The sequence below is a fragment of the Loxodonta africana genome, chromosome 7 (assembly GCF_030014295.1).
Source record: "Loxodonta africana isolate mLoxAfr1 chromosome 7, mLoxAfr1.hap2, whole genome shotgun sequence".
Classification (NCBI taxonomy): Eukaryota; Metazoa; Chordata; class Mammalia; order Proboscidea; family Elephantidae; genus Loxodonta; species Loxodonta africana.
Window position 1 is genome coordinate 72,966,457 of NC_087348.1, and position 1,049,007 is coordinate 74,015,463.

Sequence of the window (1,049,007 nt, forward strand, 5' to 3'; positions counted from 1 at the left end):
GGTTTTCATTCTTTTCTCTGATTTTTCCTCAAAGTGGCAACCGTGGATTTGTCTTCAATCTTGCTGATTCTGTTTTCCATAGTTTTCAGATTTGCTCCTAAAACCTGCTATTGAGTTGTCCGTTTCTGAAATTTTGTTGTTTACCTCTTGGATTTCTAGTTGCTGTTTTTGTATGATTTCTAATTGTTTGCTTATTTTGACATTTTGTTCTTATATTATTTTCCTGAATTATTCTATTGCTTTGTCTGTGTTTTCCTTGATTTTGACTGTGTTTTCCCTGGTTTCGTCTGTGTTTTCCATGATTTTGCCTATTTTTTCCTCAGTTTTGTCTGTGTTTTCCTTGATGTCTTTCCTAATCTCTTGGAGAGCCCTAAATATTAGTCTGTTGAATTCCATATCAGGTAGTTCCACTGTCTTTTCTTCTACTGGAAGGTCATCTGATTATTTAGGTCATTTGTTGGAGCTGTTTTGTCCTGTTTTTTTTATGTTTTGATATTGTCTGCTGTCTCTAAGACATTCAGGTATTATTTTTCTTTGTTTATTGATTGTATGTTTGTTTTGTCCTGCTTTTTTGTTTCATTTTGGTATGTTTGGGCAGATGGGCTGGGCATGTTTTGTTGCTTGTTCCTCTTTGGGCATGATAGCTCTCACCACTTTGTCCAGATGGGCAGGGCAAGTTGCTCCACTGTGATGCAGCAGGGTGGGGCCAGCAGGTAAGGAGGACATGGGGCCAGGACACTCAGCTGTGCGGCATCTGTACAGGGCCAGCAGGAAGGGAGGGATGTGGGGCTGGGTTGCCTGGCTCCAACACAGCAGGGTGGAGCTGGGGGCGGGGGGAAGAGCATGGGTCCAGATTGCTCAGCTGCAGTGTAGCAGGGCAGAGCCAGTAGAGAGGGAGGGGTGTGGGCATGGGGTGCGTAGCTGCAGGGCAGCAGGGTGGAGCCAGCTGGAATGGGGGGGAGTAGGCATGGAGTTGGATTGCCTGGCTGCACTGCTGCTCTGGGAGCTGGTGGGGGGAAGGGGGTGCAGGTCCAGGTTGCTCTGCTGTGATGCAGTCAGACTGGCCAGCGGGGAGGCAGGTGTGTAGAGCTGGGTCACTAGGCTGCAGCACAGCAGGGTGTGGACCGTGGGAAGAGAGAGGTAGAAGGTGGGAGAGTGAGCTAAAGAAGGGGCCAATGGGTCTAGATAGAGGGGGAAAGATAGGCAGTATTTCTACTGTGGTCCCCAGCAGTTGGGGTTGCTGGGATGAAGCGGTTCTTGCCACTACTCAAAAGAAAGGTGGGAGTTGTAGGAACATGCTCCTCTGGTTACCATGTGAGAGTGTCTGGGCATTTTCTTGAGCTGCAGCCAGCAAATGGGACCTTAGTTCACTCTGGGTGTGTCCGCACCATTCCTGTGTCTTCTATTGGGAGCTCCATGAAGGTGCCTTTCTGTGCTCTTTGTGTGGGGTTTTGGGCTGTATCTCAAGATGGTTGCACTGTGCTGTGCTGGTCAGCAGGGAACCCCCACTACATATCTCTGCTGGTCATTGTCTTTAATCGGTTTCTTCTTCTCAGTGGCTTCTGATCTAATACTTTCTCCTTTCATTAGAAGTTCAGGGTTTCTGGATTTATGTCTGCATCTGTTCTACTTGGTTTTCTTGGGTCTTTGTTGCAGAGGGTTGGCTTGGTGCATATGACTAGTCCACCATCTTGGCTCCACTTCTGTTAAATTTTTTAAATATAATTCCAACTGCTATAAGTTTTTGAATAAAGTTATTTAAAAATTTTTATCACCATTTTATGAAAACCAAATTCCTTGTCAATGATAATTATGGAGAATTTGAAGTAATTATTCAAAATGATCAGAATTCTGACCAGATTTTTTTATCAGAAATTTCATGTTTCCATTTCAAGCCTAAAATTAGATATGAAAAGATATGTTCATTGTCTTAGTCATCTAGCGCTGCTATGACAGAAATACTAAAAGTGGATGGCTTTAACAAACAGAAATTTATTCTCTCACAGCCCAGGAGGCTAGAAGTCTGAATTCAGGGTGCCAGCTCCAGGGGAAGGGTCTCTTTCTCTGTCGGCTCTGGGGGAAGGTCCTTGTCATCAATCTTTCCCGGTCAAGGAGCTTTTCACCTGCAGGGACCCGGGGTCCAAAGGATGCATTATTCTCCTGGCTCCAGTTTCTTGGTAGTATGAGGTCCACCTGTCTCTCTGCTCACTTCTGTCTTTTATATCTCAAAAGAGATTGACTTAAAACACAACCTAATCCTATAGATTGAGTCCTGCCTCATTAATATAACTGCCTCTAATCCTGCCTCATTAACATCACAGAGGTAGTATTTACAACACATAGGAAATCATATCGGATGACAAAATGGTGGACAATCACAATACTGGGAATCGCAACCTAGCCAAGATGACACATATTTTTGGGAGACACAATTCAATCCATGACATTCATGGAAGCAAGCTCATATTTACAGATAAAATGTGTGACAAGCTTTTATGTAGAATTTTATATAAATTCAATATTTAATTTTCCCCTTTACTTTGTAGTTTATTATAATTATATAACATTAAAAATGTGAATTTTTTCATTAAGTCCCATATAACCAATAGTCAGTTGCCATTAATTGATTCCTATTTATGGCAACCCTGTGTGTCAGAGTAGAGCTGTGATCCATGGGATTTTCAATGGCTGACTTTTCAGAAGTATATTGCCAGCCCTTTCTTTTCAACTCTGAGTGGACTCAAACTTCTAACCTTTCAGTTAGCAGCCAAGCTCGTTAACCATTTACACCACCCACGGATTCCAAAATCCTATGTACTATTCCTAAATCCCCTCCAGTTTACCCTAGTGTGCCGTACACATATCCTCATTTTCTATGTGTGCTGTGATAGGGAAAAGATTGGGCAGCACTACCCCAAACTGTGGGAGCAGCAGTAGCCTGGGCTGTAGGAGCAACAGTGGCCTGTCTACTAAAGAGATCTCTCCTGCCCTCTAGTGATAATCTTTGTAGCTGAGTCTCAGAGGAAAAACAATGAATTAAGGAGCCTAGCTGCTAACTGAAAGGTCAGAGGTCTGAAACCACCAGCCAATTCGTGATCTGCTCCTGTAAAAATTGTTCTTGTTGTTGTTATGTACCATCAAGTTGGTTCCAACTCACCGTGCACAACAGAATGAAACACTGCCTGGTCCAGTGCCATCCTTACAATTGTTGTTATGCTTAAGACCATTGTTGCAGCCACCATGTCAATCCATCTCATTGAGAGTCTTCCTCTTTTTTGCTGACCCTCTGCTTTACCAAGCATGGTGTCCTTCTTCAGGGACTGATCCGTCCTGACAGCGTGTCCAAGGTATGTAAGACACAGTCTCGTTATCCTTGATTCCAACGAGCATTTTGGTTGTACCTCTTCCCAGACAGATTTACTCATTCTTTTGGCATTCCATGGTATATTCAAATTCTTCCCCAACAAACATAATTCAACGGCATCAACTCTTCTTGGATCTTCCTTATTCATTGTCCAGCTTTCACATGCATGTGAGGCGATTGGAAGCACCATTGCTTGAATCAGGTCCTCAAAGTGACTATCTTAGTCATCAACTGCTGCTATAACAGAAATACCACAAATAGATGGCTTTAACAAAGAGAAATTTATTTCCTCACAGTAAAGTAGGCTAAAGTCCAAATTCAGGAAGTCAGCTCCAGGGCAAAGGCATTCTCTCTCTGTTGGACTTCTCAGCAATGTTCCCCTAGACTAGGAGCTTCTCTGTGCAGGAACCCTGGGTCCAAAGGATGCACTCTGGTCCCAGTGCTTCTTTCTTGGTGGTATGAGGTCCCCCTGCCTCTCTGCTCGCTTCTCTTTTATAAAAGAGATTGCCTTCTCTTTTATCCCAGGAGATTGCCTCAAGACAGAATCCAATCTCATAGATGGAGTCCTGCCTCACTAACTCAAGTGCTGCCCATCCTCCCTCATTAACGTCATAGAGGCAGGATTTACAGCATATAGGAAAATCACACAATACCAGGAATCATGGTCCAGTCAAATTGATACACACATTTTGGGGGGGACATAATTCAATCCATGACAGTGATATCTTTCCTTTTTAACACTTTAAAGAGATCTCGCGCAGCCAATTTGCCCAATGCAATGCGTCTTTTGATTTCTTGACGGCTGCTTCCGTAGCTGTTGATTGTGGATCCAAGTAAAATGAAATCCTTGACAACTTCAATCTTTTCTCCATTTATCATGATGTTGTTTATTGGTCCAGTTGTGAGGATTTTTGTTTTCTTTATGTTGAGGTGTAATCCATACTGAAGGCTATGGTGTTTAATCTTCATCAGTAAGTGCTTCAAGTCCTCTTCTTTTTCAGGAAACAAGGTTGTGTCATTTGCATAATGCAGGTTGTTAATGAATCTTCCTCCAACACTGATGCTGCATTCTTCTTCATATAGTCCAGATTCTTGGATTATGTGCTCATCATACAGATTGAATAGGTATGGTGAAAGGATACAATCCTGACACACGCCTTTCCTGACTTTAAACCATGCAGTATCCTCTTGTTCTGTTTGAACAACTGCCTCTTGATCCATGTACAGATTCCTCATGAGCACAATTAAGTGTTTGGGAATTCCCATTCTCTGCTATGTTATCCATAATTTGTTAAGATCCACCCAGTCAAATGCCTTAGCATAGTCGATAAAGCACAGGTAAATATCTTTCTGGTATTCTTTGCTTTCAGCCAGGATCCATCTGACATCAGCAATGATATCCACGGTTCCATGTCCTCTTCTAAATCTGGCTTGAATTTCTGGCAGTTCCCTATTGATGTACGGCTGCAGGTCCTTTTGAATAATCTTCAGCAAAATTTTGCTTGTGTGTGATATTAATGATATCGTTCAATAATTTCTGAATTCAGTTGGATCACCTTTCTTGGGAATATGTATAAATATGGATCTCTTCCAGTCAGTTGGCCAGGTAGCTGTCTTCCAAACTTCTTGGCATAGGTAAAGTGAGCCCTTCCAGGGTTGCATCCATTTGTTGAAACATCTTAATTGGTATTCTGTCAATTCCTGGGGCCTTGTTTTTCGCCAATGCCTTCAGCACAGCTTGGACTTCTTTCAGTACCATCAGTTCCTGATCATACGCTACCTCCTGAAATGGTTGAACGTTGGCCAATTCTTTTTAGTATAGTGACTCTGTGTATTCCTTCCATCTTCTTTTGATGTTTCCTGTGTTGTTTTAATATTTTCCCTGTAGAATCCTTCAGTATTGCAACTCGAGGCTTGATTTTTTTCTTCAGTTCTTTCAGCTTCACAAATGCGGAGCATGTGCTTCTCTTTTAGTTTTCTATCTCCAGGTCTTTGCACACGTCATCATAATACTTTATTTTTTCTTCTCAAGCCACCCTTTAAAACCTTCTGCTCTGCTCTTTTACTTGGTCATTTTTTCCTACCACCACTGACTGCTCTGACAGGACCATACTCTCAGGATTTCTTCAGTCACTGTCAGACTAGTAAGTCTGGTCTTGTGTGTGTGTGTGTGAGTTAGAATTTCATTCTACATTTTTCTCCACTCTGTCTGGGACTATTGTGACACCATCCAGTTGTGCTGGACTCAGTCTGGTGGAGGCTGTGGTAGTTGTGGTCCATTAGTCCTTTGACTAATCTTTCCCTTTTGTCTTTGGTTTTCTTCATTCTCCCTTGCTCCAGATGGAGTGAGACCAGTGGAGTACTTTAGATGGCCATTCACGAGCTTTTAAGACCCCAGACAATACTCACCAAAGTAGGATGTAGAACATTTTCTTTATAAACTATGTTATATCAGTTGAGCCTGATATCTCCCAAGATCACGGTACCCCGCCCTCGGCCCAGTAATTCAGTTCCTTGAAGAGTTTGGATGTGTCTATGAAGCTTCCATAACCTTACAAGACTGTAAATCTTTATGGAAGCAGACTACCACATCTTTCTCCTGCAGAGTGGCTGGTGGGTTCAAATCGCCGACCTTTGGGTTAGCAACTGAGCACTTAACCATTATGCCACCAGAGATCCTTTAAGCAAAAAAAAGGGCCCATGAATCTAAAAAGGCCCAGACACCTCTAGCTTCAAGCAAAGCACTTGATACAGTGCTCAAATAATGTCATCACCCCGCCTAGATCTGCCTGTGCTCTGCTCCCTTTTGGCTTCAATCTCAGGGTTTATATCTCAGGAAAAATAACTACTAGCAACTCCAAGCCTTCATGGTCCCAGATACAAGTCTAATGGGAAAAGAACAGGTCTCTTCCCCAAAGTTCCTGATCAAGCTCTGGAATCCACTCTGATAGACTTCTCTTGGGTCACGTGCCAATCATGGAACCAATCACTGTGGCTATAGTGATGGAACAGGACACGTGCCCAATATGTCCAGGCTGTGGTCTCCCCTAAAGGCTAGCCACCAAGACAGCAGCAACCTCAAGTCCCCATTCCTGAGTCAAACCAATCTACCCATGGTCATATTCAGGTCTCTCCTTGTCTCAGTTTATAGGGAAGTTTTGCCCGTTGCCTTTCCTTCTCTTCCCTGGGCTGTTGACCCAGAGGTCTACCATCCTGAGACTGTCCAGGCCAGCTGGCCCTCCCTGGTTCTTATTATAATTTGCTTCTCCATGGTTCCTCCCTTACTCCCAAGTTTAGCCTTGAACTCAGGGACTAGGTAACACTCTTCTAAAACCCTTGGAGCCTTTTAGCAGCCAGAATTCCCAGGAAAAGAGAACTTCTCTGTGCTAAGGTGCCCTGACTGTACTCCTCCTGCCTGGCACAGGAGACAAGCTGCAGCTCCAGGTGTGGCATGTGGAAGAAAGGCTGCTAAGGCAGGAGGCAGAAAAAGAGCAGTTCAGGAAGCCAAACTCTGTCATCCAGCTGCTTCCTAGATGGCTCAGATGGTGAAAGACCTAAATGCCACGCTAAGGGGCTGAGACTTTATCCAACAGAAGATGAGGAGTAGACATAAGGCTTGTTGGAGGGATGGATGGATAAGTGGATGGATGGATGGATGGGTGGGTGGGTGGGTGGGTGGATGCATGGATAGATGGATGCATGGCTAGATGGATGCATGGATGGACAAGTAAACTGAGCCCAAAGAGGGAAAGACTTGTCCCAGATCACACAGCAAGTGAGTAGCAGAAGCAGGACCAAACTTCCCATTGTGGGGCCCTGGCACAAGCCCAGTCCTTGTCTGATGCTGCAGAGATTATCAGACATAGCTCTGCTTCTCAGAGACTCCAGGCAAGGGTTCCTGGGCTCAAAAAAAAGCAAGGACCTGAGGATTAGAAACTGGGACACAATCAGTTAGAACAGGCAATTGGGAAATTTCAGGGAGGCTCAAGCTGGCACCTTAAATTTAGTCTGAGGAATTTTAGTGACAGCGAATTCTCTGAGAAGGAGGTAGAGAAGGGCAGAGGGAGCCAATCTAAAGCTAAATTGCTCTGTGTTCTGGGTGAGTCCAGCCAGACTCTGAGGACAGCCCATCCCTGAAAAAGCCCAGAACTCAGGGGCAGGGGACTGCAACTCTTGAGGAAGATGTGAGGAAGTGACAAGGGGAGGTGTTGCCCCTGGGCCTCTGAAGGCCTCAGCTGTAGCACTGCCTAGCCTGGCATTTTGTCCCAAGGCACCAGGCTCCCTCCCGTAATTAACTAAGGTCAGGGACTGGGATTGAGGGTGGAGAAGAGAGGCCTTCTCACTCCTGGTTGAGGGTGACCTGAAACTAATTTAGGCCAGAACAACTGAGGACATCAAAGGTGAAAGAAAGGTTGGGAGTTTCTGTCTGGCTCACCACTGTAGTCCCTGAGCCTGGAACACAGCCTGACAGAAATAGGCGCTCAGTAAATATTTGTTAAATAAGTCATGGACTCTTCCTGAGGGTTGAGGGAGAGAAATTTTTCATTCCTCTTTATTGTCTCCAGCCTACTCTCTACTGCACCCTGGTCATACAGTAAAAAAGCCCAGTAGGAGTCAAAGCAATCATATTTACAGTGGGTGGTTGAGTATTTACCATCCAAATAGAGCATTTCATTCTTAGCTCTGTGGAACATGTTTGATGGATATGAGGCTAGAAATCAGGAAACTGAAGTCTTAGAGATAGCCCAGCCTCTAGCAGTGATAGATGTGGACCAAAAAAAAAGGGGGGGGGGGATAGCTAGTCACATTTTTCAGAACATTTTTCACATTTGATTCTCCTATTATTATCCACTTTTTTTTTTTAATCCACGTTTTAGAAATGTAAAAGCTAAGATTGGGACTGACACTGTATCACACAGCTGGAAAGTGACAGCGCAAACCCAACATCCCGGGAACTCGCTTTGGAACCATAAACTACTTCTTTCCCCTCTCTGCGCCTGTTCGCACATCTGATGCATTGAGGCACAGGGAGGGAGGGGCAGGGTTGGACGCCTCGCTGCAAGTCCTCAGGCGCCCTCTGCTGTCCCCGGCCGCTGCCTCGGCGCTGCGCAGCCCGCCCTTCGCCGCCGCCACTCGCCCGCGGCGAAGCTCCGCCAGACTGGAAAGACTGCGGTCCCCCGGCTGCACCCTGCTGGCTAGTTGGTCCGAGCTTGAATATGATGCTGTATCGGTTTCCCCGCAACTACAATGGGCGTCTGGGGGCTTCTTGCGCCTCGCCGTCTGAGGCCACCATCTGGTTTGGAGCTATCTATCACCTTTTCCTGGAAGCAGAGAATGAGAGAGCCGGAGGGGACTTTTGAGTTTAGATGAGAGGGCGGGCGGGCAGGAAAGAAAAGGCGGAGAAGAGACACCCACCCAGCCTCTCACCACGACCCCCTCCCCTTATACTCTTCGCTGGGGTCCCCGGCACCACACGCCTTGAAAGGGTCCCTTTGTAAACCCACTGGCAGGAGAGCCCCACTCCGGGAGATAGTTATTCAACACCCACAGGAGCTGCCACCAGGAGCTGTGCCAAGGACCCAGAGATGGTCTCCTGAGGGCGGGGGTGAGCAGACAAAGTGCTATGATACGGCGAGTTCAGGCCCTGTGAGAGAGAGAGGAGGAAGTGACTGTTTCAGCTTGAGAGGTGGGAGGAGGAGAAAACTTGTGGCTGGACCAATAAAAAAAAAAAAAAAAATTTTTTTTTTTTTTTTTTAGCTTAGCAAAAAACAAGAAAATCCTCCACTCTTCTGTTTGCCCGCATCCAATCCATGACAGGACCTCTCATTTCTACACTCCAAAAACGCTCCAAATTTGTCTTTCTGTTATCTCCACTGTTGTTGCAGTGGTCCAAGCCACCATCATCTCTGGCCACATGGCTGCAAAACCCCTAACAGTCATCCTGCTTCCACTTTTGCCCTGCCTGGTACATTCTCTACACAGTCACCAGAGTGACATGTTGTAAAATGTAAATAAGGTTATACCATACCACCACTTGAGACTTTCCAACAGCTTCCATGAAATTAGAATAAAGTCCTGGATCCTAACTACAGCCTGCAAGACCCCTATGACCTGGCCCTTATCTTTCTGTCTGACACCATCTCATATCACTATCTCCCTCTTCCACCAAGCTCCTAGCAAAGTGGTCTTCTTTCTGATCCTCCAGTAAGCCAAGCATGCTCCCAGTAAGCCAAGCATGCTCCCACTCAGGGCCTTCAGACTTGCTGATCTGTCTGAGAGATTCCTTCCTAGATCTTTGTGTGACTGACTGCTTCTCATCACACATTCTCAGTTCAAAGGCACCTCCTCAGAAAGGCTCTTAAGAGGACAAAAATCCTCACAACTGGATCAATGAGCAACATCATGACAAACGGAGAAAAGATTGAAGTTGTCAAGGATTTCATTTTACTTGGATCCACAATCAACAGCCATGGATGCAGCAGTCAAGAACTCAAAAGACGCATTGCATTGGGCAAATCTGCTGCAAAGGACCTCTTCAAAGTGTTGAAGAGCAAAGATGTCACCCTGAAGACTAAGGTGTGCCTGACCCAAGCCATGGTATTTTCAATCACATCATATGCATGTGAAAGCTGGAAAATGAATAAGGAAGACCGAAGAAGCATTGACGCCTTTGAATTGTGGTGTTGGCAAAGAATATTGAATATACCATGGACTGCCAAAAGAACAAACAAATCTGTCTTGGAAGAAGTGAGGCCAGAATGCTCCTTAGAGGCAAGGATGGCAAAGACTGCGTCTTACATACTTTGGACATGTTGCCAGGAAGGATCAGTTCCTGGAGAAGGACGTCATGCTTGGTAAAGTACAGGGTCAGCAGAAAAGAGGAAGACCCTCAATGAGATGGATTGACACAGTGGCGGCAACAATGGGCTCAAGCATAACAACGATTGTGAGCATGGCACAGGACTGGGCAGTGTTTCATTCTGTGGTGCATAGGGTTGCTATAAGTCAGAACCAACTCAACAGCACCTAACAACAACAGACCCCATCACTACAAATCCAGTGATCCTGTTTTATTTTCTTCATAGTACTTACCACAGTCTCAATTTTTAAACATTTAATGATACATGTTTATTGACAGACTTCCCACTGAATGTAAGCTCCATGACAGCAGAGATTTTATGTCTCTCTTTTTACCCCTGGAGCTCAGAATGAGCGAAGGAAGGAAGGAAGGAAGGGAAAAAGCTAGACAATGAGTCAAGGCCCCAGAGCTGTGGGTTTAGAGTGAGGACCAAACTAGGAGAGGACCAGACCAGGGTAGAAGCAGGGCTCTGGCACCCCTTTTTAACCCCATTTGTTGGGACCCCAATGCTCAATGGTATAACATGCTACAGAAGAATTGAGACTGAGGAGAGAAAGAGCATAAGGCCACCTTGGAAACCTCTTCCAGTTCTAAGATACTGCATTGGTCTACCAGTGTGTATGTTGCTGCTACGGTGGGTCCCCTTTCCTCTACTTCTTCCACAGAGAAGGAAGCAGCCTGAGCTTCATTCTGAGGGAAATCAAATAGGTGTGAGATAATTGTGGAAGCCCCAGGTTTTGTGTAGCCCTCTTCTCAGACAACAACGGCCCAAGTTACCAACTTGAGCATCACCCTGCTGGCCTGTCCCTGCTCCTAGCAATCCTTCCAGGAATAGGCTGGCTCATGGCCCAACACCCAGGAGGTTCTCTGCGCTGATGAGACAAGATTATCAGACAATTATCTAATTTAAAGAAAGCATTGGTCAGCATGACATTCTCTCTGCAGATTACATAGCAGGGCTAAAGAGTCACCAAACATTTACCCTCACCACATTTGTTCATTCATTCACTCACTCAACAAATATTTATTGAATGCCTACATGTGCCAGATACTGTTCTAGGCTTTGGGAACACAGAAGCGAACAAAATATTTACATACAAGTGTGTAGAGACAGACAATAAACAATAAACAGATAGATGGTATGTGGTAATTAAGAACTATGAAGAAAATGAAAGAAGAGTAAAAGGAATTGGATAGTAAGGAGGCAAATGAGGGAGGTATCTTATTTATGTAAGGATGTTTAGAGGAAGCCTCTTTGATAAAGTAACACTTGAACAAGAGAAGAACATTCCAATCAGAGGGATAGCAAGTACAGGACCCTGAGACACGACATCCTGGCATGTTCAAGGAACAGCAAGGAGGCCAGTGTGGCTGGAATAGAGTGAGCAAACAAGGCAAAGTATGGTAGCAGAAGTAGTGGGAGATCAAGTTATGTAGGGTCTTAAGTCCATGATAAGAACTTTGGATTTTACTCTGAGAAAGATGGGAAGCCATTAGAGTTTTTGTGCAGAGGAGACATAGTAGTTTTCTAAAACTCATGAGAAAGCAAAAAACCCAAACCCGTTCCCGTTGAGCCAACTCCAGGTGGGATGGTTTCTAATGCTCAGAGTCTCTTTGTCAGCCACTGGTGGGCCACAAATCTGCCCCTAGAAAGGCCTCCATGACTGAATTTTCAACAATTGCTAGCTTGCATCCTAGTGACACTGTCTCAACACCCAGAGGTGGAACTGATTTTAACCTTAGGGGAAAACACTTGGTTATGCTTTCAACATTGCTCCCATTAATTTTTTTTTTTCATTATGATCTTAACCACTGTCATGTCAACATACCAGTTTGAAAATTGTCTTTTAACAAATGTCCCCATGAAGACAGCTGCTCCTTTTCTCCTTATCCACCAGGCTGCCCATCACCACTGTAGTCCCCCCTTTGAAGAAATACCTTCTGGGGTCAATGCACTTGTAAGTTTCTCTGCTCCTTCCTCACTAACTTCATGCATTACACCATCGACATCTACAACTAAAGACCAAACTGTCACCCTCTACTCACAATTTCATTCCACTGAGTGGGGGAAAGTCCAGAAACAAAGATATGACAAAGCCCAAGCAGAGAGAGAAGTAAATCAAGCAAATTAGAAGCAGAAACAAGAGGAGAAAGTTAAGGTACTTCATCCCTGAAGAAGTTCAGAAAACCCTGCACGTGGGGAACAGGAGCAAGGGTTTAATCAGAAAGAACCCTGCTTCCTTAAGTGTGTCCTCTAAAGCCAAAAATGGTGACAGCAGGAACCTCTCCTAGGGATTCCCTGGGATCAAGTTATAGCCCTCTATTCCAGATAGCTCAGCCACAGGGGGAGTTCAGAGCCCTAGGCAGGAAACATTCCTCCTGGAAGCCAGAGAAGCAGCCAGTGTTCTCCTTCCCCACAGAAATGACATCTTCTCCTCCTTTTCCAATTCTTCCCTTTCTGCCTTGAGTATCAGACACATCCAAGTGCACTCCCTGCCTTCCCTCCACATCGCGTGAAGCTATGCGTGGGTTTCCCAGGAGTGAAAAATTGCGATGACTCAGCCTGGCTACCTGCATCCATTTTCCAGCTCTTTTGCCTGTGGTGCATCCCCAGGGATGGCCTCCACAGCCCAGAGCACGATGTGCCGTCTCTGCCTTTGCTGTATCCAAATGCAGGAGAATTTTTCCGTGATCTGTCACTTTCTGAGAGGGCTTACATAGAAAGTAGTTGTTTGCAAGGCAAAGCAAAGAATAATCCCTGGAATTTAATACGATCCTAGGAAAGGCTGGTCATGGAGGAGAAGAGAAAGTTCTCCTGCAATGGTTATATCACTTCTTGAGCACAGTCTTGGCCCTACAGGACCCAAGGGCCCTAATATTAAAAAGGTATCCTAGGGCCCCCACCACTGACTTCTTTACTCAAAACTGCATGAAAGACCTTAGCTCTAATGCAGAGTTCCCTGGGGAACTGATGCAAGAGTATCCCTCCCACCTCATCTGTCCCCATGTGCTGACAACTCAGATTTACTTAACTCCAGCCCAAACCTCTTCTCTGAACTGCAGTCTCATTTATCCAACTGCCTGCTTGACTCACTCGGATGTCTAATGGAGATCTCAAATTGAACGTGCCCAAATCTGAACTCTTGATTTCCTCCCTCAAACTTGCTTCTATTCCAGTATCCTGATCTCAGTTAAGGGCACTACTGTTAACTCTGGTTCTCTCAAACAGGAAACATGGGGGTCATATATTGAGCTTTTCTTGCCAATTTGTTTGTTCTGTATCCAAAATATGTCTTCAGGGCCATCACGTTAGATTAAGCCACCATCACCTCTCACCTGAACAATTATAATAGTTCTTGGTTGGTCTCTTTCTTTCCACATGGCCCCTTTCCACTCCATTTTCCACATAGCATCTACAGTAATCTTTTAAAAATATGGTAAATCAGATCGTGTCACTCCCTGTTTAAGTCCTCCTCCCTTTCCAACTTCCTCACCAAGGCCAAACACTGTGCGTTAACGTTTCCTGCCTGCCTCCTTGATATCGTTTTGTGCCACTTTCTCCTTCACTGTATTTCAGCCCACTGAGCTTCTTTCAGTCCTTGGACCATATTTTCTTTCCCACCTCAGGGCCTTAGCATTTTTTGTTTCCTGCTGTCTGTACGTTTTCGGCCCTCCACTATGTCCTTCAGATCTCAGTTTAAAGTTCACCTCTTTAGAAAGCTACTCCTAACATCCTTTCTAAATACCACTACTTACTACTACCCATTGCCATTGAGTCTATTCCAACTAAAGTGACCCTATAGGACAGAGTAGAACTGCCCCATAGGGTTTCTAAGGAGTACCTGGTGGATTCAAACTGCCAGCCTTTTGGTTAGCAGCCATAGCTCTTAACCACTATGCCACCAGGCTTTCCTCCTTTCTAAATAGGTCCCCCAAAATTCGTTCTCATTTTCTTTTGCTGTCCCATTTAGCCAGTTAGCAGTTATGTATATGTTTATATGATTATTGTTAGCATCCCCACTATTTCCCATCATCCCCACAAGGACAAGCCCAGGCTTGGAGGTGGGCATGTCAGTGACTCCAATGGAGAGGTGCTGGGAAAACAGAGGAGGGGCTACAAGGCTCCTGGAAGGAAGAAGCCACTTCTGAGTTGTTTGATCCTGTGTTCTCACTACTTAGCACACAACCTGGCAGAAGTATTTATTGAATGACTGGATATGGATGGATGGACGGACGGACGGACGGGTGGACGGGTGGGTGGGTGGGCGGGTGGATGGGTCGGTGGGTGGGTGGCTGGATGGATGGGTGGATGAATGGATTGGTGGATGGAATTTCAGCCTCAGACAAAAGACAGTTGAAACCATGTCCTAGAGAGGGGAGATGATTAGACAAAATAGATTCTGCAAATGTAGGAACTTTATAGACCCAAGTTTAGAGATGTAGACAATATCATTTCAGCATCTGGAGTGAGAAAGAAATTAGGAAAGGTCAGCCTTGACTGTACTTGAGTGACATTTGCCCACCTTATAGGACAGAAAATTAAAATCAGAAGGAGTGAGGGATATAGTCTCCTTCACCTTAGGCAGAGCTGCTTGGACTCAGGTTAATCTCATGTGTTGATGAGTTAATGCAGGACAACTCATAAGACTTTGGGAAAGGTCTACATGACAGACTTGGTTCTGAAATGTCAACATCCCTTGTTGGTACATGGGGGGGACCAATTCCCTGGGGGAAGGCTGCTGCCCATGGACTCCTAACCCCCTTGCAACTAACAGAAGAGACAATGGAAAGGGGAGAAGACTCCTGGGCAGAGCCCAGTGGGACAGAAAGCACAGCCCATATCAAGTGTTATTTGAATGAGCTCACAGAAGAAGTATGCAGGGCCAAGAAGGAGTAAGAAAAAACAGAGTGCGTTTTCACTAACCCTAATCCCAGGGGTCCAGCCCAGCAGACTGTCCAGAGGACATTTCTGGTTGGCATCAATGTTAGAGATAGCCAGTCCAGTAGGCAGAGATGATGGCGGATGAGATGAAGTTGCATCATGATGTCCAGGATTCCCTTCATCAGTGACTGCAGGAACGGGCAGCAGGCCCATAGATTTCAAGTGGGTATAGACCCCCCCAGGCAGGCTGAGTTTCAGGCAGTATAATTAAGCAAAGTAGGAAGAAAAGGCCAAGGAAGTAGCCCAGTCCAATGGATGTACCAACACAGCAAGGCAGGAAGGCCCCACACAGGGCTCCAACCTTGTGCTCCCCACACCAGGTCTACCAGTAATAGATTTGATTCCAAGCCACATGGAATGGGAGCTGAGGCTTCTGTCAGGATTGGCTCAGGGCCTGGGATGGGCTCTGGCCTAAAGGTAAGAGCATCAGTGACTCCAGTTGTGAGGTTTCTAGAGAAATAGAAGCAGGGGGCAGCAAGGCAGAGACAAAACTGCCAGCTCCCTGGACAACATTAGCATCACTTTCCACACGAAGAGTGAGAGCAAAATGTCATTGCCCAGTAGGTTTAAAGGATGATCCAAGAGACACCAAATTTCCTTCTTCTTGAGATCCATTAGGAACTTCTCTGGCCTGGCTTCAGGGCCACCTCTCTGATCCTGAGAAAAATCCTCTTCACCAAAGACCATTTTCTGACTCTCTGATGGCAATGGGTTGATTATGGGTCTGAAGCCCTAGTTTGACCTGGGACTCGGGAGAGAGAGGCACCTCTTCCCTGCCCTGCATTGGGCTTCCCTACATTGTCTTGTGAAGCAGCCTCCAGGTAAAAAAAAAAAAAAAAAAACAGTGTAAAGGGCTTTCCTTCCCCAGGATCCTTGCATCCCTGTGAGAGCTCGCCCTGTCCTGGACCTATGACACACACCTTCTATTAGCTTCCCCAAGGTTGCAATTAGCCACCCCACTGGTGCTTGGCTCCCAGTGCACTCCAAGGGCTGCCAAGAAAATTCTTTTTAATCAGTACTGCTCACTCTGAAGCCGCTCCCAAGGGAAACGGCATAGGCACAGTCTATTTCACAATTGCTGACCTCACAACAGGGCCAGAAGAACAGGGTGTAGTGGAAAGAGCACTGGGCTACGAGTCAGGAGCCTTGGGTCCAGCCCTGCCTCAGACACTAGCTAGTCAATGGGCTAGCCTCCATTTCCCTGCCCTGCCTCCTTCACAAAGGTATAGAGATGAGGTCAAAGTAGAAGCTGTCTGTGATTTGTATTTAACTATAAAGGACTTTACACAAATAAGAGCCCCAGGCACGGAATCTCAGGATAGGACTCCATTAGCCACATTTGCAGTTGTCACTGACTCCTTGTCGTAGCTGATTTTACCAAGAGTAAACCTGTCACCAACCAGTGAGCCTGTCACCCACCAGGGCCAGTTAACACCTTTTCCCAAGGAGTTTGGAATTGGGAAAGAAAAAGATTTGTGTGAACTCAGGAGCTATGGGACACGCGTGTTTTCTGCCACGTGTCCGGGAGAGCAGAGAAACTCAATTTGCAAAGAGAAAAATAAACAAACATGCAAGATTGATAGGGATGAGAGGCAGAGCAAGCCTGTGTGGACTTTTAGTTCTGTGTTTCAGGTCTCTCTGAAACCTGGCTGCTATCTTTTTTAAGTTAACTTTTAAAACATGCGTCCTTCTCTGACCCCAGGTCACCTGACAGCTTCCAAGTGGTGAGAGCTGACAGGGCTGTCCTGGGTCCTGCTCCTTGGGCTGACTGTGTTGTGCTGGTCTGGTCAGTCCTCTCTCCCCCACTGGCCTGAGGCCAGGGTCAGGCATGAGTTCACATCTGCACCCCCCTGCCCCCACTCCTCCACCCACCCCAGTGCTTTGCCCACAATGGGTGCTCAGTCAGCTTGCGTCAGGTTGAAACAGAATCCAAAGATATCCATTCCTCCATGAGGCGTGCTCTTTGGAGACAGGCTGGGCAACTCCTCCCACCCTGTGCAAGGCTGTGTTTGGTGCTGGCCTCATGGCCAGTCCACAAGGAATCCATGACCTGTCCAAGCCCTTCCGGCTCTGTGATCATGACCCTGCATGAGCCCAGGGCTCAACCCCTGATGCGGCCAGCTCACAACTTCCCACATTTTATTTTTATTAACCCAACTGGAAAATTGGACTTCACTCAGGATTGTGCTGAAAACCAGATGCTAGAGCTGGGCTCCGGTTTCCTAGATAAACACATTGCAATAATACGCATCTACCCGTGAAATGCTTTCTGTGGCGGCACGTGGCAGCTCTCCAGAAGAAAGAAAAACAGTGTCAGAGCTACAACTGAGGCTTCTCATTCCCCTTAACGGCTAGGTGCTGGTGAAAATAGCCAAGATTTTTTTTGGCCCCACCATAGGCCAGCTCCTCTCGCCCTCTCCCTCTCTCTGGCCAGGGGCTTCACAGCTTCTAGAAAGAACTTCAAGCCTTCCCTGATGCCCCAGTCTGGATTGAGATCCTTCCTCTGAGCTCCCACCATGCCCTGTGTCAGCCTATCCAAGCAGCAACCAGACAGTTCTAGGATTGTTTAGTTTGTCTGTTCCTCCCGAGTAACTGGTAAGCTCCTTGCAGTGAGGAACGGAGCTTTGTTCTCTACTGGAGATCTCTGAATAAGATGCCATTATCCTAGAATGGAGTGATTGCTGGGGAGGTAAAGAGGGAGGGAGACTTGCAAGCAAAGGGAAGGTTCATTTGTCTATCCAGGGCGACTTCTCTATTGACCAATAAATTATTTGATGAGAAAATTAAATAAATGTTTCACTGCGTCCTCTGGACTCCACAGGTGTTCCTGGACTCCTGACAGTAAGAATTGTTTCTGATGGTGTTACAGGCATTACCAGAATAGCTAAGGAGTTACAGAGACTCTTCCAACCTGGCATAACTGGGAATATACAAGGGCTGTAGGAACATGCAGGGTGGGTTGGGGGAGGGGCTTTCCAGGGAAGCAATGGCCTCATTGAGGCTTGAGGGAGGACCATTTTGGGAATGTGTGGAGACTGACACTTGATTTTAAGTCCTGCCATTATCCTCCTTGCTTATATCCTTGGCCTCTCTGGACCTCACTTGCTCCAGGTGGTGGGCACTGAAGAGCCTATCACATTGTGCATGGGGGAGGGGAAGGTGAGTGGGAGCACATGGATTCACAGAGCTGCCAGAGAAATCACAATTAGAATGCCAGCTGTTGTTGACGGGGACATTTCCCTTTGACCAGCTCACTTACTCTGCTCCAGGCCAAGTGGCATTTCCGCAGTGTTCTGAGGACAGTCAGATCCCAAAGAACCCTTCAGCTGTGTCCTCCTTCTAGTGCACAGGTGCTGAAGGATGTATCATGACGATAGCCCAGACACAGAGGTCAGATCTCAGTCAAGGAGAACAGGGAGGGCAGAGCAGTTTTCTCAGTGTCCTCAACGGCTGACAGAAAAGCAAACAAACAAACAAAAAGGCTCGATTTAGACAACAAAATGTAATCTACGTAAATACAAATTAGGTAATTCACTTTTTTATGTGGGAAGAGGATTAAGTGTTTAAATTAAATAGACCGGTGTAGATTACACTTAGGAAATTGGCATAATTATTAGGGTGGTAACTGTGAAAACCATTTTTGTTTATAAACAACAAAGACACCGTTTAGAGTATTTCAGGTTTCTGTGTGACTGCTCTAACACGAATGGCAGAATTTCCTTTCGTTCTGAATAAATAACTCAAATATAATAGAGCAGTATTACAGATAGTGTTTAGTGGAAGAGCTTATCAAAAATAAACAACTCAAAACACCGTGAACAGATTGCTATGCAGGTTTAATAGGCAGTTTTAAAGTTGAGCAGCACAGTAAATCATTACCTAATTAATTAAGATTTTTATATATAATTTCACCAAGAACTTTGAACAAAAAAATTTTGAGTGGTTGATGATTACATCAGCATACATAAATCTTGCAAGATAGCATTATGAAGAATGGAAACCCTGCTAAGACAATCACAAGATCAGTGAGCCACGGTTGCAAGACCTCTGGAGTCTTAGAAATAGTACGTGTTCATTAATCTTTGATTGCTTTCTGAAAGAATAAGTTTCAAGTGCTTCAGTGAGCCTAATCACCTAAATAGATACAATTACATAAAACAAGACAAGCTGCTTCTAAAAGTTATAGTTCAAGGCATAGCTATAAAAAAAAAAAAAAAAAAAAAAACCCAGTGCCGACGAGTCGATTCCGACTCATAGAGACCCTATAGGACAGAGTAGAACTGCCCCGTAGAGTTTCCAAGGAGCGCCTGGCAGATTCAAACTGCTGACCCTCTGGTTAGCAGCCATAGCACTTAACCACTACACCACCACGGTTGGTGGCATAGCTATAGGCATTATAAAGCTTGTGAAATAAAATGGTAAGTTTTGTTTTATGAAAACAGAGAGTTCTTTTATCCATAACACTAATTTTTCATGCACATAGCTATGCCCCACCAGACGCTCCTTGGAAACTCTATGGGGCAGTTCTACTCTGTCCTATAGGGTCGCTATGAGTCAGAATTGACTTGACGGCAGTGGGTTTTTTTAGTGGGTATAGCTATGCCTATAGCTATGCCTGAAAAATTATCTATAGCTGTATAATTACACAGCACATAGGTTTCTAACATTCAATTAGATGGCCTTTAGTGTTATGGATAAAAGAACTCTCTGTTTTCATAAAGCAAAACTTATCATTTTTTTCACAAGCTTCTTTATAAATTCTTCCTGGTTGAGTCTTTTTCAGGTGTTAGACCTCCCCCCATGTGACTAAATCTTAATTTAAGATTTAATGTAGCCAATCATGGCATGAGGATTGGTTTAGGAGTAGGCATTGGAGCCAGCTCTGGCCAACAAAACATAAAGAAGTCTATTAAGAGACTTCTGGGAAAGGTTTTTTTGCTCTAAAGTGAAATATACAGAAATAAACAATTTCCTTTTTCATCTGGAAGTTCACAGAGCTCCATGCAATGCCGAACCTGCAGCAGCCATCAGGAGCTAGTTCAAGGGATAAAACTGATATTCTGATTGGGAAAGTAAGAAGATGGAAGGAATCTGAATCCTTAATACCATGCTGAACCAATGAACAACTCGTCTACCTCCAGACTTGTCACTTTATGAGATCATAAACCCTAAAAAGGTATATGCCAGCTGAATTGGGGTTTTCTGTTACTTGAATCTAAAACCATCGTAATACGCTAACTTCCAGTGCAGATTCATCCCAATCTTAAATTAGAAGTAATTATTTCAAAGGACTTTACCTGTAAGGCTGACTCTTCAGAGGCTTCCATTACTTCTTGGTTATTAAAATTTATATATTTAAATGTATAAACTATCACGTTAGATCTGTGCATTGCAAAATATTTACAGACCTACCACAGCATCCAAAAAATATATAGAAAGCAATATTTTAACGTTGAGTGTCTTTAATATTTTTATATTAAATTGATAAAGATAATACTAGCATATAAGGTTTATTTTTTATCATTTTTGCTATAATAGTTTAAAACAACATAAAAGCACATAAAGTAAAAAGTTGCTTCACACCTTCATGTAAATCCTACTCCTCCCTAGCTGTCACTACAATTATGAGTTTGCATGTATCTTGAAGATACACACCTGCATGGATGTGTGTTTTGGCACCTTTCTTTCACAGAGAGAGGGTTGTAATGAATATCTTAACTATCTACCTGTGCATAATGAACTATATTGTAAGCCAGCATCCTAGAAGGAGACATGCTGGATATGCACATTTTAAATATTGTAGGTGGTGGTGTTGTTAGTTGCTGTCAATTTGATTAGACTCATGGCCATCCCATGTGTGCAGAATAGAACTGCTCCGTAAGGTTTTCAAGGCTGTGACCTTTCAGAAGCAGACTGCCAGTCCTGTCTACTGAAGCACCTCTGGGTAGGTTTGAACCACCAACTTTTCTTTTTTTTAATTGTACCTTAGATGAAGGTTTACAGAACAAACTAGTTTCTTATTAAGCAGTTAGTACACATGTTGTTTTATGACATTGGTTAACAACCCCATGACTTGTCAACACTCTCCCTTCTTGACCCTGGGTTCCCTATTACCAGCTTTCCTGTCTCTTCCTGCCTTCTAGTCCTTGCCTCTGGGCTGGTATGCCCCTTTAGTCTCTTTCAGTTTTATGGGCCTGTCTAATCTTTGACTGAAGGGTGAACCTCAGGAGTGACTTCAGTACTGAGCTAAAAGGGTGTCTAGGGGCCACGCTCTCAGGATTTCTACTGTCTCTGTCAGACTGGTAAGCCCGGTCTTTTTTGGGGGAGTTAGAATTTTGTTCTACATTTTTCTCCAGCTCTGCCCAGGACCCTCTATCGTGATCCCTGTCAGAGAAGTCAGTGGTGGTAGCCGGACACCATCTAGTTGTACTGGACTCAGTCTGGTGAAGGCCATGGTGGATGTGGTCCATTAGTCCTTTGGACTGATATTTCCCTTGTATCTTTAGTTTTTTTCATTCTCCCTTGCTCCTGAAAGGGTGAGATCAATGGAGCATCTTAGATGGCCACTCACAAGCTTTTAAGACCCCAGACACTACTCACCAAAGCAGAATGTAGAACATTTTCTTTACAAACTATGTTATGCCAATTGAGCTAGATATTCCCCGAGACCATGGTTCCCACAGCCCTCAGCCCAGCAATTCGGTCCCTCAGGGAGTTTGGATGTGTCTATGGAGCTTCCATGACCTGGCCTTGTACAAGTTGTGCTGGCTTCCCCAGTATTGTGTACTGTCTTACCCTTCACCAAAGTTACCACTTATCTATTGTCTATTTAGTGTTTTTCCATTCCCACCCCTCCCCTGCCTCATAACCATCAAAGATTGTTTCTTTTTATGTGTAAACCTTTTCATGAATTTTTATAGCAGTGGCCTCATGCAATACTCATCCTTTTGTGGTTGACTTATTTCACTCAGTATAATGCCCTCCAGATTCATCCACGTCCTGAGATGCTTCACAGATTCACCATTGTTCTTTATTGTTGTGTAGTTTTGGTTTAGTACTCCATTGTGTATAGGTACCATAGTTTGTTTATCCACTCATCTGTTGATAGGCACCTAGGTTGTTTTCATCTTTTTGCTATTGTGAACAGTGCTGCAATAAACATGGGTGTGCATATGTCTATTCGTGTGAAGACTCTTATTTCTCTAGGATATATTCCTAGGAATGGGATTGCTGGATCATATGGTATTTCTATTTCTAGCTTTCTAAGGAAGTGCCATTTCATTTTCCAAAATGGTTGTATCATTTTGCATTCCCACCAGCAGTGCGTAACAGTTCCGATCTCCCTGCAGCCTCTCCAACATTTGTTATTTTTTTTTATTATTATTTGTGCCAGTAATGCCAGGGTGAGATGGTATCTCATTGCGGTTTTGATTTGCATTTCTCTAATGGCTAGTGATCTCGAGCATTTCTTCATGTGTCTTGAACCACCAACTTTTCGGCTAGCAGTCAAGCACTTGACTGTACCACACAGGGATCCATTAAATGTTGGTAGATGTTTCAAATTGCCCTTCAAAAAGTCTGTACTAATTAACCCTCCTGTCAATAACGTACAAGAGCATCTATTTCAGCAACTCTGGATGTTATCATCTTTTAAATTTTTGCCAATCTTATGAGCAAAAAAATGTTGTCGTTGCTGTTAGAGGCTGTGAAGTCAGTTCCGGCTCATAGTGGCCCTGTGTACAACAGAACAAAACACTGCTTGGTCCTGCACCATCCTCACAATCATTGCTATGTTTGAGCCCATTGTTGAAGCCACTGTGTCACTCTATCTTATTGAGGGTCTTCCTCTTTTTCCCTGATGCTCTACTTTACCAAGCATGATGTCTTTCTCCAGGGACTAGTCCCTTCTTGTAACATGTCCAAAGTATGTGAGATGAAGTCTCGCCATCCATGCTTCTAAGTAGCATTCTGGTTGTACTTCTTCTAGGACAGATTGGTTTGTTCTTTTGGCAGTCCGTAGTATATACAACATTCTTTGCCAACACCATAACTCAAAGGCGTCAATTCTTCTTTGATCTTCCTAATTCATTGCCCAGCTTTCACATACATATGACATGATTGAAAACACCATGGCTTGAGTCAGGCACACCTTAGTCCTCAAAGTGACGTCTTTACTTTTTAACACTTTAAAAGGGGTCTTTTGCAGCAGATTTGCCTGATGTGGACCCAAAGTGGGCGGTACAGAGATGAGGTGGGGAGAAACCCAAAGAGGGAAGATCAGAGATTCAGAAAGAGGGAGCCAAGATTTGGAGACAGACAAGGACTGGGCGGTGGAGAGATCCATAGATCTGTAAAGGAAGACAGAAACTAGAGAGAGGTGGGGAGAAATTCAGAGTTTATTTTGTGCTTTTAACTGTGTTATAGTGTCTTTACTTGCACAAAGCTTTTCAACATTATATAGTCAAATCTGCCCTTCTTTTTCTTAGTAAGGCTTCTAATTTTTGGATCTTGCATAGAATGGCCTTCCTCATCCTAATATTATAAAAATATTCTCTTTTTTTCCTGAAATGCTTTGGTTTTGTTCTTTAGTATTAGTTGTATAATCCATTTGAAATTTAATTTTGTACATGTGTGGGATAAGAATATAACTTAATTCTTTCCAAATGAACATCTAGTAACACTATTTAATGTATCATAACCAGCATCATCAGTTGCTATGAAGCTGATTCAAATTCATGGCAACGCCGTGTGTGTCAAAGTAGAACTGTGCTCTATAGAGTTTTCAATGATTTATTCTTTGGAAGTAGATCTTTCTTTCTTCCCAGGCACCTCTGAGTGGACTCACACTGCCAACCTTTCTGTTAGCAGCCAAGGGTGTTAACTGTGTATTCCACATAGAGACTCCATTCATACTTATTCTCCTCCCCCTAGCCACTCATTTGAAATACTATATTCATCATATACTAAATTCCCACTGTTATGAATTGAATTGATTCCCCCAAAAATGTGTGCCAACTTGGCTAGGCCATGATTTCCAGTATTGTGCGATTGTCTAACATTTTGTCATCTGATGTGATTTCCCTATGTGTTGTAAATCCTACCTCTATGATGTTAATGAGGCAGGGTTATAGGCAGTTATGTTAATGAGGCAGGACGCTATCTTCAAGATTAGGTTGTATCTTAAATCAATATCTTTTGAGATATAAAAGAGAGACAAGAGGACCCCATACCGTCAAGAAAGCAGCGCCGAGCCAACAAGCGGCCATCTAAGATACATCAATTGGTCTCAACCCACCTGGAGCAAAGGCAAAGGAAGAACACCAAGGTCACACGACAACTAAGAACCCAAGAGACAGAAAGGGCCACGTGAACCAGAGACCTACATTATCCTGAGACCAGAAGAACTAGTTGGTGCCTGGCCACAATCGATGTCTGCCCTGACAGGGAGCACAACAGACAACTCCTGAGGGAGCAGGAGACCAATGGGATACAGTCCCCAAATTCTCATGAAAAGACCATACCTAATGGTATGACTGCGACTAGAGGAATCCCAGAGACAATGCTCCCCAGAACTTCTGTTGGCACAGGACAGGAACCATCCCCGAAGACAAATCATCAGGCATGAAAAGGACTGGTCAGTGGGGGGGAGAGAGATGCTGATGAAGAGTGAGCTAATTAAATCAGGTGGACACTGGAGAGTGTGTTGGCAACTCTTGACTGGAGGGGGGATGGGAAGATAGAGAGAGAGGGAAGATGGCAAAATTGGCACGAAACGCGAAACTGAAAGGGCTGACTCAATAGGGGGAGAGCAAGTGGGAGAAGGGAGTAAGATGTATGTAAACCTACATGTGACAGACTGATTGGAATGGTAAATGTTCACTTGGAGCTTAATAAAAATTAATTAAAAAAAAAAAGAAAGCAGCGCCGAGAGCAGAGTACATCCTTTGGACCCGGGACCCCTGCATCTAAGAGGCTGCTCGACCAGAGAAGACTGATGACAAGGATCTTCCCCCAGAGTCGACAGAGAAAGCCTTCCGTGAAACTGGGACCCTGAATTCGGACTTCTAGCCTCCTAGACTGTGAGAGAATAAATTTTTCTTTGTTAAAGCCATCCACTTGTGGTATTTCTGTTATAGCAGCACTATTACAAACGAGACACCCACATACAGATGAGTCTGTTTCTGGACTCTCTATTCCATTCCATTGGAGTGTCTGTTCCTGTGCCAATCCCACAATGTTTTAATCACTGTAGCTTTAGAGTATATTTTGATATCTGATAGGGCAAATTCTTCAGCATTGTTCTTTTTCAAAATGTTCTTGGCTTGGTTTGTGCATTTTCTCTTCCAGTTGAACTCAAGATCAGCTATCAAGTTTCATAAAAATTTCAGAATAAATTCTTTTTTTCTAAACGTTCCTCCTTTTCTAATCACTGATCTGTCTTCCCCCAACCCTGCCTTCTTTAAGCAGTTCATGTGGTCATCAGCAAGGCACTCCCAAAATTCTCAAAATTGAACTATTAAAATCCCTACATTATAAATAAAACTAGACAGACAGTTCATGGGGTCACAGGAATAGGAAGAGCAAAACCAAATATATATAAAAAAAAGAATGGACCAATCATAAAGGATGTTGGTCAGAGACAAAAGTACAGGGAAAAAGGATGAGTGTGAAAGGAAGCAGAAACAGTGCCCAATTTCTGAGTGACCACAGTGTGGAGATGGGCAGGGGGTATAGTAAATATTATCAGTACTCCCACTTATATGCCCTCAGCACTGTCCATTTCTGTGTCCATTGACCTGACTTCTGTCAGAACCTATGTCTCTTGACCTGAAGGCTTTCTGTGCTCACCAGGGTTCATTCTGCTCACATATGTAGCAGGCAGGATATGTCCGCAAATTAACCACCCACTCCACCCTCTGACCAGGAGTATCCCTCAACCAGTGGCTTACGAGAGTTGTTGGATAAATAGCCCAGATCACTTGCCCCCTAGGGCAGGATAACACTAAGATGCATACTATACAGTCTCCCAGAGTCCCCAGTGAGCCCCAGTTGTTCATGGTGGTAACTTGTTTAATAACACACCTTGTATTGACTTCCTTCCCTTCCCTGTTTCACTTCCCTACTCCACTACCAGTGTTTCCTGGGACTACTTTGAAATAAACTATTTGCACTCAAATCCCTGCTTCAAGATCTGTTTTTGGAGGAACTAAACCTGACCCAACCCAGCGTCTGATCAAAGACGCATGGGAGCTAGCTGATCAAAACCTGTTGTCATCAAACACCACTGTCATAAAACTAACTGACCTAATTCTGATTCCAAGCTCACCAAGCAACCTCGTAATAATGACCTGGCTGCGCAGATGATTTTCCTATAGGAAGAGGGGATACTGACTAGAGGCAGAAAATGTCCACTCCCCGGGCAATTCTGTTTCTCAATGCCAGTGAAAAAACTGGCAATGTGTAGTTTACACATCAACCTCTTTTGAGTTTGAACAGTGAAACCCTGTCCTGCTCCAGATGTAGCCACTCTCCGTACTAACAAAATTGTATTTCCAAGTCTGCCAACCTGAGGACCAGACTCTGGGCCAAGGTGACTTTCCCAGGTAAAGGCTGCTTCATAAGAAGACTAATGGAAGTCAACCAGCCTCTCCTGCCCGCATGTGACCTGGTCTTTGCTCCACTTCTATTAAGGGAAGTAATAGATAACTTTGCACTTTTCCAAACCTTCCTGCTCACTCTTAGTAGGAAAGTCTTTGTGTACATTCAAGCACTTCAGTTTCCTGGCTGCTTACAATTCCAGGGCCTCCATTTCCTGTTAGGCTTGTCTCTTCTACCTGAGTCATTTAGATTGCTGGTTATGGGAATGATTATCACAATTCTTGACTTTCTGGGACAGAAATTATTCCCAACTTCAGTCTTAAACTATTAAACTATCCATGAAATTCTGAGATTCTAGTGTCCAACTAACCTCTCCCATATTGCATTAATGTTGGGAAATAGACCAAAACAATTCTTGTAAGATGATGTGTTCTCGATGTTGGTTTGGTTCTGAAAATCCAGTCACCAGTTAGAAGATTCCTGAGCTATGACACATACATCCCCAAGCGGTTTCTAACTCAATCACTCAGGCTATTACATAAAGGAGTCTTTATTCCTACCAATTCAATATTCCTTTTTATACATTGCTTTGTGTGTCTTAAAGAATAAATACCTTTGAATTGAAACTCCTTTACAACACAGTGAATTTTTTAAGAAACATGGTTTTAAAAGAGAGAGAAAAAAAAGAAATAGAAAAGGACAAGTCATCAGTCACAGAATACCAATGGCCTAATGGCCCCATTGAGATGGGAAGAAGATTCTGATGGTTAATATGGAGCTGTCCACCAGAAAGGTGCTGACAATTTCATGGAGTTGGACAGGGGCTGCCCTCAAGAATGGTGAGTATTCCCTCCCCACCCCCACTGCCACCTCTAACCTCAAAGAAATGTAAATCACTTTGATAATTTACAGAAACATAGGCCATGTCCCCCAGATGCTGCTGGGAAGACAAGTATTGGCTACCAGGCTCTTTCAAATCTTCTCCACTTCACTCAAATCCAGACACAATATCTGCCCAGGACTCCTTTTCTCTGATTCTGAACATTCTATGCATGGATGCTGTAGCTGCCTCCAGGTTTTCCTGCTGTTTCTACAGATGCCAACTCTGGCTGACCTAATAGGAAAACAGAGAACTAGTTGCTGGAGAGGGAAAGGTTGTAGCCCCAATCCCTCTCCCGTGTCTTGACATGCCCTTCTCTTCTCCCATTTCCACACCAAGAGTAAGGGCCTAAGGCCCTACCACCTCTCCTTATCCATAGGGTTTGGAGAAAAATATTGGTTACATTTGAAGGGAGGATGCTTGTAGCAGACTACGTGACTCTGGACAAGTCACTTTTTTACTCTAGATTTGGTCTTCTCATATGTAAGATGAAGAAATGCCTGAGATTAGAGAGTCCTATCCTCTTGTCCTCCAAGCCGTCGTCCCTCTTTCTCTCAGTTGTATACTTCCATGCCAGGTCATCCATAGCCTCCTTGAGTTTCTGCCTCTCAAGTGCTCCAGCACTAAGGACCCTGACTTAAGCTCTGGGAGTAGGAGCCTGGGGTGGGAGCACCATGGGTATTGGATGATCCTGGAAGCCTTGGTTCTGGAGTATATGGGGTGAGGTAGAGCGGAAAGAGCAAGGAAACCCCAAATGTTGGGGGGAAATCCAGGATCATTGCCTTTCTCTCTTTTTAAAAAATAATATTTTTTCCTTCTTTTTTTTAATTTAGCATTAGGTGAAAGCTTACAACTCAAGTTAATTTCTCATTCAAAAATTTATAGACACTGGCAAAATTGTCACAAAAGGAGAGACTGGAAGAGCTGACTCATTAGGGGGAGAGTAAGTGGGAGTATGGAGTAAGGTGTATATAAGCTTATATGTGACAGACTGACTTGATTTGTAAACGTTCACTTAAAGCTCAATAAAAATTATTTAAAAATATATTATAGACATTATTTTGTGACACTGGTTGCAATCCCCACAATATGACAGCACATTCCCCCTTTCCACCCCAGGTTCCCTGCGTTCATTCAACCAGTTCCTGTCCCTTCCTTCCTTCTCATCCTGCTTTTGGACAGGAGCTGCCTATTTAAAATATTTTTTTTTTAATGACACATGCTTATTTTAAAGAACTCAAACCAAGTAGACAAACATAAAGATATTTTTAAAAACCTTGAAGATCCCTCCACTCCAAAATAACCCCAGTTAACTCACATAAGTGAACATCACTGCAGCTCCCTCTCTAGCTTTATATACACAGAAAGGAGAATAAGTAGGCAGGAAACTAAGAAGGCAAATTAGGTGGATGAATGGATATAGAGAAATAACTTATTAAAAAGGAATTATGCTTTATACACTATTTATTAATAAAAGTTATAAAATTTTATTCTACATGAATTTAACAGGATGCAAAGACACTAAAGTAAAGCTAATGGGATCGCTGAACTTCATATGTGTGTTTATTCTCCACAAGAGATACAGTGATACTTCCAAGGGTAAGAAAATATGTCATGAAAAACATTAAGAGGCTGGAGTCTTTTTTCTTTATTTTACATGCTTCCATTTTAGGCAGTACGCACTTACTGGCTGCTATGAAAGAGAAGGAAATTAGCACTTTTATGCTTCCTCTCACCTCCCCTCCTCCACTTCCTGAATATTACAAGTAATACTTTTTTTTTCTATTTTTTGTTTCTTAATGCGAGTTATTGTCAATGCATGTGATCAGGATTAAATGGTGTGTGTAACAGAAATGTCATGATATGGATGTCTATCATAGACACAAAAAATAACAAAAAAAGAGAAATTAAAATTTTTATTTGGCTACATAGACATAATAATAATTTCAACCATTTATGTGAACTGTTGACCTTGTGTGCCTAATTACTATGCATCCCAATAGTGATTATGTACGATGACCTTCAAATATCAGATTTAAAAAATAATAATAATAAAATTGAATAAGCGGACAAATTGGATAATCTCTAAGGCTTTTGCAACACTATGACTTTTGAAATTCATTTTCCTAGAGATCCCTAGGAAGGATCCCCATCTGAGCTTGGAGGGCACATGTCTCATAGCTAAGCCAGACTTGATAATGGTAACAATTTCTAACCCTACTGAGCACTTAATCCCTGCTGGGCACAGGGTTAAAAACTTTACATATATTGTCTCATTTAATCCCCCAACATTCCAAAGAGAGACAGGCTATATTCTTAATTTTAAAAGGTGAGGAAACTGAGGCACAGAGTTGTTAAGTAACTTACTCGAAGTCCCAAAACTAGCAAGTAGGGAAGCCTGGATTACATAGCCTTCAGAGTAAGCAGCAGAAGTGGAATTTGAACACAGGCACTTAACCACTGTCTCCCTGATCACAGTAACTCACTAGCTGTGTGGCCTTAGGTAAGTCACTCATCCTCTCTGGTCTATCGTGTCTTCTCCTGTAAACTCGGGACTAATAAGGACTTCCGTGCCTGCCACCCAGAGCTTCACTGAGGATCAAGTGAGCAGCGTCTAGAAAAGAGCAGCGTTATTACCTCCTTCCCCTCCAGCACTCTGTATGGCATGTGGCCGGAGGCCTCGGTCAGGACACTGGCAGGAATCAGCCTCTGCTGATGAGAAAAACATTACCGAGAGGCCACAGAAACAGAACAGTCCTTCTGCCAGAAGACTGTTAGATGTGGTGGGTGGTGAGTTCCAATGGCCGTGAACCCTTCACCAAGTTCATGTTCAGGGTGAATTCCAGCAAAACACTATTTATACATCGGATTAAACAGTAGAAGTCATTGCATAGGGGCAATATCAAGAGGACAGTTAGTTACTGTCTCCACTTCCCTTGGGCCAGCTCTCTTAAGTCCCGAACACTCCTCCCCTGAACCAGACCCTTTTGGCTGAGCTATCAAACTGCCTTTTTGAATTTGATGGCCTGAAAGGCAAGGGCCAGAGAAAGGCTCTTTTTAAAACCTCAGGCAGCATGTAGGAGGAGGCCACCAGTCCAACATGCAGAGCCCTGCAAGCCCTGGGAGGCACGAGAGCTGACTTCTGGCCCCAATTCAGAACCATGACCTTGGGCAAGTCCCTTCTCTCTCAGGAGTTTTGCTTTCCCATCTATAATACAAGGGCTTCCTGGATGCTCTCCCAAGGCCTTTCTAACTCTGCCCTCATGCTGGCTATTCTGGGTGAGGTGTAGTGCGGATATGACTGGCTGTGATTTATCTGGGAGATTTCCAGAGAGAGACGAATCAAACAAGAATTTGGAGACCACATACTAAGATAAACTGCAGTTTAAGAATCCTTGGCTGACAGTGCAAAGTCATAAAACCACAGCAATTGGTTTGTAGGACAAAGAGGAGAAGATAGTGCTGCCAGGAGGAGCTTTGGGGACAGGGGTTTTTTAACAAACGCTTGGTGGCATCCTGTATTATATGCAAGGCAAATGGAGAGGCCAAGGCAAAGAGAAGTGTAGAAGCTCCTAAAATGAATGAGACATGGAGTCTGCCCTCCTAGGGAATTATAATCTAGGGGCAGAGGCAGCTGTATTCAGGGAGCTGAGGTAAGGAAGGAAAGAAGGGAAATGGGGGAAGGCTGCTTGTACTCGCCATGGGATATAACAGGAACCACTTTTAAATCTGCGTAAGGCGTGACATGATCAGAGGTAGAGAATTCTCCCCGGTCTGGGGGCAGGAAAGCGATCTAGGCAGAAGGGATACTCTTAAATACCACACCAGAGCCTTGGAGAAAATTAGAAACCTCGAAAAGAGTCTGGGGATCAGATATTCCTTCAGTTTCTCACCTCTAAGGCAAGCTCTGTTGCTCTAAAGATCTTTCCTTTCTCAGTGAGCAAAAAGTAGGTTCCATGGCTCCACTCCCCAGCTCCAAGGCCTCACACCCTTCAGAAGAAGTCAATATTCCCAAACTCATTCCCGAACTCGTCACCACCTTGTCACTGGAAGGGCTTCTCTCTGAGAGCCAGGTCAGGGTCCCAGGCTCCCAGGCTCTCAGGGAATCTGCAGCTGATCTGGTCAGGAGCAAAGAGAGTCTGGATTTTCCCACCAGGACATCAGGAATCCAGGGCCATTTCTGCCCTGCTGGCTTTCTGTGCTGGGCTGCAGGTCTAACGTGTAGACCCAGACAGACAGGAATCAAGGCAGCTCATCTGGGATTTTCACTTAGCTCTGGAATGACGACTACAATGTTGGTGGATCTACCCATTTAGGCCTCCCTCCTGAACAAACCTGAATGGGCTCTGTGACCCAGGATGTTGTAGAGATGACAAAAAGGATCGTTTGAAAGACCTGAACCAAGCCTACATTATTAACTATATACCGTTGTTGTTAGCTGCTGTTGAGTCAGCCCCAAACTCTTTGCAACCCCATGCACAATGGAATGAAACGCTGGCTTGTCCTGAGCCATCCACATGATCAGTTGCAGATCAGACTATTGTGATCCACAGGGTTTTCACTGGCTGACTTTTGGAAGCAGATCGCTAGACCTTTCTTCCTAGTCCATCTTAGTCTGGAAACTCTGCTGAAACCTATCCAGCATTATAGCAGCACACAAGCCTCCTCTGACAGTTGGGTGGTGGCTATGCATGAACTGCATTGGCCAGGAGTTGAACCTGGCTCTCCTGTACGGGAGGCAAGAATCCTACCTCTGAACCACCAATGTGTCACCAACTATATACTGCTCTTTATTAATCGTGTGTGTGTGTGTGTGTGTGTGTGTTGGTGTGTGTAGAGAGAGAGACACAGAGAGAGAGTCCCTGAGTGGTGCAAACAGTTAACACACCCAGCTGCTAACCAGAAGATTGGAGTTTCAAGTATACCCAGAGGCACCTCAGAAGAAAATCCTGGTGATCTACCTCCCAAAAAATTAACCATTGAAAACCCTATGGAGCATAACTCTGCTCTGACACACACGGGGTCCCCACGAGTTGAAGTCGACTTGACAGCGACTCGTGGGTGGTGGATATACATATACATGCAGAGACTGCGGATAAAGTACAGTCATGGCTACATTGGCCACCGATCTCACTTCACTAGAAGTGGCCACAGGTAGAGTTTCTGTGACAGCCTTATCTGGTGGCCATCCTCTGCCCTGACCTGATTGTGTATCATCTGCTCACCCACTTCTCCATCCTGATGATTCACATTCTGCACAGACCCACAATAAACCTCATTAGATCAGTCACTTCCTTCCATCAGGTCCCATTTTAACTGATGACGATTCCCCATTTCTCCTTTTGCAATTGCCTAAAACTCCATTTTGAAGTGGCAGGGTCCTAATTCATGTTAATTAGATTGCTTTCAGGAATGAGACCCTTATTTGCTCCTGCACAGATCTGTGCAGAGCTGAAGTGCAGGAGGTTCATGCTTCACCTCCAGTGCACTCTGCTAATGACTATTATAAATTATCTGCACAGTTTGCTGACTCAGTAGGTAAAAGCAGGTCAGCTCCCTGCAGCCAAGAGCCTTGGGCTGGGCCAAGCCATGGGCTCTCTTCCAGGGAAACTGTCTCTCAAAGGAGCCAGATCTCCATGTGCTTAGAGTACAACTGGAGTTGGGTGCTCCATGTCTCATGGGTGGGGGGGACCAGAGAACTGTGCCTTTAAGAGTGGTAGTGCCTTCCTGTGTGATGTGGGGTTCATCTTTTGAAGGAAGCCATTGCTGGAACCAGGTTATGTAATGTCAGTTTTCTCATTTGTAAAATGGGAATAATACCTACCTTACAAGTTACTTCAAACCTTTAAAAATATAATGTACTTACTACTACTCAGCCAGAAAGAGAAATGAAAACTTGATACATGCTACAATACGGACAGAGCTTGAAGATATTATGCTGAGTAAAGTAAGTCAATCAAAAAAGGGCAAATATTGTATGACCTCACTTATATAAAAAGACAAGAACAGGCAAATGTATAAAGACTAAAGTGTGTCAGTGGTTACCAGGGGTGGGAGGGAAAGGGGAAGAGAGGGTTATTGCTTATGGACCACTGAGTTTTGGTTTATGGTGATGGAAAAGTAGCACTGATTCAGGGTAGGGTTGCACAGCTGATTGATGTAATTACTGTCCGTAAGTTGTACACCTGGAAAAAGTCAAACTGGCAGAAGTTGTGTGACAGATACATTTACAACAACAAAAAAAGAGTAGCTGCTGAGGCTGCTATGTACAAGCAAAAACCTCAAGGGATTTGGTTCTTTGGTTTGGAGGTTTAGGGTCATAGTTTCACAGAACATCTCAGTTAATTGGCCTAATCATGTGTTTAGTGCTTGTGTTCTACCTCCTAGTTCATTCCGTAGGGCCTGGGGTCTTAAAAGCTTGCAAGCAGCCATTCAACTCACATCAAGTGGTCTCTATTTAGCTTGAGCAACAAAGAAAGAAGGAGAGTCAAGGATGGGAGGAGGAAATGGAATGTGTGGCTAATTGCCTCCATGAACACCTGCCTCCACTGCCACCAGATGAAAAGAACTGGATGGCATCTGGCTACCACTACTGAACATTTTGATCCAAGATTCTATAGAAGAATCCTTATTAAAAGGGAGAAAATGCAGAACACAATTTTAAATTCTCAGACTCCAGAATTTCTGGAGCCATGAGGGTTAGATGAACCCTCAAAACTATTTCCATGAGGTAATCTTTAAACCTTAAACCAAAAATATCCCCCCAAATCCTCTTAAAGCCAAATAATAGTTTAGCTTAACTAGTAAAGAATGTCTGCCTAGAGCATTGTGCTCTTTTAAGAACTATCTATATAGGATCAAATTGACAACAGCAACTTGAAAGGTTACATAGGAAACTGAGTTTATGCTAATGGAGTAGGAACAATTTGGAAAAGAAGAGTAAGAATGGCTGTACAACTTGAAGAATGTAATCAGTGTCACTGAATTGTACATGTAGAAATTGTTGAACTGGTACATGTCCTGCTGTGTGTATTCTTAACAACAAAATAAAATTTATTAATTAAAAAATACAATGTACTTGAATTGTTGAGTTTAGAGTCAGACATACGATAAATACTTAATAAGTAGACCAATATATGTTGTTGCTACTATTATTAGACCCAAATCTCCCCAGCCCCCCAAGACTACAAGCATGACTGAAGATGCTTATGCTTAGACAGTAGTAATTCTGATTTCATCAGCTTATTGCTCCCCCTTACATAACTTAGGACCGCACTTCTGGAGAATGTGTCTTACAAGAGGTATTTTTGCTCACAAGCAAACCTGTATCTGAAGCATCTGCTGCACTATAGGGCCCTAGATTTTGTTGCTGCTGTTCACACCTATGCCACCACAGATGTACTGGAATTCTCACCGCATCATGCAGACTCTCTCCCTGGGGTCTCATCCACAAAGGTATTTTCAAAGAATGTGGCTGGTACACCAACACGTTATATTCTTTGCAAAATAGTTTCAGTTTTTACTTAGAACTCCCCATCCATCACAAGCTTCAGGCCTGAATGAGTCTCTTGACACTGAGTCAAGGGGCATTTCTAAGGGATAGATACCAACTATATTTATATCTGCTAGCTCCTTCTCCCTAGGTGGAGTGCTGTCCAGGGAGTCCCCTCAGCAACCATGCTCAAAGGCATCTCGGAAGCCTGACCCTTCAGATCACCAGCCAAAGCAACAAGTCCACCCCAGAGCAGAGACACAGCCTAGGCTAGTCAGAGATCCATCATCATTATCATCTCGGGCTTTGACATCCCAAACACAATCTCCCTAGTACCTGCCCTGTATTAGTTATTTCTTGTTGCATAATAAATTACTCCAGCCCATCAACAGGTAAATGGATAAACAAATTATGGTACATACACACAATGGAGTACTACAAAACTATAAAGAACATGGATGACTCTGGAGGGCATTACACTGAGTGAAATATGTCAATCACAGAAGGACAAATATTGCATGAGACCACCACTATAAAAACTCATGAAAAAGTTTACACACAAAAAGAAACAATCTTTGATGGTTAAGAGGGAGGGGTGGGATGGGGATGGAAAAACACTAAATAGATAATAGATAAGTGGTAACTTTGGTGAAGGGTAAGACAGTACACAATACTGGGGAAGCCAGCACAGCTTGTACAAGGCAAGGTCATGGAAGTGCTACAGACGTATCCAAACTCCCTAACGGACCAAATTACTTGCCTGAGGGCTGTGGGAACCATGGTCTCGGGGGACATCTAGCTTAACTGGCATAACATAGTTTATAAAGAAAATGTTCTGCATCCTACTTTGGTGAGTAGCGTCTGCAGTCTTAAAAGCCTATGAGCGGCCATCTAAGATATTATAATGGTGTTACCTCTTTGGGAGCAAGGGAGAATGAAGAAAATTAAAGACACAGGGAAATATTAGTCCAAAGGACTAATGGACCACAACTACCACAGCCTCCACCAGACTGAGTCCAGTACAATCAGATGGTACCCAGCTACCACCACTGACTGCTCTGATGGGGAACACAATAGAGGGTCCTGGACAGAACTGGAGAAAAATGTACAACAAAATTCTAACTCACAAAAAAAGGCCAGACTTACTAGCCTGACAGAGACTGGAGAAACCCTGAGAGTACGGCCCCCAGACACTCTTCTAGGTCAGTACTGAAGTCATTCCTGAGTTTCACCCTTCAGCCAAAGATTAAACAAGCCCATAAAACAAAATGAGACTGAAGGGGCACGCCAGCCCAGGGGCCAGGACTAGAAGGCAGGAGGTGACAGGAAAGCTGGTAACAGAGAACCCGAGGTCGAGAAGGGAGAGTGTTGACATGTCATGGGGTTAGCACGACACAAAACAATGTCACAAAACAATATGTGTACTAATCGTTTAATGAGAGGCTAGTTCTGTAAACCTTCATCTAAAGTTCAATAAAAGTAAGTAAATAATAAATTACTCCAGGCTTAGTAGTTTAAAACAGCAAACATTTATTATGGGGTCAGGCATTCAGGAGTGGCTTAGTAGGGCTTTCTAGTCTGTCATGGATTGAATTATGTCCCCCCAAAAATGTATCATCTTGGCTAGGCCATGATTCCCAGTACTTTGTGGATGTCCTCCATTTGGGATTGTAATTTTATGTTAAGAGGATTAGGGTGGGATTGTAACACCACCCCTACTCAGGTCACCTTTCTGAGCCAATGTAAAGGGAGTTTTCCTGGGGTGTGGCCTGCACTGCCTTTAATCTCTTGAGAAATAAAAGGAAAGAGAAGCAAGCAGAGAGTTGGGGATCTCATGCCACAAAGAAAGAAGGAAGGAGCAGAGCAAGTCCTTTAGACCCAGGATTCCTACACAGAGAAACTCCTAGTCCAGGGGAAGGCTGATGAGAAAGACCTTCCTCCAGAACTGACAGAGAGAGAAAGCCTTCCCCTGGAACTGATACCCTGAATTTGGACTTCTAATCTACCGGACTGTGAGAAAATAAATTTCTCTTTATTAAAGCCATCCACTTGTGGTATTTCTGTTATAGCAGCACTAGATGACTAAGACAAGGTCTCTCATGAGGCTGCAGTTAAGGAGTCAGCCGAGGCTGCAGCCACCTGAGGCTTGACTGGGTCTGGACAATCTGCTTTCAGGCTCACTCGTGGGGCTGTTGGCAAGAGGCTTTTGTTCCTTCCCACATGGGCCTCTCCATAGAGCCGCTCACAACATGGCTTTCCCCAGAGAGAATTATCCAAGAGAGAAAAAGAACAACCAAGATGGAAACTGCAATCTTACAATCTAATCTTACCCAGTGAAAAAAACCCAGTGCTGTCGAGTAGATTACAACTCATAGCGACCCTATAGGACAGAGTAGATCTATAAATGGATCTTAGAAGTGGTTAAATGCAACCAAGTGTTTAACCGCTGTGCCACAAGGGCTCCTTTCTTAAACACTAAAAAAAAAAAAAAAACCCACTGCTGTCAAGTCCATTCCAACTCATAGGGACCCTATAGAACAGACTAGAGCTGCCCTATAGAGGCAGAAGCAGATTGTCACATCTTTCTCCCACATAGTGGCTCGTAGGTTCAAACCACCAGCCGTTTGGTTAGCAACCAAGTGCCTTAACCACTGCACAAACAGGACTCCCTCCTTAAATACTAGATGGGACTAAGTAGTGAAGAACTATGTATTACAAAAGTGTCTCCCCATGGTCTTAGATGGTGCTAGGGTAGGGGTGAGGAGTGACAGGAAAAGTGATCTGCCTGAGCCAGATATTGCACTGCATGGCTCAGGCCTCTCCATTTGGTGTCATTCGCAGGGGACAAGTGAATGGAAAGTCTGGAAATACCAATTATCTCATGGGGCAGGAAAAGAGAGAAAAGTAACATGGGGAGGAGAAGGGCAGAAGTGTGTGTGAGTGTATAGACATCTCCTGGTGCCACAGCTCTCTCTGGAGACACCATATTCATGTTGGACAAAGTTCTAGACTGAATGCTATCCTTTCCCCACTGTGGGGCTCACAGACCCGCCCAGCCAGACCATACCAGGGCTTCTCAAGATCAGAAAAAGGCAGCACGGGGTTGCCCTTTGGCGGATATGTGATTCATGTCTCCCCACTAAAGGCAGGGCCCAGGCTTTGGGTGTATTCTGGCACTCCCTTCTTCAGACACAGCCAGAACAACTATCTCGTTGCAGCAGCCCCTTCAAACTAATTGCTCTAGAGAACCCCCCTCGGCTTCAAGACATCTCCAAGCACTGAAGCCTTGGAACTGAGTCCCATTCTCAGTGGTCTGGCTCAGAAAGCCACAACAGGGATAGATGTGGTGATCAGAGGGCAGGCGAGGGCAGCAGAGAGCTGCAGGCAGAGCCCAGAAGAGAGCTAATGACTGCAGCTGGGAGAGCTCCTGGAGGAAGTGGGAGGGGCACGTGGGGAATCTCCATCGGCCAAGGAAATCCCCTCCCTTGGGGTCATGCAGAGGCCAGTTTAGGTTGAAGCGTGGGGGCAGTAGTGCTTCAGGGAGCACTTTGGAAAGTTAGACCAGAGATGCCGAGAGGTGCCAGAGACAACACCAGCAAGAGTCAAGAAGAGAGCTGAGGACATGCTGGAGGTCATCAGGGCCCTGGAGCAGGTCTGAACACTGGCCAGCCCTGATCTCCTGGGGCCTAGAAAGCGGAGAGGAATTTGGGCAAAGAAGCAAATAAGAGAAGCTGCCCAGTTCACTTTATGAGGTCATCGTAACCCTGATATCAAAACCCATCAAGAGCAGTTCATACACAAAAAGAAACCACAGATCAGTCTTGCTTTTGAATATTGTCAGAAAATTCTTTAAAAAATTGAATTAAAGCGCATTAAAAAAATCATCCCTAATAGGCAAGCAAGGTTTAGTCTAGCAATGTAAGGAGGGTTTGATACTAGGAACTGTATTAATATTACGTTGTCGTTATTGTTAGCTGATGTTGAGTCACCTCCTACTCATGGCAGCCGTACGTGTAACAGAAAGAACTATTGCCTGGTCCTGCGCCATCTTCATGATCCTTGGTATATTTGAATTCAGGTCTGACATTAGGAAATGTATTAATATTATGCATATTATATAGCCAATTGAATATTAAATAAGAAAATATATTATTATATATTGAATATTCAATAAGAAAAATAAATCACCTAAACATATATTCTGAAAAAACTGAATATCCGTTTCTGGTCCTTTTTTTAACCTTAAAAAATTTAGAAACAGTAGGATAACTTTTAACATAATGAAGAGTAGCAATATCTTACTTAAAATTGAAATACTATAGACTGTTTCAATAAAATCAGTAACGAAGAATGAATGCTCAATTTCGTCATTACTATTTAATATCGTTTTAGAAGCTAGCTAAGGCCAATGAAATAAAGAAAGCAGGAACAGGTCATTATTTATCACTGATACATCTTATTTATCAATGCTATGTCTTACAATTCCAAGAAAATTTCTAGAAAAAAAATAATAAGCAAAAAGAGCTTTAAAAAAAGCAGAAACAAAAACAAATTCATAATTAGATGTGAATTAAATATAAATATTTAATATATAAACATATAAATCAACCTAAATATTGAAGAGACTTTTTACTTTGCCAGATACAAAATGTACTTTTAAATTACTGTTGTTAAACATTATGAAATTATAATGCTGGCACAAGTTCTAACAAACATGCAAACTGGTAACTTAATACATGATTTAGGAAACATCAGAAATCAATGAAAAAATGTCAACTGATGCAACAAACAGTGTTGAAAATAATAACTCTTTCCAAAAAAGTTATATTCACCTGGCAACGTACCCCTAAGTAAATTCCAGATTATTTAAAAATGTAAATGCAAAACAAAACTATACAAAAACTAGGAGAAGTATGTGTGAACAGTTAATTGATCTTCAGATATTAATGTATTTTTTATTTCAGATGTTATCAACCTTCCACTGCTGGGGAAAAATCCCACTCAGTCATGATATATTATCTTTTTTATATACTATTAGGTTCCATTTGCTAAAATAGTAATAATTTTTACATCTATATTCATGAGCGATATTGGTCTGTACCTATTTTTATGCAAATAACATGTGCCTTCTACATTTGTTTGCAACCATGCCCTCCCCCTGCAAGGTATTTTCGTAAGGGCACTATGCTAATTTTTTTACATGTAAAACATGTAGTTGTAAAAAAATTAGCATACCAGTGCTCATGAAAATACCTCATGGGGGGAGGGCACGGTCAGCAAACAAAGAAGGCACACATTATTTGCTTAAAAATATGGTAATTCTCTTGTAACATTTTTGTTCGGTTTTGGTAGAGGGATAATGCTGACCTCCTAAAATGAGTTGAATAGTGTACCTCCTTTATTTTTTAAATAATTTACATAGAATTCACATAGAACTGATATTCTTTCTTTCTACATATGTAATAGAACTCACCTGTTAAGCCATCAGAGTTTGGCATTTCCTTTACAGAAAGATTTTTGATAACAAATTCAGTATCTTTAATGGAAATATGGGTATTTAGATTTTCTATTTCTTCTTATGTCAAACTTGATAATTTTTGTATTTTGATAATTTTTGTCCATTTCATCTAAGTTGTCTAATTTATAGACATGAATTGGCTTTTTTTTTTTCTTTTTAATATCTGTAGGATTTATAAGTGATGTCCCTGCTTTCCTTCCGGATATTGGCAATTTGTCTCTCTTTCTCGTTAGTCTAGTTAGAGGTTTATCAATTTTACTGATCTTTTCAAAGAACAAGATATGTGTTTTATTGACTTTCTCTGTTATTTCTTGTTTTCTCTTTCCTGATTTCCACTACCAATTATTCCCTTTCAACTACTTATTTTATGTTCAATTTTCTTTTTTAGGTTGGAAGCTTAGCTCTTTCTTTTCTAATATAAACATTTAAAGCTGAAATTTATTTGAAAGCTCTTCTTTAGCTGCATACCGCCAATTTTGATTTGTTGTGTTTTTATTATCATTCAGTTCAAAATACAATTTCCCTTGTACTTTCCTCTTTCACTCGAAGGTTATTTAGAAGCGTGTCATTTAATTTCAATTATTTGTGGGGTTTCCAGATATCTTTGGTTATTGATTTCTAATTTCATTCATTTCTAGTCAGAGAACAGAACATACTCTATGTTATTTCAATTCTTTTAGATTTATTGATACTTATTTAAGGCCCATAATGTGTTCTAGCTTGGTGAAAATTCCATGTGCACTTGGAAAGAATATGTGCTCTGCTATTGTTGGGTGTTACTGTTTCTATAAATGTCAGCTAGGTCAAGTTGGTAGATGGTATTCAAGTCTTCTTTATCTTCACAGATTATCTGTCTATTCTATCAGTTACTGAGAGAAGAGTATTGATGTCTCCAACTGTAATTTTGGATTTGTTGATTTCTCCATTTACCTTTGTCAGTTTTTGCTTCATATATTTTGAATCTCTGTTATCGGATATGTACACATTTAGAATTGTTATCTCTTCTTGATGAATTGAACTTTTTCATCATTATGAAATGTCCCTTGTTGTCCTAGGTAATATTTCTTGCCCTGAAATCTGCTTTGTTTGATATTAATATAGCCCCTCCAGTTTTCTTATAAGTTTTTTTTTTTTTTAAGTATTTACAAGGTATATTTTTTTATCCTTTTTCATTTTAATCCTTCTGTGTACACAAAGTTGGATCTCTGTGTTTAACTGGGGCATCTGGACCATTTATATTTAATGTAAATATCTGTATGCTTGGATTTAAGTTTATTATCTTGCTATTTGTTTTCTACTTGTCCCATTTGTTCTTTGCTGTTGTTTTGTATTCTTTTCCTGACTTCTCGTGGATTACTTGAGTGCTTTGTAGTCTGCTATTTTATCTCTGCTTTAGAATTGTTAAAAACAAAAAAAAAATACTTTAGGATTGTTAGCTATAGTTATTTGGAATGTCATTTACTGTTGTCATTGTTTTGCCTTTTGTCTTATATTGTTTTCTAGTTTGTTTCATTTTTCCATATGCATATTTAACCTATCACAGTCTACCTTGGAATAATATTATACCACTTCATGTATAATATAAAACCTTTCAAAAATGTGCTTCTATTTCCTCTTCCCATCTGTGGCTATGGTTTTTATATTTTATATTTTACTTCTATGTATGTCATTAAAACCATAAAACATCGTTATTATTTTTAAAACAGTGAATTATCTTTTAATAAAATTTTTAAATGGGAAAAAATTCTTTTATAAATACTCACATATTTACTATTTTCTCCACTCTATTTTTTTTATTTTCCTTTACGTAGATCCAAATTTCCATGTGGTATCATATTTCTTTAGTCTTAAGAAATTCCGTTCACATTTTTAACATTTTTGCAGTGCAGGTGATAGCCACAAATTCTCTAAGCTTTTTGTTTGTCTGAAGAAGTCTTTATTTTACCTTCATTTTTAAAGGATATGTTTCCTGGACGTAGAATTTTTTGGTTGACATTTTTCTTTCGGTACTTTGAAGATGTTGTTAAAAACAATGGCTTGTTTACAAAGTCATTCTTATCTTTGTTCCTCTGTATGTAAACTGTGCCTCTTTTTCTCTGAGTTTAAAGGTTTTTTGTTTTTTTTTTCCTTTGTCAATGGCTTTCGGCAATTTGATTGCATTGTGTCTTGATGTTGTTTACTTTATGCTTTTCCTGCTTGAGGTTTGTTGAACTTCTTGGGTCTGTGGGCTTACAGTTTTCTTCAAATTTGGAAACTTTTTCTACCGTTATTTATCCCCTTTCTTTTTTTGGAACTCCAATTACACACACATTATTCCGCTTGTTATTGTCCCACAGATTACTCAAGTTCTCTTTATCATTTTTAGTCTTCTCACTCTCTTTCTCTCTCTCTATTTCAGTTTGTATAGTTTCTATTGCTCTGTCTTCAAGTTCATTGATCTTCTCTTCAGTGTCTAATCTGAAACTTATCCAGTGGATTTTTCATTTTATACATTATATTTGTCAGCTCTGAAATTTCCATTTCATTCTTTTTTATATCTATCATTTCTTTCCTCACTATGTTCATATTTTTATTTAAATACTTCAGCATATTTATAACAGTTGTAATGTTCTTTTCTGATAATTCCATTATTTCTTTAATACTTACATCTGTTTCGATCAACTGGTTCTTTTCCTTATGGGTCACACTTTCCTACTTCTTCTCACAACTGGTAATTTTCTAAATGCTAGGCATTATGAATTTTATGTTATAAATGTTTGTATATATTTGCTTTCCAAAGTAAGTAACTTTGAATCCTGAAACAGGACATTAGTGCAAAAACATTAGTGGAAAATCCAAATAAAGTTTGTAGTTTAGTTAATAATATTGTACCAATGTTAATTTCTTAATTTTGACAAATGCACCACGGTTATAGTAACATTAGGTAGGCTAGGCGAAGGGTATATAGGAACTTTCTGTACTATCTTTACAATGTTCTATGAATTTAAAACTATTCCAAAATAAAAAGTTTATTTAAAGAAAATCTTCCTCTTTTCTCAGTCTATTTCTCTTAAGCCTTTATTTGTTGTATTTCATCTTGATTTTTTAAATAATTTTTATGTTATTTCTAATTCTTTAGTTCTATCATCTCATTTTTGAATTTCTAATTCCTCTCTATGCTGTTCTTTAGTCTCTTGTTTTGAAATAGAATATTATATTTTGATCTGCTTTTTGAGTATGTCTCTCTGGCACATTCTCAGCGCCTTTTAGGGATGACATTATGATGCTTATTCCTTTTTCTCATAGTATTTTAACCTAGATACTTTCCTGTTGGTCATGTCAGTGTGAATTTAGTTTTCCTGTATTCTGGTTTAAATAGCTTTCCAAATTCACAGAGCTACTTCTTTTGTTGTTTTCATGTAGGGTCAAAAAATAGCAGCTTGCATTCTAAGATAAAAAGTTTATTTTTTTTTTAATTATAGTTTTCTTTCTGAAATTTAATGGCTCTTTTCTCCTTCCCTACTTTTATCTAAACCTTCTCTTTTGTCCTGAATTTATTCAATATTTATTCCTCTCCTAGAAGTTTCCCTTAGTGTAGGGCCCTGTCTTTGAATGGCATACTGGCTCTTCAGTTTCAAGAATTCATGCTCATGGGACCTAGGGTACTCCAGTCCTGCCTATTCAGGCCTTACCACAAGCCTTTTGACACAGCACTGGGTGGTGGGTATTATTGGAATGGGCAACATTCCTTCCAGTTTTACCTGTTGCTCTCAAATTAACCCTCCATGCTTTCCCTCACATCTGATGTTTTCTCAAAATTTCTCAGTGCATCAGATGCCTGTTGCTTCCCTCTGCTTTCTCTCATACAGACGCCCATAACACATCTGTGGCTGTTGGTGCTTGCATTTTGTCACCTCATTTTGTTATAAATGTTGTTCCTAGGTTTTTAGTTTTGCTGACTAGTTGTCTGTCTTTTACGTGGTGATTCAGGAAGACCCAAAATCTGTACTGCCTCACTGCCACCATTTCCCCAGAATTCTAGTATGTATCGTTTTTACAATCAGAGAAAGGGTGGGGAACTTTAGATATTTGAAATCTTTTGTCTTCCTTTTAGAACTTAACCACGGTGATAGGAACCTGACAAAATCAAACTGGTTAAGACAAGGGAGAACGCTAACACATTTGTACTAATAACATATGTGGCATTTTGTATACTTCTCTTTTATAAAATTATTTTTTATGCCTTTTCCATGTTTGGTGCATAATCTTCACAATGATCATTTTAATGACTACAGAATGTCCCTCTGAGTATACGGACCAAAATTTACTCAGCCTGTGCCTTATCGTTGGACACATGGACTGTTTTCATTTTTCTGCTGTCTTAGATGATGCTGTCATAAGTACCTTTGTGTGCTTGGCTTTTTGTTTTTGTTGAATTATTTTCCTATGATAGAATCCCAAGAGTGGGATTACTGGGTCAAGGGTAGGAACATCTCCTTAGCCCTGGCAATCTATAAAGTGAAAATGTGTTTTGAGAATTATTTTTCTTATTATGGGGGAAAGGTTGACACTGAGTTGTTGATGGTAAGGCTCACACAAGGGAAATCAGACTATTTCCCAGGATCAGTGTTATTCTCTCCTTTCTTCCCGCCATCAGTCTTTCATATTCGTTTTATTCAGCTTCCATTTTTCATTCATTTAACCAACACTTATTGAAGCCCTACTATGTGTCAAGCACTGTGGCTCCTATTCCCCACCCTGAAGTGAACCCCACAAATATGTGTGCTCAAGAACTGATCCAAAACACATGATGTAAAGGGTGTAACCAGACGTGCGCTGGCCTGTACTCTCTGAGGAGTGCCAAGGATGCCACGGCTTGTCCTCACCAGGATGTTTCTTGACCCCCCCTGACACGTCTGAGATTGTTTGTGGAACCCTAGAACCTTTTGCCTGGAGGAATCTGATATCAGAAATCTATTCCTCTTCATAGGCAGGTTTATCCTCATTCAGGTAAAGGTCTCTGGGGCAGCCTTGAGTAGAAAAGGGAGGCCCTAGGAAATCTCAACTGTAACAACTGATAAAAGGGTCAAGGAATAATCTTGTTTCCCTTAAACCTACAAACCGGTAAGCCAAAAATAACCTCCATGGTGTACTAGTCATAACCTGCCAGTTATATTGATTCAGACCATATGCCTGAATTTCAGCCTCAGTTTCCCTGTCCCCTTCTTTCCATTGCCCCCTGGAAACTGAGCCTTGCTCATTATTTGTGTCATAGTTGTCGTTCTAAGTCCCTTCCCAGCCTGGTCAGCATCCTCCTCCAGTGGGGCTGGATCCTGCTCCACAGTCCACAGACACTGGTTGAGTTTGTGTGTTCAGTGGCCTGAGTATTGAAAGTCAAGATACTATGCTTGTGTCTACTTTATGCTGCATGACTCCACCCTGACACTTGATGGAGTCCTGAGATTTCAACCACTGCCTCAGCCTGGTTAGAAATCACCACACACTTTATAGCCCCTGCCAGGACCAGTTGGCTCCTGGAACCCATCCCGTCTAGTCCATGTTGCTCAGGAGCCAGTATAACTCGTGTCCAAGCCTGCTTGAGTTAATAATCATCTTCCTAATCACAATGTTTTACATGTGAGGAAACCAAGGGCCGGAGAGTAAAAATGACCTCTCAAAGTTCAAACAACAAGTTTGCATCATTCCTTAATCCTGGTAGGAAACTAGTGGGTAGAACACCAGAGAAGAAATTTAGGGATAGATTCTAAGGCAGAGGTCCTGGGGTTCCCAGGATCGGAAAGAAGAGAAAGTCCTAGGATTTGAGAATAAGATGGATTCCAGTGTTTGACTGGGGCATGATTTCAGGAAAGTATGAAGTATGAGCAGCAAAGCTGACTTTATGTGGAACCCCCAGACCATCAGGTTGGATCTAGTTAAATGCCTCTTGTCTCTCCAGAGCGGCCCAGGGTCCTGGAGCAGGATCAGGCATAGAAAATGGTGGAATGACACAGGACCAGGAACTAGGCTGGGCCTGACACATGTAGATGCTCAAGTAGCCCACATGTCAGCTGGAACCTCCCTGTATCATAAAGGTCGGGTAACATATGCTCAAAACCCACACCCACCACAGCCTATGGAAGTCCAAAGCTTTCTCTAAAATTTCTGTGTATACCCTGGGCACTTATATTCTCATGTCCTGATATAGCTCAGGGACTAATATTCTTTGAGTATATCTTTCTTGTACGTATCAGAGCTTTGAACCAGTTCATTCCCGTTCGAACCCCTACTGAGAATTTGCATTTCCATCCCCAGGTATACTGAATCAGAACCTACAGTTTAACAAGATCCCAGGTGATCTTTATGTGTAGTAAATTTTGAGAGTCACTTCTCTACCAGTGGAAACCCTGGTGGTGTAGTGATTAAGTGCTGTGGCTGCTAACCAAGAGGTCAGCAGTTCGAATCTGCCAGGTGCTCCTTGGAAACTCTATGGGGCAGTTCTACTCTGTTCTATAGGGTCGCCATGAGTCGGATTCGACTCAACAGCAGTGGGTTTTGTTTGGTTTTGGTCTCTACCAGTGGTTCTCAGAATTGTTTCCTAACCGGCAGTATTAACATCACCTGGGAGCTTGTTAGAAATGCAAATTTTCAGCAGAGGTTTGAATCAGAACAAACCAGTTCAAAGTTCTGGTATACACATCAGTCCAGACACAAAATTTAGTCCTTTCAGTGGCAAAACAAAAACCAAAAAAAAAAAACCTTATACAAGCCATGTGTAAGATTAGTCTACTTTGCTGAAAATGCTGAGGATCACAGGAAGGGCGTTCCATCACTCATTGTACAACCCCAAACGCAAACCCAAACCCACTGCCATCGAGTCTATTCTGACTCATAGCAACCCTATAGGACAGAGTAGAACTGCCCCATAGAGTTTCCAAGGAGCACCTGGCGGACTCGAACTGCCAGCCTTTTGGTTAGCAGCTGTAGCACTTAACCTCTACGCCACCAGGGTTTCCTCATTGTAAAACAGACAATCTAAAAATCCTCATGGGACATTCCCACTCTCTTTGGTCCATTTTGGCCACCTGCTTATGATTGGTTTCCTCTATTAGCCCCAAAACTATACCTACCCTCACTGCACCTACCTTCACATACTCCTCTGCTTTCTTTGTCTCCTCTCCCTTTCCTCTCCTCTGTTGTTTCCTCTTCTCTCTCTCTCTCCAAAGTCAGAAAAAAATTCCTTTCCTTATGCTTGGAGGCTGTGTTGGGGGGGCAGGGCAGCATTTTTCTATCACTACTGCTTCTCTATCAAACTTTTTCCAAATAAATACACTCTCTTCTCATAGAGGAATTCTAGTGCCAGATGTTAAGATAATTCAAAATTTTTTCCACCTCAACACTCATCTGCAAACCAAAAGTATGCAGAATTATTTTGATGCATGGTTCATGCCAGACCAACCACTATAATTATTCTATTCAAAATGGACTGATGAGAAAGTTTAGAACATCCTGTCTGCTTCAGGAGTATGCCCTTGGCCATGACAGTTGAGCTGTATCCCAGAACTGAGCCTGGGAAAACTCGAGTGTTTTTGCCCTTTGAAGGTAGGTTATAAACTTCTGCTACAGGAAATCCATCCAAAGTGGGTGCTGCTCTTATTAGATGAGCCAGTAAGAAAGTAGAGTCTATGGCAACCAGGAAGTTTCAAGGTTTTTAAAACTGTGTGGACCCTTAGGGTATTATTCTCAGGTTACAAATTTTGAGCCGAAATGTGATACCAATCCAGTTGCAAAACTTGTGCAATATGGGCATTTCACATGGTCAAATCAGGTGACGAGGTAAGCAATGAAGCTTTAAGACATGCGTTTTATTCCAATTACTACTTAGTGGTATAAAACAACAACCAGATTATTGGTGAATTCAGAAAGGGCATAGCAGGGACAGCTATGTCTGGAGCCTCAGCTGGGAAATCTCAAAGGCTGAGAGTTACTCAATAACTAAGTGCTGGAATTATCTGAATGCTCTTTCACTCGTGTGTCTGCTGTTTGATGTTTGCTGTCAGCTGGAAGTTCAGCTAAGACTGTCAGCTGGAATATCTACATGTGGCCTTCCCACTGGGCTTTCTCATAGCATAGTGGTTAGGTTCTGTGGTTAGAAGCCATTAAGATGGCCCCCAATAATTCCTACCTCCTGGTATTCATGGACTTGTGTAGTCCCCTCCCCTTGAGTATCTTGCATCTAACCAATAGAGTAAAGCAATGTTGAGAGAATATTTCTTCCATGATTAGTTTACAAAAAATTGTGACTTCTGTCTTATTAGCCAGCGTTGATGAAACAAGTTGCCATGTTGGAAAGACACACATGGCAAGAAATTGAGGGTGCCCCTGGCCAACAGCCAGTAAGGAACTGAGAGCTTCAGTCCAAGAGCCCTCAAAGAACTGAATTCTGCAATGACCACACAAGTGCCCTTGTAAGCAGATCCTTCCCCATTTGAGCCTTTGGATAAGACCCCAGCCTTGGCTGAAACCTTGATTGTAGCCTTGTGAGACACCCTGAATTGGAGGATCCATCTAAGCCACAATTGAATTCCTGACTCACAGAAACTGTGAGTTAAATAATAAATGTGTGTGTTTTAAACTGCTAAATTTGGGAGTGATTTGTTATGTAGCAATAGATAACTAATACAGGTTCTAAGAGTGAGCATCCCATAAAATCAAGCAGGAACTACATTATCATTTATGACACAGACTTAGAAGTCACATAACATTACTTCCACCCAAGTTACAAGCCTACTCATATTCAAGGAGATGGAACATAGACCCCCATCTCTCAAAAGAAAGAGGGTCAAAGTGTCATCATAGGAAGAGTCCATGAGAGAAGAGATGTTGTTCTGGCCAGACATATTGGGAAAATACAATCTGCACATGGCTCTTTAGCCTTGTCCCATAGCATGGCCTGATCTGCTCATGTGTGAATTTCAAGAAAGATTTATACTGTTTTTTTAATAATTTTTATTGTGCTTTAAGTGAAACTTTAAAAATCAAGTCAGTCTCTCACACAAAAACCCATGTACACCTTGCTAAAAAAAAAAAAAAACACTCCCAATTACTCTCCCCCTAATGAGACAGCCCGCACTCTCCCTCCACTCTCTCTTTTCGTGTCCTTTTCACCAGCTTCTAACCCCCTCCACCTTCTCATCTCCCCTCCAGGCAGGAGATGCCAACATAGTCTCATGTGTCCACGTGATCCAAGAAGCTCACTCCTCGCCAGCATCCCTCTCCAACCCATTGTCCAGTCCAATCCATGTCTGAAGAGTTGGCTTCGGGAATGGTTCCTGTCCTGGGGCAACAAAAGGTCTGGGGGCCATGACCACTGGTCCTTCCAGTCTCAGTCAGATTGATTAAGTCTGGCCTAACGAGAATTTGGGGTCTGCATCCCCCTGCTCTCCTGCTCCCTCAGGGTTCTCTGTTGTGTTCCCTGTTACGGCAGTCATCTGTTGTAGCTGGACACCATCTAGTTCTTCTGGTCTCAGGCTGATGTAGTCTCTGGTTTATGTAGTCCTTTCTGTCTCTTGGGCTCGTAATTACCTTGCATCCTTGGTGTTCTTCATTCTCCTTTGATCCAGGTGGGTTGAGACCAATTGATACATCTTAGATGGCTGCTTGCTAGCGTTTAAGACCCCAGATGCCACTCTTCAAAGTGGGATGCAGAATGTTTTCTTAATAGATTTTATTATGCCAATTGACTTAGATGTCCCCTGAAACCATGGTCCCCAGACCCCTGCCCCTGCTACGCTGGCCTTTGAAGCATTCAGTTTATTCAGGAAACTTCTTTGCTTTTGGTTTAGCCCAGTTGTGCTGACCTCCCCTGTATAGTGTGCTGTCTTTCCCTTCACCTAAAGTAGTTCTTATCTACTATCTAATGAGTGAATGTCCCTCTCCCACCCCCCTCTCCCATCTTGTAACCACAAAAGAATGTTTTCTTCTCAGTTCAAACTGTTTCTCAAGTTCTTATAATAGTGGTCTTATACAATATTTGTCCTTTTGCAACTGACTAATTTCACTCAGCATAATGCCTTCCAGGTTCCTCTATATTATGAAATGTTTCACAGATTCCTCACTGTTCTTTATCGATGCATACTATTCCATTGTGTGAATATACCATAATTTATTTATCGATTCATCCGTTGATGGGCACCTTGGTTGCTTCCATCTTTTTGCTATTGTAAACAGTGCTGCAATAAACATGGGTGTGCATATATCTGTTCGTGTAAAGGCTCTTCTTTCTCTAGGATATATTCCAAGGAGTGGGATTGCTGGATCCTATGGTACTTCTATTTCTAACTTTTTAAGGAAGCACCAAATCAATTTCCAAAGTGTTTGTACCATTTGACATTCCTACCAGCAGTGTAGAAGTGTTCCAATCTCTCCACAGCCTCTCCAACATTTATTATTTTGTGTTTTTTGGATTAATGCCAGCCTTGTTGGAGTGAGATGAAATCTTATTGTAGTTTTGATCTGCACTTCTCTAATGGCTAATGATCATGAACATTTCCTCATATATCTGTTAGCTACCTGAATGTCTTCTTTAGTGAAGTGTCTATTCATATCTTTTGCCCATTTTTTAATTGGGTTTTTTGTCTTTTTGCGGTGGAGTTTTTGCAGTATCGTGTAGATTTTAGAGATCAGGCGCTGATCAGAAATGTCATAGCTAAAAACTTTTTCCCAGTCTGTAGGTAGTCTTTTTACTCTTTTGGTGAAGTCTTTGGATGAGCATAAGTGTTTGATTTTTAGGAGCTCCCAGTTACCTAGTTTTTCTTCTATGTTCTGTATAATGTTTTCTATACTGTTTATGCCATGTATAAGGCTCCTAACATTGTCCCTATTTTTTCTTCCATGATCTTTATTGTTTTAGATTTTATATTTAGGTCTTTGATCCATTTTGAGTTAGTTTTTGTGCATGGAGTGAGGTATGGGTCTTGTTTCATTTTTTTGCAGATGGATATCCAGTTATGCCAGCACCATTTGTTAAAAAGACTGTCTTTTCCCCATTTAACTGTTTGGGGCCTTTGTCAAATATCAACTGCTCCTATGTGGATGGATTCATGTCTGGATTCTTAATTCTCTTCCATTGGTCCATGTATCTGTTGTTGTACCAGCACCAGGCTGTTTTGACTCCTGTGGCGGTATAATCGGTTCTAAAATCAGGTAAAGTAAGGCCTCCCACTTTGTTCTTCCTTTTCAGTAATGCCTTATTTATTCAGGGCCTCTTTCCCTTCCATATGAAGTTGGTGATTTGTTTCTCCATCTCATTAAAGAATGTCCTTGGGATTTGGATTGGAATTGCATTAAATGTATAGATCGCTTTTGTAGAATAGACATTTTTGTAATATTAAGTCTTCCTATCTGTGAGCAAGGTATGTTCTTCCACTTATGTAAGTCTCTTTTGGTTTCTTGCAGAAGTGTACTGTAGTTTTCTTTGTATAAGTCTTCTATATCTCTGGTAAGATTTATTCCTAAGTATTTTATCTTCTTGGGGGCTACTGTAAAGGGCATTGATTTGGTGATTTCCTCTTCGATGTTCTTTTTGTTGGTGTAGAGGAATCCACTGATTTTTGTATGTTTATCTTGTATCCCGATACTCTGCTGAACTCTTCTATTAGTTTCAGTAGTTCTCTGGAGGATTCCTTTGGGTTTTCTGTGTATAAGATCATGTCATCTGCAAATAGAGGTACTTTGACTTCTTCCTTGCCAATCTGGATGCCCTTTATTGATTTATACTGTTTTGCTGTTTTGAAGTAAGGTTTTGTTTGCACTCCTCCTTCATGTCTTTTAAGAAATGTTCAAACCATATCTCAGCATGTTACAAGATATATGGGAGCTGGCCCTCCTTCAACAAAGGCTAGTTCAGAACAATGATTTCCAAGAATGTGACCGACTATCTGAAGTATAAGTGTCTCTCCACTTGAGGATGACTCCTAATGAATTGCAACGTTGCATTGGCTGCACCTTCTGAAACAGTCCAGCGTTGTCTCATACTTCATGCCAGCAGAAGGGAAACAGGAGAGTGAATGAGGAGGATGTGGTGGGAAGAACCAATGGACACTCAAGCCAGGCAGACTCCAGTGGTGCTTCTAACACCCCATAGACTCTTAGAACTTCTGAGTAGGAAGGTATCTCAGAGACTGATCAACTCAACCTGCTAGGGATGATAATAGCTACATTCAGTGAGACCGAACTGTAATACCAGACCCTTTAGACCTGAATGAAGTAGGTACTAGTATCCTGATGTAATTCAAATATGTCAAATTTCACCAGCTGGTAAACTAATGCACCTATTTAATGCCCCAATCACTGTAGCTTGCTGAGCCCCCATCTTACTTGATTTAAGAAACCCAGGCTTTTATTGAGCTAACCTCCAAAGTTATTTCTGACAATCCATAGGGAGTGCATATATTTCTTCTGTACTTTTTACCTGAGCCAGCTGCCTGGCTCACCATGGGGGACTCCTGTGTCTGAATACCTGCTTCCCTTAGGTACAACTTCCCTAAGCCCACTGCTCACCCCAGCATGGGCTGTACAGACCCTTCCCCTACATCCCCATTGTGATAACACAGACGACTAGGCTGAAACTTTTAACAAGATTTTAATAAAGACATGAGATAAGAAAAGAGGATTACAACAAAGAGAAACTTAAAATCCAGTATTTTTGCTGAGATGCCCCAGGCCCCAGGTTGGACTCCTTGACTCCTCTCTGATGCTGCTATGGGACAAGGGCCAACCTACCTCCCCAGAGTGGGACATTCTTGATTCTCTAAATCCTCAAGGTCCGAATAAAGGAGGCAATTACTTCTCCATGCTCCAATCTAAGGCTCATCTCCTGAGTCTTTATTTCCTGCTTTAGGATTGACCTTGTTCCAAGAGTCCTGAGAATCGAGGTGTCCCTTTCACAGAAAACTCCAGCTTCTAGACAATATCGGAAAACCATCTGATCATAGAACACAGTGTGTATGATACTGACAGCCCCATATGCCGAGCCCCACAAAGCCCAGTTAAGTTCTTTTTCACATTCTTTTCTCTGACATGAGCTTATGACCAGGGTAATACAGCCATCTTCAATGTTTCGGTGACTGAGCTTCTACGATTGACTACTTAAAAAATGGCTCATCGATTTTCTAAGTGCAAGCAATAATAAAAGAGACAGATGGCAGTCTAAATACATACTTAGGAAGTAAACATTGCTCCAAAGGAAATCATTTGGAGAGCTCGATTCCACCTAATATGATGACAACATTTTACACAATTTTGCCCAACATTTTCATTTCTTGGTGCCACAGAGTCTCAAACCTTCCCCATTCCAGAGTACGATCTTTGCTGTACAGTTGCATAATGCCCATAGGAGTCATTTTCCTAAAAATTCCGTCTTTCAGAAGGCACAAACCTGCCTGCAACTTTTAAATGACAGTTCTCTTTCAGTTTCTGTTTATTGCAAGACCTAAACATCTTTGGGCCCAATCCCGGCCAAATTCACCTTGTTATACCCACTTTATGGACAGAGGAAACTGAGGTCCCATGGAATTCAGTAATTTGCCTGAATTCATACTATTAGAAAGTGAGAAGTTTGAAATTAGAACACCAGCTGCACTAAGTGCTCTCGTGCCTGCTACTTCACCAGGCCACATTTGACCTGAAAGGAAGTGTTACGTATCACAAAAACATGCCGTGTGAAGACCAGCCAAGCACACAACAAATCAGTCCATTCAGCTCGGAATTACGAGCAGGACAAACAATAGTGCAGCCTTCAAAACAAACTTCCGTTTCCAGGATGAGAAGGAAACATAGGGACACAAGTTCTTAGGAGACACCTGCAGTGAACAGGGACCCATGCCAAAGAAAGGGTATAAAGAAAAAAAAAAAACCTGGAAATAGAAGACTCAGAGAAGGATGCCATAGTCATTTTTCCGTTCCCCACGCTTGAGCTGAGTGCCTCTTTTGTGCCCTGGCTTTGTACTAAGCAACAGACATATAATGATGAACAAGTCCAAGCTCCGCCCTCCTAGGTTGCACAGTCTGGTAGAAAGCACAAACAAGTAAATATAGAAATTGCATTCCTCTGATTCAAGTGAAAGGGACATCCTGATTAAAATATCTATGGTAACTCTGAGAGCATCTGTGGTGGGGGCCTAAACTAGTTGCCATTTCCTTTGTTCTACCCCTCTACAGGAGTCCCTGGGTGGCACAAACGGTTAAGTGCTCAGCTGAAGGTTGGCAGTTCGAACCTACCCAGAGGTGCCTCAGAATAATAAGGTATTCTTGCCTTTTGGATAACTGGGTAGGTTTTTTTTATTTTTTTTGAAGGGAGGTGGTTGCTAGGCAAGCGATAGGGAAGATGTGGAGGGGATTTTTAGAAGGCTCAGTGATCTGCCCTATCGAGCAATTCTACTCTATATACATGGGGTCGCCATGACTAGGAACTGAGTCGACGGCAACTAATAATGACAACCCCTGCTACTACACCTGGAATAGAATCCCCGGAGCCAGTGTTTGTGGGGCAACCAGCATGACCCCGCCAGACCTCTGTAGCAGCTCACTCCAACAAAATCATTTTACCCAGGAATGTTTTGGCATTCATGGTACACTGTGTGACTATGACCATCATCAACAGGCAATGACACAAAGCAACCATCATCATTAGCATAGGCCAGCTGAGCAAATGCTTAACTCGGAAGCCTGTTACAGTTTCTGTGAAAACAAATGACATCAGTGCTTACCCAGGAGTCTCTCAACCAGGCTAAAGAGTGTTTTCTCTTGTGAGTGTGTGAGCGTGTTTGTATGTGTGTCAGCTGCACTCCCACTTCACATGGCATGAAGAAATTCTGCATAGAGTGAAGTGGCACATAAGTCTCCATACCTCAGTGTTTTCTGATGGGATCATGCAGAAGTCTTGGAAAACCCACTTGGCAGGGAGGCAAACATTCTGAGAATTCTCTGTATGCCAAACCCTGTGCTGTGGTGAGGGAGACACAGGAGGTCAGTCAAGGTCATGGGCTCCCAGGGAAACAGACATTTTCCGAGTGCCTTCTATGCGCCGAGTGCTGGGCCAGAGATTTCACTTACTTTATCTCATTTAATTGTAACCCATGTGTGCCCAGCCCCACACCATTCACTGGATTTACCTTGAAGCCGAGATTAGGGCTCGATAGATCCACTGCTAAAAGCAATGATGAGTAATATAGATTTTATTGCCAATTCCATGAGGACAGACAGTAGACATTTACATTGCAGACCACTGGTAAATCTTAAACAAACTCCCCTGTTTGTTCCTTCCTCTCTCCTCTCTTTAACTGTCTTGTGACTGAGTTTGCACATGCTCTCTCTCTTTCTCCCCCATATACACAGCTTCTGAAAAGCCCTTCTGCATCACCCCTGTCACTTGCCTAACCCTCCACAAAAACCTAATAGTTGCAGGACCTTTGTGAGTCTCAGTTCCTCCCATTCATTTAACGAATAGTTGTCAAGTACCCAGGACTGTTTCAGGTGCAGGGGATTACGAGTGAACATGATAGACAAAATATAGAACTTGCGTAATTCTAATAGTAACTCATTTTTGCATATAAGAAAACTGAGGCCTAGGGCCAATTGATCCCACAGAGTCAGATGCATGAAAACCAGGACAAAATCCAGTTCAGAAAAAGCAGTCAGCATGACCTATGCAAAGTTTCAAGGCCCCAACCAGCACCCTGGGTTTGTGGTGATGTTTAGTGAATAAAGCAGAGGCCTGGAGAACTAGGGAAAAGGACTCAGGCATCATGCTGCAAAAACACACTCTGGGAACAGGTAGCTTGGGTTCAAGTTCCAGCTCAGCTACTTACTTGTACTAGTACTTAACACTAAGTCTCAGTTTTCTCATTTGTAAAATTGAAAAAAAAGATTAGATTTACCTCATACAGCTGTGGTAGGATTAAATAACAATGTATCAAAATGGCTTAACACAAGCAATTAGCACATAGTACGCAGTGATCAGTTAGTATTACTTGTTATTCTATTATTATTATGAACGCCTTCTCTCAGTTTTCTCTTTTTAAGTATTACCTACTTCACAGGTTACTGTGAGGACTAACTGAAAAAATATATATATACATATATATGTGTGTGTGTAAACACATATATATTCCAGAACATAGTAAGCTCTATAAATATTAGTTATTATTTATTTTTAAATTTACTTTTGTTATTATGATTATGATCAGACAGAAAAATTGGTCTATTTAGTAGACCTCCATAATTTATCAACCTAGAGCCCTTCTTCTGGAAAAAAACCTTCTCACAATTACCTCCCCACCCATCCCCAACCTATCCATAATGCTTTCACAATATGACCTCTCTCCCAAGCACTTGAACCAAGCTAACTAATCAGAATCCTTCCCCAAGAAGTTTGCCACTGGAACAGGAAATAGAGTCAGTCTCTCTCCAGGTAGCTAAAGCTGTATGTAAGCACTACCGGCCATGTTTTCAGCCACATGAATTCTGGACCAGAGGAGATCACTCTGAAATAAGAATAAAGAATGAAATTGTTGTGCAGAGAGTAGCAGAGATAGGATATGGAGAGTTGGGTCAGCATTTGAGGGCCTGGTTCCACTTCATTCCTGAGGGCCTACTGCAATCATGTCCTTGAGTTCTAGGAGACACTTCTGTATGTGTATTTCTTGTTTGTTTATTTTTTAAGTCTGGCTTTATTTGGGGTACCATTCCATCTACAGGAGCCCCGGTGGTGCAGTGGTTAAGAGCTCAGCTGCTAACCAAAAGGTCAGCAGTTCTAATTCACTAGCCACTCCTTGGAAACCCTATAGGGCAATTCTACTTTGTCCTATAGGGTCACTATGACTCAGAATCGACTTGACAGCAACGGGTTTGGGTTCTTTTTTTTTTTTTTAATTTCTTCTACCACTCATCTGTCAGATTGTCATACTGTGGTGGCTTGCATGTTGCTGTGATGCTGGAAGTTATGCCACTGGTATTTCAAATACCAGCAGTGTCACCCATGGTGGACAGGTTTCAGCGGAGCTTCCAGACTAAGACAGAGTAGGAAGAAGGACCTGGCTGTCTACTTCTAAAAAAAATTAGCCAATGAAAACTTTATAAACAGCAGGGCAACATTATCGGATATAGTGCCAGAAAATGAGCCCCTCAGGTTGGAAGGCATTCAAAGCATGACCGGGGAGAACTGCCTCCTCAAAGCAGAGTTGACTTTAATGACATGGACAGAGTAAACAAACCTCTGGGGACCTTCATTTCATGATGTGGCACGACTCACAATGAGAAGAAACATCTGCAAACATCCATTAATAATCAGAACATGAGATGTACAAAGTATGAATCTAGGAAAATTGGAAATCGTCCAAAATGAAACGGAACACATAAAGATGAATACCTAGGCATGAGGAAACTGAAATGGACTGGTATTGGCCATTGTGAATCAGACAATCATATGGTTTACTATGCCGGAATGACAAATTGAAGAGGAATGGCGTTGCATTTGTCGTGAAAAGGAACATTTCAACATCTATCCTGAAGTACAACACTATCAGTGATAGGATAATACCCATACACCTACAAGGAAGACTTGTTAATATGACTATTATTTAAATTTACACTCTAACCGCAAAGGCCAAAGATCAAGAAATTGAAGATTTTTACCAACTTTTGCAGTCTGAAATTGATCAAAAATGCAATCAAGATGCACTAATAATTACTGGTGATTGGAATGTGAAAGTTGGAAATAAAGAAGGATTGGTAGTTGGAAAATACAGCCTTGGCGATAGTAACAATGCCAGAGATCACGTGATAGAATTTTGCAAACCCAATGACTTATTTACTGCAAATAACTTTTTTCAACAACAAAAAACAGTGACTATACTTGTGGACCTCCCCAGACAGATGACAGAGAAATCAAATCGACTGCATCTGTGGAAAGAAATGATGGAGAAGCTCAGTATCATCAGTCAGAACAAGCCCAGGGGCTGACTGTGGAACAGACCATCAATTGCTCATCTGCAAGTTCAAGTTGAAGCTGAAGAAAAGTAGAACAAGTCCATAAAAGCCAAAGCACGACACTGAGTATATCCCGCCTGAATTTGGAGACCATCTGAAGAATCGATTAGACACACTGAACACTAATGACCGAAAACCAGATGAGTTGTGGGATGACATAAAGGACATCATACGTGAAGGTTATTAAAAAGACAAGAAAGAAAAGACCTCCTGGTCTGATGGTAACTGGAGGAACACCCAAGGCTTTGGCCCCTGGGCACCCTGCTAACTCAGAACTGAAGCCACTCGTCGTCTGGGGTCTTAAAAACTAGCAAGTGGCCATCTAAAGTGAATCAATTGGTCCCTACCCACCTGGAACAAAGGAAAATGAAGAACACCAAAGACACAAGGAAAATAGGAGCCCAAGAGACAGAAAGGACCACATAAACCAGAGACTCCATCAGCCTGAGACCAGAAGAACTAGATGGTACCTGGCTAACACCAATGACCACCGTGACAGGGAACACAACAGACAGTCCCTGATGGAGCAGGAGAAAAGTGGAGTGCAGACCTCAAATTCTAGTAAAAAGACCAGACTTAATGGTCTCACTGAGACTGGAGAGACCCCAGAAAACACGGCCCCCAGACTCTCTGTTAGCCCAAAATTAAAACCATTCCTGAAGCCAACTCTTCAGATAAATATTAGATTGAACTATAAGACATAAAATGATACTTATGAAGAGTGTGCTTCTTAGCTCAAGAAGACACATGAGACTAAATGGGCAGCTCCTGTCCGGAGGCAAAGTAAGAAGGCAGAGGAGGACAAGAGCTGGTTAAATGGACACGGAAAATACAGTGTGGAAAGGAGGGATGTGTTGTCACCTTATAGGGAGAGCAACTAGGGTCACATAACAATGTGTGTATAAATTTTTGTATGAGAAACTGACTTGACCTGCGAACTTTGCTTAAGACACATTTGAAAAAAAAGAAAAAAAAAAGAACTGAAGCCACTCTTGAACGCCACCTTTCAGCCAAAGATTAGGCAGGCGTATAAACCAACTAGTAATACAGGTAAGGAACATGATCCTTAGTTCAATCAAGTACACAAGACCAAATGGGCAACACCAGCCCAAAACCAAAGATGAGAAAGCAGCAAGGGACAGGAAAACTGAGTGAATGGACACTGATTATCCAGGGTGCAAAGGATAAGGCGGAGAGTGCTGACACATTGCCAGGATTGCAACTAGTGTCCTAAAACAATTTGTATATAAAAATTTTAAATGAAACTTTCACTTAAAACACACAAAAAATTTGAACAATAGTTAAAAAAAGAAAAGACCAAAATGGATATCAGAAGAGACTCTGAAACTTGCTCTTGAATATAGACTAGCTAACGTGAAAGGATCAATCTGTATGCTGAGCAAATAAATAATCCAAGAAGCCGGACTATATGAAGAAGAACGGGGCATCAGGATCAGAGGAAGACTCATTAACAACCCGTATTACGCAGATGACACCACCTTACTTGCTGAAAGTAAAGAGGACTTGAAGCACTTACTAATGAAGATCAAACACTACAGTCTTCAGTATGGATTACACTTCAGCATAAAGAAAACAAAAATCCTCACAACTGGACCAGTAAGCAACATCATGATAAATGGAGAAAAGATTGAAATTATCAAGGATTTCATTTTACTTGGACTCACAATCAATGCCCATAGAAGCAGAAGTCAAAAAATCAAATGAGTATTGCATTGGGCAAATCAACTGCAAAGGACCTCTTTAAAGTGTTAAAAAAAACAAAGATGTCACTTTGAGGACTAAGTTATGCCTGACCCAAGTCATGGTATTTTCAATTGCCTCATATGCATGCGAAAGCCGGTCAATGAATAAGGAAGACTGAAGATTTGATGCCTTTGAATTACAATGTTGGCAAAGAATATAGAATATACCATGGACTGCTGAAAGAAAAAACAAATCTGTCTTGGAAGAAGTACAGTCAGAAAGAAAGAAGTAACAGCCAGGATAGAAGAAATACAGCCAGAATGGAAGAAGTACAGCCAGGATGCTCCTTAGAAGCGAGTATGGTTAGACTCCGTCTCACTTACTTTTATCAGGAGGGACCAGTCCCTGGAGAAGCACACCATGCTTGGTAAACTAAAGTGTCAGCGAAAAAGAGGAAGACCCTCAATGAAATGGATTGACACAGTGGCTACAGCAATGAGCTCAAACATAGCAATGATTGTGAGGTTGGCGCAGGACTGGGCTGTGTTTCTTTCTGTTGTACACAGGATCGCTACAAGTTGGAACCGACTTGAGAGCACCTAACAACAACAATTCCTTTCAACTAATAAGACCCTTACTAAATACAGGTCTAATCCAGCAGACTTGGTCTTGATGAATGAGTCACACCAGCCTCCAGGAGTCCTCTCTGAGGCTTTGACTGTTGGGTCCTACTGAAGCAAAGGGTACCTGGAGGGTTACATGGGATGCCAGTCATTAAGGCTGGGCCTCTAGATGCTGTAAAGAGACTGTGGCTTAATTTCATCCCCCCGTGCTTCTGAACTAACCAGAAGTAGGTACAGCCTGAGACTGCCAGAAGTGTGCATAAGAAGAATCACTTCTAAATTGATGAAAAGACACAGATGGGAAAAGAGGAAGATAGTAATATAGTTGATTTCCTGTACCAAGAAGGACTTCAAAGTTGCTATAGTTTTCTATCTTCTGATAATGTATTGGTCCTTTCTAGCCCTCCTATCTTGGGTAGCCCCATAAGACATACACATCTGCTAATGAAAGGCAACTCCACAATGATAAGTAAGAAAGTCTATCAGTTGAATAGACTCCTTGAAGGAAAGGAGACACTAGAGAAACAGACACTAGAAAACAATGGCCATGGTTTCTGGATCAAAAATTAAGATGCATGGCCTGCCATATGATTTCTTCTCATTTTGAATTATGTATAAGGAAGGAGTATTCCTAGAGTAGAAAGCAAGCTCTTTATCTCACCAGAGCCTCTCACTGCCTAAGTCAAAGGACTGTAAAATGTCCTCTGAGCAAGTTTGGGTCTTACCCTAGGCTTCGAGTGGGTTCTCCTCACTGGGTTTTTCTTTTTACAGAACCTTGGATTTTTCTGAGGCCAGAAGCGGATTTGACAAAGATAACTATCAAGGTTACCTCCAGACCTTATTAGTTTGAACACGTCTAGCTCTTGGGATCTCGGTCCTCCCAAGAAAAGCTATCCCATTCTGGCAGGACTCTTACTGTTAGTGCTTCTTGTTACTTCTATAAGAGACAGCTCAGTACTAGGGATATAGTAGGTACTCAAAAGTCTCATTTTCCTTCCTTCTTTCCTTCAGTTATAACTCTGTCCCCTAGATCCATATAGAATGAATGCTATTCTTCTCTGATCTGAGAAATTCTAGATATTTGGAATCAGCTTTCAAGGCTCTTCTCTTTGTTTCTCCAGGGCATTGAACCTCAAGGTCCCAGGCTGTAGATTGATTGATCTAGAGGCTCAATTGTGTCATCAAAGATCCAGGTTCTTCCATGTCTCTGCTCTCCTGTCCACACTGTTGGCTTCATACAGAGACTATTCCCCTAGCGGTCATACAATTAGCGCTATATAACTCCTTATTTAGGTTCATCAGGAGAAAGTGACTTCCCATGGCTCTTCCAGAAGTGGGAATATTTATTTCCCAAAAGCCCCCAGTAAAATTCGTCTTGGTCTAAATTGGCTTAGCCCAGCCTATGCCTGAACCAATCACTAGTCAGGGAAATTGGATTGCTACAAATGGGCTTAGTCAAAATAGGGCCCGTCTCTGGAGCAGGAACAGAATAGGTTTAGAGGAGTCAACTACAAAGTTCACTACCCAGCATATATCTACAGGATATTTGGTTCCCTCCAGAATACTTGTGAATATTTGGGGAGAGGGAGGACAAGAAATTGCTGCATGCATTCCCCGGTTGTCACCCATTTCCTCTTGCTCCGTGTTTCTCCTTCTGGATTTTTTCTCAATCTCTTTTGACCATATTGCCTTCACTGTACTGGATTGTCTCCTCTCCTGAAATCATCTCATCAAAAACATAGGCAAAGCCCCCTCTCTTCATTCCTAGTCTCCACTTAGCCACTTCTATGTTATATTAGATTTTACCAACAGCTTTTAGATAATGGACAGGAGTTTCAGCATAGAGAGGTCACGATATCTTAGTCAGAGTTCGATCAGAGAAACAGGCTCGCTAAAAGTGATCATTGTTGCTGGTTGCCATCAGGTCAGCTCTGACTCATAGCGGCCTTATGCATAACAGAATGAAACATTGCCCAGTCTTGCACCATCTAAGTAAAAAAAAAAAAAAAAAAGTAGGCCTAAACAAGTATATATATCGTAACCAAGTTTGAAAACCAGTGGTTTAAAACAATGTTTGATGTTTTTTTTGTTATTCGTAGTTAAACACAATTGTAATTTAGTCATGTGTTGAAACAATAGTCCAACAATGTTGTTGCTGTTAGTAGCCATCAAGTTGGCTTTGACTCATGGTGATTCTATATACAACAGAACAAAATGTTACTAGGTCCTACACAACCTTCACAATCATTGGTATTCTTGAGTTCATCATTGTGGCTACTGTGTATTTTAGTGTCTTCCAACCTAGGGAGCTCATCTTCCAGCACTGTATCAGACAATATTCTGTTGTGATCCATAGGGTTTTCACTGGCTAATTTTCAGACACTAGTTCTTTATTTGACCAGGACCCTTCACTGGGGAGTTTTAAAAACTACTAAGGTTTAGATCCCACCACCAGAGATTCCTATCCAATTAGTGGTATACAGTGTGACCTAAACATTAGGAGTTGATTCCAATAAGCAGCTAAATTTGAGAGCCGGTTTACTGGTTTAAAGGAGTAAAGAGTTTTTCTCATGTTATACAAAATCCAGAAGTGGGACTAGGACCAGTATAGTTGCTACAAGATGTCATTAAGGAATCAGGCTCCTTCTATCCTTCTATTCTACCATTCTTAGTTTTCAGCTTTCATTGTTTTGGTAACAAAATGGCCACTGCCTCCAGGCATTGAATCTTAGCTCCTTGATGAAAGAAGGCAGAAAGGCAAAAGGCTTCTCTTCACAACTCATTGCCTTACATTAGAAATGGAAGCCCACCTCAGGGACTTCTCATTAACCCAAACTATATTACATGGCCACATTAGGTTGTAAGGAAGTCTGAGAATTTGTGTAAGCTGCTTTCCTGCCTCCGTAGTAGAAGGCGGCAAGGAAGAAGGTGGTTGAAATGGCTGAGTGAGCCAACCAAAAATGTCTGTCATGAATGTTCTACTTCTGTAATTTCCAAACCCCAAACCTCTCTGCTACTTTTTCTGAGGCTATATTAATTAGCTAATAAGCAGCTTTTCAAGTCCCAAAATTTCACTCCAGTAGAAAAAAACCAGTCATTAGCTTAGGCCTGGCGAGTGGAATCACCACAAAATCCTCCCAAAAGTCCTGGCCTCCTTTTGCCTGAGAGTCTCCAAAATAAATTTAATTTTTCTGCTGACCTGAAGTTCACATTAAACTATTTACTGCCAAGGGTTTGAATTACTGCAAATATGTCCCTTGGGTTTATCCCAGTTGAATTAATAATCAGAGCCCCCATCATAATCTCTCGTCTGGCAGTTACTCTCATTCCAACTTTCCTCCTGAACTAAAGACTCATGATTTCCAACTGCCTGCTGGACAAGAACACCTCAGTGTCCCAGAGACTAATCAAACTTAGTATGTCATCATGATCTCATGATCCTCCCCCTCCAAATTCTTGTATTCCCCATCTCCATGAATGGTACAAGTCATTCAATTACAAATCTCCAAACTGTCCTCAAATCTTCTCTTTTTGTTATTCCATATAGCCAATCAGCCAAAAACCTTGTCAACTCTACTACATATATATCTCTCTAACCTTCTCCTCTTCCTTCAGTTTAGGCTCAACTCATCCGCTACTTGGCCTATAAAGCAAAACCTACCAAATTGTTCTGAGGGGGAGCAAACATTGTGCCTTCAAGAAATGAAAACAAAAGCCAATGGGACTGGGCATAAAGAACAAGGAGGAGAGTGTCAGGAGATGAGGGCAGAGAGTGCCCTGTGGTCCAGATCCTGTTGGGCTGTGTAAGCCATATTAAGGAGTTATGTATTTTTTATAATTGTGATAGTAAGACAACTAAATGTAATGTGGTATCCTTGATGAGCTCCTAGAAAAAAGACATTAAGTAAAAATTAAATCTGAATAAAAGATGGACTTTAATTAATAATAATGTATCAATATTGGTTCATTAATTGTAAATAATGTCCCATACTGATGTAGGATAATGGAGAAACTGTTGGGAGGATGTTTTTTAGAACAGTTTTAGATTTATAGAAAAAAACTGAGCATACAGTGCAAAGATTTCTGTAAATCTAAAATTGTTCTAAAAAATAAAATCTATTCATAATAAACAAAACCCTATAGTAATTCCCGAGTTCCTAAAGAATAAAGAAAAAAGGATAAAGACTAAACCCTAAAGCACAGCATACCAAGCCCTTCACAGCTTGTACTTAGGGCATTTTCCAAGCCAATTTCTTGTGCTCCCTGTCCCCTAAATTACACCCCAGCCACATGGAACATTTTGCTTTTCCCTATACATCCCAGGCCCTTTTGTGCCTCTGAGCCTTTGCACATGCTCTCTCTTCTGCCTGTAATGCCATACTCTGCCCTTCTCAGCTTAGCTAACTCTTCAGCGATTCAACTCGAGTGCCTCTCTAAACTCTCCCAATTGACTGTTCCTCCTGTGACGTTCTACAGCTCTTGAAATGCTCACACATTCTCTGCCACAACACAGTCTAGAAAAGTAAGCTGCCCAAATCAACCACCTATCTCTTCTTCACTCTCAAGGCCTGAGCAGCTAGCCAAACCCTCTCTACCTTTTAAATTTTCTAGGCAAAAGTCAGATGGAAGTCCATCCCCACACTGGCAAGGGGATATATATCAAGGGTCAGAGTAATCCTGTTGAATTCCTTCTCTCTTGACCTGAGGTGATGAGAGAAGCGCTCAGCCCTATTCCTTGGGATGTTGTCTAGTTGCCATCGAGCCTATTCTGATTCTTGAAATTCCTTGGGATAGATGCCTATAAAACTCACTGTGAAACTTTTCCAAGAAATTCTCTTTACAAATTCTCTCTTTCCCATGAATTTTATACCTTTAATGTGGGTAAAAAGTTTAATGAATTATATTATCAGTTTTAGGTATCTGCTTTGAATACCTACAGGTTGATTTGTCTTGGCACATGTTTTGGTATCTGATATCTAGCATATTGTGCTGAATATACCTACAGTCCTCAGCATCCCTTCTCTGTGCCTTCCGGTGTTACAGAGGCTGGAAAGTAAAAATCACAGCTCCCTTGCAGCTGTGAAATTTGGAAGGCATAAGTGGAACAGAGGGCATCTTCTTGAGCCATTTTCTTCCAGCAATCAAAGTCATGGGTATAGAAAGTCAAATAGGCAGCTGATCTCAACTTTTCAATGACTGGTCACCACCTTCCTGGATGTTGAAAGGCAGCTGTGGTGGCCATGGCAGAGACAACAGAAGAGGCATCAACTTCCTGGTCCCAAGATCACAGCTACAGCAGTGTATTCTTGAAGGAATTGGCAGCAATCTCAGACTCCAGCTACTCCAGCTCTTCCAATGATTTTGAAAGTACCTAACTCCCTACATTAAACCCTTCTCTGCTTAACATATCTAAGGTGGTTTCCAAATCCATCCCTGAAACCTGGCTCCTACATATATCTTGATGTGTTTGTCCACACATCCAATTCAACATCCTTTAGCAAATGAATGAACATGGTAGAGCTTCACACAGAAGTCCATTGTCTAGTCACTTCTTTTCCTTGAGACTGCTGAGGCTCCCCTCCAAACTCTCCCCTCTTGCCTTTTTTTCTCCTGTAGACTTTACAGAAGGCAAAAGAGAACAGCCAGTGGTATATTAGTCATTTATTGCTATGTAAAAATATTATCACAAATTCAGCTGCTTAAAACAACATACATTTATTGTCTCACAGTTTCTTTGGGTTGGAATTCAGCCATGGCTTAGCTGGATCCTCCACTTGTTGTTGTTAGGTGCCATCAAGTCAGATTCGACTCATAGCGACCCTACGTACAACAGAAAAAAATACTGCCTGGTTCTGCACCATCCTCACGATTGTTGTTGTGCTTGAGTCCATTGTTGCAGCCACTATGTCAATCCATCTTGTTGAGGGTCTTCCTCTTTCTCTGACCCTGTAGTTTACCAAGCATGATGTCCTTCTCCAGGGACTGGTTCCTCCTGATAACATATCTATAGTATGTGAGACATAGTCTTGCCATCCTTGCTTCTAAGGAACACTCTGGCTGTACTTCTTCCAAGACAGATTTGTTCATTCTTTTGGCAGTCCTTGCTATATTCAATATTCTTTGCCAACACCATAATTCAAAGGCATCAGTTCTTCTTCCTTATTCATTGTCCAGCTTCCACATGCATATGATGTGATTGAAAACACCATGGCTTGGGTGAGGAGCACCTTAGTCTTCAAGGTGACATCTTTGCTTTTTAACGCTTTGAAGAGGTCTTTTGCAGCAGATTTGCGCAATGCAATATGTCGTTTTATTTCTTGACTGCTGCTTCCATGGGTGTTGATTGTGGATCCAAGTAGAATGAAATCCTTAACAACTTCAGTCTTTTCTCCATTTATCAGGATGTTGCTGATTGGTCCAGTTGTGAGGATTTTTATTTTCTCTATGTTGAGGTGTAATCCATACCGAAGGCCGTAGTCTTTGATCTTCATCAGTAAGTGCTTCGAATCCTCTTAGCTTTCAGCAATCAATGTTGTGTCATCTGTTAATGAATCTTCCTCCAATCCTGATATCATGTTCTTCTTCATGTAGACCAACTTCTCTGATTATTTGCTCAGCATAGAGATTGAATAAGCATGGTGAAAAGGATGAAACCCTGATCCACACCTTTCCTGACTTTAAACCACACGGTATCCCCTTGTTCTATTTGAACAACTGCCTCTTGATCTATGTACAGGTTCCTCATGAGGACAATGAAATGTTCTGGAATTCCCGTTCTTTTCCCATTTGCATAATTTGTTATGACCCACAAAGTTGAATGCCTTTGCGTAGTCAATAAAACACAGGTAAACATCTTTCTGTTATTCTCTGCTTTCAGCCAGGATCCATCTGATATCAGTAAAGATATCCCTGGTTCCACATCTTCCTCTGAATCTGGCTTGAATTTCTGGAAGTTCCCTGTCAATGTACTGCTGCAGTCACTTTTAAATGATCTTCAGCAAAATTTTACTTCCTTGTGGTATTAATGATAATCTGCATTTTCCACATTCGGTTGAATCGTCTTTCTTTGGAATAGTCATAAATATAGATCTCTTCCAGTCAGTTGGCCAGGTAGCTTTCTTCCAAACTTCTTGGATCCTCCACTTAGGATCTCACAAATCTGCAATCGAGGTGTTGGCCAGGGCTGTGGTCTCACCTGAGGCTGGAATGGAGAAAGATCTGCTTTCAAGCTCACTCAGAACTCAGCTGACAGAATTCAGTTCCTTGTGATTATAGGATTAAATGGCTTTAGTTTCTTGGTATCTGTCAGCCAGAGACTTTCAGCTCTTAGAGACTGCTCATGGTTCCTTGGCATAGTTCCCTAACATGGCCATTTGCCTCCTCATAACTAACAAGGGACCAAGAGACTATGTAAGGTAGTCAGATAGGACTATGATCTTATGCAACATAATGACATAATCACCTATATCCCGTCACCTTTGCTATGTTCTACCGGTTAGAAGCAAGTCACAGGTCATGGCCATACTCAAGAAGAGGGGGTTATATGAAGGTGTGAATACCAGAGGCAAGGATCATGAAGACCACCTTAAGAGTCTGTTTGCCACAGTTGGCTTCTCCTTTATTGGCTTTTTCCTCTTCCTTCCTCTGTTAGGGTCTCTGTGACCAAGACCCTGTGCCTTTCCAATGACCACAGAAATAGGGAAGGTACATGAAGTCCTTACCCAGAGAAAGTACCTCTTCCAGAAAAAAACTGACCATTGTTTGAAGGCAGAGAGTCAATCAGTTTAAGCTGTCCTAGCTCAAAGGGCAGCAGAAGGACTCAAGCTGTAATGGGAGCCTTAGCTGTCTAGACATCGTTTGGCTGCTGATCCAAGCTCCAAGGATACCACCACCACCACAACCATCCCTCCACTTCCAGAATTATCTTTCTCTGCATTTAACCAAGGCCCCAGAGCACATGGCACACTCCTCAGCAGCAGCCCTAATACATGGAGCCTTGCTCTGTCACTATTTTTATGTTGGTTCTGTGACTCCTATTAGATGCCAAGCCTCTGAATGGCCTGTACCTGAAGGGCCAGTACCTTCCACAATTTCTCCTTTAACTCCTCACTGTGTTGACCCAAGATCTGGCATATTGCAGGTGCTCAATACAATTTTGAAGAAATGGATGAATTTTATAACTTAAAGACAAATGACTGTGTTGTCAAAGTCTAAAATAATTAAACACACAATTTGTCAGCACTTAGAAAAGAATGAGGTTCATACAACTGAATTCTAAACAGTCATAGAAGGTGGTCAAAATAGATTTAAAAACACGAAGTGGCAAATTACTGTTTTTTATAAAAGAAAAATGATAAATGGAAAAATGAGTATTATTAGTCATAACCTACATTTTATTTTTCTGTAATGTGTGCCATTTTTACATTTTTATCAAAAACAGATAAAAGGAATGGAAAGAACACAAAGTACCCAAGTGACTCATCAATTAACCTTGCCATGTATTCTTTTTTTTTATTGCGCTTTAGTTGAAAGCTTACAGCGCAAATTAGTTTCTCTTTCAAAAATATGTACACAAATTGTTTTGTAACATTGGTTGCAATCCCCACAATGTGTCAGCACTTTCCCCTTTTCCACCTCAGATTCCCCATGTCCATTCGTCTAGTTTTCCTGTCCCTTCCTGCCTTCTTGTCTTTGCTTTTGGGAAGATGTTGCCCATTTGGTCTCGTATACTTGATTAAACTAAGAAGAATGTTCCTCACATGCATTGTTTGTTTTATACGCCTGTCTAATCTTTGGCTCAAAGATGGATTTTGGGAGTGGCTTCACTTCTGAGTTAGCAGAGTGCCTGAGGGCCATAGTCTCGGGTGTTCCTCCAGTCTCTGTCAGACCAGTAAGTCCGGTTTTTTTGTGAATTTGAATTTTGTTCTACATTTTTCTCCAGCTCCATCCGAGATCCTCTATTGCCATCCCTTCTGTACTGTGATCCCTGTCGGAGCAGTCGGTGGTGGTAGCCAGGCACCATTTAGTTCTTCTGGGCTCAGGCTGTCCAAGGCTGTGGTAGATGTGGTCCATTAGTCCTTTGGGCTAATATTTTCCTTGCTTCTTTTGTTTTCTTCATTCCCCTTTGCTCTGGGTGGGATGGGACCAATAGATGCATCTTAGATGGCTATGCGCAAGCTTTAAGACCCCAGACGCCACTCACCACAGTAGGATGTAGAACATTTTCTTTATGAATTATGTTATGCCAATTGACGTAGAAGTCCCCCGAGACTATGTTCCCCAGCCTCCAGCCCCAGTAACTTGGTCACTCAAGGTATTTGAACCTGTCTAGGAACCTTCTATGGCTTTACCTTAGTCAAGTTGTACTGGCTTCCCCTGTATTGTGTGTTGTCTTTCCCTTCACCAAAGTTAATACTTGTCTACCATCTACTTAGTGATTTCCCCTCCCCACAGCTACTCTCCCTCATAACCATCAAAGATTGTTTCTTTCTGTGTGTACACATTTTCTCAGGTTTCTACAGTAGTGGTCTCAATGTCATCCTTGTGCAGATTGCACAGGGGCTATGCTAATCTTCTCTGTATCATTCCAATTTTAGTACATGTGCTGCCACTGCAAGGACTCATTTTTTTTAATTATATTTATTTATTTATTATGCTTTAAGTGAAAGTTTACAAATCAAGTCAGTCTCTCATACAAAAACTTATACACACCTTGCTATGTACTCCTGGCTGCTTTCCCCCTAATGAGACAGCACATTCATTCTCTCCACCCTGTATTCCCTATGTCCATTCAACCAGCTCCTGTCCCCCTCATCTTGCCTGCAGATAGGAGTTGACCACATAGTCTCCTGTGTCTACTTGAGCCAAGAAGGTCACTCTAACCAGTATCATTACCTATCTTATAGTTCAGTCCAATCCCTGCCTGAAGAGTTGGCTTTGGGAATGATTCCAATCTTGGACTAACAAAGGGTCGGGGGATTATGACCTCCAGGGTCTCTCTAGTCTCAGTCAGACCATTAAGCCTGGTCGTTTTACAAGAATTTGAGATCTACGTCCCACTGTTCTCCTGCTCCATCACAGATTCTCTGTTGTGTTCCCTGTCAGGGCAGTGCTCTATGGTAACCGGGCACCACATAGTTCTCCCATTCTCAGGCTGATGTAGTCTTTGATTTATGTGGCCCTTTCTGTCTCTTGGGCTCATGTTTACCGTATGTCTTTGGTGTTCTTCATGCTCCTTTGCTCCAGGTGGGTTGAGACCAATTGATGCATCTTAGATGGCCACTTTCTAGCATTTAATGCCCGAGATGCCTCGCACCGAAGTGGGATGCAGAACATTTTCTTAATAATTTTGTTATGCCGATTGACCTAGATGTCCCCTGAAACCATGGCCCCCAAACCCCCATCCCTGTTACTCTGGACTTGGAAACATTCAGCTGAATTCAGGAAAATTCTTTGCTTTTTGTTTAGTCCACTTGTGCTGACCTCTTCTGTATTGTGTGTTGTCTTTCTCCTCACCTAAAATAGTTCTAGTCTACTATCTAATCGATGAATACCCCTCTCCCTCTCTCCCTACCCTCATAACCATCAAAGAATATTTTCTTCTATGTTTAAACTTTTTCTGCTGTTGTTGTTGTTAGGTGCTGTCGAGTCAGTTCCGACTCATAGCGACCCTATGCACAACAGAATGAAACGCTGCCCGGTCCTGCACCATCCTTACAATCGTTGTTATGCTTGAGCTCACTGTTGCAGCTACTGTGTCAATCCACCTCGTTGAGGGTCTTCCTCTTTCCTGCTGACCCTGTACTTTACCAAGCATGATGTCCTTCTCCAGGGACTGATCCCTCCTGACAGCATGTCCAAAGTATGTAAGATGCAGTCTCGCCATCCTTGCTTCTAAGGAGAATTCTGGTTGCACTTCTTCTAAGACAGATTTTTTCGTTCTTTTGGCAGTCCCTGGCATATCTAATATTCTTCCCCAACACCACAATTCAAAGGCGTCAGTTCTTTGGTCTTCCTTATTCATTGTCCAGCTTTCACATGCACGTGATATGATTGGCTTGGGTCAGGCACACCTTAGTCTTCAAGGTGACGTCTTTGCTTTTCAACACTTTAAAGAGATCCTTTGCAGCAGATTTGCCCAATGCAATGAGTCGTTTGATTTCTGGTCTGCTGCTTCCGTGGGTGTTGATTGTGGATCCAAATAAAATGAAATCCTTGACAACTTCAACCTTTTCTCCATTTATCATGACCTTGCTTATTGGTCAAGTTGTGAGGACTTTTGTTTTCTTTATGTTGAGGTGCAATCCATACTGAAGGCTGTGGTCTTTGATCTTCATTAGTAAGTGCTTCACGTCCTCTTCACTTTCAGCAAGCAAGGTTGTGTTATCCACATAACACAGGTTGTTAATGAGTCTTCCTCCAATACTGATGCCCTATTCTTCTTCATATAGTCTGGCTTCTCGGATTATTTGTTCAGCATACAGATTGAATAGGTATGGTGAAAGGATACAATCCTGATGCACATCTTTCCTGACTTTAAACCACTCAGTATCCCTTGTTCTGTCCAAACAACTGCCTCTTGATCTATGTACAGGTTCCTCATGAGCACAATTAAGTCTCCTGGAATTCCCATTCTTCACAATGTTATCCATAATTTGTTATGATCCACACAGTTGAATGCCTTTGCCTAGCCAATAAAACACAGGTAAACATCCTTCTGGTATTCTCTGCTTTCAGCCAGTATCCATCTGACATCAGCAGTGATATCTCTGGTTCCAGCCTGTATTTCTGGCAATTCCCTGTCAATATACTGCTGCAGCCGCTTTTGAATGATCTTTAGCAAAATTTTGCTTACGTGTTATTAATGATATTGTTCTATAATTTCCACATTCGGTTGGATCACCTTTCTTGGGAATAGGCATAAATATGGATTTCTTCCAGTCAGTTGGCCAGGAAGCTCTCTTCCATATACTTGACATAGATGAGTGAGCACTTCCAGCACTGCATCTGTTTGTTGAAACATCTCAGTTGGTATTCCATCAATTCCTGGAGCCTTGTTTTTTGCCAATGCCTTCAGTGCAGCTTGGACCTCTTCCTTCAGTACCATCGGTTCATGATCATATGCTACCTCTTGAAATGGCTGAACATCAACTAATTCAACTAATTCTTTTTGGTATAATGACTCTGCGTATTCTTTCCATCTTCTTTTGATGCTTCCTGCGTCATTTAATATTTTCTCCATAGAATCCTTTACTATTGCAACTCGAGGCTTGAGTTTTTTCTTTAGTTCTTTCAGCTTGAGAAAGGCCGAGCGTGTTCTTCCCTTTTGGTTTGCTATCTCCAGCTCTTTGCACATGTCATTATAATACTTTGTCTTCTCAAGCTGCCCTTTCGAATCTTCTGTTCACTTCTTTGATTTCATCATTTCTTCCTTTGGCTTTAGCTGCTCGATGTTTGAGAGCAAGTTTCAGAGTCTCCCCTGACATCTATCTTGGTCTTTTCTTTCTTTCCTGTCTTTTCAATGACCTCTTGCTTTCTTCATGTATGATGTCCTTGATGTCATTCCACAACTCATCTGGTCTTTGGTCAGTAGTGTCCAATATGTCAAATCTATTCTTGAGATGGTTCCTAAATTTAGGTGGGATATACTCAAGGTCGCATTTTGGCTCTTTTTCTAGGGTTCTTATAATAGTGGAAGGACTCCATTTTTTAATATATGGTTATCAGGCTGATGAATCAGGGGAACTGACCTTAATTCTATAAACATTAATGAGAGGTATTGTGCCAGTGCTAGACTGCTAGGGGCCGAAATGCCCAAGACAGTGTAACTTGATTTCAGTAAAACATTGGGCATAGCTCTCATGAACCTGTGATGGATAAGGCGGGGAGTGTGAGTGGTATGAAAGTGTTGTTAGACAGCTTTGCAGATGACTAAATAGCTATAAATATAGAGGGTTGACCAATAACTGGGTGTCCCTGGTAGGAAGGTATCCACACAGAGTCACAGGAACCCCTCTTGTACCCTGCCCTAGTCAACATTTTTATATATGACTTGAATGAAGAAGAAGTTACACAAAGTTTAGAGTAATGGCTAATCAATGAAAGAAACAAAATAGGAAACAATCTGAACAACATGGAATTCAACAAGAATCATAGTAAAATTCTGTATTTTCTTTAAAAAATCAGTAATACAAATTCACGGGGATTCCTGGTTTGGCAGCAGTTCATGTAAAAAAAAACTGGGCTTTTAATTGACCATGAATTCATTATGAGGCTTTAATGGAACGCGACTGACAAAAACAAAGGCGAGGGCAATCCTTGACCGCAGTCATAAATCCAGTGTCCAGATAAGGGGGTGGCAGTTGGATCCTATTCTAGTTAAATCACACTGGAGTTTTATTTTCACTTCTAGTCTTCCATTTCACTGTTGGAATATGGTACCCTCTGACCTGTTTTTGTGAAGTAATGTTTTGTTACACTTTCTCCGTTCTATGTCCTAGCATAATCTCAGAAGCGGTATGCTAAAATGGGTCAAATAAACTGTACCCTTCTTATATACCAAGAATACAAAGCAGTAATGTCATGTGAACCAGGTTTCTTACAGAGATTTCAATGGGCCAGCTTTTTGTTAACTTACTCTTTTCTTGCATGCTCTTCTCCCTAGGGACTTGGACCTAAATCTGGGGGTGATAGATTGACAGGAAATCCGACTTACAGCCACTGTGTGACCCAAGATGACTCCTTCCCTCCAGCCACAGTCACAACACAACTCATTGTCCTTGACCCAGGATTCCCCACCTAGACTTCCTATTCTTCATGCAAAGACTCCAAGAGACCAGACTTGCCAACCTCCTATAAGAGTCTAAATTCACATTTTAGTTTGAAAACTGGTATCTCTGTTAACTCTGACTTACCATTCTTCTCCACCTCTAGAGAAAATAGGAAGTGAGAAGTGTAAAGAAGAGAGGAGGAAACGGAAGTAAGAATTAACCATGATCCAAAAGATCTTTTCCTTATTTCCCTAGCAAATAAAGATTCTCTGCTTCCTTCCCTCTTTGTCACCCAACCGTCCTGTAAAAATGGCTTGGAATTTGTGTCTGACTTCCTCTAAATTCACAAGGAGGAGGGAGAATAAAGATCTAAAGCCCAAGGCTGATTCTTATGAGGCAGAGGTCAGACATACCTCCTCTCTCTACCATCTTTACCAATTCTGATATTAACAGTCCCTCCCGTGGCACTCTCTGTTTCTGTGCTGGGTTCGGTAATTCACTGCAATGGCCACACAGAACTTACAGACCATACAATTATGGGGTTTATTAGGGAAGTAATGGGTTACAATTCAGGCTCAGGGACATTCAGGATACAGCTGTTCTATAAGGTCAGCCTCTTCCCAGCCAGGCTGCCAGCATACCTCTCTCTGGCATTCAGCCACTCCCATGCTCAGGCAAGTATTACAAAGCTCTTTTAGCTCTGCCGAAAAGCGCCCAGAGGCACCCCACTCTGCCAGTAAGCCTCAGCCCAAAGGCACTCAGCTTTATTTCTCTGTGGGCTGGGAACCCCACTGTGCCGCCTCCTGCCGGTCTCTCTTACCAGTCTCTCTTGCTGGTCTCTCCTGCTGCCATTTCTCTGCCACCACTTTTCATTGTCTTCAGTGTTACAACTCTGTCTGTCTCCTCGGTCCAGGAGCTTCTCAGCACAGGGATCCCAGGTCCAAAGGACCTGCTTTCCGCTCCTGGCTGTTCTTCCTTGGTGGTGGTGGGGTTTTCTCCTTCCTATGTCTGCGATGGCTCTTTTCAAGCCCAGGGGGATGGCAAAATTGGCCAATCCCCTTGGTGGACCACAATTACCTTCTCTACACAGTCCTACCCAATTGCTGGAAACCCTGGTGGCATGTGGCATAGCAGTTAAGTGCTACGGCTGCTAACCAAAATGTCGGCAGTTCGAATCTGCCAGGCACTCCTTGGAAAATCTACGGGGCAGTTCTGTTCTGTCCTGTAGGGTCACTATGAGTCGGAATCGACTTAAGGCAGTGTCTTTTTTTTTTTGGAGGGGAGGTTTAACCCAATAGCTTGAGTGGGAATTACAAGGCCATGATGAGAAAGGCCACATAAAAGTGATCCATTGCACCACACCCCTCATTGTATATATATACCTGCCCAGAGGTGAGGAAAGCTTCAGGTTTACAAGGCCTACTCCCTCCAAAGGGACTGATTCTAAAACTAGAGCCAGCCCACCAAGGACACCTCCCAGCCCAGGCAAGATATCTAAGCTCCCAAGCCAAGCTAAGGTCTGATGGGGGTCTACAGAGCCAGACCCAATTCTTCACAACCCCCAACCAAAGCCTGAGAAACTGTGATCTATACCACTAATGCTCTTGGGCTGAAGGGGGAAGTATATCTATAAATCAGGCTGTGGGCTAAATACTGTATTCTAACTCATTTAATACCCGTGGTAAAGACTGTGTTGTAGTGTATCAGTTAGGATGCTTTCCATTACAAGAAACAGGAAGCTCAGCTCAAAATAGTACAATGAGAGACATTTTTGGCTCACACTTGGAACAACAGAAGTAGAACTCAGGGTAGGTCAATTCAGCAGTAGGCTCAGGGTAGGTCTATTCAGCAGCTCAACAACTTCATCAAGTCGTTCTCTCTTTGTCTTCTATCTCTCTACTCTTCCATCCATCTAGGGCTGGCTCCCATCATAGTCTCAGAGCAGCTTTCAGTGGTTACTGGAACCAAATATGTTCCCGTTCTTACCCAGCAGGAGAAAGGGAACATTATTTTTTCTGGAAATAACCAGCAAACTTCAGCAAGCTCGTTGACCTGAATTAGCCCAGCTCTTACCACTGGGTCTACAGTGATGGCCTGGAAATAGGATTGTAGTAGGCCTAAGCCTCTAGGTGATCCCTGGTGGTGGAGTGGTTAAGAGTTGGGTTGCTAACCAGAAGGTCAGCATTTCAAATCCACCAGCCATTCCTTGGAAACCCTATGGGGCAGTTCTACTCTGCCCTATTTGGTCACTATGAGTCAGGATTGACTTGATGGCAAAGGGTTTGGTTTTTTTGGAAGTCTGTAGGAGTGGAGTGGTCTGTTGTGAGAAGATATGGAAACCCTAACAAAAGTCATGGTAGTTACCAAGAGAAGGAGAATAGATTCTGGAAGACAAACCCAAGACCCTCTTAAGCATAAAAAGCATACATTATCCCAATTTTGTAGAGGCAAAACTGAAGCTCAGAGAGGCTATACATCTGTGTAAGTGGTAGAGCTAGGATTCTCACCTAAGCCTGTCTGGCTCTACCCCAGGCTATCTGGAAGAATCTAGCTAAAGAAAAGCCTGAGTTGTCAACCCATCACCCTCAGCCTAAAGCATCTAGGTGGGAAAGCAGAGCGGGGGTTTCATAAAGCTGGGAAGGTCTCAGCCACAGTGTTGGTGCCCAGGAGCTGCTAAATCAACTCACCCCACAAAACTGAGGCATCTTTGAATCCTCCACAGTAACTGGTACCATGCCTAGGTCAGCAAATGCCTATAAATGAAAGGGAAGAGACTACACACCTATTACCACTCTAGAGCACTTTTTCCAAGTCCATTCTGGGTTAAATCAGTTTTCTGGGCTAACCTGGGAACCTTGCCACATGCATAACATTTCTCCTCCTGGGGAATGTCTTCCGAGTTCCAAATGACAAATTTGCAAATAGTCTTCTGGAGTACAGCCCCATCCAGTGCTGGGAACTGCCTTTGTTTGACTTGTTTATTCGGGAGAGCTGCTCTGGACTTTCACCCAGCAGCTGCCTGGCAGGAGGTGACCTGGCCTTAGCCAGCAGAGGGTGGGACCAGCAGGAGGGCAAAGCTGATAGTTGCTGCTCAGTGCTAAGGAGCCACCAAGCTGCATCATGGAGAGGGGGAAGGGCAGAGCATTCAGAGGTCAAAGTACAGCTGGTGTCTGACTGAGGAGAAGGAGCTTCCCCCTTTCAGCCCCACTTCCACTTGGTGGAAGGGGGAGAGACAAGATTGCATCCATTCATGTGACTTGAAAGGTTTTTGCAATTTTGGAGGGCCCGTGAGTATAAATTTTCCTATAAGCAGCTGCTGTTTGTCATTCCCGTAGAGGTCTCTCACAAAGCAGCATCGGGTTTGAATACCGTGACCTGCCTTGGCTGCACTGGCCTTGAAGATTTCTGTGGTCTATTTTGAGTAATTTTACTGTTCGCAGCCCTGGCAAATATATCCGTTTTCTGACAATATTTAGAGTCTGATGTAAGTGTGAACTAGATAATGACCTTTCAAGTCATGGCAAGATGCTCTGTTTAAAGCTTTAATTTCTTCCTCAGAGCATCTGCAGGGTCCTTCGACCCTTCTGCATGGCTTCCTGAAGAGTTTCCTAAGTTTCTGTCCACTTCAGCAGGAGGGTGTGGTTGAAGGGCAGCACCTTCACGTGTCTCAGGTTATAAGGAACACGGAGGCTGCAGAAACCACACGTCACATTTCCGAAGCTCTTTCAGGCCTTTCGCATAACCCCGACCTGCTCATCTGAGGCATTTCTTTCTCTCTGGCCAGTTTAGAATCCTCCTTAAAACACATGTGAGAGCACACCACCAACTCCCCCCAGTGAGTAGTTACTAGAACTTGGCTAACAGTTCCAGCTTGACATGGTTAAAACAATACCATATCTGCAGCTTAACTCTAGGTGACTCACCAGAAAAGCTGTTTTAAACAGAATTTGTAGCGACTAAGATTACATTTGTTCTAGGAAAAACAGACTGAAGGGACAAAAGGCTAATGCAATATTTTAAAATGCTCTTTCTAAGCTCGTAGAAGCCCTGCTGTATTTTCTTGACAGCATCTTAGTTACTAGGCACAACAGAAAGGGCAAGAATTGGTATCTAAAACACTCAAGAAACAAAGATGCCTTGACACCATCCAGCAGGAGTATGTGTGTTCATCAGAGGACAGGTTTGCGAAATGTGGTTGTTCTTTTCAGCTAGTGACCAGTTGTCGTTGTTAGCTACCATCCAGTCAGCCCCCAGCTCATGACAACCCTGTACACAACAGAAAGAAATGCTGCCTGGGCCTGCACCACCCCCATGATCAGTTGCAGATCAAACCTGTCTGATCCACAAGGTTTTCACTGGCTGATTTTCAGAAGTAGATCACCAAACCTTTCTTCCTAATCTGCCTTAGTCTGGAAACTGGAAGCTTCACTAAAACCTGTTTAACATAATAACAACACAAAAGCTCCACTGACAAATGAGTGGTAACTGCACTTGAGGTGCATTGCCCCCTATCTAGCGACCAAAAACCAAAAAATACATGACCATCAAGTCAACACTGACTTCTATCGACCCTATAGAACAGAATAGAACTGCCCCATAGGATTTCCAAGGCTGTAATCTTCACAGAAGCATATCTCCCACAGAGTAGCTGATGAATTCAAACCATAAACTTTTTGGTTAACAGCTGAGCAGCACTTAACCGCTGTGCCACAAGGGCTCCTATTCTAGTGACCAGGAGCCTAATACCCTTACAAAATAACACTTGTCAGGATAGAGCTCTGATAGCCTTGTAAAGGGCGGAGTTTACCAGTCACCTAAAGGGCTTCAAACTAGTTAGAACCAATTCACTCATGGCCAGTTAAGTGAAACCAGAACATTCCTAAATTTTTACAATTTGGATGATCAGAAACAATAACTAGAATAGGAAAAATTAGGGGTCTAAGCCCTGGAATGGGAGACTCAGAAGAGGCATAGTGAGCCCTTTTGGGAGCCGGATCCTTGAGATCGGATTATTGCCAGAGCTGTGGAAAACACACACATTCAAAGTAGCACAGTTGGCCACCATCTTTGAGCAGTGCACTGCTGTTTCCAACTCCGCTCAAAATCTGATGGGCAAGAGATTTGGTTGCTATGCAACGCCTACATTGCCCTGGTTCTCTAAGAGGGAGATTAGGTTTCTAGCAGGGCTTCAACTCATAATTTTTTCCTGTTCCAGTTATTGTTCCAGTTCACCCAAATTTTTAAAATTCTGGTCTTTCAAGTTTCACTTCCTCAGTCATGACTGAACCGGGAAGAACCGGTTCAAAGTCCTGGTCATCTGACCTGTCTTATGGCCATTTTCAGTCCTCTCTACAATTACTATACTCTTCCCCACCCCAAAGTACAGAATCCATTTGAGTTTTCTAACTCTGACTTTTGAGCTAAGACTGGGTTTCTAGAAAAAACAAGGAATCTATAGATAATAGAGGTAGGGGTCGGGGGGGGTTCAAGATACAAGTAAGCACCAACTTCATAATTTTTTTGAGAAATTCTTCCCTTCCTAAACTAAAACCTAGAAACTTCAAGGCCTGAAAACTGTCAAGAGAATCTCCAGGAGGGAAAGGAGGCTGAAACTGCTACTCCAACCCCGTCTCCTAGAATTTTCCTTCCTGCCCAAGGTCTCCCACGTCACTTCCCATTGCCACTATTGCATTAGCCCCCCACCCCCACCACTATTGCAGGGAGATCCTGATACTTTTTTAGTGTGTGCTATACAAACCCCTTCCTTGAGCTCTTCTTCATACAGTTGAGACAGGCTGGAACCTTCCCAAAGCAGTTACAAAATTCAAGGGAAAACAACAGGGACATAAACAATACATGAGGTATAAACACAGTCGAGCTTGTGTAATATATTAACAATGGTAATATTTAGAGAATGGAAGAGAAGGAATTTTGTACGCTATAACCTTCTTGTTTGATTATTTTCCAAGAATTGTGTTTACTTTGTAACTAATACACATATATTTTGAAGCTCATACAGAATTGGATTTGGTCCTACAGTAGCCATTTGGCTCCCACAGTTCACTCTACCCAGAGGCTTCCCACTTTATTAACTCCGAGACTCTTTCTTCTGCTCCTTTCTACCCCCATTCCTCACCTATTGGTCTTACAGAACTTCTGGGAGGGAAAATGGATGATAAGTTTCCTCATTCATTCAACAAATGTGCTACTATGTGCCAGTTGTAATGCCAGGTACTGACTGATAGGCCCTCGCATACCTTCAATGCTCGTCAGTACCACTCAGCACAGTTTCTCTTTGATGGGGAAAGATCAAGGTTGTTTCTAATTCATTCCGTGTCCATCTGTTATGGATTGAATTATGTCCCCCCAAAACATGTGTTGTAAATCCTAACCTCTATGCCTGCGGTTATAATCCCATTTGGGAATGGGTTCTCCTTGTTATGTTGACGAGGCACCATTAGTGTAGGGTATATCTTGAGTCAATCTCTTTTGAGATATAAGAGATTAAACAAGACGCGAGCAAGCAGAGATGGGGAAGAGAGCTTCCAAGCCACATGATAATGTTATAGCAGCACTAGATAACTGAGACACCATCTAAAAAGTCCCAGATCTTGCATTAAAAAAAGGGGGCATTTAAAAGTACCTGAAGGCACACTTGGTAGACTCATTAATCTCTGCCAATAAAAAGATCTTGGTCGAAAGAATTCTCAAAAGACAGCAATAGAAGGGAACTCATTTACATACAAATCGATCTTCCCGGAGACAGCAAATGGGAAAATCCCACTTTCTGATTTGGAGCAACAACAAGCTACTACAAGACAAAGTCTCTATCCTCTGGGCACCTCCAATAAAATGACTAAGGGCTTTTATCAGGTCAATGTAAACTTATGACTATTAACTCTCCCCATGCTTTTTACTTCTGCGGCAAGGAGCCATATTTCCCTCCCTCCTCTCATCATCTAACTCCAGCTCAAGTATTTTCAGGTGGGAATGGTTCAAACTGGGCTAGCCATCGCTAGTCTGGGGACCCTCTTCCTTAGGATCATAGTGTTGTGCTTAGTATTGTGCCTCAGTTTCCCCAAGAAATAAAAAGGTGAAATCTTTGCAGACACCACAAATGATCCTCAGCCCACAGTTTACAACCACATCTGCTGAGAACACTTTGGCTAGCACTACTCCCTGACACACCCATTGGTGAACAGTCTGGGCTCAGAGAATTTGTCTGCATCTATGGCTTTCATGACGTCATTGACATCCATGAAGAAATAACGTCCAAGCCTACAGGAACCCCAGGCTATCCTTAGGAATGTTACTGGACAGAGCCCTGCATGAGCTCCTTTGGGAGGTTGTCTGGGGTCAGGGAGTTTATCCTTCCCTCCTAAGCCCCAGCAAGCTCATACCAAAGAATGGGGCAGGAAGGACTTATTGACCTGAAAAAAGATCACACATGTGTCCCCACAGTCCATCCTAGGAAATGGCAGTCCAGTTGGTACTCAACTATATAAACTAATGTTCCAAAATCCCCCAAATTCCTCAAGGCACTTTGCTAAAATAAACCAGCACACAACCATCCTAGAATCATTTTAAGAATTTATCCCTAAAAAAACAGCAGGTGGCAGCAAAGTTTTATATTTTTTACCCTTTGGACTAGAATGAAAACAAAATGTCATGGAATAATCTCTTCATCTCTGAGTCAGTCAGCTGGCCCAGAAACGGGCGCACTGCCATCTTAAAATGTGCAGAGTAGAGAGTCCTTTTGGGTGGGCTCTGGGGTTTTTGACGAGAGAACCCAAAAAAGTTCCCTTCCCCAAGCCAGAGCCCTGCCTGGTTCTGTAGGTCAGGCAGAAGGTGCCTGTCACAGGATGACCTGATCACAGAGGCAGAGGTTGTGGGTGGGAGTCTCATAGTCACTTGCTCAATGTCAGGGAGTTGCTCGTTCACAATGATCAGACCGTCAAAGAAATCTGTCCATGATAAAAAGGAAGTATAACTAAGAATGGAGTCACTGGGTGGCACAAATGGTTAAGTGCTCGACTACTAACCTAAAGGTTGATGGTTCAAACTCACCCAGAGACACTTCAGAAGAAAGGCCTGGCAATCTGCTTCTGAAAGGTCCCAGCCTTGAAAACCCTGTGGACCAGTTCCTTCTGAACTCATGGGGTCACCATGAGTTGGATTGACTCGGCAGCAACTAACAACAATACCAATGCCTAAAAATTGAGTGTACCAGCGTTTTTACCATCTATCTAGTCTCTGGAGAAACCCTGGCGGCATACTGATTAAGAGTTTGGCTGCTAACCAAAAGGTCAGCAGTTCAAATCCACCAAGCGCTCCTTGGAAACCCTATGAGGCTGTTCTACTCTGTCCCGTAGGGTCACTATGAGTCAGAATTGACTCGATGGAAAAGGGCTATGGGATCTAGTCCCTGGAGCCCTGGTGGTGCGGTGGTTTAAAGCACTCAGCTGTTAACTGAAAGGGCAGTTCGAACTCATTAACCACTCTGCAGGAAAAAGATGTAGCAGTCTGCTTCCTTAAAGATTTACAGCCTTGGAAACCCTATGGGGCAGTTCTACTCTGTCCTATAGGGTTGCTTTGCATCGGAATCGACACGACCACAGTGGGTTTGGTTTAGTTTTGGATCTGGTGTCTGGTACACCTAGAGACTTGGAGACCCCTGAAGACCACACCACCACCCCACAGCTGTTGTAACTGAGCTTCAGAGCAGGCAGTGCCAAGACCACTGTCTGGTTTGGCCTCAAATGAATTCCTTGCCTTAGTATTGTGTTTGGCTCCCAGCTTCCAAGTTGTGGCTGGAAAGTTTCCATTGCCACAGCACAGTACAGCATTTGAGTTTGGAACCCAAGCTTTGCTGAATTGTTTTGCAGAGCAAATTTAGTTTTACCTTTAAGAAGTGAAGTTTATTGGTCAGTTTATTTCATTCCAAAATGGTGCTCTAAAACACTCTCAGATACACTTTAGATTGAGCTGCTTAATTTCCAATCAGGAGGAAACTCTTACTGCTTAAATTTGGAGTTGATGAGGGGGGTGGCACTGAAGAATTTTGCATAGTACAAAACTCATTAAGGAAAAAAAGACAAAACTGAAGACCTCATTTCCAAGATCCTAAACAGATCTTGAAAGCAGATATATTTGTGGGTTCTCTTTTTGGAAGTGGCACTGACCTAGAAGATTTTGGCCTTTCATAAGTTATATAACTGTATCTGCTACTTTAGCAGCTTCTAGCGATCAAAGAGAATGTCCCTGAAAGGTGCAGTGGGGGTAGGAGAAGGTCATTTATTCACAAAAACATGGGGCTTCAGCCCCAAACACATGATCTTTTTCTTTCCTATGGAAAATGTGATCCTGTTCTGAGTGCTTAAAGACAAACTTCAGAGTTCTCTGCACAGAAAGGGTACTTTAAAATTATTCACCAAGGAAAACGTTCTATAATTTCCTTGAATGTCAAAAACATCTTTTGGGGCAACTTGCAACAAATGTTCCAGAATTCATATCAACATTTAATTCTTCCTCTGCGTGTATGTTCTACAGTCCCCAAAGACGATGTTAAATCATTTAATGCAGAGAATTGACAGCACCAGGAAAATATTTGGGTAACTGTCTGGAGTTGCCATTATTGGCTTCAATTGTGACCTACTGGCTCTTGGGTCCTAAAACAGCCAGAAAATGAGATATGTGTGCCAAAATATTCGTTAGAATTCCCTTCTCAGTCATTGTTCAGAAAGAAAAACTTTCCTTCTGGCTCCCATCTTCAGTGCTTTTAAGTGAAGTCATTAATATGCCAGATTTTTTTAAGAATCCATCAGAAAACAAGATTGGGTCCATACCTTGTATTTTGCATTAAAAAACATCTTGAAAAAGTCAAAAGTCCCTTCATTCTCATTATATTACCCTAAAGAAAGAACTGTTTTTGCAGCCTTGAATTTCAAAAAAAAAAAAATTTTTTTTTTTTCTCTGCCTAGGCCTCCTCCTCCAAACCCTGCTTTCTTAACAGACATGATCCTATAAGCTTTGGAACTGGAAGGACTAGTGAAGCACAGCTTGAGTTTCCAGAGGAACTAGTCAGAAAAGGTGGTTTAATTTCTTCTGCTCTTCAAAGTTCATTTCTTCCTGAATATAATCTTAGAATATTAGAGAGGAGCAGAGATTCTGGATTCAGTCGCCTCCTTTTAAAAATGTTTAATAACAGATTGGCACATAAAACAAAGACTATTATCAGCGAGTACTGTGCACCTTTAAAAAATCATCTGTATGAGACCAAGTGGTCAACGATTACTCTAAAGCAAAGATGGAAGGATACGGGCAGGGAAACCAGAGTACTGGAAGCAAAACATCCAGAAGGGAATTAATGAGAATGTTAAACATTGTGAAAAATGTAGCCAGTGTCTCTGAATAATACGTAGTAATTGTTTAAACGGAAACCTAACTTGTCGTGTAAACTTTTACTGAAAACACAATATTACTTAAAAATAATAATAAAATAAAAATTTTAAGTTATGTTTATATGACCATAAACCATTTGTTTAAAATGAAAATAAAAATTCACACGCACACACAAACAGATGATTAATCCACTGCTTCAACTTTACGTTATGGCGTGAAGAAAGAGCAGGTGCTTTTTTTTAGTAGTTATTATTAAAAAGAGTTGCCATTTAATGAGCATTTTATACCCTGCCAGGTGCTGGATTGATGCTTTCCTGTACACTGTCTCATTAATCCTCACAGCAAGCCTAGAAGGTGAATATTATTGTCCCCGTTTTATAACCAATGAAACTGAGACTCAACAGGCTAAGTGAACTGCCCACAATGACAGGGGTAGGAGGAGAGAGAGTCTTGTGCAAACTCAAGGCTTTCTGACTTTAGAGCCTGTGTCCTTTACTATTCCCCCATGCTGCCTGCCAAAGAAAACAACGCCAGAGTGTAAATCAACTAGGACATCTTGGTCTCTTGTGTCATTTTAATTTTTCAAACGATGCTATGAGGAAAGAGTCTTCTACAGTAATAAAGACAGGGATGCCTGCAGGGGCCAATTATCCAATAAGCAAGGTAAGCACGGGCTTACTTGTGCTTACTTACTAATCTGTAGTGAACAGCTTCGCATTTTCCACCACATCAAAGACTCTGCTTCTAGGAGTATGGCTGGCATCTGTATCTCTCCCAACCCTACAGCATCTTCCTACAGAATCAAAGCCTCTTTTCAAATTTACAATCCTTGAAGGGGGCGGATGACCTAGTAAGCTAGGTAAGCACAGGCTTACTTGTGCTTACCTAGCTTATTGGGTCATCCACCCCTGGATGCCTGTGTCCAAGCAGTCCCCACTTATCAGAATTTGCAAAGAGATCAACAGGGACCATAGAGGTGCAAATATTTCCCATTATCTACTTATCAAGATGTTTAACAGGACAATTTACTCTGAAAGCTTTCGAAAGACTTAATAAGAGGTGGGTGACTCAGTGTTGACAATTTGTCTTTCATTTGGTAGAAAATCAGTCAGGGAAATTTGGAAGGGATGCTTATTTCGGGAAAAATAATTCAGAAGGTTTTTGTTTTTGTTTTGTTCCGTGTTCAAGGTCATACAGGGTGGGGAGAGCAGAGGTGATACGGATTAGGGAAGTTTATCTGACGGTTGTCTACAGTGGCACAGATGTTGGAGTTAATTGCCTGGAAACGCTTGAGTTTTCCATTGAAAGATAGTTTGGTAAAGAATCTTTGTTGTTCTAGAAAAACCAATAAAGTTAAGATAACAATGGAATGTTACACGTTAAAGAACATGAGATGGAGACATTCAAATGAAACACCTAAGTTTGTCAACCTAGGTGCCGGTGAAAACTTTGTATAAACTGAAATTTTGCTTTCTCCTGCAGAGAAAAATCATACACCTGGGTTAGTTATAAATAACCTGCCTGTTCCCTACTCCCACAGTTCCCTCTCTCTGAAAACGAAGTCTCTGGAACCCTCAGCAAGTAGGTACATGCCTGGTCAAGGAGATTTAAGGAGTATCACCTCCATGTTGGGTTGTTTCAGGATTAAATTGCTTTTCAATGCTACTCTCCTAATCTGAGCCAATATCTCTCTCATCTGGACCACAGCATTACCAGAATATACAGGCCAGGAAACATGGCAAACACTGAGTAGAAACTCAATAAAATATTGTTGATTGATTCAATGAATGAATGAAATCCAGCTTGCCCTGAATCAGTGGCCCAGTCCTGATTCCCCAACCCTTGTTTTGTGCCTGGTGCTTAGACCCGGCATGACACTGTGTCTCTAGGACTATGGTCCTGCCTGTTCTTGCTAGTGTTTTCCACAACAGTAATTGAAGTCCTCTGCTTCCTACAGCTGGGCCTCCCTAGACCCTTTCTGTAGTTTGCTCCTAGGCCACCCACTGCAGGGCCCTCTGCATTCTTGATGCCCTCTGACTGCCTCCTATTCCTCCTTAATGCCAACTCCTTACAGAACAGCCACCTGTTGCCTGTTACCTCACCCTGGCTGGCCTTCTTCCCATCACCTGCAGCTGTTCTCTTCTCCAAACACCTGCCTCTTCTGATTGCAGTTAATCCTTCTATCTCTGGCTTTGTTACTGGATACAACCCCCAATCTAAAACAAAAAATGAACTCTTATTAGTTGTTAGGACCACTGGGTTGCAATTTTTACATAGTTGAAGAGTGATAATGCCTGGGCTGAACAAAGTTAAGTGGCCTCACAAAGATAAAATTGTAGCCACAATCACACAATGGTCTTATGCCCCACTCACAGAAAGTCTAATTCAGTTGGTTTGGGATAGGGTCCCAGTGGTTTTAACATGCAGAAGAGGTTAAAGATGACTGCTCTAACTGGTGGAACAAACCCATCAGGTGAAGACAACAGGTTAGTTCAGAACACTGAAGCAAAACCAGGCTGGGAGATCCCATTCCATATGTGACTTGTGAATGTAACGGAATGAGTCTTCTCAGTGTTCACAAGCAAACAAACCAACCAGCTGCTCTTGAGTTGGTTCCAGCTTATGATGACCCCACATGCGCAGAGTAAAACTGCACCTTATAGGGTTTTCAAGGCTATGATCTTTCAGTAGCAGTTCACCAGGCCTTTCTTCTGAGGCACCTCTGGGTGGGTTCGAACTGCCAATCTTACAGTTAGAAGTCCAGTGCTCAACCACTTGTGCCACCCAGGGACTCATTCCCAGTGTCCAAACCTACCCATATACAGTGGTGAGTGGCTATCTGTTCAGCTTCATCACCCCATTGGTGTTATAAATGCCCCTCTTTTGATCCAAGAAGCAGAGGGCGGGTTGGTTTATTAATGTCCTCTGGTTGCCATGTGGGGCAACCTGGATAGGGCTTAGCAATGGCTCTGGGCAAAGGCAAGTGTCACTTCTGCTGGGCCATCTAAGGGTGATCTGCAGACTGCTGTGGACGAAAGACCACCAAGCAGTATGGAAAGAACAGCTAGCATGGCCCTTCAGCTCAGGCAACAGTGGGACTTGCTCAAAGGGCAGGAGATGAGCTCCAGGCATTTGATTGGCCTCCACAGGGTTCCTGCGGCTGATCAGCAGTATCTCCGCTCACACATCCTCATCTCTGTGGGACTCCTCCCCCTCAGGCCTCCCATCAATCTCCTTGTAGGTCCCTGCTCTCCCCAGCCTAGAGGTCCCTGGGGTGAAGGGGGCTTAGTCTGGCTCTCCCTCTAGTCTCTTTCCAATATGTTCTTAGGGTAAAACTCAATCTCTGATGATTCCTAGTCTTCCCTTTTGATTCTCAAGAAGCTTTTCTCCTCTCAACAAAGCCTGGCTCTCTGCAAATAAAAAGTTTTGGCTTTCAAAACTATTGTTTTTGATGTGAATTTCAAGAGGGTATTTTAAAAGTCAGAAAACTGAACATTGACCGTTTTATTCTGTTTCTTTGTCTTCGTATTCCGGTTGTACCAATCCTAATTGTCCTCGAGGCAACGCCTCTGACTTACTACAGAAAAGGTCAAGTGGAAAAAGTGTACCAAAGAAAAGCAGGAAGATTAACGTTTTAAGATTCTCCTCTCTTTGTGTAAGAAATACTGCAACATTGACCACTCCAAGTAAAGCAGGTCAGGGTGTTCTGGCTAAGCCTACACAGGCGGAGTGGAGAATCCAGATTTATCTGGATCGTAAAAGTTCTAAATGACAATTATTAAAACATTGTTTTCTTCAACAAGTCAATAATATGGAAACCAAAGGGAGAGAAATTGTTCTAGATAAAAGTAACAACTGTGTTTGGAGCCTGTTTTGAACAAATCACTGTAAAAAGCCATTTTGAAACAGGTAAATTCGATTATGGAAAGATACCACAGAATTAATGTTAACTGCAATAATAGTATAATAATATTTTTGTTATGTAAGAAAACATTCTCTTTTTTTTATAATTTTTATTGTGCTTTAAGTGAAAGTTTACAGATCAAGGCAGTCTCTCACACAAAAACCCATATACACCTTGCTACTCACTCCCAGTTACTCTCCCCCTAATGAGACAGCCCGCTCTCTCCCTCCACTCTCTCTTTTCATGTCCATTTCGCCAGCTTCTAACCCCTCCAGCCTCTCATCTCCCCTCCAGGCAGAGATGCCAACATAGTCTCAAGTGTCCACCTGATCCAAGAAGCTCAGTCCTCACCAGCATCCCTCTCCAACCCATTGTCCAGTCCAATCCATGTCTGAAGAGTTGGCTTCGGGAATGGTTCCTGTCCTGGGGCAACAGAAGGTCTGGGGGCCATGGCCACCGGGGTCCTTCTAGTCTCAGTCAGACCATTAAGTCTGGTCTTATAAGAATTTGGGGTCTGTATCCCACTGCTCTCCTGCTCCCTCAGGGGTTCTCTGTTGTGCTACTTGTCAGGGCAGTCATGGGTTGTAGCTGGGCATCATCTAGTTCTTCTGGTCTCAGGATGATGTAGTCTCTGGTTCATGTGGTCTTTTCTGTCTCTTGGGCTCCTAATCACCTTGTGTCCCTGGTATTCTTCATTCTCCTTTGATCCAGCTGGGTTGAGACCAATTGATGCATCTTAGATGGCTGCTTGTTAGCGTTTAAGACCCCAGACGCCACTCTTCAAAGTGGGATGCAGAATGTTTTCTTAATAGATTTTATTATGCCAATTGACTTAGATGTCCCCTGAAACCATGGTCCCCAGACCCCTGCCCCTGCTACGCTGGCCTTTGAAGCATTCAGTTTATTCAGCAAACTTCTTTGCTTTTGGTTTAGTCCAATTATGCTGACCTCCCCTGTGTTGTGTGCTGCCTTTCCCTTCACCTAAAGTAGTTCCTATCTACTATCTAATGAGTGAATGCCCCCTCCCAACCCACCCCCCCTAAACAGCAAAAGAACGTTTTCTTCTCAGTTTAAACTATTTCTCAAGTTCTTATAATAGTGGTCTTATACAATATTTGTCCTTTTGCAACTGACTAATTTCACTCAGCATAATGCCTTCCAGGTTCCTCTATATTAGGAAATGTTTCACAGATTCCTCACTGTTCTTTATCGATGCATAGTATTCCATTGTGTGAATATACCATAATTTATTTATCCATTCATCCACTAATGGGCACCTTGGTTGCTTCCATCTTTTTGCTATTGTAAACAGTGCTGCAATAAACACGGGTGTGCATATATCTGTTCGTGTAAAGGCTCTTATTTCTCTAGGATATATTCCAAGGAGTGGGATTGCTGGATCCTATGGTATTTCTATTTCTAACTTTTTAAGGAAGCGCCAAATTGATTTCCAAAGTGTTTGTACCATTTGACATTCCTACCAGCAGTGTAGAAGTGTTCCAGTCTCTCCACAGCCTCTCCAACATTGACTATTTTGTGTTTTTTGGATTAATGCCAGCCTTGTTGGAGTGAGATGAAATCTCATTGTAGTTTTGATCTGCATTTCTCTAGTGGCTAATGATTGTGAACATTTCCTCATATGTCTGTTAGCTACCTGAATGTCTTCTTTAGTGAAGTGTCTATTCATATCTTTTGCCCATTTATTAATTGGGTATTTGGCTTTTTGCAGCTGAGTGTTTGCAGTATCATGTAGATTTTAGAGATCAGGCGCTGATCAGAAATGTCATAGCTAAAAACTTTTTCCCAGTCTGTAGGTAGTCTTTTTACTCTTTTAGTGAAGTCTTTGGATGAGCATAGGTGTTTGATTTTTAGGAGCTCCCAGTTATCTAGCTTTTCTTCTGCATTCTTAATAATGTTTTGTATACTGTTTATGCCATGTATTAGGGCTCCTAACATTGTCCCTATTTTTTCTTCCATGATCTTTATCGTTTTAGATTTTATATTTAGGTCTTTGATCCATTTTGAGTTAGTTTTTGTGCATGGAGTGAGGTATGGGTCTTGTTTCATTTTTTTTGCAGATGGATATCCAGTTATGCCAGCACCATTTGTTAAAAAGACTGTCTTTTCCCCATTTAACTGTTTGGGGCCTTTGTCAAATATCAACTGCTCACATGTGGGTGGATTTATGTCTGGATTCTCAATTCTCTTCCACTGGTCCATGTAGCTGTTGTTGTACCAGCACCACGCTGTTTTGACTACTGTGGCGGTATAATAGGTTCCAAAATCAGGTAAAGTAAGGCCTCCCACTTTGTTCTTCTTTTTCAATAATGCCTTGTTTATCCGGGGACTCTTTTCCTTCCATATGAAATTGGTGATTTGTTTCTCCGACTCATTAAAGAATGTCTTTGGAATGTGGATCAGAATTGCATTAAATGTATAGATCGCTTTTGGTAGAACAGACATTTTTATAGTGTTAAGTCTTCCTATCCACGAGCAAGGCACGTTTTTCCACTTATGTAGGTCTCTTTTGTTTTCTTGCAGAAGTGTATTGTAGTTTTCTTTGTATAAGTCTTTTACAGCTCTGGTAAGATTTATTCCTAAGTATTTTATCTTCTTGGGGGCTATTGTAAATGGCACTGATTTGGTGATTTCCTCTTCGATGTTCTTTTTGTTGGTGTAGAGGAATCCAACTGATTTTTGTATGTTTGTCTTGTATCCCGATACTCTGCTGAACTCTTCTATTAGTTTCAGTAGTTTTCTGGAGGATTTCTTGGGGTTTTCTGTGTATAAGATCATGGCTTCCGCAAATCATGTAGATTTTAGAGATACTTTTACTTCTTCCTTGCCAACCTGGATGCCCTTTATTTCTTTATCTATCCTAATTGCTCTGGCTAGGACTTCCAGCACAATGTTGAATAAGAGCGGTGATAAGGGGCATCCTTGTCTAGTTCCCGATCTCAGTGGGAATGTTTTCAGGCTCTCTGCATTTACGGTGATGTTGGCTGTTGGCTTTGTATAAATGCCCTTTATTATGTTGAGGAATTTTCCTTCTATTCCTGTTTTGCTGAGAGTTTTTATCATGAATGAGTGTTGAACTTTGTCAAATGCCTTTTCTGCATCAATTGATAAAATCATGTGATTCTTTTGTTTTATTTATGTGGTGGATTACATTAATTGTTTTTCTAATGTTGCACCATCCCTGCATACCTGGTATGAATCCCACTTGGTCATGGTGAATTATTTTTTGGATATGTTGTTTAATTCTATTGGCTGGAATTTTGTTGAGGATTTTTGCATCTACATTCATGAGGGGTATAGGTCTGTAATTTTCTTTTCTTGCAGTGTCTTTGCCTGGTTTTGGTATCAGGGATATGGTGGTTTCATAGAATGAGTTTGGTAGTATTCCGTCCTTTTCTATGCTCTGAAATACCTTAAATAGTAGTGGTGTTAACTCTTCTCTGAGAGTTTGGTAGAACTCTGCAGCAAAGCTATCCAGACCAGGGCTTTTTTTCTGTTGGGAGTTTTTTGATTACCTTATCAATCTCTTCTTTTGTTATGGGTCTATTCAGTTATTCTACCTCTGTTTGTGTTAGTTTAGGTAGGTAGTGTGTTTCTAGGAATTCATCCATTTCTTCTAGGTTTTCAAATTTGTTTGAGTATAGTTTTTCATAGTATATTTTAATTTCAGTTGGGTCTGTTGTATTATCGTCCCTCTCATTTCTTATTTGGGCTATTTGCTTCCTCTCCTGTTTTTCTTTTGTCAGTTTGGCCAGTGGTTTATCAATTTTGTTGATTTTTTCAAAAAGCAGCTTTTGGTCTTGTTAATTCTTTCAATTGTTTTTCTGTTTTCTATTTCATTTAGTTCAGCTCTAATTTATATTATTTGTTTTCTTCTGGTGCCTGTGGGTTTCTTTTGTTGCTCTCTTTCTATTTGTTCAAGTTGTAGGGATAGTTCTTTGATTTTGGCCCGTTCTTCTTTTTGGATGTGTGCATTGATTGATATAAATTGACCTCTGAGCACTGCTTTTGCTGTGTTCCAAAGGTTCTGATAGGAAGTGTTTTCATTCTCATTGGATTCTCTGAATTTCTTTATTCCATCCTTAATGTCTTCTATAATCCAGTGTCTTTTGAGCAGGGTATTGTTCAGTTTCCAAGTGTTTGATTTCTTTTCCCTGCTTTTCCTGTTATTGATTTCCACTTTTATGGCCTTATGGTCAGAGAAGATGTTTTGTAATATTTCAATGTTTTAGATTCTGCTAAGGCTTGCTTTATAGCCTAATACGTGGTCTCTTCTAGAGAATGTTCCACATGCACTTTTTGCACTAGAGAAGAACATATACTTGGTTGCTGTTGGGTGGAGTGTTCTGTAAATGTCTACGAGGCCAAGTTGGTTGATTGTGGCATTTAGATCTTCGGTGTCTTTATTGAGCTTCTTTCTAGATGTCCTGTCCTTCACCGAAAGTGGTGCGTTGAAGTCTCCTACTATAATTGTGGAGCTGTCTATCTCACTTTTCAATGCTGATAGAGTTTAAAACATTCTTTTTTTTATTAATTCATTTTTTTTTTTTTAACAGATGCATACTGAAGTGTGTTTGGGTGCAATGATATCATGTCTAGGAAAGAAAAAGGAGAAATAAAGAAAAAGAAAACAAATACTTTGCCAAGAAACAAAAACAAACACTACAAAAGGAGAAGGGATAGGAAAAGCAAGTGTGGCAAAGCTTGATAATTGTTGGATTTTAATGATGGGCATACAGGGATTCTTTATATTAATATCTTTATCTTTGTGGAAGTTTGGAAATTTTCATAATAATTTTTTAATTGTTAAACTGGTGCAGGAAGAGACAGACTGAGCAATGGAAGAGAAAAGAAGGACCTGAAACAGAATAAATACTTACTGTTTAAGAATTTATTATATTACTGGTTTGCAGGTAGATGAACTCTTTCTTCAAATAAAATCTAACATGGAGCCCCAACATATAAAACAAACAAAGAAACAAAAGAGTAAAGCTGTTCCACCAGGAGCTGGAGAGTCTAGCTCTTTGGCTTTTTCCCCTTGTCTTCCTAGGAAACTGCAGAAGTAACAGGGGAACTCTGTGACTCTGCAGAATACAACTTGAAAACCTCTGCAGCATATGATGGAGGAATCATCTTGAATCCTGAAGGAAAGATGCATTACTCAGTTTTTGTGTTGGACAACAAAGGAAAAAAATTGTTAAACCCCTACCTCACATCATATACTGAAATAAATTCCAGTTGCATGGAAACATCTAAACTAAAAAGTGGAACCATAAAAGTAATAGAAAAAATAGGGGTGAATATTCTAAAAATATTGAGGCTGAGAAGGACTTCCTAAGCAAGCCAACAAAAGCAGAACCTAAAAAACTTGATGTTTGATTAATATTTACAATTTTTAGATGGCAAAAAATAAACCACACTCCACAAAAAAAGGAAAAAAAAAAGAATGTTATGTATGTACATGACAAAACTTTAATATTTTTAATCAGTAAGGAGCTACTTCAAATCAATAGGAAAAAAGATAAATGGCCCAACAGAAAAAAAAGGATCAATAACTTCAAAAAACAATATATAACAGATCTAAATAATAAAAAAAAGTCATGAAAAATATTTAATCTCACTAGTGATCAACGACCTATATTAAAATAATAATGAGAACAGTTGATGCTGACTTCTATGTCTGACATTATGACAGACTAAACTGAAAATCGTCCTGCAATAAAAAAAAATAAAGCATCTAGAAATGCTAGATAAAATATAATTAACATCTTTTTAAATGCATAGCTGAACTCCCAAGAAAACATGGGAAATTCACAGAAGACCAAACCAAGGTAACTAAACTAAAAACCAGAATGGAAAGCTTGACCTGAAAAGCAGTTGCTGAGCCTTGGGGAGGATTTTCCTCTTCTTAGCAACAAAGAGGCTTGCTTAGGGACAGAAGAAAAGGAACTGAGACACTCAAATAAATTCAGGACCCTCCAAAGGCTACAGTTTTCTGGTTTTTGTTTTTTTTTCAGGGACTGGTTATAAAATGATACAACAAAATTATTATTAATGTTAGCTTTTTTTTTTTTTTTTTGACATTTATAGACTGTCAGTAGAAGTACAAATTGATCTTTCCAGAGGGCGATTTGGCAATATGTATCAAATCCTTAACAACAACAACAAAAAGTGCATACCTATTGTCATGGATTGAATTGTGTCCCCCCAAAATATATGACAACTTGGTTAGGCCATGATTCCCAGTATTCTGTGGTTGTCCTTCGTTTTGCAATTGTAATTTTATGTTAAGAGGATTAGGTTGGAATTGTAACACCCTTCCTAAGGTCATGTCCCAGATCTAATGTAAAGGGAGTTTCCCTGGGGTGTGGCCTGTACCACCTTTTACCTTAGGAGAGATAAAAAAGGAAGCAAGCAGAGAGTTAGGGACCTCATACCACCAAGAAAGAAACACGGGGAGCAGAGCACATACTTTGGACCCGGGGTTCATTCATGGAGGAGCTCCTAGTCCCAGGGAAGACCGATGAGAAGGACCTACCTCCGGAGCCGACAGAGACGCAAAGCCTTCCTCCGGAACTGACACCTGAATTTGGACTTACAGCCTACTAGGCTGTGAGAAAATAATTTTTCTTTGTTAAAGCTATAGACTTGTGGTATTTCTGTTATAGCAGCACTAGATGACTAAAACACCCATTGACTCAGTAATTTTGCTTCTATAAGAATTTATCCCAAAAAATAGTCAGAAACTTGCCCAAAGATGAACACACAAGATGTTTACTGGGGAATTTTTTTTTTAGTAATTTTTATTGTGCTCTAAGTGAAAGTTTACAAATCAAGTCAGTCTCTCACATAAAAACCCATATACACCTTGCTACACACTCGCAATTACTCTCCCCCTAATGAGACAGCCCGCTCTCTCCCTCCACTCTCTCTTTTTGTGTCCATTTCGCCAGCTTCTAACTTCTTCTACCCTCTCATCTCCCCTCCAGGCAGGAGGTGCCAACATAGTCTCAAGTGTCCACCTGATCCAAGAAGCTCACTCCTCACCAGCATCCCTCTCCAACCCATTGTCCAGTCCAATCCACGTCTGAAGAGTTGGCTTCGGGAATGCTTCCTGTCCTGGGCCAACAGAAGGTCTAGGAGCCATGATCACCAGGGTCCTTCTAGTCTCAGTCAGACCATTAAGTCTGGTCTAATGAGAATTTGGGGTCTGCATCCCCCTGCTCTCCTGCTCCCTCAGGGATTCTCTGTTGTGTTCCCTGTCAGGGCAGTCATTGGTTGTAGCCGGGCACCATCTAGTTCTTCTGGTCTCAGAATGATGTAGTCTCTGGTTCTTGTGGGCCTTTCTGTTTCTTGGGCTCGTAATCGCCTTGTGTCCTTGGTGTTCTTCATTCTCCTTTGAGCCAGGTGGGTTGAGACCAATTGATGCATCTTAGATGGCTGCTTGCTAGCGTTTAAGATATTGGGGAATTTTTTTAATGGTAAAAACTTAGAGAGAATAATCTTAATGTCCAACAGCAGTGGACTGGTTAAACAAATTATATCTTCATATGATGAAATACTGTACAGATAATAAAAATGATGTGGTAGAGATGTATTTATTGATATGGAAAGATGCCCAAAATATACCATGTGGGGGAAAAGGGTTACAGACCAACATGATTCCACCTTTTTTTTTTTTTTAATGCATGGCCCCTTAGAGAAAGTCCAAATGATCAACAAATAAATGAAGATACGCTAAAATTCACTAGTAACCAGAGTAATGGAAATTAAAACCATAGTGCCATACTACTTTATACCTGAGACAGATAGGGTTAACTGTGCTGGTGGAACAAAAGAGCTGTTAAAAGATAACCATCTAGAAGTTGGGTAAACAGGAACCACACCCTGTCAACATGAGATAAGGTTAAAACAACCCATGAATTACTATCTCCTTCTTAGTGTTTTTCTAGTTCCTCCCGGCTTTATAGGCTCTCCCATGCACAGAAGAACAAAGTGTGACAGCTGTTTAACCTTCCTTAGCCCTCCAAAGATGAGGATGTAGTGCCAAAAATCAGCGCACTTGCACTATATCCCATAATAAGTGATGCCAAGGGCTGCCGAGAGGACTCCATCTTGAATATCAGGGGGTTCCATCTTAGCTTCCAGATGCCTGTGCAACCTATTAACATGCACCACCATTCTGAGAAGTACCCGCCCCTTGAAAGAAGCCCACTAACTATTCATTACTCTATTGTCTCCGCAGAACTCATATAAGCCTAGCCTTGCTTCCCTTTTTGAGTCAGCCTTTTGGAGAGGCTTAGTTCCCCGCTGACTCTTTTTGCTTGACTCCAGCAAAATAAACCTTGCTGAAGATAAAGTTTGTCTTTTGCATGTATTCTTACTCAGGAAAGACAAGGACTCTTTGTATTAGATTGGCGATTGGTAACATACCTATCAGGATGACAAAGATCAGAAAAATGGATTCCTGACAAGGGTATGGGGAGATGGAAACTCACACACATAGCTGGTGGGAATACAAACTGGCATAGATACTCTGGAAAGCAATCTCACAGAATTCAGCATAATTGGTATGTAGAAGCCTTTGGACCAAGTGATGCCATTCCTGGACATATGTTCCCAAGAAATTCTTATTCCGATCCATAGGGGGGCATGAAAAGGGATGTTCATTACATTATTTTTGGCAGAGGGGTGCTGGAGGCAACCTAACCGTTCCTCATTAAGGGACAACAGTAAAATGTGGTAGGTGCATACTACAGAGTGTTACGTGGTAATAAGAAGAAACAACGTACAGGGATAGATTTTTTTTAAAGAATTGAGTAAATAAAGTAGGGAACAACAAAAGTTTTAAAACAATATATTTGTATATTAAAAACACATAGTCACAAAACAAGAGATTTTACAAGAGTTTATGTATATAAGTACAGCAAAACCTGTGACAGCTGGAAATGCACCAGGACTGCCTTGTTTTTCCAGGTCATGTAAGTTTTCCGTCTTTGACAGCGTGCAGACTTACCACTTTTGTATCACTCATTTTAGTGGAAAATATTTGAGTCTTCCTTCTCTTACAGGCTCTTGCTTTACACAGGTTCCAGCTTTCACAGGTTTTACTGTATATAAAGCATGTCAAAGAGGATCCCTATGAAGGATGGGAAGGGACACTGAATTGAGAAAATATAATGTAAATAAAACAAGTAAGAGGACTTGCACAGACTGATAGTGACAACTTGCCTTAAACTGAGGAGCATGTTTGATTCAGCTCTCTGCGCCTGAGGTCAATTTAAAGAAAAAAAAAGTTTATATGTGTACACATATAATGTATAAAAACATTTAAAAGGATGTATTCTAAAATATTAATAGTGGTTATCTCTGAAGTGGTATGAAAGGTGAGTCTTATTTCTTTTTTTCTATACTGAAAAAACATTGTATAATTAGTAAAATGCATTTTTTTATGTTTTAAAAATTCATCTTACTACTCAGAGCTTCTTTCTGCTGTTAAATAAATGTACAATAACCTACTAAAGTCAGCTGCCTGTGTGGCCACAGTCATTTTATTGTTTTTCCAGAATGTTCCAAAATAGCTCTGGAATAAGGCCAGTGGGACCACCAGATAGCTATCTAGCCTCACCCTTCTTTCCATGCAAATGAAGACCAAGCCTCCAATCTGACTTTGGCAGAAACCTCTGTGGGAACAAGGATAAGGAGGCCCTCTCCTTCAGGGCTTGAGGAAGGAGGGGCAGCACTCATAACTCTTAGAATCAGCTCAAAACACCCTCTGAAAAGATTCCTTGAGCCAAAGACAAAAGGTTCCACCTCAAGGGTGGAAACACTATTTGTAACCTTGTGGACACAGGTGTTCTTCCAGGCGACTCAAGACCTAGTGTTGGACCGAGTTTGGCCAGGAATAGCTCAGAAGGCCTTTCCTTAGAAGCTAGCTCTTGAGGCCTTCAGTGTATGTTCTAACTATATTTAGCAATGAAAACCAAAGAGGTCAGTGGCTTAACTCAGGCGGGAAAAAAATGGCTATTCCTGATTTATAATCCCTGCTTCAAACCGGGACCAAGAAATATTAAAACTCACTTCATTTATTTATTTTGCACTCACTGGAGCTCACAGCTGAAGCAGCTCTCCTTCCCAGCCTGCCAGCCCTCATGTAAATGTTTCACAACCACAGGTGTAAATCACCTACCTAAGCCATCCCTATATTAGAGGGCATTTGGGGACATCTGGCTTGAGAATCCAGATGTTAAAATTATCCTACTTTACTCCGTATGTCTTCATAGCATTAAAATAGCCCACAGCACTTGGGTGCAAATCCAGACTCCACCACTTATTACTCACTGTGTAACCTTGGCTAAGTTACTTTATGTCTCTGAAGTTCAATTTCCTTGTCTACAAGCAGAGATAACAACACCTACTTTACAAGGCTGCTGTAAGGACCAGAGGAGATAAGGTATACAAAGTGGCTAGGAGAAGGTCTGACACAAAGGAGGTGCTAAGGAAAGAATCCATTTTCACCCCTCCTCATCACTGCCCTCCACCCTTAGCTGTTCAGCCAAGGTGTTGGCTTTTCAAGAAATCGCCTGGTACTGCGTGTCTGATTACAAATGGATGGTACCATTCCCACAGCCAGGAACAGTAGCTAAAGATAAAAAGCTGTGACAACTTCTCAGTTTCGGACAGGTCAAATCAGCTCACAAGTGACTCATTACTGTTGATATATGATGCGTTGTCGGCATCAGGGAGCCCAATCCTGCTAGGTTTCCGCACCTAATTAAAAAACAAAACAAAACAAACAAACAAAAAAACTCTAGAAGTTAAGTTGAACTCCTCCAGTGAAGGGCCCCAGGGTTTGATGGTGACCTTTAGTCAATCCTGAACTCAAACAAGACTGTTCTCAGGAGGGTCTCTGTCTCCTCAGACATGTGTCCAGTCACAGGATTTCCAGTTGGGAAGGACTCCAGCTGAGCAGCTGCCCCTTTATCTCAGAGCTGAACCATCTCCTTCACTTGCTTTGGATTCCCTGAAGTCATAAGACTCCCTCAGCAGGAGGCTAGATGCCCGTCCCCTGCTCAAAACAGCCCTAAGCTAGTGCCCAACTGGCCTTTGGCAGTTTTGTCTGCAGCCTGAAGCCCAGCCAGAGTGAGGTTTGGCTGGAGAGCTCTGCGGCTATGGTTTAATCATGAGCCACTGTCTGGGAGGTGCAAGTGTTTGCGGCTCTCTGTAGTTTCTGTAGCCCCTTTAGACCACCCGGAACCACACACTGGCACAGAAATTCCACGAATGGAATTTTTATTCACTCTTTCATTCATACATGCCTTGTACCTTATGCAGTGCCTGGCCCAGCAATCCAAATGAATATTTGTAAAAAGGCCCTTGAGGACACCAATGATCTTTTGCTTCATTTGTATCCCCTTAATTGCGGTGAATTTCACAAAATTATTGTTAAGATCAATCAGGGAAATGAACTATTTGAGGATTGACACTGTCAACAGCTAAGTGCCCAAAACTGAGGCCTTGCATGGCCCTAGGGAAATTCCATGTGCCAGGGTCTACTTTCTTTTCAATTTAAACTGCTTCATAATCCTGTTGTCTCAGGACCTCAGACCTAGGGCCCACTCCTTTCAGTGTGCATTAAAGGAACTCACCATCCCAGCCCCTTTGAGGGAGTCCTGTGATATGCAATAGAAGCAAAAGGCCCAGGAGGGGGCTGTTGCCAGAAACATTTCCATTCTCCAAACTCACCTTCAAGCTTTTCTTAGTGAGGAAGGTTTCTGAGATCACTAGAAGCACCAACATTCCAGCCACGGTTTGCAATGGAGAGACCAGGCAAACTTTCTGGAAAGGACAAGCATTGGGTCTGGAAAGGGCAAGCATTTGATCTCCATCCTGGGTCTTCAGGATACTGGATGAGACAAATGGGGCAAGGAAATAAAAAAACAGGGGTGCCTCTTCCATAGGCAGGTATCTCGCCTCCCTCTACCACCTCTCTTCCTTCTGTATTAACCGTTCCACTACATCCCTGTCCTTTCTAGTCATACAGTGAGGTCTTGGTGTTCAGCTTCTATCACCAGAACTGGGATCAACCTTCTAACATAACAAAGCATAAAGCAAGGAGGCGAAAGGAAGGTGAGAGAGAAGTGGAGAAAAAAAAATGAAAAAAGCTTGGGAAGGAGGAAGGAAGAGGAGAGCAGCGAGGGAAGGCGGAACAATGAAGGTCTCAGGCCGTCGGAGGCGCACGGTTCCGGCGGCACGTCCGTCCCGCCCGCCTCCGGCCAGCAGCTGCACGCTGCGCAGCGTGTGGGCGCTGAGTCACTGTCCCAGAACACGGAGCCGCCGTGCAGGTCTGGCGGGGGGCGGGAGGGGGCCGGCCCTGGTTGGCATCTGCGAACTTCTTTTTTTTTTAACTCTGTTATTAAGGCTGTGTGCTGACTCCCACGTAGGAGGATCTATTAAATCGCACGTACTGCCTGAAGGTTCGTGGGCCCGTTGCGCGGCGGCCGGTAGGGGGCGCTGCAGCCTCGCTTATGAGCTCGCTGGCCCCCTGGGCTCTCCGGCCAGAGAAGACTGGGGTTATTGACCAGGTCCAGCTGTGGTTTCCCCGGAGGCGTCCCGACACTTTGCTGGGGGAGCTTCTAACTTTAACACCCCGCTGCAGCCTGGGGAAACCCCTCACTTAGAAGGCCTTGGAGACCACCCCAACTCCCACAGGCCCTTTTTGCGCTGGGTTCCTTGAGCAACTCCGTAAATCTGGGACTCTGTTGCGCAACCGAAGAGTCCTCGTTCGCCTCTACATTAGGGCTCACCCCACCCCTCCTGGTCCAGCCACCACGCGAGGCGGTGACCTCGGGCGTTCCCACGACGTCCTGACCCGCGTCCAGGGCACGCGCTCCGCGTGCCCCACACGGACAGCCGAGCTGGTGACAGTTCATTCCGCGCGGTTTCAGCACGGCAGAGGGGCCAGCACTCGTCGTGCGCGGCCGTCGTATTTTTCGAAACCAGGCGGAGGGACCCTACGGCTCCGGAGCCGGTCCGGACAAGGGACACCCACCCTTCCCAAGACGCTTGAGCCGAGAATGAATCATCATTGAGACAGTTTATTGGTTCGCTATTTTGCATATCACCCATTTTATGTTAATAGATTATACAGAGACATTGTGTTTCCTTCTTCCCCAGGGGGTAATCAGTCTCTCTCTTTCACACACACATACAATCCACACAGCAAACAACGTTACACCTCGCTGAGACATTCTCGTATTAAAATAAAGGGGCGGGAGAATAATGCAATTGCTTTAAAATGCCCTTAATACAATATATAACGTACAAAAATATCTCTATATTTGAAGTTACAAAACAAATCTTGACATCAACAAACTTAAATATTGATAGTTACCTCTGTATGTACAACACGCATTGCACTTTTCCTCTCTAGGTTTTGGAAAGTTCAAGTAATCGTGAGGCTTGCGCCCCGGTGGGGTGACACCCCGTGAGAAATCAGTTTGTGGGCGGGCACGGCAGTGGCTCAGACCTCTGCCCCGGGAGTCTCAGCATTTATTTCTGTTTCTCCTCTCCACGAGCCTGAGAGACACTCCCTGCAATTCCTCTGCCCCCCTGGGGCACCTGGGCCGGATCCGGGCGAAGGGAGTGCTGCCCCGCGAGGAGGAGGGACCCCTGCAAAGCCAGGACTCGCCAGACTGTGCCTCCTCCACTCGGGGGTCTTTGCAAGACTGTCTCAGCCCGATCCCGCGGGATGCTTGCGCGGCTGTTCACTGCTGCCACAGGCACTTAAATCCTGAGTAGGGCGGTGAGCACTCGGTGCGCACGGGAGGCTGAAGCTCCGCGCGCCTGTGGCTCCAGCGACAGCAGAGTCCAGCGCCCGTCTCCTTTGGGAAGGGAGCGCCGGCGCCGGCGACCGTAGCCCTGGGGGCTGATCTTGTTTCTGGGGGCGACGTCGTCTTTGTCCTTGTCCGTGAACTGGTAGATCTGGTGCGCCAGTTTCTGCACAGTGCACGTCCCGAAGCGGCAGCCGAAGCCTCGCAGGCCCTGGAAGTTGTTCATGGTCTGGCGGTAGCGCTTGACTCGGATGCGGGCGGTGTCCGGATTGCTGTGGAGGGGGAGAAGGGCAACGTGAGACCCCATCAAGTAGGACTTTGGCCCAAGCTGCCAAGAATGGGAGCGTTCTAGGACCCAAGAAAACTGCTGAAAACGGCTCCCGCCCTCTGATCTGCCATCCAGCCCTGACTATCCCCAGGACCAAGAGGTCTCCCGGCCCACGTATCCCCACCCCCAGGCGGCTCCCAGCAAAGTTACCTGGTCTGGGGGCTTCGAGAGGCTCCCTTCACGTCCTGGGGCCGAATGAGACTCTGGGCAGGCCCGGCCTTCACGTCAGCGAGACCGGTGGAGTAGCTGCTGGACACCCGTAGGTCCCTCTTTCCACGACTTAGAACCCACTTATTCCATCTAGAAAACACAAGCAAACCAGATTCGCATGCGTACGGGCGACGTCCTGGCCCGCACCCTGCCCGGCGCCGGACGGAGCGGCCGACCCCGGCGACGGATCCCTGCCCTGGATCACTTCTAACCCCTTGGGACCAATGGCCAGTTTCCCTTGTTCGCCAGGTACTAGGACTGCGGAAGGCGCTGCCCGGAACTCACTTCTTCCCGAACTCCGACGCCACGTCGAGCCGCGTAGTGTCGGCGCCTAGGAAAGCTAGCAAGCCCAAGTACATCAGGGCTACCGGCACCAGCTTCATCCCGGCGACGATGCGTAGACCCTGAGGAGAGAGAGAAGTGGAGTGTGAGCACCCGGGCCAGTCGCGTTGCCACGGAGGGACACGAAGGGAGGGTGGGGGCCCCGGCGCGGGCGGACTCAGCTCGCGCTTGGCTTGGCAATCGGACGCTTATCTCCCTGGGGCGCAGAAAAGCGCCAGCGGCGTTTGCACCAGCCGGCGAGTGACAGACCCGCGGGGGAGGCCGCTGCACAGCGCCAGGCTCCCAGAGGTTTCCTGCTCAACTTCCCGGGACTTGGCTGACGGAGTAAAGGGAACTGAATCGCTGTGCGCTGGAGCTGGCCCCGAAACTGGGGTGTACCCCTCAGAAGACCCTCCAAAGGGCGTTTTACCCCTTACCCAGCGCTCCCAACCTCCGGCCTCAGCAAGGGACCCCGTTAACCCGCGGGGCTTACGGCACCTACCTGCTAAGGGAGGATCTGCCAAAAATAGGGAGGAGAAAGTCCGAGACGTCGCTCTGGCAGTGGCAAAACCTCAACGTCCAAGTCTGGTTGCGGTGAGAAGCAAGAGGTCGCAAGGCTCGAGCTCTTCTGCCTGGTGTCACCAAGAAACCACTGAGTGGCCAGCTCTCTTGCCTCCGCTTTATAAGAGCGCGGGGGCGGGGCCTGGGCTGCCCACGCGCCCTCCCTTTTTTTGCTCGGGCGCGCGCGCTCTTGCATTCTGGCGCGCGCATTGCTTGCAAGTGAGAATGGGGTTTGGGGGTCCCTCGTGCCCGAGCGTGCCCGAGGGCTCAGAGATGGGATCCAGGAGATTAGTGTAAGAACTGTCATAACTCTGACTCTCTGAGATAGGGTTCAGGGCTCAAGACCAGGAGAAGTAGGGCCGATACAACCTCTTGAGGTCCCTAACAAGGACCTATGCAGCCCAGAGTGCAGGGCTTTTGGATTGGTGCTGCAGGAGCCAGCCGGGGTAACCACGCGGCGGTCGGAGCCTCAGACTTGGGGACCTGTGGTCTCGAGTGGGACCGCGCCCCCTGCCGGCTTGGCTTCTGACCTGGTTGCGACCCCAAATTCGCTCAGAGCTGCAGGGGCAGGACACAGAGCAGAGCCAAGAGGAGCGGGGCTCGCCAGCCCCCTGAGAACTGTGGAGACTCCAGGATTCGGGGATGGGCTAGTAAGATTTCGCAGTAGGGTCAAGGCTTTGAAAGGCTGATTCGAGAATTGGAATTTGGAGGGGGGCAATATCTTAAGTTTCAGATTTTACATGCCTATTTGGAAATATAGGAATGACCAAAATGAAGAAGATGTCGTTTCATTCCACCACCGCCCCCCCTTTGGAATCCAATTATGCCTTATAAGGTTACAACCTGAGAGTTTGGCCGGCTGCCCTCGGAGCCTTCACTCACCCACTGTAAACGTGAGGATTGACTGCCAGGGAGCACACTAATGCTTCACGCATGTTAACCGCCACAGTTTACAAAGCACTGCCACATTCTCATCCTCTCTGATCCCCATACCAACCCTTGAGTTAAGCAAGGAAGGTAACATTACTTTTCCCATTTCACTAAGTTGAAAATTGAAGTTCAGAGAAGGGAAGCATCTTGCCCAAAGTCACATTAGAGCTAGTAAGCAATAAAGATCTCACTCGGTCCTCAAGCAAGCACTGAAGACTGGGGCACTGTGTGAATTCTTCTAGGCTGGGGTCATCGCTTCGCCAAAGGGGAGAGGAGAATACCAGCCCTCGCCCAAAGATTTGTGCCTGTTCATGATGAATCACCCCAAACACGTTTGTCACCTGTACTCTCCCATGGCTGCTTCTAGACTTCACTTTCATACTTCCCATCTGGGGACCAAACTGAAGGCTCAGCCTCGAAGGGCTCCCTACTTCTTGCATGCAGGTCTCTAGTGTCATATCACCTACTACCTCAGTCAGCCTCAGGTCCTAAACTCTAACACCCAGACTGAGAAGCCTAGGGCATGAGACCACCGGGCGCTGCTGACCAACTTCTAGTCCTCATTCTTAGGACAATTCGCTGTGTGAATGTGGGCCAGTCATGACTCTCTCCGGTTTCCCCATCTCCAAACTTGCCCCCAGCATATCTCTAAGCTTCCTGCCCATTCTTCCATACTGGTTCTCAGACCCAGTGCAAAGGAGCCTGGGCGCTAGGCGGCCCGGACCTTGGCCACAGCGCGGCCTGGGCCGTGCGCTGCTAGCTCAGCCGCCTTCTGGCTCTCAGGACTGAGCCGTGGACATTGCACCTAGGGAAGGAATGGCGGCGCCGGGGTTATTTATTCTGACTCTTCCCTGAGGGAGTCCCCTGAAGGGACCTGCGTTCCAGTTAAAGGCCAGGAACAGATTCCTGGCTCTGGTTTTGATAAGAGCTTGGGGCACCAGGAGCGATGCAGGCGCAGCGTGGCGACTCCACCCGGCTCAGGCCGCCTGTCTGGCCGCAGGGCAATTTCCGCAGCAGAGCGGGTGGGGCGGTGGGTGTCTGCACTGCGCTATTACTCTGTTGGGGGCCTGTGGCCTGTTTTTCTCACTCGTCCCCCATTTCCCATCTCTTCCTTTCACTTCTTCCTCTGCAGGTCGGGCTCTTCGCACAGGCCCTGGATGGGCCGTCTATCCCGGGCTGCGTCCTACTTGTCTCCAGCTTCCAGTTGGGTCCGGGCCAGGACAGGTTTTACTTTCATTTCTCCGGCTCGCGCCCCTGGCTGCAGAGGAGGTCAAGGACAGCTGGGCGCTGGCTCACAACCAGGGAAGGTCCCGTGATCTGGACTCGTTCCTTCCAGTCCCCACCAGCCGTAGGGAGTTGGATCTACAGAGGACGCTGGGGTTGTGTCTGGTTGCCTCCTCTCTGAATCCTTCAGGAAAGCCCCTGGATCTGTCCGGGAAATCGAGCTCTTGCTCTGGCTGCAGAAGCGCGGAAAAGCGTGTTCTTGGAACAAACTTCGCTTTGTGCTGCTGGCGGCTTCAGGGCAAGAGAACCCAAGAGTGGAATTTCGGCCCTGCTGCACCTGGCTCTAGTGCCTACGCCAGCGACCGCTTCGCAGTGCCACGAATTCCCACCTGAGAGCCTTGGCACGCGCCCTATCAGCGCTGGTGCGCTTTGTCGCTCTGGCACCTAGAGACCTGAAACTTGAGAACCCGCCAATTCTTTATCTAAGTAAAGTCTCAGACTGGCAACTCAGAGGATTTTGCTAGAACACCTTTAAATTCGAAAGCGTGTGTGTGTGTGCTCGCGCGCGCGCGCGCGTTTGCGTGGGTGGACTGCAGGGATGCGAGTACTCTCCAAAGGGTCAGAGGTTTAAGTCGGAAAAAATATAAAGAATTTGCCAAATCTTGGGATCTATTCGCCCTTCGCCCCTCCCCCACCTTGTGAAATCTCCGGTTCGCTTACTTAATCATGATTAAAGACCAAGAACATCACGGGAATGCGTTTTTGGTTCAATGATCAGATCTAGAAGGAAAACTCTGCACTGGGAGTTATTCTCCTGGTGATTTGTTAAAATGGAGTTGCATCCATCTAAATTGCAGTGATTGTAGATTCACATTAACCGTGGACACTACAAGGAAGGAAGGAAGGAAGCGAAGGAAAAAACATCTTTAAAATCTCGCTGGCCAGAAAAAAAAATCCTGGTTAATGAAGATCCATTTTTTGTGTGTGCGCCCAAGAATTTTAAGAGGCCAGTTGGTAAATAAACCAAGCCCAAAGCACTGTAATAAATGTATGTATGCTGACATCATGTATACAGACATAAGTACAAATATGCTAAGGGCTTGTTACGTAATGGTGTCTGTTTTTTCACATTCCAATTGAATTACTTTTAGGCCTTAAATTCAGTCTTCACCCTTAATAATGTTTGGAGTTAAAGAACATTTGTGTACTGTTTTTTCACTTAACACATAAGCAAGGTCCCTAAAGCCTGTGAGACTGCACTCAGGTCATTTAGAAAAGTAATAAGAAACAATAAGTAACATTAATGATATTCATAAAAGTAACTAAAACAGTGGCTAAGTGACCTGCATAACTTCTCTGATGCTTCTTTATTCAAACAGGGATTTTTATGATGTATTTATTATTCATGTAGTTCAAAATGCCTTTGTTAAGCAGAGGGTTGGTTTATAGAGTTCATTTGAAAACAAGGTTCAAGAAGCCTCCTGGAGTCAGAACACAAAGTGGTTTATAGAAAGGACACAATCAGCCTTTTGGATATGGTCACTCACACAGGGAAGAGGGTACAAGGCTCAGAGCACTTTAAAAAAAAAAAAAAACCCTGGCTTCTCTAAGGAGCTAATAAAAATACTGATCATTTCCAGAAAAATGCATAAACCAATTTAAGTATAAAGCAGGCATGCAATTTCAGGGGGCTGGCCAAGTTGAGAATTTCTGCTAAAGATGAAAAAGCTTTGATTTTATATCTTCAATTCCTATTTTGCTTGGAGAGATGGGGTTAGGCAGGACTATTAGCTTCTCTCGTTAAACCAAACCCTTTGTGGTGGAGTTGATTCTGATTCATGGTGAGCCCTGGTAGTAGAACTGCTCCATAGGGCTTTCTTTGCTGTAATCCTTAGGAAAGCAGATTGCCAGGCCTTTCTTCCACACCACTGCTAGGTAGGTTCGAACTGCCAACCTTTAGGTTAGTAGTCAAGTGCAAACCACTTGCACCACCCAGGGACATATTTTCCAGGATGTCAGCCTGAGGAAAAGTAATGCTTTTCTGCCTTGTTATTGTGCTCATGCAGAAAGCAGACATACAGAAACGGTCAGTCTTTGTACATGATAAAGCCATAAGACAGACCTCCCTGAAACTTAAAGATAAGTAGCTGCAGGACAAATGAAAGAGAACACAGACAAGGTGGAAAAAGTAGAGAAGTTTGTTACACTAACAGCTATAACAGAACAAGATGAAATGACATACAGAGAAATTTACCACCAATGGCACAATGATTACCATTAGTGAATGGATGATAAAAGAAATGATTACACCATTTGGCCACCACTCATCTGTCAGTTTGTCGTGCTGGGATGGATTTGTGATGCTGAAAGATATGCCACTGGTATTTCAAATACTAGCAGGGTCACTATGGCGGACAGGTTTCAGCGGAGCTTTGAGACTAGGACAGACTAGGAAGAAGGACCTGGCAATCTACTAAAAATATTGGTCATTGGAAACCTTATGATAGCTGTGGAACATTGTCTGATATAGTGCCAGAAGATGAGCTCCTCAGGTTGGAAACACTCAAAATACGACTGGGGAAGAGCTGCCTCCTCAAAGTAGAGTCAATCTTAATTACATGGATTTGAGACCTTCATTTGCTGATGTGGCATGACTCAAAATGAGAAGAAACAGCTGCAAACACCCATTAATAATTGGAATGTGGAATGTACAAAATACGAATCTGGGAAAATTTGAAGTCAACAAAAATGAAATGGAGCACCTAAAGATCGATATCCTAGGCATTAGTGAGTTGAAATGGACTGGTATTGGCTGTTTTGAATCAGACAATTATATGGTCTACTGTGCAGGGAATAACAAAATGAAGAGGAATGGATTGCATTCATTGTCTAAAAGAATATTTCAAGAGCTATCCTGAAGTACAACACTGTCAGTGATAGAATAATATCCATAGGCCTGAAAAGACCAATTAATAAGACTATTATTCAAGTTTACACACCAGCCGCTAATGCCAGAAATGAAATTGATCAAACACGCAATCAAGATGCATTGATAATTACTGGTGGTTGGAAAGCGAAGGAAACCCGCGGTGGGGTGGTTAAGAGCTACAACTGCTAGCCAAAATGTCAGCAGTTCGAATCCACCAGGCGCTCCTTGGAAACCCTACAGGGCAGTTCTACCCTGTCCTATAGGGTCACTATGAGTCGGAATCAACTCAACGCCAATGGGTTTCGTTTTCTGGTATTAGAATGCGAAAGCTGGAAATAAAGAAGAAGGATCAGAAGTTGGAAAGTATGGCCTTGCTGAGAGAAATGATGCTGGAGACAGCATGATAGAATTTTGTGAATACCTTTATTCAACAACATAAATGGCAACTATACATATGTACCTTGACAGAAAGAGTACACAGGAATCAAATCACTACATCCGTGGAAAGCAATGATGGAGAAGCTCAGTATCATCAGTAAGAACAAGGCTAGGGGCCGAATACAAAACAGACCATCAATTACTCATGCAAATTCAAGTTGAAACTGAGGAAAATTAAAACAAGTCTGCGGAAGCCAAATTATGACCTCGAGTATATCCCAACTGAATTTAGAGACCATCTCAAAAATAGATTTGACTGAAATAGTGCTAGAAGATGAGCCCCTCAGGTTGGGAAACACTCAAAATATGACTGGGGAAGAGCCGCCTCCTCAAAGTTGAGTTGACCTTAATGACATGGATGGAGTAAAGCTTTTGAGAACTTCATTTGCTGATGTGGCAAGACTCAAAATGAGAAGAAACAGCTGCAAACATCCACTGATAATTGGAACATGGAATAGCTGAAGACCAGATGAGTTGTGGGGTGATATCAAAGCATCATACATGAAGAAAGCAAAAGGTCATTAAAAAGATAAGAGAAAAGTGGATGTCAGAAGAGACTCTGAAACTTGCTCTTGAATGCTTAGTAGCTAAAACGAATGGAAGATTTGATGAAGTGAAAGAGCTGAAGCGATTTCAAAGGGCAGCTTCAGAAGACAAAGTATTATAATGAAATGCACAAAGACCTGAAGATATAAAACCAAAAGGGAAGAACATGCTCAACATCTCTCGAGCTGAAGGAGCTGAAGAGAAAATTCAGTCCTCAAGTTGTACCATTGGAGGATTCTATAGGCAAGATATTGAATGATGTAGGAAGCATCAAAAGAATATGGAAAGAATCCACAGAGTCACTGTACCAACATTCAACCATTACAGGAGGTAGCATATGATCAAGAACTGATGGTATTGAAGGAAGAAGCCCAAGCTGCACTGAAAGCTTTGGCAAAAAACAAGGCTCCAGGAATTGATGGAATACCAAATGAGATGTTTCAATAAATTGATGCAACACTGGAAGTGCTCACTCATCTATGCCAGGAAATTGGGTAGACAGCTACGTGGCAGAAATTATTGAATAATATCATTAATATCAAACACAAGTAAAATTTTGATGAAGATAATTCAAAAATGTTTGCAGCAAGTACATTGACAGGGAACTGCCAGAAATTTAAGCCAGATTCAGAAGAGGACATAAAACCAGTGTTATCGTTGCTGATATCAGATGAATCTTGGCTGAAAGCAGAGTACACCAGAAAGATGTTTACTTGTGTTTTATTGATGATGGAAAGGCATTTGACTCTGTGAATCAAAACAAATTATGGATAACACTGCAAAGAATGGGAATTCCAGAACACTTAATTCTGCTCATATAGAACCTGTACTTAGACCAAGAGGCAATCACTCAGACAGAACAAGGGGATATCACGTGGTTTAAAATCAGAAAAGGCGTGCATCAGGGTTGTATACTCTCACCGTACTTACTCAATCTGCATGCTGACCAAATAATCAGAGAAGCTGGATTATGTGAAGAAGAACGGGGCATCAGGGTTGGAGGAAGACTCATTAAAAACCTGCGATATGCAGGTGACACAGTCTTGCCTGCTGAAAGTGAAGACCACTTGAAGCACTTTCTAATGAAGATCAAATACTACAGCATTCAATGTGGATTAAACCTCAACATAAAGAAAACAAAAATCCTCACAACTGGACCAATAAGCAACATCTTGATAAATGGAGAAAAGCTGGAATTTGTCAAGGATTTTATTTTATTTGCATCTACGGTCAATGCCCATGGAAGCAGCAGTCAAGAAATCATTGGCATTGCACAAGTCTGCTGCAGAAGACCTCTTTAAAGTGATAAATAGCAAAGATGTCACTTTGAGAACTAAGGTATGCCTGATTCAAACCATGGTGTTTTCAATTACCTCACATGCATGAGAAAGCTGGACAATCCATAATAAAGACTGAAGAAAAATTGATGTCTTTCGATTATGGTGTTGGGGAAGAATATTGAGTATACTGTGGACTGCCAGAAGAACAAACAAATCTGTCTTGGAGGAAGTACTGCCAGAATGCTCTTTAGAATTGAAGATGGTTAGACTTCATATCACATATTTTAGACATGTTATCAGGAGGGACCAATCTCTTGAGAAGGACATTGTGCTTAGTAAAGTGGAAGGTCCATGAAAAAAAGGAAGAGGGAGGACTTATGGCCAACATGGTGCTATAGACAGAAGCACCACTCTGTCCCTCCACAGCAAAGACCCAAAAAACTAGATAAAACAGAGACAAACATTGCTCTGGAGCCCAAAGTGTCAAATGACGACGTAAAGAACTCAGCCAAGCACCAAACAGAATAAGAAACTGACAGAGACAGAGGGCAAGGAGAGATATGAGTGGAGGTTCCCTAATAGCTAATGTGGCACGGGTCTGCCATCTTGGGCTCCTATTGGAGATTGGCAGACAGGGAACATGGGAAAGCAGCTTCGTGGAGCTCCCAGGAGGAGACAGAGCACCCGGTAACCAGTGACACATGCTTTCCCAGCCCACCATCCTCACCCTTCTGCTCTACCTCTGCTCTTCCTGACTGGCAGCGGTGGCTCTGCCAGCCGGGAAGTGCAGCATCTGGGCTGCTTAGATTCACCCCACCTACATTGGAGACTGGCGGACAGGAAATATGCTTCACAAAGTTCCCAGGAGGTGACAGGGCACCTGGTAACAAGAGATATACTCTTTTCACACCCCACGTAGCACAGGCACCACCTACAGGAACTTGCCCAGCACTGATTCCTAGCCAACCCTGTTGGTCCTAGTACATACCACAAACAACCCATCCCAGCCCATCCCCTTCAACTGGACATGCCCTGCTGCACCATAGCTGAGTGATTGGACCTGCCCATTGGACAAGGAGGTGAAAAGTATTGTGACCACAGATGAACAACCAACAAAGAATGCACAGCCCACTTGCTCAGACATAACCAAATAAAACAAAAAAACAGGATGAAACAAACAGATCTACAACCAATAAATGAAGAAAATAACTACTGAATGTCCTGAAGACAGCAGACAATACCAAAACATACAAAAAAAAAAGGACAGGATGGTTCCAGTAGGCGTCCAAAATAAGACACCAGATGACTTTCCAGTAGAAGGAAAGTCACTAGAACTGCCTGACAGGGAATTCAAATGTCTAATATTCAGAGCTATCCAAGAGTAAAAGCCAAAAGCAACAAAAATAAGGAAAAAATAGACAAATTCGTGGAAAATACAGACAAAAAAAATGGAAGAATTCAGGAAAATAATACAGGAACAAAATGCCAAAATAAACTCACAACTAGAAAGCATACAAAACAACAATTAGAAATTCAAAAGATAAACAACAAGATTTCAGAAATGGACTGTCATAGAAAAAGGCTGACCAGCAGGTTTGAAATGATGGCAGACAGGATCAGTGAAATTGAAGACAAATACTTCGATACAAATATGTTTGCAGAAAAATCAGAAAAAAGAACAAAGAAAAATGAAGAAACCCTGAGAATTTTGTAGGATACAAACAAAAGAAAAAATTTTTAAGTGATTGGAGTTACAGAACAGGGAGAGAAAACAGAAAACACAGAGAGGATCATTGGAGAATTGCTGACAGAAAATTTCCCTAAAATCATGAAAGATAAAAAGCTGACCATCCAAGAACTCAATGAACCCCATATAGGATAGGCCCCAAAAGAAAAACCACCAAGGCATGTCAGAGTCATAGTCACTAAAACTGAAGACAAAAAATCCTGAGAGCAGCTCAAGAAAAACAAAAAGTCGCATACAGAGGAGAAACAATAAGACTAAGCTCTGGTTTACTGGTTACTCAGCAGAAACCATGCCGGCAAAAAGGCAATGGGATGACATATATAAAAACTTGATAGAAAAAAATTGCCAACCAAGAGTAATATATTCCGTAAAACTCTCGCTCAAATATGATGGTGGAATTAGGTCATTTCCAGATAAACCGAAGTGAAGGGAATATGTAAAAACCGAAACAGACTTACAAGAATTATTAAAGGGAGTCCATTGGTCTGAGAACAAACGACATCAGACCACAGCCTGAATCTAGGATGCGAGATTGTACCAGCCAGATACCAACATAGGAAATTAACTCTCATGGACTATCCGGAAAAAAACAAAACAAAACAAAACAGGAAACCAGAGAGGTTAATCTGTAAATGACAACAATGTCAGAACAATAAAAGAGGGAATAAATGGTGTAAATATAGAACTTTCTAGTGGAGAGGAAGGCAATGTGACACCAAGTAATAACAGACTGGTTCAAACCCAGGAAGATAAAGGTAAATTTTAAGGTAATCACAAAGAAAGTTAACAAACCTACTCATCAAAATAAAGAAGAAAAACATAAAGTCTCAATAAAAACAAAATCTAGAAAAAAGAAATGAAAAAGGAATTCACAAACAGAAGGAATTCAGCACAGGAGAGTAAGAGGAACAAAGAAAATGTCAGCACCACAAAAAAAAAAAAAAAAAAAAAAGCACTGCAAAAGGACAGCAATAATCTCACATCTATTAATAATTACACTGAATGTAAATGGCCTAAATGCACCCATAAAGAGACAGAGTGACAGAAGGGATTAAAAAACAAAACAAACGAACAAACAAAAAAAACAGGATACATCAATATGCTCTCTACAAGAGACACCCCCTAGAAACAAAGACATAAATGTACCAAAAATCAAAGGATGGAAAAAAAAAAAAATCAAGCAAACAGCTACCAAAAAAGAGCAGAAGTGGCAATACTAATCTCAGACGAAATAGACTTTAAGACAAAATCCGCCATAAAAGACAAACATAATGATTAAAGGGATGATCCATCATGAAGACTTAACCATAATAAACATCCGTGCACCCAATGACAGGGCTCCAAAATACATAAAACAAACTCTAACAGCGCAGAAAAGAGAAATCGACAGTTCCACAATAATAGTAGGAGACCTCAACACACCACTCTCAATAAAGGACAGAGCATCTAGGAAGAAACTCAACAAAGGTATAGAAGATCTAAAGGGCACGATCAGCCAACTTAACCTCATAGACATATATAGAATACTTCATCCATCAGCTATAAAGTACACATTCATTTCCAAAGCACATGGAACGCTCTCCAGAATAGACCACATTGTAGGTCACAGAGCAACCCTCAACAAAATCCAAAACACTGAAGTAATACTAAGTATCTTCTCTAATCACAAAGCCATCAAAGTAGAAATTAACAAGAGGAAGAGCAAGGAAAAGAAAATCCATTACATGGAAACTGAGTAACACCTTGCTTAAAAACCACTGGGTAATAGACGAAATCAGAAATGGGAAAAAAAAAAAAAAACTAGAATCAAACAAGAATGAAAGCACATCATACCAAAACCTTTGGGACACAGCAAAGACAGCCCTCAGAGGTCAATTTATAGCAACAGATGCACACATCAAAAAAGAAGAAAGGTACAAAATCAAAACTTTAGCAACACAATTTGAACAAATAGAAAGAGAAGAGCAAAAGAAGCCCACAGCCACAAGAAGAAAGGAAACAATAAAAAACAGAGCAGAAATAAATGAAATATAGAATAGAAAAACAATAGAAAGAATCAATAAAACCAAAAGTTGGTTCTTTGAAAGGATCAACAGAATAGACAAACCATTGGCCAAACTGACAAAAGAAAAACAGGAGGGGATGCAATTAACCCAAATAAGAAATGAAATGGGGAATATTACAACAGACTCAGCTGAAATAAAAAGGATCATAACAAATTATTACGAAAAACTGTACTTCAACAAATTTGAAAACCTAGAGGAAATTGACAAATTTCTAGAAACACACTACCTATCCAAACTAACACAAAATGATGTTGAAAATCTGAATAGACTCACAACAAGAGAAGAGATTGAAAAGATAATTAAAAAAATCCCAACCCCCCCCCAAAAAAAAACCCTTACCCAGATGGCTTCACTGGAGAATTTTACTAAACATTCAGAGAACAGCTTATGCCAGTACTATTCAAAATATTTCAGAACATGGAAAAGGAAGTGATACTTCCAAATTCATTCTATGAAACCAGCAGAGCCCTGATACCAAAACCGGGCAAAGACACCACAAAAAAAGAAAATTATAGACCAATATCTGTCATGAATATAGATGCAAAAATTATCAATAAAACTCTAGCCAATAGAATTCAGCACCATATCAAAAAAAAATGATATACCACAACCAAATACGATTCATACCAGGTATGCAAGGATGGTTCAACATTAGAAAATCAATCAACGTAATCCACCACATAAATAAAAGGAAAGAAAAGAATCACATGACCATCTCTATTGACACAGAAAAGGCATTCAACGAAGTCCAACACCCATTCCTGATAAAAACTCTCAATAAAATAGGTATAGAAGGAAAATTTCTCAACATAACAAAAGGCATCTATGCAAAACCAACGACCAACATCTTCTTAACCGAGAGAGGCTGAAAACATTCCCCTTGAGAACAGGAAAGAGACAAGGATGCCCTTTATCACCACCCCTGTTGAACATTGTGCTGGAAGTCCTAGCTAGAGCAATAAGGCAAGAAAAGGAAATAAAGGGCATCTAAATTGGTAATGAAGAAGTTAAACTGTCCCTATTTGCAGATGATATGATACTATGCATAGAAAATCCAAAAGAATCCATGAGAAAACTACTGGAACTAATAGAAAGATTCAGCAGAGAGACAGGATACAAGATAAACATACAAAAATCAGTTGGATTCCTATACATCAATAAAGAGAATGATGAAAAGGAAATCAGGAAAATGATACCATTTATAATAGCCCCTAAAAAAAGAAAGTACCTAGAGATAAATCTATCCAGGGATGTTAAAGACCTATACAGAGAAAAGTACAAAGTACTACTGGAAGAAACCAAAAGAGATCTATATAAACGGAAAAACATATTATGCTCATGAATAGGTAGACTCAATATTGTGAAAACGACAATTCTACCCAAAGTAATCCACAAATACAACGCAATCCCCACCTAAATACCAAAAACATTCTTTAAAGAGACAGAAAAATTTGTCATTAACTTTATATGGAAAGGGAAGAAGCCCCGGAGAAGTAAAGCACTATTGAAGAATAAAGTAGGAGGAATTGTACTACCTGACCTCAGAACCTACTATACAGCTACACTAGTCAAAGCAGACTGGTACTGGTACAATGACAGATACATTGACCAATGGAACAGAATTGAGAACCAACATGTAAATTCATCCACCTGTGGTCACCTGATCTTCGACAACAGCCCAAAGTCCATCAAATTGGGAAAAGACAATCTTTTTAACAAATGGTACTGGCAAAACTGGATGTTCATCTGCAAAAAAAGGACACAAGTCTCATACCTCACACCATATACAAAAACTAATTCAAAATGTATCGAAGACCTAAATATAAAGCCAAAAACTATAAAGTTCATAGAAGAAAAAATAGGATCAACACTAAAGGCCGTAAGACACGGCACTAACAGGATAAAAACCACACTCATCAAAAGACTTCACCAAAAGAGTAAAAAGAGAACCCAGAGACTGGGAAAAAAATTTTGGCTATTACGAATCAGACAAAGGTCTAATCTCTAAAATCTGCAAGAAAATCCAACACCTCTACAACAAAAAGACAAATAATACAATTAAAAATTGGGCAAAGGAAATGAATAGACACTTCACCAAAGAAGACATTCAAGCAGCCAACAGACACATGAGGAAATGCTCTTGATCACTAGCCTTTAAAAGTCAAAGCCTTTAGAGGAATGCAAATCAAAACCACAATGAGATATCATCTCACCCCTTCATTACTGGCATAAATAAAAAAAAAAAAAACAGGAAATAACAAATGTTGCAGAGGCTGCGGGGAGATTGGAACTCTTATGCACTGTTGGTGGGACTGCAAAATGATACAACCAATTTGGAAGACGATACAGCCCTTCCTTAGAACACCAGAAATAGAAATACCATATGATCCAGCAATCCCACTCCTTGGAATATAGCCTAGGGAAATAAGAGTTGTCACACAAATAGACATATGCACACCCATGTTCATTGCAGCGTTGTTCACAATAGCAAAAAGATGGAAACAACCTAGATGCCCATGAACAGATGATTGGATAAACTGTAGCACGTACAGACAAGGGTGTATAAAGCAACGATAAACAACAGTGATGAATATGTGAAGCATCTCATAATGTGGATGAATCTGGAGGGCATTATGCTGAGTGAAATAAGTCAATCACAAAACGGCAAATATTGTATGAGACCACTACTGTAAAAACTCATGAAAAGGTTTACACACAAAAAGAAACAATCTTTTATGGTTTCAAGGGAGGGGAGGGGTTGGAATTGGAAAAAAACTTGGAAAAACACTAACTAGACAATAGATAAGTGGTAACTTTGGTGAAGGGTAAGACAATACACAACACTGGGGAAGTCAGCATAACTTGTACAAGGCAAGGTCATGGAATCTCTGTAGATACATCCAAACTCCCTGAGGGACTGAATTGGTGGGCTGAGGGCTGTGGGGACCATGGTCTCGGAGAACATCTAGCTCAACTGGCATAACAGTTTATAAAGGAAATGTTCTACATTCTACTGTGGCAAGTAACATCTAGGGTCTTAAAAGCTTGTGAGTGGCCATCGAGGATATTCCACTGGTCTCACCCCTTCGGGAGTAAGGAATAATGAAGAAAACTAAAGATACAAAGGAAAGATTAGTCCAAAGGACTAATGGACCACATCTACCATGGCCTTGCCAGACTGAGTCCAGTACAACTAGATGGTGCCCAGGTACCACCACTGACTGCTCTGACAGGGATCACAATAGACGGTTCCGGACAGAGCTGGGGAAAAATGCAGAATGAAATTGTGACTCAGTGGTATCTGAGGTGTTAAACACTAGCAAGTGGCCATCTAAGATGCGTTAATTTGTCTCAACCCACTTGGAGCAAAGGAGAATGAAGAACACCAAAGATACAAAGTAATTATGAGCCCAAGAGACAGAAACCAAAAACCAAACCAAACTCACTGCGTCAAGTAGATTATCAACTCATAGCTACCCTACAGGACAGAGTAGAACTCCGCCATAGAGTTTCCAAGGATTGCCTGGTGGATTTGAACTGCCGACCTCTTGATTAGCAGCTTTAGCTCTTAACCACTACATCACCAGGGTTTCCAAGAGACAGAAAGGGCCACATAAATCAGAGACTACATCAGCTTGAGACGAGAAGAACTAGATGGTGCCCGGCTACAACGGATGACTGCCCTGACAGGGAACACAACAGAGAACCCCCGAGGGAGCAGGAAAGAAGTGGGATGCAGACCTCAAATTCTCATAAAAAGACCAGACTTAATGGTCTGACTGAGACTAGAAGGACTAGAGGTCATGGTCCCTAGACCTTCTGTTAGTTCAAGACAGGAACCATTCCCTTCAGACAGCGATTGGACTGGAGTATAAGATAGAAAATGATACTGGTGAGGAGTGAGCTTCTTGGATCAAGTAGACACAGAAGACTATGTGGGCAGCTCCCGTTTGGAGGGGAGATGAGAAGGCAGAGGGGGACAGAAGCTGGCTGAACGGACATGGAAATACAGGATGGAGAAAAGGAGTGTGCTGTCTCATTGAGGGGAGAGCAATTCGGAGTATACAGCAAGGTATCTATAAATTTTTGTATGAGAGACTGACTTGATTTGTAAACTTTCACTTAAAGCACAATACAAATTAAAAAAAAAAAAAATTCTAACTCAAAAAGAAAGACCAGACTTGCTGGCCTGACAGAGACTGGAGAAACGCTGAGAGTATGGCCCCTGACACCCTGTTAGCTCAGTAGTGAAGTCACTCCTGAGGTTCACCCTTCAGCTGAAGATTGGACAGGCCCATAAAAAATAATGAGAATAAAGGGGAACAGCAGCCCTGGGGCAAGGCCTAGAAGGCAGGAGGGGACAGGAAAGCTGGTAGTAGGGAACCTAAGGTTGAGAAGGGAGAGTGTTGACACACCATGGGATGGTTAATCAATGTCATAAAACAATATGGGTACTAACTGTTTAATGAGAAACTAGTTTGCTCTGTAAACCTTCATCTAAAGTACAACAAAAAAAATTTAAAAAGAGGAAAACCCTCCAGGAGATTGGATGACACAGCGGCTGCACCATCAGCTCAAACAGCAACTAGTGTAAGGATGGTGCAGGACAGGCAGTTTTTCATTCTGTTGTACATAGGGTCTCTATGAGTTGGAATGGACTTGAGGGCACCTAACAACAAGAGACCATTTGGGATCATCCCTAGGAACAGAGAATGGTGTTAATAATAGCAACTATCATGCTAACTGCCTTCTGGTGGGTATCCTGCACAATCAGATGAGAACAATTATAATGAACCAATTCCTATGCATGATTTGAAAATTCATTCATTCCTTTAACAAGAAATAAAGTATTACATGCCCAGCGCTGTGCTAGGTGCAGGGCATATAATCTGTTTGCCTATCGGTGTAAACACTGTTCTTGCTCCCAGTCCGGTGGCGGTAGCCAGACATAAACAAATCCTCATAGGAATAAATACAAACAGTAGTAAGATTCTGTGGTAAGACTCCTGTTGCTGTGAAGTCGATTCTGACTCATAAGGACCCTATAGGACAGAGTAGAACTTCCCTATAGGGTTTCCAAGGCTGTGATCTTTATGAAAGCAGACTGCGACATCTTTCTCCTGCGGAGTGGCTGGTGCGTTCGAACCAGTGACCCTTCACTTAGCAGCTGAGCGCTTAGCCACTGCTCCACCAGGGCTCCATTAAACCTTTTGCTGTCAAGTCAATTCCAACTCATAACAACCCTATAGGACAGAGTAGAAGTGCCCCATATGGTTTCAGAGGAGCAGCTGGTAGATTCGAACTGCCAACCTTTTGGTTAGCAGACAAGCTCTTAACTACTGTGTCACCAGGGCTCCAGGGCTCCATTAGGGGAACCTAATGTTCCAGATAAGGAACCCTGGTTGCACAGTGGTTAAGTGCTCAGCTGCTAACCCAAAGATTGGTGGTTCAAATCCACCAGCAGCTCCACAGAAGAGAGACATGGTGGCCTGCTTTTGTAAAGATTACATACAGCCTTGGAAGCCCTATCGGGCAGTTCTACTGTCCTATAGGGTCGCTATGTGTTGGAATTGACTTGAAGGTAGTTGGTTTTTGGTTTAATGTTCCAAATGGAGGAAACAGCATGTGCAAAAGTCTCAGAGCTGGGAAAGAACTTAGTACACTAAAGGAAACGAAAGGAGGCCAATTCGTTGGAGCTGAAATCTATTGGATGAGGGAGAAGAGTGGCATGAGATGAGATTAAAGCAGTCATTGGGGTCAGAGTAAGTAGGACCATTTGAGCCATGTTAAAGATTTTGCATTTTATTCATGGTGACATGGGAAGCTATTGAAAGGTTTGAAGATGGGAGAGACATAATCATATATATATTTAAATGATACATATATGGTAGGTGATTAGAAAAATGCAAGAAGGGAAGCAACTCAGTGGGGACACCCTGGAACGAGTGGAGAGGACCTAAAACCATTGCCGTCGAGTCTATTCCGACTCCTAGTGACACTACAGGACAGATTAGAACTGCCCCATAGGGTTTCCAATGTTGTAATCTTTACAGAAGCAGATGCAATTATCTTTCTACCCAGGAGTGCCAGTGGGTTCAAACAGCTGATCTTTTTGGTTAGCAGCTGAGAGCTTAACTACTGCACCATCAGGGCTCCTTGGAGAGAACATAGTCTGCCCATAATCCTTAACACCCTCCCCTTCCTTCCTCTACTCCACCCTAAACTGCATGAACAGAGCTGGTTTCATGAACATGCAATCTGTTCAGTCCCACAAGGCCATTGCTCGGAAAGGCCCTGTACTTGGATTTATGTCCTGCTGTCGCTGTTTTGGAATTCTTATTAATTTTTGAACAGGGGCAGAGGGTCCTATATTTTCATTTTGCATTGGACCCAACAAATGATGTAGCTGGTCCTACTCATCAAGTAAACATGCAATCATAGTAAAAGTAGCCTGTAAACTCTCGCAGCACCCAAATATACCATAGCTGCTAATGTCAGGGGGTACCTCGAATGAGTATCGAGATTCAATCATTCCTCTCATCACATATGTGAAGGCAACTGCAGGACAATATCCAACATTCACCCCTGAAGCCTCATCCCCACACCCCAAATACATACTCAAGGTAGAAATAGTATGTTTGTTCTACAAGTTTAATTTTAGGACAAGGCGACTAGCCTATTAAATCAGAATCTCGTCCTTAAATTCTACCTATATAAAAAGTGTGAAACTACCAATGAAGCAGTTAAGAAGCTACTGCAATAGTCAAGTGGTGGGGGGGGGGGCGCGGGGGATGATAGCATCTCAGACTAATGTGGTAGCAATGAGAGTAGAGAGAAGTGAACATATTTAGGAAGTAGGATCAATAGGACTGAGTGATGAATGTGGAGCTGAGAGAGAAGAAGGTGTCAAGGGTAACAATTATTACATTTTTTGCTTAAGGAACTGAGTGGATGGAGATCCTGCAACTGATCAGGAAGTTTCCCACCACATCTACTCATTTTCCTTTGTTAAAGGTTGTTGTTGTTGTTAGGTGCTGTTGAGTCATAGTGACCCGTTGTACAATAGCACAAAACACTGCCCAGCTGCACCATTCTCATAGTTGTTGTTATGCTTGAGCCCATTGTTGCAGTGGCTTTATCAGTCCATCTCCTTGAGGGTATTCCTCTCTTTTGCTGACCCTCTGCTTAACCAAGCATGATGTCCTTTTCCAGGGACTGGTCCCTCCTGATAATATGTCCAAAGTACATGAGACGAAGACTCGCCATCCTTGCTTCTTAGGAACACTCTGGAAGTACTTCTTCCAAGACAGATTTGTTTGTTCTTCTCTCAGTCCACAGTATATTCAAAATTCTTTCCCACCACCATAATTCAAAGGTATCAATGCTTCCTCTGTCTTCCTTATTCACTGTCCAGCTTTCCCAACCACATGAGGTAACTGAAAATATTAAGGCTTGGGTCAGGCACACCTTAGTCCTCAAAGTGACTGACATCTTTGCTTTTCAACACTTTAAAGAGGTCTTTTGCAGCAGATTTGCCCAATGCAATATGTCGTTTGATTTCTTGACTGGTGCTTCCATGGGTATTGATCGTGGATCGAAGTAAAATGAAATCCCTAACAACTTCACTATTTTTTCTGCTTCTCATGATGTTGCTTACTGGTCCAATTGTGAGGATAAACAAAATAAAAATCCTCACAGTGAGTAAGGAAGACTGAAGAAGAATTGATGCCTTTGAATTGTGGTATTGATGAAGAACATTGAATATACCATGGACCGCCAGAAGAACTAACAAACCTGTCTTGGAAGAAGTATGGCCAGAATGCTCCTTAGAAGCAAGGATGGTGAGACTTTGTCTTATGTAGTTTGGACATGGTATCAGGAAGGAAAAGCCAGCAGTTCAAATCCACCAGTAGCTCCCTGGGAACGCTATGTGGCAGTTCTACTCCGTCCTGTAGGGTTGCTATGAGTCAGAATCAACTCCACAGCAATGGGTCTGTTGAGGTGTAATCCATACTGAAGGCTGTAGTCTCTGATCTTCATCAGTAAGTGCTTCAAGTCCTCTTCACTTTCACTTGGTATGGGTTAGTAGAGACAATTTGAAGAGGCCCAGATGTGTCTGTGAACATTTGGTCAAATCTCATATTGCCTCTCTCAACTGTAGTGGGTAACCACAGGAAGCACTTGAAATGACTATACAGATCAACCACTACCCCCAAGACAGGTTTGATGCAGGAACTACGGGCTGATAAGCCATGCTCACTGGTAATCAGCTCCATTTTGTCTTCTAAAGCAAAAAAAGAAAAAATCTGCTGTGTATACATCACCATAGTGTTGCATTCTCTTCCTCCCTTTCTGCTCCTGCCAGCCTTCAGTGAAACAAATCTGGGGTAGCTTTACTCCCTCACTCTTTGGTGAAAGGTGATGGTGGTTATCTCAGGGGATGGTCTGGCCTTCAGCCGGCCTCAGTAATCAGGCTGCCTTGTTAGGGCTTATCAATTTTGGCAGCCTGGCAGCTGTTGCCTGAAAAGCAAAGCACAGATGCAGTGGATGCCTTTACACATCCTCCTCTACCACCACCACCCCCCACCACCCCCCCACCCCCCACCACCACCCCCCACCACTCCACCACCACCCCCCCACCACCCCCCACCCCCCCCACCGTCACCCACCGCCACCCACCGCCACCCACCGCCACCGCCACCCACCGCCACCCACCGCCACCGCCACCACCGCCACCCACCGCCACCCACCGCCACCGCCGCCACCCACCACCACCGCCACCCACCGCCACCCACCGCCACCACCACCACCGCCACCCACCGCCACCCACCGCCACCCACCGCCACCCACCACCCACCGCCCCCACCACCCACCACCCACCGCCACCGCTGCCGCCGCCACCCACCACCACCACCACCACCACCACCACCACCACCCACCACCACCCGCCACCCACCACCCACCACCACCATCACCACCAACATGCGTCAGAGTAGAACTGTGCTCCATAGGGTTTTCAATGGCTGATTTTTCAGAAGTAGATCACCAGGCCTTTCTTCTGAGGTGCCTCTGGGTGGACTCTAATGTCCAAGCTCCTGGTTAGCAGCTGAGTGCTTTAATCGTTTGCACCACCTAGGGACTCCTAAGATGGCAGTAATAATAATAACCTAGAAAAGAACAAGTGTTGGTAAGGATGTGGAGAGATTAGAATCGTTATGCATTACTGGTGAGAGTGTAAAATGGTGCAGCTGCTGTGGAAAACAGTTTGGTGGTTCCTCAAGAAGTTAAACATAGAATTTTCATATGACCAGAAATTCCCACTAGTATATATATACTCCAAAGAACTGAAAACAGGTACTCAAGCAAATACTTGTATGGGAATGGTCGTTGTAGCACTACTCATAGTAGCTAAAAGGTGGGAATGACCCAAATGTCTATCAAGAGATGAATGGATAAGCATATGCTATATGCATACAGGAACCCTGGTGGTGCAGTGGTGAAGAGATTGGCTGCTAACCAAAAGATCGGCAGTTCAAATTCACCAGCTGCTCCTTGGAAACCTTATGGGGCAGTTCTACTCTGTCCCATAAGGTTGCTACGAGTCAGAATTGACTTGCTGGCAATGGGTATATACATACAATGGAATATTATTCAGCCGTAACCAAAACACGCATTGCTGTCAAGTTGATTCCGACTCATAGCCACCCGTAGGACAGAGTAGAACTGCCCCATAGAGCTCCCAAGGAGCACCTGGTGGATTCGAACTGCCAACCTTTTGGTTAGCAGCTGTAGCACTTAATCACTATGCCACCAGGGTTTCCATTCAGCCATAAAAAGGAATACAATACTCATACACACTACAACATGAATAAATCTTTAACATATTATACTAAGTGAAACACACCAGGCACAAAAGGTTACATATTGTATGATTTCATTTATATGTAACATCAGGAATAGGTAAATCCACAGTGACAGAAAGCAAATTGGTTGTTGCCAGGGGCTGGGGGAAGGGAGGATGGAGAGTGACTGCTTAATGGGTGCAGGGTTTTCTTCTGGGGTGATGGAAATGTTTTGGAACTAGGTAGAAGTACTGATTGTACAACACTGTGAATATACTAAATGCCACTGAATTGCACACTTTAAAATGGTTAATTTTATATGTGAATTTCACCTCAATTAAAAAAAGAAGTAAAAGGGAGAAGGAACATGAGAGCTGTCTTAAAAATCTGAAGGACTCTCATACAAAGATAGATTCTATGTTCTGTGGGTAGTTTCAGAGAGCCGAGTCAGGGGAAGTTACAGGAGGACAACTACGACATAATAAGGAAGAGCTTTCTAACAACAGAGCTGTTAAACAGTAGAACGGGCTGCCTCCCAAGGAAGTAAGTTTACTCTTTATCGAAAGTGATCAAGTTGGACGATGAGCACTCAGGAAAGTTATAGAGATGATTTCTATAAGGAAGTGTGATTTTTTTTTTTTAATTTTAATTATTGTCAAGATCAATCTATTCTCCTTTCACGTCTGCCACCAGGGTAGTTCATTTTGACCATTAGCAATTTACAAATGAGCTCCAGGAGTTAAAGTCTTCCTTTTGTGTATTTTCAGCCAAACCCTCTTAATCTGTAGATGAAGAAAGTATGGCACAGGGAGGGGGAAATGGTCAATCAGAGAAATCCTGCAGCAACAGAGGTACCAATCTCTGGACTCCAGTCCAGAGTTCCAGCTAAGGCAGCTTCCTGATAGTAGTTGGGGGAAAACTGCATATTCACTCATTAAAATTATTAAGCACCTACAATATAAGGAAGGAGTCTCTGGGTAGTGCAAAGGTAGGAGTCCACCCAGAGGCACCTTGGAAGAAAGGCCTGGAAATCTACTTCTGAAACTCAGCCATTGAAAACCCCAGGAGTACAGTTCCACGCTAACATACATGGTGGTCACCATGTATTGGATTCTACTCTAAGGTATTTTTTTTTTTTTTAAACGTTCACCATGCTTTGCAAGAGCTCTTACATGTAAATGTTATGAGTCTAAACCCCCTTTGGGTCGTTTTGAGTCAGAATCAACTCCACGGCAACAGGTTTGGTTTTTTGGTTTAGTGATAAGCCACCACGAAGATAATCACACTTTAACCGATAAAGATTCCTCAAACTTTAGTCTATCACTTACCTGTAACACTCTGCTACTAAAAGTTCGTAAGGTACTGCAAAATCAAATTTATATTAAAAACAGGTATTTTACTTTTATTTCACGAGGGCTTTTCTTATGCAGGAACGTAAAAATTCCTGACCCACTATGGATCTGCCAGCAGTTTTTTCTTTCTCACTCAAAATGGCTCTTCAACGAGCAGACCATAATATAACCATTAACCTGTGATTAAATGAGAAAGACTCGGGATTCTTTAATTTCAATTTCTGGAGGTCTCGGGACTGCAGGTGGGTGGAGGGGTATTTCTTCCACGAAATTACCTTTTTAATGTTAACTCAGTAGCCATTAAATACATCATCATGGAAACCTGTATTCTTCAAGCAAAAGTTATTAAAGTCTCTGTGAACTCTCCATTCTCTGGAATTGGTTTCTTTTGCGTGAATAAGGTTTCTCCAATTTGTAAATTGTTTATTAACAATCAAATATTTTGTTAGTCTTTTGAATTAATACATGATTTTATTTTTAACAGTACTAACAAATGGCAAAGCAAGCTCATGGTGTCCATCTAGGCAAAAGCAAAATGATCGATAAGAGGTGCAGGAAGGAAACTAAGCGACCTAGACGAGAACCATTAATTCATTTTATTGCGTGTTTGATCGGCGAAGTTGGAAGTCACCACCTGCTCCGTGTGCCAGAGCCCTAGGACCGCTGCTAGGAGAGAAAGCCGAGACGGGCGGGGTTCCCCGGGGAAGACAGGCCTCCTCCCTCGGCCTCCGGAGGACCAGCCCAGGAGGATCCCGGGGATGCCGCCTTGCTGAGTGGAATCCAGCTCCCCCAGGCGCTCAGGGGGAAGCCCATGCCGACCGCCTCCTACCCACCCACCACTGCAGCCGCGGCGCCCGTGAAGATTGCGCCAAAGTCTCCCCCTTCCCCCAGCCTGCTCCGTGGCATGTTCCTAAAATTCCCATCCACACAACATAAACAGGAAACGTGCAGCGAAAGCCCGGGCGGGGCAAATTCCATACTTCCAGCTGAGGGCGGGAGAATCTTCTTTTTGCGGGGGGGGGGTAGAGGAAGAGGCAAACTTTACAAGGGGTCCCCCAACCCTCCCCGTCCCTTCTTCGCAGATCCAAACAGAAAGGCTACAAGAGGAAGGACCCCCTGTTTTAGGAAAAATAGGGGAGGGGAGGTGGGTCGTGAAGCGGCAGCCAGGCCTCCAAGTACACCACCTCTGGCAGCTGCGGTGGCAGCGCGCGGCGGGACACGCCCGGCCGCCCACTCCCCGAGCCCCGCGCTCCCAGCGGCCTGCAGACGGCAGGGGTGGGCTCACCGCCCCGGCTCCGGGCCACCGGGCCAGCCCGCGTGGGGGCGGGGAGGAGCGGGCGCGCGGCGCGGCGCAGGCGCAGAGCGCGCCTCGGTTGTCAAACATGGCTGAAGTGCCGCTGCTGCCGCTACTGCAGCTGCAGGGAAAATGCTGAGCCCTCCCGGGCCGGATGGGCGGCGGCGGCGTGGGCGGCGACGGGGACCCGCTTCCCGGGAGCGGCGGCGGCGGCCATGGCCCGGCTGGCCGACTACTTCATCGTGGTAGGCTACGACCATGAGAAGCCAGGTAAGGGTGTGGGGCGGGCGCCGCCCCCGGCCTCCCCGCCCCCCGGCAGCTGTCCAGTGGGCTCTGCGGGGCCGGGCGTCCCGAACGGGAGGCGGAGAGGGCCGGGCCCGGCCGCGGCGGAGCGCTCTGTCGGCGTCGGCCTTGTCGGCGGGGCTGAGCCTCTCGGTGGGCGTGAGGACCGGCACGAGGGGAGGGGGAGGGGGGAGGGGGAAGGGGGAGGGGAGGGGGAGGGGCCGGGGCCGTGTCCACCCGGGCCGGGGCGGACCAGCTGGGCCAGCTAGGGGCGAGTCTGGGGCCGCGACCTTCTCTGTGGAGGGGGCCTGGTACCAGGGGCAGCGCCCTGGTGCGGGCGGGAATGGGCCTGGGAGTCTAACCCCACTACAGGGAGCCAACTGTGCTAAGTTGCTCGGGGATAAACTTCTGTCCTGCATCCCGAGTAACGAGTGACGTAGGGGGCTGTCCTCTCCAAAAGGAAGTGCTGAGAGTCCCGTGCTAACTCATCCCTGCTCTGTCCGGGGCCTAGTAACCGCCCCAGTGAACGGTTGATGCCTGGGAATGGGAGAGGAACCGTCCACTTCTAAACGTTTCTAGGAAGTTCTTTTAGGACAAAAGTGATGGTCATTTCAGAACGAGTCTGAACACTATCTTTTAAGTAAGGACAGCCAGCTGACCCCTGAGAGTGATCTTGTTTCACTTTAGTGTGTTTTGCTCATTCGTGGAGCAGTGTCACAAATTTTTTTTTTTCATAAGGAACAATTTGGCAAATGTATTGCAGTTTACACTTTAATCGCTGGACTTCCACAGGGTTCATGCACGTTTATTTTTGTATTTGTATGTAGAGAAGCGTAATATAATAACAAGTTGAGCTAGGGAAGCACTTTTATTTCTGGGTAATCCTAGTCTCACATTTGCAAGGAATTTTAAATACCAGCCATACAGTCCTTTCATTTTTCAGAGGAGATGCTGAGATTTTGTTTTGCTGATGGTTACAGCCATTAGTAGTGCCAGAATACCATTGTTCTGGTCTCTCCTTAATAACTTTATTCACTGGGAACCTTTACATTCTTTCATCTTCCCTCATGACCTGACTGGGGTCATATTTTAAGAGAAGGGGTTGACTATAATTTTTGGCTTCAAAATTTCAAATTATTTTCTAGTAATTTTGCATAGCATGGTGTCTTTCCTACTGAGACTAACAGTGTGGAGAACCACACTATTTAGCTTTTAGCTAAACGACCACACTTGTTTAGTGTTTAGTTACGTTATTTCCCTTTACTTTAAAAAAAATTTGCAATGCTAATCACAAACTTGCAGAAGAGTTGCAAGTACAGTACAGAGAACTTTTTTTCCTTAAAGCGCTTGAGAGTAAGTTGTTGACCAGATGCCCTGTCATCCCATAATGTGCATTTTCTACAAACAAGGTATTCTCCTACATAATCACAATGTGATCGTCAAAATCAGGAAATTAACACTGATACCGTGCTCCATCTAATTCTCAGATCGCTTCAAGTTTTGTTGATTTTGCCATTAATCTCTACTGGAGGGTCCAGCTCAGAATTTCATGTGGCCTTTATTTGTCATGTCTTTTTAGTCTTTTTCAATCTGAAACAGTTCCTTCATCTTCTCTTGACTTTATGACCTTTCACTTTTGAAGATTACAGATGAGTTATTTTGTAGAATGACCCTCAGTTTGGGATCATCTGTTCCTTCAGAATTAGATACAAGTTTTGCATTTGGGCAGGAATATCACGGAAGTGATGCCGTACTCTCATTGCGTCTTTCCAGATGATGCGCAATTTCAGCCTGTCCATTAACATTTAATAGTTGCGTATAGATAGAAAACAAAACAAAACAAAACTATTTTTCTATCTATACGAGTGGAAATTGACTCCATGAGTAGAAATCAACTCCACGGCAGCTAGCAACAACAACAACAATTAATACATAGTTTTTGGGAGGAGTACTTTGAACCTATGTAAATACCTTGTTCCTCATCAAACTTACAGTGTATGCATTTATTCATTAATGTCTATATGGATTCTTGGCTTTCTGTTTTTTCAGTTGATAATTTTGTTACTATTTATTTGGATTTGGCCTGTGAGAGTCCACTCAGCTAGCTCCTGTGTCCTTATGACATGTCCCCATCATTCGTTGAGCATGCCCTTTTTTGGCACAGCCTTTTTTTGGCACAGCAGTATTCTGGGCTTGTACTTTTTCTATACTGAGCCTGGAATCAGCCATTTCTCTAGGGAGCCCTGGTTCCTTTTAGTGGAGGATAACATTGAGAAGTTAAGATTCCAGTGTTAGGTGTTCATTGATGTAGAGTTGTTACTGCTACCAACCAGGCATTCTTAATGGACAGTGCTGGGGTATGTATGTGTGTGTGTGTATATGTATATACATATATACATATACACACACACACTCTAACACATATATGCACGTTTACATCTACTTATCTTTATTTGTTTATGGAGGTATATATATTAAGGAGCCCTGGTGGCGTGGTGGTTAAGCACTTGTCTGCTAACTGAGAGGTCAGTTGTTCAAACCTACCAGCCGCTCTGCGTGAGAAAGATATGACAGTCTGCTTGCCTAAAGACTAACCCACCAAACCTTGGAAATCCTGTGGGGCGGTTTGAGTCTGTCCTATAGGGTTGCTATGAATTGGAACCCACTTGACTGCAATAGATAACGGGTTATGAGTTGGAATTGACTCAGTAGCAATGGATTTGGCATTTGGGATGTCTGTATATTGAAAAACTAAAGCTCACACCAATACCTGTGTTTTCTGTCTGACACTCTAGTGTCCTTTTTATGTTTGTAATTTTCTGTGATGCAGATAGTTGTTGCTAAAGATTGGTGGTTTGAACCCACCCAGCTGTGCCACAGAAGAAAGGCCTGGCAATTGGCTTCTGTAAAGATTACAGCCAAAAAAACCACATGGAGCAGTTCTGCTCTGCAACACATGGGGCTGCCATTGGTCAGAATTGACTTTTTTTTTTTTCCTCTGATGGTGAGGAATCTGGCTTCCATTATCCTTAATGTATTTATCAATCTTTCGTCTCTACCACCACCCCCTCCTATCCCTGGGTTCCTCTTCTCCCTGCTGGGGCACAGATTCTGCATTCTGCTCCCTGCCGCCAGTACCTCACCCATTTTAAAATGCAGGATTTAATAGCCCATACCAGGATGCCCCCAATACAGGGACACCCCCCTGCCCCGCCTGCTCTGGCTCTGACTCCCCGTGTCGGCCTCCCCACTGTTTGTGGACACATTTCTCACCGGACTCAGGCTCTGACATCCCATAGTGGGCTGCCTCCATATGAGGAGGAAGACATCCTCCTCACTCTATTTGCATTCTGATGCCCCATGCCAGGTTGCCCCTCTGTTTTGACACCCTCCTCACAGTGCTTGGGCTCAGACTCAACACCTTTGGCTGTTTACCTATCACATGGACTCCCTCCTCAGCTCACTTGGGCCCTGGTCTCCCCTTCCCACAACTACATCAGGGAATGGGAAGTTTTTTTTTTTTTTTTTCCCCCAGTTAGAAAATCCAGAAGCTTTTGTAAGGGGTAGAATCTTGATAGTGAAATGTATCACTGTTTTTACTTTGGATAATTTTTTTTGAGTTATGTTTATTGAGGTATAATTTACATACAATACATACAATAAAATTTCACCCTTTTAAGTGAACAGTTTGATGAGTTCTGACAAATGTGTACATTTGTGTAGCCACTAGCACAAGATATAGAATGTTTCTTTCCCTCCAAAAAATTTCTTCATGTCCCTTTGTAGTCATTTCTCCCCTAGCCTCTGGCAACTACTGATCTGAGTTCTGTTCTTATGGTTTTCTCTTTTCCAGAATGTCGTGTAAGTAGAATTCTGTCATTTTTTTATGTCTGGCTTTTTTCACTTTGTGTAATGCTTTTGGGATCTATCCGTATTGCACGTATTGGCAGTTGTTCCTTTTTATTGCAGCATATAATAGAATTTGTTTATTCGTTTACCAGTTGGTGGACATTTGAGTTCTCAGTTTTTGGCTATTATGAACAAAACTGTGCTGAATATTTGCATACAGGTCTTTGAGCATTCAGATGATTTAATTTATTTTGGGTAAATATGTAGGAGAAGAATTGCTAGGTTATGTTTATCATCTGTACCGTAAGTGTTCTGTTTAACTTTGCAAGAAATTGCCAAATTGTTTTCCAGACTAGAGGTACCATTTTGCATTCTTCCAGCAGCGTGTGACAGTTGTGGTTGCTCCACAGTCTTGCCTGCACTTTGTATTGTTAATCTTTATCTTATTAAAAACTGTTTTATTTTAGCTATGTAAGAGGGTTTAAGGAGTTCCTAGGTGGTGCAAATTGTTAACATGCTCTGGTGCAAACCAAAAGGTTAGAGGTTTGAGTCCACCCAGAGGCTCCTTGGAAGAAAGACCTGGTTTTATACTTCCTAAAAATCAGCCATCGAAACCTTATGGAGCACAGTTCTACACTGACACACGTGGGGTCGCCATGAATCCGAATCCACCTCATGGCAACTGGCTTGACTTAGTAGGTGTGTAGTGGTATCTCATGTGGTTTCAATTTGCACTTTCCTGGTGGATAATGATGTTGAGCACCTTTTTATGTATTTATTGGCCATTTGTATATCTTTTGTAAGGTGCTTATCAATTTTTTGCTCTTCTTTTAGTGAGTTGTTTGAATTCATATTGAGTTGGAGTTTTTTGTTTGTTTTGTTTTTAATTCTAGATACAGGTCTTTATCTGGTGTTTTGCAAATATCTTCTCCCAATCTGTGCCTTGTCTTTTTGTTTTCTTAATAATGTCTTTTGAAGAACAGACTTTTTAATGTGGATACTTCATAGACATTTGTTCAATTAATTGTCTGAATACCTCATTGTCTTGAGTTGTATCTGTAGAGTAGCCTTTTTGCATAAAACCCTATGTAAAAACTTATTGGAAGAAAATCCACTAAATCCTTTTACTTGTTTGAATTATAAGTGAAGAGTATAAACCTTTATTATTAAGCTTTCTTCAGAAGTTAGTGTGATTTTATTATCTAAATTTATCTGAAAGCTAATCATATTATGACAATATGCTACTGAAATGTTCTGTGTTTAATACCGGAATTTTCTTGGAATTATTCAAACCACACATTATTTTTGTTCCTAAAGTGTGTTTGTAATTAGTAATACTTTTAGTTGAGTTTTTCCATATTTCTATTTTAAAATTGGGTTAAAAGAAAAAAAAACCTTATCTCTTAAAAAATTACTTCTACAAACTGGAAAATATAGTTAATACATGCTGTTTGAATTGCATACAAAGAAGAGGGCCTGGCACTTGTTGATATTGTTAGGTGCTGTTGAATCTGCTCTGACTCATAGTGACCCTATGTATAACAGAATGAAATGCCGCCCGGTCCTGTGCCATCCTCACAATAGTAGCTGTTTGAGCCCATTGTTGCAGCCACTCTGTCCATCTCTTTGAGGGTCTTCCTCTTTTCTCCGACCCTCTACCATGCATGATGTCCTCCTGCAGGGATTGAACCCTCCTGATAACATGTCCAAAGCAAGTAAGACGAAGTCTTGCTATCCTCACTTCTAAGGAGCATTCCGGCTGTACTTCTTCGAGGACAGTTTTGTTTGTTCTTCTGGCAGTCCATGGTATATTCAATATTTTTGGCCAACACCATAATTCAAATGTATCAGTTCTTCTTTGGGCTTCCTTTTTCTTTTTAATTTATTTACTGGTATTTTTCGTTGTCCAGCTTTTGCATGCGTGTGAGGTGATTGAAAATACGATAGCTTGGGTCAGGTGCACCTTAATCATCAAAATGACATCTTAGCTTTTTAAGATTTTAGAGTGGTCTTTTGCAGTAGAAGTGTAATAAAAAGAGCCCTGGTGGCAAAGTGGTTGAGAGCTCGGCTATTAACCAAAAGCTCAGTAGTTCGAATCCACCAGTTGCTCTTTGGAAATCCTGTGGAGCAGTTCTGCTCTGTCCTGCAGGGTTGCTGTGAGTCAGAGTCGGCTTGTTGGCAGTGAGTTTGTTTTGGTTTAGATGTAATAAAGATGCATTGAATGAACACACAATTGTTTAAAATATGGAAAATACAAAAAAGCTATAAGGAAATAGGGATGAGAAATGAGTATGGTTATAAAAGGGCAATAGGAGGGATCTTTGGGGTGTTAGAACTGTTTAGTGTCTTGACTGGGTGGTGAATGTATGAACCTATATGTATGGTAAAGTTGCATAGTACTGAATATATACACATACACAAATGAGTACACGTAGAAGTGGGGAAATGTGAATGAGATCGGTAGACTGTATCAGTGTTCGGTGATACTGTACTATAATTCCACAAGGTGTTACCACTGGAGAAAACTGGGTAAAGAGTGTATTGGAATCTCTCTGTATTGTTTCTTACAACTGCATGTGAACCTGTAATTATCTCGAAATGAAAAGTTTAATTAAAAAAAACTATATGGAAGATAAGAAGATGCCTATACTATTATTTCTTTTTAACACTAATAACATAAGGAAAAGTTATTCTATAAAATTTAAGAAAATATCATCAACAGTGGCTAACTTACTACATTTTATGAATATATCAATTTAACTTAATCAGTTGCTTTATTATTGGGTATTTAACTTGTTTTCAATTTTGTGTTCTTTAAAAAAAGAAAAATTTCTTTCTTTTTTTTTTTTTATAATACTACTGTTTTGGTGAGGAGAACATAGTTTGAAAACCAGTGATTTTTTTTTTTTTCTTTGCAGATATTTTTTTATTTTCTTGTTGAGAACATATGTAGCAAAGCATACACCATTTCAACAGTTTCTGCATGTACAATTCGGTGGCATTGATTACAGCCATTCTCACACCCCTTCTCTGAGTTGTTCCTCCCCCATTAACATAAACTCACTACCCGTAAAGTTTCCTGTCCGATCTTTTGAGTTGCTATTGTCGGTATGATCCTATATAGGTAGATCTTGAAAGAGCACAGTGTTCAAGGCAGAAATTCTTTACTACTGAAGCTAAACTAATGTTTGGTTTTAAGAAGACTTCATGGGATACTTTTGGTTTAAGGTTTAAAGAAAATCACAGAGGGCAGTAGTTTCGGGGGTTCACCCAGCCTCCATGGCTCCAGGAAGTCTAGATTCTGTGAGAGTTTGAAATTCTGTTCTGTATTTTCCCCCTTCGATCAGAATTCTTCTGTAGAATCTTTGATCAAAATGTTCAGCAATGGTAGCCGGGCACCATCCGGTTCTTTTGGTTTCATGGCAAAGGAAGCAGCTATTCATGGAGGCAGTTAGCCATACATTCCATATCTTCCTCTAACTCCTGACTCTCATTCTTCCTCCATGCTCCAAGTGAATAAAGACCAATTGTTGTGCCTTGGATGGCCACTTGCACGCTTTTAAGACCCCAGGTACTATGCGATGAACTAGGAGGTAGAACAGAAATACTAAGCATGATCTTAGGCCAGTTAACTCTATGTCCCATGAAACCATGACCCTAATCCTCCAAACTAAGGAACCAAATCCCATGAAGTTTTTCGTTGTACACAAGCAGCCTCAGCAGCTCATTTTTTTTGTCATTGTTGTAAGTACATCTATCACACAACCTTTGCCAATTCAACTTTTTACAGGTGTACAACTTACTGACAGCAGTTGCAGTAATTGGCTGTGCAACACTACCCTTAATCAATGCCATTTTTCCATTACCGTAAATCCCCGTTTTCCCCTCACTCCTGCCCCTGGTAACAACTAATAAAGTTTGCTCCCTATACATTTGCTTTTTCTTATTTTTTTATGTAAGTGAGGTCATATAATATTTGTCCCTTTGTGATTGACTTTTTCACTCAGCGTAATGTCTTCAAGCTCCATCCATACTGTAGCGTGTACTAAGACTTTATTTCTCTGACTTTCTGAGTAGTATTCTGTTGTATGCATGTACCGTATTTTGTTTATCCACTCATCTGTTGATGGGCATTTAGGTCGTTTCCACCTTTTGGCTGTTGTGAATAGTGCTGCAGTGAACACTGATGTGCAAGTCTCTGTTTGAGCCTCTGCTTTCAAGTCATATGGATGTATACCTAGGAGTGGAAGATGTTTCTAACAAATTTGTACTCTTGTGTAAAAATGTAGCCTTGTTAAAATGTCCACATTATGTTGTTTAAATCTTTTGTAACTTCATTGTCCCTTCCCCCCACCCCCACCCCGTCTGTCATTTATGTCAGGAAGATATTAAAATCATCTATTGTAATGGAAATTTATCAGTTATTCAGTGTAGTTCTGTCAAGTTTTGCTTTATATATTTGAAGGTTCATCAATGTATATAATATGTAATTTTCATATTCTTCTACTAAATTGAAATTGTTACCAGTATATAAAACCAAACCAGTGAGTTGATTCTGTGTCATGGTGATCTCATGTGTTGCAGAGTAGAGCTGTGCTCCATAGGGTTTTGAAGGCTGTGATTTTTCAGAAGTAGATTACCAGGCATTTTCTCTAAGGAAAATCACTGGTTGTTATGACAGTTTGATTTTGATACTTAAAAAAAAAAAAAAAAAAAAATTTTATTGTGCTTTAGGTGAAAGATTACAGCGCAGATTAGTTTCCCATTCAAAAATTTATACACAAATTGTTTTGTGACATTGGTTGCACTCCCTGCAATGTGTCAGCCTTCTCCCCATTTCTACCCCAGTTGCCTGGGTCCATTCATCCAGTTTTCCTGTCCCTTCCTTCCTTTTTGTCTTTGCTTTTGGGCAGGTATTGCCCATTTGGTCTCGTGTACTTGATTCAAACATGTTCTCGCCTGTGTTGTTTGTTTTACAGGCCTGACTCATCTTTGGCTGAAAGGTGGACTTTGAGATTGGCCGCAGTTCTGAGTTAGCAGGTTGTCCTGGAACCGTAGTCTCAGGGGTTCCTCCAGTCTCTGTCAGACTAGTAAGTCTGGTCTTTTTTCATTAATTTGAATTTTGTTCTGCATTTTTCTCCCACTCTGTCCGGGACCTTCTATTGTGATCCCTGTCAGAGCAGTTGTTGGTAGTAGCTGGGCACCATCTAGTTTTTTCTGGGCTTAGGCTGGTGGAGGCTGTGGTTCATGTGGTCCATTAGTCCTTTGGACTAGTGTTTTCCTTGTGTGTTTGGTTTTCTTCATTCTCCTTTGCGCTGTATGGGATGGAACCAAGAGATATATCTTAGATGGCTGCTCGCAAGCTTTTAAGATCCCAGATGCTACTCACCAAAGTAAGGTGTAGAACATTTTCTTTATTAACTATGTTATATCAATTGACCTAGATGTTCCTTGAGACCATGGTTGCCAGCCCTCAGTCCTAGTAACTCAGTTCCTCAAGGTGTGTGGATGTGTCTAGGAAAGTTCTATGACTTTGTCTTGGTCAAGTTGTGCGAACTTCCCCTGTGTTGTGTGTTTTTCTCTCCACGAAAGTTCACATTTGTCTGCTATCTAATTAGTGATTTTCCCTCCCTATTCTCCTCCTTTGTAACCATCAAAGATTGTTTCTTTATGTTGTAAACCTTTTCTTGGGTTTTTATAATAGTGGTCTCATACACTGTTCATCCTTTTCTGCTTGACTTATCTCACTCAGCTTAAAGCCCTCCAGGTTCATCCATGTTGTGAATGATTTTCAGATTTGTTACTGTCCTTTATTGTGGTGTAGTATTCCATTGTGTGTATGTCCCATGGTTTGTTTATCCATTCATTGGTTGATGGGCACTTAGGTTGTTCCCATCTTTTTGCTATTGTGAATAATGCTGCAGTGAACATGGATTTGCATATATGTCTATTTGTGTGAGCCCTGGTGATGCAGTGGTTCAGAGTTCTCTTGCCAACCAAAAGGTTGTCAGTTCAAAGCCACCGGACACTCCTTGGAAACCCTCTGGGGCAGTTCTGCTCTGTCCTGTAGGGTTGCTATGAGTTGGAATCGACTCGACAGCAAGGAGTTTGGTTTTTTTTTATTCATGTGATGGCTCTTATTTCTCTATGATGTATTCCTAGGAGTGGGATTACTGGATTGAATTGTATTTCTACTTTTTAGCTTTTTAACCATATTGTTTTCCATAGAGGTTACACCATTTTACATTCCTACAGGCAGTGCATAAGAGTTCCAGTCTTCCTGAAACCTCTCCAACATTTGTTATTTTCCATTTTTTTCTGTTGTGCTTTAAGTGAAAGTTTACAAACCATGTCAGCCTCTCATACAAAACTTTGTATACACCTTGGCTTGTATACTCCTAGTTGCTCTCCCCCTAATAAGACAGTATACTCTTCCTCTCCATCCTGTATTTCCATGTCCATTCAGCCAGCTTCTGTCCCGCTCTGCACTCTCATCTCCCCCTGAGACAGGAGCTGCCCACATAGTCTCCTGTGCCTACTTGAACTAAGAAGCCCACACCTCACCAGTATCATTTTCTATCTAATAGTCCAGTCCAATCCCTGTCTGAAGTTTTGGCTTTGGGAGTTGTTCCAGTCTTGGGCTAACAGAATGCTTTCCATTTTTTTTGATTAGTGCCAGCAATGTCGGGATGAGACGGTATCTCATTGTAGATTTGATTTGCATTTCTCTAATGGCTAATGATGATGAACATTTCCTCATGTGTCAGGTACCTACATGAATGTCTTCTTTGGTGAAGTATCTGTTCATATCCTTTGCCCACTTTTTGATTGAATTATTTGTCTTTTCGATGGTGAGGTATTGAAGTAGTCTATCAATTTTAGAGATTAGATCCTTATTGGGTATCTTGTATCCAAAAAATTTTTTCCCAGTCTCTAGCATCTCTTTTTACTATTTTGATGAGCATAAGAGTTTAATTTTTAGGAGCTCCCAGTTATCTAGTTTATCTTCTGGTGTTTGTGCATTGTTAGTTATGGTTCATTGTTCTGTTTATGGCTTAATTAGGGCCCCTAGCATTGTCCCTATTTTTCCATGATCTTTTTTGTTTTAGGTTTTATATTTAGGGGGAATGCTTTCAGCCCCTCTCCATTGAGAATGATGTTGGTTGTTGGTTTTGTATAGATGCCCTTTATTATGTCGAGGAATTTCCCATCTATTCCTATTTTATTGGAATCTTTTATCTGGGATGGATGTTGGACTTCACTGTAGTTTTGATTTGTGTTTCTTTAATGGCTAATGATCATGAACATTTCCTTGTGTCTGTTAGGCACCTGAATGTATTCTTTGGTGAAGTGTCTGTTCATATCCTTTGCCCATTTTTTAATTGATGATTTTGATAATTTGCAATTAAAACTTGCTTATTTTCCTGACTTCACATATGTATTCTGCCATAATATTTGGGAAATATCATTTGTTTCTAAGGGTGAAGTTATTTAGCCAACTATCTTTACTTTCCTTATTGTTTCTACTTTCTTATTCTTTTACTGAGATTTGTTCAAGGAAAAATGATGGTGATCACTTGGATTAGTCTCCTGACGTGCTTCTAATTTTTTCTTTTTGTTTATGTCTTCTGCCCGTTAATACATTTAGACTTTAATCCTTTTATCTAGATGGTATTTAACCTGGAATCAAGTATCCTTATAATTTGAGGCTCCTGTAGTCTTTGTTCTTATTAACATGTGTAAATATATTAGAGAAAGCATTTGAAATGTTTCCTAGGTATTTCATCAGTTTATTTAAGCAATACACTATAAATGAGATAAGCTAAAAAACAAATTCGTGGATAATTCCTGAAATATCACAGTTTCACATATTAAAAAAATTGATAATTGGTCATTATTGAACTATTGTAATTCATGGTTAGCTCAGGTTCCCCTTCCCCCCAATTCTGTATTCAACAGGTTGCTTTTGAGTGAGCTTGAAAGTGTGAAAAGCTCTGTTTATCAGGCTGTGGAATTTAGCCTTGCCCCTGTGGACTGTGGGGTAGCCTTGACCCTTCAGACATTGGTGTATGTTGAAAATGGGGTGGGGTGTTCTCAAAATGAAAGAAACAATGTCGATAAGGCTCAGATGGCAGTGGATCGGAGGAAGAAACAACAGTGTGAGACAACTCAACAGCTTTTACCGTGGAAATGGAAAGGAAGGTATGGATTCTAGGGAAAATTGGAAGCCCAAATTATCAAAAATTGGTATGAATGAATGTGGGGGATAAAAGAGAAAGAGTAGTTGAGGATAACAAAATTTCTACTCTGGGTCATTGGCGGGTGATGATTCTGTGAATTTCAAACAGAAACTTCAGAAGAAGAAATTTATTTGGATGAGGGAAAGAAATGCTGAGCTGAGCTTAGTTTAGGACATGTTAAATTAAAAGTGCCTGTCTTTAATCAAGGGAGAGATGTCATTGAGGTGTTTAGGTATGTAGGTCAGGAGCCAAGGAGAAAAGTGAAGATTAAAGATTTTATCTGGCAATTACTAATGTTCATCTGATTGTTGGATATGAAGAAAAGAATGAGATGGCTCAGGAAATGTGTATGGAGTGAAAAGAAGAGTGGCCTAAGAATGGAGCTGGTGGGGGTGATCAATATTCCAGAGATAGAGCAGTAACAGCCAGGAGACTGAAGAGGAGTGGTCACAGGTGTGGCGATAGAATTAAGATAGTGTGGTACCATGGAAACACAGGGTGTAGAGAATTTTATGGAGGAGGAACTGGTGAATAAATGTCAAATGCTCTGAAGAGTCTTATATAATGAGGACTAAGAATAGACTCGTGGATTTGATAATTAGGATAATGACTTTAGAACATTATAGTAGAGTTGTGGGGGCCAAAGCCAGTTTGATGAATGCATGTTCTAGGTCATATGCTGTATAAACCTAATGTAGTCCAATTTATTTCATTTCTTTTTTTTTTTAAGCTCAATATAAACTTCAAGTCGTGGCTTCTGGAAAGTAGAAAGAGGAGTTGGAAGTGACTTCAAAATTACAAACCTGAGGGTCTGGGATACAACTTCAATAGGATGATTAAAAATGTTTTTATTTTAAAATTACTTACCTTTTTGTCAGTTTGGAAGATAATGGGTTTTGTTTTATAGGCACCCAAGTGGAGACTTTGGAAGATGAGACAGGTAGGGACTGGACACAAAGACTCGAGAATCATTAGAGTAGATGGAGCTAGGACATTTTGTGGGTACCATCAGGAAGTGGGCATAGAGACAGAAAAATACAGGACCAGTTTAGGGAACATCGTTGTTAAGGGGATGGAAAAGAAAAGGAGCCATAGAAGAAGTGGTTGGAGAGCTTGGGAGAGACTTTTGGTTTTCCACAGTAACCATTCCTCTCTTTGGGGGTAATAGGACCCTTGATTTTTAAAAAAAGGTTTTTTATTGTAGTAAAGATGTATGACAAAACATTTGCCAGTTCAACGTGGTTTATATGTGCATTTCAGTGACATTGATTGTGTTCATCCTGTTGTGCAGCCGTCACCACTGTTTCCACCACCATTAACAGAAACTCAGCGCCCCTTAAGCAGTGGCTTCCCCTACCCTTTCCTTCCCACTCTTTGTAACCATTAATAACTTTTGTCATTATGCATTTGCCTTTGCTAGATATTTCATATAAATGAGATCATACAATATTTGTCCATTTGTATCTGCCTTATTTCACTCAACATAATGTTTTCAGGGTTCATCCATGTTGTAGCAGGTATCAGGACTTCATTTCTCTTTATGGCTGAGTGATATTCATACACACACACGTGTGTGTATGTGTGTGTGCGTATGTTTATCCATTTATGTTTTGATAGACATTTAGGTAGTTTCCACCTTTTGGCTATTGTGAATATTGTGAACAGTGCTGCAGTGAATATCGCTGTACAACTAGTTTCTGTTTTCATTCTTGCTTTTAATTCTTTTGGCTATATGCCTTGGATTGGGATTGCTAGGTCGTATGGTAGTTCTGTGCTAAACTTTTCGAGGAACTGCCAGATATTTTCCACAGAGTCTGTAGTGTTTTATATTCCCACCAGCAGTGGGTGATGGTTCCAGTTTCTCCACATACTTGCCAAGACTTGTTGTTTTCTGTTTTTTTTTTTTTTTTTGATCATAGCCATCCTAGTGGGAGTGAAGTGGTATCTCATTGTGATTTTGATTTGCATCTCCCTAACGCTGCTCCTTGGAAACCCCATAGGGCAGTTCTGCTCTGTGCTGTGGGGTCCCTGTGAGTTGAAATTGACTAGATGGCAGCAGGTTTTTTTTTTTTTTCTTAAATGACTAATGACATTGAGCATCTTTTCATGAGCTTGTTGGCCATTTATATATCTTCTTTGATGGAATGTCTATTCAAGTCTTTTGCTCATTTTTTTTTTATTATTGTATGAGTTCTTTATATATTCTGGAAATTAAACCCTTATCAAATATATGGTTCCCCCAAATTTACTTCCCAATCTGTAGGTTGTGTCTTTCACTTTGTTAATAAAGTCTTTTGATACACAGATGTTATTAATTTTGATGAAGTCTACTTTATCTATTTTGCCTTTTGTTACTCTTGCTTTTGGTGTCATATCTAAGAATTCATTGTTAAAAACTAGGTCTGAAGCATTAACCTTATGTTTTCTTCTAAGAGTTTTATGGTTTGAGTACATTTTGAGTTAATTTTCTTATGTGGTGTTGAGGCATGAGACTAGAAGAGAACATTTTTTCCCCATTGAATGGACGTAGCCTCCTTGTTGAAAATCAGTTGACCATATATGTATGGGTTTATTCCTGGACTCTCAATTTTATTTCATCGTTCTATATGTCTATCATTATACCAATAATAGGCGGCAGTAATTTTGATTACTGTAGCTTTATAGTATGCTTGGAGTCAGGGATGTATGAGTTCTCCCTGATTTCAAAACATACATTAAAGCTGCCCTCTGGATTTTTTTTTTTTTCTTAACATGGAAGACTACAGCGTTGTATATTTAAACCACTATAAATCTGGGTTGTCTGTTGCATGTAGCTAATGTTAATACTGATACACAGAGGTAAAAGAGATCAAAATCTAGAGTCATAGAAAATGAGAGAATATTTCTCAGAGTCAGGTGTGGCAGATAGAGATCAGGGAGATGCAGAGTTAATGAAGAGCTTTGCATTTTGTGAAATTTTAAAGCTACTGTACAGATTATCTAATTCAACCAAATTTATGGATAAGGGAACCATTGTGCCCTCACCCCCCAATTGTTAACTTGCAAATGGTTACACAACTGTTGAATGGCAAGTCGTGGATTAGAACCCATGTTTCCTAACCTTTTATTCAGGATGGCCTTACCCCAGAGTTGTTTTAGCTGGAATGCTGTGTCGTAAATAGAATTGCAGAACTTTAAGCAGGAGAAAGGATAAGAAATAGAGGCAGCAGATGAAGACCATGTGTTTGAGTAAACTGATTTTGAGAGGTAAGAATGTCTGGTTGGAAAACTGAATGCTTTTCTTCTGAGTAAAAATATTTTTTGTATCCCAGAGATGTCTGGCTTGTTAGTATTCAGTAAGAGGTGTTTGTTGAACTGAATTGCAGAAATAGGTCTAATGAGAGTTTAAAAGAAGTGTGTAGGACAGATCTGAGTATACATGAAGGCAGAAAAGTGGAAACCAATACAATGAGAGCAATTCATACTGGAGAAGAAGGGGATAGGTATGGGACTAAAGTTCCTTAGGACTTTGGATCTCAAGTGACAGGTATACAGGATACAAATACATCAGCCCAGTTCTGACTTCTGTCTTCTAAAGATAGTGCTCTTTGGAAAATAAAGTTGGCATTTCATTAATCTTGGAGATATTCTGTAGTGGTGTACATCAAGACATGTTCCTGATCAGCTGTTGGAGCTTTGTGGGAAGTGACAAGTCGCCTAGGCGTGTTACAGAAGCAGAAGTCTACAGGTGAACTTGATATGGATGGACAGGGAGGTAGTGGAAAAAAGATAGTGGTGGTGAGTGAAAGAGTTTCAGGATAAGCTTTTCAAATGTAGGTACTAGTATCTAAATAATGATTCCCTAAGAAACTTAATAAACCTCTTGAGGTAACTTTTTGAGCAGCAATTTTGTTTTCCAGTTGTAGGTTAATTTGTGTTACAGGTTGTTGTACCCAAGGTAATGAATATCATCATTAAAACTGATAAACAATGAGACATCCTCAATTTGGTTGGAATATTGGGACCAGAAAAGGAGGTTTGATAAGTAATAAATGAAGATTATATTAGAACAGGTAAATAGATTTCTTTTCAACTATTTTCCTAGGCCAGTCACTTTTTTTTTGTTGCCCTTCTACACTTCATCTCTGGAGTTGAAATACTTGATACTTTAGTAGCCAGCCATGGGAAATCAATATAAATAAACAAAACAAAACTAAAAGGCCTGCTACCTAGGAACGTACAAACGTGTGTCCATAGGAGAACTTTGGCATTCAGGAAGATGAACCTGCTTTTGAAAACATTATTCTATTGGAAAATATAGCTGCTTTTTTTTTGGCAAAAAAATATTTTCCCTCTTATCAGCAAAGTCTTTTGTGCAAAGTAAGAGTTAAACTATGTGAATTGGTAACTGTTTAAAAGCTCTTAAGCTATACTCTCAAGAAAAAAAAGTTGCTACTTCTTAAGCTTCTTAAATTTAATACTTTATTTGATTATAACTATAACCCTGGAAAAGAACATCATGCTTGGTAAAATAGAGGGTTAGTGAAAAAAGCAAGACCCTCAACAAAATGGATTGACAGTGGCTGTGACAGTGGGCTCAAACATAGCAGTAATTGTGAGAATGACACATTTTGTTGTACATAGGGTTGCTGTGAGTTGGAACCAACTTGACAGCACCTAACAAAGCCAAGAACATAATTAAAACTTGAAGAGAATTTTCAAGTTTTGAAAAGTTATAGCCTGTTGTAATCTGCAGTATTATGAAACAAAACCCCCCCGAGCTAGTTGCTCTTGAGTTGGTTCTGACTCATGGCAACCCCTTGTGTTTCAGAGCAGAACTGAACTCCATAGGGTTTCAATGACTGTGATATTTTAGAAGTAAATTGCCAGGCCTTTCTTCTGAGGTGGCCTTGGGTAGATTCAAACTGCAAAAATTTTGGTTAATAGCTGAGTACTTAGCCATTTGTGGCACCCAGGGACACGTAGTATTATGAATACCACATAAATGCAGAGGTAACAATGAAGTCTCACATTGTTGCCATTCACACTCTTTTAAATGTTGCTTTAAGGCGTGACTTAGTGGACCTTCGCAGATAGATACAATAAAAAATAGATAGAGCCTATACAATTTCATTTTATGTTAAAGGATTATTTTGAAAACAGTGAATTGTTAAAATGTTACACACTGCCCAAGAAATCAACTTTTGTTTAACCTCTTCTAATGTATTAGGTTTTAAGTTTCTGTTGCAGCCTTTTAACTGAGGAAGATTGGAGACTTTTTTTTTTTTTGAATGGCCATTAAATCAGAATAAAAGCTAATGAAAAGTCATATAAATAAAAAGTAATTTTAGTTTAATAAAGGCATGTACTTTGTCTTAGAAAGTAAGAACATGGAAATTAAAACAACATTCAGTATTTCCAACAAATAAAGTATTTTAGTTTTATATTGTGTGGTAGGAGGTCATGGGGATGGGTAACCTGCCCACTGAGATGCCCCACCAAAGAATTAGGCTCTTAAGGAATAAAATACCTTTTTTTTCGGTCTTAGGATCTAGGCTTTGCTGCTAAAGACACATAAAGCCATCTTGTGTTTTCATAACTGCAGGCGTAAATGAGGATAACACCTTTGGAAAAGTGCCCACTTCATAGGAAGCAGGTAAATTACCTTTGGTTTGAGACTGGTAACTGGTCTCCTTTGTCTACAAATGGTGCTTACTCAGCTTGACCAAGGCAAGGTCATGGAAGCTCCAGAGATTCATCCAAACTCCCTGAGGGGCCTAATTACTGGGGTGAGGCCTAGGGACCATGGTCTCAAGGGAACATCTAGCTCAATTGGTATAATGTATGTTATAAAGAAAATGTTCTATATCCTACTTTGGCGAGTAGCATCTGGGGTCTTAAAAACTTGCTAGCAGCCGTCTAAGATACTGCACTGGTAGTACTCTCATCCGGAGCAAGAGAGAATGAAGAAAACCAAAGACACAAGGGAAAAATTAGTCCAAAGGTCTAATAGACCTCAGCTACCACAGCCTCCACTAGACTGAGTTCAGCACAACTTGGTGGTACCTAGCTACCACCACTGACTGCTCCGACAGGGATTGCAAGAGAGGGTCCTGGACAGAGCTGGAAAAAATGTAGAATAAAATTCTAACTCACACACACACACACACACAAAAAGACCAGACTTACTGGTCTGACAGAGACAGGAGAAACCTTGAGAGTACGGCCCCTGGACTCGCTTTTCACTCAGTACTGAAGTCACTCCTGAAGTTCACACTTCAGCCAAATATGAGACAGAGCCACAAAACAAAACGAGACTAAATGGGCACACCAGCCCAGGGGCAAGGACGAGAAGGCAGGAGGGGACAGGAAAACTGGTAACGGGGAACTCAAAGTTGAGAAGGGGACAGTGTTGACATGTTGTGGGGGTGGAGCAACCAATGTCACAAAACAATGTGGGTATTGTTTAATGAGAAACTAATTTGCTGTGTAAACCCTCATCTAAAATACAATAAAAACAACATACAAAAAAAAAATTGACAACAGCAACTTGAAAGATTAAATAGGAACCTTAGGGTGCAGTAAATTTATGTTAATGGGGGAAGAACAACTCAGAAAAAGAGGGTGAGAATGGTTGTACAACTTGAAGAATGTAATCAGTGTCACTGAATTGTACATGTAGAAACTGTTGGATTGTTGTATGTATTCTCAACAGCAACAAAATAAATAAAATATTAAAAAAAAATTGTGCTTCCTGTTTTACTCACATCTTTATTTTACCTCCTTGTAGACCTGCTTTCTGATCCTTTCTGCTTGGCTCTTGAATTAATTCTTCTCTGCAGTTGATTTAGAAACGCTTCGTGTCTTTCTATACAGTTTTGACTCATAACTGTCCTGGTACTGTTGTATCAGTTTATTCCTGCTTCGACCTGTCTGTTGCTAAACTGTTTTATATCTTGCTTAATGTAGTAATATATACTTATTATGGAAATTTCAAACATTACAGAAACTTATTGACTCTTGACTGTACTACCTATCTCTTCACACCTTGTCACAGTTAATTTGGTTCCAAGAACCTGTATAGAAACTTTATAGTTCTCTTAAGACAAAACCCAACCCTCCCGGGTTGGCAGTGGAAGGAAAGCCTCCACTTTGGGTTGACTTGACCTCAGAGCTCCAACTTGTCCATCTCTTCAGTGATCTTGTGAAATGCCCTTTTCAAAAATATGCTGGCAGATATATAACTTCCTTCCACCAAATCATTTTCCCATTATTTGCTGAGACACAGGAAGAGGGATGAAACATGGGAATAAGACTTTTCTAAAGGTTTAAAACAAAATAAAAGGGTAATGAAACAGAAGAGTAACTTTTAAGTTGGTCGCCTGGTTTGCAAGGTATACCTATATCCTAAAGGGATACCAAAGGGATACCTTCCTGCCTGGTTTCTGGCTTGCTGTCGTATTATGAAGATTATCTTTCCTTTTAACATGTCTTCTGTAAGCTTAGGCCCTAGATGGGGGCCAAACAGCAATGCATTCCTGTCAGATACATTTGCTGGTTTTAGTTTTCTGTTCAAGGATCTCTTTCCTGGATGATCGACACCAGGCTGTGCTTCAGGAGATATTCCATTCCTTACCAATAGGCTTTTGTGGTGTGATGGATCACTTTTGTGTGGCCTTTCTAGCCATGGTCTTGTCACTCCCACCCAATCACTTGGGCTATGTGATAGTGTAATTGTGGCCCACCAAAGGAATTAGTTAGTTTTGCCATCCTGCTGGGTTTGAAATGAGCCACCACAGAGGTGGGAAAGAGATCTCACTAACATCAAGGAAGAACGACCAGGAGCCAGCATGTCCTTTGGACCCAGGATCTCTGCACTGAGAAGCTTCTGGAAATAGGAGACTGAGAGAAGTGAGTGAGCTATAACCCTGAAGATGGTGAGAAGCAGTGGCAGGAGAGACCTGGCAGCAGAGACCAGGCAGCAGGAGATGGTGCTGGGCTTCCCGACCCACAGAGAGAGAAAACTGAGTGCCTTTGGGCAGAGGCCTAGGGCCAGGGAGAGGCATGCCTGTGAGCATGGCTGGCTAGAGGCTGTCCTGATGGAAGAACTGTATCTTGAGTGTTCCTGAGCCTGAATGGTAACTGTTACTTCCCTAATAAACCCCATAATAGTGAGTATTGTCTGTGAGTTCTGTGTGACCATTGCAATGAATTATTGAACCCAGCAGAGTAGAGAGTGCGGTGGGAAGGACGATTGGTGTCAGAGTTGGTAAAGATAGTGGAGAGAGAGGAGGCATGTCGACCTCCGCCTCACAGGAATCAGCCTTGGGTTTTAGATCTTGATGTTCCTTCCCCCTTGTGAAGTTAAAAGAGGTCAGACACTGCCCCCACACCGATTTTACAGCCTTAAACTGCAGTCCCAGTTGGTCTGCTATATTAGAATGCAGCCCAAGAAGAGGTATGCACATGCATTTGTATTTGTACCTGTTTGCTACGCATGGTCCCAGCCTTGACAAAACTCTGATGTTACCTAGAAATGTGGTCATGATACATTAATGTACAGATCAAAGCACAGCTAAATAAGCATCGTGTGTTCTTTCCTGTTACTTTTAAAAGAAAAATAAGTTCTGTATAACCATGTGCTGATATTTGTTTTTAATTCGTGGTTTATAATCTTTCCTGTTTGATTTTAATCTGAAAAAATAATGATACCATTTTTATTACTCAGTGAGCATGAATGTTAGTTGAAGCAGTTTTAAAAAAATAGTAGCTTGAGTCCAAAAACATCTAAATCCTGGACTGATTTAATTTGTACCATTAAATCGAAGTTACGATTTCTGAAACTGTCCTATCCCTTTCTTTTTACTCCGTTGTATATGAGGTCTGTTTTTCTATTACTAATGATTAAAGAGAATAATTAGTTGCTATCTTAGTTTCCTAGTGCTGCTGTAACACAAATACTTTAAAGTACAGAAATTAATTTTCTCACAGTTCTGGAGGCTAACAGTCCAAATCAGGGGCTCGACCATGTCGATTTCATCCTTGTTGCTAGCCTGGCCATCCCTTGGTTCTTGGCGATCCTCACATGACATCTACCTTCCCCAGTATATGTGTGCTGTCTCTGTGTCTGTTCTGCTCTTTACATAACTTAGAAGTGGTTACGTTTAGGATCCAACCTACACTGGTATGGCCTCAACTGATTGGTTGATTACATTGCATTAGATTGCATTATAATCAGTGGTTATATTACATTACATTACAGGGATAGGGATGAGGATTCTAACATGTATTTTGTGGGAGCATGGTTCAATCCATCCATAACAGTTATCAAAGCATCTAATTCAAAAGCCAAAACAAAACAGTGTAACTGGTCTTTCTTTCTTTGTACATGTTACACAGATGCTCACTAAAAACCAAAAACAAAGCCAGTTGCTGTCGAGTCGATTCCGACTTATGGTGACCCCATGTGTTGCAGAGTACAAGGATGTTCCATAGAGTTTCAAGGCTGTGACCTTTCATAAGGCTATCTCCAGGTCAGAAGATTTCTTCCAAGTCACTTCTGAGTGTGTTTGAACTGCCAGCCTTTTGGCTAGTAGTCCAGCACTTAACTGTTTGCACCCTCCATGGAACCAGAGGCTCACTAGGAATTGTTTATTTTTAATGAATAATTTTTAAAAAGTCAGTATGTTTGCCAGGGGTTATTTATACTTGTGGGTCATGAGGCTTGAAGCTGTTGGAGAAATTAGAAATTCCTAAGACTTAAGGAAATTGTGTGAGTAGCTGATAATTGGCAAATAAGTAAGCCTTAGCTATAGTAAGCTACTTGCCATTCTTCTGAGGAATCAAAATTGCTCTCCTTGATTTTTCAATTGCTGCTCCCTTGGTCTAGATTGATCTTCTTTGTTTCTCCTTAGTTATTAAGCTCAGATGTCATCTCCTTCAGGAAACCTTCTCTGACCATTTCTTTCTTCTCCCCTTCTTTCCTTTTATTCTTCTAAACACGGTGCTTCTATGTGCTTCCCTAGCATTCCGTGCATTTCTCTATCAGAACACTTTATATACGGCATTTTAATTGATTTTTGAATTTGCATATACCAGAATAGGATAGGATTTTCCCTATAAAATTTTTTTTTTTTTTGTCTGAGAACTTTTTAGAGGTTGTTGTTAGGTGCCTTTGGGTCGGTTCCGACTCATAGTGACCCTGTGTACAACAGAATGAAACACTGCCCAGTCCTGCGCCATTCTCACAATCGTTTTTATGCTTGAGCCCATTGTTGCAGCCACTGTGTCAGTCCATCTTGTTGGGGGTCTTCCTCTTTTTTGCTGACCCTCTATTTTACCAAGCATGATGTCCTTCTCCAGGGACTGGTCCCTCCTGATAACATCCAAAGTACGTGAGATGAAGTCTTGCCATCCTTGCTTCTTAGGAGCATCCTGGCTGTACTTCTTCCAAGAAAGATTTGTTTGTTCTTCTGGGAGTTCATGGCATATTCAGTATTCTTCATCAACACCATAACTCAAAGACATCAACTCATCGATCTTCCTTATTTGTTGTCCAGCTTTCACATGCATATGAGGCGATTGAAAACACCATGGCTTGGGTTAGGTACACCTTAGTCTTTAAAGTGACATCTTTGCTTTTTAACACTTCGAAAGAGGCCTTCTGCGGCAGATTTGCCCAGTGCAATGCATTGTTTAATTTCTTGACTGCTTCCATGGGCGTTGATTGTGGATCCAAGTAAGATGAAATTCTTTACAACTTCGATCTTCTCTCCGTTTATCATGATGTTGCTTATTGATCCAGCTGTGAGGATTTTTGTTTTATGTTGAGGTGTAACCCATGCTGAAGGCCGTGGTCTCTGATCTTCATCAGTAAGTGCTTCAAGTCCTCTTCACTTTCCGCAAGCAAGGTTGTGATATCTGCATATCGCAGATTGCTAATGAGTCTTTCTCCAGTCCTGATGCCCCGTTCTTCTTCATATAGTCCAGCTTCTCGAATTATTTGCTCAGCATACAGACTGAGTAAGTGTGGTGAAAGGATGCGACTCTGACACACATCTTTCTTGACTTTAAGCCGTGTGGTATCCCCTTGTTCTGTTCGAGTGACTGCCTCTTGGTCTACGTACAGGTTCCTCAAAAGCACAATTAAATGTTCTGGAATTCTCATCCTTCACAGTGTTACTCATAATTTGCTATGATCCACACAATCAAATGCCTTTGCGTAGTCAGTAAAACACAGGTAAACATCTTCCTGGTATTCTCTGTTTTCAGCCAACATCCACCTGATATCAGCAATGGTATCCTTTATTTCACGTCCTCTTCTGAATCCGGCTTGAATTTCTGGCAGTTCTGTGTTGATGTACTGCTGTAGCTGCTTTTGAATTATCTTCATCAGAATTTTACTTGCATGTGATATTAATGATACTGTTTGATAATTTCCGCATTCTGTTGGATCCCTTTTCTTTGGAGCTCTTTAAGACCTGTGAATCTTGTCTTATATCACAGCACATCACTTGGTTTTCTTTGGGAATATAAAGCTTTTTTATGCTATACAGTAATTCATTTTCATATTAGAAAAATTATAGATAACGAGAAAAAGAATCACCATTAGTCTCATTACTCATATCACTTGAGATACTGGTAACGTTTTTTTTAAAGCAACTTTATTGAGATGTAATTCATGTCCTATCAATTTACCCATTTAAAATATACTATTCAGTGGTTTTTAGTATATTTACCGTTATTATTGCTGAATAATATTCTGCTGTATGGCTGTACCATATTTTGTTTATCTGTTCATGAGTCGATGGGCATTTGGATTGTTTCCACGTTTGGCCATTATCAATAATGTTGCTGTAAACATTTGTATACAAGTTTTTGTGTGGATGTATGTTTTTATTTCTCTTGGGTAGATATCGGAAACCCTGGTGGTGTAGTGGTTAAGTGCTATGGCTGCTAACCAAAAGGTCGGCAGTTCGAATCCACCAGGCGCTCCTTGGAAACTCTATGGGGCAGTTCTACTCTGTCCTGTAGGGTCGGTATGAGCTAAAATCGACTCAACAGCAGTGGGTTTTGGTTTTTTGGGTAGATACCTAGGAATTGCTGGGTCGTAAAGACCTCTTTAAAATTTTAAAAAGCAAAGATGTCACTTTGATAACTAAGGTGCACCTTACCCAAGCCATAGTCTTTTCATTTGCCTAATGCATGAGAAAGCTGAACAGTGAAAAAGGAAGACAAGAAGAATTTATGCATCTGAATTGTGGTATTGGAGAAGAATAGTGAATATTCTGTGGACTGCCAGAAGAATGAAAAAATCAGTCTTAGATGAAATACAACCAAATTGATGTGAGGACGATGAGACTTCAGCTTGCTTACTTTGGACACACCGTCTAGAAAAGGGCATCGTGTTTGGTAGAGGGTCAGTGAAATGAGGGAAACCCTTAGTGAGATGGATTGACATAGTAGCCACAACAATGGACTCAGACATACCGAAGATTATGAAGATGGCACAGGACTGCGCAGTATTTCGTTCTGTTATACGTAAGGTCACTGTGAGTTGCAGCTGGCTCGATGGCAACTAACGACATCAACAATAACACTAATAACTCTATGTCTGGCCATTTCAGGAACTGCCAGACTGTTTTCAAAGTTGCTACACCATTTTACATTTCCACCAGCAATGTCTGAGGGTTCCAATTTGTCCACACCTTGCCAACATTTGCTATTATCTTTTTGATTATAGCCACCCTGGTGAATGTGAAAAGAGTGCTGATAGTGCAATGATTAAGCGCTAGGCTGCTAACCAAAAGGTCGGCCTTTGAACCCACCAGCTGTCCCATGGGAGAAAAAATCTGGTGATGTATTCCTGTAAAGATTTCAGCCTAGTTGGATTTCAGTTCCGACTCATAGTGACCCTATGGGGCAGGCCTCCTCTGTCAAATAGAGTCACTATGAGTTGGAATTGACTCTGTGGCACAAAACAAGAACAGTGGGTGTGAGGTGGTGTGCTGTCAGCAGTTTAACATACATCTTTCCGGGGGTAAAAATCACAGAAGTGTGCATCTGTGTACCTGTGTATGTGTCATTATTATTATACTTTTTACAAAACAAGTTCATAGCATCTGTTTTATTTATGCTGAGTTTTTAAAACTTAACTATATGTTATTGGTATCTTCCAACATTCTAAATACATATATAACATTAATTTTTATTATAAAGTGTTTTATCATTTCAATATGAAATTTAATGTATATGTGATACTTTTAGCAGCTAATCTCTTATGAGTAGACATTTTGGTTATTCTAAGTTTAATTTCTTGGGATAAGTAGATAAAACAGAGGTAGTAAAGTTGAGTAGTTAAAAATGTGGGATGGAGTCAGATGGTCTGGGTTTGATTCCTGGTTTTGCCTCTTAGTAGTTCTGGCCTTAGACAAGTTACTTAATTTTGTTGTGTCTCAGTTTCTGCATCCATTAAAAAAAAAAAAAAGGAATAATTGTAAATAGTAGTATCTACCTGGTGGTGCAGTGGTTAAGAGCTTGGCTGCTAACCAAAAGGTTGGCAGTTCGAATCCACCAGCAGCTCTTTGGAAACCCTATGGGGCAGTTCTGCTGTGTCCCATAGGGGCGCTGTGAGTTGGAATTGATTCAACAGGAGTGGGTTTTGATCTCATTGAGCTGTTATGAAGATTAAATTAATTCTCATAAAGTACTTAAAATATGGTCTGGCACACTATAATAGTGCAAGTTTTAATTCCTAGAAGTAGAATTGCTAGACCAAAGGATATGTATGTTTATTTGAACATATGTTAATTTTCTGTCCAATATCTCTTCCTTTAGGAATCATGTCTTCTATTTAGTGTTGTCCCAGGGAGAGCGTCAATCATAGTTGCTCCCACACCCTGTTCCAAGCTGGACCAATTAGAGTCATCTCTGGGTCTTTTATTTTGGAACTAATAAGAAAGTCTATCTCTTTCCACTGGAATGACTGTTGTCGTTAGGTGCCGTCAACTCAGTTCCGATGCATAGTGACCCTGTGTACAGCAGAATGAAACACTCCTCGGTGCTGCATATCCCTCACAATCATTGTTATGCTTGAGCCCATTGTTGCAGCCATTGTGTCAATCCATCTCGTTGAGGGTTGTCATGGATTGAATTGTGTCCCCCGGAAAATATGTGTATCAGTTTGGCTAGGCCATGAATCCCGGTATTGTGTGATTGTCCAACATTTTGTCATCTGATGTGCTTTTCCTATGTGTTGTAAATCTCTGTGATGTTAATGAGGTGGGATAGGTGGCAGTTGTGTTAGTGAGGCAGGACTCAATTTACAAGACTGGATTGTGTTTTGAGGCATCTGTTTTGAGATATAAAAGAGAGAAGCAATCAGAGAGACAGGGAGACCTTATACCACCAAGAAAGCACCAGGAGCAGTGTGTGTTTTGGACCCAGAGTTCCCACGCAGAGAAGCTCGTAGTCCAGGGGAAGATTGATGACAAGGACCTTCCTCCAGAGTCGACAGAGAAAGCTTTTACCTGGAGCTGATGCCCTGAATTTGGACTTCTAGCTTACTAGACTGAGAGAATAAACTGTTTGTTGAAGCCATTCGCTTGTGGTATTTCTGTTACAGTAGCACTAGATGACTAAGACAAGGGTTTTCCTCTTTTTCGCTGACCCTTTACCAAGCCTGATGTCCTTTTCCAGAGACTGATCCCTCCTGATAACATGTCCAAAGTATGTGAGACATAGCCTCACCGTCCTTGCTTCTAAGGAGCATTATACAACCTGGGATGACTGAGGTAGGAAATTGTGACTAAATTGAGGCTACCAGTGTGTATTTTCCCTGCTGTGTTTAAAGAGCCTGTTTGAATATTAAACACAAACAGCGGCAAGGATAAACAGTTATTTACTATTTCTCCAGTAGACAGATTTGTAGGACTTTCTTTTCAGTGATTTCCCTAACAGACTAAGTTGGGAGAAAGAATTCATGTCTTCCCTGGAAAGGCCCATTTTTCCATCAATGAGACCATTCTGTAGATGTCAACTTTCCCTTGATCCATTGTAGCTCTTTGTGTATTATTTTACAGGGTCATCTAGCACTGTGATTTGAAGCAAACAGTTGTTTGGGAACTTGACATCTCAGGTTATTTTCTCCTGCAAGCAGATATTCTGTGGTTATAATTCATTCAGAATATAAGATTTAAAAACTCAAGATTGGAGATTCTTGTTTAAAGAAAATAACTAATTTGGGGGCAAGTTTTAAGTGAAAAAAAATCTGTTTATAGTTAATGACATCTGCTTGTAGGTCCAAGTATGTTCTTTATTTTTTCCAACTTAAACTAAGCCTAGTAACATTTTAGAGAAATCAGGTGTTGGTACAAACTTGGAAAATAGTAATATGGAAATTAATTTGCAGTGGAAAGTAGCAGTTGGGACTGGAGTGAATTTTACAAATGCTTTATATAATTGTCTCGTGCGGTCCTGGGGAGTATGAAAAGAATGTTACTTGTTTTTCTTTTAAGACAGATGTTTTACCAAACAATTCTAGCTTGAGTAAACCAAAATCCACACAGGATTAGAGTTAGTTAATAAAACTCATTTTTTTTAATGAGGAAAAAAATGTGAGGGAACAGAAGAGTAAATTCATTTAGGATGGTAAAATACTGAAGATTTTTAAAAATACAAGTTAGTTGTATTACCCAAAAACTGTGTTATAAAAAGAAAACTCATTTTCTTGCTACTGTTCAGGTTATGTGTTTGGGGAATTTGGTTGTAGAAGAATGAAGAAAATTTGAAAAGTATGTGGCATTTTTTAAAGTTGTCATATGAAGTAGGAGAAGATTATATGATAATAGTTTCTGGTCTTTTTTAATTCCTTGAAGGATGGGATGTATAATTTCTGCTGATAATGTTTACCATTTACCAAACACTTACGATGTGCTGGACTGTATTTGTCTTAATTTCATTAATTTCTTACTACAGCCGTGTAAGGTAGGTGAAGGTACCGTGAGTTGAAAACATTAACTGATTTGCTCAAGGTTGTATAGTGGTTACAGTGGAGCCCTGGTGGTGCAGTGGTTAAGAGATTAGCTGCTAACCATAAGGTCAGCAGTTTGAATCCACCAGCCACCCCTTGGAAACTCTATGTGGCAATTCTACTCTGTCCTATAAAAATAAATAAATAAATAGAAACTATAGGGTCACTATAAGTTGGAATTGACTTGATGGCAACAGGTTTGGCTTGGTTTTTGGTTGGTGGTGTCAGTATCTGAATCCTGGTGTGTTTTAGTCCAAGACTTGTGTTCCTACTACTGTGTCACAAAGCCTTTATTGGAATTGGGGGATCCTCAGATATATTATTTAGGCATTTATTTATTTGAGAAATGTTTATTGACATTCATATGTATGCGTGCTTATAGCTGTATGTTTATACTTTAATTGACTGACAGATTGTCTTTTGGAGATTATAGCTCACAAATGAATTTATGCTTATACAGAAAGTATAATCAACAGATTACTAAACTCTTTTTTTATCCCCACTATTGGGGGGCAGCTCCCAAGAGGCTTATAGTCTATTTTGAAAATACAAGACAAGTAAGTGGAAAGATAACTAATACAAAGTTGCCAGATACGTGCTATAGGCAGTGAGACTAGAGTAGACAAAGGCATCAGGCTGAGGGTGACAGGAAAGGGCTCATGAAAATACTTGATTTTGAGTTGAACCTTGAAGATTGAGTAGGCTTTCTTTATTTTTTTTACCCTCAAAAACATTTGATTATGAAAATTTTCAAACCTGCAACAAAGTTGAAAGAAGTTTACAGTGAACACTTATATACCCACTACCTAACATTTTAGTATACTTGTTTTATTATGTATTAGTGCATCTATTCATTCCTTTGTCCATCTTTTTTTGATGCATTTCAAAGTGTATTGTTGGTATCATTATACTCCCCACTGCTTTGGCATGTGTATCATTAACTAGAGGTCAATTAAATTTTTTTTTTTATGGAAAATTTACATGTAATGAAATCTTTAAGTTTATGTTCCTGAAATTTTGATAAATACATGTATCTGTGTAATGCAACGCCCTATGATGATATGATACATTACCATCACCCCAGAATGTTCTCTTATGTCCCTTCCCAGTGAATTCCCATCCCCACCCTATCAGAGGCAATCCCTGTTCTGATAGTTTTCCGCCATAAATTAGTTCTGCCTGTTCTGGAGCTTCATATAAGTGAAATCATACTGCACGTATTCCTTTATGTAAAGCTTCTTTCACTAAGCATAATATTTTTGAGATACATGCACATTGTGTGTATATCAGAAATTTGTTCCTTTTTTTTGTGCTGAGTAGATAACCACTGTGTGAATATCTAACAGTTTGTTTATCCATTCTGTTGAGAGGCATCTAGATGGTTTTCATTGTTCGCTTATAATGAATAAAATTGCTATAAACATTCTTACATGAATGTTTTTGTGAAAATATCTTTTTCATTTCTGTTGTGTAGATACCTAGCAGTTGAATTTCTGGGTGTATGTTTAGCTTCATAAGAAACTGGCAGACCTGTTCCAGAAGTGGTTGTGCTGACTTCCATCCCCATCGACAATGTACGAGAGCTCCAGTTACTCTACAATCTCATCAGTATTTGGTGGTGTCAGTCATATTGATTTTAGCCATTCTAGTGGTATCTCATTGTGGTTTTAATTTTTAGATTTCTCTGATGATTAAAGATGTTGGTCATTTTTCTTTTTTTGGGGTGCTTATTGGTGAAGTGTCTGCTCAAATCATTTGCTCATTTTAAAAATTGGGTTATTTGTCAATTTATTATTGAGTTGCAGGAGTTCTTTATACACCCTGAATACCAGTCCTTTGCCAGATGTGAATATTTTCGCAGGTCTGTGGCTTGCCTTTTTATCTTTTCAGTGATGCTGTTTTGATGGTAAGTAGCCAAAAAAACCAAACCCATTGCTGTGGAGTAGATTCTGACTAATAGGAACCTCATAGGATGGAGTAGAACTGCCCCATAGGGTTTCCAAGGCTGTAATCTTCAGGAATACCAAAAAGAATTGGTCAGCGTTCAAGCACTTCGGAATGTAACATATGATCAGGATCTGACGGTACTGAAAGAAGAGGCCCAAGCTGCGCTGAAGGCATTGGGAAAAAACAAGGCTCCAGGAACTGAACTCCAATTGAGATGTTTCAGCAAATGGATGCAGCGTTGCAAGTGCTTACTCATCTATGCCAAGAAATTTGGAAGACAGCTACCTGTCCAACTGACTGGAAGGGGATCCATATTTATGCGTATTCTAAAAAAAGGTGATCCGATCGAATGCGGAAATTATCGAACAATATCACTATGTCACACACAAGTAAAATTTTGCCGAAGATCATTTAAAAGCGGCTGCAGCAGTGCGTCGACAGGGAACTGCCAGAAATTCAAGCCAGATTCAGAAGAGGACATGGAACGAGGTATATTATTGCTGATGTCAGATGGATCCTGGCTGAAAGCAGAGAATACCAAAAGATGTTTACCTGTGTTTTATTGATTATGCAAAGGCATTTGACTGTGTGGATCATAACAAATTATGGATAACATTGGGAAGAGTGGGAATTCCAGAACACTTACTTGTACTCATGAGGAACCTCTACATAGATCAAAAGGCAGTCCTTTGAAAAGAAGAAGGGAATACTGCATGGTTTCAATTCAGAGAAAGTATGCGTCAGGGTTGTATCCTTTCACCATGCTTATTCAGTCTGTATGCTGAGAAGATAACCTGAGAAGTTGGACTATATGAAGAATGCGGCATCAGGATTGGAGGAAGACTCATTAAGAACCTGTGTTATGCAGATGTTATGACCTTGCTTGCTGAAAGTGAAGAGAACTTGAAGCACTTACTGATGAAGATCAAAGACCACAACCTTCAGTATGGATTACACCTCAGCATAAAGAAAACCAGAATCCTCATGACTGGGCCAGTAAGCAACATCATGATAAATGGAGAAAAGACTGAGGTTGTCAAGGATTTCATTTTACTTGGATCCACAATCAACAGCCATGGAAGCAGCAGTCAAGAAATCAAAAGACACATTGCATTGGGAAAATCAGCTGCAAAAGACCTCTTTTAAAGTGCTGAAAAGCAAAGATGTCATCCTGAAGACTAAAGTGTGTTTGACCCAAGCCACGGTGTTTTCAGTTGCCTCGTATGCATGCGAAAGCTGGACGATGAATAAGGAAGATGGAAGAAGAATTGACGCCTTTGAATTGTGGTGTTGGCGAAAAATATTGAATATACCATGGACTACCAAAAGAACCAACAAATCTATCTTGGAAGAAGTATAGCCGGAATGCTCCTTAGGAGCAACGATGGCAAGACTTGTCTCATGTACTTTGGACGTGTTATCAGGAGGGATCAGTCCCTGGAAAAGGACATTGTGCTTGATAAAGTAGAAAGTCAGCAAAAAAGAGGAAGTTCTTTGATGAGATGGATTGACACAGTGGCTGCAACAATGGGCTAAAGCATAGCAACAATTGTGAGGATGGTGCAAGGTGTGGTCAGTGTTGTTCTGTTGTACATATAAGGTTGTTAAGAGTTGGAAGGGACTCAGTGGCACCTAGCAACAACAGCAACAATCTTTAGGAAGCTGACTGCCCCATCTTTTTCTCATGGAGCGTCTGGTGTGTTTGTACCACCATCAGTTAGCAGCTGAGCACTTTAACAACTGTACCACTAGGGCTCCTTTAATGTAAGTAGACATTTTAAATTGCGATGAAATCTATTTATTTGTTTATTTTTTGGATTTTGCTTTCTGTGAATCGTATAAGAAACCTTTGCCTGCCCCAAGTCACAAAGATATTCTCTGTTTTCCTTTAAAATCTTGATACGTTGTGTAAGTACATTACTGTCTTAAGTTTGTATTTTGTACATGGTATGAAAAAAAAATTTTTTTTTTTTATGAGGTGAAGGTTGAGGCTAATTTTTAAAATACAGATATTCTTTTTTGCTGAAAAGACTTTACTTACCCCATTTGATTATTTTGTCAGTTTTGTAAAAAATCAAATGATCGTGCAAGTGTGGGTTTCTGTTTTGGTTTTCAATTCTGTTCTGTTGGTCTGTTTTAGAAAAACTTTATTGAGAAATACTTGGACTACAGTAAACTGTACAGTTAAAGAGTATATAGTTTGATAAGTTTCGACATATGTATAGCTTTGTGAAACCTTTACCACACTCAAGATAATGAACAACTCTATCACCCCCAAAAGTTTTCATGTGACCCTTTAAAATTTTTTTAAATTTATTTTATTCTTGTTAAGAATGTATACACCAAAACATACTCCAGTTCAACAGTTCCTGCCATTCAGTGACATTGATTATATTCTTTGAATTGTGCAAAACATTCTCACCTTCCTTTACTGAGTTGTTCTCCGTTAGCATGAAGTTATTACACCCTGAGTTTCCTATTTAATCTTTCAAGTTGCTATTGTCAGTTTGATCCCATATAGATAGATCTTGAAAGAGCACAATGCTCAAGGCATACTTTTTTTTTTTTAAATTTTACTTTAGGTGAAGGTTTACAGAACAAACTAGCTTCCCAGTGAAAGGTTAGTACACGTATTGTTTTATGACATTGGTTTACAACCCCACGAAGTGTCAACACTCTCCCTTCTCTACCTTGGGTTTCTTATTGCCAACTTTTCTGTCTCCTGCTGCTTTCTAGTCCTTAACCCTGGGGTGGTGTCCCCTTTTAGTCTTGTTTTGTTTTATGGAAGGCAGTTTGTCATAGAAAGCTTTATATACACATTGTTAGGTGACCCTAGTTGCTCTCCCTATGATGTGACAGCACACTCCTCCTTTCCATCCCAGATTTCCCATGTCCATTCAGCCAGCTCTTGTATACCTTTTTGCCTTCTCATCTTGTCACTAGACAGGAGCCGCCCATTGAGCCTCATGTAGCTACTTGAGCTAAGAAGCACACTCCTGACCAGTATCAAAGCTAGTCTGCAGAGTTGGCTTTGGGAATGGTTTCCGTTCTGGGCTAACAGAGTCCAGGGGCCGTGTGTTCTGAGGACCCTCCAGTCTCAGTCAGACCATTAAGCCTGGTCTGTTTACTAGAATTTGAGTTCTGCTCCCCACTTTTCTCCTGCTCCGTTCTGTCAGGGCTCTCTGTTGTGCTCCCTATCAGGGCTGTCATTGGTGGTAGCTGGGCACCATCTAGTTCTTCTGGTCTCAGGCTGATGGAGTCTCTGGTTTATGTGGTCCTTTCTGTTTCTTGGGCTAATACTTGTGTCTTTGGGGTTCTTTGTTCTCCTTTGGTCCAGGTGGGTTGGGACCAACTGATGTATCTTAGATGGCCATCGCTAGCTTTTAAGACCCCAGTTGCCACTCACCAAAATGGAATGCAGAACATTTTCTTGAATGTCTTGTTAAGCCAGTTGACCTAGATGTCCCCTGAAACTGTGGTCCCCAGGCCCACACCTCTGCTACTCTGTCACTTGAAGTGTTTGGTTGTATTCGGGAAACTTCTTAGCTTTTGGTTTAGTCTAGTTGTGCTGACTCCCCTGTATTGTGTGTTGCCCTCCCCTTCACCTAAAATAATTCTTGTCTTTCTGTCTAATTAGTGAATATCCTTCTCCCTCCCTCCCTACCTTTGTAACCGTCAAAGAATGTTTTCTTCTGTGTTTAAACATTTTCTTGAGTTCTTATCATAATGGTCTCGTACAATATTTGTCCATTTGCAGCTAATTTCACTTAGCATAATGTCTTCTAGATTCATCCATGTTATGAGATGTTTCGCAGATTCACTGTTGTTCTTTATCGTGTAGTATTCCATTGTGTGAATATACCACAATTTGTTTATCCACTCATCTGTTCATGTTGGTTCAAAATTTAAAAGGTATCTCAGGGTAATAGTTTCAGGAGGACTGTCTAGTCTTAACTGGTTCAGTAAGTCCGGCATTTTTAAGAATTTGTGTTTTGTTCCACATTTTTTCCCCATTCTACCAGGATCTATCTACTGTGGTCCTGATTAGAACGGTTGGCAGTGGTAACTGGACACCATCCAGTTCTTCTGATCTCAGGGTAGATGAGGCCATGTTTCATGTAGGCTGTTGGCCGTGTAGACTAATTTCTTCTCTGAGTCTTTGATTTCCTTTTTTCTCTCTTGCTGCATGAATAGAGACCAATAGTTGTACCTTAGATGGACGCTCGCAAGCTTTTAAGACCCCAGATGCTGCCTATCAAATTAGGATGTAGGACATAGACTTTATGAACTAAATTATGCCAGTTGACTCAGTTATCTCATGAGACTATGGTGCTAAGCCTTCAAACCCAGTAAACCGCTTCTGTGTTTGGTTATATCTAAGAAGTATCCGTGACTGTGTCCCTTATGTGCTTTATTATGTATATGAATATATATGCATGTTCACACATAACACGTATATGCACACACATATATACACATATACCTACCTATATACATGTATGAATACATACTTACATATGTAACCATACATATGTTTTTTGGTTGTTGTCATAAAATTGTGTATGTTATAGCATTTAACAAAACATCTCTTATTCTTGTGTACTTCTTAGTGACATTATTTATCTTGGTCAGGCTGTACACACTTTACCCATATTCAGCGTTCCTTTTCCCATCACCAAAAATAATAAGTGTCTATTACCTAGAGAATGATTCCGCCTCCTTCTCCCTCTCCCTCCCATCCTTGGTAACCACAAGTGAACCTTGTTTTCTGTATGTGTACATATTATGTTTTTATAAAAATGAGATTGTGCAATATTAGTCCTTTTGTGATTGGCTTATTTCACTCAGCATAATGTCCTCCAGATTCGTCCATGTTATATGTTTCAAGAACTCATCATTCTTTATGGTTGCGTAGTATTCCATCCACATTTTGGGTGCTTAGGTTGTCCCATTTTTTTTGCTATTGCGAATAGTGCTGCAGTGAACATGGGTGTGCATATGTCTGTCCCTGTCTCTTCTATTAGATCCCTATGGTCTATACCTAGGAGTGGGATTGCTGGATCATAAGATAGTTTTGTTTCTAGTTTTTTAGGAAGTACCATACCATTTTCAGTAGTGGTTGTACCATTTTATAATCCTACCAGCAGTGGATTAGTGTTCCAATCTTGCTACCTCCTGGCCAGTGTTTGCTGTTTTTTTATCAGTGCCGTTTTAGCAAGGGTGAGATGGTATCTTATTGTAGTTTTGATTTGCATCTGTAGGGTCACTATGAGTTGGAATCAACTTGATGGCAACGGGTTTTTTTTTTTTTTTTTTTGGTTTTAATGGCTAATCTGGCAATTCTGCTCTGTCATGTAGGGTCTCACTATGAGTTGGAATCAACTCGACGGCAGTGGGTTTTTAATGGCTAATGATCGTGAGCATCTTTTCATGTTTTATTGGCTGCTTGAATGTTGTCTTTGATGAAGCGTCTGATCATGGTCATTGCCCATTTTTCTAATTGGGATGTTTGTCTGTTTGTTGAGTTGTTGAAGTTTTCTGTACATTTTAGAGATTAGACACCCCAAATATTTTTTCTCAGTCTGTAGGTTGTCTTTTACTTTTGCAATGAAGTCTTTTGATGAGCATACGTGTTTAATTTTTAAGAGGTTGCAGTAATCTAATTTTTCTTCTGCTGCTCATGCATTTATAGTTGAGTTTGTCCTAGAAATATTCTTGAAATTCGTTCCGGGAAACAGCTATTTGTAAATACTTTGTCCTTTTGTGGCTTATTTTTAAGACTTGTTAGGTGAGACCAGATGGGATCAGTGGTGATTCAGTGGTAGAATTCTTTCCTACCATGTGGGAGACCTGGGTTTGATTCCTGGCCAGTGCTCCTGAAGCGCAGCCACCTCCCATCTGTCAGTGGAGGCCTGCACGTTGCTGTGATGCTGAATAGGTTTCAGCAGAGCTTCCAGACTAAGAAGGACTAGGAAGAAAGTCCTGGAGATCTACTTCTGAAAATCAGCCAGTGAGAACCCTGTGGATCACAGTCGTCCAACCCTGTTGTGCCTGGGGCTACCGAGTCAGAGGCCGTCTCGCGAGCAGCCAACAACAACAGGCAAGACCACAACACTGTTATTAGAGGCTGGTTTCACCCTACTGCTGAGTATTCTACCTGATGGCATGTGGATTACAAGGTGTTCCACTCTGGCTATTTGGGAATCCTGAGGATTGTTTTCACTCCTCCTGTTGAGTGGTTCTTTCTCTAGCCTGAGGTTTTTCCTTACACATGTGTGCTTACTGGTACTCATCTGAAGTGCCTGGATCTCTCGAGTTAGCTCTTTGTCCCTACAGCACTTTCTTCTCTAGTACCTTGTGTTGTGAACCCCACTGCTTTAGACTCCCTAGGCTCCCAGCTCTGCTGTTGCAGTTCAGCTTTCTTCAGGCAGCAGTCCTGGGCTCACTTCCTTTGTTTCACAGGGCTCAGTGTCTTCTGCTGCCTGTTGACCAGTGTCTGAAAACTGTTGTTTCTCTTATTTTTTTCCATTTCTTCTTTGTTCTCTGAGTTGTTAGTTTCTGGTGGATGGGTAAACCTGATCCCTATTACTTGATTTTGTGCAAAAGCAGATGTCTGACCATTATATAAGGAGTCCTGGTGGCGCAGTGGTTAAAGTGATCAGCTGCTAACCAGAAGGTTGGCAGTTTGAACCCACCAGCTGCACTGCAGGAGAAAGGTGTGGCAGTCTCCTTCTATAAAGATTTACAGCCTTGGAAACCCCATAATGTTGCTATGAGTCGTAATTGACTTGATGGCAGTGGATTTGGTTTAGGTTGGACCATTATATATCTTGAAATACTTTTTCCGCCACATTTTCTTTCCTCTCCAATTAAACATTTGCAAGACCTTTTGATATTGTACCACAGATCCCTGAGGCTCCATTCATTTTTTTCCCCTTTAATCTTTTTCTTTCATCTTTTTTGAGGATACTTTCTATCCAAGAAGCAAGCTCATTGGTTTGTTTCTTGCTCTGTCATCTCCATTCTTCTAAGCCCATACAATGGATTTTTTGTTTTAGATGTTATATTTTTCAGTTCTAAAATTTCCATTTGGTTCTTTTGCACAGTTTTTACTTCTCTGATGATATTTCTTATATTTCATTTATGGTGAGCATGTTTTCCTATATGTCGCTGATCTTAGTGGTAATAGCTGATTTAAAGTCATTTTCTGCTAATTTCAACATTTATGTCATCTCTGAAAGTTAATTTTCTTTTCTCATGAGATTGGGTCACATTTTCTTCGTTCTTTGTATGCCATGTGTCTTAGGCCGGGTTCTCTAGAGAAGCAAAATCAGTAAAGTGCACGCACGCGCACACACACACACACACACACACACACACACAGAGAGTGATTTATATCAAGGAAATGGCTCACGTGGTTGTAGAGGCTGGAATGTCCAAAGTCCGTGGGGCAGGATAGAGGCTTCTCCTGATTTCATGTAGCTGCAGGGACTGGCGAACCCAAGATCTGCGGGTTGGAGAGTAGGGCTCCTGCTCACAGGCTGCGGAGATTGACACATCCCGAGATTGGCAGGCAAGGTGGCAGGTAAGCTGCTAGCTCAAGTCCCAAGAACTGGAGGTCAGATGAACAGGAGTCAGCTGCAGGATCCAGAATGAGCAAAGGCCATGAGCCTTGCCAGAATACCCACTTATATACAGTAGAGGCCACATACCCAAAGGAACTCCCTTTCAGCTGATTGGCTACTCACAGCAGATTCCATCATGGAGGTGATAAGATCATATCAAATCTCATCATAGAAGTGATCACAACATCACTGCAAATGCTGGCCTAGCCAAGTTGACACACAACCTTAACCATCACACCAAGTAATTTTTGAATTGTATTCTGCACATTTTGGATGTTATGTTGTAAAAAAAAAAAAATGTTGTAGAGACTGTGAATTCTATTTGTCTGATGAATATTGATATTTTTATTTTAGTGGCCTTATAACTTGATTGGATTCAAATTACAAATATGTTCTTGGGCCGCAGCTCATTTTTCAGTTTATGTCTTTTCTGTGTACCTGAACAGCTTTGAGTCTGCCCTGTATATTCGTCGTTCAGGAGTTAGTCAGAGATTTTGGGTAGAATTTATTTGGAGAATTTGTGGCTCCTCTTTTTGGGTCTCTCCTTTTCGGGATTTCCCTTTTACTTTACAGGAATTGTAGTCGTTCTGAAGTCTGTCTTTTGGGCAGAAAGACTGGGTTTTCTGTGGTCTTTTAGTTCTACAAGTGCCTACGTTAGCCACTTCTCAGGCTAACGTAGCTGTAAACACACCACTCATCCTGTGCCGGTCCCTTCTTGTAAGTGTTGATTCCCCTCCAGAATCTGCATGCTTATGTTCATTCTCCAGTAGGCTTATGTTGTTAACTTTTTAAGATTTTATGCAGCATTTATAGCTGTTATCTGTGAGAAGATCAGATCCAATAGCTTACTCAGCTATCCCAGAAGTAGAACTGGACACAAATGGGAAAAGAAAAATGGATCAAGGTGATACAAAAAGTTAATGTGGTTGGCTGCTAACAGAAAGGTTGAAGGCTCGAGTTCACACAGAGGTGCTTTGGAAGAGAGGCCTGGCAATCTACTTCCAAAAAACAGCCATTGAGGAACCCTATGGAACACAGTCCTGTTCTGACACATATGGGGTTGCCATGTATCAGAATTGACTTGACAGCAGCCCTTTTTAAAAAAAAAAAGTTCAGAGGACAGAAAGTAAGTCAACTCATTGGGAATGTAGAGTACAATGTTAAGGCTTGTGTGTGTTATGTCCCTTTACTTATTCAAGTCTAGAATGGGATGCTTTTTGTGAAAACATGATAAGGTTGGTAACAATGGATAATCCATGTGAACATGTCTGGTTGGTTGCTAAAAAATTAGGCTACATGTTTAATGTTTGTTTTGTCAGTCAGATATTTTGTAGACCTTTGAAGGCAATATTCCTGTTAATTTGAAAGTTTCTTTCAGGAAAAAAACCTTTTAGGCCCTGAAAAGTTTTAATATAATTTCTCTTTTTAAAAGCTTTAGTGTAGGCCCTCTGTGTATCTTAGCTGTTGAATATTATTTTTTTTAAGAAAGATTGAAATGACGAAGATGCTTTTTCTCAGGTCTATTTAAATATATCTTTTAGCTCTGTATAGATTTCATAAAATATTTTACAGAATGATACATTAAACGTTCACATCACCTTTAAATAATGTAATAGTACAGACTTTATATAATGCTATCGTTATGGCCACATTGTAAGACTACTGCATAAATGTGCCTAAATTATTACTTTTTGTTACTTCATATATACCCGTTGCCGTCGAGTCAATTCCCAACTCATAGCGACCCTGTAGGACAGAGTAGAACTGCCCCATAGGGTTTCCAAGGAGCGCCTAGTGGATTCAAACTGCCGACCTTTTGGCTAGCAGCTGTGGCTCTTAACCACTACGCTACCAGACTTCCACTTCATATATAGTAGTGCAAAAGTATTTTTCTTATAGTGAATTGCGCCCTTAGTGGACACAGATTCAATTACTTGTTAAAGATGAATACTAGTTAATCTTCTTGAAATGAAAATAATATTGATTTTTTATTTTATTAACAATACATCGTGGAGGGGCAAACTAATTCAAAACAAAACATTGTGGGTTTTTAAAATTTTGATATAATTTCTGAGGTTGATCTAACTAATTTCTTTGCTGTTAAGCAGGAGAACCCAAATTATTTGAATCAGAGGAGAATGATATAGATAAATGATTTTTAAAATAAGGGAAATTTAAAATAATGAATTATACCAAATGACTATTTGAACGTTGTTGTCGTTAGTTGCTGTCAACTTGGTTATGACTCATGACAACCCCATGCGTGCAGATAGAACTGCTCCATAGGAATTTTAAGGTTGTTACCTTTGGGAAGCAGATCTCCAGGCCTGCCTTCTGAGGTGCCTCTGGGTGGGTTCGAACCACCAACCGTTGGACTAACAGTTGAGCACCTAACCATTTGTACCACCAAGGGACTACAACTATTTGAATATATGGGGTGAATTTAAAATGATTCATACATTAGTAGGCCTGAAAACTCAGTTAGCAAATGGCAATAAGATGCCTTATCTTTGGATTCGAGATTGTTATTGAAAGACATCAATAGAAATTGCTGTGTATTTGTTCCTTTTGTATTTCATGTTATTACAGCAGGTCTGTATATTCAGTCCAGGTATAATAATCTTAGAAAAAAAAGAAATTGTTATTTTATAAAATAGGTTTATTTTGTTGTCTTTAAAAATTGTTATGTTTTTGGGATCTTTAAAAATGTTGATGCTTTAGATAGGGTGTATCTGGCATTGATGTAACATTTTTCACCCTGTTGTGGAAAAATTATTTCATTAAAATAAAAAATATTTTCAAAGTATTTGTTATTATTCTACAAAAAGTACAAAGGGTGAGAGATTCCCTAGAGCTAAGGTGTTGTGGCTACAGTATACTAGTAAATTTTTTTCAAACAATATTTACCAGGTTTTTATATACAGAAATAAGGATTTTTTTCTTCTTTCTTTGTTATGTTCCAAAGACAAGGTTTTCATGTTGAGGTAGAGAAAAACTGTGCGTGAATTAATAAGAGTGTTAATTAGCATTTATTCAGTGCTTTCTTTCCACAAAGCCCACCACCTGTCAGTTAGTTGTGCTGTTACGGCTTGCTTGTTGCTGTGATATCAGAAGCTATGCCAACTGCATTTCAGATACTAAAAGAGTCATCCATAATGGACTGGTTTCAGCAGAGCTTCCAGACTAAGGCAGACTATGAAGAAAGGTCTGGTGATCTGTTTCCAAAAGAAAAGCCTAATGATCTGTTTCCAGAAATTAGCTAATGGAAACCTTATGGATCACAACAGACCATTGTTGACTTGTTTGCTTCGGACGGGTCATTCGGAGGGATCAATCGCAAGAGTAGGACATCATGTTTGGTGAAGTAGAGGGCCAAGGAGGGTGAGAGAGACTTTTGGTGGAGTAGATTGGCACAGTGGCTACAACATGGACTTGAACTTGCTGGCAGTTGTATGAATGATGCAGGACTGGGCAGTGTTTTGCTCTGTTTTACATGGAGTTGCCATGAGTCGGAGTCATAGTTAATTACAACAGTGTACAAAGCACTGCGCTGAGCACTTTATAAACATCTCATTTAATTCTTACAGTCTTACTGAGTTGGGATAACCCTTTTTATTTCCAGATTATGGATGGGAATTGGAGGCTTTAGATAATGTCTTAGTCATCTAGTGCTGCCATAACAGAAATACCATAAGTGGATGACTTTAACAAAGAGATTTATTTTTTCACAGTCCAGTAGGCTAGAAGTCCGAATTCAGGATGCCAGCTCCAGGGGAAGGCTTTGTCTCTCTGTTGACTCTGGAGGAAGGTCCTTGTCATCAGCCTTCCCTTGATCTGGGAGCATCTCAGCGCAGGAACCTCAGGTCCAAATGATGCTTCTGCTCCTAGCGCTGCTTTCTTGGTGGTATGAGGTTTCCAACTCTCTGCTTGCTTCCCTTTCCTTTTATCTCCTGTAAGATAAAAGGTAGTACAGACCACACAACAGGCAAACTCCTTTTACATTGGATCAGGGATGTGACCTGATTAAGGTGGTACAATCCCACCTTAATCCTCTTTAACATAAAAGTACAATCACAAAAATGGAGGACAACCACACAATACTGGGAATCATGGCCTAACCAAGTTGATAGACACGTTTTTGGGGGGACATAATTCAATCCATGACAGGTTAGGTAACTTGCCCAAAGTTTTACATTTTGTAAGTAGTGGATCTGGGATTCAATCCCAGACGTTCCAACTGTAGAATCTATAATCTTAACAACTGACCTATACTGTTTCAGTGAAATGAATTAAACTTTTATAGTTTAAATTTAAACAGAGTTGTTGCAAGGAAAAGAGCTACTCAAGCTAGCTCAATCAAACGAGATTTACTATAAGGGCACAACAGGGATCTCATAGCAATTTAAAGGGCTCAATTTACAGTTTTTTTTAGAACTAGTCCTAAATGCAGACACATAGTCTTTCTCTTGCTTATTTTTGTATGTCTCCTCTCTCCCCCAAATCTCTTTTTTCTCTTGGCCAGTTCCTTTGTTCACTACTAGTTTCCTATTCCTTTATGATTTCGTTTGCATTCTTGCCACTATGTGGTTCTCCTGGCCCTTCTGCTTTATTTTTTGTTTCCCATTTTTTGAGATAAATCTTACTGCCCCAGCTAATCTTTCAGAGGCAGATCACATTAGTGAATGGGTTGTCCTTTGGTGTCTATCCTGTCTATTCATCTCTGAACAAGAGTGAAGTCACATGACCCAAAACATGGCCACTGGCCCTTAACATGGCCATGGCATTTTCACCTAGAAGTGGGCTATGGGTCGTCAGATTTTGGAAGATTGTCCTGTTGTCGTTAGTTGCCATCAACTCGATTATGACTTATAGCGAGCCCATGTGACACAGTAGAACTGCCTGATAGGATTTTCTATGCTGTAATCTTTACAGAAGCAGATCCCCAGGTCTTTCTCCCATGGAGCCGCTGGATGACTTAGTTTAAGTCAAATTACCAAAGAAAAAGGTGGTCATGTGAAATATTTTACTACATAAGCATTTTTTTCCTTTTTTTTTTTTTTTATTGAGCTTCAAGTGAACGTTTACAAATCAAGTCAGACTGTCACGTATCAGTTTATATACACCTTACTCTGTACTCCCACTTGCTCTCCCCCTAATGAGTCAGCCCTTCCAGTCTCTCCTCTCGTGACAATTTTGCCAGCTTCCAACTCTCTCTATCCTCCCATCCCCCCTCCAGAAAGGAGATGCCAACACAGTCTCAAGTGTCCACCTGATATAATTAGCTCACTCTTCATCAGCATCTCCCTCCTACCCACTGTCCAGTCCCTTTCATGTCTGATGAGTTGTCTTCGGGAATGGTTCCTGTCCTGTGCCAACGGAAGGTTTGGGGACCATGACCGCCGGGATTCCTCTAGTCTCAGTCAGACCATTAAGTATGGTCTTTCTGTGAGAATTTGGGGTCTACATCCCACTGATCTCCTGCTCCCTGAGGGATTCTCTGTTGTGCTCCCTGTCAGGGCAGTCATTGGTTGTGGCCGGGCACCAACTAGTTCTTCTGGTCTCAGGATGATGTAGGTCTCTGGTTCATGTGGCCCTTTCTGTCTCTTGGGCTCTTAGTTGTCGTGTGACCTTGGTGTTCTTCATTCTCCTTTGCTCCAGGTGGGTTGAGACCAATTGATGCATCTTAGATGGCTGCTTGTTAGCATTTAAGACCCCAGACGCCACATTTCAAAGTGGGACGCAGAGTGTTTTCATAATAGAATTATTTTGCCAATTGACTTAGAAGTCCCCTTAAACCATGGTCCCCAAACCCCCGCCCTTGCTCCGCTGACCTTTGAAGCATTCATTTTATCCCGGAAACTTCTTTGCTTTTGGTCCAGTCTAGTGGAGCTGACCTTCCATGTATTGAGTATTGTCCTTCCCTTTACTTAAAGCAGTTCTTATCTACTAATTAATCAGTAAAAAACCCTCTCCCACCCTCCCTCCCTCCCCGCCTCGTAACCACAAAAGTATGTGTTCTTCTCAGTTTATACTGTTTCTCAAGATCTTATAATAGTGGTCTTATACAATATTTGTCCTTTTGCCTCTGACTAATTTCACTCAGCATAATGCCTTCCAGGTTCCTCCATGTTATGAAATGTTTCACAGATTCGTCACTGTTCTTTAGCGATGCATAGTATTCCATTGTGTGAATATACCACAATTTATTTAACCATTCCTCCATTGATGGACACCTTGGTTGCTTCCAGCTTTTTGCTATTGTAAACAGAGCTGCAGTAAACATGGGTGTGCATATATCTGTTTGTGTGAGGGCTCTTATTTCTCTAGGGTATATTCTGAGGAGTGGGATTTCTGGGTTGTATGGTAGTTCTATTTCTAACTGTTTAAGATAACGCCAGATAGATTTCCAAAGTGGTTGTACCATTTTACATTCCCACCAGCAGTGTATAAGAGTTCCAATCTCTCCACAGCCTCTCCAACATTTATTATTTTGTGTTTTTAGGATTAATGCCAGCCTTGTTGGAGTGAGATGGAATCTCATCGTGGTTTTAATTTGCATTTCTCTAATGGCTAATGATCGAGAGCATTTTCTCATGTATCTGTTATCTCTCTGAATATCTTCTTTAGTGAAGTGTGTGTTCATATCCTTGCCCACTTCTTGATTGGGTTGTTTGTCTTTTTGTGGTTGAGTTTTGACAGAATCATGTAGATTTTAGAGATCAGGAGCTGGTCGGAGATGTCATAGCTGAAAATTCTTTCCCAGTCTGTAGGTGGTCTTTTTACTCTTTTGGTGAAGTCTTTAGATGAGCATAGGTGTTTGATTTTTAGGAGCTCCCAGTTATCTGGTTTCTCTTCATCATTTTGGGTAATGTTTTGTATTCTGTTTATGCCTTGTATTAGGGCTCCTAAGGTTGTCCCTATTTTTTCTTCCATGATCTTTATCGTTTTAGTCTTTATGTTTAGGTCTTAGATCCACTTGAAGTTAGTTTTTGTGCATGGTGTGAGGTATGGGTCCTGTTTCATTTTTTTGCAAATGGATATCCAGTTATGCCAGCACCATTTGTTAAAAAGACTATCTTTTCCCCAATTAACTGACACTGGGCCTTTGTCAAATATCAGCTGCTCATATGTGGATGGATTTATATCTGGGTTCTCAATTCTGTTCCATTGGTCTATGTGCCTGTTGTACCAATACCAGGCTGTTTTGACTACTGTGGCTGTATAATAGGTTCTGAAATCAGGTAGAGTGAGGCCTCCCACTTTCTTCTTCTTTTTCAGTAATGCTTTGCTTATCCGAGGCTTCTTTCCCTGCCATATGAAGTTGGTGATTTGTTTCTCTATCACCTTAAAAAATGACGTTGGAATTTGGATCGGAAGAGCATTGTATGTATAGATGGCTTTTGGTAGAATAGACATTTTTACTATGTTAAGTCTTCCTATCCACGAGCAAGGTATGTTTTTCCACTTAAGTATGTCCTTTTTAATTTCTTGTAGTGGAGCTTTGTAGTTTTCTTTGTATAGGTCTTTTACATCCTTGGTAAGATTTATTCCTAAGTATTTCATCTTCTTGGGGGCTACTGTGAATGATATTGATTTGGTTATTTTCTCTTCGATGTTCTCTTTGTTGATATAGAGGAATCCAAGTGATTTTTGTATGTTTATCTTATATCCTGAGACTCTGCCAAACTCTTCTATTAGTTTCAGTAGTTTTCTGGAGGATTCCTTAGGGTTTTCTGTGTATAAGATCATGTCATCTGCAAATAGAGATAATTTTACTTCCTCCTTGCCAATCCGGATGCCCTTTATTTCTTTGTCTAGCCTAATTGCTCTGGCTAGGACTTCTAGCACAATGTTGAATAAGAGCGGTGATAAAAGGCATCCTTGTCTGGTTCCCTTTCTCAAGGGAAATGCTTTCAGGTTCTCTCCATTTAGAGTGATGTTGGCTGTTGGCTTTGCATAGATGCCCTTTATTATGTTGAGGAATTTTCCTTCACTTCCTATTTTGTTGAGAGTTTTTATCATGAATGGGTGTTGGACTTTGTCAAATGCCTTTTCTGCATCAATTGATAAGATCATGTGGTTTTTGTCTTTTGTTTCATTTATGTGGTGGATTACATTAATGGTTTTTCTAATATTAAACCAGCCTTGCATACCTGGTATAAATCCCACTTGGTCGTGGTGAATTATTTTTTTGATATATTGTTGAATTCTATTGGCTAGAATTTTGTTGAGGGTTTTTGCATCTATGTTCATGAGGGATATAGGTCTGTAATTTTCTTTTTTTGTAATGTCTTTACCTGGTTTTGGTATCAGGGATATGGTGGCTTCATAGAATGAGTTGGGTAGTATTCTGTCATTTTGTATGCTCTGAAATACCTTTAGTAGTAGTGGTGTTAACTCTTCTCTGAAAGTTTGGTAGAACTCTGCAGTGAAGCCGTCCGGGCCAGGGCTTTTTTTTTGTTGGGAGTTTTTTGATTACCGTTTCAATCTCTTTTTTTGTTATGGGTCTATTTAGTTTTTCTACTTCTGATTGTGTTAGTTTAGGTAGGTAGTGTTTTTCCAGGAATTCATCCATTTCTTCTAGGTTTTCAAATTTGTTAGAGTACAATTTATTGTAATAATCTGATATGATTCTTTTAATTTCAGTTGGGTCTGTTGTGATGCGGTCCTTCTCGTTTCTTATTCGGGTTATTTGTTTCCTGTATTTCTGTAGTCAGTCTAGCCAATGGTTTATCAATTTTGTTAATTTTTTCAAAGAATCAGCTTTTGGCTTTGTTAATTCTTTCAATTGTTTTTCTGTTTTCTAATTCATTTAGTTAAGCTCTAATTTTTATTATTTGTTTTCTTCTGGTGCCTGATGGATTCTTTTGTTGCTCACTTTCTATTTGTTCAAGTTGTAGGGACAGTTCTCTGATTTTGGCTCTTTCTTCTTTTTGTATGTGTGCATTTATCGATATAAATTGGCCTCTGAGCACTGCTTTTGCTGTGTCCCAGAGGTTTTGATAGGAAGTATTTTCATTCTCGTTGCATTCTATGAATTTCCTTATTCCCTCCTTGATGTCTTCTCTAACCCAGTCTTTTTTCAGGAGGGTATTGTTCAGTTTCCAAGTATTTGATTTCTTTTCCCAGTTTTTCTGTTATTGATTTCTAGTTTTATTGCCTTGTGGTCTGAGAAGATGCTTTGTAATATTTCGATGTTTTGGATTCTGCAAAGGTTTGTTTTATGACCTAATACGTGGTCTATTCTAGAGAATGTTCTATGTGCGCTAGAAAAAAAAACACACTTTGCAGCAGTTGAGTGGAGAGTTCTGTATAAGTCAATGAGGTCAAATTGGTTGATTGTTGTAATTAGGTCTTCCGTGTCTCTATTGAGCTTCGTACTGGATGTCCTGTCCTTCTCCGAAAGTGGTGTGTTGAAGTCTCCTACTATAATTGTGGAGGTGTCTATCTCACTTTTCAGTTCTGTTAAAATTTGATTTCTGTATCTTGCAGCCCTGTCACTGGGTGCGTAAATATTTAATATGGTTATATCTTCCTGGTCAATTGTCCCTTTTATCATTATGTAGTGTCCTTCTTTATCCTTTGTGGTGGATTTAAGTTTAAAGTCTATTTTGTCAGAAATTAATATTGCTACTCCTCTTCTTTTTTGCTTATTGTTTGCTTGATATATTTTTTTCCATCCTTTGAGTTTGAGGTTGTTTGTGTCTCTAAGTCTAAGGTGTGTCTCCTGTAGGCAGCATCTAGACCCATCGTGTTTCTTTATCCAGTGTGAGACTCTCTGTCTCTTTATTCATGCATTTAGTCCATTTGCATTCAGTGTAATTATAGATAAGTGTTTAGTGTTGTCATTTTGATGCCTTTTTATGTGTGTTGTTGACAGTTTCATTTTTCCACTTACTTTTTTGTGCTGAGACGTTTTTCTTTGTAAACTGTGTGATCCTCATTTTCATAGTATTTGACTTTATGTTTGCTGAGTCGTTACGTTTCTGTTGGTTTTTATTTTGAGTTATGGAGTTATTATACCTCTTTGTGGTTACCTTAATATTTACCCCTTTTTTTCTAAGTAAAAACCTAACTCGTATTGTCCCGTATCTACATAAGCATTTTTTAAGGTGCATTCCACAAAACATTAGTTCCAGAAAATGGCCTGTGAAACTTGTAACTTTGGCTAATTATATATGGGACACTGCTTAATGTATTTACTTCTTGGAGATTCACAGTGTGGACTGACATACAAAAATTCTGAGAAGTCCTGCAATATGGAAGTTTGATTATCTCTTTTTAATATAACGTTTCCCGTACTTAATTCATCACAGAACTCTCCTTGCATGTAGTCTTGTTCAACAGTGTTTTGGGAAGCATTTCGTTAACAGTTTAATATTTTCTTTTTGGAGGGTACAATTCATTAACGTTATAAAATGCTATTAGTGATTCTACCTGGCAGTCACTGACAGTATAAGAGGATGGTTAAAAACATGGGCTTTGGCATCAGATTTATTGGATGTCACCTTAGAGAAGAACCTAAGCTTTCTGGGCCTCAGTTTGCTTCTCTGTGATACTCCCTATCAAGTACTTAGCCCAGTATCTAACATAGTAAATAATGAATGGTGACCTGTAAAATTACCTGTGTTTCTACTAGAAAATATTTGGGTGTCAGGGCAATTATTCTTCTGTAATAGGACGTTATTACATTATGTGTTGTTGGTAGGTGCTGTCGAATTGGTTCTGACTCATAGCGACCCTGTATACAACAGAATGAAATGTTGCCCAGATCTGCGCCATACTCACAATCGTTGCTATGTTTGAGCCCATTGTTGCAGCCACTGTGTCAGTCCATCTTGTTGAGGGTCTTCCTCTTTTTCGCTGACCCTCTCTTTTACCAGATGTGATGTCCTTCTCCAGGGACTGGTTCCTCCTGGTAATGTGTCCAGAGTACATGAGGCGAGGTCTCACCATGCTTCCTTCTAGGGAGCATTCTGGCTGTACTTCTTCCAAGACAGATATGTTCATTCTTCTGGCAGTCTATGGAATATTCAATATTCTTCACCAACACCACAACTCAAATGCATCAGTTCTTCTTCCGTCTTCCTTATTCATTGTCAACCTTTTGCATTCATATGAGGCAATTGAGGATACCATAGCTTGGATCAGGTGCACCTTAGTTTTCAAGGTGACATCTTTGCTTTTTAGCACTTTAAAGAGGTCTTTTGAAGCAGATTTGTCCAATGCAATACATTGTTTTATTTCTTGACTGCAACTTCCATGTGTGTTGATTGTGGATCCAAGTAAAATGAAATCCTTGACAACTTCAGCATTTTCTCCATTTGTCGTGAATGCCGGAAGAGACTCTGAAACTTGCTTTTGAACATAGAGTAGGTAAAGTGAACAGAAGATTTCAGAGAATGGCTCTTAGAAGGCAAAGTAAGTATTGTAGTGAAATGTGCAAAGATTTGGCATTAGAAAACCAAAAGGGAGGAGCACATTTGGCATTTCTCAAGTTGAAAAAACTGAAGAAAAAATTCAAGCCTTGAGTTGCAATATTGAAGGATTCTATGGGCAAAAAATTGAATGATGCAGGAAGCATCAAAAGAAGATGGAATGACATGTGTTAATGTTGGCAGAAGGAAAGGCAATACATAATATGGGAGATGTCAGCATAACATGACCAAGGCAAGAGAGGATACTGAGAGAAATGCAGCAATAAAGGGCAACTATGGTAACTACTATAGAATAGTCAATTCTGCAACAATAGTTTTAACAAGTAGTAATTTATGAATGGATACACAGGTAGATAGATATGCCAAGAGGTGAGGGAGGGTGTAAGGGAGCAGACCCACCAGCAGATACAGGGTTGGTTGATGGATATTTCTAAATACATGACTGCAGGTGCTCCTCATATATTAATATAGACAATGGGGCACACAAGTGGCGGAGTCAGGGAAGCCTCTTAGACATAACCAAACACCTTGCAGAATGAAGTTCCTAAGTTTGAAGGCAGAGGACCATAGACTTGGGGGACTTTTATGTCAACTGGCACGGCATAGTTCATAAAGAATGCTCTACATCCTACTTTGATGAGTAGCATTTGGGGTCTTCAAAGCTTGCGAGTGGCTATATAAGGTACAACTATTGGTCTCTTCCAGTCTGGAGCAAAGGAGGGTGAAAGAAACCAAAGACTCAAGGGAGCAATTATTCCAAAGGACTAATGGACCACATGAACCACAGCATCCAAGACCAGAAGAACTAGATGGTGCCTATATGCCACTACTGACTGCTCTGACTGGGAACACAACAGGTGGTTCCGGACGGAGTGGGAGAAAAATGTAGAACAAAAAATCAAATTCACAAAAAAGACCAGACTTACTGTTCTGACAAAGACTGGAGGAACCCCCAAGACTATGGCCTCAAGATAGCCTTCTGACCTGGAGCTGAAGCCATTCCCGGAGACCACCTTCCAGCCAAACAATAGACAAGCGCATAAAATAAACAGTAACACCTGAGAGGTGAGTCCTTTCCACACTGCCGTAATTAACTGGGCTAGGGCTTGGTATTAGTGATGTATAGGTAGGCTGGTGGCTTATAAATTGGCCTGGCCCAAGAACTGTGTTAATTAATTCTGTAGTAAAAAATGACAAATTGACTCAGTCTCATCCTTTTCCTCAGGAAATTTGAACATGAGATAGCTAGACAAGGCAGTAAGCAGAAGCTGCAGGAGAGTAGAAACCACATAGTAGAGAGAGCAGTCGTAGTGGAGAGGAAGAATAGGCATAACCAGAGTTATAGTAGAAGCAGAGTCAGGAAACTGAATTATTATGACAATGATCAACTATAGCTCCTAATGGGATCCCAACTTTATTTTATCCTCAGGAGTGTTTTAGTTCTCAGTCAAGCCTGATTGTGGAGACTTTTCTTGTGCTTTCACACTTTCCACATGTTCTTACACGAAACTCTCATTGTGAAGTGACTTGAATGAACCTGCATGTAGTTTAGGAAGCCAAAAAAAGCCCATTTTGCATGATGCTTTTACCCATATCCTTTAAGTAAAGCACAGTATTTCACTTACTTGATGTGAAGGGGGCTTAAGACAGGTGGGAGGATCAGGTAGTTTGCTTCTGGTATTATCGATCAGAGAACTTGATTGAAATCCTGCCACTTTCTTGTTTTGACATAGTTAAAACCCATTGCCGTCGAGTCGATTCCGACTCATAGTGACCCTAGAGGACAGAGTAGAACTGCCCCATAGAGTTTCCAAGGAGTGCCTGGCGGATTCGAACTGCTGACCTTTTGGTTAGCAGCCGTTGCACTTAACCACTACGCCACCAGGGTTTCCTTTGACATAGTTAGTTGCCTCATAATATGGTAGAGTACAGTATTGGGCTGAGGAGACCAGAGTTTATGGCTCTGTCACCCATGAGCTATGCATGATTTCAGATAACCCTCTTAAGTTCTTAGACCATGGTTTTGTTTCTATACTTTGAATTAGTCCAACTGTTTTTTGTCTAAAAGGGAGGCTCTTATCGAAATTGATCATCATTGTTCATAAGCATTTAGAAATGGTTAGAGATGACAATAAATCTAAAAAATGAGAGAGGAAATATGTGGTCAATCTAAGTAAACATTAAAATATTGTTGCCCCTAAACTAGGAAAGTCTAATAGTATTCAGCCTTACCCTGTTTATGAGAAAGGAATGCCTGCAGGGTAATACATTAACTTATCTAATTTTACTGCCATGTGTTCCTGTTTTTCTCCTTTATTTGTATTTCAAATAAAAACAAACAAACAAAAAAACCCAGTGCCATCGAAATATTTATAATTATTTCCTCTGAAGAACTTGATAAACAGGTAGATTTTTCAGCTAGTGCTTACCTAGGCTTTTTATCTAGAGTCAACTTGATAAGGGGGACAAAAGACCAAATCTCTTTTTTCTGCTGGAGCATCTTGATCTGTGAATTCTCTTAAATCACTGACAGACTGAATTAATGCAGTAATATCTTAGGTCAATGGTGATTCTTACCCTTATAAGAGAAAGTCCTCCTTTTAGCAAAAACTATTGCAGACTTCTCTGAAGTACTCATTGGGCTTTTTGTATTTGTAGATTAGTACTTTTTTTTTCACTTAAGTATTAAAAGATTGTGTGATTCAGAGATTCTTTACCATAAAATTGTTTTTCCTCACAGAGCCAGGAACAAAAAGAAGTTAAAAAAAAAAAAATTCTAAGCAGTCAAGATCACTGCCTTAAAGACCACGTACTAATGTGCGGATAGGATTTACTTCTGATCTTTTACAGTTCTTGCACCATCATTCCCAAAAGAAAAAGACAGACTTTCAGAAAGAAAAGTTGTGACTTTATTTCCACTCCTTTTCTCCCATCATTGTCTTTTTCCTAAGATTTTATTTTTGTCAAATTATGTATGTACAAGTTTTAAAAAGTCAAATAGTTCTATAAAGTTTCTTATAAAAAAACAATATTCCTTACCACTCCTCTCTCATCTCTCCTACCGTTTTTCTCTTCCCCATAGGTAAACTCTGGCAACTTTTAAAACTGATTCTTTTGGTATTTGCTTCCTGTAGCAGGAACTGCTACTTCTCCTGCAGTATCTATTTCTACCTTTGGTTTATAGCTGGGTAGATGGCTACCTGAAATAAAGACATGTCCCAATTTTCATGCAACTAGTTGGTGTGATGTATTTGAGTATTAAATAACATGACAAGTATAAGGTCACTTGTGACTTCTATGACGTCTTTTTAAAAGGAAGAGACACAACTTTCATTGCCCTCTTTTCTGCTGGTTGGAAGGTGGATGCAATAGCTGGAACCTGAGCAGCCATCTTGGACCAGGAAGTGAAAGCTGTGTGTTGAAAATTATAGAATGAAAAGGTAATTTTGGATCTTGCATACCTGCCCTGGATTTCTTAATTTATATGGAGGAGAAATAATTTAAATTATTAGCTATGGTTGCTTGAGGTTTACAGTTACAGCCCAATTTAATCTTAACTAATATACATCCATGTCACTAAATAAATTTTGTATTACTTTTTTTTTAAAGTCTGAATTTCAAGGCTTCCATTATTGAAAAGGAAACACCCTGGGTATGCTTTAACCTTCATATTCTTTTTAGAGGCATGGACATGGCCTTTTTATTTTTTAATTGTGGTAAAAATATGTATAACCAAACATTTGCCAGTTCAACAGTTTTTAAAAAACAATATTTTTGGTGGAAGTTTACACAGCAAATTAGATTCCCATTGAACAATTTCTGTACAGATTGTTCATTGACATTGATTATATTTTTCGTGATGTGTCAACATTCTCATTTCCATTCTGGTTGTTCTGTTTCCATTAATCTAGTTTCCCTGCCACCCACGCCCCCATTACCTTCTCATCTTTGCTTCAGAGTAAATGTTGATTGTTTGGTCTCATATAGGTGATTTTTAAAAGTAGCACAGTACTCATGGATGATATTCTTTATTTTATGAGCCAATCTGTTATTTAGCTGAAAGGTGACCTCTGGGAGTAGTTTAAGTTCAAAGTTAAGTTCAGACAATAGTTTTGAGAGGTCGTCTAGTCTGAACTGGTCAGTGAATCTAGACTTTTTAAAAATTTGAGTTTTGTTCTATATTTTCCCCCATTGGCCAATTCAACAGTTTTTACATGCACTATTTGTGACATTGATTGCGTTCATCATGTTGCATAACCATTCTTACCGCTATCCTTTTTCCAAGTTATTCTACCACCGTTAACAGAAACTCAATGCCTCCTTAAGCAGTGATTTCCACTTACCTCCTCTGTCCCACCTCTGGTAACCACTAATAGACTTTGGTCTCCATACATTTGCCTATTTTATGTAAGTGGGATCATACAATATTTGACTTTTTGTTTTTTACTGTGGATTAGGTGAAAGTTCAAGAGCAGATTAGGTTCCCATTTAAAGTTTGTACATAAAGTGTTCTGTGACATTGGTTTCATTCCCCACAATGTGTCAGCACTCTCCCCATTTCCATCCTAAGTTTCCCATTTCTTCCTGATTTTCTACCCCTTCCTGCCTTCTCATCTTTGCTTTTGGGCAGTTGTTGCCCTTTTGATCTCATGTAATTGATTGTTCTAAGGAGCACGTTCCTCTCGGGTGTTATTGTTTATTTTATGGCCCTGTCTATGGTTTGGCTGAAAGGTGGTCTCCAGGAATGGCTTCAGTTCCAGCTCAGGAGGGTGTCTTAGTCTTGGGGGTTCCTCCAGTCTTTGTCAGAACAGTAAGTCTGATATTTTTTGTGAATTTGGTTTTTTGTTCTACGTTTTTCTGTGACCCTGTCCAGGACTCTTCTTTGTGATCCCAGTATGAGTGGTCGGTAGTGGTAGCCAGGCACTATCTATTTCTTGTGGTCTCGGGGTCCTGTAGGCTGTGGTTCATGCGGTCCATTAGTCCTTTGGACTGATCTGCTCCCTTGAGTCTTTGGTTTTTTTTCACTCTCCTTTGCTCCAGACTGGAAGAGACCAATAGTTGTATCTTACATAGCCATTTGCAAGCCTTTAAGACCCCAGATGCTACTCACCGAAGTAGGATATAGAACATTGTCTTTATGAACTATGTTGTGCCAATTGATGTAGATGTTCCCTGAGTCTAAGGTCCTTCACCTTTGAGCCTCAGAATTTTGGTCCTGTGAGTTGTTATGTCTAAGAAGTTGCCCTTGTGTGCTCTATTGTCTGTATTAATATATAAGCAGCACTTAGAGTTAGGTATGTAGAAATAGCCACCACCGAACCTATATCTGCAGGTGGGTATGTTCCCTAACATCCTCCCATACCTCTTGGCATTTCTACCTGCCAAGGTATCCATTCATAAATTACTGTTTGTTAATATTATTGTTGCAGGATTGTCTATGCTGTAGTAGTTAATCATCGTTGCTCTTTGTCCTTTCATTCCCCTCAGTGTTCTGCCCTCGGTCATGTTTTACTGACTTCCCACATATTGTGTATTGCCTTTTCCTTCATCATTATTAACATGTGTCTCCTGTCTATTCAGAAACCCTGGTGGTGTAGTGGTTAGGAGGTATGGCTGCTAACCAAAAGATCAGCAGTTTGAATCCACCAGGCACTCCTTGGAAACTCTATGGGACAGTTCTACTCTGTCCTGTAGGGTCACTATGAGTCGAAATCCACTCGATGGAAACAGGTTTATCCATTTGGTCATTTTTCCACTCTCCCCCTCCCATCTCTGGTAACCATCAAAGAATTTTTTTTTCTTTCCTGTGTGTAAACCTTTTCTTGTTTCTTTATGATAGTGGTCTCATATATTTGTCTTTTTGTGACTGACTTATTTCACTCAGCATAATGTTTTCAGGGTTCACCCATGTTGTAGCATGTATCAAGACTTCATTTCTGTTTGACTGAGTAATATTCTGTTGTATGTATATTCCACATTTTGCTTATCCATTTATCTGTTGATAGACATTTTACTTGTTTCCACCTTTTGCTGCAGTGAACGCTGGTGTACAGGTTTCTGTTTGTGTTCCTGCTTTCTTTGAGTATCTGAAATATTATTCTTTCTTTTTTTTTTAATTGTGCTTTAGGTGGAAGTTTACAGTGCAAGTTAGTTTCTCTTCCAAAAATTTATACACAAATTGTTTTGTGACATTGGCTACAATCCCCGCAATGTATCAGCTGTCTCCCCCTTTTCACCCTGGGGTCCCCGTTTCCATTTGTCTAGTTTTCCTGTCCCTTCCTGCCTTCTCATCTTTGCTTTTTGGCAGGTGTTGCCCATTTGGCCTCGATCGATCTAAGACGCGTGTTCCTCCCATGTGTTATTTTTCGTTTTATAAGCCTGTCTAATCTTTGGCTGAAAGGTAGGCTTCAAGAGTCACTTCAGTTCTGAGTTAGCAGAGTGTCTGGGGGCCATAGTCTTGGGGGTTCCTGCAGTCTCTTTCAGACTAGTAAATCTGATTTTTTTGGTGAATTTAAATTTTATTCTGCCTTTTACTCCTGCTCTGTCTGGGACCCTCTGTTGTGATCCCTGTCAGAGTGGTTGGTGGTGGTAGTTCTTCTGGGCTTAGGCTGGTGGAAGTTGTGGTTCATGTAGTGTATTAGTCTCTTGGAGTAATACTTTGCTTTTCTTCATTTTCTTTTGCTCCATACAGGATGGGACCAATAGATGTACCTTAGATGGCCACTCTCAAGCTTTTAAGACCCTAGATGCTACTTATCAAAGTAGGATGTAGAATATTGACTTTATGAGTTATATTATGCCTTTTTCCTAGATGTCCTTCAAGACCGTGTTTCCCAGCCGTCAGCCCTAGTAACTCGGTCCTTCGAAGATGTTTGGATGTGTCTAGGAAGCTTCTATGACTGTGTCCCCTTTGTGCACTATTATATATATGTATATACATGCTGTACGTATAAATAGGTATGTAAAAATATTCACAGCCTAACCTGTACATGTATGTCAGTATACTCCTATATACCCTCCTTCCCCTATTCAGTATATATACCTATGTATGTATCTGCTTGTAAGTTATTATTTGTTTTACTGTTGTTGTAGGGATGTATATGCTGTAGTGTTTATGGTGGTTGCCTGGTTTTTTTTTCTTCTTGTCTTCCTTTGAGTGTCTTTCTTTGCCTTGGGCAGGTTGTGCTGACCTGCCTATGTAGTATATTGTCTTACCCTTCACCAAAGTTAACTATCTAGTTAGTGGATTCCCCTCCCTACCCCTCCTCTCCCTCCTAACCATCAAAGATTATTCATTTCTGTATATAAACCTTTTCTTGGTTTTTATGATTGTGGTCTTATATTTATCCTTTTGTGATTGACTTAGTTCACTCAGCATAATGGAGATTCATCCATGTGGTGAGGTGTTTTGCAGATTCATCATTGTTCTATATCATTGGGTAGTATTCCACTGTGTATATATGTACCATAATTTTGTTTATGCATTCATCCGTTGATGGGCACTTAGGTTGTTTCCATCTTATTGCTATTGTGAATAATGCTGCAGTGAACATAGATTTGCATGTCTATTCATGTGACAGCTCTTGTTTCTCTAGGATAAATTCCTAGGCCTGTGATTGCTGGATTGTACAGTATTTCTCTTTAAGGAGGTGCCATATTGTTTTCCATAGTCATTGTACTGTTTTACATTCCCACCAGCAGTGTATGAGAGTTCCAATCTCACAGACTCACCAGCATTTATTGTTTTGTGAATTTTTGATCAGTGCCATTCTTGCAGAGGTGAGATGGTATCTTATCGTGGTTTTGATTTGCATCTCTAATGGCTAATGATCATGAGCATCTTTTCATGTGTTTATTGGCTGCCTGAATGCCTTCTTTGGTAAAGGCATTTCTGTTTGGGTTGTTTGTCTTTTTATTGTTGAGTTGTTGAAGTATTCTATATATTTTAGAGATTAAACCTTTATCAGATATGTCATTGTCAAGAATTTTTTCCCCCAGTCTGTAGGTTCTCTCTCTCTTTACTCTCTTGGAAAAGTCTTTTTTTAAAAATTTTTATTGTGCTTTAAGTGAAAGCTTACAAATCAAGTCAGTCTCTCACACAAAAACTTATATACACCTAGCTACTGGAAAAGTCTTTTGATGAGCATAAGTCTTTGATTTTTAGGCGGTCCCAGTTATCTAGTTTATCTTCTGGAGTTTGTGCATTTTTAGTTCGAATTGTTTTTATTCTTATTGATAGTTTGGGTTGGCTAGAAATAATTTCTCCTCAGAAGTTTTGAAGTTCCTGATTCACTTGTCTTTTAGATTCTAAGGTTGCTGAGGAATCCAGTGCTACTCTGATTCTCAGTCCTTTGTATGGTACTCAGGTTCCCCTTAGTTTTTGGGATCTTTTATTTATCCTGATTTCCTGCAGTTTCATCCCTTGAGTTAAATCTTTTTGTATTCTTATTCTGGGCATGCAGTAGTCTCTTCCAAACGGGAAGCCTATGAATTTATGTTTTTCCATTTTCCATGATCTGTACTCTCTCTTTCTGCAACTCCTGTTATTAGGATGTTGGACCTCCTGGACTGATTGTTGTTGTTTATCTATCTTTACTTCCCCTTTTTCTTTTATTGACGCTTTCATTTGTACTGTCATTTTTTAGTTAAATAGCTCTTTTTGTCTCTGAATGTTTCTTTTTGTAACATTTTGTCCTTGCTTTTTATAGATGAAATGTCTTCTGTTATCTCTCTAAGGATATTACTTTTTTTTTTTTTTAATGTTTTTGTTTCCTTGAATAATCCTTTTAATTCCCTCCTTTTTTTCTTTTCCCTATTTGTTTTGGTTTTGATCTTCTGTGTTAGAGGCTTTTCTTAGCTGTCTCATCTTGTACCCATTGTGAGTCTTTAAACTATGGACTTAACTATTGGGTGATCTTGCTGGACTATTTCATATGATGACCTCCCTGGTGTTTTATCTTGAGTTGGTCACATCTTCCAGAGAAGGGTTTTCCCATTTTTTCCCTGGGAGGAATAGGTCTGGTTACCAGAATTTTGGGAGCCAAGGAGGAGAAAATTGCTTGGGATTTCAGCACTCAGCGCATGACCTTTTACATAATTCTTCCTCCTCTCAGCATGATAGTACTATTTTCAATTGCCAAGTATTCCCCTAGGCCAGTTATCTTTTACTTTATTGCTTCTTGATGGCAAGCTTCCAGTCTTCTGCTAGGATGGAGGAGGGACAGTCACTCTGCTTTTTAAACAGGCTTTCAGATAGGTCTCACTCACCGTCTATTTCCAGAAGTATCTGGTACTGCCAATGCAGAGCCTGTAGAGGGTTATGAAGTGTAAATCTCGTACCTTCTTGTCTTTCCCTGCTGATGGTTTAGGATTTAGTGTTCTGAGTTGAGCTAGTCCATCTAAACTTGTCCATCTGCTTTTCAACTTCCAATCTTGTGTTGTTTTACCCTCTACTGGTTTTTCCTTTCTCTGTTTGCATTGCTAATTATTGTTTCTTTGATGGCATCTCTTCTTTATTTTAAAACTTTTGAAACAAAAAAATTTGAGATATAGTAGTTTTATTTTGTTTATTGACTATAAGACACAATCAAATTTCTTCAGAATTGTTTTTAAATTTCAGAATTTTCTGAGTGTTAATTATTTTGCCAGATTTATTTGCTTTGTAAATAAGGCAAGTCGACTCTAGAAAGGTATTTTTAAGATTAAGATAACATATCTTAAAGTAAAGAGTCTGAACAGTTTGTACTCTTTGCTTTATCGGGTAGAGCTTATACTGTTTTTCTTCTTTTTTTTCATTGTCATAACAACATGATATGCTCTGAATTTTTTCCCTATAAGCTCTCAGCCCTACCCTTTGAGTAAGACGGGTAGATATTAAACTGGAAGAGAAATAGATTCAGGTAAAAATAGTAAGAGAAAATTTACTAATAATCGTAAAGAAATGTGAGACATTTTTTCTTTCACTCAGGAAATATTTGAGTGCCTGTTATGTGACAGTGGTGTACAAAACGAACATGATCCCCTGTCCTTGTAGAGTTTATAGTCTCTTAGAGAGACATACCAAAAAAAAAAGGTCTTGAATGACCGTTGCCTACCATGAAAAACTATGTTAATGTTTACAATACTCCAAAACAGTATGCTTCTCAAATTTTAATGTGCATGTGAGTCACCTGGGGTTGTCGAAAATATAGATCATGATTCAATAAGTCTGGGGTGGGCCTGAGATTCTGCATTTCTTTCTTTAAAAAAAATAATTAACTTTATTTAGGTATAAATTACATATGATAAAATTCACACTTTTAAGTGTACAAGCAACAATTTTTTTGAAAAATAATTTTTATTGTGCTTTAAGTGAAAGTTTACAGATCAAGTCAGTCTCTCACACAAAAACCCATATACACCTTGCTACACACTCCCAATTACCCTCCCCTTAATGAGGCGGCCTGCTCTTTCCCTCTACGCTGTCTTTTCGTGTCCATTTCGCCAGCTTCTAAGCCCCTCCACCCTCTCATCTCCCCTCCAGGCAGGAGATGCCAACATAGCCTCAGGTGTCCACCTGATCCAAGAAGCTCACTCCTCACCAGCATCCCTCTCCAACCCATTGTCCAGTCCAATCCATGTCTGAAGAGTTGGCTTCAGGAATGGTTCCTGTCCTGGGCCAACAGAAGGTCTAGGGGCAATGACCACTGGGGTCTTCCTAGTCTCAGTCAGACCATTAAGTCTGGTCTTATGAGAATTTGGGGTCTGCATCCCACTGCTCTCCTGCTCCCTCAGGGATTCTCTGTTGTGTTCCCTGTCAGGGCAGTCATTGGTTGTAGCCGGGTACCATCTAGTTCTTCTGGTCTCAGGATGATGTAGTCTCTGGTTCATGTGGCCCTTTCTGTCTCTTGGGCTCGTAATCACCTTGTGTCCTTGGTGTTCTTCATTCTTTTTTGATCCAGGTGGGCTGAGACCAATTGATACATCTTAGATGGCTCAAGCAACAATTTTTATCAAATATATATTATATACAATATAAATATGTATGTATATATAAATAAAAAAGATATATCCTTGTAACAACTACCGTAAAAATTGAACATTTTTAACAAGTTCCAGGTGATGCATCTGAGGACCACACTTTAAATAGCACAGGTCTAGTCATCAATTCAAGGAGCACTGGTAATGCAGCATTTAAGTGCATGGCTGTTAACCTAAAGGTTGGCGACTGGAACTCACCCAGTGGCTCTGAGGGAGAAGACCTGGCGATCAGCTTTAGTAAAAATTACAGCCAAGAAAACCTTATGGGGACAGTTCTCCTCTGTCACAAGGGGTTGCTATAAGTAGGAATTGACCTGATGGCTCCCCAACAACAGCACAACACAAAAACAATCGTTAATTTAAAGGAGTCTCGGTGGTACAGATGGTTAAGCGCTCAATACTAGCTGCTTAGTACTAAGCAAAAGCTTGACGGTTTGAACGTACTCCGTGGCACTGGGAAAGAAAGGCCTGACAGTCTGCTTCTGAAAGGCCACAGCCTTGAAAACTCTATGGATCACAGTTGTACTCCAAAAAACATGGGGTTGCCATGAGTCCAGATCGACTTGGTGGCAAAGAACAAGAATCATCATTTCAGATTTTAATCCCCAAAGCTGAAATAACTCAATATTGTATCAATGGAAATTTTTTGTTTGACATTTACCTTAAAGGTGGTGGTAATTGCATACATATGTTTTAAAATAATTTAGTTTGAATGGATAATGAAGCCTCATGAGTTCAAAAGGTTCCCAAGTTAGACAGTGAGAACTGTCTTATCCCTGCCTCCCAGCTACCCAGTTTCCTTTTGGACACTGAAAATGTAATTAAAATTTCAACAATTTCATAATATCTAAATATCAAATTTACTTAGATACTATAGGGTCGCTGTGAGTCGGAATCGACTCGAAGGCACTGGGTGGGGTTTTAAGTATCAAATTTACCCAGTTTCCTTTTGGGGAGCAAATAGTTTCCTGTGTATTTTCCCACAGATATTCTGTACATAGAGAAGTAACTACATATATGTATTTTCTACGTAAGGAGCCCTAGTGGTGCAGTGGTTAAGTGCTCAGCTGCTAACTGAAAGGTTGGTAGTATAAACTCACCCAGTGGCTCTGTGGGAGAAAGATCTGGGGATCTGGTTTGGTAAAAAATTATAGTTGAGAAAACCCTATGGGGCAGTTCTCTGTCACATGGGGCACTATGAGTTGAAATCGACTTGATAACACCTAAGAATGACAACATTTTCCATATACCTCTTCTTTTGTTATTAACATGGTCACAGTTCTAGAGGTATGGTTATAGATCGATTTGTTGTATCTGTTCACCTATTGAAGGACATTGGGTTGTTTGCAGTTTTTGGCTGTTAGAAGTAAAGCTGCTAGGAACATTCTTGTGTAAGTCTTACATGGACATAAGGCACCGTTATTTTGAAGTCTCCTTCTGATAACTATTGTCTGGATCCCTGTGAATCTTGTTTTTTTTTTTTTTTGGTAATCTCTCCTTCTATGTCTGATCATATTTGATTGAGTGTTGGACATTGTACATAGGGAAGTTGTAGAAATAACCTAAGGTTTATGATGAGGATTCATATTTGCTTTTATAATTTGTTGTTGTTAGTGTCCATCCAGTTGATTCTGACTCCTGGTGACCTTGTGTACAGGGTAGAACTGTGCCATAAGGTTTTCAAGGCTGTGACCTTTCAGAAGTAGATCACTAGACCTGCCTTCCGAGATGCCTCTGGGTAGGTTTGGACTGCCAGCCTTTTAGTTAGTAGTCAGGTGTTTAACTGTTGGCGCCACCTTAGGACTCCAGTGATGCTTAGTCACCTTAACCCCGTTTTAAGGACTGAAGTGATTTGAGGCTAGGCTTCAATCCTAGACATAGTTTACTCCTTCTTAGGGAATAGCCCTTAAGGGTATGGACTCCAAGCATGGAGTATTTAGCAAAGCTTCCTTTTCTATCAGAAACCTGGTGGTGTAGTAGTTAAGAGCTAGGCTGCTAACTAAAAGGTTGGCAGTTTGAATCCACCAGGCATTCCTTGGAAACCCAATGGGGCAGTTCTACTCTGTCCTTTAGGATCGCTATGAGTCAGAATTGACTTGACTGCAGTGGGTTTGGTTTTGGCTTTTTCCTCTCTATGGCACCCTGGTGGCACAATGGTTAAGAGCTCAGCTGCTAACCAAAAGGTTGGCAGTTTGACGTCACCAGCCCCTCCTTGGAAGCCCTGTGAGGTGATTCTACTCTGTCTTATAGGGTCACTATCAATCGGAATGTACTCAGCGGCAAAGGGTCACTCTCTCTATGAGCTTGTCAAAAGCTCTGCTTATCTTCATAACCTTCAGCTGTCTTTGCAGAGTAGCCAGATGCCCTAAGGAAAAACTGGCCCAAAATACTGGTCTTACCTCTGGGTTTCCTTCTTTTCCTCTTGGATCTGTGCTGTGTAATTTTTTTTTTTTTTTTTGCATTGCTTGCTTTTTAAAGCCTTTAATCAGTCAATTTTAATGTTTTGTCCAGCTTTTCTGATTGTTTACATCATGAAAGTTGCTTCAAATTACTGAATATATATTAGTAGAAGTAAGAGTTACACTATTTAAATGAAATATTTTGTCAAATGTTTGTTGGCATTTTAATTTATTCTTTTGTACTCTTTGTAGTCATGTGAGAACCATTATTTTATAAGGATGATGAATATCTAGATGAATATCTAGATGCATCCATGTTGGATGATGAATATCTAGATCCAGTAATGATTCAGATTTCCTGTTATGGGTTTATAAAATTCTGGGGCATTGTCAATGATAGTTCTAGAATTGGTCAGTGATGGTTGTGGAGTTGTGAAGAACTGGAGAAGTGTTTTCTCAGTTTTCAAAAAAGGGAAGAAGTTTGATAACTATAGCTTGGTGTTACTGTTGGTCAGATTCTCACTGGATTTTAAAACATGCCTCATGTTCACCTGAAAAAGGAAGTGTGATTACCATGTCTACCACCTGTCTGTCAGCTTGTTGTTCTTCAGTGGCTTAAGTGTTGCTAGGGTGCTGGAATCTATATCATCAGTGTTTTAAATACCAGCAGAGTCACCCATCGTGGTCAGGTTTCAGTGCAGCTTCCAGATTAAGACAGATTTTGTTACTAATAACCAATCTGACACAAAGAGTCCTTGTCTTTTCCCAAGTAAGAATACACACGAAAGACAAACTTTATCTTCAGCAAGCTTTATTTTGCTTGAGTCAAGCAAAAGGAGTCAGCAGGAGACTAAGCCTCTCCAAAAGGCTGACTCAAAAAGGGGAGCAAGGCTAGGGCTTATGTGGGTTCGGTGGAAACAGTAATGAATATTTAGTGGGGTTCTTTCAAGGGGTGGGTACTTCTTAGAGCAGTGATTCATGTTAATTAGGTTGCGTGTGCATCTAGAATCCAAGATGGAACCTGCTGGTATTCAAGATGGAGTCTTCTCGGCAGCCCTTCGCATCACTTATTATAGGATATAGTGCAAGCGTGCTGATCTTTGGCACTATATCGCCATCTTTGGAGGGCTAAGGAAGGTTAAACAGTGGTCACACTTTGTTCTTCTGCACATGTGGGAGCCTGTAAAGGGGGAGGGGACTAGAAAAACACTGAGAAGTTTCAGTCTTGTCTCATGTTGACAGGATGTGGTTCCTGTTTACTCAACTTCTAGATGGTAATCTTTTAACAGCTCTTTTGTTCCACCAACACAGTTAACCCTAACTGTCTCAACTAGAAAGAAAAGCCTGGAAATCTACTTCCAAAAATTAGCCAGTGAAAATCCTGTGGATCACAACAGAATGTTCTCTGATACAGCACTGGAAGATTGAGCCCCTTAAGTTGTAAGGTACACAGAAAATGCAGTGACTGCGACAGTGGACTCAAGCATACCAACAATTGTGAAGATGGTACAGGACTGACCAATGTTTAGTTGTGTTGTTCACGGAATCACCATAAATTGGCGCTGGCTCTGTGGCAACTGATAACAACAGTTAGCGTGTATTCATGAAAAACAAACAAAAAAATAGTTGCCATTTATTCAGTACTCACACGTGTTGAGAATGAGCCACGTACTTGATATTACCTCATCTAGTCTTTATAATGGTTACTGGTTTTAGTCTTTATAAGTAGTCTAAGGTATTTGTAGTAGAGATGACCAGTGCTCATCCGTATCTGTTTCTCCTTCCTTGGCACGCAGAAATACTACCTTTGTAGCCCTCCTTGCACATATGAAGGACCATGTAGCTAATTTTAGCTACTGAAACATGAAGAAACTGATATGTCACATCTGGGCTGAGGTTGTTCCGCTTTTATTCCCTCTTTTACTCAACTGTAGCCACACTAGTTTTCTTTGTGTTCATCCAGAACACCAACCTTATTCCCATTGTTCTTTATGCTTTGAATGCTCACATCCTTTTCATAAAAAAAAATAAAGAATGATCTGTTTGAGATGACGTTTGAGTTGTGACCTGAATATGAATGAAAAGAATTAAGAAGTAGGGGATTTTGATACCAAATAATTTTTGATCCTACCATTTGATAGGGTAGAAGTAAAACAAAGTCTAATAGCTATAACTGCACACGCAAAATTTTTGTTGTTGATGAAAATCTGGTAGAAATAAACTCCTCTGGCAACATTTATATCTAAATTTTGACCTGGAAAAAATAGACTTGGTTAAGTAAAGGGAACCTATTATGACAGAAAGCGAGGAAAAATAAAAAAAACATCATGATAGAAGCTAACATTTCTAAAATTTGATATGGATATAAAATAAACTTACATCATTATTATAGAACGAACATGATAAAAAATCCGTCTAGCCTTAAATTCCGCAAAAAAAAAAAATTCTGCAGTACATAAAGTTGATCAAGTTAGGTCACTGACTTAGTGCAATTGGTTCAGGAAAAAAAAATGCATCTTTGGGATCAGGGTAAAGCATTTGCAAGATCAAAGTAGCGGTAAAAACAACAACTTCCACTGCCATCCTAAGTAAAAACAGTAAAATTCTTCTGCATACCTGTTTTTTAAAAATCTTAGTATTTTCTAAATGTCACCCTGTGAGTACCTATGGAAGAACCCAAGGAAGTATATAAATGAGATAAATCAGTGTTTGTATTGAGGTACAGTTTTAGATTTGGACCTGTGATGAATAATGTTGATATTCAGTATTAAATAATTTGTCTCTTGGGTCCTTTGGGAAGAAGCTGAGATGGGAGTTATATTTTCTTTCAAAAAGAGCTTAGAATTCAGCTGTAGGGAGGGTAATTGGTGTTAAGAGACTTTAGGTTGTGCCTCAGCTTTCTAGTTAGGACCACAATCTTCCCAAGCATCCCCCAGTAAGGACTGATCACAGCTTGAGTACTAGGACCTTGCCATTTCTGCCCAACATGGAACTCCTCTACAGGCAGTTTTTCTCTAGAGCTCTCTGTTGGGCTGGCTGAAACTTTGTCAGATCTGCATCATGGTGAGGAGACTTTCCTTACCCTATCCTGTTTCCTTTAATCGGTACTAAAAATAGGTCTTTGTATATGACCAGTTAGCTCCTTTGGTTGAAGATATTTACTTAAAGAGACTGTGGGGGACCATATATATTTTAAGTATTTTGTGTCATAGACTGTACTCCTAACTTCAAGTAACTGGGGCTACCTAGATCTCAAATGCATACTCTTGATCACCTTGGGGCTGGAATGTGAATAAAACAACACAACCTCATCGCTGCCTACCAGAGAAAACAGCTTACAGGCACAAAGAAGATGCCTTGCCTAAAGGACTTTATATTGTTACAGAAGTAAAAGGACTTGTTATTGTTGTTGTTAGGTGCTGTAGAGTTGGTTCCGACTCATGTTGTTGTTGTTAGGTGCCGTTGAGTCGGTTCCGGCTCATAGCGACCCTATGCACAACAGAAATGAAACACTGCCCAGTCCTGTGCCATCCTTACAATTGTTGTGCTTGACCTTATTGTTGCAGCCACAGTGTCAGTCCACCTCGTTGAGGGTCTTCCTCTTTTCCGCTGACCCTGTGCTTTGCCAAGCATGATGTCCTTCTCCAGAGAGTGATCCCTCCTGACAACATGTCCAAAGTATGTAAGACACAGTCTCGCCATCCTTGCTTCTAAGGAACATTCTGGTTGTAATTCTTCCAAGACAGATTTGTTTGTTCTTTTGGCAGTCCATGGTATATTCAATATTCTTCGCCAACACCACAATTCAAAGGCAACAGCTCTTCTTTGGTCTTCCTTATTCATTGTCCAGCTTTCACATGCATATGATGTGATTGAAAATACCATGGCTTGGGCCAGGCACACCTTAGTCTTCAAGGTGACATCTTTGCTTTTCAACACTTTAAAGAGGTCCTTTGCAGCAGATTTGCCCAATGCAATGTGTTGTTTGATTTCTTGACTGCTGCTTCCATGGCTGTTGATTGTAGAACGAAGTAAAATGAAATCCTTGACAACCTCAGTCTTTTCTTCATTTATCACGATGTTGCTCATTGGTCCATTTGTGAGGATTTTTGTTTTCTTTATGTTGAGGTGCAATCCATACTGAAGGCTGTGCTTGAAGTCTTTTTCACTTTCAGCAAGCAAGGTTGTGTAAATCTGCATAACGCAGGTTGTTAATGAGTCTTCCTGCAATTCTGATGCCCCATTCTTCTTCATGTAGTCCAGCTTCTCAGATTATTTGCTCAGCATACAGATTGAATAGGTATGGTGAAAGGATACAACCCTGATGCACACTTTTCCTGACGTTAAACTACTCAGTATCCCCTTGTTCTGTCGGAACAACTGCCTCTTGATCTATGTAAAGGTTCCTCGTGAGCACAATTGTCTGTCAGTTTGTGGTACTGTGGGGGCTTGAGTGTTGCTGAGATGCTGGAAGGTATGCCAGCGGTATTCAGATACTAGCAGGGTCACCCATAGAGGACAGGTTTCAGCTGAGCTTTCAGACTAAGACAGACTGGGAAGAAGGACCCAGCAGTCTACTTCTGAAAAGAATTAGTCAGTGAAAACCTTATGAATAGGAGCAGGACATTGTCCGACTCACAGTGGCCCTGTGTGCAACACAGTGAAACACTGCCCAGTCCTGTGCCATCCTCACAGTCGTTGCTATGCTTGATCTCATGGTTGTAGCTACTGTGTCAGTCCATCTTGTTAAGGGTCTTCCTCTCTTCAGCTGACCCTCCTCTATACCAAGCAAGATGTCCTTGTCCAGGGACTGGTCCTTCCTGATAACATCTCCAAAGTATGTGAGACAAACTCTCACCATTCTCACTTCTAAGGAGCATTCTGGCTGTACTTCTTCCAAGACAGATTTGTTCGTTCTGGCAGTCCATGGTATATTCAGTATTCTTCCCCAACACCATAATTCTAAAGCATTGATTCTTCTTTGACCTTCCTCATTCATTGTCCAGGTTTCACATAATATGAGGAGATTAAAAATACCATGTCTTGAGTCAAGTGCACCTCAGTCCATAAAATGACATCTTTGCTTTTTAACTTTAAAGAGATCTTTTGCAGCAGATTTGCCCAATGCAACGCATCATTTGATGTCTTAACTGCTGCTTCTGTGGGTGTTTATTGTGGATCCAGGTAAAATGAAATTCTTGACAACTTGAATCTTTTCTCCATTTACCATGATGTTGTTTATTGGTCCAGTTGTGAGGATTTTTATTTTCTTTACGTTGACATGTAATCCATACTAAAGGCTATGGTCTTTGATCTGTATCATTAAGTGCTTCAAGTCCCCTTCATTTTCAGGAAGCAAGGTTGTGTCATCTGCATATTGCAGGGTCTTAATGAGTCTTCTTCCAATCCTCATGCCATGTTCTTTTTCATATAATTCAGCTTCTTAGATTATTTGCCCAGGATAAAGACTGAATAAGTATTCACGCCTTTCAACTTTAAACCATGCGACATACCCTTGTACTGTTAGGATGACTGCCTCTTGGTCTATGTACAGGTTCTGTGTGAGCACAATTAAGTGTTCTGGAATTCCCATTCTTTGCAATGTTATCTATAATTTGTTATGATCCACACAGTTGAATGCCTTTGCACAGTCAATAAAACACAGGTAAACATCTTTCTGGTATTCTCTGCTTTCAGCCAGGATCCATCTCACATTAGCATTGCTATTCCTCATTCCACATCCTCTTCTGAATCTGGCTGGAAATTCTGGCAGTTCCCTGTCAATGTACTGCTGCAACTATTTTTGAATGATCTTCAGTAAAACTTTACTTGTGTATCATATTAATGATATTGTTTGATAATTTCCACATCTTGTTAGACTACTCTTTGGAATGGGTACAGATATGGATCTTTTCCGGTTGATTGGCCAGGTAGCGGTCTTCCAAATTTCTTGGCATAGACAAGTGAGCACCTCCAGTACTGCATTCGTTTGTAGAACATCTCAACTGGTATTCTGTCAGTTCCTGGAGCCTTGTTTTTTTGCCAGCGCCTTCAGTGCAGCTTGAACCTCTTCTTTCAGTATCATCAGTTCTTGATCCTATGCCACCTCCTGAAATGGTTGAATGTTGACCGGTTCTTTTTGGTATACTGACTCTGTGTATTCCTTCCATCTTCTTTTGATACTTCCTGCATCGTTTAATGTTTTTGCTGTAGAATCCTTCGATATTGCAACTTGAGGTTTGAATTGTTTCTTTAGTTCTTTTAGTTTGAGAAATGCTGAATGTGTGCTTCCCTTTTGATATTCTAACTCCGAGTCTTTGCACATTTCATTATAATACTTTGTCTTCTCGAGCTGGCCTTTGAAATCTTCTGTTCAGCTGTTTTACTTCATCATTTCTTTCTTTTGCTTTAGCTACTCTACGTTCAAGAGCAAGTTTCAGAGTCTCTGCTGACATCCATTTTGGTCTTTTCTTTCTCTCTTGTTTTTTTAATGACCTCTTGGTTTCTTCATTTATGATGTCCTTGATGTCATTCCACAACTCGTCTGGTCTTCGGTCACTAGTGTTCAAAGCTGTTCTTGAGATGGTCTTTAAATTCAGGTGGGATATACGCAAGGTCATACTTTGGTTCTCGTGGACTTGTTCTAATTTTCTTCAACTTCAGCTTGAACTTGCATATGTGCAGTTGATGATCTGCCCCACAGTCAGCCTCTGGCCTTTTTCTGACTGATGATATCGAGCTTTTCCGTCGTCTCTTTCCACAGATACAGTTGATTTGATTCCTGTGTATTCCATCTGGCAAGGTTCACCTATATAGTCACTATTTATGTTGTTGAAAAAAAGTATTTGTAATGAAGAAGATCCATCTGACATCAGCTGTGATATCCCTTGTTCCACATTGTCTTAGTTATCTAGGGCTACTATAACAGAAATACCAAAAGCGGATGGCTTTCACAAAGAGAAGTTTATTCTTTCACAGTCCAGCTGGCTGGAAGTCCGCATTCAGAACGCCAGCTCCAAGGAAAGGCTTTCTTTCTCTGTCAGCTCTGGAGGAAGGTCCTTGTCATCAGTCTTCCCTTGGTCTGGGAGCATGGAGCTCAGGAACCTCAGGTCTAAAGGACTTGTTCTGCTCCTGGAGCTGCTTTCTTGGTGGTTTGAAGTTCCCAACTCTCTGCTTGCTTCCCTTTTATCTGTTGCAAGATAGAACGTGGTGCAGGCCACACCCCAGGGAAACTCCCTTTACATTGGATCAGGAATGTGACCTGCGTAAGGGTGGTGTTAAAATCCCACCCTAATCCTCTTTAACATAAAATTACAATCACAGAATGGAGGACAACCATACAATAGGGGAATCATAGTCCAGCCAAATTGATACACACCTTTTTTGGGGGACATAATTCAGTCCATGATACACATCCTCTTTCAGAATTCTGGCATGTGATCTCCAGTGTTGTTTCTATCACCAAGGCCATATTTTCCAAATACCAGTCCTTCTTCTTTGTTTCCAACTTTTGCATTCCAGTCACCAGTACTTAGGAAAATTCAAAGTGCGTGTGATAGTTGGGAAATAAACTTACTCCAAATGAAATCATCTTTTTTTTTTTCCCCTCTAATAAAAATAGAAGATGTTCATTATGAAAAATTGTAAAAAATTCAGACAATATAAAAATATAAATAAGAAATCCTGCCACTTACAGGTAATTCTATTAACATTTTGATGTATATACTTCCCAGATTTTTAAAAATTAATGTGTACCGGATACACAGAAAACATGTTTTCTTTCTTAAATATTGACTCACACTATAATGCTGTTTTGTGATTGCACCCCTCCCCCCCATTTACTATGTTTTGGACATTTTCCTATGCTAATAAATATGTATGATAAATTAAAAAAATTATATTTTGAGAATATACACAGCAAGATATATCCTATTTTTAGCAGCTATATGCTGTCTTTTTTAAAAAATGATTTCTGTCTATTATGACTGGACCTGGACCAATTGCCAGTGTCAAATAACCAAATGACTTGTAGGTCATTTAAATTTTTTTAATATTCTAAAACAGTGTTGTAGCAAACAAGCTTATGCATCTCTCCTGACTGCTTATTTTCTTAGGATAAAATTTTAAGAATAAAAATTGTGGTTCAAAAGACATGTGTATTTTAAAGCTTCTGAAATGTACTGGTAAAATTTTATCAGTGTACATTTCTAGCAGCAGGGTATAGTTTGTGTTGTGTTTTTTTTTGTGTTTTAAAATCACCTCATCAGCTCTGGGTATTATCAGTCTGATCATTATCAGGCATTATCATCTGTCAGCCTCATAGTAAATTTTAATTTACTAAAAATGTTTGAATCTAGAATGATGAAATGTTTCTGGGAAGTAGTGGAAATAGTTTCCCTTGGGGTAGTTAGATAGAAGTACACTCACTGAACAGAATGTTATTTTAAGAACTTACATAGCAGAATGGATTCATTGAAGACTGCCTTCGGTAGAATTAAAGAAATGAAAACAAAACAGCTATTTTTTAAAAAAATGATATAGTCATTGTCATCTGGAGCACTTGTAGAGATAATAAAGGAAATAAAAATAGAACAATTATTAGGAAATAAGTTTCTATTTATAATAGCACAAATGTAACCTTTATGACTAGTCTTTAGGGAGGGGCAGACAGTACTCCTTGTCTAGGATTTAGATGTTTACCGTTTTCTTAAGAACATTCTTGTATCACTTAGACAACTGCTTTTTTGATATGGAATTGGGTTTTCAAAATAAATGCATCTAATAAAAAGGTAATTTTAATTTATCTGGCATAATTTAATATTCTATTTGGGTGTTTCTTATAGAAGTAGAAATGTTTTAGTTTTTGTTAATTAAAATTGTTAAAGAATCAGTAATATGTTCAGTTTAGTATATTTTAAGATAGACTTCTGTTGAGAGTTAGTTTGGAAGATTGACAGTCATTTAATTTATTTAAGTTTAAGTGTTTTGCAGGAGCAGTAGTGGTAGAATTCTTGCCTCCCGTGCAGGATACCTGGTTTAGTTCCTGGGCAACGCATCTCATGTACAGCTACCAACTGTCTGTCAGTAAAGGCTTGTGTGTTGCTATGATGCTGAACAGGTTTCAGTGAAACTTCCAGACTAAGGTGGACTAGGAAGAAGGGCCTGGTGATGTACTTCCGAAAATCAGGCAGTGAAGATACTGTTGGATCACAGTGGTCTGACTGGGGGGATGGCACAGGACTGGGCAGCGTTTTGTTTTGTTTTACATGGGATCTCCATGAATCAGGGGCTGTCATGATGGCACCTAACAAGTGTTTTTCATCTTAATTTTGAGTAACATAGGTTCTTAGGGACAATAAAGGAAATGATGGTATGCTGCATTTTTAATAAAAAATTCTGTATGAGCATATATTTGTCAAGTTAGTCTCCTTACTCCCACAAAGATAGTAAACTAAGATCGCTGATGAATGATTTAAAATGAAACAATATTTGAGATGTGTGAAAATCTGAGCCCAGTTCAGGTTTCCAATTAACATGATAAAAGAAAAAAAAAAGTGAGTGCCTTGTGTATTCTTGTTGAAGGTCCCTTGGTGGCACAAGTGTTTTGTGATTGGCTGCTAACCTGAAGGTTGGCGGTCTGAGTCCACCCAGTGGCTCTGCTAAAGAAAATCCTGGTGAACTGCTTCCATAAAAAAACTACAGTCAAGAGAGCCCTATGGAGCAGTTCTATTCTGTAACATATGCAGTTGCCATCGATTGGAATTAACTCAGTGGCAGTGGTTTTTTTTTTTTTGGTATTCTTGTACTAGCTATCAGGCATTCTGGTAGACTATGCAGACTTTGCCTTGCTTTCTGGAGTTATAGTCCTGTAGGAATCTCAGACAAGAAAAAAACAATACATAATTGCAGTTCATGACAAGTGCTGTAAAGGAAAAAAAAAGCGCAATGTCAGAGAATAATGGGAAGACCTATTTTTTTTTTTTTTAATGTAGGGTTTATTCCAGGCAGTCATTCTGTATGCACGCAGGGAGAGCATTTCTGTCAAAAATAAATAGCCCAGAACACCATTAAAAGATTGCTATGCAGTCAATTTGCAAATTGGGCAGCATGTCATTACCTACTAAATCCATACTTTGAATAATTAGGATTTTTAAAGCACTTATATATAATGCTCTGCTACTATTCATAAGGTTTTCACTGGCTAATTTTTTTCAGAAGTAGACTACTGGGTCCTCCTCCTCCTCTTTTTTTTTTTTTTTTTAAATATTTTTTATCTATGTACTGTCTGTCTAATCTATCTATCTAATCTATCTGTGTTGCACTTTAGATGAAGGTTTACAAAACAAACTAGTTTCTCATCAAACAGTACAAGTGTTGTTCTGTGACACTGATTAACAACCCCAGGACATGTCAACACTCTCCCTTCTCAACCCTGGGTTCCCTATTACCAGCTCCTTCCTACCTTCCAGTCCCTGCCCCAGGGCTGGTGCACCCCTTTAGAGAAGACGTATTTCCAACAAGATGATCAGGATAGGCACTCCGAAGTACGCAATATATAAAATGAGACACGAAGGATTAGCAGGACTCAGCCATGTGAATAGCTGGGTCGGGGGCAAGGTAGAGGGAATGAACCACTTCGAAGGAATACTATGTACAAAGAACTTTAGGTATAAAAGAGCATGGCACGTTCAAGGAATTGAAAGGAGGCCTTGATAGCTGGCGTACAGTGAGTTAAGATGAGACTAGGATGAGATGAGTGAGGTGGAGGTAGACACGTACTAGATCATACAGATTTTGTAAGCTTAGTAAGTTTAGATTTTTATTCAAAGTGCAGTGGGAAGCCAGTGAAGGGGAGTGACATGATCCAGTTTGTTCTGATTGTTGTAAGAATAATGGATGGGGAGTAGGGGAGACCAGTAATCCAAGTAAGCAGTGATGGTGGCTTGATCTAGAGTACAGACATTAGAGATTGAGAGAAGTGCATGGATTCAAGATCTGTTTCGGAGATAGGAATGACAGGGTTTATTGAAAAAGTGAATATAGGACAAGGAGGAAACATAATCTGTGCTAGTGTTTCCAGCTTCTCACATTTTGTAGGCAGCGAGAAAATAAAAATATTTACTAAACATTGTATGTCTACTCTGTTCTCTTTATTTGGACTCCTGATTTCATAAAATAAATAAAACTTTTAAATACCCAGTTTGAGAAGAGTATAGAGAACTACTGATAAAGAAAATGTCCCTGAAAATATAGCATAAAGTCATGAAAGTGATTTATATACAAGGTTAATGAAACACATTTATTGCCTAAGGGACATTGCCTATCCTAGGTACATAATAAATATTTGTTGAATTAATGAAGGCACACCTGTATTTCAGGATACTTCCGACACTCTTTTTATTCTTTCTGAATACCTGAGTTTCTATTTAGTATCATTTCCCTCCAGCCTAAAGAATTTCCGTTAGCATTTTATGTGCAGGTCTGCTGGTTCTGAGGTTCTGTTCCTCTCTCTTTTTTTCCTTCTTCCTCCTAAATAGTTTTTCTGTTCTTGAAATCTATTTTCTGTTCTTCAAATTTGATAATTATATTGATGTACTTGTCATCTTTATTTTGCTATTGAGACCATCCAGTGAATTTATTTCAGATATTTTTTTCTCTTTGGTTATTATTACTATTTTTTGTTTCTGTTGCTCTGTTAAGACTTCCTATCTTTTCACTTATTATAATCACATTTTTTCCTATGTCATTGAGCATACCCATGATAATTGCTTAAAATCTTTGACTGCTAATTCCAACAGTTATATCATTTTGGAGTTAGTCTCTATTGGTTATCTTTTCTCTTGAAAACGGGCCATCTTTTCCTGATTTTATGTGTGTCAAGGAATTTTGGATTGTATCCTGGACATTGCAACTATTAAGTCATAGAGACTCTGGATTCTTCTATATAAAGAATATTAATGGTTTTGTTTAGCAGGCAGTTATCATAATTGGACTCAGACTGCAAGCTCTGTCTCTTTGATGGTAGCTCACAGTTCAGTTCTTTTATCCTTAGCTGGCTGCTTATAGTCTACCCCTTGCATGTGTGGTTCAGGGGTCAAGCAGAAATTTGTGCAGTTTGTGCATGGATTTTGTGTCTCTTCCTTTCTGGCTTCATTCTTTCTGAGATTCCTCTTTCACTTTCCAGGATCTGTGGCTTACTGAACTCTGTCCTCTGGTTGTTTAAGCTAGTAAGACTGTAGGGTTTATACTGGAGTGTTAGCCACCCCCTATGACGCTAGCAGAACCTGCTCTCAGGAGACACAAGGAGACGTTCTGTGGAGGTAATTTCTGTGTTGTATCTATGAGAAATAAGGGTATGCCAAGTGAAGAACAGAATAAAGGACCTCCCAGGAAGAAGAGAGGAGAGCATAAATAAATATGTGGGGTCTAAGAATGAATGACCCTTTAGAAGAATTGCAAGTAGTTTGGTGTGCTAGAACATACTGTGTATATGGAGAAGTGCCAGAGTATGAGGCCAGGGAGATTGGGCTGAAGCCAGATCATTAAGTGCTTTGAACGTTATTCCAAGGAGTTTGGACTTTAAGGTATAAGTAGTGGAAAGCCATTGATATGTTTTAAATGTGGACATCACATAATCCCACCATTCATTTGTCAGTTTGTTTTGCTATGGTAGTTTTTGTGTTGCTGTGATGCTGGAAGCTGTGCCACTGGTATTTCAGATACCAACAGGGTCACCCATAGTGAGAAGGTTTCAGTGGAGCTTCTAGATGAAGACAGACTAGGAAGAAAGGCCTGGTGATCTACTTCTGAAAATTAGCCAGTGAAAACATTATGGATCACCACAGAACATTATTTGACTCACTCGCTTTGAACACATCACAAGGAGGGATCAAATGCTGGAGGAGGATGTCGTTTTTGGTGAAGTAGAGGGCCAGCAAGGGTAAGGGAGACCCTCAGTGAGCTGGATTGGCACAGTGGCTGCAACAATGCACTAGACCATGAAGGCGATTGTGAGTATGACTATCATAGGCTGGGTTCTCTAGAAATGCAAAAACATGTATATGTACATGTATATGTATACATATATGTATATATATGTGTATATCAAGGAAAAGGCTTACATGGTTGTAGAGACTGGAACATCCCAAGTCTGTGTATCAGGGTAGAGGCTTCTCCTGATTCACATAGCTGATAGGTTGAACCCAGGATTGGTAAGTTGGAGAGCAGGGCTCTTGCTCACAGGCTGTGAAGATCAACGACTCTCAAGTTCAGCAGGTAAGCTGCTAGCTCAAGTCCCAAGAACTAGAGGTCAGACAAACAAGAGCCAGCTTCAGGATCCAGAGCAAGCAAAAAGCCAGGACGTCTGCTTATACTCGGGTGCAGGCCGCACACCCCAGGAAACTCCCTTTGAACAGATTGGCCACTCACAGCAGATCCCATCATGGGGAGTGATCACATATTAACACTCAGAATCATGGTCCAGGCAAGCTGACATACAATCTTAGCCATCACAATGACTAGGACCAGGCAACGTTTTGTTGTTGTACATAGGTTGCCATGAGTCTGAGTTGACTTGAGGGCATTTTTCTATCAATCACATAATCAAATTTGCATGTTAGAATGATTATTTTGGTAGCAATGTAAAGAAGGGGGAGAAATTGGAGGTGGGGGTGCCAATTCAGGCCAGAAATTATGAAGTCCTAAGGGAAACTCAAAGGAGCCCTGGTGGTGCAGTGGTTAAATGGTTGGCTGGTATCCTCAAAGTTGGCAGTTCGAACCCACCCAGAGGCACCTTGGAAGGAAGTTCTGGTGCTCTGTTTCTGAAAGGTCATAGCCATGAAAATCCTATGGAGCCTAGTTCTACTCAACAACACATGGAGTTGTCATGAGCTGAAATAGACTTGATAGCAACTGGTTACCTGGTTAAGGAAGTGGTCATAGAGAAGAGTGGTTGAATTTGAGTGAGAATTTAGAGGTAGAAGCAGCAGGTCTGGTTAACAAATTTGTTGTATGTGCGGGTAGGGTTAATGAACAGGAGAAGTCTAGAATGATTGGAAGTTATCCTTCCTCTCAGAGATTATTATTATGAAATGGAGTCACGTGTCTCTAGGGCTCAGAATTTTTTCCCTCATAAATATTACCAGGAAGCAGCAGGACATACTCTCCTATGGTAGAGGTATCACTATCTCTGAGTTGTAGCAGTGCGCATGTTGTGATTTCATAGCATAATACATTAGGGCTAATAGAAGAAACTATCTAAAGTTATCAGTGGTCATTTCATTTGCTTTTTATTTTCTTGAGTATGTAATCATAGATTTTACTACTTATTTTCTTCCGTATTATATGCATTCCACTACTTGTTTGTCAGTTTGTTTTACTGCAGTGGCTTGTAAGTTGCTATGATGCTGGAAGCTATGCCACTGATATTGCAAATACCAGCAGAGTCACCCATGGTGGACAGATTTCAGCAGAGCTTCCAGACTAGGACAGACTGGGAAGAAGGACCTGGCGATCTACTTCTGAAAAAAATTGGCCAGTGAAAACCTTATGGGTAGCAGTGGAACACTGATGGTAGTGCCAGAAGATGAGCCCCTCAGGTTGGAAGGCACTCAAACTATGACTGGGGAAGAGCTACCTCCTCAGAGTTGAGTTGACCTTAATGACCTGAATAAAGTTTTCAGGACCTTCATTTGCTGATGTGGCACTACTTAAAATGAGAAGAAACAGCTACAAAGATCCATTAATCATCCATTAACAGTTGGAATGTGAAATATACGAACTATGAAACTAGAAAAATTTGAAGTCATTAAGAATGAAATTGAACACATAAAGATTGATATTCTAGGCATTAGTGAGCTGAAATGGACTGGTGTTGGCCATTTTGAATCAGACAATCATATGGTCTACCATGCCGGGAATGACAAATTGAAGAGGAATGGTGTTGCATTCATCGTCAAAAAGAGCATTTCAAGATGTATACTCAAGTACAACACTGTCAGTGATAGGATAATATTCATACACCTACAAGGAAGAACAGTTAATATGACTGTTATTCAGGAATCAACAGAATACCAGTTGAGGTGTTTTGACAAATGGATGCAATGCTGAAAGTGCTCACCCATCTATGCCATGAAATGTGGAAGACAGCTGTCTGGCCAACTGACTGGAAGAGATCCGTATTTGTGCCCATTCCAGAGAAAGGTGATACATCTGTAGTAACATCCAAACTCCCTGAGGGATCGAATTACTAGGCTGATGGCTTTGGGGACCGTGATCTTGGGGAATATCTGTCTTAATTGGCATAACATAATTATAAAGAAAATGTTCTCCATTCTGCTTTGGTGAAAGTATTTGGGGTCTTAAAAGCTTCTGAGCAGCCGTCTAAGATACTCCACTGGTTTCACCCTGTTGGAAGCAAAGGAGAATGAATAAAAACAAACCCAAGGGAAAGATTTGTCCAAAGGGCTAATGGCCCACAACTACCACAGCCTCCACCAGACTGAGTCAAGCGCAACTAGGTGGTGCCCTGCTACCACCACTGACAGCCCTGAGAGAGATCACAATAGAGGGTCCTGGACAGAGCCGGAGAAAAATGTAGAACAAAATTTTAACTCACACAAAAAGACCAGACTTACCTGATAAAGAAGGGAGAAACCCTCAGAGTATGGCCACTTGACACCCTCATAGCTCAGTAATGAAGTTACTCCTGAGGTTCACCCTTCACCAAAGATTAGACAGGCGCATGAAACAAAATGAGACTAAAGGGGCATACCAGCCCAGGGGCAAGGACTGGAAGGCAGGAGGGGACTGGAAAGCTGGTAATAGAGTACTCAAGGTTGAGAAGGGAGAGTGTTGACATGTCGTGGAATTGGTAACCAATGTCACAACAATATGTATACTAATTGTTTAATGAGAAGCTAGTTCTGTAAACCTTCATCTAAAGTACAAAATAAAAAAAAAAAAAGAAAGGTGGTCGAATGGAATGTATAAATTATTGAACAATATCATCAATATCACATGCAAGTAAATTTTGCTGAAGATAATTCAAAAAATGGTTGCAGCAGTACACTGACAGGTAACTGCCAGAAATTCAGTCCAGATTCAGAAGAGGACGTGGAATGAAGGATATCATTACTGATGTGAAATGGACCTTGGCTGAAAGCAGAGAATACCAGAAAGATGTTTACTTGTATTTTATTGACAGTGCAAATGCATCCATTTTGTGGATTATAAGAAATTATGAATAATGTTGCAAAGAGTGGGAATTCCAGAACACTTAATTGTGCACGTGTGGAACCTGTACATAGACCAAGAGGCAGTCGTTTCAAAAGAACAGGGGGATAGTGCATGGTTTAAAATCAGAAAAGGTGTGCATCGGGGTTGTATCCTTTTACCATACTTATTCAGTTTATATGCTGAGCATGTAATTCAAGAAGCAGCGCTATATGACGAAGAACGTGGCATCAGGATTGGAGGAAGACTCATTAACAACCTGTGTTATGCGGATGACACAAGCTTGCTTGCTGAAGGTGAAGAGAACTTTAAGCACTTACTGATGAAGATCAAAGACTGCCACCATCAGAATGGATCATACTTCAACATAAAGAAAACAAAAATCCTCACAACTGGACCAATAAGCAACATCATGATAAACAGAGAAAAGATTGAAGTTATCAAGAATTTTGTTTTACGTCGATCCACAGTCAGTGCCCATGGCAGCAGCAGTCCAGAACTCAAAGTATGTATTGCATAGGGCAAATTTGCTGCAAAAGATCTCTTTAAAGCGTTAAAAAGCAAAGATGTCACTTTGAGGACTAAGGTGCGCCTGACCCGAGGCATGGTATTCTCAGTTGCCTCATATGTGTGCAAAAGCTGGACAATGAATAAGGAAGACCAAAGAAAAATTGATGCATTTGCATTATGGTGTCGATGACGAATATTGAATATACTGTGGAGTGCCAGGAGAGTAAACAGATCTGTCTTGGAAGAAGTACAGCCAGAAGGGAAGAAGTACAGCCAGAATGTTCCCTAGAAGTGAGGATGGTGAGACTTTATCTCACGTACTTTGGACATGTTAATAGGAGGGACCAGTCCCTGGAGAAGTATATCATGTTTAATAAAGTAGAGGGTCAGTGAAAAAGAGGAAGACCTTCAGCAACATGGATTGGCACAGTGGCTACATCAGTGGACTCAAACAAAGCAAGAATTATGAAGATTGGGCAGCATTTTGTTCTGTTGTACGTGGGGTCTTATGAGTTGGAATTGACTTGATGGCACCTAATGACAGCAACAACAACATATGTATAGTAAGTTTCATTTTTAGCTACAAAGGGTTTGAACAGGACAGAAAAACATAAAATATAAGGTATTCTGTCTGTTGCCTACTTTAGTCTTACTTCCTCAAAGTAAGATTTCAGTTTTTTTAATGTCAGTAGACGTGTAATGGAAGAATTAATATTTTGAACAACTCTAGAGAGTACTTAAATGGTTCTCCAATATGGAAGATGGGAATTTAGTAAATTTATAACTAGTCATTCTTCTCTGTCTACTTTCTGGATTTTGTTTGCTATATTAATGTTGTCAGGTTACAAGATGAGCCCCTCAGGTTGGAAGGCACTCAAAATATGACTGGGGAAGAGCTACCTCCTCAAGGTAGAGTTGACCTTAATAACATGGATGGAGTCAAGCTTTTGGGACCTTTGTTTGCTGACGTGGCACAACTCAAAATGAGAAGAAGCAGCTGCAAATATCCATTAATAATCGGAACTTGGAATGTACAAAGTATGAATCTAGGAAAATTGGAAATCGTCAAAAATGAAATGGAACACATAAACTTCATTATCCTAGGCATTAATGAGCTGCAGTAGACTGGTACTGGTCATTTTGAATCGATCAATCATATGGTCTACTATGTCAGGAAGGACAACTTGAAGAAGAATGACGTTACATTCATCGTCAAAAAGAACATTTCAAGATCTATCCTGAAGTACAACGCCTACAAGGGAGACCAGTTAATACGACTATTATTCAAATTTTCATACTAACCACTAAGGCCAATGATGAAGAAATTTGAAGATTTTTACCAACTTCAGCAGTCTGAAATTGATTGAACATGCAATCAGGATGCACTAATAGTTACGTGATTGGAATGCGAAAGTTGGAAGCAAAGAATAAGGATCGGTTAGTTGGAAAATATGGCCTTGGTGATGGAAGCGATGCTAGAGATCGCATGATTGAATTTTGCAAGACGAAAGACTTCTTCATTGCAAATACCTTTCTTCAACAACATAAACGGTGAGTTTACACATGGCCTCACCAGATGAAATGCAAAGGAATCAAATTTACTACATCTGTGGAAAGAGAACGATGGGAACGCTCAATATCATCAGTCAGAGCAAGGCCAGGGGCCAACTGTGGATTAGACCACCAATTACTTATGTACAAGTTTAAGTTGAAACTGAAGAAAATTAGAACAAGTTGATGAGAGCCAAAGTAGGACTTTGAGTATATATCCCATCTGCATTTAGAGACCATCTCAAAAATAGATTTGATGCGTTGAGCACTAATGACTGAAGACCAGACAAATTGTGGAATGACATCAAGAATATCATAAATGAAGTAACCAAGAGATCATCAAAAAGTCAGGAGAGAAGAGACCTAAATAGATGTCAGGAGAGACTCTGAAACTTGCTCTTGAATGTAGAGTAGCTAAAGCAAAAGGAAAGAATGATGAAGTATAACAGCTGAAGAGAAGATTTCAGAGGGCAACTTGAGAAGACAAAGTATTATGATGACATGTACAAAGACCTGGAGATAGAAAACTGAAAGGGAAGAATATACTCAGCATTTCTCAAGCTGAAAGAACTGAAGAAAAATTTCAAGCCTCGAGTTGCAGTAGTGAGGGATTCTACGGAGAAAATATTAAACGATGTAGGAAGCATCAAGAGAGGTTGGAAGGAACACACAGAGTCACTATACCAAAAAGAATTGATTCAGTCATTTCAGAAGGTAACATATAATCAGGAACTGATAGTACTGAAGGAAGAAGTCCAAGTTGCACTGAAAGCATTGACGAAAAACAAGGGTCCGAGAATTCATGAAATACCAATGGAGACGTTTCAACAAACAGAAGCAGTGCTGGAAGTGCTCACTTGTGCGTACCAAGAAATTTGGAAGAGAGCTACTGGCCAGCCGACTGGAAGAGATTCAGATTTATGACTATTCCAAAGAAAGGTGATCTGAGTGTGGAAATTATTGAACAATATCATTAATATCACATGCAAGCAAAATTTTGCTGAAGATCATTGAAAAGTGGCTGCAGCAGTATTTCCACAGGTAACTGCCAGAAATTCAAGCTGTATTTAGAAGAGGACGTGGAACCAGGGATGCCAGATGGATACTGGCTAAAAGCAGAGAATACCAGAAAGACGTTTACCTGTGTTTTATTTACTGTGCAAAGGCATTGGACTGTGTGGATCATAACAAATTATGTATAACATTGTGGGGAATGGAAATTCCGGAACACTTAATTACTGTCATGAGGAATCTGTATATGGATCGAGAGGCAGTCGTTTGAACAGAATAATGGAATAGTGCATGGTTTAAAGTCGGAAAAGGTGTGCGTCAGGGTTGTATCCTTTCACCATACCTATTCAGTCTGTATGCTGAGCAAATAATCCGAGAAGCTGGACTATATGAAGAAGAACGCAGCATCAGGATTGTAGGAAGACTCATTAACAACCTGTGTTATGCAGATGACACAACCTTGCTTGCTGAAAGTAAAGACGACTTGAAGCACTTCCTGATGAAGATCAAAGACCACAGCCTTCAGCATGGATTACACTTCAACATAAAGAAAACAAAGATCCTCACAACTGGATCAATAGGCAACATCATGATAAATGGAGAAAAGATTGAAGTTGTCAAGGATTTCATTTTACTTGGATCCACAGTCAACACTCATGGAAGTAGCAGTCAAGAAATCAAAAGATGCATTGCATTGGGCAAATCTGCTGCAAAGGACTTCTTTAAAGTGTTGAGAAGCAAACATGTCACCTTGCAGACTAAGCTAAGCCTGACCCAAGCCATGGTGTTTTCAGTTGCCTCATATGCATGTGAAAACTGGACAGTGAATAAGGAAGAATATTGAATGTACCATGGACTGCCAAAAGAAGAAACAAATGTGTTTTGGAAGTACAACCAGAATGTTCCTTAGAGGCAAGTATGGCGAGACTACATCTCACATACTTGGGACATGTTATCAGAAGGTATCAGTCCTTAGAGAAGGACATCATGCTTGGTAAAATAGAGGGTCAGCAAAAAAGAGGAAGACCCTCATGAGATGGGTTGACACTGGCTCAAGCATATCACTAGTTGTGAGAATGGCACAGGACCAGGCAGTGTTTTGTTTTCTTGTGCCATAGGGTCGCTGTGAGTTGGAACCAGCTCTAAGGCACCTAAGAACAACAACAGAAGGTACTTTATTATTTTAAGTTATATTATTAAAATTCTGTTTCTTGAATTATCAAGTGAATAGTGTTTGCTGACTCCTTAATGTGAAAGATCAGGTAATTAGTATAGGTAGTCCCCAACTTACAATGTGTTTGATTTACAGGGAACCCACACTTAGATTTATCCTTTTTTTTTTTTTCCATTTTATGTTTTTTACTACATACAGTGTTGCAGCGCATAATTTGCTGATGTTATCATCCTTGTGCTTACTCTCAAGGTGAAAGCCAAAGATCAGGTTTTTAAAAGTACTGATAATAAAAGCCAATAACAATGGGGCGGGGCGGGGCGGGGGAAGCAAAAACCATGAAGTATTTGACTTAAGTCAGAACTGACTTAAAAGAGAGCTGTTGGAACGTTACCCTGTCATAAGTCAAGAATGACTTGTATACTTATAATTCCTGCCTATCTTTCTCATATATTATTCATTGTGATTTTAAAAAATACTAATTTAGATGTTGATTTATTTACATAATTTAAATAATCGCCTTTTCATTTTGTCTCTCATTTCTTTCTACTTTTTTTTTTAAATCCTTTTAGAAATGTTTATTGTGAGCTATTCTTCCATATTTCTTAAGTTGTGTAGCTGTACCTGGACAGCGTGTAAGAAGGATTTAAGCAATCTGTAATGGGAAAATTACTCGGTTTCATTAGAGGAAATAGGTGGGATGGGAATGAGAAAGTTATGATTGTTGTCTTCTGAAAGCTGGAAAGCTGTTGTTTTAAAGAATAGACATAGTCTCTGTTATTGCAGGTGACATCAATTGGTGAGAATGTTTAAAAAAGATTTTAACTCACTGTAAAGAAAAACAAAGTGTTAAAAGAATTTAAATTTTTCCAACAATGGAATGAAATAATCCCTCAGCCCTCTCTTAGCATCATTTTCTTCCTTCCCTAGTTAGAATCCCAGAGTGATTCATTTTAATTTATCTTATCCACCTTTCTTGTTCTCCTGATTATTTCAGTCTAATGATCTTAACCTTGAATGAGCCTAATGATTCAATTTAGAGCTGCTAAATCCTGTTGGAGAAGATGACATACCTCTGTGAATTTCTTCCCTTAAAGATTTTAGTCGGAGTGTATATAAGATATTATGGAAGTACAAAAAGGAGCATAGAAATATGATGGCTTAGTCTTGGGGTACTAGGTGTCAGGAAACATTTTTATAAGATGATACTTGAACTGAATACCGTAAAATGAATGAGAGTTAACCTGGTGATGGGGGAAGTGGGATGTGGTTGAAGAGGAACATTTCAGGCAGAAGGGACAATTTGTTCAAAGGCAGATAGGTGAGAGCTATAATCAAGTTTTGAAACTAGAATGCTTATAAGGACATAGGTGTGAGTTAGCTTAAGTTTAGATTACTAGGAATTCGATCATTATCCTGAATGTGCTGAGAAGTTAGCTAACTGGAGTACCATGCTGTACAAATTTTGGCAGTGCTGAGGAAAATGGTTTGGAGCGGGCAACAGTGAAGTCAGGAAGAGCTTCAGAGTAGTTAGAATAATTAGGGAGTTTTTTCAGAATACTTACGAAGCAATTGTGGTAGTCCATGAAAGAAACGATGAGTACCCCAAAACAAAACTGTTGGCAGTGAGTGTGGGGTAATATTGCAGTTCAAAATCGTAAGAGGCACATGGTTGTTATTGATGTAGGGGATCCCCCTTTAGGGAAGGCCAGATGTTTACACAGATTTCTACAAGGTGTCATTTACCTTGGTCTAGAATCGACTGTACTTTTACAGAAATAATGTGTGCATTATGCCTTTTGACAACCTCATGATTCCCTCCTGCATTATTTTCCTACCACGCCATGTGCGGTATATGTATGGGTGTGTTATTTACGTTGGCATGTGATTTGTGAGAAATATGGTTGTTTACATCAGTTGAGGTTCAGGAAACAATATTACTGATAGGTTAAAACTCAGTGTGTTTCTTGGAGAAATTTGGTATCCAAAATTACAGTGAGAAATGCAACTTCCAAAATGGGAGTGCTTAATTGTCTTCCTGACCGATACATTTTTTCCCCTGTAGGCTACTTTGTTTCTGGGCATGATTTAAGTTCTACCCTTCAGATGCACTTTGATTTGGAATGGAATCACATGGGAAGAGAGGTAGACTGTGGGCTTGGATTTTGCTGGCATGGATTGTGAGAGAGGTAAAATGGTTCTGAGCTAGCAGCTTGTGTGGCAACTTCCTGATTTAGCAGGTGGCTTTCTAATTCTGCAGCTTCTACTGCAACTTCTGTTTGCCATCTTCCTGCAATGATGGTGGTATCTCTCCAGATTGTGGTTGAAGCACAGTGGTTCTGTGGGCAAGGACTTGTTTCCACGACTTGTCTCTCCACTTTTCCTAATGATTTTGTGAGCATCTGATCCTTGTATTAAATTCTTACTTGCTTAAACTATCTATAGTGAGTGGATTCTGAGGTCTGATCTTGGACCAATACAGTAATTGGTACCAAAAGTGTTATAGGTAACAGATCTTCAAGGACACAGGAATATGGAAGGGTCATTGGTAATTAGTCCGTGGCACCTAGTGGTGAAAGTTACTTAAGTTGTTGCTTGTGGTCACCTGGAATGAAGTACCTGTTGAAAGCAAGGCTTTGGTTGGACTCAGTGGTGCTGCATATTAGGAGACAAAAGAATATAAAAATTATGGGAGGAGTGGCTATTTTTTAACTTTACTGCAGGGGTTAAAGCCTTGCCTCTCAACCTGGGATGATTTTGCCCTGCAGGGGATATTTAGCAATATCTGGAGACATTTATTTTTTTTTATTAAAAAAATTTTTTTTAAATTGTATTTTAGGTGAAGGTTTACAGAGCAAACAAGTTTCTCATTAAACAATTAATGCACATATTATTTTTTGACACTGGTTGCCAACCTCACGACATGTCAACACTCTCCCCTTCTCTACCTTGGGTTCCCCATTACCAGCTTTCCTGTCTCCTCCTGCCTTCTGGTCCTTGTCCCTGGGCTGGTGTGCCCACTCAGTGTCGTTTTGTTTTATGGGCCTGTCTAATCTTTGGCTGAAGGGTAAAACTCAGGAGTGACTTCATTACGGAGCTAAAAGGGTATCTAGTAGGATCCATACTCTCAGGATTTCTTCAGTCTCTGTCAGACCAGTAAGTCTGGTCTTTTTTTTTTTTTTGTGTGTGAGTTAGAATTTTGTTCTACAGTTTTCTCCAGCTCTGGCTGGGACCCTGTACCGTGATCCCTGTCGGACAGTTGTGGCGGTAGCTGGGCACCATCTAGTTGTGTTGGATTCTGCCTGGTGGAGGCTGTGGTAGTTGACATCCCAGGATCGGCAGGGGCTGCTCCTGAGGCCCCAGGGCCGGGGTTGGTGGGAACCACTTGGGGAATCTGAGGGTAAATAGGGTTATATGGGGGTGGCAGTCCCACCACAACCTCAGACTCTTGTGTCTTGAGAACTTGTTTGGACTTCTGATTAATCTGAACCATTAATTTTCGTTGCTGTTGTAATCCCTGATTATAATACAGAGTCATGAACATTTGAACATAAGGTACTTCATCTCACGTAGGGGTTTTCTTACAAAACAAATCTAATTGCAAAATGGTATTATAATTCAGACTTTGCTCTGCCGGCCACTTCTCCTGATCTTCTAAGCTGTATTCAGGCCAAGCTGTGCCACAGAGGAACCCCAAATGCTTCTTCTTGGTGTCACCAGTTAAAAAAAAAATTCCAGTGGGTCAAGATGCACTCTAAGGGGGGGCGGTTTAGGGGTGGACTGACTGGCGCCCAACTTGTTTATAGATCTTATCCCTTCTAATTAGTTGGCCAGTATTCGAGAGGGCCTGGCTATACGGAGGTGCAGAGCTCGGTTACCTTGATAAATAATCTCAGGCAACGCAATTCAAATACCACACCTTCCAGAGCCAGTATTTGTAAGGGGTATATTTTGTTGCAACTAAGTTAGGGTCTTATACATGAATCAGTATCTAAAATTAGAAAGAATGTTTCGGTATACTCCTCAGAAGAGACAGGGAGATAAAACTGTCCTGTGTGGGGAGGGTCCTGGACCTGAGCCAGTCGAGTCTTCATAGCTAACACACAAGACAAACAGGGGTCCCAAGATACAAAGACAATTAACCAGATCCAGTAACCAGATCCCGACCAAAAAGACATGCAGGGGTCGAGACAAAAGACCAGATGGCGATCTGTGCCCTCATGTAGGTGGAGACACAGCCCCAGGACACAGTGAGATCACCACAAGGCCTAATAACACCCATTTCCGAGGACACAATCCACCACCTGGTAGCTACTCCAAAATGAAACTTAAAATAGGTACCTGTTTCGTGGGGCTGTCAGAACGGTTCTGTTCTCCAACCAGGGACTCACAGGTTTTCTGCTTTGGGGTTGGACCCAATGGAGGGTCAACGGCACCCTTTGGAGGAAGTTTCAGGACCTAACTTACTCCAAGCCAGAGTCTCCACTGAGTCCCATCTGGGGTGCCAAATGAAGCCGGCAACTAATAGGTTCCTGTCAAGCAGACTAGTGAATTGAAGTCAGCCAGACACAGGTTTCGAAGAGCAGAAAGGTTTATTCACAGTTTGCAAACCGGAGACAGGCAGGGTCTCGTGACCTAAGGCTGCCAGCTTCCTGAACCAGGGCAGATTTGCTCCTTCTATAGGGAGTGACGTACATACGCACGAACAGTGAGGGGAGGATCTTCAGTCTTGTGATGCATGTGCAGTCTGCATAATTTTAGTGAATGGGTTTTTGTGCACGGCTCTAAAAATACTGCGCACAGCCCTGAAAACATGGCAACGGTTTGCTGCTGCCACCCCAGGAAGGTCATATAGCGGGTAGATTCGGAGTCAGTGAGCTTGTGTCTCGGCCTCAGGAGAAGACAAGAACCCTGGGGATTCTACAAATCATGGTGAAGTGCTGTAAAAATTGTAACAAAAATGTAGCAAGAGGAGACTTTTCTGAAAAACAACTATTATTGTGGTTAATAACCCTTAATATCCCTTTCATGACTGCCTGCTTCACTACCATTAGGTTGCCCTGTGGAATTTGTGTCAGGTCCTCATAGGAGAAACACAGTGAGGGCCCTTGGTTTTGAACTAAGCTATATCCTCTTTGGCAGGTAAATATTCTACTTAAGATAGAAGCTGCTGGCTTGCTGTTAGATCTGATAGAGAATGAAAGCCCAACCACTGGCTACTAGCGACATGAGATACTTGTCGATGGAGGGCATGCCTAGCAGCATCCTATCATTGAATAAAACCCAGTGCCGTCGAATAGAAGTGATATCTCTGGAATTGGGCACAAGCAGGTCCTGAAATCACATATGAATTGCATAAGCAAGAGAGCTTTTATACTGTTACCCCTCCCATAACCCTCCGCCCTGTCTTTATACCTGGGGACTTCCTGATGTTCACGGTTAAGAGAGAGCTCTGCCCAATGTGTTGATGCTTGTCAGACTAAGGGGCAGACTCTGGTAGAAACTATCCGTTGCTTCTAATATCTGTTCTTTTTGTAGAGACAAAAAAAATTTTAGCAGCTCAGTTGTTACTTAACTAAGAGACTCTTGCTGTTGGGCATGGTTACATGACTAAGTTTTGGCCGGTGGTATATAAATGAAATTGTTCATTCAGGAATTCTGCTTAAGCAGACTGTGCCCTTCTTCTTCTCAACTTATGCCTGAAACATGGTTGTCATGTTTGGAGCTCCAGCAGCCATATTAAACTATGAGAACAAGGGCCAGGCCCTGTAGATAGTAAACAATGAACCTGAGAAGCTGGGTCCCTGAGACCACAGATCTGCCATCAGTCCTGGACTTTTGCTTCTAGACTTCTTTTATATGAAAGGAAATAAACTTCTTAAGCTACTGACATTTTAGGTTTTCTGTCACATACAGGTAAACCGAATCCTAACTGAGACCCAGAATGTGTGGATAGATAGGGTGTCAGTCTCTGAGATAAGGAATGAAGGGGGAGGAGATAAAGATTTTGTAGAAATTATGGCAAATCATTTTGGTTGTGGTTAACTTGCTGTGCTTGTGGAAATGTTCAGTAGGGTGTGTATATGGCATTAGGAGCTTGAAAAAGATTGTTTTGTCTGTTAAGAGAACACAATGTTTTCAGGATAGTGAAACCTCAAGGAAAACAATCTGTAGTAAAATATATTTTAACCAGCCTTATAACTTGTTTAGCCATTTAAACAACTTTTATTTATTTTTTGTAGGATGGAAAGTTTGATTTTTGAAAAGAGATGAACTGAAAACATAAGGGTTGGATTATTTGTGCTGTAGTTGTACTCAACGGTGAACCTTGAGTTAGAAACAGGGAATTGGAAATGGGAAAGAATATGTATTTGTGGAGGAGATCATTGAAGGTAGAGGACATGTTTAAAATCTGTTCGGGAAGAATAGAAATTTGTCATCTTAATTTCTTTAAAGGGAGAGGGCTGATTGATTTGCAAGGCACAGGTCGCTGAAGATCCTTTAAGAACTTAGGGGTATTTCTGCCTTCCCCTTTATTGACGTAGGGTTAGGGGATCCTTTGATAGTTACCTGTTGAATGAGTTGCATGAGTTGGTTGCATTGTAAGACTAATGTGAATCTCTTGTTTAAAGAAGATAAACATGATAGCTTTTGCTGTTGTTTAATCAAAAACTTTCATCCTCAGTACTTTAAAATTCTTATGCTTAGCACATGCCACTTAATAACCTTATCTTTAACTGAAGGAAACTTAAATAACATAGCAAAAATAATATACGAAGTCACAGTAGAGAGGAATTGTGTTTTAAATTTGCAGTTCTCCCTTAATTCTAAAAGTATCTGTGTCTTATAGATACGATCAGAATATTAGTGTTTATTAAGCTATTCCTAAAAAAAAATTGTCTGAAGTTTTAATATGGAAATTTTTTCTGCGGTATTATCCACAGGGCTAAATATTATGTGATATAATGGTAATACATTCCTATGATACCTTGAAATGCACAGATACTGAAGAAATTTCCAAAGAAAAAGCTCCTTTTTCTCTTCTTCTCCCCTTCTCCTTTCCCATTATTCTATGTTCTTTTTCTCCCCATCTCCTCAACTCCTTCTTCATTTCTGAGGTTGTTGATTTCTCATTATTATACAATAAGCATGTCTTTGTGATATTCAGTTTGGTGTAAGATAACTTGAAAAGTCCGGAAAGAGATGTTATTCTTCATCATACAAAAGAAGAGTGTTTAGGTGGTAGTCTGGAGTTCTTTGTCAGCATTCAAGTTATTGAGGCTTAGTTTTAATTGGTACGGTTTTCCTAGCTATGTAAACTATCTGGAGGAGATTTTAGTCAGCAACCATAATTTTAAGCCATGTAGTGGTAGATACACGCATTTCACATTTTCTGGTGGCTTATTTACGATGAATAGAATTTTAGAGCCAAAAGTGACTTAAGATCACATTATACGTGGGAGACTGAGGCCCAGAGATGTTAGAGAATTTGCTGAAGATGACTGAACTAGTTAGAGACAGACCTAAGACAAGCCTAAGATTTCCTGATTAGCAATGTAGTATTCTTTTCATAGAGCCCTGGTGGCACAGTGGTTAAGAAGAGCTCCGTTGCTAACCGAAAGGTCGGTGGTTTGAATCCATCAGCCACTCTGTGGAAACTCTATGGGGCAGCTCTACCCTGTCCTGTAGCGTGTGTATGGATCTAAATCTACTCAACAGCAATGGGTTCGGGGTTTTTTTTTTTTTTTTTTGATGTTTTTTTCAGAACATGATACAGTGGTGTATATCTTTAAAGACTTTCTTGGATTGATTTGAAGCTATCAGCTGTGGGAAGATATTCATATTTTGGGTTATTTCCATTTATCAATAATTGTTGATGTCTTTAATGTAGTAGTGATCTGAGAAATAAAAAATCTTTGAACAAGATAGGAAGGGAAATAGAAATCATACTTTTAAGCAGTTAAAAGACTTCTTGTGGGAGAGGGTTTTAGCTTGTTGCTACAGTGAGAACATCACATATTAATTATTGTATCTCTGAGTTTTCCCTGAGATGATCTAGTTTCTCTTGGTAGAATAGGAGGAATAGGAGAGAGCCAGGATCCTAGAACTAGACCCCCGTCTTTTAGAGGCATACCCAGATTAAGTTCCGTGTTGAAAGAGGGTTAATTGCAGCAGTCCCACACATCTTCCATGGTACAGTAACTAAAGGTTGCAAATCAGAAGTCCCATGCCATCCCAAAAGTTGTTGGAATAAGGATGGAGGATTGAGAATATTGCCCGTGAAGAGGCTTAGAGTCAGTTGACATCAGGACACCAGCCACTGGACTGGAGTTGAGAAGCATTAGTGTATACTGGATTCAAGATGACTTAAATTCACATTCATGGTCTACCAGTTACTTAAATAATACAACTTTTGGAACATTACCTGATATCAGAGTTTTCTTTATGTATGAAATGGAGATTAATGTTTCTGTTTCAAAGGTTCTTAGGATTAAATGCCGTATGCATAGTAAGTGCACGATAAATGTTGGATGGATCTGGATCTGAGGGCGACTGACCTGAGCAAAAACAAAACCTCATTCCTTGGGAGACTTGGATTCTGAAGTGCAATTTCCACATATAGAAGAATTTTGTAATAATTTGGGAAGTAGTGATTTCATTTTCACTTGAAGATGTTAAGGCAGCAGATGAACAACTGTTTGGAGGGTACTGGAGAAACTATTCAAACATTGAATTGGAATGTGAGGCAAATAACCCCTATATTTCCATCATAACCTTGAGATTTGGGGACTAGCGTTCCCTTCCTTCATGTAAAGACACATTCCCCTTTTTTTCCTTAGGTGTATCTTAGTGGCTTATTTCCAACTTTTATGTTTATGACTTTTACGTTATAGGACAGAGAGATTTTTATCTTAAAATGATTATTTTTTTATAGGGACTGAGAAAATCTTAGCTATTATAGTATTTATATAGTATACAAAAGATTAATTTATATTTAAATTTGGTTTATGAATTGCTTGGTTCTAAAATGTCAACACTAAAAAAAAAAAAAACTAGTTCTTGGCAATTCAGAAATGAACTAAATACGGGCCCTGCTTTCAAAAGGGCATAGTGATTGAGCATCAAGCATAAAACAAATAATTGCTTTGTGTTAATGTCTTAGTTTGCTAGTGCTATTACTGTAACAGAAATACCACAAGTGGGTGGCTTTAATGAACAGAAATTAATTTTCTCACAGTTTAGGAAGCTAGAATTCTGGATTCAGGGCGCTAGCTCTAGGGATCAGTTCAGACTACAGAAGTTGGTAAAAATCTTCAGTTTCTTCTTCTTTGGCATTAGTGGTTGGTGCATAAATTTGAACAGTAGTCTAATAACTGGTCTTATAGGTCTATGGATATTATCACTGACAGCATCGTATTTCAGGATGTTGTTGTTGTTGTTAGGTGCTGTCGAGTCGGTTCCGATTCATAGGGACCCTATGCACGACAGAACGAAACACTGCCGGGTCCTGCGCCATCCTTACAGTTGTTGTTATGCTTGAGCTCATTCTTGCAGCCGCTGTGTCAGTCCACCTCATCGAGGGTCTTCCTCTTTTCCGCTGACCCTGTACTCTGCCAAGCATGATGTCCTTCTCCAGGGACTGATCCCTCTTGACAACATATCCAAAGTATGTAAGGCGCAGTCTTGCCATCCTTGCCTCTAAGGAGCATTCTGGCTGCACTTCCAAGACAGATTTGTTTGTTCTTTTGGCAGTATACAATATTCTTCGCCAACACCACAATTCAAAGGCGTCAGGTCTTCTTTGGTCTTCCTTATTCATTGTCCAGCTTTCACATGCATATGATGTGATTGAAAATACCATGGCTTGGGTCAGGCGCACCTTAGTCTTCAGGGTGACATCTTTGCTCTTCAACACTTTGAACAGGTGTTTTGCCGCAGATTTGCCCATTGCAATGCGTCTTTTGATTTCTTGACTGCTGCTTCCATGGCTGTTGATTGTGGATCCAAGTAAAATGAAATCCTTGACAACTTCAATCCTCTTGAATTTGTCATTCCCAGCTTGGTAGACCATATGATTGTCTGATACAAAACATCTAAACCTGGCCCATTTCAGCTCACTAGTCCCTAGGATATCTATGTTCAAGTGTTCCATTTCATTTTTGACAATTTCCAGTTTTTCTAGAATCATATCTTTTTCATTCCACATTCTGATTATTAATGAATGTTTGCAGCTGTGCTCGTGTGGAACCTGTAGATAGACCAAGACACAGGCACTCGAACAGAGCAAGGGGATACTGTGTGCTTTAAAATCAGTAAAGGTTTGCTTCAGAGTTGTATCCTTTCACCATAGTGATTCAATCTGTATACCCAGTATGCTGAACAAATAATCCGAGAAGCTGGACTATATGAAGAAGAACAGGGCATCAGGATTGGAGGAAGACTCATTAATAACCTGCGTTATGCAGATGACACAACCTTGCTTGCTGAAAGTGAAGAGGACTTGAAGCACTTACTAATGAAGATCAAAGACCACAGCCTTCAGTATGGATTGCACCTCAACATAAAGAAAATAAAAATCCTCACAAGCGGACCAATAAGCAAGAACTTCATGATAAATGGAGGAAAGTTTGACATTGTTAAGGATTTTATTTTACTTGAATCTACAGTTAACACTGATAGAAGCAGTAGTCAAGAAATCAAATGATGTATGTATTGCATTGGACAGACCTGCTGCAAAAGATCTCTTTAAAGTGCTGAAAAACAAAGATGTCACTTTGAGGACTAAGGTGCGCCTCACCGAAGCCATGGTATTTTCAGTTGTCTCATATACATGAGGAAACTGGAAAATGAATAAGGAAGACTGAAGAAGAATTGATGCCATTCAGTTATGGTGTTGGTGAAGAATATTGAATATACCATGGAGTGCCAGAGGAACAAAGAAATCTGTCTTGGAAGAAGTACAGCCAGAATCCTTAGAAGCAAGGATGGCGAGCCTTCCTCTCACGTACTTTGGACATGTTATTAGGAGGGATCATTCTCTGGAGAAGGATATCATGCTTGGTAAAGTAGAGGTTCAGCCCAAAAGAGGAAGACCCTCAATGAGAAGGATTGACACAGTGGCTACAATAGTGGGCTCAAACGTAGCAACGATTGTGACGATGGTGCAGGACTGGGCATTGTACCTATAGGATCGCTATGAGTTAGAACTGAATCAAGGGCGCCTAACAACAACCAGAAGCTCTGGGAAAAAGCTTCTGTTTGTTTATCCTAGGAGAAGGTTTTTTTTTTTTTAATTGTTATTGTGCTTTAAGTGATAGAAGATTCTTGTCTTAGCTTCTGTAAACTCGGTGTTTCTGAGGTCTTTGCCATCCCCACATGTGTTTCTGTGTTCCCTAATTTGTGCTGGTTTTTCTCTGTTCCCAATCTGTTATTTTATTTTATTTTTTTTTGTATCTTAAATGTGATTAGGCTTAAGACACACTCTACACTGAAATGGGGCATTAATATAACAAAGAATATCCAGTTCCTAAATGGGACTACACCCACAGGTATGCTGATGTGTGCCGAGTCAATTCTGACTCATAGTGACCCTATAGGACAGAGTAGAATTGCCCCATAGGGTTCCCTAGGTAGATCACTAGATTTTTTCTCCTTAAGAGCAGCTGGTGGGTTTGAAAGGCTGGCTGCAGCCTTTCGGTTAACAGCTGGGTGCTTAACCATTGCTCCACCAGGGCACCTCCCCACAGGTATAGGGGTTAGGATTCTAACATATTTATTTAGTCATTCATTCATTTATTTATTTTTGTTTTTGCTGAGAATATATGCAGCAGAACATACACCAATTCAACAGTTTCTACATGTATAGTTCAAGTGACGTTGGTTATATTTTTCTAGATGTGCAAACATTCTCACCTCCCTTTTCTGAGTTGTTTCTCCCCCATTAACATAATCTCACTGGCCCCCAAGGTTCCTATCTAATCTTTCGAGTTGCTCTTGTCAGTATGATCTTAAATAGATAGCTCTTAAAAAAGCATAATGCTCAGGGCTGACATTCTTTACTAGTTAAGGTAAACTATTGTTTGGTTATAAGACTTCAGGGGATATTTTTGGTTTAAGAATTATCTCAGGGTAATAGTTTCAAGGGTTCATCTAGCCTCCATGATACTAGAAAATTTGGGTTTCATGAGAGTTTGAAATTCTGTTCTGCATTCCATATCCTCCTCTTACTCCTGATTCTTTTTGTTCCTCTTTTGCTTCAGGGGAATAGAAATTAACGGTTGTGCCTTAGATGACCACTTGCCAGCTTTTGAGGCCTCAGGCACTGTGCAACAAACTAGGAAGTAGAACAGAAGACTATACACATTATTAGTCTGGTTAAGTGGGCCAACACATCTTTTTGAGTGGTTAAGCACTGGGGTGCTAAACAAAGGGTTGGCAGCTTGAATCCACAAGCCGCTCCTTGGAAACCTCTTGGGACAGTTCCGCTCTGTCCTATAGGATTACTGTGAGTTGGAAATGAACTCCACAGCAATGGGTTTGGTTCCTTTTTTGTATTTAATTTATAATATCTAGGTGCTATGGGAATACCAGGCATAATGAGGGCTTACACGAAGGATTTGTCAATTATATGAGAGGGGTAACATGTTTGAAGGAGCCCTGGTGGCATAAATGGTTAAGTGCTTAGCAGCTAACGTAAAGGTTGGCGGTTCAAACCCACCCAGGAGAAAGATCTGGTGATCTGCTTCTGTAAAGATTACAGCCAGGAAAACTCCTGTGGGGCAATTCTGTTCTGTCACATGGAGTTGCTTTGAGTCAAAATTGAATATGACACCCAACAACAACAAACGTATTTGAGAAAATGCCTCAAGCAGGCCTTCAAGGTTCAGGAGTTTTTCTGGTGGATGGAGGACAGTAAAGACTTTATGGAATTTGCCTATTCTAAATACTTCATATAAGAAGGATCATACAATATTTGACCATTTTGAATCTTGTTTATTTAACAGTTAGCAAAATATTTTCATGGTTCATCTATGTTGTAGCATGTATTCAGTATTTTAATGGCTAAATAACATTCCATTGTATGTATATAAACCACATTTTGCTTTTACAGTCATCTGTTGATTTTTTTTTTTTTAGTTGATGGACACTTGGATTGTTTCTACCTTTTAGCTATTATGAATAATGCTGCTATGAACATTGGTATTCAAGTGTTTGAGTCTCTTTAATTTATTGTTTTTAGTGGTATACCTTGTTCTTTATGTATTCTGCTCAATTTTAAAATACATTCTTTTTCATTTCTCTGAAAGCCTTTGGGCTCTTTGCTAAGTTTAACTCTGGAAAGAAATAGTTTGTGTTCCAAATAAACCTTTTGAATAATAAGAGATTTTACTGGAAAATTGGAAAATCACATTGCATTCCTACCTAAATTTTTGAATAACCACAAAAAGGCTTGTTTCAGTTGAAATAAACAGACTTCTCTCATTAACTTCTAAATGGATCAAATATGAAAGCCTTTTGTAAAATGATTTCCTGTGTGCTTTCTTTTCACTGAATGAACAGCTTTTATTTTCCTTATTCTTTGAAAGTTGGTCTGTATTGGCATAATTAGATCTACTTATTTTGGTGAACTTTGAATTTTTGGTTGATTGTTTTTGTTTGATTATTGTAATACTAGTTTTCAGGGGAAAGATAAAACAGCATTAAAAAAAAAAGTCATTTGTTAAAAACCAGATTTTAATAAATTAAGGATGGGAAACTTGGGACCTGCAAGATGAATATGGCCTACTATTCCTATGGTAAAGTTAAATTTTGGTTGAGCAGCTTCTACCCTGTTAAGAAGAACGCTTTAATTATGTGTACCTGGAAGGCCAGAAGTTCTGATTTCCTAGCATTGTGCTTTTGTTTCATGCTTTTCTCTGGGATGATATTCTTCTGAGGTGAAGGAGGGAAGAACATCCACTAGGCACAATGTTGACTTTCCAAGCAGGTTGTTTTAGGATAGAATGGAATAGAATGACTAGTGCCAGTGTGTCAGTGAGGTGTATATAGTGTGTTTTGACCAAGACTTTTTTGACTTTGGAAGTTTTGACTCCAGTTGAGGAAAAAAAAAAAAATTAATCAGACTATGCCAATATTGTCGAAGTTTTTTTTGAAAATCTTTTCTGGAGGAAACTCCTTGAACATTTAAAAAAATATAACACAATTGACTAATTTCCATTTTTCAGTTTTAAAAAATTTTACTGAAATTGTTTTCACTGAGAGCTTATAAATGCCCATCAAACTGTTAATCTAAAATGGTTGCATTTTATGGTATGTATACACTAACAAGGAAACCCTGGTGGTGTAGTGGTTAAGTGCTACGGCTGCTATTGAAAAGGTCAGCAGTTCGAATCCGTCAGGCGCTCCTTGGAAACTCTATGGGGCAGTTCTACTCTGTCGTATAGGGTCATTATGAGTCGGAATCGACTCGACGGCATCGGGTTTAGTTTTTGGTTTATACACTAACAAAACAAAACAGAAAGTGAGAAATATACTAAATACAATGAGTAAAAGACATAGGATCTAAAAAGAGAAGTGTTGTTGGTATTACTTCAGAGCGAGCTGGGACAGCATGTAGATAGAGTGTGAAATCATGTGAAGCTCTTTAAAAAGTATAGGAAAAAGCAATTTAGCTCTGACATATTTTCCATCCCCAAGCTACTTACGTATTACGTCCCCAAAGTTGCATTACAAGTTGACCCACTCTTTGGTGTCATGGGATAATTTTGTAATAACAGTGCTCTAGGCCAAAGTTCTCAAATGGGGGCAATGGGACATTTAGCCATGTCTGGAGACATTTTTGGTTGTTAGATACTGAGGGGAAGGGTGCTACTGGCATCTAGTGGGGTGAGGCTAGGAATGATGCTGAACATCCTGCAGTGTACCGGACAGCTGCCCACAACAAATAATTATCTAGCCCAAAATGTCAATAATACTAAGCTGAGAAATCCTACCTAGACAGTGGACAGCATTGGGTTTGTTTTTTTGTTTATAGGATAGAGATTGCCTGCCATTTTAGTATTATGTTTAGAAGGTAAAGACTTTCAGCTGTTTTAAAGTTGAAGATGATTAGACAATATATCAATTTATTCAATAAATATTTGTTTAGAAGTAAGTATTAATATAATGAGTTTTTGGATTTTTTACTGCCCTGTAACTAATTCACTTGCATTTTATTAACAGGATCAGGAGAAGGTCTGGGGAAAATAATCCAGAGATTTCCACAGAAGGACTGGGATGATACACCTTTTCCACAGGGAATTGAATTGGTAAATCTGTGTTGCATTATTGCACTTTTATAATTATGCATTTCTTGTTCCGTATTTTCAGATGTCTTTTTATGTTGCATTTATTTATTTATTTTTAAACATTTTATTGCATTTTAGGTGAAAGTTTCCATAGCAAATTAGTTTCCCATTCAGCAATTCATACACAAATTTTTCTGTGACATTGGTTGCTGTCCCCTCAATGTGTCAGCGCTCTTCGCCTGTCTACCCTACCTTCCCCATTTCCACCCCTCCAGTTTCCCTACCCCTCCTTGCCTTCTCATCTTTGCTTTTACGCAAATGTTGCCTATTTGGTCTCGTATGGTTGAATGTTCTAAGGAGCACATTTCTCACAGGTGTTACTGTTTATTTTATATGCCAGTCTATTATTTGGCTGAAAGGTGACCTCTGGGAGTGGCTTCAGTTCCAAGTTAAAAGGGTATCTTAGGGTGCTAGTCTCTGGGGTTCCTCCAGTCTCTATCAGTCCAGTAAGTCTGGTCTTTTTTATGAATTTGTGTTTTGTTCTACGTTTTTCTCCCATCCTAACCCAGACCTTCTGTTGTGACCCTGGACAAAGTGGTCAGTAATGGTAGCCAGGCACCATCTAGTTCTTCTGGTCTAGGCTAGAGGAGGCTGTGGTTCATGCAGGCCATTAGTCCTGTGGGCAGATTACTTCCTTAAGTATTTAGTTTCCTTCACTTTCCTTTGCTTCAAATGGGAAGAGATCAATAGTTGTATCTTAGATGGCCACTTGCAAGCTTTTAAGACCCCAGGTGCTACTTACCAAACTAGGATGTAGAACATTATCTTTATGAACTATGTTATGCCAGTTTATATTTATTGTTAAATAATTTGATTATTTAGCCGCAAGATAATTATTAGGAATACTTCTCTTTCCTCTAACCCCAATGTACAATAATCTTTGAGTATATTGATTTTAGAATGCCTGTTTTGCTCTTCTTTTTCACATTTAAACTTCTTACTAATATTAAAGATGAAATTGATGATCTTTATGTACTTGGATGCTGAAAAATCCCTCTGTTTCTTCAGTCAAAATCAGCCTAGTAGCTTCAGTGCTAGTGTATTACTAAGCAAATATTCATTATATTTTTTCTGAAATTTCCAGTTTTTTTTTTTTCTTTTAGTGAAAACAAAACAAAAAACACAAATAACTAGAGGTTGGTTTAGTGGTGGTTGGTCAGGATTTGAGTTTGGTCTCGAAATCACAAATCTGAATTCTTTCCTTCTTAACTACGGAATCTGTAGGTTGCTTTATCATAGAGAAATTTAACTGTTTTTTTTTGTCAGCCATTTTTAAGGAATTTAAAACGTTGAACATAATTTATGATGCCCAGGGCACAATATCTGGTGGCAGATTCGTGGTGGTAAAATGAGGGTGTGGAAAGATGATCAGTAAAGTGTTTCATAATATGACTATAAAGTTTGGTTCTCCAAAAATACTGGAGTGTGTGTCTGTGTATATTTATTTATTTATACATCATGTGTATATACACACACACACTTGTAAGTATATATGTATGAATGGTATCTTCCAAGCATTCTTGATGAGAGAACATTTGGTATAAAATGATAGTCAAGAGCGCAAGCTCTGGAGCAGACCATCTGGGTTGAAATCCCAGCTACACTGTGTGACTTTTGGCAAGTTACTTAACCGCTTTGAGCATTAGAGTCCTCAACTATAAAACGAGGAGAATCATTGTACTGATCTCATAGGGAAGGTCCCTGGGTGGTGCAAATGGTTTGTGCTGCACTACTAACCTAAAGTTTGGTAGTTTGAACTCACCACATGGCGTGACGGAAGAATGGCTTCTGTAAAAGATTATAGCCAAGAAAACTAAGTGGAACAGTTCTACTCTATAATGCATGGGGCCTTTTTAAGTTGGAAATCTCTCGAAGGAAAGGGGTTTAATCTCATAGAATTGTTGTGAAGATAAAAATGGGGAAAAAAATGCACATGAATATATATAAAATGCTTAGAACAAAGTCTTCCATAAAATAAGCATTCAGTAAATGAGCTAGCTGGTTTTTTTATTGTTATCCTTGTTGCTGTTTATTTGACATCTCGCAGCCTCTCCCTCAGAGGAAGAATTGTTCATTCTCTTGTTAGCATGGATCAGAAGTATCTATTAGAATAAAGCTGATATTGAAAATTGAGAATTTTCTCATTCTACCTAGTTCTGCTAAACTGAAAATAAAAGATGCATCATCGAATGCTTAGTTTTGATTGTCTAACCCAGTTGTGTAAAGAAGGTTGTGGGTTCCACAGGCCCACAAAGATGGTAAATCTTGAATTTTGGCATTAAAAATGGGGAAAAAATATGAGGATTCAAGGGTATGTAACTTTTTGGAAAGCCCCTTGTATTCCTTCTCTTCCCTTACTGCCTTGGTCTTAGGGTGTGAATAACCAGGTATTTGTACTATAAAAGCTCTTAAACATCTGTTTCAACATCCTTTTCAGTGATAACTGAAAGGGGAAAATTTTGGTGCTGGGGAATTTTTAGAATTTTTTGTGAGCCCTTGCCTCCCCTCACATCAAAATGTGAGGCCGAGATGGTGGAGTAGCCAGATGACTCCTGTGGTCCTTCTTACAACAAAGACCCCAAAAAACAAGTGAATTGATTATATATGACAATATAGGAGCCCTGAACATCAAAGGCAAAGTTGAGGAATCAAACTGAGTGGTGGGGGAGGAAGAGATGTTTCAGAGGCAATGACAAGTTGCCGGACCTGACCCAGCAGGAACGGGCACCCTGTAGGCTGGATTAGCTGGCGTGTGTGGTGAGGCAAGCAGTGGCACTTGGGATGCGTTTTCCACATTGGTAAATACTGAGTGGTGGAGAGTATACTCAAGCCTCCAGAACCAGTGAAAAGTGGTGCTCAGTTGGCAAAAGATAAGTACATGGTTCTGAGCTACCGTGTGGATTAAAAAACATCCCCTTTGGAAAGAACCTCTCTCCCATTTACTTGTCCCCTCCCTGCTCTGCACCAAGTCCCAGGCCTGCTTCAGTGATTGCTGTGTCCACTGGGCTGGAAGTAGGACCCATTGCATATTCTGAGCCATTCTCCTGGCATGGGAGAGGGAACAAATTAACAAACGGGAAAAATAATCCGCTAGCTCTGGTAAGTCGGGAGCTCAGGGCAGGCAGAGCCCCTTTGCCTAGGCACAGGCATAAGGAGTCCATAGACTTTGAATGCCTTTTACCCCTGCATAGACCTGTGTGGGCCCATTTCAACACCAAAGGCCATCAGTAGCACAGTACAACAGGGTGTATACCTGAAGCCTGTTTTCAAGTGTATATGAGCTATAAGGTGGAGTGGCAGATATGTGACATTTGACATTGCTCTGCCTGTTAAGCACGGTCCTCACCTACCCACATCAGGGGCCTGAGGACTGGTGGCGCCACCCATGCCACCTAGCCACCTGCAACAGGAGTCCAAGAATAAGTGGTGTCTCCCAGCCCTTACAGCCAACAGCGTTGGATGCCCATAGTCTGGCTGCAAAACCCACCCACCTACACACTCTAGCAAACAGGGACACGCTTTCCTCCCAAACACTTAGGGGCAGCCATTAGCCTTGTTCAGTGCATGACCCCCTACTGCAGCCAGATACCTGTGGCTACTCCAATCAGTCCTGCCTATCTAGGACTATAGGTGAGAGCCTGCACTACATACTTGGTGACTGACTACCTGGACACCTGAGCTGAATCCATAAAGAAATGTAAACGGACTCCTGGGCTTACAGACCTAGTAACAGCTCTAACCACCTGGTGACAGGATGTGAGAGATTCAAAGATGCCAAAAATCAAATAAACTGACACGACTAGCCTATCTGGGCATATCAAAACAAAACAAAACAAGCTAGGAAATAGTAAGCGAACATAAAATAAATATAATTTATCGGTGGCTCAGAGATGACTAACGACCCAAACCAAACTCATTGCCATAGAGTTGATTCTGACTCATAATGACCCTAAAGGACACAGTAGAACTGTCCCACAGGGTTTCAAAGGAGCATCTGGTGGATTCGAACTGCAGACCTTTACTGGTTAGCAGCCATAGCTCTTAAGCACTGCGCCACCAGGGTTTCCTCAGAGACAACAGTCAGTATCATATCACATAAAGAGGCAGATCACGATGGCTTCAGCAAACAACCAAAACAGAGAATCAAGAAACCTTCTGGAGGAAGATAATTTCTGGGAATTAAAAAAAACTAAAAAACAGAGCTGTACAAGAGATCAGGAAGGAGATCAGACAAAATGCAGAACAAGCCAAGGAACACACAAACAAAGCAATAGAGGAACTTAAGAAGGTTATACAAGAGCATAAGGACAAATTTAACAGACCGCAAGAATCCATAGAGAGACAGCAAACAGAAATTCAGAAGATTAACAATAAAATTGCATGATTAGACAACTCTCAATAGAAAATCGTAGGAGCAGAATTGAGGCAATGAAAGTCAGAATTAGTGAGATTGAAGATAAAGCCCTTGACACCAACTTATATGAGGAAAAATCAGACAAAAGAATTAAAAAAAAAATGAAGAAACCCTAAGAATTATGTGAAACTCTATCAAGAGGAATAACTTACAAGTGATTGGAGTACCAGAACAGGGGGGGATAACAGAAAATACAGAGAAAATTGTTGAAGAATTGTTGGCAGAAAACTTCCTTGATACTGTGAGAGATGAAAAAATATCTGTCCAAGAAGCTCATTGAACCTCATGCAAGGTATATCCCAAAAGAAAGTCACCAAGGCATAATCAAACTTGCCAAAACCAAAGATAAAGAGAAAATTTTAAGAGTGACTAGGGATAAATGAAAAGTCGTCTACAAAGGATAGTCAGTAAGACTAAGCTCTGACTACTCAGTAGAAACCATGCAGGCAAGAAGGCAATGAGGTGACATATATAGAACCTTGAAGGAAAAAAATTGCCAGCCAAGAATTATATATAAAAAATTGCCAACTGAGAATTATACATCCAGTAAAACTGACTCTTAAATATGATGGCGAAGTTAGGGCATTTCCAGATAAACAGAAGCTTAGGGAATTTGCAAAAACCAAACCAAAACTACAAGAAATACTAAAGAGAGCCCTCCGGTTAGAAAATCAGTAACATCAGGTAACAACCTAAGACTAGAACACAGGACAGAACAACCAGATATCAACCCAGGCAGGGAAGTCACAAAAATAAATCAAAGCTAAAACACTGAAAATGGGGAAACAGAGACGTCAATATGTAAAAGTGACAGCATTAAAACAAAGAAGAGATAATAAATAATGTAGTCATAGATCTTACATATGTAGAGGAAGTAAAGGCGATATAAAGAAATAAAGATTGATTTAAACTTAGAAAAATAGAGGTAAATATTAACGTAACCACAAAGGAAACTAACAATCCTACACATCCAAATAAAAAACAAGAAAAACAAAGACTCAGCACATACAAAATCAACAACAATGAAAAGGATGAACAGAAAATACATAAAGAAAAACAACTCAGGACAGAAAATTAAGTGGAACAAAGAAACTGTCAACAACACATGCCCACAAAAAATACATCAAAATAACAGCACTAAAGTCATACCTATCAATAATTACACTGAATGTGAATGGACTAAATGCTCCAATAAAGAGAAAGAGAGTGGCAGAATGGATTAAAAAAACACAGTCCATCTGTATGCTGCCGGCTTAAAGACTTAGACTTAAAGACACAAACTAAAACTCAAAGGATGGAAGAAAATATATCAATCAAACAACAATCAAAAAAAGAGCAGGAGTGGCAATATTAATCTCTGACAAAGTAGACTTTGAAGTAAAAGCCACCCAAAGGATACAGAAGAAAGGACACTATATAATGATTAAAGAGTCAACACCAGGAGGACACAGCCATAATATGTATCTATACACCCAATGACAGTGCTCCAAAATACATTAAAAAACAAACTCTTAACAGCATTAAAAGGAGAAATAGACAGCTGTACAATAATAGTAGGAGACTTCAACTCACCACTTTTGGTAAAGTACAGAACATCCAGAAAGAAGCTCAATAAAGATATGGAAGATCTAAATGCCATAACCAACTTGATGTCATAGACATATACAGAACACTCCACCCAACAGCAGCCAAGTATACTTTCTTTTCCAATGCACGTGGAACATTCTCCACAATAGACCATATATTAGGTCATAAAGCAAGCCTTAATAGAATCCAAAGCATCAGAATATATTACAAAGCATCTTTTCTGACCATAAAGCCATAAAAGTAGAAATCAGTAACAGAAAAAGCAAGGAAAAAAATCAAACACGTGGAAACTGAACAACACCTTGCTTGAAAAACTACTGTGTTATAGAAGAAATTAAGGATGGCATAAAGAAATTTGTAGAATCAAATGAGAATGTTAACACATCCTACCAGAACCTTTGGGACGCAGCAAAAACAGTGGTCAGAGGTCAATTTTATAGCAGTCAGTGCACACATCCAAAAAGAAGAAAGGGACCAAAGTCAAAGTAGTAACTTTACAACTTGAACAAATAGAATCAGAGCAGCAAAAGAAGCCTCAGGCACCAGAAGAAAGCAAGTAATAAGAATTAGAGCAGAGTTAAATGGAGTAAAGAATAGAAAAGCATTTGAAAAAGTTAACAAAACCAAAAACTGGTTCTTTGAAAAGATCAACAAAATTGATAAACCATTGTGCAAACTGAAAAAAAGAAAAATAGAAGTGGAAGCAAATAACCTGAATAAGAAATGTGATGGGCAATATCACAACAGATCCAACTGAAATTAAAAGAGTCATAACAAAATGCTATGAAAAATTGTATTCTAACATTTGAAATCCTAGAGGAATTGGACAAATTTCTAGAAACATATTTCTTACCTAAACTAACACAAACAGAGGTAGAACAACTAAACAAACCTATAACAAAAGAAGATATTGAAAAGGTAATTAAAAAATTTCCAACAACAACAAAAAGCCCTGGACCTGACAGCTTCACTGGAGAATTCTACCAAACTTTCAGAGAAGAGTTAACACCACTACTACTTAAGGTATTTCAGAGCACAGAAAAAGATGGAATATTCCCAGACTCATTCTGTGAAGCCAGCATAACCCTGATACCAAACCAGGACATGATACCACAGAAAAAGAAAATTACAGACCAGTATCCCTCATGAACATAGATGCAAAAATCCTCGACAAAATTCTAGCCAACAGAATTCAACAACATGTCAAAAAAATAATTCACCACGACCAAGTGGGATTCATACCAGATATGCAGGGATGGTTCAACATTAGAAAAACAATTAATGTAATCCATCACATCATTAAAAGACAGGAACCACGTGATCTTATTAATCCATGCAGAAAAGGCATTTGACAAAGTCCCAACAGCCATTCATGATAAAAACTGTCAGCAAAATAGGAATAGAAGGGAAATTCCTCAGCACAATAAAGGGCATTTACACAAAGCCAACAGCCAGCATCATTCTAAATGGAGAGAGTCTGAAATTGTTTCCCCTGAGAATGGGAACCAGACAAGAATGCCCTCTGTCACCATTCTTACTCAACATTGTGATGGAGGTCCTAGCCGGAGCAATTAGGGCAGAAAAAGAAATAAAGGGCATCCAAGTTTGTAAGGAAAAATTCAGAGTATCTCTATTTGCAGATGATATGATCTTATACACAGAAAACCCCAAAGAATCCACAAGAAAACTACTGGAACTAATAGAAGATTTCAGCAAAGTCTCAGGATACAAGATAAACATACAAAAATCAGTTGGATTCTTCTACATCAACAAAGAGAACTTTGAAGAGGAAATCACCAAATCAATGCCATTTACAATAGCCCCCAAGAAGACAAAATACTTAGGAATAAATCTAACCAGAGACGTAAAAGACCTATACAGGGAAAACTACAAGATGCTACTGCAACAAATGAAGAGACCTACATAAATGGAAAAACATACCTTCTTCATGGGTAGGAAGACTCAACATTGTGAAAATGTCAGTCCTACCCAAAGTGATCTCCAGATACAATGCAATTTGATCCAAATTCCAATGGCATTTTTTAATGAGATGGAGGAAAACATCACCAACTTCATATGGAAAGGGGAGAGGTCCTCGGTAAGTAAAGCATTACTGAAAAAGTAGTAACCCTCACACTACCTGATTTTAGAAACTATTTTACCGTCATGGTAGCTGTAACGGCCCGTTACTGATACAACAACAGATACATAGACCAATGGAACAGAATTGAGAATCCAGACATAAATTCATCCACTTATGAGCAGCTGGTATTTGACAAAGGCCCAAAGTTAGTTAACTGGGGAAAAGTTAGTCCCTTCAACAAATGTTGCTGGCATACCTGGATATCTATCTGCAAAAAAATGACACAAGACTCTTACCTCACACCATACACAAAAACTAACTTAAAATGGATAAAGACCTAAATATAAAATCTAAAACGTTAAAGATCATGGAAGTAAAACTAGAGACAATGCTAGGAACCCTAATACAGGGCATAAACAGACTACAAAACATTACTAACAGTGAACAAACACCAGAAGAGAAACTAGATAACTGGGAGCTCCTAAAAATCAAACACTTATGCTCATCCGAAGACTTCACCAAAAGAGTAAAAAGACAACCTGCAGGCTGGGAAAAAATTTTTGGCTATGACGTATCTGATCGGAGTCTAATTTTTAAAATCTACAAGATACTGCAAAACCTCAACAGCAAAGAGAGAAATAACCCAATTAAAAAATGGGCAAAGGATATGAACAAGCACTTCACCAAAGAAGACATTCAGGCAGCTAACAGATACATGAAGAAATGCTCACAATTATTAGCCTTTAGAGAAATGCGCATCAACACTGTAATGAGATACCGACTCACCCCAACAAGGCTGGCTTTAACCCAAAAAACACAAAATAGTAAATGTTGGAGAGGTTGTGGAGAGATTGGAACACTTATATTCTGCTGGTGGAAATGTAAAATGGTACAACCCCTTTGGAAATCAATTTGGTACTTCCTTAAAAAGCTAGAAATTGAAGTACCATAGGATCCAGCAGTCCCACTCTTTGGAATGTATGCTAGAGAAATAAGAGTCATCAAATGGATAGATACGTGCTCACCCGTGTCCATTGCAGCACTCTTCATAATAGCAGAAAGGTGGAAACAACCAAGGTGCCCATCAATGGACGAATGGATAAACGAATTATGGTGTATTCACACAATGGAATACTATGCACTGATAAAGAACAATGATGAATTCGTGCAATATCTCATAACATGGATGAATCTGGAAAACATTATGCTGAGTGAAATTAGTCACTTTGGTGGGTGACATCTGTAGTCTTAATAAGCTAATGAGCGGCCATTTAAGATGCATCAATTGGTCCCAGCCCACCTGGAGCAAAGAAGAATGAAGATACAAGGAAAATATGAGCCCAAGAGACAGAAAGGGTCACATAAAACAGAGACTCCATCAGCCTGAGACCAGAGGAACCAAATGATGCCTGGCTACCACCAGTGACCGCCCTGACAGGAAACACAACAGAGTCCATGACAGCAGGAGAGAAGTGGGGTGCAGAACTCAAATTCTAGTGAAAAGATCAGACTTAATAATATGCGTGAGACTGGAGGAACCCTCAGAAGACATAGCCCCGGTCTCTGTTAACCCAGAACTAAAACCGTTCCCGAAGCCAACTCTTCAGACAAAGAGTAGACTGGACTATAAGACATAAAATGATACTCGTGAAGAGTGTGCTTCTTAGTTTACATAGATACATGAGACTAAATGGGCAGCTCTTGTCTGGAGGTGAAATGAGAAGGCAGAAAGGGACAGGAGCTGGTTGAATGGATACGGGAAATCTGCAGTGGAAAGGAGGAGTGTACTGTCATATTGTGGAGAGAGCAACTGGGGTCGCTTAACAATGTGTGTATAAATTTTTGTATGAGAAACTAATTTGAGCTGTAAGCTTTCATTTAAAGCACAATAAGAAAAAAATGCGGCAAGATAAACTGCATCAGTTTGACAATATGAACAGTGAATACCACATAAATTTCAGTAAGAACAGACATTATGGGATGCAGAGAGAGGGAGATAATGGCTTGCCACCAGCTATTTAGCTAGGTCTGAGAAAGGATAATTTTTGTGTTTTGAAATCCAAAGGAATAGATACTTGCAATGCTACTGATGTTTTTGTAGTAGTGAGGGAGAGACACATATTGATTTTACTAGTTAGTAAATGGATAGCTCTTTTCTTTGTATGAAGATTTGGCCTATTTAAGTGCTGTTAGTGTCTCTCCACTGGGGTTTTGTTAGTGTCTCTCCAGTAAGAAGTAGAGTCATGTGCTGGTGGAGTTGGTGAAATAGAAGTGGTAAGGCATAGGTAGAACTTTTCCTTCTCTAAGGTTTTCCTTGATCACTTCTTGACCAAATCTTAGCATTTCAAAGATTTTTTTCCAATTGGATTAATTTTTAAAGAATTCCAAAGACCTACTGAATTATGTTGGATTTTTTTCTTTTAACTTTTCCATAATTAATACCAATTCTGATTCCTTAACATCTGTTATGCCTTATGAAGTACAGAAGTACTTTATCTTATAGCTGTCAAAGTCCATTTTTAACAAAATAGAATCATTTACTGTAAATTTTTGTTTTTTTCTTATTTATTGCCTTGTGTTATTATTGCACGTATTAGAAATACGCAATGTTTCTGCATATGAATAGCCAATAGCATGAATAACTGTGATATACCTTGAAATATTGAGTAAGTCTTGTAGCTTTAAGACCAGTGATGGACATAATTAAGTTTTAGTTTATTTGAAGGTGGCCTGGCTCAGTCCCTTACTGATTTTATTCTAGGCTGGTAGTGATCCTTTTCCAGTGATTGACAGAAAACAAAATCTTACCCCTGTCAAGGTGTTTGAAAAACTTAGCATATAACATTAATATTAATACCTAACAGTTATATAAAAATGATAGGCTAAGGTTAACTCCAATAAATTAGGTGATAGGTATTAAAACAGATAGGGAAACTGAAGCTTAGAAAGTTTAGATTTCACCAAAGTCTGACAGGTAGGATGTAGCAGAACTGGGATTCAAACTCACGTCTTTTGACTCTTACTCTTAGCCTAGATTTGAGTATTCTGGAAGTGACACTTTAAGCAATAGTTGGCATTTGTATTTTAGTGTACATGCAGAACCTGAAAATAGGTTTCTGTAATTTGGAAGAACTGAGGTTGAGAACTACTAAGAGAATACTGAGTTATTGAATAGAGGCCACCAAAACCAAAACTAAACCCACTGCTGTTGAGTCGATGCCAACTCATAGCAACCCTGCAGCATAGAGTAGAACTGCCCCACAGGGTTTCCAAGTCTGTAAATTTTAACAAAAGCTGACTGCTCTATCCTTTTCTACTGGAGCGGCTGGTGGTTTCAAACTGCCAATCTTTTGCCTAGCAGCAGTGTGCTTAAATACCGTGCCACCAGGACTCCTTTGAATAGAGACCAACTTTACTTATTTATTTCATCTGATGAGAAATCTGAGTTCAGAGAATAGTATTATATTGAAATTATTTTCTCTTGCCACCTCTCTCCCCTAGGCAGCACGTATTTGATATATTTAAATTCTAAACAAAATGTAATTGTGTTCAGCCTGTAGACTAAATTTTAAGACTTAGAGAAAAGAATTTTGAACATCTATTCACTAACAAACCAAATCCAAATTTTAATTTAGAGGATGGCTGAACTTACTCTTTTAAATAAGGAAATTGCCGCCTTTGTCTTTTCTTCTTTTCCTCTATTGAGAAATGGTGAACTTCAATTTGGAAGAATTTTAAAAATAAGTTTAACCAAACATAATTACTACTTTTCCAATTCTAGGATATTTTTATTCTTTTCTTGTGCTTTTTAAGCATACAGGGAAACCACAGACAGTCATATAAATAAAGTTTCAGTTAATTTTAGTGACAGTATTTCAAAGAACATTAAAGAATTGTTTTGCTGAGGCATTCTATGGTTGACAATCTATTTCTGATTATGGGAGCATGTGTTTTCATTGGCTAGGTCTTGGACATTAGAAAAATAGCATTGTTTGGCACTAGCTCCTTTTTAAAGATGCTCTGTCTCTGGAATATATCTTTTTATATAACAATTCAGAAAATATGCCTTAATCTGCACTAGGGAATGCCAGTACTGAGGCGTTTGTAGATCTACCTAGGTTTTCTTAGAAGACTAAAGTACTGTGTTAAATAATTTTGTGGCTTGAGTAAAAGAGAAATAGACATTACATTAGAATTTCTAAATTTGAGACTCTTAAGCTATTAGTTCAGTTCTTAATTTAAAGACTAGTGATTTAAGTACCTTCAATATGAATTTTGTCTCCTGTAAATTAAGTATAAATTGAGGAGAAAAGAAAAAAAATCTTGTACTTAGCATTCTGTAGATGTGCCTTAGTACGGGACCATAGTTGATGGAAGATAAGTAAGTATAAGTATCATTTGATGCTTTAATTCTTTTATTTTTCTTTTTTTTAAGTGAAAGTTTACAAATCAAGTTAGTCTCTCGTACAGTACCTTATATACACCTTGCTAGGTACTCCTAGTTGCTCTCCCCCTAATGAGACAGCACAGTCCTTCTCTCCTCCCTGTGTTTCCCTGTCCATTCAGCCAGCTTCTGTCCTCGGCCTTGATGCTTTAATTCTTTAAACTGTTTAAAATACAGTGAATATATGGGTTAACACTTATCCACCTGACCTAGTATTAATATTGTTTGGTCATGGAACTGAGTTTAGAAAGGTTGGAAGATAATTGTCTCCCCTCTTTATATAAAAATATGCATGAAGGGAGAAAGAGAACATGAGTGAATATATTGGATGACAGAATCATTGTTCACAAAGATCTTAAAAGGCTGGATTTATGGACGCTTTATCTAAGAAGACGAAATATAATAGGTAAAAATATAGGCTCCTGCATGTAGGTATAAAAAGCCAGCTGTATATGTAATTTAGAATAAAGGTAAGTTGGAAAATATGCCAGCCAGAGAGATTTGAAAAATTCAAGAAGCCAGCTAAAAGTAAACATATACATAATTATAAAAGGTGCAAATGAAAAGTACTAGAGGTAGAATCTAAAGCCACTGTGCTGGGGTAGGGCACTTGGTGATGAATTCAGATTTAAAGATGATGCAGAACTTGGTGTAAAAAATGTATGGAAAAAGTCTGATTTTGCATAAAGGTGAGGCTTGAGAACATAAGAATATTGCTATGAGGTATTAAAACATGGCTTTTAAAATACGCTAAGGACTACAAAAAGGACTTTTTAAGTTAAGTTCAGAACAAAGCAAGTGAATATCAATGGGATTTAAGCTGAAAAGTTGATGATTTTTGCTCACATTTTTGTTTCCCACTTTTGCCTTGCTGAAGTAGTAAAACCACATGTCAGAGAACCTGATGGAGCCTAGAGGGTACATCTGAGGCATTAGAATCTTTAAAGCTCTTTGAGGAAGAGGATAGGTATGGGACAGCATTTTCTATCAACCTTGGTGTTACTCTTCTTGTATTCTTTATATTCACTTAAATGATTTGTTATCTTGTACTAGACTTTCAGTTACAATTCTGCTCATCTCACTAGTGCATTGATCTCAATTGTGCTAAGGAACCTTTCCCCTACCCAGTCTCTATGGTCAACTACTTTAGCACTGCTGTCAGAACCACCTTATACAAGATTTTCTTGCCATTCTGAGTTTATGCCACTTTTGAAGCTTTGAGGCCATAATGAACATTCTAAGGAAGATGCAGAAGTACAATATCCTGACCCACTGCAAATTCATGTCGTTTGCAAACATCCTGTCCTTCATTACCACATGGAATACTGCTGCTTATCTCTCATGTAATTGTCAGCCATATTATATACCTATGGGTTATTCAAAACTTCTATACCCAGGGGGAGATTAATGACAAGGACCTTTACCCAGAGTCTACAGAGAGAATAAGCCACCTCCTGGAGCTGGTGCCCTGGAGTTGGACTTCTAGCATCCTAGCCTGTGAGAGAATAGATTTCTGTTTGTTAAACACTTGTTATATTTGTTATACCAGCACTAGATAACTAAGACAGAATTTGGTACCAAGAGTGGGGTGCTGCTCTAATAGATACCTGCAGTGTGGAAGCGATTTTGGAATTGAGGAATGGGTAGAGCTGGAGGCGTTTTAAAATGCCTAATAGTAAAAGCCTAGATTGCCTTGAAGAGACTGTTGGTGGAATTATGGACATGAAAGACAATTCTAGTGAGAGCTCAGAAGGAAGTCAGAAGAGCTGTAATACTGGAGATGGCCAGACAGCAAGAAGCAGCAGCAGCAGAACCAGAAGACTGGTGTGAGATGGAATGGGAGCTGACCCATGGAGCAAGAGAGCCAAGTGCCTTTGGACAGGAGGCTTTCTGGCAGAGTTGGGTGCCCCTTGGTACTTATTGGTGAAGCTAGGCTTAACAACCCATGGGGCGAGAGGGCTAAGTGCCTTCCAGCTGAGGTTTACTGACAGAGTGCGGTACCTCCAGGCACCTATCGATAGAGCTAAAGAGCTTTAAAACACTTGTCTGAGCAGGGCAGAGGCCAGGCTGGCCCAAGAGGCCCGAGGGGCCAAGGGACTAGAAAGCAGAAGCTGAATAGATGAGAGGCACAGGAAGCAGAGCTACCTCAGTCTCAGATGTGTGGCTACAACCCCTGCGGTCTCAAAAGGTGGGGCCGTAGCTTCCTAGGTTTCAGAGAGTCAGATCTTTACCAACTTGGTTCTGAAGTGTGGGACTGCCTTTCATGAGTATCAGCAGAATGGGGCTGCCTGAAGCTGAGGGCGCGGGGCTACCATGCCCAAGGGACAGAAGAATGGGGCCTGCCAGGGCCAAGGGGGTGGGGTTGCCACTCAGATGTACTGGGACAATGGGGTTGCCCAGAGCTGAGGGAGCAGAGTTGTTGTTTCACTGGGCCTGGAAGGCGGAGCTTAAGCCCAGGGCTGAGAGGCCTCTGCCCAAAATCTAGAGAGCATGGCTAACACACAGAGTCTGAAGGCCAGGGCCAATGCCTAGATGGTCTCAGAGAATAGATGATTATTTTCAAAACTTGAGAGCTAATGTAAATTGTTCTGCTGAATTTTTGACTTGCTTAAAAAACAAAAAAACACGAAACCCGCCGCCATCAAGTCGACTCTGACTTAGTGCGTGTATTTTTTTCCCCTCCAAATTCACCCATTTGTAATAGAAATGTCTACTTTCTGCCTGCCACACCATTGTGCTCTGGAAGCAGATAACTTGTAGATTTCATAGATGAAGAGGAATTTTGTCCCAGGGTGGAATTTGGCCTTGGAGTTGATTTAAGATTTTTGGGATGATATAATGGGGCGAAAGTGTTTTACATGTGGCAAGGACATAAATATTTGGGGGCCTAAGGGTGGAATGTCATAGATTGAGTTGTGCCCCCCCCAAACATGTGTCAACTTGTGTAGGCCATGATTCCCAGTGTTGTGTGATTGTGTGGTTGTCTTCCATTTTGTGATCCTATGTATTGTAAATCCTAACCTCTGTTATGTTAATGAGGCAGGATTAGAGGCGGTTATGTAACGAGGGAGAGACACAGTCAACAGGATTAGGTTGTATCTTGAGTCAGTTTCTTTTGAGATATAAAAGAGAGAAGTAAACAGAGGAGAGGGACCTCATTACCATTAAGCAAGAAGAGAACAGAAGTGGAATGCGTCGTTTGAACCTCGGGTTCCTGTGCTGAGAAACTGCTAGACCTGGGCGAAAATTGATGACAGGGCCTTTCCCCCAGAATCATCAAAGAGAATTCTTCTCCTGGAGCTGGCACCCTGCATTTGTACTTCTAGCCTCCCAGACTGTGAGAAAATAAATTTCTGTTTGTTAAAGGCATCCATTTTTGGTATTTCTGTTATAGCAGCACTAGATAACCAAGACAGATCCTAATCATGTATTTGATTATACTGCAATTCTTATAACCTATAACCTACAAGTCTCGAAGTAGAGGTATCCCATATTTTGGTTTCTAACATGGAATATGTTCTTGTAACAAATAGTCTGAGAAGTTGAATCAAAGTTAGTTCTTGCCTAATTTCACTTATACTAATTTGTCCTATAGGTAAACTGACATTAGAGTAACTATGTAACATATTATTCAAACCAAAATGCTTTTGAGAGTGAAAGTAGGTGAATTGGGAAAACAGGCATAAAGTGAGACTCTCCTGGAAAAACTGATTTGTATGATTGCCTATACAAATGCATATATTCATGGCAGAAGATTGGACACTATTTAAATGTCTGTTAGGAGGGGACTGGTTGAATTAATGATACCACATCCATTCAGTGGACTATAATGTGACTGTTAAAAAGTATGAGATAGAACTTTATGTACTGACATGTGTAGATCTCCCAAGACACATTATTTGTATAGCAAGTAGCCAAAACAGTTTTAGAAAGAAAGAACAAAGTTAGCAGACTTACACTACCTGATTTCAAGGCTTACTGTAAAGCTCAGTAGTCAGAACAATATGGTATTGGCTTAAGGATAGACATTTAGATCCATGGAACAATCTTTGGATTGTTCTACTAGATGCAAACCCACACATATATGATAAATTGATTTTCAGCAGAGTGGCCAAGGTCATGGAAAGGATAGGATTTTCAGCAAATGGTGCTAGAACGACTAGATATCCATATGGGGTAAAAAAAAAAATCGTCTTTGACCCTACCTCATACCATACACAAAAATTAACTTGAAATGGATATAGACTAAATGTAAAAGCTAAAACTTCAAAAAAGAAAATGTAGCAGAACATCTTTGTGACCATTGGTTAAGTAAAAATTTTTTTACATACACCACCAAAAACACATCTAAAATTTTTCTGGAGTACCTAGAAACCCTTGAAAAATAGTGCACCACTGTGCAAAACAGTAGGTTATGAGATAGCAAGAAACCCTATTTTGTTTCATATGTTTACCTTGGATCTGCAAAATCTCTGAATGCCACTTGGGCCTTCTTTTTTTTTTTTTAATTTTTATTGTGCTTTAAGTGAAAGTTTTAAACCACGTCAGTCTCTCATGCAAAAACTTATGTACACCTTGCTTATTTACTCTTAGTCGCTCTCCCTCTAATGAGACAGCACTCCTTCCCTCCACTCTCTATTTTTGTGTCCATTTGGCCAGCTTCTGACCCCCTCTGCCCTCTCATCTCCTCTCCAGACAGGAGCTGCCCACATAGTCTCATGTGTCTAATTGATCCAAGAAGCTCACTCTTCACTAGTATCATTTTCTGTCCCATAGTCGAGTCCAATCCCTGAAGAGTTGGCTTTGGGAACGGTTCCTGTCTTGGGCTAACAGAAGGTCTGGGACCATGAATTCTGGGGTCCTTCTAGTCTCAGTCAGACCATTCAGTATGGTCTTTTTACAAGAATTTGGAGTCTGCATTCCACTACTCCCCTGCTCCCTCAGGGGTTCTCTATTGTGTTCCCTCTCAGGGCAGTCATCGGTTGTAGCTGGCCACCATCTAGTTCTTTGGGTTTCAGGCTGATGTAGTCTCTGGTTTATGTGGCCCTTTCTGTCTCTTGAGCTCATAATTACCTTGTGTCTTTGGTGTTCTTCATTCTCTTTTGCTCCAGGTGGGTTGAGACCAATTGATGCATCTTAGATGGCCACTTGCTAGCGTTTAAGACCCCAGACACCACTCTGCAAAATGGGATGCAGAATATTTTCTTAATAGATTTTCTTATGCCAATTGACTTAGATGTCCTCTGAAACCATGGTCCCCGGACCGCCGCCCCTGCTTCGCTGGCCTTCGAAGCGTTCAGTTTATTTAGGAAATTTCTTTGCTTTTGGTTTAGTCCAGTTGTGGTGACTGCTCCTGTATTTTGTGTTGTCTTTCCCTTCACCTAAAGTAGTTCTTACCTACTATCTAATTAGTGAAAACCTCTCTTCCCCTCCCTCCCCACTCTCATAACCATCAAAGAATATTTTCTTCTCTGTTTAAACTATTTCTCTAGTTCTTATAATAGTGGTCTCATAAAATATGTGTCCTTTTGCAACTGACTAATTTCACTCAGCATAATGCCTTCCAGATTCCTCCATGTTATGAAATGTTTCACGGATTCATCATTGTTCTTTATCGATGTGTAGTTTTCCATTGTGTGAATATACCATAATTTATTTATCCATTCATCTGTTGATGGACATCTTGGTTGCTTCCAACATTTTGCTATTGTAAACAATGCTGCGATGAACATGGGTGTGTATATATCTGTTTGTGTAAAGGCTCTTATTTCTCTAGGATATATTCCAAGGAGTGGGATTGTTGGATCGTGTGGTAGTTCTATTTCTAGCTTTTTAAGGAAGTGCCAAATCGATTTCCAAAGTGGTTGTACCATTTTAGGGCCTTCTATTTTTTGATGTTCATCTTTAATAAGTAGGAAAAACTGGGAAAAATAAGGGGACTTGGTAAAATATAGGAGCAATTCACTTAGGAACTCAGAGCAAAGTTTTCCCAGGTGTTATCTATTCTTCCTGATGACAGATTTTCTTTTTCAAGCCAGAATTTTGGGTATATTCAAGTCTGTGGAATGACTTTGTCAACAGGACTTCTTTAAGGTTTGATTGCTGTAGACAGTAGCCAACTTTAGATATTAACAAAAAATTATCAGTGGAAGACTTTGTGTAAGACAGGTCTGGGACTTTATATATCTCCATATTAACTGTCCGTAGATATTTAATTTGATTATAAAAGGCAGTAGCTATTTAGAAAGAGCATCAACTGTTTAGGTCACTTAATCTATTTTCAAAGGTATTTAAAGAATGAGTATTTATACCACTTTCCCTACCCAGATTCTTGGTCTAATCTAGTTTTTTTTTTTTTTTAGTGATCCAGATATCCTATATGAAGTATGTTCAGGTCTTTTGGCTTGGGTTTGTGTTGTGCTCTGAGGATTCATGTGGAACTTTACCCAGTTATAAATATTACTGTGCATGGTCGTCTCCTTTTTATAAGTTGCAAAGGCATCAGTTTTTAAAAATGAAGTATTTGGTGGCCTCTAGTGGTACTTGTGTGTCTAGAAAAAGTCACTAATATCAATATCTTCAGTATACAAAATTTTAGGCTAAGAGACTTATTAAGATGACAGAATAACACAGATATGTATATTTACTGAAGAAAAGTTTTTTAGTCTTTGCAGACTAAAAATTTATTAGTCAATTATAAATCTTACAGTTATGTGGAGGGTATCTAGTATTATAGCAAATTGTTATCATCACTACACTTTCTTTACCTTTAAACACACCTTGTAATTCTATACTTACGTTTACGTAGTGTTTCTATGTACGTTGTCTATGTTCACTAACAGTTTACTGTTGCATTACACTGAAATATGCCCATGAAATAGGATGATAGGAATGATTTTTGGCATCTCCTTAAATATTTTTTTTAAATATAATAAAAGCTAATAGTAGGGCCAATATTTTATAAGTTGATCATGAAGATAATTAATCCTTGGTCAAGTTTATTTCTTTAAACAGCTAATTCTGACTAGCTTAAGAAAGATACTTTAAGTTAGTAAGGCCAGGAATTATCCAGACACCTAAATATATGTGGAAATTTAGACATACCATCTCAAAAGTTTGGGAAAATTTGTATAAAGTCAGTATTTGGGGAACTAAAGAAAGAAAAATGACAGTTTGAGTTAAATGAGTTAAAATTTTCAACGATAAAATTTATCTCCATTCATTTTAAAAATTAGGAAATTAGAATCTAGAGAGATTTAATGACTTGCCCATGGTTATACATCTTTTTAATAGTGGCTGATATTATAATAAAACCCTAGTCTTTTAACTCTCTTCTAAAGCTTGTTTAAACTGAAATAAAAATATTTTTGCATTATATAGGGCAAGCTGATTCTTTTTAAAAGCTTTTTTTCCCCACTACTTTTGCAAATTAAAAATTAATAGGAAAAGTCTTATTCTAATTAGGAAGGCTTAACTGGTATTGGAAAGACACTTATAGAAAAGTGTTTTAATAGTAAAATCAGAAGAGTTTGATGAAACGAATCCTTGGTCCTTAAGGTGTTGGCAGCTTTTTTATTTCTTCTAAAAGATGGACCATATCTACAAGAAACACCTGTAGTATCTGTGGAGTTAGGAAAAGTTTTGATTATAATGGCCATAGTCTTCTAATGAAAAAGTTAGATTCTGCTATTGAGTTCATAATTGATTGAAAGGTTTCATTAAAGGTAGCTTGATTTTCAAATCAGTATTTTTTTCCTACTCAGTACTATGTACTTACTTTGGAAAGAGGAATAAGTTGCTATAAAACTTGGATGTGAAATGCTGTCAATTTATGAATTAACTGTGGTTTCCAATGTTGAATGTTCCCTGTGCTATCCCCAGAGCTCTGGTGATGCAGCAGTTAAGAGTTCAGCTGCTAACCAAAAGATAGGCAGTTTAAATCCACCAGCCACTCCTTGGAAACGCCATGGGGCAGTTCTACTCTTTCCCCCAGGGTCACTATGAGTCGGAAACAACTGGACTGCAAGGGGTTTGGTTTTCTTTGGTGCTATCTCCTGGTAGTGGCTGCATTAAAGGAAAATTCTGAGATCTGATAAAGATGAGGTAGCACCCTGGCAGTAACCATCATAAGTAAGTAAATTACATGGTACATGAAAATAATAAATACTATGGAAAAGTAAAAACGCAGTTTCTTCAAGCGTAGTTATGATCCGTTAGTTTGTGAACAATCAAGGCAACAAGTTACCAGTCTTTGCTTGCCAGACAGTGTCTAAGGAAAACAAATGAGCTAGATTAGATAGCTTTCATCAGTTTTCCAAGTTTTTAATATTACCAAGCAGATTGTAACTATATACTTTTAACCATATGAAAGTTTACAGAAGATATCTTTAATACAAAGTAGTGATAGATATTAATTTATTGGTTTAAATCAGCCAAAAATTATTCTGATATGTGAATTCTGCATGACTATGATTATGATTTTCCGTAATCAAATAGGTCACACATTTAATAAGCCACCTATTTGTATGTAATACAAAACTTTCAAAAACATTTGTATTTCCTAAAAGGAAAGAAAAAAGGGTAAAGAGATACAGAGTCATATTTGCAGTGTATTAAAGCAAGTTAAATGTAAGTATAAGAATGCTTATGTCTCTCAAAAGTAATCTGTAACTGGGCAGTTTCTTAACTGATACTGAACTTTTCAGTTTGGGGCTTGTAAGGGAAACGTAATTCTATATACTTTTGATACCAGGGACTTTGCTTCCTAATTATTAGTTAGCATGTGTGTCTTAGCTTTCTAGTGCTGCTGTAACAGAAATACCACCAGTGGATGACTTTAACAAACAGAATTTCGTTCTCTCACAGTCTAGAAGGCTAGAAGTCCAAATTTAGAGTGCCAGCTCCCGGGGAAAATTTCTCTTTGTTGGTTCTGGGGGAAGGTCCTTGTCGTCAATCTTCCCTTGGTTTAGGAGTTTCTCAGCACAGAGGCCCTGGGTTCAAAGGATGCACTCTGTTCCTGGTACTACTTTTGGTGATGTGAGGTCCCCCGTCTGTCTGCGCTCGCTTCTTTTTTATATCTCAAAAGAGTTTGACTGAAGATACAGCCTATTCTTGTAGATTGAGCCTTGCCACATTAACACAACTGCCTCTAATTCAGCCTCAGTAACATCATAGAGGCAGAATTTACAAACATAGGAAAATCACATCAGATGACAAAATGGTAGACAGTCACACAATACTGGGAATCATGGGCTAAGCCAAGTTGATACACATTTTTGAGGGACTCCATTCAATCCATAATAATACGTAATTCAGCATTTTGGAATTTATTCTTACAATTCATAGACCTAGTCGTTCTTTTTAGAGGAATATAATTTATAGTTTCTAAACATAGAAATATATAAATAAGGCTAATTTTCTTCTTTAAGATCACCAATATAGCAGGGATTCTTTTTCCTTCTTGACAAGGATTTGTGTAGAAAGGCTGACTGGTAGCTGTTGTCGTTGTTAGGTGCTGTTGAGTTGGTTCTGACCCATAGCGACCTTGTGTACAACAGAATGAAACACAGCTCAGTCCTCTGCCATCCTCATGATTGTTGTTAGGCTTGAGCCCATTGTTGCAGCCACTGTGTCAGCCCATCTTGTTGAGGGTCTTCCTCTTTTTTGCTGATGCTCACTTTACCAAGCATGATGTGCTTCTCCAGGAATGGTCCCTCCTGATAACACATCCAGAGTATGTGAAGTGAAGTCTCGCCATCCTTGCTTCTAAGGAGCATTCCTTTAACTGTACTTCTTCCAAGACAGATTTGTTCATTCCTCTGGTACTCCATGGTATGTTCAGTATTCTTCATCAACACCATAATTCAAAGGCATCAATTCTTCTTCGGTGTTCCTTATTCATTGTCCAGCTTTCACATGTATATGAGGCAACTGAAAACACCATGGCTTGGGTCAGGCGCACCTTAGTCCTTAAAGTGACATCTTTGCTTTTTAACATTTTAAAGAGGTCTTTTGCAGCATATTTGCCCAATGCAATGTGTTGTTTGATTTCTTTTGTTTATTTTCTTTCTTTGCCATACCTTTAGTTTTTTTTTTTATTATTTATTGTGCTTTGCGTGAAAGTTTACATATCAAGCCAGTCTTTCATACAAAAAGTTATACACACCTTGCTATGCACTCCCAGCTGCTCTCCTCCTAATCAGAAAGTACATTGCTCCTCTCCAACCTGTGTTCCCTGTGTCCATTCAACCAGTTCCTAACCCCTTTGTTCTCATCTCGGCACCAGACAGGAGTTGCCTGCAAAGACTCAAGTGTCCACCCGAGCCAAGAAGCTCACTCATCACCAGTATCATTGTCTATCTTACAGTTCAGTCCAATCCCTGTCTATAGAGTTGGCTTCGGGAATGATTCCAATCTTGGACTAACAAAGGGTCCGGGGACCATGACTGTCAGGGTCCCTCCAGTCTCAGTCAGACCATTAAGCCTGGTCTTTTAATGAGAATTTGAGATCTGCCTGGTCTTTTTATGAGAGTTTGAGATCTGCATCCCACTGTTCTCCTGCTCCATCAGGAATTCTCTGTTGTGTTCCCTGTCAGGGCAGTGATATGTGGTATCTGGGCACCATCTAGTTCTTCCGGTCTCAGGTTGATGTGGTCTCTGGTTTATGTGGCCCTTTCTGTTTCTTGGGCTCCTCTTTACCATATGTCTTTGGTGTTCTTCATTCTCTTTTGCTCTAGGTAGGTTGAGACCAATTGATGCATCTTAGATGGCTGCTTGCTAATGTTTAAGACCCCAGACGCCTCTCACCAAAGTGGGATGCAGAATGTTTTCTTAATACATTTTGTTATGCCAGTTGACCTAGATGTTCCCTGAAACCATGGTCCCCAGAACCCCGTCCCTGCTACCCTGGCCTTAGAAGCGTTTGGTTGTATTCAGATACTGCTTTGCTTTTGGTTTAGTCCAGTTGTACTGACTACCCCTGTGTCGTGTGTTGCCCTTCCCTTCACCTAAAATAATTTTTTGTCTACTATCTAGTTAGCGAATATCCCTCTCCCTCCCTCCCCACCCTCGTAACCATCAAAGAATATTTTCCTCTGTGTTTAAACTTTATCTAGAGTTCTGTAATAGTGGTCTCATACAATATTTGTCCTTTTGCAACTGACTAGTTTCACTCAACATAATGTCTTCCAGATTCCTCCATGTTATGAAATGTTTCACAGATTCATCGTTGTTCTTAATCGTTGCATAGTATTCCATTGTGTGAATATACCATCATTTATTTATCCATTCATCCGTTGATAGGCATCTTGGTTGCTTCCATGTTTTTGCTATTGTAAACAGTGCTGCATTGAGCATGGGTGTGCATGTATCTGTTCGTGTAAAGGCTCTTATTTCTTTAGGGTATATTCCAAGGAGTGGAATTGCTGGGTCGTATGGTAGTTCTATTTCTAGCTTTTTAAGGAAGTGCCAGATAGATTTCCAAAGTGGTTGTACCATTTTACATTCCCACTAGCAGTGCATAAGTGTTCTAGTCTCTCCATAACCTGTCCAACATTTATTATTTTGTGTGTTTGATTTCTTGACTGCTGCTTCCATGGGTGTTGATTGTGTATCCAAGAAAAATGAAATCCTTGACAACCTCAATCTTTTCTTCATTTTTCATGATGTTGCTTATTGGTCCAGTTGTGAGGATTTTTGTTTTCTTTTTGTTGAGGTGTGGACACCCTGATGGCGTAGTGGTTAAGTGCTACGGCTGCTAACCAAGAGGTCAGCAGTTCGAATCCACCAGGCGCTCCTTGGAAACTCTATCAGGCAGTTCTACTCTGTCCTGTAGGGTCACTATAAGTCAGAATCGACTCGACGGCAGTAGGTTTTTGGGTTATGTTGAGGTGTAATCCATACTGAAGGCTGTGGTCTTTGATCTTTATCAGTAAGTCCTTCAAGTCCTCCTTACCTTCAGCAAGCAAGGTTGTGTCATCTGCATATCATAGGTTGTCAATGAGTCTTCCTTTAATCTTGATGCCACGTTCTTTTTCATATAGTCTAGCCTCTCAGATTATTTGCTCAGCATATAGATTTAATAAGTATGGTGAAAGGATACAACCCTGACTGACACCTTTCCTGACTTTAAACCACACAGCACCCCCTTGTTCTGTTCGACCGTCTGTCTCTTGATCTATGTACAGGTTCCTCACGAGCACTATTACGTGTTCTGGAATTCCTATCCTTCGCAATGTTATGCATAATTTGTTACGATCCACACAGTCAAATGCCTTTGCATAGTCAATGAAACACAGGTAAGCATCTTTCTGGTATTCTCTGCTTTCAGCCAAGATCCCGCTGACATCGGTAGCGTTATCCCTCATTCCATATCCTCTTCTGAATCTGCCTTGAATTTTCTGCAGTTCCCTGTTGATGTACTGCTGCAGCGACTTTTGAATGACCTTCATCAAAATTTTACTTGTGTGTGATATTAATGATATTGTTCATTAATTTCCACATTCTGTTGGATCACCTTTCTTTGGAATACACATAAATATGGATCTCATCCACTTGGTTGGCCAGGTAGTTTTTTTCCAAATTTCTTGGCATAGATGAGCGAGCACATGCAGCGCTGCATTTGTTTGCCGAAACATCTCAATTGGTATTCACTCAGTTCCTGGAGCATTTTTTTTCGCCTGTGTCTTCAGCGTAGTTTGGACTTCTTTCAATACTGTCAGTTCTTGATCATATGCTACCTCCTGAAACGGCTGAACGTTGACCAAATCTTGTTGATACTGTTACTCCGTATGTTCCTTCTATCTTTTTTTGAATCTTCCTGCGTCTCTTAGTGTTTTAATCTTAGAGTCCTTCACTATTGCAACTCGAGGCTTGAATATTTTCTTCAGTTTTTGCAGGTTGAGAAATGTTGAGTGTGTTTTTCCCTTTTGTTTTTCTAACTCCAGGTCTTTGCACATGTCATTATAATATTTTACTTTGGCTTCTTGAGCTGCCCTTTGAAATCTTCTGTTGAGCTCTTTTACTTCATCATTTCTTCCATTTGCTTTAGCTAATTGATATTCAGTAGCAAGTTTTAGAGTCTCTTCTGACATCCATTTTGGCCTTTTGTCTCCTGTCTTTTTAATGACCTCTCGCCTTCTTCACTTATGACGTCCTTGATGTCATTCCACAAATCCTCTGGTCTTCAATCATTAATGCTGTTTGTCAAATATATTCTTGAGATGGTCTCTAAATTCAGGTGGGATACACTCAGAGTTGTACTTCGGCTCATGTGGACTTGTTCTAATTTTCTTCACCTTCAGCTTCAACTTGCATATGAGCAATTGATGGTCTAGTCTGTAGTCAGCTCCTGACTGATCATATTGGGCTTTTTCCATTGCCTCTTTCCACATATGTAATCAATTTGATTCCTATTAATTCAGTCCGGTGAGGTTCGTATGTATAGTTGCCATTTAAAGTCATCAGTGGGGTAATGATGAAAATTATGGGCATTCAGAGTTTGGATGAGACTTTAAAGTTTTCCTGGCCAAACTCCCGTGTCCCTTCTGATGCGTAAATCGTTCTGTAATGTAACGCCCTTGCCAAGTGGTCATTTAGCCTTTAAATACCTCTAGTAATTCTTTCATCCTTATGTATTTTCTTCGTGTGTAGTATATTGGTAGACAATGTGTTGGGTGCTGGGAATACAGTGGCCCTTGCCCTCATAGAGCTTAGCCTATGTGTATATTTGCAGTGATTGTGAACTTTCTCTTGTATGTATTCATACCTTCATAGTCTTATACACATCATCTTCACAAATCTTACTCTTTTCCACAATTTTATAAGAGTATTAATCTGGTATATGCTAAACGTCCAGTTATTACTGTACTTAGAAATACCATGAGGTTTTTTTTCTTCTCAAAAGTGTATTTACTAAATTTATATTAAAGTGTATGCATATTCAAATTCCTTTTTCAGGAGTTGGTGGTCCTAAAATGTTCGAATATGTCACTAAGTTACATATATAGGTCTCTCAACCTAATAAAATTGGATTTTCTAGAGCATATGCAGGGTGTAATATGTAGTCTTATCATCCCATTTAATTACATTATGCCAAAGGTGAGATTCTGGACACCTAACATGATCTACTCGAAGTGACTAAGATGGGGATCTGGTTCCGTTTAGTGCTGGATGTTATATTGTGGCATTGTACTTTTAGTATCTTTATTAAGCTCCCTTCTGCCTTTCAAAAGGAATTTCCAGCTCTGGCAAGTCTTTGGAAATTATTTTTGGCTAGCTTCGCAACAGATCATATTGTAGACTCGGGTCTAGTGCCAGCTGTTTTGCTAGTGGAGCCATGAATTCTTGCTACTGTTTTGGCAAACATTTTTCAGGGTGTTGGTTCCAGTACCTTAAGGATATGAAAACATTGCAATATATCAAGTAATGTAAAGTCAATTAACTCCATATCATACTTGATTAGTATCTGTGACAAGTTTCAAGTACCAATAGCAGTATGTTTTATAATCTTGTGACCGTAGCCCTTTGATTCAGGTAGTATGAGTGTATGTGAGTGTAAGAGCTCACGTAAAGACTAAAGTCATTCATGTTATCAGTGACCGATCAGCTAGAAGAGGCATTTCTTTCAGATTAAAAACAGAAATAAAGTAAAAAAAAAAAAAGAGAAATAAAGTAGGAGGGCCCAAAGTGTAGTTCAGAATTAGCTATTTCTTTCTGTCTCTCAAGAGAAAGGATAGAAGATAGCACTTTCTTGGCCCAGAGAGATCTGGGAAGCAAGGAATCCATATGAGGGACCTTCAGGGTTGTTTCAGGACTTTGGAGGACTCTCTGGCTTGGAATAAGTTAGAATGAGAAAGTAGAGAAGCTATGGTAGCAGAGTGTGAAACTTGCCAAGGCAGGGCCCTAAGTGTGCTGGAATGTTGAGTTCAGTCAGCCTTTGGAGCAGTCACAGCTATTGCCCTGTGGCTAGTTGCTGCTGACTGTGAGCAGTCTTATTGTTTACTATGCTATGCTGTGTAAATATCATCTTCTATGTTGCATGAGATGAAAAAGGTTGAAGAGTGCTGTGATTTATTGTATTCTGTGAACTGTTTTTAAGCCCCCCCGCCAAAAAAAACCCTTAAACCCATTGCCTTCAAGTCAGTTCTCCATTAGTATTGTGATTCCTTTTCAGCTTACTTTAAACTTTTGCTTACCCAATTTGTGTTTGGTATATATTGGGAAGGGATAGTTAATATATAGGCTGAGATGATGTACTTGAATTAATAAAGTGGACGTTCATGGGGAAACGTAACATTTTATTAAAATTATGTTCCATAAAATTATGATGTTAGAGACCTGCATGCAATTCATGTGAAAAAGACCTGAGTGTTTTATTAATAATGTTGTATGAGATGAGCTATTGCTGTTGTTAGGTGCTGTCGAGTCGGTTCCGACTCATAGCGACCCTGTGCACAATAGAACGAAACACTGCCCGGTCCTGCGCCATCCTTACAATCGTTATGCTTTAGCTCATTGTTGCAGCCACTGTGTCAATCCACCTCGTTGAGGGTCTTCCTTTTTTCTGCTGACCCTGTATTCTGCCAAGCATGATGTCCTTCTCCAGGGACTGATCCCTCCTGACAACATGTCCAAAGTATGTAAGGCGCAGTCTTGCCATCCTTGCCTCTAAGGAGCATTCTGGCCACACTTCTTCCAAGACAGATTTGTTTGTTCTTTTGGCAGTCCGTGGTATATTCAATATTCTTCACCAACACCACAATTCAAAGGCGTCAATTCTTCTTCGGTCTTCCTTATTCATTGTCCAGCTTTCACATGTATGTGATATGATTGAAAATACCATGGCTTGGGTTAGGCCCACCTTAGTCTTCAGGGTGACATCTTTGCTTTTCAACACTTTGAAGAGGTCCTTTGCAGCAGATTTGCCCAATGCAATGCATCTTTTGATTTCTTGACTGCTGCTTCCATGGCTGTTGATTGTGGATCCAAGTAAAATGAAATCCTCGACAACTTCAGTCTTTTCTCCGGTTATCATGACGTTGCTCATTGGTCCAGTTGTGAGGATTTTTGTTTTCTTTATGTTGAGGCGTAATCCATACTGACGGCTGTGGTCTTTGATCTTCATTAGTAAGTGCTTCAAGTCCTCTTCACTTTCAGCAAGCAAGGTTGTATCATCTGCATAACGCAGGTTGTTAATGAGTCTTCCTCCAATCCTGATGGCCGTTTGTTCTTCATATAGTCCAGCTTCTCGTATTATTTGTTCAGCATACAGATTAAATAGGTATGGTGAAAGAATACAACCCTGACACACACCTTTCCTGACTTTAAACCAATCAGTACCCCCTTGTTCTGTCTGAACAACTGCCTCTTGATCCATGTAAAGGTTCCTCATGAGCACAATTAAGTGTTCTGGAATTCCCATTCTTCGCAGTGTTATCCATAGTTTGTTATGATCCACACAGTCGAATGCTTTCGCATAGTCAATAAAAGACAGGTAAACATCCTTCTGGTATTCTCTGCTTTCAGGCAGGATCCATCTGACATCAGCAATGATATCCCTGGTTCCACGTCCTCTTCTGAAACCAGCCTGAATTTCTGGCAGTTCCCTGTGGATATATTGCTGCAGCCATTTTTGAATGATCTTCAGCAAAATTTTGCTTGCGTGTGATATTAACGATATTGTTGTATAATTTCCACATTTGGTTGGATCACCTTTCTTGGGAATAGGCATAAATATGGATCTCTTCCAGTCAGTTGGCCAGGAAACTGTCTTCCATATTTCTTGGCATAGATGAGTGAGCACCTCCAGTGCTGCGTCTGTTTGTTGAAACATCTCAATTGATATTCCATTAATTCCTGGAGCCTTGTTTTTCGCCAGTGCCTTCAGAGCAGCTTGGACTTCTTCCTTCAGTACCATCGGTTCCTGATGATATGCCACCTCTTGAAATGGTTGAATATCGACTAATTCTTTTTGGTATAACGAGTCTGTGTATTCCTTCCATCTTCTTTTGATGCTTCCTGCGTCATTTAATATTCTCCGCATGGAATCCTTCAGTATTGCAACTTGAGGCTTGAATTTTTTCTTCAGTTCTTTCAGCTTGAGAAACGCCGAGCGTGTTCTTCCCTTTTGGTTTTCCATCTCCAGCTGTTTGCACATGTCATTATAATACTTTACTTTGTCTTTCCGAGAGGCCCTTTGAAATCTTCTGTTCAGTTCTTTCACTTCATCAATTCTTCCTTTTGCTTTAGCTGCTCAACGTTCAAGAGCAAGTTTCAGAGTCTCCTCTGACATCCATCTTGGTCTTTTCTTTCTTTCCTGTCTTTTCAGTGACCTCTTGCTTTCTTCATGGATGATGTCCTTCCACAACTCGTCTGGTCTTCGGTCACTAGTGTTCAGTGCGTCAAATCTATTCTTGAGATGGTCTCTAAATTCAGGTGGGATATACTCAAGGTCCTATTTTGGCTTTCATGGACTTGCTCTGATTTTCTTCAGTTTCAGCTTGAACTTGCATATGAGCAGTTGTTGGTCTGTTCCACAGTTGGCCCCTGGCCTTGTTCTGACTGATGATATTGAGCTTTTCCATCGTCTCTTTTCACAGATGTAGTCAATTTGATTTCTGTGTGTTCCATCTGGCGAGGTCCATGTGTATAGTCGCTGTTTATGTTGGTGAAAGAAGGTATTTGCAATGAAGAAGTGGTTGGTCTTGCAAAACTCTATCATTCGATCTCTGGCATTGTTTCTATCACCAAGGCCATATTTTCCAACTACTGAGCCTTCTTCTTTGTTTCCAGCTTTTGCATTCCAAGTACCAGTAATTATCAATGCATCTTGATTGCATGTTCGATCAATTTCAGACTCAGCAGCTGATGAAAATCTTCTATTTCTTCACCTTTGGCCCTAGTGGTTGGTGCGTAAATTTGAATAATAGTCGTATTAACTGGTCTTCCTTGTAGGCGTATGGATATTATCCTATCACTGACAGTGTTGTACTTCAGGATAGCTCTTGAAACGTTCTTTTTGACCATGAATGCAACACCATTCCTCTTCGAGTTGTCATTCCCAGCATAGTAGACTATATGATTGTCCAATTCAAAATGGCCAATGCCAGTCCATTTGCTCACTAATGCCTAGAATATCAATGTTTATGCATTCCATTTCATTTTTGACGATGTCCAATTTTCCTAGATTCATACTTTGTACATTCCAGGTTCTAATTATTAATGGATGTTTGCAGCTGTTTCTTCTCGTTTTGAGTCGTGCCACATCAGCAAATGAAGATCCTGAAAGCTTTACTCCATCCACGTCATTAAGGTCGACTCTACTTTGAGGAGGCAGCTCTCCCCTAGTCACCTTTTGAGTGCCTGCCAACCTGGGGGGCTCATCTTCCAGGACTATATCGCACAATGTTCTGCTGCTATTCGTAAGGTTTTCACTGGCCAATGCATTTCAGAAGTAGACTGCTGGGTCGTTCTTCCTAGTCTGTCTTAGTCTGGAAACTCAGCTGAAACCTGTCCTCCATGGGTGACCCTGCTGGTATCTGAGTATCGGTGGCACAGCTTCCAGCATCACAGCAACACACAAGCCCCCACAGTATGACAAACTGACAGACACATGGGGTAGATGAGCTATTAGCTTCTTGAAAAGCTAATGTAGTTTTCAGCTGTAGAATAGCCAGAATGATGACAGTATGTGTGAAAATGGAGTATCTAATTGATAGGATTTGGTTGGATGACTAATTGAATATGAAATTCACTGATGGACCAGAAGATATCTCACAGTTTTGAATTTGGGTGACTGAGACAGTAACAATACGTTGAATAATGATAAGGTAGAAATAATTTTAGCTTTGTTCAGGTTGGCTTTTCCAAATGAATGTAAGGTGTAAAAACAAGAAAGATACTTTGGTAAAGTGACTAGAGGATGAACTTCAGGGTCACACTACCTGGGTTTTTATTCTGGCTTCACTACTTTGTAACTCTTGACCTTGGGCAAATTACTTAAAGGCCCTGTGCCTCTTTTTATGAGCTGAAAAGGGATAAAAATAGTACCTACCTCATAGGCTCATTATGAAGGTATATATGAATTAATATACATAAAGAGCTTAGAATCGTGCCTAGTACACAATAAACATTGTGTTAATTGTTATTGTCATTTCTCAACTAATGCTGTGACTTCGCTATAAAACCTGTGAACATAAAAAGAATTTCTATCATTTGTAGCAATCCCAGGAAATGTCATTCTCTTTCTTAGTTATTTAGCGCTGTTGTAACAGAAATACCACAAGTGGATGGCTTAAACAAACAAATATATTCTCTCACAGATTAGAAGACTAGAAATCAGAATTCAGGGTGCTGGCTTTAGGGGAAGGCTTTCCCTCTCTGTCGGCTTTGGAGGAAAGTCCTTGTCTCTTTGAGCTTCTGCTTCTGGGTGATCTTGGTGTGGCTTGGGATCTCTCTTCCAGCATCCCTGCTTTCACTTGCCTGTTTGATCTCTTTTATATCTCAAAAGGGATTGATGCGAGATATACCTTACACTAATCCTGTCTCATTAACATGACAAAGACAACCCAGTCCCAAAGGGAATTACAACAATAGGCATAGAGGTTAGGATTTACATTTTGAACCACATAATCCAGTTGATAAACAACTGCTTTTTGCTTGTTTCTCTAAGAAAGGTTAATGTAATGGTAAGTACTTTGAGGCTTCATGCTGTGGTCATTAGGGGTATTTAGCTTGCTGTGGAAAGAATGCATGACTCTGGATATGTCCATGTCTGTGGTAGTCAAAATAATAAGATTGAGAACTGCTGTCTTTAAGTAGTTTAATCACACTCCTAATTCAGAGTCCCTAACCTTGCCAAGCATGGTAATGTCTATATATTCTCTTAGATACATGTTCCTTAACTTCGGAGCAAAATCACTAAGGTTTGTTTAGTATTCACAGTAGGCAGGTAGATATGCATTTGAAGCCCAGGGACCAGGTCCAGAAAAACCCCATTGCCATGGAGTTGGTTCCAGCTCGTAGTGACCCTATAGAACAGAGTAGAACTGCCCTGTACGATTTCCAAGGATTGCATGGTGGAATCGAACTGCTGACCTTTTGGCTAGCAGCTGTAGCTCGTAACCACTACGTCACCAGCGTTTCTAAGGTCAGCCCTGGGGATATAGATTTGGAAGTTATCACATAGGAAGATGTTAAGGTCATGAGAATTAATGTTTCTTATGTCCTCAGACAAATCTTCTGCGATGATGTGATGTGAGTATGCCTTGTTTCCTAGTTGCTTGTCTCTGGGAATCTTTACTCTGGCACTATTATTTTAAACTGTATCTTACATAATTTTTTTTATGGCTAACGTATGTTCCTCCATTGCTGTGGATGCTGCTTTCATTAATGTAACAAAGATTGCATTACAGTATTGCCTTTAAAAAAAAAAAAAAACTGTAACTTATTGTAAGGAGCCCTGGTTGCACAGCGGTTAAGCGCTCAGCTGCTAACCAAAAGTTCGGCATTTCAAACTCACCAGCTGCTCCATGGGAGAAAGATGTGACGGTCTACTTCTGTAAAGATTACAGTCTTGGAAACCCTATGGGGCAGTTCTGTTATGTCCATAGGGCCGCTGAGACTCAGAAATGACTCAATGGTGACGAGTTTGGTTTTGGTTTTATGCCTTGTTGCCCTAGCACACATATTGGCCTTGTAGTCACCACTCCCCCTTGAGTTTTTGTTTAGATGATTGGTTACCAATATATATCTTCCCAATAATATATTTCTGCAATTGATTTTTTTAAAACCAAAATGTTGACCTTATATAACTTACTGCCATTGAGTTGACTGATTTTACAGTATTTATAATTTATTTGAAGTTCATAATTCTGTTGTATCTAGCCATTTTGCTTTTCCTTGTCATTGTGGAAGAAGTCTGAGAGCAAAGGGAGTTTCCAGAAAGAGCTCAAAATATATGCAGACTCACCAGTGTTTCTGCTTCTAAATGCTCTTGGACATTGGATCTTTGTCACAGAATGGACTTGTATCAGAGTCCATTTTATCCAAAATGGAATGTCTAAAAAGACAATGTGAGAAGGCCTTTAAATCATTTTTACTTACGAGTGTTAACAGATCAAATCAGATAAAGGAATTTGATTTGTTTTTTTGCTTTTTGTTTTTTATTTTTAAAAAAGAAGTGTAGTGGCATGGTTGTGAATGAGTGGTAGTTTGCAGTTATACCTCAAAAGAACCTACATTTATATGAAAATTTAGACATGTTGTATCTAAAAATATTTAGGTGAATATAGGAAATATTGTTTTCTGTGAAAAGGAAAGCTTTTAACATTAGAAGAGTCTGCTTTCTAATGATACTGTTGTTGTTAGGTGCTGTTGAGTCAGCTTGGACTCACAGCAGCCTCATGTACCACAGAACAAAATACCACCCAGTCCTGTGCCATCCTCATAATCATTGTTATGCTTGAGCTCATTGCTCCAGCCACTGTGTCAGTCCAGCTCATTGAGGGTCTTCCTCTCTTTTGCTGGCCCTCTACTGTACCAAGCATAATGTCCTTCTCCAGGGACTGGTCCCTCCCATAACATGTCCAAAGTATGTGAGATGAAGTCTCACCATCCTTGCTGCAAAGGAGCGTTCTGGCTGTACTTCTTCCAAGACAGATTTGCTTTGTTCTTTTGGCAGTCCATGGTGTGTTGAATATTCTTCACCAACACCATAGTTCAAAGGCATCAATTCTTCCTCAGTCTTCCTTACTCATTGTCCAGCTTTTGCATGAATATGAGATGTTGAAAACACCACAGCTTGGGTCAGGCTCACCTTAGTCCTAAAGTGACATCTTTGCCTTTTAACACTTTAAAGAGGTCTTTTGCAGTAGATGACTGTTGCTTCCATGGGGTGTTGATTGCAGATCCAAGTAAAATGAAATCCTGGACAACTTCAGTCTTTCCTGCTTGTGTCATGATGTTGCTTATTGGTCCAGTTGTGAGGATTGTTGTTTTCATTATGTTGAGGCATAATCCATACTGAAGACTGTGGTCCTTGATCTTCATCAGTAAGTGCTTCAAATCTCTTCATTTTCAGCAAGCAAGTTGTGTCATCTGCATAACGCAGGTTGTTAATGAGCCTTCCTCCAATCCTGATGCCGCTTTCTTCTTCATGTAGCCAGCTTCTCGAATTATTTGCTCAGCTTGTAGAAAGAATAGGTATGATGAAAGAATACAGACCTAACTCACACCTTTCCTGACTTTGAAGCAGGTAGTATCCCCTTGTTCCGTCCGAACGACTGCTTCTCGGCCTAAGTACAGGTTCTTTATGAGCACAATTAAGTGTTCTGGAATTCCCGTTCTTCTCAATGTTATCCATAATTTGTTATGACCCACACAGTCAAATGCCTTTTTATAGCCAATGAAACACGGGTAAACATCTTTCTGGTATTCTCTGCTTTCAGTGAGGATCCATCTGACATCAGCAATAATATCCCTTGTTCTATGTCCTCTTCTGAATTCGGCTTGAATTTCTGACAGTTCCCTGTCAACATACTACTGCAGCTGCCTTCGAAAAATCTTCAGCAGAACTTGCGTTTGATATTAGTGATATTGTTCGATAATTTCTGCATTTCTGTTGGATCATCTTTCTTTGGAATAGACATAAATATGGATCTCTTCCAATCTTACTAGTTTAGGATACTATGAATCACTTCCATTCATACTAGTTTAGCATTTTTTCATTTTTGGCAATTGGAAGAGTTACTCTGTCTAGAAATGAGTTTTATCTATATAACTGATATTCAGTTATTTTTGGTAAAGCAAATGTAGCTTAACAAATTCGATGTTTTTAAAAGATATCAATAGTATTATACTCTTGGGAAATTAGTGTTTGTAAATATTCCTATAGTGTATAAACACCAGTAGGCATGGAAAAAAGAGAATTTATGGAGAAATCTAAAAAGTTCATTTGTTTTAGAATGACAAGATGGAGTGCAAAATTGTCAGAAATATAGAAGTTGTTTAGCTATATAACCCTGCATGTGATTTTTCTTTTTAAATAGTCTCTGAAGTAGGGAAAAAGGAGATGGAAAATTTTAACAGAGAACTAGTAGAGTTACTTAGTTTTGCATTACCTGTAACTCTCATTTTATATCGCCCTTAAAAAAAATATGGACAATATATCTTTTTGCATGCAAGGTTTGCTCATCTTGAACCAAGAACACGGTACACACTGTTACCCAGTACTCTATGACGGCAGTACCACGTGCGGCCGGCTTGAACAACCAGAAATTTATGCCCTCACAGTCTAGGAGACTAAATGTTCAAATTCAGGGCACCAGCCCCAGGGAAAGGCATCATCTCTCTGTTGGTCCTGGGGGAAGGTCATTGCCGTCAGTCTTCCCCTGGTCTAGGAACTCATCAGTGCAAGTACCCCAGATCCAAATACCATGGTCCGCTCCACGCCTTTCTTTCTTGGTGGAATAAGGTCCCTCTTTTCTCTGCTCGCATTTCTCTTTTATATCTCAAAACCATATGACTCCAGATAAACAACCTAATTCCCTAGATTGTGTCCTGCCTCATTAGCATAACTGCCTCTAATTCTGCCTAATTAATATCATAGAGGTTAGAACTTACAGTACATAGGTTTATCAGATCACAAAATGGAGAACAGCCGCACAATACTTGGAATCATGGCCTAGCCAAGTTGACACACATTTTGGGGGGACACAGTTCAACTCATAACACATACTTTCAAACTCTGTAAGTTTATTTATTTCACTTTAATATTATCTGCCTGAAGAACATGTCATTGTAGTTGGTTGTTGTTAGGTGCTGTCAAGTCAGTTCCTACTTATAACAATCCTCTGTACAAGAGAATGAAACACTGCTGGGTCCTGCACCATTCTCCCAATCATTGCTTTGTTTGAGCTCATTGTTGAAGCTACTGTGTCAATCCATCTTGTTCACAATTTTCCTCTTTTTCACTAACTACCTATTTTACCAAGCATGATGTCCGTCTCTAGGGACTGGTCCCTCCTGATAATATGTCCAAAGTAAGTGAGACAGACTAGCACCGTCTTCGCTCTGGACGAGCATTCTGGAGTAAGTCTTCCAAGACAGATTTGTTTGTTCCTCCGGCAGCCTATAGTATATTGGATGTTCTTTGCCAACACCATAATCCAAAGGCATCAATTCTTCTTCAGTCTTCCTTATTTGCTGTCTAGTTTTCACATGCATATGAGGAGACTGAAAACACCACAGATTAGTTCAGGCGCACCTTAGTCCTCAAAGTGACATCTTTGCTTTTCAACATTTTAAAGAGGTCTTTTGCCCATATTTGCCCAATGCAGTATGTCATTTGATTGCATTGGATATGATGTCTTGACTGCTGCTTCTATAGGCACTCATTGTGGATCCAAGTAAAACAAGTATTCCAAATATTTGTAATGCAAATATTACAAAATTTAATGTCTCTAGAAATGGCTTTTGTATTTCTCTTACATTTCGATATTTTATTGCAAGGGAAAATAATTTTAAATTGTGGATTAAATGTGGTCTGTGTATGAAGCATTTCTGAGTTATAGTGCAACAGTTACTGACTTACAGCTCTTACCAAAAGGTGTAGTTGCCTAGTGTTATTTTCTTTCCGGTTAACCAGATTGTGTATCACTGTAAATGATTTTACTTTTCATTACAATTAAAAGGAAAGTCTAGATAGTTAGAGATAAACACAAAAGCAGAATATATGTAGTAAACCCATTGCTGGTGAGTCAATTCTGACTCATAGCGATCCTATAGGACAGAGTAGAACTGCCCCACAGAGTTTCCAAGGAGCGCCTGGTGGATATGAACTCCTGACCTTTGGATTAGCAGCCATAGCTCTTAACCACTGCGCCACCAGGGTTTCCATAGGAATATTCAGTTTTCAAGAGAGCTTTCAATAACAAAATAGTCAGAATTTTGTGATTTAGATGGCATCAGAAGCTGGGTAACTTCTATTCTTTTAACTTACTTAAGTTTCTGGATTTAGTTGAAGTGTTACTATCTTAATAGGCTACATTGTAGGTATATGAATGAACTGGAACTTGATCAACTCTCATCAGGCCTGAAACCTAGCCTTGAATAATTTCACCAGACTAAGGTGATCTGCAATTTCTAAGTCCTTTTGGCTAGCTGCCTGCCAAAAGAAAATATAAACTTACTTTTGAGGAAGGTAACATCATTCAAATTCTCAAATTATTTCCCCATTTTAAAAAATATACAGTGCTCAGCATTCAGTCCAAAGTGATGAGGCATTTGAGGAAACAAGATAATGTGACAAAAAATTAAGAGAAGTAACAGTAAAAGCAGACTCACAGAGCATTAAAATGGCGTTATCAGGCATGGCTGTGCTTGATATGTTTAAGGGAATAAAAAGATTTAGTATTTGGCAGAGAACTGAAGACTAAATAAACAAATAAATCATAAAACTTAAAAGAAAAATACAGTAACTGAAATGAGTCACTCAGAGGATTGGTTTAGCAGCATGTTAGGCATTGCTGAAGAGAGAATCAATGAACTAGAAGATAGGTCGGAAGGAAATATCGAAAGTATTTCATGGTGAGAAAAATACAATAAAAAATACAGAAAACAGTAAATAACGTGAACATGTGTAAATGAAACATTCTAAAGAATCTACAGAAGAAGTAGTAGAACTAATAAATGAATTTAGGGGAGTTGCAGAATACAAAATAGTTGTTAGATACTGTCGAGTCGGTTCCAACTCATGCACAACAGAACCAACACTGCCCAGTCCTGCGCCATCCTTATAATTGTTGCCATGCTTGAGACCATTGTTGCAGCCACTGGGTCAGTCCATCTCACTGAGGGTCTACCTGTTTTTTGCTGACCCTTTACCAAGCATGATGTCCTTCTCCAGGGAATGGTCCCTCCTGATAACATGTCCAAAGTACGTGATATGAAGTCTCTCATCCTCACTTCTAAGGAGCATTATGGCTGTACTTCCTCCAGGACAGATTTGTTCGTTCTTCTGGCAGTCCATGGTGTATTCAGTATTTTTTGCCAATACCATAATTCAAAGGAGTCAGTTCTTCTTTGGTCTTCTTTATTCATCGTGTAACTTTCTAACACATATGAGGCAATTGAAAATACCATGGCTTGGTTCAAACATACCTTAGTCCCCAAAGTGACATCTTTGCTTTTTAACAGTTTGAAGAGATCTTGTGCAGCAGATTTGCCTGATGCAATAACGTTGTTTGAGTTCTTGACTGCTGCTTCTGTGAGCGTTGATTGCGGATTCAAGTAAAATGAAATCCTTGGCAACTTCAATCTTTTCTTTGTCGTAATGTTACTTATTGGTCTAGTTGTGAGGATTTTTGGTTCCTTAATATTGAGGTGCAATCCATACTGAATGCTGTAGTCTCTGATCTTCATCAGTAAGTTCTTCAAGTCCTCTTCACGTTCAGCAAGCAAGGTTGTGTCATTTGCTTATCACAGGTTGTTAACGAGTCTTCCTCCAATCCTGATGCACCATTCTTCTTCATATAGCCCAGCTTCTCGGATTATTTGCTCAGCATACAGTTTGAATAAGTATGGTGAAAGAATATAACTTGATGCACACCTTTCCTGACTTTAAACTACATAGTATCTCCTTGTTCTGTTCAAATGACTGCCTCTCAGCACAAGATTAATATACAAAAATGTATTTCTACATTTCAACAGTGAATAGTTGGAATTTAAATTCTTGTGAAAATTCATGTGAAAACCTATAATAGACAAAAGAACTTTGAAAAGCAGGAACAAAGTGGAGAATGTACACTAGCTGATTTATAAGTGTAATATAAAGTTATAGCAATCAAGATAATATAACATTGGTGTCAAGATAGACAACATTACAAAATTCCATCAGTGGAACAGAATAGAGAGTATAGACATAGACCCCTACATATATAGAAAAACGATTTTTTTTTTTTAACAAAGGTGGGTAGGCTTGTCAACAATATGGTGCCGAACTAATTGAATAGCCATATTAAAAAAATGAAATTTTGACCTGTATCAGCAGTATATTAAAAAATAAACTCAAAATGGACCGTGGACCTAAATGTAAAATCTAAAACTATAAAACCGAATGCTTTCTTTCTCTCCGTTTTTCCTGATCCATCTATTTTATTGTGATCTTTTCAATGAGGTTTTGGTTCATTGATTTTTTTCTGTTATCCATTTCATTTATTTTCATTCTCATCTGTGTTTTTTTTTTCTTTTTCCTAATTTGGATTTAATTTGCTCTCTTTTGATTTCTTACAGTGGAAGCTGAGGTCTTCCACTTGAGATCTTTATTCTTTAGTGATGTAAATTATCCTGAAGATACTGTTTTAACTGCATCTCAAAAGCTTTGATAAGTTGTCTTTTCATTTTCATTCAGTTTAAAATACTTCACAATTTTCCCTTTGAATTATTTCTTGACCACGGGTTATTTGGAATTGTGTTAGGTAGCTCCCTAGTATTTTGGGATTTTGTAGATACCTTTCTTTTATTATATTTTTAATTTAACTCTGTTGTAGTCAGAGGATACCGTTTGTCTGATTTCAGTAGTTTTAAATTTATTGAATCCTTTCTTCATGAGCAGAATTTGATCTACTTCGGCTTCTACAACTAACGTTTGAGACTCTTGTTATCCTTCTTCTTGATGATTTATAACAGTTTCCCAACTAGTCTTACTTCCCTTAGTTTATCACTGCTTCCATTTCACTGTTGCCACAGGTATAATATTTAAACACCAATCTGATTCTGTCATTCTTCCCTTTCTCCAAAAGTTCCAGTGACATCCTACTATCTGCAGAATGAAATTCGTTCTCCTTATTGTGGAAGAAAAGTCCTTTCATGATCCAGGTATAAATTATCTCTCTGAAAAAGTTTCATCTAGCATTATATTCCTTGGAAGTTACAGATCATGGAATATAAGATTCAGTGATAACATATAAATATGTTCTTCTCCAAAGGAGATGCATATCAACCTTTCGCATAAGAAGTTGGGAGGAACCCTTTAGTTATCTAGGAGTCATCCAAGAAATGCTGACTGGCGTTTCTATAATGGTTTCACCCCAATTCCAGAAGGTGTAAGTCATGTTTGATTGTGAATTTAATAATACATTAGGTAATTGCTCCAGTTATGCCTTTATCCTTATTTGGTCATTCATCCTCCCATTTCATGCATGTTCTTCATTTTACTTAGCAGTTAACCTTTTTATACAGACCTGGGGGCCGGGGCAGGGGACTGAAAACATCTCATACCTGCCATATTTAGAGAATGTTTTTCTTTGGAGTTTTTGTGAAGTTTGAACTGTTTTGTTCAGGTGCAAAATTCAAGACATTTGTTTTAAGATAGAATTAAAAGGTAATTATTTCAATATGACATATTTTTAATTCAACAGCTGAAAAACAGTTTTTGTAGCCTAGATCGTCTTATTCAATGAAATAAATTTAAGTATTTAAACAAGGACTATCCATGTAGTTAAAACTTATATTTATGTTTTAAAATAGATTTTAGGCCATTTCAGCCCACTTATAATAAATTTTAATGATAATCTATTAAATTTGCGCTTCAGTACATTCCCTCTTCTTTTCTCTGTTTCTATAGTATGGAAAGGAAATACAAGCTTTTTTCTTTCCCTTTTTATTTCTCAACTGATTTTTCAATTTAGAATGAATTAATTCAGGGGGCAAAAGAATTGCATCTGTAGTTGTTGAACTAGATGTCAGTATACCTGGTAATTTCAGCAGCAGCCGTGGTAGCTTAGTGGTTAAAGCACTTGGACACAAACCAAGAGGTTGGTGGTTTGAACCCACCAGGCAGTCTGCGGGAGAAGGATGTGGCAGTCTGCTTCCTTACAGAATTACCGCCTTGGAGACCCAATGGGGCAGTTCTATTCTGTCCTGTAGAGTCGCTGGGAGTCGGAATTGACTTGACAGCAGTGGGTTGGGAGTAAGTTCTGGTATTTAAATTACTTATTTGTGTCCATCACACCTCATCCTCAAGTACAAGGTTATTTAATTCTCAACCCAGAAATCTATTATTTTTGTTTTATAAGTTATTGTTGCAGGGAGTGATACTTTATAATGAATCAATGTACTTTATAGTTCATATTTGTATGATTTGATTAGGATGTCCTGTTTGACAGGAGCAGAAGAATCAAGTTACCTTAGGTAATGGGGCTTAATGGGGATGATACATGTGGAAATAAGGAAGAAGGGAATTTCAGTAGACAGGTGTCATGAGAATTCAGAAATAGTCAAAGATCAATTTCATATAAGCCTATAAAAAGCTATTCAGTTAGCCTTCTCAAAGAATTAGTTTGGGAACTGACCATTAATTTGTGATATCACATAGTTTTAGTGCCTGGGTTTTTCCATTATTCCCTTAAGCAGGAAACATTTATTAAGGCTTTGCCACTAATGGTATATTTGATACTAAAAAATTTTTTTTTCACTTTTATCATGCTTGAGGTGAACATTTACAGAACAAATTAGTTTCTCATTAAAAAATTTACACACAAATTGTTTTGTGACATTGGTTGTGATCCATTCCGTGTGGGTTCCCCATGTTCATTCGTCCAGTTTTCCTGCCCCTTCCTGCCTTCTCAGCTTTGCTTTTGGGCAGGTGTTGCCCATTTGGTCTTGTATACTTGATTGAACTAAGAAGCGCGTTCCTCACGTGTGTTATTGTTTATTTTATAGGCCTGTCTAATCTTTGGCTGAAAGGTGGACTTTGGGAGTGGCTTCAGTTCTGAGTTAACAGGGTGTCCAGGGGCCGTAGTCTTGGGGACTCCTCCAGCCTCTGTCAGACTAGTAAGTCTGTTCTTTTTTTGTGAATTTGGATTTTGTTCTACATTTTTCTCCTGCTCTGTCAGGGACCCTCTACTGTGATCCCTGTCAGAATGGTCGGTGGTGGTAGCCAGGCATCATGTAGTTCCTCTGGGCTCAGGCCATTAGAGGCTGTGGTTCGTATGGCATATTAGTCTTTTGTACTAGTTTTTTTCTTCTGCCTTTGTTTTTCTTCATTCTCCCTTGCCCTAGCCAGGATGGGACCAATAGCTGTATTTAGATGGCTGCTTGCAGGCTTTTAAGACCCCAGACGCTACTCACCAAAGTTGGATGTAAAATGTTTTCTTTATGAACTATGTTATGCCAGTTGACTTAGATGTCCCCAAAGCCCATGGTCTCCAGCCCTCAGCCCCAGTAACTCGGTCCCTCAAGGTGTTGGGATGTGTCTAGGAAGCTTCTATGACTTTGCTTTGGTCAAGTTGTGCTCTCTTACCCTATATTGTGTGTTGTTTATCCTTTCACCAAAATTAACACTTGTCTACTATCTTGTTAATGGTTTTCCCTCCCCACCCGTCTCCTCTCTCATAACCATTAAGGATTGGTTTTTTCTGTGTGTAAACCTTTTCTTGGCTTTTTATAATAGTGGTCTCGTACAATATTTGTCCTTTGGGATTGACTGATTTCACTCAGCATAATGCCCTCCAGATTCGCCCATGTTTTGAAATGTTTTTCTAATTTATCATTGTTCTTTATCATTGGGTAGTATTCCATTGTATGTATGTACCTTAATTTGTTTATCCATTCATCTGTTGATGGGCACTTTGATTGTTTACATCTTTTTGCTATTGTGAATAATGCTGCAGTGAACGTGGGTTTGCTATGTCTATTTATGTGACAGCTCTTACTTCTCTAGGATATATTCCTAGGAGTGGGATTGCTGGATCAGATGATATTTCTATTTCCAGCTTCTTAAGGAGGCGCCATATAATTTTCCGAAGTGGTTATACCATTTTACATTCCCACTAGCAGTACCTAAGAGTTCCAGTCTCCCTGCAGCCTCTCCAACATTTGTCATTTTCTGTTTTTTGATTAGTGCCAGTAATGTTGGGATGAGATGTTATTTCATTATAGTTTTGATTTGCAATATTGAATATACCATGGACTGCCAAAAGAACAGACCTGTCTTGGAAGAAGTACAACCAGAATGCCTCTTAGAAGCAAGGATGGCGAGACTGTGTCTCACATACTTTGGACATGTTATCAGGAGAGATCAGTCCCTGGAGAAGGACATCATGCTTGGTAAAGTAAAGGGTCAGCTAAAAAGAAGAAGACTCTCAAGGAGATGGATTTGACACAATGGCTGCAACAGTGGGCTTAAGCATAGCAGCAATTGTGAGACTGGCACAGGACCAGGCAGTGTTTCGTTCAGTTATGCATAGGGTCGCTATGAGTTGGAATTGACTTGATGGCACCTAACCACAACATCAAGTGGCTAATGATAGCGAGCATGTCTTCATTTGTCTGTTAGCTACCTGAATGTCTTCTTTAGTGAAGTATATGTTCATATCCATTTTTTAATTGAATTATTTGTCTTTTTGTTGTTGAGGTATTAAAGTATTCTCTAGATTTTAGAGATCAGTCTCTTGTTGAATATGTCATAGCCAAAAATTATTTCCCAGTCTGTAGGTTCTCTTTTTACTCTTTTGATGAGCATAAGTGGTTAATTTTTAGGAGCTCCCAGTTATTTAGTTTATCTTCTGGTGTGTATTCACGTTTATGGTGTTATGTGTGTCTTGGTTTATAGTTTGTTTATGCCATGTAATAGGGCTCCTAGCGTTGATAATAAACCTTTGGTACTACTGGTTATATTACTACCAACCAGCTTTTCTCTACCCTCCCTATTAGCTTTTGCTACTGTGGCTTATACCTGCTGCTGCAAGGTGCTTGACATTTCTTGTGTCAGGTTTAAACTCTCCAGGAGAGAGCGTCTGGTCTAATTTGTCAACTGTTGTCTCTGCTGAGCAGACTTTACTTTTCAGACTACTTCTTAGTCTACTGGTCACCTATAAAATGGCTGGCTTTTTATTGGGAACCTAGTAAGTAGTGGCTGGAGTAGTGAGGGGGTCACATGATATCATTGTGGAAGGGAATGCTTTAGAAGGAGGCTGTAAGCTTGGCCAGCATTTTGTAGCCATGTGCCCAGTATATTATTGTTTTACAGTTTGCATAGTATGTTCACCAAAAGTTATTTTATGTGTTCCTCTAAACCATAGGTTTTCAAATTTTTTTCTTTAAAAGACCAGATAGTAAATATTGTAGGCTTTGTGGGCCATATGGTCTCTGTCACAACTACTCAATTTAGCTGTTGTTGCACAAAAGCAGCCATTGAAAATATATAAACAAATGAATGTGGCTATGTTCCAATAAAACTTAATTTACAAAAACTGTATTGGGCTTGTGGGCTGTAGATTGCATACCTCTTCTTTAAATCAATGATTTCTAAATGTTTTTGTTTGAATACTCTGTCAGTAAAATGTTTGAGATATAGCCCCCGTAATGTGTGATTTATTTATGTACGTTTGTTGTGCTACAGGGTTGCTGTGAGTCAGAGTTAACTCGATGGCAATGGGTTTGGTTTTTGGTGCTATACTAATATAGAGTATATATTATAAAATAAGAAAATAGATATTAAACAGGGTTAAATAAAAATGCAAATGAAATTTCTTCTCTTGCCCTAATGGGTACAGGCAGTGCATGTTGCAAATGACTGCTCTGAACTCCCATGTTAATTAGGTAGGAGAGATATTATTGCCATTTTATAAATCAGGGAATTAAGTCTCAGAAAGATTAATTGAATTACTCAGTAATTTTAGATTTTGAGAGTATATTGTTGATTATATCTAGATATTGTTATTCTAATTTTAGTATTTAAAACAATTTTTTTTTGATGTTTATCCACAGCATACATATTTACCTACCTACATACATACACAAATAAGTAACGATTTTTAATGATGGACATTTGTTAAAAAGTACTTTAATAAAAAAAAAAACTGACATAGAGAAAAAACTAAAAATAACAAAAAATTATGATACTGGTATACAGTGGAGTACTAAACAACCGTTAAGAAGGATGCTATAGATAAATATTTTGGAAAGGTATTTACAATGTATTTGAGTGAAAAGGCAGATTATAAAATAGCATGTACTATATGATAATTTTGTAAAAATCTGTATGTGGCAAAGAGGTAGTAATATATTTCAATTTTAGAAATTATTTTATAAAAATGTTAAGTTAAAATTTAAAAAGAAAAATCCTAAAATGGCAATAATTTGCGTTTATCTTTAAAGAGGTTGCGTTGTAATGGAGTGAAAGCACATAGATTTTGGCATCAGGTAGGTTTCCAACTTTCTAGCTACGTGATATAATTTATTTGAGCTAATTAACATGTTTGACCTTCAGTGTTTCTCATCTGTTAAACAGGGATCATATTTTTATTAGGGGAATTGTGGTTAGGATTACATGAGCTTATAAATGCTATGTAAAGTGCCTAGAACTGGCTATATAGTTGACATTTCTAAACGGTTGCAATGAATAAAAGTGTTATTTAAGTTTGTTACATAAATTTCACCATGGTTCCTTTATTAGGAATTTTCATTATAAAATGTAAATGATATCCTTGAATATTTTTAGATTAAATATCTTTTCAACTTTCTAACTATAGTTCTTTCTGTGAATCATCTCATTTCCTTTGCCTATTTATCTGTATTTTTGATCATGTAAATTTGTATGAATTTTTATTAGCTATTAAAATTTTGTTATTTGTTTTGATCAGTTATTTCTTTTTCATTAAATTGAAAACACCTTTTTTTAATTGTACGTTCTTTCCTATAAAGCTCAAAGTATAAGGAAATATATAAAGTTGAAAGTGGAAGTAATCAGTAATTCCACTCTCTAGAAATAACTAATCTTAACCTATTGAATTCCTTCTATTTGGATATTTGGTCAGGGAATGAAAATGGTGTTCTGCTCCTGAAAAGACACTAAGAGTTTTCTGTCCTAAGTTTTCACTCTGCAGGAGAGAACTCTGTCTTTCATGAAGACTGTTTTTAAAATTTTTGTTTTAGAGTATAATTAAGTCCATATAGTTATGCCAGAATTAATACTGTAAATTAAAACTTCTGGTTGTTGTGAAGTGCTGTCCTGTTGGTTCTGACTCATAGCAACCCTTCGTACAACAGAATGAAACACTCCTAGGTCCTGTACCATCCTCACAGTCTTTGGTATGTTTGAGCCAAATGTTGCAGCCACTGTGTCAGTCCGTTTTGTTGAAGACCTTCCTCTTTTTTGCTGACCCACTACTTTGCTAAGCATGGTGTCCTTCTCCAGGGACTGGTCCCTCCTGATAACATGTCCAAAGTAAGTGAGAAGTCTTGCCATCCTCGCTTCTAAGGAGCATTCTGGCTGTATTTCTTCCAAGACAGATTTGTTCCTTCGTTTGGCCAAAACCAAAAAAACCAAACCCAGTGCTGTCGAGTCGATTCCAACTCATAGCGACCCTATAGGACAGAGTAGAACTGCCCCATAGAGTTTCCAAGGAGCGCCTGGCGGATTTGAACTGCCAACCCTTTGGTTAGCAGCCATAGCACTTAAACACTACACCACCAGCGTTTCCCTTCTTTTGGCAGTCCATGGTATATTCAATATTCTTCACCAACACCGTAATTCAAAGGCATTAATTCTTCGGTCTTCCTTATTCATTATCCAGCTGGCGAATGCATATGAGGTGACTGAAAATACTATGGCTTGAGTCAGGCACACCTTAATCCTTAAAGTGATATCTTTGCTTTTTAACACTTTAAACAGGCCTTGTGCAGCAGATTTGCCTAATACAATGCGTCGTTTTTTTTTTTTTTTTTTAATTGTGCTTTAGGTGAAAGTTTACAGCTCAAGTCAACTTCTCATACAAAAATTTATACACATATTATTTTGTGACATTAATTGCAATCCCCACAATGTGACAGCGTATTCGCCCTTTCCACCCTGGGTTCCTGGTGTCCTTTAGACCGGCTTCTGTCTCTTCCTGCCTTCTCATCCTGCCTCCAGGCAGGAACCGCCGTTTAGTCTCGTATATCTGATTGAACTAAGATGCACACTCACGAGTATTATTTTCTGTTTTATAGTCCTATCTAATCTTTGTCTGAAGAGTAGGCTTTCAGGAATGGTTTCAGTCCAGGGTTAACAGATATTCCAGGGGCCGTAGTTTTCATGGGTTCCTTCAGTCTCTGTGAGACCATTAAGTCTGGTCTTTTTAGGTGAATTTGAGTTCTGCTCCACACTTTTCTCATGCTCCGCCCAGGACTCTCTGTTGTGTTCCCTGTCAGAGTGGTCATTGGTGGTAGCCGGGCACCATCTAGTTCTTCTGTTCTCAGGCTGGTCCTTTAGTCTGTTGGGCTAGTATTTTCCTTGTGTCTTCAGTTTTCTTCTTCCTCCTTTGCTTCAAGTGCAATGGGACCAATTGACGCATCTTAGATGGCTGCTTGCAAGCTTTTAAGACCCCAGATGCCACTCACCAAAGTGGGATGCAGAACATTTTCTTAATAAACTTTGTTATTGCCAGTTGACCTAGATGTCCCCTGAAACTGTGGTTCCCCAGGCCTCAGCTCCTCTGTCCCTCAAAGTGTTTGGATGTTTCCAGGGAACTTCTTAGCTTTTGCTTTGGTCCAATTGTTCTGACTTCCCCTGTATTATGTGTTGTCCTTCCCTTCACTGAAGTTGATCCTTTTCTACTATCTAGTTAGTGAATTTTCTTCCCCTCCCCCATAACCATCAAAGAATGCTTTTTTCTGTGTTTAAACATTTTCTTGAGTTCTTATAAGAGTGGTCTCATACAATATTTGTCCTTTTGTGACTGACTAATTTCACCCAGCATAATGCCCTCCAGATTCATCCATGTTGTGAGATGTTTTGCGGATTGATCATTGTTCTTTATCGTTGCATAATATTCCATTGTATGTATGTACCATAATTTTTTTTATCCATTCATCTGTTGATGGGCACCTAGGTTGTTTCCATATTTTTGCTATTGTGAACAATGCTGCAGTTAACATGGGTGTGCACATGTGTTTTCTTGTGACAGTTCTTATTTCTCTAGGGTATATTCCTAGGAGTGGAATTGCTGCATCTTATGGTATTTCTATTTCTAGCTTTTTAAGTAAGCCCAAAGTGTTTTCCAAAGTGGTTGTACCATTTTACATTCGCACCAGCAGTGCATAAGTGTTCCAGTCTTTCCACAACCTTTCCAACATTTATTATTTTGTGTTTTTGGATTAGTGCTAGCCTTGTTGGGGTGAGATCATATTGTGGTTTTGTTTTTCATTTGTCTAATGGCTTGTGATTGCAAGCATTTCCTCATGTGTCTGTTAGCTGCTTGAACGTCTTCTTTGGTGAAGTGACTGTTCATATCCTTTGCCCATTCTTTACTTGTATTATTTGTCTTTTTGTTGTAAAGGTGCTGGATTTTCCAATAGATTTTAGAGATAAGACCTTTGTTGGATTTGTCACAGCTAAAAATTTTTTCCCAGTGTGTAGGTTCTCTTTGTACTCTTTTGGTGAAGTATTTTGATGAACATGAGCATTTAAGGTTTAGAAGATCCCAGTTATCTGGCTTATCTTCTGGTGTTTATGTATTGTTAGTTATGGTTTGTATCCTGTTAATGCCTTGTATTAGGGCCCTAGTGTTCACGCTGTTTTTCTTCTATGATCTTTATAGTTCTTGGTTTTATGTTTAGGCCTTTGATCCATTTTGAATTAGTTTTTGTATACGGTGTGAGGTATGGGTCCTATTTCATTTATTTGCATATGGACATCCAGTTTTGCCAGTACCATTTGTTAAAAAGACTGTCTCTTCCCCATTTGATGGACTTCTGGTCTTTGTTGAAGATTAGGTGAGTCTTTTGTGTTTTCTGTGTATAGTATCATATCATTCACAGATTGGGACAGTTTTACTTCTTTCTTACTAATTTGAATGCCCTTCATTTCTTTTTCTTGCCTTCTTGCTCTAGCTAGGACTTCCAGCCCAGTGTTGAATAGAAGTAGTGATAAAAGGTACCCTTGTCTTGTTCCTGTTCTCAAGAGGAATGTTTTCATCCTCTCTCCATTAAGAATGTTTGCTGTTGGTTTTGTATAGATGCCCTTTGTTATGTTGAAGACTTTCCCTTCTATACCTATTTTATTGAGAGTTTTTATTAGGAACGGGTGTTGGACTTTGTTGAATGCCTTTTCTGTGTCTATTGAGATGATCATGTGATCCTTTTATTTATGTGGTGGATTATGTTGATTGATTTTCTAATGTTGATCCATCCTTGTATCCAAAAATCAAAACTGTTGCCGTCGAGTTGATTCCAACTCATAGTGAACCTATAGCAAAGAGTAGAACCGCCCCATAGAGTTTTCCAAGGAGTGTCTGGTGAATTCGAACTGCTGACGTTTTGGTTAGCAGCCATAGTACTTAACCACTATACCACCAGGGTTTGCAGTGGTGGTGATGTGGTTAAGAACTCAGCTGCTAGCCAAAAGGTTGGCAGTTCGAACCTACCAGCTGCTCCTTTGAAACTCTGTGGGGGCAGTTCTGCTCCCTTTAGGGTTATTGTGAGTTGGAATAAACTTGATAACAAAGAGCATGCTTGTATACCTGGCATGAATCTCACTTGGTCCTGGTGTATTATTTTTTTGATATGATGCTGAATTCTATTGGCTAGAATTTTGTTGAGAATTTTTGCATCTATATTCATGAGAGATATTGGTCTGTAACTTTCTTTTTTTGTGGTGTCATTCCCTGGTTTTGGTATCTGGGTTATGCTGGCTTCATACAATGAATTTGGAAGTATTCCTTCCTTTTCTTTGTTATGAAATAGGTTGAGTAGTTACTGTGTAAGTTCTTCCCTGAATATTTGGTAGAATTCTCCAGTGAATCCATCTGGGCCAGGGCTACTTTTTCTTGGAAATTTTTTTAAATTACCTTTTCAATCTCTTCTCTTATTATGAGTGTGTTCATATTTTCAACCTCAGTTTGTGTTAGTTTGGGTAGGTAGTTTGTTTCTAGAAATTTGTCTATTTCCTCTAGGTTTTCAAGTTTGTTGGAGTATAGTTTTCAGAGTACTCTTTATGATCCTTTTAATAATATCAGTTGCATCTGTTGTAATGTCCCTCATTTCATTTCTTATTTGGGTTATTTGCATCCTCTCCTGCTTTTCTTTTGTCACTTTGACCAAAGGCTTGTCAATTTTGTTGATCCTTTCAAAGAATCAACTTTCGATTTTGTTGATTCTTTCATTGTTTTCTCTATTTCATTTGTTTCTGCTCTGATCTTTATTATTTCCTTTCTTCTAGTGCCTGTGGGCTTCTTTTGCTGTTCTCTTTCTATTTGTTCAACCGGGATGAAGAGCTTTGTATCATACGTTCTCATCATTCTTTTTTTTTTTTTTAAATTAACTTTTATTGAGCTTCAAGTGAACGTTTACAAATCAAGTCAGACTGTCACATATAAGTTTATATACATCTTACTCCGTACTCCCACTTGCTCTCCCCCTAATGAGTCAGCCCTTCCAGTCTCTCCTTTCGTGACAATTTTGCCAGCTTCCAACTCTCTCTATCCTCCCATCCCCCTTCCAGACAGGAGATGCCAACACAGTCTCAAGTGTCCACCTGATACAAATAGCTCACTCTTCATCAGCATCTGTCTCCTACCCACTCTCCAGTCCCTTCCATGTTTGATGAGTTGTCTTTGGGTTTTATTCCATCTTTGATTTCTTCTATCACCCAGTGGTTTTTAAGAAGGGTGTTATTCAGTTTCCGTGTATTTGATTTTTTCCTTGCTCTTCCTGTTACTAATTTCTACGTTGCTACTCTTGGGTGGAGTATCCTACATATGTGTACGAGGTTGAGGTGGTTGATTGTGGCCTTTAGATCTTCAGTATCTTCACTGAGTTTCTAGATGTTGTGTCCTTTACTGAGAATGGTATGTTGAAGTCTCCTACTATTATTGTGGAACTGTCAGCTTCTTTTTTCAGTGCCATTAAGAGTTTGTTTCATGTGTTTTGTAGCCCTGTCATTGGGTATGTAGATGTTTATTATGGTTATGTCTTTATGGTGGATTGTCCCTTTAATTATTATATAATACCCTTCCTTGTCTTTTATGGTTACTTTATCTGACATTAGTATTGCCACTCCTCTTTTTGGCAGCTCTTTGCTTGATATGTTTTTTCTATCTTTTTGATTTTTCATAAATTTATGTCTTTGTTTCTAAGATGTGTCTGTTGTAGACACCATATTTATGAGTCCTGTATTTTTTTATCCATTCTGTCACTCTCTGTCTCTTTATGGGTGCGTTTAAGCCATTTATGTTCAGTATGATTATTGATCAGTGTGAGTTTATTCCTGTCATTTTCAAGTGCTTTTTCTTGTGGTGGTGTTTTCTTTTTTTCTCTTACTCTTCTGTGCTGAATTCCTTTTTTTATGCTTTTTTTGTTTGTTTCTTTCATTTTTGTAGATTTTGTATTTACTGAGACTTTGTTTTTCTTCTTTATTTTGTTGACTAGGTTTGTAAACTTTGGTTACCTGGAAATTTACCCCTGTCTTTCTAAGTTTAACCCAGTCTTTTATTACTTGATAATGCCTTGATTTCCTCTCCATTTGAAAATTTATTGCCTCTTTTATTGTTCTGACGTTATCATTTACAGATTGACGTCTCTTGTTCCCTGTTGTAAATTTTTTAGTCTTATTTTTTCCATGTCCATTCGGTGCTTGATTGAGTTCTTTCTTCCTTCATTTGGTACTTAGGGTTACAGGATTGACGTTTGTATCTGTTTCACATAGTTTTTCGTGTCTTTGCTGTAAAAGGACGGCATAGCACTTTTGTCTATAGTGCCATGTTGGCTCTGCCTCGAGACCATAAATATTTTTTAAGCATAGAAGAACGTATAGAAAATGATTATGTTCATTTTCTATATAACTGTGGAATGGCTATGGAACTTTTTCTCTTTCACATCATCCTAACTTCCTGGAATGTGTTTAAAGTTTATTTATACTTATATGTGTTAACTCAGAAAACATTTGTCACACATATCCCTTGTTCTAGAGCATTAAGTAGTTATATTGAATATGCAGAGCATGAATGTGGTAGGAAAAGCTTAAATGTATGCACATAACATCACAATGTTTAGTGCTTTATGTACAGATATAAATATCATTAAGGCCAAGTAGTCAATGGTTTATAGCATTTTATTCTGTCATTTATGATATTCACATTTCAGAAGTTGTTTCTTTAGTGAATAGTGATTTCATGATAGTTATACAAGAAGCTTTTTTCTTTAAGAAACAGCATAATATAACTTTTGTAATTCAGGTACTAGAATACCAGTTGATGTTGAGTCGATTCCGACTCATAGTGACCGAATAGGACAGAGTAGAACTGCCAATTAGGGTTTCTAAGGAGCAGCTATTTTAGCAACCGAACTCTTAACCACTGCACCCCCAGTGCTCTGGAATTTGGTTAAATCACAAGAAAAAATATTTTGACCCAAAATAACTAATCTTGAAAAGCAAGGTTGCTGTTCTTAGAAATTGCAGCTTTTTTTGATGTAAGAGTTTTTCTTCTATGACCCTTGTTTTTAGATTAGTTTCAGTGTCAGGGTTTGTTCTCCTTTCAGTCTGCAGGAGCACTTGACAACATACCACTGTTCCAACTTATAGTGACCCTATAGGACAGAGTAAGACTGCCCCATAGTGCTTCCAGTGAGCAGCTGGTGGATTTGAACTGTCAGCCTTTTGGTTAGCAGCCAAGCTCTTAACCACTGCACCACCAGGGCTCCCTTGACAACATAGTTCCCTTAAATATTGAAAAAATGCAAAGCCAAACTGTATTCCAAAATCTCTGTAGAAGGTAAGAAAAGTAATTTACATCTAAATGGCAGGTGCTTGATAATAAATATAAAGCCTTGTCCAGTATTTTAGGTTATAAAATTGACTCTCCTGATCAAGCTTTTTGCTATGAGAATTGTCTAAAATGCTCAGAAACTGTGCAATTTATGCCTGTGACTTAGGTTATTCCTCTGCTAATGAGGATGACTTCAGTATTTGCGTCCATATGAGAATTTCAGTATTGGCAAGGAAAAAAAAAATAGGCAGAAATCTAGGGGGAAGGGGTGAGTGGTGTTTCTAAGGAATGGTGCTAAACTGCAAATCTTAAAATTTAAGAGCTTAAAAAGGATGGATAATTTCCACTTCTGTTCTTTCTAACCTGTATAAGTTGCTGTTGTCGATTTGATCCCATATAGATAGTTCTTAAAAGAGTATAATGCTCAAGGCAGACTTTTTTTTTTTTTATTACTAGTTAAGCTAAACGGTTGTTTGGTTTTAAGAAGACTTCAGGGGATATGGCACGGTTTCTTGTTGAATGCAAGTCTTGTATAAGGTTGGTGGTGACTGTTTTTAAGGTTATTTTTGAGATGGCATATCAGCTATCTGATGAAGGAGAGCTGGATAGATGCTTTATTTGATTTTCTGTATGATGAGATTTCTAGCCCTATACTTACAGGTATTTGTGAGGACAGCTATGAAACTATGATACGTACTCAAGACAAGAAAGATGTCTAGTATTTTATCAACAGGAGCAGCACATTAGAAGCTCAGTGTAAAGCTACAATTTTGATGATTTGTTTTAATGATAAAATTTTAATGTTTTTATTGAAAAATAATTTCTGGATTTCTTGCAGATTAGTGTAATTGTTGCATAAGCTAAGGGAACCAGATACCTTTCTTTTTTCAAAATCATTGGGTATTTGAAATCCCTTACAGACGCACACGCGCACACACACACACATAAAGAGAGACAAGTGTGAAAGGGAACCAGCAAGCACAAAAAGCAGTGCTTGAAACTGAAAGAGATTGTCTCTTGCCACCTTCTTTAAGTTTGTTGTTTCTGTAAATATCCCTGTCAAGAGCACCGCCTGCACTCAATTAGAGGCTGTAGTGTCCTTTGTGACTTATAATAACCTAGCTTTCTGGTCTTTCCTGGATACCTGAAAACACTATAATAAACTTCTGAATGCAGAACTTAATACTGCAGCCATTATTTGGGTCATTTTCTTTTATTCATAGATGCAGATTTAAGTCTGTATTTGGTAATAGGAAATTAAGCATTTTTATGTTTTCCGTAGGCTGAAGTTTTTTTTGGGGGGGTGGGTAGGGGAAAGGGTGAAGCAGCTGGTGTTAGTGATGTAAACATCTGTGTAAACTCTTTGGACTTTATAAAATATTAGTTATTTCACTAATTTATTCAGCAGTTACTTGGATGCCCAATTTGTGCACAGTGTGTTTCTCCCGTGATCTCTGGTAGGTGCTTTCGATATGGTAGTACTTTAAATAGACATAATCCCTGATCTTATGTAGCTAGTCTAGTTAGGAAGATAATGGAGTAGGAAACAAACAAGTATGTTTCTCCTGCTGTTTTCTAACATTTAGAATCAATGTGCTGTAGAATTACCATAGTTTGAAAGTTTTATTTATGATTTAATTTATTAGAAACTTGCTGAACACCAGTTATACCGAATAACATCAGGAACTTTGTAATAGTAATACTAAAAGCTAACCTTTATTGAGTGCTAATTGTTACGATGCTGAACAGATGTCAGTGGAGTTTCCAGACTAAGATGGGCTAGGAAGAAAGTCTTAGTGATCTACTTCAAAAAATCAGCCAGTGAAAAGCCTATGTATCACAGTGGTCCTATCCTGTTGTACGTAGGGACTGACTCGATGGGAGCTTAAAACAGCAATGTTCTTTTTACATTCATTATTTTATTTAATCTTCACATAATGTTATAAAGTATAGATACTTTTACTCTTTCAGATTTACAAATGAGAAAACTGAGGCTTAGAGATATTGAATAACTTGACTAGCATCATATGAGCTATTAAGTGGTAGAACTGGTTTTTGAGTTAGTGACAGCAAAGCTTGAACTCCTAAGTATTTTTCTTTCTGTTTCCTGTTACTTACACTGTACTAGGCCATGTTGGGATATAAAAGGAACATGATATAAATCCCTACCTCTTAAGGTGTTTTCAAGCTTTTTCATTTTACTTGGATCCACAATCAATAGCCATGGAAGCAGCAGTCAAGAAATCAAAAGACGCATTACATTGGGCAAATCTGCTGCAAAGAACCTCTTCAAAGTGTTGAAGAGCAAAGATGTCACCCTGAAGACTAAGGTGCGCCTGACCCAAGACCTGGTATTTTCAGTCGCATCATATGCATGTGAAAGCCGAACAATGAATAAGGAAGACCGAAGAAGAATTGACGCCTTTGAATTGTGGTGTTGGGGAAGAATATTGAATATACCATGGACTGCCAAAAGAACGAACAAATCTGTCTTGGAAGAAGTGCGGCCAGAATGTTCCTTAGAGGCAAGGATGGCGAGATTGTGTCTTACATACTTTGGACATGTTGTCAGGAGGGATCAGTCCCTGGAGAAGGACATCATGCTTGGCAGAGTACAGGGTCAGCGGAAAAGAGGAAGACCCTCAACGAGGTGGATTGACACAGTGGCTGCAACAATGAGCTCAAGCATAACAACGATTGTAAGGATGGAACAGGACCTGGCAGTGTTTCGTTCTGTCGTGTATAGGGTCACTATGAGTCGGAACCGACTCGACAGCATCCAACAACAACAACAACAGATTATGTTAATAAATAAGATGCTTTAAATTGATTATAGTCAGGTGACATACTTTGGCACAAAAGGATGTTTGGACAGAAATTAGAGAGAGAACTATGACATGCAATCATGGCAAAAACATCATGAAGGAGAACTGATCCTTGGAGGATGGATAAGATTGAAATGGAGAGACTGAGTGCAGAGGCAGTGGAAGAGGTATTTTCAGAGAGAAAACAGCATGAGAAAAAGGGGCAAGCATTTTGGGGGAATTAGCAGGGCTTTTTCAGAAGATTGTGAGGACAAGACTAATGTGACGGGAGATGGTTTGCCCATTCATTCTTTAAACTTTTTTTTGAGAGCCAGACACTTTGTCAGATTGTGGTGGGAGATAATAAGTAATAAACATTTCGAACTAGTTATGAATGACCTTTAATTTCTGGTAGTAGGGATCTGTTTATTGAATATAATATTACATTCCCACCTGTACAACGTTGCTTACATCTGTTCTTATTCCACTCCACATGTATTATATATTGTAGCTAGGCCAGATTACATTTTCCGTGTTTTTCAATCCTCTGTTGCTTTACTCATTTGCCTCATTCTCTTTGTCTTCTTCTTCTTCACTTCTTGATCTGTTAAAACGCTGACCAGCTGTGAAGATCCAAATACCATATTTTTTTTAACGTAAATAACACGCACCTTCTATGTTTGCCAACCACTTCCTCTCCCTGCGAGGTATTTTCGTAAACACTGCTATGCCCATTTTTTTTTACATGTTGCTGTAAAAAAAATTAGCTCAGCACTCTTGTGAAACTACTTCGTGTGGGGATGGAGCAGTTGGCAAACAAACGTAGAAGGTGCACATTAATTGTATGAAAATATGGTACTGCTTCTCTGGTAAATAATGGAGTTAAAGTTGGCAGTAAATTAGAAAAACAGAAGTATACCTGATAATAAAACTCAAAACTAAAGATGAGTAAAATTGGCAAGCCTCAAAAGAGCCTAAATGAAAAAAAGAAAACAGTAAAATACATTAGGATCGAGAAAGGCAGTGTAATTGCAGATTTAGAGGACATAAAAATAATGAGTAAAATGTTTTGTACTGTTTTAAACAAATACAGTTTTCTAAATCTAGATGAGACAGGTGATTTTTTTTAAAACAAAATATAAATTATCACAGTGAAACTCAAGAAGAGGCACAAAACCTGAACAGACTGATAACAATGTGTTATGGATTGAATTGTTTCCCTCCTAAAATATGTGTTTAATTCCTAATCCCTGTACCTGTAAATATGATCATGTTTGGAACTAAAGGTTTTATGTTAATGAGGTCATATCAGAATAGGGTTGGTTCTAAACTAATCACTTGTAAGTGGTGTCTTATAAAAAGAGAACATACACAGAGACAGGCACAAGGGGGTGATGCCAAGGAAAGCTAGGAACTCCTGGGGCTGTTGATAAGGAAGGACCCTCCCCTAGAGCCGATGCCCTCATTTGGATTTCTAGTCTCCAAAGCTGTGAGACAATGCATTTCTGTTCTTTAAGCCACTTACTTGTAGTAATGTTTGTTGTGGCAACTAGGTAACTAAGACAATTGATAAAGTGAAAAAAGTTGTTAACAACCGAATGATCAAGATTGACATCACCAGTAACATCACCACTAATACATCATATTAGTAACCCCTGATGTCATAAGAAGTGTACCTCTCTTCTGTGGTACTCTTCCCCCAAGCCCATAACCCCAGTCTAGTCATGAAAATACATCAAACAAACCCAAATTGTGGGACATTCCACAAAATACCTGGTCAGTACTCTTTAAAATGGTCAAGTTTGTGGAAAGAAAACAACAAATGACTGAGAAGCTGTCATGGATTGGAGGAAACTAAGGAGTTATTACACTAAATTCAATGTGTTATCCTCAAACAGAAAAAAAAAATAGTGGAAAAACTGATGAAATACAGAAAGCCTAATGAAAATGGCACATAAGAGAAAATACAGCTGCAAAAATCCTAAACAAAGTATTAGCAAATCAAATCTAGTAGTGTGTTGAGAAGGTAATATTCTATGACTATATTGGTTTTATTCTAGAAACATAAGCATGGTTCACTATAATGAATAAACCTTTGGGTTTATTTCTCCAGGATAGAAATCTACAAGTTCTATGGAATTTAACAGTGTCTGGGCTCTAATCAAATAGTAAATAGCAAAGTCAAGCACAGGTATATTTTCCTACAGAATTAAATAATCCTTTGGTGACCTTGTTGAAGCTGTTCTCCAATATTACATTGAAAGAATGGGCTTAAACTTTTCATTTCCAAATTTTCTTGACACTAGTGTACTGTAGTAGACATTGTAAAACAAATTAAAAGACAGAAAAGGTTGATATTCTCAAAGAGCACCTAGAAATTAATAATAAAACCAAGTAGAACAATGGTTAAAGAATAAAAACTGTCCGTTGAAGAAGAAATCCATGTTACTGTAACTATAAAAAGCTGCTTTCAACCTTGGTTATAATTTTTAAAATGCAAATTAAAACAACAATGATTGAAGATTTTGGCTATCAGATTGGCCAAACTATAAAAGGTCTAAAACTTAAGTGTCGATGACTATGCAGGCATATTCACACATTAATGGTGACATTTCTAATAAGGATGTTCTTGGTGTTTCTTGTAATTGCAAAATACTTAAAACCTTCTGAATAGCCTCGGGTTTAGGGAAATACACCGTATTTAGCTATGGAAATGAATGAGGTAGATCTGTCTGGAATGCTTTCCATGATACTGAAAAGTGAGAAAAGCAAGATGTAGATGAATATAACATTGTTATTTAAAAAGCGATTACATATATGTAATTATACTTAGGCCTGAACAATATAGGAGACATTTGCAAAGGGTATGTACCACACTATTAACATTTGTTTACTTAAGTGAAGAAAAGTTACATCTTTTTTTTTAAGTGAGGACAGGTGGTTTTAATTCTTTTGTAAATTTTTAAATAGATTTTAAAAAATACAAATACAAAAACTTAAATATCACATTTTCTTAGAAGATTTCCTATCATGGGGTTTTATCAAATGACCCAGATAATAGGGAAACCCTTCAGTTTTCCCTATTGATATTACAGAGGAAGAAAGCAGAACAGGTAATAATAGTATATAATATCCTGACAATATATGCCATAAAAAAACTAAGAGAGGAGAAATGAGTATTTTTTACTTAAATAAATGGCAAATATTGGTAAGCTAGACCCCATGTCTCCCTTCATATTCTCATCTCTTTTCCTCAAAACCCACCTTTCCTTGTTGTCTTTTTAAAGATGAACATACATGGATTCAGTTTTGTATTATATTGTGACACTCTAACCCTGAGTCATTCTTCACTGCCAGTAGGGAAAGTAGGGAGGGTTTGCTAAAGGTGAGTCAGGTGGCTGGAGTGGTAAGACTAGGCAGGAAGGAATGAAGCCAAATAGAATGAGCTGCTTATGTGGTGACTCGTGAAGGAGTCAAAGTTTGATTAGCTGCTGGCAAAAATAAGAAAAAAAGTTACAGACAAGGTGTAGTGTGTGTGTGTGTGCACGCGCGCGTCCATGCATGTGTGTAGCTGCAAAAGTATTCCTTAGGAGCTATGTACATTTTTAAGAGTGCTAAAGTAATGTACCTTCTTTAGATGACTAAGGTTACTCAGTATGAATATTGATTTCATCATATACTGAAATAAATGAGGCCCGCAAGTAATATGCAAATGTGTAAGTATGAAGGTCTGACCTACACTACTCTGCTTGTTGAGACTTTGTGTCTCCATCTTCATCCTCGATGTAAATGCATTTGTTTTCATCCTTGATGTAAATGCATTTGTTGTTAGGTGCTGCCGAGTCGGTTGTGACTCATAGTGACCTTGTATACAACAGAACAAAAACACTGCCTGGTTCTGTGTCATCCACAAAATTGTTACTGTGTTTGAGCCCATCATTGCAGCCTCTGTGTCAGTCCATTTCATTGAGAGTATTACTCTTTTTCGTTGGCCCTCTACCAAGCATGATGTCCTTCTCTAGGAACTGGCCCTTCCTGATAACATGTCCAAAGTATGTGAGATGAAGTCTCACCATCCTCACTTCAAAGGAGCGTTCTGGCTGTACTTCTTCCAAGACAGATTTGTTTGTTCTTCTGGCAGTCCATGGTATATTCTATCTTCTTCACCAATACCGTAATCCAAAGGCATCAAGTCTTCTTCAGTGTTCCTTATTTATTGTCCAGCTTTTGTGTATATGTATATGAGGTGATTGAAAATACCATGGATCAGGCACACCTTAGCCCTCAAGGTGACATCTTTGCTTTTTAACACTTTAAAGGGGTCTTGTGCAGTAAATTTGCCCAAAGCAGTAGGTGGTTTTATTCTTGACTGCTGCTTTCGTGGGTGTTGATTGTGGATCCAAGTAAAATGAAATCTTCGACAACTTCAATCTTGTCTCCATTTTTCATGATTTTGCTTATTTGTCCAATTGTGAGGATTTTTGTTTTCTTCTGTTGAGATGTAATCTACACCAAAGGCTGTAGTCATCGATCTTTATCAGTAAGTGCTTCAAGTCCTTCACTTTGAGCAAACAAGATTGTGTCATTGCATAACGCAGGTTGTTAAAGAGTGTTCCTCCAGTCCTGATGACATGTTCTTCTTCGTATAGTTCAGCTGCTTGGATTGTTTGTTCAGTCATACAGATTGAAGAAGTATGGCAAAAGGGTACAACCCTGACACACACCTTTCCTGACTTGAAAGCATCCAGCATTCCCTTGTCCTGTTCAAAGGACTGCCTCTTGTACAGGTTCCTCATGAGCACAATTAAGCGTTGTGGAATTTCCATTCTTTGAAATGTTATCTATAATTTGTTATGATCCACACAGTTGAATGCCTCTGCATGGTCGATAAAACACAGGTAAACATCTTTCTGGTATTCTCTGCTTTTAGTCGAGATCCATCTGACATCAGCAGTGATATCCTTTGTTCCATGTTCTGTCCTGAATCTGGCTTGAACTTTTGGCAGTTCCCTGTCAGTATAATGCTGAAATCACTTTTGAATGATCATCAGCAAAATTTTACTTGCATGTGATATTAATGATATTGTTTGATAATTTCCAAATTTGGTTGGGTCACCTTTCTTTGGAATAGGCATAAATACGGATCTCTTCCATTTGGTTGGCCAGGTAGTTGTCTTCCACATTTCTTGGCATAGACGAGTGAGCGCTTCCAGCGTTGCATTAGTTTGTTGAAACATCTCAGTTGGGATTCCACCACTTCCTGAAGCCTTATTATTATTATTATTTTTAACCAGTATTTTCATTGTAACTTGGACTTTGTCCTTCAGTACCATCGGTTCTTGATCATATATTACCTCCTGAAATGGTTGAATGTCTACCAATTCTTTTTGGTACAGTGACTCTGTGTATTCCTTTCATCTTCTTTTGATCCTTCCTGTGTCGTTCAATATTTTTCCTGTAGAATCCTTCAGTATTGCAACTTGAGGCTTGAAGTTTTTCTTCTGTTATTTCAGCTTGAAAAATGCCAAGCGTGTTTTACCTTTTGGTTTTCTAACTGTAGGTATTTGCACATTTTATTATAATACTTTGTGTTCTTGAGCCGTCTTTCGAAATCTTCTGATCAGCTTTTACTTCATTATTTCTTCTGTTCACTTTAGCTGTGCTATGCTGATGAGCAAGTTTCAGAGTCTCTTCTGACATCCGTTTTGATCTTTTCTCTTTTTCCTGTCTTTTTAATGACCTCCTGCTTTCTTCAGGTATGATGTCCTTGATGTCATCCCACAACATGTCTGGTCTTCACTCATTAGTTCTGTGAGAGTACCAGCCCCTTTGTACCTCTTTTGTCTTATAGCTGAAGCTTAAGCTGATTTTTCTCCCTCCTTATTACGTGAAAAAAATATTTCTATATCTAAACAGTGTTAAAGCTTTATATGTAAATGTCTCCAGGAGAAATCTTAAACCTTCAAAATTCGTATTAGATCCTTTCTTAAAAACAATTGGTTTGGGAGAGGTAGTACTTACAGAAAAAGGACAGATCGGGGAGGGTTCTAGGAAAGAAGCAGCCCTGAGTCTGGAATGGAAGAATTAACTCAGTCTTATCTGGAAGTTTTGTCTATTACTTAATCTTCTTACAGCCATTACCTCTCTATGCATGATTATCTTTTCTTCTCAGTGCCAATTCCTGCCTCTAACTGGACATTATTACTTGGATGTTGTCTTTACCTCAAATGCACTCTATCTAAAATTCATCTTACCTTTCAAACTGGGTCTTCCTCCTACATGTTTCTATTTGTAAATGTCTTTTCCTTGTAGCCTAATACCAGGTGCGCTTTACAGTACCCAGAAGTTTAAGAAATGTTTGTTGACTTACTAAGTGTATTATAACTTAACATATTTTTGTACAGACTATTAAATGAAGATATCAAATACACAAATTGGGTTATTTTTCTACAACATAATCTTATTGGAACTTTATATTGGCTTTTTTCTCCTTGCTTTCTTAACCTCAAAATAAAGTATGTTGTTGTTAGGAGCTGTTGAGTCAGTTTTGACTTTTAGTGACCCTGTGTACAGCAGAACGAAATACGGTCCCATCCTGTGCCATCCTCCCAGTCGTTGCTATGTTGGAGCCCGTAGTTGTAGCCACTGTGTCACTCCGTCTTGTTAAGGGTCTTCATCTTTTTTGCTGACCCTCTGCTTTACCAAGCATGATGTCCTTTTCCAGGGATTGATCCCTCCTGATAACATGTCTAAAGTACATGAGATGAAGTCTTGTCATCCTCGCTTCTAAGGAGCTTTCTGGCTGTACTTCTTCCAACACAGATTTGTTTGTTCGTCTTTCTGTCCATGGTATATTCAATATTCATCGCTAACACTATAATTCAAAGACATCAGTTCTTTGGTCTTCCTTATTCATTGTCCAGCTTTTGTATGTATATGAGGTGTTTGAAAATACCATGGCTTGGGTGAGGTGCATTCTGGTCCTCAAAGTGACATCCTTACTTTTTAACACTTTAAAGAGGTCTTTTGCAGCACATTTGTCCAATGCAATATGCAGGTTGATGTATGGTTGTATTTAAAATATGTCAGTTTTAATAGAAAAATCATTCTGTGGACTTTATTTCAGCTTAAATGCCAGAAATATTGTTTAGAATAAACTTTTTGTGGGCAGTACCCCTTGAAGCCCTGGTGGTACAGTGGTTAAGAACTTGGCTGCTAACTGAAAGGTCAGCAGTTCGAATCTACAGCCTCTCCTTGGAAACCCTGTGGTGCAGTTCTAGTGTGTCCTATAGGGTTGCTATGAGTTGGAAGCACCTAGACAGCAACGGGGTTGGGCCGGACAGTACCCCCGCAATTGACGGCAAGATCTGATATCATATTTCATATATATGTCATCATTTTGGACTACTGGAATTTAAATTTATGTATTTTATTTTCAGACCTTTATTAATCTACCCAAAATCTGTTAGGCTGCATGTGTTTGAGAACCTATATTAAAGAATGCAAGAGAAGAAGGATCTAAAAGAATGAAGCTAGGTTCTTTTGGGATCTTTAAGGGTTTATTCTTGAAGAGATAAGAATAATTTATAACTAGGGTATATATGGAAAGAGTCTTATTATGGTGGACACAAGTGTTGTCATACTTGGTGTTGTGAAACGTGGAATTGAGTTCCAGCTGTAATGCTCAACTACAGAGTGACCTTTGGCAAATCGTTTTTGGTCTCTGTCCGTGTTCAACTCTCTTGTAAAATGATGAATCTCATTGACTCATCTATTTTCAAAGGACTGTCTAGGGGATTAAAATGAAAGTACTATGTAAATTGAAATTGGTATACAATTAAAACAATGATTCTTTACCTTGGTGTGGTATATTAAAGTCACCTGGGAAGTTGCTTAAACCATATCGATACTCATGCCTGCCTACCAAGAGATTCTGATTTATGTGATTTGGGATGCAGCTGTGGCATTGAAAGTTTAATAAGCCTCTCATGTGATTTCATAGTATAGTCAAGGTCAAGAGCCACTAAGTAAGCAGAAGGACATAAGAAATTAAAAGGCAGGGTACTGGATAGGTGATTTTACATCCTGGAAATAATTTCATTCCAAGAGATTAAATGTTTTTTTATTTCCATATTGTTAAACTCTAATTTAATTGTCAATAATTCATTAGTTCAGCTTTCAAACTTGAAATTAGAGAAGGCTTTTAATAGATAATTGAAGAAATTTTTAGAAGTACACATACCAAGTTTTACTATGAATGGTTTTCACCAGTGCGTACAAGGTAACAACACATCATTTGATAAAGGATTTGTAAATCTCCTTTAACTTACCAGTGGCATACGTAAAGTAGCACAAACATTTATTTAACCTAATCTTTTTTTTTTTTTTTTGGTTTATTTGAAAGATTAAGTACAGATCAATTACAATTATGGTTTTCATTTCTTATGCCTCCATCTTTTTTATCTGTACATGTATCCAGATTATCACTTTTTTCTGGATTTTTCTAAATGAAATTTGTCTCTAGTTGTTGATACTAATATTTACACATTAGAATCATAAATGGTAAATATATGTGATGCAAAAGAAAGGGGAGCAGGGAATACTGAAAAAAATTTTTTAATAGAGTTTTAGAAAATACAGCTCAACCTGGGAATTCAGAAAAGGTGGAAGTCTTATTCAGTAAATTACATTAGTTAAAAATGGTTGGAGCCAGGAATTTCCATATAAATATATGAGAATATCAAACTATTTCTTTAAAACATTGTTCAGCCCTGAGCGTTGCAAAATATCAACCGGCAGGATATTAACTTGGAACAGCAGCTGTTCTTTTTTTAGTAGTCTTTTTCCTGCAGATGTGACTTTAACAGAGGAAGATGTTATTTTTTGTTTATTTGGGCTCCAGCAGGTAATCAGCAGTAGGAGTACAGAGAAGAGTCATTTGTTAAATGAACTCCGGTTAATTTAGAAATAGAGGGTATACAACTGTTTAGTAGTGTTTGTGACTTAATAGTGTTCATATCATCTCTGATTTTTGGGGGTAACAGATACATTTAACTTTTTTTCTAAAATGGGGGATGAAAAATTGATGTTAACTTTTTTTTTAACCCAATGATCACATGACGTTAGAAAAACAGGATGTATGGTACAACTAAATATTATGTTTTACAGAATTAAAATTAGTAAAACTGCCTTATAAATGCATTTTCTGTATATATGTTAGGAGGCACAATTTTTGTCACATTTTAAGGTTTGATATTAAGCCAGAATTAAATTTCTTTAAATTAGATAATATTTCTTTAAAGTTACTTATAAATATTACTATGTGGGTGATTGGGAGGTGGAAGTTGACCCAGATTTACCTACATATGTGTTTGCTTCTAACTCTTGTCCTGACACTTGGCTTTTTGCATTTTTCCTTTGTTGTACTCCAGTCCTTGTTGTACTCTGGAATGCAAGAACTTCCGGGAAGGACATAAGTATTGCTTTAAAAATGTACGAATGGGGTAGAGTCATCAGTCAATGACTAAGGATGGCTGAATTCAATTTTGCTGATGTTTAAATTGTCTTTCAGTGAGACTAACATTTGGCATTCAATATTTGGGATTGTGGGTAAGGTGAAAAAAAGGTGAATTCTAATAATGAATCAAGGCAGGAACTGAGAGAGGCTTTGTTTGTTTCCCCAGCTTGCTTTGTAATAATGTCACTTGTTTCAGTGAATAACGAAGATACAGTGACATGAGGAATTGCACGTTGCCTGTGAGATGCAGAATGACATTATAAGAACTGCCAAAATTCTTTTCATTTATCATGAATTCCAGAAAGAGAACTTTTGACCAGAAGTATCACACTCCTTATATTTTTTTTAAAACTAAACACTATTCATTCTTCAGGGAATACAGCATTCCAGCTTTACTTGAAATCCCAAATGGAATCATATTGCACAGTTGTAATGGGGCGGGGGGGAGGTGTAAATAGCGCCCAAGAGAGAGTCCCAAGACTGCTTTACCAAGTTTAAATACAACTTTGTGTCTCTAAGCAAGTCCTTCCCTCTCCCAGTAATCACACCTAATTTGTATTGGCACTTTGCATCAAAACCCCAAAAAACATCAAAGCCCTTGCCCTCAAGTTGATTTTGACTCACAGTGATCCTATAGAACACAGTAGAACTGCCCTTCATAGAGTTTCCAAGGAGCGCCTGGTGGATTTGAACTGCTGACCTTTTGGTTAGCAGCTGTAGCACTTAACCACTACACCACCAGGCTTTCCAACAAAGTTCATAAATTTTTAGTCTGATTGGGAAAGAAGAATAGCAGTGGGTTAACATGCAAGAAACAGAAGTATATAATGGATCCGGTTTGTGGTTTTATTTTTTATATTAAGCTAAAATGCAAAATAGGACCTGCGGTTTGATATATATCTTTTGTTTTGCTTCTTATTTCATGTGTCAGCACTGTTAAAGGGAAAGGATCAGTAAACTGGATTTTTGACCAGGTTGAGCTGTTTAGCTCTCTGATATGGACACTTCATTTACTTTCTCTGAGATTTAGTTTCCTATCTTTGAAACCCTTCTTTTTTTTTCTAATAGAATTTCTCTCCTCTATTAGAGGATAATGGATATTTTCCATTTTCTCAAGGCTCTTAAGATCTAAGTTAACCAAAAAACCCATTTTAGGAAGGTAAAATAGTTTAGAAACAAATAAATAGGTAAGTGCCATTAGTAACTTATATAATAGTGTCTCTAGCTACAGTAAAAACCAAACAAGATCATTGTCCTTGAGTTCTGGTTCACAATGATCTTATAGGACAGAGCAGAACTGCCCCATAGGGTTTCCAAGCCTATAATCTTTATGCAAGCAGACTGCCACATCTTTCTCCTGTGGAGCACGGCTGGTGAGTTCAAACTGCTGACCTTTCAGCTAGCAGCCGAGTGCTTTAACTACTGCATCACCCACCAAGGCTCCTTCTGTCTCCAGTGCCAGGAGAGGATTTATGCATCAGGAAAAACTCAGATATTTTCTTCCAGACTTTCCAGTCATAGGTTAATTTTCTTAACACTGATTTTGTCACATTATGCCTTCATTCAAGAATCTATAATAGCTTTTTTTTTTAATTTTTAAAATAATGTTTTATTGTATTTTTGATGAAGGTTTGCACAGCAGTTTGGGTTCCCGTTTAACGGTTTGTACATAAGTTGTTCAGTGACGTTGGTTACATTCTTCACAATGCATGAATAGTCTTATTATTTCTGGTATGGTTGTTCCATTCATATTTAGTTTTAATATTCTTTTATCCTCATTAAATACTAAGGATCTACTACAAAAAAGATACATTGACACTTTATTATGCATGATTCAGGCCTCAGCTCAAATGCCATGTCCTGAGGGAGGCCTCCCTAGGCCATACCATTGAGAGGAGCCCCCACCCTTATCTATAACTTAATCACCTTGTTTTAGTTTCTCCATGGCATCACCACAGGCCGGACCATCTTTTATTTGTGTGTTTACTAACCTGTCTCCCCTGACTAGAATGTAAATTCCAGGAGGCAGGGGCCATGTTTATCTTGTTTGATGCCGAATACCCAGTGCCTCACAGTCCCTGGCAAGTAGTGGCTAGCTGCCATCATATCTACTCCAACACATGGCAACCTTATATTCCTAATAAAAACAAACAAAAAACTCAACAATGAAGTACATTAGAACTTGAATTGAGCCTGAAGGGTGAAGAGGGTTTTTTTAGCTGTGAAGCAGGACCTGGGAACTGAATGGACCAAGACAGGATTTTAAGAAAGAGACTCGCTTAAAGAGACTGACCTGACTGCAGTAGTGAACTCAGGGCTTAGCAGTGGGGAAAAATTGGAACAAAAATTGCATAAACATATGGAATCAGATAATGGAGTCCTTGAAAGTTGTGTAGATAAGTTTGTATTTGAATTAGGAGCAACAAGAAGGTATAATAAATTCTTGAATGAAGGTGGCGTAATGTGACAAAAGCAATGTTTTAGAAAATTAATCTATTGGAAGATTTGCAAGAGAATATCTGAGTTTTTTCTGGTACATAAATCCTCTCTTGGCACTGAAATTAAAAAATCTTAGAGATTTCTCATTTTTGACTGTATTTGTCTTACGTGGTATGTGATAATCAGCTTTATAATGTATATTCTTACTTTCTGCTTCAGAGCAAACATCACACTATGATCTTATTTAAAAATTTCAGAGACAAGTAGGGATTCAAATTTGAATTAAAGTTCAATCATACTTGAATCTATAAATAATAAAGTGATACATAGATGAAACAGATATTTTATGTGCACAAATATGTTTGCAGTAGCATTATAAGTTAATTTTCTGCATCATTGCCAGCAGATTTCTTTTGACATTAGTTGGAAGATCCATCCTGATTGTAGAAACACTAAGGTGTGAAGAATACGTCTTAGAATTGAGGATATATGGTATTTTCATAATGCTTATAGCAGTGTTATATGTCTAGTAGATTAGGATTCTCAATTAATATTGTATACTAACAATTAAAGCAGTAAAAAAGGTGGAAGAGTGATAGGATTTAATATCCAAAATTAGCAGGAAACCAAAAAGATGGTTACCAATAAGAGGAAATCAGATACGTATGTACTGTGAAAGAATAGTAAGTGAGAGTGTAGTATATTTCTATGTATGCATAAGAGCCAACAGCTTTGAACCTCAGAACTTCATGTTTAAAATGGGGTAGCTATTTCTGCCCCATTTCTTTCCCAGAGTGATTGTGAGGCGTATATTTATTTGCTCATTGAATCCAGGAATTTCATTAAAAATGATTAATATCACCCATATCATAGTTAGAGTAACATTAAAAAAACCCCAAAAACTCTATATATGTAAATGCCCGTAAAACCAAACCTGTTGTTGTCGAGTTGATTCAAACTCATAGTGACCCTATAGGACAGAGCAGAATTGCCCCATAGGATTTCCAAGGAGTGTCTGGTGGATTTGAACTACCCATCTTTTGGTTAGCATCCAGTCTCTTAACCACTGGGCCGCCAGGGCTCCATATATGTAAATAGTTCATACAAACTCAGGTGTGGATGAATGCCTTTCCCATCTCCCTGATTTGGGACCATTCCAGCGGCTGGGGTCCTGGCCAAAGCAAACGCTCAACAACTTGTCCTATAGGTATATTTCCATAGCTCAGAAAGAATAAGGCTCCCATAGAATAAAACAACCTCTGTTTAAGTTTATAGACATTATAAACCATAAAAGGAAACAAACTACCATGCAGAAGACAGACACAATAAGCAACAAAATACGCACAATAAGAACCGAATAGAATGGAAAAATCTCGAAGAGACTATAAAACAAGTTTGTTTAAAATGATTAGAGGTGAAAGAAGAAATAGGAGCCATAATGGGAAATGTGTGCAATATGAAAGAGAAACAGGAAGATTTAATAGAACAAACAATGCTTAGAAATGGAAAAAACTTAAAGTGTGAGTGGATAGATTTATGCTTTGATTTAACAAACCTTTGTGTTGTTTTCTGTGCCATGTCATAATTCTCAGTATGTGAAACAGCAGAATATAATCATTAAAAAAAAAAAAAAACTTTATTTATTTTTGCTTTAACAAACAGAAGTTTATTCTCTCACAGTTCAGGAGGCTACAATTCCAAATTCAGGGTTCCAGCTCCAAGGGGAAGGCTTTCTCTCTGCGTTGGCTCTCGGGAAGGTCCTTGTCATCAGTCTTCCCTGGTCTAGTAGCTTCTCAGTGCAGGGATCCAGGGTTCAAAGGATGCATGCACTCCTGGCTCTTCTTGCTTGGTGGTAATGAGGCCCCTCTGTCTCTCAGCTCACTTCTCTCTTTTATATCATAAAAGAGAACGACTCAAGATACAACCTGATCTTCTAGATTGAATCCTGCCTCATTAACGTCATAGAGGTAGGATTTACGACACATAGGAAAATCACATCAGATGACAAAATGGTGGACAATCACACAATACTGGGAGTCATGGCCTACCTAAGTTGACACACAATTTTGGGGGACACAATTCAATCCATAACACACTTTTTATTTTGCTAAACTAGAACCTCCTTGAGATCCCCATTGGTCTGGACCACATTCAGTGCTCAGTAAATATTACTTGAAACAACATATTCAGATTCTTCCCCCAGCTCTAGTAAACAGAGCAAAGATGGCAAGCTGGGCAGTTTTCTTTGGCACACATTTTCCTTGTCACTGACCTTTAACATCCTATGCCTTGTGTGCCCACAGCCACGTTCATGAGCTGCCACCAGTATTCTGCTTGACAAAAATCATTCCCCTCCCCAAATTTATTTATTGTACTTTAGGTGAATGTTTGGAAACATCTGGTGGCATAGTGGTTAAGTGCTATGGCTCCTAACCAAAAGGTCGGCGGTTCAAATCCACCAGGAGCTCCTTGGAAACTCTGTGAGGCGGTTCTACTGTGTCCTGTAGGGTTGCTATGAGTCGGAATTGACTCGACACAATGGGTTTGTTTTTTTTTTTGGTTTAGATGAAGGTTTACAGAGAAAATTAGTTTCTCATCAAATAATTAATGCACATATTGTTTTGTGATTTTAGTCGCCAACCCTAATACACGTCAGCACTTTCCCCTTCTTGACATTGGGTTTCCCGTTACCAGTTTTCCTGTCCCCTTTGCCTTCGAGACCTTGTCCATGGGCTCGTGTGCCCATTTAGTCTCATTTTGTTTTATGGGCCTGTGTTATCTTTGGCTGAGGGGTGAGCAGAGTATAATCATTTGAAGAGGGGATTGGTTAATTGAAAGAGTGATTTATCATCCAGAAAACAGCACAGAGATAGATTTAAAAAAAAAAAAAAAAAAGTAAGGGGCGTCAGAACCTGGAAGATAGAATGAGAGGGTCCAGCTTATGTCTAATAGGAGTTTCAGAAAGAAAGAATGAATAGTATAGATAAGAGACAATAACTAAAAGGAAGATAGTGACTATAAATTTTCCAGAATTAAAGAAAAACATGAAATCTGCAATTTGAGACGTGTCCTAAGTTCCAAACAAGATGCATAAATATAAATCCAAACTTAGTAAAAATAGCTAATATTCATTAACACTTACGTGCCAAGTATGTTCTAAGTACTTAACATGTATTATCTCCTTTACTCCCTTCAATAATCCTTTGAAGGTGGTAGTATTTATATTCCTTTTTCAAAATTGAAGAAACTGAGCCCCAGAGAAGTTGAATGATTTACCTAAGACCACATAACTTAGTAAATGGTGGAGGCAGTATTTGAACTCGGACGATCCCCTTGGCAAAATTAATCACGAAACAAAAGAAGTACACACTAACGATATTAGGAATGCAGAGGGCACATGTTGAGATTTTAAAAATTATAATAGCAACTTGGAACAGCTTTATTCTAAAAATATGAAAATTTAGAATTAAATTTAGAAGTTTTAGTTTTCTAGAAAAACGTAAATTACAAAAGTTGACTGAAAAATAGAAAATCTGAAAAGAACTATAACCATTATACAAATATACTCATTAGTTAAAAAAAAAAAAAAACTAAGAGAAGCAGTAGTTCCAGTTATTTCACCTATGAATTTTACCAAAATATCAAATAATAAATCAACTCTGTCTTATATGAAATATTCCAGAAGATGGAAAATTGAAACTTTTCTTCAGTTGTACTCATCCCAGTTGTAACTAATTTGTGTCTCACTGCCCCTCTAGAATGAAACCTACATGAGGGCAAGGATCATGTCTCACTTATTTTCCAAATGCATCTCTAGCGCTTAGTGAAAAACCTGGCATGTGGTAGGCTTACAATAAATATTTGATTGATAAATAAATGTAGTAATATTCTAACTAATGTTTTAAAACTTTTAGAAAAGTTTTGGAATTTTATTCTCCTATTTGACCTGTCATAATTCCTATAGAGATACATCAGTTGAAACAAGTTTATTTGTTGATGTTTTACAATTTATTCTCTGCAAATATTTTATAAAGAATAAAAATACATAAGATTTACAAAGCATACCATTTTAAACATGTCCATTGTTATCAAAGAATAATCTCAGGCAGCCAGAACAGTGCTTCATTATTTCTTAAAAATAACTTGGTAGAATAAGGCCATAAAAGTAAAAATCAATAACACAAAAACCAGGGAAAAGAAATCAAATACTTGGAAACTGAACAATACCCTCTTCAAAAAAGACTGGGTTATAGAAGACATTAAGGAGGGAATAAAGAATTTCATAGAATCGAATGAGGATGAAAACACTTCCTATCAAAACCTTTGGGACACAGCGAAAGCAGTGCTCAGAGGTCAATTTATATCAATAAATGCACTCATACATAAAGAAGAAAGAGCCAAAATCAAAGAACTGTCCCTACAACTTGAACAAATAGAGAGCAACAAAAGAAACTGTCAGGTACCAGAAGTAAGCAGATAATAAAAATTAGAGCAGAATTAAATGAATTAGAGAACAGAAAAACAATTAAAAGAGTTAGCAAGCCCAAAAGCTGGTTCTTTGAAAAAATTAACAAAATTGATAAACCATTGGCCAGACTGACTAAAGAAATACAGGAAAAGAAACAAATAACTTGAATAAGAAGTGAGCTGGGCCATATCACAACAGATCCAACTGAAATTAAAAGAATCATATGAGATTCCTATGAAAAATTGTACTCTAACAAATTTGAAAACCTAGAAGAAACGGATGAATTCCTAGAAACACACTACCTACCTAAACTAACACAAACAGAAGTAGAACAACTAAATAGACCCATAACAAAAGAAGAGATTGAAAAGGTAATCATAAAACTTCCAACAACAACAAAAAAAGCCCTGGCCCGGACAGCTTCACTGCAGAGTTCTACCAAACATTCAGAGAAGAGTTAACACCACCGCTACTGAAGGTATTTCAAAGCATAGACAAGGACAGAATACTCTCTAACTCATTCTGTGAAGCTAGTATAATAACCCTGATACCAAAACCAGCTAAAGACACCACAAAAAAAGAAAATTACAGACCTATATCCCTCATGAACATAGATGCAAAAATCCTCAACAAAGTTCTAGCTGATAGAATTCAACAACATATCAAAAAAATAATTCACCACGACTAAGTGGGATTTATACCAGGTATGCAAGGATGGTTCAATATTAGAAAAACAATTAATGTAATCTACCATATAAATAAAACAAAAGACAAAAAACACATGATTTTATCAATTGATGCAGAAAAGGCATTTGACAAAATTCAACACCTATTCGTGATAAAAACTCTCAGCAAAATAGGAATAAAAGGAAAATTCCTCAACATAATAAAGGGCATTTATACAAAGCCAACAGCCAACATCATCCTAAATGGAGAGAGTGTGAAAGCATTTCCCTTGAGAAAGGGAACCAAACAAGGATGCCGTTTATCACCACTCTTATTCAACATTGTGCTGGAAGTCCTAGCCAGAGCAGTTAGGCTAGATAAAGAAATAAAGGGCATCCAGATTGGGAAGAAAGAAGTAGAAGTATCTCTATTTGCAGACAACATGATCTTATACACAGAAAACCCTAAGGAATCCTCCAGAAAACTACTGGAACTAATAGAAGAGTTCAGCAGTGTATCAGGTTAGAAGATAAACATACAAAAATCAGTTGGATTCCTCTACATCAACAAAAAGAACATCGAAGAGGAAATCACCAAATCAATACTGCTTACAGTAGCCCCCAAGAAGATAAAATACTTAGGAATAAATCTTACCGAAGATGTAAAAGACCTATACAAAGAAAACTATAGTACCCTTCTGCAAGAAGCCAAAAAAGACTTACATAAGTGGAAGAACATACCTTGCTCATGGATAGGAAGACTTAACATTATAAAAATGTGTATTCTACCGAAAGCTATCTATATATACAATGCACTTCTGATCCAAATTCCAATGACATTTTTTAATGAGATGGAGAAACAAATTGTCAATTTCATGTGGAAGGGAAAGAGACCCCGGATAAGTAAAGCATTACTAAAAAAGAAGAACAAAGTGGGAGGAGTCACTCTACCTGATTTTAGAACCTGTTATACTGCCACAGTAGTCAGAACACCCTGGTACTGGTACAACAACAGACACATAGACCAATGGAACAGAATTGAGAACCCAGACATAAATCCATCCACATATGAGCAGCTGATATTTGACAAAGGCCCAGTGTCAGTTAATTGGGAAAAGATAGTCTTTTTAACAAATAGTGCTGGCATAACTGGATATTCATTTGCAAAAAAATGAAACAGGACCCATACCTCACACCATGCACAAAAACTAACTCCAAGTGGATCAAAGACCTAAGCATAAAATCTAAAACGATAAAGATCTTGGAAGAAAAAATAGGGACAACGTTAGAACCCCTAATACATGGCCTAAAGAGAATGCAAAACATTACTAAAAATGCTGAAGAGAAACCAGATAACTGGGAGCTCCTAAAAATCAAACACGTATGCTCATCTAAAGACTTCACCAAAAGAGTAAAAAGACCACCTACAGACTGGGAGAAAATTTTCAGCTACGAGATCTTCGACCAGCTCCTGATCTCTAAAATCTACATGACTCTGCTAAAACTCAACCACAAAAAGACAAACAACCCAATTAAAAAATGGGCAAAGGATATGAACAGGCACTTCACTAAAGAAGACATTCAGGTGGCTAACATTTCTCTTGCTCATTAGCCATTAGAGAAATGCAAATCAAAACTACAATGAGATTCCATCTCACTCCAGCAGGGCTGGCAGTAATCCAAAAAACACAAAATAATAAATGTTGGAGAGGCTGTGGAGAGATTCGAACACTTCTACACAGCTGGTGGGAATGTAAAATGGTACAACCACTTTGGAAATCTATTTGGTCCTTCTGTAAACAGCTAGAAATAGAACTACCATACAACCCAGCAATCCCATTACGACCCAGGAATCCCATGCCTCGGAATATATCCTAGAGAAATAAAAGCCTTTGCACGAGCAGATATATTCACACCCTTGTTTATTGCAGCACTGTTTACAATAGCAAAAAGGTGGAAGCAACCAAAGTGCCCATCAACGGATGAATGGATAAATAAATTATGGTATATTCACAAAATGGAATACTACAGATTGATAAAGAACAGTGAGGAATCTGTGAAACATTTCATAACATGGAGGAGCCTGGAAGGCATTATGCTGAGTGAAATTAGTCAGTTGCAAAAGGACAAATATTGTATAAGACCACTATTATAAGATCTTGAGAAATAGTTTAAACCGAGAACACGCTCTTTTGTGGTTACGAGAGGGGGGAGCGAGGGATGGTGGAAGAGGGGTATTTACTGAATAGATAGTAGACAAGAACTACTTTGGGTGAAGGGAAGGACATCACTCAACACAGTGGAGGTCAGCACAGCTGGACTAAACCAAAGCAAAGCAGTTTCCTGAATAAACTGAATGCTTTGAAGGTCAGCAAAGCAGGGGCAGGGGTTTGGGCACCATGGTTTCAGGGGACATCTACGTCAATTGGCATAATAAAATCTATTAAGAATACATTCTGCATTCCACTTTGAAGAGTGGCATCTGGTGTCTTAAATGCTAGCAAGCGGCCATCTAAGATGCGTCAGTGAGTCTCAACCCACCTGGATCAAAGGAGAATGAAGAACACCAAGAAAGCAAGATAATAACGAGCCCAAGACACAGAAAGGGCTACATGAACCAGAGACTACATCATCCTGATACCAGAAGAACTAGATGGTGCCCAGCCACAACCGATGACTGCCCTGACAGGGAACACAACAGAGAACCCTTGAGGGAGCTGGAGAACAGTGGGATGCAGATCCCAAATTCTCATAAAAAGACCAGACTTAATGGTCTGACTGAGACTAGAAGGACCCCCGTGATCTTGGCCCCCAGACCTTCTGTTGGCCTACTGCAGGAACCATCCCTGAACCAGCTCGTCAGACATGGATTGGACTGGACGATGGGTTGGAGAGGGATGCTGGTGAGGCATGAGGTGCTTGGTTCAGGTGGACACTTGAGATGGTATTGGCATCTCCTTCCTGGAGGGCAGATGGGAGGGTGGAGGGGCTTAGAAGCTGGCAAAATGGTCATGAAAAGAGACAGTGGAAGGAGGGAGCGGGCTGTCTCATGGTGGGAAAGTAATTGGGAATATGTAGCAAGTTGTGTATGGGTTTTTATGTGACAGACTGACTTGATTTGTAAAGTTTGACTTAAAGCACAATACAAATTATTTTTAAAATACTTTAAAAAAAAAAGAGGAAAAGATAACACAAAAAAGTCTTCTGTGATCTGCGTCGTAAGTATACAAATTGAATGTAGTTTTTACTTATTTATTCTTCAGCCTGTTTTCAGCATTGACCCAATTAATTAATACAGAAATGCTCATTTTTTTCATGCACTTTGTTATTTAAAGAGATATGTCAGATTTAAATGATTTTGCTTTCTTTAATCTTAGTTCTTTGGTTTTACTCTTTTTAGTTGTATATTCTGTTTTTTCACCCTACTAATTTCTTCTCCCCGAAGATATGCTTGCTAATTGATTTATTAAAGGTTAGAGTTATCATTATCTGATGGTATATGCCAGATTTACTCTTGGATTTTTTTTTTTTTTCTTTCATGAGTTTAAATAAGGGAAAGAGCGAGATGTGTTTTAGAAATCAGTGGTTCAATCCGATCATGTATGGAGTATGGCATTTTATAGTTCATGGCTAGTCTCACTGATATTTTATTTCTTCAGTTAGACACTTTTCATCTTTCTGTGCTTCAGGGTAACATTTATTTCATTCAAATTTGAAGTCGAAATGAAACTTTTAAGTGGTTTCTTCTCAAATGAGTAGATTTTGCCCTTGATAGAATTTTGTAGAAAATATTCTTTAAACAGTTTTAAGTTAAATTTTTGTCCTTAATTTATTTGTGTCTAAAATCCAACCACAGTTACTTATTTCCAGAGAGGATTTCTTAGAGAAGCTGAAGAGTTCTTGGAATAACACTGGTAAGTGTTAAGTGTGTTTTGGTGTAAAATAATCTATTTCTCATAATTTATCGTATTAGAAAAGAAGAACTGTTTCTGTTATTTGAGTGCTTCTGCAGTTTTACTGAATCCCAAAGCATATATATTCTTATTTACTACTTGACACTTATTTCTGATATGTATATAGAATCATTTATACTCCTTAAATTGAAAAGTAATTACTTTAAAAATATTTCATACCTAGGAAAATATTTAGATCTTAATTTAGAATATGAGTTCTTGGAGTAACCATAATCTGTTTCTTTTTGTTTAATTGTGTTTTTTACTGAAAGTTTACATAGTAAGTTTAGTAGTTTTTATTCAGATTGTTCCTTGGCATTGATTACAGTTATCACAGTGTGTCAGCATTCTCATTATTTCCATTCTGTTTGTTCTGTTTCCATCAATCTAGCCTCCCTTCCCCTCCTTGCCTTCTCACCTTTGCTTTTGGGTAAATGTTGACCGTTTGGTCTCATATAGTCGATTAAGGGACCCATTACTCTCAGGTGATATTATCTGTTTTATAAGGCAATCTATTATTTGGCTGAAAGGTGACCTCCAGGAGTGGCTTCAGTACCAAATTCAAAGGGTATCATAAGGCAATACCACAGGGATTCCTCTAGTTTCTATTGGTCCAGTAGGTCTGGCCTTTTTCAGAAATTTGAGTTGTGTTCTACATTTAATCAAGAACTATTTCTGTGAAATCATTTATAATTCTATTTTTATGAAAATTAACGTGTTACTAAATTTAACCACCACAGTTCTGTCATTTTATTGTACAGTGGTGGCTTGCGTGTTGCTGTGATACTGGAAGCTTTGCCACTGGTATAATTCAAATACCAGCAGGGTCACCATTGGTGGGCAGGTTTCATCAGAGCTTCCAGACTCAGACTAGGAAGAAGGATCTGGAGGTCTACTTCTGATAAAATTGGCCAATGAAAACCTATTCATAATAGCAGTGGAACATTGTCTGATACAGTGCTGGAAGATGAGCCCCTCAGGTTGGCAGGCACTCAAAATACAACTAGGGAAGAGCTGCCTCCTCAAATTAGAGTCGACCTTAATGATGTGGGGGGAGGCAAGCTTTTGCGACCTTCAGTTGCTGATGTGGCACAACTCAGAATGAAAAGAAACAGCTGCAGACATCCATTAATAATCGGAACGTGGAATGTCAAATTATGGATGTAGGAAAATTGGCAGTTGTCAAAAATGAAATGGACCACATTAAGAGCAATATCTTAGGTGTTAGTGAGCTGAAATGGACTGGTATTGGCCATGTTGAATTGGACAATCATATGTCTCCTATTCCGGAAATGACAAATTAAAGAGGAATAGTGTCACATTCATTGTCAGAAAGAACATTTCAAGATCTAACCTGAAGTACAACACTGTCAGTATTAGGATAATATCCATATGCCTACAAGGAAGACCAGTTAATATGACTGTTATTCAAATTTGCTTACCAACCACTAAGGCCAGAGGTGAAGAAACTCAAGGTTTTTTTTTACCAACTTCTGGAGTCTGAAATCGATCAAACATGCAATCAAAATACATTGATAATTACTGGTGATTGGAATGCGAAAGTTGGAAACAAAGAAGTAGGGTCAGTAGTTGGAAAATATGGCCTTGGTGATAGAAGCAACACCAGAGAGTGCATGATAAGAATTTTGCAAGACCAACAACTAGTTCGTTGCAAATACCTTTTTTCACCAACATAAATGGTAACTGCACACAGGGACCTGACTGGATTGAATACACAGAAATCAAATCGACTACATCTGTGGAAAGAGAAGTTGGAAAAACTCAATATCATCAGTCAGAACAAGGCCAGGGGCCGACTGTGGAACAGACCATCAATTGCTCATATGCAAGTTTAAGTTGAAGAAAATTAGAACAAGTCCGCAAGAGCCAAAGTATGACCTTGAGTATATCCTACCTGAATTTAATGACAGTCTCAGGAATAGATTTGATGTTTGAACACTAATGACAAGACCAGACAAGTTGTGGAATGACATCAAGGGCACTGTATATGAAGAAAGGAAGAGGTCATTGAAAAGACAGAAAATAAAGACCAAAATGGATGTCAGAAGAAACTCTGAAACTTGCTCTTGAATATCGAGTAGCTAAAGCAAATGGAAGAAATGTGGAAGTAAAAGGGCTGAACAGAACATTTCAAAGGGCAGCTCAAGAAGACAAAGTATTATAATGACATCTGCAAAGACCTGAAATTAGAAAAAAAGGGCAGAACAAGCTTGGCGGTTCTCCAGCTGAAAGAACTGAGAAAAAATTCAAGCCTCGAATTGGACTATTGAAGGATTCTATGGAGAAAATATTGTATGATGCAGGGTGCTTCAAAAGAAGATGGAAGATATCTACAGAGTCACTCTACCTAAAAGAATTGGTCGACATTCAGCCATTTCAGGACGTAGCATATGATCGAGAACCAGTAGGTACTAAAGGAAGAAGTCCAAGCTGCACCGAAGGCATTGGTGAAAAAAAGACTGCAGAAATTTACAGAATACCTATTGAGATAATTCAACAAAAGGATAAAACGCTGGAAGTGCTCACTTGACTTAGCCAAGAAATTTGGAGGACAGCTGCCTGACCAGCTGACTAGAAGAGATCCATATTTGTGTGCATTCTAAAGAAAGGTGATCCGGTAGAATGTGGAAATTATCAAACAATATCATTAATGTCATGCACAAGTAAAATTATGCTGAAAATCATAAAAAAAAATTATGCTGAAAACCATAAAAAGCGGTTGCAGGAATATATTGACTGGGAACTGCCAGAAATTCAAACTGGATTCAGAAAACGATGTGGAATCAGGGACATGATTGCTGATACCAGATGGATCATGGCTGAAAATAGAGAATACCAGAAATATGTTTACCTGTGTTTTATTGACTATGCAAAGGCCTTCAATGGTGTGGATCCTAACAAATTATGAATAACATTCCCAAGAATGGAAATCTCAGAACTCTTAATTGTACTCATGCAAAACCTGTACATAGACCAAGAGGTAGTTGTTCAAACAGAACAAGGGGATTCTGCGTAGTTTAAAGTCAAGAAAGGTGTGTGTCAGGGTTGTATCCTTTCACCATACTTATTTAATCTGTATGCTGAGCAGATAACCCGAGAAGCTGAACTATATGAAGAAGAATGTGGCATCTGGATTGTAGGAAGACTCATTAATAACCTACGGTAAGCAGATAACACAACCTTGCTTGCTGAAATTGAAGAGGACTTGAAGTGTTTACTGATGTAGATCAAAGAGTACATTTCCTGATGTAGATCAGCAAGTACAGATCAAAGAGGATTGTACCTCAATATAAGGAAAATAGAAATCCTCACAACTGGACCAATAAACAACATCATGATAAGCAAAGCAAAGATTGAAATTGTCAAGGACTTCATTTTACTTGGATCCACAATCAGTGCTCATGGAAGCAGCAGACAAGAAATCAAACGACTTACTGCATTGGGCAAATCTGCTGCCAAAAACCTTTTTCAAGTGTTAAAAAAGCAAAGATGTCACTGTGAGAACTAAGGTGCTCCTGACTCAAGCCATGGTATTTTCATTTGCCTCATATGCATGTGAAAGTTGGACAGTGAATAAGGAAGATTGAAGAAGAATTGATAACCTTTGAATTGTGGTGTTGGCGAAGAATATTGAATGTACCATGCACTGCCAGAAGAATGAACAAATCTGCCTTGGAAGAAGTGAGAATGGTGAGACTTCGTCTCACGTACTTTGGACATGTTATTAGGAGGAACCAGTCCCTGGAGAAGGACATCGTGCTTGATAAATTAGGGGGTCAGAGAAAAAGAGAAAGACCTTCAATGAGACGAATTGATACAGTGGCTGCAACAATGGTCTGAAGCCTAACAACGATTGTGAAGGTGGCACAGGACCAGCAGTGTTTTGTTCTATTATACATAGGGTTGCTGTGAGTCAGAACCACCTTGACAGCACCTAACAAAAATAACATTAAATTTAAAATAAAATATTCATTCTTTGCCAGGATATCATTGTTTCGTCTTTTTATTAAATCATTAAAAACAAAAGATGGACAAAATTTAACTCACTTTAATGTGTTTGTGTGTATGTATTTATACTTGTATAATTTGCATTGAGGCGTGACTGGTTGCTTTTTTTAGCATGCTAAGCAATTTTTATACAAGATTAGTATTTATTAAAGTTATGCCTGCTTACAACTATTGTAACTGTTTAACATGCGTGCTCATCCTTTTTCCTGGATTAAATTAACTATCTTAATAAAATTATCCATATTCTTGATTTGACTTTAAGCAGAAAGGCAGAAAAAATGTATGTGCCAAAGGAACCAGCTACGTTTGTTTGTTTCTAGTTAGTTGTGCTCTTAGTATCATTCAGGTTGGGTTTTGTGCTATTAAATTTTTTAATTTTGTTGTTGGTATTATAAAATAGTTAAAAACTTATACAATTGGATCCAGGCATATTATTAATTAGATTTTGCTGTGATTTACTCGTTTGTATAGATCCATTTTTTCCTTGTGTGTAGTAATTTATCTTAAATTTTGAAGTTGTAACATTTTAGTTAAAATTGAGAAGTGTTTTTTTCCTCTTTAATTTCCATAAAATGGCAAAACGAAAATTGTTTTAAACAATTTATGTTATTAGTGTGGCTACTGAATACTTAGAAAAATGGTGGATCATAAAGGTGAACTAATACTGGTTTACTAGTTACCTTAATGTTCATTGATAATGTATCAACTGTATATGTAGTTTAGTTAATTTAATAATAGTACAGTAAATGAATGATTATGGTAATGGGAGATTCAGAATTTGTAAGATTTTTTTTTTCCTATATCTTAGAGTATTTTTAAGTGACTTCAAATAAAGGCAGTAAAGAAATGTTTTATTTTTTTCTTCATGCATAAAAAATGCATCTGGAAGAATAAATTCACATCTGGTTCATGAATTTCCTCCATGGAGATGATCCAAATTCAGTGTCAAGATTAGAGCAAGTACTCATGGGTTTATAGAACCTTGTGTGGAATTTGAAATATTTTGTTTAGAAGTAGTTGGGAAAACAATTGATTCAGATGTTTGTGTTAAGTTCTAACTTTAGATATATTTCTCCCTCATTAAAAATAAAAATGTTTTGTGCTTCACACTGTTTGCAAGATGTTTTAAGTGACCATTCTCAAACACTGTTTTATGTAAGAGAGCTCAATTAAATTGTTAAATTTATCAGGTCATGATCATTGAAGACTTCCCTAATCATTATTAGAAACAGACTTCTGGTAGATAGTGTTGTGTAGTCTGAATTATACTGGCACACTTCATTGACTCGATTTAGAAGCAACAACAATCATTTTAAAATTGTGTTCTAAATGTCTGCCTAAATGAGATGTATCAATTTAGATTCTCAGAATATGTTGGTATATATACTGGCTGTGTCCTTCAGCCTCACCATGGCTAACAAATGTATTTGTGTCTGAATGGAGTCTCTAGAGTAGCATAAAGTAGAAGCATTTGTGGAGTCAATCCAAGAAACATGTGAACTAAAAATAATATTGTCAAACTTTTATGAATTATTTGCCTTTTGCATTGAGACTGCCAAACCAAGCTGCTAGTCATGGGAATTAAACCTGATACACTGAAACAAAAGGGTGTTGCTTAGTAAATCCCACTCATTAAAGAAGATGTTTGATTTTTTTCAAGTATTGTGTTTTGGTTCTTTAACATGTGATTTTTTTTTTTTTTATATAATAACAACAAAGTTTATTTGTAGATAAATATACAGCTATTTGCTTGTCTATACATATTTTTTTACTTTGAACTTTCCATGGAGTAGAAAAAGTGCATTTTCCATGTGTGTCTAATTTAGTGGTTTCTAAACAATATAGCAAGAATGTTTGTGTTTCAGCGGATTTTCCAGTATATGACCAAACTGTAGATTTTGGAAGAGTCTTGGATGGGGCCAAACTTTGAGGGTTACTACTTCTTCTCTTTTCTTAGTCTTTCTTCCCTCCCCTACTTTTTCTCTCATTGACATGTAAAATTTTTTGTTCTTGCTATGTGAGAGTTAAGGTGAAAACATTTATTTATTTGATTTTATGTATATGTTAGTGTTATTACAGAAAAGCTGATTTGCTATATTGGTACATACGGTCACTTAAAAAAGTTACTTATTGCCATTTGCTTTTGAAACCTTCTTTGAGGTTCTTTGTTCCCTACTTTATTCCAGCTCAGTACCAGACTTTTCTTGGCCTGTAAATACCACCTGAAAATTGCTATGAGGTAGCTCTGTGAGTCAGTGCTTTATTAATTCATTGATCTTCCCATGAGTATTTAATGAGAGTCTATGTGCCAGACATTGTTCAGGGTACTAATTTTAAGCTTTCTGATTTACTTTTCTTTCAGGGCAGTGGAACTCCTTCCTTAACTTCTGTCATTTGTTAAATTTACAGCTCAGTTTGTTCTACTATTCTTTCTCAATTCCACATCCTTTCTTAACCGTATTTCTTCTATCTTGCTTTGAATTTGTGGTTGTTCACTTTCTTCAGTACCATTTAGAAATTATGTTTTGAGACTCAGACATGAGAAATAATGGTGTTCTTATCATAGTATGAGGCAGAAGACACAGGATGGCTGCAGTGGTCATAAATAGGGAAGGGTGAGGAACAGTATGGGAATATTTATTGTATGTTATTGAAGTTAAGTTGGTATCAATTTAAACTAGGTTGTTATAATTTAAAATGTTAAATGAAACCCACGGTCACCACAAAGAAAGTATCTAAAAAAATATGTATTAATGAAAAGGAGAAAATCAGTGAAACACAAAAAAAGACAGTACACTATAAACGAAGGGCAAAAAAGGTATAAGACTCACAAAAAAATAAAAGAGATTCAAATTAGAAAGGAAGAAGTAAAACTATTTCTATTTGCAGATGGCACGATCCTTTATATAGAAGATCCCAAAGAATCCACAAGAAAGCTATTAGAGCAAAAAATGAATTCAGTGAAGTTGCAGGTACAAGATCACATAAAAACAGTTTCCTTTTGATGCACCAACAGTGAACAATCTGAAAAACAAATTCAGAAAGCAATACCAGCTTCTTAGTTACCTAGTGCTGCCATAACAGAAATATCACAAATAGGTAGCTTTAACCACAGAAATTTATTTTCTGACAATTTAAGAGGCTAGAATCCAAATTCAGGACACTGGCTCCAGGGGAAGGCTTTCTTCCCCATCATCTCTAGGGGAAGGTTCTTGTTCTTTGGCTTCCTGGTGATCTTCATGTTGTGTGGCATCCATCTCTGCTCAATGATCTATGCCTAATCTGCTCTTTTTATATCTCAGAGGTGATTGGCTTAAAACACACTGTACACTCATAAGGCCTCCTAACGTAACTTAGAAAACCCACTCCCAGATGGGGTTATAACCACAGGTATAGGGGTTAGGAGTTACAACACCCATTTTTCAGGGCTACAATTTAATCCGTAACACCATCCATTGTAAATACTATCCAAAAGAATAAAATATTTAGGAATAAATTTAACTTGTTCACTGAAAACTATAAAACATTGCTGAGAGGGATTAAAGAAGACCTAAATAAGTTTTTTTTAGAAAGACATCCTCTGCTTGTGGAGTGGGAATTCCAGAACACTAAATTGTGCTCATGCGAAGCCTGTACATGGACCAAGAGGCAGTCGTTTGAACAGAACAAGGGGGCATTGTGTGGTTTAAAGTCAGGAAAGGGGTGCGTCAGGCTTGTATCTTTTCATCATAATTGTTCAGTCTGTATGCTGAGCAGATAATCTGAGAAGACAGAATATATGACGAAGAATGAGGCATTATATAACAATCTGTCATATGCAGGTGACACAACCTTCCTTGCTGAAAGTGAAGAAGACATGAAGCGCTTACTGATGAAGATCAAGGAATACAGCCTTCAGTATGGATTACGCCTCAGCATAAAGAAGACAAAAATCCTCACAACTGGACTAATAAGCAACATCATGATAAACAAAGAAAGTATTGACGTTGTCAAGGATTTCGTTTTACTTGGATCTACAATTAACGTCCATGGAAGCAGCAGTCAAGAAATTAAATGACATACTGCATTGTACAAATCTGCCTCAGAAGATCTCTTTATTTATCGTTTCATTTATTTTCTCTTGCGCTTTAAGTGAAAGTTTAAAATTCAAGTCAGTTTCTCATAAAAAATTTATACATGCATTGTTATGTGACCCTAGTTGCGCTCCCTACAATGTGACAGCACACTCCTTCTCTCCACCCTGTATTTCCCATGCTATTCCACCAGCTCCTGTCTTCCTCTGCTTTCTCATCTCGCCTCCAGACAGGAGCTGCCCACATAGTCTCATGCGCATACTTGAGCTAAGAAGCACAGTCTTTCCCAGTATCATTTAATGTTTTATACTCCAGTCTAATCTTTGTCTGAAGAGTTGGCTTTGGGAATGGTTTTAGTTTTGGGCTACCAAAGAGTCTGGGAGCCATGACCTTTGGAGTCCCTCCAGTCTCAGTCAGACCATTAAGTCTGGTGTTTTTACTAGAATTTGAGGTCTGCATCCCACTTTTCTCCTGCTCATCAGGGATTTTCTGTTGTGTTCCCTGTCAGGGCAGTCGTTGGTGGTAGCCAGGCACCATCTAGTTCTTTTGGTCTCAGGCTGATGGAATCTCTGGTTTATGTGGCCCTTTCTGTCTCTTGGGCTCATATTTTCCTTTTATCTTTGGTGTTCTTCATTCTGCTTTGTTCCAGTTAGGTTGAGACCAACTGATACGTCTTAGATGGCTATTTGCTAGTCAAAAGACCTCTTTAAAAGTTAAAAAGCGAAGATGTCACTTTGAAGACTAAGGTGTGCCTGACCCAAGCCATGGTATTTTCAGTCACCTTGTATGCATGCGAGAGCTAGACAATGAATAAGGAAGACAGAAGAAGAATTGCCACCTTTGGATTATGGTGTTGGGGAAGAATATTGAATATACCATGAACTGCCAGAAGGATGAACAAATCTGTCCTGGAAGAAATACAGCCAGAGCACTCCTTAGAAGCGAGGATGGTGAGACTTCGTCTCACGTACTTTGGGCATGTTATCAGGAAGGGGGAGTCACTGAAGAAGGATACCATGTTTGGTAAGGTAGAGGGTCAGTGAAAGAGAGGAAGACACTTAAGGTGAATTGACACAGTGGCTAAAATGATGGACTCAAGCATAGCAATGATTATGAAGATGGCACAGGACTGGGCAGTGCTTCATTCTGTTGTACATAGGGTTGCTATTAGTCAAAACCAACTCAACAGCACCTAACAACAACAGCAATAAGATGTCAGAACTACCCAAAGCAACCTGTAGATTCAACACAACTATCAAAATTATAACAGCACCCCTTTGGGAGCAAGGAAAAATGAAGAAAACTAAAGATACAAGGGAGAGATTAGTCCAAAGGACTAACAGACCACATCTACCACAGCCTCCACCAGGCTGAGTCCAGTACAAATAGATGGTGCCTGGCAACCACCACTGGCTGCCCTGACAGGGATCACGATAGAGGGTTCTGGACAGAGCTGGAGAAGAATGTACAACAAAATTCTAACTCAAAAAGAAAGACCAGACTTGCTGGCCTGACAGAAACTGGAGAAACCCTGAGAGTATGGCCCCTGGACACCCTTTCAACTCAGTAATGAAGTCACTCCTGAGGTTCACCCTTCAGCCAAAGATGAGACAGGCCCATAAAACAAAATAAGACTAAAGGGGCACACCAGCCCAGGGACAAGGACCAAAAGGCAGGAGGGAACAGGAAAACTGTTAATAGGGAACCCAGGGTGAAGAAGGGAGAGTATTGACATGTCATGGGGTTGTTAACCATTGTCATAAAACAGTATGTGTACTGACTTTAATGAGAAACTAGTTTGTTCTGTAAACCTTTATGTAAAATACAATAAATAAATCAGTTGTAACAGCCTTCTTTATTTGTACAAGTGTTAAAGCTACTTCTCAAATTCATATGGAATTGCAAGTGGCCCTGAATAGCCAAAGCAATCTTGAAAAAGAACTGTTCATACAGATTGAATATTGTTGTTATTGTTAAGTGCTGTTGAGTTGTTCTGACTCATAGTGACCCTGTAGAACTGCTCCATAGGGTTTCCAAGGAGTGGCTGGTGGATTTGAACTGCCAACCTTTTGATTAGCAGCCAAAGTCTTCACCATTACATCACCAGGGCTCCACAGATTTAATAGGTATTGTGAAAGGATACAGCCTTGATGCACACCTTTCCTGACTTTACACAGTGTCCCCTTGTTCTGTTCGAACGACTGCCTCTCGATCTATGTGTAGGTTCTTCACAAGGACAATTAAGTGTTCTGGAATTCCCATTCTTCACAATGTTATACATACTTTGTTATGATCCACACAGTCAAATGCTTTTGCGTAGTCAATAAAACACAGTTAAACACCTTTCTGGTATTCTCTGCTTTCAGCCAGGATCCATCTGACATCAACAGTGACAATCCTTGTTCCACATCCTTTTCTGAATGTGGCTTGAGCTTCTGGTGGTTCCCTGTCCATGTATTGTTGCAGTTGCTTTTGAATGATCTTCAGTTAAATTTTACTTGCATGTAATATTAATGATATTGTTCGCTAATTTCTGTTTGATCGCCTTTCTTTGGAATGGTCACAAATATGAATCTCTTCCAGTAGGTTGGCCAGGAAGCTATCTTTCAAATTTCTTGACATAGACGGGTGATCACCTCCAGTGCTGCATCATTTTGTTGAAACATCTCAATTGGTATTCCATTAATTCCTGGAGCCTTGTCTTTTGCCATTCCCTTCAGTGGAGCTTGGATTTTCTTTCAGTACCACTGGTTCTTGATCATATTCTACCTTCTGAAATGGTTGAACAACAACCAATTCTTTTTGGTATAATGACTCTGTGTATTCCTTCCATCTTCTCTTGATGCTTTCTGTGTTGTTCCTATATTTTCCCCGTGGAATCCTTCAGTATAGCAACTCAGGGTTTGAATTTTTTCTTCAGTTCTTTCAGCTTGAGAGATGCTGAGTGTGTTCTTCCCTTTGGGTTTTCTAACTCCAGGTCTTTGCACATTTCATTATAATACTTCATGTTGTCTTCTCAAGCTGCCCTTTGAAATCTTCTGTTTAGCTCTTTTACTTCATCATTTCTTCCGTTTGCCTAATTTACTCCATGTTCAAGACCAAGTTTCAGAGTTTCCTCTGATATCCATTTTGGTCTTCTCTTTCTTTCCTGCCTTTTTACTTTTCTTCATGTATGATGTCTTGATGTCATTCCACAACTCATCTGGCCTTCGGTCCTTAGTGTTCATGGCACCAAAATTATTCTTGAGATGGTCTCTAAATTCAGGTGGAATATACTGAAGGTCATATTCTGACTCTGGTGGACTTGCTCAAATTTTCTTCAGCTTCGCATATGAGCAGTTGATGGTTGGTTCCTCAGTCGGCCCCTGGCCTTCTTCTGACTGATGATATTGAGCCTCTCCATCTTCTCTTTCCACAGATGCAGTCAGTTTGATTCCTGTGTATTCCTCACCACCTGGTGAGGTCCACATGTGTAGCTGCTGTTTACATTGTTGAAAAAGTTATTTGCAATGAAGAAGTTGTTGGTCTCCCAAAGTTCTATCCTGTGATCTCTGGTGTCATTTCTATTACCAAGAGTATATAATTCAACTACCAGTCCTTCTTTTTCCAACTTTCACATTCGAATAACTGGTAATTATCGGTGCATCTTGATTGCTTGTTTGATCAATTTTAGACTGCAGAAATTGGTAAAAATCTTATCTTTGGCATTAGCGGTTGGTGCCTGAATTTGACTAATAGTTATAGAAACTCGCCTTCTTTGTAGGCATATGGATATTATCCTATCACTGAGCATCATACCTCAGGATAGATTTTGAAAAAAAAAAAAAATTTTTTTTTTTTTTTTGACGAATGTGACACTATTCCTCTTCATTTTGTCAGTCTCTGTATAGTAGGCCATGATTGTTCAATTCAAAATGGTCACCACCAGTCCATTTTAGCGCACTTGATTCCTAGGATATTAGTCTTTGTGTTGTCCATTTCCTTTTTGATGACTTCCAGTTTTTCAGTTGGCCAATAAGAATATGAAATTATGCCCAAGGTTATTAATTATTAGGGAAATATAAATCAAAATCATAATGAAATACCACTTCACACTCACTAGGATGACTAATATCAGAAAAATGGAAAATAACAAGTATTGGAAACAATGTGGCAAAATTAAAACCATGTGTAGAATTGCTAGAAAGAATATAAAATGCTGTAATCGCTTTCTAAAACAATTTGACAGTTCCTCAAAAAAGTTAAATGTAGACTTACCATATTATCCGCTAATTTATTCCTGGGTATATACTCAACAGACTTCAAAGCAGGGACTCAAACATGTACAACGACGTTCATAACAGCATTGTTCACAGCAGCCAAAAGGTGGAAACAACGCAAGTGTTCATCAGCAAGTGGATAAATGAAATGTAGTATATCCTTAAAATCAAATATTATTCAGCCATAATCAGTAATGAAGTTTTGATACAGCTATGACATGAATGCCTTTGAATTATGATGTTGGCGAATAATACTTAATATACCATGGACTGCCAGAAAGAATGAACAAATCTGTCTTGTAGGAAGTACAGCCAGAATACTCCTTAGAAGTGACGATGGTGCGACTTTGTCTCACATAATTTGGACATGTTATCAGGAGGCATCAGTCCTTGGAGATGGACATCATGCTTGGTAAAGCAGAGGGTCAGTGAAAAAGTGGAAGACCCTCAACGAGATGGATTGACAGAGTGGCTGCAACAATGGGTTCAAACATAACAATGATTGTGAGGATAGTGTAGGACCGGGCAGTGTTTCATTTTGTTGTATATAGGGTTGCCATGAGTTGAAACTGACTTGATGGCACCTAACAACAGTGACATGAATAAACCCTTGAAAACATTATGCTGAGCAAAATACGTTAGACACAAAAGGACAAAAACTGTATGACCTCACTCATATGAAATATTTAGAATAGGCAAATGTATAGAGACAGAGGTTTTTTAGTAGTTGCCAAGGGCCAGGAGGAGGGGGAAATAAGGATTTATTACTTAAGGGGCACTTAATTTGTGGTTTTTGTTGTTGTACACATTATACATTTAAAAAAAACCCAGTTACCTAGGAATAAATCTAATGCAAGACCTCTACCTGAAAACCCTAATACTTTGACTAGAGACCATGAAGACCTGTTCCCATGATTGAATTCACTCAGTATTCTCATATTGTCAGTTTTCCCCAAATAGATCGGTAGATTTAATCACAATTAAAATACCAGCACTTTTGGGGAAATTAACAAGCTGATTTTAAAATTTTTACAGCTATGCAGAGGGCCAAGGATAATCCAGTATACACATGAAGAAATACAACATTCGAGGATTTAAACTACTGGATATGAAGCCTTTGTTATGTTTCTTTTAATTGAGAATGAATATTTTGGTATTGGCACAGGAATAGGCAAATAGATGAATGAAAGAGAATAGAGAGACCAGAAACAATCATACATATACATATTCACTTCATCTACTATAAAAGTATTATTGCAGTAGTGTTGGCAGATGGATATATATATCCATCTGATTTCAGGATCCATATTCTGACCCACTGTATTATGCTGCTTATGGTGTGATTTTTTTTTTTTTTTTAATCACATAGTTTTACAAAGCATGTTTTGTGGGACCCTACTCCTAGGGGATATTCACCAATTTCATCAAATATGTATTAAATTGTCAAATACTGTGTTAAGCTCTCGCGGGACAGCAGCATGCGCACACACATGCACAGGTTTTCCTTCACACCATAACTGACAAAAACGTTAATTCCAAATGGATCTTAAATTTTAATTGTGAAAAGCAAAACAAATTTCTAGAATATAACATAGGAGAATATTTTCATAATTTAAAATAGGACCCAGATTATACCATAAAGGAAGAGAAGTGAAAGAGTTCCCTAAAATTTAGGTAATCTCATCTTCTAAAGATATCATTAAGAGATTGATTAAGTTTTGGTAGTTTCCCTTGTTTTGCCTCATTGCTGCTTTCCTACCTACTCTTGAAATTGTGCTTTATATTGATTTCGTTTCTGTCCAATGAGAAGTAAAAGCAAGTCTACTGAGTGATTTTGGGAAAGCCATTTAAAATGTTTGAGTGTTACAATGATCAGATCTGCTTTCTGGTTTGAACAGGTTACATTGGCTTTGTAGAAGAATTGTATTGTGGCAAGGGTTGGAAGCTGTGTTACCAGTTAGGTGGCTTTTGGAGTATTCACCTAAAACATGTTGATACCCTGAATGAAAGTTGTAGAGATGTCATAGGTGTTGAGTTGAGCTCGGATATATATTTCATCTTCTAAAAAGGGAACCAGTAGCACTTGCCTTGTGTACTCGATGTCACATTTGAGAGAAACAGAGGCATCTTTGATGACTCCTAGGTTTTTGGACCTGAGAGAATGATTGAGGGTAAAAAAAAAATCAATCATTTTCATTGGACCATATTGAGTTGAAATACCTGGTAGACCTCCAAGTGCAAATGTTAAATAGTAATTGGATTTATGAGCCTGTGCTAATCTCTCTTGCTAATAGAGATGCATATTTAAGATTCTTCACTATGTATATAAATATAATCTTCAAGCCTTGGAACTGCATGATTTCATTTAAGAAGTGAGTCTTCATAGAGAAGAGTAGAGAACTTTGAACTCACCCAGTTCTGGTGAACTCCAGCGTTTAGAGTTTTGGGACAATGAGCCAAAGAAGGAACTGCCAGTGAGAAATGCAGATCAGGTGAGTATGGTGTCAAACAAGGCTAGGGAAGAAACAAGAGAACCAAGTGGTAAACCCTATTAAATTTTACTAAAAGAGTAAGTTTATTTCAATCTGTCCCTCACTACTGTATTGTATTGAGTCTAAGATGCACCTGTTTTTAAAAGCACCGTTATTTTCTGTATAGAAACCCTAGTGGCACATTGGTTAAGAGTTTGGCTGCTAACCAAAAGGTCAGCAGTTCGAATCTACCAGGTGCTCCTTGGAAGCCCTGTGGGACAGTTCTGCTCTGTCCTATAGGGTCACTATGTGTTGGAATCGACTCAATGACAATGGGTTTTTTTTTTTTAAAGAGTAAGTTAATGATGGGAAAGTCAGATACAGTAGACTTTGCATGAAATACTAATGAGAATTTGGGCAAGTTACTTTCTCTAATTCTTAATTTTCTTACCAGAAAATGTTGTGAGGATTTCTTTTCTACTAACTTCTTTTGTGGGCTTAAAAAAACCCTGTTGCTGTCAATTCAATTCCGACTCATAGAAATTGTTTATTTGTTTTGTGATCTCTGCCTGAATAAACATGTAGTTGCCTGGAAAGGAATGCCATTTTACTGCTTAGTTTTTGTTTAATCTAGAACCAAATTAGATCAGACTAATAGTTTCTAGAGGGGCCATGTGACTGAATGTTGTAAATTTTTTGAAATTTAGTTCCTCTTTTTACATTCTATGGGCTTCCTTTTATATAGATGTCCAATTTTCTCCCAGTTTCTATAGGTACTGGCTACAATAGTGCAGGGCTGGGGATGGTGGGGGGCGGGTGGGGGAGAATCTTAAGCTCTGTATTTTGGAAAGCAAATTCTTTTTTACTTTATGAACATTTTCTTCTCTACCTAAAGCATTATGAGAAAAAATAATGACCTACATTGGTAGGTGTTGAAAACATTCAGCATGACTGTCAACAATGTGCAGCTGAACTGCCTTTAGATTCTAACAGAAAAGCAATACTCATCTCTTGTATGAGATTCTTTGAATGCTTTGTCCCAAGTTTTGAACAGTTTCGTTATTTTGTACTTGCATAATGACTTTAAGTATCATAAAGCTTGTGAGATATATGGTCATAATAGCATTGTTTTAAAATGCCTTGTGGAATTGAGGGCAAGTAATTTAGATTTGAATGACTGATTCCTGATGGCATTCTCAAGGTTACCCTGTTGATAAAGATATAACTATGAAAGACCTTTTTGCTCAATTCCATTGCTGTGCTTATAGAGCTTTGAATTACAAGACTAATGCTGCTAAATAATTGTAAATGTGTGTTTCAAGAGGAAATATATACTAAATGTTATATTGAAAAAGGAAAATTCCAACTTGCAGTTTTTATTAACGCGAAGTAATTTTGGCTTTAAACCTTTGCTTATAGACTAATACCTAAGATTTAGTGATTAATTAGCTGGCATTAAAAAAATAATTATCTGGTTTTAGAAAGCCTACAGAATATATTTAGCCAAATGCTTAAAAAGTGTAAGAGATTGCTTCATAGAAACCTCCTTTTTGTTGAATCAGTGTGGTGTGGTTTATTTGTAATTAGTTAGGAAATTCTATGTGAGGTATTGGTGTCTCGGTGGTAGAAGTCTTGCCTTCTACACAGGACACCAGGTTAGATTTCCCGCCAGCGCACCCCGTGCACAGCCACCAGTGTCAGTTTTGGCTTGCGTATTGCTATGATGTTGAAGAGGTTTCCGCAGAGCTTCTAGGCTAAGATAGACTAGGAAGAAAGGCCTGGTGATCTGCTTCTAAAAATGAGCCAGTGAAAACCCTATGGATCACAACGGTCCATCCATAACTGTTCATGAGAATGGTACTAGGACTGGGTAGCGTTCTGTTATGTTGCTCATGGGGTCTCCATGAATCGTGACAACACATGGCAGCTAACTACCGTAAGGACATTCTGTGGTTCCTGGTTCAATTTACTTTTGAGGTAGTTCATTATTTAAAGTAGCTTAAAGAATAACTAGAGGCAGGTTGAAATAAAGATAACATTTATTTGTTCAGGTATGTGCTTCTGATTCTAGCATGATTAACACCCCCCCCCCGCCCCCCGCATAGCTGTTTTAGTTGAGACATTTTGTTCAACTGTGTGAGACTGTACTTTAAATCAAATATCAGATAACACTACTCCCCCACCCCCCCACCCCCCCCGCCAGTCTGTGGCCATGGCTTAATTCCTAAGCCAAGAATGTATTTCCTCTTCTGACCGTGAACATCTTTTACAAATGATAATTCCGTCTTAAATCTTTGTTGGTATAGAACATGACTTTTATGAAATATACCAACCATGTGCTTTGGTTTTCTTATTTTATTGAACCTAGCAGCAGTTGAGTTTTTAAAAATAAGCTTGTGTAGTTTAGTGACATTTCTTTTCTTTGGAGGAAGAATTTATAGTGTTGTGGTAGTGGTTAGGGGTTAATATCTGCTTTCATTAAACTATTTCTATGTTTTAGATTTTAAGTTCACCTGCAGACAGTATCTAACATTCTCTGCGCATGTCTAGCATTCACATCTTATTTCAGAAATTGTCATTTTAGTGCTGGTACGGACAACATTCTATTGTTTTATTGTTAATAATTCTTTCTTACCATTTAAATGTACATAATAACTTAAGGGTGATAATATTGTCACTACTTAAAAACCAAATATGATAGTTTTGACTGTTGCAGTTCTCTTTATTTCTTAGCAAGGCCATAGCTATGCTGCTTAAAAATGGGAGTGTATAGGCAGATCTAGTATACAGCAACTTGTAATAGGCACACTTTTTTTTTTTTTTTTCTTGATGGTTCATGAGTCTAAGAAAGCTTGTTAATGGGGCTAGCCTCTACCCTCCTCAAAAAATCATTTGGTAACGATACAAATATAATCTGTATACATTGGTATTATGGAAAAAAATTTTAATCTGTGCAGCTGCACACCCATAGTTTCATATGCCCTTGGGTGTGACTGTTACAAACACATACTTATATAGTGAGAGCGATTCTAAATCAAAATGAGAAATTTTAAGTTTTATTTTGAATAAAAAGTTAAAATATGTATAGGAATTTTTAAGTAGCTCTAAGAAGTGCCTTCAGAAATGTATGCTTGACCAATTAGTCTTACACCTGCATCTGTTTAGCTACTGTATGTAATTTCTAATTTATTTGTGACAAGAATATTGGTATTATTTACTTACTACCCCATAGTTTTTCAAGATTTCACTCTACTACAAGCTATTATGTTAGCATTTCCTGAGTATTCAAAGGTATTTTGTGTACTTTTTTCTACTTAACAAAAAAAAAAAGAACATATTCAAAAGTAACTATTTCTCAAACAGTTAAACCATTATAATTTAGTGAAAAAATAGAAATTTCATAGCTATTATTTATTGGGTTTAAAAATAACACTGGAAAAAAAAATTTAGCTTATACTAAATATTATACGTAGTGCTACAGCATACCAAAGAATCATATGTGAGAATCAGGTTCTAAAGTTAGCACATCAGGCAAAAATATTGTATTGTCAAGATAATCTAATGAAATATTATGAATTATCTGTATAGTGCAGAGATAATTTAAAACTAAATCCTATGACCAAAGCAGTTGTTTTTTTTCAATTTTGGAAGAAATTATGTTTTGTTTTTCCAGTCAAACACTAGATGAAGTTGTTAGTGTTATTAGAGTTGATATTGATTGAAAATTTTGAATTATGTCTAAAATACTTGAATCATACATACTGCAAAGATATTATTATTTTTTCCCCTAAAAGTCATGCCTGACCTGAGATAAAATAAAAACAGGTTTTTATTTCTCATTGCTCCTTCTGGGGTATCAGATCATTGAGTGGAATATCAGGTAGAATTGCCTACACTACATTCATGGTGTTTTTTTTTTTTCCCACTTTGTTGTTGGCCAAGCTTACTTAGTTTAATTCCTATAATATAAATGCATGTATCTGTACCATTCCCTATTTGAGTCTTTTTGTTCTTTTCCTCTACTAGTCCCTCTGATTCGTATTACAGAAAGAAATCATGGCTTCTATACATATAGCAAGTTGACTCAAAACTGCCAGAATTAATTTTCTACTTCCAGAACATTAGAGAAAACAGATCTGTGATAAATAATATAATAGAGTTATGTGATTACGTGGTAGCAAAGGGAAGGAAATGACTCAGGACATACCTCTTTCTGATGATCGTAGGGGAAAGTTAGACTCTATTTTAGAGCAGGCCAAAGTTTTTCACTTATAACCTCCTATGTTACCCAATCGTAGTGATCCAAACTGCTGGGGGAAAATGGCAACCTAGGCTTTATACTTGCAAATCTCTACATTGTAGAGTAAGGCGTTATAAAACGAAATATAACAATAAAAATTACCCATGTTCCAGGAAGAAATAAAATCACTTAGCATATATTATCTCCAGAAAAAGTAGGGTGTTAGTCATAATTTTGATTGCCAAGTGATAGATCTTTCTAGGGCCCTAGGTCCTTACTGTTCTTTTGGGATTTGCTATTTTAATTTCTGTTTCTTAAAATTACTAACTTTTGTGTGTCATTGGAAAAGTTATTTCCTGTATTTTTTCAAATCATATTAGGCACGTATTAGAATTGTTTTAGGGTGATTAAATTTTACAGTACAAATAATTCAAGGTAAGCTTTTACTTAAAAAAAAAAATTTTTTTTTTTTTTTTTCACTTAGACTACTCCAGATTGGACTGATACTCTCTGGACCTTTTCCAAGTAAGAGAAACATAGAAGCAAAGCCTAAAAACTCCCTAAAAATCTACTAAGAACTGAAATTTCATCATCTACAGTTTTCTTGGCTTTAGACCATTTCACCTTTCATTAAATAGGTCTCTTTTTGCAACAAACCACACATATACAAAATGCACTGGATCACTTAGAAAGTATAGAATTATCCTGAAATGAAAGCACTTTTCAGCAAGTAATTGTTGGATGCCTGTTAGTCGGTAATACTAATACTTTTTAAGGGGGAAAAACAGGAGATATAGCCCCTCCTCTCTGCGCCCACCCAAAAATATCTGCGTTATAAACATTAGATAGTAAATAACTTTGCATTCAGTCTGTACACTGGGGCGGTATGCCTGAGTGCTTATTAACTCATTTGGAAACATTCACTTTAGTTCATCAGGTCTTTATGGAAATTACCTATATGTTGTTGTTACGTGCTGCCGAGTTGATTTTCAACTCATAGTGATCTCATGTGACAGAGTAGAACTGCCCCGTAGGGTTTTCTAGGCTGTGGTTTTTACAGGAGCAGATCACCAGGTCTTTCTCCTGTGGAGCTGCTGGATGGGTTCAGACTACCAACCTTTAGGTTAACAGCCTAGTACTTAACTGTTATGCCAACAGGGCTTCTTAGGGAGGAGTTAGAATTATTTTAATTAAGGTAAATCAGAGCCATGTTTATAGAGGAAGTGAGATGGAGCTAAGGCTTGAAAGATACATAGTACTTTGATGAACAGATAGAGGATGAGACTGACATTCAAAGAAGCAACGTTTTTCAACTCCAGAAGATCCAGAACCAAGAAAGGCCCAGGTATGCTTTCAAAACAGTGCAAGTTTTATCAGCACATAGTTTTTAGGGGCCAGGTTATAGAAGGTTTTGAATGTTGAACAAAGAAATTTGGTTTCTTTTATTCTTGTTACTTTGTGATCTAACATGAGTAGTAAGGTTAGTGAGGCAAAGAGTGGCTGAAGACTAGCAGACACTATGCAATGGATTTATAGTTTAAGGAAGAGTAAGAGATGGTGAGAAGATGGTAATGTGGGCTCGGGGACTGTAGAGGTTCAGAGTTTAAAGTCCTAGAAGTGAGACAATTCTAAATGATAATGAATCTGAACATTAGACCTTGCCAATGAGTAACTAAGGAAGGAACAGGAGCAGAAGTGATTTGGACATATTAATTAACTCATACACGGAGTAAGCATTTAATTTACTCTGTTGTAGGCATTGTCCTAGGCTATGATGATAAATAGATGAGTAAAATACCGTTTTTGCTTTCAAGAGCTTCACTCTTTTGAGTAGATTTTTTTTCCTGTAAATTCTTGAAGCTAATTCCTTAAAAGATTTATGAGTAGCATTTTCAGATGAACAGAAAACAGGTAGTTAATTCATTTTTTAAAAAAAACTTTCTATTACCATGATTTTGGTAGAGTTTAGATTAAAATTTAATTGGGAGAAAGTTATTAAAAATTGATCAGTCACATAATATGTACAAAATCATGGACTTTCACTACTTAAGAGGATCAAGTATTTCAAGTATTCAAACTTAATAGAGACATTAATTTACATCTGTTTTTTTCATTGAGGTACATGTTTACAGTGTAGAATTTGAGTTTTGACATGTGTACACCCATAAAATCTTTATCAAAATCAAGAAAATGAATGTATATCCATCGCCCCCAGAAGTTACCTCTCCCCATCCTCTGTCTCTCGTCCCCAGGCTTTTTGTCACTATTGATTAGAGTGCATTTTCTAGAATATTTAATATAAATAAAATCATGCAGTATATATTTTTGGTATTCTTTTAGCATAATTATTTTGAGATGCACAGTTGTTTTTGTTGTTGTGTGTATCAATAGTTCATATCGTTTGTTGCCAAGTAATATTACATTTGTGTATATGCCATAATTTGTTTATCCATTCACATGTTGATGGACATTGAATTGTTTCCATTTTTTGCCATTATGAAGCTGCTAAGAACTTTCATGTAAAGGCTTTGTGTTTACACATGATTTCACTTCTCTTGGGTAAATTCCTAAAAGTTGAATGACTGAATTATATGGTAGATGTATCCTTCATTTTTTAAGAATTTTTATTGTGCTATAAGTGAAAGTTTGAAATCAAGTTAGTCTCTCACACAAAAACTTATACACACCTTGCTACATACTCCCAATTGCTGTCCCCCTAAAGAGACAGCCCACTCCCTCCCTCCGCTTTCTCTTTTCCTGTCCATTCTGCCAGCTTCTAACCCCCTCCACCCTGTCATCTGCCCTCCAGACAGGAGATACCAACGTAGTCTCAAGTGTCCACCTGGTCCAACTAGCTCACTCCTCACCAGCATCCCTCTCCAACCCATTGTCCAGTCCAATCCATGTCTGAAGAGTTGGCCTCGGGAATGGTTCCTGTCCTGAGCCAGCAGAAGGCCTGGGGACCATGACCACTGGGTCCCTTCCAGTCTCAGTCAGACCATTAAGGCTGGTCTTTTTACAAGAATTTGGGGTCTGCATCCCACTGCTCTCCTGCTCCCTCAGGGGTTCTCTGTTGTGTTCCCTGTCAGAGCAGTCATCAGGTTTAGCCGGGCACCATCTAGTTCTTCTGGTCTCAGGTTGACGTAGTTTCTGGTTTATGTGGCCCTTTCTGTCCCTTGGGCTTGTAATTACCTTGTGTCCTTGGCCTAGGTGGGTTGAGACCAGTTGATGCATCTTAGATGGCTGCTTGCTAGCATTTAAGACCCCAGACGCCACTCTCCAAAGTGGGATGCAGAATGTTTTCTTAATAGATTTTCTTATGCCAATTGACTTAGATGTCCCCTGAAACCATGGTCCCCAGACCCCTACCCCTGCTATGCTGGCCTTCGAAGCATTCAGTTTATTCAGGAAACTTCTTTGCTTTTGGTTTAGTCCAGGTGTGCTGACCTTGCCTGTATTGTGTGTTGTCTTTCCTGTCACCTTAAGTAGTTCTTATCTACTATCTATTTAGTGAATACCCCTCTCCCACTCTCCCTCGCTCTCCCCTCTCTTAACCATCAAAGAATATTTACTTCTCAGTTTAAACTATTTCTCAAGTTCTTATAATAGTGGTCTTATACAATATTTGTCCTTTTGCAACTGACTAATTTCACTGAGCATAATGCCTTCCAGGCTCCTCCATGTTATGAAATGTTTCACAGATTCCTCACTGTTCTTTATCAATGTGTAGTGTTCCATTGTGTGAATATACCATAATTTATTTATCCATGCATCCATTGATGGGCACCTTGGTTGCTTCCATCTTTTTGCTATTGTAAACAGTGCTACAGTAAACATGGGTGTGCACATATCTGTTTGTGTAAAGGCTCTTATTTCTCTAGGATATAGTCCAAGGAGTGGGATTGCTGGATCCTATGGTAGTTCTATTTCTAGCTTTTTAAGGAAGCGCCAAATTGATTTCCAAAGTGGTTGTACCATTTGACATTCCCACCAGCAGTGTAGAAGTGTTCCAATCTCTCCACAGCCTCTCCAACATTTATTATTTTGTGTTTTTTGGATTAATGCCAGCCTTGTTGGAGTGAGATGGAGTCTTATTGTAGTTTTGATTTCCGTTTCTCTAAGGCTAATGATCGAGAGCATTTCCTCATGTATCTGTTAGCTACCTAAATGTCTTCTTTAGTGAAGTATCTGTTCATATCTTTTGCCCATTTTTAAATTGGGTTATTTGTCTTTTTGTAGTTGAGTTTTTGTAGTATCGTGTAGATTGTAGAGATCAGGTGCTGATCAGAAATGCCATAACTAAAAACTTTTCCCCAGTCTGTAGGTAATCTTTTTACTCTTTTGGTGAAGCCTTTGAATGAGCATAGGTGTTTGATTTTTAGGAGCTCCCAGTTATCTGGTTTTTCTTCTGCATTGTTAGTAATGTTTTGTATACTGTTTATGCCATGTATTAGGGCTCCTAGCATTGTCACTATTTTTTCTCCCATGATCTTTATCGTTTTAGATTTTATATTTGGGTCTTTGATCCATTTTGAATTATTTTTTGTCCATGGTGTGAAGTATGGGTCATGTTTCATTTTTTTGCAGATAGATATCTAGGTATGCAGCAACATGTGTTAAAGAGACTGTCTTTTTCCCATTTAATGGACTTTGACAAACAATCAGCAGCTCAGAGGTAGATGAATTTGTGTCTGGATTCTCAGTTCTGTTCCACTGGCCTATGTATCTGTTGTTGTACCAGTACCAGGCTGTTTTGACTACTGTGGTGGTATAATATGTTCTAAAATCAGGTAGAGTGAGGCCTCCCACTTTGTTCTTCTTTTTCAGTAATGCTTACTTATCCGGGGCCTCTCCCCTTTCCATATGAAGTTGATTTGTTTCTCAATCTCATTAAAAAATGCCACTGGAATTAGGGTCAGGATTGCATTGTATCTGTAGATCACTTTTGGTAGAATAGACATTTTCACAACATCGAGTCTTCCTATCTATGAGAAAGGTGTATTTTTCCACTTATGTAGGTCTCCTTTGGTTTCTTGCAGTAGTGTCATGTAGTTTTCTTTGTGTAGGTCTTTTTCTTCTCTGGTTAGATTTAGCCCTAAGTATTTTATCTTCTTGGGGGCTATTGTAAATGGTATTGATTTAGCGATTTGCTCTTCAGAGTTCTGTTTGTTGATGTAGAGGAATCCAACTGGTTTTTGTATGTTTAACTTGTATCATGATACTTTGTTGAACTCTTCAATTAGTTCCAGTAGCTTTCTGGTGGATTCTTTGGGGTTGTCAGTGTATACGATCATATCGTCTGCAAACAGAGATACTTTCACTTCTTCCTTACCAATTTAGGTGTGCTTTATTACTTTTTCTAGCCTAATTGCTCTGGCTAGGACCTCCAGCACAATGTTGAATAAGAGTGTTGATAAAGGGCATCCTTGTCTGGTTCCCATTCTCAAGAGGAATGCTTTCAAGCTCTGTCCTTTTAGGATGATGTTGGCTGTTGGCTTTGTATAAATGCCCTTCATTATGTTGAGGAATTTTCCTTCTATTCCTATTTTGCTGAGAGTTTTTATCATGAATGGGCGTTGGACTTTGTCACATGCCTTTTCTGCATGGATTGATAAGATCATGTGATTCTTGTCTTTTGTTTTATTTTTGTGATGGATTACCTTGATTTTCTTTCTAATGTTAAACCATCCCTGCATACCTGGTATGAATCCTACTTGGTCATGGTGAATTATTTTTTTTTGATATGTTATTGAATTCTATTGGCTAGAATTTTGTTGAGGATTTTTGTGTCCAAGTTTATCAAGGATATTGGTGTGTAATTTTCCTTTTGTTGGTGTCTTTACCTGGTTTTATCAGGGTTATGCTGGCTTCATAGAATGAGTTTGGGAGTATGCCACCCTTTTCTATGCTCTGAAATACCTTTGGTTTGGTAGAATTCTCCAGTGAAGCTGTCAGGGCCAAGGCTTTTTTATTTTAATTTTTATTGTGCTTTAAGTGAAAGTTTAAAAATCAAGTCAGTCTCTCATGCAAAGATATATAGACAACTTGCTGTGTACCCCTAGCTGCTCTCCGCCTAATGAGTCAGCACACTCCTTCTTTCCATCCTGTATTCCCGTGTCTATTCAGCCAGCTTCTGTCCCCCTTTGCTTTCTCATCGTCCCTTCAGACAGGAGCTGCCCACATAGTCTCATGTGTCTAACTGAGCCAAGAAGCTCACTTCTTACCAGTATCATTTTCTGTGTTATAGTCCTGTCCAATCCTTGCCTGAAGAATTGACTTTGGGAATGGTTCTTGTCTTGGGCTAACAGAAGGTCTGAGGACCATGACCTCTGGGGTCCTTCTTGTCTCAGTCAGACCATTAAGTCTGGTCTTTTTATGAGAATTTGAGGTCTGAATTCTACTTCTTTCCTGCTCTATCAGGGATTCTCTGTTGTGTTCCCTGTCAGGGCAGTCATCGGTTATAGCCGGCACCATCTAGTTCTTCTGGTCTTAGGCTGATGTAGTCTCTGATTTATGCGGTCCCTTCTGTCTCTTGGGCTCGTAATTACCTTGTTGTCTTTGATGTTCTTTATTTACCTTTGCTCCAGGTGGGTTGAGACCAATTGATGCATCTTAGATGGCTGCTTTGTAGCCTTTAAAATGCCAGACGGCCAGGGCTTTTTTGTTTGTTTGTTTGGAGTTTTTAAATTACTTTTTCAGTCTCTTCTTTTGTTACAGTTCTATTTAGTTGTTCTACCTCTGTTTGTGTTAGTTAGGAATTTGTCCATTTCTTCTAGGTTTTCAAATTTGTTAGAGTACAATTTTTCAAAGCATTCTGTTATGATTCTGTTAATTTTAGTTGGGTCTGTTGTGGTATCGCCCATCTCATTTCTTACTGGGGTTATTTGCTTCCTCTTCTGTTTTTCTTTTGTCATGTGGCCAGTGGTTCATCAGTTTTCGTGATCTTTTCAAAGAATCAGCTTTTGGTCTTGTTAACTCTTTGAATTATTTTTCTATTCTGCTGTAGTAATGTCAGAATCAACTCGACGGCTCTGGGTTACTGGGTTGGGCTGCAATGTTTATTATTTGCTTTCTTCTGGTGCCAAAGGGCTTCTTTTGCTGCTCTTTTTACATAACGGTGTCTGTTTTGAACGTTTTGGCTTTGATTTAGTTTTGTGACTTCCCTATCTGAATTGATATTTCATTGCTCTGTCCTGTGTTCTGGTCTTGGATTATGTGATGTTATTGATTTTCTGACTGGAGGACTCCCTTTAGTATTTCTTGTAGTTTTAGTTTGATTTTTGTAAATTCCCTAAACTTCTGTTTATCTGGAAATGTCCTAATTTTGCATTTATATTTGAGAGGCAGTTTTAATGGATGTATAATTCTTGGCTGGCAATTTTCTTCCTTGAACCTTTCATATATGTCATCCCATTGCTTTTTTGCCTGCATGGTTTGTGCTGAGTAGGTCGGAGCTTAGTCCTATTGACTTCTCCTTTTTTGGTAACATTCCATTTATCCCTGGCTGCTCTTACAATTCTATATCTTTGGTTTTGGCAAGTTTATGGTATATCTTAGTAACTTTCTTTTGAGATCTACCTTTTAAGGGGTTTGGTAAGCATCTTGGATAGATATCGCCTCATCTTTCATGATATCAGGGAAGTTTTCTGCCATTAAATCTTCAACATTTCTCTCTGTGTTTTCTGTTATCCCTCCCTGTTTTGGTCCTCCAATCAGTCGTAGGTTATTTCTTTTGATAGAGTCCCACATAATTCTTAGGGTTTCTTCATTAAAAAAAAAAATTCCTTTATCTGATTTTTCATCAAATATGCTGGTGTCAGGTGCTTTGTCTTCACCTCAATAATTCTGACTTCCACTGCCTCAATTCTGCTCCTTTGACTTTCTTTTGAGTTGTCTAGTTATGAAATTTAATTCTTAATCTTCTAAATTTCTGTATGCTGTCTCTCTATCGATTCTTGCAGCTTATTACATTTTTCATTATACTCTTCTCTAATCTTCTTACGTTCCTCCAGTGCCATGTCTGTGTGTTCCGTGGCTTCTTATGCATTTTGTTTGATCTCTTGAAGGTTTCTGTATATTAATCTTTTGCATTCTACCTCTGGTAGTTCCAGAAAGTTCTCTCCATCCGGAAGATTTCTGAACTCTTTGTTTTGGGAACTTACTGCAGCCATCATGGTCTGCCACCTTATGTGATTTGATGTTGACTGTTGTCTCCAAACCATCAATAAGTTATTGTATTTATTTTATGGTTGCTGACTGTGTCCTAACGTCTTGTTTTGTTTTCATATGGCCGAATAGGGTGCTCGAGTGAGCTAGTTTGATTATTGGTGCCTTTGGGGCTCTAACGTCCTATCACCAGGTGGTTAGAGCTGATACTAGGTATATTAGCCCAGGAATCCATTTACTTTTCTTGTATGGATTCAGCTTGGGTGTCCAGGTTGTCAGTCACCAAATGTGTGCTGTAAGCCCTCGGCTACAGTCTTAGACGAGCTAGTGTGATTGGTGTAAGCACAGGTATCGGGCTGCAGTAGGGGGTTACACGCTGAACAAGGGAGGGGACCGACAACTGCCCCTGAGTGTCTGTTAGGAAAGTGTGTCCCTCTTCCCTAGAGTGTGTATGTGGGTAGATTTTGCAGCTGGACTGTGGGCACCCAATGCTGTTGAGCGTAAGGACTGGGAGGCACCGCTTATTCTTGGACCACTGTTGAGGGTTAGTTAGTTGGGTGGGTGAAGCCACCAGTACTTAGGCCTCTGATGTGGGTAGGCGAAGACCATGTTGAATAAGCAGAGCGGTGTTAAACATCACGAATCTGCCTCTCTATTATATAGCGGGAATAGTTGAAGTTAGACTTCTGGTATAGATCCTGTTTTACTGTGCTAATGAGGGTCTGTGCTGTTGAAATAGGCCCACAAAGGTCTGTGCAGGGGTGAAAGGCATTCAGAGTCCGTGGACTACTTACGCCTGTGCCTAGGCATAGGAGCTGTTTCTGCCCTTATTTCCCAGCTTTGAGGAGCTGGCAGATTATTTTTCCCCTTTTTATTAATTTCTCCCCCCTCCAAGGCCAGGAGGATAGCTCAGGGTGTGCGGCAGGTCCCCCTTCCAGCTCACAGAAAGCAGCTGTCACAGTAGTCCACTTGGGACTCAGCGTAGAGCGGGGAGGGATCAGTTAAATGGAAGAGAGTTCTTTACAAAGGGGGTTTTTTTGGACTGTGCAGTGGATTAGATAAAAGTATTTATCTTTTGCCGAGAGCACCACTTTCTCTAATTCTAGAGTCCACTTGCTCTCTCCTGATGTGGAAAACTTGTCCCAAACACCACAGCTTGCGTCACTGCGCTCGTGCCAGTGGGTCCTTCCTGAGTGGTGGTGTTTCCTGCCGGGTCAGGTCTAGCACCTCCTCGCTGCTTCTGAACCATCTCTCCCTCCTACTGCTCAGTTTGATTTTTCAACTTTGCCTTTGATGTTCAGGGCTCTTGATTGCCGTATGTAATCGATTCACTTGTTTTTTCAGGGCTTTGCTGTAAGAATGACCACCCAAAGTGTCTGACTACTCTGCCATCTTGGCCCCGACTCCTTATTTTGTCCAATTTTTAATCAGTTTCATGTGGGAGATTAAACCCCACTACCTGTTACTCCGTCCTAGCTGGAAGTGGACATTTGATATTACTTCATTTTTAATTTTTTATCTTGTCTGCTTATCTAAAGGATAAACTCTTGAACTACAGACAATTCTTGTACCTTTTATAGTATCTGGTACACTGCCTTGTACTGAGCGGGTGCTTATTTTGAACTTTGCTTACTGCTTGAATTTACTTGAACTGGATGGAAGTGGAAGATAAAGAGAAAGAAGAAAGCTGCCATCTGACTACCCTGTTCCTACTTGTAAATGAACTTTCTCTGGAACCCTAGTAATAGAATTTTCATGTTCCACTCCCATCTGACAACCCTAGCCCTTACAGCTGGATTACTGAAACTGCTCTCCTGACCCCACTAGATATCAGCTGACCCAACACTTAGTGTTTTAGTTTTTATAAGAATGTGTAAATTTGAGAGACTGGAAGGATGTGGGGGAGGGATAGAAAGCAAAGGGAAAATCAAAGATAAGAATCTCAAAATTTTTTTCTTGATGTTGACTCCACATATCTAGTTACATTGTTCTTTTGCTGAATCTGAAGATTTGGTTTTCTTTTGTTCTAAAAAAATTTCAACAATTATTGTTTCTTTACCATTTATTTTGGTCCCTTTTCCTGAAATGCATATTACATTAATTTTGAAGCCTCTCAGTCCACGTTATATGTCTTTTAGCTCTGCTTTCAATTAAAATTTTTTTCTGACTCTCTGTGTTGAGATTTGGTGAATGTATCAGCATTGGATTTGAAGGAACTGGGTTTGGGTTTTTTTTGGTAGTTGCTTTCCCAGTGTCTTTCGCTTGTCATTGTCTCCATGATTACTTATTTGTACTAAGTATGCACCCCAGGGGAAGCAGTTTCTCCTGGTGAATTTTAACCCAACTTAGTATTAAACTGTAAATGCAGGCTAACAAAATTAATCTTGTAACCAGAGGGGAAGGAATGTTCTTTATGGTTATGCAACCTGGTCACAAGATGGCTATGCTGTTTACACGTGAACAAAGACACCTTCTTGGTAACAAGATGGCCAGGCCAGCTGTCCCTGAACAAAGGCATCTTCCTCTTACCCATTTCCTTGTGCAGTCCATCACGTATACCCTTCTGGTTTAAGTTTTATAAGCTCATAGTCCTTTTGTCCCTTCATCTTTGACCTATGGCGCATCACAAGTTGTGTGTGGAAGAGGTTTCCTTTGTCATCTCACCCTGGAATGAGGGTTTGAGGAAGATGGACCCATGACACTGTTTCCTTATTCCTCTTTGTCCTAATTGCTGTGTAGATAATAAAGCTTGCGACCTCGTCACTGGGTAATCTCAATGATTTGCTAAGAGCTACAACCCTGCATGATCTCATTTTTCATTTTGACACATCAGAGTCTTATAGTTCAAGAATTCTGTCTTCAGCTTTGCAGGAGTTTATTTCATCAGCTGAATTTTTGTTTCTGTGATTTTTCATTTTCATGTTTTCTCGTTGGGTTCTGTTTGTGCATACATTTCTCCCCCTGCTTTTGTTTTCATCATTTCTTCTTTTCACTTTAAGTTTTGACTTCATTTATCTCTTTGAACATTCTGTATGAATGTTTTTATTATATTATTGGTGTGAAAGTTTTTGTTACTTATTAATATAAAGTTAATTTCATAACGAAGTTCTGATCCATGCTACAGCTGGGTGAGCCTTCAAAACATTATATTACGTGAAGTAATTTTTATTGTGCGACCCACTCATTTGAAATATCTAGAATAGGCAAAATGCATAGAGACAGAAGTTTATTTGTGGTTGCCAGAGGTTTGTGGGAGAGGGAATTAGGGAGTTGCTGTTTAAAGGGTACTGTGTTTCTGTTAGGGGTGATGAAAAACTTTTGGAAATGGACAGAAGTGGTGGTTGCACAACAATATGTATATAATTAATGTCATTGAATTGTACACTTAAAAATGGTTAAAATGGAAAGTTTTTATTATATGTATATTTTACCACAGTAAAATTATTTAAAAAATTAACTTCATACTGAACAGTTTCGTGTTCTTTTTTTTTTCTTTTTTACTCTACCGTCTTGAACTTTAACTCCTTATTACCAGCTTTCCTGCCCCCTCCTGCTTTCTAGTCCATGCCCCTAGGCTGGTTTGCCCCTTCAGTCTCATGTTGTTTTATGGGCCTGTCTAATCTTTGGCTGAAGGGTGAACCTCAGGAGTGACTTTATTACTGAGCTAAAAGGGTGTCCAGGGGCCATACTCTGGGAGTTTCTGCAATCTCTGTCAGGCCAGTAAGTCTGGTCTTTTTTTGTGAGTTAGAAACTTTTTTCTACATTTTTCTCCAGCTTTGTCATGGTCTTTGTCAGACCAGTCAGTGGTGGTAGCCAGGCACCATGTAGTTGTGCTGGACTCAGTTTGGTGGAGGCTGTGGTAGTTGTGCCCCATTAGTCTTTTGGACTAATCTTCCCCTTGTGTCTTTAGTTCTCTTCATTCTCCTTTGCTCCCGAAGAGGAAGACCAGTAGAATATCTTACATGGCCACTCACAGGCTTTTAAGACCCCAGACACTACTCACCAAAGTAGGATGTAGAACATTTTCTTTATAAACTATGTTATGCTAATTGAGCTAGATGTTTCCCGAGACCATGGTCCCAATACCCCTCTGCCCAGTAATTCGGTCCCTCAGGAAGTTTGGGTGTGTCCATGGAGATTCCCTGACCTTGCCTTGTACTTGTTGTGCTGGCTTCCCCAGTATTGTGTACTGTCTTACCCTTCACTGAAGTTACCACTTATCTACTGTCTAGTGTTTTCCCATTCCTACGCTTCCCTTCTCTTGTAACCATCAAAGATTGTTTCTTTTTGTGTGTACCTTTTCATGAGTTTTTATAGTAGCGTTCTGTTACAATATTTGTCCTTTTGTGACTGACTTATTTCACTCAGCATAATGCCCTCAAGATTCATCGATATTGTGAGATGCTTTGTAGATTCAGCATTCTTCATCATTGTGTAGTACTCTATTGTGTGTATGTACCATAGTTTGTTTATCCATTCATCTGTTGATGGGCACCTAGGTTGTTTCCATCTTTTTGCTATTGCGAACAATGCTGCAAGGAACATAGGTGTGCATATGTCTCTTCATTGACGGCTCTTACTTCTCTAGGATATATTCCTAGAAGTGGGTTTTTTAGATCATATGGTGTATCTCTTTCTAGCTTTCTAAGGAAGCAGCATATCGTTCTCCAAGATGGTTGTTATCATTTTGCATTCCCACCAGCAGTGCATAAGTGTTCCAGCCTCCCCACAGCCTCTCTGACATTTGTTGTTTTGTTTTTATTCATGCCAGTAATGCCAGGATGAGATGGTATCGCATTGTAGTTTTGAGTTGCATTTCTCTAATGGCTGGTGATCAAGAGCACTTCCTCATGTGTGTCTTAGCTGCTTGAATGTTTTCTCTGGTGAAGTGTATGTTCATTTACTTTTGTAATTGGATTATTTCTCTTTTTGTTGAAGAGGTGTCGGATTTTCCTGTAGATTTTAGAGATTAGACCCTTTATTGGATTTGTTAAAAAAAAAATAGCCAAATTTTTTTCCCCCAGTCTGTAGGTTCTCTTTTTACTCTTTTGGTGAAGCCTTTTGATGAGCGTAAGTGTTTAATTTTTTTAAGATCTCAATTATCTAGCTTATCTTCTGGAGCTATGTGTTGTTAGTTATGGTTTGTATACTGTTAATGCCGTGTATTAGGACTTCTAGCATTGATCCCATTTTTTCTTCTATGATCATTATAGTTTTTGGTTTTATATTTAGGTCTTTGATTCATTTTTAATTAGTATTTGTGTATGGTGTGATCTATGGGTCCTGTTTCATTTATTTGCAGATGAGCGCCCAGTTTTGCCAGCACCATTTGTGAAACAAAACAAAAGAAAACAAAACAAGTCTTTTCCCCAGATTCATGTTCTGATTGTTTATCTTTCTGGCTGTAATTCTTAGCATTAGATTTCTTCATATGATTTTGAATATTGGTTTACTGACTTATTTTGAGTGGGGGTTATTTTTTGTTCTTACTGTTCTTCTCTTCCACCTCCCCCTCCCCGCATACACCTGTCTATCTTTAAGTATTTGGTTACCTTCCACTTTGACCCTACTGGTCCCCAACCCAAAACCAAGTTTTATTACAGAATTTCAGTGATTATATCATCAGTTATATTGGCAATATGGAAGATCCTTTCATAGAAACAATAGGTACTTTTGGTTCAGTTTCTGTTTAGTAGGTTATGTGTATGCTCCCCTCTCTCCCTTTCTCCATAGGTGGGCAGTTTTCTGAAAGCCCTAGGTGAAGGTTGGCCCTTGTGTGTGTGTGTGCATGTATGTGTGTGTTCTAGCGACCTCTGTTAAACCAGCTTATTGTTTTAAAGGAAGCACTAGTGTGGTACTGAACTCTGTCACTCTTGTTTAGAATCTGTGATTCAGGACGCCTGAGCCTTTAGTCAAGTTAAACTTTTTAACTATTTTTGTTTGTTACTGGCTATTAGAGATGTCAGCCTTGTTTTTGAACTTGGATATGTTTTTTTTTTTTTTTTTAATCTGTTTAAATATTTTGTATGTCCTTTCCATGTTTTTGGGAGCACAGTCAGTGATCATAGGTTCATTATTATGCCACCCTGATTTGCAGTCAAGTATCTAGGGTCACTATGAGTCAGAATCGACTAGATAGCAGTGAGTTTTTTTTTTTTTTTTTTGGATCTAGGTTAGTAGATTTCAGGATATATCTGGCTCAGGAAGATCCAACATGGCGCTATAGACAGAAGCACCACGCCATCCCTTCACAGCAAATATTGGAAAAACTAAGTAAAACAGAGACAAATGTCAATCCTGGAACGCTAAGCATCAAATGAAGAGATGAAGAATTCAACCAAGCACCCAGTGCAATAAGGAATTGAGAGAGAACAGAGAGCAAGGAGAGATATGTCCCCGTCAGCTAACACAGCACAGGTAGTCTGTCTTGGATTTCTGTTGGAGATCGGCAGACAGGGCGTACAGGAAAGCAGCTTCATGGAGCTCCCAGCAGGAGACAGAGCACCTGGTAACAAGCAATAGATGCTTTCCCACCACTCACCCTACTTCCCCTTGCTTGGCCTCCACTACTTCCTAGCCAGCCACAGTTGCTCAGCCAGGAGGTGCCAGCTCTGTGTCACTTGGATTCACCCCACCCACACCGGCCAGCTCCTTCAGTGTCATGTTTTTGTTGCTGGTGTTGCTTTTTTCAGCTTCTTTTGGTTTCTTCCCTGGTTCTCCCCTCCTCTCCTCCTTTGTTTTGGATACCTGGCTCCATGTGCCATCTTTGCTTCTCCACAGGCTGTGATGCACTGCTCAGCTGGAGAGCTGCTCCCTCAATCTGTGCAGCCATGCTGGTGGGATCCCTTGGGGCTTTTTTATTCTTCACTTTCACTTTTCCATTTTGGTTTTCATTATTTCTTGGTTTTTCATCCCTTTCTACTTATCTTCTTTTCCTGTCCTCTGAATACCTGATGCTGTGTTCCATCCCTGCCTCTTCTTGCCAGGGCATACTGAGTGACTTGAGAGCCACTTCCATGATCTGTACTGCCAGTGCCAGTTGGGATCCCTGGGGACACTTCTTTCTTTCTTTTATTTATTTATATCTATTTTATTTTCTTTTTCTTTTTGTCTTTCTTCATTTCTCAGTTACTCGTTTCTACTTACCTTCTTATCTCCTGAATACCCGGCACTGTGTGCCATTTCCACCCCTTCTACCCGGCTGTAGTGCGTGGTGTTGCAGCCACTACCCTGGTCTGCGCAGCTGCACCAGTGGAATTCTTGAAGGCCTTTATTTTCTCTATTTTAATTTTATTTTTTGTTGCTGTTTTTTTTCCTTTTTTCTTTTTCTTCATTTCTCAGTTTCTTGTCTCTTTCTACTTTCCTTCTTTTCTTGTGTCCTGGATACCTGGTGCTGTGTGCCATCTCCACCCGTTCTAGACAGGCTGTGCCCTAAGGCTTGGGGCCACTACCCCTTTGCTGTTGGCATCCTGGGGGCATTTCTTTTTTAAATTTAATTTTTATTTATTTATTTTTTCTCTTTCTTTTTTCCTTTTTTAAAAAAATTTCTTGGTTTCCTGTCTCTCTACTCCAGTGACAGACTCCATCAGCAGTTTTTGGGGGGAGCTCCTGTTTCTCTCTTCTCTCTCTCTTCTTTCCCATACCCATACCCATAGCTCCTCCTCCTTCTTGCCTGTCTGGTCTGTGCACTGAACGTCATACCCCTGAGCAGCACCAAGGGTGACCTACTAGAACCTGCCCTGCACTGACCCCTAGCCTACCTTATTGGCCACAGTGTGTGCCACAAATAACCCATTCCAGCCGTTCCCTGTCAGCTAGACCCACCCTGCTGCACCACAGCTGAGCAAATGGCCCTGCCCATTGGACGAGAATGTGAAAGGTATTGTACCCATAGATGAGCTAACAACAAAGAATGCACAGTCCTCCTGCTCAGGTATAGCCAAATAAAACCAAAAATCATACACAGAGGGGGAAGAATAAGACTAAGCTCTGATCACTTGGCAGAAGCCATGCAGACAATAAGGCAATGGGATGATATATATAAAATCTTAAAAGAAAAAAATGCCAACTAAGAATAATATATTCTGCAGAACTCACATTCAGATAATGATGGTGAAATTAGGATATTTCCAGATAAACAGAAATTAAGGGAATGTGTAAAAACCCAGCCAAACTTACAAGAAATATTAAAGGGAGTCCTTCAGTTTGAGAAAAATAACATCAGACCGCAGCCTGAATCTAGGACGTAAGATCGCACCAGCCAGATAACAGCCTAGGAAGTGAATTCTCAAGAACTCTTCAAAACCAAAAGATTTACAAAAGGAAACAAGAGAGGTTAACCTGTTAATAAAAACAATGTCAGAACAATAAAAGAGGGAATAAGTGGTGTCGGTATGGAACTTTCTAATGGAGAGGAAAGCAAGGTGATACCAAATAATGATAGACTGGTTCAAACCTAGGAAGATAAAGATAAATTTCAAGGGAACCACAAAAAAGTTAACAAACTTATTAAACTAAGGAGAAAATCATGAAGTCTCAGTAAACACAAAATCTACAAAAACAAAAGAAATGAAAAAAAAAAAAAATCCACAAACAAAAGCAGTCCAGCACGTGAGAATAATAGGAACAAAGAAAACATCAGCACCACAAAATGACAGTAATAAACTCATACCTACCAATAATTACACTGAATATGAATGGCCTAAATGCACCTGTAAAGTGACAGAAAGTGACAGAATGGGTAAAAAAGCAGGACCCATCAATATGCTGTCTACAAGAGACACACCTTAGAAACAAAGATGTAAATTTATTAAAAATCAAAGGATGGAAAAATATGTATCAAGCAAACAGCTACCAATAAAGGGCAGGAGTGGCAATACTAATATCAGATAAAATATATTAAAAAAAAAATCCACCAAAAAAGACAAAAAAGTGCACTATATAATGATAAAATGGATGATTCATCATGAAGACATAACCATAATAAGTATCTATGCAGCCAATGGTAGGGCTCCAAAATACGTAAAACAAACTCTGACAGCACTGAAAAGAGGAATTGACAGTTCCACACCACTTTTGGTAAAGAACAGAACAGCTAGAAAGAAACTCAACAAATATACAGGACACAATCAAGCACCTTAACCTCACGTGCATATGTAGAATACTCCATCCAACAGCAGCAAAGTACATATTCTTTTCCAACGCACATGGAATGTTCTCCAGAATAGACCACATCTTAGGCCACAAAGCAACCCTCAACAAAATTGAAAACATTGAGGAAATACAAAGTATCTTCTCTGATCACAACTCCATCAAAGTAGAAATTAACAACAGGAAGACAAGGAAAAAAAAAAAAAAAACCAATTACATTGAAACTGAATAATAACCCTGCTTAAAAACCACTGGGTAATAGAAGAAATCAAAGATGGAATAAAAAAATTCCTAGAATCAAACGAGAATGAAAGCACATCATATCAAAACTTGTGGGCCATAGCAGAGGCAGTGCTCAGAGGTCAATTTGTAGCAGTAGATGAACACATTATAAAAGAAAGGGAGAAAATCAAAACATTACCCACGCAACTCGAGTAAATAGAGAATAGTAAAAGAAGCCTATAGCCACCAAAAGAAAGGAAATGATAAAGGTCAGAGCAGAAATAAATGAAATAGAGAAGAGAAAAACAATAGAAAGAATCAACAAAACGAAAAGTTGGTACTTTGAGACTATCAACAAAATTGACAAACCATTGGCCATATTGACAAAAGAAAAACAGGAAAGGATGCAAATAAGCCAAATAAGAATTGAAATGAGTGACATTACAACAGACCCAACTGAAATAAAAAGGGTCATAACAGTACTATCAAAACCTATAATAAACTTGAAATCCTAGAGGAAATGGACAAATTTCTAGAAACACAGTACCCACCCAAACTAACACAAAATGATGGTGAAAACCTGAACAGATTCCACAAGAGAAGAAATTGAGAAGGTAAAACAAAAACAAAAAAACTCCAAGAAAATAAAGCCCTCACCCAGATGGCTTCACTGGAGAATTCTACCAAGCATTCAGAGAAGAGCTTACTCAACCTATTTCAGAACATAGAAAAGGAAGGGATACTTCTGAATTCATTCCATGAAGCCAGCATAACCCTGATACCAATACTAGGCAAAAAAAAAGACACCACAAAAAAAGAAAATTACAGACCAATATCTCTCATGGATATAGATGCAAGAATTCGCAACAAAATTTTAGCCAATAGAATTCAGCATCATATCAAAAAATTAATACACCAGATAGGATACATACCAGGTGTGGGAGGATGGATGAACATTCTAAAATCAATCAGTCTAATCCACCACATAAATAAAAGGAAAGAATCACATGATCATCTTAATTGACACAAAATGCATTTGACAAAGTCCAGCACCCATTCCTGATAAACACTCTCAATAGGATAGATATAGAAGGGGAATTCCTCAATGTAATAAAGGGCATCTGTATAAAACCAACAGCCAACATCATTCTTAACGGAGAGATGCTAAAAACATTCTCCTTGAGAACAGGAACAAAACGTGGATGCCCTTCATCACCACTGCTATTCAACATTGTGATGAAAGTCCTAGTTAGAGCAATAAGGCAAGAAAAAGAAATAAAGCACATCCTAATTGGTAAGGAAGAAGTAAAACTGTCCCCGTATGCGGATGATATGATACTATACATACAAAACCCAAAAGACTTCACGATAAAACTAGTGGAACTAGTAGAAAGATTCATCAGAGTGCAGGATACACGATAAACAAAAAAAGAGTTGGATTTCTATACACCAGTAAAGAGAATGACGAAAAGAAAATCAGGAAAACAATAGCATTTATAAACACCCCCCCCCCCAATAAAATACTTAGGAATAAATCTATCCAGGGATGTAAAAGACCTAAACAAAGAAAACTACAAAACACAATTGCAAGAAACCAGAAGAGATCTACAGAGAAACATGCTATGTTCATGGATAGGGAGACTCAACATTCCGAAAATGACAGTTCTACCCGAAGCATTTTACAAATACAGTGCAATACTGATCCAAATACCAATAACTTTCTTTGAAGAGATGGGAAAACTAATCATTAACATTATACAGAAAGGGAAGGGGCCCTGAATAAGTAAAGCACTATTGAAAAAGAAAAATAAAGTAGGAGGACTCATACTTCCCGACCTCAGATCCTACTATACAGCTACAGTAGTCAAAATCGCCTAGTAGTGATACAACAACAGATACATTGACCAGTGGAACAGAATTGAGAACCGAGATGTAAATCCATATACCTTACATCACCTGATCTTCAGCATGGGCCCAAAGTCCATCACATGGGGAAAAGACAGCCTTTTTAGCAAATGGTGCTGGCAAAACTGGATGCCTATCTGCAAAAAAATGAAACAGCACCTATACCTCACACCATATACAAAAACTAATTCAAAATGGATCAAAGGCCTAAATATAAAACCAAAAGCTGTAAAGATTATAGAAGAAAAAATAGGACCAATGCTCGAGGCCCTAATACATGGCATTTATTAGATACAAACCATAACTGACAACACACAAACTCCAGAAGACAAGCTATATCACTGGGATCTTCTAAAAAGGAAACACTTGTGCTCATCAAAAACTTCACCAAAAGAGTAAAAAGAGAACCTACAGACTGGGGAAAAAAAAATTGGTATTGTCATGGATTGAATTGTATCTCCTAAAAATATCTGTCAACTTAGCTGGGCCATGATTCTCAGTATTGTATGATTGTCTACCATTTTATGTGATTGTCCACCGTTTTATGTGATTTTCCTATATGTTGTAAGTCCTATCACTGAGATGTAAGAAGATGGACTAGTGACAGTTACATTGATGAGGTCTAAAAGATTAGGTAGTGTCTTAAGCCATTCTCTTTTGAGATATAAAAGAGAGAAACATGGGGACCTCATACCACCAAGAAAGCAGTTCCAGGAGCAGAATGCATCCTATGGACCTGATGTTCCTTTGCTGGAGATACTCCCAGACCAGTGGAAGACTGATACATCACAAGGACCTTCTTCTAGAGCTGACAGAGAGGGGAAACCTTTTCCTGGAGCCGGTGCCCTGAATTCGGACTTCTAGCCTACTGGAATGTACGAAAATAAATTCCTCTTTGTTAAAGCCACCCACTTGTGGTATTTCTCATAATTTTTTTTTTTTTTTTTTTTTAGCAGTACTAGATGACTAAGACAGGTATTACAAATCAGACAAAGGTCTAATCTCTAAAGTCTGCAGGAAAACCTAACACCTCTACAACAAAGAGACAAATAGTCCAGTTAAATATGAGCAAGGGAAATGAATAAACACTTCGCCAAAGAAGACATTCAAGTGGCTAACAGACGCATAAGGAAATGCTTGGGATCACTAGCCATTAGAGTGATGGAAATCAAAACTACAGTGAGATACCGTGTCACCCCGGCATTACTGGCATCAGTTGAAAAAAAAAAAAAAAAATGTTGGAGAAGCCATGGGGAGATTGTAACTCTTGTGCACTGCTGGTGGGAATGCAAAATGGTATAACCATTTTGAAAATGATACTGCGCTTCCCCAGAAAGCTAAAAATTGAAATACCATATGATCCAGCAATCCCACTCCTAAGAATATATCCTAGACAAATAATAGCCATCATAGGAACAGGCATATGCACACCCATGTTCAGTGCAGCATTGTTCACAATAGCAAAAAGATGGAAACAACGTAGATGCCCATCAGCAGATAAATGGGTAAACAAACTATGGTATATACACACAACAGAGTACTGTGCTATGATAAAGAACAATAATGACTCTGCAAAGCATCTCACAACATGGATGAACCTGGAAGGCATTATACTGAGTGAAATAAGTCAATCAGAAAAGGGCAAATACTGTAATAGAACACTACTATAAAAACTCATGAAAAGGTTTACACACAAAAAGGAACAATCTTTGATGGTTATGAGGGAGGGAAAGAGTGGGAATGGAAAAACACTAAATAATAGATAAGTTGTACCTCTGGTGAAGGGTTAGACAGTACACAGTACTGGGGAAGTTGGCACAACGTGTATAATGCAAGATCATGGAAGCTCCATAGACTCATCCAAACTCCCTGAGGGACCAAATTACTGGGCTCAGGGGTGTGGGGACCATGGTCCTGGGGAACATCTAACACAATTGGCATAACATAGTTTATAAAGAAAATGTTCTACATCCTACTTTGATGTGTAGCTTCTGTGGTCTTACAAGCCTGTGAACGGCCATTTAAGATATTCCACTGGTCTCACCTCTTTGGGAGCAAGGGAGAATGAAGAAGACTAAGGCACAAGGGGAAGGTTAGTCCAAAGGACTTATGGACCACAAGTACCACGGTCTCCACCAGACTGAGTCCAGTACAGTAGATGGTGCTTGGCTACTACCCCTGACTGCTCTGACAGGGATCACAACAGAGCTGGAGAAAAACGTTGAACAAAATTCCTAACTAACAAAAAAAGACCAGACTTATTGGCTTGACAGAGACTGGAGAAACCCGGAGAGTATGGCCCATGGACAGCCTTTTAGCTCAGTAATGAAGTCACTCCTCAGGTTCACCCTTCAGCCAAAGGTTAAACAGGCCCATAAAACAAAATGAAACTAAAGGGGCACACTGGCCCAGGGGCAAGGACTAGAAGGCAGAAGGGGACTAGAAAGGTTGTAATAGGGAACCCAAGGTTGAGAAGGGAGTGTGTTGACACGCTGTGGGGTTGTTAACCAGTATCTTGAAAGAATATGCATATTTTTGCATAGATTTCATCTCAAATTATGTACGTGAATTCTCAATGAAGTCCTGCTACCCAGATCTCGTAAGCACTGTGGTCCAATCAAATTAAAGTTATTATCTTAGCAGTCTATGGCTTTAGAGTCTAGCTATGTGAATCTGGGCATGCCATTTAACCTTTGGTACCTTAGTTTCCTCCTTTATAAAACAGGTTTAATATCTGTTGGCATTTCTTGGGGCTGCCATAACAAAATACTATAAATGGGGTTGATTTAAAAATAGGAATTTATTTTCCCACAGTTCTCAAGGCTGGAAGTTCAAATTTAGGGTGTTAGCAAGGCTATGCTATCTCTCTATTGGCTCTAGGGGATGATTCTTCCTTGTTTTCTTTAGTTTCTGTAGCCTGGAATGTTTCTTGACGTTCCTTGGCTTGTAGAGAGATTGTCACATGCTGTTTTTCCTCTGTATGTGACCGTCCTTCTCTTTTGTAAAATGCCACTCAGACCGGATGAGGATGAAGACTCAGCCTACTCCAGTATGAATTCATTAACTAATAACATCTGCAAAGAAAAACCCTTTTTCCATAAACAAGGTCACATTCACTGGTGCAGGGACTAGGAATTCAGCATATCCTTTTAGGTGACAAAGCTTAATCCATAAGAATATTGACTTCTGTTGTTTCATGGAATTGTTGTGGACATTAGAGAAGATAATGGAGTTAAATAAGCAAAGTTTACTGTGTACCTGCTTGGAGAGATATGTATTTCTAGATTCTAGGGAAATAAAAATGGAATAAAACATAGTGCTTTTGTTATTTATAATATAGTGGGGAAGACAGTCTGTTTATAATCAGTTGTAGTAAAGGTGGTATTGTTAGCTGCTGTCCAGTTGACCTGTGATTCATGCTGACCCCATGTGCACAACAGGATTGGACTGTTGTGATCTACAGGGTTTTCATTGGCTAATTTTTTGAAGGTTGCCAGGCCTTTCTTCCTAGCCCGTCTTAGTCTGGAAGCAGCACTGAAACCTGTTCAGCATCATAACTACCTGTAAGCCTCAACTGATAGACAGGTGGTGACTGTGCATCAGCTGCATGCATTATCTGGGAATCGAACCCAGGTCTCCCACATGGAGGGTGAGAAATTTAAGACTGAACTAGCACTGCCCTCTTATAATAAGGTCTACTGTGATAAATGCTCAAATACAAGCATAAACAAAGAATTATGAGAATCCAGAAAAAGGAGCTGTTTTGACTTGAGGCAGTGAGCCAAGGCTTCACCGAGGAGCCGGTCTCTGATTTAAACCTGTTGCCTTTGGAGTCGATTCCAACTCATAGGAACCATACAGGACTGAGTAGAACTGCCCCATAGGGTTTAAAGCCCTGTGTAAATGCCAAGGTGCTATATAAACACAGATGTAATGTTGTTCAGTTTTATATGTCGAACGTTTTACCACAAGCTAATCTGACTGGAAACCACTTGGCTATTTCTTCTGTTCCTTTTTTTCTTTTTTATGTGTAGGTTCGACCTTACTATTAAGTCTTTACTCTTACTTGTCCTGATCCCTGGCTCTAGGCGTACTCTTATTGTGTGGCAGTCAGTCTTTTTCTCTTCTGTGAATGACTGATTTTTGTGTTTTTTTTTTTTCTTTTTTCTTTTCCCCAAGGGAAAAGTTTTTAATGTGTTTTAATTTTTGATAATACAATTATTGCCTCCAGGCCGCCTTTTCAAAGACTCTGAATTTCCAAGGAAACACCCATTTTGCTATTATCCAGATACAGTTAGACTGAGCTTTTATGGTAGAACATTTTGTTCTATTTGCTCTCATTTTTTTTTAATAGACAAAGATAAACAGCTTAAACAGATACCCATCTCTGGTTGCTGCTTCTAACAATAATATTTAGCAGCCAGTGAATATTCTGCAAGTGCCTTTCTCAGAAAGGCTGCATTAAGTAAACAATCAGTAAATATTTTGGATGACTGATTGATGATAGAATTTAAAGCTAGCCAAGTGTCCTATCAGGCTAAAACATTGTTTTTCTGTTTTGGTAAATAATACTCATCTTGGTTAGACAGATCTTATCAGAAACAGTGTTAGTATTTCATACCAAACATATTTTTATAAAGCTCATGAGAGCTAAAAATAATAAATTTTGAACTGATTAAATCATATTTCATTAGTGTTTATTTGACATATATTTTGATTTATTTCCAAATCACAAGTTATACTGTATCCTGTGTTTTGAAGAGTGGTAGCTGTTGTGGAGTATTCCACTCAGTCAGCATGTACAGTAAATCTTATTTTGTTTTTGCTGTTGAACTCTTAGCCACAGATTGAATTGATACTTGAAAACATACTTAAATCCTTGGCTACCAAATGAAGATTTAATTACAGGTGTTTTGTGAGATTTACGCAAATATTTGGTGGTTTCTGTATCAGGAACCACTGTAATTTGAGGTGTCATTTCCTTTGCAGACTTCAGCACCAGTAGTCTAAGGGATGTAGCCATTTCTAACACTCTTGTCTGGGTCCACAGAAGAGTCAGTTGGCTACTATATACATATTTCAGATTCGGGTGTTTTCTCGAATTACCTTGCTTCCGTAAACAACCATGCATCATCAGAATCACCAGAAGGTAAACTTCTACAGGGTAGAGATTTTATCTTTCTTAGTCTATTTCCAGTTTATAGAACAGTGCTTGGCATATAATAGTTGTTCAGTAAATTAATTGTTGAATTAATTACCATCAGCTCTGACATCACCATCAGTACTCCCACTGCTCATATACATACTGACACATAAGACCTGGATCCTGTTCTCTAACAAATGGCCTTCTGTTCCCTCTGTTATTCCATCCTTTATGTCTCAGACTAGAGATTTCCTCTGTTCATTCATCAATGACCTACTATTTCCTTATATAATAATAGCAGTAGCAGTAACAATGAAGATGATGTTGATTGCTAGTATTTTTAAGTACTAGCTGTGTGGTATGTCAAAGGTTATTAAAATAGTGTTTATTAATCACTATGTCTATATGCATTGTATCACTTAATCTTAACAGCAGAATATGAGATATTTTATCTTGGAGAAAAACTACAGCTCAGAGAAATTAGGTAACTTTACCAAAATCATAACAAAATCATAACATGGGGCAGAATCAGGCCTCAGTTCTTGTTTTTCTGGTGCCAAAGGCTATGAGATTATCAAGTTTAGTTTTCTCCATGATGACTTTTTCAGTATATCTGATAGTTTAATGTCCAGCAAAGGGGTTCTCATTCTCTAGAAGACACTTAATTCCACTGCTAGACTGTAATTATTAATGATTCTTCCTAATATTAAGGAAATATTGATATATTTCCTGTAACTTCTCAACTATTATGTCTTAACAAAGCTGCCAGAAATCTCCAGGATGGAATGACTCTATTTCAAGTGGCTATATTTAACACATTCTATTTAATATACGTTATATGTATAAACAACATTTGCCTGGCTGTAAGCAAGAAATCTCTTTTCAGGTAAGTAAGTTTGTGTTTGAAACTGTGTGTGCGTTATAGAGGGAAAAAAAAGGTGGGGAAATCTAAGGAGCTTGTTGTTGTTAGTTGTTGTTGAGTCGGCTCTGACTCATACCAGCCTTACATATAGAACAAAACATTGCGTGGTCCTGTGTCATCTAAAGAGCTTAATGGGCATATTTTAAATTTTTAAAACTCTGTATCTGGTCTATAATTATACGTATATCTAGTAACAGGTAATAGAATTAAGTTAAAATGTTTTTTTTTTTTTTAACTAGCCTAAATGAAATTAGATAAAATACTAAGTAAAAGTAGGTGAATGGGATTGTATACATACATACGTTGTTGTTTGCCTTTAAGTCGATTCTGATTCATAGTGACCTCATGTGATAGAGTTTTCTTGTCTGTGATCTTTATGGAAGCAGATTACCAGGTCTTTCTCCTGCAGAGTGGCTGCATCGGTTCAAACCACCAATCTTTCAGTTAGCCAACGACTCAACCATTGCACCTCCAGGATTCCTTATACATACCTGCATGTAGCTCTTGCAAACTTAAAGAGTAGTAAAATCTGTAGAATGACAAAACCAAAAATACCCATTGCCATCGAGTCAATTCTGACTCATAGTGACGCTATAGGACAGAGTAGAACTGCCCCAGAGAGTTTCCAAGGAGCACCTGGTGGATTCGAACTGTGGACCTTTTGGTTAGCAGCCGCGTCGCACATAACCACTGTGCCACGTCGTGAAAAGTCATATGTGAGAGTTTTATAAAAATTGAAGAGCATTTTGTTTTAATTTTTGTCTTATTTTGCCATTCTTACTAGCTTGTTTGTTTAAGTCCCCTCCAGGTTGTTCATTGTTCCTATTTGTCAAGTTGGCTATGTTTTTGTTAGCCTATCATTTCTTACAGATGGACTTTCTAAGAAGAATGATTTAGACATTTTTTCAGTATATATGTTTCAGATATCTACTGTGTGTCACAATGAATTAGAATCGACTTGATGGCAATGGGTTTTTTTTTTTTTCTTTTGATGTGTCATATTGGAGCCCTCGTGGCACAGTGGTTAAGAGCTCAACTGCTAACCAAAAGGTCAGCAGTTCGAATCTACAGTTTGAATCCATCAGCTGCTCTTTGGAAACCCTAAGGGGCAGTTCTGCTCTGTCCTACTGGGTCACTGTGAGTCCGAATCTGCTAGAAGGCAACAGGTTTTTTTGGTATGTGGCATATAAGGAGCCCTGTAGCGTAATGGGTAAGTGGTTGACTAGTAACTGAAAGGTTGGTGGTTAGAACTCATCTCTGCGAGAGAAAAGACCTGTTGAACTGCTCCCATAAAGATTACAGCCTAGGAAACCCTGTGGGGCAGTCCTTTTCTGTCATATAAGGTATCTATGAGTCAAATTGACTCCATGGCACACAACAATGTGTCATATAGAATGCTAATAAGCATTGGGCAATATACCATTATATAAGGTGGGGTTCCTCCCTCAGTTTTGTTTTTATTTGAAAAAATTATGGAAAAATTACCATAATTTCATTTTATTCAACTTAATGCCATTTCATTCATAAATATTTTAGTATGTCTTTCTAAAAGATAAAACTTTTTGGTTTTTTTTACAACCACAATGGCATTATCATACCTAAAACATTAACAGTAATTCTTTAATATCACCAGATATTTGGCAGTCTTCATATTCCCCCATCTGTGTGTGCCCGTGTCACTCTTTCACTTTATTTTCTTAACAGTTGGTTTGTTTTAATCATCATCCAGACAGAATCCAGATACTATATTTGGTTAATAGGTCTCTTAAATCTATCTTAATCTATAGTTTCCTCCTTCCTTTGAGTTTCCTTGTAATTCATTTGTTAAAGAAACAGCTGTCCCTTAATTTCAATGTAGTAAGGACTTTAATAATTTAAAAACAAAAATAGTAATTTAAATAATTTTATTTCACTATCATGAGGAATATTAAAAACATATACAAATATAAATAAAAGCCTACTTTTTTTTTTTTTAAGGTAACCTTTATTGAGCACCTAACTTACTACCTGGTGGGCACTGTTTTAAGCACTCTGATGTTCACAACAACCCTATGAAGAAGGCAGTATTATTCACTCCATCTTACAGTAATCACTCAGTTGTTCAGACCCCAAAGTCCTAAACCTCATTCTGGATCCTTCTATTCCCCTTACATCCCATGTCTAACTTACAAACTGTACCTTCAAAATAATCCATCAATTTTTCTTTATCACCAACACTATGAGCACAATCTCAGCTGCCATCATCTCTCTCCTGGATGACTGCAGTAGCCTTCACCATATTGTGCTTGTGGCGAAAATATCCAAACAATAAGAAGCGACATATCCTTCCTATTCTGACCCAATAGAGGCAGCTTCTTGGGTTTTATTTCAGAGATAAATCTCTTCATGTCCAAGTATGCATGTTTATATCCATCTGGAGCAAATATTGTCAGTGCCCTGCTCATTTTTCCTCAGCACCTTCCATTTCTTTGCAAATTGTTCTGACTTCTGACTGCCAGCACCTATGATTTTTAGCCTGAGGTCTTTGTCCCCTGGAACCTGCTCTGCCTCCCTACTCCCCACTCCCTTACACATTGGCAGGTTAGAAGTACTGGGGGGGAATTAATGTCTGCAAGGATCGGCCTTTAATTGATGAGTAACATGAGGGAAAAAAACGTCTAGCTCCCTTACCCCTGAGTAGGGTAATGCTAATGTATGTTCTACCTTGTTTCTCAGAGTTCCCTATCAGAATTGAGCTCCAGTTGCCCATATAGGTAGCTTGCTCATTAACGTACACTGTATTCGCTGCCTTCTCTCCCCAGTCACACTTCCTTACTCCCCTACCCGAGTTTCATGGGATCACTTCATAAATAAATTACTTGCTCTTGAATCCTTACTCAGGGTCTGCTTCTAGGGAAATGACAACATCAGTTGTGACAGAGCCCAGGCCCTATTTTAGAGACCCTTGGGAAAAACCCGGTTTATTTGGCCTTACTCTAATTTGGCCATGTGTGATTTTTTACTTTTCATAAGAAGTAAATACTATAATTATGTCTATTGTTCTTAAAAAAATTTTTTTTGTTTAAATACTGTACAGTGAAATTGACTTTATTTTGTTTAGTGTACAGTTTTATGAGTTTAATAATATGCTTGAAATCTGTTTAACCACCACTATCAGGATAGGAGCCCTGGTGGCACAGTGGTTAAGAGCTTGGCTGCCAACCCAAAGGTCAGCAGTTCAAATCCACCAGCTGCTCCTTGGAAACCCTATGGAGCAGTTCTGCTCTGTCCTGTGGGGTCACTATAGATTGGAATCGACTCAGTGGCAACGAGTTTGGTCATCAGGATATGGAGCCCTGGTTATGCAGTAGTTAGCACTTGGCTGCTAATGGTAAGGTTGGAGGTTCAAACCTACCAGCCACTCTGGGGGAAAAAAGACGTGGCAGCCTGCTTCCTTAAAGATTACAGCCCTAGAACCCCTATGGGCAGTTCTGCTCTGTTCTATAGGGGTACTATGAGTTAGAGTTGACTGCAATGGGTTGTCATCAGGATACAGAACAATTCCATCACTCCAAAAAACTCCCTCATGCTGTCCATTTATAGTCACAGCCTCCCACCACCTGTAATCCTTGGCAATCACGGATACATTTTCTATTACTGTAATTTCACCTTTTTAAGAATGTTGTATAAATGGAATCTTATAGTATGTAACCTTTTGGTCCGGGTTTCTTTCAAAATCAGTATAATGTCTTTGAGATTCATCAAAGTTGTTGCATATATCAGCATATATATTGAAGAACATTTGGATTGCTTCCATTTGTTAATAGAAATGAATGTTGAATTTTTGTCATATGCTTTTTCTTCCTCTATTGAAATGGCCGTATCATCTTTCTTTTTTCGTATGTTGCAGTTCTTATGTAAATATGTAAAAATTTCCATTGATTGATTTTCAAATGTAAACCAACCCTTCATTCCAGGGATAAACCCTACTTGGTCATGGATTAGGTTTTTAATAGATTGTTGGATTCAGTTTGCTAAAATTTGTTTTAGAATTTTTCTAACTGTATTCATGAGGGGTATTGGACTATAGTTTTCTTATAATGTCTTTGTCTGGTTTTGGTATCAGGGTAACTCTGGCCTTATAAAATAGGTTTGGAAGTATTCTGTTCTCTTCAGTTTTCGGGGAGAATGTATATATAATTGCTATTATTTCTTCCTTAAATGTTTAATAGAATTTACCACTAAAGCCATTTGGGACTGTAGTTCCTTTGTGGAGAGGTTTTTTAAAAAATATCAATTTCTTTAATATACATAGGGATGTTTAGGTTATCCATTTTTTCATGAGTAAGCTTGGTACTATGTGTCTTTCAAAGAATCTCATCTAAGTTGTCAAATGTATTTGCGTAAGGTTGTTCGTAATATTCCCTTTTAATCCTTTTAATATCTGTGGAATCTCTGGTGATTTTCCCTCTCTCATCCCTGATATTAGCAATTTGTTCCTTCTCTCTCTCTTTTTCGTGATCAGTCTGGCTAGAGTTTATCAGGTTTTTTTGATCTTCTCAAAGAACCAACTTTTGCTTTCGTTGATTTTCGATGTTGCTTCTCTGTTTTCTATTTCACGGAATTCTGTTTTGATTTCTATTATTTCCATTTTTCTGCTTACTTTGAATTTTAATTTAGTCTTTGTCTTAGGCTGGGTTTTCTAGAGAAGCAAAAACCAGTGAAGTGTATACATACATACACACACACGTAAAGAGAAAGACAGGCAGACTGATTCATTGTGGAGTTGATGACATCATTACATAACTGCAAAATCACTAAGAATCATGACCCAGCCAAGTTGACATGCAACATTAACCATCACAGACTTCCTCTAGTTTCTTAAGGTGGAAGCTGAAGTCATTGATTAAATCTTTCTTCTTTTCTATTTTAAGTATTTAGTGCTACAAATGCCCCCTTACGTACTGCTTTAGTGACATCTTACAAATTCTGACATGTTGATTTAGTTAAAAATATTTTCAAATTTTCCTTTTGATTTCGTCTTTGACTCATAGGTTACATAGTTTCCACATATTGTGAATTTTCCAGCGATATTCTTGTTTTTGATTTCTATTTAATTTCCTTGTCTGTGAACATAGTTTTTATAACTTGAATCCTTTATGTCTATTGCATCTCATTTTATGGCTCAGAATATGATCTGGGCCAGGTGTGCTTGAGAAGTATGTATGTTCTGCTACTGTTAGGAAGAGTGTTCTATAAATGTCAGTTAGGTCAAGTTGGTTGATAGTATTGTTCAAATCTTCTATATCCTTACTGGTTTTATGTCTACTTGTTCTATCACTTATTTATAAGTTAAAGAGGGATTGTGAAATCTTTGAGTAAAATAGAGAGTTTATCTCTTTCTTCTTGCGGTTTATCATGGCAAAGTGGTTATGCGCTTAGCTGCTAACCAAAAGGTAGGCAGTTTGAACCTACCAGCCACTTAGTAGGGCAGAAATGTGGCAGTCTCCTTCTATAAAGATTTACAGCCTTGGAAACCCTATGGGGCAGTTCTCCTCTGCCTTAATCGGGTTATTATGAGTCAGAATCAACTCGATGGCAGTGGGTTTTTTGGGGGCGTTTATTAGGTACACAAATGGTTAGGATTTTATGCCCTTTTAACAGGTTGGCCCATGTATCATTTTAAAATACTTCTTTGTTCCTGTTAACATTCTTTGCTCTGAAATTGACACTGATAGTAATATAGCTGCTGTAGCTTTCTTCGTGGTCAATGTTGGCATAGCATATCTTTTTTCCCTTAACTTCTTTGGGTTTTTATATTTAAAGTGTAGTTTTTTTTGTAGGATCTTACATTTTTTTACATTTTTAAGCTATGGTATCTTTAACTTATCACACACTACCGGTGTGGTTAAATTCAAATCAAATCAGCGTTTTTGTATACCAACTATGACGATGTAACAAATCCTCACTCTTTCCGTCTCTGTTCAGTTCTGATATCAGCTGCTCATGCAGCATTTCTGCCTCAGATCCTAGCCACCTGGAGCTAGATCAGAGTTCACAAGTTAAAGGATTCAGCCTTTCAAACTGCCAGGTGAGCCCAAGACTTCGGATGGCATAATTACGAACTTTTCCAGTTTTTCTGGTGGGAATAAGCACTTTCCCCAAACCTGTATAAGCAACAGACACTGTTTTCTCTAGCCCTTTCTGATGATTCTTTCCCAGCCTCAGGTGGTTTTCCATAAGCATGTGCTGGATTCTCCAGAGGAATCCTCTGCAGATTTTGCCAGGTTCTTGTGCAGCATATTTCTCTCTGGCACTCTATTTTATGAACTCTAGTTGTGTTTGTCTAGCAGCCTCAGCTTGGTCCCTCATCTAAGTATGTCCTCCAGGCTCTGCCTCTGTTCCCCCTTCCTGCACTGTGGCCTTTAAACTTTCTGTAGGCAATATCCAGTGTCTTGCAAACCATTATTTTTGCCCAGCTTTTTCAGGTGTTTCAGTCTGCAGTGTAAATTCAGTTCCTGTTACTCCATCTTGGCCCAACGTGGAAGTTACCTCTATATATTAATTTTATATCTTATTATCTTATTGTATTCTTTTACTGTTCATAGTAGTTCTTTCAGTTGATCCTCTTCCTTTTTCTAGGCTATATTTTCTAGGCATATCATTGGCAAATGGTGATAATTTCACCTTCCAATTTTTGTGTATTTTTCCTGTGTAATAAAAAAACAAAACCCACATAGCTCTGGTTAATAAGTCTAGTAAACAGTATTAGTGATAATGGACCTCACTGTGTTAATTTAGAATGGGTATTGAATTTTGTCATTTTTTTGCATTGTGAAGTTGATTTCATTATTTTTTTCTGATTAGATTTGTTAATGTTATTAACTATATTGGTAGATTCCTGTTATTATTATGATTTTTGATCCATTGCAAAATACATACTTGTTTCATTCTGGAAGTTTTTTGGATTTTCACTTTATTTTTTAATTTTCTGAAATTTCATGATGATGTGTGATAAGTTTTTTTTAATTAATTTATTATCTTAGGTATATGGAATTTTTAATTTTTTATTTCTTTGTAACTGTTCCTCCTCTGTATGCACTCTTTCTGATCGGAATTTTCTCGTACTGAAAGTTAGAACTCCTGCAGTGATTTTAGTTTCTTACTTTCTATCTCTCATTTTCCGTTTCTTTTGCACACCTACTGGGATGTTGTTTGCTTTTTTATTACATCTTTATTATTCTGTGAGTACTCTCTGATATATAATCTCTTTCTTCTTCTCAATACTTGTGATTTCTTATTCATTCTCAGGTGTCTGAAGTTTTCTTCTCCCTGTCTTGTCTTTGTGGCCACTGAGTTCCCTTTTTTGGCCTTCCCTTGATACATACCTGATACTTCCCACTCCCTGTCTGTTCTAGGAATTTGTGATGTAAATTAGTTTTCTGGCTTCCAAAATCTTGTTAACGTTTTAAATCTGTTGTTACATCCTTTCCCATTTCTTTGTTGTTTGTATTTTTATTGTAATTTTGGTAGATTTTCAGGAGGTCTTAGAAATAAACGCATTTGTTTCATTTGCCATGCTTAACCAGAAGTCATTAATAACTTTTCTTTTATGCTCTTCATCTTGGGATTTTTAAAAATTGTAATTGATGTGCAGTTGTATTTTCTTCAAACCTTGGAAGTTAGGAACGACTCCAAATGTTCATTTTCCCTTCGGAGTTTGCTTCTTGAAATTAACACATTTAAAGCCATATCTGCAGGGCTGTTCATGAGACTGATTTACCAAAATATTCAAAACTGAGAGGTTAGATCAGTTCCTCCTGTAATTTCGAGAACATGTTAAGATTATGAATGGGGTCTTTTTTGTAATTGCATATTGTTGGTGTCAAAGAAAACATGATTTTTCTACGTTCTGATGTCTGCCTACGTACTTTTATCAATTCAAACAGTGTGTAATCAATTTGCATTCTCTAGGCAGATAATCTTATTATCTTATATATTATAGAGGTTTTATTATACTGATGAGGACAGTGCAACACTGTGTAGTAGTAACATCTGAATGTAAATTTTTATTAAAACCAATATAGGTGACCCATTTAAATTAAGCTTCATTTTAAGCACGTTGTTTTGAATAGACCCTTTTAAGCACACTTCATCAAAAGCTGCCCTTTAAAATTAAGCACACATATTTGATATCCATTACGGTATAATAACAAAACATTTGAGAGTTTCTCAAGATCTTAAATCAGCTCCTCTTCCAAAGTCTTAATGCCCACTGTGTTTTTTCTGAGCTTTTGACGAATGTCAATCTGAAATATAGAACACACTTCTGACACTGCCGTTGCCTGGCTAGACATGAAGTTCAGCCTGCTAAAGTTTACATTAAACTGTGATTTCACAAATCTGTTCCTTTTTGGTCAGAATACAGTTCATAATAACAGTTCTTTGTTATTAGTTCTTTTCCTCTTTAGAAATCTATCAGCAAAACAAAATAATCTTGGGGTCACCTAACCTTTCAAAAGGTATTCGAGGGTAATTAAGCATTTTTGCACTCAACTTGTTCATAGTCTACAAAACCAGTTGTCTTTCCCTTAGAAAATAATGAGGTGTGCCTTGAAAGATTTATGTAATACTATATTTATCTCAGGATTATTTATAAAAAAAAAAATTGTAGATACTTTAAATAACCAACAATAGGGCGTTGGTTAAGTTATTTGATGTATATTTATATGATGGTATAATATTCAGTCATTAAATATGATTTCCTTAAAAATATGTTCTTCTGAAAATGCATGTGTTTTAGTAAGTAGGGGAAAACAGGATTCATAACTGTATATACAGTATGCCCCATTATATATAAAAATACACATACACCCCCATTCAGAGATAAATGATTATAAGGAAAGTATTGTATGTTACAAAGTACAGTTCTTTTTCATTTTATTTTTTCTACCATGCATTTCTATTAAAAAATAATATCTGTAAGATGATTTATAAAGATAATTCTGCAGTGAAGGGGTTCAGAGACTTAGATTTGAGTTGTGCCTCAGTAACATGCACAAGCTGTATAACCTCAACATCTTATAGCCTTGGTTTCATTGTGAATGAGTCTTATAAGATACAGTTATATATAAAGTATTTTACAGATGTGAGGGATTATTAGATTTTTACTGTGTTTGCTGATGAGTAGCCTATTTGTAAATGATCTACTTCATACATTTGGGTCATGAAATAAACAAGCAAATAAATAAAGTTAGTGTCTGTAATACATTAATGTGTAAATTCTAGCAATGTCTAACAAATCTAACCTTGTGACCTTGAAGTATTATTTGTTTCCAGGTTATGCCAAGGTCTTAAAGGAAACTGGAGCTGAACAAAGACTGATAACATCCTGAAAAGGAATCCCCCTAGTCAGTGGGAAATAATTAGGGAGTAGTCAAAAACATAAGTGGTGTGTATATTTACAATCATGTATATATTAGAACAATTATTATTTTACAGCTTGTGTGGCATGTTCATTGAACGTCACGCCAAATAGATGTTGTTTTCTCAGCAACTTGAAAAAGGGAGGGCAAAATGTAGGCCAAATCAGTTATAACAGTCAATTCTGAACATTTTAGGTTTTGCACCTGTGGTAGCATTTTTTTTTTCCTGTTTGCCAATAAAGACAACAGGGTGAGTAAAATCTTGATCTTATCCTGTTTTTTCACTGCTTATCATTTTGCTTACTGTCTTTTAGTGACTATTCTGTATCCAGCTGTCTAAACATCCTCTCACATTCCTGTCAGAAATGTGATTTTGTGCTCAGGTTCAAGAATTGTAGTGTTCACTCCCTCATCATTTATTACTTCCTCAACACACTTTGAGTAAAGCTTTGAAATGGCCGAACCAGTTAGCATTGTTAAATTTCAGATTCAAATCTTATGAGAAGTTCTCCTCATTAAATAGTGGGATCATCTTGTGTTACCCCCAGATCTCTATTTCTTAATCCTATGAATTTTTTTTATGAATAGATACTTAAAAAAAAAAAATTATCATTTTTTTTTTTTTTAAAGATACATAAGATACAATGAATTTGATAAATAGACATTTAGCTGCAGATTAGGCCCATTTCTTTTCATCTTTTGAAAAAAATATTTTTGTATACTCAATTGTGTGAGCTGTTAAATTGTTTATTTTCGGAATATTTGTATAATGATGTATTTCATTTTAAGAATGTAGAATTCAAATTTTACTATTGAGTATGAGCCTAATGATATTTTAAAATTTATAGTATGAAAGAATTCCTTTTTATAGCATTTATTTATGTGTGAAGCAGGGGATCCCATGTGTAACCAGTGTATAATTGACTCTCCAACAGCCTAGAAAAAATGTCAAGCTAGGCCTACCAAAAATTACCATTACTCTTTCAGTTATGGCCACGTTTAAACTTAGTTTTGAAAAATTACTTATGGTACCTGCAAAATGTTCTTTGGGATTTCCCAAAAGCTTTATTGTTAATACTTTATTACAGAATTACTGTTACAATGTAAACTAAGGAAAATGAGACCATTGAAGTAACTTACTTAGAAGTAACAGTCTTACTATCTAAATTCTCATAATCTCCTTCTTGATGCTGTGTGTCTGTAACTTTCCGTTGGAAGAAGGAATTTTATTATAGACTCCAAGAGAAAAAAAGGACACTTATTTTTCTGTATAAAGATTGCACTATAAAACACGATGCATTGAGCTGTAAATTTATGGGTGTGATGAAGTTCTTGAGAAATGTTTAGAGTGACTGTCATCCAAGGGACCTTCGTCAATATTTCACCTTTCGGGGATTATTCAAATTAGTCACAGTAATGCTATAGACATTTATGGCTATTCTATATTTTTCTCTTATTATGTGTATGTGAAAAACATTTGAAAAAAGTAGGCACATTAGAAACTGCTTTTTCTAGTTTTAAGCAGCAAAGTATCTGATGGCTCATTTCATTAACACATCTATCTGCTTATAAAAGGTTACTTCTTATTTATGGACTCTGCTGTATGACAAAACCAAAATCTGTTAGCCGTCGAGTTGATTCCAACTCATAGCAACCCTATTAGACTGAGTAGAATTGTCCAGTAGGATTTCCAAGGAGCAGCTGGTATATTTGAGCTGCTGACATTTGGTTGGAAACCCTGGTGGCATAGTGGTTAAGTGCTACAGCTGCTAACCAAAGGATTGGCAGTTCGAATCCGCCAGGCGCTCCTTGGAAACTCTGTGCGGCAGTTCTCTTCTGTCCTATAGGGTCACTGTGGGGTCGCTATGAGTCAGAATCAACTCAAGGGCACTAGGTTTGGTTTTGGTTTTGGACGTTTGGTTAGCAGCCAGGCTTTTAACCACTGTATCACCAAGGCTCTGCTCTATGACAGGTAACTTCCATTTGAGAAGTCAGTATATTTGATAGAATTGGAACTAATATAAAGAGATTTAGTTTAATCCTTACTGAAAACCTGCAGTTTAGTTTAAAATTTTGTGAAAACATAATAGTCATCGTCCTGTGGTGTGTAGCTTTTACCAAGCTTAATAATCAGCTTATACATGAGTGATAGACCTCTGTGAGAAAAGGGGATTGTCGTCGTCGTTCCGTGCCGTAGAGTCAGTTCTGACTCACAGTGGCTCTATAGGACAAAGAAGAACTGCACCATAGGGTTTCCTAGGCTGTAATCTTTACAAGAACAGATCACCAGCTCATTTCTCCCAGAGAACCACTGATGAGTTCAAACTGCCAACCTTTCAGGTAGTAACCCAGTGTTTAACCATTGTACCACCAGGGCTCCTTATGAGAAGGGGATTATTTGGTATTCTCAGGATTGATTCCCTTTATATCAGAAGTGCAATTTGTTGAACTGGCGATACTGGCTCTATTATTATAACTTTAACTCAGACACCTCTTTCCTGATTTTAAAACTCATTTTAGAAAATGATATACCAGGGTGGCGCAAGTGGTTTGCAATCTGCTGCTAACCTAAAGGTTGGTGGTTTGAACTCACCCAGCAGTTTTGTGGAAGAAAGGCCTGGCAAACTATTTCACAATGATAAAGAACAATGATGACTCTTTGAAGGATCTCGTAACATGGATGAATCTGGAGGCCATTGTGCTGAGTTAAATAAGTCAATCACAAAAGGAAAGATATGTTATGAGACCACTACTGTAAAAACTCCTGAAAAGGTTTACATACAAAAAGAAATAATCTTTGATGGTTATGAGGGAGGGGAGGGGTAAGGATGGAAAAACACTTAATAGATAAGTGAAAACTTTGGTGAAGGGTAAGACCGTACACAATACTGGGGAAGCCAGCACAGCCTGTACAAGGCAAGGCCATGGTAGCTCCATAGACACATCTGAACTCCCTGAGGGACCGAATTGCTGGGCTGAGGGATGTGGGGACCATGGTCTTGGGGAACATCTAGCTCAATTGGCGTAACATAGTTTATAAAGAATATGTTCTACATTCTACTTTTGTGAGTAGCGTCTGGGGTCTTAAAAGGCTGTGAGTGGCCATCTAGGATACTCTACTGGTTTCACCCTTTCGGGAGCAAGGAAGAAAACTAAAGATACAAGGAAAAGGTTAATCCAAAGGACTAATGGACCACATCTACCACGGCCTCCACCAGACTGAGTCCAGTACAGCTGGACAGTGGCTGGCTACCACCACTGACTGCTGTGACAGGGATCACAATAGAGGGTTCTGGACAGAGCTGGAGAAAAATATAGAACAAAATTCTAACTCAAAAAGAAAGACCAGACTTGGTGGCCTGACAGAGACCAGAGAAACTCTGAGAATATGGCCTCGGGACACCCTTTCAGCTCAGTAATGAGGTCACTCCTGAGGGTCACCCTTCAGCCAAAGACTGAACAGACCCATAGAACAAAACAAGACTAAAGGGGTCCACCAGCCTTGGGGCAGGGACTGGAAGGCAAGAGGGAACAGGAAAGCTGGTAATCAGGAACCCAGGGTTGAGGAGGGAGTGTGCTGACATGTCATGGGGTTGTTAACCAGTGTCATAGAACAATGTGTGCACTGTCTGATGAGAAACTAGTTTTTTTCTGTAAACCTTCATCTAAAGTACAATTAAAAAAAAAAAGGAAAAAAATAGAACCCCCCCCCACAAAAAAAAAAAGATGACAGCAAAGAAAACCCTATGTAGCAGTGCTACTCTGTAACACATGGGGTTGCCTTGATCAGAATTGACTCAACAGCATTTTTTTTTTTTTTTTGATACCTAGCCTAATTCAGGAAAGAAATTTGTTAAAAGAGAGTAAGTGTATTTTGAGAGATACATTTAAGTGTTGTAACCTGATAAAACTCCTTGATACTACCAAAGATTATACCTTTTGTTATCCAAGTAGCTTAAGCCAAGACTGGTTATATGTTAATATTCATTCTCATGAGAATAGCAGTTCTTTCTTACACTTTTGAGTCTCAGTACCCTTTATACTCATACAAATTTTTGAGGCCCTCAAAGCGTTTTATGTGGTTTTATCTATTGATTTACATATTAGAAATTAAACTAAAATTTCAAAAATATTTATTTAAAATAACAGTGAACAGGCTACCTTAAATAACATATTTTTATAAAAAATAACTATTTTCCAAAATAAAAAACAAAGAAAAGATTGGTATTGTTTTACATTTTTATAAAAATACTGTTGATATTTGCCTTAATAGAAGGTGGCTGGATTCTCATATCTGCTTCAGCATTCAGTCTCTTGAAATACGTTGTTTTGGTTGAAGCATATGAAGAAAATCAGGTCTCACAAATATGTTGTTGGAACAGGAAAGAGTATTTTAAAAGCCTTTTCAGGTGATCGTGGAAACTACACCAACACTTGACAAATACTTGTTCTTAAAGGTTAGTTGCAATGTGGAATCTGTAACCGTGTCAGTGAACTTTTCATACTCTGTTACATTGAAATCTATTGTTTTACTTTGCACTTTGAATGGATCTTTTATCTATGCATAATTTCAATTATCGTTCATTGGCCATTTGGCAACTATAGGTTCAATGATTTATGCAGACCTAAATAAATGTCGGCATATTTTATTATGTAATATTAAAAAAAAATCACATTAGTTAACATTACCATATTGCTCATCAGAAAATCATGAAATATTGCAAAGCCATCAGGCTCATAGTGGTGCTTGAAAGCTCAAATTTTATCATTGGTAACAAATACTCTCAGATCTTTATCTCGAAATGATACTTATTTTGAAAAATGCCTGCCAGATACATAAGTCTGTATATTTTGTTTGTCAGTTATTCTTCGAAGTAAAAAATGATGTTCTTTGAAAAAAAGCAAATAGTTCAGCTCACAGTTTAAACAATTGCACAAGTGTCTTCCTCAAGGCAACCATCATATTTCCACATGCAATAAAAGTGCTTTATATGTCGTTACTATTTTGAAACACAGATTATTTAAACAAGATTCTGTACTTGAGGGTCAAGTTAATGTTTATTGCTTCATCAAGAGCCTTCTTAAGTGAAACTGACTTAAAATAATTGAGCTGCGAACGCACAGCTTTGGAGAGCACAGCTACTGCTGGCTGGGACCTGCTGCTCTGATTCCCTTCAAGACACCAGCAGCTTTACCCACCATAGCCATCAATGTAAATCAGTGTAAACGTTCACAAAATGAAAACGTCAGCTAATGTCTGAGTATTCTGCGCAGTCCTGGAGGGGGCTGGGGGAGCTCATGGTGGTCACAAATATGCCTAAGTCATGATGCCGTGAAACTTAGTATATAAAATGGATTGTTAAAACAGAAATGTACACCTGAAGAGAAAGAAATACAAGTCAGCTTTTCCGTATCAGATTAGTAGATTAGATAAGAAGTTCCAAGGAAGTATGTAGGAGGAAGAGATTATTATTATTTTGTTCACTTATTGTAGTAAAAATATGTAACAGTTGTTTTGGAGCACAGGAGGGGAACTACCTGTTTCTTTGGTTTGGAGGGGATAGAGAAACCAGTGAGTTTGAGAGTGGCTTCATAGGATAAATGAGCACTTAAGTGATCAATAAATATTTGTTGAATAAATTACTATTTTAAAACAAAAATCTAGTACAAATGTTTTCATTTACCAAATAAGGTGTCTAAATTTTTCATGTTATTTCTTCATGTATTTCTTATGATGTCTTAAGGAAATGCATCTGGAAGAATTTGTCAAGTTTGTAGAGAAGCTGTGAACGTAACTAACATCCAGATCTTTTCTGATGTCTCTCTAGGCTGACATAAGGGGGAAATGAGGCAATGAAAGAAGGGACAGGTTTTCGAAAAGGTTGATATGGAAGGGAAAAGCAAGTGTAAAAGAGATGGTGATAGATACCTCAGCTGGATTGAAAGGGTTAGTAATCATAATAGCTAACATTTGCAGACAACTATGTGCCAAGGGCTGTTTTGAGCACTTTGCATGTATTAGCATATATAAGCTTCCCTGATAAGCTGTCCCTACTATCAGATAGGTACTAATATTCTCCTTTTTATAGCTGAGGAAACAGAGGCACTAGGAGCTAAATAAATTACTTAGGATTACAGTTATTAAGCAGGGTAAACCACAACCAAACCAAACCCAGTGCCGTCGAGTCGATTCCGACTCATAGCGACACTATAGGACAGAGTAGAACTTCCCCATAGAGTTTCCAAGGAGCGCCTGGTGCATTCGAACTGTTGACCTCTCGATTAGCAGTCGTAGCACTTAACCACTACACCACCAGGGTTTCCATTAAGCAGGGTAGCAGAAGGTAATTTGGCATAGAGGGCTGCTATATTGGTGAGCGCGTTTCTATTTCTGTTCTATTTCTCTGCGCAATACTGCGAATCAGGGTATCTTTTTTATTGCACTGATGAAGATTCTTAGATTCATAAGGAATATTTTAAACAATTCTGTTTTCCATCAGGTGATAGATAACCTTGCATTTTATCTTCAACCTATTTCATATCATGATTTGTTCTCCTTGTGAGAGGAGAAGTCCTTCGTTTTGGTGCTATGTTCCTTTGTATGACAACCTAAGTCTCAGAATGAGTGGCATCTGTGGAGAATCTCAACTGTCCTCATAAACCGTATATGCACATCATTGAAAGTGCTTGGCTTCAGGAATTTCTACGTGAATTTTTTTTTTTTTAATGTTGACTGAAGTAGTGTACCACATCAACTGGAATTTTTTTTTAATGGAATATTTAACATTTTTCAGAGATAAATGAATAATAAATTTTGATTATACTTCCAATACATGATAATTTTTTTTTGTTTTTTTCCTATTCCACTTAGTTTTGTCAGCCTGGCGGGTGGCAGCTGTCCAGAGAGAGGAAGCAGCCAACGTTCTTTGTGGTAGTCCTGACAGATATTGACTCGGATCGTCATTACTGCTCATGCCTAACCTTCTATGAGGCAGAGATCAATCTCCAGGTACAACTACTTTTCTAGCCTAAGTACAGTTAAAGGGACAACATTTAGGAATCTTTTTGTTTTTAATGCTGTATTTGTTTTTTGTTAGAACTGCAGGTTTGAGTTTTATGGACTACTTTACAAAGTGTGAAATATTATAATGTTGGAAAGGAGGGCCACCAGGTGAGGTTACTGTCCAGGCTTAATTGTCCCATTTTAAAATATTTATCATAATCTGAGTATTTATTTGATTTGAGTTTATTAAGAAAATTGGTTTCCTCTTGTTGTAAATGTATGATTTTTCCCTGCCCTTTCCCCACGGGATCTTTCACAGCATAGAGCATTTAATCAGAATGTATATAAATCACTGTCATAATGCTTCACTGTATTGTTTATAACCCAAATAAATATTAACTCATTATTATTAGTGGTAGTATTATTAACATGATCAGAACAAAATTCATAGATTAGAAATATAGAAATTAAAAACACTTGCTCTTTCAGAGCGATATTGGTTGGGATTTTTAGTCTCAGACAATTGGATCTGCTTCATCTAATTTAAACAGGAAAGGATTTGTGAACAAGTTACTGAATTTCAGGGCAGGAGTGGGGAGGGAACCAATTTTGGAAACTAGGAACAACTCAGCTTGGGGCTGTACTAGTAGAAACCTCGCTTTGTCTACCTTCTACCCCTTGACACTTATGGTGCTGGATTCCAAACAGTATAGCCTTGCCCGTAGTTGCCTTAGAAAACTCTGATCTCCCATGTGAGGCCACTGTTTCAAACTGCTGAGTTCTGGTGTTAAATCTTACAATGGTTGTTTTCTTGGTGAAAGTCAGGTTACATGCAGAACCTACCCCGCTACAAGGTGGTTAGAAAGATGTGGTGGGGTTTTTTTTTGGTTTTTGCTTTCTCGACTCTGTAGTACAAGAAGGGGTTGGGAGGATGCTGAGTAAGCTGATCTGCAGTGTCTCTGCTACATGCTGATGAATGGGTCTCACCACTGGGGAAAAGAATTGGCTGGCTTTCTGAAATGGCCTCATAAAAGAGCATTTACTTTTGTTTTATTTATTTATTTGTTTGTTTTTTATTGAACTCCGAGATTGGAATTTTCTGGATACAGAAATCTGATTTTGTCAACATAAGAGGAGACAAATCACCTTTCATGATGTAAATTCACATTATCCAACTTCATTAGGGTGATGTGTTAAAACTAGCAAGCTAACTTATTAATCATAATGATATGTAAAAAGGTTACATAGATCAAAATATGCATTATCAGAACATTTTATTTTTTATTGTCTGATCTTGTGTGGGAAGCCGTGTAAAAATAGTAAGGATCTTGTCATGGAATCAAACTAAGGAATATTTGATGTCAAATGTTTAATGACTATCAGACCAACATGGCCTATTGCTTCTGTTTGAAGTTAGAGATTATATTGTCAATTGAAACAGAAAACTAGAAGTCTCTGACTATAGTTTTCTTTGCTTTGGGCAGTGCTTGGGTAGAATTGCCAACAAATGGCTTGCCAAATCCTCATTTTGATCAATTCAGTCTAAATAAGTTAAAGATCATTTTCCAGCCTGAGAGTCACTCTGTCTCATTTAGGTGGCCTTTCATTACGTGTTGATCTTCAGAGTTTTAAGTTAATGCTGGGTAATGTAGTATTTTCTCTAATTTCCATATTTCTGGGAGTACCTCTTCATAACTCCCAAGAATTGTTTGATGAAACTAACTGTGACTGTCTAGGTTCTCCCCACCTCTACTTCACTTCCCACCCACCCCCGAAATAAAACTGATAGAAAGATAATGCATTAAGATAGGATAAAACCGAATCTGTTGGCATGGATTCGATTCCTACTTATAGTGACCCTATAGGACAGAGTAGAACTGTCTCATAGGGTTACCAAGGAGTGCCTGATGGATTCGAACTGCAGACCTTTTTGTTAGCAGCCAAACTCTTAACCACTACGCCACCAGGGTTTCCACAACAGTATAGCCAAAAAAAAAAAACCAAACCAAACCCGCTGCTGTTGAGTCAATTCCGACTCACAGCAACCCTACAGGGCAGAGTAGAACTGCCCCATAGAGTTTCCAGGGAGTGCCTGGGGGATTCGAACTGCTGACCTTTTGGTTAGCAGCCATAGCACTTAACTACTATGCCACCTATGCATAAAGAGATTCTAGGAATTCTTGGGTATTTTTTCAAACTTTTTATTTGGAAATAATTTCAAACTTACAGAAAAATTATGATAATAGTACAAAGAACATGCATATATACTTTACCCATGTTGCTTTCCCAGACATTTTTCCCCATTTGCTTTATTTATTACAACTTACTTTTTGAACCATTTAAAGGAAAGTTGTATTCATTATCTCCCTTTATCCTAAAGTCTTCATTGTGTATTTCCCACCTTCTGTTACATAAACAGTAGTTATCAACCTCAAAAAATTTAACGTTTATATGATACTTTTATGTAATCTGTCATCCATATTGCACTTTTGTCAGTTGACCTAAGAATGTCCTTTATAGTCTGCCCTCCCCCCGCCCCGCCCCCCAGTACAGAATCCAGTCTAGGATCATGTATTGCATTTAATTTTCATTTCTCTTTTTTCTCCTTCATCTCACCCTTTCTTTGTCTTTTATGACATTGACATTTTAAATAATGGAGTCCTTCCTTTGAATAGGATGTTTTTTATTTAGTTCCAAAGGTGTCCTTCTAGGGCATGCATGTGGGAGTACTAATGTTCATCTGCTTTTTACTGATGATGTGACTTTTGGTAACCTCGTCAGGTTTCTCCACTCTATAGTTCACTCTGTAGTTGTTACCTGTCCCCCCCCACCCCAGCCGCCCTGCCTTAGCTCTTTTTTACTTTCTGTTATCACAAGAAGATCCAGACTCATCTTGTACCTTCCCTGCCTCAGCCTTGAAATCAGCTTTTTCTCCAAGGAAACTTGGCTCCTTTGAGTTGGTAAAATATTTAGAAGCCAAGACCTGGGTTTCTGTATATTTTGAATCAATGTTTAGAAATGAGATTTTTCTTTTTAGCTCAGATATTTATCCCCATTTCCTGTTTTAAATAGACAAAAATTATAATTTATTTAGCTTTTACAATAAACTTACAATAGTTTACAGTGCTTCATATGATTTTTTTTTCAAGGTTCTGAAAATGGAAGTAGGTTGTAAGAATTCTGGCTCTCATGTAATTGCAGTTAGGTGCTAGATACTGGTCAAAATTGGTAAAGCAGATTTTCTGTGTTGGAAACAGAAAGCTATTAATGTCCAGGTGCTTGGTCCTAAAGAGGGCACTAACAATGAAGTAGAATTTGGAAAAAATAAACAAATAAATAAAACCCAGTAGTTTTTTTTTTCTAGGTCATCAGTAAGGTGGTTCACATTTGTGGCATAAACTGTTTCACTATGTGCTTTTTTAAAAAATGTGTTTTTCTTTTATTTTTGGATCATGTCATCAGTTCAAAAATAGATATTTTAACTCTCATTTGGGGTGAATTACTTCATACCAAACATACTATGACACATTATTTGGAAGCCTGAAGAAGAAGAACCTAGGGACACACACCATCCAAAGTATAATTGTGCAACTTTAAAAATATTGGCTTTGTTATCTTCCCAAGATACAGTAACACTATCAGTAATCACAAGCAAAACTTTGGCTTTAAACTTTTGATACCATGTTTCCAGAATTATTCAACTAGGCAATGTGATCCTAGTTTTTTTTTTTTTTACGTAATCAGTAAAATACGATAGATATGATACTGCTTTTTATAGTCTATCTGAAAAAAAAAAAGACTTGAATTTTTCCTATAATTTTTTATTTTTAAAGTCTTTTTTATTGTATTTAGATGAAGGTTTACAAGCACAATATTTTTAAAGTCTTTTAATGTGCTTATAAACCTGTGTCTAAAACAATGATAATTGTGTAGTTCACTGTAGAGATACTTGGTATGCCAGGAAACAAAATTTCATCAAGGAAAGAGGAATAGAATGAGGATAATTTGGGAGGTAGGATGAACAATAAGGAGGGAGAATCATAGAAAGTATAAGATAATGCCTCTTCATCTCAGTATGCTTAAAATCTAGCTTGGGAGGCAGAACCAAATTTTAGTACAAAAAAAATGCCAAGGTACCATAAACCAAGTACCAATTCAATGAAATAATTAGTTATTGAAGACTGGACAGGTGGAATAAGTCTCAGAGAGGTTAAAGGACTCAGTAGACATTAAAAAAAAAAAAAAAAAGGAAAGAAAATCAGAGATTTAGAGTACAGGGAAAAGAAGGGGCAATCCAGAAAAAAAGCTTACAAATAGGGAAAAAGACTTTACTGCTTATGATGTTCCAGGCACTATACTGAAAGTTTTATACAGACTTTATTCACTTTACTTGATATACACGTAGTTTATTTTTATTCTCACAAGAACACAATTCAGTAGGTATTATCCTTCTCATTTACAGATGATGGTAAATGGCTTGTTCAGAGAAATACCAATATTAAGTCAAAGAATTTGGATCTGTCTCCAAAGACTAAAACATGCATTACAAGGTGGTAAAAATTACGTCAGTGTGTTACTGGTTTAAGAGTAAGAATAAGACAAATTTGGGAACAGAAGCAGACCCTAGTGTACCTGAACATGTAACCACTACTTGTATATTTCAGCAAATGTTATTAAATAGTTGTTGAGCAGCTTTGGAAAACAAAATAAGTTTAAATACTTGTAACATTATACAACAATTAACTCCAAATGATTAAGCAATTACAAGAAAAAAACTAATAAAAATGGATTTCTAAACTGATTTCTAGATGGAAAAACTTGGATCAGTGGAGAAAATCACATACAGAACATTTGATAAATTTAACTGAAGAGCAGTCTACTCATTTTTTCTTTGTTTCTTTTTACCCTTCTGGTCATCAAAGTTAACATTGTGCTTAATAAAGAAAATTTAGAATATATTGGGAGAAGAGAAAGAGAATAGAAAAAATAATAGCTTGACACATTTTCTCCTAATAATAAGGAATATTTTGCACTAAACTCTGTATAAATATAACTAATGGCCAAATACTAAATATGTGAATGTATATATGAATCTAAATATATTTAATCAATTTCCTAATGGGCATTTACTTCCCAATTTGTCAGTCTTACATGTATCAATATGATGAATATTTTGTTGGAAAACGCTTGGTTTTCTTGAGGAAGGTTTGATCAGTGATAATCTACTTTAAAGTAGAAATTGGGAATAGAGAAGAAATGTGGAAAGTGTACTTTCTACTAATGTAAACAACATTAAACCAAACCCGTTGCTGTCGAGTTGATTCCAACTCATAGCGACCCTGTAGGACAGAGTAGAACTGCCCCATAGTGTTTCCAAAGAGCGACTGTATACTTCAGTATATTCTAGAGACTAATCCTCAGTTAACAAAAGTCTGTTGAAAACTAGCATTAAAAAAAAAAAAAAAAAACCCAAACCCGTTGCTGTCAGTCGATTCCGACTCATAGCAACCCTATGGGACAGAGTAGAACTGCCCCACAGTTTCCAAGGAGTGCCTGGCGGATTCAAACTGCTGACCTTTTGGTTAGCAGCTGCAGCTCTTAACCACTGCACCACCAAGGTTTCTGAAAACTAGCATAAGTAACATAATTGAGAGAAAAAAAATGGGGGAACTTGTATACTCTGAGTTTACTTTATAGTTTGATACTTTGCAATACGTGCAGATATCCACATATGATTCTCTTATGGTAACCCATTATGCCTCTAATGAGTTGTATAACCTTGTCAAGTCATTTCATCTCTCTGGGCATGAGATTGCCATTTTGTATAATGAAGTAGATAAGAGTAGATTTAAAGTACCTTCTAATACTGTAAGTATTATTTTTATGATTCTATCATTTTAATGAAATCTGATTTTAAAGATATATTTTAATATTGCTCATATTAGGTATATTTAAATTTTTTTACCCAAATTATGATTCACAGAATACTGTTCTGAGTCATCTTCTAAATTAGGGACACTTTAGATGAATGTGCATCTCTAGGATTTATTCCATGATATTTGTTTGTAACCAGATGTTCTGTTTCTTTATGGAAATTCAAAGATATTTGAATATGCCGCATTACGTGATCATTAAACGTTTAGACATTCCATAAGAAAATAAAACTGAAATCTGATCTTTGTGACCAGTACATAAACTTCTCCATCAGGAATTCCAAGGAGATGTATTTTATTTGTGGGGCAGTGGTGGTGGTTCAGTGCCTTCCATGAGGGAATCCCGGGTTCGATTCTTGGCAGATGATACTCATATGAAGCTACCACCCATGTGTTATGGTGACTTGCGTATTGATATGATACTGAATAGGTTTCAGTGGAGCTTTCAGACTAAAATGGATAGAAAGAAAGGTCAAATAACCTACTTCTAAAAAATTAGCCAAGGAAAACTCTATGGATTGCAGTGGTCTGGTCTGAAACCAATTATGGAGATGGTGCAGGCCTGGGCAGCATTTCATTCCATTGTGCATGGAGATGCCATGAGCCAGGGGCTGACTGGACAGCAGCTAACAACAACAACAACAATTTTGAGGTAGTTAACCATGGACTCCCAGAAGAACGAACAAATTTGTCTTGGAAGAAGTATAACCAGAATGCTCCTCAGAAGCAAGGATGACAAGACCTCATCTCACATACTTTGGACATGTTATCAGGAGCAACCAGTCCCTGGAGAAGGACATCATGCTTGGTAAAGTAGAGGGTCAGCAAAAAAGAGGAAGACCCTCGACGTGATAGACTGACACAGTGGCTGCAACAATGGGCTCAAACATAGCAATGATTGTGAGGGTGGCGCAGGACCGGACAGTGTTTCGTTCTGTTGTACATAGGGTCACTATGAGTTGGAATCGACTCAATGGCACCTAACAACAACAACCTTGTTAGGAAGAAAACAAACATGAAGTTTATCTGCCATTTCCCAGCCTCACACAAAAGTTTGTACTCATGTCTTTTCCTCAAGAGATAAGGATTAGCATAATAGTATTTCTCATAATTTTGACATTTTAAGTTGGTCGCTAAATGCTTTTAATAATTTTATAAGATATGCCAAAGAATCTTGATTACTATCTAGCACTTGAATTTATTATGTTTCAGGGATAAGTGATGAGCAGGAATATATCTCAGTGCTAGTGATCTTAGCATATATTTGTCGGTTTATGATAATTAAGTTAGCCTGATTTATTTGGAATTATATTTGGAATATAAAAGATGCGTTAAAGAAGGTATATAGTAAGAATTATTGAAATAAAAGATACCAAAATTTAAAAGGATCAATAAATTACTATTATCATATCCTTCTAATATTAAAATGTATTGCATATTAATTTATCACCTAATATCAAAATAGGCAGGAAATTTTGGTTCAATATAACTAGCTAGCATTAAAAATAAGAATATACCTCTGCATTTTGTTTAAAGGTACAAAATAGCTAAAATTAGTAAGATTAAATGTGAAAGTAGGTATATATTACATTCAAGTTGGTCACAGTCCAAAGCATACTGCTTTTTTCTAAGCTCGAACTCTTTGGATGCCTTGACTTCCCTTACTGTTGAATTTCTCCTTTTTGCTTCACCTTTATCTTCTCACTGTTCTGTGTATCCTTTAAGGCTCAGTCCACTGCCGTGGACCTCACTGATTTCTCAGAGTTCATAAAGCATTTTAAATATGAGTTAGAAAATGCTGCAGTATTGTTTTGCACTGATTGCTATTATTTCACCTGTGTTGGTCTTAGCACTTAAGTTAGATTGTACATTTCCTGACAGAAGGGGCAGTACCCTTTCCTTCTGTTACATCTACTACATGGCCAACCAAGTAGTAAATGTTTAAGAAATAAGCACCTACTGGTACATTACTAAGAGCCCTGATGGCACAGTGGTTAAAGTGCTTGACTGCTAAGCAAAAGGTTGGTGGTTCAAACCCACTGACTCCTTGCAGAAGAATATGTGACAGTCCGCTTCTGTGAAGATTGCAGCCTTGGAAACCCTATGGAGTAGTTCTACTCTGTCCTATAGGTCACTATGAGTTGGAATTGATTCAATGGCGGTGGGTTTGGTTATATTACTATTTGCTTTTTAAGACTATATAATAAAAATATGAACATTCTTGAAAATTATTTTTCTCTCCATGTGTGTATTTTTATGTGCATATATATCAGCTGTAATCCCATGACCCAGAAGCAACTGCTAACCTTTTGAAACATAATGTTCCAGACTTCTTCTCCTCTGTATTGAAAATTAGCATGAAAAGAATTATACTATTTAATACTCGTTAAATTTGTTTTGTTTGTATATTGATATATTCTCACATCTCAATATATTTATGATAATTTAAAAATTGTTTTAATAGCCATTATTTCTAAACAGACCTTGAACGGACCGGGCACTTTTGAGCTTCTTGCTGCCCTGTTTTTATATAATAGGAAAAATACTGGTTGAAAGGGGAATGGAACTCACATTTATGGAGCCTTTAATATGTATCAGGCACATTCCTTCCCTTTCCTTTCTCCCACCCACACAGGTGTTCAAACAAAAAACCTGTATTTATCCTTTCTCCTCCGTTTCTTTCATCTTTCTTTCACACCCCAGCCATCAGCAAATCACATCTACTCTGCTTTCAAAATAAATCCTCAGTTGACTTCTTTGTCTCCCCTACTACCACTCCACCATATATCTTGCATTATCTACCAAATATAGTTTTAATTTGCCTTCCTGTTTCTGCTGTTGTCTGCTTACATGCTGTTCACCATACTGCATCAGAGTGATCTTTTAAAAACGTAAATGAGATTGCTCTCCATTGCTTCCCCTGGCATTTAGGATAAAAATCTAAATCTTGCCCTCAAGGGTCTAGACAATGTAGTCCCTACCTACTTGGCCAATTCCCTCTGCTATAGCCAAGCCCCCCCACTCCCCCCACTACTTAGATTTCATGCATTCTGGCTATTTATTTCTTAATATATACCATCTCGTTCCTGTCTTAGGTTCTTTGCATTTGTCTGTGCCTTTTTCTGGAATGTTCTGCCCTTAAATATTCAGAAGACTAGCTGCTTTTTGTCTTTCAGATGTCAGCTCCAGTATCACCTTCTCTGAGAGAACTTCTTTGCCCAGGTTTTATTAGTCACCTCCCCACAGTCACTCTCTCTATGTTCATCTTGTCTGTCCCCATAGGACTTATCACAAACACATGATTTTTCTCATTTGTTTCCTCCTCTTTTCATTTGGTCTCTCCCACCAGAATGTATGTTTTAGGTCACCATTGTAGCCTTAGTGCCTAGCACCTAGTAGGTGCCCAATAAATATATGTTAAATGACCAAAAATATCAATCATCTTTTATAGTTTATACGCCAACCTTGTAATCTCTCTGGACCTCATTTTGCTTGTTTAGCAAATGAAAAGGTTGAATTAGATTTTTTCTAAAGTCCCTTTTAGTTTTAACAGAGTCAGACTCTAGACTCATACCTTAGTTTTATAATTTACCAGCAGTGGGCAAATTACTTAACCTCTTGGTACTTCAGTTTTCTTCTCTATAGACTTTTGTTGTTCTTAATTCCCGTGGAATTGGCCCCCAACTCATAGCGAACCTCATACACAGTGGAACAAAACACTGCCCAGCCCTGTCCCATGTTTGGTTGTCGATCAGATAATTGCCATTCATGGGGTTTTCACTGGCTAATTTTCGGAAGGAGATCACCAGTCCTTTCTTCTTAGTCTGTCTTAGTCTGGAAGTTCTGCTGAATCCTATTCAGCACCATAACATACGAGCCTCCACTGGCAAGATGAGTATTGGCTGTATGTGAGGTGCGTTAGCTGAGAATTGAACCTGGGTTTCTCACGTGGAAGGAGAGTTCTACCACTGTCACCCCTCTATTCCATTGCTGTTGCCATTGAGTCATTTCTGACTCATGGTGCTCTCATGTGTTACAGAGTAGAGCCAACCCATAGGGTTTTCTGGGCTGCAGTCTTAATGGAAGCATATCGCCAGGCCTTTATCTGCAGTACCGCTGAATGGGTTTGAACTGCCAACCTTTAGGTTAGTAGTTGAGCACAAACTGGTCCCCCCCTCTATAAAAAAAAAAGGTCATAATAATAGTACCTACTTCATAGCATTGCTGGAAGGATATAACGAGATAATGCACTTACATCAACAAGAATATTAGGACAGGACTTAGTCCAAAACACACAAAAAAATAAATGTTGGAGAGGTTGTAGAGAGATTGGAACACTTATACATTGCTGGTGGGAATGTGAAATGGTACAACTACTTTGGAAATGGATTTGTCACTTCCTTAAAAGGCTAGAAATTGAACTACCATATGATCCAACAATCCCACTCCTTTGAATATATCCTAGAGAAATAAGAACCCTCACACGAACAGATATATGCACACCCATGTTCATTGCAGCACTGTTTATAACAGCAAAAAGATGGAGGCAACCAAGGTGCCCATCAAATTATGGTATATTCACATAATGGAATACTATGCAATGATTAAGAACAATGATGAATCCGTGAAACATTTCATAACATGAAGGAATCTGGAAGGCATTATGCTGAATGAAATTAGTCAGTTGCAAAAGGACAAATATTATATGAAACCACTATTATAAGAACTCAAGAAAAAGTTTAAACACAAAAGAAAATATTCTTTCATGGTTACCAGGGTAGGGAGGGAGAAGGGTATAATTAGTAGACAAGAACTATTTTAGGTGAAGGGAAAGACAGCACAATACAGGAGAGGTCAGCACAGCTGGGCTAAACCAAAAGCAAAGAAGTTTCCTAAATATAACCAAACGCTTCAAAGGCCAGAGTAACAGGGTTGGGGGTTTGGGGACCATGGTTTCAGGGGACATCTAGGTCAATTGGTATAACAAAATGTATTAAGAGAACTTTCTGCATCCCACTTTGGTGAGTGGCATCTGGGGTCTTAAACGCTAGTGAGCAGCCATCTAAGGTGCACCAATTGAGCTCAACCCACCTGGAGCAAAGGAGAATTAAGAACACCAAAGACACAAAATAAATATGAACCCAAGAGACAGAAAGGACCACATAAACCAGATGCTCCATCACCCTGAAATTAGAAGAACAAGATGGTGCCCAGCTACAGCTTATGACTGCCCTTACAGAGAACACAACAGAGAATCCCTGATGAAGCGGAAGAACAGTGGGATGTAGACCTTACATTCTCATAAAAAGATCAGACTTAATGGTCTGATTGAGACTGGAGGGACCCCAGAGGTCATGGCCCCCATACCCTCTGTTAGCCCAAGACTGGAACCACTCCCAAAGCCAACTCTTGAGACAGGCATTGGACTGGACTGTGGGATAGAAAATGATACTGGCGAGGAGTGAGCTGCTTGGCTCAAGTAGACACATGAGACTATGTGGGCAGCTCCCTGTCTGGACATGAGATGAGAAGGCAGAGGGGGGCAGGAGCTGGCTGTGCTGTCACATTAGGGGGAGAGCAGCTAGGATTACATAGCAAGGTGTGTGTGTTTTTGTATGAGAGACAGTCTTGATTTGTAAACTTTCACTTAAAACGCAATTAAAAAAAAAAAGGAATGTTAGGACAGGGACTTTATCTCTTTGGTTTGCTGCTGAATCTGCATCACCTAGTACAATGCCTGACACATAGTAGGTGCTCAATAAAGGTTTTTATTCCTTTTAGTTTTATTATGGAAATTCTCAAGCATATAGAAAAGTAAAGAGAGTGGTATAATGAACCCATTACATACTGTTGTTGTTAGTTGCTGTCAAAGTTATTCCAACTAATGGCGACCCATGTGTTACTCAGCTTTAAATATTACCAACATTTTGTTGATGTCTTAAAATCTAAATCTCTGCTTTCTTTTGGGGAGTGGGACATTGTAAAGCAAACCCTAAACACTATATCATTTCACTTATAAGTATTTCAGTATGTATCTCTAACTGAAAAGGATTTTTTTTTAACATTACCACTTATGCCATTGTAATATTTAACAAAATTTAATTTTTGATAATTCCTTAATTTCATATAATGTTCAGTCTTTACTCAGTTTTTTTATTGTCTCAAAAATGTTTTAGTTTATTCAAACCAGAATTCAGAGTCCAAACATTGCATTTGATTGATACTTCTTTAATCTAAGATGTCTTAGGCTGGGTTCTCTAGAGAAGCAAAACCAGTAAAGCGTATAAATACATATAAAGAGAGATTTATATTAAGGAAATGGCTCATGCTATTGTAGAGGCTGGAATGTCTCAAGTCCTTGGGTCAGGCTGGAGGCTTTTCTTCATTCACATAGCCACAGGCTTACCAAGATTGGTAAGTCAGACAGCAGGGCTCTGGCTCACAGGCTGCAAGACCAACGAATCCCAAGATCGGCAGGCAAGATGGCAGGTAAGCTGCTAGCTTAAGTCCCAAGAACTGGAGGTCAGATGAACAGGAGTCAACTGCAGGGTCCAATGCGAGCAAAAGCCCATTAGCCTTGCCAGAAAGTCGACTAATGTTGAATGCAGGCTACACCCCTAAGAAAACTCCCTTTCAACTGATTGGCTACACATAGAATTAGTAGAGATGGCTAAGGGAGGAGGTTTGTCTGTCCTCTGCCTCATGGGAGTCAGCCTTGCACTGTTGATCTTGGTTCTCTTTTTTTCTTGTGGGGTTGGAGGAGGTCCGACACTGCCCCCACGCCATTTTTATACGACAGTAAAGAAACCTTTTTAACTTGATTTAACTTATTGTGTTAAGATTCTTTGATTAGGAGACCCTTTTTCTAAGTAACATGTATTAGCTTCTAGCAGAAAGCATTATGGAAAATGCCATTTCTTGACTACATTTTTTAAAAACAACTTACAGAGCATTTGCCACTAAAATAGGAGACCTTCTGGTTGAATATATAATAGCCCTACAGTCGAATTTGTCCTACCTTCAGAAATACTGTAGAGCCCAGGAGCTATTGAAAGCAAAAATCTGCAGGTATTCTTTTTGCTAGAGGTAAACTGAAAGACTAGTGATTTGTGAACTAAAGACTAGTGATTTTTCTGAAGGCTTGCCATTCTAAAATGTGTATTTCTCATGTATTCATTATTGTCCAGAACAATGCAAAAATGAACTAGATTTTATAATGTGTATAATATGATTAACAAATTATTTGGCAAGAAATGAGGAAGCTTTTTGGGGGAATTTTAATCCTTACGGAATTTTGCAATGACTTAGACTCCTTTATTTCCAATTCTGGAAAGTTTTAAAGTTTTTAAATTGCTTAAGTGAGTCAACTCTATATAATGATCCATTAGAGTAAATTACTTGCATTTCAAAAAGGAAATTCAGAATTGAAAATTTTTTACTTGCATAATTACATGTATTTTCCTTTTTAAACTGCTTAGAAATTTTGTAGGGAGATTTTTAGTGTGAAAATGATGTTATTGAAAGTCAACAGCACACAGTAGATGTTGGGTACAACAACTTTTAGCGGGGTAGAAGTGACAGGACTTGACAGTTGGTTTGATATGGGAACCAAGAGTCAGGAATGCAACAAAGATGAGGTTGAGTGATGGATAGGAAAAACTTCTTAAAATTTATACTTATTTTATATATAGCATCATCCTGTAAAATCAGCAGTCTAGTAATTTTAGCATTTTTGTCTCAGGATATCTTTGGAGGGCTGTAAAGTTTTCAGCATAGATTGATATGGTTAAAAAAACTAATTTATTCCATATTATTGAAGCCCAGGTACTGTTCTAGGTGCTGTTCTAGGGAATGTGAGCTACACAGAAGCTGGGAATCCCCCCAGCAGACGTGGTCCATAGTAATAATAGGCAGATGAAGAATTGACAAATGGGCAAGTTGTACTATATGATTATAATGTGTATAAAAGATGAGGTACACTGTAAGTCAGTGTGAGACAATTTAGTAAATGGTGTTTAAGGTAAGTTTGTATCTTTAATAGGACCTAAAAAAAAAAATTTTTTTTTAAAGGAGTAATCTTATCAGCTTAGAAGAAGGTTTGCAAATGAGATAAAAACTAGTGAAAATATTTCATACCATAAAATATTAAATTTCTAAGTGTTATTGTAACATTTTTTACATTCGTAGCCTGTTTGGAATTTCCTGCTCATTTTCAGGTTTCCCACATCTTTTCACATATGTGAAAATCTGTTACTGTAAAACACAAAGCCAGAATCATTATATAATTATTATACAAAAGATCCTGTAGCAGTTACATAGAATAATCAGTATTCCTCTTGTGTGATAACTTGAGCATTTATACAAAAATCCAAACACACCATTAATACTGACTCTTAGAACAAAAACTATATTATGTAATAGTGTACAGTTTTTGCATTTTTTAAAATCATATTAGTATATTTTACTCTAAAAAGGGGAGTATGAATTTTGCTGTAAACTTGAGACATTGAACTCTGTAAGAGCTATTGGAGTTAAGCATAACATCTTATGATTTATAGCACATTTACACTGTAAGAGTCAGCATCTGTAATAAAAAGTGATGTAAATAAAAATGGAATTGTTTTTACTTGACATTGATTTGCATTGTGTTGGACCTTTTTTGTTGTTGTTAATAACTGTTCCATTTAGTAAGTGTTTAATTTAAAAAGTCTTAAGAAATGACCAAAACATTCTATTTTTTGTTTCGGTCAAAGTAGGTTAATAGTCATTTATTTGCAATGTTTATCTACTTACTCAAGCTGACTTCTAATGGCACTCTAGGGTATTTATCACAATCTCATAAAAATGTGAATAGCTTTATCTCTTCCAGGAATTTCAGTCATTCTTTTGTCATTTTGAATTTGCTAGTAATCCATGAAGAATATGATTCATTAAGTGTGGAAATCTTTGGTAGATTCATAGTCATCACTTTTTTATTATTTCTAAGGATTCCAGAAACCAACCAACCTAATTTTAGCTTTTTCTTTGTAACAAATGAAAATCTTTCAAGAGCATATGGGCCTTATTGCACATATTAAAAGTAAACAGACAGTTCCCTTTGGATATACCTCTGCATTCCACAGACATCTAGTACTTGGTTATATTGCACTGTACTAGAAACTATATGGGCTCTAAAGGAGAGAGAAAATACAGTTCTTGGTCTCCATGAAAAGGGAGGAAAGACTTCCTTGGTGAAATACCCAGAAAACCATTCCAAGAAAATTTGTCTTTGCATGTATGCATTAATCAAATATTAAGTATTTACCATGGAAATGCTGGTGGCATAGTGGTTAAGTACTACGGCTGCTAACAAAAGGGTAAGCAGTTCAAATCCTCCAGGCGCTTCTTGGAAACTCTATGGGGCAGTTCTGCTCTGCCCTATAGGGTCACTATGAGTCAGAATTGACTCAACAGCACTGGATTTTTTTTAATGCACCCAGCCCTTGTTATAGGAACTGAGAGATCACCAGTGAACAAAAAAGGCAGAAATCCTGGCCTTTATACAGTGTATTCTCGTTGGGGAGACAAACAAAAACAAGGTAAGTAAAACAGATAATATGTTGGATGATGACAAGTGCTATAGAGAAAAATAAATCTGGGAAAGGGATTAGGGAATATTAGGGCATTGCGATTTCAAGAAGAGTGGCCATGCCATTTTATATAACAGGTCCTGTTTTTACACATAAGTTTTGTTTCATTTTTAAAAAAAGGTAGGGGGGACAGTGAAAACCTAACAGAGCAGGTAACACTTTAATAAATACCTAGCGAAGATGAGGGAATTAGCCATTAGGATATCTGTGGAAAGAGTATTCCAGGAAAGGGAAAAACAAGGAAGTACATAGGCCCTCAGTGGAAGGATAGGATTGTCATTAACTGAGATAAGGGAGTGTGTACCACAGGAGGACTGGGGCTTGGGGAGAAAGACTAGAGCCATTTTGGGCACGTTTGAGATGATGGTTATTCATCTAAGTGGAGATGTCAAGCACACAGCTGGATATTCAAGTGTGGCAACTTGGGGGAGAGGTTTGGGAGGAGAAATAAGTAAAAGTAAATTAATTTGTTGGTGGCCAGTGCTGGGAAGTAAGAAAAAGAAAAATCAGGCAAGGAAAGGCATTTGTGAGGAAGATAAACTTTAAGCTCAGTCTGTAATTAGTGGAAAAGAAAGAGAAAGGGAGATTCTTGTCAGGCGAAATGTCTTGCAGTTTTAGAATATCATCTAGAAAGAAACCTGCATGCTTTATTACCTTACCATGTTTTAAAACTTGACATTGCATGATAATAGTATTATGGGAAAAGTAGGTACCCAGGAAATTGTTAACTCATAAATGAGAATCACCTTTTTCAAAGTTTATTTCATTAATGAGCATTTAATCATTGAAACTTAGTTTTGTGTGTAAAAATTCTCTCTTCTCAAAATAACAACATTGTGGCTTATGAGCAAAAGGAATTTAGAGTTGATTGCGCCTCCTCCATGAGCACTGAGCATTCTGCCAGCCTTAGAATCTGAAATGATTGTCAGTTTTGTTTCAAAGATTGGGACAGGCAGAAACACAGAACTGAAAATTAGTGTCTTATTTCTAAAACAGATTTTTCTTCTCTTGAAAACTGACTTTCTGTAAGTGTGAGTGTCATTTTTAATTGTTTGGGTCACTGTTTAAAATAATTCGAACATGTATTATTTACCTTTGATTACTTGTACCTCACTCCATAAACCTCTGGAGCTTAAGGAGCTTTTCAAAAATTAGTAAGTATTCTGTGCTTTATAATTTGTCTACTTGTCTCTTAGAGTCTTCTCAGAGTATATTCTTTATTTTTAGTTGGATATTTTGTAAATTATATTGTTTGAAGGTGTTTTAGTATGTCTGTCTTTTACGAGTTACCAACTTAGGAAATTCTATTCATTACAGCATCTCTTTTTCTAGGGAACAAAGAAGGAAGAGATTGAAGGTGAAGAGGAAGTGTCTGGTTTAATTCAGCCTGCAGAAGTGTTTGCTCCTAAAAGTCTGGTGTTGGTATCCAGATTAGATTATCCAGAAATTTTTAGGGTAAAGAACTCATAGTTGTCATTATTGTTTGTATTATTATGTGAATCTGTTTTGGGCGAACCATGATGATGAGTTCTTTATATTTAAGATATCTTTAGATCAATTTAGGAATTCATCAATAAAATAAAATTAGTATGAGCAGAACAAAAATTTGTAATGGATTACATGACAACCTGAAGAAGTTAATATAACTATTTAAACTTCTAAGGATATAGTGTTTGTTGAAAATATGTTCCATGTTTATGGAATCCTAAATTTATGAATCCTAAAGAAATAACTTGATTGCCTATAGCAAATTTAAAATATATTATTAGTATAAAACTTAGTGTATGTTTATCCACATTCTTCTGAGTGAATAGGATGGCTGTTTGAGATTTTAAATTATTCTGATTATACTACTGCCAACATAGCTTTAAAATAACATTTAATACCAGGTATTTTCTTTTTCCAGACACTCAGAATTTTCAAATATAAGAAACAATTTTATTTATAAACATTTGTACTAATATGTAATTTCTGGAAAACTTTTATGTATTGTTGAGATTATATATGTTGTGGAAAAAATTAATGTCAAGATTTCAGTGACAATGGGTAACTCCTAACAAATACTAATTTTTTGGAGTCACGAATTTCAGTAAACTGAAATTTTTACAAAGATTGTATTTCATGTTCCATTTTACCACCTACCTTCTTCTAAGCTTAAACGTAATTTTATTATATCTTGTGTTCTAATTTATCTATTTTGCTGTCCTTTGTAATAATTCACATAAGTTAAAGTATTCTGTGGAATAAATGTTCTGAATTTAGTAAGTCTCAAAACAAACTTTCTAAATTCTTATCTTCACATTTGGGTTTTCTAAAGTATGTTGAGGCAAAAGAGTTTTTTAGCTCTACAGATTTGCTAAAGTGGTTATCTGAGCACAAGCACCTGTTTTACAAATTATGTATTTCTGCTCTCTATAAACTTATCTCAGAAGCTCATTTAGAGCTTCTGGTTCTAGAGGAAAATTTAATAAACTTAATAACATTTGCTACTTAAAATTTATTCCGTGTTCACTGTAGAATATACTTTACTGTGTTCAAAGAAAAATTTTCCTAGGAGCAGATGTCACAACAATTTATTTTTAGTGTTTACTTTTTCCATGAAGTAATTACATGAATCTTTTTCTTTGCAGGCTTGCCTGGGTTTGATCTATACTGTATATGTGGACAGTCTGAATGTCTCCTTAGAAAGCCTCATTGCAAACCTTTGTGCATGCCTTGTCCCCACGGCTGGAGGGTCTCAGGTAAATAGAACAGAAAGGGAGATGGAGAGAGAGTATTCCATTTCCCCCGACCCCCATCTAATTTAATTTGTGAAGAAAAGGAAAGAAAGAATCCTTTACATATTTTTGTTTTAAAGAGGATCCTGGTTTAGTTAAGCATCGTCTCTATGGTCTGCCCTCTAGAGACCCGTGATTCCATAATTTTCATAGGTCATGAGGTTAATTTTAGCACATGGTTCACCTTTCACGTAGCATAAGTAGAAGTCATATTTTATGTAACTTGAACTGTAATTTGCATTTTTTTAAATATACTTTTTAAAACAACTTTTAAAATGTGCACTATCTCTCTTACTCCTCTATATCAAAAAAAAAAAAAGCAAACCCACTGCTGTCGAGTTGATTCCAACTCATAGCGACCCTATAGGACAGAGTAGAGCTGCCCCATAGAGTTTTCAGGGAGTGCCTGGTGGATTCGAACTGCTGACCTTTTGGTTAGCAGCCGTAGCACTTAACCACTACGCCACCAGGGTTTCCCTCCTCTATATAGTTGCACTTAATTTTTATTAAATAAAAAAAATTTGAGTGATAAAAATTAGAACATAACTTTAAGAAAACCTTCAACACAACTTTTTATAACATTACAACTACTTCTGAATAGATTCATTTATTTATTAATTTCCCTGGGTAACAGCACTACACCTGATTCTGAAACCATTTTTGGTATGTGTATTTAAATTTTAATAAAATAGTTTGCAGTTAAGCTTTGAAAGGAGGGCTTATTTTTCTTTTTTCAGTCTGCTACCTTTAGTAACAGTAATGTTGACCATTGTCCAAAATTACAAATCTTAACTGGAAAGTATAATCCATACCTTAAAATTTCCCAAGGATTTTGTCATAGATTAATTGAGATTGATAAATGAGGAATTAAACTCTTTTACTGAAATAAAACTTTCTCAAAGTAGTCACATGTTCTTCATCGTCTTTATACCTTGAGATTTACCTATTTAGTTGTCTCTGAAGTAGAAAAGTAAGAACCTCAGCTGCTATGGTTATTTAGTGTCTGTAGGGCAACCATGGAGCCCTGTCCTACTCTGCCCTATAGTGTTGCTATCAGTTGGGATCGACTTGATGGCAACTTGTTTGGTTTATGGTTAGGGCCACCATATTTAAAATACTCTTAAACTCTAAAAATGATTAGTCAATAATTTATTTTGCTTGTTCTTATATATGGAAACCCTCATGGCATAGTGGTTAAGAGCTATGGCTACTAACCAAAAGGTCAGCAGTTCGAATCCACCAGGCCCTCCTTGGAAACCTGCGGGGTAGTTCTACTCTGTCCTACAGGGTTGCTGTGAGTCGAAATCAACTTGACAGCAACGGGTTTTTGGTTTGGTTCTTATGTATGATTGAGAACAGCCCTTTAAAAATCACATTGTTTCCCCTTACTCTGACAAAGGTGTTACTTAAAGTGAAATTGGCATCCTTTTTCATTGCCCTTTGCCTTTTTAACTATGTTCTGTCTTCCCCAGTGTCTTTTGTTAGTCTTACATTTTTATCTCCCCCCCCGCCCCCATTCTCTCCTCCCTCACTCTGCTACTCCTGCTCCAACAGCAGAATATCAAATGTGAGTTTGGTCAGTGTTGGACCTAAACTTTAAAGAAGCAGAACTGTTTATGAGCCTTTACTATGATGGAATTTTTTGCCGACTTTACATTTTATTGTTTTTTTAAATCAAGTATAATTGTCAATGATTTTTATGACTTATCTCTATTAAATTTTCAGCTTTGAACTACTGAATATTCCTATATCATTTTCATTTGGATATGACATGGATACAAACTAACTGGGATATGTTGTCTTTTTCATCTCTTAATTTGATTTTATATGGCCATCTCGTCTAAATTTGAACTTAAGATGGATTTTTATTGTTTGTTAAAGGCCCATCCCCTGTGGCATCAGTTTGAGTGACTAAGCTGAAAAATAGAGGCCATAAGAGCTCAATTTGTTTATTTTCCATTCATTATTCTGAAGTTATCTCAATTCTTCATCAAACATGTTGACCGGAAATATTAAAGACTAAAATGCCAGTAGGTGTTACTACAGAAACACATTCACAGAGCCCATAATGTGGAAAACTATGTATTTTATCTTAAGAAGACAAAAGAAAATATCTGAAAAGAAGTAATTTATGTGTATGTGTTTGTGTGTTTTTCTCCCCATCCTGTAGAAGCTCTTTTCCTTGGGTGCAGGAGATAGACAACTGATCCAGACTCCTTTACATGATAGTCTTCCTGTCACAGGCGCTAGTGTGGCTCTTCTGTTCCAGCAGTTGGGTATGTCTTTTTCCCATTCCCAGCGTCCTTTCGCAGAAGCCTATGAAAAACAAAGACTTGTTGTAAACGTGCATCACCTATCATAGATTAAGAAATAGTTTGTGGGTTGTAATATAACCTAGCACTCCCTGGGTAGTACTAACGATTAACATGCTTGGCTGCTAACCAAATGGTTGGAGGTTTGGCTGCACCCGGGGGTGCCTCGGAAGAAAGGCCTGGTGATCTACTTCTAAAATCAGCCACGGAAAACCCTGTGGAGCACAGCTGTACCCTGACACGTGTGGGGTCACCGTGAGCTGGAATAGAGTCAGTGACGACTGTAACCTAACCTAGTGTTCCCTCTTGGGTGTGTGTGTTTGTTTGTTTGCTTTTGTTTTTTTAACTTAGGCCCCTTTTGCTCAGTTTAATTAGACTTTTGGAAAGTGGCCTTTTTTTTTTATGCTTTAAAAGATGAATAGATAGTATATTTTGCTTTTCCTTATATGAATTGCTTTTGTAGAAACCTTGTTAGATGGAGCTAAAAGTCCCCTTCCCTCATCCTACTGTGTGTCTCTGGACTTCATCTGTCATTTTCCAGCAATGGCCAGGATGAAGAATTGAGAGTAGTACACTAGAAAGTACCCATCACAGATTGAGCAGCTTGTACTACATTTAAGGAGTAACATAACAACTTAAAACTGAGGTGGTTTCCGGCCAGGGCTGCCCAGAAAGATTGCTGTTTACTTTATCTGTTACTCATCCTTTTCCTGTGCTTCCCTATGAGTGTCCAGTTCTTTTTGTGCCAGTCTTTGTCATTGTTCTCCATCTGTGATTGTCTTTTTCTGGCTATGTTGAAGCCTTATCTTCACTGGCGCCCATATTTTGCCTTTGCGTGGAATTCCTAGTTACTCGCATAAAAATTCTGCCCTCTTGTTTCCCTCTGATCTCAGGTTGAATTTTACTCCTTGCACAGCTCTGTAGCTTATAATGCTTTTTGCATTAATGGCCCCATCCTTTTTCTTTTGCTTTGGCTTCAATCAGTCAAATTTAGAAGGCCTTAGAAGAAATTAGCATAAATGAAAGTTGAGTCTTCTAATATCCTAATTACGATGGATGGTTATACCAATCCCAAAGTAATAATTTTCCCCCATCAAATCTGCCTTCCTCCAGAAGTTCCAACTAAAAAATAACATCTTCCTTCTCTTTACACAGTGAAAATTTCTACTCACTGGGTCATCTCAACTAAACCTTAATGTAATTAAAACTTATCAATAAAGGAAAAGAATCAAGTGTTTATTCTGCTTTGCGTTTATGGAATGATAGTACAGGGTAACTTGGTAGTAGATGATGAGAATTTTCTCTCTTTAAAAATATTCTAATTAATAAATGGAAAGGAAATAAAATATCATCCTTTTACAACACCCAACAAGTGAAAATATATAGAGTAAACATCAACAGCTATTACCACAAAAACAACCAGATCTTATGTGCCTGGTCTTGCCAAACACTAATGATAGTCTTGCCAACAGGATTAAACTTGAGTCTGACTGCAGGAAGTACAGAAGACAGAAGAACACATTGATCTACACCAAGAGAATGCAGTTATCAAAATTCCAGACTCTCAGAAACTCTATAGGTCAAATGTCCCCGGTTGTTTAATAAATTGTTGTAAGGAAAAGAATGGAGGAGGAATTAGATTAAAAGAGATTTTTAAAAGACATCTGGTTTTTAATAGAGTGAGACTAAAGTATAATATCTGCATTTTTGGGTGATAAAACTGCCTGCAGAAAAATCAGGAAAGTGATTATTAATACAAAGCCCAGGGTAATGATTATTTGTGGCAGTGGAGAGAGAGGGGGTTGTAGTTAGGAGCACATGAAAGGGGTGTCTAGGGTTGCTGGCAGAGTTTTCTTTCTTGACATCATGGGTGGTGTTTGTGTGATAATTCATTAAGCCATACATTTGATTTGTGTGTATATATATATATATTTTTATATTTATATCTATGTTTTATTTTTTCAAAAAAAGATTTTTTAAACTTGTAAAACTATTTAATTTTTTTATGTACGTACCTAACTTCTATTAAAAGCATAATAAAACCTTAAGAATAAAAAGAGGACAATGGCTTAAACAAATTAGAGACTTTTTTTTTTCTCATACAGCAAAAAGTCTAGAGGTAGGCAGTCCGGAGTTAATATAGTGGTTCTGCAGTGTCTTCAGGACAGCATGGAAATTCTATCCTATGCTTTTTCTCTTGTCTATCTATAGGTAATTTTCCCTTACCAGACTACAAGCTTCCAAGAACTGCCTTGTCTTATTATTCTTTGTGTCCCCTCTATCTGGCAAGGAGCCCTGGTGGCGCAGTGGTTAAGAGCTCAGCTGCTAACCAAAAGGTCAGCGGTTCAAATCCACCAACCATTCCTTGGAAACCCTATGGGGCAGTTCTACTCTTTCTTATAGGGTCACTATGAGTCAGAATCAGCTCAATGGCAATGGGTTTGTGTTTTTTGGTTTTTTATCTGGTACAGTGCTTTTTTTTTTTTTTTTTTTACAGTGCCTAGGGCACAGAGGCATCAGTGTTTGTTGAATAAATGAATAAACACACTTGACATGAAGAAAATGGCAGTTATATCTCATTAGAAGTTCTGTGGATACATGAAGTATGCCAGAATACATGATAAGTCATTTGAAAATCAGATTTTATTATTTTATTCTCTCCTATGTTGAGCATAATTATTTTTTGCTCACATATTCTAGATTCACTTTTTCAGAGAAAGAATAGTGAAAAGATAAGGAAGGACAAAGAAAGAGATGCATCTAAAAAACAGTGCTGTGTGCAGAGTTGTGTTTTCCAAAGCATGTGGTGGTGATAATTGTGTCCAAAGGCATGCTCTTATCAGCAGTCATTTTGGTTGGACTGTTGCTGAAGGCCAGTATTAGACCGTTATCAGAGTTCACTACCTGGGTTGGGGGCAGAATGGTCGTAGTGGATTTTACAAAGCACAGACAGGAAGCAGATAAGACTATAAGCTTCTTTTGTAGCCTTGACTAGTTTTCCTGTGAAAGGTCTAAATGTAATGATAGCATTTCCCTGGTTTTTCTAAGGATTGTTACGATAATGAATTTGTTTTTCACAGTTGGAGAGCCCTCTGTGTTTGCCTGAGATAATTATGTGGACTTCTGCCATCTCCTCCTATCACCCCCCATGATTTCCTGTCAATCACCTTCATCTCTTGCTTGCCATCTTTTTTATTTGTTTCTCCTTGCAGTCTATGGGAAGTATTTTTGTTTACCTGAAGATTTTTGTTTTAAATGTGGTAAGCAATGGTGTTTTTTTTTTTTTTTTTTTATGGTAATAAGATTGTATTTACAGGATATAAGCTGTCTTTTGCAGCTAATTACTTTGATTTAACTTGGAAAATTCTCGTGACATCTTTTTGTCATGTCTCTTCACCCGTAGTTTGGAATTTAATTGAAAACACACTGGTTTTAGAATACTTATTCCCCAGTTTTCAAAGGATACTTGTTATTAGACATTTTTCAAACCACAGACTAAAATGATCATTGACCTTAAGCTTATTGTCACTCTGTTTCCATAGTTAAACCACGTTAGTCCATTAGTCTGTCCTATCCTGTGTTTATACTTTTGTGTGCATACTTTCTTTTTGTTTCCCCATATTTATACTTTTGTGTGCATACTTTCTTTTTGTTTCCCCATATTTAACTTTAGCCAGTTTTTCATTAGCTACTATTAGATCAGTATTTCTGCATTGATTCTCTTTGATATTAAATATAGATTTTTTAAAAAATTATTAAAACAACTATAGTTTTTTTTCTTTTTCCGTTTACCTTACACACACTCTTTTTATTTGACACATAAAAATCCTTAAAATGTTGATTATAGCCATAACTTTTTATTCAGGTCTTTTTGTTTTTAAATGTTTTAGTGGAAACCCTTTAGTGTCTTTCTTTTGCCTTTACCTGGAAAAGCTTCTATCTGTAATTCTATATAGTTATTCTTAAAGTGATATTAACTTTTGCAGGAGTATTAAAAATAATTTATGTTCCGAAATAGAAAGGTGAAAAGATGCCAGAGGAAAGAATGAAGGTTTAGGAAGTGTGAATTGTTCTCTTTAAAGGTAGCACTTTTAAGAAGAATATGATGATTAGTAAATTGATGAATTTGTGAACCACCTGATTATTGAATGATTTTTGTGCTTTTTCCATAAATGATCAAAATCCAGTGCCTTGGATCATGTTTCTGTCTTTACTCAAAGTTTTCTGTTGTAGTCAATGGGAAATGTATCTTACTCATATAGTGTTATTACATGCCTTAGTCTTAGTCTCAGTTATAATTGGGAAAAATGAAGTAGCCATTTTCTTTCTCAGAATATGAGGTTAAAAAGATAGTTGGAGATTTTGAGTACACAGAGTTTGGACTACACCTACTCTTCACTTATCAACATGGTTAAGTTCTGGAGACCAGGTCATTATGTGAAAATGGAGAATGACTACATCATTATATAACGGCCAGATTGAATCATTACGTAACTGCCAAATTACACCATTACATAACTGCCAAACCACTGAGACTCATGGACCAGTCAAGTTGACACATAACCTTAACCATGACAGTCAGTGCTACTTTCGCCCTGCACCGTAGTGTTTGCTTCTGTCAGATGTATGTCGTTAATGCATAACACTGTCGGGTAGTAGATTTTTTACTATTGTTGTAAATGTGAAATGTCAGATAATGGAATAGTCAATAAGTGAGGAGTAGATATATTACTATGAACAGCATATTGTGCCCTAGGTGGGAAAGGAAGAAATAGGATATTTGGTGTTCTAGTACAACTATCTATATGATTTATTTATTTATTTTTACAATTTTGAATATCAGCTGTTCTCTTTAGGGACATTCCCAGCAAAAGGTAGAGCATATGTAACAGTAGAGTCACGAAAGGAAGACCTTATGAAATAGTAAGATATTTTTGAAACCTGAGCATATGTTTGCTGTGCAGTTAATTATTTTTGTGTGTGGCCTTTCTAGCAATGTGCTTATAACTCCCACCCAGGTGGTTGTGTGATGGGGTAATTGTGGCCCATCACGGGGATTGGTCAGTTTTGCCTTAAAAGAGAGCCAATTCCAGAGCAGGGAGGAGGAGCCCACCACCACCAAGGAAGGAGAGACCCAGCAGCAGGAGACTGTGCAGTGGGGTTCCCAGCCCACAGAGAGAGAAAGCTGAGTGCCTTTGGGCAGAGGCTGAGACTGTGAGCATGGGTGGGAAGAGGCTATCCTGATGGAAAAACTGTATCTTGAGTGTTCTTGAACCTGAATTGTAACTGTTACTTTCCTAATAAACCTCATAATTGTGAGTATGGTCTGTGAGTTCTGTGTGGCCATTGCAATGAATTATCGAACCCAGCAGAGAAGTAGAGAGTGCTGTGTGAGGGATGGTTGGTATCAGAATTGGTAAAGATGGTAGAGAGAGGAGGCGTATCTGACCTCCACCTTATAGGAATCAGCCTTGGGCTGTTGACCTTGGTTCTCCTTCGCCCCTATGGGGTTGAAGGAGGTCAGACACCTCCCCCATGCTGTTTTTTACAGGACTGTAGGGAGTAGTCCTTGAGTGGTGCAAGCAGCTAATGTGCTCAGTTGCTATCCAAAAGGTTGGAGGTTCAGGTTCATCCAGAGATCTTCAGAAGAAAGGCCTAGTGATATACTTCTGAAAAATCTGCCATCTAAAACCCTGTGGAGCACAGTTGTAATCTGACACGCATGGGGTTGCCATGAGGTAGAATCAGCTTGATGGCAGCTACTGGTACTGGTAGTCAGGATATTATTAGGGAAGTGGTTGCTTTTGTTTTCAAAATTAAAGACTGTAAAGAAAACCATTTTTAAAATACAAAATACAGTTATTGACCAATTGGATCCTTGTTGACTGGTGTACTACACTTGCTAGAATTACACATAAATAAAGTACATGGTTACTATTTGATATCTGATCACAGTTCAGAAGGATCCTGATCCAAAACTATCTTCCCCATTGTTCTTTTATGGTGCTCAAACTCTGTTATCCAATAGCTCTATCTTTGCATTGCAGCATCTCCCTTCATTTAATACAAATAATCTGAATTAAGAAAGCCATTAAGTGTGTTTTTTCACTGTCACACAGTTCTCTTGTCAGAAATTTCAGTTTGCTCTTTGAGCACTTCAGAGATTAATTTTTTTTTTACCATATCTTTTTTTAAAATTTTTATCGTGTTGTAAGTGAAAGTTTACAAATCAAGTCAGTCTCTCACACAAAAACTTATATACACCTTGCTACATACACCCAATTACTCTCCCCCTCATAAGACAGCCTGCTTCCTCCCTGCCACTCTTGCTTTTCGTGTCCATTTCATCAGCTTCCAACCCCCTCTACCCTCTCATCTCCTCTCCAGGGAGGAGATGCCAACGTAGTGTCAAGTGTCCACCTGATCCAAGAAGTTCACTCCTCACCAGCATCCCTCTCCAACCCATTGTCCAGTCCAATCCCTGTCTGAAGAGTTGCCTTTGGGAATGGTTCCTGTCCTGGGCTAACAGAAGGTCTGGGGGCCATGACCACTGGGGTCCTTCTAGTCTCAGTCATACCATTAAGTCTGGTCTTTTTATGAGAATTTGGGGTCTGCATCCCACTGCTCTCCTGCTCCCTCAGGGGGTTCTCTGTTGTGTTCCCTGTCAGGGCAGTCATCGGTTATAGCCAGGCACCATCTAGCTCTTCTGGTCTCAGGCTGATATAGTCTCCTGATTTATGTGGTGCTTTCTGTCTCTTGGGGTCATAATAACTGAGTTCTTGGTATTCGTTCTTTGACCTAGGTGGGTTGAGACCAATCGATGCATCTTAGATGGCCGCTTGTTAGTGTTTAAGACCCCAGACACCTCAGATATTAATTTTTTTCTAAAATGTGGCCACTCCACTGTTTAGCTTCCAAATGGTGGCAGAACAAATTGCCCTCTTTTCTGTGCTCTGTAGCACTTTGTACATATCTCTATTTTGTTGTGTTTTAAATGTTTATTGATCAGTCTTGTCATCTTCACTGAACTGTGAGCTCCTAAAAGCATGCCTTAATTTTCTTTGTACCCAGCCCTAGAGTTTAACAGCTTCTGACATATACTAGCATCACTGTAAAGGTTTAATAGTGGAGGAAAAGAGGTGAAGGAAGAAGAAAGGTGTTTCTATTAGTGTCTTTTTTGCCAGTGTAATTCCTCCTCGTTGATTCCTGGCTTTAATTCTCCAATTACTGACTATTTATCCATTGTCTGCTAGGAGCCCTGGTGGTGCAGTGGTTAAAAGCTTGACTGCCAAAAGCTTGGTAGTTTGAATCCACCAACAGTTCCTTGAAAACCCTATGGGGCAGTTCTACTCAGTTGTATAGGGTTGCTATGAATAGGAATCATTGAAAGGGGGTTTGGTTTTGGTATTGTCTGCTACTCTATTTCACAGGCTTCTTTTGCTTCCTGCTTCTTAAATTTAGAATTAAAAGTAGATAAGAAACTGATAGATCAGAATAGGCACAGATGAGGAATCTGGACGATTTAGGCTTGGAATAATCTGAAGTGATTACCCTAGACCCACAAACCAGTTACAGTGTTAAAGAAGAAGGGAAATGTGTTGTACCTTTTTATACTGAGTTTTGGTTGAGTTGTCCTTTTATGGTTGCTATTCGGGATATACAGTTTTAGATTGAATGCTTTGTGGTCAGTGTGTTAAGAAGTTCCCAAATTGCTAATCCCTACTAATTAATGCATAAAATGTACTTTATTCAAGGGGATAAGCCTATGTTCCTAACCTCAAAACTATATCCTTTTCAGTTGCACAGTTCAGCCATATTCTTAACTATTTTTTTTTACTTAGAAGCTTTGTTATAGCTAACCTATTTGGAAATAATATGCTAAATTTGTAACAAATACTAATACTACTTCTAAGTGATAGTTACAAAAACTACAGTTAATCTGTGAAGGTGGGGGTCTTGTTTTTGCTTATTGCTGTATTCCCAGTGCCAGAAGCATAGTAGATACTCAATAAATATAGGTTGAAAGAATGACAAATCTCCCTTTTTATGACTCATATTAAGCCATGACCAGGACTATATTGTTTTCTCTGTTGTTGACTGATGACCAGAAAGAACTGTATTGGATTACAAAGCTTTTCTGAAATATATCCTGTCTTGAAAGCATGGTGTTCAGTTCCTCACTGTATGCACTGGAAAGCTGAGGCAGTGTTCTATTTGTGCAACATATCATTATTACTCAGAGAAGGGGAGGACCCCAGAGAAAGGTTTTCTTTTCAAAACAGGAAAAAAAATATGTTGATATTTGGTATTATAAATTTTAGAACTTTAACCCCTCAAGAAAAGTTAAGATCAGGAAGTAATTTTTCAGAATGTTTTACTATTTGAATAATCAACAGGATGTGTATGTACTATTGTAATGAAATCAGTAGTAATTATCACTGGACTGTTTGTTTTCATATTGTCTCCTCTACTGCGGTTGTACAGCATTGGACAAATATTGGGCTGCAGAAGCCTAGAAAACAATTCAGGGTTATGCTGAAAACGGATTATGACTTTTACTTGAAAGAAATGGAATTTCTAAATAAGTACGTGGCTGTGAACACAGCAGCAAACATTGCCAGTTAGGAGTAAACTTATAATTTAAATTTCTTAAAATACTTAAGATTGTTAATTATCTAAACTTAAGAAAGCATGTAATATTTAAGAATACAAAATTCAGGTTACACCTTAGTTAGATACAGGCAAATTGTTCTGTATTATTCTGTATAATTGGATAATGAAAATCTTACTCCTTAAGCACTAGAATAATTTCTCTAACTCATTTCTAAAATATGAGACATATATCCTGCCTTAGTAAGAATAGTGTAATGTGTTCCCCTTTGATATCATGAATTGATTCCTTTTACTGAGTTTGGTAGGGGAGTGTCCCTCACAACTGCATGCCCTTTTCTTCACAATTTCTTTGACAGTAAATGATGCTGACTGTGATGGACTATTTGTGAATGGGTTATCTTTTTTGTGGAGTAGGGCAGAGGATTCAGACAGGAGCAGAGAAGGGTAAGTTCTTTTCCGAGTCTTCAGGAAAAAAAGGTTGGACTCCTCCTCTTGGCATACAAATTCTTCATGATCTGGCTCTTGGCAGAGCTACTTGTAGGTGTATTGCTTCTTGCTCCATCTGTCCTCTACTTTCTTTGTGTGTGGTCTTCTATCATCTTTGAATGCTTTGGTCTTCTTGTCTCCTTAACCAACTTCTGCCCATCATTCAAAATTGAACTCAGTTCCTTTAGGAAGCTCCTACCCTGAGTGGACCCAGTGTAATTACAAGGGTCCTTGAAAGATGGAAGAGGGAAGCAAAAGAGTCAGAGTGATACTGTGTAAGAAAGACTTGAGTGGTCATTGCCGGCTTTGAAGATGGATGGGGGCACAAGCCAAGGAATGCTAGCAGTTGCTAAAAGCTGGAAATGGCAAGAGAATGGTTTTTCCCCTAGAGCCTCCAGCAAGGAGTACAGCTCTCTGACACGTTGATTTTAGCTTAATGAGACCCATTTTAGGCTTCTGATTTCCAGAACTATAAGATAATAAATTTATGTTGATTTAAGTCTGGAAGTTTATGGTCATTTGTTACTGCAGCCGAGGAAACTAATACAGCCACAGGCTTTTTTTTTAATATAAATATTTTTATTTTGAGTAGCTTAAGATTCATAAGAAGTTGCAAAGTTAGTAGAGAGGCCACTTGTAGGTATTATTCGGCTTCCCAGATGATACTGTTTTATATAATCATAGTACATTATAAAAACCAGGAAATTAACATTGCTGTAATAGTGTTCATTCAGGAATGGAGTGACACTTCTCTAAGTATACCATCTTGAATCATGACTTCTGGAAGTATGTTAATCTCTTACATATTCAGAAAAATTAGGTCAATAAGAATGGGAAGAAAGAAAATCTTAAAACTAAAAGCAAGTGGAAACAAATGCTGCTGTATTTCAAATGAATAACATAACCACATTGAAGGGAAAAAAACTAATCAAAGTAACTTACAAACACAGTGTTTGACTATATAACTTCAGTTTTATAGTCGTTACATAACCACACCATTACATAACTGCCAAACCACTGAGAATCATGGCCCAGCCAAGTTGACACACAACCCTAACCATCACAAACATAAAATATGAAATGGGGGTGGGAGGAGGGGGAATCCTATGGGGGTAAATTGGTATTGAAAGTAATGGTGTGGACTCAGGATTTCTCAAATATGAATGAATTTATGTGTCTGTATGTTTGTGTGTATATATGTTCACTGTGTGTATGTATGTGTACCACATATTTGTGTATATACATGCATCTATTTCCATTCTTGATCTGGAGAAATAGCCTAGAATCACATACCCCAGTAGCAATGATCTAGTATATACCCTAACACCCAGAATCTTGGTCTCATACCATTATTTTCCAAAAAGAAACAAGACACCTTAGAGAAATGGCTGACTTTAAGGCTGGGGCAGGGTGGGTACAATATGAGCCTAGATGATTTTGTTAAATCATAAAGTAAGAAGGAACTTAAAAAAAAAAAAAAGATGGGTTTGTGTTAGAAGGACACAAATACTGGCTTAAAGGGGCCCCCACTGCGTAAATCTGGGATATGTTTCGCACCAGAAAATTAAGGGTAGTAATGACTTACAAACTGTTGGAAAAAAAATTAGAAATCCATGAGTCTGTAGTGACAATGAATAAATAAGCAAAGGGAGAATTAAAAAAAAAAAAAGTAAATGAGAGCAGCGAAGGGAGGGTATTGCTTACTGCAGAATGTCAAATGCTGGCTGGTGAAGTCCTATATACTGTTCTTGCAACTTTTCTGTAAGTTTTAAATTATTTCCAAAGAAAATTAAAAAAAATATTCCATGTACCATGATCCAGCTTAAAAAATATACCATAACTATAGTTCAAACACCCTGCACATACCTACTCTTTGCAGAGATAAACACTATCCCAAATTTGGTGTTTATTAGTCCCAGACGTAATAAACCATATATCATGTTTAATACGCATAGTAAGCCATTTTGTTTTTTCCTCTTCTCATGGTACAACAGTTAATCACTTGGTTGAGGTGCAAACCCACCGAGCGGCTTTGCAGAAGAAAGACTTGAAGATCTAGGCATAGAAGACCCAATGGGGCAGTTCTCCTTTGTCACATGGGTTCGATATGAGTCAAAACTCAACTTGGTGGCAACTAACGACAGTCCCAGATGTATGTTTATATGTTGACTCCCTATTTATATGTGGGGCCCTGGTGGCTTAGTGCTTAAGAGCTTGGCTAACCACAAGTCCAGCAGTTTGAATCCACTGTTGGAAATCCTATGGAGCAATTCTACGCTGTCCTGTAGGGTCGCTATGAGTCAGAATCGACTGGACGGTATTGGGTTTTTAAGCAATATACAGTACTGTTTTGTTTGGTTTAAACATTACATAAATGCTGTCATACTATAACTATTATGAACTTTTTCTCAATGGTATATTCGGGAGAGTTATTCATGTTGACAAATACTTAGCTCTAGCTCATTCATTTTAAGCTGTAATAAATTCACAAATATAAATTCCACGAACTTACCAAGACCAAAACGTGCGTATCACTTCAAAGTTTTATTTAGATTTCTTTAGTACTTACATAGTTTTGTGAATTTTGAATACATTGTTTTTTTTTTTTAATTTTCTATTTCAGTCAGAGGAAGTAAAATAGTAGTATGGTTTTACCATAATTTATTCATCCATTCTCACATTTAAGATGTTTCTACTATTTTTCATTATTTCAAATACTGCAACAATGTACCTTCCTCTGCTTGTCTTCTTGGGCACATGTGAGAGAGTTCCTAGAGTAAATAACTGTACACAGAATTACTCAAATCACTGTAATGACTATATCATAGAGTACATGCATCTTTATTCCCCACAGCAGTATGTATGGTCGTTTCTTTTCCTCCCCATCCTTGTCAAAACTTAAAATTGTGTCAGACTGAAATTTTGGCTGTTCTGATGGGTATGGAATGCTATCTCATTGTGTTAGTGGTGTGAATTTTTCTGATTCCTAGAGAGTTTGCAGTATCTTCTCATATGTTTTCGAGGAACCCATTTTGGTTTCTTCTGTACATTATAAGTTCATATTATTCTCTAATGTTTCTTTTTTTTTTAATTGATTTTGTAGTTTGTTTTTTAAAAAAAACATATTTGGGGAACTTATTCCATTTATATACTTTTTAGGTATTTTCTCTTAGTCTGACACTTGTCTTCACTTTTTTGTGTTATGTTTTGACACAAACTTTTAATTTAAAATAATTTACTTTGTTAATCTTTTATGATTTGTGTATTTTACGCTTTCCCTCTGTGGGGTATAAAGATTTTATTCTACATCTTTTAATGAAAGTTTTAAAGTTTTTTAATGGGGACTCATGTCCCGTAGAGCACTTATCTGTTCAGTGAAACATTTTTGAATGCCTCATGTATACTAATGGAGCCCTGGTGGTGCAGCAGTTAAATACTCAGCTGCTAACCTAAACATTGGTGGTTCGAATCCACCAGCTACTCTGAGGGAGAAAAATGTGGCAGGCTGCCTCTGTGAAGAATTGTTGTTGTTAGGTGCCATAGAGTGGGTTCCAACTCACAACGACCATGTGCACGACAGAATGAAACACTGCCCAGTTCTGCACCATCCTCGCAGTCATTGCTATGTTTAGCCCATTGTTGCAGCCACTGTGTCAGTCCATCTTATTGAGGGTCTTACTCTTTTTTGTTGACTCTCTACCGAGCATGATGTCCTTCTCCAGGGATTGGTCCCTCCTGATAACATGTCCAAAATACATGAGACAAAGTCTCACCATCCTCATTTCTCAGTAGCATTCTGGGTGTGCTTATTCCAAGACAGATTTGTTAGTTCTTGTGGCAGTCCGTGGTATGTTCAATATTCTTCACCAACACCGTACTTGAAAGGCATCAATTCTTCTTTGGTCTTCCTTATTCATTGTCCAGCTTTCACATGCATATAAGGCAATTGAAAAGACCATGGCTTGGGTCAAGTGCACCTTAGCCCGCAAAGTGATATCTTTGCTTTTTAACAGTTTAAAAAAATAGAAAAGAATACAGCCTTGGAAACCCTATGGAACAGTTCTACTTTGTCCTATAGGGTTGCTATGAGTTGGAATCAACTCAACAGCAGTGGGTTTTTGTTTTGTTTCTTGAGGGGGTTACTGTATACTAGGTACTGTGCTAGGCAGGAAGGATACTGCAGCGAATAAAGCCCAGTGTAGTCTTTGAGGAACTCACATTTTAATGAAGGGAACATTAGGCAGAGAACATGAGCGGAAAGGCAGAGATATGAAACTGAAGGAAGTGTTCTGATGGCTCAATGAGTTCAATATTGATCACATAGTAATAGGTGATGGCAAAGGGGTTAGAAAGATGGGGTTAGACCATGGAGGAATTTTGATATGGAGCTCAGCCTTAATCTTGTAGGTCAGATGTTTTCAAATATTGCTAACATCAGAATCCTAACTTTAAAGGAAATTAATAGTAACAACCACAACGATTAAATAGTAGTAAACAGTATCAGCTAATATATATTGATTATTTACCATGGTACTATGCTGAGCACTCCATACGTTATCTCATTTATTAATAACAGCACTACAAGGTAGATTTTAATATTATCCTCATTTTACCCACTGAGGCTCCGAGAGATTAGTATATAAATATTAATATATAAAACAAATAAAGGTTCTTTTGCTATTATACTTCTGTAGAACAGAATACATTTGACATCACTGTCCAAAGGATGGGGGAGATATTGAAGGATTTGAGGCATAAAAGCGGTATAACCAGATTTGTGCTGTATGTCCATCATTCTGCAAACTGGAGGATAGATAGGAAAAGAATAAGGACTGGATTAGGGAAACCAGTTATGAAACTATTGCATTATTCCAGGTCAAATAAGATTAAAAACCTGAACTACAGGTTCTGATATGTCACGTGGGGTAGGTAGGGAATAAAAAAAGGGGGTAGCAATTAAGGATGGACTGAGAAGAAATTTACATGTGTCACTTGATGAAACAAGCACCAGTAAAGGGATATATAAAGCCAAAATACCAAAGCCATGGCCGTTGAGTCAACTCTGACTCATAGCGACCCTATAGGGCAGAGTAGAACTGCCCCTCATAGAGTTTCCAAGGAGCACCTGGTGGATTCCATCTGCTCACCTTTTGGTTAGCAGCTGTAGCACTTAACCACTATGTCACCAGGGTTTCCGGGGGGATATATAGGAAGTATTTTACTTTGAGAAAACTGATGGAGACTCTTGATTTAATGGGTGCATGTGATTAAGGTTGAATTGATATAAAATGTTTTGAGTCAGAAATAAAAAAGAAGAAACGATATACTTATTTAACTTTAATAAGTATGCATGTTGCATTTTCTAGAATTAACACACAAAAAATAGCAACAAAACTTGTAAATTCCACATTAAGAGAGGGGATAAAAGAAGAGATGGGATAAATACAAATCATAAGGAAAGAAAAAGAAGAGGTAGAGCAAATAAGAAGCACAAAATAAGATACAATAAATAAAAGGTGATTAAATACCTAATATAGTTAAAATATAAAGGTTGTCAGACTGCGTTAAAAAACAACTTTATGCTATTTACAAGAAGTTTAAAAAAAAAAAAAGGTTAAAGTTAAAATGTGGAAAAATACATGCCAGACAAATTTCAACAACAACAACAAAGCTGGTATGCTTATATTAACATAGATTTTTAAAAAGACTTTAGGAGGAATAAAAAGTACTAGAACAATGCCAGCATCTGAAACAGGAGTTTAAGAACAGACTGTGAAGATGAAGAAGGTAGTATATTTCCAGACAGTATGTTCAGAGACTGTTAAACTGATTCGAAAAAGAGAGACAAAACTGAAAGTTTAGGAAAACAAATACTCATAGGTTATATGGAATTTACAGTTTAAATACTTTCTTTCAGAGATTCCAAAGATATTGGCTTTTTCTTTCCGTAGCATTCCAAGTCTATGTCCTGTTTTTTGACAACACATATAAAATTAAGTGTTTTTTATAAGTCTTTGCTCTTGTGTTTTCAGGAATTCAAAATGTCCTCAGCCTCTTTTGTGCAGTCCTCACAGAAAATAAAGTTCTTTTCCATTCTGCAAGTTTCCAGAGACTTAGTGATGCGTGTAGAGCCCTGGAATCTTTAATGTTTCCTCTTAAGTATAGGTGAGGCTTTTTACTTGTACTTTTATTTACTTTCAAATTATGCATTACTTATTGGGCATCAGTCAAAATGTTATAAAACAGTGGTTTTAAACCACATAGACATATTTTACAAAGTTACATCGCTAACCAGATTGATGATTCTGACAGAAATCTAGGCTAAAATTGGAGACTTTTTCACATTGTCCATTACTGAGTTTTGATTAATTTAATGAAAAGAATATTTATTATTGTCAATAACATTTCATTCTTTGAATATAGTTGGTGATGAAAGTCTTAGCAAGTTAGTTCTGATTGATTACTTGGTATTAAGGGATTATTATTTTTAAGTGTAATAATGGTACTACGGTTCTAATAAAAACAAGAGTCTCCTTTTTTTTAGATACCTACTGAAGTATTTGTATATAGTAAATAATATGATGTCTGAAGTTTGCTTCAAAATAATGCAGTAAAGAAGAGAACAAAAGAAGATGGCAATATATATGTGGCCATGCATGGCTAAATATCAGAGTTGGACTGGCTATGTGGGGCTTCATTATACTTTTTCTCTTTCCATTTATTTTTGGAGGGTTATGTTAAAAATGTGCCATAATAAGTAAAAAAACAAAACAAACCAGCGATGCCTGATAGTGCTCTAAGTGGAATATTATATTCCAAAATACTGATTATTCAGTTTGATAATTATAAAATCTAAGATACTTTTTTTGTTTATTTGTTTTAGGATACTTAAGTTCAGACAAACTGGGGGGAAAAAAAAAACATTATCTTAGACTGTCCAGAATTTATTTAAAAAATTTTTTTTTAACTATGTGCTTTTCTTAACCTACTAGATAAGTTAGAGCATTCTAAACCTTAATTTTTTTACTTTGCTATTGTTATTGAATGCAAAAAATCAGGTATAGAAAATGGAATTAAATGATTGTTTTATATAAACAAATCATTGCCCAGTATTGGGAAGGGGAGCCCCATCAGGGAGTCAATGTTATAGTCTAATGTCATATTTCTGTGTAAGAAAAAAATTTTTGAAACAAGATTAGGATACCTAAGGGAACTTCGCTTGCCCAGGAAGGATAAGGATTAGAAACTGGACTGGGTTCCAGTTACTTTACATCTTGTTATATCTGATCATATCTTTCATGTGAAGTTTTTTTTTTTTTAATCTTTCCTTTAAAAAATACAATATTAACGACTGTGACAGTATTATCAATAATTTCTAAATGTGGACAATCTAAAACTCATACAGCATAAAGAAAAAAATACATTTATATTTTGGAAAAACAAATATATTTGATACATATTTTTATTATTTTCAGTTATCCTTATATTCCCATTCTCCCGGCTCAGCTACTGGAGGTTCTGAGTTCCCCAACGCCTTTCATTATTGGAGTACATTCTATCTTTAAAACTGATGTCCATGAACTTGTAAGTATTCACTTTTAAAATTGCCAGTTATTGAGGCCACAGTTCTACCATATTTCTTGTAGTCCTATAGCATTTCAATTAATTACTCTTTTCAAGTCTGTTGCATTCCCAATAGAAAAAGCTGGTTAGAAGAAAAGTGTCATTGAAAAGTTTTCCTATATTAATTTTGCTTTATAGCAAGTATGGGTGATTTTAAAAATGGATTTATTTATATTTTAAAATGCCCCGCCCTTGACATACAAGTGTATCGTTCTGTATTCCTCATCCTATATATGAGAAAGAAGATAAAATAATCCATTAATTAGTATTCTTTTTATACTTTTGTTATTAGTGCTTAATTTATTCATACTTTAAAATGAGGCCCATATTAATACTTAATGACTGGTAACTAACAAAGGAAAAAGCATTTGCAAAAGTCTGAGGGGTTTTAATAGAACACAACCTCTATGAACCCCTACCAAATTCTTGTATTCTGAATGCCATATGAATAGAAATACCAAAGAGGGAAGCTAATATTCTACACTCAAGTCAGTTCTGGAATAATGTGTTCAGTTCGTACTTTAAGAGGAACTGTAACAAAATAAAGCACTTCGAGAACGACATCCAGGATTGTCAAGAGGTGAGAAACTGTATCTTGTGAGGCCCTAGGGAAATTTTCTCAGGTAATTTTATGATACTATTTGATAGCTAAAGGCAAGTATTTAATCTTTCATTTAAAAAATACAGTATTAACAACTGTGACAGTATTATCGATAATTTCTAAATGTGGACAATCTAAAACTCATACAGCATAAAGACTCTAAATGACTGAAATAGCCCAGTGGGTATTTAGATAGAAACAGATTTCTGTTCAATATAAGATTTTCCAACTACTAGATTCCCAGTGATGGAATGGGTTTCCTTCTGTGAGGAGTGAACTCCCAAGCACTGTGAATAGAATAGAAGGAATTACATGATGCTTTCAGGGATTTTAAGAAAAATTCTTTATTGAGAAATTGGGCTACATGATATCTGTGACCCACAGTGGCCTTAAGATTTATAATTCTGCTTCTGTTGCAGTTTTAAATGCCAGCAAAGAGGTAAGCTCTGTGGTACATATCCAGTAATTATAGTTGTAATCAAATGAGAGGTGCCATTTAAACCAACAAAAAGACTATTCAACATTGTAATTATAAACAGGACCCTGATTCAGATATTAATCATTCTTCCTAACCTTATATGTGGATACCTAGTTTCTACTTAACTTTGATATTACTATATAAAAATAGATATAAATCAATAAGCATATTCAGTAAAACTAATTAGTACTGATTGAAAGCATACTCATATGGTTTGTAGGTAATTTTATTACCACTAAATATAAACAGTCACTGAAGTTAGGACAAACCAAGTGTTTCCAAAGTAGGTTTCTTAATTTTTAATGAATAGATTAGGATGAATCATAATGATATTATCAATATAACAACTTTAATAATCTTGGCTAGTTTCTCTATTACATTTTTATGTAACTTATTTTTAAATAGACTTGTAAAATCCTAAAAACCAGCTTTTTCTTAAGTACCTAGGCAAGTACCTTTTTGATGTATACTAATTGCTCTTCCAGGATTCCTATGTAATGATTATTATGCTATTTAGGATATGGCTACACTACTGTAATAAAGCATACAAAATGCAATGGCTCAAACAAAGTAATATTTTGTTTAACACTTGTGCATCAGTTCATAAACCATTTTGCTCTGTGAAGTCATTCACAATCCAGAATCCCTTCAGCATTGTCATCATCTGAGTGCTCAAGGCTGTGTTGCTAACAGTTCATAGTTTTAGCCTATAGCAGGGGGAAAGGGAATATACTCTTTCCTTCCTTACATACCTCCTGTCTGGAAGGCCTGAAAGTGCTCATCACATCACTTCTTACATTCCATTGCCAGAAACTTAATCACAGGGTCATACTTCTTTCAAAGGATGCTGGGAAATATAGGTACTTCAGAAGCCATGAACCCAGCAATAATTTTATTACTATGGATAGCCAACAGTCTTTCCCATATATGGTTCTCTTTTTGAATTAACAAAGGCCAGATTAATTTGTTTAACAACAAATATATCTTGTTAATTATAAATTTTTTTTTTTAATCTATTTCAGTTAGATGTAATCATAGCAGATTTGGATGGAGGCACTATTAAAATTCCTGAATGTATTCACCTCTCCTCCCTCCCAGAACCACTTCTACATCAGACCCAAGCAGCTCTTTCTTTGGTATGACATGTTTTTTTAATAACAGTTTTTTTCGTAGGCCTCTGTTTTCTGGTTTTTATTATAGAATAAATGTTTTACCCATAAGATGACTAGGTTACTTGTTTACCAAAGTGAAGCATGGAGATGATTTGGGGTGGTATGTGGGCAACCTTTTTTATTTTAATAATTTAAATCTTAAAGTAAGGTAATTGAAATTAAGTATCACTGTCAGTGTAATTATTTAAAAATGAGAGGTGTATGTTCTTGAAACATGAATAGGTGAATATAGTATTTAGGGTAGTATTCTCTATTTACTAGATAGTCTGGTGGTCTAGTGGTTAGCTTGGCTGCTAATCAGAACGTTTGCAGTTCAAATCTACGAGCCATTCCTTGGAAACCCTATGAGGCAGTTCTACTCTATCCTATAGGGTTACTATGAGTTGAAATCGACTCAGCGGCAACGGGGTTTTTTTTTTTTAATGTAAAGAACATACTTTGAACCTTAACTGAATATTTTGTTCTATATTCATTCTTTCACCCAGCATATTTATTTAGTAACGCTATATACCAGCTACTACATATTGGGAGGAAACCCTGGTGGCCTAGTGGTTAAGTGCTACGGCTGCTAACCAAAGGGTCAGCAGTTCGAATCCTCCAGGCGCTCCTTGGAATCTCTATCAGGCAGTTCTACTCTGTCCTGTAGGGTCGCTATGAGTTGGAATAGACCCAGCGGCACTGGGTTTGGCTTTGGGTTTTATATATTGGGAACATACTTGTAGAAACAAGATAAGGTTCTGCCTCAAAATCCCTGGTTCCCCTCCCATTTCCCATTAGAAGTCAGCTCCTATGCCCTCTTAGAGCTAATCTTTTGTTAGAGTAGAGCATCTCATTCCTCTTTGGTAGATGTGCTACTTGCAAAGCAGTGTGATGCTGTTTTGCCAACGTTTTAAAATCATTATAGGAGTTGTAACTTCCTGATGAAATATTTAGCGTTACCTGCAGTAATGTTTTTAAATGTCTTGTGACCTGAAATTTTCTCATGAAACACATTTAATTTTGTTTTGTAGTTATTTTACCTTAGTTGACTTTTAAAAATGGAACTTTTTATTTTACTGCCACCTTTTATGTGCCCATTTATCTATCATCAGAAAATTGAACCTTAGAAATTCTGCATTCCTTTTCAAGCCATTACTAGAACTGAGACCTTCATACTATTCTTTAATAATATTCTAGTCTGGCCTGCTTAAACTGTTTTCCTTAAACAGAAATTCAGAGGTTTTGGTTTACCCAGAGGGATATAATTCTCAGAAAACTTTCAGACTTACATTAGTCTTTATATTGTTACAGTGGTATTTATAGGGTGGGAACATTTAGAGAAGACTGACTTTTCCTAATGTAGTTAGTTTGTAACTGGGATACAAGGTGTGATAGAGTGGACATAACGCTGGTGTAGGACTCAGGAGACCTGAATTCCAGTCTTCCTCCTGCCACTTGGTGTTTATTGAGCAAATCCCATCCCATCTCTAGACCCTGGCTTCCTGGTCTTTATTATAGAATGAATGTTTTATCCATAAGATGACTAGGGCACTGTTTACCAAAGTAAAGCATGGAGATGATTTTGGGTGGTATGTGGGCAACTTTTTTTTTTAATAATTATGTATTTTTAATAATGTGTATTAAAATAGCATATAAAACCTGTGATCTCACAGATATCACCTAGGAAAATACGAGGTGAGTTGATTTAAAGACAGTTTAAAGAAAAACATTAAATAATTGCACAGGTGGTATATGAATATAGCAAAAGCTGAGAAGATAATATTTGAGTGATTGAAGAAAGGTATAATATTTTTAGAAATCTGTTATATTATTAAGTATGTGGTTACTTAATATTGGTATTAATAATTGTTATTAATAATACATACTTAATAAATAAGTAATAATAATTACTTAATATTGGTATTAATAATTGTTCAAGGATTAAATACCAAAATTAACAGAGTTAAAGATTTTAGCAGCTGTCCTGCTGTACAGTGATACAACTTAACCTGTAACACCTGTGCTACCAAATGCTGATCAATGAAAATTCATTTCTGGTAAAACTGAGTATGCATTTTTTTATAGTGGTCAAACATAATAGCGGTTTATGTGCTACAGTGTAGTACTACAAATAAGAGATAAGAGTATAGTATATTGTCAAACTAGGACCAAAAAGAGATTATATTTGATGGTGTGCTTAGGAGGTTTGACATACAAGTACAATAAATAATTGTAATCAAATGGCAGCACAGTACATGGAACGGTGTAATAATCATGAATGATCTCACAGACACCAAGACATTATTACACTGTAGTAGTGATTGGGTTATAATTCTGGCTGATATTTTAGTGTTGTTTTTAAGTTTTGTTTTCAGTCTTTGGTCTATATCAGAATGATTCTGCAAAGACAGATATTTGCTACATATTAATACAGTTTCATCCTTTTCTCAGTGTTAACTGCTGCACGTATCATTCTTTCACTCTTGCTTCTCAACCTACTTTCCTTCAAAGCCTAACTCAAATGTTACTTTCTTTTTCTTAGCTTTCCCTATGTTGAATTCATCATACTTTATACTTCACATTTTTGTATATTTATAGCACCTATCACATTGTTGGAGCCCTGGTGGCACAGTGGTTAAGAGCTCGGCTGCTAACAAAAGATCAGTAGTTCGAATCTACCAGCCATTCCTTGGAAATCCTAGGGGGCAGTTCTACTCCAGTTCTACTCTGTCCTATATGGTTTCCATGAATTGTAATTGACTTGAGGCAACCGGTTGGGTTTTTTTTTTTTTAATCACTTTGTAGTATACTTTTTCCTTCTCTGGACTGTGAGATTCATAAGCTTATGCTTTTTCTTTCCAGTATTTCAATTAGTTAATTAATTAGCTAATTTTTAATTATACTAAGAAACATAAAAACAAATGGTTGTTTAAAAAATTCAACTATATAGACGAATAGCTCCACCCCAACCCATTCCTTTCCCAGAAGTAACTACTATTTTGTAATTTAGTATGTATTCCTTCAGAATTTTAGATTTTTGTATATATGCATATACACATACAGATGTAGGGTTGATTTTGTTTTTCAAATAAATGAGACCATGCTATGTGTATTTTCCTAGAACAAGTTTTTTCACTAAATATTTTATCTTGGATATCTTTCCTAGTACATACAGTGCTACCTCAGCTAACTGCATTGCATTTCATAGATAGGATATATGACAATTCACATACGAATACTTTTTCATCTTAATACTACAAGTGGATTAAAGAATAAATTTTATGGATATTAAGATATTTTACATAATGAAACTTCTTTGCTTTAGATTTTACACCCAGATTTGGAAGTAGCAGATCATGCTTTTCCCCCTGCACGAACAGCTTTATCCCACTCAAAAATGCTGGTAAGAAGTTTAATATTTAAGTTTCATGCTTTTTAAGAGAGCTATATTTGTAAGCTTGTTAAAGAAGCTGAGTGAAGTGAGAGTTACATGGGCAGTAACATAAAAAATGTACCGAATTAGAAATTAGGAGAATTACCACTAACCTTGTATCCTGCTCAGGGAGAAGTCACAGGGCTGTGCATGGGCCAGGAGGGGAGTAGGGCTAATACTGTTGCCCTGAGAAAATTTGAGGAAGTATAGGACAAAAAATCAGAACCTAAGTTATAGCCTAGAAAACTGTTCCAAGTATCAACTTAAAAGAGCCAAGCAAGAATGAAAAAGGGACATTTACAAAAATGGAAACAAAGAACGTTGATAACAAGATAGATCAAATTTGAGAAATAAGAGGATAAGAACAGTTCTGAGTACAAGCCATAAAAGGGTGAATGTGTTACTAAAAATGTCCCTTTTTTATTTTGCCCAGTGCATTTCTTAGAGGTAAGCTTTATGGCCAGTAAGGAGACTCGTAGAGCTGAACTCCTTTGACAGGTTCCTTAAGCATCTTGACCTTCATTTTCTCATCAATTAAATATTCACTAAATAAATCTGTTAAGTTTCCTTACAGTTCTAAAATCGAGATTATATTAAAACCTGGATTATTAAAATAGATTTTTCTCATAACACATTAGTGTAAGAATACGTTTTTATAAGTGTATAAACTTCAGAAGAACTTTATAGCTTTTTAAATCCAATCCTTTGGCTTTCTTTTTCCTTTTATATTTATGACTGTAATTCTTTTTTGGATATAAAAATCATAGGACTTGGGAAATATACCCTTTTTAACATAGTAAAGGGGGAGACTCTGTGACTTTTGTTTCCCCTAAGATGAAAATTGCAAATACTGGAGGCAAGTTTTGTTTGGTTCAATATAAAGAATTATTTAATAGCTTTTAGGCTGCCCAACAATAGGATAGACAAGATACTCACCACTCAGGGTTGCTACAAATGAGACTTTTATTTAGGAAGCACAGACAGACTTAGTACATAATTGCTCAGGTTCTTCCCAACTTGATGACTTGATGATATTTCATTTGTGTTTTAAGAAATTAAATTACCTAACATATTTCTCCTTAATATTTTCAGGATAAAGAAGTACGAGCAGTTTTCCTTAGATTATTTGCGCAGCTTTTCCAAGGATATAGGTCATGCCTACAACTTATAAGAATTCATGCAGAACCAGTAATACATTTTCACAAGGTAAGATATGGTATTATATTGTATCTGTCCAAAAAGTGGACTCTAATTTAATAAAACTACATAATTGTCTCTTTCTAGCCATGCATTTTGACCTTAATTTATCAAATGTGGTTATTTAAGATCTCTGCTTGGTGGGGTTACGTGGGAATTGTTAGTAATACTATAGAACTGACATAATACTTTCCTTTAGAGTTTGTTAACTTAAATTGATTTTCTTTTAAAGTTGAGTATTAATTTCTGATTTCTCCCCCGCCTTATGGACAGATTTATTTTTATTCTTTCCAAAATGTGTAATATTTCAGGTCAGAGCAAAAACCCCTTTCCAAGGGAAATACATTTCATAACTGCATATTTATGCATGAAGGCATTTATACTTGATTTAATCTTTGTTTTATATTTTTGTTTTGATCATCTTATTCACTACTAAATGATAAATTAATCTATTCATTTTCCTTTTCTGTCTTTACAGACAGCTTTCTTGGGGCAGCGTGGTTTGGTTGAGAATGATTTCCTCACTAAAGTACTCAATGGAATGGCATTTGCAGGTTTTGTTTCAGAAAGAGGTCCTCCTTATAGATCCTGTGATCTCTTTGATGAGGTATCGTTCTTATAAAATCAGTGCATTATTTACAGGCAAAAATAGATCAGTAGTTAAAAGTAGGGAAGTATTATTTTAAAATACTTAATCAAAATCATGAATATATTATAAAGTGAGTATAAAATAATCTAAATATTATCTTCTATATGTGTGTCATATCTCAGTATTTATAATGCAGTTTAGGAAGAAATAGAATTATAGGATGTCAGAAGTACATAAAAATCTTTAGCTGAATTTTTAAACAATTTATTAAAATCCTTTAAAAATTTTTACATGATTTTATTCTATATATATAGAACTCTTATTTTTAAAGGCAATAATGCAGTGATTATCAGTACATAGGGAGAAAGGTCTAATTTCTATATACAGATATGTGACTTCAAACTGAAGTTAGATTTAGTCTGTCAGTGCTACTGAGTCATAGTTAGCTTAGTGGCACTCTTCCTGATCAATAATCGACACTCGTCTAACTCCCTTCCAGACCAAAGAAAACCCATTGCCATCAAGTTGATTCTGGCTCATAACAACCGTATAGGACAGAGTAGAACTGCCCCATAGTGTTTCCGAGGTTGTAATCTTTATGGAAATAGACTGCCACATCTTTCTCCCATGGAGTGACTGATGGCTTCAAACTGTCGAACTTTTGCAGGTGAACACTTTAACCACCGCACCACTAGGGCTCCTTTTAGCTTACTTAAAAAAAACCCATTGCAGTTGAGTCGATTCCACCTCATAGAAACCCTGGAGACCTGGTGGTGCAGTCAGTGGTTAACAGCTTTGCTGCTAACCAAAAGATTGGCAGTTTGAATCTACTAGCCGCTCCTTGGAAACTCTACGGGGCTGTTCTACTCTGTCTTATAGGGTCACTGTGAGTTTAGCTCTCTTAAAAAAAAAAAAAAAAAAAAATTTTTTTTTTTTTTTTTTTGGGGGGTAGATATTAAATATGTGGATGACAGATTTAGTCTCTGTCTTTAAGAACTGGCCACATAAAGGAAGAAATAGGACAGATGTGACTCAAAGTAAAGATGCTCTTTTGCATTTGTTGTGCTTTCTCTTTTTTCTAAAGCATCTTCATTTAACTCTGTTCACAGCAGCCCATTCTGGTGGATAAAACAATGAATATTATTTCCATTACAATTTCTGAAAGAGCACTGCGTATACTGGAACTAACAAATCTAAAAGTTACTTGAAGTCTAAAAAAGAAAAACAGCCCTAGCCAACAAGATAGTGGAGGATAGTAGTCATAGTTTGATGCTGGGTGGTTTTATTTAGTATAAAGAAGATAGGAATCAAGGTCTTAAAGATCCTTGGTTTAGTGGAGAAGGATCATTTATGCTCTGTAGAGATAGTTCATGATTCACAAGTAAGAATTAAATAAACAGCACATGTTTTAGTTATTAGTATGGAGATCTGCACCAAATGCTTTAGTTAATTATAATGTGATTTAGAAGAGATTGTCCTTAGACAGGCAGTTCCTTCTAATCAATAATCATTTATTAATCATTGATTATCTAATACTAGCATATATATCAGCTTTAGATCCTAAACTAAGTACTCAGTGTATAATGTCTTATGAGGCTAAGTTAGAATTCCTGAATAGTAACCAATTCAGTTCAGAATTGGTTTGTGTAATCTCTTTCTATCCCAAGTTCCCTAAGTAACTCCCTCTGGCAGCTTCATCACAACTAAAAAGTCAGATTGATTACTTCCGGAAAACTTGCTTGCCTCAGCCTCTGATTATTTTCGTAGGTCCTTCCCCCTGCCTGGTGCCCTCCCTTTACCTCTCAGCCTAACCATGACCTTCTATTCTTCATGCTCTGCTCTTATTTCACAACCTCCTCCAAATTTTCTCAGAGTAGATGAGTCTGAGAGCCACTAGTCTGCCTTAAGATTTATTTTATGTCTCTATATGGTAACTTGTTTTTTATTGTATATTTTATACATGTGTATCATCTAGATTGGAAACAATGATAAGGCAAAAAGTCTATCCAAGATTCCTATTGGGCCTCCCCTTATTGTCCATCTAGTTTCTTTGTTTCTCCTTTAGTGGTGATTTTTGGTGTCTTATTGATTTTTTTGTTGTGTCGTTTATTGATCTTGTGGTACAGTGGTTAAAAGCACTCAGTTGGTAACCAAAAAGTCAGCAGTTCGAACCCACCAGCCGCTCCATGGGAGAAAGATGTGGCAGCCTGCTTCTGTAAAGGTTACAGCCTTGGGAACCCTATGGGCAGTTATGCTGTGTACTACAGGGTCGCTATGAGTCAGAATCGACTTGACAGCAGTGGGTTTGGTTTTGGCTTATTGATGTTGTTACTTGAGAGAGAGTCGTTTGTATGTATACATCAGGCAAGGGTCTAAGAGGAAAGAGGCACCAGGCCTAAGTAATTTCTCCTTCTATCCTCTGTAGCCATTTAATTGGTTTATATAGGAATGTACTTTTGTAGGAAAATTACATTTGCTCCTTGGAAAGGCATCCTTATTTTCACTTAGACAAAGGCAGCCTACCACACTGAGGGGTAGGGAGGCTAATGGAGCTTTGAGAGGCAATTGTGTGTTGCTTTATCCCCATACTCCCATCAAATAGACATGCTAGAAGAAAAGAATTGTTTGCCTTTGTTTGACAGTCTTTCTGAATGCTGGCCTAGAATAGGGCAAGTCCTAATTTTATATGACTATATGCTCTAGGAGTCCTGGTGGTATGGTGGTTAAAAAGCTTGGCTGCTAACCAAAAGGTTGGCAGCTTGAAACCACCAGCCACGCAGTGGGATAAAGATGTGGCAGTCTGCTCCCATAAAGATTACAGCCTTGGAAACCCTATGAGGCAGTTTTACACTGTTCTGTAGAGTCCTTATGAATTGGAATCTACTTGAAGACAATGGGTTTTTGTTTTAAACATGCTCCAGTGAACCTGTTAGCTCCTAAAAGAATCTCTTATTATACTTTTTTTTAATCATCCATCAATTTCCTCCCCAATTTTGTTTCCTGTTAACACTCTTTTACCCACCCCAAGTTTTCATACACATACTCACATAGTTCTCCCAGTAAATTCGTTAATAGGGAAATGGACTAAAATTTATAGAATCTGAGAACTGGAAGAAGCCTAGAGGTCATCTTGTTCTTCCATCTTATTTTTGAGACAAGGAAACTGAAACCCAGGAATTTAGGTTCCTTGTCCCAGATCACATTGTCTATAGACTAGGATGAGAATCTCAGCAACCTGACTTGCTCATTATAGTGCACATTTGCCTCATATTTTGTGAGTTAAGGAAATATTGGGAGACTTTCTGAAATTCTCTGAGTGAGAGAATTCTCTGAGTGAGACTGGGTGATGAAAAGGCCCCTCTGAATTCCAGAAATGACTTCCCAAGAAGAAATAGGGCCATAAATCATCAGGGGAGAGACCATCAGACCATCGAAGGACTCAATTGACCCTGCAACCCCAGAAGAGAAGTAGCACCCAGTAAAAATATAAAGTATTTTGTTTTAATAATAGTATATGTCTTGGATATTTTTTGGCTTACAAATTGTATGGAATTATCACACATTTTTCTAATTCAGCATATTTTGGAGTTGATATTTTGCCATTTGATTCTTTTTCCAAGTTGGTAGCCTTTGAAGTAGAGCGAATTAAAGTAGAAGAAAATAACCCATTGAAGATGATAAAGCATGTCAGAGAACTTGCTGAGCAACTATTCAAAAATGTAAGTATATATATTTATTTAGACAGTCATTAATTTTAAAAGTATTAAAACACATTTTATGTGCAAAACTGAAAAGCTTCTTTCTCGTGAAATTTTTGCTCTTAAAATTTTTGGGACTGCAAGTTATAAGATAATATAGTTGGTAGTGTACATGAAAATAGATCATATTTTTCAAAGTAACTTTCTTGTCAATCACTGCATTATGAAAACATCTTAGTCACCATTCTCCGGTTAGTCACTTGCCTTCATTATGAATTTCATTTGGGTCTCTCTGTTCTTAAGAGCATATTGACCATAGTTAAGACAAAGATTGGGCTCAAGTGGATACCAGAAGCACCTTACAACTGACCACTATACTCTGCTTCAACGTGGAACAGGGATTGTCAGCTGGGTCACGGAAATTGTTGAATTGCATTGTTTTGAACAGACAGGGAATAAAAAGCTGGACCATTTTAATAAGCAAGTTGTCAGGCAACTTCAGAAACTCTAGGGCGATAGCCAGCCCTGGAAAGAGAAAATGGAATAAATTAAAAGGATTGGAATGTGATAAAGTGCAAAATAATTATTTGATTATCAGGAAAGAAGAGAACCTAGGAGAGCCTAAAGAAGAGAGATTATGTACATGCGGAAAAATGGGTTTTGGCTAAGGAGCACCGGTCATTCCTCCTGCTTGTGAAGTTTTTTAGAGTTGAGCAGGTGGGAATTATGGTCTTGAGAAAACAGAGAGAGACCTATTTTTAAGGAAATAGAGTTAAGAAGGGTGGGGATGGAAATTGGGGTCAGTATCATAGCCCCACTAAGTATTCTTTAACTGAGTTATTCTGAACAGGTCAGTATTTTTGGACATTGAGTCATTAGTGCTTTGTCATACCCATTTGAAATCTCAGAACCAATTGGATAAAACCAGGAATACTAAAATATGTTTCTTTGTTTCATTTTATTCAGTTATTTCTGAGTTTTAAGTTTTATATTTGGTGTGTGATTTTTCTTTGGGGGAAAGAATTGTTTTTTGAAAAAAAACAAAGCAAAGTTCAAAGATTCCGTGGGAGAACAAACAAAATACAGTTTTTAAAATTGTGCTCATGTAAATGCTGGTAAATAATTTGAAGATTCTTAAGTTGTACTGTTTTATCAATTACAAGTGGTTTATTACAAATTCTGGAAATACAGTGAAACCTGTGAGAACTGAAACTCTACAGAACTGAAACTCTTTTTTTTCTTGGTCTTACAAGTTTTCTGCCTTTGACAGGGTATAGTGTTACCACTTTTCTAGTCACTCTTTTTAGTGGAAAATATTTGAGTTTTCCTTCTCTCACTGGTTTCCGCCTTACACAAGTTCCAACTTTCGCAGGTTTTACTCTGTGTGTGTGTGTGTGTGTGTGTGTATGTATATATATATGCTTTGACTGTTGTGTAAGTGGAACAATAATTGGCTAGCACATGCAGAAATCGTTAGCCATAGCATTCGTGTGCCTATCAAAGATGAATTTAGTTTCTATCTTAAATTACTTAACACAAGTGGTACTTTGACTGTTAAGTGTAGGTTATTCTTATACTGACAAGCAATTTCGTATTCCGAAGTATATCACATTCTAAATCATGACATTTTGGCCTAGCAAAAGTATAATAAATGATTTCCAGTTACTTGCATGCCAGGATCTCTATTTCATTTATTGACTGACCACATTTTAAGTTATTTTAAAATCTTTTTGACTAATACTGTAAATTCTACGTAGGACTGTGTCCAATATGATAAATATATTTTTTGATTAATATGCTGAAACAAAAAAAATTCTGTTAGAAGGAAGCCACATGTTCTGTGCTGGTCTTTGCCATTTATGGTGGCTGTGTAGAACTTACGTACAGCATGAGCACATGAGAAATTTCTGTTAAACTATGGCATTAATAAGAAATATTGAGTGTTTAGCACAACATACCAGGTATGGGGTTCAGCCTTACATACATTATCCGTAATTCTCCCACTAACAATGTAAGGTAGATGTCATTATCCCCATTTTACTGGGGATAATTGGCTTAGGATCATATGGCTATTAAGTGATGGAATCCAGATTTTAAGTCCAAGAATTTTCATCTATCCAGTTTCATTCACTCCATTAGGCTGGCTCATTTCTGATTGGAAAAATAGTGATGTTTCCAATGGTTGAGGTTACACTTTGTTCTTTATAAAGCACTTTATTGTACTTTCTTATTTGATCATGGAAACAACCTTCTGAGATAGGACAGGTGTTTATATGTGAGGAAGCCAAAGATTAAAAAGTTTTTTCCTCGCCTAGTAGGATAGATTTATCGATGAATTTCAAGGAAAAACAAAACCTCAAATAGGAGTCAGCATTTGAGACTCTGGGACTGATCCCTCTAACAACTGAATGTTTATTTCCTAGGTCTTTACAAGACAGTCCCAGCACTGCAAGCTAAAATTTCATAGCCAGTTAGTGACCAGAGCTGGGCTTCTGATACAAGTTTGTATTACATGACCGAGCATCCAGTGTATGCAAGGATCTGTGCCAAGCTCTTTAATGTGAAGACGATGTAACCAATTCCTTTCTTACCATCCTATAATTTAAATTTTATGATGCATAGCTCAAACTAAACCAACACAGAACTGACAACACTGCCAAAAAAAAAAAAAAAAAATCTAGTAATTATACATTCTTAAAGGTAAATGTAAAACACAAGCATCCTCTGTCCATTTAAAATAACATTTTTAAAGTGATTATGATGAGGGATTATATTGCTAGGTAAGAGATGGAAATAACCCTTCAAATCTACTCTGCATTTCTTGAGCCTTTGTTGGACCTTTTTTTTTTTTTTTCCTGCAATCCAATTCTATTTCATTTAATTCAATCAATTCCATTCTTTCCATGTGTATTTATTAAGCACTTACTCCCACAACCAAACCCCTGGATGTCGAGTCGATTCTGACTCATAATGATTTTATAGGACAGAGTAGAACTGCCCAATAGGGTTTCCTAGGCTGTAATTCTTACGGAAGCAGACTGCCACATCTTTCTCCTGAGGAGTGACTGGTGGGTTTGAACCACCAACCTTTTGGTTAGCAGCCAAGCGATTTACCATTGTGCCAGCAGGGCTCCTTAAGCACCTACTAGGGCTGGGCATTTTCTAGGTCCATGAGTCTCCTTAATATTCTTGAGAAGAGGGTACACATATATGACCTGAAAGAATTTGAGAATACCCCAATGGATTGTCGTCAGACTTTCTGAGACTCCTTCTTGTTCTAAGATTCTAAAGTCTGCATTAGTACCAACATTCCTGAAGTAAATACTTTGCAGAGTTAAAGAGCAGGACATGACGGTAAAGTTACTTTCTTGGGCCATTCAGGAAGTTGGGGAGAGAGAGAGATGGCGTCAATCAAGGAAAATATTTCAGATGGTTCTATTTTTAACTAGTCAGTTATTTTATCACATTTCTAAAATTCCCTTTTGTTAAGCAAGAACCAACCATATGATTTGGCTGTTTCCTTATTATTGGATTATACTTGAGACCTGGTGATTCCATTCAGATGTTTGTAAATACTTTATTACACTGATGTGTGGAATTGTATTTAGCCTCTTTTCTTTACTACTCTTTAAAGTACCTCAAAACCTACCTTAATTTTCAGCCTCTTATCACCACTCCTTTATATTGCTTTGTAGTGAGGTTTTAGAAAAATGAATAGGGTGAATTGTAATTGACTTTAGCTGCTCTTCTTTCTGGACTGCCTAGATAACTTAAAAAAAAAAAAATGCATTTGGTGACCTTGGTAGAGGAGGGGAATAGAAAGGTCGAATGAAGGAGGAGTAAGGACTGAATCCATTAGAGACAAATTGTGTAAATATTGGCAGGATTTACACCCTGAAGATTATTGGTAGCACATTTATATAGCTATTCTTCCCATTCCTAATAGATAATACTGGGGTTTGTCCACTTTGGCATTCAGAGTCTTTAACGTTTGTATGAGAGCACATTTAACTGTTTATCTTCCCTATCCCTGTGATTCTTGACATAAAGGACCACTAACTACACAAAAAAATGAGAACATTAAGATAGGCTGCTATGGGCTTATTTGTGTCCCCCAAAAAGATTTGTTGAAGTCCTAACCCTTGGAACTTCAGCATGTGATCTTACTTGGAAATAGGGTTGTTGCAGATGTAATTAGTTAACATGAGATCATACTGGAGTAGGATGAACCCTAATCCAATGTGACTCTTATCCTTTAAGAGAAAGATAATGCCACATGAAGACAGACACAGAAGGAAGACGGCCATGGAAGACGGCCATGCGAAAACTGAGGCAGAAATTACAGTTATGCTGCCACAGGCCAAGGAATGCCTGTACATATGTGGTCTCCTCTAGCCTCCAGAACTGAGAGAGTAAATTTCTGTTGTTTTTAAGCCATTCAGTTTGTGGTACTTTGCTGTGGCAATCCTAGGCAACTAATACATTAAGCCAAGATGAGAACCTTATAAAACCTCCATTGAGTATCTCTTTTACTGTTTCACATAGTACAGTTTTTCGATTTATTTTGCATCTACAATTGTTGTTAGGTGCTGTCGAGTCAGTTCTGACTCATAGTGACTCTGTGCGCAGCAAAACAAACACTGCCTGGTCCTGCACCATTCTCACAGTTGTTGCTATATTTGAGTTCATTGTTGCAGGCGCTGTGTCAGCCCATCTCATTGAGGGTCGTCTTCTTTTTTGCTGACCCTCTACATTACCAAGCATAATAATCCTTCTCCAGGGATTGGTCTCTCCTGATAACATGTCCAAAGTCCATGAGGTAAAGTATTGCCATCCTTGCTTGTAAGGAGCGTTCTGGCTGTACTTCTTCCAAAACAGATTTGTTCATTCTCTGGCAGTCTGTGGTATATTCAGTATTCTTCACCAGTACCATAATTCAAAGGCAATTAATTCTTTTTCAGTCTTCCTTATTAATTGTCCAACTTTCACATGCATATGAAAAAAAATGAGGTGATTGAAAATACCATGGCTTGGGTCAGGCGCACCTTAGTCTTCAAAGTGACATCTTTGCTTTTTAACACCTTAGAGAGATCTTTTGCAGCAGATTTGCCTAATGCAATACGTTGTTTGATTTCTTGACTGCTGCTCCCATGGGCTTTGATTGTGGATCCAAGTACAGTAAAATGAAATCCTTGACAACTTCAGTATTTTCTCTGTTTATCATGAAGTTGTTTGTTGGTCCAGTTGTGAGGATTTTTGTTTTCTTTATATTGAGGTATAATCCATACTGAAGGATATAGTCTTTGATCTGCGTCAGTGAGTACTTCAGGTCCTCTTCGCTTTCAGCAACCAGGGTTTTGTCATCTGTACGTTGCAGGTCTTCCTCCAGTCCTGATATAGTCCAGCTTCTCAGATTATTTGCTCAGCATACCTAGAAAAAAAAAAAAAAACCTACTGCCGTCGAGTCAATTCCGACTCATAGCGACCCGCTCAGCATACAGATTGAATGAATAGTGATTTTAAACCACTCAGTATCCTTTTGTTCTGTTCAAACGACTACCTTTTGGTCTATGTACAGGTTCTGCCGGAGCACAATTAAATGCATCTACAGTAATACATAACTGACCCTCTGCCTTACCAAGAAAGACAGTAATGGTTGGTAAGGTAGAGGATCAGTGAAAAACAGGAAGACCCTCGACGAGATGGATTGACACAATGGCTGTCTGACAATGGCTCTCTGACAATTTCTTAGACGTCAAAGGAAAATTGACAAGACGTTAACTTTCTTACAAAATAATATGTATGAGATCTCTAATTGTGCTTTATGTGTGTATGCATTAAACCAATACATGTTAATATCCAAAAAGGAGAACAAAGTTCAACATACCAAAAAAAAAAAATCGTCAAGTTGATCCTAGCTCACAGCTACACCCTAAATCAAACGGGATCTATACCATTTAAATTTCTGCAGAAAATTAATTTCAGGCAACTTTAATGCACACTGTGATATTTGTACTCTTTGCAAACCATGAATACAGGGAATTTTTTTTCATTGTAGGAAGGAATTGAAATATTGTGTTTAGTCTTAGAAAATTAAGACAAAAAAGAATATATTTAGATCACTATAATGAAGTGAGGCCACTGACTCAAAAGGATAGACTCCAAATCAAATACCCACTCCCATTCCATCATTTTTAATTCATTAATTCTTTTTTAAGTGAAGTTTATTGTGTTATACTTTACATATAGTAAAATTCATCTTTTATAGTGCACAGTTTTACGGGTTTTGACAAATGTATGTAGTCCTACAACCCACTTCTACCACAATAATGATGTAGAATATTTTAATCACCCCCAAAAATCCCTAAATCCCCCTTTGTAGTCACATCCTCCCACCATCTCAGACTCTTGTCAACCACTGATCTGTTTTCTGCCTGTACAGTTTTACCTTTTCCACACGACCGGTATGTAGTTTTTTGAGTCTGCCTTCTTTCATTTAGCATAATTCATTTCTTCCTTTTTATTGCTGGGTAGTATTCCATTGTATAGATGTACCAAAGTTTTATTTATATGTTGATCTCCTGAAGGACAGTTTTGGCAATTATGAATAAAATCACTCTAAATATGTGTGTACAGGCTTTTGTGTGAACATGTATTCTTATTTTTCTTGGGTAAAGGTAAATACTTAGGAGTAGGGTGCTGGGATAGATGGTAACTAAATGTTTAACTTACAAGAATCTGCCAAACTGTTTTCTAAAACAGCTGTACCATTTTGCATTTCTTCTAGCTATATAGGTAAGTTCTAGTTGTTCCATATCCTCACACCTCATATTAATCAGGGTTTTTTTGTTTTTTTTTTTTTTTGCTTTTTAGTTTTGATGGTTTATTATTCTAATAAATGTGTTGTGTTTTTTATTTGCATTTCAGCAGATAAGTGAGAGTGTAGGTCTCTTAGCTAGTCTCTGTATGCTCCCTTGGTACTTGTGAAAAGAGTACTTATCTTGGGTATGAAGCCTCCATCGGGATTTATAGATTATGGCATTGATTCTCAACAGGGACAGATTTTGCCCCACCCCACCCCTCGGACATTTGCAATGTCTGGAGACATTTTTGGTTGTCACAGTTGGAGCTGGTACGCTACTGTTGTCTTGTGGGTAGAGGCAGAGATGCTTCTAAACATCCTGCAATACACGGACAATCCCCCACAACAAAGAATTATCTGACTCAAAATGTCTTTTGTGTCAAAGTTGAAAAGCCTCGATTAGGGTAATGTGCACATCAGAAATTAAAGTTGTCCAACAAATGTATTTTTATTAAGTGCGCTAATTCAGTTGGGTGAGCAGTGAAATGCTTGTGAGGATGATAAATTAAGGATCTTTCACTTACTGAATATTATGTATACAGCCAGGCAACTCTGGAGAGTACATTTATATTTTGAGCATGTAATAGTGAGACTGTCTCCTGCTATGTTTGAACGGATTTGTGCAACTTGCTCTCTCATACCAGCTGTAGGTATAATTAGTTCACATTAGATAATTATTAAATACCTTGTCTTAGTTTTCTAGTGCTGCTATAACAAAAATACCACAAGTAGATGGCTTTCACAAAGAGAAATTTATTTTCTCATAGTAAAGTAGGCTAGAAGTCCAAATTCAGGGCATCAGCTCCAGGGAAAGTCTTTCTCTGTCAGCTCTGGAGGAAAGTCCTTATCATGAATCTTCCTCTGGACTAGGAGCTTCTCCACACAGGAACCCCAGATCCAAAGGACGCACTCCGCTCCTGGTGCAGCTTTCTTGGTGTCAGGAGGTCCCCCTGTCTCTCTGCTCACTTCTCTGTGTCTCAAAAGAGATTGGCTCAAGACACAATCCAATCTTTTAGATTGAATCCTGCCTCATTAACATCACTGCTGCCTCTCCACCCTCATTAACATACTTAAAAAAAAAAAAAACACCTAATCTGTTGTAGTCCTCGAATGGACTCCTACTCATAGCGACCCTATACGACAGAATAGAACTGCCCCATAGAGTTTCCAAAGAATGCCGGGGTGGATTCGATCTGCCAACCTTTTGGTTGGCAGCTGTAGCTCTTAACCACTATGCCACCAGGATTTCCATCATAGAGGCAGTATTTACAACACATGGGAAAATTGCATCAGATGACAAAATGGTGGACAGTCATTCGATACTGGAAATCATGGCCTAGCCAAATTGATACACATATTTTTGGGGAATACAATTCAATCCATGACTTACCTAAATTAATCTGGGAACTCAGTAGCCTCTAACAAGATCACATTGACCATAAAGAATGAACCCTTGAAACACAACGTGGATGAATCCGGAGGACATTATACCAAGTGAAATAAGTCAATCACAAAAGGCAAATATTACATGATCATATTTTGATAAGAAGACAAGAATAGATATATACGCAGAGACCAGTGCTTATTGGTGGTTACGAGGGATGGACTGGGGGGCGTGGAGAGTATAGTAAATACTTGCTATTTTTGGTAATGGAAAAGGTGGTGTTGAATGTGGGTGAAGTGCATACAGCTTGACCACGGTAAATGATGTCAGTAAGAAATGCACAAGAGGAAGGGATGTTTTTGGTAAAGGATATGACAATACAATTTTGCAGCAACACTAACAACAACCAAAAAATACACGTGGATGTACGCAAATAGATATATAGGCATTTGTATGTTTTTTATGAATATGTGGTATATGCACGTACAGATAGATGTATCTGTAGGCATATGTATATAAACGTGTGTGTGTGCATGGATGTATATTCACAGATATAATAAGCCGCATGGGGGTCGCAGTTACTGATGCGTCTTAGACATAACCAAGTACAAGATTGGTTGTCTGGATTTGAAGGCTTAAGACCATCGTCTTGTGGGACAACTCGGCTTATTGGCATAATATAGACCTCATCTACCCTGAGACCAGAAGAACTAGATGATACCCCGCTACCACTACTGACTGTTCTGATCAGGTTCATAATAGATGGATCCTGATAGAATGGGAGAAAAATGTGGAACAGAGCTCAAATTTGTAAAAAGTCCAGACTTCCAAAATTATCCCTTGATAATCTTTTAACTAAATAACAGATTGGCTCATAAAATAAAGAATATCACCCATGAGTAATGAGCTTCTTTAAAAAATCGTCTGTATGAGACCAAATGGTCAAAAATACGCTAAAGCAAAGATGAGAAGGTAAGGGTGCAGGGAAACTAGAGTACTGGAAATGGTACAACTAGAATGAAATGAATGAGAATGATGACACGTTGTGACAAATGTAACCAATATCACTGAATAAGTTGTGTAGAAATAGGAACCTAATTTCCTGTGTAAACTTTCACCTTAAACACAGTAAAATATTACTTGAAAAGAAGATCACATCGGTCTGTCATTCAGTGCTGTGACTGTGTAGGAACTTTTTTTTTCAATGTGGCTGTTGCCTACTTTGAATTTACTGTGGGGTTTAGGTTTTGTTTTGTTTTTTTCTTATTTGAAGTACGTTCTCAGCCTTGATTTCCTTAAACCCTAGGGTTATTCTTATGTAGCCTGCCCCCCAAACCACCAAAAAAATCCATGTTTTTAGACCAGATGGTGTGTATATCTTTTTTAAGTCTGAAAAAATCATCATACCTCCAAGATTACAGAGGCCATTCCTTGAAAATCATTATCTATATTCAGAATTCTCTCCAAAAGATATTACATTTTGACAGCTTTCTTAGGCAGTTTATTTTGGTTGCCTTGGACAAAACTGTTGCCATGTTCACTGTGTTTAGTTATCTAAATCCTTGGTTATTACTTTATATTTGCATTCCTGTGGAATCAAACATGAAAATTTGGCTGCCGCTTTGTTCTGTTGGAAAATAATTCAACAACAGAATTGGGCTGCAGTTTTTAATGAGCTCAGTGACCTTCAAATGACCAATTCAGATGCATTTGGAGTTATGAGTAAAGGCAGATGTTTCTAGGAATATGCATAATACAGTGAGCCTTAAACATCCCACTGGTTACCTTTGCCGTATCAAAAGTCATTATGTGAGCAAACTGGGCTGAAGGTGGTGAATGTCCTTTACGTTTACTGTACTGCCCATTAGAGGGCAGCAGTGCACAGACACAGCAGCCAGAAAACCAAATATTAGATTCTGGGGAGTGAGCCCTTCTAAACATAATTGACTGTATAAGAATTTAGTCACTTTAAACCATAGTCTTCATTTTGGTGTAGAGTATCTATATAACTATGGAATGACCTCGACAGGATAAAAAAATGCCTTATTCAAAATTGTGTAAGAATTTGGTTTACAGTGTTTCAAATTGTTTATCAGAAGAAAACTTCTATTAATAACTAATAGCAAAGTCTTTTCTTTAATAAGTGATTTGTATTTACACCCTTATTGAGTAGTACTGTTACTAATATTAACATTAGGAAAATGTAAGTAGTTGGTGATATGTGATAGGAATCTTGAGAGAAAGAATTGGTTTTTAGATTTAGAGGCGTGATACCATGCCATAGAACATGTAATGAATAAATATTTTTCAGATGAATATATCCTAGACTTTTGGAGTGGGCCGTGGTAGTTCAGTGGTTGAATTCCGACCTTTCATGTAGGAGACCCGGTTTGATTCCTGGCCAATGTACCTCATACACAATTACCACTTGTCTATCTGTAGTGACGTGTGTATTGCCCATGATGCTGAACAGGTTTCAGTGTAGCTTCCAGACTAAAACTAGAAAGAAAAGTCTGGTGATCTGCTTCTGAAAATCAGCCAATGAAAACCCTGTGTATCACAACAGCCCTATCTGTAACTGATCATGGGGATGGCACAGGACCAGGCATCGTTTCATTCCTTTGGGCATGGGGTTGCCATGAGTCAGGGCAACTTAGCAGCAGCAGCAAACAACACAAAAGACTTTGGAAAACAGCCTTTAGATTTATTCCAGGAAGTTGGGATGGGGGATGGAGATGGTAAGGGGTACATAACCAAAACCAAAACCAAACCCAGTGCCATCAAATCGATTCCGACTCATAGGGACCTTATAGGACAGAGTAGAACTGCCCCATAGAGTTTCCAAGAAGCACCTGGCGGATTCAAACTGCTGACCCTTTGGTTAGCAGTCGTAGCACTTAACTGTTACACCACCAGGGCTTGGTCGCAATAAATATGTGAAGGAAAAGGGAAAGTGGATAAATACATTAAAATCACTGTTTTGGTGAGTTCCTTGTGAACTTAGATTTAAAACAACATTAAAAAAAAAGATAATAACCAGGGACAAATAAATACACAAACTTCAAAGGTACTGTTAGGAAGGTAAAAATCCAAAATGAATGGAAAGGAAGATGAACAAAGACAGTGAGAGAGTCACTGCTTGGGAAAAAACAGGTACAATTGTTCATTTCACTAGGAATGATTTGCAGTACTGCTTGGTTTTTCCCAATGTTTTAACTTTACTTACTTCTCCTTATATTGCTAGGTTTTATATGTATTTTAATAAAATTTTAAGATATAAGCAGAAAGAAAAATAAAAAGCTTCTGTGTGCTCACCCCTCAGGGTTATTAGGTCTTTACATTTTTTATTTACTTGAGATTCTTTTTGTTAAAGAAATAACATAGCTTGGTTTGAAGTGCCCCGTGTAAACTTCCATGATTTCTTACTTTCTCTCTCTTCCTATAGATAGCCATTCTCCTGAACATGGTCTTATCGTTCATTCCCATGTCTGATTTTTATAATGTCACTACATATGTGTCTATTACCTAACAGTCCATAGTTGTTTTGCATTTGTTTAAACTTGACTCAACATGATTTTGAGATTTATCCGTATTAATTCATGTACTGCTAGTTCATTCATTTTAACTGCTCTGTAATTTTCTATTGTGAATTTACCATAACTTATTCATTCATTGTCCTATTAGCAGATATTTGTTTTCAGTTTTTTGCTGTTACAAACAGTGCTGTTCAGAACATTCTCATATGTTTCCAGGCACACATGTGCTTAATTTTCTGAGAAAAATAACGTGACATGGATTTTGGATGAAATGGTATGCATCTCCGCCTTTATTAAATTTGATTAATGACCCTCCAAAAAAAAAAAAAATGACCCTCCAAAGTGGTTGTAAATTCACGCTCTCAGGCAGTTGTGCCAGTGTTCCCACTGTTCCATGTTCTGACCAATACTTGGAATTGTCAGATTCACTAATTTCTACTACCCTGATGAGTGTATGGTATCTCCTTTTGGTTTTAATTTGCATTTCCTTGATTATTAATGATGTTGATAATGTTTCTAGGACAGATTGGTTTTCTTTTTCTGAATCCTTTGTCCATTCTTGGATTAACCTGTCTTTTCTACTGATTGTGTACTTTTTTTTCTTTTTGGAAATTTATTCTAGACACCAATCTTTTGTTGTTGATATGCATTTCTGGTATCTTCTCCCAGTTTATGGCTTATCTTTTTACTTTATGGTATTTTTACTGTTCAGAGTTTTTTGTTTAATATAATCAGATTTATCAATATTTCCTTTAAGTTTATGCTATTTGTTTATCCCACATGGAAAATCAGTGGTGCTAATACTAGCTAGGAGCCCGGATGGTGCAGTGGTTAAGAGCTACGGCTACTAACCCAAAAGGTGGCAATTCGAATCCCCCAGCTACTCCTTGGAAACCCTGTGGGGGCAGTTCTGCTCTGTCCTGTAGGGTTGCTATGAGTCGGAATTAACTCGATGGCAACTAGTTTTTTAATACTAGCTAACACGATGTGTTCACTGTCTGCTACGTACTGTTCTAAGGACTTTGTTATAACAGCTCATTCAGTCCTCAGAATAGCCATATGAAGTAGGTACTATATTATTATCCTCCTTGCAGGTGACGAAACTAATACAAAAAGAAGTAAGTGAGTTGACTTTGTAGCAGGTCACACTACTAGGAGGTGGCCAAGCTGAGTTTTGAATCCAGACAGATCCAGTCTGACGGCACAGACCATGCCATAAAACTCTTCCTTGTACTACCTCTCTCATTGAACTGTGCAGCCTTTCCCCCCGAACTCTAAAGCGACCTGTGTATATCACATTTTCAAACATAATATTGTTTCTGGGTTCTCTATTCTATTCCATTAGCCTATTTATTTCGCTACCAATTCTAATTGCCATACCATATTAATATTAAAGGTTTCTATAAGTTTTGTTACCTGGAAAGCCTGACTGTCTGACTTTTCTTCAGAATTGCTTCAACTCTTTTCAGTTCTCTGTATACTTTATAAATTTTGGATGAACTTGTTGCACTCCAGGATAAATTTGTGGAATTTTGACTGGAAGTAATATATACATCTTTATTTTTGTAAACCAACTTAAATCATTTTTGGAACAAGACGGAAGATGGACATATAGTAAGGGAGATAGATAAAATATAATTAGAGAGGATAAACTGTCATCATTAAGATTTCGTTTATTTTTCCATGTTTTAAAATTTGTTATAACGAATATATTTCCATCATGGAAAATATACCGTGTTAGTCATCTAGTGCTGCTATAACAGAAACATCACAAGTGGATGGCTTTAACAAAGAGAAATTTATTTCCTCACAGTAAAGTAAGCTAAATCTCCAAATTAAAGGCGTCAGCTCCAGGGGAAGGCTTTCTCTGTCTTTCGGCTTTGGAGAAAGGTCCTTGTCCTCAATCTTCCCACGGTAGAGGAGCTTTTCAGGTGCAGGGACCCCGGGTCCAAAGGACACGCTCTGTTCCTGGTGCTGCTTTCTTGGTGGTATGAGGTCCCCCTGTCTCTCTGCTCATATCTTTTATATATCAAGAGATTGCTTCAAGACACAATCCAATCTTTAGATTGAGTCCTGCCTCACTAACACAACTGCTGCCCATCCTCCCTCATTAATGTAGAGGCAGGATTTACAACATATAGGAAAACCACACAATACCGGGAATCATGGCCCAGCCAAATTGATACACATATTTTGGGGGAGACATAATTCAATCCATGATGTATTCTTTAAAAGAAATTTTTTTTAATTGTGCTTTAAGTGAAAGTTTACAAATCAAATCAATCTGTCATACAAAAACTTACATCCACCTTGCTATGTACTCTTAGCTGCACTCCCCCTAACAAGACAGCACACTCCTCCTCTCTACCCTGTATTCCATGTGCCCATTCATCCAGCTCCTGTTCCCCTCTGCCCTCTCATCTTGCCTCCAGACAGGAGTTACCCACATAGTCTCATGTGTCCACTTGAGCCAAGAAGCTAACTACTCACCAGTATCATTTTCTGTCTTATGGTCCAGTCCAATCCCTGTCTGAAGAGTTGGCTTTGGGAATGGTCTCAGTCTTGGGCTAACAAAGGGTCCGGGGACCATGACCTCCGGGGTCCCTCTATACTTAAATTTTAACTTCATTACAAAGAAAAGAAAATAAGTGTAAGTAGAAACAGAAGTAGTGAAGAATGTACTTTAAATGATTCACATCTTAGGATGTGTGTGAATTACCTCCCCAGCCTAAAAAAGAAATCCGCCCAGTGTGTTTTAGAGATTTTATAGTTATAATTTTTGAGAAGACAAGATGTGAATAGGAGTGGTACCTGAAGAACAGAAAAGAGCAAACACTTTCAGAAACTATAGACCAGTGATGTTCATGTTAATCCCAGGGAGGCCAGTTAGAACACTTTTTTCAATAGATGGTTTAGAAAGTAGTGATCATGAAGACTTGGTATAGGATTTACTTATTTATTTTTCTCTTTCTTTGCTAATGACATAGGGGGAAAATATAAACTGTGTATAAAGATTACTTTGGCAAGACTAGGTTTTAATCTAATTTCACCTTCTCAGGAACTGTGTCAGATAAGCATAAGTATATACCTTAGGCTAAGTTATTGTCCAGCATCACATAAGAAGAAACACAGCAAGAACTAGAACCCAGGCTTTTTGACACTTAAAGCAATGATCTTTGCATTATATTGCTGAGGTGTGCTACCTATATCATCTGCCTTAGACCATTCTTTCCTTTTCCTAGGTTTGGGCCACATAACCAAAAAGAATTGTGGAGAGCAGCTCCAATAGGTGATGACAGTGGCTATTTTTAACTGTCTCAAGGATGTATGGGGTAGTACTGAGCTTAATCTACAACATCAAATAATGTGGGCTCAGTGAGATAAAGGAATTTTCTTGTTGCAAAGGATAATAAATGCTAGAATTGGTCTAAGAATGGTTGTAAAGCAGCCTTCCCTAGAGAGCTTTATAAAGAGGATAGATTCCACTCTGCCTGTAGTATTTGAAATATAATCCTGCTTAACTAGATGACTGGAAGAAAGTCCCTGCCAGCCCTAGGAGTCATAAATGTATTAGCTGACACCTTTCATTCAGTTATTACAATCTTAGCGTACGCCCAAACTTGTGTCCCACTCATTAGGATGCAGTAGGAAGTAGTTTAGCATGTTTACTATGTGTCAGACAGTTTCTAGATGCTAGAGGTATACAGCAAAGGACAAAAAATATATTTTTTTAAATCGACTGAAATAGCTGCCTTCATGGAGCTTCAGTTTAGTGGGAGGATAGACAATAGACATGTTTTAAAAAATATGCATATGTGTGTGGGTGATAAGTGCTAAGGAGAAAAATATAATAAGGGAGGTAAGGGGTATACTGGGGGAACACAATTTTAGATAGGGTGGCCAGGAAAAGTGAAAAAAGTAGCATCTGAGTAAAGCAGTGCAAGAGGGGAGGGAGGATGCTGTACAAATTCATGGGATTATGGGCACTCCAGGCAGCGAGCAGTAAGTGCAGAGGCCCTCAGGCAGAAACAACAAGGCTTGTGTGACTGGAACAGAATGAATGAAGGAAACAGTTGTATGATACAAGGTCAGGTAGAAACACCACATCGTGTAGGGCCTTGCAAGTTATTGTAAGGACTTTGAATTTTACTCTGGAGAAAGTGTGGAAACAGGGAGGCCAGTTAGGAGACACTGGTATTTTAGTAATATGAGAGGTGTTGATGATGAAAATTTGTCAGATTATGAACATATTTTAGCAGTAAAGTCCACAGGTTTTCAGAGGAATGGATAACTGGGTGTTAGACAAAGGCATTAAAAATGACTTTTCACCTCAGCAATTAGAAAAATAAATATGCAATTTACCGAAATGGGGAAGACGATAGAAAGAACAGGTTTGGAGGTGGGTGAAACTATGAGCTCCATTTTGGATATAAGTTTAAGATATTATTTTAAATTTAAATGGAAATACTATGTGAAGGCAGTTTAATACATGAGTCTGAGGTTCAAGAGGAGTCCCTGGGTGGTACAAATGGTTAAGCATTTGACTGCTAACTGAAAGGTTGGTGGTTCGAGTCTAACCATAGGCACGTTGGAAGAAAAGCCTGGCAATTCTAATTCCAAAAATTTAGCCATTATAAACCATATGGAACACAGTTCTACTCTGACACACTAGTCACCACACATGAGGTTGCCATGAGTCGGAATCGACTGATAGCAACCGGTTTGGTGTTAGAGTTCAGGAAAGAGCCTGATTGGAGATATACATTTGTGAATCATTGGTCTTTTTATGGTTTAAAGATGTGAGACTGGATGTGATCATGAAGCAAGTAAGTGTAAATAGATAACAAGTCCAAGAACTGGGCCATGGGGATTCATTCAGATAGTTAAGAGATTAAAGAGATGAGAAAACAACAGAGTTACAGCAAGAAGATCTAATAAAGAAAGTGTTCATGGAAGAGAAAGAAGAGTAGTCAGCTATATCAGATTCCACTGATAGGCCATGTAAGAACAAGTAAGATTCTGGTACCATTATCTTATGGCATGTATATGAATGTATGTATAGTCACTCATAAGTCTTGATTTCAGTTTGTGTCCCTCTGAGCTCCCACTCCCTTCCTGACACTCTATCATTGTTATTTTAATTCTTGAATAATTTTACCTATGTCTAATATTGTAGGAGAATCCAAACCCTCACATGGCATTCCAGAAAGTGCCACGCCCAACAGAAGGATCCCACTTGCGAGTTCATATTCTTCCCTTCCCAAAGATTAATGAAGCCCGGGTTCAGGAATTAATACAGGAAAGTCTTGCTAAGAACCAGAATGCACCACCTGCTACGCGAGTGGAAAAGAAATGTGTTGTGCCAGCAGGTCCACCTGTTGGTATGTATTTGTCTGTCTGTCTGTTTGTTTTAAAAGTTAACCTTTTATCAAGATAATAAGACACAAAAAATAAAGTGCACATAACATAAAGTGAACATCTTGATGAATTTTCATAAAGCGAACTAGCTCATGTAACTAGCTCAGATTGAGAATCAGAATATTATCAACACCCTGAAAACTTGTTCTGTCCCCAGTCCCCTACAAAGAATAACCATTAACTCAGACTCTGTGCTAAAGTATCTTTTTTCTGGTAAATTGATTGAGATACAGTTCACATACCCTGAAATCCACTCTTTTAAAGTGTATAATTCAATGATTTTTAATATATTCACAGTTAATCAACCAACCGATTGCTGTTGAGCAAACTGACTTACGGTGACCCCATCTGAGTCAGAGTAGAACTGTGCTCCGTTGGGTTTTCAATGGCTGATTTTTCTTTTTGGGGGGCAGTGAATTGCCAGGCTTTTCTTCTGATCACCTCTGGGTGACTTTGAACTTTGAACCTCTGGGTCAGCAGCCAAGCACGTGAATGTTTGTACCACCCAGGAACTCCTATCAGCCATTACCACTACCACTGTCTAATTTCAGAACATTTTAATTACCCCAAAAAGAAGCCCTGTACCCATGAGCAGTCACACCCTACTTTCCCCCAAACCACCCCCTTCCCAGCCCTAGTCAAGCAGTAGTTTACTTTCTGCCTCTATGGATTTGCCTACTATGGACGTTTCATGTAAATAGAATCATACAATATGTGGTCTTTTGTGACTGGCTTCTTTCACTTAGCGTAGTGTTTTCAAGGTTGATCCACATTGTAGCATGTATCAGTACTTCATTCCTTTTATGGCTCAATAATATTCCATTGTTTGGATATATACCACAGGCACATTTTCTTATCCATTTATCAGTTGATGAACTTTTGGGTTGTTTGTACTTTTTGACTATTATGAATAATGCTGCCATGAACATTTGTGTACAGGGTTTGTGTGGACATGTTTTCAGTTCTATTGGGCATGTATCTGGGAATGAAACTGATGCGTCATGTGGTAACTATGTTTAGCATTTTGAGAAACTGCCAGATGTTTTCCAAAGTAGCTTCACCATTTTACATTCCCACCAGAAACGTATGAGGGTTCCAATTTCTCCATATCCACTAATCATGTTGAATATCCTTTCATGTGCTTATTGTCCATTCGTGTATGTTCTTTGGTAGCCACAGCAGTAAACTCAAACAGCAATGATCATGAAGGTGACACAGGACTGGGCAGTATTTCATTCTGCTGTATATATAAGGTTGCCATGAGTTGGAGCCGACTTGGTGGCAACTAACAAAAACATCTCCTTTGGAGAAATGCCTGTTTAGATTCTTTGCCCATTTTTAAGTTGGGTTTTTTGTATTTTTATTATTGAGTTGTAAGAGTTTTCTATATATTTTGGTCCTAAGTCCCTTATCAGTTACATGATTTGTAAATATTTTCTCCCATTCTGTGGGTTATCTTTCTTTACTAATTTTTTTTCCAGCCATTGAGAGAGATGTGTTAAAGTCTCCTGTTATAATAATGAATTTGCTTATTTTTCATTTTAGTTCTTTCAATTATTTTCTTTATATGTTTTGATGCTAACTTATTGGATGCATATATATTTACAAATGATATACTGATGATTGATTCCTTTATCATTATGAAATGTCCTTCTTTGTCTCTAATAATGCTTCTTGCCTTAAAGTTTACTTTGATGTTTATATAGCTACACCAGCTTTCTTTTGGTTAGTATTTGTGTAGTTATATTTTTCTGTCCTTTTATTTTCAAACTCTTTGAGTCCTTATGTTTAAGTTGTGCTTTTTGTAAGCAGTGTATGATAGGGTTGTGGGGTTTTTTGTTTTGTTTTAACCAGTCTGACAATCTTAGTATGTTACTTCTATTTATTTAATGATATTTCTGATCTAGCTTTAATGTAGTTCACTGTTTTTTCCATTTGATCCTCCTGTTGTATATTTTTCCTCTGCTTTCTTTTAGATTAATAAAGTTTTTTTTATTCCATAATTTATCTCTGTTGACTTGTTAGTTATACATTTGTTTATTGTTCTTTTCAATTGTTTACTCTTTTTCTTAGAGTTTTACTTAGAGACTACAGCATGCATCCTCTTTGGTCAGTTAAGCTCCACATGACCATCAAAAACTTTGCCAGTCAACCTAGCCATCTACCAGAATCAAGCCAAGATTCTCAGCCTTTTGCCTGTACCCAATATTGACAAATCCCCTAGGGAAAAAGTGGCTGCGTGTGTGTGGTTTTTTTTTTTTTTTTAAATAATTTTTATTGTGCTTTAAATGAAAGTTTACAAATCAAGTTAGTCTCTCACACAAAAACCCATATACACCTTGCTACACACTCCCAATTACTCTCCCCCAATGAGACAATTTTTTTTTTTTTTTAATGAGACAGGCTACTCTCTCCCTCCATTCTCTTTCTGTGTCCTTTTCTCCAGCTTCTAACCCCCTCCACCCTCTCATCTCCCCTCCAGGCAGGGGGTGCCAAAATAGTCTCAAGTGTCCACCTGATCCAAGAAGCTCACTCCTCACCAGCATCCCTCTCCAACCCATTGTTCAGTCCAATCCATGTCTGAAGAGTTGGCTTTGGGAATGCTTCCTGTTCTGGGGCAAGAGAAGGTCTGGGGTCCATGACCACCGCGGTCCTTCTAGTCTCAGTCAGACCATTAAGTCTGGTCTTTTTATGAGAATTCGGGGTCTGCATCCCACTGGTCTCCTGCTTCCTCAGGGGTTCTCTGTTGTGTTCCCTGTCCGGGCAGTCATCAGTTGTAGCCAGGCACCATCTAGTTCTTCTGGTCTCAGGATGATGTAGGTCTCTGGTTCATGTGGCCCTTTCTGTCTCTTGGGCTGGTAATCACCTTGTGTCCTTGGTGTTCTTCATTCTCCTTTCATCCAGATGGGTTGAGACCAATTGATGCATCTTAGATGGCTGCTTGCTAGCGTTTAAGACCCCAGACGCCACCCTTCAAAGTGGGATGCAGAATGTTTTCTTAATAGATTTTCTTATGCCAATTGACTTAGATGTCCCCTGAAACCATGGTCCCCAAACCCCTGCCCCTGCTACGCTGGCCTTTGAAGCATTCAGTTTATTTAGGAAACTTCTTTGCTTTTGGTTTAGTCCAGTTGTGCTGACCTCCCCTGTACTGTGTGCTGTCTTTCCCTTCACCTAAAGTAGTTCTTATCTACTATCTAATTAGTGTGGCTGTGTGTTCTTAACTCACTTCTCCAGTCTTTTCCTCTCTCTGGAATTATGGGTCCTCTAGGGAATCTTTGTACTTTGTACTTCTGTAACTCTCTGATATCTTTAAATACATGGTTTTTGTATTTTCCCTGACTTTGATAATTGCTCCTGGTAGGGGTTTTAGTTTGCTACAGATTGTTATATCATACCTGGAAATGAAAGTCAGCATGATTTTCTTATTAATGGATAGCAAGATATTATTTATGTAGTAATGTTAATTTGGATTTCCTGGGTAGTACAAAATGGTTAACATGCTCAGCTGCTAACTGAAAGGTTGGCATTCAAGAAGTGCCTTGGAGGAAAACCCTAGCAATCTACTTTTGAAAAATCAGCCATTGAAAACCCTATGGAGCACAATTCTACTCTGACGCTCAGGGGGTCGCCATGAGTTGCAATTGACTTTATGGAAGCTGGTAATTGATAATATTAATTTGCCATTATTTTCCTAAGAATTTAACAGCTTACCTTTAGTGTTGACTGGATATTCACATAGAAAAGGAAGACCTCTTAGAATAAGTAGTTACTTTTTTGAAAGGGCTGGTCATGTAATTTTAATATTCATACACTGGTTAAGTACTTTCTTTAAATATCCACATGGACAGATCAGAACCTTGTTTAAAATTTATTTTGCTTGAATTATGTTATTTGAGCTTTAGTTGTCCCTACACTATCTTTATGTAATCTTTTTAATTTCATTATTTTCAATCCAGATCAAATTCTTTTTTAGATGCACTGGAAGCAGGGAGAGAGGCACACATGACTCAGTATCTGGCCTTTCTGGCACTTCCTATAAAACCAGCAATAAAAACAACAACAACAACAAAAAGCAGGAGCTTCTGTCCAACTTTTTGGCTTGTCTGGGTTGATCAGAATCAGTCAGAGTTTCCCTTGTGCTGAAAATAACAAGTGTGAATGTTTCATTTCACATAAAAAAATAAATAAATAAACCTGTTGCCATCCAGTGTATTCCGGCTCATAGCGACTATACAGGGCAGAGTAGAACTGCCCAGCAGGGTTTCCAAGGAGCAAAGGCTGGTGGATTCGAACTGCCGACCATTTGGTTAGCAGCGAAGCTGTTAACCACTAAACCATCAGGGCTTATTTTATGTAATGCCCACTTAATATGTGTATAGAATTCCTCTGTCACTTAAAAGAGGCATTCAGAATTTTACATGTTAATTAGCTTCTACCTATTCCCTGGAGGGACCAGAGGACTTGTGATTGGCTGGAACTAGCATCTGAAAGCCAAAGCTTTAGAAAGGAAGTCCTGGGAAGTGAAGTGCCCAGAAACCAGGGTTGTTATCAAATATTAGAAAGCTAGTATTAGAATGCCACAACTGAGGATCTGGCCAATCCCCAAGGAATCAGTAGCTCCAAATGAAGAACTTTCTTCTGGGAGTGAACGAAGTTGTACTCTGCAAAGGAAAATAATAATTCCCCAATGGTCAACAGACTCATTATTTAAAAGTGGGTATTCTAATGGTTCAGACGAAAGAAAATTTAAAATACCACTAAAGAGACTTTGTTTTTTTTTTTTAAAGAGACTTAGAATTAAGAGTTTATAAACCTAACTTAAAGATGTTCCTTTCTCAATAAATTATATGGTATTGTTTGGAGACTCTGAGAAGTCTTGTACTCTAAAAATAGATTTCTATTTCAGCCTATGGCACTGACCACTCCTGGTTTTGTGGGAGGCACTGAGAGCCCAAAATTAAGAATGAGTGTTTCAGGCAGAAGAGCCATGTGAAATAAGCAACTTAGCCGTCATGATTATGCAGAAAATTAGTTATATGATTAAAAATGTTTTGAGGAAAACTGTAAAATTCAAGTGAGGACTGTAGTCTAATTAATTGTGTTGTTCTAATTAATTTCCTGATTCTGTTTAAGCAGTATAGTTATATAAGATGTTACCCACCATTGAGGGGAGCTGGGTAATGGGTACACGGGACATCACTGTACTGTTTTTGCAACTTGTGGGCCTATAGTTTTTTCAAAATAAAGTTTTTAAAATGACTTAAGGACATAAGGTTTTGTATTGAAGAAACAAATGGGGCATAATGAGTGACATATGGTAGTCTTTCTTGTTAGGTATGGAAAGAGGTGAAGGGACAGTACCCTTAGATTCCCAAGAGCAGCCATTAAATATAAGTAGTGTTTCTTTTTGGCTTAAATGATTGATACTACCTCTTTTGTACAAATCATATAGTTCTTTGTAAATTATACTGTTTTTTTTTTTTTTTGCTTGTTTTTTGCAGATACTACTTTCATTTATATCCTCGGTTTTTAATATTCTTTTAGGAGCCCTGATAGCATAGTGGTTAAGAGCTACAGCAATCTACTGCTGCTAACCAAAATATTCTTTAAAGGAGCCCTAGTTTTTTAGTGGCATAATGGTTAAGTTCTCGACTGGTAGCTGAAAGGTCGGGAGTTTGAATCCACCAACAGCTATGCAGGAGAAAAGACCTGGCAATCTGCTCCCGTAAAGATTACAGCCTTGAAAACCCGATGAGGCAGTTCTGCGCTGTCCTGTAGTGTCTCTGTGAGTGAGAATCAACTTGACAGCACACAACAACAGCATTCTTTTAATAAATTTAAGTAATTTTAACCAATATAATAGACTAGAATTATCCAGTGCTATGATAAAAGATGCTAATATAAGTTCACAGGACTGAAAAATGACTTTACTAAGCCAATATAGCAATCTTTTGGCCGTGATCATTTCTCTCTTTTTTTTTTTTTTTTACACTGCTTCTTCACTTCAAGTTCCCTCTACCCAAATTTGCAATATATAATTTTTTATGCTGTGTAGGTTTTTTTTTTTTTTCCAAATACCTTAGAAGTATCCATTTCTTTTCCTGTCAGTAGTCCTCTTGCTTATTATGAGCGTTAGCTTATTTTATCGCGGTCCTGTACCCCCAAACATTTCCTGTCAGTTTGTTTATCATTAATGTTTAAAACAGATGTTTACCTATGCTTAATATAATTTTACTTTGAATTAATTTGCCTGAGAGAGTTGTGTTTTTAGAATCCATCCTGTGAAATTATTCTCAAAAAGCTATTGACTAGCCTGACACTTCAAATGGAATCAGAATAGTGAAATGGAATACCTTCAGTGCCATGTAACAAGGGAAAAAATAAACTCTAAGTGTTGATCATGTAAAAACAGTCTTAAAATAATATTCCCCTTGCTTTTGTAATTGTCAGAGGAGTTTAATTTATTTGTGTTTTCATTATATTCCTTTACTAGTTTCGATAACGGATAAGGTGATGACAGTTTTCAACAGTGCGCAGAGACTGGAAGTTGTTAGAAACTGCATCTCATTTATATTTGAAAATAAAACTTTGGAGACTGAAAAGGTAATAAAATGCATTTCTTATTTCCCTTTCAGATTTACATGTTAGGTTGCCACCTGAGCTCTCCTTAAATTCTCTCCCTTCCTTATAAAATGGCCTTTCATTGTTTTGATAATTTTAAATGAATGGTGTCTAAGATTTAAAACTGTAAGCCAGGCTTATTTAGATAGCTGCCAGAGAAATATTGGTAGTAATTTTTTTTTTTTTTTTCATTTTCCTTAAACTCTTAAGCATTATTCTTTGAATCCTAATTTGGTATATTACTACGAAATTTCATATTTTAAATATAATTTGATTTGTTACAAAGAATCTAGTCAGAATATATGATAAATTGTAGAAACCGTAGTATTCAATTTAAATGTGCCTCCTTAAAGCACATTTTTTTTTTTTTTTTTGCCTCTTTCGATAACAACATGCTGAACATAATATAAACGTTTCTTGGTGACTCATTGTTGTAGTTCAGAACATCTATTACAAGGGGCTGGTAAAGCATGTACAAGTTTCTACCCTTATACTAAATGACCCCAGACCTCATTATGTTTTGAGGGTGTTTTTTTATTTATTTGTCTGATTTTTTTTTTCATTTTCTCTTACGGTTGAAGTGATAGATTATAGATTTTTTTTTTTTTTTTTTGCTTTCTTTGCTTTTAGCTTTCACATTCTGTTTCTTGTACCTGCCTATGACACTCTTCTAGTCTCCCACTCTCAGCCTTCTGCCCTCCTTCTCACTTGTTCTTTAGTTCTGCTTTTTTAGTTTTTTCAATTTAAATAAACTTATTATTGTATTCAAGTAAATTAAATAGGCCATAAATGGTGAACTAAAGGAAGTTTTCATGTGAGTGTTCTCATGATAAAGTAAAAGAGTTTAATACCTAAACCTAGAGATCTTCATTTTTATTGCTCTAGTCCTTTTTATTTCTTTATTATAATATTGAAATGAGAAGAGATCATAGAACTTTTTGGTTATAAATTAAAACTTAGTCATTAAATGGCCAACCACTTTTAAAGTATGAAATCTGTGTTTCTTGTCGTTTTTAATTTTCCTTCTGTTCTTGCCATGATGAAGTGACCAGTCATATAAAGAAGATACAAAGTTTTGATGAGTTTTTAAAAAAGTAAATTTAGTGCTTTTTCAATGTGCCACATAACTAATTCTGTTTATTTTTCATGCTGGGTGACAAATAAAAAAACTGCAAATTTATCTACTTTATAATTATTCTTAATATCAAATCAACTCTTCTTTAGTAGTTTATTTCTACTAATAATATTGTTAAATAGCTTGTAGGATGCATTTGAATTTTCAACATGATTTTTTAAAAGTTATTTTCTTCCAGTGGACCTTGTAATCACTTATACCTCTCTTGTCCTCAGACACTTCCTGCTGCCCTAAGAGCCCTGAAAGGAAAGGCAGCAAGACAGTGTCTTACAGATGAATTGGGTTTACATGTCCAGCAAAACCGGGCAATATTAGACCATCAACAGTTTGACTACATAATAAAGATGATGAACTGTACTCTACAGGTAATTTTTACTTCTTTCAGATTATTGCTTTTATTTGAGAATACTTCCCCACCCCCTGCCCCAGAGATTCAGTAATTACAAGTCTATGACGTTCTTGAGCCTTCCACAGCTAATAAGATGAAGAGCCAATAGCCATAACATTTCTGTAATTACTTGGCATAAATTTTAAGAGGTTTTCATTCATTCTTTGTTTTCTCTTGAAAAATACTATGTTATTTCACTATTTCTGTATGCAAACTCTGTAAAAATGGAAAGTCATTTTTAAAATGTTCACTTATCCAGATATGTAAGTGAAGATAAGACATTCTCTTAATGTCTATGCTTGCATCAGCCCTTTTCAGTCAGTTTTCAATTGTACCATTAAAGAAACAGGCACTGAATGGTGAACAATCTAAATGATAAATCAATTACTGAATTATTTACTAAATACTTCGTGTCTGTAAAATACAAAAAGTTATTTCCATTTGACTTCAGAATATGTTTATGATCTTACAGAAATAAACTTCTCCCAAAATAACGAAGACCCAATTTAGGAGAAGCAAATAATCTGGTTTCCCCATCCTAGTCTCTTTGTTAGATAGTCTATGACACTGGAAGCATATTCTTTACAGTTAATGCAAAAATCCTTCTCAAACCTATTGCACAAGGAGAAAGTGTAATTAAATATTAAGATTTCAAAAACTGTGCTCACTTCGGCAGCACATATACTGAAATTGGAAGGATACAGAGAAGATTAGCATAGCCCCTGCACAAGGATGACATGCAGATTCATGAAGCATTCCGTATTTTTAAAGTACCTGACACCAACATATTGGAGGAAAAATCAGATGAAAAAATTAAAAAAAATGAAGAAACCTTAAGAATTACGTGGGACTCTTATCAAGAGGAATAACCTACGAGTGATTAGAGTACCAGAATGGGGGGGGGGGGGAATAACAGGAAATACAGAGAGAGAATTATTGAAAATTTGTTATCAGAAAACTTCCCTGATATCGTGAAAGATGAGACGATATCTATCCAAAATGTTCCTCGAACCCCACACAAGGTAGACCCAAAAAGAAAGTCACCGAGACATAATCAAACTTGCCAAAACCAAAGATAAAGAGAGAATTTTAAGAGAAGCTAGGGATAAACGAAAAGTCACCTACAAAGGAGAGTCACTAAGACTAAGCTCAGACTGCTCTGCAGAAACCACGCAGGCAAGAAGGCAATGGGATGACATATATAAAGCCTTGAAGGAAAAAAATTGCCAACCAAGAATTATATATCCAGCAAAAGTGTCTCTCAAATATAATGGTGAAATTAGGACATTTACAGATAAACAGAAGTTAAGGGAATTTGCAAAAACCAAACCAAAATTATAAGAAATACTAAAGAGAGTCCTCCAGTTAGAAAATTAATAACATCCGATAACAACCCAAGACTAGAACATAAGACAGAGCAACCAGATAGCAACACAGATAGGGAATCACAAAAATAATGCTAAAACACTCAAAAAAGGGTAACAGAGACATCATTATGTAGATGATGACAACATTAAAACAAAAAAGAGGGACTAAAAAATAATATAGATCTTTTGTATGGAGAGGAGGTCAAGGTGATAGAAATAAAAGATTGGTTTAAGCTCATAAAAATAGGGGTAAATATTAAGGTAACCAAAAAGGAAACTAACAATCCTGCACATCAAAATAAAAAGCAAGAAAAACATAAAGACTCAGCAAATACAAAATCAACAACAATGAGAAAAAGAAAATATATAAAGAAAAACAACTGAGCACAGAAAATTAAGTGCAACAAAGAAACTGGCAAAAACACACAAAAAAAGACATCAAAATGTTAGCACTAAATTCATACTTATCCATAATTATGCTGAATGTAAATGGACTAAATGCACCAATAAGAGACAGAGTGGCAGAATGGATTAAAAAACATGATCCATCTATATTCTGCCTACAAGAGACACACCTTAGACTTAGAGACACAAACAAATTAAAACTCAAAGGATGGAAAAAAATACAGCAAGCAAACAACAATCGAAAAAGAGCAGGAGTGGCAGTATTAATTTCTGACAAAACAGACTTTAAAATCCACCACAAAGGATAAGAAAGGACACTATATAATGATTAAAGGGTCAATACACCAGGAGGATATAACCATAATAAGTATTTATGAACCCAACGACAGGGCTCCAAAATACATAAAAAACAAACTCTAAGAGCATTGAAAAGAGAGACAGCTCCACGATATTAGACGACTTTGAAACACCACTTTCGGTGAAGAACAGAACATCCAAAAAGAAGCTCAATAAAGACACAGAAGATCTAAATGCCACAGTCCATCAACTTGACCTCACAGACATATACAGAACACTTCATCCAACAGCAGCCAAGTATACTTTCTTTTCCACCGCGCATGGAACATTCTCCAGGATAGACTATGTATTAGGCCATAAAGCAAGCCTTAGCAGGATCTAAAGCATGGAAATATTACAAAGCATCTTTTCTGACCATAAAGCCATAAAAGTAGAAATCAGTAACAGAAAAAGCAAGGAAAAAAAATCGAATGCACGGAAACTGAACAACACCTTGCTCAAAAACTAGTGGGTTATAGAAGAAATTAAGTACAGAATAAAGAATTTCATAGAATCAAATGAGAATGAAAGCACATTCTACCAGAACCTTTGGGACACAGCAAAAGCAGTGCTCAGAGGTCAGTGTATAGCAATAAATGAACACATCCAAAAAGAAGAAAGGGCCAAAATCATAGAATTAACACTACAATTTGCACAAATAGCAGCAAAAGAAGCCCTTGGGCACCAGAAGAAAGGAAATAATAAAAATAAGAGCAGAATTAAATGTAATAGAGAATAGAAAAATTGAAAGAGTTAGCAAGACCAAAAGTTGGTTCTTTGAAAAGATCAACAAAATTGATAAACCATCGGCCAAACTGACAAAAGAAAAACAGAAGTGGAAGCAAAAAACCTAAATAAGAAATGAGATGGACGATATCACAACAGACCCAACTGAAATTAAAAGAATCATAACAGAATACTATGAAAAATTACACTCTAACAAATTAAAAAACCTAGAGGAATGGACAAATTTCTAGAAACATCTACCTACCTAAACTAACACAACAGAGGTAAAACAACTAAATAAACCTATAACAAAAGAAGAGATTGAAAAAGTGATTTAAAAAAAATCCCAACCAAAAAAAAAAGCCCTGGTCCTGACAGCTTCACTGGAGAATTCTACCAAACTTTCAGAGAAGAGTTAACAACACTACTACTAGAGGTATTTCAGAGCACAGAAAAGGATGGAATATTCCCAAAACTCATTCTATGAAGCCAGCAAAACCCTGATACCAAAACCAGGTGAAGACACCACAAGATTTCAAAAGCCATTTTTGTAACCCCGGAGAAAATAAACAAAATGCATTTTAAATACTGGCAAATTAGAAAACAAAATTTACAGGGTATAAGTAATAAATTTGGTAGAGAAAAACCCAAGAATTGTCAGCATACTCCTAAAAAAAAAAAAAAAGTGTAGAAATTTGCATTTTCAGATATCAAAATTAATTTAAGATTATAGTAATTAAGACAGGGTGGTACTGGCACATTCATAAACAGGTTGACCAATAGAACAGAATAGAGAGCCCAGAAACAGACTCACACATATAGGAAAACTTGATTTATGACGGAGTTGCCATTTCACATCAATGGCAAAAACACGGGTGATTCCATAAGTGGAACTGAGACAATTGGGTTACTGTGTATTAACTTGTACACAAAAAATGTGCAGATATCTCACGTCACACACAAAAATCACTTCCACATGGATTAAAGCCTTAAATATGAAAAGCCAAATTTTAGAACTTTTAGAACACAACAACGCAAGAAATATCGTTATGACTTCAAGGTAGGAAAAGATTTGTTAAGTCATAAATAATGCCAACTATAAAAAAAAGATTGACACATTTGATTGCATGAAAATTAAGAACTTCTGTTCATCAAAGATAACCTAAAGAGGGTAAAATGCAAACCTCAGAGTGACAGATCCTTGCAGAGCTTGTAACTACCAACAAATTAGTACCCAGATTGTAAAGAACTACAAATCAATAAGAAAAGACAAACAACACAGTTTTAAAATGGGTAAAAGTATCTCAGAGAAAAGGAAACTCACTTGGACAATAAATGTATAAAAAGATGACGTAAAAAATAAAGAAGAAATGTATCGATAAATACAAATTAAAACCACAATGAAATAGCATTTTGCACCCATTATTTGGCAAGGATTTAAAAAGCTGATTTAACAACAAGTGTTGCCAAAAATTTGTAACAAATGGAGTATGTAAACAGTGCTGATGAGAGTTTAAATTATATAACCACTTCGGAAAAGATTTTGCCATTAGCTTATATAGCTGAATATGAACATACTCTGTGACCCAGTGATTCCAATCCTAGAGGAGCTCCCGCATACACCAGGAAACATGTACAAAAATGTTCATAGCAGCGTTGTCTGAAATAAAGAAAATTGAAAACAACTAACATGCTTACCCACAATGATGTTGTTAGGTGTGTTTAGTCGATTCCGATTTGTAGCAACCCTGTATACAACAGAACAAAATACTGCCCAGCCCTGCACCATTCTCAGAATCCTTGCTGTTTGAGACCACTGTTGCAGCCACTGTGTTAATCTAGTTTGTTGAGGGTTGCCTTTATTTGCTAATCCTCCACTTTACCAAGCACGATGTCCTTCTCCAGGGACAGGTCTTTCCTGATAACATATCCAAAGTACATGAGACAAAGTCTCACCATGTTCACTTCTGAGAAGCATTCTGGCCATACTTCTTCCAAGACAGATTTGTTTGTTCTTCTGGCATTCCATGGTATATTCAGTATTCCTTGCCAACACCGTAATTCAACATACAGATTGAGCAAGTATGGTAAAAGGATACAACCGACATACACGTTTTCTGATTTTAAACCGTGCAGTATCCCCTTGTTCTGTTCAAACAACTGCCTTTTGATCTACATACAGATTCCGTATGAACACAAGTGTTCTGGAATTCCCATTCTTTGCAATGTTATCCGTAATTTCTTATGATCCACACAGTCGAATGCCTTTGTATAGTCGGTAAACATCTTTCTGGTATTTGCTGCTTTCAGCCAAGATCCATCTGACATCAGCAATAATATCCCTCATTCCACATCCTCTTCTGAATCTGGCTTGAATTTCTTAGTCTGGAAGCTGTGTTGAAACCTGTCCACCATGGGTGACCCTACTGTTATTTGAAATACTGGTGGCATAGCTTCCAGTATCACAGCAACATGTAAGCCACCACAGTATGACAGACTGACAGATGAGTGATGGAATCAGCAATAGACTAGGTGGATAAATTATGGTGTCTTCTTACAATACTTTTTTTTCTTACAATACAATTAGGCAGAGAAAATGAATGAACTGCAGCAGTGCCAAAAAATAAGGCAGGGGAGCAATTCAATTACAGTATATACCTACTCCTCACTTACAGACTGTCTTGTTATCTGAGAATGTCTTAGGGTACTGCAATTAAATCTTTTTACAAGGCACATTTACCTTCTCAAAATCAACTTCAGAGTATCTTTCTCAGAAATTCTAGCTTAATATCTGCAGTGATTCAATCTAGCATCAAAAATGTAATAACAAGCAGTTTTTAGGTTGCATAGGGAATTGACAAGATAAGAAATGATTCACTTTTACTGGAATTACATTCTGTAGCAGTTAAGAGACTAGCTATAATATTTTATTGTACCAAAAATGGAAAGCAACCTAAATGTTTACCATTTGGATGTTTGTTAAAATAATTGTGGCACGGCTCTTCTTTGGCATACTGTTCATCTACTAAAAAGAAAGAAGTACCTGGAAAAACTTCCATTATGTATTACAAGTTCAACAAGAAGGAAGTTATGTAAGTACGATATGATTCTATTTTTTACCTAAAATTACATGTATGTATGTGTGTGAGATATGTGTATGTATAAAAATAAAGTAAAAATCTGGAAGAATATTTACACAAAATCCTTTGCAGTGTTTTTCTCTGGAAAAATAGGATTAGAAAAAATTTTTACTTATAATTTAAACTTTTAAATTTTATAAAATATATAACAAGCATATATTATTTTTATAATAAAGATTCTCATTTTTGTAGAAGGTTAATGAAAACTCTTATAAGAAGAATAAAACATCGTAAATATATCCTAAGAAAAGCCACGTGTCTTTTGTTACTTTCTTGTTCTAGAGAATGAAGGAGTAGGATTAACAGATCAAGGTCTGTAGAAGCCCTAAAGTTAGATAATTCCCCGATTCTCTTTATATATATAAAAATAGATCCTGTGCTTCATTCCAGCACATTATATAGAGGTTCTTCTCAGTTATAAATGGACTCAGATGTCATGTTCTTATTTTAATGCGTTATTTATTGCCAACTTGGGATTTATTAATACTTACGTTCTTGTTACACCAATGTACTTGTGGGGATTTAACATGACATTCTGAACATTTTTTAGAAAAACATAGAGTTTCAAGACAGAGAGGCCAAACATCTGTGTTGATGTTTTAAGAAAGAAACATTAATGAAATGAACTAATTTTTAGATGGTGATTCAAAACTTCAGTGACTTTTGCTTTTCGTGACCTAGACGTTATTATTTCTTTCCTCTTCTCAAGGGAAAATTAAATAGAATGTGAGTACTGCCAAGGGGCTATTTTGTTTATCAGGTTCTTTCAATGCCAAGATAATTTTTCAAAGCAGTGCTTTACAGAGGTTATAGATTATTCCAACATACCATCTCATTTCAAAGAAGTAATCATATTTTAGTATTTTTTTGTAACTGAGATTACTAAAAATCTATCAACAAAAACCAAAACAAAACATGGCCTTAACACTTTCCATTTCAGCAGATATAGGATTAAAACCTTTTATCTGTCAAGATTTTAGCTAATTTCTTTTTTTAGCTAATATTTTTAAACAATAAATTATCTTTTTTTTTTTAATTTAGAAATCCAGTGAAGGTCTCCATTGCCAGCGTTTTACTAGACCACGTGCTATGAAAGACTTTCTCACCAATATAGAATGGGTTTTAGAAAATTTCAAAAAAAATAATTTTAGTTATGTTGATATTTCCCAAGAAGAAAAGAAAATCTCTAATATGCTCCCCCCCTCCCCGCTACTTGAGAAAAGAACAAATAGAGGAAACCAGAGCCCTGAGTAAATAACAATTGGGAGTTTGTAACCACAATTGAGCCTTGGCCCAAGTAAGGAGAGCTAGCTGAACCTGAGATTTTTGAATTAGAATTGGACACTGGAAAAGGAATAATCCCTACCCAGTAGCATGGTCCCCACCCTTGACTCCAAGTTCTTTCTGGAGTAACGCATTCCCAATATAGGCAGTCAGAATTCCCACAGGTTAAATTCAATGAAGTATGAACTCAGAATTAAAAAAAGATCAAACATACAAGGAAATGAGCCAGTATGAATTACTGTCAACAGAAACAATCAAAACAGATTTTGGCCCTTCCAAAAACTTATATAATTATCCAGTTTGAACATATGATAATTAAAATATTGAAATAAATAGATGAGTAAATACAGAATGAACAAATACCAAGACACTAACAAAAATGGCCGGGTTCATTTACACAATAATAAAAACTCAAAGTGGAAGATTCAGTATAGTTAGGATATCAGTTCTCCACAAATTGATCTGTAGATTAAATGCAATCTCAATCAGCATTCCAGCAATGCTGTATTAAATATCATGACAATCAACAAAATGTTCCGTGTGTCCACAGATGATAGTTTTAGCAGAATTGTGGATAGGAGAAACAAATCTCTATCTAGAGTAGGTATCTGTTCCAATAAGAACAAAGTGCTACCCCTTCAATGATGGAAATGGTACAGTGTAATCACCTTGTGTGGTTGGCTGGGTCTCCCCAGGAAATTGGGCTACACTGGGGCTTGGTTTTGGTCACTAAATAGTAGCTGTTGTCACATCCATTTTAGTAAGTGGAAGTCTGTGTTACCCATGCATAACCTCCATACCTTGCCACCATGGCCACTTATTCATGGACCCCTTGTGAAAGGACAGTGTTGCTATGGAGGGAAGCTGACTCACACTGAAAGTGTCCACCTAATTATTAAAATATTCCTCCACTGAGTTTCCTCTTTGGTAAGCGTTCATGTGGGATATAAACATTTTCATACTATGTGATCATTCATAGAGGACTATCCACATACCTTCTCCCCAGACCTCCTTGTTAATCTCCAGTGTTTTTTTCCAGGTCTCTGGCCATCCAGTTAAACCATTAGCCACTGCCCATAAATTAGATGCAGTCATACCTCTGGCCATCTCCCCTTCCAGGCAAAATTAACAATCCAATACAGTGCTCAAAGTTCTGCCCACTAATGGGGTTTCTTTCATTATTGTCCTTTATAGCCACCCAAGAGTGGAGCTATAGTTCTGTAACTGTCTGCTTTTAGGTACTGTCATCATATCATGCAGAGATATATGTAAACAAGGCCCAAATTTTCCTTCTTTAATCAGCTGGAAGAGCACTCTTCACAGACCTAGGATGAATTGAGAGAGAGGAGGAAGTGTGGCAGGAGTATTGGCCATAGGTATTTAGGACATTTGCTGTTACAACTTGTGCCTTTAGAGCTTGTTTGGGCCTGATTTTGTGTATTCCACTTCTGCTTGATACTGGAGTGCTTTTGTGTACATTTAACTTTATAGCTTGTTGTTAGGTGCCTTCAGGTCAGTTTTCGACTCATAAAAACCCCAGGTGCCCCATAGGGTTCTCTAAGCTGTAATTTTAGGATTTTCTAAGCTATAGTCTTTATGGGAGCAAGCCACCAGGTCTTTTTCCCTTGGAACCACTGGGTAGGTTCAAACCTTTTGTTTAGCAGCTGATCGCTTAACCATTGTGCTATGGCCACTGTTTCATGGACATCTGTTCCATGATAGGTAGCTCAGGTTACATGCTAACTTCATGGCCCTGAGTCTGTTGTTCTTTACTAGGTTCCGTAGGAATCCAGAAGCTGTTTCTCAAAGGAGACTAGTAATCTGTAGAGGATGGCATAGTTTTGCTCCAAAAGGTTTCTGCTGTAGTGAGGTCAAAAATGACAGATGAGGCAGTTCCAAACTCCTGCCCCTCCAAAGAAATAATCAAAAACCAAACAAAAGCTGTCAGAGCTAACTTTGTCAGAATTCTCAAAAGTCAAAGGTTTACAACAACCAAGCAAACACTGAATCCTGTCGTTCAAGAAAATCTCTTGTCAAAACACTTAACTGAACACAAGCTAAGGAAGCAGAGACTTCAGTGGTGACACACAACAAGGGATACAGTAAGAAGGATCCAAGCAAAAACTCTACACTGGCTGGTAGATCATAGTGGTGTTTGGGACCTCCATGAATTAGTGTCATTTCAGAACCTGTATACAGAAGCCCCCGACCCCCCAAATTCCCTTCCCCAATGCATAGTAGTCATAGCAAATTCTAGTAAATGTCCATATACTCATTGGGGAAGGCTAGGAGGTAGATTGAGAGTATAATTTTTGTCTGTGTACCAGAGTCCTTAAGGAGACCCAGCCTTGTCTTCACGGGAATGGCCCTGGGTCTACGAACTAGTTCAAGTCTAGGAATTGACAGAGGGGCTCTGATGCTCTATTGTAGTAACTCAAATCCTGCTATTGTTTACCAGACAATATTTCTACTAATACAAATCAAATATGACTTTAGTAGGCTATTTCAGACCTAGGCACATTATGATCAAGTAACAAATATCCACTTAAGAACCCTGCCCATCTTTTCTCTAGCAGTTAAGTGCTACCATTTTTCCACTGTCACCCTAAAATCTATTATCCCCACTGAAGTCAGGAAGATCAGCTTGATAGCACTATGATTCATGGCCTGCAGAAAGCAGTCGTCAGAGAACATTTTATGGATGCCAGACTCTTCTCACCAGTGTATTTCTTGTAGCCTTCATGAAGGAGGTATCCCTCTGGACCTTCCCAGGAAAGAGAGAGTGGGTGGGCAGGTCTTACATAATAAATGTATTGTAGCATTTTTATGTCACTAAGCCTTTGGATATCTTCCTCTACAGTATAGCAAGAAAGTTCCACATTTTAGTTTTATATACTGTAGTCCACTTTTGCTTTCAGACACCAGTTAACCAACCAATTTCAGAGCCACTAGTACATTGTATCCAGACTTGCTGCTTAGTACACCCATATCATTAAATTTAGCCTAATCCAACATGATATTCCTTCCACCCTGATCTAGCACCTTTAAGATCATTTCACATACATATTCTCCAGATTTATGTCAAAATAAATCTGCAAAATGTTGTAATTTTTTGGTGTGTTTGGAACCTGTTCATGGATCCCACTTTATACTAATCCCTTAGAGTCTGGTTACAGTTCTAAAACCAAGGAGAGGTGTCGGGAGTAAATCCCGAGGTGGATAGGCAGTTCCCTGCAGACTACCTCAGAGGACGACATTTAGCTTTAGTATGTCAGAAGGACTTTATTTTTGAAAAATACTTTTTGCCAGGTATAGAATATTAGGTTGATAGCTTATTTCTTTTGGTACTCTAAAGATATTTTTCACTGTCGTGCTTGCATTGTTTTCATTGAGAAACCTTGTTTTATCCTTTATTTCTCTGTACTTAGTGTTTCATTTTCTCTGGCTGCTTTTAAGGTTTTCTCTTTACCACCGATTTTCAGCAGTTTGATTATGATGCTTCTTACTGTCTTTCTTCATGTTTCTTGTGCTTGGGGTTTGTCATGGATTGAATTGTGTCTCCAAAAAATATCTGTCAACTTGGCTAGGCCATGATTCCCAGTATTGTGTGATTGTCCAATATTTTTTCATCTGATTTGATTTCACTATGTGTTGTAAATCCTATCTCTATGATATTAAGGCAGTGGGATTATCGGCAGTTATGTTAATGAGGCAGGACTCAATTTATAGGATTAGGTTTTGTCTTAAGCCAATCTCTTTTGAGATACAAAAGAGAGAAGCAAGCAAAGACATGGGAACCTGATACCACCAAGAAAGCAGCGCTGGGGGCAGAGCGTGTCCTTTGGATCTGGGGCTCTTGCATGGAGAAGCTCCTGGTCAAGGGCAAGATTGATGAGAATGACTTTCCTCCTAAGCCGACAGAGAGAGAAAGCCTTTCCCTGGGGCTGATGCCCTGAATTTGGACTTCCAGCCTACTAGACTGTGAGAAGATAAAGTTCTGTTTCTTGATGCCATCCACTTGTGGTATTTCTATATAGCAGCACTAGATAACTGGACCAATGAGCAACATCATGATAAACAGAGAAACGATTGAAGTTGTCAAGAATTTAATTTTACTGGGATCCACAATCAACACCCATGGAAGCAGCAATCAAGAAATCAAACGAGGAGGCGGAGCCAAGATGGCAGAATAGACAGACACTTCTGGTGAGCCTACTTTACAACAAAGACGTGAACAAACAAGTGAAATGAGTATATTTGTGACAAGCTGGGAGCCTTGAACATCAAAGGCAAGCTTAGAAAATGAACCGAGGGCCGGGAGAGGAAGAGACCTTTCAGAAGTGGAGAGGAGTTACTGGACCTGAATCGAGGGGAGCCCTCAAGCACCGTTCCTGGAGCAGCAGTGGCGGCAGCAGGCTGGTACTAGCGTTCAGCTGCAGTTCCCTCAGAGAGAAGCAGCCAGCCGCACAGCCTACTCACACCTCCGGAACCTGAGAAGAACGGCGCTCTTGGCAAAAGCTAAGTATTTGCATATATTTTCCCGCGCCCCCCCCCACCCCCAAGCCAGCTTCAGCACCTGAATCCCTGGGCCTCTGATAGGCCCTGTTGAGCACCTAACCATCCTCCGAGCCGTGGGGAAGGAAAAAAATTGCAACTGGGATAAAAGATAATTTGCTAGGTCTGTTAACTGGGGGAGCTCAGGACAGAAGCAGCTCTTGTCCAGGCATAAACCGTCCGTGGACCTTGAGCACCTTTCCCTTCTGCACGGACCTGTGTGGGCCTATTTCGGGAGAATAGGCCATTGTTGGCAAACTCCAACTGTTTCAGCTGTGTGGTGGCGAGGTGGGTGTTTGACGTTTGACACTGCCTATTAAACAAGGTCCTCACCTACCCGCATCAGGGACCTAAGGACTGGTAGCTCCACTCAGGTGACCCACCCACCTGCGACAGAGGTCCAGAGATAACTGGTACCTCCCAGTCCTTGCAACCAAAAACTTTGGGTGCCCATGGTCCCTCTGCAGAACCCACCCACCAGCACGCTCTAGGGAACAGGGAGGCATCTTCCTCAGAGACACCCAGGGGTCAGTTCTCAGCCCCCTGCCTTGTTCAGAGCGTGACCCCCTGCTGCAATCAGATACGGGTATATACGCCAATCACCCCTGCCCCTCTAAGACTGTAGGACAGAACCTATACCACACACTTGATGATCAGCTACCTGGAAACCTGAGCTGCATTCATACAAGAAAACTGAATGGACTGCTAGACTGATATACCTGATAACAGCTTTAGCCAGCTGGGGACAGGACACCAGAGCTCCAAAGGCGAAAGTAATCAATCTAGCTCACTTAAGCAACCCATAGGGGTATACCAAAACAAAACAAAGCAAGAAGCTACGACACAGTAAGCAAGCATAAACTAATACATTAACTTATAGATGGCTCAAAGACAACAGCCAATATCAAGTCACATAAAGAAGGACCATGATCACCTGAACAAACTTTCAAAACAAAGAATCCAGGGATCTTCTAGATGACAGTGCATTCCTGGAATTACCAGATGCAGAATACAAAAGTTTAATATACAGAACCCTTCAAGACATCAGGAAGGAAATAAGGCAATATGCAGAACAAGCCAAGGAACACACAGGTAAAGCAACTGAAGAAATTAGAAAGATTATTCAGGAACATAATGAAAAGTTTAATAAGCTGGAAAAATCCATAGACAGCAATCAGAAATTCAGAAGATTAACAATAAAATTACAGAATTAGACAACTCAATAGAAAGAGGAGCAGAATTGAGCAAGTGGAAGCTAGAATTTCTGAATTCGAAGATAAGTCACTTGGCATTAATACATTTGCAGAAAAATCAGATAAAAGAATTAAAAAAAAATGAAGAAACCTTAAGAATCATGTGGAACTCTATCAAGAGAAATAACCTACGAGTGATTGGAGTACCAGAACAGGGAGGGATAACAGAAAATACAAAGAAAATTATTGAAGATTTGTTGGCAGAAAACTTCCCTGATGTTCTGAAAGGTGAGAAGATATATATCCAAAATGCTGATCGAACTCCACATAAGGTACATCTGAAAAGAAAGTCACCAAGACATATCATAATCAAACTTGCGAAAACCAAAGATAGAGAATTATAAGAGCAGTGAGGGATAAACGAAAAGTCACCTACAAAGGAGAGCCAATAAGAATAAGCTCGGACTATTCGACAGAAACCATACAGGCAAGAAGGCAATGGGATGACATATTTTAAAAATTGAAGGAAAAAAACTGCCTGCCAAGAATCATATATCCATCAAAACTGTCTCTTAAATATGAAGGTGAAATTAAGATATTTCCAGATAAACACAAGTTGAGGGAATTCGTAAAAAGCAAACCAAAACTAAAAGAAATACTAAAGGGAGTTCTTTCGTTAGAAAATCAATAATACCAGCTATCAACCCAAGACTAGAACACTGGGCAGAGCAATAAGAAGTCAACCCAGACAGGGAAATCCAAAAAAAAAACAAGCAAGACTATAAAAAAAAAAAAAAAACCAAAACAGGGTAACAGCGATGTTATTATATAAAAGGAGACAACATTAAAATAATAAAGAGGGCCTAAGAAATGTAATCATACACCTTCCATATGGAGAGGAAGATACAGCAATAGAAAGAAATAAAAGCTAAGCTTAAATTTAGAAAAATAGGGGTAAATAATAAGGTAATCACAAAGGAGACAAACTATCCTACTCATCAAAATAAAATACGAGGGAAAAATACAGGCTCAGCAGAAACAAAACAACAACAAATATGAGGAAAGGACAATATATAAAGAAAACCTACTCGGCACATAAAATCAAGTGGGAAAAAGAAACTGTCAACAACACACAAAAAAAGACATCAAAATGATGGCACTAAATTCGTACCTATCCATAATTAACCTGAATGGACTAAATGCACCAATAAAGAGACAGAGAGTGGCAGAATGGATTAAAAAAGAAAACAGAATGGATTAAAAAACACGCTGCCTCCAAGAGACACACCTTATACTTAGAGACACAAACAAACTAAAACTCAAAGGATGGAAAAAAATATATCAAGCAAACGACAATCAAAAAACAGCAGGAGTGGCAATATTAATTTCTGACAAAATAGACTTTAAAGTTAAATCCATCAGAAAAGATAAGGAAGGACACTATATAATGATGGAAGGGACAATATACCGAGAAGATATAACCATATTAAATATTTATGCACCCAATGACAGGACTCCAAGATACATAAAACAAAGTCTATCAGCATTGAAAAGTGAGATAGGCAACTCCACAATAATAGTAGGAGACTTCAACATACCACTTTTGGTGAAGGACAGGACATCCAGAAAGAAGCTCAATAAAGACATGGAAGATCTAAATGTGACAATCAACCAACTTGACCTTGTAGACATGTACAGAACACTCCACCCAACAGCAACCAAGTATACTTTCCTTTCTAGTGCACATGGAACATTCTCTAGGATAGACCACATATTAGGTCATAAAGCAAGCCTTAGCAGAATCCAAAACATTGAAATATTTCAAAGCATCTTCTCTGACCGTAAGGCCATAAAAGTAGAAATCAATAACAGGAAAAGCAGGGAAAAGAAATCAAGCACTTGGAAACTGAACAATACCCTGCTCAAAAGAGACTGGATTATAGAAGACATTAAGTATGGAATAAAGAAATTCAGAGAATCCAATGAGAATGAAAACACTTCCTATCAGAACCTTTGGGACACAGCAAAAGCAGTGCTCAGAGGCCAATTTATATCAATAAGTGCACACATCCAAAAAGAAGAAAGGGCCAAAATCATAGAATTATCCCTACAACTTGAACAAATAGAGAGCAACAAAAGAAACCCACAGGCACCAGAAGAAAACAAATAGTAAAACTTAGAGCTGAACTAAATGAAATAGAAAACAGGAAAACAATTGAAAGAATTAACAAGACCAAAAGCTGGTTTTTTGAAAAAATCAACCAAATTGATAAACCACTGGCCAAACTGACAAAAGGAAAACAGGGGAGGAAGCAAATAACCCGAATAAGAAATAAGATGGATATTACAACAGACCCAAATGCAATTAAAAGAATCATATCAGAATACTATGAAAAACTATACTCAAACAAATTTGAAAACCTAGAAGAAATGAATTCCTAGAAACACACTATGTACCTAAACTAACAGAAACAGAGGTAGACCAACTAAATAGACCCATAACATAAGAAGAGATTGAAAAGGGAATCCACAAACTCCCAACAAAAAAAGCCCTGGTCCAGACGGCTTCACTGCACAGCTCTACCAAACTTTCAGAGAAGAGTTAACACCACTAGGACTAAAGGTATTTCAGAGCACAAAAAAGGACCGAATACTACCAAACCCATTCTATGAAGCCACCATATCCCTGATACCAAAACCAGGTAAAGACACCACAAAAAAAGAAAATTATAGACCTATGAACATAGATGCAAAAATCCTCAACAAAATTCTAGCCAATAGAATTCAACAACATATCCAAAAAATAATTCACCATGACCAAGTGGGATTCATATCAGGTATGCAGGGAGGGTTCAACATTAGAAAAACAATTAATGTAATCCACCACATAAATAAAACAAAAGACAAGAATCACATGATTTTATCAATTGATGCAGAAAAGGCATTTGAGAAAGTTCAACACTCATTCATGATAAACACTGTCAGCAAAATAGACATAGAAGGAAAATTCCTCAACATAATAAAGGGCATTTATACAAAGCCAACAGCCAACATCACCCTAAATGGAGAGAGCCTGAAAACATTCCCATTGAGATCGGGAACCAGACAAGGATGCCCTTTATCACCACTCTTATTCAACATTGTGCTGGAAGTCCTAGCCAGAGCAATTAGGCTAGATAAAGAAATAAAGGGCATCCAGGTTGGCAAGGAAGAAGTAAAAGTATCTCTATTTGCAGACAACATGATCTTATACACAGAAAACCCTAAGGAATCCTCCAGAAAACTACTGAAACTAATAAAAGAGTTCAGCAGAGTATCGGGTTACAAGATAAACATACAAAAATCAGTTGGATTCCTCTACACCAACGAAAAGAACATCGAAGAGGAAATCACCAAATCAATGCCATTTACAGTAACTCCCAAGAAGATAAAATACTCAGGAATAAATCTTACCAGAGATATAAAAGACTTATACAAAGAAACTACAGTACACTTCTGCAAGAAACCAAAAGAGCCTTACCCAAGTGGAAGAACATACCTTGCTCGGGGATAGGAAGAGTTAACATTATAAAAATGTCTATTCTACCAAAAGCAATCTATACATTTAATGCAATTCGGATCCAAATCCCACCGACATTCTTTAATGAGGTGGAGAAACAAATCACCAACGTCATATGGAAGGGAAAGAGGCCCTGGATAAATAAGACATTAATGAAGAAGAAGAACAAAGTGGGAGTCCTTACTTTACCTGATTTTAGAACCTGTTATACCGCCATAGCAGTCAGAACAGTCTGGTACTGGTACAACAACAGATACGTGGACCAATGGAAGAGAATTGAGAATTCAGACATAAATCCATCCACATATGAGCAGTTGATATTTGACAAAGGCCCCAAAACAGTTAAATGGGGAAAAGACAGTCTTTTTAACAAATGGTGCTGGCATAACTGGATATCCATCTGCAAAAAAATAAAACAAGAGACATACCTCACTCCATGCGCAAAAACTAACTCAAAATGGATCAAAGACCTCAATATAAAATTTAAAACGGTAAAGATCATGGAAGAAAAAATACGGACAACGTTAGGAGCCCTAATACATGGCAGAAACAATATATAAAACATTATTAAGAATGGAGAAGAAAAACTAGATAACTGGGAGCTCCTAAAAATCAAACACCTATGCTCATCCAAAGACTTCACCAAAAGAGTAAAAAGACTACCTACAGACTGGGAAAAAGTTTTTAGCTATGACATTTCTGATCAGCGTCTGATCTCTGAAATCTACATGATACTGCAAAAACTCAACTACAAAAAGACAAATAACCCAATTAAAAAATGGGCAAAAGATATGAACAGACACTTCACTAAAGAAGACATTCAGGTAGGTAACAGATATATGAGGAAATGTTCACGATCATTAGCCATTAGAGAAATGCAGATCAAAACTACAATGAGATTTCATCTCACTCCAACAAGGCTGGCATTAATCCAAAAAAACACAAAATAATAAATGTTGGAGAGGCTATGGAGAGATTGGAACACTTCTGCACTGCTGGTGGTAATGTCAAATGATGCAACCACTTTGGAAATCGATTTGGCGCTTCCTTAAAAAGCTAGAAATAGAACTACCATAGGATCCAGCAATCCCACTCCTTGGAATATATCCTAGAGAAATAAGAGCCTTTACACGAACAGATATATGCACACCAATGTTTATTGCAGCACTGTTTACAGTAGCAAAAAGATGGAAGCAACCAAGGTGCCCATCAACGGGTGAATGGATAAATTATGGTATATTCACACAATGGAATACTACACATGGATAAAGAACAGTGAGGAATCTGAAACATTTCATGACATGGAGGAACCTGGAAGGCATTATGCTGAGTGAAATTAGTTGCAAAAGGGCAAATATTGTATAAGACCACTATTATAAGAACTTGAGAAATAGTTTAAACTGAGAAAAACATTCTTTTGTGGTTACGAGAGGGGGAGGGAGGAAGGGTGGGAGAGGGGCACTCACTAATTAGGTAGTAGATAAGAACTACTTTAGGTGAAGTGAAAGAGCACACAATATAGGGGAGGTCAGCACAACTGGACTAAACCAAAGCAAGGAAGTTTCCTGAATAAACTGAGTGCTTCGAAGGCCATCATAGCAGGGGCAGGGGCCTGGGGACCATGGTCTCAGGGGACAGCTAAGTCAATTGGCATAATAAAATCTATTAAGAAAACATTCTGCATCCCACTTTGAAGGGTGGCGTCTGGGGTCTTAAACGCTAGCAAGCAGCCATCTGGGATGCGTCAATTGGTCTCAACCCACCTGGATCAAGGGAGAATGAAGAACACCAAGGACACAAGGCAATTATGAGCCCAAGAAACAGAAAGGGCCACATGTACCAGAGACTGCATCATCTTGAGACCAGAAGGACTAGATGTTGCCTGGCTACAACTGATGACTGCCTTGACAGGGAACACAACAGAGAACCCCTGAAGGAGCAGGAGAGCAGTGGGATGCAGACCCCAAATTCTCATAAAACGACCAGACTTAATGGTCTGACTGAGACTAGAAGGACCTCAGTGGTCATGGCCCCCAGACCTTCAATCAGCCCAGGACAGGAACCATTCTCGAAGCCTCCTCTTCAGACATGGATTGGACTGAACAATGGGTTGGAGAGGGATGCTGGTGAGGAGTGAGCTTCCTGGATCAGGTGTCCAGGATCCAAGAGACTATGTTGGCATCTCCTGCCTGGAAGGGAGATGAGAGGGTGGAGGGGTTTAGAAGCTGGTGAAATGGACACGAAAAGAGAGAGTGGAGGGAGAGAGCAGGCTGTCTCATTAAAAAAAATAAAATTGTCTCATTAGGGGAGAGTAATCAAGAGTGTGTAGCAAGGTGTATATGGGTTTTTATATGAGAGACTACTTGATCTGTAAACTTTCACTTAAAGCACAATAAAAATTATTTTAAAAAGAAATCAAATGACACATTGTATTGGGAAAATCTGCTGCAAAGTACCTCTTTTAAGTGTTGAAAAGCAAAGATGTCACCTCAAAGATTAAGGTGTGTCTGACCCAAGCAATGGTATTTTCAGTTGCGTTATATGCATGTGAAAGCTGGACACTGAAAAAGGAAGACCAAAGAAGAATTGATGCCTTTGGATTGTGGTGTTGGAGAAGAATATTGAATATACCATGGACTGCCACGAGAAGTAACAAATCTGTCTTGGAAGAGGTAGAACCAGAATGTTCCTTAGAAGGAAGGATGGCTTGCTTCTTACATGCTTTGGGTATGTTGTCAGGAGGGACTAGTCCCTGGAGAAGGACATCATGCTTGGCAAAGTACAGGGTTAGTGGAAAAAAGGAGGACGCTCAACGAGGTGGATTGACAACAGTGGCTGCAGCAATGAGTTAAGCATAACAACAATTGTGAGGATGGCACAGGACCGGGCAGTGTTTCATTCTGTTGTGATAGGGTCATTATGAATCAGAACCGACTCGATGGCAACTAGCAACAACAACAAAGATAACTAAGACAGGGTTCATTGAACTTCTTGGTTCTTGATTTATAGTTTTTATCTAAATTTCTTTTTATCAAATTTGAATATCTTCAACCATCATTGCCTCAAATATTTTTTCTAACCTCCCTCTTCTTCAGGGATGCCAATTACATGTATTAAAAAAAACCAAAAAACCATTACATGTATTAGGACACTTGAAATTGTCCCCTAGTTCATTATTGCTCTTTCCAATTTTTTTATTATTTTTATTTTTCATTTTGGCCAGTTTCTATTGCTGTGTGTTAATTTGCCATTAATCCCATCAAGTGCTTTTCATCTAAGACCTTGTAGTTTTCATCTCTAAAGTTCAACGTGGGTCCTTTGTGTAACTTCCATGTGTCTTAACTTTTTTACTATATGAAATACGGTCATAATAACTATTTTCATGTGCTTGTCTGCTAATCGTAACAGCTGTGTCAGTTCTAAGTCTGTTTCAGGGATTCATTTTTTTCTTCATTATTGGTAGTGGTGGTTTTTGCTTTTTTGCATGCCTGGTGCTTTTTTTATTGGATGCCAGATATTGTGAATTGGTTAGTTGGATGATGGATATTTTTGCATTCCTGTAGATATTCTGGAAACCCTGGTGACATAGTGGTTAAGAGTTTCTGTTGCTAACTAAAAAGTCAGTAGTTTGAATCCACCAGATGCTCCTCGGAAACCGTCCTATAGGGTCACTATGAGTTGGAATCAACTCAGTGGCAATAGGATTGGTTGGTTTTTTAATAAATATTCTTGAGCTTTTTTTGGGGAGATGCAGTTAAGTTGCTTAGGAACAGTTTGATCCTTTTGAGTTTTGCTTGTAAGTTTTGTTAAACAAGTCCAGAGTAGTGCTCAGTCAGGCTAATTATTCCTCACTAACTTACTAAGGTAAGAACATTCTGTGTATTCTACCCAATAACTGTGAATCATAAGGTATTTTAGTCCTGTTGGTGGGAACTGACAGTATTCCTAGCCCTGTGTGAATGCTAATAGAGGTAATGCACTGTAACCTGTAAGCCTTCCAGGTCGTTATTTCTGCAGCCTTAGGTAGTTTTCTTGCCTTTATACGTATTGCATGTATTCAGCTGAGTAGTTGTGTACTAATCAGTACTGAACTGAATATATGAAGGAGACCCTCTCCAGATCTCCATGGTTCTTTCTCTGTGGAGCTGTCTCTCCTCTCCAGTACTCTGCAGTATGAACTCTAGCTGCCTTGGCCTTTCTTTACTGTCAGCTCCATCTCATCAACTCAGAAAATCTGCCAGACTTCGCCTACGCCCCCCTTCCTGTGCCAGTGCTAGTGCTAGGAAACTTTCTCATGGCAGTAAGTTGGGGCAATTGTATGACTTACTCTGTCTGTTTTCACCTTTCTGGGATTACTTTCCTTCATTGCCTGATGTCCAGTATTTTGAAAACAATTGTTTCATCTATTTTGTCAATTTGGGTGGGGAGAGGAGTTCAAGCAGGAGAGTAAATCCAGTACCTGTTACTCTACCTTGACCAGAAGCATAAGTCCCCTGATAATACTTTATTCACCAAAAATTTAGTGAGTATACCTGTTACATGTAAGCACTGAACAATATATTAGTTTTACATGCCTGTTCCTGCCTCAACTGTAAGATGCATGACAGCAGAAACAGTGTCTTACTTATTAATCTTATAATAACAAGTACCCTGTAAAGTGCCAGACACATGCAAGGCAAACATTTGTCAAAGCCAAAACACTTTAGAACTAAGGTGTGCCAAGCTAGAGAATGAATAAGGAAGACCAAAGAAGAATTGATGCCTTGGAATTATGGTGTTGGCAAAGAATGTTGAATATACCGTGGACTTCCAGAAGAATGAACAAATCTGTCTTAGAGGAAGTACAGCCAGAATGTTTATTTGAAGCAAGGATGGCAAGTCTTTGCCCCACAGACTTTGGACATGTTATCAGAAGGGACCAGTCTCTGGAGAAGGACATCATGCTTGGTAAAGTAGGGGTCCGTGAGAAAAAGGAAGACCCTCAGTGAGATGGGTTGACACAGTGGCTGCAATGATGGACTCAGACATAGCAGCGATTGTGAGGATGACGCAGTACCAGGTAGTGTTTTGTTCTCTTGTCCATAGAGTCACTTTGAGTTGGAACTGACTCTGCAGCACCTAACAACAGCAAAACACTTAGCTCTATTCTCTACTCCTCAGTTTATAAAGGAATTTAATTTTCATAGTGTACAAAACGTGTTTATACATAATGTACAATAACTGGAATATTATCTCATGTTCTGTTTAACTTTAGATAATGTTTTAATTAAGGCGTCTGACAAGTTGACATTTCCATTTTTTCCACCGAAGGAAAAATTATATTTTTAGTTAAGGTAAAATCCATGCTATATTTTGCTATATGCCCCAAAATATAAGTATTAATGTAATATGGGTTCTATGTATGGCTTTTGCATGCATTAGTTTTCCTTTTGTAGCAAGGCCTACTTGCGGTATTACAGAATCTCAGATTTCTAATATAAGAGTCTAGATAGGTACTTATAGTGAAATTTTAAGGAGGGTCATCCCTCTTTTTTTTTTTTTTCCTACATAAGATCTTAAATTTTTCTAGTCATAATTTGTTTTAAAAAAATTTTTTAAAGCAAGAGTTTCCTGATTTTCAATTCTTCTCAATTTTGAATGGTCACCAATAACAAAAGAAGTTTACAAGTCTCCAACAAAGACAATAAAATCAAATACAATTTGTCCCAAATATCTTTCTCTTTATTCACCGCTGTGAGTCAGAATTGACTCAATGGCAGTGGGTTTGGATTTTTAGGTTTATTCAGCAAAGAAATAGGTAATGTGAAAAAGGGGGAAAACAAGGGGGTGAAACATTTTTTATTGGTACAACTTGGGCCAGATTATCTATAGTTTACAACATAGACAACTTAGTTTAATAACAAGGCCAAAGGGAAAAGATCCACGTTACTCTTTGAATCTGCTTCGCTTTAATACCCTTTGAAGTTCACATTGAACCCTTCTCTCTTATCTGTGACTGATTTTATGAAAAACACTTTACTGCATTACCTGGTTTCAGACCTTCTCTGTTCTTTAGCCTGTAGTGGTTGACAGATTTTACTTGCTCTACAAGAAGGTTAGTGTCCTAGGTTGATGCCCTCTGCCATGAATCTTCTAAATAATCTTCCAAAAATGGCGACCAAAAGCCCAAGGAAAGGGCAGTTGAAGGAAGAAAAGAGAGTAAAGCTCATAGTTCCCATAACTTTGGGCTACAGGACTCAGGTTACTTCAGCTGCCGTGCAGAACTCGCTGCTGAGCACTGGAAATGTAGCGAGTACAAACAGAGATGTGCTGTAAGTGTAAAATACAGACCAGGTTTTGAAGACTTGGTATGAAAAAGGGATGCAGAATAGCTCATAGTGATTTTTATATTGATTACAATTAGAAATTATTGTATTTTGGATGTATTGGGTTAATTAAAAGATGTTACTATATTTAATTTTACTAGTTTCTTTTTACTTTTTTTAATGTGGCTACTAGAAAGCTTAAAATTACATATATGGCTTACATTATATTTCTATTGGGCATCATTACTGTAGAATCCTACACCCAGATCTCACCCAACGATACTGATCCTCCTTCACTCCATATGCCAAGAGGAGTCTGGCTAGAAAATGGTAAAAATCTCAACAACCTGTTTTATTTATTTATTAGAGTTAAGTGGTTTATTAAGGAACAGGGTACAACTTGGGATCAGGATCAACAGGCTACAACTCAGGGTCGGGATCATGAAGCATGTAGGCAAAGTCTCCCTTCTTCAGTGCAGGACAGCTCTCTCAGCCCCTCTCAGTCATGCAGGCCTCCTCTCGGCCCTGCCACCCAGCACTGTCAGCTTTGCCGCTGGGCTGCTTCTGGGCCTGTCACTGTCTTCAGAGTACAAAAAACAGCCTGTTTTAATTCAAGAAAAAATATGTCCCTTTTTATATAACTTTTCATTCTTTAAGGTTATTTGTTCAAACAATTTTTGACAGATTCAGATTTCACAACCATAGTAAACAATTGTCATTATGTTCCTGTGCACTAAGAATTAAATTTGGACTGAAATACTCTGTGTTTTCAGAGAGTTTCATGTCCCCCTCAAGTCTGTCTCACTGTAGCCAAAAATTATTCTACTAGATTTAAATCACTTAATCTCTCCATTGTGAAATGCACCTCTGGCCTTGTATGTTTTGCTGTTATTGTTGTTAATTAGGGTATGTCTCAGATCTCATTTTACAGTTTGAGGAGTAATGACTTTTCTGTCAGTAATGCATCAAAAAGAAGTTCAGCCAAGGTTTTGACCACTGACATGGCCTCTTGAGACATAACTCTTTAAAGATGATGTAATTTTAGGACACTCTTTCTCAATGTGGTCTGTCATGAGCACATATTGAGCCTAACATAGTGTTCTGCAAACTTCATATGACTAGTTTCTGGAATCCACCCTTGTGACCAAAGTATTTGTAGAAGGTTTTTTCCTAGATGGCCACAAAAAGCGTCATTCCGTTTCTTGATATTTTAATAATTGAGCCAGTTGAAATCATAAATGGAAAAAAAATAAGAGAATTTAGACAGAAAGAAATAAAACATAAAGGTTATTAAGATCATTGATTCCAAACCCTTTTCTAGATGAGGAAACTAAGGTCCATGGAAGTGAAGTGATTTTCTCAATCACTGCACCAGATGGTGTGATACTACACATGTTGCCATTGAATCGATTCCAACTCATAGCGACCCTATAGGACAGATCAGAACTGCTCCATGGGGTTTCCAAGGCTGTAATCTTTATGAAAGCAGACTGCCACATCTTTCTCCCGTGGAACAACTGCTGGGTTCGAACTGCCAACATACTGGTTCGCAGCCAAGCACTTTAATCACTGCACCACCAGGGCTCCTTAGTGACATACTAGTGATTGGAATATAGATCTTAATGATGTCTAGTCCTATGCTTTTTTAAATATATTACACATGGTCTTTACCCAAAAAAACAAACCCAGTGCCGTTGATTTGATTCCAACTCATAGCGACCGTATAGGACAGGGTAGAACTGCCCCGTGAGTTTCCAAGGAGCACCTGGTGGATTCAAACTGGCGATCCTTTGGTTAGCAGCCTTAGCACTTAACCACTACGCCACCAGGGTTTCCCACGTGGTCTTTAAACAATAATAATATTTTTTCAAATTTATTTAAAGGAATTTTTTAAATTCAGTTAAATAAACAATTTTGGAAACTTCTGTTGAGGGAACACAATACTTAAAATGAAAATCAGTGGGCCTTATTTCTAATATAGAATATGTGTATAAAAGCTGATGTAAATTATGATCATAGCTTAAAAATACCTTAGTGATTAATGTGTACCAGAAAAGATTATCCATATATATGTATTAGTTGTCATTTTTAAGCTTTATACATTTTTAAAACACTGCAACAAAAAGCATTTGCAAAATAACAGCCATTAACTAATGGCATATAAGAGATATGAAAGAAGAGAAGTGAGTTCAGATAGCCTTTTCATCTCAAGTCCAGCTCAGATAGCCCTCCTTCAAACACCTTTTGTGATTGCTATGATGGATTCACTTCCTCTTCTATACTCCCTTAGAAACTTTTTTAACTTCTACTGTGGTGTGCTGAACACATTGATTCACATTTTCCACTAGCTTGTAAGCCCTTTGAAGACAGAGTAACTCCTATGGTAGGTACTGCATACAAGTTTTCATTTTGTAGGCATTGACCCATATTTATTGGTTGAAAAAAATAAAGACAAGAGGTTCATGGCATGGACATGGATCAGAACACTGTCACATTGTGTCTTCATGGAAGTCGGTTGAAATCTACGTAGACTAGGTCACCACTGGGGCAGCTGGGACTGGAAAAAAATGACCAGAAGTCCTAAAGGAAAGTGAGACCGGGAGGATCTGAAACAGCACATAAGAGATGTCTACTATAAAATCTGATAGTGTCACTTTGATACCTTTCTGTAACTCTTGGGATAAAGGCAAAATGTATTAACATGACCAACAGGGCCACCAATACGCTGGCTCCTCTCCGGCCTCATCTTGCTCATGCTTCCTCCAGCTAACTGACACATAATAATTTCCTCTGCTTGGAATGCTTTCCCCAAATCTCTATATCCATATCTCCTGTTCATCCTTCCAACGTACAGGCATACCTCCTTTTATTGTGCTTTGCCGATACTGCATTTTTTACAAATTGAAGTTTTGTGGCAACCCTGCATCGAGCAAGTTTATCGGCACCATTTTTCCAACAGCATGTGCTCACTTCCTGTTTCTGTGTCGCATTTTGGTAATTCTTGTAATATTTCAAACTTTTTCATTATTATATCTGTTTTGGTGTTCTGTGATCAGTGATCTTTGATGTTACAATTGTAATTGTTTTGGGGTGTCTCTCTCTCTCTCTCTCTCCACTTCCTGCTTCCAGGAGTTTCTCAGCACAGGGATCCCAGATTCAAAAGATGTGTTCTCCTCACCTGGCTGTTCTCCTTTGATGTTGGCAGGCCCTCTTTTAAGGCATTACTGACCAGTCCCCTTGGTAGGCCACACTTACCCTATCACAGAGCCCCCTCTCCCCCCATCATCTGGGTGGGAGTTACAAGACCATGGCTCGAAAGGCCACACACAAAAATAATTAACCCATCACAGTATCCAGATTGGAAAAGAAGTAAAATTATCTCTATTCATGGAAAACATGATCCTATACATAGAAAAATCAAAAGACCCTGTAAGAAAATTTCTAGAGCTAGTAGAGGAATTTAGCAAAGCTGCAGGGTACAAGGTCAACAAATAAAAATCAGATGGATTTTTGTTCACCAGCAATGACAAATCTGAAAGGGAAATTAGGGAAATAATTCCATTAACAATAGCATCTAAACGAATAAAATACCTAGGAATAAATCTAACCGGGGATGTGAACAGCTTATACAATGAAAACTATAAAATACTGCTGAAAGAGATAAAAGAAGACTTAAATAAATGGAAAGATGTTCCATGTTCATGGATTTGAAACTTAATATTTTAAGTTGCCAATATTACCCAAAGCAATCTATAGATTCAACACAATCCCAATCAAAATTCCAGCAACCTTCTTTACATAAACAGAAAAACTAATCCTCAATTTTATATGAAATGGCAAGAGGCCTTGAATAGCTAAAACAATGTTGAAAAAGAAGAACAAAGTAGGAGGACTCAAAATTCCTGATTTTAAAACCTTCTACACAGGTACAGTAATCAATCAGGTACTGGTATAACAATAGACACATAGACCAATGGATAGAATTGAGAGTCCAGGAATAGACCCACACATCTTTGGTCAACTAATTTTTGAAAACGGTGCTAAGTTCATTCAATGAGGGAAATTGGTGCTGGGAAAATTGAATTTCCACATGCAGAAAAATGAAACAAGACCCATGCCTCACACCATACACAAAAACAAATTTAAAATGAATTAAGGATCTAAATGTGCAAACTAAAACCATCAAATTCTTAGAAGAACAAGAAGGGGCAGTGCTGTCAGGCCTAGCTTTCAACAGTGGGTTATCTAATACAATAACAAAAACACAAACAGCGAAAGACAAATAAGTGGGACCTCATAAAAATTAAAAACGTTTGTCCACCAAAAGACTTTACAAAAAAAGTGAGAAGAAAAGCTACCAAGTGGGAGAATGTATCTGACACAATATATCTGACAATCTAATAACCAAAGTATATGTGAAACTTCAACAACTTAACAAAGAGGGAAATAACCCAATCATAAAATACGCAAAGGACTTGAATAGACATTTCACAAAGAGGACATTCAAATCGCCACCCAAGACAGGAAAAGATGCTCAGCATCATTAGCTATCAGAGAGATGCAAATCAAAACCACAATGAAATACGATTTTACTCCCACTAGGGTGGCTAAGATTAAAAAAAAAAAAAATAACAAAATAACAAATGTTGGCTGGAATATGGGAATGGAACCCTTATCTATTGCCGGTGGAATTGCAAAATGGCACAGCTGTTGTGGAAAACTGTGGCAGTTCCTCAGAAAAACTAAAAAATAGAACTACCATGTGATTCAGCAATTCCACTCCTAGGTATATACCCCAAAGACTTGAAAGCAGAGACTCAAAAAGAGACGCATACACCGATATTCACTGCAGCTCTATTCACATTAGCCAAGGGCGGAAACAACCTAAATTCCCATCAACAGATGAATGGATAAACAAAATGTGGAACATATGTACAATGGAATACTACTCAGCCAGTAGGAGAAATGAAGTCTTAATATGTGCTACAGTATGGTTGGGAGCTTGAAGACGTTATGCTGAGCGAAATAAACCAACCACAAAAGGGCAGATGTTTTAAGACCTCACTTATATAAAACAAGGAAAGTCAAATGTATAGAGACCAAAGTTTATTAGTGGTTACTAGGGGCGGGAAGGGAGGTGAAAAGGGGAGTTAACGGGGATGGAAAAACCACATTGATTAAAGGTAAGGTTGCACAGCTGATGATTATCATTGTATCAGTTAAGTTGTACACCTGTAAAAAGTTGAATTGCCAGAAGTTGTGTGACAGATATATTTACAACAACAACAGAAAAATAGTAGCTACTGAGGCTGCTATTTGATTCCTTGGTTTGGAGATTTTAGTGTCATGGTTTCATGGGACATCCCAGTTAATTGACCTAATAAACTATTTAGTGCCTCTGTTCTACCTCCTGGTTTGATGGATAGTGCCTGAGGTCTTAAAAGCTTGCCAGTGGCTATCCAAGGCACAACCATTGATCTCTGTTCACCTGGAACAACAGAGGAAGAAGGAGATTCAGGAATAGGAGGAGGATATGGAATGTTTGGAAACGCTGGTGGCAAAGTGGTTCAGAGCTACAGCTGCTAACCAAAAGGTTGGCAGTTGGAATCCACCAGGCACTGCTTGGAAACTTTATGGGGCAGTTGTACTCTGTCCTGTAGCGTCTCTATGAAAGCTAATTGCCTCCACGAACAAGTGCCTCCTCTACCATGAGACCAGAAGAACTAGATGATGCCCAGCTATCATTCCTGAACATTTTGATCAAAGATTCCATAGAAGAATCCTGATCAAAAGTGGGGAAAATGCAGAGCAGAATTTCAGATTCACGTGGACTCCAGACTTCCTGGAGCCATGAAGATTAGATGAACCCCTGAATCTACTGCCCTGGGATAATGTTTAAACCTTAAACCAAAAATACTCCTGAAGTCTTCTTAAAACCATACAATATCTAGCTTAACTAGTAAAAAAAAAAAAATCTGCCTTGAGTATTATGCTATTTTAAGAACTATATATATGGGATCAGAGTGACAACAGCAGCTCAAAAAATTAGACAGGAACCTTAGAGGGCAGTGAATTTATGTTAATAGGGGAGAAACAACTTAGAAAAGGAGGATGAGAATGGTTACACAACTCAAGAATGTAATCAGTGTCACTAAATAGTACATATAGAAATTGTTGAACTGGTGTATGTTTTGATATGTATATTCTCAACAACAACAAAATAAAATTTAAAGAAAAAATAAATGTATTCCCCCAGCTGAGGTTATGAACACATTCTTCTATGTTATCATCTGTCTTTAACCCACCTGAAATTGACTTTTTTTAATATTGTATTTTAGGTGAAAGTTTACACAACACGTTAGATTCTCATTCAAGATTTCATACACCAATTATTCCATGACATCGGTTGCTACTCCCACAGTGTGTCAGCACTCAACAACATTTCTCCCCTGCCTGCCCCCATTTCCATCCATCCAGTTTCCCTGCCCTCCTTTCCCTTCTCATGTTTGCTTTTGGGTAAACATTGACTATTTGATCTTGTATAATTGATTGTTTAAAAGAGCACATTCCTCACTGGTGTTATTGTTTATTTTATAGACCAGTCTATTATTTGGCTGAAAGGTGACCTCTGGGAGTGGCTGCAGTTCCAGGTTAAAGGGATATTTTAGGGCGATAGTCTTAGGTGGGGGTTCCTTTAGTCTCTATCAGTCCTGTAATTCTGGCCTTTTTTATGAATATGAGTTTTGTTCTATGTTTTTCTCTCATTCTAACTGGGACCTTCTGTTGTATCCCAGGTCAGAATGGTTGGTAGTGATAGCCAGGCACCATCTAGTTCTTCTGGTCTCAGGTTAGAAGAGGCTGTGGTTCAGGTGGACCCTGGAATTGATTTTTATATGTAGTTTTAGGCAGGAATCCAATTTCTTTTTTCTTTTAATGTATATTCAAACATTACTTATTAAAATGTGTATCATTTCCTCTGATGTGTTGTGCTACTTCTGTCAGGAATAGCAGTATTTTTCAGTGGGAAATTCTAGGCCCAGACATTATGCCAATAATTAATGTAGATTCGAGATATAACTGCTGTAGTTTCTGAAAGAGAAACCACAGAGTACATGTGTTTACAGCTTAACCTTTCTGTAAAATTTTGGTGTTTTTTCCACAGAGGCCCCAAGGTACCATATAATATATGGCAAGTTTTATTGCTGCCCTTTAAAGGTTGAGGGGATAAAAAAGAGAAAGAATGGGGAAAAATATAACACCAACGGAAAAGAAAACAAGAGCCCTCCAAAATAAATAGTAAAGTTGTAATAAGTTCCTTAGCACGAAAATCATATATACTTTAGAGGTGATCTCTTGAAAAAAAAATCACTAGACTAACACTTTATTTTCTATTTTAACTATATTTTATAAAATAGCTTTACTTTTCATTTTTAGAGTAATTCTTTTATTTAGTAGTATTCATTGAGCATCTGCTATGTATACACAGCCATAAATTCCAAAGAACTTGTAGCTTATTAGGGAATATGTACAATATATATAATTTTAATACATAGTAAAGGGCAGTAAGAGGCTTGAGATTATGAAGAAATGGCATTTGGACTGGGAATTAAAATTACAAAGATAGGTTTTGAGTATTGAGAGACAGAGGAGAGGGCATTTCTAACAGAGGGAAAAATCTGAACAATACAGAGTTAGAAAAGCATATTTCCGTCCAGTATCTCTCCAGTGTAGAATGTAAACTCTACAGAGAGGGACTTTTGATTTGTTCACTGTCATGTATCTTGTTGTTGTTGTTAGGTGCCGTCAAGTTGGTTCTGACTTACAGCTACCCTGTGTACAACAGAACAAAACACTGCCCGGTCCTGTGCCATCCTCACAATTGTAGCTATGCTTGAACCCATTGTTGCAGCCACTGTGTCAGTCCACCTCGTTGAGGGTCTTCTTCTTTTTCGCTGACCCTCTACTTTACCAGGCATGATGTCCTTCTCCAGGGACTGATCCCTCCTGACAACACGTCCAAGGTATGTGAGATATAGTCTCGCCAACCTTGCTCGTAAGGAACATTCTGGTTGTACTTCTTCTAAGACAGATTTGTTTGTTCTTTTGGCACTCTGTAGTATATTCAGTATTTTTTGCCAGCACCACAATTCAAAAGCGTCATTTCTCTTTCAGGCTTCATTATTCATTGTCCAGCTTTCGCATGCATATGAGGCAGTTGAAAACACCATGGCTTGGGTCAGGCACACCTTAGTTGTCAAGGTGACACCCTTGCTTTTCAACACTTTAAAGAGCTGATTTGCCCAATGCAGTGCGTCTTTGATTTTTTTGACCGCTGCTTCTGTGGGTGTTGATTGTGAATCCAAGTAAAATGAAATCCTTGACAACCTCAATGTCCTCTCCATTTATCGTGATGTTGCTTATTGGTCCAGCTGTGAGGATTTTTTTTTTTTTTTATGTTGAGTGTAGTCCCTACTGAAGGCGGTGGTCTTTGATCTTCATCAGTAAGTGCTTCAAGTCCTCTTCACTTTCAGTAAACAAGGCTGTGTCATCTGCATAAGGCAGGTTGTTAATGAGTCTTCCTCCAATCCTTATGCCCCATTCTTGTTCATATAGTCCAGCTTCTTGGATTATTTGCTCAGCATACAGATTGAATAGGTATGGTGAAAGGATACATCCCTGATGCACACCTTTCCTGACTTTAAACCATGCAGTATCCCCTTGTTCTGTTTGACTGACTGCCTCTTGATCTATGTACAGATTCCTCGTGAGCACAATTAAATGTTCCAGAATTCCCATTCTCCACAGTGTTATCCATAATTTGTTATGATCCACACAGTCCAGTGTCTTAGCATAGTCAATAAAATACAGGTAAACATCTTTCTGGTATTCTCTGCTTTCAGCCAGAATCCATCTGACATCAGCAGTGATATCCCTGGTTCCACATCCCCTCCTAAATCTGGCTTGAATTTCTGGCAGTTTCCTGTTGATATACTGTTGCAGCTGTTTTTGAATGATCTTCAGCAAAATTTTGCATGCATGTGACATTAATGATGTTTTTCGATAATTTCCACGTTCAGTTGGATCACCTTTCTTTGCATAAATACTGATCTCTTCCAGTCAGTTGGCCAGGTAGCTGTCTTCCAAATTTCTTGGCATAGACGAGTGAGCACCTTCAGCTCCGTGCCTGTTGAAATATCTCAGTTGATATTTTGTCGATTCCCAGAGCCTTGTTTTTTGCCAGTGCCTTCTGTGTAGCTTGGACTTCTTCCTTCAGTACCATCAGTTCCTGACCATGTGTTACTACCTCCTGAAATGGTTAAATGTTGTCTGGTTCTTTTGGCTTAGTGACTCTGCGTATTCCTTCCATCTTTTGATGCTTCCTGCATCATTTAATCCTGTAGAATCCTTCAGTATTGCAACTCAAGGCTTGAATTTTTTCTTCAGTTCTTTAAATTTGAGAAATGCCGGGTGTGTTCTTCCCTTTTGGTTTTCTATCTCCAGGTCTTTGCACATGTCATCATAATACTTCATCTTCTTGAGCCACCCTTTGAAATCTTCTGTTTAGCTCTCTTTCTTCATCATTTTCCCTTTTGCTTTAGCTACTTGACGCTCAAGAGCGAGTTTCAGAGTCTCTTCTGCCATCCATTTAGGTCTTTTCTTTCTCTTCTGTCCTTTTAATGACCTCTTGCTTTTTTCACGTATGAATTCTTTCTTAGTTATCTAGTGCTGCTATAACAGAAATACCGCAAGTGGATAGCTTTAACAAAGATAAGTTTATTTCCTCACAGTAAATAGGCTAAAAGTCTAAATTCAGGGTATCAGCTCCAGGGGAAGGCTTTCTCTCTCTGTTGGCCTTCTCATCAATCTTTCCCTAGACTAGGAGCTTCTCTGCGCAGGGACGCTGGATCCAAAGGACACGCTCTTCTCCTAGCACTGCTTTCTTCATGGTACGAGGTCCCCCTGTCTCTCTGCTTGCTTCTCTGTTTTTTATCTCAAGAGAGTGCCTCAAGACACAATCCAATCTTGTAGATTAAGTCCAGCCTCACTAACATAGCTGCCACTCACCACCCGCATTAACATCACAGAGGTAGGATTTACAATATATAGGAAAATCACACAATACCATGAATTGTGGTCCAGCTAAATTGATACATTCTGGTATTCTCTGCTTTCAGTCCGTAAAATGTCCTTCCACGACTCATCTGGTCTTTGGTCATTAGTGTTCAACGCGTCAAGTCAAATCTATTCTTGAGATGGCCTCTGAATTCACATGGGATATATTTAAGGTTGTGCTTTGGCTCTTGCGTACTTGTTCTAATTGTCTTCAGTTTCAACTTGAACTTGCGTATGAGTGATTGATGATCTGATCTGCAGTCAGCCCCTGGCCTTGTTCTGACTGATGACATTGAGTATTTCCATTGCCTCTATCCACAGATGTAGTCAGTTTGATTCCTGTGTATTCCATCTGGCAAGGTCTACATGTATAGTGACTGTTTATGTTGGTGAAAAAAGGTACTTGCAGTGAAGAAGTCATTGGTCTTGGAAAATTCAGTCATGCTGTCTCCAGCATCATTTCTATCACCAAAGCCATATTTTCCAACTACCTGCCCTTCTTCGTTTCCAACTTTTACACTCCTATCACCAGTAATTATCGGTGCATCCTAATTGCATGTTTGATCAATTTCAGACTGCAGAAGTTGGTAAAAATCTTCAATTTCTTCATCTTTGGCCTTAATGGCTGATGTGTAAATTTGAATAAAGTCGTATTAGCTGATCTTCCGTGTAGGCATATGGATATTATCCTATCACTGACAACATTGTACTTCAGGATAGATCTTGAAATGTTCTTTTGATGATGAACACAATGCCACTCCTCTTCAAGTTGTCATTCCTGGCATAGTAGACCATATGATTGTCCAATTCAAATGGCCAATACTAGTTCATTTCAGCTCACTAATGCCTAGGATATCAATGTTTGTGCATTCAATTTCATTTTTGACAATTTCCGATTTTCCTAAATTCATACTTCATACATTCCAGGTTCTGATTATTGTTGGATGTTTGCAGCTGTTTCTTCTCATTCTGAGTCATGCCACATCAGCAATGGAAGGTCTCAGAAGCTTGACTCCATTCATGTCATTAAGGTCAATACTATTTTGTGGGGCAGCTCTTCCCCAGTTGCATTTTGAGTGCCTTCCAACCTGAGGGGCTCAACTTTTGGCATTATATCAGACAGTGTTCTGCTGCTATTCGTAAGGTTTTCACTGGCTAATTCTTTTCAGAAGTAAACCTCCAGGTGCTTCTTCCTAGTCTGTCTTAGTCTGGAAACTCAGCTGAAACCTGTCCCCCATGGGTTACCCTGCTGGTATGTGAATACTGGTGACATAGCTTTCAGCATCACAGCAATACACAAGCCCCCACAGTACAACAAATTGACAGACGAGTAGGGGGTCATGTATCTAGCACCTGAAAGAGTGTTTTATGTATAGTAGGAGCTCAGTCTTTACTGAATGGTTGAATCTGTCCTCCACACTGACTCTTCACTCTGTTGTCAGAATGATCTTTCTGAAAAATAAATCTAACGTAGTTATACCTCAACTTAATAGCCCCCTGTCACCTACTGGAGAAAATTCCATGAAAATATCGATATGTAGATGACTACAAAAATGTATTAATATGTATTAATTTAGGAAAAGTTTAAAATATGATAGGAAAACTACTTATTAGGAAACCTGGTCATTTATATATTAGGAAGGAGCTGTGAAGGATGTTCTGCTCTCAGTGATTTGGTACACATGAATAGGACATTTACCACTGTGCAAAATGTAGAAATGTGAACTCTGGTTTCCAACAAGTCCCAATGTGACAGTGTATTTGGACTCACATTCTAAAAATACTTTCATTGATGCTGTTTTCATGCTATTTGAGAACATACTTGATGGCTTTCTGAAATCTTTTTGTACAGATTTTTTTTTAGTATGTTCTACCAGGAATTAAGAATTAACATTTTCTTTGGTGACCCAGATCAGTTCTTTGAATCATTAATGAGATGAGATTTTGGAACAAGTTCATAAATTGTGCTGTATATCTTATAAAGTGAAATTAGTTTTATTTATTGTTCCAGATAATTGAGCAAATCAAGTAAATGATGCTGTGTATAGTGGATATTATACAATGAATGTGATATTGGTGAATTGTATTAAATACTGAAGGAAGGAGTGATAACATCATGATCCACTGGGGTGTATCTAAGGATTGTAAGTTTAGTTTAACAATTGAAAATCATTTTACCATATTAACAGACTAAGAAATGGAAGGCGTATGATCATCTCAATAGACATAAAAAAAAAAAAAAAAGCGTATGACAAATTCACATCCCATTTGTGATGGAGAAGAAAAAAGTGTTCACTAGAACAGAATTAGAAGGGAACTTTTTCAATCTGATAAATGAAATATGCAAAAGAATCTGCATACAGCTAATACCACATCTAATGGAAAAAAACTGAATGCTTTTCCTCTGAGATTGTGAAACAAGGATGTCTACTCTCACTATTTCTATTCAACATTATTAATGGTGTTCATAGCCAGTGCAATAAGGCAATAAAAAGAAGTAACATGGATAAAGATTGGGAAGGAAGAAGTAGCACTGTCTTTATTCACATATGATATAACCATGTATATAAAAAAAATCCTAAGGCATCCACAAAATAAAAGCTACTAGAACTAATAAGTGAGTTTAACAAGGTCGCAAAGCGTAAGGTCAAATACAAGAATCAGTTGTATTTCTTAATTCCAGCAATAAACAATTGCAAGTTTTAAAAATACCATTTACAATAGCATCAAAAAATATTAAATACTTAGGGATGGGTTTACATGCAAGACCTATACAATAAAAACTACAAAACATTGTTGAGACAAGTTAAAGAGACTTAAATAAATGGAGAGATACACCATGTTCATGGATTAGAAGACTCAAAATTGTTAAGAGTTCACTGCTCTACAAATTGACATACAGATACAGTGTAATCCCAGTAAAAAATCAAGCAGGTTTTTTTGTAGAAATTGGTGAGCTAATTCTAAAATCATATGGAATGCAAAGAACCTATAATAGCCAAAACAATTATTGAAAAATAACAAAATTGGAAAACTACCTGGTTTCAAAACTTGTTTCAAAGCTACAGTAATCAAGGCATTGTGGTGTTTGCATAAGAATAGACAAATAGATGAATTGAGAATCTAGACATAGATCCACTATCTAATTAGATACTTGATTTTCGACGAAGGTGCCATGGTAATTCGATAAGGAAAAGATAGTCTTTTTGACAAATGATGCTTGAGCAACAGGATATCCATATAGGGGGATAAAGATGAACCTCAACCCTTAGCTCATTACAAAAAGTAAATGGATCATAGACCTAAATGTAAGATCTTATACTATAAAACTTTCTTGAAGAAAACATAGAGGAAATCTTTACCACTTTGGCATAAGGCATAGATTTCTTAGAACCCAAAAAGCACGAATCATAAAAGAAAAAAATGATAATTTGGACTTCATCAAAATTAAAAATATTTGCTTTAAAAAAGGTAGTGTTGAAATTAAAATGCAAAGCCACATACAAGGAAAAAAGAATTGGCAAACATATCTGATAAAAGACTGTGTCCAAAATATGTAAAGAACTCTTGCAACTCTGTAAAACACACCGCTGGATTTTTAAAATGGGCAAGTGGTTTGAATTGACACTTCATCAAACAAGATATGTGGATGGCAAATAAGCTCATGAAGGCATGTTCAGTTTCTTTGGCCATTAGGGAAATGCAAATTAAATAATGAGATACCACTATACACCTATTATAATGTCTAATATGTATAACACTAACAATACCAAGTACTGGCAAGGATGCAGAGCTACCAGTACTCTCAAAACAGTATAGCCATTCTGGAAAACACTTTGGCAGTTAAACACACACATACCAAATGACCTGGCAATCCCACTTTTACCCTAGAAAAATGGAAAGCTATGTTCACACAGAAACCTGTACGTGAATGTTTATAGGAGCTGTATTAATTGCAAAAACCTGGAAACAACCCAAATGTCCTTCAGCAGGTGAATGAAAAAACAAACTGTAGTACATCCGTACAGTGGAATACCACCCAACAATAAAAATGAAATGTGACACAGCAGCACAGATGAATTTCAAGAATATTGTGCTGAGTAAAAGAACCAGTCTCGAAAAGTTACAGATTATATGATTCCATTTATATGACATTCTCAAAAAGACAAAACCATAGTGACAGAGAAGAGACCAGGAGTTACCAGGGATTAAGAATGGGAAGAGGGCGTACACTATAAAAGGATAGCAGTAAGGAGTTTTGGCGGGGTTGCGGGGGAGCTTTAGAACTGTTTGTTCTGTATCCTGATTTCGGATGGTGGTTACATGGATGTTAAAATTCATAAAACTGTACAAGCATAAAAAATCAATTTTACTGTATGTTTTTAAAATATAAAATAAAAATTTTAAGTATTTTCTGTCATAACTCTGAAAGCATTGCTCTCAGTTGTTTACAAGCAGCCAGCATTGTTGAGCATTTTTTTTAACCTGATTCTAGTTTTTAGAATTTTCCTTTATCCTTGTTCTGTTTGATACTGGGCTCTGCATCTGAATACTAATTTATTTATTTATTTTTTAACTTCCTTCCATCTACTTTTTCTGTTCTCTATTTCCAGCACTCCTGTTAGACATACTTCAGAAGTTTTTACTTTATCCTCTGTATTTATTAGTTTTTAAAAATTCCTAAACACAGACATGGATTAAAAGGAAGCCATGAAAAGAAGTACCTTCCAGTCTTTCCTTTGCACTTTGATTTTAGCAATCACATTTTAAAATTTCAATTGCTTCTTCTTCATAGGCGTGATATAGTTTCAAAACACTCTTAAGGATATTGCTTATAATTTATTGGAAGATTCCCCCTGTTGCCTGAATTATATGTTTCCACAGATTTGATTTTTAGGTTCAGTTTAATACCTTATTGCATTTGAGAGGCAAGAGAACATAGTGCTTTCAAGCACAAGTACTGGAGTAAGACTACCTGGGTTCAAATTTTGGCTCTGCCATTTGTAGCCATGTAGTCTCAGCAAATCATTTAATCTTTGAGAGGATCACTTCTTTCATCAACAAATGGACATGGTTACAATATCTACTTCATAGAGATGTTGTGCAGATTAAATGAGGTGATTCTGTCAAATTCATGTAATTCATGCTCAGCACATGTCTGCTACTTAGTAAGCACTCAGTAAGTGTTAGCTGTTATTACTCTATGCCAGCTACATTATTCTAGTTTCCAGACATACAAATCTGAAACAGACTTGGTCCACTCACTCAAATAACTTAAAGCAAAGCTTGATATTATTTGTAAACCCAGCATTCACATTCTGTCTCAGTGGGAGCCATGGTACATATTAAATAACCATAGTGTTCAAAATTGTGATACATTACTGTGGTTGTATAAATTGTTTTGGTGTTCAAATATAACCTGAGGCTGAAAACGTAGGGAGAGTCCTTTTGCCTATTTTGTGCTTGGCATTGTACTTGGAAAGGGCAAAGAAATATGGGGGCATGCATGTGGAGGTACCAGGGAGAAAGAGTGTAAATGACAAGGCATGGATGGTTTCCTTAGGGATATTAGGTGCGATAGAAATAAGTGTGCTGTGGGACAGAGGACAATAAATAAAGCAGGCTGACCAGAGCTGTGATTTATAGCAGACAGGGAACAATATGGTCAAGTGGGCATAAAGATGGGTCCATACCATGGAGAGTTTACGAGCCTGAGAGAGTTTGGTTTTTATCCTGCAATGGTCAGAGCATAGCTGAGATTTTTGAGCAGGCAAGTAGTATGATATAAAGAGGTTGTTTGGGTTTTGCATTTCTTATTTTGTCCCTGTATGTTTGAAGATGCAAATGTTTTCAGTGTTTTGGTTAATTAAAAATTTTTTTTCCTGAGCTATGTTTAACCCAAACTCTAAAGGAAAGTCAGTTCTGTAAGACATTGTGCCTTTCAATCTCATTCTTTTTTGTTTGTTTGTTTAAATATAGCATTGAGAAATTCCAAAGTTTTATAAAATAAGAACGCTGGTCATGACTTTAAACGTACATAGGTTAAAAATATGAAGTGATTAAGGATAATGGGAATTTAAGATTGCAGGGCTCTCTCTTCAGTTGGAGCAGGAAAGTTAAACTACATAGCAAAGTTCAGAATAAAGCATGTATAAGTATTCAAGTGGGTAAGTATTCAAGTCCTTGCAAGTTTATAAACTGTCTGGTATGTTTGTAACTGTAGTGCTATTATGTGGCCAAGCACAGGGGACTTCAGGATGTGTATTTACAGACTGATTTCCCCAATAGATAACTGCATTATTCCGGAATGCTATTGCTATGTCAATAGTCATAGGATTATTGTTATAAAATTTTTCCATTTTCCAACCTAATTAACTTAGAATGTCTCTAACGTGATTTGCAAAGAATTTTATATTTATATTTTGCAATCAGCATTTGACTGGCACACAGGTTTGAGACATTGCACTACAATGTGTAAACATTTTGTAAGATAATAAATAGCTTCTTCTAGTTTAAATGTTTTATGATTGCCTGTCCCCTGCTAATTGGTCATGGATTGAAACTCCCCATTGTTTAATTTTTTTAGCTAGTGGGAAATTTTTATAAATGAGAGTGTGTGGCTCCATATCACAGCTGGTGTCATTTAAAGTTTGGACAGCATCATTACAAATGAAGCCCTGCTGTGAAATCAAAATCAAAAGGCATCTTGGCATCCCAACCATTTCCTTGGGAGAAGATTACAGCTCAAGCCTGTTGAACTTTATTGCCTTGGGCCTCATGACAGTCTTCAGAAACATGCAAGGCATTTCTGTTAAAGAAACTCAGATGTGCTAGGACACAGGGGATGGCATTCTTGTGCATAACAATGTCCTAAGCAAGGGGGTGAGGAATAAGTCAAGAAGAAAAAGATGATTCACACTTCTGCAGTGTTCTGGGATTATTTTATAAAATTTTGGGAGATGATGGAGACCATGCAGTGATACCACATAAGAAAAAAAGTGACGTTTACATGGCCTCGGTATATTTTAAAATACAAAACTAAATGTGACTCCAAGGTAATGACTCTCTTCACAGTCATCTCTCAGGCGATGTTACCAATCTCTTTGAAGGGAATTCTCATTCATATCATTTTTTTCTGGCTTTCTAACACGTGCACGCGTGTGCGCACACACACACACACACACACACACACACACACATCTTCATCTCTATAGGTGTTACCTTGGGAGAGACATTACTGAGGTAGTTCTAATAGTCACATTTTTATATCTAAAACTCATGTTCTTGAATTCAAAATGAAAGATTGCTTCCAGCGACCCGACTCCAATAGAGGTCCCAGAAACATACCACGAAGGAGCATGATTGTCCCTCAAATTTAAGGATGTGTTTCATTCAGCCACACATTTTTGTGTTCTTGTTTATCGTCTTTTTTCTTGGCCGGGATAAAGAGTTTCCTGAGTTCATTAGCTAGAAAATACCTGGCACATAGTAGGTATTCAATAAATACTTGGTGAATAAATGAAAATTATTATTCAAAGGAGTCTTATCCTTTTAATTATTCTCAGTGCTCATTCTGGAAATCTAAGACCTAAAAGGCATAAATCATTCAACAGCTTTCCATAAACATTGATATTGCTTCTTACTCAGTGCTACAAATGACATGTGGTCCTTGCCCTTAAAGATCTTAAATTTTACTAGAGGAAACACAAGTAAGTAGGTAATTATAATGCAGTGTGATACGCTAAGCATTTTCTTGCCTTGGAGATACTAACAATAATATTTACTGAGTGCTTATTATGTTCCAGGTAGTTTTAAGTATTTTACAAGCATTATTGATTTCAAACTTAATTGCATTGTGGTCTGACAGTCATGTCTGTATGATATTAATCTTTTGAAATTTGCTGAGACTTAATTTCATGGCCCTGTATATGGTCAGTTTTTCTAAATCCATATGAAGAGTTGTACGTATAGTGCTACAGTACTAGAAAAAAGTGTCCATTAAATCAAGTGGGTTTTTGTATGTTGTTGTTGTTGTTAGCTGCCGTCGAATCAGTTCCAACTCTTAGCAACCCTTTGTACCACAGAACGAAACACTGCTCAGTCCTGCGCCATCCTTGCAATCCTTGCTATGCTTGAGCCCATCGTTGCACCCACTGTGTCAGTCTATCTTGTTGAGGGCCCTCCTCTTTTCCGCTGACCCTCTGCTTTACCAGGCATGATGCCCTTCTCCAGGGACTGATCTCTCCTGACAACAGGTCCAAAGTATGTGAGACGTAGCCTCGCCCTCCTTACTTATAAGGAACGTTCTGGTTGTACTTCTTCCAAGATAGATTTGCTTGTTCTTTTGGCAGTCCACGGTATAGTCAATATTTTTTGCCAACACCGCAGTTCAAAGGTGTCAGTTCTTCTTTGGCCTTCCTTATTCATTATCCAGCTTTCACATGGGTAAGTGCTTCAAGTCCTCTTCACTTCCAGCGAGCAGGGTTTTTGTATACAGTGTTCTATGTATATATCCACTCCTCTAGCTTTTGAAGTACGCCTTATAACTCTTCTATAGAATTACTGATTTTTCCACCTGTTTGATCATCAATTACTGAATGAGGTATATGAAAATATCTTGCTACGATTGTGAATTTACTATTTTGCTTTATATTTGTCAATTTTTGCTCTATGTGTTTTGAAGATAAGTTATTAGTTTCTACACATTTAAAGTTGTTACATCTTTTTGGTATGTTGAGCTACTTACCATTATATAGTGTTTCTTATCTCTGAACCCATTAACCCATTGCCATCAAGTCAATTCTGACTCATAGCGACCTTACAGGACAGAGTAGAACTGCCCCGTATGGTTTCCAAGTAGTGCTCGGTGGATTCAAACTGCCGACCTTTTGGTTAGCAGCAGTAGCACTTAGCCACTATGCCACCAGGGTTTCCTTCTTATCTCTATTAATGCTTTTTGCCAAAGATTATTTTGTTTCTTAATATAGCTACCCCAACTTCTTTTGGTATTTTCCTAGTGTATCTTTTTCTATTCTTTTAACTTTTCTCCTTTTTTTTTTTTAAGTTGTAGATATGTCTTTGTCAATGACAAATACTTGAGTTCTGGGTTTTGATTCAGTGACAGGCTTTGTCTTTTTAATCAGAATATTTGGTCCTTTTGTGCTATTTGTATTTATTTCTACCATCTTATTCTCTGCTTTTCTGATTGTTTCTCTTTTTCTGAGTTGCTTTTCCTCTTCTTATTTTCTTTTGGGCTGAGTTTTTTGTTTCTGTTTTCTCATTCAGTTTTTTTGTCTACAAGTTTGGAAATTATAACTATTTCTGTTCCATTAATGATATCATAGAAGCTTTAAATGCTTACCGAATTTATCAAAATTCAACTTCAGCCTACCCCTCCTAATCTCTGTGCTACTGTGGTTGTATATTTTAGTTGTGTCTTAATTTTCCTTTGTACCCAAAGATATTACTATCACTGTATGTTTAGATTTATGCACATATTTATCACTTTCTTTACTCAGTAACCTTCTTACATCCTCAGACTTTCCATTTGGTGTCTATTTTCTGAATTACATCCTTTAGTGTTCCCTACAACAAGGTCGGTTATTGGTAAAATTCTGTTCAGTTTTGTTAGTTTGAATATGTAGAATTTTAGGTTGACAGATGTCAACGGCTATTTCAGCTTTCTCTTTTCCATTTTGAGAAATCAGTGTCAGTCTGATTATCACTCCTTTGAAGGTAATTTTTCCTTTCTTTCTGGCTGCTTTTAAGATCTTCTATTGGTCTTTGGTTTTCAGCAGTCTAACTGTAATGTGAATTTCTTTTTATTTATCCTGCTTGGAATTCCCTGACCCTCTTGAGTCTATTAATTGGCTTTTTCATCTGTTCTTGAAAATTTTCAACCATCATTTCTTCAGATATTGCCTTTGCCCTATTCTTTCTTTCTTTTACTTGTATAGCTCTAGGAAAAAAAAAATTTTTTTTTAACTGTCTTGGCTATTTCCCTTTCCTTTATCATTCTGTATAGAAAATTCTGAGGAAATCTTCTCACCTAACTTCTAGTTACTGAAGATAATACTATAATGAATCCCAATGTACCCATCACTCAGTTTCAGCAGTTACCAACTCATAGCCAAGCTTTCCATCTACATCTCCCCTCATTGCCCCCACCTCAGATTATTTTGAAGTAAATCTCAGATATTTTATCATTTTGTTCATAGAGTTTTCATTGTATATTTCTAAAATATAAAGATTCTTTATTAACATAACCACAATAGCATTATCATTCCCCCAAATTAAAAAAAAGCTTCAGTATCATCAAATAATATTTTGTTATATTTTTATATTTTGTTAGTTTGTTTGAATCAGGATCTAAATAAGGGCTATATATTATACTTAGTTGATATGTGTCTTACGTCCCTTTTAATCTGTACGTTTCCCATCCATTTTGTTTTTCCCCTTGCAGTTTATTTGTTGAGGGCTCAGGAGTTGTTTGCCCTATCAAATATATCACAGTCTGTATTTTGCTTATTGAATCCCCGTGGTCTGATTAACATATTCATCTGTTACCTATGTTTCCTGTAAATTGGTAGTTCAATCTAAGAGCTTGATCAGATTCAGATTTTATTTTTTGACAGGTATACTACTTCATAGGTGGTTGTATGTACAGGTCGTCCCCAACTTATGACATATTTGAGTTACAATGAACCATACTTAGAACAATCCTTTTTTAAGGAAACCCTGGTGGCATAAAAGTGGTTAAGAACTGTGGCTGCTAACCAAAAGGTCGGCAGTTCACATCCACAAGGCACTCCTTGGAAACCCTAGGGGGCAGCTCTGCTGTGTCCTATGGGATCGCTATGAGTCAGAATTAACTCGACAGCAATGGGTTTGGTTTTGGCTTGGTATAGTTAGTAATGTGTACTACATACAGTGTTGTAGCACATAATCTGGTGATATTATCATTCTCAGATGTTCACTTGCAGATGTTCAAAGATCGGATTTATAAAGATACTGATAGTAAAAGGCAATAATAATGAAAACTAAAAAAAAAAAGAGGTATTCAGCTTATGTTAGAACCGACTTACAGTGGAGTTGTGGGACTAGAACCCCATCATAAGTCAAGGACTACCTGTACTTTGTTGGGCAGCATTTTATGTTGTCTCTCTACTTATGTGATGTGCATAGATCCGTTAATTTGTTAGAGACTCTATAGTGATCATATTCTAATTCTGTTTTGTTTAGTAACAAAATACTTCCATAAAGAGGAGCTTCCTCTCATCAACAGTATAGTTAGCCAGAGATGTAGTTATTATAGGAAAGACAGTGTAGATGTGTGATCCTAGGATCTCCCAAAAGTTGATCTTTTTAAAAAAATGTTCCATATATATATATTTTTTTTTAATCTGTTCTTTATTTGGTACAGAATTCTAGGTATGTCCATTATATAAAATTTGCTAATTTTGTCCCTCAGATATTCTCTATCCTTACTAATTTTTATCAATTTGATTTGTTTCTAAGAGCAGCATGTTAAAAATCTGCCATTATGGCTCTAGGTTTGTCTATATTTTTTTTTAATGTTTGTTTCATGTATTTGAGGTTGTTTTGTTGTACATATAAATTCAGAGTTCTTATATCTATCTTTTATTATTAAATGATGAATCTGTTTGTCCCTAATCATACTCTTTGCTTTTAAACTTAGCTTTGTCTGACTTATTACTGCTATTCTTTTTTCCCTTTGGGAGGAACCCTGGTGGCACAGTGCTTAAGCACTTGGCTACTAACCAAAAGAACAGTGGCTCGAATGCATCAGGCGCTCTGCTGGAGAAAGATGCAGCATTTTGCTTCCTTAAAGATTACAACCTTGGAAACCCTATGGGGCAGTTCTGTTCTGTCCTGTAGGGTCGCTACCAGTTGGAATTATCTCGACAGCAATGGGTTTTGGTTATTTTTCCTTTGTCTAGCTTTTGCCTGGTTTTTTTTTTTTTTTTTGGTCCCTGTGTTTTTAACTTTAAAGGAGTTTAATCCGTTTACTGTTAATGTGATGAACCATATATTTAGATATACTTCTACTGTCTTATTTTTTATTTTCTATGTGTCTTAGTCATCTAGTGCTACTGTAACAGAAATACCAGAAGTGGCTGGCTGTAACAAAAAGAAATTTATTCTTTCACAGGCTAGTAGGCTACAAGTCCAAATTCAGGGCATCAGCCCCAGGAGAAGGCTTTCTCTGTCTGCTCTGAAGGAAGGTCCTTGTTATCAATCTTCCCCTGCTTGAGAAGCTTCTCAGGCACAGGGACCCAGGGTCCAAAGGACGCACTCTGCTCCCAGTGCTGCTTTCTTGGTGGTATGAGATCCCCCAACTCTCTGCTTGCTTCCCTTTCCTTTTACCTCATGTAAGATAACAGGTGATGCAGGCCACACCCTAGGAAAACTCCCTTTGGATCAGGGATGTGACCAGAGCAAGGGTGTTATATCCACCCTAATCCTCTTTAACCACAAGCAGAAGTTATGATTTACAAAACATAGGAAGATCACAAAATGGAGGACAACCACACAGTACTGGGAATCATGGCCTAACGAAGTTGACACATGTTTTGGGGGGACACAATTCAATCTATGACATCATGTTTTAATTTGGCTTTTTCCCCTTTCTTCCATTCTATTTGATTGAGGTTTTCTTTTATTTGTTAAAAAGTTCTGTGTTCCATTTCCATTCATTTAATCTTTACGTATATACTTGGCTTTAACAAACAAAATCATCAACATTCCCATCCTTCTCCTGAGTCATACAAGGACCTAAGAACAATTTAACTCCAGTTACCATCACCCATACCACATCTTTCTTGTCACTCTTATTTAGTACTTTTATTCCACCTTTTTAAAAAAAACCACCTGTTTTTCCAGGCAGTGTGTATTTGGAATAAACCATATGTTTAACACTTTCGTGCTCACTGCTGTTTCCTGAATTCTCTTTCTTTCTGGGTTCAGTTTCCTTTTTACTCAAGTAAAACCATTAAGGGCTTTTTTCAGCAAGGATCTCTGAATTGTAAGCTTTTTCAGTCTTTGTTTATCTGAATAGTCTTTATTTTGCTGTCATACATGAATAATTGTATTAAGGTTATTATGCCGTTGTCTTCTGCTCTCTATTGTTGCTGTTATGAGAAATCTTATCAGTCTGTTGTTTCCACATTGTAAGTAATTGGTCTGTTCGCTCTTGTTTTCTTTAAGATTTTTTTCTTTGCCTTTAATATTATTACACAATTATACTATGATGTGTCTAGGGATTTTATTTTAATATTATTGTGCTTAATTTTAATTTTATTGTGCTTAAGACCCATTGTGTTTCTTCAGTCTAAGGACTCATGCCTTTTGTTAATTCTGGAAAATTCTTATACATTGTATTCTTAAATACTGCCTCTTGCCAGTCCTTTATATTCTCTTTTACTGAAATTCCAGTTAGACGTACATTCAACTTACTTATTCTGCCTTCCATGTACAGGAATTTTCTTCTCTCAACAGTTTTCTTCCAGCTTTGGGCAAGGTCACTGTGTCAGCCACTTAACCAAATATAGCAGAATACAAGAAAAGCCCTGTTCCCTTGAGGGAAACACACACAAACATAACATTACCCACCATTGCTGGCTTGATCCTTGGGATAGCCACTCGTGGCTCTGGGTTTTCAATGAAGAATCACTTCTGTTTATAAAGGCTCTTCCACAGCTGTAACCAATGATGCAACCTCGCCTGTAGCCCACTGTTTAATAACACTCCCACTGCTGGGCCTTCAGGCTCAGTTTCATAATGGCAGCTGCTCACTAAATGCCACCTCAAAAAGATACCTTTTTATAGCAACGCCCACAGTCTTTTGCTCACCAGATCCCTAAATCCTTATAACAGCAATTGTACTGAAATTTCATTAATATGCATCTGTCGAAAGGGTCCAAATGAAGCCTGCTTTTCATAGGTCTCTCACTCTTCCATCTCTTATTCTGAATCCTGGAAGTATTTGTGGGACCAGAGATTTCCTCTAGTTGTCTGGAATCTACATCATTTCTTTAGGGAGTGATTTGCAACATAGTTCTAGGTGTCCCTCTTTAATCTTGTCCTAAATGCAGTGAGATTTCTTGTTATTTTAATATTTGACTCTTTCTCTTCCTGAGCTTATAGAGCTAATACAGATCTTTTGTATGTTTGTATTTTCTAGACTGTTTCTGTTAGAAATGGGGAAAAGGAAAATAAAATTTGTTTCTTCAAGTTGCCCAGAAATCCTCCCAGTGCCTTTAGATTTTTATTCCTGGAATATATGACATAAAATTAACTGCTGGTGGTGGCTTTCACTCATGATAAACAAGTTGGAATGACTTCTTAATGATTAGATCCTGAAGGGCTGAGTTAAGTTTCAGAATTCTGCTCATTTCAGTGACTTACAGGACAATCAGTCCAAAACTGCACTGCCTTGCCTCATTTAGATTGTGTTCTCCCTTTAAAGTGCCTTTGACCTATTTCTGACACTTGGAAAACTCAGTATTTTCTCAGGTATTATGATACTTATCACATTGTAACTCATTATTAAATGTTTTTATGTCCTAAATTTTAAGAGACAGTTTACTTTTCTACTTAGGATTAAATAAAAAAGTGAGTACTAGTAGCACGGAGAAAATTTCTCTTCTAGCATGCTCTCTTGCCTAAAGGAATACTTTAGCATCCTGTCCCAGGAATTCATCCATTTTCTACAGTAGGACGGAATTGCTAACAAGACAGAAGTGACCTTTATCTAAGAAATGTCTCTCTAATAAGTCTTTGGGGCAAGATAGGGAGCAGTGTAACTTGCAAAAAGCAGGCCAGACATAACAGCAAGTTCATCTGTTTTCCGTACTGTCCTAACCCCCCTACCTTGGTTCCCTTAGAAGGATTTTCCTCAGAATACTTATAGCAGTCCACTTTAACTTCTTTTTAGACGTTGTTGATAGTAGAGTATTTGTTTGAGAAATTGGAATGATGTAATCTTATATAAATACAGCTTTATGGAATGAAAAAAAAATTACGTATTTTTCTCCTGCCAAAAAGTAAATCAGCCAAGTACTGTGCCTTTCATGTTCTATATCTTTATTAATTTGAATTGATTTTAGCATGTGGTCAACTCCATGCTTATCAAATGACCTATCAATAGATATTAGGGTGAGTTGAGAAATTTAATTCTCAGTGGAGTGGATATGACTTGTGTTGTTTTATAGTTTCAATACTAATTGGAATTGAACACTCATTGCATTCTACAGCTGTTTTTCAGAGATGACAATGTATAAGATTTCAGTTGAGAATTCTTTCAGCAGATCACCTAGTACCAGATGTACTTATGCTAGACAAGACTAGCTTCAGAGTGGATGGCCACCTCTGGGCTATGACATGTGAAAGTTTCCTCCTTTTTTCCTCAGGGCAGCACTTACCTATCCCCTTCCCAAGCCTCAGTTTTTGTCAATTTCTTCATCTTTAGCATTAGTGGTTGGTGCATAAATTTGAATAATAGTCATATTAACTGGTCTTCCTTGTAGGTATATGGATGTTATCCTGTCGCTGACAGTGTTGTACTTCAGGATAAGTCTTGAAATGTTTTTTGATGATGAATGTAATACCATTCCTCTTCAATTTGTCATTCTCAGCATAGTAAATCATATGATTGTCTGATTCAAAATGGCCAATATCAGTCTATTTCAGCTCACTAATGCCTAGAATATCGATCTTTATGCACTCCATTTCATTTTTGATGACATCCAATTTTCCTAGATTCATACTTCGTACATTCCACAACATAGTTACATTACAGATGAGTGGTAGCAAGCCTCAGCAGTGTTTTGAAATAGGCCAAGGTTGTGTTCCCTTTGTCTTCTGACTCTTCCTCTTATTTTCTAGAGCCCTTATCTTTGGCAACTCATACAGCTCTAAGCCTCCTACTCCTCTCCTATTCAGGCCTGTTCCTCCCCGCAACTCCCCACCCCCCCACTTCAGTAGTGGTGCTGGAAGTTCAGAAAACTCATATCCTTCCTCAAGAATAGGAGGAAAACAATCAAGTACAAAAGGCAGCATCTAGAGGGAAAAGCACCACCCTGATAGGTAGATAAATCTAGATTCCAGTCCTAGCTCTATAGCTAACTTCTAGGGTTATTTGCTCTCATCTGGAAAATGGGGAAATTACACTAGAACAATTGATAGCTAAGATCCCAGCTACGTGAATTTAAAATCCATTCATATAACCATGAGTAACTGATGACTAAGGAATTTGTATATTGACGGAGATGCCTACATTGACTAATCTGGCAGTGGGGGAGGGATCCCAGCTCTAGAGCTATAATCACTATACCTGCCTTCTAGGAAGGGGTGTCTGTTGCAGCTTTCACTGGCCTTAGGGAGTGTTCCAGTTCTGGCCTCCCTGTGGCTCATATTGTGCACCATTGCCAAACAGGAAGGACTGGTTAATAGAACAACTGGACAGGAAGGACTGTTAATAGAACTATATCCAAATATCCAGAAGAGATATTGTGCATTTATTTGTTTGGGGACCAAGGTCCAATCAACATTTACACATTGCATTTGGTTGCTATATCTTTTTATTCTCTTAATCTAGAACTGTCTCTTCACGATTTTTTTGTTTGTTTTTCATGGCACAGACTTTTAGGCCAATTTTTTGTAGAATATCCCACATTGTTTTCTCAGGGTAAGACTGAGGTTAGATGTTTTGGCCAAGAATATTACATAGGCAATGATATGCTTTTCTTATTTGCATCACATCAAAAGCATATGATGTCAGATTGTCTCACTATTGGTGATACTGTGTTAACCACTTGGTTAAGGTGGTGACCACCAGATCTCTTTATAAAGATATTTTTTCCCTTCGTGATTAATGGTAGTCTGTGAGTGATACTTTGAGATTTTCTGACTGATCTATTCCCCAACACTTCACTCAATGGTTTTAGCATCAGTGATATTTCTTGCCTAAATCTAAAACACCATAAATAACAAGATGCCCTTTTATGTACCACTGAGAAAGAAAAAATACTGCCAGTCATAATTTTAGGGTGCCATCAGATGATGCATCCCATTTTCAGAGATATTGTATATCTTAGACTCAATGAAGTGCAGTTGTTAAATATGCTAAACCGCCTCAAAAAAAAAAAAAGATTTGTATGAATTACACAGCTTTTAACTCCATCTTTATAGAGCAGAGAAGTAAAGATAGCTACTCACCAATAGTGTACGATAAAAATATATTTCCCAAATGTATTTTACCTCATTTCCCAAAGAATGTTCTGCAAGAACAGTATTCTTGTCTTCAAACTTACTGAACTATACCTTAGTGACAATTTGGAATAAAAGTAAAAATCCCACGGGACAGTAAATAATGAATTCCAGGTTTTGGTTTCTATATATATGTGATTTCTGATAAAGGTCCTCATAATGCTCATTTGTCTTTGTTTTCTTTAAGGATTGTTCAAGTTTAGAAGAATATAACATTGCTGCAGCATTACTCCCTTTGACCAGTGCTTTCTATAGGGTAAGTTTCCTCAGTTTACATATAAGCTCATCATGATTTATATAAATGTATTCAGTTTATTTATCATGAGAGTACATGAATTCTGTCCCTTAGCATATTTAAGACACATATGTGGTTATATTTTTATACCATTTGCTGTACTGCATGCTATGTGTAGGAAATATAATATAGAACGTTAAATCATGTCCTAAAATAACACCCTCACCCATTTATTCCCTGCTTTATTTTCCTTTACAACACATTACACCATCTGAAATTATATTACATGTTGATTAATTTATATGTTTGACTGTTCTCCCCACCCCCTGCATCAGAAAGTAAATTCCATGGCCTGAGAGCTTATCTGTCTTATTCACTGCTATATCCCAGTGCCACTTGGTGGATGTTTATTGCATGAATGAATTGACTCAATGGGGGCAGACATTAGATATACTGTATTTGTAAGAGGTTAATTTCATTGGGAATTTCTACAAACCTTCTGAGAATTCCCTGGAATGTTCAAAATGATTTTTTGAGTTCTGTCATTTATTACAGTTCTCCTATCCCTTCCTTTTTATAGATGGTTCTTTTGGCAAAGGAATCTAGCGGATTCTTCTTATCCTCTCTTTTGTTGTGAGAGACATGCAAGGAATTAGAAAACCACACTCTGAACAGCACGTTTGCTATGTCCTTCTGAAATGTGCAATAGGAAACAATAAACCCGTGGCAGTCAGGCTCACTCACTGTTCAGCAACATGCACAGTCAGTTTCAGGGGGCCCAGGACTTCAAGGAAGTGGTAATGAAAGACTCCTGGCTTGAGCTACTACATACTTCATGGGTTCTGAGTCAGGAGAGCTCATTAATTATTCCCAGATCAGTTTTAGTAGGGAACTTGGTACCAAATGATGGGCCTCAGGTAGAATCCTAGCTATAAAGTAATCATGCCTTTAGACGCTAACAATATACTCTTACTGTTTTTGTTCTGCCCAGCCTTTTTGTTTCATCCACCATTCCTAACTGGTAAAGCCTAGCTAGCTACCTTTCTGCATTTAGTAGGTACCCAGTGAATATTTATGTATAAGTTCAGTTTTCTTTTTAAATCTACTTCAAATAATCTGTTCACAGTCCCTGAGTTAAAGGTGTAACTCAAAGGTTCTCCATAATCAGGAGCTCCTTCTCTGCTGCTGAGTCACTGCTCATCTCTGTCTCTTCCTACTTCCCATCTCATGCTCTTCTAAAACTAAAAGTGCAATTTGAGGTTTATGCTTCAGAGAACTGGCAAATAATACTGAGCAAGCTCAGGAAACAAGGGCAAATCTCAAAAATCCTGAACGAATGAATTTTGGGTAAAGACACTCAGGACAACTGACTGGATCTTGGGTATCACCTTTTGTTCTTCCCTCCCCAGCTGAGACCCAGCTCCAGGCCCACTCCAGATTTCCTTTATCCTGTACATACTAGCCTTCTTCCCTGAACTCTTTAGTTCTTTATCTCGTTCTCCTGCCAGTGTGGAGAACACTACTATAATAATAGACCAGACTTTCCTGAGTCCTAAGCCACCTAGGAAACTTGTCTCCATATCTCGGAGTAGCTAGAAAACTAGATCTTTCACATGGGTATTTGTTAAAGAAAATGGCGTTTAGAATTTTTCCCACTTTAAACATCTAAGATACTTTTTAAACTTAGAAATCATGTGGAAATAAATAAGAAGAAAGAGAAAATAAGAACTGACAACAGAAAATTGCTCAAGCACCTCAAGCCAATTATGATTGGCTTTTTTATAAGCTGGTTTATTTTATGTTGTGTGTCATTGACGGTTTGATCATTGCAGAACCACCATGTATAATAAGGGAATTATTATAGGGACCAGACCTTACACAGTTGTGGAAACTGGGAAGAAGTTTATAGAAGGCTGTTGATTTGGAGTCTGCTTGAGGGCCTGAAGTTGCTTTAGGTCATCAGGGCCAATGGTTAGGAAGAAGAGCTGGACATGAAACAGGAAGGAACAAGGATAAACTGGAATCCTTTCTATCTCTTACTGCCTCCAACTTCAACAATGCAGGTGACCTGTAAAAGCAAAAGCACTTTTGGCCGTGGAGCTACACATGTGCCTGGCCCTGAACTAGGAGAAATGGTAGGAAGTGATCCAGCAGGAACTGGAGGAATTAGGGGCCCAACTCCAGTCCCACATCAACAAGATGAGCCAGCAGATTAGTGATAACGTGCATGAGCAGTGCGGCGCCCAGCCCCTGTTGTTGTCAGCTGCCGTGGTGTCGGTTCCGACTCATAGCAACCCTATATACTGACATTCAAAGCCTACTGCTGCTGCTTCCTTTTTCCTTTCATATCTAAGGCTAATTTCTCTTGTGGCCAACTCTAACCAGGAATCACACAGGGAAGGGAATTCGAAGAAATGTAGTTCTAGCTTAGCTTAATTTATACGTTAGAAAAACACTGTGTAGTCTTTTTAGTTTTGTGAGGTTTTTTTAAATGCAGTAAGTTAACAAGTTCTGTTAAATGCCATACTGTTTCTCTTTGTTATCAAATGTAATAATACAGATTTATGTTTTACAGTTGAATTTATGGATTTAATTCTTTATTGTTGGCTTGGTTTGGTTATAAATCTGTTAAGGTCTAGTGAGGAGCCAGATACCATACCAGTAATAAGAATGGAAAAAATTTAATATACAGAATTATTAAGTAGTAACATAGGATTAGTCCCTGGGTGGTGAAATGGCTAATGTGCTCAGGTGCTACTGAAAAGTTTGGAGGTTTGAGTCCACCCAAGGGTGCCTCAAAAGAAAGGACTGATGATCTGCTTCCAAAAAAACTGAAAACCCTGTGAAGCACAGTTCTACTCTGACGCACATGGGGTTACCATGAGTCAGAATCGACTCTACAGCAACTGTTTTAAAAAAAAAAAAAAAAAAAAACGGGATTAACTACTAAGAGGTAAGGAAGACTCTAAGGAATACAGGAATAGCAAATTAGGAAGCGAGTACTACCTCTAGGGCTTAGAGCACCCAGGGAAGGAGCAAACTTGGAAGAGGGTCCCTTCCCACCAAGGCTGAGATTCAGATCTTGTTGGAGGGGATGTTGCTGTGGCCACTGGATGACATAGAAGCTTGCTGAGGTGTCGCAGACCAGGGCTGGGGAGCAGGAAACCACCCACTGGGGTTCTGACAAGATTTTCTGGAATAGGGTTCCAGTGAAGCTCTCTAGGGTGCCATTGAAACTTGATAGAAAGCCACCATCTGGGGTGACGCTGAAATTTGTATAATCTCTGGGTGTTCCAAACTCACACCACTAGCAGGCATATGCCACAGGAGCAAGAAGGAAAAAGCATACCAGCCCAGGAAGAGAAGCTACTTCCTCCTGCAGTATCCCTTCAGCACCCTTCATTAACCAACCTTAAAGTTGTACTAGCTAGAAAAGGTGAAATGTTTATAAGGTCCAATTCCACAATCACAAAGCAGAACAAAACAAGATGAATTTGGAGCAAAGAAGCAATGAATTAATAATTGACAAGGGGGAGTTAGGGAGGAAGGATCACACTGACTCTTGGACACTTTCTAAATCTCTGTCTTATGGGAAATTATTTCTGGTGCATAGTGGATTTGTTAATTCAGGAAAATTCTGTAGATGTAAATTGCATTATTCTAGCCACAAATTGCAGATGAGCTATCTTCATACTGTTCAGCCGGTATAAACTCCTGGACCTTGCTCAGCATTGCTTCAGAAAGTGGACACAGCTGTTTGGCTTGTTTATACTTAGTTTTTAAAATTTTTTAATAGCGTTTATTAGCCTTTTTCTTTCTTTCTTTCAATGCAATAAAAACTTATTGAGCATCTCAGCATACAAAGGCAACATCATGGGCAGCAAAAGGAATAAAACATTGACATGGCCCCTAGGAGTTTAAAGTAGTCTTTCTAATGAAGCAAACAATAAATAAAAAGTCAGATTGGCCACAGTTCCATCAATTAGATGAACATTTTTCTTTTAGATAAAAGTAATACACATACATGGTTAGAAAATGTAAATAGTACAGAAAGATAAAAAATGCAAAGTAAAAGCTCCCCTTCCCACCTCCACCTCCTTTCCTCTGAACAGTTGGTTCCTTCCTAAGGGGCAAAAAATCATAAAATTCTCATTTTTATTTGTATTTTTGCAAAAGGTATCAAACCATTCACAGTTTTCGCACTTTGATGTTTTCATTTACTAGTACTTCTTGGAAATCCTTCTGTAATAACAAAAATACCTCATTATTTTTAAGGACTGAATGTGTATTTCTTTTCTTATAAAAAGATGTTCTGTATACTTACCATTCTCCTAAGAGCAGGATATTTCATTTGCCCAGATAAAAGTGATGCTTTTCTTTTACAGCTTTACTTACTGTAAATCTATCCAAGATTTTCCACTTTTAACATTAGCTCCTTGGCAATTTGTTATGCCACAGCCACCACAGATTTAAGGTTCCCCCACCCCAGATTAGAAACTTATAGTTCCTTCTCACTTTGTATGTATGTAATTCATGCTTCTTTAAATTACGAAGCCTTTCTTTTTTTTATTTTCATTGCACTTCAAGTGAAAGTTTACACATCGAGTTGGACTCTCATACAAAAATTTATAAACACCTGGCTATATACCCAAAAAAAAAAATTTTTTTTTATATACTCCTAATTGCCCTCCCCCTAATGAGACAGCACACTCCTTCCCTCCTCTGTTTCTTTTTGTGTCCATTCCATCAGCTTCTGACCCTGTCTACCCTCTCATCTCCCCTTCAGACAGGAGATGCCAACATAGTCTCATGTGTTTACTTGATCCAAGAAGCTCATTCTTGACCAGTATCATTGCCTGTCCCATAGTCTAGTCCAATCCCTGTCTGAAGAGTTAGCTTTAGGAATGGTTCCTGTCTTGAGCTAACAGAAGGTCTGGGGACCATGACCTCTGGGGTCCTTCTAGTCTCAATCAGACCATTAAGTCTGGTCTTTTTACGAGAATTTGGGGTCTGCATCCCACTGCTCTCCTGCTCCCTCGGGTTCTTTGTTGTATTCCCTTGTCAGGGCAGTCATCGGTTGTAGCCAGGCATCATCTAGTTCTTCTGGTCTCAGGCTGATGTAGTCTCTGGTTTATGTGGCCCTTTCTGTCTCTTGGGCTCGTAATCACCTTGTGTCTTTGGTGTTCTTCATTCTCCTTTGCTCCAAGGGGGTTGAGACCAATTGATGCATCTTAGTCAGCTGCTTGCTAGCATTTAAGACCCCAGACACCACTCTCCAAAGTGGGATGCAGAATGTTTTCTTAATAGATTTTCTTATGCCAATTGACTTAGATGTCCCCTGAAACCATGGTCCCCAAACCTCTGCCCCTGCTACGCTGACCTTCAAAGCATTCAGTTTATTCAGGAAACTTCTTGCTTTTGGTTTAGTCCAGTTGTTCTGATGTCAACTGTATTGTGTGTTGTCTTTCCCTTCACCTAAAATAGTTCTTATCTACTGTCTAATTTGTGAAAACCCCTTTCCCTCCCTCCTTCCCTCCCTCCCCGCCTTGTAACCGTCAAAGAATATTCTCTTCTCTGTTTAAACTATTTCTCTAGTTCTTATAATAGTGGTCTTATACAATATTTGTCCTTTTGCAGCTGACTTATTTCACTCAGCAAAACTTCCAGATTCCTCCATGTTATGAAATGTTTCACAGATTCATCATTGTTCTTTATTGACGTGTAATATTCCATTGTGTGAATATACCATAATTTATCCATTCATCCATTGATGGGTACCTTGGTTGCTTCCAGCTTTTTGCTATTGTAAAGAGCTGCAATGAACATGGATGTGCATACATCTGACAAAACCATTCTCAAAGTGGTACCTTAACAGCCAGGTTTAAGTTAGGTTTATTTTTACTGTGAAAAATAATGTAATCTTTTACATTTATATTATGTTTCATTGTTTCTATGGTATTTTCATTCTCCATTCAGCAAACATTTATTAGGTGTGCCAAGCCCTGTTAAAGAGTCGCAGATGAGTAAGTTGTTCCTTACCTTCAAGAAACATACTGCCTAATGGACTTTTGTATCAATTACTCAGCTGTGACAGCAGAGGAATCATTTCAAAGTTGATGAATAACTTTGGGCTACTCTTTGTTTACTGTTTACTTAGGTGCTTTTTATTCAAAGATCTTGTTTGTTAAATTAAAAGCCAGAATGTATACTCAGAAGTTTAAACCAGGGGTTCTGGTCTAGCTGGTACATTTTTGGAAGAAAAAAAATTAAAGAGTAAAATAAAACTCAATAGTCGAAGCAGAAGTAGAACCAAAATAGGATATTCCAACAATAGCAGTGACTAAGAATGAAGGCCATGAACCCCTTCACCGCAGCCTACCATTTGATGTCCTCTCCTCAGTGACCTTTGTATCAAAGGGTCACCATGATGTCATTCTTAACAACTGAAATAACCTGTAAAGTGTCTTGAAATCAATCCAAATATGATGAATCCCTCCCTAATACCTATTTGAGTCACATCTGTTGGTTGTTGTTTTTTGGTGCTGTCGAGTCAGTTCTGACTCATAGCGACCCTACGTACCACAGAGCAAAACACTGCCCATCCTGTGCCATCCTCACAATCGTTGTTATGCTTGAGCCCATTGTTGCAGCCACTGTGTTAGTCCATCTCCTTGAGGGTCGTCCTCTTTTTTGATGACCCTCTACTTTACCAAGCATGATGCTGTACTCCAGGAACTAGTCCCTTCTCATAATACGTCCAAAGTACATGAGACAAAGCCTTCACCATCCTCATTTCCAAGGAGCGTTCTGGCTGTACTTCTTATAAGACAAATTTGTTTGTTCTTCTGGGAGCCCATGGTATATTCAGTATTCTTTGCCAACACCATAATTCAAAGGCATCAATTCTTTGGTTTTCCTTACTCATTGTCCAGCTTTGCATGTGTATGAGGCAATGAAAAGTACCATGGCTTAGGTCAGGTGCACCTTAGCCCTCAAAGTGACATCTTTGCTTTTTAATACTTTAAAGAGGTCTTTTGCAGCACATTTGTCCAATGCAGTACGTCCTTTGATTTATTGACTGTTGCTTTCATGGGTGTTGATTATGTATCCAAGTAAAATGAAATCCTTGACAACTTCAGTCTTTTCTCCGTTTATCATGATGTTGTTTATTGGTCCAGTTTTGAGGATATTTGTTTTCTTTACGTTGAGATGTAATCCATACTGAAAGTTATAGTCTTTGATCTTCATCAGTAAGTGCTTCAAGTCCTCTTTGCTTTCCGCAAGCAAGGTTGTGTCATCTGCGTTTTGCAGGCTGTTTATGAGTATTCCCCCAATCCTGATGCCTAGTTCTTCTTCATATAGTCCAGCTTCTCGGATTATTTGCTCAGCATACAGATTAAATAAGTATGGTGAAAGGATACAACCCTGAGGCACACCGTTCCTGACTTTAAACCACGCAATATCCTCTTGTTGTGTTCAAACGACTGCCTCTTGGTCTATGTAAAGGTTCTGGTGAACACACTTAAGGGTTCTGGAATCTTAGTTCTTCACAATGTTATCCATAATTTATTATGATCCACATAGTCAAATGCCTTTGCATAGTCAATACAACACAGATAAAAATCTTTCTGAAATTCTCTACTTTAACCAAGATCTATCTGACATTAGCGGTGGTAGCCCTCGTTCCATGTCCTCTTCTGAATTTGGCCCGAATTTCTGGCAGTTCACCGTGGATGTGCTATTACAACCGTCTTTGAATGATCTTTAGCAAAATTTTACTTGTGTGTAATATTAGTGATACTGTTCAGTGATTTCTGCATTCTGTTGGATCACCTTTCATTGGAATGAGCACAAATATGGATTCCTTCCAGTTGATTGGCCAGGTAGCTAACAATTTCTTGGCATAGACGAGTGAGGACTTCCCGTGCTGCATCCATTTGTTGAAACATCTCATTTGGTATTCTGTCAATTCCTGGAGCCTTGTTTTTCATCAGTGCCTTCAGTGCAGCTTGGAACACTGCCTTCAGTGCCGTCAATTCTTGATCATAATGCTTCATCCTGAAATGGTTGAATATCGATCAGTTCTTTTTGGTACAGTGCCTCTGTGTATTCCTTCCGTCTTCTTTTGATGCTTCCTGTGTCATTCAGCGATTTCCCCATAGAGTCCTTCAATATTGCAACTTGAGGCTTGAATTTTTTCTTCAGTTCTTTCAGCTTGAGAACTGCCAAGCGTGTTCTTCTCTTTTGATTTTCTAACTCCATGTCTTTGCACATTTCGTTATAATACTTTACTTTGTCTTCTGTTCAGCTCTTTTACTTCAGCATTTCTTCCTTTCACTTTAACTACTCTCCATTCAAGAGCAACTTTTGGAGTTTCTTCTGACATCCATTTTGGTCTTTTCTTTCTTCCCTGTCTTTTTAGTAACCTCTTCGCTTTCTTCATGTATGACGTCCTCAATGTCTTTCCACAACTCGTCTGGACTTCGATCATCAGTGTTTAATGCATCAGATCTATTGTTGAGCTGGTCTCTAAATTCAGGTGGGATATACTCAAGATTGTATTTTGGCTCTCATGAACTTTTTCTAATTTTCTTCAACTTCAGCATGAACTTGCATATGAGCAAGTGATGGTATGTTCCATAGTCGGCCCCTGGCCTTATTCTGACTGATGAATCTAGTTTTTCCATTGTCTCTTTCCACAGATATGGTCAGTTTGATTCTTGTCTATTTCACCTGGTGAGGCCCACGTGTATACTTGCCATTTATATTGTTGAAAAAAGGTATTTGCAATGAAGAAGTCATTGGTCTTGCAAAATTTTATCATGTAATCTCCAGCAGCGTTTCTGTCACCAAGGCCATCTTTTCCAACTACCAATCCTTCTTTGTTTCCAATTTTTTGCATTTTAATCACCAGTAATTATCAATGCATCTTGATTACATGTTTGATCAATTTCAGACTGCAGAAGTTGGTAAATATCTTCAGTTTCTTCACCTTTGGCATTAGTAGTTGATGCGTAAATTTGATTAATAGTCATATTAACTGGTCTTCCTGGTAAATGTATGGATATTATCCTATCACTGACAGCATTGTACTTCAGGATGCATCTTAAAATGTTGTTTTTGATGATGAATGTGATGTCATACCTCTTCAATTTGTCATTCCTGACATACCTCTTCAATTTGTCATTCCTGACATAGTAGACCATATGATTTTATGATTCAAAATGGCCAATATCACTCCATTTCAGCTCACTAATGCCTAAGGTGTCAATGTTTATGTGTTTCATTTAATTTTTGACGACTTCCAATTTTCCTAGATTCCAACTTTGGCTTATACATTCTAAGTGAACGTCTCCTACCTTATCTAACTGTAAATAAAATTGAAGACCTAGTTGTTATTTCCAATTTCAAAATGTAAAAGCCCAAGGCAAGTAAATTCAGGGTGACCTAATAGGAAAATATGTTGGACACTACCCGAAAATAGCCATTTGTATAAACTTAACTTACCTAGCCAGTCAGAGATGCACAAAGTGAACATTAAAGAATGGAGAACTATAGAATTTCCTGAGCTGTCTCTGAGCTGTGACTCTCCTGCCACCAGACTCTTAACAGTAGCTCTGCCCCCAATCCCTTCTTCCCCAAAACAAGTAATTTAAAATTATTATCTGGGCCCTTCATGTCCAAGCTTGATATTTCTTGTATAAGCCTAGGTACTGAATAGAACATGGTGAAGAACTAGAGTCCAGAGGAAGGTTATAGGAGTAATAATGATAGTTAAAGGAGCAATGGTTAAGTCCTCCTCTGCTAACCAGAAGGTCAAAGGTTCGAACCCATCAGCCACTCCAAGGGAGAAAAGACCTGGCAATCTGCTCCCATAAAGATTACAGCCTAGGAAACCCTATGAAGCAGCTCTACTCTGTCATATAGGGTTGCTATGAGTCAGAATCAACTTGAAGGCAGTCAACAACAATGATAGTTAATATTTATTAAATTCTTACTGTGTGCAAGATGCTCTATTTGCCTTGCAGTGCCCAATCCAAGTCAATGAAGTATTATTCTCATTTTTAGGTGAAGGAAATATGGCTTATAGAGGATTTATACCACTTAGCTTGCAAGTGGCAGAGCCAAGACTCCAACTCAGTTTCGTCTGGATCCAAAGTTCGTGTTTTCTTAACTATAATGTTGAGTTACGGTTAATAAATAATTTTCACATATTATTTATAAATCTCCGACTTCTGAAAATTTCTAGTACAATGAAACCTGTGAGAGCTGGAACTCGACGGTACTGCATTATTTTCTAGTCTCACAAGTTTTCTGCCTTTGAGGGTACAGTCACCACTTTTCTATAGCTATTTAGTGAAAAATATTTTGGTTTTCCTTCTTGACAGGTTTCTGCCTTACACAGGTTCCAGCTTTTGCAAGTTTTACTATATAAAGCATACTTAATACTAAAAACCATACCAAATGCACTTTTGTATTTCTTTGATACATCAGAAGTTACTTGAATAACTCTTACGATTAATGTAAATGTTAGCTATAGACTACAGATACGACAGTTTGCAGATAGTTCTGATAGAATGCAAATAAACCCACTTTCATTGTATTAAGACTGTTGCTAGAGAAAAAATCTTATGGAAATATGAAAAATAAAACGTATTTCTTCAGATCTTATTTTTTCATTGGTAAATGACAAAAGAAGTTCTAAAAAATCTGCAAACTAGGAAAAGAATTTTGTTTTGCTCAGACTTCATGATCTGGATACATTGCATTTCCTACAACAGGTCTCAAAGGATTACATTTTTGGCAAAAAAGAAACAGAGGGAGGGGTGATGAAGGGTATTTTTTCTGCTGTAAAAAGAAGTATTAATCTTAAAAATAAGTTAGTTCAGCAGAAGAACGTTTCTGAGAGTGAAGACAGGCCTAAAGCATCACTGCTGGGCAGAATCCAAATATAGCTTGGAAAAGATACGAATGTGTTTATTACAGCAGATGCCTCCAGCACAGCAGAATTTTAGAATGGCCAGAGAATTAGTGTATTGCTTTTGTTTCCTCCCTTTGTTTTCTTCTTTCCTTTAGGCTGATTTAGCATTCCTTCCTTCTCCTCCCTCTCAGTACAACCTCTCCTTGCTTCTCTCACTTTTTTTTCCAAGTTTCGGAGGACTGCTCTTTTTCCCTAGTCCTCCTGGAAAACCTCTGCTTCTGAGAACTGTGAATTGTTATAATTAGTTTGGATTCACTATTCTTTATTGTATTATTATCCGCCCACACATCTGTCAGTTTGTTGTACTGTGGTGGCTTCTGGGTTGCTGGGATGCTGAAAGCTATGCTGCTGGTATTTCAAATACTAGCAGGGTCAACCATGGTGGACAGGTTTCAGCGAAGCTCCCAGACTAAAACAGACTAAGAAGGAGGATCTGGTGATCTACTTCTGAAAAAATTGGCCAGTGAAAACCTTATGAATAGCAGTGGGACATTGTCTAGTACAGTGTTGGAAGATGACCTCTCAGATTGGAAGGCACTCAGACAACAACTGACAAAGAGCTGCCTCTTCAAATTAGAGTCGACCTTAATGACATGGATTGAGTCAAGCTTTCAGGACCTTCTTTTGCTAAAGGTGGCACGACTCAAAATGAGAAGAAACAACTACAAACATCCATGAATATGGAAATACAAAGTATGAATCTGGGAAAATTGGAAATCATTCAGAATGAAATGGAAAACATGAAGATTGATATTCTAGGCATTAGTGAGCTGAAATGCACTGGTATTAGCCATTTTGAATTGGACAATCATATGGCCTATGCCAGGAATGACACATTGAAGAGGAATGGTGTCTCACTCGTTGTCGAAAACATTTCAAGGTCTATCCTGAATACACCACTGTCAGTGATAGGATAGTATCCATACACCTATAAGAAAGACCAGTTAATAAACCTATTATTCAAATTTATGAACCAACCTCTAATGCCAAAGATGAGAAAATTGAAGATTTTTACCAATTTCTACAGTCTGAAATTGATCAAACACGTAATCAAGATGCACTGATAATTATTGGCGATTGGAATGCAAAAGTAGGGAACGAAGAAGGATCGGTAGTAAGAAAATATGGCCTTGATGATAGAAACAACACTGGAAATCGCACGATAGAATTTTGCAAGACTAACGACTTCTTCATTACAAATACCTTTTTTCAACAACATAAACAGCAACTGTAACCAGGGATATCGTTGCTGATGTTAGATGGATCCTGGCTGAAAGCAGAGAATACCAGAAAGATGCTTACCTGTGTCTTATTGACTCTACAAAGGCATTCAACTGTGTGAATCGTAACAAATTATGGATAACATTGCGAAGAACCGAAATTCTAGAACACTTAACTGTGCTCATGAGGAATCTGTACACAGATCAAGAGGAAGTTGTTAGAACAGAACGAGGGAATTCTGGAAAGGTGTGCATCAGGGTTGTATCTTTCCGCCATACCTGTTCAGTATGTATGCTGAGCCGATAACCGGAGAGAATGGACTGTATGAAGAAAAACGGGGTGTCAGGATTGGAGGAAGACTCATTAACAACCTACGTTATGCAGATGACACAAACTTGCTTGCTGAAAGTGAAAAGAACCTGAAGCACTTACTGATGAAGATCAAAGACTATAGCCTTCAGTATGGATTACACTTCAACATAAAGAAAACAGAAATCCTCACAACTGGACCGATAAGCAACATCATGATAAATGGAGAAAAGATTGAAGTTGTCAAGGATTTCATTTTACTTGCATCCACAATCAACACCCATGGAAGCAGCAGTCGAGAAGTCAAGAGACATGTCACATTGGGCAACTCTGTTGTGAAAGACCTTATTAAAATGTTGAAAAGCAGAGTTGTCACCTTGAAGACTAAGGTGCACCTGACCCAAGCCATGATGTCTTAGGCTGGGTTTTCTAGAGAAACAAAACCAGTAAAGCATATAAGTATATGTAGAGAGAGAGATTTATATCAAGGAAATGGCTCATGTGATTGTAGAGGCCGAAACATCCCAAGTCCATGTATCAGGATGGAGGCTTCTCTCTATTCACCTAGTCGCAGGGGCTGGCAAACCTGAGATTGGCAGGTCGGAGAGTGGAGTCCTGTTCTCCAGCTGTGAAGATCTTACGAATTCCAAGATCTGCCGATAAGTTGATAGCTCAAGCCCCAAGAGCTGGAGGTCGGATGAACAGGAGGCAGCCACAGGATCCGAATCCCAAGATCTGCAGATAAGCTGATAGCTTAAGTCCCAAGAGCTGGAAGTCAGACAAACAGGAGGCAGCACAGGATCCAGAATGAACAAAGAAGCTAGAACATCTGCTTATATTTGGATGCAGGCCATACCCCCAAGGAAACTCCCTTTCAACTGATTGGCTACTCACAGCAAATTCAATTATGGGAGCGATCACATATAAACACTGAGAAGTTGTCACACAATCTTAAATCACACATGGTATTTTCAGTCACATTTATGCATTTGAAACCTGGACAATGAATAAGGAAGACCAAAGTAGAACTGACGCCTTTGAGTTGCAGTGTTATCGAAGAATATTAAATATACCATGGACTGCCAAAAGAACAAACAAATCTGTCTTGGAAGAAATAAACAACCAGAACACTCCTTAGAAGCAAGGATGGCAAGACTGCGTCTTACATACTTTGGACATGTTATCGGGAGGAATCAGTCCCTGGAGAAGTACATCATGCTTGACAGAGTACAGGGTCAGCAAAAAAGAGGAAGACCCTTAATGAGATGGATTGACACAGTGGCTGCAACACAGTTATGCTTAAGCATAACAACAATTGTGAGCATGGCGAAGGACCGGGCAGTGTTTTGTTCTGTGGTACATAGGGTCACTATGAGTCAGAACCAACTTGATGGCACCTGACAACAACAACGAATGGCAACTATGCACATGGACCTGGCTGGATGGAATACACAGGAATCAAATCAGCTACATCTGTGGAAAAAGACAATGGAGAAGCTCAATATCATTAGTTAGAACAAGGCTAGGGGCTGACGGTGCAATAGATCTTCAGTTGCTCATATGCAAGTTCATGTTGAAGTTAAAAATTAGAGCAAGTCCATGAGACCAAAATACAACCTTGAGTATATTACACCCGAATTTCAAGACCATCTCAAGAATAGATTTGATGCATTGAACATTACTGACTGAAGACCAGACAAGTTGTGGAATGACGTCAAGCACATCATACATGAAGACAGTGAAAAGTCATTAAAAAGACGGGAAAGAAAGAAAAGACCAAGATGGATGTCATAAGAGACTCTGAAACTTGCTCATGAACATAGAGTAGCTAAAGCAAAAGGAAGAAATGATGAAGTTGAAGAGCTGAATAGAAGATTTCAGAGTGTGACTCAAGACGACAAAGTATTATAATGAAATGTGCAAAGACCTGGAGTTAGAAAGCAAAGGGGAGGAACTAGACACTTCTCAAGCTGAAAGAACTGAAGAAAAGATTCAAGCCTTAAGTTACACCATTGAAGGATTCTACAGGGAAATTATTGAACGACGCAGAATGTATCAAAAGAAGATGGAACAAATAAAACAGAATAACTCTAACAAAAAGAATTGGTTGATGTTCAGTCATTTCAGGAGGTAGCATATGATCAAGAACCGATGGTACTGAAGGAAGAAGTCCAACCTGTGTTGAAGGGAATGACGGAAAAAAAAAGCTCCAGTAATTGACAGAATATCAGTTGAGATGTTTCAACAAAAGGATGCAGCATTGGAGGTGCTTATTCATCTATGTCAAGAAATTTGAAAGACAGCTTCCTGGCTGCCAGGGCTTGACTTGTGTTCCCCCAAAATATGTGTCAACTTGGTTAAGCCATGATTCCCAGTATTGTGTGATTGTCCTCCATTTTGTGATTTTCCTATGTGTTATAATCTCTGCCTGTGGTTAAAGAGGATTACAGTGAGATGTAACACCCTTGCTCAGGTCACATCCCTAATCCAAGTAAAACGTAGTTTCCCCTGGGGTGTGGCCTGTACTACCTTTTATCTTACAAGAGATAAAAGGAAAGGGAAGTCAGGAGAGAGTGGGGGCCTTATTCCACCAAGAAAGCAGTGTCAGGAGCAGAGCACGTCCTGTGGACCCAGGGTTCCTGTGTGGAGAAGCTCCTAGTCCAGGGGAAGATTGATGACAAGGACCTTCCTCCAGAGCCAACAGAGAGAGAAAGCCTTATCCTGAAGCTGACACCCTGAATTTGGACTTTTAGCCTACTTTACTGTGAAGCAATAAATTTCTCTTTGTTAAAGCCATCTACTTGTGCTGTTTCTGTTATAGCAGCACTAGATGACTAAGACAATGGCCAGCCTGCTGAAAGAGATCCATATTGGGGCCTGTTCCAAAGAAAGGTGATCCAGCAGTATACGGAAATTATCAAACAATATCGTTAATACCACATGCAAGTACAATTTTATTGAAAATCATTCAAAAGCGGTTGCAACAGTACATCAATAGGGAACTGCCAGAAATTCAAGGCAGATTTAGAAGAGGGCATGGAACAAGGGATATCATTGCTGGTGTCAAATAGATCATTGCTGAAAGCAGAGAATATCAGAAAGATGTTTACTTGTGTTTTATTGACTATGCAAAGACATTCTATTTGTGGATCTTAGCAAATTGTGGATGACATTGCAAAGAATGGGAATCCAGGAACACTTAATTGTCCTCATACATAGACCTGTACATAAACCAAGAGGCAGTCATTTGAAAAGAACAGGGGTTACAGCATGGTTTCACATCAGGAAAGTTATGTGCCAGGGTTGTATCTTTTCAACATACTTATTCAATGTGTATACTGAGCAAATAATCCCAAGAAACTATACTACATGAAGAAGAAAGCCACATTAGGATTGCAGGAAGACTTATTAACAAACTGCAATATGCAGATGGCACATCCTTGCTTACAAAAAGTAAAGAGGACTTGAAGCAATTACTGATGAAGATCAAAGACCACTGCCTTCAGTGTGGATTGCACCTCAACACAAAGAAAATAAAAATCCTCACAACTGGATCAATAAGCAACATCATGATAAACAGAGAAAAGATTGAAGTTGTCAAATAATTCATTTTATTTGAATCCACAATCAGTGCCCATGGAAGCAGTAGTCAAGAAATCAAATGATTTATTGCATTGGACAAATCTGCTGCAAAAGACCTCTTTAAAAAAGTGCTGAAAAGCAAAGATGTCACACTGAGGACTAAAGTGTGCCTGACCCAGGCCGTGGTACCTTCCATCACCTCATATGCGTGAGAAGGCTGGACAATGAATAGGGAAGACTGAAGAAGAACTGATACCTTTGAAGTATGGTGTTGGTGAAGAATATTGAATATATCACAGACTGCCAGAAGAACAAACAAATGTGTCTGGAAGAAGTAAAGCCAGAATGCTCCTTAGAAAGGATGATGGTGAGACTTTGTCTCACGTACTTTGGACATGTTATCAGAAGGGTCCAGTCCTTGGAGAAGGATATCATGTTTAGCAACATAGAGGGTCAGCGAAAGAAAGGAGGACCCTCAACGTGATGGATTGACAATGTGGCTGCAACGATGAGCTCAAGCTTAACAGCATTTGTGAGAACCGTGAAGAACGGGGCAGTCTTTTGTTCTGTTGTACATAGGGTCACTATGAGTCAGAAGTGATTGGGTGACACCTAACAGCAACATTAAATTATATTTATTATATTTATATTCACCATTTAAACTGGTAGTATAAGTTAACTATGGTATGATTTGGGGCCCTGGTGGGGTAGTGGTTAAGAGCTCATCTGCTAAACTAAAAGTTGGCAGTTTAAATCCACAAGCCACTCCTTGGAAACCCTATGGGGCAGCTCTGATCTGTTGTATAGGGTCAGTATGAGTCGGAACCAACTCGACAGCACCTAACAACAACAACAGTGTGGTGTAATTTACTCAAAAGCTCTAACCAACTAACTAACCAGCCCATTGCCATCAAGTCAATTCTGACTCTCATTAATATGTCTTTCAATAAGCAATTAATAAGTATTTGTGGGATAACTTTCTGGACTTGTTGACTTCTTTCATATGGTAGTTAAAGGTTTGTGGCCCTTTTGTTCATTCTGCAGAAGATAAGGCAGCCTACTGGAATTCTGGCTCTTTCTATTTCAAAAGAAATTTAGTACAAGTCAATTTAATAGACACTGAACTACCACCATGTCCCAAGTGTTAGGAATGCAAAGGTGGACACATCAAGATCTTTGTCCTTGAGGAATGTTCATACTTACACAGAAGATCCCATTGCCGTTGAGTGGATTCTGACTCATTACGACCCTATAGGATAGAGTAGAACTGCCCCACAGGGTTCCCAAAGCTGTAACTTTTACGGAAGCCAACTGCCACATCTTTCTCCCGCAAATCAACTGGTAAGTTTGAATCCCAGACCTTTTGGTTAGCAGCCTAGTGCTTAACCACTGTATCACCAGGGCTCCTTCAGAAAAGATAGATAGATTAGTAAAATTTTTTAAAACATAAGCATTCTAAAACAGATATAATCTAATACTATAAGAATACATTAATTCCTGGTGCAGGAAGGAACCCTACAAAGAAATTGTAACATTTGTGCCCTCAAAAGATAAATGAGCATTTACATGTGGGGATGAGGTGACGAATGGGTGAGGAGGAAAAGCATAAATTTAACATGCAGCGAAAACACTGTGAATCACATACTTAGAAGACTGTGACTAGAGATAGATGGAGAAGAAAAAGACTGTGGCCAGATTATGAAGGGCCTTATGTGCCATATTATGGAATTTTAGTGTGGGTATTTTTTTAATATAAACTAATAAGGATTTTACTTCTACATTCTCATGATTAAAAAAAAAGCGTTGATTAAATAGCAAGATTAAATAAACAAGATTTGAAGGAACACAGTTAAATATAAATCTAAAATTGCTTTAACCACCTTGTTACAAAATTTTATTTCAACAAAGCTTCAGACATTTTCCTTGTGTAAAACTGTCCTAGGCATTGTGTGGTTTGTTGTGATACATAAGACATGGTTTCTGATATCCATTAGTTAATAGACAAACATGGAAGAAAAAAAAAAGCAAAATAAAAGGAAACAAAGGTAAATTTTAAGACTGAATAGGGACTGTGCCAATGATTAAGGAGACTTAATTATTCATTTTAAGTAGCTCAGTGGCACAAACTGTTGAGCCCTCGGTTGCTAACTGAAAGGTTGATGGTTTCAACCCACCCAGCTGCCTCAGCAGGAGAAAATGACCTCGTAATCTGCTTCTGCAAAGATTATGACTGTCAGGCAATTCTACCCTGTCATATGAGGTCACTATGAGTTGAAAATGACTCCACAGCACTCAACAACAACCTATTCATTTAAGAAATAAAAGGGGAGTGGAGTACATTGCATAGCAAGACCTCTCCTTATAACATTTTTATGTAATTGGTTCTGGTGATATATACTTAGAGACAACCCAGCCACACATCATTCCCACTGAACACACAGCCATTTGTAATTCATTGTCAGTAGATCACTTCAATATTGACACCTTTGAATTGTGGTGTTCACGAGGAGTATTGAATATACCATGGACTGCCAAAAGAACGAACAAATCTGCCTTAGAAGAAGTACAACCAGAATGCTCCTTAGAAGCAAGGATGGGGAAACTGCGTCTTACATACTTTACATATGTTGTCAGGAGGGATGAGTCCCTGGAGAAGGACATCATGCTTGGTAGAGTACAGGGTCAGCGGAAAAGAGGAAGACACTCAGCGAGGTGAATTGACGCAGTGGCTGCAACAATGATCTCAAGTATAACAACAATTGTAAGGATGGCTCAGGACTGGGCGGTGTTTTGTTCTGTTGTGCATAGGGTTGCTATGAGTCGGAACCTACTCAACGGCACCTAACAGGAACAACAACAGATCACTTCAGCAGTCATTTATTGAGAACCTGCTTTATATCAGATGCTGCAGGAATAGTGATGATGATGATGATAGTGATGTTGTTGTTCTTCTTCTTGATAGGTGCTGAGTTGGTTCCAACCCACAGTGACCCTGTGTACAACAGAGCAAAACACTGCCCAGTCCTGTTCCATCCTCACAATTATTGCTATGAGCCTATCGTTGCAGCCATTGTGTCAATCCATCTCATTTAGAGTCTTCCTCTTTTTTGCCGACACTCTTTCTACCAAGCATGATGTTCTTCTCCAGGGACTGGTCCCTCCCAATAACACGTCTAAAGGATGTGAGACATAGTTCTCACTATCCTCTTTTCTAAGGAGCGTTCTGACTATACTTCTTCCAAGACAGCCAGACTATGAAGGGACTGCCAGAGCTGTCATTTTAGCTCTGTGTTTTACAGCCATTACTATACCTGTCAGAGTTATAGTTTTAAAACATAAGTCAAATCATGTCATTTTTCTACTCAGAACCCCCCAGTTGCTTCTCAGCTCACTCAGTTTCCTAAGTAAACTGCATGATTTTGTCCTTTAGTTTCTTCATTTCCTTGCTTAAATGTCACATTCACAGCAAGGCCTTGAACCAGTTCAGTCATGGCCAATGAAGCGAAACTGGGACAGACTGGAATCTTTAAAATTTGGGTGAAGTGGAATGATAACCAGAATGGGAAAAATTAGCAATCGAAGCTCTGGAATGGAAGACTCAGAAGAGGTGTAGTAAGCCCTTTCAGGAGCCTGATAATGGGAGACTGGATTATTGCCAGGGCTGTGGAGGACAACACACATTCAAAGCAGCATGGTCAGCCCCATCTTTAAGCTAGGGACCACTGTTCCCAGCTCTGCCAGAAAAAGGTTTTGGTTGCTATACAATGCCCACACTGCCCGTGTTTTCTAAAAGGGAGATTAAGTTTCTAACAGAGCTTTGACCCATAATTTTTCCCCTTCCAATTGCCCACATTTTAAAAATTCGTTATCGGTCCCTGTTTCACTTCATCGTCTATGACTGAACTGGGGAGAATGGCTTTAAGACCAGGTTCTCCGTAACCCCTATCCTGACAGCCCCGTTTAAAATTCACCCAGCCTTCTCCAGCACTCTTACACCCGCTTACTCTGTTTTTTTTTTTTTAACCTTACATGTATTACCTTATTTATTTTCTGTGTCTTGCCACTAGAATATGGGCTCCATGGGGCAGAAAATTTTTTGTTCACGGGGGTATCCTCTTCACGTAGATCATGCCTGGTATATAATTCATGCTTAATAATGAATAAAGGAAATTAATGAAATGAGAAAACAAAAATACAGTTCAGAGGATGAACAAAACCAGTACTTGTTTTATGCAAAGACTGATAACTAGATTCACATCCCTGTCTCGTGTTTAACTCCAGAAGCTATGCCTTCAGCCACTACACAATACACAGCTTCCAAAATACAGCTTTCTTTTACCTTTATGAGGCTTACTATTTAGAGTGTGAACACTGGAATCACATTGTTGTTGTTGTTAGGTGTCATTGAGTCGATTCTGAATCATAGCGACCCTAGGTACAACAGAACAAAACAGTGCTGGATCCTGCACCATCCTCACAGTTGTTGCCATGGCTTGAGCCCATCGTTGCAGCCACTGTGTCAGTCCATATCCTTGAGGGTTTTTGTCACTTGTGTGGACCTTCTGCTTTACAAAGCATGATGTCCTTCTCCAGGGACTGGCCCCTCCTAATACCATGTGAAACAAAGTCTCGCCATCCTTGCTTCTAAGGAGTATTATGACTATACTTCTTCGAAGACAGATTTGTTCGTTCTTCTGGCAGTTCATGGTATATTCAATATTGTTCACCAACATCATAATTCAAAGGCATCAATTCTTCAGTCTTCATCATTCATTGCCCAGCTTTCTCATGCATATGAAAGTGATTGAAAATACCGTGGCTTGGGTCAGGCACAGCTTAGTAGTCAAAGTGACATCTTAGCTTTTAACACTTTAAAAAGGTCTTTCGCAGCAGATTTGCCTAGTGCAGTATGTTGTTTGAGTTCTTGACTATTGCTTCAATGGGCTTTGATTGTGGATCCAAGTGAAATGAAATCCTTGACAGCTTCAGTCTTTTCTCCATTTATCACGATACCGGTGAAAGCATACAACCCTCACGCTCACCTTTCCTGATTTTAAACCACACTGCCTCTTGGTCTATGTGCTGGTTCCTCATGAACACAATTAAGTGTTCTGAAATTCTCATTCTTCCCAATGTAATCCATAATTTGTGTGATCCACACAATGAAGTGTCTTTGCGTAGTTAATAAAACACAGGTAAACATCTTTCTGGTATTCTTTGCTTGCAGCCAAGATCCATCTGACATTATCAATGATATCCCTCATTCCACGTCCTCCTCTGAATCTGGCTTGAATTTCTGACAGTTCCCTGCTGGTTTACTTCTGCAACTGCCTTTGAATAATCATCAGCAAAATTTTACTTGCATATGGTATTAATGATATTGTTCAATAATTTCTGGATTCTGTTGAATCACCTTTCTTTGGGATGGGCACAAATATGGATCTCTTCCAGTTGGTTGGCCAAGAAGTTGTCTTCCAAATTTCTTGGCATAGACGAATAAGTGCCTCCAGCACTGCATCTGTTTGTTGAAACATCTCATTTGGTGTTCCATCAATTCCTGGAGCCTTGTTTCTCACCAGTGCCTTCAGTGCAGCTCGGACTTCTTCCTTCAGTACCATTGGTTCTTGATCATATGCTACCTCCCGAAATAGTTGAATGTCAACCAATTCTTTTTGGTTTAGTGATTCTGTGTGTTCCTTTTATCTTTTTTTCTTCTTCTTTTTTTTTTTTTTTAGTTGTGCTTAAGATGAAGGTTTACAGAGCAAATTAGTTTCTCATTAAACAGTTAATACACATATAGTTTTGTGACATTATTTGCCCAACTCTTGACATGTCAACACTCCCCTTCTTGACCTTGGGTTCCCCATTTCCGTTCATCCAGCTTTCCTGTGGCCTCCTGCCTTCTCGTCCTTGCCCCTGGGCAGCTGTGCCCATTTAGTCTCATATACACGGTTGAGTTAAGTGTATTTTTGTTTGTTTTGTGAGTCTGTCTAGTTGTTGGCTAAAGGGTGAACCTCAGGAGTGACTTCTGTACTGAACTAAATGGGTGGCCAGAGGCCATACTCTCAGAGTTTCTCCAGTCTCTGTCATACTAATAGGTCTGGTCTTTTTTTCTGAGTTTGAGTTTTGCTCTACACTTTTTTTGAGCTCTGTATGGACCCTCTGTTGTGATCCCTGTCAGAGCAGTTGGTGGTGGTGGTGGCCGGGCACCATCTAGTTGTAGTGGGCTCAGCGTCATCCTTCCACCTTATTTTGATGCTTCCTGAATCGTTCAATATTTTGCCCATAGAACCCTTCAGTATTGCGACTCAAGACTTGAATTTCTTCTTCAGTTCCTTTAGCTTGAGAAATGCCAAGCATGTTCTTTCTTTTTGGTTTTCTAACTCCAGGTCTTTGCACGTTTCATTATAATACTTTACTTTGTCTTCTCAAGCCGCCCTTTGAAATCTGTTCAGCTCTTTTACCTCATCATTTCCTCCATTCACTTTACCTGCTCTCTGTTCAAGAACAGGTTTCAGAGTCTCTTCTGCCATCCGTTTTGGCCTTTTCTTTCTTTCCTGTCTTTTTTAATGACCTTTTGCTTTCTTCACCTATGATGTCCTTGATGTCATCCCACAACTGGTCTGGTCTTCTGTCATTAATGTTTGAAGCGTTAACTCTATTCTTGAGATAATCCCTAAATTCAGGTGGGATATGCTCAGGGTCGTACTTTGACTCTCGTGGACTTGTTTTAATTTTCTTCAGCTTCAGCCTGAACTTGCATATTATCAACCGATGGTCTGTTGCGTGGTCAGCCATGGGCCTTTTTCTGAATGATGATGTTGAGCCTCTCCGTCATCCCTTTCCACAGATGTAGCCACTTTGGTTTCTGTGTATTCCATCTGGCTAGGTTTTTTTTTTTTTTTTTAGGTCCATGTGTATAGTTGCTGTTTATGTTGTTGAAAAAAGGTATTTGCAGTGAAGAAGTCATTGGCCTTGCAAAATTCTATCATGCAATTTCTTGCATAGTTTCTATCATCAAGGCTATATTTCAAACTACCTTCTTTGTTTCCAGCTTTCACATTCCAATCACCATTAATTATCAATGCATGTTGTTTGCATGTTTGATCAATTTCAGACTGCAGAAGTTGGTAAAAATCCTCAATTTCTTCATTCTAGGTAGGGTCATTAAAAATCAACTGATCATTTATTTTTTGTATGAAACAGTGAGAACAAAGAAGACATTCAGGTAGCTAGCAGATACATGAGGAAATGCTCATGATCATTGGCCATTAGAGATGCAAATCAAAACTACAATGAGATACCATCTTACCCAACAAGGCTAGTATTAATCTAAAAAAAATGTTGCAGAAGTTGTGGAGAGACTGGAACACTTATACACTGCTAGTGGGAATGCAAAATGGTACTACCACTTTGGAAATCGATTTGCCACTTTCTTGAAAAGCTAGAAATAGGAGCATCTTAGGGTCCAGCAATCCCACTCCTTGGAATATATCCTAGAGAAATAAGAGCCATCACACGAATAGATATATGCTCACCCATGTTCATTGCAGCACTTCTCACAATAGCAAAAAGATGGGAATAACCCAGGTGCCCACCAATGGACGAGTGGATAAACAAATTATGGTATATTCACACAATGGAATACTATGCAACAATAAAGAACAATAGCAAATCCATGAAACATCTCATAACGTGGATGAATCTGGAAGGCATTATGCTGAGTGAAATTAGGCAAGTGCAAAAGGACAAATATTGTATGAGACCACTATTACAAGAACTCAAGAAAAGGTTTAAACACAGAAGAAAATATTCTTTGATGATTACGAGCGGGGGCAGGGAACAAGAGGGGATTTCAGTAACTAGATAGTAGATAAGAATTATCTTAGGTGAAGGGAAGGACAACACACAATACAGGGGAAGTCAGCACAACTGGACTAAACCAAAAGCTAGGAAGTTTCCTGAACATAACCAAACACTTCGAGGTGCAGTGTAGCAGGGGTGGGGTTATGGGGACCATGGTTTCAGGAGACATCTAGGTCAATTGGCATAACAAAGTTTAAGAAAATGTTCTGTATCCCGCTGTGGTGAGTGGCGTCTGGGGTCTTAAAAGCTAGTGAGCGGCCATCTAAGATGCATCGATTGGTCCCAACCCACCTGGAGCAAAGGAGAATGAAGACTACCAAAGAGACAAGGAAACTATTAACCCAAGAGACAAAAGGGAGCACATAAACCAGAGACTATCAGCCTGAGACCAGAAGAAGTAGATGGTACCTGGCTACCACTAGTGACCACCTTCACAGGGAACACAACAGAGAGTCCCTGAAGGAGGAGGAGAAAAATGGGGTGCAGAACTCATAGTAAAAAGACCAGACTTAATAGTCTCACTGAGACTGGAGGAGCCCCAGAATACATGGCCCCCAGACTCTGTTAACCTAGAACTAAAACCATTCCTGAAGCCAACTCTTCAGACAAAGAACAGACTGGACAATAAGATATAAAATGATATTCATGAAGAGTGTGCTTCTTAGTTCAAGTAGATACACAAGACTAAATGGAAAGCTCCTGTCCGGAGGTGAGGTGAGAAGGCAGAAAGAGATAGATAAGAGCTGGCTGAATGGACATGGGAAATCCAGAGTGGAAAGGAGCAGTATGTTGTCACATTATAGGGAGAGCAACTAGGGTCATAAAAATATATGCATAAATTTTTGCATGAGAAACTAACTTGAGCGATAAACCTTCAATAAAAGAAAAAGAAACAGTGACAAAAAGAAATATAATTATGAACTGAAGTCAGGCTGTAATTTATTTTACAGTAGAATGGAATTTGATATAGTCTGTTGCCCTCTCCAACTACATTTTCCTTTTTAGAAAATTATGTTACCTTCAACAGACAGATGAATGGACGATGTTTTTGACAAAAGGAACAATGCCCTCTCTTCCCTAATTCTGAAGCAGTAGGAGGTGAGGGCAAAGGTGGTATTGAAGGAAGGAGGCATCCTATCCACTGGAAAGTCATGCAGAAGCAAAGGGGGCAATGCTGCAGAAGTTGTCCTGGATGACTCTGATTCTGATTCTGCCTCAGCCTTAGTACGCCTGGCATCCTGGATCTTGCTTCAGGTTGATTCCAAGGCAGTTACATAATTCCAGAAACAGATTAAAAAATAAACTCTTTTAGCAATAACTTAATCAAAACATGAAGTATAGAATACAATAGAAAACGTTTATGTCCTCCACACTGAAAAAGGAACTAGCTAGCGTTAATGTCACCTGTGGTTTTTCTCTGAACCAGTAAGGTCTCTGTATTTCTACCCACTGTCCCTCCTATTATAAAACTTTATTTAAAAAAATAAGAGAGAGATGATCGTGATGTATGTAGGCCTAGATTAGTCAGGGTTTTATTCATGGGAACAGGAGGGCTAGAAAAACTAGATTTTAAATTATTTAAAGAATACTTAAAATTTTTAAATGATGTATTTTAAAGTACATGAGCTACTCAAGAATATTGACATCAGGAGCGGAGCCAACATCACCTTATAGATAGATGCACCCACCACACCGTCCCTCCACAGCAAAGACCCAAAAAACTAAGTAAAACAGACACAAACATCGATTGTGGAACCCTAAGCATCAAATGAAGAGAGAAAGAACTCAATCAAGTACCGAATGGAATAAGAAACTGACAGAGAACAGAGAGCGAGGAGAGATACAAGTGAAGGTCCCCTCTCAGCTAACACTGCACTAGATTGGCCATCTCGGACTCCTGTTGGAGATCGGCAGAAAGTGAGTACAGGAAAGCAACTTCATGGAGCTCCCAGCAAGAGACAGAACACCCAGAATCCAATGATACACGCTTTTCCACCCCCTATACTTTCTCCCCTGCTCTGCCTCGGCTGCTTCCCAGCTGGCTGCTATCACTTGACCAGGAGGTGCTGGCTCCGTGCTCCTTGGATTTCGCCTGACGCACACCAGCCAGCTCCTTCAGTGCCATTTCTTTGTTGCTGATGTTGCTTTTTTCAGCTTCTTTTGGTTTCTTCGCTGCCTTTTACCCGCCCCCGCCCCCTTTTTCTCGAGCACCTGGCTCTGTATGCCATCTTTGCTTCTTTATAACATGCCGTGAAGCGCCACTCAGCTGGGGAAGTGCTTTCCCAGTCCATGCCGCCATGCTGGTGTGATCTTTGGGGCCTTTTTGTTGGTTTTCTTTTTTCCTTATTTGTTTTTCTTCATCTCAGTTTCTCATCTCTCTCTATTTACCTTCTTTTCCTGTCTCCTGAATACCTGGCGCTGTGTGCCATCTCCGCCCCTTCTAATTGGGCTGTACTGTATGGCTTGAGAGCCACTTTCCCGGTCTGCACAGCCGTGCTGGTAGAATCCCTTGGGTGTTTCTTTCTTTCTTATTACTTTTTCCTTCTTCTTTTTTCATTTTTGTCTTTCTTCATTTCTCAGTTTCTCATCTCTCTCTACTGTCCTTCTTTTCCTCTTTCCTGAATACCTGGCACTGTGTGCCATGTCCGCCCCTTCTAGACAGGCTGTGCCCCAAGGCCTGGGAACCACTTCTCTGGTCACTGGTGGGATCCCTGGGGACATTTCTTTTTTTTTTTAATTTTTGTTTTTGTTCCTCTTCTTTTTTCCTTTTTGTTTTTCTTCATTTCCCTGTTTCTCTTCACTCCAAAGGTAGGCTCCCTAAGCACTTTTTTTTTTTTTTTTTTTTTTAGCTCTTGTTTCTCCTCTCTCTCTTCTTTCTCATACACATCTTAGCTCCACACATCAAAACCTCCCTCCTGCCTATCTGCACCTTGCACTGAATATTGTACCCCCGAGCAGCACAGGCACAGCCTACCAGACCCTGCCCTGCACTGACCCCCCAGCCTGCCCTTTCATTCCCAGTACATGCCACAAACAACCCATCCCAGCCCCTTCCCTTCAGCTGCACCTACCCTGCTGCACCATAGCTGAGCAACTGGGCCTGGTTATTGGACAAGGAGGTGAAAAATACCCAGCCTACATCAAGCAAACAACAAAGAACACATAGCCCGCCTGCTCAGACATAACCAAATAAAACAAAAAAGCAGGACAAAACAAACAAATCTACAATTAATAATTGAATAAAAAGGACAGGATCTTTCCAGTAAGCACCCAAAATAAAATACCAGATGACTTTCCAGTAAAACAAAAGGCACTGGAACTACCAGATAGGGAATTCAAATCTCTAATATGCAGAGCTATCTAAGACTTGAAGCAAAAAGCAGACAAAAATGAGGAAAAAATACACAAATCCATAGAAAAGGCAGATAAATTCATGGAGAATACAGACAAAACAATGGAAGAATTCAGAAAAATACAGGAAGAAAATGGCAAAATAAATCCACGAGTAGAAATCATAGACAAATAACAATTAGAAATTCAAAGGATGACATGATTTCAGAAATGGACAGTGTCATAGAAGGTCTGACGAGCAGGTTTGAAACAATGGAAGACAGGATCAGCAAAATTGAAGACAAATACTTGGATACCACTTTGTGGAAAAATCAGAAAAAAGAATGAAGAAACCCTGAGAATGATGTAGAATACAATCAAAAGCAAAAAATTGTGAGTGATTGGAGTTCCAGAACAAGGGGATAAAATGGAAAACACAAGATCATTGAAGAGTTGCTGACAGAAAACTTCCCTAATATCATGAAAGATAAAAAACTGACCATCCAGGAAGCTCAGTGAACTCCATATAGGATAGACCCCAAATGAAAATCACCAAGGCATATCATGATCGTACTCACTAAAATCAAAGACAAAGAATCCTGAGAGCAGCTCAAGAAAAATGAACAGTCACATACAGAGGGGAAACAGTAAGACTAAGCTCTGATTATTCAGCAGAAGCCATGCAGGCAAAAAGGCAATGGGATGACATATATATAACCTTGAAAGGAAAAAATCACCAATGGAGAATAATGTATCCTGCAAAACTCTCATTCAAATATGATGGTGAAATTAGGACATTTCCAGATAAACAGAAATTAAGGGAATATGCAAAAACCAAACCAAACTTACAAGAATTATTAAAGAGAGTCCTTTGGCTTGAGAATAAACAACTCGGATAACTGTCTGAATCTAGGACGCAAGATTGCACCAGCCAGATACCAGCCTAGGAAATGAACCTCAAAAGGATCGTTCAAATTTTGGAAAATAGTTCCTTAGAAAGCAGAAATAGAAATACCATATGATGCAGCAATCCCACTCCTAGGAATATATCCTAGAGAAATAAGAGTTGTCACACGAATAGACATATGTACACCCATGTTCATCACAACATTGTTCACAATAGCAAAAAGATGGAAACAGTCTAGATGCCCATCAGCAGATAAATGGATAAACAAACTATATAGTACATACACACAACAGAGTACTACTCAACAATAAAGAACAAAGAACAATGATGACTCTGTGAAGCATCTCATAACATGGATAAATCTGGAGGGCATTATGCTGAGTGAAACAGACCAATCACAGAAGGACACATATTGTATGAGACCACTACTGTAAAAACTTGTGAAAAGATTTACACGCAAAAAAAATCTTTGATGGTTATGAGAATGGGAGGGGTGGGATGGAAAAACACTCAATAGACAATAGGTAAGTGGTAAGTTTGGTGAAGGGTAAGACAGTACACAATACTGAGGAAGCTAGCACAACTTGACCAGGGCAAGGTCATGGAAGCTCCATAGGCACATCCAAACTCCCTGAGGGACCAAATTACTGGGCTGAGGGCTCCGGGGACCATGGTCTTGGGGAACATCTAGCTCACTTGGCATAACATAGATTATAAAGAAAATGTTCTGCGTTCTACTTTGATGAGTAGTGTCTAGGGTCTTAAAAGCCCATGAATGGCCATCTAAGATAATCCACTGGTCTTACCCCTTTGGGAGCAAGGGAGAATGAAGCAAACTAAAGACACAAGGGAAAGATTAGTCCAAAGGACTAATGGACCACAACTACCACAGCCTCCACTAGACTGAGTCCAGTAAAACTAAATGGTGCCCGTCTACCACCACTGACTGCTCTGACAGGATCACAAGAGAGGGTCCCGGACAGAGATGAAGAAAAATGTACAGCAAAATTCTAACTCACAAAAAAGACCAAACTTACTGATCTGACAGAGACTGGAGAAACCCTGAGAGTATGGCGCCTAGAGAGCCTTTTAGCTCAGTAATGAAGTCACATAATGAAGTTCTCCCTTCAGCCAAAGATTAGACAGGCCCATAAAACTAAAGGGGCACACCAGCCCAGGGGCAGGTACTAGAAGGCAGGAGGGGACAGGAAATCTGTTAATAGGGAACCCAAGGTCAAGAAGGGAGTGTTGACATGTCCTGGGGTTGTTAACCAATGTTAAAAAACAATATGTGTATAGCTGTTTAATGAGAAGCTAATTTGTTCTGTAAACGTTCATCTACGGTATAAAAAAGAAATACAGAAACAAAAAGATTATTGACATGTTTTGTAGTAGGAGGTAATTATACTATTTGAATATCTTGGTTTTCCAAAAGGTTTGATTTATGGGTTTACTGTCTTAGGGTGTTTCCATGAAATATTCAGAATGTGTTAACATGATTAAATACATAACGTATTTTGTTAAAATTTTCTTTTCCCAGAGTATTACCTAGAACAATTGGAGAAAAGTTGTTAATTCTTGATTTAGCTCAGGAAATACATGTCAGAATTTTAAGTGGGAAATCAGAAACTGGGCAGTCTGTGGTGCCTGCCACAGGTTTATACAGGGCAGGGTTCTTGTGAGCAGACATTTTGTGGACGCACAGCTATGCCATAAATGCTTGGCCTCTCTTCCACTGTGCTCCTGGAAAGGTGAAATTTCACTGTAACATTGGGGTCAGGAGCAAGAACACCACCAAAACTATAGGAAGAAAGCGCAGGCTTAGAGTCAGCTTCCCACTGAAAAGAACAGTGGGAAGGCTAAGGCAACATAGTATAAATTCCTACTCCCAACGCACTTCTTCCGAATCAGTCCCACTTTTGTTTCTTTTACATATTGAACTTAAAATAAGATTTCATCTGAAGAAAGCCTAAAGCTACATTTAGAAAGATTGAAACCATTTTCATCTTCAAATGGTCAAAAACTAAGATTGTTGGCTCTTCATTCCTTATATTTTTTGGTATCTATCACAGAACATGTTACAAAAACATTTGTAGAGTTGTATTGATTATCTAAGGATCAACACAAGAGTCCAGGTCTCCTTATTTCAGATCATTTATTGCTCACTATGAGCTCTAATCCTTTGCCCTGATGCACGTTAGAATTACCCGGAGTGTTTTTAAAGGCAATAGATGCAATGCCCCCACCCAAAGCCAATTGAAACCAAATCTCTGGAGCTGGGGCCTGAATATCAGTGTCTTAAAAGCTTCGCAGTTGTTGGACTCTGAAGTCTTTAAGGTTCTGGAAACCCTGAGATCTGTCATTCAGTGGTGTGTAAATGCTCATGATGTCTAATATAGCTTAGTGGCATGCTTCACCAGTAGACACTGGTTGTAAAGACACAACTCTCCAGGCTGGAGGTCTGAGGAGGACTTTTGAGATTTTAGGGCCTGAAAAATAACTTAGTGTACTATTTTGTCAAATCTATAAACTCAAAATTCTAAGGCAGGCTCATGAAAAAATAAAGAATACCTATTTTATTTTCCTGCAGCTATTGATTGAAATAGAAATTTCTTTAGCAGTTTCTTTGTGGCCAGGACCTGTGGTGGACTAAATGAGGAGCCTAAACAGAAAAGGTCTAGCCCCTGCCTTTGAGGAACTTCTGATTTATTGTAACTGAGTTGGGGAAAAAGAACTCATAAAATGGCAATAATACAATAATACCTGACATTGATTTAACATTTCCTGAGTGCCAGACACTACACTAAGCAGTCTACATGTATCATGATACTTAATCCTCTAATCATAACTTTGAGAGGTTAGGAGATAAAAATTCTTCTTTTGCCTTCATTTTACAGATAAGAGAACTAAAGCATAGAAAGATTAAGTAACTTACCCGAGGGATTTAAACTAGGTAGTCTGAGTCCAGGAGGAGCCTTTGTGGCACAGTGGTCAAGTGCTCAGCTGTTAACCAAAAGGTCAGCAGTTGGAACCACCAGCATCCATGGGAGAAAGATGTGACAGTTGACTTCCATAAAGATTACAGCCTTGGAAACTCTATGGGGCAGTTCTGCTGTCTTATGGGGTCGCTATGAGTTGGAATTGACTGGATGGCAGTGGAGTTTAGTCTGAATTTAAAGCCATTCTTCTAAACATCAGTCAGTCCCCAGACCTAATGAGAAATAATAAAATGATTGTTTTAAGCCCTAAGTTTTGGGATGTTTTTTGAAGCAGCAACAGGTAACAGAAACACTGCTACAGAGTAGGTGCTATGGAAGTATTTGCTACTATTATTATTTTGTAGATCTTTGTGAACTCCAGCGCTGTTGTCGGTGCTGGGAGGAGGGAACCAACATGAATTAAGCAATATCTTACTGACTTTGTAGTGGAGCATGCAAAAAAATTACATCTTTTTATTTAAAGAAGTATCTATTAGTGTAAGAGAAGATATTTTTAAGCACTGTATTAGAGGTTTCAGGAGGCTGGATGGCACAAGTGGTTTGTGATCTGCTGCTAACCAGAAGGTTGGCAGTCCAAACCCACCCAGCTGCTCCACTGAAGAAAGGCCTGGCAAACTGCTTCTATAAATATAACAGCCAAGAAAACCCTATGGAGCAGCTCTACTCTGTAACACAAGGAGTTGCCATGAGTTGTAATCAACTCGAAGGCAACGTATTTGTTTGTTTTAATTTATTATTAGAAGCTTCACCAAAATAAAACACCATATATGGAATCAATGGCCCCATGCTAAATTACTGCATATATTACAAATAGCTGCCAAAGTTTGCTGTTGCCTCTGTGATTCAGGGTATTGTGTTTCCATTAACAATTATTGTTCTTCATGCATACAGTCAAAACTTCACTAGCTTCATCCCAGTACCTGTGAATTTTGTAAGATATTTTAAATAAAATAACAATGAAGGAACTGATTCAGAATTCCGAGAGATTAATAATCAAGAGAGTTGTTTTTACTCAGGCAATCCCTAGAATGCTTTTTCTGAAATGTTCTCTGCCAAGTCATTTGCATTTTTGCAGAGTCGTCCAAGTTAAGGGGACATTTGTATTGGACTGGAATTGTCCATTTGCTGTCATTGGTTTTGCAATTGCATGTTTGATGACTTGACTTATTATGTTATACAGATCTGTGGTGTTACAGGAAAGCTGTGGAAAAGCTGCAAAACAAAGCTACAGAAACAAATTTATTCATTTCAGGAGGGGGGAGGGCTAGACAGTAGTTGCAGAAACTCTGCTTGGCCAAAGCTAAAATCTGTAATCTTTTCCATCGAAGGAAGTTAATTGAAGCTGACATGACTTCTGGGAAGTGCATTGCAGCTGACATCTGGGCATGCCACATGCCAAAGTGTTATCATGAAAAATCAGTTCACAAGTGGAATTTGAATCCTTTAGAACGGTTGAGGGGAAAAAACACTTATCTGGACTATATCATCTTATTTGAAATTAACAGCCATAAAAAAGATTTTTTTTTTTAATAAAAATGCATAGTGGGGTGCTGTGTCACAATTAGCAGTTATTTGTTCTTCCTAGCACAACTGTATGCTCTTTACTTTCAGTTGCTTTAAATCTTATATGTGACAGTATATTTTAGAGTTACCATCCCCGCCCGCAGAAAAATGCCGAACACATCTTTGGTGCTGTGAAAACAGTGCTTATAGTATAATTTATCCTTACGTGCCTGTGCTGTGCAGTCTTCTGTCCAAATTGTAAACATTGCTTTAATTCATTCCTATCTTTTATCTGCCATTGTTTTTGTTCTTGATCTTAAGAAAAGAGAGATTCTATATCCAAAACTGCTTTAGGAATGCTTACTTTGCTGTAAAAAGGCAAAGCAGTGTTAGTACCTTTATTTTTATGACTGACATTTATATAATCTTAAAACCACCATTGAGCCCAGGTCTGTTTGCTTCCCATGATGAGCACTTGCCAGAGGCTTCTGTTGGCAGCAAAAGGATCAAGGTACACATGTCACTTGAATGGATGGTTGTAAATAAATTATAAATATTCCCTATTCTCCTCATACTTATATTTGAAAGCCATGCTTCTCGTTATCCAGGCAGTTGATTAAATTATCAAAAAGGGGCACAACTTCACAGCAGGCCACCTGACACTTCCTTTTAGAGTAGCATCAACCCACTTAGTCATTAAGTGTGGAGAATGTGACTGGAAAGATAATGTGGAATCAAATCACAGAATGCATAGAATGTTAAGGCTTTTAGACTAATAGTATTCTCTAATCACTATGGAATATGACATGATTGTGTTTGAGAAACTTTCAGCAGTGTGGGAATGGAGACCGTACGAGGCTGGCTTAGCCTGCAAGTGTTGATGAGCTCACTTAGGAAGAGATCCACATGGAGAATTATCTATGGCATGGTTTGCTTTTAGCAGGGGTTACAAGCCAAATGCCTGTAGAGGCCAAATAAATAATGTAAGTGAATTAAGCAGGCCTAAAAAAAAAAAAAAATTTTTTTTTTTTTTTAAGAGGACATGCCCTTAGCAGGCAGACACTACTTAGCTCCCCTAGTTGTTGTCATGCAGGAACGTTGTTACCATATCTTTCAGTTTTTAAAGAGAAGTTGCAAGTTTAGATTTTATATAATATCTCTTCATTTTTAAATGGTGACTCAAGTTTTTAAAAACCCTAGACAGCCAGAACAAAACACACTACAGCCAGGTACAACCAATAGAATGACAGCTTCGCACCCTCTAGCCTTTAGCTTCTTCTTAATGTGTAGTATAGTACAAAAAAGTCCTGAACTTTGGGGCCAAAATGATCGGTATTTGAATGTTGGCCTATCCAGAGATATCCTAAACAAATATTTAAACCCTATGAACTTTGATATTTCTTCTGTAAAATGGAGAAAATAACTAAGGATGAGTGAGATGATAAATATAAAGCACCTATAGCATAGTGCCTGGAACATAGTAAGTACACAATATTCGTTGAATGAAAAATAAGACATGGATTCAATAGTAGTTGAATACCTGCTTCAAAGAGACAATTCCTTTGCTTACAGAGTTTAGTGGCAGGGCCAGGATTTCAACCCATGTCAGCATTCTCAACGGCTATCCTGTACTGCCCATTACTTACATTATATCCCCTCCCGCATGCTATCTGTGTCCCAGATAGAGCTGGAAGCAAAAGTCTTCCATTTAGTAGCTCTCACACCAGGTGAGGTATAAGTAAAACCTTAATATGTGAGCTTTCTGCTTAGCTTGATCTGTGTTAAATGGCTTTTTATATACTAACAATGCGTATGTGATAGCCAGCAGCAAAGATTAGTACCCTTCACAATGCTGGGCATTTTAACCCAGATCAGCAGAGAGCTCCTCCACCTCCTCAGGGCCCCTGGAGGGTTCTGGTCTGCTGCTCTGGAAGTCACAGGGCATACTTGATTATGTTGGTTTTCAGTGGACCTTACTGTTTTCGTTTAGGGCAAGGACTCTCTGACCTTAGAATGGGAACTAGAAAACTTTTGGTGAAGTACAGCTTAATAACATAATTGAGAGAAGAATGGAAAATGTCAAACTCATGACTCTGTGGGTAGCAAAAGCAAAGATTTTATTAACAACTTGTCCCTAAAGAGAACTTTATAAATAGGTTACTCTTCCAGTTTAATTTCGCTTAGGTAGCACTGTTTCCTTCTCATTAGTCAGCATTGTTAGCATTTTTGAGAAGTCGTAGATTTGATGGGGATTTGTGGGGGAGCTGCTGAATTACAGAATTATTGCAGCAGAAAATAAATTATGTGGTGCTATAAATACTTGACTCAGTGACTCAGCAAATTCCCTTTAGGTCCAAAGTGCAAACATTTTGTACCTAACCCATGAGGTCTGTTTTTAATTACTGCAGCTTTGCAGTTGCCCCCATTTGTCACTGATAGATTTTTACATGATGTTACGAGCACAGAGTTCGTTTTCAGAGCGAGGTTTAAACGTTAGGAAAATGAAAGCTGGGGGGAACCCTCAGTGATAGGGATGTGTCAGTATTGATGGCGGGGGATTACCAGAAATAAGTCAGAGAACTGCCTGGAGTGACTTTGAGGAATTAGCTGGTTTTATTATACTCTCAGGTAAGGTTTCCAGCTAATAAAATTAGAATTAGAATTGTAATCTTAGAAGCAAACCTCTGGAAAATATGTAATTAATCTTTTAGCATTTTGCATACCTCCAATATGTATATTTAAGATATTTTAACTAGGCATTTGAGTTGATGCCAAGATATACCAGACATGGACTCTATATACACAAGTATTTTAAATTACTTACACTTACTTGATTAATAGTTTAATGTTTAGTTTTGAAAACCTAAAGAATTGTTGGCATTTTAACAAAAACTTATTATCATCTCTAAGTGTGCATGCAGAAAATAACAATATAGGAATTGATTTTGTACAATATGTTTTCTTATAAAACAGTACTATTTATAAAATTCTTTATACTGTGGTCATTTTTTTTATTCAGCATACTAATACTCTTTATTGTTATTACCTTTTACTGCATTGGCAACAAAAATCTTTTTAAGACAAGGTTTTAGAATGCTGTTGTATCCTGCAATTCTGGGGGCGGTTCTGACATGGCATTTCAGCACATTCTTGTGCAAAAGTAGCCCTATCTATATGTAATACAAAACGGAATGAAATAATTGTTAGAGAAGTATAAACAAAGCTCTGCATAAGACAGGAAATAAAGAGGAAACAACCAAGGAAGGCATTTTGAAAGAGGTAGCATTTAAATTGTCCTATAGGGTTGCTATGAGTCGGAATCGACTCGATGGCACTGGATTTTTTTTGGAGCATTTAAATAGGCCCTTGGAGAATGGGTAGTATTTTAGCCATTAGAGATTGGAAAAAGGGCTTCCAAGTGGAGGAAACAGCCTAGCCTCTATCATGGCAGTGAGAAAGCAGTAACTTGTTCAGAACACAGAACATTACTTTCATCTGCAGGAATAAAACCTACAGGATGGAGTAGTACTCAGGAAGTCAAGAAAGGGAAGGTGTGACATTATTTAGGACATTATAACCAAAAAAAACCAAACCTAGTGCCGTCGAGTCAATTCAGACCCATAGCGACCCTACAGACCCTATGGGACAGAGTAGAACTGCCCCATAGAGTTTACAAGGAGCACCTGGTGGATTCGAACTGCCGACCCTTTGGTTAGCAGCCGTAGCACTTAACCACTACGCCACCAGGGTTTCCTAGGACATTACACAATTACAAAATGCCACTTTCTGGTTTCAATGCTAGCCAGCTGTGTGACCTTGGTTTTGTCATTTTACTTCAGTCTCAGCATACCCATGTGAAAATGAAAAAATTAAACTGTGTCTGTACTTCAAAGCAAGTGATGTAAATATAATGTTATATTTTCTGTGTGCCTGTATACTTTCACACCTGTGCACTCACACCAGCAGATGTACCTGCTTCTGCAAGCATTTGATGATAGGCAGAAAAATCTCCTGCCACTTAGGTAGGCTAAATTTGAATGCTTCTCATTCCTTCATGAGTCGGGAACCCTTTGCAGCGCATTCCAAGTATCGAAACCAGACCTCCTAGGGAAGGTTGACCAGGCAAATTGGGAAAACATATGACTTCCCCAGCCTTGTTCCACATCCTTTGCCAACTTCACTGGTCCTCTTCTTTTCTCCTTCTTTAGCCTTCCAATTCCCTCATGACTCCTCTTTCCACCTGGTTATGAAAATCTAATCTCAAAGCCTTCTTTTGTATTTAATTGTGGCCAACTGGGTAAAGGTATCCCCCAACCTGCAGGAATATCTACTTTTTAGTAAGAATTAGACCTTAAACTGTAAGAAGGAAACAGCAGTAGTAAAATTTTGGACATTAATAGCTGAGCAGAGAGGACTGCAAGGAATTGGGGGGTGGAGGAGTGTGAAGAAGTTGGGGGATGAGTTTTATGGTGTTCCTGAAAGCTTGGAAGTGGGAAATGATTCCCTGGAACTTGAAGACAATCTCCAGTCCTAGAATAGTTTAATATATCTTTATAACTATTTATTCTTAGCATTAGACCTGTCTTGACTATTTTTAGCCAGCTAATTGCTACCATTTTTTTTTTTTTCTAGAATTCTAGCTATAGTTGTTGGCACTCATGCAGACATTTTGATAACTGTGACTCAGTCTGTATGTTTCAATGAGATAATTTTTCCTGGGAAGTGATTACCAAGCCAACAGCTTGTTCTTCAATCTAGAGGCTCAGGCTCAGTGTGTTTGTTTTTTAATTGTGCTTTAGGCAAAAGTTTACAGAGCAAATTAGTCTCCCATTCAGTAGTTTGTATATAAAGTGTTTCATGACCTTGATTTCATTTCCCACAATGTATCAGCACTCTCCCCATTTCTGCCTTGGTTTTCCCATTTTCTTTTGTCCTGATTATCTACTCCTTCCTGCTGTCTCATCTTATAATTGATTGTTCTAAGGAGTATGTTCCTCTCGGGTGTTATTCTTTATCTTATGTGCTTGTCTACTGTTTGGCTGGGAGGTAGTCCCCGGGAACAGCTTCATTTCCAGTTCAGAAGGGTATCTTAGGGCCATAGTCTCGGGGTTCCTCTAGTCTTTGTCAGACAAGCAAGCCCAGTCTTTTTTGTGAATTTGATTTTTTTGTTCTATAATTTTCCCCGGCACTGTCCAGAACCCTCTGCTGTGATCCCGGTCAGAACAGTTGGTAGCTGGAAACCATCTAGTTCTTCTGGTCTCAGGATTGTGTAGTCTGTGGTTCATATGGTCTGTTTAGTCCTTTGGACTCATTACTTCCTTGAGTCTTTGGTCTCTTTCACTCTCCCTGTCTCCAGAGGAGAAGAGACCCATAGTTGTATCTTAGATGGCCACTCGAAAGATTTTAAGGCCCCATACACTACTCACCAAAGTAAAATGCAGAACATTGACTTTATGTTCTATATTGTGCCAATTGACATAGATGTCCAAGTCTGAGGTCCTTTGTCTTCTAACCTAGGAAATTCATCCCACGAGGTGTTTGATTACGTCTAAGAGGTTTGCCTGACTTTACCCCTTGTGCGCTATATATGAGCCGCGCCTAACAATCATGTATGTAGAAATATCTACCACCAAACCTATATTTGCCAGTGGGTATGTTCCCATATATCCTCCCACACCTCTTGGTGTGTATATCTACCCACCATCCATTCATAAAATATTGTTTGTTAGTACTATTGCTGCAGGGTTGTCTCAGCTGTAATTAAAAAAAGTAATAATAATTAAAAAAAAATAGCTACCATAAAAAAACAAAAACCAAACCCAGTGCTGTCAAGTCGATTCCAACTCATAGCAACCCTATTCTTAGGTTCTAGAGACTCAGTTTCAATGAATTGTTCCAAAATAAACAAGGTAATTTGTGCTATAAACCTTCACCTAATGCCAAAAAAAAAAAAAAACTCCATTGCCATTGAGCCAATTCTGACTCATAGCAACCCTATAGGACGGAGTAGAACTGCCCCATAGAGGTTCCGAGGAGCACCTGGTGGATTCAAACTGTGGACCTTTTGGTTAGCAGCTGTAGCTCTTAACAGCTATGCCACCAGAGTTTCCTTTCACCTAAAGCACAATTAAACAAAAATTTTTAAGAAGGAAAATAAATAAGCAACAGAACTAAACCAAACCCAAACCCATTGCTGTCGAGTCAATTCCGACTCATAGAGACCCCGTAGGACAGAGTAGAACTGCCCCATAGAGTTTCCAAGGAGTGCCTGGTGGATTTGAACTGCTGACCTTTTGGTTAGCAGCCATAGGCTTTAACCGCTTACACCACCAGGGTTTCCAGCAGAACTAAAGGGGGCATATTTCTGCTCAAGAAATAAAATTTCTTCCTTCATCGTATATAGTGAGCTTATGATACTAAGTTTCAAAATAAGTTGGTCTACCTCTGTCAGATTGCACATCAAGTCAGGAAAGTGTTATCATCGTAATTAACTTGAGCTATAGGTGACTCCATCTGAGAATATTCTATAAATCAGGAACCATTCAAGGTCCAATCACAGTATTTACCTCTCTGTGACCTCCACTTTTTGTGGATACAACCTCAGTGAATCACAGTAACTGTCCCTCACTCCCTCTCTGAAGATCACAGTTTCAAAATAAAACCCTTAGAAAATATAGACCCTGAAGTAACAGTTGCAGTTTAAATGTACCCACAGTTGACTATACCATGGATCCAAAGCAAAACCAAATTCACTGCCATCAAGTCAGTCCCTACTCGGAGTGGAACTGTCCTGTAGGATTTCCAAGGCTGTAGTCTTTATGAAAACAGACTGTCACATCTTTCTCCCGCAGAGTGGTTGGTGGGTACAACCTACAATTTAAGTCTTTATTTGGTCATTGACAAGAGTCTTACGTTATTGAGTCAAAAACTTTGGTGAAATTTGGAAATTTGGGCCCCAAGATGTTTGTCATTTATAAGAAATGCTTTCAAGGATTACTTTGCTTTTCATAACCCTGTTAATAAATTTTTATTTATTTATTTATTGGTCTCTAAAAAAGTTAAGTAGATGGAAAATAAGGAAGAAAAAGATGTACAACAAAATTATAATTCAATAGTACTATAGTGTCTGCCTTCATCTAGTAAGAAGTACAAAAATAGATAAAAATTCATTTTTCTTAGATTCAGTATTATTTACTTGGTAATAAAAATTCCGGTTAAAAATCACTTAAAATCAGAGCTTACTAATTGTATTTTCCATCTAGATTTCTCCAAATTCTCTTTGTCATCAAAATAGTCTCTGACAGTCTGTTTTCCCCTTTCTCTCCTTTCTCCCCTCTTTGCCTTCCACACACATACACACCCCCACCTGTTAAGAAGACCATTCTGATTTCTGATGCCTTGTATTTGGTCCATTTTTCTCTCTCTGCTACCTACCTTGTAGGGCTTCCCCTTTAAGGGTAATGTGTTCATGATGATATGTCTTGATGTGGGTCTTCTTTTATTCATTGCGCTAGACATTACATGGCTGTTCCAATCTGAAAATCCATACTCTGGTTCTAAGAAATATTAAAATATTCTTATTTTCTCTTCTCAATTTTTTCTTTCTCTTTCTGGAACTCCTATTACTTGGATACTAACTCCTGGACTGATGCTCTCATTTTTTCATGACATTTTATTATGAAAATTTTCAAACATATAGAAAAATGGAAAAAAAATTTTCCAGTGGATATCCGTGTACTTACCGTTAAATGAATAATGCACAATGCCTGTGAGAGAATATACTTCTTGTGCAGAAATTGTGTGCCTAGATCTTCTGAACAACCCAGAAGAGATTTAGACCATTCTGAATCTGAGCCTACTTGTGCTATTTAAGCTCAGAGTATCAGATAATAAAACAGAAAAAACTATAGTAAATGCTCGAAATCAGCTACATTTAACTAACTGGATTACTCACAATTCTGTAAATCCCACTGACTAATGAACACAATATCCTACAACTCATTGCTTTTAGGCCACTCACTTCTGCCCATACTAATAGAACTGTATGTTTACAAAGAGCCAGTTGTGCTTTGTCCCAATTAATTACATAAAAATTACATAGTTTAGTTAAATATTATACAAATAGATGAAATATGAGTTGTATGCTTTGAAAAGCATCAGTGAAGGATAAAATAAAATCTGCAGTATAATCCTGTATATTGTTTATGGGTATATGATATATAAGTATAAAAAATAAATGATAATGACATATACCTAATTAAGGATAGGTATTACCCCCAGGATAAAAGAAAAATGGGATGAAGAAGAGGAACGTACTGAGTTTCAACCAAATCTATAATGTTGTAGATGCTATTTTTGAAAAGAGAAACGGAGCGAGAGAGAGAAGAAAATGCACAAGGCAAATATGGTTAAGATTTGATAAAGCTAGATATTGGATATATACTTTTCCTATTTTTATCTTCCTTTTATTTGTCTATCAAGGCTAAGCATTTCCAAAGTTCATTAGAAAATACTATGAAATTTATTCTTAAAGTGACTTAATAGATGGAGTTGGTCAGGCCAGTATGTTGTTGTTGCTGTTGTTGTTAGTTGCTATTGAGTTGGCTCTGACTCATGCCCACCGTATGTATAATACACTGAAGCGTTGCCCAATTCTGTGCCATCTTCACAATAGTCAGTGTGTTTGAGTCCCTTGTTATAGTTATTGTGTTAATCCATCTCACTGAGGGTTTCCATCATTTTTGTTGGCCCTCTACTTTACCAAAAGGAGCCCTGGGGGTAGGGGGCAGAGCCAAGATGGTGGATACACAGACGCTTCTGTCGAGCCCTCTTTACAACAAAGAACTGAAAAAACAAGTGAAACAAGTATATTTGTGACAAGCTGGGAGCCCTGAACATCAAAGGCAAGCTTGGACAACGAACTGAGGGGCAGGGGGAGGAAGAGGCCGTCCAGAAGTGGAGAGGAGTTACCAGACCTGAATCAAGGGGAGCCCTTAGGCACCATTTCCTGAGTGGCAGCAGCGGCGGCAGACTGGGACTAGCATTAGGCCGCAGTTTCCTCAGGCAGAAGCAGCCAGCCACGCAGCCTACTCATACCTCTGAAACCTGAGGAGAACGGAGCTCTCGGCAAAAGCTAAGTACTTGCGTATATTTTACCGTGCCCCCCGACCCACAAGCCAGCTTCAGCGGCTGAATCCCTGGCCTGAGATAGACCCTGGTGAGTACGTACAACCATCCTCCCAGCTTTGGGGAAGGAAAAAATTTGCAATTGGAGGGAAAGGATAATTTGCTAGCTCCATTAACCGGGGGAACTCAGGACAGAAGCAGCTCCTGTCCAGGCATAAACCGTCCGTGGACCTTAAGCACCTTTCCCTTCTCCATGGACCTGTGTGGGCCTATTTCAGGAGAATAGGCCCTTGTTGGCAAACTCCAACCATTTCAGCTGTGTGGTGAAGAGGTGGGTGTTTGACGTTTGACATTGCTTTGCCTATTAAACAAGGTCCTCACCTACCCACATCAGGGACCTAAGGACTGGTAGCTCCACTTAGGTCACCAAGCCACCCGCAGCAGGGGTCCAAGGATAACTGGTACCTCCCAGTCCTTGCAACGAAAAACTTTGGGTGCTCATGGTCCCTCTGCAGAACCCACCCACCAGCACGCTCTAGGGAACAGAAACGCGTTTTCCTCAGAGACACCTGGGGGTCAGTTCTTAGCCCCCTGCCTCGTTCAGAGCGTGACTCCCTACTGCAATCAGATACCAGTATATACGCCAATCACCCCTGCCCCTCTAAGACTGCAGGACAGAACCTGTACCACACACTTGATATCAGCTACCTGGAAACCTGAGCTGCATTCATACAAGAAAACTGAATGCACTCCTAGACTGATATACCTGATAACAGCTCTAGCCATCTGGGAACAGGACACCAGAGCTCCAAAGGCGAAAATAATCAAGCTAGCTCACTCAGGCAAACCAAAGGGGTATACCAAAACAAAACAAAGCAAGAAGCTACGACACAGTAAGCAAGCATAAACAAAATACAATAACTTATGGATGGCTCGGAGACAACAGTCAATATCAAGTCACATAAAGAAACAGACAATGCTCACCTCAACAGACTCTCAAAACAAAGAATCCAGGGATATTCTAGATGAAAGTGCATTCCTGGAATTACCAGATGCAGAATACAAAAGTTTAATATACAGAACCCTTCAAGACATCAGGAAGGAAGTGAGGCAATAAGCAGAACAAGCCAAGGAACACACAGATAAAGCAATGGAGAAATTAGAAACATTATTCAGGAACATAATGAAAAGTTTAATAAGCTGGAAAAGTCCATAGACAGACAGCAATCAGAAATTCAGAAGATTATCAATAAAATTACAGAATTAGAAAACTCAGTAGAAAGTCAGAGGAGCAGAATTGAGCAAGTGGAAGCTAGAATTTCTGAACTCAAAGATAACTCACTTGGCACTAATATATTTGAAGAAAAATCATATAAAAGAATTTTAAAAAATGAAGAAACCTTAAGAATAATGTGGAACTCTATCAAGAGAAATAATCTACGAGTGGTTGGAGTACCAGAACAGGGAGGGATAACAGAAAATACAAAAATTGTTGAAGATTTCTTGGCAGAAAACTGCCCTGATATTGTGAAAGATGAGAAGATATCTATCCAAGATGCTCATCGAACTCCACATTAGGTAGACCTTAGACGAAAGTCACCAAGACATATTATAATCAAGCTTGCCAAAACCAAAGATAAAGAATTATAAGAGCCGTGAGGGATAAACGAAAAGTCACCTACAAAGGAGAGCCAATAAGAATAAGCTCCGGCTACTCAGCAGAAACCATGCACACAAGAAGGCAATGGGATGACATATTTTAAAAAAATTGCCTGCCAAGAATCATATATCCATCAAAACTGTCTCTTAAATATGAAGGTGAAATTAAGATATTTCCAGATAAACAAAAGTTGAGGGAAGTCATAAAAAGCAAACCAAAACTACAAGAAATACTAAAGGGAGTTCTTTGGTTAGAAAATCAATAACATCAGCTATTAACCCAAGACTAGAACACTGGGCAGAGCAACCAGAAGTCAACCCAGACAGGGAAATCCAAAAAAACAAAGCAAGATTATTAAAAAAAAAAAAAAAAAGCCCAAAACAGGGCAACAGCAATGTTATTATATAAAAGAAGACATTAAAATAATAAAGAGGGACTAAGAAATGTAATCATACACCTTCCATATGGAGAGGAAGATACGGCAATACAAAAGAAATAAAAGCTAAGTTTAAATTTAGAAAAATAGGGGTAAATAATAAGGTAACCACAAAGGAGACAAACTATCCTACTCAACAAAATAAAATACAAGGGAAAAATATAGACTCAGCAGGAACAAAATCAACAACAATAAATATGAGGAAAGGACAGTATATAAAGAAAATCTACTCAGCACATAAAATCAAGTGGGAAAAAGAAACTGTCAACACACAAGAAAAGACATGAAAATAATAGCACTAAATTCATACCTATCCATAATTACCCTGAATGTAAATGGACTAAATGCACCAATAAAGAGACAGAGAGTGGCAGAATGGATTAAAAAACAAGATCCATCTACATGCTGCCTCCAAGAGACACACCTTAGACTTAGAGACACAAACAAACTAAAACTCAAAGGATGGAAAAAAATATATCAAGCAAACAGCAATCAAAAAACAACAGGAGTGGCAATATTAATTTCTGACAAAATAGACTTTAAAGTTAAATCCATCAGAAAGGGTAAGGAAGGACACTATATAATGATTGAAGGGACAATACACCAAGAAGATATAACCATATTAAATATTTATGCACCCAATGACAGGGCTACAAGATACATAAAACAAACTCTATCAGCATTGAAAAGTGAGATAGACAGCTACACAATAATAGTAGGAGACTTCAACACACCACTTTTGGTGAAGGACAGGACATCCAGAAAGAAGCTCAATAGAGACACAGAAGATCTAAATGCCACAATCAACCAACGTGACCTTGTACACATGTACAGAACACTCCACCCAACAGCAACCAAGTATACTTTCCTTTCTAGTGAACATGGAACATTCTCTAGGATAGAGCACGTATTAGGTCATAAAGCAAGCCTTAGCAGAATCCAAAACACTGAAATATTTCAAAGCATCTTCTCTGACCATAAGGCCATAAAAGTGGAAATCAATAACAGGAAAAGCAGGGAAAAGAAATCAAACACTTGGAAACTGAACAATACCCTGTTCAAAAGAGACTGGATCATGGAAGACATTAAGTATGGAATAAAGAAATTCATAGAATCCAATGAGAATGAAAACACTTCCTATCAGAACCTTTGGGACACAGCAAAAGTGGTGCTCAGAGGCCAATTTATATCAATCAGTGCACACATCTAAGAAGAAGAAAGGGCCCAAATGAAAGAATTATCCCTACAACTTGAACAAATAGAAAGAGAGCAACAAAAGAAACCCACAGGCACCAGAAGAAAACAAATAACAAAAATGAAAACAGAAAAACAATTGAAAGAATTAACAAGACCAAAAGCTGGTTTTTTCAAAAAAATCAACAAAATTCATAAACCACTGGCCAAACTGACAAAAGAAAACCAGGAGAGGAAGCAAATAACCCAAAGAAAAAATGAGAGGGGCGATATTACAACAGACCCAACTGAAATTAAAAGAATCGTATCAGATTACCATGAAAAACTATATTCAAACAAATTTGAAAACCTAGAAGAAATGGATGAATTCCTAGAAACACACTACCTACCTAAACTAGCACAAATAGAGGTAGAACAACTGAATAGACCCATAACAAAAGAAGAGATTGATAAGGTAATCAAAAAACTCCCAACAAAAAAAACCCTGGTCCAGACGGCTTCACTGCAGAGTTCTACCAAACTTTCAGAGAAGAGTTAACACCACTACTACTAAAGGTATTTCAGAGCATAGAAAAGGACGGAATATTACCAAACTCATTCTATGAAGCCACCATCTCCCTGATACCAAAACCAGGTAAAGACACCACAAGAAAAGAAAATTACAGACCTATATCCCTCATGAATGTAGATGCAAAAATCCTCAGCAAAATTCTAGCCAATAGAATTCAACAACATATCCAAAAAATAATTCACCATGACCAAGTGGGATTCATACCAGGTATGCAGGGATGGTTCAACATTAGAAAAACAATTAATGTAATCCACCACATAAATAAAACAAAAGACGAGAATCACATGATTTTATCAACTGATGCAGAAAAGGCATTTGACAGAGTTCAACACTCATTCATGATAAAAACTCTCAGCAAAATAGGAATAGAAGGAAAATTCTTCAGCATGATGAAGGGCATTTATACAAAGCCAACAGCCAACATCACCCTAAATGGAGAGAGCCTGAAAACATTCCCACTGAGATCAGGAACCGGACAAGTATGCCCTTTATCACCACTCTTATTCAACATTGTGCTGGAAGTCCTAGCCAGAGCAATTAGGCTAGATAAAGAAATAAAGGGCATCCAGATTGGCAAGGAAGAAGTAAAAGTATCTCTATTTGCAGACAACATGATCTTATACACAGAAAACCCTAAGGAATCCTCCAGAAAACTACTAAAACTAATAGAAGAGTTCAGCAGAGTATCGGGTTACAAAATAAACATACAAAAATCAGTTGGATTCCTCTACACCAACAAAAAGAACATCGAAGAGGAAATCACCAAATCAATGCCATTTACAGTAGCCCCCAAGAAGATAAAATACTTAGGAATAAATCTTACCAGAGATGTAAAAGACTTATACAAAGAAAACTACAGTACACTTCTGCAAGAAACCAAAAAAGACCTACATAAGTGGAAGAACATACCTTGCTCGTGGATAGGAAGACTTAACATTATAAAAATGTCTATTCTACCAAAAGCAATCTATACATTTAATGCAATTCCTATCCAAATCCCAACGACATTCCTTAATGAGATGGAAAAACAAATCACCAACTTCATATGCAAGGGAAAGAGGCCCTGGATAAATAAGGCATTCTTGAAAAAAAGGAACAAAGTGGGAGGCCTTACTTTACCTGATTTTAGAACCTGTTATACTGCCACAGTAGTCAAAACAGCCTGGTACTGGTACAACAACAGATACATGGACCAATGGAAGAGAATTGAGAATCCAGACATAAATCCATCCACATATGAGCAGTTGATATTTGACAAAGGCCCCAAAACAGTTAAATGGGGAAAAGACAGTCTTTTTAACAAATGGTACTGGCATAACTGGATATCCATCTGCAAAAAAATGAAACAACACCCATACCTCACTCCATGCGCAAAAACCAACTCAAAACGGATCAAAGACCTAAATATAAAATCTAAAACGATAAAGATCATGGAAGAAAAAATAGGGACGTTTGGAGCCCTAATACATGGCATAAACAGTATATACAAAACATTATAAGGAATGTAGAAGAAAAACTAGATAACTGGGAGCTCCTAAAAATCAAACATCTATGCTCATCCAAAGTGTTCATCAAAAGAGTAAAAAGACTACCTACAGACTGGGAAAAAGGTTTTAGCTATGACATTTCCCATCAGCGCCTGATGTCTAAAATCTACATGATACTGCAAAAACTCAACCACAAAAAGACAAATAATTAAAAAATGGGCAAAAGATATGAATAGACACTTCACTAAAGAAGACATTCAGGTAGCTAACAGATATATGTGGAAATGTTCACGATCATTAGCCATTAGAGAAATGCAGATTAAAACTACAACGAGATTTCGTCTCACTCCAACAAGGCTGGCGTTAATCCAAAAAACACAAAATAATAAATGTTGGAGAGGCTGTGGAGAGATTGGAACACTTATACACTGCTGATGGTAACGTAAAGTGGTACAACCGCTTTGGAAATCGATTTGGCGCTTCCTTAAAAAGCTAGAAATAGAACTACCATATGATCCAGCAATCCCTCTCCTTGGAGAAATAAGAGCCTTTACATGAACAGATATATGCACACCCATGTTTATTGCAGCACTGTTTACAATAGCAAAAAGATGGAAGCAACCAAGGTGCCCATCAACGGATGAATGGATAAACAAATTATGGTATATTCACACAATGGAATACTATGCATCGATAAAGAACAGTGAGGAATCTGTGAAACATTTCATAACATGGAGGAACCTGGAAGGCATTATGCTGAGTGAAATTAGTCAGTTGCAAAAGGACAAATATTGTATAAGATCACTATTATAAGAACTTGAGAAATAGTTTAAACTGAGAAGAAAACATTCTTTTGTGGTTACGATAGAGGGGAAGGAGGGAGGGTGGGAGAGGGGCATCACTAATTAGATAGTAGATAAGAACTACTTTAGGTAATGGGAAAGACAGCACACAATTTAGGGGAGGTCAGCACAATTGGACTAAACCAAAGCAAGGAAGTTTCCTGAATAAACTGAATGCTTCAATGGTCAATGTAGCGGGGCAGGGGCCTGGGGACGATGGTTTCAGGGGACATCTAAGTTAATTGGCATAATAAAATCTATTAAGAAAACATTCTGTATCCCGCTTTGAAGAGTGCCGTCTGAGGTCTTAAAGCCAGCAGGCAGCCATCTAAGATGCATCAATTGGTCTCAACCCACCTGGATCAAAGGAGAATAAAGAACACCAGGGACAGAAGGCAATTAGGAGCCCAAGAGACAGAAAGGGCTACGTGAACCAGAGTCTACATCATCCTGAGACCAGAAGAACTAGATGGTGCCTGGCTACAACTGATGACTGCCCTGACAGGGAACAGAACAGAGAACCCCTGAGGGAACAGGAGAGCAGTGGGATGCAGACCCCAAATTCTCATAAGACCAGACTTAATGGTCTGAGAGAGTGGAAGGACCCCGGTGGTCATGGCCCCCAGACCTTCAATCGGCACAGGACAGGAACCATTCCCGAACCCAACTCTTCAGACATGGATTGGACTGGACAATGGGTTGGAGAGGGATGCTTCTTGAATTAGGTGGACACTTGAGACTATGTTTGCATCTCCTGCCTGGAGGGTAGATGAGAGGGTGGAGGGGGTTAGAAGCTGGTGAAATGGACAGGAAAAGAGAGAGCGGAGGGAGAGAGTAATTGGGAATGTGTAGCAAGGTGTATATGGGTTTTTGTGTGAGAGACTGACTTGATTTGTAAACTTTCAATTAAAGCACAATAAAAATTTAAAAAAAGGATCCCTGGTGGCACAAATGTTACCAGGTGGAAACCCCAGGTTTTGCTTGGCATGACGCGAATTGGCCCATAAACGAGACACTGAGGTGGAAGAGCAGGAAATATGTATTTATTTTGTTCTACAAGGAAAGGAGTCAGTTGGAGCTGCTGCCAACAAGACTGCTCCCTGAGAGTGAGGGGAGTTACTTTTTTTTTTTTTTTAATTAATTTTTATTAAGCTTCAGGTGAACATTTACCATTCCAATCAGTCTGTCACATGTAAGTTTACATACATCTTACTCCCTTCTCCCACTTGCTCTCCCCCTATTGAGTCAGCCCTTTCAGTCTCTCGTTTCGTGCCAATTTTGCCATCTTCCCTCTCTCTCTATCTTCCCATCCCCCCTCCAGTCAAGAGTTGCCAACACACTCTCCAGTGTCCACCTGATTTAATTAGCTCACTCTTCATCAGCATCTCTCTCCCCCCCCCACCCCCTGCTGACCAGTCCTTTTCATGCCTGATGATTTGTCTTCGGGGATGGTTCCTGTCCTGTGCCATCAGAAGGTCTGGGGAGCATTGCCTCCGGGATTCCTCTGAGGGGAGTTACTTTTAAGCAGTTTACAAATCGGGGGTTCATACAAGTTAGGTTAGCAACATTCTTCATCATACTGTACAGGAGCAGTGGGTCTTCTAAGCAAAAGCAGAATTCAAATGCAAGGCTGTGAGGGAGGAAGCCAAGCAAAGGAAAGAGGATTCCAATGCAAAAGCTACCTGGGGAGCTAAGCAAAGAAACCAGCTAAGCAAAGCTGTTTGAGGTAGTGGAATTTTCCACAATCTGGGAATCTGTCTTATTCCCTCCTTTTGTTTTTGCACACTGGTCATTCAGGACCACTGTCCATTTTGAACTATAGCCCGGCTAGGAATTATTTGGCATGTTTTTGGGTAGGGGACAAATATTGGACCTAGGAATTGCTTTCCCATTTTCTTTTAGCCAATAAGTTGGATGAACAGGTGCAGTGATTATGGGTAATTCTTGCCTATGCAGTATGGTTTACAACTGACTATTCACTAACTGCTAAAATAAAAAGAAAAGAGTGGCTTTTATGCCCTGTTTATGTGAATGTTTTCCTAAAAGATGTTTTCCAAGATTGCCCTAGCTATTGTCTTTATATCTTAAGTTCCAGCTGATGTGTCTTTATGAGTCTTTGTAAGTCCAGCTCCAGATAGGTCACATTCTTCATGCTCAAGGACAAGGAATGATAGCTCCAGTATTATCTCCTAAATCATTCTTTTCTTTTGATCCGAGACTGGAGATAACACATTGATTATTAATACATGGACTTAGTCCAGCCTCTAGATGGTAGCCATGGCAGGCTCTTTAAACTCATGGTGCTGGTTTTCCACTGGATACCATCTGATTCTTCACCTGGATCTTAAGTAAGAGGAACATTCTCATCAATCCCATTGCTGAAGTGTGCAGACTCAGTGTACATCAGCATGTGAGCCTGAGGCTTTCTTAAGTGTGTAAGACAATAGAAGTTTTATTATGCCTCATACTATCAGGATGCAGACTAAGAATATTACTATCCCTTGCAATAGTGATTTAGCTCATGTGTTTATTCCTGATGATAACTAACCAAATAAATCTGGTGTTTGTAGGGGTGTTACAGGGTGTAACCAAGTAGCTTGTTCTCTAATTCTAAGTATATCCTGTTTTACTTTTCCTGTGTTATGTATCTGAATACAACAAGAGGTATTTGGCACAGTACAGATTGCACTGTCTTGGGCTAATAAAAAAATATAAGGCTATTTTGTTACCTCATGTCACCTTGGCTAATGAAGTCAGAGATCACTGTTGTGGTTCCATCCCATTAGCAACATCATCTACTATTTGTCCTAGAATGATCGACAGATTTCTTAAAGATTTCTCCAATTCAACTATACCATAATAGGAATTAAAGCTACCAGACCCACCATGAGTATTGGACCAATGGATTTCTTTTTGACTTTCATTTTATAATTTGTAACAATTTATGATTACCTTTTCAATACTTACTAGCACCATTACTATGAATTTCTAAAGGTAATCCTAAAATTCTCAAAGTGTGTTGCCCATGCATTCACCAGGAATCTAAACAAGAGATTGCCCACATAAACTTGCCATCAGGTGGAAAGGGATGTCTAAACTAATATAGTTAGATCCACCACACAAAAACATACATCCGTAAGGAGCACTCAAAGGTTGTCTACAGGAAACAGAAGGTATAGAAGAATTTGCATGTAATGACCAAGTTTCCATTAGAGAATAAATGATTAGCAAGGTAATACAGAATGGACCTCTTCTGTTGAAGGTCTTCAGTTAATCTGTTTAAAGCATACTAAGTGTTCTTCCCGAGAGCAAGCTGCTCTTCTTTGGTTTACATATTAACAGTCATGGGTCACTTTCTCAGAAGCAGAAGTGGCACAAAACTGTTCTTTGAGAGAACTAATAGGAAATCTTATGTTATTCTATTTTGTAAAATCATAGCTCAAACAAATTTCAGACACTTCTCTGGTTATAATATTTACAGCTTTGCTAAATTTACAAATAAGAACTTCTAATTCAAGAGTTACAATGTCTAAACCCATTAGCAGATACTTTAGGAGAAAGGAAAATGGTTTCTTATATCCAGAAAGTAGGATCTTAAAACATCAGCAGTATTCCCACATAAAACCCATAGTATTACTCTACTCAGTCTTATGTAGTTAATTTCTGTTCCACTTGATTCTGGATCAGCAACATTCTGTTGCTGATATCTTGATAGGAGCAACATAGGAGTTCTGGAAATCTTGATTCAGCCTAGTCACAATCCTTTTCATAAGTTCTTTATAGTCTCTCTGTTGAGATATTTTGGTCAAACGTCTTGAGCAAATCAGCAAAGTAAAAACTTATCTGCAGATGACAAATCTTAATATGGCCGTGATTAATTTAAAAACATTTACTCTTAATTATGGAAATTCAAAGCCAAATAAAGTCAGTTTAAAAAAAAACTTTAGACAAAAATATTTCTAAATATAATGATTAACCTTATTTTCAAAGAGCTTCAGATTTAATACATTACATAATAATTTTTAGACATAATACCATATAGCCAGGATATACCGAGATTATGAAGTCTCTGAATACCCAAATAGTAATTTCAAAAAAAAAGACTTCATAGGTAAACAATGTGAATTCCCCAGTCAAACCACTGGCTTTGATGCTAGATTCAAAAAAATAAAGTTTTGACCAAGCTAGTAATTATTAATAAAATTATGACATAATATTATGCATTTGCTGTCTAATATTAGGCAAAAACTTAAGAGGAAATACATATAAATTTTAACCCAAAGAGAATCAGGTGCTCCTCTTGATTTTGACAACACATTCCATGTAATTTATAACATATTAAATAAATCTCTTTAACACTTTTCCTTGATTAAATTCTTTTTTTTTTTTTTTTGGTGGCTTTCCATGAAGCTTTCAAAGTTGTCAGGAGTTTACGTAAATTATTTAACCAAAGATATTAAAGGTAAAAACCTTAGCTTTTTTTTTTTTTTTTCTCTCTTTTTTCTTTCTCAAGCCATGTGACTTGGTTTTTGACTCAGGAATTTTATTCTAATGAGAGGCTGAACCTTTGTCTTCAAGGCAGATTACACAAAGAATAAATTAACCTTTCAACTCAGAAATCAAACAGAATTTTGTTATTTTAACAGTGAGAAACCCATTTCTTTGTTTCATATATTATTCAACGTTAAAGCTCCCAAAAATCTCTTAAATTAAACCATTAAACTTTAGTCAGACAGATAAAACTCTTGACCATATCAAGTAAATTTTCTTTTACTACACCTCTTAAATGTTGTCTTCGTTCCATAACTCTTATAGTACATTCTTTTAAAATGGCAAAAATGAACACACTCATAGGCAGACCCAAGTATATGTATATATATGTACATATATATTGGGTCGCTATGAGTCGGAATCGACTCGAGGGCACTGGGTTTTGGGTTTATATATATATATATATCCTTTCTTTGTGCCATAAAAAGCAAAAGTATATAAACTTAAATTATGATGAATATCTGTTCAATTTAACATCTCTAAGTTACCTAAAAGGTCTTGAAAATTATTTTAAACTTGTATGTCCCCCCAAAACTGTGTGTACCCACAAAAATGTGTGTATCAATTTGGCTGAGCCATGATTCCCAGTATTGTGTGGTTATCCTCCATTTTGTGATTGTAATTTTATATTAAGAGGATTAGGGTAGGATTGCAACACCCTTACTAAGGTCACATCCCTGATCCAATGTAAAGGGAGTTTCCCCAAGGTGTGGCCAGTATCACCTTTTATCTTACAAGAGATAAAAGGAAGGAGAAGCAAGCAGAGAGCTGGGGACCTCATACCACCAAGAAAGCAGTGCTGGGAGCAGAGCACATCCTTTGGACCCAGGGTTCCTGCACGGAGGAGCATCCAGACCAAGGGAAGACTGATGACAAGGACCTTCCTCCAGAGCCGATAGAGAAAGCCTTCACCTGAAGCCGACACCCTGAATTTAGGCTTGTAGCCTACCAGACTGCGAGAGAATAAATGGCTTTTTGTTAAAGCCATCCCTTTGTGGTATTTCGGTTGTAGCAGCGCCAGATGATATATTCCAAGTTTGTATTCAACTTTTACTATTTCCCGTATTTTCCCAGTCTAAATTTAGGCCTCAAGGATTTTATTAACTTACTTTGGAAATCACAAAGTCTCTGTACAATTGACGAATTCATTGATACAGATGTAACCTTAAGTCTCTGGCTAGGTTTGGAAACATTTTTCCAGGCTGTTTCAGGTGTGTCTCATTGTGATTTCTTTTTTCCTTTTTTTTTTTTTTTGGCTTCTTAGAGTTCCCCTACAATAGAGAGAACTTGTTTACAGTTCTTTTATGATTGAAATCTACCTAAATTTTGGTAACTATAGTAAAGCAGCATTTTTTTTTTCTTTTGTCTTAAAAAGTCTCCACTTAGTTGGAAGGGTCTTTATAAAGCTTCCGTGGAGCTATATGACTTCAGAGACTAGGGGCTGGGAAGGCCTGATCCTGCACTGACCTCACTGTCTTGACTTAATTCACAGAAAAAAGCAGGTTCTGGACAAAACTTATTAACTTGCCAGAACCTTAGATGGAGGAATATTAGACCTTTTGACAAAACCTGAGGACCAAGCAAAACTTTCCCAAAAAGGAAAAGACAGGACAATACAAATGGAAGCTCATTTTCCCAAAGTGGCCACTTGAAATTCCAAATTTCTTCTAGTATATTCAATTTATAGTATTCTTAAATATGAACCCTAAACCAGTGTCTCAGTAGTTGCGGGTGTGGGGGGGGCAGGGGGTGGATTGGAATCCAGGCTCATTTATCAAAACTGTTAAGCTCTAAGGTTCAAGCTTTGGTTTTCTTTCTTTTGAACTTAATTCATTCAGCTGGCTAGAGACCTAGCCTCTTATTTTGGACCTTAAATGTACTAGTTCCTTCAACTGGAAAATATTTTAAAGTAGCTACTGATGATTTTAATTTTAACATTGTGATTGTTTATTGACAAACTATATCATAAGCGGTCTGGAGCTACCACTTCTCCCTGCAAATTTCATAAAACAAGTCAGGTGCTATCATCTCCCCCTGCAAATTTGGCAAAACAGAGCACTATTTCCAAGGTTTTCTCTGAGTCACAAAAAAGAACTCTTTAATGAGGAACACTGTGGGGTTTGGACAGTGTTTTGCTTGGACCAAAGTGTACCTCTGTCACTCAAGTTTGCTTTTGGGTAGCAGGAGCCTAGTGCCCTAGCCTGTCTCACAACCAGCTTATCCTCTCATGGAAGTCTTTAACACTCATCATGGGCACCAGCAACCACCCTAGTGGTTTTTACTGGTCGACCTGTGCCTGAGTTTTGCGACTTATAGTGACTCAGAACTCTTTGGATATAGAATTACCTCTTTAATGTCTCAAGTGCCTGACTCCAGACACTAAACTGCAGTTCAACAGAAGAGTTAGTAAATGTCACTCTTACTCTTAACCAAATGATCATGCAAAAATCTGAGAAAGATTTTCCTTAGTCAAACAACTGATTTTCAAAACAAAACTTAAGAAAACATGAGAAAGAGAACAAAAAGAATGAGCAAAGACTTGTTTTCCAAGAGCACTCACTTCATTGGTGTCAGAGGGACATGGAGTACAAACTAATGGGTCCAGAAGACAGGATCTGTCTTTGCCAGCTTCTGCTCCTCAGTCCAGGTCTCCTCGAGGTCAACTAGATTCGTGATTTTAGAATCCCTGCAGCAACTACACCATTCTAGGGTAAAAACACCACAAAGTTTAGTAAAGGGAAAAGAAAAGTTTTATTTGACATATATTTAAAGAGGCAAAGTAGGAAACAGACAAAGCAGGCTGCCAGAGCCATATCTGTATGAGTTCCCAGTTCTTAAGGATGCATCCTATAGGGCTGCATTCCGAGATCCCTTGAACATTCCCCATTCTCTACATTCACACACTTACACACTCACACAACCTAATCTGGTGCACCAACCTAACAGGTACCTAGAGCCTTTTATGCCCTCACCAGTCAGTTCCTTCTGCTTCTTGGGACTCTTCTAAGGCCTTACCTAGGACTTACCAAATAACCTAGGCGTATTTCATGCCTCCCACTAAGGATCCACCATTGGTCCAAGGTGGATTGGCTTCCAGAGCTGCTCCAAGGAAGGTCTCGAGGAGAAATCTTCTGGTGGTGCCAGACATCAGGGCTGATCTGTTATCCAATCCACCTCAGGAACTGAGTGAATGACTCCTGGCTGGTTCTCCAGAAATGTTACTGAGTGGAAACCCCAGGTTCTGCTCAGCATGACTCGAATTGCCCAATAAATGAGAGACCCAGGTGGGAGAGCAGGAAAGGCACCTTTATTTCATTGCACAAGGAAAGTAGTCAGCTGGAGCTGCTGCTGCCAAGACTGCTCCCCGAGGGTGAGGGGAAAAGTCACTTTTAAGGGATTTACAAGTAGGGAGTTCCTACAAGTTACATCAGCAAGATTCTTAATCATACTACGCAGGCGCAATTGGCTTTACATATAACTTCCAAGCAAAGAAAGCAAAATTCTAATATAAAGCTGTGGGGAAGGAAGCCAACCAAAGGAAACAGGATTCTCATGCAAAAGCTGCCAGGCAGGCTAAGCAAAGAAAGCAGGATTCTGATGCAAAGCTGCCAGAGATAGTGGAATTTTCCACAGCCTGGGGAATCTGTCTTACAGTTAAGCACTCAGCTGTTAATGAAAGGATTGGCAGTTCAAACCCACCCAGCATCTCTGTGGGAGAAAGACCTGGCAATCTGCTCCCAGAAGGATTAAAGCCAAGAAAACCCAATGGGGGAATTCTGCTCTGTCAGGTGGTGTCGCTGAGTGAAAATGACTCGATGGCACCTAACAACAACTCAAGGGTACCTAACAACCAATCGTGATGTCCTTTTCTAGCAATTGGTCTTTCCTGATGAAAAAACACACCCAAAATAAGTGAGTCAAAGTCTCGTCATCCTTACTTCTAAGGAACATTCTGGTTATATTTCTCCTAAGACTAATTTGTTCATTCAGGCCAGTATAGAATCATAGCAGGACTTGCTAGCACCATCCCTAAACTGTACAATGAGAGAGTTGGACTGTTTAGAGGGAGCAGAACTGGATGGAAGCCTCTGCATTCTGCATTATTCTTTGAAGACTTTTATATGTTTATAGGATCAGTGCTGTCAGCCAGCTTTCTCTCCTGAAATCTGGTTTACCTCTGAACTTCCTAATTGGAGCCTTAGGCCTAGGGCGCAAACTTGTCTAACCAGACAGGCCTTAGGCCCCTCATACTAACATCTTAACCTTTCTTTTGGCCAACTCATCTCTCAGATAATGTGTCCATTTATTTGGATTTGAGTTTGACCTGCTGGTTGGTGAGCCCTGTGAGTTTATTCTTCATATCCTGTCCCATGCTGGGTTTCCTTTAAAAGCTTTGTGGAAAATGAATGGCATTGCTTAATCTAGTACTTTCAGGGATATTTTTTCCAGATAAGGAAGGAAATCAACACATTCTTAAACATCTCATGAAATTACATGGCAAAACATCACTTGTTTCTCTAGGACAGAATCATAAGAATTATTATGAAATGTAAAGTAAATATTGTTGCCAGAATCAAAGGGAAAAAGAGAAGTGTCATTTAACAACAGTATTCTCTACCACCATCCACCACCACCATCTCACACCCAGAGTGGATTGAGTCTGTTGCTACAATCATAAAATATACTGAATCTGAAGTCCTAAAAAAAATCTCCTTACATCTTTCTCTAGATAATTATAGCTTTGTTTTGTAAAATACCATGATTTTTGTATCTTACAGAAATATTGACGAATAATAGAAAGCTTCATTTCTGTTCCCTTTTCTCCTACCCAACTTGTTGTGTGACCTTGGGCAAATCCATTTTCTTTATGTTGTTGTTAGGTGCCTTCAAGTCAATTCCAACTCATAGCGACCCTATCTATGCACAACAGAACGAAACACTGCTGAGTTTTTGCCATCCTCAGAGTCCTTGCTGTGTTTGAGCCCATTGTTGCAGCCACTGTGTCAGTCCATCTCGTTGAGGGTCTTCATCTCTTTTGTTGACCCTTTACCAAGCATGATGTCCTTCTCCAGGGACTGGTTCCTCCCGATAACATGTTCAAAGTATATGAGAGGAAGTCTCGCCATCCTCTTTTAAGGAGCATTCTGGCTGTACTTCTTCCAAGACAGATTCATTCATTTTTTGACAGTCCATGGTATATTCAGTATCCTCTGCCAACACGATAATTCAAATGCATTAATTATTCTTCATCTTCTTTACTCATTGTCCAGCTTTCATGTGTGTGTGAGGCGATTAAAAATACCATGGCTTAGAGTCAGGCTCACCTTAGTCCTCAAAGTCACATCTTTGTTTTTTTAACACTTTAAGAGGTCTTTTGCAGCAGATTTGTCCAATGTAATATGTCGTTTGATTTCTTGATCACTACTTCCGTGGGCATTGATTGTGGATCCAAGTGAAATGAAATCCTTGACAACTTCAGTACTGGGGGCATACCTTCCAGCATCACAGCAACATACAAGCCACCACAGTATGACAAACTGACAGCTGAGATTTTCTTTATAAAAAAAAAAAAATTTTTTTTTATAGGATCTGTCAAATGTATAGTGAACACACAGTATTCAACTTACTACTCACTTCCTAGCCCAGTCAGACTACAGAGCTCCGTTTTTGCAGTTGCCTATCACACTTGCCTGCCAGTGGTAGATCATGTGTTGCTATGATGCCGAATAGATTTCGATAGAGCGTCTAGTCTAAGATGAACTAGGAAGAAAGGCCTAGTGATCTACTTCTGAAAATCAGCCTGTGGATCATAATGGTTCAGTCTACAATCAATTACGGGGATGGCACAGGACCAGGCAGAGTTTCATTCTGTTGTGCATGTGGTTGCCATAAGTCAGGGCCCTATGGCAGCAAGCAACATCAGCTAACAAGAACACTCTCATGCTATAATGGAGTCTAGGCAGAATAAGATGTTACTGCCCTCTGCTGTTCCTGAGAACACACCTGTACATCAGTGCAGTGGCCTTGCCCATACTTACAGTGATGGACACTGTACAGTACACTCTTGCTTGCAGTTAAGAAGACAGCAAGAAATGACACAGAAAGGCAGATTTTATGTTTGGCAAATAATAATAATAGAATTATTTGAGAATTAATTATTTCTTATGCACACATCAGATGCCATAGCCACTTATGACCATCTTGCCACCAAAAGTGTTTATTCTCTAATCACTTTACCCTATAAATTTTCACCTAGTACACAGACTGTGGGTTCTGACCCTTTGAGATACTTTCACTCTGTTTTGCTCCATATTTCTATCTGGGAGCATTTACAGTTTTTGCATATTCACTTTTAGTTTGTGGATAAATAGGAAGATAACATCAATTGATACGTGCCAAGGAAAGTGAATGTACATCAGTGACGAAAAGGCTGAAGGAGGAAGGCAGGGTTTCATTACACTCTCAGATTCCTATAAAGCTCTGTCAAGTTTCAATAAGAGCTTTGTAATTAGTAATAACTTTTTTGGAGTGTTGATCTTAAAAGTGTGTGAGAACTTATTGCATTTTTAAGAGATAGTACTACTTCTAACTATACTCATGGGAAAGGCCATTGAATATTACACTTTTACTAAAATTTCATCCTTTAAAATCTCTTTCAAAATAGGCCTGTGTACTGCTGTCGAGGTAATTGTTAGTCCTCAAAGTCCTTATAAAACCAAAAACCAAACCCGTTGGCATCAAGTCGATTCCAACTCATAGCGACCCTGTAGGACAGAGTTGAACTGCCTCATAGGGTTTCCAGGGAGCACCTGGTGGATGCAAACTGCCAACCTCTTGGTTAGCAGATATAGCTCTTAACTGCTATACCACCAGGGTTTCCATCCAAAGTCCTTAGGGGCCAAAAAAAAAAAAATGTAACTCAAGTCCCAAGTATCTTTATGCAGAGTATAGAAGGAACATGTCATACACTATGTCGCTTCTGCTTACGCACGTATAGAACCACACACGTTTTGTTCATGATTTTCCACAGGTACTAGCTCTGTCTTAAATGAGCCAGACAGGCATTGTGAAGACCATCAATGATCCTTGTACAGCTTCCTTTTGGAAAACTCCTTTTACTTCACGGTCAGCCCCAGCTTATAGCCACCTCATAGGGAGAATTGTTCTGGGCTTATAGCAGATTACCTCAACAGCAGTGTATAGGTCTATCTTGAAAGAGACTTACATGTGGGATGCAGAATTACACAGAGATTCTCACAGGCAAAATCACAGCCAGCCTGCCTCCATTGATGCCAGTGCCACATTTCATGGTATGCATCACGCCTCTGCCAGCTCTAGGTTTAGTCTGATCTAGACTAAGAAGGAAATTAGCATGTATTAAGCATATAAATTTTGCCAGGTGTCTTATACATGTTATGAATCCCTAAGAAATGAACTACCTTTTGCCTCATAACTTCTGTTTTATCTTCCTTAAATTAGGGATAATAATGAACATCTTATAAGAAAGATTCTTAGTATTATATTATTGTTGTTGTTAGTTGCCACTGAGTATTTAAAGTGCCCACCAAGTGTCTGCAGAGTTTGTTTTCCATCCCTTCCTGGTTAATCACTTCTTGGGTTTACTCTTACTCTGAAGCCCAGCAGGGAGTCCTGGAAAGGAAGGACATTTGGTTTGAGGTTACCTTCCCAGGCCCGGATTTGGTTACCAGAAAATGCCCTTGAAGCCCAGGACAGTTTTCTAGAGAGTTTGTGAGTCAGGCAGCAGCCTTGGTAGTAGGCTAGACTGAGCAGTAGGAAGGGTATAAGTCCTCCTGAGTCTGAAATGCGTGGTATGCCCTCATTCTGTTTGTAAGGCCAAGCTGTGGACATTTCGTTTACTGCCCAAAAATACACTCTAAAACCAAGTAGAGGAAATTTTGAATCATCTGGAGTTTTATGTTTAGATTGTGATGGATTTTATTATATGTCCTAATACTGATAACAGCTACCAACTCTACAGTGCCTACTCTGTGCCCAATACAGTGCTAGATACTTTCATATATTCTCTTATTCATATAGCAACTTTGATTTTTAGGTGTTGTTATGACCATTTTAATAAAGTAACTGATACCCTAAAGGATTTGTTCGCAAGCCCAACATTACCAATGAAAAACGAGTAAGTGGCTGATTGCCGAGCCTATACTAACATAAGATACTTTTTAGAGAAATCCGTTGATCACATTTATGGTTAACTGTAGCCTCTGTGACCTTCTGAACTGTGAACTCTGTCAGCCCTGTGATGATGTATGTTGTGTGTTCTCACAGAAACTTGCCCCTGGAGTCAGCCAGTTTGCTTACACCTGTGTACAGGACCACCCCATTTGGACTAATCAGCAGTTTTGGGAGACAACCTTTTACAATGCTGTACAGGAACAGGTTCGCTCCCTGTGTCTCTCTGCCAAGGAAGACAATCATGCTCCACATCTGAAGCAAAAGGTAAGATAAGAGAAGGAAGGTTTTGTATGGAGTTAGAATTGTGGCTTTCCGGAAAGCTCATGCAGATATCCCCAGGGCAAGAGGAAATCTAGCCTTTTCCTACCAGTATATTTGGGGTTTACTTTAGGGAGCCCTGTGGTGAGCTGCTTCCTTCTGTTGATTTTTGTCATTACATTCTTCCACAATAATTTTTTAATATAGTTCTTTAGCGCTCGGATTGTTTTATTGTGTTTGAACAAATAGAAATTCACTAGAAACAACTATAGGAAGTTGAACAGAAAGAGCACACCTAAAATACCTATGCATTGTCTCTGTGCAATTAACTTCCTTTAATAAATGTCCAATTAAAGTTAATTGAATCTAAAATAAATGTAAAATTCAGTCGTTTTGCTCAAAATATTTGTCAGCAATAAAATCTAGGTCTTCTTTTAGTAACATTCTGTATATTCGTGTATATTTTATCAGCATATAAACAAGAAAATTATTTTTAATTTGAAAGAGTCATTTGAAATATTACGAAATTTTAAAATGTTATTTATTAGCTGTCTGAACTTGGGCAAGTCATGTTGTCTCTGTGCTTTTTAGTTCCCTCACTGGCAAAATGACTAGATATGATTATTTTAAGATTTTAATGTCTAATACGTGTAAAGAGTATCTGACACATAGTAAATACTAAATGTTAGAAATTATCATCCTCATGAATTGAACTTCAAGCAGCCTTGAAGGCTGTTTATCAATGTTGATTCCCTTCAGAGTAATTTTTATTTTCCCATGCTGGGCTAATACATTGTTGCTGACTCTTTCCATCATTCTCCATTTAAATTGGCCTTATGTTATGTGAGGTAAATGAACCTAGATATCTAACAGAAACTTCCCTGTAGAATTCAAATATTTCTATACTTCATGTAATTTTAAACATTACTGTACTGTTATTGAGTATGATAAGAAACAAAACCTTAATAACAGATAGCACTGTCTAACATGATGTTCCAAACTATTTTTGTGTACTGTTAGTATGAATTGTTTGCTTAATATAATTTAAAACCCAATTTTTTTCTTTTAAAGCACCAAATGTACGTGGTTAAGGGGTAGCTTGTAACAGATGCAGAGACTGTTAGTTTGGAGTCATTGCTCCAGAAATAATTGGGCTCGTGGGGTGCTTTTGATAGTTTTTTAAGCATCTATAATGCTGACATTAAGGAGCCCTGGTAGTGCAATGGTTAAGCACTTGGCTGCTAACCAAAAGGTCAGAGGTTCAAACCCACCAGTGGCTCCACAGCAGAAAAGACCTGGTGATCTGCTCCTATAAAGATTACAGCCTAGGAAACCCTACAGGGCAGTTCTACTCTGTCCTATATGATCGTTATGAATCAGCATCAACTCAACAGCACAGAACACCAGTGATGCTGACATTGGTATATCTCAAAAGCATTTGTAGAGCGAACACATGTTACTGTTTCTGTATCCTCCCGTCTAAGTAAGTCTGTCTCTAGCCCTAAGTTAAATACAAGCGAGTCCATAGATGTACCAGCTTGTCGCAAGCTATAAAGTGCTATGCAGGTGTGGGTTACTTTATTGTTAACTCTTCAGCATACCAGGACAACTCTTTTAAAATTCCCATCATCCCCTACATATCCAAGTGGACAATAATGTTTGACTCCCACATTTACAAAGGAATCTAGCTGTAGTTTTTCTGACTTTGGTCATTCCATCTCCTCCCAAAGGGCAGAAGAAAAGAAGCATATCAGAATATTAGTGAATGATACTCCATTCAGACCTGAGCATTTGTAGGAACTTTAAATCAACAATTGTTGTAACTGGTAGCTCGAAAGGGATGAAGCCATGGAGATAATAGACACAGTGAGATGTTAGAAATGAGAAACAAATCCATCTGTGCTTTGTTTCTGCTTCCATTGGTTTGTCAGGTGGTTCCACTTGACACCAACTGGATATAGAAACAGAGAAGGCTGAGTTTTGTTTTGTTGTTGTTATGTTTGTTAGTATGTTTTCATTTTTCCTGATACAGGTATTTAATAGAAGAATTATTAAAACATTTGCCATGTTTTTTAAGCTCATGTGAACTGCTGGATGTTCTCCCTTGGATTATGTTGCTTTGTTTTTTAGGATAAGCTTCCCGATGACCAATTTCAGGAAAAGACAGCAATGGACCTTGCAGCCGAGCAGCTCCGCCTTTGGCCTACTCTTAGCAAGTCAACACAGCAGGAGTTGGTTCAGCGTGAGGAAAGCACTGTCTTCTGTCAGGCCATTCACTTTGCAAACCTCATGGTCAACCTACTGGTTCCACTAGACACAAGTAAAAACAAGCTCCTAAGAACATCGGCCCCAGGTGACTGGGAAAGTGGAAGCAACAGCATTGTCACAAACAGGTACTAAACTGTGGACACACACAGACCCACCTTTTCGGGGGCTAGTCTGAGCTTAGGAGAGGATATAAAGCGTTTAGAGAAAATACTGCCCTACCTATTTAAAAAATTGCCCATTTTTTCCTACCTTCAGACTTACTTGTCTCTTTTCTATTAAAAGACCTTCACCTCATCCTACTATTCCTAATCACCTTTCCCAAACTGTCTTCTCTTTCGTGGCCCATTTTTTCAAATTTCTCACCCACCACTGATCCAGCCTTCAATCACCTCCTGCCATAGCACATTAGAGAAAGTGCACTGAAAAATTACGGGTCAGTTCCTTCTTACCAGAATGATTGTTTCTGAGCCCTCCTTTTTCTGAGCTTATCTGTTGTATTTGCCTGTAATCATGTCCTCAACCATAACTTGCTCTGAACCCTCCAATGACTTTCCATACCACTGAAAAATAAAACCCAAAGTCTTTAGCATGGTCTACAAAGCCCCACAGGCTTTGGCTACTGATCTGACCTTATTTCTGGTCACTTTTCTGTCAGCCAGACTGGTATCTCTGCTAATGTTCAAACACTCCACTACCTTGTACTTGCTGTTCCTTCCCTCTGGAATACCCTTTCCCTAAATTGTCATAAGAATCACTGCCTCGCTGCATTTAGGTTTCTGTTCGAATGCCATCCCTGACTTAAATAGCACCTCCATCCCCTACGTTGCATTATTTTTCTTTCATGACGTTTTCCATTTTTATCTGTTAGCTTATTCTCTGTCTTCTTTGTTTTGTTCACTGCTGTATGCCTAGCATCTTTGTACATAGTAGGCACTCAATAAATATTTGGTTAAACAAATAATTAAATGAATGAATAAATGAACTTATCACCCCAGCAGTAATGAAATTCTATCCTTTTAGGTTTTCAGTGATGTTATATCATTCTGGTAGTTCTTCTCAGGCCATTTCAGGCAGTTCCTCTTCTCTTGCCATTCTCAGTCGCTCTGCCATGCTGTTCATACTCTCACACAGAGTTCATCTACAGGCTTACAACTCTGGCCTCGACCTCTCAATCTCCCTCTCCCAAGCACTTCATTTTTGTCAACAACACCTCAGCGCTTTCTGGTCTTCCAGGCTAGACAACTTGGAGTCAGCATTTTGCACCATACAGTCAACTGCACAGAGCTCTTATTTCTTCGTGGTCAAGGTTTCTAATTCCTCCATTATTTTATGCGGACAATATAGCCCAGGCCCTCCTCACTTCAAACCAGACTATTATATCAGTCTCTCAGCTGGAGTTTGTTTTTTTTTTAATTCCTCTCTCACCTGCCTCTAGTTTATTCTGCCCTTACTGCCGCAAGAATCTTCCTGAAATGATGTTTCCTTCACATTTCTTTGCTGCTCATGAGACCCGTTTCGTCATTTGCTTGATTCTTAAAATATTACATACTCTATCCCCACTCTCCCTCCCCAGCCTGTCTCCCACTGGCAGTCAAGTTGATCCCCATTATGACCATGAATAACTGTATCTTCCTTTCCTTTTAAAGTTGTCGTTATAGATGATCCAGTTCTTTCAGGCTACGTAGTGAGTAGCGAAGGCACCTAACTAAGCTCTGTGAGGTTTGGGGATGATGTGATGGCCAAATTTGGTGCTTAGCTTTAACACTGACTTGGTTGTGTGGTTGGATTTGAAGTAAAGAGAACTGAGTAGGTTAGAACGGGCAAAGGACTTTTTTTTCATGATAGCAGCCTAACAGAAGGCTTAGGAGCCAGGAGTATTTGTTGAATACTGGGAGTTGAATTAAGTAGTAAGGGCAGCAAATTTGCTTACTTCTCTGGTATGATTTTATCACCTACAGAATAATGATAGCTTCATAGTGGCCAAAAAGATTGATTCACTCAGAGAGAGAGATAAATATTGGCCAAGAAGAGGGTTTATAGGATACTTTTGTCCTTTCATTTGAAAGAATATGCTATTTGCTGAAAAAAGTTCTTTTACTTTGCCTACCAGGGAATTTTTTTCCAGCTGCCAAAGATAGCCATATTACTTTGTCTGGCTCTGTGTGGTAATTAATTTGGGAGTGCAAGTTTTTTTAGAAGGTTTAGATAATTAATTAGTATCCCCTTTGACTTTCTTTTCCATGGTTCCTCAGTTTGTTTTGGGAGAGTGACAGAGGTATTCCTTCCAAAAACAAATCAGGGTCCAAAGGACAATTCCTAACAGTAGCTTCCAAATATGGGTAAATATAGCATCATGTTTCATGACTATCATTATAAAGCAGCCGTGGAATTAAGTGAGCCCCCTACTTGAGTATACATCTCTTTGAGCAAGTTTAAATTGCTGTGTAAATTAACTAAGATAAAGGAGTCATTTGTTGCATTTACAGGATGACTGTGATTTCTTTCCTTGACTTTCTTAGTATTGCAGGAAGTGTAGCTGAGAGCTATGATACAGAAAGTGGATTTGAAGATTCAGAGAATAATGACATTGCCAATTCTGTTGTGCGTTTCATTACCCGATTTATTGACAAGGTTTGTACGGAGAGTGGAGTTACCCAGGATCACATCAAGAGCCTTCATTGCATGATACCAGGTAATCACTTTGCAGATATTAGAGACTCAGAATAATTGAGTGAGAACTTTACTTGTGGGTCTAGTGTTTCCAGCTAACGACCTGTAATACTTGTCTTCCATGTAGTTTAGCCATGCTGTTTATTTATGTTTTGATTAGTTTTTAATTCTAAATTATTTACAATTTGTTTTTATTTTATTTGTGTTGTGCTTTTTCATTTTCAATGCTCTGATTCATCCTAGGAATTGTAGCTATGCACATTGAAACCCTAGAAGCAGTGCATCGAGAGAGCAGAAGACTTCCGCCAATACAGAAGGTAATCATCCCAGACGTCACGCTTTCAGCGGATAGCATCTCTTCTTAAAAACAGCAACAATAGACTGTTGTGCCCCAGAAAATGCCTTCCTTTACCTTTTTTCAGAGAGCAGCTCTAGTTTAAATGATACTTTAAACTTTCAGAGGAGTTTGTCTTGTAGATCCTTATAAAAAGGTACTGAAATAGGAACAGTGGATTCAACAGAGGAGCAATAATAGCCTCTGTTGAGTCTACTTTTATAGGCAGGGTATAAATTATGTACAGTTCTAACTTCCAAACTCGACCCAAGATGTTATGCCCTGCCTACTTCCATAAAAGGATTTAAGGCACGTACCATGAAAATGCCAGGTTCCTGAATCTGGTTGTACATCACAAGTATCTTGGAGTATATTAAAAATTCAGACTCCCAAACCCGACCCTGCCTCCTGAATTGGAATACCCTGGGACATGGCCTGGAAATCTGTATTTTGACAAGCCTGTAAGATGATTATTTTGCAGCTAGGCTGCCACCAGTCTGTGAAATAGAGTTCACGACCCCTTACCTATAGAACAGAACTATGAAAAATAAATTCAAAGGAGAGATCACAAGTCAGATGTTAGAAAGGTAATTCTGTGAGAAATCTGAGATACAATGATCATTATACTTTGGCCTTAAATTTAGTTCTGAGCTTCCAAGAGCCAACAAAAAGAATAATGCTGAATTATGCTTTTTATTGCTTAGTTAAAAAAAAAAAAACATATTAGATCTTCAGGAGAGAATTTTTTCCTAGCACTGAACTCTTCAGAAGAGTGTACCATGTGGTTCATGACGTGAAGGATAATGAGTCAGGATTTCCCAAGATGCTTAAATACTCATTACTTGGCAATTTATTGTGTTAATTCTCAATAAATGCCTGGAAGGCCAGGCCTTTTTTCTTTTTTTTTCCAATTAATTTTTATTGTGCTTCAAGCAAAAGTTTACAAATCGGGTCAGTCTCTCATACAAAAATTTACATACCCCTTGCTATACACTCCTAATTGCTCTCCCCTAATGAGACAGCACAGTCCTTCCCTCTACTCTTTCTCCTCATGTCCATTCGGGCAGCTTCTGGCCCCCTCTGCCCTCTCATCTCCCCTCCAGACAGGAGCTGCCCACATAGTCTCATGTGTCTACTTGATCCGAGAAGCTCATTCTTCACCAGTATCATTTTCCATCCCATGTTCCAGTCCAATCCCTGTCTGAAGAATTGGCTTTGGGAATGGTTCCTGTCTTGGGCTAACAGAAGGTCTGGGGACCATGGCCTCCAGGTCATTCATTTTTAAAGTATTTGTTTTTTTTTTTACTTTATGAAAGCTCTTTGTATAAAAGTCATGTATTAAAGAAATACACATTGTATAAAGTAAAAGTCCTCCATGGCCCTCCCTACCCTCACCTTCTCCTCCACCCTTACCTAAGATATCACTACCTGTAACAGTGTGGTTCAAATTCTCACGATTTTTTTTTTTCTCTCTTTTTTCAAAAATGAGATCAATTATACGTAATGGCTTGCAACTTCTTTTGTATTCTGGGTATCTTTCTATATCAACACTAGTAGATCTGCCTCATTTTTTTAATGGTTATGACATGTTCTATGGAATAGATGTTTCAAAGACTTAGGCTATTTCAATGATTTTACTGTTAAAAAGCAATGCTGCAAAGAACCTTTTCACACCTGGGTGAGGAAACCTTCATTTCTCTGTCTTTCCAAATCTGTTTTGTCATTTTGGCAAATGGAAAATTTGGAAATTCTGACTGAAGATTTTTGGGTCTGGAACTGAAAAGATCACCTTCATTTAAGTGTTAGAAGCCAGATAGAAATTGTGTTTAAAATTTTTTCCCTGTTGTTAGCCCAAGATTCTTAGACCTGCACTGCTGCCAGGAGAAGAAATTGTTTGTGAAGGTCTTCGAGTCCTGCTGGATCCTGATGGAAGAGAAGAAGCCACTGGAGGCCTTCTTGGAGGCCCTCAGCTCCTGCCAGCAGAAGGAGCCTTGTTCCTCACCACATACAGAATTCTGTTCAGGGGAACTCCCCATGATCAGCTAGGTATGGCTAATGATATGCCGTCAGTACAGGGATATCTCTGTGGTACATGAGGTTTTGATTCGGTCTGTGGGCAGTGATTTATAGATCATTCAGATTCTAAATAAGCCTTTTGCCAACAAGTTCTTTCAGAATACTTTTATCTGGCAATAGCTAATGATACTTGGATCGCAGGTTTTTACTGGAAGAACCAGAGGTATCTTCTAAATAGTAAATCGAGGATTTGTTAGCTGAAACAATCATAATTTCATGAGGCAGCGTACTATGAACTAGGCATATTAACAGTATCCAGCTGCTGGGTTGCCCCAGGTTTCTAAGTTCTGCAGTTAACTGTAAAGCTAAGGTCTTCCACATGCGTGATCCCTTTTGTGGAAGAATGTAAGAAGAATCAAAGGTTGTGCAACACAGTTTCTTAGCAGACAACTTCCTACTTACTAAACCCCCTTGGCTTATTTTTTAATTGTGTTTTAAGTGGAAGTTTACAGTTTGCGTTAGTTTCTCGTACAAAAATTTATACACACATTGTTATGTGACCCTAGTTGCTCTTGGCTATAATATGACGGCACACTTCTTTCCACCCTGTGTTTCCCATGTCCATTCAGCCAGCTTCTGCCCTTCTCATCTCATCTCCAGACAGGAGCTGCCCAGTTAGTCTCATGTTATCTACTTGAACTAAAAAGCACACTCTTCACAAGTATCATCTTATATCTTATAGTTCAGTCTGATCTTTGTCTGAAGAGTTGGCCTCAGAAAGGGTTTTAGTTTTGGGCTAACAGAGCGTCCAGGGGCCATGTCTTCTGGGGTCCCTCCAGTCACAGTCAGACCATTAAGTCTGGTCTTATTACTAGAATTTGAGTTCTGTACCCCACTTTTCTCCTGCTCCATCAGGGACTCTGTGTCGTGTTCCCTGCCAAGGCTGTCATTGGTGGTAGCCGGACACTAAACCCCTCAACTTTTATTTCTGCCTATTTCCTATTACTGTATTCAACCTCCTATATTAGAAAGACGAAACCCTAGTGGCGTAGTGGTTAAGAGCTATGGCTGCTAACCAAAAGGTTGGCAGTTAGAATCCACCAGGCACTGCTTAGAAATTCTATGGGCCAGTTCTACTCTGTCCTATAGGGTCTCTGTGAGTTGGAATCGACTCGACACCAACGAGTTTGGTTTGTTTTTTTATATTAGAAAGAAATAGCATGCCCTATCGAGAAGTAATCTTCATAATCTTTTTACAGTCACTGGTGGTGTTGTTTGTTGCCGTCTCAAACACATAGCGACCCCATGTATAATAAAATGAAATGGTGCCCGGCCCTGCACTGTCTTCATGATGTATTTGAGTCCATTTTGTGGCCATTGTGTCAGTCCATCTCCCTGAGGGTTTCCTTCACCTTTGCTGGCCCCCACTTTACCAAACAATGATGTCCTTCCCCAGTGGTCAGTCCCTTCTGATGACACATCCAAAGTAAACGAGTCGGAGTCTGTACCATAGGATTTCCATTGGCTGATTTTGAGAAGTCAATTGCCAGGCCTTTTTTCCTGGTCTGTCTTAGTCTGGAAGCTCCACCGAAACCTATCTACCATTGATGACCCTGCTGTATTTGAAAACCAGTGGCATAACTTCCAACATCATAGCAACACACAAGCTACCACAATACAACAATCTGACAGACAGCTGATGGAAAAATTACTGTAGTCTCTAAATAAAATATTCTGGTTGATGGGCAGGGCAGTATAAGGTTTTGGGTGAAACTATTGGACTCCAGGTCAAGAAGCTTAAATTTGGACCCTGATAGTGCTATTGAACAATCTGGATAGCTTAAATAAATCACCTAACCTCTCTGGACTTCAGTTTCCTCTTTTATAAAATTAGGAAATTAGGCTTGATTGGTGGTAGTTCAGTGGCTTTCAACCTTGGCTACATATTTTGAATTATCTGGGATGATTTAAAAAAGAAATACCAATTTCTGGTCCCAACCCTCAAACATTTGAATTAGAATCTGGAGAGAGAGGAATGGGAGACCCAGGCATCTGTCTGTTTCTTCAGTTCCACAGTTGATTGTGATGCCTACTGAGGACTGAGAACCACTGGGCCAGGTGGTTAGTAAAGTGCCTTCCTGCTCTAACATTACTCATTCAGTAAGATTTGATGAGTGTGCACTATGAACTATGCATTGGCATGGGGTGGTGGCAGTGGTGGTGGTGGTTGGTGTTGAGTCAGTTCCAACTCATGGCAGCCCAAGTGTGTACAAAGTAGAACTGTTCTGTGGGCTTTTCAAGGCTGTAACCTTTCAGAGGCAGATTGCCCAGCCTGTCTTCAAGGTCCCTGTGGGTGGTTTCAAACCACCAGCCTTTTGGCTAGTTAGTCATTTGCGCCACCCAGGAATCCATGCATTGTGTTAGGCAGTGAATTTCAGATGAATAAAATGTATCTTCTTTAAAAGTTCAAAGTTGCGTAATCCCTTGGTTGGATAGAATGTAAGGATGCCTGGTGGCGCAGTTGGTAAAGCGCTCAGCTGCTACCTGAAAGGTCAGTGATTTAAACCCACCAGCCACTCAGTGGGAGAAAGATGTGGCAGTCTGCTTTTGAAAAGATTTACAGCCTTGAAAACTGTGTGGGGTAGTTCTTCTCTGCACCTTAGGGTCTCTATGAGTTGGAATCGAATCAACAGCAGTGGGTTTGCTTGGAATACCATATAATAAACAAAAAGTTTATTAAATTCAACAAAAAAAAAATCAATCCATAGGAATAGTTCAGAAAATACTTATTTTGAAAGAGTGAAAAACTGCAACATTTCTCAGCCTCCTCATATTACCATGCATAAATTACATTTGTATTTGAAAGCAAGAGTACTTAAAAAAAAAAAACTAAATATACAGTACTTATAATTTTTTATACAAGGACTTTTGTGAGATCAGTGGCCACAAACATACATTTGAGGCATGTAAATATGAGATACTTGAGTGGTTGTTTAAATTGCTGTAATTTATTTCTCTTGAAGAAATGAAAGCTATACGTAGTGTGAAATCTTGCTTTTTATTTGTCTTTTTAAATATCGAGTTTAAAATTTCTCCTTTAATACCACTGAGAAATCTGTTAATTTTACCTATATTATATAAGTTTACGTTGTTTAATAAATCCTAGAATTTAAATCTTGTGTACATCCTGACTTTGCTTGACCTCTGGGTATGGGCCTGCCATAAGAGAATAGTCAGAATTGTCTAGTTAGAGATTTGTAGGTCAAAGGAATGAAGAATCCTGATGATAATAAGTAGATAAATATACAGGCCCTTAAGTCAGGTAAACGTGAGTTCAAATCTCACCTCTCTGGCCTGCTAGCTGAGGGGTCTGGCTCATTGTTGCTCCTGTGCTTTTACTCACACTGCCGCCTGAAGTGTCCTTTCTTTTCCCCTCTGCAAATCCAAGTCATAAAACCTCTCCAAAGCTCACCTTCCCTCTCACTTTTCCAGAAATCATTCTCTACCCATCTAGCATGCAGAGATCTTCTTTTCTGAAATATTCAAACCCTTGTAGTTTGGTCCCTCAAGCATAGGAGCTATTTATATGTTATATTCTTAATATGACTCTCCTCTCCCATGAGGAACTGTAATCTCTCCAAGGAAGGTTCTGTGCATGCTGCTACTTTTCTAGACTCTTACCTTCATAACATCAGGATATATATCAATACTATCATGGATTGAATTGTGTCCCCCAAAAATGTGTGTCAACTTGGCTGGGCCATGATTCCCATTATTGTGTGCATTGTCTACCATTTTGTCATCTGATGTGATTTTCCTGTGTGCTGTAAATGCTATCTCTTTGATGTTAATGAGGTAGGATTAGCAGCAGTTATGGTAATGAGGCAGGACTCAGTCTACAAGATCAGATTGTGTTTTAAGCCAATTTCTTCTGAGATATAAAAGAGAGAAGCAAGCAGACAGACAGGGGACCCCTCATACCTCATACCACCAAGAAAGAAGCACCAGGAGCATAGCGCATCCTTTGGACCCAGGGTCCCTATGCTGAGAAGCTCCTTGACCAGGGCAAGATTGATGACAAGGACCTTCCCCCAGAGGCCACAGAGAGAGAAAGCTTTCCCCTGGAGCTGGCACCTTGAATTTGGACTTCTAGCCTCCTAGACTATGAGAGAATAAATTTCTATGTGTTAAAGCCATCCACTTGTGGTATTTCTGTTAGAGCAACACTAGATAACTAAGGCAGGCAACTTTTACCACATACATATTTTAAAACCTTTCCTCTTTTGCTTTATTCTTACATTAAATGTATTGGATGTCTTCAATATTTGAGGATACTTCTTTTTTCTGCATGAAACCTGCCCTTCCTGTAAGATTGCCTTAAACCAGGTGATCTTTTGTGGTATATAATAGGTTGGGGAGGTGGAAAGAATAAAGACAGGCAGGCTATGACAGCTCTTTCACTCTGGGAAAGGATTGTGTCTCAGGAAAGAATTGTCATGAATAAAATTAATGAATGATATTCTAGAATCATGCCATTTTCTTTCACTGCATTCTCGGGCATTGCCCTTTCCAGATACCTTTCTTCGTCAAAGATGGACAGAGTGAGCAGTAGAGTGACTTTAACAGTGCTGTTGTTGAGTCAGTCTTGTCTTCCTCCAGTTGGTGAGCAGACAGTTGTGCGGAGCTTTCCCATTGCCTCCGTCACCAAGGAGAAGAAGATCACAATGCAGAACCAGGTACAGCAGAATATGCAAGAAGGACTGCAGATCACATCAGCATCTTTTCAGGTACTTAAGAAAGGGAGCCATTCTTCTATTGAAAGATTGTCAAAGATTTAATGTTGTGGCCATTTTCTTTGGTTAGAAGTTAGAGTATGAGGATGAGAAGGACCAAAGGATCTGGGAGGGTAATCTTCAGCTGAGTAAACTCATGAATAGTCTTGGGTTTAGTCCCTCATTTCCTGAGCCTTTTAGCCAATTCCAGGTACCAACAAACTGTCATTCTCTAGTTATCTTAGGAACTCAAACACACACAATTGGCTTTTGTTCTCTGTCAAATAGACAGATAAAGACCTTAGATAAAAAGCAACTCTTTTGGCATCTGTATCAGAAGGAAATGACCTTTGGCTCTTCTGTGGAAGAGAGAAAACTCTGAGAAGCATGTACAGGCTAAAGTACTATTGGTACTAACTGAATCCAAACCAACCAGTTGCCATCCAGTTGATTCTCAGTAGAACTGTATGTCAGAGTAGAACTGTGCTCCATAGGGTTTTCAGTGGCCGATTTTTCAGAAGTAGATCACCAGGCCTTTCTTTTGGGGTGCCTCTAGGTAGACTCAAACCACCAACCTTTCAGTTAGCAGCAGAGCTCATTAACCATTTACACCACTCGGACTCACTAACTGAATAACCCCCGATAAAACAAGGTTTTTTCCAGGGGCTTGTGAACATATCAGAATTTGTGGCTTTAGTTATGCAAACCAGACACTAGAAGAAGTAATCTTTTCTTAGTTTTTACTTTTTAAAAAATTTTTCATTCTGTGATATTTTGCTTTTCCTATTCTTCATGATTTGTCTCTGTCTTCTCAAATTTCCAAGGACTCCAATTCTTGGCTCATTCCCTCCGGTCACGGTCTCACTAGTAGCTCCCTGTGCTAATTGTGTGAAACGTGAGGTGATGATCTTTAGGCTCCAGACCTTCTCCCACCACCTCAGGGCAGTCATCCCCTAGGAATTTCCTCATTGTTCCAACTGCCAAAGAGCTCTAAATTACAACGATGCACAGCTATATTGGTTAGGATTCTAGTTGAATTGAATTATTTTCTTCTTAGATTTATAGTATCTCCAGGTAGAAGGAGACCTTATTAGGCCAAATTCCCCATCTAGAACCAACAGCCGAGAAATGAGAAGGGCATGTTTGCTGCTTCAGCCACCACAAGTTAATTTCTCCATCCTTTCTTAGAAGAGATAGTCTTAGAGAAACCCACCTTCAAGATACATGATTCATCTTGCCAACCAACCATCTATGGCAAGTAGACCTTTCTGAGCCTCACTTTTTTTTATTTTTAAAAACAAAAGATCGTGTTGAGTAATTTCCAAGGTCCCTCAAGTTCCAAAGTCTTCCATTTAGTATTGTTATTTTCTGTTATTTCAGTGATTTGGGCACAAGTTCTCTGGAAATCCTTGATGCTTCTGATGTATTTAATCTCTTTTGTCTCTAGTTGATTAAAGTAACATTTGATGAAGAAGTGAGCCCAGAAGTAGTAGAGATCTTTAAGAAACAGCTGATGAAGTTCCGGTATCCTCAGTCCATTTTCAGCACCTTTGCTTTTGCTGCTGGACAAACTACCCCACAGATAATTTTACCCAAACAGAAGGAAAAGAATACCTCCTTTCGGTAAGAGGAAAGAAAGCCTCTTAATTTCAACTCTCCCATGTTTGACTGTCTGGGGAATGTGACCCATTCTTTTTATCAGTATGTAAGTGATTGCTGTTTTTGTTTGCCATTCTTTCAAGCCCTTTGGGCCAAGTTCATAAAGTTATGGCACAAAAGCATTGATGTATGTAACAAGTTTCAAAAACTGTGAGAGGCTTTGACTGTCATGTCCATTACTCATGGTGCATATTCAGAATGTGAACTTCTGTTTTTTGTTTTTTTTTTATTGTACTTTACGTGAAGGTTTACAGAGCAAACTAGTTTCTCATTAAACAATCAATACACATTTTGTTTGGTAACACTGATTGCCGACCCCAAGACATGTGAACACTCTCTGCTTCTCAACCTTGGGTTCCCCATTACCAGCTTTCCTGTCCCCTCCTGCCTTCTCATCCTTGCCCCTGGACTGGTGTGCCCATTTAATCTTATTTTGTTTTATGGGCCTGTCTAATCTTTGGCTGAAGGGTGAACCTCAGGAGTGACTTCGGTACTGAACTAAAAGTATGTCTGGGGGCCACACTCTCAGGATTTCTCCAGTCTCTGTCAGATCAGTAAGTCTGGTCTTTTTTTTCTTTTCTTCTTTTTTTTTTTTTTTGAGTTTGTATTTTGTTCTACATTTTTCTCCAGCTCTGTACCGTACCCTCTATTTTGATCCCTGTCGGAGCATTCGGTGGTAGTAGCCAGGCACCATCTAGTTGTACGGGACTCAGTCTGGTGGAGGCTGTGGCAGTTGTGGTCCATTAGTCCTTTGGACTAATCTTTCCCTGTGTCTTTAGTTTTCTTCATTCTCCCTTGCTCCCAAAGGGGTAAGACCAGTGGAGTATCATGGATGGCTGCTCACAGGCTTTACAGACCTCACACACTACTCACTGAAGTAGGACACAGAAGATTTTCTTTATAAAGTATGTTATGCCAGTTGAGCTAGATGTTGCCCAGGACCATGGTCCCCAGAGCCCTCAGCCCAATAATTTGGTCCCTCAGGGAGGTTGGATGTGCCTATGGAGCTTCCATAACCTTGCCCTGGTCAAGTTGTGTCAGCTTCCCCAGTATTGTCTACTGTCTTACCCTTCACCAAAGTTACCGCTTAAAAACCCACCATTTACCTATTGTCTATTGAGTGTTTTTCCATCCCCATTTCTCCCCTCCCTCAAAACCATAAAGATTGTTTCATTTGGCTTGTAAACCTTTTCATGAGTTTTTACTGTAGTGCTGTCATACAATATTTGTCCTTTTGTGATTGACTTATTTCACTCAGCATAATGCCCTCTAGATTCATCCATGTTATGAGATGCTTCACAGATTCATCATTGTTCTTTATCATTGTATAGTACTCCATTGTGTGTATGTACCATAGTTTGTTTATCCATTCATCTGTTGATGGGCATCTAGGTTGTTTCCATCTTTTTGCTATTGTAAACAATGCTGCAGTGAACATGGGTATGCATATGTCTGTTCATGTGACGGCTCTTATTTCTCTAGGATATATTCTTAGGAGTGGGATTGATGGATCATATGGTATTTCTATTTCTAGCGTTTTAAGAAAGTGTCATATCGTTTTCCAAAATGGTCATACCATTTTACATTCCCACCAGCAGTGTATAAGTTCCAAGCTCCCTGCAGCTTCTCCAACATTTGTTACTTTCTGTTTTTTTGACTCGTGCCAGTAATGTCAATGTGAGATGGTATCTCATTGTGGTTTTGATTTGCATTTCTCTAATGGCTCATGATGGGGAGCATTTCACCATGTGTCTGTTAGCCACTTAAATGTCTTCTTTGGTGAAGTGTCTGTTCATATCCTTTGTCCATTTTTTAACTGGACTATTTCTCTTTTTGTTGTAGAGGTGTTGAATTTTCCTATAGATTTTAGAGATTAGACCTTTTTCAGATTTGTCATAGCCAAAAATTTTTTCCCAGTCTGTAGGTTCTCTTTTTACTCATTTGGTGAAATCTTTTGATGAGCATAGGTGTTTAATTTTTAGAAGATTCCAGTTATCTTGCTTATCTTCTAGAGTTTGTGTATTGTTATTTATGGTTTGTATCCTGTTAATGCCGTGTATTAGGGCCTCTAGAGTTGATCCTATGTTTTTCTCTTGTGGTATTTATAGTTTTTGGTTTTATATTTAGGTCTTTGATCCATCTTGAGTTAGTTTTTGTGTATGGTGTGAGGTATGTGTACCATAGTCATTTTTTTGCAGATGGACATCCAGTTTTGCCAGCACCATTTGTTAAAAAGACTGTCTTTTCCCCATTTAATGGGCTTTGGGCCTTTTGTTGAAGATGAGGTGACCTTGGGTGGATGGATTTACATCTGGTTTCTCGATTCCATTCCATTGGTCAATGTGTCTGTCCTTGTACAAGTACCAGGGTGTTTTGACTAAGGTAGCTGTATAATAGTTTCTGAGGTTAGGTAGTGTGAGTCCTCCCACTTTATTCTTCTTCAGTAGTGCTTTACTTGTCTCTGGGGCCCCTTTCCTTTGCATATAAAGTTAATGATTAGTTTTTCCATCTCTTCAAATAATGTTGTTGGTATTTGGATCAGAATTGCATTGTATTTGTAGATTGTTTTGGGTACAGTGACATTTTCACAATGTTGAGTCTACCTATCTAGGAGCATGGTATGTTTTTCCATTTATTTGGTTTCTTGCAGTAGTGTTTTGTAGTTTTCTTCGTACAGGTCTTTTACATCCTTGGTTAGATTTATTCCTAAGTATTTTATTTTTTTAGGGGCTATTATAAATGGTATTGCTTTCCTGATTTCCTTTTTGTAGTTCTCTTTATTGGTGTATAGCAATCCAACTGACTTTTGTGTGTTTATCTTGTATCCTGTCTCTCTGCTGAATCTTTCTGTTAGTTCCAGTAGTTTTCTTATGGAGTCTTTTGGGTTTTTTATGTATAGTATCATATCATCTGCAAATAGGGACAGTTTTACTTCTTCATTACCAATTTGTATGCTCTTTATTTCCTTTTCTTGCCTTATTGCTCTAGGTAGGACTTCCAGCACAGTGTTAAATAGGAGAGGTGATAATGGGCATCCTTGTCTTGTTCCTGTTCTCAAGGGGAATGATTTCAGCCTCTCTCCATTAAGAATGATGTTGGCTGTTGCTTTTGTATAGATACCATTTCTTAACTTGAGGAATTTCCCTTCTATACCTATTTGATTGAGAATTTTTATCAGGAATGGGTGTTGGACTTTGTCAAATGCCTTTTCTGCATCGATTGAGATGATCATGTGATTCTTCTATTTTATTCATGTGGTGGATCATGTTGATTGATTTTCTAATATTGACCCATCCTTGCATACCTCGTATGAATCCCACTTGGTCATGGTGTATTATTTTTTGCTATGATGTTGAAATCTGTTGGCTAGAATTTTGTTGAGAATTTTTGCATCTATATTCATGAGAGAGATAGGTCTGTAATTTTCTTATTTTGTGGCGCCTTTGCCTCGTTTGAGTATCAGGGTTTTGCTGGCTTCATAGAATGAATTCAGAAGTATCCCTTCCTTTTCTATGTTCTGAAATAGTTTGATTAGTAATGGTGTAAGCTCTTCTCTGAATAATTTGGTAGAATTCTTCAGTGAAGCTACCTAGACCAGGGCTTTTTTTTTTCGTTGGAAGTTTTTTTATTGCCTTTTCAATCTCTTCTCTTGTTACGGGCCTGTTCAGAATTTCAACTTCAGTTTGTGTTAGTTTGGGTAGGTAGTGTGTTTCTAGAAATTTATCCATTTCCTCTAGGTTTTCAGATTTGTTGGAGTATAGTTTTTCTTAGTACTCTGTTATTATCCTTTTTTTTTTTTTTCAGTTAGGTCTGTTGTAATGTCCTCCATTTCATTTCTTATTTGGGTTATTTGCATCCTCAGCTGTTTTTCTTTTGTCAGTTTGGCCATTAGTTTGTCAATGTTGTTGATTCTTCCAAAGAACCAACTTTTGGGTTTGCTTCTATTGTTTTTCTTTTCTCTATCTCATTTATTTCTGCTCTGATCATTATTATTTCCTTTCTTCTGGCGCCTATGGGCTTCTTTTGCTGTTCTCTTTCTATTTGCTCAAGCTGTGTAGCTAATATTTTGATTTTGTCCCTTTGCTGTTTCCCAAAGGCTTTGGTGTGATGTGTTTTCATTCTCGTTTGATTCTAGGAATTTTTTGATTCCATCTTTGGTTTCTTCTATTACACGGTGGTTTTTAAGCAAGGTGTTAATTGAGTTTCCATGTATTTGATTTTTTTCCTTGCCCTTCCTGTTATTAGTTTCTACTTTGGTGGCATTGTGATCAGAGAAGATACTTTTATTATCTCAGTGTTTTGGATTTTATTGAGGGTTGCTTTGTGGCCTAAGATGTAGTCTATTCTGGAAAACATTCTGTGTGTGTTGAGAAGAATGTGTACTTTGCTGCTGTTGGGTGGAGTGTTCTGTATATGTCTATGACATCAGGTAGGCTGATTGTGGCCTTTGCATGTTCTTCATCTTTGTTGAATTTCTTTCTAGAAGTTCTGTCCTTTGGCAAGAGTGGTGTGTTGAATTCTCCTACTATTATTGTGGAATTGTCATTTTCTGTTTTCAGTGCTGTTAGAGTTTGTTTTATGTATTTTGGAGCCCTGTCATTGGGAGCATAGATATTTATTATGGTTATATCTTCATGGTGGATTGTCCCTTTAATCATTATATAATGCCCTTCTTTGTCTTTTATGGTGGCTTGTGTTTTAAAATACATTTTATCTGAAATTAGTATTCTCACTCCATCTCTTTTTTGGTCGCTGTTTGCTTGGTACATTTTTTTCCATCCTTTGATTTTTAATGTATTTATGTCTTTGTTTCTGAGGTGTGTTTCTTGTAGACAGGATATTGATGGGTCGTGTTTTTTAATTCATTCTGTCACTCCCTCTCTCTTTATGGGTGCATTTAAGCCATTTACGTTCAGTGTGATTGCTTATAGGTGTGCATTTATTACTGTCATTTTTGTGTGTGTGCTTTTTTTTTGTGGTGCTGACATTTTCTTTGTCCCTCTTACTCTCCTGTGCTTTACCTTTTGTTTGTAGATTTTTTGTTTGTTTTTCATTTTTGTAGATTTTGTGTTTACTGTGACTTTATGTTTTTCTTCTTTATTTTGATGAGTAGGTTTGTGAACTTTCTTTGTGGATACCTTGAAATGTACTTCTTTCTTCCTGAGTTTGAACCATTCTTTTATTATTTGATATCACCCTGACTTCCTCTCCATTCGATAGTTCTATACCTACACCATTTATTGCCTCTTTTGTTATTCTCACATGGTTGTCATTTACAGATTGACTTCTCTGGTTCCCTGTTTTAAATCTTTTAGTTTTGTTTTATGCTTGAGAGTTCATTACCTAGGTTGGTATCTGGCTGATGCTGTCTTGTGTATTCCATGTGGTGCTTGGTTGAGTTCTTTATCCCTTCATTTGACACTTAGGTTCCAAGACTGATGTTTGTATCTGTTTTACTTAGTTTTTCAGGTCATTGCTGTAGAGGGAGTGCTGGTCCTTCTGCTAGCACCACGTTGCCTCTGCCTCCTGTTTTCCCTTCTTCTGTTACGTAATCCCTTACACTTTCATAAATATCCGGGCTCATGTGCAGTTTGGCTTTGATCCAGAGATGGGAGCCCTTATTTTTTTTTTTTTTTTAATACAACTTCAAACTTATAAAAAAGTTACAGTGGTAGAAAGAATTCCTGTATATCCTTTACCCAGATTCACCATTTGTTTATATTTTGTTCCATTTGCTTCATCATTCTCTCTCTTACACATTTTTTCCTCTTTCCAATAATGCCTCTTTGTCCTTAAATACGTCAATGAATATTTCCTAAGACAAAGACTTTATCTTACATAAACACAGTACGTAATCAAGACCAAGAAACGTAATTGATATAATACTTTTATCCAACACAGAGTTCATATTCAATTTTTTTAATGATCCCAATGATGTCCTTTATAGCTACTTTTTTTTTTTTTCTTTCTTTCTTTCTGATGAAGGCTTTTGGAAATTTATGTTGAAATTTTTGGATTTTAGTTATTATAAAATGACAGTTATTTTAAAATTCTCTTCAATCAGTGATTATAATATAGGGGCTCAAGCTTCTGTTCATTTTCATCATTAACTAATCGCCTGGAATTTGGGCATCGCCCAGTACAAATTAAATATTAGGGAGAGCTTTGCAGACTTTGGGGAAAGAACCTTTTCCTTGTCTTTGTGGGGCAGATTGGGGATTATAGAAGATTTCAGATTCTAGACAATGTGTCATTTCTCAATTCTGTAGCTGGCCACCTGTACCACTGTTACCTTGTAAGCAAAGGAGAATATCCAGGTATAGGCACGAAGGGCCTCCTAGGTGTTTATAACAGTGAGCCAAGCATTTTTCTTAGTACTATAGAGTCACAGAGGAGCCTAAAATATTTGTTATTTCTGTTCTCTGTGGAAGAAGTAAAGCTTTGTTTGTATGGTGTTTTAAATTTAGAAACTGTCAGAAATAAATACGTACATACATATTATACACACACGCATAATCAGGCCTGTAGCATCCAGCTGCAAAAGAGGGTACAGCAATTTTAAAATTTAAAACATTGTCAAATTGCCTTGAGTTTATGAATCAAAGGGCTTAGCTCTAGCTGGGAAACTTTTTTCAGAAATCCCACTTAGTTTATTTTAAGTTACACCTGAAGTGATTTACAACAGGCTTAATTTTGGAAATATCAGCATTTTACGATTTCTAACAGTTATCTAAAACATCTTTCATAACCCCCAGGTTTACATTTCAGATGACTAAAGAAAGGGTCTGATAAAACTATTTGACAATAAAAGAATAATCAAAAATAATCTTACTCGAAATCTTCACTTCAAGCTCATTACTCAGGAAGTAGCTTCTTTGTTTAGTTCTCTGGGCTATAAATACTCTGTACCCAGATTTTTTATCAGCAAGAAAAGTAAACTATTTGAGTGAATAAAGTACTTTTAGTCTAATTGATTTGCATCCTAGTTTTCCTTTAATTAAATATGATTCTCAAAAGGGTGCTAAATTTCTTAGTTTTATCACTTCAGAAAGGGAAATAATATTATTCTTTTCCATACCTCAGATATTTAGCTAATTAGAGGCAAGACAACATTTAAGAAAAAAATTAAGGTGTTGCCAACTATAATTGCCATACAATGCCAAAGAAAGGCCTGTGTGCTAGTGGAAAAGAGTTTGAATCAGTGGCAAGGGAGGCAGGCCAGCTTTCCATGCAAGAAGACTATCACAGCAAGGTTTGTGGGAATTGTGGTGGAGGCATATGGCGTGGATAACCTGGGTGGGGTCAGGCATGGTTTACCAAAAAGCCAAACTGAGGTGTTTAGATTTGGGATGATAAGTAGTCTGTGTTCCACTCTAGGGTCTTGCACTTTTTTGCCCAAAGCAGTGTCTTGGTGTCAGTGGTGTTTTATAGAAAATTAGTTTGAAAGCCATATAAAATTTGATCTAATGAAGGAGAGACTTCATGAAGGTCTAAATAATACTAGCAGCTGCAGAAATGGAGAAGAAACAACTTGAGCTGTGTAAGTATCAAAAAATTGTAAATGGTACCTTCATATTACATTGGCATTCTTTTTTTTTTTTTAACTTGTAGCACCTTCTCAAAAACAATTGTGAAAGGTGCCAAACGAGCAGGGAAAATGAAAATTGGGCGGCAGTATTTATTGAGGAGAAGGACAGGGACAATTGTAGAAGAGAGAGTGAATCGTCCTGGATGGAATGAAGAAGATGATATATCTGGTATGTAAGAACCTTTTTTTCTATCTTTATTCTTTCTTCTTATAGGAATAAGAGACTGAAGCTTGTAAAGTTGCACTGAAACTTAACACAAAAACCTAGATCTCATAAGAAAATTTGACATGCTTACCAGCTTCTCAGAAGTGAAAAAAAGACATTATTTTCCCAATGTTCCGTTTCTCGCCTAAGATTTTGTTAAATTTTAATTCTTTACTAAATCCATAGAGCTGTTTGACCATTTTTTGTGGGTCTCATTAAAGGGAAAAACAAGGAAACTCCACTGCTTAAGAAATGTAGCTATAGGGTAGTCCTCTGTACCTTATTCTTATGGAATTGGAATAAGGATATTGAATATTCTTATACTGAAGATTTGGGTTTTAGTAAGAACATCATGGGTGCATTTAATCAATATGGGGGACCTGAAATGAAGGAATTCCTAGGTGATAGGAAAAAAATGTCCACTAAATATTTAAAAGGACAGGATTTGTGAAGCTGAGATGCCTCTCAAATGGGAAAATAGAGGCTGAAAGCAACAGCAAAATGTCTTATTTAATGATTGTTCCCTATTCTTAACCCAGTAGCTAATGTACTTGTGGAGTGAATACTAGGGAGAATCAGATCTAATAGGAGGAAGAATGAATGCTACTGCACCATTTTTCCTCTGAGGATCTTAGAATTGATCACCAGTGTTTTCAAAGGTACTACTCATAATAACAAGAAAACGTTTTAAAAAAAGAAACCTCAATTCTATAGATATCACTGGCTAAAAGGTCTCCATTTCCAGTAGCTGGAATAAAGAACGTGCGTCTCATTTTATGTGTATGCACGCACGCCTATGTCAATGCGTGTATGTACAAGCTTACCTCTGGGGACAGTTAAAGACCCACCACTATATTACTGAAACGACTACGTGTTGGAGCCCTGGTTACCTCACAGACATATGGAAAGCCACAAAAGAATCACTACTTCCCACCATTATCAACTCTTCTAATTCAAAGTTTTAGTGATTTCATGGAACAACAACTATCATCCTCTGATAGTTATTCCATAAAAAGACCAAAGTATACAATTTTCTGTGCTCCTCTGAAAATAACACAAAACTAATAACCTGATTGCATTGCATTGTGAAGTTCACAGATGTAAATGCAGAGTCTTGTATTTATAGGAATAAACTGATAGTTTTAGTCTTTTCTTATTATTGTACTTCAGATGAAGGTTTACAGAACAAACTAGCTTTTCATTAAACAATTAGTACACATATTGTTTTGTGACATTGGTTACCAACACCACGACATGTCAACACTCTCCCTGCTCTACCTTGGGTTCCCTATTACCAGCTTACCTGTCCCCTCCTGCCTTCTAGTCCTTGCCCCTGGGCTGGTGTGCTCATTTAGTCTCATTTTGTTTTATGGGCCTGTCTAATCCTTGACTGAAGGGTAAACCTCAGTAATGACTTCAGTACTGAGCTAAAAGGACATCTCGGGGCCATACTATTGGGGTAGTTTTTTTTTTTTTAATGGAAGATAGCCTAATCTTTCCCTTCAGATTAGTACTTTGAGCACATTTCCAAAGACTTTGAAAACTTCGTTTGACTTCTCTTGCTTTAAAAATAAATGTAAAAGTAAATTAGGACAGTTTTTAACATGGAATTTTTTTTAGTTAGAACATGCAGTACCAATCAGGAATGTATTTTTTAATCCTCCCTAAAATACTCGATTATTGGGTAAATTTTTCCCACATCTAAAATCTTAAAGGATTCTGTAAAGTGTGATTGCAAAACCGTGAGGGAGTTTTCCATGTATACCACATCCTCTGAAAAAAAAAAAATTCCAGAAAAAAAGTATAACTTCTTCATACCTCTGTAAGGAAAGAAAGGTCTTTTCCCAACAGTGAACTTCTGAATAGGTTAGAAGTTTGAGCTCTGAAAAGTTAACTGAAACCTGGCTGAAATGATATTAAAGATTAATTTTACTGACAGGTTAGCCTCAGACAAAGTTTGGGAATTTTATACAGTCCTAAATAGAAGTCTCTACAATTTGGCCTTAACAAGCAAGCCTGATTGAAACAGAAGAGTAGGGGTAATTAATTCAAAATTGTATTGTTTTTAGAAATTATTTAAATTGTGTTGTTTCCTTGATATTTTTAGTTAACAAATTGAGCCCCTTATATTTTATTTCTTGACTGTCCATTAGTGTTTTAATTATGTTTGAGTAAAATGATTCTTCATAGAAATTACATTATTTCATTTGTGATATACACAGTACCTATGTATATAAAACTCTCCTGGTTTAAGAGTCCTCTACAAAAGGAAGTTTTTAATCCTTTACTTTTAGCTGAATCATTCCATCAAATCGGCTTCTCTCATCACAGTTTCAGATGACAGTGAACTCCCCGCAAGTACTACCCTGAAGGCTTCTGAGAAGTCTACAATGGAACAGTTAGTGGAAAAAGCTTGTTTCAGAGACTATCAACGATTAGGTTTGGGAACCATAAGTGGCAGCTCTTCCCGCACAAAACCGGAGTATTTTCGAATCACTGCCTCCAACAGGATGTATTCACTCTGCCGGAGGTGAGTCTGTCAGTGGGCTCTAAAAAGACACCCACTTTCCTTTCTTCATTTGCATCTTGAATGGGCTATTTGTATCCATAGCCCAAAGATAGATAAAAATGCCAGAAGATAGGAGCAAGATTCCAGGAGTATGTGTGTTTAAGAGACACTTTTTATGCAGCACGAGTAAACATCTCATTGGGATTCTGAAAAGTACATCATTGAACAGTGCCTGTTAGGGCAGAAAGCAGAAGGTAAAGTTCTTATCCCCTATATAAATTCCCCTTTGGCTAGCATGCCAAATGCTACCTTGATGAAAGAACAGGATTTGGCCAGGCAAATAGGACAGTCTGGTATAGCCCAGGGGTCTGCAAACTTTTCTGTAAAGGTCCAGATAATAAATATTTTTGATTTTGTAGGCAATAAGGTCTCTGTTACAACTACTCAACTCTGCTACAAAAGCAGCAATAGACAGTAAGTAAACGAATGGGCATGGCCAGATTTGGTCCATAGACTGTAATTTGCTGATCCAGAGGTAGGCAGCGTTTTCATATGCTGTCTAACTAGAATATTTTCAAGAGAATATTACTTAAAGAAAATTCTTTTTTCTATTCTTATCTCTCATTGTTTTTCAAATCTATTAAGCCGTAGCTCATGCTTTATCATATGTAAATATATATATATTTTAAAACTACATTTCTACCACCCACAAGTTTAGTCATTTTCCTCTCCAAGTAAGTTGGTTTCTTTACATTTATAAATTCACACTTTGATTAAATAGAACAATGGCATGAAAAAAACCCAAAAAAACCAAACCCACCACCGTCAAGTCGATTCTGACTCACAGCGACCCTATCAGACAGAGTAGAACTGCCCCATAGAGTTTCCAAGGAGCACCTGGCAAATTTGAACTGCCGACCTTCTGGTTAGCAGCCGTAGCACTTAAACTACTACACCACCAGCGTTTCCAGTGGCATGAAAGTACTTGGTAAATTGCAAGCCTTGTACACATTTTTAGAAAGTTACCGTAATGTTACTGTTTGTTTCAACCCCTCTATTCTTGAAGAACTGTAGATATTTCATTTTAAATGATGATTTAAATTTACAAATACCATTGTGAAACTTGAGTTACAAGTGGGAATGTAGTTTGAGAATGTAGCCAAATAAACATTTTGTATTAAATACTGAAAGAGGCTCTGTTGAGTATATAGTAATTTTTCTGGGATTCTGTCATTCTAACTAAATTGTCTTTGTAGATAAGCATAAATGGTGTTGTTGGGGTGTGATGTCCTGCTGTGTTTGGAAAACTTGCTATCAGAGTCATGGCTGCCAGGAAGAGGACAGACCTCACTTATCATTTCAGTCTGGCAGAAGCACAACAAAATTTTAATAGATCCCTTATAAAAATACTTGTTGTAAATCATTTGTGGTGGTATAAAATAATAATATTCATGATAAAGGGAGAAAATGTTGAAGTTGTCCATGACTTCACTTACTTGGATCCACAGTCAACATCCATGGAAGCAGCAATCAGGAAATCAACATATTGCATTAGACAGACCTGCTGCAAAGACCTCATTAAAATGTTAAAAAGTGAAGGTATTAACTTGAGGCCTAAGGTGTGCCTGACCCAAGCCATGGTATTTTCAGTTGCTTTATATACATGCAAAAGCTGAAGATGAATAAGAAAGATGGAAGAATTGATGCCTTTAAATTATGGTGTTGGCAAAGAATATTGAATATGCCATGGACTGCCAAAAAAAAAAAAAAATCTGTCTTAGAAGGAGTACAGCCAGAATGCTCCTTAGAAGCAAACATGGCAAGACTACGTCTTATGTACTTTGGACATGATATCAGGAGGGAGCAGTCTGTGGAGAAGGACATCCTGCTTGGTAAAGTAGAGGGTCAGCAAAAAAGAAAACCCTCAACGAGATGGATTGACACAGTGGCTATGACAATGGTCTCAACATAGCAACAGTTGTGAGGATGGCACAGGACTGGGCAGTATTTCATCTTGTACATAAGGATCACTGTGAGTCAGAACCGACCCAATGGCACCTAGCAACAACAGAATAATATATATCCATCAAGCTATTAGAGGGAACCAAAACCAAAACCAAACCCACTGCCATTGAGTCGATTCTGACTCACAGCGACCCTATAGGACAGAGTAGAATTGCCCCATAGAGTTTCCAAGGAGCACCTGGCAGATTTGAACTGCCAACCTGTTGGTTAGCAGCTGTAGCACTTAACCACTGCGTTACCAGGGTTTCCATTAGAGGGAAGGAAATGGAATAATAAAGAACAAACTAAAAGAAGGCAAGAAGAGGAAAGGGAACATAGGACAGATGGGACAGACAGAAAGTAGTAAGATGATGGATTTAAATTCAGATATATCAGTAATTATATATCAATTGTAGATGGACTAAATGCACCAAATAAAAGACAAAGATTATCAGAATGTATTTTTTAAAAAGCTTCATGCTGCTTTTAAAGGATATATATAAAATATAAGAGTACAAAAAGTTTAAAAGTAAAAGAATGGGAAAAATATACCATGCAAAACTACCTTAAAAGTAGATATTGTCACTATATTAAAGTAGATTTAAAAAGTGAAAAGCCATTACTAGAGAAAATGAAGGACACTTCATAATGATAGAAGATTCATTTCACAAAAGATAATTTATTATGACCAAGTGAAGTTTATTAAAGGAATACAGAACTGACTTGATATTTGAAAATCAATCAGCATAATTTACATTAACAAAATAAGATGAAAAATATATAATAATTCATTATATACAGAAAACCATTTTATAAAATTTAACATATTTATGATTTTAAAAAGGACTCTTAACAAGTTGAAAATAGAAAGGAAGCTTCTTAATCTAGTGCTAGGTATCTAAAAAAATTCTATGGCAAAAATATTTAACGGTAAAATATAGAAATCTTTTCCTCTTAGATCAGGAGAAGATAAGGATGCCCACTACTACCACTTCTATTCAGTGTTGTAGTAGAGGTCCTAGACAGTGCAAAAAGTCTAGAAAAATAAATACTAAAAGATATAAAGATTCTAAAGGAAGAAATAAAATTGTCATTATTCGTAGATGACCTGATTGTGTACATACAAAATCTCAAAGAAACTACAGATAATTATTTAAAAATAATAAGTTTAGAAGGTCACTAATACAAGGCTATCTTAGTCATCTAGTGCTGCTATAACAGAAATACCACACGTGGATGGCTTTAACAAAGAGAAATTTATTGCCTCACAGTAAAGTAGGCTAAAAGTCCAAATTCAGGGTATCTGCTCCAGGGGAAGGCTTTCTTTCTGTCAGCCTTCTCATCAATCTCATCCCAGACTAGGAGCTTTTTTGCTCAGGAACCCTAGGTCAAAAGAAAGTACTCTGCTCCTGGCACTGCTTTCTTGGTGGTATGATGTTCCCTGTCTCTCTGCTCACTTCTTTCTTTTATATTTCAAGAGATTGCCTCAAAACACAATCCAGTCTTTAGATTGAGTCCTGCCTCACTAACACAGCTGCCACCCATCCTTCCCCATTAACATCATAGAGGCAGGATTTACAACATATAGGAAAATCACATAATACCAGGAATCGTGGTCCAGCCCAATTGATATACACATTTTGGGGGGAACATAATTCAATCCATGACAAAGCCATTATACAGAAATTAAACAAAAAATTAGAAACTGAACCTTTTTGTAATGATACTATTTGGGTACTTGTCTTAGGCTGGCTTCTCTAGAGAAGCAAAACCAGTAAAGCATATAAATATATAAAGAGATTTGGATTAAGGAAATGGCACACACGATTATAGAGGCTGGAGCATCCCAAGTCCATGAGTCAGGATAGAGGCCTCTCCTGATTTCACATAGCCTCAGGGGCTGGCAGACCCAAGATCTGCAGGGCTCTTGTGCATAGGCTACAAAGATGGACAGATCCCAAGATGGCCAGGCAAGCTGCAAGCTCAAGTCCCAAAAACTGGAGATCAGACAAACAGGAGCCAGCTGCAAGATCTAGAGTGAACAAAAGCCCAGGAGCCTTGCCAGAAAGTCCACTTATATTCCACGCACGCCACGCCCCCAAGGAAACACCCTTTCAACTGACTGGCTACTCACAGCTGATCCCACTTTGAAGGTTATTACATTATATCAAATCTCATCATGGAAGTGATCGCATCATCATACAGCTTCCAAACTACATCATAACTGCCAAGCCACTGAGAAACCCAGCCAAGCTGACACACAACCTTAATGATCACAGTGCTACCATAACACTAAAAAACATCAAATGGGGAGCCAAGATGGCAGAATAGACAGAAGCTTCCAGTGAGCCCTCTTTACAACAAAGACTCGAAAAAAAAAAGTGAAACGAATATGCTTGTGACAACCTGGGAGCCCTGAGCTTCAAAGGCAAGCTTAGAAAATGAACTGCCAGGGAGGGGGAGGAAGAGACTGTTCAGAAGCAGAGAGGAGTTACTGGACCTCAGTGGCGGGGAGCCCTCAGGCACCATTCCTGGAGCAGCGGCGGAAGGCTGGTACTAGCGTTCGGCAGCAGTTTCCTCAGGGAGAAGCAGCTAGCCACACAGCCAGCTCACAACTCCGGAACCTGAGAAGAACGGCGCTCTTGACAAAAGCTAAGTACTTGCGTATATTTTACAGCACCTCCCCCACCCCCAAGCCAGTTTCAGTGGCTGAATTCCCTGGGCCTGAGAAAGGCCCTGTGGAGCACCTAGAACCATCCTCCCAGCCTTGGAGAAGGAAAAAATTTGCATTTGGGGGAACAGATAATTTGCCAGCTCCACTAACTGGGGGAGCTCAGGACAGAAGCTGCTCCTGCCCAGGCATAAACGGTCCATGGACTTTGAGCACCTTTCCCTTCTGCACGGACCTGTGTGGGCCTATTTCAGGAGAATAGGCCCTTGTTGGCAAACTCCAACCGTTCCAGCTGTGCAGTAGAGAGGTGGGTGTTTGACGGTTGACGTTGCTTTACCTATTAAACAAGGTCCTCACCTACCCACATCAGGAACCTAAGGACTGGTAGCTCCACTCAGGTCACCCAGCCACCCACGACAGGGCTCCAGGGATAACTGGTACCTCCCAGTCCTTACAACTGAAAACTTTGGATACCCATGGTCTGTCTGCAGAACCCACCCACCTGCACACTCTAGGGAACAGAGACGCACTTTTCTCAGAGACACTCAGGTTGGATCTCAACCCCCTGCCTTGTTCAGAGTGTGACCCCCTGCTGCAATCAGATACCAGTACGTACACTAACCAACCCTGCCCCTCTAAGACTGTAGGACAGAGCCTGTTCCACACACTTGATGATCAGCTACCTGGACACTTGATCTGAATTCGTACAAGAAAAGTGAATGAACTCCTAGACTGATATACCTGATAACAGCTCTAGCCAGCTGGGGACAGGACATCAGAGCTCCAAAGGTGAAAATAATCAAACTAGCTCACTCAGGCAACCCACTTGGGTATATCAAAACAGAACAAATCAAGAAGCTAAGACACAGTAAGCAAGCATAAACTAATATAATAACTTACAGATGGCTCAAAGACAACAGTCAATGTTGAGTCACATAAAGAAACAGACCATAATCACCTCAACAAGCTCTCAAAACAAAGAATCCAGGGGTCTTCTAGATGAAAGTACATTCCTGGAATTACCAGAGCCAGAATACAGAAGATTAATATACAGAACCCTTCAAGACATCAGGAAAGAAATGAGGCAATAAGCAGAACAAGCTAAGGAACACACACATAAAGCAATTGAAGAAATTAGAAAGATTATCCAGAAACATAATGAAAAATTTAATAAGCTGGAAAAATCCATAGACAGCAATCAGAAATTCAGAAGATTAACAATAAAATTACAGAAGTAAACAACTCAGGAGAAGGTCAGAGGAGCAGAATTGAGCAAGTAAAAGCTAGAATTTCCGAACTCGAAGATAAATCACTTAGCACTACCATATTTGAAGAAAAATCAGATAAAAGAATTAAAATAAATGAAGAAACCTTAAGAATCTTGTGGGACTCTATCAAGAGAAATAACCTACGTGTGATTGGAGTACCAGAACAGGGAGGGATAACAGAAAATATGGAGAGAATTGTTGAAGATTTGTTGGCAGAAAACTTCCCTGATATCGTGAAAGATGAGAAGATATCTATCCAAGATGCTTATCGAAATCCACATAAAAAAAAATAAAATAAAATAAGGTAGATGTTAAAAGAAAGTCACCAAGACATATTATAATCAAACTTGCCAAAACCAAAGATAGAGAATTTTAAGAGGAGCTAGAGGTAAAGGAAATGTCACCTACAAAGGAGAGCCAGTAAGAATAAGCTCGGGCTACTCGGCAGAAACCATGCCGGCAAGAAGGCAATGGGATAACATATTTAAAAAACTGAAGAAAAAAAATTGCCTGCCAAAAGTCATATATCCATCAAAACTGTCTCTTAAATATGAAGGTGAAATTAGAACATTTCCAGATAAACAGAAGTTTAGGGAATTCGTAAAAACCAAAGAAAAAAATAAGAAATACTAAAGGGTGTTCTTCGGTTAGAAAATCAATAATATCAGGTATCAACCCAAAACTAGAACACTGGGCAGAGCAATCAGAAGTCAACCCAGACAGGGAAATCAAAAAAAAAAGCAAGATTTAAAAAAAAAAAAAAAAAAAAAAGCTCAAAACAGGGCAACAGCAATGTTATTATATAAAAGAAGACAACATTAAAACAATAAAGAGGGACTAAGAAATATAATCATAGCACTTCCATATGGAGAGGAAGATATGGCGATACAAAGAAATAAGAGTTAGGTTTCAATTTAGAAAAATAGTGGTAAATAATAAGTTAACCACAAAGGAGACAAACTATCCTACTCATCAAAATAAAATACAAGAAAGAAAGACTCAGCAGAAACAAAATCAACAACAATGAATATGAGGAAAGGACAATATATAAAGATAATCTACTCAACAAAAATTAAGTGGGAAAAAGAAACTTTCAACTTCACACAAAAAAAGACATCAAAATGATATCACTAAATTCATACCTATCCGTAATTACCCTGAATGTAAATGGACTAAATGCACCAATAAAGAGACAGAGAGTGGCAGAATGGATTAAAAAACAAGACCTGTCTATATGTTGCCTACAAGAGACATACCTTAGACTTAGAGACACAAACTAAAACTCAAAGGATGGAAAAAAATATATCAAGCAAACAACAATCAAAAAACAGCAGGAGTAGCAATATTAATTTCTGACAAAATAGACTTTAAAGTTAAATCCGTCAGAAAGGATAAGGAAGGACACTATATCATGCTTAAAGGGACAATATACCAAGAAGATATAACCATATTAAATGTTTATGCACCCAATGACAGGGCTGCAAGATACATAAAACAAACTCTATCAGCATTGAAAAGTGAGATAGACAGCCCCACAATAATAGTAGGAGACTTCAACACACCACTTTCAGTGAAGGATGGGACATCCAGAAAGAAGCTCAATAAAGACATGGAAGATATAAATGCCACAGTCAAACAACTTGACCTCATAGGCATATACAGAACACTCCACTCAACAGCAACCAAGTATACTTTCTTTTCTAGTGCACATGGAACATTCTCTAGAATAGACCACATGTTAGGTCATAAAGCGAGCATTACCAGAATCCAAAACATTGAAATATTTCAAAGCATCTTCTCTGACCATAAGGCCATAAAAGTGGAAATCAATAACAGGAAAAGCAGGGAAAAGAAATCAAACACTTGGAAACTGAACAATACCCTGTTCAAAAAAGACTGGATCATGGAAGACATTAAGTATGGAATAAAGAAATTCATAGAATCCAATGAGAATGAAAACACTTCCTATCAGAACCTTTGGGACACAGCAAAAGCGGTGCTCAGAGGCCAATTTATATCAATCAGTGCACACATCCAAGAAGAAGAAAGGGCCAAAATCAAAGAATTATCCCTACAACTTGAACAAATAGAAAGAGAGCAACAAAAGAAACCCACAGGCACCAGAAGAAAACAAATAATAAAAATTAGAGCAGAACTAAATGAAATAGAAAACAGAAAAACAATTGAAAGAATTAACAAGACCAAAAGCTGGTTTTTTGGAAAAAATCAACAAAATTGAGAAACCACTCGCCAAACTGACTAAAGAAAAACAGGAGAGGAAGCAGATAACCCAAAGAAGAAATGAGAGGGGCGATATTACAACAGACCCAACTGAAATTAAAAGAATCGTATCAGATTACTATGAAAAACTATACTCAAACAAATTTGAAAGCCTAGAAGAAATGGACGATTTCCTAGAAACACACTACCTACCTAAACTAACACAAACAGAGGTAGAACAACTAAATAGACCCATAACAAAGAAGAGATTGAAAAGGTAATATAAAAAAAAAAACTCCCAACAAAAAAAAGCCCTGGCCCAGACGGCTTCACTGCAGAGTTCTACCAAACTTTCAGAGAAGAGTTAACACCACTACTACTAAAGGTATTTCAGAGCATAGAAAAGGACGCAATACTCCCAAACTCATTCTATGAAGCTAGCATGTCCCTGATACCAAAACCAGGTAAAGACACCACAAAAAAAGAAAATTACAGACCTATATCCCTCATGAACATAGATGCAAAAATCCTCAACAAAATTCTAGCCAATAGAATTCAACAACATATCCAAAAAAGAATTCACCATGACCAAGTGGGATTCATGCCAGGTATGCAGGGATGGTACAACGATAGAAAAACAATTAATGTAATCCATCACAAAAAAAACAAAAGACAAGAATCACATGATTTTATCAATTCATGCAGAGAAGGCATTTGAAAAAGTTCAACACTCATTCATGATAAAAACTCTCAGCAAAATAGGAATAGAAGGAAAATTCCTCAACATAATAAAGGACATTTATACAAAGCCAACAGCCAACATCATTCTAAATGGAGACACCCTGAAAGCATTCCACTTGAGAAAAGGTACCAGACAAGGATGCCCTTTATCACCACTCTTATTCAACATTGTGCTGGAGGTCCTAGCCAGAGCAATTAGGCTAGACAAAGAAACAAAGGGCATCCAGATTGGCAAGGAAGAAGTAAAAGTATCTCTATTTGCAGATGACATGATCTTATACACAGAAAACCCTAAGGAATCCTCAAGAAAACTACTGAAACTAATAGAAGAGTTCAGCAGACTATCAGGATACAAGATAAACATACAAAAATCAGTTGGATTCCTCTACACCAACAAAAAAGGAACATCGAAGAGGAAATCACTAAATCAGTGAATGTCATTTACAGTAGCCCCCAAGAAGATAAAATACTTAGGAATAGATTTTACCAGAGATGTAAAAGACTTATGCAAAGAAAACTATAATACACTTCTGCAAGAAAACAAAAGAGACCTACATAAGTGGAAAAACATGCCTTGCTCATGGATAGGAAGACTTAACATTATAAAAATGTCTATTCTACCAAAAGTAATCTATACATTTAATGCAATTCTGATCCACATTCCAAAGACATTCTTTAATGAGTTGGAGGAACAAATCGCCAACTTCTTATGGAAGGGAAAGAGGCCCCAGATAAATAAAGCATTACTGAAAAGCAAGAACAAAGTGGGAGTCCTTACTTTACCTGATTTTAGAACCTGTTATACTGCCACAGTAGTCAAAACAGCCTGATACTGGTACAACAGATACATAGACCAATGGAACAGAATTGAGAATCCAAACATAAATCCATCCACATATAAGCCGTTGATATTTGACAAAGGCCCCAAAACAGTTAAACGGAGAAAAGACAGTCTTTTTAACAAATGGTGCTGGCGTAACTGGATACCCATCTGCAAAAAAATGAAACAAGGCCCATACCTCACTCCAGGTACAAAAACTAACTCAAAACAGATCAAAGACCTAAATATAAAATCTAAAACAATAAAGATGATGGAAGAAAAAATAGGGACAACGTTAAGAGCCCTAATACATGGCATAAACAGTATACAAAACATTATTAAGAATGCAGAAGAAAAACTAGATAACCTAAACGTTATGAAGAATGCAGAAGAAGAACTAGATAACCTGGAGCTCCTAAAAATCAAACACCTATGTTCATCCAAAGACTTCACCAAAAGAGTAAAAAGACTACCTACAGACTGGGAAAAAGTTTTTAGCTATGACATTTCTGATCAGTGTCTGATCTCTAAAATCTACATGATACTGCAAAAACTGAACCACAAAAAGGCAAATAACCCAATTAAAAAATGGGCAAAAGATATGAACAGACACTTCACTAAAGAAGACATTCAGGTAGCTAACAGATACGTGAAGAAACGCTCACGATCATTAGCCATTAGAGAAATGTAAATCAAAACTACGTGAGATTTCATCTCACTCCAACAAGGCTGGCGTTAATCCAAAAACACAAAATAATACATGTTAGAGAGGCTGTGGAGAGATTGGAACACTTATACACTGCTGGTGGGAATGTAAAATGGTACAACCACTTTGGAAATCGATTTGGCGCTTCCTTAAAAAGCTAGAAATAGAACTACCATACGAGCCAGCAATCCCTCTCCTTGGAATATATCCTAGAGAAATAAGAGCCTTTACACAAACAGATACATGCACACCCATGTTCATTGCTGCACTTTTTACAAAAAGATGGAAGCAACCAAGGCGCCCATCAACAGATGAATGGATAAATTATGGTATATTCACACAATGGAATACTACGCATCGATAAAGAACAGTGATTGTGGATCCAAGAAGATGAAATTCTTGGCAATTTCAGTCTTTTCTCCGTTTATCATGATGTTGCTTATTGGTCCAGTTGTGAGAATTTTCGTTATCTAAATGATGTAGTTTTGATCTGCATCAGTAAGTGCTTCAAGCCCTCTTCACTTTCAGCAAGCAAGGTTATGTCATCTGCATACTGGAAGTTACAAATGAGTCTTCCTCCCAGTCCGGATGCGGTGTTCTTCTTCATATAGTTCGAGTTCTTTCATTATTTGCTCAGCATACAGATTGAATAAGTATGGTGAAAGGATACAACCCTGACACACACCTTTCCTGATTTTAGACTGTGCAGTATCCCCTTGTTGAAATGACTGCCACTTGGTCAAATACTTAGGAATCAAATATTTCATTAAAACGACAACCTCAAATACTTAAGAATAAATCTGATGAAATATGTACAAGATCTCTACATGGAATGCTTAAAACAGTATTGAGAATAATTAAAAATCTAAATAAATAGATACATCATGTTCTTGGATTAGAAGATTCAATATTCTGAAACTAATTTATCCCAAAATTGATCTACAGATTCCAGGTAATACCAGTCAAAACGCCAGAAAAAAAATTTATGGAAATTGAAAAGATGATTCTAAGAGTTCTATGAAAAGGCTAAGAGTAGTCAAGTATTATTCTTGTAGAATAATACTACCAGATATGAAGACTTTTTAAAAAGCTCAGTAATTAAGGCAATGTGGGATTGGCAGAGGGATAGCAGACCAATGGAACAAAATTATTCTTAGTAATCACAAAACTAACACTACTCAAATTCCATCAACAGGAGATTAGGTAAACTGTGATATAATCACGTGGTAGAATAATATACAGCAATGGAAATTAACAAATTACAGCTATATATGATTTTTTTTTTATGATAGCATGAATTGACCTCACAATGTCAAACAAAAGAAACCAACACAAAAGAATACTTTCTGTTGATTCCTTTTATCTAAAATTCAAAAGTAAGCAAAACTCAATCATTTTGTTAGCGCTCAGGACAGTGGTAACCTTTAAGGAGGAGGGAGGAATCAGGATTGTAAGAGACACAAGGTATCCTCTCCAGTATTGGTGATGATCCATTTCTTGGCCTAGGTGGTTAGTGACATGAATTTCTTTTTGTGATAATTCATTTGTTTTGAGCATTTGTTTGTATGTTTTTTTATTCTTTGATTAAAAAGTTCCATAGCAGCTCCTGAAGCCCAGTTTATCTGTCTACCTCTTGAAGCTTACTCTGGAGCCCTGGGCTGAAGGCTGTAGGCAGTGGGTTAGGATGGGTAGAAGAGTGAATGGATGTGTCTTTCATTGCTAAATGAGACTGGAGCTGAACATAGCCTCTACCAATCTTCAAGCTCAACACTATTTGCCCCAGCACCAGGGGCTCTCCAGCTCTCATTCAAGCCATTGTCTGGGAAGCAAGAGAGCCTCAGATCCTGTGTACAGGAGAACATGGTGTATAGTGCTCATATTCAGTGGAAGGAGGGGGCAGCCCACTGGAGGAGGGATGAAGGGCAAATGCTAGTTCTGTATGAGTTTTTGAAGCAGCTCCTGAAGCCATTAAGCATTATTCCCTTATCTAATGCATATAGTCATTGTACCTAGAAGCAAGCAGGGGAAAAAAACAGATACTATATTGAAGTTGTGTTAGCAATCAATTCAACCAACCCAACCCATTGCCATCGAGTCAATTCCAACTCATAGCAACCCTATAGGACAGAGTAGGGTTTCCTAGGCTGTAATCTTTATGGAAGAAGACTGCCACATCTTTGTTCTGTGGAGTGGCTGGTGATAGCAACAGAGGGCCCTAATAATAGAACTGCTTTTCCATTCTTCATGAATGATTATGTCTACAGCTTGGTCTTTTCATCAGTTTGTGGTATTAGAGTTTGTGTTACTAGAAAAACACAGCCTAGACATCCTAAAGCACCAAAGTACTAGCCTTTCAGAACATTTACAAGATATCATTGGTTAAGTATGGAAAGTTAATTTGGCATTCAGTGAAATAGTAGAAGGTTATGATTTACATGACCATAAACTGGATTTCCTCTCCCTCCTCTCAGCCCTGGATTATATCAAGATAAGGGATTTGAGGTTGGGACATTGTAAATAGAAAATTTGTTTAGTGTAATATTTCAAAACAAACTAAAGGACTGACTGTTTGAAATCTGCCTATCTTCTTGCATTTACTAATCTATAAAACAAGGTTTTCTAGTCTACGTTTTATTTTCCCAACATCGTATCCTGTAACTTTTTGGCTAACCTGTTTTTTAAGTAAATGTCAACATATAGTGTTAATAAAATATTTAAACTCATTTTGAAACTTGAACATACTGTTTTCATACCAGAAATCATTTGGTTTTGACTTTTAATCCTTTCACCATCTCAGGCAGTCAAATTTTAGCATCCTTTTTTTATTCTCTGTTGTCATTTCAGTGATCTAACATGTTGTTGATAACTTGTCATTCTCATAAAGTTGGACATTAATCCATTAATTTTACAGTCTTAATTTCAAGCTGAGGAAAAGTATAAGGCAAGAGAAATTATTCAGTTCAACAGAGATTTTTTTAATAATTTTACATAACACTTTTCTTTTCTAAGGTTAAGTTATTCACCAAAAACCTTTAGTACTACTGAAAGGGGCCCATTTCAAGAAAAGACTACAGATCAGTGGTTCAGTTAGTTATTTTCACCATCTAGGCCTTTTTTTCTCAACCCCTGAAGAGTAGAGAAGGACTTGAAACTAAGTTTCATGTTTGAAATATATGTTTTACCCCTCAGTGAAAATGTTTCTGCGAGTCTTAGAAAATTACTATAATATTATGATACTCATATTCTTATGTTCTCTCTCTGTCCCTACCCCTTCTGTCCCCTCTTCCTCTCATCCACCAACCCTACTCCTAAATCTTTTCCTTTCTCTTTTCCATGTAACTGAAGCTATCCTGGCCTTCTAGTCGTACCTCAAGCTGTACAAGACAGTAGTTTACCAAGAGTAGCCCGCTGCTATCGACACAATCGCCTGCCTGTCGTATGTTGGAAGAACTCAAGAAGCAGCACCCTGCTTCTCCGATCTGGAGGATTCCATGGGAAGGGAGTAGTTGGTCTTTTCAAATCTCAGAACTCTCCTCAGGCAGGTAAGCATCTCTCTACAGCACAATTAAAATCCTTGTACTTCAGAGCATTCCTAAGAATAAAGGAAATACAATCTGGGAATACCAGTTATATCCTTTCATTAAGCCTTCTCTCACATGTAGACTTTTCCACTGTGCAATATAGAACATGTACAGAATCATACTTGACAATGTAGAGCTCTACCTTGAATCTCATATCTTCTTTACTATTTTCGATCTTTGGATTTTAATCAAAAGTAAAATAATAAAGTCTTTGGTGTTAGACTGTCTTCATAGGTGAAAACTAGATTATATACCAGTCTTTTTTCCTTTCTTCTGGTAAGCATCCAAATATATCTGACAGCTTCAGAGGCAAATAGAGATTCTACTCCATGTGATTCGAGATATCCTGTCTCATTTCTACAAGTCACAAAAAAAGGAAAAAAAAACGAAGAAACCAACAAAACAAGGCAGCAAACTGGTAACCAAAATGCTGTTTTAGGAGCTCTCAAGCAAAGAAGTTTTTAGGGAGTTAAGGCATGTCCAATTTAAGAAAGCAGAGATAAATGCTGTTATCCTTTTTTCTGAAGATATTTTTAGTAGTGGAATATTCTGAGGTCTTTGAAGTAAGGAGCTATGTTGTGCTGATCTTTCCCATAACTAGTAGTTCATAATAGAAGCTGAATAAAATTAAACAGTTGACCACTAAGATATCAGATCCAATTTAGGGGATGTCTATGTTCTTTCCCTTTTGGAAATGAGATAAATCAAGTTCTATGGTTTCAGCAGGTAGAACCATATGCTCTTTGATCTTTCTTCCTTATTCTCCTCCATTTCCCTCCATATGTCTTTGATCAGTCAGCTGAGGAGATCAGCACCCAGGTAACTCTGTTATCCCCCTGGGCTTGGAGTCTCAACCCAGATGTAAATAAAGGCAGTTGGCTTTCAACCGTTTCCTCCGAGAGGAATCCTCCCAAACCACATGTTGGGAGTAATAGAGTGCAAGTATATGTAAGTTACATAATGGAACAAATTATTTCAGGAGCAGGGATGAGCATATCACTGAGCCTTTGGTTAGAAGAAATTCAAACTATTTTATTTCACTGGTTTCTGATTTTTTTTTAATTTAATATAAACTTACCGTATTTTGTATATTTCAGCTCACGCATTTGTTCACATTTTACTATCTTTGGAACTGGGGTGCTTCTTACAATTGATGTGACAAGAAAGAATTGTGTCATAGTTTTATTGGCAGAGTGTTTTTCTCTTCTTAGTACATAAAATAACCGTGATCTTATCACCGATGGCATCTTGATAAAATATAATAATGTTAATTATTTATTTCCTGTTTAGGTTGCAAGAAAATTTGTTACTCTCTATTGTCTTAGTGAGCCTATCCCCAATTGCATGGGCCAACTTCAGTGATTGCCTTTTGCTCCATGCAAACCAGACTCATATGCCCTCAAAGCCTAAAATTGCACCACATTTGTTTCCATCTGTGTATATTTATTTTCCCTCTTTTAGAAGCACCAGAGCACCTAGCAGTAGTTGCTCCTATCTTCTCTCGACTATCTTCTACCCTCCCCTTAACAAATTCCTACAAGTGTATGTCACCTGTTAGGCCTGTGTAGCAGAATTTGTATAAAGCTACTGGTATTGGAAAATCTTACCTCTTCCCTTTCTGGGATGCCAAGGGAACCCCCTTCCATCCTCTGCTCCCGAACAGTAGATGGGCAGGATGGTTAAGGAAGAAGATACAGGGTCATTTTCTTTTATAAGTCTTCATTTTTAGTTGCTTGGATAATGAGAAACTATACACCTGTGCTTGGAAGGACAGCCCTGTGCTTGTTTTCCAGACCCTGGGCTCTTTCTGGGAGAAGTTTGAGGCAGTCAAGAAGTAGGTGTGGTGAAACCAGCATCATAGGAGGATTAGCCACCTAATAGATTGGACGTTTAAGCGGGACTGGTTTCTACATTTGGGTGTGGTAACTTGAAGAATGTATAGGCAAAGAATAAGCCCAAATAACTATATATATGTATATATATGCTTGTTTTGTTGACATAGAGACGGTTTATTTTATTCAATATCTTTTCCTTTTATAGCTCCTACCTCTTCTTTAGAATCTTTCAGTAGCATAGAACAAGAAAAGTACTTGCAAGCCTTACTGAGTGCAGTTTCAGTCCATCAGAAACTCAATGGTAACAACACCCTTACTGTCAAGCCAGCACTTGCTCTATCTCCAGGTAAGATTTGGTAATAATTTTTTTCTTGACAACTATGAAAGGGTCAGATCTGTTCTAGAGTTAATCTCTTTAATTATTTGCCCTGTTCCTTTAACATGACCCCTTGAAGTTTTACCTACAGGGCTGTATAATTTTAATTCCTTATATTGAGAAGTCAGGGTACCACTATTAATATCTAGTAAATGGTAACCAAATTTAGAGACTCAGTTATTTCCTTTTTAAAACAGTAAAAGAAAGAGAGGTGGTGGGAAACATAAATAAAATCACCAGGGTTTTTCCCCCAGATCTGTTTTATATAAACTTTAATATATTATTAAGAAGTTGAATGTATAAGTTAAACATATGTTTATTAGATATATATCCACTGAAATCATCATGTATAAGTTTGAAATTCCTCAAATTTCTGCAGCCTTTTATGATTCACCGTACAGTTTGTTTTCACTAGATTTGAATGAAGCCATTAAGACTTGTACTAATATTCTGTTTCAGTTATCATGTGATGGAACCCCAAAGGGTTCATGTAGAGGTAACCCTAATGTGTTAGACACAGGAGCATGTGACTTGAAAAGCTGGTCTTCTTGGCTTAATCAGCTATTTGAATTAGCTCAGCATAAGCAGAAAGTGGCTTTTCTTGTAAAGTAACACCATGCATGCCCTGCTTCATTTATCATTAAATTCTCTGATTGCTTTTGCCAAACCTAACTCTCTATAATCTTGCAAATGTGTGTTATCTCAGATGAAGTAATAACATTGCCTTGTTATCTCTAATAAAGCTTTGGGTACTTAAAAAGTACAATGTTTGGCACCAATTAGACATGCTACACATGAAGATAACTTTTTGTCATTTGAGTAATGTTAACCTGAACGACATGGTTTTTGTTCTTCTTTTTGGCTGACTTTAGGGACTGAAAGGAGAACTTCAAGAATGTCCACTGTGCTTAAGCAGGTAGTGCCAGGACATTTGGATGTAAACCCATCCAATAGCTTTGCTCGAGGAGGTTAGTAAGATTGATTTTATGACTGAGCACTGATAATAAGCTTAAAAACAGAAAACATTAATTGTTCCAGATAGTAGATACTAATTATTGTTCCAATTGTTCTTAATTACCGTTTTCCAAATGAATGACCAAATTCGTTACTAGTGTAGTGACAGATGAGTTTAACTTCATAGGACCAGAGGTGTAACAATTGCTGATGTCTTACATATTAATGAGTTTGTGAAGCTTCTGGAGATGAAGGGCGCACATCTGAATGACAAGTCCACCCTGGGAGGATGCCATGATGTTGCAGGTTTGCAGGGTAGAAAGACTGATCACAGAAGTATAGACAGCTAGGGAGAAGTGGTAGCAGACCCAAGGGCTGTGTCTCCTATGCCTGTTATTTTACTCCTGACTTCTGAAATGCTAGTTTAAAGGATAAGATAGAATGATATTCTTGATTGTAACATTCTCCTGCTTCACAGTGAAGTCACAGAATCCTGGACTCTTCCTCTCACTCCCATACAATTCCAAATCCCCTTGAAAACATACCAAATTAGTGTTCTTGGTTCTGCTTGAACATCGTTAGTAATGGGAAACTCATTTCTTCCTACAAGTAGCCCACTGTGTTTTAAGCAGCTCTATTTGTTAGAAGGAGTCCCTGGGCGGTACAGATGGTTAAGTGCTCAACTACTAACTGAAAGGTTGGTGGTTCGAACCCATCCAGAGGCAACTCAGAAGACAGGCCTGGCAATCTGTTCCCGTAAGATCACAGCCTTGAAAACCCTATGGAGCAGTTCTTCTCTGACACACATGGAGTCACCATGAGTTGGAAATGACTAGTCAGCAACTGGTTTAGTTTGTTTGTTTATTTGTTAGAAAATTCTTTCTCATATTGATCTTAAAATCTGCCACCATGTAACTTTTACACATTGGCCCTAGCTCTGCCTTCGTAAATTACAAAATAAGTCTGATCTCCCAACTGTAGCGCTTCTGATTTGAAGATCATTCTCATGTTTTCTCTCTTCTTTAGTTAACTCTAAACATCCCTTATTCACATGATCGTAGTTCACTCACCATCCTTGTCATTCTGTGGTCTCTTCACAGAATTGAGCCCAGCACTCTAGGTGCATGCAGCCTGAGATTCCGTTAGCTATGGGGACAGCCCCATCACTAGGTTGACCCATATGGAGATAATATTATTTGAAATCCTATGTTTGTTTCACTGTTACCTTAACAACATCCTGGCTTTGAGAGGTAGCTTTTGGACCTAAGTGTACTCTGTACTATACTTATAAGATTTCATATTCTTGGATATGTACTATTATTTTAGACCTTTGGATTCTGTCTACCAGTGCATTAGCTGTTTTCCCAAGCCTCTTGTTATCTCGTAGATTTGATCACTGTTCTCCTGTGATTTGTTAAGAATATGTTGAACAAGCTAGAGCTAAGGACAAAGGCCTGCAGCATACATAAAGTAAAAACCTCCCTGAAGAAAGACATCCATCTGTTAATCTATAATGACTATGCACACTCCTCGTAAAACTCTCACCTGGCTCGCATTTTTAAATCTCTGCCAGTTTTTTTAATTCAATATTTGCCAATCTTTCAGCCTGTTAACTGTATCACAGAAGATTATATGGTTAGTTTGGCATGATTTATTACAGGAACTAGTGCTTTTTCCTGAGTACTAAAAAATAGGCCATTAGTAATCCAGTCTAGAATTTGGTTTAGGGTCAACATAAAAGCTCTATTTTATAAAATCCACTTTTTTTGCTCTTGAAATCCAGGACTACCTGCTCATCTCCTGACAGTCATGTTGGTTCTTTGGGTACTTTATTTTCTAATTTATTTATTTTTGGATGTTTATTTTCCAATTTATTTCCTTTTGGATGTTTATTTTCTTCCTCATCAGAACCTTCTGCCATTGCAGGGTTTCCTAAGAGCTTTCTTGATCTTCTTGAGTCATCCTCCTAATTAATGTGTGAAGCCATAGGATCATATATAGCTTTTTGTGAATTTTTTAATATACCGTTGTTTTAAAATTTAAGATACAAACTTCCTTCTTCTCATCATTTCTTTCTTAGTCTCCTAAGGTTCCTGTTACTTCTAGTGCTAAGAACTCTATTTTCTTGTCAGAATTTGGTTCAAGGTTACAGCTCCCCTTATTGCTTTATTTACCATCTGAAAGTTTATATTGTCAGCAAGTTAAGTCAGTAATTTTCCGTTCTACTTTTAGTAGAGTGCAACTTCCAGCAGATGTCTGGTTAGTTGAAGCCCTCCCACCTCACGGTTTGCTGTTGTGTTTTGCCTTTGTAAACTTCACTGGAAACGTTATTCATTCCTCCATTTAGCTTCAAAAATGTCCTTTTATGTTGATACCTAAGGCTTATGGATTTTTCACCTAGTTTTTTCAACAACAGTATTTCTCTACGTTTATATTGGCCTCAGGCGCATAAAAAAAATGGCTCATAGCTAATGATTATATTCTAATCATGAATCCATTCTTTGCTAATCTCAAAGATACCTGGAAGTCTATATTTACCTCTTTGGGTTAAGAGCTCCTATTTAATTTATTATCCATTCTATGTATATCTTTGGATATAATTGTTGTTTCTGACACTCTTCCCAAGTATTTTCTGCTGAAAAGTACAGTTGACTTAGTGTGTTTCCTTGTGATGGGTGTTTTCTCCTAACCTGGTGCCCATTTTTCTGGTGTTTCAAGCTCTAGGATGCAGAAACACAAATCCCATTCTTTTACCCCATTTCTTAACTCTTCACTTGCAAACATTTAATATATTAGCAACTGGCTAATAGTAGGAGCTCAGTTAACATTACTTGTCATTATTATGGTGGTGGTGTTTACCGTTACTGTTAACTAACACTCTGCTGAAATAGGGGCAAAGTTTATATTTGCATTTAGAGTGCCTTGAGCCAGGATGTTCCTCACTGGCCTAAGAGGCAGGAAGATAAATGGTATATGGTCTAGGTCTAGGCCAATAATTTTCAAACTCTCTTGATCATGACCCACAGTAAGAAATACATTTTGCATCCTAAATGTATGCACACATATTCATATCACAATTCAGGTAGTACTAAGTCACAGTGCTAAATGTATATATGCTAAAACAAAAGTTTTATGAAACAATATTCATCTACATCACATGCAGTGTACATATTTTTAATTCTGTTTAGTTTTTAAAAATATTGGTTTGACCTACTAAAATGGTTTAACAATCCGTCAAGGGGGATCCTGCAGTTTAGAAAATACTACTCTAGACCCTTAATAGGTATACTATGCTCAGGACAAATACTTATACCTAGTCAGTCAGAAAATCTAAGTATACCTCACTGCCAGCAATGCAGTAGTGCAATTCCTTTGGTTAACCTGCCTTCCAGATAGAATTATAATTGTCAAAGCCCTTTGCTGGTCCCATATCAATATTGGCATTTTCTCATTGCTGACTTTCTGCTAAGTGATAAGTACTTGGCAGTTTTTCATTAATGAGCTTCTATTTAGGGAAATGCTTAATCTTTTATATTTAATACCCCTCTTTCACTCTTTCAGTGCAAATAATTGAGCTGAAGCTATAGTAGAGGGATACCACAGCTCACAATGTATTAATTTGCAAAAAGAAAATAATCAACAAATGTTTGGGGGCATGTATCAGACTCTTAACTATATAGCAGGGTGGATATAAGAATAAAAATGATTAGGTCTCTGCCCTTGAGAGCACACAATCTAGTTGAGTAAAAGAATGTGCAAACAATCACAATGCAGTGTGGTAAGAGTGCAAATAGAGCTCTCTACAACATTGTTGGCGGACATTCGGATTTTGCATTATACCTGGATTTTAAGGGATAGGAGCTTGTCAGGTAAAGAATGGCTAAAATCATCCCAGGCAGAGGAACTAGCATGAGAAAGTGTGACATGTTCAGAGAACGGTATTACCTAATCAGGAACTGCTGAAGATTGACTATACCCATATTCCAATAAGAAAACAGAACTGTGTCAGAAAGGAGAACAGTTGACTAGCACACAGAGGCTTTGTGCCTTTGCCATGCTGTCCAGGTCTTTGTTCTGTCCTGCGGTAACGTTATCTGCGTGCCGTGAGTCAGTGCCCCTACAGACTGTAGCTTTCAGACCCCCTTTGGCCACTCATGGCCTAAAGCGGTCAATGCCCTTTATTTCCTGCCTTCACAAGAGTGAAGCAAGAGTGAAAAATCACTTTTAATGGTTTTTCTTTTATCAAATTACTGTGCAATTTTGCAGTCTACAGTTCAGTAATACTGCTGTTGAAGTCTGACATCCTGAATAAATAAAAAGTCATTTTCCTTAATTGACTTGAGCAATTCCTTTGCTCAGGAAATAATTTGACTGTAACTTACTGCTAACCAGTTTTGTTATTGCCAGGTAAATTTTGCCCTAGTCAAGAAGCACTTTCTTTTTGTTGAGAAAAAAATACATAGATAGATAGATGACTCAAATTACAAAAGTATCTCTAATTACTGCTTATCATTTTGGTGCAAGTAGGAATTTTAGGAGAAGCCATTACTTCAGTCATAATAAGCTGTAGTACTAGTGGTATTGGGTATTGTCACAAGGTCATGACTTTGCTGCTTATAACTATCTACTAGTTATCATAACTAACTGTCAGATTAAAAAAGAGAAGGAAGATTGTGTGGCAAAGCTTAATAATGCTCTATTGCAAAAACATGCCCTTAGTTATTCCAAATGGTTGCTAGAGCTTTCATCGTTTCCTGGTATGATAACCTTGCTCAAAGAACAAATGTGTTATCCAACAGGTAGCATTTGCCAATCAGTCAACTTCCTGAAACCCTAAGGGCCAATGTATTCCTAGCATTTACACCCCCCACATTCATTAGTTTTATTGTATAAATTTGATTCCAACTCATTTAAAATCTCCAAAAGCTTATTCCATTTGGTATAAGTTTTTAATAGCACCTTCTGCTGTGCTGCCGATTTCATTGTGCTTTTAGTATTTATAAACAGGTGCTGAAATTTCATTAACAGGCACTCAATTCATCTTTTTGGTGTGTGTGACTGCAGCTTTTTTTTTGTTAATTGAATCTTCTATCTTTATGAGTTCCCTTCTGTTAATTTAATTTAAAAATTAAATAACCTATTTCTTCCCTTATTCAATCTGTTCTGATGTTTGCTGCTGTATACATTTCATTGCTCCTCTGTCTTTAATCTTACCTGCCAGTGCTTGAGTACAGAGATAAATGTTTTACTCAGTCAAATCCCAAACCTTCAGCTAAGGGAAGAGTCCATGATCAAGGTACTGTATTATCTGTCCTGATGTATGACTTTGTTTTTAACCATCTTCATATGAAAGCGTACATGTTGTAAGTGATTTTTTCCACATTTGTTTGTCAAATTATATCCTTTATGCTCATCCACATTCTGAATTTCCTCTGTGATTCCATTTATAGAAGCTTTAAAAAATCAACACTTGACATAATACCTAAGCAAATCTCATGGGTTATATAAAAAGATCCATCCATGTTAACCAGAAATCACCTAAAAAAATAAAAAACTTAAAAAATCACCTAGAAAACTTTTTCTTGAAACTGATCTTCTGACCCCATAAATGCTTATAAGGAGAGAGGCAGATGTGACATTATCATGGTGGCATATAGTCATCTAGAAACATGGCTTGATGTAACATTTGTCAAAGAGTGAAGAGCATTTCAAAATCTAGAGAAGAAAATCCATTTTAGGGGAGCAGTAACAACGTATTATACCCCTGTCACCCCACTACTGAGATGAACACCACAGTGATAGGTATAAGGAACTCTTGCTTTGAAGGTGCTACAGTGTTATTCAAATTTGTAAATTAGTATTTACCATTGTATTTGGCTATTTATTACTTAACAGTCTCATTTTCATATAGAAATTATTGATTTTTTGAATTAATATAACAGATTCTTCTAACAAATTAGCTTGACCTTTCTCTTAGAAAACGTCTGCTTCTGACTGTACATTTTAATCCTTCTAAGATTCTGTGCACATTACTAAATTTATAACTGCTTACTATTTTTCATGGAGATTGAGAGAGAAAAGGCCATAATATGTCTCTGCTAACTTAGAATTATATCATTTTGTTATGATACACAAATGTGAATTCCAAAGCCAGCCTCAGATTTAAGTAGGTTTAGTAAATTTGGAGTTTATTTCTTAATTTAGATTTCTTGTTGAATTGACTGTATGAAGTAGGTGAATGTTCCTTACTTCTTTCATGAGGACGTAAGAAATTGATTTACTCAGCTTTCTTCTCCCTAGACTTCGTTATTGCCCCCGCCTACATTTTTTTGTTGTTGTTTTTAGTCAGTGCACTCTATGATTCCAATACTTACTTAAAATGGTAAATGTGTATTAAAATATCAAAATAGGATTGGCTTGGTGACTGCCAAGGCTCTGCCAACCCTAAGATTGTGTGATTTGAAAATGCTGTTTGAATAATGCTTAGATGTTGTAAAAGTAAATTGCAAATGATAGCAATGGTCCATCATTACTAGACTAATGAACGTAGGCTATTACCGCTCAAACTGTACCTTGTGAACATGCGTTTATCTCTGTATTCAGTGGCGTTCCCACATCAGATCATCTCACTCAACTCTTTTGGCTTTTGTGAAGGTGTGTGGGCAAGTTTTCGGTCTAGCACTCGCTTGATCAGCTCTCCAACATCCTTCATTGATGTTGGCGCCCGGCTGGCAGGCAAGGATCACCCGACCTCCTTTAGTAACAGCACCTACCTACAAAACCAGCTCTTGAAACGCCAAGCAGCCCTTTACATATTTGGTGAAAAGTCACAACTAAGGGTAAGATTTCTTTTTCTCACTTAGAAATTTTATAAATGCACTAAGGCAGCTCATAAAACTTATCTCACAAACCAGCTTTCCTAAACATTTTTTGTAGCAAGGATTCTTAATCCGGAGAAAAGATCAATCTCAAAAATTTTAAGCTATCTGTTTGTATATTGTATACTTGTATATAGATGCACCCCTGGTGGCACAGTGGTTAAGAGCTTGGCTGCTAACCAAAAGGTTGGTAGTTCGAATCCACCAGCCGCTCCTTGGAAACCCTATGGGGCAGTTCTGCTCTGTCCTGTAAGGTCACTGTGAGTTGGAATCGACTCGACGGCAGTGAGTTTTGTATATAGATACATATGCATATATGTACATGCATGTCTGTTACCCATGAAGATAAGGACTTATTCACAGTGCTTTAGAAGAAATGCCTGGCAATCTACTTCTGAAAAAGCCCATTGAAAACCATATGGAGCACTATTCTACTCTGACACACATGAGGTCACCATGAGTCAAAATCAACTCCACAGCAACTGGTTGATTTTACTCATCATGCTAAAAATCAGCATAAGCCTTTGGAATATTAGGAAGTGAGCATATTAAAATAAATAAATAAATAAAGCTTCTTTAGGCTGCTTTCCACTATCTTGATTCAACTTCCACAGGAATCTCTGCCCACAGCAAAATAAATGGTTTTGTTCTTATGACCATATTGATAAAGAAAGCTATAGGAAGGTAAAGAGAAAGGTGTAGAAAGGAAGATTATGGCATCGCATATAGAGACAAGAGAAGGCCATAAAAATAAAAAGCCCATTGCCATCAAGTCAATTCCGACTTACAGCGAGCCTATAGGACAGAGCAGAACTGTCTCATAGGGTTTCCAAGGAGCACCTAGTAGATTCGAACTGCCAACTTTTGGTTAGCAGCCGAACTCTTAACCACTACGCCATTAGGGTTTCCAAAAGAAGGCCAAGAGTATGTATTCTAAGCAATGTTTTTTGAAACTTTGTAAGACCGTTAATACAAAGACACATGTCCTAATTCCTGAGAGTAGGGATAGTCATACTATTAGATTATAATCAGCTTTATTCTCATTATTAAATTACTGTGCTAAAGAGCTTGACTATATGCTAAGGATCCATAAATTATAGAGACTTTACCTCCAAAAGCAGTGATAATTGCTAGGGTTTAATATTTTCACAATTTACAGATTACAAAATAAATTGCATTCCTATTGACAGGTTTTATCTAAGAGATTAAAATATTTGTAAATTCAGAGATCTCCACAAAGTTTTTTCCAGTACTCCAGTCTACACTGGACAATCCAGACAGACCTTTGGCTGAGTCAAGGAGCAGAGCCGTGAACAGGGTGCTCTGGTTCCTCTGCCTCAGCAGGATCCCACATGCTTGGCCCACAAGATGCCAGTGACGGAGTCATTTCTTCTGTAGCTGACTGGCTTTGCCATATCTTCTCCCTCTGCCTGGACTGCTGCGATTACTTTGTCACCAACCTTTGAGCTAACTGGGTACTGCACAGTTTTTAAATTTGTATAAACGTTGTCTGATACAGCAGGTAATTTTATGTCCAGAAATAGTTGTGATATTTTCAGCAGCAATCCAAGGTTCCCTGCACAGCCTCCTTGGCACCAGCATCTTTTCTAAAGCACAGACTTTCTACACTTCAGCATACCACTTTCTCACAATCTGCATCACACCCCAAGGTCTGTCCCCTGAATGCTCCCCTTTGCACTTCAGTCCTCAGAGTGGCTATGTGATCATGCCTAAATAAGTAAGCAAGACTAACCACTTGGAACTCTTCCTTTCTTTCTCTCTTCCCCTTTTTTTTTTTTTCTTGTCCCTTTCTTCCTCTAGTTAATAAATTATTATATTTAGAAAATATAATTCTACCATCCTGGCACAATAATTGTTTGCATTTTTGTATATTCCATTCAAAGTTTTGTTTTTTATTAATTCAGTTGTGCCTCTAGAGTGTGGGTCTGTATCTGATGCACCCCATACTGTTGCTCGCACAGTGCTGTCTAGTTGCAGCTCCACTTTTTCTCCCAACAAAGGAAACATAGAAAAATGCCAGTGAGTGAGAGTGACTTATTCTAAAAATAATCTTGAATTTGGCCTTATTTGCCTTTTTAAGGAGGCCTGGTGGTGCAGTGGTTTAGTGCTCGGCTGCTAACCGAAACGTTGGTGGTTCAAACCCACCAGCCACTCCTTAGGAGAATAATGTGGCAGTCTGCTTCTGTAAAGATTACAGCCTGGGAATCCATGGGACAGTTCTGCCCTGTAGGATCACTATGAGTTGGAATCTACTCAATGGCAGTGAGTTTTTTGGTTTGGTACCTTTTTTAAATTCACGTACTTAACTGCTTTTACTAGCACGTTTCTTATGACTTACAGTGTGCTTCACCTCTATGGTTGATAACTCTTGGTTTTTAAGACAGGTATCCTTAGCTCATGTATATTTGGGAAATGGAAAGCAGTCTAGTTTTCCTGAAAACTAAGATACCTTTGATTTATTATAAACCAGTCAATCAAATCCTGGTAGATTCAAACTGCCGACCTGTTGATTAGCAGCCTAGGTCTTATTTAAAAAAAAAAAACTAATAGACAAGGAATTCGTATATACTGCTAAGTTCTTTTTCTTAAGCAATAACATCATGTTTCCATGTTGTATAATAGTCTTCATAATTATTTTAATCACTGTATAACATCTCGTATTGTTGTATGTTTAGTTTTATTTCTTGACAGTCTATGTATAAAATTACAGCTACATTATTGAGCATGTAGTGTCTTTTTCAGTTACAATTTACTAGTTTTTTTAATATAATTCAGATTATTAGTGGAATTACTAAGACAAAGAACATAAACATTTTTGTTTATGGATGCATATTGGAAATGCTGTTAAAAACAAAAACTTGGAAAATTTTGCTTTTTGTTTTAAAACTTTAATAGACCTTTTAATAAACTCTAAAACAACCAACATAAAATATTAAACAGACCCTGTATATAACTCCTTGCCAGAATTTTTACTCTTATGACCCAATAGAGTGATTCGAGCAGTATTTTTTTAAAAAGTAGAAAGGAGCCGAGAAAATTCATTCTTTGGCATAAGAAGTTAGAGGACTTTTAAGCAACCAGATTATAAAAATAATATAAAATACACCAATGGGCCATCAGTATCGCATTCTTTAATTGCAACTGCATCTCACACAGAATGATTTCTGTATAGATTAAAGATGTAAATGATAAAAGTACTCAAATAAAAGACAGGTTGATATGGGTGTCACTTTGTGTTAAAAAATATTGTCCCACAAGAAGGCAGGAGGGGACAGGAAAGCTGGTAATGGGGAACCCAAAGTCGAGAAGGGAAGAATATTGAATATTGACACATCGTGGGGTTGGCAACCAATGTCACAAAACAATATGTGTGTTAATTGTTTAATGAGAAACTAATTTGCTCTGTAAACCTTCATTTTAAGCACAATTTTTTTTTAAATGCCCAAAGTTATTAAAAACCAAAAAAAAAAAAAAACTGGTTGACACGTATAGAGCATATACTGTGTGCCAGGTATTGTTTAAAAAAAAAAAAGTCCCAATGCTAGGAATCAATAAAACCTTTCACTTTTTACTCTTTATTACTGACTTTATAAGAGTAATCACAATGTTATTAGCTTTGGGACAGTGAGACAGTGATTTTTATTTCCTTTTTAATGTTTATCTCTACATTTTTTTTATTTTTATACTGCCATGCCACCAGGGCTGCTTTTTTCATTTTAACAATGAATATGTTTTATTTACATAGTAAGAAACAAATATTTGTATTTTTACAAACTCTAATTTGTAGAGTCCTAGAACCCCAAGAGTATATTACATTTCAATTACAATGTGCATCTTGGGGAAACTTAATTTGTACTGTTGGATTAACCATGCTGTCGATGTGTCACTGATTCCTCTTTAAACTTCCAGGTTCACAGTTTTATAATTGGCTTATATTTGGTGTAATAAACTCCATCAAGTTGTAGCCTATCAGTAGTCTGTTAAGGTTCTCGGAATGACAACATTTTTAAGCTACATAGTCTACCTCCAGAAAGGAGCAGACCTCCTATTCCAGGCAAACCTCAAAACCTTACTGAAGGACTAATGGACCACATCTACCACGGCCTCCACCAGACTGAGTCCAGTACAACTAAATGGTGCCCAGCTACCACCACTGACTACTCTGACAGGGATTACAATAGAGGGCCCTGGACAGAGCTGGAGAAAAATGTAGAACAAAATTCTAACTCAAAAAGAAAGACCAGACTTGCTCGCCTGACAGATACTGGAGAAACTCTGAGAGTGTGGCCCCTGGATACCCTTGCAGCTCAATAATGAAGTCACTCCTGAGGTTCACCTTTCAGCCAAAGATTGGACAGGCCCATAAAACAAAACGAGATAAAAGGGGCACACCAGTCCGGGGGCAAGGATGAGAAGGCAGGAGGGGACAGGAAAGCTGGTAATAGGGACTCCAGGGTTGAGAAGGGAGAGTGTTGACATGTTGTGGGGTTGTTAACCAATGTCATAAAGCAATATGTGTACTAACTGTTCAATGAGAAACTAGTTTGTTTTGTAAACCTTCAACTAAAGTACGATAAATCCATTAATTTAAAAAAAAGTTGGGAAAGACCTAAAATACATAATTAGTGCTCCACAGGATTTAAAGGGGAAAAAAACCTTACTGAATGGATCTTCTTCCAGTACTGACACACTAGCTACACGATGTTGACTTTCTTTATCCGTTGTAGCCTCTGCAGCTATTTGGCCTCAGCTGCCTATATGTTCTTTAAGCACTGCCCTATTAGGAACATTGCTCTTTTAGCCATAGCACTTCATCTGCCTAACTGTGTGCATCTTCATCCACAGAACTTCAGGTTAGAATTTGCGTTAAATTGTGAGTTTGTTCCTGTTGAATTTCATGACATCCGACAAGTGAAAGCCAGCTTTAAAAAACTAATGAGGGCTTGTATACCAAGTACCATCCCTACTGACTCGGAAGTGACCTTCCTGAAAGCCCTTGGAGACTCTGAGTGGTTCCCACAGGTAATGTCTGGAGCAGCTTGTCTTATAATTCAAGGAAAGAGAGGCCTAGGTAGGTAGGCAGAACTGATATTTGAGAAAAGTATTTCATTCCTCCACTACCCCACATTCTCCCTTTTATCATGTGCCCTCTAATGGCCTTTCATTTCTAGGAAACTGTGTGATATAGGAGATGAGAAGGTAAAATTCTTGATCCCTAAGTTCTTATCTGTGTATAGTTGATGGCTTGGTCTCAGTAGGATGCTAAAGAAGAGATAATTGCTTTTAGATGGAAACTTTTTGATGTACAACAAATTTAATCAGCAAATATTTATTGTCAACATAGTGAGAATCCAGGAAAGAGTGTGATTTCTGCATAAATCCAAGAGCCTTTCCTTTCTAGTATCTTGTTTCCCATTTGACCGTGCTCATTCCATGTCTCTAGATTTTAGATTCACACTCAAACCAGCCACCAAAGTCACATGATATGCCCTGGAGACTGCCTAAGGTTTAGAGAAAACCACAAATCCTTCCTTCAGCTAAGTCAAGTTTGGACTATTTCTAATTAAATTTTTATTGAGAACTTAGGAGAAATATGTGTGCTAACACATACAAACCCACATTTCTTCCAATGCACAGAAGCCCTGTGTCTTAGGCTGGATTCTCTAGGGAAGCGAAACCAGTGAAGCATGAGTAGATGTGTTTATGAATATATATGTGTATGTATATATATACACACACACACACATATATATATATATATATATATATATATATATATAAAGAGAGAGAGAGATTGATTTATATTAAGGAAATGGCTTATGTGGTTGTAGAGGCTGGAAAGTCCCAAGTCTGTGGGTTAGGTGTCAGGTTGGAGGCTTCTCCTTACTCATGTAGCTGCAGGGCCTGACAAACCTGAGATTGGCAGGTAAGATGGCAGGCAGCTGGCTCAAGCGCCAAGAACCAGAGGTCAGATGATGATGAGCCAAATGCAGGACCCAGAGCAAAGCAAAAGCCGGTGAATTTTGCCCAAAAGTCCAGGTATATTGGATGCAGGTCATACCCCCAAGGAAACTCCCTTTCAACTGATTGGCAGCTCATAGCAGATCTTGTCACAGAGATGATTACATCATATCAGATCTCATCATGGAGGTGACTACATCATTATGTAACTGCCAGACTACATCATAACTGCCAATCCACTGAGAATCATGGCCAAGCCAAGTTGACACACAACTTTAACCATCACGCCCTGTCTTTAGGAGCCTGATGGCATGTCCATTGTTCCTTCTCTCCCCGCAGGAGTTCCCAGCCCCTCTGCCCCTTGCTCCATCCACCTCCAAGCTAACTTGCTCTTCAGCCTTTAGGAGGAAAAAAGGGTTGTTTCTCACAGTACATTGGACTAACAAGAAAACCAGGAAATTGTATGAGAACCCAGGGGCAATGACTATTATCAAGGAACTTAAACTGTAAAGAAACTTAGCCGTGTATATAATTAGCTATAAATATATATCAGGGTATGTTAATTGCTATTAAAGCAATTCAGGGTATTGGTACCCATGGAAGAAGTTGATGAGTACCCCTTGCCATTCCCAAGCTATAAGCCCCTCTACCCAACCTATCTATGTTTCTGCTACATGCTATGCCCTGCTCCCTGTGCAAAAGTGGATCCTTATCAGGATTTAGTTAGTGACTAAAGATAGTTTAAAATACTGGCTCGCAAATGTGGTATATACACACAATGAAATACTACTTAGCCATGAAGAGAAATGAAGTCCTGATGCATGGCACTACATGGATGAACCTTGAAAACATCACGCTGAACAAAATGTCAGTAGTAAAAGGGCAAATATTGTATGATCTCACTTATATGAAATAAACAAATATATAGAAACCAAAGACTATTAGTGATCCAGGGGTGGGGAAACCCTGGTGGTAAATCCACCAGGCACTCCTTGGAAACCGTACGGGGCAGCTCTCTTCTGTCCTATAGGGTCTCTATGAGTCGAAATCAACTCCACGGCAACAGGTTTGGTTTTGGTACCAGGGTGGGAGGGAGGAGAAAAGGAGGAGATTTGGGTTAGCGGCTATTGAGTTTATGTTAGTGCTGGTGGGATGATATGGAAACGGATACCTAAAATGGTTGCTCAACTTGAAGAATGTAATCAATGTCACTGAATTATATACGTGCAGAAATTGTTGAGATGGCGTATATTTTGTTATGTATATTTTCACTACAATAAAATTTAAAATGTATATATATATATTGCCCCACTTGGGATACTAGCATTTTAAAAGTTAGCTCCTAGAGTAAATGCTGACCCCAAGAGATGTCAGGCCTGGTGATAGCTGTGATAAAGGTGAAGTGAGTAAAGAGCTTCCATTGCTACATAGAACGCATACGTTGTTCCTGTGTTTAAAATAGCTTCTGTTTAAAATATGTTAAAGTTCAGAATTGGATTCATACTATAAATTACATCGTGTGGTATGTAAAATATTTTTTAAAACTAGAATGTTACTCATTTGGTTTTGAAATCTATGTGCTATGCTCAATGTCCTAATTATTCATTAAGGACTTTGTGTCAGTTGGCTTGGCTTAAGAAGCAGAGCATCGGTGTAAGTTTTCTTCGCATTTATTACACAGTACAGACAAATTAGAAGTATCTTTTTCTTTTGAGATATAATTCACTTAGCAGAAAATTCACCCTTTTAAAGTATACAATTCAGTGGTTTTTAGTATCTTCACGAAGTTGTGCAACCATTGTCACTATCAAATTCCAGAAAAATTAGGACTATGTGAAATAGAACTTACTACATCAGAGAACAACAAACAGAACAATTAGTGAGGGTGGCTCAGGACCAGGCAGTGTTTCGTTTTGTTGTACGTAGGGTCGCTGTGAGTTGGAACCTACTTGACGGCACCTGACAACAACAACAAACATTAGAAAAAAACCATCTTTAAGTCCAATGACTTATGTTGGGAGGCCCACATATAATGTCTGTCTTTTTTATTCTGTGGAATTACAGCTCTTATTCTGTGTTTGGGAATTCAGGTAAGGTCAGTTGATTTCATTATGTATCACTTGAACACGTTTTGAAATGGGTCTACTTTTTCAATGTGTCATTGTTTAATCTTGATTTTGCAAAAGAGCTTTACGTATTTAAAACATTATGTGCTTCTTTTATGCAAATACATTAGCCTTTACTCTGACTTGTTTGATTCTGTAAAGTTGATAGAAAGTCTGTCCTTTGTGCTCAGAAAGCACTTGAGCTAATTGCGTCCTCCTTTTCTATCTCTTAGCTTCACAAGATAATGCAGCTGGCTGTGGTTATATCAGAAGTACTTGAGAATGGTTCCTCAGTTTTGGTCTGTTTGGAAGAAGGCTGGGATATCACTGCACAAGTAAATATGAAAACATATTTTCGATGTTTAATTTATATTTGTGTTTCACTTTAGTTGCTTTTAAAATCAGCAGATGATTGTTTTGTATAATGACTAATGGCTTTATGGAAGAGAAAGTCCCATGTTAAACACCAGGTGGTATTCATCAGGAAGCTCTGTGGCCAGGGCCTCAGGCTCCCACACCCCAGATGCTCTGTGTGAGCGTGCAGATGGAGCATTTGACCCAGTAGTGTGGGATGTGGACCATCCTTTTTGGGCTTTGTCAGTCATTTTTCTGGCTGTCCGTAAGTCCCTCCTTTACTCCTTCCAGAGTAAAGGAAAATTATGAGTACAAACTACATTAAGATTATTAATCTACAGCTGCAAAAAATATATAGATACAGATTTGAACTCAACTTCTGGACTCATTGATTAACCTATGAGAAGGCCACAGTCAGCAAGTTTGCCAGTAAAGTTCTCAGATCTTGAGACCCTGAAATAAAACTGCAGCCAAAATGAAATTTTAAGTTTCAGTTTTTACTGGAAAGTTTGCAGAATTAATTTGATTGGCTATCCTGGAAAAGTTAGTGAACAAATTTGGTATCCAGGTAATTTTACTTATGAATTAGGTACCATCAAAAAGAAGTGCTTGCCAGCTGGACTAAACCAAAAGCAAAGAAGTTTCCCGAATAGACTGAATGCTTCAAAGGCCAGCGTAGCAGGGATAGGGGTTGGGGACCATGGTCTCAGGGGACATCTAAGTCAATTGGCATAATAAAATCTATTAAGAAAACATTCTGCATCCCACTTTGGAGAGTGGCATCTGGGATCTTAAACGCTAGCAAGCAGCCATCTAAGATGCATCAATTGGTCTCAACCCACCTGGACCAAAGGAGAATGAAGAACACCAAAGACACAAGGTAATTATGAGCCCAAGAGACAGAAGGAGCCACATAAGCCAGAGACTACATCAGCCTGTGACCAGAAGAACTAGATGGTGCCTGGCTACAACCCATGACTGCCCTGACAGGGAACGCAACAGAGAGCTCCCAAGGGATCAGGAGAGCAGTGGGATGCAGACCCCAAATTCACGTAAAAAGACCAGACTTAATGATCTGACTGAGACAGGAACCGTTCCCAAAGCCAACTCTTCAGACAGGGATTGGACTGGACAATGGGATAGAAAATGATACTGGTGAAGAATGAGCTTCTTGGATCAAGTAAACACATAGGGACTATGTTGGCTTCTCCTGTCTGGAGGAGGGATGAGAGGGCAGAGGGGGTCAGAAGCGAGCAGAATGGACACAAAAAGAGAGAGTGGAGGGAAGGAGTATGCTGTCTCATTAGGGGAAGAGCAATTAGTATATAGCAAGGTGTATACAAATTTTTGTATGAGAGACTGACTTGATTTGTAAACTTTCACTTAAAGCACAATAAAAATTTTTTTAAAAAAAGGAGTCCTTGCGTTTTACCAACAGGACTTTTTCAGGACTGAAAATAATGAAATATCCATCCTGCTTGTACCCTAGGTGACATCCCTGGCTCAGTTACTCAGTGATCCCTTTTATAGGACACTTCAAGGCTTCCGGATGTTGGTCGAAAAAGAGTGGCTGTCTTTTGGTCATAAATTCAGTCAGCGGAGCAGCTTGACCCTCAGCTCTCAGGGTAGTGGTTTTGCTCCAGTCTTCTTGCAGTTCTTAGACTGTGTACACCAGGTAAGTAGAGCAAGCCTCAATTGACTTGATCTGAAGGAAAGAAAAGAACTAGAATTTACTGAACATTCCAGTGCCATGCTGGGTACCTTCATGCCATAACTGATGAATTTAGCCAGTTCTAGTTCTCAAACTAGAACAGCTGAGCTGCCTACTGGGCTTAATCACAAGTGAGGTGGCCAGCATTCTAAGTTGTCATCTCCAGAGAAGAGGAGCAAACTTGGACTTGTTCTCCAAGAAGATTTGACCTAAGATAGGACAGCAAAAATCTCTAGGTAATGCCAGGGTCTGAAATCCAGTACATGGTCTGCCCAGTGTAAGAGGACCCTAGCTTGTGCCTGGGCTCATAGGCGATAGAGCTCAACCCCCAGATGAAGAATCAGGGTCCAGTCAGGCAGCCCATAGGGTTGAGAGTATCAGCTCAGTTCTACTGGGTCACCTAATCAGAGCTAATCAAGAGACCAGGCAGAAACTCGGGTATATGATCCAGGCAAACCTGGGGGAGGGGAAAGGGGGAGATGTGAGTGCTCTAGGCTCCCTCCTCTTCAGGTACATCAGATACAGACCTCTTCATGGGGCCTCGGTCACGATCCGCTTGAGACTTGTGTGGTTCTGGGATTGCAACTGAAGGCATTGGCACCAGTGGCTAAATTGGCCTAAGAAAAACAGGTTGACAATTTCAGCCTTGTTTCATCTTTACCACAACCCCAAGGTAAATGAATGGGTTATGGCATATCGGAAGGGTTTGTCAGAAAAGTGGACTTCTTTGAAATACATTGGTCTCAAGTATTTGTCGAAAGAGAACGTGGAAGTATTTTTAAGAACCAGAATTGGAACTAGGTCTTCTGAAGAGGCGAGATGAGTATGTGGGTTATATTTTATTTTATTCTGTCAGTCACTTGATCAGCTTTATCAACTCACTATACATTTGTTTTAAATAACAGCTTTATTGAGATATATTCATATACCATACAGTTCACCCATTTAAACTGTACAATTCAGTGGTTTTTAATATATTCACAAAGTTGTACGACCATCACTATAATCAATTTTGGAGCATTTTCATCACCCGAAAAAGAAACTCCAGACCCGTTAGCACTGACTTTCCATTTCCCACCCCACCATTTATGTTTTTGAGTGCTCCAATAAGCTTCTTAAAGAAAAACCCTATTAAGTAATTCCAGCTGATTCTGTTCAAAAAGCATGTAGAGAAGCTGGTGACCTGGTTATGCTTGTAGTTTTAAAATCTTTGCAGCAAATGGTGTATTTTTCTGTTTGAATATTAGGCTTTTTATTCACACTCTTTTTAGGCAAATAGATTAAGGGAAAGTTTGGAGACCACTGTTTCTGAAACAGAAGGCTTAACTGAGGCCAAAGTAAAGGAGCAAGCATCTTTTCTCACTTCTAGATAGTGAGTTCTTCATGAAAACACACATATTGTCTGGCTTATTGTCATGTTACGCTTGCCAAATGTATATTCCCTGCCCCCATACCTATATACCACTATTAACAAAAATTACTAATATGTATTGACTGCTTATGTGATAGACAGCATTCTAACTATTATATATATTATTTCACAATTCTTTCCTAATAAACTTCTTTCAGCCTTTTTCCTGACCCCCTCATTTGAATTCCTAATTAGCCATGTATAGACTTCTCTGGTAGTATCTATAATACTACAGTGTATTTATTTATGTATGTCTATTGCCCTCTGGGTTTATTGCTCTTCAGAGCCTTGGTACCTGTACCTGTTGCCATTGAGTCAATTCCAAATCATAGAGACCCTATAGGACAGAGTAGAACTGCCCCGTCGAGTTTCCAAGGAGCACCTGGCGAATTTGAACTGCGGACCTTTTGGTTAGCAGCTGTAGCTCTTAACCACTACACCACCAGGGTTTCCTGAGAGCCCTGGTGGCAAGTGGGTAAGCGCTTAGCCACTAACCAAAAAATCAACAGTTGAAACCCACCAGCTGCTCCACGGGAGAAAGATGTGGCAGCCTATTTCCATAAAGATTTACAGCCTTGGAAACCCCATGGGGCAGTTGTACTCTGTCCTATAGTGTTGCTGGGAGTCGGAATCAACTCCACAGCAATGGGTTTGGTTTTTCGTTTTGTTTGTTTGGTTTGGTTTACTGCCCTTCAGAGGGCAGTGGTGGCTTAGTGGTAGAATTCTCACCTTTTATATGGGAGGCCTTGTTTGATTCCTGGCCAGTGTACTTCGTACACAGCCACCACCTGTCTTTAGCACCAGTGGACGCTCGCATTTAGCCACTCGTAGTGTGGGATATAGAGTTTTCTTTTTGCCTCTATATCCCAGACTAAGAATGGCTAAATAAACTATGGTCATCCATACGATGGAAACTACTCAGAAATAAAAAGAAATGAACTGTTGATGCATGCAACAATTCGAATGAATCTCAAAAACAATATGCTAAGTGGAAAAAAAAAAAAAAGCCAATCTGAAAATGTCACATACCGTATGATTCCATTCTTAAGATGAAAAAACTATGGAGTTAAGAGAACAAAATTTTGGTTGTTACGGTTTAAAGATCAGGAGGGAAGGGAAATGGATATGACTATAAATAGGTAACATGAGAAATACCCCCAAATACTTATGAAATAGTAAATAGATGAACAAATTTTGGTATGTCCATCCAGTGAAATTCTACTCAGCAAAGTGAAACAAAATATTAATATACACAACAACATGGATGAATCTTACAATCATTAAGCTCAGGGGAAAGAAGCCAGGCCAAAAAAAAAAAAAAAAGACTACACACTATATGATTCCATTTATAGAAAATCTAGAAAAGACAAAAACTATAATGACGGAAAGCAGATCAGTGGTTGTCTGGGACCAGTGGTCAGGAAGGGGATCAACCACAAAAGAACATGAACAAACTTTCTGAGATGAGGGAACTGTTCTGTATCTTAATTGTGGTGGTGGTTACACAACCATGTACAATTACCAAAACTAATCAAATGACATGCTTAAAATAGGGAAAGTTTATTGTAGGTAAATTATACTTCAATAGAAAGTTTTAGTTAGTAAGTCCAACGTCTCAGTCTCTGGAGTTCCAGAAAAGAAAACAGTGGCTATCTCGTTTCTCCAGAGAAAAATTTGTCGGTCTGTTGCCCAGAGAGCACTTATAAGCCTGGCTGCTTGCTTCCTGGAATCAGGACAGAAAATGGGTTCAGGGATATCACATATGCAAACTTGTACTTACATCCATGCTATTTTCAATCCCTACCCTCACCAGTAACCCAGCTGTGCCTAGCATCCCCAAGACCAGAGTTTATCTAGTTCAGTTTTTCCAGAGAGCAAACTTCTAGCCACTTGCTCAGGAGAGGCTAATCACATGGCTAATGGGGTAGGAAAGAGCTCTGGAGGTCTAACTACTGCCTCTATAGACTTCCAACTAGTCTCCATTTTCAGCCCCTATTTTATTCCCATATCACTCAGCTTGGGCTTGTGAGTTCTGAGCCTTTCCGGGTTTACAGGGCGAACAGGTACCTTTTCAAATGGTTTTCTCCTGTAGCCATCCTAATGCAGTTCCTGCTCTTCTGTAGCTTGCTGGTATTCTTCCTTCCATTTTCCATCTTCCAAAATTTACTGAAGTTTCTTGGCCTGCTACTGTCTCTGATCATACTCTCCCCACCTACTTGTGGATTTTCTTGCCTTTTAAAAATTCCTTTCTGAAATTTTAGAAGGAGAGAAAATATATACTTTTTAACATGGGGAGGGTTAAGGAGGGGGGTTGAGCTAGTGTAGCTGGCTCTGGCTTAAGTTAAAAGCACCACTCAATGTCTTAAACTTCTGTGTTCAACTTGCAGACTTCTGCATACCTAAACATTAGAGTCAGCAAAAGAATTCACTCAGAATCAGTAAGAGATGAGATGTTCTCATATAAGACATACTGTCATCATGGATGGTAACATCATTGTGTCCCAAGTACAGTAATCACTGTTTGGAATATAATGCTTGTATTTTATTGTCAGGAGTGAGGCGGGAGAGTAAGGAGTCTAGACTGTTGAAGGGTAACCTGTATTCTGTGAGTATCCCTTAAGTGTTGTGAACAAAGCAACTTAAACTAAAACGAGGTTTAAATTACATTCCTGTTACCATGAGGACATATTACAATAGATGCTTAGACAACATAATGCTAAGTTATATAAAGCAACTTGTGGTATATGTTGCATTTTTGGTAACTTTATTTTAAAGGAGTTAGAGTTCAAATGTTCTGTTACAAACCACTTGGTTCTAAAATGGAAAACAAGTTGACTTCTAATGATGGCTCAGTTTGTAGGTGAATGCTTCACAAACTGTAGAAAGTAACACTGTTCAGAGTCTAAAGATTTCTTTAGGATGATTTCAAATCTGTACCACATTTAAATTTTTTTTTAATTAAAATATAATTTTTTTTTAATTTTCCTGACATCTGGGGTCTTAAAAGCTAGCAAGTGGCCAGCTAGGATGCATCAATTGGTCTCAACCCACCTGGAGCAAAGGAAAATGAAGAACACCAAAGACACAAAGAAAATATTAGCCCAAGAAACAGAAAGGGCCATATAAGTTAGAGACTACATCAGCCTGAGACCAGAACTAGATGGTGCCCAGCTACCACTGATGACTGCACTGAGAGGGAACACAACATAGAGTCCCTGGTGGAGCAGGAGAAAAGTGGAATGCAGAACTCAAATTCTAGTAAAAAGACCAGACTTAATGGTCTGACTGAGACTGGAGGGACCCCAAAGGACATGGCCCCCAGACTCTCTATTAGCCCACAACTTAAACCATACCCAAGGCCAACTCTTCAAAGATTAGTCTGGACCACAAGACATAAAATGATACTGGTAAGGAGTGTGCTTCTTAGCTCAAGTAGACACAGGAGACTAAGTGGGTAGTTCCTGTCTGGAGGTGAGATGAGAAGGCAGAGGGGGACAGGAGCTGGTTGAATGGACACAGGAAATCCAGGGTGGAAAGGTGGAGTGTGCTATCACATTATAGGGAGAGCAACTAGGGTCATATAACAATGTGCCTATAACTTTTTGTATGAGAAATTGACTTGAATTGTAAATTTTCACTTAAAGCACAATTTAAAAAAAAATTGCCTGAATCCTTCTTCAACTTAGTACCTCATACATAATATAACTTGAATGCCGACAAGTCATGGCAAACTGAGCATATGACCTTAATTGCAGCATTTAAAGGATGCTTAGCTATGATAGGTATCAGCTTTGGTGAAGCAAATTATTTTGTGCTGAAAAGGGATTGTTTATTCATTCAAAAACGGGAGTCCGAAAAGACTGTAGTTAACAAATAGTGCTTCTGACTCTTGCTGACTTAATTATTAGGTAGTGTTTCATCATCTCCTACATACTGGTTTTAGGCATTAGAAAATGCCTTCTTTGAATACCTTTCAAGTGAACACTAGTCCTTTACATGACTCTGGCTTTGAGCAGACAATTCGAATTAGTGCTGTCTTCAATCACTCAGGAGCCCAAAACAGAGCCAGGCCCAAAAACATTAGAAAGATAAGTTCAGAATTACACAGCAGCAAGATTAGGGAATGTATTCCCTGCTTATTAACCATTTCTAACAAGCTGAATGCCAAAAGGCAGTCCTTGGAAATATGCCTAGACTTGCCCATTAGTACTAATAACCTTACAAAGAAAACAGATGAAGCACTGATCTTAAATTAGAACTGCCTCATCATATAAAAAGCCGTTGTTTACGCCAGTTTATCCAGGTGTCAGATGAATTATAAATGCTAAATCACTGTTTCATAATAGCAACATCTGGCAGATTTTTTGTTGCTTCTAAAGAAATTGGCTCAGCTCAAATGATACCATTACAGGATGCTTCCTTTTCTTAAAATAGTTGAGTCAAATTCAAAAGGAAAACTCATCCAGAATACAAAGATGAAATTTTTACCTAAAATTTCTTTTTTAAATATACTAAAGGAAAAAATGTACAACATCAATGAAAACAAAGTATAAGAAAGCATCCCCTTTATTTCAGCATTACAGTACATCTTTGCAAGCATCTCAGAACATTGAGGAAAACAAGTAACAGTTGTAACTTTGCCTTCGAAGTTTATTCAAATTATAAATTGACTCACTCCAGTCTGGCTTTGTGGTTTGATTCTCCTCACAGTTACCATATGCCAGCACTATGCTAGGCCCTATTCCAAAAAGAAAAGCTATTTGCTTTTTGAAGATATGAACCTTTTTTGTGAGCATGTGTGTGAGTAGCTAAGCTGCCCCACACAGGTTTGTTACTCTGAAATTTACCCGTTAATACTGGCAAAATAGCTGCAGTGAATGGACTCATGATATATCTAAGTTTCTGATATCTGCAACTAAAAACTCCAAAAGTTGACTAAAGTTTTGCTGTTTTATAACTAAGCAATTTTGCATTCAGACTTTTAATATTTGAACTTGTAAAATCTGAATTTGCATATCAATCCCATTTGCTGACTTTGTGATCATGAACAAAGTGTTTAACCTCTCTGTGCTTCAGTTTCTTCATCCGTGTGGTATAGAAGGATTTAAAAACTTACGTAAAGTGACTAGCACAGCATAAGGCACTTCAAAGGTACACAATTAATGTTTGTTAAATCTTGATTGGTGAAATAGCAGAAACTAACAGTAATTCCTTATTTTGCTAGAGTATGTCTAAGATGATAAAACCATACCCATGATTTGTCAAATGTGGATACCATTTTATATAGGGTCACTTGTAGTTTAATATTTGTAATTCCTAAAAGCAGAATCCCATTTTAATGTATTACATTTTATTCCCAAAATGTTGAGATTTCCTGGGATTTAAGTCATAGCTTACTTTTATGGGCCTTTAAATTTGAAAAAGTGTTTAATGGCACATGGGCAAAATAATAAGACCCTATAAAGTTATGTTTCTCCAAGTTCCATTTCAGAGTCTTTTCTTATAAATAAGTGAAATTGGCAGGTTCCACTCAGTAATGGAAAACAAAACTAAAATGCTTCACACATTTCACTTTGTCTTTTGAGTTTGTGTATTTTTTATCTTCAGCAAGATAAATACAAAATTATTTTGAACAGCAAAATCCAGATAGTGGCTGCGAGAGGCCAGAAACTGTATTCATCAGGATATTTAGGGAAATGCTCATATAGAATTGATTTGTTGGCTGAGATGCCTATCATTTCTAATTCTACATAATATGACTAAATTTATTTGAGGCAGACTTGCCTTTAGGGCCAAAAAATATTGCGGCTAACAGTAGGGAAAATTAATGACACAAAAGTAGGTTCTTGAGAAGATCATTAAAATTGATGAACCTCTAGCCAGACTGATCAAGGGAAAAAAAGAAGAGGCAAATTATTAATATCATTAATGAAAAAGAGACATTGCTGCATATTCTACAGATATAAGAAGGAACATAAGGGAATGTTATGAACAACTTTGTGCCAATAAAATCACAATTTAGATGAAATGGACAAATTCCTTGAAAGACACAAACAACCCATATTGTGTTGTTTTTGTTGTTAGGTGCCATCAAGTCAGTTCTGACTCATAGCAACCCCGTGTACAGCAGAACAAAACACTGTCTTGTCTTGCACCATCCTCACAGTCATTGCTATGTTTGAGCCATTGTTGCAGCCACTGTGTCAGTCCGTCTCCTTGTGGGTTGTCATAGGTTGAATTGTATCCCCCAAAAATATGTGTCAACTTGCCTAGTCCCTGACTTTCAGTATTGTGTGATTATCCACCATTTTGTCATCCAGTGTGATTTTCCTATGTGTTGTAAATCCTATCTCTGTGATGATATTGAGGTGGGATTAGTGGCAGTTATATTAATGAGGCAGAACTCAATCTACAAGATTAGGTTGTGTCTTAAGTCAATCTCTTTTGAGACATAAAAGAGAGAAGTGAGCAGAGAGACATGGGGACCTCATACCACCAAGAAACAAGAGCCAGAAGAATAGTGTGTCCTTTGGTCATGGAGTCCCTGTGCTTAAAAGCCCCTCAGCTGGGGAAGATTGATGACAAGGACCTTCCTCCAGAGGCAACAAAAAGAGAAAGCCTTCCCCTGGAGCTAGCACCCTGAATTTGGACTTCTAGCCTACTAGACTGTGAGAGAATAAATTTCTCTTTGCCAAAGCCACTCACTTGGAGTATTTCTTTTATAGCAACAGTAGATGACTAAAACAAGTACCTTCCTCTTTTTCGTTCTGTTTCACTAACCCTCTACCTTACAAAGCATGATGTCTTTCTCCAGGGATTGGTCCCTCCCGATAACATCTCCAAAGTATGAGATGAAGTCTCACCTTCCTCACGCCTAAGGAGTATTCTGGCTGTACTCCTTGTAAGTCAAATTGTTCGTTCTTCTGGCAGCCTGTGGTATATTTAATATTCTTCGTCAACGCCATAATTCAAAGGCATCAATTCTTCTTTAGTCTTCCTTATTCATTGTCCAGCTCCCGCATGCATGTGAGGTAATTGAAAATACCATGGCTTGGGTCAAGTGCACCTTAGTCCTCAAAGTGACATCTTTGTTTTTTAACACTTTAAAGAGGTCTTTTGTAGCAGATTTGCCCAATGCAGTATGTCGCTGATTTCTTGACTGCTGTTTCCATGGGCAGTGATTATGGATCCAAGTAAAATTAAATCCTTGACAACTTCAATCTTTTCTCCATTTATCATGATGTTGCCTATTAGTACAGTTGTGAGGATTTTTGTTTACTTTATGTTGAGATGTAATCCATACTGTAGGCTGTAGTCTTTGATTTTCATCAGTAAATACTTCAAGTTGTCTTTACTTTGAGCAAGCAAGGTTGTGTCATGTGCATATCGCAAGTTGTTAATGAATCTTCCTCCAATCTGGATGCCTCATTCTTCTTCATATAGTCCACCTCTCGGATTATTTGCTCAGCATACAGGTTGAATAAGTATGGTGAAAGGATGCAACATGATGCACACCCTTCCTGATTTTAAACCACAGAGCATACCCTTGTTCTGTTCGAACGACTGCCTCTTGGTCTATGCATAGATTCCTCATGAGCATAATTATGTGTTCTGGAATTCCCATTCTTTGCAATGTTACCCATAATTTGTTATGACCCACACAGTCGAATGCCTTTGCATAGTCAATAAAACACAGGTAAACATCCTTCTGGTATTCTCTGCTTTCAGCCAAGATCCATCTGACATCAGCAATGATATCCTTCATTTCACGTCCTCTTCTGAATCCGGCTGGAATTTCTGACATTCCCTGTTGATATACTGCTGCAACTGCATATGAATGATCTTCAGCAAAATTTTACTTGCATGTGACATTAGTGATGCTGTTTGAAAATTTCCACATTCTGTTGGATCACCTTTCTTTGGAATGGGCACAAATACGGATCTCTTCCAGTCAGTTGCCCATATAGCTGTCTTCCAAATTTCTTGGCATAGACAAGGGAGCACTTCAGCGCTGCATCTGTTTGTTGAAACATCTCAGTTGGTATTCTGTCAATTCCTGGAGCCTTGTTTTTCACCAGTGCTTCCAATGCAGCTTGGATTTCTTCCTTCAGTGCCATCAGTTCTTAATCATATGCTACCTCCTGAAATGGTTGAAGATCAACCAGTTCTTATTGCTACAGTGACTCTGTATTCCTCCCATCTTCTTTTGATGCTTCCTGTGTCATTCAATATTTTCCCCATAGAATCCTTCAATATTGCAACTTGAGACTTGAATTTTTCTTCAGTTCTTTCAGCTTGAGAAAAGCTGAGCGTGTTCTTCCCGTTTGGTTTTCTCACTCCAGGTTTTTGCACATTTCATTATAATATTTGACTTTGTTTTCTCGAATCACCCTTTGAAACCTTGTGTTCAGTCTTTTACACCATCATTTCTTCCATTCCCTTTAGCTACTGTACATTGAAGAGCAAGTTTCAGAGTATATTCTGCCATCCATTTTGGTCTTTTCTTTTTAATTACCTTTTGCTTTCTTCGTGTATGATATACTTGATGTCATCCCACAGCTCATCTGGTCTTCAGTCATTAGTGTTCAATGCATCAAATCTATTCTTGAGATTGTAATTTCAGGTGGGACATACTTATGGTCATACTTTGGCTTTTATTGACTTGTTTTGATTTTCTTCAGGTTCAACGTGAACTTGCATATGAGCAATTGATAGTCTGTTACACAATCAGCCCTTGGCCTTGTTCTGACTGATGATTTTAAGTTTCTTCATCATCTTTCCAAGGATGTAGTCGATTTCATTCCTGTGTATTCTGCATGGTGAAATCCACAGGTATAGTCGCCATTTATGTTGTTGAAAAAAGGTATTTGCAATGAAGAAGTCATTGGTCTTGCAAAATTCTATTATGCGGTCTCTGACATTATTTCTGCCACCAAGGCTATATTTTCCAACTTCTAGTCCTTCTTTGTTGCCAACTTTTGTATTCCAATCATCAGTAATTGTCAATGCATCTTAATTGCATTTTTGATTAATATTAGATTACAGAAGTTAGTAAATACCTTTAATTTCTTCATCTTTGGCATTAGTGGTTGGTGCATAAATTTGAATAATAGTCATATTGAATTTGAATAATAGTCATATTAACTGGGCTTCCATATAGGTGTATGGATATTATCCTATCACTGACAGTGTTGTACTTCAGGATAGATCTTGAAATGTTCTTTTTGACGATGAATGTGATACCATTCCTCTTCCATTTGTCGTTCCTGACATAGGAGATCATAGAATTATCTGATTCAAAATGGCCAATACCACTCTATTTCAGCTTACTAATTCCTAGGATATTGATCTTTATGTGTTCCATTTCATTTTTGATGACTCCCAGTTTTCCTAGATTCACACTTCTTACATTTCACATTCCAATTAATAATGGATATTTGCAGCTGTTTCTTTTCTTTTTGAGTTGTGCCACATCAGCAAATGAAGGTCTCGAAATCTTTACTCAGTCCACATCAAGGTCGACTACTTTGAGGAGGCAGCTCTTCCCCAGTCATATTTTGAGTGCCTTCCAACCTGAGGGGCTCATCTTCCAGCACTATATAAGACAGTGTTCCGCTGCTACTCATAAGATTTTTACTAGCTGATTTTTTTAGAAATAAGTCACCAGGTCCTTCTTCATTGTCTGTCTTAGTCTAGAAGCTCCACTTAAACCTCTCTACCGTGGGTGACCCTGCTGGTATTTGAAATAACAGTGGCATAGCTTCCGGCATCATAGCAACATGCAAGCCACCACAGTACGATAAACTGAGAGATAGACGGTTGTCAAATAGGGTAGCCATCGGTTAAACAAGTAAAGAGTTAAAAAAGAAGAAGTTCACATACTTATGATTTCATTTATCTAAAAGTCTAGTAAATTAATCCATAGTGACAGCAGATCTATAATTGGGGAAAGAGGTGAAGACAAAGAGAGGGCTTATAAAGAAGCACAAGAAAACTTTGGGGGGTTATGGATATGTTCATTATCTTGATTGTAGTGATCATTTCATAGGTGTGTGCATATATCAAAAGTCATTGTACACTTTAAACATGCAGTTTATTTTAGGTCAAGTATATCAATAAAGCTGTTGAAACAAAACAACTGCATATGTATCAATGAGGTGAGTGAATGAGGACTGCCACATTGGGAGACACAGTTGACAGCTGAGACTAAGACATTTTTTAAGACATAGGGGGCTAATAAACCAAGGAAAGAAAAGCATTGTTTTTTTAATCATTGTATTTTCCGTTATAGAGTTGGAAAAAAGTATTACTAGTTATAATAACCACTTCCATGAACTGTTTACTATCTTTTGATAGTATTTTATTGTTTTTTTTCTGTGAAAGTTTACACAGCAAGTTAGGTTGCCATTTAACAATTTGTACACAGTTTGTTCAATGGTACTGGTTCCATTTTACACAGTGTGTCAACTTGCTCAGTATTTCTGCTCTGGATGTTCCGTTTCCAGTAATCTAGCTTCCCTGCCCCATACCTTCTCATCTTTGCTTTAGAGTAAGCATTGACTGTTCGGTCTCATACAGATAATTTTTTAAAGGAGAACTGCTTATTTTTATGCCCGATTATTATGCTGCAAAATAATAACTGTTGATTCCCAATATGTGACAAGTTGACTTAAGTTTTACTTAATTATAACTATAAACTCTTCAAGTATGCTTAGTCCTTATAATTATTTGCTCATATAACATCATCATAGAAACCCATGTTGTCTAATCCCCTTATTTTCACTAATGAGAAAATTCAGATAATACATATACGGCACACTGCGTACCTCCTGAGAGCCATGTCACAGTGTCCCATGGAGAGCTCTTCTGTCCTATGACCTGATGCAACAGAAAAGGCAGTGGCTCGGATGAGAGAAGCAGCTCCACAGTATGCAGGCCCACTGCATGGGAGTCACTCTCTTTTACTGTGTCTTCCCAAGATCCATTTTACTTTGTACTGCTTATGAGCTGAAATTTTAGTTCCATTAAAAAGCCAATAAGAAAATGTAGGAGGAAAAACCTTTAATCATTACAGAAAACTAGGTTTCTAATCAGATGATAAAGTTTGATAAATCAATGATATCCAGATCATGACTTTTAATTCCCATTGGTCCATTGGGCAATGAACATAATACACATCCCAAGTATGGCCCACTTTGCCAAATCAAACTTGGAGAGGAAAGCTGATTACACACAGCCTGCCTGCAGTGCTCATTTGAAACAGCTTTTAAACTAGTACAATTAATGATTGGAACTTGTCTCAGCCAAACAAAAATGCCCTAACTGGTCATGAGAGATCGTTTGAGCAGTATAGAGGTGGAATTACTAGGTAGACTGAAGAGTCTATCACAAAGTCATCAGCCTGCCTTCTCACAAGGTAAGATGACTCCATAGAGCCTGCGTACAGCTTGCCTAAAAGTATGCTCATAGCTCAGTACTGTTCCAAGCTTCACCCTGGCCCCTCCTTCCCATATCGTTCTCTTCTCCTTATGCCTATATCCGGAGACCTCTCTGCCTGATTTACTGAGGAAAAAAATTAAGGTTAAAAGGCATAAACTCTTCTCCCTTTCCATGGCACTTGAGAATATCTTTACTTACTCCTCTATCCCTTTGTATTTCCAAGGCTATCCCCTAACCCTTAGCCTCATTCATTCTTGTTTTTCCAGGGCCTTATGCTCTTAGTTGGAGCCCTGGTGGCACAGTGGTTAAGAGCTCAGCTGCTAACCAAAAGGTCAGCAGTTCAAATCCACCAGCTGCTACTTGGAAATCCAGTGGGGCAGTTCTACTCTGTCCTGTAGGATCGCTATAAGTCGGAATCAACTTGACAGCAATGGGTTTTGGGTCTTCACTTTTTTTTTTTTCCCCCTTTGGTGCTCTCAGCTCTTTCTCCAAAATGTTCTTTTCTCTTTATTGGCTCCCTCCTGCATTGTCTGCAGATATACACACATTTCTATTGTCCAGAAAAATGTCTCCAGCTGTGCCCTTAAGCCATCGTCTTCTCTTCTCATTCCTTTCACTCCAAACTTCTTTAAGTACAGTTTTCCTTGTTGTATTTCGCATTAGGTCCCTGGGTGGCGCAAATGATTTGTACTCGACTGTTAACCAATTTGCTTCTGTAAAGATTACAGCCAAGAAAACCTTCTGTTACATGTGGGGTCGCCATGAGTCGTATCAACTTGATGGCAACGGGCTTTTTTTTTGTTTTTCTTTATTCCACACTACTATGAGTCGGAATCAACTCGACAGCACTGGTACTGGGTTTTATTATACCACAAACTCCTGGAAAGTAGAAACCACAACTTACATTGATTTATGTCAAATGCCCAGCACAGTGGGATGTAATAAGTGGGCCACAGATCTTGGAGCCCAACAAGTCAGTATTCAAATTTGAGCTCACAAGTTACTGTTGGATGACCTTGGGTAAATTACTTAATCTTGCTGTTTCTTAGTTGTAAAGTGGGGATAATAATACCTATCTTGCAGTGTTGTTGTGGAAATTAAACAAAATGTTTTATAAAACACCTAGCATGGTATCTGGCAAGGAGTCCTGGTGGCGCAGTGGGTAAGTGCTCAGCTGCTAATTGAAAGGTCTGCAGTTCGAATCCACTAGGGGCTCCACGGGAGAAAAAACCTGGCGATCTGCACCCGTAAAGATTTCTGCCTAGGAAACCATATGGGCAGTTCTGCTGTGTCCTATAGGGTCCCTGTGAGTTGAAATTGACTTGACAGCACACAGCAACACGGTATCAGGCACATAGTAGATGTTCAAAAAGGCTAGCTCCTTTCCTTTCTCAGCTCATGGGAGGGATTCAAGTATTTGTTGAATGAGTGACCAAATGGTCTCATGTATATTTCAGGTTGGCATTCAGTGTCATAACATTCCACCTTTTGTTTGATCTTTTCTCACTTTTTTTTGCTTTGTGTGTTTCAGGTTCACAACCAGTATCCAACTGAGTTTGAATTCAATCTATATTACTTGAAGTTCTTGGCTTTCCACTATGTGTCTAATCGCTTTAAAACATTTCTTCTGGATTCAGACTATGATAGATTAGAGCACGGTACGTGTTTTTATGCGTTTGTTTCATCTTCGTTACTTTTGTGTACTTTTAATGAACGCTTTAATAAAATAACTATCCCAGGTGTGGCAGGGACATTTTAGGTTTTGCCCTGAACTATAAATGTGGAGTAGATATGAATAAGCGCTCAGATTCTGAGAGTATATGTTTGTGTTAGTTCTTAGGGAAGGGAAGTGGTCACTCCTGTACTTCTTTTACAAAATTAAATCTGTTAACTATTTTGAATATTCCAAGTGGTATCACTTTTTTAGCAAGAATTTTTGACTCATAGTTTTTCCATCCCTGATACACTCTTATAGAAAGCATGCCTGCCTTTGAAGGCAGTGTGCATAGCAGTTAAGGCCATGGACTCTAGATCAAATAGAACAAGATTAAATCCTAGCACTGCCAGTCAGTCACCAACTGAGTACTTTGGGTAAGTAGGCACCTCTCTGAGCCTCGTTTTCTTCACCTGCAAAATGTGGACGATAGTAGCCCCCATCTCTTAGGGCCATCACGATCACATAGGGATATGTTTGTAAATTTCTTAGCACAGTTGTTAGCGTGGAGTTAAGCACTCAATAAAATTTAGACATCATTATTATAATTTTTAATAGCAGTAGTAATTTTTTTTAATTGTGCTTTGAGTGAAAGTTTACAGCTCAAACAAGTCACTTTCTCATACCAAAAACTTACACACACACCGTTATGTGACCCTAGTTGCTCTCCCCATAACGTGACAGCACACTCCCCCTTTCCACCCCAGATTTCCCATGTCCATTCAGCCAGCTCCTGTCCCCACTCTGCCTTCTCATCTCACTTCCAGACAGGAGCTGCCCATTTAGTCTCATGTATCTAGCAGTAGTAATTTTAAAGAGTAGGTTCTAAAAGTCAGTCTGTCCCTATGAAAACATTCTCCAAAGGGATTTTACATGTCTATTTTTGTTGTTGGGTTTTTTTTTGGGGTGGGGATGAGAATAAACGTAACTATTTTTGTTAAGACAAGCAAACAAAAACCAGGTACGTTTTATGTACCTCAGTATTTAGAGAGGACTCTTTTAGTGGCTACAAAACATTTAACTGACGTTGTGTTTAAAATCCAGATTCAGGAAATGCTGCTTCCCAGTGCATGCTAGTGCAGTTGTCTCGTAAAACGTTTCATATTTTTGGTAAGGGAGACAGTGCTGGTGAGACAACTTCCCATCCTGCTTATTATCCCAACCCTTTGTTGACTCATAGAATTGTCATTCCACACATCATAATCAGAAACCTTAATTTCTTAAGCACCCATGTCTTGGGAAAGCATTAAGTAGAGCTGGTTACAGCTGTCTCAGGCCTGATCTTGCACGGTGACTAAGGGGTCACCATGTCACTCAGCTTTACCACTGAAAGGAACAGCATATGTGGACAATATTAGCCTGAGAGAAGTACAATTTTTTTTCCCTGGAATAGTACTTTCATTATTTTGGTAGAGCAATTTTACTGATTTAAACTAATAAGCAGATCATCTTAGCAGCATGCAGATATGACCAAAGATCACGGTTTCCTCTGCAGCAGATAATGGCTATCTTTGCTAGTGAAGCAACAAAGCCTAGCGCAGTGGTTCCCAGCCTTGACTAAACGTTATAATCACCTGGGAAGCTTTTAAAACTCCCAGTGTCCAACCAACACCCCCAAGCCAGTTCATCTGAACTGGTTTGTGAAGGCCAAGGGGGACAGAAGCTGGCTACATAGACACGGAAATAGAGGGTAGAGAGAAGGTGTCTCATTAGGGAGAGAGAAACTAGGAGTATATAGCAAAGTGTATATAAGTTTTTGTATGAGAGACTGACTTGATTTGCAAACTTTCACTTAAAGTACAATCAATTTAAAAAAAAAAAATCGGAGAATAAGGACTTTCAACCACTGCTGGTGGAATTCGTCAGTCGTAGTTTTTAAGGTTTCTTCGGAAAAGCCTACACACAATTAACTCCCCTGTGTCCTAGAAGACTAATATTACATACTGAAGATTATTACATACTGAATTAAAGAGTTGTGATCTGACAGTACTTAAACTAGGTATCTGATGATTCTGTTTTTTAAGGTGTATAATATGTTGTCCTGGAAACCTTGGTGGCATAGTGGTTAAGTGCTACAGCTGCTAACCAAGAGGTCGGCAGTTTGAATCCGCCAAGTGCTCCTTGGAAACTCTGTCGGGCAGTTCTGCTCTGTCTTACAGGGTCGCCATGAGTCGGAATCAACTCAATGGCAGTGGGTTTTGTTTTTTGGTTTTTTATGTTGTCCTAAAAAAAAAAAAAAGAGGTCATTAAAAAGACAGGAAAGAAAGAAAAGACCAAAATGGATGTCAGAAGAGACTGTGAAATTTGCTCTTCAATGTGGAGCAGCTAAAGCAAAAGGAAGAAATGATGAAGTCAAAGAACCGAACAGAAGATTTCAAAGGGCAGCTCAAGAAGACAAAGTATTATAACGACATGTGCAAAAAGCTGGAGGTAGAAAACCAAAAAGCAAGAACACACTTGGCGTTTCTCAAGCTGAAAGAAGAGAAGAAAAAAATCAAGCCTCAAGTTGCAAAAGGGAAGAATTCTCTGGGAAAAATATTAAATGACGCAGGAAGTATTAAAAGAAGGTGGAAGAAATATACAGAGTCATTATACCAAAAAGAATTGGTTGACATTCAACCATTTCAAGACGTAGCATATGATCAGGAACAGATGGTACTGAAGGAAGAAGTCCAAGCTGCTTCTGAAGGCATTGGTGAAAAACGAGGCTCCAGGAATTGATGGAATATCAATTAAGATGTTTCAACAAACAGATGCAGCGCTGGAGGTGCTCACTCATCTATGCCAAGAAATATGGAAGACAGCTTCCTGGCCAACTGACTGGAAGAGATCCATATTTATGCCTATTCCCAAGAAAGGTGATCCAGCTAAATGCAGAAATTATCAAATATTAATATCACACACAAGCAAAATTTTGCTGAAGATCATTCAAAAGCGGCTGCAGCAGCATGTCAGCAGGGAACTGCCAGAAATTCAGGCCGGATTCAGAAGAGGATATGGAACCAGGAATTTCATTGCTGATGTCAGATGGATCCTGGCTGAAAGCAGAGAATACCAGAAGGATGTTTACCTGTGTTTTATTGACTGTGCAAAGGCATTCGACTCTGTGGATCATAAATATGGATAACATTGCAAAGAATGGGAATTCCAGAACACTTAATTGTGCTCATGAGGACCTGTACATAGATCAATAGGCAGTTGTTTGGACAGAACAAGAGGACACTGCTTGGTTTAAAGTCAGGAAAGGTGTGCATCAGGGTTATATCCTTTCACCATACCTATTCAATCTGTATGCTGAGCAAATAATCCAAGAAGCTGGACTGTATGAAAAATGGGGCATCAGGATTGAAGGAAGACTCAACAACCTGCATTATGCAGATGACACAACCTCGCTTGCTGAAAGTGAAGAGGACTTGAAGTACTTACTGATGAAGATCAAAGACCACAGCCTTCAGTATGGATTACACCTCAATATCTCAGTTAAGAAAACCAAAATCCTCACAACTGGACCAATGAGCAACATCATGATAAATGGAGAAAAGATTGAAGTTGTCAAGGATTTCATTTTGCCTGGATCCACAATCAACACCCATGGAAACAGCAGTCAAGAAATCAAAAGATGCTCTGCATTGGGCAAATCTGCTGCCAAGGACCTGTTTAAAGTGTTGAAAAGCAAAGAATTCACCTTGAAGACTAAGGTACGCCTGACCCAAGACATGGTATTTTTAATCACATCATATGCATGTGAAAGCTGGACAATGAATAAGGAAGACCAAAGAATTGACGCCTTTGAATTGTGGTGTTGATGAAGAATATTGAATATACCATGGACTGCCAAAAGAATGAACAAATCCGTCTTGGAAGAAGTACAACCAGAATGCTCCTTAGAAGCGAGGATGGCAAGACTTTGTCTTACATACTTTGGACATGTTGTCAGGAGGGATCAGTTCCTGGAGGACATCATGCTTGGTAAAGTAGAGGGTCAGGGGAAAAGAGGAAGACCCTCAATGAGATAGATTGTCACAGTGGTTACAACAATGGGCTCAAGCATAACAAGAATCATGAATATGGCACAGGACTGGGCAGTGTTTTGTTCTGTGGTACATAGGGTCACAATGAGTCAGAACTGACTTGACGGCATCTAACAACAACAGTGTTGTCCTAAGCCAGGCATGTATTGTAAGAAAACTCCCCTAAACTTGGTTGCGATCACCAGGTATTATTGCACAGAGAGAGAGAGAGACTTGCCCTAAGACATGGAAGGCCAATGATTGCATCATCTCTTCCAGCTTCAGCTTATTCTCCTGTGAAAAGTGCCCAGAGCCTTTTTTAGTTGGGGCTGACTTCCACACAGCCCTTAAGTGTAATCCACACCTCAGGGCCCCAGTGGAGGGATAAATGGATGACATTAAAAGTCCGTTCAATCCCTAGATCATTCTTAACTTTGCACACTGCAATCACTTGGGAAACTAAAAATTACAAATCTCTGAGTCCCATCCCCAGAGATTCTGATTTAATTGGTCTGAGATGAGACCTGGGCATCGGAGTTTTTTAAGCCCTAGGTTTCCAATAAGCAGCCAAGGTTGAGAACCACTGCACTAGATCTTATAATTTAAAAATAGAGAAGAAAACATTTAGTCTAGATTTTATGCAACCTTGGGCTTAAGACATTCCATTTAGAAAAATCCTTGTTGACTTTTGACTGAGCCGTTTCATTCAAAGCAAGCCAGCACTGCTAAGAAAGGTACCCTACGGAGCCTTTTGAAGAAATTCCTCCTGCCTTACTCTGACACATCTCCCTCCCTATTAAAAACAAAATGGGTACATGTGAGTACCGATAATAGATTATTTGAAGGGTACAAAGGGAGCATCAGAAAATTCCTGAAGTGCCTCCCTAAATACTTTTTGTTGTTAAGTCACCCAAGGATACAGACCACACCCTTCTGTCATCCAAAGTCTTTGTGCCCATGATTTGCGGTATATATAAACTTCTAAACAAGAAAACACTTTAAATGGCTATATAATGCATAACCAGCAACTTAAAAAAGAAACATAAAATTATGTTTTTAGTGTTTCATCAAATCAACTCTAACTCCTTCCATTTTCTCTTTTAAAATGTGTAGAATGTCTCCTGACAAGAGTCTTCTGTGAATCTAGACAGATACGTGGAAGATGGAGACTAGAAGAGAGTTAGGATACACTGCTAAAAACTTAAAAAACCTTATCAGATGTTTCCTTCCATTTGGATTTGTTTTCCTATAGCTGTGAAGCTTGTTCCTGTCGTTAGCTTTGCAGTCGTCTTCTAAGGTTTCTGCACGCGTGTTGCCATTTCTAGAGCCATAAGAAATTTTCTACTTTTTCATTTAGTATGTGTATCATATTATCAGGCAAAATTTTGATCTGACTTTATTTTGTTGAACTTTTTGGATTTTTTTTTTGTAGGAACTTTATTTGATGATAAAGGAGACAAGCATGCCAAAAAAGGGATTTGTATCTGGGAGTGTATTGATAGAATGCATAAGAGGAGTCCTGTTTTCTTTAATTATTTATATTCACCAATGGAAATAGAGGTACAGTAAGAAATCATTTATGTTTTATTTTCTGAATATTTTCTATTAAAATTTTCCTTTGTTTTAGTGCATAGCTTTTTGACTAGGTTCCATACCAAAGGCTATTTAAAAGTTTGAGATACTGGGTTTGGGTTGTGATGGAATGGAGACTAAAAATCAAAGCAACTTTCCCCAGAAAGAACTAAGGGAGCTTAAGCCTTGACAGTTGGTATAATCTGAAAAATCTAAAATACTTTAGGAAAGATTTCCTCAAATCAATTTGGGCCAAAGCCATGGAAGGACCCTAGGGGAAGGGGATGTTTGGAGCACAGCCCAAAAAAGGATGACATCTCAGGGGCAACCATGCTCCACCATGAGCCTCCAAATGAAGTAGGCTCTTAGATGGAACAGACTGGTTCTCATAAGCAGCACCACCCCTGCCCTGGGCCTCCTCCCACCACACTCCTCCTCATGGGGCCAAGAGTCTGGGAAGCCAAGGCACCATACTCACCCAGAGCCCCCTCATCTAAATCATGCTCTGGATATCTTGAAATTCCTTGCCTAAATTTGAGCTCATTTACCAGGCTCAAATTTAGGGTTACTGGATCAGAATCAATTCAACAGCAACACATACTAGGCTGCTTCTCCAAATCTGTCTCTCAAGCAGGGTTTTGAACTGGTTCATTATGGTTCGACCCCTTGCTGGGAAGTTGCCTTTCGACTCCAGGTGTACTGAATCAAAATGTACATTTTAACAAGATTCCCAGGTGATTCTTATATATACATGTCTTGGGCTGGGTTCCTTAGAAGAGCAAAAACAATGAAGCAAATGTATATATAGAGAGATTTATCTCAAGGAAATGGCTCACATGGCTGTAGAGGCCAGCAAGCCCCAAGTCCATGATTCACGTAGCAGAAGGGGCTGATGGACCCTAGATCAGCAGGTCAGATGGCAGGCTGCTGGCTCACAGGCTGTGGAGACTGATGAATCCCAAGATCGGCCAGCAATACAGCAGGCTGCTGGCTCAAGTCCCAAGAACTGGAGATCAAATGATGATGAGCCAGATGCAGGATCCAGAGCAAACAAAAGCCAGTGAGCTTTGCCAGAACGTCCATATATATTGGATACAGGCCGTGCCTGGGAGGAAACTCCCCTCGCAACTGATTGGCTAATCACATCAGATCATGGAAGCGATTACATTATATCATGAAATAGAGGATAAGAATCACCTGGAGATCTTGTTTGAATTCTTATGTATACCTAAGAATCACCTAGGGATCTTGTTAAAATGTACACTCTGATTCAGTATATCTGGGATGGAAATTTAAATTCTCAGCAGGGGGTCAAACCAGAATGAACTGGTTTGAAACCCTGTTCCCAAGCCAGTGGGTATACCCATAGGGCCAAAAGGTGGCCAAGAAGTAGCTGATTGTGAAGGAGTATACAGAGTTTAGTTCTGTGGGCTAGGGTATACACACACATTCACACAAGACCCTCATGGTATAGGACAGAGCAGGGTGGGGAGAAAAGGAGGGTAGGCCAAAGACTGGAAGGTAGGGTCAGTTGTCCCAGTGCCAAAACTTTCTGGTATAAAACTGTGAGGAGTCCACGAATTTTATTTGAATCCGACTTTCCAGGTCATTAGGAAGTTATATTTGTCAAGATAGGAAGAACATACTCTATTTAGTAGTTTATCTTAGTGTGTAACATTTAAATATTTTGACATATGGTATTTGAACCTCCATGTGTACTCTTGCCCTGTGGACCCTGCCAGCATTAGGGGCTGGCCTGCCAGTAAGCCTAGGGTACTTTGCTTAGTCATGCAGATGAACTTATATTTCAGATTTTTCTTTAAACAGGCCCTGAAGCCCAATGTAAATGTCTCCAGCCTCAAGAAGTGGGATTACTATATAGAGGAGACCCTGTCCACAGGACCTTCATATGACTGGATGATGCAGACCCCTAAGCACTTCCCCTCTGAGGACACTGAACTGGCCAGAGGAGCTAGGCCCCAGAGTCAGAGGAGAACAGTGTGGCCATGCTATGATGACGTCAGCTGTACTCAGCCCGATGCTCTCACCAGCCTTTTCAGTGTAAGTCAACCATGTGGAGATGCACACCTAGGGGCACCGTGGGCTCTGGGGGCACATGAGACCTCCAGAACCAGACTAAGCTAAGACTGGCTCACAGACTTCGGAATGTGTCTCTCCTTACTCTGAGCTAGCATTATAGGTACACTCCTGGAGTATGAGGAAACCGACTTTGCTCCCTGATGTCAGTGGGGGGCAGGGCTCAACTATTGGAAAAGAGGTTCAATAAAAGTAAGTTCCCATCATAATAAGGGAGCAACCAAGCACCTGGAATAATTTATAACTTCAGGCAACTTCCAAGCTATTTAGCTGCCCAAGCAGCCTGAGTCAGGCCTGGGTTATGGCTTTTGCGGGTGCTTTACTTCCTCAGGTCAGAAGTATGGGTAGCTGATGGGAACACTGCCAACCCTCTTCTGCAAAGAATATTCTGAAGTGAAACCACTCCTGGCAGTTGCCACCCTGATGAAAGCAGCAGCCCTGAGGAAAGAGTTTGAGCCCCAATATGGTCCAGACAGTCCTGAAGAGTCTTCTCCCTCTGATTTTCTGACTACGAGGAGTATCAGCGTTCACTCTTAGATTGCCACCTTTCCTGTCAGAAGGAAAATCCATTTCCTTGGGCATTTCTTAGTACATTCTTTCCACATCTGGTTTGAGTCACCAGAGTTGAAGGGTTCCTCTGTCAGGGACAGATTTCTTATCTCTACCTCAGTTGTTAGGGGTTGGACATGGGCCCCAGCGCTCTCTTCAGTGGCCATCAGTTTTCCCAGGGGCTGCGTGAAGGTGAGCATGTTTGGGGTACATATTTTATCTCTTACTATTTAAGTCATTCTGTGAGAAAAGGCAAGGTTACAGGTCCTAGAAGATCACTGTTGCCACAGTGCATCACACCAGCTAGAGCGCCCACGATAGCATGGCTTGGGGGACCCCTGAGGCCCCATTTTTCGCATTTCGTTAGCTGCTCTCTGGCCATGCTGCTTATCTGGGCCTAGTACAGAGGAGCTGTGGCTCTAGGGCACATCCTGATTTCTCTGACATACCCATCTGTCAGAAAACTCCTTTCCTTTATTTTGCAGGAAATTGAAAGACTGGAACATAAATTGAACCAAACCCCTGAGAAGTGGCAGCAGCTGTGGGAAAGGGTAAAAGTGGACCTGAAAGAAGAACCAAGAGCAGACCATGTGAGTTGGCAAAGCCCCTTGAAGAGCTACCTCTGAGCTTTTTGAGGGTGATAGGTCAGGTGGGGCCCACTGCCACAGATGACAGGACCCAGGGAACTTAAGCCCAAAGGGTAGGGTAGAAGGGGAGAGAGAGGTCATGCCCTGGGGGGCCAGAGCAGAAAGTTCAAAATGACTGAATATTTCCTGAGTGTTTCACTACCACAGTGACATAATACTTATGTTTCAGGGTCCCGTATCCAGGGAAATTACTGGGTTCTTTTCTATCTCAGTGCCCTCTGTGGTTTCAGCTGGTCTTCTGCCATACGAGGGAGGAGGGGAATACAGAACGGTGTTTGCTTCAGAGAAATAAGCAAGGAAATGAAAATATTTTAAAAGGACAAAGGTGCTTTCTGTTGCTCACACCCCTTTGTCTGTTAATGATTTAAGAAACATTTATCAAGCACATATATATACGGGAGACTATGCTTATACATACACACATTAGCATCCTATTTAATTTCCAGTGAGAGAGTGTTTTCCTATCGTATATGTGGGGGAAGAGGTACAGAGAGATCACACAGCTGGTAATTGGTAGAGCCCCCATTCAAATCCACGTCACATCGGCTCCAAAGGAAACAAAAGGGAAATTTAGACTGATGAGTGTTCTGAATAGCTAGTCAGGAAGAAGGAGAGGTGTGAGCAGTGACAGATGTCACAGGGAGGTCAAGGAGAATGGGGTGAAGAAGAAAGCCTTTGACTTGGTAAGAAGAGAGCCTGGGGGCTCTGCCTCTTTCCTTCAAATGGCAATTCAGAAGCTATAATCAGACAGGCCATAGGTGGGCGATGCCTCAGTGCTTTTTTTCTCGGAAAAATAAAATCATTTATTGATTTTTTTTCTGATTGTAAAAGTGACGTATACTTAATTTGTTTAAATAAGACAATACACAAAAAGTTATAAAATAGAAGGTGAAAATCACCCACAATGTATAACCTATGCTGTCGAACTTGTTTTATCATTCTGTAACCCAGCCCAGTGCCGTTTATCGTTCTATACACACATACAATTTTACATAGAAGGGATTTAGTATATATACTGTTTTTAAATCTGCTTTCTTTTATTTAACACTTGGCAGACATGCTCTTCCTCTTGTCACTTGTATAAATCAGAATCATTTTTAATGGCTGCCTAGAATTCCATTGTATGGAATACCGTAATCCTTTTTACCAGTCCTATTTATTATTTCTAATGATGGACATTTAAGCTTCCGGATTTTTTTATAATAAACATCTTCGTACATACATCTTTGCTCTTGGTCCAGGTTTTCCCTTGAGATAAGCTTCTAGAAATGAGATTATTGAGTCAGTTTCTTAAAGTCATTGTACAGCTCCCTTAGCTCCTGTTCTCTTTTCCAGCCCCAGAGACACACTTCGGGCTCCCCAGGAATTGTGTCTACCAACCTACCTTCCTATCAGAAGCAGTCTCTGCTGCACCTCCCAGACAGCAGCATGGGGGAGGAGCAGAACGCCAGCATCCCGCCATCCAACGGAGTGGACCGGAGAGCAGCCACACTGTACATCCAGTACACGTCCAAGAATGATGAAAACAGGTAACAGCTGAGCCCTGCTGGGTGTGCTGAAAAGGCCCTGCCACCCTGCCTCAGGCTAAGCTGCAGGCCTGTGCATTTCGGCCTTTTGCAAACTTGAAATGGGTTTGCTTTCAGTTTCTTTTTTGGTTTTTATTTTGGGGGGTGGCATTTGTTTCTTTTTAGTTTTTACTGCTTTAGATGGTTCTTTGAGGAGAAAAAATCAAAATTACAATTAAAAATAATGCCAAGAGGTTGTAGTTGTTTTTGGTTAACAGTCCTGATTGTCATTATCTCACGTCTGCCAGATCTTTGAGGAGATGTGTGTTAGTCAGCACTTTTTTTGCAAACATCAGAAATCCCGCACATGCTAGCTGAAGCAAAAAGGAATTTACTGACATAAACTAGGAAGGCCAACAGCATGCTGGTTTGAAATACTTCTGGATCAGGGGACTCACAGAGTTTCTTGAGGCTTCTGTCTTTTTCCTAGTCTGCTTTCCCCTATATGTTGCTTAAATCCCAATTTAGCACAACAGATGGCTGTTGATAGCTCCAAATCTCACAAGTTTAGTCATCTTAGCAGAAGGAGGTAGTCTTTTTCCCAAAATTCCAGTAGAAAAATCCCAGAGAGATTGCTGATTGGTTTTCTTGTATCACCTAGAGGAAATAGGGACTTGACAGACACAGCAGACATCCCTTTTATGGCACTTTTAAAATAAAAAAACAAAATTAACTGTCCTGTCATCATCTCATTTATTCTAGGTCCTTTGAGGGAACTCTTTACAAAAGAGGAGCTTTGCTGAAAGGTTGGAAACCCCGTTGGTTCGTTTTGGACGTAACAAAACATCAGGTAATTGTCAAAACCAGAAGAAATTACTTCTCTCTAGGCTAATACCAGTCCCCAGCTTTGTGGCCCTCAGCAGACATATACATTCCTCATGCGCAAACTGCCTTTCTAGGGCCTCTCACATATACCCTGGGGGGCTCCTCTAGAGCCCCAGAATATTCCTGAGCCAGAGTGGTAGCCTTCTGAGGGAAGGTCCAGAGTAGCTCTGCCTGGAGTACTTGAGGCAGCAACAGTTGGGCCCAGAGCTTTAAGAGCCATAGAACTCTTCTTTTTAATGCCCAGATCCCTCCTGCTGCCTACTCTTACAGCCCCCATCAGAGAGGACCTGAGGTTTTCAGCCTGGTACACCCACATGTGTACATAGAACCTGGGCCTGTGAGTCCTCTCCAGAAAACAGGTTACCTTTGTCCTTTCCACATAAAGGATCCAGTTAAAACTATGGGCATTAATTTATAAACAAACATTATTTAACACCTCCTCTATGCCTATCACTGTACTGGTTACTAAACAAGGCATTGTTATCCCTCAAAGATGGTGGCAAAGGGAAGCGGTCCCAAAACAGGCAGAAAGGGATATACCTGTCCAAACTTGGGATTCACAGTGGGCAGATATTAGATTGGACCTCACTGACCATGTCAGGAAATCTTTTGCCCATTGTCAGGTTCTTAACTATTGCTCTAGCAGCACCCACAATCCTTAGTGTCGTCATTTTTGCTCCAGTGATCTCAGAGGAGCCTGATCTTTACCCAAACCTCCAGCCCCTCTGCACCCTTCACTAGTGAGAGTTGCGTGGCCTGTGTTCTGACTACAGGCTTCCCTCCACCTTGGAACTGCCCAGTCGGCCTGGAGGCAGAGGATTACACATTTTGATTCTCATTTTATTCATTTGTAAAAAGAACTCATGGAGAAAGACATGAACTCTTAGCCCTATATAGTGCTCCAGTGGGACCTGCATCTAGAAGACACGAGTCTTTGTGGGAGAGTATAGAGAAATTATTTTCAAATATACAAATAGAAGCCCTTTTTAGGGGGTTGTACTTTAAAATAACAATGTCTCTGAAATCATAGAGCCTACACTGTGTAGAAAAGTTCCATTAAACCACTAAATATAACATAGGAGAATGTCATAATTTTTCTGTAATTTACAATTACATCAAATTATACTTGCATTCTTGCTGGTCTTTTGGATTTCTTTAACACGAAAGGTATTCAGTTTTTCCAGTTAACTCTGTTTATACCATGCCTGATGGGAGAGACAGAAAAGTCTGAGGCCAGAACCACAATGACAGAGGCACCAGGCACATTCCCGCCATGTACATCAAAGAGGAAAATCCACAGATTATGTACCAATTAGGCTTTTTCACAAGCAATCTCTTTAATTTTAAAAAATATTTTTCTAATTTTTCTTATTCCAAGAATAATACATGTTTATTATCCAAATTCAAACATTTCATAAAGATATAAAAGTACCCTGTACTCCCAACCCTCAGAAATAACCACTGTTAACACTTTGGTACAGATTGCCCTAAATAATGTATGCATGTATGTGTTTATTGCTCTGAGGGTTAAATTAGTTACATATATAAAGCAGTTAGAACAGTGCTGGCACATGGTAACCATTCAGTCAAAGCTATTACATTTTGCACAAATCACATTATACCTACATGCTATTTAGCAACATGATTTTTTACCAGTAACTTATGTTGAACAATTTTTCCTACCAATTCATATAGATGTTCCATGTGCTTTTTTAAAAGCCATATAGTATTCCGTAGTATTGGTGTGGTGTCATTGAATTAACTAATAATGCCCCATTGAAAGACGAGTACATCTTTTCCCATTTTTGGCTGATGAGAACAGCGCTGAAGGAAATGTCTTTACACATGTATCTTTGCATGCTTGTGGGAGTGTTTCTGTAGGATAAATGTCGGGAATTGGGAAAGATGATTAGTAGTCATAAACATTTTAAATTTTAGTTGATATTGCCAAATTGTTCTCCAAAGAGATTCTGAGCCATTAACAATATTTGAAAGTATCTGGTGCCTTACATTCTAATCAACTGGGATATTATTAACCATTTTTAATATTTGTCAATCTCATGGTGAGAAGTGAAATCTCATTTGACTTCATTTTACTTTTCTTTGATCAGTGAGGCTTGATCATCTTTTTATATATTAGTAGGTCATTTGTATTTCTTCTGTGACTTGTCTGTTGAAAGCCTTTGACAGATTTTCTACTAGATTGTTTATCTCTTTCTTATCCATTTCTAGGAACTCCTTATGTATTCCAAACTTTTTTTTTTTTTTTAAGTTGCTGTTGAGTCAATTCCAACTCATTAGTGACCCCATGTGTGCACAGTGGAAATACACTCCATGGTGTTTTGTAGCTGTGACCTTTCAGAAGCCGATTGCCAGGGCTTTATTCTGAGGTGCTCTGTGTGGGTTCAAACTGCCAACCTTTTAGTTACTAGGCCAGTGCTTAGCCATTTGTACCACCCAGGACTGCTTTCCAAACAATAACTCCCTTTTTATGTATGTTACAAATTTTTTACAGTTATAGATATTTGTTTAAATTTCAAAAAAATATGTCTTTTTTCCACCCCTTTCTCCTCCCTAAAGGCAACCAGTGTTACCAATTTCTTGTGTGTTATTGCAGACAGAGTTTTTCATATACAATACCCATTGCCATTGAGTCAATTCCGACTCATAGTGACCCTATAGGACAGAGTAGAACTGTCCCGTAGGGTTTCCAAGGAGCAGCTGGTGGATTCAAACTGCTGACCTTTTGATTAGCAGCTGAGCTCTTAACCACTGTACTATCAGGCAAACTTATATAAATATTTGTTACCCCACCTTTACACAAATGACAGCATGCTTTGAAGTATTCTGCATTTTGTTTGTTGTTCTTGTTGATTTACTTTATTCAAAAGTATATTATAGAAAGGTGGTTCGTATCAGAACGTAAAGAGCTTGCTAGTTCGTATGTGCTATTTTTAGGCGTTTTATGATTTTCTTGGGGATGTAGCTATGTCAGAAGTTGGCAAAGTTTCTTTAAAAGGGCCAGAGAGTAAATATTTTAGGCTTGTGGACCTTATGGTCTCTGTCACAGCTACTCAACTCTGCCACTGTAGACAATATGTAAACAAATGGGTGTGGCCGTTACCAATAAACTTTACAGGCAATTGACTAGAAGGCCATCCCCTGAGCTATGCACTTAAAAAATGTTTTATGTATTTTATCCAGCACTTCTAGCAGAATTTTCAGATTGTCTAGGCTACAAATCACCAGAAATGTAACCAGTTAACATTCTATAACTCTCTCCAAAAAAGGTCTCTGATTTCTTTCAGAAATCTGTCTAACGATAACCTATATTCAGACTTTTTCTCTGCCAGTCCCTTAACAAATCTCTCTGCCTGGCTTGTGGGGAAGTTCAATTTTATTCTTATTTAACCAGCTCTATGTTTAAGGCATCTGACTGACCTGATGTCACGTATTTTGAGTGTGGATGCTGCTGGTTTATCATCTGCCTCTGCTAAGCAGCACTTCGAATAACTTGACTAGTTTCCCAGACTTGAATTTTTCTTCCTACTCTGGGCTTGTAGATTTTATGTCTGACAAAAGGGATATTAGATAAATCCTAGACATAAGTCACCACCATCCTTTCTGTTGGTGGGCTTGGTCTGAATCTTCAAAAAATAACACACGGCCTAGCTTAGGCTCAAGCCATGATTCTCTTTCTTAACCCTTCTTCCACCTCCCCCTCATCACGATCCATGCTGTGCCTCCTCTAGCTCAGATAAAAGCCTGGTTCTCGCAGAATCAAACACAAGTTGTTTTTGCTTCTTGTGAAAATTGCTAGCAGTGTTGCTACCTTCAAAGTAGACAGGTCGTGGCTCTGACCTCACCTTCTAGATGGAGACAGTCAGACTCACAGACTGTCAGGGCGTGAAAGGCTCTCCTCGACCTAGATCCTTCTCCCTTTACAGTTAAGCCCCAGAGAGAAGAAGGGACTTGCCCTGGATAATTCAGAGTGAATTCATTTACAACATTTATTGTCTACTCTTGTATTCAGTTTTGGGACCAGAGATGAATGAGATAACTATCTGCCCTTGACAGGTCCCAATCTGGTATAAGAGTTAGACAGTGGGAGCTCAGAGACAGAGTGCAATCCTCTCAATCCAGTGCTCTCCCACGGAACCCTGATGGTGCAACAGTTAAGCACTTGGCTGCTAATCGAAAGGTTGACAGTTTGAACCCACTCAGTTGCTCCACGGGATAAAGACCTATCTCCTTCTGTAAAGATTATAGCCAAGAAAACCCTATGGGGCAGTTCTACTTTGTCACATGGGATCTTTATGAGTCAGAGTCAACTCGACACACCCAACAACAACAACATGTTGCTAGTACTTTCAAACTTGAAAACTATTCAGCCTGACTCAGGTACAGTGCTCTCCCGACTGTAGCCTGGCATAACCCCCCTGCATACACACACACACATACACACTTATATCCTTGTGTAGATACAGAGGCAAGTATCCGAGTACAGTTTGAAAAGCCATGCTGTTTTCTCTTTCTGTGTCTAACATCCCACCTGTATCCTTTTGGTTCCAGCTGCGTTACTATGACTCGGGCGAGGACACAAGCTGTAAAGGCCACATTGATCTGGCTGAAGTGGAAATGGTCATCCCTGCTGGCCCCAGCATGGGAGCTCCAAAGCACGCGAGTGACAAGGCTTTCTTTGATGTAAGTGCATCTTACTTCTCCTTTCCTGGCTCTACCTGCACTTGATTCCTTACAATCCATCCACCTCCAAGAATTCTGGGGACCTCAGAGCAATTGGTGGTGACTGCAAATAGGTCAGAGAGCCTCTGATGATGGGAATTGCTACAGAACTTGAGCTCAGCACTCTTGATCTGCAAACCTCACCTCTCCTAGTGCCCCAGATGTCTCAGACAGGCTGCACACTGCTTTGCACAAAGAATTCCTTCAAAAGGAGTCCAGCCATATGTGGAAGCAGATGAAATTCTTGTTAATGTCAGTCACCACCTACTTTCAAGAACAAATGCTACTTCCCTCTGTATCCAGTGGTCTTGCTTGGCCATCATCAGAAGGAAGGTGGTCCATGAGACTGTGTGGGCAGCTCCTGTCTGGAGGGGAGGTGAAAAGGCAGAGGGGAACAGCAGCTGGCTGAATGGACACAGACATAGAGGGTGGAAAGAAGGAGCATGCCGTCTCATTAGGGGGAGAGCAACTAGGAGTATATAGCAAGGTGTATATAAATTTTTATATGAGAGACTGACTTGATTTTTAAAATTAAAGCGCAATAAAAATTAAAAAAAAAAAAAAGAAAGATGGTCACACATGCTAACTGTCCACCTTAACATCTTCAGCAGCCTTTAGGTGGGCCCTGGGCAATTTTTATGGGCTACACAACAGAGGAAGACCTATCTAGTCCCGGTAGCCAAGCAGTGCTCTGGAGAACCAGAGAAGAAGCAGCGCTTCATAAAAGGCAGAGGTCACCTAGGGCTCTGCTCAGGCCATGAATCCATTTCCCTGACTCGGGCTTTCATCGTGGTCCCAACTGAAGACTAGAGAAAGGGATAGAAAGGGGACACAAAGGCCATTTTCACCACAGCATGGGTGAATCTCAGCCTTCTCCTTGGAGCACAGGGAAGGGAGTGTAGGAGTAGCCAGAGGCTTTAGCTATGGCCATTCCTGACTCTCCTTCCTCCTTAGTCAAGAGTAAGATACAGAGTAAGGCTCTCCGAGTGTGTCTCCTTTCTCTGCCAGAACCCTTCTTTTAACATTCTCTGTGACTTTGGAGCTAGAAAAGTCGAGTGACTGTGAAGGCAGTAACAGTATGGCAATGGAGGCGAGAGAAAAGATAGATTCTGGGGCAGTACAGAAAGGGAAGACCAGAGGGATTGATGTGCATACTGTCCAAAGTCATAAAACAACCCTGCCCTTCATCTGTGGTATCTCTGTCATTTCATTTTGTAGCTCAAGACCAGCAAACGTGTGTATAACTTCTGTGCCCAGGATGGACAAAGTGCCCAGCAATGGATGGACAGGATCCAGAGCTGTATCTCTGATGCCTGATGCCTGTAGTCAATCCAAGCAGAAGAGAGAGACTTATGCTGCCAGATAGAAAAGAGGAACACGAATTCTCGTGGAGCAGACAGCTTCCTTTGGGTTCTGATGAATCATCCCAGGGCCTGAGGCTCTCCTGCCCAGTCTTACCCAGTTCCCCTCTTTCAGCTGTAGCTGAGTCTACTTAACCTGCATGGGTGTGTCACACAGGTCTGGTCTTGCGCCCCAGGCACTCCCTGTATCTTGCACTAAATTGTTCTAACAGGGTCTTAGTGATTAGGGATCAGAAGAATGCCTCCTGAGCCACTTGTCATCCATCCTCTAGGCAAAATCACTACCACTCACTTGGGTCCTTCTTCATGAACACTAGATCCTTTTTATTCTCCAAGATTATGATTTCGTTGGGGAGTTTTTTGGCAAACAAAAATAAAAACCCTCCAGGATCACCCTACATTCTACACAGAATGGGTTTCCCATCAGAGGCACCTACCCTTACTGCCTGACCTTAGAGATGCTCAGTTCTCTGGTGCTGCCAAAACTTGCTTCCATAATCCCTGCTGTTCCCCTGGGGTTCACAGTGAGAGGCCTCGGTGCTCCGTGGCAGGCAGCGGGAGAGCACAGGACTATCCTGATGGAAAAGGTGGTCCAGGGAGTGATGCTGCAATCAGTGACCAGGCCAATGCTGCTTCCAGAACACTACATTCTCTAGACCCGAGGTGCTCTGAGGATGCAGGGCCTTGTGCTCCAGTGTTTTCTTCTGCTCCCTGTCAGCTTCCTATACAAAATAACATGCAAAAAGCTGAATGCACTAACTCATGAAACAAACACTTGCACTGAACTTCGAATGAAGGGAAGACAGAGGCCAGCTATTTGTGACTACATGACACCTGCAGCAGGGCTGTGTAGACTAGTCAGACTGTGGTATGATTGGACACCAAAACACTATTCTGCACAAGAAAAGTAAGAATTGCTTTTAGATTTTCTTTACTTTTGATAACCTTGTGTTCGTTTAGCTTAGGATCTGAGGGATGGTGTTTGCTCACAGTGAACAGAAACAGCACCTCTGCTATAGCCACTGGCGCCAGCTGGAGTCATTGTAGCTAGATCACTGCATTTCTTTTGAAATGTTAATATGTTAAATATCAAACTAATATTTCAAAAATGTGTATATATGATTTCTATATCCTTGTTTTTCAGCCTGCTTATAATTTAATATAAAATTAACTAAGCCGGTTCATAAGACTTCAGTAACGAAACTATTCCCTTTTTTAAAAATAAAAAACCACTTTGTCTTTTTAGATTAAAAATAAATCAGATTTTTAAATTTAAAATTATCCACACACTAGGAAATAGGATTGTGTTAATATATAAGAAATTGGGAGATAAGAATGAAGGACTTTTCTATCGTTTTCATTTTATAAATTGCCACCTGTGAAAATAGTTTTTGCACATTATTTGTATTTTTCTTTGTATATGAAATAATTTTTTTGTATTTTGTAAAATACGGAGCCCATTGTACCTTCAGCTATTTGAGACGGCACAAACACAGTGCTTCTTTTGTAACTGGATTCTTTTAATGTTCGTAGAGGCGTTACATGCCTTCACTAACCACCGTGAATTAAATTTATTCCTTAAGAAAAGCGTCCCTCACTTACTGTGCAGTGAGGTTCCTTCTACAGTGCACGGCGCTCAGGAGGGCCGCGTGGGTTAGGTACTACACACACCGCTACGGAGTTTACGTAGGGAACCTGCGCCCAAGCTCCTGGTTCCTGCCACCAGGCCCACCCTCTGCCTCTGCTAAGCCCTGCGAGATTGGCTAAGTCCCTTACCTCTTCTGGGTCGTAGTTTCACCACTTCGGTATGTGGCAATTTGTGAAAATTTTAGTCATGAGAAGGTGAACTCTGGTTGGGTTTCAGATTTTTCTGCCTCAGGGAATTGTTAATAGCACAAAGGAACAATCGGTGATTTCAGTTCTGGATGACACTTCCTCTAGTTAAGCCCTTGGAGTTTACCTCGGGAACTTTGGCCACGTCAAGTTGTGTAGACAACAGTGAATCTGAGTCTTCATCTCAGGGCTGAATCTCTAAATCCTTTGACATCCAGGAGCCCTCTCTGAGCCACATAGGAGGGCCCCCAAGAGCCACTGAAACTCAAGGTGAGGTCAGTGACACAACCCCTCCTTGAGCCTTCAGGTTTCCTCAGTCTGTTAGCCATCTCCACAACTTTCTGTGGGTCGAGCCCCGTTGGCTCACCCTCTGTCCCTGCCAGTCATTACTGGCCTTATATAATATATCCATTCCAGCATGTTCATTTTCATCAGCTTTTTTTAACTTCTCCCTCTACCATCGCCAGAAAAGCTCAGGTATTTACACTTTGCCGACAATTGGCCATCACTTATTCCAGATTTTGAAGAGTCACCCCAGCAGAGTCTGCCCCATTCCCTGATGTGCTAGCTGGAGCATTAAATCTTGTGTCCCAAGAAAGTGCCCCCAACTCAATGAGTCCTCCCTTACCTAATCTTACATTCCAGCCCCCCTAATTAAGCACTCTTAAAGCCCAGTCCCAGGAGTACTGCCCTGGCCCCTGGCTCCTACCAGAATACATAATGGTTAAATCTTACCATTCTTTAGGGGTATGGTCTGTTTTCTCCTTTATCAGGCCCAGTATGTCCTCAGCCAGATTATTCTGGAATTCAACCCAATATCATCCTGCAGTCAGGAAAGAAGAAGGGAGGGGTGGGGGAGGACCCGTTGCCTTGCATGGGTGAGGCCTCTGTAGCGTCATTCAGCACAGCAGAGGTAGTAGCTCTTACTGGGAAGGGTGGGCCATCTCTGCAAGCCCAGGGAGTCAAGGAGGCAGCAGTACCAACATCCTCAGGGATATCTATCCTGGTGGCTCTATCTCATGTTTCAGGGTTCCAGATTTTCCCCCACCAGGACCCTGGACTTCACACAACTGCCTTACTGAGCATGCAAACATCGCTGGACCTCTGCCCCTCTAACCATTAGATGTTAAGCCTGCCACTCAGTTACATCTGTTCTTCCACTGTAAGAGATAAGGGCTATTTGTAAGCTATTTAGCCATTAACTCCTTGTTAATGGCTCTCAGTCTCTCATTATCCCTCTGCAAGGCTTCAATACAATTTAGCAGTAACCAACTCTTCATAGGCATTATTTCCTCCATACTGTGCAAATGCCTGAATTGTCACACCTGTCACAGCATCCTCTTCAAATAAATTTTCCCAGGTCACCACCAGAGCAATATTTAGCATTTGAGCTGCTATTTTGTGCCTGGACTGTGACCCACCATCAGCCAAGAGGCACCCTCCTCACCTGCCTTCTCTGAGACAGTCACACATCCCCATCGTTCCGCTTGTTTCCTCAGACCACGGTCAGTACCATTAGTTATTTCCGGTCCTTCAAGAAGTAAGCACCAAGACAAGATTAGATATGCAGGAAATGTATAGGGGAAACACCTATGAGGAAAATGGGATGGGAGCTATGATAGGCTGCAAGGGCTGTCAGACCATGATGCAGGTCTGACCCCTGTGAAGGACAGAGGGAAGGAAGGAAGGTTTGGTGGGAAGAGGACTGCAGTACAGATCTAAGAAAGTTTGGCAAGTCCAGTGTGGATTCCATGTGCCAAAATTGCCTGTCGGGGATTCTGCATTGCCCAAGAATGGACCTGCTTTACTCATTGTTTGGGAACAGCCATGGGCCTTCACAAAAACACTGTACTGGTTATCACAGCAGCTGGGACCATCAGTCATTTACTGTCCCTACAGTCTGAGAGGTACCTTTTTATGGCCACCACTAAAGGTCTAGGGGGTTTGTATCTTTTTTGGAGTTCTAGACTCAAAAGTCAGAGATGTTAGCATTTTCTACCTGAGACCAATGTACATGGTGACTTCTGGCTCTGTCACTTACTAGCTTCCTGCCCTCAGGTGGTTCCTAACTTCTCTGAGTCTCATTTCTTCACCTATAATATTGGGGTAAGGAATGAGATGATACATATGAAGGTACCCAGCAAAAAACGGATTCTCAATAACTTGTTGGTTGAATCAGATTTATTCAATAAATATGTAATAAACCCTAATGCATGCTGAGCATTGTACTGATTCCAAGGAGTCTCTCAGTGAGTAAAATACAGTTTAAGACCCAAAAGCTCACAGCCTAAAGCAGAGACAGATCATTTGTGGTAGGCAAAATAATGGCTCCCCAAAGATGTCCACAACCCAACCCTTGGAATTTGTGAATGTGTTCTGTTACATTCAAGGAGAATTAGGTTGCAGATGAAATTAAAGTTGCCGATCAACTGACCCTGAGGTGGCGAGATTACCTTGCATTATCCAGGTGGCCCCAGTGTCACCACAAGGGACCTTATAAGTGGAAGAAGGAGGAAGGAGGTCAGTGATGCAATGTGAGAAAGACTAGACTAGTTATTGCTGGCTTTGAGGATGAAAGGGATCCACGAGCCGAGGAATGTAGCCAGCCTGTAGAAGCTGGAAAAGGCAGGAAAACAGACGCCCCTAGAATCTCCAGAAAAGAACACAGCCCTGCTGTCATGGATTGAATTATGTCCCCCAAAAAATGTGTGTATCGATTTGGCTGGGCCATGATGTCCAGTATTGTGTGGTTGTCCTCTATTTTGTGATTGTAATTTTATGTTATAGAGGATGGGATTGTAACACCCTTACCCAGGTCACATTCCTAATCCAAAGGAAAGGGAAGCAAGCAGAGTTGGGGAACTCGTACCACTGAGAAAGCAATGCCCGGAGCAGAGCGCGTCCTTCAGACCTGAGGTTCCTGTGCTGAGATGCCTCCAGACCAAGGGAAGACTGATGACAAGGACCTTCCTCCAGAGTTAGCAAAGAGAGCCTTCCCCTGGAGCCGGCACCTTGAATTCTGACTTCTAGCCTACGGGACTATGAGAGAATAAACTTCTCTTTGTTGAAGCCAACCACTTGTGGTATTTCTGTTATAGCAGCACTAGATGACTCAGACGCCTGCCAACACCTGGATTTTTTAGACCCACGTCAGACTTTCTGACCTCCAGAAATGTAAGATAATAAATTTGAGTTGTTTTAAGCAACTGAGTTTGTAGTAATGTGTTATAGCAGTAATAGGGAACTCTTACAGTATTATACGAATGAGCTACAGTGTGATATATGCAATGTACAGGACGCAGGAGCCCAGGACAAGGAGGCTGGCTGTGGCATGTCCCAGAAGGGGCACGAAGGAGGCAAGGGGACAGAGGTGCTATGGGAGGTGAGGGCTGATGGAGCTGAGCTGGGCAGGGAGCTGCTGCAAGGATTTGAGGGAAGATACGCACCTGCAAGTACACAGTCCTATGCTCACACAAATACACAGACAAGGCATGCATGTACACACATGTAAACATGCACATATGCCCACTCCAGTGACACAGGCATTTATACACACACTCAGAAGCAGGCCCACCCCCAGTGCCTGGATTCTGCCTGTCTTTGGTACCGTCTATTTAACATCCATGGAGCCCCAGTGGTGCAGTGGTTAAGCACTTGGCTGCTAACCAGAATGCCAGAAGTTCAAATTCACCAGCTGCTACTTGGAAAGCCTATGGGGCAGTTCTGCTCTGTCCTGTAGGATCACTGTGAGTTGGAATCAACTCTATGGCAACAGGCTTATTAACATCCGTATTTCCTGCGGCAGTTGAGTTCAGCAGGTGGGGCTATGGCCCCTTCAGCTGCCGTCACTAGCCGTGACCTGGGCAGGGAGGATAGTGGGACCCTGAGCCTCACTAGTAGGAGGCAGCTGGAAATGGCTTCACTGCCCAGGGTAAGCCCTGACTATGCATGTGTTCACCCAAAACCATAGTGTGCCCATCCTTCCGTACATTTATCTGTTCATCACTCGTTAGCATACACTTACTGACATGTGCTCTGTACTAGCCCCTGTTCTGGGCACTTGGGACCCTGTATTAGTCTCTAGGGCTACCATAACAAAGCACCACAAACTGGGTGCCTTATAAGAACAGAAATGTATTGTCTCAGAGTTCTAGAGCCTAAAAGTCTGGATTCAAGGTATTGGCAAGGCCATGCTCTCTGAAGTCTCTAGGGGAAGCTCCTTTCTTTTCTCCCTCAGCTCCTAGTAACCCCAGGCTTTCCGTGGCCTGTAGCTGCATCATCCCAGTCTCTGCTTTCATCTTCACATGGCTGTGTTCCCTCTGGGTCTCTTGTTTCTGGGTCTCTTTTCTAAGGACACCACTCATACAGGAGTAGGACCCACCCTACTACAGTAGCTGTGTGGTGCAAACAGTTAAGTGCTCAGCTGCTAACTTGAAGGTTGGCTGTTCAAACACACCTGGAAGCACTTTGGAAGAAAGGCCTGGCAGTTTTGCCTCTGAAAGGTCACAGCCTTGATAACTCTATGGAGCACAGGTCTACTCTGCCACAAATGGGGTTGCCGTGAATCGGAATCAGCTCAATGTCAAAAGAATTGGGTTTTTTGGAAGTTTCTACTACAGTATGACCTCATGCTAACTTAAAAGACAATGTCTGCAAAGACTCTTATTTCCAAACAAGGTCACATACATCTGTACCGGAGGTTAGGACTTCAACATACCTTTTTGGGGACACTAAGAGTCAGAATTGACTCGATGGCAATGGGCTTTGGGGACGCAAAATGACAACCCAAATAAAATAAGCCCACAAGGTACGATGTCTAGTTGATCAGCACTGTGGCAGGGTGAGAACAGGTAAGGGCCTGTAGAAATACGGGTGGAGATTGTAGTCCAGCCCCCCAGGGTCAGAGAAGATGGCTCTGAGTAAATGGCATTTAAGCTGGGTCTTAAAGGATAAGAAGGTGATAGCTGGGCAAAGGTGAAATGGAGGTGGGGCAAGGAGAGGAAGGTGAGCCAGGTTGTGAGGTATATTTTGGAATGATCTCCCTGGAGAAGAATGCAGAGGGGAGGCTGGGGGGAAGGGAGGCCGGTTGGGATCTGGTGTAGTTGTCCAGACAAGCAGCGTGGACTTGCGCAGACAGCAGGCAGGTAGAAGTGAGAGCATTCCAGAGACAAGCCTAAGGCAGCTTCTGCGGGATTTTAGGGCCTTACCTGCAGGGGGGGCAGGTATGGAGAGACTGTCAGATTGATGCCTGAGGCACCTGAAAATGACCCCAGCCTCAGAGTCAAGTGCCAGGGATGAGGGAAAAGACAGCCAGGCAGAGAACAGCCTGGCTCCGGGATGACTTTGTGAGCAGCAGCCTTGGCTGCTGCGTGTGTTCCTTGGGAGGGAGGTGCTGGAGAGAGTGAAGCTCATCCTGGCTCTGGGAGGGCTGTGCCACAGTGTCAGGCAGGAGACCCCTGCCCACGTCACAGACCCATCATACATCTTGGTGGAAAAAACAAAATGAAGCAGCCTCTCCCCACGTTAGAAATGCAGAATCCACAGTTCAGAGGTTAAATGAACCTGTCCAAGGTCACACTGATGGGGCTGGGATTGCACCCAGGCTTCTCTGTTTGCATCCTGTGTACTCTCCTCCCCAGCCATGATCCATCAGGCCGGCCAGGCTTGACTGCAGAGGATCATATGTAAGGGGACCTGCGGCCTCTGCCTCACCTCCAGTCTGCCCAGGCCACTTACAGGGGCCATTCAAGGCCAGGAGCATACATCCATGGCCTCACCCTCCTAGGGGTGGAACAAGCTTGCGCCCTCCAGAGAGAGGGCAGAGGGGCCCCACAGCTGACTTGTCCCTCTCACACCTTCTTCACACTGTGGCCACCCACCCCGCAGAGAGAGATTAACCTAGTCTGGAGGGGAGTGTTCTTGCCTCCTTTCCAAGAAGAGCAGGCCTCACCTGGCCCAGCCTGTCCCCCACCAGAACACAGCTCAGGACAAAGCTGGACCTTCCAGGAGACCCAGGCCTGGGCAAGAAGAAACACAGAACTCAGGGCTTAAGACCAGGACGCTGTGCGATCCTGGTGAGGCCCCTGCTCTGTCTGAGCCTGTTTCCACGTCTGTAAGATGAGAAGTTAGGCTTATTTATCCTAAAGTTGCAGCAGCTGTGATGGGCTTTCTGGGTCTTCTCTGCACTCCTGGCCCCATCCCAGCCTAAGGGTTGGACAGCAGACGCCTGGTTCCTGTGGAGAGCTTCCCACTCTGGCCTCAGCAGATCCACCTCCTCACTCCTCGCAGGTCCCCCGAGGTTCAGCAGCCTCAGCCAGAGGAATGTGAGCCATTCCCGGCATCTCCTCCCCTGTGGCCAGCCCGGAGAGTGGCTGGGGCCTCTGGGCCATTCTGACAGGAAATTAGCCGGGCCTGGCCTTCCCCATTACCAGCTGCTCTGCTGACCCTGACCCTGTGTTTTTCGAAACTTGACACTGCAAATTTCAGAGCCTCTTCTCCATTCCCAAGGAGGCCTGGCTGAGCGCTGTGTCTAAAGGGGCCTCCAGCCTACGTGCAGGTCTGCTTTCCTGCCCTGGAAAGGACTCCAGCAGAGACTGGAACTGGGAAGCCTGGGTTCCTGCCCCCGCTGTGACCTTAAGCAGGTCCTACCCCTCTTCGGCCCATTAGTCTCCTCTTCTCTGAGCTGCAAGGCTGAACCCATGTGCAGAGCAGCTGCAACTTGGAAAATGGGCTGGAGGGACCCAAGAGGGGAGGTGGAGAGACCTCTTAAGAGATATTGCAATAGTCCAAGAAGGAGATGGGTAGTTTGGACTAGAATGGGACAGTGAAGATGTGGAGACGTGTACAGAGTCCAAAGATTATTTAGAAAATAAATGGAAATGTTTAGGAAATAAAATGGAGACTGGTGATGGTTTGGCCACAGGGGCTGAGGTAGAGAGGTGTCAAGGGGGCCTCCTGGTTTCCTGTGCTGCACACCTGGATGGACGGTGGTGCCTTCCTCTGAGATGGTGAACACCAAGGATGACCAGGGCTGGCGTGGGGAAGGGGAAGAGAGCATAAGTTTTGTCCTGGACACATAGAGTCTGAGCTGCCTTACAGATGCCCTAGTGAAGAGGCTGAGTATTTGAGTTTCCAGAGAGCAATGAACTGAAGATACACAAAAGTGTTGTTGTTGTTAGGTGCCATGGAGTCAGTTCTGACTCATAGCGACCCTGTGCACAACAGAGCGACACACTGCACCATCCTCCTAATTGTTGCTATGCTTGAGCCCATCATTGCAGCCACTGTGTCAATCCATCTCGTTGAGGGTCTTCCTCTTTTCTGCTGACCCTCTACTTTACCAAGCATGATGTCCTTCTCCAGGGACTGATCCCTCTTGACAACACGTCCAAAGTATGTGAGACGCAGTCTCGCCATCCTTGCTTCTAAGGAGCATACAAAGTAGAAACTGTAATTAAAGCTGAGGACCTGGATAAAATTTCCAAGGGAGAGAGAGTGATGTAAAAACAGAGCCCAGCCTGCACCTTAAGGACACTAATGTTTAATGGCCAGGTAGAGGAGGTAGAGGTGGCATGAAGGAGATAGAGGAGGAGCCAGAGGCGTAGAAAGAACCAGAAGAATGCTGTGTCATAGAAGCAGTGGAGAAGAGCGTTTTGAGAAGCAAGGGTGTGTTCAGTAATGTTGAATGTTGAATCCAGAAAGAGGAGGACTGGGAAACGTACTTTGGACTTAGTCACCTGAAGGTCACCAGTAACTTTAGGGGTGCTGCTTTAGTGGAATGTGGAGGGGGGAAGCCAGACTGTAGTGGCGTGAGAGGCAGGTGAGAGTTGAGCAAGTAGAAACAAGGCATAGAGTCCACGAACCCGCTGGAGCAATTTTACTGTGAATCTGAGGAAAGATGTGAGGCAGCAGTGGACGGGCGATGTGGAGTTGAAGGAAGGGTGTGTGTGTGTGTGTGTGTTTGTGAGACTTGAGTCTGTTTAAATGTTATGAGAAGGATACAGCTGAGAAAAGAGGTGGAGGATATGTGAGAACGCAGGGATAGCTATAGAAAAATGTTTCTGAGATGGCAGGAGGACCTGAGAAGAGCTGCTTGACACAGAATTTAAGAAGTGGCCACAGAGGTCCCGCAACCATCACCGGATGATATTAAAAAAAAAAGATTAGAAGCCAATTCAAATGGGAAATTCATTGAAATAGGAAATCCTTGGTGAATGGTGCTCCAACTTTTCCAACCTCTCCATGCCTTCACCAAGTCAGGCAAGGGAACTCGAAGAGGTGTCCCCGGAGAAATTCAGGATGCAGGCAAAATGGAGAGCCTGCCCACTTCCTCCCTCGCTGGAGCTTGGGAGCTGCTGAAACCCGGAGATCCACCCAGGGCTTCACGACCACTCAGCAGCAGTCAGTAGCTGAGGCTAGAGGGAGGCTCCACAGCCTACAAGCTCCATGAGATAGTCACTGCACCTCATTGCCACCCCCAAAGGAGCAGGGACCAGCCCCAAGAGTCACTCCATCCTGTTCTAGCCTGAGAGGAGGAACTTCTCTGAGATGCTGAGATTAAAAAAGGTAACAGCGGCTTCCAGCAGTTTCCTGGGCACGAAGACTGGGAGGCTGTGGAGCCTTGCACAAGAGGGGCTAAGAGGTGGGCTACATTTATGAGGAGGAAAACTAAGCAGAGGAAGCCAGTCGAGAGAGGAAAAGAGCATACACACAGAAAAGCAGAGATGAGACCGTGAGGTTCTTATGAGATGGAGAAAATAGCTGCAGTGCCCGACCTTCCAGTTCCAGTCCTTCCGAGGCATTAGTGTCAGTGCTGTCTTCAAGATTACCCACCATGTTTTCACAACCCCCCCTTTCCTGAAAATACTTGGTTTTTTGTTGTTGTTGTTGTTCCTTGTAACCAAAATGGAAACCCTGGTGGCATAGTGGTTAAGAGCTACGGCTGCTAACCAAAAGGTCGGCAGTTCGAATCCCCCAGGAGCTCCTTGGAAATCCTGTGGGGCAGTTCTACTCTGTCCTATAGGGTCGCTCGGAGTTAGAATTGTCTCGACTGCAGGGGGTTTGGTTTTTTTGGTTTTGCAACCAAAATACCCTTGACTTGAACACCATCCATCCATCCATCCACCCATCTCTCTACCCCAGCGTTAGTTTCCCAATCGTTTATGCACCTAGTCGGCAGTCTACAAATCAAACAATTCACTAATCCATTCATCATTGAAAGCATCCACCATCCTAGATTCCACCCGTCAATTCATATAACCAAACAACTACACCAGCCCTTCAAAACCTCCAAGTAGAGTGGAGCCAGATTACCAAGAGTCTTGTCTACCAGATGAAAACAATTCCCCTTTATCATCTAGGCAGTGGGGAGCTACTGAAGGATTCTGAACAGAAAAATGACAATCAGATCTGTATTTTAGAAAATTAACTGGCAGCTGTGACCAAGATGGATTAGAGGGGGTGTAGGTCTAAAGGCAGGAAGACAAGTTGGGCTAATATTGCAATAAGCCAGATGATGAATTAAGGCAGAGGCTCCAGGGCTAGAGAAAAGAGGAGTTAAGGAAGGCATAGAGAAGCAGCCCTGGGAGCAAGCCCAGGCCACAAGGACGGACCCTGCTCAGGTGTCTAACAAGGGTTCTGGTTGTGTAACCAATGGGCCGGCTAAACCACTGTGTCTGCCCTAGCTCCTAAGTGGGGCCATGCCTTCTGCACATTTGGCCCAAGACGTCCAGGGCAGGGAGTTTCCAGGAGACCCAGCTCAGAGCTAGTCCTTCATGGGTCCATTTGCAGACCCTTCTGTTCTATAGCTCAAGCCCCTGAGCAAAGGACATTTAGTAACCCACCAACTCCAGTCCTACAGCTTAGCCCTGGCTACAGAAAGCTGGGGCCTCTTCTCTGTTAATTTTCTTCAATTCCTCAGAGGCTGGGCCTCAGGCCCAGTGAAGTCACGGTCTGGGAGGCAGCCCTGGCTCCCTGCCCGCCTACGGAGGCTATATTTGGAGCAAGACAACTCCCTACAGACACAGAGCTTGGGACCCACCCTGCAACTCTGCCCCAATCAATTTTACCAAGTTTCCAAGCAGCGTGGCCGTCATTCACATTTTCATTTGTTTATTCGTTCTTTCTTTTGTCCACTCATTTAATCCTTCCGCAAATATTTAGCAATTGCCTAGTATGATGTGCCAGGCACAATAAGATGTATGGTGGGCACGTACATATCTGTGTGTATATATGGGTATCTGTGTCTAAACAGGCTGGTGCCCTCCCTCAGGGTTCCATGGTGACTGTGACTCAGCTTCAAGTGTATGTGGCGTCTGTGGGTATCCGTGTGTATGTTTGTGCAGGCACGTGCTGAGGAGGTAGCTATGACTCAGCTGCACAAGGCGTCTGTACGTACCTGTGTGAATATATGTCTGTGTGTGCAAACACAAGCACAGGCTTTTGCTTCCCAGGGGGTGGGGAAGTGGTTGTGACTCAGCTGCACATGGTGACTAGGAGCCCACAGGCCAGCTGTGGCTTTATGGCCTTGCTCACTTGCCAAGCCAAACAGCCATTGTTGGGTGCAAATATTCTATCATAGAGTGTGCACGAAATGCACACTGAGCCAAGAGATTCAGAAGTTTAGGACCCTGCCTGCCAACTCATCACAGGCATAACCCTCCAGGGGGCCCCACGCTGCCTCTCTCAGCATCTCCTGTCATGCCTTCCTGGGGGCTCCAAAGCCATACTCTATATTGCCTCCACCATCACCCCTCACCCACCAGTCCCAGATCATAAGGAAGCAGCCCTAGAGGGACAGAACTGTGGTCTTCATGCTGCCAGCCCAATCCACTTTTCTACCACACCAAAAAGCCCTTTTGTTTCAGCCTCATGATTGAGTCTTTCTCTAACATCGGAGCCCCAGTCCTGGCCTTGGCAAGCACAATCCAGGAACAGTTCTGACTCTTCTGGGCCTCCACACCTACTGCCTCAACTGCAGGCACTGACCCTGCCTGTCCCTCCCCATCCATCTCTGCCCCATCTTCTACCTCTGTGCTTCTTTCTCTCTCTTCCCCTGGCTGTCTCTGTCCTTATCTGTCCAAGTGTCTATCTTTGTCTCTTCTCAGAGCCACGCTGTCTGCAGCAGAGGCTTCAGAAGAGTGGAGGTGCTGACAGAGTGTGGGTGTGGGGAGGACACTCCGTGTCCCTTCTCCAGTCTTATCAGAAAACTGAAGTTGCTGCTCAGGGCTCAGGCTGGAATTTCGCCCTAGATGACCTTGCTCGGTTTGCTCAGGCCTGTCAGGGACAGCCAGGGTCAAACCAGTCAGGAAACAGGCCCCTGCTTGTTGGCTGCTCCTCCCTCCCTCCTCACCCACTCTCATCCCAACCCCGCCTGCCTCCAGCCTCCAACCCCCATCTGTAGAAGACTCTGAGGGGAGAAGGCTGTCCCTTTCCTAAATTTCCAGAAACAGGGCACGAGGTTGGGGGTGGGGAGGGGGAAATGAGGGGAAGGAGCGGCATTTGAATCATGACCAAAGATGTCTCACGTGCTAGCAGGGCCCTCCTCAGTTTCCCAAGGGGAACCCCTCACAGGCCTGGGGGGAAGGGGAAACCAGGGACGCTACCGCCACCGTCTCCCCTCCTTAGCTCTCAGGAAGCCTTGCACTAGCCTACCCACAGTACCCGGGAGGAATGGCTGGGAGACAGCCTGGAGTCAGGGCACCTTGGTTTTGCCCCAGATCCTTTGTTACCTGTGTCTCCTGGGCAATTGCCTAACTCTCTGAGCCTCGCTTTCCCCATCTGTAAAATAGGAAAATAGCGCCCGCTTCCTGGGCCGGTGGAAGATAAAATGAGACCCCGTCATAGCTGGTTCCAGAAGATGCTTAGCCCCTCTAGGTGACCTTCCCCCTCCGCAGGACCTTCACAGACGACCGGGCTGTGCCATGGGGGAGCAGAAGGCTGCGACCCGCCTCCCTCCAGGCCTCCCACCACCGGCCCTCCTTCCTGAAGAGAGAGCGGCTTTGATCGCCGCTCGACCCCGACCAAGATGCCCGACCCGCGCAGCAGAGTCGGGGGCGCTGCGCACGCTCGCGGTGCCTCGCCCGGATCGGGAGCGGCCGCGCGGCGCACGCCTGCCACCTGGCGGCCTCCAGTAGCCTCGCTGCGCCGCGGCGCACGCCTGCCACCTGGTGGCTGCCGGCGGCCTCACCGCCGGCCCACCCCGCGGGCGCACGGGCCTGCCCACCCTTACCTCGGCGGTTGGCAGCGGGACAGCCCCGTCGTGCGCGTGCGCAGGACTCCCCACCAAGGGGCCCCGGAAAGCCTAGGAGTCCCTGGGAGCCCCACCTCGTGAGCTCGATATCGGCCACGCGCGGCTGGGGCACAAGGTCATTTACTCCCCAAACACGTCAACATTTCACTGTCCTTGGGTCTGGGGCCATTTCAGAACCTGCCATGGAGGGTCTGAATGATGGGATTGTCCCATGTGGGTGCGAGGACAGGTGAGGAACAGGCTAGAAGACAAGCCAGTCATACGACATTTCAGACAAGCCTAAATGGTGGCCTGGAAGGCTGCCCACCAAAATTCTAATAGATGGTCTCCGGAGGGTAAGAGTATATTATTTTATTCTATTCACCTATCTGCTTTTTCTCAGTTTTCCCCATTGGGCACGTATTACTTTGTGAACAGAGGACAAAAAAAAGTTACTTTTAAAAGAAAATTCATATGGAGAGGGAGAACCAAAAACCAAAACCTTTTGATTAGCAGCTGAGCCCTCTTAGCTACTGCGCCACCAGGGTGTAATAGTCACATAGTTAATTTAACTCGATGTCAGTGGGTTTGTTTTGGGTATCCAGTTCCTCAACTATCTGGATCACCAGATAGAGCTGCAGAGTTAGAATTTAATCAGAAAAATTATGTACCTGGGTGAGTTTAAAAAAGAGAGATCAATTAGGAAAGTATTATTCAGACATTAAGTAAATTTTGTGAAATTGCTGTTTTTCTTTGATTAGCCTAAATAACAAAAGGGCCTAATCAGCTTGTCCATCAAGGGAATTCTGGAAGTTTTTGTGGTCTAGTATCTATATTTAAATGAAAATTCCCAAGCTCCCTGAGAAGGGAGAGTAGCGCTTGAGGCGCTGGGGTTGATGGTCCATCCTTCCCATGTGCTGGGATTAATTTCCTTAGTTATTTAGTGCTGCTATTTAACAGAAATACCACAAGTGGATGGCTTTAGCAAACAGAAATTTATTTTCTCACAGTCTAGGAGGCTATAAGTCCAAATTCAGGGTGCCAGCTCCAGGGGAAGTCTTTATCTCTGTCAGCTCTGGAGGAAAGTCCTTGCCTCTCCTGAGCATCTGCTCCTGGGCAATCTTCATGTGATTTGGCACCTCTCTTTCCCCATTTCTGCTTCTCTTGCTTGCTTGTTTAATCTCTTTTATGTCTCAAAAAGATTGATATAAGACACGCCCTACACTAATTCCGTCTCATTAATGTAACAAAGACAACCCATTCCCAAGTGGGATTATAACTACAGGCATAGAAGTTGGGATTTACAATACATATTTTGGGGGGACACAATTCAATCCATAACACTTTCTTTAGAAGAAAGAAAGAAAAAAGTGTCCCCTCATCTCAGAACAGGGTGTGGTGCCTGTTGCCATCGAGTCTGACTCATAATGACCGTATAAGACAGAGTAGAACTGCCCCATAGGGTTTCCAAGGAGCAGCTGGTGGATTTAACTGCCGACCTTTTGGTTAGCAGCCGAGTTCTTAACCCTTGTGCCACCAGGACTCCGATAGGGATAATCCAGTGCTGTTGAGTCGGTTCTGACTTACAGCGACCCTATAGGACAGAGTAGAACTGCCCCATAGAGTTTCCAAGAAGCGCCTGGTGGATTCCAACTGTCGACCCTTTGGTTAGCAGCCATGGCACTTAACCACTACACCACCAGGGTTTGCCTGATAGGGGTAGATGCTTCATATAGACCAGAAACTTAGAGGAGAGTGGAAGTGCTGGTCAATCACTGTTGTCTCATTCAAGCTCTACTCTGTCCCCCCACCCCCCCCAAAAAAAAGTTGTCATGGAGTCAACTCCAATTCATGGCGACCCCACGTGTGTCAGTGTTGAACTGTGTGCCCCATAGAGTTTTCAATGGCTGATTTTTTGGTAGTAGGTTGCCAGGCCTTTCTTTTGAGTTCTCTGGGTAGACTTGAACCTCTAATCTTTCAGTTAGCAGCCAAGTGGGTTAACAGTGTACACCACTCGGGACTCTGATGAGGGGCCTATATTCAGACATTTGAGGTCAAGGGATTTATTTCAGAAGGAGTCATTTAAAAAGCCAAGCATTTACTAAGAACCTTCTAAGTGCCATGTGGTGTGCTGGAGATACAGGGATAAGAATGCCTTCCTTGCCTCTCAGCAGCACTGGGCCTGTCTTTGATCAGAGCTGAAGCACCAGTGAGGAGCCTCACCCCACTGATGCTGAGACAGAATGAAGAACGTCCAAGGTGGCCGTGGAAGCCTCAGCTGCTGTTTGAGGCCCTGGGAGGGGGAGTGGAGAAAAGCTTGGCCACTAGCAGGAGAAAGGCTGTAACAGCCACCAAGGACTCCACAGGATCCCTGAGGGGAAAGCAGAGGGGGGTGTCCTTGGGGATCTAGTGGGAGGTGGCAGTCACAGGCCATTGAGATCCAGCCCACAGCCTTTTGGGGTCCTCCAAAGGGCTGGTGTGACTGGGGAAGTGGGGGTGTTTTGGGGCAACAGCCCTCCAGGCATGACCCCGAGAAGGACACATCACCTGTGCGTTAGTCCATCTGAGAATGCACAACCCGAGTCTAACTCACCCAGGGGGACACAGGGGATAGAACCACGAGTAGAACCCAGGTCTGTTTGAGTCTAAAGCCCACGCTCTTCCAACTCAGTACTTCTGAAGGCTGGATTGGGGGTGGGGGTGTTTCAAGCACTGACCAGTCTAGAGGGCAGCCACTCTAGAAAGAAACCCATTCACTGTTTCTTTCCATCTTCCGGATCTGTGCAGTGACGAGCAGAGGGCCTTGGGCCTCTGGGATGGTCTTCCATCTCTGCCCTTTTTAGGATAGCCTGCGTGTTCCTTGTAAACCAACATTTCGTAAGCAAATGCCCTCTGAGTGAGAACACAGAGAGCCCAGTTGGCAGAGTTCAGTGACGCTGCTCACCGATGTTGCAGGGGAGGAGAACTGTGCCCGGGCTCCCACGGGGAGTGGGAGGACAAGTTGGAGGGGCAGCAGTACGTCTTCCAGGGGGAGCCGGCCCTGGACGGTGAGGGCTGACCTGTTGGGAGAAGAACAGGAAACCTGAGAACAGAGGAGGAAGAATGTAGAAAGTCGGGCCCACAGGCATACTTGTGCTTACTTACTAATCTGTAGTGAACAATTTCACATGGGTTTCACATCAAACCCTTGTGAAATTGCTCATTACAGATTAGTAAGTAGGCACAAATAAGCCCGTGCTTACCCTGCTTACTGAGTCATCTGCCCCTTTCAGAGATGGTAAATTTGAGGAGGCTCTGATGCTGTAGGAAGGTGCTGTGGGGTTGGGAGAGAGATAAATGCCACCCACACCTAGAAGCAGAATCTTTGTTTTGGTGAAAACATGTGAAATTGGTCACTACAGATATCTGGTAAGCAAGGTAAGCACCGTGCTTACCTTGCTTATTAGATAATCTGCCCCTGCCCGAGGGGGTGCTGGTCAAAGCAGAAGTTGCTGCTTGACTAAGAGAGGCAGGGTGAAACAGGACAGGAAATGAGGGCTTCTCAGGATCAGGGAGGAGGGGTAGGCTGCTGGGCTTGGTGAAGAAAACAGGGTTACTAGACAAAGCTTTCCTCTACCCACTCCTAAAGTCCACTGGTTGAAGGCCTGCATTCTTGTGGTGCACAACAGTGACCGTGTCACTGCGGTTTGTTGTGGTAAGGTCAGGAAGAGGAATCTGAGTCTACCCCCGGTTGGAGTTTAGTGTCCACCACAGATTTACCCACTACCCAGGGCGAAAGACTCAGCAACCTCAGAAAGGGCGATGGGAGCGAAACACCGGACTAGAAGGGTAGGGGGGAAGCGTGGACATGGCAACTAGCTGGGTGATGGGGGATAGACACATGCGGAGAAATAAAATGTTTGACACCAAAATCTATCTAAGGGACTCCAGATGAACCAGGTAGTGTAACTGACAGCATTCGGGAAGAGGGTCAAGAGTTCCCTTATGGATTTGGCATATCCTCCAGGCCCTTCTCTACAAAGTGAGGGGTTCAGACCAGCTGATCTCTAGGGAATAGCCTGTTCTAGCATTCTAGAGGCAGTGGTTGAGGGGTATCTGTTTTATTTTTCAATTTTGATATTCCACAAACAGTAAGCTGCACAAATCTTGAGTGTAAAGTTAGTAAATGCTTACATATGTAACCACCACCCATTTCCAGCATCACAGAAGGTCCACTTGTGCCCCTTCCCAGCCAATAACCACTCCCTCCCACCCCCAGATAACCACCATCCTGACTTCTAAACCATAGATTAGCGTTGCCTGTTCTGGAAATTACTGTAAATGGAATCATACTCTATGCACTTTTTACGTTTGGCTTCTTTGCGCAACATGATGTCTGTGAGGTTCATCCATGTTGTCGCATCTCTTGATAACCTCTTTTTGTTTTTTTATCGTAGTATTCCTTTGTCGAGCGTTCCAATAGATCAATAGTTCATTGATCTAGTCGCCATCGATGGTTATGTGGGTTGTTTCCAGTCTGGGATCAATAAGAACAAAGCCTTCTTGTATAAGTCTTTTGGTGGACACAGGTTTCACTTCCCTGGGGAGGTGAACTGCTGGGCCATAGGGTGGGTGTTGTCTTTAGCTTTTGTAGGTAATGCCAAATAAATTTTCCAAAGCTGAGGGGCAATTTTCACAAGTATCAAAATGAATATATAAAGAAGTAGAGGGGTAAAGAGAGCAAAGAAAGTAGACAGATACTCCTCAAACTAGTCCCAAGACATTCTTTCAATCAATTCTGAGCACCTACTCTGAGCTGGTAAAGGTAGGGGCTCCTCTTCCACACTGCAAGTCCTGCTCGTCATACCACGTGGCCCCACTTCCTAACCTGATCCTCAAAGGCCCTCGCTTCACTGGGGTTCCCGTGCCTTGCTGGCACTACCCCCCAGGTATGATTATGGCTTTGCCAGTTGGGACAAGCACCAGTGCTACACAGGACACATCACCACCTGGGCGTTAAGTCTGAAAGCTCATTCTTCACCAGCTGCCGAGTGGTTCTGACACACCCACCCTGTGTTGCCACTCAGGGGAGGAAAGCAAGGTAAGGCAGCTTTTACATTTCATGGCCCAGCAACCTGAATCACAGACAGACTTTAAAACATAGCCAAAGCAATTCCCTCTGGACCTATGTGGAAAAGTGAGTTTCCGAAGCCCAGTGCTCTGCACTGGGTGTGCCAGAGCCCCGGCCCTCTGCTCTTCTCCAACTCCCAGAGCAGACAGACTCTCGCTTCCACTGGGCACCGTTTACACCAAAGAGGTCAGCTGTTTGAAGTAAAACCCTGACTCTAAGAGCCTGCTGTGTTCTGGACCTTTCTGTAGAGCAGTCTTTCTCAACCTTGGCACGACTGTCATTTTGGACCAGATAATTCTTTGTGATGGGGGCTGTTCTGTGCATGGCAGGATATTTAGCAGCATCCCTGGCCTCTACCTACTAGATGCCAGTAACACCTCCTCCAGTGGTGACAACCAAAAATGTCTCCAGACATTGCCAAATGTCCCTTGGGGTGGGGGAGCAAAATCTTCCCCAGTTGAGAACCACTACCCCAGTACCATAGAGAAAGAATCCTTGAAAAACCCCACCATGTGTTCTCTCTCTCCCTGTAAAAGAGAAAGATCAGCTTCCCAAGACAAAATCACGCTGGATTTAGTGGGCCTGCCTAGCCCACAATAGGCATTTTGATCTTGGCAAGCATGTAAAACCACACTGTTTACTCTAGTGAAAGAGAAACGGAAAGGCATAAAAAGAAAGCTCGGGAAAGCAGAGGTAGGAGGGTTTGGAGGTAGGAGCAACAACGAGGAAGAAAACATTTTTCTAAGTTCCCGTTTGCAAGCTGACACATCCGCCAGGGTTTCCCCACATTCATGACTCAAACACCAAACAGAAGGCCACAGCTCACTTTTTGACAGCATTGGTTTAGGGGTTCAAACTCCAACCCAGTGTTTTCAGGAAGTATCCCTAACCCAGAGTCCACTGCATTATATGCAAATACACATAAAGACACACAACTTTACCTCGTTGCTTTATTAAACCAGACAGTTTAAAATGTATGTTGTTCTGGTATTTTTTATTTTCTTACTAGGTGCGTTTTACTTAAAAAAAAAAAAAAATACAAAACATTTTTAATATGTCTTAGAAAAATTAGCAAAAAATTAAAGTTGAGCATATTACATTGTACAATGTTTAGATAAGTAGGTTTGAAGCTTATAAATACATTGTTTCTTTTCAACACAGCACATCACAAAAATACATTTCCAACTTTTTTTTATGTATAATTCCTATAAATGATCATATCCCTACTTATGAAGGAAAAAGCCCGATTAGGATGTTCACACATTCCTGTACAGTAATTACAAAAGCAAAACCGAGGGCTCTGTCAGCATTTTGACAGCTGATACCAGCTGAAACTATTTCAAACATTAGGAGAATTCAGTTAGTATCAAAACATCATTCCAAATCGGATGTCTGTGCTGTCTTTGATGGTAAGTATCTATCCGAACCAGAACATTGTTTGAAAGGATTTTTGCCTCCTTGAGTTTGTGCTACTGAAGCCAGGATATAAATTGGTAATGCTCTGCATTACACAGAAATCTTCTACACAACCACATCCATATATTGTATGTACTTGGTCAAGGTCCAAATGTGGCTGGAAAGCAGGTCGTCCTCAGGCTGGCAGCCCCAGCCCAGGCAGAGTGGTCCGTGGAGCCGAGGGTGGAACAGCTAAGCCCAGCTCCTGTTTTCAGATGTAGCTGTAGGACATGCCAGGTTTAAGGAGGGGAATCTGCAAAGGCGCATGGCCTACTATACCACTTCCCACAAGAAGAAATACACATATCCCACCATGGCTGTTCCCCCAGACACCACTCTTCCCCCAGACACCAGTGCTTGGGCTCCCCAGCCCACACTGTTTCAGCTCCATCTTTGTAAAGTATCCTCTCCTCATTCTTTATGAGGGATACTGGAGTCCCCGCTGTGATGCATAACCAACACAGGGAGGGTTCCATTCCTCATCAAGGTCTCACTGGTCTACTGACAGCTACTGAATAAAAGGATAATGCTGCTAAGTGGCTAACCTCTAAATTAGCTGAGAAATTTCCAAGGCACATGATACAAAGACATTTCAGGTAATAATAACCTACATTTTATAAAGGTACCTCTAAGAGATCATTAAATAAAAATTACATTTTTATTAAAAAGCCAAAAACCTTAAGACAAATTCCTAAAGGTCATTTCATTGGCAAATATTTTCCCATCATAAAAGGTGATAATTTATGGTATTACGTTGTAACTTCCTCTCTTGTAAATAAATACATACACTGAAATTTCCAAAACAGTATTATTCTAGATGTGTACATCTTCTTGAGATCACTGCAAGCATTACAGTAAGAACGCAGGAGGTTCTTCTGTCCTCATTTGATACTTGTAGAGAGAGAGGGACGTCAACCCTCCCACTGAATTCTTTCCTTTTTGCAACAACTGAATCATCACCATATTTATTTACAATTTTAAGCATCACTGCATCAGAACCCATGCAGTTACTGCTGTTTATAAATTATAATCACTGTTGGAAGGCTTGATTTCATAAAAATTATTTTCAATCCCAAGACAGACCAGAAAAACCTCCCCCAAGATGCCTTTCAAGTCAGATGCGTAGAAACTATGATCACATACCACGGCTCTGAACTTGTTCATCCCAGAATGAACCAGTTCGAAGCCCTGTCCCAAACTCCCTGTTAAACTTGTTTTTACTAGCTATTTCCTCCACCACCACCCATAGAAGATAGAAAAAGCAGAAAAGCTGCCCACCTAACAAAAGCTAACATCATAACTTGGCTAATATGATGATAGGCCACTAACTAGCTGACAACAACTACTCAACATAATCCTCTCACTACCAGCATGTACTTAGGCAACGACGGTACATGCCTCTCACACTAAAGAGAGAGAATTAGGTTGAAAGTATGAGCCAAATGGACGTTTTTCTTTGAGGTGAAAGGAAAGGAGATGGAAATGATACCCGCTACATGTATGATGGCTTACAAAAGAAATGTCGTAAGAGCTAGAAAACCTTCACTAACCAGATCACATCCCAGAAGGGAAGCCAGGAAATGGTAGTGACTCCGTGACTTCTCTTCCAGAGCACCAATGCCAACAGCAGTCCGGCAAATGGCATGGAATGGCAGACACTCCAGTTTAAAAACACACATTTGGAGAAGGAAACATGCTGCCAAAGGAAATAACTGACATCCCGTCTAAAGAGGTTCCCATTAGTCAGCGATATGGAGAACTTATCCCCCAGCCCCTCCACAGAGCACAGAATGGGAGTGGGCTGTGGGGCTCCCATGCTGCCTCATTCCAAAAAGAATCGGTGAGAGCTGACTGAAAGGTAATTTTCAGAAGCTGAGTTTTCAAAGAAAGAGTAAAGAGCTTGACAATATTGACTCCCTCGCCCCCCCCATAAGGTCCTTTTTGCAAGAAGATAAATAAGAAGGCTTCCTTAGTATATTCACCCAGTTGGAGGCACTGAAGGAAGAAAAGCTAAAAGCAGCAAAGCCATTTCTTTTTTTGCGTTTAGCATAAAGCTTTCCAGCTACACTTGGCATCTACACGACTGATGCTCCTCCTGCCGTGCTCAGTTAGTCGGTGGTCTTTTTTTCTTTCCAGTTCTTCTCTCTCTCTTCAAGTTCTGCCTGGGTGAAAGCTGCAGGTCCCCAGTTAGTGATCAGGTGAGGGTTTTTTGAACCTAGGAGACAAACATGCTATAAATACCTGAAACATTATGGTCTTCAATGCACATTATCACGCTTCCCCACAGACAAAAACAGTACCTTTTCTGCTTTATTTCCTCTCTAAGAAACATCCATAAATGTGTACGGATGGTATGCTATACCAGCCAAAACGACTAGGAGATACATACAAAGGGGATTAACTGGGCCCTCTTACCTATTAAAGGGCAAGTTATTCAAGAGAAATTGACCCTTAATAGCTTGGTTTCTGTACATTTGGGCAAAAAAAATTGGGGGGGGGGGGATGAGCACAATTCAAATACACAAACCAGAAAAATTAATCAAATAAATATATGATTATTTCAAAGAGTCTGTTACCTGGTTCTATCAACCGAATTAATCCTTCATGTTGGGCCACTTTGTCCTTCCAGCTCTTGGTCTTACTTGTTGCCATCTCCAGCTTCTTTTTAACTCCCTGGAACAAAGTAGATTTTGGACTGTGTGGACACACAGGTAATATAAGAACAAAATAACAATGCCTGGGCACTTAATATATGCTCGTGGGTTATCTCATTAAATCCTCACAGCCACTCTGAGAAGTAGGAACTATTATTACCTGATTTTACAGATGAGGAACTAGAGTTCAGAAAGGTTAAGTAGCCTGCCTGGAGTCACACAGATGAAGCAGTAGAGCCAGGCTGCCTGATTCAAAAGCCCTATGCTCCTTCCACTATATTCACACTAGTGATAGATGAATATATAAGATCCTTGCCTCTCAGATCGGGACAGACTATCCGATAAGCAAGGTAAGTACGTCCTTAGGGCATCAACAAGACAGGGGCACCAGTTTTCCAAAGCAAAGACCTATAGATGCCAAGCAGATAGGACACAAGGAAAAGCGAGCGCCACAGTGAAGGAAGGGAAGTGGCACTGAATTAAACTGATACCAGCTCCAGTGCGTGAGAATGTGCTCGCTGGAAATAAGGTTCACACAGGGTCACAAGGGTGTCCACATACAAGCTTGTTTAAGCTGTGAGGTCCCTACCACTTCGTTGACATCTGTCTCTTACAGTCCCCTCTTCTGTAGCTGAAATTCCTTATCTTGATGGGTCTCTTGGGAGTATACTATTTCTTTCTAATAAACAAGAGGTAGAGGTGGGCTGTCGAGTCTAACTCTTACTACCGTCACCCAATATGCAACTGGATCCACCGTGAGTCCTGGGCAGGGACAGATTATATCAATAGATAACAGGCCTCTGATCTACTTCAAGAGAACCGTCTTGTTTATCCATGTCCACTGATCCAGCAACTCCAAGAGCTAGCAATATATAAATATAAATATAATATAATATATATATATACACGTATAAATATAACGGGCATATCCTGTTTGAATGTGTCAGTAAGCAGAGGAGGGGGCACCACAGATTATCAATGCTTAGGGCCCTCACATGCCTTCATCTGGCCTTTTCTCAGATCCAGATCCACCCTTCACTGTCCTCCTTGTGATGCCTGAACAACTCTCCCTCGTCAGTGGGCACCATTTAAGCGTTGGCAGTAGAGGATGCTGAGGGCCTTCTAGAATAGGACAGGGCATTTCTTCCAGGTTCCACTGTGCTCTTCCTGGTCTGCCTCTGTGGTACACGGGACACCCATAGTGCTTCCCTCCCGTGGGTTTTAGTGGCCCCTGCCTGTGGGCAGCTCCCAGTGAGTTTTATTGGCACAGCACCACAGCAAATGTTTCTGCCACCCATTGGGTCAAGGCCACGCCCTCTCCAAGCAGGCAGATCCAGCACTGGGAGGGGAGGGAGAGGCAATCTGCTCCTCCCCTGGGTATTCCGCCTCAGTACTAGAGGCAGTGCTGCTCCTTGTATCTGCCATTCCCATATTCTTAAGAGCTTTCTTTACCCTCCAGTAGGTAATGCCCTGTTATAATTCATAATTTTTATGCTAAACTTTCCTTGTTCAAATAACTATATGGTTTCTGATTAGACTCTGACTGATACGCCTTATCTCCTGTAAAGGCTTCCTCTCTTTCTTCTTCTTAGCTGCCCATACTTAGCAAAAACCAAACCCGATGCCATCAAGTCGATTCAAATTTAGCACTAAACACAAATTCCATTACTGAAAAATGTTCACTTTTAGAAATTTAAATAAACTAAAGTTTGCAGGGACGAGTCTAATTACCTCATACTGCTCAAGTGCTTGTTTCCGCTCTAACTCGAGCTGTTCCAGCTGCTTCATGGCTTCCTGCAGGGCTTGCTCTTTCATAATGCGCTGGTTCTCCAGTTCCTGCTTCTCTGCTTCAGTCGTCTGAATGGTCTGCTGCTGCTCCAGGTGCCACTTTTCTAGTTCAGCCCTTTTGGAAGACTCTTCTTCCAGCAACCTACAACGTGGAGAAAGAGCTCAGGTCAAACCCCACCACGGTCACACACACGACTCAGCAGAAGAGAGGTTCTGAGATCATCTCCATTTTACAAGGAGGAAACTGGGGACCCAAGAGGCCCATATTCACAAAGCTGCCAGGTGTCCTGCTCCAAGCTCTCACAGCTTTACTCTTTTTCGAAAAAGATTAACATTTACTGAGGATGTAATGTGTGCCAGGAACTGAGCTAGGAGTTAAATCTATTATCTCAATTAATCCTCAGAGTAAACTTGGGTGCTATTGTTATTTACACTTTAGAGATGAAGACAGTGAGGCACAAAGGTAAGTGCCCTGTACTAGGTCATCCACCACAAGTTTTAAAATTTGCCTGGTTGCGACTTAATGGTCTAAGACTAGAAGGACCGCCGTGGTCATGGCCCCCAGACCTTCTGTTAGCCCAGGACAGGAACCATTCCCAAAGCCAACTCTTCAGACAAGGATTGGACTGGACTATGGGATAGAAAAAGATGCTGGTGAAGAAAGAGCTTCTTGGATTAAGTAGATACTTGAGATTATGTTGGCATCTCCTATCTGGAGGGGAGAAGAGAGGGCAGAGGGGGTCAGAAGCTGACGGAATGAACACGAAGAGAGCGGAGGGAAGGAGCGGGCTGCCTCATTGGGGGAAAGCAATTAGGAGTATATAGCAAGGTGTATATAAATTTTTGTATGAGAGACTGACTTGATTTGTAAACATTCACTTATAGCACAATAAAAAAAATTTTTTTTTTTTTTTTTGCCTGGTTACTATAGCATGAAAACATTTTTTGTCTAGTGAAAATATATTACCAAGGAAAAATCTGATAATTAAACTAATGAGGAGGTGAAGAAAGAAGAAGCTAAGAAAACTGAGAATGATAATAGACACCATTTACTGAGCAACTCCTACCTGCCAGGAACTTTACATTCATTATTGCTAATCCCCCAACAATTCTGCAAAGTACTGCTGTCCCTGCATTACAGATGAAGCAATTGAAGATCAAGGGGTTTAAAAGTATGTTGTGCAAGGTAATAATGGGATTTCAACCTAGGTCTGTGTGACTCTAAAATGTCGTTTTTCAATATGCCAGACAATCTACCCGAGAACATCCAGCTCTGTAGGTGTTTAAATAAATAATAAATAAGTTAATGAACAGCCCAAATCTGTGTTGCCAGTACAGACAATGTGGTTAGCTGCCACCCTAAGCATGGGACACATCTCTAGTGTCTTGACCATCAGTATTATGGTAAGGAGCCACACAAAGCCAAGTCACATGGCAGACCAGTTACCACTATGGAAGAGCGCTTGCTCTTCTGAAATCAACAATAAAAGAAACAAAGTAACAGGCTATGCTAATCTCCTAACTCCAACCCTCAGCCCCCACCTACGCCAACTCTGAAGAATTCCCTCTCCAACACCCCACAAGGCCGTTGTCTATCTCTGCTCAATACTCTGGGTGATAAGCCACTCACTGCCTCACAAACAAGGCCAGTTTACTTATGGGCAGCCTCAATCCTTAGAAAATTCTTCCTTAGACTACAATGAGCTCTCCCATCCACTATCTCTAGTTCCACAAAGAACCAATCTGCTCCCTCGTCCTGTTACAGCCCTTCAGCAACTGGAAGGCAGCTCTGGCTTCCTGCTAAGAATGCCCTTCTCCACGTGGACCGTCCTAGCTTTAGCTGTTGGGGCACAGTTTCCAGGCTCAAGATCCTTCTTGAGATGCACTCCAGCTCTTTAGTGTCTCTTGGAGTGTGACATTCCACAACTGAACACAATGCTGGAAATGTGCTCTGACCAGCGCAGGGTTTATTCACTCATTTAGCAAGTATTTATTAAGCACCTTCTATATGCTTTGAGGAAACCCTTGTGGTGTAGTGGTTAAGAGTTTGGCTGCTAACGAAAAAGGTCAGGAGTTCAAATCCACAAGGTACTCCTTGGAAACCCTATGGGGCAGTTCTACTTTGTCCTAGAGGGTCGCTATGAGTCAGAATCAACTGGACGGCAATGGATTTGGGTTTGGTATATGCTTTCGAACCCACCCAGAGGTGTCTTGGAAGTCAGGCTGGACAATCTGTTTCCAAAGGAACAGTCTTAAAAACCCTGTGGAGCAGTTCTACTCTGCACACATGGGGTCGCCATGAGTCAGAATCAACTCGACAGCAACTAACAACAACAATATGCTTTTCTAGGCACTAGGGATACAACAGTGAACAAGACAGAGAGGCCCCATTTTTTCGTCCTGGTAGTGAAAATACAGGGAATGGGTATTTGCAGTTGTTCAGGCTGCCCTGCATCTGAACCCCCTTCATGTCTAGGGGAATGTGCCACAGTGTGAGTCCTCGTGGAAGGCAGGCCCCACCTGCCACAATAAAGTCTAAGGCCAGACCCCTGCCCTCCTGCCCCTTGGAAGCCAGGGCACAGTGGAAGCATGAGCTGTGCTTAACTAATCATATGCCCCTTCTGGAACTTTGCCTCTGAAGCAACTGACACAAAAAAGCAGACAGTGAAAAATTTATCTTGCTGGTGGCAGCAACATCCAATGTCAAGTGACAGAAGGAGCAATGGTGACTTCCGACACTTAACACCAATGTTGGTGTGAATGGCAACCTCACTGGACTCTTCCCATGGCCTAGGTTGGGCTGTGGTTTTGGCTGCTCAGCTTCCTTTGGTTCCTGCTTGTGCTCAAGGCCTGGTCATCTGGCTTCCCATGGAATTAGTAAGCCATTCAAGATCCTTCCAATATATTCCTTTCAGCTAACTTGAGTTGGTTTCTGTGATCTGCAAACAAGAGCCCTGACTAGAGACTTAAACTTTTCTGTGCCTCAGCTTCCTCATTTATAACAAGGAAACAGAAACAATATCTACCATCAAAGGTTTATTGATGTATTAAATGTGGTAACGTATGCAAAGTACTTAGAACACTGTCTACCACGTGGTAAGTGCTGATTAAATATTAGCTCATATTATTACAATGGGACTAACTCTCTTATTTGCTGTGCACACTTCATGTTCATTGAGGTTTCATAAGAGTACATGAGGTTTTAGCAACCACATCACAGGGAATTAAAACCCTAAATCTTTTCAAATGAATTGCCATTACCCCAAGTCTACTGGATTCTATACTTGTTCTGTTGATATTTTGAACTATTTTCTTGGTCTAAAACCACCATTCTGGCCTGTCAACTTCTTTTTTAAAGGTTTATTTTGACATTCTATACATTATATATCTTTTCCACCTGCAAATGTTATAAAGGAACAAGAACACACTGTATGACTACCAAATGCCAGACATTACACTAAACACTTCATGCATTACCTCATTTAATCTTCATGACAGCCCTACGTGGCTGGTGTCTACTAGTCATCTAGTGCTGCTATAACAGAAACACCACAAGTAGATGCCTTAATAAACAGATGTTTATTCTCTCACAGTCCAGTAGGCTGGAAGTCCAAATTCAGGGCGCCAGCTCCTGGGGAAGGCTTTAACTCTCTGTCGACTCTGGAGGAAGGTCCTTGTCATCAATCTTCCCGTGGACTAGGAGCCTCTCTGCACAGGAACCAAAGGAGGCACTCCACTCCCAATGCTGCTGTCTTGATGGTATGAGGTCCCTAAATCTCTCTGCTCACTTCTTTTACATCTCAGAAGATACTGGCTTAAAACACTATCTCATCTTGGAGATTTGATCAATATAAGTGTCACTAATTCATCTCATTACATTATAGTCATAGAATTTACAACACATAGGGAAATCACATCAGATGATAAAATGATAGACAATCATACAATACTGGGAATCATGACCTAGCGAAGTTGACAGATATTTTAGGTGGACCCATTCAATCCATGACAGCTAGTAATTATCCTTATTTTATAGAATGAGGAATTGAGGCTCAAAGTAGTGAAGTAACGTCTCCAAAATTACACAGCTGGAAAGAACCAGAGCTGGGATTCAAACTCAGACCTCACTCCAGAGCCCATGTTTTCCCCACTATCCCAAACTGCCTTTAAATACATAAAAAGTATTATCATATGGAAGAGAGACTGCTGGTGTTCTACATGGCCCTATGGATAGAACTTGGATCCATTCATTCATTCGAAAAATGTTCCTTAGGCACTTATTGTATACCAGGTACTGCTCTAGTTGTTAGGAATACAGACGTGACTAAGATATGCTCCTAGACGTTACGGATCCAAAAATTTAGCAATGACTATTATGAAGGGACAAGTTATGGCTCAGTATCAAGAAATTTTCAGTAACTTGAGTTGTGCAAATGTCAAATTAGCAGCTTTCTGAGTTTCCATTATGAAGAGGCTAGATAACCTCCCTTCAGTATTATACATCAAGAAATGAGCTTCAATTTTAAAGAAAATAATAATATATGTTCTACATCCTAGTTCGGCGAGTAGTGTGTGGGGTCTTAAAAGCTTGTGAGTGGCCATCTAAAATACAACTATTGGTCTCCACTCATCCAGAAAAAAAGACAAAGAAGGAAACCAAAGACTCAAACAAGAAACTAGTCTACAGGACAAGTAGTCTACATGAACCAGAGCTTCATCTAACTGAGACCAGAGGAACTAGATGGTGCCCACTATCACTACCAACCATTCCAATCAGGGCCACAATAGATGGACCCTGATAGAATGACAGAAAAATGTGAAATACAGCCTAAAATTACTAAAAAAAAACAGACCTACTCAACTCGTTGAGACTGGAGAACTCCCTGAGACTACTGCCCTGAGATACTCATCGAACCTTGAACTGAAAATAACTCCTGAGGTTATCTTGTAGCTAAATAACAAATTGGCTCAAAAAATAATGAATATCACCCATAAGTACTGTGCTCCTTTAAAAAATCACCTATATGAAACCAAACGGTCAACAATTACTTTAAAACAAAGATGAGAATTTAAGGGTGCTGGGAAACTAGATTAACGGAAATGAACAACCAGAACAGAAATAACGAGAATGCTCATGCATTGTGAAGAATGTAGCCAATGTCACTGAACAACTTGTGTAGAAATTGTTGAATGGGAACCTAACTGCTGTGTAAACCTTCACCAAAAACACACTAAAATGTTATTAAATAAGTAAAATAATAATAACTACAAGACTCAAATGGCTCAAGCCAAAGTTTTTGTGTTTAAATAATCTCTGAGGAAACTTATGGCACCGACAGAGAAAGGGGCATCCATCACAACAATGAGATGCCAAATATTCCAAGAATAACCAGTTTGCTATCGCTTTAAGAAAGGACAGGGGAGCACTTGGGGTCTTAAAAGCTTATGAGTGGCCATCTAAGATACTCCACTGGTCTCACCCCACCTGGAGCAAGGGAGAATGAAGAAAACCAAAGACACAAGGAAAACATTAGTTCAAATGACTGATGAACCACAAGTACTACAGCCTCCACCAGACTGAGTTCAGCGCAACTAGATGGTACCTGGTTGCCACCACCAACTGCTCTGACAGGGATCGTAACAGAGGGTCCTGGACAGAGCTGAATAAAAATGTAGAACAAAATTCAAACTCACACACACACACAAAAAAAAAACCACCAGACTTACTGGTCTTACAGAGACTGGAGAAACCCTGAGAATATGGCCCCCAGACACCCTTTTAGCTCATGAAGTCACTCCTGCGTCTCACCCTTCAGCAAAAATTAGACAGGCCCATAAAACAAAACAAGACTAAATGGGCACACCAGCCCAGGGGCAAGGACGAGAAGGCAAGAGGGGACAGGAAAGCTGGTAATAGGGAACCCAAGGTTGAGAAGGGAAGAGTGTTGACATGTCGTGGGGTTGGCAACCAATGTCACAAAACAATATGTGTACTAACTGTTTAACGAGAAGCTAGTTTGTTCTGTAAACCTTCATCTAAGGTACAATTAAAGAAAGAAAGGACAAGGGAGGACTAACTAAAAAGCCCCTTCTGTCCACCCTGGCCTAAGATTCTGCTTCATTTCAATTAGTGCCACACATAAATATTTCTAACCCAACCCTGTGGTGACTCCCTTGCTTGTTCTGCCCAGAAAGGCCTATCCTGAGGCATGGAAGCAAGGAGAAAACCCCTCTGACAGAATGTGTCCGTGAATTAGGCTCAGCTTTCAGTAACATCGGAAAAGGCAGAGGATCACCTTACTTCAAAATGACCACTGGGGAAAATAAAAATGACCACTAGAGGGGGCAGAGCCATTCATTTCAAATTTCAAAAACTTAGCTGGAAGAAAAATAATTTAGAATAGTACAATAATTAGATTCATAAAATGGCCTTTGCACACCAAGAAAAAGCTCAATTTTGTGCAGTACTTTTAGCTAATTGAGCACAGCAGTTACATCATAGTTATATTTGCATCCAGAAAGATGAAACCATTTGGCAAATTGCTTAAATCAAAGCGTGCAAAAGAATTCGCCAGAACTTTTTTTGGGGGGGGTGAGGAGGCAAGTCAAAACTTAAAAAAAAAAAATGCTTTAGGGGAGGGTCGCTATGAGTTGGAGCCAACTCGATGGCGCCTAACAACAACAAGCTCCTGTTAACTTAGTTGGAGCCCTGATGGCACAATGGTTAAGAGCTCTGGCTGCTAACAATGGCAGTTCAAATCCACTAGCCACTCCTTGGAAACCCTATGGAGCAGTTCTACACTGTCCTAAAGGGTCACTATGAGCTGAAATCGACTGGATGGCAATGGCAAGCTCCTATTAAGGGTAATGAAAAAAATTGGAAACGGATAACGGGGATGGTTGAACAACATGACAAATATAACGTCACTGAATTTAACACGTGAAGAATGTTGAAACGGCAAATGTTCTGTTACATATATATTTATCATAATTTAAGAAAACCCCTCATGCCCAGCTCTTATCCACAGATACTCTGATTCATTAAACTTGTCACAGGCCCCATATCTATGTGTTTCAGAAAGCTCTATACGTGATTCTGATACCTACCACCACCATGCCAGCTACCATGAAGTTGATTTCTACTCATGACAACCCCGTATGTGTCAGAGTAGAACTGTGCTCCATACGGTTCCATTGGCTGATTCGGAGCCTCCAATCTTTCGGTTAGCAGCAGAGTGTGTTATACATACCACCAACCACTAGCTTCAATTATTCACAACTGTCCAGAAACCCTGGTGGCGTAGTGGCTAAGTGCTACGACTGCTAACCAAAGCAGTTCAAATCTGCCAGGTGCCCCTTGGAAACTCTATGAGGCAGTTCTACTCTGTCCTATGGGGTCACTATGAGTCAGAATCGACTAGACGGCACTGGGTTTGGGTTGGTTTTGGTCCCTTACTCAAAGCATCATTCACTCCATAAACACTAAGCAATTAATATATTACTAAATCCCTAGAGTTATATGATTCCCTTTGTGATCTAATCCCTATTGTGTCATAAGCAACCTCTGTCAAAACTCCAGTTAAGTGTGTAATACATACAGCCTATCTTATCTGTGAACTCTCTGCAGAAGATCTATAAACTTCCAGGGCAGCATGAATTATGAAGTGGCTCAAAAAATATCAGAGAAAGTTAGAATGCCTCTATTTGGAAGCCACAGGGGGCTCAAGCCTTCCCATGCAGTGGACCTTCTAACATTACTACCCAGTGGCAACTAGAAGGTGGTTCTAAGAATCTGGCTTAATCCCACAGTACAGTGAACACACACTTGTGGGCCCATAAATGCCAGGCAATATGCTAAGCATTTAATTTTCTATTTAGAAAATAATTTTTCCTTTAGTAGAATCAAGATTTTCAAAATCTGATTAAGGGTTGAAGTTATTTTTGGCAAAGCATACAACAACGAACTTCCTTTTTTTCTCTCTTCCTATCTAGAGATTAAATGAACATCTTTACTACTCCATGTGTGGGATGACAGCCATGGAAAATCAACCCCAATTCATCTCGCAGCTGCTTCCAGAAACAGAGCACTCGCGGCTCAAAGCCTAAGACACACCTCACTGACCAGTGGCTGCTCCTAGGATAAATAGGTTTCAGTAACATTTTTCAGAAATATTTTTCAGTAATATTTACACTCCCTGACAAGACATCTTAAAGAATGCAAATGGGGCAGCAAGTTAGAAACTGGAAGAAAAGAGTATAGATAGCTCGATTTTTTCCCCCTTTGGGATCTTCATTGTACCTTCTCCTCCCTGCTACTACGAAAGGACAAAATTGAGAGTTGTCATCTGAGAACAGGACTATCATAAATAGCAAACCTGACCTTAAACCTCTAAGGGGTGAAAAATTTAGTTTTCAAGAACTTTTAAAACTAGGATTTCAAGAAGTAATTATTTAAGGAATGTCACTAATCCTGAATGACCCAATGAAAACTGCCTATTTCGTCCTTCTCCCCCAAAAGCAGCTGTAGGTCTGGCCTGAAGCAGACCCCAGCCACCACACTAAGGCAGCACCGGGCCCTTTCTGGCCTGGGACATATCTAAAAAGCCAGGTTCTCATTAGAGCTGATCCTGGGATCATTCTAGAATATGACTATAAAGGTACCCCACCAGACTGCTCTAAAATAGTGATAAGGCCCTTCTTAGGCCCCAGAAGCAAGGTCTTCCGCTGCCCCAGATTGAGAATAACCCAGCCAGCCATGTCTCCTGCAGTCTCTCCAATCTGGACCTGCACCTCAAGCTCAGTTATCCAGAGCAGAGATATCCCTCCCTCTCCAACAGGGCGTCAGACATTTCCTAGAAACTGTATTAGCCCAAGCAAAGCACATAAAGGCAAAGTACACAAGGTGATCTGGCACCTGGCCTGAAGCTTCCTCACAGTCTCTTCATCTTGCCGGGCCTGTCTCTCATCCTCAAGAGCCTCCTGCAGCTTTAGGTACATGTCTTCCAGCTCCCGTACTCGCTGCAAATACTGTTCCAGTTCCGAGGATTTTTGGGCAACCTCTTCTTCCATCTGCTGTCTGATCTGGTGGTATGAACGGGTCATGTTTAAAAGCAGATTAACTTTTCCCTTAGAGAAAGCCCCCTACTCCACCTCCACCCTCAGGGATTGCTCACAGTCCACAGCTGCAGCCCGTCAGGGTGGGCAGGGCCCTGTCCTTCAGTCCTTGAACTAAAGATGGAGGAGATGGGAGCACCACACCCAACAGCAACATTAAAAGAGTCCCAGGAAAACCAACTACAACCCAAATGCTGTTTTCTTACCCTGATATATTTTTCACCTCTTCCAATCCACATTTTAAGAACCAAACCAAGAAAAAAAAAAGTTTCCCTATATAATTTATCTTGAAATTCCTTTGTCTTAAGGCTGCAACCTCTTGGCGAATGGTTTATTCTAAAAGCAATGAGTCTTTCCCAGCCAGAGAAGCCAAAAGTGTTGAAATAAAGGGGAAAGGAAAAATTAATCAGTACCAACTTCTGTGCTCGCCGGTTACCTCACACTCCACCTTGGAACTCAAGCAGTTAAAAGAGTGCCTTAGCAGATCTATGGTTTTTTCCCTTCTGGATTTAAGAGTTTTGAATCTCTCTACGTTAAAAGATGAAAGACAAGGACATCCTAAATACAGTACTACACCTATTGGCAGATGTCTCTGCAATTTATAAAATATTTTCACCTGTATTAGCTCACTTCATACTCACAGCTGTCTTGAGAGATCATAAGATAATCTCCTAATTTAAAGAGAAATACTAATGCTCAGTGAGAAAAGGCAGAGAGGAAACAAATCCACATCTTCTGGCTGTGAGTGTGGCACTTTCTGTTACGTCACACCTGTGTTCCTCTGCATACGTTCCTCTCATAACACAAACATGATCACCATCTCGTTCAACTCTAAGCAACAAAAATTTGCTAAAGTGAATGTAATGAGCATCTATTCAGGCACTTGACTCAGCAACATCCCACCCATTACAACTCACTGTGAGAAGGCCTGTGTTCTAATCGACCAGCTAACAACTTAAAGCAGCCTGTCTCTTAAGTCTCTGGGGAATGGGAGGCTCCAGGAATAATTAGAGTGGCCAACAGCAGCAGATCAGAATTCAGATAGTCTCATGATTTCTGAAGCCCCCACTTTGCTCACTACAGAGAAGAAATGTCACAGAACCTATGCTTACTTTTTCCACAGCTTTTTGTTATCCAAACCAGGACCCTTTCGAGAATGAAAAGGGATGCTATTAACACTTATACCGGGATGACAGATTGTCCCAGGCAAACCAGGACATATCCACAGCATTCATCATTCCAGTCCGTAAATTTCTACTTAGGTGTCTTGGAAGCAAGGCACATGGCTTTCTATCTTTGTATCCTTGGCACCAAAAAAAAAAAGAAAGAAAACCAAACCCATTGCCATGGAGTCGATTCCGACTCATAGCAACCCTATAGGACAGAGTAGAACTGCACCATATGGTTTCCAAGGAGCGGCTGGTGGCAGCAGGTCTGTAACCACTGCACCAGTACCTAGCATACAGAAGGTGCTCGATAAATGGAGAGTAGAAGAATGAATAAACATATAACTTCCCCCAATCTCCCACTGCAAGTCAGTAGCAGAGCCAAGCTAATGAGAGAGCCTCAACTCCAGCCTCGCAGCCCTCCCATTTCCACCATCCCAAGCTGGCTCTGTCCACTAACACAGCAGCTTCCCCAGCCACATGGCACTCACATGCTTCTCCCGCTCCAGTTCTGTGCTGAACCTGGCCTGCAGTTCCACTTGAGTCTGAAGGCGTTTCTTTTCTTCTTCTGCTGCACGAGATGCTGCTTCTTCCAGTTTCTACCCAAAGACCCATCCACAGGAAAGCAGGAGTTGTTACAGTGGGAGTGCGTTTGGAGAGAGATGTCACACTTAAACACGGGAAAGGCCAACCATTCTTAACATTCAATAAGATCGAATAAAAGCTTTTAGAGCCACTGGAATTCCATTTCGACAATTTTCCCTTGTCAGCATTCAAAGCGTATTGGGTAAATGAATGACTATTGATAAGTCTGAACAACATTATGCAAAAAAAAAAAAAAGGTACAGTCATTGAGTTAAATTCACTCGCAAATGCATTCATGAGATTTAAGATGTATTTCTTGGGCCCCTTCTGTACAGTCTTGTCATCTTACATGTTACTCCTTAAGACTGTATCAGAGCTCAAATTCTCGACTTCGGTAATGAAGGCACGAACAGCCCTGCAGACGCTTGCCCCAGTGAAACAATCATAACCAGTGAAAACTATTAAAAAAAAAAATTAAAATCTCTGGAAATACTCCAAAGAGCATACAACAAATAGAAAAACATTAATTCAACAAAATCTATTAAAAATCTCAGTTAAGTACAGAGTCTATGGCATTTGAGCCAAAATGTACCCCTCCCCCCACCCACCACCACCAGGCTGTATCTTTTTTTTTTTTTTTAATTGTGCTTTAAGTGAAAGTTTACAAATCCAGTCAGTCTCTCATATAAAAATTTATATACACCTTGCTATGTACTCCTAGTTGCTCTCCTCCTAATGAGACAGCACACTCCTCCTCCTCACCCTGTATTCCCTGTGTCTATTCAGCCAGCTTCTGACCCCCTCTGCCTTCTCATCTCCCCTCCAGACAGGAGCTGCCCACATAGTCTCCATGTGTTCTCCTGGAGCCAAGAAGCTCACTCCTTACCAGTATCATTTTCTATCCCATAGTCCAGTCCAATCCTTGTCTAAAGAGTTGGCTTTGGGAATGGTTCCAGTCTTGGGCTAACAGAAGGTCCGGGGACCATGACCTCTGGGGTCCTTCTAGTCTCAGTCAGACCATTAAGTCTGGTCTTTTTACTAGAATTTGAGGTCCGTATCCCACTGTTCTCCTACTCCATCAGGGATTCTCTGTTGTATCCCCTGTCAGGATAAGGCTGTACCTTTGACACTAAATAGTAAATGTAAAACCCAGAATTCTACTGCTAGGGTCTTTAAGGTACTCATGAATGAAGACTGAAGTTAAGGGGAAATTTTTCTTAAAGCAACAGCTGCTGCCCAGAAATGGCCTTGACATCCTCCAAAACCCAAATCATTGCCATCAAGTTGATTCCAACTCATAACGACCCTATAGGACAGAGTAGAACTGCCCATACCATTTCCAAGGAGCGCCTGGTGGATTCGAACTGCCGACCTTTTGGTTAGCAGCCATAGCTCTTAACCACTATGCCACCAGGGTTTCCTTGACATCCTCAGAGGAATGAAATTTTCCATGTCTGACAAAATTCACCTGTGTTCATTATTCTTATAATACGCCTTTCCAGTCACTTAAGTGGTTTTGCTGCCCCGAGACCCCAAGACTTTCAGGCTGGCAAAGCCAAGAAGTCTCAGTTCAATGGTCTGGATACACTTCCTGAGAACACGGTTCATCAAAAACACCTCCCTAAAACTGCAATAACCTAGTCTTGGTAGAACCAAAGTTCGTAAATAAGGTTGCCGAGGCTTCTGCAATGAAATGTAGAGGCACTCCCTCCCCCAGCCCCGTCACCCAGCTCCAGCACCTAGTCCCACCTTTCTCACAGTCTCCAGCTCCTGCTGCTTGTTTTCGTTGGCAGCCTGGAGCTCCTTCATCTGTCGCTCCAGCTCCTCCTGCTCAGCCAGCAGCTTCTTCCGGAGTTCTTTCCGACGCTGGCGGGCTTCTTTGTGTGGTGGGGGGCTGCCAAGCTTCAACAGATGAATAGTAGAATGAATGGCTGTAAACGGTGTAGGAGAAAAAAGGGAAGACACTCTTTACTCTTTGTAAGTCTGACATGTGAATGGTACAGTGGGAAGAAAACCATGTGGAGTTAGAAGACCCACCATGGATTCTGATTCTGCCACTGAGGGGTGGTGTGACCTTTAGCAGTCACGTAACCAATTGCAGCATTAGTTTTCTCATTTCTAAACTGAGGGAGAGAATGTGTAAAGTCCCTCCCAGCTCCAAAATTCCATAACTGTATATCCGGGCTTAAGGAGATACGCGATTTGGGAATTTACGACAACACTTTCAACTCCCTTCTCCATACTTCTCAAAAAGCCAAATAAGACACAGCAAGGGCTGAGATTCAAAGTTCCTGATGATCTATTTTGCTACCTGGTGTGTTCGGTCTGTCCCTCATCTTTGCCTCATGAAACCATCTCCCTATACACTCCCTTTCTACAATGATAATAGTAGCTACCATTTATTGAATACTTACTACAGATGCCCTGTATATGCATTATCTCATTTTTATATGAAATTTGATTTTTCCCTCATTGTTTTAATTATTTAAATTTAATTTTTGAATAGCTAATACCATCACATTATTCAAACTCAAAAAGCATAAAAGGACATACAGGAAAATCTCCCTCTTATGTCTATTCCTCAAACATTGGGCTCCAATGCTAACAGTTTTTTGTGCATCTCTCCTAAAATATTTTCAGCATCTACGAATAGATATGTATATATGTCCTCACCTTCTGCTGACACAAGCAGTAGTGTAACACACTCTTCTGGCCTTTGCTTTTTTCATATAAATTTATCTCAGAGTTTTCCATATCAGTACCTAGCTTCCCCGTTATTTTTACTACTGCACAGTACTCCATTGTGTAGTTGTACCATAATTTATTCCACCGTTTCCCAACTAACATTTAGATCGTTCGCGATCCTTTCTAGCACAAACATTGCCGCAATGATTTACATCATTTTGAAAATGTACAAGTGTATCTGTCATTATCTAATGTTTAATCTTCACAACAACCCTGAGAGAAAGGTACTATCATTATCCCCGTCTTACAGAAGAGGTAAGCACCTACAGAATTAATAACTCAGCCCGAGGACACAGGAAAGAGGATTCAAACCCAGGTGTACTTTCCTCTAACTCTTAAACTCCTACAAAAATGACCACAGTTTTCGATAAAACAATATTTTACCTATATCCAAGAGCATGATATTCAGAATCCCCCTTCACGTTTCATTCGTTACAATTCTGGAATAATGTAATACTTTGGTTTGAAAAGATATTAATTTAAAAAGTTTGTACTCTTTTTTTTCTTGTCATTGGAGCTTAAAAAAAAACCAAACCCACTGCCGTCGAGTCGATTTCGACTCATAACGACCCCACAGGACAGAGTAGAACTGCCCCACAGAGTTTCCAAGGAGCACCTGGCGGACTCGAACTGCTGACATTGTGATTAGCAGCCATAGCACTTAACCACTATGCCACCAGGGTTTCCCATTGGAGCTTGGGTAATTTTTTTTTTTTTTTTTAATTGTGCTTTAGGTGAAAGTTTACAGTTCAAGTTAATTTCTCATATAAAAATTTATACACATACTGTTAGGTGACCCTAGTTGCAATCCCTATCATATGACAGCACCATCCCCCTTTCCACCCCGGGTTTCCCATGTCCGTTCAACCAACTCCTATCCCTTTCTGCCTTGCCATCCCACCTCTGGACGGCAGCTGGCCATCTACTCTCATGTATCTACTTGAACTAAGAAGCACACCCTTCAGGGGTATTATTTTACGGTTTATAGTCCAGTCTATGTCTGAAGAGTTGGCTTCGGGAATGGTTTTCGTTCTTAGAGACTCTCCTAGAGAGTCCAGGGGCCGTGTCTTCTGGGGTTTAAAAGTTTGTAATCTTAAAATTATTATTTGAAACTAGTGATTTCTTGTCAAAATAATAGACCTTAAAAGCATATTCAAAACCTATTGCATAATTCCTCTTCTGCTTTACATATTACCAAAAACTCAAGATGACCACTTTAAAATTCTTCATAGTCCTCAAAGGGGGAAATCCCATACTCTTTAAATAGTTAAAAACTTCTCTCCAGTTTATAATTTGCCACTAAGGCCATTATTAAGATGATATTGATAAAAATTTGTCAGCTTATCTTGTTTTTAGTTCAACTACTATGTCATATACAGAAATTACTACAGACAATGAGAAAACAGTAGTGCCTTAGGCTTTTTAATGAGAGTCAAAAATGGAAACTCTCAAGTTAAGTCATGGGAGATAATAAAAATTACCTTACCTTGAATCCACTCCTGTTTCTTCTTCTTATCCGAGGCACTGATTTCAAAGGTCTTATCAAAACATTTAATGAGAAAAAGACATTTCTTTCCATCTTTGTCAGGCAAGGACTAAAACAGCAAGTAAAATTGGTGATTTAAAGTTAATGTTTAAGCATTTAATTTAATCTTAAATTATTTTACTAATCTGGCCAAAACTCAATGTCAATGAAAAATAGCAATAAATGCCTATTACTGATTTACAAATACTTATGACCCCTGACTGCTGTACTACATCTAGGCTGAAAGAACTATAACCATCTGATGGGAATGCCATGCTCTGGGCTCTTTTGAGCGCAGCCACTCTTGTACCAGAGCATGTCCCCTGCAGAGGCCCAGGAAAGTATACCCATGAAGGCGTTACAAAAGGTACTGGCTTTTAAAGCCAGGATGACTCCCACACCCGCCTGATGTGGCTCTCCTCTCCTCGCACCTGGGCTGTTGTTGCTGGCAAACTTACTCTGCCCTATGTCCTTATCAGTAGGGTTGTGTGGCCTATGATAGTCTTGGGAGTCTCCACATTTTGTTGAATCTAAGAAGACCGCTTAGTGGGCATTGCACACCTCAAGTCATTAACATATCTATACCATTTCATTCATCAAAGTAGATTATAGTGAGATCCTAGATATTTTAAGTATTCTTTGACAGAAACAAGCAGGGTGACAGTTTGCACATAAAGTAAAACTCAAAAAATTATGATCTTGAGGACTTCACTTCTTTATAGAATTAGTAACTATGAATGAAGTATCCTGAGTCACCCAAAGTATTCAAAGGTAATGCTTACATCTTCTTCTGTTTTATTTATTGCACTCAAAATGTCCCAGATTTTCTGATATATTCATGATTTCAAGCACTGTCCTCATAAACAGTTGGGGTTTTTTATTCATTTCTTTTTTATGACTCCATTTTGTTTACTAAATGATTTATTAAAAGTACAAATGAGGTTTAATCCCTATACTTCGTGAGTAAAAGATAGGAGATCGTCACATTAGAAAAAAAATTTTTGTCAACTATCTAATTTTGGTTCAGAATATGATACTGTATACCTTTATTGTTTTAGAAATGTAAAACTTGGGATTATTTTAAGGCTCCAGGGTCTAGAAAAAGGAGCCCTGGTGGCACAGTGGTTGAGCACTCGGCCGCTAACTGAAAATTCGGTGGTTCAAATTCACCAGTTGTTCAGTGAGAAAAGATGTGGCAGTCAGCTTCTGTAAAGATTACAGCCTTGGAAGCCCTACGGGGTAGTCTCACTCTGCCCTATAGTGCTGCTATGAGTCGGGATTGCACAGCTACAGGTCTAGAAGATGGAAGATGAGAAACTACTTCAGCAGCAGGGGGCAGCACCAAGTAAATCATGCAAAGAAGTAACAGGAGAATTACCTCTACACAGCAATTTTCATCCAAGAGAATATCTCCTTTCTTGTCCTTCAGATCCTCACTCACATAATAAGAGATTATGTTGGGTTTTAGCACAAACCAGCGTTCGGTCCAGTTTTTCCGTCTATGGCCTTTTTTCATCATGTAACCCTATAAAAGATCAAATCTGATATAAATGCTTATTCATGTATTTACAATAGCTTTTAATTATCCTTTTATTTATAAGACAATCTTGCCTACTCCATGATCTAATACATGGTCCGGAATATCTCCTTTGTAGAGTATGGGCCTTTTGACAATCTATGAAGGTCAAGTTAAAATTCATGCAAGCACATGCAGGCAAAAGTTCGCATATAATTTCAGACACTCCAGAGATTCTCCCTCTCCCCCCGGCCCCAGCTCTGTAAGATCATAGATTAAGAACTCCTAAGTTAACAGTATTTTTTTTAAGTCTTTATCTTTTAGAGACATCTACTGAAATATCTTCCAATTTGTCTTGGAAGAAGTACAGCCAGAATGTTCCTTAAAAGTGAGGAAGACGAGGCTCCATCTCATGTACTTTGGACATGTTATCGGGAGGGACCAGTCTCTGGAGAAGGACATCATGCCTGGTAAAGCAGAGAATCATCAAAAAAGAGGAAGACCCTCAATTGGATGGGTTGACAACAGTGGCTGCAATAATGGGCTGAAACATAACAAAAATGGTGAGGATAGTACAAAACAGGGCAGTGTTTCATTCTGTTGTACGTAGATAGGGTTGCTGTGATTTGGAACCCACTTGAAGACACTTAACAACATTGAAATATTTATAGATGGAATTAAATGTCTGGGATTTGCTTCAAAATACAGGAGTAAGTGGGGGTGGGTGGGTAGATGGAGTAGGATTAACCATGTGTTGGTGGTTGTTGGGGCTGGGTGATGGATTTGTGGAAGTTCATTATACTAGCCTGTTTATTCTCTCTCCTTCTGTGTATGCTCAATATTCTCCCAATTAAAAAAAAATTTTAACAGCAAAAAAATCCTAACAGTGATTCTCAGTAAATTGACCTTGATCGATGGAAATGCTCAAAGGTGTCAACTTGGCCAAGTATTATCTTCTCAACCACATGTTTGAGAATTTCCACTAACTTGGAGCCCTGTTGGCACAGTGCTTAAGAACTCCGCTGCCAACCAAAAGGCTGGCAGTTTGAATCCACCAACTGCTCCTTGGAAGCCCTATGAGGCAGTCCTACTCTGTCTTATAAGGTCACTGTAAGTTGGAATCGACTTGATGGCAACGGGTTTGGTTTTTTTTTTTTTTTTTTTGTACCAACTTACCTTTCCACCTGACCTGTCACTATCTTAGAAGATTAATTCTGTCCAAAGCCAAAACCAAAACCCACTGCTGTCAAGTCAATTCCGACTCATAGCGACCATATAGGACAGGGTAGAACTGCCGCACAGAGTTTCCAAGGCTGTAATCTTTACGGAAGCAGGCTGCCACATCTTTCTCTCGAGGAATTTGAACCGCCGACCTTTCAGTTAGCAGCTGAGCGCTTTAACCACTACACCATCAGGGCTTCTCAAATTCTGTTCCAGATGAGCAGAAAAAAAGCACTAGACCAGGAGTTAGGATACTGGCTTCTGAACTCATACTGACTAGCCCTGTGCTTCCTTCCCACAAATCAGCCTCAAAGATGTGTAATTTAAAATTTTTACTTCAGCAAAATTACACATTATGATGGACCAAAGTCCTACAAACTGTTCAAGAATAACTGAAGTTTTTAACATTAAATTCACAGGCACTGACAGCCTACGGTTAAGACTACACATACCATTAAATATATGATATTAACTTGGCTATAAGTTTCATTTGATTACTACATTGAATTCCAATCAGATTGCTTGTTTAGCTTCCTAACCAACAGACATTTACCAAAAGCTATCTGTACTGCAATTCAACTGTAGTCATATTTTCTGCTACCCTAATGGGTCTAGAGGAGCTTTGGTGGCACAGTGGTTAAGAGCTCAGCTGCTAACCAAAATATCAGTAGTTAGAATCCACCTCCTGCTCCTTGGAAACCCTATGGGGCAGTTTTACTCTGTCCCATAGAGTCACTATGAATTAGAATCGATAAGAATCGACTTGACAGCAACAAGTTTTTTTTGTTTTTTAATGGGTCTAGAAGTCCTCTATAGACAGAAACAATGTCTCATACCACTTTTTAGCACCAGAAACCTATATAAATTAAGCCTCATTTTTTTTTAAATGTTTATTGATGTTTCCATTAGGAAAAAAGAGGTACAATAACAGTATCACCTACTGAGCAAAGAAAGGAGTATGGCAAGGAATCCCAAACTGGCGTTATTATTCTATGTAATAAAAAGTTTGAAAGATCCACCAAAAAAATATAAATTCTATTTTAACAAATCTCAAGCTTCCCACATGTATATCAGATATAATGCTGGGTGATGAGAAGCCAAAGACAATAGTGTAATAAGACTATTTGTTATTATGTAGTAACTCTACTATATAAAAGTTTTTTCCCCCAAAAGGAAGGGTTTTGTTTTTTTTTTTTTTCATTTTATAAAAATAATACATAATCATGTATAAAGTCCAATAATACAAAAAGAAATAAAGGTAAAAATAAAATTCACCAAAATCCCACAATGCAGAGGTGACCGCTTTTAAATCATTTTGGTGAGCATCCTTCCAGATGGCTGTACACACGTAGACCACATTGGATGAAAGGTATCACAAGACACCTGCTGTCCAGCAACCTGCTTTGTGCACTGAGCAATAACATCACGGAATCTTTTCAGATCAATGTGTATAGAGAGAAACATGATCTAAAGACACTCTAAAAAGTTTGAAAACATGATTTCTTTTAAGTTTTTTTCAAAATAGTAATTTCCAAATTCTTAACTGTACTTCAAAGTTGAATCCGTAATTCTTTAAAACAAAGCCTAATACAAGACTGGGAAAAGAAGAGATTTTACTCCTACTCTAAATGTATGTAAGAGCATAAGTGACTTATAATCATTTTTGTGATGAAAATTTTATTTATTTGAAACATGTCAAATTCTAAAGAGGAGGGAAAATACAGTGTTATAGGACTCTTACCTGTTTCAACACATCTAATATAAGCTCACTAAAGACTTCGCTAATCGCCATAGACACCGTCTGCCGATCCATGCCTTTGCTAAAGTGTCCATTCCCAATAAGTTCAATTAGTTCCCACGCTGAAAGCCCGTCCTTACTGTCATCAAAGTTGAGTTTATAATCCTCAAATTGTTCTTGCTGCCAACCTCCTCCCATAGCTTCTGTAAGTTTCTTAAGCAGGTATTCAATCTACATAAAGAATAAAAAAAATGTTATTTCCTAGTTTAAAATAAATAACTTTTTTAACACAGGTATGTATCTATGTTGTTTACACTAATATAACCAATTTAGGAAAAATCCTTCTCAGTAAAAATTCTTTTAGAGACCAAATGTGTGTGTCTTTAAAGAATCGTGGTACTATGGGGAGAAGGGTATGAAGAAAATGCTACGGGTTCTGTATTAGCCTAGGGTAAGTAAGTAAGGGAATTAAAAAAATTGATAACCCTCTAGTAGTATATTTGCATACAAAACTAAAGTAAATTGCACACACACCACTATACACTAATTAATCTGACCTGATTACATACTTTCCGTTGTGTATTTTAGTATGTCATTACATTAACCTTACTGAACTAACATACAAGCACTAAACTGAATAAGCATCTCAAATTAGTATGTACTTGTCTCCAATTTACAAATTTTCCATGTATGTCAATTATTTGAAATTCATGCAGCTTCCTCCCATTAGAACACTGACGATGTTGTAAATGGTGGCTGAACTCCCAACCTGGGCTGGAAAAGCTTACTAAATCCTGAAACATCACAGTTTTGTGTAGAAAAATAGAAAATGCTGCTTTGAAATAGCACCAGTTAAACAAAACAGTGAGGCAGTAATACTGAATAGAAATTGATATCTCTTATCTTCTGGAAAGCCTGGGTATCCTATCAAAAAAACCAAACCCACTGCCATCAAGTTGATTCTGACTCATAGCGACCCTATAAGACAGAGGAGAACTACCCCACAGGGTTTCCAAGGAGCATGTGGTGGATTCGAACTGCTGACGTTTTGGTTAACAGCCAAACTTTTAACCACTGCCCCACCAGGGTTTCTGGGTATCCTATAGTGCTCTCAAACTCAACATGTCCAAAAACGAACTCATCATCTCTACCTTCCAAATAGCTTCCCCCCACTATCATCAGTTTCAGTTAGAAGCAACACCATTCACACATTCACCCATGCCAGGATCCTTGTTCTCCACCCCCTCACATCAAATCAGTCACAAAATTCTAGTTTTACATCCCCAGATCAGTGTTTTTCAAACTGTGAGTTATGACCCACTATGAGATCAATTCATGGGTAGTAATGGGTTTGGTTTTTTGGAGCCAACAATTTTTGAATGAAATGAAAATTGCTTGAGTTCACCTACAATAAGGACAAGTATTATTTGGTGAAATGTTCTGCTGCATGTGTATATCTGTGTGTGCTGGGTCATGATATGAAATGCATATCTTCCTATGGGTTGCAGTCAAAAGAGAATGAAAAACTCTGTCCCAGACAGTTCTTGAATCCATCCCTTCCTTCTACATTTGCCTTCACTCTGGCCTCCTTGTCAGTATCCTTGCCTCCAGTGATGCTCCTTGTATTTATATTCTACCAGAGGGATTTTTCCAAAACAAAAACCTGAGCATCTCACTCCCCTGTTTAAACACTTCCATGGCTCCCTTTCACCTCAAAGATAAAGGCCAAGCTCCTCTGCACCCTTTGTGATCATACCCCTGCCCACCTTCTCTAATACGTCTGCCATTATATCCCACCTTGGATCTTATACTCCATCAATACCACCAATACCATGGTTCAGTGGTTGGCAAACTTTTTCCGTAAAAGCTGGATAGTAGATATTTTAGGGTTTGTATATCTATGATACTTGTTCTTCGTTTTCTTGTGCTGTTTGTTGTTGTTGTTGTGTGCAGTCGAGTCGATTCCAACTCATAGCAACCTTATAGGAAGGAGGAGAACTGCCCCACAGGGTTTTTTTAGGCTTTAATCTTTACAGGAGCAGAGTGCCAGGTCTTTCTCCCATGGAGCAGCTGGTAAATTTGAACTGCCAACCTTTCAGTTAGCAGCTGAGAGCTTAACCACTGCATCACCAGGGCTCCTTTATTTTCTTTACAGCCCTTTAAAAATGTAAAAACTACTCTTAGAACATGGGCTGCACCAAAGCAGGCCGCAGGCTGGGCTTCGCAGACAAGCTATAGTTTGCCAACCCTTGCCATAGATTATAAGTAGTTTACTCACTGTAATGGATTGAATTGTGTCCCCCAAAAATATGTGTCAACTTGGTTAGGCCATGTGTGGTTGTCCTCCATTTTGTGATTTTCCTATGTGTTATAAATCATAATTTTTGCCTGTGGTTATAGAGGATTAGGGTGGGATGTAACATCCTTGCTCAGGCCACATCCCTGATCCAAAGTAAAGGGATTTTTCCTGGGGTGTGGCCTGCACCACCTTTTATCTCTCAAGAGATAAAAGGAAAGAGAAGCAAGCAGAGAGTTGGGGACCTCATACCACCAAGAAAGCAGAGCTGGGAGCAGAGCGCGTCCTTTGGACTTGAGGTTCCTGCACTGAGATGCTCCCAGACCGAGGGAAGACGGATGACAGGGACCTTCCTCCAGAGCAAACAGAGAGAGAAAGACTTCCTCTGGAGCTCATGCCCTGAATTTGGACTTGTAACCTACTAGACTGTGAGAGAATAAATTTCTCTTTGTTAAAGTCATCCACTTGTGGTATTTCTGTTATAGCAGCACTAGATGACAGAGACACTCACTTATATTTTTTTCATGTTTCTGTGCCTTTCCTTATACCGTCCCCTCCGTCTAGAATATCTTTCCCCACCTCTCTACCTGCCTAACTGGTATTTGCTCAAGTCTTACATCCTCTAGGATCTTCCTACTCAAAGTGAGGTATGTGGACCAGCAGCACTGGCATCACCTAGGATCTTGTTAGAAGTAAGACCCTTAGAACCCACCAGAGACCCAGAAACAGAATTCTTCCACTTGTACAGATAAAGCCAATATTTAGTAGATTTCCCATCTATTTCACTCCTAGGGATACCATGACTAAGTAGCCAACGCCGTAAGTCCACAGGAGTCGTGCTATTCTGATTACTGCTTTGACTCCGCTGTCCATTATGGTAACCACACCCATCTTGTCTTTGTCAATTGAGCACCACCACTGGGCCACTACCACCACAGGGTCCAATCAGCCCCACTGCAGTTAGGTGTCTTAATTCAGTTAGGGCAGTTCCCACTGTTGAATCTGACTTATGTGAAAAAGCAACCACAGTAGTCTTCAAGGATGCTGGCGCTCCCTTCACAAATATGTTTCTCACTATTGTGGTAAAAGGTGTGTCCTCTGGGCATTCCATGTGTGATCTGTGGGTCTAACCTGATAAATCTACTCTAGCATGCCAATGTCCCTATGTTTTGGATACTTTCTTCTATAGTACACCAAGGCAGGTCTGGTACTTCAACAGGATTTAGTATAGGCTTAATCCATGATTCAGTGAACCAACCAAATAAACTATTAGATCCTTTTCTAACTTCTTGAACTGAAACACTGAATGAAGGGTCTGTGGTTAGTGGGCCCATATCAATAAACTCAGATTGATCCAACCTTACGTTCTTTGCACCATTATCCCACACCTTTAATAGCCATTCATACACATATTCCCCAGGTTTTTGTTTGTATATATTAAAAAAGTCAAGCAGTTCTTTTGGAGTGTAGTATACCTCCTCCTGGGTCACACTTTGTATGTACTTCATCTTCTCGGGCTCACTGGGACTTAAGTCTAGTTACAAGCCTCACAGCTAGGCCAATAAGTAACATCATAATAAATGGAGAAAACAGCAAAGCTGTCAAGGATTTCATTTTACTTGGATCCTCAATCAACACGAATGGAAGCAGCAGTCAAGAAATTAAATGACTTATTGAACTGGGCAAATTTGCAGAAAAAGACCTCTTTAAAGTGTTCAAAAGCAAAGACGTCACTTTGAGGACCAAGGTGTGCCTGATCCAAGCCATTGTGTTTTCAATCAACTCATATGTGTGCAAAAGCTGGACAATGAGTAAAGGAAAATTAATTTATTTGAATTATGGTGTTGGCAAAGAATACTGAACATACCATGGACTGCCAGAAAGACGAACAAATATGTCTTGGAAGATGTATAGATAGAATGCACCTCAGAAGTGAACATGGCGAGACTTCATCTCACATACTTTGGACATGTTATCAAGACGGAACAGTCCCTGGAGAAGGATATTATACTTGGTAAAGCAGAGGGTCAGCAAAAAAGAGGAAGACCCTCAACAAGATAGAACTGATGCAGTGGCTACAACAATGGGCTCAAACATAGCCAACAATTGTCAGGATGGCGCAGAACCAGGCAATGTTTCATTCTGGTCGATATAGTCGGAACCGACCTAATGGTGTCTAATAATGTAATAATAAATAGGTCTAGAAGCAAAAACAGATGGTAGGGGTGAGTCCTGGGGACATTTGGCAATCTCTTGTAAGGCATTTGCCCCAGGTGATGCCCCAGGCAATGACTCAAAGGCTCCCCCAGACAATATCTCAGACAAAAGCTCTTCATACACAGCTAGGTTAATCTTATTAGGTGGGGGTGGAAAGTATAATGGTTTTACTGGGGGCGGGGTGTGGCTTAGACAAAGATGGAGTAATCTCTTCAGATGAAGACTAAGAGTTCTGTTGGCAGGAGTGAATCAATGGAATTTAGGAGCTCAATGTCCCTATAGCTTCCTGACCATCTGCCCATATGTCCCCATCCCAAGTTTCAGGATCCCATTTCTTCCCATTCGGTGCCCTCACTTTAACTTGAGACACCATTCAAGATTGGGAATTCAGATGGCATTGATAATTAGCCACTCTTCCGATAAGGCTCTAGGTTTGGTTTTCGGCAATATCAGCTCTATTATACAATAAATAAGGCTTTCTTTCAAGGCACAAGTGGCAACTTTGAGATCTTTTATGTGGTGCTTGAGCTATGACTCTAAAGCCCTAAGTTCATCTCTTTCTTTCACATGCTCAATATCTCTAAACAAAAAGAAGGACCCAGGCTGCCTGACTACAACTTGGGGTAAAGGCAGTGCAGGTACAACTAGAAGTTTCAGCAGGAAAGCCAAAGGAAGCATGCATGTACAGCCATGTACATGTGCAGGATGGTTAACAGTGGGCGTGACAAGATGGTATAGCCTGCTGACCATTTGTACCACAAGGTAGGAAACCCTCCTGAGCACTTTCTCACCAGCAGTGTGAGTGAATCCAAGCCCCTCACACTCAAGAGTCCCTGAGGTTGTTTCCTCTCGTGTACTGGCTAATCTTTTATAATATTTGTAACTCAGGAAGTGCCTGTGAGTAGCAAACTCAACTCTAGAGGCAGCCTTCCAGTCACCCTGAACCTTTCTGAAAGCGCCCTCCCAGGCCCTTCAGAAGCGGTCATCAGCGCCTAGCATCTGCTCAGCATTCCCAGGGACGGCACCAGACAACAAAGCTAGCTTCATTTTCTGTTAACTCCAAACACAATCATATACTTATCATAACCAAATAACTCGAGGATCTTTGGATTCATTACACTGGTCCAAGGAGAGACAAACATTCCTATTCTCTACTATTCAATTACACTAAACAATAAATCACGTGCTGTCATGTTAGTGGCCTGCATCAATTCTAAGAGCTCATTCAGTTTCAGGAAGCAGCTTACTTCCTCCTCCCAGGCAAGTTTCACCAAAAATAACAAAGAATAAACTTTAAAGCTGCATGTGATTTTCGAGGCCCCCAGCTCTAAAATTTATTTTGTTACAAGTTCTTTCCCTGTCATCATTAAAAGGGGCATTTATCAGCTTAATGACAATTCAGTTTTTATTGCATTTAGGGTCTCTTAAAACTATTTCAGATTTGATTTTTAATCACGTCAAGGCAATTCTTCCTAATAAGCTCATAGCAGACACATCCTGTTTTGTTCTTGGCTCAGTGGGAAATGAATACTAATGTAAAAACTACACTTTACAGGCACACATTTCCAGGAATATCATTTGATAAAAATTATGGCACCATCTCAAATGGAGATACACTATTATTTTTAGTTCTGTGTGGTAGAAACACCTTAACCTTACCATGTAAGTCACTTACATGTTTAACATTCTTGAGACTACTTTCTGGGTGATGGAAAACTGAGTCAAAAGCAAACTTGTTATTTATACCAGTTATGTTACTCATTCAACTGCCATTATTATTTCTATCTCACACAGTATTGATAGAAGCTGGCGGGGGAGAGACTTTCTTAAAATACACTCTGAACTTAAAATGCAAATGATCATTATGATAGGTAGATTATTGACACCATAAAAATTACTTTAAATTTATAAAGCCTATAAGCGGTCAGTAAGATTGCAAATTAAACTCAGGTCTACACCCATGACAAATTAAGATATTATGCTTTAAAATTTATCTCTAAAATGTATCTGTTTTCATGTTAAATTTTATGAAAATCTGTAAGGCTAAAATTATTTCAAATGAAGTTTTTAGACTGTTGTTAAAATGTTTAAGAGGGAAGCAAATTCTAACAGAGAATGGCTACCTTGAGAAATATTATGACTGATGTTTCCCTTAATATAGAGTGACCTTGAGTTTACAGTACTTGGTCAAAGGTCAGGATATATGTTAAGAGCTTAATAAATACAGGACAAAAAATGCCCATGTCTTAAACCTCAAGAGGTTGGTTCAGCATCCAGACAATGCAACTGCATATAAGTCTATCTCAAATGGTCCCTTCTTTTCCCACACAAGTGCTCCTGGCCACTGAGGGATAATCGGTAAAACTAAATCTTACTCACAATAGCCAAAAAGATGAAAGCCCAGATGTCCATCAAGAGATGTATGGACAAACAACATGTGGTATATGTAAAATAGAACATTACGCAGTCATAAAAGGGAATGAAGTTCTGATACATGCTACAATGTGGATGAACCCTGAAAACATTATGCAGTAAAAAAATCAAACATAAAAGGACAAATACTGTATGATTCCAGTTATACAAGGTACTTAGAAAAGGCAAATTCATAGAGACAGATAATAGAGGTTACCAAGGGCTGGGGGGAATAGGGTAAATGGGAAGTCATTGTTTAATGGTTTATTAAGTTTCTGTTTGGAATGAGAAAAAAAAGTTCTGGAAACACAGTAGTGATAGCTGCACAACGTTGTGAATGTACTTAATTCTACTGAATTGTACACTCAAAAATAGTTAAAATGGCAAATTTCATGTTATGTATATTTTACCACAATAAAAAATAATTAAAAAAAAAAAAACCCTAGATCTAATTCTGCTTCTAACAAGAACAAATGCTAAGGGGGTGAAAGACATAGAGGAAGCCCAGACAACAGCATGATGAAGTATGCTGCCTGACTATTCCAACAAGCCTAAGAGAGATGTTCTCTTTTCAAATGAGACTGACTTCTTTGAAAGAGCACCAAGACATCCCTGTCAGTCTGCAAAAATGAAATTAAGTATGCTGAGGAGTCTTAGCTGGGTTCCAGGCTGCAGAAAGGATAGAGTTATGGCACACAATCGAGGCTTAACGTGGGTCCCAGTTCTTCAGTCAACCTGGAGCAATAATCTTTTGAGTTTCTTAGGCAGAGCAGTCACAAAGCTGAGGCTGACTGGCCCTCTTCACAGCCTGTAGTTCAGTGATAATGCAAAGCCAACGACAAGTCTTTCACATCAAGCAAGTGCTGCCTCAAGGAATAAGATCAATCTCCTTACTCACTAAATTTCTAATTCTGAAATGAGGATAAGGTTACTTTTTCAAGTCCATCATGGAAAAGAACTAAAATTTCAAGGGTAAGAGATCCACTCCCACATCCCCAGTTCCAAAGAAAGCACAAATAAATTTGGAACGCTGAGTGTAACCATGAAGCGTCATAAAAGAAATACCAGAGATTTTATTTAGCATAATTCTTCCCAGCAGCCTCTGGGTTTTAAAAATACCATTGGTGGACCTTTTCTACACCTACTGACATTCCATTCCTTTCTACATGTCTCTGTATTAAGCTAGGCAGTTTTCTTAGACAAAAATTCTATAGCACATTTAAGTTCTCATTTCCCACACATGCACAATGATATCATCGTTATTAATTGCATCATCGTTGTTATTAATCAGTAAGATACTGTTCCCACCTCTATTATGAAGCTGCTCTCTCCCTGATAACTGATGGCCACCTAACTGCTAAATCCAAAGGCAACTTCTCACTCACCACCCTCTCAATTTTCTGCAACATCTAATGCCACAGTAACTATTTTTTCTGTTTCTTAGAACTTTTTCTTTCTTTGGGGCCCATGACTCTCCTGGGTTCTTTTTCAACCTCATAGACTGTTCAATTCAGCTTCCTTTAACCAAACCTACTTCCTCCTTCTGCTGCTGAAACAGTCTCGAGGTTCTGTCCTCAGCCCTCTCTTCTCCCACTACATTCTCGTCCTCCCTGAGCAACATATTCCCATGGCTTCCCCTCTGTCCCCAGCCCTGGCCTCTCACAAGCTCCAGATGTACACTTCTAGGTGACTACAGGACAGCACTACAAGGATACCAAAAAAAGACAGAAAAAAAAAAGCCTGCTGCCATTGAGTCAATAAATGCCTGCTGATTTTAAACAAAATATTGTAGTGTGAACTTTTAAACAGATGTCAGGCATTCTCCTAACATGAATATGAGCCAGAAAATCAGAGACTAGACTCAGTATTGGTAGGATGGATAAGAACGGGCACCCTTACCCACTACTGGCAGACACATAGACTGGTACAGCCTTTCTGAAAGGCAAGTTTGCCTTGTTCATCAAACATCTTGATAGTGTACATTTCTTAAGACTCAGAATTTCGCAGCTGGAAATTTATCCTAAGGGAATAAGCAGACTAGTGTGCAAAAAATGTGTGCGCTAACAGTACTGGTAGGAGTTAACACACTAAGTGCATATTCCGTGTCAGGCACTGAACTAAGCAAACAACCTCATAATCCTCAGAGTAAGCACTATTATTAGCCCTATTTTATAAGCATGAAAATTAAGAATTAAAGAGGTTAAATAATTTGTCCACGGTTAATGGATTACAGATGACTTTTTTAAATGGAAGGACTATGGCTGATTTTAATTTTGCATATTATTAGTCTTTTTTAAATGTTCTACCATAATACCAAAAAACCCAAACCCGTTGCCGTCGAGTCGATTCCAACTCATAGCAACACTACAGGACAGAATAGAGCTGCCCTATAGGGTTTCCAAGGCTGTACTCTTTATGAAAGCAGGCTGCCACATCTTTCTCCCACAGAGCTGCTGTTGGGTTCAAACCACTGACCTTTCGGTTAGCAGCAAAGCACTTAACCACTGATACACAAGAGCTCCTTTCTGCTTTAATGAGGCATGCCTATACGATAGAACGGAAAACCTTACTCCTGTGGGCTTCCCCCGCCTTTGGAAGGCTCAGGAAAAATAATCCAGAATAAACCAAGCACATGTCCTTTTTCATTTACTTAGAAAAGTACAGTAAGAAGTCATCAGCCTAGACTCTGAAACAAGAGTGGTATTCACTCGCATAAAACAGCCTTGGGAATTACATTCTGGATCCTGTATTTCCCATATAGCATCACTTGGCCAATTATTACGGTTTTGACAAGATACAAGGAGACAGGAAATTATGTTGTGACTTTTATGAAAAAAGACTCTTTGGACATGAAGATGGATTCATCTATAATTATAGCAATTCAGAGAGGAAGAGTTCCACCCAACCTGAAAATCTTCAAGGCCATTACATGCCTCAAAATTACTAAGTTTTACACTTTTTTGGATTCAGGCTGTTTTGCCTCTGATCCAAAAAACACTAGTCCAGGATTTCCTTCCATGTCTATACTGAATCAGCACAAATACTTCCAAACTAGGGTCTAGAAAATGTTAAAATAGCCATTTAAAAACTTCCCGAAGCCACACCTTACCTCTTCCGGCACAATAATTAATGGATACTTGTCCTCAGATAAAAAGTTGAAAATAACCCATACTTTAAATGCATCTTCTTCGGTAATAAGCAGGGGGCTCTTTGTGAGGTTTTTTTTGACACAGAGGGTCCAACACATCCTGTTGAATTCAATTTTGTCAAAGTTGTCTTGGACCTAAAAAAAACAATGAGGGAAAAACACAATGAACTAGTCCAAAATAAGCTGTATATAAGCGAAACAAAACAAAAACAAAGGCTACTAGAGGCTTCCATTTTAATCAATCCAATTAATCAAGAACCATTTCCAAAGTATGTGCTCTAGGTACCTGTCTTAGCTATCTAGTGCTGCTATAACAGAAATACCACCAGTGGTTGGCTTTAATAAACAGAAATTTATTTTCTCACCGTTTAGGAGGACAGAAGTTCAAACTCAGAGCACCAGCTCTAGGAGAAGGCTCTCTCTCTCTAAGGTCCTTGTCTCCTTTCAACATCTATGGGCCCACCATTCCTTGGGAATCTCCATGTGGCTTGGCATCAATCTTCCCCTGGGTCTAGGAGATTCTCAGCACAGCAACTCCAAGTCCAAAGGACATGCTCCACTCCCAGCTATTCTTTCTTGGTGATAGTAGGTCCCTCTCTCTCTGCTGGCTTCTCTCTCCTTTAATTTCTTGTAAGATAAAAGGCAATGCAGGCCACACCACAGGGAAACTCCCTTTATATCAGATTTCCAACACACAGGACAAGGGTCTGGGTAGGACAATTACATCAGATCACAAAATGGAAGACAACCACACAATACTGGGAATCATGGCCTTGCCAAGTTGACAAATATTTTTGGGGGACACAATCCAATCCATGACAGTACCACACTTTCAATGGCTCAAGTAATAATGTTATATTTAGCCTGACACTTAAGCTGCATCTGTCCATGTCACTCAATTGGCACATAAAATACTGGCTTGTAACCTAGTTTTTTTTTTATGTGTATATATCATCTTTCCAAATAGACTACCGACTCCTGGTACAAAGAAGGAGCTGAGGATGTCAGTTACTCAATATGACGCATATGTAGATACCTCGTCTTCACCCATAAGGTCAAAAAGATACTTTCTTTGGCGTAGAATCTGGTTTTACCTGAAATTCTAAAAAGACAGTCCTGCCATTCACTCACTTGTTCATTCACTCAGAATTCCCTCAGCATGTACTATGAGTCTGAGCTATAAATTAAGATTATAAAGATGAAGAAGAACTTGGTCTCTGCTCTTAGAAAACTCACAGCTTAATGCGGGAAAACAGATATGCAAATAGATGGATTTTTATATAACACTAATTCAACAGAGTTTCTCACTCATTCAACAAATAAAATTTAGATGGTAATTATTAACTGCCAGGGACTATGCAAAGATACATAACATAGAGACAATTATAATACAGTATGAGGTAAGCAGAGGATTCTGCTGGAACACTGAGAAGCAAGCCTGACCTTGAGATTTATAGAAAAAGTAACATGACAACAGAGCTGAGTCATGAAGAACCATCAAGAGACCAACAGATGAAGAATGGAGTAAAGGGTGTTCCAGATAGAACAGCATGTGAGAAAGCCCAGAGGTGGAGACAACCGCGGTCAGTTTGGGAGAACTATATAAAGTTTAATGCAAATGAGGCACTAGGTGGTATGAGTTAGGATTCTGCAAGTAACAGCAACCTCCCTGGGTTCCTTCAAACAAAAAAGAAACAACACTGGGTAACCTCACAGATTCAACAGAAGGTCTGGAGAATCTAGGCTCTGAAAATGGGCAGGTACCAAGCAGGCTAGCAAGTCAGTACCACAGCCAAAGCCACTTACAGGAACAGTCTGGTGGAGACACCACTGCTAATGAAACACAAGGGCACTACCACTAGTATCACTGCTACCACTGACCCTGTCCTTGACCTTTTGTTTCACTCATTACAGATTCACAGTCCCACTGGCTGAGCCTGGGACACGCTTCCATGCGCTAGCTTCCAGGAAGGCCAGGAGTATCCCAACTTTTTAGTTTCAGAGGTATGAGACTGGTCTCATCCTGCACCAAGACCCTGTGGAATTTCCCAAACATAAGAAAAGAGTTCAGATACTGGGCACACAGAAAAATGACAAACATCCACTGCATGAGGCACGGGGAAAGATGAGGCTAGAAAATTAGGTGAAGACCAGATCACGAAAAACCTTACAATTCATGTTAAGGAACCGGACTTAACCTGTACTGAAAGAGCTGAAGAGAACAACATATCCAATCTGCATTTTAGAAGCCATATCCTGGAACTACATGAAACATGACTCGGGGAGGCAGAAAAACAGTACGAAAAAAGCATTTCTTTTTGGAGAGGTATGAACAAAGTGACATGTGTACTGTAAGGAAGAAGTCACCAGCTAGCTGCAGGAAGAAGTGTTTCCTGATCTCTAACTAGAATTTATGCCTGGAAAGCCAGTCTTTAGGACTAGGAACCTCTGCTTTCAGCACCCTGGTTTAGTCTGTCACCACTGTCCATGCCCCCATCACATATAATTACTCCCATGGAGGGAAAATTTTTTCTTTTTTTTTTTCACTTTAAAACTATTTATTGATACTATTTAATGATAGAATTTTGCAAGATCAACAACTTCTTCATTGCAAATACCTTCTTTCACCAACATAAACGGCGACTATACACATGGACTTCGCCAGATGGAACAAACAGAAATCAAATTGACTACACCTGGGGAAAGAGACAATGGAAAAGCTCAATGTCATCACTCAGAACAAGGCCAGGGGCCAACTGTGGAACAGACCATCAATTGCTCATATGCAAGTTCAAGCTGAAACTGAAGAAAATCAGAGCAAGTACACGAGAGCCAAAACATGACCCTGAGTATATCCCACCTGAATTTACAGACCATCTCAAGAATAGATTTGACACATTGAACACTAGTGACCGAAGAACAGACAAGTTGTGGAATGACATCAAGGACATCATCCATGAAGAAAGCAAGAGGTCACTGAAAAGACAGGAAAGAAAGAAAAGACCAAGATGGATGTCAGAGGAGACTCTGAAACTCGCTCTTGAGCATCGAGCAGCTAAAGCAAAAGGAAGAATTGATGAAGCAAAGGAACTGAACAGAAGATTTCAAAGGGCCTCTCAAGAAGACAAAGTAAAGTATTATAATAACACGTGCAAAGAGCCGGAGATGGAAAACCAAAAGGGAAGAACATGCTCGGCATTTCTCAAGCTGAAAGAACTGAAGAAAAAATTCAAGCCTCAAGTTGCAACAGTGAAGGATTCCATGGGGAAAATATTAAACGACACAGGAAGCATTAAAAGAAGATGGAAGGAATACACAGAGTCACTATACCAAAAGGAATTAGTCAATATTAAACCATTTTAAGAGGTAGCATATGATCAGGAACCAATGGTACTGAAGGAAGAAGTCCAAGCTGCTCTGAAGGCATTGGCGAAAAACAAGGCTCCAGGAATTGATGGAATATCAATTGAGATGTTTCAACAAACACATGCAGCACTGGAGGTGCTCACTCGTCTATGCCAAGAAATATGGAAGACAGCTTCCTGGCCAACTGACTGGAAGAGATCCATATTTATGCCTATTCCCAAGAAAGGTGATCCAACCAAATGTGGAAATTATACAACAGTATCATTAATATCACACACAAGCAAAATTCTGCTGAAGATCATTCAAAAACGGCTGCAGCAGTATATTGACAGGGAACTGCCAGAAATTCAGGCCAGATTCAGAAGAGGACGTGGAACCAGGGATATCATTGCTGCTGTCAGATGGATCCTGGCTGAAAGCAGAGAATACCAGAAGGATGTTTACCTGTGTTTTATTGACTATGCAAAGGCATTCGACTGTGTGGATCATAACAAATTATGGATAACACTGCAAAGAATGGGAATTCAAGAACACTTAATTGTGCTCATGAGGAACCTTTACATAGATCAAGAGGCAGTTGTTCAGACAGAACAAGGGGATACTGATTGGTTTAAAGTCAGGAAAGATGTGCATCAGGGTTGTATTCTTTCACCATACCTATTCAATCTGTATGCTGAACAAATAATTCAAGAAGCTGGACTATATGAAGAAGAACAGGGCATCAGGATTGGAGGAAGACTCATTAACAACGTGCGTTATGCAGATGACACAACCTTGCCTGCTGAAAGTGAAGAGAACTTGAAGCACTTACTAATGAAGATCAAAGACTACAGCCTTCAGTATGGATTACACCTCAACATAAAGAAAACAAAAGTCTTCACAACTGGACCAATGAGCAACATCATGATAAAGGGAGAAAAGATTAAAGTTGTCAAGGATTTCATTTTACTTGGATCCACAATCAACAGCCATGGAAGCAGGAGTCAAGAAATCAAAAGACACATTGCATTGGGCAAATCTGCTGCAAAAGACCTCTCCAAGCCATGGTATTTTCAATCACATCATATGCATGTGAAAGCTGGGCAATGAATAAGGAAGACCGAAGAAGGGTTGACGCCTTTGAATTGTGGTGTTGGCGAAGAATATTGAATATACCATGGACTGCCAAAAGAACTAACAAATCTGTCTTAGAAGAAGTGCGGCCAGAATGCTCCTTAGAGGCAAGGATAGTGAGACCGCGTCTTACATACTTTGGACATGTTGTCAGGAGGGATCAGTCCCTGGAGAAGGACATCATGCTTGGCAGAGTACAGGGTCAGCGGAAAAGAGGAAGACCCTCAATGAGGTGGATTGACACAGTGGCTACAACAATAAGCTCATGCATAACAATGATCGTAAGGATGGCGCAGGACTGGGCAGTGTTTCGTTCTATTGTGCATAGGGTCGCTATGAGTCGGAACTGACTTGACGGCAGCTAACAACAACTATTTATTGAGGACTTATCTAGTGCTACTAGAACAGAAATACTCCAAGTGGATGGTTTTAACAAACTTAAATTTATTTGCTCACAGCTTAGAAGGCTGCTGTTGCTGTTAAGTGCCACCGAGTCGGTGCCGTCTCACAGTGACCCTGTGTACAACAGAACAAAAACACTATCCGTTCCTATACCATCTTCACAATCGTTGCTATTTTTGAGCCCGCTGTTGAAGCCATTGTGTCAATCCACGTCGTAGAGGGTCTTCCTCTTTTTTGATGACCCTCTGCTTTACCAAGCATGATGTCTTTCTCCAGGGACCAGTCCCTCCTGATAACATGTCCAAAGTACGTGAGACAAAGTCTTGCCATCCTCGCTTCAAAAGAAGGCTGTGCTTCTTCCAAGACTGACCCATGGCTTGGGTCAGGCACACCTTAAGGGCCCTGGTGGTGCAGTGATTAAGTGATGGGCTGCAAACCGAAAAGTTGGTGGTTGGAACCCACCAGCCACTCCGCAGGAGAAAGGTGTGGCAGTCTGCTTCCATAAGGTTTTACAGCCTTGGAAATTCTATGGAGTAGTTCTACTCTGTCCTATAGCATTGCTATGACTTGGAATTGACTCAATGGCAGTGGGTCTTTGGGTCAGGTGCACCTTAGTCTTCAAAATGACATCTTTGCTTTTTAACACTTTAAAGATGTTTTTTGCAGATTTGTCTGATGCAATATGTCATTTGATTTCTTGCCTCCTGCTTCCATAGGTGTTGACTGTGGATCCAAGTAAAATGAAATCCTTGACAACTTCAATATTTTCTCTGTTTATCATGATGTTGCTTATTGGTCCAGTTATGAGGATTTTTGTTTTCTTTATGTGGAGGTGTAGTCCACACTGAAGGCTGTAGTCTTTGATCTTCATCAGTAAGTTTAAGTCCTCTTCACTTTCAACAAGCAAGGTTGTGTCATCTGCATGTCACAGATTGTTAATGAGTCTTCCTCCAATCCTGGTGCCACGCTCTTCATATAGTCCAGCTCTCCAATTATTTGTTCAGCATACGGATTGAATAAATATGGCGAAAGAATACAATCCTGATGCATACCTCTCCTGATTTTAAACCATGCAGTATCCCCTTGTTCTGCTCTAACAACTGTCTCTTGGTGTATGTACAGGTTCCCCATGAGCACAATTAAGTGTTCTGGAATTTCCATTTTTCACAATGTTATCCATAATTTGTTATGATCCACATAGTCGAATGCCTTTGCATAGTCAATAAAACACAGGTAAGCATCTTTCTGGTGTTCTCTGCTTTCAGCCAAGATCCATATGACAACAGCAATGACATCCCTCATTCCACATCCTCTTCTGAATCCAGCTTGAATTTCTGGCAGTTCACTGTCGATGTACTGCTGCAAAAATTCAGCAAAATTTTACTTGTATACAATATTAATGATATTGTTTGATAATTTCCACATTCTGTTGGATCACCTTTCTTTGGAATGGGCACAAATATGGATCTCTTTCAGTTGGCTGGCCAGGTAGCTATCTTCCAAATTTCTCCATTGGTATTTCATCAGTTCCTTGAGCTTTGTTTTTCACCAATGCCTTCAGTGCAACTTAGACACCTTCCTTCAATACCATTAATTCTTCATTATATTTACCTCCTGAAATGGTTGAACACAACCAATTCTTTTTGGTACAGTGACTATGTGTATTCCTTCCATCTTCTTTTGATGCTTCCTGCATCGTTCAGTATTTTCCCCCGTTGAATCCTTCAATACTGCAACTTGGGGCTTGAATTTTTTCTTCAGTTCTTTCAGGTTGAGAAATGAGCATGTTCTTCCCTTTTGGTTTTCTAACTCCAGGTCTTTGCACATTTCTTTATAATACTTTACCTAGTATTCTGCAGCTGCCCTTTGAAATATCCTGTTCCACTCTTTTACGTCATTTCTTCCGCTCGCTTGAGCTATTCTATGTTCAAAAGCAAGTTTCACAGTCTCTTCTGACATTGATTTTGGTCTTTTCTTTCTTTCCTGTCTTTTTTTTAATGACCTTCTGCTTCCTTCATTTATGATGTTCTTGATGTCTTCCCATAACTTGTCTAGTCTTCAGTCATTGGTGTTCAATGCGTGAAATGTATTCTTGAGGTGGTCTCTAAATTCCGGTGAAATAACTTAAGGTCATACTTTAGCTTGGACTTTTCATTTTCTTCAGCTTCAACTCAAAGCAACTGATGAGCAATTGATGAATAAATATAAGCAATTGATGGTCTGTTCCATAATGAGCCCTGGCCTTGTTCTGACTCTGAGTTTTTCCATTGTCTCTTTCCACAGATGTAGTCAATTTGATTCCTGTGTATTCCATCTGGTAAGGTCCACATGTATAACCACCATTTTTGCTGCTGAAAAATGTATTTGCAATGAATAAGTTATTGGCCTTGCAAAATTCTATCATGCAATCTCCAGTGTCATTTCTATCACCAAAATCTTATTTTCCAACTACCAATCTTTCTTCTCCGTTTCCAACTTCTGTCTTCCAATCACCAGTAATTATCAATGCATCTTAATTGCATGTTTGATCAATTTTAGACTGCAGAAGTTGGTAAAATCTTCAATTTCTTCATCTTTGGCATTAGTGTTTGATGCGTAAATTTGAATAATAGTCATATTAACTATAGTTATAGTGGTATGGATATTATCCTATCACTGAAAGCATTGCACTTGAGGATGGATCTTGAGATGTTCTTTTTGATGATGAATGCAACATTATTCCTCTTCAGTTTGTCATTCCCGGCATACTAGACCATGACTGTCCATTTCAAAATGATCAGTATCAGTCCATTTCTGCTCACTTAATGCCCAGGATGATCTATCTTTATGCTTTCAATTTCATTTTTGACAATTTCCAATTTTCCTACATTCATACTTTGTACATTTCACATTCCAATTATTAATGGATGTTTACAGCTGTTTCATCTTAGTCTCATTTCTAGGAGGCTAGAAGCTCAAATTCAGGGTGCCAGCTCTAAGGGAAGGCTTTCTCTCTCTGTTGGCTCTGGAGGAAGGTCCTTGCCTCTTCTGAGCTTCTGCTCCTGTACAGTCTTCATGTGGCTTGGCATCTCTCTTCCCCCATCTCTGCTTCTTTTGCTTTCTCTTTTATATCTCAAAAGAAATTCACTTATGACATACCCTACACTAATTCTATCTCATTCACATAACAAAGGCAACGCATTCCCAAATGGGATTCTAAACACAGGCATAGAGGTTAGGATTTACAATACATATTTTGGGGGACACAATTCAATCCATAACAAGGACCTACTAGATGCTTGGCATTTTATATGCAGTTTCTCACTTAAACCTCGTATTAACCCTGTAAGGTTAAATATTGCCCCTATTTACAGATCAGGAAATATAAGTTTATAAAAATCAAGTACTTTTACCAAATTCACATAGCTAGTAAACATCAAAACCAGAGTTTAAAACCAAAGTCTAAATGCTGGCTCTTTCCACTATACCAAGCTGCTTGTGGAACTCAGTAGCTGTCAGATATCTATGTGACGGAGGATGTCTATGTGATAGAGGACTTCTATGTACTTGAGGACTAGGTTTCAAAGGCCACCACCACCAACTCTATCTACCTGCGCCCCCCAAAAAAGTAAGTGGAAGATATGCCACATGGGGGAAATGACATGTGCACAAAAGCATATAGCCTGTTCTGAGGAACAAGTGATTCTATGTGGGCTGTGTGGTGAATCACAGGGCTCCTGATGGGGGGTGGCTAGATATATGCCTAGAAAAGGAAGTAAAGCACAAAGAGATAATTTTAAGGAACAGTCTGTAGGCAAACCTCAATTGAAGGGTTTTAAAAAAAAAAAAAATTTTTTTTTTTTACAGCACAGAAACAAGCAGGTCAGTACTGATTAGTACTCTTTCTACAGAGTAGAAAAGATGGTATCTGAGGTGACCTTGAGGTACAATGAAGATTGCACCAAGGGACAGGAAAAGAAATGGCATGAGCAAAGGCATGGAGGCAGCACCCCACCAACCATGTCTGAGGAATGGTGAACAGCCAAGTTTGGCTGATATATGGGTACAGATCAAATGCCAAGAGGGAAGCCGAAGTCAGATTATGCTATACTTGGGAATTGATTCTATTCTGAATAGCAGTGGAAACCAGCAAAGCTTTTCGAGTAAGGAGCAACAATTAGGACTGTGTTTTTGGAAAATTATACTCACAGAATTATCTAAGGTAGGTTTCAATAGATAGGAGGGGGATGGGCAGAAGGAGACCAAAAGATTATGGCAATAATACCAGACAAAAGGTATTAAGGGCCAAAGCCAAGTGGTCATCTTGGTAAGAATGAATGGAAGTGATATATATAAAACAGACGAGATATCTGGGACTAAATGCTTGGATCACTGTATTCACAGGATAAATGGGGGGCATAAACAAGACAGAAGGGAAAGTAACGTGTTGAGCTATAAAGGCATCTTCAATTTGTCCAAAGACTTTTAGATGAAAGTGTCCAAAGACAATCAAAGAAATGGAGCTACAACCTAAGAGAGAAGTAGATTTGTGAATCAACTGCATACCACTGATGACAGAATGAGATCACTGAGAGAGAACATAAAAGGAGAAAAGAGATAGGACCAAAAACAGGACCTGAGGGGGTATCCACATTTACAAGGCAGGAGGAGGGAGAGGAATTATGATGACTGAAAGAGCAGTCAAAGTGGTAGGAGAACCACAAAGACATGGAAACTGAGCGAGGAAACAGTTATGAAGAAGGTTTGATCAATAGTGCCAAATGCTATAGGAAGTTCAAGAAGATGGTAGATAGAAAAGATGACTGGGTTTTACATATCAGTGGTCACTAGTTACCTTAAAGACACCCGAAAAGTTTAGGTAAAAGATTGCAACAGGGTCAGACACCAAGCAAATTTCCTATGAATTAGTTTACCCAGGAAATAAGTAGTAGCTTTTTCATCCAAGTTCACTGTATCTTACTTAATTTTAATAAGTTGTCTGATTGGCTCATTGCTTCTCTAAAATCTAATCCACTGCTTTAGTTTAATCACGTTTAAAGGTACAAGTGTATTAAATGATAGTACGCTCACTCCTCATTTATCAACTGTCTCCTTATCCAACATTTCACATTCATGATAACAGCAAAAAAATCTACTATCCAACTATTTTGCACAGTAACGATGTAGATCTGGCAAAAACGAACGCTAAGGTGAGACGCAAGAGTAGCACTGGCCATGATGGTAAAGATTATGTGTCAACTTAGCTGGGCCATGATTCTCAGTGGTTTGGTAGTTATATAATGATGTAATTGGGCAGTTATGTAATGACATAGCCATCTTCCATTTTTGCAATCTGATGTGATCATCCTCCTTTTTCACATAATGCCAATTTTCGCATAACGACCTGGTCTTTGGAACCAAACCATATTGATAAGTGAGGAGTGGGTGTATTTACACCTTTTCAAAGTACAATATTCCTATGTTTTCAACATAAAGTGTGTACATAGTACATAAAGCATGAGTATTCGAGTGTTTTCACACGAGGTAGAATGCCAAACAAGCTAAGGAAAGTCAATTTTGGAGTTCCAGAATTTCATATGCCACATACAAAAATGGATGGTTTTCAAGGTTAAAGAACAGGAATAAAGAAATACATGTAAAAGAATCTTTCTAAATAAAAAAAAAAAATGTTACGAAAGACATTATTAAATTATATGATAATGAGCATATACAGAACTATAACAGGAAAAAGACAGAACAAGTTCTTTATGTACTAATATAAAACAATCACAAGATATAAAAACATTAAGCAAAGTAGAACACTGAAGAATTTTACAACATCCAGTGAAAAAAGCAAGTTCCAAAAAAATAAATATGGTGCAATTCCATTTAAAATTAATCATACATTAAGATGTACATATATGATAAAAAAATTTTTTAATGTAAGGAGAAATACACATAAAATTCAGGATAGTGGTGTCCTCTTGGGGGGAGGCAGGGAGATGAGACAAGGGAAGAGCACAGAGGTAGATGGAACAATATTAACAATATTCTAGTTCCCGAGATGAGTGGTGGATTAACAGATGTTCACTTCATTCTTATGCTTTACAATTTACATACATTTTACATATTTTTGTACTTACCATATTCCAAAAATAAAGGAAAAGAAAAAATCAAGGTCTGATCAGAGTGTATATAGAATGCTATCATTTGTATAGGAAGAGAGGAAGAAGAGAGAATCTTTGCTGCTTGTATAAAGTATAGCACTATCTGTTGATATCAATACCTGTCTTTGACCTCAGAACCCAGTATACAGCTACAGTAGTCAAAACACCTGGTACTCGTACAACAGAAGACACACTGACCAATGGAGCAGAATCGAGGACCCAGATGTAAACCCATCTACCTACAGCCACCTGATCTTTGACAAAGACCCAAAGTCCATTAAGTGGGGAAAAGACAGTCTTTTTAACAAATAGTTCTTGTAAAACTGGGTGTCCATCTGCAAAAAAATGAAACAAAACCTATGCCTCACACCATACACAAAAATTAATTCAAAATGGATTGGAGACCTAAATATAAAACAAAAAAACTATAAAGATCATGGAAGAAAAAATAGGGTAACACTAGAGGCCTTAATATACGGCATAAACAGCATACAAACCATAACAATATACAAACACCAGAAGATAAGCTAGATAAATTGGATCTTCTGGAAATTAAACACTTATGCTCATCAAAAGACTTCACCAAAAGAGTAAAAAGAGAAACTTCAGACTCGGAAAAAATTTTTGGCTACGACATACCCGACAAAGGTCTAATCTCTAAAATGTATAGAAAAATCCAACAGCCCTACAATAAAAAGACAAATAATCCAATTAAAAAATAGGCAAAGGATATGAATAGACACTTTATCAAAGAAGACATTTAGGCAGTTAACAAACACGTGATGAAATGCTCCCAATTACCAGCCGTTAAAGAAATGCAAATCACAACTACAGTAAGATACCATCTCACCCCAATGTTATTGGCACAAATCAAAAAAATAGAAAATAACAAATGTTGGAGAGGCTGTGGGGAGATTGGAACTCTTATGCACTGCTGGTGGGAATGCAAAATGGTACAACAACTTTGGAAAATGATACAGCACTTCCTTAGAAAGCCAGAAATAGAAATACCATGTGATCCAGCAATCCCACTCCCAGGAATATACCCTAGAGAAATAAGAGCCATCACATGACTAGACATATGCACACCCATGTTCACTGTAGCATTGTTCACAATAGCAAAAAGATGGGAACAACCTTAGATGCCCAACAACAGATGAATGGATAAACAAACTATGGTACATACACACAATGCAATAATACAGGACAAAGATGAATCTGAGAAGCATCTCACACCATGGATGAATCTGGAGGGCATTATGCTGAGTGAAATAAGTCAAGCACAACACGACAAATATTATATGAGGCCACTACTATAGAAACTCATGAAAAGGTTTACGCACAAAAAGAAACAACCTTTGGTGGTTACGAGGGAAGTATCTTGGTCATATAGTGCTGCTACAACAGAAATACCACAAGTGGATGGCTTTAACAAAGAGAAATTTATTCTCTCTCAGTCTAGTCAGCTACAAGTCCAAATTCAGGGCATCAGCTCCAGGAAGAAGTTTTCTCTCTTTGTCAGCTCTAGAGGAAGGTCCTTGTCATCTGTCTTACCCTGGTCGAGGAACTTCTCCGCGTAGGAACCTCAGGTCCAAAGTATGCACTCTGTACTTTTTTGGTGGTATGAGGTCTCCATGCCTCTGCTCACTTCTCTCTTTTACATCTCAGAAGAGATTGGCTTAAGACACTATCTAATCTTGTAGATCTCATCAATATAACTGCCACTAATCCATCTAATTATATCATAGTGATAAGATTTATACCACACAGGGAAATCACATCAGATGACAAAATGGTAGACAATCAAACAATACTGGGAATCATGACCTACCCAAGTTGATGGACATTTTGCGGGGAACACAATTCATGACAGGAGGAGAAGGGTGGGGATGGATAAACACTAAATAGACAACAGATACGTGGTAACTTTGGTGAAGGGTAAGAGTACACAATACTGGGGAAGTCAGCACAACTTGACCAGGGCAAAGTCAAAGAAGCTTCACGGACACATCCAAACACCCTGAGGACCGAACTACTAGGCTGAGGGCTGGGGACCATGGTCTCTGGGGGATATCTAGCTCAAGTGGCATAACATAGTCTATAAAGAAAATTTTCTACATCTGACTGTGGTGAGTAGCGGCTGAGGTCTTAGAAGCCTCCGAGTGGCCTTATAAAATATCCCACCCCATCCCAGCCGGAGCAAAGGAGAATGAAGAAAACCAAAGACACAGTGGAAGGATGAATCCAAAGGATTAATGGACCACAACTATCACAACCTCTACCAGACAAAGCCCAGAACAACTAGATGGTGCCTGCTTACAACCACCAATTCTCTGGTAGGGGTGACAACAGAAGATCCCACACAGAGCAGGAGAAAAATGTAGAAAAAAATTCAAATTCACACATACACACAAAGACCAGGCTTGCTGGTCTGAGAGAGACTGGAAAAATCCTGAGAGTACAGCCTCCAGACACCCTTTTAGCTCAGTACTGAAGTCACTCCTTTGAGGTTCACCCTTCAGCCAAAGATTAGGTAGATCTATAGGACCAATAACACACGTGAGGAATATGCTTTGTAGTTCAATCATGTATACAAGACTAATGAGCACACCAGCCCAGAAGCGAAGATGAGAAGGCACGACGGGATAGGAAAACTGGACAAATGGAAACAGGGAACCCAGGGTGGAGAAGGGGAGAGCATTGATACATTGCAGGGTTGGCAACCAATGTCACAAAAACAATTTATGCTTTAACTGTTTAATGAGAAACTGATTTGCTCTGTAAACTTTGACCTAAAACACAATAAAAAAAAAATCTGCCTTTGAGCTGAACTACGGCTTAAGACCCTTATTCTAGATACTGTCTTTTATGGTATAACTGAAGATATGCAAATATTTATTATATATATACTATAGGTTTCCCCCATGAACAAATCTGTCTTGGAAGAAGTACAACCAGAATGCTCCTTAGAAGCAAGGATGGCAAGATTACATCTCACATACTTTGGACATGTTATCAGGAGGGATCAGTCCCTAGAGAAGGACATCATGCTTGGTAAAGCAAAGGGTCAACAAAAAAGAGGAAGACCCTCAATGAGATGGACTGACACAGTGGCTGCAACAACAGGCTCAAGCATAGCAACAATTTTGAGGATGGTGCAGGACCAGGCAGTGTTTCGTTCTGTTGTACACACGGTTGCTGTGAGTCAGAACCGACCTAATGACACCTAACGACACACTATAGGCTAGTCAGTACACTTGGTATTGGAGGTCCCACATCAAATAAGACATGGTCTCTACTTCAAGGAATTTCTAGTCTCTAGAAATCTGGTACAAAGAGAAAGAAGTCAATGTTATATACAAACACTACAATAATGGGGAGTACAGGTGCTATGGAACCTAACGCAGATTGTGGGGATGGAGACTGAGTACAGTTCATGTTTAACTCCGGTAGTGTTGGCCAGGATGTGGAGAAACCGAAACCTTCATAGACTGCTGGTGGGATTGTAAAATGGGGCTGCAGCCGTGGAAAACAGTCTGACAGTTCCTCAAAATGTTAAACACACAATTACCATTTGACCCAGGAATTCTATTTCTAGACATACACCCAAGAGAATTGAAAATATATGTTCACATAAAAACTTGTACATGAATGTTCATAGCAGTATTATTCATAATAGCCAAAAAGTGGAAGTAACCCTTAAGTCCACCAACTGATGAATGGATAAACAAAATGTGGTATACAATAGAATATTATGTAGCCATAAAAAGGAATGAAGTACTGTCACATGCTGTAACATAGATGAACCCTGAATACATTCTGCTAAGTGAAAGAACCCAGACACAAAAGACAACATATTCTATAATTCCACTTACTTGAAATGTGCAGAATAGGTAAATCCACAAAGACAGAAAGTAGATTACTGGTTGCCAGAGGATGGGGGGAAGGGGAAATTGAGATCAACTGCTAATAGGTATGGGGGTTCTTTTGGGGGTGATGAAATTAGATACTGATGACACTTATACAACATAGTGAACACACTAAAACCACTTAATTGTACACTTTAAAGTGGTAAGTTGTATGTTATGTGAATTTTATCTCAATAAAAACAATTCACAGTTTCATAAAACCATTTAAACCAGAACAAAAGCACAAGAGCCAAGAAAATGGAGAAAAGAAAAGGAGTGGGCTCTTCTATGCCCACATGTACATTTCTAACCTCAAGCTTCTTTACTAAGTCCCAGTCCAGTACTTCATGGCTCACACAAAACCATCAACTCTTTGAAATCAAAGGCCATATTTTACCCATCTTTGCATCCAGTGCCTAGTATGTAGTGTTCTTTTGTTCATTCATTCACTCAAATTGTTGAAAGAGTTAATAGTTGCTTAAAGTGTTAAGAGCTGGACAATGGTGGCGGGGTCCTCATTATCACAGAACTTATGGCCTAGAGGAGAGAGCAGACATAAACAAATACAGAATAACACAACCACTAGATTAAAACTGTTGTAAGTGCTATGATGGAAAAACACAAGACACTGCGAGAACACATTATAGGAGAACTAATTTTTTTTTTAACCCCACTGGCAGGAGGGGTGGTGCCTGAGAAATCTCCCTGAGGAAGTGACAATCAAGCTGAGATCTAAAGGATGAACAAGAATTGGCTGCATTTTGGGGTGAAAGAGGCCTTACAGCAGAGGAAGCAGCATGTCTGAAGGCTCTGAGGGAGGAAGGGACCTGGTAATTTGAGGAACAGAGAGACTGCCAATGCGGTTGTGCTAAAGAGAACAAGGCGGGGATGGGGGTAGAAGAAGAGGAGGCTGGAGGGAGGTCAACAGGAGTCAAGATGAATATGGCCCTGTATGCCGTAATAAGGATTTTGGACTTTTCCTGAAAACAATAGCAAATCATTGAAATGTGTTCAGTATTTAATGTTTGCTATATTAAAAGCAATCTTTAAATTAAGACTGCCTAAGATCTCTTCTAACTCTTAAAGGGCTAGAAATCTATGATCTCATACTCCGTATCATTTAAGATTACAAACTGTGCTATAAAATCCCAATTTGTGTCACACATATTAAATCAATAATCTCACATCTTTAAGAAAGCTAACAACAGCTGCCAGTGGTTTCAAGGTGTCCAAATGAAAGAGAATCTCCTAGAAAGAAGTGTTTAAAGTTGTTCCCATTTTAACCTGTATTTGCTTTTCACTCAAATCCACGAATATGAAGACTAAGGTAGTAATGCTATTTATAGACCTCAATTCTGACTCAATCAAAGCACTAAAAGTATTTGCAAAACTAAACTCACATGTTCTCTAAACTAGAAATTTCATTCAAACCAGCTGAAGACTTATTGTGGCAGAGACAGTTCTCAGCGGACAGGGAAATCAGCAATTTGATGCTTTAGAAATTGGTTGTAGAATTCATTTTTCAGGAAATTCTAGAAGTATCTAGGTTTTTTTAAAAAATGCATGTTCTTTGTCCAATAATTCTACTTCGAAGAATCTATCCTAAGAAGAGAATTAGAGTCAGATAATTTACCTGGATAGTCACTATTATTTATAAGAGTAGAAAAAAATAAAAATAAGATATAAGTCCACCAAAAAGGGAATGGTTATAAAAGTCATGGTACAAAACTATGACTATATGGTCACTGAACACCACTTAGTAGCTGAGAGGCCTTAGGCAAGCCATTTACCCAAGGCTCAGTCTCTTCATCCATAAAATGGTGGTAAGAATGGTACTTAACTCATCGAGTTCATATAAAGACTTAATTAGATCACTTGCTTAAAGCACTTGGCATAGTGTCTGGTACACAGTAGACTCTAAATATATATTACCATTTTTATCTTTATATTTATGCTTTTGAAAAAAATTTAATGACATGAGAAATAATACTAATGTTAAATGTGATCCATAGGATCCAAACTTAAAAAATAATACATAAAGATATATATATTTTTTAAAATACCCAAAGGAAACAAACTAAAATATTAACAGTGGCTGCCTCTAGATGGCAAGGTTATGGGTGATATACACACTTTTTAGTTCCAGTTCTTTCATTTTCTTAATTTCCAACAATGAGCTTTATTACTTTTATAATAATAAAAAAAACTTGAAAAATAGTAGTTTTCACTAGCCATCAGGGAAATGCAAATCGGAACACAGTAAGATACTACTGTGCACCCACTAGGATGGCTACAATGAAAAAGACAGATAATAACAAGTGTTAGCAGGGATATGGAAAGATTGGAACCCTCATACGCTACAGGTAAAAATGTAAATAGTGCGGCTGCTTTGGAAAACTATTTGGCATTTCCTCAAAAAAAAATAAAATAAAATAAACAGAGTTACCATATGATCCAGCAATTCCGCTCCTAGATACCCAAGAGAACTGAAAACACAGGTCCACACAGCATTATTCATAACAGCCAAAAAGTGGACAACATCCCAGTGTCAATCAACAGATAAATGGATAAACAAAATGTAGTATAGCCATACAATGGAATATTATTCAGTCATAAGAAAGAATAAAATACTGTTACATGCTACGACGAACCTTGAACACATGCGAAGTGAAAAAATCAGTCACGAAAGGCCACATATTGTGTGATTCCATTTATATGAAATATCCAGAAAAGGCAAATCCCTAGAGACAGAAAGTAGATTACTGGTTGCCCAGGACTAGGGGGAGGGGGAGTGACTGCTAATGGGTATGGTTTTTGGTTTTATTTTGTTTTGTTTTTTGCAGGGGGTGGTAAAAATGTTCTACAATTGATTGTGGTGATGGTTGCACAATTCTGTGAATATACTAAAAACTACTGAATTGTACAATTTAAACAGGTGAATTGCATGGTATGTGAATTATATCTTATCAAAGCTGTTATTAAAAATATACATTTCTTTATACTACATCCCTCTTACATTTATATGGATGGCCAAAGTGTTCAGCAGCATAAAGTTATCCACAATTCTTGGCATGAAGCCTCTTTATTTACTCAGAAGTTTATATGACGAAAACATGTTGACAATGTAGAGTCCAACTTGGCCATTGCGCCAAATTAAAATGATGTAACTTTGAAACATAAGCTAAAGGGCAGTAAGAAAGAACCGTGCATACTAACTAGATAGTAGACAAAATCTATTTTAGGTGAAGGGAAAGACAACACACAATACAGGAAAGGTCAGCACAACTGGACTAGACCAAATGCCAAGAAGCTTCCTGAATACAACTGAACACTTCGAAGGCCAGAGTAGCAGGGACAGGGGTCTGGGGACCATGGTTTCAGGGACATCTAGGTCAACTGGCATAAGAAAATGTATTAAGAAAACATTCTGCATCCCACTTTGGTGAGTGGCATTCTGGGGTCTTTGACGCTAGCAAGCGGCCATCTAAGACGCATCAATTGGTCTCAACTCACCTGGAGCACAGGAGAATGAAGAACACCAAAGGCATAGGCAAAGATGACCCCAAAAGACACAAAATGTTGCACAAACCAGAGATTACATCAGGCTGAGACTGGAAGAACTAGATGGTGCCTCGCTACCACCAATGACTGCCCTGAAAGGGAACACAACAGTGAATCCCTGGTGGAGCAGAACAGTGGGATGCAGATCTCAAATTCCCATAAAGAGACCAGACTTGGTGGTCTGAATGAGACTAGAGGGACCCCAGGGTTCATGGTCCGTGGACCCCCTAACCCTCTGTTAGCCTAGGACTAGAACCATTCCTGAAGCCAGCTCTACTGACAGAGACTGGACTGGACTGGACTGGACTGGACTGGACTGGACTGGACTATAAGACAGAAAACGATACTGGTGAGGAGTGAGCTTCTTGGCTCAAGTACACGCATGAGACTATGTGGGCAGCTCCTGTCTGGAGGTGAGATGGAAGGCCAGAGGGGTACGGAAGCTGGTTGAATGGACACGGGGAATACAGGGTGGAAAGAAGGAGAGTGCTGTCTTATTATGGGGAGAGCAGCTACGAGAACATAGCAATGTGTGTATAAGTTTTTGTATGAGGGACTGACTTGATTTGTAAACTTTCATTTAAAGCATAATAAAAAAAAGATTACATGAGATGCCTAAGTGAGGTACCAAGGGAAAGCTTTTTAAAAAAAAAAAAAAAAAGTTTAGAAAGCTCCCTCTTATTCTGAGCTTCCCACCTAGGTGGGTCCTACTTCTGGCATTCAGAGCAACACAAAGAACATCTTCCCACGTGTCTAAGTCAACAGTTCACAACGTTTCATCTGTCTTTCGCCCTTTAAAGGATAAAGTTTCTTTTGGAAAAAAGAAAGAACCATGCAAAAGCATGGATTTTGGTATTTAAGAGAGGAATCACTTCTATTAAATGATGGTCATTAGAGACACATTTGAAGACATTTTGAGTGCTAAAGATATATTTATTCAACTACAGAAGAAGAAAGTGGAAACCACATTTTATGCAAGAACTGTCACATAAACAGCAAACATCTGGGAAGAAAGCACGCCAGGGAAAAAAGCATAAATGTCAGACTGAAAAAATAGCACGCAGAGGCTGCTAGCCTCTAGAGAAGGGACAACATATTGAGCTGCAATGTTTCTCTGTGTTTTTTTCTTTTTTGAGTGTGTATGTTTCCAAAAACAAAAATAAACAAACAAAAAGGATTATGTTGGAAAGCAGCAGATTCCCCAAGTAGGACCCGGCATATTGCCAACAGGTTGTTGGCTTTAATCACATAGCTTGGACCAAGCTATAACACGTAGAATTAGAGAACAGAACTGACAATGGTTCGGATCAAAAGTCTAATCGGCCATTAAATTTTATGGGAGAATTAAGACTGCTTCACAAACATGCTGAGGCAGAACTAGTTTTTGAGGCAGTTTATTGGGACTAAATCTTCAAAAGTTAACAACATTACCACTTTCTTCAACTATTTACTGTCAGATAATCCAAATATAGGGTCTCTCTGCCAAAAAAGAGAAAAAGTCCACAAAGTCTTCCTCCTGGATTCTTACAAAATTTCATTTTTTTTTACTAAAGAAGAAATTTAATAAAACAGAAGCCAAAACTCAGGAGAGGCAAAATATTTGTTACAAAAACAACAGACATGTTAATCATTTGAAGTCCCATGAAAGCTAAAAATAAATTCTATGAATATAAAGAACAATAGGAATTATTACCTATAAAGAAGCAAATATAGAAACCAAACGGAAAAACCACTTTTTGAAAAGCAAGTTTCAATATAATTTCTCTCTTGATCCAAACCCCAGAATAATTCTCCCAGGTAAAGGCAGAAAATCTCTAAAACAGCCTTGGTAAAAACTGACCAGAAAGAACACTAAGGAACATCAGACACTAATAAAGAGGAGAACTTCCTAAAGCACTTAAGAACCCAAGGGATAGTTTGAGATGATCATTATGGCTTTTAAGTCACCCTACCCCTGCCTTTGACCAATATTTCCCCCATGCATTCAAATCATTGAAAGATAAACATAATAATTCTAAAAGGGAGTGATTAATACCTCGATAGTACAGTTAATAGAACATTGGTCTAGAATTTAAACAGCTTAGGTTCAAAATCTATTTTCACCAGCTCAAACCTACCCAGTAGCTCCATGGGAAAAAAGATCTGGCTATCTGCTCACATAAAGATTACAGCCTAGCAAACCCTAGGGACAGTTCTACTCTGTCCTATAAAGTCACTGTGAGTAGGAATCAACTTGATGGCACATAACAGCAACAACAGCGAGTGACCTTAGGTTTTGGTTCCTCCTGAGTAAAATGGGGATAATAATTCCAGGTCTGCCTAACTCACACGATTAACACGAGGATCAAATGAGATAGGGTGTATGTACACAAGTACACCTTGCAAATGTTCAATCATTACTTCATATTTTCTTTGAATAACTGACAACCTTAGGTTTTGTGTTAACATCTTCAGTAACTATTGGCATTTTTTTTTAACCAAGTTTCAAAACAAGGCACTAATCTTTGCTCAATTTAAACCCACACCATGGAAACCCTGGCCGCTTTACTTGGATTGCAGGGTTGGCAAAATTCCACTCCAGGTGGCTAAGCAATAATAAACAAGGGCTGTTTCATAACATCCTCACTCCTTCTGTGAATAAGTTTTTCTCCAAATTTGGTGACTAATTTTGGATTTCTTAAATACTGTTATATTTTCTCCACCAGTTACGAAACTCTAAAATATCTAAATAATAAAACGACACTTTAAAACTTGAAATTCAATATGGCAAAAGAGCCTTACACCAAGGAGAAGAAAATGCAGCCTTAGGATACAGCACTTCAAGATATAAAACCATATTTCTCTATCCACTGGCCCAGTCCACCCAAATTCTAGCACTGACAAAGGAAGCAATTTCCAGATTTCTGAGAATTTCTCAGTATGCTCTATAATATTTTAATAATAGACATAATTCTGTTTATAACATTTAAATAAAAATATAATTGCCACAGTTTCTTTGTATATATTCCTTGAATTTTCTAGGGCAGTACTAAGTTCAAGCATCCAACCCTGCTGCCCTAGTAAACCTACAAGATGGCCCATGAATTCTAATACTGCAGCATCTAAACTCCATCACCCTGACTGTATCTCACTCCCAGAGGTAATTTTAAAAACCCATTGTCAGACAACATCCAAATGTGGTCATTTAGGAAATGTCATCATGCCAGTGTGCCCACATTTATTTTATGAGCATGTTTTCTAAGCTAAAACTTTAACTTTAATTTATTCATCAGCTTCTAAAGGAAAAAAGACCTTTAAAGAGATAGGGACATTATCCCAGGTGATTCTGGGCAGCAGCAGCCATGTCCCTGATGTGAAGAATGCCAAAAAGGAGAAAGTAGGAGGCAAAATCTGAATTAAAGACACTGTTCTTCCTCTACCTCACCCCAAACCTAAAGCATGCCCTGTATGACTTGCCCAGAGTCAGACTCTCTTCCCACAGCTCTTACTTTACCACTTGGGGCCAAAGAAAGATTTTTTCTGTTAAAAATGGAGGAGAGAGAGAAAAAGTCAACTTTCATTATTTACCAAAGTAGCTAACTTCCAACGAACCTTGAGTATATAATATGTATCTTTAATAACCTTAAGATTAAACACATACATCAGCCTGAGACCAAAAGAACTAGATGGTGCCCAGGTATAACCGATGACTGACCTGACAGGGAACATAACAGAGAACCCCTGAGGAACAGAAGAGCAGTGAGATGCAGACCTCAAATTCTCATAAAAAGACCAGACTTAATGGTCTGACTGAGACCAGGACCCCAGAGGTCATGGTCCCCAGACCTTCTGTTAGCCTGAGACAGGAACCATTCCCAAAGCCAACTCTTCAGATGGGGATTGGACTGGACAATAAGATATAAAATGATACTGGTGAGGAGTGAGCTTCCTGGCTCAAGTAGACACATGAGACTATGTGGACAGCTCCTGTCTGGAAGGAAGATAAGAAGGCAGAGGGGCACAGAAGCTGGTTGAATGGACATGGAAATAGCGGGTAGAGAGAAGAAATGCGCTGTCTCATTAGGGGGAGAGCAACTAGCAGTATATAGCAAGGTGTATACAAATTTGCAAACTTTCACTTAAAGCACAATAAAAACTTAAAAAAAAAAAGATTAAACACAGTCACATGCACACAGTAGGTTGTCAAATGTTTGCCGAATATAAGATATATTCAACTTATAATACAACTGTTGTTAAGTGCTCTCAAGTCAATTCCAACTCATAGTGACCCTATGCACAACTGAATGAAACATTGCCCAATCCTGCGCCATCCTCACAATTGTTGCCATGCTCGAGCCCACTGTTGCAGCTACTGTGTCAGTCCATCTCGTTGAGGGTCTTCCTCTTTTTTGCTGGCCCTCTACTTTACCAAGCATGATGTCCTCCTCCAGGGACTGATCCCTCCTGATAACATGTCCAAAGTATGTGAGATGCAGTCTCGCCATCCTTGCTTCTAAGGAGCATTCTGGTCGTACTTCTTCCAAGACAGATTTGTTTGTTCTTTTGGCAGTCCATGGTCTATTCAATATTCTTTGCCAACACCACAATTCAAAGGTGCCAATTCTTCCGTCTTCCTTATTCTTTGTCCAGCTTTTGCATGCACATGAGGCGACCGAAAACACCATGGCTTGGGTCAAGTGCACCTTAGTCCTCAAGGTGACATCTCTGCTTTTCAACACTTTAAAGAGGCCTTTTGCAGCTGATTTGCCCAATGCAATGCAACTTTTGATATAGAACACAAATGAGCTACCTGACCAGAATGGCAGCAAAGTGTTCCAGAAAATAGTAATAATATCATACTGTGAGGTTTTGAGATCTTTGCAGCACTATTCACTATAGCCAAAAGGTGGAAACAACCTAAATGCCCATCGACAGATGAATGGATAAATAAAATATGGCACATACATACAATGGAATACTACTCTGCCAGTAGGAAAAACGATACATGCTATAATATGGTTGAAGGTGGAGACATTACGCTGAGTGAAATAAGCTAATCACAAAAGAACAAATATTGTATGACCTCACTTATATAAAAAGACAAGAAAAGGCAACTGTATAGAGAACAAAGTTTATTAGTGACTACCAGGGGTGGCAGGTACGGGGAAAGAGGAGGTTAACAGTGATGGAAATATTACGTTGATTAAGCGTATATTACCCAGCCGATTATTGCAATGGCTGTCAATAAGTTGTACTCCTCTAAAAAGCTAAACTGGCAAAAGTTGTGTGACAGTTATATTTACAACAATGACAAACAAAAGAGTAGCTGCTGAGGCTGTTTATGTACAACCAAACACCTCATGGGATTTGGTTTCTTGGTTTGGAGGTTTAGGGTCGTGGTTTCACGGGACATCCCAGTTTATTGGCCTAATAACCTGGTTAGTGCCTCTGTTCTACCTCCTAGTTTGATGCGTAGTGCCTGGGGTCTTAAAAGCTTGCAAGTGGCCATCCAAGGCACAAGAAGAGTCAGGAGTAGGAGGAAGATATGGACTGTGTGGCTGATTGCCTCCATGAACAACTGCCTCCTTTACCATGAGACCAGAAAAACTGAATGATGCCCAGCTACCATTCCTGAACATTTTGATCCAAGAACCAGAGAAGAATCCTGATCAAAAGTGGGAAAATGCAGAACAGAATTTCAAATTCTCACGGACTGCAGACTTCCAGAGCCATGAAGACTGAATGAACCCCTGAAACAACTGCCCTGGGATAATCTTTAAACCTTAAACAAAAAATATTCCCAGAAGTCTTCTTAAAATCAAACAATAGTTTAGCTTAGCTGGGAAAAAATGCCGGCCTTGACCATTATGCCCTTTTAAGAACTATCTATATAAGATCAATGTGACAACAGCAACTCAAAAGATCAGATAGGAACCTTAGGGGGGCAGTGAATTTATGTTAATGGAGGAGAAACAACTCAGAAAGGAGGGTAAGAATGGTCACACAACTCGAAGAATGTAATCAATGTCACTAAATGGTACATACAGAAACTGTTGAATTGGTGTATGTTTTGCTGTGTATATTCTTAACAAAATAAATAAAATTATATGAAAATTGTTTTAAATTTTTTTGAGATCTGTTTCTTTAGTTTTATTAAATCCTTTTTATTGAGATACAATTCACGTAGCATAAAATTCACCAGTTTAACGTGTACAATTCAGTGGTTTTTAGTATATTTACAAGATTGTGCAATGATCATCTCTATCTAATTCAGAATATTTTCATCACCTTAAGAAAAGAAACCCATATCCCTTAGCAATCACTCACCATTCCCATCTCCCCTAGCCCCTGGCAACGACTAATCTACTTTGTATCTCCATGAATTTGCCTATTTTGGACATTTCCTATAAATAAAATCATACAATATGTGGTCCTTTATTAGTTTGATTAAATCTTACATTTTATTATCATGAAAGAAGGGTGTGGTTTCTCTCTTTTTTCCTAATTAAAGCATGATTAAGGCAATGCTATATGTGTATACACACACACACACACACACACACACACACAAAGATGAGAAAATTGGATTGTGAGACTGATAATGGAGTAACAGATACAGGCTCGAAAAATACTATGCAAATGAAGTAAAAACAAGGCAACAATTAACTCCATTTAAAACACATATATACTTATACCCGGAAACCCTGGTGACGTAGTGGTTAAGTGCTACAGCTGCTAAGCAAAAGGTCAGCAGTTCATATCCGCCAGGCACTCCTTGGAAACTCTATGGGGTGGTACTACTCTGTTCTATAGGGTCGCTATGAGTTGGAATCGATTCGACGGCAGTGGGTTTGATTTGGTTTTTATATACTTATACAAATATAAACCTTGAACATTAATAAAAATTGTGAAATAAGTTTATTGGGTAGATGTAAGTACGCATCTGCCAAAATAAAAAGTCAATAAGTAATCCATGAAATTGGAGAATCAAGACATGGTAGTATAGCCACATTATCTACAATATGATGATAAACACTAGAAGAAATAACCAAGAGTTCAAAGTGGTTGCTTTGGGAAAATGGAAAGGGGTAGGAATGAAGGCAGAAGCTACTACTTTTGTATAAGCCCTTTAGTACTCTTTGACTTTTCAAGTATGTAATACAAATATAAGCTTTTTTTTTTTTTTTTTTTTTAAGTGAGAACTGGCTTTTAGGTAAATTGGTCATCTAGCCAATGGTGTTTAAACAAATAATCTAGACCAGTGCTTCTCAAACTTTGCCGTGTACATGAATCACCTGAGGATCCTCTAAATGCAGGTTCTGATTCGGCAGGTATGGGCTAGGGCCTGAGAGTCTACACTTTTAAAAGCTGATGCTGGTGGTCTTGACACACACTTTGAGAAGTGACAACTCAGAGCCATTGTCACAAGAAGGCTAGTGACAGAGAAATGAATTCTCCAGGTGATTCAGGCTTATCCACTTAAACAACACCACACTAAGTTTGACAATCTTTGCTGCAAATTTTCTAAAAAATATAATGTACCTGCCTATGAATTTTGAAATCACATTTTGGCTTTTTCCAAACTACTACCTCAAGCGATTATTAAAAATGTTAATTACTGTATGTTGCAATTAAAAAAAAAAAGCTCTACGATATAAAAAATTTATACATACAAACAGTAATAAAAATCAGAAGCCAGAGAAAATATGCAAATCATTGTGGTATTCAGGTGATTAAAATACAGTTTTTAAATGTATTTTATTTTTAATAGTATCAGTATTATCACTTTTTGAGAGGCGTTTTTGAAATATATCTAAAAATTTCAAGCTTGCTGCTATAAATAGGCAAAAGCCCTCCCAAACTTCTGATGTGAATGCATGATTACTTTCCTATCTAAACACACATGATATGAAAGGATTAAATGAATACATTATTCAGTAAAAAAAAAAAACACAGTAAATTGCACAACTGCATGTATACTTGGATCCTATTTGTATAGAAACAAAACTCAACGTATTGCGTAGAGATAGTAGGGGTGGGTGTGTGAGGGTATGTGTGTGTATTTACATGTATGTTAAAAAAGGTCTATAAAGATTTTCACCAAACTGTTAACTGTGCTTACTCATCAGTTTAGATTATTTTCTTCTTTCCGTGCATTTAATGTCAGTACTTTCTTGTGCTGATTTTTAATTATCCAAATCAAGGAGGAATCTCAACATGGCAGGGAATACCAATAGGTTATATTTGGCTTCCAAACAAGTGACAGGTTTTTGTAACATCCTTACTCAGAACATACCCCAGAGAAAAGCAGCCAAGAGGTACCCTGAAAAGTCTAGGATGAAAAAAGTATGCTATATAATATCTTTAAAATAATTAATACTCAAAAACAACAATAATTAATATTCACATTTTACTCCATCACACCCATCCTTAGACCACGGTCACCTGCACATACGAAACTAGAATTTAAAAAAAAAAAAAAAAACACTGTGAAAGAGGATATATACAGATTAATACAAAACACAGTTCTTAATTTCAAAGAATGAACCAACTTGGAAAAACATCAAACCAACTTTTCGAGGAGAGTGGAGGAGAAGAAGGAATAAGAAGCACAATCAGTGTCTCTCACTCTTTCCGTTCTGATCGGTCTTTTGATGCCTCACACCTGAACTGCCTCGTCAACTCACCAACAAGGGGCTCTGCCGCCCATGGAGAAATGCTGGACAAATCAGGCAACACTGGAAGCGAGAAAAGGTCAGAATCATACCTTTTCCAAAATGAACTTGTTTAAATACGGCATGTAGCCCTGATTGGAGACAGGCCCCTCATCATCATCCCTGAAGTGCTCTTCAAGGGCAACAGGGTCATGTGGAACCTTCAGCACCGTGCACAGGTTATGGGAAAGGACCTATGGGGAAGGAAGAGAGTCGTTTAAAGGTACCCACTAACCAACACACGACAGCATCACTGTCTGAACCCAACCCACTACTCCTTGCCCTAATTATAAAAAGATGGAGAATAAACTAGCAAACACAGGGTGGGTGTTGCTCAGCTGACAGCTCCCTACTTGTTACCCCCAATTCGCTCTCATTCCCTCCCCAGTTCTAGTTCACTTCAAACAAGTCTCTAACACAAGCATACTATGAGCCAAGCTCCATGCAAGACCTGTGAACATAATGCTCCTTGTTGTCTTTTATTAATTGGCCCACATTAGGAAAAAAAGAAAAGGGAAAAGAGCAAGAGAATGTGTTCAAAATTAAACTCCTCAGTGGAGCAGGGTCAGCTAATTAGAGCTGTCAGAGAAAGAGCCTGGTACTGGGCAGCTGGAGCCCAGCGTTCCGGAAACGGTGGTTGACCTAGGCAAAATCACAACCTTTCTGGGCTTCAGTTTTCTCATCTGTTCAATAGAAAAGACCAAATTGGTATATACATTTGCCAAATATTAATTAGGTCATCTCTAAGAGTCCAGTCAACTCTAAAATTCTATGACTCTTATGCTAAGTTTTCAGCAAAGGTATGAAGAGTCAAAGTATAAAAAAAAAAAAAAAAGAAAGAGCCCGATTTAAAATAGAAGAAAAATCAATAGCAAAAACATCTCAGGAGTCACCAAATGGTTAAAAATATTTTGTAGAAAATGTATGCATTCCATAGCATGTATGCAAAAGGCTGCTGCTGCTCTTGCAATAGCCTAAGCACACACTTTAATATTCAGGTAGTTGAACAATTTGGGCTATCTCGGTGCTAGTAACCTTGTCTGACATTAAGTGAAACTTAACAAATAAATCCTTAAATCCCTTCCATTTCATTCGTACATTCCGAACAGGTCAAATGCTAGGCTGTGCTGTAATTTAACAGAGCTAAAAAAGGCTGTACTTCGTTTAACAGAGAATCTTAGATATCAAATCCCAGGTTAAAATAGTCCCTGTTCTTCTGAGCCCTAACCACTGAACCATTTAAGGAGTCACATGCATCCCAAAGAACACTTTGAATTCCATTAAACAGGTCATTTTTTTTTTTTTCTACATAAACATATTTTCAGTTAGGATTATTTTAAGATTTAAAAATTGTAATCTATACAAAGAACATTTACACATCTTCTCTCTACTTTTATTTCTCAAAGCTTCATTTATGTGGAGATCCTTTTCTACACGCTCTGCTGGTTTTAAGGAAGTAAGTAAAGGAAGTAAATTCACAAATGGTTATAAACGCAGTAATGAAGACCTTTATCAGCCCCTACAAAGCAGGCTGTGTTTCTCAAGCAAACCCTCTATTTACCAGTAGGGCTCATGAAAAGAGCACGGCGGAGCTGTTACTGAAGAATCTTGCACCACACTTCAGCAAAATCCTAAAGAGATATTTCCTTTCTCTATTTACGTAGCAAAACCTACCTACTCCAAAGAGGTTTTGTGAGTGTTAAATTCAAGAATGTATGTGAAAGAGCTTATAAACTGTAAAGTACAATGGACATATAAATTTTAGAAAAACAAAAGCCATATTTCTCACACATAGCTCAAAAAGGTCATTTAAATTTAAAAACCATTTGGGACTTTACCCAAGTAAAAACTCCCAACCACTGGCTAAATTATGGTACATCCATAAAATGTTAAGAACAATGAGGAAGATCGCTATGTGCTAATACCAAAAGATTTCCAAGATAAGTGAAAAAAATAAGATGCCTTTAAGTATGTATAGTATGCTATCTTTTATGTTAAAAAAAGAGGAAAAAATAAACTCTGGAAGGATATATAAGAAACTATTAACAGTGGGGGAAGACTAGTTTGATAAGAGACAAAAGTAGAAGACTCTTTACTGTACTTCCCCTTTTCATTTTTTTTTTTTAATTACCTATTCAAAAATGCACTACCTATTTAAAAAATCAAATGTTAAAAAAAAAAATAGTGCCCAGCCTCAGATCACACAGGTAGGTCTATTTATCTTCAAAGTCAGTCCTTTTTCTTCTACATTAACCTACTCCCTAGAGATGAGGTATAAAAGGAAGACATGTTCTAAAGCAACGTGCCACGCTTCATGGATGAGTGAAATGTAAGGGCAAAGTGTGTTCAGAAAAGGAGAAATAGTATGTGCCATAATGACTTCATGAGGAGCCCTGGTGGTACAGTGGTTAAGCACTGGGCTGCTAACCAAAAAGTCGGCAATTCAAACCCACCAGCCGCTCCTTGGGACAAAGATGTGGCAGTCTGCTTCCATAAAGATTTTCAACCTTGGAAACCTTATGGGGCAGTTCTACTCTGTCCTATAGGGTCACTATGAGTTGGAATTCACTCCATCGCAACAGGTTTGGTTTTCTTGGTGTGTATTACAGTGACTTCGTAAACCAAAATCCCCAAACCTGTTGCCGTCAAGTCTATGCCAGCTCTTGGCGACCCCATGTGCTACAGAGTAGAACTCCTTCATAGGGTTTTTTGGGTGTGATCTTTACAGAAGATCTTCAGGCTTTTCTTCTGCAGCACCTCTGGATGGGCTCGAACCACCAACCTTTAGGTTAGTAGTCAAGCGCAAACTGTTTGCACCACTCAGGGTCCTAGTGACTTCAGAGAGGAAGCAAAATGTGACCTAGGCCTTAAAACAAGGATAGATTTTTGGATAGGAATAGAGGCAAAAGGAAGACTCTTCAGACAGAGGAATAACATGAGAAAAGTTAGTTGATTACTGTAAAGTCCTCAGAGCACAAAAAAAAAAAAAGACCAATCTCTCCCAACCTCCACATTTGGGTTTCCTAAGGCTCCTCTAACTAAAACCCTGGCAGGAGCCTTCACCACCAACCACATTGTCATCCCTCTCATTTTATAGATGGAGCGTACTGACTCAAAGAGATTAACTTTGTCTTTCTAGACTAAGGTCACTGAGCAAAACTGAGACCAAAACTCAGGTTTTGTAATCCCTGCTCCAAAACTCTCTAGGTATAAGAAGCATTGTGTTTTCGGTTCTCTAAAGTCATCAACAATGCTCTTTGTATATATAAGTGCTTGGTAGTGATCCCACTGTAGAAGATTTGGATTTCAACTCTAGCCTTCAGCCTCGGACAATCAGATGACACTTTTGTTAAATACAAGGATAGCTGAATTCAGTGATAATTTTCTTAGTTAAGCAAACTGTGAGGGAGGCAGCACATTATAGCGACAAAGACTCTGTATGAGGAGATCCGAGTTCCAGTCCTGGTTCTGCTACTTACTCACCTGACTTCAGTAACCTCAACTGTAAAATAAAAAGGTAGACTTGTTTCTAAAATAAAAAAAAAAAAAAAACCCTTACTAAGAGTTAACATGAAACCCAACCCTTTAACATGAATTCATTTCATGAATTCAGCAAAGAGAACTATAATTTAATGAGAAATTCAGCTTTGCTGTAGCTATTTTCATCATTAGTAAGGCCTAAAAAAGGATCATTGGTGGCTCAGCGGTTAAGCGTTTGGGCTGCTAACGGAAAGGTTAGCAATTCAAACCTACTCAGCAGCTCCACCGGAGAAAAATCTGGCGATCTGCTCCTAAACTGAAGTTTACAGCTTAGAAAACCCTGTGGAGCAGTTCTACTCTGTCACATTGGGTCACTGTGAGTCAAAAATCAACTCAAGGCCACCTAACAACATCAAGGCCTAGAAAAGGAAAGTCTTCAAACAAAAGAACAAATAACTAAATAAATAATACAGCCAGAATGCTCCTTAGAGGCAAGGATGGCAAGATTACGTCTCACATACTTTGGACATGTTATCAGGAGGGGTCAGTCCCTGGAGAAGGACATCATGCTTGGTAAAGTAGAGGGTCAGTGAAAAAGAGGAAGACCTTCAACAAGATGGATTGACACGGTGGCTGCAACAATGAACTCAAGCGTAACAACCACTGTGAGGATGGCACAGGACCAGGCAGTGTTTCATTTCTGTTGTACACAGGGCCGCTATGGGTCGGAACTGACTAGACAGCATCTAACAACAACAAATAATACATGAAAAACTTTTGTCATTAAAAGAAGGAAAAGAAGCTGTGTTCTACATCTTTAAAATTTTTATTATCAGCAATTTTTTTCAAAAGGCTAAGAGTATCTATAAATTTTTTTTTAAATAGAAAATAAAATGAATACAGAAATCAAAATTTTGATTGACAGACTATAAACTAGTAAATATATGCTTATATAGCTCCACATGCTTATATAGCAATTTATGCTTTTTAGAGGACACTCACATCATCCATTAATTTGTCTGAGTCTCTCCCTGGGGAGAGTAGATATTATTGCTATTTTACAGATGAAGAGGCTAAATCAGAGAAGGATTAGATGTGCCCAAATCACAGAGCTTTATGGGTAAAGTTAGGCAGGGACCAGAATCCAAGCCTTTCACTCTGGAGTCCTTTCCACACTGTGCTGCCTTCCCTCTCTTTCTGGAAAGGCAAACAGCCCTGCCTGTGCAAAGATGACTCTGTGGACATGCACGTTGTTTCTAAGGTCAGGGGTGGCCCAGTGCTACTGCAGCCCCACTCTCTCAGTCAGTTCCCCAGGACCCCAGCAAGATGGCTGGCTCTAGTTAGCAGAGCCAAGCTAGATCCAGTGGCAAAGAACCTCACCTAGAAATCTGGGACCATTCTCTTTGGAGCTTCCATTTCCCAGCACCCGCCTGTGGGGGAACTATTCCAAGAGGCATCAGCCACCTCTCCAGGTGAGGAAGCTGAAGAGCAGATTGAGGACAGGAGGAAAGAGGACTATTATTCTTGATTTATAAAAGGACCGCCCCCAGATCACTCTAATCAGGGTGTTTGCAAGTTTCTTAGAAAATGTGAATTTATCCCACTTCAAATGCCTACTGTCCCAAAGGCTATTCTGTTAGCGTTCACATGATTGCTAAGCAACTTTGTTCCCACTCCCGATTTGAAGAATAAACTATTGTCACCACAATCAAAGATCCATACCCATGCCAGAAACCCAACTCTCCAGTTCTTTCATTCCTGTCTGCTATTGTGTCTGCAGGACCTTGGCTGCTGAGAGATGACTAATTAATGGCACAAGGCCTTGCCAGTATAGTCTGTTCCTGTTCAGTAGCTTTTTAAGCATTTTTATCACGAAAGTTAAATCAAGGATGATAAACGACTAAACCGTGTTTTAACACACAAGTGCATAATGTTCACCCACCTCCCTCCCAAAGATGCAGAGATTCTAAACGGTTCTCTGAAACATGCTCCGCCCCCATCACACACTGCTTCCCTCTACAGGATGTGCGTAATGGGAAACATTCAACACTGAAAAAAAAGGGGGTGGGTGGGGATCTCTCTTCCAACAGACTTATCTGAACCTACACAATTATAGAATTATAACTCATAATGAGCAATCTTTTTTTTTTAATGCATGAAAATCTCTAAGTCTGATATATAAATTCTCAAGTTGATGGCAAATTACCAGAAAATTCTTCCTAACAATGAACCAGAATGACCAGTTTCCTACCACAGCTATGCCCTGCCTTAAGAGTATTGTCTTGCTCGAGGTCCTGCCCTTACCACTTGGAGTCATTTTCCCCTTCCTGACAATATGCTTTCATTCTGCTGGTCACTGCTTAAGTCTCGCTTGCTTTCTCTTAAATTATCCTTGTTCTGCTCAATCTAAAAAATCTCAAAGTCATCATTGACAGTGCCCTCTCTATTAGGCCCTGAGTGCAATCGATCACCATCACAGACACTTCTGTCAACGATTAAGACAAATTTATCTTAAAATGCTGCCACTTGCCAGCCCCACTTGCCTTTCTAGCCTTATTTTTTCCTACTCTTTTGCATAAACTATACAAATCCGGCCAAACAAGCTTACTCACTATACCCCGAAACAAGCCCTGCACCACTCTTCTTCCTCCTCCAGGGCTTAGCTCAAGCCATCTACCTCCATTTACAACTAACGTAAATGCCATATATTTCTGAAGCCTTCACCAGCCCTAATTCAAGATGGTCTCTGCATTTCCTGAGCACCCTGGACCTCTTCTCTTATACTATCAGGTGTGATTTTTCTCTCCCACAAGACTAAATTTTTGAAGGAAAGGCCCATGTCTTATCCATCCTTGAATCCCCATAACACGTAGCATGCTGTCTGGAATTCAGAAGACTTTCTAAAATTTCTCTTTTAACAGTAGTCCTATAATACTTTAATACTGACATAATCTTAGAGAATATCCTAGTCCTATCTCTTCATTTCACAGATAAAATGACAGGGGCCCGGGACTTGGCCTAAGTCATAGACTGATTAGTAACAAAACACAGACTAGAATCCAAGTCTCCCAATTACCTGTCCCACAATGATCCCTTGTGCTGGAAACATCCTCTTCTGCCTAATCACATCCTACAAGACTGGGTCATTCTTCATAAACTCGAGGAAGTCGTCACTGGCCTCCCTGTCTGCTGAACTCCTATTCACATGTTAGTGATATCTCCAATTACCTAATGCACCTTTATAAGGGAGGAAACTGCCAAATATTTCTTCTGTATCCTTCACAGTGACTAGTGTAGGCTGGGGGCGGGGGGGTGGCTGAGGAGGAACATAATACCTACAGACTTATTAACGCAGGATATCTAGCTCAAAACTCACCTGTTGTGATGCCATCCATAGAATACACATCACTGCATCTCATGCTAACTTAACCACCTTTAATAAGTTGTTTTGGGTAATTCATCAATTTAGCCCTCTTCAGAAACCAAACAGAAAATATTGATAAATATGACCACATAAAAAATTTCTCTTTAAAAAGGAACACTGCAAACAAAAAAAAAAAGGCTTCAACATTCAAATCACTCTTAGAAATAAATAAGAAAAAAAGAGGAACACCCAGTAGAAAAATAGGCAACATGAATAGAAAACTAGTGACTAATAAATATCGGAAAATATGCCCAACCTCACTAGTAACCAAAAGAATGCAAATTAAAAGGCCTATTACTTTTTGTCTGAATAACAGTACCTGGTGTTTGAGTAGATATGGGAGAGTTAAGATTGCCAGTACTCAACCTAGGAAGGGTACAGAGTAGGTTTTCTAGAACTGGTCCATTCTTCGTTGTGGCGGTTAGAGGTGAAGGGGGTCCTGTGCATTATAGGGTGTTTCAGAGCATCCCTGGCCTCTACATACTAGATGCCAGTAGTGTCTCTTCATTTGCAACTAAAAATGTCTCTCGTTAAAAAACTCATTGCTTCAGTGGGATGCAGACCCCAAATTCTCATAAAAAGACCATACTTAATGGTCTGACTGAGACTGGAGGAATCCCGGCAGTCATGGTCCCCAAACCTTCTGTTGGCACAGGACAGGAACCATCCCCGAAGACAACTCATCAGACATGAAAGGGACTGGACAGTGGGTAGGAAAGAGATGCTGATGAAGAGTGAGCTAATTATATCAGGTGGACACTTGAGACTGTGTTGGCATCCCCTGTCTGGAGGGGGGATGGGAGGATAGAGAGAGTTAGAAGCTGGCAAAATTGTCACAAAAGGAGAGACTGGAAGGGCTGACTCATTAGGGGGAGAGCAAGTGGGAGTACGGAGTAAGATGAATATAAACTTATATGTGACAGTCTGACTTGATTTGTAAACGTTCACTTGAAGCTCAATAAAAGTTAATAAAAAAAAAAAAAACTCATTGCTGTCGAGTTGATTTCGACTCAAAGCGGCTTTATAGGACAAAGTAGAACTGCCCCATAGGGTTTCCAAGGAGCAGCTGGTGGATTTGAACTGCCCACCTTTTGGTTAGCAGCCATAGCTCATAACCACAAGCCCCAAGGCTCCTGACCTTGCCGAATGTCCCCTTAAAAGCAAAATCACCTCAGGTTGGGGAGCCACTGGTATAGAGAGACAATCACTGGCATAAACTGACATGACCTTTTGTGAGGGCAACCTGGCAATATGTGTCAAACTTTTAAATATGCATACTCTTTGACCCACCAGTGACACTCCCAGGAATTTATCCCAAGAAGATAATAAATCAGGTATACAAAGATGTATGTTCAATGATATTCACTACAGAGTTAATAAAGCTGAAAACGTCTCAAATATTCATGAATAGGAAAGTGGTTAAATAAAGCACGACGAAGCAACACAGTGAGATGATAGTTCATAGTGTCTGCATTCTATACACACTGATATTGAAAGATGACCCTAATAACAATGTTTAGGAAAGTAAGTTACAAAAGCATAGGAAATATGCCTCTATACAAAAGGATATACATGTATGTGTGCATAGGCAATATGTGCAAGTATGTGCATATTGTGTGTGGAGAGATGTCAGAAAAGATATTCACTGCAAAGTTAACCGCATCTGCCTTTGGTGGTGGAATTTCGGGTGTTTTTACTTTTGCCTTTATAGTTCAATGTACTGTTTGAATAGTCTATGTATTATCTTTATAACTGGAAAAAAAACATATATTTTATGGTTCTGAAAAATAAAAACAAAGTAAAATAGAGTTGGAGATTCCAGCTAGAGAACACTAACGAACTTACAAAATGTGAGCAGATCCTTGTAGGACTATAAAGTTGATGAAATTAATTATTTGATTCATCCACAGAGAACTATGCTTTGCCATGCCTTTTGCAGAAGTCATGCTATGAGCAACAAAGTCCTCCAATCTGGGACAGCCTCCTTAGATGCCAGCCTCCCACTGGAATATAGCACAAAAAAAAGTCTTCATGAAGACAAATCATTTTGAAGAAGATTCATCTCCAATAGCTTCTGCGTTACCCTGTTACCCTGTTCTCCTGTTACCCTATAAGATCTTTAAAGGTAGGATCTGTATTTTAGCCATCTATGTAATGACAAAACCTAATAACGTACCTGACAAGACAGCTTTTCAATAAATGTTCACTAAATGAGGTCCACTTAGGAGTTCTCTAGAATTCCCATTTCATTTATGTATTGATTTTCTTCATTTAGTTTAGTTTGCTTCTTCTCTGTCATCTTTATCTAGGTCTGACCCTTTGAATTTATTTCCCTATGCTGCCATATTCCTGGAAAGCATTTTGGTTTAACTGGAATCTCTAATTCAGACCACTTTCAGGGTCAAAAACAATGCCTCCATTAGTTTTTAACCCCACTAGAACTAGTCAGGCATGGCTCATGCGGCCTGAGATCTAACAAAGCAAGCCAGTTCCTCAGAATTCAAGTACAAACTTCTGAGGAAAGGGCTCAGTAAGAATTCAACAAGTGGGATGAGAAATCTATAGCAGGAGAAAGAGAAGTTAAGGTAACTTAATTTAGTACATTTTTCTCTAAGAAAAGCTCTGGAGCCACAGGGCATACGTAAGGAATGCTGGGAGTGATTGCAGAAAGGTGATGATAAGGTTCACAAATCTGAGGTTTACCTCTGCTGCTCTGTCTTCAAACCATCCTGGCCCGCTTATTGTCCCTATAATATGCCTTCTATACTTATCTCCTGAAATTATTTTTTAGGTGGATTCTGAGGCAGACACAGAGATGCACCCCTCAGATTCTTCCTGAAGAAAAGAATTGCTGCCCAGCTACAAGGAATTGTGGTTAGCTGACAGTCTCCAACTGTTAACACTTTCAAGGTCCACCTCAACCAATGACTGAGCAAGGTGGTAGCAGCCACAGTCACTCTCTTCTCAGGCCAGTTCCCAGAACGATGGCTAAGAAAGGCGATGGTACCATTTCTGCCCAACCAAGAGTCCTCTACCAGGCAATCTTTGCTCCAGAGCTCCCAGTTTTGTCATTCTATATGATGGTTTGACAGCTTTGCTTACTGTCCTTTTCTTTTCACAGACATTTGTTTCTCCCCAGTAAACCTTCTGTACTCCTAGCTCTGTCCAGGTGTCTGCTTCCTGGAGAACTCAACCTGGGACAGATACCTTCCTGCTAAGTCACTTACCCAAGTCTTTGGCACTTGGCACTTCATATCACCCCTCCTCTTGGACTTTTTTCATCCCATATTAACATGCTATTTTCTAAGTTCTTCTCCCTCCTCTAGGAAGGTGCCTTTATGAGGTGACCTCTCTCTCACCTCCCCATTTCTCCATTCTTCCAACCCTGGCATTTCCCAAAGCCCAATTCTCAGCCCTGAGTTCTTTTCTCTCTTAATATTCTCCTCCTGTTCTGACAACTTCAAGTCACTTCTATTCTAACGATTTTCAGAGCTCGCTGTCATCTTGACCTCTCCGCTGAGTTCGATCTTGACCTCTCTGCTGAGTTCTGGTTTATATCACTAACTCGAAAGTTGCCTAAGATCCAAAGGAAGACTTGTCACCTTTCTCACCAAATATAGGTTTTCCACTTTGATTTTGATTTTGGTACCACCATTTGCTTAACAACAAAACTATGAAGTCAACTTTTTTGTGTGTGTGTGTCCCTTTTTCTTATAGTTTGTCCTCTTTCTGGATCTTAATTCAGCCCAAGCCAATGCCAACTCTCCTGAGTAAGCTGTTCTGTCAGCTTAAATCTAATTAGAAAGTGTGAGGCTGAGGGACACAAGAGCTCCTTGCCCTCAGTAGTAGGTCCCATTTTCCCTTCCGAGGCCCTAACAAAAGGTTGCTACACAGCAACCACTCCCCATTACATGACTTTGGTAAAAATATCAAGCTAACTAGGTTAAGCTAGAAGGCTAAACCTCAAAGAATCTCAGCCGCTACCCCCACATTTTACAATGAGGAAACCGAAGCTCCAGTGGCTTCCCATGGCCACACAAGTAACGGAGCAGAGACAGGTCTCCGGGCTCCCCAGCCAGTGCTCTGTCTCCTCTCTCTCTCTCCTGACACTTTTTTCCTGTTCCGGCAAGGGTCTTACTTTCCAAATTTTTCACATTGTTGCTACAGAGAGATTTCACAAATCCTTTCAGGTCAGTACAAATATCTCTTCCTCTAGAAAGTGTTCTCTGACCTAACTCTCCCAATCTTCACCTCAGATTAGGTAGGTTCCCCTCCTTTATGCTCCCACAGCACTGTGTACTTCCCTTATCTCACTGTATTTGAATTTCTCGTATCACTCATAAGACTTTAAGCTCTGTAAAAGTAGGGACTATATCTGTTTTGATTCCCACTGTCACCACCCCAGTCGAGCACTCACCAACTTACACGGATTTCATTGCAGCCCTCTACATGGTTTCCTCATCTCCAGCCTCTCCCCTCTAGCTTATCACACCACATCATCAGAATAATCTTAAAACCATGCCTTTGTCAGATACCTACCCAAAAACTTTTAATGATTTCCCACTCTTTACAGGATCAGTTCTGAACTAATCGGTCAATCAGCCAAAATATATATTAACCACCTATTCTGTACAAGGACATTCAAAGACATCTAAAATTTAGCTCCACCACCCTTTAAATTCTAAATTTCCACTATACCTCAAAACAAACATTCTACTAAATCCAGAGTATTTTCTTACTGCTCACCAATACTCCAAGTTCAGGCTCTTGATCTCACCTAAAATGTTACTACCTTACTTGCTACCTTTCTGTGATTATACTGGACAGGATCTGTCCCATTCCTTCAGGAAGCAGCTGAAGTTCTCCTGCCCCATCAAAGTTTCTTTTTCTACCACTGTCTGACTCCTTTCTTTCTATTTCCTTTGAACTTTTACAGTAGCTCTGTCCATTAGAAACATAATGTGAACCACACATGGAATTTTAAATTTCTAATAGCCATGTTAAAAAAATTTTTAATGAAATTAATTTTAATAATGTATCCAAAATATTATCATTTCAATATGTAATCAATGTGTAGAAATTACTGAGCAGACACCTTACATTCTTTCTTTCATACTAAGACTCTGAAATCCAGTGTGTATATTTAAAGAGCATCTCAGTTTGGACTGGTCACTCTTCAAGAGCTCAACAGCCACAAGTGACAAATGGCTACCATATTGGATAACACAGGTCTAGAGCACTCATTTTACACACTCTCTAGAACTTGGGTATATGTTGCCTTTTGTAGTCATTTCATGTATTATGTATTCTTTACTAAAACATACACTCTTCAAGGTAAGGGACAAAGTTATTTTTTCTTTCTCAGAGTGCCTAACAAAGGTATTCAGTAGACACTGAATTAAAACCGTCAAATTCATATAATGTTTTTAGATTAATTTTCTTTAACATCAGAGTCTGTTAAGAAATAAGTGGCTAGTCCCAGATAAAATGGGAGAAAAATGTAGAACAAAATTCAAATTCCTAAAAAAGGCCAGGCCTACTGGACCTTTAGAGACTAGAGGAACTCCCGAGAGTGTTGCCCTAAGAAGATCTTTGAACCTGTATTTTACGCTATTTCTGCAGGTCACATTTCAGCCAAATAATAGATTGGCTTGTAAGATAAACAATATCACCCATGAGTAACGTGCTCCCTCAAACAATTAACTATATGAGGCCAAATGGTCAACATTTACTGAAAAGCAAAGATGAGAAGGCAAGGATGGGAAGGGAAGCTCTCTAAATCAATGGAAACAGAACAGAAAGGAAATAATGAGAATGCTTACACATTGTAAAAATCATAACCAATGGCACGAACAATTTGTAAAAATTGTTAAACGGAAACCTAATTTCTATGTAAACTTTCACTTAAAACACAATAAAGTATTATTTAAAAAAAGATTAAGAAATAATTTTACAAATCCATGGCAATGGAGTCAATTCAAACTCATGCCAACCCTATGGGACAGAGTGGAACTGCCCATAGGGTTTCCAGGGCTATAATTTTTATGGAGGCAGACTGCCACATCTTTTTTACACACAGTGGCTGGTGGATTTAAACCACTGACCTTTCAGTTGGTATTGGAGCGTTTAGTCCCTGCCCCACAACTACAACCTTAGAAACCCTGTGGGATAGTTCTAGCTCTGTCCTACAGGGTCACTATGGGTCAGAGACGACTCGACAGCAACAGGTTTGGTTTTTTAGTTTTATCCCGTAAGCACAAACTAAAGGTTACATATGTACAGGTGAAAGAACATGAGCGTACCTTTGAAACAGGAGCCATTTTGAAGTAAACTATTAAAAGAGGCCCTGTTTAGTGGAGGAATTCAGGACCTAAGACAACAGGCCAGGTGCTTTACTAGGTTATCATCTCTACAGCAAGAGTCAGCGTGGTCATTCCCATTCTCAAGTGGAAGAAATGGCTAGCATGCACTTGTGGCTTTTGTTATGTCTTGTTTTTAAAGTTTTGGTCTGTCTTAATGACCGAGATTTGTATCTAACAGAGGAGGGAAATATTGTAAAATGTTCATGAGACTCCTGGATTCAAATCCTGGCTCCAACACTGACAATTGTGGGATACTGGTCAAGTCTCCCATCTCTCTGGACCAGAGCTACCTTTTCTGTAATTGAGTGGCACCTGTAGACTCTCAGGGTGTCATGGCAAAGATGAAATGAGACTGCACGTGAAGAGCTTCAAGGGGACGTGCAGGCAGAACACACAATAAATCCTAGTGCTCATTAAAAAAAAGAAAGAGCCCCCAGACACCATTTTAACTCAGTACTGAAGTCATACCTGAGGTTCACCCTTCAGCCAAAGATTAGACAGACCCATAAAACAAAATGAGACTAACTGGGCACACCAGCCCAGCGGCAAGAATGAGAAGGCAGGAGGGGACAGGAAGGCTGGTAATAGGGAACCCAAGGTAGGGAAGGGGAGACTGTTGACACGTCATGGGGTTGGCAACCAATGTCACAAAACAGTATGTGTATTAATTGTTTAATGAGAAACTAATTTGCTCTGTAAACCTTCATTTAAAGCACAATAAAAAAGGAAAAAAGAATTACATAAAAGAAAGAAAATACCTTCACAGAGAAAAAAAGCAAAGAATGAATGAATGAATGAGTAGCTAGTAGATGTTTCTGTAGTCATACATAAAGGTTGTGCACTCCCTCTATTCAAGCATGCATGTTGTTATGTCTTATTATTCCCATTTAACAAATAATCTTAAAGTACGAGAAGCAAAGCAAAGTTCCCAAAGTAACCCAAGTAAGAAACCTCAGAATTCTAATCTAGTCCAATCTACTCCAGTCAGGTGGCTCATTACATGACAGTGTTTCTCAAATCATCGCCTGTGATGACCAAGAAGGTCACTGGGACTTGAGTCGACTGCCACATTTCCTGCTCAACTTCAGCATGATAGCAATCTGCTGACATCATCACCCTGTGGCCAGGAAGAACTGACGGGCTGTAGGGTCTGACAAGGCAGGTAGTGCCCCATCTTCCCAGAGCTGCCTACCCAGTAAAATACAATACCTCCGAAAAAGCTTTATCCTAACTGTTGTTCTTAGCTGCCATCAAGTCGGTTCCCCAACTCGTGGCAACCCCCTGCAGGACGGAATGAAATGCTGCCTGGTGCTGCACCATCCCCATGCTAGGTTGTGGGTGATGGGTTTTGGATTGGACGGTTAGGATCCATAGGGTTTTCATTGCCTGATTTTCAGAAGTACATTGCCAGGCCTTTCTTCCTAGTCCATTTTAGTCCGGAAGTTTCCCTAAACCTGTGCAGCATCATAGCAATATGCAAACCTCCACTGACAGATAGGGCTGCACATGAGATGCACTGGCCAGGAATTGGGCCCTGGCCTCCCACATGGAAGGAGAGAATCCACCACTGAACAACCAATACCCTCTTTATCCTAACTAGCATCTCTTATTCTGGCTAGAATACCATGACCAAATATACCACTCTCCTGGTCCAAATCAGACTTAGTTGTAATGATAATTATTCCTAAACAGGATAAAACAAAGCAGTAGGTGCTGTTTCCATTTCGACAGCACAGAATTTCCATGCTGTGGAAAGGGAAGCATGGGGAGACGGGCGGGTATCAGGAGATGAGGGACGAAAAGATAGGATAAAGCACAGAAGACTCCTAAGATGAAAATTTTAGTTTTTTCAATATTATGGAAATCCCTCCCTAATTACAGATCTTTTTATATGCATATCAACTATGTGTGGATTTATTGCTAAATCCCTTCCCTCAATTGCTAAGAACTGCAGTTTCCAGTAGACACAGACTTTGAGTTAAAAAAAAAAAAGGAACTTGAAAGTGGGGCGAGGAGAAGGAAATAAAACAGAGGTTAGAGCAGGAAAAGTGTTTTATGAAATATAGCCTTGGGGAAGATAAATGAATCTTGGGCTTACGTTGGCGGAAGGGAGCAGGGACAAGAGAAAGAGGGACTGAGGAGGCAAGCCAGGAGTGCTCTATCAAGTGCTGATGTACACTGGCGGGAGGCTAGTTATCACTGATGTGGCGGGGAGAGAGGCCACGGTTCAATAAAAAGTCCTTTTGTTGGGAGGGAATGAAAAATACCTACTGAGTGATGGCAAACTGAGTACACAAGAAAAGCTTCCAGTTGCTATGCACCTCTGGGATTGTGGTGAGATCCCAAAGGAAATATGTAACGGGGATCAGGAAGGTTAAGGGCTCTGAGTCATAAGACCAGAAATGTACTAGCCATTAACGAGGAGGGCCAGAAGCAAAAAAAAAAAAAAAAAAGTGCCTCACGGCTTGCATATTACCTTCAATAAAGCAAGTTTATAGATACTCCAAAAAACAAAAATTTCCTAATTATCTCACTAAAAAGTTTCTAGCAAGTAAGGAATGGAAAACAGAAATAATCCAGAACTCATTCTCACCATTTAGTGATTTAAAAAATGTCTGATATTCTCTTTATTTAAAGAGCTGTCTCTGTTGTTTTATTTTGGTGAAATATAAAAAACATTTATAAAGACTTTTATAGGGTCACTCATGACTTTGATCCCCTAATCCTACTTTTTTAAATTACACTTTTAGTTCCTTAACAGAAACAACTTTTACCACAGGGGTTATCAGAAACATAACCCTAAAGATTAGGCAAAGAATACTGTATGTAACAAACTGAAAAAAAATTAATCATATCTTTGTACATTGTGTTTCACACAATAAAAGTCTTTTACTGCAACTTGGGTCCTTTATATCTGCTACTTGACCTGGCTTAACTACTCTTGTAATTTGTCGTGTGCCATTGAGTAGATTCCAACTCATAGCGACCCCATAGGACAGAGCAGAACTGCCCCATATGCTTTCCTAGGCTGTAACCCTTACAGGAAGGAACGCTGGTGGCATGGAGATTAAAGTACTCAGCTGTTAACCGAAAGGTTGGCAGTTCAAACCCACCAGCTGCTCTGAGGGAGAAAGAAGGGGCAATCTGCTTCTGTAAAGATTTACAGCCTTGGAAACCCTACAGGGCAGTTCTACTCTGTCCTACAGGGTTGCTGTGAGTCAGAATTGACTGAACAGCAGTGGATTTTTTGGTTTGGTATCTTTACAGGAGCAGATCACCAGGTCTTTTCTTCCCCAAAGCCACTAGGTGGGTTTGAACTGCCAATCTTTTGTTTAGCAGCCAAGTGCTTAACCACTGTGCCATCAGGGCTCCTCTCTTGTAGCTATCAAAGTTAAAATTTTTTAAGGCTAAATGCCTGCATGGGAATAAAACACACTATTATTCATAGAAGACCTGGTGGCTCAGTGGTTAAGAGCTCGGCTGCTAACCAAAAGGTCAGCAGTTTGAATCCGCCAGCCGCTCCTTGGAAACTCTAGAGGGCAGTTCTACTCTCTCTTAAAAGGTCACTAGGAGTCAGTATCAACTCAATGGCAACAGGTTATCATTCACAAGATACTCCAACCAACTGCACTGCAAAGAGCAGAAAGTGTTTAGTTAAAAATCTATCACTGAGAAAATAATAAGGATTCAAACTATCCTACATCTTGGTCCTCAATTTTTTTTTTCATTTAGACCCTCACTAGAGTTGTAAGCTCTTTTACTTCAAAAAGGCAAAATTAAAACAAACTGTGTTTCTAAAAACAACAGGATAAACATGTAGAGCCACTAAATTTACTTAAGGACATTTCCAACACTGACTATAATTCACACCACAAGCATAATTGCAAAGTAAAGTTATCATAAAAAAAAAAAAAATTTTTTTAAGTTATCATAGAGGTTGCAAAAATATCACTAGATTTTGCTATATTTAAGAGGTAAACACTTAAATGATACAGTTTGTCTAAGAAAGGACTATTCACAAATAGAAGTTTAAAAACAAGCAGAGATACGTTTCTGGAGGTTTCCTTCCCCGCTATTAGCCTATTCATATCTACTTTAGCAACTGAAAGTAGACCTACCAATTCAGAAAAGGCTTAACTTAACAAATCACTTGGTATAGTGCCCCTCTGTATTCCAGCCTGAAAAACAGATTAACACCAAATCAACATGGCAATAAAATAATGAATTGCCATCCGACACTCCAAGTCCAAATTAAGCTGAAAGTGTTGATGAATTCTGTAGTGGAGCAAAGGCTGGGGAGGAGGGTGAAGACCTGAGCAATTTCAACTCAGGTGCAGAGCCAGAAATGTCACAGATGGAGACAGTTGGCCCCTGCAGCAGGTGCACAGATTGCCCAGAAAAGGCCCAAGCGGAGAACAGAGAGATAACAGGAGGAAGAATGAGAGACAGGCAAGGTAAGGAAAGTGAAGCAGAGCTGGTTCTGTGGGAGTAGGGTGAGATTCAAGAAGATATTGACCTACAATGACCTTATGCCTACTTGTTTTAACAAGCAAACTTCACTGTGACTAGACAACCATAGAACATCTGCTTCTGTGGTAGCTTATGTAAGTCACAAGTGGTTTTTAAAATCTGTGTTCTATATTTTTACTTTATTCATAAGTTTGATGAATGTCTAAGTTTGCAATGACAAAATACTATCTTTATTATGTTGTCAATCCAAGCTTTGGGTTTTAAGTTTCAAAATTTATTTATAAAGCAATTTTTGTTTTACCCATTTATTAGTTAATAATGAAAATTATGTATTAAAAATAGGCTTTTTTGTGTATTGTACTGGGGGCCCTCAGGGCCAATATTTACTAATTATAGCAGTGATGCAAATACATTTATCTAAATGAGTCCTGCACTGTAAACTCCTTAAGAAGTAAATACATGTATTTACTTCTTTAGAGAAGAAATATACAGTTCATGAGCTATGGGAGGGAAGAATCAATCTCATTACTTCATAATTTCAAAAATGTGTATATAATAATAATAGTAACAATAATAAAAATAACACTCAAAATAAGAGATCATGTCCTCCCTTCAGCTCCAATGCTGCCTCAAAGTGGTTCTTATCTCTGATTTCTAACTCCCTGGCTTCTCCCTTTCAACACCTATTCTAGCCATTCCCCAAGGCTGTCTGTCTATAGCTCTCTTCTCTCTGAGCTTCAACTATCAGATCCTGTACCAACAGCCCCATACTTTCCAAGGACATCATCTCCAGCTGAATATCCACCCACCAAAGACCTAAAAGAAAAACTACAAAAATTCTACATGTTCAAAACTGACCATCATTTCTCCTCTAAACACCTGCTTCTCATAACTTTCTCATTTCTGTTCAAAGTCACTGCTATCCATTTGGTCAACGATGGTTGAAGTATGAGACTTTTTTAACTGTTCTTTTCTTTTTCCCCCTCATCAATCATGGGTCAAGACCTTTGAACAGCAAAGTCTCTCTACGCATCACCCTCCTTGTCCATCCTACTGCCTCTGGCCCCCGTTATCTCACATCTGAGCTATTGCAATCATTTCCTAACTCCAATCTGCCCAATCCACTCTGGCCCAGCACATACACTACTGTCCAAGGGACTTCCTAACGTGCAATACCGATCAGGGCCCATTACCTCTCAGAAATCTTTGAGACCTCCTGGCATCTACATAACTAGCCTGGCACTCAAAGCATTCTATGCATTGACCCCAACCTATGTCTACAGCTTTATCACCAGCAATACCCCTCTCTCTCCATGCACAAAAATGTTCCATGCTCCAATCAAAATAAGTTATATAGAAGTCCTGATAAATGCCTGATTAATTTCTGTCTCCTGCAACAGCTCGCAGGATTCCCTACAGCTAACAGCAGTCAATAAATAACAAATGAATGAATGGAATTGGCTTAATCTTCACTTATTTCTACCTAATGACACCCTAGCTTCCTTCAGAGTTCATTTTGAAGAAACTTTTTTCATGAAGTAATCTTACCAGTAGGACATAATCGCCTCTTCCTCTAAAATCTCATGGCTTCTTATCTTTTATCACATTCAACATCTTTACCCAATATTTCCATATGTCTAAAGTTCTTATCTCTACCTCCAGACTTTTCATTTTTTAAGAATAGGATAATTGTCTGCTTAATATAATCTATATATAGAATGCCTTCTCTAATGGTTGCTTATTCTCATTTGCTCACCAAAATTTAAACTCTTTGAAGACAAAGATTTCATATTTGTTTCTTTTTCATTTTTCATTGCCATATCCATGCCTATTTGCATACGGCACAGTGTATAACATATGAAGTATTCATTACATATTTAATGCATGTGTCAAAAGTTCACTGTGTCAAAAGTTGTGAATTCAAAAAGACAAATGCAAAAATATTTTAGAATACACATATACACTTCTGCAACAATCATTTTTAGCCCTTATTTTGGAGATGTAATTTTTAGTTTGTTATTTAATAAACCAATTATATGACATTTCTGTCAAGGAGATATTAACCTCTAAGATCCTAAAAATACTAACCTTTTTATGAAATTAGCACAGTACCTTACACACAGTACACAAACAAAAGGATATTGTATGAACTAATGAATAAATAGTAAATTATGGGAAAAAATTCTACTCCTGGCCAACGGATCAATAAACATCAAACTTCAGAGTCAAATACTGAAAAGAAAAGAACTAAATAGAAATTTTAAAATATTTTCCACTAGCAGGAGGAACAGAACTGAATCAATCCCAAAGTTTTTCACTTAAGTAGAAAAAGGAGAGACAAAATATAATTGCACAGTTGCATTATTAACATCTCAAGGGTGAAAACTATGAACTGGCATTTAATACTTCTTGCCAAGCCTGCTGTCAAAAATCCTCTGGACACTTTTCCTATAAGCAGCCACTTGAGTATGTTATCAAAAAAAAAAAAAAAAAAAAGTTTTTAATGGAATGCGACAAAAGTAATAGGGGAACATCTCATTCACACCACCAATTGGAAGAAAGGAAATGAAGAAAGCGTTGGCTCTAAAGTTTTAAAATCTTAGTACTAGACTTAGCTACGGCTTACAACTGTGAGGTTGGGTAAATCACTAAAATTTCAAAAAACTCATCTGTCTCGCCTATAAAATTAAGGAGTAAATATCTGAATATAGAATAAACTATTCTTCTCTTAAGACCTCTAAAATATGCATGATGGTTGAAAACAAGATTTTACCTGTCTCATGGGGTTTTCAAGGTATGTGGTAAATTAAGAAATATGACAACTAAAACAAAAAGAAAGAAAGGACCTGTGTGGTGATACGGTTTCTACATTCCTCTTAAAGTAGTAAAATATTAATTCTAAGTAGACTGTAAAAAATTAGCTTTCTATATTATATAGAGCAACCACTGAAACAACTATTACAGAAATACAGCTCAGAACTCAATATTAAAGTAGAATATGAAATATATTCAATAATCCACAAGACAGCAAGAAAAGAGAAAAAGGAACAGAGAAAACAAGCAAATGAAATAATAAAGTGGTAGCCCTATATCCAACAACATCAATAATTACATTAAATGTAAATAGTCTAAAAAAAAAGACATGTTGTCTGCAAGAAACACACTTTAAATATACTCATATAGGTAAGTTAAAAGTAAAAAGTATTGCAACTCCACTCAAAATCACCAAAAACTGGAAATAACACATTCTTTGAAGGTGATGGATAAACTATTGTACATCCATACAATGGATTGTTGCTTAGCATTAAAAAGGAAAGAATTATTGATACACAAAACAACACAGATGAATCTCTAAGACATCATGCTCAGTAAAGCCAATCTCAAAAGGCTATATACTGTATAATTCCATTTATATGACATTCTGGAAAAGGCTAAAGTATAGGGATTAAGAACGGATAAGTGGTTGCCAGTGATTAGGAGTGGAGGGTGGAATGTTACTACAAAGGACAGCATGACAGAGCTTTCTGGGGTGATGGAAACTTTCCATACCCTGAACATGTGGCAGTTACATGAATCTATACATGAGTAAGGCACAGTTAAGCACCTGCACTATAACAAAAGGTTAGTGGTTTGAATCCACCCAGAGGAACCTAGGAAGAAAGCCCTGGCAATCTGCTTCCAAGAGGTCACAGCCTTGAAAAACCTACGAAGTGCAGTTCTACTCTGGTGTACGTGGGGAGTTTTGGGTTTTTTGTTTGTTTTGGGGTTTGTTTGTTTGTTTGTTTTTTGTTTTTGGTATACATGGGTCATAAGCTAAAACTCAGAACTGTACACCTAAAAGGAAACCCTGGTGGTGTAGTGGTTAAGTGCTAAGGTCGGCAGTTCGAGTCCGCCAGGCACTCCTTGGAAACTCTGTGGGGCAGTTCTACCCTGTCCCATAGGGTTGCTATGAGTCAGAATCGACTCAACGGCACTGGGTTTGGTTTTTTTTTTTTCTTCTGGTTTTGTACACCTAAAAAGTCTATTTTAAACCAAAAAAAAAAACCCACTGCCTCCCAGTCAACTCCAACTCATAACGACCATATAAGGCAGAGTGGAACTGCCCCATAGGGTTTCCAAGGAGTAGCTGGTGGATTCAAACTGATAACCAAAAGGTTAGCAGCCAAGTCTTAATCACTGTGCCACCAGGGCTCCAAAAAGTCTATTTTACTCTATGTTAATTTAAAAAATAAAGTATAATAAAACGTAAAGGGATGATCTCTGTGGACCCTTCCAGACTATGAAAAAAAGAGAGGGGAGGAAAGGAAGACCAGAGGGAGTGCTAAAAAAAACAGTGCTCACAAGAGCCCCTTGATTACTGCACAAAACATATAAAGCAACCCAATCTTTAAAAATTCTTTTCCAGAAGAGGCTAAGAAAATCAGTCATTCAGATTCAAAACGTGTATATCTTAAAATGCCTATGAAGGGCTCCTCTTGTCTGTTTCCATATTTTATACTTTCAAGAAGCTGCCAATTTCTCCTGGCTGAGCGCCACTATCCCTGTTTGGGGTTAATTTACAGTCAAAACTTTTCGACTCGACGGCACTGGGTTTGGTTTTTGTTTTATTTTTTTTATACGCTCACTTAGCTGTGGAGTCTTTGGCGGCGACGATATAGACGGTGCATTTTGCAGGGTGCTAGAATTTTTTTTTTTTTTTAGAAAGGCAGTGCTTCTCACCCGTAACTAAGGTGCCTGGCGGGACACAGTTCAACCTCCAGTTCCATACCTTGAAGACGCCAGGCGGAGGTTTTCTCAAGCCAGAAAGCTTTCCCCACAGCCAAAAGTCTCCAAAGGAGGAGGCCACTGAAATCCGAGCTCTGGGGCATTTCTCTCTACACTGAATCCCCCCGTGCTCAGGGGGCGGCTGGCCGTTTTGAGGTCTTGATGTGGGACTGTGGACTATAGAAGGTTCTGCCCTGTGACCTTCCCTGGGCACGTGCCTTCCTCTCCCTCTGCGTAACGAGGAAACTCTACTGGAGGTTCCGTAAGGGAGCTTCCCACCTACCTCTCCGAGTGCAAAAGATCCTGCGCCCCCGCGCCAAGAGGGAGCCCGGCTGGCCCCTCACAGACCCCCACCTCTCAACTTTCCCCCTCAAGGCAGGCCCCGAGGAACGAAAACTCTGGCCCGACGGCACCGCCTGCAGGCAAGGGGAAGGCAAAAAATGCCAAATCCCGGTCTCTGGCCCTCCGCCCCGAGCAGGCAGCCGGGCCGCATTCCGGCCCCCTCCCCCGCCGGCCCGGTCGGGTTTGCACCCGGGCGAAGTGGAGCGGGAGCCGGGGACGCCCACCTTGAGCTGGGACTTGGAGACCTTGCCGCTGTGGTCCAGGTCCAGCGCGGTGAAAGCGTGCCAGATGGCCTTGAGCAGCTCTTCCTTCAAGCCCCCCATGGCCGCGGCTTTGCTGGCCCGCCTGCCCCGCAGCCCCTCGGCGCCTCTGCCGCTTGGTGGCCTCGGCGGACACCGCCCGCCGCTTGGTCACCTGACCGCGGCAGGCCCCGCCCCCGCCTGGACCCGGCCTCCCCGGACCAGGTCCCGCCTGGGCCCGCCTACTCGACGCTCGCCCGGGGCCAGAGCATGGCGCACCGGCAGCTTGGGGTTTTGGGGGCGGCCCACCCCTGCCGGTAGGAATGCCCGGCCTTCTGCCCCGGCTAGGACGGCAGATACCACCCCAATCCTCCGAATGTTCCCCAGACAAGCTCGGACCATTTTCCGTGCCCGCTTACACCCCAAATAAGCGCCCCCATCCCAGACTGGGTGAGCTGCCTGCCTGGCTCCGGTGGATGCCCCACCGTAAGAAAGGGAACCCAGGCCCTGTGCCGGAGACTGAGTCGCTGTCTGAGGAGAGTAGTGAAAACCCCGAAAAGTCCCTGGGCAGAGTCTCAAATGCTAGAGCAGTCCCCCAAGTAGGAGAGAATGTGGAGGGTGACGGAAGGCGTGAAAGGGCCTCTGGGGAGGCGCTTCATTCATTCAGCAAACGTTTATTGGTGCCTTTTTTTTGGTTTACTCTGTAGTGGGCTGTGAGGGCAAGAATCAAGATTTAAGATGTGTCATTCGACGGCACTGGGGATTTGGGGTCATTAATTGAATTGTGTCCCCCAAAATACCTGTCAACTTGGCTAGGTCATGATTCCCAGTATTGTGTGATTGTCTACCATTTTGTCATCTGATGTGATTTCCCTATGTGTTGTAAATCCTATCACTATGATGTAAAGAGATGGATTAGTGGCAGTTATGTTGATGAGATTTGGAAGATTAGATAGTGTCTTAAGCCAATCTCTTTTTATAAAAGAGAGGGGCAAGCAGAGAGACATGGGGACCTCCTACCACCAAGAATGAAGAGCAAGAGTTCACGTCCTTTGTACCCAGGGTCCCTGCACTGACTGAGAAGCTCCTTAACCAGGGGAAGATTGGTGACAAGGAACTTCTTCCAGAGCCGAGAAGAGAAAGCCTTCCCCTGGAGCCGATGCCCTGAATTTGTCCTTCTAGCCTACTAGACCAGAAGAGAATAAATGTCTCTTTGTTGAAGCCATCCACTTGTGGTCTTTCTGTTATAGCAGCACTAGATGACTAAGAATTTGTTACACTGGGGTGCCTCCAGGAACTTTTTGGTGAAGCTACTGAGCTTTGGAATGCTTGACCCAGCAGGGCAGATGCAGGTGTGAGCCCCGAGGGCAGAGAGGCCAAGGAACCAGGAAGCCTGAGTCTCAAAAGGTATGGCCAGGACCTCTGGGGTTTCAAAGGGTGCCTCTGGTGTTTCAAAGGGTGGAGTTGCCACTCAGATGGATGAGGAGATTGGTGCATCTAAAGCTGAGTGAGCAGAGTTGCCATCCCAGTGGGCCTGAAGGCAAAGCTGAAGCCCAGAACCTAGGGGTCTCCACTCAGAATCTAGAGATTGTGGGAAATACCTACAGTCTGGAGGGCAGGGCCATTATGTGAATAGGCTCAGAGAACAGAGAATTATTTTCAAACCTTGGGGGCTAATGTAATGTGTTCTGCTGACTTGCTTGGTGCCTGTTATACCTTCTTTCCCTCCAATTTCTCCCATTTATAATGGAAATGTCTAGTTTGTGCCTGTTCTGCCATTGTGCTTTGGAAGCAGGTGACATGTATTCTAGATTTCACAGATGAAGAAGAATTTTTGGATTTGGGACTTGGAATTGATTTAAGACTTCTGCTACGATATGATGGGGTGAATATGTTTTACATGTGGCAAGAACATGAATTTTGGGGGGCCAAAGGGTGGAATGTCATGGATTGAATTGTGTCCCCCAAAAATATCTGTCAGGGACAAGGTGGTTGTAGAAAGCAGAGGTTCAGGTAACCAGGTAACCTTTTCTCTCTAACCTCCAACTTTTGAGGGTCAGTTCACACCTTATGAAGGGTTTGACCCGGGCAATGCTGTTGTTTCTGAGCTTGCATAACCAGAGATCCCCAAGGACCCCATTATATCACTCCACCCATCTTACTCATAAGAATGGGTGGACTGTTAAACACACTTATCCAAACCTAGAACAGCATCCTCCACATTGTATACGTCCAGTTAATCTCTGGAGCTTAACTGGTCACGTGAGCTCTTTGGACCTTAAATACTCGGCATATAAAATGAGCACGACTGAACCAGATATTCTAGAAAGATTCTTCCAATGCTGGCATTCTAGGATAATAATTATCGTTGGCACACTCTAATCTGATTAAGTCATCAGGCACAGTGCCTTGCCTCTCCAGCCCAAGACTGAATCTGGACAATATTTAGAGAACAAATGCCAGGAATTTTCAAAACGAGATGGCTTTCAGAAAAAGTTTGGTTTTATGTACCTTTTATGTTCTTTAATGCACACAGATGTACCTTATTAAGGAAGGAAAAAATCATGATATGGAAGAGGAATTTGGAAAGAGCAGAAAAAGGAAAGCCGCTTCAATGAGCATGAGGTCAAATTGGAACCTGCTTGGGGCAGAGGATTTGGGGGCAGAGGAGAGGACGGCCTGCCTGAAGGGAAAGGGCATAAGAAAGGGACTGTCAGTCCCTCACCATGAGGGCTCTGGAGGCTCCACTCCACTTCACCACCATTTCTCAGGACTTCTCTTGCTCTGCCAGAATCCACCTTGCCAGTCAGCAAAAATGCGTAATTTGAACCTCTAATTTTTTCATGCCAACTCAGCTTTCCCTGGGTAGTGACAAAAACAAAACCCCCCTAACTCTCAAGGTTCAGCTTAACCACCAGATAACACTCCTTCTCTCAATGTATCTGATCTGGAAGCACCAAACAGATTCAAAGCCCTTTTTTTTTTTTTAAGGACATGAACAGAATGATATCCCAGGCTTCCAAATTTCCACTCTTCCACATTCCCACTCTTACAATTCAAACAAATTTTAAAGCATCATGATGTCATAGAAAAGAGCTGTGCTTTGAGATCTAACAAATTTTATTAGTTCTCTGTTGCAGTGTAGCCAATAACCCCAAAATTTAGCAGCTTAAAACAATGATAAACATTTCCTTTTATTTTATGTGGGTCAGGAATTTAGAAGCTGCTTAGCTATATAGTTCTGCCTTCAGGCCTCTCAAGAGCTTGCAGTCAAGATGTAGGGCAGTAGTCATCTATGGCTTGGCTGGGGCTGGAGGATTCACTTCCAAGGTGGTTCAACAGCATAGTACTGGTTATTCACAAAAGGCCTCAGCTCCTCCCCACATGATCCTACCCACAGGCTGCTTGAGTGTCCTCAGCAACACGGTAAATGACTTTACCCACAGCAATTGATCCAAGAAAGAGAAAGGTAAACACTGCAACATCTTTTATAATCTAGCCTCAAAAATCACTCACCAGCATTGAAACAGCCTAAGCGTCCATCAGCAAGATGAATAGATAAACGAAATGTACATATATATGATGGATCATTACTCAGCCATAAAGAAAAATGAAGTCCTGATACATGCTACAACATGGCTGAACCTTGAAAACATTATGTGGAGTAAAGCGAGTCAGTCCTAAAAAAACAAATACTGCATGATTCCACTTATATGAACTATCTAGGATAGACAAATGTATAGAGACCAAAGTTTATCGGTAGTTGCCAGGGGCAGGTGGAAGGGAGGGGAAGAGGTAGTGCAGTGCAATGAATTACTCAGTGCGGCCCTGCTAACCATAGTCTTTGTAACTCCCACCAAATAATTAGATGGGACCATGCTAATAAGGTATATGGAACCCTAACAAGGGGTTGGTCAGGTTTGCCATCCCCCAAAAAATGGAACCCTAACAAGGGGTTGGTCAGGTTTGCCATCCCAGTAGGTTTAAAATGAGCCATTCCAGAGGCAGGAAAGAGAGGATCTCACCAGCACCAAGGAAGAAGGGCAGAACATGTCTTTAGACACAGGATCCCTGTGCTGAGAAGCTCCTAGAGAAAGAGAGAGCTGTAACACTGAAGATGGTGAGAAGCAGTGACAGGAGATACCAGCAGGAGATGGCACAGTGGGCTTCCTGGCCCAGGGAGCAAGAAAGCTGAGTATCTTCCAGCAGGAGGCTTGCTGGCAGAGTAGGATGCCTCATGGCACTTGGTGGAGCTAGGTTTGCCTGCCCACAGAGCTAGAGCTGAGTACCTTAGGGCTAAGAATTACTGGCAGAGTGGGGTCCCTCAGGGTACTTATTGGTAGAGCTAAAAGAGACTTATAACACTTGCCTGAGCAGGGCAGAGACCAAGGGGCCAGAGAGAGGCATGCCTGTGAGTGTGGCTGAGAAGAGGTTGTCCTGATGGAAAAACTGTATCCTGAGTATTCCTCAACCTGAATTGTAACCTCTGACTTCCTGTTATGGATTGAATTGTGTCCCCCCAAAAATGTGTGTCAACTTGGCTAGGCCATGATTCCCAGTGTTGTGTGATTGTCCACCATTTTGTCATCTGATGTGATTTTCGTATGTGTTGTAAATCCTACCTCTGTGCTATCAATGAGGCAGGATTCAAGGCAGTTATGTAATGAAGCAGGACTCAATCTACAAAATTAGATTGTGTTTTAAGTCAATCTCTTTTGAGATATAAAAGAGAGAAGCAAGCAGATGTGCATGGGGACCTCATACCACCAAGAAACAGGAGCCAGGAGAAGAGCACATCCTTTGGACCTGGGGTTCCTATGCTGAGAAGCTCCTCAGCTGGGGAAGATTGATGATGACAAGGACCTTCCTCCAGAGTCGACAAAGAAAAAAAGCCTTCCCCTAGAGCTGGCACCCTGAATTTGGACTTCTAGCCTCCCAAACTGTGAGAGAATAAATTTCTCTTTGTTAAAGCCATCTACTTGTGATATTTCTATTACAGTGCACTAGATAAATAAGACACTTCCATAATAAACTCTGTAATTGTGAGTATTGTCTGTGAGTTCTGTGCGGCCATTGTAACAAATTATTGAACCCAGCAGAGAAATAGAGAGTGCCTTGGGATGAATGGTTGGTGTCAGAATTGGAAAAGATGGCAGAGAGAGGACGCATGTCTGACCTCCACCTCAGAGGAATCAGCCTTGGGCTGTTGATCTTGATTCCCCTCCCCCCTTGTGAAGTTAGAGGAGGTCAGATGCTGCCCCCCCCACCCCATGCCACTTTTATAGGAGGACTCACTGCTTAGGGGACACTGATTTTCTGTTAAAGGTGATGGAAAATTTGGAAACAGATAACGGAGATTAGTTGAAAAACATGATAAACTAGTCACTAAACTGTACATGTGAAGAATATTGAAATGACAAATGTTTTGTTACATATATATTTACAACAAGAAAACATATATGCAGTATATTTACTATACCAAAAAAAAAGTCACTCACCTTCATTTCTGCAATAATCTATTGATTACTCAGGTCAGACTTACTTAATGTGAAAGAATAACTACTCAAGGGCATGAATACCAGGAGACAAGAATCACTGGGGGCCATCTTGGAAACTGGCTACCACACAGATATGGGGCAGAAACTACACCCCTATTTGCTTATTACCTATGAGTAAATGGAGATGCTAATATTTATCTTACGAGACTGGTGTTAGGCTTAAAGGAGAGACTAGTCTGTATGAGACCCAGTATCACGTATCTTGCAACTGTTGATGTTTGGCTCATGTGGTAGTTTTATACTGTGCCAATTTAGCTAAGCTGGAATTTAGTTCCCCAAATTTCCCTTGCCAGTATAGTTCCAGCTTAGGATTGGCCACAAGAAAAATTTGTGTAAGAATTGGAAGAAGTGAAGTAGCAGTCATTGCTCTGGAGAATGATGTAGGGTGTTAGGCGCTGCTGCAAATCATATACTTATTCACCTATTGGCACGCTTCGTTGGTGCAGCGCAGAAGCCAGCCCACAGCTCCTCCAGCTCCCTCCAGATCTCCTATTTCAAATTCTTTGAGCCCTGGGTAAGGCACATCAAGGTGAGAGATAGTTGTGGGTTCCATTTTATCCTCATGGGTTCTAGATTGTTCTCACTCTCCTCCACTTCACATCAACTTTTCTTCCTGACTGCTAGGCCTGCTGACCTAACAACTTGAGACTCATTACCAGATGCAGAGGCAACAGCCTTCCATGGGCTTATTCACCAGCTTCCCTTTGTGGTCCCTGGTTAGTGACTTCTCTCTGATCCTCCAACCGTCTCCTTTTAGACCCTTTCTTCCCTAGATTGTCCCACAATTGTGTTATGTCTAATCCCTACAATAAATTCTGAATTCCATGGTGGTGCTGTTTTCCTGATCAAACCCTGATGCTGACATTGTAGCAAGAAACCTAAAAGGTGACACTGCCTTTGGACAGGGGGTGGGCAGAAGCTAAAATGGCCTTAAGTGAAGGTTTAAAAGATAGTGAGGAATCATTTTAGAGGTTTGGAAAAAATGATGACCTCTGCTACCTTGTGGCAGATAGTTTAGCAACACTGTTGCCTGAGGTAAGGTGGAAAACAGAAAAGTTACTTAATGACCTTGTGGATTTGTCTAAGGAGATATCCAGGCAGAAAGGTTTAACTGTCAACTGGCTTCTTCTATTTGTCGATGACAAATGCAAGGAGAAAGTTGAACTAAAGAAGGAATTGTTTAATTTTCAAGCAGAATTTAGAAGAAATGTAAAGGAGCCAAAACTTGCTAGTTTCAAGAATAAAGCTGTTTCTAATCCCCAGTCTCTTTCAGCAAAAGACTCTCAAAACAACCAAGGGCCTCATAAAAAAGACTAAATCTAGCACACTCCAAGGAAAGTCTAGCCTCTGGGTAAAAAACCATCTCAAGAGAACAGCTGTAAGATTGAAGGACATACTTCATAGACAATTCCTTCTAGACAAACACTCTAAGAATTTTATCAGCATTATCTCAGAGTACCTGAATTCTGAATTCTCAGCCCAAGGCAGAAAAGGAAGTGTCAGGAAGAAATTTTAGAATGTGGCTTTTGTCTAATAGAGTGAACCTCAACACAATAGAAAATCCAGAGATAGTTCAAAATGAAAAGAGACCTTGGGGACCTTCAACTTTATGTGGACAGAATGCAGGCTGAGAAAGTAACTCATCAGCAGTCACAGGCTATTTCTTATGGAAAAGGAAAAACAACTAAGCGCAGAACCAAGAGCCCAGAAGGCAGAGGCAAGAATCACGGAGAATCACTCCCATGGAGAGGTCTGGGCCTTAATTAAAGAGCTGGAAACATGTGCCTGGCTAGGTTTCAGAGTTTCTATGGACCAGTGACTGTTACATGTCTCTCATCCCACCTCTTTGAATGGGCGTGTTTATTGTAGCTATCCTGTCCCTATATCACCATTACATGTTAGATGGTGTACAGAAAAAGAGTTAACGAAGCAGGCCCATGACTTCTCTTTAGAAAGGCCTGCTTATGCTATGCTGAATACCTACTTTCATCTGGGATTCTGGAATTTGGGTATGTGCCAGGCAGAAGCTATCTGCGTGACTATTGCTGTTGTTGTTAGATGCCATCGAGTCAGTTCCAACTCGTAGCAAACCTATGTACAACAGAACAAAACACTGCCCAGTCCTGTGCATCCTCACCATCATTCCTGGTTTTTAACCCATTGTTGCAAACACTGTATTATCAATCATCTCATTGAGAGTCTTTCTCTTTTTTGCTGACCATCCATGCTACCGAGCATGATGTCCTTCTCCAGCAACGGATCACTCCAGATAATATGTCCAAAGTACAAAGCCTCACCATCCTTGCTTCCAAGGAGCACTCTGCCTGTACTTCTTCCCAAGACAGACCTATCTGTTCTAGCAGTCTATGGTAGATTCAATATTCTTTGCCAACACCATACTTCAAAGGCACCAATTCTTTTTCAGTCTTCCTTATTCATTGTCCAGCTTTTGCATGCATGAGGCAATCGAAAACATCATGGCTTGGGTCAGACACACCTTAGTCCTCAAAGTGACATCTTTGCTTTTCAACACTTGAAAGAAGTCTTTTGCAGCAGATGTGCCCAGTGTAATGCACTGGTGTTGTTAGTTACCATTGAGTCAATTCCAACTCATGGTGACCCCATGTGTGCAGAGTAGAACTGCTCCATAGGGTTTTCAAGACAATGACCTTTCAGAAGCAGATCGCCAGGTCTGTCTTGCAAGGTGACTCTGGGTGGTTTCAAATCGTCAACTTTTCAGCTACAGTCAAGTGCTTAACCATGTGTACCACCCAAGGACTCCTCCTACATGACTAAAATTCATTGCCATTGAGTCGATTCTGACTCATAGCAATCCTACAGAACAGAGTAGAACTGCCCCACAGGGTTCTCAAGGCTGTAAATCTTTACCAAAGCAGACTGCCACATCTTGCTCCCACAGAGTGGTTGAGTTCAAACCACTCATCTTTCAGTTAGCAGCCAAGCACTTAACCACTGTGCCACCAGGGCTCTTTCCCCCCACAGAAAAGGCTAGGCACTGAAATGAGCCTCCCTTGTTGGCAACATTTTACATATGTTGTCACAACTCATTGCTGGGGAACACTGGTGGCATAGTGGTTAAGAGCCACAGCTGTTCAAATCTACCAGGTGCTCCTTGGAAACTCTACTGGGCAGTTCTACTCTGTCCTATATGGTGGCTATGAGTCTGAATCAACTCGATGGCAACGGGTTTGGGTTTTTTTGTGTGTGTGTAACTCCACTGGGAGAGGACTCTGGAAGCTTGTGCTTGGTTTCCTTTGGGATTTGCCCCATGTACATTTTCCCTATACTAATTTTGCTGCATATTCTTTCAATGTAATAAATCTTAGCTACAAGTACAACTATATGCCGAGTCCTGTGAGGTCCTCCTAACAAATCATCAAACCTGGGGTAGTCTTGGGGGTTCCCAACAAAAGCAGGGATGAGGCAAATAACTTGGCTCTTTGGTTCACAATTCTTCAGATCAAGAAGAGATCAAGGAATGCCATCCACACCTGAATCAAATTTAGATGAGATTATGGACTTCAAGCTGATTCCATGAAAGGAACATGGATTGTGGTGGCTGAGGGATGACGGGGACTGTGATGAGTGGTCTCCAAGATGGCTGTCATTAATTCTGCCCTTCCCTATAGATGCACACTGCTCCTCATATCAGGAGGTAAAGTCTAATTCTCCCCCTCTTAGATCTGAACTTTGCCTAATAGGATGTGGCAGAAGTGACAGCTTGAGATTTCTGAGGCTAGTCATAAAAAGCCTTACAGCTTATGCCCAGATTTCTTAGAATTCTCACTCACCATCTCAGAACATCACCGCCATGCTGAAAGAAGCTAAAATCACACGAGAACAATGCTGGCCAGCTTCCAGCTGTTTCAAGCACACCAGCCCAGGCACCAGGCATATGATTGAAGCTGCCATCTTGGACATTATAGTCCTAGAAGACAGTACAGGAAGAAAAACCAAAGACCTAGACATATGGTCCCAGTCAAGCTATTCTAACCATCACCATCCATTTGAGCCAGCCTACCTGAGACCCCAGACATTGGAAAACAAAGACAAGCCGTCCCCGCTGTGCCCTGCCCAAACTTCCGATCCACTGAATCGTGAGCATACTAAAATGGTTATTGTTCTGCATTGCTAAGTTTTGGAGTGGTTTGCTATATGCCGTCTTTGTTTCCTAGTGCTGCTGTAAAAAAACAAAAAACAAAAAAACACCACAAGTGGGTGACTTTAAAGAACAGAAGTTTATTTTCTCACAGTTCTGGAGGCTAGAAGTCCAAATCAAGGTCTCAGCTACGTCGATTCCTTGCTTGTCAGTAGCCCTGGGTATTCCTTAGGTCCTTGGCAATCCTCACATGACATTTGTCTTCCCCTGTGTGTGCGTATCTCTTTGTTTAATCTGCTCTTTTTATAACTCAAAAATAATTTAGAACCAATTCTACTTGGGTATGATTTAATTAACATAAGAAAACCTTATTTCCAAACAGGATTATATCCACAGGTATAGGGATTAGGATTCCACCACATATTTGGGGGGGGGGAGGGCATAATTTAATCCATAATACATACCATTGGATAACCAGAACAACAGTGACAAATTTCTTCCCCCTACCCAACGAAGAGGATTCTGGTTTGGCCAACTCAGACCGTTCCGTTCTCCTGCCTTCCAAGGAAGCTCCTACCTTCCCAGGCCAGGTCTTCAGCTGTTTTTTATAACAGAGATTTAGGAAGGAAGGAAGAAGGGAAGACTACAATGTAAGTGTTTTTGTGGGGAAGCAGTTCTTGAGAAGAAAGGAGAAGCAGCTGCAGTGTGTGAAGACAGTGAATGGGAAAGGAGACCCAGAAAAGGAGGAGACCCAGCAGTATCATGGGGAGACTATGTATCCCCATAGTGTTTGAAAAGTACAAATAAATTATATTCAATATTTTGAAATTAATTTTGACCACATGGACTACTTTCTTTTCTTCAGGACTAGCTTAGTGATGGCTACCACTTACTCATGGCTTTTTAAGTGTTATATATAAATGAGCATTCCCCCCCCTTGGGCTGGGTTCCAGACCACCCTACTTTTCCAGCTAAATGCTACATAGGAAAAGTATGGGTTGATATGAAAGTGTTTACAGGTGAGAATACTGATCTGCTGGGAACAGGGAAGATTTCAATGAGAAGTTACAATGAATCTGAGACCCAAAGGAGGGGTTGCAGTTAACTGGACAAAAAGTGGGGAATGAGCCTTTCAGATAGAAAGAAAAGTCTGGAAGGAGCTTTAGTCAAGCCCCTGAGTGGAGGCCCATGTGAGTGAATTATGGAAAACAGTGGGGAGAGCACTGAGATGAGAGGAGAAATTGGAGAGGTTGGCATCTGAGGTTGAATAGGCCAGGAGACCAGCCCTGTCCGTTAGCTCTGTAGAGCTCTTATCTTCCCCAAAGGCCCCAAATGCCCTGTAATCAGTGGACACAATCTGGCAGGAGGAAGCTAGAAATGCTGAAAGACTATGACTGAAGTTAGTGTCTATCTCCTGGCCACTGGACGGCAGCTGATGGCATCTTCATTACTGCTATTATCCCACAACTTTCCTGGAGGAGACGAGGCTTCTGGTTCTGTGGGAAGTTTCATAAGCCTGACCCGGGATTTGGGGGGGAGCCTTAGAAAGTCAGGTGAACTTGCAGTTTCCTCAGCTGGAGGGAAACAACAGCCTGTTTGCTTCATGGGTTATTATGAGGAACAAGTAAAATAACAACTGTGAAAGCACTGTGTAATCGCTAACGCCCAACCAAATGGGAGGGGTAATAGTGCAAATAGGAAAGAGTATAACAATAGAGTTCTGATGCCAACAAGGACAAAGACCTCTGAGGTCTTAGGGTTGGGTGGTTTGCCCAAGAAGCAAAAGCAGCATGATCTGATCTTTTAATTAAAAGAACTATGTGACAGGACTAATTCTGAAAAACTTCTCAGGTATCACTAGCTGGCATTTAGGCTGAGCCCAGCGTTCTGTGGAAAATCTTGATTTTAATGATCTGCCATTAAAAACAAGTGCCTCATGGATACCATGAAAATCCATGACTGCCTGACCCATTAGGGACAGGGGTGAGAATAGAGTCAGAAGACACTTCTCAGAGGTGGAAGTTGAGTCTTGAGAATTAATAAGAGCTCACAGGCAGCTGTAGAGGGGAAGGACAGGCACTCCAGAAAGGGGTAGCTGCCTGTGCAGAAGTATGGAAGTTAAAAAAAAAAAAAAAAAAAGCATATGGGAAAGGAAGGAGAAGAAGGAATGTAGAATGGTGTTTTGGCTAAGACTCTTTGGCTTTTGCAGCCAGAAAGCTGATCCAAGAGACAGTACCTCTAGGAGAAGCTAAATCCAAAAGCCAGTAAGGCCCTCCAGACGAGTGGTGAAATCTGGAAGGACTAGAGAGAGAGGAAGAGAATCGGGTATAAAATGAGTATCACAGAAATCAGGGAGACCAAACCAAAGCCAAGAGTGGGAGGCAGAGCCTGAAGAAGTGCCCAAGATTTGTGCATGGTTCCTGTGGTCAAAGGCAAGGGTGTGACCTGAGGGCTTCTGGGTAATGTTCAGCCCAGGTGTGTCAAACAAATAGATGAGTGGATGAGATCAGCCAAACAGAGTAGAAAGTAAGATGAGACAAGGATCTAGAACAGAATCCCAGGCAACATCAATATTCAAGGAGTGGATTAAAGAGAAACCCATGAAAGAGACTAAGAAAGTACAGCCAGAGAGATCCAACATCTCTCCAGCTGCTGGCTTCTGAGCCCCACTCCCCTTCAAAGTACCTCTTGTTTCTGAGTAATTCTTGACGCTTCCCCTCCACCCACTCTGTCATAACTCCCATTCTCCTAAGTGTAGGAAAGCCATCTGAGTTAAAGCAATCCACTTTCAGGTTTGAATAACAAATGCTTACTTGAACCATTCCAATGGTATCAACCTATAATTGGAAACTAATCTCTGATGGATGAAATTTCAGGCTATTTGACCTGGGGATGGTATGGAAGGCTTACCTTGGCTTACCCTGCCCATTGATATTGACAGCTTAGAAAGCAGAGGAGAGTTGGAAGTAGCTAAAAAGTTCCTCTGAAGTCTTAATTCAGAGGTTCCTCTCTCCCACCACCTTACTCTAAGGGGGTCTCCCATGGTTTAAATCTACAGAAAGCCTCTGACAGGCTAGAGCTACGGGGATCTATGACAGGGCAAATGCTGATGTCCTAGGTTCAGCTTAGCTTCAGACTGAATATCCTCCTTCCCCTTTACTGACTCTCAACAACAACAGGAAAACACAGGCCTCAAAGACTTCACACAGTACACTGATGGGAGAGAGAAGAAAAGAGGTCATCTCTTTCCATCCATCTTCTCCCTCTAGAAGAAGCATCAAACATCTTTTCTACCATTTGTTACTCCCTTCTTTTCTTCCTTCCTTCCTTCCCTCCTTCCGTAGGTATGTATTGAGCATCTTCTCCGTATTAGGTATTGTGCCAGGCACTGGGGATCCAACAATGAACATATAGATACAGACCTTCCCTAGAGGATTTACTGTTTGGTGGAGGTCCTGTCTCTTCTGCTGATGACTTGAGGAGATTGTGCTTGTGGATCTTGCTGAGTGGCCATTCCAGAATTATTCAGGGGACCCTCAGAGTAGCTTCCTGCTCCTCCCTATCTCTCCTACTATCTAACCGTTAATATATTAGTAAAGGCAGCCAAAGGTTTTATCTTTCAGGGAGAAAAGGGTTAAGTCTGCAGAGTCAGCTCGCTTTTTTTATATTTGATCAGTATATCATCTTTTAATACATTATGAGACCTTCTTTTTACCTGGCTGTTGTATGAGACTGTCAGGGTTAATCAGTTTTTCCTGTTCTTGGTATAATTCCTGCTTTTAACACAACTCTTTGGTTTACTCATAGTTCCCTATATACACTCTCTCCCTCATTACACAGAGACAAATATATAGCCATACTTTGTATATAAAACATTCTTAACAGGAGAGAAAAATTAAAAATATTAGCACCTACTTTTAAAATTATTGAGAATTTAATATATTCTAGTTTCCTTCTTTTGTATTATAATTATCTTTTATGTGCTTTTTAAAAACTTTTTGCTTTGACTAATGGACCTTTTGGGAAGCCCTGATGGTACAGTGTTTAAAGCAATGGACTGCTAACCGAAAGGTCGGCAGTAAACGCATGAGCGCTTCCAGAGTTGCATCCATTTGTTGAAACCTCTCAATTGGTATTCTGTCAATTCCTGGAGCCCTGTTTTTTTAATCAATGTGTCCAATGCAGCTTGCATTGTTCCTTCAATACCATAGGTTCTTGATCCTATACTGCCTCCTGAAATGTTTGAACGTTGACCAATTCTTTTTGGTGCAGTGACTCTGAATTAATTCTGTCTTCTTCTGATTCTTCCTGCATTGTTCGATATTTTGCCCTTAAAATCCTTCAAAATTGCAAGTCGAGGCTTGAATTTTCTTTTCAGTTCTTTCATCTTGAGAAATGCCAAATGTGTTCTTCCCTTTTGATTTTCTAACTCCAGGTCTTTGTACATTTCATTACAATACTTTACTTTGTCTTCTTGAGCTGCCCTTTGAAATCTGCTCAACTCTTTTACTTCATCATTTTTTCCATTCACTTCAGCTACTGTACGAGCAAGAGAAAGTTTCAAAGTCTCTTCTGACATCCATTTTGATCTTTTTTTTAAAAAACAACTTTTCTGTCTTTTTAATGACCTTTTGCTTCATGTGAGGTTTTTTTTTTTTTTTTGAAGAAACATAGTAGAAGCCAAAATTTGTAAGTTGGGTGTGCAAATCAATTTGGTAGTAAATAGAAAGTCATTGTCTCCAGGTAATAGACCTGCAAATATTTTTCTTTTTAAGGCCATTAGTTTGCATTCAAGCTTTATATTTTTATTCAGCTCTGTACTATTTTTGTTCTAATATAAAAATTGAAGTAGTCATCACAGCATACTTCCTCAATTTTTAACCCCTCACCAAATCTATGATCATAACCTCTTTTATAATCTTTATTTGAATCATCCATCACCATCCTGAAGTCTCTTCATTGAGGCAAATTTGCTTGTTTTTTTGTTTTTTTTGGTCAAAATAAATTTAGTGTTCAACTTTAAGAAAGTAGATTCTTTCAATTAGCTGTTAACATCTATTTCTTGCTATTTATAAATGACTTGTGTTCTTCTTTAATTTTAATCTTTTCTTCAGAGGAATATAAGAATAAGTACCAAATAAATGAACAGTTTAGAGTTGTAATCAAATGAAACTTGATAACAAATCTAATACATATTTCATGAGTTGTTGAGTTAATAAGAATGGAAAAGTTTGCATAAATGATGTTAATTTTACACCTAAAGATAGTATATCAAGGGTTAGATGGTGGGAAAGATGGGGAACATAGGAAGAAGGAGGAAGCTACTCTGAGGGCCTTTTGAGTGATTCTGGAATGGCAACAAAGCAGGATCCGTGTGCATGGCCTTCTCAAATCATCAACAAAAGGGACTGGAACAGGGCCAGATTACCCAATAAACAAGGTATGCACAGGCCCAAAATATACCTTCCCATCAATTGCAGTGCACAATTTCACCCGCCCCCACCACGTCGAAATGTGGTAAAACCCAGGTGAAATTATTCACCACAGATTAGCAAGTAAATACAATTAAGCCAGTGTGTATATAGCTCAGTGCAAGCCAGTGCATATCATGCTTACTGGTTAATCTGCTCCTGGACTGAACCTCCACCAAACAGTAATTTCATGAGGGAAGAGACATGCCTGCATGTTCATAGTCGGATTCCCAATGCCTGGCACAATACCTAATACAGAGAAGATGCCCAATACATATTTGTGGAAGGAGGAAAAGAAGAAAGGAAAGAATGAAGAAAGGAAGGGAGTGAATGCCTAATATATAAGATATGTTTGCAACCATTCCAACCAATTGGGTCAATATATAACAAAGGCAGAACACACAATTACATAATGTTAAATAAGTAAAGAGGAGCTCTGGAGGCTCAGTGGTTAAGTGCTTAGCTGCTAATCAAAAGTTTGGCTCCTTGAACCTGGCAGTCTACTTCTGTAAAGATTGACAGCTTTGAGTAGGACGACTCACACTCCCTGACCACAGAACCTACTATACAACTATGGTAGTCAAAACAGCCTGGTACTGATACAATGACAGGCACATCAACCAATGGAACAGAATCGAGAACTCAAATGTAAATCCATCCACCTAGGGTCACTGATCTTTGACAAAGGCCCAAAGTCCATTAAATGTGGAAAAGACAGTCTTTTCAACAAATGATGCTGGCAAAACTGGATGACCATCCATAAAAAAATGAAACAGAACCCATACCTCACACCATACACAAAAACTAACGGAAAATGGATCAAAGATCTAAACATAAGACCAAAAACTATAAAGATCATGGAAGAAAAAATAGGGTTGACGGTAGGGACCCTAATATATGGCATAAATAGAATACAAACAATACACAAATACCAGAAGATAAACTAGATAAATGGAATCTTCTAAAAATTAAACACTTTTGCTCATCAAAAGACTTTCACCAAAAGAGTGAAAAGAGAACCTACAGACTAGGGAAAAAAATTTTGGCTGTGACATATCTGACAAAGTCTAATTTCTAAAGCTTATAAGAAAATCTAGCACCTCTATAGTAAAAAGACAAATAATCCAATAAAAAAATGGGCAAAGGATATGAACAGACACTTTATCAAAAGAGACCTTCAGGCAGCTAACAGGCATGATGAACTGCTCGGGAAATGCAAATCAGAGCTACAGTGAGATGCCATCTCACCCTGGCACTACTGGTACAAATCCAAAAAAAAGAAAATAACAAATGTTGGGGAAGCTGTGGGGAGATTGGAACTCTTATGCACTGCTGGTGAGAATGCAAAATGGTACAACCACTTTGGAAAATGATATGGTGCTTCCTTTAAAAAATTAGAAATAGAAATACCATACGATCCAGCAATTCCGCTCCTGGAATATATCCTAGAGAAATAAGAGCTGTCACGTAAACAGACATATGCACACCCATGTTCATTGCAGCATTGTTCACAATAGCAGCAGAAAGATGGAAACAACCTAGATGCCCATCAACAGATGAATGGATAAACAAACTATGGTACATGCACACGATGGAATACTATGCAAAGATAAAGAACAAAGATGAATCTGTGAAACATCTCACAACATGGATGAACCTGGAGGGCATTATGCTAAGTGAAGTAAGTCAATCGCAAAAGGATAAATACTGTATGAGGTCACTATTGTAAAAAATACAAGAAAAGGTTTACACACAGAAAGAAACAACCTTTGATGGTTATAAGGGAGAGGAGAGGCGGAGAGGGAAAAATACTAACTAGATAGTGGATAAGTAGTAACTTTGGTGACGGATAAGATAGTACACAATACTGGGGAAGTCAGTACAACTTGACCAGGCCAAAGCCATAGAAGCTTCACAAACACCCTGAGGGACCAAGTTATTGAGCTGAGGGCTGGGGACCACAGTCTCAGGGGACATCTAGCTCTAAATGGCATAACATGGTTTATAGAGAAAATGTTCTACATTCCACTGTGGTGAGTAGCATCTGGAGTCTTAAAAGCCTGCGAGCAACCACCTAAGATGCATCTCCTAGTCCCACCCCATCTGGAGCATAAGAGAATGAAGAAAACCAAAGATACAAGGTAAAGATTACTTCAAAGTACTAATGGACCACAACTACCACAGCCTCCACCAGACTAAGCCCAGAACAACTAGATAGTACTCAGCCATCACTACTGACTGCTCTGACAGGAATCATGATAGAGGGTCTCCAACAGAGCAAGAGAAAAATGTAGAACAAAATTCAAATTCACAAAATAAATAAATAAACCAGAATTGCTGGTCTGACAGAGACTCGAGAAACCCTGAGAGTACGGCTCCCAGGCACTCTTTTAACCTAGTACTGAAGTTGCTCCTGAAGTTCACCCTTCAGCCAAAGAGTAGATGGGTCTATAAAACAAACAATAACACATGCGAGGAACGTGCTACGTAGCTCAGTCATGTATAAGAGATTAAATGGCTACAGCAGTCCAAAAGCAAAGACGAGAAGGCAGAAAGGGATAGGAAAACTGGACAAATGGAAATGGGGAACCCGAGGTGGAGAAGGGGAAAATGCTGACAAATTGCAGGGGTGGCAACCAATGTCGCAAAGCAATATGTGTATTAATTGTTTAATGAGAAACTAGTTTGCTCTCTAAACTTTCACCTAAAGCACAATAAAAAAATTTTTTTTTGGAGATTTACAGCCTTGGAATCTTATGGGGCAGTTCTACTTTGTTCCATAGGGTGCTATGAGTTGGAATCAACTCAACAGCAATGGGTTTGGTTTTTGTTTAAGTAAGCAAAACTTTAACAATACACAATTTCAGGAAATTTCCTATTAAAAGCATAGACATGACAAGTACCATTGGTGGAGTAAGTAAAGTTTAATGCTTTAAAGAAACCTAGCCTCCATATTGTATGATTCCATTTGTATGAAATATCCAAAATAGGCAAATTCATAGAGACAGAAAGTGGTTATCAGAGGCTGGGAGGAGGGAGGAATGAGGAGTGACTGCTAATAGGCTCAGGGTTTCTTTTTGTAGTGATGAGCCTGGTTTAAAATTGATAGTGATAATGGCTGCACAACCCTGTGAATATACTAAAAACCACTGAATGTGTATTTTGAGTGAATTGTATGGTATATGACTTGTATCTTAATATAACTATTATTTTAAAAAAAGGAGGCCAGACTGATGCATACCAGCTCACATTTGGAAGGTGCCACCAAGTTTCCTGCTGTAGCCAAGAATCAGGCATAAATAACACCAAGCCTACAAATTTGGCCAATAAAATAGGAGATGATTATTACTTTAATTTGAGGTTCTAGTAATCTTACTGGGGAAACCCTGGTGGCATGGTGTTTAAGAGCTACGGCTGCTAACCAAAAGATCAGCAGTTCGAATCCACCAGGTGCCCCTTGGAAACCCTACGGGGCAGTTCTACTCTGTCCTATAGGGTCACTGTGAGTCGGAATCGAATTGACAGCAATGGGTTTGAGATTTTTTTTTGTAACCTTACTGTTACCCTAGAAAAGTATCAAAACAAATATTACTTATAAGTATAGCAGTAATGAAAAATGAATTAAACCCATGATTTTGACATTTCGAACTTATAGTGTAGTTATAACTTTCATATTTACTATATTTTTGTCTACTATCTGAATATGTTAGGATATTTGAAATGTTTAAAGAATCAATTTTATTGGATTTATGGCTGTAATTTGGATTGTTTAAGGGAATCCAATTAAGTTTGTGTAGTGATCTATGATGGATTTCCAACACTCATTTCGCTCTGGGATAATTAATAAAAGTCAACTGGCAATCCCATTCTCCTTATCAGTGATTTGGCCGATGAGGTGTGAGAAAAAGCCTGCTGTGGAGCGACTGGGAAAATTTCCCACTATCCCAAGAAAGGGACAGGCTAAGAGTCCCACTTCCTTCTCTGAATTGTTGTGCCTGGATATGATGTTGGCACTACGGTAGCCACATAGCCCCTGCCTGAGGATGATGCCAGTACGTGGAGAAGGGCAGAACCAAGAGAATCACAAGGAAGTAAAGCTGGAGCGCAGACGTGCTGGCCCACCCCACCGCTGGGCTTCACGTTATTTGAGAGAATAAATTTCCTTATTGTTTAAACCAGGTTGAGTCAGAGTTTTCTATTACTTTAACCCAAAAGAAATACAATTTGTAATCAGGTTTTAAATGTTAAAACTTAGTTTAAGAAAATTTTATTTTCTCAGATAGCATCCCACTTTCACATATTGGGCCACAAAGGGTACTCATCTAAGGATTTAGTTAACTTTTAAATTTGGTCAATGTAATTTTTACTGCATAAAGCTAATTCACATCTGCTTAAAGCAAATGATTGGACTGTTTTTCAGGCTTCTGGAAACACTGGCTCATTGAAGCTTATGGAATCACAAATAATTTTAAACATAAAAAAAGAAAATTTCACTTTCTAAGTTTTATTTATTGGCATGTGGATTTGACAATTTAAGTATTAATCACACTGGACGTTGTAGAGGGTGTTCCTTTGCACAATCAGAAGCTCCTTGGTCTTTAAAGAACCTAGAAACAGTGTGGAAAGACAAATTTCAAAAAAGAACTCATCCCCTGGATCCTCGTACGTGGACCTACTGGTAGCAGGAGAAATGTCTTCCACTGTGGCAAAATATTTTTAACTGTGGCATTAAATATAAACTCAGGGAAGACTTATCTGCAGGATTCACAAACACTGATTTCTGTTGATGTTGTTTCCTGTGAAGGAGAGGTCAGAGAACCCAGAGGAACAGACCACTAACAGCCATGCTCTCTATCAACGAACAAAGGGGACTTCAAAGGGCAAGAGTCCCAAATTCAAATGCCTTCAGGAGCCAGGCAGGTTCCACACAGGAGTGAAGATGGCTGGAAGTGAATCACTGGAAATACTGGTCCTACCTGAAGAGAGCGTCTCCACGCAGATCAGCTACCATTACCGTGAGGAAATGAAGCTTCAGTGTTTCCAAAACCAAACCAAACCCATCGCTGTTGAGTCAATTCCGACTCATAGTTACCCTATAGGACAGAGTAGAACTGCCCCATAGGGTTTCCAAGGAGCAGCTGGTAGATTGGAACTGCTGACCTTTTGGTTAGCCGCCAAGCTGTCAACACTGTACCACCAGGGCTCCTCAGCATTGCCAGATCTTCCCATTTTTCAAGAAAAGCCAGAGACCTGGATTATGTGAATCTATCAATTTTTAGATTTGGGCAACCAATTCAACTTAAAAAAAATAAAAAGCCTACTGTGGGGTCAAACAAAATATCCCTCGGTTATTTGTGGTCCACAGGCTGCCAGTTTGCAACCTCAGCCCATTGGCATAGATAGAGTTGGGGTCAGAGTGGATATTTGTGAAAGTTGGAAGATCTGCCCTGTGCTGCCAGACAGGGCAAACATTTCCTTCCTGCAAGAGCTTTCTCAGGTGCCTAGATTCTGGGGGCCCATGGCTTAGAAGTGGTTCATACTAATTGGCTAGCAGGAAGAATTAGTGGCAAAATGCACCTACGTGCTGAATGAAATGACCTGTTGCGTGGAGCTGTTTAGTGTTCTCTGCTTAAATGTTAAGGACTGAAACAATTTTCCTTTTAATTCTTGCTGGAGCCACATTGTCTTTCTGGTCAGTGATTAGCCACCAATGTGGTCAGCCCCACTAAACTCCTTTGCTGTATTCCTAGGCTTCATAAATTAGGATCGATCATTCATTTGAAAGTAAAAATTAAGACAGAGACTTCGACTGCTAGTCCTAACAGCACATAATCCCAGGAGAGCTGGAATCTGCTCACACTTCTCTGGAGATATCCAGTATAGCCCAGCACAGCCCTGGGCGGCAGTAGTCACAGAACAAATATTCACTGGTTTCTTTATTGGATAAGCATAGAAGTAAGAGTAATGGATTGGAAATAAATGAGCAAACCCAGGGCAAGTGAATGCCTCTGACTCACAGAAAAATCTGCTCATTTTCATGCGTTGAGTTGCACATTATTTTAAAAGAAGTATGCTATGACACATGGTAGCGGGAGGAACTTAGGTTAGATATTAAGAACAATTTCCTGACTCTACAGATTGTGAAACATTACAGCAGGTTACAAATGAGGAAGTGAAGCCCCTGTCTACGCAGATGCTTTCACTGGTAAGGTGGGAAGGTGGTGTTTGTGTGATATGTCTGCCCCAGCCTGCTCTTCACTCTTAATAACAGCCACCATTTACAAAGGGTCAACATGCTCCCTGTCCTAGGAGCCTTATCTTATCAAATTCTCATAGAAACCCAGTAAGATAAACTATTCCCATTTTACAGATGAGGAAATCGAACCTCAAAGATGGGATAGTGTTCCAAGTTTACCCTGTTAATAAATGGTGGGGTCAGGATTAGAGCCCACATCTGTGAAGCTTCCAAGTCCAGGCTCTTTCTTTGGGCGAAGCACCTATAGCTGAATGTAGGGAAAAGAGACCAAAGGGCTAGGGTCAGACAAGGGGAACATTACCCAAAGAAGTTTGTGAAAGCCTCACGGAGACCCAAGGAGGAAGCCAGTGTCAGGAAGACAGATGAGATGCCAGCTAGGGAAGAGACAGAGACATGAAGGGATGCAAGCACAGAACCTGGAAGTCAAGGAATATCCTTCCAGAAATGAGTTTGGAGTGACTTGGGCAGTCCAGGAAGTGACATCGGTGAAGAGAGAAAGCTCCTTTTACAGGCTGGGTACTGCTGACCCGCCCAGCTCCGTTTTCCCTTTGTTGACCTCTGACCTGCTAACGATGGCCTTGAACAGTTCTAATTTCCACTCCCCCACCACCAGCAATTGCTTTTGCTGTTTAAGAACTGAAACACTGTTTCCAACAGTGACTCTGCAATTTAGTTATGTGCTTAAAAGACACAGTCCGCCTTCAGAATACTGTACCTGTAAACATGTGACTTTCCTTTTCTAAAAAAGGGGCCCCTTTGTTTCTGCCCCGGTTGGGCCCAGGTGGAGTGCTTGGGTGGTGCAAACAGTAAGTGTGATCTACCTCCGAAAAATCAGCTGTCGAAAACCCTATGGAGCACAGTTCTACTCTGACACACATGGGATCACCATGAATTAGAATTGACTGGACGCAACTAGTTGGGCCCAGGTTTGTGGAGCAGCATGATCGCTGGGACATAAAACAGAACAGGTTGAAAACTAGCAGGTCCCAACCACCCGTATATTACAAATGTAGCCACATTGTCTTTCCTACTTAACACTTCTGGCCAAAAAGTTAGTGATTCTATTGCAAATAAGCCATAAAGCAGCTCAGGGCACATCTGCACCAGGGGCCACATTTAGACTATTTGGAGAGGTGATCTGGGTCATTCACTCTCTCCTTCCCCTTGGGTAACTTTAACAACTCTATTTCCCACACTCCATCAGCTAGCTCACTCAGCTCCAGACTCTGTGCTCTGATACGAAATCTAAGAAAATAAACACAACCACAGAGACACAGAACAGACTCACTGAACTGGGCTTCCCAGCTGTTTGATTAAAACCCACGTCTACCACCTTTACCTAAACTCAAAGCTTCCTGGAAGCTTAGGCCTCAAGGAACACGAGTGATCCCCAATCCTGCTTTGCAGGTTAGGGCCTTTAGTAAGTTATTTCATTCTGCCTTAGCTTTCGATAGAACTGGGTTTTTTGGGTTTTTTTTTTTTTGTTGTTGTTGTTAGCTTTCCTGAAGCCCATCTCCCATACCGAGGAGAGGAAGTGTTGAAAAATAAACCAGAAATTAAGAATAAATACATAAATGAGCAAACAAACAAAACAGAAGGACTTTTCTTTCTCTGTATGGCCTTAACTTGACCAGTTCAACAAAACAATGCAAGGACTCTCTTCCTGCATTATTTATCGCACTCCCACTTCCAACCACTATGAAAAAAGTCAGAGCTGACTTACTGAAGACTCCATTGAAAGGTTAAAATTCTCTGAGGCCCTCTGAGACTTCAGTCTGGGGATTAACAGAACTCTGGACTTTTATTAGAAGGGGAAACCCTAGGAAATCTCTAGATTTAAAATTCGTTTAGTTGTTCCACAATCATTTATTGTGTATCTTCTATTTTCTAGGTGCTGAGTTAGAAATGATGGAGCTCCAAGATTAACTCGAACACAGAGTCTTCTCTCAAAGACCTAAGGATCTACAAAAAAAAAAAAAAAAAAAAAAAAACAGTTGCCAGCAAGTCAATTCTGACTCACTGAGACCCCACGTGTGTCAGGGTAGAACCATGCTCCATAAGGTTTTCAGTGGCTGATTTTTTGAACTTGGATCACCAGGCCTTCTTTCTGAGGTACCTCTGGGTGTATTCAAACCACTAACCTTTTGGTTAGTAGCCAAGCACTTAGCCATTTGTGCCACCCAGGGCATCCCAGGGTCTAGTAGGGGAGATTACAATATGAACTAAATAACTACGGATACAAGGAAGAAAGTGCTAATTGCCACAAGAGAAATATAAACAATAATCATCATCACTTATATTTAAATAGGACTTTGTGAGGTCATTTTGTTCATATTATCTCATTTGATCCTCAGCATGCTCCTGGTGGCCATCCGCAGTTATTTTCTCTCAGCATCTTTTTATTATTCTGGTAAATGACCCTAACTTCTCCCTGGACAACCCCACCTACTCTTAGCCCATGTGGTACCACCAGGAGTACATTCCAGCTCTGGGTCCCAGCCAATGCATGCATCAAATTCTTTTGGCCATAGTGGCTCCCTCATGGACAGGCACGTAACCTAACGAGAGCCAGCGAGAACTTAGTTGGGAATTCTAAGAAAAAAGGTCTCAAGTTTGTCTACTGAACTTGAAACAGAAAGACTGGACCTGCTGTCAGTCATCTTGCCACTCTTTGAACCTGAGCCTGAGGCGACAGAGCTAATAAAAGGAGAGATATAGAGCCCTGATGATAGCATTTGAGCCTTGAACTCACCCATGCCTGAAACCACCTCTACACCTAGGCTTTTCACCTGTATTGTTTTTAGCTGCATGGGGGCCCCAGAATTTGAAAAGCGAATGAGTCTAAAGACTGAGTAATAAATCCCTTTGAAAGTCAGGTGGTTTCCAATTCTTTTGCTTTCAACAAAACTGAAAATGAACGGTCAGCTGATAGGTTATTTAAAGTAATTTTTTTATAATAGATCGCGATGTGATTTTGGCATATAACTCAGAAAGGGTTCAAATAATTGAGAAAGTCTGCAATAACAATAGTCCTTCTGTTCTCATCTTCATTTCTATGAGCAAGATAATATTTATCCACTAATGCATAGAAGAATAAAAACACACACCCATCCATCTCATTAAGAGAGGCATTTCTAATACGATTTTATTTTTCATATTTAAAAACTATCATAATCACCCTGAGGAATCTTCAAGAAAACTACTGAAACTAATAGAAGAGTTCAGCAGAGTATTGGGATACAAGATAAATATACAAAAATCAGTTGGATTCCTCTACACCAATAAAAAGAACATCAAAGAGGAAATCACCAAATTAATACCGTTTACAGTGATCCTCAAGAAGATAAAATACTTCGGAATAAATCTTACCAGAGATGTAAAAGACTTATACAAAGAAAACTACAAAACATTTCTGCAAGAAACCAAAAGAGACATACATAAGTGGGAAAACATGCCTTGCTCATAGATAGGAAGACTTAACATTATAAAAATGTCTATTCTACCGAAAGCGATCTATACATTTAATGCAATTCCGATCCAAATTCCAAGGACATTCTTTAATGAGATGGAGAAACAAATCACCAACTTCATATAGAAAAGAAAAAGGCCCCGGATAAGTAAAGCATTACTGAAAAAGAGGAACAAACTGGGAGGCCTTACTTCACCTGATTTTAGAACCTATTATATCGCCACAGGAGTCAAAACAGCCTGGTACTGGTACAACGACAGAGACATAGACCAATGGAACAGAATCGAGAATCCAGACATAAATCTATCCACATATGAGCAGCTGATATTTGATAAAGTCCCCAGAACAGTTAAATGGGGGAAAAGATAGTCTTTTTTAATAAATGGTGCTGGCATAACTGGATATCCATCTGCAAAAAAATGAAACAAGACCCATACCTCACTCTGTGCACAAAAATGAGCTCAAAATGGATCAAAGACCTAAATACAAAATCTAAAACGATAAAGATCATGGAAGAACAAATAGCGACAACATTAGGAGCCCTAATACATGGCATAAACAGTATACAAAATATTACTAAAAATGCAGAAGAAAAACTAGATAACTGGGAGCTCCCAAAAATCAAACACCTATGCTCATTCAAAGACTTCACCAAAAGAGTAAAAAGACTACCTACAGACTGGGAAAAAGTTTTAGCTATGACATTTCTGATCAGCGTCTGATCTCTAAAACCTACGTGATACTGCAAAAACTCAACTGCAAAAAGGCAAATAACCCAGTTAAAAAATGGGCAAAAGATATGAACAGACACTTGACTAAAGAAGACATTCAGGTAGCTAACAGATACATGAGGAAATGCTCACGATCATTAGCCATTAGAGAAATGCAAATCAAAACTACAATGAGATTTCATCTCACTCCAACAAGGCTGGCATTAATCCAAAAAACACAAAACAGTAAATGCTGGAGAGACTGTGGAGAGATTGGAACACTTCTACACTGCTGGTGGAAATGTAAAATGGTACAAGCCCTTTGGAAATCAATTTGGCGCTTCCTTCAAAAGCTGAAAATAGAACTACCATACAATCCAGCAATCCCACTCCTTGGAATATATCCTAGAGAAATAAAAGCCTTTACATGAACAGATATATGCACATCCATGTTCATTGCAGCACTGTTTACAATAGCAAAAAGATGGAAGCAACCAAGGTGCCCATCAACAGATGAATGGATAAATTACGGTATATTCACACGATGGAATACTACGGATCGATAAAGAACAGTGATGAATCTGTGAAACATTTCATAACATGGAGGAATCTGGAAGGCATTATGCCGAGTGGAGTTAGTTGCAAAAGGACAAATATTGTATAAGACAACTATTATAAGAAATTGAGAAATAGTTTAAACAGGGAAGAGAATATTCTTTCATGGTTACGAGATGTGGGAGGGAGTGCTGGAGGGGGTATTCACTAATTAGATAGCACATAAGAACTACTTTAGGTGACGGGAAAGACAACACACAATACAGGGGAGGTCAGCACAACTGGACTAAACCAAAAGCAAAGAAGTTTCCTGAATAAACTGAATGCTTCAAAGGCCAGTGTAGCAGAGGTGGGAGTTTGGGGACCATGGTTTCAGGGGACATCTAAGTCAATTGGCATAATAAAACTTATTAAGAAAATATTCTGCATCCCTATTTGGTGAGTGGCATCTGGGGTCTTAAATGCTAGGAAGTGGCCATATAAGGTGCATCAATGAGTCTCAACCCATCTGGATGAAAGGAGAATGAAGAACACCAAGGACACAAGGCAATTAGGAGCCCAAGAGACAGAAACAGCCACATAAACCAGAGACTACATCAGTCTGAGACCAGAAGAACTAGATGGCGCCTGGCTACAACTGATGACTGCCCTGACAGGGAACACAACAGAGAACCCCTGAGGGAGCAGGAGAGCAGTGGGATGCAGACCTCAAATTCTCATAAAAAGACCAGACTTAATGGTCTGGCTGAGACTAGAAGGACCCCGGTGGTCATGGCCCCCAGACCTTCTGTTGCCCAGGACAGGAACCATTCCCAAAGCCAACTCTTCAGACGGGGATTGGACTGGACATTGGGTTGGAGAGGGATGCTGGTGAGGAGTGAGCTTCTTGGATCAGGTGGACGCTCGAGACTATGTTGGCATCTCCTGCCTGGAGGGGAGATGAGAGGGTAGAGGGGGTTAGAAGCTGGTGAAGTGGACTCAAAAAGAGAGAGTGGAGGGAGAGAGCAGACTGTCTCATTAGGGGGAGAGCAATTAGGAGCATCTAGCAAGGTGTATATAAGTTTTTGTGTGACAGACTGACTTGATTTGTAAACTTTCACTAAAGCACAATAAAAAAATTTTTTAAATTGTCATAATCTAAAATGTTTTTATACTGTTTTCATCAGTTGTGTACTAATAATCATTATAATGACGATTCAGCCCAGAAGAAATTTAAGACCTATAATCTGGTAAACATAGGAATTAAATTTCTAAATTTCAATTCATTTCCCTGTTTTTGTTGCAGAAAAGACTAAGTCATCAACAAAAGACTTTCAAAAATAAAAATATATTACATCGGGATAAGGCTCTAAGGGGAGCAATGCAACAGATTTTACAAATTCAAGAAGAAAAAGAACAAAACAAAATTCCAGTTTTAAAGAAGAGCTCATTTGTCTCTCTTTTTTTTTTTTTTAATGGATCATGGTGGGTAACAAATTGCCATGGTGTTTAGATACTATTGTTGTTAGCTGTGGTCAAGTGGATTCTGAAAGCATATTGTATTTGAAAGCAGGGGCTCAAACAGATACTTGTATATCAGAGTTCGTTGTAGCATTATTCACCGTAGCCAAAAGATGGACACAACCCAAGTGCCCATCAACAGATGAATGGATCCACAAAATGTGGCATATCCATACAATGGAGTATTATTCAACCATAAAAGGGAATAAAGTTCTAATACTTCCTATGACATGGATGAACTCTGAAAACATTAGGCTAAGTGAAATAAGCCAGATGCAAAAGGACAAATACTGTATGATCCCACTTACATGAAATATCTAGAATAGGCAAATGCACAGAGACAGAAAGTAGATTAGTGGTCACTATGGGCTGGGGGTGAGAGGGGAAGAGGAGAATGGGGAGTAAATGCTTAATGGGTTCAGTTTCTCTTTGGAGTGATATAAAAGTTTCGGAAAGGCAGGAGGGGACAGGAAAGCTGGTCCTGGGGAACCCACAGTTGAGACAGGGAGAGTGTTGACGTGTCGTAGGATTGGCGATCCATGTCACAAAACAATATGTGTATTAATTGTTTAATGAAAAACTTGTTTGCTCTGTAAACCTTCATCTAAAATACAATTTAAAAAAATACTGTAAAAAAAAATTTTTAGAAACGAATAGTGGTGATGGTTGCACAAAATTATGAATATAATTAATCTTACTGAATTATACACTCGAAAAGGGTTAAAATGACAAATTTTATATTATATGTATTTTCCACTATTTTTTAAATGTTAAAAAAAAGATGTTGCAACAGTTTTAAATGGCAATATATGCAACAAGCCAGAAATTACATTCTTTGCAATTATTTAAATTTATAATACAAAATTTTAAAATTATTTTGGGGGGTACAGGAGCATAAAAGTTTGAAGACTGTTGCTTAAAGACGATAGCCAGAAATCCTGGCTTATAGTAGGTGCATCAATGAATTTTTTCTGAATTCAATTAGCAACAAGTATAAAACTAGAGGCAGAGAGACCAATAGGAGGTTGTTACCATAGTCCACACATGTTTTAGTATTTACTGGTGGACTGACCACTCCACGTCAAGAACTGTGCCATGTACCAAAGACAAAATAGTGACCATGACCCTGGCTTCATGGAGTTTACAGGCCTGGAGAAAGGTCATGAAGCCTAAACCCAGGCAGTAGTATTGGGGTGAGAATGAGGAGACAGATGCCAGCAATGTTGCCTCCTGCTGGCTTTATATGTACGTCTGTGCTTTTATCCCACGTTTCTTTTTAAAAAATAAGATGAACTTGCTGAAAGTCTCTGAAGTTTATATACTGAAGGCAGGGCCTCCTTGAAACAGAGTGGTTTTATTCCACTCCCCATCCACCACCAATTCTTTAACAACAAGAATAACTCCTGCTCATCTTAAAAATTCAGATAATATCAAAGTGTAAAAAGTGAAAAGTTAGCCTCCTTGTCCCACCCATCTCATTTCCCTGCTTCAACCATAGTTAAAAAATGGGATGATCTTTTATGATACCAGACCTCCCAAATGTGAGAGGGCAGAGGGTAGCTAGAATGGAGATGGGTCAAAAGGTGGGGGCTAGGCTCCTGTGTCACCCTGGCCTAGATCAGATCTTTGCTTGCCCTGAAGGTCTAAAGTAATGTGAAAGTTGTTCACACACTCAGAGTAGAGGAGGTGAGAAGTGTTTGGATTAGATTCAGGGTATATTTTGAAGGCAGAGCCAACAGGATTTTCTGACAGATTGGATGTGGTAGGTGAGAGGAAAAATATTTCGACTCTCAGGTTTTAGTCTGAGCAATGGAAGAAAGGCGCTGCCAACTGAGGTGGGGGAGGCTGTGGGTGGAGTAGCTGGGGGAGTAAGACCGCATGTTGGGTTTTGGACATGTTGAGCTTGGGTTGTCTTTTAGACATCCAAGTGGAGACATCAAGTAGACACCTGTGTAAGTGATTAGAGAGAAAGGTCTCGGCTGGATCCCAGATAGTGCTTTAAATACCATCTGTTCATTTTATCTTCAAAATCAACTCCAATTTCTCCTCTAAACTGCAAGCTGTTATATTCAATTGCTTACTTTAACTTGTCCGCTTAGTTTCTAACGAAGCCTGTTGCCATCAAATTGATTTTGACTCATAGTAGAGTCAGATTAGAACTGCCCCGTTCGGTTTCCAAGGAGTGGCTGGTGGATTCGAACTGCCAACCTTTCGGTTAGCAGCCGAATGCTTAACCATTGTGCCACCAGGGCTCCTAGTTTTTAATAAAAAAAAAAAAACTTTTTTTTTTTAGATATCTCAAATTTAACATGTCCAAAACTAAATTCCTAATTCTTTGCCTCCCTCCATAAAACACAAACAAATGAACAAACAAAAAAAATTTCAACAGCAATTCCATTCTTTCCAAACCTGTAAGTCATCTTTGATTCTTCCCTTTCAAACTTCACATTCAGTCCATCAACAAGTCCTGTTGGGTCCACTCTCAGCCTATCCTCTCCACCTTCCCCACTGCACCCTGGTCCAAGGCACATGTCAGCTCTTGCCTGGATTGTTGTAACAGCCTCCTAACTCTATAAGTCTGTTCTCCACAACAACCAAATTGAATCTTTTAAAAGGTAAGTCAGACTAGCTTACTCCTCTGCTCAAAATTCTCTAATGGCTCCCCATCTCAGAGTAGAAGTCTGCAGGCCCCATGGGACATGATCCTCACCATGCACAACTCACCTCTCTATTTGCATCTTCTTTCATTCCTCTTAGCCATTCCACTCGCATCACATTAGTCTCCTCCAAGTGCCAAAACCGAGGGGTCCACAGTTCAAATCCGTCAGGCGCTCCTTGGAAACTCTATGAGGCAGTTCTACTCTGTTCTATAGGGTCGCTATGAGTCGGAATCGACTCAACGGCACTGGGTTTTTAACGTGCCAAGCCCACTCCTGCCAAAGGGCCTATGCGTTTGTGTTTCCTCCACCTAGAAATCCCTTTCCCCAGATTTGCAAAAGGATTGCTCCTTCACTTCCTTCATGTCTCTGCTCAAATACCTCCTTATCGAAAAATGTCTTCCCTGACCACACTACAAAAAATAGTACACGCAATCTCCCATACATTGCCTTATTTCTCTCCATTGTATTTATCATTACCTGACGTTATAACAGATATTTGTTTGCTCATTGTCTTCCTCAACTAGAATATAAGCTCCATGGTAGCGGATATCTTGCTTTGTTTACTCTGTATCTTCACTGCCCAGGCCAGGGGCTAGCATGTAATTAAAAAAATAAAGAAAGAATAGGCATCCATTAAACATTTGCTGAACGAATGAAGTGTAGCTTCTCTAGAGCTTAAGGGTTCATTATGACACCAGGAAGTGGCTGAAGCAAAGAGACCTCAGCGTGGAACTCTCTGAACACAATGCTCAAGGCACAACAACACACACATACAACAATCACCTGACAACCATGCAAACGTCCAACAAAGAGAAATGATGAAGCCTGCCTGTAGGGTAGAAAGTATGCTCCATTAAAAACACTCATTAAAAAGACAGTAAAATGCTTATGATATGTTAAGGAAAAGTAGTAGATTGTAAAATAGAACAGTTTTTATTATATAATTACTGTACTGCTACAATGCAAAATACATAAACATAGGAGAGCTGGTATTAAGAGCAAAATTCATTCGTTTAGGCCTATCAATGAGATCAAAGAATTTGTAGTCTTTTTAAAAAATTTTCTTCACAATTAAAAAAAATCTTGTGTTCTTCCCACTCCCCCCCCCGCCCCCGCCTTAAAAGGGAAACCCAAAAACCCAAACCCTTCGAGTCTATTCAGACTCACAGTGACCCTAGAGGACCCTAGAGTGACCCTAGAGTAGAGCTGCCCCAGAGTTTCCAAGGAGCACTTGGTGGATTCAAACTGCCATCCTTTTGGCTAGCGACCTAGCCCTTAACCACCATGCCATCAGGGTTTCCCCTTAAAAGGAACACTTTTTAATTCCCTGGGCACAGTGGCCGAGGAAAATCCCAGCCCTTGAAGTCAGCACCCAAATTTCCCCAAAGACTCCAGACGGATGGCTGAGGGGTCCTGGGCCAGGCCTGTGCAGAAGGGCTGCCCCAGAGGCTGAAACCCAGTGGTACCTGAGGCATAGAGAGCTTGCATGACTAACCTGGGGGGAAAACCCACCAGAGTTATTTCTATTTAAGCTCAAAGAGAAATGCAGAAGTAAACCTACTTGAACCTAACTTGACTCTAAAACAAAACCAGTCAGTGCTCCTGGAGTTCTGGTGGGGTGGTGGGAATCTTCTGTAAAGAGGGAGAGTCAAGCCTAGACTCTAGTCGCCCTCACTGGAGAGCCATACTCTCCGGCAGGGGTCCAGATCCGTGGGCTTCGGGTCTTCAGGGGGCCTCAGTGTTAGTGCAATGGGTTCTGAATCTATAAACACACCACTCAATGTTGTCTTTAGACCAGCATTTCTTAATCACACTAAGGTTATGAACTCTTTGGTAATCATAAAAGCTACAGAACTTCCCCCCAAATTCATATAAGCCCCAAAATTTGAAAAATTGTCTTAAGTTTCATGGAACTCCGTAATCCTACCCACTCCCAGTTGTGCAGCTAACCTCTATTAAGTAAGAATCCCTGCTGGGCCTGAAAAAAATACGCCTTGCATAACGTGTAGACGATGTGTACGTAATTTTTCAAGTGTGTTGATAGGCTGGAGACCCTGGCGGTGTAGAGTTTAAGAGCTACAGTTGCTAACCAAAAGACAGCAGTTTGAACCCACCAGGCGCTCCTTGGAAACCCTATGGGGCAGTTCTACCCTGCCCTATAGGGTCGCTATGAGTTGGGATCGACTTGACGGCAACGGGTCAACGGGTTGATAGAATTGTGGTAAATAAGTACAAATCGTTTGAAAGAATACAGAATTCATAGACTTTTTTGTTGCCGTTACGTATGTCTCCCTAGAGGGATAGAAAATACCTGTAGAGGTCCAAGGATAGTATTAAAAGGGGTCTAAAGCGCTCCTTGGAAACTCTATGGGGCAGTTCTACTCTGTCCCATAGGGTCGCTATGAGTCGGAATCGACTCGACGGCATTAGTTCTTGTTTTTAATCTCCCTGGGGTCCTCTATGCCTGTGGCTCTCTCTTCCATGCTGGGTGAGGCTGTCTTCCAAGTGCCCGAGGCTGGGCCCTGTCGGCTTCTGCTGCGCAGGGTCCTCAGCCCCGCGGGAGGCCAGCAGGAGGCACAGGGCCGCCTGAGCCACTAACTGCCCCAGTGGACAGCGCCCTGCCCGAGGATCCGGCCACTAGAGGGAGCGCGACTTCGGATTGCGACTTCTGACTCTCCGAGGCCCCGCCGGAGCCCCGGCTTTTCGGGGTTTTTTCACGGAAACGCTGCAGCCGCTGCTTGCCTCACGTGTATTTAAGTTTTAGTCTCTAATTTTGTCGGGGTTTTCCAGACGCAAATTCACAAAGCGTTTCCAAAAAGCCAAGAGCGTGTGCTGTAGTGCGAGGCGCACCCATTGAGGTCGCTCCGGGTAAGCGCCCCTGGGTGGGGCCCGGAGAGGCCCAGGCGTGGTGGCCGGGTCACCCTCGGCGGCAACCCCCGCGGAATGCCCTGCCCGTGAGCTCCCTCTCCTGGGCGCGCCGGGCCCCACCAGTGTGCATGGCTCTGCCTGGGGGAAAGTCACCGGCTTCCTGAGCCTGAGGGGCGCGCAGTGCCGGGCCGCCGTGGCCGGGCCGGACACAAGGCTGTGCGCCCCTGGGTAACTTCGGCCCCATGGCCCGCAGATGAATGGGGAGATAGCGAGGGGAGGGGCGCATAGCCCAGCCGATTTGGCCCCCAGCACTGACGTCTCCGGAACGGTACCCTCTGCCCTCTCCTCTCCCCCACCCCAAGATGCTCTTAACCTGATAACGACTTGGGCAACCAGACCCAGTTCTAGCGCCCAGGCTGGCTCAGTCCGCGACTCATCAGACAACAGTATCTGGCACACAGTAGGTATGTGAATATCTGTTGAATAAACAAAATATTTTTCTTGTTTGAACCCTGTCTGCTTTAAAGGCACATTCAACAGTGAGCCCCTTGTTCGGAGGGGATACAGTGGAGTGACGTGCTGAGAGGGCAGGGAACAGCTGCGGGGGGTGCAGGGAAAAATATGCGGGCCCAGAGACAGTTTCTGGCTTAGTTGGAAAATCAGCGCTCAGAGCCTATCAGCGGAATTGCGCTCAGATGTCCGGAACCGAGGGCCGCTGAGGCAGCAGCGCTGGACAGGCAGCGTGGTGGGGCCGCTGCCCCGGGACCCGGCTGGTGAAAGGCAGAGCCGGATGGGGCAGACCCCATTCCTTGGCAGAGTACAGGCCAGGCTCTACCGGGTGCTAGCGACGTGGGGCCCAGGAAGCTGGAGACCTGAACAGAAGGAGGCCGGGCAGAGGGGGCCCCGAATCCCCAGCTTTCCCGTCCGGCACTGCTGGCAGAGGGGCAAGTCCACCGTGCCACGGTGGGCGAGGACCCGCAGCCCTGCTGGAGGCTTCCCTGGTCCCGAGAAATGGCGGCCGCCTGCAGGGGTCAAGCTGTTCAGTGCTCACTGTTGGGCTGGGGCTTAGACCGAAGCCAAAAATAAAAACTGAGATCATCAAAAGGAAATGAGACTGAACAGAGCTAACTCTCCTTCTGTCTCCCTCCCCTCTCCCCACTCTCTTTTTCCCTCTGAATGTACATATATATATATTTTTTAAAGTTGCCCTCGAGTTGATTCTGACTCATTGCGACCCTACAGGACAGAGGAGAACTGCCCCACAGGGCTTCCAAGGAGCAGCTCATGGATTCGGACTGCCCACCCTTTGGTTAGCCGTGGAAGTTCTTAACCACTGCGTGTGAGTATATATATATATATATATATATATATATATATATATATATATATATGTCCCAAAAAGAACACTGCCTTCCAGTCAGTTCTGACTCATAGCACCATAGTTATGACACAGTAAAACAGCCCCTTTTTAGGCTGTAATCTTTATAGGAGCGGATCACCAGGTCTTTTCTCCCGCAGAGCTGCTGCTGAGTTCAGACCACCAACCCTTAAGGTTAACAGCCTAGCACTTAACCATTGCCCCACCAAGGCTCCTTCTCCACCTTCTAGCTTGGCTGAAATCTAGCTGAAGGCATTGCTTCAATTGCTGACCTCTTGAGCGAAGCCAACTCATTCCCATAGACCACCTTCCACAAGGAGGGTGGTCAGCACCCTTCCACCTGCCACTACTTCTTCTGGACCATCATTCTTCTTTTAAGCTCTTTGGTACCGCTGTCTTCCCACCTCCCCAAGATTCACTGAAGACTTTGGCCCCTGACTCACAGGCGTCCCAGGGGAAATATTTCCACCATTCTGAGTGAATTAATGTCCCTGTGGATAACACATTTGACAACTCTTGACCCCCATTGTCTCCAATGACCTTTACCTTTCTCACCACTTGGTCCCCCATCCTGTTGGCCACACTCTGGGCCGTGTCTCCACATAGAACTGCTCCACTCTAACAAAATCCATTCTCCAAATGTACCCCTGTTCTTGCAGCTCTCCCTTTTATATCTCCATGGTCCTTTGCCCCATTATCCTTCCACCTTCTTTTCATCACATGCCAGTGAGCAGTTGGTGCAGGGAGTCAGGGAAATAGGGGATCCCATTCCTCTGTGAACTGGCACCAAGGTCTCCAACTTCAACCTCTTGGCATCTGGAGTCTTTCTCTGTTACATCGCTTGTTATGGATTGAATTGTGTCCCCCCAAAATATGTGTTGGAATCTTAACTCCTATACCTGTGGATGTCATCCTGTTTGGAAATAGGATTTTCTTTGTTGTGTTAATAAGGGCATATTAGTGTAGGGTATGTCCTAAACATAATCACTTCTGAGGTATAAAAGTGCAGATTAGACACAGGATTGAAGACAGACTCTATCTGACCATGACGGTGGCAGATGAATAGACAAACCCAGGAATGTCAAGGATTGCTGGCAGCTACTAGAAGCTGAAATAGACAAAGACGGACCTCCCCCAGAGTCACTCCTTAAATTTAGACTTCTGCTGCTGTAACACATACAACAAACTGTAAGAAAACTTATTTTCTCACAGTGTGCTGTATTTGTGTTAGAGCAACACTATGTAACTATGCCTAAAATACTCTTGCCAATGTCTCCAGAGACTTCCTTGTTACTAAACTAGGGAGGCACTTCAGTCCTTATTAGTCCTTTTCTCTACGTTGACCACTTCCTCATTCTTGAAATTAACTTCTGGGGCTGCCAAGACACCAGGCAGCCCTCATTTTCTTCTATCTCCTTGGATGCTCTTTCTCCCTCTGCCTCACTACTTCCTTTTCCTCCATCTCTCCCAGGGTTCTATACTGAGCTTACTTCTCTTATTTTACAAATTCTCATTCACACCCCAGGTTTCAACAAACACCCAAATGTCAAATTTGTTTGACGTACAGCTGATTGCCCACTGAGTATTGCCACCAGTGTGACCCCAGGGACCTTTAACCACAGCACGTCCAAAATTGAACTTCCTATACCCTAACCTGCGCTCTCCCTTCACTAAAGCACCATACCCTATGTGAAATGGCAGCATCTATATTAAGTCCAGCAGATGCTGCCTCTCCCCTGGATAGAAAAAGAAACTTGAACGGCACTCATTATTATTAAAAGATGCATTAAAATGTTCCAAACATTCCTTTTATTCAACAAGTTGGCAAAAGTAAAAGCATTTATAATCCTATTTTCCCTTTAATGTCCATAGTTGCTTAACCATGAGTTCTCCTCCTACAAAGAGGATATCAGGAGGAAATGCTGTGCCCTGGCCAGCTGCCCATCTTGGAAGAGTTGACATGAGTCAAGGAGTATGGAGTAGTCTAGGTAGGCGGCTGCAGTGTCCTTGTCTGCATGTTTAGAAGTGGGTTTTGCTTTATTGCAGGTATTAAGATTACTACAGGAAGACACTAGGTCATGTGCAGAATCTAAAAATAGATGTTCTCCAAAGACACTCCAGGAAAATGCCTAGGATTCTGGGTCTCATACGCTCCCTTGAACGATGGATTCCTAGAGACACATACTGAGTTTTGCATAAATGGACTGAGATTTCCCTGGAAAAGGAGATTCCAGTTTTGGTAAAGGAGCTTCCCTTCAGGGCTGGGGGCAAAACAGTCCCTATTGACACGACTTCTCTTGGGTACCACTGTGATGCAAGGTTTCAGAGTAATTGGAGGCCTCAGGATGAACAAAGCTTTGGATCACATTAATTTAACCTATTCAGTTGGTCATCTGTGTAAGTGAGAAGGCTTAGTACATGGTGCAAGAAACAGAAATCAAACCAATTACTTCAAGAAAGAAAAGCAGGAGGGGGGAGTTAATTAGAAGTATAATTGAGTGTTTCAAAAAAAAACTAACCTGGAAGAATGGGAGGGAAACCCTGAGAATGGGCCTCAGTCGGCTACAGCTGAAACCAGGATTCAGTGTCTGCTTCTCTGGCTCTTTCTGCATGCTGGCTTCAACTTTCCCCACTGCAGACTGGACTACTTGTTGTGGCTGTAAACATAGCTTCCTGGCCTCACTCACGACCCACCTGCCGCCACAGAGAGGGATTGGCATATTTCTCTCTGCTCTGAGCAGGGGCTCTGGCCTGGCTTGGGTCAGAGGCTGATTCCTATACCAATCACTGGTGGTTGAGCTGTGAAGAGATTTAATTAGCCCTCTTGAGTCAGGTGTCTGCCATAGACCAAGAATGGCTACAGCCGTGGGGACAGAGTCACATAGTACAGACCTGGCCATTGGGACCCTACCCCAGTGTAACAAGGGCAATTTCCAATATAGGAGGAAGTATTAAAACCACCCCTAGTGGAGACGACTACACCATAGCTAAGTAAATATTTTTTCAATACTGCCCCAAAACACGGTGAAATAGCCTTAGCATGATGTCCATTCTAAGTTCATGTGCCAAAGCTGACTTCTCTCTCCTAGCTCCATTCCTCCCTCTCAGCCCCCTCTACTCTCTTCCTCTGCTAAGGCCTCAACCCCTCTCATCTCTCCCAAGTTGCCTGTGAAACTGTCTACTCACAGCAGGCTTGAAGTCACATCTCCTGGCTAAGGGCTAAGGGAGGGTAAAATACAGATGTAAATTGCAAAAGCTTCTGTTTCACACTAGGAGCCTCTTGGTTGAGGAAGGTTTTCCTTGTAAGACCTGGTGCTGAGGAAAGGGCGAAGGGAAGGGAAGGAGCGTTTGTGTCTCACTAAATGGGTCTCTCCTTGGGCAAAGTCAGGGCAGTCTCTGGCTCCCCCGAGAAGGGGGAGGACCAGCGCTTCATGTGTGAGCCAATATGACACACCAATGGCACACAACTGACAACTAGTGAAGCAGCTGAGGGCAAATGAGGGTGACTGTCTCAGCCTCTTTCACTCATTCCCCATCCAAGCCGTGATCCAAGCCTTTTTCTCTGCCTCTGGCTTTCAACCGAATTTACTTTCCTGCCCTGGCCCTTGTTGCTCTCTAAGACATTAATTCTTACTCACCCTCTGGCCACTTTGGTCAGGATCATTCAGGCTAATTTCCACCTTCACATTGAAACCTAAACCCAGCCTGCTGAGCAAGCCCTCCAGCCAAGCTCAGGACTGCCATGCAATCTCAGCTCAACAGCAGATATGCATATTACTTTCTGAGCTCAACACCAGGTATGCGTATTACTTTTCATGGTGGAGGCGCTAGATTCTTCTGGGTCCTTTATGGGCACCAAAGAGTGAGAAAGGTAGAGAAGCAGCTGCTCCTGCAAAAGGGGAAGAGATGTTTAGCACCAAAGTACAGCCCCCCAGCCCTGCCTCTGCTGGGGCTGCTAAGGGTCCAGGGACCAGGAGCTAGGATGTGGCAGGGTGGTGTCAGCACCCAAGGCTCAGACACAGGGGCCTGGGCACAGAGGCGGCAGCACCAGGAACACTGGCCACTACTGGGGAAAGAGGAGGGTACAGGGGACAGTGCTTGGAACTGGGCTGCTGAGGGAGCAGACAGAGGGACGGATGCTATAGCAGGAGCAGTGTCCCTGGGCCCCTGCCCAGGAGAAGATGGGACTCGGAAGAACTGAGGTTGCAATAATGATAGAAGCTCTTCTCTCCTTTTCCTCCCAGGATGGCTGTGACTTATGTTTCTTGACTGAAAAGGCTGAGGCCCTCTTGTATATGTTTCTTTCATTTGCTCATTCATTATTTTCAACTTTTCTCTGAACAAGAATAAACAAAAATTTGTATTTCTCATCAGTTTTTATTTACTGCAGGATTGAAACCCAGAAATGGAAAACATGAATTAGGCAAAGTGAGGCTGGAAAAACCAGCTTGCTTCCCTCCTCTTTACCACACACCTTGTGTTTTGCCATGCTGATACCCCATGCAGCTTCATTCCTCTGTGCCTTGTTCATGCTGATCCCTCTACATAAGAAACCCTTCTACCTTATCCTCTTGACCAGTTCTACTCATCTTTCAAGATCCAGAAGAAACGTCTCCTCTTCTGGGAACCTCCCTCTATCTACTGCATTAATTATCATTTCATCTCAATAGTGACCACATAAGGGCACTTATTTTACTGTATTATAGTTAGTTGTTTCTGTTCAGTACCTCCACCAAACTGTGTACAATGGAGAAGGTGGGAGGATTATCATGTTTACATTTGTATCTCAGTGCCTTGTATAATACCTTGTTGTTGTTAGGTGCTGTCCAGATGGTTCCGACTTATAGCAACCCTATGTACAACAGAATGAAACACTGCCCAGTCCTGCACCATCCTCACAATTTTTGCTTTGTTTGAGCTCAGTCTTGCAGCCACTGTGTCAATCCATCTTGTTGAGGGTCTTCCTCTTTTTCGCTGACCCTTTGCTTTACCACGCATGATGTCTTTCTCCAGGGACTGGTCCCTCCTGACAGCATGTCCAAAGTATGTGAGACAAAGTCTTGCCATCTTCGCTTCTAGGAAGCATTCTGGCTGTACTTCTTCGAAGACGGATTTGTTCACTCTTCCAGAAGTCCATGGTATATTCAGTATTCTTACCAACCCCATAATTCAAATGCATCAATTCTTCCTTGATCCTCCTTATTCATTGGCTAGTTTTCGCATGCATAGGGGGTGATCAAAAATACCATGACTTGAGTCAGGCACACCTTAGTCCTCAAAGTGGTATCTTTGCTTTTTAACACTTTAAAGAGGTCTTTTGCAGCAGATTTCCCCAATGCAATACCTCCTTTGATCTCTTGACTGCTGCTTCCATGGGCGTTGACTGTAGATCCAAGTAAAATGAAATCCTTGACAACTTCAATATTTTTTCCATTTATCATGATGTTGCTTATTGGTCCAGTTGTGAGGATTTTTGTTTTCTTTATGTTGTGGTGTAATCCGTACTGAAGGCTGCAGTCTTTGGTCTTCATCAGTGAGTGCTTCCAGACCTCTTCAGCAAGAAAGGTTGTGTCATCTGCATATTGCAGGTTGTTAATGAGTCTTCCACCAATCCTGATGCCACGTCCTTCTTCATATAGTCCAGCTTCTCTGATTATTTGTTCCGCATACAGATTGAATAAGTATAGTGAAAGGATGTAACCCTGATGCACACCTTCCCTGATTTTAAACCATGCACTGTTCCCTTGTTCTGTTCAAATGACTGCCTCTTGGTCAATGTTACAGGTTCCTCATGGACACAACTAAGTGTACTTGAATTCCCATTCTTCACAATGTTATCCATAATTTGTTACAATCCACAGAGTTGAATGCCTTTGCATAGCCAATAAAACACAGGTAAACATCTTTCTGGTATTCTCTGCTTTCAGCCAGGATCTATCTGACATCAGCGACGATGCTCCAAATCCTCTTCAGAATTCCACTTGAATTTCTGGCAGTTCCCTGTCAATGTACTGCTGCAACAGCTTTTGAATTATCTTCAGCAAAATTTTACTTGTGTATAATATTGCTTGATAATTTCTGCATTCTGTTGGATCACCTTTCTGTGGAATGGGCTCAAATATGGATCTCTTCCAGTAGGTTGGTCAGGTGGCTGTCTTCCAAATTTCTTGGCGTAGAAAGTGAGCCCTTCCAGAGTTGCATTCGTTTATTGAAACTTCTCAGTTGGTATTTCATCAGTTCCTGGAGCCTTGTTTTTTGCCAATGCCTTCAGTGCAGCTCGGACTTTTTCCTTCAATACCAACAGTTCTTGAACATACACTACCTCCTGAAATTGTTGAACATCAACCAATTCTTTTTGGTACAGTGACCCTGCGTTCCGTTCATCTCCTTTTATGTTTCCTGAGTCATTCACTATTTTTCCCATGGAATCTCTCAATATTGCAACTCAAGTCTTGAATTTTTTTTTTCAGTTCTTTCAGCTTAAGAAATGCTAAGCATCAGGTTTTTGCACATTTCATTATAATATTTTACTTTGTCTTTTTAAGCCACACTGAAAATTTCTGTTCAGTTCTTTTCCTTCATCATTTCTTCACACCTAAATACCGAGGACAGTGCAAGTACTCAAAATAAATGATTGAAAATGAACCAAAGAATGCAAACAAAAAAGTAAATATGGATACACTTCCACTCTGTAATTCAGTCCATTCACTGCTGGGGCCAGGAATCTGTTTGGGAAGCATGTGGTAGAGCCTCTGTCTTCCCCAATTTCAGTATTTGCTCCATCCCTCAGAGTGAGAAGGCTTGAAATACTACCTTTCTCCAAATTCATATGTTAAGTACAAATTCAAGAATACTCACCGGTTTTTATCTCCAGCTTCTTTCTTCAAGTATAGCATCTTTGATACTCATAGCAGTAATATGGGGCAGACAAGAAAACAAATTGTATATTTTATTGTCCAAATCACCTGACTGTGTAAGTCTCTAAATTTAGCTGTTAGTGGAACTGCGTGTGCCTAATCCTGCTCATCAGAGCTCAAGGTCTATTGGTAGAATTCTTTCTGGAACTGCTGTGTGGCACAGAGTTGCCACTGAAAAATCGATGCTGTAACACATGTAACCAGGAAAATGATGTTGTGGAGTCAGCTGCTATGACACACCAGTCTTAACACAGCAGGTGCCTTGTGATCATTAAGGCATGATTCTCAGTGGTTTGACAGTTATGATGTAGTTTGGCAGTGGTATGATGATATGATCACTTCCATGATGAGATTTGATATAGTTTGATTACCTCCATGATGGGATCTGCTGTGAGTAGCCAATAGTTGAAAGGGAGTTTCCTTGGGGGTATGGCCTGCATCAAATATAAGTGGACTTTCTTACAAGGTTCATGGGCTTTTTCTTGCTATGGATCCTGCAGCTGGTTCCTGTTTATTTGACCTCGTTTTTGGGACTTGAGCTAGCAGCTTACCTGCTGTCTTGCCTGCCAATCTTGGGGTTTGTCGGTCTTCACAGCCTGTGAGAAAGAGCCCTGCTCTCTGACCTGCCAGTCTTGGGTTCGCCAGCCCCTGTGGCTACATGAATCAGAAGCCTCCAGCCTGATCCACAGACTGGGGATGTTCCAGCCTCTACAATTATGTGAGCCATTCCCTTGATTTAAATCTCTCTCTCTATATATTTATACCCTTTACCGGTTTTGCTTCTCTAGAGAACCTAGCCTAAGGCGTTTGGTACAGAGAGTGGTTCTAGAGAAACAAAATTGAAAGGCTGAGTTTTCTATATTGGTTCTTGAATGTGGTTAGTCTTAAAGATGTTGATGACTCTACTTCCAGCAGTAAAGAGGGCACTGGTAATCATGGTGTGAGCTGGCAATACATATATGCAAAATATCACCACCAGTAGATCAGGTATTGGTGAGAAGCAAGGCTCAGGGAGATTACATGTTTGGTATCTTTCTACAATTTTGTCTTAATGAGAAGTATAAGGAAGCTTTTTGATTGGTCCTAATTTCACTAGACAAAGTGGTGAAAGAAAGAGATAAGCTCAGGGTTTCAGAGTCAAAGCTCAAATGTCACATAAACAACCTCAAAGTTTCCATTTGTGCCTTGAAAGAAAGCCTTATTTCTTCTAGTAACAGAGCTTATATGGCCAAAAACCAAACCCAAAATATTGTCGTAAGAGCGTCTGAATTACAACACTAACTCAATTCCCAACCTCAAGTGTGTCTGAAGTTAAAGTGAGGGCTTTAATTGGGAAGGAATGGGACCCCAAAACTTGGAATGAGGACATAGAAACAGATAATCAGGAAGCTGGGGACATTGAGCCACTAAATTCCTTTCAATCACTCCTGTGAACAGAACCAGTGCTCTCACACCCATCTGAAGGGATTACTCCATCTTTGTCTGCTAAGCCATACTCCCCAGCAAAACCATTAGCCTTTCCACCCCCATCTGATGAGATTAACCTAGCTGTGTTTGAAGAGCCTTTGTCTGAGTCATTGCCTGGGGCATCACCGGAGGCAGATGCCATAAAGATCATGCTGAAAGTTCAAAAACACACCCCAACCATCAATTTTGGCTTCCAGACCTATAACTTGACTTAAGTCCCAGTGAGCACCAAAAGGTCAAATACAAAGTGTGACCCAGGAGGAGGTATACTACATTGCAAAAGAACTGCTTGAAATTTCTAACATATACAAATAGAAACCTGGGAAATATGTGTGGGGATGGCTATTAAGGCTGTGGGATAATGGTACAAAGAACATAAAGATGGATCAGTCTGAGTTTATTGATATGGGGCCACTAAACACAGATTCTTCATTCAATGTTTCAGCTCAAGAGATTAGGTAAGGATCTAATAGTTTATTTGCTTGGGTCACTGAAGCATGGACTAGGCTGCAGCCTACACTAAATCAAGGTGAAGTATCAGACCTGTCTTAGTGTTCTGTAGAAGAAGGTATCCAAGGGCTTAGGGAAATTGCCATGTTAGAGTGGATTTCTCAGGTGTGCCCAGAAGACACACCTTTTACCACAATGGTGAGGAACAAATTTGTGAAGGGAGCCTCAGCATCTTTGAAGACTACTGTGATTGCTATTTTATGTAAGTCAAAGTTGACAGTGGGAACTGCCCTAACTGAGTTAAGACACCTAACTACAAATGGAGCTGACTGGACTCCATGGCGGTAGAGGCCAAGTAGCCGCACTCAATAGATAAAGACCTGGCGAGTCTGGTTAATAAAGAACAGTGAAGTCAAAGCAGTAACTGACTCCCACAGACTTACAGCATTGGTTACTTAGTCATTGTGTCCCTAGGAGTGAAATAGACAAAAAACCTACTAAATATTTACTTCATCTGTATAATTGGAAGAACTACAGGTCAAGCGAACAGCTGTTGTTGTTCTTGTTGTTGTTAGGTGCCGTCAAGTTCGTTCCGACTCATAGCGACCCTATGCACAACAGAACGGAACACTGCCCGGTCCTGAACCATCCTTACAATCGTTGTTATGCTTGAGCTCATTGTTGCAGCCACTGTGTCAATCCACCTCGTTGAGGGTCTTCCTCTTTTCCGCTGACCCTGTACTCTGCCAAGCATGACGTCCTTCTTCAGGGACTGATCCCTCCTGACAACGTGTCCAAAGCATGAAAGACGCTGTCTCGCCATCCTTGCCTCTAAGGAGAATTCTGGCTGTACTTCTTTGAAGACAGATTTGTTCGTTCTTTTGGCAGTCCATGGTGTATTCAATATTTGACCACAATTCAAAGGCATCAGTTCTTCTTTGGTCTTCCTTATTCATTGTCCAGCTTTCACATGCACATGATGTCATTGAAAATACCATGGCTTAGGTCAGGAGCACCTTAGTCTTCAAGGGGACATCTTTGCTCTTCAACACTTTAAAGGGGTCCTTTGCAGAAGATTTACCCAATGCAATGCATCTCTTGATTTCTTGACTCCTGCTTCCATGGGTGTTGATCTCAGATCCAAGTAAAATGAAATCCTTGACAACTTCAATCTTTTCTCCCTTTATCATGATGTTGCTCATTGGTCCAGTTGTGAGGATTTTTTTTTTTTTTTTTAATGTTGAGATGCAATCCATACTGAAGGCTGTGGTCTCTGATCTTCATTAGTAAGTGCTTCAAGTCCTCTTCACTTTCAGCAAGCAAGGTTGTGTCATCTGCATAACACAGGTTGTTAATGAGTCTTCCTCCAATCCTGATGCCCCGTTCTTCTTCATATAGTCCAGCTTCTCGGATTATTTGCTCAGCATGCAGATTGAATAGGTATGGTGAAAGAATACAACTCTGATGCACACCTTTCCTGACTTTCAACCAATCAGTATCCCCTTGTTCTGTCCGAATGACCACCTCTTGATCTATGTAAAGTTTCCTCATGACCACAATTAAGTGTTCTGGAATTCTTATTCTTCGCAGTGTTATCCATAATTTGTTATGATCCAGACAGTCGAATGCCTTTGCATAATCAATAAAACACAAGTAAACCTCCTTCTGGTATTCTCTGCTTTCAGCCAGGATCCATCTGACATCAGCAATGATATCCTTGGTTCCATGTCCTCTTCTGAAACCTGCCTGAATTTCTGGCAGTTCCCTGTCAATATACTGCTGCAGCCATTTTTGAATAATCTTCAGCAGAAGTTTGCTTGTGTGTGATATTAATGATATTGTTCTATAATTTGCACATTCAGTTGGATCACCTTTCTTGGGAATAGGCATAAATATGGATCTTTTCCAGTCAGTTGGCCAGGAAGCTGTCTTCCATATTTCTTGGCACAGACGAGTGAGCACCTCCAGCGCTGCATCTGTCTGTTGAAACATCTCAATTGATATTCCATCAATTCCTGGAGCCTTGTTTTTCACCAATGCCTTCAGAGCAGCTTGGACTTCTTCCTTCAGTACCATCAGTTCCTGATCCTATGCCCCCTCTTGAAATGGTTGAACATCGACTAATTCTTTTTGATATAATGACTCTGTGTATTCCTTCCATCTACTTTTGATGCTTCCTGCATGATTTAATATTTTCCCCATAGAATCCTTCACTATTACAACTCAGGGCTTGAATTTTTTCTTCAGTTCTTTCAGCTTGAGAAACGCCAAGTGTGTTCTTCCCTTTTGGTTTTCCATCTCCAGCTCTTTGTACATGTCATTATAATACTTTACTTTGTCTTCTCAAGATGCCCTTTGAAATCTTCTGTTCAGTTCTTTGACTTCATCATTTCTTCCTTTTGCTTTAGCTGCTCGATGTTCGAGAGCAAGTTTCAGAGTCTCCTCTGACATCCATCTTGGTCTTTTCTTTCTTTCCTGACTTTTCAGTGACCTCTTGCTTTCTTCATGGAGGATGTCCTTGATATCATTCCACAACTCGTCTGGTCTTCGGTCACTAGTGTTCAATGTGTCAAATCTATTCTTGAGATGGTCTCTAAATTCAGGTGGGGTATACTCAAGGTCATATTTTAGCTCTCATAGACTTGCTCTGATTTTCTTCAGTTTCAGCTTGAACTTGCATATGAGCAATTGATGGTCTGTTCCACAGTTGGCCCTTGGCTTTGTTCTGACTGATGATATTGAGCTTTTCCATCATCTCTTTCCACAGATGTAGTCAATTTGATTTCTGTGTGTTCCATCTGGCAAGGTCCATGTGTATAGTCATCGTTTATGTTGGTGAAAGAAGGTATTTGCAATGAAGAAGTCGTTGGTCTTGCAAAATTCTTCTTTCAATCTCTGGCATTGTTTCTATCACCAAGGCCATATTTTCCAACTACTGATCCTTCTTCTCTGTTCCCAACTTTCGTATTCCAATCGCCAGTAATTATCAATGCAACTTGATTGCATGTTCGATCAATTTCAGACTGCAGCAGCTGATGAAAATCTTCTATTTCTTCATCTTTGGCCCTATTGGTTGGTACATAAATTCGAATAATGGTCGTATTAACTGGTCTTCCTTTTAGACGTATGAATGTTATCTTATCACTGACAGCATAGTACTTCAGGATAGATCTTGAAAAGTTCTTTTTGATGATGAATGCAACACCATTCCTCTTCAAGTTGTCATTCCCAGCATAGTAGACTATGTGATTGTCCAATCCAAAATGGCCAATACCAGTCCATTTCAGCTCACTAATGCCTAGGATATCGATGTTTATGTGTTCCATTTCATTTTTGACAATTTCCAGTTTTCCTAGATTCATACTTCATACATTCCAGGTTCCAATTATTAATGGATGTTTGCAGCTGTTTCTTCTCATTTTGGGTCATGCCACACCAGCAAATGAAGGTCCCGAAAGCTTTACTCCATCCACGTCATTAAGGTCGACTCTACTTTGAGAAGGTAGCTCTTCCCCGGTCATCTTCTGAGTGCCTTCCAACCTGGGGGGCTCAACTTCCAGTACTATATCAGACAATCTTCTGCTGCTATTCATAAGGTTTTCACTGGCTAGTGCTTTTCAGAAGTAGACTGCTGAGTCCTTCTTCCTAGTCTTAGTCTGGAAGCTCAGCTGAAACCTGTCCTTCATGGGTGACCCTGCTGGTATTTGAATACCAGTGGCATAGCATCCAGCATCGCAGCAACACGCAAGCCCCCATAGTATGACAAACTGACAGACATATGGGGAAAGCGAACAGCAGTCTAACTCAAATCACCAGAATAGAGAGTCTGGCCCCTTAATCAATTCCCAGACTTGAGCAAGTTTAAAGAACCACAATTCCTTGAATGAAGGGGAAGCTGAGTCCCCTTGAGGAAGGATTTTACTACATTCTCAAAAATTTAGATTGCTAATCTTTCTCCCAGTCTTCCCCAAAGGGATCTACAGTCTTTTATGAGTGTGATAGCTCATTGGGGAAAAAGAAATAATCAGACTTTTGGGGGATTACTGGATAATGCCTCTGAACCGACACTAATTCCAGGAGACCCAAAATGTCACTGTGTCCCACCAGGCAGAGTGCGGGCATATGGAGGTCAGGTTATTAATGGAGTCTTAGCTCATGTCCATCTCACATTAGGTCCAGTGAGTCTCCAAACCCATCCTGTAGTGATTTCCCCAGTTGCAGAATGCATAATTGGAATAGACATACTCAACAATTGGCAGAACCCCCACATTGGATCCCTGAAAAATGAAGTAAGGGCTATTTTAGTAGGAAAAGCCTAGCGGAAGCCATTAGAACTGCCAGTACCTAGGAAAATAGTTAACCAAAAGCAATATGGCATTCCTGGAGGGATTTGCAGAGATTACTGCCACCATTAAGGACTTGAAGGATGCGGGGGTGGTGATTCCAATCACACCCCCATTCAACTCTCCTATTTGGCCTGTGCAAAAAAAGGCTGGATCTTGGAGAATGACAGTGGATTATCAAAAACTTAACCAGGTGGTGACTCCAACTGCAGTTACTGTTACAGATGTGGTTTCATGGCTTGAGCAAATTAATACCTCTCCTCGTACTTGGAATGCAGCTATTGATCTGGCTAATGCCTTTTTCTCCAGACCTGTTTTAAAGGACCGCCAGAAGCTGTTTGCCTTCAGCTGAAACAGTACACCTTCACGATCCTTCCGCAGGGGTGTATCATCTGTCCAGCCCTATGTCATAATTTAGTCCATAGGAACCTTGATTGCCTTTCCCTTCCACAAGAGGTCACACTGGCCCGTTACATTGATGACATTATGCTGATTGAACCTACTAAGGAAGAAATGTCAATGACTCTGAACTTACTGGTGAAACATTTGCATGTTAGAGGGTAGGAAATTAATCCTACAAAAATTCAGGTGACCTCGACTTCAGAGAAATTTCTAGGGGCTCAGTGATGTGGGCCATGTAGCCATATCCCTTCTAAAGTGAAAAATAAGTTATGGCATCTGGCCCCTCTCACAACTGAAAAGGAGGCACAATGCCTAGTGGGCCTGTTTGGATTTTGGAGGCAACCTATTCCTCATTTGGGTGTACTACTCCAGCCTATTTATTAGGTGACTCAAAAAGCTGTTAGTCTAGCGCACATGGAACATTCTCTAGAATAGACCACATATTAGGTCATAAAACAAACCTTTGCAGAATCCAAAACATCAAAATATTACAAAGCATCTTCTCAGACCACAAGGCCATAAAAGTGGAAATCAATAACAGAAAAATTAGGGAAAAGAAATCAAATACTTGGAAACTGAACAATACCCTCTGGAAAAAAGACTGGGTTATAGTATATAAAAAAAAATTTTTTTTTTATAGTAGACATTAAGGAGGGAATAAGGAAATTCATAGAATGCAAGGAGAATGAAAATACTTCCTATCAAAACCTCTGGGACATAGCAAAAGCAGTGCACAGAGGCCAATTTATATTGATAAATGCACACATACAAAAAGAAGAAAGAGCCAAAATCAGAGAACTGTCCCTACAACTTGAACAAATAGAAAGTGAGCAAAAAAAGAATCCATCAGACACCAGAAGAAAACAAATAATAAAAATTAGAGCTGAACTAAATCAATTAGAGAACAGAAAAACAATTGAAAGAATTAACAAAGCCAAAAGCTGGTTCTTCAAAAAAATTAACAAAATTGATAAACCATTGGCCAGACTGACTAAAGAAATACAGGAAAGGAAACAAATAAACCCATATAAGAAACGAGATGGGCCACATCACAACAGACCCAACTGAAATTAAAAGAATCATATCAGATTATTATGAAAAATTGTACTCTTAACAAATTTGCAAACCTAGAAGAAATGGATGAATTCCTGGAAAAACACTACCTACCTAAACTAACACAATCAGAAGTAGAACAACTAAATAGACCCATAACAAAAAAAGAGATTGAAACGGTAATCAAAAAACTCCCAACAAAAAAAAGCCCTGGCCCGGATAGCTTTACTGCAGAGTTCTACCAAACTTTCAGAGAAGAGTTAACACCACTACTACTAAAGGTATTTCAAAGTATTGAAAGTGACGGAATACTACCTAACTCATTCTATGAAGCCACCATCTCCCTGATACCAAAACCAGGTAAAGACACCACAAAAAAAGAAAATTACAGACCTATATCTCTCATGAACATAGATGCAAAAATCCTCAATAAAATTCTAGCCAATAGAATTCAACAACATATCAAAAAATTAATCCACCCTGATCAAGTGGGATTTATACCAGGTATGCAAGGCTGGTTTAATATAAGAAAAACCATTAATGTAATCCACCATATAAATAAAACAAAAGACAAAAACCACATGATCTTATCAATTGATGCCGAAAAGGCATTTGACAAAGTCCAGCACCCATTGATAAAAACTCTCACCAAAATAGGAATTGAAGGAAAATTCCTCAACATAATATTGTTTTTTTTATACAAAGCTAACAGCCAACATCACTCTAAATGGAGAGAGCCTGAAAGCATTTCCCTTGAGAATGGGAACCAGACAAGGATGGCCTTTATCGCCACTCTTATTCAACATTGTGCTAGAAGTCCTAGCCAGAGAAATTAGGCTAGACAAAGAAATAAAGGGCATCCGGATTGGCAAGAAGGAAGTAAAATTATCTCTATTTGCAGATGACATGATCTTATACACAGAAAACCCTAAGGAATCCTCCAGAAAACTACTGAAACTAATACAAGAGTTTGGCAGAGTCTCAGGTTACAAGATAAACATACAAAAATCACTTGGATTCCTCTACATCAACAAAAAGAACATCGAAGAGGAAATAACCAAATCAATACCATTCACAGTACCCCCAAGAAGATAAAATACTTAGGAATAAATCTTACCAAAGATGTAAAAGACCTATACAAAGAAAACTACAAAGTACTACTACAAGAAATTCAAAAGGACATACTTAAGTGGAAAAACATACCTTGCTCATGGATAGGAAAACTTAACACAGCAAAAATGTCTATTCTACCAAAAGCCATCTATACATACAATACACTTCCGATCCAAATTCCAATGTCATTTTTTAATGTGATAGAGAAACAAATCACCAACTTCATATGGAAGGGAAAGAAGCCTCGGATAAGCAAAGCATTACTGAAAAAGAAGAAGAAAGTGGGAGGCCTCACTTTACCTGATTTTGGAACCTGTTATACAGCCACAGTAGTCAAAACAGTCTTGTACTGGTACAACAACAGACACATAGACCAATGGAACAGAATTGAGAACCCAGATATAAATCCATCCACATATGAGCAGCTGATATTTGACAAAGGCCCAGTGTCAGTTAATTGGGGAAAAGATAGTCTTTTTAACAAATGGTGCTGGCATAACTGGATATCCATTTGCAAAAAAATGAAACAGGACCCATACCTCACACCATGCACAAAAACTAACTCCAAGTGGATCAAAGACCTAAACATAAAGACTAAAACGATAAAGATCATGGAAGAAAAAATAGGGACAACCTTAGGAGCCCTAATACAAGGCATAAACAGAATACAAAACATTACCAAAAATGACGAAGAGAAACCAGATAACTGGGAGCTCCTAAAAATCAAACACCTATGCTCATCTAAAGACTTCACCAAAAGAGTAAAAAGACCACCTACAGACTGGGAAAGAATTTTCAGCTATGACATCTCAGACCAGCGCCTGATCTCTAAAATCTATATGATTCTGTCAAAACTCAGCCACAAAAAGACAAACAACCCAACCAAGAAGTGGGCAAAGGATGTGAACACACACTTCACTAAAGAAGATATTCAGGCAGCTAACAGATACATGAGGAAATGTTCACGATCATTAGCCATTAGAGAAATGCAAATTAAAACTACGATGAGATTCCATCTCACTCCAACAAGGCTGGCATTAATCCAAAAAACACAAAATAATAAATGTTGGAGCGGCTGCGGAGAGATTGAAGCTCTTATACACTGCTGGTGGGAATGTAAAATGGTACAACCACTTTGGAAATCTATCTGGCGTTATCTTAAACAGTTAGAAATAGAACTACCATACAACCCAGAAATCCCACTCCTCGGAATATACCCTAGAGAAATAAGAGCCTTCACACAAACAGATATATGCACACCCATGTTTATTGCAGCTCTGTTTACAATAGCAAAAAGCTGGAAGCAACCAAGGTGTCCATCAATGGACGAATGGATAAATAAATTGTGGTATATTCACACAATGGAATAGTACGCATCGCTAAAGAACAGTGACGAATCTGTGAAACATTTCATAACATGGAGGAACCTGGAAGGCATTATGCTGAGTGAAATTAGAGGCAAAAGGACAAATATTGTATAAGACCACTATTATAAGATCTTGAGAAATAGTATAAACTGAGAAGGACACATACTTTTGTGGTTACGAGGGGGGGAGGGAGGGAGGGTGGGAGAGGGTTTTTTACTGATTAGTTAGTAGATAAGAACTGCTCTAGGTGAAGGGAAGGACAACACTCAATACATGGAAGGTCAGCTCAATTGGACTGGACCAAAAGCAAAGAAGTTTCCCGGATAAACTGAATGCTTCAAAGGTCAGCGGAGCAAGGGCGGGGGTTTGGGGACCATGGTTTAAGGGGACTTCTAAGTCAATTGGCAAAATAATTCTATTATGAAAACATTCTGCATCCCACTTTGAAATGTGGCGTCTGGGGTCTTAAATGCTACCAAGCGGCCATCTAAGATGCATCAATTGGTCTCAACCCACCTGGATCAAAGGAGAATGAAGAACACCAAGGTCACACGATAACTAAGAGCCCAAGAGACAGAAAGGGCCACATGAACCAGAGACTTACATCATCCTGAGACCAGAAGAACTAGATGGTGCCCAGCCACAACCGATGACTGCCCTGACAGGGAGCACAACAGAGAACCTCTGAGGGAGCAGGAGATCAGTGCAGACCCCAAATTCTCACAAAAGGACCATGCTTAATGGTCTGACTGAGACTAGAGGAATCCCGGCAGTCATGGTCCCCAAACCTTCTGTTGGCACAGGACAGGAACCATTCCTGAAGACAACTCATCAGACATGGAAGGGACTGGACAGTGAGTAGAGGAGAGATGCTGATGAAGAGTGAGCTATTTGTATCAGGTGGACACTTGAGACTGTGTTGGCATCTCCTGTCTGGAGGGGGGATGGGAGGATAGAGAGAGTTGGAAGCTGGCAAAATTGTCACGAAAGGAGAGACTAGAAGGGCTGACTCATTAGGGGGAGAGCAAGTGGGAGAACGGAGTAAGGTGTATATAAACTTATATGTGACAGTTTGACTTGATTTGTAAACATTCACTTGAAGCTTAATAAAAGTTAATAAAAAAAGAATAAAAAAAAAAAGCTGTTAGTTTTGAGTGGGGCCCAGAACAAGAGAAGGCTATGCAACAGGTTCAGGCTGCCTTGCAAGTGGTTCTGGCACTTGGGTCATATGATTTGGCTGATTCAATGGTGCTTCAAATGTCAGTGGCAGATAGAGATCCTGTGTGGAGTCTTTGGCAGGCCCCTATGGTGAATCACAGTACTGACCCTTAGGATTTTGGGGTAAAGCCCTTCCATCCTCTGCAGATGACTACTCTTCTTCTAAGGAATAACTTTTGGCTTGTTATTGGGTCTTAGTAGACACTGAACGCTTAACCATGGGCAACCAAGTTACCATAGGGCCTGAGCTGCCCATGATGAACTAGGGGTTGTCTGACCCACAGAGCCATAGAGTTGGATGTGCACAGCAGCACTCCATCATTAAATGGAACTGATATATACAAGATTGGGCCCAGCAGGACCTGAAGGCACAAATAAGTTGCATGAGGAAGTGGCCCAAATTCCCATGGCCTCCACTCCTGTCACATTACCGTCCATCTCCCAGTCTTAATCAATAGCCTCATGGGGAGTTCCTTATGATCAGTTGACTGAGGAAGAGAAAGCTCCTGCTTGGTTTACAGATGGCTCTGCACGATATGCAGGTACCACTTGAAAGTGGACAGCGGCAGCACTACAGCCCTTTTCTGGGACCTCCTTCAAGGACAATGGTAAAGGGAAATCCTCCCAATGAGCAGAAATTTGAGCAGTGCACCTGGCTGTTCACTTTGCTTGGAAGCAGAAATGGCTAGATGTGCAGTTGTATACTGGTTCATGGGCTGTGGCCAATGGTTTTGCTGAATGGTCAGAAACTTGGAAGGAACGTGATTGGAAAGTGGAAGACACAGCTGTATGGGGAAGAGGTATGTGGCTAGACGTCTCGGAATGGGCCAAAGAAGTGAAGATACTTGTATCCCATGTGAATGCTCACCAAGAGGTGATTTCAGCATAGGAGGATTTTAACAATCAAGTGGATAGGATGACACATTCTCTGGAAACCAGTCATCTTCTTTCTCCAGCCACTCCCATCATTGCTGAATGGGTTCATCAACAAAGTGGCCATGGTGGCATGGATGGAGGTTATGCATGGCCTCAGCAACATGAACTTCCACTCACCAAGGCAGACTTGGCCACAGCTACTGCTCAGTGCTCAATCTGCCAGCAGCAGAGACCATCACTGAATCCCCAGTATGGCACCATCCCTCAAGGTGACCAGTCAGCAACCTGGTGAAAGTTAATTACATTGGACCACTTCCATCATGGAAAGGACAGTGTTTTGGTCTTACTGGAATAGGTACTGACTCTAGATACAGATTTGCCTTCCCTGCACACAATGCTTCTGCCAAAACCATCATCCATGGACTTACAGAATGCCTTATTCTAGATCCTGATATTCCACACAGCATCGCCTCAGATCCAGGGACTCACTTCACAGCAAATGAGGTGCAGCAGTGGGCCCATGCTCATGGAATTCACTGGTCTTCCCATGTTCCCCATCATCCTGAAGCAACTGTCTTGATAGAATGATGGAACGGCCTTCTAAAGACACAATTATGGCACCAACTACCTGGCAATACCTTACAGCGTTGGGGCAATGTTCTCCAGGAGACTGTATATGCTCTCAACCAGCATCCAGTGTATGGTGCTCTTTTTCCCATAGCTGGGATTCATGGGTCCAGGAATTGAGGGGTAGAAATGTGAGTGGCACTACTCATTATTACCCTTAGTGGCCCACAGGCAAAATTTTTGCTCCGGTCCCTGGACTTTATGCTCTGCAGATTTAGAGGCCTTGGTTCCAAAGGGAGAAATGCATCCACCTGGAGACACATCACTGATTCCATTGAACTGGAAACTAAGAATGCCACCTGGCCATTTTAGGCTCCTTATGCCTTTGGATCAACAAAGAAGGGACTTACCGTATTGGCTGGCGTGATTGATCCTGATTACCAAGAGGGAATTGGACTGATATTACATAATGGCAGTAAAGAAGAGTATGTCTGGAATGCAGGCGATCCCTTAGGGTGTCTCTTAGTACTACCATGCCCTGTGATTAAAGTCAATGGAAAACTATAGCAACCCAACTATAACATGACTACTAATGGCCCAGACCCTTCAGGAACGAACGTTTGGGTCATTCCACCAAGCAAAGAACCATGACCATCTGAGGTGCTTGCTGAGGGCAAAGGGAATACTGGATGGGTGGTAGAAGGAGGTAGTTCTAAATACCAGTTATGACCACATGACAAGTTTGCAGAAATAAGAACTGTAATTTTTATGAGTATTTCTGCCTTGTGTGTGTACATATTTTTGTTTTCTTCACTTAAAAATTATAAGACGTAAACAGGGCTAGTGCATTTTCAGTTGTATGTGTGTTAGTTGTATCATATTAGGTGCAAGTATGACTTCATAATTGTTTTCATTCAGAGATTACATATGGTTTAAGGATATGTGTACGGGTGCCAAGTTGACAAGGGGTGGACTATGATTGTTATGGTTTTGTGTCAACTTGGCTGGGCCATGATTCTCAGTGGTTTGGCAGTTATGATGTAGTTTGGCAGTCATATGATGATGTGATCACTTCCATGATGAGATTTGATATAATCTGATCACCTTCATGATGTAATCTGCTGTGAGTAGATAATCAGTTGAAAGGGAATTTCCTTGGGGGGGTGGCCTGCATAAAATATAAGTGGACTTTCTTGCAAGGCTTCCAGGATTTTGCTTTCTATGGATCTTGCAGCTGGCTCCTGTTCTTCTGACCTCCAGTCCTTAGGATGTGAGCTAGCAGGTTACCTTCTGTCTTGCCTGCTGATCTTGGAATTCTTCGGTCTTCATAGCCTGTGAGCAAGAGCCCTGCTGTCTCACCTGGCAATCTTGGGTTTGCCAGACTCTTTGGCTACATGAATCAGGAGAAGCCTCCAGCCTGACCCATGGACTGGGGACATTCCAGCCCCTACAACCATGTGAGCCACTTCCTTGATATAAATCTCTGTATATATATTTTTATACGTTTTACTGGTTTTGTTTCTCCAGAGAACTCAGCCTAAGACAAGTCTCACCAAAGGGATTCATCCAGGAGCCCTCATCTTTTATGGAAAGAGTCTTGGTGGAGCAGTGGTTAAGCACTTGGCCACTAACTGAAAGGTCAATGGTTTGAACCCCCCAGCCACTCAAAGAGAGAAAGACCTGGCCCATCTGCTCGTGTAAAGATGACAGCCTAGGAAACTTTATGAGGCAGTTCTATTTTGTTTTACAGGGTTGCTATGAGTTGGAATCAACTAGACAGCAATGGGTAATCTTTATGGGAGCAGATCACCAGGTCTTTTCTCCTGCCGAGTGGCTGGTGAGCTGACAGCCAAGCACTTGACCACTGTGCCTCCAGGGCTCCTTAAACAGCATCTGGAATATTTAATTCATGGCTGCCAGTGTAGATAAATATATTGGATGTCAAGTTCTTTTAATTGCAAGTGACAGAAATACACCTCAAAATAGCTTAGGCCAAATAGAGGACTATATATAGGCTCATGTGACGGAGCTGAGGGTGACTTTGGGAACTGAGACACTTTCAGATCTTGCTCTCTTCGTTTCTCAATTTTTTTTTTTTTTTTTTTTTTTTATTGGTTTATTCTCTTCTCCTGCAAATGGGCTTGATTCCAAGCAGTGGGAAGACTGGCTTCTTTACCTTTGCCATCTTAGGGATTAGAGCTTCCACAGGGTTCCAGGAAAAACTCCATTTGGCCCAGCTCATGTCATACAGGTGCCCCTGTATTCAAGGGGCGGAGTTATTGGAAATTTGTGGGAGAGCACAGGCACGATCACTGGAAAAACCTTTGCAAGTCATGTGACTTGCCCAATTTGTTTTGACTCATATGTTAGTAACTTCAAATATTTTAAAAGTTTATTTTCTCTGATGACAAAATAAAGACACCTTAGAGAAAACATAGAGAGCTCAGAAGGAAAAAAGCGGAGTATCTCCTATAGCCCACCCCTCAAATGACAATCATTGTCAGCCTTCCATTCTTTTGTTTACTACTTTAAAAACAAATCCCATGTATATAATTTTACTTCCTGATTTTTTCATTTTCACATTATAATACATGCATTTCTCCAAATCATAACAAAAAACTCGTCGAAATATTGTTTTAGATGGCTATATAGTATACTCTAAAGATTTTTTTACCACCTCATTCAGCAGGAGAGAGCAGTTTTTCCCCTACATGTGCATCTGTTCTCCAGCCTCTGCAGCGCCTTCAGTTCACAGGACTCAGTTCCAACTTCAGAGAAGAGGCCATCAGACTGCAATTCCCTGCTCCCGGACCCATTTTCTGCATCCGCCAAAACACCTACAAACTTGTCTCCTCTATACTCCTTTTCCCCTGTTCTGCTGCAGGCTCAGTGAACTGGCTCAGGCCTTTCAAATTTGACAGTAGTTCAGCCAAACACTTCAGGTTTGAATTCTGACACATTGTAGTTGTTTAACCTGGGCAATTTGTTTTATCTTTCTAAATAACATGTGTTAAATGGGGATTTTTATCATAGAATTCTTAGGAAGATTAAATACCTTTATGCTTTGTGAAACAGCACATGTCTTAGGCTGGGTTCTCTAGAGAAGCAAAACCAGTGAAGCATATATATATATGCATATATATATGTAGAGAGAGAGAAAAAGAGCAGTTTATATCAAGGAAATGGCTCACACGGTTGTAGAGGCTGGAAAGTCCCAAGTCTGTGGGTCAGACTAGAGGCTTCTCCTGACTCACATAGCTGCAGGAGCTGGCAAACCCAAGATCAGACAGCAGACCTCTGGCTCACTGCCTGCAGAGGCCAGTGAACCCCAAGATTGGCAGGTAAGTTGAGAGGCCAGTGGCTCACAGGCTGCAGAGGCTCACAAAACACGAAATGGTAGGTGAGCTGCTAGCTCAAGTCCCGAGAACTGGAGGTCACATGAGGATCCAGAGTGACCAAAAGCTAGCAAGCAGACCACACTCCCAAGGAGACTCCCTTTCAACTGATTGGCTACTCATAGCAGATCTCATCATGGTGGTAATTACATCTATTACATAGCTGCCAAACCATATCATAACTGCCAAACCACTGAGACTCATAGCCTAGCCAAGCTGACATACAACCTTAACTACCACAGCACATAATAGGTGACTAATAAGTGACAGCAAAAACAAAACATGATGAAGATTCCCCACTAGCAATAGCTCTCTCCTCCTTTCCCTTTTTCAGTCATGTTTCTTGAAAATTATTTATACTTGCTGCCTCTATTTCCTCATCTCCCATTTACAGCCCCACCCAATGTAACCTGGCTTTTGTCCTCTCTCTACTGACACTGCTCAGCAAAGATCTCCTAATAAACACTAGATGCCTTCACAGAACTTTATTTCTTACTCTTTTCTGTGTTGGTCACTGTTAATCAGATCCTCCTTCACGTTTTTCTCTTGGTTTCAATGATACCAGACTCTTCCAAATTGTCCCAATTCTCTGGCTGCTCTTTCCTTTGCTGCCTGCACTCTGTCTGTCCTTTAATTATAGTATTCATCCTCCACTTTCATGTGTCTGGAAAAAGTATGGTTCTTTGTCATGAGATCTGAGTTGGAATCCTGGCTATGCTACGTACTGAGTTCTTTATTTAACCCTCCATATTCTCACTTATGGAGAGGTGGCTCCCCTCGTGGATAATCCTCCTAAATTCAGTCATTGTATATCTATTTCCCATAGGCGTAATGGATTATGCAGAAATTGGAACTTCAGGCCTAGAAACTCATTTCATACCATAAAAATGTCAAAATTCAAAACAAATACATGTTCTTCAAAATATTTATTAACTATATAAAACAATATGAACTATGACATAAATATTCCTTTGAGGTGTTTTTCTGTTTCATCATTTAATGAAGTTTGGATAGAACGTGCCGTCTTTTCCTGATAAATCTTCCTGGAGTATACAGCGTACATAGATATTTTTCCTTACTCCAGAAACCTTTGAACTCCATTGAAAATTAGGGTCATCACACACACACTCGCACACACACATGCACTCACTCAAAAATGTTCTGATGGATGCCTCTCAGTTTTTGAAAGATAAATGTTGGAAGAAGGACAGTTTCGAGATGTCTCACTCTTCCATATTTATAAAGATCTACTTTGCTTTACCTTGAGAAATTGTAACAATGCAACTAAATTTGCAGAAGAATCTTCTAGATTCACTCACTCTGCAGTCAGTTTCAGTGATGCTCTTTAGTTATATAAATGCCTTTGAAATGCTAAATGAGGCTGTTTCCTCCAAATTCTTAGTTCCAGGCTTCAGTGATGATTTTCACAATATCCAAAACAGTTCCAAAATTCTCTGTTGATCTACCTTCCTTGTTGATTGCTTTAATTGGTTTTTGAAATTTTCACAAATAAAAAGACCTTAAGGGATGCAATAACTTATTCGATGTGTTGACTAGTCAAGGAGATGCTTTGTGCAGATGAATTGGGGAGAAAGAAAAACTAGCGTAATGTCAGGATGCCTCTGCTGAAGAACTGGGAGTAGCCTGGAACATTACCCAACCTGGCTGTTATGAATTTTTTAAATAACATCATTTCTTGACCTCTGAAACAAAATGAGTAAAAATCAAAGCCTGAGAACTTCCTCTTCAATAAACATTAGTTCATTAGGTAAAAGGGGCTGCTCTTGGATTCTTGGTGGTATAAAACTAAGGAAATTTCGATTTGCAGTCAGCTGTAATGTGTGATCCCCACTTCCCAACCACAGTCGATATTTAAAATTTTTCTTCCTAACAAAATCAGCTTTCAAAAAAAAGTAATTTTATCAATATTAAAATACCTGCCTCAAACAGGTCTCTACATTTTAAACTTTCTGGAAAAATTTTCAATGCCTCAGTATTAGCACTTGTAGTCCCTCCGCTATTGTTATTCTTACAATGTGTTCTCATTCTTCTTTATAAATACAAACAGAAACCACGCAGTGTTCTCAAGATCCCTTGTTTCCACCCACAGCAGGGTCCTAGTTCAGGGCCTCCTTACTCTTAAGCTGAACTATTACAACGGCCTTAAAACAAGTCTCGACAAAATTCACTGGATGCTTTCTCCCATCTACCAGTATCTTCTCAAAACATGTAATTATTCTTTGAGCCATCATTCTACTTTATACAATCTCTCCAACTTATCATTTTATAGTTATTTGTTTACATAGGTCTCTTCTTTTTTATCAAAGTCCCTAGCAGGCAAAGACTACTTGTTGCTGGTCTTTGGTCTACCACGTAGAAGGCATTGATGGTTAAGTATGCTGTGTTGATTATGAGCTGAACTCTTTTAAAAATCAGCTTTCAGATAGCTTTAAGAATTCCCTCTTTGAACACCAGGAACTATTCTTAGCCAGTATGTGACAAATTTACTGCAAATTTTGATAAAAAACACCTGAACTTTTCTTTGAAGCTAGTGAACTGAAAAATGCAAATTAATAACCTGGGGTGATCATAATAAGTGTCAATTATAATAATCTTTTTATAGCTGTCTCCAGTGGCTACTAAAATGTGTAAGACTTACCTGCTCCAGTCCATGCAGCTTTTGAGGTTTTTTATCACCTACACCCACCAGCTTTTATATCTAATTTATGCATCTATGCCAATTCCTCTCATTCCTCTAAATTGTCTTAAGATGCCACAGACTTAAAGGCTAAAATGATCGAGTTTGTTAAAAATGTTTATAGCAGGAAAAAATAAGATTCCAATCACAAGCCAAGGAAGTAGCCATGATCAAAGCACAAGAATCTTGTGGCATTCATGTTTTATGCTCTAAGGCCTTTACTGTTCACTCTCTGGTTCTAAACTACGTCAGGTAAAGATGTCACGGAAGAATTGGCACTGTATCTCTTCAACCTGCACCCTAATTCTTCAAATCCAGTCTAGTTTATCAAGAGTTAAAACTCTCCTGAATCTAAAGATCTCTTCTGTGGGTCAGTCCAAATTATAAAGGGTCCTTCTATTATATTCACTCTTAATTTAAAGCTATTTTAAATTATACCACATTTCTAGCAAGTCAGATGCATAATATGCAATGAGATATAAAAATATTAAATGTTTATAATGGCAAATAAAAAACATTCTGAGTTTGCTGGAAAAATTTTTCTTGAGTGCCAAAATGTAACTAAGGTGGACTAAAGCCCATCCTTCACAGTCAGTAAGTTTCACATATATCAAAAAAGTGCCCACTGCTCTCAGCACTTTATATACATTATACCCTACATTTTATAATGTAGCAATAATGGAGGAAAAAATCGTAACAGGCACCACAAAGATCAAGACAATTAAGGTAAGCACAGAGTGACTTTTAATATGCCAATTAATGTTAATTAAAACACAAGTCAAACAGACAAGTGGCAAAGATGTCTTGAACCAAAATTAACAAGGAAACAAGCAATAGTCAAATTCTATTTTTTTTTCAACATCTGTTAGCCAGTATTTATTAGTCAAATGGCTAATCACAGATAAAATATATTTTGCGAAAAACTTGGAATAGTCAGAAGTCATTCTGGCATTTCAAACAGCTATATACAGTACTAGTTTATGTACACAAATATTGAAGAGAAACCAAGCAAAACATTTAAAAACAGAGTAATAATACAATCAAGTACAAAACTTGGGGAAAGGGAGGAGACATTTTTAAAAAGTCAGGGAAGGACATTACCAGGAAAAAATTACAAAACCAGTAATAATTATACTACATTAATACAGCGTTCCAAAGGGGGGGGGAAGGTGCATTTTTCCAATGCACTAGCTTCAAAGTTCAAAGGAAAAAAAAAGGGAAATTGCTGCTTTTCATCAAGAGCAGCTTATATATTTCACATAATTGTTCCAAAAGAAAGCCTATTAACAACAATGATTGTTTAATGCTACAATTTTACAGCAAAGACAAAACTAAAATAGCAGCAAATTCACAAGGCATACTTCCACGGAATTATTCCATGGTTCATGCAATGCCTACAAAGTGCTCCCAGTTGGATATACAAGTAAAATTCACAAGTAAAAAAAAGAAATGAAATGTAAGACTGACACATAGGTACACTGAAGGCTGAATAGTACTGGGTCTCTTAGCATTTCCCTTTTCAAAGGGAGAATATATTTGTAATAAAGCCCTTGAGTCCTTTTTACAGGTCACTACAGGGAAAGATACCTTTTATTACAACGCAACAGCGAACTATAAGCAGCACACCACCACAGTGGTTAACCCTGGGAAGGCCGGTGTAACATCCAACAGTGACTGACAACCTACAGAAGACAGACTGATAAGACTAGGAGAAAGCCTGATAAACAATGGTCAAAATATAGCTTTCAACTGTAATTCACAAATAAAAGTCCTAAAAGGCATTTCAGTAAAACTAACGACACCAATTCAGTAAGTTAATCGCCCGCTGGATTCTAGCAGTGATTTCAACCTAGCTTCCTCTCGTCACAGTTTTCTGGAGGGGGAGGTGGGAAATGAGTAGTTCAGTATATAGTAAGGCTGACAGAGCGATTCATTTTCTTTCCAATAAGTCGAGATGTTCTATTACTCTGGGTGGTGGACCTAGTGGCCATTCGGTCAGTGAAGAGTGCTCTTTCCTCAGCTGCAGCTTTTGCCATCTGGGCTTTCTTGAGTTCTCTAAGAACATAAAAATAGGAAATAAGACTTTTCACTTATTGTATTAATCCTAAGAAAGAATCCTAAGAGGCCAACAGATTGAATTACCACACAGGATATCTTCGTATGCCATCACTACTCTAAAATGCAAATGAGGAAAGGAAAACATAACAGGAAATATTGGCTTCTGTTCAAACAACTTAAATTTATGAAATTATTTTACTTTATGAAATTATTTTACTTTGTGCTTTTAGGATTAAAATATACTTGAGTACAACGACACATGTAATAAAGAATCAAGTACTGACTATGAGTCTTAATAAAAAAAATTTCAAATTAAACTCCAATTCATACTGTCAATTTGTCTTTATATAATAGAGATGATGGTTATACAACTTGAAGAATGTAATCAATGTCACTGAATTGTATGTGTAGAAACTGGTAAATTGGTGTATATTGTGCTGTATATATTCTCAACAACAAAAAAACTAAAATAAAATAAACCAAAACCAAAAACCAAACCCACTACCGCCGAGTTGATTCTGACTCATAGCGACCCTATAGGACAGAGCAGAACTGCCCCATACAGTTTCCAAGGAGCGCCTGGCAGATTCAAGCTGCTGACCCTCTTGGTAAGCAGCTGTAGTAAGTACTTAACCACTACACCACCAGGGTTAGATTATATTAAAAAAAAGGAAAAATTTATTTATTTGTATGAACAAGATGGATGTCACATTAGTGTCAATTTTACCTTTTAATATTTCAAGTCAGTTTCATTAGGTTAGAATCAAAATGGTAACAATAAAGCAAAAGAATTAGAAATGTCATCTGTGGTTACTTAATACCCTCCAATATTATTCCCCTTTTGATAAACTTTATCATTCCAAACCAGCTTCCCCCTAATGTCAAAGGTTATTCAGATCAAATACGAGAATCATCTAATCAAACTGACACTGGGGCCCTGGTGGCGTAGTGGTTAAGCATTTGGCTGCTAACCAAAAGGCTGGCAGTTCGAATCCACCAGCCAGCCACTCCCTGGAAACCCTGCTCAGTGCTATAGGATCACTATGGGTCAGAATTGACTCAGCGGCAATGGGTTTTTTTTTTTTAATTGATATTAATTTCACCCTTTCATAACTCAGCGGCAACGGGTTTGGTTTTTTTTTTTAATTGAAAAATGTTAATTTGTGCTGATGGGGGGCGGCTGGTAAAGGCTCACTTAGTTTCTGGTATGATTTAGGGCTTGGGGACTATCACCACTTGCAAACATAAGCTAGTCTTAAAACTTTTTTAAGTTTAAAATTTCAAAACTTAGAAAAAACACAAATAGGTCAAAACTTAAGAATCCCTCAACTTTCACTGTATAACATGCCAAACCACTACATCCTTAGCTGAAAGAAAGCCTGTCTCTCAATAAAATCAGAGAATGAGAAAGTAAAAGCAAAACAAATCAACCCTCACTTACTTCTGCAAAAGTGAATTTTTGAACTTTTCAGCATTTAATTCTATCCGTAATTGTTCTGCACTCTTTCTAGAAGCAGACAGCAATACCGAATGCTTCACCAGTGCCATTGCTGAAGGTCTTCTCTCTGGATCTGGGTGAATCATAACCTTATAAAAAGAAGTAAAATTAAGGTAAAAACATGCAATTTAATGAAATAAAATATTAAATCTCGTTAAGTAAAATGTTTCCTAATAAAATGCTCACTTTTAGCAATTCTGTAAATTCTTGGGAAAGCACTTGTGGTATCCGAGGTAATCTACCCTGTCTGATTTCATGCCACTGGTCTCCATTTCTGGGAAGAGGTTCAGCACCAGCAGCACATACTACCGTGAGGGCAAGGGCAAAAATATCCGCTTTTGGTAGATGGGTATAGTTCTGTGGGAAAAAAAAAAAATTTCTTTTTTTAAGAGAATGTAAAGATGATCAAAATAAAGTTGTATCACACTTCGATGAGAATTTAGTTGAGAAATAAGATCAAATTAAAACATTCCAAGGCCATGTCTATCTAGATTTAAGATCTATTCAAAGGTTTCAAAGTAACACATTTTGGGAGAGGTTTATATTTTAATTACTAAGTAATATGCACCCTGGGGGTGGGGGGAGGATTTAAAAATGTATCTAAAAGTGAAAGCCTTTTATTCTCTCACTAGCCCAATCCAATTCTCAGAAGAAACTGCTATCCCTCTAGGGATAGTCACATGCAAACACAAAACATATGCATGCTAACAAGTAACAAATATACATATACATAATAAAACAGGCAAATATACATATCAAAAGAGCAACGAGGGCATACCATTTAGATTGTTCTACTAGTTCCATTTTCAGTCAAAACTCTATCTTGAGATGACGTGTCACTCTTTTTTAAATTAATCTATCCCTTGTTAGTAAATTCTTATTTACCGTTTTCAGTTTGTGTGAGTATATAAACATTTTTGTAGGAGAGAAACCTAGAAGTGGAAATTGAGTCAAGAGTATGTGATTTTAAAATCTTGATACTCTTTGATCTCCAAAAATGTTATGCCATTTTAAATTTCCACCTGTAGTGTATGAAAGCATCTATTTTACCACAACTCTACCACTTCGGAATACTATAAATCTTTGTCGTTCTTGACTCTTGCTAAATACCCTCAGCTCTGATTGTTTATATTTTCTATCACCATTCTACCAGTTATTAACTTAAAATTTTAATATATCTGAATCGATATTCTTCTATCAAAAAATGGTATTACTAAAAGAGAAAAATTACCTCCTGCAAAACTTCATTTGCAAGAAAACGACTATCACCCTCTTCGACTTGTGGACTAGATATTCTTGTTACATGCCCAAGATCACCTATAAGTGTTGAAAAAATTATGGACAAGTTAAAAACAAAACAACCTTCTCTTTTTATTGTAAGGTAATACTCTAGTTATCTTTCCTACCTATTTTAAACATAACCTTGTTGGATGCCCAGTCATCTTCATCTCCTTCTTCAGAGGCAGCATTTGGGATTGAGGTTCGAGATATGAAGATGTTACCTATCAAACAGTTAATTATGTAAGTCACACTAACGATAGCATAACCAGACTTCACAAACAAGACTATACATCGGAATCATCTGCAAAGGTTTTAAAAATACAGGTTCTCCTGTTCTACCCCAAGCCCAACTGGGGACCAGGGCTATATTTTCTAGGAATACATTTTCTAGAGTAGCTCTGATACCTGAACACTTAGAGCCCACTGAATTAGACCCTTATCATTCGCATACTGATCTTCAGCAGTTTTAATTACTTATGAACGATAAAAAGGCCACAAATACAGTAATTTGTGATGCTGCTAAAGCACAAATTTTAATCTAATGCTGCAAGACTGACGTGAAAAAGAACCAGGCATTTAACTAGTGGTTTAGCTGGCCATACTGCATTACATCCCGATAGGGCTTTGTGGTTCCTACTGTACACATACTACATACACCATCTTTTTCTTTCAAACTCAGACACGCTCATGATTAACGTTAAGTTTTACTGGCAGATTCATTTTAATAGTTTTATCAATATAGTACTAAATTTACATTTATGGAAGTCCTACTTCTGCTTATACTGTACTTACGGAGCAATTTATTTTATGGTGACATTTATAAATTTGAAGACTTTGAAACTTCGTATCTCTTAATATTTTTAAATTTTATATCTTACAAGGAAGGGTCTACTATATTTGCTGACACTTAATACAAGATCTGAGTACATTCACATTTACTATCATCAGTTCAAATCTTTTCCTTTTTGAAAATAAAAATTTTAGTGAGTTGTTAAGGTACATACAGATAAGAAATTCTTTACATAAACCATAAAATTAAGATAAAGTGAGTAAAATGACTTAAAATCCTATGGATCAACACACATTTTGATAGATTTAAAAAAAACTCCTTAAGTTCAGCCTACAAACATCTAGCCCAATATTTGAGTCTGTCAACCTTTCAGTCATAACTTGTTATTTATTGGAAAAATAGGGAAGAAAGGAACAAGCAAGGAAGCAACCAGTCAAATTCAGAAGAAAGGACATTATACAAGACAAGTCTTTACCATTTTAAAAAAGCAGATGAAGGGTGAAACCTAAAAAAGAAAAATGGATATAACCGGATGCAATGCACAGTGCTAAACTGGATACTAGTTTGGACAAATTGACTGTCAAGAATGTGGGTCAACTGGAAAAAATTTTGCTATGCTCTGGTTATTAGATGAGATGAAAATGTACTGAAAAGGGAAGATAGAGATAGCTGACTAAAAAAAAGAGGTAGTAAGATAGTATGTACATCATTCTGATAAAATGAAAACGATTTTCACTAAAATATTACTGTAGAATTCACCCACATCCTTTTAAAAATGCAGTTATAATTATAAATGTATGTGCCATTTTGTTTTATGAATAATACAGTAACATTTTTACTACCTTTTATAGGTTTGATAAACCACTATGTTTGTACAACATTTACATTTTCAAAGCATTTTCGCATTTCAGGATGGTCTAATAACCCTGTTGGCAGCACGGGCATTATTTTATAATCGTAGTTCCAAAGTTTAATAGAAAATGGGGATTTAATTATTTTTTTTTAACTGCTTCTGTAACAAATTTTTGTTTCCACTTAACCTAAAATTACATAGGCCTACACCTTGATAGTACCACTGTTCCTTTGTGTCCTAAGCTCTTTATAAGGCTTAAGAAAGAATACTCTGAGGTTGTTCTGAGCCACTGTATGGTCAGTCTACTGACACTACTTATGTATTTATATATAAAAACCAATCAGTAATTTTTTAGCCGAAAAATGATATATGAACAGTAAAGGAAAAAAAAAAAAAAAAACGACTATATTCCTATACTCTGTAGCCCTAATTCACTTCCAATCTTGTTTATGCAGTTATAATGGTAACACATGTGCCATTTCATTTTCTGAGTCCTACAATATCAACATCAATATTTCTTTTATGGACTAGAAATCTACATATGTATAGCACTTAAGTTTTCAAAACATTTTCACATCTCTCATTTTATCACAGTAATCCTGCTAGCAACACCAGCGTTCATTTTATAATTATGCTTCTATAGCAGAGCAGAAGAGTGAGGCTTTAAGTACAGGTTCTTAGTCTCCCCATTGAGTCCCCCTGAGAATGGGTTCTTATAGGATGCAACAAATTTTTTCCAGCTTTTAATAAAAATTAGTTTATTACCTCAAATTTTTGGGGGGAACGAGGGAAAAGGTAAATAGAGATCATAAAACAATACTAGTAAGTGGTTCAAAGGCCTTTTAAAGCTAAAAATGAAAAACATAACAGGATATATAAATGTTTTCATATTGTTCTAATAAAGTAATTTATTTTCTATAACCCCCCAAAATAGGTCAGAGGATCTGTAATACTTACTAGGTTTTATATCCATGTGAACCAAAGACATTGAATGAATATACTTCAAGCCTCGACCAACTTGCAAAAGGAGATCCTTCAGCTCTGCTTCTTTAAAGTAACTCATGCTTCTGTAGTTTTCACTTATGGCATCAGCCAAACTTCCGCCTTACAAAGACAGAAAAGGTTAGCCTTTTCTTCTTTTTGAAATATTCTTATTTTTCTTCCTTCCACCTTTAGCGAATAACCATAGATTCAGCTAAGAAAGTCACATTTTATAGGACCTTCCCCCTTCAACCTACTTGTGAAATCAAAATTTTATTTCTTCTTTCACTGGATTAATAAACTCAGATGGTACAAGATACAATTTAAAGTCTCTTTCATTTGTGTAAAAAAGGAGGTGAAAAGATCTAAGACCACTGACAACACAGGCTTACTCTGGGAAAGAGAACCACAGTAAACCTATGTTGTCTATGTCTTAGATATTCTTTTCAACTCCGTTTTACACAAATGATAGTATATTTTCATTACCTTGTAGATAATTCTGTACCAATATATAAAAACTACCCTTCTTTCTTGTGTCTCCATAGAACTCCACTATATAATTGGATGATAACACACATTAATCAATCCCCTAAAGATGGACATTTTAAAATTATTTTCAATCGTTTGCTTAGTATATATTATGGTCTAATGAATAACCTTATACATTGGTCATTTCAGACATTTAGTATCCGCTAGACATGGAAGTGCCGGACAAAGGGGCAGGAGTACTTGTAATATCTGCATACGTATGTGTGTGTACACATACGCACTGTCTCCCAGAGAAAGCTATACCAATTTATACTTGTACCATCAGTGTATGAGAATACCTGCTTCCCCACCCCCTTGACAACAACCTACAAATTTTAGAGCTAAAAACTAGTATCGTAGTAGTTGTAATTTATACTACTCTTTTTTTTTTTTTTTTTTTTACAAGTGGGAAACCCTGGTGCTGTAGTGGTTAAGTGCTACGGCTGCTAACCAAAGGGTCGGCAGTTTGAATCCGCCAGGTGCTCCTTGGAAACTCTTTGGGGCAGTTCTACTCTGTCCCACAGGGTCACTATGAGTCGGAATTGACTCGACGGCATTGGGTTTGGTTGGTTTTTGGGTACCATGAGTGAGAACATCAACCTGCTCTTATAGAATTAGCCAAACCAATCAGCTAACTTGTTTACACATTATAAAGCTTTATAAAAACTTGGTTTTTGGGTACCATGAGTGAGAACATCAACCTGCTCTTATAGAAATAGCCAAACCAATCAGCTAACCTGTTTACACATTATAAAGCTTTATACTTTATCTCAGAAGTAATGAATTTTTACTGGAAAACAAAAAAGTTCTGCTTAAAGCTTAAGAATAATAAAATCAGAGTCAGCAGGGTAATAAAATCAAGAAGATCAATGATATTAAATTAGGAAAAGAGCTTCTAGAATTTGAGCAAGAACGAATATCAAAATTTCAATTACGTTTAAAAAATAAAAACACACTCCTGACTATCTTAAGCTTAAGTATGTTCTCCATACATAACTTATACAAACTTTGAACTGGAAGAAAAGAGGGCCCTAGATGGGAGCAGGACAAAAAGCCTATCCTTAAACGATGCAAGCTTAGATCAAGTCTTAGATCTAGTTTGGTATGAAAGGATATGGCTACTTTCCCTTTTTAGTGGGTCCAACAACTATAGCTAAGTCAATTCCTTCTATGAGTTGCTGGAAGGGAGGAGGGGTGGGAAAAGCAAAACACTTATCTGACATTTCAGATTCTCTTCCCCCATCATCATTTTTCTACACTTCTTTATCCAGGCTAGAAATACAGAAATTTCACCAAACCAAGATAAAAGGCTTAAAATACAGGTAACTGTTTGAATAAAGAAATTTAGTTGCAATAAAGGTTAATCAGTTAATCCACAGTACAAATCATTGGTAACAGAACCCTTTCCCTATGATACTGTGGAAAAGAACTCAGGGAAATCGAGGAATGGTGGAAAAGGAAAACAAAACATAAGATAAGGACTATCTCAGGACTGTCTAGATAGCCTTATTTTCCTTTATCTAATAAGCAGGAACAAAGCAAGCAATTGCCCTGTTTCGAACACATCTTTTTGTTTTTTGAAGACCAATTTCCTCATAAAGAAGCTTTTTTTCTAGAGGATTCTTTAAAAATTTCTAATCACAAGCTTGTGAAATGGATACGAAAAGGGAGTGGAGGAAGAGAGCAGGCTGCCTCATTAGGGGGAGAGTAATTGGGAGTATGTAGCAAGGTGTATATAAGTTTTTATGTGAGAGACTGACTTGATTTGTAAACTTTCACTTAAGCACAATAAAAATTATATATAAAAAAACTTCTAATCACATATTATGAGAATACCTTTAACATATTAAAGTTATCTTTATGGCATTTTTTTTTGTTGTTGTTTTCTACTGTTCCGAATTAATAAGTTATTTCCAAAGGATTATTTTTGTAATCTATACTACAGGACAAAGTCTTTGTAATGTGAGACGGTACAAAGACCATTCACTCCTCCCCACCTGCTACGCCCAAGGGCAGTTTCTCAAAATTATCTGAATCACACAGTCATGTATTTGGTAGGTCATTACAAACTTGTGATCCCTGGACACCTACTGAAATACTGATAGTTAACAGCCAAATCAACAAAGTGAGAGAGAGAGAGAGAGAGAATGCAACTACAAGTAGATATGGGAGCCCTGGTGGCGCGGTGGTTAAGTGCTTGGCTGCTAACCAAAAGGCGGGCAGTTCGAATCCACCAGCCACTCCTTGGAGACCCTAAGGGCAGTTCTACTCTGCCCTATATGGTCACTATGAGTCGGAATCAACTCAACTGCCATAGGTTTTTAGCAAATATGGAATGGAGAAGACATTATATGGTCAAATTGTTTTATATTAACCTAAAAATGAAGGTTAAGAAACAGACTAGTCCACAAGGTCACGGAAGATAGCTACATAAATATTGTGATGGTATGAATGGAAACATTTCAAGACCTGTATGAAACAAACTAGCAGCAATGCTGTATACTGACGTTCTTTCAAGTGCAGAGAACTAATAAAATGACAACTTAATAAGGAGTCAGGTTTAAGAAATGGATCTTTTACTTCTGCTTCGTTCATTTTTTTTTTAAATATGGAAAACTTGAAATCTACTACCTACACGCCTTATTTATTCACATGGTATGAGTTGGTTGGTTTTGTTTATCTAAGGAAAATATGAGACACAATAAAATTAAACCTTTGCTGTCTCTTCTCAAGGGTTCATTAAATTCTAAATTCTCTAATATTTACAGAAGGTATACAGAAATAAAAATCCATTATATATAAAGCAAAGATCTGTGTATACGATTGTAACAACAGATCTCTGAAAGTATCAGAATTTGGACTGGGATTTTGGTAAAGGTTTAATGGAAAAGAGGGGACATGAGTTGGCACTCTAAGGGCTTGCTGAAATTGAAAGCCAGACAGAGCTGGAAAGCTGAACTTGTAACATGCTTGTTTTATTTGATTTTGGGGGACAGACTGGGCAGGGTTACTAAAGAGCATAACTTACTTAATAGAGGATACTTAGGCCCCGTCCTCTCAAAAATCCGATTTGAGTGACAGGCACACAAATGATATGCGTCGTCTACCAAGGTATATACAAGGTGCTTCAGGAGGGACAGGGTTTTCAATCTTTAAACATACAGGTAGGCATTATTTGTATCTAAAATCATATTAGTCATCTGATTTCTTGAATTTAAGAGAAAAAAGAACAAGACTTTAGATAACAATGCATACTTCCTCGGTGTCCATTTTCTCAAGCTCACAAGTTTACCAGAGGCCGGTTTCATTACATTACTTACCATTACAATATTCATTCTGTATGAGCATATGATCATCTTCTGCCCATGCAGAGAAATAGCGAACCACATGAAAATGCTGTCCAAGCACTGCATGAGCATATACTTCTCTCAAAGCGTTCTGCCTGAGAGAAATCTGAGATTAATACAATAGTAAATCATTTTTACATAAACTGAATTTATCTGAAACTCTGTAAAATAAATGTGACTTCTGTAGAAGTTACGCTGAATAACAACTTGCTTCAGAGGGAAGGGGGGACTCAACGAGACCTTCCCAAAGGCTGAATGCTAGAATGAAGGAGTCTTGCTGGCTACAGAACTCAGAAAAGATTCGATCCTTTTTACTGTGAATTCATGGATGCTGATTAGAAATCACTGAAGTTAGGCTCTAAAATCAGACTAATTATTTTATCCAGTTTAGTAAGAACCACTGGTACAAAATGAAAAGGATATGATTAAATCATTACCATTTCTCAAAAGTTAAAGAGAATTAAATTCAGTGTTTGTTCACCTAAAACTTTAATTTCTGTAACACCAAAAAGGACAAAAGAGCAAAAAATAAAATTTTTAATACATACTCATCGACAGAGCCGGCCAATGGCTTCTTTGACCGTTTAATGGCATAAATGCATCCATCCAGTCTCTTTACACACTTAAACACAGAACCAAATTCTCCAGAGCCAATTTTCTCTAGCTCATGAAATTCTGTTGTATACCGAGACTTCATGTTGCTTTCAGTAATTGTAATTCTCTGTAACAAAAAGTGTATCCATATACATATTATAAAGATATGAAAATCATTTTTTGCTATGGTAGGATTACATGTGAAATAAAAAAAAAACTGCACCTCATGTTCTAATGCTTATTTAAGGCTTCTACATAGTAACTTGTTAAGAGGTAGAAAATCAAATTTAAGGAAAAAAACTAGCCATTTACTTTAGCAGGTCTTGTTTCATCTTCAAACTCATAATCACTGGCTTCCATGTCTTCACCACAGGAACTGAGGGAAAAAAAAAAAAGTACTTTTCCATCAACGTATCTGACATATTTATCAAGTAAGCATGCAAAACTTTGTCTGATAAATGTACAGCAAAATGGATTAGCAATGAGATAAAAACAAAAAAGCATTGTTAAATTTGCAATCACAAAATTAAGTCGAGCTGATGAAAATGTCACTGTTGAGATAAGTCCACTAACCAACAGCATCACACACACCACAGTTAAAGCCTTTCTAGGCACACACTCTCATCGCCTCCTCATTTTTGACAGATTTCCCGCAAGCTGTCTAGACTTTTTATTCCTTTTTTTCCAAAGCTGATTACTCCCCACCTATCTCCTGAGAATTAGGAGCTAGTAGCAGAAAAACTTTCAGAGCACAAACTTCCATGCTGTTCAGACAAAACTAAAATTTTTTAAGTCTATGAAACCAATCTTGAGTGATTCAGGGATCCAAATTGTTGAATAATGACTTACTCATTCCAATAAGTTCTTTTTCTTCGACGACACTGTCCTGAGGAATGAAGCAACACAGAATCCGGAGTGAAAGGATTAATATTTACTTGTGGCGTCTGTCGCATGTCAAATTCCCTTTTTCCCGATTTTTCTGAATTCATGAATAGAGAACCACCCCGGAGTTTAACAGAGCTGGAATCGATTCCTCGAGCTTTGGAAAGCAAACTCTAGGGAAGAAAAAGAGTTTTTTTAGGATCCAAGTCCTACAGACACTCAGTCTTCTCAACCTAACATTCAACAAGCCTTTCACGTGGCTAAATGCTAGGTTAAAGCAATACACAAGTCTCTGTTGTATTTCAAGGAAAATAAATGGCTAAGGAGTCTGAAATTATACACTAACCACCTTTTCTGAAGAGGATAGCCAAGTAAAATCGGTTTCCAACCCTAAAAAAAAAATTATTTTTAATAAATTCTTTATAGTGGCTAACAGTTAACAAACCCCATCCTTTAAATACATCTAAAAATAGAAAGCAGTCAGCAAGGCCCATAAGAATGCCCCTCCCCCATCCATCTAAATAAGGCTTTGAAAACCACCTCCACTGGACTCTCTCCACCTCTAGAGGGTTTTGCCTTGGCCAAATCCTCTGATGAACAGTAAAGCTCAAAAGTAAACGTATTCCTGAGGTTTATGAATAACAGTACATCGACAATAAATGGTACATTTTCCTATTAATTCGATTCTCGTCTTTATTTCGGTTTTAAGACCTATTACTTCTAAAGTTCTAGAAACGGTAATCTGCATACTCCCTCGCCATTCAGCAAATGAGTGCTCAACACCTACAAGATACACCCTCAGTAATACAAAAGGATAAAGGATCCAAGCAACAATACTAACGTGGGCTTTTAGTGCTTGCATGTTAATCATTACGCTTATGACGACGAAACTTGGGCACTACCCAAGGGGATCAACAAACGCTTACCCAATACTAGGTCCAGAAAGAAGCTTAAACGCTCCTTGGGGCTATCTATGAGCCTTTAGAACTGCAAGTGCTTAGAAGGTCGGCCTTTTCTCCTAAGGGGCAAAACTTCCCCTATATCACCATACAACATAAAACTATCAGCGCATTATTTTTTCAAACCGAATCCCTTCTGCGTGCACCGCCCAAGTTACAAGACCGACCACTGCGTTTAAAAGGCACCATATGGCTGCGGCGCCTGGGAGTGTCAGGTGGCGAGGCCAGCCCCACTCCAGCATCCTTCCAAACCAGGTTCTCGGTGCCACACTCGGGGAGGCCCCGACTCAAAGGGTGTGAAATCACCGGCCACCTGGACGGCGCCGATCAGCCCCTTGGAAAGATGAAGAAGTTCTAGACGAGGCTCATTGTTCAGTTACATAATCTTAACGGACAACCTCTGGGCAGGGCCAAAAAGAGGGACTGCCAACTCCGGGTTGCGGCGCAGGAAAGCGAGCGGGGGTGCGGCCCGGCGGTTATGTAACCGAACCCGGGCAGCGGGGGCTCGCTCGGCTCCGGGCGCCGCGGCCTTTTTAAAAGGCTCGGCCGGCGCGGGCTCGGGGCCCAAGGAGCGAGGCCCGCGGGACGCCAGCACCTGCCCGCACGTCCTCTCACCTTGGGGGTGTGCGGCGTGTCGAAAAGCCGCAGCTTACGGAAGGTCTTGTGCGGCGGGGTGCCCGGGTAGTCGGGGAGCGGCGAGCAGGCGCCCTCGCCGGCCCGGCGCGCCCCGCAGCCCCGCGGGGAAGCGTCCCCCGGGCCGCCGCAACGCACGGGCGAGAACGAGCTGCCCAGAAAGTAGGCTGCGGCCGGCGACTTGACCGGCGACGAGGAGCCGAAGCCCTCCTCCTCCCACGAGTCGCCCTCGGCCCCGCCGCCAGCCCCGTCGGCGCCTGGGCAGGCGCCCCGCAACAGAATGTCCTCCTCCAGCTCCCCAGGGCTGCCCGGGGCAGGGCCGGGCGAGCGGCGACACTCGGGCCCGGGCTCCGTGGGGCTCCGTGCGGGCGGCAGCGGCGAGTCGGGCTCCTGAAAGGCCGAGTCCTCCCCGGTGCTGTGGCCGCTGCCCTCCTCCTCCTCCTCTTCCTCCTCTTCCTCACAGTCGCTGCAGGGAGAGAAGATCAGCTTCTGCCGCAACGTGCAGGAGGCCCCGGCGCGGCGGGGCGGCGGCGGCTGCTGCCGGCTCAGAAAGCTCATGTTGGCCTCGGGGCCGGGGCTGCGGGTCGGAGAGCCGGGGCCCACGGAGTCCAGGACACGGTCAGCACAGGGGGCGGGTCCGCCACGTGCGACTGGGCGCGCCCGGCCGCCGCGGCTGCGGGCCTAGGCTGCGGCGGGCTGCGGCTCCGGGGCGCTCGGGGCTGCGGGCGGCGGCGGTGGTGGTGGTGGTGGCGGCGCGGACTATCCAGCAGAGGCGGGGCGGCCCAGGCGCCAAGGCTGGGGTCTCCGCAGGTCCAGTCTCAGGTTCGGGCTCCGCGGCTTCCCGCGACCGTTAACCACGTGAGTGCCCAGCCCACCAATCCCCGCCCAGTCCCGAGTTTGAAAAAAAAGGAGGGCGCGACGTAGCGCGCGGGGGCGGGACTAGCTACGCGATTTTGGCGCGAATCTGCTGGCTCCGCCCCCTCCCGCCGCGGGGCGAGGCCCGGGCGGGCCGCGGCGCCGCTGGCCTATGAACGAGCCGAGGTGGCCGGGGGCCGGGTCGGGCGTGGAGTGGAGACAGCCTTCTAGGAGGGGCAGAGAGAGTCTCGCTTGCCCTGGACGGGCCGAGCGTGGGACTAGATGTGGCTTCCTTGCCGCTCCGCCGGGGCCTATGAGGCTGAGGAGGGGCAGGCGGGGGGCGCTTCCGGGTCCCTGAAGGCTGGGGCGGGCAGGGGTCGGGCACGCGGCTCCGGCGCTGCTCCTGGCAGACCAGCGTTGTGTCCGGCTCCTCAATGCGGACGGAGGGGCGTTGTGGGCGTGGCCACAGGCAGTCACGCTCCGGGGTCGAGGTCCGAGCCGGGAATGGTGACTCAGGACTTTTCTAAACTGTGAACTGGTATGGTTAGCCGAAATCAACAAGAGTGAGGACACCCAATTTATCAAGGCAGGGACACGGGCCATAGGGGCGGCTTCTGAGCCTCAGTTTCCCCCCAGGTTGGCTGTTTCGGTCCAGTGTGTGTGCAGATAGGTGAGCTCCCCCAGTCTGTCTTCGCCTCTGCGGCCCGCTCCAGGCGTGTCCACAGTAAATATAAACACCACTGTCGGCCCTGACACAAAGCCAAGTGCCCACCACGCGACCACAGTGTTTATATTTGTTTGTCAACACGTGGGCAAGTGTTGGCAAAACCGATTGGCACAGCTCACTGCAAATTTAAACGCAACTGGAGAAAATCCCTCTAGTACTCCCATCAAACTATGATTTAATCAATCCCTATTGTCGCAGTTTTCTTCCAGTTTTTCAATTGTAATTAACACCATGATGAACATTCTTCCTTCTGCATATTTTCTCCCTTTTTTTTTGACCTTTAAAATAAATTCCTAGAAGTGCGAATTATTTGGTCAAAGGATATAAACTGTCAAACTGCCCTTCAGAAATAAAAAATTACGTCTCACCAGCAAGTGAATTAGACTGTGTTCTTGGTGAATTCTGGACATTAGTGGGTATTTTTTTTAATGTTTATTAATATAATTCTGATTTATATTATTGGACAGTATTAATGGGCTTAATGACCATTTACCTTTATTTCTGTTGTCTCTTTTTCTAATTGTAGTACTTTATAGATGTTAACTTTGTCATGTATGTTGTACTAGCATTGTTCAAAGGCTTAACTCAAACTTGATTTTTTTAAGGGAACACAGCTCAGTACTTAACATTTCTCACATGGGGAATTCTTCACTGAAGACATGGTGAACCATTGACAGCTGTCTTATCATTTGCTAGTTTATAATTGTGTCCTTTTTGTGTATTATTCCAAATTGATTTTTAGCTGTTGGAGGACAAGAACTCTGCACTTTTGTTTCAAGAAAAGAATTTCGCTCATCCACAGCACAGTGGCCAAAACCAGGGAGTGGCTTTTAGCACTCTCCCTCCAACACCTCCCTTTCTGTTAGTCCTGATGACAAATATTATTCTTTGATAAGGAGAGTTGACATTTTCTCAATTTTATGTGAGGTGTAAAGAAAAATAACTTTAGGAGACTTATTTTTTTATTGATCTGTAACATGAGTGGTATGTACAACTAGTATGCTTCCTAGGTAAACCTGGACTTTTTATGGTCCCTTAGTCACCTTGCCCCAACTAGATTGCTGCTGTGTAGAAATTCTGGATCCTCTATTACTAACTCCGCAATCTCACATAGTTTCCTCCCCCATTCACTCTTTCACAACAACCTGCTTTATTTCTTCAACAGGCTTATGTGTAAAAATATGTCCATTGTTTACTTATTATTACCCCTTTTTAGGAAACAAGGTCCCTGAGGGTAGGGAACATTTCTATCTTGTTATTACGGTATTCTGAGGAGTCTTAGGTGTTCAGTATCTGTTGAATGGTGAATAGAGTCCCTACTTGAATATTGATTTATTTGCTTCCTAAATTGACACGTTTGCAGATAAATTTGCCTGTTTAAGATTTTGAACAGAAAATGACCATGCTATTCAACAAAAGTTTGTAGAGATTAGCACACATTATCACTTTTTTCCTCCACAGTCTTTTTAAAATTATCTTTTTCTCTCAATTCAAATGGTACCAAGGTTTCCCACATCCCCCTCCCCCTCCCCCTCCTCACCGCCCAGTCCAAATTCCTTTCCCCTGAGGTAAACACTCTCCACAGCCTTTTTTTTTTTTTTGGTTCAACTTTAACTTTGCCACCTGTGTGCTTCCCTAAACTGGAAAGTCCTTAAGGTAGACTAGAGCAAAAGGGCCTGGGTTCTGGATGGGAAGGGAAGAGTCAGGTCTGCAGCCCCAGAACTTTGAATTCTTGGCACCCAGGTCCTCACACAGAATGGGAGAGGTAAATTCTCAGCAAGTGTATGGAATGACTGGGAGAAAGAACGAATAAAAGAAAAGAAGAAAAAAGACCCAGTGCTAAAGCTACTTCCTCTATACAGGCTTTCCTTGACTTTCTCCACTTCCAGGTAAAATATATATTCTGCTCCAGACTTTCCACCATACCCGATATGTGCTACTTAACACCCTTTCTTTGTTTACTTGTCTTGCTTTCCTCCCGCCCAGGGTTGGGACCAAGTTTTGCCTAGAGCTCCTGCCACTAGCCCTGTGCCTTGGTCCCTGAGAAGGTGCTTAATGTTTCTAGAATAATTGAATGAAAATCTAGTGACCAGAATGAGTAAGAAACCCAGGCCCCGCCTTCTGTAACTGAGAAAATGGCACACAATGTTATGATTTAACTGCAGCAGTGTTCTAACTGAAACCTTTAAATGACTGTCCTGATTTTTTAAAGGTCAGGCTCAAGGACAACACACACTGTAGTGGGGAGATGGGTTACACCCACCTCCCCCAGAGCATCTCTAATTCAAATTTCCAGTTCCTTTCCCCACCCACTGTTGTTTCTGACTGTAATGTTGCTAAGCAACTTTTGCAGAATCCACACAGTTGTGGTAATAATAACTGAGTAAAAATCTTGCCTCTAGCTGTTGGGAGGACAAACCAAAACTGTTTATCCCCTTTAGACAATGACTTATCAAGTAAAAGACTTTTAATTCCACAATTGTCAGACCATTCACCTTCCTTAGCAGCAGAGCAACCAAGATTTCTGCCCTGAAGATTTACACTTGAGATTCCTAAGTTACCCTCTCAAAATACTTTTTATATATACAGCACGTGAATACATGTGCATATTCTTATTAACACGAGGCTTGCACTTTTGGATGAAAGATCCTTTAGAACAAAGAACTATTTTTTCTCAGTGATGGTAGAGTCTATAGGAATGTTTCCTAAGACTAGCCAGCTTTACACTTTTGATTCTGGAGAAATAAGCACTTTTCTCTAAACAAGAGCCTACTCTGATTTCTCAAAAAGAAAAAAAAAAGGAAAACCATGTTAGTCAAATCTATTTCCTAGTTAAAAACCAAATAATATGCTCAAAACTTGAACTGTCTTTCTTCATCTTCACTGATACCATTCCCTTTCCCCTTCAGCTTGTTCTCTCAGCAAATCTCACCTCACTTCAACCCAGCTCTAACTGTTAGCAACTGCCAGTTGGCTCCAGGAATCCAGATCTCAGTCTAGAATGTGGTAACTGCTGGCACTGCTCCTATTTGACTTCTCAGGTATAGTTTAGATTTTTCTACTCTGTCTCTTGCCTTAACACTCCCTGATGAGTATGGTTATTTGACCGTTTCACCAAAGTTTATCAGCTCACCCCGAGAGAACAGTATTATCAAGTCCAATTCTTTCCTATTCACTGGTTTAAATATGAGCCTAGCACCGTCCCTTGCAAATACTCAGTGTTCAATAAATGTTGTACGTGTGCTTTTGGTTATAGCAATGTTGTTGAAGACTAATCCACATTTGTTAACGGCTTTATAGTCAATAAGTCAACATGTGACTCCTGATGCCCCAAGAGTAAGTTTGCTTAATATGAGTTTGTGTACAATCAGCTAGGATAATCAAATCAGAGCAGAGGTAGTATCAATGGAGTAAGAACTTGAGAAGGGTAACTCCAGAAGTTACCAGTTAAGAATGTGTATTTTTATGAAATAAACATAATTTTTGTCATGACTAGTTAGTCTTTAATGACAACTAATGTAATATTTCCATTTATCCTTCTAACATTTATATAAGGTAGATCAAGGGCAAATTTCATTACCCCCTTTTGGTATGCATATACCAGTTGCACAAATTATGTACAAAATATTTGAAGATTTAAGATTCTCATTCAGTTTTTGCCCAGGGTCTTCAGCTCTGAGAGACCTGGCTAGGGTACTTAGAAGTTATGTCTGTGCATGCACAAAACCTTGACTGTCCCCAGCCTTCTTAGTGAAAGGTGCCCTCAGGTCTTCTCCAGGTCATCTCAGCTGCCTTCAGCTTTTACACAGGCCCCTGGTCTTGTCAGACTTGCTTTACCACTGTAATCACTCAGGCCTGTGGCAATGATACTAACTGCAAGACTTTGCTTAAGAGAAAATAATGACCACTGAGCATAGTTCCTAGATAAGAGAGCTGTTCTCAACAAACATATTTAAAACTAGAGCTCTCTGAATCACTTTGCCAAAACATCATGCTTCCAATTTGCTATTTTATAACTCCTTTCTACTGGCATGGAACTGAGTAATCCTATTTTCTCCATTTTTTTTTTTTTTTCTTGAATGAGGCAGAAAGGGCTGCTTTTTTCTGTACGCAGTCCTGGGTTACAAATGTCAGACTTATGGACAACTTGTACTTAAGGACCAAAAACCAAAACCAAACCCATTGCCGTTGAGTCGATTCCGACTCATAGCAGCCCTATAGGACAAGGTAGAACTACCCCATAGAGTTTCCAAGGAGCGCCTGGTAGATTCAAACTACCCACCTTTTGGTTAGCAGCCGTAGCACTTAACCATTATGCCACCAGGGTTTCCTTTTTATGCATAGAAAGGTAAAATATTTGCTGTCCGCTACAATCATTTGACTGACGCTAAATGAGACGTAAGAACTGTATGTACCTGTTCCGACTTACCTACAAATTCGACTTAAAGAGATTTATGAATGGATCTCATTCCCTCGTAAACTGGGAACAACCTGTATATACTTTCAACAGGATCTGCATCACCGAGAAAAAACAGTTCTTCGTTCTGAAGGATCTTTCATCCAAAAGTGCAAGCCTTGTATTAATAAGAACATGCACATGTATTCACGTGCTGTGTATATAAAAAGTATTTTGAGAGGGTAACTTAGGAATCTCAAGTATAAATCTTCACAGCAGAACTCTTGCTTGCCTTGCTGCTAAGGAAGGTGAATGGTCTGACAATTGTGGAATTAAAAGTCTTTTACTTGATAAGTCATTGTCTAAAGGGGATAAACAGGTTTTGGTTTGTCCTCCCAACAGCTAGAGGGAAGATTTTTACTCATTTATTAAAACATTACCACAAGTGTGTAGTTCTGCAAAAGTTGCTTAGCAACACGACAATCAGAACCTGTATAACCTGTATATATTTTTAACCTGTATATATTTCTAACAAATTCTGAAGAAGTTATACTTAAGAATCAGCTGGGGGATCTTGTTGAAATGAAGATTCTGATTCAGTATGTCTGTGGGTAGAAATGTTAATTCTCAGCAGGGGTCTGAACTGGAACAAATGGGCTCAAAGCTCTGGTTTTTAATGAGTTTCAATAACTGAAAAGGCCACTTCACAGAAATGTCGTAAACAGGAGAAACCATAAGTGACTGCCCAACAGAATGCAGACACTCAAGAAACATTTGGGTAATTGCCTCTCTCCTCTTGGGTTAGTGGCGTACACAGGAAATGACCTGGATGACCATGAGGATGGCTAGTGGTTTGCTGGCCACATTGTGATTATTTAAACCAGCTGTCTTCAGATTACTGCAGCACTAAAGACCTGATGACTCTTCTGCAGTGAGTCGCCCTGTCTCATCAGGGGAAGGAAAGGAGATAGGGCAGACATCCCATGCTGGTCTTTTGTGTAGCAACAAGAGTGTGTTTGGGTCTTGCTATTTTGATGACTCAGGAGTGAGTCAATTTTAAAGTTCTGTAAAAGGCCTGATTCAGCTCAGACAGGACTGAGAGATGAACTCATCCAGTAGCTGGTTGGGCAGAAAGGAGCCCGTAGTGTGTAATACCATCAGCTGATTGGTGGTGCACACAAAGCAACATACCTGCAAGAATGAACTAGCTCCTAAATGCAGAAATCAACTATGTGGCGGTTATCTATTGCCTGACTACCATGTTCAAGCATCATCCTTGTCCTACCAAGTGCCCAGGTTACCTTAAAACAGGTCAGAATATGAGAAATATTCCAAGAGCTACAAAGAGCTGAGGTGGTTTTGAGGGAGCCGGGAAAGGGAAGTAAGGTTTAAGTGTCAGCTATATGGGAGGCGGAGCCCTGGTGAGGTGTCCCAGTGGTTAAGAGCTACAGCTGCTAACCAAAAGGTCAGCAGTTTGAATCCACCAGCCACTCCTTGAAAACCCTGTGGAACAGTTCTCCTGTGTCCTATAGGGTCACTATGAGTCTGAATCAACTGGACAGCAATGGTTTGGGTTTTTTATATGGAAGGCACTAATCCAGATGCTTTATGTATTTTTATCTTACTTCATCTTCACAGGAACCCTCTAACAGAGGTATTCTCATTCACGTTTTAGAGATCAAAACAAACAAACAAAGGAAACTCACTGCTGTGGATTCTGACCCATAGTGACCCTATAGGACAGAGTAGAACTGTCCCATAGGGTTTCCAAGGCTGTAATCCTTATGGAAGCAAACTGCCACATCTTTCTCCTGTGGAGCAGCTGGTGGGTTCAAACCTCCAACCTTTCGTTGGCCCCCAAGTGCTTAACCACTGAGCCACCAAGGGCTCCTTAAATGAAACCCAGAGTTTTAAAAGCAATCATGTCATACAGTCATAGAGCTAGTGTTACTATTAGCTCTGAGTTCAAAGACTGACTCTACTCCAGCAAGAAAGGGGGTAAGGTGAAGAGTGAGAACTAATTGGGAGACTTGTTAAAGGCTGAAACTGAGGAGGTGGGGGAGACAATGGATCCCACCGGTGGGCAAACTCACTGAGCAATATGATGTCTAGAGTCATCTGGACATCAGGGCACACAGCAGGCATCTCCGCTTGTATGATGTGAATGAGGGAAGTAGGATCCAGAGGCAGACTTGCACCTTTGCTTTTTTGTTTTATCATAAAACCCACTTGTATTTTAAATTCTAAAATCAAGTGGAAAGGTTACAAAGATTGATATTACCCAGCATTGCGGCAGGTGTGGAGAAACGCTTTCTTATTCACAATTGGGATAGGAGTAAATTGGTACCATTTTTAAAAGATTATATTGATGATTTGTGTTACAATTCAAATATTCATACTCTTTGACCGAACAATCCTACTGAAACATTTATACAGATGTACAAAAATGTATGAAACAATGCTTATTGCTGTATTACTTCACTCAGTAAATACTTATTGAGAATCCTCTGTGGGCCTGGCACTCTTCTGGGAACTGGGAACACAGCAGAGAAACAAAACAAAGTCCTTGCTTTCATGAAACTTGAAGCCTATGATGGGGACAGACAATACATAAACAAGCAAATACATGTGCAATAAATATCAAGTCGTGATATGTGCAAAAAAAAAAAGGGGGGGTTAAAGGATTAGGAAGTGGTAGAGGGTTGGAGGACTGCCCCTGGTGCAAAAGGTTAATGCACTCGCTAACAAAAAGGTTGGCAGTTACAGACTACCCGGAGGCACCTCAGAAGAAAGGCCTGGCAGTCTACTTCTGAAAAATCAGCCATTGAAAACCCTGCGGAGCACAGTTCTACTCTGACATACGTGGAGTTGCCATGAGTCAGAATCAATTCCACAGACCAAAAAAAAATGTTTTTTATTAAGAGGGAAGTGCTGTTTTAAATAGTGTTATTAAGGAGGGACCCTCTGAGGAGGTGGCATTCGAGCAGGAACCTGAATGAAGTGAAGAAATCAGCCAAATAGAGATTTCAGGGAGATATAATCTATGTATTGTTTATAATATTAAACATTGGAAACTTCCCAAATGTCCACCAAATACAAATTAATGAGACTTTGCAAGATAATAAGCTAGAGCTGTATGTACACAATGAGAAGATGTCTAAGACATAATGAAAAAGTTTCAAAGCTGTACAATGAGTCCGTTTTTTAAGAATACATTCACCACAGGAAAAACATCTGGAGAAATACACAAAACTGTCAAAAAATCTAACTTCTAAGGGTTGTTGCGTGGACTGAATGAGAGAACAATAAGTCAGAGTGCCTAGGTGCCTACTAAAGCGAGAGCCAGGAGAGAGCTTTGTCTGTCTCTGAAATGGGATGGGGCTGACAGAATTATGACACAAGCCCTAGAGACCTGTAGCCTCACCTTTTCCAAAGTTCTTGGAGCTCTCCTCTTTGAGGTGGCTTCTGCCTGAGCCTTTCTCCCCTTTTCTTGCTTCCCCGCACCCCTATTTCCCTCCTCCAGCTTTTCTCTTGGGAAAGGAGCCTGTGCTTATGTTTCCTCAGCCTGGATACTCCAAGGGGACTGGCCTTCCTGCCAGTCTCAGACCATCAGCCAACTTAAAGATTTGTACTCTGGCTGCAGTCTGGAAAGGAGCTGATAAGAGGACTTCCGGATCCCTCTGGTTTATTACAGCCACACTGCGAAGTGTAGAATAAAAGGCTTTGTCGCTGGTTACCACCTTCAGAATGTGATCTAAGCCTGAAGCTCAGTTTGGGGCTCATGATTGTTCACACACACTCCTCCCAATGCTGAGCAGATCAGCTGCCTTCCCTTCCAGGTTGTTGAAGCAGACAAGCCTTACAAGCTCCCCTGACTTCCATCCGGAGCCCTGTGTATCCCTTCCCTGCTTGTCAACCAATTGTTAGAAACAACACAAGAGCACAGAAAAATGGCCAGCCAAAAATAAATGCATGTAAAATAAATATACCAAAAAAAAAAAAAAAAAAAAATCCATGCTCTTGTTTCAAACAATTATTTGTTTGGTTATTTTGGATTTCTAGTTAGAAAATCATAGTTCATAATAATTTTCTCCTCTTTATGACTGTAATTTTGTTCTGCTGTCTAATTTCATTAACAATTCCAGAACAGTAGTAATAGGAGAGGGAGGATCTTCCTTATCTTGCTCTTGATTTTAGTGATGGGTATATGTGTGTGTATATATGTGTATGTGTAAGTGTGTGTGTATATGTGTATATGTGTACATGCATGGGATATGTACTTGTATTACTCTTTTAAAGAAGCATTCTATTCTTTTTATCTTTCAGAATATTTATCAGGAATATTAAAATTATATAAAAATTTTTAGCATTTCTTTTGATTACTGTTTTTCCTTATTTATATGGTGAATTAGATCAATGGATTTCCTACTATTTTACCACTCTTCTTTTCCTGAAATAAACTATACTTATTCAAGTTGTCTTCAAAATATACTGCAATTATGCTTGTATATTTTGTTTAGGTGTTTTACATCTCATTCATAAATAAGACTGTAGTTTTTTTATTGTATAGTCTTTATAAGGTGTTGGCTTCGTGAAATACTAAGATGTTTTCTTCTTTCTCTCTCCTTTGGGATAGCTTTAATGGCATAAGAATGATTAATGCCCCCAAATTTTGAAGGAAATTGCTCTTTAACCTATTTCTGTTCATGATGTAAACAAACAAAAAAAAACCCAAATCCATTGTCATCAAGTCTATTCTGACTCATAGCTACCCCACAGGACTGCCCTGTACGGTTTCCAAGGAGCACCTGGTGGATTCGAACTGCCAACCTCTTGGTTAGCAGCTATAGCTTTTAAGCACTATGCCACCAGGGTTTCCGTTCATGATGTAGTAGGTCATAAAGTAGAGGGTTGGTGAAAAAGAAGACTCTCAATTAGTTGGATTGACAGTGTCTGCGACACTGGGTTCAAACATACCTATTGATTGTGAGAATGGCGCAAGACTGGGCATCGTTTTGTTCTGTTACAGCGTTGCTGTAAGACAGAGCCAACTTGCCAGCACCTAACAATAGCTTTTTTTTAATATATATAATAATTTTTATTGAGCTTTAAGTGAACGTTTACAAATCAAATTCAGTCTGTCACATATAAGCTTATATACACCTTACTCCATACTCCCACTTACTCTCCCCCTAATGAGTCAGCCCTTCCAGTCTCTCCTTTCGTGACAATTTTGCCAGTTTCTAACCCTCTCTACCCTCCTATCTCCCCTCCAGACAGGAGATGCCAACACAGTCTCAAGTAGCTCACTCTTCATCATCATCTCTCTCCTACTCATTGTCCAGTCCCTTCCATGTCTGATAAGTTGTCTTCGGGAATGGTTCCTGTCGTGGGCCAACAGAAGGTTTGGGGACCATGACCGCCGGGATTCCTCTAGTCTCAGTCAGACCATTAAGTCTGGTCTTTTTATGAGAATTTGGGGTCTGCATCCCCCTGATCTCCTGCTCCCTCAGGGATTTTCTGCAGCACCTAACAATAGCTTTTGACAGCTGTATGAATAATACCTGTTGGCATCCAGTCAATCCCAACTCATAGCCCTATAGGACAGACTAGAACAGCCCCATAGAGTTTCCAAGAAGCACCTGGTGGATTTGAACTGCTGACCTTTTGGTTAGCAGGCATAACACTTAACCACTACACCACGGGGTTTCCATATGAATAATAGCCTACATAAAGCTAATTTCCCAAATGTGAATATAACTCATATCCTCACTTTTGCACTTGATCATTCTGACACCAGCTACCCACATGGCACTTTGTTTCTCTGACCTTTACCACCCAGAGTTGGGTCTCCACAAGTTAGGACTCTGTCCTTCCGGCCCCTGCCAATTAGGCAAACGCCAGCCTCTCTGCTGGTTCTCACTACCAGCAGTGGGTTTGATAACTACCTAGAATGACTCATAGAACTCATGGAGACCATTACCTGTACTTATAGTTACCCGTTTCTTACAATCAGAAAGGAGACAATCAAAGAGTGCATCCGGCAAGCTCTGGAAGCGGTCCCTGCACCACAAGACTTTGGTTTTTCCCAGGGATGTGTGGTATCCTCTCCAGGCACGTGTGTTCTCGCCAGTCCTGAAAGCCCGGAAAGAGCCATTTAGTTCTTGTGGCCTCAATAAATATGCATGATTGACTGCATCATGCCCCTCCCTTCCTGAGGCCTAGTGCCGGGGTGGAGCCGGTCATCGCCCCACACTAATTTACAAATGTATAAGTGTGGACTGGCTATTTTAGAAAGACAAAGAGCACCTTAATTGCTCAGGCTATTTTCAAAAAGACCAAGCCTTGGTCTTTTCAATTGCCTGTCTGCATGCAAAAGCTAGACAATGAGAAAGGAGGACCGAAGAAGAATTGACATATTTGAATCATGGTGTTGGGGAAGAATATCGAATATACCACAGACTGACAAAAGAGCAAACAAATCTGTCTTGGAGGAAGTACAGCCACAATGCTCCTTAGAAGTCTTGCTTACTGTGGACATGCTATCAGGAGAGACCAATCCTTGGAGAAGGACATCATGTTTGGTAAAAAAAAAAAACAAACCAAAGCCACTGCCCTTGAATCGATTCTGACTCACAGCAACCCTATAGGACAGAGTAGAACTGCCACATAGACTTTCCACGGAGTGCCTGGCAGATTCGAACTGCCGACCTCTTGGTTAGCAGCCGTAACACTTATCCACTATGCCACCAGGGTTTCCCAGGGTTGGTAAAATAGAGGGTCACCAAAAAAGAGGAAGACCCTCAACAAGATGGATTGACACAGTGGCTTCAATAATGGGCTCAAACATAGCAATGACTGTGAGGATACCACAAGACAGGGCAGTGTGTCATTCTGTTATACATAGGGTCACTGTGAATCGGGGATGACTCCATGGCATCTAACGACAATATTAAAAAAAAAAAAAAAAAAACAGACAAAAAGCCAAATTTAGTTCTTTGTCCCACAACTTTCTTCTGTGATTATTTATCTGTTTAGGTTTTCTAACTCTTTTGAGTCTGTATTGGTAATTTATATTTATATTTCCTTGAGTATTATCTGTTTCATTCAAATTTTAAATGTGGTTAGCATAAAATTGGGCAAAGTATTCCCTTGTAATTCTCGTGCCATAAATATAAACTCTCATTCCTAATTTCGTATAGTACTTAAGTTTTTTCTTTCTCTTTTAATTATGTTCAATAATGATTTATCTATCAGCTTTATTATTTGCTTCCTCCCACCCAAGAGAACCAGATCTTAGACTTACTAGTCAACTATATTGTTTTTCTGATTTTGAAATAATTCATTTTGCTTTTATCTTTATTAATTTCTTCCTTTTGTTCTCTCTAGATTTTGCTTTGCTGTGACTTTTCTTCTAATTTCTTGTGCTGTCTGCCTTGTTAATGAACTTTTATTTTTTCTCTTTCAGTAGTAAAAGTGTTTAAGGACATGCATTTTCTGGAGTACTGCTTTGGCTGCATTCTATAAGCAGTGTTTCACTGAGTTGTTTTTCGAATAGTCTATAATTCTGTTTTTAAAAACTTTTTAATGAGGTATAAAACGCATACGAAAGAGCAAACATACTAAAAAAAGTGTATAGTTTGGTGAATATTCACAAGTTCAGCACCCAGGTTAAGAAACAGAATGTTACCAACAGCCAGAGCCAGCTACCTAAGGGGATGGCCCAGGGCAAAATGGAAATGCATGGCTCCTTGTGGAAATTTTATTAAGAACCTTTTAGATGATGACAGCAGAACAGTAAGCCCAGTGCAGGGTCTTCCTAAGTACAGAGCCCTGTGTGACTGCACAGTTTGCACACCCATGAAACTGACCCTGCCAACTCTCCAGATGCCCCGTTCATGCTCTTTTCCATTCTAACCTCTACCCCTAGCTCCCCAAGGGTAACCACTAACCTGATTTCAAATAGCAGAGAATAGTTTTGCCTCTACTGTTTTGTGTTTGACTTCTTTTGCTCAACATTACGAGGTTCATGCACACTTTAACGTGTAGTTGACGATCATACATTGTCATTGCTATCTAGTTAAAAATAGTCTATATTTCAGCTTCGGTTTTGTCACTGATTGAAGAGTTGTTTAGGAGAAATTGAAATTTTTTTCCAGTTGGTTGAGTGCTTTAGGCTGACTAAAGGCTAACTTCCTTTTTCCAGAGGTGGAGGTAGAGGCAGGTTCTTTTTCCTCTGAATGAGTAGGTCTTTACTCATAGAAACCAGCCCTGGTGACACAATGGTTAAGTGCTTGGCTGCTAACCAAAAGGTCTGCAGTTCAAACCCACCAGCTGCTCTGTAGGCAAAAGATGTAGCAGTTTGCTTCTGTAAAGATTACAGCCCTAGAAAGCCCATGGGACAGTTCTACTTTGTTCTAACGGGTCAATATGAGTCAGAATCGACTCAAACATCACCTAATAACAACAGGCAAGGAGTAGTAACGTATGCTGATTAGACAAAGGGACTGAAGTTGTTTTGTCAGCCCGTGAGTTCCCAAGGAAACTGGGGGGAAATTGGGTTCTTTTTTTGTCATGTCAGGGAGATGAAACATTTCTAATCAGTGGATCTTAACAGGGGCAAGGTCCTTGTCTGTGTCTATTACCTCAGGTTATCCTGGAGGAGTGACCAGTGGGCCCTTTCCAGTTATGGAGCAGCTGGGTATAGTCCTGACATTAAGAATGGTTAAGTGTTCAGGGAATGGGCAGCCCAAACAGGTATCCCACCTATCCTTAAAGAATACATTGCTAAAAGCCAATCATGCTTTTACGTTTTAAACCTCAGACTCTGACTTAGCTTCGATTGGCTAATTCAGAGAAGGGCTGTGCAGGCAGTCATAAGGCAGAGTCCTAACTCATGGGAACCAGCTCTGGGTGCTGGGTGAAAGGGAAAGACAGCACAGAAAGTCCATGAAGAAGGATACAGTCCTTCTAGCCTGTGACCTTGTTCCAAGGGACTAAGAGAGAGATCAGCGGATGTGATGTGCCAGGAATTGTGTAGACTCCTGAGCCTGCAGCTGGTCCTTAATGACCTGGCCCAGGACGGCGGGGATGTTCTGACCTGGCTGAGGGTGGCTGGGAATGAAGACTGATCTAACTCTGGGTGGTTAGGGTCGGAGAGAAAAGAATCAAGAATCGCCGCTGAAGTGGCTGGCGAGGAGATAGGGAAATGTGGGAAGGTGAAGCCTGGATCCATGTCCAGCTGGGAATTGGATTCACACTGATTCTTACCATGCAGTTAGTGATGAAGGTGGGCTTTGCCAACACTGTCCCTTCAGCAGCACACGTAGTAGCACTGCAGAGCCTAAATTCGAACTATACTAGTTAATTTGCATCAGTCAGCTTTATATTATTTTTTGTAATTCATTATATTTTTTTGTTGTTGAGAATATACACAGCAGAACATAGATCAATTCAACAGTTTCTACATGTCCAATTCAGTGACATTGATTACTTTCTTTGAGTTGTGCAACCAGTCTTACCCTCCTTTTCTGAGTTGTTCCTCCCCCAGTAACATAAACTCACTGCCCCTTAAAGCTCCTATCTAATTTTTCAAGTTGCTACGATCAATTCGATCTCATATAGATAGATCTTAAAAGAGCATAATGCTCAAGGCAGACAAGTCCGCTTTATATTTAAGGCCTATAGCTCAGTGACTTTCGAGAAAGTTTGTTAACTAAAGATAGAAAATCTTTTTACAAAGTACTGTTTGCTTGAGGTGAAGGGCTTATCACTGAGATTCTTTCTTTAAAATTAATAACAATTTTATTTATTTTTAAATAGATAATAAGAGCTTATAATACAAAATTTGAAAAGCACAAAAACATGTACAGTGAGATCTCCCTCTCATCCCAGCTTCCAGTCTAGTCCCCAAAGACAGAAAACACTGCTGATTTCTTTTTATATCCTTTCAGAAATAGTCTATCGAAATGTATGTAGTCATTTAAATACTTTATAAGAAATTATAGCATACTCTACATATTGTTCTGCACCTTGCTTTTTACTTAATATTTCTTGGAGATTGTTTCATATTAATGCATATAGAACTGCCTCATTATTTTTAAAGGCTGCATAATATTTCACTGGCTGGATGAACCATACTTTTTTTTTTTAAATGTTTCTTTTTAAACAGCTTTATTAAATTTATATACCATAAAATTCACCTATTGTACATATACAATTCAATGGTTTCCAGTTTTAGAACATTTCCATCACCCCCACAAAGTTCCCTTATGCCCATAATTTATTGTTTAATTAAACTTTGTTAAGTTGACATTAAGGAGCCCTGGTGGTGCAGTGTTAAGAGCTCAGCAGCTAACCAAAAGGTTGGCAGTTTGGATCCACCAGCCACTCCTTAGAAGCCCTATGGGGCAATTCTACTCTGTCCTGTAGGGTCACTATGAGTCAAAATTGACTGGACAGCAATGGGTTTGGTTTGGTTTGGTGGCACAGTTGTTAAGTGCTCCGCTCAGCTGCAAACTAGAAGGTCGGTGGTTCGAACCCACCAGGGGCTCCAGAGGAGAAGGATGTGGCAGTCTGCTTCCATAAAAATGACAGCCTTGGAAAACCTATGGGGCAGTTTTACTCTGTCCTTTAGGGTTGCTGTCAGTTGGAATCGGCTTGATGGCAATAGGTTTGGTTTATGAGTCAGGTTCTTTAGTTGACATTAGAGCAGGACTCCCGTTTTCTTTCACCTGCACACAGAAAAGTGAGCAGCAAGAGCTTGTGCCAGTTGTCATTTTAACTATCAATGCAATGATCCTGAATTTTGACCGTTCTTCACTCTATCCTTCAATTTTAGCCATGCCCTGGAAACAAAATGAAATTCCTGCACAGAGAACTGAGCAGCCTCCCTGTTCACCTCAAGCCAGGAGAGTTTGAGTTGGAGGGAACAGCTAGAGGTGACCTGCTGCTCTGGCCTCCAGAGTTACAGGGAAGTTAAGCTCCCAGTGGTCCTAAGAGGCCCCGGCCTGTAATCTAAAAGGAGAAGCAGATAATATATTTCCCAAACACAAACACTGTTCTACAGAAAAAGAGAAGGGATAATCGAAGAGATTTCCTCAGCCGGGCCAGCTACACAATCTGCAGGGCTCAGAGCGAAGTGAAAACACACAGCCCTTTGGTCAAAAAAATGGGAAAATGCCGTTAAAGGTACCCATAAGATTTCTTTCAAGGACTGTCTCTTGACTTGTGTTTTTTATTTGCTATTTAATGTCATTCTAAAAACAAAATTTTAAAGGATTCCCATGAATTTTACTGTTCATCGTTATATTATACAATGGCAATTTTAAAAATAAATATCACAGCATGTACTTCATAAGCAGAATCACTGAAATTGCACAACTTGGATGTCAGGGCTCATACCAGTAGGGTCCCTGGAGCTGGCCAGAAGAGACAAACTAGTCAGACTCAGGAAGTTTGGAAGGAAGAAAAGCAGGTGCTCTCAGGCATAGAGTCTGTTGACAGAGCCCTTCAGGGCTAGGATACTCCCAGAATTAGTGCAGACTTTCATAGGTGCGTGGGGGTCCCGCCTTTGAAGCTGGGTGGCAGGGGCTCTCTTGGGTCTACAGCTGTAAGGTTCTTCCTGCCACCAGTCCAGGGAGGTAAAACCAGGCTCCTCCCCTTCCACAGGCCTTCCACCCCAGCCCACAGCAAATGGGAGACCCCCAAGTATCTTTAAAACTCAGCACTGGGATGTGTTCAGTACTGGAATGGACGGGGGCTTGCAAGACCAAGACGGGGCTAAAGCTGGCTGACCACCAGGGGCACTGTGGTGCCACCAGCCCAGGTCAGGGATGGCCACCACCATGCCCTGCCCCAAGATGCCACAGGGCACATGCAACCTGACACCAGCCCTCCCTGCACAAAGGCAGAGGGCAGCAGCAGCAGTGATGGGAGAAGAGTGAGAGGCCAGGTGGGGCCTGGGGCTGCAGGGGGAGAGCAGGAGAGTACCATCGAGAACCCATCCAGGGAGGCAGCAAGTAGTGGGACTGCATGAACTGAGGTTCCAAACCCCAGAGCCTGCTCCATCGTTCCATTGGACTTCACTTGCACAACACAGAATTAAGACAAATTTAAGAATTAAATCTCACACGCAAGGCCCTTCTGAATGCAGGGCCCTATGCAACTGCATTGGTCACTTGCCCTTGAAGATGACCCTGTTCCTCAGGCAAAAGAAAAAAGGTTATTTGGCTGAGATGAGATGTATTTTGGTAGACAGACCCCCATCCCCAAAGGAAACCTAAGTATAGAAGGAGGAGGCTGAGGCAGCGTTCCCTGGTACCCATGTGCTCCCTTCCCCTCCCTGGCCATAGACTTCAGCTGTGCCCCTTTCCCTTTCGTCCTCCTTCTGCCAGCTCGCTGTTGGGTCCGCTAATAGTTGACTGATCTGCAGTCTTATCTGAGCCAGGAAATACTGAATTGTAAGTTCCTTGGGCTGATAAATGGAATCCAGTCAATCTCAGTGTTGTGTTCATGGTTTCCCATGTTATTTGCCTAGATGTCAGACTGTCCAAATGCCCCTGATGGCCTGGGGTGAGCGTGGGATGTCTGGCAGCTGTCGAGAATTAAGGACGCCAAGTTCTCTTCATTTCGTAAGTTCTTGTAAGGAGCACAGACTGTAGGCAATGCACTTTTTTTTCTTTGTCGTGGCCTCAGGTTGTGCCTGGGATAGAGTAAGGATCTTTTTCTTGGACTGAAAGGTTTGCCTTGAGCATTGTCTGGACCATATTGCAGAGGACTGTGCTCCAAATGGCTCCATTTGCTAAAGTGCACTCCTGTTTCATCAACAGGAGTTGGCAACTTTTGGGGACTTTGCAACTTTGGCGGGCTCCTACCTGATCCTGTACTGTGAGATCCCAAACCAGCTTTACTAGCCCAGTGCTATTATGGCCACCATCAGCATACTGGCTGCAGTCTCCTCTAGCACGATACACCACCTCCCTATCTCCTGCGGTCCCATTCCTAGGACAACAGGTAGAGGACACCTGGAGTGCCCCTGTGCCCTATTCTCTGGGTGCCAAGAAGAAGGCATTTTCTTTTGGCTAAGGGATAATTAGGCCCACCAGAAGGGTCCAGCTGAGCTCCATCCAACCCAGTCTGTAAAGTGGGGGAGAGAAGGAAGAAAAACCCCGGAAATGAGCAAATAAAAACGGTCAAGGGCAGAGGATAGCTTGGATTTGGGTCCTGGAAAGCACAGCAGACCTGGCTGAGCCCACTGGAGGCTGGGCCTGTGTGAGGAGCTCCCTGTGGCAGCCCAGACCTGGATCAGGAGGCTGGAGCAGATTCTGCTCTTGCTCCACCCACCTTGCTAGCCCCTTTCTGACTCTCGGCGGGCCTCAGCTGGGAGTTCTCTCTGTTTAAATGGCTCTGTCAAGAATGAAGACCCGATCTGTGGGTGACAAAGCCTCTTTCTGATGTTAGATATCTACGAAAGGCTTTGAAGGAAAAACCACCAATCCCTGACCAACCCTGAAGGGTGTCCATTGCAAATGACTAAGTCATATTCCTTTTCAGCAAGACTTCAAAGAACCTGATCAAAGATAATATTAAATAAGACAGGACAATGTTTCTTTCCTTTTTACCGTAAAGCTTGAAAGAAAAACAGCCAGACTTCAGCTGGTTATGTAAACCAAGCACGGGGAATAACAGGGTGGGGTGACTGCTGTTGGAGAGCCCTTCATCTGAACCACCTTGGTGGCCCCTACTCTAAACTTGGGACCTTAGAGGATGGTCTTTCAAGTGCTCAGCTCATCGGGCAGTCAGAAATCGCCAAAGCTCATCTTGATAATCTCTGCCACAAACCATCATCTGCGCAGGTAGCTGTGGAGCGGAGCAGTGAAAAAACACACCAGACTTGGAGTCAGAGAGTCTGGTTTCTCAAGTCTTTGCTTTTCGTAGCTGTGAGGCCTGGGTAAGACACTGAACCTCTCTGAACCCTCAATTTCCTTATGTATAAAATGGGGATAGTAAATCCATATATCTCACAAAATTGTTCTGAGGTCTACATAAAAATGTATGCAAAAGTACTTTGTGCTTGAAACATAATATACTCTCAATATACGTGTGCTGGGTTATAATCTGTATTACTTTTGTGGTATTTCTGCACCATTTCCCCCACCCCACACCAACGTAATAAAACAAATATAAAGGTAACATTTAAAAAATTGCTGTATTCAAAATTAATAATAAACTTTAGGGTAAATAAGCTTTAAAACAAAAGTACATAGGCAAAAATAAATAATTTACACCAACCCGCTAACCTAATTTAAGAGTAAAGCCATTTCCAATTACAGCACTGTTATCCAGGGCACCAGCCTGTAGTCGAACTTTGATAGTTCATTATTTTAAAAAACAGTAACAAAAAAACTGAACACTAAGTAAAATCTTTAACAAAACCAAAGCACTGGATTTAACTTTTTAATTTTAAATTAACAAACCTTGTAATTTTATACATAATCCAATGTAATGCTAATATAATTAGCATTTCATCTTGAAAAGTTGGTATTTAACAGGAATGGGAAACTATAAATGCATAGTCTTCAAACCATGAGATACAAATAAAAACGGACAAGTATACAGTAGAACAAAACCTGTAGACACTCTACTAACTGGGGGAAATATGTGAAGGCTTTACATTCGTTATTATCCATGATGGCTTTTGGAGTTATGATTGTTTGGCATATAATAACCTTTGACATTTTAGATACAGCCTTTATTTTTTTTTTCACAGTAAGTTAAAAATCCATCATATGACTCCCTAAGACATCAGTGGTCTTGCATGTAGACTCCAGGAGTCTGCGATCTGATAGAAGAAACATGAACATTTACTGTAGTGCCCTAATTTCATACTTCCCGTACACAATTAATCAGTTTGGGAATCTAGTCAAAGGGTTATATACACAAAAGTGTCAAGAATAAAATGTTCTCCACTCTTGCATAAAAGTGTGTACAGTGTATCAGGGAATGGAAAACTTCTGATTTTCCTGGGCCCGGGCTTCATGGGTCCCTGCTGCCAGAAGATGACAGGCTCCTCCTGCTTTATTGCTCTGTTATTCTGAGGATTAATCATCCAGCCCTGGCGTTTCTCCTTGTTGGATCCTGGATGCTATTCTGATGGCTTCTTCCAGAGATGGCTGTTCTCCAAGCTGAAACAGGAACAGAAACAAGTCAAACACAAAAGCCACAGTGAAGATGGTGCCAAAGAAATATTCTCGGTAAGCTTCCGGTGATTTCTCCCAGTAATTCTGACACTTGGGTTTGTTAAAACACTACTACTGATAAAATCATTAGGAGCACAAAAACAAATTCCTGCAGAGGAGAGTAAGAGGATTTTGATAAACTCTTCATACATGCAAGAGACAAATGATACTCACTGTCTTTAGTTACCTAGTGCTGCTATAAAAGAAATACCACAAATGGGTGGCTTTAACAAACAGAAATTTATTTTCTCACAGTTCAGGAGGTTAGAAGTCTGAATGCAGGGTGCTAGGTCTAGGGGAAGGCTTTCTGTCAGCTCTGGAGGAAGCTCCTTGTCTCATCTGAGCTTCTGTTCCTGGGCAATCTTCATGTGGCTTGGCATCTCTCTTCCCCCTTCTCTGCTTCTAGCTTGCATTTAATATCTTTTGTATCTCAAGAGATTGACTCAAGACACACCCTACACTAATCCTACCTCATTAATGTAACAAAGAAAACCCATTCCCAAATGGGATTATAACCACAGGCATAGAGGTTAGGAATTACAACACATATTTCTGGGGGACACAATCAATCCATAACACTCACTTTGGCCAATGGTGATAGATATTTGGAGTGCTTCCTGAGCGTTTAGCATCTATACTCATAAACTAAATAAAACCAACAGCTGGCATTTTCCTGAGTATATTTTAACCCCCTTTTCAAGTAAACACACGAAAAAACAGATCACCCCAAGGACAGGTAATCTTAAGTGCCTATAAGTAATCTGGACCTAGCATCTGGAATTCTGAGTTTCTGCTTGACTTCATGGACTCTTCCCAGAGAATGGCTCCTTCTAGTGTCCTGACATTCCCTACTGTAAAACTGGGCTGTTCACAGATTCTCAGAGGACTAATTTAGGGTCTATGTTTACACTGAAAGGAGCCCTGGTGGTGCAATGGTTAAGCGCTCGGCTGCTGACCAAAAGGTTGGCGGTTCGAACCTACCAGCTGCTCTCCAGGACAAAGATGTGGCAGTCTGCTTCCCTAAAGATTTACAGCCTTGGCAACCCTATGGGGCAGTTCTACTCTGTCCTATAGGGTCACCATGAGTCGGAATCAACTTGTTGGCAACAGGTTTGGTTTTATGTTTACACTAGTTTTTTTCCCAAAGAGTTGGCTCTGAAGTGCTTTATCAAATCCTGCCATCATTAGACTTTTAAGAGTAAATATGGCTGACGGGGTACACACAGAATGCATACCTGAAGCTTTTTTCTCTTGCTGTAAATTCCCCTAGAATGTACAAAAAAATTGTTGGTCTCTTTTAGTCCTGGTCTCTTTGAGTCAAACCTCAAATACAGTAATTTCCTTAATGCAGGCTAGGTGACACAGATTATTATTCTGTGTCCCGCTGCCTGTACAGGTAGTACATAAAGCATGCTGTATGAGGCTGAAAACTACGAGTAGCACTGGAGTCAACTGAGGACACTGCCCTTGTACTCACCTGTACTGCAATCTGGGTGCCATTGGATGTTGCCACTAAGGTCAGAGGTCTGGTTTCTGTGGTTACTAAGTGATGGCTGTGCTGCTGGTGTCCTATTTCTGAGGAGGCAGTATGGAATGCTGCCAAGTCCTGAGCCACAATTGCAACCTTAGGCAAAACAAAACAACAAAAAACACACATGAAGAATTAAGTATACAATTTAAATAGATTAAAATCCATGAAATGCAAGGGAATTGTATTCAAATTAAAAAGAATACACAAACAACAAGAACTCTTTTCTGACTATAGAATAGTAGAAGCTCAAAGTCAGACGAGACCATGTATAATGTCTAGTCTGGACTCTTATTTGATGGCAACTGAAGTTCAGAGAAAAGGGACACGGAAGAGGTCACTGGGGAAGTAAATGTGCTACACCAGGCTCCATTAGCCAGGGGACACTTGCTGTACCTAGGTTCCAGTACCTCTAAGTGTCTGGGTGGGCAGTTAAACATGTGAACTAACTCACATCTTAACTGTCTATTTATTCCCAGTGGTGGATAATATACTATTTTCTCCTGTATAAACCTGTTGCATTTAAGGCTGGATCTCCTATTAACTAGAAAATGGAAAAGACCATTAAGTAGCATTACTGACAAAGCAACATCTCTTATACTAATACTCAGTTTAGACTCCGTGAAATCTTCCCATAGTCTTTCTGAAGCATCTACCCAGAGTGGTGGAAAGAGCTTTTATGGTTCGTAAGCCACAAATGTTCCTTTTTCTAATATGAAATGGTATCAACTACTTTATGACATTTTAAGATTTTATTTACCCAAACTCACAGGAAGGATAGGTTAAAAACTAAAGTTGCTGCTTTCCTTGGCCATTAATTCACTAAAAATGCTAGATTTTTAAGTTAATAGATATTTAATGTGAGCCAATCTCAGTTATGTTCCATAATCTAATAACAAAGATATATTTCAATATAGCAATGGTGGAGTAGCTTATATTAGAGTAACCCTCCTGTACCAAACAATGATAAACTCTGGACAAAAATATGAAAAATCAACTATTTGAAGGCACTGGAGAGTAACCAAAAGCAAGAAAGAACTGGAGGGAATTACTGAGAGAAGGGAACCACATTGGTTTATATCTATATTTAAATAGCTCTTCAACTGAGGACACTCTCAGTCTGAGCAGCCCAAGGCAACTTAAGGTGTCAGATAATGGAGTCTAGGGCTACCAGAATGGCTGTAAATTGAGAGGGATATCCAAAAGAGGAGAGAACCACAGTGAAGGAAACTCCCAAATACTTAGGACCTCTGAACTGCAAATGTGTGTGGGAGGTTCCAGAGCCTGGCAGAAAGCAACAACTACAAGGCTAAGAAGCTGAGCAGAGATTTTAGCTGCTACTCACCCCCCCCTTTTTTTTTTCACTCACCACAAGAGATACAAGAGATACAGAATTTAGAGTTTGAATTCCACCAAGTTAGAGGGGTTTGGTAAATACCTCAGATTTTCCATTGAAAAGGCCATGCATTAGGAGTAAAAATTATGTCCTAGGATTAAAAGATCAACCCTAAGGCTAAATGGCAACAACTGAAACAAATCTGCCTTAACAAAATATAAAACCCAACATCCACAAGCAATTTAACAGACTGATAGAACAAAACTCAATATTCTTCAGAGGAAGATAATAGAATGCAGAATCTCTACAATGTATTATCCACTATGTCCAGAATATTAAAAAAAAGAGAGAGACATGAGAAGAAAATGTGACCCGTAGTCAAGAGAAAATGTAGTCAACAGAAACAGACCTTGAGATGACCAAAATGTTAGAATTAGTAGACAAGGGCTTTAAAGCAGCTATTATAAATACATCCAAAGGGCTGAAAGGAAAACATGGTCACAATGAATGCACTCATGGGGACTCTCAGCAGACAAGTAAAAACTACTTAAAAAATGAAAATTCTGCAACTGAAAATTACAATATCTGAAATTAAAAATTATTTGAATCGGCATAACAGAAGACTGATGATGGTAAAAGAATGTGTCAGTGAACTCAAAGACAGGTTAGTATAAATTATCCATTTGAAGAACAGACAGAAAAAAAGATAAACAAAAATATTCTTCAGGAACAGAAGAAAAATGGGGTACAGAACTCAAATTCTAGTAAAAAGACCAGACTTAATGGTCTGACTGAGACTGGAGAGAGACATGTCCTCCTCTCCCTCACCCCCGCCCCATCTCTCTGTTAGCCCAGAACTGAAACCATTCCTGAAGCCAACTCTTCAGACAAAGACTAGACTGGACTATAGAACATAAAATAATACTCATGAATAGAATGCTTCTTAGCTCAAGTAGATACGTGAGACTAAATGGGCAGCTCCTGTCTGGAGGCAAGATGAGAAGGTGAAAAGGGACAGGAGCTGGGTGAATGGACATGGGAAATCTGGGGTGGAAAGGAGGAGTGTGCTGTTACATTAAAGGGAGAGCAACAGGATCATATAATAATGTGTATAAATTTTTGTATAAGAAACTAACGAACTGTAAACTTCCACTTAAAGACAATAAAAAAAATTTTTCAATACAAAGGTGAAATAATATGTTTTCACTTAAAATATATTTTCAGATCAATAAAGATAGAGAATCTGTCATCTGTATGCCTATGCTAGGGAGGAACCCTGGTGGCGCAGTAGTTAAGTGCTTGGCTGCTAACCAAAAGGTCCACAGTTCGAACCCACCAGCCACTCCTTTGGAGAAGAAAGATGTGGCAATCTGCTTTTGTCAAGATTTATAGCCTTGGAGACCCTATGGAGCAGTTCTACTTTGTCCTATAGGGTTGCTATGAGTTGAAATCAACTTGACTGCAATGAGTTTGGGGGTTTTAGTTTAAGTTTACACTATAAATAATAATAAAGCATATTCTCCAGGCCAAAGGGATATGATTCCAGATTGAAACCTGAATCTACAGGAAGGAATGAAAGGTAATGAAAATGATAAATTAGTGCACAAATACAAAATATTATGTTTTCTTTCTTCTAGCTTAACTTAAACTATATAATGCAAAAATATAATACTGTATTGCGAGAGTTATAACATAGGTATAAAATATATGACAACAGCATTAAGAATGGGGACATAAATGAAAATATACTGTTTCAAGGTTCTTAGACTTTATGTAATATAGTACAATATTAAATCTAATTAAACAGTGATAACTTCAAGATACATAATCCCTAGAGCAACTACTAAAAAATAACACAAAAGTCATTAGAGGAATTAAAAGTAAATAAAATATTTTATTAACCCAGAAAAAGGAAGGGAAGTGGGGATAAAAGACAGAGTAGACTTCAAGATAAGGAATATTACCAGAGATAAAGGACATTTCATGATAAAAGGATCGATTTATCAGGCAGACATAAGAATCTTATGTGTATGTACCTAATAACAGAGCTTTAAAAGACCTGAAGCAAAAGCTAACAGAACTAAAAAACAGAAATGATACAAATCCACAATCGCAGAATACTCTCTGACCACAACAAAATTAAATTAGAAATGGTAACAATGAGCTATCTAAAAATATCTCAGAAATTAAGCAACATCTGTCTAAATAATCCATGGGTCAAAGAAAAGATGACAAGAGAAATTAGAACTAATATTTCAAATTAAGAAAAAATTATAATATTATCAAAATTTGTGAACTGCAGTTAAGGCCCAATGGCCTACAGGGGCAGAAGGAGCAGGAGTAGCTGGTCCTCAAGTGAAACCCCTATTCCTGTTCTGACAGCCCCAGTTGCTAGAAACTACCTGGCTTTATTCCCAACCTCAAAGCCTTATCTACTGAGAATATTCCTGGTCCAGAAGCTACAGACAAGCTACATAAAAATGCCTGCTCTGGGGTCACTATCCATCCAGGTCTGCAACTACAACTGTTTCAAGGCCTATTTACCCAGGCTGGACTAAATAGGCTAAATCCTGGAATCCTAGAGCCATGGAAATGTCTGCAAACTAATTAGGTGGGATCATTTCATAAGACAGCCTGAAAGCTGGAAGGATTGGTTTCTTTTTCATTTTTTATACTTTTATAAAAAAATTAAGATATAATTAGCATACAATAAAAGCGAATGAATGAATCATAGGTGTTGAGTTTTAACAGTTGTATACATCTTGGAAACCACAACCCAAAACAAGATCTAGGACATCTCCATCATGCCAAAAGTTCCCTCATATTTCATCCTGGTCAATCTCTCTCACTCTGCCAAGCAGCACTTCCTAATTTCTAACAGCATGAATTAGCTTTTTCTGTCCTTGGACTTCATATAAATGGAATCATATAGTATGTACTTTAGTGGATTTGTTGGATCACATGGTAGAGGCACGTTTGACTTTATAAGAAACAATTCTCCAAACTGGTTTTATCATTTTACACTCCTACCAGCAGTATATAAATGTTCCAGTTGCTTCACATCCTTGCCAACATTTTCATTTTTTTAAATTTTAGTTGTCTTCCTAGATCTAAATCGTATCTCGATCTTGAATGTAGAGAAACTAAAGCAAATGAAGAAATGATGAAGTAAAAGAGCTGAATAGAAGATCTCAAAGGGCAGCTCAAGAAGACAAAGTATTATAATGACATGTGCAACGAACTGGAGTTAGAAAACCGAAAAGGAAGAACACGCTTGGCATTTCTCAAAATGAAAAAATTGAAGAAAAAATTAAAGCCTCAAGTTGCAATACTGAAGAATTCTACGGGCAAAATAGTGAATGACAAAAGCATCATCAAAAGAAGGTGGAAGGAATACACAGAGTCATTATACCAAAAAGAATTAGTTGACGTTCAACCATTTCAGGAGGTAGCATATAATCAAGAATTAATGGTACTGAAGGAAGAAGTTCAAGCTGCACCAAAGACACTGGCAAAAAACAAGGCTCCAAGAATTGATGGAATACCAATTAAGATGTTTCAACAAACGGAGGCAGCACTGGAGGCGCTTACTCACCTATGCCAAGAAATTTGGAAGACAGCTACCTGGCCAACCAACTGGAAGAGATACATATTTGTGCCCATTCCAAAGAAGGGTGATCCAACAGAATGAGGAAATTTTTTGAACAATATTATTAATATCACATGCAAGTATAATTTTGCTAAAGATAATTAAAAAACGGTTACAGCACTACATTGACAGGCAACTGCCAGAAATTCAAGCAAGATTCAGAAGAGGATGTGGGATGAGGGACATCATTGCTGATGTCACAAGGATCTTGGCTAAAAGCAGAAAATACCAGAAAGATGCTTAACCTGTGTTTTATTGACTATGCAAAGGCATTCTACTGTGTGGATTATAACAAATTATGGATAACATTACAAAGAATGAGAATTCCAGAACACTTAATCGTGCTCCTATGGAACCTAGATCAAGAGGCAGTCGTTCAGAGCGAGGGTATACTGTGTGGTTTAAAATCAGGAAAGGTGTGCACTCAGGGTTGTATCCACTCACCTACGTATTCAGTCTCTCTGCTAAGCAAATAATCAAAGAAGCTGGCTATATGAAGAACAGTGTGGCATCAGGATTGGAGGAAGACTCATTAACAACCTGTGATATGCAGATGGCACAACCTTGCTTGTAGAAAGCGAAAAGGACTTGAAGCACTTACTAATGAATAATGAAGGTCAAAGACTACAGCTTCCAGTATGGATTATGCTTCAACATAAGGAAAACAAAAATCCTCACAACCCTGGACCAATAAGTAACATCATGATAATGGAGAAAGGACTGCAGTTGTCAAGGATTTTATTTTATTTGGATCCGCAATCAACACCCATGGAAACAGCAGTCGAGAAATCAAACAACATATTGCATTGGGAAATCTGCTACAAAAGACCCCTTTAAAGTGTTGAAAAAACAAAGATGTCACTAAGGAATAAGGTGTACCTGACCAAAGTCATTGTATTTCCAATTGCCTCAAATGTATGCGAAAGCTGGACGATGAATAAAGAAGACCAAAGAAGAACAGACACCTTTGAATTATGGTGTTGGTGAAGAATATTGAATATACAATGAATTGCCAGAAGAATGAACAAATCTGTCTTGGAGGAAGTACAGCCAGAGTGTTCCTTAGAAGGGAAGATGGTGAGACTTCTTAAGTACTTTGGACATGTTACCAGGAGGGATCAGTCCTTGAAAAAGGACATCATGCTGGGTAAAGTAGAGGGTCCGCAAAAGAGAGCAAGACCCTCAATGAGATGGACTGACACAGTGGCTGCAATGATGGGCTGAAGTCTAACGATTGTGAGGATGGTGCAGGGTGGCTATGAGTCAGAACCAATTCAATGGCATCTAAGGTCAACAGCAAATGGTATCTCACCCTGATTTTAATTTGCATTTCTTTTACAACTAAAGATGTTGAATACCTTTCATGTGTTATTGGCTTCTTCATGGATCTTCTTTTGTGAGAGCTTTGTTCAAATGAGCAAAGTCAAATGATATGCTCATTATAAAAAATATTTTTGCTCATTTTTAAATTGGGCTGTCCGTCTTTTTATTGTTGATTTGTAGAAGTTTGTTATATACTCTCAATACAAGTCCTTTGTCAGGTATACACAATGTGAATATCTTTTCCCAGTCTGGGCTTGTCTAATCTTTCTCTTAATTGTGTTTTTTGCTGAGCAGAATTAATTTTCATGAAGTCTAAGTTATGAATTTTTTTCTTTCATTGTTAGTGCATTTTATATCTTGTCCAAGATATCTTTACCCTAAGGTTGAAAAATATTCTCTTCCGTTTTCTTTGAAGTTTTGTGAAATTCTACATTTCGAGGTGTAGAAGATGTCCATCTTCATTCTTTTTTCAACACTGGTTTATCTATTCTAGGTTCTTTGCATTTCCACATAGATTTTACAGTCAGCTTATCTATGGCTTCAAAAAAGCTTGCTGGAATTGTGACTGTGATAGTATTGAATCTATAAATGAAATTAGAAAGAATGAGAACTACTAATTTTGATAGATTCTTTCATTGAATCAGGTGAGGTACAGTGAGACTCAACCCTGCCTTCAGCACAGTACAAGAACAGTTTTAAATGTATTAATCAACACCATTTTAAAGGAAATGAAAATGAAAACTACAAAGAGATACATCAGATTGGCAAACATCCAAAAGTTTGACGCCACTAGGCTGGCTATGCTGAAGGGAAGAGACACCCTCAAACACTGCAGGTGGGAATGTAGACTGGCACAACCCTCAGAGGGAAGTCTGGCAACATTTATCAAAATTACAAATGCATGTATCTTTTTACCCAGCAATCCTACTCTAGGGATTTAACTGGCAGATATATAGAGACTCATGCAAAATCGCATGTGCACAAGGCTATACATTATTTGAAGCAGCAAAAAACTGTTTGAATAAATTATGTCACATCCATACAGTGGAATATGATGCAGCTTTAAAAAAGAATGAGGAAGCTCTTTATATATTGACATTGAAAGATTTTCTACTGTATTGTTAAGGTCAAAAGAACAAACAGATAAGGTGTAGAAGAGTATAGTTCGCTACTATTAAAATAGGGGGTGAATAAGATGACTATGTACTTTATTTGCTTGTATATGTTTACGGGGATAAGCAGCAGGTTGGTGGAGTAGGAGTGGGATGAAGACTTTTCACTACATACCATGTGAATGTATTAAATATTCAAAAATTAAATAAAGTAAATTTTGCAAATGAATTTATTTCCTAAGTATCTGAGGATGATGATGATGATGATGACAGGAATGGCTACTATTACTGAACACTTAATATGTACCTAGGCTAAGTATTTCATATGCGTTATCTCATTCAATCCTTATATCAACCTAATGGGGTGGATGCAATTATCACTCCTAATTTATAGATGAGGAAAAATGCAGGCTCAGAGGGATTAGTAACTAAGAAGTTGCAAAACTGGAATATAATCTGACAGTCATGTACTTAACCACTATGCCACATGGTATATCTACGTAACAGTTTTGATACTGATGTATGCATTGATTGATATAATGGAAAAATGCAGTTACCTGCTGCCCTTCCGTACCCTCGGCGGTAACCATGGCAACAGAATGTGTTCCTGCTGAGGAGATGACTGCATCATGAGCAGGGACTGTGATGGGTGTGCCATCCTGCGTTACCATTGTGATGGTATTGCCAATGGCTTGCATGTCTGCTTGAGATATGTTGACCTGCAATATAATGCATTTTACAAGTCTGTCAATGTCTCTTGTTATACTTGGCAATCTTTATTAAGGACTGGGCCTAATCCTTGTATATGTTTACTCTGTAGGAACAAATAAGTCTTTCAGAATGGCATAAACTCTTTCAGATCCTCAAAAAAATTGGATATTTCTTAAATGCATCTCCTCCTTTCCGTCCTTACTGCTAACTTAGGCCTTTATTTTTCTGTCACCTGAATTTCTGCAGTAATCCAATTGCTCTCCAGTTATCCAGTCTACCCCCTCCCTTACCATCACTCTACCTTGCCAACTTTCTTAAATACGTACACACACACAACCAAACAAATCCCATTATGTTCCCTGGCTAAATTTCCATTGGCACCCTATCACCTAGAGTTCAGACTTCTTACATATTATTATTTTTTTCATGATCTGGCCTCTACCAATTTCTCTAAACTCATCTTCCACTGTTTCCAAACCAGCATTTGGCACTCCAGCCACAACCAGTCTCTTGCAGTCCCAGAGAGTGTCATATCCTGTTATAGCTTCATCACTGTCTCAGTTACCTGGTGCTGCTATAACAGAAATACCACAAGTAGATGGCTTTATTTTCTAACAGTTTAGGAGGCTGGAAGTCCAAATTCAGAGCCTTGGCTCTAGGGGAAGGCTTTCTCTCTCTCTCAGCTCTGGAGAAAGGTCCTTGTCTCTTTTGAGCTTCTGCTCCTGGGCAATCTTCATGTGGCTTGGCTTCTGTCTTCCCCCTTCTCTGCTTCTAGCTTGCATTTAATCTGTTTTATCTCTCAAGCGATTGACTCAAGACATACCCTACACTAATCCTGACTCATTAACATAACAAAGACAACCCATTCCCAAAAGGGATTATAATTATAAGCACAGGCATAGAGGTTAGGATTTACAACACATATTTTTTGGGAAAGGTGCACTGGTGGCATAGTGGTTAAAAGCACTCAGCTGCTCACTGAAAGGTCGGTAGTTTGAACCCACCAGCTGTTCTGTGGGAGAAAGATGCAGTAGTCTGCTTTGGTAAAGATTACAGCTTTGGAAACCCTATGGGTAGTTCTGCTCTGTCCTACAGGGTCACTATGAGTCAGAATTGACTCGACAGCAGTGGTTTGGGTTTTTTTTTAATTTGTTTTATTTCAAACAAAATTTTATTGCAATTCAATCCATAACATTTCTCCCTTTGGCCCCTCAAAACCATATCTTTGCCACATGCAGAACAATTCACCCCATCACATCATACCAAAAGTCTTAAATCAATTCCAAGTCCAAAGTCTCATCTTCTGAATCATTAATCAAATATGGGTGAGACTTTAAGTGTATTCAACCCTGGGGCAAAATTCCTTTTCATCTGTGAACCTGTGAAATTTACACTACAAGTTATCTGTTTCCAAAGTACAACGGTGGAACGGGCACAAGACAAATATTTCCATTACAAATGGAAGAAATTAGAGGAAAAGAAGGGATAACAGGTGCCAAGCAAGTTCAAAATCCAGCAGAACAAATTACCTTAGTTCTCAAGACTTGAAAATAATCCTCTGTTCTCTGAGACCAGAGAATGGCCTTGCCCTCCAGACTCTGGGTGTTGGCCACGCCCTTTGGGTCCTGGGTGGAGGCCCCTCAGCCCTGAGCTCCAGCTCCACCTTCCAGGCCCTCTGGACAGCAACTCTGCTCCCTTGGCTTTAGGTGGCCCCATTCTTCTAATCCATCTGAGTGGCAACCCCATCCCTTCAGCTTCAGGAGGCCCCGTTCTTCTGGCCCTTGGGCATGGCAACCCCAATCCCCTGGCACACTTTAATGGCAGTCCCACACTCTGGAACCAAGTTGGCAAAGATCTAGGAGGCTCTGGCCCTACCCTTTGAGATCCAGGAGACCATGGCCCCACCCATTGAAACTGAGAAAGCCTTGCTTCCTGTGCTCCTTTCAACAGTTCTGCTGATCTCTGAGCTGTTCCAGGGATAGTCCTTTTCTTTTCTTGGAGAATAACAGATGTTGCTACTTTGACCTGTTTCCTGCCTATAGAATTCCACTGTTCTTTCCTTTGATTTTTCCTCTATCTCCTTCAGTCTAAGGTGATGGGTTTTCTGCTGTGGTAACTGGTTAGATCCATAAGTCACAGGCTTAATCTCTTTAACAAAAGATTGTACAGCCACATCCTTGGTGAGATTTTAGGACACATATCCTTAATTTGTACAACAAAATTTTCCAAATCTTTAAGTTCCATTTTTATTTTGCACAGTTCATTTTAAGTTTAGGAGACTAGAAGTTTGAATTCAGAGCACCAGCTTTAGGGAAAGGCTTTCTCTCTCTCTGTTGGCTCTGGAGGAAGGTCCTTGTCCCTTTAGCTTCTGCTTCCTGATTCCTTGGAGATCTCCATGTGTCTTGGCATCTCTTTTACCCCACCTCTACTATGTTTGTTTGTTTAATCTCTTTTATATCTCAGAAAAGATCGACTTGAGATACACACTACACTACTGTATTTTCAAGCAAATAACATGCATCTTCTCCAGTTTGTTTGCCAACCACATCCTCCCACCCCCAAGTAAGCAGAATATGCCAATTTTTTTTTTACATGCTGCTGTAAAAAAAAATTAGCATACTGTGATTACAAAAATACCTCCGGGGAGAGGGAGCAGTTGGCAAACAAACTTAGAAAGGTGTGAATTGTTTGTGTAACAATACGGCAATCCTGCCTCATTAATATAACAAAGATAATCCATTCCCAATTAAGATTATAACCACAGGCACAGAGGTTAGAATTTCCAAGTCATGTGTTTGGGGGACACAATTCAATCCATAACAATGACTTTGCCCTTCTGTTCACTCTCTGCCAGGTTACCCCATGAAAATCCGTCAAGACCCATTTTCTATGACAGCCTCCAAGACTCCTTCAGTAAGAATCATTTACTCCCTCCCCTGGGCTGCCACAGTACTTTATATACCCCTCAATTTTATACCTCTCATTATGAAAAATTATCATTTAGAAATGTCTCTCTATTAGACTGTGAGATTCCCCCTCCCTGTACTCTCCCCAGTCTTATCAATCAAATGTCTGGCATGAGGTGGATGCGTCAATAAATGTTTGTTGGTTTAACTGCTTAAATGATTGGAATGGAAATTTAATTCCTGAAGGAAATGAGAAGGTTAAGTTTAGAGAAAATATAACATTGAGATGGGGAAGACAGCTGTTTTGGAATACATGAAGAGGAATCAGGCTCTTTCTGTATGGTCAGGGAGAAACCATAAGTGAATGATATAGAGGTAGGTTCTAGTCTGGTAAACAGCAGAATTATCCAACAATGAAACAGGCTGCTTCTTAAGAGAGAAATGGCCTCACTGTCTGGGGTATCTCAGCAGAGGTTGTTTCAGGGCTGCTATAAAAGGAACGCCTGCATAGGGAGGGAGTGAGGTCAGACCAAATGACCCCTAGAGGGAATGTGCCTATGATGATCTAATTCAAGAAAAAGCATTAAGGGCTAATGCTGAATTAAAACTTGATTAATAAATATGTTTGACCTTGTATGCCAGTCAATGGACAAAGAGCACTGTGTACAATTAGTGAAGTAAAAAGTGGGCTGGGGAGGAATGAATGGGATGGTGCAGGTGCATTGTATTTTCTAATCCTGAAGATGTTCTGCCTCCTAGATAACATCGGCATGTTGACAGTTACCAAAATAAAGGGCAGATTAATCATGAAAGGTCAAGCTCTAAGTGAGGCAGGTAAGGAGAAAGTTCTCTGTGAAAGAGGCTGATATCCGAGGGTAAAGAAGCACACACCCCACGTGCCTATCTCCACCAGGTACTAAGACAAACATGGATAGAGTTTAACAATGGAATCAAGTCTGAATTATTTTAGGCTAGTGGCATCTAGAAAAACAACAAATTTGACTATCAGACAGTGGTTTCCTTAGAGAAATCAAAATACCTGTTCCACCAACACCGTGAAGCCCAATAAGTGAGCTCTCACAGCTCCTGGAAGTGTGAGAGCCACATTTTGGAAACTTTACAGGCTTACCCACCACCAATGTCCCAGGATCTTTTAATGATGCTGCCGTATTCGCACCATGTCAGCCAAGGCCCTGATTTCTAATCTTACCTCCTGGATCTAATTAGCCACCAAATCCTACCCCTTCTTGGAATATGTCTCATATAGATCCATTACTTTTCAAATCCTCAGTCACACTGTGGTTCTGATCTTCAGCACCTCACACCTGAGCTACACCAATGATACCATCTAACTTCTACAAAAAAAGAGCCATATATATTCTCTCTTGACTAATCTCGCTGCCTGTGGTCTCTTTAGCACACTACTGAAAAACCGTCAGGGGACCTGCCACTGCCTGCAGGCTGAAATCAAACTGTGTGATGATCTGACATTCAAGGCTTTTCTTAATTGGGACCCAACCTGTCTTTCAAGTCCAGGTTCTTTTAACTTGTTTGGCTTTGGGTGGATACTTACATGCTGAGTCCCATCCTGGGATATGAGTGTAACTTGTTGACTCAACCCAGATTGGGTTACTGTGGCTACTTGTGCAGACACAACATCCTCTCCTTCTACACCTGTAACATAGGTAATCTGGGGCCCTTTAAGGACGTCTTCGCCTTGACCTGTTTAAAACAAATGAATCATTTATTTGATCAATCAACTAAGCTGTTTAGAAAACAGATGGCATTTTTAATATTAAAGACAAAACTATAGAAATTAAAAGGTATTCATATTATATTCTAAATCATGAAAATGGCTCCCAGCACTTCTTTCCAGTTCCCCCATCTCTACTTTTGCAAAGCCAAATCAAATCCAAGCAGACCAAACCAAACCTTTCCACCATCAAATTAAAGTGTTTTAATTTTGGCGCACCTCTTTTGTCCTCTCAGTTGGAGTGACTGGGCGATACTGTGATGTGTGTTGCAGCCAGGGAGGGGAGGAACTATACCAGAAGACTGACTGGCAAATAGCCTACCCCAAAAGATAAGTATGTACTAAGGTCTTGCATTTATTTAAGGAGATGCTAAAAGTGATATTCTTTATAAACATTAACCACAAAACCTGAATGGTTTGTAAACACAACCTATGGATACTAAAATACTTAGTCTTTCACACAAGCAATAGCAAGTCGTCAGTTCACAGTGACACCACTGTGCAAAGACAATGTAATGGCATGTTATCTGGAGCAAGGTTAATCATTTAACAAGCAACAGAACAGAAACTTCCATCCGCTTCTTTATTTCATAAAGAACCAGCAAGTAAACAGCAATTTCATGGTCTATTACTGCTACATTTGGCAACCACGAAGATTATGGTCCTTCCTTTCTTTCATCACTTTCTACCTCCTATGAAGCCAGAAGAGGGTAATTTCCCCTCCCCCCGCCAAAGGACTTAATATGCTAATTCGAGTATTTCTCAAAGCCAGTGGCTGAAACATGCACTCATATGGCTATGGTCCTCATGGTGTAATTTCCACAATGGTCATTACTTCATTTCTTTTTGTTCTGTTCCACAGCTATTTATGTACCATTATTCTAATAGATTACAAAAGGCAGGGGATCATATGAGAGAAAAAGAACACAAATCCATCCCTATTTTCCCTACTTAGTTTAGCTTTTTTTTTTAAAATGTATATTTTCTAAAATATAAAAAATTCTTACAAAAAAACAACATTTAAGAAAGAGGCTGGGGAAGCTTAAAAAGGGAAAAGACTTACCACTTACGTTTGACATCGATAAAGCCTACATTCTAACTGAAAAGATTCAGCAGTTTTAACAATACGTTTCCAGTGTTTTGGCTAGAAAATAATATAGCACTCAAGGCTGAAGGAATTCCTATTTTCTTACTATCACATGACCAACTCCTGAAAAGACAAATTAGGACTATTGTATAGGGAATCATTTGAGCAGGTAGTGATCTGTTCTTTCCATTCTTCTCCAACCAACTTTTTCCCCTAAATGATTTCCAAAGCTTCAATATCAGTTGTTAAAAATGAGAAAAGATGTTTTCTTTTAATTGTTAAAATTACTTCATTAAGGAAGTACTCAATGAAACTATAAGACAGCATGTCGTTTTCTGTTTTTTAAGAAAAATCTTTTTACTTTAGCTATTGATTTTCTGTTCAAGATGCTGAGTTATTTTACTGAAATCACATAATGTAATTCCCTAAATATTTTTCTAAGTGTTTATTTCCATTGAAATGAATGCTTTTAACTCCTACGTCACTACTGATAGCACCTGAATCAACAAAGCATATTTGAGAGTACTTCGCAGCTCTCGTGATTTAAGACCAATCCGCTTAACCCAGCTCTGAGGCCCTGAATGGTCTGGCTGGCCCCTGCCTTGCTCTCTAGCCACATTTCACACCACTCTTCCTGGCAGTCCCATGGCCATTGGCTAGGTTTCTTTCAGTCCCTCCAAATTACTTTGCTCTCTCCACCCTCAGGCTTTTTGCATGTGCCATTCCCTCTGTTTGGAATGTTCTCTTGTCTTTGTTCCCTGTTCCTGACCCCCGACGCCTGTCACCTGTTTCTTCACCTAGTTAACCCCATTCACCCTCTAGATTTCTGTTCAAAAATCACTTCCTCAGCAAAGCCTCCTCTGACTTCCCAGTGTAAATTAAGGTTACTTCTTCTGCATCCCAGAGGACCCATACCTTTCCTTGACAGCATTTACCCCAGATGTAAATAACACGTTTGCCTGATTATGTGATTACCATAAACTCCTTGAGGGGAGAGACAAAGTCTGCTTTACTCATGCCTGGAACAAAGGTGCTAAATACATATTTGTAAGTGAATGAATGAGAGTGAAAGAGAGAGAAAAAGAAAAAAAAAAAAAAAAAGGAAGAAAGAGAGAGGAAGGGAAAGAAAGAATAGGAGGGAAGGAAAGACGGAGAAAGGGGGAATGAAGAGTCAGCTAGAAGGGGCTACACACCGACCTTCTGTTAGGGATGACGGTATAATATGGGACTGGGTAAGGGTGATGGCTGAACAACATGATGAACATTAACTGTTACTGAACTGTACATGTGAAATGTCAAATGTTTTATTACCATATTAAAAAAAATGGGGGTGGGGCAAAAAGCAGTATCTGAAAGCATCAGTTCAAAATATTCTTAAAGTAAAACTTTATGACTTGAGAAAATGCCATGAATCATAAACTGTGTTCATAACTGCTGACTCACAAAAACAGAGAGGCAGACACTGGGCAGAACCCTCACCTGGGGGAGGCTCAAAGAAGGCTTCCTGCTCCTCCTCAATGGGCTCGGTGTCGTTGTGGGCCGTCCGCTTGTGCATAGCCAGCGTGGAGATCTGCTTGTACGTCTTCCCGCAGTGGTTACAGTTGTATGGTTTGGAGTGAGTGTGGACAACGTGGTGTTTGTACAGACTGGAATATTCTGTAAACCTTTTGTCACACCCAGGGACTGTGCAAACATATGGCTTTTCCCCTAAGTAAAGAACAGCACCCACAAAAATCAACTGTTAATATGAAGGCCATAATCATTCCATATACACCCCTGCCCCCTTCTAATGGTAAAAGTAAATAGTTGCCAAATCCCTTCCCTCCGGCATGAGGTAGCACACAAGAAAAGACTTCCTAACTATGATTTTGACTTGGCTCAAAAGGTAGTCTGTATCCTGACGGTTGTCCCTGTGATCCAAGTTATCACTTTTCCCTTAATTTCAAGGGATGAGAAAAGTTTAAGGACAGAGATGTTGCACAGTGTAAGCTTTGATGAGTCTATAATTTCTTGTTTCCTGTAACTATATAATTAAGATATCATTAATGATATTATGCTAATAAGGACAATAATACATGCGATTATTACTATAACTAATATAACTTAACCTAAGGATCTTAGAAGTATAATAAAAGACTTTTCTAAAAAGCCTATCAGATATAACTGGACACTTTGATATATCTAAAAGGATATACACGTTTCATATTAACCTCACTTCTTGCATCCAATCAAAAGCTATTGAGTATCCACTAAAAACGACTGGGCAATACAGAGGGAAGTAAAAACTCTTTCTTTCCATGAAACAACTTGAGAAACAATATAGGCAGTACATACATTTTTTTAGAACTTTTTATTATTGAAAATTTCAAACACATATGGAAGTGTAGAGAAATAATGTAATACACTCTCATGTTCCAATCACCAAACTTCAACAAAGATCGATTCATTGGCAATCTTGTTTCATTTCTTAACTACACATTTCTCCCGTCCCCCTACCCTGGCCTATTCTGAAACAGCTCCAGACAGCATTCCATTTTATCTGTAAATATTTCAGATTGTATATCTGAAAGATGGATTTTTAAAAAACACAAAATGTTAATCAGTGTGTTGAGGGAGGAGGGGGACCTAGACCCGAATATGAACTGGAAAGAATGAACCTGGAAAGAATGAACGTAACTGTAGTTTAAATGAATACTGTTAACCACATGGGGATGGAGTGGGGAGAAAGAACAAGTGACTCATGTACACAGTACCTGAATAATGTCCTCAAGTCTTGGCCAAGGTGAGAGGTGTGTGGGGTGAAGAATTAAAAACAAGTCTTCAATTCTTTTTAGTAGGTTTGTTTATTGAAGTAATATGAGTGAAGCAATTCTGAAAACTATTTTAGATGTAATAAAAGATTGAGCAAATGAGTAAATATGTCAATGCTGTTAGAAGTCAGAAGTCTCAATGTGGAAGATGAGATAATACAAACATGGAATGGGGGAAGAAACAAAGAACCCTGTGGGGATGGCCTGGAATTAGAGGTATTGTGTGAAGTCATGATTTCTAAAATATGTGTATGCATTTTATGTCTTAGTTTATTCTCATTCTAAGCCTTCCTTGGGTAATTCCATCTTTTCTCATGGTTCCAAACACAGTAAAACCACTGACAAAAAGCAAAACGTCCTGCTAATGTAAGCTGAAATGTACGTATTTGTATATACAGTAATTGGAGATTGCTTCTTGTTCCCCTGCCAGCAGTGGCGTCACTAGTGAAGCGCAGGGGGTGTGGACCACACCTGACGACACTGTCAGAGCGGCTGACACCAAAATGATTGCCTAGAAAATTTTTGTACAGTGTTTCAGCATAAATTATTTTCTATAAAAATATCCTTGTAGGTAGTTTTCACAACCAAAAAATTTTTCATAAGCCCAGTTTACATGTATCAATATACCTACAAGGCTAAAACTCTACGCTAATTTTACTTTTTGAACCTTCTAATGTGGTCTGGGAAAATTGGCGGTGTGGTCGTTAAGAGTCGCCAGTTCGAATCCAGCAGACACACCTTGGAAACCCTGTGGGGCAGTTCTACTTTGTCCTACAGGGTCGCTATGAGTCGGAATCGACTCATCAGCAATGGGTTTGGGTTTTTTTTATCGGTGGTCTGGTCAGAGCTGTCATTACTACCCAATTGCAATGATGCTTTGAATCACATGGTTTTGTCTGCACGTGCTACAAGCACATTGTTGTTTTCACTGCTGCCGGTTTGTAGTTACTGATTTTGTCAAATATTCTGGTGTTTTTAGCTACAATATTGTAATTACCATGGGGGGTGACACCATGAGTTACTGCGCTGGGTGACACCAACCCTAGTGACGCTACCGCTGCCTAGTTCCCATTCTCGCTCGGAGCAGGGCAGGATAATGTGGATGGTTCTAGGGGAGATGTGGTGAGGGCAAGTCCAGGCAGGGTTGTCAGGCAATGTTAACTCAGAAAATCGTCTCCATTGATATTTAGGCCAGGGCAGACAACCACCACCAGGTGGCACCAAACCACCGTCAATACATGAATGGATTTGGATTGTGCTTTTGAGCTGCCTGCTGGCTAGCTGCATAGCCTCACCCGGGGCGTTTGATTAACCTCACAAGAATGGACTGTATTTTACATTGCTGAATCTTTGGACACCACCTATAGCATTACAGTGGGCATTTACTGTATCATCTACTTGATGATCATTAACCAGTCTTTTCTTCTAGCCAAGATCTATGGGAAAAGATCGAAGTTGTCAAAGATTTCATTTTACTTGGATCCGTAATCAACACGCATGGAAGCAGCAGTCAAGAAATCAAAAGAGGTGAGAGCAACTAGGAGTATATAGCAAGGTGTATATAACTTTTTGTATGAGAGACTGAGTTGTAAACTTTCACTTAAAGGGCAATAAAAATTAAAAAAAAGAAATCAAAAGACGCATTGCATTGGGCAAATCTGCTGCAAAGACCTCTTTAAAGCGTTGAAAAGCAAAGATGTCACCTTGAAGACTAAGGTGCACCTGACCCAATCCATGTTGTTTTCAATTGCCTCCTATTGATGATGAATAAAGATCGAAGAATTGACGCCTTTGAACTGTGGTGTTACAGAAGAATACTGAATATACCATGGACTGCCAAAAGAATGAACAAATCTGTCTTGGGAGAAGTACAACCAGAATGCTCCTGAGAAGCAAGGATGGCGAGACTGTCTCACAAACCTTGGACATGTTGTCAGGAGGAATCAGTCCCTGGAGAAGGACATCATACTTGGTAAAATAGAGGGTCAGCGGAAAAGAGGAAGACCCTCAATGAGGTGGATTGACACAGTGGCTGCAACGATGGACTTAAGCATAACAACTATTGTGAGGATGGCGCAGGACCTGGCAGTGTTTCGTTCTATTGTACACAGGGTCACTATGATTCAGAACTGACTCGATGGCACCTAACAACAACAAGATCTACTTCTTGGGTCAGACCAACATTTATAACTACCGGCTGTCTCTCTATAAGGAGCCCTGGTGGTACAGTGGTTAAATGCTTGGCTGCTAACCCAAAGGTCAGCAGTTTGATTCCACCAGCTGCTCTAGGGGAGAAAGATGTGGAAGTCTGCTTCCATAAAAATTACAGCCTTGGAAACCCTATGGGGCAATTCTACTCTGTTCTACAGGGTCACCATGAGTTGGAATTGACTTGACAGCAACAGGTTTACTGTCCCAATATCAATGATTCTCAACCACATCTATATATAAAATACCTGGGGAATTTTTAATATATACTATTCCCAAGCCTTACTCCAGGCCAATTATGTCAGAATCTTTGCAGATTCTTGGGAGTTGGTGTATTTTAAAATATGCAGTCATATTTGAGAACACTGCTCTACCTGGATGTCGCACAGACATCAGTATGGCCAAACTTAATGTAGGCATCCTTCTTACTGGAATCTAATTTGCCCTGTACAACATGTTGAATGGTAAACTCTCAGATAATGAACCTAATTCCATTACTTTAAGTGAGAAAAATAATATTTCCCTAGTCCATCTAAAAACCCCAGCCAATTTCTCCAAATATCACAAAAAGGCTCTTAAGCACCAGTGTTATGATCCAAGTTTGTCTGTATAATACAAACCACTTCAAACACAATTACCTAATTATTTAATATCCAATTAACTCATTAGTGGCTATATGTTTGTATGCAATACACAGTGATACTGTAGAGTATTGAATAGGAATTGTTTTCTTTCTACACTCCAAACATACTATAATTAAAAAATGAAATATCTTAAAGATACAAAATGAATACAAGTTTTAATAGCAAAATATAATTTTTTCTTCTAATCTATGGTCTTTTCTAGCCCTCTTAGGTTTTCAAAGCCTTTTCCACTTTCTTAGAAGACACTTTAACTTAATAATATAGGGAAGACGTTAACGATAATGTGTAATACACTTATACAATGTAAGCACGATATAGCTGTATCACAAATATGACTTCGGTGCTTTCTATGTCCTTTCGCTCAGACTTACAAATAACTTACCATTTTTTCCTTGCATGGAAAAATGCATGCACATGTGAATTCATTATAGTGGGCTTTCAATTTGCATCACAAATATTGAGTAAAAATTTCCCAAATCATTATAGCAAACACACAGATAATAATAGTTCAGATGGTGAGGTGATGCCCGGACATCTGTATCTTCCCTTTCCAACCTGCTTATCCCCAACTGACCACTATCACCCAACCTATCATTCAAGCTAGAATCCCTCCTCTTTATTCCCAATGATTAACTTGGTCACAAGATCCTTGTCAATATCTCTTTAATGCCTTTCATTTGTATCCTTCTCCATCTCACTCCCCTTAAATATTCTAACAACCTGTAACTGGTCTCTTTAACCTTTCTATGTTCTTATTGGCTGAGTGATTTTCTAAAACTACAAATTTGCTTTAAATCCTCTTAAAGCTTCTCCTCTGGCCACAGCAGATCTCAAACTTGTTAATGTACTCTTTTCAAAAGAAAGGGATTGTTGCAGGTCTCTGAAAATATTCCAAAGATTCCCCCAGGGGTCTGTTGTGGAATGCAGCCTGCGAAACACTGACTTAAGCAGCTGAAGTCCCATTCTGGGAAAATGTCATTCATTTGTGAACTATCACCACTCTTAACACCAGTAAGAAAAACAATATATTAAAAAAAATGCTTGTAACTTCGTGGCTCAAGTAGACACATGAGACTATGTGGGCGACTCCTGCCTGGTGGCGAGACGAGAAGGAAGAGGGGTACAGGAGCTGGGTGAATGGACACGAGGAATGCAGGTTGGAGAGGAGGAATGTGCTGTCTCATTAAGGGGAGAGCAGCTGGGAGTGCATGGTGGGGCGGGTATGGCTTTTTGTATGAGAGACTGACTTGATTTGTAAACTTTCACCTAAGGCACAATAAATAAATTAAAAAAAAATTATTGTAAAACTCATGTACATTCTGCCCTACCCTTCCACCATCCCCCTTTCTACATCCACAGACCACTCCTCCCACTCTGCCCAACAGGCTCCACAGCACCTGGTTTATGAAACATCCTTAGTGCACCAACATGGCCCCTGCCTAATCCTCCAACTTCACTTCATACCACCCTTCGACCTGTGTTCCACGCTCCAGTCACATGGAACCACCCACTGTTCTCCTCATAAGTCATGTTTTTCATACCTTTGTGCTTTTAACTGTAACATTCCCCCTGCCAAATAATCCCTTCCGTCTACCTAGCAATCTTCAGAACTCAATCTAAAAGTCAAATTCCTTTGTAGAGTCTTCCCTGAATGCTTCTTCCATTCCTTAGAGATGGCTGCTCCCCTCTCTGCTCCCACAGCAGCTTGTTCATGTAACGGGGTATACTCTGCAGCAACTGTGTGTCTGCTATCTCTCTCCCCAGTTACAATGCCCTTGACAATGTCTTATCCATCTCTATATCTCTGATTCCTGGCAGTAGATGGTCAATAACTGTTTGGGGAGAAAACGATGCATGAATACTAAGGTAAAATTTTTTAAGTTGTTTGGTTCTTCTCCACCATGCCAAGTGATAGGAAGAGGAAAGAGATTAGCAGGAAAAAGTTAGAGAAAGAGGCAAGAGTTAAATTAAACCATGACAGACAGAAGACGAACATCAGAAATCAGGGACTATTACCTGTGTGTATTCGCACATGGTTTTTATAATTGGTTGCACTGGCAAATGCTCTCCCACATCCTGGCTCTGTGCAGTAATAAGGTCTTTCTCCTGTATGTGTCCTAATATGCACTTTCCTGATATTTGATGTTGTAAAGGATCGACCACAGCCTTCAAAGGGACATTTAAAGGGCCTTTCTCCTGAAAACACAAAGGGAAATAAATTAGACTGTACAAAAATACATTGAAAATTAAAATGTCTTATCCTTCAATTCTCCCTAGGATTATGCTCAAGACTCTAGCTTCCCTTTCAAGATGTTCTCCTCCTCCCCCATAAACAGCATCCTCCATTCCAAACTTAAAATTGACATAGGAAAACCTAAATGGTATTCAAAAGTCATCGCTTGATTATATGAATCTTAAAGATGGAATTATCCAGATGGGCATATAAAAAAATGAGCTGAGAAAAGCAGAGAAAGAAATATAGGGAAAAAAAGCTTTCAAGCAGCCATCCAAGCACAACAACTGATCTCTTTTTGCCTGGAAAAACAGAGGAAGAAGGAGAGTCAACAACAGGAGGAGGACACGGGATGTGTGGCTAACTGCCTCCATGAACAGCTGCTTCCTTTGCCAGGAGACCAGAAGAACTGGATGGTGCCCAGCTACCATTACTGAACATTTTGATCAAAGATTCCACAGAAGAATCGTGATCAAAAGGGGGAAAATACAAAACAGAATTTCAAATTCTCTTGGACTCCAGACTTCCTAGAGCCATGAAGGTTGAATCAATCTCTGCAAATATTTCCCTGAGATAATCTTTAAAACTTAAACCAAAAATATCCCCTGAAGTCTTCTTAAAACCAAATAACAGTTTAACTTAACTAGTAAAAATGCCTTGAGCATTATGCTCTTTTAAGAACTATCTATTATGGGATCAAACTGACAACAGCAACTCAAAAGATTGGATAAGAACCTTAAAACCAAACCAAACCCATTTCCATCTAGTCCACCAACTCACTGCGACCCTATAGAGGGCAAGTGAATTTATGTTAACGTGGGATGAACAACTCAGAAAAGGGGGGTGAGAATGGTTATGCAACTTGAAGAATGTAATCAATGTCACTAAATGGTACATGTAGAAACCCTTGAACTGGTGTATGTTTTTCTGTGTATATTTCAACAATAAAATAAATAAAATTGAAAAAATATACATGAAAGGAATATAAATTAAAAATAGAGTAAAGAACAAGAATTAAGTTAGAACAACTCTAACTAAAACCAAACCCATTGCCATTAAGTTGACTTCAACTCATGGCCACCCCATGTGTTAGAGCAGAACTGCTCCACAGGGTTTTCTTGGCAATAATCTTTACGGAAGCAGATCACCAGGTCTTTCTTCTGTAGCACCACTGGGTGGGTTAGAATTGCCAATCTTTTGGTTAACAGGCAAGCACACACCATTTGCACCACCCAAGGACCTTTTTAGAACAACCCCAGAATCCCCTAAAAGCTTATCTCCTACTTATTTACTCTATAATACCTTGAAGAAAAATAATTTTTGGCCTTTTTTTAATCTAGTGTCTAGGCTATAATGTGCATCAAAAATACTTGCTGAATATATTACCTTTCTTATAACCTAAGCTTATGAAAAAGTCTACTGTGCCTACCACAGTCCTTCCTTTATATTTGCTTCACATAACCTCAGGACCCAAGAGGCTGTTAAACTGGAAGGAAGTGGCCTCTGCTTTTTTTTTCCATGTGCACTTTTCTAAAATGTGCTTAAATTTACAAAAAATTTCTGGGACAGAAAAAAAAAATCTCTCTCTCAACAGATATATTTACCTACAAATAAGTTTGAGGTTTGTTATTTTTTTCTTTTGGCCAAGTGACGTTATTATTTTCCTGTTGGTGGAAACCATTCTGAAAGATTTCTGCCCTCAGGTATAAAATCATTAAAAAATGAGCAGGAATCTTTGATGCTTTCCTTGTCAGAACATTGGTCAATAGGCCAACCTAAGAAAAGTCTCATCTCCTCTCTGGGTCTAGATGAGTTCTAGTCTTCCCAGCCCTGACATACTACAAGGAATCAATAATTCTAACAATTTTCATTGTACTATAAATTGTACTAATCTGACTGTAGCACTTTGCTTTGTTTTTACACTGAAATCACCTGTGTTTGTAATAGAAACCCTTTACTCAATCCAACATTACACCAAAGAAAATACCCATGATTTAAAAATTGATATATGAACATGTGGTTTGCTGAGTGAGTGCCATCAAACAAATCACAATTCTAACATTTTTGATAAAATATTAATGATACTAAGATTATTGGTTTTATATAGATTTTATATAACAAGTTGGCTTTATGTAACAGATCCAAATAGAATTCAAAGGCGTCTGAAAACATCTGTTGCTGATAAGATGGAAAAAAATATGTATGTGGGTGAAATGGAAGCAGAGACAATTTTGTTCCTGAACACTGTAAAGCAAAGCCAATTTGGGATCACATCTGAACTAACGGTTAAAATGGCGGAAAGAACCTCCCACGGAAATTTGCTAAACTATTTCAGAATACTTATCAGTACAGCATTTGAGGGCAAAGTTAACATACCATGTTTAAAAACATCTGTATCAAAACCCCAAACTAGATTATCTTATGCTATATTACTCAGTCAACAATGTATAATAGCACATCTTATCAAAATTTTCTGAAATTCTCCAAAGTTTGATCCAAAGCAAATAATTACCTTTCTAATATCAATCCCACAAATAATCAAATATTAGGGGGAGAGGGGAAGAGAAAGGGAAGGAAGAGATGGAGAGGGAGACAAGGCAATTTAAAGGGGAGAAGAGGTGATCACAAAGAAACAACAAATCTTTCTTTCTGTGGGGCTGTTAGGGGTTCAGATACTTTCTTTAGCAGCTGCCTGACACAGAAGAAGCAATACTAAACTGGGAAGGAATTCGGTGCCTTACACATTGTGGTCTTAGTTCAGCTCCTAATTAGATGTGTAATCCTAGGTAAATAACCTTGTTGCTCAAACAATTCCTAAAAACTGAGAGTTGACAGCCTAGAGTCATTGTTCCTAATCTTTTCTGGGATGTGGACCCTTTTGAGAATCTAACAAAACCAGACCCTTGCCCTGCAAAGAAGCATGTATGCACACACAGCCAAGTGCAAGACATTTCAGGAGTTTAAGAGACACGCTGATTGTGACCCCCGAAAACTTTTCCAGAGACTACCTCCCCAATCCTCTTCCTTCAAATTAAGAGCTCCTGGCCTTCACGTGGTCCTCTGTTTACACCAGTACCTGTATGAGTTCTGATATGTTTCTGTAGATCTCCTGAAGTTTTGAAAGATTTAGTACAATTATCTTCTGAACACCGATATGGCTTTTCTCCTGTATGAGTTCTGACATGACTTTTTAATCCATAACCTTTAAGAAAATTTTAAAAGAAATTTAATTCCATTTAATTTATCCCTCTAAACATGCACATTTTAACTAAGGTATTTACTATATAACAATATTTTGAAAAATATAGTAAACACCAAGGATATAACACTAGGCATACAACGGAATAACTACTATAGACATTGTTTACAACTCATGGAAGACTTGAAAAAGCTTAAAGTAGAATCAAGACATAGAATAAGGAATGGGACAGAAGTCAGGAGGCCTGGTACCAGTCCTGGCTCTGCTGGATGTGTATTTGGACAAGCCCATCCCATGCTAAGTCCCAGGTTCCCATGGTTCCCTAAAATCTGTCCCTAAGAAGGCAGAGTGTGGAGTGAAAAGCAACAAAGTAGGCGGAAATAGGTCTCAGGAGAAAAATGAGAATAGAGAGAGAGGATTAGAGCAAAGCAGGACAAGGCAGGTAATGGAGAGACTGAAAAACTGATCATGTGTTTCTGAGTCAGACAAAGCAAGGGTTAGTTCCTGCCTCTGGCCCGTCTCCACTCAGCCCCTAAGTAGAACCAAGAAACAAAGACAATTCATGTTTTTACCTGTTGCAAATGCTTTCCCACAGCCAGAATGCTCACACTGATAAGGCCGGTCCCCTGTGTGTGACCTCTCATGGACCTGTTGTTAAAACAGAGACATGACTGTAGTTTCTTTACGTATCCCTCGGGTACGTGTTTCAGCACAGACCTTTTTTTTTCCCTCTCACTGCTGAGTTATTTTGTTGTTTGTATCTTTAAAACACAAGAATTAGCTTTTCACAAAACCTACAACCCAGCAATGCTCAATATAGATCTAAATGTTATATATGAAGAAATATCACTTTAAATAAGGAACAGGAACATTTGAAGTTTAAGTTTTTCTGAAGTGGTCAAAGGTGTTGGTATGAAATATTGGCATGATGAGAAGCAGCAGCAGAGCGTAGGCAGAGGCTACAGTATGGGCTAAGAGTGTGGAGGCTGCCGTGAGAGGGGCCTAGATTTGAGCCATGGCTTAACTACTGACTTGCAGTGTGGCCACAGGAACTTACCTTCTCTAAGCCTCCAAGTCCTTTCTGTAAAGCGGGGACTTAAGAGTATCTACCTTAGAGGGTTGCTGTGAGAAATTAATAATGACAATGGACAACACCTACTGACCCCTTCCCATGTAACAGGCTACTCGTCAGTACTTCACACGTACAGCATTAACTTATTCAATCCTTACAACAATCCTATGAAGGAGGTACTTTTATCATCCATTTTACAGATGATGAAAATGAGGTCAAAGAGGTCAAGGAACACATTAAGGAACACAATAGGAAGTAGTAGAGATGAGCTCTGGGACCATGACTCCAAATAGGGTAAATGCACACTTCCTGACACACTGTAAGTTCTGAAGTTAATAAATGTTATCTGTTATAACTATGATTCATGGTATGCCATGTTTAGCTGTAATCAAAATAAAAATACCCAAATATTCGAAAGACAAGACAAATTAACACCAACTTTTGCTGGGTTCTAATGAATCGCCGTTAACAGAGTGGTTTCACACACACGTCATTGTGATTACATAAATTTTACATTTGACTAAAAAAAGAGTTCAAATATATAAAGTACCTACTACCCTATGTCAGGTAGTATGTTAGACACTGGGGATACAGAGATGAAGAAAACATAGTCCAAGCTCTCAAAGGCTGACAGTTTCTAAAGTCTGTATAAAGAGCCCTGGTGGTACAATGGTTGAGTTAAGCACTGGGCTACTAACAGAAAGATGAGCGGTTCGAACCTACCCGTGGCTCTGCAGGGGAAGAGACCTGGCAATTTGCTCCTGTAAAGATTACAGTTTAGGAAAGCCTAAACTGTCGTATAGGGTTGCTATGAGTTGGAACTGACTTGACAGCACACGACAATACAAAGTCCGTACAGGCTTCTGTGTGAGCATGTGTCTATATCTTGTTAAGTGTGAAAAAATGGACCATTTAAGGTTTTTAATTATGGAGATTTTGCAGTGGACTTTGAACGCCACAAGTGTATCATGTTAATATCTTATGCCCTAGGTATTCTCATAACTAGATACAGCACTTCTTTTATATATACCTTAAGATGATGAGCTGTTGTATATAATTTTCCACATCCATCATATTCACATCGAAATGCTTTCTCTCCACTTTGTTGAGATTTAGCAGTTACTCTTGTTGCATGTCCTTGTAAGACAATCTAGACAAAACAAAAAGTACTATTAAGACTTACTGACATAGAAATAAAATAGATGAAATTACTATTTTCAGAATAAAAAGGGATAAGGCTGCAATGTGGTTTTTCAGGCTCCGTCCATCACTTTACTAAGATTCTATCACTGAGTCAGTTGGCTTAAGTCTGTTCCAAGGCTGAGGCCGGCGGCTCTGGAAGTCAGCAAAAGGAGATCCAAGAGAGTGTGCACAGCTGGAGCCCACAGATCTAGCCTCATTCCAGAAAAACCAAACCTAGTCACATCTCTACTGATATGGGTACTCCTTGACATACTCAAAGAATATGTTTCAGGACACGTGTCCTAAAAACAATGTCGAAAGCTTTTTTCCCATCAGGCAAACACAAGGGGTGGTGGTCATTTGAGTCACTTGCAGAAGACAATGCCATCCATATGACACTAATCTGTGTTCAGTTGAAGATAATTTTTCTGGGATCTAACACCACAAACATTTAAACAACAGCACTGATGTTAACACCTTTTTAAAGATGACCACCTATTTTAGAAATTAAGATCCCATAAACACTGAAGAACGACTTTCTATTCTGTGAGCCGTGAGGTGATAGTGTTGCAATCTGTGCAGATTATCAGATACCTCAAAAATCAATCTGTGGGAGGATTTTTAAATTGTAAAAATTTTGAACTAATGAAGCAAAGATCATTGTAACCGAGAAGATCCTTACTAATGAGAAATCTAAAAATAAAAGGTGTAACGTAATTAAGCAGATGACGCTGATGGCTCTTTTCTGAGGAGATGTTAAAATCTCTCTGGTTTCTGTTAAAAAGATTCCGCCCCACTCCACAACTTGAGGATCAATAAGAATTTCCTGGTAAATAAAAATTTCACAAACATATCTTTAATTGCCTGATGCTTTTTATCGCCCATTCTTACGGAAATGAATCTGCGCTTTGCAGAATCTGATTGCTGCTGTGAGATTGATATGGAAAATCTGATTTTTAATTATTATAGGTTTTTAAATAATGTGTGTCCCCCTCACTTTCAGTAAGCCTGGATATTTTCAATCTGCACAAAATTATGACTTAATACATTTAATTTATTTATATGACATATTTATATAAAATAAAAATGATTTAGGGTAGATACACCTTAAAAATTTCTTACTTACCATTCTGCATGTGACAAAACATCTTTTTAAAAATCATTTTGCTCTTTTATAAGAAAGTTACCTAAACGGATGGGTCAGGTCCTCACCACTCTAGGTAACGATCCACTACAGTAAAACACCTGTTTAAACAGTGAGGGGAGGGAGTGAAGGAGTTACAGAGGCTACAATGAGGGTGAGGGAATTGAGAGGCACCCTGCATTAGATGCTAACAATACTGAAGATGATGGTTCAGCGTGCTCAACACGAACACTAACAGCTGTACAGAATCTGCCTTAGGCTTTTCTTCCCTAATTGTTAAATAAACTTAAAAACAAGTAGCACATCTCAATGTAACCACTAAATTACAAGCTATTAATTTAGTCATGTTCATGTACTGCGGTGGTACCCATCAAGTGTTGCAGATGCAATTTTCTGAATAAAGGTAAGCTTATGTCGATAAAATATTTAAATAAAAACCTGAACAATTCCAGTGGAAACAGGGAAATGCCTACAGACTGAGAAATGTATACAAAGAAAGACATAATTCTCTTTCTTCTCCCTACCTCCTGGAGTCCAGCTCTCATCAGTCCAAACAGAGCTAATTCTTCAATTCCTCAGCAACCCTGTAATGTCTAGCTTATGTCACTGGCGCAGCCCTTCAGCCAACTGTATTAAAGATACCTGTATTTTCTTCTCTCCTCTATTAGTCTAACAACTCACTGAAGTCAAGGACTGTGTCTTATAAGCCTTCATGCCTCACGGTGCTAGATATACACCAAAAATGCTGCAAGATTTATAAATTAATGCACTAAAAATATATGAACAGTACTAAAATGAGATAAAAGACTTTTTGGGCTGATGAAAAAACTCTAAAATTAGACTATGGTGATGGTTACACAGCTCTGTGAATACACTAAAAACCACTGAACGTACACTTCAAATGGGTCAATTTTTTGGTATGTGAAATACATTTCAAGAAAGCTATAAAAATAATTGGAATAAGAAAGTTTTTATTTCTTAAGAGTCAGAAGCTTTATGAATCCTGGAAAAATTAACTATTATTAAGAAAATTATGACTGATTTTGCAATAGTATTATAAATTACATTTCATAATAGCAAAGTTTATATAACAGCAATATTCTATAATAGTGTTATAAAAGTAATATATGAGCATTAGAAGAATCTGGATCCCATAGCGAAGAACACAAGAAAAAGTTCATCAGCTGTAATTCCACATCCAGAGAAAAGCACTGTTAACATCTTGATGTGTTTCTCTTCAATATTTTAAAATGTACATATTTTAATTTAATGCATAGAATTTAATTTAGCAAAATTGGAATTAGGCTTTATATAAACTCTAAAGGGAGATTTTAAGTGATAATGAGTCTCAGATCAAGAGAAAAAAGTTCCTCTTCTTAGTCTTTCATCTTCTCTACAAGCACTATGGAAGTTAGTGTGCTTACCACCTCCACAAGTCTGATAATTAAACCCTTCAGACCAGGTGGTGTTGTTGTGTGCCCTTGAGTCAATTCTGACTCATGGCAACCCTATAAGAAAAAGTAGAACTGCCCCATAGAATTTCCTAGGCTGTAAACTTTAGGGGAAGGAGCCTTGGTGGGACAGTGGTTAAGCGCTCAGCTGCTAACTGAAAGGTTGGCGGTTTGAATTCACCAGCCGCTCAGCAGGAGAAAGATATGGCAGTCTGCTTCCATAATGATTACAGCCTTGGAAATCCAATGGGACAGTTCTACTCTGTCCTATAGGGTCACTATGAGTTGGAGTCACTACGATAGGTTTTGTGAATCTTTACAGGGACAAACTGCCAGGTCTTTAGTGCTTAACCACTGTGCCAGCAAGGCTGCTTTCAGATCAGGTAATAGCAAATTATCCTGGGGCGGCCCACACCTGAATCTTTTCTGTTGCTGTGTTACTACCTCCTAGGCACTCAATTGGAAAGCCTGGTGGTACAGTAGTTAAGAGCTACGGCTGCTAACCAAAAGCTCGACAGTTCAAATCTGCCAGGCGCTCCTTGGAAACCTTATGAAGCAGTTCTACTCTGCCCTTCAGGGTCGCAATGAGTTGGAATAGACTCGACAGCAATGGGTTGGTTGGTTGGCTGGTTGGTTGGTTGTTTAGGCTTTCAATGTATCAATTTATCCACCCACCCACCCAAAACCCATTGCTGTTAAGTCGATTCCGGCTCATAGCGACCCTACAGAACAGAGTGAACTGCCCCATAGGGTTTCCAAGGAGCAGCTGGTGGATTTTAACTGCTGACCTTTTGGTGAGCAACCGTAGCTCAATGTAGCTCTTAACCACTGTACCACCAGGGCTCCGATCAATTTATCAGAAACTTCAATTCTGGTATGAAATATATATCAAGAGTTTGGGCATTTAATTTAATTAAGCAAGACAATATTGAATTCCTAACCTGTGACAAGGATTGAAAAAAAACTTTTTTAATGTACTTGTTTCTGCTCTCATTCTAATGTCTACAGTGACGGCTTCAAGAGCTCATGCTGGTAACGTAAGGGTCAGAAGTTCCAGTCTAGTAAGCACTATTGAGGCCTCCACAGGTGTGTCTGTGGGAAGGTGGGGTGGTAACAACAGGTGAAGTCCTTAGCATTTAGCATGCCCGTGAGAATTATTAGTACGCGACGTTTGCAACAGAACTGTTTCCCCTAAGGTTCTAATTACCCAAAATGGACTTAACGTAAAGGTGCTCTCATAACTCATAGTAGGATGAGTACCTGTAGCAACATTCAACTAGCAAAAGAAACCTCTTGAAAGAAAACCACTGCAACACTAATACCCTATAGCATACAGTACCTGGGAAAATCTCGAGGACGCCAAGGGAGACAAAGTCAAAAAGCCAATTTGGCTTTTATTTCAATACATAAAATGTTTGAGAGCATGGGATCCTCTCCCCCTCGTACTGAAAGTATTTCCTTATGGAGCCCTTTATCTCCCAATCTCTCTTCTTCTCAGTTCCCAAATAACCTGTTTTATTCTACTTAGAATATACTCTGTGTCTACTACCTTCCTTTTATCCCACTTTTAACTTAACCTCTCCTTCTCCCTCTGCCCCATCACAGCAGACATTTTGAAATAATAAATGTTTGCCAAATGATTGGTTAAGTACCCACTTCATGTAATGATAAATACAGTCCCTGCCTTAGTTAGGCTCTCATTCTAGCTATCGGAACCGTCATAGTAATGAAGGATTATAGTAGAATGTGACAGGTGCTGTCACAGGGCCCGTGCAAAGTTCTATTGGAGACAAAATGAGAAAGTGGGAGGAGCTGTGGGAAATGGCAAGCTGCCTAGAGGTGAAATTTGAAGGCTGAAGAAGAGGGGTGAGGCAGAAGGAATAGCATGACCAAAGATACAGAAGTGTGTCTGGAAGAAATGAAGACTTAATATGAGAGTACTGTGTCTACATAATAGAACGAATAACATGAAAATGAAAAGAAAGTTTAAGACTGCAATTTGGAAGGACCTTTAGGTGCCAATCTGATGCGTGAGCCTTGATACTGAAAGCAAAAGGAAGCCATTAAAATTTTAAAGTAGGGGTTAGTCAAGGCCTCTGTGTTTTAGAAAGAGAACCCTGGTGATGGTATAGAGCAGAATAAAAAGACAGTAGAGAAAGGGAAACCAAAAGTTTACATAATCATAACTATGCAGGAAAGAAGCAATGAAAATCAGCCTAGGACAATGACTACGGAATAGAAGGCAACAGATGATTCTAAGGACAATTTAGTGGCAAAAATGGACAAAACCCAAAATTCAAAAGCTAAATTAACAGGCTAATGTTATAACAGGTAATTTAGATGGCGAAGTGCCAGATATATGCAGTCTTTGCAAAAGCAACCTGATATAATATCACAAAGAAAAAGTCTCAGGGACAATATAGAAGATAACATCAGTGAGATAATCATCAGATTCCAAAACCAAGCAGACTGCCACAACTTTCTCTCCCAGAGAAGTGTTGAGTTCCATAATTGCTGACCTTTTAGTTAGCAGTTGAGCACTTTTAACCACTGTACAACCAGGGCTCGCCATTACAGAAAGACACTTTATTATTATTTATGCTTAATGTATCTTCTGAAAAGAAAGAAGGAGCCCTTTCTCTGCCGTAAATTCACCATGTGACCTTGTGCAAGTCATACGGACCCTGTGCCCATCTATACAATGAACATATTGTACTAATCAGTGGGTTTTTTTTTTTTTTAAGCCTCTTTTTTAGGAGTCACACTCCCTTGCCAGATGAAATCTTACACAGCACTCTACTGTGAAAGTGCTGTAGACCGAGACAGACTAGGAAGAAGGACCTGACAGTCTACTTCTGAAAAAAAATTTGCCAGTAAAAACCTTGTGAACAGCAGCTGAACAGTATTCGATAATACCGAGCAAATAATTGGAGAAGTTGGACTATATGAAGAACAGGGCATCAGGATTGGAGGAAGACTCATTAACAACCTGCAATATGCAGACGACAGAACCTTGCTTGCTGAAAGTGAAGCGGACTTGAAGCACTTACTGATGAAGATCAAAGACCACAGCCTTCAGTATGCATTATACCTCAACAAAAAGAAAACAAAAATCCTCACAAATGGAACAATAAGCAACATCATAATAAATGGAAAAAGATTGAAATTGTCAAGGATTTCATTTTACTTAGATTCAGAATCAACACTCATGGAAGCAGCAGTCAAAAAATCCAACGATGTACTGCACTGAGCAGATCTCTGCAAAAGACCTCTTTGAAGTGTTAAAAAACAAAGATGGCATTTTGAGTACTAAATTGTGCCTGACCCAACCCATGGTGTTTGAATTGCCTCATATGCATCCAAAAACTGGACAATGAACAAGGAGGATCAAAGAAGAATTGGTGCTTTGAATTATGGTGTTGGTGAAGAATACGGAATATACCATGGACTGCCAGAAGAACGAACAAATCTGTCTTAGAAGAAGTACAACCAGGGTGCTCCTTAGAAGCAAGGATGGTAAGACTTCATCTCACATATTTTGGACATGTTATCAGGAGAGGCCAGTCTCTGGAGAAGAACATCATGCTTGGTAAAGTACAGGGTCAGCAAAAAAGAGGAAGACCCTCAACGAGATGGATTGACACAGTAGCTGCAACAATGGGCCAAGGCATAATAATCGTGAGGATGGTGCAGGATTGGGCAGAGTTTTGTTCTACTGTACATGGGGTTGCTATGAGTCAGAATCGACTCGACAGCACCTAACAACAATACCGTGAGAGACCCGGCAGGCTTGAGGATGACCGCTGCTTTTTACCAGTTAAGTACTTAAAATTCTACTTATTACAATGGTCTGATGCACATGATAAAGCACATGATAGATATAATTTTTGTTATCTGATGTGTATAAACGTGTATATTATAATTTAAATGATTTATATTCTTGGGGCAGCAGAAAATGAAAGCAACCTGAAGAATTTTAAAAAATATGTTCTCTTTGAAGAAAGGAATTAATTATAGAAGTGTGGCACCAAAGGGACTTTTTGGGAACCATCAGCATATAAGCATCACCAGGAAGATTAAAAACAAAAATATAAACCCCACTAAAAAAATACTATTAAAAAAAATTCCTGGGCTCCATCCCTAGTATATCGGAATCTCTGGAGGTGGATCTCAGTCATGGGTATTTTTTAAAAACTCCATAGCTCAATCTCTTCTTTGTCCCTGATTAACAAACACTGATCTAATACTTTTCTTTTACAGATGAAAACATGAGGCTTAAAAAGCAAAGTTCACTTGCTCAAGATCACAAAGCTAGATGGAAGTACAGAAGATAAAGTATGATTTATATTCAAACTGCCTATACTAAACAGATTTTGGGGTAACTGTCCAACCCATGTTCTCAGAGAATCTGCCACCCCAGCCTTGGATCCTGCTGACCAAACAAGGTGGTACATCTATAGGCTGGCCAGTGACCTGTGGCTTTTGTGGCCTGGCTTAAAAATTCAAGCTGAATCCACAAATTCTTCTCTGGAATTTGACCTAAGACATACAGGAAAATCATGACATGGTCGTGGGTGGTAAAACTGAAAAAAGCACGTACAAACTCAATGAAGATGCAGAGGAAGCCTGTCTGCAAAGAAAAGAAGCAACAGAGGTGGAAGAGACCCATTGCAGCCCCTGAGGGGGTAAAATAAACCAGTTGCCGTCATGTCGATTTAACTCCTAGTGACCCTATAAAAGGACAGTAGAACTGCCCCACAGAGTTGCCAAGGAGCAGCTGGTGGATGCGAGCTGCTGACTTTTTGGTTAGCAGCTGTACTCTTAACCACCATGGCTCCCTGAAGGGGTAGAAGGGGGAAAAAAGGAGATCAACTTCCATTCCTGACTCTTTTGCAATTCTAGTTCCTGTCAAGCCCAGCTGTTCAGCAGTTCCTACTCTTGGGTTCTGGTAAGCTCTGCTGTATCCTTATATCTCTTTTCTTAAACTTAGCTTGACTAACTTTCTGTGCCTTCCAACTATTAGAGCCCTGATTAAACCTATACCAAACCAAATAACTTTGATCTCCAATGTAAATGCAATTAGTTTTGAAATTAGTCAAGTCCTGGAAAACCACGATGAAAGACCTGGTATACCAACAGAGCACAGCACGTAAAGCATCAACGATGATTGAAATCTGTATGGTGTGTACTAATTTACAAATTATGTTCTCATGTATGACCTAAAATATTACATAAAATGAAAATTTCATTTGGTTTATATGACCCCATAGGTGGGTACGGCAAAGATTATTATTATTCTCATTTAACAGATGAGAACTCTCAGATTCAGAGAAATTACATAACTTACCCAAAGCTACACACCTACTATATATAGCAGGGAAACCCTGGTGGTGCAGTGGTTTAGTGCTACGGCTGCTAAACAAAAGGTCAGCAATTCAAATCTGCCAGGCGCTCCCTGGAAACTCTATGGAGCAGTTTTACTCTGTCCTATAGGGTCGCTATGAGTCGGAATTGACTCGATGGCACTGGGTTTGGTTTTTTGGTTTATATATAGCAAAGTAGAGATGCAACCCAGATCTTCTGATTACAAATTACATGCAACTTTAGTATGATGCTGTTTGTTTAATGTAATTAAGGGTAGTGTTGCAAGAAGGCAATGACAGTAGTCATAGTCTCCCTCAAACACAAACACACCATCATATCCTTATAGTTCTTACAACTGAACTTTAAAAAAAAAAAAACACTTTAAAAAAGATCACTTTTAGATCAAGGTTTCTCAAATTTTAAAAAAGATCACTTTTAGATCAAGGTTTCTCAAATTTGGCACTACTGACATTTTCAGCCGGATAATTTTTTATTGTGGGGGACTGTCCTGTGCATTACAGGCTGTTTAACAGCACCAAGAGACAAGCCCAGAAGTTACAGATTCTGCTTATTTGTCATATTTCTTTTGGGTTATTCTAACCTTTCAATAACATGTATTGGGACCTCAACCTCAAATACGGTAATTAATTGTTTTAGAGGATGGAGAATTCATTATGTTCTTGTACAGCACTACTGAAGAGAAATACAATGTGTCACAAATGTGAGCCACATATGTAATTAAAAGTTTTCCATTAGCCACATAGAAAGCCTGGTGGTGTAGTGGTTAAGAGCTATGGCTGCTATCCGAAAGGCTGGCAGTTCAAAGCCACCAGGTGCTCCTTGGAAACTGTATGGGGCAGCTGTACTCTGTCCTACAGGGTCGCTATGAGTCAGAGTTGACTCAATGGCAAGGGGTTTGGTTTTTTTGTTAGGCACATTTAAAAAGTGAACAGGTGAAATTAATAATATATTTTTAAACAAATATGCCCAAAATACTACCATTTAAACTTGTAATAATGTAAAAATTATACTTGATGTATTTTACATTATTTCTTCCATACTAAATTATCAAAATCCAGTGTGTATTTTAAACTTACAACACATCACAATTCAGACTAGCCACATTCCAAGTACTCAAAAGCAATATTTGCAACCAGAGACGTAGAAGACCTACACAAAGAAAACTATAAGACACTACTGCAAGAAACCAAAAGAGACCTACGTAAGTGGAAAAACATACCTTGCTCGTGGACAGGAAGATTCAACATTGTAAAAATGTCTATTCTGCCCAAAGCAATCTATAGATACAATGCAATCCTGATCCAAATACCAGTGACATTTTTTTAATGCAACAGAGGAACAAATCACCAACTTCATATGGAAGGGAAAGAGGGCCTGGATAAGTAAAGCATTACTGAAAAAGAAAAACAAAGTGGGAGGCCTCACACTACCTGATTTTAGAACATATTATACCACCACAGTAGTCAAAACAGCCTGAAACTGGTACAACAACAGATACATAGACCAATGGAACAGAATTGAGAATCCAGACATAAATCCATCCACATATGAGCAGCTAATATTTGACAAAGGCCTAAAGCCTGTTAAGTGGGGAAAAGAAAGTCACTTTAACAAATGGTGCTGGCATAACTGGATATCCATCTGCAAAAAAAATGAAACAAGACCCGTACCTCACACCATGCACAAAAACTAACTCAAAATGGATCAAAGCCCCAAATATAAAATCTAAAATGATAAAGATCATGGAAGAAAAAATAGGGACAACGTTAGGAGCCCTAATACATGGCATAAACAGTATGTAAAACATTACTAAAAATGCAGAAGAAAAACTAGATAACTGGGAGCTCCTAAAAATCAAATACCTACGGTCATCCAAAGACTTCACCAAAAGAGTAAAAAGACTACTACAGACTGGGAAAAAGTTTTTAGCTATGACATTTCCGGTCGGCACCTGATCTCTAAAATCTACATGATACTACAAAAACTCAACTGCAAAAAGACAAATAACCCAATTAAAAAATGGGCAAAAGATATGAACAGACACTTCACTGAAGAAGACATTCAGGTAGCTAATAAGATACATGAGGAAATGCTCACAATCATTAGCCATTAGAGAAATGCAAATCAAAACTACAATGAGATTTCATCTCACTCCAACGAGGCTGGCATTAATCCAAAAAACACAAAACATTAAATGTTGGAGAGGCTGTGGAGAGACTGGAACACTTATACACTGCTGGTGGGAATGTAAAATGGTACAACCACTTTGGAAATCGATTTGGTGCTTCCTTGAAAAACTAGAAATAGAACTACCATACAATCCAGCAATCCCACTCCTTGGAATATATCCTAGAGAAATAAGAGCCTTTACATGAACAGATACATGCACACCCATGTTCACTGCAGCACTGTTTACAATAGTGAAAAGATGGAAGCAACCAAGGAGCCCATCAATGGATGAATGGATAAATAAATCATGGTATATTCACACAATGGAATACTACACATCGATAAAGAACAGTCATGAATCTGTGAAACATTTCATAACATGGAGGAATCTGGAAGGCATTATGCTGAGTGAAATTAGTCAGTTGCAAAAGGACAAATATTGTATAAGACCACTATTATAAGAACTCAAGAAATACTTTAAACAGAGAAGAAAATATTCTTTGATGGTTACGAGACGGGGGAGGGAAGGAGAGTGGGAGAAGGGTATTCACTAATTAGACAGTAGGTAAGAACTACTTTAGGTGACGGGAAAGATAACACACAATACAGGTGAGGTCAGCACAACTAGACTAAAAGAAAAGCAAAGAAGTTTCCGGAATAAACTGAATGCTTCGAAGGCCAGTGTAGCAGGGGCGGGGGTTTGGGGACCATGGTTTCAGGGGACATCTAAGTCAATTGGCATAACAAAATCTATTAAGAAAACATTCTGCATCCCACCTTGGAGAGAGGCGTCTGGGGTCTTAAATGTTAGCAAGTGGCCATCTAAGATGCATCAATTGGTCTCAACCCACCTGAATCAAAGAAGAACGAAGAACACCAAGGACACAAGGTAATTACAAGCCCAAGAGACAGAAAGGGCCACATAAACCAGAGACTACAGCATCCTGAGACCAGAAGAGCTAGATGGTGCCCAGCTATAACTGATGACTGCCTTGAGAGGGAACACAACAGAGAAACCCTGAGGGGGCAGGAGAGCAGCAGGATGCAGACCCCCAAATTCTCATAAAAAGACCAGACTTAATGGTGTGACTGAGACTAGAAGGACCCCGGTGGTCACAGCCCCTAGACCTTCTGTTGGCCCAGGACAGCAACCATTCCCAAAGCCAACTCTTCAGACAGGGATTGGACTGGACAATGGGTTGGAGAGGGATGCTGGTGAGGAGTGAGCTTCTTGGATCTGGTGGACACTTGAGACTACGTTGGCATCTCCTCCCTGGAGGAGAGATGAGAGGGTAGAGGGGGTTAGTAAATGGCGACATGGACATGAAAAGAGAGTGGAGGGAAGGATGTGTCTCATTAGGGGGAGAGCAAGCGGCAGGATGTAGCAAGGTGTGTATATAAGTTTTTGTGTGAGAGATTGACTTGATTTGTAAACTATCACTTAAAGCACACACACACACAAAAAAAAACAAACCACAATGAGATTTCCATCTCACTCCAACAAGGTGGCATTAAACTAAAAAACACAAAATAATAAATGTCGGAGAGGTTGTGGAGAGACTGGAACACTTATACACTGCTGGTGGGAATGTAAAATGGTACAACCACTTTGGAAATCGATTTGGGCCTTCCTTAAGAAGCCAGAAATAGAACTACCATACAATCCAGCAATCCCACTCCTTGGAATATATCCTAGAGAAATAAGAGCCTTTACATGAACAGATATATGCACACCCATGTTCACTGTAGCACTGTTTACAATAGCAAAAAGACGGAAGCAAGTAAGGTGCCCATTAACGGATGAGTGGATAAATAAAATTATGGTATATTCACACAATGGAATACTATGCATCGAAAAGAACAACAATGAATCTGTGAAACATTTCATAACATGGAGGAATCTGGAAGGCATTAAGCTGAGTGAAATTAACTCAACTAAAATTAGTCAGTTGCAAAAAGACAAATATTGTATGAGACCACTATTATAAGAACTCAAGAAATAGTTTAAACAGAGATGAAAATATTTTTTTGATGGTTATGAGATGGGGGGGAAGGAGAGGAGGGGGGTTCACTAATTAGATAGGAGACAAGAACTAATTTAGGTGAAGGGAAAGACAACACACAATACAGGAGAGGTCAGCACAACTGGACTAAACCAAAAGCAAAGCAGTTTCCTGAATAAAGTGAACACTTCGAAGGCCAGTGTAGCAGGGGTGGGGGTTTGGGGACCATGATTTTAGGGGACATCTGGGTCAACTGGCATAATAAAATCTATTAAGAAAACATTCCGCATCCCATTTTGGAGAGTGGCATCTGAGGTCTTAGATGCTAGCAAGCAGCCATCTAAGATGCATCAATTAGTCTCAAAGGATAATGAAGAGCACCAAAGACACAAGGTAATTATTAGTCCAACAGACAGAAACAGCCACATAAATCAGAAAGTACATCAGCCTGAGACCAGAAGAACTAGATGGTGCCTGGCTATAACCAATGACTGTCATGACAGGGAACATAACAGAGAATCCGTGAAGGAGCAGGAGAACAGTGGGAGGCAGACCTCAAATTTTCCTAAAAAGACCAGACTTAATGGCCTGACTGAAACTAGAAGGACCCCAGAGGTCATGGTCCCAGATCTTCTGTTAGCCCAAGACAGGGAACCATTCCCAAAGCCAAGTCTTCGGACAGGGAGTGGACTGGAGTATAAGATAGAAAATGATACTGGTAAGGAGTCAGCCTCTTGGATCAAGCAGGCACATGAGAGTATGTGGGCTGCTCCTGTCTGGAGGGGAGATGTGAAGGCCAAGGAGGACAGAAGCTGGTTGAATGGACAGAGAAATACAGGGTGTAGAGGAGTGTGCTGTCTCATTACGGAGAGGGCAACTAGGAGTATATAGCAAGGTATATATAAGTTTTTGTATGAGAGACTGACTTGATTTGTAAACTTTCACTTAAAACACAATAAAAAATTTTTTAAAAAGCCATATTTCATATGTGGCTACTGTGGGTCAGGTGTCAAGCTGGAGGCTTCTCCTGACTTAAAGTAGCCACAGGAGCTGATGAACCCAAGGTCAGCAGATAGGACATCAGGCTGCTAGCTCACAGGCTGCAGAGGCCAATGAATCCCAAGATCGGCAAGCAACATGGCAAGCTGCTGGCTCAAGTCCTACCAACCAGAGGTCAGATGATGAGGAGCTGGATGCAGGATCCAAGGCAAGCAAAAGCCAGCGAGTTTTGCTATAAAGTCCACATACACTGGATGCAGGCCACACTCCCAAGGAAATTCCCTTTCAACTGATTGGCTGTTCATGGCAGATCTCATCATGGAAGTGATTACATCATTACTTAACTGCCAGACTACACATTAACTGCCAAATCAGAGAATCGTGGCCCACCAAGTTGACACATAACCTTAACCACCAGAGTTCATCCCTTGTCAACCTGGCACCTGTACAGATCTCCTTAAGCCATACGTAATCTCTAAATAAAGACAAGTATAAGGTCATACTTGCACCTAACATGATACAACAATATGTACAACTGAAAACGCACCAGCCCTGTTTACATTTTAAGTTTTATGAGAAAACAAAAATATTTGATGCATACATATGAGGAAGAGATACTCATAACAGTTTCTACAACTGATCACGTGGTTGTAGCTAGTATTCAGAACTACCTTCTTGCATCACCCATTCCATATTCCCTTTGCCTCAGCTGGTCATAGTCTTTTGCCTGGTGGGGTGACCCAGACTTTCATTCTTGAAGAATCTGAGCCAATAGTAGTCATGTCAGAATTGTGCTGTTGTAATTTTCCACTGACTTTAATCACAGGGCATGGTGCCACAGTAGTACTAAGAGACGTTCTAATGGATCTCCTGTGTGCCAGACATAGTCTTCTTTACCTCTGTGTCATAGTCATCTAGTACTGCTATAACAGAAATACCACAAGTAGATGGCTTTAACAAAGAGAAATTCATTCTCTCACAGTCTACTAGGTTACAAGTCCAAATTCAGGGTGTCAGCTCCAAGGGAAGGCTTTCTCTCTTTGTTGGCTTTGGAGGAAGGTCCTTGTCCTCAATCTTCCCATGTTCGAGGAGCTTCTCAGACACAGGGACACCAGGTGTAAAGGACGTGCTCTGCTCCCAGTGCTGCTTTCTTGGTGCTATGAGGTCCCCAACTCTCGGCTTGCTTCTCTTTCATCTTTTGAGCAATAAAAGGTGGTGCAGGCCCCACCTCAGGGAAAATCCCTTTACCTTGGATCAGGAAGATGGCCTGAGTAAGGGTGGTGTTATAATCCCACCCTAATTCTCTCAACATAAAATTACAATCACAAAATGGAGGACAACCACACAATACTGGGAATCATGGCCTAACCAAGTTGATAAACACATTTTTGGGGGGACATAATTCAATCCATGACACTCTATTATATAATATCAATGTGATTTCCTCTTGGTAATCTGGATCAATCATACCAGCTAATACAGTAACTCCCTTCTTTGCCTGTTGATCCAAAGGCATGCGGAGCCCAAAGTGGCTGGGTCACATTCTTCACTTCCAATTCGATGGAATCAATGTATTCCTCACACTGGAACTAAGATCTCTAGACCAGCAGAGCATAGGCTCACTGGGAAAGGAAGCAAAAATTTGTGAGTGGGTTGCTAGGGAAACAGTGAGTGGTACTACTCCTAATACTACCCCTTGATTTTGGGACCTATGAATCTTGGCTATGGCAGAAACAGCACCATATACTGGATGCTAGTTTACAGCATAAACAGCCTCCTGGGGAACACTGCCCCAATCCTGCAAGGTATGGCTACCAAGATGGCAACATAATTGTGTCTTTAGAAGGCCATTCTGATGTTCTATCAAGCCAGCTGTTTCAGGATGATGTGGAACATGGTCGTTGTTGTTAGGTGCCGTGGAGTGGGTTCTGACTCATACTGACCCTATATACAACAGAATGAAACACTGCCCAGTCCTGTGCCATCCTCACAATTGTTGTTAGGCTTGAACCCATTGAACCCATGGATCGAAAGCTACTGTGTTGATCCATCTCATTGAGCGTCTTCCTCTTTATCACTTACTCTCTACTTTACCAAGCTTGATATCCTTTTTAAGGAACTGGGCCCTCCTGATAACATGTCCAAAGTATGTGAGACAAAGTCTCCCCATCCTTCTTCTAAGGAGCATTCCTGGCTGTACTTCTTCCAACACAGATTTGTTTGTTCTTCTGGCTGTCCATGGTATATCCAATATTCTTCACCAATACCCTAATTCAAAGGCATCAGCTCTTCTTCTCTCTTCTATATTCATTGCCTAGCTTTCGCAAACATATGAAGCAATTGAAAACACCACGGCTTAGGTCAGGTGCACCTTAGTCCTTAAAGTGCCATCTTTACTTTTTAACACTTTGAAAAGAGGTCTTTTGCAGCAAATACGCCCAATGCAACGCGTCATTTGATTTCTTGACTGCTGCTTTCATGGGCATTGATTGTGGATCCAAGTAAAATGAAACCCTTGACAACTTCAATCTTTTCTATTTATCATGATGTTGCTCACTGGAGACTATGGTAAGACCAGTGAATTCCATGAGCATGAGCCCACTGTCACACTTCATTTGCTGTCAAGTGAGTCTCGTGATTCGAAACAATGCAGTGCGGGATACAATGACCACGGATAAGACATTCTGCAAGTCCGGGGATGGTAGTTGTGGCAGAAATATTGCATGCAGCAAGCCAAATCCACATCCAGAGTAAGTTTCTGCCCAGTAAGAATAAAACCCTGCCCTTTCCATGATGGAAGCAGTCCAATGTAATCAACCTGCCACCAGATTGCTGGCTGATCACTCCAAGGAATGGTGTGATATTGGGGACTGATTCAGTGTTGTTCTGTGCTGCTGGCAGATTGGGCACTCAGCAGTGGCTGTAGCAAAGTTGGCCTTGGTGAGTGGAATTCCATGTTGCTGAGCCATCCATAACCTCCATCCCTACCATCATGGCCTGTTAGTTTATGAGCCCATTGGGCAGTGATGGGTGTGGCTGGAGAAAGAGGATGACTGGTTTCCACAGAAAACATTATTCTATCCACTTGATGGTTAAATTCCTCCTCTGCCAAGGTCAACCTTTGTTAGCATTCACATGAGACACAAATATCTTCACTTCTTTGGCTCATTCAGAGAGGTCTATCCACATACCACTTCCCCATACCTCCTTGTCCACAATTTTCCAATCATGTTCCTTCCAAGTCCCTGACCCTTCAGGCAAATCACTGGCTACCGCCCATGAATCAGTATATAATCACAATCTGGCCATTTCTTCTTCCAAGCAAAGTGAAGAACCAGATACACTGCTCTAAGTTCTGCTCATTGGGAGGGTCTTCCTTCTCCACTGTCCTTCAAGGAGGTCCCAGAAAGGAGTTACAGTGCTGTCACTGGCCACTTCTGAGTGGTGCCTGCATATTGTGCAGAACCATCTGTAAACTAGGCACAAGCTTTCTCTTCCACAGTCAATTGATCATAAGGAACTACCCATGAGCCCCATAGGTGCAGACTGGAAGACAAAAAGGTAATGTGACAGGAGCGGAGACCATGGGATTTTGGGCCAGTTTCTCATGTAACTTACTTGTGCCTTTAGGTCCTGCTTGGGCCCAATCTCGTACACACCACTTCCATTTAATGACAAATTGCTGCTATGCACATTCAACTTTATGGCTCTGTGGGTCAGACAACTAGTTCATGATGGGCAGCTTAGGCTGCATGGTGATGTGGTGGCCCATGGTTAAGCATTCAGTGTCTACTAAGGTCCAGTAACAAGCCAAAAGCTGTTTTTCAAAAGAAGAGTTATTTGCAGAGAATAGCAGGACTTTGCTCCAAAATCCTATGTCTGTGCTGTGATTCATCAATAGGGGTCTGCCAAAGACTCCAAACAGCATCTCTATCTGCCACTGATACTTCAAGCACCATTGGATCAGCTAGATCATATGGTTCAAGTAGCTGAGTGACTTGCATGGCAGCCTGAATCTGTTGCAGTTTTCTCTTGTTCTGGGCCCCACTCAAAACTAACAGCTTTTCGAGTCACTAGATAAATAGGCTGGAGTAGCAAATCCAAATGAGGGATATGTAGCTTCCAAAATCCAAAAAGGCCCACCAGCATTGTTTCTCCTTTTTAGTTGTGGGAGGCACCAGATGAAATAACTTATCCTTCACTTTAGAAGGAATATCTCGACATGTCCCATATCACTGGATGCCTAGAAATTTCACTGAGATGGAAGGCACCTGAATTTTTGCTGGATTAATTTCCCACCCTCTAGCGCACAAATGTTTTACCAGTAAGTCCAGACTCATTGACACGTCTTCCTTACTAGGTCCAATCAGCATAATGTTATCAATGTAATTGAGCAGTGTGACATCTTGTGGAAGGGAAAGGTGATCAAGGTCCCTGCAGACTAACTTATGACATATGGCTGAAGAATTCATGTAGCTCTGAGGTAGGATACTGAAGGTGTATTGCTAGCCTTGAGAAAAAGGCACTGGTCAGGTCAATAGATGTAAATGAGGTACCAGAAGATAAATTAATTTGCTCAAGCAATAAAACCACATCTGCAAGAGCAGCTGCAACTGGAGTCACCACCCGGTTAGGTTTACAATAATCCACTGTCTTTTTTCAAAATCCAACTGTCTTTTTTTGCACAGGCCAAATAGGCAAGTTGAACGGGGGCTGTGGTGGGAATCAATGCCACTGCATCCTTCAAGTCCTTGGTGGTGGCAGTAACCTCTGCAATCCCTCTGGAATGCAGTATTACTTTTGGTTTACTATTTTCCTACATAGGGGCAGTTCTAATGGCTTCCTCTTGGTTTTTCCTAACATAATAGCCCTTACTCCACTTGTCAGGGATCCAATATAGGCATTCTGCCAGTTGCTGAGTATATCTATTCCAATTATGCATTCTGGAACTGGAGAAATCACTACATAATGGGTTCAGGGTCTTACTGTGAGCCAAACCTGAGCTAAGACTCCATTAATAACCTGGCCTTCATATGTTCCCACTCTGACTGGTGGGCCACAGCGACCTTTTGGGTCTCCTGGAATTAGTGTCAGTTCAGAGCCAGTGTCCAGTAATCCCTGAATAGTCTGATTATTTCCTGTTCCCCAATAAACAGTCACTCTCATAGAAGGCTATAGATCCCTTTGGGGAAGTTGGGAAAAAGATTAACAGTACAAATTTTTGGTAGTGTAGTGGGGTTTTTCCTCAAGGAGACCCAGCCTCCCCTTAATTCAATGAGTTGTGGGTGTGTAAACTGGCACAAGTCTGGGAATTGAGGGTCCGGATTCTCTGTTCTGGAAATTTCAGTTAGACTGCTGTTCCCTTGACCTAGAATTCTTCCACTTGTACAGCTCAAGTAAATATTTTGCAAATTTCTCATCTAGTTCACCCCTAGGAACACCCTAAGGAGCCAATGCCATAAATCCATACACGTCAGACTGCTTTGACTCCACTGTCCATTATGGTAACCACATCCACCTGGTCTCCGTCAACTGAGTGCTGCCACTTGGCCCCTACCACTACGGGCTCCAATCAGCCCCACTGTAGTTAGGTATCTAAATTTAGTTACAGCAGTTCCCACTGTCAAATCTGACTTATATAAAAAAGCAATCACAGCAGTCTTCAAGGATGCTGGGGCTACCTTCACAACTTTGTTCCTTACCGTTGTGGTAAAAGTAGTGTCATCTAGGCACTCCATGTGTGGGTCTGTGGGTCTAACCTGATAAATCTACTCCAACATGCCAATCTCCCTAAGCCTTTGGATACCTTCTTCTACAGTATATCAAAGCAGTTCTGGTACTTCAATTAGATTTAGTGTAGGCCACCGTGTAAACTACATTTTGACCACCCAAGCAAATGAACTATTACATCCTTTCCTAACCTCCTGAGGTGAAACACTGAATGAAGAATCTGTGCTTAGTGGACCCACATCAATAAACTCAGACTGATTCAACTTTATGTTCCTTGCACCATTACCCCACACCCTTAACAGTCATTTCTACAAAAATTCCCCAGGTTTCTGTTTCTCCATATTAGAAAACTCAAGCAGTTCTTTTGGAATGTAGTATACCTCCTCCTGGATCACATTTTGTACTTCACCTTTTCAGGCTTGCAGAGACTTAAGTCTGGTTATAGGTCTAGAAGCAAACATGGGTAGTGGAGATGTGTTTTGAGAACGTTCAGCAATGCCTTTAAGGCATCTCCCCAGGTGATGACTCAGACAAAGGCTCTTCAAAGACACAGCTGGGTTAAACTCAACAGATGGGGGTGAAGGGCCTAATGGTTTTGTTGGTAGGAGTGATTCAACAGAATTTAGGGGCTCAGTGTCCCCAGCTTCCTGATTATCTGCCCATACGTCCCCATCCCAAGTTTCAGGATCCCATTTATTCTCAATCGCACCCTCACTTTTACTTCAGATACCATTTGAGGTTGGGAATTCAACTGGCATTGTAATTCAGCCACTCTCACAATAAGACTTTTGGTTTTGTTTTCAGCAATATCAGCTCTGTTATTATAAGAAATAAGACTTTCTTTAAAGGCACCAGTGGCAACTTTGAGGTCATTCATGTGGTGCTGGAGCTGTGACTTTGAAGCTCTGAGTTCATCTCTTTCTTTCATCAGTTTGTCTAGGGAAAGTGGGGCCAAACCAACTAGCTTCTTTATACTTCTCATTGACAAAATTGTAGAAAAGTATCAAATGTGCGATTACCTGGAGACTCAACTTTCACCAATACTCGCACATATTTAAACTGTGGTTGCATTTTGTTAGAGATTGACTTAGGCGGGTGTGACACAGTGCAGTATAAAAAAATATTAGTCTCATTTTATCGATTGGTGGTGATATTTTGAGTATTTCTATTGCCACCTCAAGGGGCCCTGGCGGCACGGTGGTTAAAGTGCTTGGCTGCTAACCGAAAGGTCAGTGGTTTGAACTAACCACTCCACAGGAGAAAGATTTGATAGTCTGCTTCTGTAATGGTTTATAGCCTTAGAAACCCTATGGGGCAATTCTACTCTGTCCTATATGGTCACTATGAGTTGGAATTGACTCAATGGCAGTGAGTTTTACTGCCACCTCAAACCATGGATTAGCAGTGCCCCCTTTACTAATGGAAGCAGAGACATCAATATCTTTAAGACTTACCAGACTTCATAACCAATTTAGAAAGCTCACCCTTAACAACTTTGTTTCTCTAGAGCCACTCTCAGTACCAAATGTCTTAGTCTGGGTGCTCTAGAGAAACAAAGCCAGTTAAGTGTGTATATGTATGTATACACATATATATATAGAGAGAAAGATATTTGTATCAAGGAAATGGCTTACATGGTTGTAGAGGCTGAAAAGTCCAAAGTCTGTGAGTCAGGCATCGGGCTGGAGGCTTCTCCTGACTTACATAGCCACGGGGGCTGATAAACCCAAGACTGGCAGGTCAGACAGCAGGATACCTGTCACTTGCTGCGGAGGCCAGTCAATTCCAAGATCAGCAGGCAACATGAAAAGCTACTGGCTCAAGTCTCAAGAACTGGAGGTCAGCAAGCTTTGCCAGAAAGTCCATATATATTGGATGTAGGCCACACCCCATGGAAACTCCCTTTCAGCTGATTAGCTGCTCACAGCAGATGTCATCTTGGAGGTGACCACATTATATCAGATCTTATCATGGAGGTGATTACATCATTACATAACTGCCAAACCAGCCAAGCTGACACACAACCTTAACCATCACGAGTACAAAGGGCAAAGGTGAAAAAGCTACAGTCAACAATGAGTCCTATTTAACTGTTTCCTATTTCTTGTCTATTGACACCAACACCAAATGACTACATGTCTGTAGATGAACAGTAATAGGACTTTTTACAACATTTTGCCTCAGCAGTTCTGGGAATTTCTAGTTGTTTTGGGGCTCAGAAATTAATTTTTGCATGTGAATTGGGTTTTATCATAATAGTATATTATAACATTGCATGGCCCAGTGGTAAATTCATTCATTTTTTTGGTAAGACCCATTCTATATTAGTTTATTCCAAGTGTAGTTACAACTGCCTTTCTTTAAAAATATTCTTTTGAAATAATTCTCATTTTTAGTCACTAATTAGAAACAGAGAACTTTCAATGGGCCACCTCAAGCCACTGACCTACATCTCTTGCATGTATTTACACTGTGTTTGCATTTTATTAGCGTGTGACTTAGGTTAATTTGACATTAAAAAAAAAAACCAAACCTGTTGCCGTCAATTCCGGCTCATAGCAACCCTACAGTGCACTGTAAAAAATATTAGTTTCACTTTATTCACAAAATGTGAAGTAATGTGAAGCCAAAGAATTGAAAATTTTGCCAAGAATCATATAATTTCAAAGCCGATGGGGTTAGTGAATTGCAAATAGTGTTTATACTATTGCCACTTCATGGCACCACTTCAACTCGTGAAGAGAAATATTGGCTATTTAGCAGTGTTGATAAGCATCAAACTACCACTGATTTTGGTGATTCTTGTTATTTTATCATTTACTATTATTATTATCATCTTGATAAATAATAGTGTGACTCAATATCATTAAGTGGTGTTACTAATGACCAAGTTGAAAAATGTGTCCAAAGCATTAACTTAAGAATGGGAGTTAAATATGATAAAACTCTGTGAAGAATGAGCAAGCACTCAGCAAAATATTAAAGATAATTGCTGAGAAGAAAATAAAGAGCACCACTGAAATTTGTCTTAAATTATGCAAGTTTTGAATTTTTGAAGTATGGGACATCTCCAAGGATCCATTTGTGACTTCTTTGTAACTACTGCACAACATTTAGAACCACTGCTGCTCTAGACTGTTACCTGGATAAGGGGTAGCCAATGACTGGTTCCAGGGTGAGCATTTGAATCAAGGGCAGCTACCTCATAGGCCATCTGCAGCCCAGGAAGCATCCTGGTACAAAAAGTACAAAAAGCTTTGCCCAGTAGGAACAACGATAATTAGCTAGGCTGGATCTGCTCTATAGCATTTAAACAGGAAAATACAGAGGCAATTAGAAACAGAAGAAATAAAAAGACAGAAAAAGAGAAGTAGCAATAAAAAAAAAAAAAAAAGAGATGAAGTAGCAGGAGAGGGGTTAATCCCAGTAATGGCAGAGCCCCAGAAAAAGAACCCACGAACTGCCATGGGTTGGGGTGGTCGGAAAAAGATTACTTGGTCTCCAAAGCTGCCTTAGATTCCAGAAACCAGGCTATTCCTGGATCTCCGTGATATTTCTATTCCCTTTAGTGCCACTTTCATCCATATAACAAACCCTGTGATATGAGACAGTCTGAGAAGGCTGCTGCCTAACACATACACGTTTTTTTCTGAATTGAGATTTTCCTAGAGTGGCAGTGATTCCCTATTCTTGCTTTCATCCACAGAAGGGCCTAGAAATGGTAACAGAAAGGAGTTATTATATAAAAAATTAGCTTTATATACCTGCATTTTTTTCTCTTGCTCATTTTCTCCTATCATTCCAGTGCCTGTTACACTTTCACTTCCATCAATGGACACCTAGAAACATGGGAATAAAATAAAGCTTAAAAAAAGTTTTACATTTTGATAACTGTTTAGGCTGAGTGATGAGTACATGGACTATCATTACCATCTTATTTTTGTGCACATTAGAAAATTCCTATAAAAAAAAGTAAAAATAAAAACAAAAAAACCCTTTTAAAATTATATAAGATACACCTTCAAAGCAGAAAAGAAAAAAAAAAAAAAATCAGCCCTTGGGATGTAAAACTTAATTGAGACTTTACCTTTTCCAGTCTCTAATTTCTACTTCTTAATTCATAAGCAGTTCCATCTATACTTCACCCGTCCGTTTATGGCACTCACTGAATATTTCTTTTTGTGGGTTACGCCATTCATTTATTGGATGTAAGCCCCTACCCCATTCCCTTGCTTTTCTTCCAAATTTTTTTTCTACGTTTCAGTTTTTTTAACAGAAATGCTGATCCACTCCTTGACGCTGTCTGGTTTTGACCTTGAATTGCTAGTTTCTTATTTGTTAAAGTGGGCTTTTTTTTTTTCTTTTCTTTTCTCTTAATGAAAAATAAAGAAGGTGCATTTGGGACATTCTTGACTTCATAAAATACCTTACCTTTGCTGCATACTGTTCCAAAGCACTGATGGTATCAGGGTCAATTGTTGCATCCCCAGTGTGCAGACCTGCCACTGTCCCATCAGCCTGAATTGCCAAGATGGTGTCAGACTGTGGGACTTGCACTGCGTGGTGAATGTAAGCTGTGGTGCCATCTTCCAGCTGAACCGCTTGTAATGCGCTCTGGTCATAACTATCTGAGGGAATGAAAGAGATGGGCATTAAGTTAAAGTCTGATAAATGACTACATATTTAAAGGAAGAGGTGAATAAACTTTTACAGAACACTTACTATGAGCATTGGGCGACATGCTTTATGCTATTATTTCATTTAAACCACACAACAATTCTGTGAGGTGGGTATATTTACCCCGATTGTACAAATAGAGACACTAAGGTTTGCAGAAGTTAAGTCATTTTCCTTAGTAACAAGAAATTTAAAAAGCTAACAATTAACAATTAGAATCAGTATGTACAGAAACCAGGGTTTCAACTCAGGTCAATATGACTCCAAAATTCAGGGTTTTATTTCCTCTAAATAACTATACCAATAGTTATAGTATAATAGTATAATCCACTGCCGTCGAGTCGATTCCAACTCATAGCAATCCTATAGGACAGAGCAGAACTGCCCCACAGAGTTTCCAAGGAGTGCCTGGCGGATTTTGAACTGCCGACCTCTTGGTTAGCAGCCATAGCACTTAACCACTACGCCACCAGGGTTTCTGTATGAGTATAAATGCTATAAAACAGCACTGTGAAGTAACAAATCTAGCCAATTACAATGAGTATGATTAATTTTTATGATTAATTCTAACTACAAAAAAAAAAAAAGTTCATGGTTTACATAAAATGTTTCTAAAACTTGTTAAGTCATTCTATAATAAAATATTTTAAAAATAATAACCCCACCCCAAAAAACCAAACCTGTTGCCATCAAGTAGATGCCAAAAGTAATGCTAGCTAACACTTACTGAGCATTTACTATGTGACAAGCTGTTCTAAGGGCTTCACATGTGTTTCATGTTCTGTCCTCACAACAACCCTCTGATGTAGATACTTATTATAATCCTCATTTTATAGATGATGAAACTAAAGTACAGGGAGGTTAAGTAACTTGCTCAAGGTCACACAGCTAACAAATGGCTGACCCAGAATTTGACCCCAGGTGACTTGGCTACAGAGCTAGGCTTTCCATTCCTATGCAATCCACCTCAAATCCCTGATTCTCCCCACACAACGTTAATAAACATTAACATTTTGCTATATTTGCTTCAGATTTTTTTAAGATTTAATTTAAAGTAAAGACAAACACAGCAGGCAAAGGACCTTACTAAAGAAATGATAATTAAGAGGAAGAAAAAAAATCAACAATTTAACTTTTTCTTTTTTGGAGACGGGGCTGGAAGAAAAATACCATTTAACTTATTTCAGCAACTGTAATCTCGATTTTCAAATTCTTTTTTTTTTAATAATTTAATTCTTAAATGTCTAATTTCATGTTTTGAAAGCAGCCTCTACTTGAAGTCTTCCAGGAACCAGAGGTTTTCTGTTCCAGCCTCTTATCGGACAGCTCAAATTGTTAAAAGTTTTTCCTTAAACCGTGCCAAAATCTGCCACCTTGTACTTCAGAGAATAAGTACAGTTGTTCTTTTACATGACAGCACTTCAGCAGCTAAAGGTAGGTCTCATTTCTCCCACACTTCTACTTCTCCTTTAGTTTTTATTTCCTATTTCCAAAGTCATTTTTACCTTTGGAGGTATGGTGAATAAATGCAGTAGTTCCATCTTCTAACTGCACTGCTTGACCATCCTCTAGCCGCAAACTGTCCCCTGCTCAAAAAGAATGCTTACATTTAGATCCCATGTTTTCTAAGCATACTCTAATGAATTCACTTAACAACAGAGTCAATAAATCATTAAACACATTTTAACAACTTATACTGACTCTTACTGGTTCTCGGATATTTAAATATTTTCAATAAAACTGATCTGAGTGTTTAAAGGTTAAAAAAAAAACTAGAATGCTTATTTTAGGAATATATAACAGGGGGTAATGAGAGTTGAAAGAAGAAGAAAATGAAAGAAATGCAGGATTTGGCTTAAATATTAGGAAAACTTGCTAAGGACTCTTGCCCATTTATCTCCAGAGTGCAATCCAGTAACTTCTTTTCCATTATCTTCGAGAGAAAATTTTGATTGTGTTAAGACGGTCTTTAGCGCCTCTCTTTGACATCCATTGATCTATTCTTTCAGAAGGAGGATTAGCAATCAGAACCAAGTTTAAACAGGACAAAAGAACTGGAGACAGCAGATACCGAAGTATGACAATAAGGATGGTTTCCTGTGCTGTATCTTAAATACTTACTACTTTTCGGTATAGGTACGTGTTGAACATAGGCAGCAGAGCCATCCTCCAACTGAATGACTTGGCCATCTATGAGTTTTCCATCTGAAACACAAGATTCAAACCAATAAATAAACACAAACAAAAAATTTTAAACTTCATACAATTTCAAAATGATATCAACTATAAAAACATACACTACTTAAGATCATGTTCATCTTGATTCTTCCCTCAATGTTCTGAGGCAATTCAATAACACATCCAGTGATCCTACAGAAAGCAGAAAATCCTCCCTCAGCCATCCTTCCTCCCTTCCAGTTTTCTCTTAGATGAGTTCAAGAGGAAGAGTGGCTCACCACAGCAGGCTATATGAGTGGAAACGCTACATAATTTTCAAAGTCCCTGAGGAACAGTGACCCTGACCATGGGGAAGCAGAAGCTGGGAAGATAGACAGATATGGAGGCCAACTGTCATTCTCACCCCCTGGGGGTACAACACCCTTGTCTATGTACACATGTGCTCAGTAGGTTTTCAGAAAAATCAAAAAGTTTGAAAACTGGGCTGTTTCTTGGAGCAAAGTAAACACTGACTCACAGATAATGTTATAAAAGCAAAATCAAAGGTCTTTATTCAGGCATATTTTATATGTTTTTATAAATAATAACCTGAAGTAAAGAAGCAAGAAAGGCCCTAGCAGAAGTAGGTTAGGGACACCCCTCCGCCCAAACCTGGACCCCAGTTAATTTTGATACTCTTCAAATATCTCAAAGGGTGTCTCCAAATTATTGAAACAAAATTTACGTTAAATCGAAATGATTTAAAATTACCATGCTATAAAGCATTTTTAGAAGGGATTGGAAGGGGGATATACTTGATAGGTACTCCAACTCTGAGGTTATAAATCACTGGTATTAACCAATCAGCTGTATATGAGGCACATACCTTTAGAATTGTGTTGTATGTAAGCGGTAGAACCATCTGCAAGTGTTACTGCTTGCAAGCTTACACCTTCCATATTTTCTAAATTGTCACCATCTATTAAAAAAAATTATTTCCTTTAGATAGCCATTATACGTGCGTGCTGATTAAATTATTTTAAATACATTTTTAAAAATGAGAACTAGACAAAAAGGCATAGAGCCTAACTTAGAAGCAAATGGAATTTTAGTATTAAAAAATATATATTTCCCTGCCCTATTGTACTCAGCATCCACAGCAAGGTAAAAATGCTCACAGAAATGCTTAGGTTTATGTTAAATTAGGAACTGTGAAATAAAGACAGTGTTGTAACGTATCATTTTTCCCTTGAGATAAGTGGTATTTCCAGACCCATACGATCACTTTAAGCAAGATTGCTCACCTGCCACGGTTACTGCCTCTGTCAGGCACAGGGTAACGTGTTGAGCCTCCATTCCTCCTCCAGGAAACTCTGTCATTCCCTGAGAATCTCGATTTATCTGGGCTAACAACATTTTCTACCTTGAAGAAAAATATATGTGCTTGAGAACAAAGAATAACGCATAGTAAATAAAAGCAATAAAGAATATTTATGAACCACAAAAAACTGCTAGGGAAGTAAGCAGTACCTGAAATTAACCAAAATTTCACTTAGTATGAGTTAACAGTATTAATTTAAACTCCAAGGCCTGCTTTTCATAATTCAGTAGGAAACTACTGTGCACACTGATAAATCTTGCCTATCAGTTTTGTCTAAAATTCCCACAATTACAGTTCTTTGGGTTTAACATGGTTTAAGATCTCCACATACTGTTGTTGTTGTTAGATGCCATTGAGCTGTTTCTGACTCATAGCGACCCTATCACAACAGAACGAAACACTGCCCGGTCCTGCACCATTCTTAGAATTGTTGTTATGCCTGAACTCATCGTTGCAGCCACTGTGTCGATCCACCTCGTTAATGGTCTTCCTCTTTTCCACTGACCCTGCACTCTGCCAAGCGTGATGTCCTTCTCCAGGGACTGATCCCTCCTGACAACATGTCCAAAGTATGTAAGACACAGTCTCGCCATGCTTGCTTCTAAGGAGCATTCTGGTTGTACTTCTAAGACAGATCTGTTCATTCTTTTGGCAGTCCATGGTATATTCAATATTCCTTGCCAACACCACAATTCAAAGGCGTCAATTCCTCTTCGGTCTTCCTTATTCACTGTCCAGCTTTCGCATGCATATGATGTGACTGAAAACATACTATCCATCAGCAGATCATGTTGACTCAATCTTCATAAATTTATCGTTATCCTGGCCACTTCTTACAACCTTCCCCATTACTTCCCTGATCGAAGCCACCATCTGTCACCTCCGTTACTGCAAAAGCATCCTAACTGGTCTCCCTGCTTCTACACTGGCCTCCCGACAATATCCTCTCAACACAGCAGAGTGCCCTTTGGAAGAAAAAAGTTATATCTCTCATGTCCTCAATGCCCTCGATGACTTCTCCTCAGAACAAAGGCTAATAGTCCTTACATTGGCCTTTAACGTCAATGATCCTGCCTCTCATTTCCTATCATTCTGTTTCATTTATTCCACTTCAGCCACACTGACATCCTTGCTTTTCCTTAAACATGCTAGGCATTTTGTTGCCTCAGGACCTTTACACTTGTTGATCCTTCCACCTGAAATGGACTTCTCGCGTATCTTCATGGTCCATCCCTTTACCTTCAGGTCTTTGTTCAAATGTCACCTCAACGAGTGCTTCCCTATCTACCCAACCCTGTACCTCCTTCAAACTGCACCTCCTAACCCTCTCAACTATGGCATGCCCTGCCCCTCTTCCCCTTCCCCTCTTTATATTTTTGCATAGTCCTTGTTATTTGACATGTCACATATATTTACTTATTTTGTTTGTTAATTATGTTTCCCCATCCTCTAGAATGGACACAGGTTTTTGTTTGCTCACTGCTGACTCTAGTGCCTATAAAATATCTGATTTTAGTGTCAATATTTTAAATAGCAACAGGCAGATACCAAAAACCCAAAACCAAACCCAATGCCATTGAGTTGATTCATAGCTACCCTATAGGACAGAGTAGAACTGCCCCATAGGGTTTCCAAGGAGTGGCTGGTAGATTCAAACTGTCAACCTTTCGGTTAGCAGCCAAACTCTTAACCTCTACGCCACCAGGGCTCCAATATGCAGACAGTAGTAATAATTTGCAATTATATTTAAGACCGTTTAAAGATTTTTGTTTTAGAAATACTGTAAGCTGTACCCTCTTTGGACCAAAGCTGTACTGAGGGACTGTAGTTCAGACTCACGGAAAGGTTATCAGTGCTGCGGTAAGTCAGTCAGAGGCTGACTTTTCAGGGATTCCTGAAAGGTCCACATTCTCTAACAGCTGGCAGAGCAGGATGAAACATCTACAAACTAATGAAGAGGATTAACACTTGCTTGCCACCTCCAAAGACGACCACAGAAGCCTCAAAGTAACACTGGTACCCGGCTCTTAACACCTCTGATAAGGATAGGATTGGGACAGACTAATTTCAGAGCAAGTGTCATCACTACATTACAGAAATAAGGTAAGGAAACGCAAGGGGGAAAGGCTGTGTGATCTGTGCAGTATTTATCCAGGAGATGAACTCTGCAAAAGGCAGATTACAAAGTCACTGGCGTCATAATGTTAAGAAATGTCTGTGGTTTAACTTTAACTCAGGCTAAATAGCATTTGTCTTTTTCATTTGAATACTCCTAAATCTCCAAATAACTAGAACAACATGAAGCATTAACAGGTAACTGACATGATAACTGCAGTTAAGTAAAAATTCCCTTTTTTGAAAGCTGATAATGGTTAAATTTCTTTAGGAAAGTTTCAGTAACTATGGTTCTCATCCTGATGAAAAAAATCCAATGGAACTGAAAGATCCACAGATGACTGTTTACTAGACACAAACTTCCAGCAAATACATGGTGTAGTGATGGGAGAAAGAACTCAGAAGAGCTCAGATGAAAACTGTAATTACCAGAGGTGATAAATGATGGCAGGTGTACAGCTCATTTTATTTTCAAAGTTTTCAAAAGACTCTGTGATACAGTTACTGCCCTTTGTTAAGAAAATAATTACAAGATGAAAATATGATGGTGAAGAAAAGGTCCCAACAAGCCAAAGATCACCCTACAGTCGCTCATACCACATCCATCAGCAAGTCTTGATCACTTCCGTCACCGACATTCTCAGGTGGTGTGGAAATGACTGTATAAGATGAACTTGACATCTTCAGGAAGGGTCACCTTATGAAAGGTAGTCAATTTCATTTCCTTTAATAATGAACTTATGGGCCACAATCACACACAGAGTCGGCTGTCATGGAGCACTGTCGGAATCACCAAGGTAGAAATGATGCTTATGATAAAGCTCTTGCCCTTTTGGAAGATGACGGTGTGTGTCAGCATAAGGAAAAAAAAAAGAAACTCTATAGAAATGTGGCAAGTGCTGTATGATTTTGCAGCAGGCAAACATGAAATATTTAGCAAACAGACTGCTAAGCAACTGGGGCTAAAATGTTAAATGGAATTGAAAATGGATTGTAACTCAGACTAAATAATTCTTATGTTGCTTCACTGAATTCTTCACATATCTCCCGGGAATAAGCAAAAGAAGGGAAGGTATCCTTTGATGACTCATTGGTTTACCTACTTGTGTACTAGACTCTATCTTCGCCTGTCTACTTAAGAATTTTTTAATTAAACTTTTTATTTTGTGGTAATTATATATTCACATGCAGTTATAAGAAATAACGCAGATTCCTTGTGACCGTTGCTCAGTTTCCTCCATGATAACATTTTGCAAACTCTAGTACTATGTTTTTATCTAAAAGTTTTATAGTTTGCTTTACATTTAAGCCTTTGATCCATTTTAAGTTAATTTTGTATAAGGGGGAAACTTAGGTCAAGGTTAATTTTTTTTTATATCTCCTCTTGTCTACTTAAGGATACCGCTTCTGCAATTATTTCCTTACAGTGAATATGTACTGAAATAAAGTATGTGTTTAACTTAAATAATTTCTAAAAGAGGTAGAAAATAACAACATATACCATCATACGAAATTTAAAATCAAGTAAATAATGCTATATATTGTTAAGACCTAATTATCTTTCAAATCCATTCAATTCTCTCAGACTGTCTTAATTCAGAGTACCATCATTCACGGGTGGCACAACTGTTCAATCGGTTGCTAGCCTAAAGGTTGGTGGGTGGTTCAAACCCACCCTGTGGCACCATGAAGAGAGGCCTGGCAATCTGCTTCCACAAAGATTACAGCAGAGAAAACCCTATGGAGCAGTATACTCTGTAACGCACAGGGTTGCCATGAGTGGGAATCGACTCAATAGCAATGGGACAGACCATTATCTACTTGATTCTATCAATTTCTGAAAATCCACTCCTACTCTCCTCCCATCTAATCTCCACAGCACAGTTCAAGTGCTCCAAAATCCACAGCATGCCTCTATTACAAAATCTTTAAGTTTCCCATTTTCCCAGTACAGTCCAAATTTCACGATCTGAACTCTATTAATTCCTTTAGTAGAATGATCAACTGTCTTCATTTACCAGGAGGTTTATCAAGGAGGTTCCAGGGACATATACTTTTTTTTTTTTTAATTGTGCTTTAAGTGAAAGTTTACAAATCAAGTCAGTCTCTCATATAAAAATTTATATACACCTTGCTATATACTCCAGATGGCTCTGGGTGGGTGTATATACTCCTAGCTGCTCTCCCCCTAATGAGACGGCCCGCTCCTTCCCTCTACTCTCATGTCCATGCCGCCAGCTTCTAATCCCCTCTGCCCTCTCATCTCCCCTCCAGATCATATACATTTTATAAGTTAAAAAAATAAATTTTAGCCAGGTATTATTTTCACAGTTTTTAAAATAAAACTAGTAACTTTTTTTACACCAGAAGCATTACCTTTGCCTCACAGATACAACAAAAATAACGTGAATGTGGACCTAAAAGGTAACAATTCCTAGGTGCGGAGAAGCAGCAAGGGCAGTCCAGGCACAGGGAAGAGCCTGACTCGAGGTGCCTCTCCCGCACTATCCAGATTTCAGTTATTATCTGAATCCTACAGCATTTGGCTTGTAGCTCAGGCCACTCTGAATTGCTAGTCATGTTTTGATCATCATAGCTTTAATCTGTACATGGTTGTATAATTTGTGGGACAGCTATGTATTTGAATCCTGCTTGGCTCCTGGGCAGTTTACCTGCTGCAGAGCTTCATTCAGTTTCCTCTTTAAAAAATGGGAAAGCACACACGTGATGTTGTTGTTGTCAGATGCCAGTGCGCTGATGTTGACTCACAGAGACCCCATATGACAGAGTAGGGTTTTCTAGGCTGTAATCTTTACGTTAGCAGATCGCCAGTCTTCTCCCTTGGAGCTGCTGGGTGAGTTCAAACCACCACCTTAACTGTTGCACCACCAGGGCTCCTTACGAACCTGATAGGGCTGTTGGTAAGGATTAAGGGAAATAACGTATAGAAAGTCCCTAACACTCAGGAAGTACTCAACACGTTTCTTTTTTTTTTTTTCAGGTTTGGAAAGTGAAGCTTACAGAACCTTGTTTTCAGCTACAAGGCTTCTGGCTCCTGAAATTTAGCGCTTTTCTCTCCTTTTATCAGTCCTTAAACACTTGCTTCCAGTCTGCCGAATTAGACTTTAAGCCTTCAAAAGTAGGTACAGCATCTTACGCAGATTTGGATTTTTGACACCCATGATTACATGTTTCATAAATACCTAATGAGTTTAACACAACTCATGTTTGCAGAGTGCTTTACAATTGCTCTCCTTCATTACATATATCCAGCAATACTGATCTTTTAGTTCCTAGAACACACTTAACTTTTCCTGCCTCAGGGCTTCTGCACATAGTTTATTCTGACGGGAATACTATTTCCCTCTCTAGCAGAGAGCCAAGGAGCCCTGGTGGTGCACCGTTGAAGTGCTTAGTTGCTAACTGAAAGGTTGGCAGTTCGAAACCACCAGTTGCTCCACAAGAGAAAGACGTGGCACTCTGCTTCCGTAAAGATTACGGCCTTGGAAACCCTATTGGGCAGCTTTACTCTGTCCTTTAGGATCGCTGTGAGTTGGAATTGACTCAACAGCACCTAACAACAACAGCAGCAGAGTCAGGTATCACCTTCTATCTAAAATAGGTCCTATCCCATTCTACCAACCAAACCAAACTCGCTGCTGTCAAGTTGATTCAACTCAGCAACCCTACAGGACAGAGAACTGTCCCATAGGGCTTCCAAGGCTGTCATCTTTACAGAGGCCAACTGCCACATCTTTCTCCCATGGAGCGGCTGGTGAGTTTGAACCACTGACCCTTCAGTTAGCAACCACGCACTTTAACCACTGTGCCACCAGGGCCCCAGTCCCATTCTACCATTATCCTATTCTCTATCACAGCACTTTCTATATCTTCTTCATAGCACTTATCAGAATTCGTAAGTGAATTCTAAGATCCATGATGGCAGAGGCCCTGTCTTTCCTGTTCACCACTGAGTTCTCAGTGTCTATGAAGGGATATCACTGCTGACGTCAGATGGATCTTGGCTGAAATGCAGAGAATACCAGAAAGATGTTTACCTGTGTTTCATTGACTATGCAATGGCATTCGACTGTGTGGATCACGACAAATTATGGATAACACTGCGAAAAATGGCAATTCCAGAACACTTAATTGTACTCATGAGGAACCTATAGATAGACCAAGACGCAGTCGTTTGAACAGGGCAAGGGCATACTGTGTGGTTTAAAATCAAGAAAGGTTTGCGTCAGGGTTGTATCCTTTCACTATACTTATTCAATCTGTATGCTGACCAAATAATCCAAGAAGCTGGACTATATGAAGAAGAATGTGGCATCAGAATTGGTGGAAGACTTATTAACAACCTGTGATATGCAGATGACACAACCTTGCTTGCTGAAAGCCAAAGGGACCTGAAGCACTTACTGATGATGACTCAAGGCTACAACCTTCAGTATGGATTACACCTCAACATAAAACAAAAATCCTCACAGCTGAACCAATAAGCAACACCATGATAAATTGAGAAAATATTGAAGTTGTCTAAGGATTTCATTTTACTTGGATCCATAAACAATGCTCACAGAGGCAGCAGTCAAGAAATCAAATGAGATATTGCAAATCTGTTGTAAAAGACCTCTTTATAGGGATAAAAAACAAAGACGTCACTTTGAGGACTAAGGTTCACCAGATCCAAGCCGCGGTGTTTTCAATCACCTCATACGCATATGACAACTGCACAATGAAAAAGGAAGACTTAAGAAGGAAGGACGAAGAAGAATTAATGCCTTTGAAGTACAGTGTTGGTGAAGAATACTGAACATAACATGACCTGCCAGAAGAATGAATAAGTCTGTCTTGGAAGAGGTACAGCCAGAATGCTACTTAGAGACGAGGATGGCGAGACTTCACGTCATGTACTTTGACATGTTCTCAAGAGGGACCAGTCCCTGGTGAAAGACATCGTGCTTGGTAAAGTTGAGTGAAAAAGAGGGAGATCCTTAAGGAGATGGACTGATACAGTGGCTGCAACAATGGGCTCAAACACAGCAACAATTCCAAGGATGGTACAGGACCGGGCATTGTTTTGTTCTGTTGTACATAGGGCTGCTATGAGTCGGAACCAACTCGAGGGCATTTAACAACAACATAAGAATTCCTGGCTCAAGGTAGGAGCCCTGGGGGCGCAGTGGTTAAGAGTCTGGCAGGGCAGCCCTAAGCTGTCCTATAGGGTTACCGTGATTGGGAATTGACTTCACAGTAATGGTTTTTTTTTTTTTTTTTTTTTTGCATATGGTAGATGCTTACTAAATATTTGATAACCAATTGGTACCAGAGTGTGACTAGTTAATTCCTTGAGATAGGATTAAATATTAGACTTTCTTTTATTCTAATGCTCTTTTCACCGTGCCTTAGTTTTTACAATACGTTGCTGTATGTGGGTATATATCACGTATTAACTGCCACTAACTTAAATGACTGTAACTTCTTGTAACCATTACCTCCATACTATATAAATTTCTGTACTTTCAATACAAGGTCTAATGCATTCATCATTATTTAACTCAAAGATGTATATAAACAACATGATAACACGCACGCAATAGCATTTTATATATATATTTTTTATTCAAAACACTATATCATTCTAAGAACTACAGACGTCTCACTTTTTTAAAGTTAAAGAGGAGGGTACTAAGTGCAGGACAGAACTCAAAAGTAAAAAGATCAGACTTAATGGTCTGACAGGGACTGCAGGAACCCCCGAAATTCTGGCCCCCAGATGCTCTGTTAGCCTAGAACTAGAACAATTCCCGAAGCCCCCTCTTCAGACAAAGATTAGACAGGACTATAAAACAAAAAACAGTACACATGAGGAGTGTGCTTCTTAGCTCAATCAGGTACACAAGACCAAATGGGTGGTTCCTGTCCGGAGGCAGGATGAAAAGGCAGGAGGGGACAGGACTAGTTGAACAGGCTCAGGGAACCCAAGGTGGAACGGGAAATTGTGCTGTCACATTGTGGGGATTGCAACTAATGTCACAAAACAGTATGTGTATAAATTTTTGTACGAGAAATTAACTTGAGCTGTAAACTTTCACTGAAAGCACAATGAAAATAAAGAGGGTACTTTGTATGTTGCTGAGTAGATTAAGAGACTGGGCTTTTGAGTCAGTCATAGGTTCAAGCCCAGCTTTGTCACATGATAGTTGGACAAGTTACTCTATACTTTAGTTGACACATCTGCAAAATAACAATAGTACTTGCCTTAGGTTTCTAGTGAGAATTATGAATTTATGTATATATGTAAAGCACTCAACAAATTATTTAACTCAGTGCCTCTAAAACCAACAAAACCTATTGCTGTTGAGTCAATTCCGACTTATAGTTCTACTCTGTCCTATAGGGTCACTATGAGTTGGAATCGACTCAACAGCAGTGTTTTTTTCTTCTTGTTTTTAAACCAAGACTGTAAATCTTTACGGAAACAGACCACCACACATCTTTCTCCTGTGGAATGGCTGGTGGGTTTGAACCGTGGACCTTTTGGTTAGTAGCCAAACACTTAACCACTCCACCAACAGGGGTCATAACTCAGTGCCTTAAAAAACAAACAAACAAAAAAAAAAAAACATTGCCATTGAGTTGGTTTCGACTCCTAGCGACCCTACAGGACAGAGCAGAACTGCCCCATTAGGGTTTCCAAGGAGTGCCTGGTGGATTCGAACTGCTAGCCTTTTGGTTAGCAGCTGTACCTCTTAACCACTACGCTACCAGGGTTTCCACTCAGTGCTTAGCCAGAGTTAAATTCGGGTAAATGGGAGTGGAATTTTAAATACAAAAAATGTAGTCTGGAGTTAAATGCCTGTGTCTACATATTAATGTACAAATACTTCTACAAGGTGAGGAGCTCCCATTGCAGCAGAGTTTTAAGACAGGATAACAAGTATGGAAAAAGGTGGAGAAAAGCATATCATTGTTTTCTATGAGAGTGGATCTCCCAGTCTAAATCCACCTAAAAACAAAATCATCTTGATTGACAGTACGATAAAGCTTAAAATGTTATCTTATGAAGGCCAACCCTTAAAATGCACATTAAGCACAGAAGGCAGCAACACATCTTTCAAAAATCATTATGTCCTGAAATAAAGTCAAGAGCTCATAGACTCAGACCTAAATAAAAACTCAGATTTTAAAGTTTAGATAAAAACCATAAAACTAAGAAATTATGAACACCTCAATACTCAGAAAAATTCTCCTCACTTCACCATAAACTACATATGCATTATAAACAATAACAGCTAAACAGTAGAGGCACAATTCCCCAATGAAGCTAGGTCATCTTTACTTGAAGAATATGATGAACCCTGACTTCAAAGCAGTATCCCAGTGCAAAGTATGGGGTATGGACATTTTGCAAATCATATATCTGATAGAGGACATGTGTCTAGAACATATAAAGAACTCTTCAACTTAATAATAAAATGACAAATAATCCAATAAAAAAATACACGAAGGATCTCTGATTAGACATCTCTCCAAAAAAGATATACAAATGGCCAATACATACATGAAAAATGCTCAACATCATTAGCCATCAGGGAAATGCAAATCAAAACTACAATCAAAACTTCACATCCACTAGGAAGACTACGATTAAGAAAAACGAAAACAACAGGTGCTGGCCAGGATGTGGATAACAGAAACTCTCATCCATTGCTGACTGGATTGTAAAATGGTACAGCTGCTGTGGAAAACAGTTTGAAAATTTCTCAAGAGGTTAAACACGATTACCATATGATCAAGCTATTCCACTCCTAGGTATATACCCAAAAGAATTAAAAGCAAGAACACAGATACTTGTACACCAATGTTCACTGCAGCACTGTTTACAATAGCCGAAAGGTATGAACAGCCTAATTGTCCATTGACAAAAGCCCAAACCCAAACCCAGTGCCGTCGAGTCGATTCCGACTCATAGTGACTCTATAGGAGAGAGTAGAACTGCCCCGTAGAGTTTCCAAGGAGCACCTGGAAGATTCGAACTGCCGACCCTTTGGTTAACAGCTGTAGCACTTAACCACTACGCCACCAGGATTTCCGTCCATCAACAGATGAATGGATAAACAAAACGTGTGGCGTCTGTGTGTGTATACACGTATATACACAATAGAATATGTTACTCAGCCATAAAGAGAAACGAAGTCCTGATACACGCTACAACGTGGATAACCTTGAAAACGTTAAACAACACTTTGTGGAAATGAGCTGCTCTTAAGGGTGATGGAAAAATTTGGGAATGGTTTCACGGTGATGGTTGAACAACACGGTGAACCCAAGTAACGTCACCGAAGAGTACAAATGAAAACTGTTGAAATGGCAAATGTTTTGGTACCTATATATTTACCCAATTAAGAGGGGGAAAAAAACAACCAATCCACAAGAGATACCATGTCACACCCACCTAGATGATATAATCAAAAAGAGTGATAACAAGTGCTGGCAAAATGTGGAGAAATTGGAAGCTGTGTGCACTGCTGATGGGAATATAAAATTGTGCAGCTGCTTTGGAAAACAGTTCGGTGTTTCCCCAAGAAGAGTTACCATACGACCTAGCAAACTTACATCTACACAAAAACTTGTACACAAATGTTCACAGCGACACTATTTATAATAGCCAAAAAGAGAAAACAATTCAAATGTCCATCAACTGTTGGAGAAATAAAATGTGGTATATCCCTACAATGAAATATTACTTGAAACAAATATTATGAAATAAAAAGAAATGAAATACTGATATATGCAACATAATTGAATCTTGAAAACGTTATGCTGAGTGAAAAAAGTCACAAAAGACCACATAAAGTATGATCTCATGTATAAGTAATGTCCACAATAGACAAATCCATTTAGTGAGAAAGTAGATGAGTCATTGCCAAGGGCTGGGAGTGGTGTGGGGGGCTGAGGGGATACCAGGAGTGACTGCTAATGGGTACAGGGTTCCTTTTGGGGGTGACGAAAACGTTCTAAAATTGTGCTGAGAGTTGTACAACTCTGTGAATATATTAGAGACCATCTAATTCTATACTTTAGATGCATGAATTATAAGGTATGTGAATTGTATCGCAATAAAACTCTTATTTTCTTTAAAAAAGGCTACGGGCAAAATAGCCACTCATACCTGAACTATTTAAGTAATTTCCAAATTAGTTAAAATATCCCAGGATAAAATTATGCATATTACGCGGCTTTTGGGTGATCTCCTCATCACATATTCTTTTCCTAAACACTTAAACTGAAGATCCCGAGGTTCACCCTTCAGCCAAAGACTGGACAGGCACACAAAATGAGACTAGAGACTAAATGCACACACCAGCCCAGGGGCAAGGACAAGAAGGCAGGAGGGGACAGGAAAGCTGGTAATCGGGAACCCAAGGTCAAGAAGGGGAGGGTGGGGAGAGTGTTGACATGTCATGGGGTTGGCAACCAGTGTCAGGAAACAATATGTGTATTGTTTAATAACAAACTAATTTGCTCTGTGAACCTTTATATAAGTATAAAAAAGGAAAAAAAAAAAAAAGATAAACTTAAGATAGCACTCAGTAAGAAATACTAAATATTGCATAGGTTTTTGTCAACCATAGCACAACACAAGTATCTTCTAGTAAGATTCAGGACAAAGCTGACCACAACCTCAAACCTACAATTTCTCACCACATCCCTTATTTTACACCTTTTAATTATACCAGCTCGTTAGACACTTCCAAAACAAAGCCTTAAGTTGATTTTAAACAAATAATACATTTAGCTATGGTACTCCTTTCTTACATTTCTGACTTGTTAATGTGGGGGAAAAAAAATTAATGCTAAAAAGCAAAAGGAGAATAAAAATTGGTTTACATTCCACAATGAAATGTTACAAAACATCTATAAGTATTCATTCACTATTTAGCCAAAATGATAAAACTGCCAATTATTAATATTCAGTGTCGGGTCTCAAGGGCCTAAAAAAAGGCAAGTCAGGGAAACAAATCTGTGCACGATCCGGGGAGGAGAAAATTCTGGGTGCGATCTGCAGACTGGGGTCCCGAGCGGGCCCTTGTCCAGCCCTGCCGCCAGCGCCCCAGCTGGGGACTGGGGCGGACCGTGGGCCCGGCGTCCTCGCCGGAGGAGCTTCGCCTAGGCAGCCGCCTGGCGCCTGGGGACTCGCTCCGCGCGGAGGTCAAACCGAGAAGCGCCGCCGGGCTCCCGAGGGCTCCACCCTCCCCTTTGTTCCTCCCTCCCCTCAGCGGTCCCCTGAGGGGAACAGGCGGGGAACAGCGGGCAGAAACCGGGGGGGCGGGGGTTGCGTCCTCAGCAAGAAAAGCTCCGCCGCCCCAGAGTGGCGGCCGCGGGTTATTAATAAACTCCGCTTCTGCCCAGCCGCCTCTACCGCGGCCGGCCGTAGGATAGGCAGGGCCTGCAGCGAAGACTGAGCAGCCACGGCCGGAGCCCGGGCCCAACTGGGCCCGCGCCGCCGCGCTGAGGGCGGCGGCCGGGCGGAGAATAATGCACACTGGGTAAAAACACATTTATATACGAACCTCCGAGAAAATTTTCCAACAATTCCTTCGTCCGACCACCATGCACCAGGACAGGAAACAGCCGCCCGGCACCCGGGCCCCGCAACCCGCATAGACTGTCTGAGGCCCGCCCCCAGCCTCCATTGGACTGGCACTACGCCACTCACCAGCGGCTTCCTGCTTGCCATTGGCCCAAATTTAGCCGACGCGAAAGGAAACCGCTTTAGCCACGCCCCCTTCTCGTGATGTCAGCGTCGCCTAGACTTACAGCTCGTGCCTGAGTGGCTCATGGAAAGTACGGCATCAAAGCTCCTGTGTTTGACTGGTTGGTAGAGCTGTTCATCCCAGTCCGAGACCGCCTCACTGGCGAGTGAATTATGCTGATTCAGGGGCCCCAGCGTGAGGCGCCATTTTGCAGCAAGGGAGGGAGGCTGGTCCTTGTGATTACCCGGGAGGGAGAAGGGGTGACGGGCGCCATTTTCCCCACAGGGGCGAGGAGGCAGCTTTTCCTCTCTTAGTGGGCTTGCTGGATCGCGTTTTGGAGACTTGATGAGCCTTGTCTAGCGCTTGCCGAGGGTCGTCCCGATGCGAAGGAAGTGGAAGGGAGAACTAGCAAGAGATGGGAAGCCCGACCGCTCCCTGGGGGCTGTCGGGGCCGGCTGAGGCCCTTGGTCTTGGTCTTGGGCGAGGAGGGCTCTTCCTTCCTGAGAGTAGCTGTATGCTTGTCGCTGGCTAGCAAGCCCCCGCCTGCGCTTCTCCGTTCACCGGGGCATCACCATACGGTGGGAGGATGGGCCTCCCGCTCCTGCTGAAGCCCCGGCGGAGCTTGGCGACTGGTTGGTGGTCTTGGACGCAGCTGGGAGACACTGCGGACGCTTTCGTGCTTTCGTGTAGTTTCTGTTCAAATTTTGAAGTTGTCTGAAATGTTGTCGCTATGTTCTTTGAGCTGTTAACTTTTGAAAGCGTTCCCTTTTGTTTATCTCGAATTAAAGGAAAGTCAAAAGGTGGAAATCGCTTTGAATCGAGCTCCCTCTAACCCATTAAGAATAGGTGCAAATTAATTGTGAAGTTTAGGTGAATGTTGTTGCACCTCTCAGCCCAAACCTTTTCTAAACTATCGGAGATACTAGTCATTCTCAGGAGGAATTTAGAATATATTAATTTGCATTGGCACCCAGGATGAGTAGTAAAGATGAGATAAGGTTGCCAAACTCATGGTTTGTCAAATCGGAAATTTAAGGTGTAGAATTGAGGAGCTAACCAAAAGAATGAGGAAGAAGGTCGGCTGTAACAGATTTGTGTACTTTTAAAAACAGTACAGAGCTTGATGATGTTTGATGTAGTATCTTTGGCATTTCGGGTGATTATGGACTGTCCCAGGATTTTTTTTTAAAGATACCCCTCTAAGTGAGGATAATTAAAATGTTTTGATTTACTCTTGAGTCTAGTGGGACATTACAACGCTGCCTTTTTGGGGTGGAGGTGGAGGGAGCTAGCGACATTAACCAAGGTGTGGTTTCATAGTTGGTGCCCAAACGCCATTTGAAGGAAAAGAGGGCTTTATTTGAGTTTCGTTTGAATACACTTTAATTCTCCAGAAGTTTTAAAGTAGTTCTGATTAATTTTTAGGCCCTTAATACAAATGAAAAGTGTGACACATAAAACTAGGTTATTTGAAACCGAAGGATTTAGCTCACTTGAAACAGTCTTCTAGCCAATGGATAGATTCCCTTTGTCACAGAGAAGTAGAGAGCTCAGGTGAAAACCAAGGTGTTATTACTTGTACTTTCTGTGCTTTCCAGATGTGTCTAATTTGTAATCAGAACAATTATCAAAAGAATAAAAATATTTTAATGCAGTTTAGCCATTTATTTATTACTAAGTCTCATACCTGTAGTCTATTCATGGAAGCAGTGTAAAACAGAATCTGGAAAAGAATTAAGAAGTCACCCTATAGTTGGAGATTGCAGTTATAGGACATCTTTGTATCCCAGAATGTAGCAGAGAGGCTGGCATATATTGAGTAGTTTTGAATGTTCAGCGGTGGTGGTGGATAACAAAACTTGTTGCCATAGAGTCGATTCAGACTCATGGCGACATTATAGAACAAAGTAGAACTGCCCCATAGGGTTTCCAAGGAGCAGCTGGTCAATTTGAAGCCTGCGCTCCAAACACTACAATCCTATTTGATTACGAAGAAACCTTGGTTTTTATTTTGTCACAGGTAATGGAGCCTGAGTTAGCAGTATTTAGCAGGGCCTATAAAAAAAAAAAAAAAAAAAAAGTTTTTTTTTCTTTATTTTTTTTTTCTATATAGAAAGAAGGGAAACCCTGGTGGCGTAGTGGTTAAGTGCTGCAGCTGCTAACCAAAGAGTTGGCAGTTGGAATCCACCAGGTGCTCCTAGGAAACTCTATGGGGGCAGTTCTACTCTGTCCTATAGGATCGCTATGAGTCGGAATCGACTCGATGACACCCGGTTTGGGTTGGTTTGGTACAGAAAGGAAACCCTGGTTGCATAGTGGTTAAGAGCTATGGCTTCTAAACAAAGGTCAGCAGTTTGAACCTACCAGGTGCTTCTTGGAAACCCTATGGGGCAGTTCTTCTCTCCTGTAGGTTGGCTGTGAGTCAGAATTGACTCGACGGCAATGTGTTTGGTTTTTTTTGAGTATAGAAAGAATGGCAACCCTGGTGGTGCAATGGTTAAAGAGCTATGGGCTGCTAACCAAAAGGTCAGCAGTCAAATCCAGCTGCTCCTTGGAAACTTTATGGGGCAGTTCTACTCTTGAGTCGGAATTGACTTGATGACAGTGGGTTTGGTTTTTTGGTTATATAAAAAACAGTTCAAATGTACATAGTATTCAGGGCCATATATAATCTTCAGATTTTCCCCAAATCACCACCCCTCCCTTAATTGATAGATTTTATCAAATCAGTGGCTTGAAAAGATTTTTCAGCCAATCATTCGTACTCCAGGCTCTTACATACAGCTATAGTTCCTAAGTGAGCTAATATTTCTACCAGTTGCCACCAAGTGGATTCTGACTCATGTCGACCCCATGTGTGCAAGTAGAACTCCATAGGGCTTTCAAGGCTGTGACCTTTGTCAGAAACAGACCACAAAGCCTTTCTTCTGAGGCGCTTCTGGTTGGGTTTGAACTGCCACTGTTTTGGTTAGTAGTCGAGCACTTAACTGTTTGCACCACCCAGGGACTCCCAATTTATTTCTAGCCCCCTTCGAGAATTGTCATCATGTTTTCTGAAACATTTCTTTAACTCAGAGCTTTCTGGGTAATTAATTGATTGTGGCATATTTGTACAATGACAAAAATATGTATAGAAGAAAATAATACAAATGATGCATTAAACTCTTAAAAGTAATTATCTCTGGGATAGGAAATTACAGGTAACTGATTGATTCAATTACTTCTGTAACATATTTGAATTTTTTTCAATGAATATATAGATTTTGTATAAATTTAAAACCAAACCAGTGGCTTGTTCTCCATTGGTAGCTGTGGATGGATCGATGTCACTTGTCTTAGAACCTGTCTGCTCCTCTGTAAGGTGAAATCACCTGTTTCACAATGTGACTGGGAGGATCTATGAGAATGTAACACAATGCCTGTAAGAGATTAGATGCTTTTCAAGTGCTTAATACGATAACCCATTTCTCCCCAATTCCAATGTGTAGTTTACAGCAGTGGTTTTTAAGCATTATAATAACTCCCTTGGAGATGCTGATGAAAGCTATGAAAAATAAAAAAGTTGGCAGTTTCATAGGGCTTATGGACCCAGAGTTAAGAGCCCTTGGTTTGTAGACTAAATTCACTTGGTCTAACCTGATTCAAGATAGCTCCTCCACTGAAAGTAAAATGACTGTTGGTGTTCTGATGGTTAATCCAGATTTAATTTGATCATACTTTTTGGAAATATCTGATTAAATTATTTAAAAAGTTACTTTCCAATCTCAGATATCTAGCTTTCAGTATATGATGATGATGAGCATAGGTATAATCGCAACTGCTAATATTTTGTTAGTAGCTAACTGGATGATTCACTTCATTTCAAAACTGATGTATGTATAAAGTATGACTGCAATTTTTTAATCTTACCTGTTCTCTACCCTTGGACTACTTATTAACCCCAGTTATTCCATTTTTGAAAATACCACTCAACTTGCCTCTCCAGTAGTGAGCTGCCAAACCATAACAATTTAGTTACTGTTTATTAAAGTTAATTAGTTTTAAATTAGGAGGAAAATGTACTCAATTTACAGAATGTTAAAACTCCTTAAAGTCTCTGAAGATTCCAGAAGTGCCTTTGAAACTCACATCCACAAGTTTCCAGCTATCATTTTGGCTTGTAATTATATTTGTTTAAATCTAATGTAGAGTATTCCAGAAAAAACGGAAAACCAGCAGTTCCATTAGTATATGTAGTAAGTCTATAATGTTTAGCAATCAGGTTATGTAGTGACTATTCCAGGATCAAAACCACTATTTTTAACATGATTTTATTCTTGTGGGAAAACATACTTTGAGACAAATGAAGAATACAGCCCGTTTTGTTTTGCTTAAAAGTGAAGCACATGTCTCCAAATAAGGATGTGTAAAACTGTTCTTAATTTGTATTAAATGCATAATCATTTCATAATAGTTTTTAGAGAACTTTAACCAAACAAGTTTGAAGACTTTTAAGAAAACCGTTAAAACCATATTTAATAGAGATACAATTTCCATACCCTAAAATTCACCATTCTAAAGTGGCTTTTAGTGTACTCACAAGGTTGTGCAGCCATAAAAATATCTAATTCAGAACATTTTCATCTTCCCCAAAAGAAACTCATTAGTAGTCACTCTCTGTTACCCCTTCCTCCCAACAACTATTCTACTTACTGCCATATTCTAGACATCTCTCATAACTGAAATAATACAGTATGGTCCTTGTGTCTGGCTTCTTTCACTTAGCATCATGTTTTTATAGCATGTGGCAGTACATCATTCCTTTTTATTGCCAAATAATATTTCATTGTTTCTGACTGACTTCATCTAATTTATCCATTCATCAGTTGATGGATATGTGGGTTATTTCCACTTTTTGGCTATTATGAATAATGCTGCTGTAAACTTTTCTGTACATGTTTTTCTGTGGATGTGTTTTCATTTCTTTGGGGTCTATACCCAGGTGTGAAATTGTTGGGTTATATGATAACTATGTTCAACCTTTTGAGGAACTGCGTTTTCTACAGCAGATGCACCATTTTACCTTCTCACCAGCAGTGTGTGTTCCAATTTCTCCACATTCTCACCAACACTTGTCCTCTTTGACTATAGCCATCCTAGCAGGTGTGAAGTGGATCTCAGTGTTGAATCTCCCTGGCTAATAGACTAATGATGTTGATCTGTTCAGACCCTTTGCTTTTTTTAAAAATTGGGTTGACTTTTTATAAGTTCTTTATAAATCCTGAATTAAAAAAAAAAAAAAACCATTGCCACAGAGTCAATTGACTCATAGTGACCCTATGGAGGGTGGGGTAGGACTGCTCCATAGGGTTTCCAAGGAGCAGCTGGTGGATCCGAACTGCCGACCTTCAGGTTTGCAGCCGTAGCTCTTAACCATTGAGACACTAGGGCTCCTATATCCTGGAAACTAGCCCTGTATCAAGATGTCAGTTTTTTAGAGTTTTATAGTTTGAGGTCTTATATTTAGATCTTTGATCCATTTTGAGTTAACTTTTATACAGTGAAAGCTGTAATCTGTATAAGGTGGAAACCTACCAGAGAAGGAACAGTGATAGAAAAGTAGTGACTGCGCCATCCAAGGTGGAAAACTTGGAACACGGACAAACAAGGCAGTCCCTTAGAGTTCTGGCTCTCACAGGTTTCAATTAGGAGGTAGTGAACCAGCCTGTGCTTTTGTGTATAGATACCCAGCTGTCAGCACCATTCGTTGAAAGCTTTACCACATGGAATTGTCTTGGCACCCTTTTCAGAAACTGATTGGCCATAGATGTAAGATTTTTTCTGGAAACTCAACCCTATACCATCACGAATATATTTTTATCCTTTTGCCAGCACTGCATTGTAGTACTACTGTAGCTTTGTAACTTTTTTCAAGATTTTTTTTGGCTATTTTGGGTTCCTTACATTTCCATATGAATTTTAAGATCAGCTTGTCAATTCCTGCAAAAAAGGCAGCTGGGATTTTATAGGGATTCTATTTGTAGATGAATTTGGGGCTTGAGGGGTATTGCCATCTTCACAATCTTGTCTTTCAATCCATGAACACAGGATGTCTTTATTTAGGTATCCTTTCAACCATGTTTTGTAGTTTCTAGTTTTGCACTTGTTAAACTTATTCCTAAGAATTTTATTATTTTTAATGCTATTGTAAACCGAATTGTTTTCCTAATTTAGCTGTTTTTGTTCATTGTTACTGCAGAGAAATAAAACTGATTTTTGCATATTGATCTTGTATCCTGCCACCTTGCTAAAGTCATTAGCTCCAAGAGGGTGTTTTGGGAGGGGAGACTTAAGGATTCCTATACATAACATGTGCAAATAGTTTCACTTCTTCCTTCCCAGTCGGGATCTTTCACTTATCTAATTGCCCTGGCTAGAATCTCCAGTACAACGTGGAGTAAAAGTGGCAAGAGGGGACATCCTGGTCTTGTCCCTGATCTTACAGGGAAAGTTTCAGTCTTTCACCATTATGTATATCAGCTGAGTTTTTGGTAGATTTCCTTTATTAGGCTGAGGAATTCCCTTCAGTTCTTAATTGGTTGAGTGTTCTTAAAAGGATTTTAAAAGACTCTGATGGGGAGCATTTAAATATAGGGTTCAACTACCTGGCGTAATAGACAAATTTCAGTCTGTATAAGAAGGCAGAATTAAAAAAAAAAAAAAATTTTTTTTAAAGCAATCATTCCTTGTGCCTAATAAAACCTGAACAAAGAAAAAAATTTTTTAAGATGTGTATTCCCTCCTCTCACAGTGATAAAACCCAGGTCTTAGCAGGGTACCTGGCTCTGTAAGAACTACACTGCTGAGCTTCTTTGCAAGACAGGAATGGTCCTATGAATACATGTTTGTTGGCTTTTGATATGAGGAAGCAATGTGTGCAGATTGTTGTATTGGACCTTAAAAGGCCTGTGGCACGCCTCTTTTATCTCTTAAAACTTTTATTTAAAAAGGCTACATAGTGGTGAGTAGTCTTGGACTATGTAGACTAGAGCACCCAAGGAATGAGGTTCATAAGGCAGCTGGGTAAGTTAAAGTCTGGGTCTACCATCCTTTGGAAAAGCATACGGTTTAAGCTGTTAATTTTGGTCTTTATTATCTCCGGATAACTTAAATCTTAATTACTTTATAGCCAGAATGAACAAGTTTAATTAAACAATTCCTATGTTCTTAGGAAAGAGCCTTCTCTTGAGGATCTCAATTTGTTTAGGTAACTTTCCCCTTTTCAGGTAGAGTCAGAGTCCAGCACTATCTCAAAGACCACTTTCAAAATCTTTGTTTTGTCGGGGAGGGAAGGGAATAGAGACATGCAACTAAACATCCATGTAAACTGATATGCAACCTTTCTTTACTATGCCAAAGTATAAAGGTGGCCAAGCTGATCAAGGGTAGAGCTAGAATTCAGGGGGGACACTGATTATCTTTACACCAAAATATAAATTACTACATAGAACAAAACGGCCAGTTTTACAACTGATATGTTTTAATGTAATTTTAGGTCATTCATTTTACAAACACTTATGGAATGCCTACTGTTCTTAAGGCATTGTGCCAGATATTCCCAAAGACATGGCTTAGTCATAATAATACAATTCTCAGTGACTTTTTCTTCATGCTTGCTTCAGGAACTACGTCTTGGGCTGAACAGCAACATAAAGCCCTAGCCAGGGCTGTGGTTTGGCCACCCTTGCTCTATACTTCCAGAGGTGAGTGAAGCAGTCCCTATCTTGATATGGTAGTGTAGATTAGCAGTCACCATTTTATCACCTGCAGAGAAAGATTAATTCCCTTTATATAATGATAAATGGATAGATTGTATGGCTCTAGTTTACAAAAAAGTTAAAGTTTTATGTTAATGTCTGCCACTAACAAAGACAAATAATGGAATTGCACAAAGTCTGAATAAACTATAAATTAAAAAATAAGTTATAGGTTAGTAGAACAGTTGATTCAAACTGGAAAAGCGGTATGTAAAAAAAAAAAAAGGAAAAAATCTCTTTGCAACTAATTATAAGTTTATAAATACTCTCAAAAAGTTTTTCAAAAGTCCTGCAACATTATCTAGAAATACTGACACATATTAAGATCCATGACTTATAAGAAACTATAATTTGAAATTAAAAGAAATATTGAAAATAATTGAGGTATATATTCGATGCATTAGAAACTACCATTTGAAAACTAAATATTAAATATAATTTAATTATAAGGTTTAAATTCACATTAGAATCTGTAAATGGAGATTAGTTTGGATTGTATGATAGGAGACAAAATTTATTCTCAAAGACATGCCGGTACATTTTCTTCAAACAAAATCTCAGCAAACGAGAATTTTCATACTATGCATGAGAGTAACTAAAACCTTTATTAAATATGGTTTTCCAGTAACAATGTGAAAATTGGAATCATCAATTCAAAGATCAGTGAAGTTTGAAATTTTAAAAAGTAGACTAGGTATTAGGGACTAAAAGATAAAGGAAGACAAAAATTGTTTCATCTATAATACTATTCAAATATCTCCCCTCTGTACACGATGTTGTATATATACAGCTACTCCATTTTCATTTTATTGACTTCATATAATAGTGAAATTCCCTTAAGGAACCTATGGTAGACAGATGGTATCCAACTCAGCAGGGGAAAAAGTAGAAACACACTTGATTAACAGTTTTCACCCACACATTTTAGACAGACAATTCTTTTTTTTTTTTTTTTGCCAAGATTTTAGTAGTAAATTCATAAATATAGGAAATACTTTTACTCCTTTAGCATTAAAAAAGAAAACCAAACAATGCCAACAGTAGCGGCTTAATAATTGGTATACAAGAAAAACACAACACCAATGGGTTTTCTTAATTTTGCATTTTAAATATCATTATGTGCATTTGTTTCATCTTTACAGTTATAAATTTTCTAGTCTGTTTTAGACAACAGCATTTAATAGTTTTGAATCCATTAAGAGATGTTGCTTTAAATTAGAAACATTGTGTGTATATATTTATATAAAAAAATAACCCAACATATGACTGATCTGAGAGATTTTTAAGATCAACGAAGGCTTATTTTTGAACATGCAGTTAGGAGAGAGGGAAGCAAGCCAACCTCTCTACACTGTCTTGCTGGCTTGTTTTTGCAGTGCTATCAATAGTGGTTTTTCTCGGAGGGAACCGTGTGCCTTCAGCCTATCTAGTTGAAAAGACACCACAACCAGCACAGGGGGTAAGGGAAGATTGGGAAGGGGGAGTGAGCAGGTATTAAATGTCAAATTTTAAAAGTGTGCATTTCACACTTTTTCTAGGTACAGGATAAAAATAGGCCAATGAAGAAAAAAAAATCTTATAATCAGGAAAAAAACTGCAATCAAATAAAGACGTTAGCTGAATTAAGTTCTTTTAATAGATTGCATATATAGATGTTTAGCCACACTCTGATCAACTCTTTAAGAGTAGAACTTTATATCCAATTTACATGCTTCAAATAAGATAGCCTTTCTTATTTGTTACAGTAAGGTCATGTATCCAAATTTCCACTTGTACACTGAGAGCTTTAAGAAAAAACATAGGACATGAAGGGAGTTGCCATTTTTTTTTAGCAGCAATGAAATATCACTAACCCCTTCGTACATACCAAATTCAAGTCACTATCAGAGGTGAGTGTACCACAAAGTTACCAGGTACAAAATTGCTAGTTCATTTTTAAATTAATAACTTGAAATTATCCCTGCCCCCCACCCCATTACATCCTTCTTTTTATAAACAGCAAACATTTTGCTATTTTATACATAGGCTAGCAGGCTTGTTTCAATATGAAAGTGCTAATTCATTTACAGATTTTTTCAATCAGTTATGTAGTGCTACAATAAATGTCCAATAATCTACATAGGAACAATCTTTGATGAATGAAAATGAAGACTGAATAAGGCTATCAGACCTTATCTTATTTACATATAAAGAATAGATACCCAATGGTGAGGAAGAGACAGAAATTGGACAAATACTCATAGGTGTAAAAATTACATCTACCTTTGAGCTTATACTGTAAATGAGACATTTTAAATAGTCCTGTAGCCCATGCCTATTTTTTCCTCAGAAAAAGAAAAGCTGCCTTCATGACATCCCCTCTTGCTCGCAGATTTCCACAGTGTCATTTGAAGCTTCAGTCAGGATCTTACGTTCTTCAAAAATAAAGAACCCCCCACAAGTGACCCCCCTCCCCCCAAAAAATCCCTCTGGTTTCTTCTCCAGTGCCAGGTTGCATGATCAGGTCCCACCTCCTGGGGTTTTTCTGTCCAATCTATTGATCAATTAGTTTAGAGTAGATATTATGAACCAGTTCTGGAACCACTACTAGGAGGAACACAAGCTCTTCACTACAAGCACACAGCAGGAAATAAAGTGATAACTCAATTCATCCCTGGTGCCGGGCCTCCAAAATTGAAAGAACTTGGCACAACTGGAGCACTGAATTTGTATCCTCCATGCTTCTCAATCATTTTGGATTCTAGAAAACAAGTAAGTGAAATTTTAATAGGTTATTCGATCATTTTACTACTTTGGGGGAAATAAGGAACTCACAGGTATCAATAAGGCATACCGTAACCACCAGTAGTAACCAGGAAGTTCAAAGTCTGCCTCTGTTCTCCTTCCAAATGCATAGGGGCAAGGGAGCATGCATTATATAGAGAAGATAACAGACTCCTATTATGCTGGACACTTATTAGCCAACTTTCACCCTCCCGCTGTTTAAAAAAAAGTATTTTTAAATATACCATTTTGAGTCAGATATGCCAGTAGGATCCACTCCCCAAAGGGAATAAATTCTAATGAAGGCAAATGCTAATATAAAATATATCAGGAAGCTGTGCCTTATTTATAAGGAGGACCCGTCTTCGAATATAAAGCTAGCCTAGCTTATAGTATTAAGACTGATAAAGTTGCTTGTTACACTTGCAGATAATTATATATTAAAATATCACGGTTTTCCAGAGACTGTTGTATTATTCTCTTTAACTTAGTATATGCATGAAATTTTCCAAAAGAATATGCTTTTAAGACATTTATGGTATTTTTCTAATGAACTATACAATACTGTTGTCGTCGTCGTCGTTAGGTGCCTTCGAGCCGATTCCTACTCATAGCGACCCTGTGTACAACAGAAGGAAACACTGCCTGGTCCTGTGCCGTCCTCATAATTGTTGCTATGCTTGAGCCCATCATCAACGCAGCCCACAAGGGGGGGTTGGACTGACAGAACACTATCACCTATTAAACATTCTTGCTTCCTCTCCCCGACCACGTGAAAAAGAAAAAGAAGTTAAACTATACTACAAGGAAGCAAGACTCTAAATATAATACAAAATTCTCTACCGGACACCCGAACCTGTGTCTCCCACAAATCAGTGCCATGAAAAATAAAAGGGAGAAGGGGAACTAATCAAGAATTTTTAGCACTAACAGCCAAATATGATTACAAAACCTTCTGTAAACCAAACATGTTAAATAATATTTTTGATATATTGGGTTAAATGAAATGACTTTCAATTACATTGCAACAACACAGTTGTAAAACAGTTTGAATGTGGACTGGCTATAGATAATATCAAAGAATTACAATTTATTATGTTACCTCTAAAAAATTGTTAGGTAGTATATTACCTAAAATGTCATTTTTGGAATGCATAATAACATGCTTAGGGATGAAAAGACATGATGTCTGGGATTTTCTTTAAAATACTTCTGAGACAAAAAGACATACTTGTCATAATTTAAAAAATGTTTATGGTTTTAATACAATTTTATGTTATCGCTATGAACTTCCATAATCTTATTAAGGCAATGACATCCTAAAAATATAGACTGAAATTACAGAAAGTACCAGAATAGTAAATTGTAGCCAAAAGCAAAATCTAATTATTCTATTAAGTCCTTCAGATTACAGTCAATTCCTATCACACGCAAAAACTGTAGCTTTTAAATAATTAGAAATCATTTCATATAAAATTTTAAAGCTGCATCAAGTCATTAATTGTGTTAAAGAGGGGTTAAGGGCAATAACATACCGTGGGCTGCTCTTCTTTGATCTGCCAGAGTTGCTATATCCTGTAACTGTTTTCTTTGTTCCTCATTAAGACCGTGAGTCAGAGCCTGATACCATACAGGATTACGATTCTGAATAGCTATCATAAAGAAAACAGGGGAGTAAAAGCAAAAGAGACCTGAAATTTGAGCACACAATTTCCTATGTCTACTTTATTACATCTGTTGTGCATGGGCTCTTGTCTATTCTATTCTTCTTGCCCCACTAAACCCACTACTGGTACTAAAATTCTGATCCATCATATACTCTTCCCAATAGTAATTTCCAAGTTATTTTGCTACATGCTGTCTTGAAATTCAAATCAAATCTTTAGTGAATCAAGAAATATAGGAAAATAAAATTCCAGTTTAGCTTTATGCCTTAAAAAAAAACCTAATTATTCTCATAATTCTTATCTGTAGCAAATAAGGATTCTGATTCTAAATCAGTTCAAACATTCTCTCAACAGAATCACAAAATGTTTTCACTGGGGACACTTGAGACATAAAATTAACCCAACTCCCTAGAAAATTCAGTTAAAGCAACTTGGAAATGAACAGGCAAATTATGTTAGAATTCTGAAATTCTTAAAAGACAAAAATCAGAAGTGTTAAGTAAATTCAGGAACGTGGTGAATGTTACAAAATAAATGCCTTATTTTTTTTTTCTGCCTTGCCCACTGAAAAAGCTTCCTTAAATACATATACTGTCTCTCCATAGAATGGTAGTTGTGCCATATTCAAGTAAAATGGTCACACATTATTTTTATATTATAGCCTAAATAATGGTCAAACTAAACCTGAAGTGAGAAGTGGAGAAAAACTTCCCCAACAAGTGAAGAAACACCTCACAATCTCTCACAAAAACATGTACTAGCTAAGATTATATAATGGTGTTAATTCTGACCATGTACTTCCCTATTTTATTTATTTAGGTACTTACTATGTATGAATGTTCTCTATTAATGGGTTCCATGAAAGCAATTTCATGAAACTCAAAGAATGCAAATGGATTTCCTTTTGTACTGGTTGCCAAGAAGTTTGGGGAAAAATCTGACATTTAATCACATGATTCTCCATTTCTATTTATTGTGTTTACTGTGCATGAGCTCCCTCTAATATCAACCATCCTTTAGGTATTGACATGTGTTGAAGTCTGCAAAATACATGGACAGTAGTTCTTGGCATCTCAATCAGTTCTTGCTACCATGTAGCTCAGAAGCCATTCCTTCATGTTTCTGTAACCTTGCATTAAAACTGCTTTGTCACAGGCTTGGGAGACTAAAGCCTTGGTTATCAGAGGAGATGTGATTCTAAATTGAAGCTCCTAATAGATAAACCAAACCAAAAGCCTAAACCTGCTGCTGTCGATTGCGACTCACAGGGAATGATAAAGAACAGGAGTGAACTCAAGGGGGGTGGCTTTAATATAATTTTAACTTTCATTTCTTAAGCTGGATAGTGTAACAGATGCTATAACTTGTTATTTGTTTAAATAAGAGATCCCAGTAAATGACAGTAAGAGCCAAACTGGCACCTGGCATTGTAACACATTCCAGGAGCAGTCTGACTACTCAGGTGTGTATCATCCAGAAAATTGTAAAAATAAATCAGCTGTTTGAAGCTCAAGATTTTATCATGCCCAAAGTGCTAATTTAGTAATAATACTAGATCGAACTGGTTAACGTATCATACATAGAACACAGGGAGAAAAAAAAAGGGATTTCAAGACTATGACTGGCATGTGCTTGGACAGGAAAAAAATAAGCAAATACATGTCATTGTATAAAGCTTTTTGAAATACACACTTCAAATTTACAAACTTATTAAAAGTAAAGGAATATCTGATACTCTATGCCAACAGTAGGAATAATTTTGGTTATTTTACCAAATAATCATAAACTATATTCTAGTTTGGGTTTGAGATCCCTTCTTTAAGAGGCAGATACAAACAAGAAGAGATTGTTTAGTAAGATAGATTCAAGCGAGCTATGTGAATTATACATAACAAGTTGAATTACTTTGAAATATAGCTTTAAATATCTGATACTCATCGACAGGGTTATCTTCATCATCAATGATTGTGGAGTAGCCTTCCAGAGCAGTTTCTTCCGCATCATCTTCTTCCCAATCTTCATCATCTCCATCTTCACCTGCTTGCTTAGCCAGAATCTCCAAGTATTCCTGCCCATCTTCATCAATATCATCTTCATCACTTCCCAGTTCCTCTGCCAAGTCATAATAGGTACTGTTGTTAATACTGAAATATTTTGTTATGCAACAAAATGACATTACAAATCACAAATGAATAAATTCAAGGAAGAGTTCCAGGAACTAGTGTTTAAATACTTATTCAGCAATAGAAATTTAAATTCTCATGGGAATACACGAAACCCAACCATGATTTATGGTGTTCTTAAAAAGCTTGGTATGAATAAGGATGGCACAATATGAGATGCAGTCCTACGTCTGCTCTGGGCTTTAAAATATGTACCAAGTCAACATCTCAAGCAATGCAATGCTTTAAGTTACACCCACAGAACACCTTTCTGAGATTAAAGAAAAAGCTGTTAGTAAGTGAAAAAAGACAAAAATGGCAATAGCCATCTTATTTTGGAAGCATAAAATATTTCATTAACCAACTTTCTATCAATTTATATTTTTGCTGGTTTACAGTGTTTTACAGAACAAATGTATTAGCCAACATCTAATCAATTTTATAGTGCAAGTATACGTTTTGGATACTTAAGATGTCTGCAATAAATCCACGAACATTACAAACCATAATTTTGCAATAACTGGCATAGTAGCAATAATATGTATACCTTTGTTAATGCTGTTAATTGTTAAATATACCAAGTACCATGTGCCGGGCCCTTTATCAAGTGTCAAGGATTCCCTAAATTTAATATTCACAACCATCAATGATACAGTTCTTTTATACCCATGTAAATTACACTCATTTAAAAGACATAGCTAACAGAGCCATTCTATTATCTTCCTTATAAAGACATCTCATTCATGTTTTTATCTGCAGTGCCAAGCACATTCAGAATGAATAAATCTTTGATTATATATCATACACCTGGAACTGTTCTAGGTGTTGGAGATACAGCTGAAGTTCCTGCTTTCAAGGAGCCTACACTCTAGTGGGGAGATAATGAAATTTTTCTATGAATGAATGAATGAATATAAAATCATTTGGTTTCTGAACCCATAGGTCTTTGGGAGAAGAGGGCTAGGAAGGGCTACAAAAAAACAAGCTAAGTGTAGCGATATTTCTAACTAGATTCAAGTTTTGGTTTTCTCTGTTACAAGTCCTTTACCTGTTTCATCATCATCTTCAGCTTCATCATCATCGTCACTGTCATTCTCGTGTTCTGCGTGGCAGGCATATGCTCTTTTTAATCCATTAAATAAAAGGATAAAAGCCGGCAAAATCTGCCCAGAAACCTGATTTAAAACCTGTGGTATTTGTTCCATGTCAATAAGAGCACATAGGCCCAGTACACACATCTTTCTGTCATGAAGCCTAAAGACAAAAGAGAAAAAGATTTTCTTCTTTCTCCTTTCCTTTTTTAATAAGCAGAGTTTCTCAAAAAGTTAATAAGCAAAGGTTCAATGTATGTCACTTACCCCAAGAAACAATCAACATCATTAAGCCACTGGGTAATAAAATGATTTGTAACTGGTTCGACATTATTAGGAAAGCGAAGATTTTCTAAGGTATTAAGCAGCAGATGAGGATTATAATACAAAGCTGCAATAGCGACTTGCAGGCACATTGTTCGAAGTTCACTTGTCTTAACCTCTCTGGTCAGTCTCTCTAAAGCGGCTTCCACGAATAAGGGAATGCACTGAAAAGAAAGGTAGCAAAATATTCCAAAACTGTAATTAACTTTATTCTTACAAATAAACTCACAGCAATTGATTCTGACTCATAGCAACCCCAAGTGCTTCACAGTAGAACTGTGCTCTATAAGGTTTTCAATGGCTATAATCTTATAGCAGTAAATCACCAGGCCTTTTTTCTGTGGTGCCACTGAGTGATTCAAAGCAACAACCTTTTGGTTAGTTAGTACTTGAGAACTGTTTGCATCACTTATCCTACCCATATCATGGTTGCCTCAACTAACCCTTTTGTCTCATTAGCTGATTCAAGTTTTTATTCATAGTCTCGTTCAGGCATTTCACTGGGAAATCTGATTTTAAAGAAAGTCAAGTCTTTACTGAGTGCCTCATCACAATAAGAATCCTGACATCACAATAATCTTACAGAAACTGACCACAGAAATGTAAATACTAACTTTAATATAATGTAACTACTTATTACAAAAGGACGATGTGGTAAACAATAATCTCTCACAACATACCACAAAAAATCTCAACCCAAAGTTCACACTGCATAACAAGTAGACATAAAAGTTACCAGTCACATTTCCATACATATTAAATATATCACCATTATTATATTTTGGTTAAATTTTAAACCAACGATTGAAATAACATACAGAATACATAACATGCCCCAAAGGAAAAACAGTGGAGATTCCCTCTTTAAATCTTCAAACAGAAATCATTAATACTTAGTCTTACTGACCTGATCAATGCCACGCCCTTTGCACTGTAGAATGATGACCTCTAACAATTTTGCTGCGTGACACTCTGCATCTTCTCCTGCAACTCCTGTGAGAACCTGATCAACAAAGAACATAAAATTGGAATGAGGAGTCACAAAACCCTTAAATCAGAGTATATCAGAGAAACACATTTCCCTGCCTATATACACACCCTGAATCCTTAAGATATTCTAATTAATGTGAATGCTTACATTATTCATTATACAGAATATAGTCTAAAGCACCTGTGAGGTTTTGGGATTGTTAGCCTTTATGTCACAGCCCAGCATTCTGACAGCTTGGTCCACATGATCACCCCGTAGTGTGTCATTCTGGCCTACACAATACTGACAACCACTGACTTCTCATAAATTAGGCTTAAAACAAAAGTGGCACCTAAAACACCTCCCCTTTCTCAGGAATATCTGGCTCTTAAGTACCGAACTAAAAAAAGTAAGAGAGGCCGATATTGCTAAGAAAACCTTTTCTCTACACACGTCTCAGAAAATAAAAAAATACAAAGATGGGGGCGGGGGCGGGGAAGAGGCAGCTTGTCGACGGCAAATGCTGCCCTGTCACCCAAGACAGGAAATAAAGATGGACTAAGCAGTTTCGAATAGGAAAGTAGCTAGTATAGATGTGCCCTACTCCCAGACTATTAACAAACAATACAGCTGACGGTAAACAATGACTATTGAGTGATTAAGGGTTCAGAAAAGGGGCAAGCATTATCTAAAGACTTCATGGGGCAAAATGATATAAATGTCTGGTTTAAATTTTTCAGTGGTTTCTTCTATTATTTAATGAGTGCCTCCTAATGTATCGCAGCAATATACAAAGAATCCTGTATGCTTTCCACTGAAAGGTACCATAAAATGTTTCCTGAACAGTTCACAAAATAGGTGCCATAAAAAACCTTTTGAGGGAAGAGTGGGATAGACAAACACAAGAGCTACTTCAGATCCCTTTGTAGTTAAGGGCTAAATGAGATGACACCTTGCACCTCAAGTATCAATACAGATAGATAAAGGGAAAACAAAAAAAAACCCAGCCTAAAAATATCAGTACAGATGCAGAAAGGGAAAAAAAAAAACAAAAAAAAAAACCAGCCTAGAGCTAATAAAACTGAATAGGTAATACATAATTCCTATTTAAACAAGTTAAAAAGAAAAAAAGAAAAAAAAAATTTTTTTTTTCTTTTTAAAATCAAGACTAGAAAACATAAACCTCATTATTATATACCTAAAGTATATACTGTATTTAAATAGCCCGCTACCTCTCAACGGATCCTATTGTAAATTAAAATGCTATCAATTACACTGATTTACATGAAAATTTTTGGACCTCCAGTAGAACCAATTCAACTCTATTTGTCTCCGGAACCAAACCATAGGGGAAAATTTATCCCCTACTTCTAATTTAAGGTTTTTTTTTTTCTTATATTTATAAGTATCAAGTATACATTGATTTTTCAGATAAATGAAACAGTACTTTTGACTTTTTTTAAAAAAAAACAAACCCTCAGATTTTATAATGTACATCCTCCATAAACCCGCAGTCTCCAAGGTTTTCCTTTACAGAACATCTCTAACCATTCCTGATCCTTTCCAAATTCTCTCAAGTCCTTGATTCTTTCCTTCTTTTGATTCCAAAGAACTAGGCTAAGGAAAGCTCCAGGCACTCCAAAAAAAAAAAAAAAATTTATAACTCCAATTAAATGTCAGAGGGCAGACAAAAGACAAATGCTTGTCAAAGCTATTATTGTGGCATCTAGGGATCAAAATTTTTTTAGCTCAGAACTTTCAGAGCCCTTAATTCTGTCAAATCCATATGTCTGCCACAATGTGGTATCATGTATCTTCACAATTTCATACTTAGGCCTCATGAAATATACAGATATCACCTAAACGTGGCCTACCTTTTTGCACATACTGTATATCATTTCAAGGTACTTCGTATCAGACAGAAGTGTATCTGTATCAACTGTTACATAATTGTGAAGCAGAGGCATCATATCTGTGTTAATAAAAAACATCCGTTATAAATCTTTTCTAATATAAATGCTGTTTCTCAAAAATTTCCATAGAAAAGGCAAATTTTTCATCATTTTGTCCCTAACGTTTCCTTTTAATTAAAATATTATTCATTTATAATTAAATGCAGAAATGAATCTATTATTAAAGAGAATTCTTTCATATTTAATAGTTAACCAGAAAGAGAGGGGAGAGAAATGTGTTTAAAAGAAAAAAATCTAAAGTGAAAAACTATATCAAAATATGTTAACAGAAATCAATGCCATGAGTCTTCCTTGAGTAGTAATTGCTACTGATAAGTAATCTGTTTGTCAGAACATTCGAAATGTATTTGTTTAAATAACTTGTTACAAAGGAATCAAAATGGGGAGGGGGATCCTCGGTATTTTCACATTTTTACTTACCTGTAAAGTAATCAAAGCCGTCTTGCTGAAAGACTTCAAATACAAGGGGTAGCAGCTGCCACATCTGTGGAGACACTTGCTGACACGTCAAACTATGCGCTAAAGAGAAGATCTCCTCGTAGAATTCTAAAAGAGAATACTAAGTCATTAGGACAATGCTTGCTGATATAAAATAGCAGCAAATTCTTAGCACCATCAGAGGTACATACCTAAGACGTGCTGCTGTAAAACAGTACCAATGACCTGTAAGCAGATCCCCTCAAGTTGCTGAGTTATCTAAAAAAGAAGAAAAAAACAATAATAAAAAACAAGAAATTGAAGCACACAGAATGAATTACTAAAATAACGCATACTGTAAGTCACTGCATTTAAATATAAACTCTGAATTAAGAAATTTGAAATCTTTGATACTCGCATACTGTGAAATTGTGAGCCAATTTGGCAGGAAAACAATGAGATACTATTACAGTGAGACACACACAATGAATAACCTGCTTAGCTACCTAAAGAAAGAAACACTCTGGAAAAGTGCAAACAATTATAAAAATACAAGTGCCACAACCATTCTGAAGACAGCCTACAGATCTTTTATGTGTAAATATCAATTCAGCCCAAATACAACCAAAAAGTCACCGTTAGTGAATTACAGAAAAATTATCTAAAGGAAAACACTATTCCTACTACAATCCCAATAATTCTTCAGTTACCCATTTTTCAAATTATATTAGGTACAGTGAACTTAGGGCCCGAGTCATTCAAGACTGACAGGAAATACAAAACCTCCTTAATTTTTAGTATGGTCGTCAAATGGATCCCAAATCCCTGAAGTCCATCAGAATGTTTTCTTAAAAAGTGAATAAAATTTACTGATCAGATATAGAAGCAGGACATCTATTTCAAACACACGGCACTTAATACAGTTTCAGCTCATCTACTAGGAAAGTGAAGTAGCTACAGGGATCCTTGTGGTTTTTACCTATCTCCTCCAATGATAATCCAGTATACAAAAATATTTTACTGAAAATCTCATGTTGAAAAAGGCAATTTGTAGATAATTTGAAAATACGCAAGGCATATGGCTTATGGGTAACACATATTACTGTTATCAAAACCTGCAGTGGAATTACAAACATCAAATTCAGGGAAGTGGTTACTTCTAGGGGAAGTAAGGAATTAAGGAGATGAGGTTACAAAGTGGTACTCCATGGGCTTTGAGTGCATCTGTCTAAAATTGTTTTTCCTTTTAGAAATACAAGAAATCTAACTCAAATATTGCAAAATGTTAACATCTAGTAAATTTAGGTGGTGTTGAAGAGGTATTGTTAACAGTTTTCTGTTCTTTACTCTTTTCTGTATGTCTGAAGTATTTCATTTTTAAAAATTCATGATTACAAGAATTACCTTTCCAAAAGACAACAGGAAAAGTATGTATTCCTAGATTCACCAATTCTAGATCTGAGAACGGTAACCTAAGAGGGACCCAAAAATCCTGAGACCCAAGAAAACAAGATGTTAAGAATACCTTTTTCTTATTCTGTCTAGTAATAAATGTGCCAGAAGCTGAGATGTTTATGAGATACCAATCTTTACAAAATGGAATTTAGAAAATGGCAAAATCAAAGTGCCTGAGATAACCCGAATTATGTAACTCAAGAGCCCTCCAAAAAGCACAGAACAGTCAATGCGGAATGGTTTGAGCATTCCCTAAAACCTGTACAACACTGGATCGTTTTCTTACCTCTTTATGATCTTCAACTACGCTAAGAAGCGTATCGATCGTATTCAGAATTCCCATAGCAGTAACTGCCTTATCATCACTTCCTTCTTCATCTGGTCCAGTTTGGATTACTTGATTAAATGTCATTGCCTGGATTGATAAGAATATAAATTATGTTTGCCATTAAAGCACTACTTTGGTTTTACACTTTCTCATTGGGATTGGGATTGCGTAACAAATCAATTTCTCCAAATTGGTTAGTAATAATCAAGAGCTTGGGCTCTGAATTCAAATGGTTCTGGCTCTGCCACTTACTGCGTGACCTTAAGTTACCTAACCTCTCTGCTTCCTGACATATCATTTGGGGTATTCATAGACATACTGTGAGCATGAAATGAGGTGAGGCATAGATAGTCCTTATTAGTATAGTTTCATTAATATTACTGGCCAACATTTAACAATGCCTAATTATGGATATATTTATTCCTCAAGGGGGTTGATTTGTCTTCTGTAAAATTCAACTCATTTGTTTTGAAATGAACTTCTGAGAAGGAATGAGTCTTAGAAATGTTAATACACATACTTAATGAATGCTGTTTTATTTATTTGAATGTCCTTACCCATTTCAAAATATGCTGTTAAGAATGTATTTTTTCATAGAGCTCTGCCTTTCTCTCATAACCGTAGGAAATACTAAGTTAGATTCCAAAATTTTAATACTTAGAAGGAACAGAAACTGCATCAAATGAATCACTGTACAGGGAATATGAATGGTAACTGCTGCGTACATATTCATACCTTTCATTACCCTTAAATACTCCTCAGCAGTTTGGGATTAGGTAAATTACCTCCATCACTTACCATCAAAAGTGAGGGAAATTGTGAGGTATAGTAAACAATGGCCAACTATAAAATAACTACTAATTACAGAAATTTCATTTAAATAATCTATTTATAACGACTTCGTTTTTAAGTGGGTCCAAAGTATTCCAGGAAACTACACAAACAGGCATAATGTAGCATGAGGTAGTAATTAAGAACACGAACCATCGAGGCAGACAGCCCAGGTTTGAATCCCAGCCTAACCTCTTAACAGCTTGGGCAAGTTTCTTAGTCTTTTTATACCTCATTTTCTCTCTGTAAAATGGGAGTATTCCTCATAGAGGATTGTGTGAGGATTCCATGAGTTATCTAGGTGTCAAAGGCTTAAAACAATACTTGCTATACAATAAGCTCTGTGAAAATATTTGCTATAAGGTGAGTGAGGAAAACTTCTGTGTGACACAATGACTGAAACACACTGAAAGCTAAATCAAAATACTTGAATAAATGGTTCAAACAACATACCAAGTGTTGGGTCATTTCTACTGCAATAGGAGTAACTTCATCACTATACTCGCAGATCATTTTCTGAATTACATTGGTAAGATCGTCATTTTCTGTTTCTCTTATAATGTGAAGAAGAGCCTGCATTACAGGTCTAATGAATGGCGTGATGTATTCTTTAGCTGAAAGGGAAAAAAAAAAACCCATTTTGGCTAAAACTTCTTTAAATCAGATACAACATATACCGAAGTAAAAAAAATATACTTTCCAAAAGAAAGGAGAAAGCAATGTGCCAGGTTTCTATGATTATTCCTTGCATAATTATGTGCAAAGACATTCTGCTATTTTTGGATTAGACAGATATCCCTTACCTTTTTCTTGATTGCTGATCAACACCTGAAGTGCAATAGCAGCTTCCACTTTCACAGGCATTTCCCTATCATCTATCAGGCATCTTCTTGTCAGCTCTAAGGCCGTTTGCAGGTTCTGGTCACTTTTGAACTTTACTTCACAAAAATAATGGAGGACCCAGCAAGCCTTTTTTTAACAAAAAATGCAGTGGTTACTACAGATATCTTACATTAAATCTCCTAAGTTATATCCCTATTCCTAAAGTTCTGTGTGGGAGTTTGGAGGCTGGCCAGTGGTGAATGTGTCCAAAGAGACAACACTAGACCAGTACTATGATCCCACGTTGCTCTTTGGCTGCATGGTATTTGTGTGGATAGCAAGATCTGAATGCAAAACACAGACAGATACTGCTACCAGACACAGATGAAAACTATGCACACATCATAGCAGCCATTTAATGAGTTACATCAAACAAAAGTCTAGAATGAAATACAACATTTAAAGTGAGCATAAAAGACTACATACCAAAAACCAAACCCAGTGCCGTCAAGTTGATTCCGACTCATCGTGACCCTACAGGACAGAGTAGAACTGCCCCATAGAGTTTCCAAGGAGCGCCTGGCAGATCTGAACTGCTGACCCTTTGGTTAGCAGCTGTACTGCTTAGCCACTACGCCACCAGGGTTTCCAAAAGACTACATAAGTTGCTCTTTATAAGATGTAAATATATGAACTACTACAGTACTAAAACATACCCTCGCTCTCATGTATCCTAGTTCACTGCTGAAGAGAGGAAACACATGATTTTGCAACATGTATTCCATCTGATCTTTGTAGATCTTTTTCTGTAAATATAAACAACAATTTTTTTGGAACAGTTCCACACATTCATCTCAAATTTTAAACAGATACAGTATTCTTAAAAAAAAAAAAAAAAGAACACTGATAAACAACATACATTCATTCTGTGTCTCTGAACCACAGGATCCAAAACCAGTATTTTTATTCTACAAATTTATCATCAAAAACACTGAATACGCGTTTACACCTTTTTACATTGTGTGATTAGACAGCAATTATGCCAAGTCTTCAGAGCAATTGCACTTGAGTAATAGAAACGGGTTAATTTTTTCCCCTACCTTAAAAAACTTCTATAATGAAAAAAAATTATCTGGACAGTTTTTAACTAAACATAACTTAGCTTAAAGAAAAATCCTACTTCCGTAGTAATAAACTGGATAACTAAAAAGATACTCTCATAAATCTTCAAGTAGGATATTTTCTCAATGGTAACATGCTTTTAAGAACTCACTGACCTGCACATTAAATCAACATTAAAAAACTGATACGAACAAATTCAAGAAAACTAAGGAGACATACGATTAAATAAAATGTGGAATCCTGGATTAGATCATGGAACAAAGGACATTAGGAGAAAATATTATGAAATTTGAAAAAGATCTGTAGCTCAGTTAATGGTATTATATAAATATTAATTTCCTGGTTTTTATAGCTGTGCCATGGCTATGAAGATATTAACCTTAGAGAAAGCTGAGTGAAGAGTAAGGGCAACTATTGACGAAAAAAGCAGCAAAAACGAGGAAGAGGAACTACTTGTTATAATTTTCCTCTAAGTCTAAAATTATTTCAAAATAGTTAAATCAAACAATAGTTTTATAATTAACTATAGTTAACTTAGGAGCCCTGGTGGTACAAATTGTTAAGCACTTGGCTGCTAACAGAAAGGTTGGTAGTCGGAACCCACCCAGCTGCTCTGTGGGAGAAAGAACTAGTGATCTGTTTCAATAAAGAGTACAGCCAAGAAAACCCTATGGCGCAGGTTCTACCGTCATATGCGTCACTGTGAATCGCAATTGAATCAATGGCACCCAACAACAACACAGTCAAACAAAAAAACCTTGATAAACAAAGTATCTGAATATGCCAGAAGAACTTACTCAAGTCCCCAGTCTCCTGTAAAACAAATAATTAGACTACCTTTAATTTATACTGTATAAACTAAGAGGATGGATAGACAGGTATATAAAAGTTGAAAGATGCACACCAAACAGCAGTGGCGATTTCTATGGAGCAGTCTGTGGAAAAGGTTCCTGGCCGTAGGAAGATACTATGACAAAATATTTATTTACACTTTGAATAGTTAACCATTTATTAACTGGAAAGTGAAAACAAATTTCAGATGTTATTTATGAAGTCAAACAATTAAGCTGAAGTTTTTAAACATGAACCTACTCAGTCATTCTGTACTATGAGATCTGTGCCACAAAAACATGATGTTCCAGTAGTATGAAGGAATGCATACGTTTACAAACTTCCTTAAAAGTCAATTTTTTGAGAAAATAAACATTATTTTACAACTATCCTGCAGCACAAAAAGAAAATAATTCAAGCAAAAAAGAAATACCTTTAGCATATGCAACAAAGGAAAATACTGATAAACTGGATGTTATCGAAACTCAAAACTTTTTTATTTCAAGGACACCATCAAGAAAGTGAAAAGACAACCAACAGAATGGGAGAAAATATTTGCAAACCTGGTAAGGGTGTAGTATCTACAATATATAAAGAAAAAGTCAACAATAAAAAAGACAACCCAACTCTAAAATGTGCAAAGGATCTGAACATTCTTCCAGAAGAAGATATACAATATTCACTCAGCACACAGAATCTCAACATCACTAGCCATCAGGGAAATGCAAACCAACACTTCAATGAGATACCACTTTACACCCACCATAATGATTAGAAATAAAAAAGACAGATAATAGCAAGTGTTGGCGACGATGAAGAAGTGAGGACACTGTAACACTCATACACTGCTGGTGGCAATGTAAAATACTGCAGCTGCTTTGGAAGCGCGGTGGTTCTTCAAAATATAGCCAGCAAATTCAACTCCTAGGTACATACCCAAGAGAAATGAAAATATATGTCCACAAAAAAACCCTGTATATGAATGTTCAAAGCAACATTCATAGTAGCCAAAAAGCTGGAACAACACAAATGTCCACCAACTGATGAATGGATAAATAAAATGTGATATATCCATACAATGAAATATTATTTGACCATAAAAAGGAATGAAGTCCTGATCCATGCTAAAATATGGATGAACCTTGAAAACATTATGCAAAGTCAAACAAGCCAGCCACAAAGGATCAAATATTATTCCATTCCATTTAAATAGAATTTCTAAAATATGCAAATCCATGGAGACAGAAAGGATTGTGACTACCTAGGCCTGAGTAAATGAGGAAGCTAAGGCGAAATGTGCACTGACCAGTAATGGCTACATTCTTTTTGGAGTGACAAGAATGTCTTGGAACTAGCGGTGACGACTACACAACTCTGAATATACTAAAAACCATGGACTTTAAATGGGTAAATTATACAGTATATGCATTATATCTCAATAAAGGAATTATTTTAATTAGTTTTGTGAACAGGCAGACGAACAAATACACACACACAGTGTACCTTCAGAAGTATTTCAGCTAAAGAACCAATCATGTGCAGGGCTCCATCTTTTTTTCGAGGATCAGCATTTTGTTCTGTAAGAATCTGATAGCAAAATCCCATGGTCTTTTGCAGTACCTAAATTAAAATAGTACTGGTTTACTGTATAGTCCAACAATGCATAAAACACACACTAATAGCAAAATTACTTACACAATTAGCATTAAAACTGAGTGTAATTTGAACAAATTTTAAATAACACTGCAAAAGGTATCTATACTTAAATAACCTACCTCTTTCCTCTTACTGCAGGCTGTAAACAAAAGCGTCTGAGCAGCAGTGGTGGGAGAAATGAAATCTTCAAACACATCTGAAGAACGAATTGAAAATTAAGACGGAAAACAGAGATTTTAATTTATTCACCAAATCATTTTCACATTACATAACATGCAAACAGTGCTTTGTGAAAAGCATGCCACTTAAAATTATTAAAAGCATGTAAAATTCTGGTAGGAAGCAGGACTACTACTCAACATTAGCCAAATTACAATTCCTTAGTTCCTTCTAGGGACTCCATGTGTCTGTGGCATCCAGTATTCAAATCCACTACCGTCGAGTCGATTCCAACTCATGGCAACCCCATAAGACACAGTAGAACCACACCATAGAGTTCCCAAGGAGCGCCTGGTAGACTCGAACTACAGAGCTTTTGGTCAGCAGCCGTAGAACTTGACCACTATGCCACCAGGGTTTCCGTCCAGTATCCAGTATCCTTAATTCCCATATGTATGATGACTGATTTTGGACATGTTATCAGGAAGGATGAGACCCTGGAGAAGGACCTCATGCTTGGTAAATTAGAGGGTCAGCGAAAAAGAAGACCCTCAATGAGATGGACTGACACAGTGGCTGCAACAACGGGTTCAAGCATAACAATTGTAAGGATGGCGCAGGACCAGACAGTGTTTTGTTGTGTGGTACCTAAGGTCGCTATGAGTTGGAACCAACTCGACGGCACCTAACAACAACATAATGACTGACACGTAATCCAAAAGCATACTTTAGAAACTTAGGTATAATTTTGAATTGCTAACACTTTTAGTATGTGCCAGAAGCACATGCAATAGTCAACACTATTTGTGTCTGCTAAAAATAAAAATTATCATTATCAAATAACATTAAAAAAAAAAAAGGTTTTACAGTACCAAAACTTGGGTCTTAATGCCCCCTAAGTTTGTAAAATACAACCACTCTAATCTTTATTTACTAACATACTTTGTTTCTAAAAAGTGAAAGTTCCTCACCAAATTTCATACGTATATATTCATAAGGGTCTTCTTGCCAAAGTTCTTCATCAGCATCTGTATAGCACATCAATGGAAAAATAACATCTTGGATAATACCCTGTAATTTAAAAGATAAAAAAATTACAATCTTCGATTGCTATAAACCTTCCAATATCCTTTAAGTTCTATAACAAAAGCAACCCTATAAAATGTACTTAAAATTGCATAATATCAAAACTTTAGTAAATGCATTCTCAGATTAGACATTAACCCACATATTCTTATTCTCTCTGCAACTGTTGTCAGGTGCCATCGAGTTGGTTCCGACTCATAGCGACACTACGCACAACAGAACGCAACACTGCCCCATCCTGTGCCATCCTTACAATCGTTGTTATGCCTGAGCTCACTGTTGCAGCCACTGTGTCAATCCACATCTTTGAGAGTCTTCCTCTTTTCTGCTGACCCTGTACTTTGCCAAGCATGATGTCCTTCTCCAGGGACTGATCCTTCCTGACAACATGTCCAAAGTATGTAAGACACACTCCCGCCATCCTTGCTTCTAAGGAGCATTCTGGTTGCACTTCTTCCAGGATAGACTTGTTCATTCTCTTGGCAGTCCATGGTATATTCAGTATTCTTCACAACACCACAACTCAAAGGCATCAGCTCTTCTTCAGTCTTCCTTATTCACTGACCAGCTTTCACATGCATACGATGCGATTGGAAATACCATGGCTTGAGTCAGGTGCACCTTAGACTTCAGGGTGACATCTTTGCTTTTTAACACTTTAAAGAGGTCCTTTGCAGCAGATTTACCCAATGCAATGCATCATTTGATTTCTTGACTGCTGCTTCCATGGCTGTTGATTGTAAATGCAAGTAAAATGAAATCCTTGGCAACTTTCATCTTTTCTGTTTATCGTGATGTTGCTTATTGGTCCAGTTTATGAGGATTTTTGTTTTATGTCAAGCGCAATCCATACTGAAGGCTGTGGTCTCTGATCTCCATTAGTAAGGGCTTCAAGTCCTCTTGGCTTTCAGCAAGCAAGGTTGTGTCATCTGCATAACACAGGTTGTTAATGAGTCTTCCTCCAATCCTGATGCCCCATTCGTCTTCATATAGTCCATCTTCTCGGATTATTTGCTCAGCATACAGATTGAATAGGTATGGTGAAAGGATACAACCCTGATGTACACCTTTCCTGACTTTAAACCAATCAGTATCCCCTTATTCTGTCCGAACAACTGCCTCCTGATCTATGTAAAGGTTCCTCATAAGCACAATTAAGTGTTCTGGAATTCCCATTCTTTGCAATGTTATCCATAATTTATCATGATCCACACAGTCCAATGCCTTTGCATAGTCAACAAAACACAAGTAAACATCCTTCTGGTATTCTCTGCTTTCAGCCAGGATCCATCTGACATCAGCAATGATATCCCTGGTTCCACGTCCTCTTCTGAAACCAGCCTAAGTTTCTGGCAGTTTCCTGTTGATATACTGCTGCGACCATTTTTGAATGATCTTCAGCAAAATTTTGCTTGCGTGTGATATTAATGATATTGTTCTGTAATTTCCACATTCGGTTGGATCACCTTTCTTGGGAATAGGCATAAATATGGACCTTTTCCAGTCAGTTGGCCAGGGAGAGCTGTCTTGTCTTCCATATTTCTTGGCATAGACGAGTGGGCACTTCCAGTGCTGCATCTGTTTGTTGAAACATCTCAGTTGATAGTCCATCAATTCCTGGAGCCTTGTATTCACCAATGCCTTCAGAGCAGCTTGGACTTCTTCCTTCGGTACCATCGGTTCCTGATCATATGCTACCTCCTGAAATGGATGAACATCGACTAATTCTTTTTGGTATGATGACTGTATTCTTTCCATCTTCTTTTGGTGCTTCCTGTGTCATTTAATATTTTCCCCATAGAATCCTTCACTATTGCAACTTGAGGCTTGAATTTTCTCCTCAGTTCTTTCAGTTTGAGGAAAGCCAAGCATGCTCTTCCCTTTTGGTTTTCTATCTGCAGTTCTTGGCACATGTCATTAAAATACTTTACTGTCTTCTCTAGCCATCCTTTGAAATCTACTGTTCAGTTCTTTTACTTCATCATTTCTTCCTTTTGCTTTAGCTGCTCAACATTCGTGACCAAGTTTCAGAGTCTCCTCTGACATCCATCTTGGTCTTTTCTTTCTTTCCTGTCTTTTCAATGACCTCTCGCTTTCTTCATGGATGACGTCCTTGCACAACTCGTTTGGTCTTCGGTCACTAGTGTTCGACACATTGTATCTATTCTCCAGGTGGTCTGTAAATTCAGGTGGAATACACTCAAGGTCGTATTTTGGCCCTCATGGACTGGCTCTGATTTTCTTCAGTTTCAGCTTGAACTTGCATATGAGCAATTGATGGTCTGTTCCACAATCGGCCACAGGCCTCGTTCTGACTGATACGGAGCTTTTCCATCGTCTCTTCCCCCAGATGTTGTCAATTTCATTCCTGTGTGTTCCATCTGGCGAGGTCCATGTGTTTAGTCGCCGTTTATGTTGGTGAAAGAAGGTATTTGCAACGAAGAAGTTGTTGGTCTTGCAAAATTCTATCATTCTATCTCTGACATTGTTTGTATAATCAAGGCCGTATTTTCCAACTACCCATCCTTCTTCGTTTCCAACTTTCTCATTCCAATCACCAGTAATTATCAGTACACCCTGATTCCACGTTCAATCAATTTCAGATTGCGGCAGCTGGTAAAAATCTATTTCTTCATCTTTGGCCTTAGTGGCTGGTGCGTAAATCCTTGTAGGCATGTTGGTATCATCCTATCACTGACAGTGTTGTACTTCAGGATAAATGTTGAAATGTTTGTTTTGACAATGAATGCAACACCATTCCTCTTCAAGATGTCATTCCCAGCATAGTAGACTATGTAACTGCCCAATTCAAAATGGCCAATACCAGTTCATTTCAGCTCACTACTGCCTAGGATATTGATGTTTATGTGTTCCATTTCGTTTTTGTTGATTTCCAATTTTCCTAGTTTCATGCTTCATGCATTCTATGTTCTGATTATTAACAGATGTTTGCAGCTGTTTCTTCACATTTTGAGTCATGCCACATCAGCAAATGAAGGTCCTGAAAGCTCTACTCCACCCACGTCATTAAGGTCAACTTTACTTTGAGGAGGCAACTCTTCCCCAGTCATCTCTTGAGTGCTGTCCAATCTGGGTGGGCTCATCTTCCAGCACTATATCAGATATTGTTCCTCTGCTATTCATAAGGTCTCCACTGGCTAATGCTTTTCAGTCTTAGTCTAGAACCTCAGCTGAAACCTGTCCTCCATGGGTGACCCTGCTGGTATCTGAATACTGGTGGTATAGCTTCCAGCACCACAGCAACACAGAAGCCCCACAGTACAACAGACAGACATACACGTGGGGGTCTCTGCAACTACTAATGATAAAATAGACCTATGTGTACATCGGAGGCATTTAAGTATTCTGAGGCAATACACTATGAAATTTAGTTCATCAAAGCCTATGGCTACTAACAGGGAACCCAACAGAGAACCCCTGAGGGAGTAAGAGTGCAGTGGGATGCAGACCCCAAATTCTCATAAAAAGACCAGACTTAATGGTCTGACTGAGACTAGAAGGACCCTGGTGGTCATGGCCCCCACACCTTCTGTTGGCCCAGGACAGGAACCATTCCCAAAGCCAACTCTTCAGACAGGGATTGGACTGGACAATGGATTGGAGAGGGATGCTGGTGAGGAGTGAGCTTCTTGGATTAGGTGAACACTTGAGAGTATGTTGGCATCTCCTCCCTGGAGGGGAGATGAGAGGGTAGAGGGGGTTAGAAGCTGGCGAAATGGACACAAAACGAAAAAGTGAAGGGAGGGAGCGGGCTGTCTTCTTAGGGGGAGAGCAATTGTGAGTGCGTAGCAGGGTGTGTATAAGTTTTTGTGTGAGAGACTGACTTGATTTGTAAACTTTCACTTAAAGCACAATAAAAAAATAAAGCTAGAACTAGAACTACCATAAAAAAAAAAAAAAAAGCCTATAGCTCTAAATAAAGCAAATAAATTACTAATGGTAAATAAATTAATTTTCCTGGAAAATAATCTGCTGAAATAAAGTCCTTTGCTTACTCCAAATTATACAATATGTTAACTAATCATAATGCTAGAGTAAGAACTTAAATGCAAGTAGTAATAGTAATATAAATTAATTAATATAAGCTAAATATTAACAAAATAGCTTTCATACTTTTATGTGACAGTATTACATCCCATTTTCCTGGTATACTTTGAAAACAATCACCAGAACTAGACTAAGTACCACAATTCAACAAAAATTATCTTTCAGCTTTTATGGCAATTAATGCTACTTCCATTATATTTGCTTTAAAGAAAAAGTTAATTCAGTACAAAAGCATTACTTGTATATGAGGCTTCAGATTCTTCCAGGTAAGGGCATGGGAAACTCCTTGATTAATATAATTTAATGTCTGTTGTAATACTCGAGGAGCCATATATTGTTTTTCCTTGTACTGATACAACACCTTCAATAGAACCTTTGAGAGAAAAATTCAATAAAAAACCAAGTTTAAATACAAATTTTAACCACTTACAAGCCAGTAAAAATATGTGAAAACTTAATGTCTAGGTCACCACGAAATAGGAACTACATTCTATTAAAAATAATTTTTGTAAGCTGGAGAACAGTATTTATTTCCAAGGTGCTTAGTAAATAAACTAGTACTATTGTGTCAAAGGGCTAGTTTCAGATTAAGCATAAAAAAGGGAAGAAAACTATATGCTGCCTATTGTACTTATCTCAATATTCTGGTATCTTTGTCTTTTAAAACACATCTGTCTAGGAAATCCTTATCTAAACCATTCACCTACTTACTTAATTTGTAAGAGGTTCTAATTCTCCTCGATGTTTCAGAACAGTGATTCTCAAAGTGTGGTCCACAGACCTCTCTCTGGTGGTCTCTAAGACTCTTTGAGAGGGTCTAAGAGGTCAAAACCAGTATTTTTATAATAATATGAAGAAATTATATGCCTTTTTCACTGTGCTAACACTTGCATCAATGGTACAAAAACAATGGTGGTAAAATTTCTGGTGTCTAACACAAATCAAGAGAATGGCACTAAACTGTATTAGTCGTCATTGTATTTTTTACAGCCACATACTTACAGAGCTAGTCGTTTTAAGACTGTCCTTAACGAACCAAAAATTTTGAGTATTATTAAATGGGACGTATAGATATGGTGCACTTCGGCTGCACACCGAAGTACGAGGATTAGAAAAAAAGCACTTGTAAAATTGAGTTGGAAGCAGAAAGAGTTGCTTTTTCAGTGAAACCCTACTATATACGTGAAAGAAGTGAAAAATTATGCTCATTTAGATTTGTGCATATGGCAGATATCATCTCAAAAATGAATGAAATGAGCTTGTCACTTCGAGGACAATAATTTTACAAGTGTTAAAATGCAAGATTTCAAGGAAAAATTAGAATTCTGGAAAATGTAGATCCACCACCATTAGCTTGGTAGCTGTCACATGTTTAAAGATCTTTCTGAAGAGGTAAGTGGCAGTATTAATGAATGTGATTTTTTTTTTAATTGTAAAATGAAATGTGTTAATATTTGGAAAATCTGCATTAACTCAAAGTCAACAGTTTTTAAATGACCAATGCATATTACATGCATTCAAGGTGCAACACAGGCCAATGGGTTTTAATGTAGTTGCGTACAAAATGTTTGCTGACAGTTTCAAATTATACATTGCAATTAACCTTTAAGAGACTACTATTCACTGAATTTTGGTGCGATATCAAAGAATTTTCACAATTATCTGAAAAATCTATTAAAACACTCCTCCCTCTTCTAACTTCATTTCTGTAAAGCCATATTTTCTTACGTCAACCAAAACAAATTAAAACCGAATGCAGAAGCAGATGAGTATCCAGTGTCCTTCTATAAAGCCAGACATTAGAGATATTTACAAAAATGTATACAACAATGTAACTACTCTTGCTAAAATTTTTCAATTTGGGAAAAAAGTTATTTTCCATAAAAATTATGTTAAAATGTAATGGATTCGTTATTTAATGTCTAATGGTAAAGATCACTATGTATAACCTACGTATGTGAAAGCCCCTTGAGGGCTTCAATAATTTAAGAACGTAAAGTTTTAGAACTGCTATAAGGTTCAAACATGCTATCTTTAGATACCAAAAAACCATAAATAAGACCGACAGTAACAAATTTAATAATGCCATGTTTCCGCTTAGAAAAACTATCTAAAACTTACTTGCTGGACACCAACAGCAAATGCCTTCAGAAATACTTCAGCAAATTCATTATACTCCTTGGAAACATTGCCAGGGCTCCCGTATCTAGAAGAACATAAAAATGCCAACCGATTCTTTGTAATGGTTTATTTATACCAGCGCTTATAAAAGCAGAAGCTTGAAAAATAAATTTAAACCATCATTATGTAGAGGAGCTTACCTTTCAAAAAGCCTTGCTAAAATATGTAAAGCCCACTTCTTACATTTCCACCATGGTAACTCAGGTCTATCATCTTCTTCAACTTGAAGTGTTTCCTTTAAAAAGACATTTATTTAAAGCCAGTAAGAGATGTTATTCAGCACTGCTGCAATCTAGAAGGAACAGCATGAGGCGAGAACAGATTCACAAAGAAGTGAATGTTCATCCAATGTTGGCCTTTCATAATAAAAGTATAGACAGGGGCAAGTACTGAACCTTTTTAAATCTAAGAGGCACTCTCATGATTGCACTATTTGGTTTAAAACGATGCTTTTGAAAACTCTTCTAAAGACTTAAATCCAAACACTATTGGTCAAGTCTATAGGTTCTTTCAATCAAGATCCAAAGACTATAAATTCAAGGCCATGAAAATCATAGCTAAATTAAAGCCAGTATAGTTCACGATGCAAAGGGCATTAGAAACTCCGTTCAGAAATACCAGTACAAATGCACAAAAGTTTATGTATGGGAATATTCACTTCATTTCAATACTATTTGTAATAACAAAAAACTGCCATGAATCTAAACATTCACTAATAAGGGAATAGCTAAACTATGGAACATCCATAACAGAATATTACAAAACATTAAAAGAATGATTTGTATCAATATATATTGACCTAATACATCCAAGACATATTTTCAAGCTAAAATGAGGGTGTTAACAAGAATGCAGAGCAAACTCATTCATACACTGCCAGTGAGAACAATGGTATAACTGCTTTGGAAATCCTATAAAAATACACATACATCTACCCTGTGACCCAATTCCATTCCTTGGTATTTACTCAAGAGAAATGAAAACGAGTTCACAAAAAATTCTTAAGAATGTTCACAGCAGCTTTATTAATCATAGCCAAAACCTGGGAATCACCCAAATGCTCATCAACAGGCGAATGGATAAATTGTGGTATATCCACACAATGGGATAATACTAGGCAATAAAAAGAAACTACCACTACACAAAATGTGCATCCATCACATAAATATTTAACAGAGCAAAAGAAGTCAGATACAAACGGGGACTTTTATATTAAACTGTAGCACAAGCAAAACTATGTTGCTAAAAATGACAATACTGATGGCAGGGATGACTAGAACCAGCCATGAGCAAATATTCTGGGGTGATGGCTACATGGATGCATGACTGTCAAAGCTCACTGAACTGTTTATAACCTGTGCAGTATTGTATCTGAATTATACCACAAGAAGTCCAGAATATATATATGTGACTGCTTTTTTTAAAGTTAGATATTGTACCTATTAATGGGCACAGAAAAATACACACCAAACTGCAGTCCTATGGAGTAGGAAACAATAAACTACAGATCAGGAGGCTGGCTTCTAGCCTCCCCTATGCCACTAATAACAGTAGCTTGGATAAATTAGTTAACTTTTCCATGTCTAAGTTTAAAATAAAACTCAGAGGAACTTTTTTTTTTGGAGAATTAAGTAAGATAAGTATACATAAAAGCACTTAAAAATCACAAGCAGTCAGGACTTACAAATTCCCCTCTTTTGAAAACTAGATTATAAAGGATTATAATGAAAAAATCATATTGAATATGTTAAAAGTAACACATTTTGTACAGCTCTGTGAATGCATTAAAACTACTGAACTGAACACTTTAAAGGGTTGAATTTTATGGTATCTAAGTTATATCTCAATAGTTAGCATAAAAAAAAATAAAGTAACACATAACTACAAAGTTTGGCCAACTATATATCAAGTTCTTCCTCTGTCCATGTGCTTCTCAAAAATTGGGCTAAAATCTAGTCCTGGGCTCTTAACTAAGAACTGAGAATAAAAGAACTAGGATTACAGAAAACATATAGAGGTACGCAAATTATATGAACAAATGAAACTGTCTATATCTAGAAAAATATGCATCATGAATTATAAGTTTCTAAAGAATGTTACAGGAAATATCACTTAAAGTCTTCAAAAGATTATTTTAAATATTTGTATTTAGCAATATAAGAGAATACATTGAAACTTACATTAGGTACATCCCTGTTCACAACAGTCTTTAAAATTTCTATCCACTCTGTCAGGTTCTGTTGGTTTATCAGCTCCAGTGGTAGTGTATACTAAATTAAAATAAAAAATCAATATTTTAAATCCTTAGTCCCCCAGAAAAAAAATTCCACTTCCTTTTTCTCTTCACAATACCTACTGAGTGTTTCATTCAATGCATATTACCTGCTCTTAGTAGATAGGCAAATTTATCTCGTTGATTTGGATAGTTACCTACAAGGGTGCATAGTGGCAGTGATAGTGGGCATCCATGTCTTGTTCCCCACTTAATGGGTATATATCTTATTTTCACCATAAGCTGTGATATTTATTGTAAGTGTTTAATGAATACCTTTAATCAAGTTAAAGTTTCTAAAATTCTAAGTTTTAAAAGAAGGAAGGAATGACTGTTAAAGCTTATCAAATGCTTCATCTGGCACATATAAAGATTTTACAGCTCTCTTAAAGTGATATTGACTTAATCACAAAAAAATTCTATCGATCCATTCTTGCATTCATGGGATAAATCTTATTTTTTAACAGGCTCATAAAATCAATACCTTGTTTAGGATTTTTTTTACATGTATTTTCCCAAGTGAGACAGAACTCTATACTGGCATTAGGGTATCTCAAAAAAGAATGAATACATGACAAAAGATTTATATAAAGAAGGATCTAATGGTAAAAAAATATATATCATTGAAATTCCCTTAGACTGTGTGACATCTAAGGGATGTCTTTAAAGATATAGCAAACACAAGCAAAATCCAACCAAGCAAGCTATCTTAGTGGAGGTGAAGTCATAAGTCTATATAATAAGGTTTTAAAAGTTTACAATTGAGTGATTTAAAAAAAAAGGCGCTATCAAGCCATGAAAAGACATGGAGGAAACTTGAATGCATACTGCTAAGTAAAAGAAGCCAATGTGAAAAACCTATGTACTGTATGATTCCAACCATTTGACATTCTGGAAAAGGCAAAATTACAGACGGTGAAAAGATCAGTGGTATGGCGGGGGGGGAGGAAGAATAGGAGAGAAGGATGAATAGGTGGCGCACAGGGTGCTTTTAGGGCAGTGAAACTATTCTGTGTAACACTGTAATGGTGGATACGTGACATTATGTATTTGTCAAAACCCATGTTGTTCTTGTACGCCATCACGGCAATCCTATAGGACAGGGCAGAACTGCCCCATATGGTTTCCAAGGAGCACCTGGTGGATTTAAACTGCCGACCTTTTGGTTAGCAGCTGTCGCTCTTAACCACTAGTCAGAATCAACTTCATGGCAACGGGTTTGGTTTTTTTGGCTACAGGATTTCCTAGGTTATAATCTCTCTGGAGGAGATCACCAGGTCTTTTCACCCATGGAGAGGCTGGTGGATTTAAACCACTGACCTTTCAGTTTGCAGCTGAGAGCTTAACCACTGCGCCACCAGGGCTCCTAGTCAAAACCCATAGGACTGTACACAACAAAGAATGAACCATAATGTAAACTCTAGACTTTACTTACTAATAATAAATCAAAATTGTAACAAACGTACAAGAATGCAAGATAATAGAAGTAAGTGCAGAGGGGAAGGGGCACATGGGAAAGCTATACTTTCTGCGTAATTGTTCTCTAAACCTAAAGCTGCCGTAAAAAATAAAAGCTTTTTTTTTTTTTTTTTTTTAGCATTTAAGACCCCAGACGCCACACTTCAAAGTGGGATGCAGGATGTTTTCATAATAGAATTTATTTTGCCAATTGACTTAGAAGTCCCCTTAATCCATAGCCCCCAAACCCCCACCCTTGCTCCACTGACCTTCGAAGCATTCAGTTTATTCAGGAAACTTCTTTGCTTTTGGTCCAGTCCAGTTGAGCTGACCTTCCCTATATTGAGTATTGTTCTTCCCTTCACCTAAAGTAGTTCTTATCTACTAACTAATCAGTAACTAGCCCTCTCCCACCCTCCCTCCCTCCCCCCGTCTCGTAACCACGAAAAGCCTATTTAAAAAAAAAAAAAAAAGTAAACAAAAAAAAAAAGCAAGTAATTGTATGGCTTGAACCAAAGGTCACGGTAGATGAGATCAACCTTTCTATAGCTATACAGCACAAAAGAAGAGACTCTGAATCCTGATCAAAAATCTACTTGAAAGGTTAAGAAAATTTTATTGGAGTAGTTTATACATTTTGGAAAGTTATACTTCACACTTGTACATTTCTAATTTATGTCTTCCTAGCAAATCATTCACTTAATTTAGATTTAAAAAAAATTACTATTATTTAGATGCTGAAATTCTTTTAACGTGGTAAAGACTGATTTTTTATGTATAAAAATTACCTGAACAAGAGCATAGAAGATCTTGAATATCTGTTTCTGGATGAGAACAGAGTGGTCGGACTGATCAGGAAGAAGCTGGATAAAGCGATCCTTCAGAACTGGCAAGAAATGCTGCATTGCTGCTACCAATGGACTCCGTTCCTCTGGCTTCTTGTACCTTTAGGTAGGAATACAAACTAATTCTCTAAGAATTTATGTCACAATTTTATGTATTTATTTAAAACTACCCCTCTCTGTTCACAAAGATAAGAGAATATTTCCTAGCCAACTTCAGATCCCTACAAAGGAAAAGAAAAACATTCGATGGAACAAAATGACAAACTAAAGCAACTTGAGAAAGTAATAAACAGAACGTTACCTAACATTTACTGAGCATTTATTATGACCTCAAGAACCTTATTAGCACCCTCACTTTTATAGATGAAAACTCTGAGGCATAAAGAAATATCTTTCCAATATCACACATCTAATTATGAACCCTGGCAGTCTCTAGTTGTGAATATTAATACAACTGAGGAGCTACAATGATTTAGCTTTTTTAACAGTCCAAAAAACAACCGAAAACCAAACCCACTGCCGTCGAGTCAATTACCAACTCATAGCGACCCTATAGGACAGAGGAGAACTGCCCCATAGAGTTTTCAAGGAGTGCCTGGCCGTTTTGAACTGCTTGGTTAGCAGCCGTAGCACTTAACCACTATGCCACCAGGGTTTCCTTTTTAACAGTAGAAGCTGATAAATAAAATTAATTATATATTACCACCTTTAGTAATTTACATACCAACAACAGGCAGAAGTGGCGTCTATAAAGCAGGAAATATTCTTTTCCTAAAAGCACTATAAGCCAGAAGTTCTTTTGTAACTCATGTGGCAACAAAACCTGACCTTAACAGGCTATTTATGATCTTCATTATTCCTATTTGGGGTCAACATTCATATTTATACAGTTATAACCTATTTGACTATTGGTGCTGTTACAGATTTTACTAGGAATATTACATAACATGTATTATGTGGACCTTATTACCTTTCTAAAATCTGAACAATTACAAACCACATTTTGCTCCAAGGATTATGGATGAGGAAACTGCTGACCTAAAAGAGACATTTCCGCTTATGGAATCCTTAGCACATTTTAATTCCTGAACAATAATAGTGCTAAAGTTCTGTTGATTTATTTTTAAAAATTAATCAAATTTACAGGTTAGAACTATAGAACAGCAACTCCTGCCCCCATTATTAAGGAGTTAATAAGGCAGACTAGCTCTGCAAAACACAGACCAGTGCTTACAGAAGTCATTATTCTAAAAGGCACAGTCTACTTTTTTTAGAACACATGATTATCTAAATGGTAAATTCATTTTCCCTAGCAGATTCCAGTTTTATCTATTGGTAGCCCTGGTGGTACAAATGGTTAAGCATTCGGCTTCAAACCTAAGTTTGATGGTTTGAGCCCACCGAGCAGCTCCGCAGAGAAAAGACCTGGCGATCTGCTTCTGTAAAGATAATAGCCAAGAAAAACCCTATTGGGCAGTTTGTCACATGGAGTCACTAGGAGTCGAAATCAACTCCACAACACCCAACAAAAGCCTCTTCTTTAAGTAAGAAAAGGTATTTAAGAATTATCTCAGCACATTTTTAAAAAGGCAAAGATGGCCTTTCCTAAAATGCTAGCCTCCTTTTTCCTGCTAGCTAAAATGAGAGCCAAAGTAAATTACCAAGAATAAAAAAGACCAAGAGAAATGTTCACAGTAACAATTATTAAGACTATTAACACCTTGCTGGTTCCTGGAAGACATGCGCCCTCTTCGGGATATAGAAGCTTCCTGTTGGTAGACCTCCCAGACCTGCCTCATGCGTTTCTCCTCTTCACAGTCCACGCGCCCCTCGGGAATCTCAGATAAAACAGTCATCCCAAGCAAGATAAGTAACTTTGTCTATATTCTGGGGTGCTATTCTCTCTTATTTATCTGAACCCTCCCCTCCCCTTCCCAGACGGCTTCCTTAACATTGGAATTTCCTGAGCCAGAGAATGAACTGCCCTGCGCTTTTTCTTTCTTTTCTTTTTTTTTGTCTTTTCCTAAACCATTCTCCTGGTTTGAGAGAAGCAGCTACAAAAAACCCAGGGACCAAAAATCCTTCCCTAATTGGACTAAAAACACAGAACCAGCTCCAGCCAAGCACATGTGATCCACAGTCTTGGGCTTTCATCCCTACAGGGAACAAGGTGCCTATTATAATGCAAAGGCATTTCTGATAGGGATCTGACTGTAATTGTTTTAGCTGATTACTGGAAAGACAAGTTTCCCAGGTCTGATATCTCTGCTTATTCAACAGAGCCCTCACTGACCCACAACAGGGAACTGAGGGCTGAAGCTCCTCCCAGACCACCTAGCCTCCGGCCTTAGGGATCTAAGAAGGGTGACACCTACCAATCTGTAGAGGTACTTGCATTGGGGGCCTAAGGTACAGCTGTAGAGCCCACCCACCAAAGTGCTTTAGGAATAGACACACCTACCTCACTGGCACTTGGGGGAAGCTGTCAGCATCCTGACCCCCCTGGAGTGTGAAACCCTGCTGCTACTAGAATCTGGTGCACACAACTATTACCACTACTTCTCTAGGTGGATAGGTGACAGTCTGCACCACACACTTGGTGTCACAAAATCAGATTCTACTCAAGAATAGTGAATGGACTCTTAGGCTTATATATCTGGAAATAGCCCAAACCAGCTGGTAATAGGACATAAGTGATTCAAGGGCTACGACAATCAAGACAGCGCAATCTAGTAGCCCATCTACGTATACTGAAAGAAAACAAAACAAGATAAGACTCAGTGTGCAACTATAGAATAAATCACTACAATATCTTAGAGATGGCTCAGAGACAGCAGTCGATATCAAACCACATAAAGAAGCAGACCATGATTGCTTCTACAACTCCCCAAATTAAAGAATCAAAATCTTTCCCAAATGAAGATACAATCCTGGAATTGCCATACAGAATATAAAAAACTAATTTACAGAATGCTTCAAGACATCAGGGATGACCTCAGAAATGAAATAAGGCAAGCTACAGAAAAAGCCAAGGAACACACTGATAAAGCAGTTGAAGAACTCAAAAAGATTATTCAAGAACATAGTGGAAAAATTAATAAGTTGCAAGAATCCATAGAGAGACAGCATTCAGAAATCCAAAAGATTAACAATAAAATTACAGAATTAGACAACACAATAGCAAGTCAGAGGAGCAGACTCGAGCAGTTGGAATGCAGAGTGGGAAATCTGGAGGACCAGGGAATTGACACCAATATAGCTGAAAAAAAAATCAGATAAAAGAATTAAAGAAAATGAAGAAACCCTAAGAATCATGAGGAACTCTATCAAGAAGAATAACTTGCGTGTGATTGCAGTCCCAGAACAGGGAGGGATATCAGAAAACACAGAGAGAATAGTTGAAGATCTGTTGGCAGAAAACTTCCCTGACATCATGAAAGACGAAAGGATATCTATCCAAGATGCTCATCGAACCCCATTTAAGATTGATCCAAAAAGAAAATCACCAAGACATATTATCATCAAGCTTGCCAAAACCAAAGATAAAGAGAAAATTTTAAAAGCAGCCAGGGATAAAAGAAAGGTCTCCTACAAAGGAGAATCAGTAAGAATAAGTTCAGACTACTCAGCAGAAACCATGTAGTCAAGAAGGCAATGGGATGACATATATAGAGCACTGAAGGAGAAAAACTGCCAACCAAGGATCATATATCCAGCAAAACTCTCTCTAGAATATGAAGGCGAAATTAAAACATTTACACATAACACAAGCTTAGAGAATTTGCAAAAACAAAACCAAAGCTACAAGAAATACTAATGGAAATTGTTTGGTCAGAAAACCAATAATATCAGATACCAGCACAACACAAGGTCACACAACAGAACATCCTGATAACAACTCAAATAGGGAAATCACAAAAACAAATTAAGATTAATTAAAAAAAAAAACAAAAAACGGAATAATTGAAGTAAATATGTAAAAGATCACAATAATCAAAAAGAGGGACTAAATACAGGTGGCACAGAACTGCCATATGGAGAGGGATACAAGGCCATATAGGACAATACAAGTTAGGTTTTTACTTAGAAAAATAGGAGTAAATGTTAAGGTAACCACAAAGAGGTATAACAACTCCATAACTCAAAATAAAAACCAAGAAAAACAACGCAGCATACATAAAGTCAAATACTATGAAAATGAGGAACACACAATTTACAAAGAAAAACGTCTCAGCACAAAAAAGTAAGTGGAAAAATGAAATTGTCAACACACATAAAAAGGCATCGAAATGACAGCACTAAACACATATCTATAATTACGCTGAATGTAAATGGACTAAATGCACCAATAAAGAGACGGAGAGTCTCAGACTGGATCCATTAGAGAAACGCAAATTAAAACTACAATGAGATTCCATCTCACTCCAACAAGGCTGGTGTTAATCCAAAAAACACAAAATAATAAATGTTGGAGAGGCTGCGGAGAGACTGGAACTCTTATACACTGCTGGTGGGAATGTAAGATGGTACAACCACTTTGGAAATCTATCTGGCGTTTTCTTAAAAAGTTAGAAATAGAACTACCATACAACCCAGAAATCCCACTCCTTGGAATATACCCTAGAGAAATAAGAGCCTTCACACGAACAGATATATGCACACACATGTTTATTGCAGCTCTGTTTACAATAGCAAAAAGCTGGAAGCAACCAAGGTGTCCATCAACGGATGAATGGGTAAATAAATTGTGGTATATTCACACAATGGAATAGTACGCATTGCTAAAGAACAGTGACGAATCTGTAGAACATTTCATAACGTGGAGGAACCTGGAAGGCGTTATGCTGAGGGAAATTAGTCAGAGGCAAAAGGACAAATATTGTATAAGACCACTATTACAAGATCTTGAGAAATAGTATAAACTGAGAAGAACACATACTTTTGTGGTTACGAGGCGGGGAGGGAGGGAGGGTGGGAGAGGGTTTTTTACTGATTAGTTAGTAGATAAGAACTACTTTAGGTGAAGGGAAGGACAATACTCAATACAGGGAAGGTCAGCACAACTGGACTGGACCAAAAGCAAAGAAGTTTCCTGAATAAACTGAATGCTTCGAAGGTCAGTGGAGCAAGGGCCGGGGTTTGGGGACTGTGGCTTAAGGGGACTTCTAAGTCAATTGGCAAAATAATACTATTATGAAAACATTCTGCATCCCACTTTGAAGTGTGGCATCTGGGGTCTTAAATGCTACCAAGCGGCCATCTAAGATGCATCAATTGGTCTCAACCCACCTGGATCAAAGGAGAATGAAGAACACCAAGGTCACACGATAACTATGAGCCCAAGAGACAGAAAGGGCCACATGAACCAGAGACTTACATCATCCTGAGACCAGAAGAACTAGATGGTGCCCGGCCACAACCGATGGCTGCCCTTACAGGGAGCACAACAGAGGACCCCTGAGGGAGCAGGAGATCAGTGGGATGCAGATTCCAAATTCTCATAAAAAGACCAGACTTAATGGTCTGACTGAGACTAGAGGAATCCCGGCAGTCATGGTCCTCTAACCTTCTGTTGGCCCAGGACAGGAACCATTCCCGAAGACTACTCATCAGACCTGGAAGGGACTGGACAATGGGTTGGAGAGAGATGCTGATGAAGAGTGAGCTACTTGTATCAGGTGGACACTTGAGACTGTGTTGGCATCTCTTGTCTGGAGGGGAGATGGGAGGGTAGAGAGTGTTAGAAACTGGCAAAATTGTCACGAAAGGAGAGACTGGAAGGGCTGACTCATTAGGGGGAGAGTAAGTGGGAGTATGGAGTAAGGTGTATATAAGCTTTTATGTGACAGACTGACTTGATTTGTAAACGTTCACTTAAAGCTCAATAAAAATTATTAAAAAAAAAAGAGACTATTAACACAAGTGACAGACTGTTTTAAATATTATTTTAATGTGCTGAGAAATTACACCTAACAAACTTCTTAAAATTATTTAAAGAAGGAAGCCATTTGAACTCTCCAATCTGATTTTAAAAACTGTAATTATAGACAAAACTTCCTTTTAACAATAAAGGTCACCTACCCATTAAGCATTTTTCCTTCCTACCATTCCCACTACACTGAACAGTGGACTGGGAGTTGGGTAGTACTGTTAGAGAATATAAAACAAATCCTACCAATTTTTAATCTAAGCTAATGGGTATTAATGGGTATGAATGTAATTTACAGTACCAAATTACTACCCCATAAGACCTAAAAATTCCTGAAAGCATGAAAATGTGACAATAATAAACATCTACTACCACAAGGTCAAACTGGTGACCAAGCTCAAAGGAAATTCTTAAATACTAGTCCATTGCTTTTCCGTTTTTTTTTTTTTTAAGATCATCTCCAATTTCACTGTCACAGCATTCAAAACCCTCTGTAAGTTAAGATGGTCCCAATTTGCCAGTCCAAAATTATCCCCAACTACTCAACAGAAATTATCCATACCATTTAATGGTCTCCTTACTACTAACTAAAGACTGTCTCATTTCCACCTCTGTATTTTTCTTTGTTCACACTACTCCATATGGGATGACATGGCTTCCTCTTCAAATCCTTCTATGCTCCTCCAACTGACAAGCATTTCCTGATCAATGCTCCTGAAAGCCACCACCACTTCCAACTTCTCCATGAATTTTCTTAGAACTGTATCAGTCCACACAGATCCCTTGTGAACACCTTGTGCTCCATAACTGAACACTAGCTGAAAATGAACTAGAATTCTAATATTGTAGCAGCCTCCTGTATCTCCCATTTAAAAAGCCCTGTCGCACTCTCTCCTGCTCAGATTACAGGCCAGGAGAGACTTGAAATTCCTCAACAACAATGACAGCTTACTGTTATACTCTCTAATTTTAGTCACTCACTTACCAGAACTATAAAAACTGGCACTCTGACAGAGGCTGAAGCAACAGCTGGAACATTCCTTAGAAGGAAGATGGGTAGCTGGTGGGAACACAAGAAAACACCAGTACCAGTGCTGTAAATGGTATAGTTCTCTTCTGCTCAGAACAAATGCAGCAGTTCATCAACTTCTTTGAGGGTATTGGAGGCTAACTACGAACCCCAGAATTAGAGGGTTCGTAATGGCATCTATGTCGCTATTAGGACTGGAAATAGTCACCATCATGGTGTAAAACGCTTCCTCATAATTTTCTCATATCAAAACTTTCGAGTGGCTACTGATTTCGTTATGTTCACACACACTTAAGAGAAAATCCCTTCAACATATGCCTTACCTTAGTACGATACCTCAACTTCCAAGATTAGAGTTTTCTGTGATCCCTAAACCCAGATGTAAAAGTGATCCCTTGGCTTAAAATCAACTACTTACATCAAGTATAATTTGCTCAAATGTGTAAATACTATGAACAGGCTGAGTGTGAGTTCCTCAAAACACACTGATTTTAAAAGATGAAATTCCAACATATTCATCTTAAAGAATTAGGAATAGGTTCTTGAAACTTATCAGTAAGATAAAAGTTCACAGAAAGAGAAGGGTGGAGCCAAGATGGTAGAATAGACAGATGCTTCCAGCGAGCCCTCTTTACAACAAAGACCCAAAAAAACAAGTGAAACGAGTATATTTCTGACAAGCTAGGAGCCCTGAGCAACGAAGGCAAGCTTAGACGACAAACTGAGGGGCAAGGGGAGGGAAGAGACTGTTCAGAAGCAGAGAGGAGTTACCACAGCTGAATTGCGGGGAGCCCTCAGGCACCATTCCCTGAGCGGTGGCTGCGGTGGCAGCGGCGGGCTGGTACTAGCGTTTGGCCACAGTTTCCTCAGGGAGAAGCAGCCAGCCGCACAACCCACTCGCACCTCGGAACCTGAGAAAAACGGCGCCCTTGGCAAAAGCTAAGTACTTGCATATATCTTACTGCCCACCCCACCTCCCTGCTCCCAAGCAGGCTACAGAGACTGGATTCCCTGGGCCAGAGATAGGCCCTGTTGAGCACCTAGAGCCATCGTCCCAGCCTTGGAAAAGGAAAAAAAATTTGCAAATGTAGGAAAAGATAATTTGTCAGCTCCACTAACCGGGGGAGCTCAAGACAAAAGCGTCACCTGTCCAGGCATAAACGGTCTGTGGACTGTAAGTACCTTTCTCCTGTGTGGGCCTATTTCAGGAGAATAGGCCCTTGTTGGCAGACTCCAATCGTTTCAGCTTTGTGGTGGAGAGGTGGGTGTTTGATCTTTGACACTGCTTTGCCTATTAAACAGGGTCCTCACCTACCCACATCAGGGGCCTAAGGACTAGTAGCTCCGCTCAGGTCACCCAGCCACTGGCGGCAGGGGTCCAAGGATAACTGGTACCTCCCAGTCCTTACAACCAAAACATTGGCAGCCCATGGTCCATCTGCAGAACCCATCCACCTGTATGCTCAAGAGAACAGGGACACGCTTTCCTCAGAGACACGTGGGGGACGATTCTCAGCCCCCTGCCTTGTTCAGAATGTGAACCCCTGCTGCAAACTGCTACCGGTACCTACACCAATCACCCCTGCCCCTCTAAGACTGTAGGCTAAAGCCTGTACCACACACTTGATGATCAGCTACCTGGACACCTGAGCTGAATTCATATAAGAAAAGTGAACGGACTCCTAGACTGATATGCCTGATAGCACCTCTAGCCCTATGGGGACAGGACATCAGAGCTCCAAAGGTGAAAATAATCAAGCTAGCTCACTCAAGCAACCCACTTGGGCATATCAAAACAAAGCAAGAAGGTATGACATAGTAAGCAAATATAAAATAAACTAACACAATAATTTATAAATGGCTCAGAGACAACAGTCAATATCAAGTCACATAAAGAAACAGACCACGATCACCTCAACAAGCTCTCAAAACAAGTAATCAAGGGATCTTCTAGATCAAAGTACATTCCTGGAATGACCAGAGGCAGAATACAAAAGATTAATATACAGAACTCTTCAAGACATCAGAAAGGAAATGAGGTAATATGTAGAAAAAGCCAAGGAACACACAGATAAAGCAACTGAAGAAATTAGAAAGATTATTCAGGAACATAATGGAAAATTTAATAAGCTAGAAAAACCCATAGACAGACAGCAATCAAATTCAAAAGATTAACAATAAAATTACAGAAGTAGACAACTCAATAGAAAGTCAGAGGAGCAGAATTGAGCAAGAGGAAGCCAGAATTTCTGAACTTGAAGGTAAATCACTTGGCACTAATATATTTGAAGAAAAATCAGATAAAAGAATTTAAAAAAATGAAGAAACCTTAAGAATCATGTGAGACTCTATCAAGAGAAATAACTTACAAGTGATTGGAATACCAGAACAGGGAGGGATAACAGAAAATACAGAGAGAATTGTTGAACATTTGCTGGCAGAAAACGTCCCTGATATCCTGAAAGATGAGAAGGTATCTATCCAAGATGCTCATGGAACTCCACATAAGGTAGATGTTAAAAGAAAGTCACCAAGACATATTATAATCAAATTTGCCAAAACCAAAGATAAAGAGAGAATTTTAAGAGCAGCTAGGGATAAACGGAAAGTCACCTACACAGGAGAGCCAATAAGAATAAGCTTGGACTACTTGGCAGAAACCATGCAGGCAAGAAGTCAACGGGACAACTTATGTAAAAAATTGAAGGAAAAAAATTGCCAGCCAAGAATCATATATCCATCAAAACCGTCTCTTAAATATGAAGAGGAAATTAGGACATTTCCAGATAAAAAGAAGTTTAGGAAATTCGTAAAAACCAAACCAAAACTACAAGAAAGGGAGGTCTTTGGTTAGAAAATCAATAATATCAGGTATCGAAGCCAAGACTAGAACAATGGGCAGAGCAATCAGAAGTCAACCCAGATGGGGAAATCAAAAAAACAAAGCAAGATTAAAAAAAATACTCAACACAGGGTAACAGCAATGTTACTACGTAAAAAAAAGACAACATTAAAACAATAACGAGGGACTAAGAAATGTAGTCATAGATCTTCCATATGGAGAGGAAGATAAGGCAACACAAAGAAGTAAAAGTTGCATTTAAATTTAGAAAAATAGGGGTAAATAATAAGGTAACCACAAAGGAGACACCAAAATAAAATACAAGAAAAAAATAGAGACTCAGCAGAAACAAAATCAACACCAACAAATATGAGGAAAGGACAAGATATAAAAAATCACAGAAAAAATGGTAGAATAAAGAGCACTAATGTTCAATGTACTTTGATCACCTTCACATTTTAAAAAAGCTTATCTAAAAGCCTTTAATAGCACATACTAATAAGTCAAATTTTGGAAGTAACTGTTTTTAAACAGGTAAAGAAACAATGATTAAGAAAAAAAGAGCAAGAGGAGTTTCTTACTCCTGAGGTTCACCATTTAGGCAAAGATTGGTCAGGCCCATAAAACAAAGCAAGACTAACGGGGCACACCAACCCAGAGGCAAGGACTAGAAGGCCAGAGGAGACAGAAAAGCTGGTAATAGGGAATCCAAGGTTGAGAAGGGGAGAGTGTTGACATGGGGGGTTGTTAGCCAATGTCATAAAACAGTATGTGTACTAACTGTTCAATGAGAAGCTAGTTTATTCTGTAAACCTTTGTCTAAAATACAATTTTTTTAAAAAAAAGGAGTTTCTTAGTCAAACAACAGAAGAGGAGACTGCAGAATTACAGAAAGAATGTTTTTTCCAAAAGAAAATACTAAATTAAAATCAACATATAATTCACTAATTTTAAAGTATGTATCAAATGTAATTTTAGATGTTAAAACAAATTAGTTAAATTTTCCTTCTTTTCAACTTCTATAGGAATGGAGAGAGACACTTACTCATAATTTTTCACAAGCTGATAAAGGCAAAGAAGAATCCCTAGCCAACAAGCACTGTTATCAGACTGAAGATAAAAACCAATTTTGTCCACAATGGCAGTCCAACGGCTTGGATAATCATGTTTGATGATGTGATGAATGCATGTAGTAAGCTGTACCCTGAAAGTAAAAATAAAACAATGAGAAGAAATGCTAGCTAGATACAATTTTGCTAATTCACACATAGAAGATGGCTGCTTCCACCAAATTTAACTGAAAATAACCATCTGATACTTCAATCTATACAAACTGCAGATGACTCAAAATAAGTCACTCAGCGAAAACTGTTCCTGATAAAAAAGTAACCAAATATCTCTTACAATTCCAAGCGTTCCCATTTTTCAATCCTATCATTAACTGACAAGTCTCATTTTAAGAACATCAACTTAACTATTATTTAAAATTCTGCAAAATCGTATAAAAATGTTGCTGCTAGGTGCCACTGAGTCAGTTCCGACTCACAGCAACCCTATGTACAACAGAAAGAAACACTGCCCAGTCTTGTGCCATTCTCACAATTGATGTTGTGCTTAAGCCTATTGTTGTAGCCACTGTGTCAATCCACCTCATGGATGGTCTTCCTCTTTTTTGCTGACCCTCTACTCTACCTAGCATGATGTCTTCCTCCAGGGACTAATCCCTCCTGACAACATGTCCAAAGTATGTGAGATGTAGTCTCTCCATCCTTGCTTCTAAGGAGCATTCTGGTTGTACTTCTTCCAAGACAGATTTGTTCATTCTTTTGGCGGTCCATGGTATACTCAATATTCTTCGCCAACACAATTCTTCTCAGGTCCTCCTTATTCACTGTCCAGCTTTAGCGTGCATACAAAACAACTGAAAACACCATGGCTTGGGTCAGGTGCACCTCAGTCTTCAAGGTGACACCTTTGCTTTTCAACACATCACAGAAGTCCTTTGCAGCAGATTTACCCAATGTAACACGTCGTTTGATTTCCTGACTGCTGCTTCCATGGGTGTTGACTGTGGATCCAAGTAAAATGAAATCCTTGACAACTTCAATCTTTTCTCCATTTATCATGATGGTGCTTATTGGTCCACTTGTGAGGATTTTTGTTTTCTTTGTTTAGGTACAATCCATACTGAAGGCTGTGGTCTCTGACCTTCATTAATAAGTGCTTCAAGTCCTGTCACTTTCAGCAAGCAAGGTTGTGTCATCTGCATAACGCAGGTTGTTAATGAGTCTTCCTCCGATCGTGATGCCCCATTCTTCTTTTTATAGTCCAGTTTCTCAAATTATTTGCTCCGCATAGAGATTGAGTAAGTATAGTGAAAGGATACAAACCTGACGCACACCTTTCCTGATTTTAAATCACACAGTATCCTCTTGTTCTGTATGAATGACCACCTCTTGATCTATATACAGGTTCCTCATGAGCACAATTAAGCGTTCTGGAATTCCCATTCTTTGCAATGTTACCCATAATTTGTTATGATCCTCACAGTCGAATGCCTCTGCATAGTCAATAGATGTTGGTAAACACAGGTAAACATCTTCCTGGTATTCTCTGCTTTCAGCCAGGATTCATCTGACATCTGCAATGATATCGCCCTGGTTCCACATCCTTTTCTGAATTCGGCTTGAATTTCTGGCAGTTCCCTGTTGATATACTGCTGCAGCTGCTTTTGAATGATCTTCAGCAAAATTTCACTTTTGTGTGATATTAATGATATTGTTCAATAATTTCCGCCTTTGGTGGGATCACCTTTCTTGGGAATAGGCATAAATATAGATCTCTTCCAGTCAGTTGGCCAGGTAGCTGTCTTCCAAATTTCTTGGCATAGATGAGTGAGCACTTCCAACGCTGCATCCATTTGTTGAAACATCTCAATTGGTAGTCATTGTTTTTCACCAACGACTTCAGTGTGGCTTGGACCTCTTCCTTCAGTACCATCATTTCCTGATCATAAGCTACCTTCTGAACTGTTTGAACACTGACCGATTCTTTTTGGTCATTTTTAGCGATTCTATATATTCCTTCCACCTTTTATTGCTTCTTGAGTCGTTTAATATTTTCCCCATAGAATCCATCAATATTGCAACTTAAGCCTTGAATTCTTCTTTAGTTCTTTCAACTTGAGAAATGCAGAGCGTATTCTTCGCTTTGGTTTTCCATCTTCAGGTCTTTGCACATTATTATAATACTTTGCTTTCTCAAGCTGCCCTTTCAAATCTTCTGTTCAACTCTTTTACTTCATCGTTTCTTCCTTTTGCTTTAGTTACTCAATGTTCAAGAGCAAGTTACTTTCTTTCCTGTCTTTTTAATTACCTCTTGCTTTCTTTATATGACGTCCTTGCACAACTCGTCTGGTCTTCGATCATTAGTGTTCAATGCATCAAATCTATTCTTCAGATGGTCTCTAAATTCAGGTGGGATATGCTCACGGCCATACTTTAGCTCTTGTCGACTTGTTCCAATTTTCTTCAGCTTCAGCTTCACCTTGCGTATGAGCAATTGATGGTCTGTTCCACGGTCAGCCCCTGGCCTTATTCTGACTGATGATACTGACCTTTTCCATTGTCTCCTCCCACAGATGTAGTCAATTTGATTCCTGTGTGTTCCATCTGGCAAGGCCCACCTGTACAGTCGTCATTTATGTTGGCGAAAAAAGGTATTTGCAGTGAAGAAGTGCTTGGTCTTGCAAAATTCTATCATGCATCTCTGGCATCGTTTCTATCACCAAGGCCATATTTTCCAACTAACGATCCTTCTTTGTTTCCAACTTTCGTGTGCCTATCACCAGTAATTAACAGTGCATCCTGATTGCATGTTTGATCAACTTCAGACCTCAGTAGCTCGTAAAAATCTTCAATTTCTTCATCTTTGGCCTTAGTGTTTGGTGCATAAATTTGAAAAATAGTCGTATTAACTGGTTTTCCTTGTAAGCGTGTGGATATTATCCTATCACTGACAGCACTGTACTTAAGGATAGATCCTGAAATGTTCTTTTTGACATGAATGCAATGTCATTCCTCTTCAAGTTGTTGTTCCCGGCATAGTAGACCACATGACTGTCTCATTTAAAATAGCCACTACCAGTTCGTTTCAGCTGACTAACACCCGGGATATCAATGTTTATGCATTCCATTTCATTTTTGATGACTTCTAATTTTCTTAGATTCATACTTTGTACATTCCAGATTCCAATTATTTATGGATGTTTGCAGCTGTTTCTTCTCATTTTGAGTTATATCACATCAGCAAATGCAGGTTCCAGAAGCTTGACTCTATCCATGCCATTAAGGTCAACTCTACTTTGAGGAGGCAGCTCTTCCCCAGTTGTCTTCTGAGTCCTTTCGACCTGAGAAGCTCATTTTCCAGGACTATAGCAAACAATGTTTTCTTGCTATTCATGAGGTTTTCACTGGCTAAATCTTCTCAGAAGTAGACTGCAGGGTCCTCTTTCCTAGTCTTAGTTTGGAAGCTCAGCTGAAGTCTATCCACCATGGGTGACCCTCCTGTTATTTGAATACTGGTGGCACTGCTTCCAGCATCACAGCAACATGCAACCACAGTACAATGACCTGACAGACACGTGGGGGCATAAAAAATATAAGTAAAAATAGGAGCTTTTAAACATCAAAATGCTACAGTAAGTTAAAAAAATATACATACCTGATGAGCTCAGGAGAGTGGATAATGGCTTCTACAATATTTTCTCGAATACAATGTCGATCTTCTTCTGGAATAGTGTAAGGGGATATATCCCCTGGTGCTGTTTCCCGATCAGGCCAATACTGTGTTATCATATTTTTCAAATATATAACACCTAAAATATAGATTAGTTTGATGAAAAAATGTTCACCTTATGCACTGTGAACATCCCTTGTAAGTGTCCACACCTCAACTATTTCTTTCAGACCAACCATTATCCTTTTATAAGCAAAACACCGCTGTTATTTTAAAAGCTACTCTGTACACATGGGGTTGCCAGGAGTCAGAATCAAATAGATGGCAACCAACAACAACTTTAACCAAGTTAACTCAAGCTGAGAGTGTGGCAAAATCTAAATTGCTAATAATGCTTTTCACCCAGCCCTCCCCAAAAAAGAGAAAAAAATTAAAATAAACAAAAAAGCTCAGTCACAAATATGTAGGAAAACAAAGTTATTTAAAATTTCTAAATTCCATAAAACATGGGCTCTTCTCCTCTGATTAGTAATTAACTCTTTAACTGGAGTGCTACTCCTATTTAACCAAGGATAACTTATACAACTTGGATTTATGCTGTAGCTTAGGAATTAAAATAACATCTTGTATTATTTCAAAAAAGATTACAATACTTTATAATACTCTTTCAACAAAAGTTTTGAGATAAATTACTTGCACAGTAAAAGAGCACTGACTCAAAATATATGGGTCTGACATATTCCCGATTAACACTATTTCCAGAATTTTGATTCTTCAGATCTAAAACAGAATAAAGATTAAAATGTATAATGTGATACAGCCCCTATGTCTTTCAGATACAGCCTCTGAGAATTTCTTTCCATCATAATGGATAAAGGAATGGGATACATGTACTTATTTGTACAATTTCAAGTCAGTGTCTTAAAAGTTTTTTTTTTTTTTCCTGGTCCAACAAAACATATAAACAACAGGGAACTGCACTGCAAAGATTTCATGATTCACAGTATAATCTATCCAGAATCCCTGAATCCAACTACAAAGATTAAACTTCCATATACCAGGCACTACAGAGTATCATTCAATTACTGATGTTGTTAGTTGTTGCAGGTCAGCTCCAGCTCACGGCAACTCCACTTAAAACAGAACGAAAAGTTGCCTGGTCCTATGCCATCGTCACAATTATTGGTATGCCTGATTCTAACGATGCAGCCACTGTGTATTTTAAGTGCCTTTTCTAACCTAGGGGGCTCATCCTCCACCACAATATTCCACTGTGACCCATAGGTTTTTCACTGGCTAATTTTTCAAAGTAGATCGCCAGGTCTTTCTTGCTAGTCTGTCTTAGTCTGGAAGCTTTGCTGAAACCTGTCCACAATGGGTGACCCTGCTGGTATTTGAAATATCATTAGCTGACCTTCCAGCATCATAGCAACACACAAGACACAACAGTATGACAAACTGATGGACAGGTGGTGGATTCAATTATTACAAGGATGCAAATTTAAAATTAATAACTGTATTTTCAAAAATGTGTAATTTAATTTTTCTAATATACATAATCGAATTTCTACAATAGGTTAAGATCCCTTCTAAATACCTAGGGCTTTCGACTTCTTAGTAAAAATTTGGGATTTAAAGGCAAAGGTTCTCATCTAGAAGATAACCAAATGTAAAAATGTCAACTTCACTAGTAAGAGAAATGACAGTTAAAATAATCAAAGCAACTCTTTTCTATTACATTAGAAATTAAAAAAAAAAAAAACAGATTTACTGCTGACCATGGTCCAGTGAAATTACTAAATTACACAGGCATGAAAAACGTTCCATTATAGTGCTGTTAACACTGGCTTTAAAAAAAAAAAAAAAAGATAAACAACTTACATTCATCCTTTTATTTAATTTAATGAGTACCTACAATGTATCAAGCAATATTTTTGACTCTAGGAATACAATCACGAAAAAAACAAACAAACTTAACTGAGCTTAAATTCTAAAAATTGAGAAACGGTTCACTACATATGGTATATTTTAGAAAATTATTCAGCTATTAAAATATGAAAACTAAGACTATAAAGAAAAGAGAAGTATTTATTATACAATGTTAAGTGAGCAAAAAAAATTTTTTGTTTTAAACAAATGTAATATAGGAACTGCTTATAAGCTCAGAAAATGCCTGTAAAAGCAGAACGTGTAACTACAAAGAGGTTTATGTCTTAGAATCACTTATCAGGGTAAGAAATTGAGAATACATATAAACATCTTTTGATAAACTCCACAATTTCTCTTTCCAGGTTCTCTTTTAATTCAACTAAATATTAAGGCACTTGCTGTGTGCAGTGAAAAACACTTGAGGGCAAACCGATTCTCAGAGAAGTAAACTGCTGAAGCGCCAACTCAAGATACTTCTGTTATTCAGCTATGCGCCTTTTAAACATATTTATGAACACTCAAGAAAATAATTCAGGAAACTTGCCTGCCTGTCTCACAGGTAATTCCAGTTGTTCCGACATAGTGATCTGAAGCAGTGTTGACACAAAATTCAGAGACTTGTGTGCCTACAAAGAAATACATTTTAAGTTTCTGCAAATAAACATACTTTAAAGTATCAGATCCAGTGAAATTCAATACTCCTCCACTGCTTGGCTGGCACAAAAGGCAATCCACAAGTTGTTCCCAACCCTATTTGCCATCACTTCCCTAAGTAGAATTCAAACTAATTTAATAATCTAACTACTAAAACATTTTGCTTTTGCCTGTATACTGTTAGACTTTGCATTCATCCTAGCTAATACTCTTAATCTACACTTAAGGCAGCAGGTAAAAAACAGTATCCTCTTGTGATACCTATTTCCCCAATTCAGAAATAATTTCTTCACAGAGACGTTTGGTGAACTGGCAAGACACAAACTAAATCACAAAAATTAATAGCTTTTGGGGGGGGGGGTGATTTCCATGTTAATGTTCTTCTTTACCGACATTTTCCCAAACATTCTGGAACACATTCTTACAAGCAGAAAAATTTCTTCCATGTTAGAACCCAGAGTAATACTTTATTCACTCCAAAAATATGTATTTAGAAGTTCTTTGTGCAAGGCTACTGAGAAGCTGAGAACAGAGGGCTGAACAAGACAACCAGGTCCTTATCTCACAGGAACTTAAGTGAAGGAACACAAGATAATCAAACAGATCATTTGGAAGAAACAGAGAGCATTACTGAAGACTCGAAAAGAGAATTTCTGAACCCAGACTTGAGGAAATATATCAGGAAAAGCATCCTAGAAGTAATGCCTAAACTTGACACCTGAATAGAAGAGACAGGCAGATGAAGGAGGAAGTACTCACACTTTCCAGCACTCAAATGAGATCATTTCATGGGCACAGAAGAGTTCACCACTATTACCTTCTACAGCATTCAGTATACCACTTTTCCTTGTCTCTCTCCTTCTCAGAAGAAGCCCTGGTGGTGCACTGGTTAAGTGCTTGGCTGCTAACCAAGATGTCAGCAGTTCGAGTCCACTAGCTGCCCCACTGGAGAAAGATGTGGTAATTTGCTTCTGTAAAGATTTACAGCCTATGGGGAAGTTCTACTCTGTCCTATAGGGTCACTAGGCGTCAGAGGCGACTCGACTGCAGTGAGTTTCTCCTGCTCAAGCTCCTTTATTGGTTCCTTATTCTCTGTTTACTCTGTAAATGTCAGAACTTACCAGGACTCTGTCAGAGGCCACCTTTTCTTTCCCGCTTCCCAGGTGATCACAATCAGTCCCATGTCTTTAAATATTATCTATATGTTAATTGCTTATTTCCAGTCCAGACCATTATTAACAGACCTGCCTATTTAACATCCCTGCTTCATTATCCCACAGGCTTCTCAAACTTACACTGTTATGCTCAAAACATCTTTTCCCCTAAAACCTGTTACTCTACTCCCCTGTATCACCTCCCCCATCACTACCCTGAGTTCATATCAGAAATCTGAACTTCCGCCTCTTCACCCCCAATTCATTATTATCAAATCCTGTCAATTCTATATCCAAAATGTTTTAATACATCCACTTTCTCCATTCCCATTAATACCACCCAAATCCAAGTGACAATCATTCCTCTTAATCAAACTATCTGCCCCCAATCATTCTTCTTAGCTGCCAATGATCTTTTAAAATTGTAAATCAATCTTCTTAAACAAACCTGTTACCAACTTTCTACTGCACTTACAATAAAATTCCAACTCCTTCTCAAAGCCTATATTATCTTGCCTCTACTTATTTCTTCAGCCTCATCTTAAGGCACTTTTTCACCTCCGGCAACACCTTTCCAACCTTATTTAGGATCTTTCAACAAGAAGCAAACATAGTGCCCCATTCAGAGTCTGCACACGCTATGACTTTTTGCCTACAACACTCACCTCTCATAAGCTAAACTAGCTCACAATTTTGCATTCCTGGGTCTCAGCTTAAACATTATTTTCTTAGAGAAGCCTTTATTGTCTAATCACTAAAGCAGGGCTTTGTATTACTCTCATAATACTCTTTTTCTTCATTAACACTTATCACATACATGTCCTTATATTATTTGTAGACAGGTTTTATGTCTGCCTCTCTCATTAATTAGACTTTATTAAACTCCGCTGAGAGTAGAGACTAAATGTATACACAGCTCCTCATTTGTTCAATTTTACTGAACAAACATTTTTAAAGAACCAACAAATGAAGCCTTGGAAGCAGGTATGATCACACAGGAGGAGGTGTGGCATGAGAAACGGTATTTATATTTAAAGACTAGACAGATGAGCCCACAAAGGACACTGTTATCCATACTATTATGGTACTTTTCAAATCATTTATACTACAGTGTATATCTTATCTCCTGGATAAGACACATCAAATTGTGAACTCCTGAAATGGATTTTTGGAGTCTGATAGTCGTAGTTTTGCAAACCTACACTATGCTACTTCCTGGCTTGTTAACCCTTGCGCAGGTTGATTTGAAAATGTAAGTCTCAATTACAAAATCAGTATAACAAAATCTACTTCACAGTATGGTTGTAAGGAATAACATATGGAAAATATTTTAGCAGATATCAGAACCTAACAAAGGTTTTATGTTCTTTATATGTCCACATGCAGTAGAATCTCATGTTTCTCAGAGAGTATGCTATAAAATAACTTCAGCATAAACCGAATATAATCAAATTACCCTTTAGTTCCTTAAATCACACATAAAATACAGCACATTTGGTTTCATATATACGACATTCTCTTGAGGTCCCAACACTGCACGTTTTCCTTCTGAGTTGGAACAGAGTACTTTCTATGATTGGAACCCCATACGAAGTTATTGGTTTAAATTTAAGTGTCATGTCAAAACTACAACCACTACTGCTTTTGTTGGCTGGACACATTCATAGCTATTTTTGTATGAGTTAAAAGCGAGCATATGATGCCCTTCGCTGTACCTTCCCATGACATAACAGATACTCCCTAAATGTTAAATGAACAAAAAAACTTAAATGTATCAACTTCTAACTTCTTAAGATTCAAACATAAAAAATAAAACCACAAGAATATTTGAAGAAAACAAAAGCAAATATTTTTATCATCTTGGTGGAAAGCCCTAAGCATGACACTAAAGGCTGAAAGTCATAAAATAGTTTTAGAATCAAGTAGATAAAAAATTAAAACATTTATTATACCCCCCCCCGAAAAAACAGCTGTTGCAGTCGAGTCAATTCTGACTCATAGTGACCCTACGGGACAGAGTAGAACTGCCCCTTAGGGTTTCCAAGAAGCGGCTGGTGAATTCAAACTGCCAAACTTTTGATTAGCAGCCAAGCTCTTAACCACTGCACCACCAGGGCACCAAACCTGTTGCCATGGAGTCGATTCAGACTCACAGTGACCCTGTAGGACAGAGCAGAACTGACCCATAGGTTTTCCAAGGAGCAGCTGGTGGATTCAAACTGCCGACTTTCTGGTTAGCATCCATACTCTTAATCACTGCGCCATCAGAGCTCCTGAATCAGTATAAACAAAGTTAAAAGGAAAATATCTGCAACGTATGACAAAAAGTTAATCACACCAAAAGAAAAATGAGCAGTGAATATGTACCAGTAAATTATAATAGGATTAATTTTAGTGGACAAAAGAAATCCCTACTCCGAAATACATGCAATACACCAAAGTTCTGGTGAGGATGTGAAGCAAATGGTGTTCTCATTCAATGCTGGTTAAGTGGATAAAATGATACAACTACTTTGGAAAATTGGCAGTTTTTAACATTCACCTACTTTAGAAAACAAAACCAAACCCATTACCACCTAGTCAATTCCCACTCATAATGACCCCATGTAACAGAGCAGAACTGCCCCATAGGGTTTTCTTGGCTGTAATCTTTACAGAAGCAGATCGCTGGCCTTTCTTCCGTGGCAATTTCACCTTAGATATATATCCAAGAGAAATGAGTGCTTATGTACACAATACTTGTCCACTGACAAGTGAATGGCTACACAAACTGATACAATGAAATAGTACCCAGCAATTAAAATAATAATAAATAAAACTAGCTTATAGAATCAAGCAACAACACAGATCTCAAAAACCTGATGAGAGAAAGAAGCCAGACTTCTTGAATATATACCATGTGATTTTAGTCACATGAAGTTCAAGGACAGGTAAACCTAATCTACAGTAACAAGTAACAGAAGTCAGAACAACGGTAACCTGCAGGGGGAAGAGTACTAAGAACAGTCTCTCAAAGGAACATTCTAGGCCAATGGAAATGCTATCTATCTATCTAATCCATCTAATCTATCTATCTATCCATCTATCTTGATCTTGGTAAAAATTCACTTATAATTTGAGCTTTGTACTATAAGTTATTTCTCAATTAAAAAAAAAATCAACAAAACTATTTTTTACCCAAATGTTCACAGCAGCATTTATTTACAACAGCCAAATGCAAACAATCTACACATGTCCAGCAATTGATGAAATGTACTATATTTACGCAATACTACTTGGCATAAAAAAGAAATGAAGTACTGATACATACCATAACATGGATGAACCTTGAAAACATCATGCTAAGTAACAGAAGCCAGTCATAAAAGACCACATACTACATGGTTCCATTTACATGAAATGTCTAGAACAGCCAAATCTATATACACAGAAAGCTGACTGGTGGTTTTTTAGAGTTGTGGGGTTTGAAAGGAAATGGGGAGGGACTGCTAACAGGCACTGGATTTCTTTATAGGGTGATAAAAATGTTCTAAAATTGACTGTGGTGATGGTTGCACGACTCTTGTGAATATATAAAAAATCACTGCATTGTACACTTTAAATGAATGAGTTATATGGCATGTAATTTATATATCTCAAGTCATTAAAGTAAAACTGAATTATGAAAATAAGACTTCATTTTATTATTTCAGGTTACTTTCACTGCCTTAAAATACACACACACACAAGTATAAACAAAACAAGTGCAATGCAAGACAACAGTGTTACTTTCAGACAGGTGAACTAGTCTAAGAGGAATAAAGAAAGGATACTTCTGCCAGGAGGAACGGCATGAGTAAACTTAACTTGGGACATCGGCTCACCGGGCTCCGTACAAATCTTCCACTCAGCTGAAATCCCTGAAGAAGAAAGTCTTGCATTTGCCCAAAGAGTTAACACATGGGCTTAAAATAATACTAAATACCGAACATCAGGCTCACGAAAAATTGAGAAAGAAAGTAGACTGGTGGTTGTCTAAAGTTGGGGGCTGGGACAGGGATTAACTGTGAATTGGCATAAGGGATCTTATTAGGGTGATAGAAATGTTCCGAAACTGGATTGTGGTAATGGCTGTACAACTTGATAAACTTACTAAGAATCACTGATTTTCACTTAAAACAGATGAATTTCATAGCATGCAAATAATACCTCAATAAAGTTGATTAAAATGAAGAAAAAAAAGGACCACATATCTATATAATTATAAAACACAGATTAAATGAAAGACATATTAACTCCACAAATTAGGAAAAAACATTTAAGCATTAGGTAATCACTAACAGCTTTCTAGAATTCTTGGGTATAGTAAATTATCACATATTACCTTCACTATTTTTATGAGAAACCTAAAAGTATCACTAGCATAAATCCTTATCACAAAAAAAACTTCAAAATTTGGATAATTGTGGTATTATTCTCCATAGTTTGGCAAACAGTGATATAGGCCTCAGAAAACACAAGAGATCTTTTACATGAGTGAAAGTATAAATATAACTTCTGGATGCTGGCACTAATTACAGTCCTGGTCTCCTCTTCGATCTCCTGGCTTCTAACAGTAGGAAAAATGAAGCAACAGATACAGGGATCATTCGCCATCATTAAGTAGAGCCAAAACTCATAATACTCAAGTTTAAAAGCTGGTAACCATAACACAAAACCACCTTCCTAGACAACTTCTGACCTTGTCATTATTTGTCATCAACCCAGATAATTTCACCATTCACCCTTAATGCATCCCCTTAAAATTCTTCAACAACCTCAACCTGATCTCCACTTTCTTTCATTTCATTCCACTTACTAGTACTTACAGGTCAGTACAACCTATTGCTTTCGGGTTGATTCCAACTCACAGAGACCTATGGGACAGAGTAGAACTGCCCATAGGGTTTCCAAGGCTATAATCTTTACAGAAGCAGACTGTCACACCTTTCTCCCACGGAGAGAATGGTAGGTTCGAACTGCCCACCTTTCAGTTAGCCAAGCGCTTAACAACCACTGCACCAACAGGCTCCTAGTGCAGGCACTACAGAGATTAAAAAATCACTATAAAGTAGGAGATTAATTCAAATTGAGTTAACGGTTAAAATTTAGAAGTTAGATCCTAAAGTGATGGGGAGGAAAAATTTTAAATCGGAAAAGTAAGTGTTATGTTAAACAGAATATTAGGAGAATGAAGAGTGGAAGGCAAAAGTGAGGAGATAAGTATGTTCAGTAAGTGTAGACTTTTTGGAAAGCTTTTACATGATTAGATTTATGCTAAAAGAAGATGAGGTCTTAAAGCAGTATGAAGAAAGCAATTCAAGGATAAATGACTATAAAACACAATGAACAGAAAACTATTAATATAAGAAGTAGTAAAGACCTGAAAAACCTCCCTCCAGAGGTTTCTTCCCCACTGCTTACCCTGCCCTCCAAAATAAGTCTAACTTTTACAAAAGAGATAAAAAAGCACTTATGTAAACAAATTTCCCTCAGTCCTGCTACCTTTTTAACCTAAAACCTTATTCCCCAACCCCTCACTAGCATTCCACTCATTAACTCTATAATCAGAAATTGCTTTTCCCAAAGTTATCAATATTTTAAAGGCTTTTTTTTGCCCCCCAAAGTCTTTACTCTGCCCAAAATCTCTCATTCAGAAACATCAACACTCCATCCTTTTTCTAATACTGCTTTACTTATTGCAAAAGAAATTCAAGCTCAATGGTAGGTGCTTTATAAAATTCCGGTAAGAAAATGAAAGCTAATCACCCACAACCAATGTTCTTCACTGAAATTCTCTTTTCTTGGCTTCTCTCCTACTTTTATGCACAATTCTCCACTCTCCTTTTCCCTAGGCTTCTCGAAGTCCCAAATAGGCATGCCCATAAGTTCAGCCCTGAATTAACCCCACACCTCTAGATCACACTCCCTTCCTCTATAATTAACTGAAGAAGAAAATCACCTTTCTATTGCTGTTTTCTCTCCTAAGCTTCAGTTCCATGTTCCCAACTACCTGCTAGACAGTTCCTCCTTGATGTTTACCAGCTCTTCAAAAAACAAACTTAAACCACTAGTATGTTTTCTCCCAAATCAATTTTCCTCTGGATCCACATTTTCCAATGTAATCACCTAATGGCAATATCTTTTAAAGTTTACTCTTTAACACAGTAACTTGTTATTATTTCTCTTCACTGAAATGCAACCAATGAGACCGTCAATTTGCTAACGCACTTTATACCATTTATAAGACAGAGAGAGAAGGCTCACGGGCCCTGTGACATCACATTTTACATAAAATAAATACAACCAGGTAATTTCAAAAGCCGAGGAACTTCTAACTTTTCCTTTTTTATTAAAAAACTTGACAATGGCAAATATATAGATTTTGCTTAAATGAAATATGAGGCATAATGGGGTTGTCATCATACTGAGTCAGGACTACCCTGAAGCTCTTACACTGTGTCCTCCTGCCTTTCATTACTGGTAATACTTAAATCCTTTCCAACTATGGAGTTTAACATCTTAAATATAAATTATCAAGGAACAGGAAAGAAAAAAAAAAACTACTTAAAACCAAACCCATCATAAATGTACCACTAGTAGAAACAAATAAATAAAATTATATATTCATCTACTATAACTGAAAAAGAAAATTAGTCTTTTCTTATAAATATTAATAGGACATTACCTTTCTTTCAAAAACCCTGTGCCATAATGGTTAAGATCTACAGCTGCTAACCAAAAGGTCAGCAGTTCAAATCCACCAAGCGCTCTTGGGAACTGTATGGGGCAGCTCTACTCTGACCTACAGAGTAGCAATGAGTGAAATCGACAGGACAGCAACGGTTTTGATTGGCGGGGGGAGGTGGCTTATCTTTCTTTCAGATCTTAACATGCTGTATCACTGAATAACTTCCTGTCTTACAGCCAAAGTATCCAGGGAGTTTCTCTCTCCTAAATTCAGAACAGTATATACTTCCACTCAGACTACAAATCTTCCAAAACTATACACTATATGCTCATAAATATTTTGCTGAATTTCTAGATATGCCACATTGTCCCACAAATATGCCATCGCTTTGCACTTTTCCAGACCTATCATTTTCATTCATTAAACATTTCACGAGCCCTGTAAGAGCTACAGCTGCTAACCAAAAGGCTGGCAGTTCAAATCCACCAGCTGCTCCTTGGAAACCCTATGGGGCAGTTCTACTCTGTCCTATAGAGTCACTATAAGTCAGGATCAACTCGACAACAGGTTTGATTTGGTTTTGGGTTTAATAAAATTAAAGCAAATTAACCATTTATTTATTTATAAGGTATATCACAGCAGTAATAGTAACCGTTTGTGAGTAACCTAGAAATAAATTGGTAGTTTGAGTTTAAAAGATAAACGCAAAATACCAAGAAACTTATAAAAGCTAAAGTCGCTTAGTTTTTCACATAAAGCATGTGAGAAAGCGACATTTCACTCTATATAACCATTTTATACCACATGAAGCTTAGGAACTGGGGGGTTTAAATGGCTCCTAGGTAAACCTCCTAATTCCACTTAGGGCATTTTTCCTAGCTGCAAGTATAGGCAAAAACCAGTTGAGATGACTGCAACTCACTGCAACCTCATGTATGTCACAGTAGGGGTTTCAAGGGTTGCTTTTTCAGGAGACTGCCAGGCCTTTCTTCCAAGGTAACCGTGGGTGGGCTGAACACTCCAGTCTTTCAGTTAGCAGCCAAGCACTAACCAGGCAGGGACTTAGGAGGAGGGAATACTGATGCTGAGACTGTATCTCCTTTAACCAAAATCAGATTTAAGAGTTTTCTCATCTAAAACTTTACATATAGCTCTATTATAGTCCTCATCATATGTACTGTGATGGTCAAAGAAATGTTTATACGGAGCTCCAGAAAGGTAGTGATTGTGTATTTCTTTGCATTTGTAACCGCTTATCTCAGTGCCTAGCACACAGATGTTTGAAGTCAAATGAACCAAACTGGGAACTATCATTCAGAATAAATACTTCAAATTATTTTTTCCTGGCATTACATTTAAAACTTCAATTTAAATGTAAGCTTCATTGTGAGTGGCCATCTAAGATACATCTATTGGTCTCATTCCACATGGAGCATAAGAGAATGAAGAAAACCAAGACAAAAGGAAAACACTAGCCCAAAGGACTAAAAGGACCAAATGAACCAGAGACTCCACCAGCCCAAGACCAGAAGCACTAGATGGTACCCTGTACCACCAATGACCACCCTGACAGGGAACACGACAAGGAGTCCCAGACAGAGCAGGAGAAAAATGTAGCCCAGAATTCAAATTCACGTAAAAAGACTAGACTTAATGGTCTGACAGAGACTGGAGGAGCCCCTGGAACTACTGCCCTGGGTCACTCTGTTAACCCAGAACTTAAACCATTCCCGAAGCCCACTTTTCGGACAAAGATGAGGCAGGACTATAAAACGAAAAATAATACACGTGAGAAGAAAGATGTGGCAGTATGCTTCCATAAAGATTACAACCTTGGAAACTCCATGGGGCAGTTCTGCTCCGCATTATAGGGTCACAATCAACCAGACAGCAATGGGTTTCGTTTGTTTGGAGATAAATTCAAAAGCAATTATATAAATTTTAGAGTAGAAGGGACAGTTAGCAATCGTCTAGTTCAAAAAAAATTAAAACAGTTAAGATAAAATGTAAGGGAGTTTGAAGCCAGGTGTTAAAAAGATGAGTTATGAGTTCACACTGTCCCACAGAAGGTCAGAATAGGGAAGGGTCAAAATGTAAGCTAGAAGATGGGAAAAAAAACTTCCCAGAAATGTCATTTAGGTAGACTTGAAGAGATTTAACCACAGGAAAAATTGAGCCTTAGGTGAGAAGACCTTAACAGGAGGGGTAGCAGCACAAGGAAAGATTTGGATATAGAAAGGTTTCCACTGAAGAACCCTGGAAGCTAAAAGAGGACGCGCACCAAAAGATTGTCGTCTATTATAAATCTGCCCAAAACCTTCAGAGATGTTTTATTTTACAAACTTAGAAACTCAGTGATTACTGTGTGTGTGTATGTATGCATGTGTAAGATATAAGAAAGGGCAGTCTTTTATCACCAAGCCCAAATCATCTCTGAAACTTAACAAACACTAATTATTTAATGAATCAATGAATACCAAATGTCACACACTTTAGAATACCTACACAGAACAAAGTATTTTAAAAATTCTACTTTAGATATACACAAGTCAACTAATCTCCAAAGAATATATAGCGTCTAAATGAGAAGTGACAGATAACCATAACACAAATATAACTTTTTTAAATACGCAAAGAATATTCTTAACATCTCTATTATTCAAGTTCTCATTTCTCTCTTTATTCAAGAAATATTTACTGAGAGCTTATTACATGCCAGGTACTGCTCTTATAATTGAGCCAACTGTCATGTTATAGTAAAGTTACCCACTAGTGATCTCAGTGTCTAAAGAATATGCGTGTCCAAACTTTCTCCATTAGTGTTGATCAGTTTCCACTATGATGTACAACTACTAAGCTAGGAAACTGAGGTAGGAAATTAACTGTATGGCACCTTGAATGTATGTTAATCAACTGGCACATATGTCATAACTGAAATAATCTGGAGAGGATATTACTAGATGCCAAACATGTTGCTAAACTTTTTACATGTATCATCTCAATTTACATAACAACCCAATGGCATAGATACTACTTTCTTTTTATACATAAGGAAACTGGTGCTTAGAGGCTAAATAACCTCACTAAGATTCCCCACAGCTAATACAAAAAAAAAAAAAACACTGGCTTGGAGGCTTACAATTGTATTTTCAAGAATACCTGTACTTTCCAATTTTTTTCTCCAATCTTCCAGGCAAAGCTTGCTACATGAAGATACTGTATTTAGAATTATTGGGAATGTGACATTGAGTTCCAAAATTATAACTGGAGTTCAAAAAACAAAAAATCAGACATCAAATACATAACAAACTACAACTACAGAGCAATCAGCGTTATGTTGCTGTTACTAGGTGCCCTTAAGTTGGTGAGTTGATTCTGGCTCATAGCAACACCATGTGACAGAGTAGAACTGCCCCCAGAGTCTCCCTAGCTTTAATCTTTATGGTTAGACTGCCTCATCTTTCTCCCAAGGAGCCACTAGCTAGATGGGTTGGAACCACCAATCTTTCAGTTAGCAGCTGAGCTCTGTATCAGCCATAATTACATGTATCTTGAAAATATCTGCCAAAATAGAATCCTTATTGTGGTCCCTAACAATCTAATGGAATTTCATTAATTTTATCTATATGTAATATTAAAAATTAAATACGCAAACATCTTTGAGGTGGGAGTGATAAAAGAATACTAAAAATCCTATCCTGTTATCTATTGTAACAGGAAGTCAGTAGATAAAGTCTAACATTAACAAAAAAGAGCAGAAGCAAAAGACAGAAATTCATGACCTTATGAAATTTAAAAATTATAGTGGAGAGAGCAAGTAAAATGTGTACGATAAGTCAATGCTACAGAGAAAAATAAGTAAGGGAAGAGAGTGTAGCAGTCAAGGAACTTCTCAGTGATAAGGGAACATCTAAACAGGAATGTGAAGCAAGTAAGAGAACAAGTGGGGAGATAACTGAGTAAGAAAGGTTCCAAGCAGATGTAACATTTAAGTGCTCTGAAGCAAGAGCAGTATTTTTTGCTTTTAACTATCTTAATACTTAAATAATATCTACAATTTTAGAGTCGGTGATTACTTCACTTAGCTAAACAGATTCATTCAAATGTCAATGATCTTATTCTTTTAACTAAATGAACCACAAACTAGCCGTTGTGGAATGATTCGTTCATCTCATCTTCTTCCCCAAGGCAAGAACAGGCCAGAAATAAATGTTACTACTTCCCGTTTCTTACTAGAGCTCCTTCAAAACTGACCTGGGATCTGTTTCCTAAATCAAGGTTTTGCCATAGTTCAAGTCACAGCAAAAAGTATTCAAATGGAAGAAGGGAGAAGGGGAAGCAGTGCATGAAAATGGAAGAAAGATTAAATATTATAACTAATAGAAGTTACCCTAGGAAAATTACTAAAAAAAAAAAAACCTAAGTATAATAATTGAAATTTGCAAAATGTGAACAGCTAACAATCACCCAAATACAGGGTAAATATCAAACCTTGTTTGACAGAAAAGATAAGGAGCATTCACTGTTGTAGATATTTTAAAACTCTGACAACAGGTTAAAGGGTAAATAAAAAATGCTTCAAATACTGTTTTGATTATTTATCTTCCAAAAACTAGCTTGTGCAACACTTACCCCAAGTCTCTATTACAAGATGTTAGTACACGTAACTAGACACTCAACACCTCCTTAAGGAATAAATTTATTTCAAATTAGCAGGAAGGGAACCAACTTTTTCTTCCAAATAATAAATTTTAAAAGTAATAATTACACACAATTATATTTAGTCAGAAACATGTGCTATCAAAAAAGTAGTGGTAGAAATCATTATTACTAAACTCTGAGGCTCTCTAGGTTTGTATCTGTATTTATACTTTATAAGCAAAATAATGTTCATCTTAACCTCAGTCGACCACAAAACAAACTAAAACATAAAGTGCTCCATATGCATTTCAAATCACTATTTCATATCCTCCCGAAATCTAAGTTCTCAAGGTGACTTTGAGCCTAAGAGTTTGAGCATATACAGTCTTCACTCCTGTATAGTATAATGATGGGCTTGTTTATATATTAAATAGATATAACTTTTCATTTTGAAATAATGCTACCCTTAATTTGTCTAAGTTCTCTGGGTGGTCTTAATATAAGTTCCTTGCAGGCAGGTATATCCAGAACATCACTGCACACTGAAGATGTTCCTTAGAAATATTCCTGCTGTTTCTAGTGAGTAGACACAAAAAAATGTTTTAAAATGACTTTTTTATCCCACCAGCTAAGAGGAGAATTAAAAAACTGAATTTCTATTTTAAAGTGGGGCTTCTTTTTAAGTTAAAAAAAAAAAACAAAAAACTGAACACTAAACCTCACTAAAGCTGCCAGATTCAGCAGCATACTAAAAGTTAACAACTAGAATATGAAGTTTCAGCTGCACTTTTAGAAGTCTTTAAAATAGACATTTATTTATAAAGTTGCATGAATTTAGAAACAATTAAAGATAGAACAATACAATATTCATAGGATAAAGTTGTTTTCCAAAGCCATCCAAAAATACGGGGGAAAAAACCCTCAGCGAATTTGACACGTATCAAGTCACTCAGATTTACATTATCTCACTTGACCATCACAGCAACCCTGTGGCCTAATTTTTTGAATGGGAAAAACTCCGAATCAAAAGAGGTTAAGCGACTTGCCCAAGGTCACTCAGCAAAATCAGCGATGCAGCTATACCTAAATGCGTGCACTTCGCTTGATGTTTCCACTAAATCACCCTGCCTCCCTACTGAGGCATTATTAGAGTAGAAGAGCAGTGTCTCAGATCCACAGGGATGGCCCGCACTACTCGTGCCCTGCCAATGAGGCGCGGGGCTTCCCTCTGAGACCTTTCCCTGGCATTCCAGCTGGAGAGCAGGAAGTTGTGCCACAGGGGCAGGACACCGATCAGCTCAGCGAAGTGACAAGGCTGACGGGCGCAGCCCCCAATGGCCCACCTCTGCATTCCCAGTAGCCTCTCTAGAACCGGCGCAAGGCTACTCCCGGAAACGTCTGAAAAACCTCCCCGCGAGTTTCGCCCCCTCCCGGGCGCGAGGAACGAGCTGGGAAGGAGCCAGAGGGCGCCGGCCACCCGAGCCAGCCATGTGTCCAGCCCGTCACGCCCGCCTCGCCTCAACCGGCTCCTCATGCCTCGACCGCAGCCAGAAGCCCAACTCAGTCTCCGACGCAAAGGCTGCCTGGGCCGCTGCCGCCGCCGCAGCCTCAGGCGCCCCGGCGTGGCACTCGCTGTCCGGTCCCCGCCCCGCCCCGCCCCGCCACTTGGGCCCCTCAGCCACGCTGCCCGCCCCTCGGGCCAGGCCCCGAGGTATCGGCCTGCCACAGTCCGCCCGCCGCCGCCGCCGTCGCCAGCCGGGCGTCCTTACTTCATTGAGCTGGCGTTCTGCGGCCTCACGCAGCGCAGGGTCCATGGTGCCCCGCAGGGCCTCGATAATGGTGTTGGGGTCCATCGCTGCGCCGACTCGGGCAAACCGGGGTCTCGGGTGTTAGTGGGCCAGGGATAGTGCCACTCACTGCGCACATGGACCGGCCGCGCTCCGCAGCGGCAACCGGCGCGAAAGGAAAGAGAAGCGCCAAGGCCCCGGATAGAACCTCTTCGCCTCAGCGTGGAGGCGGGAGAGTCTCCGGCCACTTCCTGTCGGCGCGCCCGCAGAGTATCTTGGGAGTTGTGGTCCGCAAAAGCCGTCATCTGAGCGGTAGCGCTTATTCAAATACGAAAAACGTTCAAATGCCTCAGAAAGAAAATTAATCAATTCTAAAAGATTCACATAATAATATGCCTATGCTGGTGGCCATAAGGTGAATTTGATGCGACTGGTGGTGCAATTCATTGCTACTGTTGTTGTTAGGTGCCGTCCAGTCGGTTCCAACTCATAGCGACCCTATGCGCAACAGAACGAAACGCTGCCTGGTCCTGTGCCGTCTTTACAATCTTTGTTACGCTTGAGCTCATTGTTGCAGCTACCGTGTCAATCCACTTCGTTAAGGGTCTTCCTCTTTTCCGCTGACCCTGTACTTTGCCAAGCATGATGTCCTTCTCCAGGGACCTACCCTACTGACAACATGTCCAAAGTATGTAAAACGCAGCCCCGCCATCCTTGCATCTAAGGAGCATTCTGGTTGCACTTCTTCCAAGACAGATTTATTCGTTCTTTTGGCAGTCCACGGTATACTCAGTATTCTTCACCAACACCACAATTCAAAGACATCGATTCTTCGGTCTTCCTTATTCATTGTCCAGCTTTCACATGCACATGATGTCATTGAAAATACCATGGCTTCGGTCAGGTGCACCTTGGTCTTCAAGGTGACATCTTTGCTTTTCAACACTTCACAGAGGTCCTTTGCAGCAGATTTACCCAATGCAATGCGTTGTTTGATTTCTTGACTGCTGCTTCCATGGCTGTTGATTGTGGATCCAAGTAAAATGAAACCCTTGAGAACTTCAATCTTTTCTCCCTTTATCAGGATGTTGCTCATTGGTCCAGTTGTGAGGATTTTTGTTTTCTTTGTGTTGAGATGCAATCCATACTGAAGGCTGTGGACTCTGATCTTCATTAGTAAGTGCTTCAAGTCCTCTTCACTTTCAGCAAGCAAGGTTGTGTCATCTGCATAAGGCAGGTTGTTAATGAGTCTTCCTCCAATCCTGATGCCCTGTTCTTCTTCATATAGTCCAGTTTCTTGGATTATTGGCTCAGCATACAGATTGAATAGGTATGGTGAAAGAATACAACCCTGACGCACATCTTTCCTGACTTTAAACCAATCAGTATCCCCTTGTTCTGTCCGAACAACTGCCTCTTGATGAATGTAAAGGTTCCTCATGAGCACAATTAAGTGTTCTGGAATTCCCATTCTTTGCAATGTTATCCATAATTTATTATGATCCACACAGTTGAATGTCTTTGCATAGTCAATAAGACACAGGCAAACATCCTTCTGGTATTCTCTGCTTTCAGCCAGGATCCATCTGACATCAGCAATGATATCCCTGGCTCCACGTCCTTTTCTGGAACCAGCCTGAATTACCTATGGATATACTGCTGCAGCTGTGTTTGAATGATCTTCAGCAAAATTCATTGCTAGTGGTTGTGTAATTGAAGGAAACCTTTTGAAAAGCAATTTGTCACGTGTTTCTAAATGCCATAAAAATGTTTATAATCTTTGACCAAGTAATCCTATTTTTGAGACTTTATCCTAAGGAAATAACTCAATATATTAAATATGGTTTGTGTGCAAAACGTATTTATCACATGAAACCTAAAAAACCAATATTTATCACATTAAACCCAAAAAACCAAACCCACTGCAAACTCATAGCTAAGCAAGCCCATAGGGCTTCCAAGGCTATAAATCTCTATGGAAGCAGAGTGCTACATCCTTCTCCCAAGTAGCAGTTGGTGGTTTCCAACACTGACCTTCTGTTAGCAGTCCAGTGCTTTAACCACTCAGGCACCAGGGTTCCTTATCACATTACATATTTACAATTATCAACTGCGGGCAATACAAAACATTTATGTAGTCGGGATAACAGCTTTGTAATGTGGGCAAAGGTTGGAAAACGCAAGTGAAAATATTTTCTAGGATTGTGAGATTTGGGATAATTTCCTTTTATCTCTGTAATAAAGTTATATAAACAGATTTGCAAGCCTTCAAATACAAATTTTTTAAAGATTTTTTATCTTTCAAAAAGGGGTAGGGGGAGGCACAAATGCCTGTCCCGGGAATCTTGGGTCTTAAAATATTAATACCTCTCATATACCGGCCACTCTGCCTGGAAGTGAGGTATAATTCCTACTTTACAAATGAGGAAACCAAGGCTCAGATAAACCCCCTGCACTAAGTTGATTCCGACTCATAGTGACCCTATGGGGCTGAGTAGAACTGCCCCATAGGCAGTAAACTTAAGGAGGCTGTAATCTTTACGAAGCAGACAGCCACGTCTTTCTCTCGCTGAGAGACTGGTAGGTTCAAACGGACAACTTCCAGGTTAGCAGGCAAGTGCATAATCACTGCGCCAACAGGGCTCCTTAAAGTTCAGATAGGATACTTAAATTACGAAAAGGCATAAAGTTTTCCTAAGAACACTCTATAGATAACTCTATCACTGTATTGATAAAATAAAGGATTTTTCTCGCCCTGCTCCACTCCCTAAATATTAAGGCCTTAAACACAAGAACTGTGTTTGATTCACCTTTGTATCTGCACCTATTTAAAAACAACAACAAAAAACCAAACCCATTGCCGTCCCGTGGATTCTGACTCATATTGACCCTGTAGGTCAGAGGACAACCGCCCCATAGAGTTTCCAAGGAGCATCTGGTGGATTCGAACCGCCAACCTTTTGGTTAGCAGCAGTAGCACTTAACCACTATGCCACCAGGGCTCCAGCTTAAATGTAATGTAAAAGTTCAATAAATACTTACTGGATAAATGAAGAAAGGAATAAATGAACTAAAAATGTTTTGTACTTGGCCAAGCCAGAATTAAAATCCTCTTCTACATAAATCCGAAGGAATTCCTGGTTGGCACAGACAGTTAAGTACTCCACTACTAACTGAACGCACCCGGAGGTACTTCAGAAGAAAGGCCTGGTGATCTGCTTCCAAAAGGTCACAGCCTTGAAAACTCCATAGAATGAAGTTGTACTCTGCAACACGTAGGATCAACGTGAGTCAGAATTAACGCCATGGCAACTAACAACAACAAAAACTAGTAAGTCTTAAAGTGAGGTAGTGTCAATCCTCCAGTTTTGTTCTTCATTTTCAAAATTGTTTTGACTATTCTACGTTATTTGCATTTCCAAATGCTATACATTTGAAAATTCAGCTTTGATTTCTAGTTTCAAAAAAAAAAAAACACGTGGGGATTTTGATAGTATTGTATTTATACGGCAATTTGAGTAAAATTAACGTTTTAACAATATTGAGTTTTCTAATCCATGAACACGATATATACTTCTGTTTATTTCTTTAATATGTTTTGTTAGCAATATTATAAGTTTTAAGTGTTTAGGTTTTACACATATATTGATAAATGCATTTCTACATGTCTCATTTTTATGCTATTGTTGATATTTAAAATTTTTACTTTCTAATTTTTTTAATTGTTAGTTGCTTATATATAAAAATACAATTAATTTTTATATATTGATGCTGCATCCTGCAACCCTCCTAAACTAACTTATTGGTTTTAGTAGTTTTTTTTTGTTTTAGTAGTTTTTTTTTTCTTTTATTATACATGTATAATAAAGATACCTTAAAACTGTATACATGTATAATCAAGTCTCCTGCAAATAAAAAGTTTTACTCTTTTCCATTATTTAGCCATAGGATTTTCACAGATCCTATTCATCAGGCTGAAGGATTTCCCTTTCATTCCTGGGTTTCTGAGCATTTTAACATAAATGAGGTATTTTGTCAAATATTTTTCTGTAGCAATTGATTTCATCATATAGATTTTCTTCTTCATTCTGTTAATACAAAAAAACCTACTACCGTCAAGTCTATTTCAATTCATAACAACCTTATAGGACAAATTAGAACTGTCCCGTAGGGTGTCCTAGGCTGTAATCTTTACAGAAGGAGACTGCCACATCTTTCTCCAGCCAGCGCTGAGGGGATTCAAACCACTGCCCTTTTGGTTAAGCACCACAGTGTTTCAACCATCGAGCCATATGGTGAATTACATTAATTTTCACATATTGCTTTCCAAGGATAAACCCCACTTGGTCATGGTATGTTATCATATTTATATATTACTGAATTCAATTTGTTAATTTTCTTGAGGATTTTTACATGTATGTTCACGAGGAATATTTGCCAGTAGTTTTCTTCTCCTGTAATGGTTTTATCTGGTTTTAGTATTGCTAACCTCCTAAAACTAATCGCTAGGCCTCCTGAAATGAATACCTCCTAAAAGGGTAATGTTAGCCTCCTAAAATGAATTGAAAATGCTCCCTCTCATTTGTTTTCTGAAAGAATTTGTGAAGGATTGGTATTATTTCTTTCATTAAATGTTTGGTAGAGCCTTGGAGTTTTCTTTTTGGAAAGATTTTGAATTACGAATTTAATTCTTAGTATATATAGGACTATTCGGATTTTCTATTTTTTTCTTGAGTTAGTTTTGGCAATTTGTGTCTATTAAGGAATTTATCCATTTCATCTAGTTGTCAAAATTACTGACATAAAGTGGTTCATAATGTTCATTTATTAATCTTTTAACGTCTGTAGTATCTTCGATGGAAACCCTGGTGGCATAGCAGTTAAGAGCTATGGCTGCTAACCAAAAGGTCAGCAGTTAGAATCCACCAAGCACTCCTTGGAAACTGTAGGAGGAAGTTCTACTCTGTCCTATAGGGTCGCTATGAGTAGGAATTGACTCAGTGGCAACAGGTGGTTTGCTTTAGTATATGTAATAATATACTCTCTTTTATTCTTGATATTAATAATTTGTATCTTCTCTTTTTTTTCTGTCTTAGAACAAAACATTGACTCTGTTTGACTCTATTCTACATTGTCCACTTTATATTTTATTAATACCTACTCTTTGTTATTTTCTCTAATCTACTTACTTTAGGTTTAATTTGCTCTTTTTCTAGTTGCTTATTGTGGGAGCTCAGATAATTGATTTCAGATAATTTTTTTCCTGATATGTTGTTGTTGCTAGGTGCCAGCAAGTTGGTTCCAGCTTACATAGCAACCCCATGTATAACAGAACAAAACACTACCCAGTCCTGAGCCAACCTCACAGTTGTTGCTATATTTGAGCCCAGTGTTGTACCACTGTGTCAGTCCTTCTTGTCAAGGGTCTTCCTCTTTTTTGTTAACCTTCTACCTTACCAAGCATGACGTCCTTCCCCAGGAACTGGTCTCTCCTGTCAACATGTCATCCCACAACTCATCTGGTCATTGGTCATTATTGTCCCATCCATCTAATGTATTCTTAAGACGGTCTCCAAATTCAAGTGGGATGTACACAAGGTTGTATTTTGGTTCTCTTAGACTTGTTTTAATTTTCTTCGGCTTCAACTTGAACTTGCATGTGAGCAATTGATGGTTGTTCCACAGTCGGCCTCTGGCCTTGTTTTGACTGATGATACTGAGTTCTATCATCTTTTCCACAGATGTAGTTCATTAAATTCCCATGTTTTTCATTCCGTGAGGTCCACGTGTATAATTGCTGTTCATGTTATTGAAAAAAGGTATTTGCAAAGAAGAAATCATTGGTCTTGCAAAATTCTATCATGTGATCTCAGGGGTCATCTCTAACACCAAGGCCATTATTTTCCAACTATAGGCCCTTCTTCGTTCCCATCTTTCGAATTCCAACCACCAGTAATTATCAATGCATCTTGATTGCACGTTTGATCAATTTCAGGCTGCAGAAGTTAGTAAAAATCTTAATGCATAAATTTGAATAATAATCGTAGTCACTGGTCTTCCTTGTAGATGTGTGGACATTATCCTGCCGCTGACAACATTGTACTTCAAGATAGATCTTGAGATGCTCTTTTCGACAACGAGTGCTATGCCATTTCTTTTTTGTCTGATTCAAAATGGCCAATATCAGTTCATTTCTGCCTAGGATATCGATGTTGATGTGTTCCATTTCATTCTTGACGACTTCTAATTTTCCTGGATTCATACTTCATACATTCCACATTCCTATTATTAATGGATGTTTGCATCTGTTTCCTCTGTTTTGAGTCACGTCATATCAGCAAATGAAGGTCCTGAAAGCTTAATGACTCCATCCATGTCATTAAGGTTGACTCCAATGTAAGCCCTTTAAACTCTCAATTTTAAGTACTGCCTTTAAGTTCACTTTGCAAAGCAGAGATATGTTATGTTTTCATTTTCATTGTTTAAAACATTTTCTAATTTCTCTATGATTTGTTCTTTAACCTGTGGGTTATTTATAACCCACATATTGTTTAGGATTTATGCCAGTATTTTTCTGTTATTGATTCCAAATTTAATCTGGGATCAGAGAATACACACTTTATTCATTTATTCTTTTAAATATATTGATATTTGTTTTGTGTCTCAACATATGGTCTGTACTCCTAACTATTCCATGCTCACTTTGTAAAAATCTATTCTGCTGCTGCTGTGTGGAGTTTTCTATAAATGTCAATTAGGTCACATTGGTTGATAGTGAGCTTCAGGCTTTCCTTATCCTCACTGATTTTCCATTGATTTCTTCTATTAATTACTAAGAGAGGATCTTTGAAGCCTCCAAATATAATTTTGAAGTTGTCTTTTTTTTTTTTTTCTTTTCATTCCATCAGTTTTTGCTTTATATATTTTGAAACTCTCTTCTCAGGTGAACACCCGTTTAGAATTGTTATGTCTTCTTGATTAATTTATATTATTATTATTAATATAATCATTCCCATTTTCTTAGGCTTAGTGTTTGCATGGTATATCTTTCTCCATCCTTTCACTTAAACCAAACTGGATCTTTTATCTAAAGTGGATTTCTTGGAGACAGCATAAATTTGGGCCTTGCTTTTTTTTTTAAATCCAGACTAACAACCTTCACCTTTTAGTTGGAGTATGAGACCATTTACATTAGATCTAATTTTTAAATGTTTAATTTATATCTTCCACCTTGCTCTTTGTTTTCTAATTGTCTTATTTGATCTTTTTCCTTTTTTTCTGCCTTCTTTTGGATTGACTAAGAGAATTCCATTTAATCAAGATTTTGACTTATTAGCTATACCTCTTCTTTTTTTTTTTAGTTAATTGCTCTATTGTTTACAATGTGCAACTTAAAATCATCCATCTCTACTTTCACGTTATTACACCAACCAAAAAACCTGCTGCATCCAGTCGATTCCAGCTCAATTTTCAAATGTTTTTCATCATTCCAAACAGAAACTCAGTACCTCTTAAACAATAACTCCCCACTCCTCCCTCTCCTGGCTCCTGATAACCACTAAAAAACTCTTGCCTGTAGGCATTTGCCTGTTCTAGATACTTCATGTAAATGGGATCGTGCAATATTTGTAGACTTGTGTCTGACTTATATCACTCAACACAATGTTTTCAAGGTTCATCCATGTCATAAAATGTGTTGGAATTTCATTTCTCTCTATGGCTAAGTAATAACACGTTGTATGTATTAATCAGTTTGTTCATTCATCTGTTATTGACACTTGAGTTGTTCCCACCTTTTGGATATTTTTTGCCTTCATTTTTGCAAGTATAAAATTCTAAGTTGTACCAAATTCTCAGAGAAGAAACTGGTCTACAGGGCTAATAGTCAACATGAGCCATGGCCTCATCTACCCTGAAACCAGAAGAACTAGATGATGCCTGGCTACCACTAATGACCATTCTCATCAGGGCCACAATAGATGGACCCTGATAGAATGAGAGAAAAACGCAGAACAAAACTCAATTTCTTAAAAAGTCCAGACTTACTGGATCAGCTGAAACTAGAGGACTCCCTGAGGCCATCGCCATGAGATACTCTTTAAACCTTGAACTGAAACTATCACCTTTTATCGAAATAATGGATTGACACACAAAATAAAGAATATTACCCATGAGTATGGAGAGCCATTAAAAAATTATCTATATAAGACCAAAAGGTCAACAACTACTCTAAAGCAAAGATGAAAAGATAAGGGGACAGGGAAATTTGAGTGCTATAAATGGAACAACCAGAATGGAATTAAAGAGAATGTTGCCATGTTTTGAAAAATGTAATTAGTGTCGCTGAACAATTTCTGTAGAAATTGTCAAATGGGAACCTAATTTGCTGTGTAAACTTTCACCAAAAACATGATAAAATATTATTTAAAAAAATTCTAGGTTGACATATCTTTTTATTTCAGACTTTAAATATTTTATTCTACTCATTTTTGGCTTTGCATAGTTTCTTTTTTATTGTGCTTTAGGTGAAACTTTACAGAGCAAATTAGTTTCTCCTTCAACAATTTATACACACACTGTTTTGTGACATTAGCTGCAATCCCCATGATGTGTCAACACTCTCCCCTTCCACATTCTAATTCCACATTTACATCTGTCCATTTTTCCTGCCCCTTCCTGCCTTCTCATCATTGCTTTTGAGCAGGTGTTGCCCTTTTGGTCTCCTCTACGTGATTGAACTAAAAAGTACGTTCCCTCATATGTATAGACCTGTCTAATCTTTGGCTGAAGGGTGAACTGTGGGAGTGGCTTCAGTTCTGAGTTAAAAGGGTGTCCGGAGGCCATAGTCTCGGGGATTCTTTGCATAGTCTCTTTTGAGAAGCCAAGGATCATTCTTATCTTTGCTCCTCTGTAGTGTTTCTTTTTTTCTCTCATGGTGGTTTTAAGCTTTTCTCTTATCTAATTATGATATACCTAAATACGAATTTTTGTGTGTGTTTTTCCTCACTGGAATTCATTAAGCTTCTCAAAACTATAGGCTTACAGTTTTTCATGAAATTTTGAAAATGTTCGGTCATTATTCCTTAAATATTTTTCTTGCCCTCTTCTTTTTTTCTGGGTCTCCAATTATACATATTTTAGAAATTTTGCTACTTTTTGTCATGTCTGGTAATGTTTTATTGAATACTGGATATTGTGGATTTGGTGTTATTGAGTAAATGTGTTTTGTTGTTTTTATTTAAATGAATGTCAAGTCTTGTTCTGGAAGGTAGTTAAGTTACTTGAGGTTTGGTTTGATACTTTGAAGACTTGTTTGTAAGTTTTTTAAGGGTAAGTCTAGGTTAGCACGAAAGAGCTAGTTTAGCTGCACTGCTAAGGTGTAGCCTTTTAGGGGTTTCTATTGAATGCCCCATGTGATCCATAAGGTTTCTCTAGTCTGGATGGTGGGAACTCTAGATATTAGCCCCATGAAAGCTCTGGGAGCTGTTCAGCTCACAGCTTCCTGGTTAGTATTTGTTCTGGTTACTATTTATCTAATCTTTGGAGTTTCACTCTATGTATACATATCTGAATATTTATTAAAGATTCTAGAGGAGCCCCATGCGGATTTCTGAATCTCTTTTTCTTTGTAGCCTACTCTTTTCCAAAACCTTACCCTGCTATCTACAGTTACCACAGCCTCCCAAAACTTCAAATTCTGTTTCCTTGACTCTGTGAAACTATCTTGTTCTTTATGGGATCCTCCTTCCTGTCCTATGGTCCAGAATGTGCTTTCAGACAGAAAAATGGGGAGATTATAGAGCTTATCTCATTTGTTTTCCTTCTCTTAGACATCACATTCCTGAGCTTATTTTTGTCCCATGTCTGAAAACTGTTGTTTCATCTATTTTTTCCATTTCTAGCATATTTGGAGGTATAGCTGTTCACTGTTACTCCACCAGGGATAGAAGCAAAAGACTGCAATTTTTAGCTACTGTAGAAAGGTGTATGCTCTCTTTATCACCTTAAGTATTCAGGTTAATCATTAGGATCAAAAGAGAAATCACACAGTGGAAAAGTTTCAGTTTACCCACCAAAACTTCAAATCCTGTTTCCTTGACTACCGTGTTCTTTTTGGGATCCCCCTTCCTATCCTTTCTTAATGTAGAGAAACTTGCCACTTGCATAGTCCTTTAATATGCAGAGCCAGTACAACAGTTAGACTCAAGGCGGGGGAAAGTCAAAATATGTGTGAGGTGGCTTTAGCCCCAGAACCCAGGAAGGAGGCCTGCAGTTGGGCATTTAATATCCTTCATTGTCTAGGAAGGCAACCTGATTGACAGCTGACCCAGAAATACTCAGCTTTTAAGTGGCAAAAAACTATTGTACTCAACAATAGAGCTTCAAATAACATTATGGCTCAAAAGACAAGAGTTTAGCCTCAAAAACAGACATACTTTAATGGAATCTTGACTCTATAATTTCTTACCTTTGACATGACTGAGAGTCTCAATTTCCTCTTCTGTAAAATAGAAACAGTAACACTTCCACCATAAGATTGTAAGATCATGTACGCCAAGCAATTAGCACAAACCCTGCACACAGGGCTTCATTCTCTGAAGATTTTTCCAGGTGTGTAACAAATGGTAATTTTCAAATCATTCACCCAGAGTGATTTCCTAGTGCTCACAGTGGTGGGCAATTTGCCACGGATTTTTTCCTAAAGCCTCAGGTCTATGAAGCCCATTGCTGAGTTTTTTGATAATTATCATTTAAGAAACATTGATTTAGATTTACAGAAGCCCACATAGTAGTAGGCTGAAACGGACAAAAGCACAAGTCAATCACTTATTCATTTGCTTGTTTCAATAAATATTTATTGAGAAATTATGTAATAAAAAAGAAAACAGAACATTTAAAAATAAAAAGATACAAAATATATTTCAGACAAATGTGTATTGAAAGAAAGTAAAAAAAAGTACTGAATGACAATTGTGTCAAAAAGAAAATTGTGTACTACTTAAAGCTGTAATGCCTTGTCATCAAGTCAATTCCAACTCATAGAGGCCCTACAGGACAGAGTAGAACTGCCCCATAGAGTTTCTAAGGAGCACCTGGTGGATTCAAACTGCTGACCTTTTGGTTAGCAGCCATAGCTCTTAACCACCACGCCACCAGGGTTTCCAACTTATAGCTATATGACATTGAAAACAGTATGCCAAAATGCTATGTTGCATAGATTTAAAGCAGAACTCAGAAAAATATATTAGCACTTTAAATACATTAGATAACAAGAGATCAGAAAAAAAGAAATATAAAGAATGATTGAGAAATCAGTGAAATTGGGACCAATTAAAAAAAAAAGATTTTTTTAATAGTTCTGTACAAAAATTAAGAAAGCCAAGTAACTATGGAGATGTTTTTAAAAAAGAAAGAGAAAAACACAAAATTACCAAAATAGAGGATGAGGAAAGAAAAGTTAACTACAGATACAACACAAATTTAAAAAATAAAATAGTATTAATAATGAAATAAACTAACACATTTGATAGACTAGACAAAAATGTATGCATTTATGGTAAAACATAAAAATGCCAAAATAGCACAAAAAATAAAAGAAGTTAGAATAAACTGTTATACATTAGAAAAATAGAAATTGGAATAAAAGGTTACTTTCTTCAACAAAAAAAGGGAAGGAAAACCTGCCCATCTCATTGGATGACAGTAGTATAGCCTAGATTCCAAAACCAGATAAGAACAATACAAGAAAACTAAATTATAGGCCTATTTTATTTTCGGTATCAACATAAAATAAAATACTAGTCAAAAACAACAAATAAATTTTTAAAAAACTGTCAAAAATATTCAAAGATGCATTTTCAAATAAAATAACATTTCAAGTAAGATGTATCTAGGTATTGGTTCAACGTTAGAAAATCTATCAATATAATTTGATACATTAAAACAATAAAAAAGAGGTGTTGGCCAATGCTATGAGATAAGGAAAAGGCAAAAAATGAGTAGGATATGGAGTAATGCAGTAAGGAGATAAAACTGTAATTACTTGCAAGCGATAGATCACCTACATTAAAGAAATACAAACAAAAAAAACAATTCATCAACAGACAAATGATTAGAGCAACTAAGATAAATCAGCAAAGCGTACAAGATAAACTTAAAAAGTCAATAGTGACAAAGCAGATATACAGGTAAAAAGCACAAGAAAAAATGTTCAATGTCATTAAAAAACCAAAACCAAACCCATGGCTGTAGAGTGAAACTGCCCCATAGGGTTTCCAAGGAGTGGCTGGTGGTCAAGAAAACAGAGCAGTCAATAGAAATTGAACTTGAGATGGCCTCGATGTTGAACTTAGCAGACAAAGGGTTTAAAGCATTTATCATAAATATATTTTAAAAAGTAAAGAAAAACATATTCAAAGAAGTAAAAAAAATTTATAAATATCATCTTGATGAGTGAACAGAAATAGAAACCATAAAAAAGAGCCAAATGAAAGTTCTAGAACTGAAAACTACAATAACTAAAATAAAAAAAAAAAAAATTTCTGGATGGGATTTAGAGCAGATTAGAAATGACTGAATAGATCAACAGAAAGGATCCATTCTAAAGAATAGACAGTAAAGACTATAGAAAACTGAGTGGAGCCTCAGTGACATTTGGAACAACAGCAAATAATTTGATGTATATTGTTGTTGTTATTGTTATTACTGTTGCCTACCTGACGACACCCAACAAATATATATATATATATATATATATATATATATATATATATATATCTCCAAGATTTCGTTTTACTTGGACCCACAGTCAATGCCCACAAAAGCAGCAGTCAAGAAATCAAACGACTTACTGCATTGGGCAACTTTGCTGCAAAAGGCGTCTTTAAAAATGTTAAAAACCAAAGATGTCACTTTGAAGACTAAGGTGCGCCTGACCCAAGCTATGATGTTTTCAGTCGCCTCATATGCATGTGAAAGATGGACAATGAATAAGGAAGACCAAAGAAGAATTGATGCCTTTGAATTATGGTGTTGGCAAAGAATATTGAATACCACGGACTGCCAGAAGAACAAACAAATCTACCTTGGAAGACGGTCAGCCAGAATGCTCCTTAGAAACAAGGATGGTGAGATTTTGTCTCAAGTACTTTGGACATGTTATCAAGAGGGACCAGTCCCTAGAGGAGGACATCATGCTTGGTAAAGCAGAAGGTCATCAGAAAAGAGGAAGACCCTTAAAGAGGTAGATTAACATAGTGGCTGCAACAATGGGCTCAAACATAGCAATGATTGTGAGGATGGCATGGGACTGGGCAGTGTTTTGTTCTGTTGTACGCAGGGTTGCTATGAGCAGGAACTGACTTGACAGCATCTAACAACATATATACATATATATATGTATACTTATAGACATATGTACACAGACACATAATACATATAAATCATTTGATATAAACATATACATCAATATTAAGTGTAGATAAATATATATATTATACATATATATAAATTATATATATTTGCTGTCCTAGAAGAAAAAGAGGGTGAGATTGGGTAGAAAAAACTATATGAAGAAATAATGGCCTAAATTTTTCCATATTTGATGAAAACACCAACTTACAGATATAAGAAGCTCACCAAACCTCGCAAAAGGTAAATATAAAGAAAACTACATATAGCCACGTTATAGTCAAAATCAAAGCTAAAGGAAAAAAAACTTGAAAGCAGCTAGATCAAAACAAATGAAAACACCAAAACCACAAAACTCATTGAGGCTAGAAGAAACAATGGAACTATGTCTTTAAAGTGAATAAATGAAAAAAAAAAACCAAAAACAAATAACTGTCAACCCAACTCTATCTCCAGTGAAAATATCCTTCAAAAATAATGGTGAAATAAATGCATTTTCAGGTAAATCAAAGCTGAGGGGATTTATTACCATCAAAGCAGCACTACAAAAAATGCTAAAGTAAGTCATTCAGGTCAAAGAGAAATAATGCCAAATGGAAACTTGCATGTATAGTAATGAATGAATGCTAGACCGAATATATTATATATGGTAATATAACATAAAAGATTATTTGTTCTCTTAATTTACTTAAAACATAACTGTTTAAAACAAAAATAGTAACACTATAAGATGGGGTTTTTAAAAAATACTTTGGGGATTGATTTATGGTCTGGTATTCATTTATTCTGTTATTCAAATCTCTTAACATTCTAACTATTTTGTTGTTGTTGTGGATTTGTGTTATCAATTACTGAGAGAGGTATGTCAATTTTCTCCAATTATCCCAGATCTTTGATTCTAAATACCATTACTTAATAAAAAGAATCAAGGATTCTGAGAGAAATGACTGATTCCATAGCTGGGCAAGAAACGTCACTGTATTTTCCTGAAACATTTTGTGCCTTCTAGCACTGGAAGAATGCTGTAGACATAGTAAAAAAGACACAGGAGCCCACTTAAAGAGACTTAGAGATACTCTCACTGGCCAAAACCGAAGAAATTAGAGCAAAAAAATACATACTGGTAGTAAAAAATTATTACTTGTTTAATAAAATAGGAATCTATGAGTCCATGGTATAAAAAAGTGAATAAGTAAGTGGGAGAGAAGAGAACAGAAAACTTTCGAATAATAAATGCATGTACTCACATAGCAGAGCTCTGGAGGCACAGTGGTTAAGAGCTATCTATGGCTGCTAACCAAAAGGTCAGCAATTCGAATCACCAGCCACTCTTTGGAAACCCTATGGTCAGTTCTATTCTGTCCTACAGGGTCGCTATGAGTCAGAATTGACTCGACAGCAATGGGTTTGTTTTTTTAATTCAATAGTATCAAAAAGTCTCCCTACAAATTAATAATTATGAAAGGAAAAGTAGTAAATTTACAATGGAAGAATCTGGCAGAGACCAGATGATCAAAATTAACGTCACCAATAATGGGACAAATTGACATCATACACCTCTTGATAGAATATACTGAGAAGGACACAATAGCATGTCTATGGTATTTCTGCCAAAAAATATCTAAATGGGATCTAAACATGATGAACATTATGAAGCATATACAAAACCAAACTGAAGGACATTTTACAATATACCTGGCCTGTACTTTTCAAAAATGTCAAGATCATAAAAGACAAAGACTGAGGAACTGTTCATATTTAAAGACATAAGCACAAAGTATATAGATCTTCCTGTTTCATGACAATGTCCACCAGGACACAAAAATCACATAGGATGCACTCAGGAACCAGGTGAACAAGATGGCTTGTCATTTGGGTATCAGTCAATAATGAAGTTCTTTGACCCTGACCTAGGAGTCTTGTGTTTTCTGCCACCATCCATGAAACTGTGGCTTACAAATGTAGTTAGCTTGTAAATACAGTTCTTGACATATACAAGTACAACCTGTCTGTGCAACTGTGCCTCATCTCAGGCCTGAATCTAGCCTCTCACTTTCTTCCACATGGCTTCTCTGATGTCACACAACAGTATGGTTATAGAAAAATGCTTGGCTGTTATGTGGGAAAGTTAATACTCTGTGAGGCAACCCTTGAATAATGGGTGATAAGAGCTGATTCTTCCCTCTTTCTTCTCTTGGTCAGATGGTCCTGAGATATATTTTTTATATCTTCTCACAATCCCACAGGATCAAGTACCCAGTCTCCCTTGGTAGTAGAAAACTAACAAACTTTCCTTGTATTGGCTCTTTCTCCTTCCTAGTTTCGCTTCTACCCTCTGGAATTATATTCCCAAATAAACTATTTGCATTATGTCTCAGGTTCTGCTTTTGGGAAAACCCAGATTACGTCAATGGAACTTTAGATGTGGTGGCAAAACTACTTAAAACATTTATGCCTGAGTGATTTGGAAGGTGGTGATGCCATTAGTAGAAATCAGCAATGCATCAAAAGGAGCATGTTTGCTACTGAGAATATTTAAGTTGACATATTTGGATATATTTCTTTGATGTTCAGTGTGCAGAGAGTGATGTTGATCCAGATATCAGGTAAAAGTAGAGGTGCCATTCAGCAATGCATATTGAGATTCTACAATGTGCAAACCAGTTTGACTTCAGAGCCATGTTCTTAAATATAATTAACACCGTGAGAGAATTAAGATCTGAGAAATGGGGAGAAGACAGGCAAAGTATCAGTAGAAGAAGCAGTAATTATGTGGTATCTCTTCTGTGCATAGCTCTATGCTTAGTTCTTCTGTGAAGAAATCAAAGATGAAATAGTCATTGTCTTTACTTCAACGTACTCATAACCTAATAGAGATGATGTTTTTATATAATACAGAGTTGGAAGTGAGGAGAATTATTTTTTTAATAAGTTTTTTTTTTAATTGTAGTGAAAATATACACACCAAAACATTCATCAATATAGCAACTTCTACATTTACAATTCAATGACATTGATTACATTTTTCATGCTGTGCCAACATTATCACTTTACTTTTCTAAAATATTCCACCACTGTTAACATAAATTAATTGTCTGCCAAGCAAAAACTCCCCGTTTCCCCCTTCTTCCCAGCCCCAGCAACCACTAATAAATTTTGGTTTCTATATATTTGCTTATTTCATATAAGTGAGATCATATGGTGTTCGTCCCTTTGCAACTGATGTGTTTGGCTCAGTGTAAGAGAAGCACCCTTAACAGAAGTAGAAATGAGAGCTCTGAGGGGCAAGGGAGCTATTACTTGCTGCTGAGATATCAGGAATGACTGGATCTGAGGTGGCGTCTGAGCATTACATTACACCAAAACAGGCAGGAACAAGACTGTGAGGGCAGAACATTCCAGGCAGAGGAGACAACAAAGGCACAGAAATGGGAGAGCACAGTTTGCGGAATGTGGTAGTTAGGAGCTTTGGTTGCAAAGATCATGTTACTTCAAATGATAAGGATTCATTCCAAGACTATGGGCGAAAACAAAGATGACGGGTATCTCAACCACGTGACCTCATAGGGAATTAAATTCAGTATGAGAACTGGGTGGCGGGGGGGAGAGGGGGGCTATTCAGAATCCAAAGAAGCTCAAGGGATCAGGTAGTTTGTCATCCTCTCAGAGCAGGAGTTTCTGGATCCTTTTCATTATGTAAAGATGCTCTCTCTGCACCTGCTGCTCCTGCTACTACCACTTTGCTTCTCTCTATACTTCTGCATACTCAAAGCTTCTGCTTACTTCTGGCTTCTGCTGAGTCACAGCTTCTAGTTATAGCTTTTTCTCTGTGTGTCTTTCAGCTTCCAACTATGCTATTAACTACTTTACTGTCTAGGTCTCATATTCAACCTTTGCAAGAGAAAATTTGATTGATCTGGCTAATTATATCATTCCTATTGAGTGGACCATGAATAGACTCCCTTAGGTTAATTAGCTATGTCAAAGGTGGTAGAGTCCAGTGGTATAGAACAAAGTGACCTATGAGTAAAAAACCCTCAGATGGGGCTGTGGGAATGGAAGGTACTCTTCCAATACTGGGAGTATCAAGTAAACCAAACTGTCCTGACTTTAGGTATAGCAAAAAGCAATAAACTGGACACGACGATGGGCATAAGTGCCAGAATAAATCATTTGGATTTGGCTAGACCAGTTATTTTCAATCCTGTCAGACCCCTTTTGTAATGTCCTCTCTATAATCCTGAAAAGAGGTTCGCAGATACTATAGTCTAACTATATAGTCTAATTATATAGATATATATATTTTTAAAAATCAATAAAGTTCTCTAACTGTAATATAAAGGAGATAAGAAAAGAAAGTGATTTATAATAAAATCATACATATTTCAGTATGTAAGTGCTCATGCATAGTTATACTAGAAGCCATAAAGCAGTAGTCAGATGCTTCACACTCCACATTGTAAAATCATGAATGTTACTGCTACAAATTCAGACTGATACAAGTATGCTGTATTGGTGACTCAAAGGCTACCAACAACACTGGCACCAGTAATGTGATTTTCTGAAATGGTATCGCCAACCTCTAGCACAGAGTCTGGTACTCAGTTAAAATTTAGTGTTTTATGGTTTGAAAAAAATTCTGAAAGCAGAAGAGAAAGACCCATTAAAGACAAGTGTCTGCATCAGAACTGTTTTTAGGAAGAGTTAACCCACCACCCATTGCCACTGAGTCAATTCCAACTCATAGCGACCCTATAGGACACAGTAGAACTGCCCCATAAGTTTCCAGGGCTGTAATCTTTATGGAAGCAGACTGCCACATCCTTCTCCCCCTGAGCGGCTAGTGGGTCTGAACCACTGACTTTTTTTGGTTAGCAGCCAAGAGCTTAAGCACTGAGCTACCAGGACTCCTTAGGAAGATTTATGACTCCCAAAAGATGATGAGCTTCAAGGTCTGGGTTGTGTTCATCTTTGGACCATTTCCCAGTTCTACTTCAGGGCTTGTAAGTAGTAGGCATTCAATACATGATTTTGAATTGACTTGATTTGAATCAAATAATTTCTCTAGCAAAGTACCCATGGGACCCTTTGGTATAACATTATTTTAGGGCAGAGCTCCAGAAAAGCAGTATGAACAGAAGACTCTCTCATCACCACAGGGCCCAAAGTAGGTCCTATTTCCATCTCACATATGCAGGACCTTGAAGTCTGAAAAAGCATATTCTAGGCTCAGCTCTATCGCAAAGAAAACTACATTCCATCAGATAATTCCAAGATTCACTGGCAACAAGCCCAAGGACCCATAATCACAGAAGTCTAACTAAAACCCAACATATGTACCTGATACAAAACATGTCCCAAATTTTGGTTGACTATTTGAAGAACATGGAGCCCTGATGGCACAGTGGTCAAGCACCCAGCTGCGAACCCAAACGTGCATGGTTTTCACCTACCAGCTGCTCTGTAGGTGAAAGTTGTGTCAGTCTGCTTCTGTGAAGATTACAACCTTGGACATCCTATAGGGCAGCTTCCTGAGTTGGAATTAACTCTACGGCAATGGGTTTTTGGGTTTTATTTGGAGAATGTCTTCAGTACTAAGCATAATGTCTGGCATATAATAGTCTCTTAACAAATATGTGCTAAATGAACGAATAGTGGCAGCTAAAAATAGAACAATGAAAAAGCAAAATTTTAGTGTGTATTTTACCAGTACCAGATCTGGGACTCTTAGATAGTTTTCAGATTGTAGAACCATCAGCTGAACTGACTCAAAAAGATTTAACCCACTATGCATTCAAAAAAAAAAAAAAGTAATATATGCACATGATTACAAAGTAGTACAGAAGAGCCTAAGATGAAAAGTAACAGCTTTTTGATCTCCTTTCTCCATTTTCAGTCCCAGTTCCCAATGGGGAGAATTTCTAGGGAAGCAGCCTACTGTCCCAGCCTTGGAGGCCATGGCTTAAGGCCATTTCAAGATTTCAAATTTCAGCCTCAGATTCTAGTCACCAAAAACCTGACCCTAATCTCATCTCTCCAGCACTGGTAGTGATTGGATTGTCATTACTCAGTGCAGAGCATTGTTCTTTTTAATAGCAAAGATGATAACATCTATAAATTAACATTTATTGAGCACTTAATATGTGGGAGCATCATTTTAAGCCCTCACTTTACAAATATGATCTTATTTAATTCTCACAATTTATGAAGTAAGTACTATTGCTATCCCCATTTTTCAGATGAGAAAACTGAGACTTAAAAAGGTTAAATAACTCGTTGCTGTCTAATCAATTCCAACCCATAGCAACCCTATAGGACAGACTAGAACTGCCTCGTAGGATTTCCAAAGCTGTAATCCTTATGCAAGCAGACTGCCACATCTCTCTCCTTCATAGTGGCCAGTGGGTTCAAATGGCTGACCTTTCAGTTAGCAGCCAAGTGCTTAATCACTGTGCCACCAGCGCTCCTTGTCAAAGAGGTTAAATAACTTGCTGTAAGTCACACAGTTTAATAAATAGTGGGGCTTTAACTGAATACCAAATTGCTTGATCAAGATCTGAAAATGTCTGACAGAACTCTTAATCTCACTTCTGTCAAAGTCCTAGAAAGACCTAAGTCTTTGTAGATTTTTGCCACAATCAGTTTTACAGCATTAAAGAAAAAGCTGTTACTATCCAAACGGGATAAAATATCAGAGAAATATCTGGGGAAATTATACCAACTTTTAAACAGAAAACAAGCTTCCTTGCTGAGAAATTACTGGCAGCCCCTTTTCATCTTAGGGTTCCACCATTTTGCCCAATGAGAACATTTCCTGACTGAAGAGAAATGCTGACCATAGAAACAAGTGAAGTGCAACTTCAGTCACTAGGCCTATAAGGACAACCCAAAAAAAACAGTGCCATTAGACGGTAATTCAGCAATTTCTGTGGTGAGCATAATGCAGTTGTTTAAAGATTTTGAAGACCTGTGAGACATAGGGAAATATTTATATAACATTACCTGAAAGCAGTAAAATAGAAAATGATAGCTAAGAGGCAGCTATATAAAAACCTCTCCTTGTGAATAAAAAGGTAAGGAAAAGAAGCAAAGTAGTTGTGGCTTCAGGTTTAGAGACTACAATAAGGTACGATTCTTTTCATTTTTTTCAGAAATTTTTATACTGTGTTTGTTACTTGGAGCCCTGGCAGTGATTAAGAGCTACCGGTCGGCAGTTCGAATCCAGCAGCTGCTCCTTGGAAACCCTGTGGGGCAGTTCTACTCCGTCCTATAGGGTCACTGTTAGTCGGAATTGACAATGAGTTTGGTTTATTTTCGGTTATTTTGTTTTGTAAAGAAGAAACTTCAATAAAAACAATAAAGCATTGTCATACAAAACTGGGTTCTGGCCTCAGTGGTGTAAAAGGGGTAAAAAACTGGAGAAAGATGAAAGAAGAGGGAAGTGACAGGGATGGAAACCTAAGGTTATGATCCCCCAGTTCTGGATGAGAAAGAAACTACCAAGTAGGATCAAGGTTATCGAGGACCTCCTACTCAGAAACCAAGATGTATTTTCTCTTGGAATTTTGAAAGCTTGCTCTTGAATTGTTTTTAATTTATTTTCAATTAATATTTGTGTGTGAGAGGTTTTTAATTATTTACTGCATTCTGGAACTGAGTCAGACAAATCTTTTTTGGCCCTAGGCAAGTCCTTTTGATCTTCAAAATCTATCCAGTCTTTGTGACATTCTGCGTCTCCTTTGACAAGGTCAGTAGCTTCAGCTGAACCCTGTATATAGCATTTTTCGCTTGGGGCCATTTCAAGATTTCAATTTTCAGCCTCTGATTCCAACCCCCGGGCGCGATCGCTGAAGACCTGAGCCGATTCTCACCTCTCCAGGGCTAGCAGAGATTGGATTGTCTGGAATCGCCGCCGCGCTCAGCTCTACGCAGGGCAGCCCGACGCTGCGCGCAGGCGGCCGGACGCACCAGGGCCCCGGACGCGTCCACCCCTCCCCGCCGGTCTCTGCGGGCGTTGCTCGCGTCGCCTGCACTGACTCAGCCCTTCCCGTCACCGTCTTCCGTAGGGGTTCCCGGCCGCCCCGAAGGTGCTAGAATGGAGGGGACGTCGGCGACCTCTGGAGCCTCTTCAAACAGGCGGCGTTCCTCCCCCGCCGTGACTCAACTGCTTCAGCTCCAGCAGCCGCCACCCGCTGGGCCCTGCAACGTTCTCATGCCCCAGTGCCACTGTGATGAGCTCTCTGCCCTTAGATGACCTTGGAAGGGATTAGTAGTTTAATAAAACCCCCAAAACTAAACCTGTTGCCGTCAAGTCGATTCTGACTCTTAGTGACCCCTCTGTAGGACAGCAGAACTGCCCTATAGGGTTTCCAAGGAGCAAACTGCCAACCTTTTGGTTAGCTCTCCCTAGTTCTTAACCACTGCGCCAGCAGGGCTCCCTGATAACTATTTAAACCTGCAGAATCCTTTCAACCTCAAATTCCAGTCCCTGGCTGGGATCACGGAAAACCAGGGCCTAATCTCACCGCGCCAGACCTGGTAGTGATTGGATTGTCTGGAATCTGTACCGCGTGCAGCCCTTCACAAACCCAGCACTGGGAAATATTCCTAACCCCACAGTGCACAGAAGAGGTTAGTCTAGAGTCAGTTAAGTGCCAAGTAGCCCGGAGTCTCTAGAGCCTGATGAACCTAGGTTAGAAGCTCAACTCTGCTGTTCGCCGGATGTATGACCTCCAGAGAGCCGGTCTTGTCCAGTTTTTCTACGTGGCGAAGTGGGGATGATTCCATACCCACCTTGGTGGTGTTGGTATAGTGTAGCACATAGTAGAAACTCAGCAAATCAGATTTTGTTATTCTTTTTGAAATACCTTTTAGATACAGTTCTTTGTATCTGTGGCTACTGTAGCCATCTTGGACTCAGTTCTAAGTATCTCACGGCAGGATCACTGCAGTGACTTGCTAACTGGTTTTGCCGCATTCCCGTCCAACCCTTACACAAAGACCAGGTATGCTTTTACCTTATGCCTTGTTCTTAGTTATTCCCCTGCACAAGAATATTTAACACCTCCCTGTTGTCTTTTGGGTTGATTTTAAAGTCCTTTTCCTTGTATTTAAAGCACTGCAACATAGTCTGGCTCATCCGAACAGCCATCCCACTCTTTGGTAAATATTTTATGCCTACATTGTACCCTACATTAAACCAAACCAAAATCTGCTGCAATCGTGTCGATTCTGTCTGATAGCAACCCTGTAGAAATGCCGCATAGAGTTATCAAGGGGTGCCTGGTGGATTCAAACTGCCAACCTTTTGGTTAGCAGCTGTAGCTCTTAACCATTATGCCACCAGGGTTTCTGTGCACTACGTTAAAAACCGAGCCAAACCCACTGCCTGCCGTCGAGTCGATTCCGACTCATGTTAGGGCACATAAATTCCTGCCCTTCAGAAGCTCTAGTGGGGGGAGATAAATACAAAATCACATACTGTGTAGTAAGCGCGCTCATCTAAGCATGAATAGGAGAGAGAACAACTAAGTGAATGTAGGGGAAGAGGAAAGACTTTCCAAGGAGGTATCATACAGATTCTGTTTATTTGGGGGAGGGGGTTGGTGAGGCTGGTTTTGATGGATGAGTAGGAGTTTACCAGCACTCTGATTTGTATTTATCAGGGTTGTCCTAGGAGCCCTGGTGGTGTAGTGGTTAAGAGCTGGGCTGTTAACTAAAAGGTCAGCAGTTCAAATCCACCAGCCACTCCTTGGAAACTCTGTGGAGCAGTTCTACACTGTCATATAGGGTTGCTATGAGTCAGAACCAACTCAACAGCACACAACAACAACAGGGTGTCCTGGTCGGTATAGAGCCTGGAGATCTTCTTTGAGGTCTGGCCTGTTGCCATCACAGGGTGCTTGGGATTAAATAAATATCCAGCCACATCCTTTGATTTTCCTGGGTCCAGAAGTACTATGGAAAATATAATTTGAGTTTAAAAATGAACGACACCTGATGAAAAACAGGTTGTAGGGAGAAACAATGAATTCCTCAAGGAAAGGATTCTCTACTAAGAAAGGCATTCCCCCGTAGGGGTTAGAATCAACCACAGGACCTGAGTGCTACAGGAGACAGTGTTTGTGGGGATTCTCCAAAGCCATGCTTGAATCAGCCCCAATTCAACCCCCTTGAAACACTCTATGAGCCCTCAGAAGGAGAGGACTGTGTACAAAAATGGAAACAACTGGATTTCTAGGGGCCCAGGCACTGTTCTGGGGGATCATTGTCTGGGTGGCATGCTATAATAATTGAATTATTATGGACCCTACTGGCATTTGTCTACGGGCCAGAGAGAGATGGGTAGCGGAGGTCTGCAACTTAGTAGTGACAGGTTGGAGGTAGGAGTAGCAGAGGGAACTGCTGCCCCAAGAGGCCTCAGAGGTTAAGGACCCAGGTGGCACTGACGTGGATATTTAGAGGGAGAGAAGACACTATCAAATAGGTGGCAAGTGCAACAGTTCAAACAGAGGGACTGTATTACTGTTGATTTTAACGTCTTTTTATTTTTCTGAATTTAAAAGATTTTCCATCGGGAACATTTTTACTTTTTAAATCAGAAAAGAAGATGTGTTTTTAACATAGCAATTACCCAGTGTTGGTGTCCAGGGTTTATGTAGATGGAGTAAAATGTGCTTTCTAGAGTTTTACAAGAAAGGAATCATAGTACACTTCTTGACCCATCTGTGGGTGCATATTAATCATAATATAAACATTGATGATTGATATAAACCAAAATTATGATGTGACTACTTGGGAGGATGGGGAAGAAGTTGTGGTGGGTATGTGGTGCATGTGTAAGAGTGCTCCATCCTCATCTACCACAACAGGAAGGCAATAGATCATGTTTAATGCACATACATCAGGAAATAACAGCATGAACATATTATTTTGATATATGGAGGCAAACACCAGAAGCAATAGTGAAAAAATGTAGAAGATAGTTGTCTTTGAACTATGAAGAAGAGTGAGGCAGAAGACAAATGTTTTTCACTATAACTTCCTTAGTGTTATTGATAATTTTTTAAATTTTGTACAGTTTTAATTTGGATAAAAGTAGGTCTAGAAACCCATTGTCCCCGTAATTTTATTTCTATGCATGTTATCAGTTATAGTCGTGAGCAAATATTCATATGCCATAGTCATTGCAGTATTATTTGTTTAGAAGCAAAAACAAGAAACTGGCAACAATGTAAATGTCTAACAATATGGCAATAATTTAAAAAACTGTGATGGATATTCGTATAACAATTTAAAAAATAACCTCTTTAGAATTATTTAATTTCATAGTAAAACGCTAATTTTAAAATGAGTGAAAATACATCCAGAATACAAAAGTGTGTGTGTTCATGGCAAATAGACGGGAAAGGAATTTCACAATATTTATGGTGTTATCTCTTGGAATTAAGGATTGTGGAGTTAAGAATGTTCCAGTTGGGTTCTCTATGAAGCAGATGTGGAGTTGGATTTAGTGCAAAGAATTTATTGGGGAGTAACATCGATGGAAAGAAAGGGGAGGAAGCAGGATTGGGCAGGTGGAGCTCTCAGAAATGATGCAGACCTGACAAAAGTTTTGCCAGCTCTTCAGGGAGCTCTGGAAAAAAGATTGTGTGTCCAAAAGGTCCTGTGTTGGTAAGAAATGGCCAGGCATTTGTACCACCACCTTGCATAGTCATTGGCCCGACCGCCTCCAAAGAAAGTGATTTTAGCTAGAAAGTGATCTGAGGTTGACCCTGAAGAGCCTAACAGCCAGAGGTGTCAGCTGACCACGCTCCTTGGCAGCTGGGCAGTAGTTTCTTAAAGAAGAATCTGAATGGTGTGTCTCTGGTCTACAACAAATGGTGACTTATTTATTAACATTTTTAGATAGTTTGATCTTTAGTAGGACATCAAAAAAGCTTTAGATAGATTGGTGCAAATCACACTGGTTGGTATTTACAAAAGAGATATTCAAGTCATTTATACATTAACACCTCTTTTACTTTATTGTTTAAACTTTAAGTACTTTTTTGTATTCTCCTGGTTTTTGACAATAAATATGTCTTATTTTTATAATAAAGAGTTAAAATATCATGTAGACTCCAAGTAGAAGTTTAGAAGGGATCTCCTAAGGTAATCAGTGCTTTAGTATATTGGTTTTTTTTTTTTAAACTGTTTTGTCTGCTCAGAGGTTGTTCCTGTTTCTGCTTAGTTGGTAGGCTATGTTCCAAATAGGTAAGGTCGCCAGAGCTGAGTTCCAGTACCTCCAAAGCTTATCACACCATATTTATAAAAATTATATTCTTTCTCTTGGTTGATTGATTTTTTTCATTTACTCAACAAGTCTTTTTTTATGCATCTACATTTTAAGCAACTGTATTAGGCACTTGGCTGGATGTAGAAATTAACGAGATGTTGATCACACACATTGGAGGTCATAGTTTAGTAGACGAAAATAAGTCATGCACTTAGCAATAGTATGTTGAAAAGTGTACGTACTCTGTGACTTACTGATTACACTTCTGGCTGTTTAACCCAAAGAAACTCTCACTTGTGTACAAAGAAATAAGTATAAGGATATCCTCTGCAGTGTTGTTTGTAATGGCAAAAAGGTGGAAGCAACCTAAATTTCCATCAAAGGAGAATGGATAAGTAAAATGTGGTATATTCAGATGGCAACCTTAATTGGTCTCAAAAACAATTTTGAGTGATAAAAGCCAGATGCAAAATGATGTATACATCATTGCACCATTAATGTAACTTTAAAAACACACAACACCATGACGCATTGGTTATGGATACATATATCCATATAAAGTTATAGGGAATAGAGTGGAAGGATACACATCAGCTCATGGTGGCAGTTGTCACTGGACATTGAGAAGGGAAATGGGACTGAGTGGGAGGGTTTTTGGTTAAAAGGGAATTTAATTTTACCTGTAAAGTTCTGCTTCTTTAAAAAATATAGAAGCAAATATGACACAAGGTTAAAAGTTGGTGATTGTAGGTGGTGGGAATATATATGTATGTTATTGTATTCATTATACTGCTTTGTGTTTTAAATTTGGCTTTTCTAATAAACAATCACAGTGTTTTAAAAAATGGTGTTTCCATGAAGAGGGGTACAGGTAAAGTTCTATGGGAGTTCAGAATGGAGAGACATTATCAATGACGGGGTGGGAGAGAGAGATGATCAAGAAGGGTCTCTGAATGCCTCGAAGGATAGAAAAGATTAGGACAGATGAGAAGGGGAATGTGGAGTGGCATTCCAGGCAGAATGAGCAGCAGGATAAAGGCATGGAGATGGGAAAGCAAGAGATGAGTAGTTCAGCTTGGCTGGACCAAGAGATACCTGATGACAAGTAGCAGGAAGCAAGTTGTGAAAGGTGACTGCAGCCTGATCCAGAAGGAACGTTGTATGGGAAGTCAAAGACTCAGTCTGTTTTGTAGTTGATGTGTTGTCATTAAGAGTTTAGGAGTTGGGATGACAGAATCAGAATGAGAAGATTAATCTGGTCGTGAAATATAAAATAGGTTGAAATTGAGAAGGACTGGAGGCAGTTTTGGAAAGCAGGTAGGAGGAAATGATTTTAGGAGTCCAAGGGAGGCATGAATCCAGGTGCCTACAACCGTTTTTTAACAGCTTTATTGATCCAAGTGCCCTTTTGACCACACACAATAGTCTGTGAAATGGTCTTTCTGCCTCTGGGTTGATGTTGGTCAACCGTTTTTCATGTTCCAGTACACACCTGAGGCTTATGACACACTTTCCTCAGTTACAGTGGTTCACTAAGGCAGGGATTCTAGGGACAGTTGGTGGATGAGTGCAGTTTGAAAGAGAATCCAGGTGCTTTTCTGATCAATTATAGCTTTCATCCCATATGGACACTTCAAAAACCTTCAGAGGTTCCCTTCTTGTTGTCATCAGGTTGGTTTTCCTGCATGGCAATTCCATGTATCAGAGTAGAACTATGCTCCACAGAGTTTTCAATGGTGGATTTTTCAGAAGTAGAACACCAGGCCTTTCTTCCAAGGTGCCTCTGGGTGGACTCAGACTTCCAAACTTTTGGTTAGCAGCCGATCGCATTAACCATTTGCACCATCCAGGGATTCCAGAAGGTTCCCTGTTGCCTGAGATAGAAGTTACATTCCTCAGCACATCCACCACCCAGGTCTGGCATCAGTTACCTTGTCCAGCTTTAACTGCTTCTGTTCTCCTGTCTGGATTGTATGCTCCAGTGATGTCGATATGCTCTGTAACCCCTACAGAATGCAGCCATGCATTTTCTCATTCCTTTTTTTCTTCTGGAATGCTCTTTCTCCCAAGCTCTGCTTATCAAAAATTCAATTGATCTTTTAAGGCACAGATTCCACTTCCACGAAACCTTTCATGATTACCCCAGAGAAAATTACCTCCTTCCTCTCAGTTACCAAGGACTCTACCAGTCATATGATGCTCACACTGCCCCTTTTTTTTTTTTAATCCATCGACAACAGACCGAAGCAATTATCTTTACAGGTCCAGGTGTTCAATAGCTATCACTTACTTAAAGCCTTTCAGTGTCAGACATCATTTCTTATAATAACCCTGGGAGGTATGTAGTATTATCCTTATTTTACAAAAGAAGAAACAGAGACTTAGATATTAAGTAACATGCCCAGTATACATAGCCAGAAGTGATCAGAATCAAGATTTAAACAGGGCTCTCATAGGTTCTGAAACTTGTGTTATTTTCATTGCCTTATGCTACCTCTCCTAAGTAATAGCTGAATAGATGAAAGAATATATTTTGAGCACATTTTTACTTGCTTTTCAGTGATGTATTTCTTCCCTAGAGCCTTACCCAGCTGGTAAAACAGAAGGAAATACCAGTCAGTCTCTCTTGCCAGCTATATTAATCAGAACTCTCAGTTGCAAGTACTGTAATAGAAATGTAACTCATACCCATTTACATAATAAAAGTAAATATATTGGTTAATGAACCGAGGAGTGCACCGATGGACTGCTGGCTTTTGCCGCAGATCAGTGTTCCAACGAGTTTGCTTCTTCTTTCAGTTTTGCTTTCCTCTGAGTTGACTTCATTCCCAGGCAGGCTCTCATGTGGTAACTAAGATGGCCACAGGTAGCACATCCCTGAAACAATCTCTGTGTCCAAGGGGGATTGTATTGCTCTTATTGGTCAGAACTAAAGCTGGAGTTTGGGAAAACCCAACAAAAGCTCTATGGATTGAGAAGGGGGAACAAAAAATTATGGTATTAGACCAGAAGAAAGAGGAAAAGATGCTGGGAAGCAAAATGAAAGTCCGTTACATACACTTTCACTGAATGGGGACTCAGGACTCCACAGTCTCTGATCCAGGTTGACTGTGCCTGACTAGATACTGCAAATGACACCATGATCTGTTGCTGAGGAGTACTGTCCTCAGAGGGCTTACTACGGAGGGCTGTGATTTTCTTGGTTTGGTCTCAAGGGTTGTAATCTTCTTCAGAGTAATGATAAAACATTATACTCATAGGAAATGGTCCATGCCTGGCTTGAGTCCTGTGGTGGCCTGGGGCAGACCTAGAGGAAGATGCTAGCATCTAGTACCACAAGGGGGACATAGCATTGGTTGCAGTAGCATTGGGCAGGCCAAATCTGCCAGTGGGAGGACACATTGACAAATAGCAAGCAGTAGCATAGGAAAGCAGTTGGCTTCTGGGGCCAAACAGAAAATAGCATGTAGTCTTAATGGGAGACACAGAATCCTGAGACAGGAGACACTCAGGATTTCAGAGCGACAGATAAGTCTGGTCAGCACGTAATGGGACCCCAGGTAGTTGACGAAAGTTCAGAGGTGTTCCAGTCCCAAGGAGTGAAGAATTGAGAAGAGCAAGGCAGGCCCCAGTTGCAAGGGGGATCAGAACACTGGACAGGTATTGGGATTGGATGGAAAGCCTTAGGCTGAAATCCATGTATAGTGTTCCATGGCTGAGTTTCAGGAGTGAGACTGAAGTTCTGACAGAACTGGGATATGAGATCAGGCTAGAAACAGCCTCGATAGGAAACCCCAGGGTGGGGGACTGTAAGTGCCATAAATTCTTCTGCCTCTGGGCAGGATTATGTCCAAGGACCAGAACAGGACTGAGCCAGCTAAGCAGAAGGAAGGAGATAGGCTGGTCCTACGGTAGGGTCTAAGGAACTAAAAAACGTAAGAGGCATGTGCTGTCTCATTGGAATGTATAACCTAGTTAAAAAATAAATTAAAATTTTTTTCAGCTGGAATGTATTAAGAAAAAATGAGAACTGGGGAAAAAATAGATGCTATTGTAACAAGACATTAAATGAAATTTCCCTGTTTCTCAGTTTTCGGATGAGGCCCCAAGCTTAGAACAATAGCTAGCAAGTACCCCCATTTTATAAGAAGTGTCAGACCATCTCCGCAGTACTTGTAGAAAGGGTGGCCCACAAATCAATTCTAGTTCTGACCTGTTGCCTGTCACCCACTTTGGCCTGAGAAAAAAAAAAAAAAGAGAGGAAGTCTGAAAAGTGAGAATTTCTTTGAAGAGAACTGTCAGAGTGTGGTGGTTTTCTCACTCTGTGGTCCAGGGATAGTAGAGTGAGGACCTGCCAGGAGGCGGGGTGAACGTCTCAAAGTGGGTACTCACTGATGGAGGAAATGCCCCATGGCAGCAGCTGCTGGCAGCTAGAGCTGAGTGTGGTAAGAGAGTTCTTGGGACAATCTGACCCAGGTCTCCTGAAGCTGTGGGGTAGAGAAACTGATGTCTTATCTCACTATGAGCTAGGTGAGAGACTGGCTGGAAGACAGCAAAGACGGTAGGTTAAGGGGCTAGGAAGAGAGTTGACAGAGTAAGTTTGAAAGGCAACAGTAAAAAAGAATAAAATTGTTCCTTCCTTTGGGAAAAAAGGTTAGAAGCCTGAGTTCTCCTTTCAACTGTACCACAAATTAACGGTGCTAATATGGAAAACCACTTGATCTCTCTGGGCCTCAGGTTTCTCTTTTATAAAAGGAAGAGCTGGACTAGACTGTTTTTAAGGTATCTTGAAGAGACTTTGTATGACTTTCTAATGCTGTGAGTGTATGGTAACTAATGGACCAGGATGGGTTATTCTAGGATATATACATTCCATTACACTAGCTCTAGAAACTCAGGTCTCAAGAGCGCAGCATTCTCCCTTTCCCGCTCTTCTCTTAACAAAGATTTTTAAAACAAATTAATTAAAAATTTAAAAGACAAAGTCACCCATGATTTAAGAAATAGTATTGGAGTCATTATTCCCTGTCTTTGAGCACAGAGAATGTGACCCAGCTGGAGCTGGGCTCCCGAGGACTCACAAAGACTCACAAGGACACATTAACTGGGCTCTGAGATAAAGACAATAAATAATCTTGGAAAATATCTTTTAGGGAAACTTTCACATAAGCCAGAACACAGAATACTTTCCACTCTTATCTTTTCTATTAGGATTTAGTGCATAGAAATTTGTTGGGCCAATGAAGACCCTCCTGACTTACTGTAACTGAAACCTGTACCAGTGATCCTTAACAAAGACAATTCAAAATGTAGGATCACAGTTTCTAGTCAACCTGTGAAAAGCTGAAGCTTTCAGTGGTTTTGTCCATTTGCAATGTTAATATATACTGACGACTCTATAACCTTCTTGGACTCAGGCAGACATGGCTGTGGCAGCATGCTTGTCCATTTTCCCACTTTTGTGTATTCTATAATTTCCTTGGACTAGGACAAACATGTCTGTGGTAGCATGATTGTCCCTTTCCCCATTCTTGCTTATTCTGTAATATTTTCTTGGACTCTAGCAACATGTTAGTCTGCTTCCCACTTTTATCTTTTTTAATATATGCCGAATAAAACTCTTTTTGCTTTATTAAACTTTGTGATTTTTTTCCAGTCCAACACCCATAATCCCACTACCTACCCTAACATTACTTATTTTGGTGTATTCCTTTCCGGGTCTTGACCCACCTATTCCTGTATCTGCTCCATTTGTAATCACAAGCACACACATTTTGTGTTCTTATAACATACCAATTCATTAAGCTGTGTGTAACCAAGAGGAGTGAAAGCTTGGTGTGTTTCCAGTCATTACACAATAAAAGCAGACCAGGAACAATGTGGTGTTTGGCAGAATAGTCTTTTGGGGCACAGAACTACTCTAGTGTAGCCTTTCTCCCTCCTTAAGTCCCCTTCCCCACTTCCTCTCACTTCCTGATACTTCAGTAACAACAGGAACTCAGGAGGCCCAGCAAAGCTCAGCCACAGGAACCACTGACCTACTTGACACTTTTTGAGGCTGCTTCCAGGTTAGAAATACCAGGTGATCCATTTAGCAGACATCAAAGCAGCCACTGGAGAGTCCTGTAAAGCCCCTAGAATCACGGCTAACACCAACATTAGGGGGATGTAGAGATGCACTGGTGATTCTCCTGCTGTTAAAACAGAAATGAAGAGACATTCACAATCAGCAAAGTGTTAACATTCCACCCACCTTAGGGCTGACCCTTGTGCCTCAAGCCTATGACCTTAATCTTACTGACAGGAACACGCCTGAATCCAGCCCCAGCAAGGTTAAGCTTTTTGGATAAGTCTTTGTTCATCTATTGCTGGGAATTTCGGGTTCTGCTTGGCATCACTCCAACAGGGCCAAAGAGACAGAGACAGAGTTGAGGAGAACGAAAGGCAGCTTTATTGGTTGGCCAATCAAGGAGACAGGGCTGCTTCCCATCCAAGACTGCCTCACAGGCAGCTTGCTGAGGCTGGGTTATATAGGCAGGATCAATCTCAGAATACAAAATGGGGGGTGTGCAGGCACAGAGTGTTTTAGAATGAGTAAGCATTTTCTTAGGCCTGGGTTTGATTCCCCTGAGCAGAAGGAACTTAGTCATTTTTATTTATTAGTGTGTTAGCCCTCTACCCAGGAGCGGAGAATTTACCATGCATGAAGCAGTTAATGAGCTAAAGGTCATCTGGAATGCCAGAATGGAGGACAGGACCTGTTTCAGCCCATTCCGGGTAGCCGCTGGCTATTTCTCTTTAAGGAAGTTCTGAGGAGGAAAAGAAAGAACTCTAGGAAATGGGCTGAGTGAGGGGCTGTCTTGAGGCTGAGAAAAATGGCTGTATGGCTCTAGCCCTGTCTTACATCCTCATCTAGTCATCTAGATGGTTCAGACTGGGTCTTGAGATACTGAAAGTTAATACTCAGTTTGGCATTGTTGAAACTTAGAGATCAAAGTGGGAGTTGGAGAGCAATGGGACTAGAGAAACAGGGTAGGTAAGATTAGTTCATGGAGGCTTAGAGCCTGCAGGGGCTGAGGAGCCTCAAATAATTTGCAGCAGGGATGTGACATGATCTATGGTTTAGGAAGATCACTCTGGTAACAGTGGGGGGAATGACTTGAGAAGGACAAGACTGAAGGCAGAGATCAGAGGCTATCATAATAACTCAGTTAAGAGATAAAAATTGCTAGAAAAGCACAAAATTTCATCATTAGAGGGGAAAATGCATTAGAAGATAGGGAAAATCCTATCCCCTTGGAAACCTTCATAGGTAGAACACCTTTTTTTACTGTGATGTTGCTTTTGTTTGTTTTTTGCATTTAATGTTTGAAAGAAATTTTTTTTTTATTACAACAGCAGTCTGAATTCATACTCATTATAAAATTTTTCAACAATTCAGAAATATTTAACTTGAGTAAAAGTTTGGTGCATTCCACCTCTAGGAGGTAATAACTATTTATAGTAAAATACTTTTCTGACAATAGGAAATCCTGCTCTTACTAAACAAAGGACTTGCAACACATCTCAACCAGATCTCAAAAGACAATGCAATCCACATGTTCCCTGAAGAGCAAATGGTGAAAGATTATTCAGAGGAGGAAAAGTGTAGAAATAACTGGATGAAAAAGATTAAATGCCATAAAAAAAAAAAAATGCCATAAGGAGCTTGCTAATTCCCAATCAGATCTTTTGCTCAAGAGGTTCATATGCCTGAAGCTATCTATGGTGCTTGACTGAGTGGGTTAGTCTTTCCTTCAGTGGAATAAGCTCTAGAAGTTTATCTTTGCTCTCGGTTTATTGTTCATATGTGGCAGTATTTTTTTTTTTTTTAAAGAAAATGTGTATTCCATTATAAAGATACTTTATCTCCCACATAGTTAATAAGTAATCTATAGGGTAATACTTTCCTATACATGATAATTCTTTAAACTACATTTTCTAAAATGAACAAGGTTGCTCTTAGAATGACAGTGCCAGAGCAGTAGGCCTTTTTAGGAACACTGGGACTAGAGTGAGGCAAGTGAGGCACCTAGGGCTTGAAAGTTAGGAGGCACCTATTCTCAGGGTTGACCTTAGATGACTCGCTCCCCTTATCCTGTTCAAGCCCTGCTTTTTAATTTTCTTTCTGCTCCAGGTACTTAAAACACACGTGAACTTTGCTACAAAAAAAAAAAAAAAAAAATTTTTTTTTTTTAAGAAAATTAGGAATTTAATTTGCTTAGATACGACTGGCAAAATAAATTCCTAATTTTCTCCAACTATATCCTTATTAGCTTTGCTGCAGCTCATTAATCTGGGTCCTTAAATAAGCATTTTTTTAATACCATTTCGAAAAAAGGATTTGAGGAATTGTGCATATTCTTTCTGAAGTATTATTCTAAAGAGTTTTAAATGGGAGTTTCAAAGTCATGATAAACATTTAAGAATATAAGCAATTTTTTTTTTTTTTTTTAATTTCCGAGGGCAGAGTTCACTACAAACTAATTTTCACACTGACCAGAAAATTTAGTCAGATTTAAGAGATGCAATACTAACAAAATCATTTCTTGGACATTTTGAATAAAGCTGTGATGGCTAATATTACCTTTTTCTGATGAAAATTACTTGGTATCAACTCACCACATGTACATTCTTATTGTTACGTGCCGGTGAGTTGGTTCTGACTTATAGCAACCCTGTGCACAACGGAACAAAACACTGCCCGGTCCTGTGCCGTACTCACAATTCTTATGCTTGAGCCCATTGTTGCAACCACTGTGTCAGTCCACCTCATTGAAGGCCTTCCTCTTTTTCACTGACCCTCTACTTTACCAAGCCTAATGTCCTTCTCCAAGGACTGACCCTTCCTGATAACATGTCCAAAGTGTGTGAGACAACATCTTGCCATCCTTGCTTCCAAGGAGCATTCTGGCTATACTTCTTCCAACGCAGATTTGTTGGTTCTGGCAAGCCATGGCATATTGAATATTCTTCACCAGCACCATAATTCAAAGGTTTCAATTCTTCAGTCTTCCTTATTCATTGTCCAGATTTCACACGCATATGAGGTGATTGAAAATACTATGGCTTGGGTCAGGCACACCTTAGTCCTCAAAATGATATCTTTGCTTTTTAACACTTTAAGGAGGACTTTTGCAGCAGATTTGCCCAAGTGTATAAGGATGATGAAGTATCTTAATTTTTACCAAAATATTTTTGCAATTTTTTCACTACAGAGACCAAGAAGAAGAACGATTTCATTGTTACTAAAGCCACTGGCAATTTTTCTGTACTTTTAAAATTTGTCTTCTCAATAAAGGGCATCCAAATTGGCAAAGAAGAAGTAAAAGTATCTCTGTTTGCAGATGACATGATGTTATACTCAGAAACACCTAAAGAATCTCAAGAAAACTACTGAAACTAACAATAGAGTTTAGCAGAGTATCAGGACACAAGGTAAACATACATAAATCAGTTGGATCCCTCTACACCAACAAAGAGAACATCGAAGAGGAAATCACCAAATCAATACCATTTACAATAGCCCCTAGAAAGATAAAATACTTCAGAATAAATCTAACTAGAGATGTAAAAGACCTATACAAAGAAAACTATAAGACACTACTGCAAGAAACCAAAGGAGACCTACATAAGTGGAAAAACATATCTTGCTTGTGGATAGGAAGACTCAACATTGTAAAAATGTCTATTCTGCCCAAAGCAATCTATAGATACAATGCAATCCCGATCCAAATACCAGTGACATTTTTTTAATGAGGTGGAGAAACAAATCACCAACTTCATATGGAATGGAAAGAGGCTCCGGATGAGTTAAGCATTACTGAAAAAGAAGAACAAAGTGGGAGGCCTCACACTACCTGATTTTAGAACATATTATACCGATACATGGACCAATGGAACAGATTTCAGAATCCAGACATAAATCCAGTCACGTAAGACCAGCTGATATTTGACAAAGGCCCAAAGTCTGTTAAATGGGGAAAAGACAGTCTCTTTAACAAATGGTGCTGGCATTACTGGATATCCATCTGCAAAAAAATGAAACAAGACCCATACCTCACACCATGCACAAAAACGAACTCAAAATGGATCAAAGACCTAAATATAAAATCTAAAATGATAAAGATCATGGAAGAAAAAATAGGGACAATGCTAGGAGCCCTAATACATGGCATAAACAGTATATGAAACATTACTAGAAATGTACAAACACCAGAAGAGAAATTAGATAGCTGGGAACTCCTAAAAGTCAAACACCTATGCTCATCCAAAGACTTCACCAAAAGAGTAAAAAGATTACCTACAGATTGGGAAAAAGTTTTTAGCTATAACATTTCCGATCAGCATCTGATCTCTAAAATCTACATGGTACTGCAAAAACTCAACAACAAAAAGATAAATAGCCCAGTTAAAAAATGGGCAAAGGATATGAACAGTCACTTCACCAAAGAAGACATTCAGGCTGCTGACAGATACATGTGGAAATGCTCAAGATCATTAGCCATTAGAGAAATGCAAATCAAACCTACAATGAGATTCCATAAGGTTGGCATTAATCCAAAAATCACAAAATAATAAATGTTGGAGAGGTAGTGGAGAGACTGGAACACTTATACATTGCTGGTGCGAATGTAAAATGCTACAACCACTTTGGAAATCAATTTGGCGCTTCCTTAAAAAGCTAGAAATAGAACTACCATACGACCCAGCAATTTCACTCCTTGTACTGTACCCTAATGAAATAAGAGCCTTCACGTGAACAGATACATGCACACCCATGTTCACTGCAGCACTGTTTACAATAGCAAAAAGATGGAAGCATCCAAGGTACCCATCAATGGATGAATGGATAAATAAATTTTGGTATATTCACACAATGGAATACTACCCAACAATTAAGAATAATGATGAATCTGAGAAACGTTTTGTTTCATAACATGGAGGAATTTGGAAGGCATTGTGCTGAGTAAAATTACTCAATTGCAAAAGGACAAATATTGGATAAGACCACTATTTTAAAACTCCAGATAAAGTTTAAACACAGAAGAAAATATTCTTTGATGGTTATGAGGGCGGGGAGGGAGGGAGAGGGATGTTCAGTAACTAGATAGTAGAAAAAATTTTGTTTATATGAAGGGAAGGGCAGGCAACACATAACATGGGGATAATCAATACAACAGGACTAACCAAAAGCAGTTTCCTGAATACAATCAAACGCTTGGAAGGCCAGAATAGCAGGGACGGGGGTCTAGCAACCATGGTTTCAGGGGACATCTACATCAATTGGCATAACAAAATGTATTAAGAAAATGTTCTGCATTCCACTTTGGTGAGAGGCATCTGGGGTCTTAAACACTACCAAGCAGCTGTCTAAGATGCATAAATTGGTCTCAACCCACCTAGAGCAAAGGAGAATAAAGAACACCAAAGACACAAGGTAAATATGTGCCCAAGGGACAGAAAGGGCCACATAAACTAGAGGCTCCGTCATAACTAGATGGTGCCCAGATACCACCAATCACTGCCCTGACAGGGAACACAACAGAGAATCCCGGATGGAGCAAGATAGCAGTGGGATGCAGATCTTAAATTCTCATAAAAAGACCAGGCTTAATGGTCTCACTGAGACTGGAGGAACCCTGACAGTCATGGTTCCTGCACCCTTTGATAGCCCAAGATTGGAACCATTCCCAAAACCAACTCTACAGTAAGGGAATGGCCTGGACTATAAGATGGACAATGATGCTGGTGAGGAGTGAACTTCACGGCTTAAGTAGACACATGAGACTATTTGAGCGACTCTTGGCTGGTGGCAAGATGAGAAGGAAGAGGGAACAGGAGCTGGTTGAATGGACACGAGGAATACAGGATGGAGAGGAGGAATGTGCTGTCTCATTCAGGGGAGAGCAGCTGGGAGTGCACGGCAGGGCATATATGGCTTTTTATATGAGAGTCTGACTTGATTTGTAAACTTTCACCTAAAGGACAATAAATAAATTAAAAAAAAATTGTCTTCTTGGGAGGCGGAGCCAAGATGGCGAATAGACAGACGCTTCCCTCGAGCTCTGTTTACAACAAAGACCCGAAAAAACAAGTGAAATGAGTATATTTGTGGCAAGCTGGGAGCCCTGAGCATCAAAGGCAAGCTTAGACAACGAACTGAGGGGCAGGGGAAGGAAGAGACCCTTCAGAAGCAGAGAGGAGTTGCTGGACCTGAATCATGGGGAGCCCTCAGGCACTATTCCTGGAGCAGCTGCGGTGGCGGTGGCAGGCTGGTCCTAGCATTTGGCCACAGTTTCCTCAGGGAGAAGCAGCCAGCCACACAGCCCACTCACACCTCCGGAACCTGAGCAGAAGGGCGCTCTCGGCAAAAACTAAGTACATATGTATATTTTACTGCCCCCCCACCCCCGACTCAGCTTCAGCGGCTGAATCCCTAGGCCTGAGATAGACCCTGATGAGCACCTGGAGCTGTCCTCCCGGCCTTGAGGAAGGAAAAAATTTCCAAGTGGGGGGAAAAGATAATTTGCTAGCTCCATTAACCGGGGGAGCTCAGGACAGAAGCGGCTCCTGTCCAGGCATAAACCGTCCGTGGACCTTGAGCACCTTTCCCTGCTGTGTGGACCTGTGTGAGCCTATTTCAGGAGAATAGGCCCTTGTTGGCAAACTCCAACCATTTGGAGTGAGGTGGAGAGGTGGCTGTTTGATCTTTGACTTTGCTTTGCCTATTAAACAAGATCCTCACCTACCCACAACAGGGACCTAAGGACTGGTGGCTCCACTTGGGTAGCCCAGCCACCCGCGACAGGGGCCCAGGGATAACTGGTACCTCCCAGTCCTTACAACAAAATCTTTGGGTGCCCATGGTCCCTCTGCAGAGCCCACCTGCCAGCATGCTCTAGGGAACAGAGACACGTTTTCCTCAGAGACGCTTGGGGGTCGGTTCTCAGCCCCCTGCCTTGTTCAGAGCATGACCCCCTGCTGCAATCGGATATGGGTATATACGCCAATCACTTCTGCCCCTCTAAGACTGTAGGACAGAGCCTGTACCACACACTTGATATCAGCTACCTGGAAACCTGAGCTGAATTCATACAAGACAACTGAACGGACTCCTAGACTGATATACCTGATAACAGCTCTAGCCAGCTGGGGACAGGACACCAGAACTCCAAAGGTGAAAATAATCAAGCTAGCTCACTCAAGCAACCCATAGGGGTATACCAAAACAAAACAAAGCAAGCAGCTACGACAGAGTAAGTAAGCATAAACTAATACAATAACTTATAGATGGCTCGGAGACAACAGTCAATATCAAGTCACATAAAGAAACAGGCCATGATCACCTCAGCAGGCTCTCAAAACAAAGAATCCAGGGATCTTTTAGATAAAAGTGCATTCCTGGAATTACCAGATGCAGAATACAGAAGTTTAATATACAGAACCCTTCAAGACATCAGGAAGGAAATGAGGCAACACACAGAACAAGCCAAGGAACACACAGATAAAGCAACTGAAGAACTCAGAAAGATTATTCAGGAACATAATGAAAAGTTTAATAAGCTGGAAAAATCTATAGACAGACAACAATCAGAAATTCAGAAGATTAACAATAAAATTACAGAATTAGATAACTCAATAGAAAGTCAGAGGAGCAGAATTGAGCAAGTAGAAGCTAGAATTTCTGAACTTGAAGATAAATCACTTGGCACTAATATATTTGAAGAAAAATCAGATAAAAGAATTAAAAAAAATGAAGAAACCCTAAGAATCATGTGGGACTCTATCAAGAGAATAACCTACGAGTGACTGGAGTACCAGAACAGGGAGGGATAACAGAAAATACAGAGAAAATTGTTGAGGATATGTTGACAGAAAACTTCCCTGATATTATGAAAGATAAGAAGATATCTATCCAAGATGCTCATCGAATTCCACATAAGGTAGATCTTAAAAGAAAGTCACCAAGGCATATTATAATCAAGCTTGCCAAAACCAACGATGGGGACAATTATAAGAGCAGCGAGGGATAAAAGAAAAGTCACCTACAAGAGAGCCAGTAAGAATAAGCTTGGACTACTCGGCAGAAACCATGCAGGTAAAAAGGCAATGGGATGACATATTTTAAAAAATTGAAGGAAAAAAATTGCCTGCCAAGAATCATACATCCATCAAAACTGTCTCTGAAATATGAAGGTGAAATTATGACATTTCCAGAAAAACACAAGTTGAGGGAATTCGTAAAAACCAAACCAAAACTACAAGAAATACTAAAGGGAGTTCTTTGGTTAGAAAATCAATAATATCAGGTATCGAAGCTAAGACTAGAAGAACACTGGGCAGGGCAACCAGAAGTCAACCCAGACAGGGAAATCCAAAAAAAAAAAAAAAAAGCCCAACACAGGGTAACAGCGATGTCATTATATAAAAGAAGACAACATTAAAATAATAAAGAGGGACTAAGAAATGTATTCATACACCTTCCATATGGAGAGGAAGATACAGCGATACAAAGAAATAAAAGTTATAAATTTAGAAAAATAAGGGTAAATAATAAGGTAGCCACAAAGGAGACAAACTATCCTACTCATCAAAATAAAATATAAGGGAAAAATACAGACTCAGCAGAAACAAAATCAACAACAACAAATATGAGGAAAGGACAATATATATAGAAAATCTACTCAGCACATAAAATCAAGCGGGAAAAAGAAGCTGTCATCATACAAAAAAAAGACATCAAAATGATAGCACTAAATTCATACCTATCCATAATTACCCTGAATGTAAATGGACTAAATGCACCAGTAAAGAGACAGAGAGTGGCAGAATGGATAAAAAAACAAGATCTGTCTATATGCTGCCTACAAGAGACACACCTTAGACTTAGAGACACAAACACACTAACACTCAAAGGATGGAAGAAAATATATCAAGCAAACAATAATCAAAAAAGGGCAGGAGTGGCAATATTAATTTCTGACAAAATAGACTTTAAGGTTAAATCCATCATAAAGGATAAGGAAGGACACTATATAATGATTAAAGGGACAATACACCAAGAAGGTATAACTGTATTAAATATTTATGCACCCAATGACAGGACTGCAAGATACATAAAACAAACTATCAGCATTGAAAAGTGAGATAGACAGCTCCACAATAATAGTAGGAGACTTCAACACACCACTTTCAGTGAAGCACAGGACATCCAGAAAGAAGCTCAATAAAGACATGGAAGATCTAAATGCCACAATCAACCAACGTGACCTCGTAGGCATATACAGAATACTCCACCCAACAGCAACCATCTATACTTTCTTTTCTAGTGCACATGGAACATTCTCTAGAATAGATCACGTATTAGGTCATAAAGCAAGCCTTACCAGAATCCAAAACATTGAAATATTACAAAGCATCTTTTCTGACCATAAGGCCATAAAAGTGGAAATCAATAACAGGAAAAGCAGGGAAAAGAAATCAAACACTTGGAAACTGAACAATACCCTTCTCAAAGAAGACTGGATTATAGAAGACATTAAGGATGAAATAAAGAAATTCATAGAATCCAGTGAGAATGAAAACACTTCCTATCAGAACTTTTGGGACACAGCAAAAGCGGTGCTCAGAGGCCAGTTTATATCAATAAGTGCACACACCCAAAAAGAAGAAAGGGCCAAAATCAAAGAATTATCCCTACAACTTGAACAAACAGAAAGAGAGCAACAAAGAAACCCACAGGCACCAGAAGAAAACAAATAATAAAAATTAGAGCTGAACTAAATGAACTAGAAAACAGAAAAACAATTGAAAGAATTAACAAGACCAAAAGCTGTTTTTCTAAAAAATCAACAAAATTGAGAAACCACTGGCCAAACAGACAAAAGAAAAACAGGAGAGGAAGCAAATAACCCAAATAAGAAATGAGATGGGCGATATTACAACAGACCCAACTGAAATAAAAAGAATCATGTCAGATTACTATGAAAAACTATACTCAAACAAATTTGAAAACCTAGAAGAAATGGACGAATTCCTAGAAACACACTACCTACCTAAACTAACACAAACAGAGGTAGAACAACTAAATAGACCCATAACAAAAGAAGAGATTGAAAAGGTAATCAAAAAACTCCCAACAAAAAAAGCCCTGGTCCGGATGGCTTCACTGCAGAGTTCTACCAAACTTTCAGAGAAGAGTTAACACCACTACTACTAAAGGTATTTCAGAGCAAAGAAAAAGACAGAATACTACCAAACTCATTCTATGAAGCCACCATATCCCTGATACCAAAACCAGGTAAAGACACCACAAGAAAAGAAAATTATAGACCTATGAACATAGATCCAAAAATCCTCAACAAAATTCTAGCCAATAGAATTCAACAACATATCCAAAAAATCACTCACCATGACCAAGTGGGATTCATACCAGGTATGCAGGGATGGTTCAACATTAGAAAAACAAATAATGTAATCCACCACATAAATAAAACAAAAGACAAGAATCACATGATTTTATCAATTGATGCAGAAAAGGCATTTGAGAAAGTTCAACACTCATTCATGATAAAAACTCTCAGCAAAATAGGAATAGAAGGAGAATTTCTCAGCATAATAAACGGCATTTATACAAAGCCAACAGCCAACATCACCCGAAATGGAGACAGCTTGAAAACATTCCCATTGAGATCGGGAGCCAGACAAGGATGCCCTTTATCAGCACTCTTATTCAACATTGTGCTGGAAGTCCTAGCCAGAGCAATTAGGCTAGATAAAGAAATAAACGGCATCCAGATTGGCAAGGAAGAAGTAAAAGTATCTCTATTTGCAGATGCCATGATCTTATACACAGAAAACCCTAAGGAATACTCCAGAAAACTGCTGAAACTAATAGAAGAGTTCAGCAGAGTATCGGGATACAAGATAAACATACAAAAATCAGTTGGATTCCTCTACACCAAGAAAAAGAACATCGAAGAGGAAATCACCAAATCAGTGCCATTTACAGTAGCCCCCAAGAAGACACAATACTTAGGAATAAATCTTACCAGAGATGTAAAAGACTTATACAAAGAAAACTACAGTACACTTCTGCAAGAAACCAAAAGAGACTTACATAAGTGGAAGAACATACCTTGCTCATTGATTGGAAGACTTAACATTATAAAAATGTCTATTCTACCAAAAGTGATCTATACATTTAATGCAATTCCGATCTAAATCCCAATGACATTCTGTAATCAGATGGAGAAACAAATCACTAATTTCTCACGGAAGGGAAAGAGGCCCCGGATAAATAAGGCATTACTGAAAAAGAACAAAGTAGGAGGCCTTACTTTACCTGATTTTAGAACCTATATTATACCGCCACAGTAGTCAAAACAGCCTGATACTGGTACAACAACAGATACATGGACTAATGGAAGAGAATTGAGAACCCAGACATAAATCCATCCACATATGAGCAGCTGGTATTTGACAAAGGCCCCAAAACAGTTAAATGGGGGAAAGACAGTCTTTTTAACAAATGGTGCTGGTATACCTGGGTATCCATCTGCAAAAAAATGAAACAAGACCCATACCTCACTCCATGCACAAAAACTTACTCAAAATGGATCAAAGACCTGAATATAAAATCTAAAATGATAAAGATCATGGAAGAAAAAATAGGGACAACGTTAGGAGTCCTAATACATGTCATAAACAGTATAGAAAACATTATAAAAAATGTAGAAGAAAAACTAGATAACTGGGAGCTCCTAAAATTCAAACACTTATGCTCATCCAAAGATTTCACCAAAAGAGTAAAAAGACTACCTACAGACTGGGAAAAAGTTTTTAGGTATGACATTTCTGATCAGCGTCTGATCTCTAAAATCTACATAATACTGCAAAAACTCAACTGCAAAAAACAAATAACCCAATTAAAAAATGAGCAAAAGATATGAATAGACACTTCACTAAAGAAGACGTTCTGGTAGCTAACAGATATATGAGGAAATGTTCGCGATCATTAGCCATTAGAGAAATGCAGATCAAAACTGCAATGAGATTTCATCTCACTCCAACAAGGCTGGCATTAATCCAAAACACACAAAATAATAAATGTTGGAGAGGCTGTGGAGAGATTGGGACACTTCTACACTGCTGGTGGGAATGTCAAATGGTACAACCACTTTGGAAATTGATTTGGTGGTTCCTTAAAAAGCTAGAAATAGAACTACCATGCAATACAGCAATCCCACTCCTTGGAATATATCCTAGAGTAATAAGAGCCTTTACATGAACAGATATATGCACACCCATGTTTATTGCAGCACTGTTTACAATAGCAAAAACATGGAAGTAACCAAGGTGCCCATCAACGGATGAATGGATAAATAAATTACGGTATATTCACACAATGGAATACTACGCATCAATAAAGAACAGTGAGGAATCTGTGAAACATTGCATAACATGGAAGAACCTGGAAGGCATTATGCTGAGTGAAATTAGTCAGTTGCAAAAGGACAAATATTGTATAAGACCACTATTATAAGAACTTGAGAAATAGTTTAAACTGAGAAGAAAATATTCTTTTGTGGTTACAAGAGGAGGGAGGGAGGGAGGGTGGGAGAGGGGTATTCACTAATTAGACAGTAGTTAAGAACTACTTTAGGTGAAGGGAAAGACAGCATACAGTACAGGGAAGGTCAGCACAATTAGACTAAACCGAAAGCAAAGAAGTTTTCTGAATAAACTGAATGCTTCGAAGGCCAGTGTAGCAGGGGCAGAGGTCTGGGGACCATGGTTTCAGGGGACATCTGAGTCAATTGGCATAATAAAATCTATTAAGAAAACATTCTGCATCCCACTTTGAAGAGTGCCATCTGGGGTCTTAAACGCTAGCAATTGGCCATCTAAGATGCGTCAATTGGTCTCAACCCACCTGGATCAAAGGAGAATGAAGAACACCAAGGACACAAGATAATTACAAGCCCAAAAGACAGAAAGGGCCATGTGAACCAGCGACTACATCATCCTGTGACCAGAAGAACTAGATGGTGCCCGGCTACAACCGATGACTGCCCTTACAGGGAACACAACAGAGAACCCCTGAGGGAGTAGGAGAGCAGTGCGATGCAGACCCTAAATTCTCATAAGACCAGACTTAATGGTCTGACTGAGACTGGAAGGACCCCGGTGGTCATGGCCCCCAGGCCTTCTGTTGGCCCAGGACAGGAACCATTCCCATAGCCAACTCTTCAGACATGGATTGGACTGGACAATGGGTTGGAGAGGGATGCTGGTGAGGAGTGAGCTTCTTGGATCAGGTGGACACTTGAGAGTATGTTGGCATCTCCTGCCTGGAGGGGAGATGAGAGGGTGGAGGGGGTTAGAAGCTGGCAAAATGGACACGAAAAGAGAGAGTGGAGGGAGAGATCAGGCTGTCTCATTAGGGAGAGAGTAATTGGGAGTGTGTAGCAAGGTGTACGTGGGTTTTTGTGTGAGAGACCGACTTGATTTGTAAACTTTCACTTAAAGCACAATAAAAATTATTTTTTGTCTTCTCTATGAGTTTACAGCCTCTTTTTACTTTACTTGATGGAAGTGAACTGTTTCATTACTAATTTTTCTGTGGCATTGAGTAACAATGGTTTTAGGATGACTCTTCAAAGAGCTATTGAGGAAAACAGGTGTTATGGTTGCTGTAAGATTTGCTAATGTCTTTTTATTTCCTTTTGATCTCAGATACCAGTGGTGAAACTAGCACAGTATGTGTGGTATAGTCATACCAGGTGCAAAAGCCCAGGGCAAAGGGCAGAACTAGAGGTTGGTAATGGGCGTGCTAAGCGCAATTCCCAATTGATTTTTCTTTTTCAAAGAGATAATACACTGAAAATTAAACTCCTCTTTTTAGATCCTTTAAAAAACCATTGTTCCAAAGCCCTTGCTTTTATTGACTAATCTGCCATCCCGCTATCCACCTATGCAATTATAAGTAAATACGTATAAAAAGCCTGCTGTGTGTCAGGCACTGGTCAAGGTGCTAGAATACTCTGGTAACCAGATAGACAAAGTCTTTGTTTTCATGACACTTAAGTCCTACTGAGGGAGACAGACAATGATCAAATAAGTAATATAATCTCAGACGGTGTGGTATGAGGGAAAAACATTTTTTTAGCTTCGCCCAGGAGCTGCTGTCTAAGGCCTGCAAGCTTCGCGGCTGGCTGACTGCAAGCGTATCTTTTTGTCAGGCCTTTCAGAATTATTGATTTTTTTCCCAGACCTCTCTATTTTAGGAACATACATCATCATATCCCTCTAGTGAGATTTACTTCAGAAGCCCAAGAAATATTACTTCCCTGATAGATATGCCCCCAAATATTGAAAATGTGGTTCTTCCTCACTTCAAATCCCCTTTGTGTTCCTTTCACTCATGTGTTCAGCTGGTAGGGATTTGCTAAACACTCAGCGTGTGGTGGCCTTGTGCAAAGTGCTGGGGATGAGGAAGTAAGTCACAGGTTGACCTCAAAAAGCCCACAGTTTAGTGGGAGGAAAGAATTAAATGGATAATTTTAGTACATTGAAATACGTTCTAGAAGTGGCTGTCACAAAGTTCTGTGAAAATATAGCCAAGGACGGAACAGCCTCTGCAGGGGGTTCAGGGAAAGTTTTTCAGAATGATGACAGTTGAGTTTGCCTCAAATGAATGAATGAGGGCGCTTTACCAGGAAGATAAAGGGGACAGGAAAAGGCATCCCAGGGAGGAACACACAGCATGCATGAAGGTCAGTAGCCATCAAGCGTCATGACATGTTTGGGAAATGGCAAGTAGTAGTGGCTGAGTGTGGGTTATGGCTGAGGGGACCAGGGGATTAAAGGGGGAAGAAGAGAATGGATAAGTGAATGGTGGACACACTGTGAAGGGCCTTGAAAGCCGGGCTGAAAAATATTGGGAGGCAGTAAGTTAGCTTATTTGAAGTCCTGCCACCTAAAGGTCTCTGAGAGAGGAGTTGAAACATTAAGAAGGACTTTTCATCAGTTTGCTAATTAAAAACTACTGCAGCAGCAAAAGCAGCTCTGCCCCTTCAGAAATCCAATCAGACAAGATTTTGGTGTTTGCTTTTTTGGGGGGTATGTGAAAGAGTTTACTGAAATAACAAATATAACAACTATATTTTAAGTACCAACTATCTGCCAGACCCTGTACCTGACACTGAATAGACCTCGTCTCATTTTTCAAAAAAATTTAACTCTCCATTTTCCCGAGGAAGACAGATGGTGAACAAATAAATCATATTATTTCAGGTAGTGTGGTGTGGGGAAAAATTTTTTTTAGGCGTCGTGATACAGAGTGATGGGAGGGAGGGAGTGTTCAGCAGGATAGGAAGGCCCAACATTTGACTAAAATCTGAATGATAAGGAGGCAGCCACTCAAAAATCTGGGGTAAGAGCCTCTCAAACCAAGGGAATAGCAGGTGAAAGGGTCTGAGTAATTACTTGGCAACTTTTTTTAAAGTAATTTTTATTGTGCTTTAAGTGAAAGTTTACAAATCAAGTCAGTCTCTCACGTATAAACTTACATACACCTTACTACATGCTCCCACTTACTCTCCCCCAATGAGTCAGCCCGCTCCCTCCTTCCAGTCTCTCCTTTCATGACTGTTTTGCCAGTTTCTAACCCCCTCTACCCTCCCATCTACCCTCCATACAGGCGATGCCAACATAGCCTCAAGTGTCCACCTGATGGAAGTAGCTCACTCCTCATCAGCATTTCTCTCCAACCCATAGTCCAGTCTAACCCATGTCTGATGAATTGGCTTTGGGAATGGTTCCTGTCCTGGGCCAACAGAAGGTTTGGGGACCATGACTGCTGGGATTCTTCTAGTCTTAGTCAGACCATTAAGTCTGGTCTTTTTATGAGAATTTGGGTTCTGCATCCCATTGTTCTCCTGCTCCCTCGGGGGTTCTCTGTTGTGCTCCCTGTCAGGGCAGTCATTGGTTGTGGCCACGCACCATCTAGTTCTTCTGGTCTCAGGATGATGTAGTCTCTAGTTCATGTAGCCCTTTCTGTCTCTTGGGCTTGTAATTACCTTGTGTTCTTGGTGTTCTTCATTCTCCTTTGATCTAGGTGGGTTGAGACCAATTGATGCATCTTAGATGGCCGCTTGTTAGCATTTAAGACCCCAGACGCCACATTTCAAAGTGGGATGCAGAATGTTTTCTTAATAGAATTTATTTTGCCAATTGACTTAGATGTCCCCTGAAGCCATAGTCCCCAGACCCCCACCCTTGCTCCGCTGACCTTCAAAGCATTCAGTTTATTCAGGAAACTTCTTTGCTTTTGGTCCAGTCCAGTTGTGCTGACCTCCCCTGTATTGAGTGTGTCCTTCCTTTCACCTAAAGTCCTTCTTATCTACTATTTAATCAGTAAATAACCCTCTCCCACCCTCCCTCCCTCCGCCCTCTCGTAACCACAAAAGAATGTGTTCTCAGTTTAAACTATTTCTCAAGATCTTATAGTAGTGGTCTTATTTGTCCTTTTGCATCTGACTAATTTCACTCAGCATAATGCCCTCCAGGTTCTTCCATGTTATGAAATGTTTCACAGATTCCTCACTGTTCTTTATCGATGCGTAGTATTCCATTGCGTGAATATACCATAATTTATTTATTCATTCATCCGTTAATGGGCACCTTGGTTGCTTCCACCTTTTTGCTATTGTAAACAGTGCTGCAATAAACATGGGTGTGCATATATTTGTTCATGTAAAGGCTCTTATTTCTCTAGGATATATTCCGAGGAGTGGGATTTCTGGGCTGTATGTTAGTTCTATTTCTAGCTTTTTGAGGAAATGCCATATAGATTTCCAAAGTGGTTGTACCACTTTACATTCTCACCAGCAGTGTAGAAGTGTTCCAATCTCTCCACAGCCTTTCCAATATTTATTATTTTGTATGTTTTGGGTTAACGTGAGCCTTGTTGGAGTGAGATGGAATCTCATCGTAGTTTTAATTTGCATTTCTCTAATGGCTAATGATCGTGAACTTTTCCTCATGTATCTGTTAGCTGCCTGAACATCTTCTTTAGTGAAGTGCGTATTCATATTCTTTGCCCAATTTTTAATTGGGTTGTTTGTCTTTTTGTGGTTGAGTTTTAGCAGAATTATATAGATTTTAGAGATCAGGCACTGGTCGGAGATGTCATAGCTGAAAATTTTTTCCCAGTCTATAGGTGGTCTTTTTACTCTTTTGGTGAAGTCTTTAGATGAGTATAGGTGTTTGATTTTTAGGAGCTCCCGGTTATCTGGTTTCTCTTTGTCATTTTTAGTAATGTTTTGTATTCTATTTATGCCTTGTATTAGGGCCCCTAACGTTGTCCCTATTTTTTCTCCCATGATCTTTATCGTTTTAGTCTTTATGTTTAGGTCTTTGATCCATTAGGAGTTAGTTTTTGTGCATGGTGTGAGGTATGGGTCCTGTTTCATTTTTTTGCAGATGGATATCCAGTTATTATTTGGCAACTTTTAATGCTTTGGATCAAGAAAAAAGCAAAGGTGAATTGGAGCCTAAAAGTGTACCAGGCCTGCTAAGTTTTTCTATTATGAAAGTGAGTTCTAGGAAATTTGATGTAGATTTGTTAATTCAATGAAGTTATTAATTAGCAAGGAACCCACCCTAAGACACTCTTCTATGCAAAGTGCATCACTTTATAATTGAATGTTTTCCTGAGGTAGAAAACAGCAGGTTTGCTCTCTGTATTTGTTTCTCAACAAAGATCCCATAGTAGACTTTCTTACATCTGTGGTAAAATTTTAACTATGCGCAAGCAATAATAAAAATAGTTTTAATATGATTATGTCTTTGGAAGACATAATCATATGTCTTTGGAAATTGGGCATAAAATGTGATTTCACTTAGGGAATGCGGTGTGACAGCTGTAAATTGCCACATCCCAGCTTAATGCTTCAGTATTGTATTGTCAGTGTGACTGAGTCCTTCCAGCTTTGACTGCCTTTTCCACAGAGAAGCGGGCACTCAGACAAATCCCCTGAGCCGCCCTCAGAAAAAGATGTTGACAGATTACTATCACTCAGAGATTTTAACTAGGCAGCATTGTTCCACATGGAAGTGCTGTGCATGAGATTTGTGTCTGTCTGTGGCCTGGTGAAACGATCTTCTCATCTTTTCTTGCCAGCAGCCAAGAGGCATAAAGAGTTCTTTGGGATGGGGGTTCTGACCTGGTTCGGGATACCATAGAAGGAAAGTCCTGGGCCAATTTAATAGAGGCATTACAACCACCAGTTACTGTAGGATCCTGTTTGAGTCAGAGTAGAACTGTGCTCCATAGGGTTTTTTTGTTTGTTGTGTTTTGTTTTTGCTTTAGGTGAAAGTTTACAGCTCAAGTTAATTTCTCATACAAAATTTATACACATATTATTATGTGACCCCAGTTGCAATGCCTATGATGTAACAGCACACTCCCCCTTTTCACCCCGAATTTCCTGTGTCCATTCATCCAGCTCCTATCCTTTCTGTCTTTTCATCCTGCCTCTGGACAGGGGTTATTCTACCTACTTGAACTAAGAAGCACACCCTTCATGAGTATTATTTTGTTTAACAGTCCAGTCTAATCTTTTTTCTGAAGAGTTGGCTTTGAGAATGGTTTTAGTTCTGGGTTAACAGAGATTCTGGGGGCCATGTCTTCTGGGGTTCCTCTAGTCTCAGTCAGACCATTAAGTCTGGTCTTTTTATGTGAGCTCCATAGGGTTTTCAATGCCTGATTTTTCAGAAGTAGATCTCTAAGCCTTCTGAAACTCCTTTGGGTAGACTTGAACTTCCAACCTTTTGGATGGCAGCCAAGTGCATTAACTCTTTGCACCACACAGGGACTCCAGGGAATCTTATTCAAGGAAACCAGAAGTAGTGTGGGGGGCTGGAGAATTCAATTCCTGGAAAGGAGCCGAAGAGTCAGCAGTCTATGTAAAATCCAGGGGTGGGGCAGGGACACAATCCTGAGACCAAGCAGCAAAGTTGATGTCTGTGACAGCAGACAGGAGATATGGCTAAGATGTGCACAGTAACTCTGAAGAAGTTTGTGTAGATTAGTGATTAAGACTGCAGACTTGGAAGTCAGAAGGTTCTAGTTAAAATGGCTTTGTCACGTTCTGGCTTTGTGACCTTGGGTAATTTGAATTTCAGTTCCCACGTATGCATCACAGTGATATAGCACCCAGTTCCCTCTTTGGGAGTGAAGGACTTTTTTCCCCAGTTGCTGGTAGTGGTGTCTGCAGACCGCCCCACAGTCTTCTTCTGGAATTGTGTCAGTGGAAGAAACTGCTTCATCAAAGGTGACACCCCCTTTTTGGAACAGCCTATGTAAAATGGCTGATCCATGCTGAGTGTAAAGGCCTGTCTCCCCTGCCCCACGACCCCAATTCAGAATGTCTCTGAAGGGCCACTCAGCGTCAGAGCACTCTATGAGGGTTAGCTGAGGCCTTCATTGAGATACATTGCATGCCAACTTTCTCCTTTGGCCCAATCCTCCTTCCTTCACCTCCCTTTTCTTTCATAGATATTGATCCCAAGGGCATTCCTCAATAAATTTTCTTTTTTTTTTCCTAAATTGCATTTATTTCATCGTTGTCGTTGTTGAGAATATACACAGCAAAACATACACAAGTTCAACACTTTCAGCATGTACAATTTAAGGACACTGATTACATTCTTCGAGTTGTAGAATCATTCTCACCCTCCTTTTCTGTGTAAGTCCCCCTCATTAACACAAACTCACTGCCCCCTAAGGTCACATGATTTAATTTTTTTTTTTGTACTTGAGATGAAGGTTTACAGAGCAAACTAGTTTCTCATTAACCAATTAATACACATATTGTTTTGTGACAGTGGCTGCCAAACCCACAATATGTCAACACTCTCCCCTTCTCGACCTTGGGCTCCCCATTACCAGCTTTCCTGTCCCCTTCTGCCTTCTCATCCTTGCTCCTGGGCTGGTGTGCCTGTTTAGTCTTATTTTGTTTTATGGGCCTGTCCAATCTTTGGCTGAAAAGTGAATCTCAGGAGTGACTTCATTACTAACCTATAAGGATCTCCAGGAGCCATACTCTCAGGGTTTCTCCAGCCTTTGTCAGACCAGTAAGACTGGTCTTTTGTGTGTGTGTGTGAGTTAGAATTTTGTTCTACATTTTTCTCCAGCTCTGTCCAGGACCCTCTGTTGTGATCCCTGTCAGTGCAGTCAGTGGTGGTAGCCGGACACCATCTAGTTGTGCTGGACTCAGTCTGGTGGAGACTGTGATTATTGTGGTCCATTAGTCCTTTGGACTAATCTTTCCCTTGTGTCTTTGGTTTTCTTCATCCTCCCTTGCTCCAGATGGGGTGAGAGTATCTTAGATGGCCACTCACAAGCTTTAAGACCCCAGACGCCTCTCACTAAAGTAGATGCAGAACATTTTCTTTATAAGATATGTTATGCTGATTGAGGTAGATATTCCCTGAGACCATGGTCCCCAAAGCCCTCAGCCCAGGAATTCAGTCCCTCAGGGAGTTTGGATGTGTCTATGGAGCTTCCATGAACTCGCCTTGGACAAGTTGTGCTGGCTTCCCCAGTATTGCGTGCTGTCCTACTCTTTACCAAAGTTAGTGTTTTTCCCTTCTACCCCTCCCCTCCCTCGTAACCATCAAAGATTATGTCTTTTTGTGTGTTAACCTTTTCATGTAGTATAAGTTTTTATAGTAGTGGTCTCATAAAATGTTTTGTCCTTTTGTGAATGACTTATTTCACTCAGCATAATGCCCTCCAGATTGATCCAGGTTGTGAGATGCTTCGCAGAGTCATCATTGTTCTCTATCATTGCATTGCATTCCATTGTGTGTATGTACCAGTTTGTTTATTCATTCATCTGTTGATGGGCATCTAGGCTTTCTCCATCTTTTTGTTATTGTAAGGCAATATATTTAGTGTTGTGTGTGGTACCTAGCAACATCGTAATTATTTCATAAATGGTAGTTACTGTAGCAGAATATATGAGACATTTACTGAAGTTTCCCCATCTACACTCTGCATTTTGTGATATCTTTCGCAGTTTCACCCTCATTCAATACACAGCATTTATCATCTCAAGGAAGAAATGATATACAGAGTACAAAAGACTAAAATTCTTGACTTTTGAGTTTTGAAGCTTTTAAGTTGCGATAAGCTGTGTGTTTGAGCTTCAAAAGCCTGTAGGACTCAGGGTAATAAATTATGTCAAAAGTAATGTATTTGGGATGATATATGATATGTCACAGCCAATTTTTCCACCTCTGAGGCTAAATAAAATGTGCCTGGACTGGTAAAGAGGTAGAGAAAATTAAGAAGGTATGAAGAAAGCTGATAGAATGTGTGGGGTGGGGCAATGAGGGATGGAATGATAGTAACTCTATACAGAAACGCATTGCCCAGTAAATCCCAGATTTCCCACATGCCCGGCGTGGTGCAGGAGCAGTACAGTAAAAAATGAATGTATGAGACACATAGTCAGAAAGGTCATAGTCGGCCCTCCAAATTTACTTTGTTCCAAGAGTGGTATAGACATAGCTGAAAGTTTCCTGTGTGCAGAGAGGTGTTCGAAGGCAGCTGACAGAGTTAGCTAGACCTGAGGAGGCCTTGTGTTCACAGCAGGGACTTGCCTAGATGGGCCACAAAAGCTCAAGATGGGGATGTAGGTGTCTCAGTGGATGGCCATGTTAGTGATGAGGATGACCTAGGACCAGATGCATACCCTCTTACCTTAACACTAGAGAAGCCTCAGGAAAGTAGACAGAAATCTCAGCAACATGGGTATGTGGCAGTTCAATATGATATTCTTCCTAATTTTGCATATGTTTGAAATTTTCCATAATAAACAATATAAAACAAAAAAATCTCAGGGATGGGGGCAGAAGAGTAGCTTGAAATTAAGTTCAGGTAAAACAAAAACAAAAGCACACTCATGACATTTCTAATTTGTGGACTGAATTTTGTACTCACTTTTTTTTTTACGATATTAATGAGGGGCCCTGGTGGCACAACGCTTAAGGGCTTGCATGCTAACAGAGAGGTTGTGGGTTCGAACTCACCAGCAGCTCCATGGGAGAAGAAAGACCTGGTGATCTGCTTCTGTAAAGATTACACCTAGAAAAGCCCGTGGGGTAGTTCCCGTTCCATCATACAGGGTCGCAATGCGTGAGAATCAACTCAATGGGAACTCTGTGATATTATCATAAAGAAGCTGTAGAGCACACAGTATCATCCCTTCTTATATGTGATCCTCCTACTGGTCTGGGACTTCTGCTTTTGGCCATAATTTCTATCTCCTTTCCACATTAGGTGGTTGACTCATTTAGTAGATATTATTTATTGAGGCACTCTCCTAGGTACTTGAGATGCATAGATGAACTTACCCTCATTTGTTCAGGAAAATTGTCTATATCTGCCTACCTTCCTTTTTTTTTTTTTTGCTGCCCCACCCTGACCCCAAGACTGCTTACAACTCATTCAAGGAATTTCCAACTAGTTTTCATCAAGTACTTCTATGCCTCGCACTGTGCTCTGCTTAAGATATATGGAAATAGGACAGATTGTTCTGAGATTAATATTGCACACACAGAAGTGCTAATGGTTATCTTGGGGGAGTAGAACTAGATGGAGATATGGACAGGGACTCTTAAATTTTATTTTTTTGACCTTTTTGTACAATTTTTTTTGGCAAAAATATATACATACATATAATTTTATGCATATATAATCGTATATATAATTATGTATATAAAATTATATATATGTATAATGGAAGGGAAGAGGGCTAGACTTCCTCTCATGTACTTTGGACACGTTATCAGTAGGGAGCAGCCCCTGCAGAAGGACATCATGCTTGGTAAAATAGAGAGCCAGCGTAAGAAAGGAAAGCCGTCAAAGAGATAGACTGACACAGTGACTGCAATGATGGGCTCAAACATAGCAATGATTGTGAGGATGCCGCAGGACTGGGCAGTGTTTCATTCTGTTGTACATAGGGTTGCTATGAGTTAGAACTGACTTGAAAACACCCAACAACAGCAACAATAACTACATACATACATATATATATATAAAACAAAACCCATTGCTGTTGAGTCGTTTCTGATTCATAGCAACCCTACAGGACAGAGTCGAACTGACCCATAGGATTTCCAAGGAGTTGCTGGTGGATTCAAACCGCCCACCTTTTGGTTAGCAGCCAAGCTTTTAACCACCGCACCACCAGGGATCATATATATATATAGTCCCCAACTTACGGCAGTGTTCTGTTCCAACGACTCCATCCATAAGTCCCTTCTGACGTAAGTCAAATATGTTTTTTTTTAAGCTTTCATTATTATTACCTTTTATTATCAGAATCTTTATAAATCTGATCTTTATTTGTCTTTGGGGGTTGAAAACTTAACATATAAACTTATAAATATATTTTAATACTTCATATATAAAAAAAATTAATAAATCATAAAAATCTTCTCCCAACAATGAAGAAGAGTTGGATAATGCTGGCATTTTGTGAGTTGTGGTAATAACTCCACTTGTGAAAGGTTCTGAATCGTCTGGATTATTCCTGGAAATGGGGATGGTGTTTCTAGTCAGAAAATTAGTGAGCGTTATCTGTATGGTCCTTTTCTTTTTTCTTCAGATTTTTCTTTCTTTTTTTTGGGAGGGGGGGACTAACGAATTGTATTTTTTTTTCTTTTTATATTTTTATTGTGCTTTAAGTGAAAGTTTACAAATCAAATCAGTCTCTCATACAAAACCTTGTATACATCTTGCTATATACTCATAGTTGCTCTCCCCCTAATGAGACAGCACATTCCTTCTCTCTACTCGGTGTTTCCGTGTCCATTCAGCCAGCTTCTGTCCCACTCGGCCTTCACATCTCCCCTCCAGACAGGAGCTGCCCAGATAGTCTCATGTGTCTACTTGATCTAAGAAGCCCACTCCTCACCAGTGTCATTTTCTGTCTTATAGTCCAGTCCAATCCCTGTCTGAAGAGTTGGCTTCAGGAATGGTTCCTGTCTTGGGCTAACAGAAGGTCTGGGGACCATGATCTCTGAGGTCCCTTCAGTCTCAGTCAGACCATTAAGTCGGGTCTTTTTACGAGAATTTGGGGTCTGCATCCCACTGCTCTCCTGCTCCCTCAGGGATTCTCTGTTGTGCTCCTGTCATGGCAGTCATCAGTTGTAGCTGGGCACCATCTAGTTCTTCTGGTCTCAGGCTGATGTAGTTTCTGATTTATGTGGCCCATTCTGACTCTTGGGCTCATACTTACCTTGTCTCTTTGGTGTTCTTCGGATATTTCTTGGTAACATCTCACTGGTTCCCGAATCTGCCTGTCAACTTTAGCAAAGTGATCAGCTTTTAGGTCTATGTATTCAAGCAACTAAAGCCCCTGATTTAGTTTAGAAAAAACTCCAGCTGAGAATTTTAACATCAGCAAATTACAAGCTGCATCATTGTATACAGTACATATTGCTAATGATAAGATGTACAAAAAAAAAAAAAAAGACAGTTGTAAATGCGGTTCATTATAACTAGAATGTGTTGTGTGTGTGTGTCGGGAATACCTGTGTGTGTGTGTGTTTGTGTGTATGTATGCATTTGTAACTCAGTGAAATTCTTTTAAGCTGTCGTTTGTGCCAGGCACTCCTTTGAGTTTTGAGGAGGCAGCAGTCAATGAAACAAAGTCCCTTTCCTCAGAGAATTTGCATTTCAATTGGGAAGACAAAACAAATAAATCCATACATGTTGTTGTTAGGTGCGGGTAGAGCTGGTTCCGACTCATAGCGACCCTATGTACAACAGAACAAAACACGACCCTGTCCTGCGCCATCATCATGATTGTGTTATGCTTGAGCACATTGTTGCAGCCACGGTGTCAGTCCATTTCGTTGAGGGTCTTCCTGTCTTTACCTGACCCTCTATGCTACCAAGTGTCTTAATCATCTAGTGCTCCTACAGCAGAAATACCACAAGTGCGTGACTTTAACGGACAGAAGTTTATTCTTTCACAGTCTAGAAGGCTAGAAGTCTGAGTTCAGGGCACTACCTCCAGGGGAAGACTTTCTGTCTCTGTCGGCTCTGGGGGAAGGTTCTTGTCATCAATCTTTCCCTGGTCAAAGAGCTTCGCAGCACAGGAACCGTGGGTCCAAATGACATACTATGCTCCCAGTGCTTCTTTCTTGGTTGTATGAAGTCCCCGTGTCTCTCTGCTCATTTCCCTCTTTTATATCTCAAAAAAGATTGGCTTAAGAGACAACCTAATCTTGTAGACTGAGTCCTGCCTCATTCACACAACTGCTGCTAATCCCACCTCATTAACATCTTAGAGGTAGGATTTACAACACATAGGAAAATCACATCAAATACACATAGGAAAATCACATCAAATTACAAAATGATTGTCAATCACACAATACTGGGAATCATGGACTAGCCAAGTCGACATGTATTTTTTGGGGGATGAAATTCAATATATAACACCAAGCGTGATATCCTTCTCCATGAACTAGTCCCTCCTAATAACATGTCCAAAGTATGTGAGACAAAGTCTTGCCATCGTTGCTTCTAAGGTGTTTTCTGGCTGTACTTCTTCCAAGATGGATTCATTCATTCTTTTGGCAGTCCATGGTACATTCAATATTCTTCACCAACAGCATAATTCAAAGGCATCAATTGTTCTTCAGTCTTTTTTATTCATTGTCCAGCTTTCACTTCTATATGAGGTGATTGACAACACCCTGGCTTGGGTCATGCGCACCTTAGCCCTTCTTCTTTCCAATTTCACCATCTGGTTTCCAGGGATCTGATCCCACTGGCTTGTAGCCTACCTTGTCTGACAGCTGCCTGAACACTGGGACATAAAAATTAGTTCTGAATTCCTGAATCTGGCCACCACATTCCAATCTATTTTTAGGACAGCATCTTCCTTCCTTGGCTTCCTCAGAAACTGCTCTTCTTTTTCTGTTTCTAAACTGTTTCCCTTCCCAGTTAAGACTGATGTCTCTTAACGACGCATCCTAAGGATGCAAAGCTTAGTGATCCCAGTTCCTAGGCACAGCCAAGGAGACAATTTCATTTTCGCCAGATTCCTCTAAGTCAAAGAAGAGGCTGGAGTTGAGATGTTATTAAATAAAAACACTTAAAAAAATTGTATTACACTAACATTACAAATATTTAAATATCTTCTTTGCCTTTATTCTTTGCTTTTAAAAACTTTAAAGAGATCTTTTGGATCAGATTTACCCAATACAACGTGTTGCTTGATTTCTTGGCTGCTGCTTCTGTGGGTGTTGGTCATAGATCCAGGTAAAGTGAAATCCTTTACAAATTCAATATTTTCTCTGTTTATCATGATGTGCCTTATTGGTCCAGTTGTGAGAATTTTTGTTTTCTTTATGTTGAGGTGTAAGCCATACTGAAGGCTATGGTCTTTGGTCTTCATTAGTACGTGCTTCAAGTCCTCTTGGCTTTCAGCAAGCAAGGTTGTGTCATCTGCATATCGTGGATTGTTAATGAGTCTTCCTCCAATCCTGATGCCCTGTTCTTCTTCGTATAGTCCAGCTTCTTGAATGATTTGCTCAGCATACAGGTCGAATAAGTATGGTGAAAGGATACAACTCTGATGCACATCTTTCCTGACTTTAAACCACGGAGTATCCCTTTGTTCTGTTTAAATGACTGCCTCTTGGTCTAATACAGGTTCCTCATAAGCACAATTAAGTGTTCTGGAATGCCCATTCTTTGCCATATTATCCATAGTTTTTTATGATCCACATATATGCCATGTAATATAATGATAATTGATGATATGTACAATATAAAAATATATTTTTTAACTAAACTATTCTATAAAAAAGAAGTTATTACGTTCTAATTTATACAGATACATTGACTCTTCAGAGCCCAGGATTCTTTACTGGCCTGGGTAAACAGCAGCCCTGGGGAGGAATGGGCAAGAGGGCCAAGCCTCAAGATCTTGAACCATTTGGACTTTTATCCAGCACTCTCTTCACCCAGCCCAAATGAAAAGGCATTCAGAGCTGCTTGCTTCTGTTGGCACAGCAGTAGTGTCAGTCCAGAGAATTTGGTCTGGCAGGGTGCCTTGGCTGGAGCCCAGGCCTTTTGCCACACAGCTTTGGGGACATTACTCACTTCAGTGCCAGTATTTGAAGGTGCCGGCCCTGCCTGCTCTGCATCCAAACCCCCTTCTTCTTTCCAATTTCACCATCTGGTTTCCAGGGATCTGATCCCACTGGCTTGTAGCCTACCTTGTCTGACAGCTGCCTGAACACTGGGACATAAAAATTAGTTCTGAATTCCTGAATCTGGCCACCACATTCCAATCTATTTTTAGGACAGCATCTTCCTTCCTTGGCTTCCTCAGAAACTGCTCTTCTTTTTCTGTTTCTAAACTGTTTCCCTTCCCAGTTAAGACTGATGTCTCTTAACGATGTATCCTAAGGATGCAAAGCTTAGTGATCCCAGTTCCTAGTCACAGCCAAGGAGACAATTTCATTTTCACCGGATTCCTCTAGTCAAACAAGAGGCTGGAGTTGAGATGTTATTAAATAAAAAAACTTAAAAAAATTGTATTACACTAACATTACAAATATTTAAATATCTTCTTTGCCTTTATTCTTTTATTCTAATTATGAAGGTAATATAAGTTTATTGTAAAAACTTTATACAGTATAAATAGTTTATACTTTATTATTTTCATTTCTACAATTCTGCTCACAAATTTATTACTATTGTTTGAATATATTATTCATGCATACAATACAAAATTAAAAAAGTAAAATCTCCCTGTTCCCCTGATGCCCATTTCCTCCTTTTCAGAGTATCCACTTCCTATGGGTTGAATTGTGTCCCCCCAAAATATGTGTTGTAAAGCCTATCCTCTATGCCTGTGGTCATAATCCCATTTGGAAATGGGTTGTCTTTGCTGTGTTAATGAGATAGAATCAGCATAGGGTATGTCTCGAGTCTATCTCTTTTGAGATATAAAAGACATTAAACAAGCATTCCTTCCAGAAGCACAGCCCCACGAAGAGAAGCCCCATGAAAACTGGCCAGGAATAGAGTCTCATAGAGACAAGGACCTTTCTCCAGAGCTGACAGAGAAAGAAAACCACTGAGAGCCGGCAACCTGAATTTGGACTTATAGTCTCCTAAACTGTAAGAAAATAAGTTTCTATTTGTTAAAGCTACCCATTTGTGGGTCCTTCTTCCTAGTCTGTCTTAGTCTGGAAGCTCAGCTGAAACTTGTCCTCTATGGGTGACCCTGCTGGTATGTGAATATCGGTGGCATAGCTTCCAGCATCACAGCAACACGCAAGCCCCCACAGTATGACAAACTGACAAAGTAAAGTATTAAAAAACTTAAAAAAATGCAAAGACCTGGAGATGGAAAACTAAAAGGAAGAATACGCTTGGAGTTTCTCAAGTTGAAAGAACTGAAGAAAAAATTTAAGCCTCGAGTTGCAATAGTGAAGGATTCTATGGGGAAAATATTAAACAATGAAGGAAGCATCAAAAGAAGATGGAGGGAATACATGGAGTCAATATATCAAAAAGAATTAGTCAATGTTCAACCATTTCAAGAGGTGGCATATGATCAGGAACTGATGGTACTGAAGGAAGAAGTCCAAGCTGCTCTGAAGGCATTGGCGGAAAAACAAGGCTCTAGGAATTGATGGAATATCAATGGAGGCGTTTCAACAAACAGATGCAGCGCTGGAGGTGCTCACTCGTCTGTGCCAAGAAATATGGAAGACAGCTTCCTGGCCAACTGACTGGAAGAGATCCATATTTATGCCTATTCCCAAGAAAGGTGATCCAACCAAATGTGGAAATTATAGAACAATATCCTTAATATCACACACAAGCAAAATTTTGCTGAAGATCGTTAAAAAATGGCTGCAGCAGTATATCGACAGGGAACTGCCAGAAATTCAAGCTGGTTTCAGAAGTGGACGTGGAACCAGGGATATCATTGCTGATGTCAGCTGGATCCTGGCTGAAAGCAGAGAATACCAGAAGGATGTTTACCTGTGTTTTACTGACTATGCAAAGGCATTCGACTGTGTAGAGCATAACAAATTATGGATAACATTGCGAAGAATGGGAATTCCAGAACACTTAATTGTGCTCATGAGGAACCTTTACATAGATCAAGAGGCAGTTCCTTGGACAGAACAAGGGGATACTGATTGGTTTAAAGTCAGGAAAGGTGTGCATCAGGGTTATATTCTTTCACCATACCTATTCAATCTGTATGCTGAGCAAATAATCCGAGAAGCTGGACTATATGAAGAAGAACAGGCCATCAGGAATGGAGGAAGACTCATTAACAACCTGTGTTATGCAGATGACACAACCTTGCTTGCTGAAAGCCAAGAGGACTTGAAGCCCTTACAAATGAAGATCAGAGACCACAGCCTTCAGTATGGATTACACCTCAACATAAAGAAAACAAAAATCCTCACAACTGGACCAACAAGCAACACCATGATAAATGGAGAAAAGCTTGAAGTTGTCAAGGTTTTCATTTTACTTGGATCCACAATCAACAGCCATGGAAGCAGCAGTCAAGAAATCAAACTACACATTGTATTGGGTAAATCTGCTGCAAAGGACCTCTTCAAAGTGTTGAAGAGCAAAGATGTCACCTTGAAGACTAAGGTGCACCTGACCCAAGCCATGGTATTTTCAGTCACATCAAATGCATGTGAAAGCTGGACAGTGAATAAGGAAGACCGAAGAAGAATTGACGCCTTTGAACTGTGGTGTTGGCGAAGAGTATGGAATATACCATGGACTGCCAAAAGAACGAACAAATCTGTCTTAGAAGAAGTACAGCGAGAGTGATCCTTAGAGGCAAGGATGGCGAGACTGCATCTTACGTACTTTGGACATGTCAGGAGGGATTAATCCCTGGAGAAGGACATCATGCTTGGCAGAGTACAGGGTCAAGGGAAAAGAGGAAGACCCTCAACGAGGTGGATTGACACAGTGGCTACAACAGTGAGCTCAAGCATGACAACGATTGTAAGGATGGCTCAGGACCGGGCAGCGTTTCGTTCTATTTTGCATCGGGTCGCTATGAGTTGGAACTGACTCGACGGCATCTAACAACAACAACAACCCATTTGTGGTGTTTCTGTTATAGCAGCACTGGATAATTAAGACAAAATGTGGTACCAGAAGAGTGGGGTATTGCTCTAACAGATACCTAAAATGTGGAGGTGGTTTTGGAATTAAGTAATAGGTAGAGGCTGAAAAAGTTTTAAGGTGCCTAATAGAAAAAGCATAGGTTGCCTTGAAGAGAGTGTTGGTAGAATTACAGACGTCAAAAGCAGTTCTCGTGAGGGCTATTCAGTCTTCTGATAAACATACATTTAAAATTTTGATTTAGTCCAGTTTATTATTTTCTTCACTGATGGTTAGTGCTTTCTGAACCTTATCTACCCAAAGCTTGCAAAAATACTTTTCTGTATGTTTTCTAGGAGCTTCATTGTTTTAGCTATTACATTTAGCATTATGATTCATTTAAAATTAATTTTTGTGAATGGTGTGAGGTAGGGTTGAGATTCATTTTCTTCTTTTTGGTTAACTAGTTGCTCCAGCATCATTTGTTGAAAAGGCTTTTTCCATTGAACTGCTTTGTCAAAAATCAACTGAGTGAATAAACATGGGTCTCTTTCTGGACTCTATCATTTCATTAGTCTAATTGTCTATCTTTATGGCAATACCATATTGTCATGATTACAGTAGCTTTATAATGTCTTGAAATCAAGTAGTATAAGTCATCCACCTTTGTTCTTCAGTTTCAAGATTATTTTTGCTGTTCTAGAACTTTTACATTTCCATATAAATTTGAAAATCAGCTTGAGAATTTATATTATAAAAAGTCAGCTGTGATTTTGATTGGGATTATGTGGAATCCATAGATCAATTTATGTATTCCATATAATCCCAATCAAAATCACAGCTGACTTTTTAAAATAGAAATTATTAAGCTGATTTATGCCTATTCCCAAGAAAGGTGATCCAACCAAATGTGGAAATTATCGAATATCATTAATATCACATGCAAGCAAAATTTTGCTGAAGATCATTCAAAAGCGGCTGCAGCAGTATATCGACAGGGAACTGCCAGAAATTCAGGCTGGATTCAGAAGAGGACGTGGAACCAGGGATATTGCTGATGTCAGCTGGATCCTGGCTGAAAGCAGAGAATACCAGAAGGATGTTTACCTGTGTTTTATTGACTATGCAAAGGCATTTGACTCTGTGGAGCATAACAAATTATGGATAACATTACGAAGAACAGGAATTCCAGAACACTTAATTGTGCTCATGAGGAACTTTTACATAGATCAAGAGGCAATTGTTCAGACAGAACAAGGGGATACTGAGTGGTTCAAAGTCAGGAAAGGTGTGTGTCAGTTTTTTATCCTTTCACCATACTTATTCAGTCTGTATGCTGAGCAAATAACCCAAGAAGCTGGATTATATAAAGAAGAACGGGGCACCAGAATTGGAGGAAAACTCATTAACAATTCGAGATGTGCAGATGACAGAATCTTGCTTGCTGAAAGCCAAGAGGACTTGAAGCACTTACTAATGAAGAGCAAAGACCACAGCCTTCAGTATGGATTACACCTCAACATAAAGAAAACAAAAATTCTCACAACTGGACCAATAAGCGACATCATGATAAATGGAGAGAAGATTGAAGTTGTCAATTTTTTCATTTCTTTGAATCCACAATCAACAGCCATGGAAGCAGCAGTCAAGAAATCAAAGGATGCATTGCATTGGGCAAATCTGCTGCAAAGGACCTCTTTAAAGTGTTGAAGAGCAAAGATGTCACCTTGAAGACTAAGGCGTGTCTGACCCAAGCCATGGTATTTTCAATCGCATCATATGCATGTGAAAGCTGGACATTGAATAAGGAAGATCTAAGAAGAAGAATTGATGACATCGAATTGTGGTGTTGGCAAAGAATATTGAAAATGCTATGGACTGCCAAAAGAAAGAACAAATCTGTCTTGCAAGAAGTACAACCACAATGCTCCTTAGAAGCAAGAATGGCGAGACTGTGTCTTACATGCTTTGGATATGTTGCCAGGAAGTATCAGTCCCTGGAGAAGGACATTATGCTTGGTAAAGTACAGGGCCAGTGGAAAAGAGGAAGGTCCTCAGTGAGATGAATTGACACAGTGGCTGCAACAATGGGCTCAAGCATAATAACAATTGTAAGGATGGCACAGCACTGGGCAGTGTTTCCTTCTGTTGTACATAGGGTCACTATGAGTGGGAACTTGCTCTATAGCACCTAACAACAACAACAACATAGATCAATTTAGAAGGAACTGACCCTTATACTAATGAGTCTTCCAATCCATGAAATGGTATGTCACTTCATTCATTTAGGTCTTCTTTAATATCTTTCAGCAATAATTTGTAGTTTTCAGTGTACAAGTCTTGCATGTATTTCATTAAATGTACCCTAAATATAACTGAAAGTTTGGATGTTCTTGTCCACCCAGAGGTGGCTTGGAACAAAGACCTGGAGATCTATTTTATAAAAACCAGCCACTGAAAACCCTATAGAGGACAGTTCTCTGACATACATGGGGTTACCATGAGTCAGAATTGATATAACAACTAGTTTTGTTTTGTTTTTAATATGTATATTATTGAAAATTGTCTTAGGCGTCTGGTGCTGCTATAACAGACGTACCACAAGTGGATGGCTTTAACAAAGAGAAATTTATTTTCTCACAGTCTAGTGGGTTACGAAGCCCAAATTCAGGGCATCGGCTCCGGAGGAAGGCTTTCTCTCTCTGTTGGCTCTGGAGAAAAGTCCTTGTTCTCAATCTTCCCATGGTCGAGGAACTTCTCAGGTGCAGGGACCCCGCATCCAAAGGACTTGTTCTGCTCCTGGTGCTGCTTTCTTAGTGATATGAGATCCCCAACTCTCTGCTTGCTTCCCTTTCCTTTTATTTCCTCGAGAGATAAAAGGTGGTACAGACCACACACCAGGGAATCTCCCTTAACCTTGGATCAGGGAGGTGGGTGATCTGAGTAAGGGTGGTGTTACAATCCCACCCTAACCCTCTCAACATAAAATTACAATCACAAAATGGAGGACAACCACACAATACTGGGGATCATGGCCTAAGCAATTTGATATACACATTTTTGGGAGGACATAATTCAATTCATGACAAAATGTTACAGTTTTTTAAGCTTCTCTTTGAAAGTATTCATTCTTAGTATACAGAAATACAATTCATTTTTACATATTGATCTTGTGTCCCTGGGTGGTATGATTAATCACTTTTGCGTATGGCCTTTCAAGCCATGGTCCTGTAACTCCCACCCAGGTGATAGTGTAATAGTAGCCCGCCAAAGGGATTGGTCAGGTTTGCCTTAAAAGAGAACCAATTCCAGAGCAGGGAGGAGGAGCCCACTACTACCAAGGAAGAAAATAGCAGCAGGAGTGACCCGGAAGCAGAGACTGGGCAACAGGAAACTGCGGTAGACTTTCCTTCCCACAGAGAGAGAAAGCTGACTGCCTTTGGGCAGAGGCTGGGGGCCAGGGAAAGGTGTGCCTGTGAGCACAGCTGGGGAGAGGCTGTCCTGATGAAAGAGCTGTATCTTGAGTGTTTTTGAGCCTGAACTGTAATGGTTACTTCTCTTATAATAAACCCCATAGTCATGAGTATGGTCTTTGAATTCTGTGTGGTCATTGCAATGAACTATCGAACCAGCAGAGAAGTAGAGGGTGCTGTGTGAGGGATGGTTGATGTCAGAATTAGTAAAGATGGCAGAGAGAGGAGGCTTATCTGGCTTCTGCCTCATGGCAGTCAGCCTTGTGTAGTTGATCTTGATTCTCCTTCCCCCTTGTGGGTTTGGGCGAGGTCAGACACTGGCCCCACGCCGTTTTTACACCCTGTGACTGCTAAATTCACTTACTTGTCCTGACAGGTTTTTTTTTTTTTTTTGATAGATACCTCAGGATTTTCTGCATACACAGTCAAGATCATCTGTGAACAAAGGCAGTTTAATGTCTTTCTTTCCAATTTTTATTTATTTCTTTTATTGCCTATTGAACTAACTAGGACCTACAATGCAACAATAAATGGAAGTGGTAAGAGATGACATCTTTGTAATTATTCCTGATCTCAAGGGAAAAGCATTTAATCTTTAGCCATTAAGTAAGGTGTTGGTTTTAGGTTTTTTGTAGATGCCCATTATCACATTAAACTTCATTTTTCGAAGGATTTTATCATCAGTAAATGATGAGTATTGTCAAATGCTTTAGTCGCATCTATTCTATTATTGAAAGTGAGTTTCTAAACTGTAACTGTTAAATTATCTATTTCTCTCTTCAATTCTTGCTGTCACTTTTTACTTCGTGTATTTTGGAACTCTGTTGTTAAGTGCATTAAAAAAAAAAAAAAAACATTGCTGTTGAGTCATTTCCAACTCATAGCCACCCCATAAGACAGAGTGGAACTGCCCCATAAGATTTCCAAGGCTATAATCTTTATGGAAGCAGACTGCCACATCTTTCTCCTGCAGAGTAGCTGGTGGGTTTGAACTACTGACCTTTCATTTAGCAGCTGAGTGCTTAATCATTAAATCACCAGGGTTCCTTGTTAGGTGCATACATGTTTATAGTTGCTATATCTTTTTTTTATATATTGTATTTTTGGCAAAATTTTACACAGCAAATTTAGATTCCCATTTAATTATTTTTTTTAATACAAATTTTTCAGAGACGATGGTTACATTTTTCACAATGTGTCTACATTCTCATTATTTCCATTCTGGTTGTTCTGTTTCCATTAACCTAGTTTCCCTGCCTCCCATTACATTCTCATCTTTGCATTAGAGAAAATGCCGACCATTCGATCTCATATAGAAGATTTTTTAAAGTGTTATATCTTCTTGATACCCAAATTCTCATAAAAAGACCAGACTTAATGGTCTGACTGAGACTAGAGGAATCCCAGCGGTCCTGGTCCCCAAACCTTCTGTTGGCCCAGGACAGGAACCATCCCCGAAGACTACTCATCAGACATGGAAGGGACTGGACAATGGGTAGGAGAGAGATGCTGATGAGGAGTGAGCTACTTGTATCAGGTGGACACTTGAGACTGTGTTGGCATCTCCTGTCTGGAGGGGAGATAGGAGGGTAGAGAGGGTTAGAAACTGGCAAAATTGTCACGAAAGGAGAGACTGGAAGGGCTGACTCATTAGGGGGAGAGTAAGTGGGAGTATGGAGTAAGGTGTATATAAGCTTATATATGACAGACTGACTTGATTTGTAAACGTTCACTTAAAGCTCAATAAAAATTATTAAAAAAAAAAAAGTATTATATCTTCTTGACAGATGACCATCTGTTACGAACTGAATTGTGTTCCCCAAAAATGTGTATCAACTTGGGTAGGCCATGATTCCCAGTATCGTGTGGTTGATTCTATGTGTTGTAAATCCTAACCTCTATGATGTTAATGCGGCAGGATTAGAGGAAGTTATGTTAATGAGGCAGGACTGAACAGGATGAGATTGTATTTTGAGTCAATCTCTTCTGAGATATAAAAGAGAGAATCGAGCAAAGAGGGACCTCATGCCAACAAGAAAGAAGTGTTGGGAGCGGAGCGTATCCTTTGGACCTGGGGTCCCTGTGCTGAGAGGCTCCTAGACCAGGGGAAGACTGATAACAAGGACCTTCCCCCAGAATTGACAGAGAAAGAAAGCCTTCCACTGGAGCTGGTGCCCTGAATTCGGACTTCTAGCCTCCTAGCCCATGAGAGAATAAATGTCTCTTCGTTAAAGGTATCCACTTGTGATATTTGTGTTATAGCAGCAGTAGACAATTAAGACATCTTCTTATGATTATAAAATGTTTTGTCTCTAGTAACAATTTTTGTCTGAAGTCTATTTCATCTGATATTAGTATAGTCACTCCAGCTGTCTTTTGAATACTGTTACATGGTGCATAGTAGTTAAGAGCTATGGCTGCTAACCAAAAGGTTAGCAGTTCAAACTTAGCAGCTGGTCCTTCAAAACCCTGTGGGGCAGTTCTACTCTGTCCTATAGGGTTAGTATGAGTCAGAATTGACTTTGACAGCAACAGGTTTGGTTTGGGTTTTAGTGCTGCTGTAACACAAATACCAAAAGTAGGTGCCTTTAAAAAACAGAAATTTATTTTCTCACAGTTCTAGAGATTAAAAGTCCAAATCAGTGTCTCAGCTTTTTTGATTCCTTCCTTGTTAGTAGCCCCAGGCATTCCTTGGTTCCTTGGTGATCCTCACATGTATCTCTCTTCTCCAGTAACTATGCGTGTCTATGTTGCTTTTTACATAACTTAGACATGAGGAGGCTTAGCGTCCACTGTACACTGGTATGACCTCAACTGATTGACTGATTATATTAGATTGCATTATGGAATGTAATTGCATTACATCCACAGGTATAGAGGTTATAATTCCAACATATATTTTGGGGGGGGACACAATTCAATTCACAACATTCTCCTTTTTAATGGGAGTGTTTAATTCATCAATATTTCTTTAGTCACTAATTAGGCAGGATTTAAGTCTGCCATTTTGCAATTTGTTCTCAGTGTGTCTTCTTTTCCATTCTTCCATTATCTCCTTCTTTTGTGTTAAATAGATATTTTCTAGCGTACCATTTTAATTCTCTTGATTTTTTAATTACCATTTAATTATTTTTATTGTTTGCCTTAGGGATTACAATTAACATCTTGGTTTATTACAATCCAGTTTGAATTGATACCAACTTAATTTGAATAGTATATGAAAACTTTGTGCCTACATAGCTCCATTCCTCTGCTCTCTTTTGTGCAATTATTATCATACAAATTACATTTTTATACAACGTATATCCACCAACACAGATTTGTAATGATTGCTTTATCCACTTGCCTTTTAACTCACATAGGAGGAAAAAAAAGGTACAAAAATAAATTTATACTCTTTTTTTTTTTTTTGTATTTACCTATGTAATTACTTTTACTGGTGCTCTACATTTCTTCCTATGGATTTGAGTTACTCTCTAGGGTCCTGTTATTTCACCCTTAATGATTCACTTTATTAATCCTAGTAGAGCAGATCTGCTAGTGACGTGTTCTGTTTTTTGTTTTTTTTAATGAGGGAGTGTCTTAATTTTTCCTTCATTTTTGAATGATGCTTTTTCTAGGTATAAAATTCTTAGTCAATAGTTTTTTTCTTTCAACGTTTTGACTGTCATTCCACTGCCTTCTGATCTTCATAATTTCTGATGAGTAATCAGCTTTTAATCTTATTGTTAACACCTGTTACATGATGAGTCGCCTCTCTCTTGCTGCTTTCATGATTCGCTCTTTGTCTTTGGGCGTCAGGTTTAATTATGAGGTGCTTAGGTGTGGATCTC

The 1,049,007-nt window shown here is 39.4% G+C and overlaps 6 protein-coding genes, 1 long non-coding RNA gene, 2 other non-coding genes and 1 pseudogene across 23 annotated transcripts; 3 read left to right on the plus strand and 7 right to left on the minus strand.

The window, feature by feature from the left end:
• Window positions 1-70,523: 70,523 nt before the first annotated feature.
• LOC111751255 (U6 spliceosomal RNA) lies at window positions 70,524-70,624 on the minus strand (annotated as a pseudogene).
• A 31,553-nt stretch (window positions 70,625-102,177) lies between these two features.
• Window positions 102,178-104,573, minus strand: ADM (adrenomedullin). 2 transcript variants are annotated; one of them, XM_003412167.4, is made up of 4 exons: window positions 104,290-104,405; window positions 103,752-103,870; window positions 103,407-103,556; window positions 102,178-103,200 (listed from the first exon to the last, which is right to left on the minus strand). In XM_003412167.4, exons 2-4 carry the CDS (start codon window positions 103,847-103,849, stop codon window positions 102,882-102,884), a joined length of 567 nt encoding a protein of 188 aa, XP_003412215.1. In that variant the 5' UTR covers window positions 103,850-103,870; window positions 104,290-104,405; the 3' UTR covers window positions 102,178-102,881. The 2 variants fall into 2 exon arrangements, with proteins under 2 accessions (XP_003412215.1, XP_023406627.1); XM_023550859.2 differs by lacking the exon at window positions 103,752-103,870 and having other exon boundaries at window positions 104,290-104,573.
• Window positions 104,574-128,135: 23,562 nt separating this feature from the next.
• On the plus strand, window positions 128,136-646,335 carry SBF2 (SET binding factor 2). 6 transcript variants are annotated; one of them, XM_064288440.1, is made up of 42 exons: window positions 178,117-178,451; window positions 226,503-226,588; window positions 363,556-363,674; window positions 364,599-364,736; window positions 381,625-381,747; window positions 382,923-383,033; window positions 385,240-385,345; window positions 400,513-400,645; window positions 401,956-402,064; window positions 404,205-404,318; window positions 407,659-407,736; window positions 408,859-408,972; window positions 409,442-409,570; window positions 413,173-413,271; window positions 430,209-430,413; window positions 436,947-437,056; window positions 438,425-438,574; window positions 489,056-489,124; window positions 549,973-550,143; window positions 552,268-552,530; window positions 554,925-555,097; window positions 555,319-555,392; window positions 557,260-557,455; window positions 562,085-562,212; window positions 563,645-563,820; window positions 571,468-571,613; window positions 573,981-574,179; window positions 587,934-588,130; window positions 590,210-590,350; window positions 591,253-591,348; window positions 597,989-598,173; window positions 603,079-603,255; window positions 606,533-606,634; window positions 608,143-608,328; window positions 622,746-622,872; window positions 628,371-628,498; window positions 630,338-630,571; window positions 631,642-631,746; window positions 633,139-633,332; window positions 634,071-634,158; window positions 638,766-638,897; window positions 640,155-646,327. In XM_064288440.1, the coding sequence occupies exons 3-42, from the start codon at window positions 363,615-363,617 to the stop codon at window positions 640,251-640,253; spliced, it is 5,565 nt and encodes a 1,854-aa protein (XP_064144510.1). In that variant the 5' UTR covers window positions 178,117-178,451; window positions 226,503-226,588; window positions 363,556-363,614; the 3' UTR covers window positions 640,254-646,327. The 6 variants fall into 6 exon arrangements, with proteins under 6 accessions (XP_064144509.1, XP_064144513.1, XP_064144512.1 ...); XM_064288439.1 differs by lacking the exons at window positions 178,117-178,451; window positions 363,556-363,674 and adding an exon at window positions 128,136-128,266 and having other exon boundaries at window positions 640,155-646,325; XM_064288443.1 differs by lacking the exons at window positions 178,117-178,451; window positions 363,556-363,674; window positions 608,143-608,328 and adding an exon at window positions 128,136-128,266 and having other exon boundaries at window positions 640,155-646,326.
• LOC111751263 (U6 spliceosomal RNA) lies at window positions 439,258-439,364 on the plus strand. Its single transcript, XR_002786353.1, has one exon. It is a non-coding gene; the product is annotated as a U6 spliceosomal RNA (small nuclear RNA).
• Window positions 646,336-660,405: 14,070 nt separating the features above from the next.
• SWAP70 (switching B cell complex subunit SWAP70) lies at window positions 660,406-745,470 on the minus strand. Of its 2 annotated transcripts, XM_003412006.3 has the most exons (12): window positions 745,305-745,470; window positions 722,292-722,432; window positions 695,011-695,184; window positions 684,980-685,207; window positions 681,880-682,026; window positions 680,463-680,571; window positions 677,981-678,162; window positions 676,138-676,245; window positions 674,281-674,447; window positions 665,310-665,508; window positions 663,501-663,597; window positions 660,406-663,139 (listed from the first exon to the last, which is right to left on the minus strand). In XM_003412006.3, exons 1-12 carry the CDS (start codon window positions 745,401-745,403, stop codon window positions 663,033-663,035), a joined length of 1,758 nt encoding a protein of 585 aa, XP_003412054.1. In that variant the 5' UTR covers window positions 745,404-745,470; the 3' UTR covers window positions 660,406-663,032. The 2 variants fall into 2 exon arrangements, with proteins under 2 accessions (XP_003412054.1, XP_064144516.1); XM_064288446.1 differs by lacking the exons at window positions 722,292-722,432; window positions 745,305-745,470 and adding an exon at window positions 695,415-696,928.
• Window positions 745,471-776,944: 31,474 nt separating this feature from the next.
• On the plus strand, window positions 776,945-814,110 carry LOC135231702 (uncharacterized). Of its 2 annotated transcripts, XR_010322462.1 has the most exons (4): window positions 776,945-778,950; window positions 779,729-779,825; window positions 809,300-809,399; window positions 813,145-814,110. It is a non-coding gene; the product is annotated as an uncharacterized LOC135231702 (long non-coding RNA). The 2 variants fall into 2 exon arrangements; XR_010322461.1 differs by lacking the exon at window positions 813,145-814,110 and having other exon boundaries at window positions 776,977-778,950; window positions 809,300-809,501.
• On the minus strand, window positions 806,458-820,741 carry WEE1 (WEE1 G2 checkpoint kinase). Its single transcript, XM_003412007.3, has 11 exons — window positions 820,117-820,741; window positions 818,510-818,715; window positions 817,973-818,036; window positions 817,615-817,787; window positions 817,040-817,161; window positions 813,168-813,314; window positions 810,693-810,788; window positions 810,518-810,603; window positions 809,473-809,643; window positions 809,230-809,375; window positions 806,458-807,785 (listed from the first exon to the last, which is right to left on the minus strand). Exons 1-11 carry the CDS (start codon window positions 820,690-820,692, stop codon window positions 807,632-807,634), a joined length of 1,941 nt encoding a protein of 646 aa, XP_003412055.2. The 5' UTR covers window positions 820,693-820,741; the 3' UTR covers window positions 806,458-807,631.
• Window positions 820,742-840,302: 19,561 nt separating this feature from the next.
• On the minus strand, window positions 840,303-910,009 carry ZNF143 (zinc finger protein 143). 4 transcript variants are annotated; one of them, XM_064288452.1, is made up of 16 exons: window positions 909,899-910,009; window positions 897,124-897,242; window positions 896,706-896,798; window positions 895,784-895,867; window positions 895,168-895,251; window positions 893,417-893,613; window positions 892,750-892,824; window positions 869,953-870,072; window positions 868,423-868,498; window positions 867,728-867,853; window positions 864,435-864,614; window positions 858,236-858,463; window positions 855,490-855,638; window positions 850,857-851,018; window positions 842,829-842,975; window positions 840,303-841,297 (listed from the first exon to the last, which is right to left on the minus strand). In XM_064288452.1, exons 2-16 carry the CDS (start codon window positions 897,233-897,235, stop codon window positions 841,214-841,216), a joined length of 1,917 nt encoding a protein of 638 aa, XP_064144522.1. In that variant the 5' UTR covers window positions 897,236-897,242; window positions 909,899-910,009; the 3' UTR covers window positions 840,303-841,213. The 4 variants fall into 4 exon arrangements, with proteins under 4 accessions (XP_064144522.1, XP_064144521.1, XP_064144520.1 ...); XM_064288451.1 differs by having other exon boundaries at window positions 895,168-895,248; window positions 897,124-897,238; window positions 909,899-909,993; XM_064288450.1 differs by having other exon boundaries at window positions 897,124-897,238; window positions 909,899-909,993.
• Window positions 910,010-915,569: 5,560 nt separating this feature from the next.
• IPO7 (importin 7) lies at window positions 915,570-979,987 on the minus strand. 4 transcript variants are annotated; one of them, XM_064288447.1, is made up of 25 exons: window positions 979,753-979,987; window positions 965,370-965,451; window positions 962,882-963,035; window positions 959,205-959,363; window positions 948,302-948,458; window positions 945,964-946,053; window positions 943,924-944,018; window positions 943,724-943,808; window positions 941,841-941,975; window positions 937,420-937,519; window positions 936,409-936,485; window positions 936,137-936,253; window positions 933,397-933,486; window positions 932,662-932,827; window positions 932,312-932,472; window positions 930,986-931,114; window positions 929,457-929,523; window positions 929,248-929,373; window positions 928,729-928,826; window positions 926,792-926,887; window positions 925,828-926,048; window positions 925,518-925,723; window positions 924,213-924,419; window positions 922,176-922,292; window positions 915,751-917,884 (listed from the first exon to the last, which is right to left on the minus strand). In XM_064288447.1, the coding sequence occupies exons 1-25, from the start codon at window positions 979,834-979,836 to the stop codon at window positions 917,778-917,780; spliced, it is 3,126 nt and encodes a 1,041-aa protein (XP_064144517.1). In that variant the 5' UTR covers window positions 979,837-979,987; the 3' UTR covers window positions 915,751-917,777. The 4 variants fall into 4 exon arrangements, with proteins under 4 accessions (XP_064144518.1, XP_064144519.1, XP_064144517.1 ...); XM_003412009.4 differs by lacking the exon at window positions 915,751-917,884 and adding an exon at window positions 918,814-920,617 and having other exon boundaries at window positions 979,753-979,986; XM_064288448.1 differs by lacking the exons at window positions 962,882-963,035; window positions 965,370-965,451; window positions 979,753-979,987 and having other exon boundaries at window positions 915,570-917,884; window positions 948,302-948,477; window positions 959,205-959,311.
• Window positions 932,906-933,089, minus strand: LOC111751256 (small nucleolar RNA SNORA23). The gene has a single exon (XR_002786346.1). It is a non-coding gene; the product is annotated as a small nucleolar RNA SNORA23 (small nucleolar RNA).
• Window positions 979,988-1,049,007: the final 69,020 nt, after the last annotated feature.

Bases quoted from the DNA above. Each gene is read 5' to 3' on its own strand.
- ADM (XM_023550859.2), bottom strand. From the start codon at position 104,558: ATGCGCGCGCCAGAATGCAAGAGCGCGCGCGCCCGAGCAAAAAAAGGG. The intron at 103,557-104,289 runs GTAGGTGCCGTA...TGTGTTTTCTAG, and splicing joins GGCAGATCCTCCCTTAGCAG to ATGGAATAAGTGGGTTCTAA. The intron at 103,201-103,406 runs GTAACTTTGCTG...CCCCCTCCACAG, and splicing joins TCTCGAAGCCCCCAGACCAG to CAATCCGGACACCGCCCGCA.
- SBF2 (XM_064288439.1), top strand. From the start codon at position 128,212: ATGGCCCGGCTGGCCGACTACTTCATCGTGGTAGGCTACGACCATGAG. The intron at 552,531-554,924 runs GTACTAAACTGT...TGACTTTCTTAG, and splicing joins AACAGCATTGTCACAAACAG to TATTGCAGGAAGTGTAGCTG. The intron at 598,174-603,078 runs GTAAGATTTCTT...CTTCATCCACAG, and splicing joins GTGAAAAGTCACAACTAAGG to AACTTCAGGTTAGAATTTGC.
- SWAP70 (XM_003412006.3), bottom strand. From the start codon at position 745,403: ATGGGGGGCTTGAAGGAAGAGCTGCTCAAGGCCATCTGGCACGCTTTC. The intron at 678,163-680,462 runs GTAAGGTAATTT...CACCGTTTACAG, and splicing joins GAAACAGGAGTGGATTCAAG to CCATTCATTCTACTATTCAT. The intron at 676,246-677,980 runs GTGGGACTAGGT...GTCTTTGGGTAG, and splicing joins AGCTGGAGACTGTGAGAAAG to AAACTGGAAGAAGCAGCATC.
- WEE1 (XM_003412007.3), bottom strand. From the start codon at position 820,692: ATGAGCTTTCTGAGCCGGCAGCAGCCGCCGCCGCCCCGCCGCGCCGGG. The intron at 810,789-813,167 runs GTAAGTATTACA...ACTGTTTGATAG, and splicing joins TCACATGGATATAAAACCTA to GTAACATCTTCATATCTCGA. The intron at 807,786-809,229 runs GTAAGTGAGGGT...TTATGTTCTTAG, and splicing joins AAAAATTCACTTTTGCAGAA to AGAACTCAAGAAAGCCCAGA.
- ZNF143 (XM_064288450.1), bottom strand. From the start codon at position 909,940: ATGGTGGTCGGACGAAGGAATTGTTGGAAAATTTTCTCGGAG. The intron at 893,614-895,167 runs GTAAAAATGACT...TCATTCCCTCAG, and splicing joins TATTCACCATACCTCCAAAG to ATAGTTATGACCAGAGCGCA. The intron at 841,298-842,828 runs GTGAGTACAAGG...TTCCTGTTTCAG, and splicing joins GCACCCAGATTGCAGTACAG to CTTGGAGAACAGCCATCTCT.
- IPO7 (XM_064288447.1), bottom strand. From the start codon at position 979,836: ATGGACCCCAACACCATTATCGAGGCCCTGCGGGGCACCATGGACCCT. The intron at 965,452-979,752 runs GTAAGGACGCCC...ATTTCTTTGTAG, and splicing joins CAGAACGCCAGCTCAATGAA to GCACACAAGTCTCTGAATTT. The intron at 922,293-924,212 runs GTAATTCAACTT...TCTTTATGATAG, and splicing joins ATTTAAAGCTATATTTCAAA to CTATTCAGAATCGTAATCCT.